The sequence below is a fragment of the Ranitomeya imitator genome, chromosome 6 (assembly GCF_032444005.1).
Source record: "Ranitomeya imitator isolate aRanImi1 chromosome 6, aRanImi1.pri, whole genome shotgun sequence".
NCBI lineage: Eukaryota > Metazoa > Chordata > Amphibia > Anura > Dendrobatidae > Ranitomeya > Ranitomeya imitator.
Genome location: NC_091287.1, coordinates 144,365,744 through 145,519,176, shown reverse-complemented (window position 1 = coordinate 145,519,176; position 1,153,433 = coordinate 144,365,744). Strand labels below are relative to the sequence as shown.

The window sequence follows — 1,153,433 nt, the reverse complement described above, 5'->3', positions numbered from 1 at the left end:
GATCACTGTTAAGTTTCAGTATCCCTTGCCATTGATTTCTGACTTGTTTGCTCGGATTAAGGGGGCTAGTTGGTTTACTAAGATTGATCTTCGTGGTGCGTATAATCTGGTGAGAATCAGGCAGGGAGATGAATGGAAAACGGCATTTAATACGCCCGAGGGTCATTTTGAGTATCTGGTGATGCCGTTCGGACTTGCCAATGCTCCATCTGTTTTTCAGTCTTTTATGCATGACATTTTCCGTGAGTATCTGGATAAATTCTTGATTGTTTACTTGGATGACATTTTGATCTTCTCAGATGATTGGGAGTCTCATGTGAAGCAAGTCAGAATGGTTTTCCAGGTACTGCGTGCTAATTCCTTGTTCGTGAAGGGATCAAAGTGTCTCTTCGGTGTGCAGAAAGTTTCATTTTTGGGGTTCATCTTTTCCCCTTCTACTATCGAGATGGATCCGGTTAAGGTTCAGGCCATCCAGGATTGGACTCAGCCGACATCTCTAAAAAGTCTGCAGAAATTCCTGGGCTTTGCTAATTTTTATCGTCGCTTCATCTGTAATTTTTCTAGCATTGCCAGACCATTGACCGATTTGACCAAGAAGGGTGCTGATTTGGTTAATTGGTCTTCTGCTGCCGTGGAAGCTTTTCAGGAGTTGAAGCGTCGTTTTTGCTGTGCCCCTGTGTTGTGTCAACCTGATGTTTCTCTTCCGTTCCAGGTCGAGGTTGATGCTTCTGAGATTGGTGCAGGGGCGGTTTTGTCACAGAGAGGTTCTGGTTGCTCAGTGTTCAAACCATGTGCTTTCTTTTCCAGGAAATTTTCTGCTGCTGAGCGTAATTATGATGTGGGCAACCGAGAGTTGCTGGCCATGAAGTGGGCATTCGAGGAGTGGCGTCATTGGCTTGAGGGTGCTAAGCATCGCGTGGTGGTATTGACTGATCATAAGAACTTGACTTATCTCGAGTCTGCCAAGCGCTTGAATCCTAGACAGGCCCGTTGGTCGTTATTTTTTGCTCGTTTTGATTTTGTGATTTCATACCTTCCGGGCTCTAAAAATGTGAAGGCGGATGCTCTGTCTAGGAGTTTTGTGCCCGACTCTCCGGGGTTATCTGAGCCGGCGAGTATCCTCAAGGAAGGAGTCATTGTGTCTGCCATCTCCCCTGATTTGCGGAGAGTGTTGCAGAAATTTCAGGCTAATAAACCTGATCGTTGTCCGGCCGAGAAACTGTTCGTCCCTGATAGGTGGACTAGTAAAGTTATCTCTGAACTTCATTGTTCGGTGCTGGCCGGTCATCCAGGAATCTTTGGTACCAGGGAGTTGGTTGCTAGATCCTTCTGGTGGCCATCTCTGTCACGGGATGTGCGTGCTTTTGTGCAGTCCTGTGGAATTTGTGCTAGGGCTAAGCCCTGCTGTTCACGTGCCAGTGGGTTGCTTTTGCCCTTGCCGGTCCCGAAGAGGCCTTGGACACATATTTCGATGGATTTCATTTCTGACCTTCCCGTTTCTCAAAAAATGTCGGTCATTTGGGTGGTCTGTGATCGCTTTTCTAAAATGGTCCATCTGGTGCCCTTGGTCAAATTGCCTTCCTCCTCTGATTTGGTGCCTTTGTTCTTCCAGCATGTGGTTCGTTTACATGGCATTCCTGAGAATATTGTTTCTGACAGAGGTTCCCAGTTTGTCTCGAGGTTCTGGCGAGCCTTTTGTGGTAGGATGGGCATTGACCTATCTTTCTCCTCGGCCTTCCATCCTCAGACTAATGGCCAGACCGAACGAACCAATCAGACCTTGGAAACATATCTGAGATGTTTTGTTTCCGCTGACCAGGATGATTGGGTGTCATTTTTGCCGTTGGCTGAGTTCGCCCTTAATAATCGGGCCAGCTCGGCTACCTTGGTCTCTCCATTTTTCTGCAATTCTGGGTTCCATCCTCGTTTCTCTTCAGGACAGGTTGAGTCTTCGGACTGTCCTGGTGTGGATTCTGTGGTGGACAGGTTGCAGCAGATCTGGACTCAGGTAGTGGACAATTTGACCTTGTCCCAGGAGAAGGCTCAGCTTTTCGCTAATCGCAGACGCCGTGTGGGACCCCGACTTCGTGTTGGGGATTTGGTTTGGTTATCTTCTCGTCATATTCCTATGAAGGTTTCCTCTCCTAAATTTAAACCTCGTTTTATTGGTCCGTATAGGATTTCTGAGATTCTCAATCCGGTGTCTTTTCGTCTGACCCTCCCAGACTCCTTTTCCATACATAATGTATTCCATAGGTCGTTGTTGAGGAGATACGTGGCACCTATGGTTCCATCTGTGGAGCCTCCTGCCCCTGTTTTGGTGGAGGGGGAATTGGAGTATATTGTGGAGAAGATTTTGGATTCTCGTGTCTCTAGACGGAAACTCCAGTATCTGGTCAAATGGAAGGGTTATGCTCAGGAAGATAATTCCTGGGTTTTTGCCTCTGATGTCCATGCCCCAGATCTTGTTCGTGCCTTTCATGTGGCTCATCCTGGTCGGCCTGGGGGTTCTGGTGAGGGTTCGGTGACCCCTCCTCAAGGGGGGGGTACTGTTGTGAATTCTGTGGCTGAGTTCACTTCTGTGGTCACAAGTGGTATTGCAGTCTCTGGGCTTCCTCCCTCAGGTGTTTTGGTGAGCTCGTTGGCTGCCTTGCTATTTAGTTCCACCTGAGTCTGTCTTCCTTGCTCCTTGTCAATGTTCCAGTGTTGGATCTGAGCTACTGCATCTTTCCTTGGGCCTGCTGCTCTGCTAGATAAGTGCTTCTAGTTTGTTTTCTGTTTTTTTCTGTCCAGCTTGCTATTGTCTTTTGCTGGAAGCTCTGAGAAGCAGAGGGGTGCACCGCCGTGCTGTTAGTTCGGCACGGTGGGTCTTTTTGCCCCTTTGCGTGGTTTTCGTTTTAGGGTTTTTTGTAGACTGCATAGTTCTCTTTGCTATCCTCGCTCTGTCTAGAATATCGGGCCTCACTTTGCTGAATCTATTTCATTCCTACGTTTGTCTTTTCATCTTGCTAACAGTCATTATATGTGGGGGGCTGCCTATTCCTTTGGGGTATTTCTCTGAGGTAAGTCAGGCTTGTATTTCTATCTTCAGGCTAGTCAGCTCCTCAGGCAGTGCCGAGTTGCATAGGTAGTTGTTAGGCGCAATCCACTGCTGCTTATAGTTGTGTGAGGATAGATTAGGTACTGCAGTCTACAGAGATTCCACGTCTCAGAGCTCGTCCTATTGTTTTTGGTTATTGCCAGATCTCTGTATGTGCGCTGATTACTGCACGCTGTGTTGCCTGATTGCCAGCCATAACACCCGTGTACCCCTGGAACCAATTTAAAATTGCCTACAGCCATGTGTTATTATTTTAGGCCTTCGATGCCTGTCTGCGGTCACTCCTTCCACTAGGCCTCCACTGACCACACCACTGCTGCCCGTGTACCCCTGGAACCAATTTAAAATTGCCTACAGCCATGTGTTATTATTTTAGGCCTTCGATGCCTGTCTGCGGTCACTCCTTCCACTAGGCCTCCACTGACCACACCACTGCTGCCCGTGTACCCCTGGAACCAATTTAAAATTGCCTACAGCCATGTGTTATTATTTTAGGCCTTCGATGCCTGTCTGCGGTCACTCCTTCCACTAGGCCTCCACTGACCACACCACTGCTGCCCGTGTTCCCCTGGAACCAATTTAAAATTGCCAACAGCCATGTGTTATTATTTTAGGCCTTCGATGCCTGTCTGCGGTCACTCCTTACAATATGCCTCCACTGACCACACCACTGCTGCCCGTGTACCCCTGGAACCAATTTAAAATTGCCTACAGCCAGCCCAATTTTTTTATTTTAGGCCTTCGATGCCTGTCTGCGGTCACTCCTTCCACTAGGCCTCCACTGACCACACCACTGCTGCCCGTGTACCCCTGGAACCAATTTAAAATTGCCTACAGCCATGTGTTATTATTTTAGGCCTTCGATGCCTGTCTGCGGTCACTCCTTCCACTAGGCCTCCACTGACCACACCACTGCTGCCCGTGTACCCCTGGAACCAATTTAAAATTGCCTACAGCCATGTGTTATTATTTTAGGCCTTCGATGCCTGTCTGCGGTCACTCCTTCCACTAGGCCTCCACTGACCACACCACTGCTGCCCGTGTACCCCTGGAACCAATTTAAAATTGCCTACAGCCATGTGTTATTATTTTAGGCCTTCGATGCCTGTCTGCGGTCACTCCTTCCACTATGCCTCCACTGACCACACCACTGCTGCCCGTGTACCCCTGGAACCAATTTAAATATGCCTACAGCCAGCCCAATTTTTTTATTTTAGGCCTTCGATGCCTGTCTGCGGTCACTCCTTCCACTAGGCCTCCACTGACCACACCACTGCTGCCCGTGTACCCCTGGAACCAATTTAAAATTGCCTACAGCCATGTGTTATTATTTTAGGCCTTCGATGCCTGTCTGCGGTCACTCCTTCCACTAGGCCTCCACTGACCACACCACTGCTGCCAGTGTTCCCCTGGAACCAATTTAAAATTGCCAACAGCAATGTGTTATTATGTTAGGGCTTCGATGCCTGTTTGCGGTCACTCCTTCCAATAGTTCTCCACTGACCAGACCAATGCTGGCCGTGTACCCCTGGAACCCAGCTGAAAGTGCATGTAGACTCCTTTTTTTCTTTGTTTTATATTTAGAAAGCCCAGATGAACTACGCTGTGCAACGGTTCAAGCTACCCAGTCGACATTTCTTTTGCGAGAAAAGCCATCCCAGCCCTCCACCGGCATGAAAAAGTCTGCATTGTCATAGCACTCAGGCAATCAAACAGTAGAAAGGTGCACCTGACAAGAGACGCATGGACCAGTAGGCATGTCCACAAAAAGTTACGTGTCCATTACGGCGCACTGGGTTAATGTGTTGGATGCATGGTCCACAGGGGACAGCCTACAAAGTCTGTCTGCAGTCCCTAATTCCAATTTTCCTCCGCTGACCACACCACTGCTGCCCGTGTACCCCTGGAACCAATTTTACAGTGTCTACAGCCTAACGTTTGTTATGTTAGGCCTACTACGCCTGTCTGCGGTCCCTCCTTCCAATACTCGTCCACTGACCACACCACTGCTGCCCGTGGACCCCTGGAACCTATTTTTAATTGCATAGAGCATCCTTTTTTTAATAGTAGGCGTACAAAGTCTGTCTGCGGTCCACTATTGAAATTGTCCTCCACTGCCCAGAGCACTGCTGCTTGTGTACCCCTGTAACTTTTTTAAGCTGCAGTGAGCCACATTTTTGGGTTAAGTCCTACTACCTGTGTCTGTCTGCGCCACTCAATTCAGCTGTGTTCCTTTGAAAAAAGCTGAGCGTCAATAGTCTTGTTTTCAGCCTCTAGGAATTTTAAAACTGCATTGGGGGTACAACTTTGGTAGGGCCTACTAACGGTGTCTGCCTCCCCAAGGTGTGCCCCCGGTTTCCTCGCCATTGCTTCGATCTTAATGCTCTCGTTTAGTAGTTGTTGGAAACTACACTGCATTAGGCCTACAAATTGGGTATGGGGTGTAGAGAGATGGTGTGTTCCACTCCAAGGTGTTCTCCAGGTTGCCTTTCCTGAGCTTCGATCTTCCGGCTCTCATTTAGTAGTTCTTGGAAACTACACTGCATTAGGCCTACACATTTGGTATGGGGTGTAGAGACGGTGTGTTCCACTCCAAGGTGTTCTCCAGGTTGCCTTTCCTGAGCTTCGATCTTCCGGCTCTCGTTTAGTAGTTGTTGGAAACTACACTGCATTAGGCCTACAAATTGGGTATGGGGTGTAGAGAGATGGTGTGTTCCACTCCAAGGTGTTCTCCAGGTTGCCTTTCCTGAGCTTCGATCTTCCGGCTCTCGTTTAGTAGTTGTTGGAAACTACACTGCATTAGGCCTACAAATTGGGTATGGGGTGTAGAGAGATGGTGTGTTCCACTCCAAGGTGTTCTCCAGGTTGCCTTTCCTGAGCTTCGATCTTCCGGCTCTCATTTAGTAGTTCTTGGAAACTACACTGCATTAGGCCTACACATTTGGTATGGGGTGTAGAGACGGTGTGTTCCACTCCAAGGTGTTCTCCAGGTTGCCTTTCCTGAGCTTCGATCTTATGGCTCTCATTTAGTAGTTCTTGGAAACTACACTGCATTAGGCCTACACATTTGGTATGGGGTGTAGAGACGGTGTGTTCCACTCCAAGGTGTTCTCCAGGTTGCCTTTCCTGAGCTTCGATCTTCCGGCTCTCGTTTAGTAGTTCTTGGAAACTACACTGCATTAGGCCTACAAATTGGGTATGGGGTGTAGAGAGATGGTGTGTTCCACTCCAAGGTGTTCTCCAGGTTGCCTTTCCTGAGCTTCGATCTTCCGGCTCTCGTTTAGTAGTTCTTGGAAACTACACTGCATTAGGCCTACAAATTGGGTATGGGGTGTAGAGAGATGGTGTGTTCCACTCCAAGGTGTTCTCCAGGTTGCCTTTCCTGAGCTTCGATCTTCCGGCTCTCGTTTAGTAGTTCTTGGAAACTACACTGCATTAGGCCTACAAATTGGGTATGGGGTGTAGAGAGATGGTGTGTTTCACTCCAAGGTGTTCCCCAGGTTTCCTCGCCAATGCTTCGATCTTCATGCTCTCGTTTAGTAGTTGTTGGAAACTACACTGCATTAGGCCTACAAATTGGGTATGGGGTGTAGAGAGATGGTGTGTTCCACTCCAAGGTGTTCTCCAGGTTGCCTTTCCTGAGCTTCGATCTTCCGGCTCTCGTTTAGTAGTTGTTGGAAACTACACTGCATTAGGCCTACAAATTGGGTATGGGGTGTAGAGAGATGGTGTGTTCCACTCCAAGGTGTTCTCCAGGTTGCCTTTCCTGAGCTTCGATCTTCCGGCTGTCATTTAGTAGTTTTTGGAAACTACACTGCATTAGGCCTACACATTTGGTATGGGGTGTAGAGACGGTGTGTTCCACTCCAAGGTGTTCTCCAGGTTGCCTTTCCTGAGCTTCGATCTTATGGCTCTCATTTAGTAGTTCTTGGAAACTACACTGCATTAGGCCTACACATTTGGTATGGGGTGTAGAGACGGTGTGTTCCACTCCAAGGTGTTCTCCAGGTTGCCTTTCCTGAGCTTCGATCTTCCGGCTCTCGTTTAGTAGTTCTTGGAAACTACACTGCATTAGGCCTACAAATTGGGTATGGGGTGTAGAGAGATGGTGTGTTCCACTCCAAGGTGTTCTCCAGGTTGCCTTTCCTGAGCTTCGATCTTCCGGCTCTCGTTTAGTAGTTCTTGGAAACTACACTGCATTAGGCCTACAAATTGGGTATGGGGTGTAGAGAGATGGTGTGTTCCACTCCAAGGTGTTCTCCAGGTTGCCTTTCCTGAGCTTCGATCTTCCGGCTCTCGTTTAGTAGTTCTTGGAAACTACACTGCATTAGGCCTACAAATTGGGTATGGGGTGTAGAGAGATGGTGTGTTTCACTCCAAGGTGTTCCCCAGGTTTCCTCGCCAATGCTTCGATCTTCATGCTCTCGTTTAGTAGTTGTTGGAAACTACACTGCATTAGGCCTACAAATTGGGTATGGGGTGTAGAGAGATGGTGTGTTCCACTCCAAGGTGTTCTCCAGGTTGCCTTTCCTGAGCTTCGATCTTCCGGCTCTCGTTTAGTAGTTGTTGGAAACTACGCTGCATTAGGCCTACAAATTGGGTATGGGGTGTAGAGAGATGGTGTGTTACACTCCAAGGTGTTCTCCAGGTTGCCTTTCCTGAACTTCTATCTTCAGGCTCTCATTAAATTGTGGTTAAACGGAACAACTGCATTTGGCGTACTAGTTGGTTTGGGGCCTACTATCGGTGTCTGCCACTCCTTGCTGTTCTCCTGGTTTCCTGTCCTGAAATTCCATTTTCAGGCTCTCGTTAAGTAGTTGTTAATGTTAGACTGCATTTGGCCTACTAGTTGGGTTGGGGCCTACTATCGGTGTCTGCCACTCCTTGCTGTTCTCCTCAACTGAACAAAGCTGGGCCGCCTGTTTACTACGGTTGCCAATTTTGAACTGCATTTCGACTACTTACTGATTTGGGCCTACTCTCTGTGTCAGCCTCTCATTCCAGTTGTCCTCCACTGCAATGCCCCCTGGTTAGTCCTGTGTTACCAATTTTGAACTGCATTTAGCCCACTTTATTCTTTGGGCCTATATCTGTGTTTCCTCCTCATCCTGCCCATTGCCCAGCCAGTGATAGATGAGTCTGCTGGTACATTGACCCATAACGCAAAATTCCCCGTGCACGCTACACAGCAAGATTGTGACCCTGCTGAAAGTCAGGTTCCTCTTCCCGCATACCATACCACCTTACACGGGGACAAAGAGGAAGGTGCAGATGAAAGTGCAGGTTCCTTCATCAGGTGGGGGGAGGAATACTAGTTGGCGACGTCACTGGCACAGGGCCTCTCATAGTACGCAAAAGTGTTGCTGCCGGTGGGAGGCGCCCCCGCCGTGCAAACACACCGCTGTACTTTGAGGGGCCCTGTGCCAGTGCCAATGCCAACGAGTGGGCCCCCCCGCTTGCTCAGGATCACAGCACTTGCAAAGTTTAAATACTTACCTCTCCCTGCTCCACTGCCGTGACGTGGTCCAGATTTACTGGGCCCACTAATTACTTGAACCAGCCCTACCCCCCACAACTTTAGCCAAATGACCCCCAATTTCAAATGCCTTCCAATTATTATAAGGTAAATTACGATTGACAAGCTTCTTTAACAAGAATGGATGTTTTTGCCATTAAAATGGGCAGTGTATGTGTTTTCCTGGCCTCCACTCACTGCCGACTATGCTCCCCCATTGACTTGCATTGGGTTTCGTGTTTCGGGCGATACCCGACTTTTCGCGATAATCGGCCGATTCCACTCGACTCGACTTCTAAGATAGTCGGGTTTCGCGAAACACGGCTCGACTCTAAAAAGGTCAAGGTCGCTCAACCCTAGTGACCAGTCTTTTTGTAATTGGGGTATAGAATGTTATGATGCAAATTATATATTACGAGATGGATTTACTCACTTAATATATCTTTGGGGGACTATATATGTAGTTTAGTTATATGATAGTAGCATATTTGTCTAATTCTGGTTTCACATTTAGTTCACCATTGTATCAAGTACTGTGTAATTGGTATATTTGGATTTGATTTATTATTATTATTGATACTCTGTTGGATGTATTTTGTACTATTCCACTTCTGTCAAATGATTACACTCTAAATTATTTATGGTATATATGATACCTCCCAACTGTCCTGAATCTGGCGGGGCAGTCCCGAATTTGACAGTCTACCCAGCGGTCACGGGTGGGACAGCAGTTTTCTCGCACTGAATCTCAGCCTCAGCCTCATTGGGCCTCATCAGGACTGCCCCACTGGATCTGGGATGGTTGGGAGGTCTGCGAGTCATCCCACCACCCGCAGAGCAGCACACCACATATATGGCTGCTCTGTGCGCACAGGACCTGTGATGAGGTCACAGGAGGGGAGGAGTCAGGGGTCACATGATCGGGCCTCCATGTATGCATGCAGGACTGCTAATTGTCATGTGCTGGATGAGGGCAAGTTTATGTGTGGGGTCAGGAGAGGTTTACAGTGTGGATGTAGCAGAGCAGAGTGTGTGTGTGTGTACGAGGTGTACTGAGTGGAGTCATGTGTGTATGGCGCGAAGCCGTGTATACAAAGTGTATAGAGCGGAGTTGTGCGTGTGTGTACGAGCAGAGTCGTGTGTACAAGATGTACGGCGCGGACGCTAGCTGTGTTGGATCAGAGCAGATATTGCTCCTCACTCCAACACTGACTGGCACAGGAGACACGGAGAGGTCTTTATCAGTGGCGTACCGGAGCTGCAGCGATGCGAGCAGTCAGCAATGCGGCGCGGCTGGATGACATCAGTCAGTGCCACGGGAGTGGAAGCTGTCGGCTGCTGCGAGGGAGAGGTGAGAGGTGTGGGTGTGTATGTGTGTGTATTGATGAAGAAGGCAATGATGGGGGTGTGAGGGCAATGACGGGGTGGGGTAACCATGTGTGGCCATTATACTGTATGCAGCATCATGTGAGGCCATTATACTGTATGGTCATCATGTGAGGTCATTATACTGTACGCAGCATCATGTGGGGCCATTATAAAGTACATAGCATGACGTGGGGCCATTATACTGTACAAAGCATCATGTGTGGCCATTGTACAGTATGGAGCATCATGTGTGGCCATTATACAGTATGGAGCACTGTGTGGCCATTATATAGTATGGAGTACTGTGGGGCCATTATACAGTCTGGAGCACTGTGTAGCCATTATACAATATGGAGCACTGTGTGGCCATATTTTCTTTTGTTTATAATTATTGTTTATGAGACAGTGTGATCAGCAGTGCTAAATGGGTGTGGTTGGAGTGTGGATATGGGTGTGACTAGTTGTGAAATGGGTGTGGTCAGAGGTGTGGCCTGAAATTTGCCTGTGCGCGTCGCAAACTTTGTCCCTTTTTCCCTTCTTCAAAAGTTGGGAGGTACAATATGTATATATGGAGTGTGTATAATATTGTCAGTCTCCTTATATTCCCCTTAGATTGTTTCTGCACTGTCACTTTAAATTTACTTGACTTGAGGATGTATCATTTCATCATGCCTTGTAGTTGCAGGCCCATTTGATAGCATGTGGCACAATGGTACATCGTGCAGCAACTCGGTGTTTGTTGCAGATAGATCATTTATACTGGAAAGGTACTGGCCAATCTTGCTCACATTTAAAATGGCGCTGCTGACGATTGAGCGCATGCCAAGTACACGCTATCAGGCAGAGCATCGCAGATGGTCTCTTCATCCCAATGCATACTGGGCTTAGATGTCACAGGGGATTTCCCCCACCCAGATGTATTTGCGGTGCGACCGGATGTGACGTATTGGCTGGAGTGTGGTGTACGACGAATGTGCCGACAAAATGATCAGCCGGCAGGAAGTCCTGTATTTAAACGGGAACAATGCACATAAAATTACAGCCCCATGAGGAAGCCCACATGAAACGTTGGGGCTGCCAGCACCTTACCCTGTGAGGAGACTAGGGGTAAGACCCTTCTTTTACAAAAGATTTAGCTGTTTCTACTACCAGTTCACTGGTGCTCTCTATTTGTGTCCTATGTGACTCAACTGACCGGTTACTAATACTGAGCCCTTTTGATTTTGATTATTTATTGTGTTGTATTGAGACTTAAACTGAACATGACACACTGTGAGAGCACCGGATGAGTAGTCATGAATAACATAAGCACTGGCACTTTTTATATAATGTAGCTATTTCCATGGGTCTCCCATACACTTTATACAGTATGTATTCTTTCTAGGGTCTTGGTGCTAGTTTCACCATTGCTCCAAACTATTCATCTTTGCTATTTTCGTTATATCTGTATCTATATACTGATGTTTGTAATTATGTACAGTACAGACCAAAGGTTTGGACACACCTTCTCATTCAAAGATTTTTCTGTATTTTCATGACTATGAAAATTGTACATTCACACTGAAGGCATCAAAACTATGAATTAACACATGTGGAATTATATACTTAACAAAAAAGTGTGAAACAACTGATAATATGTCTTATATTCTAGATTCTTCAAAGTGGCCACCTTTTGCTTTGATGACTGCTTTACACACTCTTGGCATTCTCTTGATGAGCTTCAAGAGGTAGTCACCAGAAATGGTTTTCACTTCACAGGTGTGCCCTGTCAGGTTTAATAAGTGGGATTTCTTGCCTTATAAATGGGGTTGGGACCATCAGTTGTGTTGTGCAGAAGTCTGGTGGATATACAGCTGATAGTCCTACTGAATAGACTGTTGGAATTTGTATTATGTCAAGAAAAAAAGCAGCTAAGTAAAGAAAAACGAGTGGCCATCATTACTTTAAGAAATGAAGGTCAGTCAGTCCAAAAAATTGGGAAAACTTTGAAAGTGTCCCCAATTGTAGTTGCAAAAACCATCAAGCGCTGCAAAGAAACTGGCTGACATGAGGACCGTCCCAGGAAAGGAAGACCAAGAGTCACCTCTGCTTCTGAGGATAAGTTTAACCGAGTCACCAGCCTCAGAAATCGCAGGTTAACAGCAGCTCAGATTAAAGACAAGGTCAATGCCACACAGAGTTCTAGCAGCAGACACATCTCTACAACAACTGTTAAGAGGAGACTTCGTGCAGCAGGCCTTCATGGTAAAATAGCTGCTAGGAAACCACTGCTAAGGACAGGCAACAAGCAGAAGAGACTTGTTTGGGCTAAAGAAGACAAGGAATGGACAGTAGACCAGTGGAAATCTGTGCTTTGGTCTGATGAGTCCAAATTTGAGATCTTTGGTTCCAACCACCGTGTGCGATGCAGAAAAGGTGAACGGTTGGACTCTACATGCCTGGTTCCCACCGTGAAGCATGGAGGAGGAGGTGTGATGGTGTGGGGGTGCTTTGCTGGTGACATTATTGGGGATTTATTCAAAATTGAAGGCATACTGAACCAGCATGGCTACCACAGCATCTTGCAGTGGCATGCTATTCCATCCAGTTTGCGTTTAGTTGGACCATCATTTATTTTTCAACAGGACAATGACCCCAAACACACCTCCAGGCTGTGTAAGGGCTATTTGACCAAGAAGGAGAGTGATGGTGTGCTACACCAGATGACCTGGCCTCCACAGTCATCAGACCAGACTTGAACACAATCGAGATGGTTTGGGATGAGCTGAACCACAGAGTGAAGGCAAAAGGGCCAACAGGTGCTAAGCATCTCTGGGAACCCCTTCAAGATTGTTGGAAGACCATTTACTGTGACTACCTCTTGAAGCTCATCAAGAGAATGCCAAGAGTGTGCAAAGGAGCCATCAAAGCAAAAGGTGGCTACTTTGTAGAACCTAGAATATAAGACATATTTTCAGTTGTTTCACACTTTTTTGTTAAGTATATAATTCCACATGTGTTAATTCATAATTTTGATGCCTTCAGTGTGAATGTACAATTTTCATAGTCATAAAAATACAGAAAAATCTTTAAATGAGAAGGTGTGTCCAAACTTTTGGTCTGTACTGTATTTAATAAAATGAGTTACGTTTTATATTGGACTATTTGTCTCTCTTTCCCTTTCTGTATTTCTGTAGTGACCAGTACGTTGCAGTCACCAGTACGTTATGACCAGCCCATGCTTCTGAAGGCATGCACCTGTAAATTAGTCGGGCTCTCATCACTACAGTAATGCCAAACATGCGGGCGTTAAATGTGGTTTAGACACTCTGGGACTCAATAGGGATGGGGGCATTTGGATTTGAGAGCGCATAATTTGCTGATTTTCTTTTGGAGGTTCAGGAGCCATTTCGCTTTTCCAGAGCCTTTTTACTACTAGTAACGTGAAAGCCCTCTATATTTCCGTTAACAGATGACAGATCTGAGTAAGGGCTTGCTTTTTTTTTGTGGATCGAGTTGAAGCTTTTATTGGGAACATTTTACATAATATTTATGATCACATTTATCCGGCGTTCTACGCTGAGCACTTACGTCGGGGTTTTCATCTACATTTCCGAGTGATGTGACAGATGTAACCCCCGATGGATCCATTCACTATAATGAGGCAGCAGAGTTAATCTGGACTCCGTCTGGCCTCTGTTCAGCGTTGTCCTTCTTTTCAGCCTTAAGGTATGTGCACACGTAGTTTGGAGCTCTGCGAATTTTTCCGCAGCGGATTTGAGAAATCCGCAGGTAAAAGGCACTGCGTTTTACCTGTGGATTTACAGCGGATTTCCCGCGGTTTTTATGTGGATTTTGTGCGGATTCCACCTTCGGTTTTACACCTGCGGATTCCTATTATGGAGCAGGTGTAAACCGCAGCGCACTGACATGCTGCGGAATGTAACCCGGAGCGTTTCCGCGTGTTTTTCTCCGCAGCATGGGCACTGCGAATTGCAGTTTCCATGGGTTTACATTGTACTGTAAACACATGGAAAGCTGCTGCAGACCCGCAAGTGCAGATCCGCTGCGGATCCGCAGCAAAATCTGCAACGGGTGCACATAGCCTTACTGTGATCTTTAGGATGCAGAATGAACAAATCAAAAGCAGGTGAAGAATTGGCTTTAATTATTTTTATGCTGTTCCTCATACAGTATAAGTAATTCGGTGACTTTATTTGTTGGGTCGGTGCGATTTCAGTGATACCATATATATATAGTTTTTTTTTATGTTTGGCTGCTGTTACACACTAAAAGAGCCCCTTTATTACAAAAACTAGTTTTCGCATGCCCATATTTAGAAAGCTATAATTTTTCCATATTTTAGCCCACAGATTCATATTGTTGCTTGTTTTTTGTGGGACAAGTTGATGTTTTTATTCGGGCACATAACTTTTTTTATTGCTTTCTATTCTGTTTTTTGTGAGGCAGAATAAACAAAAAACTGCAATTCAGGAATAGTTTTTTTGTTTCTTTTATGTTGTTCCAGAGGTGGTAAAATTGATAAGGCAGGTTTATTCTTCGGGTCAGTAGAATTACAGCGATACCCCATTTATATTGTTTTATTATGTTTTGGCGATTTTACGCAATAAAAACAATTTTATAGAAAGATAATTATTTTTCCATCGCTTTATTCTGAGAGCTATAACTTTTATATTTCTCTATTGAAAAAGCTGTATGGCAGCTTGTTTTTTGCACGACAAGATGATGTTTTCAGCATTACCATTTTTATTTACATTCATGTTTTTGATCGCATTTTATTGCACTTTCTGTTCAACGGTATGATGATAATGCATTGTTTTTAGCTTCGTTTTTGATTTCCATCTTTTATGGTGTTCACTAAAGGGGTTATGTACAGTAGAGCAGGTCGTTATGGACGCGGTGAAACCAAATATGTATACTTTTTTTGTTTTTTTTACATAAATAAATGTATTTATTGGAAAAATATTTGTGTTGTTTATTTGGGGATTTTTTTTAAATATTTTTATACTTTTTAATATTTTTTTTTTTACTTTTACATCAGTATGCAACAACAAACAACAACAACAAAAAATCTCCCATAAAGGTATAATACTCATGGGAATATGAAGAGATCCCATGCAAATAAAGATTAACCCCTTAATGACCGCCAATACGTCTTTTAACTGACCTGAGATATAAGAGACTAGCCTCCCCATACAGGTGACAATCCAGCAGCTGTCGGCTGTACACTATAGCTGACAACTTGCTGTATCAGCCACGATCAATGTTGGCACCGTCCATATCTTTTTAACCCCTTAGATGCTGCTGTAAATAGTGACTACATCATTATATATGGTTAACAGAGTGTGGGGGCTTCCTCTTTATCCCAATTGGTGCCCTCAGATCACGATTTTGTGGTCCTGATGTTTGTGATGGTAATTCACGACCAAATCGCGGCTTTAGAGTCTGACGGCTGTTGTAACCTGTTCAGAAGTTACCGACATTTAGGTGGTAAAAATACACATTTTCATTTCTGTCATACCACTTTGCATTAATTCCTGTAAAGCACCTGAAGGGTTAATAAACTACCTGACAGCAATTTTTGATATGTCAGGGGGTGCTGTTTTTAAAATGGTATCACGTTTGGGGGTTTCCCAATATATGAGATCCCTAAAGTCAATTCAAACATCGATAGTTCCCTAAAAAAATGAATGTTGTAAATTTCCTTGAAAAAATGAAAAATTGCTCCTACATTTTTAAAACTCCTAAAATGCTAACAAAATAAAAGAACATTTTATAAATGTACTGATGTAAAGCAGAGATGAGGGAAATGTTATTTATTCATGGTCTGCTGTGGTATGACCATCTGGATTAAAGGGATAATTATTCAAACTTTGAAAATTGCTAATTTTTTTACATTTTTCTCAAATTTTTGATATTTTTTTATAAATAAACACAAAACATATTGACCTAAATTTACCATTATCATAAAGTACAATGTGTCACGAAAAAACATTCTCAAAATCACTGGGATTTGTTGAAGCGTTGCAGAGTTATTGCCACATAAAGTGACACTGGTCTGATTTCAAAAAATTGGCTCCGTCACTAAGGGGTTAAAAAATATAGTGCGCGTTATTGGCTGGCTCGTTCTGATTGGTCAATATACTGTGAGACATTTGTTTATCAATGTCTTGGGTGTGCTGTTCACTGGTCGTGCCCTTGCGCACTGGTATATTTGGTACTTTGTATTTTGATATTTCATGCTTGTGCTATGAGAGTTTTGTCCTATGTTGGACGCATCGCTAGCGCACGCCCACAATGGGCGTGCGCTAGCGATGTGCCGTCATTGAGTGATAGACCCTGAGACGCAGGCTGCAGCGTTTCCGGGTCCGTCGCTGCTAGCGCAGATAGAGCTGGCATATGCTCTATCTGCGCTAGCGCGATGGAGAATGTCGGCACTTGCGTCAACAGCCCGTTCATGTATGTGTTGAACGGGCTGCTGTTTAACGCAATGTAAACCCGGCCTAAATAAATTATTGTTGTTCAGGTGATTCCTGTCATTATGCATATTCTTTTGCTCTCTTTGTTTCTTATACACACTTTGTATGCATAGGGTTGATCCCTGATTGATATATTTTTCTCATCTGTAGTGGCCACAAATTCCCTGTTTCACATATGGGACACCTCTAACCAACTGCTAAAATTAGAAGGTCTCGCATTGGAAGAGAGTGCATTGCTTCTACATCTATATATTAAAACATTGTACAATGTCGTACAAATAAAGCTGGCACTGGTGGTTGTGGCAGATTATCTGAAAACTACAGGCACACACGATAGCTTACAATAAGTTTGTAATAAAGGTGTTAATATTCATCTTCACAAAAAACAATGTACTTTTTGCTGGCTGCTACTACCACTAGCTAAGGGGCACTGCAGTGCGGAGTCCTAGTATACGTTAAGCAAACAGGGTAATTCAGGGTATGTGCACATGTTAAGTATTTGGTGTTGAAATTTCTTCACCATTTCTGTATCTCTTGGCAGGAAAAATGCAGCGGGAAAGACACTTTGTGTCTTTGCTGTGTTTTTAGGTGCAGAATTTTTTTCTACTCCTTAGGGTAAGTTCACACTGAGCATTTTTGCTGTGTTTTTTTTTCTGCAGCAAAACCTGATTTCTTGGCATGAAAGATGCTGCGGCAAAAAACGCATAACCGGCTCTACCCTCGCCTACAGTATTCTCACCCATCCCTTGTAGATTGTGTCCCCTCGCGGGCAGGGTCCTCTCTCCTCCTGTACCAGTCGTGACTTGTATTGTTCAAGATTATTGTACTTGTTTTTATTATGTATACCCCTCCTCACATGTAAAGCGCCATGGAATAAATGGTGCTATAATAATAATATGTGAGGGCTCATACTGTTTATAGATGACTATGTGTGGGCTCACACTGTATATATCGAGGTTATGTGGGGGTCTCATACTAAATATAGCAAAGCTATATGAGGGCTGTGTGAGGACTCATACTGTTTACAGGGGGACTGTGTGGGTGTTGATACTGTATATAGGGGCTATGTGAGGGGTCATACTGTATATGGAGGGCTATGTGACTGCTCATACTGTATATAGGGGCTATGCGAGGGCTCATAATGCATATAGGGGGCTTATGTGGGGGCTCATAATGTATATAGGGAGGCTATGTAGGGTCTCATAATGGGCAGAGCTGGGGCAGGTTGGGGCCGTGGCAACATAGCTTATCTATTCTCTGACTGGAGTAAGATTTGTGGCGAGGCGCACAGAGGCATATGCCACTTACCATACACTCCTGATTCATTTAGAATCATGCGCTTCTTAATGAATCAGATGTGTCTAACTCCTACACACCTCCTCATCAAGACTGACAAATAAATTGGGGGTCTTGATTAATCGAGGCCACAGTGTTTTAGTTTTTGTATGTATGATATGACACAAGGTTGTTTTTTTAAACTACTAACTACTTTATCAAATCTGCTGTGCTCAGTGGAAACTATTTATTGTAGTACTGAAGAGGAAACAAGTACAGGGCATCAGAGTGAGAGATGTCCCTTTTCAGTTCAAAATTGAAGTAATAAATCTGATTACTTGTTGATCAGTTGCCACCAGTCTTCTTACCAGAAATCACTAAGCTTCATTGTCCATATTGTGAAATGTGTTTGAATAGCAATCATAGTATATGACTGTCATCTGCTGTGACCGCTATTAAAACACATTGAAAAACTTTTTTATTTGGAATGAACTTACAGTATAGATACTTTTTCCCTTTTGTCTATTACAAGGGGGTGTAGATGACTCGTCCTGATATACCCCGGTACTTCTGAATGTGAAAGAGAAGTTGTTACCTTAGCATGCTCTGACACTGGCAATAAATCAACAAACTTGGATTTCTTCAATGGGTTGGTAACAAAATAATGTTTTAGCGCTGATTCCATGCAGCAAGGTTATCTTTGCAATGACAGTAAAGATACTTTCACTATTGTTCATATGAGTTACAGCACAGACACAATACTGCCTAATAAACACATTTACCACAAGGCATCCTGTTTGAGTCATAAGTCTGGCTGTTCTTAATTAATAGTGTTTTGTTAGAATGATTTTGAACTAATTAATATTTATAGTAGCTTTACCTTTTCTACGAGTGATTGTGTACTTATCTGTACAAAAGTGGGGCGGAGTACTATTAATAAATTGATGGGAATGGTAAGACATGCAAACATGGACTAAATTGTTGGTACTGTTCTGATAAAGTAAAAAAAATAATGGTCATTGAAATAACTTGAAACTGACAAAAGTAAATTTCAATTTACTAAATATCAATTAAAGAAAATCAGATATTGCTTTTTAATTAGGGCAAATTGACTGGACAAAAAGTTACCCCTGGAAAAGATTGAAAACAATTTGAGCATACAGACATGTTAAACTAAGGTGGGTTTTGTAGTTAGTAGCACAGATGTCTACCAATTTGTAATCAGCCAGTCTGCCTATTAAGAGGTTGAAAAGTAGTTACTGTTCTATTTGGCATCATGGTGTGTTTACACAATGAACATGTGTAATATGCGAAAGCGAGGTAGTCGTGGGCAAGCTTCTGCTCTCAATTGCTTTGGCATCCTACAGACAACAGTAGATACGGTACTCACGCACCACTGTCTGCGTGGCCTCTCCATGGCCTCGTTCAACTTCTTTTCAGGCCTTCGTTGACACCTCTACGCTGGGGTTATTCTCTCTCTCAGCAGACGGTATCTCTTGCTCCACTTCCATCTCTAGCTCGCTAATGTCCATAGGGCAGTCGGGAGACTCATTAGTTTTCTGCACCATTGTTGCTCGGGGCTCACAGCTTCACTTCTCACTCATCGTTTATTGAGAAGAAAATCGCGCCAGTCACTTCCTTATGATGCGCAACCTACATGCTTGGCTCCGCCTCTCTCTAGGCTGGACATCTGATACGACCACCGAGACACACTTCACTCTTGGCGGCTCTTCTTTCAGCTGTGCCCCTTCTATTGCAATCTTCCATTCAGTAGGCAGCACCTCACATTGCGTCACGCCCTCATTTGGAATGTAACTCCCATTCTGGGCTGAACTCTGGCTGTTGGGCCCATCCTTCTTCGGGCCATCATTCGTGGGGCTGAACACATTTTTGCACTTAAGGGCACCGTCAAGGCCACAATACATGGCATTAATTCTTCTCTTCACTGTTGCCTTTGCCATCTTAGAAAACATGCTTCAATCTACCATCTTGGGCTGCATGTATTCCTGCGCTCTTCCATCTGCGCCATGAGCCATATCTTCCCCGCTTTCTTTGTGTGAGACACTCGTGTCCTGCCGGCTGCACCAAATATAAGACGCCCAAGCAAGGTAGTCGTAGGCGATCTTCTGTTCCCACTCGCTTTGGCATCCTACAGACAACTCATGTCCCAGTCCTGATGTGCTGCTGTGGGTGTGGTGAATCATACTTCAGAGCACAGGCCTCTTCTGACTCCAGGAATCCCCAGGGTATCTGTGCATGGTGCAATTAAATCTAAAGACTATCAAGGCATTTTTGAGCGAAATGGGCTACCTAGTTTGAGAAAGCTTTGTCTAAAACACAGCTAAAAGTATCCAAGAATGACTAAAAGCAAAGCATTGTACTTTTCTGAAATAGCCTTCTATAAGCCCTGATCTAAATCCTATTGAACATCTGTGGAAGGATCTGAAACCAGCAATTTGAATAAGGTAATCTTCACACCTGAGACAGCAGGAGCAGCTTGCTCATGAGGAGTGGACTAAAAGGTTGCAAAAGGCTCATTGAGTATTACAGGAATCATTTGCTTGCAATGATTGCCTCAAAAGGTTGAGCAACAAAATACTAAGTTGAGGGTACCATCATTTTTGTCCAGACCAAATTCATTAGCTTTATTTTTTCTGAACCACAATTCAAAAGCAATGTCTGATTCCTATTAATTGCTATGCAGTAAATGTAAATTGAAAATGACTTTTGTCAATTTCAAGTTATTTCAGTGACCATTGCTGGTATTTCTTAATTTAACAGAATTTTAGCCAATAATTTTGGCTATATTTGTATCAAGGCTTTAAATATATGAATAAATCTGTCACGCTAATTTCTATACTATAATGCAACCTGGTTTGGATGCAACCTGAAAAAAACAAGAGTATGTGCAAATGGTTGATGTGTAGTTCTTAACCCCTTAACCCCCAGAGCTTTTTTCGTGTTTGAGTTTTCATTTTTCGCTCCCCTTCTTCCCAGAACCATACATTTTTTATTTTTCCGTCAATATGGCCATGTGAGGGCTTGATTTTTGTGGGAAGATTTGTACTTTTGAATGACACCATTGGTTTTACCATGTCGTATACTAGAAAATGGGAAAAAAATTCCAAGTGTGGTGAAATTGCAAAAAAAAGTGCAATCCCATACTTTTTTTTTGTTTGGCTTTTTTTACTAGGTTCACTAAATGCTAAAACTGACCTCCCATTATGATTCTCCAAGTCATTGCGAGTTCATAAATATATTTAGATGTAAGTGTGGCGCCCCTGAGGGCCACAGAAGTACTGCACCTCACCCAGAGGTGTGGTACTTCACTCTCTGGTAAGGCGGGGACATTACCCAGTACCCACACACTAGCATCCAAAACCAAACCTCTCCAGGCCAGAGAGGGACTAAGTAGAAGGTGTGTGTGGAGAGAGTGGCAGTTGTGAAAAGTTGTTACGGAAACAAGAAGGAGGACTTAGTCAGTTAGTGAGAGACAGATGGAGTTGGAGCTGTGGACTTGAGGAGTAAGAAGCTCATCCCAGCACTAGAGGACACAGAGAGAGAAGTTCCAGAGAGTTAGAGAGGAAGAAGGGGTCCTAGGGGTACGGGTAGTGAGGAATTCACTCGTGGGGCCCGAATTCATGCCAATTGTAGTTGGGTGGTGGGACCAGGTTGCAGAAGGGGACCAGCCCTAGACTAGTGGAGAAACTGAGGACTCAGCTAGCAAACCGGAGGCTGTGGTCATTATATGTGCCACAGCCACAATCACACACATTCGCTGAGAAGGGAGCCATATAGGATCAAGGGGACCAGGAGTACATCGCCAGACAGGATCTGAGGCTGCTGGCTTGGGACACTGTGTGTGAAGGTGCAGGGCAGGAGAGGCGGCAGCAAGCACAGTGAGACGGCCAGAGAAAGAACATAAGAAGGGGGTTCTGGTAAAGTGTACCCCAAACTACCTGAGAGCTGGCTGGACCACAGACTCGGAGGACACAACACCCGGCTGGGGACTGCATATAAGAACTGTGAGTAAAGTGTGGAAACTGCACCCTGCTGTGTTCTCTGAATTATTACTGCATCACCTGCCCTGTATCACAACATTCACCATCATTGACTTTAACACCATAATTGCCCTGGGGCCCAGCTCTACCCATGGAGAGCTGTAACTACTCTGCTGCATCACCATCAGCCCCAGTAATCCCCTTAAGCAGCGTTGGCCACTTATTGCCGAACACCATGGATGGACACCCAGGGTCACGGACCGGATCACTGCTGCCATGACAACCCCCTGAAGAACCGTCGGAACCGGCCCGAGTACCCCACGGCCCTAGCGGGCGCTCCGTAAGCACAACCGTTAACTGGTGCGCAAGTAGGTTCCCAAACTGTGGTTGACTAGTTGAATAAACTTGGCACACAGGAAATTGCATAAGTTGTATTTTAATATGACCCACGTGTTGTAGTAAAAAATTATACATACAAATGTTTTGGTAAATCAGACCTCCCTCAGTAAATTGACTGCAAATAGAAAATAGGTATGTGGTATAGACACTGTCATCCGCTATCCATGCAGGCTATTTAAAGGGACACTGTCACCTGAATTTGGAGGGAACAATCTTCAGCCATGGAGGCGGGGTTTTGGGGTTTTTGATTCACCCTTTCCTTACCCGCTGGCTGCATGCTGGCTGCAATATTGGATTGAAGTTCATTCTCTGTCCTCCGTAGTACATGCCTGCACAAGGCAATCTTGCTAAACGCTAAAATAGGGTGACAGATTCTCTTTAAAGCTTGCAAGTTACTGACATTTCCTAGGCTTATTATAAAATGCTGTCTCATTGACAGGAGCAAGTGTAGTGACCCAGTTGAGAATGTGTCCTTCCCTTTAAGTAATCCTGGATTGTGAGTAACTTCTGTACATTTCAGCTCACTCTCTAACTGCACCTTTACATTATCCCCTGCATTTGTGAGCTGTAATTCTCCATTTCTAGTCACCTCCATTTTAGATGCAATGCATTTCTCATTTGCTGTGCTCTGGCGCCATCTAATGGTGAAAGTGTACAATGACTCATGATTATTGTTTTGTAAGGTGATGTGAATTTGGTGTCCTATTGGCCAGCTCCTAGTCACATGGTCAATAGGAGGAGCTGTTTTCCAGGCAAGTCTAGAATGTTCTTTAGTCTGAGGGATGCCTTCAGGAAGAGCAGAACACACGTGGAGGCTGTTTTCACTACAGAATCTCCTGCAGGCCTAAGAGTCTGGGTTCCCTCTAAAACCTCTACAGACATCATTCTAAAGTCTCTCTGACTGGAATCACCTCAGTTTTTTACATTCACCTATAAGTGACAACATTCCAAAGTCTTTCTGACAGGATTCACCTCAGTTTTTACATTCACCTATAAGTACTTGTCCACGTGCCGTGACACACTGTGGAGTTAACCCCGAGTACAGCTCTGTAACCTCTAATTGCTGCATCTACCTCCTTCTGTAAGCTATCACTGTCCAGTGCTCTTAAAGCTCCAGACCCTAATCACATCTCAGCATCTAAGTGTGAACTGTTATTGCCGTGGACAACTCATGAGAGACTGTTCCTTATTTGTTCCAAGCTATAATTCCCGTTCCTGATGAAGTGAAAGCAACTGTTATCCCCGAGACCGGTGTGTGCCATAATTCCTTCAGCTGCGGACACCGTGTGAGGGGTGGATAGCAGGGAACGTTCGGCCTGGTCATTACACATGGCCTCCTGATATATTCATGTAGAGTATATTTTAGCCATATGCTTACTGGATGAAAGCGTATATACAAAGTATAGGAAACTGAAATTTAATTTAATTATGGAATTCAACTCATGTGTGCAGTTATTAGCCATGCATTGTATTATACAGGTTTGCCGTACACCAACTAATGATGAAAGCGTTACACTGACATCTGCTGTTCCCTGGAGAAAACTCCCTACGTTAGAAAAACATTCTTGTACCATGTTTCATGTGTATTAAACTACATCAATATCTATGAAACATAAGAACAGATTTTCTAAGAGCAGTCACACATTGCCCAATAGTACCTAACAAGGGTGAAAAGTTGTAACGCTAATACTGGCCAGTACTCTCTGCGAGACTAGCCACCAGTATTACACGTGGTACATAGAAGATGGTGGCTCTTTTGCAGATCTTGCTTCCTCCTGGATCGTTCCTGTGGCCTGTCTATCCTGCATAAGCTAAGTTCTGCTTATGTTATTTTTGTTTGCTATATTTTCTGTCCAGCTTGCTATATTGGTTTTTCTTGCTTGCTGGAAGCTCTGAGACGCAGAGGGAGCACCTCCGTACCGTTAGTCGGTACGGAGGGTCTTTTTGCCCCTCTGCGTGGTTGTTTGTAGATTTTTGTGTTGACCGCAAAGCTATCTTTCCTATCCTCGGTCTATTCAGTAAGTCGGGCCTCACTTTGCTAAATCTATTTCTTCTCTGTGTTTGTATTTCATCTTTACTCACAGTCATTATATGTGGGGGGCTGCCTTTTCCTTTGGGGAATTTCTCTGAGGCAAGGTAGGCTTATTTTTCTATCTTCAGGGCTAGTTAGTTTCTCAGGCTGTGCCGAGTTGCATAGGGAGCGTTAGGCGCAATCCACGGCTACCTCTAGTGTGGTGTGATAGGATTAGGGATTGCGGTCAGCAGAGTTTCCACGTCTCAGAGCTCGTCATATGTTTTTGGTAAATGTCAGGTCACTTTGTGTGCTCTGAACTTCAAGGTCCATTGTGGTTCTGAATTACCTGTTCATAACACTTTCTAGACTACTTAGGTCTCTTCTTCAGCCGTGGTATAATAAAGTGTCTGAAGAAACACAAATATATACACAAAAAGATCAGAGACATGACACTAGAAATGGACATTAAAAAAAACAAACAAACTGAAAATCCTTCATTAGCTTTGATAAATGGTTTCAAGGTTTTATTGTCCCAGCCCTGATGCCCTCACTGTCTCTGGAGCAGATTCCTTACATTTTATATGTAAATTGCCTAAATCCCCCTTCAAAGAGGAAGAGGACTTGAAGTCTATAGTGACTCCTGTTGGAAGTAGCGATCCTACAAGTCACTATACACTCTTTAAAGGGACTCTGTCACCTGAATTTGGCGGGACTGGTTTTGGGTCATATGGGCGGAGTTTTCGGGTGTTTGATTCACCCTTTCCTTACCCGCTGGCTGCATGCTGGCTGCAATATTGGATTGAAGTTCATTCTCTGTCCTCCATAGTACACGCCTGCGCAATGCAATCTTGCCTTGTGCAGGCGTGTACTATGGAGGACAGAGAATGAACGTCAATCCAATATTGCAGCCAGCATGCAGCCAGCGGGTAAGGAAAGGGTGAATCAAACACCCGAAAACTCCGCCCATATGACCCAAAACCAGTCCCGCCAAATTCAGGTGACAGGTTCCCTTTAACAAGCTTCACATTATGACTTAGGATAAAAGTTAAATCATAATCTCAGTTTGCAGACACAGTGTTTTGCAGTATTGCCTCTCGTCAGTGCAGATTATTAGATCTGACTTGGCTAGAGCCACTCACCTAGCCAAATTAGTTCTCATACTTTGCACTCACGAGGAGCAATACCCCAAAACACCGTGTCTGCAAATTTCCATTTTGATTTGGCTTTTATCCTACAAGACTCATTAAAGGGTTGATAGTGACTTATAGGATCGCTGCTTCCAACAGGTGACGCTATAGAGTTCAAGCCCTCTTCCTCTCTGAAGAGGCAATTTGCATATTTAATTTCCAAGAGGAGCATCGCATGGCGAACAAGTCTCCTTACATTTGCATGACTGGGCCAGTGTGTCACTCTTCACAAGGAGAAACCTTTCTGTCCTGTTTCTTAAACATAGACACCCGCAGTAGGACAAATAGGGCACACAATTAAGTACACCACTTTGGAAGAGGAACATGTGAATGCCCCATGAATCCTATAGTCCTGCTGTGAACTGTGGATCTGGTCTGAGGTCATTAGAACACATGCACAACTGTCAATTTCCAAGCAATTCGCCGACGCCACATCAGCAGTGCTAATTTTTGCAACATCACACAAAACTTTGATGCTGCAGTTCTTCTACTACTATATATACCAGTTCCTGTGTTTAACACATGCTTTACATGATATTAGGGGTTGAAGCGCTGATTTGTTCCCTAACCAGAATAGAATGATTATAAACTAAAAACATAAGCAATGGGAAATAAGTAAACTTACAGTTCAACATATACAAAGAAAGAAGAAAATGTGGCACTCACCAGCTTGTGCTGCGATAAAAAAGTCCTTTATTGCGCCATAGCGTGGACTGAGGACATCATAATAACAGCTGCAGGTACAGTGGGGCAAAAAGCATTTCAAGGTCCTGGAGTGGCCTAGCCAGTCTCCAGATCTCAACCCTATAGAAAACCTTTGGAGGGAGTTGAAAGTCCGTGTTGCCAAGCGAAAAGCCAAAAACATCACTGCTCTAGAGGAGATCTGCATGGAGGAATGGGCCAACACACCAACAGCAGTGTGTGGCAACCTTGTGAAGACTTACAGAAAACGTTTGACCTCTGTCATTGCCAACAAAGGATAAATTACAAAGTATTGAGATGAAATTTTGTTTCTGACCAAATACTTATTTTCCACCATAATATGCAAAAAAAAATGTTAAAAAAACAGACAATGTGATTTTCTGGATTTTTGTTTCTCAGTTTGTCTCCAATAGTTGAGGTCTACCTATGATGTAAATTACAGACGCCTCTCATCTTTTTAAGTGGTGGAACTCGCACTATTGCTGACTGACTAAATACTTTTTTGCCCCACTGTATATGCGAGGGTGCAAAGTGACCGAGGACGACGGCCGTTTCGTGCGGACTGCGCTTCAATGGGTCCAGGTGCGTGTATACTAAGACAAATGAGCTTGGGTGAAGAATAATCCTAGAATTCTGCCAAAAGAACAGGATTCAATTCTTTGATTCATACATATATAAATGTAAACTATTATGGCTGACGTAAGGATGAGAAAAGGTCAATGGATAAGAGTTCAAGTTGCCATTTCTCTCAGCAAGTTGTCCTATAATAGGTTTTCAAGAAAGCACCTGAAGTGTCCACCATAGGGGATTAAAAATTAAATATTTCATTCAGCGGGCGTCACAGGTAACAGTTAAAGGAATGTTGATATGTTTCAAGTGCTGGGTCTTTTTTTTAATAAAGAATTAAATAAATCGTTATTTTTTAATCACCATCCTGGATACTTTAGATGCTTTCTTGAATTTACTACTCATCCTTGGGGATGTAGCAGGAATTTCCCATTTTGGACGGGATGAGTCAGTGCACACTTTTCCATTTTTCCTATCATAGGTTTTTCCGTAGACTTTAGGCAAACCTTTTGAGTTATTTTAGCAGTTCAATGACAGATTCAACTCTGTAACATCTGTACACATGAACAGAATTAAAACTATTTGGAACCACAATGTTAACAGCCGTGTAATTCTATCATGACAGTGTAAATAGTGTTCACTTCTAAAGACCATACTACAAGTCCCATCACCAACTATGCCGACATGAGTAGTCATCGGCTAATTCTAGACAAAGGTTACATTTTATAGTATCTTTTGAGCAAACAAGCCTACCATACCAACTACTCAGTAAAATAACTTTGCCCTGTTCCCTCCTTCCAAATATTACTCTGAATCTGCACCCTACTATTCATCTGTCTCCACACCCTCCATGCACACGATAACTGCACTTGATACTTGACTCTTGCACTTAAACACACGGGCTGATGACCGGATCATGCAGCTTTATATGAACATCCCTATTTATTATAATTGCCAGACCTGAAATAACAAGCACTTTTCACCTATTGTGTCCCCCCATTTCCTTGTAGATTGTAAGCTTAAATTGCCTTAACTTGTACTGAATTTATTGTCTGTACATGTCCCAGCTTAATTGTAAAGTGCTGCGGAATATGTTGGCGCTATATAAATAAAAATTATTATTATTATATAAATAAAAATTATAATTATTATTATTATTATTATTATAATAGAGGTGACCACACTTAGAATGTTCAGGAACCAAGAATAAAGGTGATAAATTACAATGAGCCACATTAGAAGTTTTTTTTTTTAAAAAAACCCTATCTATAAGGGCTCATTCACATCTGCCGGAGGATCCATCACAGAGCCTGAAAATTTTATTTGAAGAAATTGCTATTTTCTATTGCACAATAGAATAAAATACATGACAAAACCACGACAGATACCACTTTAGACAACAGGTCTGTCATACTCCATTATTCTTCTATTCTTCATAAATTGATCCATCCTCGGCATGAGTTGTAGTAACAGAATATATCAGAATCAACTGATCTTCAGAAGAAAGGGACGCAGCCCTCCTTTAGTCCTTTGTCTCCTTCAGTGGTTTATCCCTGCATAGCGACCACCAGCTACCAGGCTGCAATTTGCAGCAGAGCCCAATTTTAATGAATGGGGCCAACTACAAAACAATTCCTTGTACAACCAGTTGGCTGATATTATCACAATGCAGTGAAATATTAAAAGCGGACACAACACTGCGCCAGAGAACAAAAAGTTCTATATCTGATAATATAGTAATTTGCCTTTATGGCATGATATAAGTAGAAACTTTTTTAAGGAATTCTTTCTACACTATCTGTCACATAAGCTTCATCGGGAGCCATTTCTAGGGGAGAATGTACATTATACATGGCTGCAAGATGTGCATATGGTAGAATTGTGGCTACATGCATGTCAATGTCTATAGCAGCAGAAAAGGCAAACACAGTTCTCAGATGATTAAGAGAAGCATAGATCACCTGAAGCAATTATCCTCCTCTACTCCTCCTTGGTCAGGCCTCATCTGGAATACTGTGACCAGTTCTGGGCGCCACATTTTAAAAAAGACATTGAAAAACTGGAGCAAGTTCAGAGAAGAGCTACAAGGAATGTGAGCGGACTGCAAACTACGTCCTACGAAAAACTGTTAAAGGATCTGGGAATGTTTGCAACAAAAAGCTAAGATGATACTTAATAGCTGTCTACAAATATCTGAAGGGATGACACAGTGTAGAGGGGTCATCCTTAAGGTACCTTCACACATAACGATATCTTTAACGATATCGTTGCTTTTTGTGACGTAGCAACGATATCGTTAAGGAAATCGTTATGTGTGGCAGCGACCAACGATCAGGCCCCTGCTGGGAGATCGTTGGTCGCTGAACAAAGTCCAGAACTTTATTTCGTCGCTGGATCTCCCGTGGACATCGCTGGATCGGCGTGTGTGACACCGATCCAGCGATGTCTTCACTGGTAACCAGGGTAAACATCGGGTTACTAAGCGCAGGGCCGCGCTTAGTAACCCGATGTTTACCCTGGTTACCAGCGTAAAAGTAAAAAAAAAAAAACAGTACATACTGACCTACCGCTGTCTGTCCTCGGCGCTGTGCTCTGCACTCCTCCTGTACTGGCTGTGAGCGTCGGTCAGCCAGAAAGCAGAGCGGTGATGTCACCGCTCTGCTTTCCGGCCGCTGTGCTCACAGTCAGTACAGGAGGAGTGCAGAGAAGCAGAGCGCCGGGGACAGACAGCGGTAGGTAAGTATGTACTGTTTGTTTTTTTTTACTTTTACTTTTAAGCGCGGCCCTGCGCTTAGTAACCCGATGTTTACCCTGGTTACCGGCATCGTTGGTCGCTGGAGAGCGGTTTGTGTGACAGCTCTCCAGCGACCAAACAGCGACGCTGCAGCGATCCGGATCGTTGTCGGTATCGCTGCAGCGTCACTTAATGTGAAGGGGCCTTTACTCTCATTTGCACAGGGAAACACGAGAAGCAATGGAATGAAACTGAAAGGGAGAAGATACAGATTAGATATTAGAAAAAACTTTTTGACAGTGAGGGTGATAAATGAGTGGAACAGGCAGCCACGAGAGGTGGTGAGTTCTCCTTCCATGGAAGTCTTCAAACAGAGGCTGGACAGACATCTCTGAGATGGTTTACTGAATCATGCATTGAGCAGGGGGTTGGACACGATGACCCTGGAGTTCCTTTCCAACTCTAACATTCTATGATTCTATGGAGCCAAAGGAGATATTATTTATACTGTGTTAAATGTAGAAAAAAGCACAAAAATTGAGCTTGGTTTGAGTTGGTATACATGCAGCACATAAATGCAGGTTCACATTGGCCATAAAACATTCAAAACCTACAAGAAACAAAATGAGCTAAAATCCTGCTGTAACTAAATAAGTAAAAAGCAAAAGTGCATTTAAATAACACAAAGTTCTTAGTAATACTGTTTTTGATCAAAAATAGCATAAAAGCCATCCCACCATTGACAAGGTGATCCTGATTGGTTTGAGTTGGTACACATGCACCACATAAACGCAGGGTTTTTCTCATTTTAATTCTTGTAGGTTTTGTGTTAAATGTAGGTAGTGTAAAACTACAGGGGATGCTCATAATTTATCACAGTGGATCACGCTATATGATGAACTTATTACAACTTCAGACATTTTGATCAACTTTTTGTGACCTTACTTTAGTCCAACGTTGTGTGATGTGAGATATTTTAAGCCACATAATAAGCCACGTCACTTTCCCCCTAATCTGAACTCCTCAGGTCTAGAAAGGTGCAAAAGTGCCTTACCATAGTTCTGGTGAAAGACATACAGTTTATGGTGCAATTTAAGATGTAATTCTGACACATTTAGCTTAAGTAATCCGTATAATAGTGTCTTCCCCTAAAGATGTCAACTTAAGACAACCTTCAATTCTTTTTCATATAAAAGCAGTTCCAGGAAGCAGCCACTGCTCAGTGTGCTGCGTGTGCCATTCTGTTACATACCCTGTACACATCCGGCTGATCAGCGGAGTGTCAGGTATCGGACCGCCACTAGTGTTCTATTGATAACAAATCATAAGGATAGGACATCAATACAAAAGTAGGGGACAACTTAGTTTTTTTAGTTTTTTTTATTTTCATTCCTTGGGCTATAATTTTACTACAACCTCAGAATTTCCTCCTAACATTACAGATATCTTTCCTAGTATTAATCATGACTAGTGTTGAGCATTCCGATACCGCAAGTATCGGGTATCGGCCGATATTTGCGGTATCGGAATTCCGATACTGAATTCCGATACTTCCCGCGTATCGGATACCGGAATCGGAAGTTCCCAGAATTCAAATTGAACGCAGCAGCCAATGAGGAATGAATGAAAGTGTGGGCACATCCTGTTTAGCATGGTGGGCATGTAAGTACTGGCAAGGCTTGGATTGGCTGCTGAAATGATGTCACTCTGCACTATAAAAAAGCGCTGCCGCCATTTTGCGCTCACTCTGCTGTGATTTCAGTTAGGGACAGGACGCTGTGTTCTAACTGAGGGCCAGTTGAGCTAGCTAATTGCTTTATTTTCCTTTCCAAAGGCTAATTTAGCAAAACGCTGTGTGTTCTTCACTGTTCACCTTGCTCTTGCCTTGCAGCGCTGTTTTAACAGCGTTCTGCAAGGTCTCTGTGTGTGTGTGTGTGCAGCTCACTCTGTAGTCTGTGTGCAGCCATATACCCGGTTGTATTCAGCTCAGGGGGGGTTCACACTGCCTCACACAGTTGTTCTTTTTTGCTCTTAGTGCAGCCTGCTGCACATTTTTTCTCAAATTTCCTATTAGTGTTTTTCCACCAGTCTCCAGCTCTATTGTGGAAAAACACTACATAGGATAACCTAGAGGGGGGTTTTTGGGCCTTGCAGCGCCGTTTACGGCTGTCTGCACGGTCTCCGTGTGAGCCCAGCTCGCCCTGTAGTCTGTGTGCAGCCATAGCCGGTTGGATTCAGCTCAGGGTTCGTTACTGGCTCATACCTTGAGAAAAATTTTCCTTTTTTTCAAATAGTGCAGCCTGTTTAAAATTTGAAAAAAAAAATTCCTATTAGTGTCTTTCCACTCGTATCCAGCTAAATAGTGGAAAAACACTATATAGGATAACCTAGAGGAGGGTTTTTTGGCCTTGCAGCGCCGTTTACGGCTGTCTGCACGGTCTCCGTGTGAGCCCAGCTCGCCCTGTAGTCTGTGTGCAGCCATAGCCGGTTGGATTCAGCTCAGGGTTCGTTACTGGCTCATACCTTGAGAAAAATTTTCCTTTTTTTCAAATAGTGCAGCCTGTTTAAAATTTGAAAAAAAAAATTCCTATTAGTGTCTTTCCACTCGTATCCAGCTAAATAGTGGAAAAACACTATATAGGATAACCTAGAGGAGGGTTTTTTGGCCTTGCAGCGCCGTTTACGGCTGTCTGCACGGTCTCCGTGTGAGCCCAGCTCGCCCTGTAGTCTGTGTGCAGCCATAGCCGGTTGGATTCAGCTCAGGGTTCGTTACTGGCTCATACCTTGAGAAAAATTTTCCTTTTTTTCAAATAGTGCAGCCTGTTTAAAATTTGAAAAAAAAAATTCCTATTAGTGTCTTTCCACTCGTATCCAGCTAAATAGTGGAAAAACACTATATAGGATAACCTAGAGGAGGGTTTTTTGGCCTTGCAGCGCCGTTTACGGCTGTCTGCACGGTCTCCGTGTGAGCCCAGCTCGCCCTGTAGTCTGTGTGCAGCCATAGCCGGTTGGATTCAGCTCAGGGTGCGTTACTGCCTCATACCTTGAAAAACAATTTCCTTTTTTTCAAATAGTGCAGCCAGTTTAAAATTTGAAAAAAAAAATTCCTATTAGTGTCTTTCCACTTGTATCCAGCTAAATAGTGGAAAAACACTATATAGGATAACCTAGAGGAGGGTTTCTTGGCCTTGCAGCGCCGTTTACGGCTGTCTGCACGGTCTCCGTGTGATTTAAACTAGCTCTGTAGCCCGATCTGCACCAAAAAAAAGGTTAAGTTCACCAAACACAACTTACACTTGTGTAGGCCACATTTGAAAAATAATAAAGTTTAGTCCACAATTTACAACATTAGTGTTTCTTACACCTGTTAGGAGGAGCATTACAGGAATAAGCACACTAAGGCCTTAGTACTTTTCTGCTTATCTTTATCTGTCAACCAAGATGAAGAGGGCAGGGAGTAAGGCACGTGGGCGTGGGCGCGGAGCAGGGAGAGGAGCAGGGAGAGGACGTGGTGATTCTGTGCCTGCTGCGGGCGCCGGTGACTCGTCGTCACTCAGTTTCAGCAGGGAACAGTCCTTCATGCGCAGCTTTGTCGGAGAGCGCCGTGCACCGCTGCTGCGTGAAGACCAAATTGAAGCCGTTGTCGGGTGGATGGCAGCTAACGCCTCGGCATCGACTTCAGTTAGTGCCACATCCTCTCAGGCACAGAGCACTGGAGAGCAGCCATCTGTCTCTTCACCACCTGCCAAATTGGCCAGGCAGTCAGAGAGCCCAGGACAGGAGCCGTCTCTACTTCTGTTCTCTGAATCTCTTGGCTTGGAAACAGGGGGCCAGCCAAGCAGCATTGGAGAAATGGAAGAAGAGGCAGTGTGCAGTGATGCCCAACACCTTTTTCTCTCTGACTCTGAAGAGGCAGGTGGGCCAGTGCCTCCGGTGACCACAGCGCAGTACGCATCTGATGATGAAACTCAGGTGCCGCTTTCTCGTGCGTACTGTGCTGCTGAGACTACCCAGGAGGAGCAGTTGGTGGCAGAGGGTAGTGGAGATGATGAGGTCCTTGACCCATCGTGGCGTGAGGAACAGGAAGGTGGTGGGAGCAGCTCAGAGGAAGAGCTTCCTCTTACGGGCCAAAGAGGGAGAGGGAGGGGGAAGACTGCGGAGCCTGTAGCCTCCACTTTGGCACCCGTTAGGAGCCTGTCTCTTTCCAAAGCCAAAAAGGGCGCTCCCAAGACTTGCAGTGCCTGGTCCTTTTTTGACACAGTTGCAGATGACATTTGTTTTGTCAAATGCAAGCTGTGTCATCATAAAGTAAAAAGAGGGAAAAATGTCAGCAACCTCAATACCACAAATATGTGGAAACATGTGCGGACCAGGCACGCGGTGGAGTTACAGAAACACACTGAAGATGTAGGCCAACCAACAGCGGCAGCTACCACCTCTTCAGCTCGTGTTGCCTCTTCCTCCAGCTCACGCACAGCTGGTTTGGCTTCCTCCCAGAGACCTTGTGTAATTCCACCCACAGCACCACCTTCCCAGTCATCCTCACACTCCCAGTCTACTCTACAGCCATCGGTAGTACAGGCATGGGAGAAAAGGCGGGCATTCTCGGCCAACCACCCCCGAGCACAGGCTCTGAATGCAGGCATTGCCAAACTGTTGTCCCTGGAAATGCTCTCGTTCAGGCTGGTGGAGACTGACAGCTTCCGTGACTTGATGGCATTGGCAGTCCCACAGTACAAGGTGCCCAGCCGCTTTTACTTCAGCAGGCAGGCTGTCCCTGCCCTGCACAGGCATGTTGAGGCAAACATAAAACATGCGCTACTGAACGCCGTCAGTAGCAAGGTCCACCTCACCACCGATGCGTGGACCAGTCAGCATGGACAGGGGCGATATGTTTCCCTCACTGCCCATTGGGTTAATGTTGTTGAGCCAGGTACAGATCGTGCGAGTGGCGCAGGACGTGTCCTGCCCACTCCAAGGATTGCAGGAATCCAGTCTGTACGCATCGACTCCTCCTCTTACACCAGTTCCTCTGATTCCTCTCTGCAGGATCCGTCACAGTCCACCTCCACATGGACCCGTGAACGTTTACCTATGACCGACATGAGCACAGCCGTGGCCAAACGTCAGCAGGCCGTCTTGAAACTAGTTTCATTGGGGCATCGAAGCCACACAGCGCAGGAGCTCTGGAATGCCATCAAGCAGGAGAGCGATGTGTGGTTACTGCCAGCGAATCTCCAGCCAGGCATGGTAGTGTGTGACAATGGCCGAAATCTGGTGGCAGCTTTGGCCCTTGGCAACCTCACTCACATCCCATGTCTGGCACATGTGCTCAATTTGGTTGTGCAGAGTTTTCTGAGGGACTATCCGGATCTTGATGCCCTGCTGCACAAGGTCCGCCTAGAGTGTGCTCACTTGCGGCGTTCCAGCTTGGCCAGATCCCGCATTGCTGCTCTGCAGCGCCGATTCCGCCTTCCGGAACACCGCATCATATGTGACCTACCTACCCGGTGGAATTCCACGTTACATATGTTGGAGCGGTTGTGTGAGCAGCAGCAAGCAGTTATGGAGTACCAGCTGCATCAGGCGCAAAGAAGTCGCAGTCAGCGCCGATCAGACTTCACAACCACAGAGTGGGCCACTATGAAGGACGTCTGCCAGGTTTTGCGTCCTTTTGATTATTCCACGCGGATGGCAAGTGCAGATGATGCACTAGTCAGCATGACTGTCCCCCTTATCTGCCTGCTTCAGCAAACTTTGCAAGGGTTAAGGGATGATGTGGTGGAAGAGGTGGAGGATGAGGAGTCACCTTTTCCATCAGCTTCTGGAGAGTCAGCGCCACGTGGTTCCTCACAAAGGGGTACGCAGGGGCCAATTTGTGAGGAGGATGAGGAGGAGTCAATGGAGGAGGAAGAGCTCCGTCCAGAGGAGGGAGCGACACAATTGTCCAGTGGTCAGTGTGTACAGCGAGGGTGGGGTGATGACGAGCGGGCAGAGATCATGTCTCAAGCAGGGGACAGCGTTTCTGGGCCGGTTGGCACTCTGCAGCACATGGTGGATTTCATGCTGCAGTGCCTGAGAAACGACCGCCGCATCGACCACATTCTCAACATGCCTGATTATTGGGTGTTCACCCTCCTCGATCCTCGCTACCGGGACAACGTCCAAAACCTCATCCCTGCGTTGACCCGGGAGCGTAAATTGCGGGAGTACCACGACACACTGGTGAATTCCATCATCTTCTCCTGTCCAACTGAGAGGAGTGCTGCTAGTGCTTTACAAAGCAGCTCAGTGCGTCGAGGCAGTGGGGGAGGCTCTGCCCAAAGAGGGAGCAGAAGCAGTGCCTCTGCCCAAGGCAAGCCCAGTATGGCACAACTCTGGCACACTTTTGTGTGCCCGCCCCAAATGTCTACACCATCACCGGCGGCTCCAGTCAGCAGGAGGCAACGGTTCCGTCAGATGGTGACAGACTACATGGCTTGCCCTCTTACTGTACTCCCAGACGGCTCTTCCCCGTTCAAGTTTTGGGTCTCTAAGCTGGATACATGGCCAGAGCTAAGCCAGTATGCATTGGAGGTGCTGGCTTGCCCTGCGGCTAGTGTCTTATCGGAACGTGTCTTTAGTGCCGCAGGTGGTGTACTAACAGACCGTCGCATGCGACTATCCTCCGATAACGTTGACCGGCTTACTTTCCTGAAAATGAACCAGGCCTGGATCTCGCAGGAATTTGCCACTCCTCTGCCTGATTAAGTAATTGGGTGTCATCCAGGTCTCCTGCTGTGTTCATCTTTCTACCACCTGAACTGCTATTCCTGGGCTCCAACACCGCCAGTTGCGGCTCAGAAGTGCAGGCTGCACAGTAAAAACATACGACCCAGTGTTATTGGGTTTCAGTAACGTCAGCTGATCCCCAGCTGTGTAGCCGGCAATGTGTCCTGCGACCGCCACGCTGGCACAACAACCTAAATGTAAGGGAACCTGTCCCCCCCCCCCCCCCGTCGTTTGTTACTGAAAGAGCCATCTTGTGCAGCAGTAATGCTGCACAAGGAAAAGGTAGCTCTTTTTTTTTAGCTCTTTGCACACGCAGAACTTAACACTTATAAAATGTGTTCACTGATACCGTTATACCGTCCCGGAGCTGGGACTTTCCTTCGTAATGTGACGCAGCACAGCCGTCATTCCTACCCCCTTGGTGCCATGCGCTGCCTCCTCAGCGTTGTTTTAAGCTGTCACGGAGCCTGCGCTGTTCTGTTATCCCTTGGGCATGCCCTATTTGCGCTGCCTGTCTTCTGACATAATTTGGTGTCAGGCTGGCTGCGCCTGTGCGGCCGCGGTGCCCGAGATCCCGCCTCGCAGTGTCTTCTGATTGAGTCACACTGCGGGCCTGGGATCCATGGGCATGCGCAGTGCATATCTTCCCCTCGGGCTCTCGCTCATTTCCCTCCGCCTTCTTTAGACTGTGCGCCGTCAGCTGATCCCTAGCATGCCACGGCCGTGACACCGCACAGTCTGAAGAAGAGGGAAGGAGGGGAGTGAGAGTCGAGGTTATGCACTGTGCATGCCCATGGTTCCAAGGCCCGCAGTGGGATTACGTTAGATGAGACTGCGAGGTGGGATCTGGAGCAGCGTGGACGCACAGGCACTGACAGCCTGACACCAAATTATGTCAGAAGACAGGCAGCGCTAATTGGGCATGGCCAAGGGCTAACAGAACAGCGCAGGCTCCGTGGCAGCTTAAAACAACGCTGAGGAGGCAGCGCACGGCATCAAGGGGATAGGAATGACAGCTGTGCTGTGTCCCATTACGAAGGAAATTCGCACCTCCGGAACGGTTTAACGGTATAAAGGGACACATTTTTAGTGTTTACTTCGGTGTTTGCAAGGAGCATAATTAAAAGAGCAACCTTTTCCTTTTGCATCCTTAGTGCTGCACAACATGGCTCTTTCAGCTACAAACGTCTTGGGGGGGGGGGTTAAAGGTTTCCTTTCAACTTGCTCCAATCAGGCTTCGGCCTACACTCTGTTCCTCTGCTCCTCCTGCTGTCCCTGGGCTCTAACACCGCCAGTTGGTGCCTGGAAGTGCTGTGTGCACAGTCAACAGTCGCTCCTCTGTTATTGGGGTTCAGTAACGTCAGCTGATCCCCAGCTGTGTGTGCGGCAATACCTCCAATCTGCTCCTCCTGCTGTCCCTGGGCTCTAACACCGCCAGTTGGTGCCTGGAAGTGCTGTGTGCACAGTCAACAGTCGCTCCTCTGTTATTGGGGTTCAGTAACGTCAGCTGATCCCCAGCTGTGTGTGCGGCAATACCTCCAATCTGCTCCTCCTGCTGTCCCTGGGCTCTAACACCGCCAGTTGGTGCCTGGAAGTGCTGTGTGCACAGTCAACAGTCGCTCCTCTGTTATTGGGGTTCAGTAACGTCAGCTGATCCCCAGCTGTGTGTGCGGCAATACCTCCAATCTGCTCCTCCTGCTGTCCCTGGGCTCTAACACCGCCAGTTGGTGCCTGGAAGTGCTGTGTGCACAGTCAACAGTCGCTCCTCTGTTATTGGGGTTCAGTAACGTCAGCTGATCCCCAGCTGTGTATCCGGCAACGTGTCATGCGACCGCCACGCTGGCACAACTAAAATGTAAGGGGACCTGTCCCCCCCCCCCCCTAGGCGTTTGTTACTGAAAGAGCCACCATGTGCAGCACTAATACTGCACAAGGGAAAGGTCGCTCTTGAAATTATGCTCCTTGCAAACGCTGAACTACACACTCATGTAATGTGTCCCCTCACACCGTCCAACCGTCCCGGAGGTGGGACTTTCCTTTGTAATGTGACACAGCACAGCCGTCATTGCTACCCCCTTGGCACCGTGCGCTGCCTCCTTAGCGTTGTTTGATTCCGTCATGGACCCTGCGCTGTTATGTTATCCCTTGGCCATGCACAGTTTGCGCTGCCCGTCCTCTGACATCATTTGTTGTCGTCCTGGCTGCGCCTGTGCGTCCACGCTGCCCGAAATCACACCTCGCAGTGTCGTCTAATGTGATCCCACAGTGGGCCTGGTATCCATGGCCATGCGCAGTGCATATACTAGCCTCTCACTCCCCTTCTTCACGCTTCTTCAGACTAGGCGGCGTCAGCTGATCCCTAATAGCATGCCACGGCCGTGACGCCGCACAGTCTGAAGAAGCAGGAAGGAGGTGAGTGAGAGGCGATGATATGCACTGCGCATGCCCATGGATCCCTGGCCCGCAGTGGGACTACATTAGATGACACTGCAAGGTTGGATCTCGGGCAGCTTGGACGCACAGGCACTGCCAGCCTGACACCTACATGATGTCAGAAGACGGGCACCGCTAACTGTGCATGGCCAAGGGATAACATTACAGTGCGGGCTCCGTGACAGAACCAAACAACGTTGAGGAGGTGGTGCCCGGCACCAAGGGGGTTGGAATGACGGCTGTGCTGTGTCACATTACAAAGGAAAGTCCCACTTCCGGGATGGTTTGACGGTGTGAGGGGACACATTATATGAGTGTGTACTTCAGCGTTTGCAAGGAGCATAATTTTCGGAGCCACCATTTTCCATGTGCAGTATTACTGCTGTACAAGATGGCTCTTTCAGCAACAAATGCCTGGGGGGGGGGGTTAAAGGTTCCCTTTCAACTTGCTCCACTGCAGGCTTCGGCCTACACTCTGCTCCTCTTTGATTCCCTGGGTTTCAACACTGTCAGTTGCCACCTGGAAGTGTTGTCTACACAGAAAAAAACACTAGGTGATGTGTCAGTGGGGTTCAGCACCGCCAGCTGTTCCCCTGCTGTGTAGTCGGCAACGTGTCCAGCACAAGCCACGCTGGCACAACAGAACAAAAGCTGCCACCAGTGCAGGCTTCGGCCTACACTCTGCTCCTCTCCTCCTCCTGCTGACCCTGGGCTCAAACACCGCTAGTTTTTGCCCGGAAGTGCTAGCTGCACAGAGAAAAACACCAGCCAATGTGTTAGTGGGGTTCAGCAACGCCAGCTGTTCCCCTGCTGTGTAGCCGGCAACGTGACCTGCAAACGCCATGCAGGCACAGGAACTGAAATTAAAAGGGAACCTGGCCCCACCCCCCCAGGTGTTTCTATGTATAACAGCCACCTAGTACAGCAGTACTGCTGCATTTGTACAAGGTGGCTGACTTTTTCTCCTTGCCCACGTGGAACTCAACACGTACAAAATGTGTCTCATTGAGACCATTCCACTGTCCCTGAGGTGTGACTTTCCTTTGTAATGATACGCAGCACCCCCCTTGGTAGCGTTTCCCGTCTTTTGTCATCATGGTTAGCTGGCTGCGCCTGTGCATCCGCCCTGCTAGAAACAACGCCCCTCGTTGTCATATTTATTTTGTCAGCGAGGGTGTGGTTTATGGGCACGAGCAGTGCATATGTTCGCCTGTCTTAACTCATCTCCTTCCGCCTTCTTCAGACTGTGCGGCCTCCTGGCCGTGGTAGGCGATAAGGGATCAGCTGAGGCCGCCCAGTCTGGAGCCGGTGTAAGGACATGTGTAAGCGGCAAACCTATTTACTGCACAAGGCCACGAATCCCAGCCACGTAGTGTGATTGTTTGAAAACACACTGTGGGTCTGGGATTCATGTCCATCGCTAACCGCAACGGCCGACATGAAATGAGGTCAGAAGACAGGAAGCGCTCACAGCGCATGGCCAAGGGATCACAATAGCGCAGACTCCTGTACAGCAAATAACAACGCTCAGGAATCTGCGCCCAGTACCTAGGTGCAAATTTTGACACCTGTGCTGCGTCTCGTTAAAAAGACAAGTCACGCCTCCACAACTGTTTGACAGTATAATGGGCTAAATAGTGTACGTGTTTTAGTCAGCGTGTGCAAGGAGCAAAACAAATAGAGCAACCTTTTACTTGTGCAGCATTAATGCTGCACAAGGTGTGGCTCTTGTACCTTGCAACACCTGAGGGGGGGGTTAAAGGTAACCTTTGAAATTGGTTCAACTAGGCTTCGGCCTACACTCTGCTCCTCTACTCCTCCTGCTGACCCTGGGCTCAAACACCGCTAGTTTTTGCCCGGAAATGCTAGCTGCACAGAGAAAAACACCAGCCAATGTGTTAGTGGGGTTCAGCACCGCCAGCTGTTCCCCTGCTGTGTAGTCGGCAACGTGTCCAGCACAAGCCACGCTGGCACAACCGACCAAAAGCTGCCACCAGTGCAGGCTTCGGCCTACACTTTGCTCCTCTCCTCCTCCTGCTGACCCTGGGCTCAAACAACGCCAGTTTCTGCCCGGACATGCTAGCTGCACAGAGAAAAACACCAGCCAATGTGTTAGTGGGGTTCAGCACCGCCTGCTGTTCCCCCGCTGTGTAGCCGGCATCGTGTCCAGCACAAGCCACGCTGGCACAACCGACCAAAAGCTGCCACCAGTGCAGGCTTCGGCCTACACTTTGCTCCTCTCCTCCTCCTGCTGACCCTGGGCTCAAACAACGCCAGTTTCTGCCCGGACATGCAATCTGCACAGAGAAAAACACCAGTCAATGTGTCAGTGGGGTTCAGCAACGCCAGCTGTTCCCCTGCTGTGTAGCTTGCAACGTGACCTGCAAACGCCACGCAGGCACATGAACTGAAATTGAAGGGAGCCTGCCCCCCACCCACAGGTGTTTCTATGTATATCAGCCACCTTGTACAGCAGTACTGCTGCATTTGTACGAGGTGGCTGACTTTTTCTCCTTGCCCACGTGGAACTCAACACGTACAAAATGTGTCTCATTAGAGACCATTACAATGTCCCTGAGGTGTGACTTTCCTTTGTAATGACACGCAGCACCACCCTTGTTAGCGCTGCCCGTCTTTTGACATCATTGGTTAGCTGGCTGCGCCTGTGCATCTCCCCTGCTCGAAACAACGGCCCTCGGTGTCTTATTTTTTTGGACAGCGAGGGTGTGATTGATGGGCATGTGCAGTGCATATGTTTGCCTGTGTTCACTCATCTCCTTCCGCCTTCTTCAGACTGGGTGTCCTCATGGCCGCGGCAGGCGATAAGGGATCAGATGAGGCCGCCCAGTCTGAAGCAGGTGTAAGGACATGTGTGAGCGGCAAACATATTTAGTGCACCAGGGCACGAATCCCAGCACCGCAGTGTGATTTTTTAAAAACACACTGTGGGTCTGGGATTCATGTCCATCGCTAACCGCAACGGCCGACATGAAATGAGGTCAGAAGACAGGAAGCGCTCACAGCGCATGGCCAAGGGATCACAATAGCGCAGACTCCTGTACAGCAAATAACAACGCTCAGGAATCTGCGCCCAGTACCTAGGTGCAAATTTTGACACCTGTGCTGCGTCTCGTTAAAAAGACAAGTCACGCCTCCACAACTGTTTGACAGTATAATGGGCTAAATAGTGTACGTGTTTTAGTCAGCGTGTGCAAGGAGCAAAACAAATAGAGCAACCTTTTACTTGTGCAGCATTAATGCTGCACAAGGTGTGGCTCTTGTACCTTGCAACACCTGAGGGGGGGGTTAAAGGTAACCTTTGAAATTGGTTCAACTAGGCTTCGGCCTACACTCTGCTCCTCTACTCCTCCTGCTGACCCTGGGCTCAAACACCGCTAGTTTTTGCCCGGAAATGCTAGCTGCACAGAGAAAAACACCAGCCAATGTGTTAGTGGGGTTCAGCACCGCCAGCTGTTCCCCTGCTGTGTAGTCGGCAACGTGTCCAGCACAAGCCACGCTGGCACAACCGACCAAAAGCTGCCACCAGTGCAGGCTTCGGCCTACACTTTGCTCCTCTCCTCCTCCTGCTGACCCTGGGCTCAAACAACGCCAGTTTCTGCCCGGACATGCTAGCTGCACAGAGAAAAACACCAGCCAATGTGTTAGTGGGGTTCAGCACCGCCTGCTGTTCCCCCGCTGTGTAGCCGGCATCGTGTCCAGCACAAGCCACGCTGGCACAACCGACCAAAAGCTGCCACCAGTGCAGGCTTCGGCCTACACTTTGCTCCTCTCCTCCTCCTGCTGACCCTGGGCTCAAACAACGCCAGTTTCTGCCCGGACATGCTAGCTGCACAGAGAAAAACACCAGCCAATGTGTTAGTGGGGTTCAGCAACGCCAGCTGTTCCCCTGCTGTGTAGCTTGCAACGTGACCTGCAAACGCCACGCAGGCACATGAACTGAAATTGAAGGGAGCCTGCCCCCCACCCACAGGTGTTTCTATGTATATCAGCCACCTTGTACAGCAGTACTGCTGCATTTGTACGAGGTGGCTGACTTTTTCTCCTTGCCCACGTGGAACTCAACACGTACAAAATGTGTCTCATTAGAGACCATTACAATGTCCCTGAGGTGTGACTTTCCTTTGTAATGACACGCAGCACCCCCATTGTTAGCGCTGCCCGTCTCCTGACATCATTGGTTGGCTGGCTGTGCCTGTGCGTCCCCCCTGCCCGACACAACGCCCCCCGTTGTCTCATATATTTTGACTGCGAGGGTGTGATTGATGGGCACGAGCAGTGCATATGTTCCCCTGTTTTCACTCCCCTCCTTCCGCCTTCTTCTGACTGTGCGGCCTCATGGCCGCGGCATGCGATAAGGGATCAGCTGAGGCCGCCCAGTCTGAAGCAGGTGTAAGGACATGTGTGAGCGGCGAACATATTTACTGCACAAGGCCACGAATCCCAGCACCGCAGTGTGACTTTAGGAAAAGCCACTGTGGGTCTGGGATTTATGGCCATCGTTAACCGCACCGGCCAACATGAAATGAGGTCATGAGACGGCCTGCACTAACAGGGTATTGCCAAGGGATAACACAAGAGCGCAGACTCCTGTACAGCAAATAACAACGCTCAGGAATCTGCGCCCAGTACCTAGGTGCAAATTTTGACACCTGTGCTGCGTCTCGTTAAAAAGACAAGTCACGCCTCCACAACTGTTTGACAGTATAATGGGCTAAATAGTGTACGTGTTTAATTCAGCGTGTGCAAGGAGCAAAATTAAATAGAGCAACCTTTGACTTGTGCATCATTAATGCTGTTCAAGGTGTGGCTCTTGTACCTTGCAACACCTGAGGGGGGGGTTAAAGGTAACCTTTGAAATTGGTTCAACTAGGCTTCGGCCTACACTCTGCTCCTCTACTCCTCCTGCTGACCCTGGGCTCAAACACCGCTAGTTTTTGCCCGGAAATGCTAGCTGCACAGAGAAAAACACCAGCCAATGTGTTAGTGGGGTTCAGCACCGCCAGCTGTTCCCCTGCTGTGTAGTCGGCAACGTGTCCAGCACAAGCCACGCTGGCACAACAGAACAAAAGCTGCCACCAGTGCAGGCTTCGGCCTACACTTTGCTCCTCTCCTCCTCCTCCTGCTGACCCTGGGCTCTAACACCGCTAGTTTTTGCCCGGACATGCAATCTGCACAGAGAAAAACACCAGTCAATGTGTCAGTGGGGTTCAGCAACGCCAGCTGTTCCCCTGCTGTGTAGCTTGCAACGTGACCTGCAAACGCCACGCAGGCACATGAACTGAAATTGAAGGGAGCCTGCCCCCCACCCCCCCAGGTGTTTCTATGTATAACAGCCACCTTGTACAGCAGTACTGCTGCATTTGTACAAGGTGGCTGACTTTTTCTCCTTGCACACGTGGAACTCAACAAGTACAAAATGTGTCTCATTACAGACCATTACAATGTCCCTGAGGTGTGACTTTCCTTTTTAATGACACGCAGCACCCCCATTGTTAGCGCTGCCCGTCTCCTGACATCATTGGTTGGCTGGCTGTGCCTGTGCGTCCCCCCTGCCCGACACAACGCCCCCCGTTGTCTCATATATTTTGACTGCGAGGGTGTGATTGATGGGCACGAGCAGTGCATATGTTCCCCTGTTTTCACTCCCCTCCTTCCGCCTTCTTCTGACTGTGCGGCCTCATGGCCGCGGCATGCGATAAGGGATCAGCTGAGGCCGCCCAGTCTGAAGCAGGTGTAAGGACATGTGTGAGCGGCGAACATATTTACTGCACAAGGCCACGAATCCCAGCACCGCAGTGTGACTTTAGGAAAAGCCACTGTGGGTCTGGGATTTATGGCCATCGTTAACCGCACCGGCCAACATGAAATGAGGTCATGAGACGGCCTGCACTAACAGGGTATTGCCAAGGGATAACACAAGAGCGCAGTTTCCTGTACTGCAAATAACAACGGTAAGGAATCTGCGCACAGCACCTAGGTGTAAATTTGTACACCTGTGCTGCGTCTCCTTAAAAAGACTAGTAGTCACGCCTCCACTACTGTTTGACAGTATAATGGGCTAAATAGTGTACGTGTTTAATTCAGCGTGTGCAAGGAGCAAAATTAAATAGAGCAACCTTTGACTTGTGCATCATTAATGCTGTTCAAGGTGTGGCTCTTGTACCTTGCAACACCTGAGGGGGGGGGTTAAAGGTAACCTTGGAAATTGGTTCAACTAGGCTTCGGCCTACACTCTGCTCCTCTACTCCTCCTGCTGACCCTGGGCTCAAACACCGCTAGTTTTTGCCCGGAAATGCTAGCTGCACAGAGAAAAACACCAGCCAATGTGTTAGTGGGGTTCAGCACCGCCAGCTGTTCCCCCGCTGTGTAGCCGGCATCGTGTCCAGCACAAGCCACGCTGGCACAACCGACCAAAAGCTGCCACCAGTGCAGGCTTCGGCCTACACTTTGCTCCTCTCCTCCTCCTCCTGCTGACCCTGGGCTCTAACACCGCTAGTTTTTGCCCGGACATGCAATCTGCACAGAGAAAAACACCAGTCAATGTGTCAGTGGGGTTCAGCAACGCCAGCTGTTCCCCTGCTGTGTAGCTTGCAACGTGACCTGCAAACGCCACGCAGGCACATGAACTGAAATTGAAGGGAGCCTGCCCCCCACCCACAGGTGTTTCTATGTATAACAGCCACCTTGTACAGCAGTACTGCTGCATTTGTACGAGGTGGCTGACTTTTTCTCCTTGCCCACGTGGAACTCAACACGTACAAAATGTGTCTCATTAGAGACCATTACAATGTCCCTGAGGTGTGACTTTCCTTTGTAATGACACGCAGCACCACCCTTGTTAGCGCTGCCCGTCTTTTGACATCATTGGTTAGCTGGCTGCGCCTGTGCATCTCCCCTGCTCGAAACAACGCCCCTCGGTGTCTTATTTTTTTGGACAGCGAGGGTGTGATTGATGGGCATGTGCAGTGCATATGTTTGCCTGTGTTCACTCATCTCCTTCCGCCTTCTTCAGACTGGGTGTCCTCATGGCCTCGGCAGGCGATAAGGGATCAGATGAGGCCGTCCAGTCTGAAGCAGGTGTAAGGACATGTGTGAGCGGCAAACATATTTACTGCACCAGGGCACGAATCCCAGCACCGCAGTGTGATTTTTTAAAAACACACTGTGGGTCTGGGATTCATGTCCATCGCTAACCGCAACGGCCAACATGAAATGAGGTCATAAGACAGGAAGCGCTCACAGCGCATGGCCAAAGGATCACAAGAGCGCAGACTCCTGTACAGCAACTAACAACGCTCAGGAAGCTGCGCCCATGCAAAAAGGTGTTTTCGACACCTGTGCTGCTTTTCTTTAAAAAGACAAGTCACGCCTCCACTACTGTTAAACAGTATAATGGGCTAAATAGTCTACGTGTTGCATTCAGCTTGTGCAAGTAGACAAATTAATAGAGCAACCTTTTACTTGTGCAGCATTAATGCTGCAGAAGGAGTGGCTCTTGTTCTTTGTAACACCTGAGGGGGGGTTAAAGGTAACCTTTGAAATTGGTTCAACTAGGCTTCGGCCTACACTCTGCTCCTCTCCTCCTCCTGCTGACCCTGGGCTCTAACAACGCTAGTTTTTGCCCGGAAATGCTAGCTGCACAGAGAAAAACACCAGCCAATGTGTTAGTGGGGTTCAGCAACGCCAGCTGTTCCCCCGCTGTGTAGCCGGCATCGTGTCCAGCACAAGCCACGCTGGCACAACCGACCAAAAGCTGCCACCAGTGCAGGCTTCGGCCTACACTTTGCTCCTCTCCTCCTCCTCCTGCTGACCCTGGGCTCAAACACCGCTAGTTTTTGCCCGGAAATGCTAGCTGCACAGAGAAAAACACCAGCCAATGTGTTAGTGGGGTTCAGCAACGCCAGCTGTTCCCCCGCTGTGTAGCCGGCATCGTGTCCAGCACAAGCCACGCTGGCACAACCGACCAAAAGCTGCCACCAGTGCAGGCTTCGGCCTACACTTTGCTCCTCTCCTCCTCCTCCTGCTGACCCTGGGCTCAAACACCGCTAGTTTTTGCCCGGAAATGCTAGCTGCACAGAGAAAAACACCAGCCAATGTGTTAGTGGGGTTCAGCACCGCCAGCTGTTCCCCTGCTGTGCAGCTTGCAACGTGACCTGCAAACGCCACGCAGGCACATGAACTGAAATTGAAGGGAGCCTGGCCCCCACCCCCAGGTGTTTCTATGTATAACAGCCACCTTGTACAGCAGTACTGCTGCATTTGTACAAGGTGGCTGATGTTTTCTCCTTGCCCACGTGGAACTCAACACGTACAAAATGTGTCTCTTTGAGACCATTCCACTGTCCCTGAGGTGTGACTTTCCTTTCTAATGATACGCAGCACCCCCCTTGGTAGCGCTTCCCGTCTTCTGACATCATTGGTTGGCTACTTGCGCCTGTTCGTCCGCCCTGCCTGAATAAAATGCTCCTCGTTGTCTTAATTATTTTGACTGCGAGGGTGTGATTGATGGGCACGAGCAGTGCATATCTTCGCCTGTCTTAACTCATCTCCTTCAGCCTTCTTCAGACTGTGCAGCCTCATGGCCGCGGCATGCAAGAAGGGATCAGCAGAGGCCGCCCAGTCTGAAGCAGGTGTAAGGACGTGTGTGAGCGGCCAAAATATTTACTGCTCAAGGCCACGAATCCCAGCACCGCAGTGTGGCTTTATGAAAAGACACTGTGGGTCTGGGATTTATGGCCATCGTTAACCGCACCGGCCAACATGAAATGATGTCATAAGATGGGCAGCGCTAACAGGGCATTGCCAAGGGATAACACAAGAGCGCAGACTCCTGTACAGCAAATAACAACGCTCAGGAAGCTGCTCCAAGCACCAAGGCGTTATTTTGGACACCTGTGCTGCGTCTCATCAAAAAACCAAGTCACGCATCCACTACAGTTTGACTGTAGAATGGGGTAAATTGTGTATGTCTTTCATTCAGCGTGTGCAAGTAGACAAATTAATAGAGCAACCTTTCACTTGTGCAGCATTAATACTGCACAAGGTGTGTCTCTTGTACTTTGTAACACCTGAGGGGGGGGTTAAAGGTTTCCTTTGAAATTGGTTCAACTAAGCTTCGGCCTACACTCTGCTCCTCTCCTCCTCCTCCTGCTTCGACACGGGCTCTAACATCGCTAGTTTTTGCCCGCAAGTGCTAGCTGCACAGAGAAAAACACACGCCATTGTGTTAGTGGGGTTCAGCAACGCCAGCTGTTCCCCCAGTGTGTAGCCGGCAAAGTGTCCTGCAAACGCAACGCAGACACAAAGCTGCCTCCAGTGCAGGCTTCGGCCTACACTCATCTCCCCCTGCTTACCCTTTGCTCCAACACCGCTAGTTGGGGCTCTAGGAAGACAATCTTTAATAGGCAAGGCAACGCATCCGGGTTCCAGCACCGCCAGCTGGTTCTCGGCAGTGTTCTTGTCACAGGTACTCCCTCGTGCCAAGCCTGGTTTCAGCACCGTCAGCTGTTTCCGGGTTGTGTCAAGCTCACTGAGACACCTATGCTTGCCTCGTCGTGGTGCGGTCGGGTTAGCCAACTCCAGGGTGCCTCCAGTTTAGGAGCTTCCTATGTGGGCTGCGTGAACTGGTAGTCAAGGCTGGTTCTGTAGTGCCAGTAGGCCCAGCTCCCCCTGTAGGACTGTTGGGGTTCGGTAACTGCGGCTGCCTCGCGGCCTAGCTGTTCTCTCCTCTCCTGTGGACCTTCGGGTCCACCACCTGGTTCCAGCACCGTCAGCTGGTTCCGGGCCGAGCCTTTGGCTTAGGTGCCTCCTCCTGGGTATCCGAGTTCCGCCAACGCCAGGCGGTCCTTGGTAGTGCTTTTAAGCGCGGGCACCTACAGCTTAGTAACCGGGTTCCAGCACCGTCAGCTGGTCCTCGGTCGTGCCATTGGCTCTTGCACACTGGGGCAACGCATCCGGGTTCCAGCACCGCCAGCTGGTTCTCGGCAGTGTTTTTGTCACAGGTACTCCCTCGTGCCAAGCCTGGTTTCAGCACCGTCAGCTGTTTCCGGGTTGTGTCAAGCTCACTGAGACACCTATGCTTGCCTCGTCGTGGTGCGGTCGGGTTAGCCAACTCCAGGGTGCCTCCAGTTTAGGAGCTTCCTATGTGGGCTGCGTGAACTGGTAGTCAAGGCTGGTTCTGTAGTGCCAGTAGGCCCAGCTCCCCCTGTAGGACTGTTGGGGTTCGGTAACTGCGGCTGCCTCGCGGCCTAGCTGTTCTCTCCTCTCCTGTGGACCTTCGGGTCCACCACCTGGTTCCAGCACCGTCAGCTGGTTCCGGGCCGAGCCTTTGGCTTAGGTGCCTCCTCCTGGGTATCCGAGTTCCGCCAACGCCAGGCGGTCCTTGGTAGTGCTTTTAAGCGCGGGCACCTACAGCTTAGTAACCGGGTTCCAGCACCGTCAGCTGGTCCTCGGTCGTGCCATTGGCTCTTGCACACTGGGGCAACGCATCCGGGTTCCAGCACCGCCAGCTGGTTCTCGGCAGTGTTCTTGTCACAGGTACTCCCTCGTGCCAAGCCTGGTTTCAGCACCGTCAGCTGTTTCCGGGTTGTGTCAACTTCACTGAGACACCTATGCTTGCCTCGTCGTGGTGCGGTCGGGTTAGCCAACTCCAGGGTGCCTCCAGTTTAGGAGCTTCCTATGTGGGCTGCGTGAACTGGTAGTCAAGGCTGGTTCTGTAGTGCCAGTAGGCCCAGCTCCCCCTGTAGGACTGTTGGGGTTCGGTAACTGCGGCTGCCTCGCGGCCTAGCTGTTCTCTCCTCTCCTGTGGACCTTCGGGTCCACCACCTGGTTCCAGCACCGTCAGCTGGTTCCGGGCCGAGCCTTTGGCTTAGGTGCCTCCTCCTGGGTATCCGAGTTCCGCCAACGCCAGGCGGTCCTTGGTAGTGCTTTTAAGCGCGGGCACCTACAGCTTAGTAACCGGGTTCCAGCACCGTCAGCTGGTCCTCGGTCGTGCCATTGGCTCTTGCACACTGGGGCAACGCATCCGGGTTCCAGCACCGCCAGCTGGTTCTCGGCAGTGTTTTTGTCACAGGTACTCCCTCGTGCCAAGCCTGGTTTCAGCACCGTCAGCTGTTTCCGGGTTGTGTCAAGCTCACTGAGACACCTATGCTTGCCTCGTCGTGGTGCGGTCGGGTTAGCCAACTCCAGGGTGCCTCCAGTTTAGGAGCTTCCTATGTGGGCTGCGTGAACTGGTAGTCAAGGCTGGTTCTGTAGTGCCAGTAGGCCCAGCTCCCCCTGTAGGACTGTTGGGGTTCGGTAACTGCGGCTGCCTCGCGGCCTAGCTGTTCTCTCCTCTCCTGTGGACCTTCGGGTCCACCACCTGGTTCCAGCACCGTCAGCTGGTTCCGGGCCGAGCCTTTGGCTTAGGTGCCTCCTCCTGGGTATCCGAGTTCCGCCAACGCCAGGCGGTCCTTGGTAGTGCTTTTAAGCGCGGGCACCTACAGCTTAGTAACCGGGTTCCAGCACCGTCAGCTGGTCCTCGGTCGTGCCATTGGCTCTTGCACACTGGGGCAACGCATCCGGGTTCCAGCACCGCCAGCTGGTTCTCGGCAGTGTTCTTGTCACAGGTACTCCCTCGTGCCAAGCCTGGTTTCAGCACCGTCAGCTGTTTCCGGGTTGTGTCAACTTCACTGAGACACCTATGCTTGCCTCGTCGTGGTGCGGTCGGGTTAGCCAACTCCAGGGTGCCTCCAGTTTAGGAGCTTCCTATGTGGGCTGCGTGAACTGGTAGTCAAGGCTGGTTCTGTAGTGCCAGTAGGCCCAGCTCCCCCTGTAGGACTGTTGGGGTTCGGTAACTGCGGCTGCCTCGCGGCCTAGCTGTTCTCTCCTCTCCTGTGGACCTTCGGGTCCACCACCTGGTTCCAGCACCGTCAGCTGGTTCCGGGCCGAGCCTTTGGCTTAGGTGCCTCCTCCTGGGTATCCGAGTTCCGCCAACGCCAGGCGGTCCTTGGTAGTGCTTTTAAGCGCGGGCACCTACAGCTTAGTAACCGGGTTCCAGCACCGTCAGCTGGTCCTCGGTCGTGCCATTGGCTCTTGCACACTGGGGCAACGCATCCGGGTTCCAGCACCGCCAGCTGGTTCTCGGCAGTGTTCTTGTCACAGGTACTCCCTCGTGCCAAGCCTGGTTTCAGCACCGTCAGCTGTTTCCGGGTTGTGTCAACTTCACTGAGACGCCTATGCTTGCCCCGTCGTGGTGCGGTCGAGTTAGCCAACTCCAGGGTGCCTCCAGTTTAGGAGCTTCCTATGTGGGCTGCGTGAACTGGTAGTCAAGGCTGGTTATGTAGTGCCAGTAGGCCCAGCTCCCCCTGTAGGACTGTTGGGGTTCGGTAACTGCGGCTGCCTCGCGGCCTAGCTGTTCTCTCCTCTCCTGTGGGCCTTCGGGTCCACCACCTGGTTCCAGCACCGTCAGCTGGTTCTCGGCAGTGTCTTTTGCTCTTGTACCTTCTGCTCCCCATCCTGGTTCCAGTACCGTCAGCTGGTTCCGGGCAGAGCCTTTGGCTTAGGTGCCTCCTTCTGGGTATCCAAGTTCCACCAACGTCAGGTGGTCCTTGGTAGTGCTTTCAGGCACGGGTACCTCCTGCTTAGTAACCGGGTTCCAGTAACGTCAGCTGGTCCTCGGTAGTTCCATTGGCTCTTGGACCTTCGGCTACCCATCCGGGTTCCAGTACCGTCAGCTGGTTCTCGGCAGTGTCTTTTGCTCTTGTACCTTCTGCTCCCCATCCTGGTTCCAGTAACGTCAGCTGGTTCCGGGCAGAGCCTTTGGCTTAGGTGCCTCCTTCTGGGTATCCGAGTTCCGTCAACGTCAGGCGGTCCTTGGTAGTGCTTTTTAGCACGGGTACCTCCTGCTTAGTAACCGGGTTCCAGTAACGTCAGCTGGTCCTCGGTAGTTCCATAGGCTCTTGAACCTTCGGGTAGCCATCCGAGTTCCAGTTCCATCAGCTGGTTCTTGGCATTTTCTCAGCCTTCTTGTACCTTCTGCTACATTTCCAAGTTGAAGACCCTAACGTCGACGACCCGGAAGACCACCACGATGACGACGACACGGAAGACCACCCCGATGACGACGACGACGACGGCGGAGATGACGACACTGGAGACGACGACCCTGGAGACGACAACATGGAAGACCGAGAAGCAGAAGAACAAGAGGCTGCAGAACAAAGAGCAGAAGAACATTAAGCATAAGACTTAATATCAGAGCAAAAGATATTATCTAAATTATATGCAGAAGAAGACTAAGCAGTGTATGGGGGTGAGTCCGTTCCTCCTCGTGGTGCCCCTGGATAAAGCCTGATGCTGCAGGCCAAACTGAACGCGGACAAATGTAACTTTTGTGACTGGCAGAACGGAAGGTGTAATCTTCAAACTTTTATAGATAACAACTACGGGAATGCCTGTCACAAATGAGAATATGATGAAGAAGTAGAATAGGAAGAATAATAACAGTGGAATAAAAAGAATATGTAGAATAAGAAGAATAATAATAGTTGAATAAAATGAATATGAAGAATGTAATAAAAAAAAAAAAATAGGTAGAAGATGAAGAAGAAGATGAATAAGGTGAAGAAGTTGATGTCAAAGATGCTGATGATGATGAAGATGAAAGTGTGGGAAAAGAAAAAAAAAAAGAAAAAAAAGAAGGGGAAGGGCGTGGAATAGTGAAACATCAATATCTGACAAAATAAAAAAAAAATTTACATAGTCAATATCTTTGTCACTCCGAACGTCTTAAAAAAAAACAAAAAACATGCTATTCTATTTGATTGGGATAAACCTCTATGACTTTAATGTCTCCGCCACCTCCCCAAATACATCCGGCATTATTCTTAGTTGTTTTCCTTCATGTAGAATGAACCTACAAGGAAAGAAAGGGTTTATTTTAATTCCGATATTTTGGTCCCATTGACTTGCATTGGGATCGGGTATCGGTATCGGCGATATCCGATATTTTTTGAATATCGGCCGATCCAAACCGATACCGATACTTTCCGATATCGGAAGGTATCGCTCAACACTAATCATGACCCATAAGATATAACACATGTTCCAGATCTTTCACATGAAAAGCTGTCAGTGTGATTCAACATAGTTATGCTTTGTTTTAAAGTAAAATGTAATTCTAAAACATTGGATCAGCTCCACATTTCTGGCTCTCTGCCCAGCTTTTCAAGGCAGAAAGGTTAATATTAGTTGGAGTATAACCACAGCTGGGGTAGACATGACTTTTGCACTACAAAATGGATAGAATAACATTTGTTAGAAATCTGAAATAAATTGCTGTTTTCTGCATTTGCTACATTTTCTTAACGCTCCATTACCTTCTTCCTAACTTTGGTGGGAGACTCATGTATGGGTCCTCTGCCATCTTTGTGATGCCCGTATGAATTTTCTTTGTTAGATCTGCTTCATATACAATAATTTTGCATTTAAATTAAAAAAGCAGTCAACTCCAAAAAACAAGTATACTGTGTATGTGGACTTCTTAGTTTGCTGGAAACTTTGAAATAATGTTTAACTGTAGTTATGGTCCTAAAAATAACATTAAAGCGGCAACAAAAATGCCTTGAGCAACAATGTGGAGCCACATACAGTCAATATCATTAAGAACTATCTTCAGAGTAAAGAAAAACAAAGAGTTCTGGAAGTGATGATATGCCCCTCACAGAGTCCAGATCTCCATATCATGTAGTCTGCATGGGAATACATGATTAGTAATTTATATAATCAAACTGCAATATTTGTATCGGTGCCTGCCCTCCCTATTTCTGTCACCCGGGGGCACCGTGCTTTCGTTGTGGGTGATGCAGGGTGACAACATTAGTCCTGGGATCTCTGGGACTTGTCAAGGCTTGGAGTTAACCTCTGTTGGTGTTAGTCTTGGAGGAGTTGCAAGCTATTTAAGCTACTTATATCCTTCTATTGACTGCCAGTTATAGCTATACTAACTTTGATGTTCTCCTGTGTATGGTTTATCCCCTGTATTTCCAGGGGGTATTCCTGATTCTGACCTCAGCTAATTTACTGAATATTCTCCTGATGATTTTTCCCCATTTGTACCTCCTGGTGCTGACCTGGCTACCTGAACATTCTTCCTTCCACCCTTCACCACCGGTCAACAGCTACTCAGAGGACCTAACCCAGAGTCCCTGTATAAAGCGAAATATCTGTACTGGGGTTAAAAGGTAAAGGCAGGACTTCCCTGTGACCTGATAGTCTGATTAGCCAGCACAAAGCCAGTCTTCTCAGAGTTGCCAGGCGACCACTAGCAATGCCCCCGTAACACCTACATCCACAGAAGATCTATGGTTAGTTCTCCAACATGTTGGAGCAATCTCCATACCAACTTCCTCTGGAAACTATGTGCAAGTGTTTCAAGAAAAATTAATGCTTTTTTGAAGGCAAATGCTGGTCACACCAAATATTGATTCAATTTAGATTTATTTTGCTCATTCACTTTGCATTTTGTTGATTGATAAAAATAATCTATTAGCATTTCTATTTTAACAGCCTTCTTACTTTACAGCACTTTTTTCACGCCAGCCTAACACTTTTGCATACGACTGTATATAAAATGATAAAATGATAGTTCTTCTTTTACAGTACTTGTAAAAATAGGTTAAACTAGGACAACCCCCTTCTTAAACTAAATGTTTAGTCCTGATAAAATAATAAAGCCTATAGTCACCTCTCGTGCTGGTGCTGTTTCCACGGTGTCAGCACTCACTCTCTCCAGGGTGGTGATGCAGTTTTGTGACACGTGATGCTGGCGTCCGATCACCTCTGGAGTCATTGTCTCCACCTTCGGACAAACTGAACATGAAGAGGAAGTCTGGGCTGCAGTTGATCCTGGACTTCCTCTTCGTGTTCAGTTTGTCCGAAGGTGGAGACAATGACCCCAGTGCTGATTGGGCACCAGGCATCACGTGTCACTTCACAGCATCACAAATCGGGACCACAGCTTGGAACGGCACCGGCATGGGAGTTGAGTATATTCTTTATTATGTTATCAGGGACAAACATTTAGTTTAAGAAGGGGTTGTCCTAGTAGTGGACAACCCCTTTAATGAGAGATTGAATTACCCTCTCCTCCTGAAACCAGCATAAGGAAGATCTCTTGTGTTAGAGAGATTGCGTATAGCTAGAAAGAGAGGAACTATCAGTTTACTAGTTGTCAGTAGAATATTTTAAGATTTTTTTTTTGCATTATAATCTTGTCATATTAAAAACACCCAAAAAATGTTTAAGATATATTTGTAGTGCATTTAATATTTGCTTAATTACTTAAAAGCAACATCTTCTTTCAAAAAACGCTGCAGGCAGATGTTCTCTTGAAGTCATTAGGGAAATATGAAATGCTTCTATGAAATGTTGCTTTTGTGCATTTTTACTATGAAAATAGGGTTTGCTAATAAATGCTGTCTAAAAAAATGTTATATTAAAATTAAATTAAAATAATATAAACTGTCTCAATTCAGTTTTGTCATTCTATCATTCTGATGAAACTTTTTCATACAGTCTTTAATAACAAACCTTATATCAAATCAAGTTCACCTTAAACCTCAAAGCGACATATTTCTAGCTATGGAATTAGTTCCATCTGCTCTACCATCATACCACAAACCTACAGTATTTCCCAGCCAGCTAGACATTGTATAGCCACATTTATAAACACTGTGGGTCGGTACATGTTAATAACACCTCTTACTTCTCTGGCAAAATAAAAGAAAAATAAATGTATGTTACAAATGAAACAAAGCTCTCACTTTGCTGGAAATCCGTGCTGCTCTATGAACATCTGTAGTGGTAAACTAGGTGCTGATTAAGCCAAGTTTCCCCCCTCTCTTATTATCTAGAGGACTAACCTTTGGCAAAACAACTCGCTATGGTCTTTCCAAAAAAAAGAAGTCCAAGCTACACACTATAAATTGAAAATAATGACAAGTTAGAACTAAGGAGGTCTGTGTCCTTTCTGGGTGGTCTACGAAAAAAGAATAAAAATTGTCTTGTTAAGACAGAATATTCTTAATATTATGTAATATACTTACATAGACAATATAACGGCTATTTCATTCACATTACCATAATGGTTTAATTTAGTCCTGTAGATAGTACGGCACATTTAACAACTTTTTTTTCTAGCAATACACTTTGCTGGCCTATTCTTAGCATTTCCCATCAACATGTGATCAGATGGAGATCGACTCTGGCAGTACAACAAAGGGTGTAGCATTTTTAAATGGGTTTTCATCCGTATAAAAAACACCTTTCAAAGCATGCTGAAAAAGTAAAAAAAAAATATGGATACTCTCAGGAGACGAGCAAATTCGTGTGAGGCAAATTGAATTTGCCTGCAATTTTACGAAGTTTTGTGATTCACTTAATGTGAATCCAACTAAATGGCAGCCAGAAATTATTTCAATGATTTGTAAAAGGCTGGGAAAAGTTTTAAAAATAAAAATTACTCAAGTCAATTCTCATATGACTTACTACCACAGTTCCCTACCCCATATTCATCGCAGCTCCATCCAACCTCTACTTTCCTTTTCTAGCACCTTCATTCTGTGATACGTAGACATTGGACAAAAGTTTATGACATAATGAAAGCAAAATGTGCATCATGATATCAAAGGCATCAGAAGCCGCAGCACAGAGTGAGAATGCAAATTGAATTTCCTGGCCAAATTTGAGCAAACTGACAAATTAGAATTTCGACACATTCGCACATCACTAATACTCACCTTAGGGATTCCCACAGCTTCTTGTCCAAAGCTGCCCATTCTCTGTGCTTCCTCTTTTGGTTGCACTGGCATTTAGCAGTGCCCCTTAATAAAGCTCAAATGTGCAGTACAGTACCAGACACAGCTGCATCTATAGATAATTATTCACATTTTGGGACTTTTTTTTACATAAATGCATGTACCATCATTGTAAATACACACCTGTACTTTGTATTTCCCCATCTCATTGTAGATTGTAAGCTCTCACGAGCAGGGTTGTCTTGTGTTGCTTTAATTATTGTATTGTTAACATTGTTACTTATGACTGTTGTGTTTGAAGCTGTTAAACTGTAAAGCGCTGCGGAATATGTTGGCGCTATATAAATAAAGATTATTATTATTATGTATTTTTAAAATGTCGACTTTTCCAGGCTGTTTACACATTCAACTTTTCAACATTAATTTTTTGAACTGGTCTGTGGTCATAAATTTGTTGAGAGGAGCTCAGAAAAAAACAGATAAGAGTTAGGAAATCTACCAATCCTGAGAACTGTCTAAATGGAGCTGTAGCGTGGCATGCACAGCTCCTCTCCATGCCATTGGGACAGCTGGAAAAAGCCAAGCATTGTTCTTTTTCCTCTTAACTTTTAACCCCATCATGACAGTGACCGTACATACATATATGGCATAAGTTGGAAATGGGTATATGGAGTGGTATAACAGGGCAGGTAATGGCAGCCCCATGCTCAGTGTCACGACGCCGCTCAGCGCCGCCGCTCCAGCCGCCCCGCCTGCCGCTCCACCCTCCGCTTGCCGACATTCTTACCATCTCCGGCGCGCTCCTCCTGCAGGCGCGCTTTCTTCCTTCTACTCCTCCTGATTCACGGCAGCTTCCTGGTGTCCGTCGGGTGCGTGTGTGCACTCCATCTCCCTCTGCGCATGCGCACTTCCTCTTTGTTATGCTGGCCCCCCGCTTCTCCTCTCTTTGATCATGGAGGACCCTGACCTGGAAGTCCTTCTGCGTCTCTTCTATTTAAGGTAACTCCTTCCTCTGCTCCATGCCTGATTGTCATTTGTCCTCATTTGACCCAGGTCCCTCAGTACCTTGCTCTGTCCTGTGCATTCGCCATACCTTGCTCTGTCCTATACATCCATCATACCCTGCCTGTGCTGTGTTTCCGCCATACACTGCCTGTCCTGTGTTTCCGCCATACCCTGCCTGTCCTGTGTTTCCACCATATCACCATATCCAGTCCGTCCTGGGCATCCGCCATATCCAGTCTGTCCTGGGCATTTGCCTTAACCTGCCTGTGTTTTCGCCATATCCAGTCTGTCCTGGGCATCCACCATATCCTGCCTATTCTTAGTCTCAGTCATTGCCAGTCTGTCCTGTGTCTCCATTATAGCCAGTTCTGCATCTTTTCCGCTCCTACTTCCTGTCCCCGAGTAGCAGCTTCTGCGGCAATAGTCTCCCTCGGGTCTGCCCCTAACACTCCGTGTATTGAGGGTGGTCCACCTGGCCAGCTCACCCTTGGGAGGTTCGTTGTCGTGGTTCTGCGGGTTCACCTTAGGAGTTCCAAAAGATTTGACAGTACAATCAAGCCATGGACTCTGCTGGTGCCCCAACTTCTACCCAAAAGGAACTACTGTTCCTCCGGGAGAACCAATCTAGGATCATGTCCTTCTTGAAACACATGGAGTCTCGTCTCTCGTCTCTGCAGGCCTCCGACCCTGGGAGTGCTCCGCAGCTGGCAGGTCTCCAACAGGAGCTTGCTCAGCAGCGTGACACTCAAGCCCACATCCTCAATTTTATGGCATCCGTGGATGAATGCCTTCGTGTTCTCCAGTCTCCTGCTCCTGTTTCCTCTCAGTCCTCAGCCCCTCACCCACTGCTTTGCCTGGCTAAACCACCTCGTTACAGTGGGGATCCTAAATTATGTAGGGGGTTTCTGAACCAGTGCCAACTCCTTTTTGAGTTGCTCCCTATGCAGTACCCTACTGACCGAGCAAAGGTGGCCTTTGTAATTTCCCACTTAAAGGGAGAGGCTTTAGCTTGTGTAAACCCTCTCTGGGAGTGAGATGACCCTCTTGTTTCTCAACTATCCATCTTTTTAGATACTTTTCGTAAAGTATTCGATGAACCGGGTTGTTTGGCCTCTACCACCAAGTCTCTTTTTAACTTTCACCAGGGTTCTCTTTCTGTGGGTCAATATGCCATTCGGATTTGCACACTTTCGTCTGAATTAGGATGGAACAATGAGACATTGGAGGGAGCCTTTTGTAGAGGTCTTTCGTCTCGAATTAAGGACGAATTAGCGGGTCAGGATACTCCGACTACCTTGGAAGATCTTATATCCCTGGCAACCCGCATAGACTTACGTTTCCAAGAGCATACACGAGAATCCGCTAGGGATTGGAGAGTTCCTCGTCTTCATTCGGTTACTCTGTGTCCTTCCCGTCCATCTCCTGAGATGACTTCTGCTGTCTCTGTCCCAGAGCCCATGCAGGTGGATCATCTCAAACCAGCGGCACAGCGCCGGAAGGAGAGACTGGCTCAAGGTCTCTGTTTCTATAGTGGCAGTGTGGCTCATCTTTTGCATTCCTGTCCTTTGAGGCAAGGAAACGCCTCAACCTAGGACAGGTAAGAGAGGTCTCCCTAGGTATCCCTGAACCCTCTCAACCCCTCACTCTTTCAGTTGTTTTGCACCTGGGTAATAAGCGTTTATCTGATTTTGCTTACATAGATTCTGGGGCGGCCGGGAATTTCATCCAACTCGAGGCAGTTAGGAGGTGGCGGATTCCGGTCAGATCCCTGGAGACTCCTCGACAGATTGCGTTGGTCGATGGTCAACCTCTGCGGGAGTCCATTACCTTGGTTACAGAAGAGTTGGAACTCCAAATTGGAATCCTGCATCGGGAGAAGATCATCTTCTAAGTGCTGCCCTCCTTGTCCCATACTATTTTGCTTGGTCTTCCTTGGTTGAGGACTTATGAGCCTTGTATTGACTGGCGGTCTGATGAAATCCTGCGCTGGGGAGTCTTCTGTCAGAGTTACTGTCTGCTTCCTGTTCAGCCAAGAAAACCGCCTCGTCCAAGTTCTGTGCCTGCTAACTTACCTTCCTCATATTTGTCTTTCTTGGATGTCTTCGACAAGAAAGAAGCAGAGATCTTGCCTCCCCATCGACCATACAACTGCCCAATCGATCTTGTACCAGGCTCCACTCCACCCCGGGGTCGTATCTATCCGTTGTCTCCAACCAAGACCCAGGCCATGACTGAATATGTACAGGAAAATTTGGCTAAAGGCTTTATTCGCAAGTTCTCCTCTCCTGCAGGTGCTGGTTTTTTCTTAGTAAAGAAGAAGGATGGATCCCTCCGTCCATGTATTGACTACCGAGTCCTCAACAATCTCACGATCAAAAACAAGTATCCTCTACCTCTTATTCCAGAGTTGTTCGATCGCCTTAGAGGAGCACGAATTTTCACGAAATGGGATCTTCGCGGAGCTTACAACCTAATCCGTATTCGTTCTGGAGATGAGTGGAAAACCGCCTTTAACACCCGAGACGGCCACTATAAGTATCTTGTAATGCCTTTCAGCCTGCGTAATGCTCCAGTGGTGTTCCAGGAGTTCGTGAATGATGTCTTCCGGGATCTACTCTACTCCTGCGTGGTGGTATATTTGGATGACATTCTTGTCTTATCTCTTCTAAGACAGAATCATCTTTATGCCAAACTCGAGAAATGTGTCTTTGAACAATCTTCATTACCGTTCCTCGGCTATGTCATCTCTGACTCAGGCTTACGGATGGATCCGGATAAAGTGTCTGCCATTCTTAACTGGCCACGTCCTCAAGGGGTAAAGGCAATTCAATGTTTTCTTGGGTTTGCAAATTACTACCGGCAGTTTATGCCACATTTCTCTACTCTGGTCTCCTCAATTTCTGCCTTGACTCGCAAAGGGTCCAATCCTCACATCTTTGGAAGCTGAAGAAGCATTTTGGTCTCTTTAACAAGCCTTTGCTTCCGCTCCTGTACTTCGTTGTCCTGAGGTCAACAAGCCTTTCATCCTTGAGGTAGATGCTTCTGCCATGGCGCTGGCACGGTACTTTCCCAGAGATCATCTTCTGGACAATTGGCTACTTGTGGTTTCTTTTCCAAAATCTTCTCCGCCTCTGAGAGAAATTACGCCATTGGCGACAAAGGACTATTAGCCATCAAGTTGGCGCTGGAGGAGTGGCGGTATCTGCTGGAGGGAGCTGTTCACCCTTTTAAGATCTATACTGACCACAAGAATCTGGAATACATCCGTTCTGCGCAAAGACTAAATCCCCGACAGGCCAGATGGTCGTTATTCTTTGCCTGCTTTGACTTTGAATTACATTTCCATCCTGGCAACAAAATCTTTAAAGTTGATGCCTTGTCCAGATGTTTTCTTGCATCCGATGTTGAAGAAGAACCTTCACATATCATGGATCCCAACAAGATCATTCTTGCAGCTCCGATCAGCATGTCTTCCTTACCTTCAGGTAAGACCTTCGTCCAGGCTAACAAGAGGTCTCAAGTTTTACGTTGGGGTCATGCCTCCAAATTAGCAGGCCATGTAGGGTACAAGAAGACACTCGCTCTCATCACACACTATTATTGGTGGCCGTCTCTCCTACAAGATATCTAAAGTTTTGTCACCTCATGTCCTTCTTGTGCAAGGAACAAGGTTCCTAGACATTTGCCCTACGGTCTCTTGCATCCACTTCCAGTTCCTTCAGCTCCCTGGCAACACATCGCCATGGATTTTATTACTGATCTTCCTCACTCTTCTGGACATTCGGTCATTTTTGTAGTCGTGGATCAATTTTCCAAGATGGCTCATTTTGTCCCTTTGCCTGGTTTACCTTCCGCTCCAGAGTTGGCAAGAATCGTCATAGCTCACATCTTCCGGATTCACGGTTTTCCTCTACACATAGTCTCTGATAGAGGAGTCCAGTTCACCTTTCGATTCTGGTGCGCTCTATGCAAGCTGATGAACGTTACTTTGGATTTCTCTACTGCTTACCATCCACAGACCAATGGACAAGCTGAGTGCAACCAAATTTTAATGACCTATCTCCATCATTTTTCCAACGGTCTTCATAATAACTGGGCTGATTTGCTTCTGTGGGCCGAGTTCACGTACAATTACCATATCAATGACTCTTCTTCCAAATCTCCCTTCTTCATCATTTATGGGCAACATCCTGGAATTCCTCTGTCGGTGCTTCCTGTCTTGGGGGTGCCAGCTGCCGATCTTCTGTCCGAGGAGTTCTCCAGGGTCTGGCAGGAGACCAAAATCGCTCTTGAACAGGCACAGGTCAGGATTCAGAGATAATGCCGATAAGAGACGCCTGGATCCTCCGTCATATCAGCCAGGTGCTAAGGTCTGGTTGTCTTCCAGGTTCATTCGTCTTAAGATTCCCTCATATAAATTGGATCCACGGTACATTGGTCTTTTTGAGGTTTTGGCTCGTATTAACAATGTTGCCTACAAATTGAAATTGCCCGCTTCACTTCACATACCCAACTCTTTTCACGTTTCCCTTCTGAAACCAGACGTTTTCAATCAGTTCCATGCTTCTCCTGCTCAAACTCCTTTGCCGATTTCTGACCCGGATATCTATTCTTGCCATGAAAGGTCTAGAAGTAAAACTCTCTTTTTCGTCGATTGGAAGGGTTTTGGTCCCGAGGAGAGGTCTTGGGAACCCCGTGAAAACATACAGGCTCCTTGTATTTTAGCCAGATTCCTTTCTGGTCTTAGAAAGAGGGGGAGTAAGGGGAGGGGTACTGTCGTGGTGCCGCTCAGTGCCACCGCTCCTGCCACCTCACCAAATAAAAAAAAGTTACGGCTCTGGGAAGAAGGTGAGCAAAAATCGAAAACGCAAAAATGAAAATTGACTGCATTATCAAGAGCTTAAAGGTAGGAATAGTGCTTAAAAAGGGCCACAGTGCGCAGTGGAATCTCACAGCCTCTCTATTTAAATACGTTTGGCTATCCAATGGTCAGATATCCAGTTATCATACAAATAGACCACAAACGTTTGTAGCAGGAAACCCCTTGGTCGAAATAGTCATAAAAAGCACAAATCTTTGTTGTGTCGTGATCATCAATAAATGAAAGCGAATCACTGGAATTAAGCAAGAAAGATATATTAAACTCAACTGAGGTTTGAAATTAGTATATTCCGAACAAAGTCTCCTTATGTGCTTGTTAAACATACACTATAACAGATGTCTAACAGTGAAATTGATCACCCATAAACTATATTCGTAGGCTATAAAGTAATCCATTCAACAGATGGCCCCTAGACTTAAATGTTAAAAAAGAATTTAGCATATTTTAGGGGAGTATTAAATTATGATTGGGAATTAAAGGGGTTTTTAACATCAGAAATTGATATCATCAGCACTTGCATCCACGTGTATGGATGGGGCTAAGGAGAAATTTCTAATAAAAAAAATATACCACATATATAAAACTAAAAATTTGCATCACCCCCACTTTTCTACCATTGTAGATTTAAAAAAAAACTATTTGGAATCACTGCATATATAAAAGCTGTGCTATTAACACATAAAATTAATTAATTAATATAGTAAACGAGATAAAGGTGAAAAAGATCTAACAGCTCAAATCGTGGAGTTTTATGCACCACATCGCTCTCAAAAATGCCACAAAAAGTCATACGTATCCCAAATTTGTATTAACAAAACCATCAGCTCACCACACAAAAAAAACTAGCCAGCACACAGCTTAATTACGGAAAATATAACAATGTTACAGTTCTTGGATTGTGGTGACGACATAAAATAAATTTTTTTTACAAACTTCTGGAAATTTAGTTTTACATACGTCAAGTATGCGATGCAGTATGATGACGTGTTGTAGCACAGCAGACCTGAGTGTGATTAACTGACAATTCTAGTAGCTCTCCTCTCATGCTCTCGAGCGTTATCTTAGCTGGTCATCAAAAATAGAGGGGTCCTCACGCCATTTTTTAAAAATTATTTAAATAAATAACTAAAAAAACAGCAGGAGGTCCCCATCCCCTCATTTTCAACAACCAGCCAAGCTAAAACAGACAGCAGGGCTAGAATTTTCAGACTGGAAAGGGGCCAAGGATATTGGCCCTCCCGAGCCTAAAAATAGCAGCCCGCAGCCGTCCCAGAAAAAGTGCATCTATTAAATCCACCAATTCTGGCACCTTGCACGGCTCTTCCCACTTGCCCTAATGTGGTGGCAAGTGGGATAATATTTGTGCCATTTATGTCATCATCATAAGACACACCCATTACTACCCCATAGTTAAATGTAATAAAACCACAGATATAGAGAAAAGTCCTTTATTTCAAATAAAAATACAGACTTCTTTATTTGAAAGACACACTCTCCACCCTCTTTTACCCTTTTACTAATGTACAATTAAAAATAATAAAAGATTATATTTCTCACCTGTCTGATAATAATCCATATATCCCACAATGTGCTCCATCCATGGGAGGCTCCGGACCCGAACCTGCAACGCCCATCGGATCAGGACCGCACTGGACCGCCCCTGGGTGAGTATAATGTAACTTATTTTTCTTATCTTTCAGGTTACATTGGGGGCTTATCTAGGGTATTTTTACAAGCTTACAGAAAAAAACTCTCATTAAAATATAACCTTTATTAGGTATATGCTAAAATATTGAAATCATGGTCCCTAATAAATCAAGTGTAAATAATGTGCATGCATGGTGAAAAAGTGGCACATAAAAGTGTGTCAGAGGGGTGCTCTAGCCCTATAGTCTTGTACTCAATGAGCACCATACCAACCATTGAAGATGGCACCATCAAAAAAATCAAGAGATGGCACCCCAGCTGTCATTAGGCTAACCTAGATAATCCATGATAAACGACAGATAAAGACCGACAAGCGCTATTATATAGAATATTTACCCTGCCTGCGGTTGGTAAGGAGTACAAGGATATAAGGCTAGAGCACCCCGCTGACACTCTGTTATGTGTCACTTTTTCACCATGCATGCACTTTTTATACACTTGATTTATCAGGGATCATGATTCCAATATTTTAGTACATACCTAATTTAAGCTTATATTTTAATAAGGTTTTTTTTCTTATTCATATTTTGGCCAACACTGATTACTGGTTGTTCACTCTGCTGGACCCACACTACAAGGAGAACTTTCTTCTCTCTTTCCTGCGGCGGAGAGGGCTACTAAAATGATGCAATACCAGAAGGCCCTAGTCGAGCAATTAGTACAAAAATTCCCATCTGACAACACTGGCAGCAGAGGTCATAATTCCTTGGACAACCAATGAATAGAGATGAGGAAGACAAATACCCGGTCCAGCAAAGGCAGGGGAAGACTATCAAAGGTCTAGGACAGTTTCATTAGACACTTCCAGAGCCCAGACCCTGATGCGCGGGGTACTCTGACAAAGAGGGAAACATTTTGGAAGATGGTGAAGGAGTACCTAGCCAACCATACCAGCATCCTCCGTAATTTGTCTGTGCCTTACAACTATTGGGTATCCAAGCTGTACAGCAGGCATGAACTGTCCCACTATGCCTTGGCGGTGCTGACCTTCCCTGCCACCGGGGGCATAATAACTGATAGGTGCATCCGCCTGTCAACTAAAAATGCTGACAGACTGTCTGTTATCAAAATGAACAAGGCCTGGATTGGCCCAGACTTCTTCACCCCATTGAATGACAGCACTGGAACTTGAAGTCAATTCTAATGTTCCACTTAGTGCAAATGCTTTACCAATCTAGGAGTCCCAATCCTTATTAATGGGAAAAAAATGTATTTTGAGGCACTCCTCTGCATGTCTTCTAGGGTGTATTGCAGGGCCTCCTTTTAATTTTTGACAGCCCTTGCATTTAGTGCATAGAGTTTATCAGTGGAGTCCTACTGTTTTTAAAATTATAAAAAAAAATATTTTGAGGCCATCCGTTATGTGTCTACCAGTGTGTATTGCAATCCCTGCTTGAAATTTTTGCTAGACCATGCACTTAGTGCATAAGCTTTACCAGTGTAAGAGTACTACTTTTTCTATAATTCTACCAAAATTTATTCTGAGGCCTTCCTCTACATGGCTTCCATGGTGTATTGCAATATCTCTCCTTCAAATTTTTGCTAGACATTGCAAAAAATTGAAGGAGAGGTTGCATTGAACCCTGGAAGCGTAGGCTTTACCAGTGTAGGAGTCCCATTTTATTTTAAATTCTACCCAAATTTATTCTGGCACCCTCCTCTATGTGTCTTACAGGGTATATTGGAGTCCCACCTACAAATTTTTGGCAGCCCTTGCACATAGCTCAAAGCCTTTATGAGCCTAGGAGTCCAACTACCTAACAATTTTCACAGAATGTGTCTGACTCCCTCCATTAAGTCTAAGACAGTGTGTATCGGAGTCCCTCTACCTTATCATTTTGGGCAGTTCTTGCATTGTCAGCATAGTCTTTAGGGGTTTCAGAGTCCCTCCTGTGAAGTGAAGTAATACTCTGACAACACTGTTCCCAACATCAACCTGGGAATTAGAGATGCATCCAGGCATCTTCTCCATGCTATTTCCATTCTTCTTGAGTGCTGTTTCCATACATGTCAGTGATATTCCTGCCTTCCCAGACCTCTTGGGACAGTCTGCCTGAAAAATGCTTTATTTTCCAATTGACTTCCATTGTACTCGCCACTCATGTTGAGCCAGTCAGAGTATCCAACTTGCTTGATTCGAGTAACAAGCACTCGAGAATTTTGGTGATTGCTTATCACTAATCTTGAGCTCTGAGTGGCGTTTTTGGATTCATGAGTTTGTCCTATTCAGACTGTGCCCATCTGATGTTGAGTAATCATTGCGGTTGTTTCTGAACTACTCTTACCGTTAAAGGGAACCTGTCAGCAGGATTGTGCACAGTAACCTACAGACACTGTCAGGTCGGCGCCATTATTATGATTAAAATGATACAATGGTGGATGAAATTTGGCTTGTGGTTGTTGTTAAATCTTTATTTTCAGTTTTTAGTTAATGATATGCTCGTGCTCTGGGGCGGCCTGTGGGGGATCTTCATGTGGTGCTCTGCTTGGAAATTCATAATGCAGACTGCTGACAGGTCACTGCTCCTTCAGTGACCTGCCCCTTAGTTTGCATAATGAATATCTGTACATACTGAAGAAAAAAAACTTCTGCATTCAGGTGCCAGCCGTGACACAAGCACTGCAGCATAATCGCATGTTTAATATCCCAATAATAAATGTAAAAGGCACAGATGTTGCAGTGTACATTCATTTATTGCAATTTTTGTGGAACCATGGGACCACTGTCCGGCGGGCTCCGAAGGTGGAATGACTGTGCGAACCCCAGACACCTGTAGTAAGACCTCTCAAGGAGGGTTGGATAGGAATGCTGGAGTGATGCAGGTGCTACCTCCAGTTACATGTGGAAGCTGACCCAATGGAGCACGTAGACTTGCTGGTATTGCAGGTAGTGAAGCACTCGGCAGATGGCATGCAGAAGAGTCAGGTAGCGGGCTGGAGAGGGAAAGAACTGGTGCAAGAAATTCAGATGATGTCCTAGGAGGTGCAAGGAGGCATGGCAGGTACACTGAAGAGATAAGCAGAAATAGTAGAAAACTGGTGGAATGCAGACACCAAGGTACAAGGAACCTGGGAGTAGCAACAGTAAGCACTTGTTGCTCAGGTACCTCCCTAAGGGCAGAGGTGCCTGAAATAATACGAGACACTCAGCCATTAGCTGAAAGCTATTTTGAAAATGGCGCTCTGTCTCTTTAAGAGACTGGGAGTGCACGCGCGTGCCCTTAGAGACATGCCCGTAGACCTGCAGGGAGTGTGCAGAGTCCAGGAAGCAGCAGCAGAGGCAGACAGCATGAGAGACGGAAGCCCCAGGAGTCTGGCATCCCCACTGGGTACCCCGCAGAAGCGGTGACCCGGAGGCCACAGGTAAGGACTGGGGAGCAGAACGGAACAGAGGCACTGCACTACCTCCTTTATGTCCCCTCTTCCTCAAGCCTGCAAAAAATCTCTCCAGTAAGAGAGGGATATTCTCTTTCGGCTCCCACAACCTCTTCTCAGGCCCAAAGCCCTTCCAATCCACCCAAAAATAATTTTTTCCCCTTACCCTTTTTGTGGCCAAAATATTTTCTACCTCAGAGATATCCTACTCATTGATGGGATCCGGAGTGGTACCCGGATCCTTAAAGAAAGAACTCAAGATTACCGGTTTGGTTTGAGAAGGGAAACATGAAAAGAATTAGGCACATGCAAAGAAGCAGGCAATTTAAATTTGTAAGAGACAGCATTCATTTGTTTTAAGACCTTGAAGAGACTGATGAAGCGAGGACCCAATTTGTAGGATGGCATCTTCAGATGGATGAGCTTGGAAGAGAGTCACACTTTGTCCCCAGGCTGAAAGGTCGAAGCATCCAGCTGTCTCTTATCGGCATGCTTCTTCATATGCTGCGACGTTCTCTCTAGGAAAGGCTTGGTGTCACTGTCACTTTAGAAAAATCCCTCATAAGGGTGTCAGCAGCTGGAACTCCCGACAACCCAGAGATAAGAAGAGGGATTCCGGGTTGCAGACCGAACACAATCTGGAAGGAAGATTTAGTAGAGGACTCACATGATTATTGTACGAGAACTCTGCCCACGGTAGTAACTTGACCCAGTCGTTATGATGCCCGTTGACGAAGTGATGCAGGAACCCAGAGATGATCTGATTGGTCCTCTCGACCTGCCCATTGGATTGAGGATGATAAGCAGAAGAAAAATCCAGCTCTACTTTCATAAGACCAAAAATCACCCTCCAAAACTTCAAAGTGAACTCAACACCCCTGTCCGAAACAATGTGGTGAGGAAACCCATGAAGGCAGAAAATATGCAGAATGAAGTAGTCGGCCAGTTCAGGAGCAGATGGAAGACCAGAGAGAGGAATGAAGTGAGCCATCTTAGAAAAGGGGTTCACCGCTACCCAGATAATGGAGCAGCCTGATGAAATGGGGAGATCCATAATGAAAAGAGATAGTTTGACGGCACCACTACTGGGTGAGACTTCAACAATCACGGTTGTTACCCTCTTTGTTAGACAGCACCTATGAACTCCGGGTGCTCATCCAGGAAAACAAGACATGGTGTATGCAGAAAAAAGAAAAATAATGTTGATAGCACTCACCGATCCTTAAAACTTCATACTTCAAATACCTAAAACATCAAATACCTAAAACATCGTGGCTAGGAGAACAGGTTAATCGGATGTTCGAGCCAGTGCTGACGACGGCCGTTTCGCACTTCACAGCGCTTCCACTGGTCAGATACCCAAGTATTTCCGGGTGGAACATGAGACAGACACCATCCTGGATGGCTCAATGATGTGCTGAGGCTCTTCCTCTGAGTCAGGAGGCAAAAATGCCCTAGAGAGTGCATTAGCCTTGACGTTCTTGCTGGCGGGGCGAAAGTGAAGAACAAAGTCGAATCCAGCAAAGAACAAGGACCACCTGGCCTGGAATGGATTCCGCCCCTGTGCAGACTGTAGATAAGCAAGGATTTCATAGTCGGTGAATATGATGACTTTGTGGACAGCTCCCTCAAGGAGATGATGCCACTCTTGCAGAGCCAAATTGATTGCCAACAATTCTCGATCCCCAATGGAATAGTTTTTTTCGGAAGCAGAAAAGACCTTCAAGAAGAAGCCACAAGAAACCATATGCTCGGAGGAAGACTTCTGAGTGAGAACTGCCCCTGCACCTGTGGAAGAAGCATCCACCTCGAGGAAGAATTGTGTATCCGTGACAAGACGATGGAGCACAGGCGCAGAAGAGAAAACTTTTTTCAGCAAAGTAAAGGCATCCACCACCTCAGGAGACCAATTCTTGAAGTTGGCACCTTTCCGAGTCAAAGCCGAGATGTGGGACAACCGAGATGAGAAGTGTGGGATGAATTGACGGTAATAATTAGCGAACCCCAAGAACCGTTCTATCGCCTTAACCCCAGTCGGGCAAGGCCATTTGAGGATAGAGGCTAATTTTGCTGGATCCATCTTCAGACCTGTGGATGAGACAATATAGCCGAGAAAGGGCAGAGAGGGTTGCTCAAAGACTCACTTCTCAAACTTGACATACAGTCTTCTCTCCCTGAGCCTCTGCAAGACCTAGCGAACATTCCTCTGGTGAGTGACCAAGACTGGGGAGTAGATCAAGAGGTCATCCAAGTAGACAACTACAAAAGCATAGAGGAGATCCCTAAAAATATCATTCATGAACTCGTGAAAGGCCGCGAGCACGTTACTGAGCTCGAAGGGCATAACCCAGTACTCATAGTGACCATTTCGAATGTTGAAGGCTGTCTTCCACTTGTCTCCCTGGCGTATGCGAATCCAGCTTGGTGAAGATCTTGCCACCTCGGAGACAGCCAAACACTTCTGAAATAAGGCAATGGGTACTTGTTTTTCACCGTGATCTGGTTTAGAACCCTGTAATCGATACAGGGCCGTAGAGATTCATCCTTCTTCTTGACAAAAAATAAACCTGCGCCCGCCGGAGAAGAAGATTTCAGAATGAATCCTCTAGCTAAATTCTCCTGAATATATTCCGACATGGCCTGGGTGTCGGCGTGGGACAGAGGATAGATTCGACACCAAGGAGGAGACATCCCTTGGAGCAGACCAATGGGACAATCATATCACCTGTGAGGAGGCAGCATCTCGGCTTCATTCTTATTGAAGACATCATAGAAAGACCAGTAGCATGGTTGTAGGCCCGGTTGAGCAGTTGGCACCACAGGGGAGCAAACCGGATGGATGGGAGCGAGACATCGGTAGAAACAAGAATTTTCCCAGCACAGGACTTCGACGGTCTTCCAGTTTAACACAGGCTCGTGTGCTCCTATCCAGGAGAAAACCTAAGAGCAAGGCATGAGACAGACCAGGCAAAACATGAAAACATATTGTCTCTGAGTGCATCAGACCTACCCGAAGTTCCACAGGCAGAGTCTGGAAACAAATGCACTCAGTCAACACTGGGTTCTGAAGGTGCTGGACAGGACTCCGGTAATGGTCCACCACAGCTTGCTGAATGAAGTTACCAGCGGACCCAGAATCCAGTTAGCCAGACTCAGAAAAACTGACAGTGTTGAAGGACAAAGACTCGGTCATTAGCAGTGAAGGAGAGGAATGATCCTCACCTAGGGAAGCCTCTCCTAATGACCCTAGGCTCTGGAGTTTCCCGGTCTCTCAGGACAAGAGCGGATCTGATGATTGGAACTGCCGCAGTAGAAACACCTCTTGTTCGACGTTGTTTAGCCAAGTTCACACTGTCAACTTGCATAGCCTCCAGAGCAGAAGCAGAATTCTGAAAAGCAACCAACCTCTGGATACTGGGAGTCGGGTAATAAGGTCTCCTCTCTCGCTTAGTCTCCCTAGAGCGCTATTCGAACCGTAGGTCAACTCGGGTCACTATGGATACCAAATCATCCAGAGATGTAGGAACGTCCTGTCCCACCAGCTCGTTCTTTATTCTACCAGACAGACCCACCCAGAAAGGCCTCGTTGTTCCATGACAACTCAGAGGAAAGGGTGCGGAACCAAACAGCATACTGAGCCAATTTGAGATCCTCCTGACGAAGACTAAGAAGGGAGGAAGCTGTCGAAATAGTACGACCAGGCTCATCAAAGGTTCTGCGGAACAGCCCAAGAAAAGACTAGTGGTCATTGACTAGATGATCCCCTCTGTCCCATAAGGGATTCAGCCAATGAAGGCTACCTTGGCCTGGTCAGATGCAATCAGATGGCTCAGGAGTTCAAAGTGCAGCATGCACTGATTAGTGACGTGCCCGGAGACCTGTGAGGCGTGCGGAGTCCAGGAAGCAGCAGCAGAGGCAGACAGTGCGGGAGATGCATTGGAAGCCCCTGGAGACCGGCGTCCCTGCCGGCTACCGCACAGAAGCGGTGACCCCGAGGCCACAGTTAAATATGGGGGAGCAGAATGGGACAGAGGCACTGCAGTATAATGGGGTCGACCTGACAGTTTAGGTTACTCTGCAGAATCTTGCTGACAGGTTCCCTTTAATGGAAGATTTGCTTGCGGGCTTTGTGCTGTGGGGTGTTACCTGAAAATGGATTGATTTTTATTGTATAGGTTTATGTCCAATCTTATCTTACATTAGTCATATTTTCTATCTAGTTTTCCATTCTGCCCTATATGTAGGGTTGTCGCGATTTATATATAATTTTATAAGTTGAAGAAAACCTCTAAAGAAATAGCTTGGCCATTGTAAAGGTAATAGGATGAACACATCCATAGCATACACTCATGGCCGAAAGTGTTGGCACCCTTGAAATTGTTCCAGAAAATGAAATACTTACACTTACACATGTTTTGCAATGTAAAATGTTTTATCTCCTTTGTGTATTTTGGAGCAACACAAAAAAAAAACAGAAACAAAGCCAAATTATACATAATTTTAAACAAAACCACAAAAATTGACCTGACAAAATGGTTGTAACCTTTCCCAAATTGTGGGTAAACAGCTTCATTCATGCATGTGATATTTGTTCTAACTTACCTGTGGCAAGTAACAATGGGTAATGTGAAAATCACACCTAAAATCAAATAAAAATGGGAGAAGTTGACCCAATCTTTGCTTTATGTGTCTGTTTGTGGCACACTAAGAATGGAGAACAGAAAAAGAAGAAAAGAACTTTTTAAGGGACTGAGAACCCAAATTGTTGAACAATATCAATAATCTCAAAGTTACAAGTACATCTCCAGAGATCTTGATGTTCATTTGTTCATGGTACACAACATATTCAAGAAGTTTACAACCTATGGCACTGTAGCTAATTTCCCTGGACATGAGCGACAGAGAAAAATTGATGAAAGGTTGCAAAACAGGATAGTCTGGATGGTGGATAAGCAACCCCAATCAAGTTTGAAAGAAATTCAAGCTGACCTGCAGGCTTATGGTGCAACAGTTTCAGTGCAAAATATCCGTCAAGATTTGAATTAAATAAAACGCTATGGCAGGAAACCCAGGAGGACCTCACTGCTAACACAGACGTAAAAAAGCTAGACTGCAGTTTGACAAAACGCACTTGGGTAAGCGAAAATCCTTCTAGGAAAGCACCTTGTTGACATATGAGACCAAGATAGAGCTTTTTGGTAAAGCACATCATTCCACTGTTTACAAAAAATGGAATGAGACGTAGAAAGAAAAGAACACAGTACCTACAGTTAAATATGGTGGAGGTTCAAAGATGTTTTCAGGTTGGTTCGCCTCTGGTACTGTGTGAACTGGCTATGTTTAGATCATGAAATTTAAAGATTACCAAAGGATTTTGGGTCACAATGTAGTGCCTAGTGTTTGAAACTTAGGTTTGATTCCTTGTCATTGCATCTTCCAGCAGAAAAATGACCCAAAACTTATTTTAAGAAGCACCCAGAAATGAATGTGAACAAAGAGCTGGAGAGTTCTGAAGTTGCCAGCAATGAGTCTGTATCTAAATCCCATTGAACACTTGTGGAGAGATCTTAAAATCACAGCTGGGAGAAGGCACTCTTCAAATATTAGAGACCTGGAGCAGTTGGTGAAAGAGAAGTGGTCCAAAATTCCAGTTTAGAATCTTTTTGATATTTATAGGAAGCGAATGATTGCAGTTATTTCTTCCAAAGGGTGTGCCACCAAACATTAAATTGAGGGTACCAACAATTTTGCTCCATCTTCACTCACAGGGGTGGTGTTAGCGCTGATTCAGTCACCACTCTGAGTATACAGTGTGGTTGTAACCGCACCCTTGATCCTGACTGAAAGCCTGCCCTAATGCAGAGCCAGTGTCAGTCAGGGCCAGGGGGGGGGGCACAGTTAAAGCCGTTGCTCTGAGTAGAGCGGTGACTGAACCAGCGAGACAGTCACCGCTGAAATGCTGCAGGGGGGAATAAAGTTAATTTTCTCCTTGCAACATCTGCCGGGTAGGTCAATATCGCTTTGAACCCATATCTATAGGTTAATAGCGTTTTTTCTGATTTTCTTTGAAGAAGAAGCCCCAACAAATGTTTTATTTTGTCCATTGTCCAAATTACCTATGTAACTATGGGTAAGTGTAATAATATACTTTTGGACTGCAGTCTTCCCTGGCTTCCAGCGTTGTTCTGTTCCTCTTCTTACCCACATGACCTGCAAACAGACTAAGAGGCAGTCACTTTCTTTGTATAAATCTTTGGAGTCTCGTTCTGAGGTTTCATGAGCTTACATTGCTGAAAGTAGCTCTGTCCAACACAATGGAAACTTTGTGAGACGGAAGAAAATAGGAGCCTTTACAAGGGATCGGAACACTCTGGAAATTATAGAAGATGGCGTTTGGTAAGTAAAGCAATAGATTTGCACACTATTATATAAGTAATTAGGACAGTTTGTGAAATAAAAATATTTTCTGGATTTTTTCTTCAAAGCATCACTCCAGCGGTTTTTTTTAATTTTACTGCAGGAGTGTGCTTTGAATCTAAGGTTCCTGCCCTTAGTCTCACACTTATCTGCTGCCGTCTTCACCTTCTTTTGCCGCCGCTCCCATCAGTCTTCAGCAGTTTGTGACCTGCTGGCTCTCTCAAGTATTTAATCTATCGAGTTGGAGGTAACTTTTCAATGTAAGTCTACGAAAACCTTGTTCTGTCTCTCATAGACTCGCTTTGAGAGCTTGTGATGTAACTTCTGATTTCCGTTCAGTCAGACGTGGCGGTCACAATATGGCACTGTGGGACCGGAGGGGCACAGAAAAAAGGTGAAGATGGCGTTGGGTGAGTATAAGACCGCGGACAGGGACCTTACATTAGAAGCACCACTCCATCGCTGAAACAAAAACACTGAAGTGGGGCTTTAAGCAAGGTGCTATGAAATAAGATTTAGATTATATTTTATATGTCAGGAAGAACCAGGTCACAGGTATGTAGAAGTATGACCTGTGTCGGACTGGGGTGACAAGGGCCCACCAATAACATTGACTTTGGGGGGGCCCACTTTTCACCTGCATGCAAATATTATACTACCTTCATTCACAAATTTACAAATCTTTATATAATAATAAACAGGGTAGAGTGGTTAATGATGAGATGCTGCTTTTTTCTGTACAGAGTGAATTATGCCAAGTACTGCCCATACAGTGGGATTGAGGGCCAAGATCTACACAGGGGCCCACCGGGGGATTCCCCTGTTACCCTGTGGGCCAGTCCGAGCCTGAGTATGACTATAGGATCAGATTAAACAAGGTTTTTCTATAGTTTTGACACATAGGCATACATAGCAGCTACAGTCCTAAAACCACAGGACATTTGTAATCAAAATACATCAACATTATAATGGCAGATCTTCAGAGTTACTTAAAACCCAACATGCTGGACTTACTTTCTCGTGGTTTTCCATCAGCCTCAGATTTTATTTTCATTGACACGTGCACCTTCATCCAGTGACAGCCTCCATGTGGCACATTTTATTTTAGCTGTACCGCAGGTTTATAAATTAAAATGTTGTTAAAAACACAGCTGGTTGAGTTGGTTCTCTAAAAAAAGGCTGTTTACATTGTGACAAAGTAAAACTATAGCATCTCCACTGCGACCTTCTGTGTGGGCCCTGTAATTCTGATATAGTGAGAGATTACATAACTGCAGCTGTACAAGACACAACAGCAGCCACGAAAAGACTAACATTTCTAAATTATTCATCAGATCTCTTCATGGTAAATGTTTCAGTAAGTCACATTCTTAGACAAAACATATTATGAGGTTCATACTGTATAAAATAGGAATTGGGGTGGAATACATTGTATTGTGTCTGAAGCTACACAGATAATGACAAGGTTATTAAGAATTAAATGTGCTGCCAAAAGTATCTGTACAAGTGTATCTCTCCTACAATTTGTTTTGTTAATTATTTTAAGGTAAGCACTTAGGATAAATTTCTAACTGCAGATTGCTATCACTAGGAGCAGCATATGGGCCTAGTAATAATAATAAAAAAAATATTATTGAGCTTAGTAAGCTCCCTCTAATAGTGGCTGCATGCATTTAGAATTGTATTATTTGATGCCTTGAGGACCAAAGATACACTTTAAAGGAGATTTATCCTTTAGTGCTGCTTTTATATGGTCCCACTGAACACATATATAGCACCTCTCAATGTACAAAGATGCACCGGATGTTATTTATATACTATAACACCCTAAATACTGCTGCTAATGGCAACTGCGTCATCCAGGTAGTAAACAGATGGAGGGAGATTACTCAAAAATCATATCAGTTCCGTGACTTGATTGCGGGATACTGATGGTTACTGCCGTATTAAAATCGTTGAGAAAAGGAGACAAGTATATTTATCACCCCATTGCCTACCCCGTAACAAGATCACAGGTTGCAAATGGTGCTAAAGTAATGATCTCGGAGATTGCCAGCTATGGTGGCCTGTTAGCTCCTGCCATAAGCAGTGTCTAAAGAGACAAGTGTTAATACAACACTGACAGGTCTAAGGCCAGATTTAGGCCAAATATTAGTGGTTCTGTTGGAGTGTCTATCTAAAGCCCTGAAAAATAGGATTTGGACAGAACCCCTGATGGGCCCATCCACTATAGTGAAGCAAACGATGTTGCTCTGTACTTTGCATGACTTCCATTTCAGCAGTGTCCGTCTTCATGAGGTTGGTACAATAGTTAAGTCAACCTCAGTTTTGTCTCAACCTCAAGAAAGTAGACATTGTTGAAACTGCTTAAAACCCTACCCAGACACTTTAGACAACACCATAACTCAGACTCTCTGTGTCTAAAAATTAGAGGTATCGACAAAGTATATGGTGGTATAAGGGGTGGCAATCTAAAACAAATCTTGGCACAATCTGAAGTTAGGTGGATTGTTGAGCTGGGCACTATGTTCCTGGTGGGACTTAACGAAAAACTTAGCTTTGTACCATTCCTATAACTCTTTGCCGTATTACAATTGTGTGTTTGTATGACACCCCAGGGTCCTGGCTGTCACAGCGGCATTATTTTCCCCACGGGGAGAGTGATGTCACGCTTGGAGGTGATGAAGGATAACTTTCACCAGGTAAATCTCACATACAACACGTTCACATTCCAGGCCAGAAGGGGGAGTTCTGAACAGAGTTTAAGGGGAGCTGCCCTTATATATTCTGGCTGGAGGGGAAGTTAGAGAACAGATGGTCCAGAGAGCCCAAGGGAGAAGAGAATGCCTGACAGCAGACTGGAACAGTCTGGGGATAGGAACGTGTTTGGAGCCATGCAGCCGGAGGTGCTGCAGCTCAAGCATTGAAAAGACTGAGAAAGATGAACAGATTGTGGAAGAGATTCCAGGGGGGAGAGAGTGCAGGAGAATAGAGCCAGTGGAACAGAGCTGAGAAGTGGCTACCTCCTTGGCTAGTGCAGATTCTGGTAGCGAGAAGACCGTGGCCGTGCTGAACTATATAGTGGCATAGCAGAAACCAACAGGACAGCTGGATTGTAGATCACCTGTCCGCATTGATACCCAGGAAACACAGTGATATTTATAGGGCCATGATAGAGACCCTGTAAAACGGCCCAGTTCACCTGTCATTACGGGTTGTGTCCTAACCTTTATGGGGGACAGAGAGGAACTGTGAGAACCTTATTTGAAGGCTTAGGCAGTAAGGAACCACATCACCACCACACTTTTAGGAAGGCTTTGATCTCCACCTGGTGAGAGGACTCTGGAGTCACCTCCAAGCCAGCCGCACCCTGCCTGTACCTGTTGTCCAGTGCCCTGGACTGCGGTTGCCTGAAGCTACAGTAAAGACATTGCAAACCTGTGTCCTCGTTCTTCATCACATCATTCGCCATCTCCACCTATACACTGGGAGCCCTGGGGACCTACTTCACCTGTGGGAAGTTATACCATCTAGCTGCCATACCATCACCCCAGAGGACCCTTTTAAGCAGTGTCGGTCCCCACTGACCGAACACCACAGGTGGCGTCACGATGAACTTTATTCATAAAACCCCTAATAGACTTTTCCTTTAATTGGGCACCCAGGGTCACGGACTGGGTCGCATCCACCATGACATCCCCTTTAAGACCGGACCTGGTACCGAGTACCCCACGGCCCTGGCAGGCGTTCCATTAGTCTATCCGTTTAATTGTTTTTTACTATTTTATTTTTCTTTCTATTAACTTACTCACATTCGTCCTGCTTTTTGATATACGTCTGGTCCTGACTATCACCAGATGGTTGGGCTCTAGTGATTAAGTTGGGGTCAAAGCTGGAACATGAAGACTTCTATGATGTTATATTTCATATATTTTGCTTACTTTATTTTGCTTATTAATCTTTATGTGTTTGGTATTGATTTATGTATGTCATCTTTGGAGTTTCTGCAACCGTGCTTGTGTGATGTGGGGGTGCCACGGTGCTAGTTGGTGCCCCTGCTCCCCCGCCTCACACATACAGAGATTTAAACTGATGTCATTCACCAGATCTTATTATTAGGGCATCTTATCATGTTGTAATTTTTTATGATTATCCATTTTGTCTGCAATATCTACCTCATTATGTATCTGGAAATGGGCATAATACATGAGATCCCCTTCTTTGCTTTACGCCTGTGCAACAGCCCAGAATGACTAGATTTGCTTACCACTGGGTTTCTACAAACTGGCAACCTGCGCCTGGGATCCCTGCATCTGTCAAAGGCCTCTTTCAACTGACGGTGAGGAGATGTGACTTCATGGAGGATTTCCTCCCGCTTGCCGGGTTAGAGTGCTGGAAACAGATGCACCTGGGACCCGGTGGCGGCGGTGTCATGCGCGACTAACTATTGGCCCAGCGGTGACTGTGACAGCAATAAAGACAGGATAAGGTCTGAGAAAGCGAGCAGTGAAATGCACGTCGGGGTCTCTGTGGCATCGTGGACAGGCATTCACATATGGGTATGTTCTGAACCTTTTACTCTGTATTTTGCACTATCAAGCACTTTACAACGTTATCAGAATAGCATTTGCTAAGTTGACGGAGATAGGTCTGCACTATTTTAGGCTCTCTGTTATGACACATTGCCTGCTACTATGTACTACCTTCCACTTTGCCACTATGTGTGTCTAACTTGAGTAAAACTCTTTTCCTCTTACTTATTATTCTATGTCAACTGTGACTATATGAGATTTTATTGATTGTGTGTAATGTTTGAACTTTTCAATTAAATTTACTATTTTACATATATCTCTGTGGTGAGTGGTGTGTGGATACTAGTTATACACTTTTTAAGTTGTTACATTTTGTCGAAATGCACTTTGGGATTCATTTCAGTGGTGAAGGTCTCTATGTATTACCGATATGCTTTTGGATATGTTTGTAGTACTGTTGAAATAGAGGTAAGACAGAGCATAGATGAATTTGTCTGCCCCATTATAATGAATGTGCTGGTAGTGGATTCCAACCAAATCTCATTTTTCAGGGATTCAGATGGAAGTCCTGATGTAGCCATTAATGTATTGTCTGAATGCAATGGCAGCCCGCCTAATAAACTGCAATACAGAAGTACTGAAGTGCACTAAACCACTTATCAAAGTATGAAATAAACTCAAGCCTCATATTGTAATTCAGTAAAAAAGTTTAAAAAAAATGGTCCGTTTAATTTGTAAAAATGTAAAGAAAATAAGCAAAAAAGCACAAAGAAATTTCAGAAAAATGTTTTGACAGAGAAAAAGGTACACATAATTAATATCGCTGAGTCCAGAATAACTCTAGTTGTAAAACTGTCATAGTGAAAAAAAGAAATTAAAAACACAAAATATGATTTAAGAAGCAATCAAAAAGTCATATGTAACAAAGTTATATATGTAATAAAAATGTTATAACTGGACACATGAACTTCCCCCACAAAAAAAAAGCAAGCTGTAACATGGCTCTGTAAGAGGAAAGATAGAAAAGTTATAGGTCTCAGAATATGGCGATGAAAAACAATGTTTTAAAAACAAAAATCATTTTTAGTGTGCAAAAATTTGCAAAATATAACAAACCTATATACTGTAAATCTGGAATTGCTGTAATTGCACTGACCCAAAGAATAAAGCTGTATTATTACTTATACCTAGTGATGAACGAATACATTCAGCACTATTCATTACTCGCACGAATAGTACAGTATTCGGGCTATTTGTTACTCGGCGAGTAATTTGATATTCGCCTCGGTATATTTGAATTACCCACCCAGCATGTTTGGCACTTTATATGCAGTCAATGAACATGCTGGGCTGAGTTGCCTATCACAGTAATGCTGGCACCATCTCTGCTGTGGCATTACTGTGACTGCCTGGCCTTACAGCATCATAGGGAATATTTAATGGCTGCTGGCGCCATCTTGCACACATTGCAGCCAGAAAAAAAGCATAGAGAGAGTGATAGGAGCATATAGGAAGAGATATTTATTCCAAGAAAGCTCTTATAAGAGCTGAAGATTGTGAAGATTACAGTGGGTATGGAATGTATTCAGACTCTTTTAAACTTTTCACTCTTTGTTTCATTGCAGCCATTTGGTAAATTCAAAAAAATCATTTTTGTTCTCATTAGTGTAAACTCTGCGCCCCATCTTGACTGAATAAAAACAGAAATGCAGAAATGTTTGCAAATTTATTAAAAAAGAAAAACTGAAATATCACATGGTCATAAGTATTCAGGCCCTTTGCTCAGACACTCATATTTAAGTCACATGCTGTCCATTTTCTTGTGATCCTCCTTGAGATGGTTCTACTCCTTCATTGGAGTCCAGCTGTGTTTAATTAAACTGAAAGGACCTGATATGGAAAGGCACACACCTGTCTATATAAGAACCTCACAGCTCACAGTGCACGTCAGTGAGAATCATGAGGTCAAAGGAACTGGCCAAGGAGCTTAGAGACAGAATTGTGGCAAGGCACAGATCTGGCCAAGATTACAAAAGAATTTCTGCAGAAAAATGGATCCAGCCGAGATCAGTTATTTAAAAATGGACTAAAAAGATACAGCATGTCTGCATAACTTTATTGCCAACAGATTGCTGCTGGGTCCGTTCTAACAGATCACTACTGGACATATGAACATACTGTAGCCTTAAGCTTGTGAATGCTTACATATGAATCTTTAGGAGAGTCTTCACTGCATTTTGTTATGCTTCTCTCACAAGGCTAAAAGGGAATGTGTCATAAGAACATTACATATTGTTTAAATCAGGTTTATGTCTTACATGTACTGTATTTATTTTTTACTTCTTGCAGTGCTTTTTATTATTATTATTATTATTATTATTATTATTATTATTATTTTTACTAGCTGAAGGGCCCAGCGTTGCCCGGGCATAGTAAATAACTGTGGTTAGTTATAACAAATCATAATGATTATATTGCACATAAAAACATTGAACATCATATATTCAAAAGAGCGAAAATGAAATTGTTGCTGTTGAACATAGCAATTCTCCCACACTGGTACATGGAACACAACCAACGTCATTTTGTTGAAGCAAAAGTTTTTTCTAACACAATATAAACCCCTTAACGACTGCGGATATGACTTTAACGGCTGCAGTTAAGAGGCCTTATTCCTCCTGCACCTAATGCTCCTTCTTTATACAGTATCTCCGCCCATCTGCACTAACAATGTGGGCCATGTGGACAGGGCTTTGCGTGTTGAGTGGGTGTGGCTATACAGAGTGGGCAGGGCTATGTGGAGTGAGCATGGTTTGATACATATTATTATTATTATTATTATTATTATACATTTTTATAGCGCCATTTATTCCATGGCGCTTTACATGTGAATATGGGGCAAATATAGACAAATACATTTTACATGAGCAAATAAGGCACACGGGTACATAAGGAGGGAGGACCCTGCCCGCGAGGGCTCACAGTCTGCAGGGGATGGGTGATGAAACACTAGGAGAGGGTAGGGCAGGTTGTGCGGTGGTTCAGTAACTTCAGGATCACTGCAGGCTGTAGGCTTGTCGGAAGAGGTGAGTCTTCAGGTTCTTTTTGAAGGTTTATATGGTAGGCGAGAGTCTGATGTGTTGAGGTAGAGAGATCCAGAGTATGGGGGAAGCACGGGAGAAGTCTTGGATGCAGTTGTGGGAAGAAGAGATGAGAGGGGAGTAGAGGAGATCTTGAGAGGATCGGAGGTTGCGTGTAGGTAGGTACCGGGAGACCATGTCACAGATGTATGGAGGAGACAGGTTGTGGATGGCTTTGTATGTCATTGTGAGGGTTTTGAACTGGAGTCTCTGGGTGATAGGAAGCCAGTGAAGGGCTTGACATAGGGGAGAGGCTGGGGAATAGCGGGGAGACAGGTAGATTAGTCGGGCAGCAGAGTGTAGGATGGATTGGAGTGGTGCCAGAGTGCTAGAGGGGAGTCCAGAGAGTAGGAGGTTGCAGTAGTCGAGGCGGGAGATGATAAGGGCATGCACTAGCGTTTTAGCGGTGTCGCGGTCAAGGAAAGCAAGGATCCGGGAAATATTTTTGAATTTGAGACGGCAGGAGGAGGCAAGGGCTTGGATATGTGGCTTGAAAGAGAGGGCAGAGTCGAGGATCACTCGAGGCACCGGGCGTGTGGGACTGGGGAAAGTGAGCAGCCATTGACATTGATGGATAGGTCTGGTGGAGGGGTAGAGTGAGATGGGGGAAAGATGATGAATTCTGTTTTGTCCATGTTCAGTTGTAATAAGCGAGCAGAAAAGAAGGCTGAAATAGCAGACAGACAGTGCGGGATTTTGGTAAGTAAGGAGGTGAGGTCAGGTCCGGATAGGTAAATCTGCGTGTCGTCAGCGTAGAGATGGTACTGCATACCGTGGGATTCTATGAGCTGTCCCAGGCTGAAAGTTATATAACATATATAACATATATTTCCCAGAGGAGAATTGCACGGCGAATAAACCTCCTTACCTTGACAAGCCAGAGCTGGTATGTCACTCTCCATAAGAAGAAACGTTGCCCCTTAGACCCCAGTCCAGAGCCTCTCACCTAGCCAAATTAGTTCTCATGCTTCGCACTGATGAGGGCCAACAACCCGAAACACCGTGTCTGAGAATTGAGATACTGATTTGGCTTTTATCCTAAGTCATATTGCACGACTCGTTAAAGGGTTTACTGTGACTTGTAGGATCACTATTTCCAACAGGTGGCGCTGTAGAGTTTAAGTCCTCTTTTTCTTTGAACAGGCAATTTGCATATTATATTTCCCAGAAGAGCATTGCACGGCGAATAAGCCTCCTTACCTTGGCAAGCCAGAGTTGGTATGTCACTCTCCATAACGAGAAAAGTTGCCCCTTAGACTACATATATAACACACACACATATACATACACTCAGCTTTATATACGTAGATTATTACATTATTCACACAGACCACTGGAGTTGTGACTCACATTTCATTGTCCTTTCAACAGAATCATTATTATCAGAGAAATTATTACAATGACAGATAACACCTCTATTCATATCTGAGAACTCAGGATCCACCATTCACAATAGGGGATTTCACAGTTGATCCTACTCCCACTCCCTTCATTCTCTAGTTAAATGCTTCCATACAAAAAATAGGGTCTGAGCCAATTTATTGCTGCCAATGCACATGTGAATTTACTTAAACATCACAAAGTTAGAGTCTAAAATTGTCCCCGTTGCCTGTGTGAAAATTACAAGATTTCTAGTTTTTATTCGTTATACAGATTGCAATATATATATATATATATATATATATATATATATATATATATATATATATATATATATATATACAGTACAGACCAAAAGTTTGTACACACCTTCTCATTTAAATATTTTTCTGTATTTTCATGACTATGAAAATTGTACATTCCCACTGAAGGCATCAAAACTATGTAATAACACATGTGAAATTAAATACTTAACAAAAAAGTGTGAAACAACTGAAATTATGTCTTATATTCTAGGTTCTTCAAAGTAGCCACCTTTTGCTTTGATGACTGTTTTGCACACTCTTGGCATTTTCTTGATGAGCTTCAAGAGGTAGTCACCGGGAATGGTTTTCACTTCACAGGTGTGCCCTGTCAGGTTTAATAAGTGGGATTTCTTGCCTTATAAATGGTGTTGGGACCATCAGTTGTGTTGTGCAGAAGTCTGGTGGATACACAGCTGATATTCCTACTGAATAGACTGTTAGAATTTGTATTATGGCAAGAAAAAAACAGCTAAGTAAAGAAAAATGAGTTGTGATCATTACTTTAAGAAATGAAGGTCAGTCAGTCCGAAAAATTTGGAAAGCTTTGAAAGTCTCCCCAAGTGCAGTGGCAAAAACCATTAAGCGCTACAAAGAAACTGGCTCACATGAGGACCGCCCCAGGAAAGGAAGACCAAGAGTCACCTCTGCTTCTGAGGATAAGTTTATCCGAGTCACCAGCCTCAGAAATCGTAGGTTAACAGCAGCTCAGATTAGAGACCAGGTCAATGCCACACAGAGTTCTAGCAGCAGACACATCTATACAACAACTGTTAAGAGGAGACTTTGTGCAGTAGGCCTTCATGGTAATATAGCTGCAAGGAATCCACTGGTAAGGACAGGCAACAAGGAGAAGAGACATGTTTGGGCTAAAGAAAACAAGGAATGGACATTAGACCAGTGGAAATCTGTGCTTTGGTCTGATGAGTCCAAATTTGAGATCTTTGGTTCCAACCACCGTGTCTTTGTGCAACGCAGAAAAGGTGAACGGATGGACTCTACATGCCTGGTTCCCACCGTGAAGCATGGAGGAGTAGATGTGATGAAGTGGGGGTGCTTTGCTGGTGACACTGTTGGGGATTTATTCAAAATTTAAGGCAACTGAACCAGCTTGGCTACCACAGCATCTTGCAGCGGCATGCTATTCCATCCGGTTTGCGTCTAGTTGAACCATCATTTATTTTTCAACAGGACAATGACCCCAAACACACCTCCAGGCTGTATAAAGGCTATTTGACCAAGAGGAAAAGTGATGGGGTGCTACGCCAGATGACCTGGCCTCCACAGTCACCAGACCTGAACCCAATCGAGATGGTTTGGGATGAGCTGGACTGCAGAGTGAAGGCAAAATGGCCAACAAGTGCTAAGCATCTCTGGGAACTCCTTCAAGATTCTTGGAAGACCATTACCAGTGACTACCTCTTGAAGCTCATCAAGAGAATGCCAAGAGTGTGTAAAGCAGTCATCAAAGCAAAAGGTGGCTACTTTGAAGAACCTAGAATATAAGACATAATTTCAGTTGCTTGACACTTAATTTGGTAACTATATAATTCCACATGTGTTAATTCATAGTTTTGATGCCTTCAGTGTGAATGTACAATTTTCATAGTCATGAAAATACAGAAAAATCTTTCAATGAGATGGTGTGTCCAACTTTTGGTCTGTACTGTGTATACTGTATATCCTCGAGTATAAGCTGAGATTTTCAGCCCATTTTTTGGGGCTGAAAGTTCCCCTCTCGGCTTATACTCGAGTCACACCCAGGGGTCAGCAGGGGAGGGGGAGCGGGGGCTGTTAATTATACTCACCTACTTCTGGCGTGGTCCCTGCAGGTCCCTGGCTCCCTGGTGCCCCAGCTTCTTCCTGTAGTGAGCGGTCACATGGTACCACTCATTACAGTAATGAATATGCAGCTCCACCTCCCATAGGCGTGGAGCCACATATTCATTACTGTAATGAGCGGTAACGGTGACTGCTCAATACAGGATGAAGCTGCGGCGTCGGGGAAGCAGGGACTGCGCCGTGCCAGGAGCAGGTGAGTATAACAGGGAGGGGAGCGCAGCACTGTGCGATATTCACCTGCTCTTCGTTCCAGGCGCCGCTCCATCTTCAGCGTCTTCAGCAGTGACGCTCAGGTCAGAGGGCGCGATGACGTGGTTAGTGCGCGCCCTCTGTCTGAACGTCAGTGCAGAAGAAGCTGAAGATGGAGAGGCACCGAAACCAAGTCAGGTGAATATTGAAAGTGTCGGGGGTCTGAACGACGGAGAGGTGAGTATGTGATTTTTTTTTTTAAATTGCAGCAACAGCAATTGGGGCAAGTGTCTATATGGAGCATCTTATGGGGCATAATCAACGTTTGTGCAGCACTATATGGCACAAATATCTTTATGGAGCATCTTATGGGGCATAATCAATGTTTGTGCAGCACTATATGGCGCAAATATCTTTATGGAGCATCTTATGGGGCATAATCAACGTTTGTGCAGCACTATATGGTGCAAATATCTTTATGGATCATCTTATGGGTCCATAATTAATGTTTGTGGAGCATTATATGGGACAATTGTGTCTCTATGGAGCATCTTATGGGGCCCATCATAAACTTTATGGAGCATCTTATGGGGCCATAATCAACATTTGTGCAGCATTATATTGGGCAAATGTGTCTATGGAGCATCTTATGGGGCCCCTATTCAAGGGAACCTGTCACCTGAATTTGGCGGGATCAGTTTTCGGTCATATGGGTGGTGTTTGATTCACCCTTTCCTTACCTGCTGGCTGCATGCTGGCCGCAATATTGGATTGAAGTTCATTCTATGTCCTCCGTAATACACGCCTGCGCAAGGCAAGATTGTGGCCAGCATGCAGCCAGCGGGTAAGGAAAGGGTGAATCAAACACCCGAAAACTCTGTCCATATGACCGAAAACCGGTCCAGCCAAATTCAGGTGACAGGTTCCCTTTAACCTTTATGCAGGATTGTATGGGGCATATTTTAATATGAAGCATCTTATGGGGCCATCATAAACTTTATGGAGCTTTATATGGGGCTCCTAATTCAATATGGATATTCAAAAACACTTAACCTAGTGATGTCTCAATTAATGTTACTTTTATTGGTATCTATTTTTAATTTTGACATTTACCGGTAGCTGCTGCATTTTCCACCCTAGGCTTATACTCGGGCCATTAAGTTTTCCCAGTTTTTTGTGGCAAAATTAGAGGGTCGGCTTATCCTCGGGTCGGCTTATGCTCGAGTATATACGGTATATATATTTAAATGCATTTAACACAAAAACCTGATTCAAACAATTGGTAATTTTTTTTATTATACATTCCCTTAAAAATGATATTATAAATTTGTGTCTACTGTTCTTTTATATCTAGGGCACACAAATGTTTGTGCCATTGGATAATAGCTGATATAAAAGAATAAATCATCAACATTTATGAACCCACCACTTATGGAGTAGCCACAAACCACCAAAGAGAGAAAGCATTTGTTTATTGAAATCAGTTTAAAATTACTATAAATGCAAAGTATCGTGGTCTAATAAGGAGGGAGATGAAAATGGAGAAACATCAATATCCAGTATCAAACATTGGAAAAGCATAATCCCATCAGAAATAAAATACAATAGTGCAAAGAGCAAGTGCCACGAGCCTATAGAGATCATATAGTACATATAATAATTATTCTCAAAAACCCATGTGTTACAGTATATGTTCCAGGAAAAGATGTGTAACATGGTCATGCCTCGGCACGCTATATGAAAATGGGTGCCCTGACTGGGTGTGTGGACTTCTCTTACTTTGGCGTTACGCCTCTGCAGACCACATGGTGCCACTGTATTCAGCTTGCCAGGATCAGTTGTTAAGGAGTTAAGTGAGATAGAAAACAGAAAAAAGTCACGGTCTTGCTGAGCGCTGCCAGTAAGGAGGAGAGTGTAGAGAGAATAGATAAAACAGGTTTTTATTTGGACAATGTGTTTCTGGGCAGATCTGGTTCCTTCATCAGGTACATAGAGGACAATCATGACGTAATGAATGGTACGGATGAATGATAGATAAATAATAATATTAAAGCAGTACATTATTGAAAGCTATATGAATTGTGCGTATAAAGATTGACATCAAAAGTTAAAAAATACAATATTGAAAAAGTAAATAATTATAGAATACGATTTATAATAATAATAATCTTTATTTTTATATAGCGCTAACATATTCCGCAGCGCTTTACAGTTTGCACACATTATCATCGCTGTCCCCGATGGGGCTCACAATCTAAATTCCCTATCAGTATGTCTTTGGAATGTGGGAGGAAACAGGAGTAACCGGGGGAAACCCACGCAAATGATTTCCATTCATGCTGCTTTACGTCATGATTGACCCCTATAAAAGGTCATGACTGACATCCTGTTCACCATGTACCCGATGAAAGAGCCAGATTGGCCCTGAAACACATCGTCCGAATAAAAATCTGTTTTAGCTACACTCTCTACATTCTCCTCCTGACTGGCAGCGCACAACAAGATCACGTTTTTTTTTCTGTTTCTATGTTTCTGATCCCCTTCAGGAAGCAGCTGAAGCCATTGGAAATTGAGCAATCATGCCCATGTTAGTGTTGTGCCTGCTGCACAACAGCTTCAGGTGAGTCTAAACACTCACCATTCCTTTATGCTAACTTGTTGTTGGTTTCGCACTAGGAGCGATATCTTTCTTTCATATCTTTCAAGGCTCTAAGTGAGGGAGAGCACAGTTCAAAAATAAACATCGTTTTATTAAAGAATAATGTAGAAGTAGCTATTTACAGCAGATAGCAGGTATGAATCTTTATAGACAAGCAACTTCCAGATGAAGTCATCACTGGGACTACATGTATATCTGAATTAGGTTCCCAGAATGAAGTCAAGACCAGGGGTGTCAAACTGCATTCCTCGAGGGCTGCAAACAGGTCATGTTTTCAGGATTTCCTTGTACTGCACAGGTGATAATTTAATCACCAACTCATTATTTGTATAGGTGATTAAATTATCACCTGTTCAGTACAAGGAAATCCTGAAAACATGACCTGTTTGCAGCCCTCAAGGAATGTAGTTTGACACCCCTGGTCAAGACCCCAAATCCTTCCTGAAGCTTTTCTGCCATTTTCGTCCCTTTGGCATACCACTGATCAATGCATCTAAGAAACTCACGACAGCTTCTTTGGTTGATAAAAAAAGTCCTCCAAGCACAAGTTGTATAAAAAATAAACAATTTTATTAGAACGCAAAATTAAAATGGAGATGTAAAGAAACCATATAGAAAAAGAAAACAAGCAAACACTTGGCAGATGGATGGGTTGTGTCCAAAGTTATGAATAAAGTACAACACCAGAGTAGACTCTAATTCATATGTAAGCAAATGCATGAGATAATAGAAAATACAATTCTAATGAATTTCAATAAGGGCAAGGTGAAAATAACTAAAGTGCAGAAAAGGACACAAATAAATTAACTGGATGGTGCTGGGGTTTGTCTCTAGTAACTCCCACAAAAAAGTTATACTAAATGTATAATTGGTAGATTAAATAATACAAAATAAGTAATTCATAGGAAAATCCAGAGACAAAAAGTACACATTGTAGCTCAAGGTCAAAGTAGATAATTATCAGTAATTCTAATCAATATCATATCAATTATACAGATAAATCCAAGCCAGGAGATATATAAATATCCAGGGTCCAGGGAATTTCAGTGCATCCCCTTGACGCGCGTTTCAATGATTTCTTACTCAGAAGGGATGCACCTGTATATCTTCATCTGCCCAGTGTTTGCTTGTTTTCATTTTCTGTATGGTTTCTTTACATCTCCATTTTAAGCTCTTTTAATTTTGTGTTCTAATAAAATTGTTTATTCTTTATACAAGTTGTGTCTGGAGGACTTTTTTTTTCTCTACATAGGCTATTCCTTGCATCATGGTCCTTTGTGCTTATTATGAAGGGAGCTAGTATGATAATCACTGGCCTGCGTCCGGCCTTACTGGGCGGGATGGAGCTGAGACTTGTATTCCTTCTGCAGTGGGCTCGGTACTCTGGGGTGATAACAGACTCTCCAGTCTTCAGAGCAGTGTATACGGAGTGTCTCCCTTCAATCTGAACCAGTTACAATTCCTCTGCTCAGTGAGTGACTGTTTTGCTACCCTATAGAATCTGGGTCATGCTGAGCTGTCAGTGTTTTGATTGACAGCTTGACTGTTCAATCTTGTGAAGGGCATGTTTAGCTGTCAGTACTTTGATCTGTCACTGGGAGGTGCTGGGCTTCCATGATTTCTGTGTTCTTGATATGACCAGCTCCTTAAGTGAGCTGTCTGCTTCTGATCCCTGCCAGATATAGTTTGTGCTTCCTGGTGAGTGTTTGCCTGACTTTTTTGTTCAGAGTTCTTATCTTCCACCATGTGTGACCATTTGAATTGTGTTCATGCTATCTCTTTGTCTTGTCCTTTTGCTTTGATCCACTATTTTCTGGTATTTGGACCCCGGACCGTGACCCAACCTATGCCTTTGTCTTTCCCCTTAGTTTTCTATGTGCTCTCTAGGTACTGACCCCGGAACGTTATGGTCATGCTCATGGTCTGTCCCTGAGTAGTGACTAGCATCACAGAACCACAATCCCATATCTGCTCTCAACGCTCATGTCCTCCATCTCTCAGACGATCTTCCATTGTGTTCTGGACATTCTTTGAACACTAATGATGCTGTTTTCTCTCCAGCTCCCAAGGGGCTAATTGCACCAACCTTATCGTCACAGCATTTTTGCTGGCATGACTCCAACCTATCCTGGGCTGGCATTTTGTTAACAAGCAATACGATTTCCCTGGCATCTTCTCCCATATTCTCTCATCACCTCCTGGTAGGTAGGCCTTTTCTTTCAACCTCACCTTCTCTCAGTGTACACCTCTCACTACAAGCTGACTGCTCTTTCCAGGGTACTCCCTTCTTGAGGTAGATCCTGTGAAGGGCTGGACAATTCTTTGTGTCCTTTTGTGTCCTCTACACTTATGATGGTAGAGTTCTTCTTTTCATGCTGCATCACCAACCACCATCTTAGATCCACTCCAGGTAGCATCTTTAAATTCATTTTCATTGCCATTTTCAATGCTTAGAGGAAACAAAAAGGATTAGGCGTAACAACTTAAGTATGACCCACTATGAAGTTTGTCGTGACGTGGCAGTGGGTTTCATACAGTTTGATCAGAATGTTGAACTAAGAACCTCATGTTAAGTTATTTATAGTTTTGCCTAGTGACATTGGATCATTGTATGATTTTTGGAGGTGCTGTCCACACTCTTTTTTTCAGCATGTAACAACTTAAATAAAATGAACAAAGTGTGTATATAAATAAAAAATTTACATAATAATAGCGTGTCGGTCCTAAAAAGGTTGAATGGCAGACCATTCGCAACGTGAGAAACCAAAGAAACCACTAGTCATGGATTAGAGAAAAATTGTAATGGGACAAGTGTAGTGAAGTAAAACACCTTTATTAAACAGTGGGTGGCAAAAAATTGGCACTCTGTCCAACAGAGTGCCCACACAGGTACAATGTTTAAATTAAAAGAGCATATTAAAAACAAGAAGTACATAGAAATAGTTAATTCAAGATAGGGGGACCATAAAGAAATTAAAATGGTAAATGGATAATTAAAGTTCATAAAAATAGTAATCCTTTTAGAATTTACCTTAAGCCATATATATACAGGTGATCGTATTGAATTTTTATGGTAACTAATTAGTGCAGCATATCAGCTCACTTTAAATACATAAAACAGTCATGGGAGGGGAATATAAACTGCACAGTGTTATTTAGGGAGAGGAAATGTGGATTACAGCAAAGGTATTACCTAATGGTAGTCTGATAGTGGTCCTCGGGGTTGTGCGCCACACTTGAACCATTGTCCCCTTACCATTTTTCTCTAATCCATGACTAGCGGTTTCTTTGGTTTCTCATGTCATGTGGCATGGGGCGGTAGCTGTGGGTGAGGTACTCATCTTCCATGCCCAGACACACTATATAAAAATGGGGATCCTAGCTGGGTGTGTAGACTTGTATTACTTTAGGTCTACACCTCTGCAGACTGCATGGTGCCGCTGTATTCAGCTAGCCAGGACGAGGTGTTAAGGAGTTAAGTAAGGTAGACCACAGCTGAAAAATAAACTTCTCTTTTAACAGAATAATAGCGTTGTAGAAACTATATACAGCAGACAGTAGGTAGGAATATTCAAGGACGTTTCTTTAGCAACACACAACATTACACACATTTCCTACATTGCTGAAATTGCTCTTCTCAATGCCTCTCTCTACTGCCCAGCCCAGCAAACTATCTTGGGAGCTTTAATCTTCCTCAACAGCATGACTAAGGTTCAGGTACCAAGAGTCATAGACTCCATTCCATTGCAATGCATCTCTGTTGGCGTGTGTGTCCCAATATGGCGACCATTTGATGTAGACACTTCGTATCTACAGCACCGTATAAATTCTCTTCCTTTTGCTTCGGATCACTATAGTTTCTCATTACCTCTCATCTCCAAAACTCCACACCATCCGTTTCGGCTTTCTGCTATAGGCCTTAGTCCATGTTCTTTCTTTCCATTCTTATCAAACCTTCTATCTGTAATCTGACCTATTACTGTGCCTGTACTCTCCTTGGAATCTTACTATCTGTTCTCAGGTCTCCCTCTTGCCACACAAACACCCATTATATGCAGATCTGCCAACCTTCAGACCTGAGGTGTGCTACAGCTGCAAGCTGGGTCCTAACTAATTAACCGCCAGGAAGTCATGTCCTATGTCCCTGTGTAACTCCCCCTTTTCTGAGCTAGTCCCAACTATTAAGTCCATCTAACCCTACTTACTACCTGTTGCTGTGCAGACTACACCTTCATCACATGACAATGCAGATTGCTAAACAGTTCATGTATACTAAATGCAGTTAATGTTCAAAACAACAAATGCATTATTTCAGCGCAGATTCTTCAAGGGGTGCACACAGCATTTCCACTTCCTTACAGATGCTAGGTAATGCCAAGAGCTTAGCTTACACTTAGTGTAAAGGGTTAGGTATGCTCTCCAGGCTGCCCCAATGCGTAGTTGCTTTCTCAAGGGGGAGGGGTGCCTTATATGTTCTCCTGCCTGGGTTTATATATAAGGGCTAAATGGTGAAACTTGAGAAGCGCATGCCTTCCATGATCTGCACAATAAATTTACTTACATAATGGCAGTCATCCCACTGGGTGCATATTGGGTGGACCATGACCCGATGACATCAATGACATGCACGTGTCTATATGAAGTAACATGGCGTTGAATCGCATGTGCACATCGGTGGCTATTTTTTAGGAGACCAAGGGTGCAACTATATGGAAAGTATTGACGGAATGGGAGATGGACGAGGAATAAGAGGGGGCAGGGTGGAGCGGATAAATGATGAGAGCCTTTACGATAAAGCAGTGTAATAACATGAAATGGGCGGGGTGGGGCAGATCAAAGAGAAAAAGGCATTAAAATGATGCAGTGTAATTACATAAAGAGGAATGTGCAATATAAAAATGTGTAAAATGCATTGCATCAAGAAGGTCAACACTGACTAGAGTTGAATAAATGTCAAGTATGAGATGTGAAGACAAGATAATGCAAACATAAACAAAGGGAAAAATTCTGAAAATGTGATAAAACAAGCTGAGTAAAATAAATAAATAATAAGAGTGAAATTACCATAATATTAACCTCTTTCTGATAATAAACGTACTATCCCATCGATGTGGGGTGGGCCCGTATGTAAATCCGTGAGGGTGGAGGGCACCACTAAATATATAACTGTTGGAGCTCACCGTGGACTTGGAAACATAGCAACTAAACCCATAGAGAAAGATCAAGTCCACACGGAAGGGAGCACCACAACCATATATAAAAAATACAAAATCTTTTATTAGTAAGCTTTCTACAAAAAAAATGCAACACACAAAAAGATACATCACACAGAAAAACGGATAAAAACATTAAAAGTGCAACAACAGCACAAATCTTGTACACAAGTCATCTAATATATAAAGCTAAATGTGTGTGTGTGTGTGTGTGTGTGTATGTGTGTGTGTGTGGCTACAGCCACAAAATTTTGCACAGTCACACGTCTGGACCCCGAGAGCGTCATAGGCTATGTTGTGAGGTGAATTTTTAACCACGCGCATTCCAATTCACCAAACAATTTTGCCCCTATCTACATAATGGGGAAAAAGTGAAAGGAAAAGTGTTGGAGGCGTCACAGCTACAGCCACAAAATTTTGCACAGTCAGACGTCTGGACCCCGAGAGCATCATAGGCTATGTTGTGAGGTGAAATTTTAACCCCGCTTATTCCAATTCACCAAACAATTTTGCCCCTATCTACGTAATAGGGAAAAAGTGAAAGGAAAAGTGTTGGAGGCAAATTGACAGCGATGGCGCCAAAGAGTATATACCGTACAGTTGCTAAGGTGGGGCCCCGACATGGGATACTCACCACACACGGAGATATGAACACACACACAAAATGTGCCACACACTACCACATGCTTGAACACATATACCACCCATAGCACACATTTCACCACACATACACCAACCTCGCCACATAAAAGTCGAAACACAAAAGTCGCCGCTCAAAACTCGCCATGCGCAAAACACGCCATGTGCAAAACTAGGCTCACGCAAAACTCGCCACACGTGCAAAACTCGCCTCATGGAAAACTCACCACATGCGGAAAAATTGCCACATGCACAAAAGTTGCAACACATGCAAAAGTTGCCTCACACAAAACTTGCACATACTCAAAATGCACCACACATAAAACTCGCCACGCGCAAAACTCGCCATGTGCAAAACTTTCTGCACACAACTTGCTACACTAACCTGTCACATGCAACTCGACACAAAAAGTTTCTACACGCATGTCGCCACACAATACTCATCTCACAAAAGTCACTACATGCATGTTGCCACATGCAACTCAACACACACAACCTGACACATGAAACTCGCCATAAAACACACACAAGTCTGGTATTATCCTTCAAAAATAAAAATCTGATTAATAAGCAGACAAACTACAAGAGCAACAACTGTACCATATAGGAAATACGGCAGCTGTCAGTCACATGACCTGTCTATTATGTGTATGTGTGAGCTAATATATACTGCCAGGGGGAGGGCTTCCTGTTGGCTGGGGATTTATCAGGCTGCCAATTTAGCTTACAAATACTGAGGTAAAAATACTGAGCAAATAACGTGTGAACGAGGTCTAATACAGGAGGAGATGACATACAGGTATATACTATATACAGGAGGAGATGACACACACTTATATACTATATACAGGGGAGATGACACACAGGTATATACTATACACAGGAGGAGATGACACATTGGTATATACTATATACAGGGGAGATGACATACAGGTACATACTATATACAGGGGAGATGACACACAGGTATATACTATATACAGGAAAGATGACACACAGGTATATACTATATACAGGGGAGATGACACAGGTATATACTATATACAGGAGGAGATGACACACAGGTATATACTATATACAGGAGCAGATGACACACAGGTATATACTATATACAGGAGGAGATGACTTACAGGTATATACTATATACAGGAGGAGATGACACACGTATAAACTATATACAGGAAGAGATGACATACAGGTATATACTATATAAAAGAGGAGATGACACATAGGTATATAGAGGAGGAGATGACATACAGCAGGTATATACTATATACAGGGGAGATGACATACAGGTATATACGATATACAGGAGATGATATACAGGTATATAATATATATAGGAGGAGATGACATACAGGTATATAGTATATACAGAAGAGATGACATACAGGTATATACTATATACAGGAGGAGATGACACATAGGTATATACAATATACAGGAGGAGATGACATACAGCAGGTATATACTATTTACAGGGGAGATGACATACAGGTATATACTATATACAGGAGATGACATACAGTTGTATACTATATATAAGGGAGATGACAAACGTATATACTGAGGGGAAAATGAGAGGTGTAAGGTGAAAATGAGGGGTGTGAGGTGAAAATGAAAAGGTGTGAGTGCAAAATGAGAGTAGTGAGGGAAAATAGTGGAGTGATCGGAAAATGACAGATGTGAGGTCGAAATGACAAGTGTTAGGGAGGAATGAGAAGAGTGAGGGGAAAATGAGAGGAGTGAGTGGGAAAATGAGAGCTGTAAGGGAGAAAATGAGAGATGTGAGGGGGAAAATGAGAGGCGTGATGGGAAAATAAGAGAAGTGAGGTGCTATAACTAACCACAGATATTTACTATGCCCAGACAATGCCGGGCTCTTCAGCTCTTCAGCTAGTATCCTAATATAATAAGTGTATTTATTTGCTCATATGGTTGTGTTGTTTTGATCTGTGAACCATGTATATATAATTAATTGTTTCTGTATACTAAGCACATTGTATATGGTTATATCACAGGCCATTATATTGTACTGTATTGTATGACCATGCTGGAGTAGTTGGGGATGTGGGTTGTCACTCTTTTCCTACATTATTATATTAGGATATGACTTGTGTACAAGATTTGTGCTGTTGTTGCACTTTTAATGTTTTCATCCGTTTTTCTGTGTGATGTATCTTTTTGTGTGTTGCATTTTTTTGTAAAAAGCTTACTTTTGTATTTTTTATATATGGTTGTGCTCCCTTCTGTGTGGACTTGATCTTTCTCTATGGGTTTGGGTGGGCCCGTATGACCACCGATGGGATAGTACATCATATGCAATCGGCCGGGTGTCAGCTGACTATCGCAGCTGACATCCAGCACTATGTGCCAGGAGCGGTCACGGACCGCCCCCGGCACATTAACCCCCGACACACTGCGATCAAACATGATCGCAGCGTTCCGGCAGTATAGGGAAGCATCGCGCAGAGAGGGGGCTCCCTGTGTCTTCCCTGAGACCCTCAGAGCAATGCGATGTGATCGCGTTGCTGCGAGGGTCTCTTACCTTCTCCCTGCAGCAGGCCCAGATCCAAAATGGCCACGGCGCTGCATCCGGGTCCTGCAGGGAGGTGGCTTCATAGCGCCTGCTCAGAGCTGATCTGACACAGTGCACAGCAAAGTGTCAAATCAGCAATCTTACACTATAACATGATGCCCCCCCGGGGCAATGTTATAGTGTAAAAAAAAATATTCACATGTGTAAAAAAAATAAAAAAACAATTCCTAAATAAAAAAAAATATATTGTTCCTATAAATACATTTCTTTATCTAAATAAAAAAAACAATAAAAGTTCACATATTTAGCATCGCCGCGTCCGAAACGACCCGACATATAAAACTGTCCCACTAGTTAACCCCTTCAGTGAACACTGTAAAATAAAAAAGAAAAAAAGAGGCAAAAAACAACGCTTTATTATCATACCGCCAAACAAAAAGTGGAATAACACGCGATCAAAAAGATGGATATAAATAACCATGGTACCACTGAAAACAACATCTTGTCCCGCAAAAAACAAGCCACAACACAGTGTCATCAAAGAAAAAATAAAAAAGTTATAGTCCTCAGAATAAAGCGATGCAAAAATAATTATTTTTTCTATAAAATACGTTTTATCGTATAAAAGCGCCAAAACATAAAAAAAAATATATAAATGAGGTATCGCTGTAATCCTACTGGCCCGAACAATAAAAATGCTTTATCCATTTTACCAAATGCGGAACGGTATAAACGCCTCCCCCAAAAGAAATTCATGAATAGCTGGTTTTTGGTCATTCTGCCTCACAAAAATTGTAATAAAAAGCGATCAAAAAATGTCATGCGCCCGAAAATGTTACCAATAAAAACGTCAACTCGTCCCACAAAAAACAAGACCTCACATGACTCTGTGGACCCAAATATGGAAAAATTATAGCAAATGTGGCAACGCAAAAAATATTTTTTGCAATAAAAAGCGTCTTTTAGTTTAGCGGCCAATCATAAAAATCCGCTAAAAAACCTGCTATAAAAGTAAATCAAGCCCCCCTTCATCACCCTCTTAGTTAGGGAAAATTTAAAAAAATTATTTATTTCCATTTTCCCATTAGGGTTAGGGTTAGGGCTAGGGTTAGGGTTAAGGTTAGGGCTAGGGTTAGGGCTAGGGTTAGGGCTAGGGATAGGGTTAGGGTTGGAGCTAGGGTTAAGACTACAGTTAGAGTTGGGGCTAAAGTTAGGGTTAGGGTTGGAGCTAAAGTTAGGGTTAGGGTTTGGATGACATTTACGGTTGGGAATAGGCTTGGGATTAGGGCTAGGGGTGTGTCAGGGTTAGGGGTGTGGTTAGGGTTACCGTTGGGATTAGGGTTAGGGGTGTGCTTGGATTAAGGCTTCAGTCATAATTGGGAGATTTCCACTGTTTAGGCACACCAGGGGCTCTCATAACGCGACATGGCATCCGATCTCAATTCCAGCCAATTCTGCATTGAAAAAGTAAAACAGTGCTCCTTCCCTTCCGAGCTCTCCCATGCGCCCAAACAGGGGTTTACCCCAACATATGGGGCATCAGCGTACTCAGGACACATTGGACAACAACTTTTTGGGTCCAATTTTGCCTGTTACCCTTGGGAAAATACAAAACTGGGGGCTAAAAAATAATTTTTGTGGAAAAAAAGATTTTTTATTTTCACGGTTCTGCTTTATAAACTGTAGTGAAACACTTGGGGGTTCAAAGTTCTTAGAACACATCCAGATAAGTTCCTTGGGGGGTCTAGTTTCCAATATGGGGTCACTTCTGGGGGTTTTCTACTGTTTAGGTACATTGGGGGCTCTGCAAACGCAATGTGACGCCTGCAGACCAATCCATCTAAGTCTGCATTCCAAATGACGCTCCTTCCCTTCCGAGCTCTGCTATGTACTCAAATAGTGGTTCCCCCCCACATATGGGGTATCAGCGTACTCCCGACAAATTGACAACAACATTTTGGGTCCAATTTCAACTGTTACCCTTGGAAAAATACAAAACTAGGGGCTAAAATATAATTTTTGTGGAAAAAAAGGATTTTTTATTTTCACGGCTCTGCGTTATAAACTGTAGTGAAACACTTGAGGGTTCAAAGTTCTCACAACACATCTAGATAAGTTCCATTGGGGGGTCTAATTTCGAATATTAGGTCAATTGTGGGGGGTTTCTACTGTTTAGGTACATTAGGGGCTCTGCAAACACAATGTGACGCCTGCAGACCAATTGTCACATCGTAAGTGGCGATAAAGGGGCAGGACGGTGTAATGGGACCCGCACCTGTCCCTACCACTATAATAGGGCCCTGGCTTTCCCTTATCTCAGGGGTGCCTATGATGGTTAGGAGACCTGAGCCGCCAGCGTATCCCTGTCTCCTGTGCAGGCCCCATCAGTGGCCTCCTTTCCCCCAAAGGAGGTGGACTACACCAGTGTAATAATACAACAAATAACAGGGTATACAGACAAGGTAACTAAAAGTCTCAAACTCACCAAATGCTCACACAACAACAGCGGGTACCCATAGAAGGGAAGAGAAGGAGAAAACTAGGAAGGAAAACAGGTTTAACATACAACCAAAACAGCAGACACCAATCTCTGTAAATAAACCTCCAACACCAACACTACACACCTTCAACCTCCAAGCCAGGCAGTATAACTGATCACTGACAATAGCTGAAGTCAGGACTGGGTCTATATAGAGGATCAGATTACAAAATCCACTTCAGATGAGAGAGACCCAGCTCTCAGCAACTCAGCATTAAGGTTAACTCCTGCACTGCTGGTACAAAGCAGCCAGGTCAGAATACAGGTAAAGAGCTTCTGTTCACTGTGTGTGAATGAGGCCCAGATCGCTGCGGTTCTCTGGAACCTCTCTGTCGCGGTAGCCCTGTGACACCAATCCATCTAAGTCTGCATTCCAAATTCCTTCCCTTCCGAGCCCTCCCATGCACCCAAACAGTTGTTCCCCCCACATATGTTGTATCAGTGTACTCATGACAAATTGGACAACAACTTTTGTGTCCAATTTCTCCTGTTACCCTCGGGAAAATACAAAACTGGGGGCTAAAAAATAATTTTTGTGGGAAAAAATTTTTGTTTTATTTTTAAGGCTCTGCATTATAAACTTCTGTGAAGCCCTTGGTGGGTCAAAGTGCTCACCACCCATCTAGATATGTTCCTTAGGGGTTCTACTTTCCAAAATGGTGTCACTTGTGGGGGGTTTCAATGTTTAGGCACATCAGTGGCTCTCCAAATGCATCATGGCGTCCCATCTCAATTCCTGTCAATTTTGCATTGAAAAGTCTAACGGCGCTCCTTCCCTTCCGAGCTCTCCCATGCGCCCAAACAGTGGTTAACCCCACATATGGGGTATCAGCGTACTCAGGACAAATTGTACAACAACTTTTGGGGTCCAATTTCTTCTCTTACCCTTGGGAAAATAAAAAATTGGGGGCAAAAAGATAATTTTTGTGAAAAAATATGATTTTTTTTTTATGGTTCTGCATTATAAACTTCTGTGAAGCACTTGGTGGGTCAAAGTGCTCACCACACCTCTTGATAAGTTCCTTAGGGGGTCTACGGTGGGTCAAAGTGCTCACCACACCTCTTGATAAGTTCCTTAGGGGGTCTACTTTCCAAAATGGTGTCACTTGTGGGGGGTTTCAATGTTTAGGCACATCAGTGGCTCTCCAAAAGCAACATAGCATCCCATCTCAATTCCTGTCAATTTTGCATTGAAAAGTCAAATGGCGCTCCTTCGCTTCCGAGCTCTGTCATGCGCCCAAACAGTGGTTTACCCCCACATATGGGGTATCGGCGTACTCAGGACAAATTGTACAACAACTTTTGGGGTACATTTTCTCCTGTTACCCTTGGTAAAATAAAACAAATTGGAGATGAAGTACATTTTTTGTGAAAAAAAGTTAAATGTTCATTTTTATTTAAACATTCCAAAAATTCCTGTGAAACACCTGAAGGGTTAATAAACTTCTTGAATATGGTTTTGAGCACCATGAGGGGTGCAGTTTTTAGAATGGTGTCACACTTGGTTATTTTCTATCATATAGACCCCTCAAAATGACTTCAAATGAGATGTGGTCCCTAAAAAAATGGTGTTGTAAAAATGAGAAATTGCTGGTCAACTTTTAACCCTTATGTATTACTAGATGGCAGCCCGATTCTAAAGAATCGGGAGTCTAGAATCCATATATACTTTATTTATTCAAATGTAAGAATAATGCAATTAATAAATAATAGTAAGAAAGAACAAAAAATGGCTGCACTTACCAGCTCTTGACAATTCTTGTTATTTAAGAAATTGCTGGGCAATAATGGACAATGTCCTTATGTGGCAAATAATAGAGCAATATACCCAATGTGGCAAAGAAGAGGTTAATAAACGGCAGTCTCTCAGTATAACAGTCAGTGAATAATAGGCAGTATATGGAGAAAACACCAAACAAAAGTTCAAAATTGGTGTGAAAATGTCACTGAACCACTTCACAACTAAATATATATAGTTTTGGTAAATGGTATTATCATTTTTTTGACGAAATTCGGCAGGAGCTTGAAGAGCAACGTCACTGGGCCCGCCTCCACGCAGTAAAAACTTGCTGTGATGTAAAAATTCAAAAATCACACCAAAATGGTGGGCGGAGTGTGTCACAGTACGGCACGTTTCTGATTGGTCGCTCGCAGCAGGCGGCAACCAATCAGACACTGGACACTGTTGACGTCACTTATCTCCGGACATTAGCTCCGGACATTAGCTCCGGACAGGAAGTTGGCACAAATTGCAGGAAGTAGTATTCTAGGCAATTATATATTAGAAGTATTTTGTGTGACATATCTCTGTGATTTAATTGCATAAAAATTCAAAGTTGGAAAATTGTGAAATTTTCAAAATTTTTGCCAAATTTCTGTTTTTTTCACAAATAAACGCAGTTAATATCAAAGAAATGTTACCACTATCATGAAGTAAAATATGTCATGAGAAAACATTGTCAGAATCACTGGGATCCGTTGAAGCGTTCCAGAGTTATAACCTCATAAAAGGACAGTGGTCAGAATTGTAAAAATTGGCCTGGTCATTAAGGTGCAAACAAACCACCATTGGGGGTAAAGTGGTTAAATATTATGAGTATAGTAGAAGTGTCAGCATAATAGTGTTGGTGAGATGAAAATGTGAGAAGAGAGAATACATAAACCATTAAATATAACATAATAAAATGAAGTTGAAGTGTAAAAACATAAAAAATATATACAATGAAATAAAAAAATAATAATAATAAATACAATAAATAGCACAAGACCATATGACATATTGACTATGGTAATACAAGCATTGTCCTCCTCCATACCTATCCCTTCCCCTATACATATGAAGGGCAACCCCCATCATCATAAGTGATCCCTACATTTAATACTATCATAATATCCATAATCAAAAAAAAATCCTGTATTGATAGAAAATGTTCGCCAATCTCAAATTCGGTACAAACATTGGCTCATTTGGATTCCTTTTCGGATTCACAAGCATTTTTCCTCAACGTTGGCTAAATTTGGGAACTATTTGGTAAATGATCGCGTTTCTACTAATGCTTTTGTTAGAACATTGGCTAGGATAGTGGTAATGTATGGTGAGCCATGGGGACATGTGTTATGAACGGAGGGGTTGGGTATAGGTCAGAGGGTCGGCAGACTATTTTTTTTTTTTTAAATTAACTAAATTAATCAAGGTGCAGAAACCATCCACTACATCCAGGCACAAGGGCTCTTTCATTGGCTGCCGAAGTCACATATCACTCTCTATATAAAAAGCAGAAATGTTGTTTTGCTGATGCCATTTAGGCAGTGTAACAGTGCAGAGAAGCTGCTCCTGCTGCAACTTGTCAGATAGTTAGATAGGCGGTTTACTGTCAGCTACTTCAGCTAGATAGGATCCTGTGTGAAATCAACCTTCCAGGATCTACTACTTTGTGATTGGCAGTCAGGAGGTCACATTTCCTAATCAAAATAGTTTGGGCTAATATTGGCATGTAGGCCCCAGGCCAAATTTCCTAATCAATATTGTTTGGGCTAATATTATTGTTCATGCACCAGACAAAATTTCCTAATCAGAATCGTTTGGGCTAATATTGGTATGGATGCACCAGGCCCCATATCCTAATCAAAATCTTTTCAGCTAATATTGTTGTGCAGGTGTAAGGGGTGGCAGAAACTGGTGTATGTCCCACCCCTTTAAATATGTCCTGGGTAATTGTATCATGTTATGCCGTTGCTGTGTATACTGTTGTGAATTCTGCTCTTGGGTTCCCTCCAGTGGCTGTAGATGGGAATGCAGTTGTCTCTGAGTCACAGTCCTGGCCGGGTGTATCTGCTAATTGCTGTTCTGACTGGGATATTTAAGTGCAGGATTCATTAGCCCTTGCCAGTTGTCAATGTTTCTTTGGAAGTATTGGATCTCTGCCTGGCCTCTCCTGCTTAACTGCCAGTTCAGCAAAGATAAGTGTCTGTTTCTTTTTCTGAAGCACATATGCTGTGTGCTTATTTTCAGTGCTGATCTTTTGTTTCTATTTGTCCAGCTTATACTGTGTCAGTTGTTTTTCTCAGTCTGGTTGGATTCTCTGGAGTTACAGATATACTCTCCACATCTTTAGTTAGGTGGTGGAGTTTTGTATTTTCTGCTGTGGATATTTTTGTAGTATTTTTATGCTGACCGCTTAGTATCCTGTCCTGTCCTTTTCTATCTAGCTAGAATTGGCCTCCTTTGCTAAGCCTGTTTTCTGCCTGCGTGTGTCTTTTCCTCTCCAACTCACAGTCATTATTTATAACCACAGAGAAAAATGGAGTTCCATACACATATATAAAAATAGTAAACTTTATTGAAAACATATGAAAAAACATACAACAATATAAATGAAGAAAGGACAGAAAACCCAGTGGGAAACAAATAAAGCCTCGGCACAAAAATATCGGTACAAAGTATGTACTGCTAAGAAATAATTATATGGCACTCAATGAGTCAATAATTATATAGTAATTATATGGCACTCAATAAGTCAGCGTTATAGATATCAAAGACATCATTGGATGCAAAACATGCATCCACAGAATGAATCAAGGTACCAATGGAAAATCACTGAGTGCTGGCATAAAAATGTGTGTTTAAAGTGACTGTCATAATGACCAACACACAAAAAAGAAACAAAGCAGTACAACTTAATCAGGAATAGTTTCCTTACCCATAGTGGAAAGACGTAAAGTGCCGAGGTCCCAGGTTAACCCCACTCTCTTACACTATGGGTAAGGAAACTATTCCTGATTAAGTTGTACTGCTTTGTTTTCATTTTTGTGTGTTGGTCATTATGACAGTCACTTTAAACACACATTTTTATGCCAGCACTCAGTGATTTTCCATTGGTACCTTGATTCATTCTGTGGATGCATGTTTTGCATCCAATGATGTCTTTGATATCTATAACGCTGACTTATTGAGTGCCATATAATTACTATATAATTATTGACTCATTGAGTGCCATATAATTATTTCTTAGCAGTACATACTTTGTACCGATATTTTTGTGCCGAGGCTTTATTTGTTTCCCACTGGGTTTTCTGTCCTTTCTTCATTTATATTGTTGTATGTTTTTTCATATGTTTTCAATAAAGTTTACTATTTTTATATATGTGTATGGAACTCCATTTTTCTCTGTGGTTATATGTATCTTGGGAGTATACACTTACTAGTCCCTTTTCTATACATGGGCATATGTATTTAAGTCATATTTGACTGTAATTGAGCATTTCATGGGACCCATGTTCTTTTCTGTGAGTTTATTTATATCACAGTCATTATTTGTGGGGGGCTGCCTATCCTTTGGGGGTCTATTCTGAGGCAAGATAGTTTTCCTATTTCCATCTTTATGGGTATTTAGTCCTCCAGCTGTGTCGAGGTGTCTTGGTTTTGTTAGGCACACCCCACGGCTACTTCTAGTTGCGGTGATAAGATTAGGGTTTGCGGTCAGTATAGTTAACACTTACTCCAGTGAAGGTTTTCATGCTGCTCCAAGGCCACTTAATCATAACAGTATACATAAGACCTTCATGCATATCTTGTTATAGGGAAAGCGTACTGCTGAGTTTAGCCACTAGATGGAGGCATTTTAGCATACCTAAATAGGATAGGACACAGTCTATTAAATAGTTAAAAATAGGAGGGGCACAGTGGATAAGGTAGGGAATACTTCCTGGTAGAGTTAGAGAGGGCCAGGGCACCCATGGAGCGTAGAAGGGTTCTATAGCCCTGGGCAACATCATGCCATGCAACGTTTAAGAAAGAGCCCAGCCATCCATAGCCACAGGCCAGGACAGCAACAGGCCAGAAAAGCAGCAAAATAGAGATACTGTGGGATACAGCAGTGTGGTGCAGAAGCTGAAGGAAAGGCCAGGAGAGTACAGGGACGCAGAAGACTCCATGATGTAGCAAGTTATTGCATGGGCTGATTCCCTCAGATCCAGGATGAAACGGCTGAGGGAGTCCACAGGCAAACAGGGATGATGCTGAGAGACCGTCTGGGATGGTCCAACCTGGGTACGTGCTGTATAGCCATGAGAGAAGCGCAAGGAAAGATGAAAATATATGTATTGTGCAACCTGTGATAAAAGCTGTGGAGTACAAGGATGTGCTGTGTAAAGAAACTAGTAAAGTCATTTATTTAAAAGTTGCAATGGACTGTGCCTCAGTTTGTGTGAAATCATCTAGAGGGAATCCCCTGCAGAAGAGAGGAGACTCTGAAGGAGTTGGACCTGGAGACACAGGTACACTTACTAATGGACACTATGTTTATGTGAGGGGAGGCCAGGGGGTGATGGAGCTAAATTTCCTAATCAAAATTGCTTCAGCTAATGTAGGGGTACAGGCAGCAGGCCACATTTCCTAATCAAAATCGTTTGGGTTAATAATGGCTATTATTGAGGTGCAGGCACCAGTCCCCATTTCCTAATCTAAATCGTTTAGCCAATATTGTTGTGCACGCACCAGGCCCTATTTCTTAAACAAAATCTTTTGGGCTAATACTGTTGTGCACACACCAGGCAAAATTTCCTAATCAAAATTGTTTAGGTTAATACTGTGTTGCAGGCATCAAGCCTCTTTCCTAATCAAAATAGTTTGCGCACACAGGAGGCAAAAGTTCCTAATCAAAATTGTTTGCGATAATATTGTTGTGCAGGCACACTATTTCATCAAATAAATATTGGTTGTTAATTGAGTTACAGGTGACTCACAAGTCAGGACCTAGGGTTGTGAAACAGCTGGTTAAAGAGGGAAAGAGTACATCCAACATGAGTGGGTAAAAGTGAGGTCATAGTGGAAGGGGCATAGGCTTGGTGTTCGACGTGTACATGGGTTAGATGGTAAGGTTTCTTATAGCTCTACTGAACAAACACTGTCTATTCCTATAGAAACACAACTGACAACATCTGTTACTGGACAGGCTACTCGACTCCATTTCTTTGGCAGTCTCTCAGCAGTACACTTTGTAGATGAGGGACAGAAAGAGAATGTGCTCCAGTGGATGGTAAGCGCTGCATCAAGTGGCCTCTCCTCCTCTTGCTCCACCTTAAAGGGAACCTGTCACCCCCCCCCCAGGCGTTTGTAACTTAAAGAGCCACCTTGTGCAGCACTAATGTTGCATTCTGACAAGGTGGCTCTTTTAGTTCTTGGTGCTGTAACTGCAGATCTAATCGATTTTGCAATTTGTCCAAAATACCTTGAAACAGTCCTGGGGCAGGTTTTTCCCCCTAATGCAGGCGCAGCACCGCCATCACTCATGCCCTCTTGGCGCCTGGCACCGCCTCCTCAGCGTTGTTTTCAACTGTTCCGGCACCTGCGCTGTTATCTTTTGCCTTGGGCATGCGCAGTTAGCGCTGCCCGTCTTCTGACATCATTTGATGTCTTGCTGACTGCGCCTGTGCGGCCGCGCTGCCCGAGATCCCGCCCCGCAGTGTGAATAAATCAGAAGATTCTGTGGGGCAGGATCTCGGGCAGCGTGGCCGCAGAGGTGTAGTCAGCAAGACATCAAATGATGTCAGAAGACAGGCAGCGCTAACTGCGCATGCCCAAGGCATAAGATAACAGTGCAGGCGCCGAGACAATTAAAACCAATGCTGAGGAGGAGGCGCCAGGCGCCAAGAGGGCATGACTGACGGAGGAGCTGCGTCTGCATTAGGGGGGAAAGACCAGCCCCCAGGACTGTTTCAAGGTATTTTGGACAAATTGCAAAATCGATTATTTCTGCAGTTACAGCACCAAGAACTAAAAGAGCCACTTTGTCAGAATGCAGCATTAGTTGTTGTGAGTTCTGTTTTTGGGCTCCCTCTGGTGGTTACTGATGGTACTGGGTGACTTGTCTTTCCTGGGTTTCTGGGTTCCACCTGTTCCATCAGCATATGGGAGTTTCCTATTTAACCTGGCTTTGCTGGCATTTCCTCGCCGGTTATCAATGTATCCAGTGTGTCTTGTTACCTCTGCTCCCTGCTCCTAGAACCTTCTGGTCAAGCTAAGTTTGGATTTTCCTGTTTTGGTGTTTTGCTTTATTTGGTTTTTAGTCCAGCCTGCAGATATGTGATTCTTGCTGCTGGTTGCTCTAGTGGGCTGAAATTGCTCCTCATGTACCATGAGTTGGCACATGAGTTCAAGTAATTTCAGGATGGTTTTTTGAAGGGTTTTTCGCTGACCGCGCAGTTCACTTTTGTATCCTCTGCTATCTAGCTTTAGCGGGCCTCATTTTGCTGAAACTGTTTTCATACTGCGTATGTGCTTTCCTCTCATTTCACCGTCATTATATGTGGGGGGCTGCTATTTCTGTGGGGGATTTCTCTGGAGGCAAGAGAGGTCTGTGTTTCTTCTAATAGGGGAAGTTAGATCTTCGGCTGGAGCGAGACGTCTAGGATCATCGTAGGCACGTTCCCCGGCTACTTTTATTTGTGTGTTAGGTTCAGGGTCGCGGTCAGCTCAGGTTCCATCGCCCTAGAGCTTGTTTGTATCTGTGCTTGTCCTTTAGTGATCCCCTGCCATTGGGATCATGACAGTACTGTCATGGCAGGGGATCACTAAAGGACAAGCACAGATACAAACAAGCTTGTCCTTTATACTGTGGGTCAATTGATGCCACTTTTCCTGTTGCCTGCCAATAAATTGGGGGAATGTTTGGACTTCAAGTTGGGTATTCTTCATGTGTGTTGCCTGCATTTGGCAAGCCTCTCAGAGCACCAGGTCTACATCTGTCACTCATCCATCTGTTACTGATCAATGTTTCAGTTAGAACTGCTGGTCCAAGCCCTGTCTCATGCATCCATGCTGTGCAATTATACTATTTGAACTCGGGGTCAATTGATGCTATTTTTCCTGGTGTCTGCCCCTAATTTGAGCTTCTCGGGAAGCTTCTTGTCCCCACAAGGTGTTTGCTATACATTTGGTTTTGCCTCCCATTGAATTCAATGGGGTCCGGGTATATTCGACCAACTGAACCGAACCTTGAAAGGTTTGCTCATCTCAATTGGTGACATTATATTAAGCGTTATGATCCAGCGACACTCACGTTGTGCAAGGATCTGTTAACTTTGCCGCCATCAATAACACTGGGAATCTTGTCTATATCCCTAATTTTAAGGGATCACAGTTATGATATGTATTGAAGTCAGTGGGAAGAGTTTATAACATGGACACATCTGATATCTCCTTGGCTGCTAAAAGATCCCAGATGTGTTCACGAGTTCGAACTTTCAAATCATGAGAATTTAGACCGATAAGATTTTGGAGCATGGACATGTGGCATAATATAGCACATGGATAGTATTGCATGAGATGTAATCATGAATTTGATAATCTTTAGTTCCATCAGATGATGAGAATGTAGTACACCTAAGAATATTCTACCATGTCAAAAAATTACTACAAGAATAACAAACTCATTTTGGACCTATTTGTGTATTTTGCCTCACAGTGGCTTTATACCAAGGGATCTGTGGAAGATGGGCAGTCAAAACATTGATAATTTTAGTACCGACCAATGTTTGGTTAGTATTTTATGGGTCCTGCCCCAATGACAGAAGTAAAAATAAAACTGATCTCAAAATTACTATTTGTTGTTTTCTTGAAATGCATCAAAAGATCATCTCTTTATGTAGCTTTCCCTCCTGTATCCATTCTTGATACAGCTAACACTGTATCCCTTGGCTTTAAATCTATTCCTAAGAACAAACAATTGTTATTCAAATCTCTCATCAGTGGAACAAACTTGTCTAGTCCTTAGGAACTGACCAACTGAGATGGCTCTAATGACTAGGTAAATTTGTGGGTGTGACAAAACATTAACTACTGGCTCCTTACGGTGTAGATAGGTTTGTATAGACCCATCCTCTTCGATACACAACTGTAGATACAGAAAATCAATACTGGCTTCGTGCCATTTGTAAGTGAACCTAAGCATGAAGGAATTATTGATAAGAATGTGCATGAATTTAATCAATTTGGTTTTAGTAGCCTGACAAATTAAATAACGAAACCAACACTGTATTAGGTCAGAGGTGTGTGTGCTTCACCCTGGAGAATCTGTCTCTTCCAGTACCAGAGAGACAGATTTGCATATGAAGGAGCATATTGCTCTCAAGGTAGATGCCATTAATTTTGGTAAGTTCATCAGTAATGTCTCTGACATAGGAGGACATCAGGTCTAACAAAAGTTTGAGATAATGGTCAATGAACTTACAGAACACTCAACCCTCCCTTGCCAGAGACATTTGGGCATTCTGGTGGATTATGGGGTCCTTATGGACTTTGGAGAGAAGATAAAATATGTGTGGGGGTGAAATATAATCAATAGGCCATCCAAAAGATGTTTTGGGATGATGCCAGACACATAGGCATTTCACACAAGTGGTTAAAATATTTTGGAAAATGTCAATGTGGGATTTGGGGGGAATATCCGATAGGTATCCCTATTCCTGAGTTGGTTTAAGGCCTCCCTTTCTTATTTGTCGATAGGCCAAATCATTTCATTTGTAGTGCTGTAAGATAATCATTAGCAATGCCCATAGGGTTTTTTTAAGGTCTTCAATTACCAATTTACTGCAAAATATCGACATGTGGACAAACAAGGAGGAAAAGTCAATAATCTTGATACAACCATTTGTAGCAACATACTACCTTCTAATTCACATGTAAAAAAAAAAGCCCACAAAAACACAATAAAAAAAAAAGGCAAGTAATCTAATTTGCATAATAGATGCAAAAATGGTGTGGAAATTCTGCAACATCAAAAATTCACCAAAAGCTCATTGTGGGAACATAGCCTTAGGATACATTACATGTAAGTATGTGTTAGGAATATGTGTCATCCATCATTATAAATATGTTTCGTATTTACTTCTGTCTTGCTCATTTCTTTTTTCCATTTCTAAAGATATATTAATTTGGTCACAAGAGCTAAACCTACACTCTAATGACTTTTCCAGGATGAAAGGATAAAATATCTCTCTTTCAACACTACAAAGAGGTAAGAATTACGTGGCAAAACAAATATTTAAATTCATGTATAAATAGTGTAAGTAGTCATATTAATGACCTGTCATTGACACTTCTTTACATTCATATTATTTTTAAGAGTTTTATTTTGTTTTTACTAAAATATAATTCCATTTATAGATGCTGTTCATAGATTAAACCAACTTAACTTAAAACATTAAACAGATAAGATAAACAAAAGTAATTAAAAGTTTTTATACAGCGTAAACAATTAAAGAAGTTTTCCAGATTTGTACTTTTTTCTCAGTGGCCAATTTTCAACATTCTAGTTTTTGAAAACTTTTAGTATGTCATTCAGACATGTCAAAAGTTTTGACTTATTGAGCTGTGGGTGTCAATCACTAAAACAAATTAGCAAAGCAGTCAGTTATGCAGTGTTCCCATCCATAACAGAACACAACTTCTTACACTTTCCACTGAGACTGTCTTTGGTATTTGAGGAGAACAGTGTTCAGCTGAGCTATTCTGCACCTATGTTTTAGGAAACCAAGGGAATCTCAGCACTATGACCCTCACTGATCAAAAGTTATGCTAAGCTAAACTTTACATTACGGACCCGATTCGTCAAAGTGTCTACGCCAGAATTTTGGAATACACTTTGGAAAGTATCAAAATGTTGGCGCAGCGTGAAGTTGTGCAAAAAACAAAATGGTGTCTTCTGGCATTTTCACACCAGCTCAGCCAAAGTCAATGGAGCAAGGGAGGAGCAGGCAAAAAAATGGAAACGCCTGCCTGAGAAATTCTTCAAAAGTGGCGGCATTCATTACACCAGTTACTCCTGTCCCTAACTGGAGTAACATTTGTGGTGATGTGTATCTTATTTCTGCATGCCCATCATTAAAAATGAAGAATGAAATGCCTGTCAATAAAATGAGTCTTTAATTTTAGTTTTTTCATTAACCCACCTGCTTGTTTTACAGAAGTTTTAAAGTAGTAACTATCCATGCTGTCCCATTGCTTAGGGCAAAGCATTTCAAACCATTCATCACCTAGTCTTGAAGCTACTGGACATAGCTGCAAGGTGTTGTATAATTGATACCTACCTACCAAACCCTGTCTTTGTATGTCTTTGAAGATTATAACCAATATCTGCATGGCACTGAGTGGGTGAGACAGGTTTTGGCTATGATTGCTGTTCTTCTCTGCCAATGAGCACTTCTCTCATGATAATATTTTTCATCACAAAGCAATTACAAATTGAACAAAAACAATTATTTTTTATAAAAATATTTTTCATGGTGCTAATCCATAAGAATGTTCTGGAGTAAAACACTTAGTTGAACAATGTTTTTTAAGCTTCCGGCGTTTTCAATCCAATTTTGGTCAGCTCTGCCAAAATGGGCACAGCAAGAAAGGAACAGAACATGGCGGCACCTGCCCTGCCAATTCATGAAAAGTTAAACCACTTTGGCAAATTTAAGCCAGAAATGTGATTCTAGTCCGAGGCTGGAGTAAGATTTCTGGTGAGGCGCACTGAGGCACATGCCACTGAGAAGATGCGCCAAATTCATTAAAGCACCAGTCTGGCACTTTATCCCTAATGTCAATTCCCTACCCTTAGTAAGATACTTTTCAAGGCACAGTCTTCTTCTTTTTCTAGTGCTGATCCCATTCTGCCATCTTGTGACTACAGTTTCTGACTGACCAGAAATCAAAGCTAATGGTCACAAGCTCTCAGTGTAAGTATATAAGAACCTGATTCTGGCTCTCATAGACTTACATTGAGAAGTGAGCTCTGGTCTGCCCAGCAAACACTTGAGAAATCAAACTAGTCACAACTAATAGAAGAAGACCGAAGAGGCGCAGAGAACAGAAGAAGATGGTGGCTGTTTACTACTATCAGCGAAAAGACATTAGTGACACCACCCCTGCAGTGAAAAAAGGCCAGAGTGGTGCTTTAATTTAAGTGCACCTCTTAATAAATTATGTGCATCCCACACCAAAACTCCCATTCAGTAAGACTGATGTGTACAATGCCAGTCTTAATTAATTGGATTCTATCTGTGCCAGGAGACCAGTTATATCACCTCTCCTGTACCTGTGTGTAAGACAACTTTCTGCAGAAGGACTCCAGTCCCTTTATTCTTTTTACAATGGAAAACAAAAGTTATTATTAAATTCAGCTTCTTTTCTCTAAAACCCAACCCTTGATTGTTTTCCATTCTAAAATAGGTAGTTTAGTGCATAAGAAACACCATCATTGTTCATTTTTTCAAGTGGAAACATTTTTCCTACGCTGTTTGTACTTAGCCTGAATAACTGTAGCGCCAGCATCCCTGTATGGGTCTTCCCCCTCCCATCCAACAGGTATGCCAACATGCTCGTCTCCATTGCTGCTCTGTTGTTCTTCCTGCTCTGGCTTGCACTGCAGCTCCCAGTTTCCTGAGCCAGTGCACACTGTGCAGGTCTTCTAGCAAAGCATTAAGGGTGTGTGCACACTCCCCGCTTCTTAAAGGGGCAGTCTGCACTCCAGAAGTATCCCTAGACTATAGCTGGGAGGCATCATGGATTTAAGGCACCCTCCCCTGTGGGGAGGTGCCTGAACAATTTTAGTTTCTAGTTTGTCTTCATACCTTCTAGTTCATTGTCAGGTTCCCAACCTGTCTGAACAAGTACCTATGATCCTGAACCCATCTTTTCTAAACCAGCCATCCTGTCTGAACCAGTACCTGTGATCCTGTATCTATCCAGTCTAAACAAGAAGTCCAGTCTTAACTAGCACCAGTGTCTTTTCTACCAGTGGTCCTGCCAAAGTCCCACTTGATACTCTGAGTCTGTATCTGCATCCGTCTCTTAGAGTCAGCTGCGGCAGTGCCGGGGACTGCCCTAGAGTGATGAATGGCACAAGCCTAACCCCACTATCAGGGCCTCTAGTTAAGAACCAGGTAGTCGCTTAGTCAAGTCCCATCAGAACAGTCCCAGCCTGTGGCACAGTAAGCCCACACCCACCAGTGTGATAGTAACCATTGCTTTGATTTTTATTTCTTTTGCAATATTTTTACTGATTTTAATGATTATAAAAAAAAATTAAAAGCAAAATCCAAGAATAAAGTCTTACAAACTCAAACTCGTCACTTTTCATAAAAAAAGGACCACTCCATAATCCCAGCAGATGTGCATTAGGACTAGAGCAGCGATAGCAGGTTGCGGGTCAGCCTACCTGCTTTGTAACACGATCCATATAATATTTTCTTACAATTTTCTAGATGTTCAAATACTTAGCCATTTGGGGTATTATAGAAAAGGATTTTTTTTATTTTTTATTTTATAAATCAATAGTACACATGAAAAAAAACTGAAACTTTGTAATATATTGTATTAGGGACATCTGCTTGTTTTTCCTCTTGAATTGATGACTCATTCTCAAAATTCTCAGTTCTGTATTCAGGGAAAATAGACTTTTCCACCAATGAGATAACAGACGGAAGATACTGAACTTGCAGCTGCTGCCTCTAGATCTTCCTCCTTCCCTCTCTATAGAATTTTAAAAGCACTAACTGACATCTCCTATCTTAGTATTGGGAAAATTTGTCTCCACTGAATTTTGTAGATTTTTACCCCTGAAATGAGAGTGAAAGATTAGTTCAGAAGGAGACCAAAGCAGATTTCTCTGATATGATATATTACAAAGTTTCTTATTTTCATGCATATTATTCAATTAAAACCATGGTTTCAATTTTATGTTTGTTACTGCCACAGAAGACAACATATAAATGAGAGCATACTATAACCAATAGCTAAAAGTGTCAAGTTAGAAAAAAAAAGTTACCTGTTAATCACTATTTTTCGATAATTCATACAAAAATACAAAATTTGAGAAAAATAAGTGTAAAAAAGCAATACTAAGTTCTTCCCAAATCCCAGCTGTGCATGTGTTGGCGTCTGCCCACGTTCTGTCATTAGACAAATCATTTGGCGCAGGTCAGCACTCCTGATAATTCACCTCATGGAGAAGTGTAACAAAAGCCTTCTCAGGATTGCTGCTCCTATGCTAACTGAATTACTTGCAGCTGGTTTAAATCAAATACTCCCCCGCTTTCCTTTTTGTCTTCCCTTTCCTGAAAGTTGGAATGCGTGTGCACTTTATAGAACGCCTTGTGTCCTTTGCTGGATTACTACCTCTATTTTACATTTGACAGGCAGATATTTTCACATGAACATTTCAGAAATTGCTGACCAGGTAGTAATTTGGCGTCTGCTATTTTATTCTTCCATTCAATGCATAGAATGTGGATTACGGGAAACGGGTGAATATATTGAGCACACCCTGACTTCCTGTCTGACCCAGTGTAATTCAAGAGTCACGATACTTCTTAAAATGTGTATGTAGATGACCAGTAATTAGTCCTTTTACACTTCATATGATTGTTTATTTATTTACTTTCAGTTTATGTTATGAAAAGAGCAAGTGCTTAGAATGAATGAGTACACCCTAACAGATTTGTCAGAAAATCTTTAGTTTCTTTTAAGTATCAACATTTTGTATGGGTTAACATACTACACATAGGTAAAGCATAGGTGAATTTGTGATTTAAGGTAATATAATATTTGCATGTAGCTGAACAATAGCCCCCACACGTTTTTGCTCCTAAGACTTTCATTTCGGTGTACTCATTTTTGCAACAGGGTCTTGAATGAATTTGTGAGTCAAATTAGTTTTTGGGTATGCAAAAAAAACAATGCTTGTTTGCAATCAATGGCCCACAATTGTGAGAACAATTTGCAATATGTTATCCCATAGAAAATTCTGAAGCAAAACTAAGATTTTTCTGACAAATCTGTTTGTGTGAACGTGATATATAAAAAAAAAAATATATATATATATATATATATATATATATATATATATAGTGGTTTGTGAAAGTATTCACCCGCTTGGCATTTGAACATGCCTACAACGTTTGTTTTTCTTTTTATTGCAAAGCAAACAAATAATATGATAAAAATAACTGAAAACTTCAGTGTACATAACTATTTACCCCGTAAAGTCAGTACTTTGTAGAGCCTCCTATTGCAGCAATTAGAGCTGCAAGACGCTTTGGATAAGGCTCTATAAACTTTCTACATCTTACCACTGGGATTTTTACCTATTCCTCAAGGCAAAACTGCTCCAGCTCCTTCAGGTTAGATGGTTTCCTCTGTTGAACAGCAATCTTCAAGTCTTACCACAGATTCTCAATTGCATTAAGGTCTGGACTTTTACTAGAAAATTCCAAAGCATTTACATGTTTCTCCTTAATCCACTCGAGTGTTGCTTCAGCAGTATGCTTTGGGTCATTGTCTTGATGGAAGGTGAACCTCTGTCCTAGTCTCAAACCACTAACGAACAGAAACAGATTTTTTTTAAGAATAGCCCTGTATTTTGCTTCAAACATCTTCTCCGGACCATTTTGCCTCTCCCTGCTGATGAAAAACATCCCCACAGCATGATGCTGCAACCACCATGTTTCACTGTGGGAACGGAGTTCTTGGGGTGATGAGCTGTTTGTTTGGTGCCAGACATAGCGTTTACATTGGAGACCAAAAAGCTACATTTTACCATCTAACCACAGCATCTTCCTCCATACATTTGGGGAGTCTCCCACATGGCTTTTGTCAAACTTAAAAGAAGCCTTACAATTTTAGCGTGTAAGTAAAGGCTTTTTTTACTCTTGCATAAAGACCACTTCTATGGAGTGTACGGCTTATTGTGGTCATATGGACAGATATCCCAGTCTCTGCTTGGAAACTTTGCTGCTCCTTCAGGGTTACTTTTGGTCTCTGTGCTGCCTCTTTTATTAACGCCCTCCTTGCTCGAGCTGAGAGTTTTGGTGGGTGGTCATCTCTTGGCAGGTTTGATATGGAACCATGTTCTATCCATTTGATGATAATGGAGTTGATCTTACTCCGGGGGCTTAATAGTGATGCAGCCTCTGTGGCCTTTCAGAAAAGGTTTGTATATACTGACAGACCATGTGACCCTTAGATTGCACACAGATGGACTTCCTTTCACTAAGGCTAGGTTCACATTTGCGGTTGAGTCCGCAGCGTATCGTCTGCAACCACAAACACATGCGAAATCGCATGCAAACGCATGATAACGCAGCGTTTTTTATTCACATCAGCTTACGCATGACGGGAAAAAACGCAAAGTTTGCATGTGTTTGCGTTTTTTAGGCACATGCGTTTGATAGGAAACATTTTTTCAAGGAAAATTTCCTTGAAACAAGCCACACCAAATTGGCGTGTCTCATGGGATTTCTGTATATGAAATCCTCAGATTTTGCTCCTGTATCCTGCGTCAAGATGGATCTTCGCATGGAGAGTTTCTATCGGAATCTGGATTTGGATTTCAACTTGCTTCTTTACTTTGCATTTGCTTGTGAGCATGAACGGAAAAGAAAAAAACAGAGAAGACGGCATCAGCGCTTTTGGCAGCACCTGATTCTTGAACTCTGACAGAGCCGTGCACCCTACCACTCCTTATTCAGTGTGCTCCGAAAAAACCCGAGAAATATTTTGAGTACACGAGGATGTCTCAAGACAGCTTCATGGAATTGCTGGTCCGTGTACAAGGAGCCATCAGCAGGCAGGACACCAAGCTCTGTAGAGCGATTCCTGCTGAGGAACCTCTGCTGGTGACACTAAGGTACGTAATATTTAAACATTAACGCCTGTCATAATTCTTATTGTTCTGCAATGCACTTAATATTTTACCTTTTTTTGCTTTGCAAAAAAACTGTCCTAAATATTATTGTTATAAAAGCCGTGTCCTTTTCTTTTCTTTCTTTCTCTGTTTTTTAAAACCCCAGTCATAAATATTATTGTTCTGAATTTTTTTTTTCTTTCTCTGTTCGGCAGATTCCTGGCTACCGGAGAGAGCCTATCATCGTTCCATTTCCAGTTCCAAATAGGAATTTCCACACTATCTGGGATTGTCGCAGACACTTGCTGGGCTTTGTGGGATGTTCTCCGTGAGGAATGTATCCCCCTACCCACCACGGAAATCTGGCAGGACAATGCCGATAAATACGGGCAAATTTGTAATTTCCCCAACTCTTTGGGAGCAGTGGATGGAAAACATATTAGAATTACCAAACCGGCTGGAACTGGATCCAAATACTTTAATTCTAAAAAATATTTTTCCATAGTGCTCATGGCAATTGCAGCTGTGGACTGCAGTTTTTTCGCAGTGGACATTGGATCATTTGGCCGAGGTAATGACTCCCAGACATTTAAAAACTCAGACATAGGCCAACGGTTGTATGGCAATCATTTCAATTTCCAGCCTCTTCCCAACACTCAAGGCCTGCCAATGCCATTTGTTGTGGTTGGGGATAAGGTCTTTCAGATGTGTGGAAATCTCCCAAAACCATACTCCAGTTGGGACTTGATACACACACAAAAGGATTTTTAATTACGGACTTACCAGGGCACGAAGAACAGTTGAGTGTGACTTTGGTATCCTTGTCTCTAATTGGCGCATTTTAGGGACAGCCATTAATCTCACAATTGAGACGGTCAATGAGGTTGTCAAGGCGTGTGTGGTTCTGCACAACTACATAATGGCAAAATAATGACCCAGTGTTGAACTTGATGAACCTGTAAGTAACCCATTGCCAGATTACCAACATCACCTTCTCAGGACAACAGTTGAAGTTGCCCAAATGAGGGATACATTTGAGTCCTACTTTGTTTCAGAGAGTGGACGTATGTCCTGGCAAGATGAAATGGTTTAGTGCTCTGGTAATGTTATGTAATGTTATGAACCTGTAATTATTAAAATGTACCTTTAATGTTTGCTGACAATAAAACATCTATAAACACCTGCTCCAAGTGCCCTCTATATTACAATATTTTTTTAAAAGTTTAATTGTCACGGGACTACCGCGACAGAGAGGTTCCAGAGAACCGCAGCGCTCTGGGCCTCGTTCACACACAGTGAACAGAAGCTCTTCACCTGTATTCTGACCTGGCTGCTTTGTGCCAGCAGTGCAGGAGTTAACCTCATTGCTGAGAGCTGGGTCTTTCTCAGCTGAAGTGGATTTCTTAATCTGATCCTCTATATAGACCCAGTCCTGACTACAGCTAGTGTCAGTGATCAGTTCTACTGCCTGGCTTGGAGGTTTATGGAGCGTAGTGTTGGTGTTGGAGGTTTATTTACAGAGATTGGTGTCTGCTGTTTTGGTTGCTTGTTAAACCTGTTTTCCGTCCTAAGTTTATTCCTTCTCTTCCCTTCTCTGTGTTCCTCTGTGGTTGTGTGAGCATTTGGTGAGTTTGAGTCTTTAAGTTACCTTGTCTGTATACCCTGTTATTTGTTGTATTATTACACTGGTGCAGTCCACCTCCTTTGGGGGAGGGGGGGCCACTGATAGGGCATGCACAGGGGACAGGGATACGCTGGCGGCTCGGGCCTCCTAACCATCATAGGTACCCCCGAGATAAGGGAAAGCCAGGGCCCCATTAAAGTGGTAGGGACAGGTGCAGTTCCCAGTACGCCGTCCTGTCCCTTTATTGCCGCTTACGGCATGACATTAATGAGGTGATCACCGGTTAACAACTACAGTTTTTATAAAATTCACTTGCTGTATCATGCAGATTACATGAGACAGGGATTGGATTATAATCAAACTGGGTTATGTAACCCATGCTTTACACTACACCTTTTCTCTCTGAGGTCAGTGCTGTGGTACGTGATGTTGGATTAGCTCCATCGTCTCCAGTCTGCATTTCTGTACTTCTATATACAGTACAGACCAAAAGTTTGGACATACCTTCTCATTTAAAGATTTTTCTGTATTTTCATGACTATGAAAATTGTACATTCACACTGAAGGCATCAAAACTATGAATTAACACATGTGGAATTATATACTTAACAAAAATGTGTGAAACAACTGAAATTATGTCTTATATTCTAGGTTCTTCAAAGTAGCCACCTTTTGCTTTGATGACTGCTTTGCACACTCTTGTCATTCTCTTGATAAGCTTCAAGAGGTAGTCACCAGGAATGGTTTTCACTTCACAGGTTTGCCCTGTCAAGTTTAATAAGTGGGATTTCTTGCCTTATAAATGGGGTTGGGACCATCAGTTGTGTTGTGCAGAAGTCTGGTGGATACACAGCTGATAGTCCTACTGAATAGACTGTTAGAATTTGTATTAAGGCAAGAAAAAAGCAGCTAAGTAAAGAAAAACGAGTGGCCATCATTACTTTAAGAAATGAAGGTCAGTCAGTCCGAAAAATTGGGAAAACTTTGAAAGTGTCCCCAAGTGCAGTGGCAAAAACCATCAAGCGCTACAAAGAAACTGGCTCACATGAGGACCGCCCCAGAAAAGGAAGACCAAGAGTCACCTCTGCTTCTGAGGATAAGATTATCCGAATCACCAGCCTCAGAAATCGCAGGTTAACTGCAGCTCAGATTAGAGACCAGGTCAATGCCACACAGCATTCTAGCAGCAGACACATCTCTACAACAACTGTTAAGAGGAGATTTTGTGCAGCAGGCCTTCATGGTAAAATAGCTGCTACGGAATCACTGCTAAGAACACGCAACAAGCAGACTTGTTTGAGCTAAAGAACACAAGGAATGGACATTAGACCAGTGGAAATCTGTGCTTTGGTCTTATGAGTCAAACTTTGAGATCTTTGGTTCCAAACACCGTGTCTTTGTGCGATGCAGAAAAGGTGAACGGATGGACTCTACATGTCTGGTTCCCACCGTGAAGCATGGAGGAGGTGTGATGGTGTGGGGGTGCTTTGCTGGTGACACTGTTGGGGATTTATTCAAAATTGAAGGCATAATGAACCAGCATGGCTACCACAGCATCTTGCAGCGGCATGCTATTCCATTCGGTTTGCGTTTAGTTGGACCATCATTTATTTTTCAACAGGACAATGACCCCAAACATGCCTCCAGGCTGTGTAAGGGCTATTTGACCAAGGAGATTGATGGGGTGCTAGGCCAGATGACCTGGCCTCCACAGTCACCAGACCTGAACCCAATCGAGATGGTTTGGGGTGAGCTGGACCGTAGAGTGAAGGCAAAAGGGCCAACAAGTGCTAAGCATCTCTGGGAACTCCTTCAAGATTGTTGGAAGACCATTCTCGGTGACTACCTATTGAAGCTCAACAAGAGAATGTCAAGAGTGTGCAAAGCAGTCATCAAAGCAAAAGGTGGCTAATTTGAAGAACCTAGAATATAAGACATATTTTCAGTTGTTTCACACTTTTTTGTTAAGTATATAATTCCACATGTGTTAATTCATAGTTTTGATGCCTTCGGTGTGAATGTACAATTTTCATAGTCATAAAAATACAGAAAAATCTTTAAATGAGAAGGTGTGTCCAAACTTTTGGTCTGTACTGTATAAATGCAGACTGAAGAGATGATGGAGCTAATCCACCTCATATCTTTACTCACCTGCCCGTGTGTCAGAACTAGTGCACTCAGGATGCAGAAAACACAGCATCCTGAGTGCACTAGTGCTGACAACTGGGCAGGTGAACATTGCGGACCCATGACCTTTCTTGCTGTATTAGTATATATTTTTTGAGGATTTTCAGTCCACTTTGTGCTTTTGCCACCTCATAGCTCAATGACAGACATAAGAAGCAAAGCTGCAGTCTAAAGCAAATAAAGAAGAGGGGCAGCAGATTGTGTGTTATGGAGCTATGAGGTGGCAAATACACAGTGTGTGTAGACGGTGACATGTGTGTTGACAGCACACGGCGTGTGTTGTCGGCAACAAAAGAGACAAAGAACAAGCAGTGATTGGGGAAAACAACACAAATGCATTTAAAAAAAATTAACTTTTATGAAAAAATGAGGGGGAAATGTTATGGACTTGGAGGGTGTGGAGCTGGAAAGATTGACTATGGGTGGACGATGAACAGGTCTCTTGGGAAGGGCTAACTAAACTTGTGGGGTCTGGGAGGTCAAGGATGGAAGTAGACACAATAGGGGTGGAAGCATAGGATGGGAGAGAAACATTGGAAGGGAGAGAAAAACTGGACAACACAGACACATTGGGAGGTGAGGGCGGAGGTAGTACGACACTTCTGGTGGCACGACTCTTTTTTGATTTCTGTCCCATCTTAGGTGGCTGCCTTCTTTTTTTATGTCTTATTGGGAGGATGGGAGCGGTGGGGTCAGCAGGGCATCCAGAATGTGGACCCAGCCTGGTGGTGGACAGCTGTGCAGGATCTGGAGGCGGCCTAGTGGTGGTGGTGGTGGTGGTGTACAGCCGTACAGGATCTGGAGGCATGGTGGTGGCAGTGGACAGCCATGCAGGAGCAGTACTCGGCAAGGTGGTGGTGGTGGAGTGGCAATCAGCAGTACCCGACATGGTGGTGGCGGTGTAGTGGTGTGCGGCAGGACTGGGCATGGTGGTGGCCAAACAGTGGTATGCAGAACTCAGTATTGAGGTTAAGTGTGTCATTTGTGGCACAGGTTTAAATACCACCTGTGGCTGCTGTAAGTACCGAGTCTTCTCTATAGCCTGAAAGTAAGCAGCAGTGCAGACCTGCATCACATTGAGCTGGAGTTCAGGCTTAAAGTGTTCCGACATGCCCCGCTCTATGCCTGGCAGAAACCTTCCTCATTATGCCTTTATCAGCACGAACACGTCTGTGCTCAGATTCATCCACAAATCGCTTAACAGTACAATGATCACACTTCAGTTTTCGGGAAATATCTAATGTTTTCACATCCCTTGACCAAGGCTTTGCACTATTTGATGCTTTTCGGCAACAGAGTGATCCTTTTTCTTTCCCATGCAATGAAGAGAAAATTGTGGCGCTGCACAGCCTGTGAATAAGATACTGGTAAAACGCAGTCACTTGTGGGTGTTTAGATTTCAGTAGCTGGAGGTGCTCGCATGAGGAAAAACAGGCATTCCAATATTTCCCATGTTACTTGAAAACTGTGGCCTGCTTAATAATGTGGAACATCATTTTTAAATAGATTTCCTTTAATTAGAATCACTTGGAAAACTAATTATCACATGTGTCTAAGATTAATTGTCACCTGTGGTATTTGGTCAGGGTGACCGACGCTGCTTTGAGGGGTCCGTGTTATGATCTGGTGGCCTTGGAGCAGCATGAGACGTACTCTGGAGAAGGTGGCAACTGTACTGACCGCAAACCCTGAACCTAGCAGCGCAACTAGAAGTAGCCGTGGGGGGTACCTAACACTCCCTAGACCCCTCAGCACAGCCTAAGATCTAACTACCCCTAAAGACAGAAACAGGAAACCTCTCTTGCCTCAGAGAAAATCCCCAAAGGATAGATAGCCCCCCACAAATATTGACTGTGAGAGGAGAGGAAAATAACATACGCAGATATGAAATCAGATTTTAGCATAGGAGGCCATACTAGCTAAAAAGAAAGAATAGAACAGAGTACTATGCGGTCAGTATAAAAACACTAGAAAATATCCACCGCAGAAAATACGGATCACCACATCTGACTAAAGACATGGGGGGTTGTTATGGACATGGTGGTTAGGAGCACCCGGAACGACCTGATGGTTAAACTCACACAGGACAAGCTCTGGGAAGTGGGAGCTCTGCTGACCGCAACCCCTAATCCTATCACAACAACTAGAAATAGCCGTGGAGCGTACCTAACACGACCTAGACGCCTCTTCACAGCCTAAGAGCTAACTAGCCCTAAAGATAGAAAATAAAGCCTACCTTGCCTCAGAGAAATTCCCCAAAGGAAAAGGCAGCCCCCCACATATGACTGTGAGTTAAGAAGAAAGTCACAAACACAGAAATTAAACAGGTTTCAGCAAAGGGAGGCCAGACTTACTAAACAGACTGAGGATAGGAAAGGTATCTTTGCGGTCAGCACAAAAAACTACAAAAGACCACGCAGAGTGTGCAAAAAGACCTCCGCACCGACTCACGGTGTGGAGGTGCCACTCTGCATCCCAGAGCTTCCAGCTAGCAAGGAAAAATCATGATAGCCAGCTGGACAAGGAAACAATGAACAAATAATTAACTAGCAGGGACTTAGCTTCTGCTGGAGTAGACAGGTCACCAGAAAGATCCAAGAGCGAACTGAACCAGTACAAGAACATTGACAGCTGGCATGGAGTAACGATCTGAGTGGAGTTAAATAGAGCAGCCAGCCAAAGAATAACATACGTCACCTGTGGAAGGAACCTCAGAAGCCGCAGCTCCACTCACAGCCACCAGAGGGAGTCCATGGACAGAACTCGCCGAAGTACCATTCATGACCACAGGAGGGAGTTCGATAACAGAATTCACAACAGTACCCCCCCCTTGAGGAGGGGTCACCGAACCCTCACCAGAGCCCCCAGGCCGATCAGGACGAGCCAAATGAAAGGCACGAACTAGATCGGCAGCATGAACATCACAGGCAAAAACCCAGGAATTATCTTCCTGACCATAACCCTTCCACTTGACCAGGTACTGGAGTTTCCGTCTCGAAATATGAGAATCCAAAATCTTCTGCACCACATACTCCAACTCCCCCTCGACCAACACCGGGGCAGGAGGATCAACGGAGGGAACCATAGGCGCCACGTATCTCCGCAATAACGACCTATGGAACACATTATGGATGGCAAAAGAAGCTGGAAGGACCAAACGAAATGACACAGGATTGAGAACTTCAGAAATCTTATACGGACCAATGAAACGAGGCTTAAACTTAGGAGAGGAAACCTTCATAGGAACATGACGAGATGACAACCAAATCAAATCCCCAACACGAAGTCGGGGACCAACACAGCGCCGGCGGTTAGCGAAACGTTGAGCCTTCTCCTGGGACAATGTCAAATTGTCCACCACATGAGTCCAAATCTGCTGCAACCTGTCCACCACCGTATCCACACCAGGACAGTCTGAAGGCTCAACCTGCCCTGAAGAGAAACGAGGATGGAAACCAGAATTACAGAAAAAAGGAAAAACCAAAGTAGCCGAGCTGGCCCGATTATTAAGGGCGAACTCAGCCAAAGGCAAGAAGGACACCCAATCATCCTGATCAGCAGAAACAAAGCATCTCAGATATATTTCCAAAGTCTGATTAGTTCGTTCGGTTTCGCCATTTGTCTGGGGATGAAAAGCCGAAGAAAAAGACAAATCAATGCCCATCTTAGCACAAAAGGACCACCAAAACCTCGAAACAAACTGGGAACCTCTGTCCGAGACGATGTTCTCTGGAATGCCATGCAAACGAACCACATGCTGGAAAAACAATGGCACCAAATCAGAGGAGGAAGGCAATTTAGACAAGGGTACCAAATGGACCATCTTAGAGAAGCGATCACAAACCACCCAAATGACCGACATCCTTTGAGAGACAGGGAGATCTGAAATAAAATCCATGGAAATATGCGTCCAGGGCCTCTTCGGGACCGGCAAGGGCAAAAGCAACCCACTGGCATGAGAACAGCAGGGCTTAGCCCGAGCACAAGTCCCACAGGACTGCACAAAAGAACGCACATCCCGTGACAAAGAAGGACACCAAAAGGATCTAGCCACCAAATCTCTGGTACCAAAGATTCCAGGATGACCCGCCAACACCGAACAATGAACCTCAGAGATAACTCTACTAGTCCATCTATCAGGGACAAACAGTTTCTCCGCTGGACAACAGTCAGGTCTATCAGCCTGAAACTTCTGCAGCACACGCCGCAAATCAGGGGAGATGGCAGACAAAATTACCCACTCTTTGAGAATACCCACCGGCTCAGGAACACCCGGAGAGTCAGGCACAAAACTCCTTGACAGGGCATCAGCCTTCACATTCTTAGAGCGCGGAAGGTACGAAACCACAAAATCAAAATGGGAGAAAAACAGCGACCATCGAGCCTGTCTAGGATTCAACCGTTTGGCAGACTCGATATAAGTCAAATTCTTGTGATCCGTCAAGACCACCACGCGATGCTTGGCTCCTTCAAGCCAATGTCGCCACTCCTCGAATGCCCACTTCATGGCCAACAACTCTCGATTGCCAACATCATAATTGCGCTCAGCAGGTGAGAATTTTCTAGAAAAGAAGGCACATGGTTTCATCACCGAGCCATCAGAACTTCTTTGCGACAAAACAGCCCCTGCTCCAATCTCAGAAGCATCAACCTCGACCTGAAACGGGAGCGAAACATCTGGCTGGCACAACACAGGGGCAGAAGAAAAAAAACGCTTCAACTCCTGAAAAGCCTCTACAGCCGCAGAAGGCCAATTGACCACATCAGCACCCTTCTTGGTCAAATCAGTCAACGGTTTAGCAACACTAGAAAAATTAGCGATGAAGCGACGGTAAAAATTAGCAAAGCCCAGGAACTTCTGCAGGCTCTTCACAGATGTCGGATGAGTCCAATCATAAATGGCCTGAACTTTAACAGGGTCCATCTCGATAGTAGAAGGGGAAAAAATGAAACCCAAAAATGAAACCTTCTGAACCCCAAAGAGACATTTCGACCCCTTCACAAACAAGGAATTCGCACGAAGGACCTGGAACACCATTCTGACCTGCTTCACATGAGACTCCCAATCATCCGAAAAGACCAAAATATCATCCAAATATACAATCATGAATCTATCCAGGTACTCTCGGAAGATGTCATGCATAAAGGACTGAAACACAGATGGAGCATTAGAAAGCCCGAATGGCATAACCAGGTACTCAAAATGGCCCTCGGGTGTATTAAATGCTGTTTTCCATTCATCGCCCTGTTTAATTCGCACAAGATTATACGCCCCACGAAGATCTATCTTGGTGAACCAACTAGCCCCCTTAATCTGAGCAAACAAATCAGACAGCAGCGGCAAAGGGTACTGAAATTTGACTGTGATCTTATTAAGAAGGCGCTAATCAATACAAGGTCTCAAAGAGCCATCCTTCTTGGCCACAAAAAAGAACCCTGCTCCCAACGGTGATGACGACGGGCGAATATGACCTTTCTCCAAGGATTCCTTTATATAACTCCACATAGCGGCGTGCTCTGGCACAGATAAATTAAACAGTCGGCCCTTAGGAAACTTACTACCAGGAATCAAATTAATAGCACAATCGCAATCCCTATGAGGAGGTAGGGCACCAGATTTGGGCTCTTCAAATACATCCCGGTAATCTGACAAAAACTCAGGGACTTCAGAAGGAGTGGAAGGGGAAATTGACAGCAATGGAACATCACCATGTACCCCCTGACAACCCCAGCCGGACACAGACATAGATTTCCAATCCAATACTGGATTATGGACCTGTAGCCATGGCAACCCCAAAACGACCACATCATGCAGATTATGCAACACCAAAAAGCGAATATCCTCCTGATGTGCAGGAGCCATGCACATGGTCAATTGAGTCCAGTACTGAGGCTTATTCTTGGCCAAAGGCGTAGCATCAATTCCTCTCAATGGAATAGGATACAGCAAGGGCTCCAAGAAAATACCACAGCGCCTGGCAAACTCGAAGTCCATCAAATTCAGGGCAGCGCCTGAATCCACAAATGCCATAACAGAATAGGACGACAAAGAGCAAATCAGAGTAATGGACAAAAGAAATTTAGACTGTACCGTACCAATGGTGGCAGACCTAGCGAACCGCTTAGTGCGCTTAGGACAATCGGAGATAGCATGAGTGGATTCACCACAGTAAAAACACAGCCCATTCCGACGTCTGTGTTCTTGCCGTTCAGCTCTGGTCAAAGTCCTATCACATTGCATAGGCTCAGGCATATGCTCAGAGAATACCGCCAAATGGTGCACAGCTTTGCGCTCACGCAAGCGCCGATCGATCTGAATGGCTAAGGACATAAACTCATTCAGACCAGCAGGCGTGGGAAATCCCACCATGACATCCTTAAGGGCTTCAGAAAGACCATTTCTGAAAATTGCCGCCAGGGCACACTCATTCCACTGAGTAAGCACAGACCACTTTCTAAACTTCTGACAGTACACCTCCGCTTCATCCTGACCCTGACACAAAGCCAGCAAGATTTTCTCTGCCTGATCCACTGAATTTGGTTCATCATAAAGCAATCCCAGCGCCAGAAAAAATGCATCTACATCACGCAGTGCAGGATCTCCTGGCGCAAGGGAAAATGCCCAGTCTTGAGGGTCACCACGCAACAAAGAAATAATGATTTTTACTTGTTGAACGGGGTCACCAGAGGAGCGGGGTTTCAAAGCTAGAAACAGTTTACAATTATTTTTTAAATTCAGGAACTTAGATCTATCTCCAGAAAACAAATCAGGAATTGGAATTCTAGGCTCTAACATCGGATTCTGAACCACAAAATCTTGAATGTTTTGTACCCTTGCAGTGAGATGATCCACACAAGAGGACAGACCTTGTATGTCCATATCTACACCTGTGTCCTGAACCACCCAGAGGTTACGGGGAAAAGAAAGACAAAAAACACTGCAGAGAAAAAAAAATGGTCTCAGAACTTCTCTTATCCCTCTATTGAGATGCATTAATACTTTGGGCCAGCTGTACTGCTATGGACCTGGTGGTTAGGAGCACCCGGAACGACCTGATGGTTAAACTCACACAGGACAAGCTCTGGGAAGTGGGAGCTCTGCTGACCGCAACCCCTAATCCTATCACACAACTGGAAATTGCCGTGGAGCGTACCTAACACGACCTAGATGCCTCTTTACAGCCTAAGAGCTAACTAGCCCTAAAGATAGAAAATAAAGCCTACCTTGCCTCAGAGAAATTCCCCAAAGGAAAAGGCAGCCCCCCACATATAATGACTGTGAGTTAAGAAGAAAGTCACAAACACAGAAATGAAACAGGTTTCAGCAAAGGGAGGCCAGACTTACTAAACAGACTGAGGATAGGAAAGGTATCTTTGCGGTCACCACAAAAAACTACAAAAGACCACGCAGAGTGTGCAAAAAGACCTCCGCACCGACTCACGGTGCGGAGGTGCCACTCTGCATCCCAGAGCTTCCAGCTAGCAAGGAAAAATCATGATAGCCAGCTGGACAAGGAAACAATGAACAAATTAACTAGCAGGGACTTAGCTTCTGCTGGAGTAGACAGGTCACCAGAAAGATCCAAGAGCGAACTGAACCAGTACAAGAACATTGACAGCTGGCATGGAGTAACGATCTGAGTGGAGTTAAATAGAGCAGCCAGCCAAAGAATAACCTACGTCACCTGTGGAAGGAACCTCAGAAGCAGCAGCTCCACTCACAGCCACCAGAGGGAGTCCATGGACAGAACTCGCCGAAGTACCATTCATGACCACAGGAGGGAGTTCGATAACAGAATTCACAACAGGGGGTATATCTGCATCTCCAGAGAAATGGCTAGGCTGCAAAAAATCCTTCACAGACCAAGCTGGACAAGACAAAAACATGAAAATGCACAGAACTATAAGGTCCACTGCAGGTGGACAGCAAAAACAAAGCCAGGACTTATCTTTGTAGAAAAACACAGCAAACTGGAGAGACCAGCAGGGAAGTGAATCCTTCAAGAACAATGGACAACTGGCACTGACTAAAGGATCCAGCAAAGCTATATACCCCAGTCAGTTTTGCAATTAGTAGATACACCTGTCCACTCCTGCAGTCCAGGCACAACTGCATTACCCTCTACAACCACCGGAGGGAGCCCAAAAGCTGAATTCACAACAGGTCCGCTGGGGTGATGTTATGGCAGCTAGATGGTACACCTTTCCACAGGTGAAGTATGTCCCCAGGGCTTCCTGGTGTGTAGATGTTGGTATGGTGAGAGGCGCAAAGAAGAACGAGGACACAATGTTGCAGTCTCTTTACCTTTACTGAAGACTTCAGCATCGACAGTCCAGGGCACCAGATCACAGGACAGGCAGAATTCGGTCAGTTTGGAGGCAAGTCCAGAGTTCCCTTGTCCAGGTGGAAATCAGTAGCCTTTCCTTGCACTGCGGTGGTGTAGTCCCTTACTGCCTATGGCTTCACATAAGGGTCTCACAGATGTGGTGTTTCGCTCTCTCTGTCCCCCATATAGGATAAGACAAAACCCGTATGACTGGTGAATTGAGCCTGTTTATAGGGTCTCTTAGAAAACCTGGCTCTGTAGGTGTCACCGTGCCTCCTGGGTGTAGGTGCGGACGGGTAACCTGCAGTTAGCTGTCCTGCCGGTCTCTGAAATAAAGCGTAGAGGTCCAATACCACTGTGACGACCAGGACCCTGGGGCGCCACACTGTCCTTCCCCCGTTAAATCCAGTACTCCCGGACTGGGAAAAGAAAAACAACAGTTGCAGGTTAGCAAAAGACATACAAATTTTTAAAATGCAATTAAAACAAGTTAATACTATATCTAAGCTTCCCTTTATGGGAGCTGAGGACTTTTGAACGTTGCATGAACTATTTACATTGTACGCGTACTTTCACGGCTAGGAAACTTTAATAAATATCTTTATTACTATTAAGTGCCACGACCCTCACGGGTATACTATCTCTTAAGTGCAAAGGCTTCATCCAACCCCCGCGGGTTATTTTATTCTCTCCATTTTATCAAAAGTGTATCAGGATATCAGCTAAACACTATTGGCTATATATATATATATATATATATATATATATATATATATATATAACACCTTTCTAACTAAATTTTAAATCTCAGCTTCCATTACTATTGACTATATTAATTCTTTAACATATTCTAGCAAAGTGCACCAATTAAACATCCCCTTTAAGGGTTCCAACAATATTCAAGTCCTTTCGTTTTAATACTGAGGTAGTGCAAATGTATGAATCACATTAATCTTCAGGTCAATCAAAACTTTTAGAACAGCAGCAACGATGCGAGGGACCCATCATTAACCCTCAACATTGGCTTGGGTGGGCTACAAGACGTGTATCCAGACCCTGAATCCTGCCGCGCCAAACGGGTTTTTCTTCAGGTCTCTGGAAAACAAAGCAGTTCGCACATCAATGTTAGAAGCAGTCTTCTAAAACTTTAAAAGCTCCTTTTTGTAAAACCAGTAGAAAGCTCCTTGAAGAAGGTACAAACTATTTACAGTGGAAAGTTTGTGAGCCATTCACTGTCCATGACTCCAGTATCTTTAATTAAGGTAACTTGTGCAAATCATAGGATCCTCTTAAAAACTGAGGACCCCTTTAAGGAATACCCTGGTCGGGATCTATGCCAAGGGGATCATGTGACCTACACCCGACACCGGGATGAAAAGGGCTGGTGCGCTCAAAATGTTAGGAAACGTGCACCCACCACAGCGCCACCTAGTGTCCAAACTGATACCACCACTATTCCTCCAGTTACAGAGCCAGCAACTCCTCAAACCAACACTATTACCACTGTGTGTATAATCACCACCACTGAGACAACTGCTGTGACAACTGCAATCGCTGACATCTGTACTCAAGCTATACAAACTTTGAGAGCAGCTAATGACTTGACCATACATGAGAGACAATCCCAAGACGTTTATTTGGAACCAGAAAAAGATCCGGATACCCACCTTCCCAGGCCAGGAAGTGTTCAATACCGACTGGTGCCTTGGAAACTGCTATAATACAATACGACAAATCTAAAAAAAATGACTGTATATAGTTTACTGTTAACTCTTTGCTGCTTAAACCCGTGCAGTATGTCCCTCCCGGAGATGAGATTCCACATCACAGCGGTGCAGGAAAGAAATATATCTTGGTACTGTGTTAGCCAGTAGATAGAAAAATATTTAGAATTGAGAGTCCTCAGTGGTTGATACCTTTTAATGGCTAACTGAAAAGATGGGAACAAATTGCAAGCTTTCGAGACTACACAGGTCTCTTCATCAGGCAAAGACTAAAACACATTCTGAAGAATCACATATTTATGCACAACATAGCATAGAAAAAAAAAAGGGGGAAAAACCATGGATAAGACAGGTGACATGAAGCAAAATTACCATGAGTGATAAACAGTTATGTCCATAAATATTGGGCCAGTTCTTAGATAAGGATTGTTTTATTGGGGTCTGGTTCTGTTGTGATGATCCCTCATAGTCTGAGGGGCAAGTTCTTTAGTTGATGTAAAAATACATAAATCCGTGCGACACATTCATTCCTGCATTGAGAGTGTCAAAGGTCGTCATCAGTTTATATTCCCAGACTCTTCTGTCTCTCTGAGATTTGAAGCTACCTTTTAACCCTAGAATGCATACCCATAGAAATCTACACATTCACGCACCTGGGGCCTTTTAGGCCTGTTTACAATTATCATGGAATAACTCAAATAAAAATACTTTTCAAAGTTTATTGCAAAGTAAGGATGCATTCCCAGTAGCGCAGGGGTCCACCAGGACGGGATTCCGTAATGGATCTGACCTCCTGGTGACCCCAGCTAAGGCTGGCGGACGCATACCTGCGGCCTCGCAGGCCTGCCAGGTTACTTGTTTTCTATTTTCTGTAAAATTACTTTAGTTAGAATTTTGAAACTCTAGGTATTCCTCAGGTATATAGTTGTTAGTAATTTCCAGTTGTTCATATATTTTTATGTTATAGGCATTTCGGTATAACAACCTTTTTTTGGGACTACCCCATATTCACACACCTGGGGCCTTTTAGGCCTGTGTGCAAATAACACGGAATAACTCAAATAAAAATACTTTTCAAAATTTATTTTACAATTGCAAGGTAAGGATGCATTCCAACTAGCGCTGGGGTCCGCCAGGAGAGGATCCGTAATGGATCTGACCTCCTGGTGACCCCAGCTAAGGCTGGCGGAATCCCGCCATTCCGGCAGCCTTAGCTGGAGTTACCAGGAGGTCAGATCCATTATGGATCCCCTTCTGGCAAATCCCAGCGCTACTGGGAACACAGCCTTAGATGTGTATATTTCAAAACATAATTATGTGCATAAAACAAGAAAAAAGTAAGTAAACGGGCACGCTACATATAGGCATTCTATATGCAATTTTGTTATTTTTTGGTTGTAGCAAACTTGGTGCAGGAATATTTATTTGTAACTTTACATATTCCCCCGACAATTCTCGCATATTATTTTTTCGGCTGAATGTTCCTTGCATACATTTTGTCCGCAAACGCTCCGATTTTCTTTCCTTCTTTACTGGACAAATATAGCAGCACTTTCTTTTTTTTTTCTCTTTGCTCTGGATGTTCCAGAAAGCGTATTCCATTGCCTCCGTAATTTGCCTTGATAAGCATATCATGCTGCTTCTCTCCATCATAGTATGAATCAAAAGTTCATAACAAAGTTCTGTCAAAAATAGACGTCTCTTGTCTTTCCTGTTGGCATGGAATTCTGGATTAGTTTGACAATAAACAATGTAGCTATTGAGGGCTGACACATCAAGGATATTGGAAAAAAGTGCAACAGGACAACGTTTAGTCTGCCTTTTGCACGAATACTCTCCAATCATTTCGTCCATCTTGTCGACACCTCCTTTTGTCTTATTATAATGCAGTATGATTTCAGGTTTTTTTTCCTGTCATTGGTGTCAATACTTCCATCATGATGCATTGTGCTCAGTAATATCACGGATTTTTCTTTCTTGGCTTTATAAGACACCATTGTTGCTTGATTGCAGAAACCGAATACACTCTTGTAGATTGTTCGCTGTGCATTGTGCTTCATGATTGGAGGAATTTCGCGGCGGTTTGGCCTCATAGTACCAACAAGTGTAAGTTGCTTTTGAAGCAAAAAGTTGGCCATTTCAAAATTGGTAAAGTAATTATCCATTGTAATATTTTTTCCTGAATTGAAAATTGGTAGAGCAAGTATTTTTAGAGTGTTTAGAGAGTTTTTAGCAAGTGTTTTAGAGTCATAAAAGTTCTTCCCCAGCAATAATACAGACAAAAAGACTGAGTATCACATGTAAACCTAGTACCTGACTATGGGGTAGTCCCCAAAAAAGGTTGTTATACCGAAATGTCTGTAACATAAAAATATATGAATAACTGGAAATTACTAACTACTATATACCTGAGGATTACCTAGATTTTCAAAATTCTAACTAAAGTACTTTTACAGAAAATAGAAAACAAGTAACCTGGCAGGCCTGCGAGGCCCCAGGTATGCATTCTAGGGTTAACACAAGTAATTTCATGTCCATAATGTTATGATTTGGGAGACAAAAATGTATTGCCACAGGTAGATCCATTCTTTTTTCTCCTATTGTGTGGCAGTGAGAATTCATTCTTGTTCTAAGCTTTTGCTCTGTCTCCCCCACATACAGACCCCCAGTTGGACATTTAGTACAAATAATTAGGTACACCACATTAGAAATGACGCAGCTGAAAGTACCTGGGATCTTGTAGTCCTCATGTGAATTGGGGATCTTGAAGGTGGCTTCAAATCTCAGAGAGACAGAAGAGTCTGGGAATATAAACTGATGACGACCTTTGACACTCTCACTGCAGGAACGAATGTGTCGCACGGATTTATGTCTCTTTACATCAACTAAGGAACTTGCCCCTCAGACTATGAGGGGTCATCACAACAGAACCAGACCCCAATAAAACAATCCTTATCTAAGAACTGGCCCAATATTTATGGACATAACTCTTTATCACTCATGGTAATACTGCTTCATGTCACCTGTCTTATCCATGTTTTTTCCCTTTTTTTTCTCTATGCTATGTTGTGCATAAATATGTGATTCTTCAGAATTTGTTTTAGTCTTTGCCTGATGAAGAGACCTGTGTAGTCTCGAAAGCTTGCAATTTGTTCCCATCTTTTCAGTTAGCCATTAAAAGGTATCAACCACTCAGGACTCTCAATTCTAAATATTTCACATCACAGTGGGTGACATAGACCTTTGTCAGCAGCCCGGATTCCTGAATGAAACCCCAACCCCTTTTAGGGTGGAAGGCCACTACTACGCCCCCTCTGGCTGGACTGTTGTCACTTCGCTGGGTGTTATGGGTCTGCGATTTGCGTTGGGCCTCACTCCCTTTATCCTCCTTCCATTTTAGTACCAGACGTCAGTCATCTTCCTCCCAGGTGAGGGCTTCAATATGGGACCCCTCTCGTTGGGCCTCCCCAGGGGACCTGATTGCTTCTGCTCTCGGATTGTTCCATTGGAAAACTACCCCCTCTTGGCTCACCTCCAGCGGTGTGCCTAAGGGTGCTGGGAGCGGGCCTGTCAGCGTCTCGTCGTCGGTGGTAATAGTCGCTGGAGCAGGGTTAGTGGCTGGGGGAGAGCGGCCGCTGGAGCGGGACCGTTCACCAGGGCAGGGTCGCTTTCAGTACCTGCGTCTGATGTGGTGCCATCGATATCGGTCCACTCCGCTGATGAGGATGCAGGAGTCAGCTGCGGCACCGACTGCGACTCCCCTAGCGCGATCTTCCTGCACAGAGCCGAATTCCATTTCTTCACTGCGGTCAGCTCTGCGTGCCGGAACTGGCGGCTCAGGTCCTCCACCTGTGGTTCCAAGAAGTCCGGATCCTCCAGCAGCTGCAGGTCTGGGTTCTTCTCTGATTGCCTGGAGTAGACCTGGATCCCGTTGTCGTCCCTCGGGTACCCACTGGTTGCCATCCCTGCTCCTGGGTCTGCGGCCACACATGCACGCTGCTCCTCCATCTCTTGGAGGCGGGGCTTCTCCTTCACCTTGTTCCCGCCATTGCAGATCAGGAGGCAGACCTCTTTGGCAGACAGGCATATCCTCGTCAAGTAGTAGCATTCGTAGAGGGGCATTCATCACTGTTCGCGCCACTTTAGTAGTCTCCTTCCATGATGGCACGCCCTTCTTCTCCGGTGCTCCCCGTGGCGCTGTAATGCAGCTGTTTTGGTGGCAATTTTGGTGGTCTTTTTCGATACAGTCTTTCAATAAATCACAGTTCAGGCACAATTCAGGCACAGTCTCTAGGTGCACATGACCCGATTCACGGGGTTTAGTAGAATCTGTTCGTGATGCCAAAGATGAGTCACCCTGTGGGCTAGGGGTACTCGGTACAGGGTCCTGAGGTTCACACGGGGATGTCACGGTGGCTGTGACCCGGTTCGTGGCCCAGGGCGCCCATGTAAAAGGGGAAAAGTCTTTAAAGGGATGGAGTTTGTGTTCGTGATGCCACCTGTGGTATTCGGTCAGGGTGACCAACGTTGCTTTGAGGGGTCCGCCGGGGTGATGTTATGGCAGCTAGATGGTATACCTTCCCTGGGTGTAGGTGCGGACTGGTAACCTGCAATTAGCTGTCCTGCCGGTCTCTGAAATAAGGCGTAGAGGTCCTTACTCCCTCGGTGTTCCGGCTACCGGGATTTTGCACCTCGGAAGGAGACAGTCTGAGCGGGGCTGGTCCCCTTCTGGTATCCTCTCCTTAGCTTCGACTCCCTTCATGCTCGCTGCAATGCAATTCTGCCTTTAATGTCTCTTTCTGGGAGCTGCAGCTCTGAGGGCAAGCACAGCTCCGTTGACCCTCAGTCCTCCTCAGACCACTGTCTGGAACTTACTAACAGAACTCCTGTCTGGAGCTCTGTCAGGAACTAACTCACTTTCCCTACAGGCTACCAGTTATATATATATGTGGGGAGTGACCTAATAAATAGGAGCAGAAGCTCCCCCTAGTGGCCAGGAGTATGAAATGTGATGCATGTTTGTGATATCTGGATGCAGTTATCCTTCCTTGCCTCCAAACGAAGCATCACTCTTCCCGAGAGGAAAGCAATACCACTGTGACGACCAGGACCCTGGAGCGCCACACACTAAGTACAGCACAAACATACCAAGATCAATAATGTGTATGAGTCGAGATTTTCAGCACATTTTTTTGTGCTGGAAATGCCCCTCTCTGCTTGTACACGGGTCATTGCCGGTGGGGGATGGGGATGGCGGAACAGAAGACATCATATTCACCCTCCTGGTGTCATCACTGCATATCAGTCCCTGCATCTTGGGCACCGTCATCTCTCTTCCTGTCTTCCTTCCTGTGCTGAGCGGTCACGTGGTACTGCTCATTAAAGTAATGAATATGCAATCGTCTCCACTCCCATAGGCATGGAGCGCATATTCATTACTTTAACCCCTTCCCGACCCATGACGCCACGTAGGCGTCATGAAAGTCGGTGCCATTCCGACCCATGACGCCTATGCGGCGTCATGGAAAGATCGCGTCCCTGCAGATCGGGTGAAAGGGTTAACTCCCATTTCACCCGATCTGCAGGGACAGGGGGAGTGGTAGTTTAGCCCAGGGGGGGTGGCTTCACCCCCTCGTGGCTACGATCGCTCTGATTGGCTGTTGAAAGTGAAACTGCCAATCAGAGCGATTTGTAATATTTCACCCATTATAACGGGTGAAATATTACAATCCAGCCATGGCCGATGCTGAAATATCATCGGCCATGGCTGGAAATACTAGTGTGCCCCCACCCCACCCCACCGATCGCCCCCCCCAGCCCTCCGATCTGGCCGGTACACTGCTCCGGCTCCCCTCCGTCCAGTGCTCCGCTCCCCCCCGTGCTCTTGTCCGCTCCCCCCGTGCTCCAATCACCCCCCCGTGCTCCAATCACCCCCCCTGCACTCCGATCCACCCCCCCGGTGCTCCGTTCCACCCCCCCGTGCTCCATTCCAGCCCCCCCGTGCTCCGTTCCACGCCCCCCGTGCTCCGTTCCACCCCTCCCGCACTCCAATTCCCCCCTCCGTGCTCCGATCCCCCCCCCCCCGTGGTCCCCCCCCCACCCCATCATACTTACCGATCCAGCCGGGGTCCCGTCCGTCTTCTCCCTGGGCGCCGCCATCTTCCAAAATGGCGGGCGCATGCGCAGTGCGCCCGCCGAATCTGCCGGCCGGCAGATTCGTTCCAAAGTGCATTTTGATCACTGAGATATAATCTATCTCAGTGATCAAAATAAAAAAAATAATAAATGACCCCCCCCCCTTTGTCACCCCCATAGGTAGGGACAATAAAAAAATAAAGAAAAATTTTTTTTTCCACTAATGTTAGAATAGGGTTAGGGTTAGGGGTAGGGTTAGGGGTAGGGCTAGGGGTAGGGTTAGGGTTAGGGGTAGGGTTAGGGCTAGGGCTATGGTTAGGGTTAGGTCTAGGGGTAGGGTTAAGGTTAGGGCTAGCGGTAGGGGTAGGTTTAGGGGTAGGGTTAGGGCTAGGGTTAGGGTTAGGGCTAGGGTTAGGGTTTCGGTATGTGCACACGTATTCTGGTCCTCTGCGGATTTTTCCGCTGCGGATTTGATAAATCCGCAGTGCTAAACCGCTGCGGATTTATGGCGGATTTACCGTGGTTTTTCTGCGCATTTCACTGCGGTTTTACAACTGCGATTTTCTATTTGAGCAGTTGTAAAACCGCTGCGGAATCCGCACAAAGAAGTGACATGCTGCGGAATGTAAACCGCTGCATTTCCGTGCAGTTTTTCCGCAGCATGGGCACAGCGATTTTTGTTTCCCGTAGGTTTACATTGAACTGTAAACTCATGGGAAACTGCTGCGGATCCGCAGCGTTTTCCGCAGCGTGTGCACATACCTTTAGAATTAGGCTATGTGCACACGGTGCGGATTTGGCTGCGGATTCGCAGCAGTGTTCCATCAGGTTTACAGTACCATGTAAACATATGGAAACCAAATCCGCTGTGCCCATGGTGCAGAAAATACCACGCGGAAACGCTGCGTTGTATTTTCCGCAGCATGTCAATTCTTTGTGCGGATTCCGCAGCGTTTTACACCTGTTCCTCAATAGGAATCCGCAGGTGAAATCCGCACAAAAAACACTGGAAATCCGCGGAAAATCCGCAGGTAAAACGCAGTGCCTTTTACCCGCCGATTTTTCTAAAATGGTGCGAAAATATCTCACACGAATCCGCAACGTGGGCACATAGCCTTAGGGTTAGGGTTGGAATTAGGGTTGTGGTTATGGTTAGGGGTGTGTTGGGGTTAGGGTTGTGGTTAGGGGTGTGTTGCGGTTAGGGTTGTGTTTAGGGTTATGGCTACAGTTGGGATTAGGGTTAGGGGTGTGTTGGGGTTAGTGTTGGAGGTAGAATTGAGGGGTTACCACTGTTTAGGCACATCAGGGGTCTCCAAACGCAACATGGCGCCACCATTGATTCCAGCCAATTTCGTATTCAAAAAGTCAAATGGTGCTCCCTCACTTCCGAGCCCCGACGTGCGCCCAAACAGTGGTTTACCCCCACATATGGGGTACCAGCATACTCAGGACAAACTGCGCAACAATTACTGGGGTCCAATTTCTCCTGTTACCCTTGTGAATCAAAAAAAATGCTTGCTAAAACATAATTTTTGAGGAAAGAAAAATGATTTTTTATTTTCACGGCTCTGCGTTGTAAACGTCTGTGAAGCACTTGGGGGTTCAAAGTGCTCACCACATATCTAGATATGTTCCTTGGGGGGTCTAATTTCTAAAATGGGGTCACTTGTGGGGGTTTCTACTGTTTAGGCACACCAGGGGCTCTGCAAACGCAACGTGACACCCGCAGACCATTCCATCAAAGTCTGCATTTCAAAAGTCACTACTTCCCTTCTGAGCCCCGACGTGTGCCCAAACAGTGGTTTACCCCCACTCATGGGGTATCAGCGTACTCAGGAGAAACTGGACAACAACTTTTGGGGTCCAATTTCTCCTGTAACCCTTGGGAAAATAAAAAATTCTGGGCTAAATAATTATTTTTGAGGAAAGAAAACGTATTTATTATTTTCACGGCTCTGCATTATAAACTTCTATGAAGCACTTGGGGGTTCAAAGTGCTCACCACACATCTAGATAAGTTCCTTTCGGGGTCTAGTTTCCAAAATGGGGTCACTTGTGGGGGGTTTCTACTGTTTAGGCACATCAGGGGCTCTGCAAACGCAACGTGACGCCCGCAGAGCATTCCATCAAAGTCTGCATTTCAAAACGTCACTACTTCAATTCCAAGCCCCGGCATGTGCCCAAACAGTAGTTTACCCCCACATATGGGGTATCACCGTACTCAGGAGAAACTGGACAACAAATATTGGGGTCAAATTTCTCCTGTTACCCTTGGGAAAATTAAAAAATTCTGGGCTAAATAATTATTTTTGAGGAAAGAAAACGTATTTATTATTTTCACGGCTCTGCATTATAAACTTCTATGAAGCGCTTGGGGGTTCAAAGTGCTCACCACACATCTAGATAAGTTCCTTTCAGGGTCTAGTTTCCAAAATGCGGTCACTTGTGGGGGGTTTCTACTGGTAAGCCACATCAGGGGCTCTGCAAACGCAACGTGACGCCCACAGAGCATTCCATCAAAGTCTGCATTTCAAAACGTCACTACTTCACTTCCGAGCCTCGGCATGTGCCCAAACAGTGGTTTACCCCCACATATGGGGTATCAGCGTACTCAGGAGAAACTGGACAACAACTTTTGGGGTCCAGTTTCTTCTGTAACCCTTGGGAAAATAAAAAATTCTTGGGCTAAATAATTATTTTTGAGGAAAGAAAACGTATTTATTATTTTCACGGCTCTGCATTATAAACTTCTATGAAGCACTTGGGGGTTCAAAGTGCTCACCACACATCTAGATAAGTTCCTTTGGGGGTCTAGTTTCCAAAATGCGGTCACTTGTGGGGGGTTTCTACTGTTAAGCCACATCAGGGGCTCTGCAAACGCAACGTGACGCCCACAGAGCATTCCATCAAAGTCTGCATTTCAAAACGTCACTACTTCACTTCCGAGCCCCGGCATGTGCCCAAACAGTGATTTACCCCCACATATGGGGTATCATCGTACTCAGGAGAAACTGGACAACAACTTTTGGGGTCAAATTTCTCCTGTTACCCTTGGGAAAATAAAAAATTGCAGGCTAAAAGATCATTTTTGAGAAAATAATTTGTTTTTTTTTTTCATGGCTCTGCGTTATAAACTTCTGTGAAGCACTTGGGGGTTCAAAGTCCTCACCACACATCTAGATTAGTTCCTTTGGGGGTCTAGTTTCCAAAATGGTGTCATTTCTGGGGGATCTCCAATGTTTAGGCACACAGGGGCTCTCCAAACGTGACATGGTGTCCGCTAATGATTGGAGCTAATTTTCCATTTAAAAAGCCAAATGGCGTGCCATCCCTTCCGAGCCCTGCCGTGCGCCCAAACAGTGGTTTACCCCCACATATTGGGTATCTGCGTACTCAGGACAAACAGGACAACAATATTTGGGGTCCAATTTCTCCTATTATCCTTGGCAAAATAGGAAATTCTAGGCTAAAAAAATCATTTTTGAGGAAAGAAAAATTATTTTTTATTTTCATGGCTCTGCGTTATAAACTTCTGTGAAGCACCTGGGGGTTTAAAGTGCTCAATATGCATCTAGATAAGTTCCTTGGGGGGTCTAGTTTCCAAAATGGGGTCACTTGTGGGGGAGCTCCAATGTTTAGGCACACAGGGGCTCTCCAAACGCGACATGGTGTCCGCTAACAATTGGAGCTAATTTTCCATTCAAAAAGTCAAATGGCGCGCCTTCCCTTCCGAGCCCTGCCGAGTGCCCAAACAGTGGTTTACCCCCACATATGAGGTATCGACGTACTCGGGAGAAATTGCCCAACAAATTTTATGATCCATTTTACCCTACTGCCCATGTGAAAATGAAAAAATTGAGGCGAAAAGAATTTTTTTGTGAAAAAAAAGTACTTTTTCATTTTTACAGATCAATTTGTGAAGCACCTGAGAGTTTAAAGTGCTCACTAGGCATCTAAATAAGTTCCTTGGGGGGTCTAGTTTCCAAAATGGGGTCACTTGTGGGGGAGCGCCAATGTTTAGGCACACAGGAGCTCTCCAAACGCGACATGGTGTCCGCTAACGATGGAAATAATTTTTCATTCAAAAAGTCAAATGGCGCTCCTTCCCTTCCGAGCCTTACCATGTGCCCAAACAGTGGTTTACCCCCACATGTGAGGTATTGGTGTACTCAGGAGAAATTGCCCAACACATTTTAGGATCCATTTTATCCTGTTGCCCATGTGAAAATGAAAAAATTGAGGCTAAAAGAATTTTTTTGTGAAAAAAAAGTACTTTTTCATTTTTACGGATTAATTTGTGAAGCACCTGGGGGTTCAAAGTGCTCACTATGCATCTAGATAAGTTCCTTGGGGCGTCTAGTTTCCAAAATGGGGTCACTTGTGGGGGAGCTCCAATTTTTAGGCACACGGGGGCTCTCCAAACGTGACATGGTGTCCGCTAAAGAGTGGAGCCAATTTTTGATTCAAAAAGTCAAATGGCGCTCCTTCCCTTCCAAGCCCTGCCGTGCGCCCAAACAGTGGTTTACCCCCACATATGAGGTATCAGCGTACTCAGGACAAATTGGACAACAACTTTCGTGGTTCAGTTTCTCCTTTTACCATTGGGAAAATAAAAAAATTGTTGCTAAAAGATAATTTTTGTGACTAAAAAGTTAAATGTTCATTTTTTCCTTCCATGTTGCTTCTGCTGCTGTGAAGCACCTGAAGGGTTAATAAACTTCTTGAATGTGGTTTTGAGTACCTTGAGGGGTGCAGTTTTTAGAATGGTGTCACTTTTGGGTATTTTCAGCCATATAGACTCCTCAAACTGACTTCAAATGTGAGGTGGTCCCTAAAAAAAATGGTTTTGTAAATTTCGTTGTAAAAATGACAAATCGCTGGTCAAATTTTAACCCTTATAACTTCCTAACAAAAAAAAATTTTGTTTCCAAAATTGTGCTGATGTAAAGTAAACATGTGGGAAATGTTATTTATTAACTATTTTGTGTCACATATCTCTCTGGTTTAACAGAATAAAAATTCAAAATGTGAAAATTGCGAAATTTTCAAAATTTTCGCCAAATTTCCGTTTTTATCACAAATAAACGCAGAATTTATTGACCTAAATTTACCACTAACATGAAGCCCAATATGTCACGAAAAAACAATCTCAGAACCGCTAGGATCCGTTGAAGCGTTCCTGAGTTATTACCTCATAAAGGGACACTGGTCAGAATTGCAAAAAACGGCAAGGTCTTTAAGGTCAAAATAGGCTGGGTCATGAAGGGGTTAATGAGCGGTATCACTGACCACTCAGCACAGGAAGGAAGACAGGAAGAGAGATGCCGGACCCCGAGATGCAGGGACTGATATGCAGCGCCAGGAGGGTGAGTAGGACTGTCCCTGTTCCACCGCCACACTGTGTCTTCCGGGTCTTCTGGCTGTGATGTTCAGGTCAGAGGGCACGATGACGGGGTTTGTGCACGCCTTCTGCCTGAACAGTCACTGCAGAGAGCCGGCGACGCTGAGGAGCTTTTATTGCAGCATCAGCAGCAGCATTATATGGGGCATATTTTTGTACGGCGCATCTTATGGGGCCATCATCAACCTTTATGGGGCATATTTTTGTATGGAGCATCTTATGCAGCCATCATTAACCTTTGTGCAGCATTATATGGGGCATATTTTTGCATGGAGCATCTTCTGGGGCCATCATTAACCTTTGTGCAGCATTAAATGGGGCATATTTTAATATGGAGCATCTTATGGGGCCATCATTAATGTTTATGCAGCATTACATGAGACATCTTATGAAGCCATCATTAACCTTTGTGCAGCATTATATGGGGCATATTTTTGTATGGAGCATCTTATGAAGCCATCATTAACCTTTGTGCAGCATTATAAGTGGCATATTTTTGCATGGAGCATCTTCTGGGGCCATCATTAACCTTTGTGCAGCATTATATGGGGCATATTTTAATATGGAGCATCTTATGGAGCCATCATTAACCTTTATGCAGCATTACATGAGACATGCATTTGTATGGAGCATCTTATGGGGCCATCATTAACCTTTGTGCAGCATTATATGGGGCATATTTTTGTATGGAGCATCTTATGAAGCCATCATTAACCTTTGTGCAGCATTATAAGTGGCATATTTTTGCATGGAGCATCTTCTGGGGCCATCATTAACCTATGTGCAGCATTATATGGGGCATATTTTTGTATGGAGCATCTTATAGGGCCATCATTAACCTTTATGCAGCATTATATGGGGCATATTATGGTATGGAGCATCTTATAGGGCCATCATTAACCTTTGTGCAGCATTATATGGGGCATATTTTTGTATGGAACATCTTATTGAGCCATCATTAACCTTTATGCAGCATTATATGGGGCATATTTTAATATGGAGCATCTTTTGGGGCTCCTGATTCAATATGAATATTCAAAAACATTTAACCTACTGATATCTCAATAAATTTTACTTTTATTGGTATCTATTTTTATTTTTGAAATTTATCAGTAGCTGCTGCATTTCCCACCCTAGGCTTATACTCGAGTCAATAAGTTTTTCCAGTTTTTTTGTGGCAAAATTAGGTGCCTCGGCTTATACTGGAGTTGGTTTATACTCAAGTATATACAGTATATATATTTTATACTATCCCTATCCTGTCCTCAGCTGATTTTTAGTATAAAATCATCTTACCTCTCCTTTAGCTTCACATCTTCACCCGATGTGTGTCACCATGAATGATTGCTTCCAACTAGGTCAATAAAAAATTGGTATTAGTGTATTAGATTGGTTTGAGAGATTTTTGATTATTGGTTAGGTGTAGAGTTTGTATAGGAAGGTTGGAAATTCTGTGTGAAGTTGTATGAATTTTATGCTCAAAAACAAAAAAGATATATGGTTAAAACTTATATAAACATTATATATACATGTTTGTATAGCAGGGGATAAGGTAAGTGAAAAGGTCTAGTCCAGAGTGATCCAGCAGAGATGATGTACAGTGTTATGCAGTTGAGATGTTGTTTGGGGCATGGCAAGCGCCTGCTTGCTACAAACATTTGGTCAAGGATATATTTTGGGTGAGTTTGGAAAACCTTATAGCTGCCAATCCACGATGTAGTCCCATGATCCCATTCGATCTGTTGCACTCCAAGTTTCATCTGTGCGGCGTCCCAACCCAAACCCTGCTTTTCTCGGCCTACATCAAGTTTATCAACCTGTTTCTTGAAATTAAACCCACTATCCTGCGCATTCAGCTAGTAACGACATCTTGGCTACAGTTTTAATGGAGATGCCTCCATTCTCTAAGAGTCATCCATCTTGGCTAAACTGAAGAAAAAGGGTCTGAATACGGTCACTGACCTCAAAGACATAAAAAAGGAGAATAAAAGCTCCTACGTGAATGGGGGCACTGAGACGACCCGTTAGCACAGCATCCAATCCTTCTCCTTCTGTGGACCTCCTAGGCCTGGGAGCTCCCTCCACATCCAGTCACAGTGCTCCACCTGTGCCACATCCAGTGGTCTGCTTGTGGGCATCTTTGCAGGTACATCGCTTCCTGCTGATGCAGTCGCCACCTTGAAAGTTTTATCTGCAAAGATAATAGCATCTTGTTTGAGAATCAGCTACTACAGATTGGATTTAAATCTGGCAAAATCTTGTTCGTATGTTCGTCTTCTATAGAAACAAGCTCTCCAGTCAGTTCCAGAAACTCACTCTACACTAGTGTGCTCTAACGAGCTAAAGGCCAGTCTGAACCTCCATTCTAAACCAGTGGATCCTTTGGTTTCCCTGGAGGCCCAGGTGCAGCAAGTGATCAATATCACTTGGAGATCCAGCGCGGCTCCACTGGTGTTCACAGTGTTGTAGAAAAGACATTAACTTTACTAAGCAGGTCAATGGAGACATAGGCATAAGTGATACTTTAATTTGGAACTTTGCACATCTAAGACTTTAAGGTAGTTTCCTACTTGAATCAAGAGTTTATGTGCCGCTTACAAAAATTGCAAAACAGAAATATAAAAATTCAAATCAGCAGCTTTTAGCTGCATGCGATTTTGATTGATGTTTATGGCTACTGTGTTGCATGCATGTACTGTATGGTTATTAGGGTTAAAACTAACTTAAGAAAGTAAGCATGTAAGAGAATTATTCAAAGTATTCCTTCTGTGTGCAAGTACAGTTTTCCAAAAAAGAAGTTGTACTAAGATCCAACTAATACTTGAAAGACTATAGTGGGATGATACCGCCATCTAGTGTTAAACATCTTTCAGGTTAGCCAAGTTTTTTTTCTTATGCTACACAGTCTGAAACATAAGAGGGGCTTTGCTATATAAAATGAGCAGGTTTCTCTGTTACATTCTCTCAGCCACATAGAATCATCATTATTTTCATCTATAATTCATCTGTCAAGTTCCCCCTGTGTGTGAGAAATGGCCAACGCTCCTTGGGGGGGCAGGAAAATCGCCAAAATGGATGGAAACAGTGCTGAAATGGAAAGTGAACATCAAGGAGAAGCCACCTGGACACATCTCTGACCCCCAGGTCGCTGCTGGGAACAATGTTGTCAGAGTCTTATGCCAATTTTACGGACTGACGATAAAACATACAAAACCGAAGATAAAACATTAGGAAACAAGTTTTAATGTATATACACTGGTACATAAGGCAAAATTAAAATAATAAAAACCACCTCCTACACCCCTTAGGATATGTTCACACGTAGTGGTTTGGAACTTTCTCATTGCTTTCCATAGTGAAAAACTATCCAGTGGTAAATGCTACTTTAACATTTTACTACCTTATCTGGCCATGTAGTGTCTGTGACATGGTCAGACACATCCTGTTTAATTTATGAAGGAGGGATTCTGAAATTCACAAAGCCAATGTGGTTGTGAAGGAAATATATAATCAAAAAGGCAGATCATAACAGCAGGATTAACCAGTATTGTAATCACAAAGTGGCTTTTAATGGAGGTAGGGGTCAATCCTGGCACCTTAGCTCCTGGATTCTGAACTTAGGGAGGGTTAGAAATAGTCTGTACTACAACCCCTGGCAAAAATTATGGAATCACCGGCCTTGGTGGATGTTCATTCAGTTGTTTAATTTTGTAGAAAAAAAGCAGATCACAGACATGGCACAAAACTAAAGTCATTTCAAATGGTAACGTTCTGGCTTTAAGTAACATTAAAAGAAATCAAGAACAAAAAATGTGGTAGTCAGTAATGGTTACTTTGTTTTACCAAGCACAGGGAAATGAGACACCTATCCATTATTAATCTAATAATATTAACAAGTTAATACACACACACATTAAGAATAAAGTATTTTATTGAAATTAATACACACATGGGGTTGTAAAATCTTTATTGTACACTTAATCCGCCTGAAGACCCTCATTCTGTAAAAGAAAAAAAAGAAAAAAGCAACAATATCCCATACCTTTCCAGCGCTCAGTCACGTCCCACGATGTAAATCCATCTGAAGGGGTTAAATATAATTTTACAACTAGAAGCCTGCTAATGCAACTGTGCTCCTGGCTGTAAAAGCTGGGGAATGAATTGAAAGCAGGGAAACATAGCATCGTAGACTCTGGATCAACATGTTAGGGCATGTTAGGTTAGGCTATGGGTTGAACTAGATGGACTTAAAGTCTTCCTTCAACCTCAATAACTATGTTACTATGTTACTTGCGGTGCTGCGCCCCCTGCTGGCATAAACTCATATGAATTCTAGCGTGAGAAAATATTCTGAAAAATTCCCACGCTAGAGTTCATATGAGTTTATGGATATGGATTTACAGCGTGGGACGTGACTGAGTGCTGGAAAGATATGGGATATTGCTGCTTTTTTCTTTTTTTTCTTTTACAGAACGAGGGTCTTCAGGTGGATTAAGTGTACAATAAAGATTTTACAACCCCTTGTGTGTATTTATTTCAATAAAATACTTTATTCTTAATGTGTGTGTCTATTATTAACCCTTTAATATTGTTGGATTAATAATGGATAGGTGTCTCATTGATACCTCTCCATTATTAACCAGGCTTAATGTCACCTTACAATAGCAAGGTGACATTAACCCTTTATTACCCCATATTCCACCACTACTCGGGAGTGGGAAGAGAGAGGCTAAGTGCCAGAATAGGCGCATCTTACAGAAGTGCATTTTCTGGGGTGGCTGGAAGCAGATGTTTTTAGCCAGGGGGGAGCCAATATCCCTGGTCCCTCTCTAAGCTATTAATATCTGCCTTCAGTCACATGCTTTCCCACACTGGCGGAGAAAATTGCACCCCGTACACTGCTCCATAAAGTTTTATGGCCCCCATAACATGCTCCATGGTATTATATGTCCCGTACACTGCTCCATTATGGTTGATGGTCCCATAAGATGCTCCATGGTATTATATGCCCCCGTACACTGCTCCATTATGGTTGATGGCCCCATAAGATGCTCCATGGTATTATATGCCCCCGTACACTGCTCCATTATGGTTGATGGCCCCATAAGATGCTCCATGGTATTATATGCCCCCGTACACTGCTCCATTATGGTTGATGGCCCCATAAGATGCTTCATAGGATTATATGCCCCGTATGCTGCTGTGATATATAAAAAAAAATACCATACTCACCTATCGTCGCTGGGCGCCGAGTGCTGGGGTGCCTGAGCAGGTGGGGACACCGGCGCGCTGTGGGGGTCAGGTGCCGGAGTCGCCGCTCGCTCAGGCCCCTGACACTTGCTATATTCACCTGGCCCTGATCCAGCGCTGCGTCCGCTCCATGTTCCGGCTCCTGTGGCTGTGACTGTTCAGTCAGAGGGCGGCACGCATTAAGCGCGTCATCGCTGCCCCTTTTGAACTGTGAACGTCACAGGCAGAGGACCCAGGAGACGGAGCCGCACGCAGCGCTGGAACGGGGGACAGGTGAATATACTTACCCTCCTGGCGCTTCCCTGCCTCTCCGGTGGAGATCGCGGTGTGCGTTCAGTGTTTACGCATACCGCGATCTCCTGGGAGCGTCACTCCGTGGGGTCCAGACTGCGCCAGCGCTTGCGCAGTCTATAAAGGCTTCGGACAGAGTGACGCTCCCAGCGTTATATTATAGATGTGTCTCACTGACATATATATATATATATATATATATATACATATACTATGTGCAGACATTTATTTGATCTATTCTATTCTATCCTGTCAGTACATCGCGCTGAATTGCCGGCTTCTCTATAGAACACTGGTGCGTATTTCTCGCAAGTCACACTGATGGTCCGTGTGTCATCCGTATTTTTCTCGCCCCCATACTTTCATTGGCGGATTTTTTGTGCAATACGCTGACAAACGCAGCATGCTGCGATTTTCTGCGCACGTAAAATACAGTTGCGAAATATACGGCTGATAGGAGCTGCCCCATAGAGAATCATTGGTCCGTGTGCAATGCATAGTTTTTGCGCCTCTCATACGTCCGTAAAACTCTCTAGTGTGACGCCGGCCTAAGAAAGATTTTTGTTTTCTGCAGCAAGGCCTTCCATTGGGACTTTTGTCTGTATAGCAATTTTTGGGATTTACATGGAAGCCTCAAAATAAGTACTCAGCAGATAGTGCAGGATAAATGTGAACTAAGACATATTCTGATTTTTGGGAGGTGGAATGAACAAATAAACAGCAGTACAAGAAAAGTTCTTATTTTTATTTTAGCACGGTTCACAGTGATGTATAAGTAATAAGGCAGCTTTCATCTTCAGGTCAGTGTGATTACAGTGATACCAGATTTATATACTTTTTTATGTTTTGTTATCACACTCTAAAAATGTCTTTTTATAAAACAATTGCTTCTTCGTCACCATATTCTGAAAGCGCTAACTTTTTAATTTTTTTTAGGGCTTATTTTTTGCAGGATGAGTTGATGAATTATTTTTGGTACCATTTTGGGATACATAGCATTTTTTCATTGCTTTTCATTCAGATTTTTCAAACACAGAATAAACAAAAATCAGCAATTCAGTTATTTTAAATTTTGCGCTGTTTTACGTGCTGCAAAAGTGATCAGACCAATTTATTCTTTGAGTCAGTGTAGCGTGCAGTGGGGGCAGTAGCTGTGGGTGCGGTACTTGTCTTTTACACCATGGCACATAAGTTGTGGTCCTGGCCGGGTGTGTGGACTTGTGCTGTGAGGTTGCTACACCCGTGGAGGCCACATGTAACTGATGTTTCTCTTTTACTAGGACCAGGTGTTGGACAGTTCAATGAGGGAGACCACTGATAAAAAATTTTACTTTTTACTGAACAAAAATTTGATAGGGAATATATGCAAGATATAGCGGCACACAGTCTTCTGAACATTTCCTTTACAACTCGATGCATTTTCCACAGTTTTCTTCCTTTGTTTCTCTATTGTTCTTTCCTATTTACTCTCTGTCCGTGGTCTGTCTATACTGTTTTTCACTACTCCACCACAAACCAGCTCTACAGTCCTGTTTAGCAAAAGTCCCTTACTTGACCCACGGTTCCGTGTCTTCTCTCCCCTTAAGAGCACTATGGTGCCAATATGTGCGGGTGCCAATTATTTTTTCTAGTGCTGACGCTCTGGAACTCCCACCCGGGACAATTTATTCATCTCACATACTGAATCCTTTCCAGGCCTGTTACCTTCAAGATTTTTAAACTCTTGGTATTTCTGCTGGGCATTATCTCCCAGGATTCGTCTCCAATCGATCTTGGTCACTTCTGCTCCTTCAAATCACCCTATCCCTTTCCTTCGGTCGCCTCTCACTTTAGAGACATCCCAGAATGTGGCACTGCTCACAAATTACCTTAGGCACTCTTTTTAAGCTCTCCAGGCTCTATCTGTCTCTCTGAAAGGAAATTGTCACTTTCCCTTTAACTCAACCACCCCCACTCTAGGCTTGTCCCAAACATTTACTCTAACTGTCCCTATCGTCAAACTACACACATTATCAGTATTACTAAGGCCGGGTTCACATTTGCGTACCGAGGCTTTGCAGAGGGCTGCGTATTTCCTCTGTTGAGCTCTGCCCACTTCTGCACTTCTTCGGTTTAGGTCCGCCTACTTCTGCATGAGTCCTGCGTACCTATCTTTAACATTATGTACGTAGGACATGCGGATGTATGCGGATGCGTCGTTTTGACGCGCCCACTGTCCGCACAAAATGCAACAAGGGGCTGGTATTCACAGGCTGGTAAGAGGCCATAGATATTGGCCCCCCAGCCTAAATATCCTGGCACTTTGCCCAGCTCTTCCCACTTGCCCTGTAGCAGTGGCAAATGGGATTCATATTTGTGGGGTTGATATCACCTTTGCATTGTCTGGTGCCATCAAGCCGCTGCCTGCACACGCTGTTATTAATGGCAACAGGCATAGGCTGATAAGAGTAGTCCCATTAGCTGATGCCAGTGACCTGAGATACACTTTTTACCTCCGATCACAGCTGTGGGCTCACATGAACTACAACTGTCTGACCAGCGGCAATGATTTTACCGCCGATCAGAAAGTGTTTGCTGCACTGTCATGCACATGACATCGCGACAAACACCCGATGTTCGGGGGGAGGGGAGGCAACCCGAACAGCAACACAGAATTCCTGGTGAAGTCCATGTTTGGTGTCCGTGCCCGATCAGTAGGTTTTCGGTATAGATGCAGAACTTTACTATTTGGGTTCACCCATCTCTAATCACTACGTATTGTGAATTGCAGATCTTCCATTTAGCCTGTGTGTTTGTGTCCCATTCTAAATTGATTTGGTTTCTTTTGGTGCTGGAGAGGTTAACAACCATTTCTATGCTGGTCATAAACTTGCAGCTCCATTTTCAGTTGCTTCTGATCTGATCATTACCTCACCCTATAAAACCTGACCAGACCTTCTCTGACTTGCTACTGGAGATTGTTGCATGCTGTTTTTTGGTGTATGTTTTCCTCATTGTACTATTCCCACTTGTTTGGTACATTCCTATCCTGCCCCACCTATCTCTTTACCTATGGTGAGTGTTTGTATGTTGGTTGCTTTTTGTTATTCCCGTTTTGTCTTTGTGTCTTGTTTACTTTATATTGATGTCATAGGCCTCATTGGTTTTGGGGAGGGGACGGATCAGGGTTTAACGAAGCATAGTAAGGTCGGAGACTTGGGCCTCTCTACCTTCAAGAATACCCCCGGGACAGGGATGGTTAGGGTCCCAGTTCCATCGGCAGTTTGAGAACCCCCTTCCTTACGAAAACCGTCACAGCTGACATTTTCACTGGCCCCACATTGTGTATCTTGGCATGGATCCCGTTGCAGTCCTTGACAAATAATTGCAGGGTCTGTTGCTTGAACTGTCAGACCTGCAATCTAGGGTCTTCTAGCAGCAGACTGTTAGTCTGGCAGGCAGGCTGAATCAAAACCTAGGTTGGCCCTTCTGCATAGGTCTTCTGGGGGACAAGATAAATTTATTGTGCTCCGTGAAGCCTGCAAGCTTTATTTCAGGCTTTGCCCTCGTTCATCTGGGAGTGAGGAGCAGTGGGTTGGGATTGTAATTTCTCTCCATAAAGGAGATCCTCAATCCTGGGCCTTTTCACTTCCATCAGACTCACTGTCTCTTTCGTCTGTTGATTGTTTTTTTTGAGGTTCTAGGCATTGTGTATGATGACCTGGACCTTGTCTCCGTTGCTGAGTCTAAGCTGCGTACAATCCAGCAAGGAGACCAGCCGGAGAGAAATTTTGCTCAGAGTTCCATAAATGGTCTACTGACACACAGTGGAACAATCTTGCTCTTAGGAGTCAGTTTTGGCAAGACTTGTCTGAAAGATTGTATGGCTCTAGCCATATGCATAGTTAGAGGCCTCAAAAATAAACCAAGGTTCTCCCTTTATGCTCTGTAGAACAGCAGTTAGGAGAAGTCTCCCCTCAGTATAAATCTCTTTCGGTTCACCGCAAAACAGGGTTGTGTTTTTTCTGTGGTCAAAAGAGGCATTTCATTGGGGTCTGTCTTTCTTTACCAAAGCACAAAAAGCCATCGGAAAGCTTCTAAACCCAGGTTGTGTGGCGGATAACAACCTGGGTGTATATATCACCGCCGTGTGTGCATCTCAGTGTTTCTTATCTGCAGGAGTGGTTATTGGTATGAAAACTGAAAAAATATTTATACTCTCAGATAGTGGGGTGGTAGCCAATATGATGGATGCTTGGTTCGCATGAGACCTTGGTCTTCCCTGTAGCACTCTGGTGAAGCCCATCCCCATATTTGCAATTGACTCTGCACCTTTCAGTCAGGGAAATTTTACGCAAGTAGTGCATAATGTGAACTTGCACATAGGGGCTCTTCATAGGGAGCTCCTTTTCTGTCATATCTTGAAAGGTCTCCCTACTCCTATTGTGTTGGGTCTTCCCTTGTTGAATAAGCATAAGCCGGTCATAGACTGCCAGGCCAAAGAGATAATTAAGTGGAGTGATTTTTTCAAAAATAATTGTCTAGGTACTATTATCTCTAGTGTCCACTAAAAACATTCCATCTTTTCTGCCTGTTTGAGGAGGTGTTCTCTGAAAAGAGGTGTCAAGAACTGCCTCCCCATCGTGTCCATGATTCTCCTGTGTACTTGCTTCTGGGTGCAAGGTTGCCAAAGAACAGTTGATACAATGTGTGTGGTCATGAGAGGCAGGCCATGAAAGACACATTAGACCCTCATCTTTGCCTGTAGCAGCAGGACTCTTCTTTGTTAAGTGTGTGGACATTCGTGAGTTAAAGCGGAGTACTATCCGTAACTAGTGTTGAGCAATACCTTCCGATATCCAGAAGTATCGGTAGCGGATTGGATCGGCCGATATCCAAAAAATATCGGATATCTCCGATACCGATACCCGATACCAATGCAAGTTAATCGGACACAAATATCGGAATGTAAATAAGCCCTTTCTGTCCTTCTACATCCTGTTCTGGAGGGGGAAGAGTGTGGGCGGTGCGTGGGCGGACACTGTGCGTGTCTGTGTGTGCGGGCGGGGTCTGTACAGGCCTTCCGGGGATCTGTACGGGCCTCTCGGGGATCCGTACGGGCCTGCCGGGAGTCTGTGTGTGCCTGCTGGGGATCTGTGCGTGCCTGCCGGGGGTCTGTGCGGCATGGTGGGGCTCTGGGCGGCGTGCGGGGGGTCTGTGCGGCGTGCCAGGGTTCTGTGCCCATGTTTTGGAGCTCTGTGCAGCGTGCCGGGGCTCTGTGCGGCATGCTGGGGCTCTGTATGGGCCTGCCGGGGCTCTGTGCGGCGTGCCGGGGCTCTGTGTGTGTGTGTGCCGGGGCTCTGTGCGGCGTGTCGGGGCTCTGTGTGGCATGCCGGGGCTCTAAGCGGGTTGCCAGGGCTCTGTGCGTGTGTGCAGGCATCGTCCGATGGGGCTACAAATCCCATCAGACGATGCATACTACAGTGACAGTGATTGACACATTAGCCAATGATGGGACAGTAGTAGTCCCATCATCAGGCTAATGTGTTGAATGAAAGAAAACAAAAACATACATACTACATACACACTACATACATACTACATGCATACTACATACAGTACATTCATACATTTCATACATACAGACATAGAGTACATTAAACATAGAGTTCATACCATTACTTGTCACTTTGTTCCCGAAGCCAGTGTCATCTGTAAAAAAATATGAAAATAACAAACAATATCCTCCCTGTCCACAGAAATCCACGAGTGTCCCACGATGATCTCCCGTGGAGAACGGCAGCATCAGCTGATGCGACCGCTCTCTAGGGGCTCTGTTGTGAATTCTGCTCTTGGGCTCCCTCCGGTGGTTATGAGTGGTAGTGCTGCTGTCTTTGGATCGCAGCATTTATCAGGTGTGTCCACTTGGACAAATTGCAATTTGGACTGGGCTATTTAGTCTCGCTTGATCCTTTAGTCAGTGCCAGTTGTCCATTGTTTTTGGAGGATTCACATCCCTGACTGGTCTCTCCTGTTTGCTGTTCTTTTCAACAAAGATAAGTTCTGGCTTTGTTTTTGCTGTCCACATGCTGTGGGCCTTATAGTTCTGTGCATTTTCATGTTTTGTCTTGTCCAGCTTTGTCTGTGTTAGGATTTTTTGCAGCCAAGCTGTATCTCTGGAGATGCAGATATACCCTCCATGTCTTTAGTCAGATGTGGAGTTTTGTATTTTCTGTGGTGGATACTTTCTAGTGTTTTAATACTGACCGCATAGTTCTCTGTCCTATTGTTTCTTTTTAGCTAGAAAGGCCTCCTTTGCTAATCCTGATTTCAGTCTGCGTATGTCATTTCCCTCTCCTCTCAGTCAATATTTGTGGGGGCTGTCTATTCTTTGGGGATTTTCTCTGAGGCAAGATAGTTTTCCCGTTTCTATCTTTAGGGGAAGTTAGTCCTTAGGCTGTGTCGAGGTGTCTAGGGAGTGTTAGGTACATCCCACGGCTACTTCTAGTTGCGGTGCTAAGTTCAGGGTCTGTGGTCAGTACAGGTACCACCTTCTCCAGAGTACGTCACATGCTGCTCCTAGGCCACCAGATCATAGCAGTACAACTGGCCAACAATGAGTTAAACGCATCTCAGAAGAAGGGAAGGAAAGTGCTGAGCCATTTTTTTTTCTGTAGTCTGTTGTGTCTTTCCTTCCCTCTTTTCCTCTGGGTGGCTCAGGAGTTAGGCGCTGGCATGGAGGTTCAGGAATTGGTTTCTCGTGTAGACCAACTTGCTGCTAGAGTACAGGGTATTTCCGATTATATCGTTCAGACTCCGGTTTTAGAGCCTAGAATTCCTACTCCTGATTTGTTTTTTGGGGACAGGTCCAAATTTTTGAGCTTTAAAAATAACTGTAAACTGTTTTTTGCTCTGAAACCCCGTTCTTCTGGTGATCCCATTCAGCAGGTTAAAATTGTTATTTCCCTGCTGCGTGGTGATCCTCAGGATTGGGCATTTTCCCTGGAATCTGGGAATCCGGCTTTGCTTAATGTAGACACCTTTTTTCAGGCGCTAGGGTTATTGTATGATGAACCTAATTCAGTGGATCATGCAGAGAAGACCTTGTTGGCCCTGTTTCAGGGTCAAGAAGCGGCAGAATCGTATTGCCAGAAATTTAGAAAATGGTCTGTATTGACAAAATGGAATGAGGATGCCTTGGCGGCAATCCGTTAAAGATGTTATGGTGGGGTTCCCCACGCCTGCTGGTCTGAGTGATTCTATGTCTCTGGCCATTCAGATTGATCGGCGCTTGCGCGAGCGCAGAGTTGTGCACACTGTGGCGTTGTCCTCCGAGCCCTGAGCCTATGCAGTGTGACAGGATTTTGTCTAGAGCTGAAAGACAAAGATTCAAGCGTCAGAATAGGTTGTGTTTTTACTGCGGCGATTCTGCTCATGTTATTTCTGATTACCCTAAGCGTACTAAGAGAATCGCTAGTTCTGTTAAGGTACCTTCACACATAACGATATTGTTAACGATATCGTTGCTATTTGTGATGTAGCAACGATATCGTTAATGAAATCGTTCTGTGTGACAGCGACCAACGATCAGGCCCCTGCTGGGAGATCGTTGGTCGCTGAATAAAGTCCAGAACTTTATTTCGTCGCTGGACTCCCTGGAGACATCGCTGGATCGGCGTGTGTGACACCGATCCAGCGATGTCTTCACTGGTAACCAGGGTAAACATCGGGTAACTAAGCGCAGGGCCGCGCTTAGTAACCCGATGTTCACCCTGGTTACCATGCTAAAAGTAAAAAAAAACAAACACTAGATACTTACCTAACGCTGTCTGTCCTCCAGCGCTGTGCTCTGCACTCCTCCTGTACTGTCTGTGAGCCGGAAAGCAGAGCTGTGACGTCACCGACATATTTGATAGGGAATATATGCAAGATATAGCGGCACACAGTCTTCTGAACATTTCCTTTACAACTCGATGCATTTTCCACAGTTTTCTTCCTTTGTTTCTCTATTGTTCTTTCCTATTTACTCTCTGTCCGTGGTCTGTCTATACTGTTTTTCACTACTCCACCACAAACCAGCTCTACAGTCCTGTTTAGCAAAAGTCCCTTACTTGACCCACGGTTCCGTGTCTTCTCTCCCCTTAAGAGCACTATGGTGCCAATATGTGCGGGTGCCAATTATTTTTTCTAGTGCTGACGCTCTGGAACTCCCACCCGGGACAATTTATTCATCTCACATACTGAATCCTTTCCAGGCCTGTTACCTTCAAGATTTTTAAACTCTTGGTATTTCTGCTGGGCATTATCTCCCAGGATTCGTCTCCAATCGATCTTGGTCACTTCTGCTCCTTCAAATCACCCTATCCCTTTCCTTCGGTCGCCTCTCACTTTAGAGACATCCCAGAATGTGGCACTGCTCACAAATTACCTTAGGCACTCTTTTTAAGCTCTCCAGGCTCTATCTGTCTCTCTGAAAGGAAATTGTCACTTTCCCTTTAACTCAACCACCCCCACTCTAGGCTTGTCCCAAACATTTACTCTAACTGTCCCTATCGTCAAACTACACACATTATCAGTATTACTAAGGCCGGGTTCACACTTGCGTACCGAGGCTTTGCAGAGGGCTGCGTATTTCCTCTGTTAAGCTCTGCCCACTTCTGCACTTCTTCGGTTTAGGTCCGCCTACTTCTGCATGAGTCCTGCGTACCTATCTTTAACATTATGTACGTAGGACATGCGGATGTATGCGGATGCGTCGTTTTGACGCGCCCACTGTCCGCACAAAATGCAACAAGGGGCTGGTATTCACAGGCTGGTAAGAGGCCATAGATATTGGCCCCCCCAGCCTAAATATCCTGGCACTTTGCCCAGCTCTTCCCACTTGCCCTGTAGCAGTGGCAAATGGGATTCATATTTGTGGGGTTGATATCACCTTTGCATTGTCTGGTGCCATCAAGCCGCTGCCTGCACACGCTGTTATTAATGGCAACAGGCATAGGCTGATAAGAGTAGTCCCATTAGCTGATGCCAGTGACCTGAGATACACTTTTTACCTCCGATCACAGCTGTGGGCTCACATGAACTACAACTGTCTGACCAGCGGCAATGATTTTACCGCCGATCAGAAAGTGTTTGCTGCACTGTCATGCACATGACATCGCGACAAACACCCGATGTTCGGGGGGAGGGGAGGCAACCCGAACAGCAACACAGAATTCCTGGTGAAGTCCATGTTCGGTGTCCGTGCCCGATCAGTAGGTTTTCGGTATAGATGCAGAACTTTACTATTTGGGTTCACCCATCTCTAATCACTACGTATTGTGAATTGCAGATCTTCCATTTAGCCTGTGTGTTTGTGTCCCATTCTAAATTGATTTGGTTTCTTTTGGTGCTGGAGAGGTTAACAACCATTTCTATGCTGGTCATAAACTTGCAGCTCCATTTTCAGTTGCTTCTGATCTGATCATTACCTCACCCTATAAAACCTGACCAGACCTTCTCTGACTTGCTACTGGAGATTGTTGCATGCTGTTTTTTGGTGTATGTTTTCCTCATTGTACTATTCCCACTTGTTTGGTACATTCCTATCCTGCCCCACCTATCTCTTTACCTATGGTGAGTGTTTGTATGTTGGTTGCTTTTTGTTATTCCCGTTTTGTCTTTGTGTCTTGTTTACTTTATATTGATGTCATAGGCCTCATTGGTTTTGGGGAGGGGACGGATCAGGGTTTAACGAAGCATAGTAAGGTCGGAGACTTGGGCCTCTCTACCTTCAAGAATACCCCCGGGACAGGGATGGTTAGGGTCCCAGTTCCATCGGCAGTTTGAGAACCCCCTTCCTTACGAAAACCGTCACAGCTGACATTTTCACTGGCCCCACATTGTGTATCTTGGCATGGATCCCGTTGCAGTCCTTGACAAATAATTGCAGGGTCTGTTGCTTGAACTGTCAGACCTGCAATCTAGGGTCTTCTAGCAGCAGACTGTTAGTCTGGCAGGCAGGCTGAATCAAAACCTAGGTTGGCCCTTCTGCATAGGTCTTCTGGGGGACAAGATAAATTTATTGTGCTCCGTGAAGCCTGCAAGCTTTATTTCAGGCTTTGCCCTCGTTCATCTGGGAGTGAGGAGCAGTGGGTTGGGATTGTAATTTCTCTCCATAAAGGAGATCCTCAATCCTGGGCCTTTTCACTTCCATCAGACTCACTGTCTCTTTCGTCTGTTGATTGTTTTTTTTGAGGTTCTAGGCATTGTGTATGATGACCTGGACCTTGTCTCCGTTGCTGAGTCTAAGCTGCGTACAATCCAGCAAGGAGACCAGCCGGAGAGAAATTTTGCTCAGAGTTCCATAAATGGTCTACTGACACACAGTGGAACAATCTTGCTCTTAGGAGTCAGTTTTGGCAAGACTTGTCTGAAAGATTGTATGGCTCTAGCCATATGCATAGTTAGAGGCCTCAAAAATAAACCAAGGTTCTCCCTTTATGCTCTGTAGAACAGCAGTTAGGAGAAGTCTCCCCTCAGTATAAATCTCTTTCGGTTCACCGCAAAACAGGGTTGTGTTTTTTCTGTGGTCAAAAGAGGCATTTCATTGGGGTCTGTCTTTCTTTACCAAAGCACAAAAAGCCATCGGAAAGCTTCTAAACCCAGGTTGTGTGGCGGATAACAACCTGGGTGTATATATCACCGCCGTGTGTGCATCTCAGTGTTTCTTATCTGCAGGAGTGGTTATTGGTATGAAAACTGAAAAAATATTTATACTCTCAGATAGTGGGGTGGTAGCCAATATGATGGATGCTTGGTTCGCATGAGACCTTGGTCTTCCCTGTAGCACTCTGGTGAAGCCCATCCCCATATTTGCAATTGACTCTGCACCTTTCAGTCAGGGAAATTTTACGCAAGTAGTGCATAATGTGAACTTGCACATAGGGGCTCTTCATAGGGAGCTCCTTTTCTGTCATATCTTGAAAGGTCTCCCTACTCCTATTGTGTTGGGTCTTCCCTTGTTGAATAAGCATAAGCCGGTCATAGACTGCCAGGCCAAAGAGATAATTAAGTGGAGTGATTTTTTCAAAAATAATTGTCTAGGTACTATTATCTCTAGTGTCCACTAAAAACATTCCATCTTTTCTGCCTGTTTGAGGAGGTGTTCTCTGAAAAGAGGTGTCAAGAACTGCCTCCCCATCGTGTCCATGATTCTCCTGTGTACTTGCTTCTGGGTGCAAGGTTGCCAAAGAACAGTTGATACAATGTGTGTGGTCATGAGAGGCAGGCCATGAAAGACACATTAGACCCTCATCTTTGCCTGTAGCAGCAGGACTCTTCTTTGTTAAGTGTGTGGACATTCGTGAGTTAAAGCGGAGTACTATCCGTAACTAGTGTTGAGCAATACCTTCCGATATCCAGAAGTATCGGTAGCGGATTGGATCGGCCGATATCCAAAAAATATCGGATATCTCCGATACCGATACCCGATACCAATGCAAGTTAATCGGACACAAATATCGGAATGTAAATAAGCCCTTTCTGTCCTTCTACATCCTGTTCTGGAGGGGGAAGAGTGTGGGCGGTGCGTGGGCGGACACTGTGCGTGTCTGTGTGTGCGGGCGGGGTCTGTACAGGCCTTCTGGGGATCTGTACGGGCCTCTCGGGGATCCGTACGGGCCTGCCGGGAGTCTGTGTGTGCCTGCTGGGGATCTGTGCGTGCCTGCCGGGGGTCTGTGCGGCATGGTGGGGCTCTGGGCGGCGTGCGGGGGGTCTGTGCGGCGTGCCAGGGTTCTGTGCCCATGTTTTGGAGCTCTGTGCAGCGTGCCGGGGCTCTGTGCGGCATGCTGGGGCTCTGTATGGGCCTGCCGGGGCTCTGTGCGGCGTGCCGGGGCTCTGTGTGTGTGTGTGCCGGGGCTCTGTGCGGCGTGTCGGGGCTCTGTGTGGCATGCCGGGGCTCTAAGCGGGTTGCCAGGGCTCTGTGCGTGTGTGCAGGCATCGTCCGATGGGGCTACAAATCCCATCAGACGATGCATACTACAGTGACAGTGATTGACACATTAGCCAATGATGGGACAGTAGTAGTCCCATCATCAGGCTAATGTGTTGAATGAAAGAAAACAAAAACATACATACTACATACACACTACATACATACTACATGCATACTACATACAGTACATTCATACATTTCATACATACAGACATAGAGTACATTAAACATAGAGTTCATACCATTACTTGTCACTTTGTTCCCGAAGCCAGTGTCATCTGTAAAAAAATATGAAAATAACAAACAATATCCTCCCTGTCCACAGAAATCCACGAGTGTCCCACGATGATCTCCCGTGGAGAACGGCAGCATCAGCTGATGCGACCGCTCTCTAGGGGCTCTGTTGTGAATTCTGCTCTTGGGCTCCCTCCGGTGGTTATGAGTGGTAGTGCTGCTGTCTTTGGATCGCAGCATTTATCAGGTGTGTCCACTTGGACAAATTGCAATTTGGACTGGGCTATTTAGTCTCGCTTGATCCTTTAGTCAGTGCCAGTTGTCCATTGTTTTTGGAGGATTCACATCCCTGACTGGTCTCTCCTGTTTGCTGTTCTTTTCAACAAAGATAAGTTCTGGCTTTGTTTTTGCTGTCCACATGCTGTGGGCCTTATAGTTCTGTGCATTTTCATGTTTTGTCTTGTCCAGCTTTGTCTGTGTTAGGATTTTTTGCAGCCAAGCTGTATCTCTGGAGATGCAGATATACCCTCCATGTCTTTAGTCAGATGTGGAGTTTTGTATTTTCTTTGGTGGATACTTTCTAGTGTTTTAATACTGACCGCATAGTTCTCTGTCCTATTGTTTCTTTTTAGCTAGAAAGGCCTCCTTTGCTAATCCTGATTTCAGTCTGCGTATGTCATTTCCCTCTCCTCTCAGTCAATATTTGTGGGGGCTGTCTATTCTTTGGGGATTTTCTCTGAGGCAAGATAGTTTTCCCGTTTCTATCTTTAGGGGAAGTTAGTCCTTAGGCTGTGTCGAGGTGTCTAGGGAGTGTTAGGTACATCCCACGGCTACTTCTAGTTGCGGTGCTAAGTTCAGGGTCTGTGGTCAGTACAGGTACCACCTTCTCCAGAGTACGTCACATGCTGCTCCTAGGCCACCAGATCATAGCAGTACAACTGGCCAACAATGAGTTAAACGCATCTCAGAAGAAGGGAAGGAAAGTGCTGAGCCATTTTTTTTTCTGTAGTCTGTTGTGTCTTTCCTTCCCTCTTTTCCTCTGGGTGGCTCAGGAGTTAGGCGCTGGCATGGAGGTTCAGGAATTGGTTTCTCGTGTAGACCAACTTGCTGCTAGAGTACAGGGTATTTCCGATTATATCGTTCAGACTCCGGTTTTAGAGCCTAGAATTCCTACTCCTGATTTGTTTTTTGGGGACAGGTCCAAATTTTTGAGCTTTAAAAATAACTGTAAACTGTTTTTTGCTCTGAAACCCCGTTCTTCTGGTGATCCCATTCAGCAGGTTAAAATTGTTATTTCCCTGCTGCGTGGTGATCCTCAGGATTGGGCATTTTCCCTGGAATCTGGGAATCCGGCTTTGCTTAATGTAGACACCTTTTTTCAGGCGCTAGGGTTATTGTATGATGAACCTAATTCAGTGGATCATGCAGAGAAGACCTTGTTGGCCCTGTTTCAGGGTCAAGAAGCGGCAGAATCGTATTGCCAGAAATTTAGAAAATGGTCTGTATTGACAAAATGGAATGAGGATGCCTTGGCGGCAATCCGTTAAAGATGTTATGGTGGGGTTCCCCACGCCTGCTGGTCTGAGTGATTCTATGTCTCTGGCCATTCAGATTGATCGGCGCTTGCGCGAGCGCAGAGTTGTGCACACTGTGGCGTTGTCCTCCGAGCCCTGAGCCTATGCAGTGTGACAGGATTTTGTCTAGAGCTGAAAGACAAAGATTCAAGCGTCAGAATAGGTTGTGTTTTTACTGCGGCGATTCTGCTCATGTTATTTCTGATTACCCTAAGCGTACTAAGAGAATCGCTAGTTCTGTTAAGGTACCTTCACACATAACGATATTGTTAACGATATCGTTGCTATTTGTGATGTAGCAACGATATCGTTAATGAAATCGTTCTGTGTGACAGCGACCAACGATCAGGCCCCTGCTGGGAGATCGTTGGTCGCTGAATAAAGTCCAGAACTTTATTTCGTCGCTGGACTCCCTGGAGACATCGCTGGATCGGCGTGTGTGACACCGATCCAGCGATGTCTTCACTGGTAACCAGGGTAAACATCGGGTAACTAAGCGCAGGGCCGCGCTTAGTAACCCGATGTTCACCCTGGTTACCATGCTAAAAGTAAAAAAAAACAAACACTAGATACTTACCTAACGCTGTCTGTCCTCCAGCGCTGTGCTCTGCACTCCTCCTGTACTGTCTGTGAGCCGGAAAGCAGAGCTGTGACGTCACCGCTCTGCTTTCCGGCTCACAGACAGTACAGGAGGAGAGCAGAGAAGCAGAGCGCAGCGCTGGAGGACAGACAGCGGTAGGTAAGTATCTAGTGTTTGTATTTTTTAACTTTTAGCATGGTATCCAGGGTAAACATCGGGTTACTAAGCGCGGCCCTGCGCTTAGTTACCCGATGTTTACCCTGGTTACCGGCATCGTTGGTCGCTGGAGAGCTGTCTGTGTGACAGCTCTCCAGCGACCAAACAGCGACGCTGCAGCGATCCGGATCGTTGTCGGTATCGCTGCAGCGTCGCTTAATGTGAAGGGGCCTTTACCATCAGTACTGTACAACCTAAATTTCTGTTATCTGTGACCTTGATCTGCTCATTATCATCATTTTCTGTCATGGCATTTGTGGATTCAGGCGCCGCTCTGAACTTAATGGACTTAGAATTTGCCAGACGTTGTGGTTTTCCCTTGCAGCCTTTGCAGAACCCTATTCCTTTAAGGGGCATTGATGCTACACCGTTGGCTAAAAATAAACCTCAGTTTTGGACACAGCTGACCATGTGCATGGCGCCAGCCCATCAGGAAGATTGTCGTTTTCTGGTGTTGCATAATTTGCATGATGCTATTGTGCTAGGTTTTCCATGGTTACAGGTACATAATCCGGTGTTAGATTGGAAATCTATGTCTAAAACAGTTGGGGTTGACTAGTTGGGGTTGTCAGGGGGTTCATGGTCACGTTCCTTTGATGTCAATTTCCTCTTCCCCCTCTTCTGAAATTCCTGAGTTTTTGTCAGATTTCCAGGATGTATTCGATGAGCCCAAATCCAGTTCCCTTCCACCGCATAGGGACTGTGATTGTGCTATTGACTTGATTCCAGGTTGTAAATTCCCTAAGGGCCGACTTTTCAATCTGTCTGTGCCAGAACATGCCGCCATGCGGAGCTATATTAAGGAGTCTTTGGAGAAAGGGCATATTCGGCCATCTTCTTCACCATTGGGAGCAGGTTTTTTTTTGTTGCCAAGAAGGATGGCTCCTTGAGACCCTGTATTGATTATCGCCTCTTGAATAAGATCACGATCAAATTTCAATATCCTTTGCCTTTGCTTACTGATTTGTTTGCTAGGATTAAGGAGGCTAGTTGGTTTATTAAGATTGACCTTCGAGGGGCATATAATCTTGTTCGTATTAAGCAGGGTGACGAATGGAAAACTGCATTTAATACGCCCGAAGGCCATTTTGAATACCTTGTGATGCAATTCGGACTCTCTAATGCCCCATCTGTTTTCAAGTCCTTCATGCATGATATCTTTCGGAGTTATCTTGATAAATTCATGATTGTATATTTGGATGATATTTTGATTTTTTCCGATGATTGGGAGTCTCATGTGAAACAGGTCAGGATGGTATTTCAGATCCTCCGTGAGAATGCTTTATTTGTGAAGGGGTCTAAGTGCCTCTTTGGAGTGCATAAGGTTTCTTTTTTGGGCTTCATTTTTTCTCCCTCATCTATAGAAATGGATCCGGTTAAGGTTCAGGCCATTCATGATTGGATTCAGCCCACATCTGTGAAGGGTCTTCAGAAATTCTTGGGCTTTGCTAATTTTTATCGTCGTTTCATTGCCAACTTCTCCAGTGTGGTTAAACCTCTGACCGATTTAACGAAGAAAGGCGCTGATGTGACGAATTGGTCCTCTGCGGCTGTTTCTGCCTTTCAGGAGCTTAAACGCCGATTTACTTCTGCCCCTGTGTTGCGTCAGCTGGATGTTTCTCTTCCATTTCAGGTTGAGGTTGACGCGTCTGAGATAGGGGCAGGGGCCGTTTTGTCTCAGAGGAATTCTGATGGTTCCTTGATGAAACCGTGTGCCTTCTTTTCTCGGAAGTTTTCGCCTGCGGAACGCAATTATGATGTCGGCAATCGGGAGTTGTTGGCTATGAAGTGGGCATTTGAGGAGTGGCGACATTGGCTTGAGGGGGCCAAGCACCGTATTGTGGTCCTGACCGATCATAAAAATCTGATTTACCTCGAGTCTGCCAAACGACTGAACCCTAGACAGGCTCGATGGTCCCTGTTTTTCTCCCGTTTTGATTTTGTGGTCTCGTATCTTCCAGGTTCTAAGAATGTTAAGGCTGATGCCCTCTCTAGGAGTTTTTGCCTGATTCTCCTGGGGTTCTTGAGCCGGTCGGCATTCTGCAGGAAGGGGTGATTCTTTCTGCCATCTCCCCTGATTTACGACGGGTTCTTCAGGAATTTCAGGCTAATAAACCTGACCGCTGTCCAGTGGGGAAACTGTTTGTTCCTGATAGATGGACTAGTAAAGTGATTTCTGAGGTTCATTGTTCTGTGTTGGCTGGCCATCCTGGGATTTTTGGTACCAGAGATTTGGTTGGTAGGTCCTTTTGGTGGCCTTCTTTGTCGCGGGATGTGCGTTCTTTTGTACAGTCCTGTGGGACTTGTGCGCGGGCCAAGCCTTGTTGTTCCTGTGCTAGTGGGTTGCTTCTGCCTTTGCCGGTCCCTGAGAGGCCTTGGACGCATATTTCTGTGGATTTTGTTTCAGATCTTCCGGTTTCCCAGAGGATGTCGGTTATCTGGGTGGTTTGTGATCGGTTTTCTAAGATGGTTCATTTGGTTGCCTAAATTGCCTTCCTCTTCTGATTTGGTTCCGTTGTTTTTTCAGCATGTGGTTCGTTTGCATGGCATTCCGGAGAATATTGTGTCTGATAGAGGTTCCCAGTTTGTTTCTAGGTCTTGGCGGGCCTTTTGTGCTAGGCTGGGCATTGATTTGTCTTTTTCTTCCGCATTTCATCCTCAGACAAATGGCCAAACCGAGCGAACTAATCAGACTTTGGAAACTTATTTGAGATGCTTTGTGTCTGCTGATCAGGAAGATTGGGTGGCTTCTTGCCATTGGCCGAGTTTGCCCTTAATAATTGGGCTAGTTCTGCTACCTTGGTTTCGCCTTTTTTTGTAATTTTGGTTTTCATCCTCGCTTTTCTTCAGGGCAGGTTGAGCCTTCTGATTGTCCTGGTGTGGATTCTGTGGTTGACAGGCTGCAGCAAATTTGGGCTCATGTGGTGGACAATTTGGTGTTGTCTCAGGAGGAGGCTCAGCGTTTTGCTAACCGTCGTCGGTGTGTTGGTTCCCGGCTTCGGGTTGGGGATTTGGTCTGGTTGTCTTCCCTGTTATGATCTGGTGGTTTAGGAACAACATGAGACAAGCTCTGAAGGAGGTGGTATCAGTACTGACCGCAGACCCTGAACCTAGCAGCGCAACTACAAATAGCAGTGGGGGGTACCTGACACTCCCTAGACCCCTAGGCACAGCCTAAGATCTAACTTCCCCTAAAGATGGAAACAGGAAACCTATCTTGCCTCTGAGAAAATCCCCAAAGGAAAGATAGCCCCCCACAAATATTGACGGTGAGAGGAGGGGAAAATAACATACGCAGAGATGAAATCAGATTTTAGCATAGGAGGCCAGTCTAGCTTGATAGAAAGGACAGGAGAGGATACTGTGCAGTCAGTATAAAAAATACAAAACAATCCACACAGAGTTTACAAAATCTCCACACCTGACTAAAGGTGTGGAGGGTAAATCTGCTTCCCAGCCAACAGAAAAAAATCCACAATGACAAGCTGGACAAAAATAGAATGCACAGAACAATAAGTTCACAACATGTGGACTGAAATGAGCAAAGCCAGAACTTATCTTAGCAGAACTGGTCAGGAAACCAGGAGAATCCAAGCAGAGAAGTGAATCCAGCCAGAAAACATTGAAAAGTGGCATAGGCTGAAGACTAGAGCCAGGTTAAATAGCAGAGCCAGGAGAGACGATTAGTGAAAGCAGCTGCTAAAGCTAAACCCAAGGAGCAGCAGTTCCACTAAAAACCACCAGAGGGAGCCCAAGGGCAGAATTCACAAAAGTGCCATTTACAACCACCGGAGGGAGCCCAAGAACGGAATTCACAACAGTACCCCCCCCCCCTTGAGGAGGGGTCACCGAACCCTCACCAGAGCCCCCAGGCCGATCAGGACGAGCCAAGTGAAAAGCACGAACCAAATCGGTAGCATGGACATCGGAGGCAACAACCCAAGAATTATCCTCCTGGCCATAACCCTTCCACTTGACAAGATACTGGAGCCTCCACCTCGAAAAACGAGAATCCAAAATCTTCTCAACCTCATATTCCAACTCTCCCTCAACCAACACCGGGGCAGGAGGGTCAACCGAGGGAACAACTGGCACCACATATCTCCGCAACAAAGATCTATGGAAAACATTATGAATGGCAAAAGAGGCTGGAAGAGCCAAACGAAAAGACACCGGATTAATAATTTCAGAAATTTTATAAGGACCAATAAACCGAGGCTTAAACTTAGGAGAAGAAACCTTCATAGGAACATGACGAGAAGACAACCAAACCAAATCCCCCACACGAAGCCGGGGACCAACACGCCGACGGCGGTTAGCAAAACATTGAGCCCTTTCCTGAGACAACGTCAAATTGTCCACCACATGAGTCCAAATCTGCTGCAGCCTGTCCCCCACAGAATCAACACCAGGACAATCAGAAGGCTCAACCTGCCCAGAAGAAAAACGAGGATGAAAACAAAAATTACAAAAGAAAGGTGAAACCAAAGTAGCCGAACTAGCCCGATTATTAAGGGCAAACTCGGCCAACGGCAAGAAAGACACCCAATCATCCTGATCAGCAGACACAAAGCATCTCAAATAGGTCTCCAAGGTATGATTAGTTCGCTCAGTTTGGCCATTAGTCTGAGGATGAAACGCCGAAGAAAAAGACAAAATCAATGCCCATCCTAGCACAAAAGGCCCGCCAAAATCTAGAGACAAACTGAGAACCTCTGTCAGACACAATATTCTCCGGAATGCCATGCAAACGAACCACATGCTGAAAAAACAATGGAACCAGATCTGAGGAGGAAGGCAACTTAGGCAAAGGTACCAAATGGACCATTTTAGAGAACCGGTCACAAACAACCCAGATAACAGACATCTTCTGGGAAACAGGAAGATCTGAAACAAAATCCATAGAAATATGCGTCCAGGGCCTCTCAGGGACCGGCAAAGGCAAAAGCAACCCACTAGCGTGGGAACAGCAAGGCTTGGCCCGGGCGCAAGTCCCACAGGACTGCACAAAAGCACGCACATCGCGAGACAAGGAAGGCCACCAAAAGGACCTAGCAACCAAATCTCTGGTACCAAAAATCCCAGGATGACCAGCCAAAACTGAACAATGAACCTCAGAAATTACCTTACTTGTCCATCTATCAGGAACAAACAGCTTCCCCACTGGACAGCGGTCAGGCCTATCAGCCTGAAATTCATGAAGCACCCAACGCAAATCAGGGGAGATAGCAGAAAGAATCACCCCCTCCTTAAGAATGCCAACCGGCTCAAGGACTCCAGGAGAATCAGGCGAAAAACTCCTAGAGAGGGCATCAGCCTTAACATTCTTAGATCCCGGAAGATACGAGACCACAAAATCAAAACGGGAGAAAAACAGGGACCATCGAGCCTGTCTAGGATTCAGCCGCTTGGCCGACTCGAGGTAAATCAGATTCTTATGATCGGTCAGGACCACAACACGGTGTTTAGCTCCCTCAAGCCAATGTCGCCACTCCTCAAACGCCCACTTCATAGCCAACAACTCCCGATTGCCGACATCATAAATGCGTTCCGCAGGCGAAAACTTTCTGGAAAAAAAAGCGCACGGTTTCATCAAAGAACCATCAGACTCCCTCTGAGACAAGACGGCCCCTGCCCCAATCTCAGAAGCGTCGACCTCAACCTGAAAAGGAAGAGAAACATCCGGTTAACGCAACACAGGGGCAGAAGTAAATCGGCGTTTAAGCTCCTGAAAGGCCTCAGCAGCCTCAGAGGACCAATTCGTCACATCAGCGCCTTTCTTCGTCAAATCAGTAAGGGGCTTAACCACACTGGAAAAGTTGGCACTGAAACGGCGATAGAAATTAGCAAAGCCCAAAAATTTTTGAAGACCCTTCACGGATGTGGGTTGGATCCAGTCATGAATAGCTTGGACCTTAACAGGATCCATTTCTATAGACGAGGGAGAAAAAACAAAACCCAAAAAAGAGACCTTCTGAACTCCGAATAGGCACTTAGACCCCTTCACAAATAAAGCATTATCACGAAGGATCTGGAACACCATCCTGACCTGCTTCACATGAGACTCCCAATCATTTGAAAAAATCAAAATAACATCCAAATATACGACCATGAATTTATCAAGATAATTGCGGAAAATATCATGCATGAAAGACTGGAACACAGATGGAGCATTAGAGAGCCCAAATGGCATCACAAGGTATTAAAAATGGCCTTCGGGCGTATTAAATGCAGTTTTCCATTCGTCACCCTGTTTAATACGAACAAGATTATATGCCCCTCGGAGGTCAATCTTAGTAAACCAACTAGCCCCCTTAATCTGAGCAAACAAATCAGTAAGCAAAGGCAAGGGGTATTGGAATTTGACCGTGATCTTATTAAGAAGACGATAATCAATACAGGGTCTCAAGGAGCCATCCTTCTTAGCAACAAAAAAGAAACCCGCTCCCAATGGTGACGAAGAGGGCCGAATATGCCCTTTCTCCAAAGATTCCTTAACATAGCTCTGCATGGCGGCATGCTCTGGCACAGACAAATTGAAAAGTCGGCCCTTAGGGAACTTACAACCAGGAATCAAGTTAATAGCACAATCACAGTCCCTATGTGGAGGAAGGGAACTGGACTTGGGCTCATCAAATACATCCTGGAAATCCAACAAAAACTCAGGGACCTCAGAAGAGGGGGAAGAGGAAATTGACATCAAAGGAACGTCACTATGTACCCCTTGACAACCCCAACTAGTCACAGACATAGTTTTCCAATCCAGCACCGGATTATGTTCCTGTAACCATGGAAATCCCAGCACAACAACATCATGCAGGTTATGCAACACCAGAAAACGGCAATCTTCCTGATGTGCAGGAGCCATGTACATGGTCATCTGCGTCCAGTACTGAGGTTTATCCTTGGCCAAGGGTGTAGCATCAATGCCCCTCAAAGGAATAGGGCTCTGCAAAGGCTGCAAGGAAAAAACACAGCGCCTGGCGAATTCTAAGTCCATTAAGTTCAGGGCAGCGCCTGAATCCACAAATGCCATGACAGAAAAGGATGACAATGAGCAAATCAGGGTCACAGATAAGAGAAATTTAGGCTGTATAGTACTAATGGTAACAGACCTAGCGACTCTCTTAGTACGCTTAGGGCAATCAGAGATAACATGAGCTGAATCACCACAGTAAAAACACAGCCTATTCTGACGTCTGAATTCCTGCCGTTCTATTCTAGTCAAAATCCTATCACATTGCATAGGTTCAGGACTATGCTCAGAGGATACTGCCATATGGTGCACAGCTTTGCGCTCGCGCAGACGCCGATCAATCTGAATGGCTAGAGACATAGATTCGTTCAAACCGGCAGGCGTAGGAAAGCCCACCATAACATCTTTAAGGGTTTCAGAAAGACCTTTTCTGAAAATAGCAGCCAGAGCCTCTTCATTCCATTTAGTGAGCACAGACCATTTTCTAAATTTCTGGCAGTATAACTCTGCCGCTTCCTGACCTTGACACAGGGCCAACAGTGTTTTCTCAGCATGCTCTACAGAGTTAGGTTCGTCATATAATAATCCGAGCGCTTGAAAAAATGCGTCTACATTCAATAATGCCGGATCCCCTGTTTCAAGAGAAAAAGCCCAGTCTTGCAGATCACCACGCAGCAAGGATATGATGATTTTCACCTGCTGAATGGGATCACCTGAAGAACGGGGTTTCAAAGCAAAAAACAATTTGCAGTTATTTTTAAAGTTCAAAAACTTGGATCTGTCCCCAAAGAACAAATCCGGAGTAGGAATTCTGGGCTCTAAAGCCGGAGTCTGGACAACATAGTCCTGGATACTCTGTACTCTTGCAGCCAGTTGATCCACACGAGAAAACAAACCCTGAGCATCCATGCCAGAGCATATATCCTGCACCACCCAGATATCAAGAGGAAAAAAGAGGCAAACCAGAGCACAGAAAAAAAAATGGTTCAGAACTTTCTTTTCCTTCTTTTGAGATACATTTAATTCATTTTTGGCCACTTGTACTGTTATGATCTGGTGGTTTAGGAACAACATGAGACAAGCTCTGAAGGAGGTGGTATCTGTACTGACCGCAGACCCTGAACCTAGCAGCGCAACTAGAAATAGCTGTGGGGGGTACCTGACACTCCCTAGACCCCTTGGCACAGCCTAAGATCTAACTTCCCCTAAAGATGGAAACAGGAAACCTATCTTGCCTCAGAGAAAATCCCCAAAGGAAAGATAGCCCCCACAAATATTGACGGTGAGAGGAGGGGAAAATAACATACGCAGAGATGAAATCAGATTTTAGCATAGGAGGCCAGTCCAGCTTGATAGATAGGACAGAAAAGGATACTGTGCGGTCAGTATAAAAACTACAAAACAATCCACACAGAGTTTACAAAATCTCCACACCTGACTAATGGTGTGGAGGGTAAATCTGCTTCCCAGAGCTTCCAGCCAACAGAAAAAAATCCACAATGACAAGCTGGACAAAAATAGAATGCACAGAACAATAAGTCCACAACATGTGGACTGAAATGAGCAAAGCCAGAACTTATCTTAGCAGAACTGGTCAGGAAACCAGGAGAATCCAAGCAGAGAAGTGAATCCAGCCAGAAAACATTGACAAGTTGCATAGGCTGAAGACTAGAGCCAGGTTAAATAGCAGAGCCAGGAGAGACGATTAGTGAAAGCAGCTGCTAAAGCTAAACCCAAGGAGCAGCAGTTCCACTAAAAACCACCAGAGGGAGCCCAAGGGCAGAATTCACAAAAGTGCCATTTACAACCACCGGAGGGAGCCCAAGAACGGAATTCACAACACTTCCCGTCATGTTCCTATGAAGGTTTCTTCCCCTAAGTTCAAGTCTCGGTTTATTGGTCCTTATAGGATTTCTGAGATTATCAATCCAGTGTCTTTTCGTTTGGCCCTTTCAGCCTCTTTTTCCATCCATAATGTTTTCCATAGATCTTTGTTGCGGAAGTATGTGGTGCCCGTTGTTCCCTCTGTTGATCCTCCGGCTCCGGTGTTGATTGATGGGGAGTTGGAGTATGTGGTTGAGAAGATTTTGGATTCTCGTTTTTCAAGGCGGAAGCTTCAGTATCTTGTCAAATGGAAGGGTTATGGCCAGGAGGATAATTCTTGGGTTGTTGCCTCCGATGTTCATGCTGACGATTTGGTTTGTGCCTTTCATTTGGCTCGCCCTGATCGGCCTGGGGGCTCTGGTGAGGGTTCGGTGACCCCTCCTTAAGGGGGGGGTACTGTTGTGAATTCTGCTCTTGGGCTCCCTCCGGTGGTTATGAGTGGTAGTGCTGCTGTCTTTGGAATGCAGCATTTATCAGGTGTGTCCACTTGGACAAATTGCAATTTGGACTGGGCTATTTAGTCTTGCTTGATCCTTTAGTCAGTGCCAGTTGTCCATTGTTTTTGGAGGATTCACATCCCTGACTGGTCTCTCCTGTTTGCTGTTCTTTTCAACAAAGATAAGTTCTGGCTTTGTTTTTGCTGTCCACATGCTGTGGGCCTTATAGTTCTGTGCATTTTCATGTTTTGTCTTGTCCAGCTTTGTATGTGTTAGGATTTTTTGCAGCCAAGCTGTATCTCTGGAGATGCAGATATACCCTCCATGTCTTTAGTCAGATGTGGAGTTTTGTATTTTCTGTGGTGGATATTTTCTAGTGTTTTAATACTGACCGCATAGTTCTCTGTCCTATTGTTTCTTTTTAGCTAGAAAGGCCTCCTTTGCTAATCCTGATTTCAGTCTGCGTATCTCATTTCCCTCTCCTCTCACAGTCAATATTTGTGGGGGGCTGTCTATCCTTTGGGGATTTTCTCTGAGGCAAGATAGTTTTCACCTTCTCCAGAGTACGTCACATGCTGCTCCTAGGCCACTAGATCATAACAGGGCTCCAGGAACACAATGACCGGAGGAAGGTATCCTTCCGCATTGTATTCCTCCGCCGCTGTAAAAAAAAATAGTCCCTAGTCTCACTTTTGGCATTGCTGTATGAGAAATTTTCCCATGCAGCAATTGCCATAAAGTGAGACTTTGTCCTAAGGTAACCTCTCAGTGATGCACTGCAGGAGCCATTGTCTCCTGCCAGTGTGTCACTGAGGGTCCTAGAGAGCGGTGAAATCACCCGATGTCACTGTTCTATAGGGGAGATCGTCGTGGGACACTCGTTATTAATTGGACTACGGCGGACAGGTAGTATACGGTTTATTATTTTATGTTTTTTGCAGGCGCTGAAGTATGGTAAGTATGGTTAAATGAAGAATATTAAAATACTTTTTTCCTAATGTGTGTGTTTTATTAACCCTTTATTACTATTGGATTAATAATGGATAGATGTCTTATTGACGCCTCTCCATTATTAACCCGGCTTAATGTCACCTTACAATAGCAAGGAGACATTAACACCTTATTATCCCATATCCCACTGCTACACGGGAGTGGGAAGAGAGGGGCTAAGTGCCGGAATTGGCGGATTGCGTCATTTCTGGGGCGGCTGCGGACTGGTATTTGTAGCCGGGGGGGCCAATATCCATGGCCCCTCTCTAGGCTATGAATATCAGCCCACAGCTGTCTGTGTAGCCTTTCTGGCTATAAAATATAGGGGGACCCCACGCCATTTTTTGGGGGGGTCCCCCTGTTTTAATAGCCAGTAAAGGCTACGCAGACAGCTGCGGGCTTTCATAGCAGGCTACAAATATTGGCCCCCGGCCGTCAGCTTTCCCCCTCTGGCGCCGAAAATTAGGCCTCTTTCACACTTGCGTCGGGCCGACGTACCGACGGATTTGTGCACGACGTGGGCAGCGGATGCAGTTTTTCAACGCATCCGCTGCCCATTCTGAAGTCCGAGGAGGAGGGGCGGAGTTTCGGCCGCGCATGCGCGGAAGAAAATGGCGGACGCGACAGACAAAAAAACCTTCACTTGAATGTTTTTTTGTGCTGACGGTCCACCAAAACACGACGGATCCGTTGCACGACGGATCCGTTGCACGATGGATGCTACGTGTGGCCATCCGTCGCGATCCGTCACTAATACAAGTCTATGGGTAAAAACGCATCCTGCGAGCACATTTGCAGGATCCGTTTTTTCCCAAAGCGACGGATTGCGACGGATTGCTAAAAACGCAAGTGTGAAAGTAGCCTTAGAAACATTGGCCTTTCTAAAATATATCCATGGATATATCTACCTATAGATATATTTATAGATAGATATATCTATAGATACATAGATGTATATACCCATATATCTGGCTGCTTTCACACAGCAGGTTTTTGTCGTCAGGCACAATCCGGCGAGTTTTGAAAAAAACGGATCCGGCGGCAAAAAACTGATCTGGCGGAAAAAAAAACGGATCAGGCGGAAAAAAAACGGATCCGGCAGAAAAAAACGGATCCGGCGGAAAAAAACAGATCAGGCGGAAAAAAACGGATCCGGCGGGAAAAACGGATCTGGCAGAATAAAACGGATCCTGCAGAAAAAACGAATCAGGCGGAAAAAACGTATATGGATAGATACATCTATGTATCTAAAGATATATCTATCTATAAATAGATATATCTATATATATTGCATAGCGATTGACCCGTACCGACGCAATTGTGAAAGAGGCCTTAATGAGCGTTGAATTTTTTTAAAAAAAGGAAAAAAATGGCGTGGGTTCCCGCGCAATTTTCTGCGCCAGAGGGGGAAAGCCGACGGCCGAGGGCCAATCTTTGTAGCCTCCTATGACTATCAGCCCGCAGCTGTCTGCGTAGCCTTTACTGGCTATTAAAACAGGGGGACCCCCCCAAAAAAATGACGTGGGATCCCCCTATATTTTATAGCCACAAAGGCTGTGCAGACAGCTGCGGGCTGATATTCATAGCCTAGAGAGGGGCCATGGATATGGCCCCCACCCCCCCCACAAATACCAGTCCGCAGCCGCCCCAGAAATGGCGCATCTGTAAGATGCGCCAATTCCAGCACTTAGCCCCTCTCTTCCCACTCCCGTGTAGCGGTGGGATATGGGGTAATAAGGGGTTAATGTCACCTTGCTATTGTAAGGTGACATTAAACCGGGTTAATAACGGAGAGGCGTCAATAAGACGCCTATCCATTATTAATCCAATAGTAAAGGGTTAATAAAACACACACATTAGGAGAAAAGTAGGAGAAAAGTATTTTAATATTCTTCATTTAACCATACTTACCATACTTCAGCGCCTGCAAAAAACGTAAAATAATAAACCGCATACTACCTGTCCACCGTAGTCCAATTAATAACAAGTGTCCCATGACGATCTCCCCTATAGAACAGTGACATCGGGTGATGTCACTGCTCTATAGGACCCTCAGTGACACACTGGCAGGAGACAATGGCTCCTGCAGTGCATCACTGAGAGGTTACCTTAGGACAAAGTCTCCCTTTATGGCAATTGCTGCGTGGGAAAATTTCTCACACAGCAATGCCAAAAGTGAGACTAGGGACTATTTTTTTTTACAGCGGCGGAGGAATACAGTGCGGAAGGATACCTTCCTCCCGTCATTGTGTTCCTGGAGCCCCTAGAGAGCGGCCGCATCAGCTGATGCTGCCGTTCTCCACGGGAGATCGTCGTAGGACACTCGTGGATTTCTGCGGACAGGGAGTACATTGGTTGTTTGTTATTTTCATATTTTTTTTACAGATGACGCTGGCTTCGGGGAACAAAGTGACTAGTGATGGTGAGTATGAACTTTATGTTTAATGTACTGTATGTCTATATGTATGTATTGTATGTAATGTATGAATGTATTGTATGCAGTATGTATGTAGTATGTATGTAGTATGTATGTTTTTTTTTTTTTTTTCTTTCAACACATTACCCGGATGATGGCACTACTACTGTCCCATCATTAGCTAATGTGTCAATCACTGTCACTGTAGTATGCATCCTCCGATGGGACTTGTAGTATCATCAGACGATGCCTGCACACACGCATAGAGTCCCGGCAGCCCGCACAGAGCCCCGGCACACTTGCACAGAGCCCCGGCACGCCGCACAGAGCCCCGGCACGCCGCACAGAGCCCCGGCACGCCGCACAGAGCCCTGGCACACACGCACAGAGCCCCGGCACACACGCACAGAGCCCCGGCACGCCGCACAGACCCCCGGCAGGCATGCACAGACCCCCCCACGGTCACGCGGACCCGCCCGCACACACACACGCAGTCTCCGCCCACGCACCACCCACACTGCATTATAGTGCATCATTGCACTATAGGAACTTCCGATTCTGGTATCCAATATCGCAAAAGTATCGGAACTCGGTATCGGAATTCTGATACAGCGAATATCGGTCGATACCCGATATTTGCAGTATCGGAATGCTCAACACTATCCGTAACCCATATCCCCTCCCACTCATACCTGATTTGTTCAATCAGATTATTGGGGCAAAATGGTTCTCCAAATTAGATCTCAGAGGAGCCTATAATCTGATTAGGATTAAGTATGGGGGTGAGTGGAAGACTGCATTAAACACCTCAGAAGGCATTATGAAAATCTTGTCATGCTTTTTGGTTTGACAAATGCTTCTGCTGTGTTCTAACATTTCGTTAATGACATCTTCTGTGAACTCGAGAGTAGAATTGAAGTAGTGTATATTGACAATATTTTGATCTATGCATATGACCTCAAGTCTCATCAGGTACATGTTGTAGCACCTGCATCTCTGCCTGCGGTCCCTCTCTCCCTGAAGAGACACCAGCGTACTCACCGCCGAGGGTCCTGTCCTGCTCCTTCAAGGTCTGCTGCTGCTCGGGGTGTGTGCACTGCTAGCAGGTCTCCAGGCACTGTGCTTAGGGCACATGCACAACCTTCCTCATTCTTAAAGGGGCCGCGTGCGCTCCTCTAAAGTGTCCCCAGCCAATAGCTGGAGGTCACTTGCTATTTAAAGCGTCTCCTCCAACATGGAGGTGCCTGTGAAATGTTGTGAGTTTGTTCCTAACACTCTTGTCAGTTGTCAGGTCCCAGTGTTTGCATTTAGTCTGCTGTACCCCCAGTGCTCACCTCAATGGCAGCCGAGCCAGCTGCACCCACCAGTGCTCACCTCAATAGCAGCCGAACCAGTTGCAACCACCAGTGCTCACCTCAACGGCAGCCGAACCAGTTGCACCCGCCAGTGCTCACCTCAATGGCAGCTAAGCCAGCTGCACCCACCAGTGTTCACTTCAACGGCAGCCGAACCAGTTGCACCCGCCAGTGCTCACTTCAAAAGCAGCCAAAACAGTTGCGCCCCCAGTGCACACCTTGATGGCAGCCAAGCTAGTTGCACCTGCCAGTGCTCACCTCAACAGCAGCTGAGCCTGCTGCACCCATCTGAGCTTGTATCTTCATCACCCTGTCCTGTCTGCACCTGCGGTTCCTGTCATCTTCTCTGCCTGTCTGCATCTGTTGGACATTTCCCCAGTCCATCCCAGCTACCCGTTCCTAGGGGCCAGCTGCCATCCACCCAAGGTCAGTCCTGGAGTAGCACCTGGACCAACTCCCTTGTCTCTTCTCGGATCTCGGTGTCGTTAGCTGCTGTGAATCCAAAGTCAGATTGGGTGAGGCTCCTAGTCACGCCCCTCCAGGTCTTCCTTTGGCTCCATCACCCAGCCCGTTACAGTTTGCACAGGCCATGGAATCCGCTGGCTCCCAGGCATCTTCCATCTCGCATCTCGGACCTATTCCAGGCGGTCTACCGCCAGAAGGATCAGCATGACAAGATTCTATCCTATCTTTCTTGTGGATTGGAAGAGGTTTGGTCCTGAGGAGAGGTCCTTAGAGCCCAGGGACAACATCCATGCCTCTCTTCTACTGCAAAGATGTCTGACGGGTTTGAAAAAGAGTGGGTGTAAGGTGAGGTACTGTGGTGCCTGCATCTCTGCCTGCAGTCCTTATCTCCTTGCAGAGACACCAGCGTACTCACCGCCGAGGATCTCATCCTGCTCCTTCAGGGTCTACTGCTGCCCAGGGTGCGTGCACTTCTAGCTGGTCTCCAGGCACTGTGCTTAGGGTACACGCACACACTTCCTCTTAAAGGGGCCACGCGTGTTCTTCTAAAGTGTCCCCAGCCAATAGCTGGAGGTTACTTACTGTTTACTCTAACATGGAGGTGCCTGTGCAATGTTGTGCGTTTGTTCCTAACACTCTTGTCAGTTCTCAGGTCCCAGTGTTTGCAATTATTCTGCTGCACCCCCCAGTGCTCACGGCAGTCATGCCAGTTGTGCCTCCAGTGCTCACCTCCAAAGCAGCTGAGCCAGCCACACTCGCCAATGCTCACCTCAACGGCAGCCGAACCAGTTGCACCCACCAGTGATCACCTCAATGGCAGCCAAACCAGATGCACCTGCCATTGCTCACCTCAGCCGAGCCACACTTCTGTACCTTCAGTAAAAATGAGTCTTTGGGGCTTCCTGGGAGGAACAATTTTATGCCCATCGGTATGGGAAGGTGTTCAGAATAATTTAAAGATAATGTGGGACAAATACAAATGTATGGCTGATAAGAAACGATTGTCAGGTCCGGATCTGGGGGATAATGATTTAGTATGGCTATCCACCAAAAATATTATACTGAAAGTTCCTTCTTGGAAATTATGGGCCTTAGACGGCGGTCACCGTAACCAACCCTGTAGCTTTTCGTCTCAAGTGTCTGCCGACTCTCAAGATCCATAATGTTTTTCACTTTTCTTCCTCCAAAAATTTGTTGCGCTGGTGGAATTGTCACCTTTACCACCAGTTATTGTTGGTTGCAATTTAGAATTTCAGGTAGCGAAAATCATTGATTCCCATATGGTTCACCGATTTGTATAGTACTTGATACATTGGAAAGGTATGGTCCGGAGGAGAGGATGTGGTTGCCGGCATCTGAGGTTAATGCCGGTAGGTTGATATGATCCTTTCATTTGGCCCATCTGGATAAATCCAGCCCTGAGGGTGCTGTGGCCCCTCAAAGAAGGGGGGTACTGTCATGAGTGTGTCAAGTCCTCCTGGGAGATCTGGGGTTAGAAGATCACTACATATTGTGAATTGCAGATGTTGCATTTAGAGTGTGTATTTGTGTCCCATATTAAATGGATTTGGTTTCCTTTGGTGCTCAAGATGTTAATGACCCTTTATATGCTGGTCAGAAACATGCAGCTCCATTTCAGCAGCTTCGGATCTGGTCATTAGCTTTCCCTATAAAACCTGGCCAGACCTTCTCTGACTTGCCAGTGAAAGCTTTGCTTCCTAGCTCATTGGAGACCCTGTGCTGAATTACAGATCGTTGTTGCTACTGGAGATTGTTTCATGCTGTTTTTGGGTGTATGCTTTCCTTTGTCCTATTCTCATTTGGTTGGTACATTCCTATCCTTCTCTATATACCTACCTTTGATGAGTGTTTGTATGTTTGTTGCTTTCTGTTATCTCTGCTGTGTCTTTATGGCTTGTTTACCTTACATTTCTGTCCCATGATTCATGGCGAGGGGTAGGGGACACATCAAGATTTAATAGGAGCATAGTAAGGTCGGACAATTGAGCCTCTCTACCTTCAAGAGGACCCCCGAGACTGGGATGGTTAGGGTCCTTACCGAAGACTGTCACAGCATGACAGGTTGCCATAATTAGGTACTTTATGACACTGTTAGGTGATATTATTCTGTCACTATGGCAAAATTATGCAGAAAAAGTCAGGTGTTAGAATTCAGTCACAGTATGATGGTGATCACTATATACCAATTCAACAATAAAATAAAAAATAACCTAGACATGTTTGGTATCTACGAACTCATGATGACCTGGAGAATCATAATGGTAGGTCAGTTTTAGCAATTGGTGAATATGGTTAAAAAAAAAAAAAAAAAAAGAACAATCGTAGAATAGCACTTTTCTGGAAATTTCACTGCACTTAAAAATGTTTTCCTGTTTTCCAGTACATTATTTGGTAAAATAAATGGTGTTGTTCAAAAGTACAACTCGTCCTACAAAGAACAAGCCCGCACATGGCCATATTGATGGAAAAATAAAAAAGTTATGGCTCTGGGAAGAAGGAGAGCAAAAAACAGAAACACAAAAGTGGACTTGACGTAAAAGGGTTAATATTTTGTTGCAAAACCTTAATAGGCAATTGCTGCAAACAAATGATTCCTTTAATACTCCATGAGATTTCTGCACCCATCCACAGGTATTATGGCCACTTCTCACGAGCAAACTGCTCCAGCTGTCTCGGGTGTGAAGGTGCTTTCTCTAGACTTCAGGTCTCAGCTCTTCCACGGAAGTTAAATAAATTTATCTGAATTAAAAGGAGTGGATCTGCAGTACCGTGATCACTATAAAATTGACGGAGCTGTACAGTTCCACTATGCAACTGTTCAAATCTGGTCACTCAACATGTTTCTGAACATCAATAGCTGTTAGCAGGATCTGAGAGACAGCTTTGCGACATATGTTCTTCTATCACTACTTTTACAATTGTTTTAATGCTAGTGTAAGGAGATGGACATATTGCATGCGTCCCCCCTTGAAGAATATGTAAATTGTTGTAATGTTAACTGTGATGTATAATGTGGATTGTGACTTGTGTTAATGATTTTGATAATGTGTGTAGTGTAGCTTGACAATATTGATAGGGAGCGTTCATGGTTGGGACTAGACCAGAGAGGGAGGGAATAGGCTAAAGGGATAGTGACAGTTTCCTGGTAGAAAAGATCTAAGGTCTAATGTGAGCACTAACGCATTGTTAAGTTTCACTAAAGTGAGTGTAGACCAGAGAAAATGGATAGTGAGATCCAGAACAGAAATTACTGAGAGACAGTATGAATTTTCGAAGACAGGTCCTTGGAAAGGATGCCAAGCAGTAAGTCCAAGAGTTTTTAAATACAAAAAAGAACAGGTGTAGACAGGACTGAGTACGTGAGACAAACAGAGGGCCCTGGGCAGGAGGTCCAGAGCATCAACATTAGAGAAGTACCGGCCATACTGGCACCATAGCTCCCCTAAGGGGAAAGGCACAGAACCGCAGGTGGAGTTGAGGACTCTTTCTAAGCAGAACTGTACTGTGGAGCCAGTTTGTGGTGAAGTAGTGCGAAATAGTGAATACGGAGGACAAGTAAGGAGAGTAAAGAGGAAGGAATTAAAACTGTGGAAAATGCTCCTAGTTGTAAAAGAAAGGTTTATTAAGATATGTGCCCGTTATCTCCGGTGTATATTCCCTACCAAGTTCTCGTTCATTAAAAAACTTTATTTTTGAATGGTGGTCTCCCTTATTGAACTGTAAAACATCTGGTCCTGGCAAACCAGCAGCATCGGTTACATGCGGCCTGCACAGGTGTAGCGCCCTCACAGCACACGTCCACACACCCAGCCACAAGTCCACATCCACCCGGTCATGTAACGTGTCGGGGTGTACAAGTGGAGTACCTCATCCGCGGCTACCGCCCCGAGCCACGTTACACTAGCTTGACATAGGCCATCATTATATAAATCTTCTTCTGAAACGTCATTTTTAGCCTTATCACTTTCAGATCTACAGTACCTAACGGAAACATAACTTTGATAGGTTCCCATTTATTTCCTCACCCTTGTCCTTGTTTGGAGTTTCTTCAGAAAAGGAAGAGGGGGGAAGAAAACCAAAAACAAAGGAAATATTGCCCAGCGTCTGGTCCTGCTGGGGCTATCGTAAGCCACGCTTCTGAATATTATTATTATGAAGACCAGCACCTCTAGTGTTCTATTTCTCAGGCTTTCTCTGACCCAAGCACTACAATATCACAGCATTATAGACCATGATTCCATAACACACGGTCTCCCATAGCCAGAGTATGATGTTACAGCCTGCATGTGGCAGACAAATCCATTCAATAGTGATATCAAACAGCACAAAAGTGCCTGTAATTAGCGCATAATCGGTAATTCAGTGATTATCCCACAGCTAACGGGCGGAGGACGCAGTAACGTGACGTATGTCTGGGTCTTCTTTTACTTTCCTTGGGTAATGCCGCACGCTTTATCAGTAAAATGGCATTTTTTTTTACGACTATTAGAAAAAAATGATTTTATTTTGATGGACCTGGATAATGCTGACATGAAAAGGTGAGAAAAACACCTAGAATTATTATTAGTATTTACACCAAAAGCCACAAAACCCATCACTGAATGCTGGCAACTAATAAATCCCAGTCAGCAGAGCTTCACCACAGCCACACTGCTCTCTCCTGCTGCGCAGCTCAACGAACTGTTCATAAACAAATCAAGAACAATAAAGTTGTTGAAAAAAAAACCTCAGCGTTCCCAACGCCAGCTCAGCGTCTGAAGACTCCTCCCAAGAAACCATAGAGACGAAGAGAAAAGCGAGAGCGCCTGTACGTCGTTCTTTCCGCATTTTTGTTTCACGTCGACGTTCCCTCTTACTATTGGCTGGTGTAGGCATGCGATCCGGTGACGTCAGTCCTATAGAAGTCGGATCTCGGGCTGTGCGACGTGTCTCACTTAGCGGCTGTCCAACGGAGAAGAGGCATCACCGGTAAGTAGCGCAGACGGCGGGTGTCCTCCTGTATGTGCATAGAGCCCTGTGTATATACTGGGCCGAGTACACTGCGTGTAGTAGATCCAGCTATAGCCCTGTGTGATGCGGAGTCTCCCCGCTGCCCCCTATATTAGTGATGTGGGGGTCTCCCCGCTGCCCCCTATATTAGCGATGCGGAGTCTCCCCGCTGCCCCCTATATTAGTGATGTGGGGGTCTCCCCGCTGCCCCCTATATTAGCGATGCGGAGTCTCCCCGCTGCCCCCTGTATTAGTGATGCAGTGTGTAGACTACAGTGATTTGTCAGGCGCTTTATGATTCCCTCCATCACCAGTGATCAGCGATGACTAATTGATGGCTGTTACTGGGCATATGTAGTATACATGGTGCCTGCGGTGGAGCTGCCTGGCTCCTATGGTGGGAGGGCCTTGAGCAGGGGCCCCTCATGCCCTTATCAGATATGTGGCCCTTCTCCCTACACAAAACATTAACCCCTTCCCGACCTTTGACGCATACGCTGCGTCATGAAAGTCGGTGCCATTCCGACCCATGACGCAGCATATGCGTCATGGAAAGATCGCGTCCCTGCAGATCGGGTGAAAGGGTTAACTCCCATTTCACCCGATCTGCAGGGACAGGGGGAGTGGTAGTTTAGCCCAGGGGGGGTGGCTTCACCCCCTCGTGGCTACGATCGCTCTGATTGGCTGTTGAAAGTGAAACTGCCAATCAGAGCGATTTGTAATATTTCACCTAAAAAAATGGTGAAATATTACAATCCAGCCATGGCCGATGCTGCAATATCATCGGCCATGGCTGGACACACTAATGTGCACCCACCCCACCCCTCCGATCGCCCCCCCAGCCCCCCGATCTGTGGTCCGCTCCCCTCGGTCCTGTGCTCCGCTCCCCCGTCCTCCTGCCCGCTCCCCCCGTGCTCCAATCACACCCCCCGTGCTCCAATCAAACCCCCCCCCCCCGCACTCCGATCCCCCCCCCCCGCACAGCGATCCCCCCCCCCGCACAGCGATTCCCCCCCCCCGCACAGCGATTTTCCCCCCCCCCGTGCTCCGATCCACCCGCCCGCACAGCGATCCCCCACTCCGTGCTCCAATCCACCCCCCCGTGTTCCGGTCCACCCACCCCCCGTGCTCCGATGCCCCCCCCCCGTGCCCTGATCTCCCCCCAAATATACCCCTTATACTTACCTGGCCTCCCGGGGACCGTCCGTCTTCTTTCCTGGGCGCCACCATCTTCCAAAATGGCGGGCGCATGTGTAGTGCGCCCGCCGAATCTGCCGGCCGGCAGATTCGTTCCAGAGTGAATTTTGATCACTGAGATAGGTTATATCTCAGTGATCAAAATAAAAAAAAAAAAAGTAAATGACCCCCCCCCCCCCCTTTGTCACCCCCATAGGTAGGGACAATAAAAAAAATATATATTTTTTTTTTTTCCCACTAAGGTTGGTGTAAGAACTAGGGTTAGGGGTAGGGTTAGGGTTTCGGTATGTGCACACGTATTCTGGTCCTCTGCGGATTTTTCCGCTGCGGATTTGATAAATCCGCAGTGCTAAACCGCTGCGGATTTATGGCGGATTTACCATGTTTTTTCTGCGCATTTCAATGCGGTTTTACAACAGCGATTTTCTATTTGAGCAGTTGTAAAACCGCTGCGGAATCCGCAGAAAGAAGTGACATGCTGCGGAATGTAAACCGCTGCGTTTCCGTGCAGTTTTTCCGCAGCATGTGTACAGCGATTTTTGTTTCCCATAGGTTTGCATTGAACTGTAAACTCATGGGAAACTGCTGCGGATCCGCAGCGTTTTCCGCAGCGTGTGCACATACCTTTAGAATTAGGCTATGTGCACACGGTGCGGATTGGCCGCTGCGAATTCGCAGCAGTGTTCCATCAGGTTTACAGTACCATGTAAACATATGGAAAGCCAAATCCGCTGTGCCCATGGTGTGGAAAATACCGCGCGGGAACGCTGCGTTGTATTTCCCGCAGCATGTCAATTCTTTGTGCGGATTCCGCAGCGTTTTACACCTGTTCCTCAATAGGAATCCGCAGGTGAAATCCGGACAAAAAACACTGGAAATCCGCGGTAAATCCGCAGGTAAAACGCAGTGCCTTTTACCCGCGGATTTTTCAAAAATGGTGCTGAAAAATCTCATACGAATCCGCAACGTTGGCACATAGCCTTAGGGCTAGGGTTGGGTTGGAATTAGGGTTGTGGTTAGGGTTAGGGGTGTGTTGGGGTTACGGGTGTGTTGGGGTTAGGGTTGTGATTAGGGTTACGGCTACAGTTGGGATAAGGGTTATGGGTGTGTTGGAGTTAGAATTGAGGGGTTTCCACTGTTTAGGCACATCAGGGGGTCTCCAAACGCAACATGGCGCCACCATTGATTCCAGCCAATCTTGTATTCAAAAAGTCAAATGGTGCTCCCTCACTTCCGAGCCCCGACGTGCACCCAAACAGTGGTTTACCCCCACATATGGGGTACCAGCATACTCAGGACAAACTGCGCAACAATTACTGGGGTCCAATTTCTCCTGTTACCCTTGTGAAAATAAAGAAATGCTTGCTAAAACATCATTTTTGAGGAAAGAAAAATGATTTTTTATTTTCACGGCTCTGCGTTGTAAACGTCTGTGAAGCACTTGGGGGTTCAAAGTGCTCACCACATATCTAGATAAGTTCCTTGGGGGGTCTAGTTTCTAAAATGGGGTCACTTGTGGGGGGTTTCTACTGTTTAGGCACACCAGGGGCTCTGCAAACGCAATGTGACGCCCGCAGACCATTCCATCAAAGTCTGCATTTCAAAAGTCACTACTTCCCTTCTGAGCCCCGCTGTGTGCCCAAACAGTGGTTTACCCCCACACATGGGGTATCAGCGTACTCAGGAGAAACTGGACAACAACTTTTGGGGTCCAATTTCTCCTGTAACCCTTGGGAAAATAAAAAATTCTGGGCTAAATAATTATTTTTGAGGAAAGAAAACGTATTTATTATTTTCACGGCTCTGCATTATAAACTTCTATGAAGCACTTGGGGGTTCAAAGTGCTCACCACACATCTAGATAAGTTCCTTTCGGGGTCTAGTTTCCAAAATGGGGTCACTTGTGGGGGGTTTCTACTGTTAAGCCACATCAGGGGCTCTGCAAACGCAACGTGACGCCCACAGAGCATTCCATCAAAGTCTGCATTTCAAAATGTCACTACTTCACTTCCGAGCCCCGGCATGTGCCCAAACAGTGGTTTACCCCCACATATGGGGTATCAGCGTACTCAGGACAAACTGGACAACAATATTTGGGGTCCAATTTCTCCTATTATCCTTGGCAAAATAGGAAATTCCAGGCTAAAAAATCATTTTTGAGGAAAGAAAAATTATTTTTTATTTTCATGGCTCTGTGTTATAAACTTCTGTGAAGCACCTGGGGGTTTAAAGTGCTCAATATGCATCTAGATAAGTTCCTTGGGGGGTCTAGTTTCCAAAATGGGGTCACTTGTGGGGGAGCTCCAATGCATAGGCACACAGGGGCTCTCCAAACGCGACATGGTGTCCGCTAACAATTGGAGCTAATTTTCCATTCAAAAAGTCAAATGGCGCGCCTTCCCTTCCGAGCCCTGCCGTGTGCCCAAACAGTGGTTTACCCCCACATATGAGGTATCGGCGTACTCGGGAGAAATTGCCCAACAAATTTTATGATCCATTTTATCCTACTGCCCATGTGAAAATGAGGCGAAAATAATTTTTTTGTGAAAAAAAAAGTACTTTTTCATTTTTACAGATCAATTTGTGAAGCACCTGAGGGTTTAAAGTGTTCACTAGGCATCTAAATAAGTTCCTTGGGGGGTCTAGTTTCCAAAATGGGGTCACTTGTGGGGGAGCGCCAATGTTTAGGCACACAGGAGCTCTCCAAACGCGACATGGTGTCCGCTAACGATGGAAATAATTTTTCATTCAAAAAGTCAAATGGCGCTCCTTCCCTTCCGAGCCTTACCATGTGCCCAAACAGTGGTTTACCCCCCCATGTGAGGTATTGTTGTACTCAGGAGAAATTGCCCAACAAATTTTAGGATCCATTTTATCCTGTTTCCCATGTGAAAATGAAAAAATTGAGGCTAAAAGAATTTTTTTGTGAAAAAAAAGTACTTTTTCATTTTTACGGATCAATTTGTGAAGCACCTGGGGGTTCAAAGTGCTCACTATGCATCTAGATAAGTTCCTTGGGGCGTCTAGTTTCCAAAATGGGGTCACTTGTGGGGGAGCTCCAATTTTTAGGCACACGGGGGCTCTCCAAACGTGACATGGTGTCCGCTAAAGAGTGGAGCCAATTTTTGATTCAAAAAGTCAAATGGCGCTCCTTCCCTTCCAAGCCCTGCCGTGCGCCCAAACAGTGGTTTACCCCCACATATGAGGTATCAGCGTACTCAGGACAAATTGCACAACAACTTTCGTGGTTCAGTTTCTCCTTTTACCATTGGGAAAATAAAAAAATTGTTGCTAAAAGATAATTTTTGTGACTAAAAAGTTAAATGTTCATTTTTTCCTTCCATGTTGCTTCTGCTGCTGTGAAGCACCTGAAGGGTTAATAAACTTCTTGAATGTGGTTTTGAGTACCTTGAGGGGTGCAGTTTTTAGAATGGTGTCACTTTTGGGTATTTTCAGCCATATAGACCCCTCAAACTGACTTCAAATGTGAGGTGGTCCCTAAAAAAAATGGTTTTGTAAATTTCGTTGTAAAAATGACAAATCGCTGGTCAACTTTTAACCCTTATAACTTCCTAACAAAAAAAAATTTTGTTTCCGAAATTGTGCTGATGTAAAGTAAACATGTGGGAAATGTTATTTATTAACTATTTTGTGTCACATATCTCTCTGGTTTAACAGAATAAAAATTCAAAATGTGAAAATTGCGAAATTTTCGCCAAATTTCCGTTTTTATCACAAACGCAGAATTTATTGACCTAAATTTACCACTAACATGAAGCCCAATATGTCACGAAAAAACAATCTCAGAACCGCTAGGATCCGTTGAAGCGTTCCTGAGTTATTACCTCATAAAGGGACACTGGTCAGAATTGCAAAAAACGGCAAGGTCTTTAAGGTCAAAATAGGCTGGGTCATGAAGGGGTTAATCACCTGCTGGAGCCCTGATCTGTCGCAAGCTTGTGTTTCCTCTGAGAATTGGGAATACATGTGTGGCCGATATTTCATTTGCTGGGACCATTGGTCATGATTCATAGAATTTCATGGTCTGTCCATCCGATGGGCGTGGGACACCTGTGTTTGGCCTTCACTGACTGTAAAGGGACACTATGTGGGATAGTTGGGTAAAGTGGCCTTGTCTCTCTGATCCAGTTGCACCCACATATTTTTTTGAGCACACCAAAGACACTCGGTTATCACACGAGCATGCTCCGATAACCACTGCCCCGAGCACGTTCGCTCATCACTAGAAATGAGTATAAGAGTTTATTTTACTCTTGCAATTAAGAAGGGATGTGCAAGTGTCCCGTAAAGGGCTTGTACTGAATTGTCATAGCTTAATCATTGCTAGGGGTCTGACCGCTGGGTCCTCAGCCATCTTGAGACCTGTGCTCAGCATAGCCCCGTCTGCATGGAGCATGTGGTGTCCTGCACTAGGCCTAGCGTGCTGTATCTAGGGCTGATACTGTCACTAATGCACTGCACATTAACCATACGTGTCTTTAGTTTCCAGGCATCATGGACCAGGTAATGCAGTTTGTCGAGCCCAGCCGCCAGTTTGTGAAGGATTCGATCAGACTGGTGAAAAGATGCACAAAGCCAGACAGAAAGGGTACGTAGTGCCTCAGGGTGCACATTGCGGCTTCATCTTTATTACCTTGCATATGCTTTACCCTTCATGATGCGCTTAATTTCACGGATAATATTTGCTGCATGTTTTGAGGCGGTAGATTGTAGCAACAGATGCGGTCATTGCCTAACAAGCATGCAATCTCTGCATGTGTTGCCGCTGTCTTCCACTGCAAAACATGCAGCCGCAGGGACTAGAAAATCTTATCCGAGCACGTTCACTCATCACTGGCGTTGATCCTAGAATTTGGAGATCCAAAGAGCTAGAAACTCAGCTTCCACCATCTGCTGTTTGCAGGTCCAGAAGTAAACTATGTTGGGACCAGCACAGCTCCGCACACTGTCGTGGTCATTCTGGGGTGCGAAGTTCAGCTCACATTGCAGTATATGAACAAGAAAACCTCCAAAGACTGAATCTGTGAAGCTAGTCTTAGGCTTGTCTCATGCGACTCTTCAGATTCTTTTAAAAAGTAAAGAAAAACAGCAAGCTTCTCTCTATATTATATTAGATTAGATTAGATGGTGGCCCGATTCTAACGCATCGGGTATTTTAGAATATGCATGTCCACGTAGTATATTGCCCAGCGACGGAGAATACAGCACAGAGCCATGTAGTATACAGACTTAAAATAAAAAATAAACCTATACTCACCCTCCGTTGAAGTACTGGCCCTGCATGCAGTGCACCCGGCAGTTTCCGGTCCCAGGGTTGGTATGGGCGCAGGACCTGTGATGACATCACGGTCACATGACCGTGACGTCATGGCAGGTCCTTGTCGCATACCATCTTTGCCACCGGTACCTGCCGCTTGCATGGACTGGTCACCGGTGCGTCGCGAGTAGCGGGAAAGGCGCCGGAATGTGAGTATATGATGATTTTTTATTTTTTTTTAATTATTTTTAACATTAGCTCTTTTTACTATTGAGGCTGCATAGGCAGCATCAATAGTAAAAAAAAAAAAAAAAAGTTGGTCATACAGGGTTAATAGCAGCGATAATGGAGTGCGTTACACTGCGGCATAACGCGGTCAATTAGCGCTGCCATTAACCCTGTAGGAGCGCTGACTGGAAGGGAGTACGGAGCGGGCACTGACTGCGGGGAGGATGGAGCGGCCATGTTGCCGCCGGACTGCGCCCATCGCTGATTGGTTGTGGCAATGGTCGTGGGCGTTTTGCCATAACCAATCAGCGACTTGGATTCCATGACAGAGAATAAATTACTTGGCACTCAAGAGATAGTCTTTGCAAGATAAGATGTGAACAATTCGTTTATTAGGTGCATCCAGTTCCACATAAATTGAACGTTTTCGGTCTAATCATAAGACCTTCATCAGAAAAGGTTATTGAGTACTGTAAGTCAGAGGGTATAGGAGATGAGCGCTGTGGGAAGCGAACTAATCGCAGGAGCAGAAGCGCTGTACCGCCGGAGAACACCGGCACCGTGCTGTAGAGGCTGCGAGACTCCCAGGGCTGGTGGATTCCATGACAGACAGAAGCCGCGACCAATGAATATCCATGACAAACGGAAGGACAGACAAAGACGGAAGTGACCCTTAGACAATTATATAGTAGACTAGATGGTGGACCGATTCTAACGCATCGGGTATTCTAGAATATGCATGTCCACGTAGTATATTGCCCAGCCACGTAGTATATTGCCCAGTCACGCATCAGCAGGCGCGTGTGTGACCAATCAGCGACATTAACGCAGGATTTAAATACCACTTCGCTGACTGGTCGCGCCCAGCCGGCACGCACGACCAACCAGTGACATTGGCGTGGGATTTAAATCCCACTTCGCTGATTGGTAGCGCCCAATCAGCGAAGCGGGATTTAAATCCCACGCCAATGTCGCTGATTGGTCGCGCATGCCTGCTGTGCGCGACCAGTCAGCGAAGTGGGATTTAAATGCCACGCCAATGTGGCTGCTCGCGACGCTCGGGTCCATGCATTGCTGTCTCGCGAGATGATGACGTAGTGGTCTCGCGAGACCGCCACGTCATCATCTCGTGAGACTGCAATGCATGGACCAGAGCGTCGCGAGCAGCGGGATATATATTATTTTATATTTTTTTTTAACATTAGATCTTTTTACTATCAAAAGTAAAAAGTTGGTCACATGGGGTTAATAGCAGCTTTAACGGAGGGCGCGGTGTAGCGCAGCCATTAACCGTGTGTGAGCGCTGACTGGAGGGGCGTATATGGAGCGGGCACTGACTGCGGGGAGGAAGGAGCAGCCATTTTTCCGCCAGACTGTGCCCGTCGCTGATTGGTCGCGGCAAAACAGCCACGACCAAATCAGCGACTTGGATTTCAATGACAGACAGAGGCTGCGACCAATGAATATCTGTGACAGAAAGACAGACAGAAAGACGGAAGTGACCCTTGGACAATTATATAGTATATTATCTAGTAGAATGGTGGTGTCTCGACAGACCAGTTTAATGTTAATGGCCATTGGACACTTTTGGTCATGTGGTCAATTAGTGTTTTGCTTTATTTTTGTTCCTATAACAAAACTAAAAACTGAAAAGTACAGATGTGAGGTCTCTATCCAAAGAAGTGAGTGTGGCACTCACTGTCCCGTTAAAAGTCCCTTTTTATTGAAGTTGCATAAAATAACAGAGGCAGGAGAGCCCTGTGTGGAGCTTGCTGGACAACAGCCGTTTCGCCCTGTATGCGCGTCTATGGATCTGAAAACTGGAAGCCTATTTTATCAATGTCAGAACAAACTGGTCCTCTCCATCAGCAGGGTGCAACTTCATTCTGTCCCAAGTAGTAGGGGAGAAGCATTCGTTGGGTTGCAGAGAGAACTTATTTGTGTTTCTTTTGTGTGTGCACCCCCATAACTACCAATTCCCTCTGGAAAGACAAATGTTACAAAACCTAATCTTTTATTTCAGAATTCCAGAAGATCGCAATGGCCACTGCTATTGGATTTGCTATTATGGGATTTATCGGCTTCTTTGTCAAGCTAATCCATATTCCTATCAACAACATCATTGTGTAAGTTTTTCTTTACGTTTTTAAATCCAGGAAATGAGTGAACGATCACACCTTATTGGACCATGCTCGTGTGCTAATAGAGTATCTTCAGCATGCTCGAATACTATTGTCGAGTTTCTTTAGCTGCTTGCCTTGTGCTGTTCGACAGCCGCAACACATAGGGATTGCCTGTTAGGCATGCCGCCACAGCAACTCGAAATTAGTATTCAAGCACGCCGAAGATACTATATTGGCACTCGAGCCTGCTCAGATAACCCCTCACCCGAGCACGCTCACTCATAACTAGAGAGCGGGCTTGATCTATTTCCCCTCTATCTGAGATGATCACACGGCATAAAGTCACTTCACAATACAATCTACTATAGACTGGAGAACGGCTGCTCCAGGGGCCGATAACATATATGTATATGTGTATCTAATATATAATTGCCTAGAATACTACTTCCTGCAATTTGTGCCAACTTCCATGGCTTTGTCCGGAGCTAATGTCCGGAGAGAAGTGACGTCAACAGTGTCCAGTGTCTGATTGGTTGCTGCCTGCTGCGAGCGACCAATCAGAAACGTGCCGTACTGTGACACACTCCGCCCGCCATTTTGGTGTGATTTTTGAATTTTTACCTCACAGCAAGTTTCTACTGCGTGGAGGCGGGCCCAGTGACGTTGCTCTTCAAGCTCCTGCCGAATTTCGTCAAAAAAATGATAATACCGTTTACCAAAACTATATATATTTAGTTGTGAAGTGGTTCAGTGACATTTTCACACCAATTTTGAACTTTTGTTTGGTGTTTTCTCCATATACTGCCTATTATTTTTGTTCTTTCTTACTATTATTTATTAATTGTATTATTCTTACATTTGAATAAAGTATATATGGATTCTAGACTCCCGATTCTTTAGAATCGGGCTGCCATCTAGTATGTATGTATGTATGTATGTATATATGTACACAAAGTTTGGACACACCTTCTCATTTAAAGATTTTTCTGTATTTTCATGACTATGAAAATTGTAAATTCACACTGAAGGCATCAAAACTATGAATTAACACATGTGGAATTACATCCTTAACAAAAAAAAAAAATTGTGCAACAACTGAAATTGTGTCTTATATTCTAGGTTCTTCAAAGTAGCCAACTTTTGCTTTGACTGTTTTGCACACTCTTGGCATTCTCTTGATGAGCTTCAAGAGGTAGTCACCGGGAATGGTTTTCACTTCAGATGTGCCCTGTCAGGTTTAATAAGTGGGACAATCCGTCGCTAATGCAAGTCAATGGGAAAATAGCGGATCCGCCCCCCAAAAAAGGCGGATCCGCTATTTGATGAAAATGGCGGTTTGAAACCGAGAACAAAAGACTGAAGTGTGAAAGAGGCCTAAGCCAGTTACTTACCCATTTACACACATTTTCCTACACATTTCCACAGCCTACAACCTGCAGTAACCACCGATTGACCAAACCGCTGCACGGCCAGCTCTACCCTCACCTACTGTATCCTCACCCATCCCTTGTAGATTGTGAGCCCTCGCGGGCAGGGTCCTCTCTCCTCCTGTACCAGTTGTGACTTGTATTGTTCAAGATTATTGTACTTGTTTTATTATGTATACCCCTCCTCGCATGTAAAGCGCCATGGAATAAATGGCGCTATAATAATAAATAATAATAATAATAATAATTTCTTGCCTTATAAATGGGGTTGGGACCATCAGTTGTGTTATGCAGAAGTCTGGTGGATACACAGCTGATAGTTCTACTGAATAGACTGTTAGCTGCTTTTTTCTTGCCATAATACAAATTCTAAGTAAAGAAAAACGAGTGGCCATCATTACTTTAACCCCTTCATGACCCAGCCTATTTTGACCTTAAAGACCTTGCCGTTTTTTGCAATTCTGACCAGTGTCCCTTTATGAGGTAATAACTCAGGAACGCTTCAACGGATCCTAGCGGTTCTGAGATTGTTTTTTTGTGACATATTGGGCTTCATGTTAGTGGTAAATTTAGGTCAATAAATTCTGCGTTTATTTGTGATAAAAACGGAAATTTGGCGAAAATTTCGCAATTTTCACATTTTGAATTTTTATTCTGTTAAACCAGAGAGATATGTGACACAAAATAGTTAATAAATAACATTTCCCACATGTTTACTTTACATCAGCACAATTTCGGAAACAAAATTTTTTTTTGTTAGGAAGTTATAAGGGTTAAAAGTTGACCAGCGATTTCTCATTTTTACAACGAAATTTACAAAACCATTTTTTTTTTTTAGGGACCACCTCACATTTGAAGTCAGTTTAAGGGGTCTATATGGCTGAAAATACCCAAAAGTGACACCATTCTAAAAACTGCACCCCTCAAGGTACTCAAAACCACATTCAAGAAGTTTATTAACCCTTCAGGTGCTTCACAGCAGCAGAAGCAACATGGAAGGAAAAAATGAACATTTAACTTTTTAGTCACAAAAATTATCTTTTAGCAACAATTTTTTTATTTTCCCAATGGTAAAAGGAGAAACTGAACCACGAAAGTTGTTGTCCAATTTGTCCTGAGTACGCGGATACCTCATGTGGGGGTAAACCACTGTTTGGGCGCAGGGCTTGGAAGGGAAGGAGCGCCATTTGACTTTTTGAATCAAAAATTGGCTCCACTCTTTAGCGGACACCATGTCACGTTTGGAGAGCCCCCGTGTGCCTAAAAATTGGAGCTCCCCCACAAGTGACCCCATTTTGGAAACTAGACGCCCCAAGGAACTTATCTAGATGCATAGTGAGCACTTTGAACCCCCAGGTGCTTCACAAATTGATCCGTAAAAATGAAAAAGTACTTTTTTTTTCACAAAAAAATTCTTTTAGCCTAAATTTTTTCATTTTCACATGGGCAACAGGATAAAATGGATCCTAAAATGTGTTGGGCAATTTCTCCTGAGTACACCAATACCTCACATGTGGGGGTAAACCACTGTTTGGGCACATGGTAAGGCTCGGAAGGGAAGGAGCGCCATTTGACTTTTTGAATGAAAAATTATTTCCATCGTTAGCGGACACCATGTCGCGTTTGGATAGCTCCTGTGTGCCTAAACATTGGCGCTCCCCCACAAGTGACCCCATTTTGGAAACAAGACCCCCCAAGGAACTTATTTAGATGCCTAGTGAGCACTTTAAACCCCCAGGTGCTTCACAGAAGTTTATAACGCAGAGCCATGAAAATAAAAAATTTTCTTTCCTCAAAAATGATTTTTTAGCCTGGAATTTCCTATTTTGCCAAGGATAATAGGAGAATTTGGACCCCAAATATTGTTGTCCAGTTTGTCCTGAGTACGTTGATACCCCATATGTGGGGGTAAACCACTGTTTGGGCGCACGGCAGGGCTCGGAAGGGATGGCACGCCATTTGGCTTTTTAAATGGAAAATTAGCTCCAATCATTAGCGGCCACCATGTCACGTTTGGAGAGCCCCTGTGTGCCTAAACATTGGAGATCCCCCAGAAATGACACCATTTTGGAAACTAGACCCCCAAAGGAACTAATCTAGATGTGTGGTGAGGACTTTGAACCCCCAAGAGCTTCACAGAAGTTTATAACGCAGAGCCATGAAAATAAAAAAAATTATTTTCTCAAAAATGATCTTTTAGCCTGCAATTTTTTATTTTCCCAAGGGTAACAGGAGAAATTTCACCCCAATATTTGTTGTCCAGTTTCTCCTGAGTACGGTGATACCCCATATGTGGGGGTAAACTACTGTTTGGGCACATGCCGGGGCTTGGAATTGAAGTAGTGACGTTTTGAAATGCAGACTTTGATGGAATGCTCTGCGGGCGTCACGTTGCGTTTGCAGAGCCCCTGGTGTGCCTAAACAGTAGAAACCCCCACAAGTGACCCCATTTTAGAAACTAGACCCCCCAAGGAACTTATCTAGATATGTGGTGAGCACTTTGAACCCCCAAGTGCTTCACAGACGTTTACAACGCAGAGCCGTGAAAATAAAAAAATCATTTTTCTTTCCTCAAAAATTGTTTTAGCAAGCATTTTTTTTAGATTCACAAGGGTAACAGGAGAAATTGGACCCCAGTAATTGTTGCGCAGTTTGTCCTGAGTATGCTGGTACCCCATATGTGGGGGTAACCCACTGTTTGGGCACACGTCAGGGCTCGGAAGTGAGGGAGCACCATTTGACTTTTTGAATACGAGATTGGCTGGAATCAATGGTGGGGCCATGTTGCGTTTGGAGACCCCTGATGTGCCTAAACAGTGGTAACCCCTCAATTCTACCTCCAACACTAACCCCAACACACCCCTAACCCTAATCCCAACTGTAGCCATAACCCTAATCACAACCCTAACCACAACCCTAATTCTAACCCTAAGGCTATGTGCCCACGTTGCGGATTCGTGTGAGATATTTCCGCACCATTTTTGAAAAATCCGCGGGTAAAAGGCACTGCGTTTTACCTGCGTATTTTCCGCGGATTTCCAGTGTTTTTTGTGCGGATTTCACCTGCGGATTCCTATTGAGGAACAGGTGTAAAACGCTGCGGAATCCGCACAAAGAATTGACATGCTGCGGAAAATATAACGCAGCTTTTCCGCGCGGTATTTTCCGCACCATGGGCACAGCGGATTTGGTTTTTCATATGTTTACATGGTACTGTAAACCTGATGGAACACTGCTGCGAATCCGCAGCGGCCAATCCGCAGCCAAATCCGCAGTGTGCACATAGCCTAATTCTAAAGGTATGTGCACACGCTGCGGAAAACGCTGCGGATCCGCAGCAGTTTCCCATGAGTTTACAGTTCAATGTAAACCTACGGGAAACAAAAATCGCTGTACACATGCTGCGGAAAAACTGCACGGAAATGCAGCGGTTTACATTCCGCAGCATGTCACTTCTTTCTGCGGATTCCGCAGCGGTTTTATAACTGCTCCAATAGAAAATCGCAGTTGTAAAACCGCAGTGAAATGCGCAGAAAAAAACGCGGTAAATCCGCAGCGGTTTAGCACTGCGGATTTATCAAATCCGCAGCGGAAAAATCCGCAGAGGACCAGAATACGTGTGCACATGCCCTAGCCCTACCCCTAGCCCTAGCCCTACCCCTACCCCTAACCCTATTCTAACATTAGTGGAAAAAAAAAAATGTCTTTATTTTTTTATTGTCCCTACCTATGGGGGTGACAAAGGGGGGGGGGGGGGGGTCATTTATTATTTTTTTTTATTTTGATCACTGAGATTATATCTCAGTGATCAAAATGCACTTTGGAACGAATCTGCCGGCCGGCAGATTCGGCGGGCGCACTGCGTATGCGCCTGCCATTTTGGAAGATGGCGGCGCCCAGTGAGAAGACGGACGGGACCCCGGCTGGATCGGTAAGTATGATGGGGGAGGGGGGGGAATCGGAGCGTGGGATGGGTGGAACGGAGCACGGGGGGCGTGGAACGGAGCACGGGGGGGGGGGGGTATGGAACGGAGCACCGGGGGGGGTGGATCGGAGTGCAGGGGGGGTGATTGGAGCACAGGGGGGTGATTGGAGCACGGGGGGAGCGGACAAGAGCACGGGGGGGAGCAGAGCACTGGACGGAGGGGAGCCGGAACAGTGTACCGGCCAGATCGGTGGGGTGGGGGCACATTAGTATTTCCAGCCATGGCCGATGATATTTCAGCATCGGCCATGGCTGGATTGTAATATTTCACCCGTTATAATAGGTGAAATATTACAAATCGCTCTGATTGGCAGTTTCACTTTCAACAGCCAATCAGAGCGATCGTAGCCACGAGGGGGTGAAGCCACCCCCCCTGGGCTAAACTACCACTCCCCCTGTCCCTGCAGATCGGGTGAAATGGGAGTTAACCCTTTCACCCGATCTGCAGGGACGCGATCTTTCCATGACGCCACATAGGCGTCATGGGTCGGATTGGCACCGACTTTCATGACGCCTACGTGGCGTCATGGGTCGGGAAGGGGTTAAGAAATGATGGTCAGTCAGTCCGAAAAATTGGGCAAACTTTGAAAGTGTCCCCAAGTGCTGTGGCAAAAACCATCAAACGCTGCAAAGAAACTGGCTCACATGAGGACTGCCCCAGGAAAGGAACACCAAGAGTCACCTCTGCTTCTGAGGATAAGTTTATCTGAGTCACCAGCCTCAGAAATCGAAGGTTAAAGGGCCACTGTCACCCCCCTCCAGCTGTTATAAAGTAAAAGAGCCACCTTGTGGAGCAGTAATGCTGCATTCTAACTAGGTGGCTCTTTTAGTTTTTTGTTCATGTATACCCAAAATAAAGCGCTTTGAAATTTATCCAAAATACCTCTCTTTGACCATGGAGGCGGGTCCTGACCCCCCTGCTTGAACCAGTACTCTGCCGTCACTCCAATCTTCAGGGGCTTTCGGCGCCGCCCCCTCCGCGCTGTTCGCTTCAAAACCTGCGCCTCCGCTGTGTACAACTGTGTGGGGCAGGCGCAGTAAGCTCTGGCCGTCTGACGTCACAGCCAGGCTTGCAGACTGCGCCTGTGCGGGCAATGCGGCCACCCACCTTGGGAATCCCAGCCCCGCAGTGTGTTATGCATTATGCACAGTGCGGGGCTAGGATTCCTGGGCATGCGCACTGTGTGTGTCAGCCTGTCACCTAGGTCCCCCGCCTTACAGCGTCTGTATATTCAGCTGATCGTGCCTCCTCCTAGCAATTCTTTCCCAGCGATTGCTAGGAGGAGGAACGATCAGCTGAATATACAGATGCTGTAAGGCGGGGGACCTAGGTGACAGGCTGACACACGCAGTGCGCATGCCCAGGAATCCTAGCCCCGCACTGTGCATAATGCATAACACACTGCGGGGCTGGGTTTCCCAAGGTGGGTGGCCGCATTGCCCGTACAGGCGCAGTCTGCAAGCCTGGCTGGGACGTCAGACGGCCAGAGCTTACTGCGCCTGCCCCACACAGTTGTACACAGCGCAGGTTTTGAAGCGAACAGCGCGGAGGGGGCGGCGCCGAAAGCCCCTGAAGATTGGAGTGACGGCAGAGTACTGGTTCAAGCAGGGGGGTCAGGAGCCGCCTCCATGGACAAAGAGAGGTATTTTGGATAAATTTCAAAGCGCTTTATTTTGGGAATACATGAACAAAAAACTAAAAGAGCCACCTTGTTAGAATGCAGCATTACTGCTGCACAAGGTGGCTCTTTTACTTTATAACGGCTGGAGGGGGTGACAGTGGCCCTTTTAACAGCAGCTCAGATTAGAGACCAGGTCAATGCCACACAGAGTTCTAGCAGCAGGCACATCTCTACAACAACTGTTAAGAGGAGACTTTGTGCAGCAGGCCTTCATGGTAAAATAGCTGCTAGGAAACCACTGCTAAGGACAGGCAACAAGCAGAAGAGACTTGTTTGGGCTAAAGAACACAAGGAATGGACATTGGACCACTGGAAATCTGTGCTTTGGTCTGAGTCCAAATTTGAGATCTTTGGTTGCAACCACCGTGTCTTTGTGCGACGAAGAAAAGGTGAACTGATAGATTCTACATGCCTGGTTCCCACTGTGAAGCATGGATGAGGTGTAATGGTGTGGGGGTGCTTTGCTGGTGACACTGTTGGGGATTTATTCAAAATTGAAGGCATACTGAACCAGCATGGCTACCACAGCATCTTGCAGCGGCATGCTATTCCATCTGGTTTGCGTTTAGTTGGACCATCATTTATTTTTCAACAGGACAATGACCCCAAACACACCTCCAGGCTGTGTAAGGGCTATTTGACCAAGAAGGAGAGTGATGGGGTGCTACACAAGGTGACCTGGCCTCCACAGTCACCAGACCTGAACCCAATCGAGATGGTTTGGGGTGAGCTGGATCGCAGAGTGAAGGCAAAAGGGCCAACAAGTGCTAAGCATCTCTGGGAACTCCTTCAAGATTGTTGGAAGACCATTCCCGGTGACTGCCACTTGAAGCTCATCAAGAGAATGCCAAGAGTGTGCAAAGCAGTTATCAAAGCAAAAGGTCGCTACTTTGAAGAACCTAGAGTATAAGACATAATTTCAGTTGTTTCACACTTTTTTGTTAAGTATATAATTCCACATGTGTTAATTCATAGTTTTTATGCCTTCAGTGTGAATTTACAATTTTCATAGTCATGAAAATATAGAAAAATCTTTAAATGAGAAGGTGTCCAAACATTTGGTCTGTACTGTGTATATGTATGTATATATGTGTATGGAAATCCCGCATCTCTGATTGGTCGAGACCTGGCGGCCTCGACCAATCAGCGACAGGCACAGCGACGATTATGTCATAATGGTTGCCATGGCGACGATGATGTCATAAAGGTTGCCTCGACCAATCAGCGACGGGCACAGTCTGCCGCGAATTCTGGAATCATCATTGTCCATATACTACGGGGACGTGCATATTCTAGAATACCCGATGCGTTAGAATCGGGCCACAATCATTTATATATATATATATATATATATATATATATATATTCAATTTTATATATATATTTTTTTTTTTTAAATAAATACATTTACCATATATATATATATATATATATATATATATATATATATATATATATATTCAATTTTATATATATATTTTTTTTTTAAATAAATACATTTACCGTATATACTAGAGTATAAGCCGACCCCCCCCCCCCCCCCCCCCCGCCTTCCCCCTTAATTTTGCAACAAAAACTGGGAAAACTTAGTGACTCGAGAGTAAGCCTAGGGTGGGAAATGCAGCAGCTACCAGTAAGTGTCAAAAGTTAAAATAGATACCAATAAAAGTTAAATTAATTGAGACATCAGTAGGTTAAGTGTTTTTGAATATCCATATTGAATCAGGAGCCCCATATAATGCTCCATACTAGGGTTGAGCGAAACGGATCGTTCGTTTTCAAAAGTCGCCGACTTTTGGCAAAGTCGGATTTCATGAAACCCAACCCCTGTGTGGGGTCGGCCATGTGGTACGTGACTTTCGCGCCAAAGTCGCGTTTCGTATGATGCGCTTGGCGCCATTTTTTCAGCCAATGAAGGAGGGGAGAGATTGATTTCGTGTTTCGGAGAATTGGGTTTCGTGTTTCGGTCGATCCCCGACTTTTCGCCATAATCGGCCGATTTCACTCGACTTTAGAGATAGTTGGGTTTCGCGAAACCTGACTCGACCCTAAAAAAGTAAAAAGTCGCTCAACCCTACTCCATACAGTTTATGATGGCTCCATAAGATGCTCCATATTAAAATATGCCCCATATAATCCTGCATAAAGGTTAATAATGACCCTATAAGATGCTCCATACAGACACTTGCCCCATACAGTGCTGCACAAGCGTTCTGGCCCCATACAGTGCTGCACAAGCGTTCTGGCCCCATACAGTGCTGCACAAGCGTTCTGGCCCCATACAGTGCTGCACAAGCGTTCTGGCCCCATACAGTGCTGCACAAGCGTTCTGGCCCCATAGATGCTCCATACAGACACTTGCCCCATTTGATGTTGCTGCAATAAAAAAAAAAATAAATTACATACTCACCTCTCCGTCGCTCAGGCCCCCGACGCTTTCAATAGTCACCTGCTCCTTGTTCCGGTGCAGCTCCATCTTCCTCACTGACGTTCAGCAGAGGGCGCGCACTAACTACATCACCGTGCCCTCTGACCTGAGCGTCACTGCATAAGACAGAGCGACGCCCGGAACAAGGAAAGGTGACTATCGCGCTGCGCTCCCCTCCCCAATGTACTTACCTGCTCCTGGCGCTGTGCAGTCCCTGCTTCCCCGACGCCGCAGCTTCATCCTGTACTGAGCGTTCACCGTTACCGCTCATTACAGTAATGAATATGCGGCTCCACCTCCCATATTCATTACTGTAACAAGCGGTACCATGTGACCGCTCACTACAGGAAGAAGCTGCCAGGGACCGCGCCAGGAGTAGGTAAGTATAACTTCACAGCCCCCGCTCCCCCTCCCCTCCCGACCCCTGCGTATGACTCTAGTATAAGCCGAGAGGGGGACTTTCAGCCAAAAAAAGTGGGCTGAAAATCTCAGCTTATACTCGAGTATATACGGTATGTAAATTTATTTAAAAAAAAAAGCAAACAAAAGTACCGATTTTGGTATAGCCGCGTCTGTAACGGCCCGCTCTATAAAACTCTTAACTAGTTAACCCCTTCAGTGAACATTGAAAAAAAGGCAAAAAAACAATGCTTTATCATACCGCCAAAAAAAGTGCAATAAAATGTGATCAAAAGACTGTTGTAAATAAAAATGATACCACTGAAAACGTCATCTTGTCCTGCAAAAAACACGCTGCCATACAGCTCCATCAGCAGAAAAATAAGTTATAGCTCTCAGAATAAAGCGATGCAAAAATTATTTTTTCTATAAAATTTTATTGTGGAAAAGCGCCAAAACCTAAAAAATATAAATGAGGTATCACTGTAATCGTACTGTCAAGAAGAATAAAGCTTGTCTTATTAATTTTACCACACGTGGAACGGTATTATTGCTGGTTTTTGTTCATTCTGTCTCAAAAATTGGAATAGAAAGCTATCAAAAAATGGCATGTGTCCGAAAATGGTACCAATAAAAAGTCAGCTTGTTCTGCAAAAAACAATCCCTCACATTACTGGCAGCCGAAATATGAAAAAATAATAATTATAGTTCTCAAAACATGTTGATGCAATAACTAGTTTTCGCAATAAAAAGCGTCTTTTAGTGTGTGACAGCAGCCAAACATAAAAACCCAATATAAATCTGGTATCGCTCTTATCGCGCCGACCCGAATAAAGTCGCCTAATCACTTATACCGCACAAGGAACGGCATAAAAATAATAAATATAACCAGTTCTTCACATGCTGTCTTTTTTTTTTTTTTTTTTCTTTTTCATTCTGTCTCCCAAAGATCGCAGTAAAGGCCCCTTCACATTAAGCGACGCTGCAGCGATACCGACAACGATCCGGATCGCTGCAGCGTCGCTGTTTGGTCGCTGGAGAGCTGTCACACAGACCGCTCTCCAGCGACAAACGATGCCGGTAACCAGGGTAAATATCGGGTAACTAAGCGCAGGGCCGCGCTTAGTAACCCGATGTTTACCCTGGATACCATGCTAAAAGTTAAAAAAAAACAAACACTAGATACTTGCCTACCGCTGTCTGTCCTCCAGCGCTGCGCTCTGCTTCTCTGCTCTCCTCCTGTACTGGCTGTGAGCCGGAAAGCAGAGCGGTGACGTCACCGCTCTGCTTTCTGGCTCACAGCCAGTACAGGAGGAGTGCAGAGCACAGCGCTGGAGGACAGACAGCGTTAGGTAAGTATCTAGTGTTTGTTTTTTTTTTTACTTTTAGCATGGTATCCAGGGTAAACATCGGGTTACTAAGCGCGGCCCTGCGCTTAGTTACCCGATGTTTACCCTGGTTACCAGTGAAGACATCGCTGGATCGGTGTCACACACGCCGATCCAGCGATGTCAGCAGGAGTCCAGCGACGAAATAAAGTTCTGGACTTTATTCAGCGTCCAACGATCTCCCAGCAGGGGCCTGATCGTTGGTCGCTGTCACACATAACGATTTCATTAACGATATCGTTGCTATGTCACAAATAGCAACGATATCGTTAACAATATCGTTGTGTGAAGGTACCTTAAGGCTCGGCGCACATTTATCCTGTGCTCTACGCTGAGCGCTTACACCAGGGTTTCTGTGTAACTGAAATACCTGATTCATACAGAATCTCTGGCGGAAGATTACCTATAATGAGGCAGATGGAGGCACTGTGGACGCCGTCTGACCTGTGATCCGGTGGTATATGTCTTTTTAGGATTGAATAAAAGTGTCGTCGGCCACAGTTTTGTGCACTTCTGAAAAGGACACCGCTGACAAGAGGCCAGACGGAGTCCAGAGTAACTCTGCTGCCTCATTTTTTTTTAATGAATGGATCCCTCAGGGGCTTCATCTGTCACATCACTGAGATTTAGATGGAAACCCCAGAGTAAGTGCTCAGCTTAGAGCGTCGGATAAATGTGATCCCTATCGTTATGTAAAATGTTCCAAATAAGTCACTAAATCCACAAAGAAAAAAGCAAGACCCCACTCAGCTCTGTCATCGGAAATATAGGGGGCTTCCATGTTACTGGTAGCACAAAGGCTCTGAAAAAGTGAAATGGCTCCTCACTCCCCAAAAGAAATTCCGCAAATTCCAAATGCCCGTCCCTTCTGAGCCCAGTGTGCCTAAACTACATTTAGCGCCCACATGTTTGGCATTTCTGTAGTGATGAGAGCCCGCCTAATTTACAGGTGCATGTCTCTGGAAGCATGAGCTGGGCATAATATTCTGGTCACTACAACAGCAGTTTGCAATATCCACTCGGCAACATACACTGCTGCTTGTTTCTGGAAAACACCCATGGAGTCAAAATCCTTATTCTGTAGATAAATTCCCAAAGGGTTAGGCTATGTGCACATGATGCAGATCTGCTTGCAGAAATTTCTGCAAATCTTGGCAGAAAAATGCAGTAGAAAATCTGCACTTTTTTTGTTGTTGCGGATTTTCATGCGGTTTTATAAGCTTTGCCCACTCTTCCTCCATCAGACATCATTACCGTTGACAATTCTGCAGCGTTTTTGGAAGCAAATCCACAAACCTTCTTACACCTGCGTTTTTGCTGCGGATTTTACTAACATGTATTCAAACTGTATATTAGTTGCAAATCATACAGCTGCGGCAATGAAAACTAAATCTCTGAGCATGCCTAAATGCTCGGAGACCACCCAAGCGTGCTCGAGAAAACCCAAGTAAGGAGTACACTTGCTCATCACTATTAGAAATCACCCCACCCCAATCTTCTCTGCATTTGATAAAATTGGATAACGCTATGATCAGAGTGTGATTTGCATAATCAACCCCATTCTCTCAGATAAGAGAATATACTGTTACCCTGGCCTTAGGCTGATTCATCAACAGTGATTTTGTGCGCCAGTCTTAATGGTGAGTAAGATGTGCCAAACCCTCTCATTTGTGTTAAGCCGTGCTATGCCACGGCCCCTCCTACGAAGTCCACACACTTCTCGAAGTTGGCATAAACTTGCAAATTTCTGCTACTTTTGGTATTTAACACAAATTATGATTAAAGCCTTTGGGATCGATGTACTAAGGGTACCGTCACACTATACCATTTCGATTGCTACGACGGTACGATTCGTGACGTTCCAGCGATATCGTTACGATATCGCTGTGTCTGACACGCAGCAGCGATCAGGGATCCTGCTGAGAATCGTACGTCGTAGCAGATCGTATGGAACTTTCTTTCATCGCTGGATCTCCCGCTGTCATCGCTAGATCGGTGTGTGTGACACCGATCTAGCGATGCGATCCAGCGATGCGTTCGCTTGTAACCAGGGTAAACATCGGGTAACTAAGCGCAGGGCCGCGCTTAGTAACCCGATGTTTACCCTGGTTACAAGCGTAAAACTAAAAAAAAAAAAAAAAAAAAAAAAACAGCACATACTTACATTCTGGTGTCCGTCAGGTCCCTTGCCGTCTGCTTCCAGCACTGTGACTGCCGGCCGTAAAGTGAAAGCAGAGCACAGCGGCTGTGCTTTCACTTTCACTTTACGGCCGGCAGTCACAGTGCGGGAAGCAGAGACTGCAAGGGACCTGACGGACACCAGAATGTAAGTATGTGCTGTTTTTTTTTTTGTTTTTTTTTTAGTTTTACGCTTGTAACCAGGGTAAACATCGGGTTACTAAGCGCGGTCCTGCGCTTAGTTACCCGATGGTTACCCAGGGACCTCGGCGTCGCTGGAGAGCTGTCTGTGTGACAGCTCCCCAGCGACCACACTACGATTTACCTACGATCACGGCCAGGTCATATCGCTGGTCGTGATCGTAGGTAAATCGTAGTGTGACGGTACCCTAAGACTGGTGCAGGAAATGAACTGAATAGCTGGAAATGTAATCTACTGGATCGCTTTTTTTTTTTTCTTTTTTTTTTTTTTTTTTTTTGGCCCTGTACATGGTTATATAAGATTTATGAAATAATTTTTCTTTCTTCATTTTTCAGTGGCAGCTAGACCTCCCCGATAGAAATGACAGCGACACGGAATTCTAAATATCGGCAAAGTGTTATTGGAGAAGTGCTTTCTTATTTTATGTATATTTTTTATTTGGCTTAGTACATGTAATTAAACACACTAAATTTTCTTTTGTGGCCTCTTTATTGTATATTTGGCTGAAATTGTTTCACTTAAAGGGACTCTGTCACCTGAATTTGGCGGGACTGGTTTTGGGTCATATGGGCGGAGTTCTCGGGTGTTTGATTCACCCTTTCCTTACCCGCTGGCTGCATGCTGGCTGCAATATTGGATTGAAGTTCATTCTCTGTCCTCCATAGTACATGCCTGCACAAGGCAAGATTGGTTTGCGCAGGCGTGTACTGCGGAGGACAGAGAATGAACTTCAATCCAATATTGCAGCCAGCATGCAGCCAGCGGGTAAGGAAAGGGTGAATCAAACACCCAAAAACTCCGCCCATATGACCCAAAACCAGTCCCGCCAAATTCAGGTGACAGGTTCCCTTTAAAAAGAAAGGTGGGGGTGCGGCTTTCAAAAGGGGTTAATTTAACCAAGCATTGTATTTATTTATTTTTTTTCTAATATCCCATGCACTTAGGGGGGACAGAATAATCATCCTTGAGTGCGCTTGATCAGATTTTGTCACTGGAGACTTTCTTGTAAGCCACACCCCGCAGAAAAAGTATTACCTGGCTTGTCCTTACCCACTTAAAACTGTTTACACATAGCAAGCCGTGTGTTTGGGGGGGGGGGGGGGGGGGCGGGTTCATTTCTGTTTTTCTTTCTCTTTGGACTTGGTGTTTTTGATCCTAATCATCCATACAAAACTACAATTGCACCATAGACTATAATGGAAAGTTGAGTGGAAGGAAAAAGTGTGGTAGAAAAAGGTGCACAAGCAACCGGGATAATCGCAGCCTTGAAAGGATTAGGAAGTGGCCATTCAAAAATTTGGGGGAGGTTCACAAGGAGCGGACTGCTGCTGGAATCATTGCTTCAGAAGCCACAAGGACATGGGCTACAAGTGTCGCATTCCTTGTGTCAAGCCACTCATGACCAATAGACAACGCCAGAAGTGTCTGAACTTGGGTCAAGGAGAAAAAGAAATGGACTGTTGCTCAGTGGTCCAAGGTGTTGTTTTCAGATGAAAGTAAATTTTGCATTTCATTTGGAAATCAAGGTCCCAGAGTCTGGAGGAAGAGCAGAGAGACCACAATCCAAGCTGCTTGAGGTCTAGTGTGGGTCAGTGATGGTTTGGGGAGCTTTGGGGATCATCTGCTGGTGTTAGGTCCACTGTGTTATCAAGTGCAGTGCAGCTGTCTACCAGACAATTTTAGAGCACTTCATGCTTCCCTCTGCCGACAAGCTTTTTGGAGTTGGAAATGTTCATTCTCCAGCAGGATATGGCACCTGTCCACACTGCCAAAAGTACCAATACCTTGTTGTTTTTAAACCGTATCACTGTGCTTGATTGGCCATCAAACTCTCCTTACCTTTACCCCATAGAGAATCTACAGGGTATTGTCAAGAGGAAGATGAGACACCAGACCCAACAATGCAGATGAGCTGAAAGCTATCAAAGCAACCTGGGCTTCCATAACACCTCAGCAGTGCCACAGGCTGATCACCTCCATGCCACGCCGCATTGATGCAGTGACTGATGCAAAAGGGCCCCGACCAAGTATTGAGTGCATTTACTGAATAAACATTTCACTAGGCCAACACTTTGGATTTTAAAATCATTTTTCAAGCTGTTATAAAGTATTCTAATTTACTGAATAATAATGGCTTTTCATTGGCCGTACGCCATAATCATTAACAGAAATAAACACTTGAAAGAGATCACTCTGTAATGATATTTTTCGGATTATAACATGCACTCCCCCCCCCCCCCCCCCCAAAAAAAAAAAAAAGCGAGGAAAATGGGTGCTTCTTATAGTCATAATGCAGGCTTACCGGCAGTGGTGTGGTGGCGGCAGAGGTGCGGGGATGATGAGCGGTATAGCACAAGAAAAAAAGACAGCATCATAAAAAATGGGATCACCACAAGTCAAATATACAACAATCTTTATTTAGACCATACCACACAATAACTATGTTAAAAGCAATTAAAAACTCCCACAAACAATGGGAGATAGGGGTCCATACAATACAAAGTATAATACTCAGACAGCATTGAAGAGTCTAAACATGAATAATGCCGGTAATGTTATACAAATAGACAATGGGAAAAATAGTAAAAAAGCCCTATGTGCATGCTGTGTCACTTGTAGGTTAACCACATAATCCCTCAAATAGGTATATAAGACACACTAACCAACCTAAAAGGCGGTGTCCCATGCAGGCTTGTGAGAGTTTGCAGAGTATCCAGAGGGACCTAGCTGAAAGCGGTTGCAAAGTAGAGACAAAGCCGCCCAGAATCCACTACCAGAAAACCCCCTTCCCACAACAAAAAGACTGGTGACCGGCTAGATGAATAACAGGACTCTAGCAATGCATGACCCACGCGTATCGACGCTGAAGGCGTCTTCCTCAAGGTCCACAGTCAATTGGTGGCGTGGATCTACTTTAAATAGTAATAATAATGAGCCATGATACATACCAGGTGGGCAGCTTGATGGCGGCAGAGGCTCAGAGAAAGTCCATCATGGTGTGCATAACTACCCAATGCGCAGGCGCTAGGGATCCCCGACGTAGTGAGCTGTGCAAGCGTCAGCCTGCACGTCAGGTTTCCAGGGCAACCCCCATACACAGATTAAACTCAAAAGCCGGTGTGTATTTCCGGCGTGGTCACAATACGATACATATGCGCAGGCGCCCGGCACAACAGTTGCAAACCCGTGCACGCGTCAGTCTGCCGCAATGGTTGCCAGGGCAACCTGTAAACACAGGGACGTACCTTGTTGCGATACAAACACCGAATGTGCGGGTACCTTATTACAGGAAAATGAGCAGCAATACCTACGCCCATCTGGCTGGTGCAGGCAGGAAGAGCAGTCCCAGATGAAATCCCTGGGAGCCATCTGTAAGGTGCACAGACACTATGTACCTCAAGTAACAGTCTGCGCAGGCGTAAACCCGCAGCTACGATAACCATGACAACCCCGATGAATGAGGGAGATCTTAAAGGCGCTCTAACAAAGCCAGGTCTCAAAAAGACACCTGACCCAGAGGGGGCAACACAGATAGCATGTAATATACAGTGCCTGCCAAGAACCGCAAATAAGCATTTTTACCTAAGGGCCAACCCCAATGACATATGCGCATGCGCAGAGGTAAGGAAAACCAAAAACGATGCCGGTGGGAGGCGACCCTACATGGTAAGGCGTCCGATACAATGCGATCAAGGACCTAATGGAACCAATGACTAAATGATGAAAGAAAAGTTCTGAAGTTTGGTTAATTTGCACTCGTTTCAATGCAGAAACGCATCCATGCAATGTGTCAAGTCCCAGGTCATGGCAAATAAGAGTTAATCCCAGATGTGAATATCTAAACCTCCCACCATATCGTCTGGCCCAGGTGACTAGGGCACACAACCTACACATGTGACTAACCAATGCGGCTACCATCCCATCACAAGGGATCCTTAGCTCCCCATACCAAAATAAGGGAGAGTGAATACAGATGTTATAAAAAAATAAAGCACATGAGGAGAGGTCTCCAAGAGGATATATTTTGAATAGACTCAGCAAGCAAATAGTGCTTAAAATTAGCATAAAGAAAAGACACATAAAGAAAAAACAAAAAAAAACACACACAGTACCCCATACACCAGCACAGAGAGCAATCCTTAAGGGGCCAGGAAGATATATATGGCCAAAGGCAGGCTACTAACAGTAAAGATACTGAATACTGTAAGCTTACCACAAGACGTGCCTAGGACCCTAACATGGATAAAAAGTGGTCCAATAAAGCAGGTGTTGTGTAGAACAGGAGGCACAGCATGCACAAAAGGGAAAAAAAATATTTACACAATACAAAAAATATATATAAAAAATATTTATAAATGTATTCCTAACAAAAATGCAAAATATCAATCAGCATATCCCAGACAATTTCATGGTTTCAGAGCCATGTCAAATCTACATCCAAGGTTGCATCCATATAAAGGTGCAACAAGTGTCTTGGTCCACTCCCCTACAGGAAGATCCTAGAATGACGCTTGATTGTTATCCATAGTCCGGAATGTCCAGTCACCTGATAGAAGGGATACTAAAAAAAAGAAAATAACCTAAATAAACAATGGGAAGAAAAAAACAAGAAAAACAACAGCTGAAAAAAAAAAAAAAAGAGAAAAGGGGGTAACCCAGGCAGTAGGGGCTAAATATAATAGAAAGTGGGGACAGACATGCCCTCCCTCCCCCTGCCATAGTGCTCAAAGCTAGAGTCTCTTATAGAAGCCCGTATATAAAAGCTCTTCATTTAGGCCATCGGGTGCCAAGCTGTTTAATTTATATATCCAGCGAGATTCTTTCCTCAGGAGCTCATCCATGATCCTCCCGCCCTTAATACTCAGGGACATTTTCTCCAACCCCATAACTCTAAGGGTTCTAGGGGTACCGTTATGCTGGTCCAAAAAATGGGCTGCCACTGAAGTAATTGGCTTACCCTTGCTCTTATCCATCCTAGCAATGCAGATGTTGGACACATGTTGCTGGATCCTACGGCGCAGCTCTTGAGTGGTTTGTCCAACGTAGACTTTATCACATCCGCAGATCAAAGCATAAATTAGATTACGAGTGCGGCAATTGAAAAACGATTTAGGGGACACCTGGAAGGATAAAGACGGTAGTGAAATACCCGGCTCTGCTAACTTACATGTGCATACGGAACATCCCCCACATGGATATGACCCAAAGGTTGGATGATTAACACGGATCTTAGTAGTAGGGTGTCTGAAATGACTGTTTGATAGACAGTCTTTGAGATTTTTCGCCCTCCTGGCCACAATTCTAGGTCTATCTGGAATCACCATTTTAAGCCTGCTGTCACTCAATAGAATCCCCCAGTTGTCCTCCATGACCTTGCGAACATCACCCCACTGGTTATTAAATTGGGTGATCAGGCTAGTTGTATACACATTAGTTCTCACCCGTGGCTTCAGGGCTTCCTCTCTTGGCTTCTGGCGGGAGTGTTCAAAGGCACCAGTGATGATCCTCCTCGGGTACCCACGTTCCCGAAATCGGTCTGTGAGCAATCTGGACTCAGCTTCAAAGTCTGTCAGCCGGCTACAATTTCTTCTTAGGCGTAAAAACTGGCCCTTCGGAATACTATCTCGCAGATGACATGGGTGGAAGCTAGAGTAGTGTAGCAGGTTGTTAGTGGCCGTGCTTTTGCGGAAAAGAGTCGTACAAATATGATTATCTTGGAGCATGATCTTCAGATCCAGGAAGTCGACAGAGCTGGTGGAGAAATGCGAAGTGAGCCGGATATTCACACAATTACTATTCAGTTCTCCCACAAAATTCTCCAAGTCCCCAGCGGAACCTGTCCATAAAACAACAATGTCGTCGATAAAACGATACCACTTCAATACATTGTTACAGAAAAGTGGGCTGTTCTTAACTTGAGTCTCCTCCCACCATCCCATGAATAGGTTCGCATATGAGGGCGCACATCTGGCCCCCATTGCGGTCCCTGACACCTGTTTGTAATATACTCTATCAAATACAAAGTAATTCCTTTCTAGGATCATCCTCAATAGATCTAAAATGAAGGAGTCATGCCCCCTTGTTTCCCGTAGAATATTTGCCTAGAAAGAAAGACACGGCCAAAATACCTAAATCATGGTTGACATTGGTGTAGAGTGCTTCTACGTCGAAAGTTGCCAGTATAGTGTTGTCCGGTACTTCCATTACGTCCAATTGCTGGATTAAAAACGATGAATCTCAAACGTAGGACTCCAAGTTGAGGACAATGGGCTGCAGGAAAAAGTCCAAGTAAATGCAGGCTTTTTCGAAAAGTCCCCCAATCCCCGAAACAATCGGTCTACCCGGGGGATTGGACAATGACTTATGCACTTTTGGGAGCATATAGAACGTTGGAATGACTGGAAATTTTACTGTTAAGTAGTCCAGTTCCTTCTGGTCTATAATCCCCCGACTGTGAGCATTCAAAAGTAATGTGTCCAAACCTGACTTGAAAACAGGCGTAGGATCAGAGGGTAAGGCAACATAGTGCTGTGCATTGCCCAATTGCCGCTTTGCCTCCAAACAATACATGTCTTTAGGCCACAGCACTATGTTGCCCCCCTTGTCCGCCTCCTTTATTTCAACGACATCATTTGTTTTTAAATTATCCAGGGCTTGTCTCTCCTCCCTAGACAAATTGTTGTAACGATGTTTATGGACCCTCAAATCCCTAATATCCTTGCTGGTTTTATCAAAAAAGATTTGAATGGCCGGGAAGAGTGAAAAGGAGGGTGTGGCCTGTGATGGTAGGCGGCCACTAAATTTCCTCCTACCTCGATAGCTCTCATTCTCATCTAGTAACTCAGTTAAGTCACGGAGAGCTTGTCTATCAAGGTCACTCAATCCATCCATTATAGAGGGATGTTGGTATAACAGTTTAAAGGTCAATTGCCTGCAAAACAAGTACAGGTCTTTAGTGGGTTCATATTTATCTAAGGTGCTCATTGGGGAGATCTTTCTGTGTTCGACAAGACGTGTGAGGATAAGTTAATGATGCTCAACTCACCGGACTCTTTTCCCAGTTGACCAAGCCGAGCTGTATCAGGGTCTATCTCCTGCGATTGTTGAGGCGGGTCACCCTCCTGAAGCTCGGTGACCATTCCTTCTGGCGCCCGTTCCTTTTCCTTGTTGTTCGGGCATTTTCTTCTCCCCCGTCGGTGCCGCTTTCGTGGTTGCTGGTATCCGTAGATAAAAAAATCGCTCGAAACAATATCTGGATTCCCTGTATTGTTGGCCGGCATAGTCTGTTGTCTCCTATAAGTCCTCCTCCTATTGCCCTGGTGCGTCCACCTAAACACCTTCCCCTCCGCATAATCCAGCTTGTCCCTCTGGAACTTGTCACGTTTACCTCTGATAACAACTTTTTCAAAACGATCTACAATCAGTTTTAGTCTCTCCTTAAAGGGGGTAATCAAATCCTTTTTATCAAAGGAATCCAGTTTCCCCTCTTTACTTCTCCTCCTTTAAGCTAGACAGTACCTGATGGTCATGATCAATGAGTAAATCAATCAGTAAGAACGAGCATTTATGCAGACCACTCTCCCATTTTGCTTTAAAGTCTGTATCTACCTCCCAAGCGGGGAATATATGTACCCGTAAACCTCTGGGTACTAGGTTCTGTTTTTTGTATTCCTACAACGTTTTGAGGTTCCACCATTTGGTTATTTTCTTTTTTTAGTATCCCTTCTATCAGGTGACTGGGCATTCCGGACTATGGATAACAATCAAGCGTCATTCTAGGATCTTCCTGTAGGTGAGTGGACCAAGACACTTGTTGCACCTTTATATGGATGTAACCCTGGATGTAGATTTGACATGGCTCTGAATGGCATGGCATTGAAGAGTCATGAAATCGTCTGGGATATGCGGATTGATATTTTGCATTTTTGTTAGGAATACATTTATATATATTTTTTATATATATTTTTTGTATTGTGTAAATATTTATTTATTTATCCCTTTTGTGCATGCTGTGCCTCCTGTTCTACACAACACCTGCTTTATTGGACCACTTTTTATCCATGTTAGGGTCCTAGGCACGTCTTGTGGTAAGCTTACAGTATTCAGTATCTTTACTGTTAGTAGCCTGCCTTTGGCCATATATATCTTCCTGGCCCCATAAGGATTGCTCTCTGTGCTGGTGTATGGGGTACTGTGTTTTTTTTTCCCTTATGTGTTTTTTCTTTATGTGTCTTTTCTTTATGCTAGTATTAAGCACTATTTGCTTGCTATGAGTCTATTCAAAATATATCCTCTTGGAGACCTCTCCTCATGTGCTTTAGTCTTTTATAACATCTGTATTCACTCTCCCTTATTTTGGTATGGGGAGCTAAGGATCCCTTGTGATGGGATGGTAGCCGCATTGGTTAGTCACATGTGTAGGTTGTGTGCCCTAGTCACCTGGGCCAGACGATATGGTGGGAGGTTTAGATATTCACGTCTGGCATTAACTCTTATTTGCCATGACCTGGGACTTGACACATTGCATGGATGCGTTTCTGCATTGAAACGAGTGCAAATTAACCAAACTTCAGAACTTTTCTTTCATCATTTAGTCATTGGTTCCATTAGGTTCTTGATCGCATTGTATCGGACGCCTTACCATGTAGGGTCGCCTCCCACCGGCATCGTTTTTGGTTTTCCTTACCTCTGCGCATGCGCATATGTCATTGGGGTTGGCCCTTAGGTAAAAATGCTTATTTGTGGTTCTTGGCAGGCACTGTATATTACATGCTATCTGTGTTGCCCCCTCTGGGTCAGGTGTCTTTTTGAGACCTGGATTTGTTAGAGCGCCTTTAAGATCTCCCTCATTCATCGGGGTTGTCATGGTTATCGTAGCTGCGGGTTTACGCCTGCGCAGACTGTTACTTGAGGTACTTAGTGTCTGTGCACCTTACAGATGGCTCCCAGGAATTTCATCTGGGACTGCTCTTTCTGCCTGCACCAGCCAGATGGGCGTAGGTATTGCTGCTCATTTTCCTGTAATAAGGTACCCGCACATTCTGTGTTTGTATCGCAACAAGGTACGTTCCTGTGTTTACAGGTTGCCCTGGCAACCATTGCGGCAGACTGACGCATGCGCGGGTTTGCAACTGTTGTGCCGGGCTCCTGCGCATATGTATCATATTGTGACGCCGCCGGAAATACACACCGGCTTTGAGTTTAATCTGTGTATGGGGGTTGCCCTGGAAACCTGACGTGCAGGCTGACGCTTGCACAGCTCACTACGCCGGGGATCCCTAGCGCCTGCGCATTGGGTAGTTATGCACACCATGATGGACTTTCTCTGAGCCCCTGCCGCCATCAAGCTGCCCACCTGGTATGTATCATGGCTCATTATTATTACTATTTAAAGTAGATCCACGCCACCAATTGACTGTGGACCTTGAGGAAGACGCCTTCAGCGTCGATACGCGTGGGTCATGCATTGCTAGAGTCCTGTTATTCATCTAGCCACCCCCGGTGGGAAGGGGGTTTTCTGGTAGTGGATTCTGGGCGGCTTTGTCTCTACTTTGCAACCGCTTTCAGCTAGGTCCCTCTGGATACTCTGCAAACTCTCACAAGCCTGCATGGGACACCGCCTTTTAGGTTGGTTAGTGTGTCTTATATACCTATTTGAGGGATTATGTGGTTAACCTACAAGTGACACAGCATGCAGATAGGGCTTTTTTATTTTTTTACTATTTTTCCCACTATTTTTCGCATTGTCTATTTGTATAACATTACCGGCATTATTCATGTTTAGACTCTTCAATGCTGTCTGAGTATTATACTTTGTATTGTATGGACCCCTATCTCCCATTGTTTGTGGGAGTTTTTAATTGTTTTTAACAATTGTTTTTATCTAAATAAAGATTGTTGTATATCTGTTTGACATTTGACTTGTGGTGATCCCATTTTTTATGATGCTGTCTTTTTTTCTTGTGCAAAGCTTGGTTACATTTACATGCATCAGGTGATCCCCTTTTAGAAATTGTGTTGGATGGTGCACGCTCAACCTTTGCTGTCTCACTGATGATGAGCGGTATGTCGTGAGCAGGGTCCCTTCCACAGGTGAGGTGACGCAGCGGCCCGGTATCCAATGTGAGCAGCAGAACCGGGATAATCACCGGTTTCTCGGTGGCGGCGGCCATCTTCCTGAGGCCGCGCGTGCGCAGATGGAGTGCTCTGCTTCCCGGGGCTTCAGGAAAATGGCCGCAGGAGGATGGAGATCGCGGCGGCCATTTTCCTGAAACCGAGTTCGCAGATTTACATCTCGGCTTCAGGAAAATCACCCGAAAAATACGGTAATTTGAGTTTCATTTTTTGTATAGTAGAGCTGAAATAAATTAACTTTTTGATGATATTCTAATTTTGTGAGAAGCACCTGTGTGTCATGGCAAAACCACATCAATTTAATATGGGATAATGGTTCCTGCTTTGAACTGGAGCAGAAATTGCTGGGGAGAGAAACATTGTACCAAGTTAAAGGGAAGGGGTTCATTGAGAGTGATGACTCTTTAACCCCTTCCTGTCACTATTCTGTCCATGTGACCCAGGCCCTAATTCCGGGTGTTAGCTGATTATCACAGCTGACATCCGGCACTATGTGCCAGAAGCGGTCACGGACCGCTCCCGGCACATTAACCCCCAAAGCATTGCAATCAAACACGATCACAGTGTTTCGGCAGCATAGGGAAGCATCGTGCAGGGAGGAGGCTCTCTGCATGCTTCCCTGAGACCCTCAGAACAACGCGATGTGATCGCGTTCATAGGGTCTCCTACCTCCTCCCTGCAAGCCCCGGATCAAAGATGGCCACGGGGCTCCTTCTGGGTCCTGCAGGGAGGTGGCTTGCTGGCGCCTGCTGAGAACAGGCATCGGCAAGCCTGCAGCACTGCCTGTCAGAACAGCGATCTGACAATATATAGTGATGTCCCACCGTGGGACTAAGTACAAATGTAAAAAAAAAATCCTCATGTGTAAAAAAATTTTTTTTTAAATCCTAAAGAAAAAAAAAAATATTGTTCCAATAAATATATTTTCTTTGAGTAAAAAAAACAAACAAAAGTGCACATTTAGTATCGCCGCGTTCGTAACGACCCGACCTATAAAACTGTCCCACTAGTTAACCCCTTCAGTGAACACCATAAAAAATAGGCAAAAAAACAATGTTTTATCATCATACCGCTGAAGAAAAAGTGGAATAACACGCAATCAAAAAGACGGATGTAAATAAACATGGTACCCCTGAAAACGTCAACTTGTCTCGCAAAATACAAGCCGCCATACAGCTTCATCAGCAAAAAAAAAGTTATAGCCCTCAGAATAAAGCGATGCAAAAACAATAATTTTTTTATATAAGAGTTTTTATTGTGTAAAAGCGCAAAACATAAAAAAAGATATAAATGAGATATCGCTGTAATCGTACTGACCCGAAGAATAATACTGCTTTATTAATTTTACAACACGTGGAACGGTATAAACGCCCCCCCCCAAAAGAAATTCATGAATTGCTAGTTTTCGTTCATTCTGCCTCCCAAAAATCTAAATAATAAACGATCAAAAAATTTCATGTGCCTGAAAATGAAACCAATAAAAAGGTCAACTTGTCCCGCAAAAAAACAAGACCTCAGATGACTCTGTGGACCAAAATATGGAAAAATTATAACACTCAAAATGTGGTCATGCAAAAACTATTTTTTGCAATAAAAAGCGTCTTTTAGCGTGTGACAGCTGCCAAACAAAAACCCTCTAAAAACTCCCACTATGAATAGTAAATCAAACCCCCTTCATCACCCCCTTAGTTAGGGAAAAATAATACAATTAAAAAAATGTGTATTTATTTATATTTTCCGGTTAGGGTTGGGGCTAGAGATGGGGTTATGGTTTGGATTATGCTAACGGTTGGGATTAGGGTTAGGGGTGTGTTGGAATTAGAGGTGTGTTGGGGTTTGTTGAATATTAATTATTATTTTAATTATTCATATTCTCAATTCTGTACTGAACACATTGCCTCTCACTGACATTACAAAAGCTATTTATGTATATATAGCTCAGAGTATAAGTTAACACCATATAGAGAGGACATGTGATCTGTAGGACACATATATAACTGAGACTCACAGAAGGGTGGGGGCTGTCACCTACTGCCTTCACCATCATTCTCCATGGATGTCAGACAAGTCACACAAGAAAGGAACAGCTGGTAACCATGATTCTACTCCATGAAAGAAAAATGATTTCTACTCCATCTCAGAAACGATGAGGAACAAGCGCTGATATTTACAAATGGACAACCTGTTCATAACTATTTTATCTATTTTTATGTTTTGCTGCAATGTGGTTTTTCTGTGGACAAATCAATAAACCACTACATTTTTTATGAAAGTATGACATTTTTTCTTTAAGAGCAACACACCTGGTGAATAGTCCTAATTAAATAAATGTTCAAAATAAGCATATTTAACAGGTTAGAGGTGTGGTTAGGTGTGTGTTCAGGTTAGGGGCGTGTTTGGGTTAGGGGTGTGGCTAGGGTTATGGTTAGGGTTGGGATTAGGATTAAGGGTGTGTTCGGGTTAGGGTTGGAGTTAGAATTGTGGGATTTCCACTGTTTAGGCACATCAGGGGCTCTCCTACCAACATGGCGTCCGATCTCAATTCTGCATTGAAAAAGTAGAACAGTGCTCTTCCGCTTCCGAGCTCTGCCGTGCGCCCAAACAGTGGTTTACCCCCACATATGGGGTATTAGCGTACTCAGGACAGATTAGACAACAATATTTGGGATCTAATTTCTCCTAGTACCCTTGGGAAAATAAAAATTTGGGGGCCAAAAAAAATTTTTTGTGAGTAAAAAGTGATTTTTTATTTTTTTTTACGGTTCTGCGCTATAAACTGTAGTGTAACACTTGGGGGTTCAAAGTTCTCACAACACATCTAGATAAGTTCCTTGGGGGGTCTAGTTTCCAATATGGGGTCACTTATGGGGGGGTTTCTACTGTTTAGATACATCAGGGGCTCTGCAAATGCAATGTGATGCCCGCAGACCATTCCATCTAAGTCTGCATTCCACATGGCGCTCCTTCCCTTCTGAGTTCTGCCATGCGCCCAAACGGTGGTTCCCCCCACATATCAGCGTACTCACGATAAATTGGACAACAACTTTTGGGGTCCAATTTCGCCTGTTACCCTTGGGAAAATACAAAACTGGAGGCTAAAAATCATTTTTGTGGGGAAAAAAAAGATTTTTTATTTTCGCGGCTCTGCGTTATAAACTGTAGTGAAACACTTGGTGGTTCAACGTTCTTATAACACATCTAGATAAGTTCCTTAGGGAGTCTCCTTTCCAAAATGGTGTCACTTGTCGGGGGTTTCCACTGTTTAGGCACATCAGGGGCTCTCCAAACGCGACATGGCGTCCTATCTCAATTCCAGCCAATTTTGCATTGAAAAGTCAAACTGCGCTCCTTCCCTTCCGAGCTCTGCCATGCTCTAAAACAGTGGTATACCCCCATATATTGGGTATCAGTGTACTCAGGACAAGTTGCACAATTACTTTTGGGGTCCAATTTCTTCTGTTACCCTTGGGAAAATAAAATATTGGGGGAAAAGATAATTTTTATGAAACAAAAAATGATTTTTTATTTTTACGGCTCTACATTATAAACTTCTGTGATGCACTTCTTTGGGTCAAAGTGCTCACCACACCTCTGGAAAAATTCCTTAGGGCTATAACTCTGACTAATATAGACTATTTGTCAACCACCTCATTAGGGTTGATAGAGTCATAGGCAGGACCTAAGTCTCTATTTTTTCACCTAATTATCTTTGTAACCTCACGTCTGGGTATTTATGAATAGTGCATTACAGCCATTCATACATGAAAATTGCAATTGCAGATGTAGTATGCAGGTAGGACTCAATTTACATTAAGGAGGGATTTCTAAGTGCTGTATATTCTCAATTTTCTTTTTGTTCCCTCTTCCCTGATTTTTCTAATCTTTCTGTAGTAACCTTAGTCTTTTAGACACAGGTCGTGAATGAAAGCATGATTTTTTTTTCCATCACTTATTCTACAAAAGCTGTAAGAAGCAAAATAAACAGCTTCCTAAAATCCCCACGTTATTTAAATGTACAATTAGCTTCACATCAGATAGCCTGAAAGTGAGCACACAAAGAAAAGAAACTCTGCATCAAACTGTGAGGCCAGCAAGAAAAGCTAATGTCTAAATACCAAACGTACAGCCCCCACACAATGGGGAAATAACACGCTGTAATATTGTACACATATCAACAAACCCTGCTGGAATAATTGCTTTGACAAATGGAGCAAAACCTCAATAAAATGCAGAAATTGTAAAGAACAGTGGTGTATCCGTCTGATTTTTCAGCTTTTGAGTGAATGAGGCCATTGTGTCCTATTTTTATTTGTGAACATTTCTTAAAGGCACTGTTACGTCTAGCAAAGCACTGCACCAAAAACTGAATATGTAAAAAATGTTCAGATGAATTGGAGTTATTCTACATAAAATATATATAGTGTATAGAATATTGTAGCATTATGTTGTTTTGGCAAAAAAATAGACCATTGTTTCTCAAAGTGTGGGGGGAAAGTTCAGAGGAGATCAAGCATCGATTAGCACTGTGGTGTGAAGCCATGGAGAGCATGGACCAAATATAGAAATGAAGCCCATCAAAGATTGATCATTGCAACTGTGCTCCCAATCGTGACATACGGCTGTGAGATGTGGACGTGGCTGCCATCAGGAATTTCAGGGCCCCATACTGGAAACATTTTTTGCCCCCCTTGAGACTCCGCTCAGGTTCCACTCCTCAAACTTTCCATGGTCCCACCGCCCACTCTTGGAAAAACCCCACTTCTGCATCACGTCCTCACCAATCACACATTAACAGTTCCCATCAAACACCATATCACATACATACAGTGGGGCAAAAAAGTATTTAGTCAGTCAGCAATAGTGCAAGTTCCACAACTTAAAAAGATGAGAGGCGTCTGTAATTTACATCATAGGTAGACCTCAACTATGGGAGACAAACTGAGAAAAAAAAAATCCAGAAAATCACATTGTCTGTTTTTTAACATTTTATTTGCATATTATGGTGGAAAATAAGTATTTGGTCAGAAACAAAATTTCATCTCAATACTTTGTAATATATCCTTTGTTGGCAATGACAGAGGTCAAACGTTTTCTGTAAGTCTTCACAAGGTTGCCACACACTGTTGTTGGTATGTTGGCCCATTCCTCCATGCAGATCTCTAGAGCAGTGATGTTTTTGGCTTTTCGCTTGGCAACACGGACTTTCAACTCCCTCCAAAGGTTTTCTATAGGGTTGAGATCTGGAGACTGGCTAGGCCACCCCAGGACCTTGAAATGCTTCTTACGAAGCCACTCCTTCGTTGCCCTGGCGGTGTGCTTTGGATCATTGTCATGTTGAAAGACCCAGCCATGTTTCATCTTCAATGCCCTTGCTGATGGAAGGAGGTTTGCACTCAAAATCTCATGATACATGGCCCCATTCATTCTTTCATGTACCCGGATCAGTCGTCCTGACCCCTTTGCAGAGAAACAGCCCCAAAGCATGATGTTTCCACCACCATGCTTTACAGTAGGTATGGTGTTTGATGGATGCAACTCAGTATTCTTTTTCCTCCAAACACGACAAGTTGTGTTTCTACCAAACAGTTCCAGTTTGGTTTCATCAGACCATAGGACATTCTCCAAAAACTCCTCTGGATCATCCAAATGCTCTCTAGCAAACTTCAGATGGGCCCGGACATATACTGGCTTAAGCAGTGGGACACGTCTGGCACTGCAGGATCTGAGTCCATGGTGGCGTAGTGTGTTACTTATGGTAGGCCTTGTTACATTGGTCCCAGCTCTCTGCAGTTCATTCACTAGGTCCTCCCGGGTGGTTCTGGGATTTTTGCTCACCGTTCTTGTGATCATTCTGACCCCACGGGGTGGGATTTTGCGTGGAGCCCCAGATCGAGGGAGATTATCAGTGGTCTTGTATGTCTTCCATTTTCTAATTATTGCTCCCACTGTTGATTTCTTCACTCCAAGCTGGTTGGCTATTGTAGATTCAGTCTTCCTAGCCTGGTGCAGGGCTACAATTTTGTTTCTGGTGTCCTTTGACAGCTCTTTGGTCTTCACCATAGTGGAGTTTGGAGTCAGACTGTTTGAGGGTGTGCACAGGTGTCTTTTTATACTGATAACAAGTTTAAACAGGTGCCATTACTACAGGTAATGAGTGGAGGAAAGAGGAGACTCTTAAAGAAGAAGTTACAGGTCTATGAGAGCCAGAAATCTTGATTGATTGTTTCTGACCAAATACTTATTTTCCACCATAATATGCAAAAAAAATGATAAAAAAACAGACAATATGATTTTCTGGATTTTTTTTTCTCAGTTTGTCTCCCATAGTTGAGGTCTACCTATGATGTAAATTACAGACGCCTCTCATCTTTTTAAGTGGTGGAACTTGCACTATTGCTGACTGACTAAATACTTTTTTGCCCCACTGTAGCCAACAGCTTTTGTTTTTAAGCCTGCTACTCTTCTGGCCAGGCCATACTCTATTAAAAATTTGTTAAAACATCCAATGCTCTTTTAAGGTATATTTTTTATTTATTTATTTTTTAACCCTTTAGTGACCGATTCCGAACATATTTGCTCAACTAATTACCACCACATAATAGTTCTCATGCAGCAAGCAATGCCATAAGTGAGGCAGCTCAGCGCTACACAGTGCAGGAGCGTAATTACACTCCTGTCTCAGTGTGATCTGGCTGGCATGGATAGCGGTCGCATCAGACAGCTATCCAAATAATCTGGATCTTCATGGGCCAGATATGGATTATCTTCACGTTGGACATGTGAGGGATATGGTTGTTTATTATTTTTCTTCTTTTACAGGGGAAATGGGCATTGGTAGATTAGATATAAAGGTGAGTATTATAGTGGTTTATTATTTCTGTATATACAGATGACATGGTCTTCAGTGGATCAGACGTAAAGGAGAGTATAACTGCTTTTTTATTTCTAATAAAGGAGTCTGTGTCATTATTTCAATTAAAAGATTTTATTCTGGCTATGCTTTTTTTCTTTACACTCTAACTATGGGACTAGCAATGGGGCATCTTATAGACGCCTCTCCATTACTAACCTCCGGTCTTGATGTCAGTGGCCATAAAACAACTGACATCAACCCCAAACCTATTACCCCACTGCACTGGAGCAAGTGGGAAGAGCGAGGCAAAGCACCAGAATTGGCTATTTTTAGGCCGGGGGGGGACAATGTCCATGGCCCCTACCAGTTTGAGAATACCAGCCTTCAGCTGTCTGCTTTGGCTTGGCTTTATTTAAATAATGGTGTGGGACTCCTCTATTCTTGATAACCAGCCATGATAAAGCTGACAGCTGAGGGCTGTTGTTTTTGCAGTAGCTGATCATTTATTTTATTTTTTTAAACTTATTTATAGTACAGGCACCGGCTGATGAATACTTCCATCAGCAGAGCCTGCTCTCGCTGTTATCAGCGACAGTAGGGATATGCTGATGAAAATAGTACTTTCAACAGCCGACACCTGTAATCGGCAGTAACCTGTTTACTGGCGGTCACAGCTACTGGCTCACGCTGTCAGCTGACAGTGTGGGAACCGTGGAGGAGCTCTGACCAGTGGTAACTACTGTATTTTTTTAATTATAAGACGCTCCGGATTATATGACGCACCCCAAATTTTGAGGAGAAAAATAGGCAAAAAATTTTCTTTTAATAAAATGGTGGTGCTTCCTATTATCCATGCGTCTTATTGCTTACTGGGGATGGTGGCTGCGGTGAAGCGGGGTCCCAGGGTCACTGCCGGAGGAGGTAGGAGTGGGGTGATGCTGCAGGCCACAGGCTGGGATGAGGGGGTGCCCAGCGCTGCGGAGGTGCCCGTCGGTGCAGCGGGGGCTCTGCCGACATTCAAAAAATGTCTGCAGACCCCCAAAGCACCGGATACCCCCGCAGCACCACTGGGCACCCTCATAGCACCGCCGGACACCCACGCAGCACGAGACACCCCCTTATCCCAGCCTGCAACCTGCAGCAACGGTACCAGTAAGGTATATTATTATTATTCATTTATATAGCGCCACTTATTCCATGGCGCTTTACATGTGAAAAAGGGCATACATAGACAAGTACAATAAATATGAGCAATACAAGGTACACACAAGTTCAAAAGGAGAGAGGTTCCTGCCCGCGAGGGCTCACAGTCTACAGGATATCCGCATTATAAGATGCACCCCCATTTTCCCCCGAAATTTTTTGGGGAAAAAATGCATCTTATAATCTGAAAAATACGGTAACTTACTGCCGATCAGAGTCGCCGGTGTTATTTATGCTGTCACACAGATGTCCTGGATGCCGATGTTCAGGGTGCTGAATCTGAACAGTAATATGGCCTTCCTGGAGAAGTCTGTGTTCAGGATCCATGTACGAACACTAGGTGTTCGCTACGGACCTCGAACTTTACTGTTCGAGTTTGCCCATCTCTACTCTCTTTTGTACAGTGTAAGTGTACAGGTAATACAGTGACTCCCCAAATATATACAGTGGGAAGAAAAGTATTTAGTGAGCCACCAATTGTGCAAGTTCTCCCACTTAAAAAGATGAGAGAGGTCTGTAATTTACATCATAGGTAGACCACAACTGTGACTGTCAAAATGAAAAAAAACATCCAGAAAATCACCTTGTCTGATTTCGCAAGATTTATTTTGCAAATTATGGTGGAAAATAAGTATTTGGTAATTAACAAAAGTTCATCTCAATATTTTGTTATATATCCTATGTTGGCAATGACAGAGGTCTAACATTTTCTGTAAGTGTTCATAAGGTTGGCACACACTATTGGTTGTATGCCGTCCCATGCAGATCTCCTCTACAGCAGTGATATTTTGGGCCTGTCACTGGGCAACACGGACTTTCAACTTCCTCCAAAGGTTTTCTATGTTAATATCCCTTAATTACCCCCTACACTTATAATGTCCCACATCCTGGCTTCTTCCTGTAATAACATCCCCCATCCTTACCCCATGTGTCTCATTCCTGGCCCCTTGTGTCTCCATCCTGTTCCCATATATTCTCCCATTCTGCCCCCATGTGTATCCTCCTGCCCTAGGTGTCTTAATCATGCTCCCATATGTCCTCCAATTCTGGCCCCATTTGTCTCCATACTGCCCCATATGTCCTCCCATCCTTGCCCCACATGTCCTCCTATCCTGCACTTATGTGTCTCATCCTGCCCCATATTTTCTCCCATCCTGCCCCAGGAGTCTTATCCTTCCCCATATGATCTCCCATCCTGCCCTCATATTACGTCTTTGAGAACAAAAAGAAAAATAGAAAAGTTTCTCTGGTCCAGCGGCATCCTCTTCCTCAGCCATTTGAGGTGCAGATGCCCTGGGGCATGGCAGTGATGTCATATATTGTCTGGTGGCTGTTAACTGTTGCCATGCAGGAATACAGTGGCTTCCAGTGCGGCAATAGATTTGAAGTAAATGTGCATCCAAGGACACACATTCAGTTACTGAACTCGCAGAATCCTGCCCCTCGGGCCCAGTGAGCAGACGCAAAAAGATAGGGGCCAGGTCCGAGTCCTCCTCCTTTCTTCTGCTCACCAGGCTCCATACATCATTAAGAGCAGTTATGCCCTGGTGGCTGCCTTGGAAATGGACACTCATGAAAGAACACAGAAGAAAACTTGATACCTTTGAACTGTGGAGCTGGAGAAGACTTCTGTCATACGTGGATTGTGGATCCACTGTGCCATGGGCAGGACTTACCATGAAGGGGCATGGCTAATTGGCTACCTGATGTTCGCTAGAGCTCCTGATGGTAGAGCTAGGCTTGTGCTGCAGGTATCTGCCAGGTAGCATTCCTGGGCAGTCCCAGAACTGCAGCAGCTGACCTCAAGAGTCAGGACACGGACCCGGAGTCACTGGCAGGACAGGATTCCGATACTGGTTCTGACAGTGTGGATTCTGGATTACAAGACAAGATGGACACTGCAGCTGGTTCAGGTACTACCAGAGCGGCTTGAGGCTCAGATACCGCCAGAGTAGCTTCAGGTTCAGACAATACAGGTGTCAGGAACAGAATTTGGTTCAGTCAACACATGTCTCAGGAACAGGATCTGGTTCAGACAACACGGATTTCAGGAACAGGTACAGATTCAGACAGCACTAGTGTTGAGCATTCCGATATCGCAAGTATCGGGTATCGGCCGATACTTGCGGTATCGGAATTCCGATACCGAGTTCCGATACTTTTGTGGTATCGGGAATCGGTATCGGATCCATAGTGATGTGTAAAATAAAGAATTAAAATAAAAAATATTGATATATTCACCTCTCCGGCGGCCCCTGGACATCACCGCGGGTAACCAGCAGGCTTCTTTGTTTAAAATGAGAGCGTTTAGGGCCTGAGAATGACGTCGCGGCTTCTGATTGGTCGCGTGCCGCTCATGTGACCGCCACGCGACCAATCACAAGCCGTGACGTCATTCTCAGGCACTAAACTCCTCATTCTAGGAATTAAGGACCTGCGAATGACGTCGCGGCTTCTTATTGGTCGCGTGGCGGTCACGAGCGGCACGCGACGAATCAGAAGCCGCGACGTCATACTAAGGTCCTAAACGCGCTCATTTTAAACAAAGAAGCCTGCCGGTTACCCGCGGTGATGTCCAGGGGCCGCCGGAGAGGTGAATATATCAATATTTTTTATTTTAATTCTTTATTTTACACATTAATATGGATCCCAGGGCCTGAAGGAGAGTTTCCTCTCCTTCAGACCCTGGGAACCATCAGGATACCTTCCGATACTTGGTGTCCCATTGACTTGTATTGGTATCATAGTAACATAGTAACATAGTAAGGCCGAAAAAAGACATTTGTCCATCCAGTTCAGCCTATATTCCATCATAATAAATCCCCAGATCTACGTCCTTCTACAGAACCTAATTGTATGATACAATATTGTTCTGCTCCAGGAAGACATCCAGGCCTCTCTTGAACCCCTCGACTGAGTTCGCCATCACCACCTCCTCAGGCAAGCAATTCCAGATTCTCACTGCCCTAACAGTAAAGAATCCTCTTCTATGTTGGTGGAAAAACCTTCTCTCCTCCAGACGCAAAGAATGCCCCCTTGTGCCCGTCACCTTCCTTGGTATAAACAGATCCTCAGCGAGATATTTGTATTGTCCCCTTATATACTTATACATGGTTATTAGATCGCCCCTCAGTCGTCTTTTTTCTAGACTAAATAATCCTAATTTCGCTAATCTATCTGGGTATTGTAGTTCTCCCATCCCCTTTATTAATTTTGTTGCCCTCCTTTGTACTCTCTCTAGTTCCATTATATCCTTCCTGAGCACCGGTGCCCAAAAGTGGACACAGTACTCCATGTGCGGTCTAACTAGGGATTTGTACAGAGGCAGTATAATGCTCTCATCATGTGTATCCAGACCTCTTTTAATGCACCCCATGATCCTGTTTGCCTTGGCAGCTGCTGCCTGGCACTGGCTGCTCCAGGTAAGTTTATCATTAACTAGGATCCCCACGTCCTTCTCCCTGTCAGATTTACCCAGTGGTTTCCCATTCAGTGTGTAATGGTGACATTGATTCCTTCTTCCCATGTGTATAACCTTACATTTATCATTGTTAAACCTCATCTGCCACCTTTCAGCCCAAGTTTCCAACTTATCCAGATCCATCTGTAGCAGAATATTATCTTCTCTTGTATTAACTGCTTTACATAGTTTTGTATCATCTGCAAATATCGATATTTTACTGTGTAAACCTTCTACCAGATCATTAATGAATATGTTGAAGAGAACAGGTCCCAATACTGACCCCTGCGGTACCCCACTGGTCACAGCGACCCAGTTAGAGACTATACCATTTATAACCACCCTCTGCTTTCTATCACTTAGCCAGTTACTAACCCATTTACACACATTTTCCCCCAGACCAAGCATTCTCATTTTGTGTACCAACCTCTTGTGCGGCACGGTATCAAACGCTTTGGAAAAATCGAGATATACCACGTCCAATGACTCACCGTGGTCCAGCCTATAGCTTACCTCTTCATAAAAACTGATTAGATTGGTTTGACAGGAGCGATTTCTCATAAACCCATGCTGATATGGAGTTAAACAGTTATTCTCATTGAGATAATCCAGAATAACATCCCTCAGAAACCCTTCAAATATTTTACCAACAATAGAGGTTAGACTTACTGGCCTATAATTTCCAGGTTCACTTTTAGGGCCCTTTTTGAATATTGGCACCACATTTGCTATGCGCCAATCCTGCGGAACAGACCCTGTCGCTATAGAGTCCCTAAAAATAAGAAATAATGGTTTATCTATTACATTACTTAGTTCTCTTAGTACTCGTGGGTGTATGCCATCCGGACCCGGAGATTTATCTATTTTAATCTTATTTAGCCGGTTTCGCACCTCTTCTTGGGTTAGATTGGTGACCCTTAATATAGGGTTTTCATTGTTTCTTGGGATTTCACCTAGCATTTCATTTTCCACCGTGAATACCGTGGAGAAGAAGGTGTTTAATATGTTAGCTTTTTCCTCGTCATCTACAACCATTCTTTCCTCACTATTTTTTATGGGGCCTACATTTTCAGTTTTTATTCTTTTACTATTGATATAGTTGAAGAACAGTTTGGGATTAGTTTTACTCTCCTTAGCAATGTGCTTCTCTGTTTCCTTTTTGGCAGCTTTAATTAGTTTTTTAGATAAAGTATTTTTCTCCCTATAGTTTTTTAGAGCTTCAATGGTGCCATCCTGCTTTAGTAGTGCAAATGCTTTCTTTTTACTGTTAATTGCCTGTCTTACTTCTTTGTTTAGCCACATTGGGTTTTTCCTATTTCTAGTCCTTTTATTCCCACAAGGTATAAACCGCTTACACTGCCTATTTAGGATGTTCTTAAACATTTCCCATTTATTATCTGTATTCTTATTTCTGAGGATATTGTCCCAGTCTACCAGATTAAGGGCATCTCTAAGCTGGTCAAACTTTGCCTTCCTAAAGTTCAGTGTTTTTGTGACTCCCTGACAAGTCCCCCTAGTGAAAGACAGGTGAAACTGTACAATATTGTGGTCGCTATTTCCTAGATGCCTAGTTTCCTCTCCTTCAGACCCTGGGAACCATCAGGATACCTTCCGATACTTGGTGTCCCATTGACTTGTATTGGTATCGGAAATCGGTATCGGCGATATCCGATACTTTTCGGGTATCGGCCGATACTATCCGATACCGATACTTTCAAGTATCGGACGGTATCGCTCAACACTAGACAGCACAGGTTTCACGAACAGGTTATGGTTCAGACAACACAGGGGACTTGGCAACTGACTAGTTGCACAACACTAACTAAATCAAGGGGAGCATGCCTTATATACTTCATGCCTCCCAGCTAATGGCTGGGGGCATATCCAAACCGGTTTGGACCCACAGAAGCGCTGGGATAGGTGCAAATGACTGTTGTCCTCCTTCACTTCTCGGCTCCCCCTGCATGTTAAAAGATTGTCCCGCCACATGGAATAAAGGACATTAAGCTTTCTTAAGAAGAAATGGTGAATGCTGTTTGTTTTTTCAATATTAAAGTTTCACATTGTTTGGCCATTACCAAATTTTTAAAATGAACATTTTCCTGAGATCTATAAACACACTTTTAACTTTACCCATTAAACTCGCAATATCTTTTTCAAACCTATCACAGCAATCTGAAATTAATTTATACGAGTGAGACAGCCAAAATGACAAACAATCAATTCTAAGTGGACACAAAGAGGATATACTGGTCTCCCATACGTTAGACCGTACCACCTTATTAAACACCTCACATGGGCTATTGACTGGTGCAGACAGAGTATGTCCTAACCTATAGAAAACAAAGCTTCTACCTAGTATCACTGCATACTTTACCATGGGTCATATCCTCTTTACCATCCAACCTTAAATCTCACAGCAGGGTGACTGAAAGTTGTTGTGAGCACAGCAGACATAAGTTTGATTACTGACACATTTGAGCTATCTTCTGGCAAACAAAGATGGAAGGGCAGCTAAACACATCTATACTAATAAAGGACTGTCAGGATTAGTAATGGGGGTGTCTAATAGACAGCTTTTCATTACTAACACCAGGGCTTGATGCCAGCCTGAATTTTTGACAAATCACAGTTGGTATTAACCCCAAGCGTAATTACCCAGATGCCAACACACCAGTGCAATTGGAAAGAGCAACGTGCCGTATCTAATATAATGTTCAAATTCTGGGGTGACTGCGGGCTGGTGTTCTTATGCTGGGAAGGGCCCAATATCCATGAACCTTCCCAGTCTTATAATATCAGCTCTCTGCTTTATTTTTGCTGGTTATAAAAAATGATGAGGCCCCCACATGTTTTTTTCATTTATTTATTTATTAGGTTAATTCATTACAGTAAGCTATACACACAAGGCACTAATTATATATTCTATTCTGGTACATGTCACACGGATGTCACATGGATGACACACACGTACACAAGTACATGTACAAGTACACGGACATACAATACTGATTTTTCCAGTACTGGTAAAATCAGGACGTGTGAAGGGGGCTAAAGAGTAACTGCAAGCGTTCTGAGACTAGATATAGACAGACAGATGAATAGGTAGTTAAAGATCAAACTGATAATCTTTGGCCATTATACTGCTTCTCTTTCTTAAGAACTTTGACAGGTACACTTGACCTTTCGTCACCTGCAGTGTTATTCTTAGCTGTGCTCCTGGTGAGAAGATCAGTACTTGTCTTCAATCATCATTTGTTGTTCTTATGCCCATGGTCCATATCAGAGGACTGTCAGTTTCCACCGTAACGATTCCTGTGCCATCATAAGTGTTTGATGTGCTGACCAAAGTTCCAAACCTCAACACTCCAGCGGCTGAAACATAAGAAAGAAATAACTTTGTAACTCTTGACTTTTCCGTACTTTCAGTAAAGAAAAAAAAAAAGTTTTTATTTTCTCTATAGAAAATGAGTAAATTATCTGTTTCTTAAGCAGCTGAGTTAAAAGAGCACTTCATATTATCAGGAATGGAGAAAATGTTCCACATGGAGCTAACTGCTCATGCTGTGTTCTTGTATGACTGCCCCTGAATGAACAGGACATTACATGCTGCTCTCAAAACTTTTACCATAATCTTTACCACAGGAGAAACCTTCACAATAATAGAGATATTATCTAGTATTGTAGCTCAGCTACAATTACTTGAATGTGGCTGAGGGTCAAAAAAATATCCCCAGACTAAAATAAAACCTAAATTTTAATAAGCAAGAGTGAAGTTAGCGATATGTAATACGAGTCTATTGTCTTGTTTAGAAATATTTTTTTTTTTCTAGATGTTCATATCTTCCAGTGACTCCCAAGTGTCTAATGAACTGTGTGATGTGTAAATGTCTCCCCCATCCTGCTTTGTAGTTACTATTAGGACTAGTGATGAGTGAGTGTACTCGTTGCTCGGGTTTTCCGAGTATTTGTTAGTGCTCGGAGATTTTGTTTTTGTCGATGCAGCTGCATGATTTATGCATGCGGGGGTTGCCTGGTTGCTAGGGAATCCCCACATGTATTCAAGCTGTCTAGCAGGCTTAAGTCATGCAGCTGCATTGACAAAAACTATATCTCCTAGCACTAACAAATACTCGGAGATCACCCAAGCATGCTCGGGAAAACCCGAGCAACGAGTATACTCGCTCATCACCAAATAGGACATGACTTCTACCTCTGACACTGTACAAACCATCTTCTCAGCTGTAATTCAGAGTGTAATCTCAGGCAACAAATGAGCTACACGTTGGGACCATGAGTGTGGCGTCCAAGTATGTGCCATTGTGAAATATGTTTTGATGGCTCCTGATATTTCCCTAACTATCAGAATGGTTTATACAAACAATGCAAATTTAATATAGTGTGTAATTAAACAATAAGAAGGTAAATGAGCAAGAACAAAAATAACAAGTAAATCATATTCAAAATATTGCATCAAAACGTTGGAACGAGGACGATGGTGCTAAACCCACAATAATAGGACAATTTATAACAATAAAAATATCTCATCTTTTTTAGTTTATATAAAAAAATTGTGGAAATAAAGCATAGGTACAGAAAAATGGCAAGATGTAGCAACAGGATAGGACTAAGACTACGTTCAGATGTTCAGTATTTGTTCAGTATTTTACATCAGTATTTGTAAGCCCAAACCAGGAGTGGAACAATCAGAGGAAAAGTATAATAGAAACACATAACCACTTCTTTATTTATCACCCAATCCTGATTTTGTTTTCCAATAATCTTTATTGGTTTTATAAATTTTATAACGGGGAAGGGTAAAAGGAAAAACCCCATATAATATGGGGAAAAGAGAAAAAAAGAAGACAGGTATACATACAGACATTCCCGTAGGTTTACACAACACAACTGTCGCTTAATATCAGCACCTGAAATAGAAACTCCAACAGTGCTCGATACAATTGCGTATGACATGAAATTAAATGTATGAGTATAAGTATGAGAACCTGTCAAGTCTGGGAGCACCTTAATGTGACCCTAAGACTGGCTGGAGGGCAATGTTTGGTTCTTTTTACTAAAATAACAAGTGGCATAAAGGTCTTTTCAAGTAGGATGTATATTTGATGTACACAGAGAAGAGGTATCGGAAGAAACAGCAGAAGATGTCAATCCTGTTCTTTTCAGAAAGTTAATTCCTTCCTCCGGAAATGAGAGTGAACAATTTTGAAGCGAATTTCACTTGTAGATTGGAAGTCTTTGTCCATTGGTAGGGTATTCCGGCGTGTAGAAGTTCCCGAGTGGTTTGAAAGAATGATTTTCGTTTTTGTAGGGTATCTTTAGACAAGTCCTTGAAAAAAGATAAGTTGCTGTACGGAGATGGAAGGTGTTTTGAGTCTCTTGTCAGTATAAGGAGATTGTTCTTTACCCCTGTAGGATAGAGGAACACAATGACGTCTCCAGTAATGTTTGTAGGGAGAGAGAGTGGCCTTTGGATTCTGAAAATCTTCTCGATCAGATTTTTTCCTTTGTTTTTGGGTAATAAGTGAGAGATCATTGAAGAAATATAATTTTTTAACTGTGAGGGCTGGACCGACTCCGGTACTCTCTTATTTTTATGTTATTTTTCCTTTTGAGGTCTTCATAATTAGCCAAGTAGTCTCTAAAGAAGATGATGTCTTTTTGGTTCCTCTCCAGAGTCCGAGAGTATGTGTGGACTATGAGCATGGATACAGGGCGAGGTCCGGTAGTTTTTGTCTAGAGAGTCTGTTATTTTTGAGTCTTGAAGAGGGGCATCAGGGGCCTTGGTAGAATTTAAGTTAGTTTTTGACTATAAAATGTAGTGTATCTTTAAATAGCTTCTTGATAAAAGATTCAGCGGCTTTTACTGTATTTGATTGTTGAAGGTCAGATATTTTAGATTCGTATCCACTTGTATTAGTACCCTTTTCCAAGATGTTTGCAGATGTTAAAAATGCTCTGCAGATATTGATCATAAAGCTCTCAGATGGGTAGTTGTCAGAAGCTGGCATGTTATCTATTAAAGAAACATTAGGGATATGGTCCTCAGGCCCTGCATCCGATTTCTCTTGACCCAAGTTAATTTTATTTGGCTGGAATAGCAATTTTCCTATGGGCTCATAAGTCTCGTATTCAGTAGAACTCTCTGAGGAGGAATGTTGGGATGAATTTTTGCCTGAATCTGTAAAATTTGTAAAGTCACTGTCCACATAGTCAGAGGTATCCGTCATTTTGGTAAATTCTTCTGAGTGGACACTTTCTAGCCCCTCTGATGAATTAGAAGAATCATCTGTATCATGGTTTACATCCAGCTGTTCCTTTTGATCTACTGTGTCGCTATTGTTTTTGTTTCCTGGTTCAATAGTAGAGGTCAAATTAGGAAGTATTTTTTGGATTATTTCTTCAAAGCTTTTAAAACAAAGAAGCATGGTTTCTTCTAGTATAGATTTTTGTTGTGACCGTATTTGTTTAAAGGGGTCACTTTCTGATGTGTCAGAGGACTGGTCACAGCCATTCCAATTTGTTGATAAAGCCCCTTTAACAGATGGGCTTCTACATAGTTGCCCCTTATTGTCAGGGTTTTCATGAGTTTCCCCTATGATTTTTGGGGTATCAAACAAAGGTTTAAGGGTGGCACCTCTCCTCAATATAGGAAGAAGTTGTGAGGCATTTTATAACTGTAGCAGTGTTCCAATTGCTATTCCACCACTTTGTAGTGGCAAGACTCCCTCCTCCCTAACTGTCGCCGCATCAGCCGCTTCACCTTCTGTAGTGTAGCTTCTGCATAATTGCCCCTTATTGTTGGGGTTATTGTCTAATTTCCCCTGTGATTTTTGGGCAATTATATGAAGGATTAGAGGTAGCACACCTCTCTGAAGCAATAAGAGGCTGAGCGGCGCTATATAGTAGTGGCGGTGTACCATTCGCCGCTTCAGCTTCACAATACAGCTGAACACCTCGCAGAGGCGGGACTTCCTCCTCCCTCACCGCTGCTGCATCAGCCACTCTGCATGCTTTGATGTCGCAAGCAGCCGGCGGAGGAATCATGAGGCCACACCGGGTCTCGCTTCCCAGCCCCCACCGGACCGAGTCGGTCCTGAAGGACTTGCCTGGTGTTAAGGTAAGGGACAAGTCCTGGGGTCCTTCCTTCCACAGCGTCGTGGCTCCCGATCTCACCACAAACTCCCTGCTCTTCCCCTCCTTTTCAGCAGGTAACGGTGCCACGGGGAATGCAAGGGTTTTTGCTGGTGGCAGCGCTGACATCATCCGGCATCTCACCTCCGCAACAGCCGACGACGATTCAGCACAGCCGTTGGTATTCATCTGTCTTGAATTCCGGTTGTCTGGGGGAACATCTGAGGTCCTCCCCAACACAGGAGCAAAAGGGACTTTTCTCACATCTTTTACTGGAAATTTCTTGGCTCCAGCTCTTTCTGTTCCATGGGTGACAGAGACCCTGAAGGACTTTCCTCTCATGTTTGCCTGTGTGGCGGCCATCTTGATTGGAGGCCTTGTTACAGGCTGAGAAGCTGTAGTGCTTGTTGTCCTTGTAATATCCGCTATATTCTTCATTTTATTTGTCGTAGATTAGGACCAAAGATTTTCCAAGCCTATAGATCTATAAGTTCTACTTTTTGGAAGCCAAAAGTAGCTCAATATAGGGGATTATTCGGGAGCTCTGTAAAAGAATGTCTGCTCTGTCCCCTGCAAACCACACCCCCCACCCAATCCAGATTTTGGCTTATAAATACTGATGTAAAATACTGACCACATACTGAACATGTGAACGTGTCCTAATAGTTATAATTGTGGTAGAAACAGAGGACAGAAAAAGTTACTGCCTACTAAACAATAGCATAATAAGCTGTAAGTAATATATACAAAGAAACCTGTCATAATAGCGAGAAAAAGAAATGTATCACATACACATAATAAATCTGTCCAATCCCAATGGAATGGTCAGCCCCGATGCGCGTTTTGGCATCAGGCATTGTCTAGCACGATGTCTCATTTCACCCCTTTTTGATGCAGACTCATAATGGGTACAACACAAACACTTCACCAGTGTTGTCTCTATTTCAGGTGTTTTAAGGGCAACATGACACCTGATCCATGGGCAGCATCTATGAGACACTGGCTGGTATGTTTGACTCTGAAGTTAGACGGTGTTTAAAAAAAAAACATACTGCAAAAGCCAGGCAGCTTAGGTATCTAAGGCTGGTTTCACATTTGATTTCACGTTTTTTTGCATGCGTTTTGACGACGCATGCGTTGTTTCTATGCTTGCGTTTTTTTGCGGAAATGCAACATGTAGTAATTTCTAGAGGCGTTTTTTTGCCGCAAAAAATCGCATGCGTTTTTTTGCGGCAAAAAAACGTAATGCTGTCTATATAAACGCATGCGTTTTTAAACACATGCGTTTGCTTGCGTTTTTAAACGCATGCGTTTTTATAGAAAAACACAAGAATACACACTGATAAGCCACCCCCTAACCCTAAAGGGATCCTAACCCTAGGGATCCTAACCCTAACCCTAGGGATCCTAACCCTAACCCTAGCTATTTCTGTTTATAGTGGGTTTTCTAGTTGATTTTGATGATTGGCAGCTGTCACACACTTCTCATCATGCGTTTCAAAAACGCAAACGCAGGAAAAAACGCATGTAAACGCGTCAAAACGCCGCGTTTTTTTACCACATGCAAAAACGCATGTGTCTAAAAAACGCAGCGTTTGCACGCGTTTACATGCGTTTTTTCACCACATGCGTTTGCATTAAAAACACTGCGTTTTTAAACGCAAATGTGAAACTAGCCTAACCGATCAACACAATATTAGGTCAGCTTCACAGTCCGTGGTTTTGAAAAATCTTTTTACTGCTTTTTTATTATTTTAATTCAGTTAAAAGCTTCTTTTGACAGTACAAGCAAAAGTTATGAGAGTTCAGAAATCTCATACCCCTGCTTGTCTTTTTTTTCTGACTGAATTTAAGAACTGCAGCATTTTTAAAATCTGCAGCATTTCAATTCTTTCACCGTTTTTGCAGCTTTTTCTTACGGATAGAAAACAATGAGAAAGTGCAAAAAATGCAATGCGTTTTTGGTGAATAAATCTAACTTTATTACACATGTACTGTATACAAAACACGTAATCCACACCCCGAAAAAACAAAAAAAGGTTACAAAACCACAGCTAAAATGTGAAAACTGGGTATTTTGAGAGCAGTGTTTTTACTACCAAGAGAGTAAGTTTTTGGCTGCAGAAAAACGCACATAATATATAAAATATCTCCTGATGAAGAAGCAAAACGTGCGATGGGGCTGCAGGGACAACGTGCAAACACTAACATCTTGTCATGTAAGTGCCATTCATTACATTCTATTTGCCTGATATGTCAGACTATTAGGAACACTTTTATCCTTTATACTTCTATTGGCATTATTTAAGTTCTAATCATATTTCACACATATACTTTTTGTATTTTCTGGCCACATGCAAAACGCTGCCCCTGCTTGGTTAGCAGCAACCTTGTTTTATATTTTTCTTTTTTGGTATCTATTTTTTCTTTGAATAATAAACCTTTTATTTGCAATTTATATTGTCTTTTCCTTATGGTGTTTATTTGCATGTGAACCTAGCCTATGAGATATGAAAATATGAAGGTATTCTTGTCACTATAACATTTTCTATGGGGTTAACAGCAATGTGCATATGAAACGAAACAACTCCCATGTGTGGATGTAGGAAGGAGAATAATTATTGTACAACTCATCCTCAATGCTGGAATGTATATAAAGTTCTCATTAGCGTGACAAAAGTTGGGGAGCTAATCCAATTGGATTGTCCCATGTCCGTCCATCAGGATCAGGACTAGGACTCGTACGTATAGGACTCACGTCACAGAGGCAGAGAGGAGTCAGTCCATGACAGGAAGTAAATAAAGTATGGAATTAATTAAATGTCCAAAGTGCATGTCAACCAATCATAGGTGCTCAAATAAAACCACGCTTAAAAGCAGTTCAAGCAGTATGACCTACAAATTCAGGAAACTAATCAGCTATTCTATTGTTTAATAGTGGAGCAATGGGACTAATCAGGATGACTAATCTTTATAGCCAACCCTGTACCTTCCACTACTTGAAAGCACTTTTAACACCAAGAATGGACCGGGACTTGGTGTTAAACATTTTCAGTATCTGCGCAAAAGGTACTTAAATCAAATACTGTACATTCCTCCTCCGTGATTTTGAAAACAGCTTTCATAAGCAAAGAGGGTACATTTATGGCGCTTCTGACTTAAGTACCTACTGGGCCATCTGATTGTGCAGGCGCTGGGCTATATGATTGTGCAGGCGCTGGGTCATCTGATTGTGCAGGCGCTGGGTCATCTGATTGTGCAGGCGCTGGGTCATCTGATTGTGCAGGTGCTGGGCCATTTGATTGTGCAGGCGCTGGGCCATCTGATTGTGCAGGCGCTGGGTCATCTGATTGTGCAGGCGCTGGGCCATCTGACTGTGCAGGCGCTGGGCCATCTGATTGTGCAGGCGCTGGGCCATCTGACTGTGCAGGCGCTGGGCCATTTGATTGTGCAGGCTCTGGGCCATCTGATTGTGCAGGCACTGGGCCATCTGATTGTGCAGGCGCTGGGCCATCTGACTGTGCAGGCGCTGGGCCATTTGATTGTGCAGGCTCTGGGCCATCTGATTGTGCAGGCGCTAAGCCATCTGATTGTGCAGGCACTGGGCCATCTGACTGTGCAGGTGCTGGGCCATCTGACTGTGCAGGCGCTGGGCCATATGATTGTGCAGGCGCTGGGTCATCTGATTGTGCAGGCGCTGAGCCATCTGATTGTGCAGGCGCTGGGCCATCTGACTGTGCAGGCGCTGGGCCATCTGATTGTGCAGGCGCTGGGCCATCTGATTGTGCAGGCGCTGGGCCTTCTGATTGTGCAGGCGCTGGATCATCTGATTGTGCAGGCGCTGGGCCATCTGATTGTGCAGGCGCTGGGCCATCTGATTGTGCAGGTGCTGGGCCATCTTGGGGAAGGTTTAACATGCAATAACTGCCCCATCTTAACTAAGGACAAATACGTGAGCAGCCTCCCGACCTTTCATGGTATCAAGCAGTGAAAGGCCATGGATTATCGACAAAGATTAGTGGTCCTGAATCGTCTGATTACTCGGTACTATGCTGTGGTCATTTAGTATTGGGTTGGTAAATTGTTCAATGGGCGGGTGTTCATTTGTGTCTATATCTTTCAGACTAAGGATTAGCTATTCTCATAGGTCGTAACTGTTGTGATTCTATGGGGGAAAGTTATAGTTAGTCAGTTTGGACATTTTCTGACCAGCCTCATTGATCTGATGAAGTCTGTGTTAGAGTGAAACATTTGGGGAGGCTAATTTTGTGCTTTTAGCTTATAGTCAATCACTATAATATAAACTATAGCAGCTATATGAGAGAACAAGTAAGCAGACTATCTATCTATAATCTGTTGCTGCAGAGATTAGGGCAGCAGTGTAGCTACTGGGGGAGCAGAGGATGTGTTTGCCTCGGGTCCCATGCTGTGAGAGGCCCACCCTGAGCTTAGCTACTTTTAACTGCATTAGTCTGCGTAGATTGCCGATACAGTTAAACTCTCCGGCAGAGCAGGGAGGCACAATCTCTTTGCACTGCCATGCGGACACTATGGGGCCTGGTTCCAGCAGTGCCCCACCCCTCCCCTGCCTGTCATCACAAGTTCAACTGTATCAGCATGCTGGAAGCCGATGCAGTTGAAAGCATGAGGGAGGGAATGTCAGCCGACGCTTCCTATCCCATCATTCTCCCTCCATGTCTGACGTCTCAGCACAGCGAGCACCATTATATCATTACATGGCACCCTCTGTGCTGAGATATGCAGGTGCCTCAAAAGAATGCTTGCTGTAGAGAACGGAGCAGCAAGTGTGTGTATTGCATTTTTTATGAGGAATGCATTATACTGTATAGAGGCCTATGGGGAGTGCATTATACTATATTGAGACCAATGGGGAGTGCATTATACTAAATTGAGGTCTATGGGTAGTGCATTATTCTATATAGAGGCCTGGTTAGTGTATTATGGAGGCCTATTATGGATGCCTATGCAGAGTGCATTATACTATAAGGAGGACTATGGAAAGTATATTGTACTATAGAGGCCTATCGGAAGCGCATTATACTATATAAAGGTCTATGGGGAGTGCACTATACTATATGGAGGCCTATAGGAAGTGCATTATACTGTATGGAGGCCTATGGTTAGTGCACTATACTATATTGAGGCCTATAGGAAGTGCATTATACCATATGGGGGCCTATGGGGAGTGCATTATAAAATACAGAAGGCTATGGGGAGTGCATTATGCTATATAGAGGCCTATTGTAGAGTGCATTATACTATAATGGAGGCCTATGGGGGATGCATTATACTATATAGGAGGTCTATGGGGAGTGCATTATACTGTATAGAGGCCTAAGGGAAGTTCATGATACTATATAGAGGCCTATGAATAGTGCATTATACTGTATAGAGGCCTATGGGAAGTGCATTACACTATATAGAGGCCAATGGGGAGTACATTATACAATATGGAGGCCTATGGCGAGTGCATTATATTGTATGTTGGCCTATGGGAAGTGCATTACACTATATAGAGGCCTATGGGGAGAACATTATACTGCATGGAAGTCTATGGGGAGTGCATTATACTGTATGTTGGCCTATGTGGAGTATATTATACTGTATGGAGGCTACTACATAGACAATCATACAGTGTGTTTATTACAGTCAGGTGACCATCATACAGTGAGGGGGCCATCATACAGTGAGGGAGATAATGTGTGGTCTTTTTACAGTGTGTTGGCCATTACAAAGTGTTGGGGCAATCAAACAGTTTGGAGGCTACTACGGGGGTCAGTATACTCTGTGGGGGGTGCTATACAATGCAGGAGTCACTATACTGTGTATAGGAGAGCATCATACTGTATAGAGGGATGCTTTATAGTGGGGAGACTCAGGATATTTTTAAATGTTAATTGGGCACTTATTGTTATAGGGGAACGCAAGTTTATTGGGACTGTCAAAGCGGCACACAGAGGGCATTATTACTTTCTAGGGGGCAATATGTGGGTTCTATTTTCTAGGCCCCTTTATCAGGGCATTAATATAGATTTGTTTTACCATCTAGAGAACATACAGTACCACACAGAAGGAGCAGAAATAGGGACACATATATACGTACACACCGCATATATCAAACCAAAACACTATTACCACCTGAAGTAACAACCTAGGCATTGTGACATTTATGATGGCCTAAGATAAAATTTACTTGAACAACAACGGGAGTGGACTAGTACAAAAGGAGGAAAATTAAGGCAGAAAAAAGGGGGGGAGTAAGTGGAAACCACTAATAAACATTGACCATATATGCATTTAATGCTTTGGTCATCTCAGGTGCAAATACATATATGTACAGTGCACTAGCTTTAGACAGGTGTGGAAAAATGCTTCATTGTAGAAATGCCTTAAAAATAGAAGTGTTAATAGTTTATTTTTATCAATAACAAAATTCAAAGTGAATAAACAAAGTAAATTTAAATCAAATCAATATCTGGTGTGCTCACACTTTGCCTCCGAAACAGTATCAGTTCTTCTATGTCCTTTTCCACAAAGTCAGGGATTTTGCAGGATTATAGTGAGAGGTACGAGTGACAAATTATATATGCCAAACAGCTGATAATGATCATCATTTTCATATGTAGGATGAAACTCAGAGGTTAACTGAAACAGAAACAGCTGTGGAGAAGACTTAAGGTACCTTCACACATAACGATATTGTTAACGATATCGTTGCTATTTGTGACATAGCAACGATATCGTTAATGAAATCGTTCTGTGTGACAGCGACCAACGATCAGGCCCCTGCTGGGAGATCGTTGGTCGCTGAGGAAAGTCCAGAACTTTATTTCGTCGCTGGACTCCCTGGAGACATCGCTGGATCGGCGTGTGTGACACCGATCCAGCGATGTCTTCACTGGTAACCAGGGTAAACATCGGGTAACTAAGCGCAGGGCCGCGCTTAGTAACCCGATGTTTACCCTGGTTACCATGCTAAAAGTAAAAAAAAACAAACACTAGATACTTACCTACCGCTGTCTGTCCTCCGGCGCTGTGCTCTGCTCTCCTCCTGTACTGTCTGTGAGCCGGAAAGCAGAGCGGTGACGTCACCGCTCTGCTTTCCGGCTCACAGACAGTACAGGAGGAGAGCAGAGAAGCAGAGCGCAGCGCTGGAGGACAGACGGCTGTAGGTAAGTATCTAGTGTTTGTTTTTTTTTACTTTTAGGATGGTAACCAGGGTAAACATCAGGTTACTAAGCGCGGCCCTGCGCTTAGTTACCCGATGTTTACCCTGGTTACCGGCATCGTTGGTCGCTGGAGAGCGGTCTGTGTGACAGCTCTCCAGCGACCAAACAGCGACGCTGCAGCGATCCGGATCGTTGTCGGTATCGCTGCAGCGTCGCTTAATGTGAAGGGGCCTTTAACACTGGGTGAGGAACAGCCAAACTCTGCTACAAATGTGAGGTTGTGGAAGACCGTTCCATGACACACGTCATACAACGCGGCGTGACGGAGAACATCAACAAAGGCAAAAGGTAATTAGTTATACTACATCAGCAAGGTCTCTCCCAGGCAAAGATTTCAAAGCAGACTGGGGTATTGTGATGTGTTTATTAAGCTCTTTTGAAGAAGAACCAAGAAAAGGGCAACGTTGAGAACCGTAGATGAAGTGGTCAACCAAGTATACTTAGTGCAGCAGACGGAAAACACATTATGCTTACTTTCCTTTGAAATCACGATGAAGCTTGGGAGCAAATAGCACAAAATAGGGTTTTACTTGTGAATATAAAGTATACCAATGCTCACCTTATATTGTTGCAATTGAAACAATTTTAAAGAGTGTACCAATCCACGGGTCACAGGCCAGAAGATGTAGTGAGGAGATGGGCAGCTTTTCCTGCTCTGCTGGTGATGTCCCATGAACAGAATCGAGAGATGACTATGAATAAAAGCGGTTTTATTTCGTGATGTAAACTCTTCACATTTCCAGGTTATCCAGACTCTTCTTCAGGACACAACCAACCACAATGAACAGGGCACAACCTGAAGAAAAGGTTGAATAATCCCGAAACGCGTAGATGTTAAACCACAACTTAAAATGCTTTTATTGAAATTCATCTCTCAATTCCATTCATGAGACATGGCCAGCAGAGCAGGAAAAGCCGCCCATCTCCTCATTACTACTTTCTTATGAAATCAGATGACCAGCAGTGCCATCAGGCAAAAAGGACTATCTTTTGTACAGAAATAAGGCATAAAAACAAAAGAACTGGTGTGCAGAAAAAAGCAACAAGTGCCCGGCAATAATTTCTTTGCTGTAACAGAAGATTGTTCGCCTGCATCCTGGAGTGCTGTTCAATAATGACTAGGATTGGTCGAATACCTTCGGATAAAAGCTTATCTGAATAGCTCCATCGGGAACCCGGATACCTGGAATGCTCCCGATAATCAGCTGTTCGGTGCCGCAGCTGCTTGTGTCGTGGCTGCGTGACAGTCACAACAAATAGGCTCTCCATAAGTATGCTGTGACTGTCAGAGCCGCGACACATGCAGCTGCAATGCCGGTCACCTGATTATCGGGAGCCTTCCAGGTATCCGGGTTCCCGAGGCAGCTATTCGGTAAGTGCTATAGCTAGTCGGATAAGGAGTTACACAAAGCTATTCCATAAACCCTAATAACAACTGTTAGCAGACAATAGTGAAGCAAGGTGGAGATTCTTTGTAAGTTTGGGCCTTCATTTCAGCACATGGCATTGGTCAGGATTAGTGGTGTCCTTAATACTGAGAAATAAAAGGTAGATATTTATCCATCATGTAATATCAAGAGCTTCATATTTTACAGTGTGTTCAGCGTGAAAAATAACAAGGGGTCTTGGAAATAATGATATTGCCCCCAGAGAGCCCTGATCTAAACATCATCTAATCTATCTGTGGTTAATTTTCCAGGATGTTTGGAATAACCTCATTAAACCGCATTGAAATACCGTCAGTGTAGTCCTTTGAAAAATGTACCATGAACGGATTCAGCATCGTGTAGGATTTTTTATATCAGCCACTAGGAGGCACTGGAAGAACGTTATTTGAGGACAGGTACAAACATAAATGCTTCATTAGACCATTTGATACTGTGCACTGAAAAGAAAAACAGACCAAGACCAAGTGTGTTCACAGCCTCTGTCTCTATACTGCATGACACCTTGCACATCTACGCACTGACCTCCATGATAGCTCAGTCTGATCCAATAGTTATAGAGGGCAATATGCTTTGATAAATTTCTGACTTATTTATGAGACTTTTCCATCCCTAAAGCATTTTTTCTGAAATTTCATATCTTGTGCAGGAAAACAGCTATCTGACACTTTGAACTGAATACTTTGTATTTCACAGCTCAAAACAGCTGCAGCCTGGAGAACTTACAAAGAAAATAGATAATAAAAAAATAGGTGTTTTTATTTTGTTCCATACACGATACACAGTTTTCCCCCGCTCCGTTGCTCACTGACTATTTATATATAGCGGTGAGCTGTGGATATGTACACATATGTGGCCACCTTATATGTCTATTCCTAGTTTCCCTTTGATATAAGGAAAGGAGTAGAAAGAAGAATAAAGGCGTGTTTTTCTACATAGGAATTTAAGTGTCCTTTTGTACATGGGGTGCATCGAAGTGATGTGATCTTGGGGCTACAGATAGAGGTTTAGGTCATAGCTTCTTGAGGTTATCCTTGCATCACTCTGTGGTCTCGGGTTCACTTATCTTTCTTACCACCGTATGGAAAAACTTTGTCTGTCTATCAGACTACCCCTCCCCCACCCTTATATGCATGTGAGGAATACGTTTATTTGGGCCTCATATCCCTATGTGGTGGTCACCTCTATCTAATAGAGCTTCTTGCTCGGGTCTCTTGTGGCCTTCATCTCTCGGGTTCATCTGCTCATATTTCGGAGCTTTATGTTATATATGAGGTGTACTGAACAAATGGTGGCTTGAAGTAACATTCATTGGCCCATGTGACAATTATTTGGGCGTATATCCACACTCCTTATTGGCTGTTTGGGTAGTTGTTTACTTTTTATACAATTATTTAAACAGACACTCTCTGTCATCAGACAGGCATGGGTAGAAATATGGCTTTTGCCCACACCGTGTGCGCAACACCCTTATGGGAGATGGGGGATGCCCATAGCTCGGCGTACTAACAAATCAGTTGTTGTATGAGTGGTGTGGATGTGGTACCAGACTGCTTGTGTATCTGACTAACACTTTATAGTCCCATTCCCTACGCCAGGGGGTTTCTCCTTGGGGTCACTGGTGCTTTTGCACGCAGGACTCACTATTGTGACAGATAAAATTATTCTCTGCCTCCACCACGCATACCTGGTCACCCCATTCATGGTAACCCGGGCGCATGTGCAGAGACCTCATTGTACGCTGAGTTGGCGTCTAACCTCATTTTATTAGTATTTATAACTCATATTCTAACACCTTGGTACTTCTCCCGGGATGACTGGTGCGCGTGCGCACCAGGCCTACGATCGTGACAGTGAAAACTATCCTTGGTCCCTACTGCACATGCCTGAGCGCCTTCCCCATGGTAACCTGTGCCTGGGCGCACAGATCTTATCAAATGCCGAATCGGCGCTCGCTTGCTGGACCTGTGCGCGTGCGCACTAGCCCTGTTATGGCCTTTTGACCAATCGGCGCAGGTCTTTGAAACTTGCTTGGCTTGTGCGCATTACGGTGGATCGGATAGGTCGGCATATTTGCGGATACTTGTGCTACCGCTGTGCGCATGTCCGGAATCTCCTCTCCAGCGCCTGGCGTCCATGGGTTATTGGGATATCGCCGGCAGCTTCACAGGTGACTTATATCTTTGTATATTAAGTTTCACATATAAAAGGCATGTCTGGGAGGTTATCCTCAATACCTTCCCCTGACGAAGACGCTCCAGCAGCGTCGATACGCGTGGGGCCTCCATCCCCCCTCCTTTTGGATCTCCCCAGTCTTGGCTCTATTTTCTGTCCACCCTGACCTCACCTAGGTGCACATACTTATGTATGTTCGCTGCTTCCATACTTTGCTCAAGGGCACACCTATCCACTGACACCAATGGGGTATTGGCCCTTGAGTGGCTGGAAATTCGGTGCTATATTTTGCTAAAGTATGATATGGGGTGTTAGTACTAGGGAAGATTGCAAGCTAGTTGCATCAGATATTTGGCTGATTTAACACCTGACTTTCTCTTAGGACAGTATGCTTATTGATCACAGGTTTTCTGTGTGACTGGGGGGGTATCCTTTGCATTTGGGATCTAACCTCGTATGACGTTTTTATGTATTAGGGTTCTTTAAGTGGGCAGTACAGAGTATTGAATAAGTATGTCGGCTACTGTATTGATCTGCCTATTTGCTTAAGTGCCCCTTGCATCACCTGTATATCTGTCGTATGGTGTTATATGGATCCCTGTTATTGTATGTGGGGGGATGTGGGTAGGTCCGTTTAGTTTTTAAATGTTTTTAAATGTTTGTTTCTCCCTTTCTGTGACTTTGTGTATGGTGAATTGTTGCAATAAAATAAAATTTATAAGGTTGATCCCACTGTGTGCATAGTCCTTTTCTCTCTTGTTTTTCCGATACTCTTTATATGCACGTGGTTGATCCCTTTAGGATATATTGTGTGCGGTGCCCGCCTATTTGAAGAGAGAAAAAAAATGCAATAGTTAATGCAAAAACAAATACCGTATAAGACGACTGTGCGTATAAGACACCCCCCCAACTTTCTTAAAAGTCGGGGGTCTTCTTATATGCCATGTGTCGTCTTATAACTAATGTGCCTTTTGGGGGGGAGTGGTCCCGATGACGAAGAGGGGGCGTCTCACATGAACGTGTGAGTGGAGTATCCCCCATTACCTCATTGTAGCTGCAGCGTGGGGTCTCTGTGCTTGGGAGCGGCGGCGGCTGCTCGGGAGACGAGATCTGAATCTGAGCATGCGCCGCCCTCAGCGGCCATTTTCCCGGAGGCCACCGCATCACAGCAATGGAGCTGCCGGTGACCTCCAGGCTTTGAGGAATTAAGAAATGCCGGAGGACCCCCGACTCTGTACGATGATATGCCGCCCCACAGCACAGAGCCCCGACCCTGCACGAAGAGGAGCCGCTGCCCCACAGCACAGCACCCACGTGGCACAAAGAGGAGCAGCCGCCGCCGCTCCCCAGCACAGAGACCCCACGTTGCAGCTACAATTAGGTAATGGGGAATACTCCACTCACACTTTCCTGTGAGACGCCCACTCTTCGTCATGGGGACCACTCCCCCCCACCATATACCGGTCGACACCCAGCGTATAAGACGACCCCCAACTTTTAAGAAGATTTTCAGGGGTTAAAAAGTCGTCTTGTATGCCGGAAAATATGGTACTTTCAGGATTTGTTCACATTGGGATTGAAGCTTCCACATGAGCCATGACCTGCTTTAAGAAAATGGATCAAAGAATATCAGATAATACAGGAGAGTAATCAGTTGCAAATGTTCTATAAATTGCTCAAATATCAATCCATTCTTAACCCCTTCACCCCTTCTTTCCCCCCCCCCCAGCCTGTTTTCACCTTCCTGAGCAAGACAATTTTTTCTGACAAGTGTCACCTTTTGTGGTAATATTCTGGAACGCTTCAACGTATCCCAGTGATTCCAAGAACGTTTTTTTGTGACATGTACTTCATATTAGCGGTCAATTTAGGTCAATATGATTTGCGTTTCATAATAAAAATATCGAAATTTTTACCAAAAATTTTGTAATTTTCCAACTTTAATTTTTTAAGCCCTTAACCCCTTTACTCCCAAGGGTGGTTTGCATGTTAATGACCAGGCCCATTTTTAGGGTATATGCACACATTGCGGATTCGTGTGGGGATTTTTCCAAGCAGAATCTGAAAAATCTGGACGTTTTACCTGCGGATTTACTGTAGATTTACCGCAGTTTTTGTGCGGTTTTCCCATGTGTTTTTACACTTGCGGATTCCAATTATGGAGCAGGTGTAAAATGCTGCAGAAGCCGGGCAAAGAATTGACATGCTGTGGAAAATAAACCGCAGCGTTTCCGCGCGGTATTTTCCACAGCATGTGCACTGCGGATTTAGTTTTACATTGCTTTACATGGTACTGTACAATGCATGGAAATCCGCTGCGGATCAGCAGCCAAATCCGCAACGTGTGCACATACCCTTACAATGCTGACCATTGTCCTTTTATGAGGTAATAACTCTGGAACCCTTCCATGGATCCCGGTGATTCTGACATTGTTTTCTCATGACATATTGTACTTCATGATAGTAGTTAAATTTCTTTGATGTGACTTGCGTTTATTTGTGAAAAAAATGGAAATTTGGCGAAAATGACGAAAATTTCGCAATTTTCCAACTTTGAATTTTCTGTCACACAAAATACTTAATAATTAACATTTCCCGCATGTCTACATTACATCAGCACCATTTTGGAACCAACATTTTTTTTTGTTAGGAAGTTATAAGGGCTAAAAGTGATTTCTCATTTTTACAACACCAATTTTTTAGGGACCACATCACATTTGAATTCACTTTGAGGGGTCTATATGATAAAAATACCCAAAAGTGACACCGTTCTAAAAACGGCACCCATCAAGGTGCTAAAAACCACATTCAAGAAGTTTATTAACCCTTCAGGTGTTTCACAGGAATTTTTGGAATGTTTAAACAAAAATTAACATTTAACTTTTTTCACCAAAAATTAACTTCAGATCCAATTTGTTTTATTTTACCAAGGGTAACAGGAGAAATTGGACCCCAAAAGTTGTTGTGCAAGTTGTTCTGAATACGCTGATATCCCAAATGTGAGGGTAAACCACTGTTTGGGCCAGGGCAGAGCTTGGAAGGGAAGGAGCGTCGTTTGACTTTTCAATGCAAAATTGGATGGAATTGAGATCGGACACAATGTCGTGTTTCGAGAGCCCCTGATGTGCCTAAACAGTGGAAACCCCCCACAAGTGACACCATTTTGGAAAGTAGACCCCCTAAGGAACTTATCTAGATGTGTGGTGAGCACTTTGAACCCCAATTGTTTCACTAAAGTTTATAATGTAGAGCAGTGAAAATAAAAAAAAAACATTTTTTCCCACAAAAATTATCTTTTAGCCCACAATTTTTTATTCGTCATGTTCCATTTGCAGAGCCACTGATGTGTCTAACCAGTGGAAACCCCCCACAAGTGATGCTATTTTGGAAATGAGACCCCCAAAGAACTTCTCTAGATGTGTTGTGAGAACTTTGAACCCCCTAGTGTTTCACTAAAGTTTATAACGCAGAGCTGTGAAAATAAAAAATGATTTTTTTCCCACAAAAATGATTTTTTTTAGACCCCAACTTTTTATTTTCACAAGGGTAAAAGGAGAAATTGGACAGCAAAAGTTGTTGTGCAATTTGTCCTGAGTATGCGGCTACCCCATATGTAGGGGTAAACCACTGTTTGGGCGCACGGCAGAGCTCAGAAGGGAAGGAGCACCGTTCGACTTTTTCCATGCAGAATTGGCTGGATTTGAGATTGGACGCCATGTCGCATTTGGAGACCCCTGATGTGCCTAAACAGTGGAAACCCCCCACTTCTAACTCCAACCCTAACCCCAACACACCCCTAACCCTAATCCCAGCACTAACCACAACCCTCACCACACCCCTAACCTGAATACACCCCTAACCCTAAACCCAACCCACCCCTAACCCCAACACACCTCTAACCCTAATCCCAACCCTAACCACACTCTTAACCATAATCCCAACCCTAACCCTAATCCCAACCATAAATGTAATCCCAACCCTAATCCAAACCCTAACCCTAACTTTAGCCCCAACTCTAACACTAAAGGGAAAATGGAAATAAATACATTTTTTATTTTATTATTTTTCCCTAACCAAGGGTGCGATAAATGGGGGTTTGATTTACTATTTATAGCGGGTTTTTATGTTTAGCAGCTGTCACACGCTAAAAGAGGCCTTTAATTACAAAAAAAGTTTTTTTATCACCACCACATTTTGAGAGCTATAATTTTTCCATATTTTGACCTACAAAGTCTGGTGAGATCTTGTTTTTGCAGGACGAGTTAACGTTTTTATTGGTACCATTTTCGGGCACATCACATTTTTTGATCGCTTTTTATTCCGATTTTTGGGAGGCAGAATGAACAAAAACCAGTAATTCATGAATTTCTTTTGGGGGGGGCGTTGATACCGTTCTGCGTGTGCTAAAATTGAAAAAAGCAGTTTTTTTCTTCGGGTTAGTATGATTACAGCGATACCTGATTTATACTGTATTTTTTCTCTTTTGGTGCTTTTATACAATAAAAACTATTTTTTATAAAAAATTATTATTTTTGCATCGCATTATTCTGAGAGCTATAACTTTTTTATTTTTTCGCTGATGACACTGTATAGTGGATTTTTCCTCTCTGAACCCTGTTCACACAGGTAATATACAGATGATCAGGTTTTTAAATACATCAGATAGGGATTGCATACATTAGTTAGGACTGCTCTGATATGGGTATACCGTGAAGATTGGTAGAGCAGCTTAGTATACATTTTTTGCAAAAAACGTATCAACCAAATACCCTGTTATTTACATCTTTTACTAGCACTTGCGGATTACTGCAAACATTTTTTCAAACTGAGTGTTTTTGGTTTTACCATTCTCTTTTGTGTCTTCAGGTTTCTTGGTGGTGTGTGAACATGTTCTTACAGACTTGTTCACTGTGCAAGTAGCCCATGTGTTCCTGTTTCCATGATTGTTCTCTTGTGTCTACAAGACTGGGGAGTTCCACCACTCCTCTTGGGCTATCTGCACAAAAGCTGTTCTGCCCTGTATGAACACATGGATTTTTCCTCTCTGAACCCTGTTCACACAGGTAATATACAGATGATCAGGTTTTTAAATACATCAGATAGGGATTGCATACATTAGTTAGGACTGCTCTGATATGGGTATACCGTGAAGATTGGTAGAGCAGCTTAGTATACATTTTTTGCAAAAAACGTATCAACCAAATACCCTGTTATTTACATCTTTTACTAGCACTTGCGGATTACTGCAAACATTTTTTCAAACTGAGTGTTTTTGGTTTTACCATTCTCTTTTGTGTCTTCAGGTTTCTTGGTGGTGTGTGAACATGTTCTTACAGACTTGTTCACTGTGCAAGTAGCCCATGTGTTCCTGTTTCCATGATTGTTCTCTTGTGTCTACAAGACTGGGGAGTTCCACCACTCCTCTTGGGCTAGCTGCACAAAAGCTGTTCTGCCCTGTATGCACACATGGATTTTTCCTCTCTGAACCCTGTTCACACAGGTAATATACAGATGATCAGGTTTTTAAATACATCAGATAGGGATTGCATACATTAGTTAGGACTGCTCTGATATGGGTATACCGTGAAGATTGGTAGAGCAGCTTAGTATACATTTTTTGCAAAAAACGTATCAACCAAATACCCTGTTATTTACATCTTTTACTAGCACTTGCGGATTACTGCAAACATTTTTTCAAACTGAGTGTTTTTGGTTTTACCATTCTCTTTTGTGTCTTCAGGTTTCTTGGTGGTGTGTGAACATGTTCTTACAGACTTGTTCACTGTGCAAGTAGCCCATGTGTTCCTGTTTCCATGATTGTTCTCTTGTGTCTACAAGACTGGGGAGTTCCACCACTCCTCTTGGGCTAGCTGCACAAAAGCTATTCTGCCCTGTATGCACACATGGATTTTTCCTCTCTGAACCCTGTTCACACAGGTAATATACAGATGATCAGGTTTTTAAATACATCAGATAGGGATTGCATACATTAGTTAGGACTGCTCTGATATGGGTATACCGTGAAGATTGGTAGAGCAGCTTAGTATACATTTTTTGCAAAAAACGTATCAACCAAATACCCTGTTATTTACATCTTTTACTAGCACTTGCGGATTACTGCAAACATTTTTTCAAACTGAGTGTTTTTGGTTTTACCATTCTCTTTTGTGTCTTCATGACACTGTATAGTGGCTCAATTTTTGCAGGACAAGATGATGTTTTCAAGGGTACCATGTTCTTTTATATCAGTCTTTTTGATCACATGTCCACTTTTTGTTCGGCGGTATGATGATAAAGCATTGTTTTTTGCCTTATTATTTTTATGGAGTTCACTAAAGGGGTTAACTAGTGGGATACTTTTATAGGTCGGGTCGTTTTAAACTTTTTTACATTGTCCCAGGATGGGACATCACTATATAAAGTCAGATCGCAGATCTGCACTGTATCAGATCAGCGATCTGACAGGCAGAGAAGAAGGCTTGCCGATGCCTGTTCTCAGCAGGCACTGAGAAGCCACCTCTCTGCAGCCATCTTGGAGCCAGGGGTCTGAAAGGAGAATCCCAGGACCATGCGATCACATCACATTTTGAGGTAAGCAGGCAGGGAGCCTCCTCCCTGCGTGATGCTTATCTATGCCTCTGCCGGCACCGGAATGCTGCGATCATGTTTGACCGCAGTGTTTCGGGGTTAAAGTGACGGGAGCGGTTTGTGACCGCTCCTGGCACTTAGTGCCGGGTGTCAGTTGTGGCAATCACCTGACACCCGGCCCCGATGGGCCGCACACCACCTGTGTGCGTGGCCGATTTTTTTACGGACCACCTTACATTTTATGTCACTTTGAGGGGCCTATATGACAGAAAATACCCAAAAGTGACACCATTACATTTTCAAAAGGGTAATAGGAGAAAATGGATGATGCAATTTGTTGTGAAATTTCTCCTGAGTACAGCAATAGCTCATACGTGGTGGAAAACTACTGTTTGGGTACATGGCAGGGTTCGGAAGGGGAGGAGCACTATTTGACTTTTGGAGTGCAAAACTGGCTGGAAAAGATAGTGGATACCATATCACATTTGTAGAGCCCCTGAGGTTCCTAAACAGTGGAAACCCCACAATTGACCTCATTTTAGAAACTACACCCCTCACGGAACTTAACTAGAGGTGCGGTGAGCACCTTGATTCCCCAGGTACTTCACATAATTTTATAACGCTGTGTCGTGAAAATGAAAAAAAACATTTTTTCCTGCAAAAATTTTACTTTAGCCCCAGATTTTTCCTTTTTACAAGGGTAACAGGTGAAAATGGACCCCAGAATATGTTGTGCAATTTCCTTTGAGTACGCAGATACTCTCTTCATGTGGTGGAAAACTTCCATTTATGCACTTTTGCAGGGCTCGGAAGGTGTGCCAATTGAATTCTGGAGTGCAAATTTGGATGGAATAGATGGCGGATGCCATATCACATTTAAAGGGCCCCTGACATACCAAAACAGCAGAAACTCCCACAAGTGACCGCATTTTGGAAGCTAAACTAAGCTAAGGAATTCATGTGGTGTAGTGGGCATTTTTAACCCTCAGGCGATTTACAGAATTGTATAACATTGTGCTGAGTCAATGGAAAATTACCATTTTTTCCACTAAAATATTGATTTAGCCCTGAGTTTTTTTATTTTCAGAAGGGATAATAGGAGAAAATGGGCCATAAAATTTGTTGCACAATTTCTATTGTGTATGAATATACCGCATACGTAGACAAAAACTATTTTAAGTCATAATGGAAAGCTCAGAAAAGAAGGAGCGCCATATTAGAGTTCAGATTTTGATAGAATGGTTTGTGTTGTGAATTCCGCTCTTGGGCTCCCTCCAGTGGTTGTAAGTGGCACTTTTGTGAGTTCTGCTCTTGGGCTCCCTCTTGTGGTTTCTAGTGGTATGGCTACTCCTTGGAGTTAGCTGTCATCAGCTGCCTCCACTTATCGTCTCTTCTGCTCTGCAATTTAGGACTGGCTCTTTCTTTAGCCAGTGCCACTTGTAAATGGTTCCTGGTTGGATTCACATCTCTTTGGAGTTCTCTGTTATCCTGACCAGTTCAGCAAAGCTAAGTTTTTGCTTGCTCTTTTCTGTCCATAGATTGTGGACTTATCCATTTTGTGCTTTCTATGTTTGTCCAGCTTATCAGTGTGAATTAATTCTGTCTTGCTGGAAGCTCTGGGAGGCAGATTTGCCCTCCACACCTTTAGTCAGGTGTGGAGATGTTTTGTAAACTCTGCGTGGATTTTTGTAGTGTTTTATACTGACCGCACAGTATTCTATCCTGTCCTATCTATTTAGCTAGACTGGCCTCCTGTGCTCATCCTGGTTTCATTCTGTGCATGTCTTTTCCCTCTCCACTCACAGTCATTATTTGTGGGGGGCTCATCTATCCTTTGGGGATTTTCTCTGAGGCAAGATAGCTTTCCTGCTTCTTTCTTTAGGGGTAGTTAGCTCTTAGGCTGTGACGAGATGCCTAGGGAGAGTTAGGAGCATTCCACGGCTACTTCTAGTGTTGTGTTGAGCTTAGGGACTGCGGTCAGTACAGTTACCACTTCCTTCAGAGCTCGTTCCATGTTGCTCCTAGACCACCGTATCATAACAGGTTTGAGGGTGACATGTCACATTGGCAGAACCACTGAGGTGCCTGAACAACAGAATCCCTTCATATTTAAGCCCGTTTTACAAACTATATCTCTCAATGAATTCATCCAGTAGTGCAGTGATCATATTAACACCACATGTGCCTCAAATAATTTTAGACTACTGAGCAGTGAGGAAAGAATAATAACATTTTCACCACTAAAATGTTGTTCTAGCCCCAAGTTTTGAATTTTTATAAGGGCTTATAGGAAAAATGGACCTCACAGTTTGTTGTGCAATTTCTCCTGAGTGCATGAATACCCTACACACCTGTAATCGGGAACTACTTTTCAGGCACAGTGGAAAGCTCACAAGGGAAGGAGCACCATATATTAGTGCAGATATGACTGTTATGGTTTGCGGGTGCCATGACCCACTGGAAAAGCCCTTGAGGTACTAGAACAGGAGATTATCTCCATAAGTGACTCCATTTTACAAACTACACCTCTCTCAATGAATTCATCTAAGGGTGAGGTAATCATATTGACACCACAGCTGTGTCCCAGAATTTTATACCATCGGGCAGTGAAGAAAACATTATTAAATTTTTACCACAAAACTTTTGTTTTAGTCCCAGATTTTACATTTTCACAAGGGGAAAGGAGTAAAATAAACACCAAAATGTGTCACACAATTTCTGCTAAACATACAGCTTATTCACACAGCGAGACTCTGGAGGGAAGGAGCACTATTTGACTCTTGGAGAAGAAATTATAGTAGAATAGTTTGCGGACTCCATATACAGAGCCCCTTAAGTACCAGAAGAGCAGAATGCTCACTCAAGTGACTCCATTTTTTTAAATTACACTCCTCTGGGAATTTATCTACAGGTGTAGTGAAGATTTTGACTCCATGGGTGTTCTCCACAAACAAGCATACATTGAGCCCAGCTAGTGCATCTAGAGATATGGACCCTGTAAACTAAGGAGGCTCTCATCACTACAGAAATGCCAAAACATGAGGACACGAAATGTAGTTAAGGCTCACTGTGGGGCTCTGAAAAGAGAAGGGCATTTGGGAGTGCGGAATTCACCGCATTTCGTTTGGGAGGCAAGGAGCCATAGCGCTTTTCCAAAGCCTTTGAGCTACTAGTAATGTGGAAGCCCCCTACATTTCCATTGACAGATGACGGACCTGTGTGGGGAGTTGCTTTTTTTGTGGATTGAGTGGAAGCATTTTTGGGAACATTTTACATAACATTTGGAATCACAATTAACCTGCGCTCTACGCTGAGCACCTACATCAAGGTTTCCATCTAAATCGCTGAATAATGAGATTCAGATGAAACCCCTGAGGAATCCATTTATTATGAGGAAGCAGAGTTAATCTGGACTCCATCTGGCCTCTGTTCAGTGGTCTCTTTTTCAGAGGTGCACAAAACTGTGATCGACCCCACTTTTATACATGCTTAAAAAGACAGACACCACCGAGTCATAGGCCAGACAAAGTCCAAAGTGTCTCCATCTGCCTCATTATAGAGAATCTTCCAGTGTAGATTTCATCTGAATCATGTATTTTAGAAATTAACATGGTAACCCCGATGTAAGCGCTCAGCGTAGAGTGCAGGATAAATGTATGATGAGCTGTACCACTATCTTTTGGGAGGCCGAATGAACAAAAAAACAGCAGGTCAAAAACTGCTTCTATTTATTTTTTAAGCTGTTCCAGTATAAGTGATTATTAGTGATTAGAAGGCTCTATTATTTGGGTCAGTGCGATTACAGCGATACCAGATTTATATAATTTTTTTGTTTGGCTGCTGTCACACACTATAAAACACTTTTTATTGTACATTGTCATATTTTTATAACTATTTTTTTTTTACTTTCTGCCGACAGAATGTGAGGGCTGTTTTTTTCGGGATGAATTAATGGGTTTTTTTTTTGTTTCAATAATTTTTATTTGAAAAATAACACAAAGTTCTCCCAACATGGGAGTACTGGATATACAGTAATTACAAAGATATTAACAGCAACTTAGTATTATATGAGGGAGTTATAGATGTTGATACATTTAAGACAAGACAATGACAAGACAGAAACGAGAGGAGTTAGGCACAAAATCATGAATAATATAAAACTGTTCCACAATTCTACAAAATTGAAAGAAAAAGAAAGAATAAACTTCTCTCATATCAACAAATATTAGTCGGACACCATCATTGGCCCTATCTAGTGCCCTGAGACCGCCATAGAGACTGAAAAGAGACAAATCGTCACGGAGAAAGGGTGAGAGCCAGCCTCACTTGATCATCCGGGTGTAATTCCAGCCATGGCGACCAAATTTGAAAAAAGGAGTTCCAGTTATCGGTCCTTGTCGCTTGAATGCACTCATAAATCATGATGGTGTTAATTTTATCTTTAACAAGAGAAATCGAGAGCAAAGGAGACTTCCACTTTGACGCAATGTGTATTTTGGTCGCCATTCCCAGCAGGACCACCAGTCTGTGTAGATTTTTGGGCAATCCCTTCGGTTTTAATCCCAGGAGGAAGGTCAATGGGCTCATTGGTATCTCTTTTCCATACATCCTATCCACCAAAAGCTTTACCTCCCCCCACAGATTGGTCACCATCGGACAGGTCCACCATATGTGACCCATATCTCCAGGTGCATCACAGCCTCTAAAGCACTTATCAGAAACCTGAGGATATATGGCATGCAGTTTCGTAGGGACCAAGTATGTTCTATGTAAGACTTTGAGGGAAGACTCAACCAGGGATACTTGGTGGGAGCCTCTCGATAAGGCATTACAACAGCTCTGCCATTCTTCCAGTGAGATGTCAAACCCCAGATCCTCCTCCCATTGTTGCATAAATCTAAGTTTCTTTTCCTCCTTTGTAATGGCGAAGGATGAGTATATGTAAGAAATGACCCCTCCATCCAGTGGGTCAGTTAAGCACTTCTGCTCGAACCCAGTGTCTCGGAAAGGCCTCCCACCCGGTGCACTCTTTCTAGCGAAATCAAAGACTTGCTTAATACGAAATGCTTCCCGAACTGGCGGTTCATATTTTTGAATAAACTCCTGTTTTGATAGGATTATGTTAAACGGGGAGCAGAGATGTTTTATAGTGGTTATTCCTCTCAGAATCCACCAGGAAAAGGGTTGGGGATCAAGACCCGGGGGAAAGACTGGGTTGCAAAATAACGAATTTAGTGGCGTATTCCTAGTCTGCAGCTCATTCTTAAACCTCTCTTTCCTCCAGAGGAGCAGTGATTGGGCCGCAAAGGGTGAGACATCAGCGACGTGTTTAGGGAGTTTAGCTTCTGTCCACAACAGGCCTGTCAGAGAATAGGGTTTCAACAAAAATGACTCCAGTTGGACCCATCTAGGTTTGTCTACGGTTGAGCATATTCTGGCTAGTTGGGCAATCTGGGCCGCTTTATAATAATTTATAAAATTAGGTAAGGAGAATCCTCCTTTTTTCGGTGAATAAACATAGTCTGTTGTTTGACTCTAGGTTTTTTCCCTAGCCATATGAATTTGGAAACCATTGTGTGTATGTCTCGTATTACTCTCGAGGGAACTGGAATGGGAAGGGAGCGGAAGAGGTATAAAAACCTAGGGAGAGAGACCATTTTTATGGCATTTATTCTGCCTAGCCATGAAAGTGTCAGCGACGACCATTTAGTCAGATCCCGTTGAAAATTTTCTATAAGGGGGGTATAGTTCCATTTATATAAAGTAGATCGGTTAGACGTAAGGTTAATCCCCAGATAAGTTAGGTAATGTTCTTTTTTTTCGAATCCAAATTGCGACACTAGGTATGCTTGATCTTTTTCAGACGTATTCAGGAAGAGGGCCTCCGATTTGTCTATATTTATTTTAAGCCATGATACTAACTCAAAGTCATGCAGTAGCGAGAATAAATTTGGAAGAGTGGTATGGGGATTAGAGAGGGTTAGGAGCAGATCATCGGCAAACAGACTAACTTTATATTGATCACCCAGATCGGGGGGCCCTAAGATGTCGGGGTTCTTCCTTATGGCTTCGGCTAGTGGTTCCATTGCCAGGGCAAACAGCGCCGGCGAAAGTGGGCATCCCTGTCTAGTTCCTCTCTTTATATTTATCGGGGTAGGTTGAAGTGATGGGAGTTTAAGGTATGCAGTTGGATTATCATATAATAGAGTTAGGCAGTTGACTAGTTTGTGGGGTAGTCCAAACAAGGATAGTACTTTGAAGAAGTATGGCCATGACACGGAGTCAAAGGCCTTCTCGATATCTAAGGCTAGGAGCATAGTAGGTCTCTGAGAATTGATTGCTGAGTGTATTATATCTAAATTGCGTCTTATATTGTCCGGTCCCTGTCTTCGCGGTATAAATCCCACCTGATCCCCATGCACTAGAGAAGGGAGCACTTTGTTGATTCTATCTGTAATAATGGATATGAATATCTTTAAGTCTACATTAAGTAGCGAGATAGGCCGGTAATTTTTAGTTAACTGGTGATCTTTTTTGGATTTGGGAATCACCGCAACGTGGGCAATATAAAATTCTGGGGGCATTTGGGTACCGTTTAAAAGTGCATTGCAGAATTTTCTAATGTGTGGCGTGAGAATTTCTCTAAATTTTTTATAATATGGCGCTGAAAGACCATCAGGCCCAAGGGCTTTATCGGTTTTCAGCTTTTGGATTATTAGCTCTACATCTTCGTTTGATATCTCAGCCTGCATTATTTGGGAAGATGATTCATTAAGTTTAGGGAGCGATATATGTTGTAGAAAGTTTTGTAGGAGATGCGAGGGAGGGGACTTGGGTGGAGAGTATAGATTTTGATAAAAGCTATGGAACTCTTTGTAAATTTCTGCAGGGTGGGCTGTGACATGGCCATTACTTTTTTTAATTGAGTGGCTAGTGTTTAATAACTCTTTTTGGCGCAATTGTCGTGCTAGTAGTTTGCTAGGTTTGTTTGCCATTCTATAAAAGGAGGCCTTTGTCCATGTTAGGGCACGTTCTGTTCTATGTGTGAGGACAGTGTTTAACTGGAGCTTGACGTCCCGTATCTGCTTGATTAGGTACCGTGAGGAAGATTGTTGGTTGGCTTGTTCTAGATTTAATAATTTGTTTTCTAGTTTGGTTTGTAGTTCCGATCTATTTTTTTTCCTGGTTGTTGCCAATTTAATGATGGTTCCTGTGATAAATTTCTTATGTGCCAGCCATATATTTCCCGGGGTTGACTCTTCACTAACATTCGTTTGAAAGTATAGTCTAAGGTCATTGTTAATAGTGTGATAGAAATATGTATATCATGTAGATCTCACTTGCATGTATACGCCTTTAAATCATATATATATATATATTCCTATAAATCACATATACTTACACAAAGCAAATATATATATCTATCTACTCAGCTACTTTATAATCAGTTGCTTAAAATGGCTGACATAAACTAATATAAGCCAGACAGACTGTTCGGTGTTTTCCACCCAAAAAGCAGAAGAACTCCAGATGTATTAAGTGCTGATGAGTTGTCTCAACTGAGTCCTGGTCAGATGCCTCAACTTTGCCCTACATACCGAGAGCTACATTTTAGTTGCATAATCAGCAATCATATGAGCATTAATCACAATATTCCATATGTATCAGATAACCAATAACTGAATTGTATGTTAATTAACTAACCGCCCAAACCACACCTTTCTATATGCTATTATAAAACCTATGTATCAGGAAATAAATCTCCAGTCTTTGATTGAATGTCAAGCTGTCATCACGTGTCAGACTCATTCATTCATTAAGGGCTCAGAAATAATAATTGGGAGCGGCCGCAGCACACACGGGTAGATTTATCCAACCCAAATTTCCATATCAAGTGGCGCCCAACGTGGGGCCAAAGGGGCCAAATGTGAAGAATTACAGGCAGCTCATGAAAGTATGTGAAATGCATAAGGGAGGCAGACTTAGAGCTGCAGAATGGCATGACGTAGAAAGGAAAATAAGGGAAGTTAGCTGATGTTACATTGCTCAATGCTGATAGTGGTATACAGTAGCAGCAGAGCTTACATTGTTTAGGTGGTACTGAAAGATATGTGAAGGAGTCAGGAAGTGATTTTTATGTGTACAAAGTAGGGAAAGGTGTTAAACCATCAGCACCTCCCCCATATGGGGATGAAAAATATTGGCTATTTCTGGGTCTGTCAATAGAGAGTTATTTAACCGCCATCTGAACAGTTTAGATGTGCTTATGTTAAACTTAAACTCTGAGAGCACCGCATCATGATCCGACCAAGAGGACGGGATATGGCGAGAGTACAAAACCCCGGGTAAGGTGTTTGCTGTTGTTATGTGTAAGTCTATCCTTGAGTAGGTTTTGTGTACAGTGGATAAAAAGGTATATCCTTTTATGGGGCCATTTGTCTCTCTCCATACATCGACTAGTCCGTAATCACTCATTAATTTAATTATCTTTCGTCTGTCCCTCTTAGATATATTTGATCTCTTTGCTGCAGTGCAGTCAAGAGCGGGGTTCAAAGTAAAATTTAAGTCTCCGCACCAAATGAAATGTTGATAGGAGAATGCCGATATCTTAGATAATATTGATTTAAATACTAGCGTCTGAGTTGCAGTGGGCATGTAACTGTTTATTATGCAGATGCTTTGTCCTTGTAGGTTACCGTGTATGATAATAAATCTGCCTTCCGGGTCCTCAATAGTGCTCTCCACCCGAAATGGTAAACTATTTTTGAATAGTATGGCTACGCCCCTAGTCTTACGTTCCCATGCCACCAGATAGAAACGGTAATAGTTGGAGTCAAAGTATTTAGGGCTAGAATTTTTAGAGAAGTGGGTTTCCTGTAAACATATGACATCTGGTTTGTGTTTGTGATAGTCTAGAAATGCCTTTTTTGAATTAATGTTTTAATTGGTACTGTTTTCAGTCACATAACATTTTTTGATCGCCTTTTATTATGATTTTTTGGAGGCAGAATGAACAAAATCCAGAAATTCAGGATTCCTTTTTTGGGGTTTTCTTATGCCATTCACTGTGTGGTAAAATTAATAAAACAACTTTATTCTTTGAGTCAGTACGATTACAGTGATACCACATTTATCTAATTTTGTTTTTTGTTTTGGGGCTTTTACACAATAAAAACTCTTTTACATAAAAGAACTGTTTTTTTCATTTCTATATTCTGAGAGCTATAACTTTGTTACTTCTCCACTTACGGATTTGTATGGTGGCTTCTTTTTTGCGGGACAAGATGGCAATTTCAGCTACACCATTTTTATTTCCATTAGACCTTTTGATCGCGTTTTATTCCACTTTTTGTTTGGCGGAATGATGAAAAAGCATAGTCTTTTGCCACACTTTTTTTTTATTTTTTTTACAGTGTTCACTAAAGGGATTAACTAGTATGACAGTTTTATAGATCGGGTCGTTCCAGACACAGGGATACTAAATATGTGTTCTTTTTTGTTTATTTTATTTTACATAAATATGTGTATTTATTGGTATAATATTTTTTCATTTTTTTGTTCTATATTTTGGAATTTAAAAAAAATATATATTTTTGGCAATTTTTTACTTACTTTTTTAATTCTGATTGCTGCTATAATGCATACAATGTACCAGCACTGCAATGCATTATACCTGTCAGAAGCTGCTTTGACAGAAGCCTCTTAGACCATGCTCTGAGCAATATCTTACAGGCTTGCCATATAGCTGGCTGACCTGGTGGTAGTCATAATTAACTTAGGTTGCTATGGCAATGATTGGGCCCTTGTGATGAAGTTGGAGGGGCGCCGATTGGAGGGGACAGGGAGCCCCCTCCGTCTCCAAAGTTTTACATTTTTAAATCGATATTAATAGCGGCATTGGGGGGATAAATAACCCGAGGAGGTACGCTCCTGGCAGTGAAAACCAGGTCTCAAATATAACCCTAAGCCTAGCTCCCAGCAGCTATCGCATGCATGATCCCCATGATGTGCCCATATGTTAAAGGTTGGAAACCCCTATCCAACCATGATGGTACATCAAAGGTCATTATGGAGTTAAAGGGCTTGTCCAACTTTGGGACATTTTTTATTTTTACATTAGTCCATGCAATTGGGGCTAAAAATCATTTTTGCCATTGGGTAACATTAATGTCTATTACTGGCTGTGGAATCAATTAATGAGGTGGGCCACATTTTCTTTAATTGTAATAGATGTGTTATGGACATTAATTTGTATACAGGCAATATTACACAGGAATGTTCTCCTGTACTTGATAGTGATGGTATTCTGACAGACTCCACAGCTATCCAATCCAAAAAATGGCTACTGGTGAAGAAGCGATGACCAGATCAGTCAATGAGCCTTGCCCAATTGACAAACATCTCACATTGGAGAGCTGCTTTTCTATTGGGAGAGTCTGATGGGGGACATGCGACCAGTCTGTCTATCAGCAGCCATTTTATGGACTTGAGAATTGTGCAGTCTGAGGAAAGCTGCGCTAAGTAGTAGGGGAAAATGATATTTTGTACCAACATAACAGTATGTTCCACAAAATCATGTCCCTAACATACTGTTAAAGAAAAGTTAAAGTAGCCAACTCCTTTAATGACTCCCTGACTTCTACACTACTTTTTAAAGGAGTTGTTCACCACTTGGACAACCCCTTTTCATTCCACATGTTTTAGATTAAATTTAGAAACCTTATACTCCCCTCCCGTACCGGTGCCTTTCCGGCAGTGTTGGCACTCACACTCCTGGGGCTCATGTGAGGTTGTTATGATATGTGAGCCCAATCAGCACGAGTCACTGTCTCCTACTTCGGACGTAGAAGTAATCAAGGGGACGTGAGTGAGCAGCAGCAGCAGCTCACACATCCCTTGATGTCTGAAGGAAGAAACAGTGACGCCAGCGCTGATTAGGCTCATGTGTCATAACAGCCTCATGTAAACCCCAGGAGAGTGAGTACCGACGCCGAAGGAATGGCCCCGACACCGGAGGGGAGTTTAATTTTTTAAAATTTTATCGGGGTCTAACATGGGAATGAAAAGGGGTTGTTCTAGTAGTGGATAACCCATTTCTAGTAGTGAACATCATCAATTTTTTCATCCCAGATATTTTTTACTACTGTCGTGTAGATGAGAGATTAAGGTCTAACATTTGGGGTAACTGTCCCTGGATAAAGTCGTAACCAGTTACGATAACATCTCTGGCCAGTCGCTAATCTTTACTGGCTAGTAACCCTTTTTTTCACCTCTGCTCCTTCAAATGTACCAAAAAAAGGTAACAGAGGCCACTATCCTCTGTTACTTAAGAGCCCATTCCTTGTCACCTACTCGAAGTGACCATTGTATTTCCGCTACCTTCCCTCCTGATCTTTTTCTTTCTCTCCAGCTGCAATCTTCTTCCCATATTTCTAAACTAAATTATATTTGCGATTAACCTTAAATTTGATTATTCTAAAGGCTGTATACCCCGTTCACAGGTAATAGTAAACCAGGGGAGGTGCATCTTGAATTTCGTTCCTTGGGTTTTTCACATCCGTATTTTGGATCCAAGTACTGTTCGTGAAAAAAAATAGGCAGAACTCAGACCAATGTTATACAGCAAGCCAATATAATAATAATAATAATAATAATAATAATCTTTATTTTTATAAATAGCCAATAGCCAATGCAGATGAGCGATTTTTATCACTGATCGAATCTGGGTGCAAAATAAAAAGCAGTAACGAAAGAAAAAAGAAATCCAGCTCACCACAGTAGCAGTCCCAGGAGGCTCGGAGCACGGAAACGCTGTGTCAAGGCGTGAGGAACCAGAAAAAGAAAAAGGAATTCCAGCTCAACGAGGCAGTGAAAAGTAAAAACTAAATACTTTATTCACTTCATGTGAGAAGCAGAGGATAAAACATCAGCACAATATAGGTAAAAAACACTATCTACGCATTTCAGGTGACGCAGCACCCTTAATCATGATTACTTTTCACTGCCTCGTTGAGCTGGAATTCCTTTTTCTTTTTCTAAAATAAAAAGCAGCATACACTAGTTTCTTCTGTAAATCGGTCGAGACACGACCATACTAGATTATAGGTGCACAAAAAAAATCAGATGCCACACCGAGGCACAATGTAGCATCTGATTTTTACAGATACATTACAATTCTGTAACATAGGAAACTAAGTAGTCTTGGAAATAATAGCTGAGGCTGTAAAAATATGGATCACATACGGACTGCACACAGAAGACAAGTGAGAAATATTTTATTCCTGTGTTTCACTGTGTGAATATATTTTTGTTATCTGTTACCTTGGCTCATACATCCTTTTTAGTAGGTTTACAGTGATATATATGTCACATCATTTATTCCAATAAGGACTTTTAAGTGGCATAATAATATTTCTATCTTTTCTGAATTATGTATTAATGTGCTGCATGGCATATGGTAATGAGGCAGAAAGTCCGGCAAGGGCTGCTTGGTAGGCCTGCTGCCTGCTGGAATTCTTGTGTGTCTGAGATCTGGTGGTGATCACACCAAACACAGATTGGATAAAATATGTCAAGTCACTACTAGGGAGGTGTGATAAAAGTGAATATGTTACCAGGCTTTTGCTATGCAATCTGAGAGCAGCATGATGTAGGGGCTGAGAGCCATGTTTCAACAATATAACACTTACTAGACTGCTTCGTGCAGTTTTGATAAAATCCCTGTTTTCTCTGCTGTAGAAGTAGCACTGTTATAAATGTTGAGCTCTGTATAACCTCACCCACAACACTGATGGGCAGCTTACTGTGTGCCCTGCACTTTGTCAGCAAACTGACAATTAGTGGTGGAAGCTGGGGTACACAGATTCGCTGGTCTGCCTGGCACACAACACTGAGTCTTGCAGTGATTCTTCTGCTGATAAAACACTAATTGTATTGAAACAATACTGAAAGGTGGCGTTACTAGTGTAAGACATGCAATGACTGACAGTCTGATCTACATGTATCACACTGGTAAAGCCACCTTTCATTTAAAATATGCTCAGGAGGCAGATTCTCAGGGAGATCTGTGTCCAGCCCATAGATCTTAACCCCTTTACCCCCAAGGGTGGTTTGCACGTTAATGACCGGGCCAATTTTTACAATTCTGACCACTGTCCCTTTATGAGGTTATAACTCTGGAACGCTTCAATGGATCCTGGTGATTCTGACATTGTTTTCTCGTGACATATTGTACTTCATGACAATGGTAAAAATTCTTTGATAGTACCTGCGTTTATTTGTGAAAAAAACGGAAATTTGGAGAAAATTATGAAAATTTCGCAATTTTCCAAATTTGAATTTTTATGCAATTAAATCACAGAGATATGTCACACAAAATACTTAATAAGTAACATTTCCCACATGTCTACTTTACATCAGCACAATTTTGGAACCAAAATTTTTTTTTGTTAGGGAGTTATAAGGGTTAAAAGTTGACCAGCAATTTCTCATTTCTACAACACCATTTTATTTTAGGGACCACATCTCATTTGAAGTCATTTTGAGGGGTCTATATGATAGAAAATACCCAAGTGTGACACCATTCTAAAAACTACACCCCTCAAGGTGCTCAAAACCATATTCAAGAAGTTTATTAACCCTTCTGGTGCTTCACAGGAATTTTTTGAATGTTTAAATAAAAATGAAAATTTAACTTTTTTTCACAAAAAATTTAATTCAGCTCCAATTTGTTTTATTTTACCAAGGGTAACAGGAGAAAATGGACCCCAAACATTGTTGTACAATTTGTCCTGAGTATGCCAATACCCCACATGTGGGGGTAAACCACTGTTTGGGCGCATGGCAGAGCTCGGAAGCGAAGGAGTGCCATTTGACTTTTCAATGCAAAATTGACTGGAATTGAGATGGGTCGCCATGTTTCGTTTGGAGAGCCCCTGATGTGGCTAAACATTGAAACCCCCCACAAGTGACACCATTTTGGAAAGTAGACCCCCTAAGGAACTTATCTAGAGGTGTGGTGAGCACTTTGACCCACCAAGTGCTTCACAGAAGTTTATAATGTAGAACCGTAAAAATAAAAAATCATATTTTTTCACAAAAATTATTTTTCGCCCCCAATTTTTTATTTTCCCAAGGGTAAGAGAAGAAATTGGACCCCAAAAGTTGTTGTACAATTTGTCCTGAGTACGGTGATAGCCCAGATGTGGGGGTAAACCACTGTTTGGGCGGATGGGAGAGCTCGGAAGGGAAGGAGCGCCGTTTGAATTTTCAATGCAAAATTGACAGGAATTGAGATGGGACGCCATGTTGCGTTTGAAGAGCCACTGATGTGCCTAAACATTGAAACCCCCCACAAGTGACACCATTTTGGAAAGTATACCCCCTAAGGAACTTATCTAGAGGTGTGGTGAGCACTTTGACCCACCAAGTGCTTCACAGAAGTTTATAATGTAGAACCGTAAAAATAAAAAATCATATTTTTTCACAAAAATTATCTTTTCGCCCCCAATTTTTTATTTTCCCAAGGGTAAGAGAAGAAATTGGTCCCCAAAAGTTGTTGTACAATTTGTCCTGAGTACGCTGATACCCCATATGTGGGGGTAAACCACTGTTTGGGCGGATGGGAGAGCTCGGAAGGGAAGGAGCACCGTTTGACTTTTCAATGCAAAATTTACAGGAATTGAGATGGGACGCCATGTTGCGTTTGAAGAGCCACTGATGTGCCTAAACATTGAAACCCCCCCACAAATGACACCATTTTGGAAAGTAGACCCCCTAAGGAACTTATCTAGAGGTGTGGTGAGCACTTTGACCCACCAAGTGCTTCACAGAAGTTTATAATGCAGAGCCGTAAAAATAAAACAAAATTTTTTTCCCACAAAAATTATTTTTTTAACCCCCAGTTTTGTATTTTCCTGAGGGTAACAGGAGAAATTGGACCCCAAAATTTGTTGCCCAATTTGTCCTGAGTGCGATGATACACCATATGTGGGGGGAACCACTGTTTGGGCACATGGGAGGGCTCAGAAGGGAAGGAGTGCCATTTGAATGCAGACTTAGATGGAATGGTCTGCAGGTGTCACATTGCATTTGCAGAGCCCCTAATGTACCTAAACAGTAGAAACCTCCCACAAGTGACACCATTTTGGAAACTAGACCCCCTAAGGAATTCATCTAGATGTGTTGTGATAGCTTTGAACCCCCAAGTGTTTCACTACAGTTTGTAACGCAGAGCCGTGAAAATTAAAAAAAAAAATCTTTCCCCCCAAAATTATTTTTTAGCCCCCAGTTTTGTATTTTCCCGAGGGTAAGAGGAGAAATTCGACCCCAAAAGTTGTTGTCCAATTTGTCCTGAGTACGCTGATACCCCGTATGTTGGGGGAAACCACCGTTTGAGTGCATGGCAGAGCTCGGAAGGGAAGAGCGCCATTTGGAATGCAGACTTAGATGGAATGGTCTGCAGACGTCACATTGCGTTTGCAGAACCCCTAATGTACCTAAACAGTAGAAACCCCCCACAAGTGACCCCATATTGGAAACTAGACCCCCCAGGGAACTAATCTAGATGTGTTGTGAGAACTTTGAACCCCCAAGTGTTTCACTACAGTTTATAACGCAGAGCCGTGAAAATAAAAAATCCTTTTTTTTCCCACAAAAAATATGTTTTAGCCCCAAGTTTTGTATTTTCCCAAGGGTAACAGGAGAAATTGGACCCCAAAAGTTGTTGTCCTATTTGTCCTGAGTACGCTGATACCCCATATGTTGGGGTAAACCCCTGTTTGGGCACACGGGAGAGCTCGGAAGGGAAGAAGCACTGTTTTACTTTTTCAACGCAGAATTGGCTGGAATTGAGATCGGACGCCATGTCGCGTTTGGAGAGCCCCTGATGTGCCTAAACAGTGGAAACCCCACAATTATAACTGAAACCCTAATCCAAACACATCCCTAACCCTAATCCCAACAGTAACCCTAACCACACCTAACCCTAATCCCAACCGTAAATGTAATCTAAACCCTAACTGTAACTTTAGCCCCAACCCAAACTGTAGCCCTAGCCCTAACCCTAGCCCTAACCCTAATCCTAACCCTAGCCCTAACCCTAGCCTTAACCCTAGCCCTAACCCTAGCCCTAACCCTAGCCCTAACCCTAACCCTAGCCCTAACCCTAGCCCTAACCCTAGCCCTAACCCTAGCCCTAACCCTAACCCTAGCCCTAACCGTAGCCCTAACCCTAGCCCTAATGGGAAAATGGAAATAAATACATTTTTTTAATTTTTCCCTAACTAAGGGGGTGATGAAGGGGGGTTTGATTTACTTTTATAGCGGGTTTTTTAGCGGATTTTTATGATTGGCAGCCATCACACACTGAAAGACGCTTTTTATTGCAAAAAATATTTTTTGCGTTACCACATTTTGAGAGCTATAATTTTTCTATATTTTGGTCCACAGAGTCATGTGAGGTCTTGTTTTTTGCGGGACGAGTTGACGTTTTTATTGGTAACATTTTCGGGCACGTGACATTTTTTGATCACTTTTTATTCCGATTTTTGCGAGGCAGAATGACCAAAAACCAGCTATTCATGAATTTCTTTTGGGGGAGGCGTTTATACCGTTCCGCGTTTGGTAAAATTGATAAAGCAGTTTTATTCTTCGGGTCAGTACGATTACAGCGACACCTCATTTATATCATTTTTTTATGTTTTGGCGCTTTTATACGATAAAAACTATTTTATAGAAAAAATAATTATTTTGGCATCGCTTTATTTTCAGGACTATAACTTTTTTATTTTTTTGCTGATGATTCTGTGTGGCGGCTCGTTTTTTGTGGGACAAGATGACGTTGTCAGCGGTACCATGGATATTTATATCTGTCTTTTTGATCGCGTGTTATTCCACTTTTTGTTCGGCGGTATGATAATAAAGCGTTGTTTTTTGCCTCGTTTTTTTTTTTTTTCTTACGGTGTTTACTGAAGGGGTTAACTAGTGGACCAGTTTTATAGGTCGGGCCGTTACGGACGCGGCGATACTAAATATGTGTACTTTTATTGTTTTGTTTTTTTTATTTAGATAAAGAAATGTATTTATGGGAATAATATTTTTTTTTTTTCATTATTTTGGAATATTTTTTTTTATTTTTTTTTTACACATTTGAAAATTTTTTTTTTTACTTTTTTACTTTGTCCCGGGGGGGACATCACAGATCAGTGATCTGACAGTTTGCACAGCACTCTGTCAGATCACTGATCTGACATGCAGCGCTGCAGCCTTCACAGTGCCTGCTCTGAGCAGGCTCTGTGAAGCCACCTCCCTCCCTGCAGGACCCGGATCCGCGGCCATCTTGGATCCGGGGCTCGAGCAGGGAAGGAGGGAGGTAAGACCCTCGCAGCAACGCGATCACATCGCGTTGCTGCGGGGGGCTCAGGGAAGCCCGCAGGGAGCCCCCTCCCTGCGCGATGCTTCCCTGCACCGCCGGCACATCGCGATCATCTTTGATCGCGGTGTGCCAGGGGTTAATGTACCGGGGGCGGTCCGTGACCGCTCCTGGCACATAGTGCCGGATGTCAGCTGCGATAGGCAGCTGACACCCGGCCGCGATCGGCGGCGCTCCCCCCGTGAGCGCCGCCGATCGCGCTGGACGTACTATCCCGTCCATGGTCATAGGGGCCCACCCCACATGGACGGGATAGTACGTCCGATGTCAGAAAGGGGTTAACAGCTCTGTGAAGGAAGTATATAAATTTAAGGTAAATCAATGTCAGTAGAACAAATGCTAAAGGCTACATCTATATATACAGTATTCTCCACACAAAGGACGCAGCATCTGGCTGCTCTTATTGTAGGAACTCAGACACAGGAGGTATTCTCCTGGGAGCACATAGAGGTGTCAGAACATGGCAACTTCAGAGGTAGCATATGGTTGTAACTAGAAGGAATATTTCGTATTGTCTGTATATAGAGAGGAAGGAAGGGGGGAAGATACAGGATATTTGAAATACTACAGCTTGGCTTATCGTCCATTAACAGAAAGCAACTTTTGAATGAGCCAATCCGGGTCATCCCGGAAATGTGATCTTATAATCAGGACTGTAAAAAGCTGCATGACACAAAGAGAAGGTGATCACATGTGAGGGCAGCCTGGAAGGCTGATGTGCTCCATTATCCACTTTTCCACCCCTCAGGACAACAGACGATAACTGCAGACGGAAACGTTTAGATAATTCTGTTATTTCTCCGTTTCTATTTTATAACTGTTTTGCATATTTGTGTGTTATTGTATTTTTGCTTTTCTATACAGTACAGACCAAACGTTTGGACACACCTTCTCATTTAAAGATTTTTCTGTATTTTAATGACTATGAAAATTGTAAATTCACACTGAAGGCATCAAAACTATGAATTAACACATGTGGAATTATATACTTAACAAAAAAGTGTGAAACAACTGAAAATATGTCTTATATTCTAGGTTTTTCAAAGTAGCCACCTTTTTGCTTTGAAGACTGCTTTGCACACTCTTGGCATTCTCTTGATGAGCTTCAAGAGGTAGTCACCAGGAATGGTCCTCCAACAATCTTGAAGGAGTTCCCAGAGATGCTTAGCACTTGTTGGCCCTTTTGCCTTCACTCTGCAGTCCAGCTCACCCCAAACCATCTCGATTGGGTTCAGGTCTGGTGACTGTGGAGGCCAGGTTATCTGGCGTAGCACCCCATCACTCTCCTCTCCTTCTTGGTCAAATAGCCCTTACACAGCCTGGGGGTGTGTTTGGGGTCATTGTTCTGTTGAAAAATAAATGATGGTCCAACTAAACGTAAACCGGATGGAATAGCATGCCGCTGCAAGATGCTGTGGTAGCCATGCTGGTTCAGGATGCCTTCAATTTTGAATAAATCCCCAACCGTGTCACCAGTAAAGCACCCCCACACCATCAAACTTCCTCCTCCGTGCTTCACGGTGGGAACCAGGCATGTAAATTCCATCCGTTCACTATTTCTGTGTCGCACAAAGACACTGGGGTTGGAACCAAAGATCTCAAATTTGGACTCATCAGACCAAAGCACAGATTTCCACTGGTCTAATGTCCATTCCTTGTGTTCTTTAGCCCAAACAAGTCTCTTCTGCTTGTTGCCTGTCCTTAGCAGTGGTTTCCTAGCAGTTATTTTGCCAAGAAGGCCTGCTGCACAAAGTCTCCTCTTAACAGTTGTTGTAGAGATGTGTCTGCTGCTAGAACTCTGTGTGGCATTGACCTGGTCTCTAATCTGAGCTGCTGTTAACCTGCGATTTCTGAGGCTGGTGACTTGGATAAACTTATCCTCAGAAGCAGAGGCGACTCTTGGTCTTCCTTGATGGTTTTTGCAACTGCACTTGGGGACACTTTCAAAGTTTTCACAATTTTTCAGACTGACTGACCTTCATTTCTTAAAGTAATGATGTCCACTCGTTTTTCTTTACTTAGCTGCTTTTTTTCTTGCCATAACACAAATTCTAACAGTCTATCCTGTAGGACTATCAGCTGTGTATCCACCAGACTTCTGCACAACACAACTGATGGTCCCAACCCCATTTATAAGGCAAGAAATCACACTTATTAAACCTGATAGGGCACACCTGTGAAGTGAAAACTATTTCCGGTGACTACCTCTTGAAGCTCATCAAGAGAATGCCACGAGTGTGCAAAGCAGTCATCAAAGCAAAAGGTGTCTACTTTGAAGAACCTAGAATGTAAGAAATATTTTCAGTTGTTTCACACTTTTTTGTTAAGTATATAATTCCACATGTGTTAATTCATAGTTTTGATGCCTTCAGTGTGAATTTACAATTTTCATAGTCATGAAAATACAGAAAAATCTTTAAATGAGAAGGTATGTCCAAACTTTTGGTCTGTACTGTATATTTATTGTAAGCACAGTATATTTTTATATTAAAGCTTAAAATCTTTAAGAAGTTTGACCTTGTATGCTCTAAAACAATCCTATATCCTTTCTAAGAGTGTGTGACCTTTTGATTGTCTAGCAGTAACTTATTTTGGGGACTCATCACCTCGTGGGTTTGATAAGTGGTGGCAGCATTAAGTAATCGGGGTGTGCTGAATGTGTCCGGGTGTGATCTATGCCCACTTTATAGCCTAAGGGTGTGTGCACACGTTGCAGATTTAGTGCGGATCCGCAGCATTTTCTTCCGTGCAGAAAAGGTGCAGTTCCGCAATGTGATTTACAGTAAAATGTAAATCAATTGGGAAAAAAAGCTGTGCTAATGGTGCGGAAAAACCCGCACTTAATCTGCTGCGGATTGAAAAGAAGTGCATGTCACTTCTTCTGGGCAGAACCGCAGTGTTTTTGGACCCTTCCATTATAGAAATCCACAGGGCAAAAACTGCATTAAATCTGCACAAAATCCACAGCAAATCTGCCATAGAAACGCATATAATCCGCATAAAATCCGCACAAAATCTGCACCTACATTTTCTGCCAGGAGATGCGGATTTGGTGCAGAAAATTCTGCACCCAAATCCACAACGTGTGCACATAGCCTAAAACAGAGGTTGAGACCAGGATTGAGTGAGAGGAGATAAATTAACTCATGTAGGCGCACTCACGTCACATACTGAGAAATGTGTACATGACAAGCTCACTTATATAGAAAGAAAAAAATGGATCTCTCTGGAACAAGACATTGGATCTCAGATATCAAGGTATTATTTTGTTTAAAAGAAACTTTTCATCATAAAAATGCAATCCAATCTGCAGGCACCGTGTTAGGCCGGGTTCACACTTGCGTTTGGCTGGTCTGTGTATGGCTGCGTACTTCCTCTATTAAGCTCCGCCTACTTCCACATGAGTCATCCTGTGTATCTATCTTTAACATTGGGTACACAGGGACATGCTTTCTATGCGGATGCGTCCGCATGCAGCGTTTTGATGTGCCTGCCAACTGCAGAGGAGCGCAACATGTTGCGTTCCCGTGCAGTTGGCGGGCAGATCAAAATGCCACATGCGGATGCATTTGCGTACAATGTATGTCACTGCGTACCCAATGTTAAAGATAGGTACGCAGGACACATGTGGAAGTAGGTGGAGCTTAAGGGAGGAAGTATGCAGCCATACACAGACCAGCCAAACGCAAGTGTGAACTTAGCCTTATAGAGCAGTAGAAGTGGAGTACACTGATATATACTTCTGTGAGAAAAGATTCTGTATAACCTGTGCTGTAACCATTTAGCCTCTGCTCTTTCTTGGATTTTAGATCCAGTGGGCGGTCCTATCAGTGACTGACAGCTTTCTTTGTATAAGAGTGCACACACAGAGACAGCTGTCAGTCACTTAGGAGGGTGGATCCTATTGACAGTTCCCTTTAATGTACTGGTCCTGTATTAAACCAGATAGTTGGGATTTGATTTCATAGTGATTTTCTGAAACCCTTATTAATAAAAATGGTAAGCTAAAAAAAAGTTGAAGTATAAGAAACTACTGAGCTCAGAATGTAATGATTTTAAAGCTCTAGCTCTGCCCACTGCTCTCAGAATAGAACAAACCAGCTTTACAGTATCCAGTAACTATAATAACCCCATTTAGCTCCCAATTAGAGGGAGACTGGAAATCCTGCTGCTTTAATATATATGATTTCAGAAAGATCTGAATGTGGAGCAGGTATTAAGCTTGCCATAGAAATTCACTAATAACTGGTACAATATGGAGTTAATAAAATATGGTGTACTTTAAATACCATGCTCTGTGCCCTTTTCTACGTCAATGACACAATCATGATAATTTACTTTTCGGGATAAGAATTATCGTAAAGTTTGAGATATCATATATGAACGGTTTAATCTCCAACTTATTACTTAATCCTCCTACAGATTACTGCAATGGATCCACGAGGAGCCGAGGAAGAAATCCTGTTTGCGAAGAAGTAATATTGATAATCCTATTTTATCATATCATCGCGTTATATGGTCATCTTAGCCTTTAGACTTTGGGATTCTCTATTGCAAGTTCCAAAATGTTTAATTGTACTGTAATTAGGAAATCCTAATTAGGAATGGTGGCAAATACCCTAAATAATACTTAACCTCTGGCGTTTTCCGACATGCACAATATGAGAAAACATATCTTTACCCTGATCCTTGGGCCTCATTAAAGCTTTGCAAAGTGGATTAATGTTTTAAATATGCGGATTCAGCAGAGACGAGTCTTTACTATTTGGATAAATCCATCCCGTGCGCTAATTTATTATCTTGAGGTCTGCACAGTCAGCAGTAGCAATCCATGAAGAGGTTTTGTCAAATAATATCCAGGTGCAAGCTGCATGCCACAAAACTGCAGGGCAAAGCTACATTAAACATTATGTTGGCTGAAAATGGTTCTACTAAGAATATACATCAGGGCGATAAACCAGGAGAGCTTGCTTCAGAAAATCAGTGCAATTCCCTGTGGCTTATTTTCCAAAAGATAAACTAAGGTTTGTTTGTTTTTCTGCTGAACTAGGCATGTATTACTTAAAGATATTTTATATGATATATTTCAAGGAAGCATTCTCATCTGCTGTTACAACCAATGCTCACCTTAGGGCATGAAGGTTCCAGCACCACCTGGGCCTGGTGAGAAAAGGCCCATAATAAGTAATTATGTAAATGCCTCATGGTAAGAATGCAGGGCTGTTCCAGTATTTGAGCCCCAAAACTTCAAGTTATGCCTATAATATAGCTATAGCTGTACACTACGTGAACAGTCTAGACATACCTTTCCGGTTTCCTTGCTTTGCTCTGATATCAGCTAATCCTTCACCAATTCTTCACAATGGTGATCACAGTTTAGGAATGTTACAAAAGTTAAAAAAAAAAAAAAATCGCCCTTACTTTTGTCTTGAACCTATCTTGCAATATGTTAGCACAAAGCAGCAAAAATTGCACAAAAATGTTCAAGTCTACGTAACATTCCTCCAGGGTAAGATGCACTGTAGTGCATTTGCAACAAAATTTGCAATAATTGGAAAAGTTACAAATGATGAATCCGGCTTAAATGTCGGGAAAAAACGAATCTCCGCACACAGTGGCCAACAAAAGACACAAACACATGTAAAATAGTCTTTAGAAAAGGCTCAAATGGAAAAACAGCTGAAAAAAACCCAAAAATTAGACACATAAGCAATATGAATCAGACCCAACATATATTGTAATGTATGGAGCCACATTGTAACCCTATTATCCATTTTCCGGAATAGTTAGCAAATCTTTACCAAAATCTCCTGAGAAGTAGTGCTCCATCAACCTTTCTCATTGCCTAGCTCCAAGTCCAAGGGCAGAATTGGAGATATTAGTAGTGTGATTAGGCAACTATAAAATCAGCTCGGTGATTCATGTGCCTATCACCCATCTACTGGTAAATGATTTTTAAAATTTGGCAAGTATGATTATAATAATCTTAACGCTATATTACTCTTAAACATCTGGCATCACCAATATGGCAGGGTTTGTAGGCTAAAACAAAAGCAACTATGCACCCTTAAAGGAATTTATGTATAGAAGATTACAGTTAAAGAGGTTGTCCAGCTCTCTACAAGATAGGCAGAAAGGAGAATTTTTATCCTCAATGGGGCACTTACATCCCTGTTGGAGTGGCAGTACGCATGCCTGACTGACTCTCCATTCATCTTTATGGGGTTCCCAAAACAAGTCAAGTGCAGCACTTGGCAGCCCCCTAGTGAATAAATGGAGCAGCATTCCAGCATTCCTGCTGCTCCATTCTAACAGGGCTAAAGGTGCCCCATTCTGCCAATAGGTGTGGCACCCAGTGGTTGAATCTTCATCAGTCAATTGGTTATCACCTATACCTATAGCTTGTTTTTCTGGGAGAAGCCCTTTAAAGTATACTCCGATGAATAACAGCTTTTCAGAAAATGTTGCCACTGAAAAACTAGGAGATGCATGAGACGGAGCAGGAGACGCACCGTGGCCATACTCGAACCGTAATTGATGTGCGAAACCAGTCTAAAGGTACCGTCACACTTAGCGACGCTGCAGCGATACCGACAACGATCCGGATCGCTGCAGCGTCGCTGTTTGGTCGCTGGAGAGCTGTCACACAGACCGCTCTCCAGCGACCAATGATGCCGGTAACCAGGGTAAACATCGGGTAACTAAGCGCAGGGCCGCGCTTAGTAACCCGATATTTACCCTGGTTACCATCCTAAAAGTAAAAACAAACAAACACTACATACTTACCTACAGCCGTCTGTCCTCCAGCGCTGTGCTCTGCACTCCTCCTGTACTGTCTGTGTGAGCACAGCGGCCGGAAAGCAGAGCGGTGACGTCACCGCTCTGCTTTCCGGCTGACCGACGCTCACAGCCAGTACAGGAGGAGTGCAGAGCACAGCGCTGGAGGACAGACGGCTGTAGGTAAGTATGTACTGTTTGTTTTTTTTTACTTTTAGGATGGTAACCAGGGTAAACATCGGGTTACTAAGCGCGGCCCTGCGCTTAGTTACCCGATGTTTACCCTGGTTACCAGTGAAGACATCGCTGAATCGGTGTCACACACGCCGATTCAGCGATGTCTACGGGGAGTCCAGCGACCAAAGAAAGGTCTGGACTTTCTTCCCCGACCAGCGACAGCACAGCAGGGGCCTGATCGCTGCTGCCTGTCACACTGGACGATATCGCTAGCGAGGACGCTGCAACGTCACGGATCGCTAGCGATATCGTCTAGTGTGACGGTACCTTAAGAAAGGTCCAAATGATCATTTGGTAAAATCACATCGGATTATGGGGCTCCGCTGTTGTCACGTAATCATGGAGTTCTGGTATGGCATCCTTTGGACAAACCTGATTTTTTTTCATCTAGCTTGCTATATGATATAAACTATCTCCTTGAGAAAGTGGTATTCTACAAGCGAAACGCATGTCGGAGTCCTGCCATCCAGCATTTCTGGCCAGCCTGAGCTTTCTCCGCCCATGGTAAGATGTGCCTCCCCCGAACCTGCATTTATGCCCACTTGGACTGATTTATACATAGATTTATGAGTTGGTGTTGTGCTGCCCTTGGCCCCAGTACAGGTCACTGGATGTGGTGTGTTTGCTCATATGCTTCAGGCTGGCTATTGTTTGTCTTTAACATACTTTTTCACGTCAGTTGTGATTTTTATGATATTTGTTTAATAAACATTTATTATTTTAACCTATACTCCTTATCTTTCTGTGTTCACATTATATAAACAAAGTGCTGGCTTCAATGATAATAATAATAATAATAAAAAACCCGGTGTTTCCCTTTAACCATAATTAAAAACAGCCCCAACATGCCCAATCTAAATCCAGACTGTAAAAGCTAAAGAACCCTTATATTAGAGAATTGAAACCTGCTATTAGCAGTGATCCTACACATGTAGGTGGTTTCCTTTTCTAAACCTCTTTGAATAATGCAATAAAATGCCACAGTAATAATACCAGCAATAGCTCTGTTCCTTAGTCACTTTCCCTCTGCTCTCTGCAGTGGAAGCAGAAAATTTGGCCGGCACCAGTTTGATAAGTGGCTGCAGCATAATCTTGAAATTAGACAGGGTAAGCTTTAATCAAACATAACTCCGTAACAAACAGCTCCATTATGTAGGTCTTAAAAGTAAAAGCCATTTTTACGGTGCCAACAGAAATATTGCGTTAAGGCGTTAAGCTGGAATAAGATAAGAAAATGCTGCAGTATTTTTCCCTATGGTCATGCAAGCCATTACAATTGGGCAAAAAAAAATGAAGCCCTTTATCAGAAGTGAGTTTGCAGGCAAGTAGTTTATTATAAGAAGCACAGCCGTACGTCTGACAGCTCTGGAGGTGAGAAATCCTTCTCTTCAGATGACAGCTGATCAAATTCGCACACAGTTTTGAACTCCTGTCAAGAATATGTATATAACATTATCGAGCTGTGGTTTCGGATCCTGACTTTATGTTTTCTCGAGATTTCACCACATTTCCCACTATTTTCAATGGTTTTTACTACAGCAGGGAATGTCAGATACATAGAACGTTCCAACTACGGCTTAAGTGATATGACAATCACAATCCATAGAGGACCAGCACTTTTTTTTTTTTAATCTAAGTGTATTAATTAGAGTCAAAGTTATCAATATCAATGCAAATATGTAAAGCTTGTTATTGATTTGTTCATTGTTTGTAACTTGACGTGATGCTTTCTCTATTGCTTCCTAAGCACAGGGTCAATGCCAGACCTAACTGGCATACATATGCTCCACTGTGGTTGGAAACATTTCTATCCATCAACATGTCTGTGGGGAAGATTTACTAAGGTGAACTGCTGGCTCAACTGTACCGGAGTCATAGAAGCCAGTGGCTTTAGCGGCGGGGTGAGTCGGTGCTGGCACCGCTAACAGCGGCACAGCGTGCAAAGATCGAGCGGCCCACTACTGGCACCGGCATTTGCCAGAAGTGCCCGATGGCCAGTCCGGCCCTGACTAACGCAAAATGTTAGGTGGCATTTGTGCCAAAAACCTGTCCTACATATCCTGCACATCAGTTATTATGGGTTTTTGAACACTTTTTCCTGACTTTCTTTACAAGCAGTAAATGGTGTGGATTCACAAAAAAGGGGACATAGCTATATGTGTGACACAGAACATCAAAATATTGGTGCAAATTTCTTATGCAAAGTGTTCTGGCATAAAATGCTTTGAAAAGTTGCAACATTTTGAGACTGTGCTAATATTTTGAAATTATTGGCATTCTCAAGCCATTTTTAACCACCTCCAACAAAGTGTGTGGAGCTGGGGTGGGACAGGGCATGATGACTGCCGCTCCTCAAATTCATAAGACTGGAGTAGGATTTGTGGTAAGGAGTGTACGCAGATGGACATATTGCCCTGTTCCCCTTGAAGACATCAATGTTATTGTTATAATGTAAAGTGTAATGTCATGCGTTATTGTGATGGAGATGTGTAATGTGAAAGATAATGGTGATGTATTGTAATGTTTTGCACTGTACTGTTAGGCAGCTGAGTCTGCCCAGCAACAGACAGTGAATAGGTTGAACTAGAGTTAAGTGTTGGGATTAGCCCAGAGAGGGAGGGGCTATGTAGCAGAACCAGAGAGGACTTCCTGGTAGTGAGCGTGAAATGTCTAGTTTACAGCTAGAGTGGATGTTTGCATGTGGTCTTGCTGAGCACTCAGACCAGTCAGTGTTCTGTGGCCTGACATAAAGGAGATTGGGACAGAGATAAGATTATCTGGAGATTCTCACTGAGACAAGGAAGGTTGTTTGTATATGTATTCAATGGCTATAAAGGAGATGAAGGTCCGATGTGTTCCTTCTCCAGACTTTCGGGAATTATATCCTTAAACAGTTCTCCTGGCAGTAATCCCCTCCCCCCATGACCTCCCTGGTTTGCCAATCCCCAACAGATTATGTTTCACCACCGGGGAGGCCCAATATAATTGGAGTGGGGAGACCGTCCAGGACATAGTAAGGAATTATTTCACAATCAACCTACCCCACCCTCAGTCTTACTTTACGTACAATGTGAGAGAAAGCTTTCTGTGCAAGTGGCCCTGAGTCAGTGACAAAGATGGATATGGGCTTAGCTAAAGCACAGCAAACCAGTCCGTGAGTTCTGGCAAACTCCGCATTAACCATGCTGTCTCCAGCTCCACTGTCAGCAAACACAGAAATCTCCATGGTTTTGCTCCCCAGCACCACCTCTGCTGGCAAGACAAACCAGGAACTGCAGGTTGATGAAAAATGTACCCCTTGCTCTTTTAACTCCAGACCACCAAGTGTCTCCCTTTGTTTAGGCATCAAAGGACAGGCCCCAATAAAATGTCCCTTTTTTCCACCAAAAAAACACCCCCCTTTTTCTCCTCCTGTGAAATATCTGATGCAGAGGCACCCCCTAACTGCATGGGATCCTCCGCCCTCCTCAGCACTGATTTACCACTAGACTGCTCCCCTCACAAAGTGGCAATACCCTGAAAAGCAAGCTGCGGAGAAGGTGGTCTTACAACAACAGACATCTGGAATCCACTGTTCCTGGTTGTATATCGTGATTTTAAATTCTGTAGATATGCAGCAGCTGTCTATCCGATAATAGGGGTTGTGTCACGCAAACCCTAAAGGTGACCACATCACCGTTATCCCTTTATCTGTTTACATGGATAAGACCCTATTGCACTTTGCACATTGTTTGCAGTCCACCATGTTTAGGACACTGACTATTACTTATGTGCACAGCAGGATTGCAATGAGAAAGCTACTGCTCTCCAAAAAGAACATTGGTGCCCGTCTGCAGTTTGCTAAAGAATAACTGCATAAGCCAAAAAGCAATTGGAACAATGCTTTGTGGATGGATAAGACCAAAATAGTTTAATAGTTGGAATTATGTTTGGAGAAAGAAAAACACTGAATTACAACATAAAACCATACCATCAGCCTCATAACATCTGAAAAACATGGTGGTCATAGTGTGATGGTTTGGGCCTGTTTTACTGCATCTGGGCCAGGACGGCTGCCATCATTGATGAAACAATGAAAGCTGAATTATACTAGCAAATTCTAATGGAAAATGTCAGGACATCTATCCATGAGCTGAATCTCAAGAGAACGTGGGATATGCAGCACATCAATGGCCCAAAGCAGACAGGTCTTGTTTTATAGGGAGCGAGTAACAATTATTTAGATATAATTATAGCTGCACAAGGTGGTCTCACTACATACTAAAAGCAAAGGATCACATACTTTTGCCATACACAGACATGTGATATCTCATCTTTTATAATGGACAGAGTCCATTATTTTTGACTCATTTGATTACTTTGGTTCACATTATATGCTTTGAAAACTTGTGTAAAAATTTGGTGTAGTTCAAACTTTTAAGCAACACTGTATAGTTAAAAGAAAAAAAAAATAGGTAGCACTCTAATGTGAAAAAGTGAAGGTTTCTTTCTATACCTATATCTGAGAAATGTTTTAGCTCTAAATACATGACTTTTTCTCGAGTAGTTTTAAAGAGACTCATGTGTTTGGATCCAAAACATTGCTCTGAGAGGGGTAAATAATAATGTTGATCAAGCAGTGAAACGCTCAAGTGCTCGGCACTCGAATCAAGCATGTCGGATGCTATGACTTTTTCAACTCGAATAGTGAGCATAATGGAAGTAAATGGCAAATTCGAGAATGTTTCTGGAGGAAGGGAAAGTTCTTTTTATTGGGGAATGCCTAATTTTTCCAATGTATTGTTAGGGGACTTTAACTTGGAGATTAGAGGCCTGCAACCAACACAGTGCTTCTTTTCGCTTGCTCTCTCTCTGTATATGATATACAGTATATATACATATATATATATATATATATACACATATATATATATATATATATATATATATATATATATATATATATATATACAGCTCTGGCAAATTAAGAGACCACTGCACAGCTTTACAAAAATCAGCTTCTCTACATGTCTGACAGCCATTCCATTGTCAGTTGAATTCCAACCAGAGTACACCTCATTCTACTTAATGTGCTTCTGATTAGGTGATCACCTAAACCAAATCTTATTTAAAGGGAACCTGTCACCCCCCAAAATCGATGGTGAGGTAAGCTCACCATCATCAGGGGCTTATCTACAGCATTCTGTAATGCTGTAGATAAATCCCTGATGTTACCTAAAAGAGGAGAAAAAGAGGTTAGATTATACTCACCCAGGAGCGGTCCCGCTGCGGTCCAGGTCCGATGGGTGTTTCAGGTCCGGTGCAGAGACTCCCATCTTCATTCCATGACATCCACTTCTGGTCTTCATGGCATACTTTGTCTGCCCTATTGTGGGCAACGTACTGCAGTGCACATGTGCCGGGCCTCTTTGACCTGTCCCGGCACCTGCGCACTGCAGTACTTTGCTCTGCCGACAACAGGGCAGACAAAGTACGCCTGCGCCGCAGCGTGAAGACCAGAGCTTACCTCACCATCGATTTTGGGGGTAACAGGTTCCCTTTAATGAAGAAAAGTATAAAAAAACACTGCTGTGGTGTTCACAATCCTTTTGCAATAGGACAAGCTGGATGGCAAAACAAGTGCTAGTAATATCCCAAATGTAATAGGAATGAACAAATAACTTTTAACCATGCCAAAGGAGTGGAAAAGAAAAGTCTTGAGTGATGAAAAGAAGGGCTCAATTATGGCTTTATTAGCAGAGGGACACAGTGAGTGTCATGTTGACTCCATCCTTAAAATTTCTAAGACGGCAGTCCATTACAACAAGGTCAAGCAGCAGACATTGGGAACAACAAAGCTACAGACTGGCAGAGGGTGAAAAGGACTCTCCGCTGACCGGAATGACAGTCATCTTATTCGAATGTCACTCAGCAACTGCAGGATGACATCTAGTGACCTACAACAAGTAATGGCAAATGGCAGCTGGGGTGAAGTGCACGGCAAGAACAGTTCGTAACAGTCTTCTAGAGGCAGGACTCATGTCAAGTAAAGCTAGAAAAAAGCCTTTCATTAATGAGAAGCAAAGGAGAGCCAGAAGTTTGCAAAAGAGTATAAGGATTGGACCATAGAAGACTGGAGTAAGGTAATCTTCTCTGATGAGTCTAAATTTAAGCTTTGCTCAACACCTGATCATCTAATGGTTAGACGAAGACCTGGAGAGGTGTACAAACCACAGTCTCTTGCACTCACTGTGAAATTTGGTGGAGGATCAGTGATGGTCTGGGGATGCTTCAGCAAGGCTGGAATTGGGCAGGTTAATCTTTGTGAAGGACGTATGAATCAAGCTGCATACAAGGTCATCCTGGAAAAACAGTTGATTCCTTCTGCTCAGGCAATGTTCCCCAACTCTAAGGACTGGCTTTTCCAGCGGACAATGCGCCATGCCACACAGCTAGGTCAATCAATGTGTGGATGAAAAACCACCACATCAAATCCCTGTCATGGCCAACCCAATCTCCAGACCTCAACCCCATTGAAAACATCTGGAATGTAATCAAGAGGAAGATGGATAGTCACAAGCCATCAAAGAGCTGCTTACATTTTTGTACCAGGAGTGGCATAAGGTCACCCAAAAGCAGTGTGAAAGACTGGTGGAAAGCATGCCAAGATGCATGAAAGCTGTGATTAAAAATCATGGTTATTCCACATGATATTGATTTTTGATCTCTTCCTGAGTTAAAACATTAGTATTGTTGATTCTAATTGATTATGAACTTGTTTTTTTGCATTATTTGAGGTCTGCAAGCAGTGCATTTTTTTGTTATTTTGACCATTTCTCATTTTCAGAAAATAAATACAAAATTTATTGCCTGGAACTTCGGAGACATGTTGTCAGTAGTTTATGGAATAAAATTTTTTTACATATTACTAAAAAAATATACCCATAAAGAGAAAAATCAGACAAACTGAAAATTTTGCAGTGGTCCCTTAGGCTATTTTCACACTTCCGTCTTCCAAATCTGCACAGAATCCATCAAGACTTTGAAATGACGGATCCTGTGCAGATTGTGGAAAACGTGTGCACTGGGCAAGTCTTTCTGATGGACTATGTGCACCTGTTGTGTATGCGTCTTTGCAGCGGTTTTCCGCTGCGAAAACGCATACACAACACAAACCAGGTTAAAAAATAAAAAAAAAAAAAATCGGTATCCTCACCTACCGGCGTTGCTGCGCAGCGATGCTTGCGGCAGCTAGCGTTCCTAGTACTACATTGTGAAATCTCGCAAGAAGTCGCACACCTCATATAGGGTTTTGATGTCATTAGACAACACCCCTCCTCATTACAGAGATACACATCACCTGATTTACTTAATTGGTAGTTGGCTCTCAAGCCTGAACAGCTTGGAGTAGGACAACATGTATAAAAAGTATCATGTTATCCAAAACACAACTTGTCTAATAATTCTGCAGGCAGTGTATGGAGAAATATACCGTATTTTTCGGACTATAAGACGCACCGGACCATGAGACGCACCCCAAATTTGGGGTGAAAATTGCAGAAAAAAAGATTTTTTATAAGATGGGGGTCCGTCTTATTGTCCGAATGCACAGCATCTTACCTGAGGGATGGTGGTGGCAGAGCAGGGTCACAGGAGCCATGGTGTTGGCAGAGGTGGGGTGATGCGGTGTGGCGTGCACCTGAGCAGGGTCCCTTCCTGCTTAGGTGGGCGATGCCACGGCCTGGTGTCCATGGGAGGGTTGCAGCAGTGATTACCGGCAGAGGTGCTGGGCTGAGGAGGTGCTGGGCTGAGGAGGTGCTGGGCTGAGGAGGTGCTGTGAGAGGGGTCCCGGGCTGAGGAGGTGCTGGGCTGAGGAGGTGCTGTGAGAGGGGTCCCGGGCTGAGGAGGTGCTGTAAGAGGGGTCCCTTTCCCCGGTGAGGTGATGCAGCAGCCCGGTAAGCAGCAGAGCCGGGTGAATCCTGTTATCGGTGGGGGCGGCCATCTTCCTGAAGCCGCGCATGCGCAGATGAAGCGCTCTGCTTCCTGGGGCTTCAGGAAAATGGCCGCGGGAGGCCGCGCGTGCGCAGATGGAGATCGCGGTGGCCATTTTCCTGAAGCCCCGGGAAGCAGAGCACTTCATCTGCGCACGCGCGGCTTCAGGAAGATGGCCGCCCCCACCGATAACAACAGGATTCACCCGGCTCTGCTGCTTACCGGGCTGCTGCATCACCTCACCGGAGAAAGGGACCCCGCTTACTGCGCCTCCTCATCCCCGCACCTCTGCCACCATGGTAAGCCTTCGTTGCGACTATTAGACGCACCCCCAATTTTCCCCCCCTTTTTTGGGGGGAAAAAGTGCATCTTGTAGTCCGAAAAATACGGTAAGTGAGAGAATTGGAATGGTGCCCCCCCCAAGTAGAATCAACCTGTCACTCAAACTGATCTCAATTACACACCACACCCTACAGTCATAGCTCTGCCACATATGGTTTGTACCAGAAGCAGAGCAATGAGTGCACAGAAGATGCCTGAGGCTATATTGCATTGATAAAACATTAGTACAGGTTGAAATCTACTTTAGGAGTCTCTATTGAGCTTTCTTCAAAGATATCATAGTGGAAATATGAAAAGTTTTGACTTATTGTAAAAGTTACAGCAACAATTTAGATTTTGTCACTGAATTTTTTTGTGAACATTTACTTTTTGCATGTAAGGCTAGGTAAAGAAGCGATGTAATCACACCTTAATACAGAACTCCAGTCCCAACTCAATACTACGTAAAAAGTTGCAGATAATAAAACTTGGCACTCAACTCTGGGGGCTCCGTTGAATGAAAATTTTAATGCAGTCACAAATCAGATACAGATGTTTCGGTCATAAATGGACCTTTATCAGTAAACTGACTGCTCAGATTCGGTATGTGGAAAAAATTATATGGATATAAGCCTGTTTCTGATAAGTCAAAGACAATATAAGTGAAATATCCGTGTATAAGAACACGGGTGTTATAGTGCAGGGAATGGCCAAAGGTATGCCAGTGAAAGAAGGGGCTGAAAATCCAGAGACAGCCGGAGTAATAACCTGTACTGTATAAAGAGGTTTATTGTAGGGTATCGGCCAAAAAGAGAGGTGATGGATAATGGCAGTATGTCCATATATGTAGAATCTTGCTATGGGGATACGTTGGTGGTGAGTGGTGGCAATTTTGCCCCTATCCAATACGGTATCCGCCGATTGTTGGACGGAGGAGGTACAAAGCATCAATTAAAATATTCAGTAAAAGGTCTTCTTTAAAGAATGGCATCAAAAAGAGTGACTGAACTCTCTCAGAATTTACATAGATAACCTGCAAAATGTTCTATGTACAGATGAAACCAAATTAGAGCTGTTTTTTGCCATGTATAACAGCAGTGCGCTTATGGGTGATGAATTGAAGCCTCTAAAGATAATTACTCCCTACATGCAGAGAAACATGGTGGAGGATCCATAATGTTGTGGGGCTGCTTTGCTGTGTTTGAATGTGTTACAGGAACAATAAAAGTCTGAAGATTATTAGAACATTTTAGAACGATATTTGCATTCATGCGGAAGTTTGATTCTAACGAAAGGGATCCAAGAAAGCATAATGATTCAAAGCACACACCCAATAGTACAAAAAATGGTTAAGAAAGAAAAATGAACTGCGACCGTTTTAAATGAGCAACAAGTCCTTGGAGAGAGTGGAAATCTGGCATTGGGAAAACAACCTGCAAACATTCAGTAGCTTGAGAAAATTGTAATAGAATAAGCTACCAGTGAAAAACTCACAGATGGCACCAATATAATCAAGGGTGACCACAACTGGGCAAGCATGACCACTGCTTTAATAGACAGTGTATTGAGCACACAGTATGGTCCCAGCAATTGGATTCCCAGAGAACATGTATTTACCACCTATTCTGTGGATAGATGATTAAGGCCGGGGTCAGACTTGCGAGTGTGATGTGAGAAACTTGCATCAATACCCGGCACTGCTGCTGGCACTCGGGAACGGAGCATGCAGCTTCATAGAAATATATGCAGCTGCACGCTCCAGTCCCAAATGCCGGCGGCAGTGCCGGGTATTGATGCGAGAGACTCACGTGAGTTTCTCGCACCACACTCGCAAGTCTGACCCCGGCCTAAGGCTGCTTTCACACATCAATTTTTTGCCATCAGGCTCAATCAGGCAAATTTTGAAAAAAATTGGATCCGGAGAATGATGCCGTCAGATCCATTTTTTTCCCATAGACTTGTATTAGCGACGGATTGCGCCGGATGGCCACATATTTCATCCGTCGTTCGCCGGATCAGAAATAAATTGTTGATCCGGTGGCATGAAAAAATGTACAAAGTTACACTTTTTTTCTCCAGCGAAAAAATGGACAGCGCCGGATCCAGCGGCATCTGGCGTTTGCTACAATGGATCCCTATGGCGCCGGATCCGTCAAATTACAGAATCCGGTGATGGATTCCGTTTTTTTTTTTTAACTGAGCATGCTCCAATATTTTTTGGATCCAATTAGCTGGATCAGCTACTCGGATCCATAGTAAAAACAGATCCGTCACATCAGTTTTTTACAATCTGCGACAAATCCGTGTTTTTTTCAACATTTGACGGATTGTGCCTGAAGGCAACAAACTGATGTGTGAAAACAGCCTAATACTGTTTATGGGATATCCCATTTAAAGTCACACTCCAGGCTTTTTTTTTTTTTTTTAATTCTTCCTCTCCCTAGTCCATTACTGTAAATACGGTATTTAAACAAAAATATTACAATATGGAGTTGTTCTTTCCTATCTGAAAATTCATTGTAAACTTCTCTTCTGTTAAACCATGTGGTCATGATATGGCTTTATATTCTCTGAAGGTGGTCACCATTACCAGAAATTTTTGTAGGATGCAATTGCATGTAATGTATCACTGACATTCTCCAGAGGTGGAAATGGAAGCTCATATAAACCATAATGATTATGACTGCAGAGATATAATGGAGGATAGCCTCCCTGACTGTATACTGAAAAGTCACAGGTCAACAAAAAAAAATTTTTTTTCTGGTGTCCAAAATATTTTAATGAATTTGGGGTATTTTTGGGGTGCTGATTCTGAATATGCTATCAGTTTTGCCAGATTGGCTCAAGTTTTTGAGATTTTTGGTATCTTATTTATAGCACTTGTTGGTAAATGCGACGCATCATCTCATTAATTTCTTTGGATTAGTACTTGAACTGAGCAGTTCTCAATATAGTTTTGTGTTAATTAGTGTTCTAAGAGTTTGTTCATAGCTTGATTTTTGCTCTAACTTTATGTTGTTGTCTGTTTTCCAGTGAAAAGCATGAACTCATCAAGAAGTTGTCTTAACGATCCAGACTCATTCTGTTACATTTGTGGTGAATACACACTGCCAAAACATACATGTCCTTCTCAAAAAATTAGCATATAGTGTTAAATTTCATTATTTACCATAATGTAATGATTACAATTAAACTTTCATATATTATAGATTCATTATCCACCAACTGAAATTTGTCAGGTCTTTTATTGTTTTAATACTGATGATTTTGGCAAACAACTCCTGATAACCCAAAAAACCTGTCTCAATAAATTAGCATATCAAGAAAAGGTTCTCTAAACGACCTATTACCCTAATCTTCTGAATCAACTAATTAACTCTAAACACATGCAAAAGATACCTGAGGCTTTTATAAACTCCCTGCCTGGTTCATTACTCAAAACCCCCATCATGGGTAAGACTAGCGACCTGACAGATGTCAAGAAGGCCATCATTGACACCCTCAAGCAAGAGGGTAAGACCCAGAAAGAAATTTCTCAACAAATAGGCTGTTCCCAGAGTGCTGTATCAAGGCACCTCAATGGTAAGTCTGTTGGAAGGAAACAATGTGGCAGAAAACGCTGTACAACGAGAAGAGGAGACCGGACCCTGAGGAAGATTGTGGAGAAGGACCGATTCCAGACCTTGGGGAACCTGAGGAAGCAGTGGACTGAGTCTGGTGTGGAAACATCCAGAGCCACCGTGCACAGGCGTGTGCAGGAAATGGGCTACAGGTGCCGCATTCCCCAGGTAAAGCCACTTTTGAGCTACAGAGAAGCAGCACTGGACTGTTGCTAAGTGGTCCCAAGTACTTTTTTCTGATGAAAGCAAATTTTGCATGTCATTCGGAAATCAAGGTGCCAGAGTCTGGAGGAAGACTGGGGAGAAGGAAATGCCAAAATGCCTGAAGTCCAGTGTCAAGTACCCACAGTCAGTGATGGTGTGGGGTGCCATGTCAGCTGCTGGTGTTGGTCCACTGTGTTTCATCAAGGGCAGGGTCAATGTAGCTAGCTATCAGGAGATTTTGGAGCACTTCATGCTTCCATCGGCTGAAATGCTTTATGGAGATGAAGATTTCATTTTTCAGCACGACCTGGCACCTGCTCACAGTGCCAAAACCACTGGTAAATGGTTTACTGACCATGGTATTACTGTGCTCAATTGGCCTGCCAACTCTCCTGACCTGAACCCCATAGAGAATCTGTGGGATATTGTGAAGAAAAAGTTGAGAGACGCAAGACCCAACACTCTGGATGAGCTTAAGGCCGCTATTGAAGCATGCTGGGCCTCCATAACATCTCAGCAGTGTCACAGGCTGATTGCCTCCATGCCACGCCGCATTGAAGCAGTCATTTCTGCCAAAGGATTCCCGACCAAGTATTGAGTGCATAACTGAACATTATTATTTGTTGGTTTTTTTGTTTGTTATTAAAAAACACTTTTATTTGATTGGATGGGTGAAATATGCTAATTTATTGAGACAGGTTTTTTGGGTTATCAGGAGTTGTATGCCAAAATCATCAGTATTAAAACAATAAAAGACCTGACAAATTTCAGTTGGTGGATAATGAATCTATAATATATGAAAGTTTAATTGTAATCATTACATTATGGTAAATAATGAAATTTAACACTATATGCTAATTTTTTGAGAAGGACCTGTAGAAGAAACATAACAGACTTCGTAAAAAAAGTGTATTTTGCCTATTTTGGGGTTATGCTTGGGGACCAAGACAAGTTTTGGGCACCACACATAGTGTGCAAAGCATGTATCGAATTATTACGAATATGGAGCAAAGGACAAAGAAAAAGCTTCAAATTTGGTGTTCCAATGGTGTGGAGAGAGCAAAAAAATCATCATGATGACTGTTATTTCTGTGCAGTGCAAGTGCAAGGATTCAATAAGCATAAGAAATGAAAATGGGAGTATCCTAACATGGAATCTGCAAGAAGGCCTGTCCCTCATTGTGAAGATGTGCCTGTACCTGTGTTTACCATGTTACCTGACCTTCCCCCACCTGATGATGATGAAATGCAGGGTATGGAGCTAAACATCAGTTCTGGAAGTGAACTAGAATATGAAGGAAGTTTCAGAACACCTACGCAATTTACCCAAGGAGAGCTCAACGATCTAATAAGAGACCTCAACCTCTCAAAAAGTGCATCCGAACTTTTAGCTTCAAGGCTAAGTGAAAAAAATTGTCTGACGCCTGGAACTAAAATTACATCTTACAGGACCAGAGAAGAAGCACTTCTTCAATTTTTCTGTGAAGATGACCTACTTGTATATTGTAAGGATATTCCTGGCCTGATGCTGCAAATGGGTTTACAAGTATATCGTCCTGAAGACTGGAGGCTTTTCATAGATAGTTCTAAAAGGAGTTTGAAATGTGTTTTGTTGAACAATGGCAATCAGTGTGCATCTCTTCCAGTAGCTCACTCAACTAAACTTACAGAACAATACAAAAATGTCAAAATGGTCTTGGAGAAACTGTGCTACCATGAACATTCGTGGCTGATATGTGTTGATTTAAAAATGGTCAACTTTTTACTTGGACAGCAAAGTGGATACACAAAGTATCCTTGCTTCATCTGCATGTGGGATAGTAGAGCAAAACATCAGCACTGGGAGAAACTGAATTGGCCTTCAAGGGACACCTTGACAGTAGGAGCATCAAACATAGTGAACGAACCTTTGGTGGACAGGGAAAAAATCATTCTACCACCACTTCACATAAAGTTAGGATTAATGAAGCAGTTCGTCAAGGCATTAGACAAAGATGGTAATTGCTTCATGTACATCTGCAGATCTTTCCCTGGTCTTAGTAGCGAAAAACTGAAGGCAGGAATCTTTGATGGTCCTCAAATTCGGAAACTCATTAAAGATTCAAATTTTCCTAAGGAAATGAATGACATTGAAGCTGCTGCATGGTGTAGTTTTGTGTTGGTAGTGAAGAACTTCTTGGGAAATCAAAAGGCAGACAATTATGAAGAACTGGTACAAAACATGCTATTGAGATTTAGAAATCTGGGTGTACACATGAGCATTAAATTGCATTATCTTCACAGTCACTTGTACAGATTTCCAGAAAACCTTGGAGATTTTAGCGAAGAACAAGGGGAGAGATTTCATCAGGATATTATGGTGATGGAGGAAAGGTACCAAGGCAGATGGGACAGACATATGATGGCTGATTACTGCTGGAATCTACAGCGTGACTGCCCGAATAGCTCACATAGAAGAAAATCATATAAAAAGCGCTTTTCCAGCGATTAAATGTCTCCTATCTTTCATGTCTTGTTCATTTTTGAAGATTACTTTCTAAAACTAGTTAAAATAAACTAAAATCAACATTTACTTTGTTAAATTTATTGTATTCATGACAATATCAATAAAGTTAATGCGCGTGTAGCAAATTACGTCTTTTTTTTTTACACATTTTACGAAAAATCTCAAAAACTTGAGCCAATCTGGCAAAACTGATGACATATTCAGAATCAGCACCCCAAAGTTACCCTAAATTCGATGAAATATCTTTGGCACCAAAAATGCTGTTGACCAGTATTCGCTGGTATATATATATATATATATTCGCTGGTATATATATTCGCTTGCTTAGGAGACTATAGTGAGATGGAGAATAACTTTAATATCCCAGCAGATTGAGACGCCACTGGCTGTGGCTGGCCAAGTGATGCCGTGATTTATAGCAGAGCCAACTGAATAAAAAAGCAGAGTGAGACCTAGGAACAAAAACGGAGGTGGAAGGGAAGAAAACAGGAGGCTGAAACACATGGAAGTGAGACCACTATACATAAAAGAGAACCAGAGTATGACAATCAGGTGGAGGGTGCATTTATAGAAGAATATTGATATGTTTTATGCATGTTGAAACATGATGTTAAACAATGTTCTTTTTTCCCACATGATTGGGAAAGTGTTAATTGAAACATAGAAAGCTTATCAACAGGTACGGTAGATTATGACATTTTCAGAGACACTTGTAGGTACTTCTTGTATCTCCATAGGATTCCACTGTGTTGCCAGATTTCGGCTTCTAACCAATGACTCAGAGGATCCCTCACAATATCGCATGTAATATAGCAGCCGGCTTTGGGTACTCCATAATGTCGATGTACTCTAGCTGCTGTATTTGAGATCATGGACAATACCTGCATCCATCTGACAAAGGAACCCACTGAATCGTTTCCTTATGTTTATAAATACTCAGTAACAATGAGTTTCTAATAGATAAAGAATAAAGCACCCATTATTGGATGGATATTATCAGAGGTTACTATGTACACCTATTTATAGTACTCAGAATAGTCATGCACCAATATTTCATTACTAATGATGTTATTTGTAAAATCGAGTGCTCCTAAATAGGTTTGGGGGCAAAATCCTGGATGTTCTTTTTAATCCATTTCAAATTAAACCTGACAATGAATGGCATTTGTCTGCTAGCCTGACACTTAAGCTTGTGGTCTTCATCTGCTACACAGCTCAGGTTATTAGTGTCAAGTCATTTCTACTCCGAAAAGTCAACAGCTGAAGGTGCATGAAGTCTAAATTACAATCATTTTGGGTCCTGGAGCTTAGATGAAAAAGAAGCTTTTACTATCAACATCTAATGTGGTTTAACCCACTCAGTCCTTCAAGGACACTGGAGTCAATGGTTCACTGTGACGCAGAACCCCTAAATATAAGCTAGTGTACAGAAACCACAATCACAGATTGTATGATATATAAAACATGCGCATGACTAGTTATTGCCATTGTGCCCATTTATTTTTATTTCAATAAACCATGTCCGTATTGTCCACAGACTGTTTTTGGTATTGCAGCATTTACTTGAAAAGGACTTGATACACCCAGAATGGTGCGGTTTTTGGTAACAAAATCAGACTTCGCATAGTCCACACAGTGCCCCAAACCCCCTCCACAGTATGGTGGTTTGTAGCCTAAAACTTAAAGGGTTATTCCCATCTCCAAGATCTTATCCCAATATGTAATAGGTGTTATAATAATATTTGCAAATATCTCCAATTAGGAAATGTCGCATAGTTCTTCTGATTCGCTATGTCGCTTATCCCATTGCGGTAGGTTAGGTGTCCATGGTTATGACCACTAACAACGGTCACTATGCGAGTGGCTGTAACCATAGATACCTAAGCTACTGCTATGCCCTGCACATGGGGTAAGTAATAAAGCAAATCAAAAGAACTATACTACATTTATAATTGGAGGTATTTGCTATTATTATTATACCTACTGAATATTGGGATAGGATCTTGGAAATGGGAATACCTCTTTAAGGACTGAAGATTGTGAAATACCATGCTGGAAAATAGCAGCAGTAATGCTAGAAAATGAGGAAAAGAGAGTTCTAGCTCCTATAATACAGGCAAAATACAAATGAAAAAGAACCTCCCATTCTCAGGATGGCAAGTTACAGGGTGGCAGAATTGGATAGTTCCTGGACATATTATACTGGTAGGCTCCCCAGAAGTTTATTTTTTTTAGGTGCCAGGGAAAATGCAGATTTTGTGTGAAAGAAAAGGTTTAATTTAGATTGTAGCAGGATTGTATCTGCTCTAGTAGGAGAGGCAAACATGATTCAATATGAAAAGACAAATCTCTGTTAAATAAAAATTACAACCAACACGCCGGGATTATATGTACTGATTTGCAATGTAAAAGGCGGCATATGTTTCTATATCAACTGTGTTCTCAAGTCAACACTCCATTTATTAACACTTCTTTCAATGCAAACTACAAGACTGCAGCATACCTAGTGTTTGACTACAGTTAACATGTAATATGCTGCCTCCCTGCCACTAGCTCAGCTTTATTTGTGGTTAAATTCGGTGTCCTGATTTGTGTCAGTACTCACCTAACAAGGTAAAGCAGTACTGAAGGAGAATATGATCATTTATATTTGCATTTAGATGGAACAATAATTTTAAATATATAGAAAGGGGTTTTTTTTTGTTTGTTTTTTTTATAATCCAGTAAAATGTATTTTTTTTTTAAACAAAGGCCATCATGTGAAAGTAGGTGGATGGAAATCAGCTATTGGTGGAGAAATAAGTAGTAAATGACAATTTCAAGAGGATAGCAGTTTACAAATAACTGTGATCGTCAGACATAGAGGGTAGTTGGCCGTGACATGGTATTATTCCATAATGGAATTTCTAGATTTCTGAAACTTAACATGGACAAAACAGAATTCATTGTCTTTCCCCCATCTCACGCGACCCCCCCCAACGAACCTATCCATTACAGTAAATGGCTGCCCACTCTCCCCAGTCCCACAAGCTCGCTGCCTCGGGGTAATCCTTGACGCTGATCTCTCCTTCAAACCACATATCCAAGCCCTTTCCACTTCCTGCCGACTTCAACTCAAAAATATTTCACGAATCCGTTCATTCCTCAACCATGAATCTGCAAAAACCCTAGTCCATGCCCTCATCATCTCTCGCCTTGACTACTGCAACCTCCTGCTCTGTGGCCTCCCCTCTAACACTCTCGCACCCCTCCAATCTATTCTAAACTCTGCTGCCCGACTAATCCACCTGTCCCCCCGCTATTCCCTGGCCTCTCCCCTCTGTCAATCCCTTCACTGGCTCCCCATTGCCCAGAGACTCCAGTACAAAACCCTAACCATGACGTGCAAAGCCATCCACAACCTGTCTCCTCCATACATGTGACCTCGTCTCCCGGTACTTACCTACACGCAACCTCCGATCCTCACAAGATCTCCTACTCTACTCCCCTCTTATCTCCTCTTCCCACAATCGCATACAAGATTTCTCTCGCGTATCACCCCTAATCTGGAACCCTCTACCACAACACATCAGACTCTCGCCTACCATCGAAACCTTCAAAAAGAACCTGAAGACCCACCTCTTCAGACAAGCCTACAACCTGCAGTAACCACCGATCGACCAAACCGCTGCATGACCATCTCTACCCTCACCTATTGTATCCTCACCCATCCCTTGTAGATTGTGAGCCTTCGCGGGCAGGGTCCTCATTCCTCCTGTACCAGTTATGACTTGTATTGTTTAAGATTATTGTACTTGTTTTTATTATGTATACTCCTCCTCACATGTAAAGCGCCAGGGAATAAATGGCGCTATAACAATAAATTATAATAATAATAATAATAATAATGGAGAAGTTGGATAGGGTTTAAGACATGTAAATCTCAGTCTCATATGCAAATGCATAGTTTAATTTCTAAGCTACAGTACCGAAAATAAAGAGGTCCCAGTGCATGGGTAAGGTGGGATGGGTGGACATTCCAGTTAGCAGGTGATTTATTCATATTTATGTGCACACTTGTTCGGATTCAAAGTAGTCCCCATAGTACAATGAATTTCATCTACTTTTCGTATCTTTCTTAATGCTGCATCTATGTAGATATATATGATCCAAAAAATACATCATCCAGTATGTAGTCATCTAGCAATATCTCAAAAGGAAAAAATGGCAATATAGCAGCAGTAGGAGAACATAAGGAGTTAATATTCCTCATGAAATTTTAATAAGTGCTATAGATTACCAAGTGATGTGCATAAAAACTACTAAAAATGGAGAAAAAGCAGTACAATAAGGCAGGCCACATTAATTGACAGACAAATTAATATAGATATATAAGGAGCCAAGTGGTCAGTACAGACAATGCTTTATCAGTTATCACATAATTCTAGTAGTGAAAATGTGCTACATACATATTATACTAATGTCAAACAGCCATCTCTCTTTAGCAGACATGTACAACCTATGTACAAGTCATCATGGCCATAATGACCGTAAGTGCTTCAGCTGGCAAGAGGAAATGATTAACATACCGTATATGTCATAATTTCATACCCATAGCAAGAGCACATGTGTGTGTCAATGTCAGGGTCCACACTAGGAGAGGTCCCCAACGCGCGTTTCGCAATGTTTAGGTATCTTGCTTCATCAGAAGATGTTCTATATATATTTATCTCACATTCTACCCTTTTTCCATTGAATATACTTGAGAATGTGGCCTACATTTTTTTGGGGGGGTTGGCTGTTGTGTTACAACCTGTGGGCAGTCAGCTGCCTATTTTTATATGCCCTTGTGGCCTCATTTTCGGTGTTCTATCCGTCTAGAAAAGTAATTAAAACAGTACAAGTCTAAATCTAGTGTGATTGATGCTTCAGACAGCAAACTGCTGGTCACAAAAAAGTGTTCAATAATATCCACTCATAACAAATATAAATATCTCAAAGGGATTGTCTCTTACTGTAAAAATGAATGAGCTCACAGTGGCATACTAAACAAAAAAAAAATTCTAATCATTTCCTCTGCTCTTGGTACTGTGTCTCCCGCCGATCTCCTGGCTTCTACATCCGGTGCTGTGAATCACGTGACAGCTGCAGCCAAACAGTACCCACTGATCGGTTACAGGCTTTACATTTCATCCGAGCATAAAATTTGTGCTGCTATGATGTTCAGGGTCGATCAGCAGCTGTTGACTGGACTCAACCGTCATATGATCATCAACATCACCCCCCGATAAACGTTGTTACCAGAAGAAAGTTGGGGGATGCAGTGCGAAGTATAGAGGATTAAAAAGTTTATATTTTATGTTCAGAATTTTATTGCTTGTTGGCATTCAGAATCCAAACAGACAGCCCTCCAGAAAATATTTCCAATATTAGCAGATTTTATTGGCCACTCCGATGTATTGGAGCCTTCTGGCTCTCCTATTTTGCTTTCAAAATATTTTATTAGGTTTTCAACTTTAGCAGGGGAGGGGAGAGATGGGGGGGAAGGAGATGAGGAGGAGGGGGGGGAGGGAAAGGGTAGGGAGAAGGGGAAAAGGAGAGGGGGAAAATCACACCCCCTAACATTAGGGGGGATAACAAAACTGTTTTCACATTTAAAGTGCATGGGATGTAATAATGCAGGAACTATGTACATTTTCAATATAATCAAAAACATATCTAAGATCAGTAATCACACTAAACGTCACGTTGTTTGACTCTTTATGAGTCGACGAAAGCACTAAAAACAGGAGTACTTTTTATGATTAGCGAATGGAGCATGAACAGGTCTGTTATTTCAAGTGATAGGTGTAGGGAATTGCTGATCCCATCTGGACCATTGTTTTGCGAATTTTGAGCACTGATTGTTTGTAATTGCGAAGTGGAACTCGTGGGATCTATGTAGGGAGATTCTTGAAATAATGTCTTTTGTTGATGGGGTTTGTTGAGTTTTCCAAAGGGAAGCAATGAAGTTTTTTACCACTAGACAGATATGTATCACCAATAGTTTCAGATTATGATCGAGCTGACCGAGTCCAAGAGACAGCAAAGCACCCTGGGGCTTCAGATCAAAGGGTACAATAGTGAGTTTGTCAATTACCTCTTTAGAAATTTTCTTCCATAGGGGGTTTACCGCTGGGCAGCTCCAAAATATATGCATAATGTCACCTCTCTGGCCACAGCCTCTCCAACATTGAGCAGAATTTATAGTATCCATGTGTGCCAATCTGCTGGCGGTGTAGTACCATCTTGAAACTACCTTGAAGTGAGTCTCTTGTAGAGACATTGAGAGGGTGGACTGGTAAGAAGTGGTGAAAGCCTCCTCCCACTCTTCAATACTGTATATGTTTTTGTGTCTTGTTCCCACTTAGACATCGGGGGACTCTTGGAAAGATTAAAATCTGAGTTGAAGTTGTTATATATAAATTTGTGGCTCCAAAATATGCAATGTCCTATGTTGCTTAGAAGTTTGATAGATGTTTCTGATAGTTTAGGTCTATTCCCCAGAAAAGATCCTATGTTCTTTTTAAGTATCAAGAACTCGAGGAAGGAAGATGAGTGAATACCATATTGACATTTCATATTTTGGAAGCTTATGAATGCCTCCCCTGTGTGTATATCCCCAATTTTCTTTATTTTTGAATCTAACCATATTTTAGGGAGGGTTTGGTCGATTATGGAATAAGCCAAGGAGATGGGGATATTTTTTAGGATAGCTGAGTGTTTTAGGCCTTTTTTTTTGGTATGATAGTTTCTTCCAGGCTGTGGCTATTGCCTGGAAGAGGGGGTGCGATACTGAGTCTGGGAAGTTGCCAAATATTGTTTTGTAGATAACCGATTTAGGGTGACGATTATTGTTTAGTGCTGTTTCCAGGTCTAACCGTACTGGCGGACTAGAGCTCTGCAGCCAATGGATACTCTGTTTTATAAGCAAGGTGTGGTAATGGGCTTTGATGTTTGGTATGTTTATCCCTCCGTTGATTTTTCTTTTGTAAAGAGTTTGGGTGGCAGATCTTGACTTTTTTGAATTCCAAATGAAGGCTTTTATCTGGGTCTGTAGGTGGGTGAAGCTAATGTCTGGAAATGGCAGGGGAACACATCTAAGGATGTAGAGGAGTTTAGGTAGAGTGAATAGTCCCATTGTCAGCACTCTACCCCACCATGACAGTGTGTTGTCTCTATGTGTTAGGATTTCTTTGTTTAGTATTTCTTTTAGTAGGTTAAAATTTGATTTTATTGTTCCCTTAATTGTTTTGTTTATTATGATGCCTAGGTATGTGAGTTCCTTTTCACACCAATTCAAGGTTGTTAGGTTCTTTATGATTTGGGTTTGGTCTTTGTTTAGACCTATTGGAAGTATATTGGACTTTGCTTCATTTATTTTAAAGTTTGAGAATGTGGAGAATCTTTCCATAGTTTGCAGCACTTCGGGAATTGAGACTTCTGGGTTGGAGAGGGATAATATGATGTCATCTGCGAAGAGTGAAATTTTGTGATGTCTAGTGGGTGTGGAAATACCTGAGATTTTATTGTTGGATCTTATTATTTCGGCTAACGGTTCAATAACTAAGTTAAATAGGATCGGAGAGAGGGGGCAACTGTTGTGGATTCTGTTTTTGGGCTCCCTCTGGTGGTTACAGATGGTACTGGGTGACTTGTTTTCTGCGGTCTCTGGTGTCCACCTGTTCTATCAGGATATGGGAGTTTCCTATTTAACCTGGCTTTCTTGTCATTTCCTCGCCGGCTATCAATGTAATCAGTGTGTCTTGTTACCTCTGCTTCCCGCTTCTGTAATCTTCAGGACAAGCTAAGTTTTTGATTTTCCTGTTCCACGTTTTGCTTAATTTTTGTCTTAGTCCAGCTTGCAGATATGTGATTCCTTTTTGCTGGTTGCTCTAGTGGGCTGATATTACTCCTCATGTTCCATGAGTTGGCACATGAGTTCAAGTAATTTCAGGATGGTTTTTTTGTAGGGTTTTTCGCTGACAGCGCAGTTCACTTTTGTATCCTCTGCTATCTAGCTTTAGCGGGCCTCATTTTGCTGAATCTGTTTTCATAACTACGTATGTGCTTTCCTCTCATTTCACCATCATTACATGTGGGGGGCTGCTATTTCTGTGGGGTGTTTCTCTGGAGGCAAGAGAGGTCTGTGTTTCTTCTAATAGGGGAAGTTAGTCCTTTGGCTGGCGCGAGACGTCTAGGAATCATCATAGGCACGTTCCCCGGCTACAGCTAGTTGTGTGTTTAGGTTCAGGATCGTGGTCAGCTCAGTTTCCATCACCCTAGAGCTTGTTTTGTTTTTTGTGCTTGTCCTTTTGTGATCCCCTGCCATTGGGATCATGACAGGCAACCTTGTCTAGTACCATTTCTTATACTGAAGGGGTCTGAAATTTGACAATTACAATAGACGCTGGCCTTAGGATCTGAGTATAAGGCCATTATATGTGATATCATGGGTTTGTCGAAACCACATTTGGCTAGGCATTCTCTCAGGAAGTCCCAGTTAACTCTGTCGAAGGCCTTTTCAGCGTCAAGCAACAGTAGTGTAATGGGAATTTTTTGTTTCCTAGCCCAGCTTGTGATATTGATGATTCTTCTGGTTGCGTCTGCTGGTTGCCTACCTCTCACAAATCCCATCTGGTCATTTGGTATCAATCTTGGAATAACCAGACCAATCCTATCTGCAAGAATTTTTGAATAGATCTTGACATCTACGTTTATTAAGGAGATGGGTCTAAAGTTCTCCATGGCCTCTGGGTCTCCTTTTGATTTAGGAATCACCGATACTGTGGCCACTAACATCTCCGCAGGGAAAGAGCCGCCGCGGAAGATATGGTTGAAAGTATCTGCCAGATGTGGAGAAAGATTATTTGAGAAAGCTTTATAGTATGCATTTGAGAATCCATCTGGGCCTGGGGATTTGTGAAGACCACACTCTTTGATGACTTTCTCTATTTCGTCAGGGGTTATAGGGGCTTTAAGGGCAGTGAGTTCTTCTGGTGTTAGTGTGGGGAGGTTTATTTGTTTTAGAAATTCTTTGATTTTGTCTATTTTATCCAAATTGTCTGTAGGGTCATTTTTTGGGGGATTTATGTTGTATAGTTTGGTGTAGAATGCTGCAAATTCGTTTGCTATCTCCTTTGGGTGAGAGATTTTGCCCATCCCATCTAGCCTATTGATTCTATTGATTCTACTGTTGATTCTATTCTTTTTTGTTTTGTTAGCCATATATTTGGTTGGTTTGTTATGGGATGTGTAAAATTTGTAGTTTGACATTTTTACAATATTGTCATATGGCGAGAATAAAGTCTCTCTGAGTTCTGTTCTTAGTTTAGAAAGTTAATTTTGGGTATTCTGGGGGGATATGATATTATTGAGTAGATTATTTTCTAATGTCCGAATTTTGTTTGATAAGTCTTGAACTTTTTTCCTAGACTCCTTTTTTTTCTTGGATGCTATTCCCATCAGCACTCCCCTGATTACCGCCTTATGGGCGCACCAGTTGATGCAGGGATTAGTTGACTCTGGTTTATTAACCTCAAAATAATTATTTATGGCATTTTGTATTATGGTTTTATTAGCTGGATTGTGTAGGATCTTGGCGCTGCATCTCCATAATCTGGCATTCAGAAGGGGGGGACCTATTATGAGTTTCCCGGAGACTGGGGCATGGTCCGAGATTGTCCTATCTCCAATTGAGATTTCTTTAACTTTTGTCAAGGAGTGTATATCTGTAACAATTAAATCTATTCTCGAAGCCGTTTGGTGAATGTCCGAGAAATGTGTGTATTCTCTAGAGTTAGCGTTTAGGCACCTGAAACAATCAAATATTTCATTTTTGTCTAACCAGATATTGAGGCAGTCAGTGGCGGGCCTATTTTTGGAAGATGAGTCCAATTTATTGTCCGGGGTGACATTGAAGTCGCCCAGCAGAAACAGATTACCTCTTCTTACCTCTTCGATTTTTTTCATGATTTTGTTTAGGAATGGGATTTGGCCTACGTTTGGAGCGTAGATGTTTGCTATTGTACACTCTTGTTCGTTAATTTTACATGTAAGTATGTGGAAGCGGCCTTTTTTGTCTTTGAGTTCCCCCAGGGTCTCAAACGGGGTTGAGCTCTCAATCATTGTTAAAACTCCTGCTCTTTTCTTTGTGTTGCATGCTTCAAATATGTGCGGGAATTTATGGTGGTTAAAGTAAGGATGGTTACCTTCCAGGAATTTGGTTTCCTGTAAGCAGATAATGTTGGCCTTGGACTCGATCAGCTCTCTCCACAGTGCGTGTCTTTTTCTTGGGTTGTTGAGCCCTCTAACATTATATGAGATCAAGTTCAGCTCCATTATGTGTTTTTACTGAGTGACTAGAAGATAAGGATGTGGGGTTGTTTAGAACCTAGGGTATTAACAGATATTAGTAACAACTACAACTTAACTTTACTAGTATACAGTTATTAGATAATAGCGTCTATTCCTGCAAGAAAGAAAAATGATTAATCCTGTTTAATAACATAAGATGGATGATCAGGTAGACCCAAAGGGATGCTACCACCTCTCGACGGGAAACTCCTGTGGAAAAAGAAACAGGGACAACATCCTAAAAGCAGAAAATTCTAATCAGCAATCCCCCATCAGTAACATTAGTGTCTTTTTCAATCTTTGGCTCTAGTGGAGGTGTCTTTGATCGAGTGAATGAAGTCCATTCCATCTCTAGGTGAGTAGATTGGAATGGTCCGCCCTCTAAAGTTCACTAGCAGCTTCAGTGGGAATCCCCATTTGTAAGGAATGTCCTTTTCCCTGAGGAATGAGGTGACATTGTTAAATTCTTTGCGGCCTTCTAATGTCTCGTTAGACAGGTCCGGAAAGACTTTCAGGTCTTTGTAGGGTTCAGGGAAGAACTTGTTCGTTCTAAGATAGTTGATGATTTTTTCTTTGGTTTGGAAAAAGTGGATCCTTAGAATGGTATCTCTTGGGACGTCCGAAGCGATTTTGGGAGGTCGAGGGAGTCTGTGGGCTCTGTCAATTATGAGATCAGAAGGAGACAGCTCCGGGATTGCTGTCTTGAAAATATCCTGGATATGCTGTGAGAGATCCTCTTGTTTGATTGATTCCGGAAGCCCTCTGATTTTTATGTTGTTTCGACGTCCCCTATCCTCGATGTCCGCCATTTTAATTTTTAATTTGTGGATCTCTGCTGAGAGGTACTCTAAGTCCACAGATGATTCTGCAGCTCCACTTTCTATTTTTTGGATTCTCCTTTCGTGGTTCTCTATTTGTTTGTTGATTTTGTCACAGAATTTATCCATCTCTTCTTTAAATTCTTGTTTATGTTTTTGGAATTCTTCTTTAAACACTGATCTGATTTCCTCAACCATACTTATCTGTGGTTTTTGGTTTTGAGGGTTTATTTCTGAATGGGCACTTGAAGGGCTCTCTCTTCTGAGTCTTTGTTTATCAGGGCTTTGGTTGGGGCTACAATCGTTGTATGATTCGTCAGAATCGCTTAGGTTTCTCAGGTTTTCGTATTTTTCGCCCGATGCACCTGGCATATTTCTTTTGGAAGAAAAAGAGGAGTCCATTTTTTCCAACTGGTGGGGATTTTCATCTGTTCTCGTCTTTCTTTTGACTATTGGTTGTTGGTTCACGTCTCTCGGAGGAGATCTGGATCTGGTTCTACGGGGACTAATGAGATTTACTTGGCCTTTGTGAGGTTTGTAACTGCTATATGTTTTGTTTTGTTTAGCAGTGTTTTGTGACTTTGGTGATTGTTGGGTCTGCGAGGACCCTTTAGCTCTGGAGAAGCTCATGATGGGTGGAGTGGCTTATCAGGTTGATACCGGGGGGACCCGGTGTGGGTGCCGCCGCTCTTGTGTATCTTTTAGCGGCAATTGCGTGGCTCAGTGGCACTTTTGCAAATGTCTGTGGAAGAGAGAGAGGAAGGCCACTCGTTAACGTTGTTCGCAGGGATGTCGTTAAGCGCCGGGGAGTTATATTGTAGCGGCCGCTACCCGTGAGACGCTGCGGCTGCTTTTCTATGGGGAGACTAATGGCCGAGTGCTGGGACCGGGAGGAGGAGGAGCTCTTACCTCCGGTACGGAATGCTCCGGTTGCGTCCGGATCTCCGGTCTGCGTCCTGGAGGCGGCCGTCTCCCTGCGAGCGCTCCGATGTCTCCTCAGCCCGCCGCCTGTAAGTAGATGGAGGAGGGGGGAGAGAGGCCGCTTTCCCGCCGCGGCTGTTATCCTTGCCATCCGGGGGCTCCGACGTCGCAGGGGGGTCCGGTAAGGCTCTCAGCTCCGGTTGGGGCTCCGGGTTTTCTCTTCGCCAAGCCTGGCTGTAGGTGGGAATGCTGGTCTCTGGTTAGGCGGCCGCTTTATTGCGCTCGGTCTCGGCGTGGGTTGTGAGGCCTCTAGTCCCCTGCACGCCGCTGCCTGATGCCTTGGAGGAGGGAGGGAGACGCTTCAGCAGCGGTTGTCTCACCCTAGAATCGGCAATCCCGGAGGCAGAGGAACCCTTCTAGGCAGTATCTCCCACGCTTCTTCTTAGTCCAGGGAGAGCCTCACTGTGTGTAGGGAGGAGTGGTAACGCTGCAGCAGGCCGGTTGTGGAAATCTAGATCCAGGCCTCAGGGTTGCACCAGCGTTGTAGGCCTCAGCTTCAAAAGTCCTCAAATTTGGAAAATGAACGTCTAGAAAGGGGCTAGACTGTGTCCTGGACCATTCCCAAGCATTTTTAGGGCTGGATGGCTTGATTAGAGTCGCTTTTTAGTTGGATTGGGATGTTTTTCCCTGGAGTGTCATGATCCCAATGGCAGGGGATCACTAAAGGACAAGCACAGATACAAACAAGCTCTAGGGCGATGGAACCTGAGCTGACCGCGACCCTGAACCTAACACACAAATAAAAGTAGCCGGGGAACGTGCCTACGATGATCCTAGACGTCTCGCTCCAGCCGAAGATCTAACTTCCCCTATTAGAAGAAACACAGACCTCTCTTGCCTCCAGAGAAATTCCCCACAGAAATAGCAGCCCCCCACATATAATGACGGTGAAATGAGAGGAAAGCACATACGCAGTATGAAAACAGTTTCAGCAAAATGAGGCCCGCTAAAGCTAGATAGCAGAGGATACAAAAGTGAACTGCGCGGTCAGCGAAAAACCCTTCAAAAAACCATCCTGAAATTACTTGAACTCATGTGCCAACTCATGGTACATGAGGAGCAATTTCGGCCCACTAGAGCAACCAGCAGCAAGAATCACATATCTGCAGGCTGGACTAAAAACCAAATTAAGCAAAACACCAAAACAGGAAAATCCAAACTTAGCTTGACCAGAAGGTTCTAGGAGCAGGGAGCAGAGGTAACAAGACACACTGGATACATTGATAACCGGCGAGGAAATGCCAGCAAAGCCAGGTTAAATAGGAAACTCCCATATGCTGATGGAACAGGTGGAACCCAGAAACCCAGGAAAGACAAGTCACCCAGTACCATCAGTAACCACCAGAGGGAGCCCAAAAACAGAACTCACAACACTGGAGCTCCTGAACCTACGTCCTCATGCTGCAGGCTCAGGCCACGCCCGGCTCTCCTATTTTGAGCCGAAACGTCTCATGGTTTGAATAAAATCCGTTTTCTCACCATCTGACCTTGGAGTGCTGTCCCCATTTTTGGCTCTATCTGCATTTAGTCAGAATAAAAAACATATGACAGTTTAGAGTAGAAAAAGAGATGTTTAGTGATATCCAGACATAAATCATATATTAATAACATGCATGCTAGTATATTTCCAAAAATAACCAATGAATCCAATATTAATTGTTCCATAGGGATCTTGTGCTCCGTATTGCATTTTTTAGCTGCTTGGCAAAAGTGGTAAGCCCCTACACACATGCATAAAAAACAGCAGCAGTGAGCCGGCAGGGCTGTCTACTATTTGCCTCTGTTATTGCTTATTATACATGTCTGCAAGCATTTGTTGCCCAATTCGCTGAACGAAAACCCCTTTAATACCCACACAACTTTTTATGTGGTTTCATCATTGCATTCCAGGAGCCATAATCCTTACTCCACACAGTTGTATTACTAATTATTTTCGGGATGAGTTGCATTTTTTGTGTTATCGTTTTGGGTACATATTACCCAATAAACAACCTTTGCCACCTCTTAATGGGAAGAAATAGAAAAATACTAATTCTGTTGTTGCCTTTGGCATTATAAATTGTACACTTTTCATTCGCTGCACAAATAAAATGTCAAACTTATATAGTTTTATTACGTTTGCACAATAAATCCTATATTTGAAACACTGATTTGTTTTTGTGCTGCATTACTTTTTGAGGCATAATTTAAATAATTTTTAACCAACTTCACTATGTGAGGGCTTACTTTTTCGAGACAAAATGTGGTTTTTGGTGGTCTGACTTTAGGGCACATTTGACTTTTTGATAATCTTTTAGTCCATTTTTTTTTTTAGACATGGAAAATCAGCACTGTGACAATGTGCTTCAAGGGGTTGTCCAGCCTTATGATATTAAGGACCTATTCCTTGTGACAGTGAAGAGATGTCTGCTGTCTTACCCCGTTTCTGACCCTGAAGACAACGATTGCGCTGTGTAAATAGTGTCATGCAGTTTTACATGTAATAGCGATGTATTATGGTAGGTCATGTAAGTCATGTAATGTTGATGTATAATGTGGTTAATGTATAGTGCAGGATAAGCATAGGATTAGCTTAGGATAGCAGAAATACAGTGTGATATATGTGGTACTCACTTGGCCGGTCGTTGAGGCATACGCTGGGACACTCAGGGTTGAAACAAAAGTCCATTTGGTTTATTAATACATAGCATAAATCTCAGGTACTTGGTAACATGCAGCACCCCGTTCACCGTCTGGCAACCGTTTGGCTCTACAGTACCCACGGTCCTCGCTTAGCCTTGGCGTGCTTAACACGGATTAGTGTTCATTAATAGTGATGAGCTAATATACTCGTTACTCGAGATTTCTCGAGCATGCTCGGGTGACCTCTGAGTATTTTTTAGTGCTCGGAGTTTTAGCGCCACAGCTGAATGATTTACATCTGTTAGCCAGCATAAGTACATGTGGGGATTCCCTAGCAAACAGGTAAGCCCCACATGTTCTTATGCTGGCTAACAGATGTAAATCATTCAGCTGCGGCGCTAAAAACTAAAACTCCGAGCACTAAAAAATACTCAGAGGACCCCCGAGCATGCTCGAGAAATCTCGAGTAACGAGTATATTCGCTCATCACTATTCGTTAACTGTCCGTGATGACTGCACAGGTTCCCAGATACCTCATCCTCAGAGGCGTCTTCTCCAGAGGTATACCACAGGCCTCCTCTCTCTGGCTCAGCCTAGCCAGAACTGCCCATGCACATGCACACAGACTCCATCTTGGGTGTTCAGCATGGGTGGACATACCACATGTGCAGCTTGTGCTGGCTGCACTGGGGCCCGGAGGTGGAGGGGGGCCCCTGCAGGATGGCTAATAATGAGGGCAATTTGACGCAAGCAGGGAGAGATTCCTGCAGCTCCGCTGCCTACAAGAGATAATAGCAGCGGAGCTGCAGAGATCTGTCCTGCTCCCTGCCCGCACTTCCTCTCACATAGACAGCAGCGCCGCTGGATGTCGTCGTCATTCTGTGGCCAGCTGTTCCAGAGAGAGGAAGGTGATGGGGATGCTGTGGCAGAGAGTGCGGAGAGGTGAGGTGCTGTATGTGTGTCTGTTTGTCTGTGTGTGTACATGTGTTGTGTGTGTGTACATGTGTTGTGTGTGTGTACATGTGTTGTGTGTGTGAGTACGTGCATGCATAGCGATGCAGGGGAATGTGCAGAGAGGTGAATGGTGCTGTGTGTGTAGGGGGAGGAGAGGGCAATGATGGGGCTGATGGGGATAAGGCAATGATGGGGTGATGGAGAGGCCAATGATGGGGATGGTGGGGGAGAAGGAAATGATGGACTCGCGAGACCGCTACGTCATCATCTCGCGACACCGTAATACACTCTTGGGACCGAAGCGTGCAAGCAGCATTGGTAAACGCTTCGCCTGGATCTGGGGGCCAACGGCAGGTGAGTATATAACTATTTTTGATTTTAATTCTTTTTTTTAAAAAGGGATATGGTGCCCACATTACTATATACTACGTGGGCTGTGCAATATACTACATGGGCTGTGCAATATACTACGTGGGCTGTGCAATATACTACGTGGGCTGTGCAATATACTACGTGGTTGTGCAATATACTACGTGGCTGTGCAATATACTACGTGGCTGTGCTATATACTATGTGGCCTGTGTTATACACTACGTGGGCTGTTATATACTACGTGGCCTATGTTATACACTACGTGGGCTGTGTTATACACTACATGGGCTGTGTTATACACTACGTGGGCTGTGTTATACACTACATCAGCTGTGTTATATGCTACGTGGGCTGTTATAAACTACGTGGCTGTGTTATATGCTATGTGGGCTGTTATACACTTCGTGGGCTGTGTTATATACTACGTGGCTGTGCTATATACTCCGTGGGCTGTGTTATATTCTACGTGGCTGTGCTATATACTCTGTGGGCTGTGCTATATACTATGTGGCTGTGCTATATACTATGTGGCTGTGCTATATACTACGTGGCCGGCCGCGAACTATCAGCAACAGGCGCAGTTCGTACCAGAATTGGCGCCGGATTTGAACCACGCTTCGCTAATTGGTCACGGCCGGCCGAACCCTGTCTATTCAATGTATTATTCTAAAATATTCATAAATAAACTACATACATATTCTAGAATACCCGATGCGTTAGAATTGGGCCACCATCTAGTATATATATATATACATACATACGTGTGTGCGTGGCTATATTATATATATTTGTATATGTGTATATATATATATATATATATATATATATATATATACAGTCATGGCCAAAAGTATTGACACCCTTGCAATTCTGTCAGATAATACTCAGTTTCTTCCTGAAAATGATTGCAAACACAAATTATTTGGTATTATTATCTTCATTTAATTTGTCTTAAATGAAAAAACACAAAAAGAATTGTCCTAAAGCCAAATTGGATATAATTCCACACCAAACATAAAAAAGGGGTGGACAAAAGTATTGGCACTGTTCAAAAAATCATGAGATGCTTCTTTAATTTGTGTAATTAACAGCACCTGTAACTTACCTGTGGCACCTAACAGGTGTTGGCAATAACTAAATCACACTTGCAGCCAGTTGACATGGATTAAAGTTGACTCAACCTCTGTCCTGAGTCCTTGTGTGTACCACATTGAGCATGGAGAAAAGAAAAAAGACCAAAGAACTGTCTGAGGACTTCAGAAACCAAATTGTGAGGAAGCATGAGCAATCTCAAGGCTACAAGTCCATCTCCAAAGACCTGAATGTTCCTGTGTCTACCGTGCGCAGTGTCATCAAGAAGTTTAAAGCCCATGGCACTGTGGCTAACTTCCCTAGATGTGGACGGGAAAGAAAAATTGACAAGAGATTTCAACGCAAGATTGTGCGGATGTTGGATAAAGAACCTCGACTAACATCCAAACAAGTTCAAGCTGCCCTGCAGTCCGAGGTTACAACAGTGTCAACCCGTACTATCCGTCGGCGTCTGAATGAAAAGGGACTGTATGGTAGGAGACCCAGGAAGACCCCCACTTCTTACCCCGAGACATAAAAAAGCCAGGCTGGATTTTACCAAAACTTACCTGAAAAAGCCTAAAACGTTTTGGAAGAATGTTCTCTGGTCAGAAGAGACAAAAGTAGAGCTTTTGGGGCAAAGGCATCAACATAGAGTTTACAGGAGAAAAAAAGAGGCATTCAAAGAAAAGAACATGGTCCCTACAGTCAAACATGGCGGAGGTTCCCTGATGTTTTGGGGTTGCTTTGCTGCCTCTGGCATTGGACTGCTTGACCGTGTGCATGGAGTTATAAAGTCTGAAGACTACCAACAAATTTTGCGCATAATATAGGGCCCAGTTTGAGAAAGCTGAGTCTCCCTCAGAGGTCATGGGTCTTCCAGCAGGACAATGACCCAAAACACACTTCAAAAAGCACTAGAAAATGGTTTGAGAGAAAGCACTGGAGACGTCTAAGGTGGCCAGCAATGAGTCCAGACCTGAATCCCATAGAACAATTGCGGAGAGATCTAAAAATGGCAGTTTGGAGAAGGCACCCTTCAAATATCAGGGACCTGGAGCAGTTTGCCAAAGAAGAATGGTCTAAAATTCCAGCAGAGCATTGTAAGAAACTCATTGATGGTTACCGGAAGCGGTTGGTTGCAGTTATTGTGGCTAAAGTTTGTGCAACCAAGTATTAGGCTGAGGGTGCCAATACTTTTGTCTGGCCCATTTTTGGAGTTTTATGTGAAATGATCAATGTTTTGCTTTTTGCTTCATTCTCTTTTGTGCTTTTTCATTTAAGACAAATTAAATGAAGATAATAATACCAAATAATTTGTGTTTGCAATCATTTTCAGGAAGAAACTGAGTATTATCTGACAGAATTGCAGGGGTGTCAATACTTTTGGCCATGACTGTATATACACAGTACAGACCAAAAGTTTGGACACATCTCATTTAAAGATTTTTCTGTATTTTCATGACTATGAATATTGTACATTCACACTGAAGGCATCAAAACTGTGAATTAACACATGTGGAATTATATACTTAACAAAAAAGTGTGAAACAACTGAAAATATATCTTATATTCTAGGTTCTTCAAAGTAGCCACCTTTTGCTTTGATGACTACTTTGCACACTCTTGGCATTCTCTTGATAAGCTTGAAGAGGTAGTCACCTGGAATGGTTTTCACTTCACAGGTGTGCCCTGTCAGGTTTAACACTAGAAGTCCCAGAGATGGGTCATTTGACATTTCTACCTTTGAAACCCAGAGAAGGGTCAAATGACCTAAAGGATTTTATCTATAGCTTATCTTATCTCTATTCACTGTCTTTTGTTCTGTAATTAAGGCCATTACTGTTGCACCACAGGAGGTTGTTTGCTGTTTTCCATCCAGTTTACCCATGTAGTTTCAAGTTTCAAGTTAGTTCTGTTCAGTTTATTGTATTTGATAATATAAAGACTATACATATTGTATTTAGTTTAGTATTATTTGTGCAAAAAGGCGCTGAAACAATGAATCATTTTTTATATATTTAAAATAGAGAATTAGAAATTTTAGAGCAAGGTACAGCTGTGAGTAATGACCAGAAGCATTTGTGTCTAAGGCTATGTGCACACTTTGCGGATTCCACTGCGGATTTTTCCGCAGCGGAATTCCAAAATCCGCAGCGAAAACCCGTTGTGGTTTTTACTGCGGATTTATCGCGTTTTTTACTGCGGTTTCTTCTGCAGATTTTTATCTGCAGTTTCCTATTGGAGCAGGTGAAAATCCGCAGAAAAGAAGTGACATGCTGCGGAATGTAATCCGCAGCATTTCCGCGCTGATTTTTCCGCAGCATGTGCACTGCATTTTTTGTTTTCCATAAGTTTAAATTGTACTGTAAACTCAGGGGAAACTGCTGCGGATCCGCAGCGGTCAAAGGTACCGTTACATGTTACGATCTCGTAGACGATATAGTTAGAAATGTCACGTGATCACATCGTTCGTGCAATCAGTTTCACATCGTCCAAGAGGCGTCACATGCAACTATCTTGTTAACAATGTAAATTTTGGCTCCGCGTTAGCCTCATTGCAAACGTTTGCAGAACGATTTTTCACAATGGCAGGAATAGGAGAATTTAGACCCAAATCGTTCATCTCAGCGTTACACTGAACGATGCTGCACATCTTCTGATACATAATTGGACGAGGATCGTCAGATTTGAGATCCTGACCTCAAATATGCGATCAGCGATCCAACGATGTGTTCGTCCGATATCTTCACGTTACATGCAACTATGTGAAAACGACATTGCATGAACGACGTGATCATGTGACGTTTTCAAACGATATCATCAACGAGATCGTAACGTGTAACTGTACCTTTAGGCCTCAATCACACTAGCGAAAAAAAATCGCAGCATGTTCATTCTTGTGCAAATTTAGCGCGAAAAAAATTTGCACAAGAGGACTGAAATTTTAGTGTGAAAAATATACAAAAGAACAACTGTTATTTGTTTTGATTAGTGTTGAGTGATACCGTCCGATATTTGAAGGTCGTCACCGCTACAACAGCCTTGCTTTCGTTCCGAAGGATGAGCGTGTAAAGGGCCTTCGATGATGTCGCGGCTTGTGAATGGTCGCTGAGCGGTCATGTGACCGCTCACGTGCGGCACCGGAAGTGAGAGGAACTGTCAGCGCTGGACTGAGGTGAATATGAAATTCTTTATTTTTAGGCTTTTCACTTTCCTCCGTGGTCCGTGCACACGGAAGTCACACGGATGACATCTGTGTGCATGGACGTTTTCAGCAAAAAGCGGTCCGTGCTTCCGCAAAACAACGGACATGTCTCTGTGTGGAGCAGACGGACACGCATGTGCTCCACACAGAGACACAGTTTGTGCGGAATGGGGCCATAGGGGAACATGTGTCCCGTATGTCCGTGCCTACGGCATGTGTCAGCACAGACCCCACATGTGCCGGTTGAAGGACTATGTCTTCTCCATCTGAGTCTGAAGGGTTTGTGTTGCTCAGAATCAGTTCCAATGCCTCTTCAATGGTGTGCCTTCTCTCCATTTTCTTTCCTGTGAACAAAATAGGTTTCTCCCCCACACTCAGGGAGAAACCAAAATAGGTTTTTCTTGTGAGCAGCCACCCCCACACTCAGGAATAGCTTGCATTGTTCTGTTTACACACTCTTATCTTAGATAATCCCCCCTGCAGATTCCTCAGGCAAGAGCACCTTTACAAATGAATGGATGCTAATTAAGGTGTCAATATGGACTGAGGGTCATTTGACCCTCCCTCAGGACTTCAGGGGGGATCTTGAAATTCCCGGGACTTCTAGTGTTAATAAGTGGGATTTCTTGCCATATAAATGGGGTTGGGAACATCAGTTGTGTTGTGCAGACGTCTGGTGGATACAGAGCTGATAGTCCTACTGAATAGACTGTTAGAATTTGTGTTATGGCAAGAAAAAAGCAGCTAAGCAAAGAAAAACGAGTGGCCATCATTACTTTAAGAAATGAAGGTCAGTCAGTCCGAAAAATTGGGAAAAGTTTGAACGTGTCCCCAAGTGCAGTGGCAAAATAATAATAATAATAATAATAATAATTTTATTTATATAGCGCCAACATATTCCGCAGCGCTTTACAAATTATAGAGGGGACTTGTACAGACAATAGACATTACAGCATAACAGAAATACAGTTCAAAACAGATACCAGGAGGAGTGAGGGCCCTGCTCGCAAGCTTACAAACTATGGGGAAAAGGGGAGACACGAGAGGTGGATGGTAACAATTGCTTTAGTTATTCGGACCAGCTATAGTGTAAGGCTCAGGTGTTCATGTAAAGCTGCATGAACCAGTTACCTGCCTAAGTATGTAGCAGTACAGACACAGAGGGCTAATACTGCATAAAGTGTATGAGAACATGATGCGAGGAACCTTTTTTTTTTTTATTATAAATAGGCCACACAGGGATCGTTAGGTTAATGCATTGAGGCGGTAGGCCAGTCTGAACAAATGAGTTTTTAGGGCACGCTTAAAACTGTGGGGATTGGGGATTAATCGTATTAACCTAGGTAGTGCATTCCAAAGAATCGGCGCAGCACGTGTAAAGTCTTGGAGACGGGAGTGGGAGGTTCTGATTATTGAGGATGCTAACCTGAGGTCATTAGCGGAGCGGAGGGCACGGGTAGGGTGGTAGACTGATACCAGGGAGGAGATGTAGGGTGGTGCTGAGCCATGGAGTGCTTTGTGGATGAGGGTAGTAGTTTTGTACTGGATTCTGGAGTGGATGGGTAGCCAGTGTAATGACTGGCACAGGGTAGAGGCATCGGTGTAACGGTTGGTGAGGAATATGATCCTGGCTGCAGCATTCAGGACAGATTGGAGCGGGGAGAGTTTTGCAAGAGGGAGACCGATTAGTAGAGAGTTACAATAGTCCAGACGAGAATGAATAAGTGAAACAGTCAGAGTTTTTGCAGAGTCGAAATTAAGAAAAGGGCGAATTCTAGAAATGTTTTTGAGATGCAGGTTTGAGATGCAGGCAAAAACCATCAAGCGCTACAAAACACTGGCTCACATGAGGACCGCCCCAGGAAAGGAAGACCAAGAGTCACTTCTGCTTCTCAGGATAAGTTTATCCGAGTCACCAACCTCAGAAATCACAGGTTAACAGCAGCTCAGATTAGAGACCAGGTCAATGCCACAGACACATCTCTACAACAACTGTTAAGAGGAGACTTTGTGCAGCAGGCCTTCATGATAGAATAGCTGCTAGGAAACCACTGCTAAGGACAGGCAACAAGCAGAAGAGACTTGTTTGGGCTAAAGAGCACAAGGAATGGACATTAGACCAGTGGAAATCTGTGCTTTGTTCTGAGTCCAAATTTGAGATCTTTGGTTCAAACCACCATGTCTTTGTGCGACGCAGAAAAAGTGAACGGATGGACTCTACATGCCTGGTTTCCACCGTGAAGCATGGAAGAGGTGTGATGGTGTGGGGGTGCTTTGCTGGTGACACTGTTGGGCATACTGAACCAGCAAGGCTACCACAGCATCTTGCAGCGGCATGCTATTCCATCCGGTTTGCGTTTAGTTGGACCATCATTTATTTTTCAACAAAACAATGACCCCAAACACACCTTTAGACTATGTAAGGGATATCTGACCAAGGAGGAGAGTGATGGGGTGCTACGCCAGATGACCTGGCCTCCACAGTCACCAGACTTGAACCCAATTGAGATGGTTTGGGGTGAGCTGGACCGCATAGTGAAGGTAAAAGGGCCAATAAGTGCTAAGCATCTCTGGGAACTCCTTCAAGATTGTTGGAAGACCATTCCAGGTGATTACCTCTTGAAGCTCATCAAGAGAATGCCAAGAGTGTGCAAAATAGTCATCAAAGCAAAAGGTGGCTACTTTGAAGAACCTAGAATATAAGACATAATTTCAGTTGTTTCACACTTTTTTGTTAAGTATATAATTCCACGTGTGTTAATTCATAGTTTTGATGCCTTCAGTGTAAACGTACAATTTTCATAGTCATGAAAATATAGAAAAATCTTTAAATGAGAAGGTGTGTCCAAACTTTTGGTCTGTACTGTACTTACTTTGTCACCATAAAAAGAGGGGTTTCCCAGACACATTTCTTGCACAGGGGCCCCAAGCTATCAGTGTCCACCCCTGTGTTCAGACACACCCCCTTGGGTGGGGTATGCAGGTGACTGGACTCACCCTTCTCTCCAAGTCACCTGGAAGCCATCCCAATGTATAGTAACCCTCAGCAGTAGATCTGCTGAGCAAAACAAGCCCAGGCTTCCATCACAGGGCCACCCACCTCTGTGATACACACCGCCCATTAACCACATGGCCACCCGCCATACCACAACGATTTATATATTAAGTGGTTTAGCAACAGTATAGGATAGGAAAATATAGGAAATAGTTAATAATAGAACTAGTCCAGTGGATGGGAACTAGTGTTAGTAAAAAAAAAAAAAGGGGGGGGGGGGAGCTTCCCGGTAGTGCAAGATTTGGGTGTGGTTAGAGAAGTGCAGTATTCAGGTGCAATGGGCTGCTAGGGGCAGCATGTGCTACATGTTCCAGGCTGTGGTAGAGCTTACTGGGATCCCGAGCAGTTGCTTCTGTCATGTCCAGAGCCCAAGATCTGGTATTGTAGCTGCTGAACACATCGTGTCCTCTGGTATACAGTGGAAGATGGACAGAGAGCTGCATAGACGGAAGGTGATGGCCAGTCCCGGGTGCACTGCTGAAGTGTACATGAAATACCCGAGGCTGACAGTCAGTGGGCTTGGGGGTAGTCCAGGATGAGTGGATGACAGGGCTGAATAGGTATTGTACTAAGGAAGGAATAAATGTGAAATGCTGTGCCCTATCCCACTTGTCATCACCTGATGAACTTTAACAGACTAGTAAATGTTTGCCTGTTGTAAAGAACTTGGTGTCCCCTGAATTGTGTGCGGTGGCTCTTAAGGTCAGAAACCTGGAGGCAGTGGAGGTCTATGGCCTAAAAGTGAGTTTGATGCACAACACACTAGGACTGAGACACTTTGTAAAGTGCCAGAGAGAACAAGACCGCAGCTCGGTTATGACTATCACTGAGCAGCACTTTACAATAGTTCATCAATATTAGATAGGAGGGGCATCCATCAACTAGCTCCCTCACTGATCAGCTACTTTTAAGCCCAGGACGGATGTAAACAGTGAACGGAGCCTGAACAACAAAGGTGCATTGACTGTGTAGTTGTCGAGGACTGCAGCTCTGCTCCTATGATCATATGCTACAACCTCAATAAATTAACGGCACTGAATACAAGATCTCCTTCTTAATTATTGGTAAGTATGCACAAGAGACCTAGTAAATCCCATGGCTGTTCAGTGTAAGAATAAAAGCTATGATAATTACATAGATTACTTGCCTTTTATTTGCACACAAGCCAACTTAATAAATTACATTGCATGCATTGCTTGTCACAATCTTCAGGACCTTGGACCCTCCCAAAGTTAAATTTCAGGGTGCGCCTATGCAGGTATCTACAGTATCTGCATGCTCCTTTAAATTAATGCTATCAAAATAAGTTCACTTAAGGTCTTCTTATCCTGATCGCGTTACATAAGGTTTGCCCTTTTTATAGGCAGCTTATCAGCTAGGAAATGTGTGCTTTAGAGCACACAGCATATATGTGAGCCTGGAAACACATTTCATAAAGCGATTTGGACATACTGACAGCTACAATTTATCAACATAAATTACTGTGCTTAGTTGAAGAGCTCTTGTCATCTGACGGTAGTGAACTTCTGAAATTGGCTACTGCCCTCTTCAGTGATTATCTGAGAGGTTTTTTTTTTTAAAGGTGGAGATGTCTGGAGATAAAAGACACCTGGAATAGACCTTAGAAGGATGTAATAACATTCTTTGGAACTGTAAAATCCGGCAAGACATTTCGCAAACGTTACATCTGTGAAGTATGTTGAATTCTATAAAATGCCCAATTCCTGGGAGATCAGAGGTGACAGAAGAGTAAAACTTTTATCAATACTAAAATCCGTAATTTGGCACTATAATCCACTGACTGACAGATAAAAACAAAAATTGAGGCTCTTTTGGTGTTGGGCCTGGTGTGATATTGATCTATTTTATGAAACGTGGTCATGCTGTACTTGAGAAAATTGTGAGTTTCAACTATAATATGTTTTACAGGATCAATATCTGGTAGTTAAAAATTGGAACATGGAATTGGAAACAAAAACAGAGAAACTTAGTTGTGAGCTTAAGTTTCCATGTGTGCAAGGAGCCTGTATGTTCCCGTGATGTGGACCAGTGTATTCTCATTGGGCTTGTGAAAGGCCAGGTTGGGTTACCATAGGTTTAAAGCATTGCTTCACAGGGGTAAATACATCTTCAATATGGCAAATAATGGAGCATGCCACAATTGTTGTTGTTTGATTCATACAAAATCTAATAAAACAACCCTTTATACGTCTCGATGAAAGTAGAGGCTTATTGAGTTACAGTGAAAGTCCACTGGACCTTTATGAGAGGTTTAGTAGTAATGTGACTATGCATGAGGTCTTCTTCACAGTGACTATGCATGAGTTCTTCTTCACAAAAAAAGTATTAGTAGATGCATTATTTTACGCTTGCCAATGAGCAAGAACTACATCTTGTCAAACAGCAGCCAACTGCAGTCCTACCCATCAGATGAACTAAAATAGCAGGCATAGATATGTTTTCTATACTGAGCTTAAGGTGCCACATCACAGAGCACAGAAGAGTGGAAGAAACTTGTAATGTAGTTTTAGATCTGAAGCTATTGTTGTTGGGACAATGTGGTTATTCCTGTTACACAGAACACTTCACTTAACACCTATAGTGTTCTTCTTGATTATTGTAGGGCATTAATGGGGCACTATTGCTGTTAAGTTAACTAGGAGGAGAGGTAAAATGGGGAAACTGAAACCATATAGAAAACTGTATTGCTGACTTATCAACACAGTCCATAGGTTTCATACTATCGCAGATGCAGAGTGATGGTAATCTCAGGACTTTTCTAATCAGCACCATTAAAAGTGACTCTCTAATATCTTTAATTTGGTGGTCCATTGACAGCCATTGTATTCTATCACTCCACTGTACAGATTTTCAACTGGATTCTGGCTGGGTCATTCCAAAACTTTGCTCTTTTTCTGAAGAAGCCATTCTTTTGTTGATTTGGAGATATTCTTGAGGTCCTTTTGTGCTGCAAGGGGAAGTCATCTAAAGCTTTGTAGCAAAGGCCTGAAGATTTTGATTAAAAATGAACTGATGTTTATAACTTGATTAAAGCTCCAGTTACAGTTTCTGAAAAATAGCCCAAAAGCATAATGCTGCCTCCTCCATTCTCAATTTTGTGTATTGTGTTCTTTTGGTGATGCACTGTGTTGGCTTTGTGCCAAATATACCAAATATGACCAAAAAGTCCAACGTTGGTCTCAATAGACCATAAAATGTTTTCCCACACACATTTGTTGGTTTTGGCAAAACAGGCCTGGGATATTTTTCTTTGTATTTAACAGCTTCCATTTTATCATCCAATCCCACAGTCTTGGCATATGAAGGTTTGTTGTCTAGTTAGTACACAACTAGTACTCGCCAAAAATTCTTGCAGCCCCTTTAATGTTGCTCTTAGAAGCCTCTCAAACCAATTTTTTTCCTTTCTTTTTTTCAGCATTTGATGGACATTCAGTTGCAGGAAGTTTCACTGTGCCAAATTAAAGCCACTTCTTGATGACTATCTTTACAATGTTCCATGGCATATCTAATGCCTTGGATTTTTTTCTGCACCCTACTCCTGACTCTAATAACTTTTAAAAATTAGATCCTTTTGCCGTGTTGTAATCTATTTTCAGATCATTGATTTTGCTGTAAAATGCAACTAAAAAAATTTCAGGAAATCATAATCACGTTAAATGATGACATCTGTATACTTACTACTATTTAACATGAATTTAAATGTGATTGGCTTATTCTGAGCCAAACCACATACCAACTTATGCAACCACATTATTTTAGTTTTGTTATTTTTATTATCCACCTCAAAAAAATTTCAGTTTATTTTTCAATGGATGCGTACAGATTATGGGTGACATTAACCCCTATCTGACCTTGGACGGGATAGTACGTCCAAGGTCAGATCCCCTGCTTTGATGCAGGGCTCCGCGGTGAGCCCGCATCAAAGCCGGGACATGTCAGCTGTTTTGAACAGCTGACATGTGCCCGTAATAGGCGCGGGCAGAATCGCGATCTGCCCGCACCTATTAACTATTTAAATGCCGCTGTCAAACGCAGACAGAGGCATTTAACTACCGCTTCCGGCCGGGCGGCCGGAAATGACGTCATCGCCGACCCCCGTCACATGATCGGGGGTCGGCGATGTGATGGGGGTCGGCGATCCGTCTCCATTGTAACCATAGAGGTCCTTGAGACCTCTATGGTAACTGATCGTCGATGGCTGTGAGCGCCACCCTGTGGTCGGCGCTCACAGCACACCTGCATTTCTGCTACATAGCAGCGATCAGCAGATCGCTGCTATGTAGCAGAGGTGATCGCGTTGTGCCTGCTTCTAGCCTCCCATGGAGGCTATTGAAGCATGGCAAAAGTAAAAAAAAAAGTTGAAAAAAATGTTAAAAAAATAAAAAAAATATAAAAGTTTAAATCACCCCCTTTTCGCCCCAATCAAAATAAATCAATAAAAAAATCAAATCTACACATATTTGGTATCGCCGCGCTCAGAATCGCCCGATCTATCAATTAAAAAAAAGCATTAACCTGATCGCTAAACAGCGTAGCGGGAAAAAAATTAGAAACACCAGAATTATGTTTTTTTGGTCGCCGCGACATTGCATTAAAATGCAATAACGGGCGATCAAAAGAACGTATCTGCACCGAAATGCTATCATTAAAAACGTCATCTCGGCACGCAAAAAATAAGCCCTCAACCTACCCCAGATCATGAAAAATGGAGATGCTACGAGTATCGGAAAATGGCGCAATTTTTTTTTTAGCAAAGTTTGGAATTTTTTTTCACCACTTAGATAAAAAATAACCTAGTCATGTTAGGTGTCTACGAACTCGTACTGACCTGGAGAATCATAATGTCAAGTCAGTTTTAGCATTTAGTGAACCTAGCAAAAAAGCCAAACAAAAAACAAGTGTGGGACTGCACTTTTTTTGCAATTTCACCGCACTTGGAATTTTTTTCCCGTTTTCTAGTACACGACATGCTAAAACCAATGATGTTGTTCAAAAAATAAACCCTCACATGGCCAAATTGACGGAAAAATAAAAATGTTATGGCTTTGGGAAGGTGGGGAGTGAAAAACGAACACGGAAAAACGAAAAATCCCATGGTCATGAAGGGGTTAAAGGTGGAAAAACTTCTAAAATTCTTCTTGGCATGCACAGCTATGTTATGTAAATGCTATTATGTTGGGAGTGTCTGTTGTCTGAGACTACTTTGTAATTGTCATAATACCCTGTGTATCAGGAGATTGAAACCCCCTCATCCTATTCCTTTCCAGGTGATCATTAACACTTTCTAGGAGCATGAACCTATGACACTTCCACTAGGGTGCGTACAAACTCCTGATCACTAAAAGGTTCATCAAATATGTAAGTCTATCTTCCCTAACCATTGATCAACCATCCCAAGATACTTTAGGAATCCACTATCTTGGTTCTGTTTGTCATGCAGCTATTTGGTGTCTATAGGATTAATCCTGGTGGCCTCCCTTTGGCTTCAGTAAGGCTTTTTATAGCCTCTCTGTGGGTCCGTGCCTTGTCGGTTATACTATTGCACTCAGCTGAGGTGGTCGACCCTGTTTTGCCTGTGCCTTGTGCCTGTGTTCTAGTGTGATTCTGACCCAGTCTGTTTTCCAGTTGTGATTCTGTCTCCTGATTTTGTACTGCATTTGCTCTCTCGGTTCTGACTCCTGCTTTTCCCCTGGTTACTCTATTTGCCTGCCCCTTTTGGTACTGCCCTTCCTGTCTGGTATTCTTGACCTCGGCGTTGTTTGACTTCCCTCTGCTCGTGCTTCCTCCCCCCGTGCGCTTACCCCTGTGGTGTCCTGGTGCCGCCTCTGCACTCTCCTGCTCGTCACTGCAGACCTGCAGGAGGCTCCGCCCCTGTCCACTCTGACCGGCGGTCACGTGCCACAGGTCCTGTTGCAGCGTTTACCCAACCGTCACGCCGCTCTGCCCGTGTGCTCTGACAGACTTCTTGCTCTTAGCTGCTCAGTCCCATTAGCTCCCTGGTGAGTCCGCTTGGCTATCCTGATACCCTCCAGCAATTGCTCTTTGCCTCTGTGCTTTGGCTACTAAATGTGTCAACTATTTGCACTTACGACTGGCTTTTCTTCCGTATTGAGAAAACTTTGCCCGCTTTGACCTTTTTGTTTGACTACAGTATTGAGTGAATTTTGCTTGCCTTGGCCCTGACTTGTATGGCTGTCCCTTATGAATTACATCTTGAATTACATTATTTGTTAACTGATGCTAAAGAAGACCAGGGAAAACTTGTGGTGAAGTCCAAATTCATATACGGGGGATTAAAGGTGAATACCAGAATTTTAGGCCTAGTGTCAGCAATTATGGTTTTTCTTTTTTTTTTTTACTATTTGAGAATTTTTGCCTACACAGAGATTACCATAGTAACACTGCTACATAAAAAAAACAAATCTGAAAAGTAATCTCAGAATGGTGTTCTTGTTTCATTAATGACAACTTTTTTCTGTTTCTTGCTACTTATGCACATTTACATTCTGGAAATTCCTTGAGTTCTTTAACTGATTAAAACAATGATCTGGTAATATGGCACCATACTAATATGCAATCTTGTTAGTGAATATTAATGCTGTTCAATAATATTTTTGTGTTCATTACACTGGATGGAAAGTTATGGCACTATTTGTTTTCTAGAATCAATCTATAAGTAAACAGTGAGGTACCTTAATGTCAAGGTATTCACTGTAATATTTCCTATAATAGCCATTTTGAAATAATTCTGCATGAGAAAAAGTCATTAAAAAAGCTGATGGAAAGGTTGAAGAGAAATTAAAGGAGAATTGATGAGGGCTTGCTGGTGATTATCTTTTCAGCTGTTAGCAACCGGCTTACGAAACACTAATTGCTAATGGGAAAGGAAAGGAAACCTGGAGTCATTATTATTAAATGGCTGAGGTGCCCAAAAAGAGAACTTTTAATTAATAACAGTAATTTGTATTTAAAGAGTAGCGTTCATTTCCAAAGATCATTTTTTGATTGCACGTAAAAATGTATGTACCCCAGGGTGGAATCCTGGCAGAACATTTTGGCAACACGCACTTACTTATCTTGTTACATATGAGTAAATAAGGAAGCAAATCAGTAACAGTAGTCAAATACAACTATACAGAAAGTTCATTGTAACCATCAGATGAGAAACCGCTCTCATCAATCTCAGAGGCTTGTCTTATTAGCCATCACAGAACAATGGCTCACTGACACAATCATATATGGCCTAGTTTTATCATTCAGAAAGATATTAACTTGCTGCTATTTTTTTAAAAGTGAAAACCAGGACTAATATGGTACAGAAAAGCAGAAAGCAGTCATAACGCAGAGTTTTTGACATTTGAGCATTCCTCAATCAATTCTAAACTGTAGACAGAAGACAAAGCTACATAAACATGGTGGAATTGTATAAATGACCATATGTCAGGAAACAGTAGACATTAGCAATACAATTTGGAAGTTGTGGAACATGCTATATTTATGCAATATTTTGTGACTTTTCTCTACTTGATACCTCTTGTCAACTTTTTGAAAGAAAAAAACAATATAGCAAATTGCATAACTATTAATTACTTTAATTTAGAAAAACGAAATAAAACAAGTACATCCTAAAAGCAACAGTGAACACCACAAACCCATAGTATATTTGACTACTTCCCTGATTAAATGATCTAGTGGCAATGTACTATGACTAAATAGCATACATACACAGGAAAGTGCAAATGTACACTGTGTGACAGTCACTGGCACAGTATGTGAAGGGAGACACTTGTCACTGCACATACTGCAGTGATATAAAACCAGAGTGTTTTTTCCTCCAGTGTGCTAAGTGCTGACAGGGTTAATAGGAACCTATGTTATGGGCTGGTTTTAGTGGACCTTCATAGAGCGGGTGGGGGAAGGCCAACGTATCTCCACATGCAAAGACCTGACAGGACCTGTGTAATGTCAAGATCATGTAACTATCACATGGTTAATACCTGGCCATGAGAGTCAGTGTGTGTTGTGTATAGGGAGGGCAGGAACTCCCACATAGCTCCTGGAGGAGCAAAGGACTGTGCTGGATAACTGCAGGTGAATTCTGCAGGGAATGGACTCATAAGGACTGTGTTTTTGTTTGTTTTACGGTTGTGCCAGCAAGGCTCTGTTTATTTTGCTGAACCCTGCCAAGGTTTATGCTATCCACAATAAACCAGCAGGTGATTCTCTACCAGAACTGTTCCTGTGTCTACCTGAGGAAGCAGCTAAGTGTGTCAACCCCTTACAGCTGCTAAAAAAAGGGAACACTAAAATACCACATCCTAGATATCACTGAATGAAATATTCCAGTTGCTAATCTTTATTCATTACATAGTGGAATGCATTCAGAACAATAAAAAAATAAAAATAATCAATGGAAATCAAAATTAATATCATACGGTGCTCTGGATCGCATTGATATCTAGGATGTGGTATTTTAGGGTTCCCTTTATTTTTTTGAGCAGTGTATAATAGTTCTTATATACAGGAGAGTGCAAATGTATATACAGTGGGGCAAAAAAGTATTTAGTCAGTCAGCAATAGTGCAAGTTCCACCACTTAAAAAGATGAGAGGCGTCTGTAATTTACATCATAGGTAGACCTCAACTATGGGAGACAAACTGAGAAAAAAAATCCAGAAAATCACATTGTCTGTTTTTTTAACATTTTATTTGCATATTATGGTGGAAAATAAGTATTTGGTCAGAAACAAACAATCAAGATTTCTGGCTCTCACAGACCTGTAACTTCTTCTTTAAGAGTCTCCTCTTTCCTCCACTCATTACCTGTAGTAATGGCACCTGTTTAAACTTGTTATCAGTATAAAAAGACACCTGTGCACACCCTCAAACAGTCTGACTCCAAACTCCACTATGGTGAAGACCAAAGAGCTGTCAAAGGACACCAGAAACAAAATTGTAGCCCTGCACCAGGCTGGGAAGACTGAATCTGCAATAGCCAACCAGGTTGGAGTGAAGAAATCAACAGTGGGAGCAATAATTAGAAAATGGAAGACATACAAGACCACTGATAATCTCCCTCGATCTGGGGCTCCACGCAAAATCCCACCCCGTGGGGTCAGAATGATCACAAGAACGGTGAGCAAAACTCCCAGAACCACGCGGGGGGACCTAGTGAATGAACTGCAGAGAGCTGGGACCAATGTAACAAGGCCTACCATAAGTAACACACTACGCCACCATGGACTCAGATCCTGCAGTGCCAGACGTGTCCTACTGCTTAAGCCAGTACATGTCCGGGCCCGTCTGAAGTATGCTAGAGAGCACTTGGATGATCCAGAGGAGTTTTGGGAGAATGTCCTATGGTCTGATGAAACCAAACTGGAACTGTTTGGTAGAAACACAACTTGTCGTGTTTGGAGGAAAAAGAATACTGAGTTGCATCCATCATACACCATACCTACTGTAAAGCATGGTGGTGGAAACATCATGCTTTGGGGCTGTTTCTCTGCAAAGGGGCCAGGATGACTGATCCGGGTACATGAAAGAATGAATGGGGCCATGTATCGTGAGATTTTGAGTGCAAACCTCCTTCCATCAGCAAGGGCATTGAAGATGAAACGTGGCTGGGTCTTTCAACATGACAATGATCCAAAGCACACCGCCAGGGCAACGAAGGAGTGGCTTCGTAAGAAGCATTTCAGGGTCCTGGAGTGGCCTAGCCAGTCTCCAGATCTCAACCCTATAGAAAACCTTTGGAGGGAGTTGAAAGTCCGTGTTGCCAAGCGAAAAGCCAAAAACATCACTGCTCTAGAGGAGATCTGCATGGAGGAATGGGCCAACATACCAACAACAGTGTGTGGCAACCTTGTGAAGACTTACAGAAAACGTTTGACTTCTGTCATTGCCAACAAAGGATATATTACAAAGTATTGAGATGAAATTTTGTTTCTGACCAAATACTTATTTTCCACCATAATATGCAAATAAAATGTTAAAAAAACAGACAATGTGATTTTCTGGATTTTTTTTTCTCAGTTTGTCTCCCATAGTTGAGGTCTACCTATGATGTAAATTACAGACGCCTCTCATCTTTTTAAGTGGTGGAACTTGCACTGTTGCTGACTGACTAAATACTTTTTTGCCCCACTGTATATGTTCAATGAAAAAAAGGTTCAACCTCATTGAACGTTACAGTTATCAGGTGTAAGAGTCAATTTAGAGCCTTCTACAAAATGAGAAAGTAACCTCTACCTCAACTACAATGTTCCTAAGTTCTTTGTATTTTAAATGCCACCCTAATAAGGGCAATACACAGAAATGTCCCTATTAGTAAGAGAACCAAGTATCTTCCGTCTACCCTTTCTGATGAGTTTTGTCTTTTTATGGAAAAGATTCATCAGGGGAGTTACTGAGGATAAATCCACAGGACCGATTGTTGGGGTCTAAAAGAGTTTGGGAAATATAATGCCAGAGTTCAGAGTGCTCAAATATCAAAGTATTAAGTGTTAAGTATATAATTTCACATGTGTTAATTCATAGTTTTGATGCCTTCAGTGTGAATGTACAATTTTCAAAGTCATGAAATTACAGAAAAATCTTTAAATGAGGTGTGTCCAAACTTTTGGACTGTAATATATATATATATATATATATATATATATATATACATACACCGTATTTTCCGCTTTGTCAGACGCACTTTATTTCCCCTAAATTTGGGGGGGAAATGGGGGTGCGTCTTACAAAGCGGATATACCGCTTACCGATACAGGCTGGGATGAGGGGGTGTCCGCCACCGCGGTTGTCCGCTGCTGCCCCGGGTGCTGCGGGGGGCTCTGGCGACATTTTGTGAAAGACCAGAGTCCCCCGGCAGTTCGTCCACGCTTTCCTGTATGACTAACTCCGGAAAAATGGCCGCCGGAATCTCGGGAGATGAGATTTCAGGGCTGAGATCTCATCTCTCGAGATCTTGGTTCCAAGATCTCCATCTGCGCATGAGCCGCCTCCCGGCGGCCATTTTCCCGAAGTCCATCACACAGGAAAGCATGGACGAACTGCCGGGGGCTCTGGCCTTTCACAAAATGTCGGCAGAGCCCCCCCGCAGCACCGGAGACAGCCCTGCAGCACCGGAGCCCCCCTCTATCACCGGAGCCCCCCTCTATCACCGGAGCCCCCTGCAGACCCCCTCATCCCAGCCTGCAGCACAGGAGCCCCCCTGCAGACCCCCTCATCACAGCCTGCAGCAATGCTCCACTCCTGCCTCCAGCAACGACCCTGGGACCCTGATCCACCGCAGCCACAACCCCTGGTAAGCAATAAAACGCATGGATTATAAGAAGCCCCCCCCCCCCAATTTATTAAAAAAAGTTTTTTCCTATTTTTCTCCTCAAAATTTGAGGTGCGTCTTATAATCCGGAGCGTCTTACAAAGCGAAAAATACGGTATATATTTATTTATTTTGTGCATTCACAGCAAGTGTTGGTTATTGCTATTTTCATTTTGGTGCTATACAATTGGGTATTATATATATATTTTAGCTATTTATTGACCTAACATACGTATTTTGGCACTTTGGCTTTTCTACTGAATATTTTTCGTCCATATGATTTTTATATTATAAATACTCATCAAATACTCATCAAACGTGCTCCACTATTTTCAACTCTCTATTAATATTTTATTATTTATTATAAATTCTAAATAAATATAATTTTAAATATATTTTAGTATTTGGTCTTTATTGCACAACATCTTTGTAGGATTTTGTTAGGGTTATCTATAGGGTATATGGTCAAAGGAGAGTATCCTCATTTCCCTTTATCCTACCTACCTTCTGTCTTATACTAAGTAGTGGAAATTAATTGTGTCTTTTGGGTCATAGACACCGTTTTGCCTGGGATATATTTGTAGTTTTAAAATACTATTAATAAAGATTATTGTTTAATTGTTTTATGCAATACACTTTAAGTGTGCGTTATGGGCATTGTGTTCATTCACTATTGGTTGATTTTAAAGCATTTTTATTTCATAAGTTTTTGTTTACTATGTGGAAGAATCGACTGACCTCTCTTGCATTATAGAAGGGTTGTTTGTTTTTGTTGGTCTTCCTTTCAACTTTTTGAAAACTAGGCAGGGCTTAACAAAAAGGGCGTAAGTTATAGTATCATTTATAGTGAAAATCTACAGCAGCCCATGGGGTATATTTAAATGTCTGGTGAACAAAAGGCTTGGCTGGTTAGATAGTGAGACCAAATGGAGCGGTAAGTCCATGGGCTGTGGTATGGTCGTAAACACAGCGGCACTGATTTTGTGTTTGTTTAATATCAATTACTTAATTTTGCAATGGGAATATTGGTTTATTCACAAAATCTCACAAGGATTACAATTCATCAGATGGGACTCATGAGTCAAATACTGTAGCTGTTTCTCTACAAAATCAAGTGATTATTTTATGAGCAATTTAAAAAATGAAATGGCCAATCGTTCAAACTGAGGTTTTTTAAGTGAATTAAAATTAATTTAGTCTCTCTCTGCAGTCATCACAACTCACCTAACTACAATCTTTAATCTCTCCCTCTCCTCAGGCATTTTTTGCCTCCTTCTTCAAACACTATCATTACTCCATTATTAAAGAAACCCGCTCTCGACCCATCCTGCACAAACAACTACAGACCAGTCTCCAGTCTCCCCTTCATGTCTAAAATCTTGGAGCCCCTGGTCTACTCTTGCCTTACCCGTTAACTCTCCACTCACTCCCTCCTAGACCCTTCAAAGTCCAGCTTCTGCCCCCTACATTTGACAGAGACTTCACTCATCAAAGTGACCAATGACCTTCTGACAGCAAAATGTAACAGAGACCACTCTCTGCTCATTCTTCTTGACCTTTCTACAGCTTTCGACACTGTTGACCACCATCTCCTACCCTCTAGGCCCCAATCACTAGGCATTAGGGACACCACTCTCTCCTTGTTCTCATCTTATCTTTCTGACCACTCATTCAGTGTTTTGTTCCCTGGCTCCACTTCATCCCCTCTTCCTCTTACTGTTCAGGTACCTCAGGGCTCATTCCTTGGCCCTAATCTCTTCTCTCGCTACATGGCCCCAATTGGACAGACCATCAGATTTGGCTTTTAGTACCATCTTTATGCTGATGACACACAACTATACATGTCATCCCCTGACCTTACCCCCACTGTATTACAGAACGCAAGTGACTGTCTGTCTGCAGTCTCCATCATCATGTCCGCTATCTGAAACTCAACCTTTCCAAAACTGAACCTCTTCTGCTCCCGCCATCTACCTCCCTAAATCTGACATTTCCCTCTCTGTGGGTGGCACCATAATTACACCCCGGCAGCAGGCACTCTCTCTGGGTGTTATGTTTGACACCAATCTCTCCTTCACCTCCCATATACAATCTTTTGCCCGCTCTTGTCGCTTACACCTAAAGAACATCTCTTGAATTCACCCTATTCTCACCATGGAGACAACAAAAACTCTCACTGTCGCCCTGATCCACTCTCGCCTGGACTATGGTAACGCTCTATTTATTGGCCCCCCACTCAACTTTCCCCTCTCCAGCCCATCCTTAATGCAGCAGCCAGGGTCGTCCATCTGGCTAATCGGTACTCGGACACATCCGCTCTTCGCCAGTCGTTACACTGGCTGCCCATTCATTATTGGATCAAATTCAAAGTACTTGTTCTCACCCACAATGCTCTCCACAGTGCTGCACCCCCTTACATGTCCTCCTTCTTTTCTGTCTATCGGCATAGCCGATCACTGCACTCTGCAAACGACTTTCGACTAACCCCTGCACTAATCCGTACCTCTCGCTCCCGACTCCAAGACTTCTCCTGTGTTGTGCCAATCCTCTGGAATGCTCTACCCCAAGAAATTAGGATCATCCACAATTTGCATAGTTTTAGGCACTCGCTCAAAACACATTTGTTCAGAGCGGCCTATCATATTCCCTAATCAAAGTCATTTAATGTGTAAGTGTGTGTAGCCCATTCACTATCTCTATCTATCCCTCACTGCTTCAAGATGGCTGGACCATCATCGTAAATACACACCTGTACTTTGTATCTCCCCCACCTCATTGTAGATTGTAAGCTCTCACGAGCAGGATAATTTTATTTTGCTTTAATTATTGTATTATTGTTAACGTTGTTACTTATGACTGTTGTGTTTGAAACTGTTAAACTGTAAAGCGCTGCGGAATATGTTGGCGCTATATAAATAAAGATTATTATTGATTAGGGTTTATTTGGGGGGTGAGACTGGGGTAACAAGGGGACCGGAAAAAAATGTGACTATTATTATGGTTCCCAAAATATAGTCAACCAGCCCTGCTTTATAATAATTAATTCTACAAGTCTCTGTTTTATTAACCAAGTTTTGTACAAGAAAAAAAAAAGAAAAAACATAAAAAGACACAAAAAGACATGCAAATGTAATCTCACATAAAGTGCCTGTTTGATTACATTTCCTTTTAGGTGACAGACTTAATAAAAAAAAAAACATTGCGATACAAAATCGTTTTCTGCTGTATTTCTTTTATTTCCTGTTTTTCAACTTAATTAAGATTTGTGAGCGTGTCTTTGAAGCCGTCAGAATGAACAGGTTTTAACCTACGCCTTATGAAGGACATAAATCCAAGTCGTTAATTGCGCTCAATGCATTTGACATATTTTTTCATACTTTTAATTGATCTACAGTTGGGTTTTGGGATATAATGCCAGTGTGAATTAGACAGTTCCCTTTCATTGTCTTACAAAATGGCTTTAATCTTAGTCAAAGGTATTCAAGCTTTCAAGACTTGTTCTCAGTACGTCAAGCTAAAAACTTGATAGCTCAATTGCTTGGAAAAACATTACTAAGAAAAAAAAAGGAACGAAAGGGATTGCATTGGATAATATAATGTAATCTGGATGTGATTCTTCAACGTTTGATCTAATATCAGATATGTATTCATCTTAGAAAAGGCAAGACGTTTTTATTGAGCAACTAGTTTTTGTGAAGGAAGGATGAATCATAACTATCCTCAGCAGAAAGTCAAATCATATGAAATGACTTTATCTGACATTGTACCTCGTCATATTATGTGCTATCGAAAAGCCAAAATACAGCAATATCACATATTTAGAAATATTCAAAAGTACGGGTATAAACACGTACTGCATGTCTGTTACATCAGACCTTGCAGGAAATATATCTGTGCCTTTGTAATATGTTGTTTATTGTGGTACTGGTGCAATGCTTAAACGGGTCTTCCCACATATGAAGAACATTCTAATCAATAGATCTAAGAAAAAAATAAGTTCCACAATTGGATGTCAAAAAAATGTTGCTGTGCTGAGATAATCTTATAAAATGTACCCTGCTGTGTACTGTGTAATGTGTAATGGCTGTGTCTGACCGTGCAAGAACGTGGTCTGATCATACCACATTTCCTGGGCAGGGGAGGAAGCCAGACAGACAGGACAGCATGGGATCACAAATGATACTTTCCTCAAGGTAAAACATTTCTCTGCCCCCTTGAAACCAAATTTTTCCATCAGCTGTGATCCCATGCTGTTTTGTCTGTATACGCTCTTTTGCTTCCTCCCCTGGCCAGTAGCTGTGGTATGATCCGACCATGTTCCTGCATGGTCAGACACAGACATTACACAGAATACAGCAGGGCACATTTATAAGATTACTTCTTTTGCTAAAAATGTTTTTTTTTTTTCAGCAAAGTAAATATGTAGTGTATGTAGAAAAAAAAAATAAAGTGTCATTAGCGCGTCAATTTGCAGAAAAAACTTTGCATGTTAAGTATGAAATACCTCCCGACAAGTGTAAAAAAATTATCTAAAAGTCATGCTGTATGTATGTATATATTTATATTCTTTTAAGCAAAGGATGCTACGTGGAACCAGTAATCCCCGAAATGAACACTGAATTAATCAAACAGTTCTATAGGTGACTAGGCTGGTTTCACATTTGTGTTTTTGTTTACAAAAAGTAAACAGATTCCCACCATGACAAAGACCAGGAGGCAAAAAACCCTGCCAAAATTGGACCCACCACCTCCACCCTCACCTACCAATGTGTCTCTGTTGTCAAATGTGTCTGTCCCTTCCAGTTTATCTATCCATTCCCATGATTCCATCCATGATCCAATCCTTCAATTTGTTGCCCCTTCCCAGTAACCCCTTCCTCATCAACTACCACTCAATCCTCACAGCGCCACACCTCCAAGGTCCACCCCATCTCACCCTCCGATAGACCCCAATCTTAAACCAAATTATTTTTTGGTTAAATAAAATATTTATTTTCTTTGCACATTACACTGGTCTACAAAAATAATATAAAAACAATTCTGGCATGGACTTTAAGAACAGTTTTAGACTAATTTGAGGGTCCTGAATTCAAATCTGATCTTATAATTTCTCTTTCACATCACGTTTCTGCGCTATAGGTATATAGCCCATTTTCATGAATTCCATGATAAATATAAGTAGTGTATGAAAAGTGCCAGTTTATACGGTTCACTAAGGTAAATTTAGTTTTCGTTTAGTCTCCTAATAAATATGAGACTATCTTTGCTTTCTTTGAACATGTATAATTCCCATTTGTTATGATAAGAAAGTAAACAAACAGTTTTCAATGTACACAACAGTCGTGTGCAGTTACTGCTTTATTTATTGAAATTTTCAATTAATTTTGATATTTATTGTTTTTATCCTGCTGTTTTTGTTTTTTGTTTGTGAATCAATACCTAAGGTTTAGGGAGGGGGCGGGGGGGTGGAGGGGGGGGGCAGAAATTCAATGAACAACTCAGGTAGCTAACAACTTTTCTCTTGTATTTCTCTGCAGGATGTTTTGCTGATCTAACAATGGCCTCTACATCTCGCAGAAGACAGTGCTCAAGTGATCCAAATATTTTTTGTTACATCTGTGGAAACTTTACTGTGAAGACTCAGAGGCGCAACATTATTGACTTTGTTAAGAGGGTGTATTTTGCGTACTTCAAAGTAACACTTGGAGACCATGACAAGCATTGGGCTCCTCACAAAGTGTGCAAAACCTGTATTGAGAGCTTAAGATCATGGTCTCAAGGAAAGAATGCTAAACTTCAGTTTGGAATTCCTATGGTTTGGCGAGAACCAAGCAATCATTTAGAAGACTGCTATTTCTGCCTTGTCGATGTAAAAGGTTTCAATAAGAAAAACAAGCAATATTTGCAATACCCGAGTATCTCTTCAGCTATTCGATCAGTTGCCCATAGTGAAGACATACCTTTTTCAAAATTTACTGCGCTTCCAAAAAACGTTGACACAGAACTCTCCTCACATTTGTTATACTGATGAAGAAGACAGTCCAGATATTTTTCAGCCATGTGATGAAGATTGTGACAAACCAATTCTGTTTACTCAGTCTGCTTTGAATGATCTGGTTAGAGATCTTTATCTACCAAGAGAGTCTGCTGAACTATTGGCTTCAAGACTACAAGAAAATCGAATGTTGAAACCCGGTACAAGTGTCTCATTTTATCATAACAGGGAATCAGAACTGCGTAAATACTTCCATTCAGATGGCCAACTTGTCTATTGTACGGATGTTGAAGGGCTACTTCTCTTTATGGGACTTCCAGCATATGATTCAAGGGATTGGAGGCTTTTTATTGATAGTTCCAAAAGAAGTTTAAAATGTGTTCTGTTACACAATGGAAATAAGTATGGCTCTGTACCAATAGGTCATTCTGTAAAACTTAAAGAAGAATATAAAAACATCAAGATTATTCTAAAGAGGGTACAATATAATGTTCATGGGTGGTTAATTTGTGTTGATTTGAAAATGGTTAACTTTCTTTTGGGTCTGCAAGGAGGGTACACAAAATACCGTTGTTTTCTGTGCTACTGGAACAGTAGAGCTGCAGCAGAGCATTGGGTGAATACTGAATGCCCTCAGCGACAGAGTTTGGTATCTGGCGATAAGAATGTCATCCATGATCCTCTAGTGGATAGGAAGGACATTGTCTTTCCTCCCTTACACATAAAACTTGGATTGATGAAGCAGTTCGTCAAAGCTCTCAATCACAGTGGAGAATGCGTTAAATATATATGTTCAACTTTTTTCTTCTTAGTGAAGAGAAGAAAAAGGCTGGAATATTTGATGGACCTCAAATAAAAACACTTATGAGAGACCCAAATTTTATCACATCAATGAATGAGACAGAAGAAAGAGCTTGGAATGCATTTTGTAATGTTGTGCAGAATTTTCTAGGGAATAAGAAAGCAGACAACTATGAAGAGATTGTGGAAGAGCTACTAATTAGTCTGCAAAATCTTGGATGTAGAATGAGTATCGAGATTCACTATTTACACAGCCATTTGGACTTTTTTCCAGAGAACCTTGGGGATGTGAGCGAGGAACAAGGGGTGCATTTTCATCAGGACGTTAAAACAATGGAAGGACGATATCAAGGCCGGTGGGACTCACATATGATGGCTGACAATTGCTGGAGCTTGATGAGAGACAACCCAGAAGCTGTACATCACAGATCAGCCAAGAAAAGAAAGTTCAAATAACTGCCATTTTGTAGTTTAATTCTCTAAGTATATTTCATTTGCTGTACATAGACTTTGTAATCTTTGTTATTCCTTGATTAAAAATATACAAAATGTAGTACCGAAAATCATGTGTTTTTATCATAAAACATTAGATAGGAGTAATTTTCATCAAAAATTGAAAATATCTCGAAATCCTGATGTGATAGCCAAAAACAGAGTTCATATTCGTAATCAGCAGCCAAAATTGACTTAAAATATGATTTAAAACCTTTTGCCAGAAAAATTGCGTTGACCAGTGTTATCTGTGTTTTCTTTGTCTCTAAGCACCGCCACCGCAAACACACACGTGCGTATTGTATTGTTGAGGGAACTTGTAACGGGTGTTTTACTATAGGTATTTTACTATTTAATTCAGCAAACATTACAGGTACATTTTAACATTATATGTACATTTTTACATTACAGGTACATACTTAACTGCTTAAACCATTCCGTCTTGCCATGCACACGTCCACTATCAGAAACAAAGTATGCAGCAAACTTATCCCTCATCTGGGCAACTTCCACTGTAGTCCTCAGAGGGTGATCTTGGTAACCATGCAATAAAACAAGTTCCTCAGGTTCTAATTGGGTCACTCTTTTGCCAGGATGTAATTGTGAACAACACACACTTTCACTACCTCATCAATTGCCTCAATTTTTAGATTTATGGCTATTCCCAAAATGCGTCATTTAGATAGCAGCAAGCCAAAGGCACACTCCACAGTTCTTCGTGCCCTTGTTAGTCGATAGTTGAAAATTCATTTGGTGTGATTCATGTCCCTACTTGAGTAAGGTTTTAGGAGGTTGGCACACATTTGAAAGGCCTCATCCCCATCCACAACAAATGGAATTGGCGGGCCTTCAGTGTTGGGAAGAGGACGTGGCTGTGGAAAATTGAAATTATTATGACCAGTAAGAAAAAGAAAACAAATACCTGCATTGTCGCCTTACGCGATCATCTATCAGCGTGTCCTATGCTGCTATGCCAGTGCCAATACCATCTACTCCACATACGGGCGCTCAGGGTGCATAACCAAAAAAGTGCATGAAATCCAGAAAAAAAGAAGGTTTGCATTCACCCAGCCCGGTAAAACAATAAAGTCTTTATTAGGACATGTGCCAAATGGACAAGGAGATCATGATGACCACAGGATGACAGCTGTTTCGCGCACAAAGCGCTTCCACAGATCCCGGGATCCTAATAAAGACTTTATTGTTTTACCGGGCTGCGTGAGTGCAAACCTTCTTTTTTTCTGGAAATTATTATGATACAAACGTTAGTCCATGTCAGAGTTTTTGAAAGTCTGAGAGTAATTTCCTCGTCCAAATGAGCCAACGCCCATGGCAACAAATCTACATTCAGCATCTGCAATCGCCATGAGATCAAAAAGTATTTTTTGTAATTAAAATACTTGGTTCCAATTCCAGCAGGTTTCATAATCCGAATGTGTTAAGGGTGGTAATCAGTTCCATGGTCCTCCTGTGTTCAGTGCATCAGAGAATATGCCAATGATATTGATGTATTCTGTGATGTACTGAATGCAGGAGGAGCATGTAATGGATCATCTCCTGCTCTCTGAAGACACTCACTACATTTCTAGATATAACTAGAGGTAACCAGTGACAGCAGGTAATGATGAAAGGGTGACCAGCCCTCACACTGTGCGCACTACGCTTACTCCTTTATAGTCAGTGTGCACCTGCAGCGCCACTATGAGGGTTCAGTAGTAGGGTAAAAATAAGGTCCGAGGAGTGCTAGGAACTACAAGACATGAGTGTATTTGATGAGTCCATCATCGAGATAGCCCCAACCTTCATGTGCTCAGGGACAGACGCAGTGTCACACAGGTTGGAGTATAATGAGGTCTCCTGCTGCATCACTCCTCCTCTAGCATGGAGCCTCTGGTCCATACAGACTGCCTGCATCATGGCATCCTCTAGGGTATCAGAGGGAGAGTATAATTCGAGAAAGTCCTGTAAACGGTCAGACAGGCCCCACGAAACAACCCCCTCAGGGCAGGGTCATTCCAAGATACTTCAGCGACCCAGCGTCTAAACTCTGAGGAGAACCATTCGGCTGCGTGCCTCCCCTGTGTCAGACTCATCACCTTATCTTCTGCCAGACGCACTCTACCAGGCTCATCATAAATGTGCCCCAGAGCCTCAAAGAACTGGTTCACAGACATAGTTCAGAAGAAGAGGGAGAGAGAAAGCCCATGCCCGTGGAGCCCCCCTTAACAAGGACATAACGATCCCCACCCTATGCCTTTCACCCTCTGCCTCCATCCAGGTGATGAGTGTGACACAGGGGAGGCACTCAGCCGAATGGGTCTGCTCAGAGTTTAGACGCTGGGCCGCTGAAGTATCCTGGAATGACCCTGCCTTGAAGGGGTTGTTCCGCGGGGCCTGTACGACCGTTTACAGGACGTTCTCGCATTACACTCTCCCCCCGATACCCTAGAGGATGCCATAATGCATTTTGTGGGTGACAGACTCGCTTTAAACTTTTCCATTATGGTGACAAAAAATAAATAATTTGTCTTCAAATTGTGTATTTAATATAAAAAGTAAGAAAATAAACTACATAATTTGCTCTCTGTATAATCAGGGTGACCCCCATAATAAAGATAAGACTGATAAAAAGCATAACATTTTAAATGTGAAAAAACAGCAAAATAGGTTCCCAGAACGAGTTAATAGAAGTTGGGTATTGGGTTGCATGTACGCCAAAATGGCAACACTAACAAAGTCATCTCAGCCTGTAAAATAAAAAAAGTCTTCATACATCAACATTGACTTAAAAAAAAATGGCTTCTGGAATGTGAAGATGAAAAAAAAAACAAAAACAAAAAAAACTAAGGCCTTATCTTTAAAGGGAACCTGTCAGCAGAATTGTGCACAGTAACCTACAGACAGTGTAAGGTCGGTGCCGTTATACTGATTAAAATGATACCTGGTGATGAAATCCATCTTATGGTTGTTGTATTATCTTTATTTTCAGTTTGGAGTTAATGACATGCTCGTGCTTCGGGGCAGCCTGTGGGGGGTCTTCATGTGGTGCTCTGCTTAGGAATTCATGTGTATGGCTTCTGACAGGTCACTGATCCCTCAGCGTCCTTCCCCCTAGTATACATAACGATTATTATATATATATTGTGGGGGAAAAAAACCCTTCTGCTGGCAATCTGATTGCATATGTACTGTGTTTACAATTAATTTCTTTGCTATTCTAATGATATTCCTAAAAAAAAAAATTGAAAATGGCGCTGACTACACATATGCAGTAGCAGCTATGATCGGATAGCTGCTACTGCGCAGGTGCCACCATCTTGCTGGAGAAAAAAAAACCTCCAAGATGGCATCGCTGGCGCCTGCACTGTAGCAGCCGTCAGCGATCGCGCATGCACTGGAGGCGCCATCTTGGAAGAAGAATTTTTTTTCTCTGGCAAGGCGGCACCGCTGGCTCCTGTGCAATAGCAGATCTCGGCGATCCCCGACAGCTGCCGCTACCGCGCATGCACTGGAGGCGCCATCTGTTTTTCTCTAGCAAAATGGCGCCGCCAGCGCCTGCGCAATAGCAGCTTATGGCGATCGCCGATAGCTGCTACTGCACAGGCACCATCTTGGAGGAGGATAATTTGTTTTGTCTAGCAAGATGGCGCCGCCGGCGCATGCGCAGTAGCAGCTATTGGATCAGCAATAGCTGCTACTGCACAGGCGCAGCTGGCACCATTTTAACACATTTTTTTTTAGGAATATCAGGATAACAGCAAAGAAATTAACTATAAACACAGAACATATGCAATCAGGCTGCAGCGAAGGTGCCACCGCCGGTGCCTGCCTGCAGAAGTGTTTGTTTCCCCAAGATATACAGTATATATAATATTCATTATGTAAACTTGGGGGCAGGTCACTGAAGGCTCCACATGAAGACCCCCCCACAGGCCGCCCTGAGCACGAACATATCATTAACTCAAAACGGAAAATAAAGATTAAACAACCACAAGACGGATTTCATCATCCCAGGTATCATTTTAATCAGTATTATTAATTATATAGCACAATTAATTCCATGGTGCTATACATTAGATGGGGTTACATCAAAATACTAATATCACTTACAGTAAACAAAACTAACAATGTCAGACTGGTACAGAGGGAAGAGGACCCTGCCCTTTTCTGCCTAGATGCTGCATGCACTGCCACTACGGCTATCATCCACACAGCACCGAGGCTCACTGACGCAATTTTGGACAGCTTATCTACTATATAATTGTATAAGGGTCACTTCCATCTGTCCTTCTGTCTGTCTTTCTGTCACGGTTATTCATTCGCTGATTGGTCTCGGCAGCTGCCTGTCATGGCTGCCGCAACCAATCAGCGACGGGCACAGTCCGGAAAAAAATGGCCGCTCCTTATTCCCCGCTGTGAGTGCCTGTCGCCCGCATACTCCCCTCCGGTCACCGCTAACACAGGGTTAATGCAGGTGGTAACGGACTGCGTTATGCCGCGGGGAACGCACTCCGTTACCGCCGCTATTAACCCTGTGTGTCCCCAACTTTTTACTATTGATGCTGCCTATGCGGCATCAATAGTAAAAAATGTAATGTTAAAAATAATTTAAAAAAAAAACCTGCTATACTCACCCTCCATTGCAGCTCGTGCCGGCTGCCATTTTCCGTTGCAGGTTCCGGTGGCAGAAGGACCTGCCATGACGTCACGGTCATGTGACCGCGACATCATCACAGGCCCTGCGCGCCTGTGCGACAAGGACCTGCCATGACGTCATGGTCATGTGACCGCGATGTCATCACAGGTCCTGCGCTCATACCAACCCTGAGACCGGAAGCTGCCATGGACTACAACGGGCCTTCGGAAAGGTGAGTATATGTTTTTTTTTATTTTTTAATCTGCGACAAACGTGGCAGGGCAATATACTACGTGGCTCTGTGCTGTATACTACGTCACTGAGCAATATACTATGTAACTGGGCAATATACTACGTGACTTGGCAATATACTACGTGACTGGGCAATATACTACGCGACTGGGCAATATACTACGTGACTGGGCAATATACTACGTGACTGGGCAATATACTACGTGACTGGGCAATATACTACGTGACTGGGCAATATACTACGTGACTGGGCAATATACTACGTGACTGGGCAATATACTACGTGGCTGGCCAATATACTACGTGACTGGGCAATATACTACGTGGCTGGGCAATATGCTCTGTGCTGTATACTACATCGCTGTGCAATATACTACGTGGCTCTGTGCTGTATACTACGTCACTGGGCAATATACTACGAGGCTGTGCAATATACTACGTCACTGTGCAATATACTACGTAACTGGACAATATACTACGTGGCTGCGCAATATACTACGTCACTGGGCAATATACTACGTGGCTGGCCAATATACTATGTGGCTGTGCTGTATACTACTTTGCTGTGCAATATACTACGTGGCTCTGTGCTGTACACTACGTCACTGGGCAATATACTATGAGGCTGCGCAATATACTATGTCACTGCGCAATATACTACGTAACTGGACAATATACTACGTGGCTGCGCAATATGCTACATCACTGGGCAATATACTACGTGGCTGGGCAATATACTACGTGTCTGGGCAATATACTACGTGGTTGGCCAATATACTACGTCACTGGGCAATATACTACGTGGCTGAACAATATACTATGTGACTGGGCAATATACTATGTGGTTGGGCAATATACCACGTGGCTGGGCAATATACTATGTGAACATGCATATTCTAGAATACCCGATGCGTTAGAATCGGGCCACCATCTAGTTTAGTATATTTGTGATTTTCGGCTTCATTGCATGTTTTTAGGCCATCACTTATATTGTATCTCCTGTCCTTTTGCGGCATTACGGACATTCCGTTTGCCCATATGCATATGCACTTTATTGCCACTTAGCATTTTACCTATGCAACTTACCTGTTTTTTACTTTGGGGTACATGCCATGACTATATTCCATCAAATATACATCTTTGAACTGACACGCATGTAATTTTATTTATCATTTTGTGCTGGTTGTTTACAATTCTTGCAGGTCACATGATCCAGTGTTATTTATCATTTACCATTTTTGCTATATTTTACCTGTCAAGTTGCTACTGCACAGAAATCATTTTTTCATACACCGTTCTTTTTATTATACTTTTTACTCTGTATCAAATTATTGTTGTCAGTTATACATGGGCTGTTCCTCTAGTCTGTTGTGCCTCACGGGCAGATTTACACTCTGTGTTGTCATTATCATGGTACCCCCTTTGCTTCCTTTTTTTGTCTTCATCAATAAACTACTTTTTTTGTACTATATACATACATTGTTATTTCTTTATACATCGGACCCCACAGTTAGGTAATTTCCTTTCTTTGTTGCAATTAGGATTATGGGGAAGAAGACAGTAGGTCGGGGGATGCAGTAGCTCCGATGGTGTTAAGGAGGCCGTGTGGTCATTACAGCTTGCAAGCTTTTTTGAAGAGGTGGGTTTTCAGGTTCCGTTTGAAGGATCCATATGTGGTGGATAACCAGACGTGTTGGGGCACATAATTCCAGATGATGGGGGATATTCGGGAGAAGTCGTGGAGGTGATTGGGTGAGGAGCGAATAAGCGTGGAGGAGAGAAGGAGGTCTTGGGAGGACCGGCGTTTACGTGAGGGAAGATATTGAGAGATTAGTTCGGAAATATATGGAGGAGAAAGGCTATGGATGGCTTTGTAGTTCAGTGTTAGTAGTTTAAACTGGATACGCTGGGAAATTGGGAGCCAGTGAAGGGATTTGCAAAGAGGGGAAGCAGGAGTATAGTGAGGAGAGAGATTAATTTATCGGGCAGCAGAGTTAAGGACGGACTGGAGGGGTGTGAGAGTGATAGAAGGTAGGCCACAAAGGACGATGTTGCAGTAGTCAAGGCAGGAGATGATTAGGGCATGTCCAAGCATTTTGGTAGAGTGAGGATTGAGGAAAGGACGGATTCAGGAAATATTTTTGAGCTGGAGGCGACAGGAGGTGGCGAGATCTTGGATGTGCAGTTTGAAGGATAGGGCAGAGTCATGGGTTACTCCAAGGCAGCGGATTACCGGGACAGGGGAAAGTGTGAATTCATTTATTGTAATAGATAAGACAAGGTAGGGAAGGTGTGCGAGATGGAGGAAAGATAATTAGTTCAGAGCAGAAGGAGGAGGATATGACTGATAGACACTCTGGGATTCAGGAGAGCAGAGAGGTGACATCTGGGCCAGAGAGGTAGATCTGAGTGTCATCAGCATATACAATGCCTTGCGAACATATTCGGCTCCCTGGAACTTTTCAACATTTTCCCACATATCAGGCTTCAAACATAAAGATACCAAATGTAAATTTTTAGTGAAGGATCAACAACAAGTGGAACACAATCGTGAAGTTGAACAAAATGTATTAGTTATTTTACATTTTTTGGGAAATTCAAAAACTGAAAAGTGGAGCGTGCAATATTATTGGGCCCTTTTACTTTCAGTGCAGCAAACTCACTCCAGAAGTTCATTGTGGATCTCTGAATGATCCAATGTTGTCCTAAATGCCTAATGATGATAAATATTATCCACCTGTGTGTAATCAAGTCTCCGTATAAATGCATCTTCTCTGTGATAGTCTCAGGGTTCGGTTTGAAGCACAGAGAGCATCATGAAGACCAAGGAACACAACAGGCAGGTCCGTGATACTGTTGTGGAGAAGTTTAAAGCCGGATTTGGATACAAAATGATTTCCAAAACTTTAAACATCCCAAGGAGCACTGTGCAAGCGATCATATTGAAATGGAAGGAGTATCACACCACTGCAAATCTACCAAGACCCGACCGTCCCTCTAAACTTTAATCTCAAACAAGGAGTAGACTGATCAGAGATGCAGCCAAGAGGCCCATGCTCACTCTGGATGAACTGCAGAGATCTACAGCTAAGGTGGGACAGTCTGTCCATAGCACAACAATCAGTCGAACACTGCACAAATCTGGCCTTTATGGAAGAATGGCAAGAAGAAAGCCATTTCTCAAAGATATCCTTAAAAAGTGTCATTTAAAGTTTGCAAAAAGCCACCTGGGAGACACACCAAACATGTGGAAGAAGGTGCTCTGGTCAGATGAAACAAAAATCGAACTTTTTGGCGACAATGCCAAACGATATGTTTGGCGTAAAGGCAACACAGCTCATCACCCTGAACACACCATCCCCACTGTCAAACATGGTGGTGGCAGCATCATGGTTTGGGCCTGCTTTTCTTCAGCAGGGACAGGGAAGATGGTTAAAATTGATGGGAAGATGGATGGAGCCAAATACAGCACCATTCTTGAATAAAACCTGTTTGAGTCTGCAAAAGACCTGAGAATGGGACGGAGATTTGTCTTCCAACAAGACAATGATCCCAAACATAAAAATCTACAATGGAATGGTTCACAAATAAACGTATCCAGGTTTTAGAATGGCCAAGTCAATGTCCAGACCTCAATCCAATCAAGAATCTGTTGAAAGAGCTGAAAACTGTTGTTGACAAATGATCTCCATCAAACCTCACTGAGCTCGAACTGTTTGCTAAGGAAGAATGGGCAACAATTTCAGTCTCTCGATGTACAAAACTAATAGAGACATATCCCAAGCGACTTGCAGCTGTAATCGCAGCAAAAGGTGGCGCAACAAAGTATTAAGTTAAAGGAGCCGAATAATATTGCACGCCTCATTTTTCAGTTTTTGAATTTCCACAAAAATTTAAAATAAACAATAAATTTTGTTCAGCTTCACAATTGTGTTCCACTTGTTGTTGACTCTTCACCAAAAATTTACATTTGGTATCTTTATGTTTGAAGCATGATATGTGGGAAATGGTGAAAAGTTCCAGGAAGCCGAATATTTTCGCAAGCCACTATAGATGGTACTGGAAGCCATAGGACTTTATGAGTTGTCCCAGGCCAAGGGTATAGATTGAGTAGAGAAGGGGTCCTAGGACAGAGCCTTGAGGAACACCAACAGAGAGGGAGGGCGAGATGAAGAGGTAGTATGAGAGTAGGAAACGCTAAATGTGCAGTTGGTAAGGTATGAGGAGATCCAGGATTAGGCAAGGAAGATAGGATCTGTAGTAGGAGGTAGTGGTCAACTGTGTCAAAGGCAGAGGACAGGTCTAGAGGGAGTCTTAGGGTGACCAGCTAGAAGCAGGCTGCCTCCATCTGAAGCGCAGATCCGGTGGCCGGAACACCGAGGGAGTAATAGACTTTACGCTTTACTTCAGAGACCGGCAGGGCAGTCAATTCCAAGTTGACTGTCCGACCTAAACACCTAAGCAGACACGGTGGCAATTGTGGAGGAGGGGCATCTCTAGGGTCCCTATAAAATAGCCTCAGGCCATCACTGTCATACGGGTTTGTCCTATCCATCTGGGGGACAGAGAGAGAGAAAGACATAACATCCACAAAAGTTGTGAGGACCTTACCGAGTTGCTCAGCAGGGGTGTACTACAATGCAAGAGCGCTAGAAGGAAGGCTACTGATTTCCACTTGGATAAGGGGACTTTGGAATTGCCATCAGACCGGCCGGACCCTGCCTACCCTGTCATCTGGCACTCTGGACTGTGGATGCTGAAGCCTTCAGTAAAGGTAAAGTGACGGCACCCATTGTGTCCTCGTTATTCGCCGCTCCTTACATCATCCACCATCATCATCATCTACACTTCTGGGAAGCCCTGAAGAAATACTTCACCTGTGGGAAGGTACACCATCTAGCTGCCATAACATCACCCCAGCGGACCCCTGAGCAGCGTCGGTCACTCTGACCAAATACCACAGGTGGCGTCACGAACACTACCATTATCTACAAACTCTGCCTTTTATTGGGCGCCCCTCATAGGGCCACAGTCCGGGTCGGGCCACCGTGACATCCTCGCTGAGGGAACTGAAGGACCCGGTACCGAGTACCCCAATTCCCTTATGTGGGGGCAATCCACTTTCAATAACCATTTTGATCAGTCTGTGAGGGAGGCTTCATTAACAGGCACATAGCATTTTACAAAGGAGGAGATTGGCACTGAATCTGTATGTACACATGTATTTCATGTGTATCCCACCTGGGAACATACTTGAAAAAGCATTGATAAATGTAAAGAAGAATGCACAAATGCACTGCAATGTGAAATCATTTTGCAGTGCACATACAGTGGGGCAAAAAAGTATTTAGTCAGTCAGCAATAGTGCAAGTTCCACCACTTAAAAAGATGAGAGGCGTCTGTAATTTACATCATAGGTAGACCTCAACTATGGGAGACAAACTGAGAAAAAAAAATCCAGAAAATCACATTGTCTGTTTTTTTCAACATTTTATTTGCATATTATGGTGGAAAATAAGTATTTGGTCAGAAACAAACAATCAAGATTTCTGGCTCTCACAGACCTGTAACTTCTTCTTTAAGAGTCTCCTCTTTCCCCCACTCATTACCTGTAGTAATGGCACCTGTTTAAACTTGTTATCAGTATAAAAAGACACCTGTGCACACCCTCAAACAGTCTGACTCCAAACTCCACTATGGTGAAGACCAAAGAGCTGTCAAAGGACACCAGAAACAAAATTGTAGCCCTGCACCAGGCTGGGAAGACTGAATCTGCAATAGCCAACCAGGTTGGAGTGAAGAAATCAACAGTGGGAGCAATAATTAGAAAATGGAAGACATACAAGACCACTGATAATCTCCCTCGATCTGGGGCTCCACGCAAAATCCCACCCCGTGGGGTCAGAATGATCACAAGAACGGTGAGCAAAAATCCCAGAACCACGCGGGGGGACCTAGTGAATGAACTGCAGAGAGCTGGGACCAATGTAACAAGGCCTACCATAAGTAACACACTACGCCACCATGGACTCAGATCCTGCAGTGCCAGACGTGTCCCACTGCTTAAGCCAGTACATGTCCGGGCCCGTCTGAAGTTTGCTAGAGAGCATTTGGATGATCCAGAGGAGTTTTGGGAGAATGTCCTATGGTCTGATGAAACCAAACTGGAACTGTTTGGTAGAAACACAACTTGTCGTGTTTGGAGGAAAAAGAATACTGAGTTGCATCCATCAAACACCATACCTACTGTAAAGCATGGTGGTGGAAACATCATGCTTTGGGGCTGTTTCTCTGCAAAGGGGCCAGGACGACTGATCCGGGTACATGAAAGAATGAATGGGGCCATGTATTGTGAGATTTTGAGTGCAAACCTCCTTCCATCAGCAAGGGCATTGAAGATGAAATGTGGCTGGGTCTTTCAACATGACAATGATCCAAAGCACACTGTCAGGGCAACGAAGGAGTGGCTTCGTAAGAAGCATTTCAAGGTCCTGGAGTGGCCTAGCCAGTCTCCAGATCTCAACCCTATAGAAAACCTTTGGAGGGAGTTGAAAGTCCGTGTTGCCAAGTGAAAAGCCAAAAACATCACTGCTCTAGAGGAGATCTGCATGGAGGAATGGGCCAACATACCAACAACAGTGTGTGGCAACCTTGTGAAGACTTACAGAAAACGTTTGACCTCTGTCATTGCCAACAAAGGATATATTACAAAGTATTGAGATGAAATTTTGTTTCTGACCAAATACTTATTTTCCACCATAATATGCAAATAAAATGTTAAAAAAAACAGACAATGTGATTTTCTGTATTTTTTTTCTCAGTTTGTCTCCCATAGTTGAGGTCTACCTATGATGTAAATTACAGACGCCTCTCATCTTTTTAAGTGGTGGAACTTGCACTATTGCTGACTGACTAAATACTTTTTTGCCCCACTGTAGTTCAACTCATTTTAGCATCTTTTAGGCTGTGTGCACACGTTACGGTTTTTACCGCGGAACCGCAGCATGTCACTTCTTTGTGCAGAATCGCAGCGATTCTGCACACATAGAAATGCATTGATCCGCTTACTTCCCGCATGGGGCTGTGCCCACCATGCGGGAAGTAAGTGGATAATGTGCGGTTGCTACCCGTGGTGGAGGAGAGGAGACTCTCCTCCAGGCCCTGGGAACCATATTTGTGGTAAAAAAAAGAATTAAAATAAAAAATAATGATATACTCACCTCCCAGCGCTGTACGCGGCCGTCCAGTCTCAGGTTGCTATGCGAGCAGGGCCTGCGGTGACGTCGCGGTCACATGACCGTGACGTCACGAAGGTCCTGCTCGCATAGCATCTTTGGAACCGGATCGCCGCGTGCAGCGCCGAGGAGATTGGGACGTGAGAGGGTGAGTATAACCATTTTTTTTTTATTTTTAACATTACTATTGATGCTGCATATGCATCATCAATAGGAAAACAAGTGCAGGAGTAAAACCCGCAGCGGAAACCGCAAGACAAACCGTGATAAATCTGCAGGGATAACCGCAGCGGTTTTGCCCTGCAGATTTATCAAATCCGCTGCGAGAGAACCCGCAGAGGACCGGCCTACGTGTGCACATAGCCTTAATCTATTCAGGTTTCCAAAGACGTGAAGCGATTAAAAGACAACAGCAGTTCCCTCTTGCTGCATTATTACACTTGGAAGACACTCACACAATATAAAAAAAAACACCGGAGTCAAAGACACCCCCAAAAATATTTGAAAAGATGGCTAAGGCAATGTCACAAGCGTTTTTGTTTTCTGCATCCAAAACATGCTTTCTTAGCTCTAAAAACACTGCATTGAGCTCTAAAACCAGCATTTTTGCAGTGTTTTTTTTAGCTGTTTTGTGTATATGTAGAGGAGCTGTGCGTGTGGCAGAAGTGTGTGTAACTGAGCTGTGTATGTATGTATAGCAGAGCTGTGTGTGTACTGTAGATGCAGCAGTGTTGTTTATGTGTTGTAGCAAAGCCAAGTAGGCTAGGGTTAAATCCTAGCTCCACAGGTTCTGAATAGATGCACCTGGCTAGCTCGGCATATAACCTGGCTCGTTGTTCACCATAGTCATTCAGCTGAGGGAAGCTGACCAGAGTGGACTGTATTGGAGCAAGAGAAAGAGACAAGCCAGAATCGCTGTCTGAGAAGAGACTGCACAGGTCTGAAAGTTTCAGTGGTTGGGCAATAGCTGTTTTGTTTGACTGAGTTGAAACTACCTCAGCCGTGTATGAGTAGCCAGGGTCTATTTTGTTTAGCTAGCACCTAAACAAGGCTAAGGCTTTTGTGTTTATGGTTTTGTTTTTAGGTGCAGTGCAATCTGTGGAACTAAACACCACATTATTTTGACACAAGAATCCAGTGTCTGTGTGAATGCTGCTGACTGCTAAGCATGAATTCTCGCAATTGGTGGAGAATATGTGCACAGTCCCAAAGAGCACAGGTGATTACAGTGTTAAGATTGAATGTGCTGGGTAAAGGCAGCTACAGAATTGCAAACAGTCTGAAAGAATGGAGGAGATTGTTAAGGCCAACGTTGTCCAAGCCAATATGCAGTTGCAGCAGCAGCTGTAGACTCAACAGGAAAGTAACAAACTCCTGATCCAGGATTTTCAACAGCAGAAGCATCAACTGCAGCAACAGTTTCAGCAGCAGTTGCAACAGCAGCAGTAGATGGATATCTTGACAGTAGCTGTCTGGGCCACAGGGACAGCACTTTCCGACAGCCAAAGTGATGGTATCCGCCCAAGAAGAACAGTACGGGAGGCCTTGTGGAAAATGACTCTGGACGATGATATTCGATGGTCTTTTGGCTGTCTTTGAAATAGTGGCAGATAGGGAGAAACAGCCCCTAGGGTAATGGGCAGAGATCTTGGCTCCATACCTTACTGGGGAACCGCAGAAAGCATACTACGACATTGCCCTGCAGGATGATAAGGAGTATGGCAAGCTGAAGGTGGAGATTATAGCCCAAATGGGCATAACCGTGGCAGTCTGGATGCACCAGGTGCACCTCTGGCATTGCCAAAAGGACAAAACTTCTTGGTCCCAGATGTTTGGCCTGTTATATCTGGTGGAAAAATGGCTGTAACCTGAAACCTGCTGAAAAGAGTGGTAGTGGACCAAATTATTCACTCACTATATAAGTCCAAGCAAATGCGAGTTGCCCAAGGAGATCACCAGAATGTAGATGACCTTGTGAGCCTCGTGAAAAGATACTTTGCTGTGGAGAACTCCGAGCAGTCAAGGGACCCTAAGGTCACCTTTTGTGTATATACAAAAGAAGGGGTCCATCTCCATTGTCTGTTAGATATAGGGGATATATCAGCTCATTATCCACTGGTATCAGAACCAATAGTCCACTTCGAGGGCTGACAATACTCTTACTTCGCCTACCCTGCCTACAGTGCTGTTTATCATCTTGGTGACGGGCCTCAGGAATGTCAAGTGACATAACCGTGTCCATGTGATGAGACTCCTGAACTCAATGAGTTTGGTTACTTTGGAAAGGACCACTCTTCCACATGTGCTAGTCCATGGGAAGAGGGTGTTGCTAAAGTATATCCATGGAGACGCCAAGAACGATCCCATGGCCCAGGTTGCCATGCATAAAGACTGCAATTCCATGTCCCTCAAGATGGGAGTAGTCAAGGACTTATTGCATGCTATTGGTATTGGTCTAGATTTTCCTTTGTTCTGGGACTTATGGGCAAAAGATGTTGTACAGAGTAGTCCGGTATGCTGCCAGTGGTTGGTTGTGGTAACAAGGTCACATGATGTAAACAGGGAATTTTCTTTTACTGTACTGGCTAACAAGGAGAATGAGGAAGCATCTCCTGAAGCCAATATCCCTGACCTGGAGGAGTCTCAGGACAATTTTGGCACTGCCCAACTCAGGGACTTGACAGTAAAAGGTACTTTGCAAAATGTAAGTGGTTTAAATGGTGTTCTCCAGGAATCGGGAGCCAATAATAGTTTTCCAAAATTGGCCAGACCAATTGATTTGTTGTGTCGTAGGACCAACGTGAAGGGACAGGTAAAACAGCACCTCCTCTAAGCCCAAGAGGAAAAATCCAGGGATATAATCAGGCTTGAGTGATACAATTTAAGCCTGGGGATAAGGTACTTGCATTAGTGCCCAGCGCACAATGACGTTCCTTATCTAGTGGCCTGGATCCTATAGGGTGGGGGAAAAAGTTGGAGAGATCAACTATAAAGTACAGTGACCTGGGAAAAGGAAGCTCTTTATGGGCCAAAAAAACCCTGGAAGGGTAGGGATCCCCTCGAAACCATCCCCTGCTTGTTGGTCCAGTCAGAAGCAAACATTGCTGGCGTCAAAGTAGCAGAAACTTTGCAGCCTTCTAAATATCAGCACAGCCATAAATCAATAAATCAATCACCCCAAAATAGGTGCAAGTTCTTGGAATTACTAGGACACCCTCATATCATGTATTAGCCTCACATTCGGGTCGATTTAAAGCCCCATAGGCTCTGTGTGTTGGCAGATGGTGCCTAGTACCTGGATTTGGGCAGAGAGGGGAATATGTAGCAAAGATGTAGCAAAGCCAAGTAGGCTAAGGTTAAATCCTAGCACTACAGGTTCTGATTAGGTGTACTTGGCTAGCTCTTCATATAACCAGGCTAAATGTTCACCTTAGTCCATTAGCTGGATGAAGCTGACCAAAGTGGATTATATTGGAGATGGAGACAAGCCACAATCTCTCTCTGAGGAAAGATTGCACAGGCCGTGTGCACCAAACCACAAGTATCAGTGGTTACTGTGGACAATAGCCATTTTTTTTTACCTTAGTGCCTTGACAAGGCAAGGGATTTTGTGTCTATGGTTTTGTTTTTCGATGTTGTACAAATAACACATTATTTTGACACAAGAATCAAGTGCCTGTGTGAACACTGAATACTGATGATCGTGAATCCCTACAGTGTGCATTGAAGAGTGCATTTAGTGTGTGTGCTGTGAAGCTACATGTGCATAATGCATATGCTGCAATTAAACACTAGCAATAGTGTAACATCCATGATAGTGCCATGGCCCGAGGAAAGCCTGGAGGGGCATGACTAGGTGAACACTTGACTCTTCGCTACAGCCCCAGATGGTGAGGTTAGACTTGGCTCAGATGGACGCCAGGTGCTACTTACAGGGAGACCTTGAACACATGGCAGCTGACCACCAAAGGGGCAGGAAGATGTAGCGGCCAAAAATGGATGAACTTGTCAAGTACAGGCAGGCACGGCAGGAATAATGGAAGACAAAACAGTTGCAGGCAGGTATGGTTGGTATACAGACTGACACGGCAGGTGCGGGCATCATAGAGACAGAATGTTTGCGCTTCGGGGCTGTCTGTGGGCAGGTCTTTCCTTGGTTTCTCTGACTTAGAGCAGGAAGATAAGACTCTGCCTACAGTTCTGCCCCCGAGCATGGGCATATCATTAGCTGAAAACTTCTAACACTGATTACACAACAACCACAAGATGGATTTCTTCACCCCAGGTATCATTTTAATCAGTTTAACAGCGGCAACCTGACAGTGTCTTTAAATTACTTAGCAAATCGTGCTGACAGGTTCACTTTAAAAATCTGTCATACTGCTGTATGATGTATAGGATGTACCTGTTAAAAAAGCAATAATACTGGCTTTACCTACTGCTTCTGTTCTGTCACTTCTAAGTCCCTGACAGTCTCAGTACTTTCTGCTCCAACAATGACATCTCTCTCAAAACAGATGTAATCACTGCCTTCATCAGCTTACTTAATAATAATCTAATGTCTATGAGGGCAGCCGCACATCTGTATTTTTTCCTTCTCAGATTACAATACTCATGATGGCTGCATCCTAATTAAATAAGTAATATTTTCCACTATATGTCCAATGCATGCTGAAAAGAATGGGTGCAACCATTTTTCTCATGCAGCACTAAAAGTGATGTAATTTACATTTATATCACTGGGTGGCGATCAAGTAGTAACAAAAGCCAATAAACTAAACCCTGGATTTGGCAAATATCTTGTAAGATAGAAGAAAACACATAATCAAAATTCATATTATGCAGTGACAATAAGACTGTAATTGTGATTATCTGATTCATAAAAGATTATCTTCTGTTATACTCGGTCTGATAAGGTCACTCGGTAAGGCATTGAAATCTTGAAATAGCCTCCGCACCTTTCTCATGCTTTTCTTGTTCTGATACTGTTAACGCCTGTCATCACTTTATCCAAACATATATGGTGTATCCACTTTACAGAATACGTTTCCTCACATATAGTAGGGCATCGATTTGTGACATCTCCATTTCTTTACCTACAAGAGAAATACTTGCACCTACATTTCTACTTTGAAACAGTATATAATGATTCCATAGGGTAATGAATCTTTTAGGGATTTATTTTTATTTTTTTGTAAAATGAACAGATATCATATTCTTCCAAGTACGCAGCTTCACGACAAAAAGATTGCCAAGATTAATGGACATCTCTTTTAAGATAAACTGAAAGATGGAGGGGAAAGTGTCTCAGTCATTACTGGAGGAGACATCTTACACAAAATAGGGAGAGATGAGAAACTTCTTTCAACACTGGTACATTAAATAATGTCTTGAAATCGAAATGTTGGACTGTGGAATAGAGATGTTAGGAGGGATTTGGGTTTTATTTGACTTGAAGACCGGCCATCTGTCATTTTGAAAAATATCAAAGGTCTTGTGGGTATTAATATTGACCAGTGATGAAAGGATGGCAGACTCCGTACAGGCGGGCCAGTCAACTGCCAACTTCAACACTGGCGTCATTTTCATTTTTCAGATATTTTATCAAAAGATTTTCAACTAACAGTCATTTCAAAAATATATAATGTATGCATATAATTCATGTTCATTTTCACATAATTAAAAAAAGCATATTTTAGAAGAGATTTGAGGGACAGGGATCGGTCCTGCTCTGGTCTCAAGGGAAAATAAAGCCAGCACAATTAAGCAGAATTTAATGGATCATCAATATTAATAATACACTGACAGTTCACAATCAGTTACGTGAAGATCATTCAGAATGGATAAGCGTTATAGCTGGTCTCTATTCTGTAATGTGAAAATAATACACAAAAACATTAAAAAAAAATCCAAACACTGCAAGTTCTGATTAAAACGATCATTTTTACAATCTCGTGAAATCAAAATAGAACTAGAATAATTACTGTATATGGGGAAAAAAATTAAAAATTCCCTCTAAGAAAAGCTTGTAGATGAATAGATCCTAAACATGGTTGGAATTGTAAGGAAATTACACTATTATATGGCAAATATACCATATAGGACAACTGACATTTCTTAAATACCTCAAGATAAAAGAAAGATGTTCTGCAATTGGTTGCTTTGTGCAATAAGAACAGATTTTCTGCCAGGCAGTTTTGATAAATGAGGACTTTGGAGTTAAAGAGGTTGTCCACTACTTGAGAACCCCTTAACAGCTGCACAGTTAATTAGAAAAAAACAAAACAAAAACAGTTTGATAGAATAATTGTTAAGGCAATACGACCCACCCTGTGTATGTATATCTAGCCTACAGTATACGACAGGAGCTTTTCCCAACATATTCTGAAAAGTCACCATAGCTGACATGAGAGTCAAAGGCGCAGGAACAAGGTACAGAAGTGCGAGACAGAGGCGTAGCAAGACAGTCCATGGTCAATGCAGGCAGTACAAAATCAGTAAATGTAGCCAAGATCAGCATTGAGAAGTCGAACAGGGCTATTAAACAAGCCAGGTCATTAACCGGATACAGATTATGGAGGAATACATAAACTGGTGCTATCAGGATAGGAACCAATGGTTGGGCAGGGAGTGGTAGGAGGAGTTGCCTAATAAAGGCCCTGCTAGCACAGGTGAGGCTGGGGAACTTAATCTCTGCAGGATACAGCAGGGTTAAATTCCTGCAGAGACTGGCCATGACCCCTAATGCCACAAGCAGATGCAGCAGTGAAGTAGACTCAGAGGAGTGGCTTGAGAGTTACTGCCGTGACATGGTGCACACTGTCTGGCGCATGCCTCTTAAATATATGCGCCTCACAATGGCCACAAGTATAGTGTGGACCTGGCCTAACTTAACCAATAATGGCAATTGGGTAGAATATGTCATTACTTGCTAATCAGTGAGGGCAATGAAAGCACTAACCCTTGTTTAGGCACTGCGTAGAGAACTGTTACTCAAGAGAAAATGGTCAAGTTAGACCACCTAGTAGGGAATAGGAGTACCAGCAGCCATAGCACTAATGCCCAGCAGGTGGCATCATATTCTTTTAATCCTCTGTCACTTAAGAGGAAAAAAAAACATTTCTACCGGTGTGTGTATGTACCTGGTTGTATTTTAGATGCTGGCATACCAACGTCTTTTATTGAAGCAGAAGACAACTCAAGAAAGTGCCGGAGATGTTTTTCCTGAAGAGTCTTTTTTTGCTTTATCTCCACATATAAGATAGTGGCAGCTTCCAAGCAGGAGACTCCTGTACAATTCTCAGATCAATTCTTTTAGACACATCAATGCTTTCAAAACCTTAAGTACGGTAGTTAAAAGAAGTGAAACATATGGAACATATACACAGCAAGTTGTTTTGGCATTGCTGTCTAATGTTCATTCCTTTTGGTGTTTTTTTTACCAACTGAAAATGACATTGCGTGCACATATCATTAGTTTCCATCAATATTGCCATTAAAGTTGTATTCAGACCAAAAAAGTTATTACCCTTCTGCTGCATAGCTGATAACTGATAGATCGGTGTAAGTCCCATTGATTGCCAAATTAGGACTGGGAACCCCCAACCCAATAGATTGCTGAACAGGGGAACTTGTCTCCTCTGGCCATAAAATACAGCTAGGAGAGGATGAATGATGCAGCAAGTCTGACATTCGACCTATAGCTCTATTCAAGTCAATAGCAGTAAAGATCCTGGAAAATAGGTAAGCACTAGTGATGAGCGAACATGGTGAGATAACTTCTTCTCCGAGCACGCTCGGGTGTTATCCGAGCATCTGGAACTGCTCGTATATTATGTTTGAGTCTCTGTGGCTGCATGATTTGCGGTTGTTAGACAGCCTCAACACATGTGGGGATCACGTAACAAACAGGGAATCCCCACGTATGTTGAGGCTGTCTAACAGCCGCAAATCATGCAGCCATAGACACTCAAACACAATATACGATATACGAGCACGCCCAGGTGCTCAGATAACACTGCACTTGGCTACTTTTATCACGGTCATGAAATTCAATGGCGTGGCTGTATGGCCTTCTCTCCTGGCCAAGGGACAATCGGACACACAAGTCCCTAATTACGGCAGTCCATAGTGGTCCCAGTAAAGAAATACAATGATCTAATATTTATTACCAATCTATTGGGAAGATAATATGTTCAGCGTGTTAAGACTAGAATATCCCTTGAACCCACACTATACCTAAAAAAAAAAAAATAGTTTGGTAGGTGCATAAAATGTGCAATCTAATTAGCTGCTTTGTTTACTGCAAATATGAAGCTATTGCAGACTGAAAAAAAAAATATTCTCAATTTATTAACAGAGTTTGCTAAATGTAAAAACTTTGTTTCCAAATCTGAGAGCAAGCAGTGGTCTAAATCAAGCCTGCTAAAGTATGATAAGCGACCTACAGACTATTAACAATAATAATTAGGAAATAACTTTTCCTAAAGCTAATTTGAGCAATATTTTTAGAAGTCTGAAAATGAAAAGTCATTTTACTTCGCACACATTCTATTTTGTTCTATTCTTTCCATGCCAGAGGGGTCTGTGTTAATTCACAAAATTAATGACATGGAAAAGCAAATCTGAGATGATTCATCACATTAATAAAAAGACACTGAAGGTAATATATCAAGCAAAAAGGCAGGTTTCCTCAAACAGTTGGGGACATTCATGAAAACTAGGGCAAAGGCAAAAAAAAATGGAGTTTCCTACAACAACCAGTCAGGTGTTTGCTTTGGTTTAGTACTCTACACCGAAAAACTGTAGGAAAATGAGTAATATTGATCTAAGAGATATTACAATACATTTTTGTTTGATTTTCAGAAGCAATCATCAAAACCCTGAAGAGTTAAAGGGGTTTCTCCACTGTTTAATAGTACATTTCTTTGTCAAAGGAACATTCGTTTGCATGAAGAAAAAATGTAAAAAATTAACAACCAAAGGGTTTTGGTCCTAAATGACCAAATATTTTTTTTTCAAGGACCAAAAATACGGACATACACACACCCATTATGTTCAATGGTGGTGCGCACGTCAGGTTTTTCCATTGGACTGTGTGAACATGCACCGAATGTGTCCAGTGATGGTGGTCACACATGCTCAGTAGAGCTTTCCTTCCAACTAGATTTTTCTGTTATTGCGCATGCCAGCCAGTAAATAACAGTGCACCAGATTAACCTACTTCTCAACAGTACTGGACACATTAGTTGGACTAGAGGACAATCAAAAGAACACCAGTCAGTGACAATTATGTATATTAGAAAATATATTATTTTGGTAATTTGTAGATTATAGCCTATGCAGAAGACTGCTTTAAAACTCATGGTAATCATAGTTGAATTACAAGTTAACACTCAATACTGCATGCCAAACTCATGAAGATGATTCATTAAGACTGACAGACATTTTGTCTATCAGTCATAGTGAAGCGGGTGCTGGAATAATATGTGCCAAATTCATTATGAGTAGTGTACCTCTTTAATGAATAGAGCACAACTTTCAACTAGCTTGCTCCACAGAAAAAACAATACACCAAGCAGAGGCTGGTGAAGATTTCTGTCTTATTTTACACCATTCTTGTGGTCTAAACTATGATGAATTTTTCAGGCGCGCTTGGCGATGCCCCATCCCGCCTGAGCACCCCTCACTTTTCAAATTGCTGGCTGAGCTAGCGGGGTCTGTCATATAAACGCCATAATTTGCTAATTAATGTTTGAGTTTTACAACATTTTAAAGGGAACCTGTCACCCCGTTTTTTCAGTAGGATAAAAATACCGTTAAATAGGGCCTGAGCTGTGCTTTACAATAGGGTATTTTTTGTCCCCTGATTCCCTACCTATGCTGCCGAAATACCTTGCATCCCGCGGCCATTTTCCTGAAGCCCCGGGAAGCAGGAGACTCCATCTGCACACGCGCGGCCTCAGGAAGATGGCCGCGCCCACCGAGAAACCGCTGAATAGCGGCGAGCGCGCTCTTTTTCTACAGCTGCGCAGTGCATTCGGCACTTGCGCATGCGAGAAGCACGCCACCAACGGGAACATAAGCAAGATGTGGGGGAGAAACAGCGCTGTGACCACGCCCATCCGACCTGACCAGCCTGATTGACAGGCGAAAAAGGCCACTTTTGTAAGGTATTTCGGCAGCATAGGTAGAGAATCAGGGGACAAAAAATACCCTATTGTAAAGCACAGCTCAGGCCCTATATAACGGTATTTTTATCTCTTACTGAAAAAACGGGGTGACAGGTTCCCTTTAAGCAGTTTCTTGACAATTCTTGCACAAACTGCTTGATGAATCAGCACCATTGGTTCAAAGTCCCATCGCTCCAGTGCAAGTCTGTGGGATGTTTGCCACTAAGACAGATGTCCTGCACTTGTCCTGGTCAAATGATGTGTCCCATTTCCATCACCTGACCGTGATGGCTTATCCCAGGCCTTAGCAGTCTGTGATTACCTTGGACCCTGGAAATTCCTGCAATTAGCTATATTAACGACAGAACACATAATATGTAGAAAATAAAAAAGGTATGATTCAGCACCAAATAATGTTAAAATTGCATTTTATTAGAGAAGCTTGCTTAAATAAAGTGAGTGAAGTAAAAAAAATAAAATATATATGAATAAGCTGTAGTCCGAAACGTGTAAGCTTCATAAGCAATATTTTCCCCTCCTTTTAACTTCACTCATTTTTTAATTAACTAAGCTTCTCTAATAAAATGGAATTTTAACCTCTTATGGTGCTGGATTACACCTTTTTATTTTCACGATCTACTACTTACTTGAGGATACCGGCCTCGAAGAATCCAAGCACCTATATATCTAATCATTTCTTTGGGGGGCAATGTTGAGCTGTTTTTTTTTTATATATATACATGGAATAAGTACACTGGCGGATGTGCCTGAGCAGCGGGCACTCCTATTTATCAGTTCTATAGCCTGGGCAGTGCTCCGTGTTCATTGCTCTAATATAGACAGTGGTGGTCTTCATAAGACAATAAAATACATTAAACATTGTGGAGGCCCCTTTAATCACTCAGACATCTTATTTTATAAGAAAAAATGGTTGATTTGAGTTTATGTTGTAACATATTTCCTGAATGTGCATTTTCTTTTTTAGCTATATTAAGAAAACTTGTTCCATGCCATAAATTGTTCAATTATGTATTTTTCGGGTAAAATATCCAATTTTATAGCTGAGTGGCAATTTATTATTCTTTTCAAAGATCTCCCAACGTCTTTTTTTTATATGCTGAGATAATAGCATGGCAAAAATGCATTTATTTACTAGTATAGCCGCTGTAAAATAAATCCATTAATTTCCAGACTGAAAAAGTTTGCAAAGCAACCAACTACATTTAACTGTATTCATAGCTAGGATAAATCAGACAGCCATCCAAACTATACAAGAAAACCTATTCTGAGAGTTTTGAAAGGCAGCAATAAGACAGATCAGATTGGATATGAATGGACTTGATAAGGACGACAGTCAGGCTTTTATATAGGAAAGAATAGCTGGGGAAACGCTAGGCAATAGACAACGCGCAACAATTAAGGATTTTATTTCTATCCTTATTTGTAAAATTCCGGTTTTGTATGAAATGGGAAACACAATATTGAAAATGTCAAAACAGATTGTTGTAAAAGATCATGAGATAGACAAAACACCGAGAAGAGATGAAACACTGATATATTGTATTCCCCTGGGCTGTGGAATCTATGCAACACATTGCTGGGCATCACAGCGAGCCGAAATATGAAATGCCAATAAGTGTCAGGAAAAATATAACTTAAAGACAAACTTTTACCTGAAATGCGCACAACGTACAACACAATGCGGAGAAAAGTGCATCAAGACATCAGACAGGCAACAACTTCCGATACCAATCACAAAATACTCTGACACTGCTGGCAAGTACTAAAACTAAATTACCAGCTAAACTTTTTTTAACTTAACTCCAATGAAAAAAAAAAAAAGAAAAATTATTTTTTTTTGCAGTTAGCTCTTTCAAATTATAGGGCAGTGTTCAGAAAGCTGTCTGCGTGGTCCTATCGTGGCAGAGCTGCTATTGGGGTCCCTTGTGATATTCAGGGTGCCCTCGGTCAATGGAGACCAACGATATATTAACCCCTTTGCAGGCTAATGTGATTTTTTTTTTTACACTGAAAAGCTTCTATTGTAAAATCTCTGACAATACGTCTTACCTCCAGGTCAAAGAAAGATACTGAGAAGGGTAAAACCTGTCGTCTGAGTTATAACCCTAAAAAGTATGGTTTGGTTCTGTGGAATACTCAGTATTCACATAGGCAGCAGAAAAAAAATTGAAGTCACAAAACACACATAAAAATGTATATGTGTTGGATTTACTGCTTTTTTATATGTGTTTTGTGACTTCTGTTTTTTTCTGCTGCCTATGAGAATACGGAGTCTATTACACCTTTTTAGGGTTAAAACTCAGATGTTTCATAAGCTACTAATTAACGGCAGATGGAACTATGTTAACATAGAAATCAGTATTTGCTTTAGTGTATACCATGATTAAGGCTTTCTGCTGAAACGCATGGGTTTATACTGCTGTGTAATTCCACTTGTGGTGTTCAGTTACCCCATTTTTTATGTGGATAATTAAAAGTTAATTTTTAATCCACTTGAAGCACTTTATTCCTTTGACACTGGAGACAACCTTTGTTGCTTACCATGTGCCACATACCTTAAAAGATCCACTCCAACTGATGCTTTTTATGGCTGACACTAAAGCTGGTGCCCTACGACTGCCACTATTTTGTGTGATTACGGTATATATTTTACATATTGAACCACATTCAGGCTCTTTCAGGACTCGGTGACTCTCTTGTCTTTGCATCTTTCTTCACAAAGTGACCAGCACCTTGGTCTATATAATGGCTGCTAGTAGAGGAGCATGTGACCAGACCTGTCCATCAGACTCCTCCAATAGTAAAGCATCTCACAGGGGAAAGCTGCTTTCCTACTGGAAGAAGCTAATGAACAGGTCTGGTCACATGCTCCTCATCAGCAGCCATTTTATAGACATAAGTTCTGGTCCCTTTAGTTAGTGCAGCTTTCCTCACAGAGAAAGTAGCCAGTCCCTTTAATGGCGCAGCTGGAAAATGAGCATATAGGAGGGAAGGATCTGCTGGTACAATATAGATTAAGATTGGTGAATAATTCTACTTCATTTATGAGCGCCCATAGAGCATATTGCTAACTTTGATTAAGGGCGATCTATAGGAGATTGACAGGATAGACCATCAATGTTTGATTGGTGGGAGCAGACCTGTACTTCGAACTTTTGCAGCTCTGGGCACTTTTTGTGCTCACTCCCTTAATGGTAAAGTAGGCTAAAGTTGTCAATCGTGTTATAGTTGCGAACAATGCAATAATAAAAAAAGTATTTAAATGGTTAAACCGCAATTATCAGAATTAAAGTGGTTAAACATCAACACCCCATTCTGCACTGTTCGACATAGTTGCCGGTTGTCTAACACCGAAGCCTGCTTTATTTATCTTGGCAGCTTTAGATAAATGGGCGATACCGTTCTATGTTTTTTCAATTTTTTGTTATAAAATTTGAAAAAAAAAGAGATTTTAATATTTAGTCTTCGCTTTTATGACCCAGGACTTATGTTTTATTTTAAAACTCGATACAAGATACGATCAAATTGATTCTATGTATTTGAGTCGAATGTTATGAAATCTGCAGTTCCTGCAAATTTGAACAATTTGGAATTCAGTTCATACAAATTGTACAAAAATGCAGGCTAACTTTTTACTCATTACAAAAGATTGCAGCAGCCATCTGTCATGACCACAGAAGAGACCATGTGGGCTTCCTCACAATTCCTTAAAGGGACTCTGTCACCTGAATTTGGCGGGACTGGTTTTGGGTCATATGGGCGGAGTTTTCGGGTGTTTGATTCACCCTTTGCTTACCCGCTGGCTGCATGCTGGCTGCAATATTGGATTGAAGTTCATTCTCTGTCCTCTGTAGTACATGCCTGCGGAAGGCAATCTTGCCTTGTGCAGGCGTGTACTATGGAGGACAGAGAATGAACTTCAATCCAATATTGCAGCCGGCATGAAGCCAGCGGGTAAGGAAAGGGTGAATCAAACACCCGAAAACTCCGCCCATATGACCCAAAACCAGTCCCGCCAAATTCAGGTGACAGGTTCCCTTTAAGTGATCACATCACATGGTATAGGGAAGGACTATCATAACCTGCATAATAGCCTAGACAGGAAATGGAGCAGTCATTTTAGAGCGCGTTTAAGATAGTGGGTACATTACAGCTCACAAATCAGCAATAGAGATAGGGAGAGAAAACCCGAAAACATTGGACAAATACTTCAGAAAGCAATATGCTGTATAACTGCAGTAGTGAAGAAGATGGGATTATCCTAGGAATAATACAGAGATACTGTTGATAGGGGAAAAGAGAGGTGACAGCAGCAGCGCCATTGTGATAGAACAGTGATATGGTCCAGCTGACATTTGTCCTGCAGCGTTTGAATTACAAATAAACACTTATTTCTTCATTCCTAGAAAGCATCAGCCAGGCAGCACAATATTTTTTTACAGAAACAAAAATGAAATCAGAATCACTCTGAGACAGTGTACATGTTTGTCACAAGGCAAATATTTTTTGTTAAGGATAATTGCTTTTTAAAATACAAATTTCCCAAAATCCAGACATTTGAGACCACATACCTCCCAAAATCTTGTGCAGCACGAGCAGCAAGTTTCTTTTGCACATTTTTTTTTTACCATTTACGTTTTACATCTATTCACATGACAAATACAGTGCATGGTTGCGGTTACCTATTTTTAGACTAGTACCATCCTAGCATTTCTTATCATTCTCATTTTTTTGTTTTGGGGAAAGGAGTTTAACTTTGTTAAAAAAAAAAAAATAGAATTTTTTTTATAAATGTAGACATTTTCTATGCTTGTCTATTTGTTTCACACCTATATGAGGAAATATAGGGGCTGTTTGTTAGGCAATCCCCACGTGTTGCGGCTGTCTAGGAACTGAGAAATATGCAGCCGCGGGGGCTCAAACATATTACTCTAGTATGCCTGAGATACTCGGATAACACCTTATCTGAACAGGTTCGCTCATCACTAATAGGGGCCAATTCATCAAGACAGAGTGCACGTTTGCGCTACGCCAGTTTTGATGGTGTACAAGAGGCATCAAATCCATTGAGAAGCACTTAATGAATTGGGTGTTTTTTCTGAGTTGTATGCTTTTCCATGTGCCTTGTCAGATATGCTACTTTAGGCCAGAGTCACACTAAAGGGAGATACGGCTGAGTCTCGCAGGTTAAAAACAAGCTCTGGCACTGGCACTCCGGAGCAGAGCGTGCGGCTCCATGTATTGCTGTGCGGCCGCACGCTCCGCTCTAGAGTGCCGATGCCAGAGCTTGGTTTTAACCTGCGAGACTCGGCCTTATCTTGCTGTGTGTGATCCCGGCCTTAGTCAAGGACTGGAGTAGCATATCTGCCATGTAAAATGACGGCAGGTTAAATAAACTGGATGGGTGGGTATGGTGAAGCCACGGCTCACCATTTCCTTTTCTCTACCCATTTTGAAGCCATTTCAATCTGACGTGAAAAAGCTGCAAACATTTTTTGCAACTCCACTACTTTTATGACACTTTACTTTGGGGATTTTTTTTTTTACAGGTGTGCCAGACGACACCAATCTATTATCTATAAACTTGACATTGAACTTGAATATCACAAGTGTTTTATAAAGATTGGAAAAACTATCTCAACCACATCAACATATGTAGAATGAATTCCTGGGTATCGGGGGACTTCAGTTTACAATATGAGATAAGGTATTGTCCTATGATAAGTAAAGAACACCACAAATGTCTGCTAAACGTAATATTCAACTCAGGCAAAAATTAAGAGACCACTCCAAAATGTTCAGTTTGTCTGATTTTTCTCTGTATAGGTAGATTTTTTAGTAAAATGTAAATTGTTCTTTTTTTCTATGACCTTCTGATAATTTGTCTCAGAATTTCCAAGCAATACATTTTGTATTTTTTTCTGAAAAGGAGAAATGGTCAAAAAAAAACAAAAAAAAACCAGCGCTTTCAGATCTCAAATGATGCAAAGAAAACAAGTTCATAATAATTTAGAACCATCAATACTAATGTTTTTAACCATGATTTTTAATCACAGCTTTCATGCGTCTTGGCATGCTTTCCACCAGTTGTTCACACTGCTTCTAGAGCAGAAATGTAAGCAGTTCTTCTTAGTTTCATGGCTTGTGACTATCCATCATCCTCTTGATTACATTCCAGGTTTTCAATGGGGTTCAGGTCTGGAGATTGGGCTACCCATGACAGGGTTTTGATGTGGTGGTCTCTTAATTTTTGCCAGAGCTGTATACAAACATAATATGAATATATATTTCTTGTAAGCCTAATGGAACAATAATTCAGTCTAATATGGCTCTGATGAAATTAGAGAGGGAACATTTGATTAAATTATTATACCAGTTATTAAAACATATGCGTCCGCGCTGGAATTGGTGTAGAATTATGCAAGTCATTACCGAGTAATTAGGTTTTTAGCAATAACTGTCTGGAAATGTTTAAACATATGATTAGTATGTAGAAAGATTCAGTTAAAGTTATTTGCATATTGAAGTAAGCAATGAATAAAATGGACAATGTGATAAAAAAATAATCACTGTACGACTGTAAGAGTCACATTCATGTTTTTAATTAAAATATTGATGTGGAAACATATATTAAGATTGCTGCAGCTTATTTGATGCATACTTGAGACAAAACAAACCACATCAATCCAACGATTAGGAGTAAGTATGGATAGCATTATGGATTTACATGTTCAATTTACAATTTTCATATTGTGATAATTAAGTCACATTTTCTGCTAAACACACAAGATGCGTCTCCTAAGAGGAGGAGTCGGGTGACCCAGGTCTTTGGATAGTGAGGATGAAGCTTTTGTGGAAGATCCAAAAACATATTATAGAATTTATTTCTACAGTTGATATGCTATAATATCCAAAGAAAAAGAGGTTTTACATAATATTTAATAAAACTAATTGGCATTGAAGGCATATCTGATTGTGCTTGATAGTAAAGAGTAAACTGCTGCATTCTCCCATACAATTGGTGAACATTTAACATGTTGGCCCATGGGTTACATATGACATATGTCAGGAAAATTCCCAGTGGAATGTAGTCTCTAGACATGTTTAAAACACACTACCACACCTTTTGTTAATGGACAACAAAAAACAGTACCATGATGTAATGCAATAATATATAATATCCGAAACGTGTATAAAACTAGTGAAGGAGCACTTTATAACCACCAGATCAGACCTGAGGTAATAGGTGGCTATTAGCAATGGGCGAGCATACTTGATCAAGCATCGGGGTGCTCAAAAGAATAGCAGGCAGTGCCGAGAAGTGAATGGTGCTCAAGTGCTCAGACCCTCATAAGTGAAGGGAGAGATGCAGAGAGACAGAGAGAGGGAGAGGGAGAAAGAGGGAGAGAGGGAGGTAGAGGGAGAGAGACAGAGGGAGAAAGATGGAGGGATTACTCTTGGGGCAATTTTGGGTCGGCCGGCCACTCCTGGGAAGGTTCTGGATAATGGCTCTCACTGTGGTTCGCCGGAGTTCCAAAGCGTTAGAAATGGCTTTATAACCTTTTCCAGGCTGAGAGATCTCAATTACTTTGTTTCTCATTTGTTCCTGAATTTTTTGGGATCGTGGTATAATGTCTAGCTTTTGAGGAGCTTTTGGTCTACCTCAATTTGACAGGCACGTCTTATTTAAGTGATTTATTATTTGAGAATAGGTTTGTCAGTAATCAGGCCTAGATGTGGCTGGGGAATGTGAACTCAGATTCCCAATGATTTCTTAAACAACAGTTATTTTATGTTTTAAGGGATGGGGGGCAATCACTTTTTCACATAGGCCCTGTAGGTTTGGATTTCCTTTTTCCTTAACCCCTTTCTGACATGGGATGTAATATCCCGTCGAGGTGGGGTGGGCCCCCATGACCACGGACGGGATAGTACGTCCAGTGCGATCGGCGGCGCTCACGGGGGGAGCACGGCCGATCGCGGCTGGGTGTCAGCTGCTTATCGCAGCTGACATCCGGCACTATGTGCCAGGAGCGGTCACGGACCGCCCCCGGCACATTAACCCCTGGCACACCGCGATCAAAGATGATCGCGATGTGCCGGCGGTATAGGGAAGCTTCCCGCAGGGAGGGGGCTCCCTGCGGGCTTCCCTAAGCCCCCCGCAGCAACGCGATGTGATCGCGTTGCTGCGAGGGTCTCACCTCCCTCCCTGCTTCCTCCAGCCCCGGATCCAAGATGGCCGCGGATCCGGGTCCTGCAGGGAGGGAGGTGGCTTCACAGAGCCTGCTTAGAGCAGGCACTGTGCAGGCTGCAGCGCTGCAAGTCAGATCAGTGATCTGACAGAGTGCTGTGCACACTGTCAGATCACTGATCTGTGATGTCCCCCCCTGGGACAATGTAAGAAAGTTAAAAAAAAATTTTCAAAATGTGTAAAAAAAAATAAAAAAAAATATTCCTAAATAATGAAAAAAAATATATATATATTATTCCCCTAAATACATTTCTTTATCTAAATAAAAAAAAACAATAAAAGTACACATATTTAGTATCGCCGCGTCTGTAACGACCCGACCTATAAAACTGGCCCACTAGTTAACCCCTTCAGTAAACACCGTAAGAAAAAAAAAAAAAAACGAGGCAAAAAACAACGCTTTATTATCATACCGCCGAACAAAAAGTGGAATAACACGTGATCAAAAAGACAGATATAAATAACCATGATACCGCTGAAAGCGTCATCTTGTCCCGCAAAAAACGAGCCGCCATACAGCATTATCAGCAAAAAAAAAAAGTTATAGTCCTGAGAATAAAGCGATGCAAAAATAACTATTTTTTCTATAAAATAGTTTTTATCGTATAAAAGCGCCAAAACATAAAAAAATTATATAAATGAGGTGTCGCTGTAATCGTACTGACCCGAAGAATAAAACTGCTTTATCAATTTTACCAAACGCGGAACGGTATAAACGCCTCCCCCAAAAGAAATTCATGAATAGCTGGTTTTTGGTCATTCTGCCTCGCAAAAATCGGAATAAAAAGCGATCAAAAAATGTAACGTGCCCGAAAATGTTACCAATAAAAACGTCAACTCATCCCGCAAAAAACAAGACCTCACATGACTCTGTGAACCAAAATATGGAAAAATTATAGCTCTCAAAATGTGGTAACGCAAAAAATATTTTTTGCAATAAAAAGCGTCTTTCAGTGTGTGACGGCTGCCAATCATAAAAATTCGCTAAAAAACCCGCTATAAAAGTAAATCAAACCCCCCTTCATCACCCCCTTAGTTAGGGAAAAATTAAAAAAATGTATTTATTTCCATTTTTCCATTAGGGTTAGGGCTAGGGCTAGGGTTAGGGCTAGGGTTAGGGTTTGGGCTAGGGCTAGGGTTAGGGCTAGGGTTAGGGCTAGGGTTAAGGTTAGGGTTAGGGCTAGGGTTAGGGTTAGGGCTAGGGTTAGGGCTAGGGTTAGGGCTAGGGTTAGGGCTAGGGCTAGGGTTAGGGCTATGGTTAGGGCTAGGGTTAAGGCTACAGTTAGGGTTGGGGCTAAAGTTAGGGTTAGGGCTATGGTTAGGGCTAGGGTTAGGGCTACAGTTTGGGTTGGGGCTAAAGTTAGGGTTGGGGCTAGGGTTAAGGCTACAGTTAGGGTTGGGGCTAAAGTTACGGTTAGGGTTTAGATTACATTTACAGTTGGGAATAGGGTTGGGATTAGGGTTAGGTGTGTGTCAGGGTTAGAGGTGTGGTTAGGGTTACTGTTGGGATTAGGGTTAGGGGTGTGTTTGGATTAGGGTTACAGTTATAATTGGGGGGTTTCCACTGTTTAGGCACATCAGGGGCTCTCCAAACGCGACATGGCGTCCGATCTCAATTCCAGCCAGTTCTGCGTTGAAAAAGTAAAACCGTGCTCCTTCCCTTCCGAGCTCTCCCGTGTGCCCAAACAGGGGTTTACCCCAACATATGGGGTATCAGCGTACTCAGGACAAATAGGACAACTTTTGGGGTCCAATTTCTCCTGTTACCCTTGGGAAAATACAAAACTGGGGGCTAAAAAATAATTTTTGTGGGAAAAAAAAGATTTTTTATTTTCACGGCTCTGCGTTATAAACTGTAGTGAAACACTTGGGGGTTCAAAGTTCTCACAACACATCTAGATAAGTTCCATGGGGGTCTAGTTTCCAATATTGGGTCACTTGTGGGGGATTTCTACTGTTTAGGTACATTAGGGGTTCTGCAAACGCAATGTGACGCCTGCAGACCATTCCATCTAAGTCTGCATTCCAAATGGCACTCCTTCCCTTCCAAGCCCTCCCATGCGCCCAAACGGTGGTTCCCCCCAACATATGGGGTATCAGCGTACTCAGGACAAATTGGACAACAACTTTTGGGGTCAAATTTCTCCTCTTACCCTCGGGAAAATACAAAACTGGGGGCTAAAAAATAATTTTGGGGGGAAAGATTTTTTTTTTCAATTTTCACGGCTCTGCGTTACAAACTGTAGTGAAACACTTGGGGGTTCAAAGCTCTCACAACACATCTAGATGAGTTCCTTAGGGGGTCTAGTTTCCAAAATGGTGTCACTTGTGGGGGGTTTCTACTGTTTCGGTACATTAGGGGCTTTGCAAATGCAATGTGACACCTGCAGACCATTCCATCTAAGCCTGCATTCCAAATGGAGCTCCTTCCCTTCCCAGCCCTCCCATGCGCCCAAACAGTGGTTACCCCCACATATGGGGTATCAGCGCACTCAGAACAAATTGGACAACAAATTTTGGGGTCCAATTTCTCCTGTTATCCTCGGGAAAATACAAAACTGGGGGCTAAAAAATAATTTTTGTGGGAAAAAATTTTTGTTTTATTTTTACGGCTCTCCATTATAAACTTCTGTGAAGCCCTTGGTGGGTCAAAGTGCTCACCACACATGTAGATAAGTTCCTTAGGGGGTCTACTTTCCAAAATGGTGTCACTTGTGGGGGGTTTCTACTGTTTAGGTACATTAGGGGCTCTGCAAACGCAATGTGACACCTGCAGACCATTCCATCTAAGTCTGCATTCAAATGGCACTCCTTCCCTTCCGAACCCTCCCATGCGCCCAAACAGTGGTTCCCCCCACATATGGTGTATCATCGCACTCAGGACAAATTGGGCCACAAATTTTGGGGTCCACTTTCTCCTGTTACCCTCGGGAAAATACAAAACTGGGGGCTAAAAAAATAATTTTTGTGGGAAAAATTTTTTGTTTTATTTTTACGGCTCTGCATTATAAACTTCTGTGAAGCACTTGGTGGGTCAAAGTGCTCACCACACATCTAGATAAGTTCCTTAGGGGGTCTACTTTCCAAAATGGTGTCACTTGTGGGGGGTTTCAATGTTTAGGCACATCAGTGGCTCTCCAAACGCAACATGGCGTCCCATCTCAATTCCTGTCAATTTTGCATTGAAAAGTCAAACGGCGCTCCTTCCCTTCCGAGCTCTCCCATCCGCCCAAACAGTGGTTTACCCCCACATATGGGGTATCAGCGTACTCAGGACAAATTGTATAACAACTTTTGGGGTCCAATTTCTTCTCTTACCCTTGGGAAAATAAAAAATTGGGGGCGGAAAGTTAATTTTTGTAAAAAAATATGATTTTTTATTTTTACGGTTCTACATTATAAACTTCTGTGAAGCACTTGGTGGGTCAAAGTGCTCACCACACATCTAGATAAGTTCCTTAAGGGGTCTACTTTCCAAAATGGTGTCACTTGTGGGGGGTTTCAATGTTTAGGCACATCAGGGGCTCTCCAAACGAAACATGGCGTCCCATCTCAATTCCAGTCAAGTTTGCATTGAAAAGTCAAATGGCGCTCCTTCGCTTCCGAGCTCTGCCATGCGCCCAAACAGTGGTTTACCCCCACATGTGGGGTATTGTCGTGCTCAGGACAAATTGTACAACGTTTGGGGTCTATTTTCTCCTGTTACCCTTGGTAAAATTAAACAAATTGGAGCTGAATTAAATTTTTTGTGAAAAAAAGTTAAATGTTCATTTTTATTTAAACATTCAAAAAATTCCTGTGAAGCACCAGAACGGTTAATAAACTTCTTGAATATGGTTTTGAGCACCTTGAGGGGTGTAGTTTTTAGAATGGTGTCACACTTGGGTATTTTCTATCATATAGACCCCTCAAAATGACTTCAAATGAGATGTGGTCCCTAAAATAAAATGGTGTTGTAGAAATGAGAAATTGCTGGTCAACTTTTAACCCTTATAACTCCCTAACAAAAAAAAATTTTGGTTCCAAAATTGTGCTGATGTAAAGTAGACATGTGGGAAATGTTACTTATTAAGTATCTTGTGTGACATCTCTGTGATTTAATTGCATAAAAATTCAAATTTGGAAAATTGCGAAATTTTCAAAATTTTCGCCATATTTCTGTTTTTTTCACAAATAAACGCAGGTAATATCAAAGAAATGTTACCATTGTCATGAAGTACAATATGTCACGAGAAAACAATGTCAGAATCACTGGGATCCGTTGAAGCGTTCCAGAGTTATAACCTCACAAAGGGACAGTGGTCAGAATTGTAAAAATTGGCCTGGTCATTAACGTGCAAACCACCCTTGGGGGTAAAGGGGTTAAAGACCTTCATTTAAAAACTTCATTTTGTGTTTACTTGTGTCATCTTTGTCTAATATTTACATTTGTTTGGTGATCTGAAACATTTAAGTATGACAAACATGCAAAAGAATAGGAAATCAGGAAGGGGCAAACAGTTTTTCACATAACTGTAGATATGTACGTACACACACATCATAATGTTTACCAGTTTTTTATTTAAGATGGCAATTCCTCATGCCTCCATCATATACATGAACAATTAGATTGTCATTTTAGTGTTTCAGAACATTAATAGAGTCAGAAGGGTTGGGGTTCACAATGAAAAACTACTTTTATCATGTCACATAGCATGTTGCATCTCCCGTTATTATTTTCTTCAACTTGGACTTTAATGGGGTCTTCTCAACTCGAACATTTATGACATGTCTATATGTAAAGAACAGGTGTCCTACAACCCACTTCTATGAGACTTACGGAAACAGACGATCAGGGGAATACAGCCACATCTGTTGACTTGTTTCCTACCCAGCTGGCAGTGCCACTATGAGTTCCAAAGTTTTGACTACCACTGATCATAAAATGATGGCATATATGCCAATGTATGATCCCTTTACAGAATGAGAATACTTATGTATTGACATATTTAGTTTTAATCACCATTATTTCCAGGGTGCTGTACATGTGCAAAGGGTTTACATTTATAATTTTCAACTATAGTAAACAGCTGATAGTAACAGTATAGTACAGAGGGTGAGAGGACCCTGTTCTCAAAGGCTTTCTCAAACAAGGCGTTACCTGCAGTGAGTTTTTTATGTTTTTAAAGAGAACTGGCCATGGGTGCGGCTACAGCCGCTGCTCTGTATTCTCAGGGCGGTGTCTGAATCGACACCGCCCCTGGGACTGAAACGAATTGCTGCCAGGGAGAATAAGTTCTTTTTCTCCCTGCAATATTCAGCTACGTGCAGGCGCCGGGCAGGTAAGTAACACTATTAAACTGCAGGTAAAGCCCATATCTGTAGGTTAACAGCAATTTTGATGGTGATGGGTTCCTTCTAATCAATTCTAACCACCAATCCCTCATCATGTACATGCACGCTAGTTAAGTCTTCATGTGTTCTGTTCTGGGAAAGGGGAGTAAGATGCTACCGGACACTTCTGTTGGGGTCTGAGGGCAGGGCAAAAAGTTTTTAAATTGAAAATGCCTGATCTTTCAATCTCTGACATTTTATGTTGGGAAGAATTAGGAGACCCCTAAATATTTTTTTTACTATATAGTGGCCTTTAGGCTCTATTTGCATCCCCATTCAGTGTGTATGTTGTGTATATTTCAGAAGACGCTTTTATAACGCCCGTGCCTGTACATTTGCGGGGTTCCTGCTCTGACACCCGTGCCCATACGTCCGTGGGGCTCCCACTCTTTGACACCCGTGCACATACCTTTGTGGGGTTCCCGTCGGGACCTCCGCTCTCACTCTGCTTCCTGCCGCTCTGCTTCTGCTCTCTCTGCTGCTTCCTGGTGCGCAGCCAGCACTTCCCCGGGTATGGTGCTGAGGGCGCGCGCTCCCGGTCTCTTAAAGAGGCAGCGCCAAATTTTTTAAATATGCTGTTAACCAATGATTTGATGGTGTGTGCTATTTCTGGCCCCTATGTCATAGAGAGAGAGCCGGAGCAACAAGTGATTCCTGTTGCTAATTTCCGGTTTAGTGTTCCATTTGCTCTGAGCTCTACTGTGCCTTGCCTGTGTCCTCCTTGCATAAGGCTAATACTGTTTGTCTCCTCAGACTACTGGTGACTCCTTACTCAGAATCTGGGATGATACCAGGTGTTCTACCAACCCGGACCCTGGCCCACGACAGTACTGCCTGAGCCAGCTCCGTCCCTTGCTTACTGGGCATTCAATTCTGACCCTGTACGAGGGGTTTTACTATGGGTGTCTGGGGTTCACATAGTTACACCCCCTGCAGTTATCTCAGTTCGTGGTCCTATGGTTCCACAAAAATTTAAATAAACGAATGTTCATTGCAACACCTTTGCTTCCGCTTCCATTCGTTACAGTTTTCTTTGAATTGATGAGTGAATAAGCCGATATAGACCTGAAAGGGGACTAAACTATTGATAGGTCAGGCAGTTAAACTAAGTGTACTTTTTTTGTTACTATATATAAAAGTATAGCCTATTACACTTTGTCATTTAACTGGTTAACACAAAATAAAAATCTATAACATAAGGGGCTATGGGTGACATAGCACTGTAAGGTATATGGGAATTTTTGTTCAATGCATAAGTCAAGAGAGGTTTCCAGTAGAATATAGCCTTTCGATGTAATGTGAACACAGCCTTACCTGTGCATCCTGGGTTACTATTCATGGAAAACACAGCACTTTCCTTTTATTAATGGATTGTGATGCAGAGTCCTGCAGCAACGGGATAATATAATAGAACACTGCTGATAAGTGTATCTAAACCAAAGGAAATGTGCAAAAAAGTAAAATAAAATAAGTCATTTCACTCTCTAGAAGTCGAGTAGAAAAATTCAGAAGTGCCTCCAGCATAATCCAGAGACGTTGCTTCTATACTAAGCCAGCTATGTTTTAATTTAACACATTTAAATGCCTGCTGTGAATGACTGTGTGAAATCATCCATCACTCTCTTGGAGAAGAAGGTACTGTCGGAAAGGTTATTTCTGAAAAAAAAAAGTTAGCTTCTGCCTTTGAAATGTAGAAGATACAAAGCCCATTAGTGTGATAGTCAATTCTCAGCACACTGGAGACCTTTCTCCCATCTAATAAACTTTGTGTTTCTGTAATCTTCACATCTCTTCTATACAAACATGGAATTCCTTACATTATAGTAATAAACAAAATTTTCCAACAGAAGGAATTTCTGTGCAATGTTTTCTTGCTGATCTCATTAAAAACACAATCAGTCCTGTCCTAAATAGCTATTCAAGTGGTAAATATATTAATAGAGCTAAAAAAAAAAGAAATAGAACGGCACAATAACAATCCATTAGTAAATTGCTTGTTTGCCAAAGTTATAAAAAATTAGAAAATATAATGATTTCAAACCATAATTGGAAAACGTATGTTGTTAGCTGGTATATTAGTATAATGTTACAGTTACAGATATCCTATGATTTAGGGCAATTTCTAGAGCAAAATATAGTAAATCTGCCAGAGTGACGGTGGCCTTGCCCTCCCAGCTAACCCCACAATATTTCATCTCTTGTGAAAAGTGGTGTGATAACTAATAAGTCACGAAAATATCTGGCACACTAAAGTTTGTAACTTTTCTACACTAGAAAACTATGAAAAATGTTTAATAAATTCTTCCAATGTTCTTTTTGTGGATCCAGCTACTAAATCACACAGCATGGTGCATCAGGTGGTGAATATTCATACCCCCTTCACTGTTTTGCAGAGATCATTTAAAAATGTAAGCATAAATTATCATTTGCATTGCACAAAGTATAACGAGACAAAATGTGCACACTCAGGTGTATGTGGTCTCGTTTAGGTAGATAAGGTAGTTAAAAATGGTAGCTAACCTCCTTCATCTATGTAAGGGGTATGATTTGTAAAATGCAATCCTACAGGATTTTACTGGGTCATTTTAACACTTATAAACAGAAAAAAGCATTAACAAAAAAAATTTAAATCAATAGCACTAGTGTCATGGGTTTAAAATGACAGAGGGGCCAGAAAACTGCAGCGTCTGATTTCACGTACTCCTGCACTGATTAAAAGCACTTCCCCTATTAGCAGTGCAGGGGTTAAACTGTCCAGCTTAAAGTCTCTGAAGCTTTCCTGCTTGTATGATCTCGGCTGCTCTGTATTGGTCACTGCCCTCTCCTATATAAACTCGTCTCTGGCAATCTGGATTGGCAGTGTTAGTCTTGTACTGCCCGGTGTGGAGTGGAGGTATCCATTGTTGGTAGAGGAGTTTGGAGTGTTGATATGAGATTGTGGTTTGGTGTTTCTGCTGTGTGCGAGTACTCATCCTCTCCTATTTGGTTTATCTCCCCTTATCTACTAGTGATCTTCTCTGCTGTCTGTGAGTGCATATTTGTATGTTTGGTATTTTCATTTATCCCTGTATGTCCTCCCTTGTTAGTCTGGTTTGTATATATATGAAGGGGGGTACAGTACCACACCCTACATATACATACATTATTACTCCCCACTTCCCTGGGTGGGGGGAGGTGGGCAGATAACAAGCTGATTCAGGAGGTCAGCAAGGTACATGACCCCCAGTGTCTTTACCATCAGAAGAATTCTGGGGAGCAGTGATATAGGCTACCCCTGGGGTTGGGAACAAGGAAAGAGCCTCTGGCCCCGGGTATCCTGACAACAGAGATGTGACAACTAGGGTGTTTGAAAAGGTCTCTATGAGCTTTGTACATGTAGACAACATAAATTATCTTCCCTCACTGTTCTTTCAATTGACTAAGTGGGCAGCAATTATTTCCCCACTCACACTCTAAACATTGGTGGCTCTGGGCTTACAGGAAATTTTACATCGGGGGTAGGGGTACCACAAGAAGTGACCTCAGTGATCCCATGCCGTTTACCTCAGCATTTAGGGCAAAGGCAAGCGATTGTCTACATTAGTTGTCCATCTCATCATGATTTAAAAATAAAGGTTTTGAAAACATGATTTTGTCTAATATATAAGTATGATGTGATATCATTTTGCACGGTCAGTGCTGCCTTCCTCACAGACTGCACAGCTCTTCTGTTTTCAAAATGGCTGCTGATGGAAGAGCATATGACCGTACCTGACCCTCAGCCTCCTCCAATAAAAAAAGTCTGCACATTGGAAAGCTATATCTCAATTGAAGGAGGTCGCCGATTGCCAGGTTTGGTCACGTGCTTCTCTATAGAATATCATTCTGAAAAGTGTAGGAAGAGTACATTGTAACACCACAAAATCTTGTACCTAACACACCTAGATAGCTACATAATTAATGTGATTGTAAAAAGACATGTCCATCATGTTAAAATCACAATGCATGATACAGTCTGCAAGAGCTAATTTTTCCTCCCTCCGATTACAACTGTAGATTTATAGGACCAAACTTTTGGAAAATAACTATAATTTATATTTTTAGCAACACACAAATAGAGAAAAGATAGATATGTGAAGCGGTAATGCACACTGAATAGCAATTAATATAGTTTATTAGGCTTTTTGCCCTATATAACAAAAAATGCATTAAAACATTTAAAAAGTGCATAGCACAAAAATACATACAAGATTTAGCAAAATACCATAAGGGTTGGGGTAAAAAATACCCCTTCACTCATCATATAAGACAGTAAATACGCTAGCAAAGAAAATACAGCCTGTGACATACTGTGTAAAGCGCCAAGCAATGGGCACAAATGTTGGTATGTTAGGCTGAGGTCACATGAGTGTATTTTCTTTTGTGCGAGAGAATCAGCACCGATTATGCAAATGACACTTGGCTCAAACTCAGAGTTTGATCCGAGTGTTATTGCAGCTTGCTCCGATTCTCTCACATGAGAGAATAGCAGTACAGGTCTAGGGAGACTGTAAAAGGAATTTCTTTGTCTCCTCCATTGCCGTTATCCGCAGTATTTATTAGTATTTATTATTTTTTCTGATAACTCTATTTCTTCGGCACGGACCTTTGGTCAATGACCATTTCATCATTAAGTATGATCTTTTGGATTTAGCAACATCAGTCATTACTGCATAGGTCTGGATTGTTTGGTTTTTTAGGGTTATATGCTACGGCCTAGAGGTATGCCCCCTGTTGGCCGAGAGGGCGCTATTGTTTAGGTGTTTTTTTGTTTTTTTTAATCCGCAGTAATCGGAATGCACTTGGACACGCACCCATAGCCTTGTATGGGTGAACACGCTCCGATTCTCAGATGCACTCACAGCATGCTGCGATTGTTCTCTCATCCCGAATCAGCCCCATAGAATAACACTGGTCAAACTGCTATGCAATAAAACATGTTATACGCTCCTGTGAGCGAGCCCATAGGGACCATCCTGTTTGGGTACACCTTGTCACAGTGGGATGGCTTTTGTGATAAGTACAATGTAAATTAACATGTACTGGTACTTTTTACTTACTGCAGGGTATTTGCTTTTGTATTGTATTTCTGTCTGTTAAATGGCCACAATGTGAATGTACACCTACACATTGAACTTATACCAATATGTGTGCCAGGGCATTTCTTAGGTTTTGCTTTAGCTTCTCATACCTTGTAAATACAGGGGCATGACTCCCCATTTTTGGCTTGTACATTCCTTCTAAATAGCTTTCCACAGGCAGATGTGAAACAGTCCGGTCTGAGTCCAGCTCTTCCCCCATTTTGAGGCCTCCTACATTTTGAGGACCATCCTGATTGGGTACACCGTGTCATTCTGAGATGACTTTTATGTACTTTTGATCCAGAGTGCTAACTAAGTACCCTATGCTATTTACATGCACTATTTATTTACTTACTACAGGATATTTGCTCAATTGTTTTCATCCTGAATTCTGTAAGGTGCCAATTACAAAGAAAATCTTTGTAATATCTGAAGGTTAAAAATGATAAAAAGTATACAAACAAATGAATATATAAATAATTATAAACATTACTAAAGTGAATATTACAAAACAACCAAAGAGTGCTTGTCATAAGAACATGGAGGAATATAGTTTTAAGGTTTATTATTATTTATTATAAAATTTGCATTGGGATTGACAAATCTTTGGAGAAAGCGTATGCATGTATTAAACGCCAAAATTGTGAATTCAATTACCATTATCTATTAACTGTCTGAACAAATCCAATAATAGGTAAATTATTACTTTTTCTGCTTATACGTAAATCTGTAAAAATCTATGACATCCTTAGAGTTTGCCTAGGATAAAGCAATTTTCCCAATGTGTAAATCACTTATTTAATTCACAAAAAGCCTAAAAGCCATTAAGCTTTACCAGAGAATCAATGGCAATAAATTAGTACCAAAGCTTGCAAATGCACAAGGAAAGAAGGAAAAGAGAAAGGTAGGCAGGCATACTGGAATTGACTCGAACATAGTCCTAATATACATATTGAAGAGTTTGCTGCCCATGCAAATGGACGATCGGCACTTTAACAGTGAAATATAGTCGCCCTGACAGAATCGGCTTTTTACAATCAGAAATGTCTTGTACACCACTATGGAATTTCTAGAGTTAAAACTGTCAAACACATAATCAAATGAAGCTTACCACTAATGCACCCTCTTTACGATTGTCGTTAAGGGGCCTATTAATCAGCACTGCATTTTTATAACCTTTCTGCATAATATCCTGTTTTCACCAAAAAACTAACGTGAACTAGAACATCAGTCAGGCCATGTTCACACTTGGTATAAACATTCCTTTATTTTCAGCTATCTTCATCAGTTCAAGCAAAGTGGATGCGATTTCATGAAAATTTATGCTTGATGTGTGTATGAAAATGCTGTTGAATTGTGTGGATTTGATGCATTTTTATCCCCTAAAAAACTTCTTAGGAAAGTCTCAAAAACAAAAGTAAAAAACGCAGCGGTGTTTATAAAATATAGAATTGCAACGTTTCTCCGCTAAAAGACTCAAAAAAAAAAAATGCTGTGTGAAATCTGCACTGCCTCTTATACAAAAAGCCATAACTTTTTTATTTTTCCGTTAATATAACCTTGTGATAGATTGTATTTGAGGGGTAAGTTGTACTTTTGAATGACACCATCAATTTTATCATATGATATAACGGAAAACGGGAAAGAAATTCCAAATGGGGCGAAATAACAAACAAAGTGCAATTCTGCTCTTGAATTGTTTTTTTTTTTTTTGGCAATTTGATTTTTCCAGGTCAGTACAATTACGGCGATACCAAGCATATGTAGTTTTTGTTTTATTCAAGTGGGGGAAAAAAAAACTGAAATTTGCAAAGGAAAAAATGGTGTTCAATGGTGTTTTGCAGTCGCGTCGCAGGTGTGCAGACGAGGGGTTAGAATGAAGCATCCCCCTGCCGGTGCGCATTAAATGCTGCTGTCACAGATTGACAGTGGCAATTAACAAGTTAACATCTGATGGCGGATCTTATCTCTGTTGTTAGGCAGATGATACCTGAAAAGTATTGCCATCATCTGCGGGGAAAGATGCAGGCCCGGGTGGCTTATGAGCCTGCATCAAAGGCAGGGAGATATCTTATGACAGACATAGTATGTCATAAGTCATTAAGGGGTTAATACAATTGAGCTGCATATGTTTTTTTAATGGCATGCTACTGCCTAAAGGTACCGTCACACTTAGCGACGCTGCAGCAATACCGACAATGATCCGGATCGCTGCAGCGTCGCTGTTTGGTCGCTGGAGAGCTGTCACACAGACCGCTCTCCAGCGACCAACGATGCCGGTAACCAGGGTAAACATCGGGTAACTAAGCGCAGGGCCGCGCTTAGTAACCCGATGTTTACCCTGGTTACCATCCTAAAAGTAAAAAAAAACAAACAGTACATACTTACCTACCGCTGTCTGTCCTCCAGCGCTGTGCTCTGCACTCCTCCTGTACTGGCTGTGAGCACAGCGGCCAGAAAGCAGAGCGGTGACGTCACCGCTCTGCTTTCCGGCTGCCCGACGCTCACAGCCAGTGCAGGAGGAGAGCAGAGCACAGCGCCGGGGACAGACAGTGGTAGGTAAGTATGTACTGTTTGTTTTTTTTTACTTTTAGGATGGTAACCAGGGTAAACATCGGGTTACTAAGCGCGGCCCTGCGCTTAGTTACCCGATGTTTACCCTAGTTACCAGTGAAGACATCGCTGAATCGGTGTCACACACGCCGATTCAGCGATGTCTGCGGGGAGTCCAGCGACCAAATAAAGTTCTGGACTTTCTTCCCCGACCAGCGACAGCACAGCAGGGGCCTGATCGCTGCTGCCTGTCACACTGGACGATATCGCTAGCCAGGACGCTGCAACGTCACGGATCGCTAGCGATATCGTCTGGTGTGACGGTACCTTAATATTCTTTTTCTCTTCTTACATACTGAAAAAAAGCCATTAAATGTCTATATCATTTTGTATGTGCAGAGACATAGTAGGAACATTTTTGCAGCCTTAAAGGGAATCTGTCAGTAGGATCAATCCTCCTAAGCCGTCTATTGAGCAAGCCATGTTGATGACCTATTTGAAAGATAGGTCACTAAATAATATAAATAATAATTTTATTTCTATACTACCAACATATTCCGCAGCATTTTACAATGAGGCGCGGACATGTACAGATAACACAGACTTTTCTGATTAACACATAGTTCAACTATTACAGGAGGAGTGGGGGTCCTGTTTGCAAGCTTACAATGTATAAGGAAATGAGGGGACACGATAGGTAAAAAGTGCATGTAATGTATGGCTCTGCCATCATTATAGCAAATCATGGTTTTCAAATAAAGTTGTATGATCCAGTCAAACCCATATGTGTCAAAGTTACCAAGTATGGCGTGTATGAAAGATGTGGAGACAGATGAATAGTAGGGATCAGGTTCTGAGGAAAATGTAGAAAGTGGCAACAGGGAAGAGTTAGGCCGGAGTCACACATGCGAGAAACACGTCCGTGTCTCGCATGTGAAAACCAAGCTCTAGTGCCGACACTTGGGAGCGGAGCGAGCAGCTCCATGTGTTGCTATGCGGCCGCACGCTCCGCTCTGGAGTGCCGGCGCCAGAGCTTGGTTTTCACATATGAGACACGGACGTGTTTCTCTCATGTGTGACTCCGGCCTTAGATGTGAGGTGATATGTCCGTCTAAAGAGGTGTGTTTTCAAAGCACACTTAAAAATGTGGGGGATAGGGATTAATCAGATTTTTCAGAGTAAACTGAGGCAGCACGAAAAATGTCTTGGACATGGAAGTGGGAAATCCGGATTATGGAAGCAGATAGTCTTGGGTGAGAGACAGATGAGGTGTATGGTAATGAGGAACTGAGGGGAGCTTTGTGGTTAAGAGAGATAACGTTAGAGACCATATTACAGACCCATATGCATAGCGCCAGGGAGATCAGTTCCCTTAAATAGTGTACATACCTGTATGGCTGAAGGGTGAAGCAATGTAAAGATGGTGATAGTCAAGAATGCTCAGTGCAGTGTCCCCTCACACTGATGCGCATTTCGCCTTCCTCCGGAGGCGCAGTCATACAAGTATATATTTAGAGGAACGGATATAACTGGCACTATGCATATGGGTCTGTAATATGTACTAGGTTCATTTCAGTATCTGATACCACAGTTGTATCTGCTAATTCTGATTTCAGTTTATTCACATCTATGTAAGAGTGTTATTACTCTGGATCTTATGCATTGAGCTGGACAAGTATAGTTAAACCTAAGGATATTACTTTTTGTTAGTCCCTACCTTGGCAGGATAGCGTTGTGTCAGTCTCCACAATGCTGGAATTCCATTCCTATAGTTATAGCCTGGATCATCGATACGTATTCAGTCTAATAGACTTCTATTTACTAGGGATATATCATTATACCTATGGCCCTTACTCTAGGCTAGTCACAGTACTGGTGTGCTCATTTTGTGTCATTTTTTGCTTTTTGTGGTACCTTATGCATTTCTCTGATGGGGGATCACATGACTATCTAAATAGAAACCCAGAGCTGAGATTATTCTACTGGTACCAGCTATATTACACATTTTTGGTCAGGAGTCAGTGGCATCCCCTGTACAAGGCACTTGGCCGTTTTAATATTTTTTCCAAAATTAAGATGTAATGATTTTATCCAATGGATATCTTCATTACTCCGGCTACTTACCTTTAGCCTGAGCATGTTTGGTGTTAACTGATGTGAAGTGCCATTAACCCGATTATGTGGACATTGCGATTAATTACGGTAATTTACTGTGCAATCATTTTTAATGCACTAAAACATTTGATAGGATCCAATATTTTATATATTTCTTCTATATATTTGGAACTTTTAATCTCTTGATAAATGCCTCTAAACACTCCAATCTGAATGTTAATTTATGGCACTTAAAGGCAATTCCTCCCTATTTAGAAATGAAATCATTGAATCTTGGATAATAAACGCGTGTCTAAGCCACAGGGGTGTTTGACAAGCAAGACAGACATTCTTCAAGTCTGAGGAGGTGAACTCCCCCATCATTTGTACAGCTCATACATTACAGAGCAATACCTGTCAAAAAGACGGCTTCTTCGCTGGGCACATCCAGCATATGATGGTGTATAATGATAAACTCGCGGAATGTGTCATCAGTTGTTCATCAGTTACAATTACAATTAGCATCCATTTATCTGATGCCAATCTGTGCTGAAGTTTTACTGCTTAAAAAACACTTAACAGCTGAGATGAGACTGCGAGAAGCATAATCAAGAGATTCAGAGAAGAAAAGTAAAATAGGAAAACATTAATATATCACAAGTTAATAAGGAATGCGAGGAAGATGTCAGTCCAAATATTAAACCTTCCTGTTACTAAGGAAGAAATGAGCCCGTTTCTGCATTATTTAAAAACAAGGCAACGGCACAGATTTCAATGTTTACCTAAGACTTATGCCATAAATACTGTCCAATTACTTAGGCTCAGCATGGATAAGGTCAATAGACATGCAACTGGGAAGGGAAATACTAGTTTTGTTTTCACGGTTATTGAAATGTAAATTTATTCTAATTTCATAAAACCAATAGGTAAAACAATGCTGTGGACACCCCGTATATTTATATGCACTTGGTGCAATGAAGAACAAGCATAGAATTACCTCTTTAAAAAAAAAAGTATATTAATTGCAAATAAAACATTTTATTTGTTTTTTTTTTTCTATTCCTTAAAGAGGTTGTCCATTACTTTATCATTGATGACCTATCCTTAGGATAGGTCATCAATGTCTGATCGGCCCAACATCCAGCACCACCGCCTATATGCTGGTCTTGGTGTTGGCGGACGCCGGCCGGAAATGCCCAATTTATGGAGCCAAGAACAGAACAGCTGAAGTCAGCTTTTTAGCTCTTTGGATGGGTTCTATTCATCTTGGCTATGTCCCTTTTGCCCATCTGTTACTATGGTTAAATCTGTGAAGAATGATGAACAATGGGCGGTTGATATCTGCAGGGCAACACATTCTGAGTCAGGAACCACCAAGGGGATAAGGGAAGTCGATTTATTCAACACAATGCATTTCAGGGATGATCCGTCACCTTCATCAGGTGCTTTAAAGAGACAGACACTGACATGACTGGTTGATAATTGCATACAGAATTTAAAACTCATGCAGAAAACTTACATGATTATAAGTCGTATATATGACCCTTCCTGGGTCAATGTTACACTAAAACTTAATTGTTAGAAAGAGAAAAAAAGGAAAAATATAATATATAAATCCAATTCAATTATTCCTAAGATTATTTCCCCCTGGGCGGCTCCACTAGATTTGGATCAAAAATTGTTTAGCAGGACTTATTTGTGTTAATAGAGAGATCCTGTATATTTAATACTATTGTTAATCAGCATCTCACCTTGCTAAGTTATCTGATGATCAATCACTGGGTATGCTCAATACTAAGGTTCAAACCCTCTGGATGCAAAGTAGCCAACTTAAAGGTGCTTCTCACAAAATTAGAATATCAAACAGTTAATTTATTTCAGTTCTTCAGTACAAAAAGTGAAACATTATATAGAGTCATTACAAACAGAGTGATCTATTTCAAGTGTTTATTTCTGTTAATGTTGATGATTATGGCTTACAACAAATGAAAACACTAAAGTCATTATCTCAGTAAATTAGAATACTTTATAACATCAGGGCAGCATGGTGGCTCAGTGGTTAGCACTGCGGCCTTGCAGCACTGGGCTCTTGGGTTCAAATCCCACCAAGGACAACATCCTTCTGCAAGGAGTTTGTATGTTCTCCCTGTGTTTGCGTAGGTTTCCTCCGGGTACTCCATTTTCCTCCCACATTCCAAAGACATACTGATAGGGAATTTAGATTGTAAGTCCAGACCTATTTCATGAGTTTTATTTTTCTTTTTAATTCTGTGGAAGTAGGTTAAAAAGCAATATCTGACTTTCATTTGTTCATTTTCATAGACCTTTTATTTATTATTACTTTTGTCAGATTCAAGTTATTTCTGTGACGATTGTGGGTTTTTCGATCATTAAACGAGGGGTACCAACAATTTTGACTATGCGTAAGTATTCAGACCCTTTGCTAAGTATTGAGTAGAAGCACCCTTTTGAGCTAGTACAGCCATGAGTCTTCTTGGAAATGATGCAACAAGTTTTTCACTCATGCATTAGGGGATCCTCTGCCATTCTTTCTTGCAGATCCTCGCCAGTTCCATCAGGTTGGATGGTGAACGTTGGTGGACAGCCATTTTCAGGTCTTTCCAGAGATGCTCAATTGGGTTTAGGGCAGGGCTCTGCCTGGGCCAGTCAAGAATGGTCACAGAGTTATTCTAAAGCCACTCCTTTGTTATTTTAGCTGTGTGCTTAGGGTCATTGTCTTGTTGGAAGGTTGACCTTTGGCCAAGTCTGAGGTTCAGAGCACTCTGGAAGAGGCTTTCATCTAGGATATCTCTGTACTTGGCTGCATTCATGTTTCCTTCAATGACAACCAGTTGTCCTGTCCCTGCAGCTGAAAAACACCCTAACAGCATGATGCTGCCACCACCATGTTTCATTGTTTGGATTGTATTGGGCAGGTGATGAGCAGTGCCTGGTTTTCTCCACACATACTGCTTAGAATTATCACCAAAAAGGTCTATCTTCAGCTCATCAAACCAGAGAATCTTATTTCTCATAGTCTGGGAGTCCTTCATGTGTTTTTTAGCAAACTCTATGCCGGCTTTCAAATGTCTTGAACTGAGTTCAGGCTTTTGTCGGGCCACTCTGCCTTAAAGGACTGACTGGTGGAGGGCTGCAGTAATAGTTGACTTTGTGGAACTTTCTCCCATTTCCCTACAGCATCTCTGGAGCTCAGCCACAGTGATCTTGGGGTTCTTTTTTACCTCTCTCACCAAGGCTCTTCTCCCACGATTGCTCAATTTGGCTGGATCGCCAGGTTTAGGAAGGCTTCTGGTGGTCCCAAACTTCTTCCACTTAAGGAAGATGGAGGCCACTGTGCTCTTAAGAACCTTCAGTACCGCATAAATTCTTTTGTAACCTTGGCCAGATGTGTACCTGCCACAATTCTGTCTCTGAGCTCCTTAGCCAGTTCCTTTGACCATGAGATATTTCAGTTTCTCCATTTTATTATTTTTGCAAAAATTACTACATTTCTGTTTTTGTCAGTCAAGACGGGGTGCAGAGTGTACATTAATGTGAAAAAAATGAACATTTTTGAATTTACCAAATGGCTGCAATGAAACAAAGAATGAAAAATTTAAAGGGGTCTGAATACTTTCCGTACCCACTGTATATCAAGTATTAGCCCTCTGTGTCTGTACTGCTACATACTTAGGCAGGTAACTGGTTCATGCAGCTTTACATGAACACCTGAGCCTTACACTATAGCTGGTCCGAATAACTAAAGCAATTGTTACCATCCACCTCTCGTGTCTCCCCTTTTCCCCATAGTTTGTAAGCTTGCGAGCAGGGCCCTCACTCCTAATGGTATCTGTTTTGAACTGTATTTCTGTTATGCTGTAATGTCTATTGTCTGTACAAGTCCCCTCTATAATTTGTAAAGCGCTGCGGAATATGTTGGCGCTATATAAATAAAATTATTATTATTATTATTATTTATATCCAGAAGGACTTTGTTATTCAGCCTCTGTATCCCGTCTGGACTGGTCATATATGATATTTGTTAAAGAATGGTCAAACGTAAATTATCAGGCCTTTTTTGGTTGATACATTAGTTAATGCGATTGACAGGCTAGGATTGGTTACCCCATTTTTGCTGTTGTGGACCTGCTGCGTTGTGCATCCCATATATTGGACACCAGATAAACAGCAAGTGAGGTACGACAGAACAAAATAAGGGATGGGGGATGGAAATAAAAATGTGCAATAAATTTACAGCTTTCTGACAACATTTAGTAGGTTTCATAGTATTGTCAAGAACTTTTTTTTAAAAGTATTGGTTTATTTTGACAAATGATCCGGTCCTGTCAGTAGATATAACCAAAAGCCCTAGTATTGTGCTCAAAATGAATAAGAGCTTGAAAAATCTTATCGCCCCGAGTAGGGTTAATGGTAGGGATTAGGGTTGAGCGACTTTTACTTTTATAGGATCGGGTCGGGTTTCACGAAACCGACTATTTCAAAAGTCGGGTCGAGTGAAATCGGCCGATCCTATAAAAAAGTCGGGGTCGGCCGAAACTCAAAACCCAATGCAGTGCATTGGGTTTCCAATGGTTCCCAGGGTCTGAAGGAGCGGAAACTCTCCTTCAGGCCCTGCGATCCATATTTAAGTATAAAATAAAGAATTAAAATAAAAAATATCGCTATACTCACCCTCGGACGCGCCCTGGTACTAACCGGGAACCTTCCTTCCTTCGAATCAGCGCTTGCAGGACCTTGCGGTGACGCCGCGGCTTGTGATTGGTCGCGCGACCGCCCATGTGACCGCTCGCGCGACCAATCACAAGCTGCGACGTCACCGCAAGGTCCTGCAAGCGCTGATTCTTAGGAAGGAAGGCTGCCGGAAAGAAGCAGGGCCCGTCCGAGGGTGAGTATATTCCTATTAGGTATATACTCACCCTCGGACGGGCCCTGCTTCTTTCCGGCAGCCTTCCTTCCTAAGAATCAGCGCTTGCAGGACCTTGCGGTGACGTCGCGGCTTGTGATTGGTCGCGCGAGCGGTCACATGGGCGGTCGCGCGACCAATCACAAGCCGCGACGTCACCGCAAGGTCCTGCAAGCGCTGATTCGAAGGAAGAAAGGCTGCTGGTTAGTACCAGGGCGCCTCAGAGGGTGAGTATAGCAATATTTTTTATTTTAATTCTTTATTTTACACTTAAATCTGAATTCCGATACTAATTCCCGATATCTTAAACATATCGAGAATCGGTATCGGAATTCCAATACCAGATTCAGAAGATCGCCGACTTCATGGCCGACCCCACACAGGGGTCGGGTCGGGTTTCATGAAACCCGACTTTGCCAAAAGTCGGCGACTTCTGAAAATGGCCGACCCGTTTCCCTCAACCCTAGTAGGGATAAACCTTCTAATAATCCCTCAATGAATGCTGAATGCAGGAGCATGTTTAGGGGTGGAAACATTAATCGTCTATGCTGCACAATGTTGAACTATGGATGTACCGACTTTCAATCAAGAGTGACTGGAGGAACTTTTAAGGTTTATCAAGAAATGACCTGTGGTACATCATTCGCTGATAAGGTTCTGATTAGTAATAGTATAAAATTTATGGGATCTGACTATTAACACAAATAATCCTGCAAAACTATTTTTGATCCAAATCTAATGAAGCCACCCAGGGGGATGGGATCTTCGGAGTAATTGAATTGGATTTACAGCATGTTCCAAATTATTATGCATATATTTTTCTCGGATTTTCCTAAATGGTCGGTGCAAATGACAGTCAGTCTAATAAAAGTCATCACCCGTTAGATTATACATCGAATTTTATTGAAGAAACCTCCCAATGATAACAGAATAATCTCCAAAATTATTAAAAACTCAAAATGCACTGTTCCAAATTATTAGGCACAGTAGAATTTCTAAACATTTGATAGGTTTTAAAGAACTGAAAATGCTCATTTGTGGAATTTGCAGCATTAGGAGGTCACATTCACTGAACAAAAAAGCTATTTAACTCCAAAACCTCCTAACAGGCCAAGTTACATGTTAACATAGGAACCCTTCTTTGATATCACCTTCACAATTCTTGCATCCATTGAACCTGTGAGTTTTTATAGAGTTTCTACTTGTATTTCTTTGCATGAAGTCAGAATAGCCTCCCAGAGCTGCTGTTTTGATGTCAACTGCGTCCCACCCTACTAGATCTTTTGCTTGATGATACTCCAAAGGTTCTCTATAGGGTTGAGGTCAGGCGAAGATGGTGGCCACACCATGAGTTTGTCTCCTTTTATGCCCATAGCAGCCAATGACTTAGAGGTATTCTTCGCAGCATGAGATGGTGCATTGTCATGCATGAAGATGATTTTGCTCCTGAAGGCATGTTTCTGCTTTTTATACCATGTGAGAAAGTTGTCAGAAACTCTATATACTTTGCAGAAGTCATTTTCACACCTTCGGGAACCTTTAAGGGCCCTACAAGCTGTTTCCCCATGATTCCGGCCCGAAGCAGGACTCCTCCACCTCCTTGCTGACGTCGCAGCTTTGTTGGGACATGGTGGCCATCCACCAACCATCCACCACTCCATCCATCTGGACCATCCAGGGTTGCTCAACACTCATCAGTAAACAAGACTGTTTGGAAATTAGTCTTCATGTATGTCTGGGCCCACTGCAACTGGTTCTGCTTGTGAACATTGTTTAGCGGTGGCCGAATAGTAGGTTTATGCACCACAGCAAGCCTTTGAAGGATCCTGCACCTTGAGGTTCGAGGGACTCCAGAGGCACCAGCAGCTTCAAATAACTGTTTGCTGCTTTGTAATGGTATTTTGGCAGCTGCTCTCTTAATCCAATGAATTTGTCTGGCCGAAACCTTCCTCATTATGCCTTTATCTGCATTAACTTTGTCTGTGCTATGTTTCAGTCACAAATCTCTTCACAGTATGATAATCACTCTTTAGTATTCGTGAAATTACTAATGTTTTCATAGGCATTGCACTATTTAACGCTTTTCAGCAGCAGAGAGATCCTTTTTATTTCCCATATTGCTTGAAACCTGTGGCTTACTTAATAATGTTGAACATCATTTTTAAGCAGTTTTCCTTTCATTCGAATCACCTGGAAAACTAATTATCACATGTGTTTAAGATTGATTTCAGTGATCCATTAAGCCCTGAGACACAATATCATCCATGAGTTTATTTGAAAAACAAACAATTAAATCTTTATGACACTTAAATCCAATTTGTATAATAATTTGGAACATGGCGTATATACAAAACAATTGTCATTTTTTCTCCTCTTTCTAACAATTATTTTTAGTGCATTATTGATTTTTATTATTGTTGTGTGATATATGACTAGTAATCATGCAAGTTTTATGTATATTCAGGAGTTTAAAACAGGTATGCAATTAATTATCAACAAATCATATCAGTGCCGATCTCTTTAAAGCACTGTACATCAGGGGTGTTAAACTGCATTCCTCGAGGGCCACAAACCATGCGTGTTTTCAAGATTTCCTTAGCTTTGCACAAGGTGCTGTAATCATTGTGTGTGTAGGTGATTAAATTATCACCTGTGCAGTACAAGGAAATCCTGAAAACATGACTTGTTTGCAGCCCTTGAGGATTGCAGTTTGACACCCCTGCTCTACATGATATACATTTTGTTATCACCTGATGAAGGGGACGGATCATCCCTGAAACGCGTTGTGTGTTGAATAAATCGGCTTCTCTTGTCTTACCTTACCTTGTTCCACCGCCCACCTTGCTTAGTTCTTCACTGTATCATGGTTAAATCTGTGCTATTTTATTTCCAAATTAGCCCACTTTCCTGGCTTGCCTATTCATTGCATATGCTTTAACCCCTTCACCCCCAGAGCTTTTTCCGCTTTTTCATTTTCGTTTTTTTGCTCCCCTCCTTCCCAGAGCCATAACTTTTTTGTTTTTCCGTCAATATGGCCATGTAAGGGCTTATTTTTTGCGGGACGAGATGTACTTTTGAACGACATCATTGATTTTACCATGCCATGTAACAGAAAATGGGAAAAAAATTCCAAGTGTGATGAAATTGCAAAAAAAGTGCAATCTCACACTTGTTTTTTGTTTGGCTTTTTTGCTAGGTTCACTAAATGCCAAAACTAACCTGCCATTATGATTCTCCAGGTCATTATGAGTTCATAGACACCAAACATGTCTAGGTTATTTTTTATCTAAGTGGTGAAAAAAAATTCCAAATTTTGCTAAAAAAAAAAAAAAAATGCGCGATTTTCCGATACCCGTAGCTTCTCCAATTTTCGTCATCTGGGGTCAGGTGAGGGCTTATTATTTGCGTGCCGAGCTGGCGTTTTTAATGATACCATTTTGGTGTAGATACGTTCTTTTGATCACCCGTTATTGCATTTTAATGCAATGTCGCGGCGACCAAAAAAACGTAATTTTGGCGTTTTGATTTTTTTTCTCGCTACGTCATTAAGCGGTCAGGTTAATCCTTTGTTTTTATTGATAGATCGGGCGATTCTGAACGCGGCGATACCAAATATGTGTATGTTTGATTTTTTTTTTAATTGTTTTATTTTGATGGGGGCGAAAGGGGGGTGATTTGAACTTTTATATATTTTTTATTTTTTTTATATTTTTAATCACTTTTTTTTTTTTAATTTTGGCATGCTTCAATAGCCTCCGTGGGAGGCTAGAAGCATGCATAACTCGATCGGCTCTGCTACATAGAGGTGAAGTACAGATCACCTCTATGTAGCAGAAATGCAGGGTTGCTTTGAACGCCGACCACAGGGTGGCGCTCAAAGCAATCGGCCATCAACAACCATGGAGGTCTCAAGGAGACCTCTGGTTGTTATGGCGATGCACTGCTGACCCCCGATCATGTGACGGGGGTCCGCAGTGCGAGCACTGCCGGCCGCGCGGCCGGGAGCGCTAGTTAAATGCTGCTGTCAGCGCTTGACGGCGGCATTTAACTAGTTAATGGGCGCGGGCGGATCGCGATTCCGCTCGCGCTCATTGCGCGCACATGTCAGCTGTACAAAACAGCTGACATGTCGCGGCTTTGAGGTGGGCTCACCGCCGGAGCCCACCTCAAAGCAGGGGATCTGCCAGCTGACGTACTATTCCGTCAGCTGGCAGAAAGGGGTTAATCCAGTCATACTTTTATACATGTTGTCTTCTTATCACCACAATATGGTATTATTCTATTTGTCCTTCAATTCTGTGCAGTTGTGGGATTTTTTTGTGTCTGCTACTCTGTTTTACAACCATGGCAAGATACAGAATTTAAGGGCTCATTCAGACTTCAGTGTTTTTCACATTTGCAAAAAAAAAAATGGTTCTGGGTCATCAGTGTTTAACCCCTTCACCCCCGGAGCTTTTTCCGCTTTTTCATTTTCGTTTTTTGCTCCCCTCCTTCCCAGAGCCATAACTTTTTTGTTTTTCCGTCAATATGGCCATGTGAGGGCTTATTTTTTGCGGGACGAGATGTACTTTTGAAAGATACCATTGATTTTACCATGCCATGTAACAGAAAACGGGAAAAAAATTCCAAGTGTGATGAAATTGCAAAAAAAGTGCAATCTCACACTTGTTTTTTGTTTGGCTTTTTTGCTAGGTTCACTAAATGCTAAAACTAACCTGCCCTTATGATTCTCCAGGTCATTATGAGTTCATAGACACCAAACATGTCTAGGTTATTATTTATCTAAGTGGTGAAAAAAAATTCCAAATTTTGCTAAAAAAAAAAAAATGCGCGATTTTCCGATACCCGTAGCGTCTCCAATTTTCGTGATCTGGGGTCATGTGAGGGCTTATTTTTTGCGTGCCAAGCTGGCGTTTTTAATGATACCATTTTGGTGTAGATACGTTCTTTTGATCGCCCGTTATTGCATTTTAATGCAATATCGCGGCGACCAAAAAAACGTAATTTTGGCGTTTTGATTTTTTTTCTCGCTACGTCATTTAGCGGTCAGGTTAATCCTTTGTTTTTATTGATAGATCGGGCGATTCTGAACGCGGCGATACCAAATATATGTATGTTTGATTTTTTTTTAATTGTTTTATTTTGATGGGGGCGAAAGGGGGGTGATTTGAACTTTTATATATTTTTTATTTTTTTTATATTTTTAATCACTTTTTTTTTTAAATTTTGGCATGCTTCAATAGCCTCCATAGGAGGCTAGAAGCATGCATAACTCGATCGGCTCTGCTACATAGAGGTGAAGTACAGATCACCTCTATGTAGCAGAAATGCAGGGTTGCTTTGAACGCCGACCACAGGGTGGCGCTCAAAGCAATCGGCCATCAACAACCATAGAGGTCTCAAGGAGACCTCTGTTTGTTATGGCGATGCACTGCTGACCCTCGATCATGTGACGGGGTCCGCAGTGTGAGCACCTCCGGCCGCGCGGCCGGGAGCGCTAGTTAAATGCCGCTGTCAGTGCTTGACGGCGGCATTTAACTAGTTAATGGGCGCGGGCGGATCGCGATTCCGCTCGCGCTCATTGCGCGCACATGTCAGCTGTACAAAACAGCTGACATGTCGCGGCTTTGAGGTGGGCTCACCGCCGGAGCCCACCTCAAAGCAGGGGATCTGCCAGCTGACGTACTATTCCGTCAGCTGGCAGAAAGGGGTTAATCACCGTGTCATCAAGGTTTTGAATCCATGTGTTGTCAGTGTTTGGTCAGTGTGACATCAGTGAGTCATTAGGGTTTGGTCAGTGTGACATCAGTGTGTCATATGTTTTTTTCATGGATAAATACCGTATATACTCGAGTATAAGCCGACCCGAGTATAAGCCAACCCCCCTAATTTTGCCACAAAAAACTGGGAAAACTTATTGACTCGAGTATAAGCCTAGGGTGGAAATGCAGCATTTACCGGTGAATTTCAAAAATAAAAATAGATCATTATTTCCCCATAGCTGTGCCATATAGTGCTCTGCACCGTTCATATTTCCCCATAGCTGTGCCCCATACAGTGCTCTGCACCATTCATTATTGTCCCATATCTGTGCCCCATACTGTGCTCTGCACCGTTCATTATTGTCCCATATCTGTGCCCCATACTGTGCTCTGCACCGTTCATTATTGTCCCATATCTGTGCCCCATATAGTGCTCGGCACCGTTCATTATTGTCCCATATCTGTGCCCCATATAGTGCTCGGCACCGTTCATTATTGCCCCATATCTGTGCCCCATATATGCTCTGCACCGTTCATTTTGTCCCATAGCTGTGCCCCATACTGTGCTCGGCACCGTTCATTATTGCCCCATATCTGTGCCCAATATACAATGCTCTACACCGTTCATACTGCCCCATAGCTGTGCCCCATACTGTGCTAGGCACCGTTCATTATTGCCCCATATCTGTGCCCCATATAGTGCTCGGCACCATTCATTATTGTCCCATATCTGTGCCCCATATAGTGCTCTGCACCGTTCATTTTCACCGTCCCATAGATGCTCCACATAAATCTGTGCCATGGCCGCTGCTGCTGCAATAAAATAAAAAAAAAAAAACACATACTCACCTTTCTTGCTTGCAGCTCCCGGCGTCCGGTCCCGGCGCCTCCATCTTCCCGGCGTCTCCGCTCTGACTGATCAGGCAGAGGGCGCCGTGCACACTATATGCGTCATCGCGCCCTCTGACCTGAACAGTCAGAGCGCAGACGCCGGGAAGATGGAGCGGCGCCGGGAAGATGGAGTGACGCCCGGCGGCTGGAACGCGGACAGGTGAATATAAAATACTTACCTAGTCCCAGCGATCCTGACGCTCACTCTGCCTGTCACAGCTGGTCTTCGGGGCCACAGCCTCTTCCTCTATCAGCGGTCACCGGCACCGCTGATTAGAGAAATGAATACGCGGCTCCACCCCTATGGGAGGTGGAGCCGCCTATTCATTTTTCTAATGAGCGGTCCCACGTGACCGCTGAAGAGGGGAAGAACTGCAGCACCGAAGACCGTGGGACGGCAGGGACAGCGCCAGGATTGCTGGGACTAGGTAAGTATGCCTCAGCACCCTCTCCCCCTCACCCTCCGACCCTGCCGCCCACCTTGACTCGAGTATAAGCCGAGAGGGGCACTTTCAGCCCAAAAATTTGGGCTGAAAATCTCGGCTTATACTCGAGTATAAACGGTAAATGAAAGTACAAAGCTTCTAATAGCCTTTGCACTATTAAGCAAAGACTGCACACAGCTGATGCATGAATGCCATCTGTGTGCTCTCAGTGTTTTTCATGGATCCCTTGACTTGCATTGGCACTTTTCATCGGTGCTGCTGTGAAAACATGAACATGAGAACAGCCCTATAGATTATAATAGGCACTAGATGTTGGCCCGATTCTAACGCATCGGGTATTCTAGAATATGCATGTCCACGTAGCATATTGCCCATTTATGTAGTATATTGCCCAGCCACGTAGTATATTGCCCAGCCACGTAGTATATTGCCCAGCCACGTAGTATATTGCCCAGCCACAAAGTATATTGCCCATCGACGTAGTATATTGCCCAGCCACGTAGTATATTGCCCAGCCACGTAGTATATTGCCCAGCCACGTAGTATATTGTCCAGCCACGTAGTATATTGCCCAGCCACGTAGTATATTGCCCAGCCACGTAGTATACAGCACAGAGCCACGTAGTATATTGCCCAGCCACGTAGTATATTGCAGAGCGAGGTAGTATATTGTTCACCCACGTAGTATATTGTCCAGCCACGTAGTATATTGCAGAGCGAGGTAGTATATTGCCCAGCCTTGTAGTATACAGCACAAAGCCACGTAGGATATTGCACAGTGACATACTATATTACCGAGCCACATATGTCACAGGTTCAAAAAATAAAAAATAAACATACTCACCTAACAATCCGAGGGCCCCTTGTAGTTGAACATACTCACCATTCTCGTCGCTGCTCCTCAGCGTCCCGTCTCTCTGCTTCCTGGGATCCAACGGCGCTGTGCAGATGAGCGCGGGGCTGCCACCATCTTGCATTCCCAGGATGCTTTGCGAAATTACCCATATGACTTAGCGGTCTCGCAAGACCGCTAGGTCTTATGGGTAATTTCGCAAAGCATCCTGGGAATGCAAGATGGAGGCGGGCGCCAGCGGACAACAGAGGGTGAGTATAGCAGTTTTTTTGTTTTTGTACTATTTTTAACATTACTTTCTTTTACTATTGATGCCGCATAGGCAGCATCAATAGTAAAAGATTGGGGACACACAGGGTTAATAGCGGCGGTAACGGAATGCGTTACCGCCGGCATTAACCCTGTGTTAGCGGTGACCGGAGGGGAGTATGGAGCATGCGGGAAGCGGAGTGCCGGGGACACAGTGCGGGGAGCGGAGCGCCGGGGACATAGTGCAGGGAGCGGAGCGCCGGGGACACAGTGCGGGAGCGGAGCGCCGGGGACACAGTGCGGGGAGCGGGTGTCGGCCACTGACTGCAGGGAGCGGAGCACCGGGGACAGTGAGTGCGGGGAGCGGGCGCCGGCCACTGACTGCGGGGAGTATGGAGTGGCCATTTTCTTCCGGACTGTGCCCGTCGCTGATTGGTCGTGGCTGTTTTGCGGCGACCAATCAGCGACTTGGATTTCCATGATAGACAGAGGCCAGGACCAATGAATATCCGTGACAGAAGGACAGACAGACAGACGGAAGTACCCCTTAGACAATTATGTATATATATATGTGTTCTAGCTGTAAAAAAAAAAAACACAGAACACGTACGTGCAGCACAGACAACTGAATGAGACCTTCGAGTCAGTTCCCTACTTGTAAAGCAATAGTTCAGGGGTATTAAAACAGTTGAACATCTGACAACAGGTGAAAGTGTAGCAGGTAAGCAGATGGCAATGCCTGAAAGTCATTTAGGAGACTTAAAATCAATATATGATATCATAAGTGATTTGTGTGGAATACAAGCATCATAAAAACAAGAATAAACACTGCATTAAAGTAAGTCTTGTTTTTGCCCATGTAGGTTGCCTTTTAGCATTGCTCATTTCTGAAAGACATCTGGTGCACACGCACACCATAAGATAGGAAGCGCTCGGTTCAGGACTAGAATTACAGTAGCTGCAGGCTTGGAGGAACCAATGACTACATTTTTAAATTGTAATGACATAAAACACAACAAAAATTCCCAATACGACAGCAACAAACTTTACATCTAGGTTACCGTTACAAAATATAAAAAATAGGATTTTTTCAATTATGACAATTTTCAATATGAAAAGATGCTCTGACAATCATACAATTCTTATAGAGAAGATCAGAGGGAAAAAGTATAATTATCTATTACATGAACAGTGAAGCCTCTAACATTGTAAATAAGTACTATAGCAAAAACATGTATGATCGCTAATACTAGTTGTGCTCAAAAGAAAGAAGTACTGTATATATATCTCATGAATGATGGCACCAAATTGTTCTGCTGTTTCAAAGCCAAATAAAAAAGAGCTGATACCTTCAGCTGCTCTTGTCTGACTCTTCGCAGCAGTGAGACCAAGACTACAGCGGAACTACTGTGCTCAGTGATTGACTTCAGCAGTTGTGTGCGCTATAGTCATGACGTCACAAGTGCAGCCTGTAAACAAAGACAAGTGGGGCAACAAAGAGGCATTACTAAAGTAGCAGAAGGTGTGAAAGAGCTCTTATTGCTTAAAGGTAGTTTGTGCCAATAGTCTGAAGAAACTTATTCCCTTTATAAGAATCAGTAAGCAATGCTTAAAAACGTTGTATCGATTGATTAGTGTAAGGCCCACCCGGAGTAACAGCTAAACTCCATTGGATCAACGTGCAAAAGGTGTCAATAATTTTAAACCCTGTGATGGAGAATGGAGCTATTGGTTCCTTGGCCTCATCATTTTGTAGATTGATGTAGGCCTACAGAATGTCAGGTGCACACAGAGGATGCCACTGTTCCCAGCAAACAATGTTATTGCATCGCTCTGCCGCGCTAGGACGCAGACTGTGCTGTTGAACGTTACTGTGTGATTACTTTCTAGGGCACACAGGCCAAAAATAAGAATGTCTTCTACATTATTTCCTATTACCATCTAGAAAGAACATAAGGGACAATATACTAGGAGAGAGGTGCAGTGCTGGGCATTAATGTGTGGCGCCCCTGGGGCCCAGTCACCACCGAGGTACTGCACCTCAATCAGAGATGTGGTATCCCACTCTCAGGTAAGGAGGGAGCACTACCCAGGACTCTAACACTCACATCCAACACACACCAGTTCAGTCGGGGCACCTGGGCGTACCCTTAGGGAGGAAGGCCTCACCTCAGGCTGGATAGGAATGGGTGGTGGGAGTGGGTGGGATAGGTAGAGTAGGGGAGGAGCTAATTAGGGGGGAAAGTTTGGCAGACAGTGAGAGGAAAGAGAGGAAGTGAGATGTGCTGAGAAGGAGCTCCCAGTCAGAGGAGGCTAGAGAGAGATTGCAGAGAAGATTCTGTGAGGAGAAGGGGAACTGCGCAGACGTGAGGGTCTGCAACTCCTGACAGTCTGAAGAGAGCATTGAGTGGGAGAGCAAGAAGGAAGCTCCCAGGAGGACAGAAGGGGTCCTAGGGGCATGGGAAGTGCAGAAGCAACCCATGGGGCCCGCATCCAGACGTGGAGGGACCAGCTCGCAGTCAGGGGAACGACCCCAACTTAGTGGAATACTAAGTTTGTGGACTGCAGAACTGTAAAAGTGGAAACTGCACCTTACTGTGTCCTTGCATTATTCCTACAACACCTGCCGGCTTCCACAGCCACCATCATCTAATCATATATTCATACAGTTGCCCTGGGGTCTAGCTCCACCTGTGGAGAGCTGCACCAACTCTGCTGCATCACCATCAGCCCAAGCGGACTCTGAAGCAGCATCGGCTAACACCTTTATTGCCGAGTATCACAGGTGGCGTCACAATCAATTACCCTATAAACTTATTTTTCCCTTTAATTACAATTTCACTTTTATTGGACGGCCAGGGCCACGGACTGGGTCACCGCTGCCATGACACATTCCCATTGCCGATCTGGTACCGAGTTCCCCACGGCCCTTGGAGCTACTCCAAATACTTCTCCAAAGCCCTCACTGGATACACTTTGGCTGCAGCCAGGAGCCAGAGATCAGAGTGCGCCAACACCCACACCGTGTGTGCTCCACAGGGTTCCCCCAATTTCAGTGACAATAGCACACGGCGCTTCCTTTGGGCAAGCGAGAACTGTCAATCAAAATCATCGAAGGTGCTTGATATGCAAATTGGAACGCGTAATGATGTAGTGAGCCCTTGGCCACAGTCATTAGAATATGAAATAAAAGTCCTGTTCTCTGCTGCCAAACTGTATACTGCTGGTATTAGTGGCTAAATTCCTTATACAAATGTTTAAATTGTTTAATCACTTCAACAACTTATCAAAAGATGCATTTTATGTATATGAAATAACCATTTAAGCCTTAAGTGCGTACTAATTCCAGAATGTGTTTCTGTAAATTTCGGAACTTAGATAGGTCATAAGTTTTTGTATCCTTGATAGTCAGTAGGTGGTGCTGTCCCCCAGCCAGTACACAACTACCAAGCTTCTTCCTACACTAATGGCTGTGTAAGTGTCCACCGCACTTAAGGAAATCCGCTCTTACATTTAAATTAGAGTTTACCCTGCAGTACTAATCTTTTAACTCCGCACCAGAGTACATTTAATTTGCTATTTAATTACTCTGTTCTCTGTATGTTGCACAAATGCTGCATATCTATTTATTGCACTCCTTTTTATGAGCTCACTGCTGGTAACTTTCAGGTGCTTAAATTTATTTGAGAATTTAACGTCGTATTAAGCAGGAGGCTCGGTGAGCTTCCCTTGTCCTTATCAAGCCTTATTAAAGCAAAGCGTAGATTGGATAGTAGTCACATACTCTTCAGTATACACTTCTTCCTATCACAGTGATTGCAGTTGTTGTCTTTGATCTACCACATGCTGACATCTCAATTACTACTGCTAAGGAATTTGACCTTTTCTGCAAATGTAGTTATTTTTAAGGTGTTTTGTCTTTTGTCACTGGTGTCTCCATGCTTACAAACATTACAGGGATATTTAATTATTATTATTATTATTATTTAATCCCTGCCCAATTCCACCTAGGACCACTCAGGGCTTCTATTTAAATAAATCTCCTACAGGGTTGTCCAGTCCAAATCAATAAATCTGTAGTCACTCTGTGTGACTGCAGATCTATGAATCCCCCAGGTCACGCATTGTGCGCTGCGGGGATTCACCAGTTTATGACCCAGGACTGGAGGGTATGCATGAGTTAGGGTAAGTTCACACAGGGCGTTTTTGCTTTTTTTCTGCAGAAAAACCTGATCTTTCTGGCAGGAAGGAAGCTGGTTTAGGTGCGCTTTTGGTACATTTTTGTTGGGTATTTGGTGCGTTTTTTTCTGCTTTGTCCATGCCAATATCCTTGAATTTTCAGCAGCAAAAACGCAGCAAATAATGATACCTGCGTTTTTGCTACGTTTTTTTTCAACACCCATTCAAGTCAACGGGTGAAAAACGCTGAAAAAACGCTGAAAGAAGTGACATGCTCTATGTCCAAAAGACACAGCAAAGCACAAAATACTGATCACGCAAAAAACCAATGTGTGTGCATGAGATTTCTGAAATCGCATAGGCTTTGCTGGTATTGTAAAAAGCAGATGAAATTTAGTATTAAAAAACGCAGCAAAAACGCCCTGTGTGAACTTACCCTTATACATACTCCCGGCCAGTGGGCGTGGCCTCGCTACAAACCCTCCAGTCAGAAACCACCGAATCCGCACAGCGCATGCACTGGGGGGATTCACAAGTCTGTAGTCACAGTGACTGCAGACTTATCGATTTTGACTAGACTAACCCCTTTAACTCTAATAAAGCCTTTTTCAGCCCAGAGTTTGCCTGGATCATATCCAAAAAATTAGGACAGTTCTAGTAAATTCTGGACTGTTGGTGGTTGTGTCTCCGGTGTCAGGCTTTCACCTGATTTTGTTGGACGCCATATTTTTGGATGGTTAATACAAGTTAGCCTTTATTTCAGACTCTAAAGTTTCATTCACAAGTCTGTGTTTAAACACATAAGTGAAACCGTGTGACCGTTTTTAGCAGTGTGTCATCCATGTGTCTGTTTTTCGCATCAGTGTGTTTTCACGGACCTATAGGCTTGAATTGGCCCTTTTCATCCAGGCTCCCGGAATAAAATGGACATGTTTATGTGTTCTGCATGGACACATGGTTCTTGAAAAACATAGACATATGAACAGCACTATAGATTATTATAATGAATACATGTGTTATCGATAAAAAAAAGGAAAAAACTCATAACATGCAACACATAGGTTTGAAAGAGACCTAATGGGAAGTCAAAATTGCTGCCAATAGTTGGCTCCCGATTGCCTGTAGCATTGACCTGACCTCCCTGCAGAAAAAGGAAGCAGAAAACATTGGAAGCAGTCAGGAGAAGCAGTACTGTCAGGTAGATGAGTTAGTCATTTTTTTTTTACTTTTAAGCACTCCATGTCCATTAAAGACGCACTCCCATAAATATTTGTATTCATTGAATGTGTGTACATGGACATTCAGTGTGGTGTGAGTGTATTAATACACTCTCCTACTATCACGTTATCCAGCACCGTTCTGCTCCTCTGCCCAGTGATGTCAGCGCGCTCCAGACTCTCTGGGTCACGTTATGCTCTATGTCACCTGTAAGTGACTTTTTCAATGTAAGTCTATGGAGCATGAGAACAAGAACCCATAGACTTACATTGTAAAAGAGACTTCCGGGTGACACAAGTGTTTAAAAGTAGAGGGCCACTCCTTTAATCACAAACCCACTGAATAATCAATATGTAAAATTCATATGTAAAACAGACCAAAATAGCACATGATGTGATTTTCCAGGCATGGAGAAAGATCAGAGAAATCCTATATAGAAAAGAAATACCAAATAATATTGAAAAATATTCAAAAAAGTAAATATTCCACACTAAGCAAATACCCAAAAGAAAATATTTACTAACCACAAATACCAAGACAATTTTTTAGAAATTCAATAAATTTTTATTATAAAACAGACATAGCACAATCAATAGCATTTTTATTAAAATATATCCATATATTTGGAATATGTATAATCTAAAATAGAAAAACATATATATGCATGTGCAATATAGATCAGCATGTGGGGGGCCAGGGCGTACAACACCTGATCGTCAGAAATAAACCAATATAAATAATATCACGGCTTAAAGAAAAAAGCAACCATTCACATTGAAATGTATAAGCACTATATATATATAATTAATATTAAATAAGTAACATTTCATGTGATGGAATAAATAAATAATGAATTAAATAATTTGTGTATGAAACAAAATTAAAAAATAAAAAATAATAAAAAATCAATAAAGATTATCCAATTATAATTATGCGCATATCCATATGTAATGAGTCTGTATCCGATGCATGATTGACGAATTGACAAAAAATATAAATATAAAAAAATAAAACAGTGATATTGTAATTAATTAACGTGATATAAAAAATATATATTACAAACTATATGAATTAAAAAATTGATGTGCAAAAAATATATATAAATAAGTGTCAAAAAATATGTGTCAACTAATTAAAGAAAAAATAATAATAAAAACGTGAAATGTGTGTATTAGTGTTTAATATCTGTATATATATTATATATTGCAGTGATAAATTTGATAAAATGAACAATATGCATATAAGCAGAATTGAAATGTGGGAAAATATATATAGATTATATCACTCATCAACCATGCATCAAACACAAAAAATGTGGCAAACGGTTTTAATTCCACTTTGACATGAGTGTCACAATGGACATGCACATAAGTATCCAAAGGGATAAGTGATGGATAATGCACAGAGAAAAAATAATAATTAAATAAATGAAAATAATACTAAACCGTGAATACCGACCAGGAGTGCGCGCCTCAGCTCCCCCACACACCACTCCAACGCACGTTTCGCAACCGCTTCGTCAGAATATACAGATATTAAACACTAATACACACATTTCACGTTTTTATTATTATTTTTTCTTTAATTAGTTGACACATATTTTTTGACACTTATTTATATATATTTTTTGCACATTAATTTTTTAATTCATATAGTTTGTAATATATATTTTTTATATCACGTTAATTAATTACAATATCACTGTTTTATTTTTTTATATTTATATTTTTTGTCAATTCGTCAATCATGCATCGGATACAGACTCATTACATATGGATATGCGCATAATTATAATTGGATAATCTTTACTGATTTTTTATTATTTTTTATTTTTTTAATTTTGTTTCATACACAAATTATTTAATTCATTATTTATTTATTCCATCACATGAAATGTTACTTATTTAATATTAATTATATATATATAGTGCTTATACATTTCAATGTGAATGGTTGCTTTTTTCTTTAAGCCGTGATATTATTTATATTGGTTTATTTCTGACGATCAGGTGTTGTACGCCCTGGCCCCCCCACATGCTGATCTATATTGCACATGCATATATATGTTTTTCTATTTTAGATTATACATATTCCAAATATATGGATATATTTTAATAAAAATGCTATTGATTGTGCTATGTCTGTTTTATAATAAAAATTTATTGAATTTCTAAAAAATTGTCTTGGTATTTGTGGTTAGTAAATATTTTTTTATGGAGAAAGATCAGGTCTGTGTGGAAAATCACAAATGGCTGATTACCGTATTTTTCGGACTATAAGATGCACTGGACCATAAGACGCATCCCAAATTTGGGGTGAACATTTTTTTTTGTAAGATGGGGGTCCGTCTTATTGTCCGAATTTACAGTATCTTACCTGAGGGCTGGCGGTGGCAGAGCAAGGTCACAGGAGGCATGGTGCCAGCAGAGGTGGGGTGATGCGGTACGGCGTGCACCTGAGCAGGGTCCCTTCCTGCTTAGGTGGGCGACGCCATGGCCTGGTGTCCATGGGGGGGTTGCAGCAGTGGTGTAGCGACGGCAGAGGTGCGGCCATTTTCCTGAAGCTGAGATCTAAATCTGCGAACTCGGCTTCAGGAAAATGGCTACCGCGATCTCCATCTGCGTAAGCACGGCCTCCCACGGCCATTTTCCTGGAGCCCCAGGAAGCAGAGCACGCCATCTGCGCAAGTGCGGCCTCAGAAAGATGGCCGCCGCCACCGATAAACCGGTAATTAACCCAGCTCTGCTGCTTACTGGGCTGCTGCATCACCTCACCTGTGCAAGGGACCCCGCTCATGCCATACCGCCTCCTCATCCCCGCACCTCTGCCGCCACCGCACCTCTGCCGCCGCCACACCACTGCCGGTAAGCCTGCATTACGACTATAAGAAGAACCCCCCATTTCCCCTCTTTTTTTGGGGGAAAAAGTGCATCTTGTAGTCAGGAAAATAAGGTAACTGTAATGGGTCAGAATTTAATGCGAGTGCTGCCTGATTAGGTCTCCCTCACTCTTCATTGGAGGTGTGATTGATTGCATAATGTCAAATTATCAAGAAACCTTAAAAAAGTCACAAATTTTATTAGATAATCTTAAAAGGAATAAATTATTACAAAGCACACAGACAACACAAATAATAAAGAAAAACACCCTAAACAATTCCTAGATGATTCTGGAATCTGGGTCTACCAGACAGCGGAGTATTTTGGTAAATTGGTGGGAGACATAGCCTAGTGCGTAACCACCTTGTTCATTTCTTGTGTCTCTAATAATGATCAATATAAATTGCAGATTAGGGCAATATAGGGGCATAAGAGACAGCCGCCGAGCAGCGGGGGCACCACTGTCATGTCACCTAGGGTGCCAACCTCCACTGTCAGGTAGACCCAGATTCCATGGTCACCTAGGGATTGTATAGGGTGATTTTCTTTATTATGTTTGTTATCTGTTTGTGTGCTGTTTGCTCCTAAGTCATGTGACAAGGCACGTTAAAGGGTCGACATTGACTGCTAGGATTGCTACTTCCAATAGGTGGCACTAGAGTTCTAGTCCTCTTCCTCTCTGAAGAGATAATTTGCATTGTGCTTTGGAGAATAAGTTATTCCTTTTAAGACCATCTAATAAAATGTGTGACTTAAGTTTTTTTTTTAATAATTTGACAGTTTTGAGGACCTTATATTTTTCTTGTTCTTTGCTATTGATTACATATTGCCCTATACTCATTAGATTATTTTTTTTACTCAAGGGTTGCGACTGGCAGCCACATCCTTGCACCCTTCGATAGACTATAGATGTGAAAGTTGGCATAAGAGACTCAATCTCATGTATAATAGATTAGAGAACCAGAGTGTATGATTACTTCAATGACGGATTTCTACAAACATCGGTGCTGGAATATTTTTTCTATTTCTTGTCATTATAATGTAGGGTTCAGGTATAATGGCATTATGCAGTACACAAGTTCATTAACTGGCCCAGAAATCTCAAATTCCTAGACCTATATGTGGTCAGTCAGGTATATTTTTATTTCCTAACTTTTATTACATATTATATTATTACCCTTTAATACATGACCAGTAATTTGCACAAATATGGCAATATGTACAGGTTGTGTGTTAGTTGCAGATTTTCCATGCAGTTTCCAGTTGCAAATCTGCAGAGTAATATAGTAACCGCAATATAGATGACATTTAAAGGGAATTTGATTGTGGATAAATGCTGCCCGATCCACGGGCAGCATGTATCAGAGGCTAATTGCATCATTTCAGCCATGTATGTTTGATTCTGGAACGCTGCAGCATTTCAGAGAAAAACATTAAACTTTAAAAGCGGTCACACACCTGTCCCAGGTCGAGGCTTTGCTTCTTTCACCCCAGTTTGATGGACTGCTGTGTTCCACGTTGGGCTATGCAGGTTGCTCAATGTGTGGAATGCCATCCCTAGACTTTCTTAAGGCCCATTAGGACACACACCTGTGTCTTCAGATTTTTGTTCAAGACCTTAGTTTGTTTTCTCAATCTATTCTGCACACACTGTGTTTTTGCTGCTATTCCTGCTGACTTTGCTGAATTCATCCGTCTTGTTGCCCTGCAGATTCCTGGGTGTGCCTAGTCCTCATTCCCCAGGGGCCATTCTGCCAGCTGCACTGATGCCCGGGGATTGTGAACCCACTCAGATCTGGGCTTACTGGGTCCACTTCACGAAGTAAGCCTAACAAAGGCCGGAGATGAAGCAGCACAAGAGACCAGTCGAAAAGGGAAATCCCCACATGGCTTGTTCCAGTCCCACTGCCCTTGACTATGCAGGATAATGACCCATTGCAGTCCACTGCTTGGCTGGCCTATAAATGCCTTAAAGATTTAAGAATAATTTCATAGCCCCCTACCTCTCCACACCTAAACCCTATAGAAAACTGGTAGGCCCTTCTTAAAAGGGAGATTTATGGTGAAGAAAAACAGTCACCTTTCTGAAGAGTGTCTGGAGGCTGTGGTCCGAAAAGTTGATGGTCAACAGATTAAGTAATTCACAGACTCCATGGATGGAAGGCTTACGACTGTTATTGAAAAGAATGGGGGCCATATCATTAATGTATTTTTGTATATTTTGAGTTGTTTGGTTATCATTCACACTTTGACAGATGAAAATAAACAATAGGTGGGAAAATGTAATTTTTTTATTTAGTGACACAATTCTGTACACCAATAGTTGTCCAGTAATTATGCAGACATAAATATTCTAAGCAAGGCAAAACCTTACTTTTCCTTTCTTAAATATTCAGGTTTATTAATCTTTTGGATTGACCAACAGCACTGTAGTTGTGTAATATACACAGTGTATACTGCATCAGCAAGATCTTTCCCGAGCAAAGATTCCAAGGCAGATTAATGTTTCAATATGTGCTGCTCAAGAGGCACCAAAAATGGGCAACTCTGAGGACCATGCCATAGATGCAGTGGTTGGCCAAGGAAAATTAGTAGACCAGATGAAATACACATCATGCTTACTTCTCTTTGAAATCAGATAATGTCCATTATTGCTATCAGTTCAGAATTGGCAACAACCAATGAAACCAAGCACTGCCCATCTATTGTTCGAAGAAGTGTGGCCAGATATGATCTTAGTAGAAATGTGGCAAAAAAGCCATAATTTCAACAAGTCTCAGTGATTCAACTATGCAAAAAAAAAAACATTGGAACTGTAGTGCAGAAAAATGGCAGGGTTCTAGACTGAGGAGTCAAAATGTGAAATATTGGCTGTAACACAAGTTTCTTCTCCGAAGGCCTGGCGAGCAGTATAATATTGAGTGTCCACAGGTAACAGGGAAGCATGGTGGAGGTTCTTTGCATTTCAAGGGTTACCACGGGGCAATAGAAAAAAAAAACATGTATACAGCAGGGAACTGCAAAATAAAACGTTAAACTACTCATTTGGAATCAAAAACGCTTTTGTTTTTTACTAGTTACTGTTGTCTAATTAGGGTTTCTCTAAATACTGTGAAATATGTCAGTAATATATCAGGCTATAATATTTCAGTTAATAATGGAACACTCCAATCCAGAGCAACAGTGAAAAATAAAACCAAACACATCTAACAAACTGGTTGAGTAGAATCTTATGTAGTGGCGGGCAGACAGTTCTGTGAAACCTAACGCATGAAGAAGATGGTCAGAAATGTATATTAGAACAAAATAATCCATTTATATACATTGTAATAACATGTTGATTGTATAATTGAATGTAAAACACTCCTCAGGTCCTTTTTCACATCCAGAAAATCAAAACAATTAGGAAAATTGGAGGAAAAATATAATTTGGATAATTCTTCTTCTAAAGGTAAACCCGATGACATTTGATGTGACAAATATGAAGGAAATAATCCAATTATTGCTTTCTGGAGTTTCCTGGACCCTAACTACTGAAGATGCTAATCAAAAGAAAATAGAACTTTGAAGTCAATTTCAGAGGATCTAAACAGAGCTCCAATGTTCTATGACCTGTCAACGTATGGCAACCTTTGTGAATTCTGTCATTACATGGTGTCTAATCTGCCTTCACCTCTGATCTGTGGTGCTGTCTGTTTTAACAACTTAATGAACACGTACCTATTACGCTGGCATTACATATGTCAATTTGCTAAAGATCTAAGCAATTAGCAATGTCATTTTTTCACAAAGCAAAGCAGAAATTTACAAAATATCATTAAAACAAATGTCAATATAACTTTTTTGCATTAATTAGTTGTAGGTGTGGGAAAAATTTTGTAATATACAATATTTAATTATGGAAATAATCATTTGCTCCGAGCTGCGTGCACTTCCCTACACCTGCCTGTGGCTTCTCACTTTTTCTACCTGGGAGCCAACTAAAGAACTGAAGACAAGAGGAATGTGAGTGGGGAGAAATTAAAGGCAACCAGTCAAATCCCCTGTGCCCCCAGAACCACCAGTAGTTGTGTCTGCATACTGTATACATATTCCCTTCCTAATAGTCCCTGTATTACATTACAGAAACAGATCTTTAGAAAAAGTATTTCTAAAGTCTATTTAGGATATGTAAATGAGGACTTTAACGAGTTAAAGAGACATTATTGTCTCCAGCCTAGTCGGCCCATTTAGCATGTGATAACATAGCTTACAAGAACCGATGTCATCGCTAGCGCTATGCATATGTGGCGCCCCAGGGCCCTGGTCATCACAGTAGCATTGCTTTCCTCACGGGGAGAGTGATGTTACGTTTGGAAGCGACGAAGGATACCTTTTATCACCATACACACAACATGTTCACACTCCAGGCCACAAGGGGGAGCTTTTGATCCTATTCCTAGGTGACTCCCCTACATATGCATATAAATTGTGGTTTGGAGGGAAAGTTAATCAGATAGTGCCAGGAAGCAGACTGGAGCAGTCTGAGCCAGGAAGGGGGGCCGTGCAGCCACGAGAAAGTGCTGCAGCTCTTGGATAGAGATACAGAAGAAAATTACATCGTTCAGTGAGAGTGAAGGAGAGCAAAACACAGGTGAGTGACACCAGAAGGAGGACAGCAGCGAACAGACTGTCTCCCTGGCAAAGCGCAGATAACCGGTAGCCGGACCACCGACGTTGTAAGGGACTCTAAGACTTACATCAGAAACCGGCAGGACAGCTGAACTGCAAGTTACCTGTCCACCACACACACCACAAACACAGTAACACATAGAGGCCGGGGTGAGCTAGAGTCCCAGTAAAAAGGCTCGAGTTACCTGTCATGCAGGTATTGTCCTATCCTATATGGGGGACAAAGAGAAGAACTTTGAGGACCTTATCTGAAGCCATAGGCAGTAAGGGACAACACCACCACCACGCTAGAAGACTTTTAACTCCACCTGGTAAAGGAGACTCTGGATTTAGCTGGCCAGACCCTGCCTGTCCTGTGATCTGGTACCCTGGTCTGTAGCTGCCTGAAGTCTTCAGAAAACCAGGTAAAGAGACTGCAAACCTGTGTCCTCCTTCTTCACTGCGCCATTCACCATCTTCCATCTACACACCGGGAGCCCTGAGGATACACTTCACCTGTGGGAAGTGGTACCATCTAGCTGCCATAACATCACCCCATAGGACCCCTTAAAGCAGCGTCGGTCCCCACTGACCGAATACCACAGGTGGCGTCACAAACATAAACTTTATTCAATTTCCCCTTTTACATGGGGCCCAGGGCCACGGACCCAGTCGTCACCGTGACATCCCCCTGTGAACAACGGACCCGGTACCGGGTACCCCACGGCCCTAGCAGGCAACTCACATACCTTGCGCATACAAGCAGTTTCATTTCCTCACTGCACTGATCCTCTGAAGCAAGATGTATGCATGCCGGCTTCAGAGAGGAGCACTGAACATGATCGGAAGCGCAGAAGACTTCCACTCATACTCAGTGCATCTCTCTGAAGCGTTATAACATCTAAGTGGGAGGTCAGAAGTTTTTTTTGTTTTTTAATAGGCACGCTTTTAAAAAGGCCATATTCTGCAAAAGATCTGCAAAGATCATCATACATTTTCGCAATAAAATAAATGCCAGGATAATATTGTTTAAAATGGTTACCTTATCACAACCTTTAAAATATGGAATAAGACAGTACTGGGAAAGCTGATTTTACAAGGGAAGGTCAGCTGGCATTATTATATGAAGCTTAAGTCTATGACATCCATAAATGCTGACAGTATATAGACAGTGTTTGTGCTGAAGCGAAAACCCTATTATTAAGCTATAGCAAATTTATAAGTAAATTTTAAAAGAAAGAAAGTGTGAACATGCACATATGGAAATTGTAGAGCAGATCTACTTGAAACCTTCCTTATTAAGCCAGACTACAGAGCTGCTCTGCAAAAAACTCTTCTATAGTGATTGACTCGAGCCACCATTGTAACACAAAGATGACAATGCAGAGTAAATACCTTGGTATGGCTACTACAGGGGAAATGCCAGACTAGCTGTGACTTTTCCCAGCAAAATTTGCTGTTTTCCAGCAATGACAGGAGAAACTTGAGTGAAATTTAGAAATTCATTGCCACTAATACTACACATTTTAAACTGTTGCTTCTAATAGATAATACAGTTATATGAAAAAGTTTGGGCACCCCTATTAATCTTAAGCTTAATGTTTTAGAAAAATTGTTTTTTTTGCAACAGCTATTTCCGTTTCATATATCTAATAACTGTTGGACACAGTAATGTTTCTGCCTTGAAATGAGGTTTATTGCACTAACAGAAAATGTGCAATCTGCATTCAAACAAAATTTGACAGGTGCATAAGTATGGGCACCGCACCAGAAAAGTGACAATATTATTTAGTAGATCCTCCTTTTGCAAAAATAACAGCCTCTAGTCGCTTCCTGTAGCTTTTAATGAGTTCCTGGATCCTGGATGAAGGTATTTTTGACCATTCCTCTTTACAAAACAATTCCAGTTCAGTTAAGTTTGATGGTCGCCGAGCATGGACAGCCCTCTTCAAACGATCCCACAGATGTTCAATGATATTCAGGTCTGGGGACTGGGATGGCCATTCCAGAACAGTGTAATTGTTCCTCTGCATGAATGGCTGAGTAGATTTCGAGCGGTGTTTTGGATCATTGTCTTGCTGAAAGATCCATCCCCTGCATAACTTCAAGTTTGTCACTGATTCATGAACATTATTGTCAAGAATCTGCTGATACTGAGAGGAATCCATGCGTCCCTCAACTTTAACAAGATTCCCGGTTCCGGCATTGACCACACAGCCCCAAAGCATGATGGAACCTCCACCAAATTTTACTGTGGGTAACAAGTGTTTTTCTTGGAATGCTGTGTTTTTTGGCCGCCATGCATAACGCCTTTTTGTATGACCAAACAACTCAATCTTGGTTTTATCAGTCCACAGGACCTTCTTCCAAAAAGAAATTGGCTTCTCCAAATGTGCTTTTGCATACTTCAGCAGACTCTGTTTGTGGCGTGCTTGCAGAAATGGCTTCTTTCACATCACTCTCCCATACAGCTTCTCCTTGTGCAAAGTGCATTGTATAGTTGACCGATGCACAGTGACACCATCTGCAGCAAGTTGATGCTGCAGCTCTCTGGAGGTGGTCTGAGGATTGTCCTTGACTGATCTCGCCATTCTTCTTCTCTGCCTTTCTGATGTTTTTCTTGGCCTGCCACTTCTGGCCTTAACAAGAACTGTACCTATGTTCTTCCATTTCCTTACTATGTTCCTCACAGTGGAAATTGACAGGTTAAATGTGGAATAATCTTTGTTTTCAGATCATTAGACAGTTGTTTTGAGGAGCCCATGATGCCACTCTTCAGAGGAGATTCAAACAGGAGAACAACTTGCAAGTGGGGCAAAAAAGGGGAGAAGCCAGCGCAGCCTAAGGTTAAGACGCAATACATAAAGTGCAAATGCACATATTAATTTCTAACTGTATTATAAAAATGAGACATTTAGCAAACAATTGATCAATTCTTTGAGCCACCCCGCCTCTTCACGGCAATCTCATATTGGGGCAGTCCTACACTACGTTTTTTATATTCGCTGTGCCATAAAGGCCTCCTAAATGAACTAAAAGCAAGACCACATTAAAAGCATGCTGTACCTGGAGCATTACTGAGTCACCCCCATGGCGCCAGAGTAGGCAAGCGAGGATAAAGGTTGACCAGGTCCAGACAGACATTTCGGATCCAACCTCCACACTGCCCATCCAGAGCCACAGATGAAGAGTGAAACAGGCTGAGGAAAAGGTGCATAATGTAACAAAGCCTGAGGCAGGGCAGGGCTGCTATGTGTGTGTACAGCAGCCTATCAATCACTGACACACAGAAAGAATGGCGCACATAACCAGGCGCTGCCCTGCCTCAGGCTTTGTTTAATTATGCACCTGTTCCTCAGCCTGTTTCACTCTTCATCTGTGGCTCTGGATGGGAAGTGTGGAGGTTGCATCCGAAATGTCTGTCTGGACCTGGTCAACCTTTATCCTCGCTTGCCTACTCTGGCGCCATGGGGGTGACTCAGTATATGCTCCAGGTACAGCATGTTTTTAATGTGGTCTTGCATTTAGTTCATTTAGGAGGCCTTTATGGCACAGCGAATATAAAAAACGTAGTGTAGGACTGCCCCAATATGAGATTGCCGTGAAGAGGCGGGGTGGCTCAAAGAATTGATCAATTGTTTGCTAAATGTCTCATTTTGATAATACAGTTAGAAATTAATATGTGCATTTGCACTTTATGTATTGCGTCTTAACCTTAGGCTGTGCTGGCTTCTCCCCTTTTTTTGCTCAACAACTTGCAAGTGGCCACTTTAAGTAGCTTTTCTCATGATTGCATACACCTGGCTATGAAGTTCAAAGCTCAATGAGGTTAGAAAACCAAAAAAAGTGCTTTAGTAAGTCAGTAAAAAGTAGGTAGGAGTATTTAAAACAAATGATAAGGGTGCCCATACTTATGCACCAGTCAAATTTTGTTTGAATGCAGATTGCACATTTTCTGTTAGTACAATAAACCTCATTTCAAGGCAGAAACATTACTGTGTCCAACAGTTATTAGATGTATGAAACTGAAATAGCTGTTGCAAAAAAAACAATTTTTATGAAACTTTAAGCTTAAGATTAATAGGGGTGCCCAAACTTTTTCATATAACTGTATACGCTTCAACATTCAAATTACAGCACCAAGAAGGAAAAGTTGTGGAACTATGAAAATGACAGGATCAATATGTTAATGATATGCAAATTATGAAAAGTGGAAACAAAATTTACAAAACATTTCGATTTATTCCGTTTTGAGTATGAGCTCCATGCGTAGAAATACAGGCACTTGCACGCATTGCCATGTTATCAGTGATGTTGAGAATGGTAGTCTGAGAAAAGCTCTTCCACACTGAATGCTCTTGGACATGCAAATCATCTCAATCCACAGATGACAGCTCACTTTGCAATTGAAGACCAATAAAGCCATATATTCTCAATGAAAGAAAAATCAACAGACGCAGCAGGCCATGGTAACACATTCAGGCCATGGTAGCACATTTAGGCCACACTGGCAACATGTAACATGAGGCCTGGAACTGTCAATTTGAAAAATGGCTCCTGGGTCCCTTTGGTTATACTAATGGTTACACGACTAAATCAATGCAAAGCTGAGATGTTGGTACACTTGTAATGATGACTAGTGAGGCATGGCAACTGTGAATTATGCCACCCCTCACCATATTCCTGGAAGTAGGACTGACGTGATGTTTCCTTGCAAATGCCTTTACATGGCAGTGTCCACATGGTCTTCAGAGTAAACTCTGAATATCACTGCATCCAAGACAAAAGTGAGATTAATCACTGAAGACAGTCCTTTACTCTAGCCTCCACTGCTGCCTCTTGCCCTGTACCATGATAGCTTTTAAGAGAAGTGGCGTGAGGTCAATGAAACTCATAGAATTTGAAATCTAGCTTCTAGCCCAATTTTGCACAAATGCTTCTGATGACTTGGGCAGACACTGTTTGACATCTTAGGCTTTGCATATGATATCCATATTCACTTGCAGTACAGAATCAATCAATTGTGGACCTTCGCTATGGTCATCAACAAAGTGCTTCAAAAGCCATTTTTAAGCATGTTGCTCATGCTATTGTGAGCTGCCTGCATGATCGAAACATGCTACCATGGCCTGCAGGGTCTCTAGACTTGTCTCCCATCTAACACATTTGGGACACCATTGGTCAGCAACGGCAAATAGAGCTACCAGCAGCGGATTCTAACGATTTGCATGCCCAACTGAAGTTAGTGTGGCAAAACATTCCTCAGACAATCATTAATAACCTCAATGCTAGCAGCCAAAGCATGTAAATGGTTTTGTAAAATATGTATTATGCAAAAAAATTATGTTTCCAAAATTGCCCTGATGTAAAGTTGACACGTGGGAAATGTTATTTATTAACTATTTTGTGTGACACAACTCTGATTTAAAGGTCACAAAAATTAAAAAAAAGTTTGAAAATTGCCAAATTTTTGCAAAATTTTCATTTTTTTCATAAACAAACACAAGTCATATCAAAGCAATTTTACCACTAACATGAAGTACAAAATGTCACGAATAAAATCTCTTAATTAGTGGAATCCACTGAAGTGTTCCAGAGCTATAACCTCATAAAGTGACAGTGGTCAGAATTGTAAAAATTGGCTCGGTCACTAAGGGGTTAACATGCTGATCGATCCTGTGATTTCCATAATTTCACAACTTTCCGCCCTTGGCGTTGCAATTGCCTTGTTGAAGAGCATATGTGCAACATTCAAGTGCTTTTGTTTCTAATGAACATAAAACTGTAATGTATATTTATTTTGGACATACTGACTTCATGACCCAGCCTATTTTGACCTTAATGACCTGGCTTTTTTTTGCAATTCTGAGCAGTGTCCCTTTATGAGGTAATAACTCAGGAACGCTTCAACGGATCCTAGCGGTTCTGAGAATGTTTTTTCGTGACATATTGGGCTTCATGTTAGTGGTAAACTTAGGTCAATAATTTTTGCGTTTATTTGTGAATAAAATGGAAATTTGGCGAAAATTTAGAAAATTTCGCTACTTTCAAATTTTGAAATTTTATTCTGTTAAACCAGAGAGTTATGTGACACAAAATAGTTAATAAATAACATTATCCACATGTCTACTTTACATCAGCACAATTTTGGAAACAACATTTTTTTTGCTAGGAAGTTATAAGGGTTAAAATTTGACCAGCGATTTCTCATTTTTACAACGAAATTTACAAAACCATTTTTTTAGGCACCACCTCACATTTGAAGTCAGTTTGAGGGGTCTATATGGCTGAAAATACCCCAAAGTGACACCATTCTAAAAACTGCACCCCTCAAGGTACTCAAAACCACATTCAAGAAGTTTATTAACCTTTCAGGTGCTTCACAGCAGCAGAAGCAACATGGAAGGAAAAAATGAACATTTAACTTTTTAGTCACAAAAATGATCTTTTAGCAACAATTTTTTTTATTTTCCCAAGGGTAAAAACAGAAACTGGACACCAAAAGTTATTGTACAATTTGTTCTGAGTATGCCAATACCCCATATGTGGAGGGGAACCACTGTTAGGGCGCACGACAGGGCTCAGAAGGAGCGCCATTTGAATTTTTCAATGAAAAATTGGCTCCAATCTTTAGCGGACACCATGTCGCATTTGGAGAGCCCCTGTGTGCCTAATCATTGGAGATCCCCCACAAGTGACCCCATTTTGGAAACTAGACCCCCAATGAGCTTATCTAGATGCATAGTGAGCACTTTGAACCCCCAGGTGCTTAACAAATTGATCCGTAAAAATGAAAAAGTACTTTTTTCACAAAAAATTTCTTTTAGCCTCAATTTTTTCATTTTCACATGGGCAACAGAATAAAATGGATCTTGAAATGTGTTGGGCAATTTCTCCTGAGTACACCGATACCTCATAGGTGGTCACAAACCACTGTTTGTGCACACGGCAAAACTCGGAAGGGAAGGAGCGCCATTTGACTTTTGAATGAAAAATTAGCTCCAATCATTAGCGGACACCATGTCGCATTTGGAGAGCCCCTGTGTACCTAAAGATTGGAGCTCCCCCACAAGTAACCCCATTTTAGAAACTAGACCCCCCAAGGAACTAATCTAGATGTATAGTGAGCACTTTGAACCCCCAGATGCTTCACAAATTGATCCTTAAAAATGAAAAAGTACTTTTTTTTCACAAACAATTTCTTTTAGCCACAATATGTTCATTTCCACATGGCCAGCAGGATAAAATGGATCCTAAAATTTATTGGGCAATTTCTCCTGAGTATGCTGATACCTCACATGTGGGGGTAAACCACTGTTTGGGCACACAGCAGGGTTCGGAAGGGAAGGAGCGCCATTTGACTTTTTGAATGAAAAATTAGCTCCAATCGTTAGCGGACACCATGTCGCGTTTGGAGAGCCCCTGTGTGCCTAAACATTGGAGCTTCCCCACATGTTACCCCATTTTGGAAACTAGATCTCCCATGGAACTAATCTAGATGTGCGGTGACCAGTTTAAATCCCCGAGTGCTTCACAGAAGTTTATAACGCAGAGCCAGGAAAATAAAAAATCATTTTTGTTTCCTCAAAAATTATTATTTAGCCTGCAATTTTTTATTTTCACAAGAGTAACAGGACAAATTGGACCCCAAAAGTTGTTGTCCAGTTTGTCCTGAGTACACTGATACCCCATATGTGGGGGTAAACCACTGATTGGACACACGTCGGGGCTTGGAAGGGAAGTAGTGACGTTTTGAAATGCAGACTTTGATGGAATGGTCTGCGGGCGTCACGTTGCATTTGCAGAGCCCCTGATGTGCCTAAACAGTAGAAACCCCCCACAAGCAACCCAATTTTGGAAACTAGACCGCCAAAGGAACTTATCTAGATGTGTGGTGAGCACTTTCAACCCCAAAGTGCTTCACAGAAGTTTACAACGCAGAGCCGTGAAAATAAAAAATCATTTTTCTTTCCTCAAAAATTATGTTTTAGTAAGCAATTTTTTTTTCACAAGGGTAATATGAGAAATTGGACCCCAATATTTGTTGCCCAGTTTGTCCTGAGTACGCTAATATCCCATATGTGGGAATAAACCACTGTTTGGGTACACGTCGGGGCTCGGAAGGGAAGTAGTGATGTTTTAAAATGCAGACTTTGATGGAATGGTCTGCGGGCGTCACGTTGCATTTGCAGAGCCCCTGATGTGCCTAAACAGTAGAAACCCCCCACAAGCAACCCAATTTTGGAAACTAGACCGCCAAAGGAACTTATCTAGATGTGTGGTGAGCACTTTCAACCCCAAAGTGCTTCACAGAAGTTTACAACGCAGAGCCGTGAAAATAAAAAATCATTTTTCTTTCCTCAAAAATTATGTTTTAGTAAGCAATTTTTTTTTCACAAGGGTAATATGAGAAATTGGACCCCAATATTTGTTGCCCAGTTTGTCCTGAGTACGCTGATATCCCATATGTGGGGGTAAACCACTGTTTGGGTACACGTCGGGGCTCGGAAGGGAAGTAGTGATGTTTTAAAATGCAGACTTTGATGGAATGGTCTGCGGGCGTCACGTTGCATTTGCAGAGCCCCTGATGTGCCTAAACAGTAGAAACCCCCCACAAGCTACCCAATTTTGGAAACTAGACCCCCCCAAGGAACTTATCTAGATGTGTGGTGAGCACTTTCAACCCCCAAGTGCTTCACAGAAGTTTATAACTCAGAGCCGTGAAAATAAAAAATCATTTTTCTTTCCTCCAAAAATTATGTTTCAGCAAGCAATTTTTTATTTTCGCAAGGGTAACAGGAGAAACTGGACCCCAATAGTTGTTGCCCAGTTTGTTCTGAGCACGCTGGTACACAATATGTGGGGGTAAACCACTGTTTGGGTGCACGTCAGGGCTCAGAAGGGAGGGAGCACCATTTGACTTTTTGAACGCAAGATTGGCTGGAATCAATAGTGGCGCCATGTTGCGTTTGGAGACCCCTGATGTGCCTAAACAGTGGAAACCCCCCACAAGCGACCCAATTTTGGAAACTAGACCCCCCCAAGGAACTTTTCTAGATGTGTGGTGAGCACTTTCAACCCCCAAGTGCTTCACAGAAGTTTATAACCCAGAGCCGTGAAAATAAAAAATCATTTTTCTTTCCTCCAAAAATTATGTTTCAGCAAGCAATTTTTTATTTTCGCACGGGGAACAGGAGAAACTGGACCCCAATAGTTGTTGCCCAGTTTGTTCTGAGCACGCTGGTACCCCATATGTGGGGGTAAACCACTGTTTGGGTGCACGTCAGGGCTCAGAAGGGAGGGAGCACCATTTGACTTTTTGAACGCAAGATTGGCTGGAATCAATAGTGGCGCCATGTTGCGTTTGGAGACCCCTGATGTGCCTAATCAGTGGAAACCCCTCAATTCTAACTTCAACACTAACCCCAACACACCCCTAACCCTAATCCCAACTGTAGCCATAACCCTAATCACAACCCTAACCCCAACACACCCCTAACCACAACCCTAACCCCAACACACCCCTAACCCTAACCATAACCCTAACCACAGCATAATTTTAACCCTGTTTCCATCCCTAGCCCTAATCCCAACCCTAACTCTAATTCCAACCCTAAGTCTATGTGCCCACATTGCGGATTTGTGTGAGATTTTTCCGCACGATTTTTGAAAAATCCGCAGGTAAAAGGCACTGCGTTTTACCTGGGGATTTACAGCGGATTTCCAGTGTTTTTTGTGCAGATTTCACCTGCGGATTCCTATTGAGGAACAGGTGTAAAACACTGCGGAATCCGCACAAAGAATTGACATGCTGTGGAAAATACAATGCAGTGTTTCCGCGCATGGGCACAGTGGATTTGGTTTTCCATAGGTTTACATGGTACTGTAAACCTGATGGAAAACTGCTACGGATCTGCAGCAGCCAATCCGCTGCGGATCCGCGGCCAATCTGCTGTGGATCCGCACCGTGTGCACATAGCCTAATTCTAACCCTAACCCTAGTTCTAACCCTAGCCCTAACCCTATAACCCTAGCCCTACCCTAGTTCTAACCCTACCGCTAGTGGAAATTTTTTTTTCTTTATTTTATTATTGTCCCTACCTGTGGGGGTCTTAATGGGGGGGTCATTTACTATTTTTTTTTATTTTGATCACTGTGATAGGTTTTATCACAGTGATCAAAATATACCTGGAACGAATCTGCCAGACGGCATTTTGGAAGATGGCGGCGTCCATGGAGAAGACGGACATCGGGAGGCTCGGCAAGTATGAGGGGGGAGATCGGAGCGAGGGGGGGAGATCGGAGCATGGGGGGGATCGGAGCATGGGCGGGATCGGAGCATTGGGGGGATCGGAGCACGGGGGGTGGTATCGGAGCACAAGGGGAGCGGACAGGAGGACGGAGGAGCAGACAGGACAACCGAGGGGAGCGGAGCACAGGACGGAGGACTGGGGAAGAGATCGGTGGCGGTGGGGCGGGGCAGATCAGGGTTTCCAGCCATAGCCGATGATATTGCAGCATCGGCCATAACTAGATTGTAATATTTCACCAGTTTTCATAGGTGAAATATTACAAATCGCTCTGATTGGCAGTTTCACTTTCAACAGCCAATCAGAGCTATTGAAGCCACGGGGTGGTGAAGCCACCCCCCCCCCTGGGCTGAAGTACCACTCCCCCTGTCCCTGCAGATCAGGTGAAATTGGAGTTAACCCTTTCACCTGATCTGCAGGGACGCGATCCCTCCATGACGCCACATAGGCATCATAGGTCGGATTGGCACCGACTTTCATGACGCCTACGTGGCGTCACAGGTCGGGAAGGGGTTAACATTATTTCCATGCACACTAATACCTTTTGCAAACTTAAAGAGCAATTTTCATTTCATAAATCAATACATGTGAAAATAAGAAACTTTGTAATACATAATATCTGAGAAGTCCGCTTATTTCCCCTCCTTGAACAAATATTAATTCTCAAAATTCTCAGTTCATGGGTATAATCTGTATTCATTGAAGACCGATTTTTACACTAGTGAGAAGAGTTTATGTAATTGGGAGGAGCTCTCACTTTCCTCTACATAGAATCTCATCCCTAGCAACTGTCATCTCCTATCTCAGCAATGTAACAATCTATCTTCACTGAATACAGTTTTTACCCATAAACTGAGAATTTTGGAAATAAATGATCAGTCCTGGCAGAGAAAGAAGCAGATTTCTTTGATTAGATTTACTGTATTGTTTGGACTATAAAACGCAATTTTTTCCTCCAAAATTTTGGAGGAAAGTGGTTGGTGAGTCTGATAGTCCGGTTGTACCTTATAGTGTGGCTGTGGATGGGGAGGGGAAGAGCAGCAGGTTACAGGAGGCTGGAGCCAGCTGCTGCAGCTAACACATCTGTCTGCTGTTAAAGAACATGAATATTCACTGCTCCCTAAGCCCATAGTCCTTCCCAACTCTATGCACGGACACTGGTGTCGAGAGGTGAGAGGGACTTTGGGAGTGGAGAGCAGTGAATATTCATGTATACCTGGTTGGGGGCCATATCAACCTGAGTGGGGACATATATACTAGGATGGGGATTATATATACCAGGATGGGGACTTATATGGAGGATATTAATACAGAATTGGGGGACACTATCCCTATAACAGTGTCAGCAGCAAACCTCACCCCCCTCATAAGAGTGCGGCATGACTAGATTCTTTTGCTTCATTTTTTTCCCTCCTCCAAAACCTAGGTGCGTCTTATGGTCCGATGCGTCTTATAGTCCAAAAAATGCAGTTTTACAAATATTGTTATTTTCTTGTGTACTATTGATTAATTAAATAAAAATTAAAATGATGGTAAAAGATATGTTATAATACTCTATACAAATAGTAGCAGTGGATATTTTTGCTTAAAGTAAAGCCAAACTGTTCAGCTTACAAAATAAAATATTGCTTCCAATCATCAGCACTAAGTGAGACTGACATTTACAGTGCAGTGCCCAGCAGAGAGCTTCTAGCTGGCACAAAATTCTCTTTATTGACATGGAAATCAGGGTATTTAAATGAAATGCAGCCAAAATACTCTTTTTGGCAGGAGGAGACACAGGATGCCCAGATAATTACCTGTCACACATATTTTTCAATTATCATCGATTTTTAATCTTTTTTAAGCCAAGAAAATTATACCAGTTAAGAGAGATAACGTGCTGGATATCCAGTGGAGTAAAGCACAAGGTTGGTGGGTAATGATGATTACAATGAAAAGCAAAGGGGAGGTGTGTAATAAGACCTGGAAATCGTAACATTTTTAATTGTAATGCCACATAGGATATATAACAGACAGTGGATATGGCCGTTGGAGAGGAAATTCCTCATAACAGATTGCTGAATCTAGGCAGAGCATTTTTATACGACTCACCCAGGATAAAAAGGAACAACAGCTATAGAACATATTTTTAGTGGACCTGTCAGGTGTCCGGTGTAGTAGTCTACCTAAGGAAAGCAAAGCATAAAGGGGCAATATATAGTTTTATAGTATTTGCAGCTTTTATAAGGATCATAAAGTCATATGTCTGTAAGCTCTGCTTTCACTGCTCATAGGAGAAAATAGTCAGCGTTTCCAGTATGAATATCCATACAGGGAGAGCTCTAAATTAAATAATTCAAACTATAAGCTATATCAATATATATTGCGGTACACAAAAGCACACACCTCGTCCTTTGCCATCCTTAATTAGGTCAACTTGGGATACCTGACTCCTTAAAGGGGTTTTCCTCACAATAGTAAGTGATGGCATGTGACTAGGAATGAGTTAAGTGAAGGTTTAATTTTTTTCCTCAACAGCCATTCTTCCGGTCACTGACTTTTCAGGGAACTGTAGGACAGACTCAGATAATCATATAAAGCCACATTTCTGTTTCCTACAAAACATTTTGTTGGGAGCCCTGCTACATATACTTTTTTCTAGCAGGTTCAAAAAGCCAGGCTCATTAATTAGAATGTCATGTCATTTTCTAACCCCAATTTATTCAAGGATCAGCAACACTGCAGTCAAGGTTTCCTACTCTGTAGAAAAGGATAGTTGCCCTAGCATATCGCAATAGATAACCTCAGCACTGAAGAAGACGGAGACTATGATGCTTCCTTAAAAGGTGAATAGATTTACTGTATTAGGATACGTCATAGGTGAAATGGATTTTTTCCGATGTTTCGATCTAACAGAAGGTCTTTTTCGTGGATAGTTAAAAGCAGTAAGTGGCTGGTGTAGGAAGGTGTGGAGCATTAAGGCAACTGTGAGTAACTGCCAAATAGGTGAAAACATTGGACCAGATCTGTTTTACTATGCCAGGTCCTAATAAATATATTCACCTTTTGAGCAAGCATCATAGTCTTCATCTCCTCTTGTGCTGAGGTTATTCATTGTAACATTCCAATGGAACACCATAACATTATACTACAGGATATATCTAATGTAATGGCTGTGCACCTTTTTCTAACACACCTTTTCCTTCCACTCAACTTTCATGCTTTCATGCTTGGATACAGCACTCTGTGAACAGCCAGCTTCTTTAGCAATGATCTTTTGTGGCTTACCCTCCTTGTGGAGTGTGTCAATGACTGCCTTCTGGATATCTGTCAAGTCAGCAGTCTCCATGATTGTAGAACCTACTAAAATAGAGTTAGGGACCTTTTTAAACGCTTAAAATGCCTTTGCAGGTGTTTTTTGTTAATTATTCTAATTTACTGAGATAATGACTTTTGGGTTTTTATTGGCTGTAAGCCATAATCATCAACATTAAGAGAAATAATTATAGATTTCTCTGTTTGTAATGACTTTATATAATAAACGAGTTTCACTTTTTGTATTGAAAAACTGAAATAAATTAACTTTTTGATGATATTCTAATTTTGCGAGAACCACCTGTATATTCAAGGTGTGTTAAGCAACCCAAAACTAATGGTAATAAATAATGTATTAAAGGGAATCTGTCATCACATTTGACCTATCTGAACTATTAATATGGGAATACATTTTATAGAATGCTAAAAACAGTCCTACCTGTATGTATCATCAGATGCCTTGTTGCTCATCTTAATCATCTTTTATCACTTAAAATAAATAATCTCTTCCAGTCTCTGGGGCAGGGGTGGATTAAGGGTAGCCAGGGCCCCGGGCTGTTCAGACACTGTGGGCCCCCCCCCCGGTCATGTGACGGGGGTCATGTGATGGGGGTCATGTGACGGGGGTCATGATATACCCAAACCAGATTATTCCAGAAAAATGGCCGGGCCCTACTCTACTGTAACCTATTAAATATTTGTTAAAATCAGCAATACAATTTAGGTATATTTTGACCAATAATATCACATACAAGGAACAAATACCACCGCACCATGACCAGACTACAAATTACAACCACAGTGATCAAATAATATCACATACAAGGAACAAATACCACCGCACCATGTCAAGACCACATATTACCACCACTTGGTGACCAAATAGCACATACAAGGGACAAATACCACAACACCATTTCCAGACCACATATTACCACCACATAGTGACTGAATACTACAATACCGATCAGTGATAAAAAAAAACAAAAACACAATACTATCACCATAAGTGCCAGTATTCACAGGAGATCTGTACTTAGTATGCAGTGTCTGTGTAGAGGTAATACAGAGATCACTGGTGGTATTATACACAGGAGCTCTGTATATAATGTATAGGTAATACAGTGATCACTGGTGACATTGTACACAGGACCTGTATATATAGTATACAGTGTATAGTGTCAGTGTATTGGTAACACTGACTCACCAGTGACGTCTCTAGTTGAAGTCCTTCATCTTTCATCCAGCACAGACCGCCATCATTTATTCTAGCCAGGACTCGTTTCTGCAGGAAATAACACAGTTATCTCAAGCTCCGCTTACAGAACACATTACTTAATTTTTCACAACTTCTACATTACACCACATGAAGAAAAAAAGGCGATATAGTGTCACTCTGCACAGTAACAGGACCGCCCCCCATTTAAAACAGTATATTACAAAAAATAAAATAAATACATCACTGCAGTAATAATATCCCTTAATTAGCCCCTATGGTAATAATATTCCCCATCCTGGCCCCGTGTGTCTCATTCCTGGCTCCTGCAATATGATCTCGCATCCTGCCCTCAGTCATGAGTATCCATTCTTTCTACCCCATATGATTTCCCCATCCTGCCCCATGATCCAATCCTGCCCCATGTCTTTCATTCTGCCCCGTGTCTCCAATCATGCCCCGTATCTACATTCTGCCCATGCCTCCAGTCCCGCCCCCAGTGTGTCCAGCATTGCCCCCAGACATTGTGTCCAGCAATCTGCCCCAGTGTGTCAAGCATATTACCCCCAGACCCCAGTGTGTCCAGCATGTTACCACCAGTGTGTTCATCAATCTGCCCCAGTGTCTCCAGCATTTCCCCAGTGTCTCCAGCATTGCCCCCAGTAGCTCCAGCATTGCCCGTGTCTCCAGCATTGCCCCAGCCCCAGTAGCTCCAGCATTGCCCCCCAGTGTCTCCAGGATTGCCCCCAGTGTGTCCAGCATTGCCCCCAGTGTGTCCAGCATTGCCCCCAGTGTGTCCAGCATTGCCCCCAGTGTGTCCAGCATTGCCCCCAGTGTGTCCAGCATTGCCCCCAGTGTCTCCAGCATTGCCCCAGCCCCAGTGTCTCCAGCATTGCCCCAGCCCCAGTGTCTCCAGCATTGCCCCAGTAGCTCCAGCATTGTCCCCAGTAGCTTTAGCATTGCCCCCAGTAGCTACAGCATTGCCCCAGTGTCTCCAGCATTGCCCCAGCCCCAGTGTCTCCAGCATTGCCCCCAGTGTGTCCAGCATTGTCCCCAGTGTGTCCAGCATTGCCCCCAGTGTGTCCAGCATTGCCCCAGCCCCAGTGTCTCCAGCATTGCCCCCAGTGACTCCAGCTTTGCCCCCAGTGTTTCCAGCATTGCCCCCAGTGTCTCCAGCATTGCCCCTAGTGTGTCCAGGCCCAGCATTGCCCCCTGTGTGTCCAGCATTGCCCCAGCCCCAGTAGCTCCAGCATTGCCCCCCCCAGTGTGTCCAGCATTGCCCCCCAGTGTCTCCAGCATTGCCCCCAGTGTGTCCAGCATTGCCCCAGCCCCAGTAGCTCCAGCATTTGCCCCCATTGTGTCCAGCATTGCCCCCAGTGTGTCCAGCATTGCCCCAGCCACAGTAGCTCCAGCATTTGCCCCTAGTGTGTCCAGCATTGCCCCCAGTGTGTCCAGCATTGCCCCCAGTGTGTCCAGCATTGCCCCAGCCCCAGTAGCTCCAGCATTTGCCCCGTGTGTCCAGCATTTGCCCCCAGTGTCTCAAGCATTGCCCCCAGTGTGTCCAGCATTTGCCCCCAGTGTGTCCAGCATTTGCCCCCCAGTGTCTCACTCTCCAGTCTCCCAGCAAATAGCAATCATCTGCCGACTGCCCCAGTGTCCCAGACCCAGTGTGTCACTGACTGACTGTCCAGCTCCAGCATTATTGCCAGCCCGTAATGCCGTTACTTAGGTTAGCAAAACAAAAACCAAAAAAGAAAAAAAAAAACGAGTTTTCCTCACCTGACCAGGCGCCGGCGAGCTCCCTTCAGCAGCGTACACTCGCCGGTGTCTGACAGACGCCGGCGACGTGTGCACTGCGCCTGCGGCCGACTTCAGCTGCCAGCCTCCAATTGGCTGGCGGCTGTTGTTGTTGTTGTTAACTATTGACGTGCGGGCCCGCGCCCGCACGTCAATAGGAAACTGCCGCAGCGCCGGCTGGTAGGGGCCCGGTGAGCAGATGAGACGGGGCCCGAACGGGCCCCCTCTCTCTGCCCACCGGCCGGGTCTGGGGACTGGGGCCTGGGCAGTGGGGCACAAAATGATATCACATACGCGGCCAGTACACAGTCAGGGGGCATGGCCGCATGAATGATTCTGAATGATGGCGGCGGCCGGTGGGCAATCTGTGCGGTAGTAGCCCAGGGCCCCCCCACACCACTGGGCCCTGGGCTACCATCCAGATTGACCCTCTGATAATCCGCCCCTGCTCTGGGGAGGTTGGTACTTGGAAGAGGACTCTTCCTCCAGAGGTTATTATACATCAAGGAGGAGTTACCAGTGTAACTGCTCTCCTTATTTCACTGCAGAGCTGAGTGTAATTATTCCTGACACATCTGCAGGTTCCTCTCATCTTCATCTTCCAGCTCACAGGCAGCCAGGGCTGCAATATTGTTGCAATACAGCAGAGCTTAGAGAGAAGCAAAAATGTGTTTGCATTAAGATAAATTTTATTTCTCCTGCTTTGTGTTAGTTACATGTCTCACAGTGGTAACTCCTCCATGTAAAACAGCTCTGGAGGCAGAGTTATGCTCCATGCACCATCCTCCCCATAGCCTGGAAGAGGTCATTTATATAAAGTGAAAAAAGATTATATCTCAGCAACAAGGCATCTGATATGAGATACACAGGTAGGAGTTTTTTCAGCATTCTGTAGCTTTTATGCCAATATTAGTAGTTTAGATAGATCAAATGTGGTGACAGATTCCCTTTAAATTAACTTCAGCCAACTTGTTATTCTGACAATGGACACCTCAGACTGAATGTTTTACCAAGGAACTAGTAGTATCATGTTAAAACACAGAGAAATGCAGTGTAAAACTAATTCTTGCACTTTTTCTTATCGGTGCATCACAGATTAGTAATATCTGTAAATAGTTACAGTACAGAAAACTTGTTATCTAAATGCTCACTAGAGTGCTATCATAAATCGAGTAATTATCTAATAGTTAACAGTTTCACTTAAGGGAGAGGAAGAGATTTCCCTAGGCTGTATTGGAGACAAACCATGTGTACATCACAGTCCGGTAATGCTCACTCGTTCAGATTTAGAGAAACCGTCACTCCTCGGAATGTGTTCTAACCTAATGTTCCTCATGGGCTTTCAACCACCATTCCTGTTATTTGTAATGCAATAAATTGTCCTTCCCTACAGAGTCATTTCAAATAAACCAAGGCACAAAGGGTAACTAAATTCACAGAAGAGTTTGTGTCCAGCTGTAGATTCTAGGACACAAGACTCAAAACTACAACTCAAGACAAAGTTTCTTGTTCAGAAAAATAAAATTGTACTGAACTCAAAAGTACAAATTGTTTCTATGCCAAATTATGTTTTGAAATAATAATCTGGGTAAATAGTATACCTTGGGGGAACTTTAGAAACATTTGTTTAATTAACATCATCTTTTGGTTGGCTTACTTCTAGACCAATTTTTTGCACCAATATTTTGGTTCACATTTGGAACTTACCTTGTCTGACAAAGCCACAACCTTTTAAGATAGCCATCTTCTCTTTTTCAGTAAGCCATAAACTATATTTTAATATACGACACGGTGGGCATTATGGAAACCTTGCTGGACGAAAGCCATGACTGGGTGACAAGTAGAAGGTTACACTACATTCAGAAAGGACGGGAAAGACAAAAAAGGTGGAGGGCTGTGTGCTCAAAGATGATATTGGGGGGAGCTGTGACAATTCAGCGCTAGTATGGGTAAATGTACATGGGGATAGCATTAAGGGAATGCTGCTAATTGGAGTTTGCTACAAGCCTCCTAATATAGCTGAACAGCTAGAGGATGAAATGTTGCAACAAACTAAAAAGGTAGCATACAATAATAGGGTCTATATTATGGGGGATTTTAACTATCCATACATTCAATGGGACATAGAATCTTCTAGTCATAAGTTGCAAGTTGTTATCCTCAATTCAAGATAATTACCTCTCTCAGCTGGTAAATGAACCAACCAGAAAAGGTAATCTGCTGGATCTAGTTCTGTCAAATAGACCACATACAATTTCAGATCTACAGGTCAGGGAGCATATAGGATGCAGTCACTGTAATATGATAATTTTCAATGTAATTTTCAATTAAATATTCCAAAAGGAAAATGCAAAAACCTGGAACTTTAGGAAAGCTGATTTCAACATATTAAGGGAAGAGCTTAATCGTGTAAACTGGGAATATGTCAAGGCAACTGTGTATACTGAACATAGAGGCATTTTTAAGAAAATACTACTAGAATCCTGTAGAAAACTTATACTCTCTGGTAATAAAACGTCCAGGAATAAAAAGAAACCATTATGCATAAATAAGAAAGTACAAAATATAAGAAGACAACAACATAAAACATTCAAAATCTTGAATGCTGAGAATACAGAAATAGGATTTCAGGTATAAACATCTAAATAAAAAATGTTAAAAAGAAATCAAGAGAGCAAAGATATCTACAAACAAACAAATCACCAGGAACATTAAAAAAAAAAAATCTAAAAATTGTTACAGATACATCAATGCCAAAAAGATAAAAACATGATATCGGCCCCTTAAAAAACAATAATAACAATATAATTATAGAGGACAAAGAAAAGGCTGAGATATTAAACAGGCACATTTCATCCGTGACTGTTCCAGGGATCTTTCAACAAGGCATAAATCAAAGCCCACCACCTGATATAACTAGTTTAACACAAAAAGAAGTACACCTGTGTCTAAGCAAATTAAGAATTGACCAGTCCCCGGGCACAGAGGAATACTGAGGGGATTGAGCTCAGTAAATGACATACCGATGTATCTCATATTGTGGGACTCTCTTGTGACAGGGGTGGTGCCACAGGATTAGAGGATGGCTGATGTGGTACTGATATTTAAGAATGGTAAGAAGGTGGATCCAGGTAACTACCGTCAGGGTAAAACTGACATCTGTAGTGTGCAAAGTTTTTGAGGGCATTATAAGAGATGACTTGCAAAGATATATTGCAGAGAATAATATAAGAAATGACAACCAGCTTGGATTCATGAAAGATAAGTAGTGCCTGACCAACATGTTGGTTTTCTATGAGGAGGTAAGTGCAAATCTGGATGTTGGTAATGCAGATGATATGATTTATCTGGACTTTGCAACAGCATTTGATACTGTACCACATAACAGCCTTAGACTGAAGCTACTGAAGCAAGGACTGGAGGAAATAATATACAGATCGGTAAGGAAGTGGCTAAATGACAGGAAGCAAAGTAGTCATAAATGGCAAGTTCTCTAAATGGGCTACAGTCGGCAGTGGGGTACCGCAGGGATCTGTGCTAGGACCAATTCTTTTTACCCTCTTTACTAATGACCTAGGGGTTGAGATTAAGAGTAAAGTGTTTCTGCTAATGACACCAAACTATGAAGGATACTAAAATCTGCAAACAAGATTCTAGTGTGTACAAAAAGAGAAATAAAATCCTGCCATCCCAAAATATTGTTACCCCTTTAGACATCACTTGCGAGGCCACATCTAGAATATGGGATCCAGTTTTGGGCTTCATATTTTAAAAAAAGGACATTCAAAAGTTAGAGCCAGTTCAAAGGTGGGCAACTAAGTTATCACAAGGGATGGAAGGTCTCTCATATGATGAGAGGTTAGAAAACTTGGGCTTCTATTGCTTAGAAAAAATATGCCTCAGAGGAGATCTCATTTATTATGTGTGGTCAATACAAAGTACTGGCACATGACTTTTCCTTCCAAAGACCATATTAAGGACCAGGGGGCACTCATTACAGATGGAAGAAAGGCGATTCTGTCAGCTAAATAGGAAAATGTTCTTCTTAGAGCAGCGAGACTGTGAGATTATCTTCCAGTCTTCTAGTCTGTGAGATTGCTGTCAGTATGTTTAAATCAGACATTGGTTACTGAGTGCTCTTACTCCAATATTTTTTTTCAATATTGCCTTTGTTTCACCAGTCAGTTTAAACTTACCTTTCACCCTCTCAGTTTTACGACTACTAGACCTGAGAACTGAGGCTCTGAGCTGGCATCATCAGGAAAAACCACTACATAGATATAGACTCCTATTATATTGCTCCATACCAGGTATCCAGAACCTGTTGCTCAGAAACTACAAGAGATGTATTGCTCACGGCTGTCTCCCAGCTTGATGCAGTAGCACCAAGTCTAGTAATCAGCTATGAACAGAATGTCTTCAGATGGTGACTTTTACTAGTAGCTTCGCACAGAAGAACAGATCTGGATGTCCATATCCTAGCAGGTGGGGCAGGTGAAAGAATGGAATAAATATTGGAAGCTCGAGATAGGATGATATTGTTAGTAAGAGGGGTACTTGAAGCTGGATGCAATAGTGTGGTGAGAGTGCCTGATTCTGGGATACCGAATAAAGAAAGTGGGAATCCTTGGTTATAGGCATACGGCCTAAAAGGGGAGTGGGTAGAAGGTCTCAGTGTGCCTTCTGTGTAGAAGCTTTGGCTATTATCACACCGGTAATGGTGGATTCTGAGTGTCACTAGTGTGCTGGATGAGAGGAGGGCACTGAATGTGGCTCTCAAAATAAGAAACGTCAGAAAACGCTGCTTTATACTGTAGTGAAGGCTATAATGTATAGTTATTATTAAAAACTTTATTTTGCACACTAATGCTCATGCCCTAAAAGTTTTTTTTTAAGTAACCAATAGAGGTTTGCTTTGAATATTGGTATGCCATCAAGCCATTCTGCCCTCACGAAGGTATTAACATTTAAAGCAAAGGATAGGAAAATGAAACTTTACTGAAACTTAAGCATATATTATTATTATTATTTATTTATATAGCACCATTAATTCCATGGTGCTGTACATGAGAAGGGGTTACATAAAAAAAAAATATCACTTACAGTAAGCAAAACTAACAATGACAGACTGGTACAGAGGGAAGAGGACCCTGCCCTTGTGGGCTTACATTCTACAGGATTATGGGGAAGGAGACAGGAGGTAGAGGGTTGCACTAGCTCCAATGGTGTTGAGGTGGCCGTGTGGTCTTTACAGGCTGTAAGCTTCCTTGAAGAGGTGGGTTTTCGGGTTTCTTTTGAAGGATCCAAAAGTAGTGGATAACCGGATGTGTTGGGGCACTGAATTCCAGAGGATGGGTGATATTCGGGAGAAGTCTTGGAGGCGATTGAGTGAGGAGCGAATAAGCGTGGAGGAAAGGAGAAGGTCTTTGGAGGACCGGAGATTACGTGAGGGAAGATATTGAGAGATTAGTGTGGAAATATACGGAGGAGAAAGGTTATGGATGGCTTTGTAGGTCAGTGTTAGTAGTTTAAACTAGATACGCTGGGAAATTGGGAGCCAGTGAAGGAATTTGCAAAGAGGTGAAGCAGGAGTGCAGCGAGAAGAGAGACTAGTTGGGCAGCAGAGTTAAGGATGGACTGGAGGGGTGCGAGAGAGTTAGAAGGTAGGCAACAGAGGAGTATGTTGCAGTAGTCGAGGCGGGAGATGACTAGGGCATGCACAAGCATTTTGGTAGAGTGTGGGTTGAGGAAAGGACGGATTCTGGAAATATTTTTGAGCTGGAGGCGACAGAAGGTGGCGAGAGCTTGGATGTGCGGTTTGAAGGACAGGGCAGAGTCAAGGGTTACTCCGAGGCAGCGGATTTTGGGGACAGAGGAAAGTGTGATTTCATTTATTTTGATAGATAGATCAGGTAGGGAAGATATGCGTGATGGAGGAAAGATAATGAGTTCAGATTTGTCCACATTGAGCTTGAGGAAGTGAGAGAAGAAGGAGGATATGGCCGATAGACACTCTGGGATTCTGGAGAGCAGAGAGGTGACATCTGGGCCAGAGAGGTAGATCTGAGTGTCATCGGCATACAGATGGTACTGGAAGCCATAGGACCTTATGAGTTGTCCCAGGCCGAGTTTATAGATTGAGAAGAGTAAGGGTCCTAGGACAGAGCCTTGGGGGACTCAAACAGAGAGGGGGCGAGATGAAGAGGTAGTATGGGAGTAGGAAACGCTAAATGTGCGGTTGGCAAGGTATGAGGAGATCCAAGATAGGGCAACGTCTTTGACACCAAAAGAAGAGAGGATCTGTTGTAGGAGGCAGTGGTCAACTGTGTCGAAGGCAGAGGACAGGTCTAGGAGGAGGAGTATAGAGAATTGTCTGTTAGCTTTGGCTGTAAGTAAGTCGTTAGTAATTTTGGTCAGGGCAGTCTCAGTGGAATGGTGGGGACGGAAACCAGATTGTAGGTTGTCGAAGAGAGAGTTAGATGCAAAGTGAGAGGAAAGTTCAGCATGGACATGCTGTTCAAGGAGTTTGGAAGCAAATGGGAGCAAAGATATGGGGCGACAACTGGACATAGCGCTTGGGTCAAGGGATGGCTTTTTGAGGATAGGTGAGATTGTGGCATGTTTGAAGGCAGAAGGGAAGGTACCAGAAGTTAGTGAAAGGTTGAAGGGATGTGATTAGTGTGGTGGTGAGGTTGGGGAGGAGGTGCGATGGGATGGGGTCAAGTGCACAAGTGGTGAGGTGTGATTTGGAGAGAAGATGAGCAAGCTCCCCTTCAGAGATTTTGGAGAGTGAAGTTATGGGGTTTGGGCATTGGTCTGGCATACAAAGGGGTTGAGGTGGTTGGACAACAAAGACTTGCCTTGTTTGGTCTATCTTATTTTTGAAGTGCGTGGCAACGTCCTCGGCAACGATTAGGGAACTCGGAGGGGGCAGTGGTGGGCGGAGGAGGGAGTTGAAAGTGTTGAACAACTGTTTGGGGTTGTGGGATAAGGAAGATACGAGGGTTGTGAAGTAGGTCTGTTTAGCAGAGGTGAGAGCTGATTTGAATGCCAGTGTTGCTTGTTTGCGTGCAGTGAAATCATCTTGTGAATGCGTTTTCTTCCAAGTTCTGCAATTCTGGATACTTGCCAAAGCTTATTAGTGATATTATTGTGCCAGGGTTGTCTATTGGTTCGTCGGACTCTGCTATGCATGATAGGGGCGACCGTGTCAATAGCTGATGCAAGAGTGGCATTGTAGAAAGCAGTGGCAGTGTCTGTGTCGTGGAGTGAGGATATAGAGGACAGTGGTAGGATAGTCAGAGAGTGTATTGGTGTCTAGGTGTGCGAGGTTCCTGCGTGGGTGCGCATGGTGCTGGACATGGGTGACAGGTGAGGAGGACAGTGATGAGAAAGTGAGTAGATGGTGGTCAGATAGAGGGAGAGGGGAGGTTGTGAAGTTAGATAAGGAGCATAAACGGGTGAACACCAGGTCTAATGTGTGTCCGTCTGTGTGGGTGGCTGAGGAGGACCAATGAGTAAGACCAAAGGATGAAGTAAGGGACAGGAGTATGGAGGCTGCTGACTGGTGGGTGTCAATGGGGATGTTGAATTCACCCATGATGATGGTGCGAATGTCAGCAGAGAGAAAGTGTAGGAGCCAGGTGGAGAATTGGTCAATAAAGGCAGTGGTCGGGCCCAGAGGTCGATATATGATGGCAATTTGGAGGTTGTAGGGGGAGTAGATGCGGACAGAGTGGACTTCAAAAGAGGGGAGGATAAGGGATGGTAGAGGTGGGATTGGGTTAAAGGTACAGTTGGAAGAAAGGAGAAGGCCCACTCCTCCACCATGTTTGTTGCCAGGACGAGGAGTGTGGGTGAAGTGGAGGCCTCCGTAACATAGTGCAGCAGGGGAGGCTGTGTCAGAGGGTGTCAGCCATGTTTCGGTGATGCCCAGAAAGAAAAGATTATGAGAGGTAAAGAGGTTGTGAATCACATGGAGTTTATTGCAGATGGAGCGGGCATTCCATAGTGATTCAGAGAGAGGGTGCAGGGGGGTCGGCGTCATGGGCACGGATTTGAGGTGGGCAAGATTTTGGGTGTTTATATTGGGTTGGGAGTGATAGGAGGGGGTAGTAGTAGGAGGTATGAGCTGTGGGGGACCAGGATTGGGAGATATGTCTCCAGCAGTGAGGAGAAGCAGAGAGAGACAGAGCAGGTGGGAGAAGGAGAGTGGGCGGCTTGTTTTGTGTTTTATTAGGAGAGATCTGAGGTTAATGAGCAGGTCAGCAGAGGAGGTCAGGTGGGGAGGCAGGAGGGAAGGAGAGATTATTACTTGGTTAGGGGGTGCTGGGGTTTGAGGATAGCGAAGGAGAGTGAGGAGTAAGGGAGGCAAAACTGTTAGAGCGTATGTCAGCATGATAAGAATAGGTGTGGCGGAGAGGGAAAGAAATTTAGTACATTTATTTATAGCGGTTAGTCTTACCTTCTGTTCACTTCTGGCTCATTTCTGGCATATTTCTGCTGTAATATTTTCAGTTATCCTTTTAGAGACATCCTTCTAGAGACAGACCAATGTCCAGACAGACCTATGTCTCTGAATTTATAACAGGTAAGTGCTCAGGAAATAGGCCAGGTGTGATCAGGAGGGAGGGGCAGCAGGAAGACTGGTCACAGACACAGGAGGGGATTAATTAGAAGTCAGAAGAGAAAATGCAAGGGGACATAGATCCAAATGGAAAGGTAAAGCCAGCTGTGTATTGGCATCAGGAATATTTGGGTGAGGAAGATCAGGATAGTTGGGAGATGGTGATGGGATTTGGGGTGCAGCCAGCAGACATACCAGGAATATTTGTGATTCTTAAATCTAACTTGTCAGCAAGATTTTGTTAAGTAAACTACAGGCATTGCCATGTTGGCATTATTATACTGATTAATATGACACCTGGGGTAAAGAAATCTGTCCTATGGTTCTTGTTGCAGTAGGCTAGAGAAATTAAGAAAAAACCTGCCACAGGCCCGCCCCAAAGCAGATATTCTGCCTCCCACTATGATGAGGAACATACATCATAAAAAAGGGGGAAAGAGAAACTATATGCCATAAAAAATCAGAAGTTTATTAGTATGCATTAAAATAACAATATAGTAAAATGTAAAATCAATAGGGACAACAAATGCAAAAAAGACAGCCACAAATAAGGAAACAGTGCCAGTGTAAAGTGCTGATTGCATAATAAATCACAATCCCATAACATTGCCCCAGACCCAAAATCATGTGCAGTACAAAAAACAAGCAGGTATATATGTTCTCAGAAGTATGGAGCAAAAGGATTTTGCTTCCAGGTAGGGATGAATATCATCTTGAATAAAATAAAACAATACACTGAGGTTTGACAATGTCCAAAAAAGGTACTGGTAGCTGCAATACGTGTTGAAAGACCAAAGGGAAGGGATAGGTGTAGGATGTATGTAAGGCACTTTACCTTAAAGCGGCCGTTGCACCCCAATTCACGTTTCACGTGTAGCTTTGTCCAGGGGAAGCGTGTGTATAAGCACCATCTTGCTGTGCTTATATATGACTAGAGGGGGCCCGATTCTAACGTATCGGGTATTCTAGAATATGTAGGTAGTATACAGCACAGGCTACGTACTATATTGCATAGTGACATAGTATATAACACAACCGATGTAGTATATAACATAGCTACGTAGCATATAGCAGAGCTGCGTAGTATATAACACAGCCACGTAGTATATAACATAGCCACATAGTGTATTGCACAGGTATGTAGTATATAGCAGAGCCACATAGTATATAACATAGCCACGTAGTATATTGTAGAGCCACGTAGTATATTGCACAGCCACGTAGTATATAACACAGTCATGTAGTGTATTGCACAGCATAACAGAGCCCACGCAGTATGTAACACAGCCCACGTAGTATATAGCAATGTGGGAACTATAGGCATGGTTAAAAAAGACTTAAAATAAAAGATACACATATACTCACCTTCCAAAGGACCCTTGAAGTCTTGGCGCCTGTGTGCGCTGCAGGCGGTAGCTTCCGGTCCCAGGGTTGGCATGAGCGCAGGGCCTGTGATGATGTTGCGGTCACATGACCGTGACGTCATGGCAGGTCCTTCTCGCATGGCATCCTTAGCACCGGAACCTGCTGCTTGCACTGCCGATGACAGCGCGCCACGTCGGAGGGTGAGAATAACCTTTTTTTTATTATTATTATTTGTCACATTAGATCTTTTTACTATTGATGCCGCATACGCAGCATCAAAAGTAAAAAGTTGGTCACACAGGGTTAATAGCTGTGTAATGGAGTGCGTTACACCGCGGTCCATTAACACTGGCATTAACCCTGTGTGAGCGCTCAGCGCTGACTGCAGGGCAGTAAAGCAGTGGTCATTTCACTGCCAGACTATGGCTGTCGCTGACTGGTCATGGCAATGGTCGTGGGCGTTTTGCCACGACCAATTAGCGACTTGGATTTCCATGTCAGACAGAGGCCGCGACCAAATGAATATCCGTGACAGACAGACATACAGACGGAAGTGACCCATAGACAATTATATAGTAGATTTATATAGCTTATCTTTCCCCCTTTTTTATGATGTACATATTATGGAAGTGCCAATGATTTAGGCAGTAATTAGTGATGAGCGAGTGTACTTGTTACTTGAGATTCCCTGAGCATGCTCGGGTGTCCTCTGAGTATTTATGACTGTTTGGAGATTGTTTTCATCGCAGCAGCTGAATGATTTACAGCTACTAGCTAGCTTGATCACATGTGGGGATTCCCTAGCAACCAGGCAACCCCCACATGTACTTATGCTGGCTAATAGCTGTAAATCATTCAGCTGAGGCAATGAAAACTAAATTTCCGAACACTAACAAATACTCGGAGACCACCCGAGCGTGCTCGGGAAAACCCAAGCAACGAGTATACTCGCTCATCACTAGCAGTAATACAGTTATATGAAAAAGTTTGGGCACCCCTATTAATCTTAAGCTTAATGTTTTAGAAAAATTGTTTTTTTTGCAACAGCTATTTCAGTTTCATATATCTAATAACTGTTGGGCACAGTAATGTTTCTGCCTTGAAATGAGGTTTATTGTACTAACAGAAAATGTGCAATCTGCGTTCAAACAAAATTTGGCAGGTGCATAATTTTGGGCACCCCACCAGAAAAGTGACAATAATATTTAGTAGATCCTCCTTTTGCAAAAAATAACAGCCTCTAGTCGCTTCCTGTAGTTTTTAATGAGTTCCTGGATCCTGGATGAAGGTATTTTTGACCATTCCTCTTTACAAAACAATTCCAGTTCAGTTAAGTTTGATGATCGCCGAGCATGGACAGCCCTCTTCAAATGATCCCACAGATGTTCAATGATATTCAGGTCTGGGGACTGGGATGGCCATTCCAGAACAGTGTAATTGCTCCTCTGCATGAATGCCTGAGTAGATTTGGAGCAGTGTTTTGGATCATTGTCTTGCTGAAAGATCCATCCCCTGCGTAACTTCAACTTTGTCACTGATTCATGAACATTATTGTCAATAATCTGCTGATACTGAGAGGAATCCATGCGTCCCTCAACTTTAACAAGATTCCCAGTGCCGGCATTGGCCACACAGCCCCAAAGCATGATGGAACCTCCACCAAATTTTACTGTGGGTAACAAGTGTTTTTCTTGGAATGCTGTGTTTTTTGGCCGCCATGCATAATGCCTTTTTGTATGACCAAACAACTCAATCTTGGTTTCATCAGTCCACAGGACCTTCTTCCAAAAAGAAATTGGCTTCTCCAAATGTGCTTTTGCATACCTCAGGCGACTGTGGCATGCTTGCAGAAGCGGCTTCTTTCACATCACTCTTCCATACAGCTTCTCCTTGTGCAAAGTGCGTTGTATAGTTGACCGATGCACAGTGACACCATCTGCAGCAAGTTGATGCTGCAGCTCTCTGGAGGTGGACAGAGGATTGTCCTTGACTGATCTTACCATTCTTCTCTGCCTTTCTGATGTTTTTCTTGGCCTGCCACTTCTGGCCTTAACAAGAACTGTACCTGTGTTCTTCCATTTCCTTACTATGTTCCTCACAGTGGAAATTGACAAGTTAAATCTTTGAGACAGCTTTTTGTATCCTTCCCCTGAACAACTATGTTGAATAATCTTTGTTTTCAGATCATTAGACAGTTGTTTTGAGGAGCCCATGATGCCACTCTTCAGAGGAGATTCAAACAGGAGAACAACTTGCAAGTGGCCACTTTAAGTAGCTTTTCTCATGATTGCATACACCTGGCTATGAAGTTCAAAGCTCAATGAGGTTAGAAAAAAAAGTGCTTTAGTAAGTCAGTAAAAATTAGGTAGGAGTATTTAAAACAAGAAAATGATAAGGGTGCCCATACTTATGCACCTGTCAAATTTTGTTTGAATGCAGATTGCACATTTTCTGTTAGTACAATAAACCTCATTTCAAGGCAGAAACATTTCTGTGTCCAACAGTTATTAGATATATGAAACTGAAATAGCTTTTGTAAAAAAACAATTTTTATAAAACATTAAGCTTAAGATTAATAGGGGTGCCCAAACTTTTTCATATAACTGTACATTTGGATGTAGGATAAGGAACATGTTTGTGTTCGGGGCAGGTCTTTTTAAGTTTCTATGGTCTAGACCATCAAGAGGCGATCTAATACCCATGTATAAGTATATAAGGGGACAATACAAAAATCTCTCCGAGAATCTGATTATACCAAGGAAGGTGACGGTCACAAGGGAACACTCTCTGCATCTGGACTCGAGAGAAGGTTTTTCCACCAACATAGAAGAGAATTCTTTACTGTTAGGGCAGTAAGAATCTGGAATTCCTTGCCTGAGAAGGTGGTGATGGCGAACTCCGTCGGGGGGGTTCAAGAGAGGCCTGGATGTCTTCCTGGAGCGTAACAATATGGCTTCTTACAGTTATTAGGTTCTTTAGAAGGACGTAGATCTGTGGATTTATTCTGACAGAATATAGGCTGAAATGGATGGACAAATGTCTTTTTTCGGCCTTGCTAACTATGTTACTATATTAAGATAAGACCTGCCTACAGTCCCGCCCTGAAGCATGAGCATCTCATTAACAGAAAACTTCTAATACTGATAACACAAGAACCATAAGACTCCATGATACCCCATGTATAATTTGAATCAGTGTAACAACACCAACATGACAATGCCTGTAGCTTGCTTAGCAAAATTCTTCTGACAGTTTCGCTTTAATTATTTATAGTCCATTAGATGTGCTTCAAAGGCGACTATCTCATGTATGCATTAATACATGATATCTACAAGTTGTATTTACATTTAAAAAAAATGTAAGTTCCTTAACTTTTCATTCCCTGAGTGCTCTAAACATTTCTAGTGTAATGACTCGTAGAATGGTCACCACAGGTAGAGCGGTCACGGAGAAATTGCTTTTGATTAGTGCATTCCTATGAACTTTTACTAGTATTGTGAGTTTCAGTGATTCTCTCTGAAATTCCTTTATTATAGTAAAAGCTCATTTATGTAAACATAACTGCATTGAAGTAGGCGGCAAGCCACAACTTAAATGGCCACAATTGCTTTTTGAAGCTTTTCCCCCATGATTTATTGATGTGACCTATAAAGAAACTCATTGATATGAAAAAATAATTTAGAGCCCTCTCATCCTTTCTGAGAGTGGATGTCTTACAAACAGCATAAATTGTCCATTTGAAGAATCAGAATTTTTTCCTTAAAAAAATGTTCTTTCAGGTAAGAATGTTAGCATTTACTGCTCTTTCGGCAATTTCTGCACAACACTTTTCATGTACAGATATCATGTACTGTATACCCTTTACTATTAATATTCTTCAGTGTGTATGTTCATAAAAAGTAAGTACAGGAGGCCAGGCAGTTAAATACCACATATGGAGGCCAAAAACAATATGGATATTAGAACTATGTGAGAACATTTAAAAAATAATAGGGAAGTTTAGCAAAATTAAAGCACCACAAGAAAATTTTTTTTTTAATTTCAGTACACAACTGGTACCATCTATGTAAGTTCCCCGACTTCAGTAACATAATTACCAGCCGCTGACTTCAGCTTGTTCAAAGCGCCACTCCAGTCCAAATTCCCCATCTTGTGATCACAAGTTCTGAGAAGTCAGAGAAAATTTTCACAAACACTCAGTGTAAGCCCATGAGAGTCTCGTTCTGGCTCTCATTGATTTTCATTGAAAAGTGACCTTTGGCTTAGTCAGCAAACACTGGAAAGATCCAGCATATCACACCCTGCAGAAGACGACTGGAGCAGCGCAGATAGCAAGTAAAGATGGCGGCTGATGAGTACAGTACTAGGGGGAGGAAACTTAGATTAAGGATATCATTCCAGCTCTGAAATATAACACTGTAGTAGTGCTTTATAAGGGTTGTCCACTAGTCGTACAACCCCTTCTTGATCTGAATGTTAGCTCTGGTGAAAATAGAAAACCTTTTATTCACCTCCCGTGCCGACACCATTCCAGCTACGTCAGTACTCACCTTCTCGGGATTCATGTGTGACTGTTATATCAAATGAGCCATTTGCCCCATCAGCACTGGTGTCACTATCCCTGCCTTTCGAAGTAAAGTATTGTTTCTCACAAAATAAGAATATCAAAAAAGTTCATTTATTTCAGTTCTTCAACACAAAAAGTGAAATTCATATTATATAAAGTCATTACAAACAGAGTGATCTCTTTCAAGTGTTTATTTCTGTTAATGTTGATGATTATGGCTTACAGCCAATGAAAACCCAAAAGTCATTATCTCAGTAAATTAGACTACTTTATAACAACTGCTTGAAAAAAATCATTTTAAAATCCAAAATGTTGGCCTATTGAAATGTATGTTCAGTAAATGCACTCGATAATTGATGCAAAATGAGCCCTGACAAAGTATTGCATCAATGCAGTGTGGCATGGGAGACGATCAGCCTGTGGCACTGCTGAGGAGTTATGGAAGTCCAGGTTGATTTCATAGTAGCCTTCAGCTCGTCTGCATTGTTAGGTCTGGTGTCTCAGCTTCCTCTTGATAAGACCCCATAGATTCTCTATGGGGTTAAGGTCAGGCCAGTTTGCTGGCAAGTCAAGCACAGTGATACTTGTCGGCAGAGGGAAGCATGAAGTGCTCTAATATTTCCAGGTAGATGGCTGCAATGACTTTGGTCTTGACAAAACACAGTGGACCTACAGCAGAAGATGACATGGCTCCCCAAACCATCACTGATTGTGGAAACTTCACACTAGACCTCAAGTAGCTAGGGTTGTGTGCCTCTCCACTCTTCTTCCAGACTCTGGGACCTTGATTTCAAAATGAAATGCAAAATGTACTTTCATATGAAAATAACACATTGGACCACTGAGCAACAGTCCAGTTATTTTTCTTCTTGGCACAGGTCAGACCCTTCTGGCATTGTCTATTGGTCATGAGTGGCTTGATGCAAGGAATGCAACACTTGTAGCCCATATCCTGGATCCATCTGTGAATGGTGGCTCTTGAAACAATGACTCCAGCAGCAGTCCATGCCTTGTGAATCTCCCCAAAATATTTGAATAGCCTTCTCTTAACAATCCTTTTAAGGCTGCAGTTATCCTGTTTGCTTGTGCACCTTTTTCTACCACACTTTTTCTTTCCACTCAACTTTCCATTAATATGCTTGGATGCAGAACTCCATTAACAGCAAGCTTCGTTAGCAATGACCTTTTGTGGCTTATTATCCTTGTGGAGTGTGTCAATGACTGTTATGATCTGGTGGCCTAGGAGCAGCATGAGACGGACTCTGGAGAAGGTGGTCCCTGTACTGACCGCAAACCCTGAACCTAGCAGCACAACTAGAAGTAGCCGTGAGGGGTACCTAACACTCCCTAGACCCCTCGGCACAGCCTAAGATCTAACTACCCCTAAAGACAGAAACAGGAAACCTATCTTGCCTCAGAAAAAATCCCCAAAGGATAGATAGCCCCCCACAAATATTGACTGTGAGAGGAGAGGGAAATAACATACGCAGATATGAAATCAGATTTTAGCATAGGAGGCCATACTAGCTAAAAAGAAAGAAAAGAACAGAGTACTATGCGGTCAGTATAAAACACTAGAAAATATCCACCGCAGAAAATACGGATCACCACATCTGACTAAAGACATGGGGGGTATATCTGCATCTCCAGAGAAATAGCTAGGCTGCAAGAAATCCTTCACAGACTAAGCTGGACAAGACAAAAACATGAAAATGCACAGAACTATAAGGTCCACAGCAGGCGGACAGCAAAAACAAAGCCAGGACTTATCTTTGTAGAAAAGCACAGCAAGCTGGAGAGACCAGCAGGGAAGTGAATCCTTCAAGAACAATGAACAACTGGCACTGACTAAAGGATCCTGCAAAGCTATATACCCCAGTCAGTTTTGCAATTAGTAGATACACCTGTCCACTCCTGCAGTCCAGGCACAACTGCATTACCCTCTGCAACCACCGGAGGGAGCCCAAAAGCTGAATTCACAACAAATGACTGCCTTCTGGACATTTGTCAAGTCAGCAGTCTTCCCCATGATTGTGGAGCCGACTGAAAAAGACCTTTTTAAAGGGACCTTTTAAATGCTTAGGAAGCCTTTGCAGGTGTTTTTTGTTAATTATTTTAATTTATTGAGATAATGACTTTTGAAATAATGACATCAACATTAACAGAAATAAATCACTCTGCTTGGGTTCAGGTCTGGTGACTGTGAAGGCCAGGTCACCTGGCGTAGCACCTCATCACTCTCCTTCTTGGTAAAATAGCCCTTACACAGCCTGGAGGTGTGTTTGGGGTCATTGTCCTGTTGAAAAATAAATGATGGTCCAGCTAAACGCAAACCGGATGGAATAGCATGCCACTTCAATATGCTGTGGTAGCCATGCTGGTTCAGTATGCCTTCAATTTTGAATAAATCCCCAACAGTTTCACCAGCAAAGCACCCCCACACCATCACACCTCCTCCTCCATGTTTCACGGTGGGAACCAGGCATGTAGAGTCTATCCGTTCACCTTTTTTTCGTCGCACAAAGACACGGTGGTTGGAACCAAAGATCTCAAATTTAGATTTATCAGACCAAAGCACAGATTTCCACTGGTCTTATGTCCATTCCTTGTGTTCGTTAGACCAAACAAGTCTCTTCTGCTTGCTGCCTTTCCTTAGCAGTGGTTTCCTAGCAGCTATGTTACCATGAAGGCCTGCTGCACAAAGTCTCCTCTTAACAGTTGTTGTAGAGATGTGTCTGCTGCTAGAACTCTGTGTGGCATTGACCTGGTCTCTAATCTGAGCTGCTGTTAACCTGCAATTTCTGAGGCTAGTGACTCGGATAAACTTATCCTCAGAAGCAGAGGTGACTCTTGGTCTTCCTTTCCTGGGGCGGTCCTCATGTGAACCAGTTTCTTTGTAGCGCTTGATGGTTTTTGCCACTGCACTTGGGGACACTTTCAAAGTTTTCCCAATTTTTCGGACTGACTGACCTTCATTTCTTAAAGTAATGATGGCCAATCGTTTTTTTTCAATTAGCTGCTTTTTTCTTGCCATAATACACATTCTAACAGTCTATTCAGAAGGACTATCAGCTGTGTATCCACCAGACTTCTGCACAACACAACTGATGGTCCCAACCCCATTCATAAGGCAAGAAATCCCACTTATTAAACCTGATAGGGAACACCTGTGAAGTGAAAACCATTCCCGGTGACTACCTCTTGAAACTCATCAAGAGAATGCCAAGAGTGTGCAAAGCAGTCATCAAAGCAAAAGGTGGCTACTTTGAAGAACCTAGAATATAAGACATAATTTTCATAGTCATGAAAATATAGAAAAATCTTTAACCCCTTCCCGACCCATGACGCCTATGTGGCGTCATGAAAAGATCGCGTCCCTGCAGATCGGGTGAAAGGGTTAACTCCCATTTCACCCGATCTGCAGGGACAGGGGGAGTGGTAGTTTAGCCCGGGGCGGGGGTGTGGCTTCACCCCCCTGTGGCTATGATCGCTCTGATCAGAGCGATTTGTAATATTTCACCTATTATAACTGGTGAAATATTACAATCCAGCCATGGCCGATGCTGCAATATCATCGGTCATGGCTGGAAACACTGATGTGCCCCCACCCCACCCATCACCCCCCCAGCCCTCCGATTTGTCCGGTACACTGCTCCGGCTCCCTTCCGTCCTGTGCTCCGCTCCCCCTGTGCTCCAATCACCCCCCCCCCCGTGCTCCAATCACATCCCCTGCACTCCGATACACCCCCGTGCTCCGTTCAACCCCCCGTGCTCCGTTCCACCCCCCGTGCTCCGTTCCACCCCCCCGCGCTCCGATCCACCCCCCCATGCTCCGATCCCCCCCCGTGCTGACCCCCACCCCATCATACTTACCGATCATGCCGGGGTCCGTTGGTCTTCTCCCTGGGCGCCGCCATCTTCCAAAATGGCGGGCGCATGCGCAGTGCGCCCGCCGAATCTGCCGGCCGGCAGATTCGTTCCAAAGTGCATTTTGATCACTGAGATATAATCTATCACAGTGATCAAAAAAAAAAAAAAATGACCCCCCCCCCTTTGTCACCCCCATAGGTAGGGACAATAAAAAAATAAAGAATTTTTTTTTCCACTAATGTTAGAATAGGGTTAGGGTTAGGGCTACGGTTAGGGGTAGGGTTAGGGGTAGGGTTAGGGTTAGGGGTAGGGTTAGGGTAGGGTTAGGGCTAGGGTCAGGGCTAGGGTTAGGGCTAGGGTTTCGGTATGTGCACACGTATTCTGGTCCTCTGCGGATTTTTCCGCTGCGGATTTGATAAATCCGCAGTGCTAAACCGCTGCGGATTTACCGCGTTTTTTCTGCGCATTTCACTGCGGTTTTACAACTGCGATTTTCTATTGGAGCAGTTGTAAAACCGCTGCGGAATCCGCAGAAAGAAGTGACATGCTGCGGAATGTAAACCGCTGCGTTTCCGTGCAGTTTTTCTGCAGCATGTGTACAGCGATTTTTGTTTCCCATAGGTTTACATTGAACTGTAAAGTAAACTCATGGGAAACTGCTGCGGATCCGCAGTGTGTGCACATACCTTTAGAATTAGGCTATGTGCACACGGTGCGGATTTGGCTGCGGATCCGCAGCGGATTGGCCGCTGCGGATTCGCAGCAGTGTTCCATCAGGTTTACAGTTCCATGTAAACCTATGGAAAACCAAATCCGCTGTGCCCATGGTGCGGAAAATACCGCGCGGAAACGCTGCGTTGTATTTTCCACAGCATGTCAATTCTTTGTGCGGATTCCGCAGCGTTTTACACCTGTTCCTCAATAGGAATCCGCAGGTGAAATCCGCACAAAAAACACTGGAAATCCGCAAAAATCCGCAGGTAAAACGCAGTGCCTTTTACCGCGGATTTTTCAAAAAATGATGCTGAAAAATCTCACACGAATCCGCAACGTGGGCACATAGCCTTAGGGTTAGGGTTGGAATTAGGGTTGTGGTTAGGGTTAGGGGTGTGTTGGGGTTAGGGTTGTGATTAGGGTTATGGCTACAGTTGGGATTAGGGTTAGGGGTGTGGGGGGGGTTAGTGTTGGAGGTAGAATTGAGGGGTTTCCACTGTTTAGGCACATCAGGGGTCTCCAAACGCAACATGGCGCCACCATTGATTCCAGCCAATCTTGTATTCAAAAAGTCAAATGGTGCTCCCTCATTTCCGAACCCCGACGTGCGCCCAAACAGTGGTTTACCCCCACATATGGGGTACCAGCATACTCAGGATAAACTGCGCAACAATTACTGGGGTCCAAATTCTCCTGTTACCCTTATAAAAATAAAAAAATGCTTGCTAAAACATCATTTTTGAGGAAAGAAAATGATTTTTTATTTTCATGGCTCTGCGTTGTAAACGTCTGTGAAGCACTTGGGGGCTCAAAGTGCTCACCACATATCTAGATAAGTTCCTTGGGGGGTCTAGTTTCTAAAATGGGGTCACTTGTGGGGTTTTTTTACTGTTTAGGCACACCAGGGGCTCTGCAAACGCAACGTGACGCCCGCAGACCATTCCATCAAAGTCTGCATTTCAAAACGTCACTACTTCAATTCCGAGCCCTGGCATGTGCCCAAACAGTAGTTTACCCCCACATATGGGGTATCACCGTACTCAGGAGAAACTGGACAACAAATATTGGGGTCAAATTTCTCCTGTTACCCTTGGGAAAATTAAAAAATTCTGGGCTAAATAATTATTTTTGAGGAAAGAAAACGTATTTATTATTTTCACGGCTCTGCATTATAAACTTCTGTGAAGCACTTGGGGGTTCAAAGTGCTCACCACACATCTAGATAAGTTCCTATCAGGGTCTAGTTTCCAAAATGGGGTCACTTGTGGGGGGTTTCTACTGTTTAGCCACATCAGGGGCTCTGCAAACGCAACGTGACGCCCACAGAGCATTCCATCAAAGTCTGCATTTCAAAACGTCACTACTTCAATTCCGAGCCCCGACATGTGCCCAAACAGTGGTTTACCCCCACATATGGGGTATCAGCGTACTCAGGAGAAACTGGACAACAACTTTTGGGGTCAAATTTCTCCTGTTACCCTTGGGAAAATAAAAAATTGCAGGCTAAAAATCATTTTTGAGAAAATATTTTTTTTTTTTAATTTTCATGGCTCTGCGTTATAAACTTCTGTGAAGCACTTGGGGGTTCAAAGTCCTCACCACACATCTAGATTAGTTCCTTTGGGGGTCTAGTTTCCAAAATGGGGTCACTTGTGGGGGATCTCCAATGTTTAGGCACACAGGGGCTCTCCAAACGTGACATGGTGTCAGCTAATGATTGGAGCTAATTTTCCATTTAAAAAGCCAAATGGCGTGCCTTCCCTTCCGAGCCCTGCCGTGCGCCCAAACAGTGGTTTACCCCCACATATGGGGTATCAGCGTACTCAGGACAAACTGGACAACAACATTTGGGGTCCAATTTTTCCTATTACCCTTGGCAAAATAGGAAATTCCAGGCTAAAAAATCATTTTTGAGGAAAGAAAAATTATTTTTTATTTTCATGGCTCTGCATTATAAACTTCTGTGAAGCACCTAGGGGTTTAAGTGCTCAATATGCATCTAGATAAGTTCCTTGGGGGGTCTAGTTTCCAAAATGGGGTCACTTGTGGGGGAGCTCCAATGTTTAGGCACACAGGGGCTCTCCAAACGCGACATGGTGTCCGCTAACAATTGGAGCTAATTTTCCATTCAAAAAGTCAAATGGCGCGCCTTCCCTTCCGAGCCCTGCCGTGTGCCCAAACAGTGGTTTACCCCCACATATGAGGTATCGGCGTACTCGGGAGAAATTGCCCAACACATTTTAGGATCTATTTAATCCTATTGCCCATGTGAAAATGAAAAAATTGAGGCGAAAAGAATTTTTTTGTGAAAAAAAGTACTTTTTCATTTTTACGGATCAATTTGTGAAGCACCTGAGGGTTTAAAGTGCTCACTAGGCATCTAGATAAGTTCCTTGGGGGGTCTAGTTTCCAAAATGGGGTCACTTGTGGGGGAGCGCCAAAGTTTAGGCACACAGGGGCTCTCCAAACGCGACATGGTGTCCGCTAACGATGGAGATAATTTTTCATTCAAAAAGTCAAATGGCGCTCCTTCCCTTCCGAGCTTTACCATGTGCCCAAACAGTGGTTTACCCCCACATGTGAGGTATTGGTGTACTCAGGAGAAATTGCCCAACAAATTTTAGGATCCATTTTATCCTTTTGCCCATGTGAAAATGAAAAAATTGAGGCTAAGAGAATTTTTTTGTGAAAAAAAAGTACTTTTTCATTTTTACGGATCAATTTGTGAAGCACCTGGGGGTTCAAAGTGCTCACTATGCATCTAGATAAGTTCCTTGAGGCGTCTAGTTTCCAAAATGGGGTCACTTGTGGGGGAGCTCCAAATTTTAGGCACGCGGGGGCTCTCCAAACGTGACATGGTGTCCGCTAAAGAGTGGAGCCAATTTTTCATTCAAAAAGTCAAATGGCGCTCCTTCCCTTCCAAGCCCTGCCGTGCGCCCAAACAGTGGTTTACCCCCACATATGAGGTATCTCCGTACTCAGGACAAATTGGACAACAACTTTCGTGGTTCAGTTTCTCCTTTTACCATTGGGAAAATAAAAGAATTGTTGCTAAAAGATAATTTTTGTGACTAAAAAGTTAAATGTTCATTTTTTCCTTCCATGTTGCTTCTGCTGCTGTGAAGTACCTGAAGGGTTAATAAACTTCTTGAATGTGGTTTTGAGTACCTTGAGGGGTGCATTTTTTAGAATGGTGTCACTTTTGGTTATTTTCAGCCATATAGACCCCCTCAAACTGACTTCAAATGTGAGGTGGTCCCTAAAAAAAATGGTTTTGTAAATTTCGCTGTAAAAATGAGAAATCGCTGGTCAAATTTTAACCCTTATAACTTCCTAGCAAAAAAAAAATTTTGTTTCCAAAATTGTGCTGATGTAAAGTATACATGTTGGAAATGTTATTTATTAACTATTTTGTGTCACATAACTCTCTGGTTTAACAGAATAAAAATTCAAAATGTGAAAATTGCAAAATTTTCGCCAAATTTCCGTTTTTATCACAAATAAACGCAGAATTTATTGAACTAAATTTACCACTAACATGAAGCCCAATATGTTACGAAAAAACAATCTTAGAACCGCTAGGATACGTTGAAGCGTTCCTGAGTTATTACCTCATAAAGGGACACTGGTCAGAATTGCAAAAAACGGCAAGGTCTTTAAGGTCAAAATAGGCTGGGTGATGGAGGGGTTAAATGAGGTGTGTCCAAACTTTTGGTCTGTACTGTATATATATATATATATATATATATATATATATATATATATATATATTCATACACACACACACGAGAATAGTACAAATATAAACTGAACAGAATTATTTTCCAATTGCAAATGTATTGTTTGAAATATGTAAATATAAGTCCTCCCATGATCTTCCGTACTCATAAATTTGGTGTAGACTTAAAGAATTATTCACTTGACACCAACAAGATCTCCCCTCTTAGGGCTCTAGAACTATTTTGGAATTCTGACATATCACATTTATTTTGGCTGTTTCTGGGCAATGAAAAAGGAAAACAATTAAAAGTATATTTACAGGTTAAATGACAAATGAGTACATACAGGGAGATCAATTATTCATTTGCTTCAGCTATGTCAGACTCCTTTCTATATTTTCTGCCTGTCACCTTGCTTGTCAAACTGAGCCAATTTACCACTTTTCGTTCTGTGAGGATGAATGATGCGAAATAATTATGCTTATAAAATGAAGAGTACATACCGACTGATGCGGAGTTTAGATTGTACAGATCAATTTGTTCTTTACAGAATTTTCCAGACTTCTTTGATGTTCCATCACAAAGTCTACATCCTGACGAGTGCTCTATGCAGCCAGATGGAAGCCATTGTGTTAAATTTAAATAAAGATTTATAATTTTAGTATTTTATTTAGTTTTAACATATATAGATCTGAAGTTTTTGGTATATGAGATTCTGGAAACTCCTAAACTCCTTTATGTTACTATTTTTGTGAAAAGTTTCAGCTCTTAAAGATTTACAGCTTGCCCTCTTGGACCATTGAGAGCCAGTCATTTTTCAAATAAGTCATGACAGTGTAAAAAATGTACCAGTTTGTAAAAAACTCAAACACTCCACAGACCATGTCACTGTTTATATACATAAATCTTCCTGCCATGAACAAAGTTGAAATAGGCTTCATAAACACCTCATCTACTACCTTGTTAACCCTGGAGGGTTCATACCCCACAGCTTTCGTTATCCTGCATTTTTCCAGTTATCAGACAAGGCCACATGTAGACCTTGATGCTGCCAAATGGTGAAAGAATAATCACACCATATATATATTGAATAATCACACCATACACTGAATTAATTTGACCACTATACAGAAACTAAAGTATATCCTTATATAAAACTGAACAGTAACTGAATAATACTGCTTAGAGACACAGTACATTATATTGTGGAAGACAGCAATAACTTAAAAGGAACCTGTCAGTAAGATCAACACCCCAAACTGCATAGATGGGCATGCAGGTCTTTGAAAAGTAAATTCATTGACATGTTTATGTTGCCTATCTGTTGCTGCATTACAAAGAGATTATCATTTTAATTTAAATGAAAATTAAGCTTTACGTGCTTTAATCATAGCAGAGCACATTAGGATTCTTTGCCTCCTGAGGTTGTTTCCCTGCCAAATACCAGCACCTTTAGCTTGATTGATAGTTCACTGTCCATGTATTGTCAGGCAGCAGGCAAGGAATTCAGGCAGTGAGCCATCAATCAAGCTAAAGGGGCAGGTACTTGTAGAGGCAAGGTGTCATGATCCAGTTCTGAGATTATGTTCAGCTCTCCTGTCTCTGGACTGGTCATGTGGGAGTTAATCCATTCTGCCTTGCTCCGAAGCTGGCTGAGCTATTTAAGTCCTCTGCAGCCTGTGGGCCAGTGTGAGCGATAGTTCATGCTGCACTGTTTGAGCTCCTGACCTGATCCCTGTAATAGTGTACCTGTTTGCCTCTGACTGCCTGCACCCGTTTATGACTTGTTCTGACCTCTGGGCTGTACCCCGACTCCGTCTCACGTCTCACGTTTTGGTTACCACGTTCCCGGTAGGTTCTGACGTCTTGCTTGTCCCCGATTATTCTCTGCTCGTCCCTTCTGTACCGCGCTGCTATCTCTGTGCATGACCTTGGCTTGTCTCACGGCTCTTTCATTACCTGTGACACCTGTGTTGTTGTGTTGTTCAGTGTTGCTGCGCTGTGTGTACAACCTCTTTCTCTTAACCAGCACCCCCTGGTGGAGGCTGCTCTATACTGCACTACAGCAGCACATTACACAAGGCTCTTTAAGTGCTCTGTCACACCAAGAGCACTTAACACTAGTTATGAGCAAGTATACTCGCTACTCGAGATTTCCCGAGCATGCTCAGGTGATCGAGTATTTGGATGTGCTAAATTTAGTTTCTGTCTCCATGGCTGCATGATTTGCAGCTGCTAGACAGCTTGAATACATGTGGGGATTTCTAAACAAACAGGCAACCCCCACATGTACTCAAGCTGGCTAGCAGCCGCAAATCATGCAGCTACGGGGACTGAAACTAGATCTCCTAGCACATCCAAATACTCGGAGATCACCCAAACATGCTCGGGAAATCTCGAGTAATGAGTATACTCACCCATCACTACTAAAAACCTAATTTGCAAGTGTATTAAAATGCTGATTTCTTATAAATGCAGTGTCAGGGATCCCGGGTGTAACTACTGTCTGGAGACTGTTGTGAATTCTGTGGCAGAGCTCCCTCCTGTGGTCACAAGTGGTACTTCGGCTGGTTCTCTCTGTGAGCTTCCGTTGGTGGAGGAAAGTGGTACTGCGGCTTCTGAGTTTCCTTCCTCAGGTGATGTGGTGAAGTCGTTAGGTGCTGCTCTATTTAACTCCACCTAGTGCTTTGATCCTGGCCTCCAGTCAATGTCTAATATTGGACCTGTTTCCTCCTGGATCGTTCCTGTGGCCTGCTGCTCTGCATAGCTAAGTTCCTCTTTGCTATTTTGTTGCTGTTTTTTTCTGTCCAGCTTGTCAATTTGTTTTTTACTGCTTGCTGGAAGCTCTGGGACGCAGAGGGTGTACCTCCTTGCCGTTAGTTCGGTACGGAGGGTCTTTTTGCCCCCTTTGCGTGGTTTTTGTAGGGTTTTGTGTTGACCGCAAAGTTACCTTTCCTATCCTCGCTCTGTTCAGAAAGTTGGGCCTCACTTTGCTAAATCTATTTCATCTCTACGTTTGTCTTTTCATCTTAACTCACAGTCATTATATGTGGGGGCTGCCTTTTCCTTTGGGGTATTTCTCTGAGGCAAGGTAGGCTTATTTTCTATCTTCAGGCTAGCTAGTTTCTCAGGCCGTGCCGAGTTGCATAGGGAGCGTTAGGCGCAATCCACGGCTGCCTTTAGTGTGGTTTGGAGAGGATTAGGGATTGCGGTCAACAGAGTTCCCACGTCTCAGAGCTCGTTCTTGTTTTTTGGGTTATTGCCAGGTCACTGTATGTGCGCTGACCTCTATGTTCATTGTGGTACTGAATTACCTTTCATAACAGTACTGGAGGCCAAAAGTACTAATGATTCTCAATAGAGGGAAAAAAGAAGTTCTGAGACCTTTTTTTTTCTTTGCACTGTGTTTTGCCTTTTTTTTCCCCTAGACATTTGGGTGGTTCAGGACACAGGTGTAGCAATGGACATTAAAGGTCTGTCTTCATGTGTGGATCAGCTCACGGCAAGAGTACAAAGTATTCAAGACTTTGTGGTTCAGAATTCTATGTTAGAACCGAGAATCCCTATTCCTGATTTGTTTTTTGGAGATAGAACTAAATTTCTGAGTTTCAAAAATAATTGTAAACTATTTCTGGCTTTGAAACCTCGCTCCTCTGGTGACCCAGTTCAACAAGTTAGGATCGTTATTTCTTTTTTGCGTGGCGATCCTCAGGACTGGGCATTTTCCCTTGCGCCAGGGAATCCTGCATTAAGTAATATCGATGCATTTTTCCTGGCGCTCGGATTGCTGTACGATCAGCATAATTCTGTGGATCAGGCAGAGAAGAATTTGCTGGCTCTGTGTCAGGGTCAGGATGAAATAGAGGTATATTGTCAGAAATTTAGAAAGTGGTCCGTACTCACTCAGTGGAATGAAGGTGCGCTCGCAGCTATTTTCAGAAAAGGTCTCTCTGAAGCCCTTAAGGATGTCATGGTGGGATTTCCTATGCCTGCTGGTCTGAATGAGTCTATGTCTTTGGCCATTCAGATCGGTCGACGCTTGCGCGAGCGTAAATCTGTGCACCATTTGGCGGTATTACCTGAGCTTAAACCTGAGCCTATGCAGTGCGATAGGACTCTGACCAGAGTTGAACGGCAAGAACACAGACGTCTGAATGGGCTGTGTTTCTACTGTGGTGATTCCACTCATGTTATCTCTGATTGTCCTAAGCGCACTAAGCGGTTCGCTAGGTCTGCCACCATTGGTATGGTACAGTCAAAATTTCTTCTGTCTATTACCTTGATCTGCTCTTTGTCATCATATTCTGTCATGGCGTTTGTGGACTCAGGCGCTGCTCTGAATTTGATGGACTTGGAGTATGCTAGGCGTTGTGGGTTTTTCTTGGAGCCCTTGCAGTGTCCTATTCCATTGAGAGGAATTGATGCTACGCCTTTGGCCAAGAATAAGCCTCAGTACTGGACCCAGCTGACCATGTGCATGGCTCCTGCACATCAGGAGGTTATTCGCTTTCTGGTGTTGCATAATCTGCATGATGTGGTCGTGTTGGGGTTGCCATGGCTACAAGTCCATAATCCAGTTTTAGATTGGAAATCCATGTCTGTGTCCAGCTGGGGTTGTCAGGGGGTACATGGTGATGTCCCATTTCTGACTATTTCGTCATCCACCCCTTCTGAGGTTCCTGAGTTCTTGTCTGATAACCGGGATGTATTTGATGAGCCCAAGTCCGATGCCCTACCTCTGCATAGGGATTGTGATTGTGCTATCGATTTGATTCCTGATAGTAAATTCCCAAAAGGTCGACTGTTTAATTTATCTGTGCCTGAGCAAGCCGCTATGCGGAGTTATGTGAAGGAGTCTTTGGAGAAGGGGCATATTCGCCCGTCATCGTCGCCATTAGGAGCAGGGTTCTTTTTTGTAGTCAAGAAGGATGGTTCACTGAGACCTTGTATAGATTACCGCCTTCTAAATAAGATCACGGTTAAATTTCAGTACCCCTTGCCATTGTTATCTGATTTGTTTGCTCGGATTAAGGGGGCTAGTTGGTTCACCAAGATAGATCTTCGTGGTGCGTATAATCTTGTGCGTATTAAGCGAGGCGATGAATGGAAAACTGCATTTAATATGCCCGAGGGCCATTTTGAGTATCTAGTAATGCCATTCGGACTTGCCAATGCTCCATCAGTGTTTCAGTCCTTTATGCATGACATCTTCCGAGAGTACTTGGATAAATTCCTGATTGTGTACTTAGATGACATTTTGAACCTCTCGGATGATTGGGAGTCTCATGTGAAGCAGGTCAGAACGGTGTTTCAGGTCCTGCGTGCTAATTCTTTGTTTGTGAAGGGATCAAAGTGTCTCTTTGGTGTTCAGAAGGTTTCATTTTTGGGGTTCATCTTTTCCCCTTCTACTATCGAGATGGATCCTGTTAAGGTCCAAGCCATCCATAATTGGACTCAGCCGACATCTCTGAAAAGTCTGCAAAAGTTCCTGGGCTTTGCTAATTTTTATCGTCGCTTCATCTGCAATTTTTCTAGTATTGCTAAACCATTGACCGATTTGACCAAGAAAGGTGCTGATTTGGTCAATTGGTCTTCTGCTGCGGTGGAAGCTTTTCAAGAGTTGAAGCGTCGTTTTTCCTCTGCCCCTGTGTTGTGTCAACCAGATGTTTCGCTTCCGTTCCAGGTCGAGGTTGATGCTTCTGAGATTGGAGCAGGGGCTGTTTTGTCGCAGAGAAGTTCTGATTGCTCGGTGATGAAACCATGCGCCTTCTTTTCCAGGAAGTTTTCGCCTGCTGAGCGAAATTATGATGTGGGCAATCGAGAGTTGCTGGCCATGAAGTGGGCATTCGAGGAGTGGTGTCATTGGCTTGAAGGAGCTAAGCACCGCGTGGTGGTCTTAACTGATCATAAGAACTTGACTTATCTCAAGTCCGCCAAGCGGTTGAATCCTAGACAAGCTCGTTGGTCATTGTTTTTTGCCCGTTTTGACTTTGTGATTTCATACCTTCCGGGCTCTAAAAATGTGAAGGCGGATGCTCTGTCTAGGAGTTTTGTGCCCGACTCTCCGGGTGCATCTGAGCCGGCGGGTATCCTCAAAGAGGGAGTAATTGTGCCTGCCATCTCCCCTGATTTGCGGCGGGTGCTGCAAAAATTTCAGGCTAATAAACCTGATTGTTGCCCAGCAGAGAAACTGTTTGTCCCTGATAGGTGGACGAATAAAGTTATCTCTGAGGTTCATTGTTCGGTGTTGGCTGGTCATCCTGGAATCTTTGGTACCAGAGAGTTAGTGGCTAGATCCTTTTGGTGGCCATCTCTGTCGCGGGATGTGCGTACTTTTGTGCAGTCCTGTGGGATTTGTGCTCGGGCCAAGCCCTGCTGTTCTCGTGCCAGTGGGTTGCTTTTGCCCTTGCCGGTCCCGAAGAGGCCTTGGACACATATCTCTATGGATTTTATTTCAGATCTTCCCGTCTCTCAAAAGATGTCAGTCATTTGGGTGGTCTGTGATCGCTTCTCTAAGATGGTCCATTTGGTACCCTTGTCTAAATTGCCTTCCTCCTCTGATTTGGTGCCATTGTTTTTCCAGCATGTGGTTCGTTTACATGGCATTCCAGAGAATATCGTTTCAGACAGAGGTTCCCAGTTTGTTTCGAGGTTTTGGCGAGCCTTTTGTGGTAGGATGGGCATTGACTTGTCTTTTTCCTTGGCTTTCCATCCTCAGACTAATGGCCAGACCGAACGAACCAATCAGACCTTGGAAACATATCTGAGATGCTTTGTTTCTGCTGATCAGGATGACTGGGTGTCCTTTTTGCCTTTGGCTGAGTTCGCCCTTAATAATCGGGCCAGCTCGGCTACCTTGGTTTCACCGTTTTTCTGGAACTCTGGGTTCCATCCTCGTTTCTCTTCAGGGCAGGTTGAGTCTTCGGACTGTCCTGGTGTGGATACTGTGGTGGACAGGTTGCAGCAGATTTGGACTCATGTAGTGGACAATTTGACTTTGTCCCAGGAGAAGGCTCAACGTTTCGCTAATCGCAGACGCTGTGTGGGTCCCCGACTTCGGGTTGGGGACTTGGTTTGGTTATCTTCTTGTCATATTCCTATGAAGGTTTCCTCTCCTAAGTTTAAACCTCGTTTTATTGGTCCGTATAGGATTTCTGAGGTTCTTAATCCTGTGTCTTTTCGTCTGACCCTTCCAGATTCTTTTTCCATACATAACGTATTCCATAGGTCATTGTTGCGGAGATACGTGGCACCTATGGTTCCATCTGTTGATCCTCCTGCCCCGGTTTTGGTGGAGGGGGAGTTGGAGTATATTGTGGAGAAGATTTTGGATTCTCGTGTTTCAAGGCGGAAACTCCAGTATCTGGTTAAGTGGAAGGGTTATGCTCAGGAAGATAATTCCTGGGTCTTTGCCTCTGATGTCCATGCTCCCAATCTTGTTCGTGCCTTTCATATGGCTCATCCTGGTCATCCTGGGAGCTCTGGTGAGGGTTTGGTGACCCCTCCTCAAGGGGGGGGTACTGTTGTGAATTCTGTGGCAGAGCTCCCTCCTGTGGTCACAAGTGGTACTTCGGCTGGTTCTCTCTGTGGGCTTCCGTTGGTGGAGGAAAGTGGTACTGCGGCTTCTGAGTTTCCTTCCTCAGGTGATGTGGTGAAGTCGTTAGGTGCTGCTCTATTTAACTCCACCTAGTGCTTTGATCCTGGCCTCCAGTCAATATTCTAGTATTGGACCTGTTTCCTCCTGGATCGTTCCTGTGGCCTGCTGCTCTGCATAGCTAAGTTCCTCTTTGCTATTTTGTTGCTGTTTTTTTCTGTCCAGCTTGTCAATTTGTTTTTTACTGCTTGCTGGAAGCTCTGGGACGCAGAGGGTGTACCTCCGTGCCGTTAGTTCGGTACGGAGGGTCTTTTTGCCCCCTTTGCGTGGTTTTTGTAGGGTTTTGTGTTGACCGCAAAGTTACCTTTCCTATCCTCGCTCTGTTCAGAAAGTCGGGCCTCACTTTGCTAAATCTATTTCATCTCTACGTTTGTCTTTTCATCTTAACTCACAGTCATTATATGTGGGGGCTGCCTTTTCCTTTGGGGTATCTCTCTGAGGCAAGGTAGGCTTATTTTCTATCTTTAGGCTAGCTAGTTTCTCAGGCCGTGCCGAGTTGCATAGGGAGCGTTAGGCGCAATCCACGGCTGCCTTTAGTGTGGTTTGGAGAGGATTAGGGATTGCGGTCAACAGAGTTCCCACGTCTCAGAGCTCGTTCTTGTTTTTTGGGTTATTGCCAGGTCACTGTATGTGCGCTGACCTCTATGTTCATTGTGGTACTGAATTACCTTTCATAACAGGAGACTACTCACAGCAGTAAGGGAGCCCAGAGCAGAACAGAGGCGAACTCTCCGGGTAGCAAGCAGGACCTGAACCATGTGACAGAGGGGGAGTGGCCAGGGGCTCAGCTAAGCGCCGGGGTGCAAAGGAGGCGAACGGTGTCGGAGAGTAATCAAACAAGCCGAGGTCAATAACCGGGAGATAATTGAGGTACTGGAGGGTGAGACAGAAGGACAGTCGAGTGGAAGCCAGAGGTCAGAAAGCCGAGGGAATCAAACAGACCAGATAAAGCACGGAGAGCAAACAAATAACACAGTATGCATACGCACACCAGAGGGTCAGGCACACATACAGAACAAAAGTATAACGGACAGAGAATTCTAGTACAGTGTGGGTATAAATATTCCTCCCAGATCCAAAAGGAGGCCACAACAATTAAACCTGAAAGGGCAGGGCATTACCTTGTCCAAACCATGACAGTACCCCCCCTCTTAACTGGAGGCCACTAGACCCCCAGTCTTCCCTGGATATCTAGCATGGAAGGCACAAACAAGACAATCGGTGTGCACCGATCTGGCCGGGATCCATGACTGATCCTCAAGAGAATACCATTTCCAATATATCAGATACTGGAGCTTCAGGCGCACCCACCGAGTCAATGATGTGCCCCACCATGTACTCCAGCTGTCCCTCTACCAATACTGGTGCAGTATCGGGCGAGGAATGTTCCCTAACGATCCCCATTGGCTTTAACAGGGACCTGTGGAAGACGTCAGATATTTTGAAGGAGGTGGGCAGCAGTAGTCTGTAGGCCATCGGATTGACTATCTCCACAATTTTGTATGGACCAATAAAATTGGGGTCCAGCTTCATAAAGGGTATCTTAATTGATATTACAGGTGGATAACCAGACCTTCTTCCCTACTACAAACGCTGAACCTGGCCCCCTCCTCCTGTCTGCATATCGCTTGTACCTTTTCTGGGAATTTAGAGATGTTCGTCTGAACCTCCCTCCAAAGAGTTCTCAAACATTGTACCATATATTCAGCTCCAGGACAACCTGAATCCATGTGGGAAAATTTCCCAAAATGTGGGTCAAACCCATAGTTGATCTGAAAAGGAGACTTTCCAGTGGACTGACACCACATTCAAAGGCACTCCATGCAACCGAACAACATGCTGTATAAATAAGAGGCCCAAGGTTTCAGCAGATGGGAATGTGGGCAGAGGTACAAGGTGGGCTTGTTTGGAGAACCTATCCACCACCACCCATACCACTGAGTTGCCCTTGGGAGGAGGGAGATTTGTGATAAAGAACATGGACAAACCTGTCCATGGCCTATCCGGAATTAGCAAAGGCACCAATTCCCCGGCCAGCCGGGTATGAGAACTCTTGGAATGGGCATACAACCCACAAGCAGTAACAAACTTTTTAATATCTGATACCATAAAGGGCCACCAGAAACCCCTAGCAACTGCCCCCCTTATAGCTGCATTCCCAGGATGGGCACTTAACACAGAATCATGAAACCCCTGCAGGAGTCTTAGACAGGCCCGTTCTGGTACAAACAATTTACCTTGAGGTTTACAACCAGGAGCCCAGGTTTGGGCCTCCAGAATCTCTATCTGCAAATCGGATTAGATTTCAGTCACCACTACTCCTGGCTGAAGAATGGAGGAGAGGTTCTGGAGGGGACACAGAATCAAATCTTCGGGATAAAACATCAGCCTTAATATTTTTAGATACTGGGCAGAATGTGATGATAAATTGAATTCGAGAAAAAAAAGTGCCCACCGAGCCTGTCTGGGGGTCAATCTCTTTGCAGACTCGATATAGGCCAAATTTTTATGATCAGTGATAACTGTAATGGGGTGGACGGCCCCCTCCAGGAAATGCCTCCATTCTTCAAAAGGCAACTGTCAACAATTTCCTATTGCCGACATCATAATTTCTCAAGGCCGGAGAGAATTTTTTAGAAAAGAAGGCTTCAGCTTCAGATTAGTGAGTGTGGAAGGACCCTGAGATAAATCTGCCCCCACCCCCACATCAGAAGCGTCAACTCCACAATAAAGGGTTTTGCCGGATCAGGTTGCACCAACACAGGTGATGAAGTAAAACATTTTTTCAGTGTCAGGAAATAATTTTTTGCAGCCACAGACCAATTTTTCACATCAGCCACCATGAGGATGAGGTCCGTCAAAGGCTTTACCACCTGTGAAAAACCCTCAATGAACTTCCTATAGAAGTTAGCAAAGCCCAAAAATCGCTGCAACCCCTTCAAGTCATAAGGCTGAACCCAATCCGTAATGGCCTGGAACTTTTTAGGATCCATGCGGAATCCCTCCCCTGACACAATTAAACCCAGAAAAGACAGTTCTTGCACAAAAAATGAACATTTTTCTAGTTTAGCACATACTGTTAGGTCCATATATATTTGGACAGAGACAACATTTTTCTAATTTTGGTTATAGACATTACCACAATGAATTTTAAACAAAACAATTCCAATGCAGTTGAAGTTCAGACTTTCAGCTTTCATTTGAGGGTATCCACATTAAAATTGGATGAAGGGTTTAGGAGTTTCAGCTCCTTAGCATGTGCCACCCTGTTTTTAAAAGGACCAAAAGTAATTGGACAGATTCAATAATTTTTAAATAAAATGTTCATTTTTAGTACTTGGTTGAAAACCCTTTGTTGGCAATGACTGCCTGAAGTCTTGAACTCATGGACATCACCAGACGCTGTGTTTCCTCCTTTTTGATGCTCTGCCAGGCCTACACTACAGTGGTTTTCAGCTGCTGTTTGTTTGTGGGACTTCCTGTCTGAAGTTTAGTCTTTAACAAGTGAAATGCATGCTCAATTGGGTTGAGATCAGATGACTGACTTGGCCATTCAAAAATATTCCACTTCTTTGCTTTGATAAACTCCTGGGTTGCTTTGGCTTTATGTTTTGGTTCATTGTCCATCTGTAGTATGAAACGACGACCAATCAGTTTTGCTGCATTTGGCTGGATCTGAGCACACAGTATGTCTCTGAATACCTCAGAATTAATTTGGCTGCTTGTGTCCTGTGTCACATCATAAATAAACACTAGTGACCCAGTGGCACTGGCAGCCATGCATGCCCAAGCCATCACACTGCCTCTGCTGTGTTTTACAGATGATGTTGTATGCTCTGGATGATGAGCTGTACCACGCCTTCTCCATACTTTTCTCTTTCCATCTTTCTGGTAGAAGTTGATCTTGGTTTCATCTGTCCAAAGAATGTTCTTCCAGAACGGTGCTAGCTTTTTTAGATTTTTTTTTAGCAGAGTCCAGTCTAGCCTTTTTATTCTTGATGCTTATGAGTGGCTTGCACCGTGCAGTGAACCCTTTGTATTTACTTTCATGCAGTCTTCTCTTTATGGTAGATTTGGATATTGATACGCCTACCTCCTGGAGAGTGTTGTTCACTTGGTTGGCTGTTGTGAAGGGGTTTCTTTTCACCATGGAGATAATTCTGCGATCATCCACCACTGTTGTCTTCCGTGGGCTCCCAGGTCTTTTTGCATTGATGAGTTCACCAGTGCTTTCTTTCTTTCTCGGGATGTACCAAACTGTAGATTTTGCCACTCATAATATTGTAGCAATTTCTCGGAAGGGTTTTTTCTGTTTTCACAGCGTAAGGATGGCTTGTTTCACCTGCATGGAGAGCTCCTTTGACCACATGTTTACTTCACAGCAAAACCTTCCAAATGCAAGCACCACACCTCAAATCATCTCCAGGCCTTTTATCTGCTTAATTGAGAATGACATAGCGAAGGGATTGCCTACACCTGTCCATGAAATAGCCTTGGAGTCAATTGTCTAATTACTTTTGGTCCCTTTAAAAACAGGGTGGCACATGTTAAGGAGCTGAAATTCCTAAACCCTTCATCCAATTTTAATGTGGATACCCTCAAATGAAAGCTGAAAGTCTGATCTTCAACTGCATCTGAATTGTTTTGTTTAAAATTCATTGTGCTAATGTCTAAAACCAAAATTTGAAAAATGTTGTCTCTGTCCAAATATATATGGATTTAACTGTAAATGATTCTCCCTGAGTTTCCTAAGAACCATGCACAGATGGTGCAAGTGGGTATGACTGTCTGCTGAGTACACTAAAATGTCATCCAGGTAGATGACCACATAAATCCCAATTAAGTCAGAGAAAATAACATTAATGAAATTTTGAAAAACTGCAGGAGCATTAGTGAGACCAAAGGGCATAACTAAGTTTACATACAGCCCCTCAGTCATCAGGAATGCTATTTTCTATTCATCCCCTTACTGGACCCTTATAATGTTATAAGCCCCTCATAAATCGAGCTTAGAGAACCATTTGGCCTCCGTGAGTTGGTTACATAAATAGGGGATGAGAGAAAGAGGGTACGTGTTTTTTACCGTAATTTTGTTCAGTTCACGAAAGTCGAGGCATCACGAAACTCGAGGCACGGACGCAAACCACCATCTTTCTTTTTTACGAAAAAGAACCCAGCTGCCATGGGTGAAACAGAAGGCCGAATATGTCCCTTGTGGAGACTCACTGCTATGTACTCCTTCATGGCTTGATGCTCAGGCCCAGACAAATTAAACAGGCGAGCCTTGGGTAACTTGGCTCCCAGGACTAAATCAATGGCACAATTGAAAGGCCTGTGTGGTGGAAGCGACTCAGCCTCGCTTTCGGAAAACACGTCTTCAAACTCCCTCAGGTATTCCGGAATACCCTCCAGACTGACAGACACAGATACAGATTTTACAGGGGTGACAAGAGGTACCAGGTTACAACATATACCATTCTCCTTACATCCCCACTGAGTGATCTCCTCCATCACCCTATCAATGACAGGATTATGACATTGAAGCCAAAGTATCCCTAGTACCAGTCCAGCAGGCCAACTATCTAGAACAAAACAACTTAATTTTTCCACATGAGTAGAACCCACTTTCAGAGAAAAAACTTCAGACATGAAACAAATTCCATCCCAGGTGAGGAGAGAAGAGTCAATAGTCACTATTTTAACAGGATCCTTAAGCCTGACTGTCCCTATCTTATTAAGGCTATGTGAACACGTTGCGGATTAGCCTTAGGAATTTCTGGTGCAGATTCTGCCTCTCCTGGCAGAAAACGCACCTGCGGATTTGTCGCATTTTTTGTGTGGTTCCGCAGTGTTTTTTGTGCATTTTTTCTGCCTTTTTTGCGGATTTGCTGCATTTTTTACCCCTGCGATTTTCAATAATGGAATGGGTACAAAAACGCTGCATTTTTGCAAAAAATAAGTGACATGACACTTCTTTTAAACCACAGCACTTCCGCAGCAGATATTCCGCAAAGTGTGCACAGCATTTTTTTTCTCATTGATTTACATTGTACTGTAAATCATTTGCGGACCTGCAGCGTTTCTGCACCGCAAAAAACGCTGCAGATCTGCAGAGAAACCGCAACGTGTGCACATAGCCTAAGAGTCACCACCCGGGCATCGATCAGGTTAATGATAGAATCGCAGTCAAGCAAAGGCGGTGGTCATGACAGGACCACCAGCAAGTTCCAATTCCACCTGGAGCAAAATTTTAGCAAGTGAGGAAAAATGTACTTGGTAGTCTGGGTATCCTCCTTGATCATTACCCAGACTTAGGTGCTTCCCAACGGCTTAGCACAAGAGGGACAAGAGGGGCAGTCTCTTTTCCAATGTCCAGAGGCTCCACAGTAAAAGAATAGTTGGTTGTCTCCGCGATGTCTTCTCTCTCTTTCCATCATTGAGATAGCCCCAACCTCCATGGGCAGAGGGACCGACGCAGTGTCACACAGGTTGGAGTATAATGAGGTCTCCTGCTGCATCACTCCTCTAGCATGAAGCTTTTGGTCCATACAGACCGCCTGCGTCATGGCATCCTCCAGGGTATCGGGGGGAGAGTGTAATGCCAGCATCCTGTAAACGGTCGGACAGGCCCCTGCGGAACAACCCCCTCAGGATACTTCAGCGGTCAAAGTGTCTAAACTCTGAGCAGAACCATTCAGCTGAGTGCCTCCCCTGTGTCACACTCATCACCTTATCCTCTGCCAGACGCACGCTATCAGGCTCGTCATAAATGTGCCCCAAAGCCTTAAAGAACAGGTTTACAGACATACGTTCAGAAGAAGAGGGAGAGAGAGAAAGCCCATGCCTGTGGAGACCCCCTTAACAAGGATATTACGATCCCGACCCTCTGCCTTTCATTACCAGAAGCTCAAGGACGTAACTCAAAAAAACAACTTGCATCCCTCTTTAAAAACCCTATACAATTTTTTATCCCTGGAAAAATCGACAGATAACTTTACCGAAGGTTCGGGGTCCACTAGGGACACATCAGTGGGGCCCCCATCCCATGTCCCCAACAGAACAAGACCCTGTAGAGCACCCGGCACATCTCTCTGCCCCTGTTGGTGCGAGTGAACCAGGGCTTGCTGCTCCATGGACAGCTTCTGCATAAATTGGGAGAGCTCATTAACCTGCTCTATGAGAGCCCATACTGGATCCATAATAAACTTGTACCTCACCACCAGGAAGAGACTGTATGGTCAGTTATAATGTCAGGATCCCAGGTGTAACTGCTGCCGAGAGGCTACTCGCCACTGTAAGGGAGCCCAGAGCAGAACGGCGGAGAACTCACCGGGTAGCAAGTAGGACCGTAACCATGTGACAGAGGGGGAGTGGCCAGGGGCAGAGCCAGGCGCCGGGGCGCAAAGGAGGAGAACGGAGCCAGAGAGTAGTCAAACAAGCCGAGGTCAATAACCGGAAGATAAGCAAGGTACTGGAGGGTGAAACAGAAGGACAGTCGGGTGGAAGCCGAAGGTCAGAAAGCTGAGTGAATCAAACAGACCAGATAGAGCATGAAGAGCAAACAAACAACACAGTATGCACAAGCACACCAGGGGGTCAGGCACACCGACAGAACGAAATTATAACTGACATTGAATCCTAGTCCAGCGTGGGTATAAATAACCCTCCCAGATCCAAAAGGAGGCCACAACAATTAACCCCGAGAGGGCAGGGCATTAACCCTGTCCAAACCATGACATGCAACAACAGATAGAAGATTTAAAGGTGTCCATGGATTTACATTTTAAAGACCTGTATGTCTATATGTGCGGTTTATTGGTAGATTTGCGTTAATCTTTCCGTTTTTAAGGGTTTCTACGCATAGATAAATGGTTTACACAATAAACTGTGTGTAGTTCCATGAATTACTTATATTAGGGTGCATATCATAGATCATAATGTAAAATGGTATGATACACTACTTAAAAATACAAGAAACCACAGTAAGTTAAATATCAAATGACTGCACCATGCAGCCGAATGCGTGGCATGATGGGAAATCTCATAATAAAGTTAAACCATGATGTGCCCAAAGAGGTTTTCACTGATATATTTCTGGATTACAATGATAATCTTTTTCTGTTGCATACAATTTTGTATATAAATTTAATCACTTCGCTTCCCGTACTAGATGGTATAGACATATTTTATTTTGAGTAACCCATTAACAATATGCCAGGCCAGCGGCTAGAGAGTTTATAAAATTCATAGTTAAATCTGTCACAATGAGAACTTCTAAATAGTCTGTCTGAATGATCAATCACTGGAAATGTTAGACTTTTGCCAGAAGAATAAAGAAAAGAGGTCATGATCATAACCATATCTGTATTGAAAATACACTATAACTAGATTTTATACAATGTAATATGAAGCCCTCACATAAGGAGCTTCGAATAAATTTTGATTACATAGCATTACCTTGCACGGCTCATACAGGAGCTTATGAATGTGTTAGTCAAGAGAACAAGGGACAAACCGAATTCACTGAAATATTGAGAAAATACAAAAGAGGTCCACTATCTCTCTGTAACATTCTATAAGACGTATTGTGGCTTATCCAAAAGATATGCTTAGCAACTAAATCAAATGAAAATCATTATGATATTCCCTATAAGCAGAAAGCTGCTAGAAAAGGGTCAAATCAATTGACAAAACTTATTTTGAAGCCTAACCATACAGTTGTGGCCAAAAGTATTGACACCCCTGCAATTCTGTCAGATAATACTCAGTTTCTTCCTGAAAATGATTGCAATCACAAATTCTTTGGTATTGTTATCTTCATTTAATTTGTCTTAAATGAAAAAAACACAAAAGAGAATGAAGCAAAAAGCAAAACATTGATCATTTCATACAGAACTCCAAAAATGGGGGAGACAAAAGTATTGGCACCCTCAGTCTAATACTTGGTTGCACAACCTTTAGCCAAAATAACTGCAACCAACGGCTTCCGGTAACCATCAATGAGTTTCTTACAATGCTCTGCTGGAATTTTAGACCATTCTTGTTTGGCAAACTGCTCTGTTATGACCTGGTGGTTAGGAGCACTCGGAATGACCTGATAGTTAAAACTCATACAGGACAAGCTCTGGGATGTGGGAGCTCTGCTGACCGCAATCCCTAATCCTATCACACACACTAGAAATAGCCGTGGAGCGCTCCTGACTCTACCTAGGCGCCTCGTCACAGCTTAAGAGCTAGCTAGCCCTAGAGATAGAAAATAAAGCCTACCTTGCCTCAGAGAAATTCTCCAAAGGAAAGGCAGCCCCCCACATGTATTGACTGTGAGTAAAGATGAAAGTCACAAACGCAGAAATGAAACAGGTTTCAGCAAAGGGAGGCCAGACTTACTAAATAGACAGAGGATAGGAAAGGTATCTTTGCGATCAGCACAAAAAACTACAAAAGACCACGCAGAGTGTGCAAAAAGACCTCCGCACCTGACTAACGGTGCGGAGATGCCACTCTGCATCCCAGAGCTTCCAGCTAGCAAGACAAAATCATGATATCCAGCTGGACAAGAAAACAATGAACGAATTAGATACTATCAGGAACTTAGCTTCTGCTGGAGTAGACAGGTCACCAGAAAGATCCAAGAGCGAACTGAACCAATGCAGAAACATTGACAGCTGGCATGGAGTAACGATCTAAGTGGAGTTAAATAGAGCAGCCAGCCAAAAGATAAACCACGTCACCTGTGTAAGGAACCTCAGAAGCAGCAGCTCCACTCACAGCCACCAGAGGGAGTCCATGGACAGAACTCACCAAAGTACCATTCATGACCACAGGAGGGAGTTCGACAACAGAATTCACAACACTGCTCCAGGTCCCTGATATTTGAAGGGTGCCTTCTCCAAACTGCCATTTTTAGATCTCTCCACAGGTGTCTATGGGATTCAGGTCTGGACTCATTGCTGGCCACCTTAGAAGTCTCTAGTGCTTTCTCTCAAACCATTTTCTAGTGCTTTTTGAAGTGTGCTTTGGGTCATTGTCCTGCTGGAAGACCCATGACCTCTGAGGGAGACCCAACTTTCTCACACTGGGCCCTACATTATGCTGCAAAATTTGTTGGTAGTCTTCAAACTTCATAATGCCATGCACACGGTCAAGCAGACCAGTGCCAGAGGCAGCAAAGCAACCCCAAAACATCAGGGAACCTCCGCCATGTTTAACTGTAGGGACCGTGTTCTTTTCTTTGAATGTCTCTTTTTTTCTCCTGTAAACTCCATGTCGATGCCTTTGCCCAAAAAGCTCTACTTTTGTCTCATCTAACCAGAGAATATTCTTCCAAAACGTTTTAAGGTTTTTCAGGTAAGTTTTGGCAAACTCCAGCCTGGCTTTTTTATGTGTCGGGGTAAGAAGTGGGGTCTTCCTGGGTCTCCTACCATACAGTCCCTTTTCATTCAGATGCAGACGGATAGTATGGGTTGACACTGTTGTACCCTCGGACTGCAGGGCAGCTTGAACTTGTTTGGATGTTAGTCGTGGTTTTTATCCAACATTAGCACAATCTTGCGTTGAAATCTCTTGTCAATTTTTCTTTTCCGTTCACATCTAGGGAGGTTAGCCACAGTGTCATGGGCTTTAAACTTCTTGATGACACTGCGCACGGTAGACACAGGAACATTCAGGTCTTTGGAGATGGACTTGTAGCCTTGAGATTGCTCATGCTTCCTCACAATTTGGTTTCTCAATTCCTCAGACAGTTCTTTAGTCTTCTTTCTTTTCTCCATGCTCAATGTGGTACAAACAAGGACACAGGTTGAGTCAACTTTAATCCATGTCAACTGGCTGCATGTGTGATTTAGTTATTGCCAACACCTGTTAGGTGCCACAGGTAAGTTACAAGTGCTGTTAATTACACAAATTAGAGAAGCATCACATGATTTTTCGAACAGTGCCAATACTTTTGTCCACCCCCTTTTTTATGTTTGGTGCGGAATTATATCCAATTTGGCTTTAGGGCAATTTTTTTTGTGTTTTTTCATTTAAGACAAATTAAATGAAGATAATAACAAAGAATTTTTGTTTGCAACCATTTTCAGGAAGAAACTGAGTATTATCTGACAGAATTGCAGGGGTGTCAATACTTTTGGCCACAACTGTATATCCTATGTGTCCATTTTGCTACACTTTGTAGTGATTACATAGGGATAGTTCCCAGAAAGTATACAAATATATAGAATATTTTGTTCTCAGTTTACTTTGCAATTTACGGTAGAGGGTATAACTAAATCCAATTTCAGGATATCCTTCAGAGGGTATCTGTTTCATGCAGCTAGCAAAAGAAAAAAAAAGGAATGGAAGGAGTTGCTTCAATTTTTGGGATTAAAGGGGTGTTCTCACGTTTAAAACTTATCCCCTTTTCCCAGGATAGAGGATAACTTTCTGATTGTGGCCACCACCGATCTCGAAAGTGAAATGGAGTGGGTGTCAATCATGTGGACTTCCAATCTAGGGAGTACCACAGATTGCAAAGCTCAGTTGATCGGCACCCCTATTAGAATTAGTGAAGTTGTAGTGGCATGATCGACCTCCGCTCCATTCAGCTGGAGCTCTTCAGAGCCCTATTTCTTGGGATAGGAGGGAGCCATATCAGTCGAACCCCCAGTGAATAGGAATGAACTTTCAAACTTGAGAACGCCCCTTTAAGTCTTTCACGTTACGAAAAAAGTGGATTAGGAACACAAAATTGAGTAATGCCACTTCTGCCATCCTCATTCCAGTTCTGTTTTATATTTGTCTCATCAAGTTGTCAGAATGCCAATCTCATCCATGTGACCGCTGGATTCATTTACTGTAGGTACAAAATATTCAGATTGCAGACTTGAAGTGATGAATAAATGATAGGATAACTGCCTGACCAAATGAAAACAGTTACAGCATAAAAAGGTCATAGAAAATAAAGCTTTTCCAGAAACATTTCTTCAGCCATAGAGAAATGTTACAGGGGCAAATAACCTACCAATAATATCAGTGTTTTTAACCCCTTCAAGACCTATAACAGATCTATAAAATATATCAACAAAAATTCCTCCATAAAAATAGACATTTAAAAAAACATATTTGGTATCGCCACATCTGTAAAAATCCTATTAAAACATAAGATTAATCAACCCATGCAGTAAAAAAAATGATTTTTTTTTTCAGGCACCACTTTTTCCTAACAAAAATGCAACAAGACGTAATTTTGTTCTTAAAGGGGCTATTCAAAATATTTTTTTTTGTGATGAGACTAAAGACTTAGTGGCAGGAAGTTACTAAATGCATGCCTGTTCTTCCTGATGACTAGATGTTCACTGACCACTCATGCCAGTGATTCTTCAGGTTCTGATGACATTGTATTGACAGAGCAGTGTCTTCTCTACCTTTTTACTCTTTTGAAGATACCTCATCCCCAATGTTATGCTGATTGACAGCCGGCTCCCCACTGAACTAACTGCAGGGAGCCAGCTTTCAATCAGCATGAAGTCAGCAGTGATGCCCCATCAACACGGCAGACAGAAAGAGGAAGAGCTGCTCTGTTGACGTGAGGTTAAATAAAGTCAGAAAATCACCAGCTGAGATGGGAGAGATGTGCAGAACAAAACAGGCAGGTAACTAGCAACTACGCACCGGTAAGTTCATAGCCCCATTGCAAAAAACACAAAACAAAAATCCCAGATAACCCATTTGAAGGGAACCTGCCAGTAGATTCATGTGGCCAAAAACCTTGAGCAGCATGAATCAGAGATTGTCTGTTACTGCAGACATGTATATTTTACTATAGAAATCTGTGACATTTCAGAGAAAACATTTTAACATTGTGGCTGGGGACGAGGTGACTAGGGTGACTAGTCAAAGAGGTATGGCTTCTCTAGATGAAACAGACTTACCAGTCTCTCTCTACATAGGGAGTGACCTGTCAGTTGAGGAAAGTGGGGTGAGGACATTCCTATGTGAACAAGTCATCTTAGTCATCAGCCACGTTTTTAAAGTAAGCGTGCATGGCCCCATCCTTATCCTGGTATGATTGGCCCTGTCACAAACACATTAAAATAAATGCAGTGTATGACAGTGCAACAGCTGCCGGAATACTCACTGCTTTCCATGCCAGTATTATGTGCGTGGAGGGCAGTGAATATTCATTCAGATGCCGGCTTCCTGCAGCTGCCGAGCTTTCACGTGTCCCCGCTGTTATAAGGAATGAATATTCACTGCATTCCATTCCCACAGGCGTGTACAACAGTGTACATTAATTTGTCATTAGCAGCGGGCTCGGAAGTTAGCTGCAGTAGCCGGCTCCTGCCTCTTGTGACCTGCTGCTTCACCGCTGTGGCTTCCTCACCTCAGCCACAGCAGGTCCATCCGGACTCTAAGACGCACCCCCAATCTTTCTCTACATCTTTGAAGGAAAAAAGTGTGTCTTATAATCTGAAAAATATGATAGTTTTTTATAAGTTTTTGAAAGTTTTTGAGGCTGCATATTCTCGCTCTGTCAAAAACACATCGTGTTACAGTTCCAGCAGTGTGGATGGGATTTATAGAAATCTCATAACCTCTGTGCTTTTTTATACTGCTTAAACTGACCTGCAGTGCGTGTTTAAAATCTGCAACATGTCAATTTCTCTTGCTAGTGCACAGATTTTTCCCACAGACTTGCACTGACGCAGAAAATCCGCAGGTAAAAAATGCACGTGTGTTTCCGTAGCAAGGTTTTTTCTGCCATTTCACAGCACCAGGATATTTTTTATGTTTCCCAGTACATGGTATGGTAAAATGAATGATATCATTCAAAACTTCAACTCGTCCAGCAAAAAAAACCCGAGACTTTATAGGATTATGAAAAAATAAAGTTACATCTACATATTGCAAACTAATTAGCATCAAATCTGATAATATATTGTTTAATTGATGATAAGGTAAAGATGTATATTAATGCAAAAATATGTATAAATTGGGGACATATTTTCATAAATTATTCACAATTTTAAAATGCAAGAGGCTTCGACTATTCAGAGGTTCGATTTTTCCACATACGAAAAAAACTGAATGATTTTTTGCATCAGACTTTGATCAGAGTGCTGTCAGTGAGTCATCAGTTTCTCTCATACATGGAGAAAAAAAGTTTCTCTACCTTCTCCTTTCGAACATCAAAATCGATTTTTCAATGAACTAATGGACTTGCATCATCAAGCCAGTTATTTTGGCTAAAGGTTGTGCAACCAAGTATTAGGCTGAGGGTGCCAATACTTTTGTCCGGCCCATTTTTGGAGTTTTGTGTGAAATGATCAATGTTTTGCTTTTTGCTTCATTCTCTTTTGTGTATTTTCATTTAAGACAAATTAAATGAAGATAATACCAAAGAATTTGTGATTGCAATCATTTTCAGGAAGAAACTGAGTATTATCTGACAGAATTGCAGGGGTGTCAATACTTTTGACCATGACAGTGTATATATATATATATATATATATATATACACATATACATATATATATATGTATATGTATGTATATATATATATATAATACACACTCAGCATGTATATGAATACACACAATTGAATAATACTCCTGATGGAAATGCTTTGACTTTGCATACGGAACATTCCCTACCTTACTAGATATTGTAACATAGAAGTTCAATGAAATAGGAAGACAAGTTATTATGGGATGGGGGCTATGTCCTCGGTTTAATATCCAGGATGTGATATCTAATCGATTTCTAGGGGACCCCTAGCTTACAGATATCAAAGTGTAATAGTAAATACCCAGTAGACGTAAATATATATATAACTAATATAATAAAATAATAAAAAAGAATGGCAAAGCTCTTGATCAATAGGTTAACAGGTTAAATGTCAGCTGAATAAGTTCTAAGCAGAAAAAAATATGTCTTTTGTAGGAAGTGTAGTTTATAGACCCCAGTGCCCTCATAACATGCTGCTCTTCATGCCTGTTTGAAATGACACTAAATAATATATGAGTTTCACTTTTTGTATTTAAAAACTGAAATAAATTAACGTTTTAATGATATTGTAATTCAGTGAGAAGCATTAGTATGTCCATTATAAAGGGGTCCACTTCTGTAGCCTTTACAGCCATGTATTGTGGCTTTTGTTTTGATGGCCATGGTTTATTCATTTATTCCATGGGCAGCTACAGTATGTGAATTTCAGTTATTTAAATAATTGCCCAATACCACACACAACATCTTTATTTCTGGTGGCAGAGCTGCTGAGTTTTTCTATACTATAGTATAGAAAAATAATATAGTAGCGAGCGGCTGCTGCTAGGTATAACCCTCTTAATCCTGTAGTGGTAAAAGAAGTATCAGTAGACTGAATATGTGCAGAACAAGGTTGTGCTTACTTCACTGAGGACTATGTTCATTTTTGGTGACAGCTGTGCACTGCTTTTTCAAGTGGAGGTTGTGTCCTCATACCCTACCAGGGTTTTCAGAAACTAGACCTATCTCATTCAGATGCTTGACATCTGTAACAAACCATGGAATAATATTAAAAGTGGATTATACATATGAGGATTAGGAAACAGATTATGAAATATTGGCTATGCACAGGTAATAGTAGGAGAGATTTAAATCTAAATTAAAAGGGCACAGTCAGGGCTGTCAAGGTGTTTGACCAACAGTTTTACTGAACTGGGGTGGAAATAACGGTCATCTTACACATTAATCACAGTCGGCTGAACCCATCAATATCGATGGGATCATCCCACAGCCTAATGTATATTGGGGCCTCCAAACTTTTTTGGTGTTCTGCCTCACACAACCCTATAAGGTGAGCGGATCTACTTATCTATTATCACCCTATTGACTGGATCGGACCCCATCGCACCTCTTTTTAGTATATGAATGAATTGTTATTTTTATATAAATCAGCTTTTTTTTTTACTGTTGAGCTGTAGAGTAGATCTAAAAGAACGCATTGATGCACTGAGAAATGATGATTATAGTTTACCACTGTTCTTGTAAAAGAACAAAGCAGTCAGTATAAAAACATATATTTATAGTAATGTAATAATCTGTATGCTGCTCACAAAGCTTAAGGAAATAAATTGACTCCCAGTTCACGTATCCAGTAATCATTCGTTTTGGATCGGATCCAGAATAATTTCCAAATTGGGGAGAACCCCAAATAAACCCTCACTAGACGACCATAAAATGTAACTTTTATTTCTATTATAATAAAATATACACAAAGAGTATAAAATGTTTTGTCCCTGTTCTGTCTCAGAAGTCTGCAGTTATTTATATATACAGTATATACCGTATATATCATTCCATTGTTTTTGTTATATAGATCGGATACAAAAAAAAACAAAAAGAAAAATGAATCATTTGAAAAACTGATGAACTTTAATACAGACCTGTTCACATTGCTGCAGGATCTGTTTGTTAAATTGATGAGATTAATCAATTTTTTTGGAGGATGGTAAGTATAATCCAGCAAAAAACTGTGACCTTGTAGTAAAATATAGCTTTTAACATAAGAACATCATCAGTAGTGCTCCACCGAATATAATATTAGTACATACCAGAACAGTGCACACAATGCAGTGTTAGGGTCAACACGTTTCGACTTGTGTCTTAATCATGGTCGCATTTTTTTCAGCTGTACAAAAATTTACGCAGACAATTTTTTTTACCCGGTTAAAAATCTGATTGCAACTGGATCGGTAAGTTGAAACACTGAAGTCAATGTGAACTGATCCATTTAAAGGGAACCTGTCAGATCCCGCATGTCCGCAGAACCACAAGCAGTTTGTGTCTGCATATATATATTCCCTGCCTAACAGTCCCTGCATTACATTATACACATAAACAGATCTTTAGAAAAGTATTTCTACAGTCCGCTCACGATATGTAAATGAGGCCTTTGACTAGTCGATGGGGCGTTCGTGTCCCCAGACTAGTCGGCCCAGTTAGCATTTTTTTTTTTTTTTTTTTTAAATTCGTTTATTAATTTCAGAATAGACAAACATTGCACATATTACATTTATCATTATTAAACATACCATCAGATACAAATGATTACAAACATCATCGCATCCAAAGTTCAGAGGCAATAGACTGTGCATGTTGAATCACTAGTACCTACAAAATACCTACTATACAACTTAAACAACTTTAACCTTTAGTAATAAGTCGCCAAAAGAAAACAGATTCAAGTTTGCTCTGCAACGATGTCCCCAAACCCCATGCCCTCCTCCCCGTGCATATATCTAATCCACGCAGACTACAGAGTATGATGAGATGAGTTCCATCTACCCCAAATTTTTTCGAATTTACCTGGGCATCCTCTATTATGGTACAGTGTTCTTTCATATGGGATAACCGAGTTCACCAGGTCAATCCAAGCTCTGAGAGACGGGGAGGAGCTACCCATCCACCTTAATGCCAGTACCTTTCGTGCTAAGAAGAGCGTTTCTCGAAGGAAGATCCCAGTATGGTGATCCCAGGTCTCTGTATCCCACACCCCAAATAGGCAAGTCAATGGTTCAAGTGGGACAGGGATTAACAATAAAGACGTTAACAATGTCGTGACTTCTTTCCAATAATGAAGGATTACCGGGCACCGCCATATCATGTGGGTAAAATCCGCATCATGTGCGTGACACCGTAAGCAGTCTGACGTCTGAAGGCGGCCCATTTTAAAAAGTCGTGTCGGAGTCAGATAAGTCTGATATGTAATATATAGCTGGGTCATCCTATTGTTAACTGAGGGAGAAACTTTAGTTGGAGATTCCAAAATATCTTCCCACTCCTCTCCCAGTGTACCGGGAAGGAGTCCCTCCCATTTCTTTTTTAAGGTGTTAATAGTGAGCCCATCTCCCACGGATAATAGGTATGTGTATAAAGAGGAAATGAGTCCCTGAGGACCCTGTGATTTGAGAATGCCTATAAGGGGTAAAGATGAAATTGCTCGACCTGCACCTGCATTTCGCATATGTGACTGGAAAGCTGACCTCAGCTGTAAATAACGGAAGAATTGAGATCTTGGGATATTGCAGGTATCCCGCAATTGTTCAAAGGACACAAAAACATCCTGGTTATATAAATTACCTACCGAGAGAACACCACATGAGATCCAGAACTCAGTAGACGGGTGATTTAGTAATTCTGGAAAATAACTATTATACCACAGTGGCATTTCGGCTATTATATCTGTATATTTAATAACTTTTTTAATTTGTCTCCATATTAATCTCGCTTGTCGAAGCAATGGCAGCAAACGGGGAGCACTGACTTTCTCCATTTCCAAAAAACCCAGTGGACAGTCAATACGGGCAGAATGGATTATATGGCTTTCTGAATTAGGTAGGGAGTTGCTAGGCATCCATTTGCTTATCGCCCTAGCCTGCCCAGCAAGATAATATAGATAAAAGTCTGGTAAGGCTGCCCCTCCCCCCCTTGTCGGTCTCTGTAGAGTAGATAGCTTGAGTTTGGGTCTAGTCTTCCCCCATATAAAGGACGTGGTCAGGGAGTTTAAGTTTGCAAAGAAAGATTTGGGTATTGGCACAGCACTATGTTGGAGACAATAATTAAATTTGGGGAGCAATATCATCTTAACTAAATTAATGCGACCTGCAACGGAGAGAGGGAGTTTGCTCCAAGCTATGAATTTAGATTTGGCCAGGTCCAATAGTGGATAAATATTAAGTCGTAGGTCCAGCTGACTATATTGAGACATATGTATTCCTAGATATTTGAAATTGGAGACTACAGGTAGTGACGAGAGATTTTCGAGACGGGGCATCGGCGCATGAGACAGAGGCATCAGAGCAGACTTATCCCAATTGATATAGAGACCAGAGAATTTGCTAAAATTATCTATAGTCGTTATTACTCGCGGTAGTGTTTCTTCTGTTTTACCCATAAATATGATCATATCATCAGCATATAGACCGATGGTATCTACACGATCCGCAATACTTATTCCCTTGATATCCGTGGAAGACCTTATGCGTATTGCCAATGCTTCTATCGCGAGGGCAAAGAGGGCCGGGGACAGAGGACATCCCTGACGGGTTCCCCTATGTAAAGTAAAGGAATCAGAGATAGAATTATTCACAATTACCCGTGCCCTAGGATTCCTATATAGTGTATCTATCCCTCTAATAAATTTATCTCCAAAACCGTATTTCTGCAGACATGCAGAAAGAAAAGGCCATTCAAGGGAGTCAAACGCTTTAGCTGTGTCTAGGGATGCCAGAGCCCAGTTATTATCCAATTCTAGGGAGCTATATTGAATCACTGATTGGACCCGCCGAATATTAATAGAGGTACTTTTCCCAGGCATAAAGCCTGTTTGATCTGGGTGTATAAGATCTAATATGATTGTATTTAGTCTAGTGGCCAATATTTTAGTGAAGATTTTATAATCTACGTTCACCAATGATATGGGGCGATATGATCCACATTCCAAGGGGTCCTTTCCCTCCTTCTTAAGTACAATGATATTTGCATCATAAAATGTTTCAGGCATAATTTCTCCCTCCCATATATTCTGAAGCACCTTCAATAAGAGTGGTGCCAGGTGGTCCCGATATTTTTTATAGAACTCAACGGGAAACCCGTCAGGTCCAGGGGCCTTCCCGGTGGCCATATCCATTATAGCCTGTTCCACCTCCTCCAGAGTAAACTCGGCTTCCATAAAAGCTTGCTGGGTTGGGCTCAGTAAGGGGAATGCCATGTCTGATAGATAGTCTATACATTCAGGGACCCCAAGACCACTACCCGATTTGTACAGTGACTTATAGTAATTACAAAAACTTTGAAGAATTTCCTCGGTGGAGGATACCAACGAACCATCGAGTGTCCGAATCTGTAGTACCGTGTTGGAGGTGTTATGCTGACGTACCAAAAAAGCTAGGAGTTTACTGGCCTGATTCCCCATTTCAAAATAAGACTGACGGGTAAAAAATAATTTACGTTTTGATTTAGTGTCTATATTTTGGGTGTATAATCTTTGGGAAGTGAGCCACTCCACCCTGTTGCCGTTAGTTTGATTGGCCACATAGGCGGCTTCCGAGTCCTTCAGCCGTCGCTCAATCTCGTCATCCTCCCCCGCCGTCACCCTCTTTATATAGGAGATTGTAGAGGACAGACATCCCCTCAAATATGCCTTTAGAGTGTCCCAGAACAGATTGAGATTCGAGGGGTCTGGGTGAGTAGAGACAAAGCAGTTTAACTGATCAACCGTTCTATCACTAGCATCTATTAGTTTCAGCCAGAAGGGATTCAATTTCCAAGGTATATTATTATTTGACTGACCGTATTTAAGTTTGAGAACAATTGGGCTGTGATCTGATATCCCCCTGTTACCATGTTCGACACTATTCACCCACAGCGCTAGGTCGCTAGATCCAAATATGTAATCTATACGGGATAGAGACTGTCTAGTTGAAGAATGACAAGTATATTCCTTTATCTCAGGGTGACGTGTTCTCCATAGGTCTAACCATCCGCTACCGTTCATAAATGATGCCAATTGAGAGGGAGATTGAGAAAGGGGCCCCCTTGACATCTCGCCGTCTAGTCTCAGTCTGTCTTTAAGATTATCCATGACTAAATTAAAGTCTCCCATACAGATAACACTAGCATTAGGATAATTTAGGGAGAAACCCAGTGCCATGCGGAGAACCGATATGCCGGCCGGGGGTGGGTTATAAACACATAATATCACATATTCCTTCATATTAATAAAGGCATGAACAAAAACAAAGCGACCTTCGGGATCGCGTCGTGACTCTCTAGCCTCCCACCTGACATTCCTATGTACCAACAGGGAGACCCCTCTGGAGTAACTGGTGTGAAATGCGTGAAGGGACCACTGCACCCACGGCTTTTGCGTACACTTAGCTGTGTCTCTGGTCAAATGCGTCTCCACAAGTGCTACAATATGTGGATGATACCTTTTAATTTGTGAAAATACCCTAATTTTCTTTCGAGGAGTCTTAATACCCCGTATGTTCCACGTCATACATACAATCTCAGATCCCATATCTACGTTCGGGAAAAGGCATAACATACACCACAGCCTGGGCGGGAATCAGGAACATCATACAGAGCATAAGGTTATCACTGGCGACTAATAAACATAACAAACAATTGAAACTGGTGTAAAATACCAAACCAAACAACATTTGAACAGTGGAGGAGTGTAATCCTACACTCCTATAGTTGAGTAGAATAGGGGATACCCTCACTGGAATCAGCGTCCGGTATAGTTGACAAACTCAGCACCCACATAGAGAGCTCTAGATTGTGTTGCCATCAGATAGAAAGAGCTACTCAAGAGTCCGGGGTACTAGGCCCCTTGTATGACCGTAACCATTCGACCGCCTCCGCCGGGTCAGTAAAGAACAGGGAGGAGCCTTCATGAACAATACGGAGTCGAGCTGGATAAAGCATGGAGTAAATGATGTTTTTATCCCTGAGCTGCTTTTTGACTTCCATAAATCGAACTCGCTGCTTTTGAAGTTCCATAGAGAAGTCCGGGAAGATTGATATAGTGGCGTTATTGAATTTAATAGGGGCCTTCTGCCTTGCCAAGCGAAGAATTGCATCCCTGTCTCTGCAGTTAAGGAGACGTGCCAGAAAGGGTCGGGGCGGAGTTCCAGGAGGAAGAGGTCTCGTTGGGACCCTATGGGCCCTTTCCACAGAAAATGTTGAGGAGAATCCGTCTCCCAGGGAGGTTTTAAGCCAGTCCTCTAGAAATTGCTCAGGTTGCTGACCCTCCGAGCGTTCTGGTAGGCCAATAATTCGGATATTATTACGGCGCAGCCTGTTTTCCAGGTCATCTGCCTTTTGCTTCCAGGCATTCACAGAGCCAGTGGCCTTTGATAACTTAGCCTCCATTGGGGCAATGGTGTCCTCTATCTGAGACACCCTTGTTTCAACCTCTGAAATACGCCCTCTCATAGTTTGTATATCTTGTCGCAGACGGCCCACTTCAGTATGCACGTCTTCTATTTTCTCAGTGAGAGAGGACCTGGTGAGAGATATAGCCTGCATCAACTGCTCAGATGCTTGTTTAAGAGTCAGTTCGTCTTGTTCTCCCTCCTCATTGCTGTCAGAAAGACGATTTTTGCGTTGACTCTGCGTGGGATTATTTCTGAGAGAGCGTGTATTATCTGGGGCATCTTCTCTGGCATATTTCCTCAACTTGTCAGCAGCCCCCGCTCCTTTAGGATGATGCATGGTGATTGGCAGAAGATCCCCACCAAATGACCAAATTTATTATTATGGCAGTCTATTCTCCACTAGCAGACCGGACAGGGCCAAACACCGGGATGCACCCCCGAGAGGCAGCGAGCCAGGCAAAGAATCTCAGATATCTGCAAATGTATCAACTTAGGAGTTTGCCCAGGCACCGTGTCCCAGAGCAGCCACAGTTCCCCAGGAAGAACAGCAGGGAGGGGGGAACGATCCCTCCAAAGTAATGGTGCAAGCAGGGGTTTTGATAAGGGGAGTGCAGGGCCCAATTTTCCAGGGCGCACACCGCTCTGCCCCTTTTAGTGTTTCAGGCCGGTAGCTCACCTCCTGAATGCACCGCAGTCTTGCTATATAGCGCCTCTCTCCTTGCTGCTGGAGAGTGCGCTGTGGTAATGGCCGCCGTCTCCCAGGGCCCGCCCGCCGCTCCAGACCCGGCACCTGTCTCCTGCTCCTCGATGTTCCACAGCGTCCCCGCTGTATGTAAGTGCCTGCCGTGCCCCCCGGGGGATCCACCCGGCTTCAGCCGCCGCCGGCACTGCGTCCCGCCCGTCGGAGCCGCGCTCAAAGATGGCCGCCGCAGCCCAGGGACCTCGCCGCTCCTCCAGGCCGCCACAGATATCGGCTCTCCAGCGTTCCACCGCCGCCACCCGGGGGGGTCGCCGGTCTCCCGAGCTTTCAGAGCACCGCCTCAGCCGGTGCAGCTGCAGTTCAGGGGGATAAATGGCCGGATTCAGATCAGGATAATGGGAGCCTCCAAAAGGTGCGTCTTCTCTCTTGGCTTACATAGCCACGCCCCCGGCCCAGTTAGCATTTGACCAAGCACTTGTGGGCTTGCCAGCACTATAGATACCGCGCGCATGTGTGCAGCTTCTTTCCCTCGCTGCATTGATCCTCTGAAGCCAGGTGTATGCATGCCAACTTCAGAGAAGCGCGCTGATCATGATCGGAAGTCTTCTGCACTTCTGAGCATGTGCAGTAAGCTGAGCATGATCGGAAGTCTTCTGCACTTCTGAGCATGTGCAGTAAGCTGAGCATGATCGGAAGTCTTCTGCACTTCTGAGCATGTGCAGTAAGCTGAGCATGATCGGAAGTCTTCTGCACTTCTGAGCATGTGCAGTGCGCCTCTTTGGAACCGGAATGCATACACATGGATTCAGAGGATCAATGCACTAGGTTTGAATAATGCTGGGGATGACGTTGGCGCTTGTAAGTCACGTTATCATGCCCACTGGAGCGGTACAGAAGTATCACAGAATGATAACCCTTATTATGACAATGATGATGATGAGGAGGATATTCAGCTTATCACTACAACAAAATGTTTGGGCTAGTGTAGATTTAGTGAAGGCATATAGTACCTCACCCAATCATGAAGTCCTGCATGCTATATATTTCACATTTCTGAACAAAGCCACTGCAAGAAGACCCTACAGGCATTGAATAAGCAATTGCAATGTTTTTGGGTGGAGAAATCGGTGGGTGGTGAATAAAGTAGTTTATTTAAGGTAAAAGTTTAATTTCATTAATGAATCCATATAAAACCAAATACAAAACTTTATTGGCCTAAAGTTTTTTTTAAGTAAGGACTAAAAAAATCCAATCATTATAGCAATGTTGGTTTTTAATAATAGATTAAGCTTCAGGTTAAGTATATTATTTTCAGCAAGTGTTCTAATAAAAATTGACATGTTTTATAGCACTGCAGTTGTTTTGATGGGAAGGTAACCTATACACCCGGTATGATGAACTCCACTCCATGGGAGGCACACTGAACTTATTTTAAACATAGCATACCAGATTTAAAAAAGCGCTGCGGGTGGCATAAAAGAAAAAGTGATGAAAAACGAAAGAAAGACATAACAAATTGAATCTAACTGTGCCTATGATCTGCTGTACTTTTCATGCATGGTAAATATCAATTATCAACAACAAGCCAAATGTAGACATTTAAGGTCTTATAAAATAGAAATACAATATTTTCACTAAAATCTTGGAAAACCCATTAAGAATCATATCAGAGCTCAGGCTTTAAATTATTTAATTCCCTTTAAAATTTTGTTTAGATTATTTCCATTGTAGATGATAATTAAAGGTCTTGTCCACTACAACCCCTTATTGTTAGCCTCAGGATGCTGCAGAAATAAAATTGAAATCTATACTTTTCTCCCAGACCAGCGGGGCCCGTCCAGTCTCTGCAGTGAATCAGTGGCCACTGATCAGCTGCATTCTTCACAAATCTGTCCAAGTGAAAGAAGAAATGTTTCATGTACTTAAAGAAAAATGTGAAGACTGGTGGGAGAAGTTGCATGAATTTCCTGAACTTCCAGTTCCGTGGCATGGCGTTTGTTACCGGTCTGGTTTGACATCTTGCCAGTCCGGCTAAACATCATGTTCCAAATTATTGTGCAAATTACCGTATTTTTCGGACTATAAGACGCACCGGACCATAAGACGCACCCCAAATTGAATGGGGTGAAAATTGCAGAAAAAAAGATTTTTTATAACATGGGGGTCCGTCTTATTGTCCGAATTTACAGTATCTTATGGCGGTGGCAGAGCAGGGTCACAGGAGGCAAGGTGGGGTGATGCTGGGATGAGGAGGTGCTGGGATGAGAAGGTGCTGGGATGAGAAGGTGCTGGGATGAGAAGGTGCTGGGATCAGGAGGTGCTGGGATCAGGAGGTGCTGGGATCAGGAGGTGCTGGGATCAGGAGGTGCTGGGATCAGGAGGTGCTGGGATGAGAAGGTGCTGGGATCAGGAGGTGCTGGGATCAGGAGGTGCTGGGATCAGGAGGTGCAGTGAGAGGTATGGCGTGAGAGGGGTCCCTGGCGTACCATGCAGGCTTACCTAGGTGGCAGAGGTGCGGTGGCAGAGGTGCGGTGGCGGGGGTGTGGCAGCAGAGGAGGCGCAGGAAACGGGGTCCCTTTCCCCGGTATGGTGATGCAGCAGGCCCGGTATGCAGCAGAGCCGGGTGAATCCTCTTGTTATCGGTGGGCACGGCCATCTTCCTGAGGCCGCGCGTGTGCAGATGAAGCGCTCTGCTCCCGGGGCTTCAGGAAAATGGCCGCGGGAGGCCGCGCGTGCGCAGATGGAGATCGCGGCGGCCATTTTCCTGAAGCCCCGGGAAGCAGAGCGCTCCATCTGCGCACGCGCGGCCTCCGGAAAATGGCCGCCACCACCGATAACAAGAGGATTCACCCGGCTCTGCTGCATACCAGGCCTGCTGCATCACCATACTGGGGAAAGGGACCCCGCTTACTGCGCCTCCTCTGCCGCCACACCCCCGCAACCGCACCTCTGCCACCGGACCTCTGCCACCGCACCTCTGCCACCTAGGTAAGCCTGCATTGCGACTATTAGACGCACCCCCCATTTTCCCCCCTTTTTTGGGGGGGAAAAAGTGCGTCTTGTAGTCCGAAAAATACGGTAAATGTTTCTTGGATTTTCCTAAATGGTCGGTGCAAATGACAGTCAGTCTAATAAAAGTCATCACTCAGAGTATACATCGGATTTTATTGAAGGAACCTCCCAATGATAGCAGTATAATCTCAAAAATGAATAAAAACCCAAAATGCACTGTTCCAAATTATTAGGCACAGTAGAATTTCTAAACATTTGATATGCTTTAAAGAACTGAAAATGCTCATAAGAGGAATTTGCAGCACTAGGAGGTCACATTCACTGAACAAAAAAGCTATTTAACTCCAAAACATCCCAACAGGCCAAGTTACATGTTAACATAGGAACCCTTCTTTGATATCACCTTCACAATTCTTGCATCCATTGAACTTGTGAGTTTTTGGAGAGTTTCTGCTTGTATTTCTTTGCATGAAGTCAAAATAGCCTCCCAGAGCTGCTGTTTTGATGTGAACTGCCTCCCACCCTCATAAATCTTTTGCTTGATGATACTCCAAAGGTTCTCTATGGGTTTGAAGTCAAGGGAGGATGGTGGCCACACCATGAGTTTATCTCCTTTTATGCCCAAAGCAGCCAATGACTCAGAGGTATTCTTTGCAGCATGAGATGGTGCATTGTCATGCATGAAGATGATTTTGCTCCTGAAGGCACGTTTCTGCTTTTTAGACCATGGAAGAAAGTTGTCAGTTAGAAACTCTGTATACTTTGCAAAGGTCATTTTCATACCTTCAGGAACCTTAAAAGGCCCTACCAGCTGTTTCTCCATGATTCCGGCCCAAAACATGACGACTCCACCTCCTTGCTGCTGTCACAGCCTTGTTGGGACATGGTGGCCATCCACTAACCATCCACTAATCCATCTATCTGGACCATCCAGGGTTGCTCGACACTCATCAGTAAACAATACTGTTTGAAAATTAGTCTTCATGTATGTCTGTGCCGATTCTGCTTGTGAACACTGCTTAGGGGTGGCCGAATAGTAGGTTTATGCACCACAGCAAGCCTTTGAAGGATCCTACACCTTGAGGTTCGAGGGACTCCAGAGGCACCAGCAGCTTCAAATAACTGTTTGCTGCTTTGTAATGGTATTATGGCAGCTGCTCTCTTAATCCAATGAATCGGTCTGGCAGAAACCTTCCTCATTAAGCCTTTATCTGCCATGAACTTTGTCTGTGCTCCGTTTCAGTCACAAATCTCTTCACAGTATGATGATCACTCTTAAGTTTTTGTGAAATATCTAATGTTTTCATACCTTGTCCAAGGCACTGCACTATTTAACGCTTTCAGCAGCAGAGAGATGCTTTTTATTTCCCATATTGCTTGAAACCTGTGGCCTGCTTAATAATGTTGAACATCATTTTTAAGTAGTTTTCCTTTTTATTAGAATTACCTGGAAAACTAATTATCACATGTGTTTAAGATTGATTTCAGTGATCCATTGAGCCCTGAGACACAATACCATCCACGAGTTATTTGAAAAACAAAACAATTAAATCTTTATGACACTTAAATCCAATTTGCATAATAATTTGGAACATGGTGTACATGAGCCAATGATGGTATAGGAATTACCTCAGCTCTTGTCGGTCACCAGAGAGCACTGACCTAGGTCATGGACTGGAGTTGGTCAAAGCGATCCACTCATCTCTAGTGAAGACCATAGTTTATCAGCAACCAGTACAAGTATGATATGTTAGAACTCAGAATAGTGGCCATGTTTTTGCACAGGGTTGCCAATTTGGGGAAATGCTTTTTCATTCTCATTAAAAAATAACAATATTATATTAAAAAATTAAATAAAAAAACGAAAAGAAGATCCCAGTTTACTCACAGAGATTCCATTTCAGGCCAGTTGTAGTTACACAGTTGCAAGGTGACCCCACTGGTATAAGGCCGCACCATTTCCCTTCTTCTCCAGTTGCCACATGTAACTTATGTTTACCCTGTGGAAGAAACACCAACAAAATGATGACATAAAATTATGAAGTAGTAATACATATCACAGAATGTAACTGTTCCAACGTCATAGTTTTGCTTCTGCTGAGTTCAATCATCAGAATTTCAACTCCAACTGAAACTGTTGCTTTTTTTATAGCCTGAACCCAAAATGAACATAAATCAGCTATGATCTAAGAAAGTCATGCACTGCTGAAAACTCATTCCGTATCCCTAAAATACAAAGAGCTACACGTACTATCCTGACATACACCTGTTTCAGTACGAGGGACTTTTTTGGTCACCATGTCAGTTTGGCTCAATTGTAATTTTATTGCAGACAACGAGGAAACTTTAGCAGCTTCAAAAAGCTCATGTCCTTAAAATATACAGTGATTATCCAGCTTTTACCAGCTATTTTTGGCATTTTCTAGTTATAATCTACTAATTTATTGTGTAACCTTGTTTTTGGGTTGATATTTTAGGTACCAATTTCCCCTACAGTTATTAGCCTAAACACAACAAAACTCATAATGCATTTGGCACATCTTACTCTTCATAAAGACCCATATGGCAAATATTGATTAATAAGGGTGTTCTGTGGTAAGAGCCTCCAAATTGATTAAGAGTCATTTGTTCTTTGATGAATTTGGAGCATCTTTTAGCTGCCATGTGCCAAAACTCAAGGACTGGAGTACATTTCATTAGAAACTTACGCCACGATTTTGGAAAATATTATGTAATTTGTCGACCGTGCTTGGCTACAGCACTACAGCTAAACTCCACCCATATCGCCAAAAAGGTGGCAATGATGGATGAGACTACTACAAGATGAATAAAACTTTACAAGCAGTTTTTCAACAAAATTCAGCCAAAAATCATAAGGGCCATTGCCTTAACTTACAAATTTTTCAAGTTACAATTTTCGACAACAAACATAATTAATAAAGGAATAATTGTAGTTTAGGGAAGAAAATTAACCCTCTGCGTGCAAACTGCTAAAACGGTGACCTTTTTAAGTAAAATACACCCTAAAGTTGCATGTCAAGTCCCTTTAAATGTCTGATATTTTTGGATGTGTTCTATCCATTTTTTTTTATTTTGGACAGATATAAATCAGCACATATATGAGTACGTGCTCTAACACAATCTCACCCATTAAAGTGAATGCATCCACCAAAGAGTCCCATAGCAAACAAATGCAATCAGTGCTGCATTCTAGTGCTGTCCATGTTCATTGATTTTGTAAACCTTAATCATTTATTTTTTAATTATTATTTATTAATACGAGAAAAACAGATGCTACAATAAGGGTAAAAATGGACATGTGGAAGAAAAGTTGATACAAAAAATACCTTAAACAAAAATCGACCAATTTTTTTTTTTTTGTATGCCAAAAAACTGGCGTGAATGAGGATCCTGATGAAAATCCTATAACGTGGGGAGAGTTGCCTTTTGTTTTACAACATTTCTCTATCACAGCCTTGGCATTTACAAACTTGTCATGCAGACGTTTGTAGGGGATGCGATCCCTTTGAATATGAAGCTTTACATTTGTCATCTAGAAATAAATTGATTCTTATTTCCAGACTAACCTGTTGAGCCACAATCTTTCCAAGAGCATTAGTCTCAGATGTGGAATCAAACAGTCACATTTAAAATCTGCGTTGGCTTTAGCCCAGGGAAACTGCTGTTTGAATAGGCAATTTCCGACATGCTTTTGCTTTTAAATTCAACTTGTACAAACCAGTGTGATAGAACTGATTCCAGAGTACAAAAGGTATTATTTATAAAAGTCATGGTGCTGTATAACTGGGGCGAATCTAAATTTGATTGATGAAAAGAATTCCCACTACTGTTTTCCAAGTAACTCGAGTTTCTCACTAATAATAATTTAAAGCCCCCCATTCTCTTGCAAATTGCTGATCTCTTCTGATTTTTTTCTCTTTTCTATACAGGAGAAACTTAGAATTGGTTTCTTTCATGGTGGTATAAATATACAGTTGGAAAAACAGCAAACTTACTTGTAATATTCTAAGTTTAGAAAATATTGTCCAGGAGCAAACAACATACAAACAAATGACAGAAAACGGCTTAAAGGGGCTGTCTGGGCATATGATATTGATGGCCTTTTCTTAGAACTCTGCTAGATAGATGCTTATATCTCTCCTGGATACCTCTCCTCATCAATATCAGATCAGTAGGTTTCCGACTCCCAAGACCCCCGCCGATTAGCTGTTGGCAACTTTGGCGGCAGCCAAATATAAACATTGAATGGATCAGCACAATATAATACTCAGAACCTTTTAAATATATCAAAATATAAGATGCTCAAAGAATCACTAATTTTCATGGAGTGCATGATTTCTTTATTTTGTACTCAAAGCACTAATAGTTTTTTTTAACACATTCAAGGTAATCAGTGAGGTGAAAAATGTAGTCCAATGTGCAGGGACTATGTTACTTTTGTAGGAAAAAATTCATTGTAAATTATAATTTAATTAATTTCTATGCTTTTTCTGACTTTAAAGGGTCCAGTGGGCGATTTGTGCTACCAGTAACGTGGAAACCCCATATATTTACGTTATCAGATAACTAACCTGAGTGGGAACTTGCTTTTTTGTGGACTAAGTTGAATCTTTTTCGGGTAAATTTTGCATAATATTTTGGATCATATTTATTCTGCGCTCTTTGCCAAGCACTTACATTGGGGGACACGCCTATCGGGTCCAGCAGATGACATGGCTCCAAAAACCATCACTGATTGTGGAAACTTCACACTAGACCTCAAGTAGCTTGGTTTGTGGCCTCTTCACTCTTCCTCCAGACTCTGGGACCTTGATTTCCAAATGAAATGCAAAATTTACTTTCATCTGAAAACAACACCTTGGACCACTGAGCAACAGTCCTGTTCTTTTTCTCCTTGCCCAGGTAAGTCACTTATGGCGTTGTCTATTAGTCAGGAGTGGCTTGACACAAGGAATGCGACACTGGTAGCCCATATCTTGGATACGTCTGTGTGTGGTAGCTTTTGAAGTAATGACTCCAGCAGCAGTCCACTCCTTGTGAATCTCATCCAAAATTTTTAATGGCCTTTTTTATAACAATCCTTTCAAGGCTGTGCTTATTCCGGCTTTCTCTACCATATTTTTTCCTTCAACTCAACTTTCCATTAATATGCTTGGATACAGCACTCTGTGAACAGCCAGCTTCTTTTGTGGCTTACCCTCCTTGTGGAGTGTGTCAATGACTGCCTTCTGGACATCTATCAAGTCAGCAGTCTTCCCCATAATTGTGGAGCCTACTGAAACAGACTAAGGGACCTTCTTAAATGCTTAGGAAGCCTTTTGCAGGTATTTTTTTTTGTTAATGATTCTAGTTTACTGAGATAATGACTTTTAGGTTTTCATTGGCTGTAAGCCATAATCATCAACATTAACAGAAATAAACATTTGAAATAGAATACTCTGTTTGTATTGACTTTTTGTATTGAAGAACTGACATAAAATAACTTTTTGATGATATTCTAATTTAGTGAGAAGCACTTTTAGATATGTCATCAATGGCAAAGTACTTCCCAAGCATGACATATATATAGTGCAAATGTCGGGAAGGGGTTAAATTTCACCACTCGTTTCCATCAGTGTCTCGCAATGGCTTCCTTTGCTCTCCTCACCGGTAAGTATATACACAGTTTTCCAAGTTGATTGTGTTGAATATGGGAAAACATTATGACTATAAGTGATACATATCTACAGCCCATAATTTTTATATGTAGACATTCGCTTCTTTCACTATAAGCTGTAACATGATGTTAATTACAATCAAAATCATTTGTATAATTTTCTCCAGCTTGAAAACCATCACAGACACCTTCATTTTTTTTACGGACAGGACAAAAAAGTGCCCTATTTTTACAGACAGTCCTGGAGTTTCTGGAGGGCTGGCAACCCTATAGTTAAGAAAAAGCTGTTGGCTGAACCCCATGAAATATGGATACCTTAAATGGGGTCCTCCAGTACCATGACATTGATCACCTATTCTTTGAATAGGTCAGTTAGATCGAAGGGAGTCTGAGAACCCCCCAATTAGCTGTTAGCAGGTTCTGCAGCTGAAATAATTACAGAGTAGGTAGAGTGAACACCATAACCCCATACACTCTGTAATTCAGAGCACGTGGCGCCAAAGCAATAATATACTGGGTAAAACAGTAAAGTAAAGTTATCCTTTATCAATAGTGTAGGGTATAACTTTAAGATTGCTTGTGTCCACAAGCTGGGGCCTTGATGGGTCTATGGCAGGGGTGCACAACATGTTTTGGACCAAGGGCCAACATCATCATACTGAACCAATCCAAAGTTCCGCAAAAAAAATGTTAAAGAAACTTGTAAATAACTTATGAAAGAATAAAGTTATGTTAAAACCAAGCACACCATTGTTTTTCTTGTGAAATTCTCAATGTTTGGTGGGTCACATGACCCTCTTCCCATTGGAAAAAATAAAGTTGGATCCAAAATGGCCGACTTCAAAATGGCCACCATGGTCACCACCCATCTTGAAAAGTTTTTCCCCTCCCATATACTAATGTGCCACAAACAGAACATTAATATCACCAACCATTCCCATTTTATTTAGGTGTATGCATATATATGGCCCACCCTGTACATTTACATCATGTAAACCTGCAACTCCCAGTAAGTCCTTAACAATGCTAAGGAGGTAGTGGGAGTTCTTGTTACAAGCCATCATCAGACCATACAGGAACCATAAGTAAACATTTACATCCAGGAACCTTATAGGTGACATCTTCTCTGATCATTCCCATCCATTTTGTCTTCACATAGTACAGATGCCATGAGATTTCATTCCAGAGTTCCTTTCTACAGACTTCCTACGTCTCAGTCTTCAGCAGCACTTCCCAACATGGTGCCCTTAAAAATAAACATAAAATTAACCTGCCCCATAAGTATAAATATCTCCCATGCTATGAACGTGAACAAATAATTGCCCCTCAGTGTGCTTCCTGCACAAAATATCCCTCCCATTATGACTTGCTCCATAATGTCCCTCCCATACTGCTCCTCTACATAATATTCCCCACACACAGCTTCTCTCTGTAATTCTCCTCCCCAACGCTTCTCTAAGTCTTATTCCCACCATGCTGTTCCTCTCCAGTATATCCCCCCTTACACAGCTCCCCTTCATCATATTTCCCCCACACAGCTCCTTTCTGTCATATTCCCCCTCACACAGTTCCACTCTGTAATATTCCCCCCAACACAGCTCCTATAATATTCCTCCTACACAGCTCCTCTCTGCAATATTGTCCACCACTCAGCTCATTCTAACATTGCCCCAAATAGCTCCTCTCTAATATTTTTCCCCACACTGTTTCTCTCTGTAATATTTCCCCCACACAACTCCTTTCCACAATATTGCCCCCCCACAGCTCGTCTGGTCATACTTCCCTCACACAACTCCTCACAGTCATATTTCCCCCACACAGCTCCTGTCTGTAATATTCCCACCTCAGAGCCCCTCTCCGTCATATTCCCGAAACACAGCTCAACTTTGTCGTATTACCCCTCAAACAGCATCCCCATAATATACCCCACAACATCACTCCTCTCAGTCATATTCACTCCTGCACAGCTCCTCTACATGTCCTTGCTTTTTCTGCGGCACTAGCGACAGCAGCAATGTGATGAGGTCAGTGCATGGTGTGATAAACTCATCACTCTGCGGCATGTCGGGGCTGGGGCTAATGAGTGCTGCTGTGATCTGCACCTGTCCCAGAACTGAAGTATTTAACTCTATTCACATCTGAAAGATACAAATACAGTTGAACATAGAAATTTGAGAACCATAGTCTCCCAGTTCTCTGCTGAATTAAAAAAAGAGGGCAGCACTTCATTTTCTTAGTGAAAAACGTGCAGGATTCAACCCACCCAGGGAACTAGTCTGATTGCTGTATGTAGAGTCGGGAAGGAATGTTTTTCCCCAATGTGGAGCTTACGTTTTGCCACGTGGGTTTTTTTTGCCTTCCTCTGGATCAACATGTTAGGGCATGTTAGGTTAGGCAATGGGTTGAACTAGATGGACTTAAAGTCTTCCTTCAACCTTAATAACTATGTTACTATGTTACATGTCTGGGCAAAGTTTCGGCTTTTAATGAGCCTTTATGAAGCTTGAGATAGGCTCATTCAGAGCCGAAACGTCGCCCAGACATGTGGGTTGATTAAATCCTGCACGTTTTTGAATTCATGTGACGTCTGGACAATCTTTGGACAGATTGCCTGGGGGTCTTGCACCCAAAGATGAGTAGAACGGTTGTGCTGTTCCTGTTTTTTATTACCAGTTCTCTGCTGGCCGCACAACAATCTCCAGTGGGCAGAATGTGACCTGCGGGCCATATGTTATGCAGTCTTGGTCTATGGTATTGTTGGAGAAAGTAGAGGTAAGCACGTCTTTATCCAGCAGACAATGAATGGATAGGGCATAACTTCTAATACTGGGAACAAGTCTTCAACCATCAGCTAAGCTTGGTGGCGGAGCAGTGCAAGTTTGGATACAGTATGTATAAATTTTGATCTGGTGTTTTCATGTTTCATTTTTTACAGCATCATAAATGCTAATAAATGAACACATTTGTATAGTATAGAATAACCCCTGGAAAAGTGTTATTATGAGTTTAAAATAAATCTACAATACAGCAATAACTCCAAGAACACTACTGTGAAGATCAAGACGAAGCAACCACTCAAAGAAGCTGGTCAAAAAGGACCAGAAATTGCATAAATGAATCTCTAAGACAACCAGTAATAATGGAAATGGATACAAAATATATTAGTTCTCTTCATTTATTCAGCTTGCTTAGTAATATTCTGATAAATAATATCTTTCCAGCTAATGAAGAATAGATGACCTGTACTTGGCCGGTGGTCACACTGGAATAGTAGTTAGCTTCCAATCATTTAACCTCTAATGGTAATTCAGTTTGCAGTCCCCTCTGTTTTATTATAGAGGTGTATTACTTTGCACATTTTAAATTAATCAGCCACAAGGAAACTTAAAAGATTTAGAAATTCTGTTTTGCATCATTTTCTACATTATAAACTGTTCCAATGTATCATTAAGATTGAGGCCACTTTGTTGGCAGAACGAGGGGGTGGAAGTAGTGGCAGGGATTTTGCTTGTCCCCCTATAGATCAATAAGACAAAGTACAGAATTGTACAAAACTGAACTCTGCTCACACCTAATAAATTAACCAACAGAGTTCAAGTTAATCTGGCTGTGCTGCATTACTTCATCTTCTTTAAATACGCAGCTCAGAATGAAAGAAACTACATTAAGAAACGTAATACCCAAATTTGTTATTATAAAAGTTTTTAATTAGATAACCAGAATACATAAATTTCTTTATTTAGGGAAGGATGAAAACAAAGATTTCAAATTGGTACAAGCGGTAATAAAAATGCACGAACCCATCAAGTATGGATATGCAATCTAGCATATTATTTTTATCACTGATGTACTTTGGTCTATGTGTCCCAAGACTCCAAGATAAAAAAAATCAATACATTTTAATAGCAGAGAAAAATTGAAACAAAAATAGCTAATAGTATTAAATAAAGCACTTGCAAAGAATTATGCAACTTCAGAATGTCATAACTGATGAGAGAACGTGCTCCCAACTGCTAGATGATTGAGCATCGAAGTGCTCGGGTACTCTGTTTGCTCGATCGTGGATCGCGGATCTTCAAGTGCAATGCTCAAGACCGCACCTTGTTAGACAGCCAATGAACAGGCAGGGATTTCCACCATATACGATACCATAGCCATGTTGGATACTGGCATTACGGTGAGTGGTTGGCTGTATGGCATCATGGGGTCTTATACAAGACCCAGCGACACGATGCTCTGCACACTCTGTTCAAGATCAATTCAGAGAGAGTTATTATAGGTGGGAGAGCATAGTTTAGAACAGGGATATAGTCAGGGTTTAATAAGATTGTACATACCGTATTTGTATACTGCTCCTGCAGCATGAAAACAACAATAGTTTTCATTGCTAAATATTTAACTTTCTGTAGTAACACCGCTGTTACCTGGATTCAGTGAAGGAAACGTTTAGGATTAGAGGCATCTAGGTAGGGTTTAATAATGCTATTGCAGTACTTGTATACCACTGCTGCGCTATTTTCTTTTCCCTATTCATGCCAAAATGTTTGCAGTCACATATACCTAACTTAGTGTAAGGGATTGGGAAGTGGACATGCTGCTTATGGTGCACGCAGAGGCTGAAGCCGTGGGCTGGTGAAACCACACTGGCTTCCACATGGTCCAGTCTCACAACCCAAGTGTCTGGACCACAAATTTCTCACCCAGATTCTCCTTCCTCGCACCAAGGCGAGTCCAAGGAGACAAGTGATCCCTTACTCGGTCACTCTGAGGAGCTCTTTACCTTTATATTTATTGATTCTGGCCTCTTGCCCTGCATGTTTCAAGAGGTACAAGAGGAGCTCATGTGTAGTGATGCCCAAATATTTGAGCAGCCATGGTAAGAAGAAGATGACGATTGTGGGGAAAAGCAATTAGTGTCTTAAGAGGTACACAGTTGCCAACAAATGATGCTGTTCAGTCAACAAGTCAGGAGGACCAGAGTGTGGAAGTGGAAGACTGGGTGGTGGACGATTAAGTCACTGAACCAACCTGGGAAGGTGCTATGCAGAGTGGGGACAGGCAGGAAGAAACAGTGGGGTGGGCCAAAGGGAAAAGGTGGGTAATTGTTCTCCATAGCTCCCACACGCGTCAAGTTACAAGGCCAATGGTTAGAGGTGCTTCCCAGTCTGGTGCTTTTATAAAGAAATTACAGACAATAAAAGAATGGTCATTTGCAACTTGTGCTGTACCAAGATCAGCAAGGGCCTGACCACTACCAGACTGACCACCACCAGCATACTCAGGCACAGGTCATCAAAGTACCAGACTAGGTGGGCTGAAAGGCTAAATGCCTGGGTCCACAATCAGAGGCAGCTGCTGCTGACACAACTGCCTCTTCCCTGTGCTTCATGCTTGCCAATTCCATCCATAAAACAGGCGCGGATGCCTCCCACCCTGCACCTGTCATTGCACATTCGTAAGCACCATCAGCAACCACGTCCAATTCATTGTCCCAGCACAGCCTTCAGCCGTCCCTACCTAAGCCATTGCAACACAAAAGAAAATAACCAGCCACTCACCAGCCCAAATATTAAATGGGCACATTTCCAAAGACATACTGATAGGGAATTTAGATTGTGAGCCCCATCGGGGACAGGGATGATAATGTCTGCAAAACTGTAAAGCGCTGCGGAATATGTTAGCGCTATATAAAAAAAAAGATTATTATTATTATTATTTCCAGACTGCTTGGAAATGTTGCAGTTTAGGCTTGTGGACACTAAGGCTTTCCACAACCTCATGGCGGTGGCCGCCCCTTGGTACTCAGTCTCCAGCTGCCACTATTTGTCCTAGTGTGCCGTCCTTGCCTTACACCAGAAATTGTTACATAACATCACCCATGCCCTGACCAACACAGTTACTGGGAAGGTCTATTCAACAACTGACACAAGGACATGTGCTTGTAGTCAGGGATGCTTTGCTTCCCTGATCACACACTGGGTGTACCTAGTGGAGGCTGGGACTGAGTGGCAGTCTGGCACGGCACACCTGCTACACATGACAAGAATTGTGAGCGTCAGGATTTCCTCCACCTCCTACACCAGTTACTGTACCCACTCCTCCTCCATCTTCGAATTGTCATCCATATCAGTCGCAAGCTGGAAGCACTGCAGCAATGCCTTGGTGAAGTGACAACAACCTCTGTTGAAACTAATTTGTTTAGGTGACAATCAGCACACTGACGCACAGTTGTTGAAAAGTATAACTGATCAGACAGATCTGTGGCTGTGGCCACTGAACTTACAACCGGACATGGTCATGCGTGATAACGTACGTAACCTATAGGAGGCTCTGAAGCTTGGCAAACTTGCACACATACATGCCTGTACTTTGTGGATCAGCAGAGGCTGAAAACCTACCCAGATGTGCCTAAGTGGCTTGTGAAGGTATTCCCCATGTGTGTCCATTTACACAAGCCGGCTACTGCTGCTGGTGATCTAACACAGCTGCAACAGCGCTTGCAAGTGCAAACTCATTGATTGGTGTGCGACGTGACCACACACTAGAGCTCCACATTACATATGATGGCAAGGGTTTGTGAGCAGCAGAGGGTAGTGATTGAACACCAGCTACAACATGCCTCCGTACTTAACAACCGACGAGTGGGCATGAATGTCTGACCATGTGAGGTTCTCCAAAACAATGCAGAATCAAACAAAATTGGGGAGCGGTGAAGATACCATAATAAGCATAACCATCCTGTTTCTGTGTCCACTCAAACGCTCGCTGCTTATAATTAAAGAGGAAGCTTTGCATGTGGACCAGGCGAAGGTGCAGGAAGAAAGTACACAAGGTGATACTACCCAGCTCAGTCTCGTCTCTTCTTCTCAGCCCGTATTGGGTGATATTGAGGAGGCTTAGGAGGAACAGGAGATGATTGCATGCACTACAGAGGGTTCTACACACACCAACTTCATCTCGTCTGTTCAGCATGGATGGGTTAAGAAGAGGAGGAGGAGAGGATGAAACTGTGGAGTAGGAGAGAGGGGGAGGAGGAGGAGATGGAGAGTAATCCTGGTGGGGACAGGGAAGTCTTGTCTGTTGGGAGTATGGCACAAACAGCTGATTTTATGTCCCACTGCCTTTTTTGTGACTCTCTCATTATATGCATTTTGGCGAACACTGATTACTGGTTGTTCACCCTTCTTGGCCCACACTGCATGAATTATTTTCCATCTTTCATTCCAGTGATGGAGAGGGCTAGTAAAATGGTGCAATACCAGAAGGCCATAGTCGAACAATAAGTAAAAAAAATTCCCATCTGACAATGCTGGCGAATAAGGTCATAGATCCTTACACAACCAAGAAGGAGAGACGGGGGAGACACACACTAGTTTCAACCGAGGCAGGGGAACACAATCAAAGGTCTGGGACAGTTTTATTATACCCTCCCAGTGCCCCAGCCATGATGTACGGGAAAGTCTGACAAGGAGGGAAACGTTTTCAAAGATGGTGAAGGAGTATCTAGTCGACTGTAACAGCATACTCTGTGATTTATCTGTGCCGTTCAACTACTGGGTATCAAACCTTGACATGTGAAATGAACTGTCGCTCTATGCCTTAGAGGCCAGCCCAGTAGCTAGCATTTTGATAGAGCAGGTTTTTAGCGCTGTCGTGGGCATAATAACTAATAGGCACATCCGCCTGTCAACTAAAAATGCTGACAGGCTGACTCTTATCAAAATGAACAAGGCCTGGATTGGCTCAGATTTCTCAACTCCACTGGATGACAGCAGCAGAACAGAAAGCCAATACAATGTTCCTTTTTTTTTGTGTATTCCCATACACCCCTTTCCACCCCCAAAAAAGCATACGGTTCATGGTTTATTCTTTTTCTTTTCTTTCTTCTCCTCCACCATAACAACAGAGGCATCAGGCGACCCTTACTCAAAATCTTTACAGGGACATCAGGTGGCCCTCACTCAAAATGAAAAAGGCCTAGATTCTCTCAAACTTCTCAACCCCACTGGATGACAGTAGTGGAACATAAAAGCAATTCAAAAGTAGGATTATCAGGTGGCCCTCATTCAAAATCTTCATAGTGTCATTGTCACCTACACGATCCCTCAACCTAGGGAGTGCCCTAGTCTATCCCTGTCCCCTGGGTTACCCCGCAAGGAGGAGACATCGGGGTTAAGTACCATGCTAGTATATCTTAAACCTTATCTGTTTCTTCCCCCACCCAGGGAATCTATTATGTTTTCCTTTAAAATTATAAATGAACTTTATATCTCGCCTGATAAATTGCTAAAAGAGAGAAATGAATCTGACGAGCAGGGGTCTCCACGCTATATTGTGCCCATGCTGGAGCAATGTACACTGCTCAAAAAAAGGGAACACTAAAATCCCACATCCTAGATATCACTGAATGAAATAATCCAGTTGTAAATCTTTATTCATTACAAAGTGGAATGTGTTGAGAACAATAAAACCTAAAAAGTATCAACGTAAACCACAACTAATATCCCACGGAGGTCTGGAGTTTGAATGATGCTCAAAATCAAAATGGAAAATGAAGTTACAGGCTGATCCAACTTCAGTGACAATGCCTCAAGACAAGGAAATGATGCTCAGTAGCCTCCACGTGCCTGTATAACCTTCCTTCAATGCCTGGGAATGCTCCTGATGAGGTGGCGGATGTTCTCCTCCCAGACCTTGACTAAAGCATCCGCCAACTCCTGGACAGTCTGTGGTGCAACGTGATGTTGGTGGATGGTGCGAGACATGATGTCCCAGATGTGTTCAATCAGATTCAGGTCTGGGGAATGGGCGGGCCAGTCCATAGCTTCAATGCCTTCATCTTGCAGCAACTGCTGACACACTTTAGCCACATGAGGTCTGGCATTGTCGTACATTAGGAGGAACCCAGGGCCAACCACACCAGCATATGGTCTCACAAGGGGTCTGAGGATCTCATCTTGGTACCTAATGGCAGTCAGGCTACCTTTGGGGAGCACATGGAGGGCTCTGCGGCCCTCCAAAGAAATGCCACCCCACACCATTACTGACCCACTGCCAAACCCGTCTCCAGACTCTGTCACATGTGCTCAGTGTGAACCTGCTTTCATCTGTGAAGAGCACAGGGCGCCACTGGTGAATTTGCCAATCCTGGTGTTCTGTAGCAAATGCAAAGCATCCTGCACGGTGTTGGGCTGTGAGCACAACCCCCATCTGTGGACGTCGGGCATTCAGACCATCCTCAAGGAGTCGGTTTCTAACCATTTGTGCAGACACATGCACATTTGTGGCCTGCTGGAGGTCATTTTGCAGGGCTCTGGCAGTGCTCCTCTTTCTCCTTGCACAAAGGCTGAGGTAGCAGTCCTACTGCTGGGTTGTTGCCCTCCTACGACCCCCTCCACGTCTCCTGGTGTACTGACCTGTCTCCTGGTAGTGCCTCCAGCATCTGGACACTACACTGACAGACACAGCAAACCTTCATGCCACAGCTCGCATTCATGTGCCATCCTGGATGAGCTGCACTTCCTTAGCCACTTGTGTGGGTTGTAGTGTCCATCTCATGCTACCACTAGAGTTGAGCGACCTTGACCTTTTTAGAGTCGAGCCGGGTTTCGCGAAACCCGACTACCTCAAAAGTCGGGTCGAGTGAAATCGGCCGATTATGACGTAAAGTCGGGATCGACCGAAACACGAAACCCAATGCAAGTCAATGGGGCAGCATAGTCGGCAGTGAGTGGGGGCCAGGAAAACACCTAGAGTGCCCATTTTAATGTCAAAACCATCCATTCTTCTTAATGAAGCTTGTCAAGCGTAATTTACCTTATAATAATTGGAAGGCATTTGAAATTGGGGGTCATTTGGCTAAAGTTGTGGTGGGTAGGGCTGGTTCAAGTAATTAGTGGGCCCAGGAAATCTGGACCACGTCACGGCAGTGGAGCAGGGAGAGTTAAGTATTTCAACTTTGCAAGTGCTGTGAACCTGAGCAAGCAGGGGGGGCCCACTCGTTGGCATTGGCACTGGCACTGGCACAGGGCCCCTCAAAGTACAGTGGTGTGTTTGCACGGCGGGGGCGCCTCCCACCGGCAGCAACACTTTTGCGTACTATGAGAGGCCCTGTGCCAGTGACGTTGCCAACTAGTATTCCTCCCCCCACCTGATGAAGGAACCTGCACTTTCATCTGCACCTTCCTCTTTGTCCCCGTGTAAGGTGGTATGGTATGCGGGAAGAGCAACCTGACTTTCAGCAGGGTCACAATGTTGTTGTGTAGCGTGCATGGGGAATGTTGCGTTATGGGTCAATGTACCAGCAGACTCATCTATCACTGGCTGGGCAATGGGCAGGATGAGGAGTAAACACAGATATAGGCCCAAAGAATAAAGTTGGCTAAATGCAGTTCAAAATTGGTAACACAGGAATAACCAGGGGGCACAGCAGTGGAGGACAACTGGAATGAGAGGCTGACACAGAGAGTAGGCCCAAATCAGTAAGTAATCGAAATGCAGTTCAAAATTGGCAACCGTAGTAAACAGGCGGTACAGCTTTGTTCAGTGGAGGAGAACAGCAAGGAGTGGCAGACACCGATAGTAGGCCCCAACCCAACTAGTAGGCCAAATGCAGTCTAACATTAACAACTACTTAACGAGCGCCTGAAAACGGAATTTCAGGACAGGAAACCAGGAGAACAGCAAGGAGTGGCAGACACCGATAGTAGGCCCCAAACCAACTAGTACGCCAAAAGCAGTTGTTCCGTTTAACCACAATTTAATGAGAGCCTGAAGATAGAAGTTCAGGAAAGGCAACCTGGAGAACACCTTGGAGTGGAACACACCATCTCTCTACACCCCATACCCAATTTGTAGGCCTAATGCAGCGTAGTTTCCAACAACTACTAAACGAGAGCCGGAAGATCGAAGCTCAGGAAAGGCAACCTGGAGAACACCTTGGAGTGGAACACACCATCTCTCTACACCCCATACCCAATTTGTAGGCCTAATGCAGCGTAGTTTCCAACAACTACTAAACGAGAGCATGAAGATCGAAGCATTGGCGAGGAAACCTGGGGAACACCTTGGAGTGGAACACACCATCTCTCTACACCCCATACCCAATTTGTAGGCCTAATGCAGCGTAGTTTCCAAGAACTACTAAACGAGAGCCGGAAGATCGAAGCTCAGGAAAGGCAACCTGGAGAACACCTTGGAGTGGAACACACCATCTCTCTACACCCCATACCCAATTTGTAGGCCTAATGCAGTGTAGTTTCCAAGAACTACTAAACGAGAGCCGGAAGATCGAAGCTCAGGAAAGGCAACCTGGAGAACACCTTGGAGTGGAACACACCATCTCTCTACACCCCATACCCAATTTGTAGGCCTAATGCAGTGTAGTTTCCAACAACTACTAAACGGGAGCAGGAAGATCGAAGCTCAGGAAAGGCAACCTGGGGAACACCTTGGAGTGTAACACACCATCTCTCTCCACCCGATACCCATTTTTTAGGCCTAATGCAGTGTAGTTTTCTACAACTACTAAACGAGAGTCAGAAGACCGAAGCAATGGCAAGGAAACCTGGGGAACACCTTGGAGTGTAACACACCATCTCTCTACACCCCATACCCAATTTGTAGGCCTAATGCAGCGTAGTTTCCAAGAACTACTAAACGAGAGCCGGAAGATCGAAGCTCAGGAAAGGCAACCTGGAGAACACCTTGGAGTGGAACACACCATCTCTCTACACCCCATACCCAATTTGTAGGCCTAATGCAGTGTAGTTTCCAAGAACTAGTAAACGAGAGCCGGAAGATCGAAGCTCAGGAAAGGCAACCTGGAGAACACCTTGGAGTGGAACACACCATCTCTCTACACCCCATACCCAATTTGTAGGCCTAATGCAGTGTAGTTTCCAAGAACTACTAAACGAGAGCCGGAAGATCGAAGCTCAGGAAAGGCAACCTGGAGAACACCTTGGAGTGGAACACACCATCTCTCTACACCCCATACCCAATTTGTAGGCCTAATGCAGTGTAGTTTCCAACAACTACTAAACGAGAGCCGGAAGATCGAAGCTCAGGAAAGGAAACCTGGGGAACACCTTGGAGTGTAACACACCATCTCTCTCCACCCCATACCCAATTTGTAGGCCTAATGCAGCCTACTTTCCGACAACTACTAAACGAGAGCATGAAGATTGAAGCTCAGGAAAGGCAACCTGGGGAACACCTTGGAGTGTAACAAACCCTCTCTCTACACCACGGAAGGGCTGATTCTTAGGAAGGAAGGCTGTCGGAAAGAAGCAGGGCGCGTCCGAGGGTGATTATATTCTTATTAGGTATATACTCACCCTCGGACGCGCCCTGCTTCTTTATTTGTAATGAATGTTTATTTGCAATGTGGTTTTGACTTACTCAATTTTTTTGGTAAATAATGATTTTATTATTTTCATTGTTTTGCATCTTCTTGGCAATAATATAAAGAAGACGCGACAGGACAACACTCGGTGGATGCCATATCTGTGTTTTAAATTGAAAAAAACTTTCAGTTAACTACTTGCAGGAGAAAGTTATTGTAGCTGGTGGCCATTTTTAGTACTGTACCAGATTTTTGTTGTATGTGTTTGTTTTTAATGTTAAAATGTCTGCATTTGATATCTCTCCAGTATTTTCTTTTTTATAAGCAAAATACTTATTTTTATATTTTCTGATGTTGGTTCCAGGGGTACACGGGCAGCAGTGGTGTGGTCAGTGGAGGCCTAGTGGAAGGAGTGACCGCAGACAGGCATCGAAGGCCTAAAATAATAACACATGGCTGTAGGCAATTTTAAATTAGTTCCAGGGGTACACGGGCAGCAGTGGTGTGGTCAGTGGAGGCATATTGTAAGGAGTGACCGCAGACAGGCATCGAAGGCCTAAAATAATAACACATGGCTGTAGGCAATTTTAAATTGGTTCCAGGGGTACACGGGCAGCAGTGGCCTGGTCAGTGTAGTAGTAGTAGAAAGAATGGACTGCAGACAGGCATCGAAGGCCTAAAGTAAAAAAATTGGGCTGGCTGTAGGCAATTTTAAATTGGCTCCAGGGGTACACGGGCAGCAGTGGTGTGGTCAGTGGAGGCATATTGTAAGGAGTGACCGCAGACAGGCATCGAAGGCCTAAAATAATAACACATGGCTGTAGGCAATTTTAAATTGGTTCCAGGGGTACACGGGCAGCAGTGGCCTGGTCAGTGTAGTAGTAGTAGAAAGAATGGACCGCAGACAGGCATCGAAGGCCTAAAATAAAAAAATTGGGCTGGCTGTAGGCAATTTTAAATTGGTTCCAGGGGTACACGGGCAGCAGTGGTGTGGTCAGTGGAGGCGTAGTGGAAGGAGTGACCGCAGACAGGCATCGAAGGCCTAAAGTAAAAAAATTGGGCTGGCTGTAGGCAATTTTAAATTGGTTCCAGGGGTACACGGGCAGCAGTGGTGTGGTCAGTGGAGGCGTAGTGGAAAGAATGGACCGCAGACAGGCATCGAAGGCCTAAAATAATAACACATGGCTGTAGGCAATTTTAAATTGGTTCCAGGGGTACACGGGCAGCAGTGGTGTGGTCAGTGGAGGCGTAGTGGAAGGAGTGACCGCAGACAGGCATCGAAGGCCTAAAATAATAACACATGGCTGTAGGCAATTTTAAATTGGTTCCAGGGGTACACGGGCAGCAGTGGTGTGGTCAGTGGAGGCCTAGTGGAAGGAGTGACCGCAGACAGGCATCTAAGGCCTAAAGTAAAAAAATTGGGCTGGCTGTAGGCAATTTTAAATTGGTTCCAGGGGTACACGGGCAGCAGTGGTGTGGTCAGTGGAGGCCTAGTGGAAGGAGTGACCGCAGACAGGCATCGAAGGCCTAAAATAATAACACATGGCTGTAGGCAATTTTAAATTGGTTCCAGGGGTACACGGGCAGCAGTGGTGTGGTCAGTGGAGGCCTAGTGGAAGGAGTGACCGCAGACAGGCATCGAAGGCCTAAAGTAAAAAAATTGGGCTGGCTGTAGGCAATTTTAAATTGGTTCCAGGGGTACACGGGCAGCAGTGGTGTGGTCAGTGGAGGCATATTGTAAGGAGTGACCGCAGACAGGCATCGAAGGCCTAAAATAATAACACATGGCTGTAGGCAATTTTAAATTGGTTCCAGGGGTACACGGGCAGCAGTGGCCTGGTCAGTGTAGTAGTAGTAGAAAGAATGGACCGCAGACAGGCATCGAAGGCCTAAAATAAAAAAATTGGGCTGGCTGTAGGCAATTTTAATTTGGTTCCAGGGGTACACGGGCAGCAGTGGTGTGGTCAGTGGAGGCCTAGTGGAAGGAGTGACCGCAGACAGGCATCGAAGGCCTAAAGTAAAAAAATTGGGCTGGCTGTAGGCAATTTTAAATTGGTTCCAGGGGTACACGGGCAGCAGTGGTGTGGTCAGTGGAGGCGTAGTGGAAAGAATGGACCGCAGACAGGCATCGAAGGCCTAAAATAATAACACATGGCTGTAGGCAATTTTAAATTGGTTCCAGGGGTACACGGGCAGCAGTGGTGTGGTCAGTGGAGGCGTAGTGGAAGGAGTGACCGCAGACAGGCATCGAAGGCCTAAAATAATAACACATGGCTGTAGGCAATTTTAAATTGGTTCCAGGGGTACACGGGCAGCAGTGGTGTGGTCAGTGGAGGCCTAGTGGAAGGAGTGACCGCAGACAGGCATCTAAGGCCTAAAGTAAAAAAATTGGGCTGGCTGTAGGCAATTTTAAATTGGTTCCAGGGGTACACGGGCAGCAGTGGTGTGGTCAGTGGAGGCCTAGTGGAAGGAGTGACCGCAGACAGGCATCGAAGGCCTAAAATAATAACACATGGCTGTAGGCAATTTTAAATTGGTTCCAGGGGTACACGGGCAGCAGTGGTGTGGTCAGTGGAGGCCTAGTGGAAGGAGTGACCGCAGACAGGCATCGAAGGCCTAAAGTAAAAAAATTGGGCTGGCTGTAGGCAATTTTAAATTGGTTCCAGGGGTACACGGGCAGCAGTGGTGTGGTCAGTGGAGGCATATTGTAAGGAGTGACCGCAGACAGGCATCGAAGGCCTAAAATAATAACACATGGCTGTAGGCAATTTTAAATTGGTTCCAGGGGTACACGGGCAGCAGTGGCCTGGTCAGTGTAGTAGTAGTGGAAAGAACGGACCGCAGACAGGCATCGAAGGCCTAAAATAAAAAAATTGGGCTGGCTGTAGGCAATTTTAAATTGGTTCCAGGGGTACACGGGCAGCAGTGGTGTGGTCAGTGGAGGCATAGTGGAAGGAGTGACCGCAGACAGGCTTCGAAGGCCTAACATAACAAAAATGTCAATACAATGGTATTGTCAGTGGCAGGCATTGAAGGATGTCAGCGCATAGACTAAACATTGGTGGAGCTGTGAGATAATTTTGCAAGTGGTAGAGCACTGTTTGAGCTGGGGGGGGAACTGTCTTGTGGCCGGCGGTACAGGCCCAGGGCCCCTCATATTACAACGGTGTGTCTGACGTTGGGTGCGCACCACCACCGCCAGAGACACTTTATTGTACTAGGAGGGACCCAGTGGCACTGCCGTCGACCAAAAGCGGGCACACCCACCTCTTCAGACAAACAGCACTCTCACGGGTGCTGTCGCCAAGTGTCGATACCACGGCCCCGTGTGGGGAGTTTGGCCATTTAGTGAGGTGTAAACATGTCGTATGCTGGACAATCAGGTGCAGAAAATTACGAGATTGGAAAAGGCATTCAGAATAGTCCACAGGCAAGACCTTTTCATAGGAAAGCTAGGTGTCGGCCGGGCAAGGTGGGGCAAAAGATTTCGAAATCCAGTTGTGGTTCATTTTAATGAAGGTTAGATCATCTACATTTTGGGTAGCCAGACGAGTCCTTTTTTCTGTTAGTATTGAACCTGCAGCACTGAATACTCTTTCTGATAGGACACTAGCTGCTGGGCAAGCAAGCTCCTGCAATGCATATTCTGCCAATTCTGGCCAGGTGTCTAATTTTGATGCCCAGTAATCAAATGGGAATGACGGTTGAGGGAGAACATCGATAAGGGATGAAAAATAGTTTGTAACCATACTGGACAAATGTTGTCTCCTGTCACTTCGAATTGATGCTGCAGTACCTGTCCTGTCTGCGGTCATAGCAAAATCACTCCAAAACCTGGTCAGAAAACCCCTCTGGCCAACGCCACTTCTTATTTCTGCCCCTCTAACTCCTCTGGTCTGATGGCCCCTGCAGCTCGTGTGAGAACGATCACGGGCGCTGTGTGCAGGGAATGCCAGGAGCAAACGGTCAACAAGAGTTGATTGTTTGGTTGCTAATATTAGTTCCAAGTTCTCATGTGGCATTATATTTTGCAATTTGCCTTTATAGCGAGGATCAAGGAGGCAGGCCAACCAGTAATCGTCATCGTTCATCATTTTAGTTATGCGTGTGTCCCTTTTGAGGATACGTAAGGCATAATCCGCCATGTGGGCCAAAGTTCCAGTTCTCAAATCTGCGGTTGTGCTTGGTTGAGGGGCAGTTTCAGGCAAATCCACGTCACTTGTGTCCCTCCAAAAACCAGAACCCGGCCTTGCCGCGCCACCAATTTCCAGTGGCCCCGGAAAAGCTTCCTCATTAAAAATATAATCATCCCCATCATCCTCCTCGTCCTCCTCCTCCTCTTCGCCCGCTAACTCGTCCTGTACACTGCCCTGGCCAGACAATGGCTGACTGTCATCAAGGCTTTCCTCTTCCTCAGCTGCAGACGCCTGATCCTTTATGTGCGTCAAACTTTGCATCAGCAGACGCATTAGGGGGATGCTCATGCTTATTATGGCGTTGTCTGCACTAACCAGCCGTGTGCATTCCTCAAAACACTGAAGGACTTGACACATGTCTTGAATCTTCGACCACTGCACACCTGACAACTCCATGTCTGCCATCCTACTGCCTGCCCGTGTATGTGTATCCTCCCACAAAAACATAACAGCCCGCCCCTGTTCGCACAGTCTCTGAAGCATGTGCAGTGTTGAGTTCCACCTTGTTGCAACGTCTATGATTAGGCGATGCTGGGGAAGGTTCAAAGAACGCTGATAGGTCTGCATACGGGTGGAGTGTACGGGCGAACGGCGGATATGTGAGAAAAGTCCACGCACTTTGAGGAGCAGGTCGGATAACCCCAGATAACTTTTCAGGAAGCACTGCACCACCAGGTTTAAGGTGTGAGCCAGGCAAGGAATGTGTTTCAGTTGGGAAAGGGAGATGGCAGCCATGAAATTCCTTCCGTTATCACTCACTACCTTGCCTGCCTCAAGATCTACAGTGCCCAGCCACGACTGCGTTTCTTTCTGCAAGAACTCGGACAGAACTTCCGCGGTGTGTCTGTTGTCGCCCAAACACTTCATAGCCAATACAGCCTGCTGACGTTTGCCAGTAGCTGCCCCATAATGGGAGACCTGGTGTGCAACAGTGGCAGCTGCGGATGGAGTGGTTGTGCGACTGCGGTCTGTGGACGAGCTCTCGCTTCTGCAGGAGGACGAAGAGGAGGAGGAGGGGGTGCGAACGGCTACAGCCAACTGTTTCCTAGACCGTGGGCTAGGCAGAACTGTCCCAAACTTGCTGTCCCGTGGACCCTGCATCCACCATATTTACCCAGTGTGCCGTGATGGACACGTAACGTCCCTGGCCATGCCTACTGGTCCATGCATCTGTTGTCAGGTGCACCTTTGTGCTCACAGATTGCCTGAGTGCATGGACGATGCGCTCTTTAACATGCTGGTGGAGGGCTGGGATGGCTTTTCTGGAAAAAAAGTGTCGACTGGGTAGCTCGTAGCGTGGTACAGCGTAGTCCATCAGGGCTTTGAAAGCTTCGCTTTCAACTAACCGGTAGGGCATCATCTCTAACGAGATTAGTCTAGCTATGTGGGCGTTCAAACCCTGTGTACGCGGATGCGAGGCTAAGTACTTCCTTTTTCTAACCATAGTCTCATGTAGGGTGAGCTGGACTGGAGAGCTGGAGATCGTGGAACTAGCGGGGGTGCCGGTGGACATGGCAGACTGAGAGACGGTGGGAGATGGTATTGTTGCCGCCGGTGCCCTAGATGCAGTGTTTCCTACTACAAAACTGGTGATTCCCTGACCCTGACTGCTTTGGCCTGGCAAAGAAACCTGCACAGATACTGCAGGTGGTGCGGAAAATGGTGGCTCTACACTGCCGGAAGGGATGTTGCGTTGCTGACTAGCTTCATTGGCCGAGGGTGCTACAACCTTAAGGGACGTTTGGTAGTTAGTCCAGGCTTGCAAATGCATGGTGGTTAAATGTCTATGCATGCAACTTGTATTGAGACTTTTCAGATTCTGTCCTCTGCTTAAGGTAGTTGAACATTTTTGACAGATGACTTTGCGCTGATCAATTGGATGTTGTTTAAAAAAATGCCAGACTGCACTCTTTCTAGCATCGGATACCTTTTCAGGCATTGCAGACTGAGCTTTAACCGGATGGCCACGCTGTCCTCCAACAGGTTTTGGCTTTGCCATGCGTTTTGGGCAAGATACGGGCCCGGCAGATGGAACCTGTTGCGATGTTGATGCCTGCTGCGGCCCCTCCTCCTCCGCTTCAGAACTGCTGCCGCCTGCACCCTGTTCCCCCAATGGCTGCCAATCAGGGTCAAGAACTGGGTCATCTATTACCTCTTCTTGTAGCTCGTGTGCAACTTCGTCTGTGTCACCGTGTCGGTCGGTGGTATAGCGTTCGTGATGGGGCAACATAGTCTCATCAGGGTCTGATTCTTGATCATTACCCTGCGAGGGCAATGTTGTGGTCTGAGTCAAAGGACCAGCATAGTAGTCTGGCTGTGGCTGTGCATCAGTGCACTCCATGTCAGATTCAACTTGTAATGGGCATGGACTGTTAACTGCTTCACTTTCTAAGCCAGGGACGGTATGTGTAAAGAGCTCCATGGAGTAACCCGTTGTGTCGCCTGCTGCATTCTTCTCTGTTGTTGTTTTTGCTGAAGAGGACAAGGAAGCGACTTGTCCCTGACCGTGAACATCCACTAACGACGCGCTGCTTTGACATTTACCAGTTTCACGAGAGGAGGCAAAAGAGCTAGAGGCTGAGTCAGCAAGATAAGCCAAAACTTGCTCTTGCTGCTCCGGCTTTAAAAGCGGTTTTCCTACTCCCAGAAAAGGGAGCATTCGAGGCCTTGTGTAGCCAGACGACGAACCTGGCTCCACAGCTCCAGACTTAGGTGCAATATTTTTTTTCCCACGACCAGCTGATGCTCCACCACTACCACTACCCTCATTACCAGCTGACAATGAACGCCCCCGGCCACGACCTCTTCCACCAGACTTCCTCATTGTTTTAAAAACGTAAACAAACTAACGGTATTTGTTGCTGTCACACAAATTACACGGTGAGCTATAACTTCAGTATGAATTAGCTACCCCTTTACAGGTGAGTGAGACCACAACGAAAATCAGGCACAATGTTACACACTCTGTTGTTGGTGGCAACAAATGAGAGAGATGCCACACACGCAGGACTGTCACTGAAGCACAAATGTAAATATTAATCTCCCACTGATTTGATTTTTTTTTTTTTTTCAGGGAGACTTTAGGAAAAAAAAATAATAGAATAAAATGATTTTTTCAGGAAGAATTTAGAAACCAAATAAAATAAAATGCTTTTTTCAGGGAGAATTTAGAAAACAAATAAAACAAAAAAAGGCTTTCTATGGCCCACTGAGTGAGAGATGACGCACACAGGAGTCAGGAGTGGCACACAAGCCCAGAGGCCAATATTTATCTCCCACTGATTGATGTAGTGATTTTTTCAGGTAGATTTTGGAACCCAAATCAAGCTAAAAAAATAATAGGCTTTCTATGGCCCACAATTGGAGAGAGAGAGAGAGAGAGATGGCACACCCAGGAGTCAAGACTGGCACACAAGCAGAAAGGGCAATATTAATCTCCCACTGATTGATTTATTGATTTTTTCAGGTAGATTTTAGAACCCAAATAAAGCAAAAAAAAAAAAAAAGGTCTTTCTATGGCCCACTGAGTGAGTGATGATGCACACAGGAGTCAGGAGTGGCACACAAGCCCTGAGGCCAATATTTTTCTCCCACTGATTGATGTAGTGATTTTTTCAGGTAGATTTTAGAACCCAAATCAAGCAAAAAAATAAATAGGCTTTCTATGGCCCACTATTTGTGAGAGAGATGGCGCGCTCAGGACTGGCACACAAGCCCAGAGGCCAATATTAATCTCCCACTTTTTTTTTTTGTTTCAGGGAAAATTTATAAACCCAATAAAAAAAATAATAAATAGGCTTTCTATGGCCCACTATCTGAGAGAGAGAGATGGCACGCTTAGGACTGGCACACAAGCCCAAAGGCCAATATTAATCTCCCACTGATTGATTTATTGATTTTTTCAGGTAGAATTTAGAACCCAAATAAAGCAAAAAAAAAAGGGCTTTCTATGGCCCACTGAGTGAGTGATGATGCACACAGGAGTCAGGAGTGGCACACAAGCCCTGAGGCCAATATTTTTCTCCCACTGATTGATGTAGTGATTTTTTCAGGTAGATTTTAGAACCAAAATCAAGCAAAAAAATTAATAGGCTTTCTATGGCCCACTGACTGAGAGATGGCACACACAGGAGTCAAGAGTGGCACACAAGCCCTGAGGCCAATATTTTTCTCCCACTGATTGATGTAGTGATTTTTTCAGGTAGATTTTAGAACCCAAATCAAGCAAAAAAATAAATAGGCTTTCTATGGCCCACTATTTGTGAGAGAGATGGCACGCTCAGGACTGGCACACAAGCCCAGAGGCCAATATTAACCCCTTTACCCCCAAGGGTGGTTTGCACGTCAATGACCAGGCCAATTTTTACAATTCTGACCACTGTCCCTTTATGAGGTTATAACTCCGAAACGCTTCAACGGATCCTGGTGATTCTGACATTGTTTTCTCGTGACATATTGTACTTCATGATAGTGGTAAAATTTCTTTGATAGTACCTGCGTTTATTTGTGAAAAAAACGGAAATTTGGCGAAAATTTTGAAAATTTCGCAATTTTCAAACTTTGAATTTTTATGCAATTAAATCACAGAGATATGTCACACAAAATACTTAATAAGTAACATTTCCCACATGTCTCCTTTACATCAGCATAATTTTGGAACCAATTTTTTTTTTGTTAGGGAGTTATAAGGGTTAAAAGTTGACCAGCAATTTCTCATTTTTACACCATTTTTTTTTTAGGGACCACGTCTCATTTGAAGTCATTTTGAGGGGTCTATATGATAGAAAATGCCCAAGTGTGACACCATTCTAAAAACTGCACCCCTCAAGGTGCTCAAAACCACATTCAAGAAGTTTATTAACCCTTCAGGTGTTTAATAGGAATTTTTGGAATGTTTAAATAAAAATGAACATTTAACTTTTTTACACAAAAAATTTACTTCAGCTCCAATTTGTTTTATTTTACCAAGGGTAACAGGAGAAATTGGACCCAAAAAGTTGTTGTCCAATTTGTCCTGAGTACGCTGATACCCCATATGTGGCAGTAAACCACTGTTTGGGCGCATGGGAGAGCTCGGAAGGGAAAGAGCGCTATTTGACTTTTCAATGCAAAATTGACAGGAATTGAGATGGGACGCCATGTTGCGTTTGGAGAGCCACTGATGTGCCTAAACATTGAAACCCCCCACAAGTGACACCATTTTGGAAAGTAGACCCCCTAAGGAACTTATCTGGATGTGTGGTGAGCACTTTGACCCACCAAGTGCTTCACAGAAGTTTATAATGCAGAACCGTTAAAATAAAAAATCATATTTTTTCACAAAAATTATATTTTTGCCCCCAATTTTTTATTTTTCCAAGGGTAAGAGAAGAAATTGGACCTCAAAAGTTGTTGTCCAATTTGTCCTGAGTACGCTGATACCCCATATGTGGCAGTAAACCACTGTTTGGGCGCATGGGAGAGCTCGGAAGGGAAGGAGCGCAGTTTGACTTTTCAATGCAAAATTGACAGAAATTGAGATGGGACGCCATGTTGCGTTTGGAGAGCCACTGATGTGCCTAAACATTGAAACCCCCCACAAGTGACACCATTTTGGAAAGTAGACCCCCTAAGGAACTTATCTGGATGTGTGGTGAGCACTTTGACCCACCAAGGGCTTCACAGAAGTTTATAATGCAGAGCCATAAAAATAAAACAAAATTTTTTTCCCACAAAAATTATTTTTTAGCCCCCAGTTTTGTATTTTCCCTAGGGTAACAGGAGAAATTGGACCCCAAAAGTTGTTGTCCAATTTGTCCTGAGTACGCTGATACCCCATATGTGGGGGGGAACCACCGTTTGGGCGCATGGGAGGGCTCGGAAGGGAAGGAGCGCCATTTGGAATGCAGACTTAGATGGAATGGTCTGCAGGCGTCACATTGCGTTTGCAGAGCCCCTAATGTACCTAAACAGTAGAAACCCCCCACAAATGACACCATTTTGGAAAGTAGACCCCCTAAGGAACTCATCTTGATGTGTTGTGAGAGCTTTGAACCCCCAAGTATTTCACTACAGTTTATAACGCAGAGCCATGCAAATAAAAAATATTTTTTTTTCCACAAAAATTATATTTTAGCCCCCAGTTTTGTATTTTTCCAAGGTTAGCAGGAGAAATTGGACCCTAAATGTTGTTGTCCAATTTGTCCTGAGTACGCTGATACCCGATATGTGGGGGGGAACCACCGTTTGGGCGCATGGGAGGGCTCGGAAGGGAAGGAGCATCATTTGGAATGCAGACTTAGATGGATTGGTCTGCAGGCGTCACATTGCGTTTGCAGAGCCCCTAATGTACCTAAACAGTAGAAACCCCCCACAAGTGACCCCATATTGGAAACTAGACCCCTCAATGAACTTATCTAGATGTGTTGTGAGAACTTTGAACCCCCAAGTGTTTCACTACAGTTTATAACGCAGAGCCGTGAAAATAAAAAATCTTTTTGTTTTCCCACAAAAATATTTTTTTAGCCCCCAGTTTTGTATTTTCCCAAGGGTAACAGGAGAAATTGGTCCACAAAAGTTGTTGTCCAATTTGTCCTGAGTACGCTGATACCCCATATGTTGGGGTAAACCCCTGTTTGGGCACACAGGAGAGCTCGGAAGGGAAGGAGCACTGTTTTACTTTTTCAACGCAGAATTGGCTGGAATTGAGATCGGACGCCATGTCGTGTTTGGAGAGCCCCTGATGTGCCGAAACAGTGGAAACCCCCCAATTATAACTGAAACCCTAATCTAAACACACCCCTAACCCTAATTCCAACGGTAACCCTAACCACACCTCTAACCCTGACACACCCCTAACCCTAATCCCAACCCTATTCCCAACTGTAAATGTAATCTAAACCTTAACCCTAACTTTAGCCCCAACCCTAACTGTAGCCCCAACCCTAACCCTAGCCCTAACCCTAGCCCTAACCCTAGCCCTAACCCTAACCCTAGCCCTAACCCTAGCCCTAACCCTAACCCTAGCCCTAACCCTAGCCCTAACCCTAGCCCTAACCCTAGCCCTAACCCTAGCCCTAACCCTAGCCCTAACCCTAATGGGAAAATGGAAATAAATACATTTTTTTTTATTTATCCCTAACTAAGGGGGTGATGAAGGGGGGTTTGATTTACTTTTATAGCGAGTTTTTTAGCGGATTTTTATGATTGGCAGCCGTCACACACTGAAAGACCCTTTTTATTGCAAAAAATATTTTTTGCAATACCACATTTTGAGAGCTATAATTTTTCCATATTTTGGTCCACAGAGTCAGTGAGGTCTTGTTTTTTGCGGGACGAGTTGACGTTTTTATTGAAAACATTTTTTGGCATGTGACATTTTTTGATCGCTTTTTATTCCGATTTTTGTGAGGAAGAATGACCAAAAGCCAGCTATTCATGAATTTCTATTGGGGGAGGCGTTTATACCGTTCCGCGTTTGGTTAAATTGATAAATCAGTTTTATTCTTCGGGTCAGTACGATTACAGCGATACCTCATTTATATCATTTTTTTATGGTTTGGCGCTTTTATACGATAAAAACTATTTTACAGAAAAAATAATTATTTTTGCATCGCTTTATTCTCAGGACTATAACTTTTTTATTTTTTTGCTGATGATGCTGTATGGCGGCTCTTTTTTTGCGGGACAATATGACGCTTTCAGCGGTACCATGGTTATTTATATCTGTCCTTTTGATCGCGTGTTATTCCACTTTTTGTTCGGCGGTATGATAATAAAGCGTTGTTTTTTGCCTCGTTTTTTTTTTTTTTCTTACGGTGTTTACTGAAGGGGTTAACTAGTGGGACAGTTTTATAGGTCGGGTCGTTACGGACGCGGTGATACTAAATATGTGTACTTTTATTGTTTTTTTTTTTTATTTAGATGAAGAAATGTATTTATGGGAATAATATTTTTTTTTTTTTCATTATTTTGGAATATTTTTTTTTTATTTTTTTTACACATTTGGAAAATTTTTTTTTTACTTTTTTACTTTGTCCCAGGGGGGGACATCACAGATCAGTGATCTGACAGTTTGCACAGCACTCTGTCAGATCACTGATCTGACATGCAGCGCTGCAGGCTTCACAGTGCCTGCTCTGAGCAGGCTCTGTGAAGCCACCTCCCTCCCTGCAGGACCCGGATCCGCGGCCATCTTGGATCCGGGGCTGGAGGGAGCAGGGAGGGAGGTGAGACCCTCGCAGCAACGCGATCACATCGCGTTGCTCCGGGGGTCTCAGGGAAGCCCGCAGGGAGCCCCCTCCCTGCGCGGTGCTTCCCTGCACCGCCGGCACATCGCGATCATCTTTGATCGCGGTGTGCCAGGGGTTAATGTGCCGGGGGCGGTCCGTGACCGCTCCTGGCACATAGTGCCGGATGTCAGCTGCGATAAGCAGCTGACACCCGGCCGCGATTGGCCGCGCTCCCCCCGTGAGCGCGGCCGATCGGCTATGACGTACTATCCCGTCCAGGGTCAGATAAGCCCAGGGCACCTCGACGGGATAGTACGTCTAAGGTCACAGAGGGGTTAATCTCCCACTTTTTTTTTTTTGTTCCAGCGAAAATTTATAAACCCAATAAAAAAAATAATAAATAGGCTTTCTATGGCCCACTATCTGAGAGAGAGAGATGGCACGCTTAGGACTGGCACACAAGCCCAAAGGCCAATATTAATCTCCCACTGATTGATTTATTGATTTTTTCAGGTAGAATTTAGAACCCAAATAAAGCAAAAAAAAAAAAATAGGCTTTCTATGGCCCACTGAGTGAGTGATGATGCACACAGGAGTCAGGAGTGGCACACAAGCCCTGAGGCCAATATTTTTCTCCCACTGGTTGATGTAGTGATTTTTTCAGGTAGATTTTAGAACCCAAATCAAGCAAAAAAAAAAATAGGCTTTCTATGGCCCACTGACTGAGAGATGGCACACACAGGAGTCAAGAGTGGCACACAAGCCCTGAGGCCAATATTTTTCTCCCACTGATTGATGTAGTGATTTTTTCAGGTAGATTTTATAACCCAAATCAAGCAAAAAAATAAATAGGCTTTCTATGGCCCACTGAGTGAGAGATGGCACACACAGGGATGGCACTCTAGCAGAAATGCCAATCTTAATCTCCCACAAAAAAAAAAAAAAAAAAAAGGAACTGTCCTTCAATTACTATCTCCCTGCAGTAATCTCAGCCAGGTATGGCAGGCAGCAATAAGGAGTGGACTGATGCACAAATTAAATAAAAAGTGTGGACAAACAAACAAGATAGCTGTGCAGAAAGGAAGGAACAAGAGGATTTGTGCTTTGAAAAAAGCAGTTGGTTTGCACAGCGGCGTACACACAGCAATGCAGCTATCAGGGAGCCTTCTAGGGCAGCCCAATGAGCTACAGCGCTGAGGGAAAAAAAAAAAAAATGTAGCTTCCACTGTCCCTGCACACCGAAGGTGGTGTTGGGCAGTGGAAATCGCTACAGCACAAGCGGTTTGGTGGTTAATGGACCCTGCCTAACGCTATCCCTGCTTCTGACGAAGCGGCAGCAACCTCTCCCTAAGCTCAGATCAGCAGCAGTAAGATGGCGGTCGGCAGGAACTCCCCTTTATAGCCCCTGTGACGCCGCAGACAGCAAGCCAATCACTGCAATGCCCTTCTCTAAGATGGTGGGGACCAGGACCTATGTCATCACGCTGCCCACACTCTGCGTTTACCTTCATTGGCTGAGAAATGGCGCTTTTCGCGTCATTGAAACGCGACTTTGGCGCGAAAGTCGCGTACCGCATGGCCGACCCCGCACAGGGATCGGATCGGGTTTCATGAAACCCGACTTTGCCAAAAGTCGGCGACTTTTGAAAATGAACGACCCGTTTCGCTCAACCCTAGCTACCACGAGTGTGAAAGCACAACCAACATTCAAAAGTGACCAAAACATCAGCCAGAAAGCATTGGTACTGAGATGTGGTCTGTGGTGTCCACCTGCAGAACCACTCCTTTATTGAGTGCATCTTGATAATTGCCAATAATTTCCATCTGTTGTCTATTCCATTTGCACAACAGCATGTGAAATTGATTGTCAAACAGTGTTGCGTCCTAAGTGGACAGTTTGATTTCACTAAAGTTTGATTTACTTGAAGTTATATTATGTTGTTTAAGTGTTCCCTTTATTTTTTTGAGCAGTGTATTTTTAAAACACTACATGTGACAAAGACACATTATACACTATTACACTACTATGTCATCCATTCTACAGATTTGCATTTCTAAAAAAAAGAAAATTACAGTTGGAAATGTAGATGAAAATACAGCTAAATAACTTCAACTTTGGATTTAGAAAAAAAAGAAAATGACAATGAAAAAAATTGGGTTGTCTCTCATCATGGCAGCTATAGTCCACATGACCTTTAACGCCTTCCCAATGCGGCCAATGTGACAGCTTATATTTTTTTCTGGGTGATATGATGTTTTTATTGTAAACTGAAGATGTGACCTCTGCAGTTGTACACTCACGCTGGCTGGTTTATTTAGTAAACTAGATGGAGGCCCGATGCTATTGCATCGGGAGGGTGGAGACACCCTATTCCTCCATACCCCTGTACTGCCATAAGCACTGGAGAAGGTGAAGCAGTGCAGGTGGGTTGCACAGTGCCAGTTGGTTGGGAAGCAGAAGCTGTGGCCCCAGTCTATGTCTAATATACAGTACTTTGTGGGGGCTGTTAGTTTACAATTCTAGTCCTGCAGCCTAAGTGCAACCAGCTGTTGTGTAATGGGGGCTTCCCCTGTGAGAGCTGTGCTCTGCCCTGTGCTGACCCCTCTCCTGCCATCATGTGTCCCCATTCTGCCCTGTCCTGCACCCAAATGCTCAGTCCTGCCACCCCACTCCCCCATCCCCAGCACCCCCATCCTCCCCGGCTATTCCTAGGATAGTCATCTCCCATGCAGATTAATGGGATTACTGCTGCCACTTGGGCTGATGCCCCATAGAAAAGGTTGTAGTTATTCATGGACATTACCGTACCCCTCACATATGTGTGTGCAAACAATCCAGGAGAGTGGGACACTGAGGGGAACTAATACTGATGATGTGTGCGCAGACTTCTGCTATAATCAATGTGCAGACATATTGGGTCCATGTGTGTGCAAACAATCCAGGGGAGGGGGACACTGAGGGGAATTAATACTGATGATGTGTGCGCAGACTTCTGCTATAATCAATGTGTAGACATATTGTGTCCATGCTTGTGCATCTATTGCTGGTAAATCAGTGCTGCCCTGTCAGTGCAGTGTGCCCCATGTTATCGGTGACAGAAGTCGTGACGTCGCCACTTGTGCTTTGTGCTCAGTGAAACTTTCCCCGCTCCTGTGCTCGGATCTGCCCCAGAGAGGAGCCCACCGTCATCACAACGAAGCCCCGGCCACGCCTCTGTCCCTGAGCCTCACACAACGAACATGCAGCGGCAGCCTTCTTGCGGCAGGGGAGTCCCGCTGGTGGTACTGTGCAAGGCCTGGTACCACCAGCGGGTGCCATATTGGAATACCCATCACTTGGGTATTCCAATATGGCGGTTGGCGTACTTCCAGTGCGGTGGATTGTGGGATTCGTGGACGTCAAGACGGCATTGGATGACAGACAATTTAAGGTAATTACATAAATAGATGAGAAGTTGTTTCTTGACAAAAAATAAGTTATGTGCAAGGTGCTTAAAAATGTTGTGACAATTCTATTACATAGAACCAAAATCTATAATTACTGATAAATGGAATTTCTCTTACGCCCACTTCACGTCAGCTTAAAAAATGTACATGAGATGACCCGTTTTTACTATCCATGCTGTTTTCTGTCAGCCATGTTGCACCTGTGCACCATCCTTGTGCACTTTTTTTTTGTTTTAATAAAGTGATGAACGAGTTCAAGCGTCTGTGGAATTTTTTTTTTTTTTTTTTTAGTAAAGTGGTTAAAAAGTGTTAAAGTGACCATTACTAGCAGCAGGATTGATTCCAACTGTGTTTTGGACACTTCAGAACTGACATCAACCCCAAGACCCATTATCCCAATTGACAACGCATTAAGGCATCAGGAAGAGCAAAGACTAAGTGTCAGAGAATTGAAGAATTTCATGTGATGCTCCACTTCTGGGTGGATAAAGGCTGGTATTTATAGGCTGGTATTTATATTCTGGGAAGATCACAATAACCATGGTCCCTCCTAGTCTGATAATATCAGCTGTCTGTTTTACCTTTTACTGGTCACAAAACATATGGGGGAACCGACACATTTTTTTCAATTATTTACTAATTAGGTCAATACAGATACAATAGATTAGACATGCAAGGCAGGAACAAATTATATATCTGATGGATATCTATTATCTTGGCAAATCTATAAAACACATAAAAACAGGAATCTCTTGAAGGCATTTTATTCCGGTACGTGTCACACGGATATCAGTAGTGTGCTGTATGTGTTTATACAGACTCTTAGACTGGGTTCACACTGCGTTGTGTGAACCCGTTTAACGGACTACGTTACACCGCGGCATAACGCGGTGTAAAGTAGTCCGTTAACGCCGCCATTACTTTCAATGGCGGATGCATCGCTAGCGCACACCCACAATGGGCATGCGCTAGCGATGTGCCATCATTGAGTGACGGACCCGAGACGCGGGCTGCAACGTTTCCGGGTCCGTCACTGCTAGCGCACTGCTAACGCAGATGGAGCTAGCAGATGCTCCATCTGCGCTAGAGCAGTGCCAAAGTCAGCACTTGCGTTAGTGTAGTCCGTTTAACGGATTTGTTGAACGGACTGCACAATGCAGTGTGAACCTAGCTTTAGACTTTTATTGGCCCTTGTCATCTGTGTTGCTGGTAAAAAATGGATATGTCTACAAGAGGGTGACATGGACAGATGGTCCGCATGAAAACATGGACAAGTGAGTAGCCCCATAGGTCATAATGGGTATGTGTGAATAGATGTCTCCGGTTCCCGTGAAAATGGATGCCACACGTACCGGAAACACGCACATGTGAAGGAGGCCTTATGTGGGTTATCCCTTCTGGTATATTTATGTACAACTCATCAATTTCTATTGGAAGGGGGTTCAAAAATTCCTGAATGAGCAACAGGACTTGCATCTATTGTACATTTATAGCATATTTTATTGATCTGTCACAAATGTCCCAGATTATAGTATGACTGTAAAATTACAGATCTTACACTTAATTCTAAATCACCTTATTAGCAAGAAAATAAACTGCATCGTATAAGACCGGTGTGTTATGACGTTCTCATTATAAACATAACCGCTCTACTCTCTACACAACTCTGCGGTCACAGTTTTGGTTTCCGGGACAGGCTTTTGTGTCCTTTTCCAAAATTAATTCTGTATTATGCACTGACATATAATGTCACTGGACAGGAGGTGAGAGAAAATGCATTTACCGCTGTACAAAGTTGCCTTAGGTTCTCATTGTCACCTACTTGGGTCTGTGCCAAGTGTTTTAGAATCTATGGCGCCGATTGTTATACCAGCCTTTGGGGGTACTAACAGCTGTAAATAAAATAGGCGGATGGTCCTAGCCGAGTATTTACAAAGTGACAGGTGGAGTCACAGATCACAGCACAACAAATCTTCCGCAGTCATTCAACAATTTCATCTCCACTGGATGTTGGAATAATTCAGACTACCTAGACTTCAGGTTTAACAATATAAACATTTGCAAACATATCACAGGGTCAAAGTCGCTCTGCGGTGCGAATAAAAAGAAAAGATCCGAAGGAGAGAAATGGCAAAGCAGGTTACCAATTAAACGCTCGCTTTCTATTTTCTGCAAGATCTTTATGTTGGAGATAAAATAGAAAAAAACTACAATGGTGACACTCACACTGGCACAGTATGGGCTGGGCTACTTCATCTCTGCAGGCAAGCTTTTGACTTTCACCAGTAAAAGCATCCCAGTGAATAAATCTGAAAATAAATAGCACATAATCCTTTTTTTTTATTATTTTATTAAAGTTTTTTTTTTATTAGCTTCCTTCCTTTTTGATGCATATTAATATATTTATAGGTAGAAAGTTATTTTATAAAAAGTAATATGATACAGAAAAGCATAAAAGAGCTGCAATTAATCAGAGTTTATTGATAAGAGTTCCGCTAATGGTGGTCTGTCTCCATAAGGATGTCTCTAAAAGGAAAAAAACCCTGCTATAGATGCTCCATTATTATTATTACTATGCTTCACTATTACTATTAATCTCACAATTCATCTGCTTCATCCTCAGGTATGTCCACTGGCTGCAATACCATCACCCATCTTTTTTGACTCCACTCACCCTGTATCTGTCTGCTATTACTGTTTTTTTTTTTTTCCCCTGCATGTTTTCTCACCTTAATTCCTTGATGCCACCACACAGTTGGCTTTATCTGTCCAAATGGATTTGGCTATTTTCTGTTTGCAATTTTGCTTATAACTTCTAATTAATCCCCTCTGGTGTCTGTGATCAGTCTCCCTGCTGACCCTCCCTCCTTATCACACCTGGCCTGTTTCATGTGCACTTAGGCTACTTTCACACTAACGTCGGTACGGGGCCGTCGCCATGCGTCGGCCCGACGTACCGACACAAACTGCGAAAATAATGAACAACGGGGCAGCGGATGCAGTTTTACAACACATCCGCCGCCCCAGTGTAAGGTCCGGGGAGGAGGGGGCGGAGTTCTGGCCGCGCATGTGCAGTCAGAAATGGCGGATTCGACGCACAAAAAAAGTTACATGTAACATTTTTTTGTGCAGACGGTGCACCGAAACACGACGCATCCGTCGTACGACGAATGCGTCGCTAATGCAAGTCTATGGAGAAAAAACGCATCCTGCAAGCACATTTGCAGGATGCGTTTTTTCTCCAAAATGACGCATTGCGACGTTCAGCAAACAACGCTAGTGTGAAAGTAGCCTTAACTGGCTATAAATGCGGAGTCACAGGTCTGTCTTGACTGTGGTCTGTCTTCATAAGGTTGACTCTAAAATAATGTTCCCCAACTCCGGTCCTCAAGAGCCACCAACAAGGCATGTCTTCAAGATTTCCTTAGTACTGCAGAGGTGATAATTGTATCACCTTCACAGGCAATAATTCCATCAACTGTGAAATACTAAGGTAATCCTGAAAACATGACTTGGTGGTTCTTGAGGACTGGAGTTGGGGAACACTGCTTTAAAAGAATAAAGCTGAAATATGAGTGAAGTGAACAGAAGGTACGACTAACCACTGTTAATAAATGTACTAAACTTCTTTCTTTTTCCTCCACACTTACTCCTCATGCTGACATATGCTCTAACAGTTTTGGCTTCATTACTCCTCACTCTCCTTCACTATCCCCAAACCCCAGCATCCCCTAACCAAGTAATAATCTCTCCTTCCCTCTTGACCCCCACCTGACCTCCTCCGCTGACCTGCTCCTCAACCTCAGATCTCTCCTAATAAAACACACATCAAGCCACCTACTCTCCTTCTCCCACCTGCTCTGTCTCTATCTGCTTCTCCTCACTACTGGTGACATATCTCCCAATCCTGAACCCCAACAGCTCATACCTCTCATTAACCTATCCTATCACTCCCAACACAATATAAACACCCAAAATCTTGTCCACCTCAAATCTGTACCCTTGATGCCCACCACCCTGCTCCCTCTCTCTGGAATGCCCGCTCCATCTGCAATAAACTCCACAACCTTTTTACATCTCGTAATCTTTCCTTTCTGGGCATCACGGAAACATGACTGACACCCTCTGACACAGCCTCCCCTGATGCACTATATTACGGTGGCCTCCACTTCACCCACACTCCTCACCCTGGCAACAGACATAATGGAGGAGTGGGCCTTCTCCTTTTTCCCAACTGTACCTTTTAACCCAATCCCACCTCTACCCTGAATTATCCTCCCCTCTTTTGAAGTCCACTCTGTCCGCATGTACAGTGCCTTGCACCCTGGAACTTTTCAACCTTTTCCCACATATCATGCTTCAAAAATATCGATACCAAATGTTAATTTTTGGTTAAGAATCAAAAACAAGTGGAACACAATTGTGGAGTTGAACCAAATTTATTGGTTATTTTAAATTTTTGTGGAAAATCAAAAACTGAAAAGTGGGGCGTGCAATATTATTCAGCCCCTTTAACTTAAAAATTTGTTGCACCGCCTTTTGCTGTGATAACAGCTGCAAGTCTCTTGGGGTATGTCTCTATCAGTTTTCTACATCGAGAGACTGAAATTCTTGCCCTATCTTCCTTGACAAACAGCTCGAGCTCAGTGAGGTTTGATGGAGATTGTTTGTGGACAGCAGTTTTCAGCTCTTTCCACAGATTCTCGATTGAATTGAGGTCTGCACTTTGACTTGGCCATTCTAACACCTGGATACATTTATTTGTGAACCATTCCATTGTAGACTTTGCTTTATGTTTGGGATCATTGTCTTGTTGGAAAACAAATCTCTGTCTCAGTCGCAGGTCTTTTGCAGACTCCAACAGGAGTCATTGCGCAGGCACTGCAGCATGTATTAACTTATGTGCGCCAGGCTGCCCTCTGTGAGAGGTGTATCGTATGGGTTCTCTGCATTGTCTGTATCCCCCCCAGCCATGCTGTAGTGATGCCGTGAGCTGCTTTGAGTGCCACCATGTGACCACAGTTGTTACTAATCCTCCTCCAAAACCGACCCTTGGCAGGACATTTGTGTATATGGCCACTGTTGATACAGAAACCCATCCTCCAAGACGTGTGGATGCCTAGCCGAATAATGGTGTGAGTTGGTCCCTGCTCCTCCTCCTCATCCGTTATTGTGTGAAGTTTTATTTTTCTAGGAGGAAAGAAGTTGGAAAATAACGTTGATGATGGCTTCATCAGCATTGCCCATGTTCGTGGAGTGATAGAAGCAGAGCAGCACAGAACAGACCTTCCGCATGGAGGCAGACTTGTTGGTCATGAAGTCGTGTTGTTACGCAGAGTGATTCACCCCTTCTTGCTGCAGCTGAAACTCCATTATCAGCTACTGCTTGCACAGTCTTTCCAGCATGTGCAATGTGAAGTTCCACCTTGTGGGTACGTTGCATATCAGTCAGTGAGCGAAATGGCAGAAGTGACGCTGCAGCTTTCAGTGTGTGAAAGCTAAAAGCACGCAGAGATGCTGTCACTTTCAGCAGCAGCTCTGACATTTCTGTGTAATTTTTAAGGAAGCTCTGAACCACCAAATTCAACACATGCACCAGGCAAGGAATGCACATCAAATCAGGAAGACCCAGAGCTGCTATGAGATTTTGCCTGCTATTACACCACCAGGCCAGGCTTAGGCTTAGTGGCACCAACGATACATCTGTCTACTCTTTCATCCCCATCGACAGTTACTGCACATTGTGGGATTTTTCCAACATCCAGCAATCCTCTGTGGTGGTAGGACTTGCACCAAAACATTTTCTGCCTCAGGCCCAGCTGCCACAACATTTGCTCTGTGGGCAGTTAGAGAAATATTAAGTCCATGCCCGTGCCTATCGGTCCATGTATAGGCAGTTATGTGGACCTTTACACTGATGGTGTTGAGCAGTGCACAACTGATTTTGCCCCCAACATGTTCAAGCAGGGCAGGGATTACCTGCCTGGAAAAGTAGTGGCGGCTGGGAACCACTGACCGTGGTTGCCAAAATCTCAATGCATTGTTAGTCCTTTAGAAATCAATTGTGAGGCCACATGTAGAATATAGGATCTAGTATTTGGGGGATGTACAGCTGAATGTTTTAATAAGATGGAGAGAAGATGCTTGGCGACACTGCTGTTGATGCTGTTACATCATCCTTTTGCGGGGAACCAGGTAGCTCTGTTGCTTGGGAGGAAGAAGAGGCAGGAACTGCAGCAGAAGAGGGAGCAGGATGACGCTCAGATCCTTCCTTGTTTTTCAGGTGTGTACTCCACTGCAGCTTGTGCTTTGCATTCAGATGCCTTGTCAAGCAGATGGTGGTCAGATTAAGAACATGTATGTCTTGTTACAGTCTCTGATGGCACAGCATGCAAACCACCCATGTATTTTCAGGGAGCTGCTTTGAGCTGGAATTGATGTGCTCAGTTTGTTGGCACGGTGGCCAGTAGCAGAGAAGAAGCTGGCTAGGGGCCTCCCCTGGTGCTTTCGCACCCTGCTACCACTTTTGCAGCTGGTGCTGCATAACCAACACCTCTTCCTCCGAACTGCCCACATCACTCGGATGGCCTTGACTCCATGTGTGGACCTCATCATCCCCTATCGCTTCAACGCACCTCTTCAGTCTGTCCTCAACCCTGCAGCCCTACTAATCCACTCCTGCCCTCACAACTCTGCTTTTCACCTCTGCAAACCCCTTCATTATCTCCCAATTCCACAACACATTCACTTAAAGCTACTAACACTGACCTACAAAGCCGTCCATAAGCTGTCTCCCCCTTATATCTCTGAACTAATGTCCCACCACGAAATCTCAGGTCCTCCCAAGACCTTCTTCTCTCCTCCACAATCGTACTTTCCTCATCCAATTGCCTGCAACACTTCTCCCGAGGATAATGCTAATAAGTTTTCGGAGGGCAACACACAATAAATATGGGGATACACCTGTTATCAGTACAAACACATCTTATATACCACAAAGAAAAAAGCTACAGACCATAACAGGGATCACCACCAAATACAAATAATTTTTATTGAGTACAAAACAGACCAATACCATAAAAACATTAAAAAGTCATACACATGACATATAGAAAACCCTAATGGCTCATAATGAAGCCATAAGCTCCCCCTCAAACAAAATACATAAATACAAGTGGCTATAGATTAAATACAGATGTATTAGACCATAAATCAATCCAAGTCATGTATGTTATATTGTCAATGAATGGATTATTTTACCATAATGAAAAATACATATATGGATAAAAGGCACAAATATAACAATAACTAGGACAAATGGTAAATAAATCACATAGGAGTAAAGAGACATAGATAATGCCACAAAACCGCAAAAAAAATTCCGTTCTACTGTAGACCTATTAACAATAGGAACTCATTGTATAAAGGAATCCATACTCACAATAGGGTGGATCAGCAAATAAATCCATAACCCAAAGGAGGTAAATAGGTAAAATGCCCTGGTATTGCAAAATTCAGTATTGCATATGGACCCAGCAAAACACTACTAGTACGGCCATAGAGTGTGCGAGCCTGTGGAGATGCCAGATGCGTCTCGCCACCGCAAGGTGGCTTCATCAGGAGCTGAAGGTTAAGTCTGCAAAGTATCCCTTAAATATATGCTACAATCTAAATAATAAAAAGCAGCTGCGGCGATTACCTTTTATTCCAAATATGCTTGAAGGTGGGAATACAGGCTTCTGGAGCGCTATGAGGTAGATTGTGTATGGTTCACCCATGATGGATGCATTTCCGGGGAACACGGAGCAACTGCACATAGTCACTGTAGGTGTTTAAAATGCCCTTGTGCAGTGAAAACTCCTTTCACTATAGTAACGTCAACAGCTTGCACAGATACAGGAAGCGGTCATATGCAAAACAGAGGGTTCCTTAGTAACAGGCTGCAGGATTACAATGCTCCAAATGGCCAGAGGTCCGCCCAATACCGCGCTACTATAACAGACATAATATTGCCATCACAAAAGTGCTGAGAAATAGCACACACAGTTCACCAATAATGCAAGCATACTCCATGACAAGACGCAAGCGCAAAAACAACAACACATGATCTTAATACATGTTTACAGTATGCTTGCGCAGTGAGAAAAGACTCATTATAGTAACATTGGACGCTTCAACACTTATAAGAGTCAGGAATACACAAGTCAGAGGGTTCATTGGCAGCGGATTAGACACAAATGAAAAAAATAGTAAGTGACCCCCACAAAATCTAGAAAATGCTGAGCCATCACACTACCTGGTAAGTGAAAGCGTATATTTCTCAAGAAGGTGCATTTAACCAAACTAATACCAAAGTAAAAAAAGCTGGTGTAATGCCGCTTAAAAAAGAAATACATATCAGAATCATCTTATACAAACTGTCACTAGATAAACATTGTTGATATATGGCCAAATACACAATCTCGCACATATCAAAGATACAATACCGATTTGATGTGTATACACAAATGTAAATAGTCTGTCGGAGATACTGTACCCAGACCCGTCCTAGACATTGTCTAGCGGACTTCGAAAAATGTGTAAAACAAGTATGGTGTCACAGTTACTCTAGCCACGGCTCGTTTTTTCTTTGAGACATTCTCCTCCTTACAGTCACAGCATACCACCATTTACACCTGAACATAGATGTCAGCCCACAAGGAAATTAGGTCCGGGCACATGTATTTAGATAGTGTCACAATTCTATAATTCAATCCCAAAGATGAAAGTGAGGGACATAAGTCATAGATGTTATATTAAAGCCCTTTTCAAATCATATCCGGTGAGATTGGGGAGGTAAATACAGTAGCTAAACAATCACTGTTGCTATAGCCACAACCTCTTCAAACCAAAAAGATGCACCCCTTTACAATCTCATCAGGAGAAGTATAGGGCGTCTATATGGTTCTAAAATTTATATGAAAAAATACTTCTCCTGAGTATCCCACACCCTGTGGAATTCTGTAACCCAACACATCCAATTATCCCCTACATTCAGAACTTTCAAATGAAATTTGAAAACCCATGTGTTCAGAACACCTTACATCCTGCAATGACCCGCTGCTACCTCACCAACAACATAGCTGCTGCAACCATTTAAACTACCCCTTCTCCTTCCCCATTATCCTGTAGAATTTAAGGCTGAAGGGTAGGGTCATTATTAGTTTGTTCACTGTAGTTTCTATTTGTGTCCAAAAGAAAAAAAAAAACATAAAAATATATTTATTAAATTCTCAGTAAAAATTAGTTTATTATAAAATACCAAATAGTACCAATTACCAACACCAAAAATACGGGCTAGGTGATAGGGCTAACAGGTAGAATCCAAAAATGCCAAGAAACTCTAAAAGAGGTACCGTACACCTAGCAAAACCCTAATAGGTTCCTAGAGACAACTGAAGCTACCTGGCAGTGGAGGTTGGCACCCTAGAATCGATATGGCGCCACCACTCCGCGTCGGCTGTCCCTCCTGACTCTGTATTGCCCTATAATCTACCCAAGCCCAAAACCCAACACCATACACACAAACAAACTTGATCTATCTAAATGGTCTATCTCAAAAAAAGCAATAATAAAATATCAAGCTGATAGGTACAAAATATTTCTAGCTCTGTCTTTAGTTTAGAGCATTAGCCCAAATGACCATCAGGAAATAGCAACAGCGAGATAGTGCCTACCAAAATACCAAAACATGAACTAAAAATGTTTTATTAAATATTGTTCCAATTGGCTCAGGTAATAGCTCACACAAATCAAGTTGCATATGACTGGCATGCCAAAAATTTATGATATTAACTGCACCTCACATAGCAATCCAGTGCCCTAGTGTGAGTGACAATAATTCATATTACTATAGGCAAGGCTAACTAAACCACAATGAGGCACTTTAAAGGATAACATACAATCAAGTGTCCTCACCACATACAGTCCTTGGGACATAATAATAATACATTTTTAGTTCATGCTTTGGTATTCTCTCGCCCTGCAGCAACTACATCACCACCACCAGCAACAGGTTCACACCTCCTATTTGATGCACTCCTCAATGTTTTCTCCCAAAAAAGTGCTGAGTATTATAAGGCCTGTATAAAGAGAGAGAGACCAGCAGATAATTGCACTTCCTGTTTTCAAAGTCCTCCCCAAAAAATCAATAAAAAAACCCCAAAACACACAAACAGTGTTGGCTACCTGCTCCGCCTCTTCCACCTACACCAACACTTCCACCTCAACCTCCACCTTCTGGTTCAAGATTATATGTTTTTATTCTTTTTTTTCTATGTTATTTTAAGTCATTTCCCTATTCACATTTGTCCTGCTCTTACAGTTAGGTCCATATATATTTGGACAGAGACAACATTTTTCTAATTTTGGTTAGAGACATTACCACAATGAATTTTAAACAAAACAATTCTGATGCAGTTGAAGTTCAGACTTTCAGCTTTCATTTGAGGGTATCCACATTAAAATTGGATGAAGGGTTTAGGAGTTTCAGCTCCTTAACTTGTGCCACCCTGTTTTTAAAGGGACCAAAAGTAATTGGACAATTGACTCCAAGGCTATTTCATGGACAGGTGTGGGCAATCCCTCTGTTATGTCATTCTCAATTAAGCAGATAAAAGGCCTGGAGCTGATTTGAGGTGTGGTGCTTGCATTTGGAAGGTTTTGCTGTGAAATAAACATGTGGACAAAGGTGCTCTCCATGCAGATGAAACAAGGCATCCTTAAGCTGTGAAAACAGAATAAACCCATCCAAGAAATTGCTACAATATTCGGAGTGGCAAAATCTACAGTTTGGTACATCCTGAGAAAGAAAGAAAGCACTGGTGAACTCATCAATGCAAAAAGACCTGGGCGCCCACGTAAGACAACAGTGGTGGATGATCGCAGAATAATCTCTATGGTGAAGAGAAACCCTTTCACAACAGCCAAAAAAGTGAACAACACTCTCCAGGAGGTCGGCGTATCAATATCCAAATCTACCATAAAGAGAAGACTGCATGAAAGTAAATACAGAGGGTTCACTGCACGGTGCATGCCACTCATAAGCATCAAGAATAAAAAGGCTAGACTGGACTTTGCTAAAAAACATCTAAAAAGGCCAACACAGTTCTGGAAGAACATTTTTTGGACAGATGAAACCAAGATCAACCTCCACCAGAATGATGGAAAGAGAAAAGTATGGCGAAGGCGTGGTACGGCTCATGATCCAAAGCATACCACATCATCTGTAAAACATGGTGGAGGCAGTGTGATGGCTTGGGCATGCATGGCTGCCAGTGGCACTGGGTCACTAGTGTTTATTGATGATGGGACACAGGACAGAAGCAGCCGAATTAATTCTGAGGTATTCAGAGCCATACTGTGTGTTCAGATCCAGCCAAATACAGCCAAACTGATTGGTTGTCGTTTCATACTACAGATGGACAATGACCCAAAACATAAAGCCAAAGCAACCCAGGAGCTTATTAAAGCAAAGAAGTGGAATATTCTTGAATGGTGAAGTCAGCACCTGATCTCAACCCAACTGAGCATGCATTTGACTTATTAAGGATTAAACTTCAGACAGAAAGGCCCAAAAACAAACAGCAACTGAAAACCACCGCAGTGAAGGCCTGGCAGAGCATCAAAAAGGAGGAAACACAGCGTCTGGTGATGTCCATGAGTTCAAGAATTCAGGCAGTCATTGCCAACAAAGGGTTTTCAACCAAGTACTAGAAATGAACATTTTATTTACAATTATTTAATCTGTCCAATTACTTTTGGTCCCTTTAAAAACAGGGTGGCACATGTTAAGGAGCTGAAACTCCTAAACCCTTCATCCAATTTTAATGTGGATACCCTCAAATGAAAGCTGAAAGTCTGAACTTCAACTGCATCTGAATTGTTTTGTTTAAAATTCATTGTGGTAATGTCTATAACCAAAATTAGAAAAATGTTGTCTCTGTCCAAATATATATGGACCTAACTGTACATCCATTTAGCTTCTTTTTGCAGCCTTCTAGCTCTTAATATAACCATTTTACAGATATTTTAAAGCACTGAAGTTTGAGTCACCATTGTCTTCTATTGGGTTCGGGATCATGTCCAAATACCGAACAGAACTTTGAACTACAGTTCAGATGAACCCAGACATCCACAAGTCCGCTCATCCCTATTCTTGGGCCTCACACCTTGCACATAGGGATGTCGATCACATTTCTCTACTGTGTCCATCATGTCATAAAGAAATCTGGATATACTGTTATCTATTTTTGATCATCCTTCGGAGTTTCAAGTACGGTACTTATATATATATATGTACACTGTAGGCACTGTATATATATATATATATACAGTGGGGCAAAAAAGTATTTAGTCAGCCAGCAATAGTGCAAGTTCCACCACTTAAAAAGATGAGAGGCGTCTGTAATTTACATCATAGGTAGACCTCAACTATGGGAGACAAACTGAGAAAAAAAAATCCAGAAAATCACAGTGTCTGTATTTTTATCATTTTTTTTGCATATTATGGTGGAAAATAAGTATTTGGTCAGAAACAAATAATCAAGATTTCTGGCTCTCACAGACCTGTAACTTCTTCTTTAAGAGTCTCCTCTTTCCTCCACTCATTACCTGTAGTAATGGCACCTGTTTAAACTTGTTATCAGTATAAAAAGACACCTGTGCACACCCTCAAACAGTCTGACTCCAAACTCCACTATGGTGAAGACCAAAGAGCTGTCAAAGGACACCAGAAACAAAATTGTAGCCCTGCACCAGGCTGGGAAGACTGAATCTGCAATAGCCAACCAGCTTGGAGTGAAGAAATCAACAATGGGAGCAATAATTAGAAAATGGAAGACATACAAGACCACTGATAATCTCCCTCGATCTGGGGCTCCACGCAAAATCCCACCCCGTGGGGTCAGAATGATCACAAGAACGGTGAGCAAAAATCCCAGAACCACGCGGGGGGACCTAGTGAATGAACTGCAGAGAGCTGGGACCAATGTAACAAGGCCTACCATAAGTAACACACTACGCCACCATGGACTCAGATCCTGCAGTGCCAGACGTGTCCCACTGCTTAAGCCAGTACATGTCCGGGCCCGTCTGAAGTTTACTAGAGAGCATTTGGATGATCCAGAGGAGTTTTGGGAGAATGTCCTATGGTCTGATGAAACCAAACTGGAACTGTTTTGTAGAAACACAACTTGTCGTGTTTGGAGGAAAAAGAATACTGAGTTGCATCCATCAAACACCATACCTACTGTAAAGCATGGTGGTGGAAACATCATGCTTTGGGGGTGTTTCTCTGCAAAGGGGCCAGGACGACTGATCCGGGTACATGAAAGAATGAATGGGGCCATGTATCGTGAGATTTTGAGTGCAAACCTCCTTCCATCAGCAAGGGCATTGAAGATGAAACGTGGCTGGGTCTTTCAACATGACAATGATCCAAAGCACACCGCCAGGGCAACGAAGGAGTGGCTTCGTAAGAAGCATTTCAAGATCCTGGAGTGGCCTAGCCAGTCTCCAAATCTCAACCCTATAGAAAACCTTTGGAGGGAGTTGAAAGTCCGTGTTGCCAAGCGAAAAGCCAAAAACATCACTGCTCTAGAGGAGATCTGCATGGAGGAATGGGCCAACATACCAACAACAGTGTGTGGCAACCTTGTGAAGACTTACAGAAAACGTTTGACCTCTGTCATTGCCAACAAAGGATATATTACAAAGTATTGAGATGAAATTTTGTTTCTGACCAAATACTTATTTTCCACCATAATATGCAAATAAAATGTTAAAAAAACAGACAATGTGATTTTCTGGATTTTTTTTTCTCAGTTTGTCTCCCATAGTTGAGGTCTACCTATGATGTAAATTACAGACGCCTCTCATCTTTTTAAGTGGTGGAACTTGCACTATTGCTGACTGACTAAATACTTTTTTGCCCCACTGTATATTTTATACGAAGGAGTGCAACCATACTTGAGCACCACCTTTATGCAAAAGTGCCGGATATCCATAACACATATTTCTCAGGTTAAAAAGCAAAAAAAAATGAAGTAAAAATGTGAGTAAAACAACCTTGCTTTCCAATTCATAAAAGTGTCACAAAATAGTTTATACTGGTTGTCACTTTTTTGACTATATCTTTGATCTAACAACATCTACTTGAAATACTGGTTATGAAGCATAGAGAAACTATTCAGTGTGGAATTGCTCCAATAAGACCGTGTCTTTCAGAATAAATTAACTTACCCTTCAGGTAATAGGTTTGATTTGGTAATAAGGCAATGTTTCTTGTCTGTTACACCACATGCTTTAAGATTATTGGGGACAATTCTTACTTCATCACAGAAGACTCTTATAAGTCAGATGTTTCTTTACATTATTTCCTCAAGGGAAATATAGCATAGCTTTTGTGTCTTTCATACAAGATTGTGTGTCCTCTGCTGTCAAGATTAGACCATGATTGGTTAGATGTCAGAAATGATAACAGTTAAGAAGGTTCCAGTCCCTAGAGATAAGCATCTGTTAGTAGTGTGACGGAAGTGGCTCCAGAAACCGATAGGCAATTTCTGAGAAAGACATTTCACAAAAAAATCCCTTGCTATACAAGTTTAGAGCAATTATGTAACGCATATAATGGTTGAATATACGGTAAATGCAGTAAGATCAGATGTGGAAAATCTGAGATTATAAATTTAGCAGAGCTTAAATCTGTATGTCACATTTGTGGCTTTTTTAATTGAATTCTAGGTAAAGCTACTGTCATCTAGGCCCAATAAGTTATGACCGTGCACAAAAGTAAAAAAAAAAAAAATCAAATCTACTGCTGCTTTGCAGTAGACCTAGACTCAAGCCGAAAAGGGAGCATATTGGAAAACAACATAACATTTAAGTCAATATGATACATGATTGTTCTCTCCATATAAATGTGAATATCTAGATAATTCTGAATGCAGGAGCCAATCTCTGATCGCCTGTTGATAGGCCAGCATGAATTAGCTGACAGTTTCAGGTTAGTTCCCTGAAAATGAAGTTTTGCATTAGAAACACGTTTTCTAACAATTTTTAGTGCTTGTATTTATTTACTTATTGTTTTTACTATTACACATCTGCCAACTCTCCCATTTTTTGGGTAACCGTCATACAAAATTGACAAAAAAATAAAAAGGCTAATGAAATATTCTAAGATGGTTCATGGACAGTCTGGAAAAATCAGGGTGAGGGCTTAAAATGTCTCATAAATGGGGATTCAAATTTTGAGCAAGTTAACTATTGTTGGATTGCTACTTACATACCTTCCCCTATGCCAAAAGCCATGGGGCTTGGCACCTTCCACAACTAGACATGGGATTCTTGAGTGGGCATCAGCTTTACTATGTGGCTTCGTGGCTCTGTGTTCCACATGAAAGCTAAAATCATGACCCTAGCATTTTCCCCCTTTTTCTCCATTATCCACCTGTGTGGTACATAGCCTGATACTAATTAAAATTTTTGCCGTAAAATATAGTGTCCAGCCAAGCATTCTTTTTCTACAATTAAATAATTCTTTGCACATGCAGATAGCTTCCAACTAAGGCAGAGAACGGGGTACTCCTCCCCGCTTATCTCCTGAGAAAGGATTGCTTCTTAACTGACATCTGAGGCATCTGTCTGGAGTACAAATTCTCTCCATAAGTTGAGGGCAACGAGTAACGGTTGCTTACAAAGAGCCACTTTCAGGTCTTGAAAGGCTGTCTCTGCCATCATCAGGTGCTGCACTCTGCATAGGGAACATCTGAAATTAAAAAAGTCTCAGTATAATGAAATGAGTTTGTTTTCTCGATTGTGGTCTATGCAGAATGCAGAAGTCTATGATGAACCAATTTCAACTGCTGTTCTCTGGAAAATCAGTAATCAAGATGACAGAAGATGAGCAGCAAAGGCTGCGTTAAAATCCGCAGCATTTAATCCGCAACCTCAAACGCACGAAAAACCGCATGCAAACACGTACAAACGCTGCTTTTTTTAGACGCATAAGGTAACGCATGCTGTTAAAAAACGCAGCGTTTTCACGCTTTTTTATGCGTTTTGCATGTGTTTGCGTTTTCTGTGCGCATGGTGGAAAATGTAACAGGAGAAAAATCTAGATAAACAGACACCGCCAATGGGACTACAGTGGGCGTTTATTATGGGATATCTATATGTAGACCCTTGGACTGCTGAAATCTTAACAGTTTTCTACTGTATCCTGTGTCATGATAGATCTTCGCATGGAGAGCTTTTATTTCAACCTGGATTTAAGTATCAAGCTGTTTCTTGCCTGTGCGTTTGTTTGGGAGCAACAAAGAAATAGAGAATGACAGAGGAGGACACGGCGTAGGCATTTTTGGAGACACCCCATTATTGAACTCCGGGAGAGCCATGGAGCCTATCACATGCTATATGGTGAACTTAATGCCAACCCTGACAAATTTGCGGAATATACCAGGATGTCTCAAGACTCTTTTCGGAATTTGCTTGGTCGTGTCCAAGGAGCCATCCGGAGACAGGACACCAAGCTCCGTAAAGCGATTCCTGCAGAGGAACGTCTCCTGGTTACATTAAGGCATGTAATAATTCTAAACAAATGCCAGTCATAATTATTGTTGGTCTGCCATGTATTATTTGTATTTTCCTTTATGTAGCAGAACACCACCATAAATGGAATTGATTGTAATTTTTTTATTTTTTTTATTTCAGATTTCTGACAACCGGAGAGAGCATATCATTGCTCCACTTTCAGTACCGGCTTGGAATATGATATGGGCCAACGTGTGTATGGCAAAAATTTAAATTTTCCCCTGCCACTACCTTTCTTTAATACTCAAGGCCCACCGATGCCATTTGTTTTGGTTGGGGATGAGGCCTTTCAGATGTGTGAAAACCTACTGAGGCCATATTCCAGTCGGGACTTGAAGCACACTAAAACTATTTATAACTACAGACTGACCAGGGCCCGAAGAATAGTAGAGTGTACCTTTGGGATTCTAGTTTCAAAATGGCACATTCTTGGGACAGCCATTAATCTACAAATGGAGACAGTCGATGAGGTGGTCAAAGCGTGTGTGGTTCTCCACAATTACATAATGGCCAAGGAGTGACCCAACATTGAACTGGATGAACCAGTTGCAAACCCATTGCCAGATTACCAGCATCACCCGCTGTGGTCAACTGTTGAAGTTGGCCACATGCGGGACCAATTTGCTGACTTTTTTTATTCTGATATTGGACGTGTGGCATGTCAAGACAATATTGTGTAAAATGTCCTGTTGGGTTTGGGTCTATACCAGTTATGTTTTAAATGTTACTAATATTTTTTGCTAATAAACTACGTGTTTTGATATCTTGACCGAGTCTCCTATGTGTAAACCACTTAGGTTGCTAGTGATAAGGTAGTTGACGTCATTACATTCTGATTCTGTTCTGCAGTATCTATTAGACGCAGACTGAAGAGACGATGGAGGTTTAATACAAAGCAGATCTATACTCATCAAGTCAGGAGTCAGAAATAATGAATTCATGATGCACAAATAACAGCCTCATGAATTTACTATTTCTGACACCAGTCCAGGTGAGTATAGATAAGCCTTGTATGACCTCCATCGTCTCTTCAGTTTGTGTGAAATAGATTATGTACACTGAAGAAAAAATGGAGGTTATACAAGGCAGTTCTCAATTCACCAGGTCAGGTGTCATTAGTATTTGAAACATGACCTGTTGAGTATAGTTCTGCTTTGCATTACCGCCATTTTCTCTTCAGTCTGCGACACAGATTAATCAGCCTGAAGAGATTATGGAGAAAATACAAGTATTTTTTTTTGCCAGCTCATAGCTCTATATCAAACACACAAAGGTGCAGTGTTCTACTTAATAACTACTGGAGCTATGAGTTGGCAAAAAAATTAACTGTGTGGTGCAGTGTTTTATTCGGCGCACAGTGTGTGTTGCCGGCAGCGAAATACACAATTAACCAAACATTATTGGGGCAAAAAAACTATTACTATTTATTTTTTAACAAAAAAAAAATTAACTGTGCCTGCTTGGGGTAGAGTGACGGAACTGGGGTGTGTGTAGCTGTTAGGCCTGGCTAAGTGTGGATGACGCAGGGGTGGCAGGAGAATGGGCAATTAAAGTAGTGGGGTCTGGGATTTCGGGTATGGGGCTTGACACATGAGAGGCCGGAGACACACTGGAAGGGTGAGACAAACCTGACATTACAGACACATTGGGAGGTGAGGGGGAGGAATACAGATAGTACGCTGTTTTTTATGTTTTTCCCATTTTGGGATCTACGTGGTCTGGGGAGCCTTGGTGGGCTAATTTGTTTCGGCCTGGTCATGGTGAGCGACCTGTCAGGGTCTGGCTGCTGCATTGTGCTCATAGAGTGGGCAGCCATGCCAAAGTCCATTGTGCTTGTAGAGCAGAAGGCCATGCCAGAGTCCATTGTACTCGTAGAGCGGAAGACCATGCCAGGGTACATTGTGCTTGAAGAGCGGGCAGCCATGCCAGAGTCCATTGTGCTCGTAGAGTGGGCAGCCATGCCAGAGTCAATTGTGCTCGTAGAGCGGAAAACCATGCCAGGGTCCATTGTGCTCATAGAGAGGGCAGCCATGCCAGAGTCCATTGTGCTCGTAGAGTGGGCAGCCATGCCAGAGTCAATTGTGCTCGTAGAGCGGAAGACCATGCCAGGGTCCATTGTGCTCGTAGAGCGGGTAGCCATGCCAGAGTCCATTGTGCTCATAGAGCGGAATGCCATGCCAGGGTCCTGCTGCATCATGGTGGTGGTGGAGCGGAAGGCCATGCCAGGGTCCTGCTGCTGCATGGTGGTGGGGAATGCCATGCCAGGGTCCTGCTGCTGCATGGTGGCAGCAGTGGAGGAGGTCCAAGCAGGAGCAGCAGTAGTCATGGTGGTGGCGGTGGGCTGTCCAACAGCACTCGGCATAGGGGTGGTGCTATAGTGGTATCCGGCAGTGCTTGGAATGGAGGTGGCCGTGCAGTGGTATGCAGCAGAGCTCGGCATTGAGGTCAAGCGTGACAGTGATGGCACAGGTGGATATGCCACCACTGTCTGCTGAAAATACCAACTCTCCTGCATAGCCTGCACGTAAGCAGCATTGCAGGCCTGCATGACACTAAGCTGCAGATCAGGAGTAAGGTGTTCCGACATGCCCTTCTTTATTTGATTGAAAAAATGATGTGCTGGCCTCTGGAGGTCGGTTTTCACTTGGTCAAGGCTTTTGGTTACCTCCTGGATAAGTGTACTCATATGGTTTATGGCACTATCCTGTCGGTCACCCATCGCCTTGAGTCCATCATGAAAGACCGAGCTCAGTGCAAAAACTCGGGCTTGAGTGACCTGTCCGAGACCCTCTGCCGCTGCCGGGAAGAGCCCCCCCAAAAAGAGGCAGAGGACTGGGACAAAGGAACACCTGATGGACCAGCTTCCTGGTCTAAAGTCTGTGTCGCAGGCCCTCTTGTTGCAGCGCTGCTGGATGGCTGGGACAGGTCTGTGGCTGTTTGATGAAGGACCACTCCAGAACAAGGGTCAAGAGTGCTGCTCCATGTGCTGCGAAAAAAGAAGAAACAAAATGAACACCAAACATTTACAAAAGTAAAGCGCCAACTCCTGTGGAATAGAAAAATACAGAATAGGCAATACAACACAACCCAATACACCACAAAAAATACTTATGTTCTCTGGGCAAAGACCGGTCTCAGAAATGCAAGGATGCTGTGATATTTGTATTTGCAGATCCTTGCTCCAGAACCACTAGGAACCCGGCTCTCTTGACGAAGGTCCTTGTTGAAGTGATCCTTCATCGAACGCCAACGTGTTTTGACTTTGAGCACTGTTGAAAAACAAAAAAGAATGGTTAGACAATGGACTTTTGGTGGGGATCACACAACTGTGTGTGATGAGGGAAACTCCTGAGAGTTTCTCTCATCACACACAGTTGTGTGATCCCGGCCAAGGTCACTGCTGCAGCACACTGCATTGCAATACTTACAGAATGCATTTCGGACCCAAGTCAGGGCATTGTCCCAGCCATCCCACATTGCTTTGGCCAACTCATTCCATAGCCGCTGGATCGTCACATTGTCCGAGTGCTGCGGAAACCGGGTGTCCCACAACAGGACTCGCTCATGGACAAGGGAGATTAGAAGGTCATTTTCAATGAGGTCCTCATCCCGTTCTGGAACCTAAAAAATAAATAAATACATTAATGTTGGAGACATTAACATAAGGAAAAGAAAGAAAACAAGAGACAGAAAACTGGCATGAATATTGAAAGTCAAGAAAAAAATGGAGTCAAGAAGAAAAAGGTAAAGAAAGAGGAAAGTAAAGAAATGATCACTCAAGAATAGTAAAATGAGGCTACAATAAACAGTCAGCCACATATACGTACACGCTGCTCCTGCTTAGCCTCTGCCGCAGTGGAAGAAGTAATCTAAAAAAAAGAAAAAAAAAGTCACGTGTAGCTGTGACAGTGAATACTTACCAATCTGAAGAGCTGAGTACTGAGTACTGACATTTTCCCCTTGTGCAGGCCCAAGCCGTTGCTCCTCCTCAGAAGAAGATGGCATTCTGATGCACGCAGAAAGAAAAACATGGCAGAAATTAGGACATATAGAGACAGAAAATTGAAAATAAAGACATTGGCTTTGATATACTCACACTGTTCAGAGTCTTGATTCCTCCAAGGTGCTTTCCTGCGTCTGGTCTGCTTCTCAGTCTGCTGTGTAGTGACCTGCCAATGTTCACTCCCTCAATTTATCAGTTTTTTATGTGGGCTATTCAGTGTCTAGACATGTTTTCCTGTGGTGCAACACATGCGTTCACAAACGCAAGCAAACACTTGTGCTTGCGAACGCATGCGTTCACATAGACCGTAATGCGTTTTTTTGCCGCTTTTTACGTTTCAAGGTGGCAAATTGATGCCTCCAAAATTACTACATGTAGCGTTTATGGCGCCAAGCCACAGACGATGAAATGATGCATGCGTCATCAAACGAGGCAAACGCAACCAATCGCAGACACCAGCGTCCCTAATGTTAAAGCTAGGAATACACGATGCATGCTGAAAATTGAGGCACAAACGCTGAGGACACAACCGCAAATGTGAAACCAGCCTAATGAATACAGAAAGCATGCAGTGCACATGATTCAATATCGTTATCATTCATTACTAAAAGCTGCTTTTTTCTGGTAAGGTCTAGGCATTGGTTTACTGTTAGGCTTATGGCTAGGGCTGGGGATAGGGTAATTAAAATTGCTACATAAAAATGTATTTAGAATTAAAAGCAAAAAAAATTACAACATAAATCAAGGTGCTCAAAGAGCAAACTATAATTACATCAGTGTTTTCCTCAAATTACAATACATGTGCTTGGGGCATAAGGGGTTGAATAATGGATTGGTGAAAAGGACTTGATTTTTCAGACGTGCGCAAAATACTTATCAGTTTGCGGTCAACCCACACTACAGCACTGCTATTCATTGTAAGGCACTATTAATGGTAAGGTACCAGCAAGAAAAGTAATAGAGGGTATGCGTAGCTTAGCCAGATTTCTAAAACAAATGGAATTTCCTAGCTTGCTGCGACTTTCGCTATCTTTTTTTCTGCATCTCAATTTTTGTCAATATTGGGGTCTGCAAATTCCCTCTCTGTCCTTTAATCAGTGTTCCTTAGACAGCTCTGTCCTCAGTATGACCTCATTACTTTGGCATAAATGGTCTCAATGCAGACTGGGCCAAGAGCCCAGGAAGATACATCAACTCCCAGACTGAAGACTGAGACAAGAAACACCACATTTTTGATGAGTTTTACATAGATGAGAAAAACTTGTTATATTTGTGATTAGAACCAATATGAAAGTGCATATTGTTCCAGGATATATATGAATGAGTGAAATATTGGATTCCATGTATTTATATATGTTTCAGTAGGGTTATTAGTTTACTCTGTTTATATAGCTCACATGATCCCCTTTATTCCATTTGATTGGTTGAGGCTATGTATAAAATACACTTCACTTCCACTTCCTCTTCACTCCTTGAAAAAGCCACTTAGGCGAAACGTACCTTGGAGTCGGAGTCCTTGAGGGTCACAGATCATCATCACACTGGCACTAGTATTTTTCCAGAGATTTATGCACTTTTTTGTCTAGGTTAGACTATTAATCATTGATGCATATGCACTTTATTGAGATGGATGGCTTATGATTAACGCCATCTATTGGGTCTTTTTTGCACTTTGGAGGGTCATATATATTTTTCTAGTATTTTTTTTAGTATCTTTTGTATTATATGGATCTGGTCTCCTCATTGAATATACATTTTGTAACATGGTGTAGTATTATTAGTTGTCTTTTCCTTTTTTGTATATTTTATTCTTATTTTCAATAAAATTATTTTTTATACTTTTTCTTCTTTGTGATTATCGTTTTATGTTCACTTTGATATTGGTTCTATGGTTATTGGTGGACATCAATTCACTAGGGTGAATTTTGTTGTGTATTTGATATTTGTGATTAGTTAGAGCCTAGACAGAGTTTATTTTGTGTATGGGACTGAACGAACCAGCACATCGCTGCTCATGCTACTATTACTTTATAAATAAAGCTGCTGCTGTCACTGCTCTAAATGGAGCCACGTTTGTGAAATGTCAGTGCCAATGCTCCTCCGATGCAAATTTTGGCACCATGTAGAAAGTTTATCTTAAAACATTATTTATTTTAAACAAGCCACAAGAGAAGTCATAGGCCATGTTCACACTATGCGGTTTTTACTGCGGAACCGCGGCGATTTTGCCGCTGCGTGTCCGCAGCTGTTTTCCATGCAGGGTACAGTACAATGTTACCCTATGGAAAACAAAAACCGCAGTGCACATGATGTGGAAAAACCCGAAAAAAAACGCGCTGAATTGCTGCGGAAAAAAAGAAGGACCATGTCACTTCTTTGTGCAGAATCGCAGCGATTCTGCACCCATAGAAATGCATTGATCCGCTTACTTCCCGCATGGGGCTGTGCCCACCATGCGGGAAGTAATGCGGATAATGTGCGGGTTATACCCGGGGTGGATGAGAGGAGAGTCTCCTCCAGGCCCCGGAACCATATTTGTGTTAAAAAAAAAGAATTAAATTAAAAAATCATGTTATACTCACCTCTGAAGTCTCAGCGCTGCACACGGCCGTCCGGTCTCAGGTTTGCTATACGACCAGGACCTTCGGTGACGTCGCGGTCACATGACCGTGACGTCACCGAAGAAGGTCCTGGTCGCACAGCATCTTTGGAACCGGACCGCCGACTGCAGCGCCGAGGAGATCGGGACGTCAGAGGGTGAGTATATCATGATTTTATTATTTTTAACACTACTATTGATGCTGCATATTGCTGCATATGCAGCATCAATAGTAGGGGTAAATCCCGCAGCGGAACCCGCAGCAGAACCCGCAGGACAAACCGCGATAAATCTGCAGGGATAACTGCAGCGGGTTTGCCCTGCAGATTTATCAAATCCGCTGCGGGAGAACCCGCAGGACAAAACGCATAGTGTGAACATGGCCTTAATAGGCAACTACTTCCTGTTTACTGTAGCTCATGTGCCAGCTTTATCATAGAGACTGGGGAAGATTCGAAGCAGAGTCATGTCATTTTGATCAGAAATTGACAGCCCTATCGAATTGCTAAAGGTCTAAATATTGCCAGATAATTACACTATACACTATATACATAAATATGGCTAAATAGTGTTTAACCAGCCTGCAATTCCTTGTTCTCTGAAGGAAAGGCTGTGCTCCATCACTTCTTGGAAACTTTGAGAGCCTGAACCAGTTCTATGTTTCAGCTGCCATACAACAAGCAGAAAATATATGAAGGAACTTCCCAGTAGTGGGACCTCCACCAATCTAACAATTATCCTTTATCAAGTGGATAGTTGTATAATTCTGAAGTGTCCATTTAAATTAATCTCCTAAAGTAATGATTGTAACTAGGGTCAGACAGAGACAGAAAAGGGCCATCAGTATTGAACAGTGGGTACTTTATAGTCCATTAGTTACTCTTGTGGAGGTGGGAGTGGCCCTCTTACTTTTTAGACTCCAGTGCGGCTGCACAGGTTGCTTACATTTTCGCCCCAGTACGTAACTATATCACCTGCTATACTAGTCAACATAAAGAAGTAATATATAAGCAAAAAGAAGCTTATATAGTAGAATCCCATTGCTACTCATCACTCACATACAAGTGAGTTAAATTCTATAATGAAAGGAGTAGGTTATAGGAGACCACTAAAGGCAGACTAAATTTATAGCCGTGGGTGTCCCCAAGAAATCACTCAGTCAACCTTCTATTCACCTGATGAATACAGCATAAATTATGAGAGTAAGTTTTGTAGATTTTTAAAAATATCTTACTAATTCAGAGGTGTAATATTTTTTCCTTTGCTTTTAAATAAGTTACCGATTTGCGACTGTTCAGTGAACACATGTTGCAATGACATTTTATGCCAGGCATCATTAATACCACTTAGAACAACTGTCAACCTAGGTGGTAAAAGTGTCCGTCTTCATGAAATCCCTTGAAGTGCTGTTTTTGACCTCTGAAAATACGCCATTCATTATCTAGTATATTACTTCTAAGGATACTTTACCACCTCAACCTGTCATGTCAAATTACATCATGGGAATGATATTTCGAAAAGAGAGCTATTTGTTTCCCTAAAGAAAGTGTGGCATCCAGCTCCACAGGTATCTTTTATTTCTAAAGGATCGTCAGCTTTATTGACAAGAAAGTCCTTGTAGAATCCTTTCCTCAGAATTTAACTCGAAAGGATAAGTCTGCAGTAAGAAGCGTAGAATGTAAAAATTTAACATCAGGTAAGATTGTAAGGCCAAAACGAGTTTCTACAAATACGCTATAAATATCACTGTTTTGCCTTTCATCAAAATACAAAGCTATAAAGCAATAGAAAAACATATGATGTAAACTCACCATCCGGATAGGATTGCATTTTAACTGGGTCATTTGCAGCGTTTGGAAATTGATCCCAATGTTTGTCAATTCTGAATCCCACTTCTGAAAAAGGGTAGTGCGACTTCCATTCTACTGTTTTTAGATATACACCTATGTGTGTGCATGTATTTAGTATATACACGCATGCACACACCTGGCTACAAGCCTGTAAATTTAAAATGCAGTAAGGCTATGTGCACACATTGCGGATTTGTGTGAGGATTTTTCCGCACTGTTTTTGCAAAATCCGCAGGTAAAACGCTCTGCGGAAATCCTGTGGTTTTTGTGTGGATTCCACCTGCGGTTTTACACCTGCGGATTCCTATTGAGGAGGTGGTGTAAACCGCTGCGGAATCTGCACAAAGAATTAACATGCTGCGGAAAATACAACGCAGCGCTTCCGCGCGGTATTTTCCGCAGCATGTGCACTGCGGATTTGGTTTTCCATAGGTTTACATGGTACTGAACAACGCATGGAAAATAGCTGTGAATCCGCAGTGGCCAATCCGCAACATGTGCACATACCCTTAGGATCCAGCACACACTCGTCCAATTTATACTGGGGTGTCTGCAAGCCCTGAGGCTGCTTTTAATTAGGGTCATTGCTGATGTATGATTTTTTTCACTGACAGAATCTGTCTGAAAAAATCAAATTGAGGTATGATTCAAATTCACTCCAAAATCGGATAAAAAAAAAAAAAATAAATCAGATGCCACAATATGACATCTGAGATTTTTAAGAATACATTACAATTCTTTAGTACAGGGAACTGTAAATGGTCCTGTAAATGATTAATAGCTGCTGAGTAAAAAACAAACAAAAAACAGACAGCACACGGAAGACAAGTGAAAAACACAAAAAACCCTCACCCTTCTGGACCAATTTTTTATATGCTTCTGTGATTATAGCCTTAGGCTGATCTAGGAAGAGTGCTTAGTCAAAAAACTAGGCGGTCAAAGCCTCCAATAGTATACTACAAAGCCGAAAACTCTGACTAGCACCTCCAAACTGAATAAAGCAAGTGTGAACAGGTAAATGCTGCTATGAATGTACAGGTGCTTCCCACAAAATTAGAGTATCATCAAAAAGTTAATTTATTTCAGTTCTTCAATCCAAAATATGAAACTCATATATTATACTAGATGGTGGCCCGATTCTAACGCATTGGGTATTCTAGAATATGCATCTCCACATAGTATATAGCACAGTCACATAGAATATTGCCCAGCCACATAGTATATTACCCAGCCACATAGTATATTGCCCAGCCACGTAGTGTATTGCCCAGCCACGTAGTATATTGCCCAGCCACGTAGTATATTGCCCAGCCACGTAGTATATTGCCCAGCCACGTAGTATATTGCCCAGCCACATAGTATATTGCCCAGCCACGTAGTATATTGCCCAGCCACGTAGTATATTGCCCAGCCACGTAGTATATTGCCCAGCCACATAGTATATTGCCCAGTCACATAGTATATTGCCCAGCCATGTAGTATATTGCCCAGCCACGTAGTATATTGCCCAGTCACATAGTATATTGCCCAGTCACATAGTATATTGCTCAGCGAAGGAGTATACAGCACAGAGCCATGTAGTATACAGACTTAAAATAAAAAATAAACATATACTCACCCTCCGTTGAAGTCCTGGCCCTGTGTGCGGTGCACGCGGCAGCTTCCGGTCCCAGGGTTGGTATGGGTGCAGGACCTGTAATGACGTCGCGGTCACATGACCATGACGTCATGGCAGGTCTTTCTCGCAGGACCTGTGATGACGTCGCAGTCACATGACCGTGACTTCATGGCAGGTCCTTGTCACATACCATCCTTGCCACCGGAACCTGCCGCTTGCATGGAGCAGTTACCGGAGCGTCGCGAGGAGCGGGAAAGGCACCAGAATGTGAGTATATGATGATTTTTTATTTTTTAAATTATTTTTAGCATTAGATCTTTTTACTATTGAGGCTGCATAGGCAGCATCAATAGTATAAAAGTTGGTCACACAGGGTTAATAGCAGTATTAATGGAGTGTGTTAAACTGCGGCATAACGCGGTCCATTAGAGCTGCCATTAACCCTCTGTGAGCGTTAACTGGAGGGGCGTATGGTGCGGGCACTGACTGCGGGGAGGAAGGAGTGGTCATGTTGCCGCCGGTCTGTGACCATCGCTGATTGGTCGTGGCAATGGTCGTGGGCGTTTTGCCTCGACCAAACAGTGACTTGGATTCCATGACAGACAGAGGCCGCGACCAATGAATACCTGTGACAGAAGGACAGACAGACAGAAAGACGGAAGTGACCCTTAGACAATTATATAGTAGATAGAGTCATTACAAACAGAGTGATCTATTTCAGGTGTTTATTTCTGTTAATATTGATGATTATGACTTACAGCCAATGAAAACCCAAAAGTCATTTTCTCAGTAAATTAGAATACTTTATAACACCAGCTTGAAAAATCATTTTATTAAAATCCAAAATGTTGGCATATGGAAATTTATGTTCAGTAAATGCACTCAATACTTGATCGGGGCTTCTGTTTCATCAATTACTGCATCAATGCGGTGTGGCATGGTGGCGATCAGCCTGTGACAACTGCTGAGATGTTCTGAAAGCCCAGGTTGCATTGATAGCAGCCTTCAGCTCACCTACATTGTTGGTTCTGGTGTCTCATCTTCCTCTTGACAACAGCCCATAGATTCTCTATGGGGTTAAGGTCAGGCAAGTTTGATGGCAACTCAAGCACAGTGATACTGTTGTTTTTAAACCAGGTATTGGTACTTTTGACAGTGTGGACAGGTGCCAAGTCCTGCTGCAGAATAAAATTTCCATCTCAAAAACCTTGCTGACAGAAGGAAGCATGAAGTGCTCTAAAATTTCCTGGTAGATGGCTGCGCTGACTTTGGTCTTGATAAAACACAGTGGACCTACACCAGCAGATGACATGGCTCCCCAAACTATCATTGATTGTGGAAACTTCACACTAGACCTCAAGCAGCTTGGATTGTGTGCTGCTCCACTCGTCCTCCAGACTCTGGGACCTTGATTTCCAAATGAAATGCAAAATTTACTTTCATCTGAAAACAACACCTTGGACCACTGAGCAACAGTCCAGTTCTTTTTCTCCCTGGCCCAGGTAAGATGCTTCTGGCGTTGTCTATTGGTCAGGAGTGGCTTGACACAAGGAATGTGACACCTTTAGCCCATGTCCTGGACACGTCTGTGTGTGTTGGCTCTTGAAGCAATGACTCCTGCAGCAGTTCATTCCTTGTGAATCTCCCCCAAATTTTTGAATGGCATTTACTTGACAATCCTATCAAGGCTGCGTTTATCCCGGTTGCTTATGCATCTTTTTCTACCACACTTTTTCCTTCCACTCACCTTTCCATTAATATGCTTGGATACAGCACTCTGTGAACAGCCAGCTTCTTTAGCAATGACCTTTTGTGGCTTACCCTCCTTGTGGAGTGTGTCAATGATTGCCTTCTGGATATCTGTCAAGTCAGCAGTCTTCCCCATGATTATGGAAACTACTGAAACAGACTGACCTTTGTCGGTGTTTTTTGTTAATTATTCTAATTTATTGAGATAATGACTTTTGTGTTTTCATTGTCAGTAGCCATAACCATCAACATTAACAGAAATAAACACTTGAAATAGATCACTCTGTTTATAATGACTTTATATAATATATGAGTTTCACTTTTTGTATTGAAGAACTGAAATAATTTACCTTTTTGGTAATATTCTAATTTTGTGAGAAGCACTTGCATAATATACATAAAAGAGAATATAGAATCACACTATTTATACATGCATTGAATACATAATTTTTTAATTGCATTACTACTATATAGCGTACACTTGAACATATTTACATATACACGCACACATATATAATACGCATATGTATATTTTAGTGGTTAAAAAAATTGAGAACTTGGTAAAAAAATGTTTGTGTTGCATTGTGCGTAACTCATAACTTTTTAATTTTTCCTTTGCTAGAGATATGTGACGGCTTGTAACATGTGCACATATACAGTATATAACTAGATATGAATGTGCGGGGGCTTCGGGCTGTCACAAAATGTTGGCAACACACCGCCAATCACCCCTTTCTACCAGCCTAGGACTTGCTGCGCCGCACCTCCAAACACCCCCTCTTCCCAGCCCAGGACCAGCCGCATCGCCCCACTCCTGACGCCACCGCCATTCCCACGGTAAGCAACTTTCATACTATAAGACACACTCCCATTTTCCCCAAAAAAATATTGGGAAAAAAAATATATGGTATTTTGCCAGGGCCATCCAAAAATATATCTGATCTTGCATAAAACAAACCCTCATATAACTATGTTGATGGAAAAATTTAAAAAATAATGTGGCTTTTGAAAGAGAAAAAATAAAAAATTGCTATGTCATGTATGAGTTAAATTAATAATTTACTAGGAATGAAAGCCTGCTGACATTATTGTGAATTTTGTACACTCAGTATCATTTATGGCATGTACATATGCAGAGAGAATAGTGATTTGGGCAGAGAACTCTGCTCCCAGCCTTAATCAGTGAGCCATACTGATTCCTGGTCGACCAGTATGTACATAGTCACATAACTGTTAATAATTGTGCTATAAGAAAATGATTAACCCTTTTGTTACAATGTACATAGACAGGTGGTTAGTGTGATTTTCCCTCATCATCAGCAATGCATTTTAAGTATGATGCAAGGAAGTACAATTCCCAAAAAGCCAGGTTCTCACCAGCATATTGTATGGGATCAGTCCAGAACTCATGTATTAAATAAAACAATATTCCACCCTTGCACACAATAGTCCCCATGTGCAGTCACAATACTGTTGCCCTCTGTTCTGCAGCCACTGATTCTCTTTGTCTGTTTGGCAGCCGTTTCTCTTCTTCACAAAAATACCTGACAGGTATTGGGAAAGCTGTAGAAAGTCTGATCCAAGCCTCCTCTGCCTGTTCTCTGCCATGGGATGCACAAAGCACCACCATCATCAGAACTGGTCAACACCACACCACTGAAAAGGTGGGAGAAGCATGGTTTCTACAACACCCCTTATGCCTCTCCAGCAGCCATTTTGGAGGAGGGAACAGGCCACCAAACTTAGAAAAGTAAGCAATGGCTTCAGAAATTAAAATAAATATTAAATAACAATCGGTATGATCACTTCATTAGAATAGAATGTGTGTGATAAATCACATTAAGTCTATTAAATGATAATTATATCTGGACAACAAATTCTCTGACAAAGGGGTATAGCAGCTGAAACCGCTCATGGGCAAGGGCAACCTGCGGGGGACTGAACACAGTGACCGCTGAATGAGTAATGCGGTATTACAGGGTGCCCAGTCCAATGGATAGGCAACTGTGTGATTCATGGGTACAATCAATTTTACAAAATGGAAGCAGCTGTTTACAGTGGATGTCCAAATTGATGACATTAGATTATGGCAACAGAAGGAACATCCAACTAAAGATTTTACTTGCTGTAAGTATGTAAGGAAGTGGAGGTGCTGCCCAGCACCCACCTTGAAGATATGACCTTGTTGTAAAATGCATTGCACTCTTTAAGTGTGATTTTAGCTGTTTGACAATTTGCATGCACCCAGTTGGGGAATAGAGTTAATAGTTGGGACTAGCCCAGAATCGAAGGAGCTATGTGGGAAGACAGAAGATGAATTCCTGATAGTAGGTTGGATAGACCCCAGGGTTCTTTGACATTTGGCAGACTGATCTGTTACAGTGTGTTGTTTGCGAAGAGGGGGGCCACTACACATCAGAAAATATGTCCTAAGGCCTAAGGAAATGTGTAGAGGCATTTCAAAGATTGAAACCCAAGTCATTCATAAGGTACAGAACTTTGTCCAGGGGAAAGGAGAAGGCCACTTAAAGGGTTTTGAACAAGAAAGAATTGTATCAGCAGGACTCTAGCGAACAGTTGTCTATAGTGAAAGGAAGCTCAATTGTCTGTATTGAAAGAAAGCCATGGTTGCCATATTGGCACCTTAATTCTAATACTGAGAGCAGTGGATTTTAAGGGTTCTAGTGAGGAGTTGTACCAACCTACCTGAAACAGTGGGGTCCTCATTAGTCAGTTGGGAACTGGAAGTAGCTATGAGTGCCTGAAGCATTACACCTCAACTCATACAGCCTTCATAGAAAGATGAATTCTCCCATAATCGTGTGCAGGATTGTCATGAGATTCAAAAGTATGAAGTGCATAGACAATGAAGCGTCAGTAAATGTAGCCAAGAATTATCCATGTCTGCTTAATACAACAAGAGAAACATTTTTGAAGAATTGTGACTATTATCTGATGTACATAGTTCTTATCAAGTTCATGTTCAGTAAAAAAAAAAAAAAGTTTTGTTAGATTTAGGTCTCCCTCACTGCTTTTTGTAACATTTGGTCCTGGCCTGCCCGGCACAACAGCAGAATGCGGTCTGTAGAGGAGTATCGCCCAGCTAACACAAGCATACACACACAAGGAACCCCATTTTCATGTCGCGTGCTGGGGCGTAGAAGAATAATATCTCGCCCATGGCTACTACTCCATGCCACGTTACAAGTAAAAGAGATATACAAGATATGACAATTAAAGCTTATATGTAAAATAACTCTGCCAAACTTTGATATGGATATATCCCTAGGACAGGTCATCAGTATCATATCAGTAGTCTTCAGTTTGAGCTGAGTTAAGCTGCAATGTTCAAGGTTAATACAAAAAATATAGAGCTTTGGTATTTGGGTTCTGTACACTGTTTAATTCCGGCTAGTACAGGACCAGCTTACAGTGGTTTGAGGTTGAGGCGGGTGTTGGACATCCACTAATGTGATATTGATGATCTACCTTAAAAACAGGTCATCAATATCATGGCCCAGGACATCCCTAATAATGAATGCTGAAAAACAGAGATATTAATTTGTTATGCATCTAAAAATATACATCTACTTATTTAAAAAGGGGTATTTATATGAGATTTTTTTACATGAAAAAAAAGGCAGCGGTATTTTCCAACACAGGTCACAAAAACGGATGCACTTACAGAAAGCAAAGAAACCTCTCTTGATAAAGTTGGAGACAATACTGGGGCAAAATAATGATGAAACAACCACTCACACACCTACCAACTTATCGTTTAGGTGGTCGTTTAGCATAAAAATAGCACTGACATCACTAATAGGCTGAACGCCAAACACTGTGCACTACATCTGTGTGACCAGTAACCTATACAAGCCTTATACGTATGTAATTCCAAAACTAGGCAATCACCCCTCCATGAATTGGTGTGGTTGTTTCGTCAGTATTTTGCACCTGTGTTGCGTCAATCTTCAACCTGTAAGTGCATTTGTTTTGTGACATGAGATGGTAAATACAGATGCCTTTTTCTACTGTTTTTTTAATTTTTTGTGTTTTTTTGCTAAGTATTTTTTTACCAGCAGCAATGGCTTTCGGGTTAAATTTATGGCAGTTATTTATGCCTATATATGTTAAAATAGAAAAAAAAGACTTGTGATAATAGCATTTCCCATTCAAAATCCCAAAAATTGTAATTATTAATATTCTTTCCTATGTATTTGGCTGCAGTATAGCTATTGCTTGAGTACAAGTACAGTGTCAGGTTTTCACATTGTGATTTATTACTTGCAGCTAGTGGCACAATAGCATTGTCTTATAGACTGTTTACTTCTATTAGCTCAAATCAATATTTGGTTCACGAAGCAATGTATTTGTGTATTTGTTTCTCCCTCTTTTTAATATGTACTGATCTTTTGTCCTATTAAAAAAACACTGCTCAGTACAAGGTTTCAATCACTCTCAAACTGGCTACATTTATCTTCATGACAAATATTTATTTCCTTTTATGTAGCGCCAACATATTCCACTGCACAGTAAGGAGAATGCATGCACACAAATCAAAAACTACAGGGTGATTCACTCGCTAATTTACCTGGAAAAATTGCTCTAACTTCTAAAATAGATGATCCATCGTACTGAAATTTGGACTGTACATTCTTTGGTTCATGAGAAACTGAGGTTTTAAAGCGGGAGTTGAAAATATCCACCATTCGCATCCAAGAATACCTGCACGCGCCGTTCTAACTGGTTGAATGTAATCTGCAGAACGTCTGTGGTCATAGCCTGAATTTCTCGCTGTATGTTCTTTTGGAGTGCCTGCAATGTTTGTGGCTTGTTACTGTATATCCAACCATTCAAATAGCCTCAAAAGAAAAAATCCAACAATAATATTCTTTTATCTTGATTGAGCCCTTTCGATTCCTGAACAACAGTAACTCTATACAGGTGAACACAACCTTTCTTGGCCGCTTGTTGACGTGTGAAATACGACATGCCTGTGTCCTGGGAAAAAGCCTGTGCAACAATTTAAGTGGACATGCCAAAAGTCGCTATTTCACATCTTAAATTATTTACTCAGATAGTTTTTGACGTCCTCCATCATGCCTATCCATTAATGTTCCTGCAGGTTCCAGCTTATTCGCCAATGACAGAATATACTTTTTGGATGGCAAATTTCAACCTCCAAATCTACTTAGAAGCTCACTTTGTCACCTTTTACAGGATTTTTCCAATAAGTTTTCACAATAAAAATACGCTCCTCCAAACTGTATCTGTATATTGTTAACCAACTAATAAGTAATTCAGTAGGAGTCAAATGCAAGCACCACACAAACTACCAATGTGCAGAAAGGCGTGCAGCAAGCATATCTCTAAGTAAGTGGAGATGACCAGATGGGGCGGCAAGTTGGGGAGATCACTTGGCACTATTATGTTTCACATCACTGCCCCTGAGGTTCATTGCAGTGTCACGTCTCATGAACAAAAGTATGTACAGTTCAAATTCCAGTATGGTCGAATGTCTCATTTCGATGTTACAGTTATTTTTTAAGGTTAAACTACCAAGTGAATTACCCTGTATTTTTCCCATTTCGAGCAAAGACCAACGTTCATAAGCTGGCTCATAATCTTGCCATACACACTGTACCAGAGAAAGATATTTCCTGGCTCACAAATCTTGCCATATTCTCCTTTATGTTACAACAGATCCAGCACATTAAATGTTTTTGGGCTCACCCTTCTTTACTTTAATTTGAATGATTAACTTTAGGTTATGAGTATTTAGCAAAATTTGATCTCTAAATCTTATAGAAGAGCAGATCTTTTGAAATTCAAATTTACCTACTTTGCCAAATTTCCCCCATAAATTGATTTGTGGAGAATACATTTGTGAAAATTTCAATACAGGAAAGCTTGTAATGGCTCAAAAAATATACTTGGGGGAGGGAGACAGAAAGAGAAAGAAAGAGAACGATGCTGACCATAAGAGATTACAACCTCAGAGAAAGAGGTGTGTGAGAACCCCACTGACCATTAGAGCTTACACACTACAGTGGAGAAAGTGAGTAGGGCAAATCCGAACTGTAAAGTTTGGGACCGTACCAAACACATAGTGTTCTGCCATACGGTCCCGAACACGGGTTTCCATGGGAAACCCGTGTTACAGTTCGGGCTGTGAAAAAAAAGCAGAAAATTAATAATAAACATTAATAATTATAATTACCTGTCCAGCAACGCGTTCTCCTGTCCCGCTGTCTCCCGGCCGCATCTGCTTCCGAGGCCGCTCATTAACTTCCGCCAGAATTTACTGCACACGGCAGTCTTTGGCTTTTTCCAGCAGTGTTCGTGGGGTGACATCACTGCACGAACACTGCCACAAAAAGCCGAAGACTGCCGAGTGCAGTGAATACTGGCGGAAGGTAATGAGCGGCCACGGAAGCAGATGCAGCCAGGAGACAGCGGGACAGGAGGACGCATCGTTGGAGAGGTAAGTATAATTATAATGTATATTATTGATTTTCTGCTTTTTTTTTTTTTATGGCTCCCCCTCCCCATCCCATATATGTAAGTCCGAGTTTGGGGTTCGGACGCAAGTTCGCGTCATCTCCGGCCCCGAACTTTACAAAAAAACTTGGGTAAACCCGCTGGTCCCGAACATCGGGGGGGGGGGGGTTCACCCATCACCAAAAGTGAGAGAACTCCACTGACCATAAGAGCTTATACGCTACAGAAGAGAGTGAGAGGATCTTGCTGACCCTAAAAGCTTACACTCTACAGGAGAGAGAGTGAGAGAACTCCACTGACCATAAGAGCTTACACTCTACAGTAGAGGGCAAGAGGACCTTGCTGATCCTAAGAGCCTACATAAGAGCTTACACTTTACAGAAGTGAGAGAGGACCCTGCTGACCATAAGAGTTTACATTCTATAGTAGTGAGTGAGAGAGGACCCTGCTGACCATAAGAGTTTACATTCTATAGTAGTGAGTGAGAGAGAGAGGACCCTGCTGACCATAAGAGTTTACATTCTATAGTAGTGAGTGAGAGAGAGAGGACCCTGCTGACCATAAGAGTTTACACTCTACAGGAGGGAGAGAGGACCCTGCTAACCATTTACTGCTGTTTCTCACTTTTTCTTATTCGGTTGGGAAGGGGACAATATCCATAGAACTTCCCAGCCTATTAATATCAGACGCAGGTGTCTGCTTAACCTTTCCTGGTTATTAAAACATAGGGTGATCTCACTTCTTTTTTTGGTTCGCCCATTTTTAATAACCAGTAAAGGCTAATCAGACAGCTGTGAGCTGATATTAGTAGGTTAGGAAGCTCCATATTTATTAGCTCCTTCCCAAACTAATAGGACCAGCTCACGTGTTTGCTTTACCTTAGCTGGTTATTAAAAATAAGGGGGATCCCATGTTATTTTTTTTCTTTTATTAGCTAAAAACAAGCATAGAAAACCACACACACAAAGTAATGATTAAATGTGTCACTGACATCTATCTATCTATCTCTGTAGATTGCTTTATTAGTTTGTAAACTAGCTTTATTTGACAGAGAATTACACATTGTAAAAACTTAAGTAAAAAACGCACTGCATACCGATTGCATATGCATGTCATATGGATGCTACTTGAGAAAAATAACCATACGCCCCCGGAAGAAGAATTCATTGAAACGCATGCAGGCGTTATGCAGGTCTCGGTCCCACAGAGGTTAATATGATCAGATAAACTATACCATAGTGAGTATAAGAACCCGCAATTAATGTAGGCACTGAAGCACCTTAGTTTGGTTTTTCTATTTAGGTTATTTAACCGGGATATTAATTGTTAATGTTATAGTAATATCACCTGAATCACCATCCTAGGGCTACTTAACACATGCCATATAGGTTAAATTGGGTAGCTTTTTATATTCATGCACTTAAGCACTCTTATACGGGGTCCTTTTTTTAGGTTGCATATCAGACATATCATCTATGAATTTTTATGACAGTGTCTATGGGAAAAGTCACCTGTGGCTTGTTTAACATTTACTGTATAGGTGTTATTATATGGGCATCCGTGTAGGTACACGGAATCTGTTTTAGATTGGAGGTATTTCTACATTTCTTTGATTGTGTATTTATATTGAGGGTTTATTCATCTGATATAAATAAAATTATACGTTTTTGAACTAAAACATTCTGTGGCCTGTCTAATAATTTGGGAGGCCTTTTATGTGTTTATCATTGTTGAATGTGTTCTTTTAAGAAAAATCACATTGCATGACACTTATCCTACTTTTCTGGAACAACACTGGAGCAATTTATCTCTGTATGCAGATGAGAGTGAGCCCGTTCAGTTTTTTTCACGTTTTTTTCGCGATAAAAACGCTATAAAAACGCATTAAAATGCAGACATATGCATCCTATCATTTAGAATGCATTCTGCAATTTTTGTGCACATGATGCGTTTTTTTCCACGTTTTTTGCATTTTTCCCGCTATTCTATGCATTGGGAAAAAAAACGCAAAGAAAAAAAAAAACCTGCACAAAAACACGCAAAAAACGCATAAAAAACACAAAAAAACCCATGAAAGAAATGTCCAGTTTTTGTCAGGAAATTTCTGCAAGAAATCCTGACGTAACCTGAACGTGTGCACATATTCATGTTTGAATTTGTGTCAAACTACGAATTTTAGGAAATTCTACTCAGACTCGAACCTTTGGGGATAAATCCATTCATCTCTACATAATACATAAAAGTTGTTACTGAAAACCAGTTTTACTCATGAAGTCGCTTGTACAGCGTGTGCATGAATTTCTGCAAACCTCATTCAGATTTCAGCAAAAAATAGCTGCTTGTAAATACACCCTTTTAGATCTTTAAATCTGCAACATCAATAAAGGTCAATTAAAGATGCAGATGAACTCAAGTAAAATGAGGTTATATATTTATTGTCAAAAAGTAGAATCCAGGTATGTGGGTTTAAATTGCAGATGGGATTCCAAGGGACCCCGATACTTTAGTCCCATGTAGTGTATTCAGTAACACAAGGAATAATTTAACAAGTGCTAACTAAATATATTGTGAAAAGGAATCTGTTAACAAGTTTTGACATGTGATCCAAGAGCAGCATGATGTAGGGGGAAATACCCCGATTCTAGCAATGTGTCACTTATTAGGCTGTACTTTCTTGTTTCAGTACAGTGTTTTTTCAGCAAGAGATTATCAGGACCACTGGCCTCGTGCCTCCTTGTCTTACCACGCCCACACCACTGACTAGCAGCTTTCGGTCATTATACAATGTACGCAAAAACCTACTAATCAGTGGTGCTAGGCGGAGCTCAACATTGTGACCTCTGCTAGATCCGCAAGAGAAAAAACTGTGATTCTATTATAACTGCACTCACTAAACTAAATGATACATCGCTGGAATAAGGGTCTCTGTCCCTACATCATGCTGCTGCTAGATTGCATAAGAAAAACCTGCTTATAGATTTTGTATAATTACATCAATTTTAAAAACGGATTTCTCGCAGTGTAAATAATAAATGGCAATAAACTACAATAAACTATTACTACAACTGTAGTTTTTCCATTGTGTGACCCTTAATAAACCTGTTTATTACTCTTACGTAATCTAATTGAGTCTTTGGAGAGAAAAAAAAAGTCAAAGAAAAAGACATTTGCACGATATACACCTACACATCACTCATACAAAACTCTCTTTTTCAGAACTCTACAAAGTTTGCCTTTGAGTTCTATTTACTGATTTCTGCTACTTACAATGGGCAGCGTTATTGGTAATGTGCGTTCACTTCAATGAATAGTTTTTGCCTACAGTGCAGACTATGTGTTGATGACATTACAAAAAAACGGTTTTTATCACACATGAACAAGAAAAAAGGTCATTGTTCACATAATTTTTATAGTCTTTAAAATTGAATTTGATATTTCACATGTCTATGAGCAGGAATCGCTCAGAAAACACCTTAGGCTCTTATCTCGCCTCCCCATTTCCAACTCACATCAGCAAGGTTTTATGAAGGTCAAGAGCAATGAGTGTCGATGTACCTATTCCACTAACAGCTCCACTGAGAGCTTTTTCTCTAAATGAATGCGACGTCACCTCCACTAAATGTCTGTTTTCTTCAACCAAATGATATTCTTATACCTATTAGACTGCAGTTCTAAGATATCCGCTGCGAAATATTGATTAAAATTACAGATTGAACTATGCAGAAAGACACCTGTACCATTACTGTGGAAAGGCAATGCAACGGAAACTTGATGCACCCCAAAAAGAGGACCTGTCAGGAGACAATCAAGCTAATTTATTTCATTGACCACTGGAAGCTGGAAAAATTAATTTTTCTTACAGAATTAAAACATCTTAACTACTAAAATGGCGCTATTAATTTCCACAGCAATTTACAGACATTATCATCACTGTCCCCAAAGGGGATCACAATCTAAAATCCCAATGATTATGTCTTTGGTGTGACAGAGGAAACGGGAGAACCCGGCAGAAACCTGCGAAAACATGGGGAGAACATACAAACTCTTTGGAGATGTTGTCCTGGGTGGCATTTGAACCCAGGACCCCAGCGGTGAAAGTGCTAACTACTGAGCAACCCACTGAGTGCTGGATCGTTAAAAAATTAATTTTAATTCTGCTTCCTCACCGAGCGGCAGCATAGTTTCATTATAGTATCATTGATGGACACAGCACTGTAAGAGGAAGATTAGAGCTGCAAAGGGCTGGAATTGGGCAGAAGGAGCTCAAACCTGAGTGGGCGCTGTGTTGAGAAAGCAGCGAGAAGCTGTTTGCTCCCCGTGAAGCCCAGAGAGTGGAGGTGTGCATGAGATGTGGCATGCTGCTATAGCTTTTTTGTTCTTTCTCCGCTGATAAAGCTCTGTGGTGGCCTGTTTTTTGTCTGTCAAGATCACAATTACAGTGATACTATTTTATTTTTTTACATTCGTTTCTTTTTATTGACTTTTATTCCACTTTTTTTGCCATGTATGAGGAAAAACCATAGTTTTTTGCCAAGCTTATTTTGTTTTACAGTGTTCACTTGAAGGGGTTAACTAATGACAGTTTCTTAGATCAAGTCGTTTTGATTTTTTGTTATTATTTTGTGATTTTCTTTATTATTATTATTATTTTTTTTTTTACTTAGTCTGGCTATAGGACTTTAACTTTTGTTATTCCGATCCCTAGTATAATGCATTGCAATGCACATGTACTATACCTTTCAGTGCTACACTGAGAGAACGCCTTTTAGACCATGCTGCTGGCAGACCTGGATGTCGTCATTTGACCTAGGGTTGCCATGACAACAATCATCAGGCCCTGATGATATTGACTGGGGGGGGGGCAATTACGAGAGAGAGAACGCCCACTCCTTCTCCTAGCCTTCTAAATGCTGCAACTATTATTGATCACTGCATTTATTAAACAGTTGGGGGCTGAAGGCTTTTACAGCTGGAGTTAGCTATCACTTAAGCCAAGCTCCGGCGGCAATCGTGTGGGTACAGCTCATGTGTGTCAAAGGTAGTGAAGGGGTTAAAGAGAACCTATCACCATGATTTAGCATGTTAAAAATAAAAGGCATGGCCATAATGGCGCTGTTTTATAGATGCAATAGATACCTTTAGTGAAGAAATCTGCATGGTGGTGGTTCTATTATCAGAATTTGAAGTTTGCCCAGCCTCTTTGCCTGCTTCTGGGGTCTCAACTGCCTCCTTTTTAAAGTTTGTGCCTGCAACATCTTTTCTGGAACTTGCACAGATTTATCTCCCAGCGATCGTCACTACAATGGCGTCGGTGGTCGCGCATGCGCAGAATTCGATCTCGGCTCAATTCTCATCTTTTTTAATTTATAGGTGATACGCATACACTCACAGTAGAACTGTGTTTACACAATGTACATCCAAAAACCACAACATTTCCCATAAAACTCATGTTATTGTCACAATAAAATATATCATTAAAACATCTTAGAAAGTACAACCAAGGTATTAATACATTAGTCTCACAGCAACTGATAATCTACTGGTGTCCCTCTGTGTTTTGTCCTGGGAACCCCTACTCGTATCCATCTATACATTTGGCCTAGAATAGCTCATAGAATGCCATAGTGTTCAGTACCGTGCTTATGCTGGTGACACTCAAATTTATATCTCTGGTCCAGGTAATGCCTCTCTGCTATCTAGGATCCATTACTGGCTAAGTCCTCCACAGGCTTTCTAAAACTCATTAACCTACAGTTACTCCACCATTAAAGAACTCAAAATCCATATCTTCAGGAAAGCCCACAATCTGCAAAAATCCAGCTGCAACTACATTTCCTTATCGGTAGCTTCTGCCATCACCTACTGTCTGCATCCCTCTTCCCTTAGATTTTAAGTTATGTTTATTGTACTCAGGCTATATAATTATGTATCGTAAACTGTACCTCTGTCAAATGCACAGCTTCCTGAATAAAAGGGCACTTTAAAGTACAGACCCAATATTAAAAAATTACTCCCAGAGTTTTTATCCTCTTAACGTCTTAAGGACAGAGCAATTTTGTACGTTAATGACCTAAGCCTCATTTTCTAAATTTGACCAATGTCAATTTATGTGGTAGTAACTGTGGAATGATTCAGCGGATCTCAGAGATTGAATTTGACCAATGTCAATTTATGTGGTAGTAACTGTGGAATGATTCAGCGGATCTCAGAGATTGTTTTCTCATGATAAATTGTACTTCATGACAGTGGCAAAACTTGTTCGACATATTTGCGTTTGTGAAAATATCAGAATTTTGGCAAAAATTTGGAAAATTTCTCAATTTTCAGACTTTTAATTCATATGCCCTTAAACCAAAGAGTCATGTCACCAAGATAGTTAATAAACAACATTTCCCACATGTGCACTTTACATTAGCAAAATTAAAAAAAAAATGTTTTAAAGGAGTTAGAAGGGTTAAAAGATGATCAGCAAATTCTAATTTTTCCAACAAAATTTACAAAACATTTTTTTTAGGAATCGCATCAAATTTGAAGTGACTTTAGGGGTCCTATGTAACAGAAAATACCTAAGAGTGATACCAATCTAAAAACTGGACCCCTAAATGTACCCAAAAATCACATTTAAAGGGAACCTGTCACCCCCAAAATCGCGGGTGAGGTAAGCCCACCGGCATCAGGGGCTTATCTACAGGATTCTGGAATGCTGTAGATAAGCCCCCGATGTATCCTAAAAGATGAGAGAAAGAGGTTAGATAATACTCACCCAGAGGCGTTGCCGCTGTTGGTCCGGGTCCTCCCATCTTCATCAGATGACGTCCTCTTCTGGTCTTCACGCTGCGGCTCCAGCGCAGACGTACTTTGTATGCCCTGTTGAGGGCAGAGCAAAGTACTGCAGTGCACAGGCGCTAGGCCTCTCTGACCTTTCCCGGCGCCTGCGCACTGCAGTACTTTGCTCTGCCCTCAACAGAGCAGACAAAGTATGCCTGCACTGGAGCCGCAGCGCGAAGACCAGAAGAGGACGTCATCTGATGAAGATGGGAGGCGCCGGACCCGGACCAGCAGCGGGAACGTCCCTGGGTGAGTATAATCTAACGTCTTTTTCTCATCTTTTAGGATACATCGGGAGCTTATCTACAGCATTCCAGAATGCTGTAGATAAGCCCCTGATGCCGGTAGGCTTACCTCACCCTCGATTTTGGGGGTGACAGGTTCCCTTTAAGAAGTTAAATAACCCATCAGGTACTTCACAGGAATTAATGCAATGTGGAAGGGGAAAAAATGAACATTTTCCTTTTTTTCCACAAAAAACTTAATTTAGCCTCAAATTTGTTATTTTTACAAGTGTAGCAGGAGAAAATGAACAACAATATTTGTTGTTCAATTTCTCCTGAGTATGCTGCTACCTATATGTGGGGCAAAACCACTCTTTGGGTGCATGGCAGAGCTCCAGAGGGAAGGAGTGCCATTTGACTTTTGGAGAACAAAATTGGCTGGTAGCATTAGAGGATGCAATGTCGCATTTGAAGATCCCCTGATGTGCCTAAACAGTGGAAATCTTCAACAAGTGACCCCATTTTGGAAACATGACATTTAAGGAATGTATCTAAATGTGTGGGGAGTACCTTGAACCCCTAAGTGCTTCGCAGAAGTTTATAACATAGAGCCATGAAAATAAGAAAAAAAAAACAATTTTTACACAAAAATGTTCTGTAGCCCCAAATATTTTATTTTCACAAGTGTAGCAGGAGAAAAGGCACAGTACAATTTTTTGTGCAATTTCTTCTGAGTCCGCAATACCCATTATGTAGTCAAAAACTACTTTTGAGGCACAGTGCAACGTTCAGAAGGGAAGAAGCACCATTTTGGAGTTCAGGTTTTGCTGGAATGGTTTGAGGGTGCCATGCCACATTGACAGAGCCCCTGAGGTGCCAAAACAGCAGACATCCCCCCATAAGTGACATCATTTTACAAACCACCTATCAAACAAATCATCTAGGGGTGCAGTGAGCATGTTGACTCCAGAGGTAACTCACATAAATGTATATCATTGGGCGGTGAAGAAAGAATAATTACATTTTTACCACTAAAATGTTGTTTTAGCCCCCATTTTGTTTACATTTTGTAAACTATTCTTGACAACACTTTTATGCACGCTTAAAAAGATGGGACACCCTCGGATCATAGGCCAGATGGCTTCCACAGTTCCTTTTTCTGCCTCATTATAGGGAATCTTCCATTGGGGAATCAGTCTGAATCACATATTTTAGAGATTTACACCGAAACGCCGTTGCGGGAGTTTAGTGTAGAGTGCAAGTTAAATGTTCTAAAATGTCTAAAATGTTTTTTTTTAGTCTGCAGTGTGATTCCTATAAGTGTGTCCTAGAAGTGTAAAGATGAATGTAGAATTAAAACCAGAAATATGTATACAGACTGTGCCCTGCTATCTTCCACCATCGCACTCTAAACAGCATGTCTATTCTTCCTACAGGTATGTTCATGCACCCAGCTCTCCAGCCTGCTCTCCTGCCTTGTGTGTCTATGGAGTGCATATAGGATATCATCCATCTTTCCACACAGACTTACCCCTACTCATAGCTTCCACTTGGTATGTTCATGCACCCAGCTCTCCAGCCTGCTCTCCTGCCTTGACTGTCTATGAAGTGCATATAATATATCATCCATCTTTCCACACAGACTTACCTCTACCCCTAGCTTCCACTCGGTATGTATTTCAACTAACCCCATCTTTACCCGTGTTATTTATTACCTTGTTTACTCTGGCTTGATTATATGCATCTGGTCCACTCTTAATTCTCTGACCAAGATGACCAGAGACCACTTCTCTCTGCTTCACACCTGAATGCACTTAGTTGTACATATATTGCATAGCACAATTCTACAATGACTTTAGTCTCCAGTGTGATTCCTATAAGTGTATCCTAGAAGTGTGAAGATTAATGTAGAATTAAAACCAGAATTGGTACTGAAGGTAACTGGCCAGTCACTGTAAACAATGTTTCTGTTTGTTTTCACTTTCACCCCTATAATCCTTCACTTTCTGCTAACTCCTCTAATCCCTACACCTAGTAAGGAACTGTTCATCTCTTCTTCAATTCTCCCCATCCATCTCACCTCCTCCTCAGAACTGTTCCTCAACATACAATCCTGTCTCCAAACACAGCCACCTCATGCACTCTCCTACTCCCACCTGCTAACACTTTCTCTGCTCCTTCTCACTGCTGGTGATATCTCTCCAAATCCTGGTCCTCCTCACCACATCCCCACAGTCAGTTCTTCCTCCCATCCACGCTCTATCACAAATTTCCGTAACCTCTCTAACCTTATACCCATTTGCCTGGCCCCCACTTCCCCAGTCCCACTACCAGGAGCTCTATGGAAAGCTCGTTGTGTCTGCAACAAACTTTCCTACATCCATGATCTTTTTATTACTAACAAATTTTCCTTCCTCGCCATCACCGAAACCTGGCTGACCCCTTCTGACACAACCTCTCCTGCTGCACTTTCGTGTGGTAGCTTCCACCTTTCTCACACACCCCGCCCCAGCAGCAAGCATGGTAGAGGAGTTGGTTTTCTCCTGTCAGATAACTGCTCCTTCACCCCAATCCCACTTTCACCCTCTGTTACCCTCCCTTCTTTTGAGGTGCACTCTGTGCGCATCTACTCCTCCTCCAACCGGCTTTGATTTACTGCCCCCAGGGCCAGTCACCACCTTCTTTGACCACTTCACCACCTGTCTACTTCATTTCTTTTCTGTGGACATCCCCACTATCATCATGGGCGACTTCAACATCCCCATTGACACTTCCCTCTCAGCTGCCACTAAACTTCTATCTCTCACTTCCTCATTCAGCCTCACTCAATGGTCTTCTGCAGCCACTCACAAAGATGGTCACACACTGGACCTCATCTTCACCCGCCTCTGCTCCCTATCTAACCTCTCTACCTCACCTCTCCCTCTTTCTGACCACAATCTACTCACATTCTTTTCCATCTCCACTCCTTGTCTACAATCCCCATCCCACAAACTTGCACACCCTCCCAGAAATATAAAACACCTTGATCTACACTCACTCTCTGAATCCCTCCTCCCTCTCACAGATATAAGTTCCCTACACAATGCGGATGATGCTGCCGCTCTATATAACACCACAATAGCTGAAGCTTTGGAATCTCTTGCCCCTCTTACACATAACAAAGCTCGTAAAATCAACAGACAGCCCTGGCACACCAGCCTGACCAAAGAACTGAGGCGAGCTTCCAGGACTGCTGAGCGCAGATGGAAAAGATCCCACTCCAAAGAGCACTTAATTGCATTCAAACAGTCCCTCACTACTTTCAAGACCACACTCACCACAGCAAAACAAACCTACTTTGCATCTCTCATATCCTCCCTGTCTCACAACTCTAAACAGTTATTCAACACTTTCAATTCTCCCCTCTGTCCCCCAGCACCTCCTTCCTCCCCACTCATCTCAGCTGAAGACTTTGCCACATTTTTCAAGCAGAAGATTGAGAACATCAGAGACAGTTTTAGTGAACAGTTTTTGTAGGACAAGTTGTTGTACTTATTGGTACCATTTTCGGGCACATGACATTTTGATCGCTTTCTATTCTGATTTTTGGGAGGCAGAATGAACAAAAAAAGCAATTAATTTTTGGGGAGGGTTTATTTTATGTTTCACTTTTTGTAAAATTGATAAGGAATCTTTATTCTTCGGACCAGTATGATTATAGCAATACCTCAAGTATGTATTTTTTTTCATGGTTTAGCGTCTTTACACAGTATAAACTTTTATATAAAAATAAATATTTTAGAATCGCTATATTCTGAAAGCTATACCTTTTTAACTTTTGCGCTGATTGAAATGTTTTGCAAAAAACAAGCCACCATACAAGATAACATTTTCAGCTATACAATTTTTATCTACATTCATCTTTTTGATGGCGTTTTATTCCGCTCTTTTTTAGTGTTCACTGAAGGTGTTAACTAGTATGAGCTTTATAGATTGAGACATTCCAGAACCGGCAATACCAAATGTGTGCTCTTTTTGTTTGCTTGCTTTTATTTATTTTTTTTTACATAAAAATATACATTTATTGGTGTTATATTTTTTTATTTTTTACATTATTTTTACTTAGTCCCTCTATGGGACTTTCACTTTTTTCACTTTGATAACAGGTATAGTGCATTGCAATGTATTATACCTGTACAGCTTCTTAGACCATGCTCTGAGCATGATCTAAACAGCTTTCCGTAGTTTGGTGACCAGGGGTCTTTATGGTAAACGATCGGGGCCCTGTGATAACATAGCTGTGGTGCCGATCTGAAGGCAGAGTGAGCTCCCTTCCTGCCTCCTAAATGTTGCTATCTTTTTTGATAGCAGCATTTAGGGGGTTGAAAAGCCAGAGGTGGTGCTGGAACCGTGAATGGCTGTTCGTCCAGGAGCTCGATACTGCTAATGGCCGTGCTCCTGCTCCTGCACGAATAGCCATGCTCCTGCACGAATAGCCATTCAAGGTGTCAGCACTGACCCTGCTGTAATCGGGCAGGAGGTGCTGACACAGTGCGAGATTTCCACTTTTAAGGCACATCAGGAGCTCTTGATACGAGACACCAGCAGACCATTCAAACACGTCAATCCAAAACGTCAATCTTCCTTTTTCTGAGCCCTGCTGTGAGCCCAAACAGTAGTTTACCCACACATATGGGGTACCTGCGTACTCAGTAGAAATCACACAATATATTTTGGAGTCTATTTTCTCTGGATATCCTTGTGAAAATTAAAAAAATGGGGCTAAACTAACATTTTTGTGTGAAAGCACTTGTGAAGCACCTGAGGGTTGAAGGTGCTCCTCACACATTAGTTAAGTTCCCTGAGGGGTCTAGTTTTCAAAAGAGTGTCACTTGTGGGGGGTTCCACTGTTTAGGCACATCAGGGGCTCTTCTATCGAAATATGGCATTTGCTAATTATTTCAGCAAATTTTGCATTCAAAAAGTCAAATAGCGCTCCTTCCCTTCCGAGCCCTGTTGTGTTCCCAAATAGTAGTTTTTCCTGTTACCCTTGCCAAAGGAAATTTTTGTGACCAAAAGTTAAATGTTCATTTTTTCCTTCCACATTCCAAAATTTCCTGTACCTTGAGGGGTGCAGTTTTCAGAATGGTGTCACTTTCGGGCATTTTCTGTCATATAGGCCCCTCGAAGTCACTTTAAATGTGATGTGGTCACGAAAAAAAAAAGGTTTTGCACATTTTGTTGAAACAATGAGAATTTGCTTGTCAACTTTTAACCCTTCAAACTTCCTAACAAAAATAAATTATGTTTCAAAATTGTGCCTATGTAAGCTTGACATGTGGGAAATGTTATTTATTAACTATTTTGTGGTATATAATTCTCTGATTTAAGGGCATAAAAATTAAAAGTTAGTTTTTTTTCACAAATAAACTCAAGTTATATTGAAGGCTCTTTACCACTATCATAAAGTACAATATGTCATGAAAAAAAAACAATCTCAGAATCAGTGGGATACATTGAAGCGTTCCTGAGTTATTACCTCATAAGCTGAAAGTGCACAAAATTGTAAAATTGTGCCTGGTCTTGAAGGTGTAAACTGACTTGGGGTGGTAAAGGGGCTCGTTTGCATTTGCAGTATTTAAATTGAAATTGAGGCAAAACAACTTTTTGTTGAAAATTCATCCAATTAGAATTGTAAAAGATACACTCATCTCTAGAATAAAATATGGATAGGAGAGATTTCCAAATCATTGCGGTTTTGATTTTTATACATTTTACACAGCATCTAAACTTTGGGAGAATTGGGGTTTCACGTTGGCAGCATAGAAGCAGTGAACACTTGAGAACCAACAAAAAGATTTTAAAACTTTTGCGAATATTGCAATAGAGTAGGGCAATGGTATAACATTATGAAGTTGCTGCTGTAATGTGGAGAATTTAGCAGCCACGTGAATGCTAGGTGGGATGTCACCACTGCCGGATCAGCTGGATCCACCAGAATGGTTGGGATTCAAGCCGTGAGTAACGGCTAAAGAAAACAAGGCATTACATGATCAGTGACACCTACAGAGTTTCATAAAATTCCATGCATTTTTGCATTTTGAATAATTTATGAAAAACACAAAAAACAAAACAGAATTGGATGAATTACGTCTGAACTACCGTAAGTGCATCTACTGTAGTTATGACACACAGAACAATGTGATTGCTATAGCAAAATGCCTTTTCATGAACACAAGACTTTGAAACAAAATATTTCATACATACTGCAGCTTTGGTCCCAGAGAGCCTAGTTGTACCTTTCTTTATTACGGCATTTTACAAATTCTCACTCATGGGCTAATGTGTCGGTAGAAAATGGAGAGGTTCTTATTAAAATGGCACCCACCATAACATTCTGTAATGAATGTAACTACTGAACAGTGGGGGATTATACATGAAGCTACATTAGCTGTGTCTGCCTTTGCTGCGTGCCATAGAATATGACAGAATAGAAGGAGAGATCCTGTCAGTGAAGAGCTAAAGCTTTCCCAAAGTCCATCAGACGTCTGCATCTTCATGCAAATTTCCATCAGCTTACACAAAGTAATTTAAAGCTTTGCTGAACAATTGTCTATAAAATACGCAAGAAGGAGCATTACTTTCTAAATGTGTTGATGCCAAATTCTGGTATGTTCTTTTCAAGATTAAGCTACATTCATATCATTCGTTTCATCTTTCAATTGTTTGTCTATGTGCTGTAATAAAAGCCTCATCTTGAAAAACAACATTATACAATATACCAAGAAAGGGTTAAAAACACCTTCTGTGGTGTTAAGCTTGCATTACAGTATGCGATTTTTGTGTGAGCCTACACCTTGCAATTTTTTTTCATTTACATAGTACTTAGTAAAGTCATGTTATGTGTAAATGCTAATCTACCTTTATATTTTCTATTTCTTGCTGCATACTGTTTCATATGCAAATGAGAAGTGCTTTGGGCGTGACCAAGCACTTCCTGACCACTTATCTTCTGAGGTGGTTTCCCACCTGGTACCAGCGTCATTAACTAATTGATAGCTCACTGTCTGATTTCCTTACCTAGTGGCTAATGTCAAATAGTGAGCAGAGATGAGGGAACCCAAACTGTACAGTTCGGGGTTCATAGCGGACACCTAGTGTCTGGTGCAGAATTCCAAACACGGACTTCTCCTGGAAGTCCGTTTTACAGTTTGGGGAGGAGGGGAAGTGGGAGAAGGGGTGAGTGAGAGGAAGAAGGATAGTGGAAGAGAGAGAGGAACAGAGAGGGAGAGAGAGAGAAAGATTTTTCAGCTCCAAAGTTGAGGTCCCTATGGATTTCAGTTTTTGGTACACTTCTGGTACCGGAACCAAACTTTGGAATAAAGTTTGTTCAAACCTAACTAATGGGTCTGCTCATCCTCAATAGTGATCTATCAATCAAATTAAATATGCTGGTGCTGGGTGTGGAAACTACATGTGGAGGAAGTGGCTTGGGAGCTGATATTTTATCATGAGAGCACTTAACATCTCATTTGCAAATGAATCAAAATAAAAATTGCCTGAAAATAGAAGATATAAAGATGTCCATGAATTTACACTGTGTGCAGAATTATTAGGCAAGTTGTATTTTGATCACATGATACTTTTTATACATGTTGTCCTGCTCCAAGCTGTTCAGGCTTGAGAGCCAACTACCAATTAAGTAAATCAGGTGATGTACATCTCTGTAATGAGGAGAGGTGTTGTCTAATGACATCAAAACCCTATATAAGGTGTGCTTAATTATTAGGCAACTTCCTTTCCTTTGGCAAAATGGGTCAGAAGAGAGTTTTGACGGGCTCTGAAAAGTCCAAAATTGTGAGATGTCTTGCAGAGGGATGCAGCAGTCTTGAAATTGCCAAACTTTTGAAGCGTGATCACCGAGCAATCAAGCGTTTCACGGCAAATAGCCAACAGGGTTGCATGAAGTGTGTTGGGCAAAAAAGGCACAAAATAACTGCCCATGAATTGAGGAAAATTAAGCGTGAAGCTGCTATGATGCCATTTGCCACCAGTTTTTCCACATTTCAGAGCTGCAACGTTACTGGAGTAACAAAAAGCACAAGGTGTGCGATACTCAGGAACATGGCCAAGGTAAGGAAGGCTGAAAAACGACGACCTTTGAACAAAAAACATAAAGTAAAACGTCAAGACTGGGCCAAGAAATATCTTAAGACTGACTTTTCAAAGGTTTTATGGACTGATGAAATAAGAGTGACTCTTGATGGGACAGATGGATGGGCCAGAGGCTGGATCAGTAAAGGGCAGAGAGCTCCACTCCGACTCAGACACCAGCAAGGTGGAGGTGGGGTACTGGTATCATCAAAGATGAACTTGTGGAACCTTTTCAGGTAGAGGATGGAGTGAAGCTCAACTCCCAGACCTACGGCCAGTTTCTGGAAGACAACTTCTTCAAGCAGTGGTACAGGAAGAAGTCGGTATCATTCAAGAAAAACATGATTTTCATGCAGGACAATGCTCCATCACATGCCTCCAACTACTCCACAGCGTGGCTAGCCAGTAAAGGTCTCAAAGAAGAAAAAATAATGACATGGCCCCATTGTTCACCTGATCCGAACCCCATAGAGAACCTGTAGTCCCTCATAAAATGTGAGATCTACAGGGAGTGAAAACAGTACACCTCTCGGAACAGTGTCTGGGAGGCTGTGGTGGCTGCTGCACGCAATGTTGATCGTAAACAGATCAAGCAACTGACAGAATCTATGGATGGAGGCTGCCGAGTGTCATCATAAAGAAAGGGGGCTATATTGGTCACTAATTTTGGGGGGTTTTGTTTTTGCATGTCAGACATGTTTATTTCTAAATTTTGTGCAGTTATATTGGTTTACCTGGTGAAAATAAACAAGTGAGATGGGAATATATTTGTTTTTTATTAGGTTGCATAATAAGTCTGTGCAGTAATAGTTACCTTCATAAACTTATATTTTCCTACGATCGTCAAATCTAAAAAAAAAACACTCCAAATTCCAACAATATTAAGCTTTGAAATGTATAAGTCTTTTGGGCTGATTGAGAACATAGTTGTTGATCAATAATAAAAATAATCCTCTAAAATACAACTTGCTTAATAATTCTGCACACATTGTATATATCAAAGACCTGCATACCCATGCATACTATCTGAGTGGATTGATCTTAATGACAGTGAAGTTCACTGTGAAGCTCAAGTCTAGAGGAATATGTGCAAACTTTGTTAATGGGCTGTCCAAGGTTAGAGAACCATAACTTCTTTGTTCCAAAAATCCAACTCCAACTCGAGCTCACGTTTGTGTGTGGTATTGCATCTTAGCGCCATTGAAGTGAAAGGGAATGAGCTGCAATACATTGCACAACCAGCAGACAAACAACAGCGAGGTTTGAAGAAGCGACATAACTAAAGTTTCAAAGCTTCTGGCCACTAGTTTTCACACTATTATGTAGTTTGTAAGGAGTGGACCAAGAAACAGAGATAATAAGCAGCAGTCTAGGGCAATGTTAATGGATTTACGTTTGTGAACATTAAGAGTTTGCCTTTAAAAGAACTCTCACTGAATATCATAAGTCATACAAGTATGATTGTTGAGGGTCAGACGACTCCATTCACTGTCCAACAGTCAATGATGAAGAGATCATGATTGCACACTATTGCTCTATTCACACTGGGAAATCGAGGACTCCTGTCCTCTTGATCTTTGGCTGTCACTGCAGTTTCACTCCCATCAATTATACATTTTTCGCTAAAGGTCCATTTACACTGCAATATTATTGTAAATAAGCATTTTAGGATAATCTTGCAGTCTAAAGGTACTGTCACACTGAACGATATCGCTAGCGATCCGTGACATTGCAGCGTCCTGGCTAGCGATATCGTTCAGTTTGACACGCAGCAGCGATCAGGATCCTGCTGTGCCATCGTTGGTCGGCGCAGAAAGTCCAGCACTTTATTTCGTCGCTGGACTCCCTGCAGACATCGCTGAATCGGCGTGTGTGACGCCGATCCAGCGATGTCTTCACTGGTAGCCAGGGTAAACATCGGGTAGTAACCCGATGTTTACCCTGGTTACCAGCGTAAAAGTTAAAAAAACAAACACTACATACTTACCTTCCGCTGTCTGTCCCCGGCGCTGTGCTTTCCTGCACTGGCTGTGAGCGCCGGCCAGCCGGAAAGCACAGCGGTGACGTCATTTACACAGCGTAGAGAAGCAGAACGCCGGGGGACAGACAGTGGAATGTAAGTATGTAGTGTTTGTTTTTTTTTAACTTTTACGCTGGTAACCAGGGTAAACATTGGGTTACTAAGCGCGGCCCTGCGCTTAGTAACCCAATGTTTACCCTGGTTACCGGCATCGTTGGTCGCTGGAGAGCTGTCTGTGTGACAGCTCTCCAGCGACCAAACAGCGATGCTGCAGCGATCGACATCGTTGTCGGTATCGCTGTAGGATCGCTTAGTGTGAAGGTACCATAAGAAGGCTGCCTATCACCTAGAGAATGAGCAAAATGCTATTATGTGCTGCACAAAAGAAGATTGTTCTCAGCAGTGCATTGTTCTATGTAAACAGGACTTGCACTGCTGAGAACAATGGCAAACTATGAACAATCCATTACAGAACTTTCAGTGCATCTGCAGAGATCTTCATGTGAAAACAGGCTAATAAATAATCCCAAATCAGAAAACAAGAAGTTGATCATCAGTCATTAATTGTCACTGATAACTTTGTGTAAATGGATCCTTATCTTGTGGGTAGTTGACAAATGTATTTACATGAAAACATCTTTAAGTTTCTTTGTACAACTTAAAATAGGTTTTGGATCTGATAGTTTATAGATTCAGAGGTCTTAAAGTTATTTCCATATTTAGAAGGTATCAACTATACATAAGATAGGTGATAACTTACTGATCGGTGGAGGTCTGACCTCTGGAACTCACATCCAGAGAAAGGGCATCAGAATTGCTTTGCTTGAGTATCATGGTGGCCAGACAAGTGTACCATTGCTCTTTTCATTCTCTATAGGACTGCCAGAAAAAGCACTCAGTTGTACTCGGCAGTCCCACTGAGAATGCATGGAGTGGTGGTTTCAGAGCTTCATTCTCGGAATGAGTGGGGTGGTAGATAGGTGATAACTTCTAAATAACAAACCATTAGAATGACATGTTAGACACGCAGGACCACATTTTGAAATCCATGACAATGCATCATAAGAGTTTGTCCTGCCACTGCCACATTTCATATAGATAGCTTTGATGGATGAGATACATGAAATGCATAGAGATCTAGGAGGTTATTCAGTGGAGAAGTAGTCAGAATTATAATTTTAGCTTAGCTTTTACATATCATTAATACACGAACATGAGGTGATAATCTGTCTTATACATCATTTAAAAGAAAAAAAATCATGGGCTAAAACTCTGCCACATTGTACGCAATATCTTAAATTGACATCTGCCTTAAAATATGCATTAAAAGGACAATTGTCATCAGACTTGTGGCTTCAAGCAGTGTCAGCTCTTACATGACTCCTTTCTAACAAAAACGATAAAAATTGGGGTTCGGAAAGTTAATAATGTTCCACACCACATTACTTTCATTTTAATACAGTTCAGATCTACTTTATAACTCATAATTTCTCTAATAACACCCCAGGCTTTTAAAGAAAATGAAGTTCCTGTCATTGCTATGCCAAAATTTATAAAAGCTGATAGTTTAAGTACAACTGTAGTAAAGTCAACTCCTACATCTCTGTATTAGAACCTGACGTGGGGAGAGCTAAATTCAGTTCAGTATAATGTAAAAGACAAGCCTCATTACCTCCTGGACATCTTCTCATTTCTTGGTCATAAATCCTATTACCGTGTATTACAAACTGCCATAAAAATCAGAGATAAAATATAATTTATGCTCAGTGTACAGAAGCTAATGTTTTCCCACTCCTGAGAAGCAGGGTACCAGAAAATGAGAAAGTAGGTATGCAAACCCAAAGCTATTTATATTGATAGAGTATAAAGTACATGATAAACAGAGGAGCGAGAGCCGAGTCCTTATAAGATGGTATCAGGCTTCAATTTGGAACAGGAATTACGTGTCTGATCCCCTCAGAGATAACATAGATGTCCAATGCACAGGTTTCACTACTACTAAGATGAACGTATCTCAGGAGTACCATTGAAATACTAAACAAATACCAAGTTCAAGGACTTATTTTTAAAAATAATTTCTTAAAGGAAGCCGTTTGCAAATTTTCTCTGGGTACCACAGTGGTATTGCCTTCCTCTCCAGGAGGGTGATACCATGCCTGGAAACGAGGAGGATCCCTTTAACAGATAACCTTTACATTACACAATTTCTGACTCGAGGCCAGAAGGGGGAGCTCTAGACCCGGTTTCAGGGGAACTTCCTTATATATGTTCTGGCTTGGGAGAGGAGTGAGATTAGTCTGTAGCAGACAGTGAAGGAGGAAGGAGCAGAGGAGAAGTGAGGAGCTGGAGGGGAGCTGCAACTGGGCTCCCTCCACGCTGGAGTGCAGGAGCCGAACATCAGGACTCCGAGGCTGAGTGGGACTGTGTGCCCCACAGCAGAACTGAAGGGCAGGAGATTGAAAGTTACTTGCCCACAACTACACCCGAAGGCACAGCAGCATACAGAGCCCGGAGTCACAGTAAATAGACACCTGTAAAAAGGCTCGCGCTGCCTGCCATGCGGGTACTGTCCTAGGACACAGAGAAAGAGGACTTTGTAAGAAGCCAGAGGCAGCAGGGGACGCAACTTACAGCGCAGCAAGGAAGGCTCGTTATCCCACCTGGCTAAGGGGATCCCTAATCATTTCCAGGCTGCCTGGACCTCACCATCCCCTGTTACCAGTACCCTGGACTGTGGCTTTCCACCACCAGTAAAATGTAAAGAGACTGCAACCTTGTGTCCTCTGATTATTTCTGGAACCGTAATATTGACTATCTTTGCCTGCTACACCGGGAACCCTGGGATCTGGCTTCTCCTGTGGGAAGCCATACCACCCCTGCTGCAGTATCATCATTCCCTGTAGACCCCTTTAAGCAGCATCGGTCATCCCTGACCGAATACCACAGGTGGCGTCACAAACACTCTTTATTCAAATAACCCCTTTAAAGACCTTCCCTTTTACTTGAACGCTCTGGGCCATGGACCGGGTCACTGCCGCTGTGACCACCCCTTTAACGACCACCGGACCTGGCCCGAGTACCCCAGGGTCCTAGCAGGCGTTCCACTAGTATGGCTGTGTAGATGTTTGTTGTCCACTAAGAAAAAAGATGTTTTTAAAGTGATCTAATATGACAATCATGAGAATTGTAGTATAGAAACTATGTACAAATCAGTCTGGAAATGGACTAGGCATGTTGATGCACTTGAAGTGTTTTTTTTTCCCTTTAAGTGCAAAGATGTGCATATTGTTTTCATAATACTGTGTTTGTGGGTCTTTGGGGCCATTAGTCTGTGTCTGGTGGTCTTTGGGGGCCATCATCCTATTTGCGGGAGGCTTTAGGTGCCATCATACTACATGTGGGTGGGGTTTAGGGGGCCATCATAGTGAATGGCGGTAGCGACCTCATACTGTGTGTGGGACAACTGTGGAGGCAATTATACATTGTATGGAAGGCTGTGGGGGGATGGCTGTATCTGATACTGTGTGAGGGAAATGCAATGGTGGGACAGGGAGCTGTCATCTGAGATCAGTTACAATGACGGCACTTGAGCATGCCTGCTGTATATACCGCAACACAATGGAAGACCATAGAAGAAATCCAAGACAGGAATAATAATAGTAGAAAATATCTTTATTTAATAGACGTGATATTTATACATAATTTTAAAATGTTGTGCACACACTGGACAATAATATATTATGCCTGACTAAAAAAGGAATTAAATAAAAATATAAAGAAAAATATATAAAAAGACATATATCCAATATTATCTATATTTCAGACCACATATGGTTAATCAGACCCAGACAAAATATATTATATATGGTATATTGACTTCCTCAAAATTCCAATGGGTGAAATAAAAACAAGCAACTAAAGTAAAAAAAGGGTTGTGCAAATATGCAAATATATCTCAAAGCGATGTGCAAAAATTACTCAATTGCAACCATAAAAAATATAAAAAGTGCAGTGTGCTACATAGCCAGAACTCACAAATGCCCAGGAGGGCAAAATGGACAAAGTGAACAAAGAGGGGCCTTATATAGCCATGTATCAGAGAGGTGAGTAAACTAATAATAGTACTGGGGTAAATCAAAAGGGTGATCCAAAAAAGAGAGGGATATACCTTTAAGTCCGTCCGGTCATCAAAAGTGTGCGCACCCCATTAGTCTGTGTCTGGTGGTCTTTGGGGGCCATCATCCTATTTGCGGGAGGCTTTAGCTGCCATCATACTACATGTGGGTGGGGTTTAGGGGGCCATCATAGTGAGTGGCGGTAGGACACCTGTGGAGTCAATTATACATTGTATGGAAGGCTGTGGGGGGATGGCTGTATCTGATACTGTGTGAGGGAAATGCAATGGTGGAACAGGGAGCTGTCATCTGAGATCAGTTACAATGACGGCACTTGAGCGTGCCTGCTGTATATAGCCTGAGTATGACAGAGCAAACAATTTGGAAAGGGGAGTATGCTTCCTGTCTAAAAGCTGGTGAAGCCGTCATACTGTGTGGCGTGCTGTTGGAGACATGATACTGTAGACAGCACCATATTAGAACTAAAAGATAGCATATTAAAGTGCCAAGATGTCTACTGTAAAAATAACTGGTTCAGTACAGGTCAGCTATATCAAATAGAAAGAATTATACACCAGAATCATGTATACTGAAAATAAAACAACTTTTATTAACTACAGAATTATACAAAATACGATGTTAAACAGATAAAAAGTGGGAAACCACAGAATGGAACCACAATCCCACATATAGTATGTACAAGGAGGCAGGTCAAAGTGACAAGTGATAAAGATCAATAACAATTGTGTTGCAGAGGGCCGATGCGCATTTCGGCGTATTGTCTTCTTCCTCAGAAATGTGCATTGGGGATCGGCAACACAATCCCACTGGAGTCATTTGGTTTACCCTATACATATCCCTGTTGTTTTGTTGCACTTTTATATCGTTATATCTTTATTGATCTTTATCACTTGCTCACATGGTTTGTGTTTGATGCGATTTGAAAGATTTGACCGTTTACATCAGGAAATACTGAATAGTCATGTGAGGTTTGTTATTTCTTCATCTTGTGCTATTCCCAGTAGATTAAAATACTTGTTCACATGGTATGTCACTGACTCTACATAATGAATGTGACTGTTCATTTACCATCAGGGATTAATATTTACACTTTGTGTACAATATAGACATTTATACACTTTGACCTGCCTCCTAGTACATACTATATGTAAGATTATGGTGCCATTCTGTTGTTTCCCAGTTTTTAACATTTAGTATTTAGTTCTGTAATTAATAAAATCTGTTGTATTTTTTAATAGGCATGGTGTACAATTCTTTCTATTTGAGTTTCATACTGTTCAAAGGTGGCAAGCTGTGGAAGTAGCATACTGTGTGTAAGGGGAGCTGTGGGGTATGGTACTGTGTGTGGGGGGTAAGATACTTTGTGGGGAAAGTTGTGGGGATGACTTCACACTGTGTGTGGGAGCTGCTGGGAGCACCAACAGTCCCATCACCATAATATGGGTGAGGGGACTGTTGGTACATCTACATTTATTACATATGCATGAAGCTGAGTAATATTAAAATGATTTACAGCTTTTTAAAAAATAAAAAACAATAAAAAATATGGTTTTGATTAGCCGGTTCAGGCCTCCATAACAGTCACGGTGTTTCATGAGGCCTATTGGTACACTTAATTGCTTATAGTTGGGCGGTCTATGCCTTGAGACCCTCTTTGATCGCGCAAAGGAGCAAAGATGCTCATTTTATCTTAAAGTGCATGCAGACCCATACACATTCTACTGAACCCATACACCATTCTGAGAAGTGGAGTACTTCTGCCCCTTGGTTTGTGTGATTAATATAAGACTAAAAACCGGCAACCCCACTGATGAACAGTAATAAAAAGTGGTTATAATCCCTCAGCACTTATTAAAAATTTTGCTAGCTTTAAAAAAAAGTCAGTTGTCAGACAATTTATCTCTAAGTCAGAAACTTGGGACATTCATGGACAGCTTAAAGAGCATCTGAGAGCTTGCTGCACAGGGACATTCCCCAAGGGATCAGACTACAGCGGGAGGGAATTGAGGAGAGAGTTGAAGGGACAACTCACGGAAATGGACTGAAAAGAAATGGTGGCTTTGAATGGAGGGGCTTAAAAGTTGGGCAACATGGCAGATGTATGTTCCCAGCTGCCGCTCAAGCGGACTGGCGCTGCCCATTACTTGGCAGAAGGGCATGAGGGCAATAGCACAGTTGTCTAAAGTAGACACACACTTTTTTTTGAAAGACGGGTAACTCTGTAAATAAAAGTCTAGGCAAATTATAATTCTTTGAGATCTACCCAGTCACGAATTTACACTTACCTTCCCTACCAGAGTTATTTCCTTCACAACTTTATGAACAGCAGCTATTTGGTAAGACGTCTAAGGAGAAGCATCTCAATAATGGCAGTAAGCAAATAAGTGAAACTAGGTTGTGGTATAACATTAAATATGATTTTACAGCTTTTTTTTTTACGGATTTACACTTTGAAAAAGGTTTTCACCCAAGTTACTTTCAGCCACTAAAATGTTTCTTCAGCCATTAGTAAACATCTGTTTCTCTCGCTGTTTTTGGATTATAAATCACAGGGAAAGAGCAACAGCACGGTTTTAATAGGGGTTGTTACCAAGATTTTAGAAACTGAATAGAAAATCTGCATTTTCCTGCAGTGATACATGATAGACCCAATGTTAGCACCATAGCAATCATTATATTTGACTAATGGGTGTCATACAAGGAGTAAAGTTTATAGGCATATCGGTTTTCATGTTAGCCAATGTGATCTAACATTTATATCAATCATTTATTAAACTTAATGATGTTCTGAAAATATTATGCTGCTTTTTGAATAAGTAATGCCATTAAATTTCTTGGTCGTGCCTGCTATCATCGATCACGGAGAGTACGTGTGAACTGCTGCATGTTGGTGCCATCGTACCCGCCTTAGGTATCTATGGCTCATTAGTCCCTCAGCTGAATATACAAGGTTAACTTTTAAAGAAATAGTTTTCAGCACAAGCGATTTATTAAGCTGGGACATCGTGTTACTTGTACCAGTTACATTGTCATCTGACTGGTAAATGAGAGTCCGGGACATGACATTCAAGGTGACATGTTTTCTGAAATTTCCAATATAATAAAAAAGAATGAGAACATTATGAAAGCTTCATTGTTTATTACCCTCACTGAAGTATGAAAAAAAAAATCAATAGAGTTTCAGCAGACTCATATTTATAGATGCATTTTGGTCAGTCTTAACCATAACTATTCTGAATTTTTGCAGATGATGAAAATAGCCTTACGTCAGTAGTTTTCATTGCTTCATCTTGGGTGGTGGATTGTGAACATGATTTACGATACCAATACACTTGGGAAAATAAGTATTTGATACACTGATAATTTTGTAAGTTTTCCCAGCTACAAAGAATGGAGAAGTCTGTAAATTTTATAATATGGGCACTTCAACTGTGAGAGACAGAATCTAACAATAAAAACCAGACAATCACATTGTATGATTTTTAAGTAATGAAATTGCATTATATTACATGTTGTACAATAACAAAATTATATTCAGGTACCGTGATAGCCAGAAAAATCGATGTGAATACTTTTCTGCTCAATGATGACAAAAGTATTCTCGGAGTGATACCTTTATTGGCTAACCAGGAAATAAAATGTTAGCAAGCTTCCAGAGCACAGTGGCTCCTTCTTCAGGCAAGAATGCAAATAGATTAAAGGGAACCTGTCACCCCGAAAATCACGGGTGAGGTAATCCCACCGGCATCAGGGGCTTATCTGCAGCATTCTGTAATGCTGTAGATAAGCCCCCGATGTTACCTGAAAAAGGAGAAAAAGACGTTAGATTATACTCACCCCGGGGCGGTCCCGCTGCTGGTCAGGTCGGATGGGCGTCTCCGGTCCGCTCCGGCGCCTCCTATCTTCTTTCCATGACGTCCTCTTCTGATCTTCAGCCACGGCTCCGGCGCAGGCGTACTTTGCTCTGCCCTCTTGAGGGCAGAGGATAGTACTGCATTGCACAGGCGCCGGAAAGGTCAGAGGCCCGGCGCCTGCGCACTGTAGGACTTTGTCTGCCCTCAACAGGGCAGAGCAAAGTACGCCTGCGCCGGAGCTGTGGCTGAAGATCAGAAGAGGACGTCATGGAAAGAAGATAGGAGGTGCCGGAGCGGACCGGAGACGCCCATCCGACCTGACCAGCAGCGGGACCGCCCCGGGGTGAGTATAACCTAACGTCTTTTTCTCCTTTTTCAGGTAACATCGGGGGCTTATCTACAGCATTACAGAATGCTGCAGATAAGCCCCTGATGCCGGTGGGATTACCTCACCCGCGATTTTCGGGGTGACAGGTTCCCTTTAATAAGAAAAAAGCACAACATTTAAGGGATACTACAGTAGGACATTTGTTCAGGGGATGGGAGGGTGATGCCTCCTAGAGATAAGCCAAGGACATCAAATTAGGCATTTTCTTACAATTGGAGAGGTAGTGGGAAAGATGTTTTTAGTTATCTGGAGTCCATCTGGTAGAGGTGTGAATTGTATTCTTGTTGTGAGTCATAAATCCAGGTGTTAAATTGAGTCCTAGTGTCAAAGAATTGAACATCTTCATTAGTTTGAATTCTCAAATTTTTCATTCTCGGTCATCCTTAAAATGATCTTTTAGTATTAAGACTTTTAAATCTGTCATACTGTGTCCAGGTCCAGAGAAATGTTTTCTTACAGGTGTGGCTGGGATCTTGGCTGGGTCTTCCAGCATTATAACGACCCAAAACACACAGCCAGGGCAACTGAGGAGTGGATCCATAAGAAGCATTTCAATGTTCTTGAGTGGCCTAGCCAGTCTCCAGACCTGAACCCAAAAGAAAATCTTTGGACAGAGCTGAAAATCAATGTTGTCCAGCACTGCTCCAAAATCTGAAAGGAGTGAGCCAAAATCCCCGCTGCAGCGTGTGCAAACTCAAGAAGTACAGAAAACGTTTGACCTCTGTAATTGGAAACAATGGTCTCGCTACAAAATATTAAGATCTGTTTTTCCATTGTATCAAATACTTAAATCATGCAATAAAATGCAAACTAATTATGTAAAATCATACAATGTGATTTTCTGTGATTTTTTTTAGATTCTGTTTTGCACAATTGAGGTGTACCTACTTTAAAAATTACAGATCTCAAATCTTTGTAGGTGGGAATTTTTTTTTTTTTTAAATCGCCACTATATCAAATACCATATTTTTCAGACTAAAAGATGCACTTTTTTCCTCGAAAAATGTGGAGGAAAATGGGGGGGTGTATTTTATAGTCTGGGTATACTGACTCTGGCTGTTGTTAGAAAGTGGGCAGCAGCAGCGAAGCAGCGGGTCACAGAGGCAGGAGCCGGCTGCTGCGGCAAACTCTTTTGCCCGCTGCTAATAAGAAATGAATATTCACTGCCTTTCATACCTACTGGCATGGAGTGCAATGAGTATTCATTTCTTTTTAATAGAATCCTGGTATTATTGGCCCCCATCTCCATCCTGGTATGCATGGCCCCATCCTTATCCTGGTATGATTGTCCCCCACCCCCATCCTGTTATGCATGTCCCAATCTGAAAACATAAAAAAAAAACAGACACTTACCTTCCCGACACTCCCTTGCAGCATCTTGTTCCAATGCCAGCAGCTGCTTTATGCTTGTAAGTTAGTATTCATTGCTCTTTAATAGCGAGCACAGTGATAGCCGGATCCTTTCTGCAGCTGCCAGTAGACATGTGAGCCACTACTTAAGAGAAATTAATATTCACCGCATTCCAAGCCCATGGGAGTGGAATGTGGTGAATATTCATTTCTCTTAAGTAGCAGCATACGTGACTGCCGACATCTGCAGGAAGGCTCTGGCTAACACTGTGTTTGCTATTAAAAAACAATGAATACTCACTGCTCTTCATGCACATAATCCCAGCGTGCAGAGCAGTGAGTATTCCAGTAGATGCCCTTTGGCTTACACGCAGCGCATGACGTCACTGCGATGCGCTGCTTACAAGCATAAAGCAGCTGCTGGCATCGGAACAAAATGCTGCGAAGGAGAGCCGGGAAGGCAAGTGTAATGACATGGTTTTTTTTCGTGTTTTCTGATGGGGCCATGCATACCAGTATGAGTTGTGGGTGCCAATCATACCAGCATAAGGATGGGGCCATGCATAGCAGGATAGGGATTGGGTCATGTATACTAGGAAAAGATGTGGGCGCTTCATACCTGGATAGGGATGAGGGCGACCATTCCTGCCAGAATAGGGATGATGGGGCACATTCCTACCAAGATAGAGATAAGGGGAACATGCACACCAGCCTAGGGATGAGGGAGCCATGCATACCAGAATAAGGATGAGGGAGCCATGCATACCAGGATAGGGATAAGGGGGCCATGTGGATCAGGATGGGGATTAGGGGACCCTATATACCAGGATGGGGATGAGGGGATCATATATACCATGATAGGAGATATTTAGTAAAGAAACTACCACATTTTTTGCTTCAATTTTTTTTCCTAATTACCCCCTCTAAAGCCTAGGTGCATCTTATGATCTGGTGCATCTTACAGTCCAAAAAATATGGTACTTATTTTCCCTACTGTAAATAAATATTCCATGATGACACAATTTCATTTGCATCGGTTGTAGGTGTAAGAGAGTCAGCACCAATCCATACTTAAGAAATTGTAAGGTTTCCAACACTTGTATGGGATAGCCTGATATTCCTGTGTGTGACAATGATAATGACTGCAGAGAATACCCTCTGTGATAGAGCACTTGAAGCTCAACAGTACTATACATTAATAAAAAACTGGGCTAGTTCTTACCACATATCCAACCTCCTCTAGTTAATGAGATTGAGGCTCAGGGTATCAGGCAGAGAAAAAACACAGCCTAAGGGTACCGTCACACTATACGATTTACCAACGATCACGACCAGCGATACGACCTGGCCATGATCGTTGGTAAGTCGTTGTGTGGTCGCTGGAGAGCTGTCACACAGACAGGTCTCCAGCGACCAACGATGCCGGTAACCAGGGTAAACATCGGGTTACTAAGCGCAGGGCCGCGCTTAGTAACCCGATGTTTACCCTGGTTACCATCCTAAAAGTAAAAAAACCAAACGCTTCATACTTACCTTCGGCTGTCTGTCCCTCGGCGCTCTGCTTCTCTGCTCTGGCTGTGAGCACAGCGGCCGGAAAGCAGAGCGGTGACGTCACCGCTCTGCTTTCCGGCCGCTGTGCTCACAGTGAGTGCAGGAAAGCACAGCGCCGGAGGACAGACAGCGGAAGGTAAGTATGAAGCGTTTGTTTTTTTTTACTTTTAGGATGGTAACCAGGGTAAACATCGGGTTACTAAGCGCGGCCCTGCGCTTAGTAACCCGATGTTTACCCTGGATACAAGCGAACGCATCGCTGGATCGGTGTCACACACACCGATCCAGCGATGACAGCGGGAGATCCAGCGACGAAAGAAAGTTCCAAACGATCTGCTACGACATACGATTCTCAGCAGGGTCCCTGATCGCTGCTGCGTGTCAGACACAGCGATATCGTATGGATATCGCTGGAACGTCACGGATCGTACCGTCGTAGCGACAAAAGTGGAACTGTGTAACAGTACCCTAAGTATGACTTTGTTTGCTGAATTGCATCTCTTTTTAAACAGTGGAGCATCCCTGTTTGCTGAAAGGTGTCAGATTATTTCACCAGCAGATAAAACATCCTGGCGATCATGTCAAATATACAGAACATGTTGCTGCTGCTAGCTCAGCTATTTGTTGTACAACTGGCACATGTGGGGGGAACATTGGCTATGTGGTGAGAGCAGATAAGTCTCCATGTTTACCATGCAGTTGGCAAGCACCCAGTTGCCAAAATCTTTGTTAAGCAGGAAACACATCTTGTCCTGGTGGTATGCCTATTTGGACTCCCTTTTGGATGCAAGAAAAATGCATGTCATCCCACAAGCATTTCAACATGCAAATTGCCTTGTTTGCTAGCATTACAAAAGTCATTGTTGGTTAATTTTCTACACCCAGCTGAGACGGCTGGTCAGTGTAATACATTCTAAATGGATTGTTGGCCTTAATTCCTACCTGTGCCAAATCAATATTGCCCATCATGTCCACTTACTGCTGCTCCTCAATTTCTTTAAATCCTGCTCAACGTAACATTATCCTTGAGAGTACCCAAAAGCCACAGGGCAGCAATGAAAATGTACAAGTGGTAAGTCTTCATCCAATCCGTGCTGACTTCTGGTTATTCTTTTTTCCAAGATAAATCTGAGGAAATGACATTGTTAATGTTCCATTTGTCCCTACAGACAAGTTTTGTAGCCTCTTTGAAAAGCTTCAGAGTGTGACTTGTCCTTCAAGATCTGCCAATGATGGATCTCAAAGTAACCTGTAGTCAATTTTGGCTTCTGCATCATATAGTCCATAGCTACTTTACACTGATTCTATAGAAGCTGCAATTTATTAAGTGCAAAAATGCAAATCAGGTGGCGCTCTGTCAGATCATTCTGTTTTTGCAAAGCCAATAGTGCATGTTTGGCCACGTAGGAACACTTGAGATTAACAGACAATTTCATGGCTGTAGTAAACACCTTACTCAAGGGGGTATGTTTATTAACCCCTTCATGACCCAGCCTATTTTGACCTTAATGACCTGGCCATTTTTTGCAATACTGACCAGTGTCCCTTTATGAGGTAATAACTCAGGAACGCTTCAACCGATCCTAGCGATTCTGAGATAGTTTTTTCGTGACATATTGGGTTTCATGTTAGTGGCAAATTTAGGTCAATATTTTTTGCGTTTATTTGGGAAAAAAAATGGAAATTTGGGAAAAATTTTGAACATTTAGCAATTTTCAAATTTTGAGTTTTTATTTTAAACCAGAGAGTTATGTGACACAAAATAGTTAATAAATACATTTTCCGCACCATGGGCACAGCGGATTTACAGTGTTTTTGGTGCGGATTTCACCTGCGGAATCCACACAAAGAATTGACATACTGTGGAAAATACCGAGCGGTATTTTCTGCACCATGGGCACAGAGGATTTGGTTTTCTATAGGTTTACATGGTACTGTAAATGTGATGGAAAACTGCTACGAATCCGCAGCGGCCAATCCGTTGCAGATCCGCAGCCAAATCCGCATCGTGTGCACATAGCTTAATTCCAACCCTAGCCCTAATTCTAACGCTAACCCTAATTCTAACCCTAATTCCAACCCCAACCCCAATTCTAACCCTAATTCTAACCCTAACCCTAATTCTAACCCTAACCACAATTCTAACCCTAACCACAATTCTAACCCTAACTCTTAATTTCTAACCCTAGTGGAAAGATAAAAATAAATATATTTTCTTTATTTTATTATGTTCCCTACCTATAGTGGTGATAAAGTGGGGGTATTTACTATTTTTTTATTTCGATCACTGTGATAGGTTCTATCACAGTGATCTGTATCTGCACAGGAGAAGACGGAGGGACACCGGGAGAGAAACCGGGACTCAGTAAGTATGGGGGGGGGGGGTGGGATCGGACAGCGGGGGGCATACATATCTTTAAAATGGTGTAAGCATGGACATACATTCGCATGCGGATGCGTATGCATGTGTCGTTTCACGGTGTGCGACGGTGTCCAGTAAATGCAGCATGTTGCATTTTTTGAGGCATCAAATATTGCGCAATCATCCGCATGCGGTTGAGTGCATAGAAACGCACTACTGTTTATGGGAATGCACTGGTACACAAGAACATGTGTACGCATGCATTCAATACGCATGTGTACTTCACACTAATCATGCAAAAGAAATGATGTCACCACCCACAAAATCACTGATGTATAAAAGGGGTTCTGGAGACAGGTAGTCCATTACTCTCAAGACTCTGGATGGAAGCACAAGACTCTGGACAAGACTCTGGATGTAAGTGTAAGTATAGAAGATTTGAAAATGTCTGTTTGTCTTTGCAGTTTGTACTCTACTAATTTTTTTTGCTCCTTGTAGACTGTTTGCTGCTGCATTTCTGTTGTCGCTGTCCTGGTGCTGCCACCATCTTTCTGGTGCTGCCATCTTCCTGGTGCTGCTGGATGTAAGTATAGAAGCTTTGAAAATGTCTGTCTTTGCAGTCTATACTCTGTACTATTTTTTTTCTCTGTTCTTTGTAGACTGTTTGCTGCTCTGGTCCTGTTGCTGCCGTCATGCTGTTGCTGCTGCCTTCCTGGTGAAGCTGCCGTCTTCCTGGTGCTGCTGTCTTCCTGGTGTTTCTGCCATCTTCCTGGTGTTGCTACCATCCTGGTGCTGCTGCCCTTTTCCTGGTGTTGCTGGATGTAAGTATAGAAGTTTTGAAAATGTCTGCTTGTCTTTGCAGTCTGTACTATGTACTAATTATTTTCTGTTCCTTGTAGACTGTTTGCTGCTCCGGTCCTGTTTCCGCCGTCTTGGTGCTGCCGCCTTCCTGGTGTTTCTGCCATCTTCCTGGTGTTGCTGCCATCCAGGTGCTGCTGCCTTCTTTCTGGTGTTGCTGGATGTAAGTATAGAAGCTTTGAAAATGTCTGCTTGTCTGCAGTCTGTACTCTGTACTATTTTTTTCTGTTCCTTGTAGACTGTTTGTTGTTACGGTCCTGGTGCTGCCATCCTGGTGCTGCCGCCGTCCTTGTGCTGCTGCAGTCTTCCTGGTGCTGCCGCCATCTTTCTGGTGTTGCCGCCGTCCTGGTGCTGCTGCTGTCTTCCTGGTGCTGCTGCCTTTGCCATCCAAGTGCTGCAGCCATCCTGGTGTTGCTGCCATCTTGCTGTTGCTGCAGTCTTCCTAGTGCTGCCGTCCTGGTGTTGCTGGATGTAAGTATAGAAGCTTTGAAAATGTCTGCTTGTCTTTGCAGTCTGTACTCTGTACTAATTTTTTTCTGTTCCTTGTAGACTGTTTGTTGCACTGGTCCTGTTGCTGCTGTCCTGTTGGACTACTGCCTGTAATGTAAGTATTGGTGTCCATTGTTCTTTTTTGTGCTACATTGTGTTTGGCTCTTAACAAGTAAAAATTTTCTTATCTGTTCTTTTCTCTAGTGTTTCACTTTACTGCTGCCTGCTCTTCCAAAATGTCCTCCACTGAAGCTTCCGAAAGTGGACATGACACAGATTATGTAATCACATCTGATTTACTGATTGGTATGTATTGACTGGCAATACTATACATGTATTAAATCGTGTATTTTCATTACAGGTGCCTGACAGTGCAGAAGAGCAGGAGCAGTCTAGTGGAAATGATTCTTCCCAGGGTCATTGGCCTCAAGTTGCTGAGGAGGAAAATGAATTTGTTTTCAGTTTTGCTTACAATTTTTGGGGGTATTTCATCTATAGGTTCCACAACATAAGGAAGGACAACCGGACATCGATAATGATGTCCTTATTCAAGCCGTGCAAGAGTGAGCAGCATTGTTGGACCCCCGTGATCAGAATAATTCCGACTCAGCCTTGATCTGACGACTCTGGGAAGACGTGGCCAGATCGCTATTGGATGATTGGGACCATGCAAGGCCACAAGTCTAAAAAGGATTTTCTTAAGCATTGCAATGTGGTCTTAGGCTGGTTTCACATTTGCGTTTAAAAACGCAGCGTTTTAAACGCAAACGCATTTGGTGAAAAAACGCGTTTAAACGCTGCATTTTTTAGGCGCATGCGTTTTAACACAAACACGACGTTTTGACGCGTTTACATGCGTTTTTTCCTGCCTTTGCGTTTTTGAAACGCATGATGAGAAGTGTGTGACAGCTGCCAATCATCAAAATCAACTAGAAAACCCACTATAAACAGAAATACCTAGGGTTAGGATCCCTAGTAACCCTAGGGATCCTAACCCTAACCCAAACTCTAACCCTAACCCTAACACAAACTCTAACACAAACTCTAACCCTAACACAAACTCTTACTCGAACCCTAACCCTAAAACACAAACTCTAACCCTAACCCAAACTCTAACCCTAACCCAAACCCTAACCCAAACTCTAACACAAACTCTAACCCTAACACAAACTCTTACTCGAACCCTAACCCTAAAACACAAACTCTAACCCTAACCAAAACTCTAACCCTAACACACAAACTCTAACCCTAACCCAAACCCTAACCCAAACTCTAACACAAACTCTAACACAAACTCTAACACAAACTCTAACCCTAACCCTAACACAAACTCTAACCCTAACCCTAAAACACAAACTCTAACCCTAACCCAAACTCTAACCCTAACACAAACTCTAACCCTAACCCTAACCCTAAAACACAAACTCTAACCCTAACCCAAACTCTAACCCTAACCCTAACACAAACTCTAACACAAACTCTAACCCTAACCCTAACACAAACTCTAACCCTAACACAAACTCTAACCCTAACCCCAACCCTAGCCCTAACCCTAGGGATCCTACCCTAACCCTAGTGACCCTAACCCTAACCCTAGGGACCCTAACCCTAGGGACCCTAAATGTTATGATCAGGTGACCTTGGAGCAGCATGAAAACTTACACTGGAGTAGGTGGTAACTATACTGACCACAAACCCTGATCTTATCACCGCAACTAGAAGTAGCCGTGGGGTGTGCCTAACAAAACCTAGACACCTCGACACAGCCGGAGAACTAAATATCCCTAAAGATGGAAATAGGAATACTATCTTGCCTCAGAGCAGAACCCCAAGAGTTTAGGCAGCCCCCCCCCACAAATAATGACTGTGAGTAGTAGAGGAAAAGACAAACTCAGGCAGAAAACAGGATTTAGCAAAAGAGGCCACTTCTAGCTAAATAGGAAAGGATAGGACAGGACACTAAGCGGTCAGCAATAAAATACTTCCAAAATATCCACAGCAGAAAATACAAAAATTAACTCCACCACCTAACTAAAGGTGTAGAGCGTATATCTGCAACTCCAGAGAATCCAACCAGACTGAGAAAACACTGACACAGTCTAAGCTGGACAATAGAAAAACAAATGAACAGCACTGAAAATAAGCACACTGCATGTGTGCCACAGGAAAAGAAACATACACTTATCTTTGCTGAATTAGCAGCTAAGCAGGAGAGACCAGGAGAGATCCAACACTTCCCAAGAAACATTGACAACTGGCCAGGAGTAATGGGTCCAGCAAACCTAAATACCCCAGTCAGAATTGTAATCAGTAGATACACCTGTGCAAGACTGCAGCCCAGGGACAACTGCATTACCATTTACAACCACCGGAGGGAGCCCAAAAGCAGAATTCACAACACCTAACCCTAACTCTAGGGACCCTAACCGTAACCTTTAGGGTTAGGGTTAGGATCCCTTAGGGTTAGGGTTGGGGGGGTGGCTTTTCAGTGTGTATTCTTGTGTTTTTCTACAAAAATGCATGCGTTTAAAAACGCATGCAAACGCATGTGCTTAAAAACGCATGCGTTTACATAGACATCAATACGTTTTTTTTGCCGCAAAAAATTTCATGGAATTTGTCCGGGTTGGCAATAAGCTCACCATATAGCATGTGATAGACTCCACGGCTCTCCCGGAGTTCAATAATGGGGTGTCTCCAAAAACGCCGATGCCTTGTCCTTCTCTGTCTTTCTCGATTTCTTTGTTGCTCCCAAGCAAACGCACAGGCAAGAAACAGCTTGATACTTAAATCCAGGTTAAAATTAAAGCTCTCCATGTGAAGATCCATCATGACACGTGATACAGTAGCAAAATCTGAAGATTTCAGTAGTCCAAGGGTCAATATAAAGATATCCCATAATACACGTCCACTGTAGTCCCATTGGTGGTGTCTGTTTATCAAGATTTTTCTGTTAAATTTTCCACCATGCTCAAAGAAAATGCAAACGCATGAAAAAGCGTGTAAACGTTGCGTTTTTTTTAAAGCATGTGTTACATTATGCATCTAAAAAACGCTGCATTTGCATGCGGTTTACTGTGCGTTTCAGGTTGCGGCATAAACGCTGCGGATTGTACCGCAAATGTGAAACTAGCCTTACAGCTTAAACCATTTCATCTTGCCATAACACACGTCCAATATCAGGGACAAAGTAAGCAGCCAATTTATCCTTCATTTGGACAACTTCCACTGTAGGATGAGCATGATAATCAGGTTCCTCAAGTTCAAAGTGGGGTTGCTCTTTTGCCAGGATATAATTACGCAGAACAACACATGTTTTCATAACCTCATCAATTGTCTCTATTTTAAGATTGATTGGTGTTCCCAAAATGCGCCATTTAGCTGCCAGTAAACCAAAGGCACACGCCACAGTTCTTCGTGCCCATGTCAGTCTGTAGTTGAAAATCCTTGTGATTCAAGTCCCGACTCAAGTATACTTTTATGCGTTTGGTACACATTTGAAACGCCTCATCCCCAACAACAAGGATATCAGAATAGGGATGAGGGAACAATGCATACCCGACTTATACTCGAATCAATAGGTTTTCCCAGTTTTTCGTGGCAAATTTATGTACAGTAGATTACGGTAGATTACTTTATTCTTCGAGTCAGTGCGATTACAGCGATACAAGATTTCTATCATGTTTTTAGGTTTGGCTGCTGTCACACACTAAAAGACGCTTTTTATTACAAAAACTAGTTTTTCCATCACAATATTTAGACAGTTATAATTTTTCCATATTTTGACCAACAGAGTCATGTGATGGCTTGATTTTTGTGGGACAAGTTGACATGTTTATTGGTACCATTTTGAGCACATGACATTTTTTGATCGCTTACTATTCTGATTTTTGGGAGACAGAGTTAATAAAAACCAGCAAATCAGTAATTGCTTCTTGATTTTTCTTTTTTTATACCGTTTCGCTGGTGCTGAAATTGGTAAGGCAGCTTCACTCTTTGGTTCAGTACGATCACAGTGATACCACATTTATATTATTTTTTTTTTTATGCTTTAGCACTTTTACACAATAAAAACTAAAAACTATTTCATAGAAAAAATAATTATTTTTGTGTCGCTTAATTCTGAGAGCTATAACTTTTTTATTTTTCTGCTGAGTGAGCTGTATGTTGGCTTGTTTCTTGCGGGACAAGAGGACGTTGTCAGAGTTACTAGTTTTATTTACATTCATTTTTTGAATCTTTAATGCACTTTTTGTTCAGAGGTATGATGATAAAGCATTGCTTTTTGCCTTTTTTTCTTACAGTGTTCACTGAAGGTGTTAATTAGCGGGAAAGTTTTATACAGTGGGTCATTATGTACGAGGCAATACCAAATATGTGTAGTTTTACTGTTTTGTTTTTTTTTTTACATAAAATAAATGTATTTATTGGAAAAATATTTGTTTTTTTATCTTTATTTGGGAATTTAAAAAAAAAATACTTTTATTTATTTTTTTACATTGTCCCAGGACGGGACATCACTGTACAGTATCAGATCGGTGATCTGACAGTCTGCAATGCTTCTGCACTGCAGGGCATCAAACCGACATCTGACAGGCAGGAAGGAGGCTGCTCTGAGCAGGCACTGACACGCCACCTTCCCTGAAGGACCCCATAGCCATCTTGCGGCCGGGGATCTCCATGGAGACCATCAGGACAGCGTGATCTCATCGTGTTGTCTTGGTGGAAGCATGCAAGGAACCCATTCCCTGTGCGATGCGCTTCGATGTCATGGTCATCACTGACAGCGGCATCAGAGGTTAAATGCCCGCAATCAGTGCTAGCACCAATTGTGGGCATTGCTGTGTGGTGTCAGGTCTCACATAGAGGGCTATCCCCACACTGTTTTGGTCCCGGGACTATTTTCCCCTCTATCTCTTGACGACTGACGCCATGTACTGGACCGCCTGACATGGTGATCTCTTTTCTACATACAGCCTCTCGGCTTAACCCTTTGGCATAGGTTTTTCTTTTCCCCTATTCCTTCATTTGATGGCATGTGAACCCTAAGCGTCTCCATACTATTTATTGAACTGGTATTTATATTATATCTGTAGCCATGTTTCCTCACACATAGGAGTCGCTTCTTAGATGGTTTATGCTTATTTTCTGCTGTTAAATTTTTTTGGGCTTATTGGGTCCCTATAGCTAGCATGTGCTCTCTTACCTATACAGGGGTACCCCATCACTATATGGTTTTCTGGGGATGCCCAGACTATACCTATTGCCTTATTGTGTATATTCATATAAGAACAAGCCATTTTTTGTGCATATACATGGTTATCATTTATATATTATTGTGCCTTAAGGTCATCTTTATATGCTGATTTACTATGGGACCAGCAGTGTTGTTTGTGATTTAACATGTTTTTATTGTGTTCACTGTCTTTTTCAATAAATTTTGCATTTTTGTAATTCGATTATATTTTGGGAGTTCACTCTATATGCATGGTTCTTTCTCTTGCTCTCCTAGGTCTCACATAGAGCTGACACTCGCACCCGATTGCTGCGGCGATCAGCGTAAGGCAGCACAATCGTGCCGCTGTACATATACTGCTGAAGGGGTTAAAGGGTCGATATTGACTTGTAGGATTGCTACTTCCAATAGGTGTCACTAGAGTTTAAGCGCTCTTCCTCTCTGAAGAGACAATTTGCATATCTTTTCCAGCGGAAATTCTTTCTATGGTAAGAAGAAACAAATTATGATGTTGATTGATATTTGATTCTTGTGGAAGAGACTATTATGAAGCTCCATGCTTCAATATGCCTCCAGCAGTTTAATCCCCATTCTAAGACTTCTAGTTGAGCGCCCATAAAAGCCATATTTGCATTATGTATATTATGTCCACAAAGTTTAGTTACAAAACTAAGCTTCCTTGAAATAAATTAAGTACCTCAATAGGATCTGTTCTGCATTATTTATTATTTGAAACTGTGAAGCTAGGGACCGTACTTTCCATTTCGAGATATATTTCATGGATGAAAGCTGAGTAATAGCAGACACTATTTGATGCAAGCTTTGCATGTTTTGGCATTGCTGCAATTAACAAATACAATTCAAATGATCTTATTCAGCAATACAGATACAAACCTAATTAGAAAAATGCATAATGCTTAATTTTTCTTTATGAATCCAGCCTACTTTAAAGGGCAATTTTATCACAAATTCAGAATTTATGGCTAGATAGCTAAAATGGCGCAGTGCCAGCAACAAATGCAATGCACCATTTAGAGTTCAAAGCATTAATTTTCTGTCCTAATGGTAAGTATGCCTTATTTTGGGATCAATACTGACTTGTATATACTGTAATTTATATTGATTTTTTAAAAGGTGTATCCGAACTCCAGCTCAAATTATCCATAACTTAATTAATGTGCAATGAGGTGGCTATGGTGCACCCTTGGGCATGGCCAAAAGCTTGGTGCACCGTTACACTTCCTCACTTGCATATTGGGGACCTTCTCCTGCTTTTGATTGACAGTGCACACTTCCTACAGCAAGCACTGCTTTAATGCTAATGGGGTAGGTGTGAGCATGTGTACAGACATTGTCTCCAGCAGCATGTGCACAGTGAACAGACACATTTCCCTCTCCATTTTGTTTTGGCTGATGCCGCTCACTTCACTAATACACCCGGAAATATAATAAGTGGCTTCAACAGAAAGAAGACAGGGAGAAAAATGTGATCGGGCACACGCTGGCAGCAGTCAGCCATTGCCTGCTCTGGGAAGTGAGTATGGTCAATCAGAAGGTTCCCAATATGCAAATGAGGCATAACGGTACACCAAACTTTAGGCCATTTCTAAGGTTCATGAAAACCCTCTCATTTGCATATTAATTAAAAGTTTTTACTGTACCAGTCACAGGCAAAGTGATCATATGGTTTTTAAAGGTGCTAAGTCACCTATAACACTGTATGGCCCATTTAAAATGCATTCTGGGGATGATGCACTCCCTTCACGTATTTTGTTATCTAGATCTATTGACTTCCATCCTTTACTGAGCAAGTCTTCAGCGCATGTTCAGTGAAGGTCAGAAGTTAGTAGTGCACACTGATAGCGCTTAGTATGATGGTTGAAAGGGGCATGGGTGGAAAGGATCATGCACCACTCTGCTTTTCTGATTCATATCTTTTGCTCTGCCACTGTAAGGGGAGAGTCAGACAGCCGTACAGCTAAGACGAGGATCGCAATGCAATGCTTGGACTGGCTGGTGGCTCTCCTGACAGGAACGTGACAGCATGCATATCTAAGCAGCTGTAAAGCTCAGGATGGGAGAACCAATGGTCAGTCCGAGCAATGAGTTGTGATACTCATCCAAGCTATATATTTGATTGACACTCCCCTAACAGAAACATAAAGGAGTCCCCAAACTGAAGTCTGTGATAATTATCTCTCAGTCATGCACTAAATAAGACATGATGGTTAATTTAAAAAATCTTCAGAAGTTGAAAATGAGAAAGTAGACTGACAGATTTCTGGTTTCTTTAAAGTCTCAATGACAGCACATCCAATAATTATCATTTTCCTGATATGAAGAAGGCAGAGGCTGAAAGACCAGACCTACAACCACACCATAACCAATAATTTTAATGAAACAGCAAACACAGCAAGTAGGCCTACAATTTCTCAGGCCATATTAGAAAATGTAACAAAATGTAAATGTAACAAAATGTTCCTGTGCTTTCATGGAGACTTCCAATAAATTGTAAATTCCATATTTAGCAGTTGACTCCAAGACCTGAGTGCTACTAAAAACATAATTAGTGAAGTGCAATGGCACTGACTTTTGTGACAAAAATAATATCTTCAGAAGTCAAAGCATCTGATTTTCAATATTTTGTAAAAAAGATGAACTCTCTTCCCTATTGCAGCTTTACAAATTTGTTTAAAAGAAGGAGAGGTATTTCACCCCACCAACGCGAGTGACTGCATCTGGATCAAGTTCTGCAACTTGATCCTGGAACCAAGGAACCCCACTTCAGGTTTCGAGTGGAGAGCCACTATTTCTACGACACTAACTTTCTGAGAAAGGAAAATCCTATTTTTTCCAAAAAATCTCTCATTATCCCATGAAAACAGAAGCAGCCTCTATTGAAGTGAAAAAGTGCAAATTCTAATAAACAACATGTAACATGTCCCATAATGAAAATGGTGGCTCCTACTGAGGAGGATTGTGTACTCAGACACAAGTCTGACTTGTCACAATTTAGAATACGGACTAGGAATGGAAGCAGTTGAATTAGTATCTTTATGTCTATTTACATTTGAGCTCTACAGATGACTACAATCAATATATTATACAGATAAGGAATAACCTTGATAGGTTCGTGTTTCAATGTTACTGCCATTTTTCTGCCATAACCTTCATAATCCTGAAGTAGAGGCACACAAGTATTGTGAAAAATCCCGTTTCTTGTCTTCAAAGCAAACAATAAATTGTTGGGGTGACCTGATGGATTAGAAAATGATCTACTGTTGTCACTTTGTTACACCCGGTCTGTTTCCTGTACCTCCAATGGGTCTCCGTTGGGACTGTCGCTCTGTGTCGGCTTCACGCTGTCTGAATGCAGCCTCTGCCCCTCCTTCCTCTCCTGCTTTCTGGTGTGCAGCCAGCAGGTTCATAGGCAGGGTTCTTAGGTTGCACGCGTGCTCGCTCCCGGTCTCTTAAAGAGACATTGTGCATTTCCCAAAAGTTGCCTAAACCAATAGCGTGTGGCTTGTTACTATTTCTAGCTCCTCCACCATAGGGAGGGCGCCGGAGCAACAAGTATCCACTATTGCTAACTTCTGGTTCCTGTTAACATGCGTTTCTGTTTCTGAAGTATCTGCCAAATACTCCGCTTACACTGTCTGTCTCCACAGAGCCTCTGCAACCTGTTACCTGGTTACTCTGGACTGCATCCACACTCTCTAAGCTGGACCCGTTTGGTCTCGCCAGTCTGCCAGCCACTCTTCCGGACTTCGCCAGTACTCCCGATACAAGCTTCTACTCAAGCACCCGATATCTTCCGGTCAGCTCTTTAGCATCCGCTAACCCTGCTGGTCCATCTGTTCCGCTGGGACAGCTGCCACGTATACGGAGTCTAACAGAAGGCAGCACTCATGTTCTCCAGACATTTCACTGTGTCCTTTTTCAAGGGGACTTACTATGGGTGTTTGGGGCTCACGCAGTAACGCCCCCTCCGGAGTCCCCCGGACCGCGGTCGAGTGGTTCCACATCTAACCTCAATAAATATGAATGTGAACTTCTACATCTGTGCTTCCATTTCCATTTGTTACACACTTCCACATCCTTCCCTATTAATATTGTGACTTGATAGTTTCCATCTTAATTTTCCTGTAAACTACATACATGGTGAAAGGTTTCACATTATTATAATAAGTTTGCCATTGAACTTTTCACTGAGGAAAGACTGGAATACTGACCCTTTCCCTGTTATTCCTGGCATATTGGACAAATGGATACTGACTCCAACAAATCCTGAATTTTCTCCTCTAAAAGAAGATAATTTGTTTAAAATGAGTCTATAATAGCAAGTCTTTGAGGCAGAAAGTCAAGCAGATGTAAACAATAACCTTTTTAATAAGATTGTTAATTGAAAAATTTTGTGAAATTGATTCCCAAATGTCACCAACATTTTTAAATCTTGCTGGTGCTATTGCTAAGAGCAGGGGTACACTGAATTTTTTTGTCCAAAGTTTTAACATAGTCATGAAGCACGTTATGGATTGCTAAGAGTACAAGATCAGAACCACTGTCAGCACATGAGTGCGGCACCAAAACCAACAGTATTGTGAATGCAGCTCCAAGATGATAATCAGAACATGAATGCAGCACCAGAACCACCGTCAGTACATGAATGCAGTACCAGAACCACCGTCAATACATGAATGCAGTGTCAGAACCACTGTCGGTACAAGAATGCAGGACATGAACCACCTTTAGTACATGCAGACAGCACCAAGCTTAGTACAGTGGTAATTGCAATGTAAGCTAAGACTCATATACAATTATATTGCATGATCCTACAGATACCAGTATGTCCTTAACAATGGTAAGGAGATGCTGGAAGTTGCTGTTACCAGTCATCATCAGACTGCGAACCATACAGAAACCATAGTACCGATGAGACAAAGAAGTATCCAGGTACTTTGTAGGTGACGTCTTCTCTGATTAAAGTCGTTCTCCTTTTGTCTCCATTTTGTCCAGACGCCATGATAAGATTTCATGATCAATGCTTGTCTCTGTAGATTTAGCTCTTTTCAGTCTTTAGTAGCATTTCCTGACATGGTGCCCTTAAAAGTAAAAGTATCATTATACTGCCCCATGAATAAAAATATTTCCCCAAACTGTCTTTCTCTCTCTAATATTCCCTCCCACACTCCCCCTCTCCCTAACATCCCCATCACTGACCCTCTACATAACATTCCACTTCCCCCCACTGCCCCTCTACAAAATATCCTGTCTCCACGCTGCCCTTCTACAATTTATAACCTCAAAATTCCCCTTTCCATATCTTCCCCACACCGACTCTCTGTATAATATCCTCACTGCCCCTGGCTATACTATGACCCCTTTCACAACCCATCAATTGCCCCATAATGCACCCCATTGCATCACAATGCATCCTATTGCCCCATTATGTGTCCTCGCAGTAAATCCGATCCTTCCTTCCCCCTCACTTCCTCATCTAAAATGAAAGCACATATCACCCTCAGCTCCTCCATGAAGCGCTTACCAGGGCCTGACATTTCCATTGCTAGTGCAGGCTTGGCATTGGCAGCAGTCTATTGCATGTTAGAGCGAGGGCTGGCGGGTGCTCTTCTGCGCCAGTGTTGAAATGTATTCATATCTCAAAGACACAAATACATTTAAAGTGGGCAAAGGTCGGGCGGGAGAGAGGCAGCTTTAACCATGCCACAAATCTTACTCTGGTAAGTCCCATTCCCTAATGATGCCATATCTGCGGTGAAACATGTTGTGGGGACAAGTGCTTCATTAAAAACTATCCTATCTGCCTTTTAGTGCTGATACCCCAGGGGGGTCACTAAATGACAGTTTTGCAATCGCCTTTACAGTATATTAGAATCCTTTAGGCACTATAGGGACAGAATGTTTCATGTTCTGCATTATTCCACTATTTTAATTAATAATAAAAGCTAAGTTTTAGGACTTGTTAGTGAAGGTTCTTGTTAGGTTATCCCAAATTGTAAATAACTTTGATATGGTTTAGCAATCCCCCAAATCTTCACAACAAAAGGGTAAGATCTTTTTTTAACTTCTGGGAAAAATATCCTTTTTTAGGTTTATTCAATTCTGCTTTGATTAATTTATGAATGTTATCATGGTCAGGAAAAAGTGTGTTTCTGGTATTCGCCAAGTTCCCCCAAAATTTGTTGTCGAACAGATCTAGTTTTGGGGGGGTTTATATATACTGAGAGCTGGTGGCTTTAATAAGTTCATTAATATCATCAAGATTAAAGAAAATGTTTCATATACGTTATCATTAGCATCATAACAATTAACTACTTTTTCACCCTGTTCAGGTTCTGAAAATAGAACATCTATATCACATTCCAAAACCAGAATGGACTACTTTTTTGTTTTTAAGAATAAACTTGAGAAGTATTAGGTAGAGGGGAAGTGTTGTGAATTCTGTGGCTGAATTCACTCCTGTGGTCACAAGTGGTACTGCAGCTTCTGAGCTTCCTCCCTCAGGTGTTCTGGTGAGCTCGTTAACTGCTTCATTACTTAACTCCGCCTGATGCTGCTATCCTTGCTCCTTGTCAATGTTTCAGTGTTGGATCTGAGCTTCTCCTGATTGTTCCTGTGACCTGCTGCTCTGTATAGCTAAGTGCTTTTTGCTTTTTTGTTGCTTTTTTTCTGTCCAGCTTGTCTTTTGTTTTGCTGGAAGCTCTGAGACGCAAAGGGTGTACCGCCGTGCCGTTAGTTCGGCACGGTGGGTTTTTTTTTGCCCCCTTTGCGTGGTTTTGCTTTAGGGTTTTTTGTAGACTGCAAAGTTCACTTTACTGTCCTCGCTCTGTCCTAGAATATCGGGCCCCACTTTGCTGAATCTATTTCATCCCTACGTTTTGTCTTTTCATCTTACTCACAGTCATTATACAGTGGGGCAAAAAAGTATTTAGTCAGTCAGCAATAGTGCAAGTTCCACCACTTAAAAAGATGAGAGGCGTCTGTAATTTACATCATAGGTAGACCTCAACTATGGGAGACAAACTGAGAAAAAAAAATCCAGAAAATCACATTGTCTGTTTTTTTAACATTTTATTTGCATATTATGGTGGAAAATAAGTATTTGGTCAGAAACAAAATTTCATCTCAATACTTTGTAATATATCCTTTGTTGGCAATGACAGAGGTCAAACGTTTTCTGTAAGTCTTCACAAGGTTGCCACACACTGTTGTTGGTATGTTGGCCCATTCCTCCATGCAGATCTCCTCTAGAGCAGTGATGTTTTTGGCTTTTCGCTTGGCAACATGGACTTTCAACTCCCTCCAAAGGTTTTCTATAGGGTTGAGATCTGGAGACTGGCTAGGCCACTCCAGGACCTTGAAATGCTTCTTACGAAGCCACTCCTTCGTTGCCCTGGCGGTGTGCTTTGGATCATTGTCATGTTGAAAGACCCAGCCACGTTTAATCTTCAATGCCCTTGCTGATGGAAGGAGGTTTGCACTCAAAATCTCACGATACATGGCCCCATTCATTCTTTCATGTACCCGGATTAGTCGTCCTGGCCCCTTTGCAGAGAAACAGCCCCAAAGCATGATGTTTCCACCACCATGCTTTACAGTAGGTATGGTGTTTGATGGATGCAACTCAGTATTCTTTTTCCTCCAAACACGACAAGTTGTGTTTCTACCAAACAGTTCCAGTTTGGTTTCATCAGACCATAGGACATTCTCCCAAAACTCCTCTGGATCATCCAAATGCTCCCTAGCAAACTTCAGACGGGCCCGGATATGTACTGGCTTAAGCAGTGGGACACGTTTGGCACTGCAGGATCTGAGTCCATGGGTGGCGTAGTGTGTTACTTATGGTAGGCCTTGTTACATTGGTCCCAGCTCTCTGCAGTTCATTCACTAGGTCCCCCCACGTGGTTCTGGGATTTTTGCTCACCGTTCTTGTGATCATTCTGACCCCACGGGGTGGGATTTTGCGTGGAGCCCCAGATCGAGGGAGATTATCAGTGGTCTTGTATGTCTTCCATTTTCTAATTATTGCTCCCACTGTTGATTTCTTCACTCCAAGCTGGTTGGCTATTGCAGATTCAGTCTTCCCAGCCTGGTGCAGGGCTACAATTTTGTTTCTGGTGTCCTTTGACAGCTCTTTGGTCTTCACCATAGTGGAGTTTGGAGTCAGACTGTTTGAGGGTGTGCACAGGTGTCTTTTTATACTGATAACAAGTTTAAACAGGTGCCATTACTACAGGTAATGAGTGGAGAAAAGAGGAGACTCTTAAAGAAGAAGTTACAGGTCTGTGAGAGCCAGAAATCTTGATTGTTTGTTTCTGACCAAATACTTATTTTCCACCATAATATGCAAATAAAATGTTAAAAAAACAGACAATGTGATTTTCTGGATTTTTTTTTCTCAGTTTGTCTCCCATAGTTGAGGTCTACCTATGATGTAAATTACAGACGCCTCTCATCTTTTTAAGTGGTGGAACTTGCACTATTGCTGACTGACTAAATACTTTTTTGCCCCACTGTATGTGGGGGGCTGCCTTTTCCTTTGGGGAATTTCTCTGGGGCAAGTCAGGCCTATTTTTCTATCTTCAGGCTAGCTAGTTTCTTAGGCTGTGCCGAGTTGCCTAGGTAGTTGTTAGGCGCAATCCACAGCCGCTTTTAGTTGTGTTTAGGATAGGATCAGGTGTGCAGTCTACAGAGTTTCCACGTCTCAGAGCTCGTTCTTGTATTTTTGGGTATTTGTCAGATCACTGTGTGCGCTCTGATCGCTAAGCACACTGTGTTTCTGGATTGCCTTCATAACACCTGTCATTAGCAAACATAACAGTACAAGGAGCCTAACTAATGATTCTCAATAGAGGGAAAGAAAAAGTTCTGACATCATTTTTTTTTTTCTGCTCTGTGTTCACTTTTTTTTTTCCCCTAGACATTTGGGTATTCTGGACACAGGTGTGGACATGGATATTCTGGGTCTGTGCTCTTCAATGGATAATCTCGTTATAAATGTACAAAAAATTCAAGATACTATTGATCAGAAATCTATGTTAGAACCAAGAATTCCTATTCCTGATTTGTTTTTTGGAGATAGAACTAAGTTTCTAAGTTTCAAAAATAATTGTAAGCTATTTATGGCCTTGAAACCTCATTCTTCTGGTAATCCTATTCAACAGGTTTTGATTATTATTTCTTTTTTGCGCGGCGACCCTCAAGACTGGGCATTTTCTCTTGCGCCAGGAGACCCTGCATTGAGTAGTGTCGATGCGTTTTTCCTGGCGCTCGGATTGCTGTACGATGAGCCTAATTCAGTGAATCAGGCTGAGAAAAATTTGCTGGCTTTGTGCCAGGGTCAGGATGATATAGAAGTATATTGTCAGAAATTTAGGAAATGGTCAGTACTCACTCAGTGGAATGAATCTGCGCTGGCAGCTTTGTTCAGAAAGGGTCTCTCTGAGGCTCTTAAGGATGTCATGATGGGATTTCCTATGCCTGCTGGTTTGAATGAGTCTTTGTCTTTGGCCATTCAGATCGGTCGACGCTTGCGCGAGCGTAAATCTGTGCACCATTTGGCGGTACTGCCTGAGGTTAAACCTGAGCCTATGCAGTGCGATAGGACTATGACTAGAGTTGAACGGCAGGAATACAGACGTCTGAATGGTCTGTGTTTCTACTGTGGTGATTCCACTCATGCTATTTCTGATTGTCCTAAGCGCACTAAGCGGTCCGCTAGGTCTGCCGTCATTGGTACTGTACAGTCCAAATTCCTTCTGTCCATTACCTTGATATGCTCTTTGTCGTCGTTTTCTGTCATGGCGTTTGTGGATTCGGGCGCTGCCCTGAATCTGATGGATTTGGATTATGCTAAACGTTGTGGGTTTTTCTTGGAGCCTTTGCGGTGTCCTATTCCATTGAGAGGAATTGATGCTACACCTTTGGCCAAGAATAAACCTCAATACTGGGCCCAGCTGACCATGTGCATGGCTCCTGCACATCAGGAAGTTATTCGCTTTCTGGTGTTGCATATTCTGCATGATGTGGTCGTGTTGGGGTTGCCATGGCTACAAACCCATAATCCAGTATTGGATTGGAATTCCATGTCGGTATCCAGCTGGGGTTGTCAGGGGGTACATGGTGATGTTCCATTTTTGTCGATTTCGTCATCCACCCCTTCTGAGGTCCCAGAGTTCTTGTCTGATTATCAGGATGTATTTGAAGAGCCCAAGTCCGATGCTCTACCTCCGCATAGGGATTGTGATTGTGCTATCAATTTGGTTCCTGGTAGTAAATTCCCTAAAGGTCGATTATTTAATTTATCCGTGCCCGAACACGCCGCTATGCGCAGTTATGTGAAGGAATCCCTGGAGAAGGGACATATTCGCCCATCGTCATCACCACTGGGAGCAGGGTTCTTCTTTGTAGCCAAGAAGGATGGTTCGCTGAGACCGTGTATTGATTACCGCCTTCTTAATAAGATCACTGTTAAATTTCAGTATCCCTTGCCATTGTTATCTGACTTGTTTGCTCGGATTAAGGGGGCTAGTTGGTTCACTAAGATAGATCTTCGTGGTGCGTATAATCTGGTGAGAATCAGGCAAGGAGATGAATGGAAAACTGCATTCAATACGCCCGAGGGTCATTTTGAGTATCTAGTGATGCCGTTCGGACTTGCCAATGCTCCATCTGTGTTTCAGTCTTTTATGCATGACATCTTCCGTGAGTATCTGGATAAATTCCTGATTGTTTACTTGGATGACATTTTGATCTTCTCAGATGATTGGGAGTCTCATGTGAAGCAGGTCAGAATGGTTTTTCAGGTCCTGCGTGCTAACTCTTTGTTTGTGAAGGGATCAAAGTGTCTCTTCGGTGTGCAGAAAGTTTCATTTTTGGGGTTCATCTTTACCCCTTCTACTATCGAGATGGATCCAGTTAAGGTCCAAGCCATCCAGGATTGGATTCAGCCGACATCTCTGAAAAGTCTGCAAAAGTTCCTGGGCTTTGCTAATTTTTATCGTCGCTTCATCTGTAATTTTTCTAGCATTGCCAAACCATTGACCGATTTGACCAAGAAGGGTGCTGATTTGGTTAATTGGTCTTCTGCTGCTGTGGAAGCTTTTCAGGAGTTGAAGCGTCGTTTTTGTTCTGCCCCTGTGTTGTGTCAGCCAGAAGTTTCTCTTCCGTTCCAGGTCGAGGTTGATGCTTCTGAGATTGGAGCAGGGGCGGTTTTGTCACAGAGAGGTTCTGATTGCTCAGTGATGAAACCATGTGCTTTCTTTTCCAGGAAGTTTTCGCCCGCTGAGCGTAATTATGATGTGGGCAATCGAGAGTTGCTGGCCATGAAGTGGGCATTCGAGGAGTGGCGTCATTGGCTTGAAGGAGCTAAGCATCGCGTGGTGGTATTGACTGATCATAAGAACTTGACTTATCTCGAGTCTGCCAAGCGCTTGAATCCTAGACAGGCCCGTTGGTCGTTATTTTTTGCCCGCTTCGACTTTGTGATTTCGTACCTTCCGGGCTCTAAAAATGTGAAGGCGGATGCTCTGTCTAGGAGTTTTGTGCCCGACTCTCCGGGTTTATCTGAGCCAGCGGGTATCCTCAAGGAAGGAGTCATTGTGTCTGCCATCTCCCCTGATTTGCGGCGGGTGCTGCAAAAATTTCAGGCGAATAAACCTGATCGTTGTCCAGCAGAGAAACTGTTCGTCCCTGATAGGTGGACTAATAAACTTATCTCTGAACTTCATTGTTCGGTGTTGGCTGGTCATCCTGGATTCTTTGGTACCAGAGAGTTAGTGGCTAGATCCTTCTGGTGGCCATCTCTGTCACGGGATGTACGTACTTTTGTGCAGTCCTGTGGGATTTGTGCTAGGGCTAAGCCCTGCTGTTCTCGTGCCAGTGGGTTGCTTTTGCCCTTGCCGGTCCCAAAGAGGCCTTGGACACATATTTCGATGGATTTCATTTCTGACCTTCCCGTTTCTCAAAAGATGTCAGTCATTTGGGTGGTCTGTGATCGCTTTTCTAAAATGGTCCATCTGGTGCCCTTGGCTAAATTGCCTTCCTCCTCTGATTTGGTACCTTTGTTCTTTCAGCATGTGGTTCGGTTGCATGGCATTCCTGAGAATATTGTTTCTGACAGAGGTTCCCAGTTTGTTTCAAGGTTTTGGCGAGCCTTTTGTGGTAGGATGGGCATTGACCTATCCTTTTCCTCGGCTTTCCATCCTCAGACTAATGGCCAGACCGAACGAACCAATCAGACCTTGGAAACATATCTGAGATGTTTTGTTTCTGCAGACCAGGATGATTGGGTGTCCTTTTTGCCGTTGGCTGAGTTCGCCCTTAATAATCGGGCCAGCTCGGCTACCTTGGTTTCTCCATTTTTTTGCAATTCTGGGTTCCATCCTCGTTTCTCTTCAGGACAGGTTGAGTCTTCGGACTGTCCTGGTGTGGATTCTGTGGTGGATAGGTTGCAGCAGATCTGGACTCAGGTAGTGGACAATTTGATCTTGTCCCAGGAGAAAGCTCAACTTTTCGCTAATCGCAGACGCCGTGTGGGTCCCCGACTTCGTGTTGGGGATCTGGTTTGGTTATCTTCTCGTCATATTCCTATGAAGGTTTCCTCTCCTAAATTTAAACCTCGTTTTATTGGTCCGTATAGGATTTCTGAGGTTCTCAATCCTGTGTCTTTTCGTTTGACCCCCCCAGACTCCTTTTCCATACATAATGTATTCCATAGGTCGTTGTTGCGGAGATACGTGGCACCTATGGTTCCATCTGTTGAGCCTCCTGCCCCGGTTTTGGTGGAGGGGGAATTGGAGTATATTGTGGAGAAGATTTTGGATTCTCGTGTTTCTAGACGGAAACTCCAGTATCTGGTTAAATGGAAGGGTTATGCTCAGGAAGATAATTCCTGGGTTTTTGCCTCTGATGTTCATGCTTCCGATCTTGTTCGTGCCTTTCATGCGGCTCATCCTGGTCGGCCTGGAGGCTCTGGTGAGGGTTCGGTGACCCCTCCTCAAGGGGGGGGTACTGTTGTGAATTCTGTGGCTGAATTCACTCCTGTGGTCACAAGTGGTACTGCAGCTTCTGAGCTTCCTCCCTCAGGTGTTCTGGTGAGCTCGTTAACTGCTTCATTACTTAACTCCGCCTGATGCTGCTATCCTTGCTCCTTGTCAATGTTTCAGTGTTGGATCTGAGCTTCTCCTGATTGTTCCTGTGACCTGCTGCTCTGTATAGCTAAGTGCTTTTTGCTTTTTTGTTGCTTTTTTTCTGTCCAGCTTGTCTTTTGTTTTGCTGGAAGCTCTGAGACGCAAAGGGTGTACCGCCGTGCCGTTAGTTCGGCACGGTGGGTTTTTTTTTGCCCCCTTTGCGTGGTTTTGCTTTAGGGTTTTTTGTAGACTGCAAAGTTCGCTTTACTGTCCTCGCTCTGTCCTAGAATATCGGGCCCCACTTTGCTGAATCTATTTCATCCCTACGTTTTGTCTTTTCATCTTACTCACAGTCATTATATGTGGGGGGCTGCCTTTTCCTTTGGGGAATTTCTCTGGGGCAAGTCAGGCCTATTTTTCTATCTTCAGGCTAGCTAGTCTCTTAGGCTGTGCCGAGTTGCCTAGGTAGTTGTTAGGCGCAATCCACAGCCGCTTTTAGTTGTGTTTAGGATAGGATCAGGTGTGCAGTCTACAGAGTTTCCACGTCTCAGAGCTCGTTCTTGTATTTTTGGGTATTTGTCAGATCACTGTGTGCGCTCTGATCGCTAAGCACACTGTGTTTCTGGATTGCCTTCATAACACCTGTCATTAGCAAACATAACAGGGAAGACAAGGTAGATAAGGCAGGATGCATTTGTTCTCTAATAAGACATATAACATCGGTAAAAGAAGAAGCTTTGTCCTTAATCGTAAAAGCAGTGGAATATTTGCATAAATGTTTACATGCCAAGATGCTAATGCTAAAACGATGGGAAAGTTTCACAGCATGTTCCACGTTTTATGTATTTTGGTTTGAAAAAATAGATGCATCCTTGTCTCTCTAAAATATTAGGTAAAGGGGGAGCATTCACAAAACAAAAGTAGCAGAAACCTGGCAGGGCGTTATATGGGATGGGTGGAGGTGCTTTCCTATGTTATTATCTGTCCTATCAAGAGAAGGGAGTCCTAGGTGTGATGAAGAAGACTGAGGAAAAAACCTTCATACCTTACAGTATGGATGATTTGGGCCACAGTTTTGTTATTGGATAACTGACAAAATGAATTTATACATATAATCAAATTAATTAGAGAAAGACAGTTAAAGGGCAGGTGCAGGTGACTGTATTGAAATCCGACAAAACATCGGATTGCACCTAAATCAAGCTTAGCCGTGTACATGACTGATTGTTTCCAAGGAGAAAATAAGTCAGATGAAAAAAATTGCTGCATGTGTGCGTGGATATCATCAGACTGCACTTGGATAATATTTGAAGGTCATGAACTGAGAGAATGGAGAAGATGGAGATTATTTTTCTCCATCTTCTCCTCATCCAAGAGAACCTGATCATTCTATGCTGACACTCTGATCAGCATGTGATTTGCATAGTCAGTTAGGAGAATTTGTGGCCTTCTGCACGAGTTCTAAAAATGAAAAAAAAAAATATTGTTCTGTCATAGACTTCAGTCATTGATTCATAAGCAAAATATTACAATGTCTAAATGTTTTAGGATATTTCTGCCCCTGCCAGCCCTGGGGCCTTGGTCAATCAGATTGCATAAGAAGTAAATGAGTGATAAGTAATAACTTTAAATTAGGGGAATAACCTGGAGTGATATTCGAAGCAGATTGAGATAGGGTCAAATTCACACTTACATCCACAGCATGCATTGACATGGTTTGGCTCTCAAACCTGCAGCTCTTCGAGTACAACTGCGGATTTTTTGCAGCACATGCATGAAATCTATGCAATATGCTGCCACTATAAAACGCAGCACAAACAAATACACAGCGGAAAGTCTTCTGTTTGTCCACTGAGTGGGAGCATACCTTATGGTGGATGGAGATTTTCCTTATTTTTGTATAAAAATCTGAATCAGTATATAATAAAATGGTGTGCAGCTTTCTACATCTATGTTGGGGCTTTCCACATGTCTGTTCCATGTTTTAGGAACAGGCAAATGGAGTTAAAGGGGTTTTCCACAATCAAGAAAGTGGACTCTAAATGCTCAATTTGTTATTCCACAAGTAATAAATAGAGCAGGTTCTCAACCTTCCAGGGCCCAGCGCTGGTTTCTTACTGATACTCAAGTCTCAATGCCTTGGTTGCAGCGGCGATATCAACTACCATTGCAACATTATGTATTTAATGTTAATCAGACATCGGACAATCATTATTTTCAGATTATTAAGACTTTGTCCACTTCTTGATGTCATTTTACAAATTTCCAGCTGCACTTTACAATTGGCCCTCTGCATTGACCTGAATCAGCGGCCGAGGGGGCTGCTCAGTGTCATTGGTAGGCACTTTAAATTCTGGGACAGAGACCAAAATAATAAGTACATCACCACAAATCTTACAAATGCCACTATTTTAAATAAAGTTTATTATTAGGGATGAGCGAATTGCTTGGATAACTCCTTACTCGGCAAGCTATTGCGCTTACCGAATAGCTGCATCGGGAATCCGGATACCTGGAGCGCTCCTGCTGATGGTGTCCGGCGCCGCAGCTGCATGTGTCGCTGCTGTTTGACAGTCACAACACACAGGCCCTCCATGCATATGTTGTGACTATCACACAGCCACAACCCATGTAGCTGCGGTGCCGAACAGCTGATTATCGGTAGCGTTCCAGGTATCCGGGTTCCCGATGTGGCTAATTTGGTAAGCGCTATAGCTATTTGGATAAGGAGTTATCCAAAGCTATTCGCATATCTTTATTTATCATATTAAAAGTTATGCCACTCGTGCATTTTGTGTAGACCGCACATGCTGCTTTACTTACAGAGCAAAGCCTGGCATGTGCACTGTGTAGTTCCTCTTATTAGTAATCCTCTCAGTTCATTGGCTCCAAATAAATCTCGCCAGCAGGAATCAGAAGAACCTAAGGGACCTCCTTGAGAGCAGTGAGTGGAGACATGGAACAGACAACTGATTGATCCCATCTATCAGTCCATGCACAGGGGATAAGAAACAAAGAAGGAACATTGACAGGGCAATAAAGATGATGTGGAGAATGAAGAACAGAGAGAAGAAAAACTGAAAATGAATGAAAGAAGAAAGCAAAGGGAAAGTAAGCTGAAAGAGGCAGTAGTCAGTAGAGAAGTGCAATAGTCTTTAAGCTACCTTTAGGTTGGCAGTACAAAAGAAACCAAAAGCCACGCTTTCAGGTGGGCCGCAAACAGACCGCATCACCCCCCATACTAGTAAACTCACTCCTTGGCTGCCTTAGCCACACTCCACACTAAGTATTGAACTGGCTTACTAGAGGATCCTTCTCTTGGCTAGTCTGTGTTGTAAGGTAAAGGGGAGAACTATTTTGTTGCCAAGGGGCCCTATCCCTGAAGAGTCCCTTTGTGAGACCATACACAGTGTCAGGTATGCTGTGATGGTTCATGGCTGGTCAGCATGCCTTAAAAAAAAAAACATTGACGAGGGGCAGTACATTGCACTGACGAGGGGCAGTACACAGTGTCTGCAAATTGAGATTTTGGTTTTGGCTTTTATCCTAAGTCATGTGACAAGGCTTGTTAGAGAGTCGATAGTGACTTTTAGGAAAGCTACTTACAATAGGTGTCACTAGAGTTCTAGTCCTCTTCCTCTCTGAAGAGACAATTTGCATTATAAAAATTGCACTGATAATACCACTTCTGCATAATCAGTGCAGTTTCCAAGAGAAGAAGGACAATGGTGACATCATGGTCACATAACCTAAGGTCCTTGTGTGGCCAAAGACAACTCTTCTTTTACCAAAGTGACCGAAGAGTGAAAAACCCCTTTAATGGGGATCCAATTAATTTTTTGGGGGTCAGTTTGGTTTCAGTTATGTGACTATTTTTTGAATTAAATAAAAAGAGCTTAGCTTCATTCATTCAAACGCTGAACACTCACCCGACAAGCTGTTACAACAGTTACAACATATTACTGTATTTAGGAGCTATCAGACCCCAGGACAGGCGATGGATTTGTCTGCCACTATGTTCATTTCAAAGATATCGACTGAATTATAATAATCTTGCACTGAGAAATAAGTTTGTGTGAGTTTTTAAACAATGTGCATGTTTCTACTCAATGTCAGCATTGAAAATCATAAAACATTGTGATACAAAGTATGTTAAAAAATACATAACTTTGTACAATGAGTAAGTTCATAGCTGAACAATCTATTCAAGTACCATATTTATTTGATATATTAATATAAACTTACTACACAATAAACATTAAGAAGGGATTTTAGCCAAATATGTCAACCTGTTAATGATATAACTACTTTAGATTATTTTTCCCACAGTATTTTCAGCTCCTGCTTTGTTTATATAACCATTGAAAAAGTGAATTGCACTTTATGGACCTATAAACACAAATGTCAAATAAAAATCATTAAAATCCTATAATATGACAAAAACGCCAGTGTGGTACTTACAGGCTGCAGAAGATAGATAAGAGATGATTCTTGAATTACTATTACTGGGATGGAGGAGATTTTGACAGCATGATAGAGTGTCTCCACTGAAGCCATAATCTGGTCAAAACGTCCCCCAAGTCCACCTAATGCCACGATGACATCGACCTAAAAAAGCAAAGAAGAAATAATTGAAGAAAATAATATTAACACTAAACATAGCAAATGGAAACATATACAGGAGGAACCAGCGATATTAAAACCTACGAAAATGAATGACAGTAATGGACCCAGGGCCAGATAATGATTGGAGCTACAGGAGGGCTGGATCCAGTACCCTGCTATTTTCTACCCCGGGTGTCTAAATAACACTTTTACAAAATGTACTGTTTACATTGTTTGGCCTTCTCCATGTTGCAATCGGTCATCTGATGATGGAGGACGGTGTGGAGATTTATATGCCTTTGGCTCAGCAGAGTCCCAGTGCCATCTTTGACAATATATATTTATACTGTAGGCACACATCCCCGTAGGCTTTATAAAAAACCTCACAGGGGGGGAAATAGGTTTTCCTTTTGACACCTATGACTCAGCGGAGTCACAGTCCCTTCCGAAATTTGGTAAGTGCCACCTGTCAAGTCAGAATGGAAGGATCGTTCTTCTCGAGAATACCAGATGGGCTTCTGACAGTGGACTTCTTGGGTCAACATTACTTCTAAAGATGTTAACGTCCTCAAGAAGCAGACACTGATAAAAAATGTGGCAGTCCCAGTCCAGTCCTGGCTACATATATAAACTTGAAGAGCAAATGCAGGTTTGGATCAAGCCTAGTCTTAGGCAGGTAAAATAGGCTGTCTGTCAGTGTATGACTTACAGAAGTATTGCAGTGTATGATAGAAGAGATCAAATTGTCACAAGGTTGATGATGTTGTCCGGTCTAAAGTTACAAGTGAATCCTCACATCACAAGCAACGGGATGGATTCTCCAGTGCCGAAGCCTTGAACGAGAGCCATGTGACCACAAGTATCTGATATGCATACTCGCGGTCAAATTCGAGGCAGCGCCTATCTATTTGGTATGTGGTAGGGAGTATGTAAATAGCACCAGCACTGGAGAATCCTCACAGCTTACAGTGCGTGCAATCTGAGGATTCACAAGTCTGCAGTCACTATTTTAGCTTCAGGCAGGACAATCCTTTTAACTCTCACAGGTGATTTATAGAATAAAAATGTTAAAAAGAATCCCTTAAGGCTGTGTGCACACTTTGTGGATTTTTCACATTTTTTCCCTATAAAAATGCATAAAAAACGCATACATGTGCATCCCATCATTTAGAATGCATTCCGCAATTTTTTTGCATATGGTGCGTTTTCTTTTGCGAAAAAAAAACCAGCAGAATGTTCATTAATTTTGTAGATTTTTTTGCGGATTTACCACTATATTATTGCATCCCAGAACATCTGGAAAAAAACGCAAAAAAAAAATCTGCATGCGGATTTCTTGCAGAATATGTCCGGTTTTGCTCAGGAAATTTCTGCAGGAAATCCTAACGTGTGCACATAGCCTTACAGTACAAAATACATTGTCATAAATTGTCATTTCATACTGATGACCATTGTTAGTTGACTGTATAAAATAGTACAATCTTTATTGAGAAATATTTGAAAACAATTTGGTGACTTTGAAAAAGCAGAGCGTGAGAGTATTAAAACACTTGGAAATGTGAACTACAAGGACTATATAAGATTGAAATTGACCTTTTACCTTGCATGTAAAAGAGAAAAGTAAAGAGAAAGAGAGACAGGCATTTATGCTATATAATAGTGCTTACAAAGGCAAGTATTGGCAAAGGCTCCCAAACTACCATAATTACCGAGGTTACCCACTTTCATGGTAAGTGCAATCACAGAAGGTCATACTTCCCAACCTTTTAAAGTACCGTAAGCAAAAAGGTACAATGGCTTGTAAAAGTATTCACTCCCTTGGCATTTTGGGGGTTTTACAACCTCACAACCTGGAATTTAACTGTTTTTTTTACAGTTTGCATCAGTTAATGTAAAGAAAATGACTACAACTGTGAAAATGTGTTTCATTTTATTGTGAAACAAACAATGAATAGAATAAAATAACTAAAAACTTCAGTGTGTGTAACTATTCACCCCCCTAAAGTGTACTTTGTACAGCCTCCTTCTGCAGCAATTACCACTGCATGTCACTATGCATAAGCCTCTATAAGCTTTCCACATCTTGACACTGCCATTTTTGCCCATTCCTCAAGGCAAAATTCCTTCCTTCATCTCCGGTGAACAGCAATCTTCAAGTCTGACCACAGATTCTCAATTAGGTTAGGGTCTGCGATTTGACTAGGCCACTCCAAAACATTTACACGTTTCCCCTTAAAGGAAACCTGTCATACCCCCCCCCCCCCCCCCCCCATGGCGTTTTTAACTAAAAGAGCCACCTTGTGCAACACTAATGCTGCATTCTGTCAAGGTGGCTCTTTTATTTGGGGTCCCCTCCAACGCTAAAATATATGTTTTTATAATTTGCCATATTTGTAGTCATGTCTTTTCCCCCTGGACACAAACGTCTCCCAGCCATTGCTATTTCCTCCGGGCGCCACCTCCTCTTCATTCGTTTAAGTCCTCGTTGCCTGATCTGTAAGGTTATTTTCTGGCATGAACAGTTTGTGCTGCCCTTTGACTCCCATCACATGATGGGAACTTACAGTGCAGGCGCCGTGGATGTTAATGAAGGCACAGGAGGCGGCGCCCGGCGCAAATGAGTGATGGCTGGGAGGCGTTTGTGTCCCCTTTAAACCACTCAAGTGTTGCTTTCATAGTATGCAAATTAACTCTTCTGAGAAAAAGAGGACTTAAACTCTATAGCGCCACCTATTGGAAGTAGCGATCCTACAAGTCACAATCAACTCTTTAACGAGTCGTGCAATATGACTAAGGCTGGGGTCACATTGCATTTTGGTCAGAGCGCTAACGGACAGCGTTGCACGGCGAAATTAACGCCATGCAACGCGTCCGTTAGCGCTCCCATTGCCCGCAATGTACCAGTGCATTGCTAGCGCGTGTCATTTTCGGCACGCGCTAGCGACGCGCCGGTCTTTTGTAGCGCGCCTCGGACGCTGCTTGCAGCGTCCGCGGCACGCCCGAGGTCCGTTCCCCGCTCTCGCAGATCTGAGATCTGCGAGAGCGGGGACTTTAACGCGACCCGGAAACGCGGCCCTTTAAAAACATTGCGCTAGCGCTAAACGGATTGCACTAACGCAATGTGACCCTAGCCTTAGGATTAAAGCCAAATCCGTATCTCAATTCGCAGACTCGGTGTTTCGGGCTGTTGGCCCTCGTCAGTGCGAAGCATGAGAACTGATTTGGCTAGGTGAGAGGCTCTGGACTGGGGTCTAAGGGGTATCGTTTCTCTTTGTGGAGAGTGACATACCATCTCTGGCTTGTCAAGGTAAGGAGGCTTATTCGCCATGCAACGCTCCTCTGGGAAATTAAATATGCAAATTGCCTCTTCTGAGAAAAAGAGGACTTAAACTCTGGCTTTCATAGTATGCTTTGGTTCCGTTCTTGATGGAAGGTGAACCTCCGTCACAGTCTCAAATCACTGACAGACTGAAACAGGTTTTACTCAGGAATATTCCTGTATTTCACACCATCAATCTTCCCCTCCACTCAAACAGTTCACCCATCCCTGCTGCTGAAAAACAACACCGCAAAATGATACTACCACCATCAAGTTTCATTGTGGGGATTGTATTCTTGGGGTGATGAGCTGTATTGGTCTGGCGACAGACACAGCATTTACCTTGGTGGCCAAAAAGCTCAATTTTGGTCTCGTCTGACCACAGCACCTTCCTCCATACATTTGGGGAGTCTTCCATAAGTCTTTTGGCAAACTCAAAACAAGCCTTACTTTTTTTTCTGTAAGAAAAGCTTTTGTCTGCCCAGGCTTTCATAAAGGCCACTTCTATATACTCCAGTCTCTGCTTGGGAACACTGCTGTTTCTTCAGGGTTACCTTTGGTCTCTATGTTGCCACTCTGATTAAGGACCTCCTCTCCCAGGCTGAGAGTTTTGGTAGGCAGATCTCTCTTGGCAGGTTTGTTGTGGTACCATGTTCTTTTCATTTGATAAAAATAGATTTGATGGTGATGTGGGGATCTGTGACAAAACACTCTGGGATCGCCTTTGCTGGGGTCAAAGGACACGTGGTTTGTGCATTGAATCTGAGGCTTACAGCAGGTTTCTGAGCAGGCTGACCTCAGGTCAGATTTATTAACGTGAAAGCAACACAAAAAACAAAACATAAAAATAAATCCTAGCCTGTCCGGCACTAACTAAACAAATACGTTGCTATCTCAACAACTGGGGGGGCTTCTCCCACCCAGCTAACATCACACAATTTCTTGAGCAGAGCTCTTCACTCACGTTTGTCCCACACAGGCAGGCAATCTGTGTGCCCCAGGCAGACACTGGAAACACCCAGCTGGTCATCTTTTATTCCTGCAATCATTAACCCATTAGCACCCTGAAGATACTGAGTGGCCTAATTCACATAGGACAAACACCTGGGCGAGATATACCTGCCTCCAACTACCACACCAGCATGAGTCTTACAGGATCATAGATTGGGAATTTTTATTTATTTATTTTTTTTTTTTTTTGTAATCCAACCTTGACTTTTACCTTTCAACAACTTTGTCCCTGACTTGTCTAAAGATCTCCTTGGTCTTCATGGTGTAGTTTGATTAGTGGTGCCTCTTGCTTAATGGTGTTGCAGCCTCTGTGGACTTTCAGAAAAGGTGTGTATATGTACTGACAGACCAGGTGACACTTAGATTGCACACAGGTCGACTTCCTTTCACTAAGCATGCAACATATGAAGGTAATTGCTTGCAAAATTTCCATTGGCTTAATAACAAAAGGGGTGAATACAAACTCACATGCAAATTTTTGGTTACCGTATATACTCGAGTATAAGCCGAGATTTTCAGCCCATTTCTTTAGGCTGAAATTGCCCCTCTCGACTTATACTCGATTCATTGTCCCTGGGGGGAGTAGTGGCTGTCACATACTCACCTGCTCCTGGCGCGGTGCCTGCATCTCCGATGGTCTCCGGGCGCAGCAGCTCTTCCAGCTTTGAGCGGTCACATGGTACCGCTCATTACAGTAATGAATATGGATGCGACTCCACTCCCATAGGGGTGGAGCTGCATATTCATTACTGTAATGAGTGGTACCAGTGACCGCTCAAAGCTGGATGAGCTGCCGCGCCTGGAGGAGACCATCAGGGAAGCTGCCAGGGACCGTGCCGGGAGCAGGTGAGTATAGTGGGGAGGGGGAGCATGGAGATATTCACCTCTCCTCGTTCCACCGCCAGGCGCAGTTATCTGCCTGTGACGCTCAGGTCAGAGGGCGCGATGATGTCGTTAGTGCGCACCCTCTGCCTGAGCGTTAGTGCGAAGGACGGGGAAGACACAGCGGTGCCTGGGGGTGGAATGGGAAAAGGAGACTATAGCAAGTGCCCAGGGCCTGAGCGACAAGAGGAGAATATGTCATTTTTTTTTTATTGCAGCAACAGCATATGGGGCATAATAGTCTATGGAGCATCTTATGGGCCATAATCAACATTTGTGCAGCATTATATGGGGCAAATGTCTGTATGGAGCATCTTATGGGGCCATAATCAACATTTGTGCAGCATTGTATGGGGCAAATGTCTCTATGGAGTATCTTATGGGCCATAATCAGCATTTGTGCAGCATTATATGGGGCAAATATCTCTATGGAGCATCTTATGGGGCCATAATCTGCATTTGTGCATCTTTATATGGGTCAAATGTGTCTGTGGCCATAATCAGCATTTGTGCAGCATTATATGGGGCATATTTTAATATAGAGCATCTTATGGGGCCCATCATAAACTTTATGGAGCATTATATGGGGTGTATTTTGTATGCAGCATCTTATGGGGCGCATCATGAACTGTATGGAGCATTATATGGGGCTCCTGATTCAATATGGATATTCAAAAACACAACCTACTGATGTCTCAATTAATTTTACTTTTATTGGTTTCCATTTTTATTTTTTTACATTTACCGGTAGCTGCTGTATTTTCCACCCTATGCCTATACTCGAGTCATTGAGTTTTCCCAGTTTTTTGTGGCAAAATTAGGGGTCTCGGCTTATACTCGAGTATATACGGTATTTGATCCCATAACTTTGACTATTTAGTACTGATGTATCACACAGAAACCGGATTACAAAAATATTTAAACATAGGTTGTAAATATAACAAAATAGGAAAAAGACAAAGGGGTGAATACTTGTGAAAGCCACTGAACATGTATTGCGGTACATACAAAGAAATAGTGCCCCTACTGTAGCCTCTTAAGGTACCGTCACACTTAGCGACGCTGCAGCGATACCGACAACGATCCGGATCGCTGCAGCGTCGCTGTTTGGTCGCTGGAGAGCTGTCACACAGACCGCTCTCCAGCGACCAACGATCCCGAGGTCCCCGGTAACCAGGGTAAACATCGGGTAACTAAGCGCAGGGCCGCGCTTAGTAACCCGATGTTTACCCTGGTTACCATCGTAAAAAAACAAACAGTACATACTTACATTCAGCTGTCTGTCCCTTGCCGTCTGTTTGCTGCACTGACTGCTGGCCGCAAAGTGAAAGCAGAGCACAGCCACAGCGGTGAGTCACCGCTGTGTGACTCACCGCTGTGCTGTGCTTTCACTTTCACTTTGCGGCCAGCAGTCAGTGCAGGAAATAGACGGCAAGGGACAGACAGCTGAATGTAAGTATGTACTGTTTGTTTTTTTACAATGGTAACCAGGGTAAACATCGGGTTACTAAGCGCGGCCCTGCGCTTAGTTACCCGATGTTTACCCTGGTTACCAGTGAAGACATCGCTGAATCGGTGTCACACACACCGATTCAGCGATGTCTGCGGGGAGTCCAGCGACGAAATAAAGTTCTGGACTTTCTTCCCCGACCAGCGACAGCACAGCAGGGGCCTGATCGCTGCTGCCTGTCACACTGGACGATATCGCTAGCGAGGACGCTGCAACGTCACGGATCGCTAGCGATATCGTCTAGTGTGACGGTACCTTTACTGTTCTCACTCACTGCAAAATCCCTTTCACATTTTATGAGGTCTCAGAGAACTACTGACTGTCAAATGAAAAAACTGCTTTAGTAGCCCTGCTCCTAAATGCACTGTCATGTGTGGACTGATGCTCTGCACAGCAGGCACAATCTTGTTATGTCATCACACCTGCTGAGACTCAGATGATGTAATGATGTATTCAACTGTATATGGAGCCTTGCGATGTAGATAACATTCAAATTCAGATGCTGGGCATGAAGTTGTGAAGTTCTTCCTCTACTCCTCAATTCACAAGTTCCATAGTGACTGCATACTGTAGTTTGCTGCGATTAACCGTAAGTTATTGGTTGTTGCATTAATACATAGTGCTAGTATATTGTCTGGGTGTTGCTTTTGGATACCCAGTAAGTTAAGTGTGGCTTTCTTCAGAAATTCTTAAGCCTCACGCACACGTCAGTGATGTTTCTCATACACCAAAAATGGTCTGCTTTTCATCATTGTTTGGTAAGTGTTTAGTGCTTTTCTCCATTGTTTTGAGTCTGATGTTCATCAGTGTTTGGTTAGTGTTTCATTTTTTACCATCAAAAAAATATTGCAAAGCTTTTCCCACCCATTGCAATGTTAAAAAGAGAATCTCATTGGCGATTTTGATCCATGACTCCAACTAAAACTTGATAGGTCTCTACAATTTTTTTGATATTTTAATGATAAACTTACCTGGAGCAGCCAGTGCCAGGCAGCAGCTGCCAAGGCAAACAGGATCATGGGGTGCATTAAAAGAGGTCTGGATACACATGATGAGAGCATTATACTGCCTCTGTACAAATCCCTAGTTAGACCGCACATGGAGTACTGTGTCCAGTTTTGGGCACCGGTGCTCAGGAAGGATATAATGGAACTAGAGAGAGTACAAAGGAGGGCAACAAAATTAATAAAGGGGATGGGAGAACTACAATACCCAGATAGATTAGCGAAATTAGGATTATTTAGTCTAGAAAAAAGACGACTGAGAGGCGATCTAATAACCATGTATAAGTATATAAGGGGACAATACAAATATCTCGCTGAGGATCTGTTTATACCAAGGAAGGTGACGGGCACAAGGGGGCATTCTTTGCGTCTGGAGGAGAGAAGGTTTTTCCACCAACATAGAAGAGGATTCTTTACTGTTAGGGCAGTGAGAATCTGGAATTGCTTGCCTGAGGAGGTGGTGATGGCGAACTCAGTCGAGGGGTTCAAGAGAGGCCTGGATGTCTTCCTGGAGCAGAACAATATTGTATCATACAATTAGGTTCTGTAGAAGGACGTAGATCTGGGGATTTATTATGATGGAATATAGGCTGAACTGGATGGACAAATGTCTTTTTTCGGCCTTACTATGTTACTATGTTACTATTCATGAAAAAACACAAATATATGAACAGCTACACAGGAGCATGTTCTATCCATGAAGTATATGAACAGAACAAGTAAAAGTAGGTCTGAATTAGGCTTTAATCTGAACTTCATCTGTTTCATGTATCGGTCCACAGCTGCGCGCTGCTCTTTCTTCCATCCTCTGCACTTACTGTTCAAGTCAGAGGGTGCGATGACGCAATTAGTGTGCGCGCCGCCCTCTGCCTGAACAGTTAATGCAGAGAATGGAAGACAGAGCGGCACATGGAACGAGGAAGGTGACTATCGCAAGTGCCGGGGCCTGAGCGAAGAGAGGCGAGTATGTGATTTTTTTTTATTTTAATCGCAGCAACAGCATATGGGGCAAATGTGTGGAGCATCTTATAGGGTCACAATGTATGGAGCATCGTATGGGGCCACAATGTATGGATCATCGTATGGGGCCACAATGTATGGAGCATCTTATGGGGCCACAATGTATGGAGCATCGTATGGGGCCACAATGTATGGAGCATCGTATGGGGCCATAACGTATGGAGCATCTTATGGGGAATAATGTATGGAGCATCTTATGGGGAATAATGTGTGGAGCATCTTATGGGGAATAATGTGTGGAGCTCTTATGGGGCATAATGTATGGAGTATCTTATGGGGCATAATGTATGGAGCATCTTAAGGGGAATAATGTATGGAGCATCTTATGGGGCATAATATGTGGAGCATCTTATGGGGAATAATGTATGGAGCATCTTATGGGGCATAATGTATGGAACATCTTATGGGGAATAATGTATGGAGCATCTTATAGGGCATAATGTGTGGATCATCTTATGGGGCATAATGTGTGGAGTATCTCATGGGACATAATGTGTAGAGCATCTTATTGGGCAATAATGTATGGAGCATCTTATGGGGTTATCAACCTTTATGCAGCATTGTATGGGGCAAATATTTCTATGGAGCACTTATGAGGTCATTATTAACCTTTGTGCAGCATAATATGGGGCATATTTTAAGATGGAGCATTATATGGGGCATATTTTGTATGGAGCATCTTATGGGGCCCATCATGAACTGTATGGAGCATTATATGGGGCTCCTGATTCAAAATGGATATTCAAAAACACAACCTACTTTTATTGGCATCTATTTTTATTTTTGACATTTACCGGTAGCTGCTGCATTTTCTACCCTGGGCTTATACTCGAGTGAATAAGTTTTCCCAGTTTTTTTATGGCAAAATTAGGGGGGGTCGGCTTATACTCGGGTTGGCTTATACTAGAGTATATATGGTATATATTCACCGTCCGTCGGCCCCTCGGATCCAAAACAGGCCTTTCCCGCTCTTCGTGACGCTCCGGTGACTGCTCCATGCATTGCGATCTCGCGAGATGATGACGTAGCGGTCTTGTGAGACTGCTACGTCATCATCTCGCGAGACCGCAATGCATTCTTGGGACCGGAGTGCGCGTGGAACATCAGTAAACGCATCGCCTGGATCTGGGGGCGAACGGAAGGTGAGTATATAACTATTTTTTATTTTAATTATTTTTAACAGGGATATGACGCACATTGCTATATACTACGTTGGCTGTGCAATATACTACGTGGGCTGTGTAATATACTACATGGCTGTGCTATATACTACGTGAGCTGTACAATATACTATGTGGTTGTGCTATATACTACATGGCTGTGTTATATACTACATGGGCTGTGCAATATACTATGTGGGCTGTGCAATATACTGCGTGGGCTGTGCAATATACTACGTGACTGTGCAATATACTAAGTGGCTGTGCCATATACTATGTGGCTGTGCCATATACTATGTGGCTGTGCCATATACTATGTGGGCTGTGCCATATACTATGTGGGCTGTGCCATATACTATGTGGGCTGTGCCATATACTATGTGGGCTGTGCCATATACTACGTGGGCTGTGCAATATACTATGTGGCTGTGCAATACACTACGTGGGCTGTGCTATATACTACGTGGCTGTGTTATACACTATATGGGCTATTATATACTACGTGGGCTGTGCTATATACTATGTGAGCTGTGTTATACACTACGTGGGCTGTTATATACTACGTGGGCTGTGTTATACACTACATGGACTGTGTTATACACTACGTGGACTGTTATATACTGCGTGTGTGGGCTGTTATATACTACATAAGCTGTGTTATATGCTACGTGGGCTGTTATAAACTACGTGGGTGTGCTATATGCTATGTGGGCTGTTATACACTCCGTGGGCTGTGCTATATACTCCATGGGCTGTGTTATATACTACGTGGCTGTGCTATATACTCTGTGGGCTGTGGTATATACTCCGTGGGCTGTGGTATATACTACGTGGCTGTGCTATTAACTATGTGGATGTGCTATGTACTACGTGGGCTGTTATATACTACGTGGCTGTGCTATATACTACGTGGCCGGCCGCAAACAATCAGCGACAGGCACAGTCTGGCGGTGAATTGGCGCAGGATTTGAACCACGCTTCGCTAATTGGTCGCAGTTGGCTGAATCCTGTGTATTCAATGTATTATTCTAAAATTTTCATAAATAAACTACATACATATTCTAGAATACCCGATGCGTTAGAATTGGGCTACCATCTACTCACTAATAATTGACAGTCATCTTGTGTTTCTTCCATTTTCTAATAATTGTGCCAACAGCTGTTGCCTTGTCACCAAGCTGCGTTCTTATTGTCCTATCCCCCTTCTCAGCCTTATGCAGGTCTATAATTTTGTCCATGGTGTCCTTAGACAGCTCTTTGGTCTTGACCATGGCTGAAAGATTTGAGTGTGATTGATTCAGTGTGTGAACAGGTATCTTTTATACACGTAACAAGTTCAAACAGGTGCAATTCATAAAGGTAATGAGTGCAGGATAGGAGAGCTTCTTAAAGAAAAACTAACAAGTCTGTGAGAGACAAAAATCTTGCTGGTAGGTAGGTGATCAGATACTTATTTCACGCAATAAAATGCAATTTAACTACCGTATATACTCGAGTATAAGCCGACCCGAGTATAAGCCAACCCCCCTAATTTTGCCACAAAAAAATGGGTAAACTTAATGACTCGAGTATAAGCCTAGGGCGGAAAATGCAGCAGCTACCGGTAAATTTCAAAAGGAAAAATAGATACCAATAAAAGTAAAATTAATTGAGACATCAGGAGGTTAAGTGTTTTTGAATATCCATATTGAATCAGGAGCCCCATATAATGCTCCATAAAGTTCATTATGGCCCCCATAAGATGCTCCATATTAAAATATGCCCCATATAATCCTGCATAAAGGGTAATCAGGGCCCCATAAGATGCTCCATAGAGATATTTGCCCTATATAGTGCTGCACAAACGTTATGGCGAAACAGCTGCAGCTAGAAGTACCAAGCTGTTGCACAACTCTTTGGGTGGATAATAGAAAAGCAGCTAGAAGAGCATAACCCAATAAAATAAAACGTAACTTTTACTGATAATATTAAAAAGTGGACAAAACAATACAACATATTATTACACTTATTATATCATCTGCCTGGGGGAAGTGGCCCCCTGCTTATTAGTGGGGAGCGGGCGTCACACAGAGCTGACTCACTTCTTGTGGCAGCCACAGCCACTGCATATAGCTCCGGCCTATGGACTGTTAACTTTACTTATGGACTTGTAAGCTACATTTGGGCCTGTTGGCCACTGAAACTCCCCTGATGAATCTCCGAGATTGGAGAAGAAACGCATAGGGAGGCGTTATACTACATCTTACACGGTGGAGGGGTGTCCATAGTGAGGCTGATTTGGGCCTGTCCTTGTGAGGACAGGAGTCATTGCTGGGGCACGACAGGGGATATAGGACATAGGTCCCCCGTTCCTTCATTTTATATCCCACAACTACTGGATCCTCCCTGGGACCCTTTTTCATTGGTTTGGGTACCCTTCGTCCATAATTGGTGAGATCAAACCAGTTTTTTATTAGAGCATGGTTTTCGGCGTGAGCACTTTGTTTATATGTTGTATTGTTTTGTCCACTTTATAATATTATCAGTAAAAGTTACGTTTTATTTTATTGGGTTATGCTCTTCTAGCTGCTTTTCTACAAACGTTATGGCCCCATAAGATGCTCCATACAGACACTTGCCCCATATAATGCTGCACAAACGTTATGGCCCCATAAGATCATCCATACAGTCACTTGCCCCATATAATGCTGCACAAGCGTTATGGCCCCATAAGATGCTCCGTACAGTCACTTGCCCCATATAATGCTGCACAAGCGTTATGGCCCCATAAGATGCTCCATACAGTTACTTGCCCCATTATTGTGCTGCACAAGCGTTATGGCCCCATAAGATGCTCCGTACAGTCACTTGCCCCATTATTGTGCTGCACAAGCGTTATGGCCCCATAAGATGCTCCATACAGTTACTTGCCCCATTATTGTGCTGCACAAGCGTTATGGCCCCATAAGATGCTCCGTACAGTCACTTGCCCCATATGCTTTTGCTGCGATAAAAAAAAAAAAAAAATCACATACTCATCTCTCTTCGCTCCGGCACTTTCAATATTTACCTGCTCCTTGTGTGGCTCCGTCTTCAGCACTGACGCTCAGCAGAGGGCACGCACTGACCACGTCACCGCGCCCTCTGACCTGAGCGTCACAGCCAGAGGACGCTGAAGATGGAGCCGCACCAGAACGAGGAGCGGTAAATATCGCGCAGCGCTGCGCTCCCCTCCCCATATACTCACCTACTGCTGGCGCTGTGCAGTCCCTGTTTCTTCCAGCGCTGCATCTTCTTCCTGTATTGAGCAGTCACAGTTACCGCTCATTACAGTAATGAATATGCGGCTTCAACTCTATGGGACCATGTGACCGCTCAGTACAGGAAGAATCTGCAGCGCTGGAAGAAGCAGGGACGTGTAGGGACCGCACCAGCAGTAGGTATTATTAGACAGCCCCCGCCCCCTCTCACCTGCCGACCCCGGTTATGACTCGAGTATAAGCCGAGAGGGGGGACTTTCAGCCCAAAAAAATGGGCTGAAAATCTTGGCTTTTACTCGAGTATATACAATATTTAAAAATCATACAATTTGATTTTCTGGTTCTAATTTTTAGATTCTGTCTCTCAGAGTTGTAGTGTACCTTTGATATAAATTACAGACCTATCCATTCTTTGTAGGTAGGAAAACTTGCAAAATCGGCAGTGTTTCAAATACTTATTTTCCCCACTGTAGATTTGGTACAAAAAACGGCTAAGGCTGGCGTCACACACAACGCATAAAAAACGGTCTGTTATACACGGATGAGAATCACAGAAATGTTCCCAGTACAGTGATCGGTATGTCATCCGTGTACAGTGTGAGTATGCGATTTCCTCGCATGTAAGCAACCGTGTGACATCAGTGTGATATCCGTATGGCATCTGTATGGCGATTGTCTATATATATATATATATATATATATATATATATATATATATATATATATATATATATATATATATATATACACATACATATATACATACATCTTTATATTTCATACAGAGCTAGATAGCAGAATTGCCGATAATTCAATTGTCGGGTTCTGTAAAATCATTATCGAACCAGACAGGATATGAGGCATTGGTTACATACGGTAAGCCATTGCATATCCATTATATTTTTATATGTCCCTCACTAATAATGTTAGCAGTGACTGAGTAACATTTTTGAGCTGTAGGTGTTAAAATAAAGGATTAATTCATGGAAAAAAAATGTCCTGGGCTCCCACGCAATTTTCTCCACCAGAGAGGGAAAGCCAGTGACTGAGGGCAGATATTAATAGCCTAGAGAGGGACCATGGTTATTGGCCCCCGGGCTAAAAAAAAACCTGCCCCCAGCCACCCCAGAGAAGGCGTATCTGTAACATGCACCTATTCCAGCACTTAGCCTCTATCTTCCCACTGCCCAGTAGCGGTGGAAGAAATGGAAGGACATACAGACCTCCATATGCTCGCCAGAGTTAGCCTGATTGCTATTAGTTACCGAGATGCGATCCTCAGACCCCTTGTGAGACATCAGTGTGAGCTGTGGCAAGAAGGTTTGCTGTGTTTGTCAGCATAGTGTCCAGAGGCAGGAGGCGCTACGAGACCGGCCAGTACACCAGGAGACATGGAGGGGGCCGTAGGAGGGCAACAACTCAGCAGCAGGACCACTACCTCTGCTTTTGTGCAAGGAGGAACAGGGGGAGCACTGTCAGTGACCTGTAAAATGACCTCCAGCAGGCCGCAGATGTGCATGATTCTGCACAAATGGTTAGAAACCGACTCCATGAGGATGATCTGAGTGCCCAACGTCCACAGATGGGGGTTGTGCTCACAGCCCAACATTGTGCAGGACGCTTGGCATTTGCCACAAAACACCAGGATTGACAAATTCGCCACAGGCACCCTGTGCTCTTCACAGATGAAAGCAAGTTCACACTGAGCACATGTGACAGACGTGACAGAGTCTGGAGACGCCGTGGAGAGCGATCTGCTGCCTGCAACATCCTTCAGCATGACCGGTTTGTCAGTGGGTCAGTAATAGTGTGGGGTGACATTTCTTTGGAGGGCCACACAGCCCTCTATGTGCTCGCCAGAGGTAGCCTGACTGCCATTAGGTACCAAGATGAGATCCTCAGACCCCTTGTGAGACCATGTGCTGGTGCGGTTGGCACAGAGTTTCTTCCTAATGCAGGACAATGCCAGCCCTCTTGTGGCAGCAGTGTGTCAGCAGTTCCTGCAAGATGAAGGCATTGAAGCTATGGACTGGCCTGCCCGTTCCCCAGACCAGATTTCGATTGAACACATCTGGGATAACATGTCTCGCACCATCCACCAACATCACTTTGCACCACAGACTGTCCAGGACTTGGCGGATGCTTTAGTCCAGGTCTGGGAGATCCCTCAAGAGACCATCTGCCACCTCATCAGGAGCACACCCAGGGGTTGAAGGGAGGTCAACAGGCACGTGGAGACCACACACACTAGTGAGCATCATTTCCTTGTCAAAAAGATCAAAACACCAGAATTACGTGTTTTTGGTCACTGCAGCAATGCATTAAAATGCAATAACAGGTGATCAAAAGATCATATACACACCAAAATGGTATCAATAAAAATGACAGATCGACACACAAAAAATAAGCCCTCCCAGGCCCCGGATCCTGAAAAATGGAGGGGCTACGGGTCTCGGAAAATGGGAACTTTTTTTTTTTTTTTACTTTGGAATTTTTTTTCACCACTTAGATAAAAAACAACCTAGATATGTTTGGTGTATATGAACTCGTAATGACCTAATGGCAGGTCAGTTTTAGCTTTTAGTGAACCTAGTAAAAAAGCCAAACAAAAAACAATTGTGTGATTGCAATTTTTTTGCCTCAACCAATCAGCGACGGGCACAGCGACGATGATGTCATAAAGGACGTAGACATCCCGCATCTGATTGGTCGAGGCCGCCAGCGACGGGCACAGCGACGATGATGTCATAAAGGACGTAGAAATCCCACGTTTCTGATTCAGCGACAGGCACAGTATCGACGTAGATGTCATAATGGTTGCCATGGCGACGATGATGTCATAAAGGTTGCCTGGCGGCCTCGACCAATCAGAGACGCAAGATTTCCAGGACAGACAGACAGACAGAAAGACAGACAGACCGACGGAAAAACCCTTAGGCAATTATATATATATAGACTAGATTGTGGCCCGATTCTAACGCATCGGGTATTCTAGAATATGCATGTCCCCGTAGTATATGGACAATGATGATTCCAGAATTCGCGGCAGACTGTGCTCGTCGCTGATTGGTCGAGGCAACCATTATGACATTTACGTCGATACTGTGCCTGTCACTGAATCAGAAACGTGGGATTTCTACGTCCTTTATTACATCATCGTCGCTGTGCCCATCGCTGGCGGCCTCGACCAATCAGACGTGGGCTGTCTACGTCCTTTATGACATGATCGTCGCTGTGCCCGTCGCTGATTGGTCGAGGCATGGCGGCCTCGACCAATCAGACTCGCGGGATTTCCAGGACAGACAGACAGACAGAAAGACAGACAGAGACAGACAGACGGAAAAACCCTTAGGCAATTATATATATAGATATTGTGGTGCAGTGACCAGTGTTACAGCCAGGGGGCGCTTTGTGTGTGCTTCAAGATGCGCTTGGAGGCATAAATGTGATGAAACGGTGACTGGCAGAATTGTAGATGGCCGGTATGTGTGTCGCAGAGGAGGACACTCTGCGCTGTCAATCTAAAGTTATGTTGTGGTCTGGGACCTGTAGTCCCACATGTAAATGTGTAAGTTCTAATGGGAGATTGGCAGGGCTAGTTGTGTGAGATGGGCGGGACAAACTAGCCACATACACCCACACTCCCACCCAAGGGAGTGGTTATAGGTATGTAATGTGACCAGGGTGTGGGTCACATGTCCCTGTGGTGTTCCTGTGTTTGGATCTGTATGGTCCAAGTGCAAGGCCCTGGAAGCCTGTGTTGGAAATCCTGGGAATTCCTGAATAGCACATGGTTGGGCTTTGGAACTGAGTAGCCTGTGTGCTGTAGGTCCTGCACGGTCAGTGTTGGAGGCTCCTGGGAGTGGAGTCGTCCTGGAAGCACTGTGAGACCGTCGACCTGGATGGTCAGGGTTAGAGGCTCCTGGGAGTGGAGTCGTCCTGGAAGCACTGTGAGACCGCCGACCTGGACGGTCAGTGTTGGAGGCTCCTGGGAGTGGAGTTGTCCTGGAAGCACTGTGAGACCATTGACCTGGACGGTCCTGTTGTGGACCTTTGACTGACATGGAGTCAACCTGTGGAGCAGGAGCTCCTAAGAGGTAACCCCTGGTATGGGGAAAAGAACTGTGTGCGCTAACATAGGACAGTTGCTAAACTGTGCAGTCACCCGGTGACTGGAGAGATACCAGTGTGATCACTGAAGGCAATGTAAAACCGTATGTGATATGCTGATATGGTGGTATAATGAACTGTTTGAGATACGGTTTATGACGTTTAATAAACCGGAATAGACTGATTTGTGGAAAAAACGTGCCTGTCTATGATTATTCTGCTGCCAAGCGAGTGTCCCCCAAGACACGTAGTGGGTGAAACGCTACAATATATATAAATACAGTTAGGTCCATATATATTTGGACAGAGACAACATTTTTCTAATTTTGGTTATAGACATTACCACTATAAATTTTAAACAAAACAATTCAGATGCAGTTGAAGTTCAGACTTTCAGCTTTCATTTGAGGGTATCCACATTAAAATTGGATGAAGGGTTTAGGAGTTTCAGCTCCTTAACATGTGCCACCCTGTTTTTAAAGGGACCAAAAGTAATTGGACAGATTAAATAATTTTAAATAAAATGTTCATTTCAAGTACTTGTTTGAAAACCTTTTGCTGGCAATGACTGCCTGGAGTCTTGAACTCATGGACATCACCAGACCCTGTGTTTCCTCCTTTTTGATGCTCGGCCAGGCCTTCACTGCGGTGGTTTTCACTTGCTGTTTGTTTGTGGGCCTTTCTGTCTGAAGTTTAGTCTTTAACAAGTGAAATGCATGCTCAATTGGGTTGAGATCAGGTGACTGACTTGGCCATTCAAGTATATTCCACTTCTTTGCTTTAATAGACTCCTGGCTTGCTTTGGCTTTATGTTTTGGGTCATTGTCCATCTGTAGTATGAAACGACGACCAATCAGTTGGGCTGCATTTGGCTGGTGCTGAGCACACAGTATGGCTCTGAATACCTCAGAATTCATTCGGCTGCTTCTGTCCTGTGTCACATCATCAATAAACACTAGTGACCCAGTGCCACTGGCAGCCATGCATGCCCAAGCCATCACACTGCCTCCGCTGTGTTTTACAGATGATGTGGTATGCTTTGGATCATGAGCTGTACCACACCTTCGCCATACTTTTCTCTTTCCATCATTCTGGTAGAGGTTGATCTTGGTTTCATCTGTCCAAAAAAATGTTCTTCCAGAACTGTGCTGGCTTTTTTAGATGTTTTTTAGCGAAGTCCAGTCTAGCTTTTTTATTCTTGATGCTTATGAGTGGCTTGCACCCAGGGCCGGCGTCAGCACCCGGCGCACCTGGGCAAATGCCGGGGCCCTGGGGAGAGAGGGGTGCCCACTCACTGTCATAGATACAAATGGGAGAGCAGAGCAGGAGATAACATGCTCTCTCCGCCCACAAAGTCACTGCTGGCTGCGTTCTCTTAACCCCTATGTGCCAGCTCTGACACAAGCATCTTCTCACTCAGTCAGTGCAGCCAGGCAGGCACACATAGGGGTTAAGAGAAGGCAGCCAGTGTGACATTGTTTGTGGGCGGAGAGAGCACGTTCTCTGCTCTGATCTCCGCCCCTGGCTGGCTGCCGTGCTGCTGAAGTTATGAGGCAGATTCAGGAGGAGCTCCTAGTCCTACCAGTGCCTGAGTGAGTGGCGCTGCTATATACTACGTGGGCTGCGCTGCTATATACTACGTGGGCTGCGCTGCTATATACGTGGGCTGCGCTGCTATATACTACGTGGGCTGCGCTGCTATATACTATGTGGGCTGCGCTGCTATATACTACATGGGCTGCGCTGCTATATACTACGTGGGCTGCGCTGCTATATACTACGTGGGCTGCGCTGCTATATACTACATGGGCTGCTATATACTACGTGGGCTGTGCTATATACTACATGGGCTGCTATATGCTGCGTGGGCTGCTATATACTACATGGGCTGCTATATACTACGTGGGCAGCGTTATATACTACATGGCTGTGTTTATATACGATCATGAATCAGGGTATGTGTTAAAGGGGGGGCCCACTGAGACTCTTTTGCCCGGGGCCCTCAAAAACCTGGAGCCGGCCCTGCTTGCACCGTACAGTGAACCCTCTGTATTTACATTCATGCAGTCTTCTCTTTATGGTAGATTTGGATATTGATACGCCTACCTCCTGGAGAGTGTTGTTCACTTGGTTGGCTGTTGTGAAGGTGTTTTCTCTTCACCATGGAGATTATTCTGCGATCATCCATCACTGTTGTCTTCCGTGGGCGCCCAGGTCTTTTTGCATTGAGGAGTTCACCAGTGCTTTCTTTCTTTCTCAGGATGTACCAAACTGTAGATTTTGCCACTCCTAATATTGTAGCAATTTCTTGGATGGGTTTTTTCTGTTTTCGCAGCTTAAGGATGGCTTGATTCACCTGCATGGAGAGCTCCTTTGACCGCATGTTTACTTCACAGCAAAACCTTCCAAATGCAAGCACCACACCTCAAATCAACTCCAGGCCTTTTATCTGCTTAATTGAGAATGACATGATGAAGGGATTGCCCACACCTGTCCATGAAATAGCCTTGGAGTCAATTGTCCAATTACTTTTGGTCCCTTTAAAAACAGGGTGGCACATGTTAAGGAGCTGAAATTCCTAAACCTTTCATCCAATTTTAATGTGGATACCCTCAAATGAAAGCTGAAAGTCTGAACTTCAACTGCATCTGAATTGTTTTGTTTACAATTCATTGTGGTAATGTCTACAACCAAAATTAGGAAAATGTTGTCTCTGTCCAAATATTTATGGACCTAACTGTATATATATATATGTATATATATATATATATATATATATATATATATATATATATATATATATATACATACACACATACAGTACAGACCAAAAGTTTGGACAAAATGTTGCATCTGTCCAAATATATATGGACCTAACTGTGTATATATATATATATATATATATATATATATATATATACACACATACAGTACAGACCAAAAGTTTGGACACATCTTCTCATTTAAACATTTTTCTGTATTTTCATGACTATGAAAATTGTACGTTCACACTGAAGGCATCAAAACTATGGATTAACACATGTGGAATTATATGCTTAACAAAAAAGTTTGAAACAACTGAAATTATGTATTATATTCAAGGTTCTTCAAAGTAGCCACCCTTTGCTTTGATGACTGCTTTGCACACTCTTGGCATTCTCTTGATGAGTTTCAAGAGGTAATCCCCAGGAATGGTTTTCACTTCACAGGTGTGCCATGTCAGGTTTAATAAATGAGATTTCTTGCCTTATAAATGGTGTTGGGACCATCAGTTGTGTTGTGCAAAAGTCTGGTGGATACATGGCTGATATTCCTACTAAATAGACTGTTAGAATTTGTATTATGGCAAGAAAAAAGCAGTTAAGTAAAGAAAAATGAGTAGCCATCATTACTTTAAGAAATCAAGGTCAGTTAGTTCAAAAAATTGGGAAAACTTTGAAAGTGTCCCCAAGTGCAGTGGCAAAAACCATCAAGCGCTACAAAGAAACTGGCTCACATGAGGACGGCCCCAGGAAAGGAAGACCAAGAGTCACCTCTGCTTCTGAGGATAAGTTTATCTGAGTCACCAGCCTCAGAAATCACAGGTTAACAGCAGCTCAGATTAGAGACAAGGTCAATGCCACACAGAGTTCTAGCAGCAGACACATCTCTACAACAACTGTTAAGAGGAGACTTTGTGCAGCAGGCCTTCATGGTAAAATAGCTGCTAGGAAATCACTGCTAAGGACAGGCAACAAGCGGAAGAGACTTGTTTGGGCTAAAGAACACAAGGGATGGACATTAGACCAGTGGAAATCTGTGCTTTGGTCTGACGGGTCCAAATTTGAGATATTTGGTTCCAACCGTGTCTTTGTGCGATGCAGAAAAGGTGAACGGATGGACTCTACATGCCTGGTTCCCACTGTGAAGCATGGAGGAGGAGGTGTGATGGTATGGGGGTGCTTTGCTGGTGACACTGTTGGGGATTTATTCAAAATTGAAGGCATACTGATCCAGCATGACTACCACAGCATCTTGCAGCGGCATGCTATTCCATCCAGTTTGCGTTTAGTTGGACCCTCATTTATTTTTCAACAGGACAATGACCCCAAACACACCTCCAGGCTGTGTAAGGGCTTTTTGACCAAGAAGGAGAGTGATGGGGTGCTACGCCAGATGACCTGGCCTCCACAGTCACCAGTCCTGAACCCAATCAAGATGGCATGGGGTGAGCTGGACCGCAGAGTGAAGGCAAAAGGGCCAACAAGTGCTCAAAAAAATAAAGGTAATACTAAAATCCCACATCCTAGATATCACTTAATGAAATATTTCAGTTGCAAATCTTTATTCATTACAAAGTGTAATGTGTTGAGAACAATAAAACATCAAAATGATCAATGTACATCAAGTTGAATATCCCATGGAGGTCTGGATTTGGAATGATATTCAAAATCAAACTGGAAAATTAAATTACAGGCTGTTCCAAATGCCTCAAGACTAGGAAATGATGTTCAGTTGTGTGTGTGTTGCCTTCATGTGCCTGTATGACCTCCCTACAACGCCTGGGCATGCCCCTGATGAGGCGGCAGATGGTCTCCTGAGGGATCTCCTTCCAGACCTGGACTAAAACATCCGCCAACTACTGGACAGTCTGTGGTGCAACGTGACGGATGGATGGTGTGAGACATGATATCTCAGATGTGTTCAATTGGATTCAGGATTGGGAAATGGGCGGGCCAGTCCATAGCTTCAATGCCTTCATCTTGCAGTAACTGCTGCCACACTCTAGCCACATGAGGTCTGGCATTGTCTGCATTAGGAGGAACCGAGGGCCAACCGCACCAGAATATGGTCTCACAAGGGGTCTGAGGATCTCATCTCGGTACCTAATGGCAGTCAGGCTACCTCTGGCGAGCACATGGAAGGTGGTGCGGCCCTCCAAAGAAATGCCACCGCTCACCAATACTGGCCTACTGCAAATTTGGTCATGCTGAAGGAAGTTGCAGGCAGCAGATCACTCTCCATGGCCTCTCCAGACTCTGTTACATCTGTCACATGTGCTCAGTGTGAAGCTGCTTTCATCTGTGAAGAGCACAGGGCGACATTGGCGAATTTGCCAATCCTGGTGTTCTGTGGCAAATACCAAGCATCCAGCATGGTGTTGGGCTGTGAGCACAACCCCCATCTGTGGATGTTGGGCACTCAGACCATCCTCATGGAGTCGGTTTCTAACCATTTGTGCAGACACATGCACATTTGTGGCCTGCTGGAGGTCATTTTGCAGGGCTCTGGCAGTGCTCCTCCTGTCCCTCCTTGGACAAAGGCTGAGGTAGCGGTCCTGCTGCTGGGTTGTTGCCCTCCTACGGCCCCTCCAGGTCTCTTGGTATACTGACATGTCTCCTGGTAGCACCTCTAGCCTCTGAACACTGCGCTGACAGACACAGCAAACCTTCTTGCCACAGCTCGCATTGATGTGCCATCCTGGATGAGCCGCACTACCTGAGTCCCTTGTGTGGGTTGTAAAGTCTGTCCATGCTACCATGAGTGTGAAAGCACTACCAACATTCAAAAGTGACCAAAACATCAGCCAGAAAGCATTGGTACCAAGATGTGGTCTGTGGTCCCCACCAGCAGAACCACTCCTTAATTGAGCGTGTTTTGATAATTCACAATAATTTCCATATGTTGTCTATTCCATTTGCACAACAGCATGTGAAATTGATTGTCAAACAGTGTTGCTTCCTAACTGGACAGTTTGATTTCACAGACGTTTGATTTACTTGGGAGTTATATTCTGTTGTTTAAGTGTTCCCTCAATTTTTTTTTAACCATGTATATACACACAGTGTAAGTGTGGCCTTTTATTGGAGAGGTAAATCCATGCTGAGTGTGCTGACAGCTCACAAGCAAAGAAACGTAGATGACTTCAAAATGTGATTAAAATATTTCATGGCCAGGGTAGAACAATTATTTTCTGTGGTCTACCAGTTTGGTGCTTCTAAAGCAAAGAAAAGAGGCCGTTTCCAGGGTGGAAGAGGAGAACAGAAAGTTAATCTGATCTAACTAAAAACAAAAGATCTGACAAACGCAATAATAGCAAAGTACATTTTAATAAGCCAGTAAAACATAACCCCAGCAAATACAGAAAAGTACAACGAGCGTTTGGAGAATAGGACTGTGAAGTTTTATATCATTTCCTTGCAATAACAGCACAGAGGGGAGAAAAAAAAAAACAAAGAATATGCCGGCTACCTGACAGCCAGTGTAAAATATCCTGTTGGGATCCCCAGTGCCAAGTCATTTTAAATTTTAATACATTACTAATAAATTGTAACCAAAAGAAAGTCTGCATTCCGGAGAAGAAATAATGGTTGTGTTTCTCGATGGGAGAAAGAGAAAAGACAGCTTGTCATGCAAAGTTTAAACTGAAAGGAACACTGCACACATCCTGAGTAGAAGTTTCTAATCATTTTCAGATCATTGATACAAAAATGCTGTACAACTCTGTGTAGGGAGTTAATTATTTTTTACGCATAATGGAACTGAATAACCAAGAACATTGTATACAGAAACTGGTACTGAAAAACTCCACTGAGAGGATTAAAATAATGGTGAGGTCAACTAAGACTGGAAAAACTCAAGTTGGTCATACACATTAGATGGCTGCCAGCCGACAGACATCCAAGCCGACTTTTCCATACACAGGAGTGCTGAGCGCTTTTCTGTGCTAAAACCTCTGGGTGATAAATTGGTTTGCTGCCTAACTAGTGGAGAACAATGTACTTGGCAGTCCGAAATCGGACATGCATGCTTGACATCTCTCCCAAAAGTGATGAGCAAACGTGCTCGGATAGGGTCTAACCAAGTATCTTCGGCGTCCCCGAAAAATATGTCTAACAGCCGCAAGAGATGTAGCTGCAGGGACTCAAACATATTATTTGATCATGCCAAAGATACTCTGTTAGCACCCAAGCATGTTCGCTCGTCATCACTACTCCACAACAATCAGTCAGCCAGAGCGCCATAAACATTTGATCAAATGCTGAACACGTGAATATCAGCGAATTTGGCAGAAATTAGTCAAATATGTATTGGGGCCTTTAGATTAGGCCTTGTCTGTGCCAACATAGCGATAGCAATGTCAATATATGGCAAAGATCTTGCTTTCACATGCTCACATAGGATGTAATGTCTTGGTCTGAGTCTTCATTGAGTAGGCAATGTTAATATTTGAGACAATTCACCTAAAGCCATTGATTTTGCATTGAGATGTCAAGAGACACCCTTGAATGACCTGATTGGAGCCTTAATTAATATGACATGGCAAAAGTCATATCAACATTATGAAGCACATACTGTTTATCTCCACAAGGAAACAGTGCTCCAGAGACATGCCTATGGAAGGCATGTCATGTATAGATATTGGTGATTTCTAATGTATTTGAGCATTTACTTGGGACCCTAATATGCAGTGTTAGTATTTCAATCCAGTTAAACTGTGCTGCAATATAAAGTTAATAAGTATTCTCAAAATAAAAAAAGGTGCCAGAGAGGGGTTAAAGGGAACCTGTCAACAGTTTTGGCGAATATAAGATACGGCCACTGTCTTTCAGGGCTTATATACAGCAATCTACAATGCTGTAGATAAGCCCCCGATCCGACCTGAAAGATAAGAAAAATAAGTTTTATTATACTCACCTGGGGGGGGGGGGGCAGTCTGGTTCGATGGGTGTCGCAGGTCCGGGTCAGTACTTTGCTCTGGGCAGGTAAGTACACCTGCGCAGGAACGCGATGCCAGGGAGCGATGAAGCAACAGGAGGGCGGCACCTTCTTGCAACAGGAGGGCGGCATCGCAAGAAGATGGGAGGCGCCGAACCCGGACCTGTGGCACCCATCGACCGGACCACACATGACCGCCCCCCCCGGGTGAGTATAAGAAGTTATTTTTTTCTTTTCTTTCAGGTCGGACTGGGGGCTCATCTACAGCATTATACAGGGTGGGCCATGTATATGGATTCACCTGGGTGGGCCTTTTATAAAGTTGGATCCAAATTGGCCAACTACAAAATGGCTGCCATGGTCACCACCCATCTTGAAAAGTTTTCCCCCCTCCCATATACTAACGTGCCACAAACAGCAAGTTGATATCACCAACCATTCCCATTTTATTTAGGTGTATCCATATACATGGCCCACCCAGGTGTATCCATATACATGGCCCACCCTGTAGAATGCTGTATATTAGCCCCAAAAACTGCTGACAGGTTCCCTTTAAAATGATTACATACATACCACTACTCAACTAACACTGAAGATTACATTTATGAGGTCTATCACAAGGAGATATATTTTAATTTCATAATTGAATAGGGAATCGGTCATAGGATAAGAGCAGAAGAAGTCATCTGATTAAATGGTGCACACAGCTTTTGATCTCCAAAAAATACCAATTAATTAAAAGCATCTGTATCATTAGCATCCTTACAGTGGAGGTGATAATGTAAAGAATGGTCATTTATCATGCAGCGACTTTCTCATTATGCCTAAGTGATAATTAAGTGGTGGCAGTATAGGTCAACATAAGCAAATGGTATGTTCTATGCATGTGGGTACAAGGGCACAATATTGTGCAGGAGACTAGATTCAGCAATGTATTGAAGCAAATGTAAAAATCCTCCCCTTACCTATGGGTGGCATTCTGATGACATGCAGGCTTCAGTCAATGTTTATTACGGTCTTTTCTGTGTAACAATGAAAAAATTACATGGACTGATCTTATTTATTTTCCTTTTACTTGCTCATAAAACACCATTAATTCCACAATGCTTTACAGACAGCATTTATGTCCCCATTGGATTATGGGAGGAAACCAGAGAACCAAGAGGAAACCCACACAAACACGGGGAGAACATGTAAACTCCTTGCAGATGTTGTCCTTGGTGGGTTTTGAACCCACCTGGGACTATGTTAATGTGAATGGGATATAGATGGTCACAAATATCTTGTAGAGAAAGTATGATCATTTCTGCACCTAGGGAAAACAAACCCAATGTTAACATTACATCACTCAAAGGGTTGTCCCATTGTGAAAACCCCTATCCACACGAAGTACTGGTGTTAGGAGGGGGAAGCAAACTAAGGAAATTACATGTTCACAGAGCACATGCATGCAGAGGCAACTATCTGTGTGCATCTGTGCTGTCCATGTGTGTTTCTGCATGCATGTGCTCCGTCCATGCGTGTCTCTCCATGTATGAGCTCAGTGCGTGCATGACTTGGCATGTATGAGCTCCGTCCATGCGTGTCTCTCCATGTATGTGCTCAGTGCATGCATGTCTCTGCATATACTGTATGTGCTCCATGTATACAAATCTCTATTTATGTGCTTTGTATGTGCATGTATTTGTATGTAAGTGCTCCTTGTATGCATGTATCTGTATTTATGTGCTCTGTGTACACATATAAGTGTCTGTGTGTGCATGTGTGCTGTGTATATACATGTGTGTGCGCAATGTATACATCTGTGTAACATACAATGCTTCTGTCACATACTGTGTGTTTGCGTGTAGCATCCACATTTATAAATACAAGGCACAGCAGATGAAAGCTCATAGGTGTCAACATCAGCAATTGCCCAATGAATGTACAAAAGGCTACTAATTCATCGAGTGATTGGATTGTATAAGGCTTAACAAAAATAATTGTGTTTCAGCAGCACACCGCCTCATATAAACTGCAGATGTGCTGCTGCTAACATGACACTGTATGGAGACAGATTAAGTGATGGTTCTGTGCCCATCATTCTTCATCAGCAAATGTAAAAAGGCCAAGTAACAAGCAGCAAACAACTTCAATGGTGTTGATCCCGTTCGTTTAATGGCCAGAACTCAGCACATAAAAATGCAACCGAAATGTTTCCATGTGATGGTGCAACATGTTAGCCCCACTTTTAAACTTTTTTCCAGGGCCACAATTTGTCTAAAACAGATCCTGTCGACACATCCTATTTAGGGTACATTATTCTGAGGTGAGGAAAGGGATCTATTATTCAATCTGTGGCCTTCTCTAATAGCCAGTGCACAAAGTTGCTGCAAACAGAGGAAATCCTATGAGTCAATATAGACACTTAAAAGAGCCTTGACACATGAGATATATACAGCCAAAACAGAATCTCCATTTGAATTGGAGATTCTGGGTTTCTGCCCTTCATCAGTGCAGGTAGGAAATGCCTTTATCCAACCAACCTCATACTATTCACTGATGAGGAGCAAGAGTCCATCTAAGGCCGGGGTCACACTTGCGAGTGTGATGCGAGAAACTCACGCGAGTCTCTCGCATAAATACCCGGCAGTGCCGCCGGCACTCGGACCAGAGTGTGCAGCTGCATGTTTTTCTATGCAACTGCTCGCTCTGGTCTGAGTGCCGGAGGCAGTGCCAGATATTGATGCTTGAGTTTCTCGCATCACACTCGCAAGTGTGACCCCGGCATAACAACAATATACAAATGAATATTCTGGTCAATAGACTAGGCTCTGATGGGTATAAAAGGGACCTAAAAAAGTACAGGCTTGACAATAGCACCGTATAGGGTAACTAGTACAAGGTGCAAATCTAGGGCAGGGTATGCACAAAAGATGTGTGCACGTACACAGGACGGTACTACCAGGCGTCAGGGAAACTGCAAACTTGTAACCCTATAATAGGGAAATAACGTATATAAACCGGCATCCGCCTCCTAGTGCAAAGCAGTATATATATGCATGTGCTGGATAAGGATACCGAAAAACAGGGTAAACACCAAATAAATCCCTATAGTGGGAGTAGAACCCTAATCTAAACGGTAACCCACCATATTGCAATCCGCCCAGATGAAGTAACACAATAGGATAAACCTCTAAACCATGTCTAATGCTTATCCATAGGTGCAAAGTCTCAGTGTGAGATGTCCTACCGATAGCCCCGACGTGCGTTTCGCGTATTTGGTGCTTCCTCGGGGGGCTGTGAGGTTACTGTGAAATGCCCGGTTTTTATAGTGTTCATACAGCTGGAGCCGATGAGCCGCAGCGATGTGCGGCGCATGCAGCAGCCAGCGCTACGCCACTTCCGGCCTTCCCAGCGGTGCCCAGAGGGGAGGGTAATCCCTCGTGACGTCAGCATGTCTAAGCATCGCTGTACGGAAGCCTTCAGAGGCGCAGCACGGCTGGGAATCCACGGCGCATGCGCACCACTGCGGCGGCCATTTTGGAAATGGGCAAAACCTTACTGGCACCGCAATATTACAGGTACTGAACAAAGATACACAAATAACAGTTAACGTCCATCATGGCAATAAGCCCAGGCGGGGTACGGGCACTACTGGCACCAATAACCGATCAGTAAGGGCTTGATAGAGATTTCAAAGTCCTGTATCTTCAACGTCCATATCTCCTCATGTAGGGAAATGTCATATAAGTGCAGTACGCTCAGTGTCATCCAGATGTTTATGCTCCGCAAATACATGCATCGGACAGCCGCCACTTGTTCCAGACTCACATGAATATAAATAACGACGCTATAAACTAAAACAAACTAAGAAAAACAAGAGAAAAGAACAAAACAATTAAAAACACAATCGCAATAAAATAAAAGATATGAGAACAGAGGAGAAAGCCCCTGCGCCTATAGAAAGGGGACAAAGGACAATTGCTCATTCAGCCCATTTGGGACCATAGTGTCTAATGCAACGATCCAACGGCACTCCATTTGTGCCAGGATTCGCTTCAGGTCACCTCCTCTACTACCAGCGTGTACCCTATCAATATCGTGTACCTTGAAAGATGCCGGATTACAGGCATGGTGTAACCTGAAATCTCTCGGAATGGTGTTCAGTTCCGAAACATCAGGTACCTCCTTCGCCGCTATAATACCCCTGACGTGTTCACGGACCCTGACACGGAGTTCACGTGACGTAAGACCAACATAAATTAAATTGCACGCACAAGTAGCATAATACACCACAAAAGTGGTGCTACAAGATATGTAGCTTGTGATGCGATAGTCCCTACCTCCCCCTGCCGCCGAAAAATTCGTAGCCCTAATGATATTGCTACAGGCCTTACAGGAACCACAAGGGTAGCACCCCCATCTCTGAGGTCCTGATCCAAAAATACCAGAAGGGGCAGGGGCATAGTGACTCCTCACTAACTGATCTTTTAGGCTTTTTCCCCTTCTCGCAGTGAGGAGGGGGCGATCGGGTAAGATCTTATTTAAAGTTGGTTCTGTTTTTAAAACTGACCAGTGCCTCTGTAAGATCTCCCGAATATCCTCCCACATTAAAACTCCACATTTATTTGTGTGTCAAATAGTTTACGGCAACCTCATATCCTGCGTCCTGAGGGAAGGAGTGCTATCCCCCATCCACTAAGGGTATTAAGCCTACATGTCCACCAGCAAGACGCAGATGCGCTGCTGTTACCCCTCTACAAGGCTTTATCCAGAACTGGCAAATCCATTAAACCACATACAACTTACCAGCAATTTAAGGCTGGTACGCTGGCACCTGCAAAAAAGGTGGTCTCCAGTGACATACCAACTCTCTATATAAATCGCATATGCAAACAGCAGCAAGACGCTGATGCACCACTGTTATTCCTCAACAAGGTCACACTAAGAGAAAAATCAACTATTAGGCCATACTTGGTATCAAAGGGACTGTACCTGGCAAATCACTATTACTTTTGGACGTATGTTGGGCCTCTATGTAACTGCCTATCCATCACAGGCTGCTAACGTCACTATCATTCTCCCCAGCCCCCTGACACTACAGGGACAACATCCTCTTTACCATAAGAGCCACTCATAAATCCTGGATTAAGTGCGACTTTAGAGTAAGACCCGGGAGGGTCGAAACGTCACATCAGATTGAGTCGCTTGTACCTACTATTTGATCTGTCACATTTGATTGATTTCTGTTTTTCACTTGAATAAATTAGCAAGTTTCAAAAAATCCTTTTGTTTCTAAGATATTCCACACAGGGAGTGTGGTGGATTTCAATAATACTGATACTAGACCTACGGTCTGTCTCACCAGCACCCCGATCTAAATTTAGAGTGAAGGCCAAATTATATATATTTATACAAGAGTATATACGGTAGATGGAAACCACAAAGTGTTAAGTGTAGAGCGCTGGATAACTGTCATCCCAAAGGTTATGTAAAATGTTCCAAATAAAAGCTTCAACTCAATCCACAAAAAAAGCAAGCCCTCACTCAGTTCTGTCATCTGCTAATGGGAAAATAGGGGGCTTACACTTACAGGCTGCACAAGAGCTCTGGAAAAGCGAAATGGCTCCTTGCTCCCCAAATGAAGTTCGGCACATTCTCCACATCCAAATCCAAATGCCCCCTCTCTTTTGAGCCCAGTGTGCCCAAACCACATCTAGCACCCACATGTTTGGCACTTCTGTAGTGATGAGAGCCCATCTAATTTACAGGTGCAGGTCTCCAGAAGCAAGAGCTGGCCATGATGTACTGGTGACTGCAACGTCCTATTCACTACAATGGCAGTTTGCAATTTCACTCAGCAACATCCACTACTGCTTGTTTCAGGAAAACACCCATGGAGTCAAAATCTTCACTACATCTGTAGATAAATTCCCAAAGGGTTATATCTGCGCTCCAGGAGGCAAATAGCTCTCTGTCCCTCCCGAGTCTCTGCACATGGCTAACTGTACTGTACATCCACATATGGGGTATTTCTACATTCAGCAGAAATTGTGGGACAAATTTTGTTGCCATTTTTACCCATTTCCCAGTATGAAAATGTAAAACTTGGGGCTAACACAATCTTGATGGAAAAAAATGTAAAAATGTTTTTTGTTCACTTCCCAATGGTATAAAAGTCTGTGACACCAGTGGTGTCAATATAATCACTGCACCCCTAGATGTATTCATTGGGAGGTTTAGTTTGTAAAATGGGGTCACTTATGGGGGGTTCTGCTGTTCTGGCCCCTCAGTGGCTCTGCCAATGTAACATGGCACTCTCAAACAAGTGCAGCAAAATCTGCACTGTAATATGGTGCTACTTCCCTTCTGAGCTTTGCACTGTGCCTCAAAAGTAGTTTTCAACCACATATGGGGTATCAGTGAACTCAGGAAAAATTGCACAACAAATTGTAGGGAGCAATTTCTCCTGTTACCCTTATGGAAATGCAAAATTTGGAGCTAAAAAGGGTTTTTGTGGGAAAAATGTGATTTTTTTAAAATTTTCACAGCTTAACGTTATAAACTTCTGAAAGCACCTGGAGGTTCAAGGTACTCAATGCACATCAAGATAAGTCCCCTAAGGGGTGTAGTTCCAAAATCATGTCACTTGTGAGGGGTTTCCACTGTTTAGGCACATCAAGGGCACTCCAAACATGACATGGCTTTGCATTCAAATAGGCAAATGGCGCTATTTTCCTTCCAAGCCCTGCCGTGTGCCCAAACAGTTGTTTTCCTCCACATATTGGGCATCGGCGTACTCGGGAGAATTTGCACAACAAATTGCATGGTGCAATATATCCTGTTACCCTTGTGAAAATGCAAAATTTGGAGCCAAAATAGATTTATCTGTGAAAAATGTGATTTTTTTTAAATTTGCACAGCTTAACGTTATAAACTTCTGTGAAGCACCTTGGGGTGTAAGGTGCTCAATACACATCTAGATAAGGTCCCTATGGGGTGTAGTTTCCAAAATGGGGTAACTTTTGGGGGGTTCTACTGTTTAGTCACATCAGGGGCTCTCCAAACATGACATGGCTTCTGCTAATTATGCTAGCAAATTTTAGAGTGAAATGGCGCTCCTTACCTTTTAAGTGCTCAAACAGTAGTTTTCTCCCACATGTGGGGTATCGGCATGATCGTGAGAAATTGCACAACAAATTGTAAGGTCTATTTTCTCCTGTTACCCTTGAAAATTTAAAAAAAATAGGCCTAAAGGAAAATTTTTGTGAATAAGTTAAAGGGAACCTGTCACCCCCAAGGGCGTTTTTAACTAAAAGAGCCACCTTCTGCAGCACTAATGCTGCATTCTGTGAAGGTGGCTCTTTTTTGGGGGGGTCCCTTCCAACTCTGCAATATCACTTTTTATAATTTGCCCGCCATAACTTTAGTCTGTCCGGGGGGCACGTCTTTTCCCCCCAGACACAAACGCCTCCCAGCCATCACTCAGCCCCTCCGTGCGCCGCCCCCTCTGCTTTCATGAATGTCCCCGGCGCCCATTATGAGAATGCCTTGACTTGGCGGGGTGGCTCAAAGAATTGATCAATTGTTTGCTAAATGACTCATTTTGATATACAGTTAGGAATTAATATGTACATGTGCACTTTTGTATTGCGTTCTGACCACAAGCAGTGCTGGCTTCTCCCCTTTTATTTTAATAAAAATTAAAAGTTTGAAAATTGCAAAATTTTCAAAATTTTCGCCAAATTTCTGATTTTTTCACAAATAAACGCAAAGTCATATCAAATAAATTTTACCACTATCATGAAGTACAATATCTCATGAAAAAAACAATAAAACAATCTCAGGATCAGTTGGATCTATTGAAGCGTTCCAGAGTTGTCTCATAAAGTGACAGTAGTCAATTGTAAAAATTGGCCTAGTCAGAAAGGTGAAAACAGCCTTTGGGTTGAAAGGGTTAAAGGACAGTATGTATGATCAACTTCTGCTCTATTTTTCTTCATAGCCTTTGTGATGAATTGGGGCCAAGGTGACCGGACTTCCAGTGATTGGAAAGTTCTGAATAGAGACAATGTCTAGCCTTGAGAACACACCTTTAGTGATCATGCTATACAGGTACTTCTCAAAAAATTAGCATATAGTGTTAAATTTCATTATTTACCATAATGTAATGATTACAATTAAACTTTCATATATTATAGATTCATTATCCACCAACTGAAATTTGTCAGGTCTTTTATTGTTTTAATACTGATGATTTTGGCATACAACTCCTGATAACCCAAAAAACCTGTCTCAATAAATTAGCATATCAAGAAAAGGTTCTCTAAACGACCTATTACCCTAATCTTCTGAATCAACTAATTAACTCTAAACACATGCAAAAGATACCTGAGGCTTTTATAAACTCCCTGCCTGGTTCATTACTCAAAACCCCCATCATGGGTAAGACTAGCGACCTGACAGATGTCAAGAAGGCCATCATTGACACCCTCAAGCAAGAGGGTAAGACCCAGAAAGAAATTTCTCAACAAATAGGCTGTTCCCAGAGTGCTGTATCAAGGCACCTCAATGGTAAGTCTGTTGAAAGGAAACAATGAGGCAGAAAACGCTGTACAACGAGAAGAGGAGACCGGACCCTGAGGAAGATTGTGGAGAAGGACCGATTCCAGACCTTGGGGAACCTGAGGAAGCAGTGGACTGAGTCTGGTGTGGAAACATCCAGAGCCACCGTGCACAGGCGTGTGCAGGAAATGGGCTACAGGTGCCGCATTCCCCAGGTAAAGCCACTTTTGAACCATAAACAGCGGCAGAGGCGCCTGACCTGGGCTACAGAGAAGCAGCACTGGACTGTTGCTAAGTGGTCCCAAGTACTTTTTTCTGATGAAAGCAAATTTTGCATGTCATTCGGAAATCAAGGTGCCAGAGTCTGGAGGAAGACTGGGGAGAAGGAAATGCCAAAATGCCTGAAGTCCAGTGTCAAGTACCCACAGTCAGTGATGGTGTGGGATGCCATGTCAGCTGCTGGTGTTGGTCCACTGTGTTTCATCAAGGACAGGGTCAATGCTTTATGGAGATGAAGATTTCATTTTTCAGGACGACCTGGCACCTGCTCACAGTGCCAAAACCACTGGTAAATGGTTTACTGACCATGGTATTACTGTGCTCAATTGGCCTGCCAACTCTCCTGACCTGAACCCCATAGAGAATCTGTGGGATATTGTGAAGAGAAAGTTGAGAGACGCAAGACCCAACACTCTGGATGAGCTTAAGGCCGCTATTGAAGCATCCTGGGCCTCCATAACATCTCAGCAGTGTCACAGGCTGATTGCCTCCATGCCACGCCGCATTGAAGCAGTCATTTCTGCCAAAGGATTCCCGACCAAGTATTGAGCGCATAACTGAACATTATTATTTGTTGGTTTTTTTGTTTGTTATTAAAAAACACTTTTATTTGATTGGATGGGTGAAATATGCTAATTTATTGAGACAGGTTTTTTGGGTTATCAGGAGTTGTATGCCAAAATCATCAGTATTAAAACAATAAAAGACCTGACAAATTTCAGTTGGTGGATAATGAATCTATAATATATGAAAGTTTAATTGTAATCATTACATTATGGTAAATAATGAAATTTAACACTATATGCTAATTTTTTGAGAAGGACCTGTATAATATAACAGTCAGTACAACATTATATTATATACTCTACAGTCAATACAGAATTTTAAGAACATTTTTTTTTTACTTTCCCTTTTGCTTTTTACCATAAAGTCATTTGTGCCTTACACTGATAAAAACGCCGTTCGCCTATACTGTTGTGTGTTGGTATGATTGGTTGATGGCACAGAAATGTAGATTACGCATGAAGACAATTGGTAAAAAACACAATGTTACTTCATTTGCTTTGTAAATGCTTTGCTTTATAACTCCAGGCAGAAATAGTTATCCTTGATTTCTTCTTGTACACAAATAAGCAATAAAGAACATATCAGGTACAAACAAGTCACAAAGCAGCTAATGAGGAAGAACAAATGCAAGAAACAAAGGGCTGCAATATCTTTATTAATCATAGCAAAAAGCTTCCAGAATTGTTTCTGGCTTTGATTTATGTATCATGTAGAACAAAAAGGAATGGTGTACCTTGATTTATACAGATCACAGAACATGTTGGGAAATAAAGAATACATTGAAGTTCTAAATCACGTAGTGTAATGCCATTCACTGGCTTTTACATTTAAATATTGCTTAAAGAAGTGACCACGGGAAATACAATGAGCTAATTAAATAAATATATGCACCACGGCGCAAATAAAGTTTGAGGAGAGCATTAGAATATAAATGACAATAATGATGAGAAAATACAAGGGCCTGGGCGAAAATATAAATGCAGAGCAAAGAACATTTTCCTCCAAGGGATACTATAGAAATACAGATAGGCTGCAGACTCATTAAAGGGTCTCCATAACCCCCCACTTGAAAGGCACATGTCAACTATATAAAACCTGCAGTCATGGTGTGGACTTAATAAGCTTGTAAACACAAACACAGCCCCATAGAAAACTGAATGGGAACTACACAACTCACAAAGACTGAAGGATTTTATATTAGTTATCAGTATTTTCAGGTTTCTCTAGGCAGCAGACATGAAAAGACCAAGGTGCTCAAACACTGAATGAGGGCATTCAATGCGCTATCTTCGCCTGGCAAGAACACTTTCAAGTGCTGCTTAAAGAAGTTATTAAAAAGGAACAGTTGAAAATGTTATAAAGTAACTATATTAACAGCATCACCTGCTCTTCCCTCAGGTAATCCAACATTGACACTCCGGCAATTCATCCAGCATTTGTTTACAAGCAGTCAGTATGTGACCGCTGCAGACAAACAGTGGCCACAGCTCTCATGTGCTGTGCTAATGCCTTCATGGCTCCTATCTGTGGCATAGTACATATCCCAGAGGGCATTGATTGGCTGCAGCGGTGATATGCTGACTGCCTGTAAACAAACTGTAGCCATAGCAATCACATGCCTTACTACTTACATCATTGCTCAATGATAAGTTACTACATGATGCCAGCAGTATGGCACCGAAAAAAAGGATGCTCCTAAAACAGACATGCCAGGAACTATGAAAAGGTCCTTTTTAATCATCTGAAATTCAAGGGAAGAGAAAGCGGTCACTAGGGAGCGCTGTGAGGGTCACAGTTACAATTGAAAGCAAAAGGTCCACCGCAGCTCCAGCCGTTAACCTTCTAGGAGGATACAAAATGCAGTAAATAGTAATAACGGTCCTAGGAGAGCTGGGAATGAGACCAAAACAAGGATTTTAGTGTTGAACCACAACGCGTTTCAACGGTTAAACCGTCTTCATCAGGTTGAAACGCGTTGTGTTTCAACACTAAAATCCTTGTTTTGGTCTCATTCCCAGCGCTCCTAGGACCGTGTGTACTGAGTGAAGGATACCATATATATGGATATATTTTTAATTTATTTTCATGAAAATTTATTTTTTTACCTCCACCACTCGCTGGACACACAAGCTTTTCTGTTGGATTCATTGTGGCTACTTCACCCTGGTCAGTGCGAGGTGTTCACACAGGAGGTCAAGATAAAAGATGTGGTGAGTAGGGTTGAGCGAAACGGGTCGAACATTTTCAAAAGTCGCCGACTTTTGACAAAGTCGGGTTTCATGAAACCCGATCCGACCCCTGTGCGGGGTCGGCCATGCGGTACGCGACTTTCGCGCCAAAGTCGCGTTTCAATGACGCGAAAAGCGCCATTTCTCAGCCAATGAAGGTAAACGCAGAGTGTGGGCAGCGTGATGACATAGGTCCTGGTCCCCACCATCTTAGAGAAGGGCATTGCAGTAATTGGCTTGCTGTCCGCGGCGTCACAGGGGCTATAAAGGGGTGTTCCCGCCGACCGCCATGTTACTGCTGCTGATCTGAGCCTAGGGAGAGGTTGCTGCCGCTTCGTCAGAAGCAGGGATAGCGTTAGGCAGGGTCCATTAACCACCAAACCGCTTGTGCTGTAGCGATTTCCACTGCCCAACACCACCTTCGGTGTGCAGGGACAGTGGAAGCTACATTTTTTTTTTTTCCCTCAGCGCTGTAGCTCATTGGGCTGCCCTAGAAGGCTCCCTGATAGCTGCATTGCTGTGTGTACGCCGCTGTGCAAACCAACTGCTTTTTTCAAAGCATAAATCCTCTTGTTCCTTCCTTTCTGCACAGCTATCTTTTTTGTTTGTCCACACTTTTTATTTAATTTGTGCATCAGTCCACTCCTTATTGCTGCCTGCCATACCTGGCTGAGATTACTGCAGGGAGATAGTAATTGAAGGACAGTTCCTTTTTTTTTTTTTTTTTTGTGGGAGATTAAGATTGACATTTCTGCTAGAGTGCCATCCCTGTCTGTGTCATCTCTCACTCAGTGGGCCATAGAAAGCCTATTTATTTTTTTGCTTGATTTGGGTTCTAAAATCTACCTGAAAAAATCACTACATCAATCAGTGGGAGAAAAATATTGGCCTCAGGGCTTGTGTGCCACTCCTTACTCCTGTGTGTGCCATCTCTCAGTGGGCCATAGAAAGCCTATTTATTTTTTTGCTTGATTTGGGTTCCAAAATCTACCTGAAAAAATCAATAAATCAATCAGTGGGAGATTAATATTGGCCTTTGGGCTTGTGTGCCAGTCCTAAGCGTGTCATCTCTCTCTCTCAAATAGTGGGCCATAGAAAGCCTATTTATTATTTTTTTTATTGGGTTTATAAATTTTCCCTGGAAAAAAAAAAAAAAAAGTGGGAGATTAATATTGGCCTCTGGGCTTGTGTGCCAGTCCTGAGCGTGCCATCTCTCTCACAAATAGTGGGCCATAGAAAGCCTATTTATTTTTTTGGTTGATTTGGGTTCTAAATTCTACCTGAAAAAATCAATAAATCAATCAGTGGGAGATAAATATTGGCCTCTGGGCTTGTGTGCCACTCCTGACTCCTGTGTGCGTCCTCTCTCACTCAGTGGGCCCTAGAAAGTCTATTTTTTGTTTTATTTGTTTTCTAAATTCTCCCTGAAAAAATCATTTTATTTTATTTGGTTTCTAAATTATTCCTGAAAAAAATCATTTTTTTTGTATTTTTTTTTTCTAAAGTCTCCCTGAAAAAAAAAAAAAAATCAAATCAGTGGGAGATTAATATTGCCCTTTCTGCTTGTGTGCCAGTCTTGACTCCTGGGTGTGCCATCTCTCTCTCTCCAATTGTGGGCCATAGAAAGCCTATTAATTTTTTTGCTTGATTTGGGTTCCAAAATCTACCTGAAAAAATCACTTAATCAATCAGTGGGAGCTAAATATTGGCCTCTGGGCTTGTGTGCCACTCCTGACTCCTGTGTGCGTCCTCTCTCACTCACTGGGCCCTAGAAAGGCTATTTTATGTTTTATTTGTTTTCGAAATTCTCCCTGAAAAAATCATTTCATTTTATTTGGTTTATAAATTCTTCCTTAAAAAATCATTTTTTTTTTTTTTTCTAAAGTCTCCTTTTTAAAAAAAAAAAAAAAAAAAATCAGTGGGAGATTAATATTTACATTTGCGCTTCAGTGACAGTCCTGCATGTGTGGCATCTCTCTCATTTGTTGCCACCAACAACAGAGTGTGTAACATTGTGCCTGATTTTCGTTGTGGTCTCACCCACCTGTAAAGGGGTAGCTAAATCATACTGAAGTTATAGCTCACCGTGTAAGTTGTGTGACTGCAACAAATACCGTTAGTTTGGTAACGTTTTTAAAATAATGAGGAAGTCTGGTGGAAGAGGTCGTGGCCGGGGGCGTTCATTGTCAGCTGGTCATGAGGGTAGTGGTAGTGGTGGAGCATCAGGTGGTCGTGGGAAAAAAAAATATTGCACCTAAGTCTGGAGCTGTGGAGCCAGGTTCGTCGTCTGGCTACACAAGGCCTCAAACGCTCCCTTTTCTGGGAGTAGGAAAACCGCTTTTAAAGCCGGAGCAGCAAGAGCAAGTTTTGGCTTATCTTGCTGACTCAGCCTCTAGCTCTTTTGCCTCCTCTCGTGAAACTGGTAAAAGTAAAAGCAGCGCGTCGTTAGTGCATGTTCACGGTCAGGGACAAGTCGCTTCCTTGTCCTCTTCAGCAAAAACAACAACAGAGAAGAATGCAGCAGGCGACACAAGGGGTTACTCCATGGAGCTCTTTACACATACCGTCCCTGGCTTAGAAAGTGAAGCAGTTAACAGTCCATGCCCATTACAAGTTGAATCTGACATGGAGTGCACTGATGCACAGCCACAGCCAGACTACTATGCTGGTCCTTTGACTCAGACCACAACATTGCCCTCGCAGGGTGCTGATCAAGAATCAGACCCTGATGAGACTATGTTGCCCCATCACGAACGCTATACCACCGACCGACAAGGTGACACAGACGAAGTTGCACACGAGCTACAAGAAGAGGTAATAGATGACCCAGTTCTTGACCCCGATTGGCAGCCATTGGGGGAACAGGGTGCAGGCGGCAGCAGTTCTGAAGCGGAGGAGGAGGGGCCGCAGCAGGCATCAACATCGCAACAGGTTCCATCTGCCGGGCCCGTATCTTGCCCAAAACGCGTGGCAAAGTCAAAACCTGTTGGAGGACAGCGTGGCCATCCGGTTAAAGCTCAGTCTGCAATGCCTGAAAAGGTATCCGATGCTAGAAAGAGTGCAGTCTGGCATTTTTTTAAACAACATCCAATTGATCAGCACAAAGTCATCTGTCAAAAATGTTCAACTACCTTAAGCAGAGGGCAAAATCTGAAAAGTCTCAATACAAGTTGCATGCATAGACATTTAACCACCATGCATTTGCAAGCTTGGACTAACTACCAAACGTCCCTTAAGGTTGTAGCACCCTCGGCCAATGAAGCTAGTCATCAACGCAACATCCCTTCCGGCAGTGTAGGGCCACCATTTTCTGCACCACCTGCAGTATCTGTGCAGGTTTCTTTGCCAGGCCAAAGAAGTCAAGGTCAGGGAATCACCAGTTTCGTAGTAGGAAACACTGCATCTAGGGCACCGGCGGCAACAATACCATCTCCCACCGTCTCTCAGTCTGCCATGTCCACCGGCACCCCCGCTAGTTCCACGATCTCCAGCTCTCCAGTCCAGCTCACCCTACATGAGACTATGGTTAGAAAAAGGAAGTACTTAGCCTCGCATCCGCGTACACAGGGTTTGAACGCCCACATAGCTAGACTAATCTCGTTAGAGATGATGCCCTACCGGTTAGTTGAAAGCGAAGCTTTCAAAGCCCTGATGGACTACGCTGTACCACGCTACGAGCTACCCAGTCGACACTTTTTTTCCAGAAAAGCCATCCCAGCCCTCCACCAGCAAGTTAAAGAGCGCATCGTCCATGCACTCAGACAATCTGTGAGCACAAAGGTGCACCTGACAACAGATGCATGGACCAGTAGGCATGGCCAGGGACGTTACGTGTCCATCACGGCACACTGGGTAAATGTGGTGGATGCAGGGTCCACAGGGGACAGCAAGTTTGGGACAGTTCTGCCTAGCCCACGGTCTAGGAAACAGTTGGCTGTAGCCATTCGCACCCCCTCCTCCTCCTCTTCGTCCTCCTGCAGAAGCGAGACCTCGTCCACAGACCGCAGTCGCACAACCACTCCATCTGCAGCTGCCACTGTTGCACACCAGGTCTCCCATTATGGGGCAGCTACTGGCAAACGTCAGCAGGCTGTATTGGCTATGAAGTGTTTGGGCGACAACAGACACACCGCTGAAGTTCTGTCCGAGTTCTTGCAGAAAGAAACGCAGTCGTGGCTGGGCACTGTAGATCTTGAGGCAGGCAAGGTAGTGAGTGATAACGGAAGGAATTTCATGGCTGCCATCTCCATTTCCCAACTGAAACACATTCTTTGCCTGGCTCACACCTTAAACCTGGTGGTGCAGTGCTTCCTGAAAAGTTATCTGGGGTTATCCGACCTGCTCCTCAAAGTGCGTGTACTTTGCTCACATATCCGCCGTTCGCCCGTACACTCCAGCCGTATGCAGACCTATCAGCGTTCTTTGAACCTTCCCCAGCATCGCCTAATCATAGACGTTGCAACAAGGTGGAACTCAACACTGCACATGCTTCAGAGACTGTGTGAACAGAGGCGGGCTGTTATGTTTTTGTGGGAGGATACACATACAGGGGCAGGCAGTAGGATGGCAGACATGGAGTTGTCAGGTGTGCAGTGGTCGAAGATTCAAGACATGTGTCAAGTCCTTCAGTGTTTTGAGGAATGCACACGGCTGGTTAGTGCAGACAACGCCATAATAAGCATGAGCATCCCCCTAATGCGTCTGCTGATGCAAAGTTTGACGCACATAAAGGATCAGGCGTCTGCAGCTGAGGAAGAGGAAAGCCTTGATGACAGTCAGCCATTGTCTGGCCAGGGCAGTGTACAGGACGAGGTAGCGGGCGAAGAGGAGGAGGAGGACGAGGAGGATGATGGGGATGATTATATTTTTAATGAGGAAGCTTTTCCGGGGCCAGTGGAAATTGTTGGCGCGGCAAGGCCGGGTTCTGGTTTTTGGAGGGACACAAGTGACGTGGATTTGCCTGAAACTGCCCCTCAACCAAGCATAACCACAGATTTGAGAACTGGAACTTTGGCCCACATGGCGGATTATGCCTTACGTATCCTCAAAAGGGACACACGCATAACAAAAATGATGAACGATGACGATTACTGGTTGGCCTGCCTCCTTGATCCTCGCTATAAAGGCAAATTGCAAAATATAATGCCACATGAGAACTTGGAACTAATATTAGCAACCAAACAATCAACTCTTGTTGACCGTTTGCTTCTGGCATTCCCTGCACACAGCGCCCGTGATCGTTCTAACACGAGCTGCAGGGGCCAGCAGACGAGAGGTGTTAGAGGGGCAGAAATCAGAAGTGTCGTTGGCCAGAGGGGTTTTCTGACCAGGTTGTGGAGTGATTTTGCTATGACCGCAGACAGGACAGGTACTGCAGCATCAATTCAAAGTGACAGGAGACAACATTTGTCCAGTATGGTTACTAACTATTTTTCATCCCTTATCGACGTTCTCCCTCAACCGTCATTCCCATTTGATTACTGGGCATCAAAATTAGACACCTGGCCAGAATTGGCAGAATATGCATTGCAGGAGCTTGCTTGCCCGGCAGCTAGTGTCCTATCAGAAAGAGTATTCAGTGCTGCAGGTTCAATACTAACAGAAAAAAGGACTCGTCTGGCTACCCAAAATGTAGATGATCTAACCTTCATTAAAATGAACCACAACTGGATTTCGAAATCTTTTGCCCCACCTTGCCCGGCTGACACCTAGCTTTCCTATGTAAAGGTCTTGCCTGTGGACTATTCTGAACGACTTTTCCAATCTCGTAATTTGCAGCACCTGATTGTCCAGCATCCGACATGTTAACACCTCCCTAAATGGCCAAAGTCCCCACACGGGGCCGTGGTATCGCCACTTGGCGCCAGCACCCGTGAGAGTACTGTTTGTCTGAAGAGGTGGGTGTGCCCGCTTTTGGTCGACGGCACTGCCACTAGGTCCCTCATAGTACAATAAAGTGTCTGGCGGTGGTGGTGCGCACCCAACGTCAGACACACTGTTGTAATATGAGGGGCCCTGGGCCTGTACCGCCGGCCACAAGACAGTCCCCCCCAGGTCAAACAGTGCTCTACCACTTGCAAAATTTTCTCTCACAGCTCCACCAATGTTTAGTCTATGCGCTGACATCCTTCAATGCCTGGCACTGTCAATACCATTGTATTGACATTTTTCTTATGTTAGGCCTTCGAAGCCTGTCTGCGGTTACTCCTTCCACTAGGCCTCCACTGACCTGTCTACTGCTGCCCGGGTTCCCCTGGAACCAATTTTAAATTGCCTACAGCCAGCCCAATTTATTATGTTAGGGCTTCGAAGCCTGTCTGCGGTCCCTCCTTCCACTAGGCCTCCACTGACCTGTCTACTGCTGCCCGGGTTCCCCTGGAACCAATTTTAAATTGCCTACAGCCAGCCCAATTTATTATGTTAGGGCTTCGAAGCCTGTCTGCGGTCCCTCCTTCCACTAGGCCTCCACTGACCTGTCTACTGCTGCCCGGGTTCCCCTGGAACCAATTTTAAATTGCCTACAGCCAGCCCAATTTATTATGTTAGGGCTTCGAAGCCTGTCTGCGGTCCCTCCTTCCACTAGGCCTCCACTGACCTGTCTACTGCTGCCCGGGTTCCCCTGGAACCAATTTTAAATTGCCTACAGCCCGCCCAATTTATTATGTTAGGGCTTCGAAGCCTGTCTGCGGTCCCTCCTTCCACTAGGCCTCCACTGACCTGTCTACTGCCGCCCGTGTTCCCCTGGAACCAATTGTAAATTGCCTACAGCCAGGCCAATTTATTATGTTAGGGCTTCGAAGCCTGTCTGCGGTCCCTCCTTCCACTAGGCCTCCACTGACCTGTCTACTACTGCCCGTGTTCCCCTGGAACCAATTGTAAATTGCCTACATCCCAATTTTTGTTATGTTAGGCCTTCGAAGCCTGTCTGCGGCCCGTTTTTCCACTACTACTACACTGACCAAGCCACTGCTGCCCGTGTTCCCCTGGAACCAATTTTAAATTGCCTACAGCCAGCCCAATTTATTATGTTAGGGCTTCGAAGCCTGTCTGCGGTCCCTCCTTCCACTAGGCCTCCACTGACCTGTCTACTGCTGCCCGGGTTCCCCTGGAACCAATTTTAAATTGCCTACAGCCAGCCCAATTTATTATGTTAGGGCTTCGAAGCCTGTCTGCGGTCCCTCCTTCCACTAGGCCTCCACTGACCTGTCTACTGCTGCCCGGGTTCCCCTGGAACCAATTTTAAATTGCCTACAGCCCGCCCAATTTATTATGTTAGGGCTTCGAAGCCTGTCTGCGGTCCCTCCTTCCACTAGGCCTCCACTGACCTGTCTACTGCCGCCAGTGTTCCCCTGGAACCAATTGTAAATTGCCTACAGCCAGGCCAATTTATTATGTTAGGGCTTCGAAGCCTGTCTGCGGTCCCTCCTTCCACTAGGCCTCCACTGACCTGTGTACTGCTGCCCGGGTTCCCCTGGAACCAATTTTAAATTGCCTACAGCCAGCCCAATTTATTATGTTAGGGCTTCGAAGCCTGTCTGCGGTCCCTCCTTCCACTAGGCCTCCACTGACCTGTCTACTGCTGCCCGGGTTCCCCTGGAACCAATTTTAAATTGCCTACAGCCAGCCCAATTTATTATGTTAGGGCTTCGAAGCCTGTCTGCAGTCCCTCCTTCCACTAGGCCTCCACTGACCTGTCTACTGCTGCCCGTGTTCCCCTGGAACCAATTTTAAATTGCCTACAGCCAGCCCAATTTATTATGTTAGGGCTTCGAAGCCTGTCTGCGGTGCCTCCTTCCACTAGGCCTCCACTGACCTGTCTACTGCCGCCCGTGTGCACCTGGAACCAATTTTAAATTGCCTACAGCCAGCCCAATTTATTATGTTAGGGCTTCGAAGCCTGTCTGCGGTCCCTCCTTCCACTAGGCCTCCACTGACCTGTCTACTGCTGCCCGTGTACCCCTTGAACCAACATCAGAAAATATAAAAATAAGTATTTTGCTTATAAAAAAGAAAATACTGGAGAGATATCAAATGCAGACATTTTAACATTAAAAACAAACACATACAACAAAAATCTGGTACAGTACTAAAAATGGCCACCAGCTACAATAACTTTCTCCTGCAAGTAGTTAACTGAAAGTTTTTTTCAATTTAAAACACAGATATGGCATCCACCGAGTGTTGTCCTGTCGCGTCTTCTTTATATTATTGCCAAGAAAATGCAAAACAATGAAAATAATAAAATCATTATTTACCAAAAAAATAGAGTAAGTCAAAACAACATTGCAAATAAACATTCATTACAAATAAAGAAGCAGGGCGCGTCCGAGGGTGAGTATATACCTAATAAGAATATAATCACCCTCGGACGCGCCCTGCTTCTTTCCGACAGCCTTCCTTCCTAAGAATCAGCCCTTCCGTGGTGTAGAGAGAGGGCTTGTTACACTCCAAGGTGTTCCCCAGGTTGCCTTTCCTGAGCTTCGATCTTCATGCTCTCGTTTAGTAGTTGTTGGAAACTACACTGCATTAGGCCTACAAATTGGGTATGGGGTGTAGAGAGATGGTGTGTTCAACTCCAAGGTGTTCTCCAGGTTGCCTTTCCTGAGCTTCGATCTTCCGGCTCTCGTTTAGTAGTTCTTGGAAACTACACTGCATTAGGCCTACAAATTGGGTATGGGGTGTAGAGAGATGGTGTGTTCCACTCCAAGGTGTTCCCCAGGTTTCCTCGCCAATGCTTTGATCTTCATGCTCTCGTTTAGTAGTTGTTGGAAACTACGCTGCATTAGACCTACAAATTGGGTATGGGGTGTAGAGAGATGGTGTGTTCCACTCCAAGGTGTTCTCCAGGTTGCCTTTCCTGAGCTTCGATCTTCCGGCTCTCGTTTAGTAGTTGTTGGAAACTACACTGCATTAGGCCTACAAATTGGGTATGAGGTGTAGAGAGATGGTGTGTTCCACTCCAAGGTGTTCTCCAGGTTGCCTTTCCTGAGCTTCGATCTTCCGGCTCTCGTTTAGTAGTTCTTGGAAACTACACTGCATTAGGCCTACAAATTGGGTATGGGGTGTAGAGAGATGGTGTGTTCCACTCCAAGGTGTTCTCCAGGTTGCCTTTCCTGAACTTCTATCTTCAGGCTCTCATTAAATTGTGGTTAAACGGAACAACTGCATTTGGCGTACTAGTTGGTTTGGGGCCTACTATCGGTGTCTGCCACTCCTTGCTGTTCTCCTGGTTTCCTGTCCTGAAATTCCGTTTTCAGGCGCTCGTTAAGTAGTTGTTAATGTTAGACTGCATTTGGCCTACTAGTTGGGTTGGGGCCTACTATCGGTGTCTGCCACTCCTTGCTGTTCTCCTCCACTGAACAAAGCTGTGCCGCCTGTTTACTACGGTTGCCAATTTTGAACTGCATTTCGACTACTTACTGATTTGGGCCTACTCTCTGTGTCAGCCTCTCATTCCAGTTGTCCTCCACTGCAATGCCCCCTGGTTATTCCTGTGTTACCAATTTTGAACTGCATTTAGCCAACTTTATTCTTTGGGCCTATATCTGTGTTTCCTCCTCATCCTGCCCATTGCCCAGCCAGTGATAGATGAGTCTGCTGGTACATTGACCCATAACGCAACATTCCCCGTGCACGCTACACAACAACATTGTGACCCTGCTGAAAGTCAGGTTGCTCTTCCCGCATACCATACCACCTTACACGGGGACAAAGAGGAAGGTGCAGATGAAAGTGCAGGTTCCTTCATCAGGTGGGGGGAGGAATACTAGTTGGCGACGTCACTGGCACAGGGCCTCTCATGGTACGCAAAAGTGTTGCTGCCGGTGGGAGGCGCCCCCGCCGTGCAAACACACCGCTGTACTTTGAGGGGCCCTGTGCCAGTGCCAATGCCAACGAGTGGGCCCCCCCTGCTTGCTCAGGTTCACAGCACTTGCAAAGTTGAAATACTTACCTCTCCCTGCTCCACTGCCGTGACGTGGTCCAGATTTCCTGGGCCCACTAATTACTTGAACCAGCCCTACCCACCACAACTTTAGCCAAATGACCCCCAATTTCAAATGCCTTCCAATTATTATAAGGTAAATTACGCTTGACAAGCTTCATTAAGAAGAATGGATGGTTTTGACATTAAAATGGGCACTCTAGGTGTTTTCCTGGCCCCCACTCACTGCCGACTATGCTGCCCCATTGACTTGCATTGGGTTTCGTGTTTCGGTCGATCCCGACTTTACGTCATAATCGGCCGATTTCACTCGACCCGACTTTTGAGATAGTCGGGTTTCGCGAAACCCGGCTCGACTCTAAAAAGGTCAAGGTCGCTCAACTCTAGTGGTGAGCAGATTTTTTTTTCCTCTAAAAGTCAATGATTAACTCGATCAGTTTTCTAGCAGACCCTCCGAGGAGGTGTGGGGGTGCATTAAAATCACTGAAATGGATGGAAAAAGTGCTGAAACCGAAAGGGAAAAGCATGGGGAAGATGTCTGGATGCATCACTGGACTCACAGTTTGCTGCTAGGAACAATGATGTCAGAGTACTACGCCACTTTTATGACAACATAACAAACCAAAGATAAAATGTATTTTAAAGGAAAAAAGTTAAGAAACATTTCCAATATAATGTCTTATATATAAGGCAAATAAAAAGTGAAATAAAACACTTCCACTGCTTAGGCTATGTTGACACAGCGTTTCTGCACTTTCTCATTGCTTTCACCAGTGACAAAATGTTGCAAAAACACAAATAATTGACATGCTCCTTTTTTCACAAATGCAGCAGTTATCCATTTCAGTAAGGAAAAAAAAGGAATAAAGAATCGTGTGCATGAGATTTCTGACATTTTTTCACATTTGTAAGGAGTGGAACTCCTAGGCTGGTGAAGCCCACAGTGGTAAAGCGTAGGCACTTTGTGCAAGGGATTCCAAAATTTAGAAGGACGCAATCCAGTACATCTTGGAATACATGAAGTATAGGGCCTCAGAGAACATTTGCATCTAGAAGGAGAGGGACTTCTATGGCAAACAAAAAGGAGTCCTGGATTCAAGGCGATTACTCAGGGTACAGTTGGAACAACAAGGACCTTCAGGCATCCAACTCCGATTTTGCACCAGCTAAATTAGGCAGCAGTTCCTCCTGAGCAGGCTCAGGGCATTAGGCAGCCCTGAGGCTTCAAATAGAGTAAAGCAGGGGTTTCAAAAAATTAGTTTTCATCTCCATGGAGACCTTTGCCAATGAAAAAGCATGAACAACGTGGGGCAAACTTCTACAACCCATTCTGGGGAAAGACCACCACAAATCCTTTGTCCATTTATTCATACAAGAGGTGAATTTGGGCCTTTTATTGCATAAATCACATACCATAGAAGAGAAGTGGGACAAAGGCACAGCTGTAAAACCTCGGGTTGATGAAGCTGCACACACACCAGGGATTACAGGTGCCACGTCCAAAGAAAAAGAATCTGTATGTCAGAAAGAGGATTGGCACATACTGTCCCGTGCAACAAAATCCTTTATTGTGCATCATCATACCAACAGCAGGCAGATAAAACAGTGGCGCAAATACAGACGACGATCGTATCACGCTTCCATTGCGATTCAACAGGTCATATGTAGGACAAAGCTCACAGAATATTCATCAGCAGCCATTGCCCTTGTCCCACCCACCATCAGGTGAAAGCATATCATTAATTGTGAACAAGTGGAACAAGTGAAAACCAGATACATACAGTACAAAATAATTAAAAACAGATCAATAAAAACCAATCACAAAAACACAGCCATGTCGAGTTTGTCATTAAAGCCTAATGGACCTTGAGCACGAGTCCGAATAATCCATCTAGCCTCCTTTCTTAATAATAATTTATTGAGGTCACGTACTTGCATAGGCATTTTAACTGTTTCAATCCCTGCAAACCGCAAGGCTTCAGGATTGCCTGCATGTTTTTTCCTTATATGTTCAATTAGTCTGGGGACCCCTTTACCTGAGGTGATGGAATTAAAGTGCTCACGGAAACGTACGAAAAAAGGGACGAATAGTCTTTCCAATATAATGAAAAACGCATGGGCAAAAAACAACGTACACAACGTAATTTGTGCGGCATGTTATAAAATCTTGGACCTTATGTGAAATACCTCCCATCTTTAAATAGTTGGTGGTAAGATGGAAGGAACAGAAAGAACAATTTCCGGATTTATGATTGCCTACAGGCATATTTTTTTTGCAGCCAATTATTGGATTCTATTTTTTACATGATTCTGAACTAGAATTTCTTTTATATTTTTTGCCCCCCGGTATGTAACCAGCGGACCCCTGGACACTATATCCGCAATTTTTTTTTCTCCCTCTAGTAAATGCCAGTTCCTGTTGATCGCAGATCTAATCTGAATGTCCATGGGACCAAATCTAAAATTAAAAATGAATCTTTTTTCTTTTTTATTCTGTTGTACCCAGCATTTCTTTTCATATGAAACAGGAGGACTTTCCTCAACCCCTTTTAACGCTTTGTCAAGAACAGACTTGGGGGAACCCCTATAGGAAAAACATTTATAAAGGTCCACAGACTGTTCTTTAAACCTAATGGGATCGTTATTAATCCTTTTTTTTATTTACATGGAGTTGAGGCCAATCTGAAGATCTCAGGCCTCAGTCACTGGTCCCTCCCTAATTAAGTTGATTTCATGGGTTTTTAGTGCTGCCAGAAGCACAATACTAATAGGTGCATCCGTCTGTCCACTAAAAAAGGTTGACAGGATGACTGTTCTCAAAATGAACAAGGCACGGATTGGCCAATACTTCTCAACCCCACCGTATGACAGCAGGGGAACATAAAGACAATTCAAATGTTTTTTGTTATTCCTGGTGTATTCCCATGCACCCTTTCCCACCCCAAAAAGGGTATACAGTTTATGGTTTATCATTTTTTCTTCTTTTTTTTTTTAAGGGCCATCAGGTGACTCTCAGTCATATTTTGGAGGGCCATCTGGCAGACTTTACTCAAATTTTGGAGGGTCATCAAGTGACCCTCACACAAAAATTTGGAAGGCAAGCAGGCAGCCCACAAGCTAAATTCATTTCCAAACTACTTGCCCTAGAAATGTGCTCAGGCTTGTGAACACTGAGTCTTTCCGCAACCTCATGGTGGTGTTATCAAGCAAGATGGTGAGTGGAGCTGACACCATAATCAGCGTAACCATCCCACTTCTGCACCGAAGTGTGCTTTAGGTTGCTCCTGGGGACAGAGACTTTGTGGTCATTTTCCAGGGCATCCAACAGGGCTTGTGTGAATGGGCACTGCCAGAAGAGATGCAAGGGTGTTTCCTCAGCAAAAGCGGATCTAGGGCAGTACCTAGTGTTACATAATCTAAGGGCATGCATGAAAGATCTCAGGCCAGGTCTTTATGCCCGTTGGTTTAAATGCTGGAAGCCACATTTTTCAACACAGTCTTGACTGTGGCATTGGGGAGTCTTGGAATAGACTCCCTTGAGTCCTTGGTTCGGATACGTTTGTGGATGGTCTTTGGCTTCTTTCCACAAGTCGAACTTGAGTCCCTCCAGTTGGTGTTTCCTGACAAACTTGAGCATCACCTGATAGTATCAGTGGATGTCTCAGTTGGTTAGCATGGATGGGCTGAAGAGGAGAAGGAGAGTTGTCGTGCTGATGGGGACAGTGAAGACTTGCCTGTTCGGAGTATGGCACACATGGCTGACTTTCTGCCCCGCTGACTTTCCTGTGATCCTCGCATTATACACATTTTGGCAAACAATGATTACTGGTTGTTCATCATTCTAGACCCATGCTACAAGGAGAACTTTACATCTTTCCTTCCTACAGTGGAAAGGGCTAGTAAAATGGTGCAATACCAGAAGGTCCTAGTTGAACAATTAATACAAAAAATCTGACAATGCTGTTAGCAAAAGTAATAGCACCTTGGGCAATCAAGGGGGAGAGATGAGGGAAACACACACCAGGTCCAACAGAGGCAGAGGAACACTATCAAAGGTTTAGGACACTTTCACTAAACCCTCGCAGTGTCCAGGAACAGTTAGTCTGACAAGGAGGGAAACATTTTTGAACCTAGCAGCCATACCAGCATCCTTCAGGTTTCCTCTGTGCCGTAGAAGTATTGGGTATCCAAGCTGGACATGTGGCACGAACTGTCCCTCTATGCCTTGGAGATGCTGGCCTACCCTATAGATAGCGTTTTGACAGAGTGGGTTTTTAGTGCCACCACGGGCATAATATCTGATACGAGCATCCGCCTGTCAACTGAAAATGTTGACAGGCTGACTTATCAAAATGAACAAGGCCTCGATTGGCCCAGACTTCTCAATCCCACCGGATGACAGCAGCGGAACAAAAAGCCACTTCAAATGTTACTACTGGAAAAAAATCAATCCTGCCTAAATGTATCTAATATGCTATCCTTACTCCGCCAGTTAAGCCAACATGTATTGCAGATAAGCGTATTATTAGAGAACACAATCTACTTAAATTGTCCCTGAAAGGCCTTTGGCTTGGACGTAGCAGCACCAAGGACTGTATTGCAATCAACCCTGCTCTAAGTGCTTCTAAAACAGAATTCCTACTCCAGCAGCTAATCCTACCCTAACTGCAGTTAAAAGCAGTATTATACAATATAATCTACTTGAATTAGCCGTGAAAAGGGCTGTTTGCATCAGCAGGTACTGGAATGCTATATAACCCACTGTCCCTTCGGCAGCGGCGACTATCCCTACACTATTTCTGGGTACAATGCACCCAAGATGGCATCAACAGGTCTTATATAGACTGGTAGACAAAGCAATAGAAACATTGAAGAGGCTACAGCACTTTCATAAGTTATACAAACAGATTATGTGCGAGGTAGCCAAAAGTCAACCCCCATTGATCCAATCTTGCTGACATATTCTAAGGGTAGACTAACAATATTGTCAAGTAATCTTGCACTGATAACTTTAATTACCTGGAGTTTCTTTTGCTGGACTTTGTCTTGTAGAATTGAAAGGCACTTTGTAAAATCGGTGAAGTCTTGGTCAGGTGTGTCCAGGAATTCACATCCCTATAAACATACAAAAATATAACAGAAAATAAGAAAAAATGAAACAAATAGCATTAGCCAAGCCTCAACAGACTAGCAGAATACAAAACCAAATCTTAGCACAGGAAAATAAGAATTGTACTGCAGCAATGCATTACAGTTCCCTATGAAATTCAGGGAGTGTTGGTTATAGATATCAAAGCATTGCAATAAAAATAATTCCTTTTCTTTAGTAAATGACAATATCTGATCTGTATCGTTATAACGGCAGCACTTAAGGAAATTATTTAATCAGAATATTAATTGGATTCAGCAAGGAATAGCTTCTCTTTTAATTATCTTTTTAAACAATACATTTTGCAGGATTTTTTTTAGGAATACAATTTTAACTTTTGACATACAGCATGTCCAACTTATAAAGTACCATAGTTTTAATTTTCACATGTGTGATGGAATATAATAAAAAAGGCTATGAAAACCTTTGTAATGATATTTTTTATTGTTCTTTTTCTTTTTAAAAAATACATACATACGTAGTCCTCCATACAGTATGATGGCCCCACAGTCCTCAAAACAGTATAATTGCCCTCACATATCCTTCCATACAGTATAATGGGCCACTCAGACTTCTATACAGTATAAAGGCCCTAGATAGTCCTGCATACTGAATAAGGGCTCCACATAGTCCTCCATACAGAATAATGGGCCCCACATAGTCCCCCATATAGAATAATGGGCTCCACATACATAGTCCTCTATACAGTATAATGAGCCCCACACAGTCATCCATACAGCATAATGGCCCCACATAGTAATCCATACACAATAATGGCCCCAACATACATAGTCCTCCATACAGTATAATGGCCCAACAGAGTCTTCCATACAGAATAAAGGGTCCCACATAGTTCTCCATACAGTATAATGTCCCGATATAGTGCTCCATACAGTATAATGGCCCCACAGTCATCCATACACAATAATGGCCCCCACATACATAGTCCTCCATACAGTATAATGGCCAAACAAAGTCCTCCATACAGAATAATGGGTCCCACATGGTCACCTAAACAGAATAATGGGCCCCACATAGTTTTCAAGATAGTATAATGGCCCCATATAGTCTTCTATAAAGTATAATGGCCCCGCATAATTCTCTCTACAGAAGAATACATAGTCCTCTAACCAGTATAGTGGGCACCACAGTCATCCATATAGTATAATGGCCACATATAGTGCTCTATATAGTATAGTGGCACTACATAGTGCTCCATACAGTATAATGGGCCACACATAGTCCTCCACACAGCATAACGTGCCTCACATTACAAAATTAAAAAAATCCTCACCTCTCCTCGTTCCCCACTGCTCCAGTCTCCTCAGCATGTTTTTTTGAAGCTCTGCACTACTCCGCAAAGGGAGAGCAAAATAGTGACATCATTGTGCTTGCTGCGCTAAGGCATCAGAGGTAGAATGATGGTGGAGAGAGCACCAGCTGATGCCCATATGGTGTCAATAAAATCATCAGATCAGTCTACAAAAAATAAGCTCTCAACCAGCCCCAGATCACAAAAAAATGGACACACTATGGGTCTCGGAAAACGAACTTTTTTTGACAAACTTTGGATTTTTTTTTCACCACTTAAATAAAAAACAGCCTATACATGTTTGGTATCTACAAACTCCTAATGTCCTAGAGAATCATAATGGCAGGTCAGGTTTAGCATTTAGCAAACATGGTAAATTTTTTAAAAATTGTAGAATTGCACTTTTTTTTGTAATTTCACCGCACATTGAATTTTTCCCCGTTTTCCAGTACACTGCTTGGTAAAACCTATTGTATCGTTAAGAAGTGCAACTTGTCCTGCAAAAAAAGCACTCACATGGCCATATTGACAGAAAAATAAAAAAGTTACAACTCTGTGAATAAGGGGAGTAAATAATGGAGACACAAAATAGGAAACACCCCTGGTCCTTAGGGGGTTACCATAATTATGGTTTCAATAGTTATGTTTATGGTAAGTTTGTGCAAGTTCACGTTACTGATATCTTGCTGTTACTGATATTACTTGAGCGCTTTATACCTTACAATGGTTCTTTACATGGTGTTTCACTTGCAGTACTATTTGCTACTCTATTCCCAATTGAGGTTGTTTTACATATATCTTTTTGCCCTTTTCCCCAAATCACATAGCCTTTCCTTTCCCATTGTCTTGGTAATTCTAGTTTTACTGCAGTATTCCGTGTTTTCCAATGAATTACATAACAATAAAAATCTGTATTTTATTTTTCTGTTCGTCTTGGTTTGCTTTTCATTGGAGAATTAGCAAACATAGGAGATTGCCATAATCAATTGAGAGGTCTAAATAGGTGTTCATCGTATTACTTTCTAGAAAGACTGTGATGCAGACAGTCCTCTAAACGCAAAGCACTTTTTAATATTTAATTAGGGAGCCTTTCCAATGAGAAGTCACAGTGATCGAGAACTGTGCATATAAAAAAAAGAATGTCCGGACCATACTGTAGATCTTTGACTATAGTATTCCGCTGCTGCCAAAAATTTTGAAGAATGATATTATACATCAGACTTTGGAATGGTTTTACTGTTCACCTCCTGCAATAGACTGCAACCCTACACAAATCACTGTCCACCATTATTGGAAAATATCTTATGCATGCCTTCACCTTGGTGGAAATGAACAATCAATTAACTACCTTTGTGTGCAATGAGGTCTGTGAATATAAAACAATGTTATCGGCATCTAATACATAATCATTATCAGAGGTGAGCAAATTTATTCAAAGGAAAATGAATTCTCGAACTTCACAAAAATTTGTCTTGAACATAATTTGAATTTTTTGCCATTTTCTCCACGTGAATTCAGCAAAATGGTGGCAGTTGCGGTTGCCATTCTGTAAAACCATAAACAGCCATGTACTCAGATAAAAAAATAAATAAAATGAAATCAAAGAATACTCACCTCACCACTCACCTTGTCCTCTTCTTTTCCCCTTCCTTTGTTGCATGCATCCTCTTCAGCAGTTTTAACTCCACGCCATGGTATCAATCGCTCACTAGGCCTCTGGTGTAACTGTACACTGTGCCGTTGTGGTTCACATCTTGAGATCAGATATTATGATGTGTGTTGCCCAAGGCACAGTCAACACAAAGATGTCAGAGGCCTAGTCTGCAATTCAAGACAAGGAATGAAGCGGCCAAAATGATGTGCACGATAAGGCAATGGAGAAATGAAGAGGAGTGGACATCCAATAGTGGGCTGGGAGACATGTGAGCATTATTTTTTTTATTTAATTTTATTATTATTTTTATTTTTTTGTTTGCATCCTAAACTCTGGGGTTACTTAAGAGTGTAATAAGGAATATTTAACAAAAAGAGAACAGTTGACCGCACCACCAAAGTCTGTGTTAGAAAGTCAGACATGCCAACCTCTAGCTGATGCTCGCCACTCGATCACGGGTGCTTAGCCGAAAAAACATGAAGATGCAATCCACAAATCGAAGAGAAAAGTAGGCAGCACTCACCGATCTTCTAAAACAGGTAAACTTTATTCAATCATGATAAAATCTTCACGGCTCGGGGGTGTGTAAAGAACAGAGTGTCTGGACGATGGCCGTTTTGCGCTGATCTGGCGCTTCTACGTAGAAGCTCCAGATCGGCGCGAAACGGCCGTCGTCCGGATCTGCACACTCTGTTCTTTGCACACCCCCGAGCCGTGAAAATTTTATCATGATTGAATAAAAGTTTACCTGTTTCAGAAGATTGGTGAGTGCTGCCTACTTTTCTCTTTGATTTAAGGAATATTTAATACCCATGAAAAACCTTTGTTTTCCATCAAATTTACCTGTAAAATCTGCATCATTTGCTAAATCTTATCTTGGAAAAAAACAATAAACATACCTTCTTTGTGTAGAAATCCTTCACCAATGACTGTATGGAATCAAAGTCTCCACTTATGAAATCTGGTAGGTATCTAAACAGGAAACAAAAACATTGTGCGTGAATCCATATTTAGTTATTGTCATAATTCGAGTACATACTGGACAAAGCAGATAATATATGTTAACTAAAAAGTAAAATGCTATATATAGATAATCATACAGATAGTTATATTGCCATATATCTGCTAGCGGATATATGGTTGACCATTCAGAAGGAAACATGAATGCCCAAGGAAGAAAAACCGAACATGAGGACATAGAAGAAAACAACCCATAAACTAAAAAAACACCTTTACTGACAAGCACTAGATAAATGGTGGCACTGTAGAAGACGGGTGCTCACACGAGAACATAATTATTACTGTACATGTATAAATACAAGGATACATAAAAAAACAAAAAATATAAAACAGATCACACAGGGAACAAGGTAAGCCAAAAGAGCGCAATAGAGTAAATGCAGGGCGCAATAGGAGACTTTAGGATAGTCTCTCTCAGACCGCCAGGTTATTCACCATTCACAGTGCTGTGGCTCAGAGCCATGAACTACCAATGTCTCTGTGGGACCGGTGTCGGGGTCCTGCAAATGTTTTTGCTACTCTCCACTGTGTGGATAACAATCTACTGTACTATGTAAGTGGTGTGTGTGGTAGAAGAGATCCTAGGAGGCACTGAATGCCTGGTGGATGGACCATTCTGACTTTTGAAGATTCAAAAAGAGTAAATCTGGACATGGAGCAATTTTTTTGGCGATTCACATTTGTCTCATGTATGGAGAGCTTAAGACAATTTTGAACAAAAATCTTATTTTGTTATCGTTATGATAAAAAAAATCTTTGATAGAAATATTTAATTTTAGGATTTCATTACAGTAATTTGTGATCACGTTTTCACAATTTCTATTTCAGTGATCTATTTTTTTTTTATACCGACATTGATAAACATTTTAGGTGATAACATGGCTGTCATCTCTAATAAGTACATTTTTAACCCCTTTCTGACCTCGGACGGGATAGTACGTCCGAGGTCAGAAGCCCCGCTTTGATGCGGGCTCCGGCGGTGAGTCCGCACCAAAGCCGGGACATGTCAGCTGTTTTGAACAGCTGACATGTGCCCGTAATAGGCGCGAGCAGAATCGCGATCTGCCCGCGCCTATTAACTAGTTAAATGCCGCTGTCAAACGCAGACAGTGGCATTTAACTACCGCATCCGGAGGGGTGGCCGGAAATGACATCATCGCCGACCCCCGTCACATGATCGGAGGTCGGCGATGCTTCTCCATTGTAACCATAGAGGTCCTTGAGACCTCTATGGTTACTGATCGCCGGTAGCTGTGAGCGCCACCCTGTGGTCGGCGCTCACAGCACACCTGCAATTCTGCTACATAGCAGCGAACAGCAGATCACTGCTATGTAGCAGAGCCGATCGTGCTGTGCCTACTTCTAGCCTCCCATGGAGGCTATTGAAGCATGGCAAAAGTAAAAAAAAATGTGAAAAAATAAAAAAAATATATAAAAGTTTAAATCACCCCCCTTTCGCCCCAATCAAAATAAAGCAATAAAAAAAAAAATCTAATCTACACATATTTGGTATCGCCGCGCTCAGAATCGCCCGATCTATCAATTAAAAAAAGCATTAACCTGATCGCTAAACAGCGTAGCGAGAAAAAAATTTGAAACGCCAGAATTACGTTTTTTTGGTCGCCGTGACATTGCATTAAAATGCAATAACGGGCGATCAAAAGAACGTATCTGCACCAAAATGCTAGCATTAAAAACGTCATCTCGGCACGCAAAAAATAAGCCCTCAACCGACCCCAGATCATGAAAAATGGAGATGCTACGAGTATTGGAAAATGGCACAATTTTTTTTTTTTTTTTTTTTAGCAAAGTTTGGAATTTTTTTTCATCACTTAGGTAAAAAATAACCTAGTCATGTTAGGTGTCTATGAACTCGTAATGACCTGGAGAATCACAATGGGAGGTCAGTTTTAGCATTGAGTGAACCTAGCAAAAAAGCCAAACAAAAAACAAGTGTGAGATTGCACTTTTTTTGCAATTTCACTGCACTTGGAATTTTTTTCCCATTTTCTAGTACACGACATGCTAAAACCAATGATGTCGTTCAAAAGTACAACTCATCCCGCAAAAAATAAGCCCTCACATGGCCAAATTGACGGAAAAATAAAAAAGTTATGGTTCTGGGAAGGAGGGGAGTGAAAAACGAACACGGAAAAACGAAAAATCCCAAGGTCATGAAGGGGTTAATTCTAGCTACTGCAATAGAAAATGATGTGCATCTGAAGGTAAACCTGTCAGCTTGAAAACAGAACAATTATTAGATTCCGTATAAGTTGTACTTTACTCAGTCAAATGTCTGCTTATTGTAAACAGCAGTCAGGTGGGAGGTCCTAATCCGTGATCTATTACCTTTCCTGCATAGAGATAGCTGTCAATCATTGATTAGGTCCACCTATTTGACTTTTGAGCTCAGGATGAGCAGAGATTTCAATGAATAAAATACACATAATATGGAAACTTTTCCCATAAAGCTATATATCAATCTGTTCAGCTTCTCCTGTTTTATACTAGTACTAGCTGAAGAGCCCGGCGTTGCCTGGGCATAGTAAATATCTGTGGTTAGTTATAGCACGTCACTTCTCTTATTTTCCCATCCCGCCTCTCATTTTCCCAATCACATCTCTCATTTTCTCCCTCACATCTCTCATTTTCTCCCTCACTCCTCTCATTCCCCCCTAACACTTGTCATTTCAACCTCACATCTGTCATTTTCTGATCACTCCATTATTTTTCCTCACTCCTCTCATTTTGCACTCACACCTTTTCATTTTCACCTCACACCTCTCATTTTCACCTCATCACCTCAGTATATACATGTTTGTCATCTCCCTTATATATAGTATACATCTGTATGTCATCTCCTGTATATAGTATATACCTGTATATCATCTCCCCTGTACATATTATATACCTGCTGTGTGTCATCTCCCCTATATATAGTATATACCTGAATGTCATCTCCTCCTGTATATAGTATATACCTGTGTGTCATCTCCCCTGTATATAGTATATATCTGTGTGTCATCTCCTCCTGTATATAGTATATACCTGCATATCATCTTCTATATATAGCATATACCTGTATGTCATCTCCTCCTGTATATAGTATATACCTGTAGGTCATCTGCTCCTGTATATAGTATATACCTGTGTGTCATCTCCTCCTGTATATAGTATATACCTGTATGTCATCTCCTCCTGTATATATATGTACCTGTATGTCATCTCCTCCTCTATATAGTATATACCTGTGTGTCATCTCTCCTGTGTATAGTATATACCTGTGTGTCATCTCCTCCTGAATTAGACCTCGTTCACACGTGATTTGCTCAGTATTTTTACCTCAGTATTTGTAAGCTAAATTGGCAGCCTGATAAATCCCCAGCCAGCAGGAAGCCCTCCCCCTGGCAATATATATTAGCTCACACATACACATAATAGACAGGTCATGTGACTGACAGCTGCCGTATTTCCTTTATGGTACATTTGTTGTAGTTTGTCTGCTTATTAATCAGATTTTTATTTTTGAAGGATAAGACCAGACTTGTGTGTGTTTTAGGGCGAGTTTCGTTTGTCAAATTGTGTGTGTTGAGTTGCGTGTGGCGACATGTATGTAGCGACTTTTGTGAGATGAGTTGTGTGTGGCAACATGCGTGTAGCAACTTTTTGTGTGTCGAGTTGCATGTGACAGGTTAGTGTAGCAACTTGTGTGCAGCAAGTTTTGCGCATGGCGAGTTTTGCACGTGGCGAGTTTTGTGTGGTACCTTTTGAGTATGTGCAAGTTTTGTGTGAAGAAATTTTGCATGTGTTGCAACTTTTGTGCATGTGGCAATTTTTCGGCATGTGCAAGTTTTGCGTGTGGCGAGTTTTCCATGAGGTGAGTTTTGCAAGAGCCTAGTTTTTGCATGTGGCGAGTTCTGCGCGTGGCGAGTTTTGAGCGGCGACTTTTGTGTTTCGACTTTTATGTGGCGAGGTTGGAGAATGTGTGGTGAAATGTGTGCTGAGGGTGATATGTGTTCAAGCACGTGGAAGTGTGTGGCGCATTTTGTGTGTGTGTTCATATCCCCGTGTGTGGTGAGTATCCCATGTCGGGGCCCCACCTTAGCAACTGTACGGTATATACTCTTTGGCGCCATCGCTCTCACTCTTTACGTCCCCCTTGTTCACATCTGGCAGCTGTCAATTTGCCTCCAACACTTTTCCTTTCATTTTTTCCCATTATGTAGATAGGGGCAAAATTGTTTGGTGAATTGGAATGCGCGGGGTTAAAATTTCACCTCACAACATAGCCTATGACGCTCTCGGGGTCCAGACGTGTGACTGTGCAAAATTTTGTGGCTGTAGCTGCAACGGTGCAGATGCCAATCCCGGACATACATACACACATACACACATACACACATTCAGCTTTATATAGTAGACTAGCTGAAGAGCCCGGCGTTGCCTGCGCATAGTAAATATCTGTGGTTAGTTATAGCACGTCACTTCTCTTATTTTCCCATCCCGCCTCTCATTTTCCCAATCACATCTCTCATTTTCTCCCTCACATCTCTCATTCCCCCCTAACACTTGTCATTTCAACCTCACATCTGTCATTTTCTGATCACTCCATTATTTTTCCTCACTCCTCTCATTTTGCACTCACACCTTTTCATTTTCACCTCACACCTCTCATTTTCACCTCATCACCTCAGTATATACATGTTTGTCATCTCCCTTATATATAGTATACATCTGTATGTCATCTCCTGTATATAGTATATACCTGTATGTCATCTCCCCTGTATATATTATATACCTGCTGTGTGTCATCTCCCCTATATATAGTATATACCTGTATGTCATCTCCTCCTGTATATAGTATATACCTGTGTGTCATCTCCCCTGTATATAGTATATATCTGTGTGTCATCTCCTCCTGTATATAGTATATACCTGCATGTCATCTTCTATATATAGCATATACCTGTATGTCATCTCCTCCTGTATATAGTATATACCTGTAGGTCATCTGCTCCTGTATATAGTATATACCTGTGTGTCATCTCCTCCTGTATATAGTATATACCTGTATGTCATCTCCTCCTGTGTATATATGTACCTGTATGTCATCTCCTCCTGTATATAGTATATACCTGTGTGTCATCTCCTCCTCTATATAGTATATACCTGTGTGCCATCTCTCCTGTATATAGTATATACCTGTGTGTCATCTCCTCCTGTATTAGACCTCGTTCACACGTTATTTGCTCAGTATTTTTACCTCAGTATTTGTAAGCTAAATTGGCAGCCTGATAAATCCCCAGCCAGCAGGAAGCCCTCCCCCTGGCAGTATATATTAGCTCACACATACACATAATAGACAGGTCATGTGACTGACAGCTGCCGTATTTCCTTTATGGTACATTTGTTGTAGTTTGTCTGCTTATTAATCAGATTTTTATTTTTGAAGGATAAGACCAGACTTGTGTGTGTTTTAGGGCGAGTTTCGTTTGTAAAGTTGTGTGTGTTGAGTTGCGTGTGGCGACATGTATGTAGCGACTTTTGTGAGATGAGTTGTGTGTGGCAACATGCGTGTAGCAACTTTTTGTGTGTCGAGTTGCATGTGATAGGTTAGTGTAGCAACTTGTGTGCAGCAAGTTTTGCGCATGGCGAGTTTTGCACGTGGCGAGTTTTGTGTGGTGCCTTTTGAGTATGTGCAAGTTTTGTGTGAAGAAATTTTGCATGTGTTGCAACTTTTGTGCATGTGGCAATTTTTCCGCATGTGCAAGTTTTGCGTGTGGCGAGTTTTCCATGAGGTGAGTTTTGCACTTGTGGCGAGTTTTGCAAGAGCCTAGTTTTTGCATGTGGCGAGTTCTGCGCGTGGCGAGTTTTGAGCGGCGACTTTTGTGTTTCGACTTTTATGTGGCGAGGTTGGAGAATGTGTGGTGAAATGTGTGCTGAGGGTGATATGTGTTCAAGCACATGGAAGTGTGTGGCGCATTTTGTGTGTGTGTTCATATCCCCGTGTGTGGTGAGTATCCCATGTCGGGGCCCCACCTTAGCAACTGTACGGTATATACTCTTTGGCGCCATCGCTCTCACTCTTTACGTAGCCCTTGTTCACATCTGGCAGCTGTCAATTTGCCTCCAACACTTTTCCTTTCATTTTTTCCCATTATGTAGATAGGGGCAAAATTGTTTGGTGAATTGGAATGCGCGGGCTTAAAATTTCACCTCACAACATAGCCTATGACGCTCTCGGGGTCCAGACGTGTGACTGTGCAAAATTTTGTGGCTGTAGCTTCAACGCCTCCAACACTTTTCCTTTCACTTTTTTCCCCATTATGTAGATAGGGGCAAAATTGTTTGGTGAATTGGAACGCGCGGGGTTAAAATTTCACCTCACAATATAGCCTATGACGCTCTCGGGGTCCAGACGTGTGACTGTGCAAAATTTTGTGGCTGTAGCTTCAACGCCTCCAACACTTTTCCTTTCACTTTTTTCCCCATTATGTAGATAGGGGCAACATTGTTTGGTGAATTGGAACGCGCGGGGTTAAAATTTCACCTCACAATATAGCCTATGACGCTCTCGGGGTCCAGACGTGTGACTGTGCAAAATTTTGTGGCTGTAGCTGCGACGGTGCAGATGCCAATCCCGGACATACATACACACATACCCACATTCAGCTTTATATAGTAGATTTTGGCAGAACAGACACCATGTTCATTTAGACAGGAACCCTTTAATCCATTTCTGTGCTCATACTATTCAGGAATCTTACGCAGTCCCGAACAACTACATTTACCAAGTAATTTTATATTCAGTAAATACTGTAGAAAGATGTACAGCATAGACTTTATGTACATTATGTGCAATCCTGCTTTTCATTTAGCTCATCAACCTAGCAAAAAAAAGGAAACACGGGAGGCAGCCAAAATATCAGCTACTTAACATCACTAACGCCACTTATGTCCTATCACTTTGTGCTTCAAGGATGGCAGAAGTGTATGACGTGCTGCATTATACGCACCAAGTAAAAGACCCGGTTCCAATTTACAGCAGACTATACCAGCGAGCTTTCTTGATTTTCATGACGGAAAATTACAGGTTATGCATCTTTCAATTACAGAGAATTGTCAGATGAGCCACATATTCTGATTACTGAATCCATTGACAACAGCCTCATTTCATGTTATTGTTGTATACACGTAAAAGATAAGAACTACAGCAATTACTGGATGCAAACGAACGCGGGCTGCAGAGAGCACACTCTTCTCTGCCGGTCCGGAGAAGAAGTCATTACACAGCTGATTACAATCGATCCCATGTAGCACACAATTTAGATCATGGATTTGTTTTTCTTGGTTTATTTGCAATTGTTTTCACATATTGTTTTCATATTCAAAAAGATTATTGAGAAAAGAACAGTTAACAGCCAAATAGAGACACCAGTATATAGTGTGTTTGTCCAGCCTTAGAGTGACTGCAGACTTGTGAATCCTTGCATCGCGCTCACTGTGTGCTGTGAGCATTCCATGGTTTCGGCATCAGGAGTGGAACGTCTTGCGATATGTGTAGCCACATTACGACTAGACTGTGTCCAGTCTCACTCAATACATTTGAACAAGACTGCGCCCATTTAGTTTGGCACATGACCACATGTATGCAAATCACATTCTCGCCGCCACTAAAGTATCCTTCACAACGCTCAGTGCGTGCGATGTGAGGATTCACAAGTCTGCAGCTGTGATTACAGACTTATAGTCTAAAGTCAAATAATATTTTCAAAGGTCTATAGTTAGCCTTCTAATAGACCTCTAACAATCCACAATGGTTATTGAGCATATTCTCCTTTAGAAGGAATCCTATACCCAGAACCCAATGGAACATGCTACAATTTTCCTGTTGGGTTCCTTTACAAACCTTTATATGTTTCCATAAACACGGCATGTGTGCACACAACATCTTTTTCAGATGGATTCCACCTGGGTCATGCTTTAAAAAGTGATCAACAAACATTAAAAGGAACCTGTCTCAGAAAAAAAAGGTTATTAACCAGGATAATAGTGTTATTATGCTGCCTGACGATTGCACGTAGCCTAAAGTTGCACGGACAAAATTAACTTTATTCTCCCCAGCAGCTGGTTCAGTCACCACTCTGAGTATACAGAGAAGCAGCTGTGAACTTGCTCCTGATGCTGACAGCCAACCCTAATACCAGCCTGGCGGTTACAACTACCGCTCAATATTCTCAGAGTGGTGAGTGAATTAGTGCCGCCACCGCCTTTGTGACTGAAACCACACCTCCGGCCCTGACTGAAACTGGCTCTGTATTGGGGCCTGCTGACAGTCAGGGCTGGGGGTGCAGCGTCAATCACTAAGGTGCCAACGGCACGAGTTCAGTGATGGGGCGGAGCCGGGGGTGTGGTCACATTGAGAGCCAGTGTCAGTCAGAGTCCGGGGCGTACTCAGAACGGTGACTGAACCAGCGCCGCCTCCATGAAAGATACGGGAATGCTTTTTGGGAGAATAAAGTTCATTTTCCCTCCGCAGCGTTAGGCAGCATAATAGCGCTATTAAACTGCAGATCAACCTCATATCTGCAGGTTAATAACATTTTTTCTGGTGACAGTTCCCTTTAAAAGACAATGAACATATGCACAGCTATGTCAAAACGACTTGCTGTACATGCTGTACAGTCTTTTTAAGCTTCTTTTAATTGCTTTGGGGTTCTAAGGGTGACTAAAAGAAGAGACCAGCCCATATTTCTTGCAGCTTCCGCTCACTACTTTAGCTATAGTAAGTAAAATAAAGATGCCGGCGGCAAACCTGCTGAAAGAAATGAGAAAAAGAATGCCAAGGAAGAAGTTCCAGGAAAAACACCCATAGAAAAAATTCAGCAAACACACTGGCTTCTACAAGAGGCTGTGTGCATATACCTTATACCAGAAGTATATGAAACCATATAAAGCGGCCACCCAGGGGCGGACATATCGCAGCTGAATCTGCATTTGGGCTCAGAGGTTGAGCAGGCCCACCAACATCAGCAATTATTTCAGCTGGATGTGTACCTGATGATGCACATTCAGCTAAAAGGTATTGCTATGCAGGGGACATGCCGTCTCCCTGCACTGCAAAAGAACCCGGTGCCCAATCATAGGTTGGCAGCTAACATGCGTGCCATGTGCCCCCAGTCATGGGCACATCGATGAAAAAAAAAAAAAAGAGAATAACGAGCGGCATAGTTTTTTTTTTTACGTATTGGATAACAGAACAGGGCACATTACCCAAAGAACAGGAACAGTATGGGGCACATTATTCCTGGAAATGGACCAGGATGGGGCACATTATACCACGAGATGGACCAGGATGGGCCACATTATTAAAGGAAAGGGATCAGGAAAGGAAGGGTACCAGAATTGGAAATATGCCAGGATGGTGGATTTTATACTAGGAAGGTAACCAGAATGAGGCTCATTAAATGAGGAAAAAGACATTATACCTTAGTGCATAAGTTGGCCAATTCATGTGTGCCCATCAAATACGGCAAGGTGATCTCCCTCTGATGGGTCCTACTACTTGGGCTGAAAGGTGGCAGATGAGGTTTAACAATGATAAATGTAAGGTTATACACATGGGAAGAAGGAATCAATATCACCATTACACACTGAATGGGAAACCACTGGGTAAATCTGACAGGGAGAAGGACTTGGGGATCCTAGTTAATGATAAACTTACCTGGAGCAGCCAGTGCCAGGCAGCAGCTGCCAAGGCAAACAGGATCATGGGGTGCATTAAAAGAGGTCTGGATACACATGATGAGAGCATTATACTGCCTCTGTACAAATCCCTAGTTAGACCGCACATGGAGTACTGTGTCCAGTTTTGGGCACCGGTGCTCAGGAAGGATATAATGGAACTAGAGAGAGTACAAAGGAGGGCAACAAAATTTATAAAGGGGATGGGAGAACTACAATACCCAGATAGATTAGCGAAATTAGGATTATTTAGTCTAGAAAAAAGACGACTAAGGGGCGATCTAATAACTATGTATAAGTATATAAGGGGACAATACAAATATCTCGCTGAGGATCTGTTTATACCAAGGAAGGTGACGGGCACAAGGGGGCATTCTTTGCGTCTGGAGGAGAGAAGGTTTTTCCACCAACATAGAAGAGGATTTTTTACTGTTAGGGTAGTGAGAATCTGGAATTGCTTGCCTGAGGAGGTGGTGATGGCGAACTCAGTCGAGGGGTTCAAAAGAGGCCTGGATGTCTTCCTGGAGCAGAACAATATTGTATCATACAATTATTAGGCTCTGTAGAAGGACGTAGATCAGGGGATTCATTATGATGGAATATAGGCTGAACTGGATGGACAAATGTCTTTTTTTGGCCTTACTATGTTACTATGTTACTCCACCATACATGCCACTCTTGGGCCACCAGCCTACAACTCTGGACAAACATGTCACTCTGGGCTAAACCTACAATTTATGGGCAGGTAGAGTTGATTACCGCCACCTGGAAGGTCAATGGGAGGAGTGCAAGATCAGTCTGGATGCAGCCACATCCATACACTAAACAGAGAAAAAAAAACAACCAGCACTCCCAATGTGAACACATGCAAGCTGCAAGCTGTATCATTTGGATATAAAAGAAAACAGCAGCACATGTATATGAATCTAGGCCATGTGAAAACACAGACAAACGTCTTTTTTATGAAAAAATATTTTTGAGAAGTATGATTCATATTGAACGTTTGTCTGTGTTGTCTAGATTTTTTGAATATTTTATACCTACGGTAATTTATATTAGGCCATTTAAAAATTATGCTAAAAAATAACTGCATTAAAAGTAAGGTGATCTACATTTTATAGACCTAAATTAATAAATGACTTTTCACATTTTATTACCAGCTTTGCTAACTTACATGAAAACATAAAGAACATTAGTCAGCCCGTTTATGAATTACATAGCTACTTTATACTCAATACAGCATTACAGTAAATGTGATCAATGTATTAAAAATTATAGAAACCTTTTCTGGACAGATTTATTACGTTAAACACTACTATATTTTGAATTTGGATCAAATACATATCCATAAATATGAAAAATCAATACAAAAAATTCCAGTGGAGTTTAATATTAAAAAAGAGAAGGTGTCAGGAGTAAGGAGAAATGGGTAATTGCGAATGGAAAAAACACTATCAGGGGAGTTTCCATTAAAAGACAACAAGCCATACGTTTAATTAGAACGAGGAAGCATTTCCAAGCCTACAGTTTTTTACATAAATAAGATGTAATCCTTATTAACCTGGAGAGCATAATGGGCAATCCACCAATGTCCTGCAGAATACTAATGCATTTATTTTCGCTCTACACATTCCATCTGGGAACTATTAACAGTAATGTTCACACTCCTCCATCACTAAAGAAATAATGTTTGTTTTTTTAGATTAACCATTTACATGCTTTCTTAAAACGAACATGTAAACTTACAAATGTTACAAAAGGCAGATACTAAAGCAATTCATATATTCTATGATAAATTAGTAATGTGAATATACTACAGTCAATATCTAAAGCAAAGGAGTATACTAATGCAAGAGTGATGAAACCAATGGAAATTACATGTAATTACTTGTAATCAGTCTTTAATCAATAAAAATCTAGGACAACAATATCTAGTAAACGCAGTTCAGGTGTACTATTCCTTGACTGAACTAAACAAGGAGTATAATACTATTACTAGTATTTAAAAGTATGATTGTACTATCAATCACCCAGAAAGCTAAATGTTCAAACTACAGTCATCAATTTGAAAAGTAGTACGAGTAGAGTATCTATGAAATCAAATGGAGTACACTAATGCTACTGTATGAAATGTTGAAGTGAAATATACTGTAGTAAAATGGTAACATCAGGCATTTCATCACCATTAAGATACAATAATTGAGCTATTTGCTCTTCACTCCAGCAGTTCTGAGATGAGTGAACGGCTACAGGCATTCCTCCCCAATGTTTTTTCCTCTGATCAAAAGAGGAGGAGTTTCACTACTGAGCATGTAATAAAGTGCAGCACAGATTCATCTACACAGCACTGATCACTACTGAGCATGTAATAAAGTGCAGCACAGATTCATCTCAACTGAAAGTCTAAACCCTTATTTCAGGAACAGAACAAACATTTATAGAACATTTTCATAACTTTCCGAAATTATTAAAACATTTACATCACATATGACATTGCACTACTGTACCCAATTTATTACATATTTTAGGAGTTGGTCCATTATATACTCACTCCACCAAAATTGGCATTGACTCAGACTCCTCAGCACTGATGAAAGCTACACGTATGTACTGCCACGCAAGCAACATGAGTGAGCATACTTCTGACATTGATATGGCGGAAATGTGTTTATCTTTGGCACTTATTAAAAACACTAGATGGTGGCCCGATTCTAACGCAGCGGGTATTCTAGAATATGTATGTAGTTTACAGCCACGTAGTATATAGCACAGCCACATAGTATATAGCACAGCCACGTAGTATATAGCACAGCCACATAGTATATAGCATAGAAACGTAGTAAATAGCATAGAGATGTAGTATATGACACTGCCCAATGCAGTATATAACACAGCCCATGCAGTATATAACACAGGCCACGAAGTATAGAGCACAGCAATGTAGTATATTGGCCAGCCACGTAACATACCACAGCAATGTAGTATATAGTGCAGCCATGTAGTATATAGCATAGAGATGTAGTATATAACACTGCCCATGCGGTATATAACACAGGCCACGTAGTATAGAGCACAGCGATGTAGTATATTGGCCAGCCACGTAACATATACCAGAACAACGTAGTATATAGCGCAGCCCATATAGTATATAGCACAGAGATGTAGTATATAGCACAGCCTACACAGTATCTAACACAGCCCACATAGTATATAGCAATGTGGGCACCATATCCCTGTTAAAAAAAGAATTAAAATAAAAAATTGTGATATACTCACCCTCAGTCGGACCCCCGGATCCAGCCGAGGCGTTTACTGATGCTCCACGTGGCAAGTGGTAAAAGCCGGGCAAAGGCATCTAATAGATACATCTTTTTCTGGGTAGCTGCAGGCTGCTGATTTTAGGATGGGGGGCAATATCAATGGCCCCTTACCAGCCCCCAGTTGTCTTCTTTGGCTTGGCTGGTTTCAAAACTGGGAGGAACTCCAAGCCATTTTTCTAAATTATTAATTTAAATAATTTTAAAAAATGATAATCAACCTTGCTAAAGCTGGCAGTTGAGGGTTTCAGCCCGCAGCTGTCAGTTTTGCACGGCTGGTTATCAAAAATACAGGGGAAATCACGCCGGGGATTTTTTTTTTTTTTTTTAACTATTTTAGAGTGCAGGTGCCAGATGATGAATACTCCCATCAGATGCCACCTGCTCTCACTGTTATTAGCGGCAGCTGGCGTAGACTGCTGGGATCTTTAGTCCTATCAGCTGATGCCAGTGACTAGAGGTAAACTTTTTACTACCGATCACAGCTGCATGCTCCTGCTGTCATTTGACAGCGTGGGACCGTCGGCTGTCTGACCGGCGATAATTATTTTACTGCCGATCAGAGGCAGTGTTTGCCATGCAGTCATGCACATGTCAGCGTGGCAAACACTGGATGTTCGGGCCCCGCATTCAAGTGAATGAGGTCCGGGTTCAGATACTGGTCTTGTATCCGAACCCCAACTTTTTTTTTTTAACTGTTTGGCCGAACCTGAATATTCCGTGGTCCATCACTACTATGTGGTGCATTATACTATATGGAAGACTAATGGGTACATTATGCTATATGGAGGGCTATGGGATGCATTAAAATATAATGAGGACTATGGGAAGTGTATTATACTATATGGAGTTCTATGGGGAGTATGTTATACAATATGTGATATAATGTGGAGGACTATGGGGAGTGCATTATACTAAATGGAGGACTATAGGGAGTGCATTATACTAAATGGAAGTCTTTGGTGAGTGCATTATAATACTGTATATGGAGGACCACTGGGCACATTATATTTAGTGGAGGACTACGGTGTGTGCATTATACTTAATGAACAAAATGCTGCCCATTCACCGAGTGATTGGATTGTTTATGCCAGAACAGAAATCATTGTTTTCAGCAGCAGATCGCCTGGTGAAAACTGCCAACATGCTGCTGTTAACATTGCACTGTGTAGGGACAGATTGGTCTACCAGTGATCACTCTGTTCCCATTATTCTTCCTCAGCTGGTGTAAAGAGGACCAAGAAACAAGCATCAACCGACTTAAATATTAAAAAATAAAGGAAACACTTAAACAACAGAATATAACTCCATGTAAATCACTGTCCACTTGTGAAGCAACACTGTTTGACAATCAATTTCACATGCTGTTATGCAAATGGAATAGACAACAGATGAAAATTATTGGCAATTATCAAGAAACACTCAATAACGGAGTGGTTCTGCAGGTAGGGACCACAGACTACATTCCAGTACCGATGCTTTCTGGCTGATGTTTTGGTCAATTTTGAATGTTGGTTGTGCTTTCACACTTGTGGTAGCATGAGACGGACTCTACAACTCACACAAGTGGCTCAGGTAGTGCAGCTAATCCAGGATGTCACATCAATGCGAGCTGTGGCAAGGAGATTTGCTGTGTTTGTCAGCGTAGTGTCCAGAGGCAGGAGGCACTACGAGGAGACCGGTCAGTACACGAGATGTGGAGGGGGGCGTAGGAGGGCAACAACCCAGCAGCAGGACCGCTACCTCTGCTTTTGTGCAAGGAGGAACAGGGGGAGCACTGCCATTGCCCTGTAAAATGACCTCCAGCAGGCCACAAATGTGCATGTGTCTGCACAAATAGTTAGAAACCGACTCCATGAGGATGATCTGAGTGTCCAATGTCCACAGATGAGGGTTGTGCTCACAGCCCAACACTGTGCAGGACGCTTGTAATTTGCCACAAACACCAGGATTGGCAAATTTGCCACTGGCACCCTGTGCTCTTCACAGATGAAAGCAAGTTCACACTGAGCATATGTGTTATGACCTGGTGGTCAGGACAATAATGGACCTGGTGGTTAAGAGCACACGGAATGACCTGATAGTTACTGATAATAAGGACGAGCTCTGGGACGTGGGAACTCTGCTGACCGCAATCCCTAAACCTATCAAACACACTAGAAATAGCCGTGGATTGCGCCTAACGCTCCCTATGCAACTCGGCACAGCCTAAGAAACTAGCTAGCACTGAAGATAGAAAAACAAAGCCTACCTTGCCTCAGAGAAATTCCCCAAAGGAAAAGGCAGCCCCCACATATAATGCCTGTGAGTAAAGATGAAAATACAAACACAGAAATAAAATAGATTTAGCAAAGTGAGGCCCGACTTACTGAACAGACCGAGGATAGGAAAGGTTACTTTGCAGTCAGCACAAAAACCTACAAAAAGACCACGCAGAGGGTGCAAAAAGACCCTCCGCACCGACTCACGGTGCGGAGGCGCTCCCTCTGCGTCCCAGAGCTTCCAGCAAGCAAGACAACAAATTGAATAGCAAGCTGGACAGAAAAATAGCAAACCAAAGAAATACAAGCTGGAACTTAGCTTCTGATGGGAAGACAGGTCACAAGAACGATCCAGGAGTGAACAGACCAATACTGGAACATTGACAGGTGGCATGGAGCAAAGATCTAAGTGGAGTTAAATAGAGCAGCAGCTAACAATTAGCCTCGTCACCTGTGAAACTCAGAAACACCCACCAGAGGAAGTCCATGGACAGAACCAGCCGAAGTACCATTCATGACCACAGGAGGGAGCCCGACAACAGAATTCACAATACACATGTGACAGATGTGACAGAGTCCATGTGCTCGCCAGAGGTAGCCTGACTGCCATTAGGTGCCAAGATGAGATCCTCAGACCCCTTGTGAGACCATATGCTGGTGCCGTTGGCACCGGTGTTCCTCCTAATACAGGACAATGCCAGCCCTCTTGTGGCTGGAGTGTGTCAGCAGTTCCTGCAAGATGAAGGCATTGAAGCTATGGACTGGCCCGCCCATTCCCCAGACCTGAATCCGATTGAACACATCTGGGACATCATGCCTCGCACCATCCACCGTCACGTTGCACCACAGACTGTCCAGGAGTTGGCAGATGCTTTAGTCCAGGTCTGGGAGGAGATCCCTCAGGAGACCATCATCTGGAGCATGCCCTGACGTTGTAGGGAGATGATACTGGCACAAGTAGGCAACACACACAACAGAACATAATTTCCTTGTCTTGAGGCATTTCCACTGAAGTTGAACAAGCCTGTAATTTGATTTTCCACTTTAATTTTGAGTATCATTCCAAATCCAGACCTCCATGGGATATTAATTTTGATTTACATTGATCATTTTTATGTTTTATTGTTCTCATCTCAACACATTCCACTATGTAATTAATAAAGATTTGCAACTGAAATATTTCATTCAGTGATATCTAGGGTGTGGTATTTTACTGTTCCCTTTATTTTTTGGAGCAGTGTATATATATACAGTATATATACACTCGGGTATATACATTTGTAAAAAGTAACACCTATAAAGTAAAATGAAAGGTACAGTAAAATATTGTCTGAAAGCAGATCAATCATTAATCCTAGGGCTGTAGCACATAAGGTCACATGCAGGGATGGTACAGGCATGTGCATAATATCAGTCTGTTCCTCAGAGCTTCACTGCTGGAGCAGATGAAATAGCTCAACAAGATGAAGTGCCGTGTTTACAAGCCTTTATGAAGCTTGGATTTACTGTGCACTTCAGTCAATAGAAGACTGAGTGCTGACTGATACTTTGCTTACCTAGCAGCCAGAGAAAGGTTTTAACTCAAATTAAATGCAATATTTTTCCAAGATGCATGCTGTGATGTTAAGTCTAATAGAATACTTCTATATTTGCACTCATCAGGAATCAAATTAAAAGATTCTGCAAGTTTATAAAATTGACATATTCATTTCAATGGTGAAACTACTTGACTTTAATAGCAGTTACAAAGCAACAAGACAAAAAAACTAGGAGAACTATATCAAAGTACATTGCTAAGACACAAGACACATATCACAGGTAATGGATGACACAGAAAAAAAACTAATGATAATGTTTAGGGCATGCTGACATTTTCTTTTGCAGTGTTGCAGAATATTCACTAACATTATTACTAAGCTTTGCTTATACATTATGTTTCACAGCATTTTACACACATTATCAGCACTGTCCCCATTGGGACTCAGAGTCTAAATTCTGTATCAGTATGCCTTTGGTGTGTGGGAGGAAACAGAAGTACCAGGAGGAAACCCACACAAACACGGGGAGAACATACAAAGGCCTGGCAGATGTTGTCCTTGGCGGGAGTTGAACCCAGGACCGCAGTGCTGCAATCAACAGTGCTAACCACAAAGCCACCATTTCTGTGCAGCAACTGTAGGAGTACAGTGACCCCTGTTCATGAATTTGATGGTAGTGGATCGTAGTCTCCAGTCCAAAAATGATATCCTAAAGTACCGTATATGTCACAGAGTTCCGCTCCTCTTTCTGCATACGAGCGGTTGTTCTTACCCCACTGAGTTAAAAATACAAATTCATAAAATCCTGTCCTGGTCTATAGATAGGAAGATTCCAGGTAAGAGAGCGTAGTAAAAATACAAATTAATTAATAACCGTAGATTCCACAATGCTATCTACAATATGAGTGAAAACTCCAAAACTCGTAACGCCAGAATTAATTAGCATGCCGGTCGATCAGGCTGATCCAGGCTTCCCATAAAGGAAACACCACCCTTTTCTGTAGTGACATCACCAGCTGAATACGTTAAAAAAAATAAAACATTAGGTGTTGTAATGTCCACACGGTGTAAGGAATTTAAGAGAGAGTAAGCTTTAACTGTATTTTATTCTTCTCTTTTCCTCCAGCACAACATCATAACAGCAGCATAAGATTTCCTCCTCAGTCCAGAACTGAAACTGAAACTACTCTCAACTCCCGCCCTCGCTTTCTTAAAGAGACAGATCTAATTCTTATACATTAAATCATCCCCCCTTTTTTTTAATATATATATATATATATACATATATATATATATGTATATATATATATATATATATATATATATATATATATATATATATATATATTAACAACCTAAAACAAATATTGACAATGTAACAACACGAAAATGTCCAAGAAAAACCATATGTCTGTATTGTCTTATTCCCCTTTTTTTTAAACTATATCTCTTCAATAAGTCTCGATGGAGCCCTTCTTTCCCGTGTAGGGTAATGTCTGGGTTCATTGGGGGTGTCCAGTGCTGACGGATCAGTCACCTCTTGTTGGTCCTCTCCACCATCGGGTATCAAATCTTCCACTGGTGGGAGTTCACTACCATTGTTCTGCGGTATGATTTTAAAATGTGAGGAATTTCGAGTGATGGAGTGTCCGTCTCGCTCAGCCGTGACCATACTGCCTTTTCTCTCAGTAACATTATATTTTGCAGGACTATATACAGCTGAGGTTTTGTTGGTTGATTTTTGACGCACAACAACCATATCACCTCTTTTGATGGCACATGGCTGTGCCCGTCGCCTTCTGTCTGCATAATGTTTCATGGCTTGCTTGTTAAAGAAATCCGTTGATCGCACTGAAGAGTCATTTGGTAAGGGATGACTGGTCACATCAGGGATCCGTGTACAAAGAGTTCTGCTGAACATTAGATGAGATGGCGCAGCATTAGTGGTGGAATGTGGCGTGTTGCGGTAATTGCGCAGGAATTTGTATAGTGACTGTTTCAGTGGGGTGTGCTCCAGGCTAGCTGCCTTGATTCGTTTCCCCATGGTGCGCATGAAACGTTCTACGATTCCATTAGCTTGCGGCCAGCAAGGTGTGATTTTTCTGTGGCTGAACCCCAAGTATTCAGAAAACTGTGCAAACACATGTCCATTGAATGGAGGTCCATTATCTGTTTTGACCACTCTTGGAATGCCATATGCAGAGAATATGTCGTCCAGTTCTGGTATGACACTATTAGCAGACGTTGAAGAGATGAAGGAAATGACAGGGTATCTAGAATATTCATCAATTGTTACTAGAATGTATTGGCCATTTGGTAATGGTCCATATATGTCGACTGCCACTTCCTCCCATACAGCAGTGGGTAACAGACATTTGTAATGGCTCTAGAGTTGATGATGGAGTAATTAATTGACAAGTGGAGCAATGTCCAATTTTCTCTTCCACCAATTTATCCATATTTGGGAACCACACTTTTTCTCTGAGTAACTTTTTTGTGCCAACAATTCCTAGATGACCTTCGTGTGCTATCTGTATGACTAGGTTGCGCAAGGCCTTAGGTACAACCAGTTTGGTACCACGAAGGATGAGTTGATCTTCAGTGACTGATAATTCCTCACGTACATTTGAAAATAGTTTTAACTCTTTCAGATCAATCCCATCTTCAGGAAATTTTTTCTTTTGAATTTCATGCCACCTTCTATTTTGGATAATTTGTATTAAGGCACAGAGTGTCTTGTCACTTGTTGTCGTATTCACAAACTGATCAACAGAAAGTGCTTTTGGCACGGCGTGAGCTGCAACAAAGTGGATGTATTCTTCAATGGAGGAATGCACAGGTAAATCATCATTCGTGGGATGTCTTGAGAGATAATCAGCCGGATTGCTGTATTTTCCAGGTTTGTGAACAATTTTGTAATTATAGTACTGTAGACGTAGACCCCATCGTTCAATCCGTGCCGGCATTTCAGCTCGGGGATTTCCAAAAATTGTAAGGAGAGCTTGATGATCTGTGACAACAGTGAAGGGAGCACCATAGAGAAATAAGTGAAAGTGTTCACATCCCCAGATGACTGCCAAGCTTTCTTTTTCAGGTTGTGAATACTTTCTTTCAGTGCTTGTTAAGCTTTTACTTGCATAAGAAATGATGTGGGGACTTTGATTGTCATCCTTGTATTGTGCTAAAATTGCACCCAGTCCCACGGGAATAGCATACACAATCAGTTCGGTTCGAAGAGCTGGATCAAAATAGGCCACGGTGGTTGTTGAGCAGAGTTCCTTTTTGATTGTTTCAAAAGAGGCCTGACAGTCTTGGGACCATTGAAAAATGCAATTTTGTTTTGTAAGTTCCCTTAATGGAGTGCTGATTGTTGAAAAATTTGGAATATATCTAGCACAGTAACTTGCCATTCCAAGAAAAGAGCGCACTTCACAGGCATCCTTTGGAATTGAAGCTGCTCTGATGGATTCCACTTTCTTGGGATCAGGTCGTACTCCTTCCGCCGAGAAAATGTGACCATAGAACTCCAATGAATTTTTATCAAATTCGCATTTTTCTTTGTTTAAAGTGAGTCCAGCACAGAGTGTCTTGTCACTTGTTGTCGTATTCACAAACTGATCAACAGAAAGTGCTTTTGGCACGGCGTGAGCTGCAACAAAGTGGATGTATTCTTCAATGGAGGAATGCACAGGTAAATCATCATTCGTGGGATGTCTTGAGAGATAATCAGCCGGATTGCTGTATTTTCCAGGTTTGTGAACAATTTTGTAATTATAGTACTGTAGACGTAGACCCCATCGTTCAATCCGTGCCGGCATTTTAGCTCGGGGATTTCCAAAAATTGTAAGGAGAGCTTGATGATCTGTGACAACAGTGAAGGGAGCACCATAGAGAAATAAGTGAAAGTGTTCACATCCCCAGATGACTGCCAAGCTTTCTTTTTCAGGTTGTGAATACTTTCTTTCAGTGCTTGTTAAGCTTTTACTTGCATAAGAAATGATGTGGGGACTTTGATTGTCATCCTTGTATTGTGCTAAAATTGCACCCAGTCCCACGGGAATAGCATACACAATCAGTTCGGTTCGAAGAGCTGGATCAAAATAGGCCACGGTGGTTGTTGAGCAGAGTTCCTTTTTGATTGTTTCAAAAGAGGCCTGACAGTCTTGGGACCATTGAAAAACGCAATTTTGTTTTGTAAGTTCCCTTAATGGAGTGCTGATTGTTGAAAAATTTGGAATATATCTAGCACAGTAACTTGCCATTCCAAGAAAAGAGCGCACTTCACAGGCATCCTTTGGAATTGAAGCTGCTCTGATGGATTCCACTTTCTTGGGATCAGGTCGTACTCCTTCCGCCGAGAAAATGTGACCATAGAACTCCAATGAATTTTTATCAAATTCGCATTTTTCTTTGTTTAAAGTGAGTCCAGCAGAGAGCAGACATTCAAAGATAGCATATAGAGCACGATTATGTTCAGCTTGAGTTTTCCCAAAAACCAGTATGTCATCACTGTAATTAAAGGCATTTGGAATATGTTGAATGACGCTCCTTATCGTATCTTGAAAAATTTCTGCTGCTGAGCAGACCCCAAACGTCAATCTTTTGTATCTTCTGAGACCCACATGGGTGGAAAATGTTGTTAAGTATCTGGATTCTGGACTCAATTCTAATTGATGATAGCCCTTATTGAGGTCGAGCTTTGAAAAAACAGTTGCTCCATTTAATAAATGAATAATGTCATCAATTGTGGGTGAGATGTGTCTCTCCCTTTGAATAGCATTGTTGGGCAGGCGCATGTCAACACACAGTCTTACCTGCTCTGGAGTCTTTGGTTTTGGAACTACCACAAGTGGAGAAACCCACGGAGTGGGACCAGAAACTGTTTCAATGACATCATCATCCATGAGTAATTGGAGTTCCTTTTCTACCTTCTTTCTCAGGTGAAATGGAATACGCCTGTGAGCCTGGGCTACTGGACGGACACTGTCTTCCACATGAAGATGCACTTGAGAGTCCTTTAATTTACCCAATCCACTAAATAGGGCGGGAAAACTGTCCACCATGGATTGTACATCCAGGTCCGCAGGGTCGGTTATGGTATGAACAATCTGGATGAGTCCAAGCTTCAAGGCAGTGTGATAGCTGAGAAGACAGCCTCCTGATCCTTGTAATGTGTGAAAAGTGGTTTTCTGCCTATTTTCTTTATAGCTAAGTTCAGCATCAAATTGTCCCATTGTAACTAGAGGTGTTTTAGATCCATATGGAAAGATTTTAGTATGCACTTGCTGTAAGACTGGCTTTGTTTTCAGCTGTTCATAAGTATTGCTGTCTATGATATCCACCGAAGCTCCTGTATCTATTGTAAAGGTGATATCCGTGTTGCAGATGGTGAGTGTAATACATGGAGATTGCACTGAGCCAGTGACAGAAGTTGTGAACACATAGTTCTCAGCCACAGACATTTCTTCTATATCCTGATTTACCATTTTTATATTTGCAGGCTTTGTCATTGGCAGAGGAGACTTGCTGGGCGCTGATTTGCAGACAACTGCAAAATGGTTCCCTTTTCCACATTTACTGCAAGTTTGTCCTATAGCTGGACATTTGTTCATGTGGTGAGGGAAATCTTGTCCACATCTATAACATTTCTTCTGTTGCGGGGCCTGCTTGCCTTGTGCACTGTTATGTTTGAGATTATGCACATGTACATTATCCCCACTCTCCATTGCAGTTGCCTGATGATCTGCTATCTCTATAGCACGGGCCATCTTGAGTAAATCATGCAGAGAGAGATCCTGCTGCAGAGCTTTACGCCTTATGGTACTAGACGAGCAGGTGACAATTACTTGAGTTAGGATTTCATCATCTACGTCAGTAAATGCACACCCATGTGCTAGTTCTTTTAGCCGGGTGACATAGGTGTCTATGGATTCTTCTGGAAGCTGCTTAGCAATCCTGAACTTGTATCTTTCATATCTGATGTTTTGTTTAGGGTTGAAGTAGTCAGTGAGAGCTTTGGAGCATTTGCTGTACGTGTCTGTCTCCGCTGCTGGTAATGTGCTATATATGTCATAGACTCCTGTGCCCGCACAATGCAGGAACACGGCTCTTTTTCTGTTCTCCTCTTTTATATCTATTGCTTCCAGGAAATTCTCAAATCGATTTAACCATTTTCTCCAGTTATGAGAGAGATTAGTGACATCACTCATATCAAACTGTGGGAACATGTGCAAGTATTCAGCCATGTTGGAGTCTCTCAGTGGCGCTGGCGTGTGAAGCAGTAAAGCAGGGGTCAGTACTCACAGTAGCAGGTGATTCAATCCCATCCTCGTCGCCAGTTGTAATGTCCACACGGTGTAAGGAATTTAAGAGAGAGTAAGCTTTAACTGTATTTTATTCTTCTCTTTTCCTCCAGCACACAACATACTGCAGCATAAGATTTCCTCCTCAGGCCAGAACTGAAACTGAAACTACTCTCAACTTCCGCCCTCGCTTTCTTAAAGAGACAGATCTAATTCTTATACATTACAGGTGTTTGCAATTCTACTCATTACAGAGGATGATGTCCTCCTTCCTGAGGAGGAAGGACGTCATCCTCTGGAACGCGCATGATTGCAGACACCTAATGGTTTATTTTTTTTCAAGTATGCAGCTGGTGATGTCACTACAGCACAGGGCGGTGTATGCTTTGTGGTAAGCCTGCATCACATTACCGGCCGACACGCTGATCGAATTCAAGAATGTTTCTGCACATAGAAACACTATCTTCAGAGTTGAGAAGAACCGGTCAGCTACATGTCTTCAGGTCAGTCTTGATATGCACTAGTTAACACCAAGTTCAATATCGATACCTTAGTGCAATTTACAAGATTGTCCTACTGAAATGTCTGTGAATCACCTCAATAAACTGCAGGCATGTAGACTGAAGAACATGCCCTGATTTGTTATCTTGTAGAGTTTCTCTCTGCAGTGCGACATAGTGCTACAGTTAAGTCCAAAAATATTTGGACAGCGACACATGTTTTGGCATTTTAACCGTTTACCAAAACATTCAAGATACAGTTCTATAATCATTATGGGCAAAAAGTGCAGACTCTCAGTTTTACTTTGAAAGTATCCACATCCTTATTTGAGTAAGAGATTAGAAATTTCAACTCTTTAACCCCTTCATGACCCAGCATATTTTGACCTTAAAGACCTTGCCGTTTTTTGCAATTCTGACCAGTGTCCCTTTATGAGGTAATAACTCAGGAACGCTTCAATGAATCCTAGCGGTTCTGAGATTATTTTTTCGTGACATATTGGGCTTCATGTTAGTGGTAAATTTAGGTCAATAAATTCTGTGTTTATTTGTGATAAAAATGGAAATTTGGCGAAAATTTAGAAAATTTCGCAATTTTCACATTTTGAATTTTTATTCTGTTAAACCAGAGAGGTATGTGACACAAAATAGTTAATAAATAACATTTCCCACACGTCTACTTTACATCAGCACAATTTTGGAAACAAAATTTTTTTTTGCTAGGAAGTTATTAGGGTTAAAATTTGACCAGCGATTTCTCATTTTTACAACGAAATTTACAAAACCATTTTTTTTAGGGACCACCTCACATTTGAAGTCAGTTTGAGGGGTCTATATGGCTGAAAATACCCAAAAGTGACACCATTCTAAAAACTGCACTCCTCAAGGTGCACAAAACCACATTCCAGAAGTTCATTAACCCTTCAGGTGCTTCACAGCAGCAGAAGCAACATGGAAGGAAAAAATGAACATTTAACTTTTTAGTCACAAAAATGATTTTTCAGCAACAATTTTTGTATTTTCCCAATGGTAAAAGGACAAACTGAACCATGAAAGTTGTTGTCCAATTTGTCCTGAGTACGCTGATACCTCATATGTGGGGGTAAACCACTGTTTGGGCGCACGGCAGGGCTTGGAAGGGAAGGAGCGCCATTTGACTTTTTGAATGAAAAATTGGCTGCACTCTGTAGCGGACACCATGTCAAGTTTGGAGAGCCCCCGTGTGCCTAAAAATTGGAGCTCCCCCACAAGTGACCCCATTTTGGAAACTAGACGCCCCAAAGAACTTATCTAGATGCATAGTGAGCCCTTTAAACCCCCAGCTGCTTCACAAATTGATCCGTAAAAATGAAAAAGTACTATTTTTTCACAAAAAAAATTCTTTTAGCCTCAATTTTTTCATTTTCACATGGACAACAGGATAAAATGGATCCTAAAATTTGTTTGGCAATTTCTCCTGAGCACACCGATACCTCACATGTGGGGGTAAACCACTGTTTGGGCACATGGTAAGGCTCGGAAGGGAAGGAGCACCATTTGACTTTTTGAATGAAAAATTATCTCTATCGTTAGCGGACACCATGTCGCGTTTGGAGAGACCCTGTGTGCTTAAACATTGGAGCTCCCCCACAAGTGACCCCATTATGGAAACTGGACCCCCCAAGGAACTTATCTAGATGCCTAGTGAGCACTTTAAACCCTCAGGTGCTTCACAAATTGATCCGTAAAAATGAAAAAGTACTTTTTTTTCACAAAAAATTTCTTTTCGCCTCAATTTTTTCATTTTCACATGGGCAATAGGATAAAATGGATCCTAAAATTTGTTGAGCAATTTCTCCCGAGTACGCCGATACCTCATATGTGGGGGTAAACCACTGTTTGGGCACACGGCAGGGCTCGGAAGGGAAGGTGCGCCTTTTGACTTTTTGAATGGAAAATTAGCTCCATTTGTTAGCGGACACCATGTCGCATTTGGAGAGCCCCTGTGTGCCTATGCAATGGAGCTCCCCCACAAGTGACCCCATTTTGGAAACTAGACCCCCCAAGGAACTTATCTAGATGCATACTGAGCACTTTAAACCCCCAGGTGCTTCACAGAAGTTTATAATGCAGGGCCATGAAAATAAAAAATAATTTTTCTTTTCTCAAAAATGATTTTTTAGCCTGGAATTTCCTATTTTGCCAATGGTAATAGGAGAAATTGGACCACAAATGTTGTTGTCCAGTTTGTCCTGAGTACGCAGATACCCCATATGTGGGGGTAAACCACTGTTTGGGCGCACGGCAGGGCCCAGAAGGGAAGGCACGCCATTTGGCTTTTTAAATGGAAAATTAGCTCCAATCATTAGCGGACACCATGTCGCGTTTGGAGAGCCCCTGTGTGCCTAAACATTAGAGATCCCCCACAAATGACCCCATTTTGGAAACTAGACCCCCAAAGGAACTAATCTAGATGTGTGGTGAGCACTTTGAACCCTCAAGTGCTTCACAGAAGTTTATAATGCAGAGCCATGAAAATAAAAAATAAAAATTCTTTTCTCAAAAATGATTTTTTAGCCCGCAATTTTTTATTTTCCCAAGGGTAACAGGAGAAATTTGACCCCAAAAGTTGTTGTCCAGTTTCTCCTGAGTACGCTGATACCCAATATGTGGTGGTAAACCACTGTTTGGGCACACGTCGGGGCTCAGAAGGGAAGTAGTGACTTTTGAAATGCAGACTTTGATGGAATGGTCTGCGGACGTCATGTTGCGTTTGCAGTGCCCCTGGTGTGCCTAAACAGTAGAAACCCCCCACAAGTGACCCCATTTTGGAAACTAGACCCCCCAAGGAACTTATCTAGATATGTGGTGAGCACTTTGAACCACCAAGTGCTTCACAGACGTTTACAACGCAGAGCCGTGAAAATAAAAAATCATTTTTCTTTCCTCAAAAATGATGTTTTAGCAAGCAATTTTTTATTTTTTCAAGGGTAACAGGAGAAATTGGACCCAAGTAATTGTTGCGCAGTTTGTCCTGAGTATGCTGGTACCCCATATGTGGGGGTAAACCACTGTTTGGGCACACGTCGGGGCTCGGAAGTGAGGGAGCACCATTTGACTTTTTGAATACAAGATTGGCTGGAATCAATGGTGGCGCCATGTTGCGTTTGGAGACCCCCTGATGTGCCTAAACAGTGGAAACCCCTCAATTCTAACTCCAACACACCCCTAAACCTTATCCCAACTGTAGCCGTAACCCTAATCACAACCCTAACCCCAACACACCCGTAACCCCAACCACAACCCTAATTCCAACCCAACCCTAGCCCTAAGGCTATGTGCCAACGTTGCGGATTCGTATGAGATTTTTCAGCACCATTTTTGAAAAATCCGCGGGTAAAAGGCACTGCGTTTTACCTGCAGATTTACCGCGGATTTCCAGTGTTTTTTGTCCGGATTTCACCTGCGGATTCCTATTGAGGAACAGGTGTAAAACGCTGCGGAATCCGCACAAAGAATTGACATGCTGCGGAAAATACAACGCAGCGTTCCCGCGCGGTATTTTCCGCACCATGGGCACAGCGGATTTGGCTTTCCATATGTTTACATGGTACTGTAAACCTGATGGAACTCTGCTGCGGATCCGCAGCGGCCAATCCGCACCGTGTGCACATAGCCTAATTCTAAAGGTATGTGCACACGCTGCGGAAAACGCTGCGGATCCGCAGCAGTTTCCCATGAGTTTACAGTTCAATGCAAACCTATGGGAAACAAAAATCGCTGTACACATGCTGCAGAAAAACTGCACGGAAACGCAGCGGTTTACATTCCGCAGCATGTCACTTCTTTCTGCGGATTCCGCAGCGGTTTTACAACTGCTCAAATAGAAAATCGCTGTTGTAAAACCGCATTGAAATGCGCAGAAAAAACATGGTAAATCCGCCATAAATCCGCAGCGGTTTAGCACTGCGGATTTATCAAATCCGCAGCGGAAAAATCCGCAGAGGACCAGAATACGTGTGCACATACCGAAACCCTAACCCTACCCCTAACCCTAACCCTACCCCTTACCCCAACCTTAGTGGAAAAAAAAAAATATTTTTTTTATTGTCCCTACCTATGGGGGTGACAAAGGGGGGGGGGGGGTCATTTACTTTTTTTTTTATTTTGATCACTGAGATAGGTTATATCTCAGTGATCAAAATTCACTCTGGAACGAATCTGCCGGCTGGCAGATTCGGCGGGCGCACTGCACATGCGCCCGCCATTTTGGAAGATGGCGGCGCCCAGGAAAGAAGACGGACGGTCCCCGGGAGGCCAGGTAAGTATAAGGGGGGGAGATCAGGGCACCGGGGGGGGCGTCGGAGCACGGGGGGGTGGATCGGAACACGGGGGGGTGGATTGGAGCACGGAGTGGGGGATCGCTGTGCGGGCGGGTGGATCGGAGCACGGGGGGGGATTGCTGTGCGGGGGGTGGATCGCTGTGTGGGGGGGGATCGGAGTGCGGGGGGGTTTGATTGGAGCACGGGGGGTGTGATTGGAGCATGGGGGGAGCGGGCAGGAGGACGGGGGAGCGGAGCACAGGACCGAGGGGAGCGGACCACAGATCGGAGGGCTGGGGGGGCGATCGGAGGGGTGGGGTGGGTGCACATTAGTGTGTCCAGCCATGGCCGATGATATTGCAGCATCGGCCATGGCTGGATTGTAATATTTCACCATTTTTTTAGGTGAAATATTACAAATCGCTCTGATTGGCAGTTTCACTTTCAACAGCCAATCAGAGCGATCGTAGCCACGAGGGGGTGAAGCCACCCCCCCCTGGGCTAAACTACCACTCCCCCTGTCCCTGCAGATCGGGTGAAATGGGAGTTAACCCTTTCACCCGATCTGCAGGGACGCGATCTTTCCATGACGCATATGCTGCGTCATGGGTCGGAATGGCACCGACTTTCATGATGCAGCGAATGCGTCAAAGGTCGGGAAGGGGTTAATATGTAGCTGCCTTTTTAAAGGGAACAAAAGGAACTGGACAATTATCTGAAAAACTCTATTTATTTAACCCTAAATCCCAACACAACCCTAATCCCAACCCTAACTATAATCCTAATCACATCCCTAACCCAACACATCAATAACCCTAATCCCAACCCTAACCATAGCCCTAATCAAAACCCTAACCCCAACACACCCCTAACCCCAACCCTAACTATAACCCTAATCCCGACCCTAATCCCAATATACCCCTAACTCCAACCATAGACCCTAATCCCAAACCTAACCCTAATCCAAACCCCAACTCTAACCCTAATTTTAGCCCTCTCCCTAACTTTAGCCCCAACTCTAACCCTAACTTTAGCCTAACTCATTTAGCCCAACTCTAACCCTAATTGAAAAATGGAAATAAATATATTTATTTTATTATTTTTTCCTAACTAAGAGGGTGATAAGGGGGGTTTATTTTCATTTTTTTTTTTATTTTGATCACTGTGATAGGGTCTATCACAGTGACCAAAATGAACCAATAGGAAAAGCCGGATTACTTACCGGTAATGCTCTTTTAATGAGTCCACGACAGCACCCACATGAGAGTGGGGATCCACCCATAGGAACAGGAAACCTACAGAATAAAAGGAGGCGGTCCCCCTCTCCTCCTCAGTTTAGTTTTCAGAGTACAAGAGGGACTGCAAGGCTTTAGTTCAATTCATATCCGCAAATATAAATGTTTTAAAACACTCTATACAGCCATTATATTGTGAGCTTAAAAGGAAGAAACTGTGTATGATTAGGGAGGGTAGTGAATGGGTGCTGTCGTGGACTCATTAAAAGAGCATTACCGGTAAGTAATCTGGCTTTTTACCCTTCACCACAACAGTACCCACGAGACATTTTCAGAGAACCATCATCTGGGTGGGATTACTGTGCAAAGGACAGCTCTACCAAAAGCCAAGTCAGAAGATGTAGATAGATCGAGTCTACAATGGTTGCAAAAGGTGGAAGGTGTTGACCAAGTTGTGGCTTTAAATGTTAAATCAATTGGCACTTCTGCTTTCCCACCCAGGAGGATGCCATGGCTCACGCAGTATGCGCTTTTACGCCCTCCGGAGGATTTTGACGAATAAGCCAAGCAGATAGCCTCTCTGCTCCACCGGGATAAGGTAGCTTTTGTGACTCCACGTCCCTTCCTGTGGCCCTAAAAGGACACAAACAGAGCCCTACTCTGCCTGCAGGCCTAAGATCTTTTTATATAGGTCAAGATGGCTCTTTTAACATCTTAGGTATGGAACTTTTGTTACTCTGGAGTTATTGGAGTATCAAAGAAGGAAGGAAGAAATATTTATTGTGACCTATGATAGCTAGATGCCACTTTAGGAAGGTATGAGGGGTCTGGTTTAATGATTACCTGATCTTGGAATACGAACAAGAAGGGTAGGTCTATGGACAGAGCCTGGATGTCACTGACCCTTCTGGCTGATGTTAAAGATATCAATAGAGCTACCTTATATGTCAAGATATTTAAGGGAATAGAATTTAGCGGTTCAAATGGAGAATTAGTTAAGGCATCGAGGACTAGGTTTAAATCCCAAGGTGGTAAATGTGGAATGTGGACCGGATTACTTCGCTCACATGCCCTGATGAATCTTGCGACCCATCTGTCTCCTGCTATATTGCACCCATACAGGGACCCAAGGCTGAAACCTGTACTTTTAAGGTGTTTACTGATAACCCCCAGTTTTCGACCTTTCTGTAAAAATTCTAGGATGGCCAAGATCGGAGCTTGTCAAGTGAAAGGTTTCGTATGAAAATTTAAGAATTTTTTCCACACTCTGCTGTATATTACCGTAGTAGATTTTTTTCTACTTAATAGTAGAGTGTTAATTAACAAGGTTGTCAGAGAAGCCCCTTTAAGTCAATAGCTGCCTCTCAAATTCCATGCTGTCAAGTGTAGCCCTTTCACTTGAGGGTGGAAGAATGGCCCCGGAGATAGCAGCTTCAGATGTGACAGTAGAATCCAAGGGTCTCAAAGCGACATGTCTCAGAGACAAGAGAACCACAGTCTCTTTGGTCAGAAGGGTGCGATAAGGATCACTCTTGCTTTTTCCCTCCTGATCTTCCTGAGCACTAGCGGAATTAGAGTCATCGGAGGAAAAGCATACGCTAAATCGAACTTCCAGGAATACTGGAGTGAGTCCAACATGTCTGGATGGTCTATTCTGTTCAGGGAGGCGAACATCTGAACTTGTCTGTTCTCTCTCGTGGCGAACAAGTCTATTTGTGGAGTACCCCATAATTTTACTATTATTTTGAATATATGATTGTTGAGAGTCCACTCTCCCTGGCGTAGCATGTTTCAACTGAGAAAGTCTGCCTTTGTGTTTTCTATTCCTTTGATATGAAGGGCTGTTAGGGATTAAAGATGGGCTTCTGCTAATTGAAAAATATCTGTTGCTACTGACATTCGATCTTCCGAACGTGTACCCCCTTGACGGTTCATGTATGCCACTGTGGTGGAATTGTCCAACAAGATTCTTACATGTGTTCCCCGAATCCTTGGAAGAAAACGATTTAAAGCATGATCAACCGCTTTTAACTTTCTAATTGGAAGAACAAAGTGACTCTGCAGGATTCCAGAGATCTTGCGATAAATAATCCCCCATATGGGCACCTCATCTCCAGGGACTAGCGTCAGTGGTGATTGGTCTGGAAGGCTGTATTATCCTAGGTACTCCTCTGGACAGGTGGTCTATTATCTAACCACCAGGCTAGGGATTTTATTACATTTTGGGAAAGAGTTAATTTTCTTTCTAGATGACCCCCCGAGATCTCTTGGACATATAAGATTTTATGTTGTAGGGGTCTAATATGAAACTGGGCCCATGGAACTGCTGGAATACACGAACGAGGTTAGGGATCCAAGTAAAGACATAGCCTCCCCTAGTGACATCTTAGGATTTTTCCTTGCTAGTGTCACCTTCGATAATATAGTCAATTTTTTTGACTCTGGAAGGAAACACCTCTGACATACGGAGTCCAGATACAGTCCTCGGAAGTATTGGAAGGTTTCTGGAACCAATCTGGATTTTGTGAAAATGGCGATCCATCCTAACTCCTGCAGGGATGAAATTGTATTAGATAGACTGTTTTCACACAGTGACAGATCTTCCTACTATTAAAAAATCGTATAGGTAAGGTATAATTAGAGTATTGCGGTAAGTCATCACCTCTAGCATTACTTTTGTGAATACACGAGGAGCCATCGAAAGACCAAAGGGCATTACTGCATATTGGAAGTGACAAATCTGTCCTTCCAGGTTGACTGCCACTCTCAGGTATCGTTGATGCTTGGTGTGAATGGGGAGATGGTAATAGGCATCTTTTATGTCTATTCCCGCCATCACACTTCTAGGAAATAAAAGTTTGATAGTAGAACCAGTGGCTTCCACTTTAAAGGGACTGTTATATAAAAACATTTAAATTTTTTTAGATTAATAATGGTTTGGAATGAACCATCAGGTTTGGTGATCAGAAATAAAGGGGGGAAAAAACATTCCTTCCTGATCCCTGCAAACCTCTATTAGAATTTTTTTAGATAGTAAGGACAGGATTTCTAATTCAAGAGCCTTTTGTTGTTCCGGCCTCCTAAGAGATGTTACCATAAATGAATCTGGGGGAATTCGTTCAAATTCTAATTTTAATCCGGATTCAATGATGTCAAGAATCCACTGGCTTGATGTTATAAGTTTCCATGCTTGGAAATTTTTTTTTAGCCTACCACTAACTTGAGGACTAGCAGTACTTGTTACGCCTTGCCCCAAAGGATCCACTAAACAATGCACCTTTTTGTTTTGTGTCCTTTGACTCCCAACGATCTCTTTGGGTTTCGAATGTTTTATTACTGAAGAAGGGCCGTCTTCTAAAGGCTCTTCTGTAGGAAGGAAGAGATTGATTAGGGAATCAATTCTTTCTTTCCTCCACTTTGGTTAGAAGGTCATCCAACGTCTTCCCAAATAGGAACTCACCCTGGCAAGGGATTGCACAAAGTTTTGCTTTTGCCTGTGCGTCCCCCTTCCAGCTTTTTAACCATAGTGCTCGTTGGGCTGTGTTCACCAAACCGGCTGATCTGGCAACTAAACATAGGGAGTCCACTAGAAATGCAACAGCTTCCTTAATTAGAGAGATTGCAGGCAGAATTTTTTCTCTGGGGATTTTACCTTTAATTTGCTCCTCCAACTGATCCACCCAAACTAGTAATGATCTGGCGGTACATGTCCTAAAAATGGCGGGTTTGAATGCCCCCGTGTGGGCCTCCCATGATCTTTTTAACATGCTCTCTGCCTTACGATCTAGAGGGTCCGGTAAAACCCCTGAATCTTCCACTGGCAGTACAGACTGTTTTGATGTAGATGCTACTGCGGCATCCACTTTTGGGATTTTAGACCATGAATTTAGTTTGTCATCACTAAAAGGATAGCGTCTCTTAGAGGATGATGGTAAAAAGCCTCGTAGGTTCTGCTTATCCCATTCCTTTTTAATCAACTCTTTAATAGTTGGGATTATCGGAAAGGTTCTACATTTTTTCTGGGCCAACCCGGTAAACATTATGTTTTGTGCAGACTTAGATCCTTTTGTATCAGGGCATCCCATCGTCTTCCTGACAGATTTTATTAAATTATCTATGCTACCATCAGGGAGGCAAAGATAAGCCTCATTTTCAGATGAACTTGATTGGGATCCTGGAGTGTCAGAGGATTTTTCCTGCGCATCATCGGAATCTGAGCTGGCCACTGGTGAAAGGGATCTATTCGGAATGCATGTACTTGAACCACTGGGTCTGCCCCAAGGCCTGCATTTCTTCCCAAATTATGGCTATTACGTCCATAGGTGTCATCACTTTTTCTTCCCGTAAGGTTAGACTAATGCAGTCAGGGCATAATCTCTTAGTAAATGAATACGGGAGGAGCTGAGTGTATAGGGCACATTATATATGTTTGGACTTGTGTGTGTTTCTTAGTCTAAAAGAATAGGGGAACATAGGAGGAATAGATCAGCATATAGGAAGAGGATTTTTTCTCTCACCCAGTGAAGCTCAAAGGTACTTGTTCTGGAGGTGGAGACACCCGGGTCTTAGGTAGTTCATCCTTTTTTACCCTGCTGCCTGCTTGAGGATCGCTGATTTTTAGGGCGACCTCTGCTCTTTGTGCTGCCGCTTCTAGTGCTTCCCTCCTTACTGGGAGGACGCTGTGCTGCCGCTTGTAGGTGCACTTCATCAGCTGGTGAAGCCATGATATACACACCGGCATTGTTGGGCGCTGCCATTTTTACATTTGGCAACGCGTCTCCTGCCTCCCCGGACCCACCCGGAAGTACTCCCGCTACTTCTGGGTCAGACGTGCTGCTCTTCTTACTGCGTGGTGGCCGCTGCAAGATTTGAAAGGCCGGGCCGTCGCAGAAGCATGCGCGCGAACTCTTGGAACCGGGCGGCCCACCCCAGACCAGGACCATGGACTGACCGACAGAAGAGGGGGGCTGCAAGCAGGGGCTCCCCCATCGCTGTATCTGGCGCCGTAGCCCCTGCTGTTCCCCCAGAGACCACACAGGCGGATGCTTTTGGCCCAGAAATCCTCTTCTTACTGCAGGTATTGTGGGATTCCTATAGGAACAGGAAATCTAAACTGAGGAGGAGAGGGGGACCGCATCCTTTTATTCTGTAGGTTTCCTGTTCCTATGGGTGGATCCCATGGGTGCTGTCGTGGCGAAGGGTAAAAAATCTTCCTAATGTTGCTGGGTGCCGGCTGGCAGATCTCGGTGGTCGCACTGTGCATGCTTGCCCTCATTTTTTTCCTGGAAAAAGATGGCGGCGACCATGTGGGAAAGCAGGAGGGCCGAAGAGCATCGGGAGACAATGGAAAGTATCTGGGGGCGATCGGGGAACCTATTTCCCTATCCCCTGATGTGCGATCACATCGGAGGACAGAGAAATTAAATGGCACATCGGACTTTTTTTGCGGTTGCCGGTTACAGTTAATACCGGCGATCGCAACCAGGGGGTCGGTAAAAACTGACCCGAATCATGTTCTCTGGGGTCTTGGCTACCCCAGGCAGTCGAGACCCCAGAGAAAATTCGACTCTGGGGGGCGCTATACACTTTTTCCACAGCACCGTTAATTAACAGCGCTGTGGTTTAAGTACCCTTAACTACCGCCGTTAAAAGGTGTATCGGCGGTCGTTAAAGGGTTAATTTAAAATACTAACACATACAAGCTGGTTTATCTTATTCATTGTCATCTGTGCTGCATTTATTTTAGGAGGTTTCATTGTGATATTGTACCCCAAACATTACATTTGTGTTGCGTACCGCTGCATTGATTCAGCTGGTCAATCTTGGTTTTTAAATATTTTTGATATCTAATACATTTTTGTATTTTAGCCTTACTTATGGTCTTGTCTGCACAACTTTTTTGCATATTATCCATGTTTGTATATTTGTGCTTGACCCTTTGTCTTTTACTGTACCTTTGGGTACACCTTAGGTTGCCTTTGGTGTCCAATCTAGGCTTAATTTAATTTAGGATCTTGTGGAGTCCAACTGCAAGGCCCGGCTGTATCAATGTGCTGTTATTGCGCCGGCATAAGCACAGGATGCCAGAGTGCCGCAACGACCTTACCACAGCAGTGCATGCATTGGCGCCTCAATAGTTCTGTAGACCACAGGCTTAAAACCTGGAAGGTGTATTGTTGGAAGGTGAACCTCCATCCCAGTCTCAAATCACTGACATACTGAAACAGGTTTTGCTCAAGAAAATCCCTGTATTTTGCACCATTCATCTTCCCCTCGGCTCGGACCATTTTCCCAATCCCACAACATGATGTTTCCACCATCATGTTTCACTGTGGGGATGGTGTTCTTGGGGTGATGAGCTGTGTTGGTTTTGGTGCCAGAAATTGAATTTACCTTTGTAGTCAAAAAAATAAATTTTGGTCTCATCTGACCACAATACCTTCCTACATACATTTGGGGAGTCTCTCACATGTTTTTTTTTTTGGCAAAGTGAAAATAAGCCTTACAATTTGTGTAAATATAGGCTTTTTACTGCTCACTTTTCCATAAAGGCCACCTCTATGGAATGGCTTATTGTGGTCGTATGAACAGATACTCCAGTCACTGCTTGGGAACTCTGCAGCTCCTTCACAGTTACCTGTGATATAGTAACTGTGTTGTCAAGGTAAGGAGGCTTATTTGCCGTGCAATGCTCCTCTGGGAAATATAATATTAAGCCTCCTTACCTTGACAAGCCAGAGATGGTATCTCACTTTCTATAAGGAGAAACGATACCCCTTAGACCCCAGTCCAGAGCCTCTCACCTAGCCAAATCAGTTCTCATGCTTCGCACTGACGAGGGCCAACAGCCCGAAACACTGTGTCTGCGAATTGAGATACTGATTTAGCTTTTATCCTAAGTCATATTGCACAACTCGTTAAAGGGTTGATTGTGACTTGTAGGATCGCTACTTCCAACAGGTGGCGCTATAAAGTTTAAGTCCTCTTTTTCTCAGAAGAGGCAATTTGCATATTATATTTTTCAGAGGAGCATTGCACTGCAAATAAGCCTCCTTACCTTGACAAGCCAGAGATGGTATGTCACTCTCCATAAGGAGAAACGATACCCCTTAGACCCCAATTTTTTTTAAACATTCCAAAAATTCCTGTGAAGGACCTGAAGGTTTAATAAATGTTTTGAATGTGGTTTTGAGTACCTTGAGGGGTGCAGTTTTTAGAATGGTGTCACTTTTGGGCATTTTCTGTCATATAGACCCCTCAAAGCGACTTCAAATGTGAGTTGGTCCCTAAAAAAAATGGTTTTGCAAATTTTGTTTTAAAAATGAGAAATCCCTGGTCAACTTTTAACCCTTGTAACAAAAAACTAAATGTTTCCAAAATTGTGCAAATTTAAAACAGACATGTGGGTAATGTTATTTATTAACTATGTTGTATGATATGACTCTCTAATTTAAGGGCATAAAAACTAAGATTTTAAAAATTGCAAAACTTTTCAACATTTTCGCCAAATTTACGTTTTTTTTCACAAATAAATGCAAGTCAAATCGACGAAATTTTACCACTATCATAAAGTACAATATGTCACGAGAAAACAAACTCAAAATCACCAGGATCCGTTGAAGCGTTTCAGAGTTATGACCTCATAAAGTGACAGTGGTCAGAATTGAAAAAAATGGCCTGGTCAGGAAGTTGAAAACAGGCTTCGGGGTGAAGGGGTTAATGCCCTCCTTGCCTGCGCTGAGAGTTTTGGTGGGCAGCCCTCTATTGGCAGGTTTTTGTTACCATGTTCTTTTGGAGATGGTCTTCATGATGTAGTTTGGTTAGTAGTGCTTCTTGCTTAATGGTGTTGCAGCCTCTGCGGTAATTCAGAAAAGGTGTGTATATATTGACAGATCATGTGACACAGATTGCATGCAGGTGGACTTCCTTTCACTAAGCATGTGACTTATGAAGGTAATTGTTTGCACCAAAAAATTTTTAGGGGCTTCATTGCAAAATGGGTGAATACATATGCACATGTCAATTTTTAGTTGAATCCATACATTTAATTTATACCTACGGTATATTTTTCTCACTTCACCAACTCAGACTTTTTAGTGCTGATTAGTGTTGAGCGATACCGTCCGATACTTGAAAGTATCGGTATCGGATAGTATCGGCCGATACCCGAAAAATATCGGATATCGCCGATACCGATATCCGATACCAATACAAGTCAATGGGACATCAAGTATCGGAAGGTATTCTCATGGTTCCCAGGGTCTGAAGGAGTGGAAACTCTCCTTCAGGCCCTGGGATCCATAGGGATGTGTAAAATAAAGAATTAAAATAAAAAATATTGATATACTCACCTCTCCGGCGGCCCCTGGACATCACGCTGCTAACCGGGAGGCTTCTTTGTTTAAAATGCGCGCCTTTAGGACCTGCGAATGACGTCCCGGCTTCTGATTGATCGCGTGCCGCCCATGTGACCGGCACGCGACCAATCAGAAGCCGCGACGTCATTCGCAGGTCCTTAATTCCTAGAATTAGGAGTTTTTGTGAATGAGAATGACGTCACGGCTTCTGATTGGTCGCGTGCCGGTCACATGGGCGGCACGCGACCAATCAGAAGCCGGGACGTCATTCGCAGGTCCTAAAGGCGCGCATTTTAAACAAAGAAGCCTCCCGGTTAGCAGCGTGATGTCCAGGGTCCGCCGGAGAGGTGAGCATATCAATATTTTTTATTTTAATTCTTTATTTTACACATCCCTATTGATCCGATACCGATACCCGATATCACAAAAGTATCGGATCTCGGTATCGGAATTCCGATACCGCAAGTATCGGCCGATACTTGCGGTATCGGAATGCTCAACACTAGTGCTGATACATCACACACAGATTGGATTACAAAATATTTATCCCAAGCCACATTTAAAGGCTCGTTAGGGGGTCATTTGTGACTTGAAGGATCGCTGCTTCCAACAGGAGGCACTATAGAGTTCAAGTCCTCTTCCTCTCTGAAAAGGCAATTTGCATATATAGCACAGGTTGTAACGTAGCAAAATAGGTAAAAAGTCAAGGGTGATGAATACTTTTGAATGCTACTGTATGTATGAGGAAGTTGGTGGAGATAGCTGGCAGATGAAGCAAAAGTTTGGTCTTTTAGTGATTTTGGAGATGCTAAACAGTGACAATCACCAAATTATCTATCTATAGGGAAAATCAGGTGTCTGAAACTTGGAGAAAGGAATTACTAGTTCATAGGATAAATAACTTAGTTCATTATCTCTGCACATAATAGGTTGGTAGACTTCACGGAATAAGAAAGGGAAAAGGAAGAATTGGTGTAATAAGAGAGGACTGTTGTAAGGGAGCAAGCAGAGGCTGTACGATATGGTGATGGCCCCTGTGCAGGCCACCTAATTCTGTGAAATAGATTTTTATATTTTGTTCATAATATTTTAAGATTTTCTATATAACTTAAAAGAATGTTTTGTATGTGATCAACTATACCAACTGAAGTTAGAATTACAGCTCACCATGGCAAAACTTAAAAATGCGCCTTCTCAAATCTGAATATTATTTATTGATTGACCCTTCTTTACTACTTTGTGGAAAAAGCTTGGAAGACCTTTGGCACTGGAGATAATACGAAAGATCACTGCATAACATTTTAATAACACATTCTCCTCTGCAGTATAGTATTGGACATAATATAGCAGCGGCACATTGCACTGATGTTCCACATATGCTGGTCATTATCTTGATGTATAAGAAATATAATTTAATACGTGTCCCTAGAGAGGGTTATGATGGTATATATGCTGATCAGTTCTTGTCACTTCATCTCGCTTCCCAGGAGGTATACACTAAAACAAAATTACAGTGAAATATCGTAAAATTTATAGCATCTGATTAAATAAAATGTTACATTTCCAGATTTTCTCATGATCAGAAGAGCAGTGCATCATGTGCCATATACTTCACATCTTCTCCTTCATTACTATTTAATTACATCATAATACTTCTCCTTTGGTTTTAATTAACCTTTCCAAGAGAAGTGACCTTGGGCACTGATATACATTTCAAATTATATTAGGCTGACAGGAAGTATTTTATCTAATATGGGTGTATAATGAATACAAAGGTAATTCAGAGTGCTGAGCTGGGTGGTGCGAGACCATTTGGAGTTCTAACAAGATACATAAAAAGACAGCATTTTCAATGTAATCCAGGAGTCTGAAAACAAGACCTTTTCTTTGTTCATTATTGGATTCTGTCGGAACAGGGGCAAACATACAGTAAAAATAAGAATAATCTTTATATAGCGCCAACATATTCCGCAGCGCTTTACAGTTTAACAGTTTCAACACAACAGTCATAAGTAACAACACTAAGGCTGTGGTCACACTAGTAGTATTTGGTCAGTATTTTACTTCAGAATTTGTAAGCCAAAACCAGGAGTGGAACAATCAGAGGAAAAGTATAATAGAAACACGTCACCACTTCTGTATTTATCACCCACTCCTGGTTTTGGCTTACAAATACTGAGGTAAAATACTGACCAAATACTGCTAGTGTGACCGAAGCTTAACAATACAATAATTAAAGCAAAATAAGGCAACCCTGCTCGTGAGAGCCTACAATCTACAATGAGGTGGGGGAGATACAAAGTACAGGTGTGTATTTACAATGATGTATTTACAATGATGGTCCAGCCATCTTCAGCGGGTGGGGGATAGATGGAGATAGTGAATGGGCTACACACACTTACAAATAAAATGACTTTGATTAGGGAACGTGATAGGCTGCTCTGAACAAATGTGTTTTGACAGAGCACCTAAAACTATGCAAATTGTGGATGGTCCTAATATCTTAGGGTAGAGCATTCCAGAGGATTGGCGCAGCGCAGGAGAAGTCTTGGAGTCAGGAGTGGGAGGTACGGATTAGTGAAGGTTAGTTGAAAGTTGTTTGCAGAGCGCAGCGGTCGGTTAGGCCGATAGACAGAGGGTGGAGATGTAAGCGGTTGCCGCACTGTGGAGAGCTTTGTGGGTGAGAACAAGTACTTTGAAAAATAAGTATGGGGCTCCTTATTCTGGGATAGGTTACACTTCCATGCATACCATTGAATTCCTGAATGTGGATCCTTTAACCCCTTAATCCCATAGGACGTCACGACCGCTCCTGGCACATTAACCTACAAAACACTGCGATCAAACATGATCCCAGCGTTCCTGGGGCACAGGGAAGCATCATGCAGGGAGGGGGCTCCCTGCATGCTTCCCTGAGACCCTCTGTACAAGGCGTCTCCTCCCTACAGGCCCCGGATCCAAAATGGCTGCGGGGCTACTTCTGGGTCCTGCAGGGAGGTGGCTTGCAGCCCTGCTTGTCAGATTGCTGATCTGACACAGTGCTGTGCAAAGTATCAGATCAGCGATCTGACCCTACAGTGTGATGTCCCCCCTGGGACAACGTTATAAAGTAAAAAAATATATATATATTTAGATGTGTAAAAAAATAAACAAAAAATTTAAAAAAAACTAAATAAAAAAATATATATATTGTTCCCAAAAATACATTTCTTTATCTAAATAATAAAAAATAACATAAAAGTACACATATTTAGTATTGCCGTGTCCGTAATAACCCCACCTATAAAACTGTCCCACTAGTTAACCCATTCAGTGAACACCATAAAAAAAAGGCAAAAAACAATGCTTTATTATCATACCGCCGAACAAAAAGTGGAATAACACTCGATCAAAAAGACGGATATAAATAACCATGGTACCGCTGAAAATGTCATCTTGTCCCACAAAGAACGAGCCACGATACAGCATCATCAGCAAAAAAATAAAAAAGTTAGAGTCCTCAGAATAAAGTGATGCAAAAATAATTATTTTTTCTATAAAATAGTTTTTATTGTATAAAAGCGCAAAAACATAAAAAAAAAGATATAAATGAGGTATCGCTGTAATCGCTCTGACACGAAGAATAAAACTGCTTTATCAATTTTACCAAACGTGGAGCGGTATAAACGCCCCCCCAAAAGAAATTCATGAATAGCTGGTTTTTGGTCATTCTGCCTCACAAAAACCGGAACAAAAAGCGATCAAAAAATGTCACGTGCCTAAAAATTATAACAAAAAAAAGTCAACTCGTCCTGCAAAAAACAAGACCTCACATGACTCTGTGGACCAAAATATGGAAAAAATTATAGCTCTCAAAATGTTGAGACCCAAAAACTATTTTTTGCAATAAACAGCGTCTTTTAGTGTGTGACAGCTGCCAATCATAAAAATCCGCTAAAATATCAGCTATAAATAGTAAATCAAATCCCCCTTCATCACCCCCTTAGTTAGGGAAAAATAGTAAAATAAAAAAAATGTATTTATTTCCATTTTCCCAGCAGGGTTAGGGCTAGGGATAGGGTTGGGACTAGGGTTAGGGCTACAGTTAGGGTTGGGGCTAAAGTTAGGGTTAGGATTGGGGCTACAGTTAGGATTGGGACTAAAGTTAGGGTTGGGGCTAAAGTTGGGGCTAAAGTTAGGGTTTGTATTACATTGACAGTTGGGATTAGAGTTAGGGGTGTGGTTAGGGTTATTGTTGGGATTAGGGTTAGGGGTGTGTTGGAGTTAGGGGTGTGGTTACGGTTTGGATTAGGGTTAGGGGTGTGTTGGGGTTAGGGGTGTGGCTGGGATTAGGGGTGTGTTTGGGTTAGGGTTTCAGTTAGAATTGGGGGTTTCCACTGTCTAGGCACATCAAGGCTCTCCAAACGCGACATGGCGTCTGATCTCAATTTCAGCCAAATTCTGCGTTGAAAAAGTAAAACAGTGCTTCTTCCCTTCCGAGCTCTCCCGTGTGCCCAAACAGGGGTTTATCCCAACATATGGGGTATCAGCATACTCAGGACAAATTGGACAACAACTTTAGGGGTCCAATTCTCCTGATACCCTTGGGAAAATAAAAATTGGGGGGGCTAAAAAACATTTTTGTGGGAAAAAATGATTTTTTTATTTTCATGGCTCTGCGTTACAAACTGTAGTGAAACACTTGGGAGTTCAAAGTTCTCACAACACATCTAGATGAGTTCCTTGGGGGGTCTAGTTTCCAATATGGGGTCACTTGTGGGGGGGTTTATACTGTTTAGGTACATTAGGGGCTCTGCAAACCCAATGTGACACCTGCAGACCATTCCATCTAAGCCTGCATTCCAAATGGCGCTCCTTCCTTTCCGAGCTCTGCCATGTGCCCAAACGGTGGTTCCCCCCCACATATGGGGTATCAGCGTACTCAGGACAAATTGGACAACTTTTGGGGTCCAATTTCTCCTGTTACCCTTGGGAAAATACAAAACTGGGGGCTAAAAATATTTTTTGTGGAAAAAAAAAATAATTTTTATTTTCACGGCTCTACGTTATAAACTGTAGTGAAACGCTTGGGGGTTCAAAGCTCTCACAGCACATCTAGATAAGTTCCTTAGGGGGTCTCCTTTCCAAAATGGTGTAAATTGTGGGGGTTTTAATGTTTAGGCACATCAGGGGCTCTCCAAACTCAACACGGCGTCCCATCTCAATTCCTGTCAATTTTGCATTGAAAAGCCAAACAGCGCCCCTTCCCTTTCGAGCTCTGCCATGTACCCAAACAGTGGTTTACCCCCACATATGGGGTATCAGCGTACTCAGGACCAATTGTACAACAACTTTTGGGGTCCATTTTCTCCTGTTCCCCTTGGTAAAATAAAACAAATTGGAGCTGAATTAATTTTTTTGTAAAAAAAAGTTAAATGTTCATTTTTTTTAAACATTCCAAAAATTCCTGTGAAACACCTGAAGGGTTAATAAACTTCTTGAATGTGGTTTTGAGCACCTTGAGGGGTGCAGTTTTTAGAATGTTGTCACACTTGGTAATTTTCTATCATATGGACCCCTCAAAATGACTTCAAATATGATGCGGTCCCTAAAAAAAATGGTTTTGTAAAAATGAGAAATTGCTGGTCAACTTTTAACCCTTATAACTCTTTAACAAAAAAAATCTTGGTCCAAAATTGTGCTGATGTAAAGTAGATATGTAGGAAATATTACTTATTAAGTATTTTGTGCGACATATCTCTGTGATTTAAGGGCATAAAAATTCAAAGTTGGAAAATTGCAAAATTTTCAAAATTTTCGCCAAATTTATGTTTTTTTTCACAAATAAACGCAGGTAATATTAAATAAATTTTACCACTATCATGAAGTACAATATGTCACGAGAAAACATTTTCAGAATCATCAGGATCTGTTGAAGCGTTCCAGAGTTATAACCTCACAAAGGGACAGTGGTCAGAATTGTAAAAATTGGCCAGGTCATTAAAGTGCAAACCACCCTTGGGGCTTAAGGGGTTAAAGTACTGTCTGATATGTGATGGCTAGATTACAGTGCAAATTCTATGGGACAGTAAGGTCCTCAACACTTTGATACCACATAAAAATGTGGACTTTCCAACAGATAATTCACAGGTCATGGTCCACAAAATAAAGGTTGATTAGTGGTAGAAGCATAGCAGAAGCAAACATATGGTTTGGAGCATGCAAAATTTATTAGCATATGGGGGTCTGTAATGTCCACACGGTGTAAGGAATTTAAGAGAGAGTAAGCTTTAACTGTAGTTTATACTTCTCATTTCCTCCAGCACACAGCATAACATTTCCTCCTCAGGTCAGAACTGAACTTGAAACTCCTCTCAACTCCCGCCCTCGCTTTCTTAAAGAGACAGATCTAATTCTTATACATTACATCATCCCCTTTTTTTTTTTTTTTATATACATATATTAACAACCTAAAACAAATATTGACAATGTAACAACACGAAAATGTTCAAGAAAAACCATATGTCTGTATTGTCTTATTCCCCTTTTTTTTAAAACTATATCTCTTCAATAAGTCTCGATGGAGCCCTTCTTTCCCATGTAGGGTAATGTCTGCGTTCATTGGGGGTGTCCAGTGCTGACGGATCAGTCACCTCTTGTTGGTCCTCTCCACCGTCGGGTATCAAATCTTCCACTGGTGGGAGTTCATTACCATTGTTCTGCGGTATGATTTTAAAATGTGAGGAATTTCGAGTGATGGCGTGTCCGTCTCGCTCAGCCGTGACCATACTGCCTTTTCTCTCAGTAACATTATATTTTGCAGGACTATATACAGCTGAGGTTTTGTTGGTTGATTTTTGACGCACAACAACCATATCACCTCTTTTGATGGCACATGGCTGTGCCCGTCGCCTTCTGTCTGCATAATGTTTCATGGCTTGCTTGTTAAAGAAATCCGTTGATCGCACTGAAGAGTCATTTGGTAAGGGATAACTGGTCACATCAGGGATCCGTGTACGAAGAGTTCTGCTGAACATTAGATGAGATGGCGCAGCATTAGTGGTGGAATGTGGCGTGTTGCGGTAATTGCGCAGGAATTTGTATAGTGACTGTTTCAGTGGGGTGTGCTCCAGGCTAGCTGCCTTGATTCGTTTCCCCATGGTGCGCATGAAACGTTCTACGATTCCATTAGCTTGCGGCCAGCAAGGTGTGATTTTTCTGTGGCTGAACCCCAAGTATTCAGAAAACTGTGCAAACACATGTCCATTGAATGGAGGTCCATTATCTGTTTTGACCACTCTTGGAATGCCATATGCAGAGAATATGTCGTCCAGTTCTGGTATGACACTATTAGCAGACGTTGAAGAGATGAATGAAATGACAGGGTATCTAGAATATTCATCAATTGTTACTAGAATGTATTGGCCATTTGGTAATGGTCCATATATGTCGACTGCCACTTCCTCCCATACAGCAGTGGGTAACGGAGACATTTGTAATGGCTCTAGAGTTGATGATGGAGTAATTAATTGACAAGTGGAGCAATGTCCAATCTTCTCTTCCACCAATTTATCCATATTTGGGAACCACACTTTTTTTCTGAGTAACTTTTTTGTGCCAACAATTCCTAGATGACCTTCTTGTGCTATCTGTATGACTAGGTTTCGCAAGGCCTTAGGTACAACCAGTTTGGTACCACGAAGGATGAGTTGATCTTCAGTGACTGATAATTCCTCATGTACATTTGAAAATAGTTTTAACTCTTTCAGATCAATCCCATCTTCAGGAAATTTTTTCTTTTGAATTTCATGCCACCTTCTATTTTGAATAATTTGTATTAAGGCACAGAGTGTCTTGTCACTTGTTGTCGTATTCACAAACTGATCAACAGAAAGTGCTTTTGGCACGGCGTGAGCTGCAACAAAGTGGATGTATTCTTCAATGGAGGAATGCACAGGTAAATCATCATTCGTGGGATGTCTTGAGAGATAATCAGCCGGATTGCTGTATTTTCCAGGTTTGTGAACAATTTTGTAATTATAGTCCTGTAGACGTAGACCCCATCGTTCAATCCGTGCTGGCATTTTAGCTCGGGGATTTCCAAAAATTGTAAGGAGAGCTTGATGATCTGTGACAATGGTGAAGGGAGCGCCATAGAGAAATAAGTGAAAGTGTTCACATCCCCAGACGACTGCCAAGCTTTCTTTTTCAGGTTGTGAATACTTTCTTTCAGTGCTTGTTAAGCTTTTACTTGCATAAGAAATGATGTGGGGACTTTGATTGTCATCCTTGTATTGTGCTAAAATTGCACCCAGTCCCACGGGACTAGCATACACAATCAGTTCGGTTTGAAGAGCTGGATCAAAATAGGCCATGGTGGTTGTTGAGCAGAGTTCCTTTTTGATTGTTTCAAAAGAGGCCTGACAGTCTTGGGACCATTGAAAAACGCAATTTTGTTTCGTATGTTCCCTTAATGGAGTGCTGATTGTCGAAAAATTTGGAATATATCTAGCACAGTAACTTGCCATTCCAAGAAAAGAGCGCACTTCACTGGCATCCTGTGGAATTGAAGCTGCTCTGATGGATTCCACTTTCTTGGGATCAGGTCGTACTCCTTCCGCCGAGAAAATGTGGCCATAGAACTCCAATGAATTTTTATCAAATTCGCATTTTTCTTTGTTTAAAGTGAGTCCAGCAGAGAGCAGACATTCAAAGATAGCATATAGAGCACGATTATGTTCAGCTTGAGTTTTCCCAAAAACCAGTATGTCATCACTGTAATTAAAGGCATTTGGAATATGTTGAATGACGCTCCTTATCGTATCTTGAAAAATTTCTGCTGCTGAGCAGACCCCAAACGTCAATCTTTTGTATCTTCTGAGACCCACATGGGTGGAAAATGTTGTTAAGTATCTGGATTCTGGACTCAATTCTAATTGATGATAGCCCTTATTGAGGTCGAGCTTTGAAAAAACAGTTGCTCCATTTAATAAATTAATAATGTCATCAATTGTGGGTGAGATGTGTCTTTCCCTTTGAATAGCAGTGTTGGGCAGGCGCATGTCAACACACAGTCTTACCTGCTCTGGAGTCTTTGGTTTTGGAACTACCACAAGTGGAGAGACCCACGGAGTGGGACCAGAAACAGTTTCAATGACATCATCATCCATGAGTAATTGGAGTTCCTTTTCTACCTTCTTTCTCAGGTGAAATGGAATACGCCTGTGAGCCTGGGCTACTGGACGGACACTGTCATCCACATGAAGATGCACTTGAGAGTCCTTTAATTTTCCTAATCCACTAAATAGGGCGGGAAAACTGTCCACCATGGCTTGTACATCCAGGTCCGCAGGGTCGGTTATGGTATGAACAATCTGGATGAGTCCTAGCTTCAAGGCAGTGTGATAGCTGAGAAGACAGCCTCCTGATCCTTGTAATGTGTGAAAAGTGGTTTTCTGCCTATTTTCTTTATAGCTAAGTTCAACATCAAATTGTCCCATTGTAACTAGAGGTGTTTTAGATCCATATGGGAAGATTTTAGTATGCACTTGCTGTAGGACTGGCTTTGTTTTCAACTGTTCATAAGTATTGCTGTCTATGATATCCACCGAAGCTCCTGTATCTATTGTAAAGGTGATATCCGTGTTGCAGATGGTGAGTGTAATACATGGAGATTGCACTGAGCCAGTGACAGAAGTTGTGAACACACAGTTCTCAGCCACAGACATTTCTTCTATATCCTGATTTACCATTTTTATATTTGCAGGCTTTGTCATTGGCAGAGGAGACTTGTTGGGCGCTGATTTGCAGACAACTGCAAAATGGTTCCCTTTTCCACATTTACTGCAAGTTTGTCCTATAGCTGGACATTTGTTCATGTGGTGAGGGAAATCTTGTCCACATCTATAACATTTCTTCTGTTGCGGGGCCTGCTTGCCTTGTGCACTGTTATGTTTGAGATTATGCACATGTACATTATCCCCACTCTCCATTGCAGTTGCCTGATGATCTGCTATCTCTATAGCACGGGCCATCTTGAGTAAATCATGCAGAGAGAGATCCTGCTGCAGAGCTTTACGCCTTATGGTAGTAGACGAGCAGGTGACAATTACTTGAGTTAGGATTTCATCATCTACGTCAGTAAATGCACACCCATGTGCTAGTTCTTTTAGCCGGGTGACATAGGTGTCTATGGATTCTTCTGGAAGCTGCTTAGCAATCCTGAACTTGTATCTTTCATATCTGATGTTTTGTTTAGGGTTGAAGTAGTCAGTGAGAGCTTTGGAGCATTTGCTGTACGTGTCTGTCTCCGCTGCTGGTAATGTGCTATATATGTCATAGACTCCTGTGCCCGCACAATGCAGGAACACGGCTCTTTTTCTGTTCTCCTCTTTTATATCTATTGCTTCCAGGAAATTCTCAAATCGATTTAACCATTTTCTCCAGTTATGAGAGAGATTAGTGACATCAGTCATATCAAACTGGGGGAACATGTGCAAGTATTCAGCCATGTTGGAGTCTCTCAGTGGCGCTGGCGTGTGAAGCAGTAAAGCAGTGGTCAGTACTCACAGTAGCAGGTGATTCTATCCCATCCTTCGTCGCCAGTTGTAATGTCCACACGGTGTAAGGAATTTAAGAGAGAGTAAGCTTTAACTGTATTTTATTCTCCTCTTCTTCCTCCAGCACACAGCATAACAGCAGCATAACATTTCCTCCTCAGGTCAGAACTGAACTTGAAACTCCTCCCAACTCCCGACCTCGCTTTCTTAAAGAGACAGATCTAATTCTTATACATTACAGGGGGCCAGGATGGACACATATGGGGGGCCAGGATGGACACATATGGGGGGCCAGGATGGACACATAAGGGGGGCAGGACAAAGGACCAGGATGCCTATTTATGGGGGATCCGGGATGGATACTTATGGGGGCCGGGATGCATACATATGAGGGGCTAGGATGGACACTTATGGGGGCCGGGATGCATACATATGAGGGGCCAGGATGGATTTATGGGGTCCAAGCTGGATATATGGTGGAACCAAGATGGATATATGGGGGAGCCAGGATGGATTTATGGGGGGGGGGTAAGATAGATTTATGAGAGGTCAGGATGGATATATGGAGGGGACAGGATGCATATATATGTGGGGCCAAGATAGATATATGGAAGACCAGCAAAGATATATATCGGGGGGGACAGGACAAGGGACTAGGATGCATATATATGAGGGGCAGGACAAGGGACCAGGTGGATATATGGGGGGCCAGGATGGATATATGGAGTGACCAGGATGCGTAAATATGGGGGAAGCCAGGATGCATACATACGTGGGGCCAAAATGGATCTAAGGTGGAGCCAGGATGAATGTATCGGGGGGGGGGGGGCATCACAAGCGACCAGGATGCATATATATGGGGGCCAGGATGCATATATATGGGGGTCCTGGATGGATATATGGAGGAGCCAGGATGGATTTATGGGGGTCAGGACAAGGGACCAAAATGAGTATATGGGGGTCCATGAGAAATATATATGGGGGAGAGGACAACGAACATATGGTGGCCAGTTTAGATAGATGTGGAGGGGAGGATGGATATCTGGGGGCCAGGCTGGACAAAAGACAAAGGGGGACATGCTGGGGCATGTAATAAAATAAAGAGGACAAGACTGGACAAGATTATTAAATAAAGGGGGCCAGGATGAGGGACTTAACGTTTGGGGACTGTTATGATCTGGTGGCCTAGGAGCAGCATGAGACGTACTCTGGAGAAGGTGGTACCTTTACTGACCGCAAACCCTGAACTAGCAGCGCAACTAGAAGTAGCCGTGGGGGGTACCTAACACTCCCTAGACCCCTCGACACAGCCTAAGAACTAACTACCCCTAAAGACAGAAACGGGAAAACTATCTTGCCTCAGAGAAAATCCCAAAAGGATAGACAGCTGCCCACAAATATTGACTGTGAAAGGAGAGGGAAATAACATACGCAGACATGAAATCAGGATTTAGCATAGGAGGACATACTAGCTAAAAAGGAAGAATAGGACAGAGTACTATGCGGTCAGTATTAAAACACTAGAAAATATCCACCACAGAAAATACAAAACACCACATCTGACTAAAGACATGGAGGGTATATCTGCATCTCCAGAGACACAGCTAGGCTGCAAAAAATCCTTCACAGACAAAGCTGGACGAAACAAAACAAGAAAATGCACAGACTATAAGGTCCACAGCATTTGGACAGCAAAAACAAGGCCAGAACTTATCTTTGAAGAAATGAACAGCAGACCAGGAGAAACCAAGTATGGGTGTGAATCCTCCAAAAACAATGGACAACTGGCACTGACTAAAGGATAAAGCAAGACTAAATAGCCCAGCCCAAATTGCAAAAAATGGATACACCTGATAAATGCTGTGATCCAACTACCGCAGCACTACCACTCATAACCACCGGAGGGAGCCCAAGAGCAGAATTCACAACAGGGGACAGAATGAGGAGCATGCTGTATTAGTTTATGGGGACAAATGGGGAACATAATTTCTTTAAGATCCAATTAGGGATATTATTACTACTGCAACATACCGTAATTTACCTTTTAGGAAACTTTCCCATGGAGGGAACAAAAGGGAGGTTCTGCTACTGTACAGGGCGGCACTACGTTGCTTTTTTTCTTCATGTGACGTAGTGTATAAGTTTGGAAAAAAGACAAGTCCTGGCTGGAAGAAGTTTTGGCGGTCTGGGTTGGATGAAGATAAAGGAATTCAACTACAGACGTCACTGGTGAGTCAGTGTATTACATGTACATGCACACTATACTCTATATACTGTTTATAGAGTTCCTGTATATGTCACTGGTGATCGCTGTATTACCTGTACAAAAATAGTAATTATGGCATTCCTGTGGATGGTGCTCAAGTAGGATTCTAGCAGATTATTTTATTTTGTGCAGGCAATCCAAAAATAAAGAAACGTTTCGGTCCCACAATGACCTTAGTCAGTCAGACAGATTGCAGTGTGCACATGGTGACATGCATAAACGAATGCTCAGGATATGCAGCACATGCTGCAGCAGTGTGTGGCGTTCCATACAATGCTGCAGAATGTCCTGCATATCCTGAGCATTTGATTCTGCCTGTAACCCTGTGCACACTGCAATCTGTCTAACTGATGAAGGTCATTGTAGGATCGAAATACGTACGCTACTCACCTGGTAGCAGTGTTTTTTCAGGAGCCATGACAGCACAACGAGAGAGGGGATCCGCCCTTCAGGGACAGGAAACCTCAGACATAAAAAGGGCGGCGCCTCACTCCCCCGCCAGTTGGTTTACAGAGTATGAAAGGACCTTCTAGGTTAGTAGCACATAGACAATATTAATATATGGTACAATTCACCCAGTGAATAAACTTAGAAATTTTCTAAAGGAAGTGTTGAACCCATAAACAAAGAGGGTAGGGAATATAAGGGTGCTGTCATGGCTCCTGAAAAAACACTGCTACCAGGTGAGTAGCGTACGTATTTATTCAGTCGCCATGACAGCACAACGAGAGACTTTCAGAGAAGTGAAAAGTGACTAGGGAGGGATAATAGCCTCCAGCACCCTTCTCCCAAACGTGAGGTCGGAGGAGCCACCTAGATCTAACCTATAGTGTCTAAGAAAGGTGGATGGAGAAGACCATGTGGCCGCCTTACAGATGTCTTCAATCGACACTTCTGCCCTCTCAGCCCAAGATGTGGCTACTGCACGAGTGGAGTGTGCCTTTATGCCTTCTGGAATTTCCACGCCACCTGCGGTATAAGCAAGAAATATGGCCTCCCTAATCCATCTGGCTAGCGTATTCTTTGATACCCTAAGCCCCTTCCTAACTCCCTGGTAGGATAAAAATAAGGAATGATCTTTTTTCCAGGCGTCTGTTACTGCAATATATCTGAGAAGGCATCTACGCACGTCCAAACAATGAAATCTCTGTTCTTTATTGTTAGAGGGATTAGGACAAAATGAAGGCAAGATTACCTCCTGGGACCTATGAAATTTTGACGCGACCTTTGGAAGATAAAGAGGGTCAGGCCTCATCACCACTCTATCTTCCGTAATTTGCATATACGGACGCTGCCTGGACAATGCTTGCAGATCACTAACTCTTCTTGCCGATGTGAGGGCAACTAAGAGGGCTGTTTTGACAGACAGGATCTTGATCGGGACAGAGTCAATGGGCTCGAACGGAGCTTGTGTTAGAGCCGAGAGCACAAGATTTAGGTCCCATGGAACTATTCTCTGTTTAATAACCGGCCTGGATCTGGTGACCGCTTTGAAAAACCTTGTTATCCAGTGATTACTAGCTATGTTGGAATTATATAGTGCCCCTAGAGCCGAAACCTGAACTCTAAGGGTGCTGGTGGCTAAGCCTAAATCTAGGCCCTTCTGTAGAAATTCTAGGATCTGAGCAATATCAGGTTTCTGATCGATCTGTGCTCCTGAGCTTGATAGGAACTTCCTCCATATCCTAACATAAATGCTAGTCGTGGAGGCTTTCCTACTTTTAAGCAGCGTATTTACAAGGTTCTGAGAGAATCCCTTCTTTTTCAGAAGTGACCTCTCAAGTTCCACGCTGTCAGATGTAAGTTGGCTACTCGTGGATGCAAAACTGGACCCTGGGAGAGGAGGTCTGGAATTTCTGGGAGAATCCATGGTTGGGAAATGGACATGCTTCTTAACCATGGGAACCAAGACCTTCTGGGCCAGAATGGAGCTATTAATATAACTCGGGCTTTGTCTTCCCGAATCTTCCTCAGAACTAAAGGAATTAGATTCAGAGGGGGAAACGCATAGGCGAGACTGAAGTTCCAGGAGATCAGAAGAGCGTCGATTGCGTACGGGTTGTCTCTTGGGTCTAGGGAACAGAATTGATGGAGCTTCTTGTTTCCTCGACTGGCAAACAGATCTATTTCTGGACATCCCCACAACCGTACGATCTGATTGAAGACAGCCGGTTTTAGAGACCAATCCCCTTGTTTGAGCTCGTTGCGGCTTAAGTAATCGGCCATGGTATTTAGTTTCCCCTTTATATGAAGGGCCGTAAGGGAGAGTAGGTGATTTTCGGCCATCTGAAAAATACGATTTGTAACGTTCATTAATGACGTAGACCGTGTGCCTCCTTGGCGGTTCACATAAGCAACTGTCACCTGGTTGTCAGAGAGTATTCTAACATGTCTACCCTGTAGAGGTACAAGAAACCTATCCAAGGCGCGTTCCACCGCCATCAATTCTTTCAGATTGGAAGACGAGTCCTGCTCAGATCGGGACCATAGACCCTGAACGTAATTATTTTCCCAATGTGCTCCCCACCCCGTGGGACTAGCATCAGTTGTTATTACTCGTGATATATGATATGTCCAAGGTACCCCTTTACGCAGATTAGGGATGTGCGTCCACCACCTTAGTGAAACCGTGGCCTCTACGGATAGAGTAAATTTCTTATCTAGGTTGGCGCCTAGTGGCCGAAAATTACGTAGAACATCCCACTGAAGAGACCTAGAGTGAAACTGTGCCCACATCACCGCCGGAAAACAAGAAGTAAGTGACCCCAAAAGAGACATAGCACTTCTTAAGGAGACTACGGGATTTTTAATTGCTCTAGAGGCCAGCCGGTGGATAGCATCGACTTTTGAGTCTGGCAGGCGACATTCCTGCTGAGCTGAATCTACAATAAGACCCAAAAACTGCTGTGATGTGGAGGGTTGAAGACGCGATTTTTTAAGATTGACAATCCAACCTAAGTTACGAAGTGCTACCATCACTTTCTCTAACTGCTCTTTACAGTGTAACTTTGAATGCCCCACGATCAGTAAGTCATCCAAGTAAGGAATTATCAGTATGTTTTGCTCATGAAGGTGTGCCATAACCTCTACCATAACCTTAGTAAAGACCCGGGGTGCGACTGCAACACCAAAGGGGAGTGCCTGATATTGGAAGTGCTCCACTGTGCCGGCAAGAGAAATCGCCACCCTGAGAAAACGCTGGTGATCTGCATGTATCGGAACATGGTAATAGGCGTCTTTTAGATCTAAGACCACCATGAAGCACTCGTGAAAAAGAAGCTTTATTGCCGTTTTCACAGATTCCATTTTGAAGGATGGGATTAGCAAGAATTCATTCAGGCCTCTCAGATTAATAATGGTACGGTATGACCCATCTGGCTTCTTTACCAAGAATAACGGGGAATAGAACCCCCTACCTCGCTCTTCCGTGGGTACCCGAATAAGAACCCCCTTTTGTCTGAGATCCTGAACTTCTGACTCCAACGCCAACTGTTCTGCAGGAGAAGAACGGATAGGAGTTAGTTTAAATTTGTCCTGAGGGATCTGATGAAACTGGAACTTTAATCCCTCTTTAATGATACTGAGTATCCATGGACTGTTGGTGATCCTCAACCAGGCTGGGTAGAAAGCTAAAAGCCTACCGCCCACCTGGACCGCTAGTCATTGAGTTTTCTTCGAGTCCCGAGGGGTGTTAAACATATACCCCCTACCTCTTCTTCTGCTGCTGCCGTAATATCTGGATGAATCTCTATTTGGTTCTCTATCAGATCTGCGGCGATAAGACCATCCCCTGCTGTAGTCACGCCTATAAAAAGGTTTTCTTAATAGAGGGAACCGCTTCTTAGAGTCGCCCGCCTTCTCAAGCAGCTCATCAAGTACCGGACCGAACAGATGAACTCCTTCACAGGGGATGCCGCATAGCCTTGACCTAGCTTGTAAATCACCTGGCCAACATTTAATCCAAAGTGCTCTGCGGGCTGCGTTGGATAAGGCTGAGGATCTTGCGGCCAGCCTGACCGAATCCGCTGATGCATCCGAAAGGAAGGCTGCAGCATCTTGGATCATGGGCATAGATGATAGGATTTCACTTCTAGGAACTTTATCCTTAAGTTGATCTTCCAGGTGGCCTAGCCACACCATCAAGGACCGAGCTGTGCAAGTAGCCGCCACTGCCGGTCTCAGGGATCCCGCAGAAGTCTCCCAAGCTCCTTTAAGGAACACATCAGCCTTTCTATCGAGCGGGTCCTTTAAGTTACCTAAATCTTCAAATGGAAGAGAAGAGTTTTTGCATGCTTTGGCCACTGCTGCGTCTAACTTCGGGACTTTGTCCCAAGAAGCTGAAGCTTCTTCCTCGAACGGGTATCTTCTCTTAAATGCTGGCGGAAGTGACCCCTTTCTTTCGGGCTTCTTCCACTCCTTCATAATCAGAGACTTGATTTTCTCCACCACAGGAAAAACCCTTCGGGATTTACGGTCTATGCCCCTGAACATAATGTCCTGAATGGAGCATTCTGGCTGAGTCTCTTCAATCCCCATGGTGTTGTTGACAGCTTTCACCAGATGATTAATCCTATCTAATGATAGACATGTTCGGCTAGACTCTACGTCCTCTGATGATGAAGATGATGGATGAGAATCCGAGCTCACACTATCGGAATCCATCTCTGATACAGGGGATGAACCTAGTATTCTCTTCTTAGATTGTTTCTTATGAGAACTGGATTTTAAGGAGTCCCTGATCTCCTGTCTGACCATGTCCCTAAGGGTAGACGTCAGGTCAGGGGCCTCCTCTTCGATTAAGTGCTGTATGCAGGATCTGCACAGCTTCTTTTTATGCCCATCTGGGAGAGGCTCTGTACAAACGGCACACTCCCTATGTTTAGCTTTGGAAGCACATTTTTTCCCCTAAATAAGGAGAGAGGGAATACAAGGAGGGACACCAATCAGAAAGCGTACTTTCACGTAGCTCACTTACCCATCCTTGAAGTAAACGGTACCGTGATCGGGGGGTCCTCTTTGGCCGGAGAATTCCTACGGCCCGAGGATTTGGTGGACCTCTGAGCAGCTTTAGCTCCACCAGCACGACTACTGCCACTGGAACGCCGCTGGGAGCTTCTCTGAGACTTTCCTGTTTGTGGCTGCTCCAAAGGCTGCTGCTGTTCACCGCACAGCTGCGGAGTTCCCTCCGGTGACTCCATTAGGAAATGGACAGGAACCAGGATGGGCATCTGTGCGGCTCTTAAATACATCCCCCTGGGTACCACCCCCGGATGGGGGTCAGCAGGGCTTCCTCCAGGTGTCAACGATCGGTATTAACTACCGATAGGCTCTGGCCACTGCACGCCGTGCCCCACGCTGAGCGCCGAACTCCCTGCGGCCAGTATCCTCCCCCTGCTCCTGGGCGCCGCCATTAGCCGGCGAAAGAACGCTACCGCGCGTGCGCGGCCGCGCCACCGCCCGGCGCCGCTCGCTGCGTCATCCGGACACGCCCCTTCCGGTCACAGCTGCGGCGCCGAGGGCAGACGCGCCGAACAGAGGACGGCAGCGTCCTCCGGCCAAGACGGACCACCAAGGCAGGAGTGGACAGACCCCAGAGGCCACGTAGACACGGCGGCGTATACTCACAAGGTAATGTGACACCTAGAAGCTAACCCCTTGGGGTTGCTTCCTCCTGCTCTCACCGACACTAACAGTCCCCCTGCCGTGTGGTGCTACCGGCCTCCTGACTAGGCCGAGGCAGGGGACCCCCGCTACCTGATCCGGCCTGTCAGGAGTGGGAAGGCTTCTTTCTTCAACCTTCTTCAAAAAAGGTCTGCCTGAAGAGGTTCCACTGTCAGGGACAGGAAACCAACTGGCGGGGGAGTGAGACGCCGCCCTTTTTATGTCTGAGGTTTCCTGTCCCTGAAGGGCGGATCCCCTCTCTCGTTGTGCTGTCATGGCGACTGAATAAACGTTTCTTTATTTTTGGATTGCCTGCACAAAATAAAGTTATCTGCTTACAACATTTATCTGAGTACCAAGTTTTCTACAAAATGCATTACCTGTACACTGACAAGCTGCTGTGTATAATGTCTCTAGTGATCCCTGTATTACCTGTGCACTGACACTATATACTGTACATAGCTCCTGTGTTAAATGTCACTGGTGATCACTATATTACATATACACTGACACTATTTACACAGAGATGCTGTGCATAATGTCACTGGTGATCATTGTATTACATGTACACTAACACTATATAGAGAACTCTTGTGTATAATGTCACTGGTGGTAATAGCAGTGTTGTTAGTATTGTGGTTTGTATTCATGATCAGTATTGTAGTATTTGGTCACTATGAGGTGGTAATCTGTGGTCTGGCCAAGGTGTTTCGGTATTTATCCCTTGTATTGGTATTATTCGGTCACTATGTGGTGGAATATGTTGTCTACAGTAGTTATGGTGTGCTGGTATTTCACCTTGTATGTGGTATTATTTTATCCCTATATGCTGGTAATATGTCGTATTATTTGGTCACTGTGTGGTCTGTTCATGGTGTGGCGTCTTTGTTCCTTGTGTGTGGTATTATTTGATGACTATGTGGTGGTAATATATGGTCTGGTCATGGTGTGGCTGTATTTGTCCCTTGTATGTGTTATTATTCGGAAACTATGTGGTCTGGTCATGGTGTGGTGGTATTTCTTTCCTGTATGTGGTATTATTGGTCTTGCTCTAGTGCAGTGTGTTGTGTATGGCAGTCATTTGTTCTCTCTGATATTAATTAGGGGAACATTCTTTATTTCCATTAAAGATTAAATACTTGGAACAAGATGCACTTACAGGGATTCTCCTGTGATAAAAAATGAATCACCTCTCCATAGGATTAGTGATAACATACTGATTGGTGGGGGTCTAGCTACTTGGACCCAGAATGTGGAACGGCATGTCCGACTTGGCCACTGATCCATTCATTCCCACAGTGGCTGCACTTTTTTTCAGGAAGCCTCAAAGAGAATGAATGGAACTGCGGTTAGACATCCCACCTGTCACTATTTTAAAATGGAGATAATTGTCCTGTCAGGTATAAAACTTCCCCATTCTTCTAATCGATGCAGATTCTAATGATCAGACCTAAACAACCACCTATCCTGTGGAGCCCATGCATCGGTGATAACTTGTTTTAACCAAAGATCCCCTTTAATGTAAAGTACAGCAATTGTACATCCCAGTTATGGGGGTGCACAGTAGATGTGCAGGAGCTGCCTGTGTTTTACAGTCAATGCTCCACTATAGTGGGGATAACGGCCTACACAGGCTTGGACTGGCCCACAGGAGAATCCTCCGGTGGGCCCCTGTGCAAGAGTGGCCACCGCCCTCTTATATGAGCAGTGCTTGGCACTATATACTTGAATCACTATGTACAGACAAAGGCAGCATCTTATTCATGTAACAATACCAATTTCATTGTTAAATAGGTGACTGAGGCTAAGGATAATGTCACAATTGCATGTGGCTGAAAGTGGGGCCCTGGAATTGGTTACTGGTGGGCCCTGAGCACCCCAGTCCGACACTTGCCGCCTACAGATATTTGCATATAGCTGTAGGGCGGGCTCCTAGAGTCCATTCCCCCTGTGAGCCCCAGCCACCCCAGTCCAACCCAGGGTGTATCTAATCAAGACCTGCAGTGCTAGGAATTGACCCAGTCTTTCCAGGTTTTGCTACATATTCCCCAAATATCTGCCAACATATAGAGCCTACAGGAATTAAACTGAACAGAGCAGGAGGCTCATGCCAGGAGAATTGCGAAAAATGATCATTGGTTCCCAGGAAACACTTTTTTCACATAGGATTCTGCAACCTACAGATTATATGCCATGTTCTGCTACCTGTGCATTCCGCACACAGGTTTTGCTGTCCGCATATCATGCACACAGGGTCTGCTGCCTTTACATCATGCACACGAGCTCTGCTTCCTGTACATCATGCAAGCAGGATCTGCTTCCTGTACATCATGCAAGCAGGCTCTGCTGCCTGCACATCCCTCTTTCTAGTCAGTACAGCAAAAGGAAATTTACCATTTATATCATGTGACCTTGCTATCATTGCAGAACCCTGGAAGTATACTGAACTACTGGGTGCTACAGCTTTAGCCGTTAAGTTCCAGAATAAAGGAAAATCTCAACCAATAACAAAAGCATACAAGTCCTTGACCACTCCCACTTGGTGAGACATCGAACCACAGTCTTTGCATATGTCGACCTGGGCCATTGAATAGTTTTTGGCATCACTATGGATACATCCTACTTTCACCACCTTCCGAGAGACTATGACATATGGAAGTGTGGCCCTTACCAGGGTCACCAAACCCTCTGAGTCCTTAAGTCCCATCACTTGGACACGGTTCACAGTCACTTGGCACTCCTGAGGACTTTCATCAGGATGAGGAATAGTACTCCAGGCAGGGTAGGCAAAGTAGGAGTTATGCTGGAATATGCTGAAGTCCATTGGCTCTTGGACTTGGTCAGTTATTGCATCTCTCCGCACTGAGGTGCTATTTAAACCTTGCTCCCGGCATTGCAAAACCGGGTTTCCTCCAGACAACTTCACTTAAAGAGACGGCTCCCAGCTCTCCCAAGCCACACTAACAATGCACTGACACTGCAGCAATGTCATAGTCCGACAGCACATCTCTTCCATGCTTTCAGACTGTCTACAAGGCTGTAGTTGCATTTACTCAGGATATTCAATCTTTGCACTTCAATCACCTGTGCTCTTTGGGACTTCTGCCCCCATTCTCCACCAATTGTAGGGATTCACTTTCTCAGGTAGGCATCAGGTATCCTTCACATACGTAATGGGGTTTGGTCCAAACAAGTGCAGTTTTATTGCGCTCATAAAGTGATATTGAAAAACAAAAGAATAACAGCAAATAAACAGGTCATTTAGCAGGAGACCTATATGTCAGTGTAGGCTCACCTGAACCGATAACACTTCTTACACCTGATTCAAATGTTATACACAGAATAGGAACAGTCCTACCAATCTCGGTATCACCTTCAGCTAGAGCTGTAGCAGCGTCCTCTAAAGATCCAACACACAGGCAGTTTGGCTTTCCTAGCTGACCCATGCAGTCTTCATTCAGAGAGAGACCTTGGCACGTCTCTCTCCCACCTATAGCTCCTATAGTTCTATTTTTGGCTGATCACTCACCAGCAGCACACTTGACTCTGCTCGACATCCAGCAAACTGACACACCTAATGAACACAGGCCCCAGCTCTTAGTCAAACTAGTAAGGTGTATCTAATAAAGACCTGCAGTGCTATGATTTAACCTAGTAATACCTGGCTTTGCTACAATGGATTTCAGCCAAATGAAGCTTCAGCCATATGTTTGCCCAACAGCCATCTTGGCTGTCTCTCCCATACACAGGAGTACTCGTTTGGCCAGGTGTTTCTGTGTTCTCTATGAGAGAGCTGCCAACAGACATGTTTGCAGACAGCTTATCTCAGTGAAAACAAAGCTAGTGGCAGTTCCCCGACAAACAATTGGTCAGCACTCCCATACACATTACAGTGCCAGCCAAACCCGATATCGGTGGTTGTGGCTGAAATTAGTATAATGTGCATGGAGAATCATAATAATAATACACTCACAAGAGATAAGACAAGAGCAAATTCAGAAACAAGGCTAAGGACAGAAACCAGAAAAGTACAAGTAAAATACATAGTATTTAAAAAGTTCAACAAGGGAGTGGTCAGAAACAAAGTTTAGGTCATGAGCAGAAATAGGAACCAAAGCAGTAGCGATATCACATACCAGGAAAAGGTCAGAACGACTGTAATCATCAGCAGATGTCTAATGGGACGCCTAGTTTCTTGATGTCAACATGATGACAGAAGCTACAAGTGGGAGAAGACAAGACAGAAGTATCTAGCTGACAGGGAACAAAATATGTCAATCAACTAGAATAGTGTCCAAATACCAAGACACAGAGCTGTAATGGCACAAAGATGGCTGCCTTTTTCCTGCTATTCCAGATTTTAATATTTAGGCCGGAGTCACTCTACCGGATGATACGGCCGAAATGCTATGCGAGAAAACAATGCATTTCACTCGGCCCAGTGTTACTCTATCACTTCTGCGATTATTTCCCCATATCGATTCGGCATGCGAGAACATTTGCAGCATCCTGCAATTTGCAGTGAGACTCCGCTCACTCGCACCCATATAAGTCTATGGGTGCGAGTGACAGCGCACATCACTCGAATATCACCCAAGTGCAGTGCAATATATGCCAATACCGGCAGCAAAGGAGATGGAGACATTAATTTATCTGCCTCCTCCGCGAGAAAGGATCAGAGTACATTAACATGACACTTGGCTCCTGCTCGCACTAGAGCAGGAGCCGAGGGTCATTAGCATATCGCATCGGATACGATATGTTGGTGTGACTCCAGCCTTAAGGTACCTTCACACATGATTTCGTTAACGATATCGTTGCTTTTTGTGACGTAGCAACGATATCGTTAACGAAATCGTTATGCGTGACAGCGACCAACGATCAGGCCCCTGCTGGGAGATCGTTGGTCGCTGGGAATGATCAGGACCTTTTTTTGGTCGCTGATCACCCCGCTGTCATCGCTGGATCGGCGTGTGTGACGCCGATCCAGCAATGTGTTCACTGGTAACCAGGGTAAATATCGGGTTACTGAGCGCAGGGCCGCGCTTGGTAACCCCATATTTACCCTGGTTACCATTGTAAAAGTAAAAAAAAAAAAAAACAGTACATACTCACATTCCTGTCACGTCCCCTGGCGTCAGCTTCACGCACTGACTGTGTCAGCGCCGGCCGGCCGTAAAGCAGAGCACAGCGGTGACGTCACCGCTCTGCTTTACGGCCGGCGCTTACACAGTGCAGGGAAGCTGACGCCGGGGGATGTGACAGACATCGGAATGTAAGTATGTAGTGTTTTTTTTTTATCTTTTACAATGGTAACCAGGGTAAATATTGGGTTACTAAGCGCGGCCCTGCACTTAGTAACCCGATGTTTACCCTGGTTACCCGGGGACTTCGGCATCGCTGACGACAGTTTCAACGATGCCGAAGTATTTCCCCGGATCGTTCGTCGCTGTAGAGAGCTGTCTGTGTGACAGCTCCCCAGCAACCACACAACGACTTACCAATGATCACGGCCAGGTCGTATCGCTGGTTGTGATCGTTGGTAAATCGTTTAGTGTAACGGTACCTTAAGGCTGCATGTTTTAAGTTACTATTCTGTAACCCATGTCCACAGCACATAGGTAAGATTCATCTACTTTTCTTCCACTTTATTCAATGTATATTTTGCATGTGAAAATAACTAAAAATTCACAGGCATGTGATCATACTTGTTATCAGATGTGTCATATGGTCCTAAAAATATTCAAAACTGTATCTGCTTTCAAGTGGGTCATTCACTGAGTTTCCTGACTTACCAAATCATTGTACAAATACACCGCTATTTCCAAAGAAAATGATTAATATTTTGCCACGCTACTACCCAGTGGAATGGTTTGAACACTAATAATATTTAACCTGACCCAGAATTATTAATATAAAGCAGATTTCTTCTGAATAATTATCATTACAGAATAAAGTGTCATATTAATGTTGTCACTATTTGGAAATGTCACCTCACCATTTAACCTTAGTTCTTTTTTCAAATTTGATTAATGATGAAAAACAAGATAAAGTATTTACTGAAAGGAACATTATCTAACTAATGGGGGGTGAAAGATGAATGGAAATGAAGGGATATTAAATGTATAGTTATGCAAATTGAATTTTGTTAACAACATTAACAAGGGCCTACCCTATATAATTTTGTGCAGATTAGAAATACATGTATTATATGTACTGCTATTTTTAGAAAAGTCTTTTTTAAATTTTAAGGCATAAAAAATTGTGTTAGTCAGCAAAAATATAATCCGTTTCACAATGATTGTAAACCCCCTCTCCCCCCCCCCCCCAAACTCTAAGTATGGTTTAAAGACCTGAACTGCCCATATCCCACATATTTTACTTACTCATGAGGATATCAAAATGGCCTCTTGGTCTGCTTTTATCGATGCATTACACATGAACCCCTTCATGACGTTGCAATTTTTCATTTTAAGCTTTCCTTTTTTTCCTCCCCTTCTTCCAGAGCCATAACATTTTTATTTTTCCATCACTATGGCCATATGTGAGCTTGTTTTTTTGTGGGACGAGTTGTACATTTGAATGACATACTTGATTTTACCATATAGTGTACTGGAAAATGGGAAAATCAATTCTGTGCTGTGAAATTGCAAAACAATTGCAATTACACAAAGTTTTTTTTTTAATTTACCATGATCACTATATGGTGAAACAGACATGGCAATAGGAACCCCTAGGGAAGTATGAGCATGCAGATACAAAACATATTTTTTTTATTTAAGTAGTGAAAAAAATTCCGCTTATGTTGCCATTTTCCAAGACCCATAGCATTTTCATTTTTTGGGATTCGGGGCTTGGTGATGGCTTATTTTTTGTGCCCTGAGTTGAGGTTTTTATTGATACCATTTTTGTGGTAGATAAGATTGTTTGAATTGACCTTTTTTTTCATATTTTTTAAAACCTTTTCTTTCACACTTTTTACAGATCGTAATTTTTACAGATCGTAATTTTAAGTCTCCTAAGGGTACTATTGAAGTACCCTTAGGAGACTTAAAATTACGATTGTCTTCTGACCTGTACTATACATAGCAGTGAATCAGCTCTGCTATGTAAAGCAAAAATCTCGATAAGCGCACCGATGGGCAAGATTTGTGATGTGGTTCCAGCTGACGCTTGTTAAATCGTGCTGTCAGTGATTGACAGTTGGATTTAACAGGTTAAGGCTACTTTCACACTAGCATCGGTACGGGGCCGTCGCCATTTGTTGGCCCAACGTACCGACGCAAACTGCGAAAAAAAAAACAACGTGGGCAGCGGATGCAGTTTTGCAACGCATCCGCTGCCCCATTGTAAGGCCCAGGGAAGAGGGGGCGGAGTTGCGGCCGCGCATGCGCAGTCGGAAATGGCGGACTCGACGCACCAAAAAACGTTACATGGAACTTTTTTTGTGCCGACGGTCCGCCAAAACACGAAGCATCTGTCACACGACGGATGCGACATGTGGCGATACGTCGCAATGCATCGCTAATGAAAGACTATGGAGAAATAAAGCATCCTGCGGGCAACTTTGCAGGATGCGTTTTTACTCCAAAATGACGCATTGCGACGTACGTCAAAAAACACTAGTGTGAAAGTAGCCTAACATCTGTGGCTGTTAAATGCACTTGATGGCTGATTAACCCCTTCCTGACATGCCCCTTACAAATACGTAGTACATGCATATTACATGTATAGTACAGTATATGTACAGCGCCGCAATTGTTTTGGCTAATGCTGAGCGACACTGCTATCAGGTGCAGGTGTCCACTTCTATGTGAGAGTGGACACCCTACAGCAATGCAAACACTGCATGCTAGAACCAATTGCAGACGTTTAACCCTCTCTTATGTCGCTGTTAATAGTGACAGCGACATCAAGGAGAATCACAAAGGGAGGCAGCTCCCTGCCTGCTCCCATCAGCACAACGTGATGCGATTGCATTGTTCTGATGGTCTCCATGGTGACCCCCTGCTGCATGATTTAGTGAAGATGGCTTGTGAGAGCCTGCTAAGAGCAGAAGCTGACAAGCCTCCTCCCCTGCCTGTCAGACGCTGCACAGATGCCCTGCAGTGCAGAAGCATTACAGAGTATCAGATAGTTGATCTGTCAGTATAAAGATGATGTCCCAATAGTGGACAATGTAAAAAAAAAATAAATTAAAAAGTGTAAAAATAATTAATCAAATCCCCAAATATAAAACAAAAAAAATAAAAAAGGTACAAACATTTGGTATTGTCGCGTCTGGAAAGACCCAATGTAAAACTGTTCCACTAGTGAATCTCTTCAGTGAACAATGTAGAAAGAAAAAAAAAAATGAGGCAAAAATACTATGCTTTATCATCATACCGCCGAACAAAAAGTGCAATAAAACGCGATTAAAAAGACAAATGCAAATAAAAATGGTACCACTAAAAATGTCATCTTGTCCCACAAGAACAAGCTGCTACATAGCTCCGTCAGCAGAAAATAAAGTTATAACTAGTGTTGAGCATTCCGATACTGCAAATATCGGGTATCGGCCGATATTCGCTGTATCGGAATTCCAATACAGAGTTCCGATACTTTTGCGATATCAGAAACCGGAATCGGAAGTTCCTATAGTGCAATGATGCACTATAATGGAGTGTGGGCAGTGCGTGGGTGGAGACTGCGTGTGTGTGTGGGGGGGAGGGGTCTGTGTGTGACCGTGGGGAGGTCTGTGCATGCCTGCCAAGGGTCTGTGCGGCGTGCCGGGGCTCTGTGCGTGTGTGCCAGGGCTGTGTGCGGGATGTTGTGAATTCTGCTTGTGGGCTCCCTCCGGTGGTTGTAGGTGGTAATGCAGTTGTCCCTGGCTTGCAGTCCTGGACAGGTGTATCTGCTGATTGCAACTCTGACTGGGGTATTTAGGTTCGCAGGACTCATTAGTCCTTGCCAGTTGTCAATGTTTCTTGGGAAGTGTTGGATCTATTTCTGACTTCTCCTGCTTAGCTGACAATTCAGCAAAGATAAGTGTCTGTTTCTTTTTCTATGGCACACAAGCTGTGTGCTTGTTTTTGATTGTATTCCTGCTCTGAGTGTAGGAGTCTCTGGAGTTGCAGATATACGTTCCACGTCTTTAGTTAGATGGAGGAATTTTTTGTATAATATGCTGTGGATATTTTTGGAAGGGTTTTAATACTGACTGCACAGAACTCTGTCCTATCCTTTCCTATTTTAGCTAGAGCGGCCTCTTGTGCTAAATCCTGTTTTCTGCCTGTGTTTGTCTTTCCTCTCCTACTCCCAGCCAATATTTGTGGGGGGCTGCCTATCCTTTGGGGTTCTGCTCTGAGGCAAGGTAGTATTCCTATTTCCATCTATAGGGGTATCTAGTCCTCCGGCTGTGACGAGGTGTCTAGGGTTTGTTAGGTACACCCCACGGCTACTTCTAGTTGCGGTGTTAAGATAAGGATTTGTGGTCAGTATAGTTACCACCTACTCCAGTGAAAGTTTTCATGCTGCTCCAAGGTCACCGGATCATAACAGCGGGCCTGCCGGGGCTCTGTGCGTGTGTGCCGGGGCTCTGTGTGGCATGTTGGGGCTCTGTGCGGCATACAGGGCTCTGTGCATGTGTGCCGGGGCTCTGTGCGGGCCTGCCGGGGCTCTGTTCGGTGTGTCGGGGCTCTGTGCAGCGTGCGGGGCTCTGTGCGTGTGTGACGGGGCTCTGTGCGGCGTTCCGGGGCTCTGTGCGGCGTTCCAGGGCTCTGTGCGGCATGCGGGGCTCTGTGTGGGATGTCAGGGCTCTGTGTCTGTGTGCAGGCATCGTCCGATTGCACTACAAGTCCCATCGGACGATGCCTACTACAGTGAAAGTGATTGACACTAGAGTTGAGCGACTTTTACTTTTTTCGGATTGAGTCGGGTTTCGCGAAGCCCGACTCTGTCAAAAGTCGGGTCGGGTGAAATCGGCCGATTATTGCGAAAAGTCGGGGGTTGACAAACACGAAACCCAATGCAAGTCAATGGGGAATAAAAGTGGGCAGAGATTGGAGGACAGGAAAACACCTACAGTGCCCATTTTAATGCCAAAAACATCAATTCTTATTGCTTAAGCTTGTCAATCTTAATTTACTTTATAATAATAGTTAGGCATTGAAAACTGAGGGTCATTTGGCTAAAGTTGTGGGGGGTAGGGCTGGCTCAAGATTTTCGTGGGCCCAGGAAACGCGGAAGACGTCACGGCGGTGGAGCAGAAAGAGGTAAGTATTTCAGCTTTGCAAGTGCTGTGATCCTGAGCAAGCAGGGGGGCCCACTCGTTGGCACTGGCACAGGGCCCCTCATAGTATGGCGGTGTGTTTGACGGCAGGTGGCGCCTCCCACTGGCAGAGACACTTTTGCGTACTATGAGGGGCGGTGTGCCAGTGGCGTCGCCAATGAGTATGCCCCCCACCTCATGAAGGAACCTGCACTTTCATCTGCACCTTCCTCTTTGTCCCCGTGTAAGGTGGTATAGTATGCGGGAAGGGGAACCTGACTTTCAGCAGGGTCAGATTCTGGCTGTGTAGAGAGCAAGGGGAATGTAGTGGTCTGGGTCAATGTACCAGCAGACTCATCTAGCAGTGGCTGGGCAATGGGCAGGATGAGGAGGAAACACAGATATAGGCCCAAATAATAAAGCAGGCTAATAAAACCAGGGATTCAAGCTTCAGGAGGCTAATTTGCATATTCCAGGTGCCTTCTGGGAGAAGCGAAGTCTCCCTAAGCTAGAAGATCGTTGGGTACAGCCGGGACCAGCTGCTTCGAAAGCATCACCAAACCGCGCGCCTTACGGTAGGACATTATTGCAAGAGAGCTTGGCTGAGTAGATTACACAAGAAGGAAAACACACAGCAAGTCAGCAGGATCTAGGAGCAACATGGCAGATGTGACAACCTACATGGTGAGCTGCAGCATGTGCTACATGTTCACAGATCGACCAGAAGAAGAATCCAATTTCACCTGTCAGAAGTGTAGACTAGTGGCCCTTTTAGAAGAAAAGGTGCGGGGTCTGGAAGAAAGAATAGCAACTTTGAAACTCATCAAAGAGAATGAAGACTTTCTAGACAGAACAGAAGCATCTCTACTGGTCACAGAAGGTGCAAAAAGTGTCAGAGAACCTCCAAAAGCAGATGAGTGGAAGCATGTGACCAAAAGAAGCAAGAAGACCATGGAGAAATCACCAACCACACAACTGAAGAACCGATATCAAATCTTTGTAGAGGATGAAGATGGCACACCTAAGAATGAAGCAATACCAGCAAGCAAAAAAGAAAAGGGCACACAGCAACAAGTGACAGCAAAAAGTACAGCCAAGAAGCAACGAAGAGTGGTCGTGGTGGGAGACTCACTACTGAGAGGCACCGAAGCAGCCATCTGCAGACCGGACATAACTGCAAGAGAAGTATGCTGCCTTCCAGGTGCGATGATCAAGGATGTGACCGATAGGATACCAAAGCTCTTCAGCTCCAAGGACGTTCACCCATTTCTTCTGATACATGTTGGCACCAATGACACGGCAAGGAAGGACCTACCGACAATCTGCAAGGACTTTGAAGAGTTGGGGAAGAAAGTAAAGGAACTGGATGCACAGGTAGTTTTTTCTTCTATCCTTCCAGTAGACGGGCATGGCACCAGGAGATGGAACAGGATCCTTGATGCAAACAACTGGCTAAGACGATGGTGCAGACAACAAGGATTTGGATTCCTGGACCACGGTGTGAATTACTGGTATGATGGACTCCTCGCCAGAGACGGACTACACCTCAACAAACCTGGGAAACACACATTCGCCAGAAGACTCGCTACACTCATCAGGAGGGCGTTAAACTAGAAGAAGAGGGGACGGGAAGAAAAACATTAGACTCGAACAAAGACGACCCAGGAAAACATACTCAGAAGGGAGGTAAGAACATTTCTAAAACAATCCACAGTGAGGAGATTGGAACAAAACAAAATCCTCTAAACTGCATGCTCGCAAACGCCAGAAGCCTGACAAACAAGATGGAAGAACTAGAAGCAGAAATATCTACAGGTAACTTTGACATAGTGGGAATAACCGAGACATGGTTAGATGAAAGCTATGACTGGGCAGTTAACTTACAGGGTTACAGTCTGTTTAGAAAGGATCGTAAAAATCGGAGAGGAGGAGGGGTTTGTCTCTATGTAAAGTCTTGTCTAAAGTCCACTTTAAGGGAGGATATTAGCGAAGGGAATGAGGATGTCGAGTCCATATGGGTTGAAATTCATGGAGGGAAAAATGGTAACAAAATTCTCATTGGGGTCTGTTACAAACCCCCAAATATAACAGAAAGCATGGAAAGTCTACTTCTAAAGCAGATAGATGAAGCTGCAACCCATAATGAGGTCCTGGTTATGGGGGACTTTAACTACCCGGATATTAACTGGGAAACAGAAACCTGTGAAACCCATAAAGGCAACAGGTTTCTGCTAATAACCAAGAAAAATTATCTTTCACAATTGGTGCAGAATCCAACCAGAGGAGCAGCACTTTTAGACCTAATACTATCTAATAGACCTGACAGAATAACAAATCTGCAGGTGGTTGGGCATTTAGGAAATAGCGACCACAATATTGTGCAGTTTCACCTGTCTTTCACTAGGGGGACTTGTCAGGGAGTCACAAAAACATTGAACTTTAGGAAGGCAAAGTTTGAACAGCTTAGAGATGCCCTTAATCTGGTAGACTGGGACAATATCCTCAGAAATGAGAATACAGATAATAAATGGGAAATGTTTAAGAACATCCTAAATAGGCAGTGTAAGCGGTTTATACCTTGTGGGAATAAAAGGACTAGAAATAGGAAAAACCCAATGTGGCTAAACAAAGAAGTAAGACAGGCAATTAACAGTAAAAAGAAAGCATTTGCACTACTAAAGCAGGATGGCACCATTGAAGCTCTAAAAAACTATAGGGAGAAAAATACTTTATCTAAAAAACTAATTAAAGCTGCCAAAAAGGAAACAGAGAAGCACATTGCTAAGGAGAGTAAAACTAATCCCAAACTGTTCTTCAACTATATCAATAGTAAAAGAATAAAAACTGAAAATGTAGGCCCCTTAAAAAATAGTGAGGAAAGAATGGTTGTAGATGACGAGGAAAAAGCTAACATATTAAACACCTTCTTCTCCACGGTATTCACGGTGGAAAATGAAATGCTAGGTGAAATCCCAAGAAACAATGAAAACCCTATATTAAGGGTCACCAATCTAACCCAAGAAGAGGTGCGAAACCGGCTAAATAAGATTAAAATAGATAAATCTCCGGGTCCGGATGGCATACACCCACGAGTACTAAGAGAACTAAGTAATGTAATAGATAAACCATTATTTCTTATTTTTAGTGACTCTATAGCGACAGGGTCTGTTCCGCAGGACTGGCGCATAGCAAATGTGGTGCCAATATTCAAAAAGGGCTCTAAAAGTGAACCTGGAAATTATAGGCCAGTAAGTCTAACCTCTATTGTTGGTAAAATATTTGAAGGGTTTCTGAGGGATGTTATTCTGGATTATCTCAATGAGAATAACTGTTTAACTCCATATCAGCATGGGTTTATGAGAAATCGCTCCTGTCAAACCAATCTAATCAGTTTTTATGAAGAGGTAAGCTATAGACTGGACCACGGTGAGTCATTGGACGTGGTATATCTCGATTTTTCCAAAGCGTTTGATACCGTGCCGCACAAGAGGTTGGTACACAAAATGAGAATGCTTGGTCTGGGGGAAAATGTGTGTAAATGGGTTAGTAACTGGCTTAGTGATAGAAAGCAGAGGGTGGTTATAAATGGTATAGTCTCTAACTGGGTCGCTGTGACCAGTGGGGTACCGCAGGGGTCAGTATTGGGACCTGTTCTCTTCAACATATTCATTAATGATCTGGTAGAAGGTTTACACAGTAAAATATCGATATTTGCAGATGATACAAAACTATGTAAAGCAGTTAATACAAGAGAAGATAGTATTCTGCTACAGATGGATCTGGATAAGTTGGAAACTTGGGCTGAAAGGTGGCAGATGAGGTTTAACAATGATAAATGTAAGGTTATACACATGGGAAGAGGGAATCAATATCACCATTACACACTGAACGGGAAACCACTGGGTAAATCTGACAGGGAGAAGGACTTGGGGATCCTAGTTAATGATAAACTTACCTGGAGCAGCCAGTGCCAGGCAGCAGCTGCCAAGGCAAACAGGATCATGGGGTGCATTAAAAGAGGTCTGGATACACATGATGAGAGCATTATACTGCCTCTGTACAAATCCCTAGTTAGACCGCACATGGAGTACTGTGTCCAGTTTTGGGCACCGGTGCTCAGGAAGGATATAATGGAACTAGAGAGAGTACAAAGGAGGGCAACAAAATTAATAAAGGGGATGGGAGAACTACATTACCCAGATAGATTAGCGAAATTAGGATTATTTAGTCTAGAAAAAAGACGACTGAGGGGCGATCTAATAACCATGTATAAGTATATAAGGGGACAATACAAATATCTCGCTGAGGATCTGTTTATACCAAGGAAGGTGACGGGCACAAGGGGGCATTCTTTGCGTCTGGAGGAGAGAAGGTTTTTCCACCAACATAGAAGAGGATTCTTTACTGTTAGGGCAGTGAGAATCTGGAATTGCTTGCCTGAGGAGGTGGTGATGGCGAACTCAGTCGAGGGGTTCAAGAGAGGCCTGGATGTCTTCCTGGAGCAGAACAATATTGTATCATACAATTATTAGGTTCTGTAGAAGGACGTAGATCTGGGGATTTATTATGATGGAATATAGGCTGAACTGGATGGACAAATGTCTTTTTTCGGCCTTACTAACTATGTTACTATGTTACTATGTTACTAAATGCAGTTCAAAATTGGTTACAGGACTAACCAGGCGGCATTGCTTTGTTCATTGGAGTAAAACTGTAATGAGTGGCAGACACAGTTAGTAGGCCCAAATAATAAAGTAGGCTAAATGCAGTTCAAAATTGGTAACAGGACTAAACAGGCGGCATTGCTTTGTTCAGTGGAGGAAAACTGTAATGAGTGGCAGGCACAGTTAGGAGGCACAAATAATAAAGTAGGCTAAATGCAGTTCAAAATTGGTAACAGGACTAAACAGGCGGCATTGCTTTGTTCAGTGGAGGAAAACTGTAATGAGTGGCAGACACAGTTAGTAGGCCCAAATAATAAAGTAGGCTAAATGCAGTTCAAAATTGGTAACAGGACTAAACAGGTGGCATTGCTTTGTTCAAAGGAGGAAAACTGTAATGAGTGGCAGACACAGTTAGTAGGCCCAAATAATAAAGTGGGTTAAATGTGTGCCAAGAAATTGTTCATAAACAGGTGGCATAGCTAGGAACAGGGGTGGGCTCCTCTGCTGAGTAGCAGACAGTGGTAGTAGGCGCAAAGTATTAACTGGTCTAAACGGAGGCCAGGGCCCCTGTATATTTTAACTACCATCTATCATTTCAACAAATTTGTATTGGCAGTGCCATTGAAGGATTTAACAGCACAGACTACACAGTGGTGGAGCAGGGAGAGATAAGTATTGCAAGTGGTAGAGCACTGTTCGAGCTGGTGGGAACACTCTCTCGTGGGTGTCGGTACTGGCACAGGGCCCCTCATATTACGACGATGTGTCTGACGTTGGTTGTGCACCATCACCGTCAGAGACACTTCATTGTACTATGAGGGACCCTGTGCCAGTGCCATCGCCCAAGAGTGGGCCCACCCACCTGTCCAGGCAAACGGCACTCGCACGGGTGCTTGCGCCAGGTGGTGACCACGGCCCACGGGCTCTTCCACAATACTTCCTCATTTTTTGGAAAATCTAACCAAAATAACAAACGTTATATGGTACTGTAAAACAAGGTAGAAGGTGTATAAATCTCCCTTTTTTTGGGGGGGGAGACTGAACCAAAACTCAGGCCCAGTGTACATAACAATGCAATCTAAGTGGCAGAAAGTGGCTGGCTGATATATGACAAACTAACAGGACTGAAGTATATCCACTTTGTGAAAATTTGAATCTCACTTTTTTGGGGGGGAAAACTGAACAAAAACTCAGGCCCAGTGTATCAAACAACACAATGTAAGTGGCAGAAAGTGACTGGAAGATATATGAAAAAATACAAGGACTGTAGTACAATTTTAATCTCCCTACAATGATCTCAGGAAAAGTATGGCAGCAATAAAAAGGACTGCTGCACACAAAAGTGTGGACAAATAAACAAGATAACTGTGCAGAAAGGAGCAACAGGATTTTTGCTTTTAAAAAAGCAGTTTGTTTGCACAGCAGCATGCAAACAGAAATGCAGCTATCAGGGAGCCTTATAAGGCAGCCTAATAAGCTACAGAGCTGATGCACAAAAATATAGCCTCCACTGTCCCTGCAAAAAAAATGGTGGTGTTGGATAGTGGAAATTGCTACAGCACAAGCAGTTTAGGGGTTAATCTTCCCTCCCTAACTATATCCCTTCTTCTGCTGAAGCTGCAGCAACTTCTCCCTATGCTAAGATCGGCAGAAGTAAGATGGCGGCCGGCGTGCACGCCCCTTTATAACCCCTGTGACGCCGCAGAAAGCAAGCCAATCACTGTCATGCCCTTCTCTAAGATGGTGGGGACCGAGACCTATGTCATCACGCTGCCCAGATTCTGCGTCCTCCTTCATTGGCTGAAAAATGGCGCTGAAAGCGTCATATGAAACGTGACTTTTGCGCGCAGATTGGCAACCTCATGGCTGATCCCACACTAGGATCGGGTCAGGTTTCATGAAACCCGACTTTGCCGAAAGTCGGCGATTTTTGAATTATTTCGATCCGTTTCGCTCAACCCTACTTGACACATTAGCCAATGATGGGACAGTAGTAGTCCCATCATCGGCTAATGTGTTGAATGAAAAAAACAAACAAAAAACATACATACTACATACATGCTACATACTACATACATGCTACATACATGATACATACTACATACAGTACAGACCAAAAGTTTGGACACACCTTCTCATTTAACCCCTTCCCGACCTTTGACGCATACGCTGCGTCATGAAAGTCGGTGCCATTCCGACCCATGACGCAGCATATGCGTCATGGAAAGATCGCGTCCCTGCAGGCCGGGTGAAAGGGTTAACTCCCATTTCACCCGATCTGCAGGGACAGGGGGAGTGGTAGTTTAGCCCAGGGGGGGTGGCTTCACCCCCTCATGGCTACGATCGCTCTGATTGGCTGTTGAAAGTGAAACTGCCAATCAGAGCGATTTGTAATATTTCACCTAAAAAACTGGTGAAATATTACAATCCAGCCATGGCCGATGATCGGCCATGGCTGGAAACACTTATGTGCACCCACCCCACTCCTCCGATCGCCCCCCCAGCCCCCCGATCTGTGGTCCGCTCCCCTCCGTCCTGTGCTCCGCTCCCCCGTCCTCCTGTCCGCTTCCCCGTGCACCAATCACACCCCCCGCGCTCCAATCAAACCCCCCCGCACTCCGATCCCCCCCCGCACACAGCGACCCCCCCGTGCTCCGATCCACCCCCCCGCACAGCGATCCCTCACCCCGTGCTCCAATCCTTCCCCGTGCTCCAATCCTCCCTCCCGTGTTCCGATCCACCCCCCCCCATGATCCGATCCACCCCCCCGTGCTCCAACGCCCCCCCCGTGCCCTGATCTCCCCCCCCCCTTATACTTACCTGGCCGCCCGAGGTCCGTCCGTCTTCTTTCCTGGGCGCCGCCATCTTCCAAAATGGCGGGCGCATGTGCAGTGCGCCCGCCGAATCTGCCGGCCGGCAGATTCGTTCCAGAGTGAATTTTGATCACTGAGATATAACCTATCTCAGTGATCAAAATAAAAAAAATAGTAAATGACCCCCCCCCTTTGTCACCCCCATAGATAGGGACAATAAAAAAAATAAAGGATTTTTTTTTTTTCACTAAGGTTGGGGTAAGAACTAGGGTTAGGGTTAGGGGTAGGGTTAGGGGTAGGGTTAGGGTTAGGGCTAGGGTTAGGGTTAGGGGTAGGGCTAGGGTTAGGGTTAGGGTTAGGGGTAGGGTTAGGGTTAGGGGTAGGGTTAGGGCTAGGGTTAGGGTTTCGGTATGTGCACACGTATTCTGGTCCTATGCGGATTTTTCCGCAGCGGATTTGAAAAATCCACAGTGCTAAACCGCTGCCGATTTATCGTGGATTTACCGCGGTTTTTCTGCGCATTTCACTGCGGTTTTACAACTGCGATTTTCTATTTGAGCAGTTGTAAAACCGCTGTGGAATCCGCAGAAAGAAGTGACATGCTGCGGAATGTAAACCGCTGCGTTTCCGTGCAGTTTTTCCGCAGCATGTGTACAGCGATTTTTGGTTCCCATAGGTTCACATTGAACTGTAAACTCATGAGAAACTGCTGCGGATCCGCAGCGTTTTCCGCAGCGTGTGCACATACCTTTAGAATTAGGCTATGTGCACACGGTGCGGATTGGCCGCTGCGGATCCGCAGCAGTGTTCCATCAGGTTTACAGTACCATGTAAACATATGGAAAACCAAATCCGCTGTGCCCATGGTGCAGAAAATACCGCGCGGGAATGCTGCGTTGTATTTTCCGCAGCATGCCAATTCTTTGTGCGGATTCCGCAGCGTTTTACACCTGTTCCTCAATAGGAATCCACAGGTGAAATCCGCACAAAAAACACTAGAAATCCACGGTAAATCCACAGGTAAAACGCAGTGACTTTTACCCGCGGATTTTTCAAAAATGATGCTGAAAAATCTCATACGAATCCGCAACGTTGGCACATAGCCTTAGAGTTGGGTTGGAATTAGGGTTGTGGTTAGGGTTAGGGGTGTGTTGGGGTTAGGGTTGTGGTTAGGGGTGTGTTGGGGTTAGGGTTGTGATTAGGGTTACGGCTACAGTTGGGATAAGGGTTAGGGGTGTGTTGGAGGTAGAATTGAGGGGTTTCCACTGTTTAGGCACTTCAGGGGGTCTCCAAACGCAACATGGCGCCACCATTGATTCCAGCCAATCTTGTATTCAAAAATTCAAATGGTGCTCCCTCACTTCCGAACCCCGACGTGTGCCCAAACAGTGGTTTACCCCCACATATGGGGTACCAGCATACTCAGGACAAACTGCGCAACAATTACTGGGGTCCAATTTCTCCTGTTACCCTTGAGAAAATAAAAAATTGCTTGCTAAAACATCATTTTTGAGGAAAGAAAAATGATTTTTTATTTTCACGGCTCTGCGTTGTAAACGTCTGTGAAGCACTTGGGGGTTCAAAGTGCTCACCACATATCTAGATAAGTTCCTTGGGGGGTCTAGTTTCCAAAATGGGGTCACTTGTGGGGGGTTTCTACTGTTTAGGCACACCAGGGGCTCTGCAAACGCAACGTGACGCCCGCAGACCATTCCATCAAAGTCTGCATTTCAAAAGTCACTACTTCCCTTCTGAGCCCCCACGTGTGCCCAAACAGTGGTTTACCCCCACACATGGGGCATCAGCGTACTCAGGAGAAACTGGACAACAACTTTTGTGGTCCAATTTCTCCTGTAACCCTTGGGAAAATAAAAAATTTGGGGCTAAAAAATTATTTTTGAGGAAAGAAAACGTATTTATTATTTTCACGGCTCTGCGTTATAAACTTCTGTAAAGCACTTGGGGGTTGAAAGTGCTCACCACACATCTAGATAAGTTCCTTTGGGGGTCTAGTTTCCAAAATGGGGTCACTTGTGGGGGGTTTCTACTGTTTAGGCACACCAGGGGCTCTGCAAACGCAATGTGACGCCCGCAGACCATTCCATCAAAGTCTGCATTTCAAAAGTCACTACTTCCCTTCTGAGCCCCCACGTGTGCCCAAACAGTGGTTTACCCCCACACATGGGGTATCAGCGTACTCAGGAGAAACTGGACAACAACTTTTGTGGTCCAATTTCTCCTGTAACCCTTGGGAAAATAAAAAATTCTGGGCTAAAAAATTATTTTTGAGGAAAGAAAACGTATTTATTATTTTCACTGCTCTGTGTTATGAACTTCTGTGAAGCACTTGGGGGTTCAAAGTGCTCACCTCACATCTAGATAAGTTCCTTTCGGGGTCTAGTTTCCAAAATGGGGTCACTTGTGGGGGGTTTCTACTGTTTAGCCACATCAGGGGCTCTGCAAACGCAACGTGACGCCCACAGAGCATTCCATCAAAGTCTGCATTTCAAAACGTCACTACTTCACTTCCGAGCCCCAGCATGTGCCTAAACAGTGGTTTACCCCCACATATGGGGTATCAGCGTACTCAGGAGAAACTGGACAACAACTTTTGGGGTCAAATTTCTCCTGTTACCCTTGGGAAAATAAAAAATTGCGGGCTAAAATTCATTTTTGAGAAAATAATTTTTTTTTTTTATTTTCATGGCTCTGCGTTATAAACTTCTGTGAAGCACTTGAGGGTTCAAAGTGCTCACTACACATCTAGATTAGTTCCTTTGGGGGTCTAGTTTCCAAAATGGGGTAATTTGTGGGGGATCTCCAATGTTTAGGCACACAGGGGCTCTCCAAACGCGACATGGTGTCCGCTAATGATTGGAGATAATTTTCCATTTAAAAAGCCAAATGGCGTGCCTTCCCTTCTGAGCCCTGCCGTGCGCCCAAACAGTGGTTTACCCCCACATATGGGGTATCTGCATACTCAGGACAAACTGGACAACAACATTTGTGGTCCAATTTCTCCTATTACCATTGGCAAAATAGGAAATTCCAGGCTAAAAAATCATTTTTGAGAAAAGAAAAATTATTTTTTATTTTCATGGCTCTGCATTATAAACTTCTGTGAAGCACCTGGGGGTTTAAAGTGCTCAGTATGCATCTAGATAAGTTCCTTGGGGGGTCTAGTTTCCAAAATGGGGTCACTTGTGGGGGAGCTCCATTGCATAGGCACACAGGGTCTCTCCAAACGCGACATGGTGTCCGCTAACGATGGAGATAATTTTTCATTCAAAAAGTCAAATGGCGCTCCTTCCCTTCCGAGCCTTACCATGTGCCCAAACAGTGGTTTACCCCCACATGTGAAGTATCGGTGTACTCAGGAGAAATTGCCAAACAAATTTTAGGATCCATTTTATCCTGTTGTCCATGTGAAAATGAAAAAATTGAGGCTAAAAGAATTTTTTTGTGAAAAAAAAGTACTTTTTCATTTTTACGGATCAATTTGTGAAGCACCTGGGGGTTTAAAGGGCTCACTATGCATCTAGATAAGTTCCTTGGGGCGTCTAGTTTCCAAAATGGGGTCACTTGTGGGGGAGCTCCAATTTTTAGGCACATGGGGGCTCTCCAAATGTGACATGGTGTCCGCTAAAGAGTGCAGCCAGTTTTTCATTCAAAAAGTCAAATGGCGCTCCTTCCCTTCCAAGCCCTGCCGTGCGCCCAAACAGTGGTTTACCCCCACATATGAGGTATCAGCGTACTCAGGACAAATTGGACAACAACGTACGTGGTTCAGTTTCTCCTTTTACCATTGGGAAAATAAAAAAATTGTTGCTGAAAAATCATTTTTGTGACTAAAAAGTTAAATGTTCATTTTTTCCTTCCATGTTGCTTCTGCTGCTGTGAAGCACCTGAAGGGTTAATAAACTTCTTGAATGTGGTTTTGTGCACCTTGAGGGGTGCAGTTTTTAGAATGGTGTCACTTTTGGGTATTTTCAGCCATATAGACCCCTCAAACTGACTTCAAATGTGAGGTGGTCCCTAAAAAAAATGGTTTTGTAAATTTCGTTGTAAAAATGAGAAATCGCTGGTCAAATTTTAACCCTTATAACTTCCTAGCAAAAAAAAATTTTGTTTCCAAAATTGTGCTGATGTAAAGTAGACGTGTGGGAAATGTTATTTATTAACTATTTTGTGTCACATAACTCTCTGGTTTAACAGAATAAAAATTCAAAATGTGAAAATTGCTAAATTTTCAAAATTTTCGCCAAATTTCCGTTTTTATCACAAATAAACACAGAATTTATTGACCTAAATTTACCACTAACATGAAGCCCAATATGTCACGAAAAAACAATCTCAGAACCGCTAGGATCCATTGAAGCGTTCCTGAGTTATTACCTCATGAAGGGACACTGGTCAGAATTGCAAAAAACGGCAAGGTCTTTAAGGTCAAAATAGGCTGGGTCATGAAGGGGTTAAAGATTTTTCTGTGTTTTCATTACTATGAAAATTGTAAATTCACACTGAAGGCATCAAAACTATGAATTAACACATGTGGAATTATATACTTAACAAAAAAGGGTGAAAAAACTGAAAATATGTCTTATTCTAGGTTCTTCAAAGTAGCCACCTTTTGCTTTGATGACTGCTTTGCACACTCTTTGCACTACAGATGCGGCCTTTCTGGGGCAGCTGCGGACTAGTATTTGCAGCCAAGAGGGGGGGGGGGGATTGGGGCCCATCTCTAGGCTGTGAATATCAGCACGCAGCTGTCTGCGTAGCCTTTCTCGCTATAAAATATAGGAGGACCCCACGTCATTTTTTTGGGGGGTCCCCCTATTTTAATAGCCAGTAAAGGCTACGCAGACAGCTGCGGGTTGATATTCATAGCAGGCTACAAATATTGGCTCACGGCCGTCGGCTCTCCTCCTCTGGCGCAGAAAATTGCACGGGAGCCCATGCTGTTTTTTTTTTCCATTTTTTTTTAATTCAACTCTCTTTAAGGCCTCTTTCACACTTGCGTCGGTAAGGGTCCGTCGCTATGTGTCGGGCCAACATACCGATGCACGTTGAGAAATTTGTGCACGACGTGGGCAGCGGATGCAGTTTTTCAACGCATCCGCTGCCCATTCTGAAGTCTGGGGAGGAGTGGGCGGAGTTTCGGCCACGCATGTGCGGTAGAAAATGGCGGACGCGACGGACAAAGAAACCTTTACTTGAATGTTTTTTCGTGCCGACGGTTTGCCTAAACACGACGGATCTGTTGCACGACAGATGCGACGTGTGACTATCCATCGTGATCCGTCACTAATACCGTGTTTCCCCGAAAGTAAGACAGTGTCATACATTCTTTTTACCCCCAAAAGTCCCACTATGTCTTACTTTCGGGGTATGTCTTATATTGGGAAAAAAATGTCGATTTTTGTTTTAACCATAAAATTAACATTTATTAACAACCTGAACAGTATGGTATTCACCACAAAACAGTTTTATAAAAGCAAATGCCAAGAATGTCTTGTTACAACCGTATCATGACGGTATTTCCATGTATAACATGTAAAACAATGAAAAACGGTAAGAACGAACAGTCTGAATATGTTATACTGGAAGATAAAACAGATTTATTCCATGACAACCATGTCATCATCTTCAGGAACATCATCATAAACATCCACACTCTGAGGTTCCTGTGGATTTTCTTGGAACTCTCGGGACTCCATTTCCTGCTGAATCATTGGCCCATATCTCTCATGGGTAGCAACGGCACTGTCCTGAAATGAGCAGGTCTTGTCCAGGTAGCCAGCTCGCAGTGCATTTGCAACGCAGGTGTCAGTGATCTTATCCCATGAATTCTTAACCCAGTTCACAATCTCTGGCAGTCTGGGCTTCACAAAGTTCCCACGTACATTTCTCTCCATTCGGTTTTCAATGTAGTCATTGATTTCCACACGCAGATAGTCCTTGAACGGCTTGTTAATGGCGATAGCCAGAGTCTGGAGATAAGCCGTCATCCCTGCAGGAATCATGATTTGGTTGATTCTCCGCTCATGAAGGAAGTTTTTCATGTTTTTGGCACGGTGTGTGCTGGCTGCATGCCAGATCAGCATCCCTCTTTTGTTCCCTCGCATAACAAGCGGCAGCATTAAAGCAAGCCACTTCCTTATAACAGCTTGTGTGGCCCAGGCTTTTTCAGTTTCCAGCACATAAATGCCAGAAACCCGCTCAATCTTGTCCTTCTTGCCCTTTGCAATGAGTAGCGGTGTTACTTTAGTGCCATCCAGACGAATCGCCAAAATGCAGGTGACACATGCACTTTCATCATCGGTGGAGGGAACGTACACTGAGGAGGCACCTCGTTGATCAATGGTGGTTTGAGCTGCTTGGCCCATGAACACGGCAGTTTCATCCATGGCGATCATGTTGCAAAGTCTATATTTAGAGAAGTCAATGTCATCCACAAACTTCTTGTAGGCAAATGCACGTTTAACAATCTCAGCATCTTCCAGCCTAAAGAGGGTTGTGGATCTTCTCAAAGACAGGTCATTGCGTTCAAGAAAGCTATCCACCCAATGCTGTGATGCCTTGAATTGTTCAGGGGAAATGTCAAACTGTGGTGCTACTGCAAGGGCATACTCCTGAATCTGAGCCCTGGTCACCACCAATGTCTTTGCTGTCCTGTCTGCAACCCACTCAGAGACCAGGCTTTCCAGCTCTGTATACATTGGTGGCCGACCACATCCAATCTTGCGCTTTTTAGCCATTCCGCTCCCCACTTTTTCACTCAGGTTAGTGTATTCTGCACGCCATTTTTGGACCAGTCGGTGATCCAACATTTTCTCCTTGCAGAACTCCACTACATTTTTGCCCCAAGATTCTTCAACAATCGCTTTTTTATACTCCACGGTGTAGCTCTCCCTTTTACCACTGGAACCGGAAGCGCTCATGTCTAGGGGCAAAAATATAGCGTACGGTATAAGCACTGCTTATGGTTCCATATCACAGTCTCCCATATGGTTTACAGCCCCATACAGTATCCCACACAGCCTTCCATAGGGTTGCAGCCCCATACAGTATCCCACACAGCCTTCCATAGGGTTGCAGCCCCATACAGTATCCCACACAGTCTCCCATAGGGTTACAGCCCCATACAGTATCCCACACAGCCTGCCATAGGGTTACAGCCCCATACAGTATCCCACAGCAATCACAGCCTCCATGCAATTTACCGTATGGGGACTTGCCGCGATTTCGCCGTAAGTGTACTGCAAGTTAAGAAAACTTTACATGGTGCATTTTGTGAATTGCTTACTTGGTACCGTAATGGCGATCAATTCCTCTGCGGTGCTGGGTAGAGGTGTGGCTTCTTCTTCCTCATGCAGGAGCCGCTGGCCCAATCAGAGGGGCCACCAGCGGCTGCACATGAGGGCACTGAGGCTGCGTGTTGTTGCATGTTGCTGGACAACATTACTGCTGCTCCCGCGGCCTCCACATCCCTCCGCTCATTCCGCTCCAGATCCGTCCGCATCCCGCTCTAAGGGCTTGTTTCCACTTGCGAGATATACGTCCGAGTCTCGCATGTGGAAACGAAGCTCTGTTGCCGGCACTCCAGAGCGGAGCGTGCGGCCGCATAAGAACACATGGAGCCGCACGCTCCGCTCTGGAGTGCCGGCACCAGAGCTAACCGTCCACATCCCGCAGTTAATGCAGCAAAAGGTACCGGTACTACCGTATGGCTTATATTTTTCCAACGTAAAGTCCCACTATGTCTTACTTTCGGGGTACGTCTTACATTATCTGACCCCCCTAAAACCCTCCACTACGTCTTACTATCGGGGGTGTCTTACTATCGGGGAAACACGGTACAAGTCTATGGGTAAAAAACACATCCTGCGAGCACATTTTCAGGATCCGTTTTTTTCCCAAAACGACGGATTGTGACGAATTGCTAAAAACGCAAGTGTGAAAGTAGCCTTAGAAACATCGGCCTTTCTATTATATATGTCAAGATAAGGAGGCCTATTCGCCGAGCATTGCACAGTGAATAAGCCTCCTTATCTTGACCAGCCAGAGCTGGTATGTCATTCTCCACAAGAAGAAACATTACTCCTTAGACCTCAGTGCAGAGCCTCTCACCTAGCCAAATCAGTTCTCATGCTTTGCACTGACGAGGGCCAACAGCCCGAAACACCGTGTCTGCAAATTGAGATACTGATTTGGCTTTTATCCCAAGTCATATTACAAGGCTCGTTAAAAGGTTGATTGTGACTTGTAGGATCACTACTTCCTTCAGGTGGCGCTATAGAGTTCAAGTCCTTTTTTCTCAGAAGAGGCAATTTGCTGTATAAATCTCTGAAATACATGATTCAGATTGAACCTTCGGCGGAAGATTCCCTATAAAATAAGGGAGATGGAGGCACTGTGGATGCCAAAGGACCTGTAATCCGGTGGTGTCTGTCTTTTTAGGTGAGCATAAAAGAGCAATCAACCACAGTTTTGTACACTTCTGGAAAGAAGAACAACTCTGAACAAAGATCAGATGGAGTCCAGAATAACACTGCTTCCTCATTATAGTGAATAACAATCAAAATAGGAGAGAGGTGGGGTGCTCCTGGTGTGATACCCGGTGGTCAAGTGGAGGAGGTTAAGAACAAAGTACACTAACCTGCCGTGGTTATGCTGCTGGCATAACCACGTTTGCAGAGCCTGCTGTGCTTATCGTGCACAATTAGCCACCCTCATTTCCGAGTTCGGAGGTTAGCCGGTCACGTGGAACATCACGTGATGCTGATGTTACCGCAGGTCCTCCGTCTTTCAGGTCCTGCAGGATGTTTGATAGTCTGCTGGGTCCATGCTGCACAAAGCCACTTACCCAGGAGGGTGTAAATTGCAAGGAAGGAAAAGTACGGCTGATTAGGGTGCTCAGACCAAGACAGACACTTGTTTTAGATAGAAAAGAAACTTCTTTACTTGGTTATTATCTCCTCACGTTCATTATAGTGAATGGATCCCTCAGGAGTTTCATCTGTCAAGTCACTCGGAGATTTAGATGGAAACCCCAAAGTAAGTGCTCAACGTAGAGAGCTGGATAAATGTGATCCTAACTCTTATGTGAAATGTTACAAATAAAAGTTTCAACTCAATCCACAAAAAAAGCAAGTCCCCACACAGGTCCGCCATCTGCTAACAGTAATATAGGGGGCTTCCACGTTACGAGTAACACAAAGGGCCTTATTCCTATATGGTGGCGAGAATGAAGTAAATAGTGCACCCCAGTGGGCAAATAAAATCTCGTGGGAGAAAGCTATTTATGACAGCTGACAACCTGTGGTGGAATTAGCCCAGATTTTGGAACAAAACAGGGCTGATTAACCTTTTATATGTCGCTGTCGATCACGACAGCATCATCTAAGTCACACATGTCAAACTCTGGCCCCGCGAGCCAAATCTGCCCAGCAGCTTAAGTACACTTCTCAAAAAAAAAAAAAGGAACACAAACAGAATATAACTCCAAGTAAATCAAACTTCTGTGAAATCAAACTGTCCACTTAGGAAGCAACGCTGTTTGACAAGCAATTTCACATGCAAATGGAATAGACAACGGATGTTGGCAATTATCAAGACTCACTCAATAAAGGAGTGGTTCTGCAGGTGGTGACCACAGACTACATCTTAGTACCAATGCTTTCTGGCTGATGTTTTGGTCATTGTTGAATGTTGGTTGTGATTTCACACTCGCGATAGCATGAGACGGACTCGACAATCCACACTAGTGGCTCAGGTAGTGCAGCTCACCAGGATGGCACATCAATGCGAGCTGTGGCAAGGTGGTTTGCTGTGTCTGTCAGCGTAGTGTCCAGAGGCTGGAGACGCTACCAGGAGACAGGCCAGTGCACCAGGAGACGTGAACAGGGCCGTAGGAGGGCAACAACCCAGCAGCAAGACCGCTACCTCAGCCTTTGTGCAAGAAGGAACAGAAGGAGCACTGCCAGAGCCCTTCAAAATGACCTCCAGCAGGCCACAAATGTGCATGTCTGCACAAACTCTTAGAAACAGACTCCATGAGGATGGTCTGAGTGTCCGAAGTCGATCGATAGGGGTTGTGCTCACAGCCCAACACCGTGCAGGACGTTTGGCATTCGCCACAGAACACTAGGATTGGCAAATTTGCCACTGGCGCCCTGTGCTCTTTACAGATGAAAGCAGGTTCACACTGAGCACATGTGACAGAGTCTTTAGACGCCATGAAGAGCGATGTGCTGCCTGCAACATCCTTCAACATGACCGGTTTGGCAGTGGGTCAGTAATGGTGTGGGGTGGCATTTCTTTGGAGGGCCGCACAGCCCTCCAAGTGCTCTCCAGAGGTAGCCTGACTGCCATTAGGTACAGAGACGAGATCATATGCTGGTGCAGTAGGCCCTGGGTTCCTCCTAATGCAGGACAATGCCATACCTCATGTGGCTCGAGTGTGTCAGCAGTTCCTGCAAGATGAAAGCATTAGAGCTATGGACTGGCCCACATGTTCCCTAGACCTGAATCCAATTGAACACATCTGGGGCGTCATGTCTCGCACCATCCATCAATGTCATGTTGCACCACAGACTGTCCAGGAGTTGGCAGATGCTTTAGTCCAGGTCTGGGAGGAGATCCCTCAGGAGACCATCCGCCACCTCATCAGGAGTGTATATGTGTATAGCTTTTTCACCACAAAAGGATGGGGGCCCAGACATTTCTTGCACAGGGGCCCCAAGCGGTCAGTGTCTACCCCTGCTAAGTGCAGTGTATATTTAATCTGTGATGCCAGGTGGGTCCCCTAACTATACTTGGCCCGGCATCACACTTTCAGCTATATCGGCATCCTAGATGCTGTTACGATTGAAAGAAATAATGGAAGAGTGAGTGTCAGCTGATGATGACTCTTCTATCATTCCCCCTCTACATTGGACATCTTAGCACAGTAAGAGCAATGACGTCATTACATAGCCCACTGTACCGAGACGTGCAGAAGATCTGAAAACACTATGAAAAGACTAGAGCAGTGGTAGAATCTGCAGAGGTGAGTATTTTTTTCTTTAATTGGGAGTCTATTATATTGTATGGAGCACTATGTGGGGCCATTATACTATATGGAGCACTATGTGGGGCCATTATAGTGTATGGAGCACTATGTGGGGCCCATAGTACTATATGGAGTACTATGTGGGGCGATTATACTGTATGGAGCACTACGTTTGGCCATTATACTGTGTGAAGCGATACATGGGGTCATTATACTATATGGAGCTCTATTTGAGGCCATTATATTGTATACAACACATTTTATGGCCATTATATTATATGGAGCACTATGTGGGACCCATTATACTGTGTGGAACACTTTTAGTGTCATTATACTGTATGGAGGGCTGTTCGAGTATTACAGTTGAAGAATCGCACTGTGATGGGGTCACCATTCTTTGCAGGGGGGATTGATGAAGGAAGGTAAAGTAGGGTCATACTGTGTGTGTAAGGGGTATTGTGGAGAATTGCACTGTGGGGGTATCATACTGTGTTTGTGGGCACTTTTGTTGGCATCATACTTCATTATCTTAAGGGTTTTTTATCCTGGCATTAAATATCTAAATTAGGCCATTGGGCCATATGCTTTTTACTGCATATTATAGCACTGAAATAACATTTTATATTAATTCAATATTTTATTCTAAGATCTTTTAATTTAAATATACTTTATTTATGGGAAAACCCCTTTAAGTTTGTTTTCATATGAAAAAGTTAATTGTTATATTTTGTGATAAGGAAAACTTCAATTGTAGACACTTTTTTAATTGAAATCAAGGTTGGCCGGCGACTTAGTCCAAGCTTTTAATTTTGTCCCTCTGCGTATTTACATGTGCTTCTAGCAAAATTAGAATATCATCAAAAAGTTAATTTATTTCAGTTCTTCAATTCAAAACTCAGATTTTCTATAGACTCATTACAAAAAGAGTGATCTATTTCAAATCTTTAATTCTGTTAATGTTGATGACTATGACTTACAGCCAATGAAAACCAAAAAGTCATTATCTCAGTAAATTAGAATAATTAATAAGAAAAACACCTGCAAAGGTTTCCTAAGCATTTAAAAAGGTCCCTTAGTCTGTTTCGGTAGGTTCCACAATCATGGGGAAGACTGCTGAATTGATAGATGTCCAGAAAGCATTCATTGACACACTCCACAAGGAGGGTAAACCACAAAAGGACTTCTCCGCTAGATTTCTAAAACTTAACATGGACAAAACAGAATTCATTGTCTTTCCCCATCTCACGTGACCCCCCCAACAAACCTATCCATTACAGTAAATGGCTGCCCACTCTCCCCAGTGCCACAAGCTCGCTGCCTCGGGGTAATCCTTGACACTGATCTCTCCTTCAAACTGCATATCCAAGCCCTTTCCATTTCCTGCCGCCTTCAACTCAAAAATATTTCACGGATCCGAACATTCCTAAACCAAGAATCTGCAAAAACCCTAGTCCATGCCCTCATCATCTCCCGCCTCGACTACTGTAACCTCCTGCTCTGTGGCCTCCCCTCTAAAACTCTCGCACCCCTCCAATATGTTCTAAACTCAGCTGCCCGACTAATCCACCTGTCCCCCCGCTATTCCCCAGCATGTCCCCTCTGTCAATCCCTTCACTGGCTCCCCATTTACCCAGAGACTCCAGTACAAAAGCCTAACCATGACATACAAGGCCATCCACAACCTGTCTTCTCCATACATCTGTGACCTCGTCTCCTGGTACTTTCCTGCACGCAACCTCCGATCCTCACAAAATCTCCTTCTCTACTCCCCTCTTATCTCCTCTTCCCAAAATTGCATACAAGATTTCTCTCGCGCATCACCCCTACTCTGGAACCCTCTACCACAACATATCAGACTTTCACCTACCATCGAAACTTTCAAAAAGAACCTGAAGACCTACCTCTTCCGGCAAGCCTACAACCTGCAGTAACCACCGATCTAACAAACCTGTGCACGATCAGCTTTATCCTCACCTACTGTATCCTCACCCATCCCTTGAAGATTGTGAGCCCTCACGGGCAGGGTCCACTCTTTTCCTGTACCAGCTGTGACTTGTAATTTTCAAGATTATTGTACTTGTTTTTATTATGCATACCCCTCCTCACATGTAAAACACAATGGAATAAATGGCGCTATAATAAATAATAATAATTGCTAAAGAAGCTGGCTGTTCACAAAGTGCTGTATCTAAGCATATTAATGGAAAGTTGAGTAGAAAACTGTCGTAGAAAAAGATGGACAAACAACTGGGATAACCGCAGCCTTGAAAGATTTGTTAAGAAAAGGCCATTCAAAAATTTGGGGGAGACTCACAAGGAGTGAACTGCTGCTGGAGTCATTGCTTCAAGAGCCACAACACACAGACGCATCCAGGACATGGGCTACAAGTGTCACATTCCTTGTGTCAAGCCACTCATGACCAATAGACAAAGCAAGAAGCATCTTACCTGGGCCAATGAGAAAAAGAACTGGACGGTTGCTCAGTGGTCCAATGCGTTGTTTTCAGATGAAAGTAAATTTTGCATTTCATTTGGAAATCAAGGTCCCAGAGTCTGGAGTAAGAGGCACACAATCCAAGCTGATTGAGGTCATATGTGAAGTTTCCACAATCAGTGATGGTTTGGGGAGTCATGTCGTCTGCTGGTGTTGGTCCATCATGTTTCATCAATACCAAGGTCAGCGCAGCCATCTACCAGGAAATTTTAGAGAACTTCATGATTCCCTCTACCGACTAGCTTTTTAGAGAATGAAATTTCATTCTCCAGCAGGACCTGGCACCTGTCCACACTGCCAAAAGTACCAATACCTGGTTTAAAAACAACAGAATGGCTGTGCTTGATTGGCCAGAAAACTAGCCTGACCTTAATCCCATAGAGAATCTATGGGGTATTGTCAAGAGGAAGATGAGAGATACCAGACCCAACAATGCAGACGAGCTGAAGGTTGCTATCAAAGCAACCTGGGCTTCCATAACACCTCAGCAGTGATACAGGCTGATTGCTTCCATCATTCAAAAAATTACCACACACTCAAGACTGGTAAGATGCAAAAGGTGTATGCCAATTTTAATTGATTGCTTCCATGACATGCCACATTGGTGTAGTAATTGACCCAAAAGGAACCCTGACCAAGTATTGAGTGCATTTACTGAACATTCATTTCAGTAGGCCAACATTTCGGATTTTAAAATATTTCAAGCTGGTGTTATAAAGTATTCTAATTTACTGAGATAATGACTTTTGGGTTTTCATTGACTGTAAGCCATAAGAATCAACATTAACAGAAATAAACAGTTGAAATAGATCACTCTGTAATGACTATATACAAGTTTCACTTTTTGTATTGAAAATCTGAAATAAAATAACTGTTTGATGATATTCTAATTTTGGAGAAGCTCCTGTAAGTTTGGCATCACTGATGTACATGTGCTTCTCACAAAAATAAATAAACACTTGAAATAAATTACTCTGTTTGGAATGACTCTATATGAGTTTCACTTTTTGTATTGGAGAACTGAAATAAATCCACTTTTTGATGATATTCTAATTTTGTGAGAAGCACCCTTAAGTGCCATAAAGAGACTTAAAACATCCCTTTTAACACAATTGTCCCCGTGATAGAAATGACGGGAGCCGATATTTGCCATGGTACTCTGAGGTCATCTGATGAATAAAGTCATCTTATCACGATTTTCAACTGCTGTTTATTTCATTATTCTACCATTCAAAAATCAGAAAAAGGCTTGGTTCACTTTTGTTCTGTGCTCTCCGCTCAGTCCTTATATTTCCGTTTCTGTATAAAAAAACAAAACAGTGATTCAGACAAAACTCCTGATGGAACCGCTCTCTCAATTGGGACAGATGGGTTCAAAATGCTCAACACACTCTTCGGTTAATTTCTTATATAATTTTTTTAATAATAATAATTTTTATTTATATAGCGCCAACATATTCCGCAGCGCTTGATGAGTCTAGGTTCCAAAATGGGGTCACTGCTGTTTTGGTATCTCAGGGGCTTTGCAAAGGAGACATGCTGTTGCTTTTTACCTTCCAAGCTCTTCCGTGTGTCCAAAGAGAACTTTGTGACTAAATGTGGAGTATTAGTGTGATCAGAAATAAGTGGGTAACAATCTTGTGGGGCACACTTTTTCATGTTACCTCTAGCAAAAAAAAATTGGGGGCTAAAGCAATATATTTGCGAAAAAAATATATATTTTTTTTTTAATAGGAAAACCTAATGTTATCAAATTCTGTGTAGATTCTGTTTATTCAAAATTCTCATTATACCCCCTGAGGGATGTAGTTTCCAAAATGGTGTCAGTTGTCTGGTGTTTATGCTGTTGAGGCACCTCAGAAGCTCTGCAAATGCGACCTGGTGCCCGCAAACTATTTCAGCCAAATTAGTATTCCAAAGTTCAAATAGTGCTCCTTCCATGCCATTTGTCCAAATAAAGTTTTCTGACCACATGTGGGCTCTCAATGTGCTCAAAATTAACTGGGTAATAACTTGTTGGGTCATTTTTCTTGTGCAATCTCTTGTAAAAATGAAAAACGTTGGAGCTAAATCAACATTTTAGATGAAACCTTGACATTTTTATTTTTTTTTTTTTTTCATTCCGTTTTGCAGTAATTCCTGTGTGGCACTTGAAGGGTTAACACATTTCTTGACAGCAGTTTTTAAAGTGTTTGAGGGGTTCGGTTTTTAAAATAGTATCACTTTTTATGAAGTTTGCGATACATAGACCTCTCAATGTCCATTAGAATCTGAATACGTCCCTAAAGCAATAGGTTTTGTAAATTTCTTGAAAAAATTAAAAAATGCGTCTAAACCGTACACTGGGTCTTCTCCGTGTCCGATTTCCCAGTCCCTCCGCCTGCCTCCGGTCTTTGAATGACAGGTTACTTCTGAGATTTCAAGCAGAGGTTGCAGATCATTCAGAGACCGGAAGCAGGCAAATTATGTTATGAATGATTAAAGCAAACAACAGAGCAACTTATCCATAGTGTTTGCCAGCTGCTAGATACAGGTCCTTCTCAAAAAATTAGCATATAGTGTTAAATTTCATTATTTACCATAATGTAATGATTACAATTAAACTTTCATATATTATAGATTCATTATCCACCAACTGAAATTTGTCAGGTCTTTTATTGTTTTAATACTGATGATTTTGGCATACAACTCCTGATAACCCAAAAAACCTGTCTCAATAAATTAGCATATTTCACCCATCCAATCAAATAAAAGTGTTTTTTAATAACAAACAAAAAAACCATCAAATAATAATGTTCAGTTATGCACTCAATACTTGGTCGGGAATCCTTTGGCAGAAATGACTGCTTCAATGCGGCGTGGCATGGAGGCAATCAGCCTGTGACACTGCTGAGATGTTATGGAGGCCCAGGATGCTTCAATAGCGGCCTTAAGCTCATCCAGAGTGTTGGGTCTTGCGTCTCTCAACTTTCTCTTCACAATATCCCACAGATTCTCTATGGGGTTCAGGTCAGGAGAGTTGGCAGGCCAATTGAGCACAGTAATACCATGGTCAGTAAACCATTTACCAGTGGTTTTGGCACTGTGAGCAGGTGCCAGGTCGTGCTGAAAAATGAAATCTTCATCTCCATAAAGCATTTCAGCCGATGGAAGCATGAAGTGCTCCAAAATCTCCTGATAGCTAGCTGCATTGACCCTGCCCTTGATGAAACACAGTGGACCAACACCAGCAGCTGACATGGCACCCCACACCATCACTGACTGTGGGTACTTGACACTGGACTTCAGGCATTTTAGCATTTCTTTCTCCCCAGTCTTCCTCCAGACTCTGGCACCTTGATTTCCGAATGACATGCAAAATTTGCTTTCATCAGAAAAAAGTACTTGGGACCACTTAGCAACAGTCCAGTGCTGCTTCTCTGTAGCCCAGGTCAGGCGCCTCTGCCGCTGTTTATGGTTCAAAAGTGGCTTTACCTGGGGAATGCGGCACCTGTAGCCCATTTCCTGCACACGCCTGTGCACGGTGGCTCTGGATGTTTCCACTTCTCCACAATCTTCCTCAGGGTCCGGTCTCCTCTTCTCGTTGTACAGCGTTTTCTGCCACATTGTTTCCTTCCAACAGACTTACCATTGAGGTGCCTTGATACAGCACTCTGGGAACAGCCTATTTGTTGAGAAATTTCTTTCTGGGTCTTACCCTCTTGCTTGAGGGTGTCAATGATGGCCTTCTTGACATCTGTCAGGTCGCTAGTCTTACCCATGATGGGGGTTTTGAGAAATGAACCAGGCAGGGAGTTTATAAAAGCCTCAGGTATCTTTTGCATGTGTTTAGAGTTAATTAGTTGATTCAGAAGATTAGGGTAATAGGTCGTTTAGAGAACCTTTTCTTGATATGCTAATTTATTGAGACAGGTTTTTTGGGTTATCAGGAGTTGTATGCCAAAATCATCAGTATTAAAACAATAAAAGACCTGACAAATTTCAGTTGGTGGATAATGAATCTATAATATATGAAAGTTTAATTGTAATCATTACATTATGGTAAATAATGAAATTTAACACTATATGCTAATTTTTTGAGAAGGACCTGTATATGAGAGGTTGGGGTTTATTGTAGGTGGTGTATTGTGGTCAGACTGTTAGTATGGGGCTCCTGCACCAATCAATTCACTAAAATCAATAGATAGATGGAAAGTATGGTGAAGCTGAAAATCTGTCACAAGAAATATAGTGTAGATGAAGTTGTGGCCTACTCTTCTCAAAGTGGTGGTCTTATGTAGAGGTTTCACAGCACAAGTAAATACACATGAATTTACTATGTACTGTAATTTACATATTTTTATGGTTAATAGCATGATCTTATCAATAATGCTAAACATGAGAAATATCAGAAAAGGAAAAATCAAACTTAAAGGGAAGGTGCCATCAAAAAAAAATTTTTTTCAGAAATTGTAAAAATGTAAAGAATTAATGATTACATTTTCTTAAAAAATATTATCATTTGTTTATAATTTAGTAAAATATGAAAAATAATTTGAAAAGTTTTGGAATTTCCACTTTTCAACACTAGGGGGAGCAGCTGCTGAAATTTCAGAAAAACCTAGTGTACAAATAGCTCACATTACTGCACTGCAGTAATTATGGGCGGAGTCTGCTGACGTGTGTGATGTCTCCTCTCCTCCCCTTCTGGGTGTTTGCTAAGGGATTAGAGAGGATGATATTCAGGAACCCAGTGAGCAGCCATTTTGTTGGTGACTGCAGAGTATGGCTGCCGTCACACTATCAGTATTTGGTCAGTATTTTACCTCCGTATTTGTAAGCCAAAACCAGGAGTGGAAGAATTAGAGGAAAAGTATAATAGAAACATATGCACCACTTCTGCATTTATCACCCACTCCTGGTTTTGGCTTACAAATACTGAGGTAAAATACTGACCAAATACTGAACGTGGACGGCAGCCTTAGGCTACTTTCACACTAGCGTTGTTGGCTGTACGGTGCAATGCGTCATTCAGGAGAAAAAACACATCCTGCAAAGTTGTCTGCAGGATGCGTTTTTTCCCCATAGACTAACATTACCGACGCATTGCGACGTATTGCCACACGTCACAACTGTCGTGCGACGGTTGTGTCATGTTTTGGTGGACCGCCGCCACAAAAAAAGTTACATGTAACGTTTGTGCATCGAATCCACCATTTTCGACCGCGTATGCACGGCCGAAACTCCGCCCCCTCATGCCCAGACCTAACAATGGGGCAGCGGAAGCATTGTAAGACTGCTTCTGCTGCCCACATCGGACATTTCTTTCACAGCATACGTCGGTACGACGCACTGCGAAAGGCTCATACCGACGCTAGTGTGAAAGCAGCCTTATACTGACAAGTAGACAGTCACCGAGGATGGCAGGCAGCAAGGATTCTGGGAGATATGTGGTGGAGGGAGCAGGGTGAAAGCAGCACAGAGTATTTCAGGAGAGCAGTGTGCTGGTCTATGGGGGCCCCCTGTTTGGTGTGCGGAGCAGCCAGGGATTGTACATAGAGCGCTGTCTTTTATACACATGGATGGGCCTTCTGCTTGTTTGCTCCACAGAAATCCAGGAAACATTTCTGCGGATTGATGGCCTGGTCTGATCCAGACTTTGCATGCAGACCCCATTCCCCTCCTCAGATCCTGTCTTCTCCATCCTGTCCTGGCAATATGTGAAAGCGAGGCGACAGGCGCAGTCCGGGGTGACGCTGGGAAGGAAATGTAGCCATATAGTAACAATAAAAATGAGACCCCTTTCTTCAGCTGCCTCACCAGCCTTCCCCTGACTACACCTAACTGGAGGTCATGCTGCCCCCTCTATTACCCCAGACCCGCATGCAGGTGCTCAGCCAGAACCACCATAGAATGGGTCCGCTTTCTGAAGATAATACTGCCATAGTGTTCTCGCATAATACCGCCATATAGATCACACACAATACTATCAAATAGATCACACAATACTGTCATACAGTTCTCACATAATACCACCATATAGATCACACATAATACCGCCAGTGTTCTCACATACCGCCATATAGATCACACATAATACCGCCAGTGTTCTCACATACCGCCATATAGATCACACATAATACTGCCAGTGTTCTCACATAATACCGCCATATAGATCACACACAATACTATCAAATAGATCACACAATACTGTCATACAGTTCTCACATAATACCACCATATAGATCACACATAATACCGCCAGTGTTCTCACATACCGCCATATAGATCACACATAATACCGCCAGTGTTCTCACATACCGCCATATAGATCACACATAATACCGCCAGTGTTCTCACATACCGCCATATAGATCACACATAATACCGCCAGTGTTCTCACATACCACCATATAGATCACACATAATACTGCCAGTGTTCTCACATACCGCCATATAGATCACACATAATACTGCCATAGTGTTCTCACATAATACCGCCATATAGATCACACATAATGCTGCCAGTGGTCTCACATAATACCGCCATATAGATCACACACAATACCACCATATAATTCTCACAATACTGATCAAGCATAATACCACCATACAGATCACATAATACCGTCATATAGATCTCACATAATGCCATAATACAGCATGACGCTCGCACCTCCTGTTATCGTACACATTGAGTTGCGTGTGCAATGGGGAAAGATATGCAGGGGGAGAGGAGTGCATAGAAGTGGATTAGATGCACGGTTCACCAGACAGTATAACACAGGAGAGGATTAGATACACGGCTCAGCAGTCAGTATTTCACAGGATTAGGCTATGTGCACACGTCAGGATTTTTTCCTGACATAATCCTGAGAATTCTGCCAGAAATCCGCGTGCTTTTTTTGCGCGGATTTCTTGCGGAATTTGCGCGTTTTTTGCGCGGATTTTTTGCGGTTTTTTTGCTTTTTTTTTTTATTTTCCGGAATGTCCTTTTTGATAGGAAATCCGCAAAAATATAGAGCATGTCCGGATTTTTTGCGGTATGCGTTTTTTTTGCGGAAAAAAACGCTAACATCTGCACAAAAAATGCGGAATGCATTCTAAATGATAGGATGCATAATGTTAGCGTTTTTTTAGTGGATTTATAGCGTTTTTATGGCGAAATTCCGCAAAAAAAAAAAAACGCTAAAAATCCGGACGTGTGCACATAGCCTTAGATACACAGGTCAGCACAGGATAGGATTAGATACACGGTTCACCAGACAGTATCACACAGGAGAGGATTAGATACACGGCTCAGCAGACAGTATCACACAGGAGAGGATTAGATACATGGCTCACCAGACAGTATCACACTGGAGAGGATTAGATACACGGCTCAGCAGTCAGTATTCCACAGGAGAGGATTAGATACACGGCTCAGCAGTCAGTATTCCACAGGAGGATTAGATACACGGCTCAGCAGACAGTATCACACAGGAGAGGATTAGATACACGGCTCAGCAGTCAGTATTCCACAGGAGGATTAGATACACGGCTCAGCACAGGATAGGATTAGATACACGGCTCAGCAGACAGTATTACACAGGAGAGGATTAGATACACGGCTCAGCAGACAGTATCACACAGGAGGATTAGATACACAGGTCAGCACAGGATAGGATTAGATACATGGCTCACCAGACAGTATCACACAGGAGAGGATTAGATACACGGCTCAGCAGTCAGTATTCCACAGGAGGATTAGATACACAGGTCAGCACAGGATAGGATTAGATACACGGCTCAGCAGACAGTATTACACAGGAGAGGATTAGATACACGGCTCAGCAGACAGTATCACACAGGAGGATTAGATACACAGGTCAGCACAGGATAGGATTAGATACATGGCTCACCAGACAGTATCACACAGGAGAGGATTAGATACACGGCTCAGCAGTCAGTATTCCACAGGAGGATTAGATACAGAGGTCAGCACAGGATAGGATTAGATACACGGCTCAGCAGTCAGTATTCCACAGGAGGATTAGATACACAGGTCAGCACAGGATAGGATTAGATACACGGCTCAGCAGACAGTATTACACAGGAGAGGATTAGATACACGGCTCAGCAGACAGTATCACACAGGAGGATTAGATACACAGGTCAGCACAGGATAGGATTAGATACATGGCTCACCAGACAGTATCACACAGGAGAGGATTAGATACACGGCTCAACAGTCAGTATTCCACAGGATTAGATACACAGGTCAGCACAGGATAGGATTAGATACACGGTTCACCAGACAGTATCACACAGGAGAGGATTAGATACACGGTTCACCAGATAGTATCACACAGGAGAGGATTAGATACACGGCTCAGCAGACACTATCACACAGGAGAGGATTAGATACACGGCTCAGCAGACAGTATCACACAGGAGAGGATTAGATACATGGCTCACCAGACAGTATCACACTGGAGAGGATTAGATACACGGCTCAGCAGTCAGTATTCCACAGGAGAGGATTAGATACACGGCTCAGCAGTCAGTATTCCACAGGAGGATTAGATACACGGCTCAGCAGACAGTATCACACAGGAGAGGATTAGATACACGGCTCAGCAGTCAGTATTCCACAGGAGGATTAGATACACGGCTCAGCACAGGATAGGATTAGATACACGGCTCAGCAGACAGTATTACACAGGAGAGGATTAGATACACGGCTCAGCAGACAGTATCACACAGGAGGATTAGATACACAGGTCAGCACAGAATAGGATTAGATACATGGCTCACCAGACAGTATCACACAGGAGAGGATTAGATACACGGCTCAGCAGTCAGTATTCCACAGGAGGATTAGATACACAGGTCAGCACAGGATAGGATTAGATACACGGCTCAGCAGACAGTATTACACAGGAGATGATTAGATACACGGCTCAGCAGACAGTATCACACAGGATAGGATTAGATACACGGCTCAGCAGACAGTATCACACAGGAGAGGATTAGATACACGGCTCAACAGTCAGTATTCCACAGGATTAGATACACAGGTCAGCACAGGATAGGATTAGATACACGGTTCACCAGATAGTATCACACAGGAGAGGATTAGATACACGGTTCACCAGATAGTATCACACAGGAGAGGATTAGATACACGGCTCAGCAGACACTATCACACAGGAGAGGATTAGATACACGGCTCAGCACACAGTATAGGATTAGATACACGGCTCAGCAGACCGTATCACACAGGAGAGGATTAGATACACGGCTCAGCAGACAGTATAGGATTAGATACACGGCTCAGGAGACAGTATCACACAGGAGAGGATTAGATACACGGCTCAGCAGACAGTATAGGATTAGATACACGGCTCAGCAGACAGTATCACACAGGAGAGGATTAGATACACGGCTCAGCAGACAGTATAGGATTAGATACACGGCTCAGCAGACAGTATCACACAGGAGAGGATTAGATACATGGCTCACCAGGGAGTATCACACTGGAGAGGATTAGATACACGGCTCAGCAGTCAGTATTCCACAGGAGAGGATTAGATACACGGCTCAGCAGTCAGTATTCCACAGGAGGATTAGATACACGGCTCAGCAGTCAGTATTCCACAGGAGGATTAGATACACGGCTCAGCACAGGATAGGATTAGATACACGGCTCAGCAGACAGTATTACACAGGAGAGGATAAGATACACGGCTCAGCAGTCAGTATTCCACAGGAGGATTAGATACACGGCTCAGCACAGGATAGGATTAGATACACGGCTCAGCAGACAGTATTACACAGGAGAGGATAAGATACACGGCTCAGCAGACAGTATCACACAGGAGGATTAGATACACAGGTCAGCACAGGATAGGATTAGATACATGGCTCACCAGACAGTATCACACAGGAGAGGATTAGATACACGGCTCAGCAGTCAGTATTCCACAGGAGGATTAGATACACAGGTCAGCACAGGATAGGATTAGATACACGGCTCAGCAGACAGTATTACACAGGAGATGATTAGATACACGGCTCAGCAGACAGTATAGGATTAGATACACGGCTCAGGAGACAGTATCACACAGGAGAGGATTAGATACACGGCTCAGCAGACAGTATAGGATTAGATACACGGCTCAGCAGACAGTATCACACAGGAGAGGATTAGATACACGGCTCAGCAGACAGTATAGGATTAGATACACGGCTCAGCAGACAGTATCACACAGGAGAGGATTAGATACATGGCTCACCAGGGAGTATCACACTGGAGAGGATTAGATACACGGCTCAGCAGTCAGTATTCCACAGGAGAGGATTAGATACACGGCTCAGCAGTCAGTATTCCACAGGAGGATTAGATACACAGGTCAGCACAGGATAGGATTAGATACATGGCTCACCTGACAGTATCACACAGGAGAGGATTAGATACACGGCTCAGCAGTCAGTATTCCACAGGAGGATTAGATACACAGGTCAGCACAGGATAGGATTAGATACACGGCTCAGCAGACAGTATTACACAGGAGAGGATTAGATACACGGCTCAGCAGACAGTATCACACAGGAGGATTAGATACACAGGTCAGCACAGGATAGGATTAGATACATGGCTCACCAGACAGTATCACACAGGAGAGGATTAGATACACGGCTCAGCAGTCAGTATTCCACAGGAGGATTAGATACACAGGTCAGCACAGGATAGGATTAGATACACGGCTCAGCAGACAGTATTACACAGGAGATGATTAGATACACGGCTCAGCAGACAGTATCACACAGGATAGGATTAGATACACGGCTCAGCAGACAGTATCACACAGGAGAGGATTAGATACACGGCTCAACAGTCAGTATTCCACAGGATTAGATACACAGGTCAACACAGGATAGGATTAGATACACGGTTCACCAGACAGTATCACACAGGAGAGGATTAGATACACGGTTCACCAGATAGTATCACACAGGAGAGGATTAGATACACGGCTCAGCAGACACTATCACACAGGAGAGGATTAGATACACGGCTCAGCACACAGTATAGGATTAGATACACGGCTCAGCAGACCGTATCACACAGGAGAGGATTAGATACACGGCTCAGCAGACAGTATAGGATTAGATACACGGCTCAGGAGACAGTATCACACAGGAGAGGATTAGATACACGGCTCAGCAGACAGTATAGGATTAGATACACGGCTCAGCAGACAGTATCACACAGGAGAGGATTAGATACACGGCTCAGCAGACAGTTTAGGATTAGATACACGGCTCAGCAGACGGTATCACACAGGAGAGGATTAGATACATGGCTCACCAGAGAGTATCACACTGGAGAGGATTAGATACACGGCTCAGCAGTCAGTATTCCACAGGAGAGGATTAGATACACGGCTCAGCAGTCAGTATTCCACAGGAGGATTAGATACACGGCTCAGCACAGGATAGGATTAGATACACGGCTCAGCAGACAGTATTACACAGGAGAGGATTAGATACACGGCTCAGCAGACAGTATCACACAGGAGGATTAGATACACAGGTCAGCACAGGACAGGATTAGATACATGGCTCACCAGACAGTATCACACAGGAGAGGATTAGATACACGGCTCAGCAGTCAGTATTCCACAGGAGGATTAGATACACAGGTCAGCACAGGATAGGATTAGATACACGGCTCAGCAGACAGTATTACACAGGAGAGGATTAGATACACGGCTCAGCAGACAGTATCACACAGGAGAGGATTAGATACACGGCTCAACAGTCAGTATTCCACAGGATTAGATACACAGGTCAGCACAGGATAGGATTAGATACACGGTTCACCAGACAGTATCACACAGGAGAGGATTAGATACACGGTTCACCAGATAGTATCACACAGGAGAGGATTAGATACACGGCTCAGCAGACACTATCACACAGGAGAGGATTAGATACACGGCTCAGCACACAGTATAGGATTAGATACACGGCTCAGCAGACCGTATCACACAGGAGAGGATTAGATACACGGCTCGGCAGACAGTATAGGATTAGATACACGGCTCAGCAGACAGTATCACACAGGAGAGGATTAGATACACGGCTCAGCAGACAGTATTACACAGGAGATGATTAGATACACGGCTCAGCAGACAGTATCACACAGGATAGGATTAGATACACGGCTCAGCAGACAGTATCACACAGGAGAGGATTAGATACACGGCTCAACAGTCAGTATTCCACAGGATTAGATACACAGGTCAACACAGGATAGGATTAGATACACGGTTCACCAGACAGTATCACACAGGAGAGGATTAGATACACGGTTCACCAGATAGTATCACACAGGAGAGGATTAGATACACGGCTCAGCAGACACTATCACACAGGAGAGGATTAGATACACGGCTCAGCACACAGTATAGGATTAGATACACGGCTCAGCAGACCGTATCACACAGGAGAGGATTAGATACACGGCTCAGCAGACAGTAAAGGATTAGATACACGGCTCAGGAGACAGTATCACACAGGAGAGGATTAGATACACGGCTCAGCAGACAGTATAGGATTAGATACACGGCTCAGCAGACAGTATCACACAGGAGAGGATTAGATACACGGCTCAGCAGACAGTATAGGATTAGATACACGGCTCAGCAGACAGTATCACACAGGAGAGGATTAGATACATGGCTCACCAGAGAGTATCACACTGGAGAGGATTAGATACACGGCTCAGCAGTCAGTATTCCACAGGAGAGGATTAGATACACGGCTCAGCAGTCAGTATTCCACAGGAGGATTAGATACACGGCTCAGCAGACAGTATCACACAGGAGAGGATTAGATACACGGCTCAGCAGTCAGTATTCCACAGGAGGATTAGATACACGGCTCAGCACAGGATAGGATTAGATACACGGCTCAGCAGACAGTATTACACAGGAGAGGATTAGATACACGGCTCAGCAGACAGTATCACACAGGAGGATTAGATACACAGGTCAGCACAGGATAGGATTAGATACATGGCTCACCAGATAGTATCACACAGGAGAGGATTAGATACACGGCTCAGCAGTCAGTATTCCACAGGAGGATTAGATACACAGGTCAGCACAGGATAGGATTAGATACACGGCTCAGCAGACAGTATTACACAGGATAGGATTAGATACACGGCTCAGCAGACAGTATCACACAGGAGAGGATTAGATACACGGCTCAACAGTGAGTATTCCACAGGATTAGATACACAGGTCAGCACAGGATAGGATTAGATACACGGTTCACCAGACAGTATCACACAGGAGAGGATTAGATACACGGTTCACCAGATAGTATCACACAGGAGAGGATTAGATACACGGCTCAGCAGACATTATCACACAGGAGAGGATTAGATACACGGCTCAGCACACAGTATAGGATTAGATACACGGCTCAGCAGACCGTATCACACAGGAGAGGATTAGATACACGGCTCAGCAGACAGTATAGGATTAGATACACGGCTCAGCAGACAGTATCACACAGGAGAGGATTAGATACACGGCTCAGCAGACAGTATAGGATTAGATACACGGCTCAGCAGTCACTATCACACAGGAGAGGATTAGATACACGGCTCAGCACACAGTATAGGATTAGATACACGGCTCAGCAGACACTATCACACAGGAGAGGATTAGATACACGGCTCAGCAGACACTATCACACAGGAGAGGATTAGATACACAGCTCAGCAGACAGTATAGGATTAGATACACGGCTCAGCAGTCACTATCACACAGGAGAGGATTAGATACACGGCTCAGCACACAGTATAGGATTAGATACACGGCTCAGCAGACAGTATCACACAGGAGAGGATTAGATACACGGCTCAGCACACAGTATAGGATTAGATACACGGCTCAGCAGTCACTATCACACAGGAGAGGATTAGATACACGGCTCAGCAGACAGTATCACACAGGAGAGGATTAGATACACGGCTCAGCACACAGTATTACACAGGAGAGGATTAGATACACGGATCAGCAGACAGTATCACACAGGAGAGGATTAGATACACGGCTCAGCACACAGTATAGGATTAGATACACGGCTCAGCAGTCACTATCACACAGGAGAGGATTAGATACACGGCTCAGCACACAGTATAGGATTAGATACACGGCTCAGCAGACAGTATCACACAGGAGAGGATTAGATACACGGCTCAGCACACAGTATAGGATTAGATACACGGCTCAGCAGTCACTATCACACAGGAGAGGATTAGATACACGGCTCAGCAGACAGTATCACACAGGAGAGGATTAGATACACGGCTCAGCACACAGTATTACACAGGAGAGGATTAGATACACGGCTCAGCAGACAGTATCACACAGGAGAGGATTAGATACACGGCTCAGCACACAGTATAGGATTAGATACACGGCTCAGCAGTCACTATCACACAGGAGAGGATTAGATACACGGCTCAGCAGACAGTATAGGATTAGATACACGGCTCAGCAGTCACTATCACACAGGAGAGGATTAGATACACGGCTCAGCAGACAGTATCACACAGGAGAGGATTAGATACACGGCTCAGCACACAGTATAGGATTAGATACACGGCTCAGCAGTCACTATCACAGGAGAGGATTAGATACACGGCTCAGCAGACAGTATAGGATTAGATACACGGCTCAGCAGTCACTATCACACAGGAGAGGATTAGATACACGGCTCAGCAGACAGTATCACACTGGAGAGGATTAGATACACGGCTCAGCAGACAGTATCACACAGGAGAGGATTAGATACACAGGTCAGCACAGGAGAGGATTAGATACATGGCTCAGCACAGTATAGTGATAGATGCAGGGTGTGATGTCCTGTGAGGAGCTACAGTGAGGTCCGAGCAGCACAGAGATTCTCCCCATCCCCCTCTGTTACCTCTCTGCAGCTCCTGATAAGAGGACATCAGACCACAGCACTTCACCCTCTCTAGCGATTCTAGAGATTACAGGCAGCAGAGGACAGGGAATGGCCGCTGAGTGTGAGGGGAGACAGATGTAGCTGCCCCTCCAACAGCACGACTCTACAGTGGAGCTCACAGTCAGGTACACTCCACTGTAGGCTGAAGCAAGATGGCGCCGATCTCCTGCCTCTGCTGTGATGTGGAGACCGCCCAGGGGGCGTGGCCACATCAGAGCAGAGAAGCTTATAATGGGAGCTATGGGGTCGGACGCCGACTGCTGAGTCCTATGTCCAGGGCAGCCGTATGTGAAGACTGTAAGTGTCGTGCAGCTACACTTACAGTCCTGCAAATGAAAATGGCGGCGCCCAGTGGCAGAAAAAAAAATGAATAAAAAAAAAACAATAAATACTATGCACTTGAAAATAACTTATGAAAATAAGGAATTAAAGAGTTTTTTTTTTTTTACAATATTAAAACGCGGCACCTTCCCTTTAATTTAACAAATTATTAACAGAAAAAGCAAAAAACTTTGCCTACGTTTATATGTTCTTTATTTGAAACACGTAGGCAAAAATGCTCACATAATATGTTCTATTTTAATATATAGTGTATTATCAATTTTGGCTTTATATTTCCTGCTTTTCTGTGCGCATAATAAAAATCATGTCGTTCACACTGTGATAAGCCGATAGGAGAACTTATACATTTTTATATTTATGTAATAAACGTGTACCATTAGCAATAAACCTGCATACTAAGAACACCAAAGAGAAACAACAGATTATCTGTACAGATTATCGCTTCTGGGACAAAGACCTCAAAGTGAGTTGAGCTAGCAACCATGTAATCAATCCTCCTCCCAGCAATATTAACATTTTATACAATAGAATGGAAAGGTGAAAAAAAAAGCATTATTAAACTCCTAGGTCTGCATTGAAAAGTATTTCAATGCTCTGATAACAATGTCTGTTTTTTAAACATAAAGTGGGTACAGAAAGTATTCAGACCCCTTTAAAGGGACTCTGTCACCCCCTCCAGCAATTATAAACTAAAAGAGCCACCTTGTGCAGTTTCATAATTTCGCCAAAATACCTGTCTTTAGACAGGGAGGCAGGTCTTAACCCCCTTGCTGGAAACGCCACACTTCAGTCACTCAAATCTTCTTTGGTGCCGGGCGCCGCCCCCTCCACTCTGTTTTCCAATGTAATCCGGCACCTGCGCTGTTTAGTACTGGCTGGTGCAGGCGCAGTGAGCTCTGGCCGCCTGACCTCACATGCAGTCTTGCAGACTGCGCCTGCCCCAGCCAGTACTAAACAGAGCAGGCGCCGGATTTCATTGAAAAATAGCGCGGAGGGGGCGGCGCCCGACGCCGAAGAAGATTTGAGTGACTGAAGTGTGGCGTTTCCAGCAGGGGGGTGAGGACCCGCCTCCCTGTCTAAAGACAGGTATTTTGGTGAAATTATAAAACGCTTAATTTTGGCAATAACTGCACCAAAAACTAAAAGAGCCCCCTTGTTAGAATGCAGCATTACTGCAGCACAAGGTGGCTCTTTTAGTTTATAACATCTAGATAAGCTCCTTGGGGGGTCCAGTTTCCAAAATGGGGTCATTTGTGGGGGTTTCTACTGTTTAGGCACATCAAGAGCTCTGCAAATGCAACATGACGCCCGCAGACCATTCAAAGTCTGCATTCTAAAACAGCGCTGCTTCCCTTCTGAACTCTGCCATGCGCCCAAACAGCGTCCCCCCCACATATGGGGTATCAGAGTACGTAGGAGAAATTGCACAACAACTTTTATGGTCCAATTTATCCCGTTACCCTTGTGAAAGTAAAAATTTGGGGGTGAAAAAAAAAATGATTTTTGTGGAAAAAATAAGATTTTTTATTTTTACGGCTCTACGTTATAAACTTCTGTGAGGCACTTAGGGGTTCATAGTGCTCACCACTAGTTTCCAAAAAGGGGTTTCTACTGTGTAGGTACATCAGGGGCTCTGCAAAGGCAACATGATGCCCGCAGACCATTCCATCAAAGTCTGCATTTTAAAACGTCACTACTTACCTTCCGAGCCCCGATGTGTGCCCAAACAGTGGTCCACCCCCTCATATGGGGAATCGACGTACTCAGGACAAACTGGACAACAATTTTTGGAGTCAAATTTCTCCTGTTACCCTTGTGAAAATAAAAAATTGAGTGCTAAAAAAAATCATTTTTGAGGAAAAAAAAGATTTTTTTTATTTTCACGGCTCTGGGTTATAAACTTCTGTGAAGCACTTGGGGGTTTAAAGTGCTCACCACACATCTAGATAAGTTCCTTAAGGGGTCTAGTTTCCAAAATGGTGTCACTTGTGGGAGGTTTCCGCTGTTTAGGCACACCAGGGGCTCTGCAAACGTGACATGGCGTCCGATCTCAATTCCAGCCAAATCTGCATTGAAAAGTCAAACGGCGCTCCTTCACTTCTGAGCTCTGCCTTGTGCCCAAACAGTGGTTTTCCCACACATGTGGGGTATCGGCGTACTCAGGACAAATTGCACAACAACTTTGGTTGCCTAAATTCTCCTGTTACCCTTGTGAAAATAAACATTTTGGGGAGAAAATATATTTTTTTGGAAAAAATATTTTATTTTTGTTTTTATGGCTCTATGTTGCAATCTTCTGTGAAGCTCTTGGGGGTTCAAAGTGCTCAACACACATCTAGATAAGTTCCTTAAGGGGTCTAGTTTCCAAAATGGGGTCACTTCTGGGGGGTTTTCACTGTTTAGGCACATCAGAGGCTCTCCAAACGCGACATGGCAACCGCTCTCAATTCCAGTCAATTCTGCATTAAAAAAGTCTACCGAAACTCCTGTTCCAAGCTCTGCTATGCGCACAAAACAGTGGTTTACCCCACATATGGGGTATCGATGTATTCAGGAGAAATTCCACCACAAATTCTGTGGTTCATTTCCTCTTTTTACTCTTGTGAAAATAAAAAAAAATTGGTTCTGAAGTAAAATGTGTGTAAAAAAAAGTTAAATGTTAATTTTATCCTTCCACATTGCTTCAGTTCCTGTGAAGCATGTAAAGGGTTAATGAACTCCTTGAATGTCGTTTTCAGCACCTTGAGGGGTGCAGTTTTTAGAATGGTTTCACTTTGGGGTATTTTCTGTCATGTACACCCCTCAAAGTGACTTTAAATGTGAGATGGTCCTTAAAAAAATGGTTACATTTTAATTTAAATTATAAGCAGAGAGTTTCAGCAAGTGGACAAGATAAAATCTGCTGGCATAATTTCTTGCTTTAACACATAAGGGCTTGTAAAAGAAAAAAAAGCAGTTATTCTTCCAAGAAAATGAAAATTAGTATGTAGAAAAATCACGTATCCAAGTCACTCCTGGCACTTTCCTCCATGCACAACAACATGACAGCCCCGTCGAGTGTACCCCCGTGCAGGGGATAATTTAAAGGGGCTCCTGTCATTTTTCCTTATTTTTTATTTCATTGCCGGATACATTTGTTCTTCCTGGAGATATGACATCATCAGCGATGTCCAATAGCGGCTTAATCCTCTCTACATGCATAGAACATGTGCGACCAAGTGCGAAGGAACTCTAACCACAATGCATGGAAGCTTCAGATCTCTGGATCAGACATTTGTTTCATCCCGCTCTCCTTCCTTCTTTTACATTGCAGCTTGGTGTGCTCTAATTGGCTGAAGTATATATGTCTAAACCTAGGAAAACACTAGATATGAAATGCAGGACATCCATCCATCCTCATAGTAACAGTGGAATAATTCTAATCTACACAAGCTAACCCACCCCTACAAACATTGAGCCTCTGTAAGGTAAGGAATAGGTTTGGGGTTCCACCAAAAGATGACTATCTTAGAAAGAATGGAGTAGAACTTAGCATAGTTATAGAAACCTACAGAGTCTAAGAGTGAAGAAAATGCACATTTGTACATACAGTACATACATGTATAGTTAATTTTCATTTTGCGTAGTAATACTACATAGTTAAAACTTACTCATCTTCTTGCCCAGCGGTGATGCTGTGTAGATGATTTGCTCCTCCATCGGCACAGGCTTTAATAGCAGCTACAACAAAACAGTATAATACAAATCATTGAGATTGCGAGACAAAAAGCACAGAAATTACTTCCGCAAGTGCAAACCAAGTGGATGAATCAAGCACAGATTATCAGCTATCCAGCAACATTAACATTTTTTGCAATTTAACCTATGCATATTTATGTGCACAATCTCTTTGTATCTGATAGAAAAATATTTAGAATGGAGAGTCCTCAGTGGTTGATACCTTTTAATGACTAACTGAAAAGATGGTAACAAATTGAAAGGTCTCTTCATTTCTAGATTATATTCTTTCCTTTTAATCCCTATTCAGTCATTTCAAAATGATTTATGACAAGGCATTTTTTCCTGAATGGGATTGTTCCCTTAAGTTTCTACCCATGCTGCAGCTTAGAGGCAATGCCCCCTTAACCCTTTCAAGACATATGATGTACATTTACGTCATATGTTGTGTCCCTGACTTTGAGGCAGAGTCCCTAATAAATGATGTCTGATTTACAAACATGCTCCTCATCCTAGAGACAGTCTGTGCTTCGGGGTGGCCTGCAGGCAGGTCTTTTCCAGTCCCGCACTGTAGCATGGGCATCTCATTAACTGAAAACTTTTAACTCTGATTACACAAGAACCCCGATGTATTTCTTCACCTCAGGTGTAATTTTTCATCAGCATAACTGTGGCAACATGACAATGTCTGTAGTTTACTTAGCAAAATCCTGCTGACAGGTTCGCTTTAATTGAAAAAAAAAAATCTTCCAAAAGTTGTTAGAACCACTTCAGGAAATACTTCAGTAAGGCTAGGGTCACACTGCGTTGTGTGAACCCGTTTAACGGACTACGTTACACCGCGGCATTGCTTGTAATGGCGAACGCATCGCTAGCACACGCCCACATTGGGCGTGCTCTAGCGATGTGCTGTCATTTGAGTGACGGACCTCGAACGCTGCTTGCAGCGTTCGCGGTCCGTTCCTCGCTAGCGCAGATTGGGCATCTGCGCTAGCGGGATCGGCAAACGCGATCCCTTTTGGGACATTGCGTTAGCGCAGTCCGTTAGCGTATGCGCTAAACGGACTGCCCTAACGCAATGTGAACCTAGCCTAAAAGTAAAAACTCCTCTTAGTAACTCGCCAAAAGAGGTAAGTTTCCTGAAATGGTTTCTGCTTGATTTTTTTTTAACTCTGCAAAAAAAAACGTGTGACCATAATCTTAGTTTGCAGAAGCAGCAATGCACAACATACATATTAAGTCCATTAATAAACTTCTTACAAAAAAGGAACAAATAAAAACATTTTAAGCTGTTAAAAAAAACTACATCAGAATAGCAGAACATCAACTGAGAGTATAAGGGACTCAAGAATTTCCTGATTGCATGCAGTAGACGTGGAATGATAAAGTTTTATTCATCTGTCTGACTACACTTCTGCCTTATATCTTCAATTTGTTTGTAGCACACTGTGATTTATAAATTAAACTGGAAGTGAAGGGACATTGATACCACTGCCAGAAGTTCACTGCATTTGATTTTGCACTTAAATCTCAAATGTTTCCACATCCAAGCTGCTCTGAAATGCAACTTTAATAAATCTGTCAAAATAAACATAACCTGTCGTGGATGGGGTTGTATCGCTTTCTTTTTCCTTCATTTTCTCTGAAGTGAATTGTAGAGAGTAATCAATTGGTCCCTGACAGAATGAAACCAAGCAGACAAATGCATACAGCAAAGTTTTTAGCTACCTGATGAAAATTCTGTTTACAGTACAATTCTCTGGTCAAAGCTATATCACTCGCTGAGCAAACTCGATAAACCGTAGAAGAAGAAAAAAAGACTAACTGAAAGTGGAAAGGTTTGTACAAATCAGTATGTGGAAGAAAGGAATACTAGATTTCAATATTAAGCAGAATTTTACATCTATAGTAACTAATAAGAAGTAATTTTTCATTGACAAAAGAAATGTACAGATTAGTGATTGGAAAGTAAATTGATCTTGAATTTCACGAAAATCTTCATTAGCCAAAATGTGGATTTTTTTGCTTTTTCCATTTACACGCATCAACCAAACTGGCCACTACACTCCATTTTTTTGAACAATAAAGGGCCACCAAAAGGTTAAAAAGAATCCTTATATTCGCCTTACCCGGGCCCCTCCGCTCTTCGCCAATAGCTATCTGGTCTTTACTGCATCCTCGGCTCCCCCACTGCACGCATCCAGCCCCATCATGTGTGAAACAGTCCGCTGGGCCACATATCCAGCCCCTTCATGTGTGACATAGTCCGCTGGGCCATGCGTCCAGCCCCATCATGTCTGACAAGGTCCACTGGGTCGGGCCACACATCCTGCCCCATCATGTGTGACACAGTCCGCTGGGTCACACATCCAGCCCCTTCATGTGTGGCACAGTCCGCTGGGCCACGCATCCAGCCATATCATGTGTGCCACGGTCCGCTGGGCCACACATCCAGCCCCTTCATTTGTGGCACGGTCCGCTGGGCCACGCATCCAGCCCCAACATGTGTGCCACGGTCCACTGGGCCACACATCCAGCCCTATCATGTGTGACACGGCTTACTGGGCCATGCATCTAGCCCTATCATGTTTGACACGGTCCGCTGAGCCATGCATCCAGCCAAATCATGTGACACACGGTCTGCTGGGCCATACAACCTATCCCATTATGTGTGATACACTACGCTGAGCACTCTAACCCCATTCTGTGTGACACACTCCATGTATACCATCCAATTTGATACACTCTGTGTATTTATTCCACTCCTGTATGATATATACCATATATCTAATCCCATCCTTGGTGAGACACTCCGCTGGGCCCTGTATGTAATCTCATCATGTGACACAATCTCATGAGGCCTAAAATTAATCCATTCCTGGTTGATACAGGTCGCATGTCTAATGCTATCATGTGAGATACAGTCCACGTATCTAATTTTAGTGTAGGATACAGTCTGCGTATCTAATCCCAGAGCGAGACCCAGTCTGCATAGCTAATCTAGTTGGTTTCTCACTTCTTGGACCATCACCTATCAGAGATTAAGTAGTCCTGAAGAGCAAACCATGTATGTACTTACACAATTTCTTTAAATGCCACAAAATTAAAAAGGTAATTTTACTCCGTCCGAGTACATTAAACAAAGCGCCTTGTAAGATTAGTAACATACAGGTGTTGATATAAAACTAAACCAAATGTTTCACGTTGTAAATGAAAAAAAAAAGGATTTTGCTGAATAAAAATTAGCCTTAAACATTTTAAGATGAGCCAATGTCACACAGCTAGATTTTCAGAACCTATTTTGTATAAAGCCATTTTTATATCACATTTTGGGCAGCAGTGTTAAGGGGAAATAAATGAGATAAAAGAACCTGTGGGAAATAGAGATAATACCACAATTGATTTTGGCTTTATAAATGGAAAACCAAGACATTACAATCTTAATTCAGACAGATGGCTTTTATTATTATATGTGTGGGCTGGGATAACTTGTACAAACAGAACAGTGCAGGAAATTATTTTAGACATCCTGTCTTCACTTGTAGCAGCTCTGAAATATTGCTGTATACTTATTAGGTAAGAATGCAGTTAATTAAAAATAGACATAATTTACACTGCTTAACCCTTTCCTGCCTTCCACCATTCTTGCACAGCACGTGTCATGTTCAGGCTCAGGATCAGAGTCCGCACCATACTAGGTAGACGATTGCTGTTTTACATGGCCGGCATCTGACTGTAACAACAAACCAAGCAAGTTCCGATGGTTATCTCCTTAAATGTTTTTAAATGAATGTAAGGTGTATGGTCCCTAGGGAGCGCTATACCACGTACACTTTGTCCAGCTTTCAGTTTATGTGATTGCCCAGGTCTCTCTTGTGAGTACTCCTGTGAGATCCAGAGAAAGGTTAGGCTTCAAAGGAGATTGCCATTTTAGTTATGTACTGCAATGTAGTCCCCAAAGGTAAACCGCCCACAACCACTACCCCATATGATTGGTACTGTGGCGTACCTACAAAATTGGCCAATAAAAATATAAAATTATTTAACTTGTATGATACATGCCGTAAGGTAAAAAAGAAAAATGAAACACAAGACTTGCCGTTGTCCGATTGTCACACCTTCATAAAAAATGCAATGAAAATTAATCAAAACATTGCATGTACCCAAAATGGTATCAACAAAAACACCAGCTGGCAACATTAACCCTGCTGTTTTGTTTGCATTTACTATACACTTGTAGTGTTCTGGGTCACTATGACCCGGCTTATTAAACCTTGATTTTAGACACTCTAACTCCATTTTTTATACTTTTTGCTTACTAGACTGTTTGTGAACATGTTTGGTAGTAAAAAAAAAAAAGAAAAATGAACTAGAAATTTTTTTTTTGTTTTTATTCTGAAAAAACAGATCCATCGAATGAGCAAAACGAAAATAGAAAACTACACATATTTTGTAAAAAAACAAAACAAAGCAATCAAATCAAACATTTTGTGATAAAAAATTAAAGATAATAAACATTACAATGTGAATATATTTACATGATCATATAAATTTACGGATTCTTGCATGAAAAACAATACACATGATTTTTGCATAGAAATGTTTTACAGCCAGAACATGTTATACTTATCTTGTTGTCACAAGTAGAAGGGCAATAGCTGCATCTTTTTCTTTTGATCCCGGAAGAGGCCATGGGGGTAGAAGCACACAGCTGCTCTCCAAATAAACTGAAAGGTAACATGTCTGGGCTAGCATATGTGTACTGATAAGAGCAGAGAAGATAAGAACCCTTCTGAAAACAAGCAGATAAGCCAGGAAGACAGACTTACTTAGCAAAAAAAATTATTTGCAAGACTTTACAGCTCAGCTTTACAAAAAAAAACCGTGTTAGACAGCGCATTCTGAGCAGTCCGTTCTGCGCATAATATACATGTGTAGTGCACACCTAGTGATCTCTCCGGATGCACTCTACATTTTAGAATAGACTGCGCACCAAAAATAATCAATATAAAGCCATTTTTATGGTGCGCAGATCTCAATGCATACCCCCGGTAGAGCGCGTGTACGACCCCATTGAAATAATTTAGGAAATAAATCAATTGATATACAATAGTAGATGCAATAAATAGACCCAACTGAGGTTATAACTCCTTTATTTCACTGAAAATATGGCCTCACAGCTGGAAAAAATGATGTCGGGTCACTATGACCCGAACACAACAAGTGTAACTTTTTGCGTGTAGCAAAAAGTAAAGGAAAAAAAAAATACTCATAGGTAGGTCCCCCCAAATGAGGAAAAGTCAAGGAGTCTCAAGTTTTATAGACTTACAGAAAAAAATCTACAGGGCCGCAAAAAGTCTGTTCGGGTCACTATGACTCGAACACAACAGAAGGGTTAAAAAACCCTCACAGAGCTGTATTTGACTGGATTATTACTAAAATAAAATAAAAACCTATACAAATTTGGTAGTCCTCTCAATGACGGCCTTATTTGCTTTGTCCTTGCTAATCAATTGTTGTGGCTAGACCAACCATTGACTGACCAAGCATTCAGCATGAACAGACCATAAACATGGTGATCGATGAAGGTATGAATATTGTACAGTATTATTTTATCTATTGGTAACGCAAATGTGGCTGTTTTTGTTACAGATTTTAGTGATTTTTATTCATTTTGAAAATGTAAAGTTTGAACTGTTTCTGTACACTTTACTGCTTCCATACTATTGAGCAGAGACTGCATACATTCAATATGAAAACTAACTTTGCACTATAATAATAATTTTATGCCTATAGTGCCAACATATTCCACAGCCCTTTGCAATTCAGAGGGGACTGGTACAGACAATAAAGACATTACAAAGAAATACATAGTTCAACAGTTACAGAAGAAGTGGGGTCCCTACTCACAAGCTTACAATCTATGAGGAAATAGGGGAGACACAAAAGTTGAATGGTAAAAAGTTCTTGTACTATATGGACCAGCCATCAGTATAATAAATAGGGTGTTGCTCACATAATGCTGCATGAGCCGGTATATGTACAGCTACGTTCCCACGATCAGGAATGAGCAGCCCTTTGGACGCAGCATATTTTCGCTGAGTCCAAAATGATGTCCTCTATTGAACGCAGGTAAATGCACATGTGTTCACTGAATCATGTGGATTTACCGTATTCAATACATTCTATTGATTACATTTCTGTTGCGGAGATTCGCGTCACTGCAAGACAAATTGATATGCTGCAGTCCTGAAAGAAGCACCACATGTCAGTATCTGCGAGTTGTCCACAGGTGCACATAGTCACATGGTGGACATTGGATTTCTAGAAATCCCATCCACTATGTTGTAACATCCTGACCGCTATGGTTTTAATGCTGCATAAATACGCAATGTCAAACCCGCAGCAATTCCTAATCGTGGACACGTACCCTACAAGGACAGACACAGAGAGCTATTAAGTGCATGGAGGAGGTCTAAGCAGATGATACAAGGAACCAGATTTGTAGGAAAATGTTGAAAAGGCAAACCTGGAATAGTGAAGTCAATTGATAGTCCAGTCTAAAGAAATGCGTTTTTAGGTCACGGTTATTGTTATTATTCAGAATTATTTTTTTTTGTCCTGGGTGGTGCATTCCAAATAATTCCAGCAACATGCATGAACTATTAGAGACAGGAGTGGGAGGTACAGATTATTGAGGATGTCAGTTTTGGTCATTAGCGGAAAGGAGGGCACGGGTAGGGAAGCAGACAGAGAAGAGGGAAGAGATGTAGGGTGGTGCTGAACTGTGGAGAGCTTTGTAGGTGAGAGTGAAAAGTTTATATTATTATTAGTAATTTATATAGCACCATTAATTCCATGGTGCTGTACATGAGAAAGGGGTACGTACAGAGTTATAGATATCATTTACAGTAAACAAATTTACAATGACAGACTGGTACAGAGGGGCGAGGACCCTGTCCTTGCAGACTTACATTCTATAAGATAATGGGATTTGGGAGTTCGTGGGATTCACTCCAGATCATGGGTAAGCCTCTTTGACTATCTCACTGCGTTTTGAGACATGCGGTACCCTCATGTATGCAATTGTGCAATAGATTTCTGATGGGCTGTCTCTCGATTATTTTGTGCAGCGGTATACAATTTAGGTTATTACCATGTGGAATTTTACCTTTTTTCCCCACTTTCTCCCCGATACACTACTAGTTTGTTCCTTGGACTTTTTCCTGTACTTTTTGTATTTTGTTATTTGATATACTTATTTGTAATATTTATTTAATAAATGAAATATTTTAGAATGATTTGTGAGATTTTGTGCTTACTCCACGTGTTTGTATGTGATTTATCTGGGCATACTCTCACTCTCAAGGTATGTATATTGTTGGTTTATTATTTTTTATTTGTTACAGAGCGAGGGTCTTCAGCGAGTGGATTGAGCGTACAATAAAATAAAATAATAATAATAATAATACAATACAAAAATAAATAATACAATAAAATATTAAAACAACCTGTGTCTTTATTTCATTAAAATACTTTTTAATATTGTGTGTGTTTTTTTTAACAGTTTAATGCAAATGGATTAATAATGGATAGGTGTCAGAATTGACGCCTCTCCATTATTAATCTGGCTTAATGTCACATTACAATAGCAAGGTGACATTAACCTTTCATTACCCCATATCCCACCGCTACACGGGAATGGGAAGAGAGTGGCCAAGCGCCAGAATAGGCGCATCTTACAGATGTGCCTTTTCTGGGGTGGTTGGGGGCAGATGTTTTTAGCTAGGGGGGGCCAAAAACCGTGGACCCTCTCTAGGCTATTAATATCTGTCCTCAGTCACTGGCTTTACTACTCTGGCGGAGAAAATTGCGCGGGAGCCCACACCATTTTTTTCCGTGATTTAACCCTTAAATTTAAGAGCTAGAGCGCCGAAATTTTGCATATACACACTACTAACAGTAGTGTGGAATATGCAAAAAAAAGGGGGATATGACATGGTTTACTGTATGTAAACCAGGTCTCATATCATGTCGGGTTTTGGCAGGAGAAATGAAAAGCCGGTAATCGAATTACCGGCTTTTCTGCTATATCGCCCTGAAAGAAATATAAAAAAAAACAAAAACCCCCATAGACTTACATTGGGTTTCGAGTTTCGGCCGATCCCCAACCCCGACTTTTCAATAGGATCGGCCGATTTCACTCGACCCGACTTTTGAGAAAGTCGGGTTTCGTGAAACCCGACTCGACCCTGAAAAACTAAAAGTCGCACAACCCTAGCAACCATTTGTGCTGAACACTATCAAATTGTCATTTTTTTACTTTTGAAAAAAAACAATTCTAACTCCAACCCTAACATCAACCCTAACTGCAAAGAATGGAAAAAATAATGTTTTTATTTTAGAATTTTTATCTAACTAAGGGGGTGACAAAGAGGGATTTGATTATTTTTTTAAAATTTTTATTCCCTATTGTTGCTGAGTACCGGATGGAAGATCTCAGCGGGCACACTGCGCATGCGCCCGTCATTTTTCTCAGGTAGAAGACGCGGAGGGCCGAGGGACGGAGCAGGAGGGACTGGAGATGATTGAGGAATTGGGGGCTTTGGGGGACCCCATTTCTCTCTTTTCTGATATGTTAGATCATATCAGAGGAGAGACAAATTAATTTTAAATCAGACTTTTTTTGCGATTGCAGTTATTCAGCGAATAACGGCGATCACGTGACAGGGGACCGTAAAGATATGGCAATGATCAGGTTCTCCAGGGTTTTACATACCCCCAAGATTTTCCAAAGCTGGGGGTGCTATAACCTTATTTTTCAGCGCCACTAAAAAGCAGTGCTGAGGAATAAGTACCCATAACTGCCACCATTAAAAGGCACATTGGCGGTCGTTAAGGGGTTAAATCTAATTTGAAAGCTTGAACTCAATTTACACATATAAAATGGTCTTTAAGATGAAGTATGGACAAGAAAACAGCAAATTAATGTTGATAAAAAAAAAGTAAAATGACCCCCGTGGCCATCAAAGGTGAGTATAAGTAGTTGTACAAAAAATATTTAAACCTACCGTACATATTTATATAAATGGAGGCACTGTGGACAATTTTACATCTCCAGCGGACCAAAAACTGCAATTAAGATGTCTTTTGAAAAGCTCATAAGCCAAGCAAATGCAGCACTGATAAATTAGTTCCTGAATGACACTAAATGAAGAAGAAAGTTATTTTTGCTTGTGGTCTCTAATTTGCTTTACATTAATTCAGTTTTATCTGTTTGGGCTCTAATAATTCTGCTTTCTCTTGCAGAAAATTTGTCTTCAGTTTTTACAAGCACTTTCATTTTAAGTGTGCGGTTTAATAAAAGGCTATTTTTCCAAGATGTCTCAGTCACTCCACAAATATAAATCAATCTTGTACTTGAAAAATATAAAGTACATAGTTCCTTGCTTTTGGAAACATATTTTGTTTGTTGAACAATTGCTCCAGAGAATAGCAGATATGGATGGCAATCTTACCTAAATGTGCAATACTGGATCTCTCGGATTCATTTCTACTCTATTCCTGTAAGGGATTCATAAATGAGCAAAATATAGACATAAAATATGGCATCATTACTCTTGGTAATTAGACAATTTCTAATCATTACCTTGATTTGCCAGCATAAAATATGCACATAAAACAAGAAGCAGAGTAATATTTCAAAGCAAGAATTAGAAGTCAGCGTGAAACGTTGTCTATTGATATGAAAGCTCAACTAAACGTTTACCGTATTTTCCAGCGTATAAGACGACTTTTTAACCCCTGAAAATCGTCCCAAAAGTCGGGGGTTTCTTATACACCGGGTACAGGTGCAGGAAGCGATCCTTGATGGTTACCAGGGTCTGAAGGAGAGGAGACTCTCCTTCAGGCCCTGGGATCCAAATTCATGTAAAAAATAAAGAATAAAAATAAAAAATATGGATATACTCACCCCTCCGACGGACCCTGGCTCCCAGCGGTGCAAGCGTCTGCCTCCGATCCTAAGAATGCAGTGAGTGAAGGACCTTCGATGACGTCGCGGTCAGGTGAACGGAGGCAGACGCTTGCACCGCTGAGAGCCAGGGTTAATTCTGACATTGTTTATTGTGAATTGCTTTTACGTTGTAAATTTTGTGGTAAAAATTACCATGCATATGATTCTCCTCATCAGTACAATTATGGAATATGTCCGTGAAAAGAATAGCAGCATGCTGTGATTTCACTCTGAAATTGGATGCCTCTCACCTATTCAAGTCTATGGAAAACATCGGACTGCACTTGGTGAAAATTTTTAAAACATGTTGGTTTATTCAGTATTTAGTATAACAGCAGAAATACATACCGTGGCATGCCATCAATTAGGCTATTAGTGGTTGTCTGAGGATTGCTGATCCTCACTAAATGTACTTGGGCAAAAAATCATCAAGATACCGAACTGGTAGCTACTTTTTGCAATTAGCAACCAATGATGTAACTAGATGTGCTGAATAGGCAAACAAACAACTAACAGTTCATGTTATGGCAGCAAGTTTAGACTATGCAGGCTGTTCACATGAGTACAAACAACATGCAGTTTGGTGTTGTCATATTGAAATACTGATCTTGATACACTTTGGCTTTCTGACTCTGACCTTTCCCAGTGCCAGAGCACAGCAGTTCTTTACTCTGCCATCAACAGGGCAGATATGTACGCCTGCACAAGAGCGCGATGCCGGGCAGCGAAGAAGCAACAGGAGGGCGGCATTGCAAGAAGATGTGAGGCGCCGGACCCGGACCTGTGACACCCATCGGACAGGGCCGCCCTGCAGGTGAGTATAACAGGGCTCATCTAGAATGCTGTAGACAAGCCCTGAAAGGCAGTGGCCGTATCTTATATTGGTCAAAACTGCTGACAGGTTCGCTTTAAGTTCTCTTGATGAGCTTTTGGTGAATTTACAATTGGAGCAAAGTAAATGGGATTTATAGACATCTCATGCCCCTTGAGCTGCCCCTTCAAACCTGGAACATGTCAATTTCTACCTGCGATTACCCTACGTTTTGTGTGCAGATATTCCCAAATGAATTGTATTAGAAGCCGATAATCTGCAGGTTAGCATCTCACATGTTTCCACTGTAGAAAAGCATTAAAAACCACATGTAATCCACATAAAAGTTTTGACAAAGCCAAATACCAGGAAGTATGAACAACGCAGCTTTAGTTAAACGTGACATAAAAAAAGACAAAGCAATAAAAACACGATAAAGATGCACATTAAAAAAAAAACTGAACACAAAAATTTAATTAAAAAACCTAAGTAAACTTATTTGTCTAAAAGGAGCATAACTGCTGGAGATAATGTACTATGTGGAGACCAGACTGAACCAAAGAATCCATCTTGTCTTCCTCCTGAGAAATCTGCTTCTAAACAGCAAACTTGACATTTCCTTTTATGGAAGTAATCACGCGCGCATTCCTTCTTGTTATCATAGTCCTTCACCCACATACCAGATATTGTAACATTTCACTAGAATAGACTTGTTTTGTAAGAGATTGTGAAATATGTGCGCATGTCTGTAAATGCCTAAACTTTTTACTATATAAAGAAGGGACAGCACCCAGTGAGGCAGGCGTGCTCCGGGGCTACTCCTGTTTATGACCACACAACCTTTGTGCTGCGTGTCATTTACTTGGATCCCTACATCCAGGAAGCCAGGGACGGAAAAGGACTCAACATTTCTTGGCGCCCGAAACAGGGACCCGAGGCGAGAGTATCTGCTCGAGATTCACCTGCGGATACGGACAACGGAGATCTGGGATAATGGACGGCAAATGAACTGAAAAACCTGGCCAGGTAAGAGACATTATTAGTTCTCTTTTATCTGCCCTGTATTATCCGAAAGATCTCTACGAGCCGTGTCACGCTGGGTTAGTCTAGTAGTGAGTAGATACCTATAAAACTCGGGTTACCATATTGTATAGATTTATGAGTCCTGTCCCTGGCAGTGTGTGAACAGTGTGAAGGTTGTGGCATGTTATGAAAGAAGGATAAAAGTACGTAAAACAATAAGCCGAAATTGTTAGGACAAGTCTTATTAGTGAAGTCAGCCTAACTGGGTCATGTGGTTGCGTCCTTTCGGGGAGACCTCCGCCCATGCTTGACTCTCTTTAAGAACTTGTTTCTTCATTTCTGGATAAGAGTTTGATAGAATGAGCCCAGGACACGGGTCCATGAGCCTGGGACAAGTATGATAACAGAGACGGAAAGTTTGGTGATCTGTTTGGTGTTGCTGATCCTGTTTGCGTGCATTGTAGGAATCAAGTTTATTCTGCACATTAGAAAGAACGGAGCAGATCAGCCCTTCAATATTTTAGCTCCCTAGGAAGAAGGCAACGAGACATCACTCCAGAGAGGTGGTTGTCCAAACGTCACCTAGGATAAGTGTAGCTATTATTGAAAAGAAAAATGGGAAATAAACAGACAAAAACCGTCTTAGGACAAGTAGAAGCAAAAGATATCATACAGGAAAGATGTGGAAAGACAGTCAGAAGGCAGATCAGAAGGGTAAGAAAAAAAATTGGGAATTTCAGAAGCACTTATGTTTAGCACTGAATGGGAAAGACTGAGTAAAGAACGAGGTGGAATTATCAGGGATAATGGGTGGGAAGAAATCATACACTGTATGATAAAGGTCTCAAAAACAGCTAAAGAGGAGAATTGGAAGTATGATCCAGACACTTCCAAATGGAGTATGGGTACGAGAAAATGTTGTGCTACGACTCATTCAGTTCCTCCTCCTTATCTAGATCCGAATGTTCAACCATTTGTACCTTCAGGAGGTACAGAGGAAGGGAAACCCATACCAAATTTATATCCTGGGTTAAGCGGGGTGGAAGGATGGGTATTCCAAAATTGTGGCCAGCAGAATCCGGATTGGAGAACTGAGTGTTCCGCCTGTGGGGCCCCTAAAGGCCATCAGTTATTAGCACCTGTTAGGATAATAACAAAGGGAGTGAGATAAGCTGATCCCGAGAATCCTAATCAAAGAATTACTAGGCAAATTGAAACACAGCAGTATTTTCCATGGACACCAGCTGAGGGTATGTCTCTTCTTATGAATGCACCAGATCCAACTCGATACCCAAATAGATTTGCTAGTTATATAGAGCAAATAATTCGCACACATAATGGTTCATGGATGGATGGAATGGAATTATGTAGGCTAAAAATGCCATCGGGAATGTTTCAGGAGCTGATTGTAGCAACATAGGCTCAAAGACCAGGAGAAAATGTAAGAGCACCTTTTGTGATAGAGTCAGGAAACCGGTTTGTAGAGGCTCTAAATCAGTTCATGCAAGGAAAACAGAGGGAGAGAGGATCCACAGGCATAGTTATGCAGAAAGCAGGTCAATCCATAGATGAGTATTCCCGGGAGCTGGAAGATAGCTTTAGGGATGAGGGATTAAATATTGCTGATCCAGGAGTCCTCCGGCTCTATACTAAACAATTGATTGAGGGACTTGAACCAGGCATTAAGGAAAGATTCAAGTCAGCTACGCCAGATTGGAGAACTCTAGAACAACCACAGATAGTGAAACAAAGATGTATGGGCATTGCTATGGATTTAAGAGAAAAGAAAAAACCTGTCAGAATAGCGCAAGCAAACACAACAGGTGGAAGGGCAAGACATAATTTTCCCTGTCATTACTGCAAGAAACCAGGACATTTCCAGAGAGAATGTAGAAAGAAGCAGGCAGACATAAAATCAGGAAAATTTGTACCAAAGAATAAGCCCTCAGACACCCAACAGACATCCATAGTGGATGGTCCCATACCAGACTCAGATTGACTCAATGTGTTACAAACTTCCCTACCAGCTAGAAGACCTATAATACAGGTGAATGTGGGGGGAAGAGAGATTCCATTTTTGATAGATACAGGTGCAACTTCCTCAATTTTGAATCAAGATTTTCTTCCGAACCCAGAAGATGTTTCACAGCAAACAACTTTGGCTGAGGGTTATGATGGGGTAATTCGAACACTGCCATATACTGTGCCCCTAGAGGTCTCATTAGGACCTAAATGTTTTGCATCCAGATTTTTGTATGCCAGAGGTGCCCCGACATGTTTGTTGGGAACTGATGTCCTAAAGAAATTAGAAGCTAACATCAATTTTAGGGAAGATGGCACAGTTATGCTGACTATCCCTGATGATGCAGAAATATTAGAACAATATGTCAGAATTCAGGCTTTTGAGGATCATACTGAAGAAAAAGAGTACACCACAGATCTAGACCTCTCAACGGTCCCAGAAACACTGTGGGCACAGGGTGACACTGATGTGGGATTATTGCATATCTCTCCTGTAAAACTATCTGTGCAACCAGGAACTGTTCTCCCACAGCTCAGACAATACCCTGTGAGTGCCCAGCAGGAACTAGCGATTACACAACAGATAGAGGGATATAGAGAGAAAGGAGTTTTGGTAGAGATACAATCACCTGCTAACACTCCTCTGTATCCAGTCAAGAAGAGAACTCTTGATAAGGGTTCTATGCCCAAATATCGTATGGTACATGATCTAAGAGAAATAAACAAAGTTCTAGATCCAATCACCCCAGTTGTACCCAATCCTCATACGTTACTATCACAGATACCAGCCAGTTCTCAAGTGTTTACTGTAATAGATCTTTCAAATGCATTTTTCTCGGTTCCTTTACACCAAGACAGTTGGCATTTGTTTGCATTTACATTTAAGGGCAAACAGTTGGCGTGGACACGCCTTCCACAGGGAATGATACACTCCCCTACTCTTTATTCAAATGCCCTACAAACAGTCCTCCAGAGGTTTGAACCCGAACCACAGGTAGTAATTTTGCAGTATGTGGATGACCTACTACTTTGCTGCCCAGATCTAGAAACTGCAGAAAGGTCCACTGTGAGTTTACTATGTTTTCTAGAAAAAGAAGGGTGTAAAGTGAATAGACAAAAGCTACAAGTTTGTCAGACCAAAGTGGTCTTTTTAGGTCATTGCATTTCTCAAGGTAAAAAGCATCTTACACCTCAAAGAACTGAAGCAATAAGACAGATGAATGAGCCTAGAAATCATAAACAGCTACGAGCATTTTTAGGAATAGTGTCTCATTGTAGACAATGGATTATACATGCCAGTCAACTAATGCAACCACTGTATGACTGTGTAAAAAATGAACCTTACATGTTGACAAAAGAAGGTCAGATTTCGTTCCAACAATTAAAAGATGCCCTTGTTTCAGCTCCAGCGTTAGGGCTACCAGACTACACCAAACCATTTCAGCTTATGGCTGCAGAAGTTGATTCCCATGCTACAGGAGTTCTTACCCAGAAGCATGCAGGGAAACAAAGACCAATTGCATATCTTTCAGCAAGGTTAGATCCCGTAGCTAGAGCAGCGCCAACCTGTGTACGTGTAGTTGTTGCTGTCTCACTATTGTTGGACAAAGCATCAGAAATTGTCCTAGAGCATCCACTCACAGTTCAAACTACACATGATGTTTATGGGATATTAAACCAGGTCCAACCAAAACACATTTCCATGGCCAGACATTTGCGGCTGCAGTGTTCTTTGCTGCTCCCCTCTACTATCACATTTGCTAGGCTTCAGACTCTCAATTTAGCTACACTGCTACCTCTCGAGTCTGAAGGGGGGAATAAGGACACTGATCCATACGCAAATTTTTTCCCTACAGACACACATGATTGTACAGAGCTCATTTTACAAGAAACGGTAGGCTTACCCAATGTATCCGAAACACCACTTCAAAATCCAGATTTAGAGCCGTTTATAGATGGTAGTAGGTTTGCAGATGACACAGGTAACTTCCATACAGGGTATGCAGTTGTGTCAGAATCTGAAACTCTCAAAGCAGAACCGCTTCCACCGAAACAATCTGCACAAGAAGCAGAACTAACAGCATTGATTGAAGCTCTAAAAATAGCTGAGAATCAGACAGCTAATATATACACTGATTCTAGGTATGCACATGGTATTGTGTTTGATTTTGGAGTAATCTGGAGAGCTAGAGGTTACATGACAGCGTCAGGACAACCTGTAAAACATGCTTCTCTGATCAAACAGATCTTAGAGGCTGCACAAGAAACAAAAGAAGTAGCAGTAATCAAGGTAGCTGCACATGTGAGACTCGACACTAGGGAATCTAGGGGAAATGATAGGGCTGATAAAGCAGCCAAAGCAGCAGCAGTCAAACCCTTACAACAGGTCCATACTGTAAATCCCACGGAAAATACTGAAGATAGACTGAGACAAGCACAGGAAGATGCAGGAGAAGAGGAGAGGGACAGGTGGAAAAAGGAAGGGGCAGAAGAACAAGCGGGAATTTGGAAGAAAGATGGACTAATATGTCTACCTAGAGCCTGGTACCCGATTGTAGTTGGTGGATTGCACCACCCTACGCATGTGTCTGCAAATGCAATGACACTACTGGCAAAGCAAGTCTGGTTGGCTCCAGGTTTTGGCAACTACGCAAGAGACTATTGTGCTGCATGCGCTATATGCCTGACACATAATCCCGGACAGACAGCAAAGACCCCTATGAAGCACCATGTCCGACCTCTCTACCCGTTTCAACGGTTGCAGATAGACTTTATCCAGCTGCCAAAGAGTAATGGGTATGAGTATGTGTTGGTGTGTGTGGACATGTTCTCGGGGTGGCCAGAGGCCTATCCAGTTCGGAAGGCTTCAGCTAAAAACACTGCTGTAAAGCTAGTTGCCGAACTGGTGCCCCGTTATGGTCTCCCTGAAGTGATCGAGTCAGATAGGGGTACTCATTTCACTGGAGAAATATTTCAAAATGTACTGAAAATGTTGGGTGTTGAAAGTCAGCTACACACTCCGTATCATCCTCAAAGTTCTGGTAAGGTGGAACGCATGAATGGAACTTTAAAATTAAAAATACAGAAAGCCATGGCTGAAACAGGAAAGCCTTGGACAGAATGCCTTCCACTGGCCCTTTACTCAATACGCAATACCCCAAGGGGTAAGACTAAACTGTCTCCATATGAAATTTTGTTTGGCAGGACTGCCAATTTAGGATGTTATTTTCCACAGCAACTTGTGTTAAATATTGAGTCATTGACTTCTTATGTGCAAAATCTTCAGAAACAATTAACTAAGGTGCATGCACAAGTTTTTGCTTCCCTTCCAGATCCTGACAACACTGAAGGAAGTCACAAGTTGGAACCAGGTGATCAAGTCTATGTAAAAAGACACACCAGAAAGGCTCTTGAACCAAGATTTGACGGACCCTTCCAAGTCCTATTGACAACACCTACATCAGTCAAGCTTGAAGGAAAGGCATCATGGATACATGCAAGTCATTGCAAAAAGGCAGTATAAGACTCATGATATTGATGTTAATAATGTTAACACAAATGTGGGATAAATTAGTTAGAGCCACGGATTATCTAGATGATCAGATTTGGGACATATTGGACATATTAAATACCAGTATAGCTGTACAGAATCAGCTTATAATAGTCACTAACCAACATACCCTGGTATTGGATTACCTAACTGCCTCACAAGGGGGTATGTGTCAAATCATCGGACCCACCTGCTGTCATTATATAGACCCTAATAGTACTATGAGTATGAGATTTAAATTAAAAGACGTACAACGACTCAGGGATCAGTATGACAAAGACAATGACCAAAATAAGGATAGCTGGTGGTCAGATACCTTTTCTTTTCTTAACCCGGCCAATTGGTTCAGAGGGATCGGTGGGTGGGTTACCGGAATTATGCAAAGCCTAATACATATAGTTATTGTTATTGTAATTATATATGTATTGTTCAAGGTTGTACTCAAGGGTATCTCGGTATGCACAAATAAATTTTGTGTAATTGATACGAGAATATAAAGTTTTTATATGTTATCCGATCGTCATATTAATCCTTGTCATTTTTTATGCTTGAATTTGTAATGTTTTAGTATACTGCCGTATAAAGAAGAGAATGCACAGACTTCATGCAAGAATTTATGATAGATTATAAAAGAATATGTCAAAGGGGGGAATTGTGGAGACCAGACTGAACCAAAGAATCCATCTTGTCTTCCTCCTGAGAAATCTGCTTCTAAACAGCAAACTTGACATTTCCTTTTATGGAAGTAATCACGCGCGCATTCCTTCTTGTTATCATAGTCCTTCACCCACATACCAGATATTGTAACATTTCACTAGAATAGACTTGTTTTGTAAGAGATTGTGAAATATGTGCGCATGTCTGTAAATGCCTAAACTTTTTACTATATAAAGAAGGGACAGCACCCAGTGAGGCAGGCGTGCTCCGGGGCTACTCCTGTTTATGACCACACAACCTTTGTGCTGCGTGTCATTTACTTGGATCCCTACATCCAGGAAGCCAGGGACGGAAAAGGACTCAACAACTACATCAAAAAATATAACACCAAAAAATAATAATAAAGCCACAAAGTAAAATAAATGCTTCATTTTATTAAAAACGTGTAAATAAAAAAAAAACAGTGAGCACCACAAACAAACAACAATAGGTGGGACACCTGGACTGAGCAAAAAAAAACAAACAGTGTGTGTATATGACTCAAAGCAGTAACAAGAGTGATAACAAACACTCGATATATGAGAGTATGAGCAGGGGCAAAACATGCCTAATACAGATAAACTGAGCAAAAGTAATCCCAAAAGGGATATATACCATATGTGCAACATATAATTATGACCCAAATGTTCAACAATAGTGATTGGCATAAACCTCATACTTAAAGTCACATACCTTACCTATTTGGCAATAGCAGTAGAGGCATCCACCACATCTGATGCACGTTTCGCATGAAATGCTTCGTCCAGGGCTGGATGAGCGGAGTATTTAATGCGGAATATTTAATATTATTAAAATAAAGCATTTATTTTACTTTGTGGCTTTATTCTTATTTTTTGGTGTTATATATATATATTGGATTCTTAACATTATAGGTATACCTACATCAAAAAAATAACTAATCCTCATTTTGGAACATAGCCTACATGAACTGCCAAATCACATACAGGTTGCACACAACTGACATTAAAGCCTATGGACCAATGTTGAGGGCCAACATATGATTAGACAGTGGCATGTTTGGAGGCTTACTCTGGACAAGTACAATGAAGACTATTCTGGAAAAAAAAGTATATAAAAAGGAATAGTTTTGCATATTGAAAACTATAAAACAATGGAAAATGCTGTTCAAACATGGACTTTCTCTTTTAAGAAAGATCACTTACTACATGAGGAGTACATATTTAGAATGCAATTCCAGTAACATGGTCAAATGGGTGCATTGCAATGAGAAGGTGCATTTTAAACAAATACCTGAAATGTTAAACCAAATAAACATAATTAAAAAGTAGCTGCTTTCAAACATTGCTTTAGTGCTTCAATAGAAACTTGTCTAGAAAGTTAATAGTTTGTTGCTTTTGCAATGCAAAATGGCCATTTTCATTCCAGTTAATTAAGTGAAATTAATTTGTTATTCCTTGCAGTACTTATAGAATGGTTTTCTTAAGACACATTTTTATTTCTCTTGGGATAAGTTTTAAAGATATCTGGAATGGAGACAAAATAATCCCAGTTCTAATTTAGCTACTTAAATAGATGCAAATTAGCCTAGCACCTGAAACATTACATTATTTCGAAGTTCTGATGAATATGTGGCCATAGAGAAAAAGGATTACTGAGTAGAGTTTGAAGACAGATAAAAAAAAAGTGCTCTACATAAATGACCAAGTACAATTCTGAAAATTATCATTAGCTTCCTGATGGACTGCTTCAGAATCCAATAGGGAAAGGAAATGTGTTTCTTTGTGTACAAAAAAAGACTTATTCACTTTAAGCATTCTGCTTTGAAAAGTTTCTATTCAACAACTATAAGCAACAATCTTCTATGGCTTTGTACATCTCTGTTCCCCTCCAATTTCACTATCTGCTCTGCACAGTCATTTACTTTTTGATGGGAAAATAGAATTTTGTAGATTGTGTTATGAAACCAATGATGCATAGCTTTATTAAAGCACATAGCTTTCAGTTGTGTACAATAAACACTTTTTATCACTCTTACAAAATGGGTCAAGATTAGTGTTGAGCGATACCTTCCGATATTTGAAAGTCTCGGTATCGGATTGTATCGACCGATATCCGAAAAATATCAGATATCGCCGATACCGATACCCGATACCAATACAAGTCAATGGGACACAAATATCGGAATGTATCCTGGAATGGTTCCCAGGGTCTGAAGGACAGGAAACTCTCCTTCAGGCCCTGGGATCCATATTCATGTAAAAAATAAAGAATAAAAATAAAAAATATGGATATACTCACCCCTCCGGTGGACCCTGGACCTTAGCGGTGTAACCGGCAGCCTCCGTTCCTAAGAATGAGCGGATGAAGGACCTTCGATGACGTCGCGGCTTGTGATTGCTCACGTGACCAATCACAAGCCGCGACGTCATCACAGGTCCTTCACTCGCTCATTCTTAGGAACGGAGACTGCCGGTTGCATGGATTACAACCAGGGCGCGTCCGAGGGTGAGTATATTCATATTTTTTATTTTTATTCTTTATTTTACACATAAATATTCATCCCGATCCCAATTCCCGATATCGCAAAAATATTGGAACTCGGGATCGGAATTCCGATACCGCAAATATCGGCAGATACCCGATACTTGCGGTATTGGAATGCTCAACACTAGTCAAGATATAGGGTAACACTGTGAGCCAAACTAGTAAATGTTCACAGGGGGTTTATTTTTTTAGTTTTAAATTAGCCCAAAGCAAGTAATATTATCATTACTTACCCTCCAGAGCAGTGTTCCCCAACTCCAGTCCTCAAGAGACACCAACAGGTCATGTTTTCAGTATTTCCTTAGTATTGCCCAGGTGATGGAATTGTTGCCTGTCTAGATGATGGTATTCTCACCTGGGCAATACTAAGGAAATCCTGAAAACATGACCTGTTTGTTGCTCTTGAGGACCGAACTTGGGGAACACTGCTCTAGAGCTTCTGCCACTTCAGTGCCACCTCTATGCTGCGCCTTGGCATTCATTAATGACAAAGCTGCAGAAGTGATGTCCAGTCAATCACAGCCAAGCATTGGCCTCAGCAGTCTTGTGCCATTTTTCTTGGAAGTCACTAACACAGACCTGTCGACAAAGAACTCTGTCCAGCAAAAGAGTGGTGGATCTTGGGTAGCAAGTGTACCAGTGGGTAAGTAATCCTAATTTTTTTTCATTACCCACTCATCATAGCCAATGTATCTCCTTATACAGTACATAGAACAGTAAACATTGCCATTGAAGACAAAAAGATCAGTTAACTGCAATTTTCTTAGAGAGCACTTCCATCACAGAACTGGCAATGCCCCAATGGACAGTGCTACTTTCCATTAAGACTTGAATAACCATCTTCCAGATCTTTCTCCAACAGTGTTTCAGGGTTTCCCACTCTCACAGTTTTCCTGTTGTCATCAGGTACTTTGGTACTTGCTCAGCAATAATGTAAAGTGGCTTTGAGGGGCATATATGTCAGTAAACTTCCCAAAGTGATAGAACCTGCACCCTTTTAAGTACTTAAATCCACATTCAGAAAGTGTGTTAACCCTTCAGGTGATTCACAGAAAAGAATGCAAAATGGAATGAAAAAAATTACACTTTCAACTAACACGTTGCGTTAATCTCAAATTTTTGATTTGAAGTAATAAAAACTGTACCACAAAATTACTCCCAAACACAGAGGAACATCTATGTGGTCAGAACCTACTGTTTGGGTACATGGTACAGCATGGAAGAGTAGGTGCACAATTTGGAATAGATGTATGCCAGGTTGCATTGTTGAGACCAAGAGGTGTCAAAACCGCAGAAAACACCACCAGTGTATTAGACACTACACTCTTCAAGGAAGTCAATTAAAGGTCTTCTAGTGACTATTTTAGAACCACGGGTGCCTCACAAAAGCTTATACCACCGAGATGAAAAAAATGAAAAATTACATTTTATCCACTAAAATGTTGCTATAGTCCCAAATTTTTTTTTTTCCCAAGGGGTAATGGGAGAAAATAAAACTCATGATTTGTAAAGCAATATTTAAAAAAATGACAATTCGATATACAAGGTAGAAAACTACTGTTTGAACCCAAGGCGCACCTCTGAAGGAAAGAAACATTATTTGACTTCTGGAGCACAAATTTGCCTGCAAATAGTGTCAAAGCAGCAAAACGGACCACAAAGTGACCCTATTTCATAAACTATACTTCTCAGGGAATACATATAGTAGTGTAATGAGAATTTTCACCTAACACACGTTTTACCAATTTCTTTACCAATGGGCTGTGTGAAATAAAAATTTACATTGTTTGCAAAAAGCAGATTTAGTGCACAATTGTTTAATTTTACTACGGCTAATTATAAAAAAAAGTACTCTGTAAATTATTACGCACTGCAATAGGTTATATATGGTCATACACTAGTGTTTGGACACACGGCAAGGCTCAAAAGAGAAGGAGCACTACTTGGGGGTCACAAATTTTTATGGAGAAGTTTCTGGGTGCAATTTTCAGAGCCCCTGAAGCGACAAAACATCAGACATCCCAAGAAAGTGACCCCATCTTGTAAATTACTCTCTAGGAATTCATCTATGGGGTATATTGTCTATTTTGACCACACGGAGTGCAGAATGAAAACTGCAAATTAGCCAATTAAATGCCAAATACTTAGTGCCTACCTTATGCTTCTGGAGGCTCACATCCCATAAATTGTAAACAGGTTGTGCAGAATTTAACAATTACTTTTCTGAATATGAGATCAGTGGGGGTCTGACATCCTCACCGATCAGTTGAAAACTTCTAAGGCAGCCGCCAGAACTACAGAAGTTGCATGCATTGCTTAGGGGCTGCTGACGAATGCTGCAGTACATTCATGACAATGGAAGGTAAAGCGCAGTTTTCAGCAGCAGCCAATAAGTAATGTATGGAACTACATTATCCTTCCCCCCCATACATCACTTCTGGCTGCTGTTGAAGAAGTTTTCAGATGATCATTATGTGCTCCAGGTGTCGAACACCCTCCGATTTCATATTAAATACCTATCCAACAGAGAGGTCAATCACTCTTTAAAGAAAAGTCAGCAGTCACTTTGCAATTACAAAGAGTGACTGCGGATGTCTGAATCAGGATAGTGCAATTAACTCATTGCCATAATTCCCCTGTATTTCCCATGCAAGAGGGAGGTCACATGCAGATTAGTTCCATCCAGCTTCTCTAAATTCAATTCCAGTGAGAGAAACTGGATGAGCCTAGTTGGCACAAGTATGCAAATAACATTCATGCATTCAGGTGACCACCATCTAGCTTGAGAAATATAAAAGGAATGACAACGTACAGAGTGAACCCGCATGATTTGGAGGTCACACACATTTGGTAGTAACAGAGAGACGGATAGCTTTACTGCTAAGGCTACTTTCACACATCAGGTTTTTTTAATTCCGGCTGTTTACGGCTGTTTAGAGAAAAACCGGAACCGGTTAAAAAACAAAAAACGGAACCGATTTTTCTCCATTGACTTGTATTAGCGCCGCATTGCGCCGGATGGCCCTACATTTCTTCCTAATTTTTCTGGATCTGGCTAAAATTCTGGTTCCGGCTTCTGGAAAAAACGTCTAAAGTAACATTTTTTGTCTGCGGTGATAAAGCTGGAAGGACCGGATCCGGCTCTTCTGGCTTTTCGCTACAATGCATGTCTACAGACGCCGGATTGCGCCGGATCCGGAAAAAGGCGGATCCGGCGGCCTGATCTGGCTTTTTAAACTGAGCATGCTCAGAACCTATTTGCCTGCCCCCAGGACACATATATAAACCAATGGTATTGAGGCCCCCACTCATTTCCAGCCATACTGCCAGCCACAGAGCCCACACCCTGCCAAGAATCTTCCAGACCCTGCCAAAAGAGCCAGCCAGAGAGCGGAGTCAAACCTGCAAGAGAGTGGAGCCAATCCTGCCAGAGAGCGGAGCCAAGCCTGCCAGAGCAGAGCCAAATCGGCTAGAGAGCAGAGCCAAGCCTGCCAGAGAGCGGAGCCAAGCCTGCCAGAGAGCGGAGCCAAGCCTGCTAGAGAGCGGAGCCAAACCTGCCAGAGAGCGGAGCCAAACCTGCCAGAGAGCGGAGCCAAACCTGCCAGAGCGAAACCAAGCCATGTCTTCTTCTGGGAGCCCTCCCTCCCGTTGGCAGCGCACTGAGGTAAATATATATGCTTTTAATTTTGCTCTCGCTCTCTCTCCCTCTCTCTTTGTATGTATGTATGTATGTGTGTGTATTTGTGTATGTGTGTGTGTGTATGTGTGTGTGTGTATGTGTGTGTGTGTATGTGTGTGTTTGTGTGTGTGTATGTATGTGTGTGTATGTGTGTGTGTGTGTGTGTGTCTGTATGTGTGTGTTTATATATTAATTTATTTCACCATCTTTCTTTTTTGTAGGAAGCTGCTGCCGCAGCACAAGAGGTGCTCCCGAAAGAAGAGCGAAGGGGTGGAGAAATACCTGGAGCGGGATCACAATTGGTATGTTTCTTTCATTTATCGCAGTACCACAACCTCACACTACACCCAACACATAACAACACAAGATACTTACAGAAAGATCACAGCACACTACACATTCAAGCTGACCATTTCAGACATCACACAACACATACAAAATGATCATTATAGATATCATACGGCACACAACACATAAAAAGGCTACATACAAGCGCATAATTTTTATGTTATTTTTCTTCTAGAGATCGGATTCTGGTGCTCAATCCAGAGCTCCTCCCAGTGGCTCCCAGGGTCGTCGGCGTCAGAGTCAGGGCAGCCGTCATCGTGTAAGCATCTTTTTTTTGTTTGTTTGTTTTTTGGTATTTTGTTTTGAATCTAATTTTATTTTTTTTGCCTTTTTTTATAACAGGCTTTACAGCGTGCTCCTGATTCAGACGGTGAGGAGGTCGGCCTCAATATTGACCTCTCCGAGACAGGGAGCCGCTGTGGAACATGGCCGCCGCCATGCTGATATCATCGTGACCCATTGATTCTGGGAGAAAGTCTGCCAACAGCTTATAGAGAAGTGGGAGAACCTCGATGTTCGGGCCCAGAATCAAGAACGTAAGTATACTCAGTTCAGTTTTCTTGATGCATTCTATGTATTGTTTAATAACAATTTGTGTTTCTCCTTTTTTTAAAAGGTGAGAGGATTGTGAAACAGTGGCGGTCGATCAGGGATTGCTTTAAGAAGGAGTTCAACAAAGAGATGCGGGCCCCAAGTCGTTCTGGAGGATGCAGGAGCAGATACAAGTATGCCGAAGCCCTGTCGTTCCTCAGGACAACGATCGTGACTCTAAGGAAAATATTACCCACCATATGTAATAACCAATGTTTAACATGTGTAAATCCCTTTTGCTCTTTCAGCCAGGGCCATGCAATATCAGTATATTGTTTGTTTTTCTCTTTTGTTCCACAGCACCGTCGGGAGAACTCGAGAGCCTGCAGCAGAGTTGAACCCTCCTGGGGCGATCCCTCAGGAGGCCGCCACCGAGGGACAGTTCGACAGTCCCGGCCCCTCTGCACCTTCCCACTCTGTGCCTTCCCAGCCTTCCCACACATTGGATCCCTCTGTCCCATCCGTGAGCGCTGGAGCATCCTGGCCAGTTCCATTGCATGTATCAGCTGGTGAGGATATAGCGTTTTCTGTACCGCACCCCTCTACTGCTGCCACCTCTAGTACACCTGTAGCTTCAGGGTGACAGCGGCAGAGGGGTCAGGTACAGAGCTATGCGCCCGAGTCCTTACACCTGAACGCATCCTTTCAGAACTGTCTCAAAGTTTTGTCCAAGCAAATGGCTGCAGGTTTCAATGTAATAAATAAAAGTATACTCGAGTTGCATACACAACAGTCACCGAACAACACTTTTTTCCAGTCGGTACTCGAGCAAATGGAGACGCTATCTGCTTCTCAGCAGATGCAAGTAATGGAATCCTGCCAATCTACTCTAGTGCTCATTGCCTCAAAAGCAGAGACTCCTGCCACCCATCCTGCACCTGCCGCCCCTTCCTCCACTGTCCATCACTACAGCCACTACCATCCTCCTGACCCGTACCATCCCTGCCCGTGCCCCATCCCACCAACCTCACCATCACCCACATCATGCCCGTGCCCCGTCCCACCAGCCACAACACTACCAGCGTTCCCGTGCCCCATCCCACCAGCCAGACTAGCAGCGTACCGCCCAGTCCCACCAGCCAGACTACCAGCATCCTGCCTGTGCCCCTTCCCACCATTCTGACCAATATGATGATCCTGAACCATACCACTTCCCATCTACTTCATCCGCGTCTCCTCTCCCTGCCCGCTACCAACAGCCTCTTTCACCTACTTCCCAACCCTCTTCTCCACCCATCATTGCTTCTGCCTCCCAAAACATCACCTACACCCTTCCATCCTACCAAATTCCTAACCCCAATCCCACTTTCCTATCCAACCACTCAATTGCCTTCTCCACCCCTTCACCACTACCTATTGATCCTTCCCCAAAACCAACACATTCCTCTCTCCACACTCCCACTGTCGAAGTGTCCCTATCTGACAGCCCCTCCAGCACTATCTCCACCCCAACTTATTCCAACCTTTAGTTTTTTTTGGTGTTTTGGTTGTGTTAAAAAAATGTTTAATAAAATTGTGTTGTTTACAGTCAATTTGTATTTTCTTTATAAGGTATAGATAAGACTTGGGTACAACAAGGTTTATTGGTTTTGAGATAAAATAATTTGGGTACAACCCAAACAGGTACACAACTTGGGTAAAGGTAATATCAAACTTGGGTAAAAGGTAAAACAGGTACACAACTTGGGTAAAAGGTTAAGTACGTTGGGTACAACCCAAACAGGTACACAACTTGGGTAAAGGTAATATCAAACTTGGGTAAAAGGGAAAATCAAACAGGTACACAACTTGGCTAAAAGGTTAAAAACTTGTTACTAGGTTCAAGACAAATTGTTCAAACTCTCTCATCCTGCCAGTCTATTCTTCCTTCGGGTGAAATAAAATATTCTGCAAAATGATCACGAATTTGGGAAACAGTTGCAGAACTTCTATACGTTATGTTGTCAGCCAAGGTGGTTCCTTCTGAGTGGTCCACAATGGAAACCTGTTCCTTGGATATCACATAATTGTGCAGGGTAACACACGCTTTCACTACCTCATCCAAAGTGTCTGTCTTCATGTTAATAGATGTCAGTGGAACTCTCCATTTGGCAGTTAAGATCCCAAAGGCACACTCCACCATTCTCCGTGCACGTGTGAGTCGGTAGTTAAAAATTCTTTTAGTTTGGGTTAATCCACGACTGGAGTAGGGTTTCAAAAGATGCTCTGAAAGCTGGAAGGCTTCATCCCCAACACAAGCAAAAGGCATTGGTGGCTCAGGGGTTTGAGGCAATGGTCTTGGAGGGGGGAATTGAAAAGTTTTTCCATACAAATGCCGCCCCATTGCAGGCAGTTTGAAAACGTGTGAATCATTTGAGCGGCCATACGCCCCAATATCCACCACTAGAAATTTGTAATCTGCATCGGCGATGGCCATCAGCACGATGGAAAAGTACTTTTTATAGTTAAAATATTTGGATCCTGAACCAGCCAAGTTCCACGATATGGATATGTTTCCCATCCATGGTGCCCAAGCAATTAGGAAACTGACACACTTCATGGAATTTGTTTGCTACTTCCAACCAAGTCTGCATTGTGGGCTGTGGAATAAACCCATCGTGCAAAGAGTCCCACAGTGCATGGCAAGTGTGCTTAACAATTCCAGAGATGGATGAAATTCCCAGTCTGAACTGTTAATGTAGTGAGGAAAGGAATTCTCCAGTAGCAAGGAATCTGTGATCCAAAGGAAAGCAGAAATTACTACAAATTTAAAATATCAATCAATGAAAGTGCGCTACAAGAGTCCATAAAAAAAGAATGCTTACCAAAGAGTGACCATCAGACGCTCAGCCCGTGTAATAGAGAATCTGCAATATGTATCACTCCTTCTTATTAGATGTTCTATTCGATCCACCAATACATCAAAGTTCTCCGCCTTCATCCGCACATAGCTGAAAAACTTCTTTGGCTCTCCTCGTAGCTCTATGTAGACTTCCTGCGTCATTCTCTGTGCCGCTTAGGGGTGGATCCACAAACGTCGTCGGCACAGACGCATGATGCGCTGTCTCTCTCGCTCCTTCTCAAGAACAATAGCTTTCAATCTATTCGCCTCCACAATAAAATCCACGTTGTTCTGCAGAATCTTCGCAATAACGACATCCATCTTCTCTCCAAACACTTGATTGCTCCTCTCCAACCTGTCACTGATGGGTTGTAGGAAGACTATATATATAGTTTTGAGGGGGCCAATCACATTTTGGAGCCTCCCAGGGGCGTTCTTAAAAACCGGATCTGTCAAAAACCGGATGAAAACCCGGATGAAACGGATGCCAACCGGATGGAACGGATCCGGTTTCTCTCCCCATCTGGACATCCGATCCTGCTGAAAACCAGATCCGTCCCATCCAGTTTTCACAAAATAAGCCGGATCCGGCATAGCGGAGCGACGCCGGAATCGGCATGCGGCGAAAAACCTGATGTGTGAACGTAGCCTTAGCCAAAGAACCTCTGAGTCTTGTAGTGTCCCTTTAATTGGTTTTCCCCTTCTGCAGCACTGACAATACAGATCAACATTAATTGTGGTTGTATGGCTTTGGAAGTAAGGATTTTACTGGTTTAGTTTTTGGGAGCCATGTAATTTTCCCAGTCTATTTAATTTACTAGATAAAGCCGTGTGCACTACTACTAGTGGTGCCCAGGTAGGTTCCCACACCATGTGATACTAAAAGAAAGAACCTGGCACTCAACTTAATGCTCGTGAGATTTTAAGTCTGTGTGCCTAAACCTATCTGCGCAAATACCAGACGCAGACCATGCTGTGCCTTATATGACACTACAGTCATTCACTTTTTCATCATAGTACGTAACTGATGAAGATCCAGATATAGGACCGAAACGTTTTTTGGCTACTACCATTAAAATCTCACGAGCATTAAGTTGAGTGCCAGGTTCTTTCTTTAATTTACTAGTGACATGGAAAAGCTTTATTTTTCCACAAACATATGAGAAATCTAAGTGAAGTTGGAGTTTTCATTGGTTCCATTAAAGGGTGCATAAACAGCAACTCAAGAGTTCTTTGGCCTTTTTTATACACTATTTTACAGTGTTCATCGCTTGGTAAAAGCGAAAAGACAAATATATTCTTCTTGGCAGTATTATTTCAGCAACACCAGGGTTAAATACTTTGTTTTTTATATTTTGTTATTTTTGCCCACATTTTTTTTTACAAAAATGTATTTGTTTGTGCATTACGATATTCTAAAAGCTATAACTTTTTATTATCTTTCCATTAAAAGTGCTGTGAGACCTTTTTGGGGGGGATGAGTTGAAGATTTTATTTGTACCATTTTGGTGGACATAACTTTTTTTGTATTACTTTATCTTCCAATTTTGGATGGCTAAGAAAATAAAAACTAGCAATTGATTAATTGTGTTATGTTATTTTATAATGCCATTCTCCTTGCGGTAAAAATGATATAATAGCTTCATTCTTTAGCTCAGTACGATTACAGTGATACCAAATTAATAAATGTTTTTTTCTATGCTTTGATATCTTTGCATGCAAAAAGTAATTTGTTTTTGCCTTGCCTTATTCTGATAACTATGATGCCTATACTTTATTGTTGCAGGACAAAATCACATTTTCAGATGCACCATTTTTCTTTCCATAATACTTTGAGTGCATTTTATTACTTTTTTGTGTGGTGGTATGATAAAAAGCAACATTTTTTTCAAGTGACAAATTTATAGCTTGGTTTGTTTGGTCTAAAGGCTTGACCAACAGACAACCACTCTTTAGCTAGCAGCAAAAAATAACCTCGTCCTCCAAGCCTGGTGGAAAATGCGGATTGCCCAAAATAGGGTACATTGAGGAGAATTGAGGTAAGTTTTGAGAGCATACAGTGGGGTGAGCGCAGCAGGCAAGGGTATCCCCAATTGTAGGATGTGTTTTAAGCTCCTTAACCGTACCCAGGTCCATCCAGGGGGTAGGAAATAGATGGATATTTGTAAAGCCTTTCTCGATCTTGACCCAAACTTTTCTAGCACCGTTCCTGCACCATCCCAGAATACTACAGAGGTGGGATGCAATGTAATAAGACCTGAAATCAGGAAAGGCAAAAAACCCAAAGGACTTAAAATGGTACAATATAGATCTACAGATGCAGGGATGTTTGCCAGACCATATAAACTTGGTTTGGACAGAAGCAAGACTTTTAAAAGATAAGGAAACCCCAATTGGAAGGGCTTGAATAACTGTCACGCATATGGATCATGGACTCACTGCACCTCAGTTTGGAATTACCCTTGGAGGGTAAGCTGAGCGGCCACCTGGTTTTGCTAAAGCTTCTGAAGGTGGAGTTAGGCTTGAGCTGCAGGTGGCCACCAGGTGCCACTCCAAGGGCAGTTCCCACTACTGTGGCAGCTGACTGCAAGGGTCAGGATCACAGACACAGACTCTGAGACTAAGGCAGGAGGGGATACAGATGCAGGTTCAGTGCGGAACTTGGGACACTTGACAGAATGGGCAATGGTGCTTGCTCCACCGGAGGGGCTGCTGGCTCACATACCGCTAGAGCGGTTTCAGGCTCAGGTATTGCCGGTGAGGCTTCAGGTTCAGGTACTGCTGGAGCGGCTTCAGGTTCAGGTAACATGGAAAATAGGAACAGGTTCTGGGTTAGACAACACAGGTCACAGGCACAGGTTCAGGCTAAGTGGGTTCTACAACAGGGTCAGGAACTAACAGAATAGATTCAGGGAATAATTCAGGGACCTGATAACTAACTTGTAGGGACAAACTCGAACACCAAGGAGGGCATTGTACAGGCACATCACTACTGGGGAGTGTGCCTTAAATACTAAATCAGCAAAAATAGTAAAGAAGAAAAGGAAAAACAGCACCGCTGTGATGCACTTACCCCTCGTGTGTGGAAATAATCCAAATAGCTGAGACTCCGTCATCTCTTAAAGTCGGCTCTTTGAGGGTGCTGCGTCCAAAGATTAGAACTGTTGCAAATCACGGAAGAAGAAAAGTAGCGCACTCCTTGTCCTTGTTTAGGACCTGTAGAAGCGCCTCTAGCGCGAAACAGCTGTAGTCCTTCACCTCCCAACACGTTTTCTCCCGCCCGCTTTTCTTCGTAAGATGTTCCAATAAAGTTTATAATCTATGTCTGGACCGAGGAGTGCGCTACTTTTCTTCTTCCGTGATCTTAAATACTAAATGCCTCACAGCTATTGACTGGAGGCATTTTCAAAGTATTCATGCTGCTCATTTAAAAATCAGAGGGGAGCACCACTATGAGACGTGTAGGCCCAGGAAGCCATGTAGGGAACAGAGTCACCAACAAGCAGCTTGGGCATTAGCATTGCAACATATAAAATCTGAGGGAGGGTGTTCATTTTAAAGATTGTGCTTCAAACCACATAAAGGTATTCCTCGACCATCCTGAAAAACCCCCGTGTACCAATCTGAGAATTTTAGATAAATTGAGAAACAGCTTATGTCCCTCAGTAATAATATACCTAAGTATTTTATAGCTGAATTAGCCCATTTGAAATTAAAGGCTGTTTTCATGGGTGGTAAAATGGAAGGAGATGTATTGATATTTTGGATTGATTTGGAAAGATTAATTTTAAAGTTTGATTGGCCATTGCATGTACTGAAATCTGCCATCAAATTTGGAAGATAAGTAGTCAGGATGTTAATGAAAAACAATAGATCATCTGTGTGGAGACACAGCATTGTATCTTAATTTTACCAGATGACTATTTTAGCAAACCAAGAAAAATAGACTATTATCTGTATGTTGACTTTTGAATTTGTATGTTGGTCAAGAAAACAGACTTTTGCTTGTGTAAGTCTGTAATATTGACATTTCATATAACATATTGTGCTCTTATCCTTGATGACTAGTGACGTTTACTGATATGCTAATTATGCATTGTGTAGGCCAGATTGTTTGGTGACTTTGAAAACAGAGGAGGAAAAACTATGCAAATAGATTTAATTATCAAGTAATGCTAGTTGATCTCATCTCCCTTCTTACATTTTGTCAATACTGAACGAATTACACTTGTTAAATATAAAAATAAGTTACAAGCCTCTATAGAGAGAGACAGAGAGACTGAGAGACAGCCACAGATTCAGCTAAGACATCCAAAGGACCAGAGACAGCACAGCAGCCAAGACATCATGGCTCCATCACGAGGGACATAGATTCATTATTCTACAGGATGCAGGCTTAGGCTGCCGTCACACTTGCAGTATTTGGTCAGTATTTTACATCAGTATTTGTAAGCCAAAACCAGGAGTGGAACAATCAGAGGAAAAGGATAATAGAAACATATGCACCACTTCTGCATTTATCACCCACTCCTGGTTTTGGCTTACAAATGAAATGAAATGCTAGGTGAAATCCCAAGAAACAATGAAAACCCTATATTAAGGGTCACCAATCTAACCCAAGAAGAGGTGCGAAACCGGCTAAATAAGATTAAAATAGATAAATCTCCGGGTCCGGATGGCATACACCCACGAGTACTAAGAGAACTAAGTAATGTAATAGATAAACCATTATTTCTTATTTTTAGGGACTCTATAGCGACAAGGTCTGTTCCGCAGGACTGGCGCATAGCAAATGTGGTGCCAATATTCAAAAAGGGCTCTAAAAGTGAACCTGGAAATTATAGGCCAGTAAGTCTAACTTCTATTGTTGGTAAAATATTTGAAGGGTTTCTGAGGGATGTTATTCTGGATTATCTCAATGAGAATAACTGTTTAACTCCATATCAGCATGGGTTTATGAGAAATCGCTCCTGTCAAACCAATCTAATCAGTTTTTATGAAGAGGTAAGCTATAGGCTGGACCACGGTGAGTCATTGGACGTGGTATATCTCGATTTTTCCAAAGCGTTTGATACCGTGCCACACAAGAGGTTGGTACACAAAATGAGAATGCTTGGTCTGGGGGAAAATGTGTGTAAATGGGTTAGTAACTGGCTTAGTGATAGAAAGCAGAGGGTGGTTATAAATGGTATAGTCTCTAACTGGGTTGCTGTGACCAGTGGGGTACCGCAGGGGTCAGTATTGGGACCTGTTCTCTTCAACATATTCATTAATGATCTGGTAGAAGGTTTACACAGTAAAATATCGATATTTGCAGATGATACAAAACTATGTAAAGCAGTTAATACAAGAGAAGATAGTATTCTGCTACAGATGGATCTGGATAAGTTGGAAACTTGGGCTGAAAGGTGGCAGATGAGGTTTAACAATGATAAATGTAAGGTTATACACATGGGAAGAAGGAATCAATATCACCATTACACACTGAATGGGAAACCACTGGGTAAATCTGACAGGGAGAAGGACTTGGGGATCCTAGTTAAGGAAAAACTTACCTGGAGCAGCCAGTGCCAGGCAGCAGCTGCCAAGGCAAACAGGATCATGGGGTGCATTAAAAGAGGTCTGGATACACATGATGAGAGCATTATACTGCCTCTGTACAAATCCCTAGTTAGACCGCACATGGAGTACTGTGTCCAGTTTTGGGCACCGGTGCTCAGGAAGGATATAATGGAACTAGAGAGTACAAAGGAGGGCAACAAAATTAATAAAGGGGATGGGAGAACTACAATACCCAGATAGATTAGCGAAATTAGGATTATTTAGTCTAGAAAAAAGACGACTGAGGGGCGATCTAATAACCATGTATAAGTATATAAAGGGAAAATACAAATATCTCGTTGAGGATCTGTTTATACCAAGGAAGGAGACGGGCACAAGGGGGCATTCTTTGCGTCTGGAGGAGAGAAGGTTTTTCCACCAACATAGAAGAGGATTCTTTACTGTTAGGGCAGTGAGAATCTGGAATTGCTTGCCTGAGGAGGTGGTGATGGCGAACTCAGTCGAGGGGTTCAAGAGAGGCCTGGATGTCTTCCTGGAGCAGAACAATATTGTATCATACAATTATTAGGTTCTGTAGAAGGACGTAGATCTGGGGATTTATTATGATGGAATATAGGCTGAACTGGATGGACAAATGTCTTTTTTCGGCCTTACTATGTTACTATGTTACTAAATACTGATGTAAAATACTGAGCAAATACTGCTAGTGTGACGGCAGCCTTAGGGTGTGCATTTCCTTTAGTGGTTTTCTTGCTCCTTTTGTGGCTTAGGGGACTTCGTCCCCAGCTGGAGTACAGACCTACTCCACTGACTATCACAAATAAATGGATACGTTTGGAAAAAGCCAGGATTGGAACCCTCCAGTCGCCTGGCTCCATGGAGATGTTTGGAGAAGCCAGATTGTGACCCTCGCGTCAACTGGCCTTGTACCTCAATGGACTGTCATCTTCCTAAGCTTGTCATTACCTCCTCTCTATGTGTGTGCCACAGGTGGGGTAGTCAACTCTGGGAGCTCTGAAGTAAAAGCTGCCATTATCCCGGTGAGTCAGCGCGAGGGTGAGACTCAAATGTGCACCATCTTTGGATATTTTGCTGGGACTGTACTACATGTTATCTGCCTGTTTTATGGTTCAATAAAGCACTGCCACACTGTTTTACCCTCACCCTGCATTGTCTGAGTAGCGTTATGCCCCATGTTAAAGGGAGAGTGGACGTGTGGTGGGACGATCCCTGGTCCATGTGATTTTGGCTAGTGAACCTGGGCTCGTGCTGACTCCCCATGTCTCCACAATCTGCATAAGCCACAACCTTATAGTGCAATCCACGAATTAATGCAAAGTCCCATAATATTTCTGTTGGATTGTACATTTCCAAGGAAGGGTTTCAGGGGGAGTATAAAAATCAGAGGGGAAAGTGGCCAACCTTGATGCATGCCATTCCGCATAGCAAACTCCTGTGACAGGAACCCATTTACCTTTACATTATCAGTTGGTTTTGTGCTTAAAGATGATATTCACCTTAACATATTAGATTTAAAAGCAAGTTATGTAGTGTCTTGTTCATGAATGTTCAATTTATCCCATCAAAGGCCTTTTCAACATCTCTAGACAAAAGCATTAAGGGTCTGAAGATTTAATCCTGGCTCTGTGAATGAGCTTCAATGCCTGAGTTGTATTGTCCGTAATGGGTTGTAATGTCCCTGCCCGCCATGAAACCCGCCTGGTCTGGGTGGATAATCTTCATTAAAAGTAGAGATAACCTGGATGCAAGCATTCTCGCAAACAGCTTAATGTTCACAATGAGGAGTGAGATCGGTCTGTAGCTCACACATTGGGATGCATCCTTCCTCTTCTTGTGGATAACTGATATATGGGCATGTCGGAAGTCTCCTGGAAAGAAGAAGCCCCTAGATATTGCATTGAAACTTGAGATTAGATATGGGGAAAAATATTCCAAAAACAGTTTGTAATATGGTCGTGTGAATCCATCTGGGCCAGGGGCCTTCCCTGATATAGACTCTTTTATAGCTATTGTTAATTCACCTTCGACGAAGGGCAATTCGAGAGAATCTGTGTCTGCTCTGGATGGAGCTGGCAAAACTGAGTCTTCTATATACATTTGGAAGCAAGTCTGCATTGTGTGTGTGTCGAGGTTAGCTGAATTCACAGAATACAGGGAAGAGTAGAAATTTTTAAACGCATCAACAATGTCAGGTTGGAGGTGCAGACTTTGTTGCGGTTGGTCCATAATTAAAAGGGCATAAGTAATAGCTCTCAGTATTCTTAGGGCTCTAGCCAAAGATTTACCACTTCTATTGCCATATTCATAATAATGGCCAAGGCACTTAGAGAGATGCGCATTCGTTTTATGTAAGAGTAAGGAATGTAGTGACTCACGTTTGACTATCAGGGATTTCCTTATGATGTCGTCGTGCTTTTTCTAAGTCACCAATTTCCCCAAGCAGACAAGCAACTTCCTGAGCAAATTTAAGTTTTATTCGGGCTCCAAGCTGAATAAACTCCCCCCCCCCCTGATAATGCATTTATGTGCCTCTCACGCAATACAAGAGTCCGTTTCATGGAGTCATTGAGAAGGAACAAGTTCAAGCACCAATGACATGGTTTGATTCTACAGAAAGGTAAAGCAATGGAGACACTAATAAGCGAATGATCAGAAAAAAATGTTGCCAATATTGGCCTTTTTGAGCAGAGTGGCATCCTGATGTTTTAGTAAAAAACAATCAATTCTAGTATATAAACATCATGAGAGTTAGAATATTAGAAACTCCTGTCTGCCAGGTGAAGTAGGCACAATATATCACTCAGCTGGTGGTCCTGCAAATCTCTCATTCCTCATGTGCAGGAATTGCAGTAGTTTAGGTATCCATTATTATTTATTATGCTTTTCTTATATAGTGCTATCATATTCTGCTATCATATTCTGCAGCGTTTTACATACATTATCATTGCTGTTCTCAATGGGGCAAACAATCTAAATTCCCTATCAGTAAGTCTTTAGAATGTGGAAGGAAACCAGAGTAATCTAGTAGCAAGGCCAAAAAGAGGACTAAAAATCCTCCAAAAATTCAAAAATACAGCTGAAAAAGGGGCAGCACCGTTTACCTGTTCAGGTCCGTGAACAAATGTATTAGAGGATGCAGCCAGCCCATGTAGCAAAGATGTTGGCAGCACAGGTGCAAAATACTAAATAGAAAGCCACTCACATCCTACCAATTCATGGATGGAGTGACTGCTTAGTATATGTTTACACAATAAAGGCCTGTATAGGGCACTGTTCACATGTAGGTAATACAAAGTGTTTGGTTCACAGCCTACTAGTCACACCCATGCTATTCGATTAGGCGGACTAGCCAGCACTCTCTCAATGCATCCCATGTGAACACCACTGTATAAAAGACCCTGTATACAGGGGTGTTCACATGGGATGCATTGAGAGAGTGCTGGCCAGCCTGCCTAATCGAATAGCATGGGTGTGACTAATAGGCTGTGAACCAGACACTTTGCATTACCTACATGTGAACAGCGCCCTATACAAGCTTTATTGTGCAATCATATACTAAGCAGTCACTCCCTCCATGAATTGGTAGGCTGTGAGAGGCTATCTATTTAGTATTTAGTATTTTGCACCTGCATTGCCAACATATTTGCTACATGGGCTGGCTGCATCCTGTAGTGCATTTGTTCAGAGATCTGGGCAGGTAAGCAGGAAAACAGAGTACCCAGAGGAAGCCCACACAAACACGGGGAGAACATACAAACACCTAGCAGATTTTGTCCTTGGTGGAATTTGAACCCAGGACCCCAAGGCTGCAGTTTTAACCACTGGGCCACTGTACTGCCCTAGGTTAACTAAATGCTAAAACTGACCTGCCATTATGATTCTCCAGGTCATTACGAGTTCATAGACACCAAACATGTCTAGGTTCTCTTTTATCTAAGTGGTGAAAAAAATACCAAACTTTGATAAAAAAAATTGCACCATTTTCCGATACCCGTAGCGTCTCCATTTTTCATGATCTGGGGTTGGTTGAGGGCCTATTTTTTGCGTGCCGAGCTGGAATTTTTAATGATACCATTTTGGTGCAGATACGTTCTTTTGATCGCCCGTTATTGCATTTTAATGCAATGTTGCGGCGACCAAAAAAACGTAATTCTGGCGTTTCTAATTTTTTTCTCGCTATGCCGTTTAGTGATCAGGTTAATCCTTTTTTTTTATTGATAGATCGGGCGATTCTGAATGCGGCGATACCAAATATGTGTAGGTTTGATTTTTCTTTTTTATTGATTTATTTTGAATGGGGCGAAAGGGGGGTGATTTAAACTTTTTTTTTTCTTTTTTTTCATTTTTTTTAACTTTCTTTTTAACTTTTTCCATGCTTCAATAGCCTCCATGGGAGGCTAGAAGCTGGCATAGCCTGATCAGCTCTGCTACATAGCAGCGAACATCAGATCGCTGCTATGTAGCTTAATAACAGGCTTGCTATAAGCGCCGACCACAGGGTGGCCCTCACAGCTAGCCAGGATCAGTAACCATAGAGGTCTCAAGGACCTCTATGGTTACCATTCTGATGCATCGCTGACCCCCGATCATCCGACGGGGGTCAGCGATGCGCTCATTTCCAGCCGGATGCGCCAGTTAAATGCCGCTGTCAGCGTTTGACAGCGGTATTTTACTAGTTAATAGCGGCGGGTGAATTGCGATTTCACCCGCCGCTATTGCGGGCACATGTCAGCTGTACAAAACAGCTGACATGTCCTGGATTTGATGCGTGCTCACCGCCGGAGCCCTGCATCAAAGTGGGGGATCTGACCTCGGACGTACTTTCCCATCCGAGGTCAGAAAGGGGTTAAGTGACCAATTCACATTTGAAGTGACTTGGAGGGGGCTTAACATAAAAAACCCAAACGTGACAAGATTCTACAAAGTGCAATTTCTCCAAAGTATGCAGATATACCATATGTGGGGGAAAACTACTGTTTGGGCACACCGGCTGACTCTGAATGTTAGAAGCGTCCTTTGACTCTTTGAATGCAAAATTGTCTGGAATCAGGAGCAGAAGCCATTTTATGTTTGGAGAGCCCCTGATGTGCCTGAACAATGAGAACACCATTTTGGAAACTAGATCCCACAAGGAATGTATATAGATGTGTGGTGAACACCTAGAACTCCCTGATGCTTCACAGAAGTTTATAATGTAGAACTGTCAAAATAAAGAGTCACATTTTTCTCACAAAAATGTTTTCATTTAGCCCCAAATCTTGCATTTTCACAAGGGTAACAGGAGAAAATGCACCATACAATTTGTTGTGCAATTTCTCCTGAGTATGGCCTATACAAAATTTTTGGAGGAAAACTACTGTTTGGGTACACGGCCTGGCTGGGAATTGAAGGAGTGTCATTTGACTTTTTGAAAGCAAAATTGGCTGAAATTGATGGCGGACGGAATGTTGGGATAGAGAGACCCTGATGTGCTTAAACACTGGAAACCCCCCACAAGTAACACCATTTGGAAACTAGACCTCATAAGTAATGTATCTAGATAAGTGGTGAGTAGTGGTGAGTAGTGATGAGTAGTGGTGAGTAGTGGTGAGTAGTGGTGAGTAGTGATGAGATTTCCAGAGTACACACGGGTGTCCTCCGAGTATTTGTAAGTGCTTGGAGATTTAGTTTTCCTTGCAGCAGCTGAATGATTTACAGCTATTAGCCAGGCTGAGTACATGTGGGGGTTGCCTGGTTGCTAGGGAATTCCCACATGTAATCAAGCTGGCTAACAGATGTAAATCATTCAGCTGCGGTGAGGAAAACTAAATCTTCGAGCACTTACAAATACTCGGAGGACACCCGAGCATGCTCGAGAAATCTCGAGTAACGAGTATATTTGCTCATCACTAGTGGTGAGCACCAGAGTTGAGCACCTTTAATCGGGTCCGGGTATATTCAGCAAGCTATAGTGCTTACCAAATAAGCTGCAGAGGGAACCCGGCTTCCTGGATCTATTCAGCTGATCAGCTGTTCGGCTTCGCAACTGCATGTGTCGTGGCTGTGCGACAGTCACGACACATGCATGGAGAGTTTGTTTGTTGGGATCTACATGCATGTTGGGATCTATCATGACGGTCACACAGCCGTGACACATGCAGCTGAGGAGCCAAACAGCTGATCAGTCGGAGCGATCCAGGAAGCCGGGTTCCCTCTGCAGCTTATTCAGTAAGAGCTATAGTTTGCCAAGTAAGCCCTGACACGATCAAATTCGGTCATCTCTAGTGAGCACCTTAAACACTCAGTTGTTTCACAGAAGTTTATAATGTTGTACTGTGGAAATGAAAAAATTCATTTTTACAGCAAAAATGTTTTTTCACCCAAATTTTTAATTTTCACAAGAGTAAAAGGAGCAAAATGGACAACACGATTTGTTGTCCAAGTTTTCTTGATTACACAGATACCTAATATGTGGTCAGAAACTGATTTGAGGCACAGAGCAAAGCTTAGAATGGAAGAAACGCTATAATGAGTTCAAATTTTATTGAAATGGTTTGTGAGTGCCATGACCGATTGGGAGAGCCCTACAGGTGCCAGAAGAGTAAAGACCCTCCATAAGTGGCATCATTTTACAAACTAACCCTCTTAATGAATTCGATTTACAAAACTATTTTTTTATGGACCACATCACATGTGAAGTAACTTTCAGGGGTCTATATGACAGAAAATACCCCAAAGTGATACCAATCTAAAAACTGCACTTCTCAAACTCCCCAAAACTAGATTCAAGTGGTTTATTACCTCTTCAGGTTCTTCACAGGAATTAATGAAATGTGGAAAGAAAAAAATAATAATTTAGCCTCAATCTTGTTATTTTAAAAAGGGTAACAGGAAAAAATGAATGTAAAATTTGTTGTGCAATTTCGCCTGAGTATGCCGATACCTCATATGTGGGGGAAAACTACTGTTTGGATGATGCCATGTCTCGTTTGGAAAACCACTGACGTGCCTAAAGAGTGGAAGCCTTAGCCTTACTGCAAACTTTGAGAAGCAGAATGAACAAATCAAAAGCGGCTCAAGAATTTCTTTCAATTATTTTTTACACAGTCCCTCATGCAGTATAAGTGATTAGACAACTTTATTCAACTGGTCGTTTAGATTACAGTGATACTAGATTTATATATTTCTTATGTTTGTCAGCTATCATACAATTAAAGATTCTTTTTTTTTTTCAAAAACTATTTTTTGTTTCACTATATTCTGAGAGCTATAATTTTTCCACACTTCTGCCGACAGTCATGTTAGGGCTTAATTTTTGCAGGACAAGTTGACGTTTTCATTGGTACCATTTTTGGGCACATAACATTTTTTGATTGCGATTAAGATTTTTGCGACAAAGAATGAACAAAAACCAGCAATTCAGAAATTCTGCATGTGGTCAAACTGATAAGGCAGTTTTATACTTCGGGTCATTGAAGATAAGTAAAGATAAACATGCAGAACACAAGGCACAAAAAACAAACCACACAGTAGCTGAATGCGTGAAGTAAGGTAGCACCTCCAAATTTTTATCCGAAAACACATCTCAGTAGTCCTTCAGGTGCCCCGGCAAACACTTCAAAGTAACGGATCATATTTCTACAAGTTTTAGACATTTCTTGCAACAATTCGGGCACTATTTAACAATTTCCTTCTGACACCAATCAATAACAGGATTGTGAATCTGCAACCATGGAAGTCCCAGTACCAACCCAGCAAGTAAATTAACCAACACAAAAGATGAATTCAGAGTGGAGTGCTCCCACTTGGATAGTGAAATCCACCATGGCCCTTTTGACAAGTTCCGGGCTAATGGCGTCTTGTCAAGGGCAAAGATTTGAATGGGTCTTACTAAACTAACTGTCCCTAACCCTAACTTCAGAACCAGTCCCGAATCAATGAAGTTAGCAGCAGACTCACAGTCAATGAACCCCAATGTTGATAACACCTGGTTCTCGAAGGATAACACCGTATTTATCAGTACTTTATCATAGAACGAAAAAGGTCCCTGGGAGTCTGGGTGACCCCCTCGGCCAACACCCAGACTCAGACATTCTCCTAGATGAAGAAAAAAGCGAGTGTTGCCCTGCACAGTAACAGGACCCCCATATATTCTCCCATCCTGACCCATATGTTCTCCCATCCTGGCCCCATGTGTTTTCCTCCTGCCCCCATATGATTTTCCATCCTGGCTCTATATGCTCTTCCATCCTGCCCCCATATGTTTGCCCATCTTGGCCCCAGGTGTCCCCATTCTGTCCCCATATGTTCTCCCATCAAGGACCCATATGTATCCATTCTGTCCCCCATATGTCCTCCCATCCTGGCCCCATTTATCCTCCCACCCTGATCCCATGTCTCCACCCTACCCCAAGACCCCATATGTCCTCCCATCCTGCCACCAGGCCCCATTTGATCTCTCATCGTGGCTCCATACAAAAAATTAAAAAGTTTACCCTTTCTGTTCCAGTGACTTAGTCTTCCTCATCCATAGGCATCGATGTCAGCTGCCAGACTCGGATTGGCTGGCAGCTGTTAACTATTGCCGTATAGGAAGCCAGTAACTTATTGCACTTCAATAGATTTTAAACAATCTTTTGCAGACCTATAATGTAATGAGATGAGATCTAGAAGAGCCAACTACTCACAGAATCTGCAGCTATTCTTTTAATTATCCAGCCTAGAGCAATGTCACATGTGCATCTCGCGGCAAGCTAATCAAAAGAAGAGACGAGGATGCTGGGAGGAAGGAGGTGGTTCTCAAGGCTGGTGGCTGGACTGAGTACCGCAAATCGATTCACACCAACTCTAATGTCTAACAAATGGATATGAGAAGATTTGAGAAGATCACTTTCTGATGACACATTCACTTTGTAATTTGCAGGAAGTGTAGGAAAAATTACTGTTGTGGAAAGCTTCAGATCCGAGCAACTAACAAGTCGAGACATGCTTTATTAACAATTGTTCTGTTGACAAAGTTTGTCTTTAACAAAATTGTTGATGTCTTTGTACGGGCTATTTATAATGATATGAAGACTACAGTTTGAACTTTATATTTAAATTACTTGAATCAGTAAGCTCACTTCATTAAACAGAATAAAAAATGCCTCATACACCCATTAATATGATAAATTGTTAGTTGCAGCATGTTTTAAATTCAGTGCGTTCTGCCGCATAATGAATTACAAGAACAAACCTGCAGTGACATACTTTAAGTATTCAATTATTAATAAATAAAAAGAAATATGACACAGTCGGGCCCAAATCCAACATAAAAGTAAGATAATTTAGGTTGCTTGTAGGAAAGTATAAATCAAACTCTGCAATTCACAAAATGGAATCTTATTTTTTTGTTTTACATGTGAAATGTTATTTGCCATTTACAAGTATAGATATAAATATAGTTATAGCTTCAGGGATGTGCCAGAAGTCTGAGCAGCTATTAACCTATAAACAGTGAAGAATAGGCTTATTGTAATATCATACTACTAACTAACTTGGTTTAGTTGCAACTAATGCGACACATGAGTCTACATAGGAGCTGTGAACACAAAACAGTAGAATAGATTTGGCTTTAAATATTACATAATTAGAGAGTGTATCACCAAAAATGACCTACTAGTTAAGTCAGTTATGATATATACATATATTTTGAATTATATAGATACTAGAAATAGGCCCGATGCTATCGCATCGGGAGTGTGGTGAAATTAACATCTGTGTATACATAGACATCACCGCTATTACTCACACAGGGGCAGTAACAGCCACGTCGTTACCGCACATGCGCAGGTAGAGTGCGAAGTTATAGCTGTTACTGCGCATGTGCGGGAACAGCGGAGACGTGTATGTCACTTGCACAGTATTTCACAAACTGCGCCTGCACAAGTGATCCTGCAGCAGTGCCTTATGGGATTCGCGGCCAACACAATGTTCTCTTCAATGGTCACAGATCTGATATTGATGACCTATCTTGAGAATATGTCATCAATATCATAAGCCCCAAAAAGTCATTTATGGGCCATTAGGACCAGAAAAGTTGAACTTCATGGACCTAGGTCTTTCTTCAACTTATCTAACAATGGGAGCGATGTGACATAGCTTACGGTATATACTCGAGTATAAGCCGAGATTTTCAGCCCATTTTTTTGGGCTGAAAGTCCCCCTCTCGGCTTATACTCGATTCATACCCGGGGGTCGGCATATTCATATCCATAGAGGTGGAGCCGCATATTTATTACTGTAATGCGCGGTAACTGTGACCGCTCAATACAGGAAGAAGATGCAGCGCTGGAAGAAGCAGGGACTGCACAGCGCCAGCAGTAGGTGAGTATACAAGGAGGGGAGCGCTGTGCTGCACGATATTTACCACTCCTCGTTCCGGTGAGGCTCCGTCTTCAACGTCCTCTGGCTGTGACGCTCAGGTCAGAGGGCACGGTGACGTAGTGCGCTCCCTCTGCTGAACGTCAGTGTTGAAGACGGAGCCGCATGAGGAGCAGGTAAATATTGAAAGTGCCGGGGGTCCTGGGGGAAGAGAGGTGAGTATGTGATTTTTTTTTTATCGCAGCAAAAGCATATGGGGCAAGTGACTGTATGGAGCATCTTATGGGCCATAAAGCTTGTGCAGCATTATATGGGGCAAGTGACTGTACGAAGCAAGTTATGGGGCCATAACGCTTGTGCAGCACTATATGGGGCAAGTGACTGAATGGAGCATCTTATGGGGCCATAACGCTTGTGCAGCATTATATGGGGCAAGTGACTGTACGGAGCATCTTATGGGGCCATAACGCTTGTGCAGCACTATATGGGGCAAGTGACTGTATGGAGCATCTTATGGGGCAATAACGCTTGTGCAGCATTATATGGGGCAAGTGACTGTATGGAGCATCTTATGGGGTCATAACGCTTGTGCAGCATTATATGGGGCAAGTGACTGTATGGAACATCTTATGAGGCCATAACGCTTGTGCAGCACTATATGGAGCAAGTGACTGTATAGATGATCTTATGGGGCCATAACGTTTGTGCAGCACTATATAGGGCAAATATCTCTATGGAGCATCTTATGGGGCCCTTATTACCCTTTATGCAGGATAATATGGGCATATTTTAATATGGAGCATCTAATGGGGCCCATCAAACTTTATGGAGCATTATATGGGGCTCCTGATTCAATATGGATATTCAAAAACACAACCTACTGATGTCTCAATTAATTTTACTTTTATTGGTATCTATTTTTACTTTTGAAATTTACCGGTAGCTGCTGCATTTTCCACCCTAGGCTTATACTCAAGTCATTAAGTTTTCCCAGTTTTTTGTGGCAAAATTAGGGGTCTCGGCTAATACTCGGGTCGGCTTATACTCAAGTATATACTGTAATAAGCGGGCTCTTAATGGTTAATTCCTCATTCTTAGTCCATATTATTGGTCTAAAAGAAGTTACCGTATATACTCAAGTATAAGCCGAGATTTTCAGCCCAAATTATTGGGCTGAAAGTGCCCCTCTCAGCTTATACTCGAGTCACGGTCGGCGGCAGGGTCGGCGGGTGAGGGGGAGAGGGTGCTGAGGCATACTCACCTAGTCCCGGCGCTCCTGGCGCTGTCCCTGCAGTCCCACGGTCTCCGGGTGCCGCAGCTCTTCCCCTGTTCAGCGGTCACGTGGGACCGCTCATTAGAGAAATGAATATGGACTCCACTCCCATAGGGGTGGAGCTGCATATTCATTTCTCTAATGAGTGGTGCCGGTGACCGCTGATAAAGGAAGAGGCTGCGGCACCGAAGACCAGCTGTCCGGGGGAAGGAGCGGGACGCCGGGAGCAGCTAAGTATTAGATATTCACCTGTCCACGTTCCACACGCCGGGCGTCGCTCCATCTTCCCGGCGTCTCTCCACACTGACTGTGCAGGTCAGAGGGCGCGATGACGCATATAGTGTGCGCGCCGCCCTCTGCCTGAACAGTCAGTGCAGAGAGCCGCCTGGATGAAACGCTGAGGAGCTGCAAGCAAGAGAGGTGAGTATGGCATTTTTTTTTTATTATTGCAGCAGCAGCACCAATGGCACAGCTTTATAAGGAGCATCTATGGGGCAATAATGAACGGTGCAGAGCACTATTTGACACAGCTATGGGGCAATAATGAACGGTGCAGAGCACTATATGGCACAGCTATGGGGCAATAATGAACCGTGCAGAGCACTATATGGCACAGCTATGGGGCAATAATGAATGGTGCAGAGCACTAAATGGCACAGCTATGGGGCAATAATGAACCGTGCAGAGCACTATATGGCACAGCTATGGGGCAATAATGAACCGTGCAGAGCACTATATGGCACAGCTATGGGGCAATAATGAACTGTGCAGAGCACTATATGGCTCAGCTTTCTATGGTACATCTATGGGGCAATAATGAACGGTGCAGAGCACTATATGGCACAGCTATGGGGCCATAATGAACGGTATGGAGCATCTATTTTTATTTTTGAAACTCACCGGTAGCTGCTGCATTTTCCACCCTAGGCTTATACTCGAGTCAATAAGTTTTCCCAGTTTTTTGTGGCAAAATTAAGGGGGTCGGCTTATACTCGGGTCGGCTTATACTCGAGTATATACGGTATCGGTTTTGTCATTACTGATTGGTAGTAGCATTTGGTGTTATGGAGCCATATCCTATCCCATTTTTAGCATCAGAAAGAATATTGCCTCTTACAAAATAGTAGTTTGTTGGCATATTGTTGTGAATTCTGTGGCTGAATTCACTCCTGTGGTCACAAGTGGTACTGCAGCTTCTGAGCTTCCTCCCTCAGGTGTTCTGGTGAGCTCGTTAACTGCTTCATTACTTAACTCCGCCTGATGCTGCTATCCTTGCTCCTTGTCAATGTTTCAGTGTTGGATCTGAGCTTCTCCTGATTGTTCCTGTGACCTGCTGCTCTGTATAGCTAAGTGCTTTTTGCTTTTTTGTTGCTTTTTTCTGTCCAGCTTGTCTTTTGTTTTGCTGGAAGCTCTGAGACGCAAAGGGTGTACCGCCGTGCCGTTAGTTCGGCACGGTGGGTTTTTTTTGCCCCCTTTGCGTGGTTTTGCTTTAGGGTTTTTTGTAGACTGCAAAGTTCGCTTTACTGTCCTCGCTCTGTCCTAGAATATCGGGCCCCACTTTGCTGAATCTATTTCATCCCTACGTTTTGTCTTTTCATCTTACTCACAGTCATTATATGTGGGGGGCTGCCTTTTCCTTTGGGGAATTTCTCTGGGGCAAGTCAGGCCTATTTTTCTATCTTCAGGCTAGCTAGTTTCTTAGGCTGTGCCGAGTTGCCTAGGTAGTTGTTAGGCGCAATCCACAGCCGCTTTTAGTTGTGTTTAGGATAGGATCAGGTGTGCAGTCTACAGAGTTTCCACGTCTCAGAGCTCGTTCTTGTATTTTTGGGTATTTGTCAGATCACTGTGTGCGCTCTGATCGCTAAGCACACTGTGTTTCTGGATTGCCTTCATAACACCTGTCATTAGCAAACATAACAGCATATACAGTTGAAACCAGAAGTTTGCATACACTATAAAAAAGACACATATACATGTTGTTCTCAATATCTGACATGAAATCAGAATAAACCTTTCCCGTATTAGGTCAATTAGGATTACCATAATTATTAATATTAGCCAAATGACAGAATAATGAGAGAGAGAGAATGTTTTAAAGCATTTTTTATTACTTACTGCAAAGTCAAATGTTTTCACATACAATAAGATTACTATGCCGTTAAACAATTCTGGACTGCCCATATGATGATGTCATGTGTTTGGAAGCTCCTGATAGAATTTTTGGCAACATTAGAGTTAATTAGAGACACACCCTGTGGATGTATTTTAATGCGCACCTGAAACACACTGATTCTTTGTGTAGCATCACAGGAAAGTCTCAAGAAATCAGCCAAGATATCAAGAAGAGAATTGTGTACTTGCATAAGTCTGGTTCATCCTTGGGTACAATTTCAGGATACCTGAAGGTGTCAATCATCTGTACAAACAATTACTGTATATGCAAGTACAAACATGATAGGGATGTCCAGCCATCATACCACTCAGGAAAGAGACAGGATCTGTGTCCCAGAAATGAACGTGCTTTGGTCCGACATGTGCATATTAACTCAAGGACAAAAGCAAAAGACCTTGCGAAGAAGACGGTGGAAGCTGTTAAGATTGTGCCATTATCCACAGTGAAACGAGTACTGTACCAACATGGGCTGAAAGGCCACTCTTCCATTAAGAAACCATTACTCCAAAAGAAACATAATAAAGCCAGATTAATGTTTGAAAATGCACACAGGAACAAATACCTTCATTATTTGAAGACATGTTCTGTGGTCTGACTAAACTAAAATTTAACTTATTGGGCATAATGATCATCGCTACGTTTGGAGGAAAAAGGGAGAAGCTTGGAAGCCTAAGAACACCATCCCAACTATGAAACATAGGGGTGTCAGCATCATATTGTGGGGTTGTTTTGCTGTAGGAGGGACTGGTGCACTTCACAAAGTAGATGACATCATAAGAAGATTATGTGGCAATACTGAAGCAACATCTCAAGACATCAGCCAGGACGTTAAAGCTTGGGCGAAAAAGGGTCTTCCAAATGGACAATGACCCGAAGCATACTGTCAAAATGGTAACAACATGGCTTAAGTATAACAAAGTCAATGTCTTGGAGTGGCCATCACAAAGCCCTGATCTCAAACCTATTGAATATTTATGGGCAAAGCTGAAAAGGCAAGTGCGAGCAAGGCAACATAGAAACCTGGATCAGTTACACCAGTTTTGTCAGGAGGAATAGGCCCACATTCCGACCAACTATTGGGAAAAGCTTGTAGAAGGATATCCCAAACATTTGACCCAAGTCATTCAGTTTAAGAGCAGAGGTACCAAATACTAATGAAATGTATGTAAACTTTTGATTTTGCAGTAAGTAATAAAATGCCTTAAAACATTCTCTCTCTCTCTCATTACTCTGGCATTCGTAAAATATTACTAATTATGGTAGTCCTAATTTACCTAAAACGGGAAAGGTTTATTCTGATTTCATGTCTGCTATTGAGAAAAACATGCATATGTCTCTTTTTATATAGAGTATGTAAACTTTTGGTTTCAACTGTATATAATTTAAAAATATGTACTAGAGATGTTTGAATCAAAAATTCATCAATGGAGAAAAAATGTGATCTGATGAGATGGCTCAGTGTCACTGGTATCTACAGCTGGATTAAGGAAACTAGTATTGTGTTGTAGAGAATAATTTCACTTTCCACCAATGGTTGTGTTGATATTTGCCGGAAACTTATCAATGTAAAAACACCGTTTTTCAAAAATTGTATATATTCGTAACTAGGGTTGAGCGAAACGGGTCGAACATTTTCAAAAGTCGCCGACTTTTGGCGAAGTCGAGTTTCATGAAACCCGATCCGACCCCTGTGCGTGGTCGGCCATGCGGTACGCGACTTTCGCGCCAAAGTCGCGTTTCAATGACGCGAAAAGCGCCATTTCTCAGCCAATGAAGGTAAACGCAGAGTGTGGGCAGCGTGATGACATAGGTCCTGGTCCCCACCATCTTAGAGAAGGGCATTGCAGTGATTGGCTTGCTGTCTGCGGCGTCACAGGGGCTATAAAGGGGAGTTCCCGCCGACCGCCATGTTACTGCTGCTGATCTGAGCTTAGGGAGAGGTTGCTGCCGCTTCGTCAGAAGCAGGGATAGCGTTAGGCAGGGTCCATTAACCACAAAACCGCTTGTGCTGTAGCGATTTCCACTGCCCAACACCACCTTCGGTGTGCAGGGACAGTGGAAGCTCCTTTTTTTTTTTTTTTTCCTCAGCGCTGTAGCTCATTGGGCTGCCCTAGAAGGCTCCCTGATAGCTGCATTGCTGTGTGTACGCCGCTGTGCAAACCAACTGCTTTTTTCAAAGCACAAATCCTCTTGTTCCTTCCTTTCTGCACAGCTATCTTGTTTGTTTGTCCACACTTTTTATTTAATTTGTGCATCAGTCCACTCCTTATTGCTGCCTGCCATACCTGGCTGAGATTACTGCAGGGAGATAGTAGTTGAAGGACAGTTCCTTTTTTTTTTTTTTTTTTTTGGTGGGAGATTAAGATTGACATTTCTGCTAGAGTGCCATCTCTGTCTGTGTCATCTCTCACTCAGTGGGCCATAGAAAGCCTATTTATTTTTTTGCTTGATTTGGGTTCCAAAATCTACCAGAAAAAATCACAACATCAATCAGTGGGAGAAAAATATTGGCCTCAGGGCTTGTGTGCCACTCCTTACTCCTGTGTGTGCCATTTCTCACTCAGTGGGCCATAGAAAGCCTATTAATTTTTTTGCTTGATTTGGGTTCTAAATTCTACCTGAAAAAATCAATAAATCAATCAGTGGGAGATTAATATTGGCCTTTGGGCTTGTGTGCCAGTCCTAAGCGTGCCATCTCTCTCTCTCTCTCAGATAGTGGGCCATAGAAAGCCTATTTTTTTATTATTTTATTGGGTTTATAAATTTTCCCTGGAAAAAAAAAAAAAGTGGGAGATTAATATTGGCCTCTGGGCTTGTGTGCCAGTCCTGAGCGTGCCATCTCTCTCACAAATAGTGGGCCATAGAAAGCCTATTTATTTTTTTGGTTGATTTGGGTTCATAATTCTACCTTAAAAATCAATCAATCAATCAGTGGGAGATTAGTATTGGCCTTTGGGCTTGTGTGCCAGTCCTAAGCGTGCTATCTCTCTCTCTCAGATAGTGGGCCATAGAAAGCCTATTTATTATTATTTTTTTTATTGGGTTTATAAATTTTCCCTGGAAAAAAAAAAAAAGTGGGAGATTAATATTGGCCTCTGGGCTTGTGTGCCAGTCCTGAGCGTGCCATCTCTCTCACAAATAGTGGGCCATAGAAAGCCTATTTATTTTTTGGGTTGATTTGGGTTCATAATTCTACCTGAAAAAATCAATCAATCAGTGGGAGAAAAATATTGGCCTCAGGGCTTGTGTGCCACTCCTTACTCCTGTGTGTGCCATCTCTCACTCAGTGGGCCATAGAAAGCCTATTAATTTTTTTGCTTGATTTGGGTTCTAAATTCTACCTGAAAAAATCATTAAATCAATCAGTGGGAGATTAATATTGGGCTTTGGGCTTGTGTGCCAGTCCTAAGCGTGCCATCTCTCTCTCTCAGATAGTGGGCCATAGAAAGCCTATTTATTATTATTTTTTTTATTGGGTTTATAAATTTTCCCTGGAAAAAAAAAATGGGAGATTCATATTGCCCCTTCTGCTTGTGTGCCAGTTTTGACTCCTGGGTGTGCCATCTCTCTCTCTCTCCCCAATTGTGGGCCATAGAAAGCCTATTAATTTTTTTGCTTGATTTGGGTTCCAAAATCTACCAAAAAAAATAACTAAATCAATCGGTGGGAGATTAATATTGGCCTCTGGGCTTGTGTGCCACTCCTGACTCCTGTGTGCGTCCTCTCTCACTCAGTGGGCCCTACAAAGCCTATTTTTTTTTTATTTGTTTTCTAAATTCTCCTTGAAACAATCATTTCATTTTATTTGTTTTATAAATTCTTCTGTAAAAAATAATTTTTTTTTAATTTTTTTTTTTTCTGAAGTCTCCCTTTTAAAAAAAACAAACACAAATCAGTGGGAGATAAATATTTACATTTGCGCTTCAGTGACAGTCCTGCGTGTGTGCCATCTCATTTGTTGCCAACAACAACAGAGTGTGTAACATTGTGGCTGATTTTCGTTGTGGTCTCACCCACCTGTAAAGGGGTAGCTAAATCATACTGAAGTTATAGCTCACCGTGTAAGTTGTGTGACAGCAACAAATACCGTTCGTTTGTTAACGTTTTTAAAACAATGAGGAAGTCTGGTGGAAGAGGTCGTGGCCGGGGGCGTTCATTGTCAGCTGGTAATGAGGGTAGTGGTAGTGGTGGAGCATCAGCTGGTCGTGGGAAAAAAAATATTGCACCTAAGTCTGGAGCTGTGGAGCCAGGTTCGTCGTCTGGCTACACAAGGCCTCGAACGCTCCCTTTTCTGGGAGTAGGAAAACCGCTTTTAAAGCCGGAGCAGCAAGAGCAAGTTTTGGCTTATCTTGCTGACTCAGCCTCTAGCTCTTTTGCCTCCTCTCGTGAAACTGGTAAATGTCAAAGCAGCGCGTCGTTAGTGGATGTTCACGGTCAGGGACAAGTCGCTTCCTTGTCCTCTTCAGCAAAAACAACAACAGAGAAGAATGCAGCAGGCGACACAACGGGTTACTCCATGGAGCTCTTTACACATACCGTCCCTGGCTTAGAAAGTGAAGCAGTTAACAGTCCATGCCCATTACAAGTTGAATCTGACATGGAGTGCACTGATGCACAGCCACAGCGAGACTACTATCCTGGTCCTTTGACTCAGACCACAACATTGCCATCGCAGGGTGCTGATCAAGAATCAGACCCTGATGAGACTATGTTGCCCCATCACGAACGCTATACCACCGACCGCCACGGTGACACAGACGAAGTTGCACACGAGCTACAAGAAGAGGTAATAGATGACCCAGTTCTTGACCCCGATTGGCAGCCATTGGGGGAACAGGGTGCAGGCGGCAGCAGTTCTGAAGCGGAGGAGGAGGGGCCGCAGCAGGCATCAACATCGCAACAGGTTCCATCTGCCGGGCCCGTATCTTGCCCAAAACGCGTGGCAAAGCTAAAACCTGTTGGAGGACAGCGTGGCCATCCGGTTAAAGCTCAGTCTGCAATGCCTGAAAAGGTATCCGATGCTAGAAAGAGTGCAGTCTGGCATTTTTTTAAACAACATCCAATTGATCAGCGCAAAGTCATCTGTCAAAAATGTTCAACTACCTTAAGCAGAGGACAGAATCTGAAAAGTCTCAATACAAGTTGCATGCATAGACATTTAACCACCATGCATTTGCAAGCCTGGACTAACTACCAAACGTCCCTTAAGGTTGTAGCACCCTCGGCCAATGAAGCTAGTCAGCAACGCAACATCCCTTCCGGCAGTGTAGGGCCACCATTTTCCGCACCACCTGCAGTATCTGTGCAGGTTTCTTTGCCAGGCCAAAGCCTTCAGGGTCAGGGAATCACCAGTTTCGTAGTAGGAAACACTGCATCTAGGGCACCGGTGGCAACAATACCATCTCCCACCGTCTCTCAGTCTGCCATGTCCACCGGCACCCCCGCTAGTTCCACGATCTGCAGCTCTCCAGTCCAGCTCACCCTACATGAGACTATGGTTAGAAAAAGGAAGTACTTAGCCTCGCATCCGCGTACACAGGGTTTGAATGCACACATAGCTAGACTAATCTCGTTAGAGATGATGCCCTACCGGTTAGTTGAAAGCGAAGCTTTCAAAGCCCTGATGGACTACGCTGTACCACGCTACGAGCTACCCAGTCGACACTTTTTTTCCAGAAAAGCCATCCCAGCCCTCCACCAGCATGTTAAAGAGCGCATCGTCCATGCACTCAGGCAATCTGTGAGCACAAAGGTGCACCTGACAACAGATGCATGGACCAGTAGGCATGGCCAGGGACGTTACGTGTCCATCACGGCACACTGGTTAAATGTGGTGGATGCAGGGTCCACAGGGGACAGCAAGTTTGGGACAGTTCTGCCTAGCCCACGGTCTAGGAAACAATTGGCTGTAGCCGTTCGCACCCCCTCCTCCTCCTCTTCGTCCTCCTGCAGAAGCGAGAGCTCGTCCACAGACCGCAGTCGCACAACCACTCCATCCGCAGCTGCCACTGTTGCACACCAGGTCTCCCATTATGGGGCAGCTACTGGCAAACGTCAGCAGGCTGTATTGGCTATGAAGTGTTTGGGCGACAACAGACACACCGCGGAAGTTCTGTCCGAGTTCTTGCAGAAAGAAACGCAGTCGTGGCTGGGCACTGTAGATCTTGAGGCAGGCAAGGTAGTGAGTGATAACGGAAGGAATTTCATGGCTGCCATCTCCCTTTCCCAACTGAAACACATTCCTTGCCTGGCTCACACCTTAAACCTGGTGGTGCAGTGCTTCCTGAAAAGTTATCCGGGGTTATCCGACCTGCTCCTCAAAGTGCGTGGACTTTGCTCACATATCCGCCGTTCGCCCGTACACTCCAGCCGTATGCAGACCTATCAGCGTTCTTTGAACCTTCCCCAGCATCGCCTAATCATAGACGTTGCAACAAGGTGGAACTCAACACTGCACATGCTTCAGAGACTGTGTGAACAGAGGCGGGCTGTTATGTTTTTGTGGGAGGATACACATACACGGGCAGGCAGTAGGATGGCAGACATGGAGTTGTCAGGTGTGCAGTGGTCGAAGATTCAAGACATGTGTCAAGTCCTTCAGTGTTTTGAGGAATGCACACGGCTGGTTAGTACAGACAACGCCATAATAAGCATGAGCATCCCCCTAATGCGTCTGCTGATGCAAAGTTTGACGCACATAAAGGATCAGGCGTCTGCAGCTGAGGAAGAGGAAAGCCTTGATGACATTCAGCCATTGTCTGGCCAGGGCAGTGTACAGGACGAGGTAGCGGGCGAAGAGGAGGACGAGGAGGATGATGGGGATGATTATATTTTTAATGAGGAAGCTTTTCCAGGGCCACTGGAAATTGGTGGCGCGGCAAGGCCGGGTTCTGGTTTTTTGAGGGACACAAGTGACGTGGATTTGCCTGAAACTGCCCCTCAACCAAGCACAACCGCAGATTTGAGAACTGGAACTTTGGCCCACATGGCGGATTATGCCTTACGTATCCTCAAAAGGGACACACGCATAACTAAAATGATGAATGATGACGATTACTGGTTGGCCTGCCTCCTTGATCCTCGCTATAAAGGCAAATTGCAAAATATAATGCCACATGAGAACTTGGAACTAATATTAGCAACCAAACAATCAACTCTTGTTGACCGTTTGCTTCTGGCATTCCCTGCACACAGCGCCCGTGATCGTTCTCACACGAGCTGCAGGGGCCAGCAGACCAGAGGAGTTAGAGGGGCAGAAATCAGAAGTGGCGTTGGCCAGAGGGGTTTTCTGACCAGGTTGTGGAGTGATTTTGCTATGACCGCAGACAGGACAGGTACTGCAGCATCAATTCAAAGTGACAGGAGACAACATTTGTCCAGTATGGTTACAAACTATTTTTCATCCCTTATCGATGTTCTCCCTCAACCGTCATTCCCATTTGATTACTGGGCATCAAAATTAGACACCTGGCCAGAATTGGCAGAATATGCATTGCAGGAGCTTGCTTGCCCGGCAGCTAGTGTCCTATCAGAAAGAGTATTCAGTGCTGCAGGTTCAATACTAACAGAAAAAAGGACTCGTCTGGCTACCCAAAATGTAGATGATCTAATCTTCATTAAAATGAACCACAACTGGATTTCGAAATCTTTTGCCCCACCTTGCCCGGCTGACACCTAGCTTTCCTATGAAAAGGTCTTGCCTGTGGACTATTCTGAATGCCTTTTCCAATCTCGTAATTTTCAGCACCTGATTGTCCAGCATACGACATGTTTACACCTCACTAAATGGCCAAACTCCCCACACGGGGCCGTGGTATCGACACTTGGCGACAGCACCCGTGAGAGTGCAGTTTGTCTGAAGAGGTTGGTGAGCCCGCTTTTGGTCGACGGCACTGCCACTGGGTCCCTCCTAGTACAATAAAGTGTCTCTGGCGGTGGTGGTGCGCACCCAACGTCAGACACACCGTTGTAATATGAGGGGCCCTGGGCCTGTACCGCCGGCCACAAGACAGTTTCCCCCCACCCCAGCTCAAACAGTGCTCTACCACTTGCAAAATTATCTCACAGCTCCACCAATGTTTAGTCTATGCGCTGACATCCTTCAATGCCTGCCACTGACAATACCATTGTATTGACATTTTTGTTATGTTAGGCCTTCGATGCCTGTCTGTGGTCACTCCTTCCACTAGGCCTCCACTGACCACACCACTGCTGCCTGTGTACCCCTGGAACCAATTTAAAATTGCCTACAGCCATGTGTTATTATTTTAGGCCTTCGATGCCTGTCTGCGGTCACTCCTTCCACTAGGCCTCCACTGACCACACCACTGCTGCCCGTGTACCCCTGTAACCAATTTAAAATTGCCTACAGCCATGTGTTATTATTTTAGGCCTTCGATGCCTGTCTGCGGTGACTCCTTCCACTAGGCCTCCACTGACCACACCACTGCTGCCCGTGTACCCCTGTAACCAATTTAAAATTGCCTACAGCCATGTGTTATTATTTTAGGCCTTCGATGCCTGTCTGCGGTGACTCCTTCCACTAGGCCTCCACTGACCACACCACTGCTGCCCGTGTACCCCTGGAACCAATTTAAAATTGCCTACAGCCATGTGTTATTATTTTAGGCCTTCGATGCCTGTCTGCGGTCACTCCTTCCACTAGGCCTCCACTGACCACACCACTGCTGCCCGTGTACCCCTGTAACCAATTTAAAATTGCCTACAGCCAGCCCAATTTTTTTATTTTAGGCCTTCGATGCCTGTCTGCGGTCCATTCTTTCAACTACTACTACACTGACCAGGGCACTGCTGCCCGTGTACCCCTGGAACCAACATCAGAAAATATAAAAATAAGTATTTTGCTTACAAAAAAGAAAATACTGGAGAGATATCAAATGCAGACATTTTAACATTAAAAACAAACACACAACTGTCTGGTACAGTACTAAAAATGGCCACCAGCTACAATTACTTTCTCCTGCAAGTAGTTAACTGAAAGGTTTTTTCAATTGAAAACACACATATGGCATCCACCGAGTGTTGTCCTGTCGCGTCTTCTTTATATTATTGCCGAGAAGATGCAAAACAATGAAAATAAAAAAATCATTAATTACCAAAATAATAGAGAAAGTCAACACCACATTGCAAATAAACATTCATTCCAAATAAAGAAGCAGGGAGCGTCCGAGGGTGAGTATATACCTAATAAGAATATAATCACCCTCGGACGCGCAATGCTTATTTCCAACAGCCTTCCTTCCTAAGAATCAGCCCTTCCGTGGTGTAGAGAGACGTTGTGTTACACTCCAAGGTGTTCCCCAGGTTGCCTTTCCTGAGCTTCGATCTTCCGGCTCTCGTTTAGTAGTTGTTGGAAACTACGCTGCATTAGGCCTTCAAATTGGGTATGGGGTGTAGAGAGATGGTGTGTTCCACTCCAAGGTGTTCCCCAGGTTGCCTTTCCTGAGCTTCGATCTTCCGGCTCCCGTTTAGTAGTTGTTGGAAACTACGCTGCATTAGGCCTTCAAATTGGGTATGGGGTGTAGAGAGATGGTGTGTTCCACTCCAAGGTGTTCCCCAGGTTGCCTTTCCTGAGCTTCGATCTTCCGGCTCTCGTTTAGTAGTTCTTGGAAACTACACTGCATTAGGCCTTCAAATTGGGTATGGGGTGTAGAGAGAGGGTGTGTTACACTCCAAGGTGTTCCCCAGGTTGCCTTTCCTGAGCTTCGATCTTCCGGCTCTCGTTTAGTAGTTGTTGGAAACTACGCTGCATTAGGCCTTCAAATTGGGTATGGGGTGTAGAGAGATGGTGTGTTCCACTCCAAGGTGTTCCCCAGGTTGCCTTTCCTGAGCTTCGATCTTCCGGCTCTCGTTTAGTAGTTGTTGGAAACTACGCTGCATTAGGCCTTCAAATTGGGTATGGGGTGTAGAGAGAGGGTGTGTTACACTCCAAGGTGTTCCCCAGGTTGCCTTTCCTGAGCTTCGATCTTCCGGCTCTCGTTTAGTAGTTCTTGGAAACTACACTGCATTAGGCCTACAAATTGGGTATGGGGTGGAGAGAGATGGTGTGTTACACTCCAAGGTGTTCCCCAGGTTTCCTTGCCATTGCTTCGGTCTTCCGACTCTCGTTTAGTAGTTGTAGAAAAGTACACTGCATTAGGCCTACAAAATGGGTATGGGGTGGAGAGAGATGGAGTGTTACACTCCAAGGTGTTCCCCAGGTTGCCTTTCCTGAGCTTCTATCTTCAGGCTCTCATTAAATTGTGGTTAAATGGAACAACTGCATTTGGCGTACTAGTTGGTTTGGGGCCTACTATCGGTGTCTGCCACTCCTTGCTGTTCTCCTGGTTTCCTGTCCTGAAATTCCATTTTCAGGCTCTCGTTAAGTAGTTGTTAATGTTAGACTGCATTTGGCCTACTAGTTGGGTTGGGGCCTACTATCGGTGTCTGCCACTCCTTGCTGTTCTCCTCCACTGAACAAAGCTGTGCCGCCTGTTTACTACGGTTGCCAATTTTGAACTGCATTTCGACTACTTACTGATTTGGCCCTACTCTCTGTGTCAGCCTCTCATTCCAGTTGTCCTCCACTGCAATGCCCCCTGGTTATTCCTGTGTTACCAATTTTGAACTGCATTTAGCCCACTTTATTCTTTGGGCCTATATCTGTGTTTCCACTTCATCGTGCCCATTGCCCAGCCAGTGATAGATGAGTCTGCTGGTACATTGACCCATAACGCAACATTCCCCGTGCATGCTACACAACAACATTGTGACCCTGCTGAAAGTCAGGTTGCTCATCCCGCAAACCATACCACCTTACACGGGGACAAAGAGGAAGGTGCAGATGAAAGTGCAGGTTCCTTCATCAGGTGGGGGGAGGAATACTAGTTGGCGACGTCACTGGCACAGGGCCTCTCATAGTACGCAAAAGTGTTGCTGCCGGTGGGAGGCGCCCCCGCCGTGCAAACACACCGCTGTACTTTGAGGGGCCCTGTGCCAGTGCCAATGCCAACAAGTGGGCCCCCCCTGCTTGCTCAGGATCACAGCACTTGCAAAGTTGAAATACTTACCTCTCCCTGCTCCACTGCCGTGACGTGGTCCAGATTTCCTGGGCCCACTAATTACTTGAACCAGCCCTACCCCACACAACTTTAGCCAAATGACCCCCAATTTCAAATGCCTTCCAATTATTATAAGGTAAATTACGCTTGACAAGCTTCATTAAGAAGAATGGATGGTTTTTACATTAAAATGGGCACTCTAGGTGTTTTCCTGGCCCCCACTCACTGCCGACTATGCTGCCCCATTGACTTGCATTGGGTTTCGTGTTTCGGTCGATCCCGACTTTACGTCATAATCGGCCGATTTCACTCGACCCGACTTTTGAGATAGTCGGGTTTCGCGAAACCCGGCTCGACTCTAAAAAGGTCAAGGTCGCTCAACTCTATTAGTAACCATCTGTAGCGAGAGGCATCATTGCCTACAACTTGTTAGCACAATCCAGAGTACTGGTTTGCATAATCCAGCAGTGGATACCAGTAAGAATGAGGAATAGCACCATCTCAGCAGATTATGTTTCTCTCCTTTGATGTACTCTACCGCGCTATGTAGGATCTGCCAGTAGCACTTAGCTCTGTTAAATATAAATTACACACAGAACTTAAAGAAGCTCTCACAAAAAAGTTTTTATCCTCTTCATATATTACAATCATCATATCATACAGCACTGTGTGCCTACAACTGCTCATTTTGCCTTTCTACCCAATAAAGTCTTTTTTCTCAGCATTGAGTAGAAACAGGAAGTCTCCTGTCCTTGTATTTATAATTGTCCTCTTCAGCTGCTGACACAGCTGCTCCCCCTGTCAGGAACATTTTCAATGATGACTTATGCAGGGCAGAGAAATGTTATGTTTCTACAGAAAGCTTAGAAGGATTCAGCTACTCAGATATTAATCAGTAGATGCCGTAGACCTGATAGAAAAGAGAAGAATTAACTGGGCAGAAAAGCAAAATGAATAATTGTAAGTACACAGTGCTAAATAATATGATGAATAAAATATGTTAAGAGGAAAAATCTTTCAAGGGAGGGATTCTTTAACCCCCTTAAGCCCCAAGGGTGGTTTGCATGTTAATGACCAGGCCAATTTTTACAATTCTGACCACTGTCCCTTTATGAGGTTATAACTCTGGAACGCTTTAACGGATCCTGATGATTCTGACATTGTTTTCTCAGGACATATTGTACTTCATGATAGTGGTCAAATTTCTTCGATAAGATTTGCTTTACATTATGGAAAAAATGGAAATTTGGCAAAAATTTTATAAATTTCGGAATTTTCCAACTTTGAATTTTTATGCCCTTAAATCACAGAGATATGTCACACAAAATACTTAATAAGTAAAATGTCCCACATGTCTACTTTACATCAGCACAATTTTGAAACCAACATTTTTTTTTTAGCGAGTTATAAGGGTTAAAAGTTGACCAGCAATTTCTCATTTTTACAACACCATTTTTTTTTAAGGACCACATCTCATTTGTAGTCATTTTGAGGGGTCTATATGATAGAAAATAACAAAGTGTGACACCATTCTAAAAACTGCACCCCTCAAGGTGCTCAAAACCACATTCAAGAAGTTTATTAACCCTTAGGTGTTTCACAGGAATTTTTGGAATGTTTAAATAAAAATGAACATTTAACTTTTTTTCACACAAAATTTTCTTCAGCTACAATTTGTTTTATTTTACCAAGGGTAACAGGAGAAAATGGACCCCAAAAGTTGTTGTACAATTTGTCCTGAGTACACCGATACCCCATATGTGGGGGTAAACCACTGTTTGGGCACATGGGAGAGCTCGGAAGGGAAGGAGCGATATTTGACTTTTCAATGCAAAATTGACAGGAATTGAGATAGGACGCCATGTTGCGTTTGGAGAGCCCGTGATGTGCCTAAACATTGAAATCCCCCACAAGTTACACCATTTTGGAAAGTAGACCCCCTAAGGAACTTATCCAGATATGTTGTGAGAGCTTTGAACCCCCAAGTATTTCACTAAAGTTTATAACGCAGAGCCGTGAAAATAAAAATGATTATTTTCCCACACATTATTTTTTAGCCCCCAGGTGTGTATTTTTCCAATGGTAATAGGAGAAATTTACCCCAAATATTGTTGTCCAATTTGTCCTGAGTACGCTGATACCCCATATGTAGGGAGGGGGGGAACTACCGTTTGGGCGCATGGCAGAGCTTGGAAGGGAAGGAGCGCCATTTGGAATGCAGACTTAGATGGATTGGTCTGCAGGCGTCACTTGCATTTGCAGAGCCCCTGATGTAACTAAACAGTAGAAACCCCCACAAGTGACCCCATATTGGAAACTAGACCCCCCAAGGAACACATCTAGATGTGTTGTGAGAACTTTGAACCCCCAAGTGTTTCACTACAGTTTATAATGCAGAGCCGTGAAAATAAAAAATTATTTTTTTCCCACAAAAATGTTTTTTTAGCCCCCCAAATTTTTATTTTCTCAAGGGTAACAAGAGAAATTCTTACCCTAGCCCTAACCTTAATGGAAAAATGGAAATAAATACATTTTTTAAATTTTATTATTTTTCCCCTAACAAAGGGGGTGATGAAGGGGGTTTGATTTACTATTTATAGCGGTTTTTTTAGTGGATTTTTATGATTGCCAGCCGTCACAGACTAAAAGACGTTTTTTATTGCAAAAAATAGTTTTTGCGTCTCCACATTTTGAGAGCTTTTCCATATTTTGGTCCACAGAGTCATGTGAGGTCTTGTTTTTTGCAGGACGAGTTGTCGTTTTTATTGGTAACATTTTCGGGCATGTGACATTTTTTGATCGCTTTTTATTCCGATTTTTGTGAGGCTAAATGACCAAAAACCAGCTATTCATGAATTTCTTTTGGGGGAAGGGGGGGGGGGGGGCGTTTATACCGTTCCATGTTTGGTAAAATGGATAAAGCAGTTTTATTCTTCGGGTCAGTACGATTACAGCTACACCTCATTTATATAATTTTTTTTATGTTTTGGCGCTTTTATACGATAAAAACTATTTTATAAAAAAAACTAGATGGTGGCCCGATTCTAACGCATCGGGTATTCTAGAATATGCATGTCCACGTAGAAAATTGCACAGCCCACGTAGTATATTGCCCAGTCACATAGTATATTGCCCAGCCACGTAGTATATTGCGCAGCCACATAGTATATTGCCCAGCCATGTAGTATATTGCCCAGTCACGTAGTATATTGTCCAGCCACGTAGTATATTGCCCAGCCTCGTAGTATATTGCCCAGTCACGTAGTATATTGTCCAGCCACGTAGTATATTGCCCAGACACGTAGTATATTGCCCAGTGACATAGTATATTGCCCAGACACATATTATATTGCCCAACCACGTAGTATATTGCCCAGTGACGTGGTATATTGCCCAGCCATGTAGTATATTGCCCAGCCATGTAGTATATTGCCCAGTTACGTAGTATATTGCCTAGTGACGTAGTATATTGCCCAGTGACGTAGTATATTGCCTAGTGACGTAGTATACAGCACAGAGCCACGTAGTATATTGCCCAGTTATGTAGTATATTGCCCAGTGACATAGTATACAGCACAGAGCCACGTAGTATATTGGCCAGTGACGTAGTATATTGCCCAGTGACATAGTACACAGCACAGAGCCACGTAGTATATTGGGCAGTGATGTAGTATATTGCCCAGTGACTTCGTATACAGCACAGAGCCACGTAGTATATTGCACAGCGAAGTAGTATACAGCACAGAGCCATGTAGCATATTGGCCAGTCACGTAGTATATTGCCCAGCTACGTAGTATATTGCCCAGCCAGGTTTGTCACAGGTTAAAAAATAAAAAATAAACATATACTCACCTTTCCTAGGGCCCCTTGTAGTCCACAGCAGCTTCCGGTCCCAGGGTTGGTATGAGCGCAGGACCTGTGATGACGTCGCGGTCACATCACCGTGACGTCATGGCAGGTCTTTCTAGCGAAGGCGCGCAGGGCCTGTGATGACGTCGTGGTCACATGACCGAGACGTCATGGCAGGTCCTTCTGCCATACTATCTTTGCCACCGAAACCTGCAACGGAAGATGGCGGCCGGCGCGAGCGACTAAGGAAGGTGAGTATAGCAGTTTTTTTTTTTATTATTATTTTTAACATTACATTTATTACTATTGATGCCGCATAGGCAGCGTCAATAGTAAAAAGTTGGGGACACACATGGTTTAATAGCGGCGGTAACGGAGTGCGTTACCCGCGGCATAACACAGTCCGTTACCGCCGGCATTAACCCTGTGTTAGCGGTGACCGGAGGGGAGTATGCGGGCGACAGGCACTGACTGCGGGGAGTAAGGAGCGGCCATTTTCTTCCGGACTGTGCCCGTCGCTGATTGGTCGCAGCAGCCATTACAGGCAGCTGGCGAGACCAATCAGAGAATGAATAACCGTGACATTAGGACAGACAGACGGAAGTGACCCTTAGACAATTATATATAAGACTAGATAGTGGCCCGATTCTAACGCATCAGGTATTCTAAAACAGGGGTCCCCAACTCCAGTCCTCAAGGCCCACCAACAGGTCATGTTTTCAGGATTTCCTTTGCATTGCACAGGTGATGCAATTATTACCTGGGCAAGACTAAGGAAATCCTGAAAACATGACATGTTGGTGGGCCTTGAGGACTGGAGTTGGGGACCCCTGTTCTAAAATATGCATGTCCACGTAGTATATTGCACAGCCCACATAGTATATTGCCCAGCCACGCAGTATATTGCCCAGCCACGTAGTATATTGCCCAACCACATAGTATATTGCCCAGCCACGTAGTACATTGCCCAGCCACGTAGTATATTGCCCAGCCACGTAGTATATTGCCCAGTCACGTAGTATATTGCCCAGTCACGTAGTATATTGCCCAGCCACATAGTATATTGCCCAGTGACGTAGAATATTGCCCAGTGACGTAGAATATTGCCCAGCCACGTAGTATATTGCCCAATTACGTGGTATATTGCCTAGTGACGTAGTATATTGTGCAGCCATGTAGTATATTTCCCAGTTACATATTATATTGCCTAGTGACGTAGTATATTGCGCAGCCACGTAGTATATTGCCCAGTGACGTAGTATACAGCACAGAGCCACGTAGTATATTGCACAGCGCCACGTAGTATATTGGCCAGTCACGTAGTATATTGCCCAGTGATGTAGTATATTGCCCAGTGACGTAGTATACAGCACAGAGCCACGTAGTATATTGCACAGCGAAGTAGTATACAGCACAGAGCCATGTAGCATATTGGCCAGTCACGTAGTATATTGCCCAGCCAGGTTTGTCACTGTTTATTAAACCTGACAGGGCACACCTGTGAAGTGAAAACCATTTACGGCAGGGGTGTCAAACTGCATTCCTCGAGGGCCTCAAACCATGCGTGTTTTCAAGATTTCCTTAGCATTGCACAAGGTGCTGGAATCATTCTCTGCAGGTGATTAAATTATCACCTGTGCAATGCAAGGAAATCCTGAAAACATGACCTGTTTGCAGTCCTCGAGGAATGCAGTTTGACACCCCTGATTTACGGTGAATACCTCTTGAAGCTCATTAAGAGAATGCCAAGAGTGTGCAAAGCAGTCATCAAAGCAAAAAGTGGCAACTTTGAAGAACCTAGAATATAAGACATATTTTCAGTTGTTTCACACTTTTTTGTTAAGTATATAATTCCACATGTGTTAATTCATAGTTTTGATGCCTTCAGTGTGAATTTACAATTTCCATAGTCATGAAAATACAGGAAAATCTTTAAATGAGAAGGTGTGTCCAAACTTTTGGTCTGTACTGTTCGTCCTTCTAATCAACCTAATAACTGTAAGGTACAATACTGTTACGCTGCAGGAAGACATCCAGGCCTCTCGACTGAGTTCGCCATCACACCTCCTCAGGCAAGTAATTCCAGATTCTCACTGACCTAACAGTAAAGAATCCTCTTCTATGTTGGTGGAAAAACCTTCTCTTCTCCAGACGCATAGAATGCCCCCATGTGACCGTCACCTTCCTTGGTATAAACAGATCCTAGGAGAGAGGTTTGTATGGTCCCCTTATATACTTATACATGGTTATTAGGTCGCCCCTCAGTCATCTTTTTTCTAGACTAAATAATCCATATTTTGCTAACCTCTCTGGGTATTGAAGTTCCCCCTTCCAATTAATTAATTGTGTTGCCCTCCTTTGTACTCGCTTTAGTTCCATTATATCTTTTCTGAGCACTGGTGCCCAAAACTGTACAAAGTACTCCATGTGCGGTCTAACCAGAGATATGTACAGAGGCAGTATAATGCTCTCATCATGCCCCATCTCACGCTATCCCCCCAACAAACCTATCCATTACAGTAAACGGCTGCCCACTCTCCCCAGTCCCACAAGCTCGCTGCCTCGGGGTAATCCTTGACACTGATCTCTCCTTCAAACCGCATATCCAAGCCCTTTCCATTTCCTGCCGCCTTCAACTCAAAAATATTTCATGGATCCGTACATTCCTAAACCAAGAATCTGCAAAAACCCTTGTCCATGCCCTCATCATCTCCCGCCTCGACTACTGTAACCTCCTGCTCTGTGGCCTCCCCTCTAACACTCTCGCACCCCTCCAATCTATTTTAAACTCAGCTGCCCTACTAATCCACCTGTCCCCTTGCTATTCCCCAGCCTCTCCCCTCTGTCAATCCATTCACTGGCTCCCCATTACCCAGAGACTCCAGTACAAAAGCCTAACCATGACATACAAGGCCATCCACAACCTGTCTCCTCCATACATCTGTGACCTCGTCTCCCGATACTTTCTTGCACGCAACCTCCGATCCTCACAAGATCTCCTTCTCTACTCCCCTCTTATCTCCTCTTCCCACAATCACATACAAGATTTCTCTTGCGCATCACCCCTAATCTGGAACTCTCTACCACAACATATCAGACTTTCACCTACCATTGAAACCTTCAAAAAGAGCCTGAAGACCTACCTCTTCCGGCAAGCCTACAACCTGCAGTAACCACCGATCGACCAAACCACTGCACGTTCAGCTCTATCCTCATCTACTGTATCCGCACCCATTCCTTGTAGATTGTGAGCCCACGCGGGCAAGGTCATCTCTCCTCCTGTACCATTTGTGACTTGTTTTAGCTAAAATAATAAATAATAATAATAATCATGTGTATCCAGGCCTCTTTTAAAACATTGGCTGCTCCAGGTAAGTTTAACATTAACTAGGATCCCCAAGTCCTTCTCCTTATCAGATTTACCCAGTGGTTCCCCGTTCAGTGTGTAATGGTGATATTGTTTCCTTCTTCCCATGTGTATAACCTTACATTTATCATTGTTAAACCGCATCTGCCACCTTTTGGCCCAAGTTTCCAACTTGACCAGATCCATCTGTAGCAGAATACTATCTTCTCTTGTATTGACTGCTTTACATAGTTTTGCATCATCTGCAAATATCAATATTTTACTGTGTAAACCCTTCTACCAGATCGTTAATAAATATGTTGAAGAGAATAGGTCCCAACACCGACCCCTGCGGTACCCCACTCGTCACAGCGACCCAGTTAGAGAATATACAATTTATAACCACCCTCTGCTTTCTATCACTAAGTCGGTTACTTACCCATTTACACACATTTTCCCCCAGACCCAGCATTCACATTTTGTGTACCAGCCACTTGTGTGGTACGGTATCAAATGCTTTGGAAAAATCAAGATATACCATGTCCAAAGACTCACCTTGGTCCAGTCTATAGCTTACCACTTCATGAAAACTTATTACATTAGTTTAACAGGAGTGATTCCTCATAAACCCATGCTGATATGGAGTTAATCAGTTATTCTGATTGAGATAATCCAGAATAACATCCCTCAGAAACCCTTCAAATATTTTACCAACAATAGAGGTTAGACTTACTGGCCTATAATTTCCAGGTTCACTTTTAGAGCCCTTTTTGAATATTGGTACCACATTTGCTATGCGCCAGTCCTGTGGAACAGACCCCGTCTCTATAGAGTCCCTGAATATAAGAAATAATGGTTTGTCTACTACATTACTTAGTTCTCATGGGTATATACCATCCGGACCCTGAGATTTATCTATTTTAATCTTATTTAGCTGGTTTCCCACCTCTTCTTAAGGTACCTTCACACATAACGATTTTGTTAACGATATCGTTGCAACGTTACGCTTTTTGTGACGTAGCAACGATCCCGCTAACGATCTCGTTATGTGTGACAACGACCAACGATCAGGCCCCTGCTGGGAGATCGTTGGTCGTTGGGGAATGATCAGGACCTTTTTTTGGTCGCTGATCACCCGCTGTCATCGCTGGATCGGCGTGTGTGACGCCGATCCAGCGATGTGTTCACTTGTAACCAGGGTAAATATCGGGTTACTAAGCGCAGGGCAGCCCTTAGTAACCCGATATTTACCCTGGTTACCATTGTAAAAGTTAAAAAAACAAAACATAAAAAAAACAGTACACACTCACATTCCGATGTCTGTCACGTCCCCCACCGTCAGATTCCCTGCACTGACTGTCAGCGCCGGCCGTAAAGCAGAGCACAGCGGTGACGTCACCGCTGTGCTCTGCTTTACGGCCGGCGCTGATACAGTCAGTGCGGGAAGCTGACGGCGGGGGGACGTGACAGACATCGGAATGTGAGTATGCACTGTTTTTTTTTTTTTTTTTTTTTTTTTTACCTTTGCAATGGTAACCAGGGTAAATATCGGGTTACTAAGCACGGCCCTGCACTTAGTAACCCGATGTTTACCCTGGTTACCCGGGGACTTCGGCATTGTTGAAGACAGTTTCAACGATGCCGAAGGCGTTCCCCTGATCGTTGGTCGCTGGAGAGAGCTCCCCAGCGACCACACAACGACTTACCAATGATCACGGCCAGGTCGTATCGCTGGTCGTGATCGTTGGTAAGTCGTTTAGTGTAGCGGTACCTTTAGGTTAGATTGGTGACCCTTAATATAGGGGGGTTTTTTGTCTCTCGGCATTCCATCTAGCATTTCATTTTCCATCGTGAATATATTAGCTTTTTCTTCATCATCTACAACCATTCTTTCCTCACAATTTCTTAAGGGGCCTACACTTTCATTTTTGATTCTTTTACTATTGATATAGTTGAAGAACAGTATTACTCTCAAAGTGCAAAGTGCTTCTCTGTTTCCTTTTTGGCAGCTTTAATTAGTTTTTTAGATAAATTATTTTTCTCCCTACAGTTTTTTAGAGCTTCAACAGTGCCATCCTGCTTTAGTAGTTTAAATGCTTTCTTTTTCTTTTTTACTGGTAATTGCCCCTCTTATTTCTTTGTTTAGCCACATTGGGTTTTTCCTATTTCTTGTTCTTTTATTCCCACAAGGTATAAACCGCTTACACTGCCTATTTAGGATGTTCTTGAACATTTCCCATTTATTATCTGCATTCTTATTTCAGAGGACATTGTCCTGTCCCAGTCAACCATATTAAGGGTATCTCTAAGCTGGTCAAACTTGGCCTTCCTAAAGTTCAGTGTTTTTGTGACTCACTGACAAGTCCTCTTAGCAAAAGAAAAGTGAAACTGTACAATATTGTGGTCGCTATTTTCTAGATGCCTGTTGACCTGCAGATTTGTTATTCTGTCAGGTCTATTAGGCTACTTTCACACTTCCGTTTTCTTTAATCCGTCACAATGCGTCGGCGCGACCTATCGACGGATGCATCAAAAATAGTGAAAAACTGATGCAACGCACGTTTTCCCGACTCAGACAAAAACGTTACATTGAACGTTTTTTCCAGACGACGGTCCGCCAAAACATGACGGATCCGACGCACGACGGATGTGACATGTGGCCATCAGTCGCGATCCGTCGCCTATACAAGTCTATGGGGAAAAAAACGGATCCTGTGGGCACATTTGCAGGATCCGTTTTTTTCCCAAAACTACGCATTGCAACGGATCTGAAAAGACGGAAGTGTGAAAGAGGCCTTAGACAGTATTAGGTCTAAAAGTGCTGCTCCTCTGGTTGGGTTCTGCACCAATTGTGAAAGATATTTTTACTCGGTTATTAGCAGAAACCTGTTGCCTTTATGGGTTTCACAGGTCTCTGTTTCCCAGTTAATATCTGGGTAGTTCAAGTCCCCCATAACAAGGACTTCATTATGGGTTGCAGCTTCATCTATGTGCCTCAGTAGTAGACTTTCCATTGAGGGCTTATCTGGTTAAGGAACTCTACATCTGACTGCCTGCAACATTTCTTAGGGAAATGCTGGCTAGCTGAGCTGCATGGTCATAAATGCTGGAAAAAAAAAAGACGTTTAAATTTGAGGACATTTTTGATAACCGCCAAAAAACGCTACTGTTGCTTCCTCTTCTAGAGGAGATGGTACATAGCCACTGCAGCCAATTAGTAGCCAAGGCGCTGACACGTTAGTCACTGCTGGTGAAGGTATCGAGAAGACTTTTAGGGGACCTAGGCAGCGGTATGTAGGAGCTGTTGAGGATCAGCAAGTGATTATTTTTATTTTATTTTCAGATAATGCAGAGCCAGGAATAAAAACTGCAAAAGGTCAGACAACCACTTAAATTTATTTTTAAGTGAAGGGGGAAGAGATTATTTCTAATTGTGCTGGGAATATTTTTGAGAGATGTAATTTAAATAATACAGAAAGGCTATTTGTGATCCTGCTTGTTTTATCTTGAGAGGAAGTCATCTGAATATAACTAACAGGTACGATTTTAGCAATTTCTAAGGGAAGATTTTTTTTTAATCAAAACTATGAGTAAAGTTAATTGACTAATATTTTAGATGCACTGAAAAAATAGAAAATGGTTGCAAATTTCATTAAGGAGTTAAACACATTTTATGCATTTGCAACATATTACTAAACTGTCTGGTGACAGTATAAAACATTTAGTGCTTAATAATCTAGGCTGAGCGCTCTTTCTTACAGTTAATGAATAATAGGTTTTCTCAGAGGCTTGTGGACAGTGACAAATTTAGTGGTTAGCAATGCCCTTCTGGAAAAGATGCACAGCTTAAAATATGAAACACAAGATGATTTATTTTTCTTTGTATGATAAATAATTATTTATAAACTTTTGGGACAACGGAAAAACTTGCGCAATGTAACCTTCACACTTGACTTCTCCACTAGGTCTAAACACTTACACCCATCATCCTATGGTGGGAACGGTATGTCTTCTGTTTAGCACAAATCAAGATCACGAAGATCGGTATGGACAGAGTCAAAACAATCTCAACAGTGGCCTACATGTAACGCAGCTTCAATTCACCACTTGGTTATCACTTTAAAGCGGAAATACTTTTAAGTAAATGCAAAACATATGTGCACCAACCAGAACCACTTTGCTATAAATAACAGTTAGACAGGGTCACTTTTAGGCCGGCGTCACACTTGGCGTAAGACAATACGGTCCGTATATTATGGCCGCAATACGCTGAAAAGTCCCCAAAAAAGTGGTCCGTAGCTCCTCCGTAGGCAGGGTGTGTCAGCATATTTTGCGCATGGCATCATCCGTATGTAATCCGTATGGCATCCGTACTGCGTGTTTTTCTCGCAGGCTTGCAAAACCAACACATGGCTATACAAGGGATCCATGTGTTAAAATTTTTTTTTTTATATATATATATATATATATATATATATACATATATATATATATATATATATATATATATATGTGTATATATATATATATATATATGTCAATTACCGGCTTTTGCTATTTCCTTCCTAAACCCGACATGATTTGTGACATGGTTTACATACAGTAAACCATGTCATATCACCTTTTTTTTGCATATTCCACACTACTAATGTTAGTAGTGTGTATATGCAAAATTTGGCCGTTCTATCTACTAAATTAAATGGTTAAATGGCGGAAAAAATTGGCGTGGGCTCCCGCGCAATTTTCTCCGCCAGAGTAGTAAAGCCAGTGACTGAGGGCAGATATTAATAGCCTGGAGAGGGTCCATGGTTATTGCCCCCCCCCCCCGGCTAAAAACATCTGCCCCCAGCCACCCCAGAAAAGGCACATCTGGAAGATGCGCCTATTCTGGCACTTGGCCACTCTCTTCCCATTCCCGTGTAGCGGTGGGATATGGGGTAATGAAGGGTTAATGCCACCTTGCTATTGTAAGGTGACATTAAGCCAAATTAATAATGGAGAGGCGTCAATTATGACGCCTATCTATTATTAATCCAATAGTAGTAAAGGGTTAAAAAAAAAAACACACATTATTAAAAATTATTTTAATGAAAAAATCACAAAGGTTGTTGTAATAATTTATTCTACGCTCAATCCACTCACTGAAGACCCTTGGTCTGTAACAAAGTCAAAATAATAAACCGACAATATCCTTACCTTTCGAAGATCTGTAATGTCCAACGATGTAAATCCATCTGAAGGGGTTAAAATATTTTGCAACCACGAGCTTTGCTAATGCAACGTTGTTCGTGGCTGCAAAACCCCGGGGAATGAAGGTAAAGTAGGTCAATTACCTATATTTACCTGCATTTGCGGTGAGGAGCCCTCTGCTGGTTGTCCCTAGATCGTGGGAACTTTCCTAGAAAGCTCCCAGGCTCCAGTTCATATGAGGACAACCAGCAGAGAGCGCCTCTTATGAACTCGAGCCTGGGAGCTTTCTAGGAAAGTTCCCATGATCTAGGGACAACCAGCAGAGGGCGCCTCACCGCAAATGCAGGTAAATATAGGTCATTGACCTACTTTACCTTCATTCCCCGGGGTTTTGCAGCCACGAACAACGTTGCATTAGCAAAGCTCGTGGCTGCAAAATATTTTAACCCCTTCAGATGGATTTACATCGTTGGACATTACAGATCTTCGGAAGGTAAGGATATTGTTGGTTTATTATTTTGACTTTGTTACAGATCGAGGGTCTTCAGTGAGTGGATTGAGCGTAGAATAAATTATTACAACAACCTTTGTGATTTTTTCATTAAAATAATTTTTAATAATGTGTGTGTGGTTTTTTTTAACCCTTTACTACAATTGGATTAATAATGGATAGGTGTCATAATTGACGCCTCTCCATTATTAATTTGGCTTAATGTCACCTTACAATAGCAAGGTGGCATTAACCCTTCATTACCCCATATCCCACCGCTACACGGGAATGGGAAGAGAGTGGCCAAGTGCCAGAATAGGCGCATCTTCCAGATGTGCCTTTTCTGGGGTGGCTGGGGGCAGATGTTTTTAGCCAGGGGGGGCCAATAACCGTGGACCCTCTCCAGGCTATTAATATCTGCCCTCAGTCACTGGCTTTACTACTCTGGCGGAGAAAATTGCGCGGGAGCCCTCGCCAATTTTTTCCGCCATTTAACCCTTTAATTTAATAGCTAGAACGGCCAAATTTTGCATATACACACTACTAACATTAGTAGTGTGGAATATGCAAAAAAAAAGGTGATATGAGATGGTTTACTGTAAGTAAACCATGTCTCATATCATGTCGGGTTTAGGAAGGAGATAGCAAAAGACGGTAATTGAATTACCGGCTTTAAAGCTATCTATCGCTGTATGAAGTAATAATATATATACATACAGTGGGGCAAAAAAGTATTTAGTCAGTCAGCAATGGTGCAAGTTCCACCACTTAAAAAGATGAGAGGCGTCTGTAATTTACATCATAGGTAGACCTCAACTATGGGAGACAAACTGAGAAAAAAAAATACAGAAAATCACATTGTCTATTTTTTTAACATTTTATTTGCATATTATGGTGGAAAATAAGTATTTGGTCAGAAACAAAATTTCATCTCAATACTTTGTAATATATCCTTTGTTGGCAATGACAGAGGTCAAACGTTTTCTGTAAGTCTTCACAAGGTAGCCACACACTGTTGTTGGTATGTTGGCCCATTCCTCCATGCAGACCTCCTCTAGAGCAGTGATGTTTTTGGCTTTTCGCTTGGCAACACGGACTTTCAACTCCCTCCAAAGGTTTTCTATAGGGTTGAGATCTGGAGACTGGCTAGGCCACTCCAGGACCTTGAAATGCTTCTTACGAAGCCACTCCTTCGTTGCCCTGGCGGTGTGCTTTGCATCATTGTCATGTTGAAAGACCCAGCCACGTTTCATCTTCAATGCCCTTGCTGATGGAAGGAGGTTTGCACTCAAAATCTCACGATACATGGCCCCATTCATTCTTTCATGTACCCGGATCAGTCGTCCTGGCCCCTTTGCAGAGAAACAGCCCCAAAGCATGATGTTTCCACCACCATGCTTTACAGTAGGTATGGTGTTTGATGGATGCAACTCAGTATTCTTTTTCCTCCAAACACGACAAGTTGTGTTTCTACCAAACAGTTCCAGTTTGGTTTCATCAGACCATAGGACATTCTCCCAAAACTCCTCTGGATCATCCAAATGCTCTCTAGCAAATTTCAGACGGGCCCGGACATGTACTGGCTTAAGCAGTGGGACACGTCTGGCACTGCATGATCTGAGTCCATGGTGGCATAGTGTGTTACTTATGGTAGGCCTTGTTACATTGGTCCCAGCTCTCTGCAGTTCATTCACTAGGTCCCCCTGCGTGGTTCTGGGATTTTTGCTCACCGTTCTTGTGATCATTCTGACCCCACAGGGTGGGATTTTGCGTGGAGCCCCAGATCGAGGGAGATTATCAGTGGTCTTGTATGTCTTCCATTTTCTAATTATTGCTCCCACTGTTGATTTCTTCACTCCAAGCTGGTTGGCTATTGCAGATTCAGTCTTCCCAGCCTGGTGCAGGGCTACAATTTTGTTTCTGGTGTCCTTTGACAGCTCTTTGGTCTTCACCATAGTGGAGTTTGGAGTCAGACTGTTTGAGGGTGTGCACAGGTGTCTTTTTATACTGATAAGTTTAAACAGGTGCCATTACTACAGGTAATGAGTGGAGGAAAGAGGAGACTCTTAAAGAAGAAGTTACAGGTCTGTGAGAGCCAGAAATCTTGATTGTTTGTTTCTGACCAAATACTTATTTTCCACCATAATATGCAAATAAAATGTTAAAAAAACAGACAATGTGATTTTCTGGATTTTTTTTTCTCAGTTTGTCTCCCATAGTTGAGGTCTACCTATGATGTAAATTACAGACGCCTCTCATCTTTTTAAGTAGTGGAACTTGCACTATTGCTGACTGACTAAATACTTTTTTGCCCCACTGTATATGTGTCTCACTGACATATATATATATATATATATATATATATATATATATACCTATTCTATGTGTACACATTTATTCTACCTATTCTACTGTAAGCTGTCAGTGTGATTTTACTGTACACCGCACTGAATTGCCGGCTTTTCTCGCTAACACCGCTGCGTATTTCTCGCAAGTCACACTGCTGGTCCGTGTGTAATCCGTATTTTTGGGGCTTCCATAGACTTTCATTGGCGTTTTTTTTGCGCAATACGGTGACAAACGCAGCACGCTGCGATTTTCTACGGCCGTAGAAAGCTGTATAATACTGATCAGTAAAGCACGGCAGATAGGAGCAGGGGCATAGAGAATAATTGTGCCGTTTGTTTTGCAAGTTTTACAAACGTATTTTCTGCGCTCTTACGTCCGTAAAACTCGCAAGTGTGACGGCGGCCTTAGTCATACTTAAGTAACAAAACTTCTTAACCCCTTTCTGACCTCGGACGGGATAGTATGTTCGAGGTCAGATCCCCTGCTTTGATGTGGGCTGGGACATGTCAGCTGTTTTGTACAGCTGACATGTGCCCGCAATAGCAGCGGGTGGAATCGCGATCCACCCGCCGCTATTTACTAGTTAAATGCCCCTGTCAAACGCTAACAGCGGCATTGAACTAGCGCTTCCAGACATTGGGCTGGAAATGAGCACATCGCTGACCCCCGTCACGTGATCGGGGGTCAGCGATGCATTGGCATGACAACCAGAAGTCCATTGAAGTCCTCTATGGTTGTTGATGCTGGACTGCTGTGAGCGTCACTCTGTGATCAGTGCTCATAGAAATGTAGTAAATCTACTACATAGGAGCGATCTGAGCATAGCTGCTATGTAGCAGAGCCGATCAGGCTATGCCAGTTTCTAGTCTCCCATGGAGGCTATTGAGGCATGGCAAAAGTGAAAAAAAATGTTTTAAAAAATATGAAAAAAATAAAAAAAAATATAAAAGTTTAAACCACCCCCTTTTGCCCCATTCAAAATAAAACAATAAAAAAAAATAAAACCTACACATATTTGGTGTCGCCAGGTTCAGATTTGCCCGATCTATCAACAAAAAAAAAAAAAATTAACCTGATTGCTAAATGGCGTAGCGAGAAAAAAATTAAAAACGCCAGAATTACTTTTTTTGGTTGCCTCGACATTGCATTAAAATGCAGTAACAGGCAATCAAAAGATCGTATCTGCACCAAAATGGTATCAATAAAAACGTCAGCTTGGCAAGCAAACAATAAACCTTCACCCAACCCCAGATCACGAAAAATGGAGACGCTACGGGTATCGGAAAATTGCACAATTTTTTTTTCTTTTTTAGCACAGTTTGGAATTTTTTTTACCACTTAGGTAAAAAATAACCTAGACATGTTGGGTGTCTATGAACTTGTGATGATCTGTAGAATCAAAATGGCAGGTCAGTTTTAGCATTTAGTGAACCTAGCAAAAAAGCCAAACACTATTTTGCAATTTCACCGCACTTGGAGTTTGTGTCCCGGTTTCTAGTACACGACATGCTAAGACCAATGATGTCGTTCAAAAGTACAACTTGTCCCACAAAAAATAAGCCCTTGCATGGCCATATTGACATAAAAATAAAAAAAGTTATGGCTCGGGGAAGGAAGGGAGTGAAAAACGTAAATGCAAAACCGAAAAAAGCTCGCAATACCGCTGAGTCATCTGGGTAATTTCACAATGCATCCTGGGAACGGAAGATGGCGGCAGCCGCATGCGTATCACCGGAGCTTCAGTGGGTAAGTATATACCGTAACTATTTTTTTATTTTAATTATTTTTTAACAGAGATATGGTGCCCACACTGCTGTATACTACGTGGGCTGTGTTAGATACCGCGTGGCTGCTATATACTACATAGGCAGTGCTATATACTCTGTGGGCTGTGCTATATATTACGTGGCCACTGTTATATACTGCGTGGGCAGTGTTATATACTATGTGGCTGCTATATACTGCGTGGGCAGTTATATACTACGTGACTGCTATATATTTCGTGGGCTGTGCTATATATTACGTGGCCAGTGTTCTATATTGCGTTGCCTGTATTATATACTATGTCGCCTGTGTTATATACTGCGTGGCTGTGTTATATACTGCGTGGCCACTGTTATATATTTCATGGCCTGTATTAACGCATCGGGTATTCAAATAATAATCTTTATTTTTATATAGCGCTAACATATTCCGCAGCGCTTTACAGTTTTGCACACATTATGATCACTGTCCCCGATGGGGCTCACAATCTAAATTCCCTATCAGTATGTCTTTGGAATGTGGGAGGAAACCGGAGTACCCGGAGGAAACCTACGCAAACACGGAGAGAACATACAAACTCTTTGCAGATGTTGTCCTGAGTGGGATTAGAACCCAGGACTCCAGCGCTGCAAGGCTAGAGTGCTAACCACTGCGCCACCGTGCTGCCCTGTACAATATGTATGTGTATAGAAGCCACATAGTATATAGCACAGGCCACGTAGTATTTGTCTGCTATATACTACATGGCTCCTATATACTACATGGCCTGTGATATATACTATGTGGCTGCTATATTCTAGAATACCCGATGCGTTAGAATCGGGCCACCATCTAACATAGTAACATAGTAACATAGTTAGTAAGGCCGAAAAAAGACATTTGTCCATCCAGTTCAGCCTATATTCCATCATAATAAATCCCCAGATCTGCGTCCTTCTACAGAACCTAATAATTGTATGATACAATATTGTTCTGCTCCAGGAAGACATCCAGGCCTCTCTTGAACCCCTCGGCTGAGTTCGCCATCACCACCTCCTCAGGCAAGAAATTCCAGATTCTCACTGCCCTAACAGTAAAGAATCCTCTTCTATGTTGGTGGAAAAACCTTCTCTCCTCCAGACGCAAAGAATGCCCCCTTGTGCCCGTCACCTTCCTTGGTATAAACAGATCCTCAGCGAGATATTTATATTGTCCCCTTATATACTTATACATGGTTATTAGATCGCCCCTCAGTTGTCTTTTTTCTAGACTAAATAATCCTAATTTCGCTAATCTATCTGGGTATTGTAGTTCTCCCATCCCCTTTATTAATTTTGTTGCCCTCCTTTGTACTCTCTCTAGTTCCATTATATCCTTCCTGAGCACCGGTGCCCAAAACTGGACACAGTACTCCATGTGCGGTCTAACTAGGGATCTGTACAGAGGCAGTATAATGCTCTCATCATGTGTATCCAGACCTCTTTTAATGCACCCCATGATCCTGTTTGCCTTGGCAGCTGCTGCCTGGCACTGGCTGCTCCAGGTAAGTTTATCATTAACTAGGATCCCATAGTCCTTCTCCCTGTCAGATTTACCCAGTATATATATAATTGTCTAAGGATCACTTCCGTCTGTTTGTCTGTCGCGGAAATCCCGCGTTGTTGATTGGTTGCGGCCGGTTGGCCAAATCAGTGACAGGCACAGTCCGGCCGCGAATTGGCCCCCCATTCTCCCCTCCAGTCAGTGCCCCCTCCATACTCCCCTCCAGTCAGTGCCCACATAGGGTTTTATCAGTCAGTTAGACTGCGTTACACCGCGGAATAAAGCGGTGTAAAGCAGTCCGTTAACACTGCTATTAACCCTATAAGCGTGAACAACTTTTTACTATTGATGCTGCCTATGCAGCATCAATAGTAAAAATATATACTGTTAAAAATAATAATAAAATAAAAAAATCATTATATTCTCACCTTCCGCGCCAGCCTTTCCCGCTCCTCGCGACGCTCCGGTTCCAAGAATGCATTGCGGCAATGACCGGAGATGACGTAGCGGTCTTGCGAGACCGCTACATGATCACGGGTTATTGCCGCAAGGCATTACTGGGAACGGAGCATGGTGAGGAGCATCGCTAAAGGCATGGGCTGGATCCAGGGGCCGCCGGAAGGTGAGTATATAACTTTTTTTATTTTAATTCTTTTTTAAGAGGGATATATACTACGTGGGCTGTGTTATAAACTACGTCACTGTGCTGTACACTACCGGGGCTGTGCTATATACTACGAAGGCTGTGCTATGTACTACGTGGCTGTGCAATATACTACGTGGCTGTGCTATATACTATGTCACTGTGCTGTACACTACGGGGGCTGTGCTATATACTACGTGGGCTGTGCTATATACTACGTGGGCTGTGATATTTACTACATGGGCTGTGTTATATACTGCGTGGGCTGTGTTATATACTGCGTGGGCTGTGCTATATACTGTGTGGGCTATGCTATATACTACATGGCTGTGCTATATACTACATGCCTGTGCTATATACTACATGGCTGTGTTATATACTACGTAGCTGTGCTATATACTACGTGCCTGGGCTACATACTACGTGGCTGTGTTATATACTACGTGGCTGTGCTATATACTACATAGCTGCTATATACATGGCTGCTATATACTACGTGGCTGCTATATACTACATGGGCTGTGTTATATACTGTGTGGGGTGTGCCATATACTGTGTGGCTTATGCTATATACTACATAGCTGTGCTATATACTACGTGCCTGTGCTATATACTACATGGCTGTGCTATATACTACGTGGCTGTGTTATATACTACGTGGGCTGCGTTATATGCTATGTGGGCTGTGACACTCTTTCGCCCAGGGCCCGCAAAAACCTGCAGCTGGCCCTGGCTTCAGTGATTGGTCGCGGCCGGCCGCGAACAATCAGCAACAGTCCGGCCGCGAATTGACACGGGATTTGAACCACGCTTCACTAATTGGTTGCGCCCCGCCGGCTCAATCCTGTGTATTCATTGCATTATTCTGAAATCTTCTTAAATAAACTACATACATATTCTAGAATACCTGATGCGTTAGAATCGGGCCACCATCAATTACTTTTGATCCCTTTAAAAACAGGGTGGCCCATGTTAAGGAGCTGAAACTCCTAAACCCTTCATTCAATTTTGATGTGGATACCCTCAAATGAAAGCTGAAAGTCTGAACTTCAACTGCATCTGAATTGTTTTGTTTAAAATTCATTGTTGTAATGTCTATAAAATTATAAAAATGTTGTCTCTGTCCAAATATATATGGACTTAACTGTGTATATGTATATATATATACTAGATCGTGGCCCGATTCTAATGCATCGGGTATTCTAGAATATGCATGTCCCCGTAGTATATGGACAATGATGATTCCAGAATTCGCGGCAGACTGTGCCCGTCGCTGATTGGTCGAGGCAACCTTTATGACATCATCGTCGCCATGGCAACCATTATGACATCTACGTCGATACTGTGCCCGTCGCTGAATCAGAAACGTGAGATGTCTACGTCTTTTATGACATCATCGTCGCTGTGCCCGTTGCTGATTGGTCGAGGCCTGGCGGCCTCGACCAATCAGTGACGCGGGATTTCTACGTCGATGCTGTGCCGGTCTCTGATTGGTCGAGGCCTGGCGGCCTCGACCAATCAGAGACGCGGGATTTCCAGGACAGACAGACAGACAGAAACACAGACAGACAAACAGACAGACAGAAAGACAGACAGATGGAAAAACCCTTAGACAATTATATATATAGATATACCGTATATACACACATATATGTTTTACTTATTTTTTTGCTTGTGTTGGCGTGTTAGCAAAATGTACCTGGTATATATTGATCTTTGTCTATGCAACAGGCGGTTCATTTAATTTTTTGTTAAATTGCAGCTGCAATCATTTTAATTACCGTATATACTCGAGTATAAGCCGAGATTATCAGCCCATTTTTTTGGGCTGAAAGTCCCCCTCTCGGCTTATACTCGAGTCATATACCCGGGTGTCAGCAGGGGAGGGAGAGCGGGGGCTGTGTAATCATACTTACCTGCTCCCAGCGCGGTCCCTGCAGTCCCTGGCTTCTCCGGCGCTGCAGATTCTTCCTGCACTGAGCGGTCACATGGCACCGCTCATTACAGAAATGAATAGGCAGCTCCACCCCCATAGGGGAGGAGCCGCATATTCATTGCTGTAAATGATCGGTGCCATGTGACCGCTCAATTACAGGAAGAAGCTGCAGCGCCGGAGAAGCCAGGGACTGCAGGGACCGCGCCGCAGCAGGTAAGGGGAGCGCAGCGCTATAATTACCTGCTCCTCGCTCCGGCTCCGTCTGCAACGTCCTCTAGCAGTGACGCTCAGGTTAGAGGGCGCTGTGACGTAGTCAGTGCGCGCCCTCTGCTGAGCGTCAGTGCTGGAGACGGAGCCGCAGAGGAACAGGTAATTATTGAAAGCGCCGGCGTCCTGAGAAGAGAGGTGAGTATATGATTTTTTTTTTTTTTTTATGGCAGCACCAGCAGCATTATAAGGAGCACCTATGGGGCCATAAAGGTGCAGAGCATATATGTGGCACAGCATTATAAGGAGCACCTATGGGGCCATAAAGGTGCAGAGCATATAAGGGGCACAGCATTATAAGGAGCACCTATGGGGCCATAAAGGTGCAGAGCATATATGGGGCACAGCATTATAAGGAGCACCTATGGGGCCATAAAGGTGCAGAGCATATATGGGGCACAGCATTATAAGGAGCACCTATGGGGCCATAAAGGTGCAGAGCATATATGGGGCACAGCATTGCAGAGCATATATGGGGCACAGCATTATAAGGAGCACCTATGAGGCCATAAAGGTGCAGAGCATATATGGGGCACAGCATTATAAGGAGCACCTATGGGGCCATAAAGGTGCAGAGCATATAAGGGGCACAGCATTATAAGGAGCACCTATGGGGCCATAAAGGTGCAGAGCATATATGGCACAGCATTATAAGGAGCATCTATGGGGCCATAAAGGTGCAGAGCATATATGGGGCACAGCATTATAAGGAGCACCTATGGGGCCATAAAGGTGCAGAGCATAAATGGGGCACAGCATTATAAGGAGCACCTATGGGGCCATAAAGGTGCAGAGCATATATGGGGCACAGCATTATAAGGAGCACCTATGGGGCCATAATCAAAGGTGCAGAGCATATATGGCACAGCATTATAAGGAGCATCTATGGAGCCATAATCAACGGTGCAGAGCATTCTATATAGCACAGTTGTATATGGAGCATCTATGGGGTAATAATGAACGGTATGGAGCATCTATTTTTATTTTTGAAATTCACAGGTAAATGCTGCATTTTCTACCCTAGGCTTATACTCGAGTCAATAAGTTTTCCCAGTTTTTTGTGGCAAAGTTAGGGGGGTCGGCTTATACTTGAGTATATACGGTACATTAAAAGTTATATTTTACCCTCACGACTTACAAATTCGGTGTTTACATGTAATGATCAGGCATTACTCCCAATTCTGTTAATATAGGAAACAGAATTACGGTAAGTCTAGAGTGCCCATCACAGGTAACCGGACAAAAATGCTGAACAAAACATAGAACCAGTTCCAAAAGTCATTTTCTTTTTTGCCCCCTTTGTGTACTGCTAAGTAGAAAATACATCATACACTGCACATTAAGATGCAGGTATTGAAGTTGTCTCAAATCTTGGAGCAATCACTAGCTAATATCAATTGAAGTTTGACTGTCATGGCATAATAACATCCAAGTAGATGCTCAGTGAATGACAGTAACCATGAAATCTTATGGCACTTTTCAAGCACAAAGACAGTAGGGTTCATAGAAATTGAATCTCTGCCAGTAGGAAATGGTGTACCCTAGCAATATGACGCTAGTTGATCACTAAATAACTCCTTTAAAGGGAACCTGTAACCCCGTTTTTTCAGATTGAGATAAAAATACTGTTAAATAGGGCCTGCGCTGTGCGTTACAATAGTGTATGTAGTGTACCCTGATTCCCCACCTATGCTGCGAAATACATTACCAAAGTTGCCGTTTTCGCCTGTCAATCAGGCTGGTCAGGTCAGGTGGGCGTGGTGACATCGCTGTTTCTTCCCCAGCTTTCCGTTGGTGGCGTAGTGGTGTGCGCATGTCCAAGTGCCGAATCCACTGCGCGCACGTGAAGAAAAAGTGCGCGATCTGCGCTATTACCCTTGTCATCGGTGGGGGCGGCCATCTTCCTGAGGCCGCGCGTGCGCAGATGGAGTGCTCTGCTGCACGGGGCTTCAAGAAAATGGCCACGGGATGCCGCACGTGCGCAGATGGAGATCGCGGCGGCCATTTTCCCAAAGCCGAGTTTGCATCTCGGCTTCAGGAAAATGGCCGCCGCGATCTCCATCTGCGCACGCGCGGCATCCCGCGGCCATTTTCCTGAAGCCCTGTGCAGCAAAGCAATCCATCTGCGCACGCGCGGCCTCAGGAAGGCTGGCAATAGAAATACATCTAATTGAAAGTAGGCTCCTTCCCTGCAAACTATACCTCGCCTGCTAGCCTTTAGAAACTAGGTTTCACAAAGTCCACACCTTTCCTTCTGCAGGCACAAGTGTTGGCAGGAAGCTACTGCAGGCAACAGTTACCCAGCTGGCAGCTGGAGCAGGAATGGAAAACTTCTATGATGACAGTATAATATTTTGTTTTTCATTCCCACCCCGGGAACAGCTTTGGGATGCCCCATGGTTTGCGTGTCCCTCAATGAGAAAAGTAGATTTTTAATACTCAATGTAAATAAAATCTGTTTCCTGTAGTCTTCATTGGGGGACACAGCAGGAAGGGAAGAACTTTGCTCAGGTGAGGGTGTGACAATGCCTCTGGTCTGAACGGTCAGTATTTCAGCAGTGCACCGGTCTGTGACACAATGGAGAGGTGCATTCTTGAAAATCAATCATGATAACAACCATTAAAAGGGAAACTGTCACCTGAATTTGGCGGGTCCGGTTTTCGGTCATAGGAGCGGGGTTTTCGGATGTTTGATTCACCCTTTCTTTACCCGCTGGCTGCATGCTGGCCGCAATATTGGATTGAAGTTCATTCTCGGTCCTCCGTAGTACACGCCTGCGCAAGGCAATCTTGCCTTGCGCAGGCGTGTACTACGGAGGACCGAGAATGAACTTCAATCCAATATTGCGGCCAGCATGCAGCCAGCGGGTAAGGAAAGGGTGAATCAAACTCCTGAAAATTCAGCCCATATGACCTAAAACCGGTTCCGCCAAATTCAAGTGACAGGTTCCCTTTAAAAACAGGATTCAGCTTGAAATTATTTTGATCCTAATTGCAATGAACAAAAAAAAAATTAAATTTTTGTGTCAATATTTCAAGAGTGTTTTATGGTGCAATGCCAAATATACCACAACGTCTGCTTAGGAAGCAGTATTTGACGCATTGACTATATTTGTACAAAATCAATTAACAGAGTACTTCTTGTTTAGCCTAATTTGTTTTCTGCTAGGTCTCATTAAAGAATATTAATCACGTTCTGTTGTACTATGCTCAGCAGCTGCGAGTTCACAGGTAGGGGCACATGTAACTAAATACTGCGCACACTGGAGTCACATTTTTAAGTAAATGATCTATATGAACAGTAAATGAAGTACCTTTGCTCCACAGTTGGTCTAAGAGATGTTTGTCCAGTGGTTGATTGAGAATAATAAGTCCACATTTCAAGTGTTCTGAAAGAAATTACACAGGGTGGCTGAAGTACAAATAGCATATTAAATGTGATTGCATAGAAGAACACACAGATCTACAACATCTATGGAAACATTTCTTGTAAAGCATCATATTATAGTTCGCAATTACAGTAAAGCAAATCCTAATTAGAGTAGCATTTTCCATTTTCAGATTCAGCTAAGAATATAGAATTTGGTGCATCGTAAATAATAAAAGGGAACTTGTCTTGTTAAAAAAATACCTGCAGATATGGGGTAAATCTGCAAGTTAATAGCATTCTAAAGCTGTATTGGACGATCGACTGCCGAGATGAAATGAAGTTTATTCCTCCCTGCAGCCTCAGGCTTTCAGTCATAGAGGGCAGCTTCAATTGCTGCTCAGTATACAGTGAGCAGCTGCTGTGACCACACACCGGCCTTGACTGACAGCACTGATATACTGAAGAGATGGCTAGCAGTCAGTGTCAGGGCATGGCTTGAGCTGCTGCTCACTGTATACTGAGCGGTGAATGAAGCAGTACCAATCTCTACGACTGAAAGCTGGAGGCAGCCAGGAGAAATAAAGTTCATTTTCGCTCTACAGCAGGGCTTGCAGTGCAGCAGCCGCATGGCTTTAGAATGATGTTTACCTGCAGATGAGCCCCATATCTTCAGGTCAATAGTGTTTTTTGACATGACAGGTTCCCTTTAAATCAGATGCTTATTATGGTATTGGTACTGATGTTAAATGAAAGTAACAGTTTTTAGTCCCCTCCTTCTTACAGGATCAAAAGTCTGAAGAAAGCACTGCATTATTTTGCACTACCAAATAGGAAAAAAGGGGTTTGTGTTCAACCTGAGAAAACCCAACTTTCCTCTCGAATTCTTCATCAGTAAGTACTTTGAGAACAAAGCTATGCAGAAGAGTAGAGATTCCAGAAGGACTTAATGGAGGAGACAACCCAGTTGATGGGGCACTCTGGTGATTTTTTTTTTTAATTTCTCCAGTCAGTAACAAAGCAGGCACGTAGGTGTGTAATGAGTGGAGTAATAAACTCACTGACTACCATATTCTGCTGTCTTCAGCAGCGTTCCAGTATCATGTGCCCGCATTGGTAAACTGGCAGATCTCATTGTGCCCGTTCTGTGGAGAGGCGGTTACTTGCTCAATACCAGTCTATGAGAATCGGAAATCACCTATTCAGCTTAATGAGTGCAGGAATGGCGAAAAAAATCTCCATCATCAAAAACTAAAACATCAAAAGCCCATTGTGGGAACGTAGCCTTAGGGTCCTTTCACATTGCATTCTTTCCCACAGGGCCATTGACTATACTGGTGCAGACAGAGTTACAGTGTGCTCTTTCATGCATCATTTTTGGCCATATATGCCTATTAGAGGCGAACAGCAAGACAGTCTACTGTCCACCTCAACGAGATGTATATGGCAAAAAATAATGCACAACAGGGCACACTGTAAATCCATCTGCACCATCATAGTCAATTCCCAATGGAGCATATGCCCAAAACCCATTTTAAAGGGGGGGGTCTAGATATAAGTCCCGACAGGGCCACCAAACATGGGAAAGAATGTAGTGAGAAAGGGCTCTTAGTGACTTGATGATTTTTCATTTTTTTACACTTCCACTATTCCATCACCTTGCTCATAGAGCTAATTCTTACTTTTCCGCCAATATGGTGTATGAAGGCTTGTTTTTTGTGAGACAAGTTGTAGTTTTAATTTATACCAGAAATTCTACTATGTAAATGTGGCACCCCTAGGGGTATTTGCCACAAAAACAGTTACTGACACTAAATACAAATACTAAAATAGCAAGACTGCACTACCACCTCCGGCCAGAAGGGGGAGCTCCAGAGACTCCCCTTTATCCATTCTGGTCTGAGAAAAGAACTGGCAGCTGAAAGTGAGAGGTCATACAGCTGAATTTCTAACAGCCCTATGACGGTTTCCAGGCCCAAATCACCGGCCTGAGGATAAAAGGGACAGAGAAAAAGGACATTGTGAGAACCGGGTAGCAATAATCATTACCCAGAACAGGCGCAAAGACGGATACCGGATCCGTGGCTGTATTCATTATATATAATACAGCAACCGGAAAAACGTGAGGTGATATCAGCTTCACTAGGGCCGGACGCAGCAACAGACACAGAGTTCAGCGGTACTCCTGGAGGGGGTAAGCCGATAAAAGGACTCGGGTTGCCCGTCGAACCAGGACCCGGAGGGGACAGATTGGGTCGGCAGCCAGTTCACATACAGCAGCAGGGCCACACAGAAACTGCGTACAATAAGAGGCGAAGACCCCGGCAGGGTCAAAGTAACTCAGAGTTCCCATACAGACTCCGGTGACAGGACTGGTTGTAAATCCCTTTATGTTGAAGTAAACTGGTTAAACGTTTCAGTGCCTCAGACTTTCATTTGGACAATAGCCATCTATCCAGGATCGGGATCGTCACCGCTGGGAGAACCTGCTGCTGATCAAGTAAGTGCCTGTCCCCTCATGATACCCCTTACACTGTGCATTGCCTGAGGCCACAGCACCGGGTCAAGCCACCCGTGACATCTCCCTCAAGAGACAGACCCCATTGGTCCGGTGCTGGGTACCCCGGTCTCCTGGACGTCACATAAGGCAGGGAAACACAGGAAATTAACATTTCAAGTGCAAGAGGTTGGAAAAAAAATGCAATTCCAATGCTGTTCTGGGTTTTGTTTTAACAGGATTCACTGTATGGTAAAAAATGACTTGGGAAAATAATTCTCAGTGTGATTACTGTGATACAAAGCAGATACATTTCTTTAATATTTTTTATGGTTAACCCCTTTACCCCCTCCCAAGGTGGTTTGCATGTTAATGACGGGCCAATTTTTACAATTCCGACAAGTGTCACTTTATGAGGTAATAAGTTTGGAAAGCTTCAACGGATCCCATTGATTCTGAGACTATTTTTTCGTGACATATTGTACCTCATGAAAATGGTAATTTTTTTTGCTATAACTAGCATTTATTTGTTAAAAAATGGAAATTTGGACAAAATTTTAAAAATTATGCAATTTTCAAGCTTTTAATTTTTATGCTCTTAAATCAGAGAGCTGTGTCACACAAAATAGTTAATAAATAACACTTCCCACATGTCTACTTTATATCAGTAGAATTTAAAAAAAAAAAAATTTTGTTAGGATGCGCTATATGGGTTAAAACTTGACCAACACAATTTACAAAATCATTTTTTTTAGGGACCACGTTACATTTGAAGTGACTGAGGGGTCTATATGATAAAAAAAATTCCCAAAAGTGACACCATTCTAAAAACTGCACCCCTCAAGGTAAAATTTACTTTAGACCCAATTTTTTTTATTTTCACAAGAGTAACAGGAAAAAATGGACCCCAAAAATTGTTGCGCAATTTCTCCTGAGCATGCTGATACTTCAAATGTGAGGGAAAACCACTGTTTGGGCGCATGGCAGAGCTAGGGAGAGGAGGGCCTTTTAACTTTTTGAATGTAAAATTTGCTGGAACAAATGGCAGACGCCATGTCGCGTTTGGAGTACCCTTGATGTGCCTAAACAGTGAAAATCCCCCCCAAGTGACACCATTTTGGAAACTAGACACCTCAGGGAACTGATATAAATGTGTGTTGAACACATTGAACCCTCAAATGTTTCACAGAAGTTTATAACATTGAGCAGAGAAAATAAATTTCACCCATTTGTTGTGCAATTTCTCCTGAGTGCGCCGATACTCCATATGAGGGAAAATACTACTGTTTGGGTGCACGCAGGGCTTGGAAATGAAGGAGCATTATTTGACTTTTTGAATGTAAAATTTCCTGGAATCATTAGCAAATGCAATGTCCCTTTTGGAGAACCCCTGATGTGCCTAAACAGTGAAATCCCCCATAAGTGACCCCAATTTGGAAACTAGACCCCTCAAGGAATGTATTTAGATGTGTGGTGAGCACCTTAAACCCCAGGTGCTTCACAGGAGTTTATAACGTTGAGACGTGAAAATAAAAAAAATCAAATTTTCCCCATAAAAATGTTATTTTAGCCCCAAATTTTGCATTTTCATAAGGGTAACAGGAGAAATTGCACCATACAGTTTGTGGTGCAATTTATCATGAGTACGCCAATAACCAATATGTGGGGGAGTACTACTTTTGAGGCACAGTGCAAAGCTCAGAAGTGAAGTGGCGTCACATTGGAGGGTAGATTTTGATGAAATGCCATGTCACATTTGCAAAGCCCCGACCCCTGAAGTGCCAAAACAGAAACCCCATGTAAAGACACAGCATCATATCTTAATTAACCAGATGACTTTTATTTCAGTAGGCCCAGGGACATGAGCTACAGTTCATGTGAGAATGACTGTTGACCCCAATTGTCATTGATTTAATGGCTGCCAGTTGTTGACTGGCTGCTGATTAACTATTGTATATGTCCTTTTATTGCAATCCTAGTATTGTTCTACTTTTTTTGGGAAACAAAGGCAAATGTTTGAATGTTTGTTAATATGTTGATGACCCATTCGTGCTCTGCAATATGAAGGACAAACTATGCATGTTGTCTGAACACTCCAGCAGTGAGGGATGTCTTCCTACAAGCTTCCCCCAAGCTTGTGGTGGAATGCCTAAATGAAAAGTTGTGACCTATAAAAAGGAGGATCTGCCTGTGTTCAGAGAGAGAGACAGCCAGAGTTTCTGCCAAGACAAACAAGGGTCCCTACAGGACTGCTGCCAATACATCATGGTTCCATCACGAGGAACATGGATCTATCATTCTACAGGAAACAACCTAGGGGACCTTAGCTCCAATTGGAAGAATACAGATCTGCTCCACTGACCATCTCAGAACCATAGATACGTTTAGAGAAAGCCAGGATTTTGACCCGCTGGTGCCTGGCTCCATGGAGATCTTTAGAAACATCACATCACAGGAGTCATGGAGCATATACATCACAAGAGCTTCTGTGGTCCTCTTCTGTGGGAAGGGAGCTCATCGTGCGCCAACTCAATCTACAGTACATCCTGATGCTGGCACTAGGCAGCGATTCAACAATCTTTCATTGCATGTGCCACAGCATTCAGCAGTGAACAATGGGTATGCGTGCTCACAGGGTAAAAAAAAATTAAAGGGCCGGCAGTCGTTAAAACGCAGCTGCCAGCTTGAGCACTGGGGTCCCGGGGAATCTGTCCAAGGGCTTGAGAATAATTAATAAACTGCCCAAGGGCCTGAGGTTCACAACTCCTGTATTAAAGGCATGTTTTGAGCATTTAGTAGAAAAACAGAGCTCTGTTAAATAGTTGCTAAAGTGTTGTCCTCAATCACAGTAAAATAATTTACCCAACTCCTCTTCACTATGGGTTGTCAAGAAGTAAACCATGCATTGCTCAAAAAGTCACAAATGGTTCTCTACATCTTTATAAGACTTGAGTCCTGCCTCTAGAAACCTGCTATGAACTTGCTGTGCACTTCACCCCAGCTGCCATTTGCCATTCCTTTGGTAGGTCACTTGATGTCATCCTGCAGTGGCTGAGTGACATTCGTATAAGATGACAGTCATTTCGGTCAGTGGAGAGTCATTTTGCCCTCTGCTGGTCTGTAGCTTTGTTGTTCTGCTGCTTGACCTTGTTGTAATGGAGTCCCATCTTACAAATTTTAAGGATGGAGGCAATATGACGCTCACTGTGTCCCTCTGCTAGTAAAGCCAGAATTAAGCCCTTCTTTTCCTCACTCAAGACTTTTCTTTTCATCTCCTTTGGCATGGTTAAAAGTTATTTTTTCATTCCTATTTCTTTTAGATGAATATTACTAGCACTTGTTTTGCCATCCAGCTTGTCCTATTGCAAGAGAATTGTGAACACTACAGCAGTGTTTTTTTTATACTTTTCTTCATTAAATAAGATTTGGTTCAGGTGATTACCTAATCAGAAGCACATTAGGTAGAATGAGGTATACGCTGGTTGGAATTCAACTGACATTGGAATGGAATGGCTGTCAGACATGTAAAGAAGCTTATTTTTTATAAAACTGTGCAGTAGTCTCTTAATTTTTGCCAGAGCTGTATATTAACCCCTCTGTGACCTTAGACGTACTATCCCGTCGAGGTGCCCTGGGCTTATCTGACCCTGGACAGGATAGTACGTCATAGCCGATCGGCCGCGCTCACGGGGGGAGCGCGGCCGATCGCGGCCGGGTGTCAGCTGCTTATCGCAGCTGACATCCGGCACTATGTGCCAGGAGCGGTCACGGACCGCCCCCGGCACATTAACCCCTTTCTGCCATTAGACGTACTATTGCGTCCATGTGGGGTGGGCTTTACTTCCCAAGGACGCAATAGTACGTCATATGCGATCGGCAGCGCTCACGGGGGGAGCGCCGCCGATCGCGGCCGGGTGTCAGCTGTTTATCGCAGCTGACATCCGGCACTATGTGCCAGGAGCGGTCACGGACCGCCCCCGGCACATTAACCCCCGGCACACCGCGATCAAAGATGATCGCGATGTGCCGGCGGTACAGGGAAGCACCGCGCAGGGAGGGGGCTCCCTGCGGGCTTCCCTGAGCCCCCCGCAGCAACGCGATGTGATCGCGTTGCTGCGAGGGTCTCACCTCCCTCCCTGCTTGCTCCAGGCCCGGATCCAAGATGGCCGCGGATCCGGGTCCTGCAGGGAGGGAGGTGGCTTCACAGAGCCTGCTCAGAGCAGGCACTGTGAAGCAGCCTGCACTCCTATCAGATCAGTGATCTGACAGAGTGCTGTGCAAACTGTCAGATCACTGATCTGTGATGTCCCCCCCTGGGACAAAGTAAAAAAAAAAAATTTCAAATGTGTAAAAAAAATAAAAAAAAATATTCCAAAATAATGAAAAAAAAAAAAATATATTATTCCCATAAATACATTTCTTTATCTAAATAAAAAAAAAAAACAATAAAAGTACACATATTTAGTATCGCCGCGTCCGTAACGGCCCGACCTATAAAACTGGCCCACTAGTTAACCCCTTCAGTAAACACCGTAAGGAAAAAAAAAAAAAAACGAGGCAAAAAACAACGCTTTATTATCATACCGCCGAACAAAAAGTGGAATAACACGCGATCAAAAAGACAGATATAACTAACCATGGTACCGCTGAAAGCGTCATCTTGTCCCGCAAAAAACGAGCCGCCATACAGCATCATCAGCAAAAAAATAAAAAAGTTATAGTCCTGAGAATAAAGTGATGCAATAATAATTATTTTTTCTATAAAATAGTTTTTATCGTATAAAAGCGCCAAAACATAAAAAAATGATATAAATGAGGTATCGCTGTAATCGTACTGACCCGAAGAATAAAACTGCTTCATCAATTTTACCAAACGCGGAACGGTATAAACGCCTCCCCCAAAAGAAATTCATGAATAGCTGGTTTTTGGTCATTCTGCCTCACAAAAATCGGAATAAAAAGCGATCAAAAAATGTCACGTGCCCGAAAATGTTACCAATAAAAACATCAACTCGTCCCGCAAAAAACAAGACCTCACATGACTCTGTGGACCAAAATATAGAAAAATTATAGCTCTCAAAATGTGGTAACGCAAAAAATATTTTTTGCAATAAAAAGCGTCTTTCAGTGTGTGACGGCTGCCAATCATAAAAATCCGCTAAAAAACCCGCTATAAAAGTAAATCAAACCCCCCTTCATCACCCCCTTAGTTAGGGAAAAATTTAAAAAATGTATTTATTTCCATTTTCCCATTAGGGCTAGGGTTAGAGTTAGGGCTAGGGTTAGGGCTAGGGCTAGGGTTAGGGCTAGGGTTAGGGTTAGGTTTAGGGCTAGGGTTAGGGTTAGGGCTAGGGTTAGGGCTAGGGTTAGGGTTAGGGCTAGGGTTAGGGCTAGGGTTAGGGTTAGGGCTAGGGTTAGGGCTAGGGTTAGGGTTAGGGCTAGGGCTAGGGTTAGGGCTAGGGCTAGGGCTAGGGCTACAGTTTGGGTTGGGGCTAAAGTTACAGTTAGGGTTTAGATTACATTTACGGTTGGGAATAGGGTTGGGATTAGGGTTAGGGGTGTGTCAGGGTTAGAGGTGTGGTTAGGGTTACTGTTGGGATTAGGGTTAGGGATGTGTTTGGATTAGGGTTTCAGTTATAATTGGGGGGTTTCCACTGTTTAGGCACATCAGGGGCTCTCCAAACGCGACATGGCGTCCGATCTCAATTCCAGCCAATTCTGCGTTGAAAAAGTAAAACAGTGCTTCTTCCCTTCCGAGCTCTCCTGTGTGCCCAAACATGGGTTTACCCCAACATATGGGGTATCAGCGTACTCAGGACAAATAGGACAACAACTTTTGGGGTCCAATTTCTCCTGTTACCCTTGGGAAAATACAAAACTCGGGGCTAAAACATATTTTTTGTGGGAAAAAAAAAGATTTTTTATTTTCACGGCTCTGCGTTATAAACTGTAGTGAAACACTTGGGGGTTCAAAGTTCTCACAACACATCTAGATTAGTTCCCTGGGGGGTCTAGTTTCCAATATGGGGTCACTTGTGGGGGGTTTCTACTGTTTAGGTACATTAGGGGTTCTGCAAACGCAATGTGACGTCTGCAGACCATTCCATCTAAGTCTGCATTCCAAATGGCGCTCCTTCCCTTCCGAGCTCTGCCATGCGCTCAAACGGTGGTTTCCCCCAACATACGGGGTATCAGCGTACTCAGGACAAATTGGACAACAACTTTTGGGGTCGAATTTCTCCTCTTACCCTCGGGAAAATACAAAACTGGGGGCTAAAAAATAATTTTGGGGGGAAAGATTTTTTTTTTAAATTTTCACGGCTCTGCGTTACAAACTGTAGTGAAACACTTGGGGGTTCAAAGCTATCACAACACATCTAGATGAGTTCCTTAGGGGGTCTAGTTTCCAAAATGGTGTCACTTGTGGGAGGTTTCTACTGTTTAGGTACATTAGGGGCTCTGCAAATGCAATGCGACACCTGCAGACCATTCCATCTAAGTCCTCATTCCAAATGGAGCTCCTTCCCTTCCGAGCCCTCCCATGCGCCCAAACAGTGGTTCCACCCCACATATGGGGTATCAGCGCACTCAGGACAAATTGGACAACAAATTGTGGGGTCGAATTTCTCCTGTTACCCTCGGGAAAATACAAAACTGGGGGCTAAAAAATAATTTTTGTGGGAAAAAATTTTTGTTTTATTTTTACGGCTCTCCATTATAAACTTCTGTGAAGCCCTTGGTGGGTCAAAGCGCTCAGCACACATCTAGATAAGTTCCTAAGGGGGTCTACTTTCCAAAATGGTGTCACTTGTGGGGGGTTTCTACTGTTTAGGTACATTAGGGGCTCTGCAAACGCAATGTGACACCTGCAGACCATTCCATCTAAGTCTGCATTCAAATGGCACTCCTTCCCTTCTGAGCCCTCCCATGTGCCCAAACAGTGGTTCCCCCCACATATGGTGTATCATCGCACTCAGGACAAATTGGGCAACAAATTTTGGGGTCCAATTTCTCCTGTTACCCTCAGGAAAATACAAAACTGGGGGCTAAAAAAATAATTTTTGTGGGAAAAAAATTTTGTTTTATTTTTACGGCTCTGCATTATAAACTTCTGTGAAGCACTTGGTGGGTCAAAGTGCTCAGCACACCTCTAGATAAGTTCCTTAGGGGGTCTACTTTCCAAAATGGTGTCACTTGTGGGGGTTTCAATGTTTAGGCACATCAGTGGCTCTTCAAACGCAACATGAGGTCCCATCTCAATTCCTGTCAATTTTGCATTGAAAAGTCAAACGGCGCTCCTTCCCTTCCGAGCTCTCCCATCCGCCCAAACAGTGGTTTACCCCCACATATGGGCTATCAGCGTACTCAGGACAAATTGTACAACAACTTTTGGGGTCCAATTTCTTCTCTTACCCTTGGGAAAATAAAAAATTGGGGGCGAAAAGATAATTTTTGTGAAAAAATATGATTTTTTATTTTTACGGTTCTACATTATAAACTTCTGTGAAGAACTTGTTGGGTCAAAGTGCTCACCACACCTCTAGATAAGTTCCTTAGGGGGTCTACTTTCCAAAATGGTGTCACTTGTGGGGGGTTTCAATGTTTAGCCACATCAGGGGCTCTCCAAACGAAACATGGCGTCCCATCTCAATTCCAGTCAATTTTGCATTGAAAGTCAAATGGCACTCCTTCGCTTCCGAGCTCTGCCATGCGCCCAAACAGTGGTTTACCCCCACATGTGGGGTATTGGCATACTCAGGACAAATTGTACAACAATGTTTGGGGTCCATTTTCTCCTGTTACCCTTGGTAAAATAAAACAAATTGGAGCTGAATTAAATTTTTTGTGAAAAAAAGTTAAATGTTCATTTTTATTTAAACATTCAAAAAATTCCTCTGAAGCACCAGAAGGGTTAATAAACTTCTTGAATATGGTTTTGAGCACCTTGAGGGGTGTAGTTTTTAGAATGGTGTCACACTTGGGCATTTTCTATCATATAGACCCCTCAAAATGACTTCAAATGAGATGTGGTCCCTAAAATAAAATGGTGTTGTAGAAATGAGAAATTGCTGGTCAACTTTTAACCCTTATAACTCCCTAACAAAAAAAAAATTGGTTCCAAAATTATGCTGATGTAAAGGAGACATGTGGGAAATGTTACTTATTAAGTATTTTGTGTGACATATCTCTGTGATTTAATTGCATAAAAATTCAAAGTTTGAAAATTGCGAAATTTTCAAAATTTTCGCCAAATTTCCGTTTTTTTCACAAATAAACGCAGGTACTATCAAAGAAATTTTACCACTATCATGAAGTACAATATGTCACGAGAAAACAATGTCAGAATCACCAGGATCCGTTGAAGCGTTTCGGAGTTATAACCTCATAAAGGGACAGTGGTCAGAATTGTAAAAATTGGCCTGGTCATTAACGTGCAAACCACCCTTGGGGGTAAAGGGGTTAAGCACTAGTGATGAGCAAATGTGCTTGAATATGGCACTATCCGAGCATGCTTGTGTACTAACCGAGTGTCTTCGGAGTGCTCGAAAAACATGTTCCGAGTCCCCGCGGCAGCCTGTCTCGTGGATGTTAGACAGCCAAAACACATGCATGGTTTACCTAACAGGCAATTCATCCATGTGTTGCGGCTGTCGAACAGTCACGAAACATGCAGCAGCGGGGATTCAAACCCATTTTTCGAGTATGCCGAAGACACTCTTTTAGCACACGAGCATGACGCCTTATCGTAGCGCGTTCTCTCATCACTATTTGGGCCAATCCCAACAATATTGGTGGCTCAGACTAGTGTGTATGGAATCTCCCCAGATACAGTAGATGGTGTCATGGGAGCTAAGGCGTGGGCAGTCAGAATTTGGCTGTACCAAACATTCATGTCTTAAGGAGCCAGGAGCAGTGGTTTAAGAGACAATAAGCACTTGACAGTCAGCTACCAGATGTATATGGCCAGATTAATATGTTGAACCATAGCAGAAGGCTATCCAACAAGATGGTATGCCATTCTTTTTCATCTATAACATCCATATATACTCTGAACAGATAGGGTTACTTTTATGTGACAACCTCTGTAAGGTTCTCTATAGGATATTACTGTAGTTAATAAGAGGTTTATTTTGTGCTTCATGAATTTCTATTCCATTACCTGGAATTTAATTGGTTTTACATTGTTTTCAAATGCAGAAAAAATGACACACTTTTCTTTATTATAGATTACTTTAGAACATTTTGTATAAGAGATTTACAAGATAATTTATCAAAGAAAAAAGTACGTTCAAAGTAATCACTCATTCAGATATGCAAAACATATAAACATACTTATCTGCTGTGTTAATGTAATTTTTGATAATGAATCCACATTCAACTATTTGTTTTCAGTTTTCACCATTTCATCATGAACATAATACGAACAAACTAGAAGCCCTTGTACATAGTAATTAGGAGCAGGAGTAAAAAAAAGAAAAGTGTAAAAATATATCAATTATACAGAGCTTTAAATACAGCATACAGATGAATAACTGTTTCAGTGCCGCCTACCTGTTTACGTCATCGGCAGACATACTGACCCTCACCTCTATCAATATGTCAGCCAAAAAAAGTGTCAATGTGTAATTCGGGGATAATCAAAACACGATCAGAGCTGCTGCTTTTCAATCTGCCTTCTGAATAGCACTTTATGGTAAGCGGAATGTGCAATGTTCGTAAACCCATACATCCCATATCCATCTACTATTGATTAATATCTACTGTACCTAAAATAGTCCAAAAAGTTAAAGAAAATTATGTATCCAAGCAAATAAATTAAATAATAAAGCATATTTATTATTTACATGAGGCATAATGTACTAGTCTGCTCTTATCCCCCTCTCTTTTCCTAAAACCATAGACAGTCGTGAACATAAATTACTATAAGCAATCACATATCCAGCAGACAGTCAATGTATAGCATAAAGGCTCAGACTGCCCTTATGGTTGGAGCGACAACTCACCATTGATTTTACCTAATCCTTTGATGAACTTTCATTTAGCAGAACCTAAAATGCTGTTCAGTGAAGGACATGCTTAAGGGACATACTGGCTGATAATTCTTCAGATTTTACAATTAAAGGGAACCTGTCACCAGATAAACGTTCTTAACCTGAAGATATTGGGTAATCTGCATGTTAATAGTGTTATTAACCTGCCTGGCACCAGCATTTAGCCGAATGCTGCCTGGAGAAAATTAACTTTATTCCTCCCAACAGCATTCGGGGTCCAATGTTCAAATGAAAGAATTTGCCTTATACTTTACACTGTATAGTATATTAATGATGAACACAATCCGTGATCCGTGTCCCCAATATACATTACTAACACATTTTTTTAATTTAAAAACTGTGCTATAATAATGTCCAAAAAGCACTTTATTTACCGTAGTTAGATCGTACCTGCTCATTTAGACATGGGGTGTGCTTCATTTTCTGTTCAGTCACAATCGTTGCAGTCCACTCAATTTCAGCGATTTCTCTGGTTGTGCCGACGTCACTGGAATCCTGCGCATGGGCAGTGTGGCGCATGGAGCCACGGTCGAGCAGGCAGTCACATTTGCAGAGTCTGCAGCGTGGAGCCGTATTAGTGCAGTGTCGAGCAGGGAGCCGCGCTTGCACAGTGTCAAGTGCCACACAAGTGCAAGTGTGGGAATCCAGTGATGTCGGTGCAATTAGGAAGATCAAGCTAAGTCGGCGGCGACTCCCATAACTAAACAGAAAATGAAGCACGCCCCTATGACAACATGAGCAGGTATGATATAACTATAATTTTTGGACATTACAATGCCATTTTTAATTTAAAAAAAAAAGTGTTAGTGATACACATTGCATCACTAACAACGCACTGGGGACAGTTTAGATCAGTGGTCCCCAAGTCCGGTCCTCAAGAGCCACCAACAGGTCATGGTTTCACGATTACCTTAGTATTGCACAGGTGATAGTTGCATCACCTGCACAGGCAAGCATTCAATAACCTGTGCAATACTAAGGAAATCCTCAAAACATGACCTGTTGGTGGCTCTTGAGGACCGGAGTTGGGGAACACTGGTTTAGATGCTTGAAATAACGTGATAGGTTTCATTTAAAGAAAAAGGTGCGCTGATGCAAGAAATGTCAAATAAAATGAACCCTTAACCCCTTTCTGACACCTGACGTACTATCCCGTCGAGGTGGGGTGGGCCCGTATGCCCACCGATGGGATAGTACGTCATACGCGATCGGCCGCGCTTGCAGGGGGAGCGCGGCCGATCGCGGCCGGGTGTCAGCTGCCTATCACAGCTGACATCCGGCACTATGTGCCAGGAGCGGTCATGGACCGCTCCCGGCACATTAACCCCCGACACACCATGATCAAACATGATCGCGGTGTGCCGGCGGTACAGGGAAGCATCGCGCAGGGAGGGGGCTCCCTGCGGGCTTCCCTGAGACCCCCACAGCAACGCGATGTGATTGCGTTGCTGCGAGGGTCTCCTTACCTCCCTCCCTGCAGCAGGCCCGGATCCAAAATGGAAACGGCATTCGGGTCCTGCAGGGAGGGAGGTGGCTTACCAAGTGCCTGCTCAGAGCAGGCGCTTGGTAAGCCTGCAGTGCTGTAAGTCAGATTGCTGATCTGACAGAGTGCTGTGCAATCTGTCAGATCAACGATCTGTGATGTCCCCCCTTGGGACAAAGTAAAAAAGTTAAAAAAAAAATTTCCAAATGTGTAAGAAAAAAAAAAAAAATTATTCGCATAAATACATTTCTTTATCTAAATAAAAAATAAATAAATAAAAGAACACATATTTAATATCGCCGCATCCGTAACGACCTGACCTATAAAACTGGCCCACTAGTTAACCCCTTCAGTAAACACCGTAAGAAAAAAAAAAACGAGGCAAAAAACAACGCTTTATTATCATACCGCCGAACAAAAAGTGGAATAACACACGATCAAAAAGATAGAATAACCATGGTACCGCTGAAAACGTCATCTTGTCCCACAAAAAACGAGCCACCATACAGCATCATCAGCGAAAAAATAAAAAAGTTATAGTCCTGAGAATAAAGCGATGAAAAAATAATTATTTTTTCTATAAAATAGTTTTTATCGTATAAAAGCGCCAAAACATAAAAAATGATATAAATGAGGTATCGCTGTAATCATACTGACCTGAAGAATAAAACTGCTTTATAAATTTTACCAAACACGGAACGGTATAAACGCCTCCCCCAAAAGAAATTCATCAATAGCTGGTTTTTGGTCATCCTGCCTCACAAAAATCGGAATAAAAAGTGATCAGAAAATGTCACGTGCCCGAAAATATTACCAATAAAAACGTCAACTCGTCCCGCAAAAAACAAGACCTCACATGACTCTGTGGACCAAAATATGGAAAAATTATAGCTCTCAAAATGTGGTACCGCAAAAAATATTTTTTGCAATAAAAAGTGTCTTTCAGTGTGTCACGGCTGCCAATCATAAAAATCCGCTAAAAAACCCGCTATAAAAGTAAATCAAACCCCCCTTCATCACCCCCTTACTCAGGGAAAAATTAAAAAAATGTATTTATTTCCATTTTCCAATTAGGGCTAGGGTTAGGGCTAGGGTTAGGGTTAGGGCTAGGGTTAGGGTTAGGGCTAGGGTTAGGGCTAGGGTTAGGGTTGGGGCTAAAGTTAGGGTTAGGGTTGGGGCTAAAGTTAGGGTTAGGGTTGGGGCTAAAGTTATGGTTAAGGTTTAGATTACATTTACAGTTGGGAATAGGGTTGGGATTAGGGTTAGGGGTGTGTCAGGGTTAGAGGTGTGGTTAGGGTTACTGTTGGGATTAGGGTTAGGGGTGTGTTTGGATTAGGGTTTCAGTTATAATTGGGGGTTTCCACTGTTTAGGCACATTAGGGGCTCTCCAACCACGACATGGCATCCGATCTCAACTTTTGGGGTCCAATTTCTTCTCTTACCCTTGGGAAAATAAAAAATTGGGGGTGAAAAGATAATTTTTGTGAAAAAATATGATTTTTTATTTTTACGGTTCTGCATTATAAAACTTCTGTGAAGCACTTGGTGGTTCAAAGTGCTCACCACACCTCTAGATAAGTTCCTTAGGGGGTCTACTTTCCAAAATGGTGTCACATGTGGGGGGTTTCAATGTTTAGGCACATCAGTGGCTCTCCAAACGCAACATGGCGTCCCATCTCAATTCCTGTCAATTTTGCATTGAAAAGTCAAACGGCGCTCCTTCCCTTCCGAGCTCTATCATATAGACCCCTCAAAATGACTTCAAATGAGATGTGGTCCCCAAAAAAAATCGTGTTGTAAAAATGAGAAATTGCTGGTCAACTTTTAACCCTTATAACTCCCTAACAAAAAAAATTTTGGTTCCAAAATTGTGCTGATGTAAAGTAGACATGTGGGAAGTGTTACTTATTAAGTATTTTGTGTGACATATTTCTGTGAATTAATTGCATAAAAATTCAAAGTTGGAAAATTGCGAAATTTTCGCCAAATTTCCATTTTTTTCACAAATAAACGCAGGTAATATCAAAGAAATTTTACCACTATCATGAAGTACAATATGTCACGAGAAAACATTGTCAGAATCACTGGGATCCGTTGAAGCGTTCCAGAGTTATAACCTCATAAAGGGACAGTGGTCAGAATTGTAAAAATTGGCCCGGTCATTAACGTGCAAACCACCCTTGGGGGTAAAGGAATTAAAGATTTTAGTGCATCTCTCAACTGCTGTGCACTGGTGTAAGAAATATACTCAAATCAAAAACTTTATCGCACTTTGGTGGCTAAAATTATGAACTTGTTAGGAACATTCTCTAACGGAGGACCTCTGTCCACATTTCAAAAAGAAAAACTTTTGAAAGTTGCAAAAATGTTTAATATATCAACTAAATGATGAATTTGGGCCAAAACATGTACAAGACTAAACTATACACCAACACAATTTTCCTGATTTCCATGCTGGTCGAGGTTATTTAAAAATTATACATATGCAGAATATAAATAAACTAGATTGTGGCCTGATTCTAACGCATCAGGTATTCTAGAATATGCATGCCCCGTAGTATATGGACAATGATGATTCCAGAATTCGCGGCAGACTGTGCCCGTCGTTGATTGGTCGAGACAACCTTTATGACATCATCGTCGCCATGGCAACCATTATGACATCTACGTCGATACTGTGCCCGTCGCTGATTGGTCGAGGCGAATTCGCGGCAGACTGTGCCTGTCGCTGATTGGTCGAGGCAACCTTTATGACATCATCGTCGCCATGCTGTGCCCGTCGCTGATTGGTCGAGGCCTGGCGGCCTCGACCAGAGACGCGGGATTTCCAGGACAGACAGACAGAAAAACCCTTAGACAATTATATATATATAGAAGATAGGATCCGTTGACGACAAAGCCACTTCAGCACAAAATACCCCCAACATGCCTGATAAATATTTAGTGTTTCTTGGAGTGGGAGATAAATGTGCTTTTAATTGAATTAATGTTCTCGTATTTCAAATGATTAGCAGCTGATTAGCCATTTTCACCAGCAGGAAAATGAAACATCCGATTTGAAAGCGTTTACTGAAGCTCAAAATGCAGATCGATCAAACAATTATACTATTTTTTTCCAACACTGTTCAAAATTATTTTCAAATGATAAACAAATGTGCCTCTAGTTAGTTAGAAAACTATTTTTATAAAAATACTCTGCAACTACAATTTCATTTATAAATCATCATGTGAAAACAAACCTCACGTTTGCATTGTGCTTATTTAAAAATCCCATAATTCAAAAGAATAATATTGGCTGATCTAAATTTTAAACATTTAGCTAAAAATATGGTATAGTAATAATAGAACTGGTTAAATGGGTTATCCAGGCTTAAGAAAAAAGTCGGCAGTCACTTTACCCTACTTGACTGCTGACAACCGAATCGTGACAGCTTGTAGTGTGCACGCTTTCCCAGTTCTCCAGTATTCCTAGTGTGAGTGGGTGGTCACGCGACAAGTTTAGGCATATTAGTAGTTTACCAAAAAATATTCAAGATACAATATGGGCTTAAAGTAGACTCTCTGCTTTAATTTGGGGTATTCACATCCTAACTGTAGTAAGTGTTTAGGAATTACAGGTCTTTAATATGGAACTGCATCTTTTTAAATGGACCAAAAGTAATTGGAAAAGTATCTCAAAAGCTCTTTAATTGACTGCATGGGCTATACCCTCAACAATTAAGCAGGTAAAAGTTCTGGAGCTGATTGCTGGTGTTGCATTTGCATTTGGAAGCTTTTGCTGTGAACTTGCATGGAGTAAAAGGAGCTCTCAATGGAAAAGAAACACACCATCATTAGGTTGGGAAAAAAAGAAATCCATCACAGAGAGAGCAGAAATGTTTGGAGTGGCCAAATCAGTTTGGTAAAATTTGGCACACTTGTCTCCAGGCAATGATATGGTGCTGTTACATTACTTGAACGGTGCAGCATACCCGTGGCAGCTGATGGGCTGCTGCAGTCACATGACTGCCGGTAAACACAGTGCGGATATCACTGGAATGGGACAGCTTTGATTGGAATGCTGCAGCTCATCAGTAACCAACGAATAGCTGCAGTGCTTTCATGGCATTACTATTTCACACAGGAAACACAGCACCAACATTGTTGAAATGTTAACATCCTTAGGAGTAAGTATGTGTATATTTTTTTATCTGTGACACTATAGCATTTTAGAAAGCCTTGTCCAGTAGTGGACCGTAATTATGGGGGGGTGTCACGAGCCAGGCTTTTCCTGGAGGGGCGTGACTAAGAGACTATCTAGTTTTTACTAAAGCCTCTGGTGGTGAAGATAAGTTTGGCCGCAGGAAGTCGTCAGGTACCACTCCAGGCCAGTCCCCGGGACTGCAGCAGCTGATTGGAGGATCAGAGGCCTGGGAACACGGTACAGGAAGGCAAAAACAAAAACTTGCTCAGATGATCTGAGGTTGTGGTAGGCAGCACAGGTTCAGGATAAGTAGCAGAGGTCAGGAGGGGTGAGGTCAGTCAGGACAGGTTGACGAGCCAGGTCAGTAACGGAAAAAAACAAATAGACAATGCATAAACAGGACTGTAGCTGAAGAAATAGGCTAGAAACAAACATTCGGGCAAAGAGTGGTGGCTGGACCTGCCAGATATAGAGCTTGCTGACACGGTGTTGGCAAATCTCTGCAGGACACAGCAGGTATATATTCCTGCAGAGTCAAGCCAACCTCAATAAGACAAAATGGAAACCATCCCTAAGTTGCAGCAGTGCTGCAAGAGTCAAAACTGAGAGAGTCACATTATGACCACAGTGAGTAGAGCGGCACTGTGGAGTCATACAGGTTACCGCCGTGACATGGACAACCGCTTTTAATGCATTTCTTTCAGCATAGAAATGTTTATAACCAACTTTAATAGATTTTTGTAAAGAGTTTTATTTCCAAGAATTAGCAAAATTCTCTTTAATAGTTAGTCATTAGTTTTCGTACTTTTCAACAAAGCTTAAATGATGGCACATATAAAGGCATTTCACTTAACAACTTCTTCACAAATGTGCAAATGAAGTATAATTGAGGCTGAATGCAGGAGAATAGAAGCATTGTGTTTGGCTTTTCACAATGTAGACATAATTAAGATAACAGGACAGGTAGAGGAGCGAACAGACGCAGTATCTTTATTTATTAGTTTTGAACAGCCACAGTGCACACCAAGTATAATTAAAACTACTACGGCTTCTCTATCCCCAAGAAATACAGCAAAACCTGTAAATAAAGACTAGCTATGGGACTACAAGGAATTGGTCTTGTTTTCAGCCTGTCTTCTCAGCCATTTCTTTTAGTCTCAACACTAAAGCTGTCAGACTTAATTAAGAATTATTGAGAATAAGCATTTCAGTCCTATAAATCTACATTTGGCCAAAGTAACTTGGGCGTCTTTGCGAACATTTCTTTTTAAAGCAGCAATATCTCTTAGCGAAGCCTAATTTAGGATCTTGTTATAAAACTTTATGCTATAAGTGGCTTTATAACTTTTCACACAAAACACGTCTTGTCAGGAAATAATTCTGATTATATTTCTGGTTTATTACTGCACTTAAGGTTGACTTTGGTGCATTTATGCTTCAGACATTATCGGGCTCTGATCACTCTATCAACCTCATTTAGTGTCTTTATGCAGACTTGGTCTGAGATGTTCATTTAGAATACACAGTTTCCATTTTATGCTAAGAAAAGAAGAGCTGATAAATAGAAATGCAGGTAAGGAAAAAGAAAACAATTTTATACTTTGCATGGATTTTAACTACAGCTAATTTGTAACCACTACATGTATAAAACTGACACTGTACCGCTAAAGTAACTGCACATTGCTTAAATGAAATCTATAGAAATAATAAAACTCATTTAGATATTAATCAAAGAAAGCATTCTATGTGATATATAGCCTTGTATAATTTAAAGTAGGCTAGCAATGTTAGGCTGAGTTCACACAAGCATATGCAAAATCATCAGCTTTATATACAAAAAAACAAACAGATTTTTTTGAATCAGTATGCCATCCATTTGTCCATTTTTTTCATCCGTATGCAATTCATGTGTCCATTTTGCACATACAGATGGCATCAGTTTTTTATATGAACAATTTAATAGGCAAAATTCAGTATCCAATTTTTACAATTGTATGGCACCCATGGAAAGAGCATGACATATGTATGCAACTCTTAATCGATCCTTTTTTTCCTTTTAACACACCCATTGACATATTATGGGCAAGACTGATCCGGAATACGTACCATGTAGAGCATGCTGTGATTTTTTTTTCTTTTTAACACACAAACTACCTGTGTAAAACGTTCAGTGAACTACCACATTAACATGCATTGGTCAGTGTGCCATCAGTTTTGCAGCATGGACAGCACAAGAACATATATTCGTCTGAATGAGTCCTTAGGCCAGGCGCACACACGAGGGCATGCAAAACTGTCTGGTTTACGTCCAGAGAAATCTGACAAATTTTCATCTCTATTGTTATCTGTATACAATTCGAACGTCCAGTTTGAACATCTGGAGAACGTCTGTTTCTTAAGTGAACAATTTATTAAACACCAATGATCAAATACAGGTTATTATCTTTGTAATTGTAATGTACGGTATTTGTGAAAAACTCATGTCATATGGATGGTAACCTGATTGTGCCCATTAACTTATAATAGGCGACTGATCCAGAATACAGATCAAAGCAATGCGCAAAACAATTTTTACAGGCAGACAATGGATCCATGTGTAAAAACATTTGTGAGCTACCACATTGACTTGCATTAGTCAATGTGCTGTCCACAAGGGTTCGTTCAGGTCAATACAAAATACGTCTGTATTGTCATTTGTATGTAATTAGTGCATCCGTTTTTTAAATCTGTATGTCATCTGCTTTATAAGTGAACAAGTTAGGAACATGTGACTAACCCCTGATCAGGCTGTATGCACATGTAATCTAAAAATACATGGTAGAAAACATAACGCATATCAGGAAAATATGTTAGGAGGTTTCTACTACATAAAATTAAAGCAACGATGATTCAAACATACAGAACCCACGGAAAAGTAAAGAAGACAGGTCATCGGCTGCAATAAGGCAATATCCCGATTCTTAAATTTCTTAGAAACCTTATGTAGTCCCAGGTACCAAAGCATGACTGCAAATTGGGACTGTCTCAAGTGTGCATTATGGTTAGCAAATAGTGATGAGCGAGTATGCTCGTTACTCAAGTTTCTCCGATCATGCTCAAGTGTTTGTGTTGATGCAGCTGCATGATTTGTGGCTGCTAGACAGACTGAATACATGTGGGGATTGCCTGTTTGTTAGACAACCCGAGCATGCTTGGAGAAACTCGAGTAATGAGCACACTCGCTCATCACTCTTAGAAAACCAATATCATCAGAACTACACAACGTATAGAAAAAAAAAAACAGAAGATGTATCATATGTTGGTAATATGTGCTGCTAAAAATGAAGGATTGATGGGATCATGTGAACAATCTAGAGCAACAGACTTCAACAGTAGATATAAAATAAAAATTTACTAGGCTTTTTAGGTCTTCGATCTTAATACTTAATACCTTTCATAAAAGCACCCAAAGCACAAAAGTTGCAAATGTTTATTTTCGTAACTAGAAGCTGTGCAAAATTTTTGCAACATTTCAAACACGATCCTGGCGCAGTTTCACGAATCTGCAATTAACTTTTTTGATTCTGGAAAAGTGGATATGCTGCATGGCTAGAATCTCAACTAGATATCCAGAAGGTAGAACAGGTAATATGGTTTTTATTCTCCATGCAACTTACTTCATCATCAGGAGAACCACAAATACAGCAAATGAAAAATATTAGTCTAAAATGGCAAAAAAATATTAATTTTGAAATATGTTGAGAATAAAGCCGCATTACCCCTATACTTTCCGGATATCTGTATATATTGAGGTGCCTGCAGCGCAGCATATCCACCTTTCCATATTACTTCATTGGATTTGCCAATCTGAGCATCTGTACCCCTTATTTCTGAGCACATCTAAGTGCTGTGCTTTCTCACAACATGACCAAGTGAGTGGTTTCGTCATCTATAAACACCTGTTGTCTAGATAATGCCCCATTTTGCTCTTTTTTTCTTTCAGTTTTTATTTTATGCCAAAATCTGCATAAAAAAATTCCACAAACCATCGCTCAAAATTTTCAAAGAGAAATCTGCAAATTTTTCCACTGTGGGCTTAAAAAAAAAATCACATCAATAAGTTATCATAGTAGAATGAAGTCACACATGGATTAGCCCATTTAAATGGGCATCCGGCAGTTCAGAGAACACAACCATGACAGAAATTTGTGTCTTGGGTTTCTGTTCCAAATACATCATAGTTTTCAAACACAAGAAACCTCCATTGGTATTTGTAAAAAGAAAAAAAATAGACTGAATAAGATTTGATTACAACTTTTCCCAGTTACTTGCAAAGAAATGTTTGCTGGTCTTAAAGGCAAATGTTTGGTATTTACTTTCTTTACTAAAGTGGCTTAGAGAATTTTTATTCTTTTAGATCCTTAAAAGCCAACCTTCCATTAGCAATATATTTGCAGACCGGAGTCTTTAATTCATAACCAATACTAATTAGGGCTCATGCACAAAACTGTATTTTCGGTTCAAGTGTGTGCACAGAAAACATACTCAGACCAATGATATTCTATGGGGCAGTGCAGATGCCCGATTTTTTTTTTGAGTCGGACAGTGAGAAAAAAAATTTACAGCACCCCAGAATTTGATCCAATCTTCGGATTGCACTCGGCCATGCAAGTCAATGACTCAGTGGAAAACATTGGACTGCAATGGGATGACATCATGGGATGACATCACAGCATGAAAAATAGAGAAGATTGAGACATTTTTTGTTCCATCTTCTCTTCATCCAAGAAAACTGAATCACATTCTGATAAAACTCTTGATAAGCGTGTGACTTGCATAATCAACCCCAAATATTGTAATGGTTGATTCGCTACTGAAATTCAAGAAAGGACTATGGTTTTTTAACCCCTTCATCACCAGAGGTATTTTCGGTTTTGTGTTTTCTTTTTTTGCTCCCCTTCTTCCCAGAGACATATTTTTTATTTTTCCATCAATATGGCCATGTGAGGGCTTGTTTTTTGTGGAACGAGTTGTACTTTTGAACGACATCATTGGTTTTAACATATCATGTACTGGAAAAAGGGATAAAAATTCCAAGTGCGATGAAACTGCAAAAAAAGTGCAATCCCACAGTCTTTTTTGTTTTGCTTTTTTAATAGGCTCACTACATGCTAAAACTGACCTACCGTTATCATTCTCCAGGTCATTACGAGTTCATATTTTTTTACATAGACACCAAAGAAGTCTAGGCTCTTTTTTTATCTAATATACTGTATTTTTCGGACTATAAGATGCACCCAGGTTTTAGAGGTGGAAAATAGGGAAAAAAATATTTGAAGCAAAAAAGGTGGTAAAATATTTAATAACATAAACATACTATTATATGTGTTGTTATTATATATAATAGTATGTTATTATGTTGGAAGCTGCGAGTAGAAGATGGCGCTGCGGGACCAGTGTGGTGTCTGTAAAGTACTGTATGAAGACGCTGGAGGGTGAGTATAAGAATGGGGGCACAGGGCTTATATTTAAAGCACCACTCCAGCACTGAAAAATAACACTGGAGTGCTGCTTTGAGATCCCATTGGGAGAACTATAACTCCCAGCATGTCCTGCAGAACCTATAGCATACTGGGAGTTATAGTTCACCACAGAAATGGCAGAGTGCTTTATTGTGTGTTGTAGTGACTAACCTTTTAATTGTGGCAGCCAGCCACACTGGTGAGGTAAAATGCTGGAGCATCCCATCCCATGACACAACAGAGTGCTCCCTCTTGTTGCCCCTCCACAGCCCAGGAGGAAGCTTGCAGATTATAGTGTGGTGTCTGCAGGACCTGTGATGACATCAGAAGAGGGAGGGCTCTGTGCTGCCATGTGATGCTCCAGCCTGCCCTCTTCATGACATCACACAGGTCCTTGTGCTGGAGCACTCAGCATCCAGCACAGCCCGGGCAGGCAGGTATGCAGCGATCTTGTCTCCTCTGGCCCCTGCTGCTGCCTCCTCCACCAGACACACAGATCTCCCCACCTGCTGCAGGAATCCAGCGCTGGCGAAACCATGTGTGTCCCTGTGAAGGAGTATTCATTTGCTGCTCCAGGACTCACTGCTCAGCTGACAGGTGGGTGGGGAGGCAGCTAATGAATATTCACTGCACTTTAATGATCGGGACCATGTGGTTTCCCCAGTGCTGATTCTTGAAGTTGGGCAGGGACATTTTTCTTCCTCCCAATGCAATCCCACTCGCTGCTGCCCCTCCCCACATTACATCCTTACCATAAGACGCACCCACACTTTCCTCTCAAATTTGGAGGGAAAAAGTGCGTCTTATTGTCAGAAAAATACGGTAGTCCTACAAAAGAAATGGAGTAATGCACTCTAAGCAGTACATTGAGAAAGATAAATACAAACAATGCTGTAGAAAAAATTAATATTTATTAAATAGCTCACTTACATACAATTAAAGGGTGCATAGTTTTAGGCATTTTAAGTGCCGCTGATAGTGCATTTAGGTATCAGTGCTTACCCATATGGGAGAGACCTAGATGGCCGGCTGTGTTGACCGTAGCCACGATGTGCATTTCGCTTGGTAGACTTCCTTGGGGGGCTGTGTGGACTACCACACATGCTGCCATATATATAAGGGCCAGCTCCAGGTGTCTCTGATTAGCGCCGCACTCACATGGGCACATGCGGGGTGGGTCAGCGGCCATGTGTGCACCACATCAGGCTATCTAGGATGCAGAGCGGGACAAGGAAAAACTTTCTGTGATGTCAATGACCTGCACCGAGCTGGAAGGATGCTTTCTGAGATGCAAGCAGACCGGGGATCCACAGCACACATACGTGGTGCGGCAGCCATCATAAGTGTGGGAGAAGATAAGGGCATATGCGGCATGTATGATATAATGAGGAATACAGGTATGAAGTAATACAGGTGAAAATAAAAATGTGAAAAGGACTCATCGACAGCAAATATGAGATGATATATGGTGGGACATAAATAATTTCATGAGATAGTAGGATCCAGTCATCTCCAGAGAATGTCAGATATATGTATGTCCTTAACAGTACTCAAGATTCACCTCCAATAACCAAGTCCCATGAGTTTTTTTCAGCTCATATAGCAGGGGCATGAATAAAAAATAAATGAAAATGAAAGAGCAAATGAAAAGTGGGAAGAAGGAAAGAATGAAAGGAAGAAAGAAGGAAGGAAAGGGGGGGAAGGGGCACAACAACATGAAAAGGGGAAAGAGTTGATGGAAAAGGAGGGAGAGGGAAAAGGAGAAAATAGCAGAAAAAAAAGAAAGAAAACAAAAGAGGAAGTAGCAATTATGAGCAAAAATGCCAAACTTTGTTAAAAAAAAGTAGCGTTTCCTTTTGCTGTGATCTCGGGTTGGGTGAGGGCATATTTTTTGCGTGCCGACCTGACGTTTTCAATTATACCATATTGGTGCAGATACGATCTTTTGATCACCCGTTATTGCATTTTAATGCAATGTTGTGGCAACCAAAAAAGCGTAATTCTGTAGTTTTGACTTTTTTCTCACTACGCCGTTTAGCAATCAGGTTAATCCTTTTTTATTGATGGATTGGGACATTCTGAATGCTGCAATATCAAATATGTGTATGTTTGATTTTTTTATTGTTTTATTTTGTATGGGGCGAAAGGGGGTGATATGATGTATACTGTATATATATATATATATATATATATATATATATATAAATATATATATATATATAAATATATATATATATTTATATATATATACACACGCACACATATATATACACACATACAGTACAGACCAAAAGTTTGGACACCCCTCATTTAAATATTTTTCTGTATTTTCATGACTATAAGAATTGTACATTCACACTGAAAGCATCAAAACTTTGAATTAACGCATGTGGAATTATATACTTAACAAAAAAGTGTGAAACAACTGAAAATATGTCTTATATTGTAGGTTCTTCAAAGTAGCCATCTTTTGCTTTGATGACTGCTTTGCACACTCTTGGCATTCTCTTGATGAGCTTCAAGAGGTAGTCACCTGGAATGGTCTTCCAACAATCTTGAAGGAGTTCCCAAAGATGCTTAGCACTTGTTGGCCCTTTTGCCTTCACTCTGCGGTCCAGCTCACCCCAAACCATCTCGATTGGGTTCAGGTCTGGTGACTGTGGAGGCGAGGTCATCTGGCGTAGCACCCCATCACTCTCCTTCTTGGTCAAATAGCCCTTACACAGCCTGAAGGTGTGTTTGGGGTCATCGTCCTGTTGAAAAATAAATGATGGACCAACTAAACGCAAACCGGATGGAATAGCATGCCTCTGCAAGATGCTGTGGTAGCCATGCTAGTTCAGTATGCCTTCAATTTTGAATAAATCCCCAACAGTGTCACCAGCAAAGTACCCCCCACACCATCACACCTCCTCCATGCTTCACGGTGGGAACTAGGCATGTAGAGTCCATCCGGTCACCTTTTCTGCGTCGCACAAAGACACGGTGGTTGTAACCAAAGACCTCAAATTTGAACTCATCAGGCCAAAGCACAGATTTCTACTGGTCTAATGTCCATTCCTTGTGTTTTTTTTTTTAGCCCAAACAAGTCTTTTTTGCTTGTTGCCTGTCCTTAGCAGTGGTTTCCTAGCAGCTATATTACCATGAAGGCCTGCTGCACAAAGTCTCCTCTTAACAGTTGTTGTAGAGATGTGTCTGCTGCTAGAACTCTGTGTGGCATTGACCTGGTCTCTAATCTGACCTGCTGTTAAGCTGCGATTTCTGAGGCTGGTGACTCAGATAAACTTATCCTCAGAAGCAGAGGTGACTCTTGGTCTTTCTTTCCTGGGGCAGTCCTCATGTGAGCCAGTTTCTTTGTAGCGCTTGATGGTTTCTGCCACTGCACTTGGGGACACTTTTAAAGTTTCCCCAATTTTTCGGACTGACTGACCTTCATTTCTTAAAGTAATGATGGCCACTTGTTTTTCTTTACTTAGCTGCTTTTTTCTTGCCATAATAAAAATTTTAACAGTCTATTCAGTAGGACTATCAGCTGTGTATCCATCAGACTTGTGCACAACACAACTGATGGTCCCAACCCCATTTATAAGGCAAGAAATCTCACTTATTAAACCTGACAGGGCACACCTGTGAAGTGAAAGCCATTCCCGGTGACTACCTCTTGAAGCTCATCAAGAGAATGCCAAGAGTGTGCAAAGCAGTCATCAAAGCAAAAGGTGGCTACCGTGAAGAACCTAGAATATAAAACATAATTTCAGTTGTTTCACACTTTTTTGTTAAGTATATAATTCTACATGTGTTAATTCATAGTTTTGATGCCTTCAGTGTGAATGTACAATTTTCATAGTCATGAAAATACAGAAAAATCTTTAAATGAGAAGGTGTGTCCAAACTTTTGGTCTTCACTCCAGGAGACCTCTAGTTGTCATGCCAACCCATGGTGACCTGCGATCTTGTGACGGGTGTCACCGATGGGCGGATTTCCGGTGTGCTTGCCGCAAGTGCATGTTAAATGCTGTTGTCAGCATTTGACAGCTGCAATTAACGGGATAATAGCAGCAGGTGGATCGCGATTCCACCAGCGGCTGTTCCGGGCACATGTCAGCTGTTCAAAACAGCGGACAATTGCTGGGAATTATGTGGGCTCACTGCCGCAGCCCACATGAAAGGGAGGGTGTCCGACTACGGTGTACTATTATGCCCGGTGTTGGAAAGGGGTTAAAAACATATTTTATAGGCACTGGATTATGTGATGGGGAGTTGATCCAGAAAACTAGTCCTATTACGGCACGTAGAGTTGAATCTTCCCGTAATATGGAGCTGTTAATGACTCATGGGTAGTTTGCCTTCCTCTGGACCAGCATGTTTGGCTATAGGTTTAACTTCATAGACTCAAGTCTACCTTCAACCTTAAAAACTATGAAGCTATGAAACAAAACTTGTAACTTAAAACTTAGAAATCCTTTTGGAACTCAACATAACAGGGAAATATGATTTGCTACTGTTCATAAAGTTTATCTTTGCAGTTCTTTTGCTTTATTATTTGAAGAATTTTTGAACAGTTTTTGCTGTAATACAAGCTCTATACAAATCTTACTGTATTTGCAATATTTTTGTACTTTGGGTGCACATAAAATATTTGTAATGTTTGGTATTTCATCATTTATTTTTGAAGGTGCAACTAATCTGGTATGGTAACTGACAGCTATCTAATGTTCACGGCCAAGTTAGTGCACAGTGACTAGGCATATTGTACAATGTTACCATAGACTGTACAATTATCCTTCGTGGATAACAGCGTGAATGTGAATGCCACATACTGAATATATGACAGTAGAAAGTCTGCTAAAGATATGCAAGATGTATTCTTAATCAAAAGTTGTTATTTGAATTTATGAAATTTTCTTTTAAACATTGTGTGGTCAATATCTGGAATGGTAAGTCTTGAGCGGTATTGATATTGACTTGCTCACTAACACATTTTGATGAGAGCTGCTGAGATAATCAATTGTACGGTTTGATTCAATTAACTAGCGTCCCATCACTTCAGCAGATGGCTCAAACCATTTGACTTTTATGAGGTGCCTTCTACGGGGCATAAAAGTAATTGAAAGAACTTACTAGTATGCACTTGATGTATTCAAACATAAATGAGAGATAATCTGAAGATGCCTGATAAATATGGAGATAAATGCAGGCAGCTGTTTTGCAGCATGCATTTTTTTGGCTTTTGGCTTGTGCTTTCGGAAATGAAAAAAAAAAATCAATATACTTTTATAATGAAAGTGAGATAAATACCATAATGTAATTTTAGTTTAGTTACTTTTATAAACTATTCACGAGTGTGAATGTTCATACAGTTTATTACCAAAATTTAGTGCGATTAATAACGAGTACAAACTTTGGTTTTCAGGATGCAATCTATATGAAGATGTAAAAATAATATAATCTCTTTTCTATCCAGATTACTGGATCTGTAAATGAAACACTAGACTGTCCCTGGCTAACCTCAGTTATTCCCAATTTCTACATGGAATATTTAGCAATACAACTTGTCATACTGGACAGTTTGCTGACTTAGTGTAGTACCGTCATCCTCCCACAAAGCGCTGCCTGAACACTTTATTGGTAGGCCATACATGATTTTTGGAAAAGTGTGCAGAACTCCATCTCCTGTCACAAAAAAATTAAGTTCTAATCTCATTGTCCGAATTACAACAGTTCATCATCAGCTTCATGAAATGGGTTTCCATGAATGAGAAACCATACGCAAGCTTTAGATTTTGTATGCATTGCCAGGTGCTGGCTCTTCTAACCTCTTGGCGACATATGACATACTGGGTATGTCATATTCTGGCTGTCCCTGACTTTGATACAAGCTGAACATGCATATCTGCGAAAGATGATGGCTGTGATAACTAGCCATCATCTACCTCTAACAGTCGCGCGTGGTGTGGCATTCCACCCACAGCTGTTAAACTGTTAAATGCAATTACAGCACGCCCGCAGTGGGACACGTCATTTTATGCGTCCATTGGAAACGTCCCAGCAAGCAGTAATTGCTGATTGCTTCTTGTGTGCAGCACTGACATGCTTTTTTTCAGATTAAGTGCTGCTGTCCAGACACTAAATTACGGAGCAGGAAAACAGGTTGTGTAAAAGGCATTAACCCGTTAAAAGGGGACATTGTTAATTAAAGTACAAATGTTTCAGTTGCACGTTCATGTGTCAAGAGGTTTGTCAAAAAGTAGGTGCTAACATTTCTTAAACTGTTTAAAGAAAGCTTTGGAAGACATTGAAACAATAAATAAGTTGAGATAAACATCAATATCGAAACTTTGTTCTAAATTACATGAATATCTACAGCAATGTTACAAAAACGTCTAGAACAACTTTCAATATATTACTGTCCACAAGTTTTGGATTAAATAGAAACAATTATAACAAACTTTGCATAAATCAGTAGTACACACAAATTTTGAAAAAAGAACAACTCAAATACATCCTATCAGAAAAATCTGCTAACTTCTCCACTGATGAGGAGTGAAGAATAGAGTGAGTAAACAGGCAAAGGAGAGAAAAAAAAGGTGAAAATGCAGAATACAAGCTACATAATGGTAATAAATGGCGTTATTCCTTAAGTACACATGCATGATAACTTATAATGAATAGTTACTTGAAAGTATAGTAGCTATTTAAAGCTTATATAATGCACTGCTAGCAGTAAACTACACAGAGGGGATAAGAATAGTCTTAAATTTAATATTGATGTATCCAAATGAATTCCCTGTTAATCAAGAAAAAAATGAGTTTATGTCAATATTGGTGACAATGAATTAAGCTACTTACTGGTAGCGGCATTTTTCGGAGGCCCATGACAGCACTACGAGAGAGGGGATCCGCCCTTAAGGAACAGAAAACCTACAGATACAAAAAGGGTGGCACCTCTCCCATGCATCAGTTGTATTTCAGAGCCTGAGAGGACTACCACGGTTAGTGGTACACAAATATACATTATATACATTTTGAAAACAAAAATAACCTATTATATTGTAACTAGACACCACACGTGAGATCTACATATCACACTATATACATATCAGGAAGTGCAATCCCTACGTGAATAGGGAGGGAACTAATGGTGCTTTCATGGGCTTCCGAAAAATGCCGCTACCAGTAAGTAGCTTAATGCTTTATTCGGACTCCCATGACAGCACTACGAGAGATTCACAGAGATGTAAGCTACCTTAGGGAGGGACTATGGTTTGTAGCACCCTTAATCCGAAGGAGAGATCAGAGGAGGACCCCAAATCCAACCGATAGTGCTTAAAGAATGTGGAAGGGGATGACCATGTGGCCGCCTTACATATTTGTTCCACTGATATTCCAGATCTTTCTGCCCAGGATGACGCCATGGCCCGGGTGGAATGTGCCTTTAGATTCTGCGGAGCTGGCCCCCCGCCTGCTGTATAAGCTAGAGAGATAGTTTCCCTAATCCATTTAGCCAGTGAATATTTTGATACTCTACACCCTTTTCTTGGACCTTGGAAGGAAAGAAGCAGTGCTCCATATTTCTTCCAATTATCAGTGGCTGAAATATACTGAAGAAGAGATCTCCTAACGTCTAACGTATGAAGCTCCTGCTCTTTAGGATTAGAGGGATTAGGAATAAAAGATGGTAAAACTATCTCCTGTGATCTATGGAAACGTGTCGCAACCTTAGGTAGATATGCTGGGTCTGGTCTGAGGACTACTCTGTTCGACAAGATTTCTGTGTATGGAGGAAGTCTGGAAAGCGCCTGGATATCCCCTATCCTGCGAGCTGAGGTTATGGCAATCAAGACGGCTGTCTTAAGTGTCAACATTTTGATCAAGGCCTCTTGTAGAGGTTCAAAGGGGGGTTTTGTTAGAGAGGACAGAACTAAATTTAGATCCCACGGAACTGTTCTGTCTTTATACACTGGTCTAGTTCTACTAACTGACTTCATAAATCTCGCTATCCAATAGTTGTTAGCTATATTACAGGAAAACAGGGCACCCAGGGCTGAGACCTGTACTCTAAGGGTACTAGTAGAGAGTTTTAACTCGAACCCCTTCTGCGGAAACTCTAAAATTTGTTGTATCGGCACCCCATCTTGGATATCAAATTTTGAAAAGGTCAAGAACTTCCTCCAAGTCCTAGAGTAGATTTTCATAGTTATTTGCTTTCTACTCTTTAGGAGCATCTCTACTAAGTTTGGAGAGAAGCCTTTTCCTACTAATAGTGACCGTTCAAACTCCACGCCGTTAAATGGAGCGCTGCCACTTGTGGATGGGATATTGGTCCCTGAGAAAGCAAGTTCGGGATCTCTGGCAGTACCCAGGGAACCGATACGGACATTGTCTTGAGCCAGGCAAACCAGGTTCTTCTGGGCCAAAAGGGGGCGATAAGGATGACTTTTGCTCGATCCTCCCTGATTTTCCTCACCACTAGAGGTATCAGGTTCAGCGGTGGGAAGGCATAAGCCAGTGGAAAATCCCATTTTATTAGAACAGATCCACCACTGGCTGACCCCATCTGTGGACAATAAGATTGAAAATGTCCTCGTTGAGAGACCACTCTCCTTGCTTTAACACATTTCGGCTGAGGAAATCTGCTGTCACATTCTCTTTTCCTTTGATGTGGAGAGCTGTCAAAGATTGAAAATTGAGCTCTGCCACCTGGAACAAGCCGATCCGTGATCTGCATTAATGTCTCGGAACGTGTTCCCCCTTGCCGGTTTATATAAGCGACTGCAACTCTGTTGTCCGACAGAATTCTGACGTGCTGGCCCTGCAGATATATGAGGAATTTTTTAACAGCCAATTCAACTGCCAACAACTCCCTTTGGTTGGATGAATGTTGCGAAGGGTTCCCATTGCCCCTGGACCACCATGTCCCCCATATAGGCTCCCCACCCCGAAGAGCAGGCATCACCTGGGTGACATCTACTATCCAGGGAACCCCTGCTGATAAATTCTGTTTATCTAACCACCACCTAAGGGAATCCAATGTTATTGGCCCCAACGTTAATTTCCCATTTAACGCTCCTCCTAAGGCTCTGTCATGGAACAAGACTTCTTTTTGTAGGGATCTGGTGTGGAACTGAGCCCACTTAACTGCTGGAATGCAAGATGTGAGTGACCCAAGTAGGGACATTGCTTGCCTAAGTGTCATGGAGGGTGTATTAATTGCTTTTAATACATAATTCTGAATTAGATCTATCTTTTCTATAGGGAGAAGACACTGTTGTGTTACTGAATTCAACATTAATCCAAGGAATTTTTGAATATTTAGGGGCTGTAACTTAGATTTTACAAAGTTTATGATCCAACCCAGGTGTTCTAGTTTAGCTTTAGTAATCTCCCATTGTGACAGACAGTGATCTACCGAGTTCCCTACAATGAGGAAATCATCTAAGTAGGGGATTATAAGGACATTTGATTCTCTTAAATGTGCCATGACTTCAGCGATTATTTTAGTGAACACTCTAGGAGCAGAAGTTATCCCGAAGGGGAGTGCTCTGAACTGAAAATGTTGAATCCTTCACACCATTAGCACTGCTACCCTCAGGTATCGTTGGAAATCAGCATGAATGGGTACATGATAGTAGGCATCTTTCAAATCCACTACCATAAAACAATTGTTGAAAAGAATTTTTATTGTCAAACTGATGGACTCCATTTTGAAAGTATGTTTTACCAAAAACTTATTGAGACCCTTAAGATTTATAATGGTTCTATAAGTCTTATCTGGTTTTTGGATTAGGAATAGGGGAGAGTAAAACCCTTTCCCTGCCTGAGAATACGGCACTTCTACCAGAACATTTTTAGAGCAAAGAGTCCTCGCTTCCTCTTCTAAGGCAAATTGTTCAGTGGGAGATGAGCGCCAGGGTGTTAACTTGAATTTGTCCCGTGGAGTATGAACAAATTCAAGTTTAAGACCATGGGAAACAGTGTCTTTTATCCAAACGCTGTTTGTGATTCTCGACCATTCTGCCGAGAAATGCAACAGTCTCCCTCCCACCGGGATTGCCAGTCATTGATCCTGTTTTTTGTTTTCTGTCGGGTTTCGGCGAAACATGAGACCTGTACCTCGTTTTCGCTTATCATCCCATCTGGATCGATCTCTACCCGGTGAGAAGGCGCGCTTCCCTCCCCGATTGAACCTTCTCTTGTTGAAGGGACGATGATATGCATTGAATAAATTGGGAAACTTTTTCTTATCTCCTGCTTTCTCCAGGAGTTCATCCAGGGTAGGCCCAAATAAATACTCGCCTTTACAAGGGATAGCGCAGAGCTTTGCTTTCGCCTGCATATCCCCTGGCCAGCATTTCAACCACAGGGCTCTCCTTGCAGCATTAGAAAGTTCTGCCGCTCTAGCTGCCAACTTAACGGAGTCAATTGAAGCGTCCGATAAAAAAGCCGCCCCCTCCTGGATTACTGGTAACGCTGTGAGTATGGAGTCTCTAGAGGCCCCCTGTCTTAATCGGGTCTCTAACTGGTCCAGCCAAACCATCATTGACCTTGCCGTGCAGGTTGACGCCACCGAAGGTCTTAAGGAGCCGGCTGCCATTTCCCAGGTCCCCTTTAGGAAGATATCCACTTTCCTATCCAGGGGGTCTTTAAGCGTTCCCATATCTTCAAACGGGAGAGAGGATCGCTTCGCTACCTTGGCAATTGCCGCATCCAGTTTTGGGGCCTTTTCCCAGTTACCTACTGCTGGGTCATCAAAAGGATACCTACGCTTCTGTGCAGGTGGTAAGGAGCCTTTCCTCTCCGGTTTTCTCCACTCCCTGTTGATAAGTTCCTGTATCTTTTCATTCAGAGGGAAAACTCTGCGCTTCCTTTGTTCTAACCCACTGAACATCATTTGTTCTTTAGATAGTTGAGGCTTGGGTTCTGTTATACCCATTGTGCCTCTGACTGCCATTATTAATTTGTCTATACTCTCTAAGGGTAAGCAAAAATGAGCAGCGTCTTCTTCCGAGGAGGAGGATGATGCTGCTGCTGAATCGTCCGATTCTTCGCTCTTGTCCTTATCCACAGACGAATCAGACGTCCACTGAGTTCTCTGCTTAGAGCCTCCTGTTTGTGAAAGGTTCTTAATTGACTGCTTAACTTCCATCCTAACCATTTCCTTCAGACTGGCCGCAATAGAAGAGGATTCTTCCGCTACCTGAGGGGGCAAGTAAGGCAAACTAGTCTATAGATCTAATGCCAAACCCCCTCCCCCTCTCCCAGACCTCACCGTCTGCTGGATACAGGGGTCTCATAGCTTTTTTGGGTATGAGTCAGACAAGGGAACCCCGCAGATGGCACATTCCTTATGCTTTGTCTTACTGGTGTTTTTCTTCCCCTGTGAAAACATATACGAGGGGAGACTAATCACTGAGTGAACATTCTTGAAGATCACTTACCAGTGGATGTCCATACCTAGAAAGCTACCGAAGTACGAGGGGGATTTTTTCTGGGTGATGCTCCAGACCCCTGTCTGGAGGAGCTTCTGCGGCCAGATCCATCGCTCCTTTTCTCATGTTCCTTCTCCATAGGCTTCTGGGGTGCTTCGTCCAGCAGCAGAGACTGCTGATCCTGATCGGACTCCATCCTTAGAAGTTTGGAGATCAGAAGCAAGGAACGTGCACCTGGAGCCCGATATATAGCCCCTCCATTGGTCAGCGTAATTGCGCCGCGCCCTCCGGTTATTCTCCCCCCCCACCCCGCAGCTGCAGGGGATCAGCCGACACCTGAGGGTGATCGGCGCATTTTCCGGTGGGTGCCGCCATCTTGGAGCCCCTGCGCATGCGCAGAAGCGCCATGACCCGGAAGTCACCGCCGGCTCTGCCTTCCGACGTCACCCCTAGTCCACAGTGCTTCCTGTCAGCGCTGTGAACAGCGTGGGACGCCGAGACCTTGCCAGGAGACTCCGAGTGGCGCCACCATGATGCCGCCGTCCCCACAGAGCCCCCACAGCACTCGAGGGAGGGGAACCATCATACTCACCACGCGCCGGCTCCGGAGACAGGACACCCCCTGGCGACCGCTCCTCGCTGAATAGCCACCGCCGTGTAGCCCTGCCAGGGCCACCGTGACTACCCCAGGTACCCCGCACCGGCCGAGGTAGGAGACCCCCTCGCTACCTAAATCGGTCCGGCTGGCCTGGAACTCCTGTAGAAATCTTCTGTAGGATCCAGTCCCTTCAGGAACAGGAAACCAACTGATGCATGGGAGAGGTGCCGCCCTTTTTGTATCTGTAGGTTTCCTGTTCCTTAAGGGCAGATCCTCTCTCTCGTAGTGCTGTCATGGGAGTCCGAATAAATGCCCAGCAAATGTCTCTGCATTCAGACACATTAGATGAGCTTTTCTGAAACTTCTAATAGCTGGTCTACATATCATATTTGGAAGTTACAGTGAGGAAAAAAAAGTATTTAGCCAGCCACTAAGTTCTCCCACTTAAAGATGAGAGAGGCCTGTAATTGACATCATAGGTAGACCACAACTATGAGAGTCAAAATGAGAAAACAAATCCAGAAAATCACCATGTCTGATTTGGCAAGATTTATTTAGCAAATAGTGGTGGAAAATAAGTATTTGGTCATTAACAAAAGTTCATCTCAATATTTTGTTAATATCCTTTGTTGGCAATGGCAGTATTAGGGCTGGCGGAACGCTCCAGATAATATTAAGGACAATATAAGGTGCGTTCGCAGCCCAAGGTCCACCGAGCAGAGATGACACTTGCTGCTCGGTAATGGCAGACAGTATATGGCGGTATCATGTGAACACACACGGGATAACTTCACCCGGTATGTAAGGAGGTGAACCCTGTTGCATCAAAGGGCCGCAATACCGCAGAGTGAATGCTAATGTTAGGTCACAGGACTCTGCCCCAAGGACACAGGGTTAGCGTCCCTCTAGACACACTAGTGCTCGGAGCCGCAACTACGGTTCCAAGAATAAGCTAATGATTTAACGCACTGGGTGCACGCAGCAACGCTCTGGCTGACGCCACCAAGCACCCCAACTAGGGCCTGGAAAGCACACTAATTGCGCACTGCGCTGCACTGGCGGACGCTGCTTATTTTGACGTTGTATGCTGGTGTCTTGTGCTGGATGGCACAATCTGGCGCTAGTCAGCTCAAACACCCAACCACATGTAACAACGCTAGGGAGGGGGATAATTAGGAGCTTTCACTAGATATCAAACACACATACACACACACAAGAATTCGGTTTATACTAGCACATGGCCGAGCGGCCATGTGAACCTTTTATAGCTGCGTCCTTCCGGGACCTTCCCAATGGTCTAATCAGGACAGCTTCAGGACCTGAGCATGTGACCCCCAACCTCCAATGAGAGGTCGTCCCACGGGCATGCTCAGTTGACAAAAAGCAGGACTTCGTTCCTGAAGCGTCTGCTCGCCGCTGATTAATTCTGGTTACCATAGCTGAATGTGGGATGGCAGCAGTAACCAGACGCTCAGCATCAGCAAGACACTGGTACTGACGTCTCTGCTGAGCAGGCTCCTCTGCAGCATGGTTCAAGATTCCCCCTGTGCAGTGGTGGGAACTCGACACCTAACAGACAGAGGACAAATGTTTTCTGTAAGTCTTCACAAGGTTGGCACACCTGGTTGGTGGTATGTTAGCCCATTCCTCCATGCAGATCTCCTCTAGAGCAGTGATGTTTGGGTTTGTCACTGGGCAACATGGACTTTCAACTCCCTCCAAAGGTTTTCTATGGGGTTGAGATCTGGAGACTGGCTAGGCCACCAATCCACGTTTCATCTTCAATGCCCTTGTTGATGAAAGGTTTGCACTCAAAATCTCACGATACATGGCCTCATTCATTCTTTCATGCACACTGATCAGTAGTCCTGGTTCCTTTACAGAGAAACAGCCATAAAGCATGACGTTGCCACCCCCATGCTTCACAGTAGGTATGGTGTTCTTTGGATGCAACTCAGCATTTTGTCTCCTCCAAACACGACAAGTTTTGTTTTTACCAAACATTTTTACTTTGGCTTCATCAGACCATATGGCATTCTTCCAAACTCATCTGGATAATCCAAATGCTCTCTAGAAAACTTCAGACGGGCCCAGACATGTACTGGCTTAAGTAGGGGGATACGTCTGGCACTGCAGGATCTGAGTCCCTGGTGGCATAGTGTGTTACTGATGATAGCCTTTGTTATGGTGGTCCCAGCTGCAGGTCATTCACTAGGTCCTCCCGTGTGGATCTGGGATTTTTGCTCACCATTCTTGTGATCATTTTGACCCCTCGGGGTGAGATCTTGAGTGGAGCCCCAGATCAAAAGAGATTTTCAGTGGTCTTGCATATCTTCCATTTTCTTATTATTGCTCCCACAGTTCATTCCATCACACCAAGCTGCTTGCCTATTGCACATTCAGTCTTCCCAGCCTGGTGCAAGGCTACAATTTTGTTTCTGGTGTCCTTCAACAGCTCTTTGGTCTTCACCATAGTGGAGTTTGGAGTGTGACTGTTTGAGATTGTGGACAGGTGTCTCTTATACTGATAAGTTAAACCAGGTGCCATTAGTACAGGTAATGAGTGGAGGACAGAGGAGCCTCTTAAAGAAGAAGTTACAGATCTGTGAGACCCAGAAATCCCCCATGTTTTTAGGTGACCAAATACTAATTTCCCACCATAATTTGCTAAATAAATCTTGCCAAATCAGAAAAGGTGATTTTCTGGATTTGTTTTCTCATTTTGACTCTCATAGTTGTCATCTACCTATGATGTCAATTACAGGCCTCTCTCATCTTTTTAAGTGGGAGAACTTGCACAATTGGTGGCTGACTAAATTCTTTTTTTCCCCACTGTAAATTGTTAATCCCAACTAAAATAAAAGGATATATGTTGGTCCATTCAAAACAAAAACAAGTTTATATGATTTAGAACTGCTCCAAATCAGTACACTACAAAAAAAGGTATAGGAAATATATACTTGTAACACAATGTCAATGGCCTACTGAACCCAAGCTGAATTGATACAATTTGCTATGATAAATATGACACGATTTTGCTTTATGCTGTATGAAACTGATATGGAATAATATATTACTTATTTTGTACAACACTGAACTGAGCCAAGAGTTGAAAATATTGTTTTTATGCAAAGAATAAAACTCAGCACGTGATGGAGCTGTAAAAGAAAGGATTATACAATCTTGAGATAAGCAAAACAACATTTGAAAATTAATAGCTTGGAGACTGCAGTAAAACAGGAAGATCTTGACATTTTCTCATTTATCGAAAAATCTCTTAAGTATGAGCAGAACTATTTTTAATTAAACGGATAGTACTTAAGGCTAATCCTCTACTGGATACCAGTTGTGCAAATAGAAAAGGCAAATGCCTGCATCGGAAAACAAAATAAGACAATAAAAACCAACGAAGGAAAGAGAAGCTGAAGCTCTTATTATCTGCTGGTTGCTTTACGCTTCACTAGAAAAGTTTCAATTGTCAAAATGTGTACTGGGATAATGAAAGCATTGCTATATGCTGAAATGTCATGTCTGCTTCAAATATAAGAAAAGCAAGAGCAGAAAAAAAATATTTATCAGGGTGAGTTATAAGTCTTAAAATGCCAAACTGTTAGAAATGCCAGTCTAGTACTGCCTATTTATATACGCTAAAAGATAGATTAGTAACCTACCCATCCCAAACTAACATAAATCAAGAGAGTTTTCTAGCTATAGCATTACACTAGATCATAAGTGGTTTCGAGTATGGCAGCTCGGCTTCATTGGATTTTATAAAATTTACCAGCAAAATCTCACACAATTGATATGACCAATCATTCCAGCATTGTTGTAATCAAAGAAAAAAAACAAAAATTGAGCTTGGGTTAAATTGGTTTACATGCAGCACATAAACTCATGTTCATATTGGCCATAAAACATACAAAACCTACAAGAAACAAAATGAGCAAAAACCCTGCTGTAACTAAAGAATAAAAAGCAAAAGTGCATTTAAATAACTCAGGGTTCTTAGTAATACAGTTTTTGATCAAAATTAGCATAAAAGCCATCCCACCGTCGACAAGGTGCCTCTGATCAGGACGGAACTAATTAGACAGCATAGCTTCCGTCCCGATCAGGGGCACCTTGTCGACGGTGGGATGGCTTTTATGGTATTTTTGATCAAAAACAGTATTACTAAGAACCCTGAGTTATTTAAATGCACGTTTGCTTTTTACTCATTTAGTTACAGCAGGGTTTTTGCTCATTTTGCTTCTTGCAGGTATTTGTATTGTTGTAATCAAAGATGGTGGGACAATCATTTCTTCAGCTGAGGCAAAAGATCAAGTTTTCACTCTAAATAGAAGTAGGAATACCCTATCCAAGGTAGTGGAGACTAAATTCACACAAAAGCTAATTTGGGATGTGACTGTGTGTGTAGTTCTGTGCTCTTCCTAAGGGATTACATGTTACACACTTGATTATTTTCCCTGGTTCTACAATATATGTTTTTTGTTAGTTCTGTGCTCTTGTCTGAATGAATTGTGAATGGCACTATGTGATATATGATGCTTTCATTTTCTCATCCACAAAACAACCAAACGACTGCATATTGCTATTTATTATCACATTGAGCCGAGGTTCTAAAATTGCTCATGTTAATTGGCTTATTGAATTACATTAGTCTGCGTGCTTTTACAGTGGACATGCAAATTGTCTCTTCAGAGAGGAAGAGGACTTGAACTCTAGTGCCACCTATTGGAAGTAGCAATCCTACAAGTCATTATTGACCCTTTAACGAGCCTTGAAATATGACTTAGGATAAAAGTCAAATCAGAATCTCAAAATGTAGACACGGTGTTTTGGGGTATTGCCCCTAGTCAGTACTAAGTATGAGATCTGATTTGGCTGGATGAGAGGCTTATACTGGGATCGAAGGGCTATAGTTTCATGGAGAGTGTTATGCCAGGTCTGGCACGCCAGTATGAGGAGACTTAAATGCCTTGCATGCTCCTCTGGGAAATTAAATATGCAATTGTCTCTTCAGAGAGGAAGAAGACAGCACAAACTAAAATATTGATGGAAGATGAGCAGAATAATATGTGAAGGATTGAGTTTGATTCGAAATTTGCAGATTTAAACAAGATTGAACATTTTGAGATTCGATTTGTAGTTCGCCAAAAAAAAAAAATTGTCCTAGCACCAAATCCCACACAGTAGAAGCAACAGACAGTTGCCTAATGTCTTTTTCCTTATATTGTACCTCCCTCAGCTATGACATCTTAGGTTACGTTCACATTTGCGTTGTGCGGTGCTGCGTCGGCGACGCAACTCACAACACAAACAAGAACGCAAGCAAAACGCATTGTTTTGTGACGCATGCGTCTTTTTTTGGCATGATTTTGGACGAAAAAAAAATGCAACTTGCTGCATCCTCTGCGCCCTGACGCTTGCGCCAAAAATGGCGCATGCGTCACAAAACGAAATACAACGCATGTCCATGCGCCCCCATGTTAAATATAGGGGCGCATGACGCATGCGTCGCTATGCGTTGCCGAACCTGCGCCCGACGCAACGCAAATGTGAACGTAGCCTTAAAGGAGTATCATAACTTTTACTGTGGTGGTACCTACAGTAAGCCATGGGAGATCAGCAGTTCCAGGAGGAAAATTGTTAGACAGAGTCGTTTTCCATCTCCATGATCACGGGGTAAGTCTCTCCTGAAGTGCATAATCTTTTATGATCAGCAGGGTCCTTTCTCTCCATCTCGCTCTCCTTCAGCATGTAATCTTATGATCAAAGTGGTCCTCTCTCTTGTTCTGTCTCTTGTAGAATGTAAGCTGTTCTAATCAGGAAAATCATGTGTCTCTCCTCAAGGGAGTAAGCTCTTATGGTAAATGGGGTTCTCTATTTTCCATGTGTACTTTTCAAGCAATAACAAGCTTTCAAGTATTGAGACTTTGGGTAATTTATGAGTCACAAATCGAATTTTGGGGGAAAATTTCAGTGTATTAAAACTTCAAAAGATTTGCTTATCTTCAATTTTGACAATAAACTTGATAGCACATATTGTTCACTAGTTCCATAAGCAATCACTTATCTTATTTTTCAAGTATTTTATCTTAAAGTTTTATCTCTATTTGTAACACTATGCATTTATTGGACAACAAAGCTCAGTAGATATCAACTTATTTTACCTTTTTGCCTCAGCACAAATATGTTTAGGAAAACGATGTCAAAATAGTAAAATAGGTTCTCTCTATACTTTGTGTCTTTAGAGGTATCACTAAACCCTGGTGAAAATTTGTTGCAAGAAGTCACACTATCCATTAAGCACAAAAGTCATCGTCAAGCAGTTTTTGCCAATTTTCTGGTATAAAACTGCTTGCAATGTGCAAAAACCACATAACTATTGGCGTTTTTACAACAGTCCCAGTTAGTTAGGCAACCTTATGAAAAGTGGGCGAGGCTTATCTAGAAACGGGATCGGCAGAGGATGGCCATCAAGTTTATCATAAATTACAATGGAGCAAATTACTACCATACTGACTGGAGTACATTTTTTTCAGGGCAAAATGACAGCTGAAAGATGAACCAAATTAAGAGGTGTATGGCTTTTAATGAATTTGGTGCATTTTTATCCAGTGCACTCATTACCAAGACAGATTGATTGATAAATCTAGAACCATAGTATATATTAACGAGCCTTATAAAATCCAGTAACTACTATTTAATTTAGCACAACAATAATTTGTGTTTTATCTGACATATGGTATGTTATTAAACAGTACCTGTCAGCTCCAAAAATGCTATTAACCTGCAGACATAGTGGTAATCTATAGGTAAATAGCATTTTAAACATGTTTTGCTGGCTTTCTGGTAGAAACGGTCCCCTGACTAGAATCGAGAGACTGTTTGGAGAATATAACTTTATTTTCTCCCTATAACAAGCCAAATATGTTTAATTTGCAGTTTAACTGCAGATTATCACTATATTTGAAGGTAATTAGTGTTTGGAGCTGAAACCAAGCCAAAATGTGAAGGCTAATACTGAAGCAATTATATATGAAGTTGTTAAAAATATATAAAGGGTAAAGTTTCTCATTACAGACATAACCAAGCTGACACACATAGGTAGACTTACAGGCCATATGCTTCCTGAAAAAATAAATATGTAATACCTTCTTCACAAAAGAAGAGAATATGGACCACAGTGCAATCAATAGTAAGCAGCAATCCTAAAAATCATTATTGGCGCTTTAAAGTGCCTTGCCACTTTACTTAGGAAAACAAACCAAACCAGAAGCTTTATTTGCAGACTTGTGGTTTTTGACCCTCATCAGTGCAGAGCAAGAGAACTGGAAGGTAGGAAACTTACTCTGTTTTGCACTGGTGAGGGGTCCAAAATCCTTTGGATTTGACTTTCTATCCTCCTTCAAGCGGCAAGGCTTTTAAGGGTTGATTAGAGATGGACGGACACCTGGATGTTCGAGTCCGGCTAAACAGTTACAAAAAGTTTGGGTACCAGAACAGTACCTGGACCCCATTCACCTGAATGGGGGACCCGAACTCCAGTGTTTGCCATGCTGTCATGTGCATGACAGCATGGCAAGCACCATTTCTAATTAGTGGTGAAATTATCATTATTACTAAAACGTCACTAGAGACAATGTGTATAGTAGCCTAGAGAACAACACCCTCATATAATATACTCAACAAAGCCCATAATGGTGTAATAGCCATAGGACAAAAAAGTGTAAAGGCAAAAAATGAAGTTTAAAAGATAACATCTTTATTATACAATTTAAAATAAAATGAAAAAGGGGGACCAAAACAATAAACAGGGCTGAAAAAAACCTCCGTGGGGAAGGACCAACTGTATAGTGGACGCACCCAATACACTGTAACGTATCTGGCAGTAAATACCAAAATGTAAATATGTAAATGCCACAATAAATATAAATATATAACTGCAAGTGATACAAAAACAAATGTATGGGACAGCGAACACTGAATCTCCACAGCCTATAGCCGGTATAAAGATATGAAACTGCCTGTCTATCTATGTACTTATTAGCCAAAAGATATAATACTGATAAGTCACATCGGATTGATGCAAAAAAAAAAAAAAAATATATAAATATACAAACAAAAAACTGCTGTATAAGTAAAGGAAAATATACTGACTACAGTGAGTCGAATGGACATAAAACAAACCAGTATAATGTAGGCTGATAAGTATAGTGCAAAAAAACTGTATAGCAAGTGGCCAGGTAAAAGTGCTGATGCTGCAGTGAAAAGATGTCAATATAACAGCATGGCAAGATGCAACAGTGAAGACAGATATCATAGACCAAGCGGTAAACATAACCGGAATACCGGCGATAAGGCAAAGGTAACGGAGTGCTCACCGCAAAATGCGTGGCGTCCAAGAGTCCTTCCCGCCTGCCCGACGGGCGCCGTTTCGCTGCTCGCTTCTTCCGGGGGCATGTACGGAGAGGGGTGCCGACGCTGTATTTACGTGCAGAGAGAGGATGTGATAGGCTGTTCCACCCTGTTTATTGTTTTGGTCCCCCTTTTTCATTTTATTTTAAATTGTATAATAAAGATGTTATCTTTTAAACTTCATTTTTTGCCTTTACACTTTTTTGTCCTATGGCTATTACACCATTATGGGCTTTGTTGAGTATGTGAAATTATCATTGCCAGTCGGAGAGTCACAGTTCCCACAGCTGTGACCGGAGGTATAAAGTTTACCTCCGATCACTGGTGTCAGCTGATGGGACTATTGTTCCCATCAGCCTATGGCTGCTGCCGCTAATAACAGTGAGAGCAGGAGCGGCTGAAGGGAGTATTCATCAGCTGGTGCATGCACTACAAATAATTAAAAAATAAAACGATGTGGGTTCCCCAGTATTTTTGATAACCAGCCAGGCAAAACTTAAAGAAGGGGGGCTGCAACCCTCAGCTGTCAGCTTCAGCAAGGCTGGTCATCAATAATAGAGGGAGTCCCCACTCGTATATTTTAAATTATTTAAATAGATCATTTAAAAAAAACGGCGTGGGGTCCCCCCCATTTTTGACAACAAGCCAAGCTCCAGCAGACAGCTGGGGTCTGACATTCTCAGGCTGGTAAGGGGCCCCCCCAGCCTGAAAATAGCAGCCCGCAGCTGCCCAGAGAAGGGGCATCTATTAGATGCACCAAGTCTGGCACTTTACCAGGCTCTTACCAATTGCCCTGTAGCGGTGGCAAATGGGGTTCATGATTGTGGGTTGATGTCACCTTTATAAAACACCTACCATTACTAATCCTATAGTTATATTGTAAATAAACACACAGCCAGAATAAAGTCTTATTTGAAATAAAATAAAACACACTTTTCCATTTATATTTAAAAATAACAGTTATACTCATCTAACACCCATTCCATTGAATCCCTCGTCTCTTGTGATAAAACAAAAATTAAAAAAAACAACAATATCCCTCACCTGCCCATTGTTCTGTCCCACGCCGTAATCCATGTCCATGACAGCTGAGGGTTACAGCCCCTAGCTGTGAATTTCACTTGGCTGTATATCAAAAATATAGGTGAACCTAATCATTTTTTAAAAATATATATTTATTTACAGCGCAGGCTGATCGATACTCCCATCAGCTGCTCCTGCTCTCACTGGAGCAGTAGTCCCATTAGCTGACACTAATGACCGGAAGTAAACTCTATATTTCCGATCATAGCTGCAGGCTGACGCTGTCATTTGACAGCGTGTTAACAGCGGCTCTCTGACCAGCGGTGATGATTTTATCGCCATTCAGAAGCGGTGTTTGCCATGCTGTCATGCACATGACAGCACAACAAACACCCGGTGTTAAGGGGGATGATGAAGTCCGCGTTCGGTGTCCATGCTCGAACAGTAGGTGTTCTAAATGGATGAGGAACTTTACTGTTCATTTTCGACCATCTCTAGGGTTGTTTTTAACTTACAGGATTGCTACTTAGAATAGATAGCACTAAAGTCCCTGTTCTCTTCCTCTGTAAAATATACTGCTCAAAACAATAAAGGGAACACTAAAATACCACACCTTAGATATCACTGAATGAAATATTCCAGTTGTAAATCGTTATTCATTACATAGTGGAATGTGTTGAGAACAATAAAACCTAAAAATTATCAACGTAAATCACAACTAATATCTCATGGAGGTCTGGAGTTGGAATGATGCTCAAAATCAAAGTGGAAAATGAAGTTACAGGCTGATCCAACTTCAGTGGAAATACCTCAAGACAAGGAAATGATGCTCAGTAGCGTGTGTGGCCTCTACGTGCCTGTATGACCTCCATACAATGCTTGGGCATGCTCCTAATGAGGTGGTGGATGGTCTCCTGAGGGATCTCCTCCCAGACCTGGACTAAAGCATCCGCCAACTCCTGAACAGTCTGTGGTGCAACGTGACATTGGTGGATGATGCGAGACATGATGTCCCAGATGTCTTCAATCGGATTCAGGTCTGGGGAACAGGTGGGCCAGTATATAGCTTCAATGCCTTCATCTTTCAGGAACTGCTGACACACTCCAGCCACATGAGGTCTGGCATTGTCCTCCATTAGGAGGAACCCAGGGCCAACCGACCAGCATATGGTCTCACAAGGGGTATGAGGATCTCATCCGTGTACCTAATGGCAGTCAGGCTACCTCTGGTGAGTAAATGGAGGGGTGTGCAGCCCTCCAAAGAAATGCCACCCCACACCATTACCGACCCACTGCCAAACCGGCCATGCTGAAGGATGTTGCAGGCAGCAGATTGCTGTCCATGGTGTCTCCAGACTGTCACATGTGCTCATTGTGAACCTGATTTCATCTGTGAAGAGCACAGGGCACCAGTGGCAAATTTGACAATCCTGGTGTTCTGTGGCAAATGCCAAGCGTCCTGTACGGTACTGGGCTGTGAGCACAACCCCATCTGTGGACGTCAGGCACTCAGACCATCCACATGGAGTCCGTTTCTAACTATTTGTGCAGACACATGCACATTTGTGGCCTGCTGGAGGTAATTTTGCAGGGCTCTGGCAGTGCTCGCCCTGTTCCTCCTTGCACAAAGGCTGAGATAGCGATCCTGCTGCTGGGTTGTTGCCCTCCTACGGCCCCCTCCACGTCTCCTGGTGTACTGGCCTGTCTCCTGGTAGCGCCTCCAGCCTCTGGACTCTATGCTGACAGACACCGCAAACCTTCTTGCCACAGCTCACATTGATGTACCATCCTGGATGAGCTGCACTACCTGAGCCACTTGTGTGGGTTGTAGAGTCCGTTTCATGCTACCACGAGTGTAAAAGCACAACCAACATTCAAAAGTGACCAAAACATCAGCAAAATGCATTGGTACTGAGATGTGTTCTGTGGTCCCCACCTGCAGAACCACTCCTTTATTGAGTGAGTCTTGATAATTGCCAATAATTTCCATCTGTTTTCTATTCCATTTGCCCAACAGCATGTGAAATTGATTGTCAGTGTTGCTCCCTAAGTGGACAGTTTGATTTCACAGAAGTTTGATTTACTTGGAGTTATATTCTGTTTTTTAAGTGTTCCCTTTATTTTTTTGAGCACTGTATATAATTCACGTCAGAAAATATAAATGCATGCAGATGTATTCAGGAAAAATATACAGGCATTAGAAGGTTATCTTAAAGTTAAAAATTTAAGTTTTCCACAAGAATGAGAGTTCATAAGACACAAACTTTGAAATGTGGGCTCAAATTTAAATGAGATATTTAAAATCTATGGAACAATAATATTTAATATATGCTACTTTATCGTTCAGTCAGAGACTTGTCATTTAGAAACATAGTTTCTACAAATTAAGTAGGATATGTTTCTACAAGGTCACAATTTTTGCAGTTTAAAACTATAATAGTTTTAGTGGACACATCAGGTATTCAGTAATCTGCAGTATACCATATAAATACAATGTAATTAATCTGTTCAGGCTCTGAAAATCACATACTCATAAGTACAGTGAAAAACTGCAAATAATAATTACGGAGCTGAATCCACTTTGACAGCATATATTATGGTGAAAGTATTCTTGTTACCCTTATATAGAACTACATCACATTCCAATGTCAATGAAGTGTTATTATGCTTTAGCTTTGTATGACATTCAATATAATTTACTTCTGAATGCTTAAGATTCAAGAAAAGAGACTGTATTCACTTTTTTTTAACCCTCAGTGTATGCCCTGAACATATGGCTCCAACATATGCAACTATGGTATGGAGTTGTATATAGCGGCTTGCAAAAGTATTCATACCTGTGGCATTTTTCGTGTTTTGCTACCTCACAACCTGGATTTTTTTGAGGGTTTGCATCAGTTAGTTTGGTTTAAATTTTTATTGTGAAGCAAACAACAGGACAAAATAACTGAACAATTCAGTGTGCGTAACTATTCACCACCGTAACGTCAGAAGTTTCTAGAGCCTCCTTTTGCAACAATTACAACAACAAGTCACTTTGGATAAGTCTCTATGAGCTTTCCACACCTTGCCACTGGGATTTCTGCTTATTCCTCAAGGCAAAACTGCTCCAGCTCCATCAAGTTAGATGGCTTCCACTGGTTAACAGCAATATCCAAGTCTGACCACAGATTCTCTATTAGATTAAAGTCTGGCCTTTGACTACGGCACATGTTTCCCCTTAACGACCGCCTATACGCCTTTTAACGGCGGTAGTTAAAGGTACTTAAACCACAGTGCCGTTAATTAACGGTGCTGTGGAAAAAGTGAATAGCGCCCCCCAGAATCGGATTTTCTCTGGGATCTTGGTTGCTGAGGGTAGCCGAGACCCCAGAGAACATGATTCGGGGGGATTTTCTCACCCCCTGGGTTGCGATCACAGGTAATTAACCTTTTACCGGCGGTCGCAAAAAAACCCCAACAAAAATGCGAATTGCCATTTAATTTCTGTCTTCCGATGTGATCGCACATCAGAGGACAGAGAAATGGGGTACCCGATCTTCCCCCGATACTCACTGTCTCCTCCAATGCTTGCCATGGCTCCCGATGGGCCCCGCCATCTTGTTCCGGCAAAAAAATGGCAGGCGCATGCGCAGTGTGCCCGCCGGCTGGCACCTGGAAGATCTTTGGGGTCTTGGCTGCCGGGGGCTGCCGAGACCAAAAAGAACATGATAGGGGTCGGTTTTCGGGGCCCTGTTTTCCGATCGCCGGTAATTAACAGTATACCGGCGGCCGCAAAAAAAAACCCAATGTCATTCTCTGTCCTCTGATGTGGACATCAGATGTGCACATAGGAGAACAGAGAAATGGGGGGGATCGGTGGCCCTGTTATACTTACCGGTGTCCCTGGGTCCTCCGGTGTCCCCTCCTGGCCGCCGGCTTCTTCCTTCGGTAAGAAAATGGCGGGCGCATGTGCAGTGCGCTCGCCATGATCTGCCGGCCGGCAACTAGAGGACTTAGGCTAAAGTTAGGGCTAGGGCTAAAGTTAGAGATAGAGTTAGGGCTAGGGTTGGGGCTAAAGTTAGGGTTGAGGCTAAAGTTAGGGTTAGGGTTGGGGCTAAAGTTAGGGTTAGAGCTAGGGTTGGGGTTAAAATTAGGGTTAGGGCTAGGGCTAGGGTTGGGGCTAAAGTTAGGGCTAGGGTTGAGGCTAAAGTTAGGGTTAGGGTATGTGCACACGATGCAGATTTAGTGCAGATTTGCAGTGTTTTTTTCTGCTGCAGAAACGCTGCAGATCTGCACTGTGATTTACAGTACAATGTAAACCAATGTGGAAAAAAAAAAGCTGTGCACATGTTGCAGAAAAATCCACGCAGAAACGCAGATTTCAAAGAAGTGCATGTTACTTCTTTTGTGCAGTTCTGCAGCGTTTCTGCACCCCTCCATTAATAGAAATCCTTAGTGGTAAAATTTGCACAAAAACTGCACAAAATCCGCATCAATTCAGCACTAAAAATGCATAAAAATGCGTAAAAACGCCTAACAAATGCAGCTGCGGATTCTGCCTGGAGATGCAGATTTTGTGCAGAAAATTCTGCACCTCTTTTCTTACGTGTGCACATAGCCTTATTAGAGTTGGGATTAGGGTTAGGGTTGGGATTAGGGTTACGTTTGGGATTAGGTTTAAGGTTCGGGTTGGGATTAGGGTTAGGGGTGTATTGGGATTAGGGAAAGGTTTGAGGTTAGCGTTGAGATTAGGATTAGGGGTGTGTTGGGTTTAGGGTTTTGATTAGGGTTATGGTTAGGGTTGGAAATACGGTTAGGGGTGTTTTGGGGTTAGGGTTGTGATTAGGATTATGGATCGGGTTGGGATTAGGGTTAGGGCTTTCCATTGTTTAGGTACATCAGGGGGTCTCCAAACGTGACAGCAAATTTGCGCTCAAAAAGTCAAATGGTGCTCCCTCCCATCTGTGCTCTGCCGTGTGCCCAAACAATGGTTTACTTCCACATATGGGGCATCAGCGTACGCAGGACAAATTGGACAACTTTTGGGGTCCAATTTCTCCTGTTACCCTTGTGAAAATAAAAACTTGGGGGCTAAAAATCTTTTTTGTGGAAACATTTTTTTTTCATTTTCACAACTATATTATAAACTTCTGTGAAGCACTTGGGCATTCAAAGTTCTCACCACACATCTAGATAAGTTCCTTGGGGGGTCTAGTTTCCAAAATGTGGTCACTTGTGGGGGGTTTCTACTGTTTAGGCACATCAGGGGCTCTGCAAACGCAACATAACTCCCTCAGACCATTGTTATGTAGGCAATCCAGTGACACAGTGTGCCAGCAATCAGAGCACATACAGTGATCTGACAATAACCCAAAAACAATAGAACGAGCTCTGAGACGTGGAATCTCTGTAGACCGCAATACCTGAACCTATCCTAAACACAACTAAAGGCAGCTGTGGATTGCGCCTGACACTACCTATGCAACTCGGCACAGCCTGAGGAGCTGACTAGCCTGAAGATAGAAAAACAAGCCTGACTTGCCTCAGAGAAATACCCCAAAGGAAAAGGCAGCCCCCCACATATAATGACTGTTAGCAAGATGAAAAGACAAACATCGGGATGAAATAGATTCAGCAAAGTGAGGCCCGATATTCTAGATAGAGCGAGGATAGCAAAGAGAACTTTGCAGTCTACAAAAAACCCTAAAGCAAAAAACCACGCAAAGGGGGCAAAAAGACCCACTGTGCCGAACTAACGGCACGGCGGTACACCCTTTGCGTCTCAGAGCTTCCAGCAAAACGAAAAGACGAGCTGGACAGAAAAAGTAGCAACAAAAGCAAAGAAGCACTTATCTAAGCAGAGCAGCAGGCCACAGGAAAGATCCAGAAGCTCAGATCCAACACTGGAACATTGACAAGGAGCAAGGAAGACAGAATCAGGTGGAGTTAAATAACAAAGCAGCCAACGAGCTCACCAGAACACCTGAGGGAGGAAGCTCAGAAGCTGCAGTACCACTTGTGACCACAGGAGTGAATTCAGCCACAGAATTCACAACAGACCATTCCATCAAAGTCTGCATTCCAAAATGACGCTCCTTCCCTTCCGAGCTCTGCAATGCGCCCAGTGGTCTACCCCCATATATGGGGTATCAGCGTACTCAGGATAAATTGCACAATAAATTTTGGGGTCCAATTTCTTCTGTTACCCTTGTGAAAGTAAAAATTTGGGGGTGAAAAGATTTTTGTGGAAAATATATTTTTTTTATTTTCATGGCTCTACACTATAAACTTCTGTGAAGTAGTTGGGGGTTCATAGTGCTCACCACACATCTAGATAAGCTCTTTGGGGGGTCTAGCTTCCAAAATGGGGTCACTTGTGGGGGGTTTCTACTGCTTAGGTACATCAGGAGCTCTGCAAATGCAACATGATACCAGCAGACCATCCCATCAAAGTCTGCATTCCAAACGGTGCTTCTTTCCTTCCAAGCCCCGATGTGTGCCCAAACAGTGGTATCAGCATACTCAGGACAAACTTGTCAACAAATTTTGGGGTCCAATTTCTCCTGTTACCCTTGAGAAAATAAAATAAAAACTGCAGGCTAAAAAATCATTTTTGAGGAAAAAAAGGATTTTTTATTTTCACGGCTCTACTTTAAAATTTCTGTGAAGCACTTGGAAGTTTAAAGTGCTCACCACACATCTAGATAAGTTCCTTAAAGGGTCTAGTTTCCAAAATGGTGTCACTTGTGGGGGTTTCTACTATTAAGGCACATCAGGGGCTTTCCAAACGCGACATGGCGTCCGATCTCAATTCCAGCCAATTCTGCACTGAAAAAGTAAAATGGAACTCCTTCTCTTCCAAGCTCTGCTGTGCGCCCAAACAGTGGTTTACCCCACATATGGGGTATTTACGTACTCAGGAGAAATTGCACAACAACTTTCATGGTCTAATAAGAATTTGTGGGCGAAAAGATTTTTTATTTTTACGGCTCTATGTTATAAACTTCTGTGAAGCACTTGGGGGTTCAAAGTGCTCACCACATATCCAGATAAGTTCCTTAAGGGGTCTTGTTTCCAAAATGGTGTCACTTTTGGGGGGTTTCCACTGTTTAGGCACATCAGGGGCTCTCCAAAAGCAACATGGCATCTGGTCTCAATTCTAGCCAATTCTGCATTGAAAAAGTAAAACGGCGCTCCTTCTCTTCCAAGCCCTGCCGTGCGCCCAAACAGTGGTTTACTCCCACATATGGGGTATCATATAGTCAAGAGAAATTTCTCAACAAAATTTGTGGTTTATTTTCTCTTTTTACACTTGTGAAAATTTAAAAAAATGGTTCTGAAATAAAATGTTAGAAAAAAAAAGTTAAATGTTCATTTTTTCCTTCCACATTGTTTCAGTTCCTGTGAAGCACGTAAAGGGTTAATATACTCCTTGAATGTGGTTTTGAGCACCTTGAGAGGTGTAGTTTTTAGAATGGTGTCACGTTTGGGTATTTTCTGTCATGTACACCCCTCAAAGTGACTTTAAATGTGAGATGGTCACTATAAAAAATGGTTTTGTAAATTGTGTTGGAAAAATGAGAAATCACTGGTCAACTTTTAACCCTTTTAACTTCCTAACAAAAAAAAATTTGGTTCCAAAACTGTGCTGATGTAAAGTAGACATGTGGGAAATGCTATTTATTATATATTTTGTGTGACATATATCTTGCAAAATTTTAAAATTTTTCACCATATTTCCATTTTTTTCATAAATAGTCGCAAGTAATATCGAAGAAATGTTACCACTAACAAAGTACAGTATGTCACAAAAAAAATCTCAGATTCAGCGGGATCCGTTAAAGCATTCCAGAGTTATAACCTCATAAAGTGACAGTGGTCAGAATTGTAAAAATTGGCTCGGTCATTAAGTACCAAATTGGCTCTGTCACTAAGGGGTTAAACCACTCAAGTGTTGCTTTAGAAGTATGCCTTGGGTCATAGTTTTGTTAGAAGGTGAACCTCCGTCCCAGGCTAAAATCACTGACAAACAGGTTTTGCTCAAGAATATCCCTCTATTTCACAACATCAAACTTCCAATCGACTCAAACCATTTTTTTCTGTCCCTGAAGCAGAAAAACATCCCCCCAACAACATGTTTCATTGTAGGGATGGTGTTCTTGGAGTGATGAGATGTGTTGGTTTGATGTCAGACATAGCATTTATCTTCGTGGTCATAAAGTTTAACTTTGGTCTCATCTGACCACAGAGCCTTTCCTCTATCTATACAGTTGGGGGGCCTTATACATGTCTTTTGGCAAACTTAAAAGGAGCCTTCCAATTTTTGTGCATAAGTAAAGTTTTTTTCTGCCAACTCTTACATAAAGGTCACCTCTATGGAGTGTAAGGCTTATTGTAGTCATATGGATAGATACTCCAGTCTCTACTTAGGATCTCTGCAGCTTTCAGGATTACCTTTAGTCTCTGTGCTGCCTCTCTGATTAATGACCTCCTTGCCTTGGCTGAGAGTTTAGGTGGGTGGACCACTTTCAGCAGGTTTGTTGTGGCACCATGTTCTTTCCATTTGACGATAATGGATTTGATGGTATTCCGGGGAATCATCAGAGATTAGGATTTTTTTTACTGTTATTATTATTTTTTTTTTTTTTTATAACCCAACCATGACTCCGTACTTCTCTATATCTTTTTCCCTGACTTGTTTGGAGACCTCCTTGGCCTTCATGGTGTTGTTTGGTTAGTAGTGCATCATGCTTAACCTCTTTCTGACCTCGGACGGGATAGTACGTCTGAGGTCAGAAACTGCGCTTTGATGCAGGGCTCCGGCGGTGAGCCCGCATCAAAGCCGGGACATGTCAACTGTTTTGAACAGCTGACATGTGCCCTCAATAGTGGTGGGTGAAATCGCGATTCACCTGCCGCTATTAACTAGTTAAATGCCGCTGTCAAACGCTGACAGCAGCACTTAGCCGGCGCTTCCGGCCGGGCGGCCGGAAATGAGCGCATCGCTGACCTCTATGGTTACTGATGCCGGGCTGCTGTGAGCGCCACCCTGTGGTCGGCGCTCATAGCACACCTGCATTTCTGCTGCATAGCAGCGATCTGATGATCGCTGCTATGTAGCAGAGCCAATCACGTTGTGCCAGCTTCTAGCCTCCTATGGAGGCTATTGAAGCATGGCAAAAGTAAAAAAAAAAGTTACAAAAAGTGAAAAAAATATAAAAAATATAAAAGTTTAACTCACCCCTCTTTCGCCCCCTTCAAAATAAATCAATAAAAAAAAAATCAAACCTACACATATTTGGTATCGCCGCGTTCAGAATCGCCTGATCTATCAATAAAAGAAAAGGATTAACCTGATCGCGAAGCAGCGTAGCGAGAAAAAAAATTTGAAACACCAGAGTTACGTTTTTTTGGTCGCCGCGACATTGCATTAAAATGCAATAATGGGCGATCAAAAGAACGTATCTGCACCAAAATGCTATCATTAAAAACACCAGCTCAGCACGCAAAAAAAAAATAGCCCTCACCCGACCCCAGATCATGAAAAATGGAGACACTACGGGTATCGGAAAATGGCACAATTTTTTTTTATTTTTTTAGCAAAGTTTGGAATTTTTTTTCATCACTTAGATAAAAGAGAACCTAGCCATATTTGGTGTCTATGAACTCGTAATGACCTGTAGAATCATAATGGCAGGTCAGTTTTAGCGTTTACTGAACCCAGTAAAAAAGCCAATCAAAAAACAAGTGTGGGATTGCACTTTTTCTTGCTATTTTACTGTATTTGTAATTTTTTCCCCATTTACTAGTACAGAACATGCTAAAATCAATTATGTCGTTCAAAATTACAACATGTTTCACAAAAAATAAGCCCTCACATGGCCATATTGACGGAAAAATAAAAAAGTTATGGCTCTGGGAAGAAGGGGAGCAAAAAACGAACACGGAAAAACGGAAAATCCCAAGGTCATGAAGGGGTTAATGGTGTTGCAGTCTCTGTGACCTTTCAGAAAAAGTGTGTATATACTGACAGACATGTGACATTTAGATTGCGTAGAAGTGGATGTCCTTTCACTAACCACTAGAGATGGGCGAAACCTAACAGTAAAGATCAGCGTCTGTACCGAACACCTCCTGTTCGGGCACTGACACAGAACACGGACTTCACCAGGATGTCTGTGTTAGGCCGGCATCACACTAGGCGTAAGTAAATACGGTCCGTTTTTTACGGCCGTAATATGCAGTAATTGTCCCAAAACACTGTTGCATATTCAATGCGAAGATGCGATTTTTACGCACAAATTTATCCGTGTGTCATCCGTATGGCTTCCGTACGGCGTTTTTTTCTCGCAGGCTTGCAAAATGGACATATCATGGATCCATCGACACAAATATTCTTAAAAACATATATACAGTCTATATATATATAAATATACATATATACATATATATATGTCAGTGAGACACATATATATTTATATATAGTTCAGCCCTATCTACTTCACAAACCCGACAGGATATGAGACATGGTTTACATACAGTAAACCATCTCATATCCCTTCTTTTATTACATATTCCTCTTTAGTAATGTAAGAAGTGTCTTTGTGTCAAATTTGGTGTTTCTAGCTATTAAATTAAAGAGTTAAATCCCGGAAAAAATTGGCGTGGGCTCCCGCCCAATTTTCTCAGAGTGGGAAAGCCTGTGACTTAGGGCAGATATTCATAGCCTAGAGAGGTACCATGGGTATTGCCCCCCCCCCCCCTGGCTAAAAACAGCTGCCCCCAGCCACCCCAGAAAAGGCACATCTGTAAGATGCGCCTATTCTGGCACTTAGCATCTCTCTTCCCACTCCCCTGTAGCAGTGGGATGTGGGGTAATGAAGGGTTAATGTCAACTTGCTATTGTAAGGTGACATTAAGCCAGGTTAATAATGGAGAGGTGTCAATTATGGCACCTATCCATTATTAATCCAATAGTACGAAAGGGTTAATAAAACACACACACATTATTAAAAAGTACACATGGTGTTTTAATATTTTATTACACTCTTAATCCACCTGAAGACCCTTGTCACCTGAAACAAAGTTAAAAAAAACAAACAACAATATTCCATACCTTCCATCGTTCAGTCTTGTCCCACGCTGTAAATCCATCTGAAGGGGTTAAATCATTTTATACCCAGGAGCGCTGCTAATTCAGCTGTGCTCCTAGCTGTAAAACTTGGTGAATGAATGGAATGCAGGGGAATGTACTGTAGTTACCGACGAGTCGCGGTAAGGCGACCTCTGCTGGATGAACTCATATGAACTCGAGCCTGGAACTTTTCAGAATATTTTCCCACGCTCGAAGTATTTCGCTGTGTTCCGGGACACAGTGCGCCGGCGCATGCGCACTAATGCTTTTCGGCTTTGCCTGCAGTTGGGCAAAGCATACTGTGCGTGCGCACGCGTGAACTACAGAGGAAAGACTCATATTCAAGATATTGCGGCCAGCGGGAAAGGGAGGGGTGCATGAAAGGAGAGAAAACACCGCCCATCGGACCGGACAGAGAGCCCGCCAAATTCAGGTGACAGAGTCCCTTTAAATCACACACATGTCACACAAAAGACTTAATAAATAACATTTCCCACATGTCTATTTTACATCAGCACAATTGTGGAACTACATTTTTTTGTTAGGGAGTTAGAAGTATTAAAAGTTGACCAGCGATTTCTAATTTTTACAACACCATTTTTTTTTAGGGACCACATCACATTTGAAGTCACCTTGAGGGGTTATATATGATAGGAAATACCCAAAAGAGACACCATCTTAAAAACTGCACCCCTCAAGGTGCGTAAAACTACATTGAAAAAGTTTATTAACCCTTCAGGTGCTTCTCAGGAATTTTTGGAATGTTTAAAAAAAAAATGAACATTCAACTTTTTTTCACCCAAAAAATTACTTCAGATTCAATTTTTTTTTTTATTTTCTCAAGGGTAACAGGAAAAATTAGACCGCAAAAGTTGTTGTCCAATTTGTCCTGAGTGCGCTGATACCCCATACATATATGGGGGGTAAACCATTGTTTCAATGCATGGCAGAGCTCGGAAGGGTAGGAGCGCAGTTTGATTTTTCAATGCAAAATTGGTTGGTATTGAGATCGGACGCCATGTCGTGTTTGAAGAGCCCCTGATGTGCCTAAACAGTGGAAACCTGCCACAAATGACACCATTTTGGAAACTAGACCCCCCCAATGAACTTATCTAGATGTGTGGTGAGAAGTTTGAATCCCCAGGTGTTTCACTAAAATTTATAATGCCCGGGTGTGAAAATTAAAAAAAATCATTTTTTCCACAAACATGATCTTTCATTCCCCAATTTTTGATTTTATGTTTGACTTTTCAATGTAAAATTGGCTGGAATTGAGATGAGACGCCATGTCACGTTTGGTGAGCCACTGATGTGCCTAAACAGTGGAAACCCCCCAATTCAAACTCCAACCCTAACCTCAACACACCCCTAGCCCTAATCTCAACCCTAACTACAAACCTAGCCCTTACACACCCTAAACACTAATCCCAACCATAGCCCTAATCCCAATTGTAACCCTAACTTTAGCCCCAACCGTAACTTTAGCCCCAACCCTAACTTTAGCCCCAACCCTAACGGGAAATGGAAATAAATACATTTTTTTATTTTATTATTTTTCCCTAACTAAGGGGGTGATAAAGGGGGTTTGATTTACTATTTACAACGGGTTTTCATAGCGGCTTTTTATGTTTGGCAGCTGTCACACACTAAAAGACGCTTTTTATTGCAAAAAAAATAGTTTTTGCATCACCACATTTTGAGAGCTATAATTTTTCCATATTCTTGCCCACAGTCATGTGAGGTCTTGTTTTTTGCGGGACGAGTTGACGTTTTTATTGGTACCATTTTCGGGCACATGATATTTTTTGATCGCTCTTATTCAGATTTTTGGTAGGCAGAATGAATAAAAAACAGCAATTCATGAATTTCTTTTGGGGGTGCGTTTACACCGTTCCAAGTGTGGTAAAATTGATAAAGCAGTTTTATTATTCGAGTCAGTACGATGACAGTGATGCCTCATATATATTTTTTTATGTATTGAAGCTTTTATACCATAAAAACTATTTTATATAAAAATAATTGTTTTTGCATCCCTTTATTCTAAGAGCTACAACTTTTTTAATTTTTCCAGTGATGGAGCTATATGGTGGCTTCTTTTTTGCAGGACAAGATGACATTTTCACCGGCACCAAGTTTATTTATACCCTTCTTTTTGATCGCATGCTATTCCATTTTTTATTCGGCGGTATGATGATAAAACATTGTTTTTAGCTTGTTTGTTTTTTTTATGTTTTTTTAATTCAAATATGTATTTATTGATTGAATAAATATTGATTTTATTTTTTAAAATATTTTTACAATTATGTAAAAACAAATTTATTTCATTCTAAATTTTACACTTTGTCCCACTATGGGACACTCATTTTGTGTGGGCTGATCGCTTGTATAGCATGCGGATCTGCATGCAATAGAAGCTGTCAGCGCTGCACATTTTGCACACTGACCTTAGAGACTTCCTGGCATGCACTGCACATGACAGGAAGTCTCTCGGCTCTGGAGAATCGTATGTCGTCATGCTGACATCGGGTCTCTATGGCAGCGATATGGCACTTAGTGCTGGGTGTCAGCTGTGACAATCAGCTGACACCCGGCCCCGATTGGCCGCACAACACCCGTGTGTGCGGCCGATTGGCTATAACGTATTATCCCATCCGTTGTCAGATGGGCCCAGCCCACATGGACGCGATAGTACGTCGGATGTCAGAAAGGGGTTAAGGAGGTGGGTAAGCATGCATGCATTGCGTCCAAAGTGCTGCCAATTCCTGATTGTGTGCACATACCTGAGAGTCTGAATGAGTGCAAGATTAATAATGATATATATTTATAAATGTACTAAAATCGAGTAATAAGATTCAAAGGTCTAGTGGCCATGCTGGTGGTCCATGCTAACTGAACTTAAGTACTGCGAAACAACTTCTACCTGCTGGAAACCCTGGCATCATACTTTGATAATAAAGTTGTACAGGGTCTGCTAATCCTAAGATATTCTAGGAATTCCAGTAGGTCAATAGCTCAGGATCAGAAATGACAATCACCAAATATTGTGTACATCATCCTTATCAAAGCAGCTCTGATTCATGGTGGCAACAACTCCACAAGACCACCAAAGAATCATTCTCCCAGAGATGCTCGATTGGATTGTGTTTTGGTGACTTTTTTTTAGGCCAAGCAATACATTGAATACTTTGTCACGATGGTTGTGTGTGGGTGTGATTCAGGATTTCTAGGTGAATGTACAGGTTGCAAAGTTCTGGCCAAATACGTAAGGGGCTTTTGTTATAGAAGTCTACAATTTTCATTACATATAAAAATGCCGATGGTCTGCTGATGGATTTGGAGAATGCCTTCTCTTCGTTTTTAACTATTTGTTAATTATTGACTTCTGCAGTTATCATCAGGAGCAATTTCATAAATATTATGGAATTGCCATTGATGTACTTACTTTCATGTTGTACATAAAGCATTTAAAAATTTTAAAGTACACTTTCAATATGTATTAACTTTTCCAACCAAATCAACGAAAAGAATGTACTTAAAAAATATGTTCTGGAACCGCAGTAGCTGCAAACAATAAAATGTGACAACATTTCATAAAAGATGAAGTAGAGGTGATGATGTTAATTACACATATTTCTAAGTAGCTCTAGGATTAGCGGTGGATAGAAAACCAATGTGTGAAAGAAGCATGAAATGTAATCCATAGCAGCTGTCTAATTTAGCAGCAAAGGGGGAAAAAAAAAATATTCATTTTTCACAGACACAAAATTACTCCTTGTGATATGAACTGACCTAGAACCTGCCATCTGAAGTGTGTCAAAAGAATAAATCCTCTTATTTTTACCATTTTCCACATTTATCTGCTTTGAAGAACAATTCTTTTCCGGGGTGTTATATATAGGCACAACAGTGCTAAATGGCTAGCCAGTTTTGAATTAAATGAAATCTCTGATGAGTATAGGCATTTCTTTTTTTATCGGTTGAGGATAGTTATCTAGCTTTGGACAGAAAAATTTAGACATGAATGAGTAGTTCATCACCTCTCGAAGCCTGTAATTGGTCATTATGTTTCCTACATGGTGCTACATAAAGTAAGAGCTTGACAAGGCAGCAGAGAGCAAAGTCTCGTTGTATTAGAAAACCTGTCAGAGACCAAGCATTGCAAAACGCAATATACTATTATCGTTATTTATAAAGTGCCAATACCGGTATGTTCAGATGAGAAGAAAGTGCGTGGAAAAGGAATACAACATAATTACTGTATACTTGAAAAACTGTAAAAGAGGACAAAGGTTTGGCACAGTATTTGTTCCTCCGAAAAAATCAACTACAATTTTGCATCCCTATTTAACCCTTTCCTACTTTGCAATATAAATGTGCAGTACGTATAGCTTAACTGTCAGAGAAGTATGCCTATGGGCTGTTTAGCCTGGATCCTTGAAGCCTACTTGTTTTAGTGGACTGCTCAGAATAACCGGTTGTATGTGTCTATGAGAAAAACACCATTTATGGCCATTACAGTTGTGGTAGAGTGCCTAACTCGGCTGGACACAGAGATATATCTGGAACACTGTCTCTTTAAGAAATGCTAGGTTTACTGTAGCAGCATAAACCAAGCTCTGAAAGTAAACACAGCCCTCTGGACAAAACAGCAAAACAAAAAAAAAAGAATCACAGTCTATTTCCTAGCAGGATCAGCCCGCTAAGGCTGGATTCACTCTTGCGCTTGGCTGGTCTGTGTATGGCTGTGTTCATCCTCCGTTAAGCTCTTCCTACTTCCGCATGTGTTGTTCTGCGTACTTATCTTTAATATTGTGTATGCAGGAACATGATTTGTATGCGGATGCGTCCGCATGCGGCATTTGACGAGTCCGCCGACCGCACGGGATCGCAACTTTATAGGTGGAGCGTAGGCGGAGCTTAAGGGAGGATGTATGCAGCCATACGCAGACAAGGCAAATGCAAGTGTGAAACCAGCCTAACAGACTGCAATTGTGCACGGTTCAGAAAGAGAACACAGTTTCCTGGCGTCCTCTCTCTCCAGGAACCATTCAATACTGGAAGCTCTGCCAGTGAGCCATTTAAAGGGAATCTGTCACCCAAAAATGGAAGTTGAGCTAAGCCCACCGGCATCAGGGGTTTAGCTACAGCATTCTGTAATGCTGTAGATAAGCCCCCGATGTATCCTGAAAGATGAGAAAGAGGTTAGATTATACTCACATTGGGGCGAGACCGCTGCGGTCCGGTTCGATGGGTGTCGCGGTCCTGTCCGGGGGCCTCCCATCTTCATAGGATGACATCCTCTTTGTCTTCACGCTGCGGCTCCGGCGTACTTTGTCTGCCCTGTTGACGGCAGAGCAAAGTACTGCAGTGTGCAGGTGCTAGGCCTCTCTGACCTTTCCCGGCGCATGTACACTGCAGTACATGCTCTGCCCTCAACAGGAGGTGGAGCGTGAAGACAAGAAGAGGAAGTCATCATAAGGAGATGGGAGGCCCCGGACTGGACCGCGGCGCCCATCGAATCGGACCGCCCGCCCAGATGAGTATAATCTAACCTCTTTTTCTCATCTTTCAGGATACATCGGGGGCTTATCTACAGCATTCCAGAATGCTGTAGATAAGCCCATGATGCCGGTTGGCTTAGCTCAACTTCAATTTTGGGGGTGACAGTTTCCCTTTAAGCCCTGACCTTGTGATTTCTCCATCATGTGACTGATCACATAATTCTGACATCACACAGGTCCTGGAACCTCTGCAGATGGAGTTACGTGGACATTCTCCCTCCTGCTCTATGAACGTCCACTAAAACCAGCCCATTATATAATTTTATATAAACCGTTCTAACACGCCATATGCTGGAAGAAACTATTCTGGTTTTACATCACTGACGCGATCAAGTGCAGTGACACGTATCTCCCCCTCCATCACTTCACCAGTGACTGTCACACAGTATATCACTTGTATAAACATGCAGCTTTACCCTGTAGCAGAGAAAGCGTCTAGCAAGCTGAAATAAAATCTGTCCAAGGTTAATTTACATCTCCTTAAAAGATCTAGTACACATGGACTCTTCAAATGGTATAAGTTGCATGGTGCTGGTCAGATATGGCCTAGGTCAGATGTGACATCATTTGAAGTGACATCTTTTAAGTGTCATCAGAAATATAGCAGAAAGATAACCCATGGTATATTCTTCTTCACGCTGTCATGCCCTAATCCATCTCCTTTCATTCACAGGTATGTGCGAACTGTCTCCTAATCTGAACTAGCCACTGCACCCCCTGAATCCCAAGTACTTCTATCCCTCTTCTAACTGCTGGTATGTTGCTGCTTTTTCCCTGACTTTAATTCCATGTATCATACTTCAAGCTTGCTGAATGCATATTGATATACACATGTTCCTCACACCTAGCTCTATCCTCCCATCTTATCCTATCCTTCACCAACCTCGATGCTAATCAAATGTACTATTTAAGGTACCGTTACACTAAACGACTTACCAACCGACCTGGCCGTGATCGTTGGTAAGTCGTTGTGTGGTCGCTGGGGAGCTGTCACACAGACAGCTCTCTCCAGCAACCAACGATCCGGGGAAAGACTTCGGCATCGTTGAAACTGTCTTCAACGATGCCGAAGTCCCCGGGTAACCATGGTAAACATCGGGTTACTAAGTGCAGGGCCATGCTTACTAACCCGATATTTACCCTGGTTACCATTGTAAAAGTTAAAAAAAAAAAACAGTACATACTTATATTCCGATGTCTGTCACGTCCCCCGCCATCAGCTTCCTGCACTGACTGTGTCAGCGGTGCCGGACGTAAAACAGAGCACAGCGGTGACGTCACCGCTGTGCTCTGCTTTACGGCCGGCGCTCACAGTCAGTGCATGGAAGCTGACGCCGGGGGACGTGACAGACATCGGAATGTAAGTATGTACTTTTTTTTTTTTTTTTTTTACACTTACAATGGTAACCAGGGTAAATATCGGGTTACTAAGCGCGGCCCTGCGCTTAGTAACCCGATGTTTACCCTGGTTACAAGTGAACACATCGCTGGATCGGCGTCACACACGCCGATCCAGCGATGACAGCGGGTGATCAGCGACCAAAAAAAGGTCCTGATCATTCCCCACGACCAATGATCTCCCAGCAGGAGCCTAATTGTTGGTCGCCGTCACACAAAGGAGATCATTAGCGAGCTCGTTGCTACGTCACAAAAAGCGTGACGTGTTAACGATATCGTTATGTGTGAAGGTAGCTTAACTGCAATGTGTGAATTGCTCCCTGCTGTGAACTGTCCCCCATCTCCTTCCTCCTCCCTCTTCCCCTCTCACCTGGCTTCATTTCATGGACTCTTCAAATGGTATAAGTTGCATGGTGCTGGTCAGATATGGCCTCGGTCAGATGTGACATCATTTGAAGCGACATCGTTTAAGTGTCATCAGAAATATAGCAGAAATGAGGGGGCGTGGCCAGCAGCTGAGGGAGCAGGACGTGTCTCCTCTGAGCTCCTCTGCTGGCTGAAACAATCTTACTTAATCTACAGCTTTACTCATCCATCCACTAAGCTAGAGGACGTTTTTTATCTCCCTGCAGACCCAAAGGTCTTTTCTCATCGTTTCTGAACTTTAAACAGTCGTCTACTTAAGCTTCCTCCACTGAGGCCTACAAGCGAATCTGAGGCCTGCTGGGGGACCTGGCCCCTCCCGCCGGTTATGAGCTGAGCCCGGTGGAAAGGTTACATTGGGCTGCCCTGCGGTGGGAACCCCTCACCACCAACAGCCATATCAAGGGACGGATCGCCCGTCAGGAGCGTCCTGTGAAGTTTGGAGGAGGTAGGAAGACCCAAAGGGGGTGCGCATCCTGCGGCTCTGTCGGAGGCACCTGCCGCCAATCCCCCCGACCTCCGAACCCGCTGCGACCTGGCTGCATACATCACCGGGCTAGAAGCTCACCTGCTCAGGGAGTGATTTGGAGCTGCCGCGCTTTGTCCCCGGCCGGAGCCCGGCTGTCCGTCTGGGCCGCCGCTGCGGGCCTCGTGGAGAGATCATCGCAGGACGCCGCCATCTTGGGCGGTTCGCGGCCCTGAAGCGCGCCGCACCTAGGCGGCTTCAGAGAAGAGCGGGCCACCTGCTTCCAGGACGCGCTCCCCGCCCCGGCTCGTCACCCCTCCAGACTACCGTTCCTCAGCTTGGAGCCCTCCGCGGTCTGGTGATAGCTGCGTGGTGCGACGCTGCCGCGCCCCGACCGCGGCGCCCTTTCAGAGTACCTGCGGGACGGAACCTGCACATCTGCCGGCTCTTGTGCTGGGTGCGCTCATCGTCCACGGTGGCGCTCTGAGTCCCCCTTCGACCCAGCGGCTGTCTTGTGCGGGAAGGCGAGTCCGGAGAGTGGTGAGTCAGACCGGGGGATCTCCCCCTGCGCCATCTTAGATTCTTCATTGAGCACGGGGAGAGACCCCTATCAGCCAAGCAGGGTCCGCTCAAGCTCTGGACTAGTTTTTTGGCCCCTCTCTCCTGCTGCTGCCTGGGGGTGCGGGGTTGTGGTCGCTGTTATACACTCTATATAAAGATCACCTACAAGTGAAGGTTTAGCACTGCTTCCCCCCCCCCTCCACATTTCTGTGATCAGTGGGGCTCAGGACGTCCACACAGCAACCAAGAGCAAATCCACAGCTGGAGGTCCTGTGATATACAGTCCCTTGTCTGAGACCCCTACACTCAGATTATCTCTGAACATATTATTATTTTATTTTATTTAGTTTTTTCTTTTTATTTTTCCCTTTTATTCATTTTTTGCTAAAAGCTGAGAGCGACACCTAGTGTTCATTCTGTTACACTTCACCTTGCACATCTATAGTGAGGAAGGCCTCCTTTGGGAGGGGAGCCTTTGATAACCTGCAATAACATAGAGATTCTGTGGTACTGCTACGCCACCTGCTGGTGACATAAAAATCTCCAATATATCTCTCTTCTTAATTGAACATCATAGACAGTTTGGCGACAACCTTTTTCTTTATTAAACCTATGACAATGTTCATCTTGCTTCAACCACACTCACAAATATGCTGATTTAAAAGTAATTCTGGCGCACAGGTGGTGATTTCCCAAGCAAGCGCTATATTCAGCTATAATGGTTAAAAATCATAAAGAGCGCTGCAAATCTTCTCTACCTGTTACAAAACAAGACAAGCAAAGTGACATGGAGAAATTCCTAAAACACAAGCCCTCGCTGGCCCGGTCTGCTCATAAGTCCTCTCGCTCCAACACCAAATCAGATGACCCTGTCGACGATCTAGATTCTAGTGATAAAGCTTCAGGCAGTGACACCACCCAGATAGATTCTGGAGGAATTTCAAAATCTTTCCTCAAAAAGGCATTAATTCAAGCAATGAAACCACTAATCGCAGAGGTCTCTGGCCTAAGAGAGGATATACAACAAATCGGTAATAGGGTTGAATCCCTAGAAACCACCCAATCTTCTATTATAAGTCATTCTAACAAAATAAAAGACCACCTGGACTTTCACAAATCCCAATTAAACATGGCTTCTGTAGCTATAGAGGATCAGGAAAACAGGAGTCGCCGTAAAAACATTAGAATTAAAGGGATTCCCGAAAGCGTCTCCAACGAAATACTTGAAAAATCAACCAGAGAAATATTTGCCTCCCTACTGCCTCAGGAACGATGTGACCAAATGGTCATTGAGAGGATCCATCGCTCGCTCATACCCAAACCTAAACCAACGGATCCCCCAAGGGATGTGATATGTGGTCTTCTAAATTATTTGGATACCGCTGCAATTTTAAATGCTTCTAGAGATAACAAAAACTTATCCTACGAAGGTTCATCAATCCAGCTATACCAAGACCTAGCACCGTCTACTCTCGCCAAACGTAGGGTCTTGAAACCTCTCCTTGACACACTACGAGCAAACAAGATACTTTATAAATGGCTATTTCCCTTCGGCCTTGCTGCACATGGTGGAGGAAAGCAAGTCATAATCCGTCATCCAGATGATCTCGCCAAAGTTTGGTCCACATTTGACATTGACATAGTAGATGTCCCTTCTTGGCTGCCTTTGGACATGACACTTAATGTCCCCTCCAGTCTTCACCCTTTGCCGGATCATGGCGAATGGTCCCCAGCCAAGAGGTCTGCATCTCCGAGACACAACAAGTCTGGAACTAAAAAGAAACCACCTCCTTGAGTCACTTATGTGACGCTACTTCTTCTTGTTTTTTGATGGTCAGATAAACCTGAGCCCTCCATTGAGTTGGGTTCGGGTATTGCTTAAAACTTGTAAGGCCAACGGAACTATTTCCTTAACAATGCTTTTATTACAGATTTCATTGGTAGTAAATGTTCATACCTTGCTTACCACTTGTGCGCCTACAGTGGACTGTCCTGTCTGTTTGGGAGGATGTTTGTGGCCCCAGCCTCTGCCACAAATGGGATTTTTCTTTGTTTTATGTTACATTTTTCTCTCAAAAATGTTCTTATTGCGTTTATAGTTATTATGTTTGTTCAGTACATGTACACAGATGTTACTCTACTTTCTTTTGGAACCCATGACTGGTAGCGTCTCAGAATCAGCCACTGTGATTGTGGCTTCTTATAACGTGAAGGGCATGCGCTCACCAAGGAGGGCAATTGATGAGATTCTTGAAATCCAAAAATTCTAGTGTCGCTTTTTTCCAGGAAACCCACTTCAAAAAAGATAGGACCCCTGACATGTCAAGGACACAATTCCCTACCTGGTACCATAGTACTGGCACCACAGCTTCGAGAGGGGTCAGTATAGCTTTCAAAAGAAACATCCCTTTTACCTTGAAAGATACCCTATCAGATGCCGATGGGAGATACATAATGATAGAGGGACTTTTAGCCAACACGAAGGTTACCTTTTGCAACATTTATTCCCCAAACCAAAACCAAATTGGCTGGCTATGCCAGGTATTAAATACCCTTAGACTATTTAAAGAAGGAATTTTAATATTAGGAGGGGATTTCAATGTCACTTTTAACCCAGCAATAGACTCTTCTTTAGGGAAATCTTCTATACCACAAAAAGCACTAAGAAAATTACATATCAATTTACAATCTTTAAATTTAATTGACCCATGGAGAACACTATACCCAACAACTAAAGACTTTACTTTTTTCTCCTCACCTCATAATAACTATCACAGACTAGACTACCTTTTAACCCAATCTTGTCATCTTCAGCTAGTGAAATCCGCAAAAATAGACGTTATATCCCTTTCAGACCATGCCCCGATTTTTCTGGAAATGAACATTAAATCACTCCCCCCTACTTCCTTTACCTGGACACTAAATGAGACCCTTCTTGGTACCAGCTCCTATGTAGCTAGGTTTTCTACTTCCATCAACCTCTTCTTTAAGGAGAATTATCTTCCGGGCTCTCCCATGCCTCTGGTTTGGGAGACACACAAAGCGGTCATATCCCTGGGTTCATATCTGAAAAAAGAACGGTTCAAAGAGGTAGGGGCTATCCTGCACCAGATCAATTCTGTGGAAAAGATGCACAAACGCTCTCAGACAAATAAAGCTCAAAATGATCTCATCTCACTCAGAAGATCCTTAAAAGATCTTTTGAACATACACTCCGCTAAGATATACATGAGAAGCCAACAGAAGTTTTATCTTCATGGAAATAGAGGGAGCAAACTCATGACTTCTCTTCTGAGAAAACGCAGTGGACGTACTTTTATCACACAGTTGAGGGGTGCGGATGGCCTTACTATTTCTGAGACCAAAGACATTGCCAATGAATTTAAGCAATTTTACGAGAACCTTTACAACCTACAACCTGGAGGTTCCAGAGGACATGGGTGAGCCCGGGGCAGCCTTAGATAAAATAGATACATTCCTCTCCTCTTTGAGACTTCCCTCATTATCTTTAGATGACATTTCTTGCTTAACAGCCCCAATTACCCCGGAAGAGGTATTAGAGACCCTATCCAGTATTCCCAATGGAAAGGCTCCGGGTCCTGATGGCCTCCCCATCATCTACTATAAGAAATTAGTGAAACCCCTGCTACCCCATATAGTTACATTATTTAATTCTTTTTTGACGGGACAATCCCCCCCAAAACAAGCTCTAGAAGCTTACATCACAGTTTTACCAAAAGAAGGTAAGGATCCCAACCTGTGCTCTAGCTATAGGCCTATTTCTCTTCTCAATACCGATATGAAACTATGGGCTAAACTTTTGGCGACTAGACTAGGTAATATACTTCCCAGAATAATTCACTCGGACCAGGCGGGTTTTGTGCGTGGGAGGGCAGGGACAATTCGGCCAAGACTCTTCAATCCATAATGTACGCTAGACGGCGAAATTTGCCACTTACTCTCTTGTCTACCGACGCCGAGAAGGCATTTGATAGGGTAAGCTGGAGATATATGGAGAGGGTATTACACAGGTTTGGTTTTCCACCCCAGTTTATTACAGCGGTCTTCTCCTTGTACTCCCTTCCCACTGCCAGAGTCCGGGTGAATGGTGTTTTATCCAACGGGCTTAATATTAACAATGGTACCAGGCAGGGATGCCCCCTATCCCCTTCCTTGTTCGTATTGGTCATCGAAACTCTCATACAGAGAATTAGACAGGAGGCTCAGATCCAGGGATTACGGATAGGTAAAATAGAGATAAAAACACTGGCATTTGCGGATGATCTGCTCTTCCTGGTCTCTAATCCTCTCAATGCATTCCCAATTATCCTCAATATACTCAACCATTTTGGCAAACTCTCAAATTTCAAAATTAACAATACAAAATCGGAAGCACTTAATATAACTCTATCAGCCACTCAACTTTCTACTCTACGAAAACTAGCCCCCTTCTCCTGGTCCACATCCTCTATAAAGTATTTGGGTATCTGGATCACTAGGGACCCCACAGACCTATTCACATCTAATTTCTCCCCCCTAATAAAAAAACTGGAAACATTGATGAAATCATACAATCTTCCCACTTTATCTTGGATAGGACGTATTAACGTGTTTAAAGCTTACATTATTGCCTATCCTATTGTATTCCATGAGTATGGTACCTATTCGTTTTCCATCACATTCTTTAAAAACATAAGGTCCTCAATAATTAAATTTGTATGGAAAAATAAGCCATCTAGGCTACCTTTCAAATTGTTAACATGTCCCGCTTCTTGTGGAGGTCTGGGACTACCAGACCTCTATATATTTTACAAAGCTATACACCTTAGTAGATGGCTGAGAATAGTAATTGGCCTGGAGAGGGGCACGTCGCACATGCTTGACGCGGCCTTGCTGGACAATGGGGGGATACCACTTTTGTGGTCGCACTCGAAACCAACGACTTCAATGGGTTTGGATGACATAACTTTAGCTACCCTCCACGTTAGACAAACAGTTTTGACAGAACTTCCATCAGACTCATTCCCTTCATCCTTAACACCCATCGCAGTTATTCCCTATTTGGTTAATCCTGATTTTAAGGATTCATACAATTTATGGTCAAAGCTCCCTACGGATTCCCTCACTAGCCTCTATGAAGGTAGAATTCTTAACAACATCTGGCCTAGCAATGCCACAAAGTCTCCAAAAAATTTTCTGCAGGAACTCCACACTAAACGTATTCTTACAGAATTTAGAGAAAGGTTCCCTCAAAAGTCGAATTGGTCGTGGCTGGACCTCATGCTCAAAACGGGCTCAGCTAGATATAAAATTATATCTCACTCGTATTACCAACTTGTTGCCCCCTCTCAACCCTTTAAACCATCTTTTATTTATTCCTGGGAATCTGAACTTAATTTCAGCTTCTCAGAGGACCAGATCTCCAAAATGTTGAAGTCTGCCAGGGGGTTCTCTCGATGCATCTTGTTGCAGGAAAGTGCATATAAGATACTAACCAGATGGCATTTGACACCGGTCAAACTCCAACACTTAGGTTTAGCGGATTCTGACTTGTGCTGGCGATGCCGGGCTGCCCAGGGAAACCATACACATATATTTTGGGAATGCGTGGGGATTAGGGACTTCTGGGAGGAAGTAAATCTAACGCTTAAGAAGCTAAAGCTAATTAAAACTGACCTACTGGCGGTTGAAGCAGTCCTCTCGTGCCCCACAAATAATTTTAAACCCAATAGGCACGGCCTTTTACCCTTGATGCTCAGTGCTGCAAAACATTTAATAACCATCCTCTGGAAAAGTGCATCCCCACCAACACAAAGTGAGTGGTTCAACAAAATTGACCACATTTATAGAATGGAGGAACTATCGAGCTGGGAGACGCATGCCCATGATCGTTTTGTTATGAACTGGCTTCCATGGAGAACATTTCGTTCAGTCGCTCCTTAATATTGCTATGTATGCTATCTTAATACCGAGAATTTACCGTTTATTGTTCCCCCCGTGTCCCCCTTTTTCCTACTGGTACTCCTTAAGCCCCTTCCCCCCCCTCCCTTCTCCTAACCCCTCCTCCTTTCCCCCCCTTCTTTTCCCTTCCCTCTATTTCCAATCCCCAAAGTTGGTAGGCTGGATTCGCTTGCTGCTATTGTTATGATTTATTCGTTTATCTTAACCTTACATGCATGTAACGTTTCCGACCTTTATTCTAAATAATTTACAAAAAAAAAAAAAGAAATATAGCAGAAATAGTCCAGAAATCGGCCAGACGGTAAGACTAATCACTATCTTCTAGATTTACTTGCCTTTCTTTTCCTCCCTTGCTCTTTAACCATGCTCACATTTTCCCCACCGTTTTTGCTCCACTAATCATCACTTTCCTTCACACACCTGCTTCCCTTTCTCTGCTTATTCTCACTGCTGGCGACACATCCCCCAATCCTGCCCCCCCTTCCTCAAACATTACTAACCCTCACCCTATCCTTCTCACACTATGAGAAACTTTCGCAACCCCTCACACTTAAAACCTGTGCCACTGACCCCCACCACCCTGCTTCCCCCCCTCTGGGGCACTTTGGAATGCCCGCTCTGTCTGCAACAAGCTCCACATGGTATATCCTACAACGAAAAGGAGTAAATACAACCCATCTCCATATATGGTATATAAAGTAACAAATTTTATTATGAATATATAGCACAACATATATACAAACACAATAAAGACAAGGTACACGCAGAGCCAATGTACAATGGACCAAGGACACTGAAAAGTAACACCATGAGTAGATAGACCTATAGGGGGCCAGACACCTCTCAATAGGAACCCTAAGGTAACTGATGTGTCATAGAAAGTGCTTAGTGCTAAGTTAAATACTCCTCTTAATTACGTGATGCCATACAGCTCGCCCAAATGGGCACACAGGATTCCAAAACCCCCCACCCTATCTTACCCATTAATAGGTGCCAGTGTCCGTCCAGGTAGCCCCAATCTGGCGACACATCCCCCAATCCTGCCCCCCCTTCCTCAAACATTACTAACCCTCACCCTATCCTTCTCACACTATGAGAAACTTTCGCAACCCCTCACACTTAAAACCTGTGCCACTGACCCCCACCACCCTGCTTCCCCCCCTCTGGGGCACTTTGGAATGCCCGCTCTGTCTGCAACAAGCTCCACATGGTCCATGATCTCTTCACTTCCTGCAACCTTTCTTTCCTGGCCCTCACTGAGACCTGGTTGACGCCTGCAGCACTGAGTTACGGTGGCCTCCAATTTACCCACACTCCTCGCTCTGGCAACAGACATGGTGGAGCAGTGGGTATCCTTCTTTCTAAAAACTGCTCCTTCAACCCTATCCAACCCCCACCCTCCCTTATCCTCCCTTCTTTCGAGGTTCACTCTGTCCGTATTTACGCTCCCTCCAATCTCCAAATGGCTGTCATATACCGACCACCTGGCTCAGCCACTGCCTTCATCGACCAATTCTCCATCTGGCTCCTTCACTTTCTCTCTGCCGACATCCCCACCATCATCATGGGCGACTTTAATATCCCTACTGACACCCACCAGCCTCCAAACTACTGGCCCTTACTTCATCCTATAGATTCACCCAGTGGTCATCCACAGCTACCCACACAGATGGACATACAGTAGACCTCATATTCACCCGCCTCTGTTCCTTATTTAAGCTCACAACCTCTCCCTTCCCTCTATCTGACCACCATCTACTTACCTTCTCATCTTTGTCCTCCTCACCTGCCCCCCAGGTCCAGCCTTTACCACATCCTCGCAGAATCCTCGCAAACCTAGACATTCACAGACTCTCAGACTCTCTCCTACCCATGTCTTCCATATCTTCACTCCACGACACGGACAGCGCCACCGCTTATTGACGAATAAGCCAAGCAGATAGCTTCTCTGATCCACCGGGATAAGGTAGCTTTTGTGACCCCACATCCTTTCCTGTGGCCCTGAAAGGTCACAGAGCCCTACTCTGTCTTAAGGCCTGAAATCTTTCTATATAGGTTAAGATGGCTCTTTTAATATCTAAGGTATGAAACTTTTGTTCTTCTGGAGTTACTGGAGTATCAAAGAAGGAAGGAAGAAATATTTCTTGTGACCTATGATAGCTAGATGCCACTTTAGGAAGGTATGAGGGGTCTGGTTTAAGGATTATCTGGTCTTGGAATACTAACAGGAAGGGTGGGTCTATGGAGAGGGCCTGGATGTCACTGACCCTTCTGGCTGATGTTAAAGCTACCAATAGAGCTACCTTATATGTCAAGATATTTAAGGGAATAGAATCTAGCAGCTCAAATGGGGAACTAGTTAAGGAATCAAGGACTAGGTTCAAATCCCATGGTGATAGACGTGGAATGTGGACCGGGTTACTTCGCTCACAAACCCTAATGAATCTTGCGACCCATCTGTCTCCTGCAATATTGCACCCATACAGGGCCCCTAAGGCTGAAACCTGGACTTTTAAGGTGCTTACTGATAACCCCAGTTCTCAACCTTTCTGTAAAAATTCTAGGATGGCCAAGATTGGAGTCAGTCTAGTGAAAGGTTCTGTATGAAAGTTTAGAAATTTTTTCCACACCCTGCTATATATTAATGCAGTAGATTTTTTTTTTCTACTTAATAACAGAGTGTTTACAAGGTCATCAGAGAAGCCTGTTGAACTTAATAGCTGCCTCTCAAATTCCACGCCGTCAAGTGTAGTCCCTTCACCTGCGGGTGGAAGAATGGCCCTTGAGATAGCAGCTTTGGGTCTGATTGGAAAATCCAAGGGTCGCATAGTGACATGGCTCGGAGACAAGAGAACCACGGTCTCTTCGGTCAAAAGAGTGCGATAAGAATTGCCCTTGCTTTTTCTCTCCTGATCTTCCTGAGCACCAGCAGAATTAACGTCATCGGAGGAAAGGCATACGCTAGATGGAACTTCCAGGGATACTGAAGTGACTCCAACATGTTTTTTGTTTTTTTTTATTATTTTTAACATGACATATTTTTACTATTGACGCTGCATAGGCAGCATCAATAGTAAATAGTCGGGGACACACAGGGTTAATAGCAGCGGTAACGGAGTGCGTTACACCGCGGGCCGTTACCGCTGCCATTAACCCTTTGTGAGCGGTGAGTGGAGGGGATTACGGAGCGGGCGCCGGGCAGCCAGTGCAGGGGAGTAGGGGAGGGACTAATCGGACTGTGGCCGTCGCTGGTTGGTCGCGGCAGCCATGACAGGCAGCTGCTGAGACCAATCAGCGAATGAATAACCGTGACAGAAGGACAGACAGACGGAAGTACCCCTTAGACAATTATGTATGTGTGTGTATATATATATATATATATATATATATATATATATATATATACCAGCTATTGAACCCGTTCTATGCCCGGGTGGCGAGAATTTATATTGGTATATGGTCTCCATCCTGGTATGTGCTGCTTCCATCCTGTGCCCTAATCTTGTCATGTGCTGCTCTCATCCTGTGCCCCCTTCCTGTCATATGCACCTTCATCTTGTTATGTGCTACTCTCATCCTGTGCCCTCATCCTGTCATGTGCTACCATTCTGCACCACAATCCTGTCATGTGGTGCTCCCATCCTGCACCCACATGCTGTCATGTGGTGCTCCCATCCTGCGCCCCCATTCTGGTACGTGCTGCCCTCATCCTTCGCCCCCATTCTGTCATGTGCTGCTCCCATCATGAGCCCCCAACTGTCATGTGGTGCTCCCATCCTGCACCCCCATCCTGTCATGTGGTGCTCCCATCCTGCACCCCCATCCTGTCATGTGGTGCTCCCATCCTGCGCCCCCATTCTGTCATGTGCTGCTCCCATCCTGCGCCCCCATTCTGTCACCAATATAAAGAGTAAATCAATACAATATATCAAGAAAAATTGGAGTACAGATATTATCAAAAGAAATCAAAGGTAACTCAAGTATTCACAGAATATACTCCTATCTGAAGGAGGGGACCAGTGACAATGCAGAACACTGCAGGATTGTGCCGCTGACAGTGGCACAGCATGTGACAAGCGCCCTATGCACACCTCCTCCTAGTGCAGTTACTAGGCAGCCCCCCACCATGGTAGTTACTCTCACCAGTTCATTGCCCCTTTTATTGTGGCAGCTGCTGCAGTGCATTAGTATTGTGACCTGGTGATGGTACAGCTGCCCTTTTTCTGCTGTGTTTTTCTCACGCCCCTGTCCCAGACACCTCTACACTGCTTTGAACGCAGAGGCTCCCTCCCTGGTACCTGTAGTTCACCATCACCACAGCTCCTCGCATTACGCGCTTGATGCCGGCTCCTATTGGGGTCTTGCAGTCACTATTGAGGCACTTCACACACCTGTCTGGCGCTGCAGGGGTTAATGAGCGCTTCTACCCCCATCTTGGTATAATTGAGTGATTTTTCGACCTATCCCAGGTCTTATTCAATACGTCGTCAATGTTGTCTTGGTGGTGGATCTACACTGTATAGGGAAGCCTCTCTGGTTGTGGTGATGTGTACAATGGGCTGTATAGTACTCAGAGAGAAAACGTTATTCTTTAAGGTTGTGGTGGCAGCGCTCCTGCACCTTGCCTCGTGCCAGCAGCACATCACCACAACCAGAGAGGCTTCCGTATACAGTGTACATCCACCACCAAGACAATATTGACGATGTATTGAATAAGACCTGGGATAGGTCGAAACGTCAGTCAATTATATAGTCGCTTGGAATTTTTTCTGCATTCAGACACTTTCTAATGTTTTTTGTTCTCACCAATAAACTTTTTTCTTGCCTCACTTGAAAATCCTCAGAGTGTGCGGTGAATTTCTACTTTATGGACTCAGGGTCATCCGGCCCATTACACCAGCACCTCGAATTAGGACAGAGTGCAGGCCATTATCTTTCTTTTTTTGATATCTACGGCAACATAATCATTAAAAAAAAACAGCATTTATTGTGAAGAAGAAAGAAAAATTAACTTTTGATGACATTTTATAAGTATTATTTCTTTAGCTCACATATATTACAATACAATGCGATCTGCTTGATGTCATTCAAAATCAATCCTAACATCTTGACTTCTTGTCAGCTCAGTTTCTAGCCTTCAATTCTACTGACAGACACAGCCCACACGTTTTTATTTCCCCTTCCAACCGAAGGTAGCAGGGGATGCCACCCCTCCCAGTACCTTCCTAACTTCAGGTGTTGCTTGAAAACAACCCCACTCAGTTTTACCACTGTCCTTGCAGAGAGCAAGTGTGACCTCCATGGCTTCTGAAGATTTTCACTTTTGAAGGTTCGTACTTTCTGGGGTTTTTCCAATTACAATTGTTTATTTTATCAGTTTTATGACTGAATAATGCAACATTTGTTGTATTTTGTAGGGTTTCCTTAGAAATAAGAGGGTTTTTTTTAGAATTGGCCTCTGAGGAACATTGACCCCGAGCAAGTAATAATCTCTAGGATATGTGACATAATATGATCTGCCAACCTTTTTATTTTCTCTGCCAATGTGTTTGTTCTGCTGATCTTTTAACATCTGAATCTGAGAGAACCTGACTCCAGTAGCATCCAAGTGCCTAGGAATTAAGTTGCTTACCTAATTTTAATGTTTAGTAATAGTTATTTCCTGAAAACTAGAAACTATTTGGTGGTGGTTGCGAAATTTGGGTACATTTTTTTACTTTTATAGTTATTCATTTCTTTGCATCTGATTATGTATGCTCTCTTTTAATACATCCCCATTAAGGTCACTACTTACTTTTAGAGCCCTGAAATTGAGATAACTAGATATCATAGGCGATTTTCTAACCTGGTCTCAGAGATTCATCTGACTTAGGGTTAATATGAACAAGATTAAGTGCTGCACTTAAAGAACATAGAAAAGAGCATGGCTAAGACTTACAGGTGCTTCTCACAAAATGAAAATATCAAACAGTTAATTTATGGCTGGGATTTGGTGACTTACTATGTTATGAGTAACACCAAGAATTGGTGTAGGAAAGAGGGGTTTGGGTTCCTGCAGAACTGGGCCGACTTCTCAGTTGGCTACAGGCTCTACGCTAGGGACGGGCTGCACCTCAATGGGGAGGGTGCAGCTGTGCTGGGGGAGAAAATGGCTAGAAGGTTGGAGGAGTGTTTAAACTAGGAATTGGGGGGGAGGGTATTCATTTTATAGGAGGGGAAGATAGTGCAGATAGAGACCTGGGCACAAATAAGGAAGTTGGGGGTGGCGGTGGCATGGGGGGTGGGGTCAGAACAGTTAACAATTTAAGAAATAGAAGTACAGAGAGGAACATAAAGTGCATGTATACTAATGTCAGAAGCCTCGCCAACAAAATGGACGAATTAGAACTAATGTTGTTGGAGCATAATTATGACATGGTGGGGATATCTGAAACGTGGCTGGATGAGAGCCATGACTGGGCTGTTAACTTGCAGGGCTATAGGCTGTTCAGAAATGACCGTACAGATAAGCGAGAGGGAGGGGTGTGTCTATATGTAAAATCGTCCTTAAAACCCATCCTGCGCGATAATATAGGTGAATTTAATGAAAATGTAGAATCCCTGTGGGTGGAGATAAGGGGAGGGGGAAAAAATAATAAATTACTGATAGGGGTTTGTTATAAATCTCCAAAAATAATGGAAGCAATGGAGAATATCCTCGTAAAGCAAATAGATGAAGCTGCGACTCAAGGAGAAGTCATTATTATGGGGGACTTCAACTACCCTGAAATAGATTGGGGAACAGAAACCTGCAGTTCCAGCAAAGGTAATCGGTTTTTGACAACTATGAGAGACAATTACCTTTCACAACTGGTTCAGGACCCAACAAGAAAGGGGGCACTGCTAGACCTAATATTAACCAACAGGCCAGACCGCATATCAAATATAAGGGTTGGGGGTCACTTGGGAAATAGCGATCACAAAATAATAAGTTTTCATGTATCCTTTAAAAAGATGTGTAGTAGAGGGGTTACAAGGACAATAAACTTCAGGAGGGCAAATTTCCAACGGATGAGAGAGGATCTTGGTGCAATTAACTGGGACGATATCCTGAGACACAAAAATACACAAAGAAAATGGGAGACGTTTATTAGCATCCTGGATAGGACCTGTGCACAGTATATACCGTATGGTAATAAACATACTAGAAAAAGGAGGAAACCAATATGGCTAAATAGAGCTGTAAGGGGCGCAATAAGTGACAAAAAGAAAGCATTTAGAGAATTAAAGGAAGTAGGTAGTGAGGAGGCATTAAATAAATATAGAAAATTAAATAAATTCTGTAAAAAGCAAATCAAGGCAGCAAAGATTGAGACAGAGAGACTCATTGCCAGAGAGAGTAAAAATAATCCTAAAATATTCTTTAACTACATAAATAGTAAGAAACTAAAAAATGATAGTGTTGGCCCCCTTAAAAATAGTCCGGGTGAGATGGTGGATGAGGATGAGGAAAAAGCCAATATGCTAAATGACTTTTTTTCATCAGTATTTACACAAGAAAATCCCATGGCAGACAAAATGTCTAGTGATAAAAATTCCCAATTAAATGTCACCTTCTTAACCCAGGAGGAAGTGCGGCGGCGTCTAAAAATCACTAAAATTGACAAATCTCCGGGCCCGGATGGGATACACCCTCGAGTACTGCAGGAATTAAGTACAGTCATTGATAGACCATTATTTTTAATCTTTAAAGACTCCATAACAACAGGGTCTGTGCCACAGGACTGGCGTATAGCAAATGTGGTGCCAATATTCAAAAAGGGAACAAAAACTGAACTCGGAGATTATAGGCCAGTAAGCTTAACCTCTACTGTGGGTAAAATCCTGGAGGGCATTCTAAGGGACGCTATACTGGAGTATCTGAAGAGGAATAACCTCATGACCCAGTATCAGCACGGGTTTACTAGGGACCGTTCATGTCAGACTAATTTGATCAGTTTCTATGAAGAGGTAAGTTCCGGATTGGACCAAGGGAACCCAGTGGATGTAGTGTATATGGACTTTTCAAAAGCTTTTGATACGGTGCCACGCAAAAGGTTGATACATAAAATGAGAATAATGGGGATAGGGGAAAATATGTGCAAGTGGGTTGAGAGCTGGCTCAGGGATAGGAAACAAAGGGTGGTTATTACTGGAGCACACTCTGACTGGGTAGCGGTTAGCAGTGGGGTAGCACAGGGGTCAGTATTGGGCCCTCTTCTTTTTAACATATTTATTAATGACCTTGTAGGGGGCATTCAGAGCAGAATTTCAATATTTGCAGATGACACTAAACTCTGCAGGGTAATCAATACAGAGGAGGACAATTTTATATTACAGGATGATTTATGTAAACTAGAAGCTTGGGCTGATAAATGGCAAATGAGCTTTAATAGGGATAAATGTAAGGTCATGCACTTGGGTAGAAGTAATAAGATGTATAATTATGTGCTTAACCCTGCTGTTCTGTTCGGTCTGGGGAGACCTATTTTGAACTTTGGTATTTTTTGGGGTGTTCAAGATGCGGTTCTGAAACTTGTGGTTGATTGACTTAAATGAGGATGGGTCGGTCGGCCACGGGTTTCAGAGCCGCATCTTGAATATTTTAAAGAATATTGAAGTTCAAGGTCGGTCATTTTTGACCAACAGAACAGCAGGGTTAATTCTAAAACTCTGGGCAAAACCGTCAATGAAAAAGACCTGGGTGTATGGGTGGATGACAAACTCCTATTCAGGGGCCAGTGTCAGGCAGCTGCTACAAAGGCAAATAAAATAATGGGATGCATTAAAAGAGGCATAGATGCTCATGAGGAGAATATAATTTTACCTCTATACAAGTCACTAGTTCGACCACACTTAGAATACTGTGCACAGTTCTGGTCTCCGGTGTTTAAGAAAGACATAGCTGAACTGGAGCGGGTGCAGAGAAGAGCGACCAAGGTTATTAGAGGACTGGGGGGTCTGCAATACCAAGATAGGTTATTACACTTGGGGCTATTTAGTTTGGAAAAACGAAGACTAAGGGGTGATCTTATTTTAATGTATAAATATATGAGGGGACAGTACAAAGACCTTTCTGATGATCTTTTTAATCATAGACCTGAAACAGGGACAAGGGGGCATCCTCTGCGTTTGGAGGAAAAAAGGTTTAAGCATAATAACAGACGCGGATTCTTTACTGTAAGAGCAGTGAGACTATGGAACTCTCTGCCGTATGATGTTGTAATGAGTGATTCATTACTTAAATTTAAGAGGGGACTGGATACCTTTCTGGAAAAGTATAATGTTACAGGATATATACACTAGATTCCTTGATAGGGCGTTGATCCAGGGAACTAGTCTGATTGCCGTATGTGGAGTCGGGAAGGAATTTTTTTCCCCAATGTGGAGCTTACTCTTTGCCACATGGGTTTTTTTTGCCTTCCTCTGGATCAACATGTTAGGGCATGTTAGGTTAGGCTATGGGTTGAACTAGATGGACATATAGTCTTCCTTCAACCTTAATAACTATGTAACTATGTAACATAGACATGTCGGCCAGGAGCTGCACCGGCAGAGGGCAGGGCTATGTGCTGGTGACCGGACGCATTCTAGCCGCTGGACCTGCCTCACTATGCTGAGCTACAGATGTTGTACACAGTCCTATGTGAAGTGTATGCACCCCATAGCGGTCCGGAGACTGGGCAGTGGAGCTTGTAATGTGTCACGTATATTAGTCGAGCGCACACATAAGAGGACGGTATTTTCAGCCGAGGGAAAGAGACTCTACTTTGACACTCATGCAGATGTTCAAATCCTGGAGGCCCGAGGGTTAACAACTCAACAAGTCCAGGATGATTGTGTTAGCTTTGCTTAAAATCATAAATACCAATATGGACCTCATATCAGGATATGATATCCAAAGTACAGCAGATTATCAGTTTTCAGCAGGTCATGTTACACTTAGCCTCTGCAAAAAAGGACATGATCATCTTGGAGAAAAGTAAATTTACAGCTCTTAGAACAGAAAACGAGAGACTAAAGAGTGAGCTAGAGAAACCGAAGAAGTCAATTGATGAAATTACCAAAGTTTGCGCAAATAAACTACGGTAGTTTTTAATTTGGAGAAAAACATAGTAAAAGAAATGTATGCCGACAATGAACGGAAACTTGTGGAACATCGTACAGAAATAGTATAAATGCATTCCCAACAAGATAGAGCGATGACTCAAACCAAAAGGAAGATTGCCACAGAAGTAGAAGGACGAAAGGCAATGTTAGAATCCAATAAACTTGATACCATCAAATATCTTGCAGAGTCCGTGTTTACATGCCTAGTAATAGTCCTGGGCTTTTATTGTTTGTGGATGCGACATTATTTCCCTGCACTGATCAGAATATAGCACAGCCTTTTTCTCTGATGTGATGAGAAGTATACTTTATGCTATATATGACGATTTGGTGGCATTCATTCATATATTTATCTTGACAATTGTGACTGGGAACTCGCATGAACCACACAACATGGAGTGAATGTTAATGTTCTGTCCACTCAATAAAGAGGTGCTATATATTCTTTAAAAAAAAATAATTTATTTCAGTTCTTCAATACAAAAAGTGAAATATTATATAGAGTCATTACAAACAGAGTGATCTATTTCAAGTGTTTATTTCTATTTCTGTTGATTATGGCTTACAGCCAATGAACACCCAAAAGACATTATCTCTGTAAATTAGAATACTTTTTAACATCAGCTTCAAAAATTATTTTAACCCCTTCATGACCCAGCCTATTTTGACCTTAATGACCTGGCCATTTTTTGCAATTCTGACCACTGTCCCTTCATAAGGTAATAACTCAGGAATGCTTCAACGGATCCTAGCGGTTCTGAGACTGTTTTTTCGTGACATATTTTAGGGGGGTTACAAGGACAATAAACTTCAGGAGGGCAAATTTCCAACGGATGAGAGATGATCTTAGTGCAATTAACTGGGACGATATCCTGAGACATAAAAATACACTAAGAAAATGGGAGACATTTATTAGCATCCTGGATAGGACCTGTGCACAGTATATACCGTATGGGAATAAACATACTAGAAATAGGAGGAAACCAATATGGCTAAATAGAGTTGTAGGGGGCACAAAAAGTGACAAAAAGAAAGCATTTAGAGAATTAAAGGAAGTAGGTAGTGATGAGGCATTAAATAAATACAAACAATTAAATAAATTCTGTAAAAAGCAAATCAAGGCAGCAAAGATTGAGACATAGAGACTAATTGCCAGAGAGAGTAAAAATAATCCCAAAATATTCTTTAACTACGTAAATAGTAAGAAACTAAAAAATGATAGTGTTGGCCCCCTTAAAAATAGTCTGGGTGAAATGGTGGATGAGGATGAGGAAAAAGCTAATATGCTAAATGACTTTTTTTCATCAGTATTTACACAAGAAAATCCCATGGCAGACAAATTGACTAGTGATAAAAATTCCCCATTAAATGTAACCTGCTTAACCCAGCAGGAAGTGCGGCGGCGTCTAAAAATCACTAAAATTGACAAATCTCCGGGCCTGGATGGGATACACCCCCGAGAACTGCCGGAACTAAGTACAGTCATTGATAGACTATTATTTTTAATCTTTAAAGACTCCATAATGACAGGGTCTGTGCCACAACACTGGCGTATAGCAAATGTGGTGCCAATATTCAAAAAGGAGACAAAATCTGAACTTGGTAATTATAGAGGCCAGTAAGCTTAACCTCTACTGTGGGTAAAATCCTGGAGGGCATTTTAAAGGATGCTATACTGGAGTATCTGAAGAGGGATAACCTCATGACCCAGTATCAGCACGGGTTTACTAGGGACCGTTCATGTCAGACTAATCTGATCAGCTTCTATGAAGAGGTAAGTTCCGGACTGGACCAAGGAAACCCAGTGGACAGATTGTATATGGACTTTTCAAAAGCCTTTGATACGGTGCCACACAAAAGGTTAATACATAAAATAAGAATAATGGGGATAGGGGAAAATATGTGTAAGTGGGTTAAGAGCTGGCTCAGGGATAGGAAACAAAGGGTGGTTATTAATGGAGCACACTCGGACTGGGTCGCGGTTAGCAGTGGAATACCACAGGGGTCAGTATTGGGCCCTCTTCTTTTTAACATTTATTAATGACCTTGTAGGGGGCATTCAGAGCAGAATTTCAATATTTGCAGATGACACTAAACTCTGCAGGGTAATCAATACAGAGGAGGACAATTTTATATTACAGGATGATTTATGTAAACTAGAAGCTTGGGCTGATAAATGGCAAATGAGCTTTAATGGGGATAAATGTAAGGTCATGCACTTGGGTAGAAGTAATAAGATGAATAACTATGTGCTTAATTCTAAAACTCTGGGCAAAACAGTCAATGAAAAAGACCTGGATGTATGGGTAGATGACAAACTCATATTCAGTGGCCAGTGTCAGGCAGCTGCTACAAAGGCAAATAAAATAATGGGATGCATTAAAAGTGGCATAGATGCTCATGAGGAGAACATAATTTTACCTCTATACAAGTCACTAGTTCGACCACATTTAGAATACTGTGTACAGTTCTGGTCTCCAGTGTATAAGAAAGACATAGCTGAACTGGAGCATGTGCAAAGAAGAGCGATCAAGGTTATTAGAGAACTGGGGGGTCTGCAATACCAAGATAGGTCATTACACTTGGGGCTATTTAGTTTGTAAAAACGAAGACTAAGGGGTGATCTTATTTTAATGTATAAATATATGAGGGAACAGTACAAAGACCTTTCTGATGATCTTTTTAATCATAGACCTGAGACAGGGACAAGTGGGCATCCTCTACGTCTGGAGGAAAGAAGGTTTAAGCATAATAACAGACGCGGGTTCATTACTGTAAGACACAAAAGAGAATAGTAAAACCAAAAACACTCAGTTTGAAAAAATGTTGCAGTAATCCGCAAGTGCTAGTAAAAGATGTAAAAAACAGGGTATTTGGTTGATACGTTTTTTGCAAAAAATGTATACTAAGCTGCTCTACCAATCTTCACGGTATACCCTTATCAGAGCAGTCCTAACTAATTTATGCAATCCCTATCTGATGTATTTAAAAACCTGATCATCTGTATATAACCTGTGTGAACAGGGTTCAGAGAGGAAAAATCCATGTGTGCATACAGGGTAGAACAGCTTTTGTGCAGATAGCCCAAGAGGAGTGGTGGAACTCCCCAGTCTTGTTGTCGTTTGCAAAAAACGTATCAACCAAATACCCTGTTTTTTACATCTTTTACTAGCACTTGCGGATTACTGCAACATTTTTTCAAACTGAGTGTTTTTGGTTTTACTATTCTCTTTTGTGTCTTCAGGTTTCTTGGTGGTGTGTGAACATGATCATACAGACTTGTTCACTGTGCAAGTAGCCCATGTGTTCCTGTCTCATTACTGTAAGAGCAGCGAGGCTATGGAACTCTCTGCCGTATGATGTTGTAATGAGTGATTCATTACTTAAATTTAAGAGGGGACTGGATGCCTTTCTGGAAAAGTTTAATGTTACAGGGTATATATACTAGATTCCTTGATAGGGCGTTGATCGAGGGAACTAGTCTGATTGCCGTATGTGGAGTCGGGAAGGAATTTTTTTCCCCAATGTGGAGCTTACTTTTTGCCACATGGGTTTTTTTTTGCCTTCCTCTGGATCAACATGTTAGGGCATGTTAGATTACGCTATGGGGTAAACTAGATGGACTTATAGTCTTCCTTCAACCTTAATAACTATGTTTAAACTATGTTTAAATTGGGTTTCATGTTAGTGGTTAAATTTAGGTCGATAATGTTTGCATTTGTGAAAAAAATGGAAATTTGGCTAAAATTTGGAAAATTTTTCTTCTGTTAAAACAGAGAGTTATGTGACACAAAATAGTTAATAAATAATATTTCCCACATGTCTACTTTACATTAACACAATTTTGGAAACACATTTTTTTTTTTGCTAGGAAGTTATAAGGGTTAAGATTTGACCAGCGATTTCGCATTTTTACAACAAAATTTACAAAACCATTTTTTTTAGGGACCACCTCACATTTGAAGTCAGTTTGAGGGGTCTATATGGCTGAAAATACCCAAAAGTGACACCATTCTAAAAACAGCACCCCTCAAGGTGCTCAAAACCACATTCCAGAAGTTTATTAACCCTTCAGGTGCTTCACAGCAGCAGAAGCAACATGGAGGGAAAAAATGAACATTTAACTTTTTTAGTCACAAAAATTATCTTTTAGCAACAATTTTTTATTTTCCCAAGGGTAAAAGGAGAAACTGGACCCCAAAAGTTATTGTACAATTTGTCCTGAGTACGCCGATACCCCATATGTGGGGGGTGAACCACTGTTTGGGCCCACAACAGGGCTCGGAAGGGAAGAAGCGCCATTTGACTTTTTCAATGAAAAATTGGTTCCAATCTTTAGCGGTCACCATGTCGCGTTTGGAAAGCCCCTGTGTACCTAAAGATTGGAGTTCCCCCACAAGTGACCCTATTTTGGAAACTAGACCCCTCAAGGAGCTTATCTAGATGCATAGTGAGCACTTTGAACCCCCAGGTGCTTAACAAATTGATCCGTAAAAATGAAAAAGTAATTTTTTTTTCCACAGAAAAATTCTTTTAGTCTCGATTTTTTCATCTTATGGGCAACAGGATAAAATGGATCCTCAAATGTGTTGGGCAATTTCCCCTGAGTACACCGATACCTGACATGTGGGGGAAAACCACTGTTTGGGGGCTCGGAAGGGAAGGAGCGCCATTTGACTTTTTGAATGAAAAATTAGCTCCACTCTTTAGCGGACACCATGTCGCGTTTGCAGAGGCCCTGATGTGCCTAAACAGTAGAAACCCCCCCACAAGTTACCCCATTTTGGAAACTAGACCCCCCCAAGAAACTTATCTAGATGTGTGGTGAGCACTTTGACCTCCCATGTGCTTCACAGAAGATTATAACGCAGAGCCGTGAAAATAAAAAATAATTTTTCTTTCCTCAAAAATTATTTTTTAGCAAGCAATTTTTTATTTTCACAAGGGTAACATGAGAAATTGGACCACAAAAGTTGTTGTCCAGTTTGTCCTGAATACGCTGGTACCTCACATGTGGGGGTAAACCACTATTTGGGCACAAGTCGGGGCTCGGAAGGGAAGTAGTGACGTTTTGAAATGCAGACTTTGATGGAATGGTCTGCGGGCGTCACGTTGCGCTTGCAGAGCCCCTGATGTTCCTAAACAGTAGAAACCCCCCACAATTGACCCCATTTTGGAAACTAGACCCCCAAAGAACTTATCTAGATGTGCGGTGAGAACTTTGAATGCCCAAGTGCTTCACAGAAGTTTATAATATAGTCGTGAAAATGAAAAAAAAATTCCACAAAAAAGATTTTTAGCCCCCAATTTTTTATTTTCCCAAGGGTAACAGGAGAAATTAGACCCCCAAAGTTGTTGTGCAATTTTTCCTGAGTACACTTATGCCCCATATGTTTGGGTAAACCACTGTTTGGGCACACGTCGGGGCTCGGAAGGGAGGGTGCACCATTTGACTTTTTGAACGCAAGATTGGCTGGAATCAATGGTGGCGCCATGTCACGTTTGGGACTCCCTGATGAGCCTAAACAGTGGAAATCCCTCAATTCTAACTCCAACCCTAACCCCAACACACCCCTAACCCTAATCCCAATTCTAAGCATAGCCCTAACCACAACCATAACCCCAACACACCCCTAACCCTAATCCCAACCCTAACCCTAACCCTAACCACAAGACTAACCCTAACCCCAACACACCCCTAACCCTAATTTTAACCCTAATTCCAACCCCAACTCTAACTCTAATTCCGGCCCTAACCCTAAGGCTATGCTATGTGCCCATTTTGTGGATTTGTGTGCAGATTTTTCTGCACCGTTTTTAAAAAAATCCGCAGGTAAAACACACTGCATTTTACCTGCAAATTTCCTGCGGTTTTACACCTGTGGAGTCCTATTGAGGAGCAGGTGTAAAACGCTGCGGAATCCGCAAAAGAATTGACATGCTGCGGAAAATACAACTCAGCGTTTCCGCGTAGTATTTTCTGCACCATGGGCACAGCGGATTTGGTTTTCCATATGTTTACATGGTACTGTACAATGCATGGAAAACTGCTGCGAATCCGCAGTGGCCAATCCGCTGTGGATCCGCTGCCAAATCCGCACCATGTGCACATACCCTAATTCCAACCCTTACCCTAATTCTAACCCTAACTGCAACGTTAGTTTTAACCCTAACCCTAACCCTAGTTCTAACCCTAAACCTAGTGGAAAAATAAAAATAAATATAATTTTCTTTATTTTATTATTTTCCCTACCTGTGGGGGTGATAAAGGGGGGTATTTACTATTTTTTTTTATTTTGATCACTGATAGGTTGTATCACAGTGATCAAAATGTACCGGCGGTGAATGAATGAATGAATCTGCCGACCGGCAGATTCAGTGGGCGCACTGCGCATGCGCCCACCATTTTGGAAGATGGCGGCGCCCATCGCTGAAGACCGCCGGCACTGGGAGGGACGCCAGGACTCGGGAGGCACAGAAGGATTTAGATCGGACAGCGGGGAGGACGGAGGACATGACTGTGGGGCAGAGGACAGGATGGAGGGGAGAGGAAGGCTAACGGCAGTGGCAGATCACTGCTGGCAGTGGGTGGTGGGGGTGGATCTTGCAGCATCGGCCATGGCTGGATTGTAATATTTCAGCAGTTTGACTGGTGAAATATTACAAATTGCTCTGATTGGCTGTTTCAGTTTCAACAGCCAATCAGAGCGATCGCAGCCACGTGGGGGAAAAACCACCCCCTCCCCCCCGGGCTGAAGTACCACTCCCCCTTTCCCTGCAGGTGGGTGAAATTGGAGTTAACTCTTTCACCCAGCCTGCAGGAACGCGATCATTCTGTGGCACAGCAAATGCGTCACAGGTCGAATTGGCACCGACTTTCATGACGCATACGCTGTGTCACAGGTCAGGAAGGGGTTAAAATCCGAAATGTTGACCTACTGAAATGTAGGTTCACTAAATGCACTCAATACTTGGTCGGGGCTAATTTTGCATCAATTACTGCATCAATGCGTTGTGGCATGGAGACGATCAGCCTGTGGCACTGCTGAAGTGTTATGGAGGCCCAGGTTGCTTTGATAGCAGCCTTCAACTCGCCTGCATTGTTGGCTCTGGTGTCTCATCTTCCTCTTGACAATACGCCATAGATTCTCTATGGGATTAACGTTAGGCAAGTTTGCTGTTCAATAAAGCACAGTGATACTGTTGTTTGTAAACCAGGTATTGGTACTTTTGGTAGTGTGGACAGGTGCCAGGTCCTGCTGGAGAATGAAATTTCCATCTCCAAAAAGCTTGTCGGCAGAGGGAAGCATGAAGTGCTCTAACATTTCCTGGTAGGCGACTGCGCTGCCTTTGGTCTTGATAAAACAATGTGGACCTACACCAGCAGATGACAAGGCTCCCTAAACAATCACTGATTGTGGAAACTTCACACTGGACCTCAAGCAGATTGGATGGTGTGCTTCTCCACTCTTCCTCCAAATTCTGAAACCTTGATTTCCAAATGAAATGCAAAATTTACTTTCATCTGAAAACAACACCTTGGACCACTGAGCAACAGTCCAGGTCTTTTTCTCCTTGGCACAGGTAAGATGCTTCTGGGTTGTCTATTGATCATGAGTGGCTTGACACAATGAATGCAACACATGTAGCCCATGTTCTAGCCATGTAGCCCGTCTGTATGTGGTGGCTCTTGAAGCCATGATTCCAGCAGCAGTCCACTCCTTGTAAATCTCTCCAAAATTTTTGAATGGTCTTTTCTTAATCTTTATACGGCTGCGATTATCCCAGTTGCTTGTGCACCTTTTTCTGCCACACTTTTTCCTTCCACTCAACTTTCCATTAACCCCTTTCTGACATCTGACGCAATATTCCGTCTATGTGACCTAGGCCTATGTGACCAGGTACGGAATATTATGTCATCGTGATGGGCCATACATACGAAGGGTGCGCGGGGAATCGCCACCGGGTGTCAGCTGATTCTGACAGCTGACATCGGGCACTAGGTGCCAGGAGAGGTCACAGACCGCTCCCTGCACTTTAACCCCCAAAATGCTGTGATCGAACACAATCACATCATTCCAAAAGCCGGCATAGCCACTTTGCCTTTGGATCGGAGACCCTGTGGCATAATGCGGGGTTCCGATCGTTGCCATGATTACATCCAGATCACCAGAGCAAGGAATCTTGCTGATCATGCGCAGTGCATGATCAGCAAATCTCTCTCACAGTGCAGTGCTGACAGCTTCTATGGCATGCAGATGCTGGTTCGTGCATGTCCCATAGTGAGACAAAGTAAAAAACTTAAATAATTGTAAGAATATTTAAAAAATAAAAATTCTAAAAAAATAAATAAATATTCAAATGAAAAAAAATCTAAACAATGAAAGTACACATATTTGGTATTGCCGCATCCGCAATGACCCGACCTATAAAACTGTCCCACTAGTTAACCCCTTTAGTGAACACGATAAAAAATAAAAATAAAAAAACAAGGCAAAAAGCAATGCTTTATCATCATACCACCGAACAAAAAGTACCACGAACATGAAGTACAATATGTCATGAAAAAACACCGGGTCCATTGAAGCATTCCAAAGTTATTACCTCATAAACGGATAGTGGTCAGAATTGTAAAATCGGCTTGGTCATTAACATGCAAACCACCCTTGGAGGTTAAGAGGTTAATATGCTTGGATACAGCTCTTTCTGAACAGCCAGTTTCTTTAGCAATGACCTTTTGTGGCTTAACCTCATTGTGGAGTGTATCAATGACTGCCTTCTGGACATCTGTCAAGTCAGCAGTCTTCCCATGATTGTGTAGCCTAAGGCTATGTGCACACGTTCAGGAATTCATGCAGAAAATTCCTGACAATTCCGGACATTTTCTGCATGAAATCCGCAAGAAAACCGCGTGCGTTTTTGCCGCAATTTTGCCGCGGTTTTGACGCGTTTTTGCCGCGGTTTTTTCCGGACACTTCCCAATGCATTTTGGAGTGGGAAATCCGCAAAAAAACCGCAAAAAGATAGAGCATGTCCGGATTTTGTGCCTGATGCGTTTTTTTTGCGGAAAAAAACGCATCATGTGCACAAAACATGCGAAATTCATTCTAAATGATGGGATGCTTATTGTATGCGGTTTTTTTTTGCGGTTTTATAGCGTTTTTATCGGGAAAAACCGCGAAAAAAACGCGAAAAAACCGGAACGTGTGAACACAGCCTTAAGGTACCTTCACACATAACGATTTCGTTAACGATATCGTTGCAACGTTATGCTTTCTGTGACGTAGCAACGATCCCGCTAACGATCTCGTTATGTGTGACAGCGACCAATGATCAGGCCTCTGCTGGGAGATCGTTGGTCGTTGGGGAATGATCAGGACCTTTTTTTGGTCGCTGATCACCCGCTGTCATCGCTGGATCAGCGTGTGTGATGCCGATCCAGCGATGTGTTCACTTGTAACCAGGGTAAATATCGGGTTACTAAGTGCAGGGCCGCGCTTAGTAACCCGATATTTACCCTGGTTACCATTGTAAAAGTTAAAAAAAAAAAACAGTACATACTCACATTCCGATGTTTGTCACCTCCCCCGCCATCAGCTTCCCTGCACTGACTGTCACCGCTGTGCTCTGCTTTACGGCCGGCGCCACTGACACAGTCAGTGCGGGAAGCTGACGGCGGGGGACGTGACAGACATCGGAATGTGAGTATGTAGTGTTTTTTTCTTTTTTACTTTTACAATGGTAACCAGGAAAAATACCGGGTTACTAAGCGCGGCCCTGCACTTAGTAACCCGATGTTTACCCTGGTTACCCGGGGACTTCGGCATCGTTGAAGACAGTTTCAACGATGCCGAAGTCGTTCCCCTGATCATTGGTCGCTGCAGAGAGCTGTCTGTGTGACAGCTCCCCAGCGACCACACAACGACTTACCAACGATCACGGCCAGGTCGTATCGCTGGTCGTGATCGTTGGTAAGTCGTTTAGTGTAACGGTACCTTTATGAAGCAGACTAAGGAACATTTTTAAACACTTATAAAGCCTTTGAAGGTGTTCTTTGTTAATTGTTCTAATTTACTGAGATATTGAGTTTTGAGTTTTCATTGGTTAATGATTTCATAATCATCATCAACAGAAATAAACCCTTGAAATAGATCACTCTCTTTGCAGCGCACTCTATATATGAGTTTCAGTTTTTTGTATTGAAGAACTAAAATAAATTAACTTTTTGATGATATTCTAATTTTGTGAGAAGCACCTGTATGTTGTAAAAAAGCCAGGCTGTAAGAATCCGGGCCGGACTGGTCCTGGGAAAATCTGGCAAATGCTGTCAATTAGGACACAGTTAACATTATTGGCATCCTCAAGACACTGGTACTGTGAATAGCCGGTGCTCCGTCACTAACTCCAGCATGTCGCAGGTCACTTCCTGCCTGCAGAGTGGTAGAGGCCAGTGCCATGCAGCGGATGTTGTTCACTTCAAGACAAGATACAAGAGGAGATGGAGGCTGCAGTTATTAGAGAGGCTAGGTGAATATAAGTTTTTCATGGTGTGGTAGTAACTTCAGTCTGTGTGGGTGGGAGTCTGGGGAGACTAACATGTTGTGAGGGGACCATCATATTGTGCGGTTGGCTCTGGTGACCATCATACAGTATGGGGCTGTGGAGACCAAGATCCTGTGGGGATGGAAGCGGTGAGCATTATACCATGTGTGAGGCTGTCAAGACCATCATGCTATTAGGGGCCCATCATACTGTGTGGTGGCTGTGGAGACCCATCATACTGTGGGTGAGGGGGATTAGTGGACATCAACCACTGTGGGGGTGTTGGTGATCATCATACTTTGTGGAGGGCTAGGGTGACCATCATTTTGTGTGGGTGGGGCTGATATGACCATCATAATGTGTGGTGTCATCATGTTGTGTAGGTAAAGGAATAAGGGAACATCATTCTGTGCGGGGGCATTTTTGAGGTAATCATTCATACTCGTTGGAGGCCATGAAAATGGTATTATAGAGGGTAAAAGGGAACAGTGTGTAGTGACTCGCCGGCACCTACACAGAAGATCGATGAAGACTCTGCCCATAGAAGGGTGGATAAGTTTCACATACCCGTGAAACTTGACTGCAAAACAGCCACTACCAATCAGCGATGGGCACAGTCCGGAAGAAAATGGCAGCTCCTTCCTCCCCGCAGTCACTGCCCGGCGCCCGCTCCATACTCCCCTCCTGTCACCGCTCACATAGGGTTAATGCCGGCGTTATCGGACCGCGTTATGCCGCGGGTAACTCACTGCGTTACCGCCGCTATTAACCCTGTGTGACCAAGTTTTTACCATTGATGCTGCCTATGCAGCGTCAATAGTAAAAACATCTAATGTTAAAAATAATAATAAAAATAAAAATCATTATATACTCACCTTCCGCTGCCTTTCCCGCTCATCACGACGCTCCGGTGACCGCTCCATGCAACCGGCAGGTTCCGGTGGCAATGATGGTATGCAACAAGGACCTGCCATGACGTCACGGTCATGTGACCGCGACGCCATCACACCCTGGGACCGGAAGCTGCCGCGCGGTGACAGAACTACAAGGGGCCCTCGGATCGGAAGGTAATGTTTATTTTTTATTTTTTAACCTGTGACATACATGGCTGGGCAATTTACTACGTAGCTGGGCAATATACTACATGGTTCTGTGCTGTATACGACGTCGCTGTGCAATATACTATGTGGCTCTGTGCTGTATACTACGTCACTCGGCAATATACTACGTGGTTCTGTGCTGTATACTAACCTGTGACATACATGGCTGGGCAATTTACTACGTAGCTGGGCAATATACTACATGGTTATGTGCTGTATACTACGTCATAGTGCAATATACTACGTGGCTCTGTGCTGCATACTACGTCACTGGGCAATATACGTGGCTCTGTGCTGTATACTACGTAACTGGGCAATATACTACGTGCCTCTGTGCTGTATACTACGTCGCTGTGCAATATACTACGTGGCTCTGTGCTGTATACTATGTCACTGGACAATATACTACGTAACTGGGCAATATACTACGTAACTGGGCAATATACTACGTGGCTGGGCAATATACTACGTGGCTGGGCAAAATACTAAGTGGCTAGGCAATATACTACGTCACTGGGCTATATACTAAGTGGCTGGGCAATATACTACGTGGGCTGTGCAATATACTACGTGGACATGCATATTCTAGATTACCCAATGCATTAGAATCGGGCCACCATCTAGTTTATTGATAATGTAACTGAAAATTACAGCTCTCAGGTCTTCTACTTTACAGACAATTAAAATTTCCTGAATGGTCTATTTATACTGAAAGATTGTGAATGAATGTTTCTAGGTATGCTCTTTTCACAATGATATTGGAAGTCTAAACAGGCTGCTGTTCACTTAATGAAAGACCAAAATGGTCCTCTGTTGGGTGAAATGATCTTTAGTGATGCAAACAAGATCATCATTCTTGGCAGTGCATTGTCCTGTGTAAATAGAACTCTCCCTACTGAGAACAATAACAGACTATGTGCACTGAATGATCTATTACACAATCTTGTGTGCATACAAAATTGCAGTCTACCTGTGTAAACAGGCAATTAAACAACTGCTGACAAGCAAAGAAGTTGGTGATCCTCAATCATTTAAGGTACCGTCACACATAACGATATCGTTAACGATATCGTTGCTTTTTGTGACGTAGCAACAATATCGTTAACAAAATCGTTATGCGTGACAGCGACCAACGATCAGGCCCCTGCTGGGAGATCGTTGGTCGCTGGGGAAAGTCCAGGACTTTATTTTGTCGCTGGATCACCCGCTGACATCGCTGAATTGGCGTGTGTGACGCCGATTCAGCGATGTCTTCACTTGTAACCAGGGTAAACATCGGGTTACTAAGCACGGCCCTGCGCTTAGTAACCCGATGTTTACCCTGGTTACCATTGTAAAAGTAAAAAAAAAAAACACTACACACTTACATCCCTGTCACGTTCCTCAGCGTCAGCTTCCCTGCGTCCCCCAGTGTCAGCGCCGGCCGGCCGTAAAGCAGAGCACAGCGGTGACGTCACCGCTCTGCTTTCCGGCCAGCGCACTTACACAGTGCAGGGAAGCTGACGCTGGGGGACGTGACAGGAATGTAAGTATGTAGTGTTTTTTTTTTACTTTTACAATGGTAACCAGGGTAAACATCAGGTTACTAAGCGCGGCCCTGCGCTTAGTAACCCGATGTTTACCCTGGTTACCCGGGGACTTCGGCATCGTTGGTCGCTGGAGAGCTGTCTTTGTGACAGCTCTCCAGTGACCAAACAGCGACGCTGCAGCGATCCGGATCGTTGTCTATATCGCTGCAGCGTCACTTAATGTGACGGTACCTTAACACTGAGGTGCCAGCTCACTTCATGTAGTGAATGGAGCTGTCAATTTGCATCAGATCGATAATGATTAACATATTACTCACGAGCACCAGCGTTACTCGCCGAGTAACGAGTATCGCAAATACCGTACTATTCTTGCAAATAGTAATGATTACACTCGCTCATCACTACTATAGACCTATTGGAAAACATGGGATTTATGGTTAAATGTCTCTAGGCTGTTTTGCTTCCTCTCAATTTCATTTTCTACAGAAATTACTTTAGTTACCTTTTTGCAACCAGTTTCTTATATCCATTAAGGCAGCCTCGATGTCTTCTAAATGTAAATAAGAAGGTAAACTAAAATTATATCTGGAATAAATTTAGCACTGCGTAAATGCAGTTAAACGTAGCTCCGTAATGCATCCCAGCAAAATCAATGGCTTTTGCTGAAATGCGTTCACATAGTCCATCTTTTTGTAGATGTGCTTTGCACTGCAATATGCGTCCGCAAAAAGAATGACCATGTCAATTCTTTTTGCACTTTCTTTCTGTGCTTTTTACTCACCTCGCCGGGTTCCCATGGTGAACGCTCCTCATCCCGACACCGTAGGACCTGGCACATGACCTTAAACAGCACCATGTGACCGGACGACGTCATCGGTCACCAGTCACATGGCGCTTCTGGGTCCTAGAGGTCACGCTCACTGCGGCACGGAGGGGGATCAGAAGACACCGGTGGTCACTGGGGGAGCACAGCGAGGTAAGCATAAAGCGCAGAAAGAATAATTTTTTTTTTTGCTTATAGGCAGGGGTGAACCTAGCCACAATTCTGCCTGAGGCGAACTTCAAAAGGGTGCCCCCCTGAAAACACATATACAGCCCCCGCATAGGGCTTTTATCTCATATACAGCTCCCTCAATGCCTCATAGGGCTCCCATATCATATACAGCCCCCCATAGGGCTACCATACAATTTACAGCCCCCATAGGACTCCTAAATGATATACTTCCCCTACATAGGGCTCCCATATCATATACAGCCCCTGCATAGGGCTCCCGTATCATATACAGCCCCCATAGGGCTCCCATCTCATATACAGCCCCCTATAGAGCTCCCAGTCCCACATAATATACAACAGCTTCCATTATCTCTCATCAGGTCACTGTCTGATTTAACAAGTATTTAATTTTTTTTTTACTTCGTCTTCTCTCTTCCTAGCAGCTCCAGTAGTCTCCCCAGCTAGTGTGCTGACGCTGCACTGCAGGACTCGGGGCACTCATTGATGATGTCATCACTGACTCCAGTTCCCGCCATGCTGATCTGCAGTGCAGAGCGGCCAGGAGACACTGAGGCCAGGGTTAAAGCTCCTACTAGTGGCTGCGGGTGCCCTCCACTCCGCCGATTCATCACGCCGCCCTGCCCTCTGCTTACCGCTGACGCTGTCTAAGGTAACTGCTACCGTTACCTACTCAGACAGGTGGCGGTCGGTGGCCTCATCATGATAGGTGTGCGCCCCTGCTTCTAGGGGGGTGCAGCTGCCCCCCCCCCCCACTCCTCGGTGGGTACGCCCAAGGAGGGTGACCAATGAGTAGAACAGGCTGCAATGAGAGGTGGTTAGTTATCCTTCAATGGAGGTTTTCAAACAAAGGAGGACAGATGTCTGTCTGAGATGGTTTAGTGAACCCTACATTGAGCAGAATTGGGTCAAAACCTTGCTTGCTTACTGCTATGTTTTGAATTTTTGTTTCATTACTAGTGTTGTAACTAATGAAACAAAACTTTTCACTTTTTGCATTCACTTTTGAGTGTGGCTGTTATTCTTACTGACTGGACAGCAATGTTACCCAGAGCTCCAGGCCCAAGGGAACAAAATAGACGCTTCCCTGCTACAATCTACCCATCATAAGAGCCTTTGATCTAGAGAAATACACCAAAATTACAAAAGAAGCCACCAAACTAGACCCCAACATAGGGAAGATCCCACCTAACTTTAGGCCCATTGGCCCATCTAATACTCTGCATACAGACACACTTTTATTCCCCAAATTTGGGGGAAAAATGGGGGGGTGTCTTATAATTCGAGTATACCTTACCGGCCATGGTGGAGCAGGGTCCCATGGTCGCTACTGGAGAAGGCAAGAGTGGCGCGTTGCTGCAGGCTGGGATGAGGAGCTGTTTGGAGGTGCGATACTGCGGGTTTTTGGTGGTATGGGGGCCTCGTCGACATTTTATGAAAGCCCAAGAACCCCGCACTTCCATGGTTTACATTGCGATGGATTCTGGGAAAATGGCTGCCGGGGGCAGCACATGCACAGATGGAGATCTCAGCACCAAGATCTCAGGAGATGAGATCTCAGTGCCAAGATCTCCCTCTGCACATGCATCACCCCTAACAGCCATTTTCCCAGAGTCTACCGGAAAGTAAACCATAGAAGTACGGGGGCTCCAGGCTTTCACAAAATGTCGGCGGAGCTCCAGTACCATCGAACACCAGCAGCATCTCACATCCGAACACCCATTTCTTCCAGTCTGGTTCCGCAGCATCGCCCCACTCCTGCCTCTGCCAACAGCGACCCTGTGACCTAGCTTCACTGCAGACACCACTCCTGGTAAGTAATAATACGCATGGATTGTCTGCCAGCACAGGGGGGCATATAGTGACCCAGGGTTACTGCTGGAGAATTAAATTTCCATCTCTTAAAAACTTGTTGGCAGAGGGAAGCATAAAGTGCTCTAAAATTTCCTGGTAGATGGCTGCGCTGACTTTGGTCTTGATAAAACACAGTGGACCTACACCAGCAGATGACATGGATCCCCAAACCATCACTGATCGTGGAAACTTCACACTAGACCTCAAGCAGCTTGGATTGTGTGCTGCTCCACTCTTCCTCCAGACTCTAGGACCTTGATTTCCAAATGAAATGCAAAATTAACTTTCATCTGAAAACACCTTGGACCACTTAACAGTCCAGTTTTTTTCTCCTTGACCCAGTTAAGACGCTTCTGGCATTGTCTGTTGGTCATGAGTGGCTTGACACAAGGAATGCCACACTTGTAGCCCATGTCCAATTTTTGAATGGCCTTTTCTTAACAATCCTTTCTAGGTTGTGTGGTTATCCCACTTGTTTGTGCACCTTTTTCTACAACACTTTTTCCTTCCACTCAATTTTCCATTAATATGATTGGATACAGCACTCTGAACAGCCAGGTTCTTTAGCAATTACCTTTAGTGGCTTACCTTCTTTGTGTAGTGTGTCAATGACTGCCTTCTGGACATCTGTCAAGTCAGCAGTCTTCCCCATGAATGCAGAGCCTACTGAAACAGACTAAGGGACCTTTTTAGATGCTTAGGAAGCCTTTACAGGGTTTTTTTTTGTTAATTATTCTAATTCACTGAGATAATGACTTTTGGGTTCTCACTGGCTGTAAGCCAAAATCATCAACATTAATAAACACGTAAAATAGATCACTCCGTTTGTATTGACTCTGTATAATACATGAGATTCACTTTTAGTATTGAAGAACTGAAATAAATTAACTTTTTGATGATATTATAATTTTGTGAGAAGCACCTAAGTCCAGTATCTGATAAGCTGATCATATGCTGTGTATATTTTAAAAATACGGATTCAGAATTAAGATGTTTAAAATAAAAATACTGACCTTCACAAAAAACATGTTACCTACATTTCAGTTATGCAGTATCCAGCCTCTCTAGACCCTTGCAATTATGCCCAATTCCTGTGAAACCAACAGTGTTGGGATAATGTTCAGTAGGCAGCCACCAGAAGGGTGCCATTTATGGATGTAAAAAATACTAGGCACACAATCCAAATGTTTGACACTAGTGTTGAGCATTCCGATACCGCAAGTATCGGGTATCGGCCGATACTTGCGGTATCGGAATTCCGATACCGAGATCCGATATTTTTGTGGTATCGGGTATCGGTATCGGAGGTGTAAAATAAAGAATTAAAATAAAAAATATTGTTATATTCACCTCTCCGGCGGCCCCTGGAACATCACCGCGAGTCACCGGCGTCCGGCAGGCTTCTTTGTTTAAAATGAGCGCCTTTAGGACCTGCGGAATGACGTCGCGGCTTCTGATTGGTCGCGTGCCGCCCATGTGACCGCCACGCGACCAATCAGAAGCCGAAACGTCATTCCTCAGATAAATTCCTAGAATGAGCGCCTTTAGGACCTGAGGAATGACGTCGCGGCTTCTGATTGGTCGCGTGGCGGTCACATGGGCGGCACGCGACCAATCAGAAGCCGCGACGTCATTCCGCAGGTCCTAAAGGCGCTCATTTTGAACAAAGAAGCCTGCCGGACGCCGGTTCCTCGCGGTGATGTTCCAGGGGCCGCCGGAGAGGTGAATATAACAATATTTTTTATTTTAATTCTTTATTTTACACATTAATATGGATCCCAGGGCCTGAAGGAGAGTTTCCTCTCCTTCAGACCCTGGGATCCATCAGGACACCTTCCGATACTTGATGTCCCATTGACTTGTATTGGTATCGGATATCGGTATCGGCGATATCCGATACTTTTCGGGTATCGGCCGATACTATCCGATACCGATACTTTCAAGTATCGGACGGTATCGCTCAACACTATTTGACACACAAGTCCAAGCTTCTGATAAAGTTGTATAGATTTGTCCTTTACCTACTCCCTTTGCTCTACATATCTCAAAGTGTGGTGTGATGCAAGATTACTAGCTTTAAAAAAAACAAAACTTGATTTTGTGACACTCACGATTAGGGTTGAGCGACTTTTACTTTTTTAGGGTCGAGTCAGGTTTTGCGAAACCCGACTATCTCAAAAGTCGAGTTGAGTGAAATCAGTAGATTATTGTGAAAAGTCGGGGATCGACCGAAACAAGAAACCCAATGCACGTCAATGGGGAAGCATAGTCGTCAGTGGGTGGAGGCCAGGAAAACACCTACAGTGCACATTTTAATGGCAAAAACATCCATTCTTGGTACTGAAGCTTGTCAATCTTAATTTACCTTATAATAATAGTTAGGCATTGGACATTGGGGGTCATTTGGCTAAAGTTGTGGGGGGTATGGCTGGGTCAAGTATTTAGTGGGCCCAGGAAACGTCGACCACGTCACAGCAGTGGAGCAGGGAGAGGTAAGTATTTCAACTTTGCAAGTGCTGTGATCCTGAGCAAGCAGGGGGGGGCCCACTCATTCGCATTGGCACTGGCACAGGGCCCCTCAAAGTACGGCGGTGTGTTTCCACAGTGGGTGCGCCTCCCACCGGCAGCGACACTTTTGCGTACTATGAGGGGCCCTGTGCCAGTGACGTCGCCAACGAGTATCCCCCCCCCACCTGATGAAGGAACCTGCACTTTCATCTGCACCTTCCTCTTTGTCCCCGTGCTATTAGGTGGTTTAGTATGCGGGAAGGGGAACCTCACTTTCAGCAGGGTCAGAATCTGGCTGTGTAGCGTGCAAGGGGAATGTAGCGGTCTGGGTCAATGTACCAGCAGAGTCATCTAGCACTGGCTGGGCAATGGGCAGGATGAGGAGGAAACTGTTATGACCTGGTGGTTAGGAGCACCCAGAATGACCTGATAATTAAACCTCATACAGGACGAGCTCTGGGATGTGGGAGCTCTGCTGACCGCAAGCCCTAATCCTATCGCACACACTAGAAATAGCCGTGGAGCGCTCCTGACCAGACCTAGGCGCCTCGTCACAGCCTAAGAACTATCTAGCCCTAGAGATATAAAATAAAGCCTACCTTGCCTCAGAGAAATTCCCCAAAGGTAAAGGAAGCCCCCCACATATATTGACTGTGAGTAAAGATGAAAGTCACAAACGCAGAAATGAAACAGGTTTCAGCAAAGGGAGGCCAGACTTACTAAATAGACAGAGGATAGGAAAGGAAACTTTGCGATCAGCACAAAAACCTATAAAAGATCACGCAGAGTGTGCAAAAAAGACCTCCGCACCGACTCACGGTGTGGAGGGGCCACTCTGCATCCCAGAGCTTCCAGCTAGCAAGACAAAATCATGAAAACCAGCTGGACAAGAAAACAGAGAACAAAATAAGACTATAAGGAACTTAGCTTCTGCAGGAGAAGGCAGGTCACCAGAGAGGTCCAGGAGCGAACTGAACGAATGCAAAAACATTGACAGCTGGCATGGAGTAACGATCTGAGGGGAGTTAAATAGAACAGCCAACCAAAGGATAAACCACGTCACCTGTGTAAGGAACCTCAGAAGCAGCAGCTTCACTCATAGCCACCAGAGGGAGCACATAGACAGAACTCGCCAAAGTACCATTCACGACCACAGGAGGGAGTTCGACAACAGAATTCACAACAGGAAACACAGATATAGTCCCAAATACAAAAGTAGGCTAAAAGCAGTTCATACTTGGTAACGGGACTAAACAGGCGGCATTGCTTTGTACAGTGGAGGACAACTGTAATGAGAGGCAGACACAGTGAGTAGGCCCAAATCAGTAAGTAGTCTAAATGCAGTTCAAAATTGGTAACAGTAGTACACAGGCGGCACTGCTTTGTTCAGTGGAGAACAGCAAGGATCGGCAGACACCGTTAGTAGGCCCCAACCCAACTAGTAGGCCAAATGCAGTGTAATATTAACAAGTACTTAACTAGAGCCTGAAGATCGAAGTTCAGGACAGGAAACCAGGAGAACAGCAAGGAGCGGCAGACACTGTTAGTAGGCCCCAACCAAAGTAGTAGCCCCCCTGCAGTTGTTCCATTTAACAACTATTTAACAAGAGCCTGAAGATAGAAGCTCAGGAAAGGTAACCAGGAGAACACCTTGGAGCAGCAGACACTGTTAGTAGGCCCCAACCAAACTAGTAGCCCCACTGCAGTTTTAAAATTCCGATAGGCTGAAAACCTGATAATTGCAGGTCATTTTTTTTAAGAGGACAGCTGTATTGACTGGCGCAGCCAGACACTGCTAGTAGGCCTTACACCACAAAGTTGGCTCGATGCTGGTTTAAAAAAAGTTACATGGGTACACGGTCAGCATTGGTGTGGTCAGCGTAGGACTATTGGAAGGAGGGACCGCAGACAGACTTAGTAGGCCTAAAATAAAAAAAAGGAGGCTCAATGCAGTTTCAATTATCTTGCAGGGGTACACAGGCAGCATTGGCGTGGTCAGCGGAGGACTATTGGAAGGAGGGACCGCAGAAAGACTTAGTAGGCCTAAAATAACAAAAGGAGGCTCAATGCAGTTTCAATTATTTTGCAATGGTACACAGGCAGCATTGGTGTGGTCAGCGGAGAACAACTGGAAGGAGTGTCTGACACAGTACTCCAAAATAATACATAGATGTTAATGTCTTGCAAAAAAACAAAACAAACAAAAAAAGGGTGGCATACTTAGGTACAGGGGTGGGCTCCTCTGATGACTTTCAGACATTGTTATTTGGCACAAAGTATTTACTGGTGTAAATGTAGGACAGGGCCACTGAATATTTTAAGTAGCATCATACATGTCAACAAATTTGAAGGATTTCACTGCATAGACTAAACAGCGGTGGAGCAGTGACAGATAATTTTGCAAGTGGTAGAGCACAGTTTGAGCTGGGGGGTGGGGGGCACTCTCTCGTGCCCGGCGGTACTGGCCCAAGGCCCCTCATGTTACAACGGTGTATCTGACGTTAGGTGCGCGCCACCACCGCCAGAGACACTTCATTGTACTATGAGGAACCCGGTGCCACTGCCGTCGACCAAAAGTGGGCACACGCACCTCTTCAGACAAACGGCACTCTCACGGGTGCTTCCGCCAAGTGGCGAGACCACGGCCACGTGGGGGGAGTCAGCCCATTTAGGGAGGTGTAAACATGTCGTATGCTGGACATACAGCAGCTGCAAATGGAGAAATTGGAACACTCAGTAAGACCAGTCCAAAAGCAAGACCTTTTTTAAAGGAAAGCTAGGTGTCAGCCGGGAAAGGTGGGGCAAATTAATTAGAAATCCATGAGTGGTTAATTTTAATGAAGGTTAGATCATCAACATTTTGGGTAGCCAGACGAGTCCTTTTTTCGGTCAGTATTGAACCAGCAGCTCTGAATACTCTTTCTGATAGCACACTAGCTGCTGGGCAAACGAGCTCCTGCAATGCATATTCGGACAATTCAGGCCAGGTGTATTTTTGGATGCCCAGTAATCAAATGGGAATGACGGGTGAGGGAAAACATTGATAGTGAAGGAAAAATAGTTAGTAACCATACTGGACAAATGTTGTCACCTGTCACTTTGAATTGATGCTGCAGTACCTGTCCTGTCTGCGGTCATTGCGAAATCACTCCACAACCTGGTCAGAAAACCCCTCTGTCCAACGCCACTTCTGATTTGTGCACCTCTAACACCTCTGCCCTGTTGCCCCCTGCAGCTTGTGTGAGAACCATCACCGGCGCTGTGTGCTGGGAATGCCTGAATCAAACGGTCAACAAGAGTTGCTTGTTTGGTTGCCATTATTTGTTCAAGGTTCTCATGTGGCATGATGTTTTGCAGTTTCCCCCTATAGTGTGGCTCCAGGAGGCAGGCCAACCAGTAATTGTCATCGGTCATCATTTTTATAATGCGGGGGTCCCTTTTTAGGATACGCAAGGCATAATCCGCCATGTGGGCCAATATTCCAGTTGTCAATTCACTACTTGTGCTGGGTTGAGGAGCACTTTCAGGCAAATCAACGTCACTTGCCTCCCTCAAAAACCCTGTACCTGGCCTTGCAACGCCACCAGTTTCTATTGCCCCCTAAGAAGATTCCTCATCCAAAAAATACTCTTCCCCATCATCCTCCTCGTCCTCCTCCTCTTCGCCCGCCACCTCGTCCAGTAGACTTCCCTGACAAGACAATGGCTGACTGTCATCATGGCTTCCCTCGTCCTCGGCTGTAGACGCCTGCTCCTTTATGTGCGTCAAACTTTGCATCAGCAGACGCATTAGGGGGATGCTCATGCTTATTATGGCGTTCTCTGCACTAACCAGCCGTGTGTATTTCTCAAAACACTGAAGGACTTGACAGAGGTCTTGTAGCTTCGACCACTGCACACCTGACAACTCCATGTCTGCCATCCTACTGCCTTCCCGTGTATGTGTATCCTCCCACAAATACATAACAGCACGCCTCTGTTCGCACAGTCTCTGAAGCATGTGCAGTGTGGAGTTCCACCTTGTTGCAACGTCGATGATTAGGCGATGCTGGGGAAGGTTCAAAGATTGCTGATGGTTCTGCATACGGCTGGAGTGTACGGGCGAACGGCTGAGCACCTTCAGGAGCAGGTCGGTTAACCCCGGATAACTTTTCAGGAAGCACTGCACCACCAGATTTAAGGTGTGAGCCAGACAAGGAATGTGTTTCAGTTGTGAAAGGGCTATGGCAGCCATAAAATTCCTTCCGTTATCACTCACTACCTTGCCTGCCTCAAGATGTACACTGCCCAGCCATGACTGAGTTTCTTGCTGCAAGAACTCGGACAGAACTTCCGCGGTGTCTGTTGTCGCCCAAACACTTCATTGCCAATACAGCCTGCTGAGGCTTGCCACTAGCTGTTCCATAATGGGACACCTCGTGTGCAACAGTGGCAGCTGCGGATGGAGTGGTCGTGCGACTTCGGTCTGTGGATGAGCTCTCGCTTCTGCTGGAGGACGACGAGGAGGAGGAGGGGTGGCAAACGCCTACAGCCAACTGTTTCCTAGACCGTGGGCTAGGCAGAACTGTCCCAATATTGCTGTCCCCTGTGGACCCTGCATTCTTGCTGTTGGCCTACATACAGTGTTTCCTACCGAGAACTTGGTGATTTCCTGACTGCTTTGGCCTTGCAACGAAACCTCCACATTTGCTGCAGGTGGTGTGGTAATCGGTGGGCTTACAGTGAGGGAAGGGATGTAGCGTTGCTGACTAGCTTCATTGTGAGAGGGTGCAACAACGTTAAGGGACGTTTGGTAGTTAGTCCAGGTTTGCAAGTGCATGGTGTTTAAATGTCTACGCATGCAACTTGTATTTAGATTTTTAACATTCTGACCTCTGCTGAAGGTCCTTGAGCATTTCTTACAGATGAGTTTGCACTGATCATTTGGATGTTGTTAAAAAAATGCCAGACTGCACTCTTCCTACTATCGGATACCTTTTCAGGCATTGCACACTGAGCTACTTTAACCGGATGGCCACACTGTCCTACAACTGGTTTTGGTTTTGCCACACGTTTTTGGCCAGGTAAGGATGGAACCTGCCAGATGGAACCTGTTGCGATGTTGATGCCTGCTGCTGCGGCTCCTCCTCCTCCGCTTCAGAGCTACTGCCGCCTGCACCCTGTTCCCCCAATGGCTGCCAATCGGGGTCAACAACTGGGTCATCTATCACCTCCTCTTCTATGTCCTGTGCACCCTCCTCTGTGTCCCCGTGTAAGCCGGTGCTAGAGCGTTCGTGACGGGGCTCCATAGTCTCATCTGGGTCAGATTCTGGATCAGTACACTGCGAGGGCAATGTTGTGATCTGAGTCAAAGGAACATCATAATAATCTGGCTGTGGCTGTGCATCTGTGCACTCCAAGTCCGATTCATCTTGTAATGGGCATGGCTTGTTAACAATTTCCCTTTCTAACCCAGGAACGGTATGTGTAAAGAGCTCCATGGAGTAACCCGTTGTGTCACCTGACGCATCCTTCTCTGTTGTTCTGGGTGAAGAACGCAAGGAAGCGACTAGTCTCTGACCGGGAACATCCACTGACTACATGCTGCTTTTACATTTTGCACTTTCCGAAGAGGAGGCAAAGGAGCTAGAGGCAATGTCAGCAAGGAAAGCCAAAACTTGTTCCTGCTGCTCCGGCTTTAAAAGCGGTTTTCCTACTCCCAGAAAAGGGAGCATTCGAGGCCTTGTGTAGCCAGACGATGACGGTGGCTGAACAACTCGAGACTTAGGTGCTATATTGCTTTTCCCACGACCACCTGATGCTCCACCACCACTACCATCATTACCAGCTGGCAATGACCACCCACGGCCACGACCTCTTCCACCAGACTTCCTCATTCTTGGAAATATTTAACCAAACTAACAAACGGTATTTGGTACTGTAAAACCAGTTACAAAGTGGACGCAAAATTGTTGTGAATTTAAATCTCCCTTTATAGGTGTGTGAGACTGCAGGGAAAATCAGGCCCACTGTACTACAGTACACAGTTTCAGTGGCAGACAGTGGCTGACAGATATGCCAATAACAGGACTGATGCAGATGCACACACTGGAAATAAAAATCTCCCCTTTTTATTTTGATGGGAGACTAGTGAATAAATTTGGCCCACTGTTTTACAGTATTGTTTCAGTGGCACAAAATGACAGACCGATACCACAGACTGGACTGGCACAGATGCACAGATTTGCCAATATTAATCTCCCCTTTTTTTTTTGATGGGAGACTAGTGAATAAATCTGGCCCACTGTTTTACAGTATTGTTTCAGTGGCACAAAATGACAGACTGATACCACAGACTGGACTGGCACAGATGCACAGATTTGCCAATATTAATCTCCCCTTTTTTTTTGATGGGAGACTAGTAAATAAATCTGGCCCCTTGTTTTACAGTATTGTTTCAGTGGCACAAAATGACAGACCGATACCACAGACTGGACTGGCACAGATGCACAGATTTGCCAATATTAATCTCCCTTTTTAGGTGTGGGACAGTGCAGAAAAATACAGGCCCACTGTTTCACACTAAACAGTTTCAGGGGCAGAAAGTGGCTTGAAGATATATATATATATATATAGGGACTGTACTACAATTACTATCTCCCTACAGTAATCTCAGAAAAGTATGGCAGGCAGCAATAAAAGAGGACTGCTGCACACAAAAGTGTGGACAAACAAACGAGATAGCTGTGCAGAAAGGAAGGAACAACAGGATTTGTGCTTTGAAAAAAGCAGTTGGTTTGCACAGCGGCATACAAACAGCAATGCAGCTACCAGGGAGCCTTATTAGCTACAGAGCTGATGTACAGAAATCTAGCCTCCACTGTCCCTGCAAGGAAAAGGTGGTGTTGGACAGTGGAAATCGCTACAGCACAAGCGGTTTGGGGGTTTATATTCCCTGCCTAACGCTATCCCTGCTTCTGACGAAGCGGCAGCAACCTCTCCCTATGCTCAGATCAGCAGCAGTAAGATGGTGGTCGGCGTGCACGCCCCTTTATAGCCCCTGTGACGCCGCAGAAAGCAAGCCAATCACTCTAATGCCCTTCTCTAAGATGTTTGGGACCGAGAATTATGTCATCACGCTGCCCACACTCTGCGTCCTCCTTCATTGACTGAGAAATGGCGCTGAACGCGTCATATGAAACGCGACTTTGGCGCGAAGGTCGCGTACCGCGTGGCCGACCCCACACAGGGATTGGGTCAGGTTTCATGAAACCCGACTTTGCCAAAAGTCGTCGACTTATGAAAATGACCAATCCGTTTCGCTCAACCCTACTTCATGATATGTCTATACTATATCATATCCTTAAAGGATGCCACAATAGTGTGTTAAATAATTTTTGTGAAATACTGGTGTTCTAAACCAACTTTAAGAAAAAGTGCTGAGGCACATTGCCCACAATTAAAGCCTGTGATTTTAATTTTTCTGTAATAACGTAGAGCGAGCATTTTAATAATGTTCAAAATATAACTTATAAAGGAAACATGAAAAAAACTTTCATAAAAAGCTTCTAGAACAGTGTTTCTCAACTCCAGACCTCAAGACCCACCAACAGGTCATGCATTGATGATTTCCTTAGTATTGCATAGGTGATGGATTTAATCCTTGAGCAAGTGATAAAATTATGACCTGTGCAATACTAAGGATATCCTGAAAACTTGATCTGTTGGGGGTCTTGAGGGCTGGAGTTGAGAAACACTGTTTTAGAAGATGTCACACTATGATGTTTCTGCAGCTTGTCTTTATTCAGTTCCACAGACACTGAATGAGTCTTTCTAATGGTGGGGATGGAGCCTACATAGCGTGCTCGCTCCTGGCTGAATCCCATGCAGTGTATGGGATGCCAGACTAGGGTAGCACAAGTCAAATTGTCCTTCTCTATGTATTAGCCTGAGATACTTCGAATCTTATCAGTAACAACTGCAATCTCATCTCAGTAACGCAAAAAGCTGTCTTCATTGAATACAGATTTTAACTGTGAATCTTAAAAAAAGAAATATCAGTGGCCGGAGGAAAAAGCAGATAAGATATATCACAATGTTTATTATTTTCATATGTACCATTGGTTTATGAAATAGAAATTAAAACAACATTTACGCTTTCAGTAGAGTCATTCATTTTTATGACCCAGGAGAATCCAATTTCCATACTGTTGCCCTGCAAGCTTGTGCCAAAGAGACGCAATAAAAGGGGTTGTACAGTCATCGGAGAAAAGTCTGCAGATACTCTATGAGCCAACGATCATGTGACTGCATGTATGCGATTATTTGTTACTTGTGGTCACAGTCTGACTAGACCTGTTTGGTTTGAAGTAAATCGAGAGAAGCTGAATACGTGTAGTCAGCAAATGACTGCATGCATGCAAACTGCACGAATATGGATATGTGACTGTCTGCTCCAACCAGGAATACCGCAGAATGGCGACATGTGCCCTAAACAGAGGGACTGCAGACTTATGTCCCAAGCCTGCACAACCCCCTTATGCCCCTCAATTTGTGTTCCCAAATACCCTGATTGCATTAATTAAAAACATAATATATTTTATAATGCTTGCTTATATAGAGCCAACATATTCTGCAGTATATTGCAGGCATTGAGATCACTCAATGCCCTGATCAGGCTCCACAATTGAAAAATTAAGGTAACCGTCACACTCGGGTCAGGAGGTGCTTTGCTATCTGACATTGGATCAATTATCACAGACATCTGAAACAGCCCTAACAACAATCTTGTCTACACAATTTATCTATAGAATTTATCTATACGCCACATTCGCTTTTTTTTTTTCTTTTTTTTTTCTTTTTACACGTAATGAAGGATGTCTTTTTGTCTTCTACTGTCTCATTAATTGCTTAATATACAATTTTACTTCCAGGGAGTAAGAGTAGGGTTATTATTAAAAAATGAAAAAAGTTGGGTGGTGTGAAAGTGTAGGCAACCTTTTTTAGAATGACTCGAAGAATGCATGCTATAAAATATGCAAATTGCCTCTTCTAAGAAAAAGAGGACTTATCCCCTTTACCCCCAAGGGTGGTTTGCACGTTATGGACCGGGCCAATTTTTACAATTCTGACCACTGTCCATTTATGAGGTTATAACTCTGGAACGCTTCAACGGATCCCAGTGAATCTGACATTGTTTTCTCGTGACATATTGTACTTCATGATAGTGGTAAAATTTCTTTGATGTTACCTGCGTTTATTTGTGAAAAAAACGGAAATTTGGCGAAAATTTTGAAAATTTCGCAATTTTCCAAATTTGAATTTTTATGCAATTAAATCACAGAGATATGTCACACAAAATACTTAATAAGTAACATTTCCAACATGTCTACATCAGCACAATTTTGGAACCAAAATTTTTTTTGTTAGGGAGTTATAAGGGTTAAAAGTTGACCATCAATTTCTCATTTTTACGACACCATTTTTTTTTAGGGACCACATCTCATTTGAAGTCATTTTGAAGGGTCTATATGATAGAAAATAACCAAGTTTGACACCATTCTAAAAACTGCACCCCTCAAGGCGCTCAAAACCACATTCAAGAAGTTTATTAACCCTTCAGGTGTTTCACAGGAATTTTTGGAATGTTAAAATAAAAATGAACATTTACCTTTTTTTTCACAAAAAATTTACTTCAGCTCCAATTTGTTTTATTTTACCAAGGGTAACAGGAGAAAATGGACCGCAAATCTTGTTGTACAATTTGTCCTGAGTACGCCGATACCCCATATGTGGGGGTAAACCACTGTTTGGGCGCATGACAGAGCTCGGAAGCGAAGGAGTGCCATTTGACTTTTCAATGCAAAATTGACAGGAATTGAGATGGGACGCCATGTTGCGTTTGGAGAGCCACTGACGTGCCTAAACATTGAAACCCCCCACAAGTGACACCATCTTGGAAAGTTAACCCCCTACGGAACTTATCTAGAGGTGTGGTGAGCACTTTGACCCACCAAGTGCTTCACAGAAGTTTATAATGCAGAACCGTAACAATAAAAAATCATTTTTTTTCACAAAAAATATCTTTTCGCTCTTAATTTTTTATTTTCCCAAGGGTAACAGGAGAAATTGGACCCCAAAAGGTGTTGTCCTATTTGTCCTGAGTACGCTGATACCCCATATGTTGGGGTAAACCCCTGTTTGGGCACACGGGAGCGCTTGGAAGGGAAGGAGCACTGTTTTACTTTTTCAACGCAGAATTGGCTGGAATTGAGATCGGACGCCATGTCGCGTTTGGAGAGCCCCTGATGTGCCTAAACAGTGGAAATTATAACTGAAACTCTAATCCAAACACACCCCTAACCCTAATCCCAACGGTAACCCTAACCACACCTCTAACCCAGACACACCCCTAACCCTAATCCCAACCCTATTCCAAACCGTAAATGTAATCCAAACCCTAACCCTAACTTTAGCCCCAACCCTAACCCTAACTTTAGCCCCAACCCTAATTGTAGCCTTAACCCTAGCCCCAACCCTAACCCTAGCCATAACCCTAGTCCTAACCCTAGCCCCAACCCTAGCACCAACCCTAACCCCAACCCTAATGGGAAAATGGAAATACATTTTTGTAATTTTTTAATTTTTCCCTAACTTAGGGGGTGATGAAGGGGGGTTTGATTTACTTTTATAGCGGGTTTTTTAGCGGATTTTTATGATTGGCTGCCGTCACACACTAAAAGACGCTTTTTATTGCAAAAAATATTTTTTGCGTTACCACATTTTGAGAGCTATAATTTTTCCATATTTTGGTCCACAGAGTCATGTGAGGTCTTGTTTTTTGCGGGACGAGTTGACGTTTTTATTGGTAACATTTTCGGGCACGTGACATTTTTGATCGCTTTTTATTCCGATTTTTGCGAGGCAGAATGACCAAAAACCAGCTATTCATGAATTTCTTTTTGGGGAGGCGTTTATACCGTTCTGCGTTTGGTAAAATTGATAAAGCAGTTTTATTCTTAAGGTCAGTACGATTACAGCGATACCTCATTTATATCATTTTTTTATATTTTGGCGCTTTTATACGATAAAAGCTATTTTATAGAAAAAATAATTATTTTTGCATCGCTTTATTCTGAGGACTATAACTTTTTTATTTTTTTGCTGATGATGCTGTATGGCGGCTCATTTTTTGCAGAACAAGATGACTCTTTCAGCAGTACCATTGTTATTTATATCTGTCTTTTTGATTGCGTGTTATTCCACTTTTTGTTCGGCGGTATGATAATAAAGCGTTGTTTTTTGCCTCTTTTTTTTCTTACGGTCTTTACTGAAGGGGTTAACTAGTGGGACAGTTTTATAGGTTGGGTCGTTACGGACGCGGCGATACTAAATATGTGTACTTTTATTGTTTTTTGTTTTTTTTTTATTTAGCTAAAGAAATGTATTTATGGGAATAATATTTTTTTTTGTTCATTATTTAGGAATTTTTATTATTATTTTTTTTTTTTTTAAACGTGTGGAAAAAATTTTTTTTACTTTTTTACTTTGTCCCGGGGGGGACATCACAGGTCGTTGATCTGACAGTTTGCACAGCACTCTGTCAGATCACCGATCTGACTTACAGCGCTGCAGGCTTACCAAGCGCCTGCTCTGAGCAGGCACTTGGTAAGCCACCTCCCTCCCTGCAGGACCCGGATGCCGTGGCCATCTTGGATTCGGGCCTGGAGCAGGGAGGGAGGTAAGGAGACCCTCGCAGCAACGCGATCACATCGCGAGGCTGCGGGGGTATCAGGGAAGCCCGCATGGAGCCCCCTTCTTGTGCGATGCTTCCCTGCACCGCCGGCACACCGCGATCATGTTTGATCGTGGTGTGCCGGGGGTTAATGTGCCGGGGGCGGTCCGTGACCACTCCTGGCACATAGTGCCGGATGTCAGCTGCGATAGGCAGCTGACACCCGTCCGCGATCGGCCGCGCTCCCCCCGTAAGCGTGGCTGGTCACGCTGGATGTACTATTCCGTCCTTGGGAAGTAGGGCCCACCCCACATGTACGGAATAGTACATCCAATGGCAGAAAGGGGTTAAACTCTATAGCACCACCTGTTAGAAGTAGCGATCTTACAAGTCACAATCAACCCTTTAACGAGTCGTGCAATATGACTTAGGATAAAAGCCAAATCAGTTTCTCAATTCGCAGACACGGTGTTTCGGGCTGTTGGCCCTCGTCAGTGCGAAGCATGAGAACTGATTTGGCTAGGCGAAAGGCTCTGGACTGGGGTCTATGGGGTAACGTTTCTCCTTATGGAGAGTGACATACCAGCTGGCTTGTCAAGGTAAGGAGGCTTATACGCCATGCAATGCTCCTCTGGGAAATTAAATATGCAATATAAAATATTCATGGTGACTTTTGAAGGGAGGAAATTGCAAGGTGTAAAGACTTCATGAAGAAAAGAATTTTGGCAGCTTGACGGAAGACTTTGGGGAACTTTGGTCAAATATGGTTAAATCAATGATGGTGGTAATTTGGGGACTTTTAGGTAGAATGCCACGTAAAAACAAATATTTTAAGATCTACGGAATATAGTGCTACGGGTCATTAATGCTGCACTTAAACCAGGTTTCTAGCAACTGTTCAATACTTACACGGGGATAGGGTTGTGATGTACAGTAGATGTTACACAGCGGCTATGGTGGATGTGTAACAGTGGTATCCATTAACCATAGACCAATATTGAGTCCACATCACTCAACTGAAACTGCCCTAACTAAAGTGACCAATGACCTACTAACCGCCAAGAGCAAGCGACACTACTCTGTCCTCCTCCTCCTGGACCTGTCTTCTGCCTTCTAAACTGTGGACCACTCCCTCCTGTTACAGATTCTCTCATCTCTTGGAATCACAGACTTGGCCCTATCCTGGATCTCATCATATCTAACAGACCGGACATTCAGTGTCTCCCTCTCCCACACCATCTCGCCCCCTTTCTGTCGGTGTTCCCCAAGGCTCAGTTCTAGGATCCCTACTCTTATCCATCTACACCTTCGGCCTGAGACAGCTCATAGAATCCCACGGTTTACAATATCATCTCTACGCTGATGACACGCAAATCTACCTATCTGGACCCGACCTCACTTCCTTACTGACCAAAATCCCACAATGTCTGTCTGCTGTTTCATCCTTCTTTTCTGCTCATTTTCTAAAACTGAACATGGACAAAACAGAATTCATCATCTTTCCCCCACCTCACTCAACCCCTCCACCTGACCTATCCATCAATGTCAATGGCTGCTCACTTTCCCCGGTCCCGCACGCTCGGTGCCTCGGGGTGATCCTGGACTCTACCCTCTCTTTAAAGCCACATATCCAAGCCCTTGCCTCCTCTTGCCAATTCCAACTCAAAAACATTTCCCGGATCCGTGCATTCCTTGACCATGAAACCACAAAAACACTAGTACATGCCCTTATCTCCCGCCTCGACTACTGCAACCTCCTACTCTCTGGCCTCCCCTCTAGCACTCTGGCACCACTCCAATCCATCCTAAACTCTGCTGCCCGACTAATCCACCTGTCTCCCCATTACTCCCCAGCCTCTCCTCTCTGCCAGGCCCTTCACTGGCTTCCTATTGCCCAGAGGCTACAGTTCAAAACACTAACAATGACATACAAAGCCATTCACAATCTGACTCCTCCATACATCTGTGACATGGTCTCCCGTTACCTACCTACATGCAACCTTCGATCATCTCATGATTAGTTTTGAGCATTCCGATACTGCAAGTATCGGGTATCGGCCGATATTTGCTGTATCGGAATTCCGATACCGAGTTCCGATATTTTTGTGATATCGGAAATCGGAATCAGAAGTTCCTATAAGTTACCAGTCATCTTCGGCGTGTGCGGTGCGTATGGTTCCCAGGGTCTGGAGGAGAGGAAACTCTCCTTCAGGCCCTGGGATCCATATTAATGTAAAAAATAAAGAATAAAAATAAAAAATATGGATATACTCACCCCTCCGACGAACTCTGGCTGTCACCGCTGCAAGCAACCGCCTCCGTTCCTGAGAATGCAGAGTGAAGGACCTTCGATGATGTCGCGGTCACGTGAGCGGTCTGACCGCTCACGTGACCGCGACATCATCGAAGGTCCTTCACTCTCTGCATTCTCAGGAACGGAGGCAGACGCTTGCAGCGGTGACAGCCAGGGTTCGTCAGAGGGGTGAGTATATCCATATTTTTTATTTGTATTCTTTATTTTTTACATGAATATGGATCCCAGGGCCAGAAGGAGAGTTTCCTCTCCTTCAGACCCTGGGAACCATCCAGGATACATTCCGATATTTGTGTCCCATTGACTTGCATTGGTATTGGGTATCGGTATCGGTGACATCGATATTTTTTGGATATCGGCCAATACCATCCGATACCGATACTTTCAAATATCGGAAGGTATCGCTCAACACTACTCATGATCTCCTACTCTACTCCTCTCTCATCTCTTCCTCCCACAACTGCATCCAAGACTCCTCCCGTGCTTCCCCTATACTCTGGAACTCCCTACTACAACACATCAGGCTCTCACCTACCACGGAAACCTTCAAAAGGAACCTGAAGACCCACCTCTTCCGACAAGTCTACAACCTGCAGTGATCCCCAGTATACTGAACCGCCTCATGACCAGCTCTACCCTCATCTAGTGTATCCTCACCCATCCCCTGTAGACTGAGTTCTCGCTGGCAGGGTCCTCTCTCCTCCTGTATTTGTGTGTGCCTTGTTTTACTCATGTTTATTGTACTTGTCTATATTTGCCCCGTTCACATGTAAAGCGCCATGGAATAAATGGCGCTATAAAAATGAATAATAATAAAATTCGGCCCCCCAAATGCCAGGTGTTTGTTGCGCTGTCATGTGCATGACACCATGGCAAACACAGCTTCTGATTGGCAGTAAAATCAGCACTGCCGGTCAGGCAGCTGCAGTTCCCATGCTCAAGGCTAGAGTTAGGGGCAGGAAAACCAGGCTGCTGCCTTGGGCCCCTGCTCCTCCAGGGGCCCACGGACAGTGGTGTGCCACAAATAGCGGCACACCAAGCGGCCACTATGGGGCTCGGCGCCGCCCCCATCGCTCATTCAACTTAGCATCATAGACACTGATACAGTTGAAAGCATTGCCATCACTGCCCCTCTGCTTGTGACTCAGCGGGCACGCGATTATGTCACTTCATCACACACCACGCTGTGCCAGCAGTGGAGTTGAGCTGATGAGACCGGAGAAAAGCCTGGAGCAGCACAGAGAACAAGGAGGAGGGGTGAGTATGATTGTGTGAGTGGAGAGTGTGTGTACGCATTATTGTGTGTGATTTTAGGTGTGTTTGTTTTTGTGTGTGTGTAGGCTGAGTGCGGGGGCTAAATCATACAGTGTGTGTGCGTGTGTCTGCACTATACTGTGTGTTGGGGAGCCGCACTGTACTGTGTGTTGGGGGAACTGCACTATACTGTGTGCTGGGGGCAGCTGCACTATAATGTGTTGGTGGGGAGCTGCACTATGCTGTGTGTGGGGGGAGCTGCACTGTACTGTGTGTTGGGGAAGCTGCACTATACTGTGTGTCGGGGGAGCAGCACTATACTGTGTGTTGGGGGAGCAGCACTATACTGTGTGTTGGGGAGCTGCACTGTACTGTTTTGGGGGAGCTGCACTGTACTTTGTGTTGGGGAGCTGCACTGTACTGTGTTGGGGGAGCTGCACTGTACTGTGTGTTGGGGGAGCTGCATTCTACTGTGTGTGGGGGGAGCTGCACTGTACTGTGTGTTGGGGAGCTGCACTGTACTGTGTGTTGGGGAGCTGCACTATAGTGTGTGGAGGAGCTGCATTATACTGTGAGTAGGGGCTGCATTATATTGTGTGTTGGGGGATCTGCACTAAACTGTGTGTTGGGGAGCTGCACTATACTGTATATGGGGGAGCTGCACTATACTGTGCGTGGGGCGAGCTGCACTATACTGTGTGTGGGGGGAGCTGCACTGTACTGTGTATTGGGGAGCTGCACTGTACTGTGTGTTGGGGAAGCTGCACTATACTGTGTGTCGTGGAGCAGCAATATACTGTGTGTTGGGGGAGCTGCACTGTACTGTGTTGGGGGAGCTGCACTGTACTGTGTGTTGGGGAAGCTTCACTATACTGTGTGTCGTGGAGCAGCACTATACTGTGTGTTGGGGGAGCTGCACTGTACTGTGTTGGGGAGCTGCACTGTACTGTGTGTTGGGGGAGCTGCACTGTACTGTGTGTTGGGGGAGCTGCACTATACTGTGTTGGGAGAGCTGCACTATACTGTGTGTTGGGGGAGCTGCACTATACTGTGTGTTGGGGGAGCTGCACTATACTGTGTGTTGGGGAGCTGCATTGTACTGTGTGTTGGGGAGCTGCACTGTACTGTGTGTTGGGGAGCTGCACTGTACTGTGTGTTGGGGGAGCTGCACTATACTGTGTCTTGGGTGAGTTGCACTATAGTGTGTGGAGGAGCTGCATTATACTGTGTGTGTGGGGGCTGCATTATACTGTGTGTGGGGGGGTTGCATTATACTGCGTGTGTGGGGGTACATTATACTGCTTGTGTGTGGCTGCAGTTTTCTCTATGGGGGGTTGCTGAACACTCTATGAAGGGGGATGCATTATACTATATCAAGGATCATGGGGAGTGCATTAAACTGTATTGAGGACTATCTGTGCCCATCATTTACCTCAGTGTAAAGAAACTCAGGAACAACCGTCGAATGACTTCATTATTGTCAATCACGCTCGTTTAACAGTCTGAACTCTGCAAGTGTAAATACAACCAAAATGTTTTTATGATGTGGAATATGTGAGCATTTGGGGCCCCACTTTCTCTAAAATCGGTCCTGCTCATGCTGTCAAATGACAGCATGAGCCCGCAGGTATGATTGGAAGAATAAAGTTTACCTCAGGTCATTGGTGTCGGCTGATGGGACTACAGTTCTCATCAGCCGACACCTGCTGCCGCTAATAACAATGAGAGCAGGAGCAGCTTAGTACCGGAGAGGTGCCTTTAAGACACCTACGCATTACTAAGTTGATGTTAGTATTTGGTGAAAATGGTAAAAAACACAATTGTGGAATTGTACTTTTTTTTGCAATTTCACCGAACTTGGATTATTTTGTTCCCAATTCCAGTACACTATATGGTAAAATCAATGGTGCTGTTCAAATCTACAACTCGTCCCACAATAAACAAGCTCTCATCTACATACATAATTGTTTAAGGGGTACTTCCGTCTGTCTGTCCTTCTGTCATTGATATTCATTGGTCCTGGCCTCTGTCTATCAAGGGAATCCAAGTCGCTGATTGGTCGCAGCAAAACAGCCACGACCAATCAGCAACGGGCACAGTCCGGAAGAAAATGGCAGCTCCATACTCCCCGCAGTCAGTGGCCGGCGCCCGCTCCCCGCAGTCACTGTCCCCGGCGCCCGATCCCCGCAGTCACTGTCCCCGGCGCTCCGCTCCCCGTAGTCTGTGTCCCCGCCACTCCGCTCCCTGCACTGTGTCCCCGGCGCTCCGCTCCCGGCACTGTGTCTCCGGCGCTCCGCTCCAGGCACTGTGTCCCCAGCCCTCTGCTTCCCGCACGCTCCATACTCCCCTCCGGTCACCGCTAACACAGGGTTAATGCCGGCGGTAACACATTCCGTTACCGCCACTACTAACCCTGTGTCCCCAACCTTTTACTATTGATGCTGCCTATGCGGCATCAATAATAAAAATATGTCATGTTAAAAATAATAATAATAAAAAAAACCTGCTATACTCACCCTCCGCCACCTTTCTCGCTCCTCTCCAGGCTCCCAGCACCGCTGCATTGCAAGCGGCAGGTTCCGCTCCCGTCCCCTAGGGCTGGTGTGGGACAAGGACCTGCCATGACGTTACGGTCGGTCATGTGACCGTGACGTCATCATAGGTCCTGCTCACACCAGCCCTGGGACGGGACCACAAGCTGCTGCTTGCAATGGAGCGATCACGGGAGCGTGGAGAGGAGCGAGAAAGGCAACGGAGGGTAAGTATAGCAGGACTTCAACGGACTATAGGTGAGTATATGTTTTTTGTTTTTTTTCAGTCTCTATACTACGTGCCTCTGTGCTGGGCAATATACTACATGACTGGGCAATATACTACATGGCTCTGCTATATACTATGTGGCTGGGCAATACGTGGCTGGGCAATATACTACGATGCTGGGCAATATACTATGTGGCTGGGCAATATACTACGTCGCTGGGCAATATACTACGTGGCTGGGCAATATACTACGTGGCTCTGTGCTGGGCAATATACTATGTGGCTGGGCAATATACTACGTGGCTGGGCAATATACTACGTGGCTGGGCAATATACTACGTGACTGGGCAATATACTACGTGGCTCTGTGCTGGGCAATATACTACTTGGCTCTACTATATACTATGTTGCTGGGCAATACGTGGCTGGGCAATATACTACGACGCTGGGCAATATACTACGTGGCTGGGCAATATACAGGTCCTTCTCAAAAAATTAGCATATAGTGTTAAATTTCATTATTTACCATAATGTAATGATTACAATTAAACTTTCATATATTATAGATTCATTATCCACCAACTGAAATTTGTCAGGTCTTTTATTGTTTTAATACTGATGATTTTGGCATACAACTCCTGATAACCCAAAAAACCTGTCTCAATAAATTAGCATATTTCACCCATCCAATCAAATAAAAGTGTTTTTTAATAACAAACAAAAAAACCATCAAATAATAATGTTCAGTTATGCACTCAATACTTGGTCGGGAATCCTTTGGCAGAAATGACTGCTTCAATGCGGCGTGGCATGGAGGCAATCAGCCTGTGACACTGCTGAGATGTTATGGAGGCCCAGGATGCTTCAATAGCGGCCTTAAGCTCATCCAGAGTGTTGGGTCTTGCGTCTCTCAACTTTCTCTTCACAATATCCCACAGATTCTCTATGGGGTTCAGGTCAGGAGAGTTGGCAGGCCAATTGAGCACAGTAATACCATGGTCAGTAAACCATTTACCAGTGGTTTTGGCACTGTGAGCAGGTGCCAGGTCGTGCTGAAAAATGAAATCTTCATCTCCATAAAGCATTTCAGCCGATGGAAGCATGAAGTGCTCCAAAATCTCCTGATAGCTAGCTGCATTGACCCTGCCCTTGATGAAACACAGTGGACCAACACCATCACTGACTGTGGGTACTTGACACTGGACTTCAGGCATTTTGGCATTTCCTTCTCCCCAGTCTTCCTCCAGACTCTGGCACCTTGATTTCCGAATGACATGCAAAATTTGCTTTCATCAGAAAAAAGTACTTGGGACCACTTAGCAACAGTCCAGTGCTGCTTCTCTGTAGCCCAGGTCAGGCGCCTCTGCCGCTGTTTATGGTTCAAAAGTGGCTTTACCTGGGGAATGCGGCACCTGTAGCCCATTTCCTGCACACGCCTGTGCACGGTGGCTCTGGATGTTTCCACACCAGACTCAGTCCACTGCTTCCTCAGGTTCCCCAAGGTCTGGAATCGGTCCTTCTCCACAATCTTCCTCAGGGTCCGGTCTCCTCTTCTCGTTGTACAGCGTTTTCTGCCACATTGTTTCCTTCCAACAGACTTACCATTGAGGTGCCTTGATACAGCACTCTGGGAACAGCCTATTTGTTGAGAAATTTCTTTCTGGGTCTTACCCTCTTGCTTGAGGGTGTCAATGATGGCCTTCTTGACATCTGTCAGGTCGCTAGTCTTACCCATGATGGGGGTTTTGAGTAATGAACCAGGCAGGGAGTTTATAAAAGCCTCAGGTATCTTTTGCATGTGTTTAGAGTTAATTAGTTGATTCAGAAGATTAGGGTAATAGGTCGTTTAGAGAACCTTTTCTTGATATGCTAATTTATTGAGACAGGTTTTTTGGGTTATCAGGAGTTGTATGCCAAAATCATCAGTATTAAAACAATAAAAGACCTGACAAATTTCAGTTGGTGGATAATGAATCTATAATATATGAAAGTTTAATTGTAATCATTACATTATGGTAAATAATGAAATTTAACACTATATGCTAATTTTTTTAGAAGGACCTGTACTATGTGGCTGGGCAATATACTACGTGGCTCTGTGCTGGGCAATATACTATGTGGCTGGGCAATATACTACGTGGCTGGGCAATATACTACATGGCTGGGTAATATACTACGTGGCTGGGCAATATACTACGTGGACATGCATATTCTAGAATACCCGATGCGTTAGAATCGGGCCACCATCTAGTACATCCATATTGACGGAAAAATAAAAAAGTCAAGGCTCTGGGAAGAAGGGGAGGGAAAAACAAACGCAAAAACAAAAATGGGCTGCAGCGTGAAGGGGGTAAAATATTGTTTTATCTTGTCATGTCTATGCAGTACAGACAGAACGACTTACAAGATGAAAGCATTAATCCCCCTGCATGTACCACCTATGTGGCAGTGAAGGCATACAAAGTTACAAATCTGACAGTGACTCAATGCTCTCAAACTTGGATCTGTAATAACTCATAACCCGATTAATAATCGGGGCCTTTACATTTTCAAGAAAAAGTGCAGAATCTCACCTGCACTCTGCCATTGCTCTTAGAGACATCCTCATGCCACTTATTTAATATGCTCATTTACAACCATAAAAAGCTGATCAGAATCAAATTACGGTATGTTACAACTCTTAAGATTCACAGATGTTGATGCTGCTATGGTTTATGGTTATTTTCAGCTGCATTCCTTTGTTCTATACATTTTAAACTTTTTTTGTAAAATTGTATGCTTCAATATTTTGCATGGCCTATAAAGATTTTTCTTAAAAAAAAAAAAAAAAAACGAACAGTAAAAGCAATAAAATTGTAATCTAAAACTTTGGGGGTTACAATAAAGAAGTAACATCAGTGCAACAGCAGGAAATTACTTCTGTAGATGGCCTGGAAAAAAAGGCTTATAAAGTTAACGAGATATTACTTAAGGCAAGAGAGATACAATTAGACTACTCATCAGAGAAGATAAACCAAACATTTTGCCTAGGAAAAATAATGAAGCTAATTAAAATGAAATGAAAACCAAGCTAAATGAAACTATGGCAGAGGTTACATACTCCAAGACCTAATGCAATTGCAGCTCTGACTAGAACGTGGAAACAAATATAATCTGTAGGAGTTACTAAAATGGATAAATTAAAAGCAGAGTGTGCAGAGGGTCGGAATATGCCATCACATTATAGCTAAGTGAGTGGAGTGGGGAAAAATGAGAAAAAGTAATTATTCAGCCACGGAAATCAAAATTTTTACAGTGTAAGCTACCAATCAGTTAAAAAAAAAAAAATCACATATTTTGCTAATGGCTACTAGTTTTCCTCTTCCAGTTCATGGATCCATGTTATGATAGATCACCAATCATATAATCTTAGTGAAAAACTAATTTATCTATTCCTTGTAGCTAAAATGAGGCATTTGAACAAAACACTGGTTGCTGATTTTTGTTTTCCTCTCTAAACATTTTAGGTATGTGCACAACATTTTTTTCTTGGTTGGCACACTCTGTATCCAATATGAAAAAGCCTTAAAATAAAATGTATGCATGTTTATGTAAAAACAACTTACCGTATATACTCGAGTATAAGCCGAGATTTTCAGCCTATTTTTTTGGGCTGAAAGTCCCCCTCTCGGCTTATACTCGAGTCATACCCGGTGGTCGGCAGGGGAGGGGGAGCGGGGGCTGTCTAATTATACTGACCTGCTCCCGGCGTGGTCCCTGCTTCTTCCAGCGCTGCAGATTCTTCCTGTACTGAGCGGTCACATGGCACCGCTCATTACAGCAATGAATATGCGGCTCCACCTCCCATAGGGGTGGAGCCGCATATTCATTTCTGTAATGATCGGTAACTGTGACCGCTCAGTACAGGAAGAAGATGCAGTGCCGGGAGAAGCAGGGACCGCGCCGGGAGCAGGTAAGTATATGGGGAGGGGAGCGCTGCGCGATATTTACCTGCTCCTCGTTCTGGTGCGGCTCCGTCTCCAGCGTCCTCTGGCTGTGACGCTCAGGTTAGAGGGCGCGGTGACGTAGTCAGTGCGCGCCCTCTGCTGAGCGTCAGTGCTAGAGACGGAGCCGCATGAGGAGCAGGTAAATATTGAAAGCGCCGGCGTCCTGAGCGAAGAGAGGTGAGTATGTGATTTTTTTTTATTGCAGCAGCAGCATTATATATGGCACAGCTTTATATGGAGCATCTATGGGGCCATAATGAACGGTGCAGAGCATTATATGTGGCACAGATTTCTATGGAGCATCTATGGGGCCATAATGAACGGTGCAGAGCATTCTATATGGCACAGCTTTATATGGAGCATCTATGGGGCCATAATGAACGGTGCAGAGCATTATATATGGCACAGCTTTCTATGGAGCATCTATGGGGCCATAATGAACGGTGCAGAGCATTATATATGGCACAGCTTTATATGGAGCATAAATGGGGCCATAATGAAAGGTGCAGAGCATTCCATATGGCACAGCTTTCTATGGAGCATCTATGGGGCTATAATGAACGGTGCAGAGCATTCTATATGGCACAGCTGTCTATGGAGCATCTATGGGGCCATAATGAATGGTGCAGAGCATTCTATATGGCACAGCTTTCAATGGAGCATCTATGGGGCCATAATGAATGGTGCAGAGCATTATATATGGCACAGCTTTATATGGAGCATCTATGGGGCAATAATGAAAGGAGCAGAGCATTATATATGGCACAGCTTTATATGGAGCATCTATGGGGCAATAATGAACGGTGCAGAGAATTATATGTGGCACAGATTTCTATGGAGCATCTATGGGGCCATAATGAATGGTGCAGAGCATTCTATATGGCACAGCTTTCTATGGAGCATCTATGGGGCCATAATGAAAGGAGCAGAGCATTATATATGGCACAGCTTTATATGGAGCATCTATGGGGCAATAATGAAAGGAGCAGAGCATTATATATGGCACAGCTTTATATGGAGCATCTATGGGGCAATAATGAACGGTGCAGAGCATTATATGTGGCACAGATTTCTATGGAGCATCTATGGGGCCATAATGAATGGTGCAGAGCATTCTATATGGCACGGCTTTCTATGGAGCATCTATGGGGCCATAATGAAAGGAGCAGAGCATTATATATGGCACAGCTTTTTATGGAGCATCTATGGGGCAATAATGAACGGTGCAGAGCATTATATGTGGCACAGCTTTCTATGGAGCATCTATGGGGCCCTAATGAATGGTGCAGAGCATGATATGTGGCACAGCTTTATGTGGAGCATCTATGGGGCCATAATGAACGGTGCAGAGCATTATATATGGGGCACAGCTTTATAAGCAGCATCTATGGGGCCATAATGAATGGTACAGAGCATTCTATATGGCACAGCTTTCTATGGAGCATCTATGGGGCCATAATGAACGGTGCAGAGCATTCTATATGGCACAGCTTTCAATGGAACATCTATGGGGCCATAATGAATGGTGCAGAGCATTATATATGGCACAGCTTTATATGGAGCATCTATTGGGCTATAATGAATGGTGCAGAGCATTATATATGGCACAGCTTTATATGGAGCATCTTATGGGGCAATAATGAACAGTATGCAGCATTATATGTGGCACAGCTTTATATGGAGCATCTTATGGGGCAATAATGAACGGTATGGAGCATATATTTTTAATTTTGAAATTCACCCGTAGCTGCTGCATTTCCTACCCTAGGCTTATACTCGAGTCAATAAGTTTTCCCAGTTTTTTGTGGCAAAATTAGGGGGGGTCGGCTTATACTCGGGTCGGCTTATACTCGAGTATATATGGTATTGTGCTTATTTTCAGTATTTGAGCTTACTTTAACAGATTCACATTTGTAAAGTCGCAAAGCAGTTTAAAGGGAATCTGTCAGCAGGATTGTGCACAGTAAGCTACAGACAGTGTCAGGTTGGCGTCGTTATACTGATTAAAATGATATCTGGGGTGATGAAATCCATCTTGTGGTTGTTGTTGAATCTTTATATGTAGTTTTCAGCTAATAAGGTTCTCATGCTCCGGGACGGCCTGTGGGGGTCTTCATCTGGTGCTCGGCTTACATATGCATCTGTATGGCTTATGACTGGTCATTCATCCCTCAGTGACCTGCCACCTATTTTACATACTGAATATATGCTTTGGGAAAAAAAATCACATTAGGCAGGCAGGCGGCGATGCCTGCGCTGTAGAATGACTGCATCTATGATGTCCATTTAAGTATTTTATTTGGTGATATAAATTTATTCAGAAAAAAATGCTCTGTCAAAATGGTGCCGCCAGCGCCATTTTGCTAGAGAAAAAAAAAAAAGATTTGTCTTTATCAAGATGGCGCCAGCAGCGCCTGTGCAGTAGCATCTATCGGATCTCCAATAGATGCTACTGTGACGGCGTGGCCACCACCATTTTGAGAGAGAATTTTATTTTCTGAATAAATTTATATCACCAAATAAAATACTGAAATGGACATTACAGAAGCAATCATGCTACAGCACAGGAGCCGATGCCGCCTGTTGAATGTGATTTTGCTTTTTCAAAAGATAATATATTCAGTATGTAAAATAGGGGGCAGGTCATTGAGGGATCAGTGACCTGTCAGCAGACTGCATTACAAATAGCTAATCAGAGCACCACATGAAGACCCCACAGGCCGCCCCGAAGCAAGAGAATGCCATTAACTGAAAATAAAGATTAGACAACAACCACAAGACAGATTTCATCAACCATGATATCATTGTAATCAGTATAACTGCGCCAACCTGACAGTGTCTGTAGGTTACTGAGCACAATCCTGCTAACAGGTTCCATTTAAAGATGTGACCTGGCCATCATTCCGGTAGCTTCAACTCAATATTTTAAACATACAAGTCGAAAAATTCAATTGGCTAACTCAACTCAGAAAATTACTGCAAAGACTCAGAAAAAGATGCTTCATAAAAATCCGCCAACGCTTTCTGCTTGATTAACCTTGAGAACATGCATGATTCTTTTAAGGAGTTCAAAACCAGGACATGTTACTCCTTTGCAGGTACAATACAAATTCAACCTTCTGCTTCAAAGAGTTCCTTTCACCAGTTTAGCATATTAAACTGGTCACATCATGGAATAAATAGTGACTTCAGAACTGAATATAACAGAGTTTTTATGATTTTATTTCTCATTTCCGTTGCTGAGATATTAACTTGCAAAGTTATATTCAAATTTTCTATTCAAAAAAAGGGTGTTACCATCAGATTCATCCATGGAGGCATGAACTTTTTCCCCCAACATGACATTGACCAATCATACACAGGAGGCATCGTGCAAAAAAAAAGCATACTCTTATAAAAGCGTAGAGAAGGCTTTCTCCAGTGAAACATTTAAAGACACATAGTCCGGCTCCCCGCTGTGATATGACTGCCGGCAGCCACCTTGTAGACTAGAGCAAAACTGTCATTTCAAACATCTCTTGCATCTATCATCCCACAGTAGACGTGTGGCAGAGTGAGGTACAGCAGACTGACAATGTTCTGAGAAGAAGGCTGCAGGAGGTGTTTGCAATGACAGATAACTGCTGCACTCTACAGAGCAGGTTCAGAGATCACAGAGGACAGCAGGGCTGTGGTGTCATTAAATGTCTCACAGGACAAAGTCTGTTCTAAGCTTCTCAAGGGACTGACAGTCTGCTTATGATTGGACAACCTCATATAAAAGGCAAAAGTACACCCCCAAGAAAGGATTCAATTATACTCCCTTGGCTGAAATGGAAAATAGAATATAGTGATAAGCGAATATACTCGTTACTCGAGATTTCTCGAGCATGCTCGGGGGTCCTCTGAGTATTTTTTAGTACTCTGAGTTTTAGTGTTTAGCGCCTCAGCTGAATGATTTACATCTGTTAGCCAGCATAAGTACATGTGGGGGTTGCCTGGTTGCTAGGGAATCCCCACAAGTACTTATGCTGGCTAACAGATGTAAATCATGTAGCTGCAGTGCTAAAAACTAAAACTTCGAGCACTAAAAAATACTCGGAGGTCACCGGAGCATGCTTGGGAAATCTTGAGTAACGAGTATATTCGCTCATCACTAATTATAAACCTTGTTAGCCAATATCTCAGAAATGGAGATGAGAAATTAAAAATAAATGCGTATTTGCTATCCCATGATGTAACCTAGGATAAAAACAAAATAAGCAAATACCCTGTAGTAAGTAATTCAATAGTAAGAGTACACGCAAATAACACAAGGTATGTAGTAAACACTATTTTGATTAACAAAGTGTAAAAGCCATTCCACTGCGACAAGGTGTACCCAATCAGGGCGGTACCTAACTTTTGTAATTCACTTATGTGTCAGCAGACATACAAATATATAAGTGCAGAGGAGGATTGGGTACACCTTGTTGCTGTGGGATGGCTTTTACCCTTTTTTTTAAAGAAAATAGTGCTAACTTAGCACCCTACTTTATTTACATGTACTATTACTATTCACTAACTTTTGATTGGGTATTTGCGCATTTTGTTTTTATCTTAGGTTCTATCTGTAAAATGGGCAGAGTTTGAATGACCACCTTTACACTGGACTTATACCAACATGTGCTCTGGCCTATTTTGGGAGTTTTGTTTCAGTTTTTCTGTACTTACTGTAAACAGGGGTTTGGCTTCCTCTTATTGGGCTGTTAATTTTGTTTATATAGCTTCACATGGACGGGAATTGGGACATGATCTTACTCCGCTCTTTTCTATTTGGATGTCTGCTGACACATAGTAAGGTGAACTACAAGAATGACCATATTTTTTGGACTACAAGACGCACTTTTTACCTCCAAAATGTGGAGAAAAAATAGGGGTGCATCTTATAGTCCGGATATACCTGCTCTGGCTGTGTTGTGTAGATGGGGGAATGGCAGAGCAGCAGGTCACAGGAGTCTGGCGCTAGCGGCTGCGGCTAACTCCTACTCCTGTGCTTGCTGCTAAAGAGAAATAAATTTTTGACAATAATACACACTTTTTTCCTCCAAAAATGTGGAGAAAAATGGAGCATGCGTCTTATAGTCCAGATGTTTCCACTCTAGCTGTGGATGGGGATGTGGGGGAGCGGCAGCGGCGGAGCAGCAGGTAACAGGAGGCATGAGCAGGCTGCTGCGGCTAACTCCTGTGCCTGCTACTAAAGAGAAATGAATATTCACTGCACTCGACACACATGGGAGTGGAAAGCAGTGAATATTCATTGCTCTTTAGGATACACTGCTAGCCACAGCTGCCGACCTTTCACATGTGCCAGCTACTTAAGGGAATGAATATTCACTACTCTCCACTCCCAGAGGTGTGGAGAGAAGTGAATATTCATTGATCTTTAATAGCGGGCACAGGAGCAGCAGCCGCTGGCTCCTGCAGCTGTTGGGCGATTACGCGTGCCTGCTATTAAAGAGAGTGAATATTCGCTCCTGTCAGTGAATACTCATTCCCTTTAGTAGTGGGCACACATGAGAGGTGTGGGGGCAGTGAGCATTCTGGCAGCTGTCCTCTGCTTGTAGGCAGCGCATGACATCAGTGCCATGCACTGCTTACAAGCATAAATAATCAATCATAAAAAATAAATAGAAATGGATGGCACTAGAGCGACAAAATGTAATCAGGACTTAGAACGGAATCCCAAGTTGCCAGGTGTCACGCATGCTGGGGGTAGTGGTGCTCTGCACGATAATAAAGCATGAAGAGTTCATATGAGCGGTAAAGAAAAAATCTGCGGCACTCACCCCAATGTAGCAGTGAAGACGTGAAACTTTAATGGAGAAAATAAATCAATATTACATCCATCAGGACATAAGGTAAGCAGGAGGGTGCGGTAATGGAGCTTGGACGACGGCCGTTTCGCACGTAATGTTTCACGTCTTCACTGCTACATTGGGGTGAGTGCCGCAGATTTTTTCTTTACCGCTCATACAAGCATAAATAAGCTGATGGCATCAGAACAAGAAGCTGCAAGGTACCACAGGAAGTAGAATGATTTTTTTTACATTTCTCTGATGGGGTCTATGCAAACTAGGATAGGGATTATGGGGTCATGCATACTAGGATAGGGATGAGAGGGCCCCCCTTGCCTGGATAAAGATGAGGGGGCCCTGCATGCCAGGCTAGGGATGAGGTGGCCCTGCATGCCAGGCTAGGTATGAGGGGGCCCTGCATGTCAGGATAGGGATAAGGGGCCATGCATGCCAGGATAGGGATGAAGAGGTCCTGCATGCCAGGATAGGGATGAGGCCCTGCATGCCAAAATAGGGATTAGGAGGCCCTGCATATCAGGATAGGGATGACGAGGCCCAGCATACCAGGATGGTGATGGAACCATGCATACCAGGATAGGAATGAGGAGGCTATTCATACAAGGGTAGGGATGAGGGGGCCAATGCTTACCAGGATAGGGATGATGGGGCCATGCATACTAGGATACGATGAGAGGGCTATGTATACCATGATAGGGATGAGGGGGCCATGCATACCAGGATAGGGATGAGGGGGCCATGCATACTGAATGAAGGGATCATGTATACCTGGATGTGGGAGATATATATACCAGGATAGGGGATATTATACAGAATTGACCACATTTTGCTTCAATTTTTTTTTCTAATTTCCTCCTCTAAAACCTAAGTGCTTCTTATGGTCCGACGCATCTTAAAGTACGAATATTACGGTAATTAAGTACCCCATTTTATTTACATGTACGATTACTATTCACTTACAGTATTTATTACAGGGTATTTGTCTGCTGACACACATTGAGGTTAATTACAAGAGTTAGGTACTGTCCCGATTGGATACACCATATTAGCTGTGGGAAGGCTTTTACTCTTTTTTTTTTTTTTTTTAATCAAATAGTGTTAAAGGGAATCTGTCACCACAAAATTCGTATATAAGCTAAGGCCACCGGCATCAGGGGCTTATCTACAGCATCCTGTAATGCTGTAGATAAGCCCCCGATGTAACCTGAAAGGTAAGAAAAACAGGTTATATTATACTCACCCAGGGGTTGTACCGGTCCAGTTCGGGTCCGATGGGTGTCGCGGTCCAGCGCCTCCCATCTTCATGCGATGATGTCCTCTTCTTATCTTCCTGACGTGGCTCCTGCGCAGCCATACTTTGTCTGCCCTGTTGAGGGCAGAGCAAAGTACTGCAGTGCGCAGGGAAAGGTCAGAGAGGCTTGTGCCTGCGCACTGCAGTACTTTGCTCTGTATGAGTCGCAGCTGCTAGATGGTGAGACATTTAAAACATTTGAAACACTCAGGAAAGAGTTCCCTTTGGAGCATACTATGTTTTACCGGTATCTACAGTAGGGACACGCATTCTCTAGACAGTGGAGAACGTCACCGATAGTGATAAAGAGTGACAGTATGCTGAATATACTTGGTCCACAGAGGGGTACTAGGGGTCTTATATCACTAATTTACAGGGGATTGCTGGATACGTTTTTGGATAGACACCCATTGATGGTTAGATCCAAATGGACAAGGGATTTGGGAGACATATCGGATGATCAGTGGGAGTTGATTTTAAAATATATCCCTAGAATATCTATAAGTGAATTTGGGAGGGTGTTGCAGTTATTCACTATACATACGGTATACAGGACACCTGTGTGGATGAAAAAGGCTGGACTAAGGGCGGACTCTGGATGTCCGAGATGTACGATGGATGAAGCGGATATTCTTCATATGCTATGGTCTTGTTCAAGATTACAGGCATTTTGGATTGTGGCCCTAAATTTAGTGGCAAGAGTGACGGAAGCAACTATTACTCGAGATCCATTGACCTGTATTTTAGGACATGCAGAGGAGGTGGTGTCGGATGAATGAGGTAGGCTAGCAATAGCCAGACTGCTTTATGTTGCAAGGAAGACTATCACATTGCACTTGTTAGATGATAATCCTCCTACTAGGAAGGAATTTGTAAATAGAATTAATTTTGTAATCCTTATGGAGCGAAGCGTATACACGAAAAGAGGCAAGATGAACCACTACAAGAATATCTGGGGGGGCTGGTTGGACTTTCCCGGATTGGCTTCCACAGAACTCGACAAAAATAGGATATTAGGGTTATAAAAGAGTGTATAACATTGTAATACATGGATAAGGATTGTAGAAGCGTGACGGGGGGGAGGTTGGGGAAGGTTTTCTTGTCATTGGAGGGGGAAGGGATGTGTTTGGTGTATTTACATTTATTAAAAATGGGGAAAGTATTATCATTTGTACTCTAATGCATTAATGCATGCTTATGTATGTAGTGTTATCCTTTCTGCTTTCTTCAATAAAAAGTATTTGATTTAAAAAAAAAAAACCTTTATGGAGCAGCATATAAGGCATAATATGCTATGGAGACTCTTATGGGGCCATCAACCTTTGTGCAGCATTATATGGGGCATAATATTGTATGGAGCATCTTACGGGGCCATCAATCTTTGTACAGCATTATATGGGGCCTAATATTCTATGGAGCATCTTATGGGGCCATCATTAACCTTTTATGCAGCACTATATGGGGCATATTTTAATATGGAGCATCTTATGGGGCCCATCATGAACTGTATGGAGCATTATATGGGGCTCCTGATTCAATATGGATATTCAAAAACACTTAACCTACCAATGCCTAAATTAATTTTACTTTTATTGGTATCTATTTTTATTTTTGAAATTTACCAGTAGCTGCTGCATTCCCACCTTAGGCTTATACTCGAGTCAATAAGTTTTCCCAGTTTTTTGTAGCAAAATTAGGGGTCTCGGCTTATACTCGAGAATATATGGTATTTATTTAGTAGAGTCATGCTTGGGGAATTGAACTTGCTCACTGCTGACCTGTAGGTTTGTGTCATTGAGATGCTATTAACAATACCTACAATGTGTGTTCCCCACAGCCTTAATTGTGTTAATCAAAAAACTGGAATATAATTTATTATGCTTGTTTACTTCGAGCCGACATAATCTCCAGTGCTTTATAGACATTATCACTCACTGTCCCAACTGGACTTCACAAGCTAAGGCATTATTTTAGATACAATTAGGGTGTTTATTTGAATACAATTCCCACATACAATCTAACAAATTGTCTCCAAACTTAAGTTTCAAATTATTGGATTTATCTATTGACTCCCTTTTTTTTTATTTTTATGCTTCATACCTAATGAATCTTGCATTCAATTACATTTCGTTCATGCATCTTTATTTTCAGCAGGTAAAATGGGTTCTGTTTTTATTAGGGGAGTTTTTCCTGACTTGTAATTGAGTTTATCAAGTTCTTCAAACAAGCTACAATTAGAAGCCAAAGCACAAATTTTTCAGCTAAGATATAATTACCGCAGTAAAGGAGCTGAATAAGATTAATAAGGGTCTGCTTCTTTGATATACTCCATTCTTGTACATAGGCCACGTCTTGTATTGACGCATGCCCCACTTCAACTGAGGTTTTTTGATACAAGCTAATTTTTAGAAAAGAATAACTACTAGGAGCTTTTGAGCCTTTTGCTTCACCAAATATTGTTTAGCACTATATAATACAATTCTTAACATTCAAGGAAGAAAAAAATTTGCTTTGCTCAGTATAAAAAGCAGATGGGGAGAGGAGAAGGAAGGAGTGGAGATATCCTTTGAATTGCAGAGAATACGCACTGTAAAATATTCATGACAACTTGGGTATAAGGGGGAGGAAATAAAGAAATGTGATCAGAGGGATATTTATTCAATTTCACTATAAAGAACATTCTTCCAGCTTGAACTGAAATTTTGGGATGACTGACCAATGTAATGGCCAATGTTGTCAAATCAATTTTGACATTTTTATTCTATAAGAAATTATTTCAGCTACGAAGCATTAAATATTTTGTAGAAGTTTAGTAACCTAAAAAGCAAAAATGCAAATGAACACAGAGTGTCGACAAACTAGTGAATTTATTTTCAAACATTTGCCAGTGTTAGATAGAACCAATGATCTCCTGTGGAGTTGTGCTACAGTGTAAACAGAAATAAAGAATGTGCTCAATTTGCGCTGCTAATGAAAAGGAAATGCAGGCTTTTTTTTTTTGGTAGAGATGAAAACAAATGGGTTCTTTATAAAGATATTTTCTGCATAATCAGTTCAAAGCTAGTCCACAATCAAACTATATAAACAACATGTATTAGTGGAGATATATGAATACCACTACAATACACTAACAGTAAAGGGTAAGTTCACACAGGACTTTTTTGCTGCGTATTTTTGCTGTGTATTTTTGCTGCATTTTTTTTTTGCTAATTTAGGTGCGTTTTTGGTGCGTTTTTTTTCTCTTTTTCCAGTCTGTCCTTGGATTTTCAGCAGCAAAAACGCAGCAAATAATGATACCTGCGTTTTTGCTGTGTTTTTTTTCAACACCCATTGAAGTCAGTGAGTGAAAAAACGCAGCAAAAATGCTGAAAGAAGTGACATGCTCTATGTCAAAAAAACGCAGCAAAGCACAAAATACTGATCAAACAAAAAAGCAATGTGTGTGCATGAGATTTCTGAAATCTCATAGGCTTTGCTGGTACTGTAAAAAGCAGCTGAAAATTAGCATAAAAAAGCAGCAAAAATACGCAGCAAATAAGTCCTGTGTGAACTTACCCTAAGCTAGTCTTTACACCAGTGCCGCATGCTACATAATAGTCAACAGGACATAGGCTCAAACAATTAAAGGTTGTCAGTCTCCGCCAAAAAGCGTTTTAAATCGCTATACAGTGTTATAGAAGACTTAGCCTCTGTAATATCCATACTGGTTACACTGGTACAGTGCCCGCGAAAACAACTTTAAATTCATGTGCAAATGAGGAGTCTTCAGTGCACGGTTAAGTCTTCTTATTTGCATATTGTGGCTCTAAAGGTACCGTTACACTAAGCGACGCTGCAGCGATACCGACAACGATCCGGATCGCTGCAGCGTCGCTGTTTGGTCGCTGGAGAGCTGTCACACAGACCGCTCTCCAGCGACCAACGATCCCGAGGTCCCCGGTAACCAGGGTAAACATCGGGTTACTAAGCGCAGGGCCGCGCTTAGTAACCCGATGTTTACCCTGGTTACCATCGTTAAAGTAAAAAAAACAACCGCTACATACTTACCTACCGCTGTCTGTCCTCGGCGCTCTGCTTCTCTGGTCTGGCTGTGAGCGCCAGGCAGCCGGAAAGCAGAGCGGTGACGTCACCGCTCTGCTTTCCGGCCGCTGTGCTCACAGCCAGAGCAGAGAAGCAGAGCGCCGAGGACAGACAGCGGTAAGTAAGTATGTAGCGGTTGTTTTTTTTACTTTAACGATGGTAACCAGGGTAAACATCGGGTTACTAAGCGCGGCCCTGCGCTTAGTAACCCGATGTTTACCCTGGTTACCAGCGAAGACATCGCTGAATCGGTGTCACACACGCCGATTCAGCGATGTCTGCGGGGAGTCCAGCGACGAAACAAAGTTCTGGACTTTCTTCCCCGACAAGCGACAGCACAGCAGGGGCCTGATCGCTGCTGCCTGTCACACTGGACGATATCGCTAGCCAGGACCCTGCAACGTCACGGATCGCTAGCGATATCGTCTAGTGTGACGGTACCTTAACTCTGCTTCTGATTGGGAAGTGAGCACTGTCACGGTCAGAGTGAGTACGGTCTGAATGATGCTGGTGTGTGCAGCCCCACGTACACGCAGTGGCCGCACAAATTCTCCTCCTAGTTTTTTTTTTTTTTTAGACGCCATTCGGTACACTAATACACCCAGAATTACAGTGAACGGTGTCTGAAAATTATTAATAATAATATGAATGCCCTTAATTGTCATAGTGATGACTGAAACGTACACAATAAGCACTTTGTTTTTAACTTTTGTTTCCCCCCCTATTTTCCTCATAGATTGTAAACTTGCGAGAAAGTCCAACACATATCAAGAGGAGTGAGGACGTATGTGTTACTCTGTAAGGGCGTAACTTGTTTGTACAACTACCCTCTGAATTGTCAAGTGCTGCGAAATATGCTGGGGCTATAGAAATAAAAAAAACTATTACTACAAGAAGTAATTACTGATGATATTAATTTGGTTGTATTTATATTCCAGAGAATGCTTACATCCCAATTTTCGACTAGTCTTAACAGGCCACCAAACAAAATGCTGGTTCGTCTAGTGAAATAACTATTAAACTTGCTTAAGAAATCATTGTTACCAGCTGCACATCGTCCTTTAAAAACTGGACATTTGCTGTCGAGAAAAATTATATTCTAAGCGCACGAAACTATTATATTAAGGCCATGTTCACACCATCCTTTTTTTAATGCGGAATCGCCGCGATTTTCCCGCTGCGGGTCCGCAGCTGTTTTCCATGCAGGGTACATTACAATGTACCCTATGGAAAACAGGAACTGCTGTGCTCACATTGCGGAAAATCGCGAAAAAGCCGCGCTGAATAGCCGCGGTAAAAAAGAAGTACCATGTCACTTCTTTTTGCGGAACTGCAGCGGTTCTGCACCCATAGACCTCCATTGTGAGGTCAAACCCGCAGTAAAACCCGCAGATGAAAAAAATATCTGCGGGTTTTCTGCGGTTTGTGGTGCAGAACCGCTGCAGTGTGGCTGCCCCCCCGTGCCCCAATCCCACCCCCCATGCTCCGATGCCACCCCCCCGTGCTCCGACGCCCCCCCGTGCCCTCATCTCCCCCCCTTATACTTACCCGGCCTCCCGGTGTCCGCCCGGCCGTCTTCTCCCTGGGCGCCGCCATCTTGCAAAATGGCGGGCGCATGCTTAGTGCGCCCGCCGAATCTGCCGGCCGGCAGATTCGTTCCAAAGTGCATTTTGATCACTGAGATATAACCTATCTCAGTGATCAAAATAAAAAAAAATAGTAAATGACCCCCCCCCACACCTTTGTCACCCCCATAGGTAGGGACAATGAAAAAATTAAGAATTTTTTTTTTTTCCACTAAGGTTGGAATAGGGTTAGGGTTAGGGGTAGGGTTAGGAGTAGGGTTAGGGGTAGGGTTAGGGGTAGGGTTAGGGTTAGGGTTAGGGGTAGGGTTACGGTATTTTCAGCCATTTTAACCCTAAAAAACTTCCTAGAAAACACACAGACTCTGCATAGAAAACTGCATAAAAAAACGCATCAAAAAACGCACCAAAAAAGCACCAAAAAAAGGACCTGCGTTTTCTGCCAAGAGCTGCGGTTTTTAGTCCTGAAAAAAAAGGAGGGAAATCAGAAACGTGTGAACATAGCCTAAACGGGTTGTCCGGTCTGGAATGAAAAGTCTGCAGTCATTCTGTGGGACTGCAGACTTGTGAGTCCTCCCACTACATGTACATACTTCTGGCAAGAACCCATCTAGCGGGCCGGGCCTTGCTCAATACACTTATACTGAGCGAGGCAGGGCCAGTCTTCTGGGCTGGGCCAGGAACTGCACATCTGCCCTTGTTCAAATTAATTGTAATAAACATTACACAGTTTATTTTTATTGCCCTTCCTGTGACATTTAATTTGAGAGGAGTCTCAAACAGGATGTCACAGTAGGCTGGGGCTGCACTCACTTCCCTACAACATCTACCGCCCCCTCCTGTGTTATGATCAGGTGACCTTGGAGCAGCATGAAAACTTTCACTGGAGTAGGTGGTAACTATACTGACCGCAAACCCTGATCTTAACACCGCAACTAGAAGTAGCCATGGGGTGTGCATAACAAACCCTAGACACCTCGACACAGCCGGAGGACTAAATACCCCTATAGATGGAAATAGGAATTCTATCTTGCCTCAGAGCAGAACCCCATAGGATAGGCAGCCCACCACAAATATTGACTGTGAGTAGTAGAGGAAAAGACACATGCAGGCAGGAAACAGGATTTAGCAAATGAGGCCACACTAGCTAAATAGGAAAGGATAGGACAGGATACTAAGCGGTCAGTATTAAAAATCCTTCCAAAAATATCCACAGCAGAAAATACAAAAACTCCACCATCTAACTAAAGATGTGGAGCGTATATCTGCAACTCCAGAGAATCCAACAAGACTGAGAAAACACTGACACAGTCTAAGCTGGACAAGAGAAAAACAAATGAATAGCACAGAATATAAGCACACTGCATGTGTGCCACAGAAAAAGAAACAGACACTTATCTTTGCTGAATTGGCAGCTAAGCAGGAGAAGCCAGAAAGTGATCCAACACTTCACAAGAAACATTGACAACTGGCAAGGACTAATGAATCCTGCACACCTAAATATCCCAGTCAGAACTGCAATCAGCAGATACACCTGGCCAGGACTGCGACTCAGAGACAACTGCATTCCCACCTACAACCACTGGAGGGAACCCAAAAGCAGAATTCACAACACTCCTGGAACAAGACATCATCACGGGGCAGCGCTGCAGTTACATACTACAGTTTCTTGCATTGCTGACCTCTGAAGATGTCCAGGATCCATGGTGATAAAAGAGGCAGGAAAGGTGTTTTCATCTCTGCCACCGCTACTTCTAACTGCAAAAGAAGATGTCAGGGGGCTGAAATAGAAGCAGTGACAAATAGTCATCAGGGAACATCACTGGTGTCACGCACTGCTTCTATGACCACCCCCTGAGGATTTGTTTGAGGATGGTGTAGAAGATGTGGTGTGGCCCTGGTGTTACTCACTGCTTATATCACTGCCTCGTTCAAAGAAGCAGCGAGGAAGATAGAAGCAGAGTGTGGGTGTCGCACTCACATCTCCCACCACCATGAATCCTGGGTATCTTCAGAGTTCAAAGCAAAAAACTGTAGTGATTAACTGCAGCACTGTTCCCTGATGATTTCCTGTTCCAGGAGAAGTGACAGATGTTGCAAGTAAAGGCCCCTTCACATTTAGCGACGCTGCAGCGATACCGACAACGATCCGGATCGCTGCAGCGTCGCTGTTTGGTCGCTGGAGAGCTGTCACACAGACCGCTCTCCAGCTACCAACGATGCCGGTAACCAGGGTAAACATCGGGTAACTAAGCGCAGGGCCGCGCTTAGTAACCCGATGTTTACCCTGGTTACCATGCTAAAAGTAAAAAAAAAACAAACACTACATACTTACCTACAGCCGTCTGTCCTCCAGCGCTGCGCTCTGCTTCTCTGCACTCCTCCTGTACTGGCTGTGAGCCGGAAAGCAGAGCGGTGACGTCACCGCTCTGCTTTCCGGCTCCCAGACAGTACAAGAGGAGAGCAGAGAAGCAGAGCGCAGCGCTGGAGGACAGACGGCTGTAGGTAAGTATGTAGTGTTTGTTTTTTTTTTACTTTTAGCATGGTAACCAGGGTAAACATCGGGTTACTAAGCGCGGCCCTGCGCTTAGTTACCCGATGTTTACCCTGGTTACCAGTGAAGACATCGCTGGATCGGTGTCACACACGCCGATCCAGCGATGTCTCCAGGGAGTCCAGCGACGAAATAAAGTTCTGGACTTTCCTCAGCGACCAACGATCTCCCAGCAGGGGCCTGATCGTTGGTCGCTGTCACACATAACGATTTCATTAACGATATCGTTGCTACGTCACAAATAGCAACGATATCGTTAACAATATCGTTATGTGTGAAGGTACCTTAAGTGAGTTCAGCCGCAGCCTCCTGTGATGTCCTGTGGGATACTCCTCTCAAACAAAAAGTCACAGAAAGTACAGTAAAAGAACACGTTTATAGATTAGCAGGGTAGTGAGAAATGTAGGGTATTGTGTAATAAAGCCAACTACAAAAGTGGCTGGGTTGTAAAGATAGATACCGTATTTTGGATTTTAGGTATGGGACCAATTATCAAATTACAAATACTTCACATTTCTTTTCAGAGTCTTCCCAATATACCAAAATACCTGAAGTTATAAAAATGGCAAAAATTGCAAAGCTACGTTGAAAATAAATTTTGTAGCTACAACATACCGTAAGTGTCACCTAAATGAAAAATATGACTGCTCAGAAAAATACGTGTACATCGAATCGTATTATTTAAAAATGCCCTAGCTAAAGGGCACACAATCACTCATAAAATTATGGTTTACAATTTCCATGTATTACGCATGTGAAATGTAATTAGAAATACGTACAGAGGATAATGACTTTTCTTGTGCAGTGATGCCAGAAAGACTGGTATGTGACTGCTACGGCCACTGCACTAATCGGTTGTACAGGTCATAACCGGCAACTTATACTCAAAGGCTGTCAGGGGTTTCCAGAAAATCGGCGCTGGATTGGTGGAGGATTGAAAAGATACTGGTAGGTTTTGTTTACTTATAACATCTGCAACCCCCCCCCATACTCTTAAGTGCTGGAAAATTCCCTCGATGTTGTGCTGTGCTCCAAGAACCTTGAAGGGCCTTAACTATGAAAATGCATTTCGCACATATTCACAGTCACAAGCTGACAGTGGATCTTCGGAGACCAGAGTACATAACAACAAATAAGGGAATCATTAAATATATTAGCATACTCATGAATATTTTCATATTTTATGCATGCCGATGTATAATTTTTTTTTTTTTTTTTTAACTGGGCACCCTAATTATTGACAGTTCTCTCCAGGAAAAAATGTCAACCAAGTCGATCAGGGCCAAGAGGGAAGAAAGCATAATTATAATGACAGATTTTCATAAAGGCTAATGAACATCTCCAAAATGGAAATAATTTTTTTCAGTAGTTAGTTTAGTAGCTGTCTTAAAGAGGTGGTCCACTACAATCTTTATTGTGCACATTGATTTAAACCACTGAAATAAGTATTTTTTCAAATAATTTTTTCATATTTGCCTGTGAGAGGCGCCATCTCTGCTAGCTCAGCGCAGATCATGTGACCCCCGATGCCTCCTGTGCTGATATCAATAAGGCCTTGTCAACTTACGTACTCTGAAAATTGAAGTTGCAGCACCGGAAGTTGACGTGAAATCACCAGATATCAGCAATGGCAATAGCATTGAGCGAGCGGAGATATCACTGCTCACCGTCAAATATGAAAAAAGTATGTATTGGAAAAAATACTTATTTCAGAGGTTTAAATCCATGTGCACAATACAGATTGTAGTAGACCACCTCTTTAAGTTAAAAAAAAAAGTTGCACTAACATTCAGACTGTAAATTGTATTATTTTATTTTCAACCCAACTCCCAATCCATAGGCAGTTTGCGGCCTGCTTCTAGTTTCTGATTATCTTACGTGGGTGTGTCAATCTCAGTAATGCATGCTGGATGTGAGGTCTGTGTATCCCAGGTGCTGCCACCTTTGCTACCTCATATGTATAATCACACACGAAGAGTGCAATCACTGGAGAAGGACATCACGGTCTGAATAATAGAAGGAACAAGGCGGAGAGGAAGATCAGCAACTCGATGGCTTGATACTGTCAAGATAATGGGAGAGGAGACCCTTGAGCAAAAAAAATTAGGCTTGCATAAGATCGATCTTCCAACATATCGTATATCTATCAAGTCGTCATGGCTCAAGATCGAACCGAATGCCACTAAAAAAAGAAAAAAAAAAAACACATTTATCACAGCTTTATTTCTAGACTCCCTACAGCTTGTTGGAGCTATTTTCTCCCTCATGTTGACAAATTCTGAAGAATCGTGTGACTTTCTATATACTCTGCACAGTCTACTGTGGGTTCAGCCTTCTCACTATATATAGTCTATGTGACCTACCCCCTCCCCAATTTAATACAGTACAGCCTGTGTGAATTGTCCTTTTTATAGACATGGATGTTTATGTTTTTCTCCCGCTCAACGCTGCTCGTATATTTAACACTGCTTTTGTATCTTTGGCAGAAAGAGGAGGACAGTCGACTGTGAAGGAGTTACACAGAAACTACAGCAGCAAAATGGTTGGAAATATTTAATGAAGACTAAATTTGGCACTTAGAAAAAAAATGAAAAATAGAAAGAAATAGGTGCTTGAGTCCATAGTCACTAAAATATATGTAAAGTTTCTCTTCTTGGTCATGCAAATTGCCTCTTCAGAGAAAAAGAGGACTTGAACTCTAAAGCGCCACCTGTTGGAAGTAGCGATCTTACAAGTCACAATCGACCTTTTAACGAGTCGTGCAATATGACTTAGGATAAAAGCCAAAGCAGTACCTCAATTCGCAGACACCGTGTTCTGGGCTGTTGTCCCTCGTCAGTGCGAAGCATGAGAACGGATTTGGCTAGGTGACAGGCTCTGGACTGGGGTCTATGGGGTAACGTTGCTCCTTATGGAGAGTGGCATACCAGCTCTGGCTTGTCAGGTAAGGAGGCTTATTCGTCATGCAATGCTCCTCTGGGAAATGTAACATGCAAATTGCATCTTCAGAGAAAAACAAAACTTTGTAATTGCAGACTTCAATTGCAGAAACATTGTCTCACATATATTTCACAAAAGTATGTTAAATGTCAAATATGTAAAAGCTAAATCCATTTCTTTTTTATAGGAGACTTTTCGTTTCCTTACCCTAAAAGTACTTTGGTAGGGAAAATTCTCAAAACAACAAACATTTATAAGACAGCAAGTTTCTTTCTCAAGTGCTTTAACAAAAGGATAATAAACCTGTAATCCTGTTGTAATTTCATACATATTATATCTATTAGTGCCTGGAAAAATACCCAATTGTTATTTCAAAACATAAAATAAGTTGCAATAAAAACTTAACATTATTATTGTACATCATGATTTTTTTTCCTGTTAGAAGTAGTTTCTTTTCCAACATAGGAAAATAATGAGTATACTTCAGGAGGATTAAGTTTTATTTGTTAAATGAAAGCAATTAACATTTTTATGTTTCTAAAGGTATATTGGCCTAACAGGAAAGAAGGTTTTCAAGAACATCTTTTCATTTCATTTGTTTCATGGGAATGGCCTATTATTCATAGCAGATTAAAAAAAAACAAAGGGCTCTTGTGCATGAATTAAGACAGACGATTTTCTGAAAAGTCATGTATTTGATTGCCAGCCTTGGTAGGCATGACAACTTCCCAAAGGCAAAAAGCTTCTAGAAGAATAAATCATGCAACGTACCACCTGGGAAATCAATTTTAAATGCGTGTGCTTCTACAAGAAAGAGGACTTTCACACATAAACAGCTATCTCTTCATGTCCAGCTAGGCAAATTCTGCACTTTTTGTTATGAATATAAAATTACTTTGACCTGCCTTTAAGAGTAAGCAGAGGAAACTTATGTAGCAGTGGATTGGGGAAATCAAATTTCATCTCAGAGGAAACTGATGACTTTGATGTAAATAGACTAAGGGTCAAGTTAGCTCCCTTGATGCAGATTACAAAAAAGAGAACTGTTCCCAAATCCAAACAATATGTTAAGAATATGCGGCAAAAATCTAAATGGTCATACATGGAATGCTTTATACCAAGGAGAGAAGAGAACTTTTTTACCCCTTCATGACCCACCCTATTTTGACCTTAAAGACCTTGCCGTTTTTTGCAATTCTGACCAGTGTCCCTTTATGAGGTAATAACTCAGGAACGCTTCAACGGATCCTAGCGGTTCTGAGATTGTTTTTTCGTGACATATTGGGCTTCATGTTAGTGGTAAATTTAGGTCAATAAATTCTGCATTTATTTGTGATAAAAACGGAAATTTGGCGAAAAGTTTGAAAATTTTGCAATTTTCACATTTTGAATTTTTATTCTGTTAAACCAGAGAGTTATGTGACACAAAATAGTTAATAAATAACATTTCCCTCATGTCTACTTTACATCAGCACAATTTTGGAAACAAAATTTTTTTTTGCTAGGAAGTTATAAGTGTTAAAATTTGACCAGCGATTTCTCATTTTTACAACAAAATTTACAAAACCATTTTTTTAGGGACCACCTCACATTTGAAGTCAGTAAAAGTGACACCATTCTAAAAACTGCACCCCTCAAGGTACTCAAAACCACATTCAAGAAGTTTATTAACCCTTCAGGTGCTTCACAGCAGCAGAAGCAACATGGAAGGAAAAAATGAACATTTAACTTTTTAGTCACAAAAATTATCTTTTAGCAACAATTTTTTTATTTTCCCAATGGTAAAAGGAGAAACTGAACCACGAAAGTTGTTGTGCAATTTGTCCTGAGTACGCTGATACCTCATATGTGGGGGTAAACCACTGTTTGGGCGCACGGCAGGGCTTGGAAGGGAAGGAGCGCCATTTGACTTTTTGAATGAAAAATTGGCTCCACTCTTTAGCGGACACCATGTTGCTTTTGGAGAGCCCCTGTGTGCCTAAACATTGGAGCTCCCCCACAAGTGACCCCATTTTGGAAACTAGACCCCCCCAAGGAACTTATCTAGATGCATATTGAGCACTTTAAACCCCCAGGTGCTTCACAGAAGTTTATAACGCAGAGCCATGAAAATAAAAAATAATTTTTTTTTCCTCAAAAATGATTTTTTAGCCTGGAATTTCCTATTTTGCCAAGGGTAATAGGAGAAATTGGACCCCAAATGTTGTTGTCCAGTTTGTCCTGAGTACGCTGATACCCCATATGTGGGGGTAAACCACTGTTTGGGCGCACGGCAGGGCTCGGAAGGGAAGGCACGCCATTTGGCTTTTTAAATGGAAAATTAGCTCCAATCATTAGCGGACTCCATGTCACATTTGGAGAGCCCCTGTGTGCCTAAATATTGGAGATCCCCCAGAAATGATCCCATTTTGGAAACTAGACCCCCAAAGGAACTAATCTAGATGTGTGGTGAGGACTTTGAACCCTCAAATGCTTCACAGAAGTTTATAACGCAGAGCCATGGAAATAAAAAAAAAATTATTTTCTCAAAAATGATCTTTTAGCCTGCAATTTTTTATTTTCCCAAGGGTAACAGGATAAATTTGACCCCAAAAGTTGTTGTCCAGTTTCTCCTGAGTACGCTGATACCCCATATGTGGGAGTAAACCACTGTTTGGGCACATGCTGGGGCTCGGAAGTGAAGTAGTGACGTTTTGAAATGCAGACTTTGATGGAATGCTCTGTGGGCGTCACGTTGCGTTTGCAGAGCCCCTGATGTGGCTAAACAGTAGAAACCCCCCATAAGTGACCCCATTTTGGAAACTAGACCCCGAAAGGAACTTATCTAGATGTGTGGTGAGCACTTTGAACCCCCCAAGTGCTTCACAGAAGTTTATAATGCAGAGCCGTGAAAATAATAAATACGTTTTCTTTCCTCCAAAATAATTATTTAGCCCAGAATTTTTTAATTTTCCCAAGGGTAACAGGAGAAATTTGACCCCAATATTTGTTGTCCAGTTTCTCCTGAGTACGGTGATACCCCATATGTGGGGGTAAACTACTGTTTGGGCACATGCCGGGGCTCGGAATTGAAGTAGTGACGTTTTGAAATGCAGACTTTGATGGAATGCTCTGCGGGCATCACGTTGCGTTTGCAGAGCCCCTGATGTGGCTAAACAGTAGAAACCCCCCACAAGTGACCCCATTTTGGAAACTAGACCCAGAAAGGAACTTATCTAGATGTGTGGTGAGCACTTTGAACCCCAAAGTGCTTCATAGAAGTTTATAATGCAGAGCCGTGAAAATAATAAATACGTTTTCTTTCCTCAAAAATAATTATTTAGCCCAGAATTTTTTATTTTCCCAAGGGTTACAGGAGAAATTGGACCCCAAAAGTTGTTGTCCAGTTTCTTCTGAGTACGCTGATACTCCATGTGTGGAGGTAAACCACTGTTTGGGCACACGTCGGGGCTCAGAAGGGAAGTAGTGACTTTTGAAATGCAGACTTTGATGGAATGGTCTGCGGGCGTCACGTTGCGTTTACAGAGCCCCTGGTGTGCCTAAACAGTAGAAACCCCCCACACGTGACCCCATTTTAGAAACTAGACCCCCCAAGGAACTTATCTAGATATGTTGTGAGCACTTTGAACCCCCAAGTGCTTCACAGACATTTACAACGCAGAGCCGTGAAAATAAAAAATCATTTTTCTTTCCTCAAAAATGATGTTTTAGCAAGCATTTTTTTATTTTCACAAGGGTAACAGGAGAAATTGGACCCCAGTAATTGTTGCGCAGTTTATCCTGAGTATGCTGGTACCCCATATGTGGGGGTAAACCACTGTTTGGGCGCACGTCGGGGCTCGGAAGTGAGGGAGCACCATTTGACTTTTTGAATACGAGATTGGCTGGAATCAATGGTGGCGCCATGTTGCGTTTGGAGACCCCTGATGTGCCTAAACAGTGGTAACCCCTCAATTCTACCTCCAACACTAACCCCCCCACACCCCTGCAGAAAAACTGCACGGAAACGTAGCGGTTTACATTCCGCAGAATGTCACTTCTTTGTGCGGATTCCGCAGCGGTTTTACAACTGCTCAAATAGAAAATCGCAGTTGTAAAACCGCAGTGAAATGCGCAGAAAAAACGCGGTAAATCCGCCATAAATCCGCAGCGGTTTAGCACTGCGGATTTATCAAATCCGCAGCGGAAATATCCGCAGAGGACCAGAATACGTGTGCACATATCGAAACCCTAACCCTAACCCGAGCCCTAACCTTAACCCTAGACCTAACCCTAACCTTATTCTAACATTAGTGGGAAAAAAAATTCTTTATTTTTTTATTGTCCCTACCTATGGGGGTGACAAAGGGGGGGGTCATTTATTATTTTTTTTATTTTGATCACTGTGATAGATTATATCTCAGTGATCAAAATGCACTTTGGAACGAATCTGCCGGCCGGCAGATTCGGCGGGCGCACTGCGCATGCGCCCGCCATTTTGGAAGATGGCGGCGCCCAGGGAGAAGACGGACCCCGGCAGGATCGGTAAGTATGATGGGGTGGGGGGGAGCACGGGGGGGGGGATCGGAGCATGGGGGGGTGGAACGGAGTGCGGGAGGGGTGGAACGGAGCACGGGGGGTGGAACGGAGCACGGGGGGTGGAACGGAGCACGGGGGGGTGGATCGGAGTGCAGGGGGGGTGATTGGAGCACGGGGGGGGGTGATTGGAGCACAGGGGGAGCGGACAAGAGCACGGGGGGAGCAGAGCACAGGACGGAGGGGAGCCGGAGCAGTGTACCGGACAGATCGGAGGGCTGGGGGGGCGATCGGTGGGGTGGGGGCACATTAGTGTTTCCAGCCATGGCCGATGATATTGCAGCATCGGCCATGGCTGGATTGTAATATTTCACCAGTTATAATAGGTGAAATATTACAAATCGCTCTGATTGGCTGTTGAAAGTGAAGCTGCCAATCAGAGCGATCATAGCCACGGGGGGGGTGAAGCCCCCCCCCCCCTGGGCTAAACTACCACTCCCCCTGTCCCTGCAGATCGGGTGAAATGGGAGTTAACCCTTTCACCCGATCTGCAGGGACGCGATCTTTCCATGACGCCACATAGGCGTCATGGGTCGGATTGGCGCCGACTTTCATGACGCCTACGTGGCGTCATGGGTCGGGAAGGGGTTAAAACACAGTATTAAAAATTTCGAGTGGCGTTTCATTTCATGTTTGCTGTATTTATTAAGTGGATGACAAAAAGTTATTTACAGGTGAAAAAAATAAAAAAAATAATTTGGTTATTATAGTCCCAGATTACTACTTGCAATTGCTACTTTATGACAAAGCGCTGATCTATTTGTTTGAACAATTTCTAATCAACTAAAATAAAATTGTTTTTAATATAATCCTCTTAATATAGACACCTTGATGAGCAAGATCACATAATGCAGTCTAAAAGATGTGGAAACCATGCAGATACATACCAGGAGTTGTAGTTTTGCTATTGTTTGAAAGCATAGTCTGTGGCAAAATTGTAAAAAAAATGATGGTGCACAAGAAGAATTTAAAAGGGAATCAGAGGGTTGTCCTAATTCCCCTAAACCATGTAACTTGTAACAGGTTAGTTGGCTTCGTGATTGCTGAATTACTACAAAATAAACTTTGAAACTGCAACTGCGCTTTACTAATCAGTGGTTGAATAGTCGGGGGGGGGGGGGGGGACTTACTACTCTGGACTAATCATACCTGTAATCATTTAAGCACGCACCTGAGGGTGCAAGTGATATCATAATGCAAGAGAGACGTCATCACTACCTCTTCGCAAATATCTTGCATGCACGTGATGTCCACCATCGCAGAGTAATTTAGTCAGGTGTACGTCCCCAGGTCATCAGTGAACTGCTCATGCTCAGGTAGAGATGTAGATCTCAACCAGCCATGAGATTTGAAAGGAGTCAGGGGTGATATAGCTCTTGCAAATCATGTATTTTAATTCCACAGGGGTGTGCTTACACAATTAAAGGGAGATTATACAAGGGTAAACACCACCCCTAACCTCACCCCCAGTAAGTAAACCACAAATTTTCATAGCATGAGCGCAGTTTCAAAAAAGGGCTTGTGAGAATGCATGGAAAAATTGCCACACATACATAGTGGCAGTTTTGGGGGGGGATGGCTGTTAGGTTCCTGTTAAGAAGTTCAAGTAATAATCACTGTCCTTATATCATGTTAGGGCACATAAACAAGTTGACCCCCTTTTCTGAGCCAGAGTAGATTAGCACTAACGGGGAGTTGATGCCTCTCTGTTAAACTTGACACAATCATATGTCACAGCTGCCAAGAAACAGAACATTTACCTGTGCAAGGGCTTCCCTTAGAGCATACTACTGTATAGCATGTGCCTTGTGTCTCATGGTAGTTTATTTAAATAGTTTACTTTTTGTTATTTTTGTAGTTTATTCTATTCTATTTTGGAGCTTTCAAATAAACTGGAAGTTTTGCATGGAATTTAATTCACCTCTTCAGAATATTTTGGTTCTGGAACAAGTACCGTAATTACTTCAAGTAGAGAATCACAGGATGTGAATTTAAAGGAGTAATGACTGATTGCAGTTCTTATGACTGGGACCTGAATGCTTTGGATCTACTGGCAACCTTAATCAGGATTTGTCATTTATGAAAGAAATCACTTCCTTTAACTGCCATTCATTTACAAACTTTATGTTTGTGCTGTTATTTGCAATGAAAAAATAAATATAAAGTCAGTTATGAATATATATATTTTTTTTATATCTTACTAGTGGCCTCTACTGAAAAATACTGAACATCACGAGGGAAAGTGCATGCATAGTGACGTGCTCAGTAGTGATGAGCGAATGTGCTCTGATAACGTGGTATCTCAGGTGTGCTCGGGTTTTATCCAAGGTGTGCTCGAATAATACGCCCAAGTACCTGTGGCTGCATGCAAACTTGAAAAAAATAAAGAAAGGCAGCACTCACTGTTTCCTGTAGTAAAAAGAAGTCCTTTACTTCAATTCATACAGATGAAGCGGCATAGCAGCGTGTGAGGGGAGATATGCAGGGAGATGGAAGGACGATGGCCATTTTGCGCACAGGTGGCGCTTCTACGGCTGCATGTTTTGAGGCTGTAAGACAGCTGCAATACATGCGGGGATTGCCTAACAAACAGGCATTCCTCTCTGTTTAAACAGCCGTGAATCATGCAGCCTCGGGGACTTGAACATATTATTCGAGTACGTTCAAGATACACGTTATCCGAGCACATGTGCTCATCACTAGTGCTCAGTTTCATTCAATGGAGGCTGCTGACAAATGGGTCTGATCACGTGGCCTTCCATCAGCGGCTATGTTGGGACAAGACCTTTGTACAGAGAGGAAGCCTGAATAAAACAAAGGGGTGGCACTATGCAAATGAGGACAACATTCCATAACTTGTAATACTAAATATTAGTAAGTGCTTTTCTCCAGCACATTGTGGAAAATAAAGTAGATAGCCTCTGCTATTGTATTTTTTCTTTTAATCAACAAGATAAAAAAAAATACAGTCTAAGGGTACCGTCACACACTGCCATTTCGATCGCTACGACGGTATGATTCGTGACGTTCCAGCGATATCGTTACGATATCGCTGTGTCTGACACGCAGCAGCGATCAGGGATCCTGCTGAGAATCATACGTCGTAGCAGATCGTTTAGAACTTTCTTTCGTCGCTGGATCTCCCGCTGTCATCGCTAGATCGGTGTGTGTGACACCGATCTAGCGATGCGATCTAGCGATGCGTTCGCTTGTAACCAGGGTAAACATCGGGTAACTAAGCGCAGGGCCGCGCTTAGTAACCCGATGTTTACCCTGGTTACAAGCGTAAAACTAAAAAAAAACAAACAGCACATCCTTACATTCTGGTGTCCGTCAGGTCCCTTGCCGTCTGCTTCCCGCACTGTGACTGCCGGCCGTAAAGTGAAAGCAGAGCACAGCGGTGACGTGTGCTTTCACTTTCACTTTACGGCCGGCAGTCACTGAGTGCGGGAAGCAGAGACAGCAAGGGACCTGACGGACACCAGAATGTAAGTATGTGCTGTTTGGTTTTTTTTACGCTGGTAACCAGGGTAAACATCGGGTCACTAAGCGCGGTCCTGCGCTTAGTAACCCGATGTTTACCCTGGTTACCCGGGGACCTCGGCATCGTTGGTCGCTGGAGAGCTGTCTGTGTGACAGCTCCCGAGCGACCACACTACGATTTACCTACGATCACGGCCAGGTCATATCGCTGGTCGTGATCGTAGGTAAATCGTATAGTGTGACGGTACCCTAAAGCCCACTACACAGATTGGATGGCTGTCAATAGAACAAGTGTTTGGCTGGCAGTCATCTAACATGGCTCTCCCATTCACAAGAGCGCTCATTTGGCTGAGCCCTCCTGTGTTCGCTTTATAAGAGAGCCCCACTAGACATGGTTGACAATGGCTTATCTCTGGGAGAACAAAAGAATTGGCAGTCTGAAATTGTACATGCTGGGTCCTTAACTCCCCGACCATTAATTGGCCAAGGCCCTCATACACATAACACTGCCAGGATCACCCGTGAATATAAGAGGGTTCGTCTCACATTACTCTAATACAAGTCACCTGTGATATTCAGGCAACACTTAACATAAACCGCAGCAGAAAAAAAAAATCTAGAACTCTCAAGAGAATTTATGTTTTATACAGTTAAATAACTATTTTTACCCAAGAATTTACAATTCCTTACCTGATGACTGCAGACAAGCCAGCGGGGTAAACTCTTTCTCCATTCCCAGCGTTATCTTTCACCTAGGAATAATATTAGAAGTTTATTTAGAAGTTAAGAATTTGGTGAAATCTAATTGCTTTCCTTTTTTTTTATGTCAGTTGCTGTGCATGATGGGGGAATAAAGTTTAGTGCTTTGGAATAACAAATGCAAGCTTATGAATTGCAGACCGTCACTTGGCAATGACTTTGTGCCATTTGTGACTTTCAGGTTGCAGATATTCACTTTGCTATTTTTCACACACTCGATGCTCTGAAAATGGAATCTGAAGCTACATATCTGCTCTATCTAAAGTTGTAAATGAACTCTCACCACCGAATGAATGTCCAACAGAGAACTGACAACACCTTTGAAAAAACACATCCTAACTAAATATACAGTGATAACAATGCTATGTTAAAGTGATCTAAATAAACAATGTGATTTTTCTATGAGTTGTTTTTTCAATTAAATATGCAAAGTTTTTTTCCTATGATTACAATGGAGGTTGTCAATCAACGACAGTAGTTTGTCTTCTGATTTAGGCAAAGTTTTACTGAGAAATCAAGCAAAGACTAATACACAAAAGCCACTGCACGGGGCACGACGGGATATTAGTAATGTTGCCATTAACCATTGCATGACATGTTTTCACCGCAGCACCTGGGCGACATTGAACCATTTTATACTGGTAATATTAGTCTGATATTTCTAGAGAGATCTGTCATCAGTACTATTGGTAGGTGTCTTAGCTTGCTTGGTCTAAGAAATCACATGGTCCAAAAGTACGGACGGCGATACGCCACCTGGCAGCAGGTCTCCTTACTATAACTGGACTTCTGAAGCTGTTGAGTCTGAATCCGAATACCTACGGTCAATCTTTATATGTAACTTTGCTGTGGCAAAATGTAACCCATAAATGAATAACCAAGGTTTATGAACTACCAATCAGTTAGCAACTACAAGGTCAGCAGCTTACAGAGTACTTTTAAAATATAACTTTTAATCATGGAGAATAAAAACCTTAAAGCTTGTGACAAAAAAAAAAACAGAAATTAATTTCTTAAAAACATGACCATCATTTGTATGGGTATGGTTACAATAGCATGTACTCACAAATGATGTGATACCGATCTTAGTGATGTGTAACAATCAGTACATTGAAATAAGTAGTAACAATTTCACCATTTAACAAGGTGGTGTCCTAATATGATAAATCCAGGTCAGATCCCTTCTACCAGATGAACTAAATGATAGATGCTTGTGTGGGAACGGTTACCAAAAAGCCATACAATTCCCCACAATTGCTGTCCCAGGGATCACTAAACAAAATGCCCCATGGTACTCCCAAAGCGTTTCATCTCTGACTCAGCAGAGGAGACAGGGACCAAAAGGGGTACAGTGAGGGAAATAAGTATTTGATACACTGCCAATTTTGCAAGTTCTCCCACTTACAAAGAATGAAGAGATCTGTAATTTTTATTTTAGTTACAGTTCAACTTTCAGACAAGGAATATTAAAAAAAATCCAGAAAATTACATTGCAAGATTTTTATATAATTAAATTGTATTTTATTGCATGAAATAAGTATTTGATCACCTACCAACCAGGAAGAATTCTGGCTTTCACGGACCTGTTAGTTTTTCTTCAAGAAGCCCTCCTACTCTACACTCATTACCTGTATGAATTGCATCTGTTTGAACTTGTTATCTGTACAAAAGACACCTGTTCACACACTCAATCACACTCCAACCTCTACACCATGGCCAAGACCAAAAAGCTGTCTAAGGACACTGGGGACTAAATTGTAGACCTGCACAAGGCTGGGATGGACTACAGGACAATAGGCAAGCAGCTTGGTGAGAAGAAACTAAATGTTGGCACAATTATTAGAAAATGGAAGAAACACAAGATGACGACCAATCTTCCTCGGTCTGGGGCTCCATGCAAGATATCGCCTCGTTGGGTAAGGATAATTCTGAAAAAGGTCAGGAATTAGTTGAGAACTACACGGGAAGCCCTGGCCAATGTCCTGAAGAGAGCTGGGACCACAATTTTAAACATCACCATTAGTAACACTACACCATCATAGAATAAAACCCTGCATGGCACACAAGGTCCCCCTACTCACGCTGGCACATGCCCAGGCCTGTTTGAAGCTTGTCATTGACCATCTGGATGTTCCAGAGGAGGCATGGGAGAAGGCCATGTGGTCAGATGACACCAAAATAGAACGTTTTGGTGTCAACTCCACTCCTGCATTCAAGAAGAAGGCCGAGTACAACCCCAAGAACACCATCCCAACGGTGAAGTATGGGGGGGAAACATATTTTGGGGGTGCTTTTCTGCAAAGGGGACAGGATGACTGCACCATATTGAACAGAGGATGGATGGGATCATGTATTGCAAGATTTTAGCCAAAAATCTCCTTCCCGCAGTAAGAGGATTTAAGATGGGTTATGGCTGGTTCTTCCAGCATGACAATGACCCGAAACACTGGAAGGGCCACTAAGGAGTGGCTATGTAAGAAGCATTTCAAAGTCCTAGAGTGGTCTAGAGAGTCTCCAGACTTGATCTCCAATACAAAATCTTTGGAGGAAACCTGAAAGATCTGGAGATCTGTATTGGCCAAAATCCCTACTGCAGCGTGTGCAAGCTTGGTCAAGAATTACAGGAAACATCTGACCTCTGGGCAGCACAGTGACTTAGTGGTTAGCACTGCAGCCTTGCAGCGCTGGGGTCCTGTGTTCAAATCCCACCAAGGACAACATCTACAAGGAGTTTGTATGTTCTCCCTGTGTTTCCGTGGGTTTCCACTGGGTACTCTAGTTTCCTCCCACACTCCAAAGACATACTGACAGGGAATTTAAATTGGGAGCCCCAATGGGAACAGTGATGACAATGTATGTAAAACACTGCGGAATATATTGTAGACCTGAACAAGTCTGGGATGGACTACAGGACAATAGGCATGCAGCTTGGTGAGAAGGCAACAATTGTTGATACAATTATTAGAAAATGGAAGAAACACAAAATGACTTTCAATTTTCCTCGGTCTGGGGCTACATGTAAGATCTAGCCTTGTGAGGAAAGGATGATTCTGAAAAAGGTCAGCCTGGTCAATGTCCTGACGAGATCTGGAACCACAATTTCAAACATTACCATTAGTAACACTACACCGTCATGGAATAAAACCCTATATAAGAAAAGCATAATAAATGTCCGTAATTGCAAACAAAGGTTTCTGTACTAAATATCAAGTTCTGCTTTTCTTTAATATGAAATACTTATTTCATGCAATAAAATGAAAATGAATTATGTAAAAAAATCATACAATGTTGTAACGGGGTCTACCAAGCTGGGGTACCTCTTTCAGTACCACCCTGTGTTTCAGGAGGTCCACTCTGCTTTGGCTGGAGTCTGAATGAAGGACGCTGGCTGGAATTGCTTGGTTACATGGGCGCATATAAAAGATCACTGCTTCTCCACGTATTTCCAGTCTGACAACACTTTACTCACAGGACACAGAATATATCACACAGATACAGAGGGCAGGCCAATAGAAAAGCGGCAGGCCAGACATACATTACAATAGCCGCAGGTGGCCGGAGCCTGCCGATATTTACTGTGGGAATTACAAAGGTGGGGGGCGGACAAAAGGGGAATATCGTGTCCCCTCTGCCCAGGGGCGCAGCCTGTGGGCTGATGCATTAGGGACATGCATCTCACATGAAACCTATTATACATACATATAACTGCACAACATATTCTGGGTGCTGAGTGGTTCCGTAACATGTAACAAATGTGATTTTCTGGATTTTTTTGTTTTTAAGATTGTGTCACAGTTGACGTGTACAACATTTTAGATCTCTCCATTCTTTGTAGGTGGGAAAACTTGCAAAATCAGTAGTGCATCAATACACTACTAAAAAAATAAGTAACAGACCTATTGGCTGAAACAATTCCCTCACAAATACGTGGTAGTGATTGAGGCTCTGAAGTCTATTAAACAGAATTGCGTTGAAGCCGGGAGCGTCACTTCTGATACCTCTAGAGATGTAATTTTCGGTATACCTTCTATTGGAACACATGATTGCACCGCACACATTACTTCCCATACGCCGTCCACCAGAACGCATTGTTGAGATACATAGGTCACCAGAAAGCACGGATAATAATGGAAATTAGTGTGATGGGCCTGTGTATAACCAAAACACAAACTCACAATGAGAAACTATCATCTATAAATACACCAGTTTCCATTTGCACAAACATGGGAAGAGGGTGTTGTGTGTTTATTAAAAACATCAGAACAACTCCAAACTTCCATACAAATTAACAAACTGTGAGGGAGGGAGAGGGAACAAAGTCAGATTCTCCAACTTTCCCAGAATATTGGAAATAATTTTTCCTACAACTTCAATAGTTATTTAGAGGGAGGAACAAGGATGTGGTATAAGGGACTAAAAAAAACAAACAATAAAATAGATTTGTATCGATGGACACAGTCATGAAAGGGTACAATGGGAAGATGGTCGGGGGAGGAGAGGAAATTTGATGGATGCAAACACTAATTTTCTCTTTATTGGCACTAACGCTGAAAACCTACTTAACCGCTTATGTTGACACCTTAAAAATTATGAACTAATGCCCCCATTTGACAGCGTCTGTCCCTACATATCCCTATTCTACAAGATATAGCTTAAGGTGAGGGTTTCATTGAGACGTAAAAGGAGCTTGTGTCCCAAGATGGTAAATCCACTTCATTCCCATTGTAGCACATGTCCCAATTTCCTCCTCTCCCAGGGATGCTTACTTTATCAATTCCCATAAAGTTCAAAAGGGAAACCACCATTATAGGTGACAAATGCCTTGCCAAAGGAGTATCTTTTTTGTTAGCGATGTCCCAAAGCTGTTCTCCAATTCTCCTTAATTTGCCACTTCTCTTCCCTATCTATTCTAGGCTACACTGACATGTGGCTTTATATATTACACCTTTTGTGCAACAGTTGATGTAGGAGCGAATTTCAAATTCTTTGCATGTCACAGTGCTAGTAAAGGTATTCTTTGATGCAATAACTGGACGTGTAATGCATCCACTGCATTTGAAGCAACCCTTGATGGAAGAGGACAGCCATGTTTGTTTAGGGGGAACAAGTGGCTATGGACTAACGTGTCACCTATAGATTTCCCCTTTGAAAGCAATAAGGGGATGAAGACTGACTATCTTCCCAATGTCACCATCCATTTGTACGATCGGCCAATGTTTCTGCAGAATTGAGGGGACCTGTTGTGAGCCACTATCAAAGCTGGTGATATAGCAAAGAGAGGCCTGACCAGCTTCTGGGAGGGTTGGAATCATAAGTGGAGCTATATTCCTTTCCTTTATCTCAAAGTTCTCTGCCAAATTCCATCAGGGTGACCTATCATGGAAGCGTTTGGGGAGATCTCTTGCTTGATTTTCAAAATCTGTATCAGAAGAGAAGTTTTTCCTCCTGAATTGTATCTCCAGCTCCTGCCCAGGAGAGTGTGGAGTCAGCAGTCAGTGCGGCAGTTGATCGGGGAAGCCATCCGTCAGACACCTTCTATAAAAGTGTGCATATTCAGTATAGCAATATGGTTTCCATTTGGTGAGGTTGAGCAGTTAACAGTCAAAGTGGCGGCTGATCAGAAGAATTCTCCATTCTGTACCCTATAGCGGTGTTGTGCCTGTCCAGCACAAGTGAAAGTAAGCAATACTTATAGTTGGACTTTGTCTTATGAGGTTGCCAAGTCACATAGGGAGCACTTTTTTCTCTTTTTCTTCCAAATGCTTCAGATAGATCCAGGTGAATCAGCAAGGTGTAGTAGCCATTAGATTGTGCTGTTAGTCGGTCGTTAAAGACTTAAGGGAGGGCAGTTTCACAAAAGGGAAAAGAGTGGAACCAGAATGTAAAGGGTCTGCAAGGGATCTGAGAGGTAAGCTGATTAGCCAAGAGTGGACAGAGTTCCAGGAGTTTAAAAATTAACAAAAGATTAGAGACTAGTCTGTAGCTGGCAGTGCAGTTCTGGCTGAGGGATGATTTTTTTTATTTTTATTTTATTTTTTTACACAAAGGGGTTATGACAGCATGTTTGAATGAAGACGGAAAGTTAACAGGAGAAAGAGAGGGTAAATATTTTAATTAAGTGAGTGGTGACAGATGCTAATAGAGACTGGAGGTGGTGTGTGGGAATAATGTAACTGGTGCAGGTTGTACTGTGTGAAGAATCAAGGAGCCTTATAACTTCTTCTGTGACAGGCTCAGAGATAGAAAGTGAGCTTGAGGTGCGTGAGGGAAGGAAATCCAGGCTTTGTGAGGATTGGAGTTAATACAAATGTCGACTAATCTACACCATATGACACCCTCAGGGGAAACAGATACTATCAGCTATGGAGAGTTACCATTATTAAAACTTAACCTTTAATGAGGATAGCCTAAAATATAAGAACCCAACGAACAAACACATTATATATATACAGTTAGGGCCAAAAATATTTGGACAGTGACACAATTTTCGCGAGTTGGGCTCTGCATGCCACCACATTGGATTTGAAATGAAACCTCTACAACAGAATTCAAGTGCAGATTGTAACGTTTAATTTGAAGGGTTGAACAAAAATATCTGATAGAAAATGTAGGAATTGTACACATTTCTTTACAAACACTCCACATTTTAGGAGGTCAAAAGTAATTGGACAAATAAACATAACCCAAACAAAATATTTTTATTTTCAATATTTTGTTGCAAATCCTTTGGAGGCAATCACTGCCTTAAGTCTGGAACCCATGGACATCACCAAACGCTGGGTTTCCTCCTTCTTAATGCTTTGCCAGGCCTTTACAGCCGCAGCCTTCAGGTCTTGCTTGTTTGTGGGTCTTTCCGTCTTAAGTCTGGATTTGAGCAAGTGAAATGCATGCTCAATTGGGTTTAGATCTGGAGATTGACTTGGCCATTGCAGAATGTTCCACTTTTTGGCACTCATGAACTCCTGGGTAGCTTTGGCTGTATGCTTGGGGTCATTGTCCATCTGTACTATGAAGCGCCGTCCAATCAACTTTGCAGCATTTGGCTGAATCTGGGCTGAAAGTATATCCCGGTACACTTCAGAATTCATCCGGCTACTCTTGTCTGCTCTTATGTCATCAATAAACACAAGTGACCCAGTTCCATTGAAAGCCATGCATGCCCATGCCATCACGTTGCCTCCACCATGTTTTACAGAGGATGTGGTGTGCCTTGGATCATGTGCCGTTCCCTTTCTTCTCCAAACTTTTTTCTTCCCATCATTCTGGTACAGGTTGATCTTTGTCTCATCTGTCCATAGAATACTTTTCCAGAACTGAGCTGGCTTCTTGAGGTGTTTTTCTGCAAATTTAACTCTGGCCTGTCTATTTTTGGTATTGATGAATGGTTTGCATCTAGATGTGAACCCTTTGTATTTACTGTCATGGAGTCTTCTCTTTACTGTTGACTTAGAGACAGATACACCTACTTCACTGAGAGTGTTCTGGACTTCAGTTGATGTTGTGAACGGGTTCTTCTTCACCAAATTAAGTATGCGGCGATCATCCACCACTGTTGTCATCCGTAGACGCCCAGGCCTTTTTGAGTTCCCAAGCTCACAAGTCAATTCCTTTTTTCTCAGAATGTACCCAACTGTTGATTTTGCTACTCCAAGCATGTCTGCTATCTCTCTGATGGATTTTTGCTTTTTTTTCAGCCTCAGGATGTTCTGCTTCACCTCAATTGAGAGTTCCTTTGACCGCATGTTGTCTGCTCACAGCAACAGCTTCCAAATGCAAAACCACACACCTGGAATCCACCCCTGACCTTTTAACTACTTCATTGATTACAGGTTAACGAGGGAGACGCCTTCAGAGTTAATTGCAGCCCTTAGAGTCCATTGTCCAATTACTTTTGGTCCCTTGAAAAAGAGGACGCTATGCATTACAGAGCTATGATTCCTAAACCCTTTCTCCGATTTGGATGTGGAAACTATCATATTGCAGCTGGGAGTGTGCACTTTCAGCCCATATTACATATATAATTGTATTTCTGAACATGTTTTTGTAAACAGCTAAAATAACAAAACTTGTGTCACTGTCCAAATATTTCTGGCCCTAACTGTATATATATAAAAAATGGTGTTCTTGTGGGGGTTAGAGTGAGGACACATTTTGACTGCAAACACAGACAGCCATACCTTGCTGATGGGTACCCAGCCACTGCGGGACCCACATTGAAATACGGACTCTCTCTTTTTTTGTCTTTTGCTTGGACTCTTGTGCCTTGTAGCACACATATTTGTTCAAACTCCCCTGATGAGTCTCCTACATTGGTGATGAAACGCGTAGGGAGAAGAGGAAATCCATTTACCTACACCCATTCATCTGGTGGTTGTCCATAGCAGGGTCCACTTGGGGCCTGTCCTTGTAAGGACAGGAGCTACACAGGGTTTACAGGGTAGACAGGACTTATGCCCTAGCCCGTTGCTTTTCTCCCCTGGACTGCTACTCATCACAGCCCCATTGGCTGAGAAAGATCCAAGTGTCCGTTCTGAATGGTGAGACCGTTCCATTCTTTTATATTTTGAGCACTGGTTATTTTGGGCACTTTTGTGTATATATATATATATATATATATATATATATATATATATATATATACATATATACATATATATGTGTGTGTTTGTTCGTTGGGTTCTTATATTTTAGGCTATCCTCATTAAAGGTTAAGTTTTAATAATGGTAACTCTCCATAGCTGATAGTATTAATATCCCATAAAAAATACAGGGGATGGACAGAAGATAATCAGCTAGCAACAACAAGAAATGGGGTACTAAACCACCACAGAGTATAATCCTTAATATAAATTTTATTTAGAAATATTAAAACAATGCAGACAATACAGAACATATACAAAGCTGCTGAGCATTGATGCTGGGACGCAAGCGCAAGCTGATTAGATAACATGCATAGTGCACAACAATGAAAAACCTCACAGTACATGTAAGGTGACCAGGGTGGCGCAGGGCCGCGCTTAGTAACCGGATGTTTACCCTGGTTAACATTGTAAATGTAAAAAAAAAACCACATACTTACATTCCGGTGCCTGTCACGTCCCCGGCATCCGCTTCCCCGCACTCCTCCTGCATCCTGTGTAAGCGCCGGTCGTAAAGCAGAGCGGTGACGTCACCGCTGTGCTCTGCTTTACGGCCGGCCGGCGCTTCTCGCATCTCGGCTTTAGGAAAATGGCCGCCGCGATCTCCATCTGCGCACGCGCGGCATCCCGCAGCCATTTTCCTGAAGCCCCGGGAAGCCGAGAAGTACCATCTGCGCATGCCCACCAATAAACCGTGGAATAGCGCAGATCGCGCTCTTTTCCTTCACCTGCGCACTGGATTCGCCTGTTGGGCATGCGCACACCACTACGCCACCAACGGAGATCTGGGGGAGAAACAGCGCTGTCACCACGCCCATATGACCAGACCAGCGTGAGTGACAGCCCAAAACGGCAATTTTACAAAGGTATTTCGGCAGCATAGGTGGGGAATAAAAGCTCCAAAAATACACTAATTTAAAGCACAGCTCTGCCCCTATTTAGCGCTATTTTTATATCATCTTGAAAAAACGGGGTGACAGGTTCCCTTTAATAGAGGACTGGGGGGTCTGCAATACCAAGATCGGTTATTACACTTGGGGCTATTTAGTTTGGAAAAACGAAGGCTATGGGGTGATCTTATTTTAATGTATAAGTATATGAGGGGACAGTACAAAGACCTTTCTGATGATCTTTTTAATCATAGACCTGAGACAGGGACAATGGGGCATCCTCTACGTCTGGAGGAAAAAAGGTTTAAGCATAATAACAGACGCGGATTCTTTACTGTAAGAGCAGTGAGACTATGGAACTCTCTGCCGTATGATGTTGTAATGAGTGATTCATTACTTAAATTTAAGAGGGGACTGGATGCCTTTCTTGAAAAGTATAATGTTACAGGTTATATACATTACATTCCTTGATAGGGCGCTGATCCAGGGAACTAGTCTGATTGCCGTATGTGGAGTCAAGAAGGAATTTTTTTCCCCAATGTGGAGCTTACTTTTTGCCACATGGTTTTTTTTTTGCCTTCCTCTGGATCAACATGTTAGGGCATGTTAGGTTAGGCTATGGGTTGAACTAGATGGACTTATAGTCTTCCTTCAACCTTAATAACTATGTTATTTCTTGATTGTAGATGAAAGAAATTGATACCGTGCTTCAGGATAGGCTACCAACCAACAAATGTGATGGTGGAATGCAGAAAAATAGTCTCCCAGTGAAATAACTACCAAAAGCAAATGACCTGCTTAAAGATGACCCCCCAATAAACAGATGAAATAGTAACATAGTAACATAGTAACATAGTTAGTAAGGCCGAAAAAAGACATTTGTCCATCCAGTTCAGCCTATATTCCATCATAATAAATCCCCAGATCTACGTCCTTCTACAGAACCTAAATAGTAACATAGTTAGTAAATGAAATAGTGCAAGGAAACTCCCTGCTGACACGAATAGATATGCCCAATGGAAATGCAGCCTGATCAATGTGGCATAGCGAGCAATGTAAATATGCAAAGCAGATCAGCACGGCACTGTATGATGTACTGTGCCCGTAGTTCAGATCGAACTTACCCGGGTCCCGAGATGTGGAGGATGCACAGGGCTCGAGGTATAAGGACCACCGTCAGGGTGCCTAGTGGGGCTCCTGCCAGGCGGGAAATGGGTGATGGAGTAGGGCTGTCCGCGGCCGCAGCAGAACGGCGTGGAGGTGGTCGGCGTAGAGAAAGGGAGCGCCCCGGCCAGCAGAGTCCCTGGTTACAAGCTGGAAAAAAATGGCCTGATGAAGGACTGGGTTCCTTCGAAACACGTCAGAATCTTTTTGCCCCAGCATCCCTCCTTAGTTCACGTGACGTCACGCTTTGAGCGCTTTTGTCAGCCATTTTTTTCCAGCTTGTAATCAGGGACGCCCCCGGCTGGGGCGCTCCCTGGCTCTACGCCGACCACCACCACGCCGTTCTGCTGCAGCCACGGGCAGCCCTACTCCATCACCCATTTCCCGCCTGGCAGGAGCCCCACTAGGCAATCTGACAGTGGTCCTTATACCTCGAGCTCTGTGCATCCTCCACATCTCGGGACCCGGGTGAGTTCGATCTGAACTACGGGCACAGTACATCATACATTGCCGTGCTGATCTGCTTTGTATGTTTACATTGCTCGCTATGACACATTGATCTGGCTGCATTCCCATTGGGCATATCTATTAGTGTCGGCAGGGAGTTTCCTTGCATTATTTCATTTCATCTGTTTATTGGGGGGTCATCTTTAAGCAGGTCATTTGCTTTTTGTAGTTATTTCACTGGGAGACTATTTTTCTGCATTCCACCATCACATTTGTTGGTTGGTAGCCTATCCTGAAGCGCAGTATCAATTTATTTCATCATTGCTTATTTATATGTAAGGGAGTGCCAGTGTATTTTCCTTTAAAAAACTTCTTGATTGTCGTTTTCTCTCCTCTCCTTTGTTATATCCCTGAAGAGGAAGATAGGACAAGCTCCATAGACTGTCCTTTAGAACATCAGGGAAGGCCAATAGCAAAAGGTTTTGATATCATTTATATTATACACATTTATTAACTACCATATTTTTACCAGTCCTACAGTCATGGCCAAAAGTATTGACACCCCTGCATTTCTGTCAGATAATACTCAGTTTCTCCCTGAAAATGATTGCAATCACAAATTCTTTGGTATTATTATCTTCATTTAATTTGCCTTAAATGAAAAAACACAAAAAGAATTTTAAGTCCTAAAGCCAAATTGGATATAATTCCACACCAAACATAAAAAAGGGGGTGGACAAAAGTATTGCCACTGTTCGAAAAATCATGTGATGCTTCCCTAATTTGTGTAATTAACAGCACCTGTAACTTACCTGTGGCACCTAACAGTTGTTGGCAATAACTAAATCACACTTGCAGCCAGTTGACATGGATTAAAGTTGACTCAACCTCTGTCCTGTGTCCTTGTGTGTACCACATTGAGCATGGAGAAAAGAAATAAGACCAAAGAACTGTCTGAGGACTTGAGAAACCAAATTGTGAGGAAGCATGAGCAATCTCAAGGCTACAAGTCCATCTCCAAAGACCTGAATGTTCCTGTGTCTACCGTGCTGTTGTGAATTCTGTGGCTGAATTCACTCCTGTGGTCACAAGTGGTACTGCAGCTTCTGGGCTTCCTCCCTCAGGTGTTCTGGTGAGCTCGTTGGCTGCCTTGTTATTTAACTCCACCTGATTCTGTCTTCCTTGCTCCTTGTCAATGTTCCAGTGTTGGATCTGAGCTTCTGGATCTTTCCTGTGGCCTGCTGCTCTGCTTAGATAAGCGCTTCTTTGCTTTTGTTGCTGTTTTTTCTGTCCAGCTTGTCTATTCGTTTTTGCTGGAAGCTCTGAGACGCAAAGGGTGTACCTCCGTGCCGTTAGTTCGGCACGGTGGGTCTTTTTGCCCCCTTTGCGTGGTTTTTTGCTTTAGGGTTTTTTGTAGACTGCAAAGTTCTCTTTGCTATCCTCGCTCTATCTAGAATATCGGGCCTCACTTTGCTGAATCTATTTCATCCCTACGTTTTGTCTTTTCATCTTGCTAACAGTCATTATATGTGGGGGGCTGCCTTTTCCTTTGGGGTATTTCTCTGAGGCAAGTCAGGCTTGTATTTCTATCTTCAGGCTAGTCAGTTCCTCAGGCTGTGCCGAGTTGCATAGGTAGTGTCAGGCGCAATCCACAGCTGCCTTTAGTTGTGTTTAGGATAGGTTCAGGTATTGCGGTCTACAGAGATTCCACGTCTCAGAGCTCGTTCTATTGTTTTTGGGTTATTGTCAGATCACTGTATGTGCTCTGATTACTGCACACTGTGTTACTGGATTGCCTACATAACACCGTGCGCAGTGTCATCAAGAAATTTAAGGCCCATGGCACTGTGGCAAACCTCCCTAGATGTGGACGGAAAAGAAAAATTGACAAGAGATTTCAATGCAAGATTGTGCGGATGTTGGATAAAGAACCTCGACTAACATCCAAACAAGTTCAAGCTGCCCTGCAGTCCGAGGGTACAACAGTGTCAACCCGTACTATCCGTTGGCGTCTGAATGAAAAGGGACTGTATGGTAGGAGACCCAGGAAGACCCCACTTCTTACCCCGAGACATAAAAAAGCCAGGCTGGAGTTTGCCAAAACTTACCTGAAAAAGCCTAAAACATTTTGGAAGAATGTTCTCTGGTCAGATGAGACAAAACTAGAGCTTTTTGAGCAAAGGCATCAACATAGAGTTTACAGGAAAAAAAAAAGAGGCATTCAAAGAAAAGAACATGGTCCCTACAGTCAAACATGGCGGATGTTCCCTGATGTTTTGGGGTTGCTTTGCTGCCTCTAGCACTGGACTGCTTGACCGTGTGCATGGCATTATGAAGTCTGAAGACTACCAACACATTTTTCAGTATAATGTAGGGCCCAGTGTGAGAAAGCTGGGTCTCCCTCAGAGGTCATGGGTCTTCCAGCAGGACAATGACCCAAAACACACTTCAAAAAGCACTAGAAAATGGTTTGAGAGAAAGCACTGGAGACTTCTAAGGTGGCCAGCAATGAGTCCAGACCTGAATCCCATAGAACACCTGTGGAGAGATCTAAAAATGGCAGTTTGGAGAAGGCACCCTTCAAATATCAGGGACCTGGAGCAGTTTGCCAAAGAAGAATGGTCTAAAATTCCAGCAGAGCATTGTAAGAAACTCATTGATGGTTACCGGAAGCGGTTGGTTGCAGTTATTTTGGCTAAAGGTTGTGCAACCAAGTATTAGGCGGAGGGTGCCAATACTTTTGTCTGGCCCATTTTTGGAGTTTTGTGTGAAATGATCAATGTTTTGCTTTTTGCTTCTTTCTCTTTTGTGTTTTTTCATTTAAGACAAATTAAATGAAGATAATACCAAAGAATTTGTGATTGCAATCATTTTCAGGAAGAAACTGAGTATTATATGACAGAATTGCAGGGGTGTCAATACTTTTGGCCATGACTGTATATGTGTGTATTCATAAAATACTGAATAGCTAACTTATTCATTTCGGAGGAATAATCAACTATTTTATAAGTAAACCCTAAACAGTTAGAAATTATAAAAACACCTTTAAAATGCTCATATAGATTGATAGATGTAGATCAGGATACCTTGATGTACTAGATTAATGAAAGGAACTACGGTAGGTATTTTCTGTGAACAGCAGCAAACAATTCATGGAAACTACCTAAAGAGCTCATGGAAAATTTGGCCAAATGTGAATACTAAACCAATTGAAGAGATTGCATACATATTATCTACACATGAAAGTAGAAATTTCAAGACTGGCATGTTCATGGCAACTTGTTAATAAAAATATTCTTATTACAATTTGGGGGTGGGGGAGGCAAAAGATGGTCTTCATGACATTTCAATAAACACTTTAAAACACAAATAAAGAGAGTAGGGTACAGTGTCTACACCATGTACTCCATAGTATCCAAACTAAGGTCCTACAAACTTCCACAGCTTGATCTTGAAAGCTGGCATCCTGGGGCCCTTCTGGTCTGAACAAAGCTCTAGCAACAAAGTGTCACATGAAGAGTAGTGAATAGGCCTCAAGCAACATACCAGCATCATGAGGGTTTAGTAGATGCCAGAGGCACCCAGGATATTTGCATTGGATTGGCGGTTGAAGAAGTTTGCAGAAACATGGCCTGGCTGCCACAGTTACTTAATCAACCTAATGATCCAGCAATAATATGTGCTGCCAACAATATGTCATTCCGTCTGTGTCACCATAAGCTCCCAAAGGAAGTGAACAGAAAAAGCACAATATTCATCATTATCTATAAAATCATTTTTTAATTAAATAATTTAATTTTTAAGATGTAAACTAAACTACAATAATAATTTTTATTTTTTATATATATAAATAACAGTAAACCAAATACCTCAGATGTGAGCTACTGATCTCTTTTAACAATGCGCGTAAACAGTTAATCCAAAATTAGCAGCACATTTGCTTAATGGTACCAAGCACCAATGGCTGCCACAGTATCGACCAGGGTCCTACACATCTTTTTGCTCATCTCTCTTATGAATTAAACATCCTGTAATGTTAGAAATGTATAAGCACATCTTGCTAAGGCTAAGTTTCAATTATGAGTTTTTGGTGAGGCTTAGACACTGCGTATATTTGCTGCACAAAAACGCAGCGTCTTACAGTTCCAGCAAAGTGGTTGAAATTTATAGAAGTCTCATGCTCACTGTACTTTTTAATGTTACGTAAAATGACCTGCAGCAAAAAAGGCATATGAGTGTAATCCGCACATAACTAAATCAGTAAAGTTGTCAAAATCAAATACTTTAAGTAATAAAAGCAAAGCAACTTTATTTAAAATATAAAAACCTACACAGAAAAGTTGAACTGCTGAGCCAAAGTAAAATTTATAATGTTTATTGGTAATAAATTAAAAAAAAAAAAAAAAAAAAAAAAAAAAAAAATCAAGAAAATATCTTAAAAATGCACAAAAAATAATGATAGCAATGAAAAACAGGAGAAACTGCCAGTGTGTGACCAGATGAAAAAAAATGAATAAAAAAATACAAAATACGTGCTAAGTCCAAACAATTGAATAAATAATATTAAGTGAAGAGCATTATTGAATGAACATATACACAATTGGTGACTAAACTGGCGTGCAGAAAAATCTAAACAAAAATTTTCTCATCATACTAAAAAAAATAATATTCACATATGCCAAAAAATGAAAACGTTGTGCATTAATTTGCAAAATTACAAAGAAAGGTTTATGCTAAACTGTCCTGTTATTAAATCCTAAATGTTCAGGGCAGACCTAGAAACAGTAAGGCTGTGTGCCCACGTTGCGTTTTTTTATGCGTTTCTGCCGTGTTTTTTGCCACAGAAGAAATGCTTAAAAACGCATTCCCATGCAATCCTATGAGATTCCGCAGTTGCTGTGCCCATCCTGTGGATTTTCCAGCTGCGGAATCGAGTAAAATCCGCAGCATGTTCATTATTTCTGCGGAATTGCCGCGATTCCGCAGCCTTAGGATTGCATTGAAACGCTCACTTTGCGCATGTGGCTATGCCCACCATGCTTAAAGTGAGCGCTTCATGTGAGGATGGTACCCAAGTCTGGAGGAGAGGAGACTCTCCTTCAGGCCCTGGGATCCATATTCATGTACAAAAAAAAGAATTAATATAAAAAATAGGGATATACCTACCTTCTGACGGCCCCCGGAGTCTTCCCGACTCTCAGCGGTCCACGTGGCGGCTTCCGTTCCCAGGGATGCATTGCGCAAATCACCTGAGATGACATCGCGGTCACGCGACCATGATGTCACAAAGGCTCTTGGCGAAAAGCATCCCTGGGATCTTTTACTATTGATGCTGCATAGGCCGCATCAATAATAAATAGTTGGTCACACTTGTCAAGCACTATGCTTGACAAGTGTGACCAACATGTCAATCACTTTTCCAAATCGCTTGGAAAACGCAAGCATTCTGCAAGCTAAAAACACTTGCTAAACGCTTGTTTTGCGGGAAAACTCATGCTAATTCCGCATGCGCTTTACCCGCGGCAGGGAGTTGCGGAAATGCTGCGGACATTTCCACAGCATTTCTACAACGTGGGCACATAGCCTAAGTGCATGTTCTGGGATAAATACCCATCAGATCCAGGATAGGTAGGTAAACAGATAATCTAAAGTGTAAATGCTGTGAAAGTACTTTGAAGCCATTAAATATCGTGCAAAAGAATAGGCATGGTAGAGGTGTAAAGTGTGCAAGTGCACACGAACCTGAATAGATGGTCACAGTGCATGCCTCAAATGCAATAACGGGCGATCAAAAGAACGTATCTGCACCAAAATTGTATTACTAACCCATTAGTGACAGAGCCAATTTGGTACTTAATGACCGGGCCAATTTTTACAATTCTGACCACTGTCACTTTATGAGGTTATAACTCTGGAACGCTTTAACGGATCCCGCTATTTCTGAGACTGTTTTTTCATGACATATTGTACTTCATGCTAGTGGTAACATTTCTTCGATATTACTTGTGATTATTTATAAAAAAAATGGAAATATGGCGAAAATTTTTAAAATTTTGCAATTTTCAAACTTTGTATTTTTATACCCTTAAATCAGAGAGATATGTCACAAAAAATAGTTAATAAATAACATTTCCCACATGTCTACTTTACATCAGCACAATTTTGGAAACAAAATTTTTTTTTTGTTAGGGAGTTATAAGGGTTAAAAGTTGACCAGCAATTTCTCATTTTTACAACACCATTTTTTTTTTAGGGATCACATCACATTTGAAGTAATTTTGAGGGGTCTATATGATAGAAAATAACCAAGTGTGACACCATTCTAAAAACTGCACCCCTCAAGGTGCTCAAAACCCACAGTCAAGAAGTTTATTAACCCTTTACGTGCTTCACAGGAACTGAAACAGTGTGGAAGAAAACAAATGAACATTTAACTTTTTTTTGCAAACATTTTACTTCAGAACCATTTTTTTTATTTTCACAAGTGTAAAAACAGAAATTTAACCACAAATTTTGTTGTGCAATTTCTCCTGAATACGCCGATACCCCGTATGTGGGGCTAAACCACTGTTTGGGCGCACCGCAGAGCTTGGAAGAGAAGGAGCGCCGTTTGACTTTTTCAATGCAGAATTGGCTGGAATTGAGATCGAATGCAATGTCACGTTTGGAGAGCCTCTGATGTGCCTAAACAGTGGAAACGCTCAAGTGACAACATTTTGGAAACTAGACCCCTTAAGGAACTTATCTAGATGTGTGGTGAGCACTTTGAATCCCCAAGTGCTTCACAGAAGTTTATAACGTAGAGCCGTTAAAATAAAAAATTGCATTTGTTTACACAAAAATTATCTTTCGCCCACAAATTCTTATTTTCACAAGTGTAACAGGAGAAATTAGACCACAAAAGTTGTTGTGAAATTTCTCCTGAGTACGTCGATACTCCATATGTGGGGGTAAACCACTGTTTGGGCGCACCACAGAGCTTGGAAGAGAAGGAGTGCAGTTTTACTTTTTCAATGCAGAATTGGCTGGAATTGAGATAGGACGCCATGTCACATTTGGAGAGCCCCTGATGTGCCTAAACAGTAGAACCCCCCCACAAGTGACCCCATTTTGGAAACTAGACCCCTTAAGGAACTTATCTAGATGTGTGTTGAGCACTTTAAACCCCCAAGTGCTTCACAGAAATTTATTAAGTAGAGACGTGAAAATAAAAAATCCTTTTTTTTCCCTCAAAAATGATATTTTAGCCTGCAATTTTTTATTTTCTCAAGGGTAACAGGAGACATTGGACCCCAAGATCTGTTGACCAGTTTGTCCTGAGTATGATGATACCCCATATGTGTGCACTGTTTGGGCACCCATCGGGGCTCGGAAGGGAAGGAGCGCTGCTTGGAATGTAGACTTTGTTGGGATGGTCTGCGGTCGTCATGTTGCATTTGCAGAGCTCCTGATGTACCTAAACAGTAGAAACCCCACACACGTGACCCCAATTTGGAAACTAGACCCCCCAAAGAGCTTATATAGATGTGTGGTGAGCACTATAAACCCCCAACTGCTTCACAGAAGTTTATAATGTAAAGCCAATGAAAATTAAAAAAACAACATAATTTTTCCACAAAAATGATCTTTCCCCCAAAAAATTTTTACTTTCACAAGGGTAACAGGAGAAATTGGACCCCAAAATTTATTGTGCAATTTATGCTGAGTAGGCTGATACCCCATATGTGGGGGGACCACTGTTTGGGCGCATGGCAGAGCTCGGAAGGGAAGGAGCTCCGTTTTGGAATGCAGACTTTGATAGAATCGTCTGCGGGCTTTATGTTGTGTTTGCAGAGCCCCTGATGCACCTAAACAGTAGAAACCCCCCACAAGTGACCCCATTTTGGAAACTAGACCCCCAAGGAACTTATCTAGATGTGTGGTGAGAACTTTGAATGCCCAAGTGCTTCACAGAAGTTTATAATGCAGAGTCGTGAAAATAAAAAATATATTTTTTTCCACAAAAAAGATTTTTTAGCCCCAAAGATTTTATTTTCACAAGGGTAACAGGAGAAATTGGACGCCAAAAGTTGTTGTACAAATTATGCCGAGTACGCTGATGCCCCATATGTGGGGGTAAACCACTGTTTGGGCACACGGCAGAGCTCAGAAGAGAGGGAGCACCATTTGACTTTTTGAGCGCAAAATTGGCTGTCATATTTGGAGACCCCCTGATGTAACTAAACAGTGGAAACCCCCCAATTCTAGCTCCAACCCTAACCCCAACACACCCCTAACCCTAATCCCAAACAGATCCATAATCCTAATCACAACCCAAACGATAATCACAACCCTAACCCCAAAACAACCCTAATCTCAACCCTAACCATAACCCTAATCAAAACCCTAAATCCAACACACTCCTATTCCTAATCTCAACCCTAACATCAAACCTAACCCTAATCCCAATACACCCCTAACCCTAATCCCAACCCTAACCCCAAATGTAACCCTAATGCCAACACTAACCCTAATCCAAACCCTAACCCTAATCCCAACTCTAACCCTAACTTTAGCTGCAACCCTAGCCCTAAATTTAGCGCCAACCCTAGCCCTAACTTTAGCCCCAACCCAAACCCTAGCCCTAAATTTAGCCCCAACTCTAACCATAGCCCTAACTTTAGCCGCAATCCTAACCCTAGCAGAACCCTAAGGCTACTTTCACACTTGCGTCGTGAGGCAACCGTCGCAATCCGTCGTTTTGAACAAAAAACGGATCCTGCAAATGTGCCCGCAGAATGCGTTTTTTGCCCATAGACTTGCATTGCCGACGGATCGCGATGGATGGCCACACGTCGCATCCGTCGTGCACTGCATCCGTTGTGTTTTGATGGACCGTCATCACAAAAAAATCATTCAATGTAACTTTTTTTGTATGTCGCGTCCGCCACTTCCAACCGCGCATGCGTGGCCGTTACTCCGCCCCCTACTCCCCAGGACATAGACTGGGCAGTGGATGCGTTGAAAAACTGCATCCGCTGCCCACATTGTGCACAATTTACACAACGTGCGTCGGGCTGACGCATTGCGACAGCCCCGTACCGACACAAGTGTGAAAGAAGCCTAACTATAGCCCTAACCCTAAATTTAGCCCCAACCCTAATCCTAAATTTAGCCCCAGGGACACCGGTAAGTATAACAGGGTCCCCGAATCCCCCTATTTCTCTGTCCTCTGATGTGCGATCACATCAGAGGACAGAGAATGACACATTGCTTTTTTTTGCGGCCGCCGGTAAACAGTTAATTACCGGCGATCGCAAAACAGGGGTCGGTAAAAACCGACGCCGATCATGTTCTTTAGGGTCTCGGCTACTCCCGGCAGCTGAGACCCCAAAGATCTCCTGGGTGCCGGCCGGCGGGCACACTGCGCCCGCCATTTTTTGGCCAGAACAAGATGGCGGTGCCCATCGGGAACCACGAGTAGCACCGGGGAGACAGGTGAGAATCGAGGGGCGATCAGGGACCCCATTTCTCTGTCCTCTGATGTGCGATCACATCGAAGGACAGAGAAATTAAATGGGAAATCGCATTTTGTTTTTTGCGACCGCCGGTAAACGGTTAATTACAAAAAAAGGCCCTAGACATGTTTGGTGTCTATGAACTTGTAATAACCTGGAGAATAATGATGGCAGGTCAGTTTTATCATTTAGTGAAACTAGCAAAAAAGTCAAACAAAAAACAAGTGCGAGATTGCACTTTTTTGTTGCAATTTCACCACACTTTGAATATTCTTTCCCGTTTTCTAGTACCCGACATGGTAAAACCAATGATGTCGTTCCAAAGAACAACTCATCCTGCAAAAACTAAGCCCTCACATGGCCATATTGACGGAAAAAAACAAAAACAAAAAAAGTTACTGCTCTGGGAAAAAGGGTAGCGAAATACGAACACGCAAAAAAAAGAAAAAAAGCTCTGGGGGGTTAAGGGGGTCAATCTTTATTTTCAGTTTTGAGTTAATGATGTGCTCGTGCTCTGGGGCGGCCTGTGCTTCATGTGGTGCTCTGCTTAGTTATTAAGTCCGTGACCTGCTCTAGTTTACATAAGGAATATTATATATACGTATTGAAAAAAAAGAAAAAAAAAAAAAGAAAATCCCATTCTACAGGGCAGAAGCCAGCCATGGCACCTGCGCTACAGCAAAATCGTAAATGTACTGTGTATATAATTAATATGTTTGAGGTTGCCCAGATATTCCAAAAGGATTTTTTATTTAATTTGAAAATGGCACCATCCAATAACTGCTACTGCACAGGCGTCCCTCTTGATGGTGAAAGCAAAAATAAAAATTTCCTCCTCCAAGATGACGCCCCACTTGTGCAGTAGCAGCTTTCGCTGATAGCTGCTACTGCGCCGTCATCTTTGAGGAAATTTTTTTTTCTTCTCTAGCAAGATGATGCTGCCGGCACATGAGCAGTGGCAGCTATTAGATATCGCCGATAGCTGCTACTGCGCAGGCGCCGCCATCTTGGAGGAAAGTTTCTTTCCTTCTCTAGCAAGATGGCGCAGCCGGCGCATGTGCAGTAGCAGCTATCGGAACACTGATAGCTGCTATTGCACAGGCGACATTTTCAAATTGTTTTTTTTTTTTTTTAATATCAGGATTGTGGCAGTTACAATCAGGGATTAGAGAGCGAGTTCCGTGAAACTCAGAGAGTGTCCTATTCTGACCTAATTTATGGATCAAACGTGGCAACTGAAGCCTTTGCGGACTGCAGTTCAACACATCTGCACCTCAAGGATCTGATGCTTACACCTATCTGTCAAAAAATGAAGAAAATATATTGAAATCAACTAGAGTGACAGCAAGAAAAAATAAAATAAGAAGTCTATTTGTTTCAGGTAGTAACGGGCAGGATTTGTGAATCTATCCTTACAAAGACTTCCTCTTGGGTTTTAAGAGGTTAAAATGTAAAAACAAAAAGGGATTTGAAACTTAGGTATGCCATTTTCGATCTTCAATTCATTGCAGTTGCCATCTACTTTTTTGCTGGATTACCAGCTGAAGTACTCCAAGTCATTGGGGAGCAAAACTTGGCTCTGTTATCTCATGGATATCAGGGGAAATCATTGATCTCAGTCATCCTGTTAGAATATTGTTCTGCCTTATTCAGCAATGCCATTCTGACTGACATTTCAATTACTAACTATTTTGCAAAGAATGCCCGGCCATGTTATATGTCCATCAGTCTAATAAAGTCTACAACTGTTGTAGACAAGGTGGCGATATATGCTAGGGGCAATTAGAAGGCATTTCCTATACTTGTCTTTAGACAAGGTTTTTCAATGTGTCTTTTATTCACCTGGGAGTCCAACTATTATTACTTTAGTGAAGAAACCAAAGAATCCAAAGTGTTATAAAGAACAGACAGCCAATAACAGGCTCACAGCATATTATTATTATATGTTTATTACCACGACAGTGATGTATTTCTGTGCAAATCAACACACGAGTCAAAAGAACTGTCTGGTTAAGAGAAAGGGGGTTTTCCAAATTTAACTTTCTTGCAGTTAACAACTAACCAAACTGATTACAGAAATGTATGCAGAATGTGTAATCTTTAATCCACCATGGTCGGCAGTCTATGGCACTCGTGAAGATTTCAATCATTGCATGAATAATCAAATCACATGAATGAGGATTGTGCTAATTTGGCAAGTAATTGTGGGCATGCTTACATAACATGTTAATAGCCTTGAATAAGTGTTCTAACAAACGCTTGTTTTCGATTATGGACTACCGTATATACTCGAGTATAAGCCGACCCGAGTATAAGCCGACCCCCCTAATTTTGCCACAAAAAACTGGGAAAACTTATTGACTCGAGTATAAGCCTAGGGTGGAAATGTAGCATTTACCGGTGAATTTCAAAAATAAAAATAGATCATTATTTCCCCATAGCTGTGCCTTATAGTGCTCTGCACCGTTCATATTGCCCCATAGATGCTGCACAGATGCCCCATATAGTGCTGTGTGCCGTTCATACTGCCCCATAGATGCTGCACAGATGCCCCATATAGTGCTGTGTGCCGTTCATACTGCCCCCATATAGTGCTGTGTGCCGTTCATACTGCCCCCATAGATGCTGCACAGATGCCTCATATAGTGCTGTGTGCCGTTCATAATGCCCCCATATAGTGCTGTGTGCCGTTCATACTGCCCCCATATAGTGCTGTGTGCCGTTCATACTGCCCCCATATAGTGTTGTGTGCCGTTCATACTGCCCCCATATAGTGCTGTGTGCCGTTCATACTGCCCCCATATAGTGCTGTGTGCCGTTCATACTGCCCCCATATAGTGCGGTGTGCCGTTCATACTGCCCCCATGTAGTGCTGTGTGCCGTTCATACTGCCCCCATGTAGTGCTGTGTGCCGTTCATACTGCCCCCATATAGTGCTGTGTGCCGTTCATACTGCCCCCATATAGTGCTGTGTGCCGTTCATACTGCCCCCATATACAATGCTCTGCGCCGTTCATACTGCCCCCATAGATGCTGCACATAAATCTGTGCTGCCGCTGCTGCTGCTGCAATAAAAAAAAAAAAACACATACTCACCTCCCTTGATTGCAGCTCCCAGCGTCCGGTCCCGGCGCCTCCATCTTCCCGGTGTCTCTGCTCTGACTGATCAGGCAGAGGGCGCCGCGCACACTATATGCGTCATCGCGCCCTCTGCCTGAACAGTCAGAGCGCAGACGCCGGGAAGATGGAGGCGCCGGCCGGGAAGATGGAGCGACGCCCGGCGGCTGGAACGCGGACAGGTGAATATAACATACTTACCTAGTCCCAGCGATCCTCGCGCTGTCCCTGCCTTCCTCCCCGTCTTCTGTGCTGCAGCATCTTCCTGTCAGCGGTCACCGGCACCGCTGATTAGAGAAATGAATAGGCGGCTCCGCCCCTATGGGAGGTGGAGCCGCTTATTCATATCTCTAATGAGCGGTCCCACGTGACCGCTGAAGAGGGGAAGACGCTGCAGCACAGAAGACGGGGAGGAAGGCAGGGACAGCGCGAGGATCGCTGGGACTAGGTAAGTATACCTCAGCGCCCTCACCCCCTCACCTGCCGACCCCACCGCTACCGTGACTCGAGTATAAGCCGAGGGGGGCACTTTCAGCCCAAAAATTTGGGCTGAAAATCTCGGCTTATACTCGAGTATATACGGTAGTTTAAATGGGCATTTACGCAGGATACATGTGTCTCTCAACACCCTATGTAGCTACTCTGACACCACATTTTGGAGGATGGCTGCTTTCCGCAGCCTGAATGCCTTTTGCAGACTATAATACGCACTTTTCCCCCAAAAAAATATTTGGAGGAAAGTGGGAGGTGCGGCTTATAGTCCGGATGTGGCTGTATCGGTGGAGGGGGGTCAGGTTGGCGTCGTTATAATAAATAAAATGATACCTTGGTTGATGAAGTCTGTTTTGTGGTTGTTGTTTCTTAATCTTTATTTTCAGTTTTATGTTAATGAGATTCTCGCGCCCTAAGGCGGAGTTGGTGTATGTGGTGCTTTGATTAGATACACTGCTCAAAAAGATAAAGGGAACACAAACAACAGATTATAACTCCAAGTAAATCAAATTTCTGTGAAATCAAACTGTCCACTTAGGAAGCAACACTGTTTGACAATCAATTTCACATGCTGTTGTGCATATAGAATAGACAACAGGTGGAAATTATTGGCAATCAAGACACACTCAAAGGAGTGGTCCTGCAGGTGGGGACCACAGATTACATCTCAGTCCCAATGCTTTCTGGCTGATGTTTTGGTCACTTTTGAATGTTGGTTGTGCTTTCACACTCGTGTTAGCAGTAGACGAACTCTACAATCCAAACAAGTGGCTCAGGTAGTGCAACTCATCCAGGATGACACATCAATGCGAGCTTTGGCAAAAAAGTTTGCTGTGTCTGTTAGCGTAGTGTCCTAAGGAGCCGGCGGCAGCGCTTGCTTTTGATTAAGTTACATGCTTTTTTCAAACACACACATTAGTATATTCATTATGCATACTAGGGGGCAAGTCACTGAGGGATCAGTGACCTGTCAGCAGTCTGCATTATAAATATCTAATCAGAGAACCACATACATGAACCCCGCCTTAGAGGACGAGAATCTCGTTAACACAAAACTGAAAATAAAGATTAAGAAAAACAAGACGGATTTTATCAACCACGGAATCATTTCATTCAGTACCCATACTCACCCATAGTCCTTACCACCTTTATGCACTGAAGCTGGTGGCGGGAGGTGGGCGGGACTATGGAAGTGGAGAGCAGTGATTATTCATTTTCCATAATAGCGGACACAAGTGCAGCCACATCTGCTGGCTTCCTGCAGCAGTTGTCCGCTATTAAAGGGAACCTGTCACCCCAAAATTCGAGAATGAGCTGTGGCCACCGGCATCAGGGGCTTATCTACAGCATTCTGTAACCTGAAACGTAAGAATAACGAGTTAGAGGCGCCGGGCCTCTCTGACCTTTCCCGTACGCCACAGGCCGCCCTGGAGCATGAGAGAATCATTAACTGAAAACTACGGAAAAAAAAAAGATTAAAGGGAACCTGTCACCCCCTCAGGCGTTTGTAACTAAAAGAGCCACCCTTGTGCAGCATTAATGCTGCATTCTGACAAAGTGGCTCTTTTAGTTATGCTCCCTGCATACGCTGAAATAAACGCTTATAAAATGTGCCCCCTGATACCGTGAAATCGTCCCAGGACAGTCTTTCCCCCCCCCTAATCAGACGCAGCACAGCTGTCACTCCGGGCGCCGCCTCCTCTTCCTTCATTATCGAGGGGGGTGACAGGTTCCCTTTAAAACAACTAACACAAGACAGACTTCATCAACCAAGGTATCATTTTAATCAGTATAATGGCGCCGACCTGACACTGTCTGCAGGTTACGGTGCACAATCCTGCTGACAGGTTCACTTTAAAGACACTGCTGGATGGGTTTGGGGCTTTATAGGCATCTATTGTGAGCTGCACTATAAAGGCATCAAATGAAGGGGAAAACACATAAAACCACAGCAAGCACTGAATAATCAGGTAAGATTAATATTGCATATTTGTGATATCTACGTTTTTCTTTTTTAATAAATTTGCAAAAATTAATACATTTCTGGGGGGGGTTCGTCAAGATGGGGTGCAGTGTATACATGAGAAAAAAAATGAACTTTTATGAAAATGGCTGCAATGAAACAAAGAGTGAATAAATTATAGGGGTCTGAATACTTTCCATACTGACCGAAGAGCTCAGCCAGGGGCAGAATTTTTAATTGAGCTGGTACATCTGTCAGCAGACAACTCATGATCTGCATGTGGAGTGTGGATCTGTTTCTAGAAGAAAGCAGAAATTATTTTCTAATCCTGCTCAACCCTCTTATTAATACATTGATATGAGTACATTTATTTTTAGAACACTGTCACATATTTGAAAAAACATTCCTGCAAAAAAAAACCTTTAAACACTGTAAGGTTATGTGCACACGCTGCGGAATGGTGTGCGGATTTTTCCACAATTTTTGTTTAAAAAAATTAAAAAAACAAAACAAATCACAATATTCTTACCTTCCACCGTCCCGCGCAGCGTAACTGATGCTCCCAGCAGCTAGCGTTCCCAGTAATGCATTGCAAAATGACCCGATGACGTCATCAGAGGTCATTGTAACGCAAGGCATTACTGGGAGTTTTTTATTATTTTTAACCTGGGTTGTGTTGTGTATGCGTTTTTGCAGCGGAAAACCGCTGCGAAGACGCATACACAACAGGTGTACAAAGCCTCGACGGGTCCGTCAGAAAAACGGGCCCAGTGCACCCGTTTTTTTACAATCTGCACAGGATCCGTCATTTCAACATTTTGACAGATCCTGTGCAGATTGTAAAAACAGATCTGTGAAAGAAGCCTAAGAAGCTGCTTAAAAAAGCAGGTTTTGCTGTGTTTTTATTGTCGCGTTTATGTTGTCTCTTGTGCATGTTGATAAAGTTTAGTGGCCAAAAAAACACATGCTTTAACTTCCTTAAAGGGGTTCTCCACTACTAGGACAATCCCTTCTCAAACTACATATTTGGCCCTGATAAAATAATAAGGCCCTTGCTCACCCAGTGACTGATGTGGTGTTGGGGCACCGGAGTCACATGTCATATTTGTGCTGGCGACTGTCTCTGCCTTCGGACAAACTGAACATGGTGAGATGCCGCCCCTGGCTTCCTCTTCCCGAACTTCCTCTTCATGTTTAGTTTGTCTGAAGGCGGAGACAGTGACCCCAGCAGATTTGGCGCCGTGCATCACACGTCATTCCACATCACAGCCTGGGACTGCGACTGCCAACACCATTGGAACCTGAGGAGAGTATAGGCTTTATTATTGTATCGGGGCTGAACATTTAATTTAACCCCTCAAGGACCAGGGGTATTTCTGTTTTTGCATTTACATTTTTTGCTCCCCTTCTTCCCACGGCCATAACTTTTTTACTTTTCAGTCAATATGGCCATGTGAGGGCTTGTTGATTGCAGGACGAGAAAAAGAAAATCCAAATGCGGTGAAATTGCAAAAAAAAAAAAAAAGTGGGATTTTTTATTTTTTTTACCATGTTCACTAAATGCTAAAACTGACCTACCATTATGATTCTCCAGGTCATTACAATTTCACAGACACCAAACATGTCTAGGTTCTTTTTTAACCCCTTACTGACATCGGACATATTAGTACGCCAATATCAGTATCCCCCATCTTGCCGGGGACATGTCAGATATTTTGAACAGTTGACTGTGCCCGCAATAGCCGCAGGTGGAATCGCGATCCACCCGTGGCTATTATCTAGTTGAATGCCACTGTCAAACGGATGATGGAGAATAAAAAGCTTAAAGCTTGTGGCAAACAAAAAACATAGGCATACAAATTGCATATAGCATTCAAGTAATAAAAAGGAAATTGTACTCACCAAGTACTGCAAACAAGTATTCTTTAATCCATTAGGAATGCAATCTGACAGCGGAATTTAAATGGCTCTTCTGGCAATCGTGCCAGAAATGCACGCTCCGATGACCCCCGTCACATGATCGAGGCTCATCAGTTCGTCGGCATTACAACCAGAGGTCTCCGTGAGACCCAGTGGTCGGCGCTCATAGCAGTTCAGCTACATAGAGGCGATATAAGCCGATCAAGTTGTACCAGCTTCTAGTCTCCCATGGAGAGTATTGAAGCATGGCAAAAGTAAAACAAAATGTTTTTAAAAATATAAAAAAAGTTTAAATCACCCCCCTTTTTCCCCATTCAAAATAAAATTAAAAATAATAATAATTCAAACCTACACATATATGGTATCACTGTGTTCAGAATCACCTGATCTATCAAAAAAAAAAGTCAAAAAGCCACAATTAGGCTTTTTTGGTCGCCGCGACATTGCATTAAAATGCATTAATGGTCTTTCAAAAGAACGTATCTGCACCAATATGGCATCATTAAAAACATCAGCTCGGCACGCAAAAAATAATCCCTCACCCACCCCGAGATCACGAAAATTGGAGACGCTATGGGTATCGGAAAATTGCGCACTATTTTTTTTTTTGCAAAGTTTGGAATTTTTTTTTCACCACTTAGATAAAAAAGAACCTAGACATGTTTGGTGTCTATGAACTCGTAATGACCTGGAGAATCATATTGGCAGGTCAGTTTTAGAACTTCGTGAACCTAGCAAAAAAGCCAAACAAAAAACAAGTGTGGGATTTTTTTTCCCATCTTCTAGTACAAGGCATGGTAATACCAATGATGTCGTTCAAAACTACAACTCTTCTCGCTAAAAATAAGCCCTAACATGGCCATTGACGGAAAAATAAAAAAGTTATGGCTCTGGGAAGGAGGGGATCGAAGACGCAAAACCGAAAAAAGCTCTGGTCATGAAGGGGTTAAGAAGTGAAAATGAAAAATCCAAAGTTTGAAAAAATAAATAAATAAATAGCCATTTTCCAAGACCCATGGCATGTCCATTTTTGGGATCTGGGGACAGGTAATGGCTTATTTTTTGTGCGCTGATTTGACGTTTTTATTGATATCATTTTGGTGTATATACAATCTTTTGATCGCCCATTATTGCAATGTTACAACTCCAGTATAAAAAATAACAATTTTCTCGATACGTTTTTTATAGATTGCATTAATTCCTTTTATATATTTACAGATCGGGTGATTCTGAATGCAGCAGTACAAATATGTGTATATTTCATTTTTTTTAATGGGGGTAATTTGAACTTTTATATTTTTTAAAACCTTTTTTTTGTTTACTTACATGGCAGACTAGAAGCTTTTACCATCTGATCGCTTGCTGCAGCCCTGCTCTATGTAGCAGAAATGTTCACTTGCTATGAGCAACGACCATTGGGCGTGAATGTGGAAAAGCTGCGGGCTCATCGCTGGGGCCCGCCCCAATGTTGGATATATCAGTCATTGGACGTTAAGGGGTTAAGAAGGAGTTGTCTTAGTAGTAGATAACCGCGTTAAGATTTTGGCACCAAAAACTGAATCCTTGCATTTACCCACTGTTTCCTATGGATGAAAAACCATCTGGAATCTCAGGGGAATCGGCAGGTCTCTCCCATGTGTGTGCACCAGAAGAGGCCGCTCAGCCATGGGGACCACCTCAGACCAGTCAAGTCTCTCCCTACAGGTGGGGACCACCTCGGACCAGTCAAGTCTCTCCCTACAGTCGGGGACCACCTCGGACCAGTCAGGTCTCTCCCTACAGGCGGGGACCACCTCGGACCAGTCAGGTCTCTCCCTACAGGCGGGGACCACCTCGGACCAGTCAGGTCTCTCCCTACAGGCGGGGACCACCTCGGACCAGTCAGGTCTCTCCCTACAGGCGGGGACCACCTCGGACCAGTCAGGTCTCTCCCTACAGGCGGGGACCACCTCGGACCAGTCAGGTCTCTCCCTACAGGCGGGGACCACCTCGGACCAGTCAGGTCTCTCCCTACAGGCGGGGACCACCTCGGACCAGTCAGGTCTCTCCCTACAGGCGGGGACCACCTCGGACCAGTCTGGTCTCTCCCTACAGGCGGGGACCACCTCGGACCAGTCTGGTCTCTCCCTACAGGCGGGGACCACCTCGGACCAGTCTGGTCTCTCCCTACAGGCGGGGACCACCTCGGACCAGTCTGGTCTCTCCCTACAGGCGGGGACCACCTCGGACCAGTCTGGTCTCTCCCTACAGGCGGGGACCACCTCGGACCAGTCTGGTCTCTCCCTACAGGCGGGGACCACCTCGGACCAGTCAGGTCTCTCCCTACAGGCGGGGACCACCTCGGACCAGTCAGGTCTCTCCCTACAGGCGGGGACCACCTCGGACCAGTCAGGTCTCTCCCTACAGGCGGGGACCACCTCGGACCAGTCAGGTCTCTCCCTACAGGCGGGGACCACCTCGGACCAGTCTGGTCTCTCCCTACAGGCGGGGACCACCTCGGACCAGTCTGGTCTCTCCCTACAGGCGGGGACCACCTCGGACCAGTCAGGTCTCTCCCTACAGGCGGGGACCACCTCGGACCAGTCAGGTCTCTCCCTACAGGCGGGGACCACCTCGGACCAGTCTGGTCTCTCCCTACAGGCGGGGACCACCTCGGACCAGTCAGGTCTCTCCCTACAGGCGGGGACCACCTCGGACCAGTCAGGTCTCTCCCTACAGGCGGGGACCACCTCGGACCAGTCAGGTCTCTCCCTACAGTCCGACGTTTCAGAATAAGGCTATGTGCACACGTTGCGGATTAGCCTTAGGAATTTTTGGTGCGGATTCTGCCTCTCCTGGCAGAAAACAGACCTGCAGATTTGTCGCTTTTTTTGTGCGGATCCGCAGCGTTTTTTGTGCGTTTTTCTGCAGTTTTTACCCCTGCGGTTTTCTATAAAGGAACGGGTACAAAAACGCTGCAGATTCACAAAAAAGAATTGACATGCTACTTCTTTTAAACCACAGCGTTTCCGCAGCGGATTTTCCGCAAAGTGTGCACAGCATTTTTTTTTTTCTCATTGATTTACATTGTACTGTAAATTAATTGCGGATCTGCAGCGTTTCTGCACCTCAAAAACTGCTGCGGAGCCGCAGAGAATCCGCAACGTGTGCACATAGCCTAAACATCAGGCTCTGAGTCATGCGGTCAGTAGTCGGGCAGCATGCAGCTGGTGACAGGATCCCTTTAAGGGTATGTTCACACGTTCAGGATTTCCATCCTTTTTTTTTCCTGACTGTTTTTTAAAAAACTGCAGCTCTTGGCAGAAAACGCAGGTCCTTTTTTTGGTCCTTTTTTGGTCCGTTTTTGATGCGTTTTTTGATGCGTTTTTTGATGCGTTTTTTTGATGCAGTTTTCTAGCCAGAGTCTGTGTGTTTTCTAGGAATTTTTTTAGGGTTAAAATGGCTGAAAATAACCTAACCCTACCCCTACCCCTAACCCTAACCCTACCCCTAACCCTACCCCTAACCCTAACCCTACCCCTAACCCTACCCCTAACCCTAACCCTACCCCTAACCCTACCCCTAACCCTAACCCTAACCCTACCCCTAACCCTACCCCTACCCCTATTCTAACCTTAGTGAAAAAAAAAAAAAAAATTCTTTATTTTTTTTATTGTCCCTACCTATGGGGGTGACAAAGGGGGGGGGTGTCATTTACTATTTTTTTATTTTGATCACTGAGATAGGTTATATCTCAGTGATCAAAATGCACTTTGGAACTAATCTGCCGGCCGGCAGATTCGGCGGGCGCACTGCGCATGCGCCCGCCATTTTGCAAGATGGCGGCGCCCAGGGAGAAGACGGCCGGACGGACACCGGGACGCCGGGTGAGTATAAGGGGGGGAGATTAGGGCACGGGGGGGGCATCAGAGCACTGGGGGGGGGCATCGGAGCACTGGGGGGGGGCATCGGAGCACGGGGGGGCGGGATCGGAACACGGGGGGGGCAGCCACACTCCGCCCACGCACTTCCGCCCGCTCCCCGCACTTCCTGCTGCAGCGGTTCTGCACATGAAATCGCAGTAAAACCCGCAGATATATTTTTGATCTGCGGGTTTTACTGCGGTTTGGACCTCACAATGGAGGTCTATGGGTGCAGAACCGCTGCGGCTCCGGAAAAAGAATTGACATGCTCCTTCTTTTTTCCGGGAGCTATTCAGCGCGTCTTTTTTTTAACAATTTCCGGACCATGTGCACAGTGTGTCCTGTTTTCCATAGGGTACAGTGTACTGTACCCTGCATGGAAAACAGCTGCGGAACCGCAGCGGCAAAACCGCCGCGGTTCCGCGGTAAAAAACGCACTGTGTGAACATGGCCTTACACTGGAGTTCCTGTGTGGAGTTCCCAGCGTATATTCGTTAATAAGCTCCATATCTATCAATAGGTTACATTTCTGCCTGCATTCAGATCAATGTGTGAACCTAGCCGATACATTGTACAATCCAGGCTGCAGACAATGTAGCGGAGTGCTGGCCGACATCCTGTACACTGCACACAGCCCTGCATTCACCATCCGGGTCACAACAGAACCTGCCACATCCAGAGAGCCTGTACCTGCAGCCGGCATAACATGTGCAGCTCCGCTACTCGCTCCTCTGTCACACTGCACTCACTTCCTGGTACCGTATTACAGCTACATTCTCTGTGTGACCGTATAACTAGTAATACAAGCGCATTCTGGAAGCTGCCCTTTGTAGCTCGGCAGCACTGGACCGTAGATCATATTATTATCTTTAGTATTAGGTTTGTTTTTACAATACTTTGTGCTTATACAAATAGAAACTATGGGGGTTTTCTGATCCACTGTAGTAAATTATGTATTTGTATGCATCATAAATGTATTTTTTCAAATTAATCTCAGTATATTATAGCTTCAATAACAGTAGTGTTTCACTTAGGCTACGTTCACATTTGCGGTGCGTCGGGCGCAACCGCGGCGACGCATGCACCATGCGCCCCTATATTTAACATGGGGGGCGCATGGACATGCGTTTTGTTGCGTTTTGGGACGCATGCGTTTTTTGGGCGCAAGCGTCAGGGCGCAGAGGACGCTGCTTGTTGCATTTTTTTTGCGCTATAAAAATGAACGCATGCGTCACAAAACGCAGCGTTTTGCTGCATTTTGCATGCGTTGTGCGTTGCGTCGCCGACGCAGCACACAACAACGCAAATGTGAACGTAGCCTTACAAACACTGAGGTAAAATACTGACCAAATACTGAACGTGTGAACAGGGCCTTAATGTTTGATCAGATGAAAGTATTAGGCCAAGTTCGCACATTCTGTATTTGGTCAGTAATTTACCTCAGTATTTGGACGGATTTCATCACCCAAGGTATTATATTGTAATTAGTGATGAGCGAATATACTCGTTACTAGAGATTTCTCGAGCACGCTCGGGGGTCCTCCGAGTATTTTTAGTGCTCGGAGATTTAGTTTTTCTTGCCGCAGCTGAATGATTTACATCTATTAGCCAGCATAAGTACATGTGGGGGTTGCCTGGATGCTAGGGAATCCCCACATGTACTTATGCTGGCTAACAGATGAGAAATCTCGAGTAACGAGTATATTCGCTCATCACTAAGTGTAATCAGTATAACGGTGCCGACCTGACACTGTCTGTAGGTTACTCATCACAATCCTGCTGACAGGTTCCCTTTTATATTATGGATAGGAAAAGTCATCACTTGCACATCAGTGGGGGGCCAACACCCCCAACTAATCAGCCATTATTCCCTTCCCTATAACCCATTTCAAAATACCCAACAGTGGTCAAAACACATTTAATGGAAATACACGTCACGGCTCCGTTCACGATGCTTAGAGCAAATAACAGCTGACTGGTGTGGGTCCTGGGTGTTGCACCACACTGATCTGATTGTGATGACCCATCAACAAGTTGCAACTCCTTTAAAGGGAATCTGTCAGCAGTGCTTTGCTGTTGATTCGGAGAGCAGAATAATATATGATAAGAGATCTGGATTCCAGTGATGTGTCAATTACTAGGCTGCGAGTTGTAGTTTCAATGCAATCAGTGTTTTATCATAAGGACATTATCACTGCCTAACTAGATCTTAATCCTCTCACACATCCTGATATTCCCGATACTGGAAAAACCAGTACCAGTGCTATCCATGTCCGTGTGTTACATATGTGTGGCATCCGTTTGCCATGTACCATCGCCTGGGAAAAGCTGTGCAGCTTGCGCTGTCCCCAGGCGCCTGTTGCTGAAGGCAGCTCTCATCATTGTTGCCTGGCCTCCCTGACATCAGTGTGACCAGCCGACAATGATGGGTGTGGTGTTCAGCACCCACTGTGAACATCATGTACAGTATAAAATAAATAATTTAAAAAATGGCATGGGTTGATGTTAATCTGGGAAATGGGCCAATATCCCAAAAGGTTCCCAGGCTGTTAATAACAGCTCACAGCTGTTTGCTTAACCTTTACTGATTAGTTTACGGGGGACCCTACAAAATTAATCTTGTAGGGTCCCCTTATAATTTCTAATCAACAGAGGCTAAACAGACAATGGTGGGCCAATATTCGTGGCTTGGGAAGGGGCCAGGGATATTGGCTCACCTCCCAGGCTAAGAATATCAACACTCAACTGCCCCAGAAATGGTACATCCATAAGATGTGCAAAATCTGGCTCAGCCTCTCTTCCCACTTGTCCTGGTGCATTGACAAGTGAGGTAATGGGGTTGATGTCAGCTGTTTTAAGGCCACAGACATCAAGCCCAGTGGTTAGTAGTGGAGATTCATCTATAAGACACCCCCATTACTAACCCCATAGTCAAATGTAAAAAAGACAGAAAAGTCTTAGTTACTTACCGGTAACAAGATTTTTCAGAGCCCATGACAGCACCACGACAGAGGGTGATCTGCCCTTCAAGAACAGGAAACCTACAGACATACAACGGCGGCACCTCTCCCACGCATCAGTTGGATCACGAGGTAAGAGAGGACCTTCCATGGTAAATAGCTGAAAAATATACAATAATCCGAAAACCAAAATGCATAAAAGCGGAAGAAGTGCTCACCCACACGTGAAGGGAGGGAATATAAGGGTGCTGTCATGGGCTCACAAAATCCTGTTACCTTACATATCTGTTCGATCGAGACCTCCAAGTTTTCCGCCCAGGAGGCTGCCATTGCCAGTGTGCAATAAGCCCCCAGACCTTTTGGCACTGACTTGCCAGTTGACATATAAGCTAATGAATTGGCCTCCCTGATCCATCTAGCTAACATGCTTCTTGAAGCTCTAAGACCCTTTCTAGCCCCCTGGAAGGACACAAATAAGGAATTATTCTTTTTCCCAAGGATTAGTGACAAATATGTACTCTAACAGGCACCTCCTGACAAGTTTATGGAGCTTCATTTCATTCTGGTTCTTAGGATTGGGAAGGAAGGGAGAACTATTTCATGCAACCTATGGAATTTAGATGCCAACTTTGGTAAGATGGATCTGGCTTCAAGATAACTCGATCCTCCAAAAACTGGGTGTATGGTGGAAGCCTAGAAAGTGCCTGAATATCACTAACCCTTCGGGTGCATATTAATGCTACGAGGAGGGCTATTTTAAAGTAAAGCACCTTTATTGGGGCTGACTCAATGGGTTCAAACGGAGATCCTATCGTAGCTGTTAGGACTAGGTTCAAGTCCCACAGCATTATTCTTTCTTTCTTTAAAGATTGTCTAGACCTAGTCGATGCCTTAATAAATCTAGTTATCCAGTAATTTCATGCGAAGATCACAGCTAAACAGGGCCCCAAGACCTGATACCTGGACTTTGAGAGTGCTAGTGGATAGACTCCTCTCTAGACCTTTTTGTAGAAACTCCGGAACTCGACCGATTGAGACCTTCCCCCGATCTTAGAATTTGAGGTGGACAAAAACCTCCAAATTTTGGCATAAAATTTGATCATGACCACTTTCCTACTCTTTAGAAAAGTGGCTATCAAATTATGAGAAGAACTCTTTTCCCCTCAACAATGACCTTTCAAATTCCACGCCGTCAGGTGGAGGCTGGGCACTCGTGGATGGCAGACTGGCCCCTGGGAGAGGAAATCCGGGAGCTACGGTAACACCCAAGGCTTGGTGACGAACTTGGTCCTTAGCCACGAAAATCATGCCCTTCTGGGCCAAAAGGGGAAAACTACAATTATCCTTGCCTTGTCTTCTCTGACCTTCTTTACTACCAGTGGCAACAGACCTAATGGAGTGAAGGCATAAGCTAGTTTGAAGTTCCACCAGACCAGGAAGACATCCACCGCCAATGGCTTTTCCTTGGGGTTGAGAGAACAGAACTACTCCACCTTTCTGTTTCCTCTGATGGCGACGAGGTCTATGTCCGGACGACCCCACATCTGCACAATCTGCTCGAAGATGGAACTATTTAGTACCCATTCTCCCTGCCTGAGTTGGTTGCGGTTTAGAAAGTTTGCTCTGATGTTCTCTTTTCCCCATTACGTGAAGAGCAGTTAATTGTAGGAAATGGATTTCCACTACTTGAAATATTCGATCTGCCACTTCCACTAATGGTCTGGACCAGGTTCCCCCTTGGAGGTTGAGGTAGGCCACCATCACCTGATTGTCGGAGAGGATCCTGACATGATGACCCTGTAGGGATATAAGGAGCCTTCTTGTAGCCAGCTCCACTGCCATCAGTTCTCTCAGGTTAGACAAGCTACCTTACTCCATTCCCATCCAAATTCCCAGGACCATGATCTCACCAAGATGAGCTCCCAAACTGTAGGGCTAGCGTCTGTAGTGACTATCCGAGATATACAGTATGATTCACCCAGGTAACCCCCCTGGATAGATTAGACAAGTCCAACCACCATGCCAGAGCTTGCCAAGAAGATGGGGATAAAGTCATTACCCTATCTAGGTAGCCCCTAAGAGATCTGTCATTAAGCAGGAATCCCATTGTAAGGCTCTCATATGAAATTGAACCTACCGGACTGCTGGGACGCAGGAGGTTAGTAACCCTAAAAGGGACATTGCCTTTCTAATGGGCATAGAGGGACTGTTTAGCGCTCTCATCACCTGATGCTGGATGTTTTCTAAATTTACAAGCTGGTAGTCGACACTCCTGAATGTCAGAGTCTAGAATTAGCCCTAGGAACTCCTGCACCTTTATGGGCTCCAGACGTGACTTTTTAACATTCAATAGCCACCCCAATTGTTCCAAGGTGGCCAATATCTCTTGTGTTGAACAATGATCAGCCGACTTGCCCACAATAGGAAATTCAGCCAGATAAGGGATAATCAAGATGTTAGTTTCACATAGATGTGCCATTACCTCTGCGACCTTTGTAAAGACCCTAGGGGCAATAGTGAGACCAAAAGGGAGAGGTTTAAACTGAAAGTGTCTAATTGCGCCCTCTATGGCCACCACAACCCTGAGGGACAGTTGATGTTTCGCATGTATAGGCACATGGTAATACGCAACTTTAAGATCCAACACTGCTATGAAACAGTTTTCAAAGATTAGCTTTATTACTGACCTTACCGATTCCATTTTAAAAGGGCGCACTTTCAAGAACTTGTTCATAGCTTTTAAATTTATAATAGTTCTAAAGGAACAGTCTGTCTTCCAAATCAGAAAAAGGGGGGGAAATAAAAACCCCTATCCCTCTCTAACAAGGGAACATCCACCAGGACAACATTATGCACCAGCTCCAGGACTTCTGCTTGCAAGGCTTGTTGTTCTGCAGAGGAAGATCCTGTAGGAGTTATCATAAACCTGTCCCGTGGGATTGAAAGAAACTCCAACCTTAGCCCTGATTTTATCAGGCTTCAGACCCAGTCACTATTGGATATTTCACTCCAGTCAGGGTAGAAGGCTGGCTTTCATTGAGGCGGTTTCTTTTGTTCATGAGAAGAGCTTCTAAACAAACCCCCTACCTTTTATCCTTCTATCATAGCACTTGACCCAGTCCTTGGAAGGCTTTCCATGGTTAAATCTCCTACTGAAGGGGTGCCTGTAGGAGGAAACCGACAGACTAGGAAACTAGTCCCCTGCTTTCTCCAGAAGCTTATCCACGACTGCCCAAACAGGTACTCCCCCTCTCATGGAATAGCACAAAGTTTAGATCTGGCCTGTATTTCAGCCACAATGCTCTCTGGGCTGCATTTGAGAGGGCTGCAGCCTTTGTGACCAACCTGACAGAGTCCACTGAGGCATCTGACAAGAACGCTGCAGCACCCTGTATCATTGGTAATGACTAGTGATCGGCAAGCACTAAAATGCTCGGGTGCTTGTTGCTCGGGTCAAGCAAATTGGAATACTCGGGTATTCGACCAGAGGAACAAGCCCTATGTAAGTCTATTGGAAACATGAGTATTTTTACCGCAATCCCCTGGGGGTCCTTTTAAGGTGTACAAATGTCTGAAAATGATGGAAACATTGCTCAAATGACACAGGAAAATCATGGGATCACCCCTGGAAACATTTCTGACTCCTAAGTCACAGCTGTAAGCAATGTTTTCAGAGTTTCACATCATTTTTACAGGTGCACAAAAAAACATACAGAAACTAAACCAAAATGGATTTTGCTGGGAAATATGTTAAGGTACATCCTTTCCGGGGTAATGACTTGTATACAAGGCAAAATAATTAACCCCAGACCAAAATGTTCCTCCAGCACTTGGGCAATGTTCACATGCAGCGTTTTTGATGCGTTTTTCAACTTTAACATTGCTTTCAACCAATACAAATGCATTCACTGGGCAATGTCATTGTAACATTTAACAAGCTGGCCATGTGGTGGGTGACACATAAGGAGACACATCTTGTTTCATTTCTGAAAGAGTGACTCAAAGTCTCAAAGCCTATTTTTTAGAGGGGCATCAGGAGGCATTAATATTCTTAAAGGGCCATTATTAAACAGTGGGTCTCCTATGCCCTTATTGCCGGGCAGGGCAGGCCAGGCCAAGACCTCCAAGGCATAGAGAGCCAGTTTACGCCACGTGTCCAGCTTGTATAACCAATAATTAAAAGGCACAGAGGAATCACGGAGGACGTTTGTACGATCTGCAAGGTACTCCCTCGGCATCTTCCCAAACATTGCACTTCTTGTAATAGCACCCCTTGCTTCTGTGCCGGCACGATGGGAGGGTCTGAGAAAACTGTCCCAGTACTTTGCCATTGTTCCCCTGCCTGAGCTGGATTGTAATTCTGTCTCTCTCGCTTGGACTCCTTGGTTATACAACAAACTCTGACGTCTGCTGCCAGCATTCTAATATGGGAATTGTTTTTAGTAATTCCGCTACAAGGGCCCTCTGGTACTGCAACATTTTAATACACCTGACTGCTTCTGGAAGAAGAGATTGAATGTTCTTCTTGTCGCGTGGATCTAGAAGTGTTACCAACCAGTAATGAGTGTCACCAAAAATTTTCAGAATGCGAGGGTCACGGCAACGTAAAGTCAGCCATGCGTGCCAGACTGTTAACAGGCAAGACTTCCGTGTCCTCACCAACAGGACGACTGACTAAGGAGGATAAGAACAAACAGACCAAATCCTGAAGCGCATACCCATGTGTGGTTGTGAAGAGGTGCATGAGAATACACCTACCCAAAACAGAGAATGTATTTGAGGTTTTGTTTCGCTGTTTTCACTTGGTGGTGTACAGAAGTCTGTCCCAATCCAGCCCTTGTTAATTTTTATAAGAGAGTCAGCCTGTCAGCATTTTCAGTTGACAGGCAGATGTGCTTATCTGTTGTAATTCCACCAGTGGCACTAAAAACCAGCTCGTACAGAACGCTAGCAGCAGGGCAGACCAGGACCCCCAAGGCATACAGAGCCAGTTCATGACACGTGTCCAGCTTGGATACCCAATAATTAAAAGGCACAGAGGAATCACGGAGGACATTTGTACGATCTGCAAGGTACTTCCTCAGCATCTTCCCAAACATTGCACTTCTTGTGACAGCACCCCTTGCCACTGTGCCGTCACGATGGGATGGTGTGAGAAAACTTTCCCAGAACTTTGCCGTTGTTCCCCACCTGATCTGGATTGTACTTCTATCTCTCTCGCTTGGATTCCTTGGTTGTACAACAAACTGACGTCTGCCGCCAGCATTCTCACATGGGAATTTCTAAGTAATTCCGCTACAAGGGCCCTCTGGTACTGCAACATTTTAGTACACATGACTGCCTCTGGCAGAAGAGATTGAAAGTTCTCCTTGTAGCGTGGGTCTAGAAGTGTCACCAACCAGTAATGAGTGTCACCCAAAGTTTTTATAATGCGAGGGTCACGTGAAATGCAGCGCAACATAAAGTCAGCCATGCGTGCCAGACTGCTAACAGACAAGACTTCCGTGTCCTCACCAACAGGACGGCTGACAATGCTGTCCTCGTCCTCCTCATCCTCCTCCCTGTCCTCAGGCCATCCACACTGAAAGACGGTATGACAGCTGTGCTTGTAGTACCGTCTATAGTGCATGAAAGTAGCTCCTGTTCTTCCTCCTCCTCATTGCCTACCACTCCATGTTGAGAAGACATGAGGCTGGGCTGAGTGTAATCCCCCTGTATGGTACCTTGCTCCATGTCCTCGTGCTCTGACTGCAATGCATCCTCTTTAATTGTGAGCAGAGAGGTTTTCAAAATGCTGAGAAGTGGGATGGTGACCCTAATTATGGTGTCATCGCCGCTCACCATCTTGGTGCAGTCCTCAAAGTTTTGGAGGATGGTACATACGTATGTCTGACATCCATGTCCACTCCTGAGGTCTTATGTGTGGAGTCTGAACTGAATATCGATGGCCTTGTTGATGTTGGTAGTCAATAACTGCCCTCTTCTGCTCACAAATCCTTTCCAACATATGCAGCGTAGCGTTCAATGCGTGGGAACATCACACACCAGTCGGTGAGCCGGAAGCTGCAAACGCTGCTGAAGCATGGCAAGGGCAGCTGAAGCTGACTTTCTAAAATGGGCAGAAAGGCAGTGTACTTTAAGTAGCAGATCCGACAGCTCCGGGTAGCCTTTGAGAAAATTTTGAACGACGAGGTTAAGCACATGGGTCAGGCAAGGTACATGTGTGAGCTCACCTTGCCTCAGAGCCGCCACCAGGTTCCGGCCATTGTCACACATGACCATGCCTGGCTGTAGATTCAGCAGTGTCATCCAAAAATCTGCCTGCTCTTTCAGTGCTGCCCACAACTCTACAGCATTGTGAGGTTTGTCACCTAAGCAGTGTTACGCCGCTATCTCATACTTACCTGTCCGGCCGGCGCGCTCCCGATGCTCTTCCCTGCTCTCCGTCTTCCAGCTTCTCCGGCGCTCGTCCATTCTGCGGTCTGCGCATGTTCAGACGCGCTCCTCTCGTCGCTGGGCTTCTGGCGGCGCCCGTCTGGTACTTTTTCCCAGCGCCTGCACTGCTCAGACGTCTTTGCATCTATTGCGTTTGCTGGTTTTTCGCCAGCATCTCTGTAGCTTCTTTAGCTCCGGGCCCTGCATCCTTTGCTGTGACTCTTACTAATCTCAGTCCTGCCATTCCTGCTGTGTCTTCCAGTCCTGCCATTCCTGCCATGTCTTCCAGTCCAGTGTTCCTGCCATTCCTGTCAGTCCTGCCGTTCCTGCCATGTCTTCCAGTCCTGCCGTTCCTACCGTGTCTTCCAGTCCAGTGTTCTTGCCATTCCTGTCAGTCCTGCCGTGTCTTCCAGTCCTGCCTTTCCTGCCATGTCTTCCAGTCCAGTGTTCCTGCCTTTCCTGTCAGTCCTGCCATTCCTGCTGTGCCTACCAGTCCTGTGTTCCTGCCGTTCCTGCCGTGCCTTCCAGTCCTGTGTTCCAGCCAGTCCTGTGTTTTCTGCCGTGCCCACCAGTCCTGTGTTTCCGCCGTATCTACCAGTCCTGAGTTCCTGCCGTGTTCCGTCAAACCTGTGTTTTCATCTTACCGGTCAGTACTTTGTCTTTGCTGCCGCCGTCCGTCTTGTGACTCCGCCTTATTGGTCTCTCTCAGTAGCTCAGACCTTCCCCCATCTTCTGTTCTCTCTCAGTCCTATCCTCAGTCATCCCTTTGGCTCCGGCAGTGGCGGCTTCACCCTCCTTGGGCCTGTCCCTAACGCTACCTGTACTGGGGGTGGCTCCAACTGGTCCGCTAGCCCTCGGGGGCTCTGAAGCCGTGACCCAGAGGGTCCACTTCTCTAGTCCTCATAAGCAGATTAGCTTCAGCACAGCCTGTTGCCGCTTGGCTGAGAAAGTGGTGCAGTGCTTCCAGCTTCTGACTGATGTGTTGATTTCTGGATGAAGAGGAGGAGGGGTGGTGCAGGAATTGTAGACTGTGGGGGCAACCCTGATTGACGTAGGTCCCGTAATCCTCGGCATCGGGAGGAGTTGTTCCACCCCAAGGTCCGACTAGGTCCTGGCTTCCACTATGATAACCCAGTGTGCCATCAGTGAGATGTACCATCGCTGCCCACAAACATTTGTCCACATGTCCGTGGTTAGGTGGATGTTTCCAGTAACAGCATTGTTGAGGGCACGGGTAATGTTGTAAGACACGTGCTGGTGTAATGCCGGTACGGCACATCGGGAGAAATAGTGGTGACCGGGGACCGAGTACCTTGGGATGGCTACGGCCATCAGGTTGTGGAAAGCTTCCATCTCAATGAGCCTAAATAGTAACATTTCAAGCGCAAGCAGACGAGAAATGTTAGAATTTAGTACTGTGGCCTGTGGGGCGTTGGCTGCGTATTTTCGCTTGCGTTCCAATGACTGGGGTATAGACAACTGAAGGCTGCGCTGGGACAAGGACATGGATGGGCTTGATGATGGTGCTGGTTGACTGTGGGCAACAGGTGCAGGGCACGAGGCATCTTCACATGCACGGTGGACTGGGGATTGGCTTCTATGCAAAACAGTGGAAGAAGCAGTGGTGTCACCTGCAGACAGTGTTCATGGAGCCTGGGGTTCAGCCCACAAAGTCGGGTGCTTTGCTGCCATGTGCCTGATCATGCTGGTGGTGATCAGGCTGGAAGTTTTGCTACCCCTGCTGATGCAGGCATGGCAGGTGCTGCAAATGGCCTGTTTGGGGTTATTGGCAGAGCCTTTAAAAATTAACCAGACTCCTGAAGATCTAACAGTTGGAATGGCAACTTCCCTCATGTTGGTGTTACTGGGAACGGATGCACACCTTCTGTCTGCGGCCACCACACTGCTTCCTGCCTGTTGGGGTGCTATGCCTCCTTCCCCATGTGTGCTGCTGTCCTCCTGCCAGGTTAGGTCAGTTACTATGTCATCCACCACCTTATCTTCCACATCCACACACTGCTCCTCCTCTTGAGTTTCTGGCAATTGTGTCTCATCATCGTCCACACCTCTTGTTACACTTTCCCACCATCGCCTTCGGGTGACCGTGGCTGCTCAAATCTTTGGGCAATGCTACATGCGATTTCATCTTGCCGAACTTCAAGTTGACCGGCCGAGAGTCCAGAATCTTTAAAGAGAAAAGTGATCAGCTCTTCAGAGTGTCCAAGTGTGGGATCAGTTGTCTCAGGGCACTTGGCATGGTGGGAGGAAGGAGGATCAGGGTGAGTAATATGCGGTCCACACTCAGGGCTACTCAGACTTCATCGTGTGGAAGATGGTGGTGACCAGGTGACTGGAAGCATTATCCGCTATCCAACCAAGAACCTTTTCACACTGCCCTGGCTCCAATAGTGCTGTGCTGTGGTCCCCTAGAAACTGGGACAAGAAGGTCAAGCGAGAAGATGTGGGCCTTTGTTGTGCCCACTTTCAGCTTGGCCATGGCCTCGTCCTCTGCATGCACCATCAGCATCACATCCACTTCCACGTCCCTTGCCCATTTTAAATGGACTACTGAAATATTTTAAAAGTTCAATACAAATTGATTAATTTTGAGAAAACTTATTTGTGATCAGTAAGCCTGAAAAGCAAGGATTTGGAGACCACAGATACTCCAGGTGTCTGATGGAGATAACAAACTAATAAAAATATGTCCTTGATTTTTTTTGGCCCACCACAATTGTGTCAATAATTGGGGTATGACACTAAAAAATAAAATTAGAACACTATAATTGTATAATATTTTGCACAATGATAGGCAATGCGTGTGGCGTACAAATCACAGTGATAAATATAAGAACTGTGGCCAAATATTTTTGGGCCAGCTACAGATTTTTTGATCAGCAAAATGGTGTCCAAAAATAAAAAAAAAATTCTGCGCACTCACATCTGATGCCTGGGACAATTTTTTTTTTTAAATTGTTAGATTTTCACGCTCTTGTATTGAATTGACCTGGCTGTAGTCTGCAGTGTGACAAAGCAAATAAATGTAGAAACAAAGGGGGCTATGGATTGTTTTGTAATAAAATTAGCAGGTATAAAGTGCAAAAAAAATAAAAAAATACTAGCCACGGATAACAGGAGCTAGGTATATATAAAATACGCAGCAGCAGACATTAATGAAGCCTTTTGATGTATGCAGTGAGATCTATATACTCAAATACAGTGCCTGCATGCCTTGCACTGATGTGGATATGTGCACATAGACTCCTCTGCCTACCTAGCGATATGTACACCCAAACTAGCCCTAAAAAGGACTGTTGGTTTATCAGGATTTGTGGATTGAACACTAGTAGACCCACACCAACTAATAAAAGTAAGAATCTGACCCTATCTCAGCAGCAGCTCTCCCTAAACTAGCAGAGTCCGGAGCAGAATGCAGCGAGCAGGGCGGCGCCAGGTCTCTTATAGACCTGATGACACTGTGCGGCCAGCCAATCACTGTAATACTACAACAAAGATTAGAAACAAAGCAGAGTCTATACACTGACTACAGGTCACATAGACGATACCACTATAAATAATATATATAACAAAGCATAAGTGGAAAAAATTAAAACGTAACTTTTATTAGAACTAAAGCCACACAAAAAAACAAAACCAAACACCCAAGTGGATAAAAAAACTGGGGTGTAGTCCCCAACAAATGGTATGGTGACCACGGAGACTAGTTATCCCCAGATAGGACAAAATGATATTCTCCGCAACAAATTGGAGACATCATAGTAAACTAGATTCTGACATATGAAGCTGGAGTAGAATAACCTCCACAGCACTCAGCGTCAAACTAGATACACGAACAAACAATTAAAAAACCATCAATAGTTGCAGGTAGGCAGTGCCACTGATGGCTATATAAATAATGCAAAAAGGAACAATCTCACCAGTTCCAAGATGAGGGCCCAGGAGCGCCGGATAGTTTCTGGTCAGAAGATGATCCGGAAAAAATGGCGGAGACGACAATCCCTATGTCAATCCCTATGGGGCTATCGATAGACTATCCCCAAAGCTCCTGCCCTTACAAGGGCAGTCCACAGCTACCCCTGTACAAACATGCCCTGCACTCTCCCTATATAATCCGTCCCGACGCGTTTCATCCAAGTCAAATCTTCAGGGGACTTGCTTGTGGATGGAGCTGGAGTGCCTATATGCTAAAAAGGAGGGACACAAAGTCCTGCCACCCTCAATGCTGTCTTGCTGCAAGACAGCATTGAGGGTGGCAGGACTTTGTGTCCCTCCTTTTTAGCATCAAAGACAGCATTGAGGGTGGCAGGACTTTGTGTCCCTCCTTTTTAGCATATAGGCACTCCAGCTCCATGCACAAGCAAGTCCCCTGAAGATTTGACTTGGATGAAACACGTCGGGACGGATTATATAGGGAGAGTGCAGGGCATGTTTGTACAGGGGTAGCTGTGGACTGCCCTTGTAAGGGCAGGAGCTTTGGGGATAGTCTATCGATAGCCCCATAGGGATTGACATAGGGATTGTCGTCTCCGCCATTTTTTCCGGATCATCTTCTGACCAGAAACTATCCGGCGCTCCTGGGCCCTCATCTTGGAACTGGTGAGATTGTTCCTTTTTGCATTATTTATATAGCCATCAGTGGCACTGCCTACCTGCAACTATTGATGGTTTTTTAATTGTTTGTTCGTGTATCTAGTTTGACGCTGAGTGCTGTGGAGGTTATTCTACTCCAGCTTCATATGTCAGAATCTAGTTTACTATGATGTCTCCAATTTGTTGCGGAGGATATCATTTTGTCCTATCTGGGGATAACTAGTCTCCGTGGTCACCATACCATTTGTTGGGGACTACACCCCAGTTTTTTTATCCACTTGGGTGTTTGGTTTTGTTTTGTTTTTTTTGTGTGGCTTTAGTTCTAATAAAAGTTACGTTTTAATTTTTTCCACTTATGCTTTGTTATAAATACTACAACAAAGATAGCAGACAATCCCTGTATGTTGATTAGCGCTCTAAAAAGCGTCAAAATTAAAAGGAGGAGACACGAGCTCCCGCCGAATAATCCCAGAAATGCTCGGTGCATAGTGATACTCGGGCGAGTACCAAGTAGGGGCGAGCACATTCACTCATCACTAGTAATGACGCTTGAATAGATACTCTAGCAGATTTCTCCTTCAGCTGAGTCTCTAGTTGGTCTAACCAGACCATCATAGACCTGGCATACACGTAACTGCTACCACTTGTCTTTGAGCTCCTGCTGACATCACCCAGGTGCCCTTAAGAAAGGACCCTTGTAACCTTCTTATCCAGTGGGTCCTTTAATGCTCTTATGTCTTCAAAGGGCAAAGAGGATTTTTTTGAAGCTTTGGCCACTGCCGCATCAAGTTTCAGGGTCTTATCTCAGGAACCGAAACACCGGATCATAAAAAGGAGATCTCCTTTTAAAAGTTAGGGGAGGGAACCTTTCCTCTCTCTGGTCTTTTCCACTCCTGATGTATGAGACAGTGGATCCTGTCAATCAAAAGGAAGGATCTGCGTCTTCTCTGGTCCAGACCCCCGAACATGACTTCCTGAACTGATATCTCAGGTTTTGGCTCCACTATCAACATAGTACTCATGACCGCTTTCACCAGTTTATCCACCCTGTCTATGCAGAAGCAGAAGGGTCCAGAGTTATCCTCCAAAGAGGAAGACGCTGAAGTAGATGACCTGGAAGAATCCTCGCCCCGAATAAAGTCACTAAAATGTTGGATTCCTGGGACCTAGTTTTCCCTCATTTTTTCCTTCCCTTTATGGGCCTCTCCTTGGGACAGAGACCTCATGGAATCCTTTACTTCAGTCCTAATAATGTCTGTAAGACTCGTAGCTAAATTAGATGTCTCGTCTGCTACTGGATACATGACTGGCATAGTCTCTTTAGACAAGAGTCCCGGAAGTGGGACCTGCAAAGTGCACACTTCTTATATGCCTTGATTTTGCTGAACACTTCTTCCCCTGGCAGGAATCAGATGAAAATAAGGGGAAGTCTACATCACCGAATGAGCTTTCATAAAGATCACTTACCAATGTGAATCAATGAAAAGGTACCGGATTACGAGAGGGACGCATCTCAGCCGGAGATACTTCCCTAGAGGCTGCTGAATCTTCCACTCTGCTGGAGCTCCTCTGACTGGACCTCCCTGCAGAATCCAGACTCTCACTGACACGGCTAATTCCTGCACTACCATGGGGTCATCGCCACGATGCTCGAAGCTTCTCTCCAAGCTGCTGCTGCTGCTGCTGCTCACACGACTCCTCCTTTAGAAAAGGATCATGGGCCAGAAGCAAAGAGATCTCTACAGGTGACCTTTTAAACCACTGGATGCACCCTCATCCAGCACCCCCGGATATCCGGGACAGCAGGTATCTCCTGGTCTTCATCATTTTCCTGAAGATCTTCCCCCCAGAGCTTGCCAGCCGTGTCCCACCAACACAACGCGATCCCCAGGTGCCGTGCATGTACAGTACACATGACCAGGCCAGACTGACACTAGGCTCTCCAGTCAGGCACTTCGCTCCCGCAAGATGTGATACCCAATGCCACCATCCTGGTGTCCTGGGTCGCGTCACTGGGGTGCCCCCCTATGTTTCATCAGGGCCCACCCTGGATGCGTCACATGGCAGTCCCCGCCCCAGACGCGTCACTTGGCAGTCCCCACCCCAGACGCGTCATCCATCAGGGCCCACCCCAGACGCATCACTCGGCAGTCCCCGCCCCAGATGCGTCATCCATCAGGGCCCACCCCAGACACATCATCCATTAGGGCCCACCCCAGATGCATCATCCATCTGGGCCCACCCCAGACGCGTCACACGGCAATGCCCGGCCCAGACGCATAATCAGGGCCTAGCCCCGGATGCATCATCAGGGCCTAGCCCCAGTCGCATCACTCGGCAGTCCACGGACATGTCACTCGGCAGTCCACTGACGCGTCACTCGGCAATCCACAGACGCGTCACCCGAAGTCCACGGACGTGTCACCCGGCAGTCCATGGACGCGTCACCCAGGCCCGCCCGAACATGTCACAGGGGCCCACCGTATGCCCTTAAAGTCCACCACGCTCAAGACACCACTGGGCAGTTCCAGAGCCATACTTACCAGTCTTCAGCGCTGACCAAACACAAGCTGGTACTCTTACCTGGATACAGCTCCAACTGCTCCGCTCACCATCGTGCAGTCCCCCTGGACTCTGCAACGGCCAAGGCAGGGGATCCCACTGCCTGAACAGACCGGCCAGACCCGGGAATGAGATGAATCTTCTACCTTCTACATGTACAGTACAGACCAAAAGTTTGGACACACCTCATTTAAAGATTTTTCTGTATTTTCATGACTATGAAAATTGTACATTCACACTGAAGGCATCAAAACTATGAATTAACACACGTGGAATTATATACTTAACATATGTCTTATATTCTAAGTTCTTCAAAGTAGCCACCATTTGCTTTGATGACTACTTTGCACACTCTTGGCATTCTCTTGATGAGCTTCAAGAGGTAGTCACCAGGAATGGTTTTCACTTCACAGGTGTGCCCTGTCAGGTTTAATAAGTGGGATTTCTTGCCTTATAAATGGTGTTGGGACCATCAGTTGTGTTGTTCAGAAGTCTGGTGGATACACAGCTGATAGTCCTACTGAATAGACTGTTAGAATTTGTATTATGGCAAGAAAAAAGCAGCTAAGTAAAGAAAAATGAGTGGCCATAATTACATTAAGAAATGAAGGTCAGTCAGTTCAAAAAATTTGAAAGTGTCTCCAAGTGCAGTGGCAAAAAACATCAAGCGCTACAAAGAAACTGGCTCACATGAGGACCGCCCCAGGAAAGGAAGACCAAGAGTCATCTCTGCTTCTGAGGATAAGTTTATCCGAGTCACCAGCCTCAGAAATCGCCGGTTAACAGCAGCTCAGATTAGAGACCAGGTCAATGCTACACAGAGTTCTAGCAGCAGACACATCTCTACAACAACTGTTAAGAGGAGATTTTGTGCAGCAGGCCTTCATGGTAAAATAGCTGCTGGGAAACCACTGCTAAGGACAGGCAACAAGCAGAAGAGAAAAAGAAAAACGGCTAACAGAAGCCGCAGCCAGCTCACCAACCAGACCATCAGGTGTGGAGCACGAGAGTTAGTCCTGACCCGGGACTCCAAGCAGCAGCAGATCCAACCATGTACATACTCCAGCTCCAGATAAATGGTAAAAACTTCTTCTTTATTAGTCCAACGTAATAAAAACAGGATAATCCTTACAGATGGCAGACAGAATAAGTGATTGCACAGATTACGGCAATGCATTTCGACCACTACGGATCTTACTCATGCCTAAGTAATCTCAGAAATGGTAGCTATATATATAGCACCCAAAGACCTATCACAAGCGCTTCATCCGTCAAATGACTAAATACACAGGTCCTGAAAGTGCATCAATGACAATATACAAATAGTACACATAAAAATAAAATAACGCATACATAATATAAATGCAACATATAAAATTGTCAAACCTACCTATTGCCCTAATTAGCAATAATGGTAAAGTATTTCGTTTCTTTTGTTCATACCCGCGGGGAAGCGAGTATTCAGACTGTACATCCAAAACGCCTCCCTAGTAAGTAGGCGTCTTTTTATATCACCCCCGCGGCTTTGAGGAAAAACTTTCTCAATGCCATGTACTCATAGAGCTGCGGTGTCTCCATTATGTGTCATACCAAAGTGTTTGGATACCATTGAAATGTTCCTATTAGTTATGTTGTAATTCTTTGCGTCCCTAAGATGTTCCGAGACGCGTGTTTTTAACTTTCTTGTTGTGCACTCTATGTATGAGATTTGGCAAATTAAACAGTCTATTTTGTAGATCACATTTTTATTGTGACAATTTATAAAACTATTAATTTTGTAACTTTTAGTTTTTTTCAGTATTTTGAAAGGTGTTGCCTACACATGAATGTGCACAGGTACTGCAAGCTGCAGTGCCGCATCTAAAGAAACCCTTGCACTCAAGCCAGGTTTTAGATCTTGGTTTGGTCAGAAATGAGTTCGGAGCTACTAAGTCCCCGATAGTTCGAGCCCTTCTCGCCACCACATTAACCCCATCTTTCAGAATATTCATAAGTGTATGGTCTTCATATAAAATAGGTAATCTGTTATTAATAATTCTTTTAATATGGTTAAACTGAGAACTAAACTGTAAACATACATGAGGTTTATCACTTAGTCTTTTTTTATTAGATCCACTCATAGCGCTATTTCCCAAAAGATCTTCTCTGCATTTTTTGTCCACTATATTTTTAGCCCTATTAATCGACCAATTGGGGTATTTACGGGCTTTTGGTTTTTTATTGAGTTCACTGAATTCTTTTAGTTTGTCCTCATCCCTACTGCAATTTCGTTTTAACCTAGTGAACTCCCCCACAGGTATGGATTTTATTGTGTGGGCTGGGTGGCTACTGGTCGCATGGAGAATAGTATTTCCACTAATGGGCTGTACATAGGTCTTGCTGGCTATAGGTTCATCAACTATACCGTATAGATTTAAATCAAGAAAGGAAATATTACTTTGATCAAAAACATAAGTAAACCTTATACCAAAATCATTTGTATTAATATAGTCAACAAATCCCGGTATGGCAGACACATCGCCCCCCCCAAATAATGAGCGTATCATCGATGTATCTGCCATACCAGGAGATGTGATCAATAAAAGGATTGTCTGGAGAATACACATACTGCTGTTCCCAATGGGCCATGGTCAGATTGGCTAAAGATGGTGAGTATTTGGCCCCCATAGGAACTCCTGACTTTTGAACAAACCAAGATCTAAAACCTGGCTTGAGTGCAAGGGTTTCTTTATATGCGGCACTGTGGCTTGCAGTACCTGTGCACATTCATGTGTAGGCAACACCTTTCAAAATACTGAAAAAACTAAAAGTTACAAATTTAATAGTTTTATAAATTGTCACAATAAAAATGTGATCTACAAAATAGACTGTTTAATTTGCCAAATCTCATACATAGGGTGCACATCAAGAAAGTTAAAAACAAGCGTCTCGGAACATCTTAGGGACGCAAAGAATTACAACATAACTAATAGGAACATCTCAATGGTATCCAAACACTTTGGTATGACACATAATAGAGACACCGCAGCTCTAAGAGTACATGGCATTGAGAAAGTTTTTCCTCAAAGCCGCAGGGGTGATATAAAAAGACGCCTACTTACTAGGGAGGCGTTTTGGATGTACAGTCTGAATACTTGCTTTCCCGCGGGTATGAACAAAAGAAACGAAATACTTTACCATTATTGCTAATTAGGGCAATAGGTAGGTTTGACAATTTTATATGTTGCATTTATATTATGTATGCGTTATTTTATTTTTATGTGTACTATTTGTATATTGTCATTGATGCACTTTCAGGACCTGTGTATTTAGTCATGTGACGGATGAAGCGCTTGTGATAGGTCTTTGGGTGCTATATATATAGCTACCATTTCTGAGATTACTTAGGCATGAGTAAGATCCGTAGTGGTCGAAACGCGTTGCCGTAATCTGTGCAATCACTTATTCTGTCTGCCATCTGTAAGGATTATCCTGTTTTTATTACGTTGGACTAATAAAGAAGAAGTTTTTACCATTTATCTGGAGCTGGAGTATGTACATGGTTGGATCTGCTGCAACAAGCAGAAGAGACTTGTTTGGGCTAAAGAACAAAAGGAATGGACATTAGACCAGTGGAAATCTGTGCTTTGGTCTGATGAGTCCAAATTTGAAATCTTTGGTTCCAACCACCGTGTCTTTGTGCGACGTAGAAAAGGTGAACGGATGGACTCTACATCCGTGGTTCCCACTGTGAAGCATGGAGGAGGAGGTGTGATGGTGTGGGGGTGCTTTGCTGGTGACACTGTTGGGGATTCATTCAAATTTGAAGGCATACTGGACCAGCAGAACTGCGCAAACTGTACCGCTTTTTCCCAGGTGCCTGTACGCGTATGCTCGGAGATTTAGTTTTCATCGCCGCAGCTGAATGATTTACATCTGTTAGCTAGGCTAAGTACATGTGGGGGTTGCCTGGTTGCTAGGGAATCCCCACATGTACTTAGCCTGGCTAATAGCTGTAAATCATGCAGCTGCGGTGATGAAATCTAAATCTCTGAGCACTTAAAAATTACTTGGAGCGTGCTCGGGAAAACTGGAGTACCCGAAGGGAACCCACGCAAACACAGGGAGAACATACAAACTCCTTGCGAATGTTGTCCTTGGTGGGATTTGAACCCAGGACTCTAGCTGCAGTGCTAACCACTGAGCCACCGTGCTATTATCTTGCCCTATGCTATGCTGCTCATAGATTGCATAGTGAAAACGCACAGACAGATTTCCTGTAGTGTTCGCTCACACTCTTGTATAAATCATACGAGTGCATGAAGAAAAAAAAATCTGAATGCACTCGGGCTTATGTTTTTCAATGAGGTAGTGCAGATCTGCAAATTTTATTTTTAAAGGAAACACATAACCCAAGCCCATTTTCCTATACTGAGGATGGGCACCACTTCACTAGATATATGAACATACTGATCAAAAATTGGTTATTAAACAATATTGAATCAAGAAGTGTTTCTCTCTTTTTTTGAAGAAAAATTACACCTTTATTAAACATATTAAAATCAACACAACAATTAAAAAAGTGCCTCTTTACCAAGAACAATTGTGTATATGAGGTCAGCTGAAGCACATACATTCTAAAAAAAACGTGTTTTGTATATAGGCCAAAGTGCCTTGTGCCACATCACAATGAATCGATTACATAATAGGATTAAAATAAAGTGCAGAGTGCCATAAAAACAGAGGGAGTGTAAGCAAGAAAATATACGCTGAGTATTACCTTCCAGGGTCGCCACGTCCTATACAACGCACCCCGATGCGCGTTTCGGACTTTTGTCCTTCGTCAGGGGGACTAAGGACGAAGGACAAAGGTCTGAAACGTGCATCGGGGTGCGTTGTATAGGACGTATATACACTCCCTCTGTTTTGATGGCACTCTGCACTTTATTTTAATCCTATTATATGATTGATTCATTGTGATGTGGCACAAGGCACTTTGGCCTATATACAAAACACATTTTTTGTGTATATGGATTCTCTATATTATTTTTTTGCACAGTTGCACATTTTCTTACCTGCACTTCTGAGGTATTTATCATATGTAAACAGGGTTGCCATTACGTTGTATATCAGAGCATATATATAAAATGGCTTCTAGTCCTATTATGCACACGAATGTTTGATTAATGTTGTTGCCATTTTTATATAATAAAGGCATTTCATAATTTATCCCCTATATGGTGTTTCTCTGAGGATCTATTGTCTGGTTGTTTGGGCTGTTCTCTTTGTTTGGGTAGTATTCACCCATTTTTCACTGATCACTGGTACCACGTTTTATGGTTTTATATTTATACATACACACATATATGTGTGTGTATGTATATATATATATACAGTATATATATATATACATTTTATTGGTTTATAATTTTAGGGCAATTTGCAGTGTATCTGTGATTTTAATAAGTCAACACTGAGTATGCATGTAAGGAAACTTGCTGTGTCAAAAGGTTTGGCACATGACCGTGGAATATTTGACTCAGCCCCTCTCCTTTCAACCTACATCTTACGTACTCTTACACTACAATGACTACAGACGCATAGCTTTTTGGATAAAATAGGCCACAGCAGCCTTGTTTATTAACATATTTACATTACAAAAAATTGAACATATTACAAATAAGGAACGGGGTCTGTGGAAGACATGCATCAATTTTTATTGCGCAATCAGCCGCACCTTAGGCCCTCAACCGCACCACACCAGTTCGAGGACCCTCATGCTTATGCCCTTTACCATATCACACCGGATCGAGGACACTACTGAATAGCTCCACCAATTAAATTACCCCACTGAGACCTCAGCCCAGTAGGGACCCCTTGCAAAAGAGGGGAGGGATAGGAAACTGCCCCACCACAATGGGCCCCCACTCCACCCCTCTTCTACCATCACCTGGCTCTTCCCAGACCCCCCAACTGCCATGACATTCACTCAACAGAACAACCTTCCCTCCAGACCTCATTCATCACCCTAAATAAACCATATCCACCACCTACTGGCTTAGTAAGGTGGGTGGGTGGGACTTCGATGCACTATCATACTGTCCCTGCACCCCAATACCCACCTTTTATACCGGATCCCCTTAACCAATCCAATGACCCTGTTCATGCCCCCTTCTACTAATACTCTACCACAATTTGATCCGAAACCCCTCCTATCCACCATTTTAAATAACCCCCCTCCTAAAGCTCCATTTTAGTTTATCCTTACTTTTCTTCACCCCTATTAGGGCCTGGCATACATCATGGTCAGGAGGCCCTCTCCTCTATAGCCTATGGCTTACAGTATGGGCCCACTTGACTTTAGAATGTTTGATTCAGCCCCTCTCCTTTCAACCTACATCTTACATAACCCTTACACTACAAACAAGGAACGGGGTCTGTAGAAGTCATGCACCAATTTTTATTGTGCCATCAGCCACACCTTAGGCCCTCAACCGCCCCACATCAGTTTGAGGACCCTCATGCTGATGCCCTTAACCGCACCACACCAGTTCGAGGACCCTACTGAATGGCACCGCCAATTAAATTGTCCCGCTGTGACATGAGCCCAATAGGGGCTCCTTGCAAAAGAGGAGTGATAGGTAACTGCCCCACCACAATGGGCCCCATTCCCCCCTCTGCTACCATCACCTGGCTCTTCACGGACCCGTTCCCGCCACGACAGACATGCATGACACTTTATGCATGAATGTCCCTCCGCACCTTAACAGCCTTCTCTAAACTCTCCCTCAAACCCAAGACCAAGATATTTATACCGATAGGTGTTAAATGCACCAAATCTTGGCGTAAATGCTTCCTGGACGGCACTTCCAGATCACCATGCCGCACCACCACCGCCCCATTCTTAGCCAAAAACTGCTACACCTCCCGATTCATCTTAATCCGGGCATTGTTTATACGTTCCACTGAGCGATCATATTTCCATGCCAAACGAGCCACAATATTGGACCAAATAATGATCATCCCTGGATGAGCAGCCATGAGCCGCAAGCAGTCAGCCTTAATGTCACCAACCAAATCCCTAGAAGTGCGGACCCCCAAATCATTACCCCCTGCATGAATCAATAAAACATCTGGGAAACTATCCAATCCTCATGAAAATAAAATTCTGGAACCTACCTGGACCAGAGCATTCCACTAACCCCAATCTACCTTACTGTCGCCTCATCCTGTCTTAACCAAAGCTGCCGGACGGTCTGATATCTGAAGGACTTTTAGGACGTGTTCTCCGAAAGTCAGGCCGAGGGGTTACCACTGCACTGCTCTTTTGATTGTGCCATTGACCTGATTTCTAGGGCTAACTTTCCAAAAGCCCGATTGTTTAACCTTTCTTGTACTGAGTGGGTCGCCATGAAGGAGTACATATCAGAGAGCCTCCGCAAGGGGCATATTCGCCCTTCCATGTCTCCTGTTGCTGCAGAGTTTTTTTTGTAAAAAAATAGACTGTGGTCTCCGCCCATGCCTTGACTTTCGGGAACTGAATAAGATTAGTGTAAGAAACACATATCCCCTCCCACTCATTCCTGATTTGTGTAACCAATTGTCCAGGGCCAAATGGTTTTCAAAACTTGACTTGCGGGGGGCATATAACCTCATCCAGATACTGGAGGGGGGATAAGTGGAAGTCTGCGTTTCTCACCTCAGGGGGCTGTTTGAAAATTTTGTTATGCAAGTCTGACCAATGCCCCTGCAGTTTCCCAGAACTTCATCAATTATGTATTCTCTGATTTTATTGGGCAGTTTGTGGTGATATATAGTTGGATGACATTCTAGTTTATTCACCCTGACAGTCACATATTGGTCACCTTCGGGCGGTTCTTCAGAGACTCAGGGAGAACCAACTTTTCGCTAAGCTAGAGAAATGCTCATTTTTTGCCCAGGAACTGCCTATTTTGGGGTTCATTATATCTAGTGAGGGGTTTCATATGGATCCAAAAAAGCACAGGCCATTGTAGATTGGGTTCAACCCTGGGACTTGAAGGGCCTTCAGCAGTTCTTGGGATTCGCCAATTACTACCGGAGGTTTATTAACCCTACTGTATTGTTCGGGTCAATATGACCCGAAATGATTTTTGAGACCCTGTAGATTTTTTTATATGAGGATTTGAAACTAGTGGTATCTTGACTTCTCCTCATTTGTGGAACTCTAAATTTTTTTTTGTTTTTGGTTTTTTTTTTTGTTTACTTTTTGCTACACGCTGATTGTTTCACTTGTACTGTTCGGGTCAATATGACCCGATAGCATTTTATACTGTTCTACAGGTCTCTGATTATTTCTGACTGCACAAATTATGTTATGTGTACTTCATCTAAAAATGGTGGTGGTTTCACTGTTCTTATCAGTAAACAAGTAATTATCTAGTATTATCCATTTGCTGTTTGTGAGAGAGGAGACTGGTTGTCTATCATTCAAAGGCTGGGGGTTTCACTGTCATCAGTAATCAAGTATTTATTTAGTCAAATGCATTTTCAGTTTGTGAGAGAAGGCACTGTTGTCTTATAAATTGGACACCAGTCATTTGACTTACACCCTCAAGCTAAAGGTACCGTCACACTAAGCGACGCTGCAGCGATACCGACAACGACCCGGATCGCTGCAGCGTCGCTGTTTGGTCGCTGGAGAGCTGTCACACAGACAGCTCTCCAGCGACCAACGATCCCGAGGTCCCCGGTAACCAGGGTAAACATCGGGTTACTAAGCGCAGGGCCGCGCTTAGTAACCCGATGTTTACCCTGGTTACCATCCTAAAAGTAAAAAAACAAACGCTACATACTTACCTACCGCTGTCTGTCCTCGGCGCTCTGCTTCTCTGGTCTGGCTGTGAGCGCCGGGCAGCCGGATAGCAGAGCGGTGACGTCACCGCTCTGTTTTCCGGCCGCTGTGCTCACAGCCAGACCAGAGAAGCAGAGCGCCGAGGACAGACAGCGGTAGGTAAGTATGTAGCGGTTGTTTTTTTTACTTTAACGATGGTAACCAGGGTAAACATCGGGTTACTAAGCGCGGCCCTGCGCTTAGTTACCCGATGTTTACCCTGGTTACCAGCGAAGACATCGCTGAATCGGTGTCACACACGCCGATTCAGCGATGTCTACGGGGAGTCCAGCGACCAAATAAAGTTCTGGACTTTCTTCCCCGACCAGCGACAGCACAGCAGGGGCCTGATCGCTGCTGCCTGTCACACTGGACGATATCGCTAGCGAGGACGCTGCAACGTCACGGATCGCTAGCGATATCGTCTAGTGTGACGGTACCTTAAGTCCTGTGAAAGAGACACTGGAATCTGTGAGAGAGAGAGCACTGAGCTGTGAATACACATCTTTACAGGTATTCTTTTTTTTCAAAACTTGGATAAAAATGTTTCTAAAATGTCTATTAACTGACGCTGTGAATACATATCTTTACAACTATTCTTTTCTTTTCCAAACTTAGGTAATTCTAATGAGCACAATGCACCATGACAATGCTGTAAGTGATAGAGAAGACAGAAAACCTGACATTATTTTGGATTATAATGCCACAAAGGGAGCAGTTGATACTTTAGACCAAGCAATATAAACATATACATGCAAACGCAAACCAATCGGTGGCCAATGATTATATTTTATAACATACTGGACGTTTCTGCACACAATGCATTTGTCTTATGGAGATAAATTGACCCCGATTGGAACCGGAATAAGCTGCATAACAGAAGATTATTTCTTGAGGAATTGGGCAAATCCCTGGTTAGGCCATATATTTGCAGCGCCCCAGAGACCTGGTCGTTGCAGTATGGCACTCTGCCGCTAAGGATAGTGGCGGTACGTCTGATGGCACTAAGGAGTTCTCCTGACCAGGTATCACCAGAACACATTACACTTCACACTCCGGCCACTAGGGGGAGAAAAAGGCTTTATTTATTGGGCCCCTCCTCACATTGGTAAAACTAGGGGCTGGGGAGGAAGTTAGTTAGAAGCTGACAGGGTTGGACTCAGGCAACATCCCGTGGCAGGGGGTGTTGCAGGGAGAAGGCACAGGGGGGTCCCTGTCAGGCGTGGGAACCTGGCAGGTGCCTAGCGAACAGAACGTAACGGAACCGCGCCTGCACACCCTGCGGCGGTATCCAGGAGAGAGACACGAAGGGAAGGATATTGTGGAACAGTGTAAACGAGATCAAGCACAAAGGAGAGCCAGTAAGAGTCGTGCTGAGAGAGAGAGGCAACATCTTACTGAGGCGCGTAGTCGGTGGCCGAAACACCGCAGGAGTAACTGACTTCAGGCCTTACTTCAAATTCCGCCGGACAGTTAATTATAGGTTGGCTGTCTACCTTACTACACCTACGAAGACATAGGGGGCAACGCGTGGAGAGGGGCATCTCTAGGGTCCCGGAAGAGCTCCGAGCCTTCCCGTCATACGGGTGGCGTCCTAGCCATAACATACCTAGGGGACGTTAGAAACTAGTAACATCTGGAACCAAAGAACGAGAGAGAGCTGTAGAGAATGAACGAACGAGAACAGCAGTTGTGAGGACTATTCCGAATGTTCAGCAGGGTAGGACTACAACACACAGGCGCTAGTGGTAGGCAACGATTTCCATCTGCGAAGGAAACTCTGGATGTGCCCATCGGACCGGCCGGTCTCTGATAGCCCTGCTAAACTTGCTCTGGATTGAGGATCCTGAAGTCTTCAGTAAAAAGGTAAAGAGACTGCAACCCTGTGTCCTCGTTATTGCCTGCATCTCACACCATCACCATCCACCTTACTGGGAAGCCCTGGGGACATACTTCACCTGTGGGAAGTTATACCATCCAGCTGCCATTCCATCACCCCAGCGGACCCCACAGCAGCGTCGGTCACCCTGACCGAATACCACAGGTGGCGTCACGAACCCCTGACAGACTTTACCACTACCTTCATTGGACGCCTCTTAGCAGGGTCGCGGACCGGGTCTAGCCACCGTCACAGCCTCAGAACCGAACCAGAGAGGCCCGGTACCGAGAACTCGTGGCCCTGTGTCTGAGGGGGATCCATATTGAGAGCAGAAAAGTGCCATTGTAAAAAGTGTCCAGCATGCTCAAGAATGAGGCTCCACATCCACGGCCTCCACCAGCACAGCTACCAGCAGCACAGCTACCAGCAAAAAGAGGAAGAGATGTAGCTTCTGTCCATCTTCCTGTGACAATCAGACTTATCTGACATGAGCTGGATGTTCAAAATATCTGTATAAAGGACGTGTCTTATTATTGTATTCAGTGTAAAAACGCATGAACATGTTCAGTTTTTCTTTTTTCTTTCTAAAAAGGTTGAAGTATTTATGATTTTTCATTTGTTGATTTATAAATATTGTTTTCAAAAAGTTAAATTTCATGTTTTAGTAATAGTAATGTAAATCTTCTATGTTATTTGTGTGCAGAATGCCAACAATCAAAGATAATTGTTAAAAGCCTGTGTAACCTTTTTATGGAAAAAAAAAATTATTAAGTTTAAATTTAAATTTTTCAGTTGTTTATGATCAACCATGTTCACATCTATAATATAACGCTGGGAGCGTCACTCTGACCGAAGCCTTTATAGACTGCGCAAGCGCAAGCGCCGGCGCAGTCTGGACCCCACAGAGTGATGCTCCCAGGAGATCGCGGTATGCGTAAACACTGAACGCAAACCGCAATCTCCAACGGATAGCATAGCAGGGACGCGCCAGGAGGGTGAGTATGCTATATTCACCTGTCCCCCGTTCCAGCGTTGCGTGCGGCTCCATCTCCCAGGTCCTCTGCCTGTAACGTTCACAGTTCAGAGGGTGCGATGACACGCTTAAAGCGCTGGATCAGGGCCAGGTGAATATAGCAAGTGTCGGGGGCCTGAGCTAGTGGCGACTCCAGCACCTGACCCCCACAGCGCGCCGGTGTCCCCACCTGCTCAGGCCCCCCAGCACTCGGCGCCCAGTGACGATAGGTGAGTATGGTATTTTTTTTTTTATATATCGCAGCAGCATACGGGGCATATACTATGGAGCATCTTATGGGGCCATCAACCATAATGGAGCAGTGTATGGGGCATATAGTATGGAGCATCTTATGGGGGCCATAAACCTTTATGGAGCAGCATACGGGGGCATATACTATGGAGCATCTTATGGGGGCCATCAACCATAATGGAGCAGTCTACGAGGGCATATTCTATGGAGCATCTTATGGGGTCCAGCAACCATAATGGAGCAGTGTACGGGGGCATATAGTATGGAGCATCTTATGGGGGCCATAAACCTTTATGGAGCAGCGTATGAGGCATATAATATGGAGCATCTTATGGGGGCCATAAACATTTATGGAGCAGTGTACGGCGGCATATACTATGGAGCATCTTATAGGGGCCATAAACCTTTATGGAGCTGTGTACGGGGCACATAATATGGAGCATCTTATGGGGGGCCATAAACCTTTATGGAGCAGCATATGGGGCATATGGATGGGAGCAGCAAATTACAGAACGGTGGCGCAGGATGGGAGCAGCACATGACAGAACGGGGGCGCAGGATGGGAGCAGAACATGACAGAATAGGGCAGCACATGACAGAACGGGGGCGCAGGATGGGAGCAGCACATGACAGAATAGGGCAGCACATGACAGAACAGGGGTACAGGATGGCAGCAGCACATGACAGAACAGGGGTGCAGGATGGGAGCAGCACATGACAGAACGGGGGCGCAGGATGGCAGCAGCACATGACAGAATGGGGGTGCAGAATGGAAGCAGCACATGACAGAACGGGGGCGCAGGATGGGAGCAGCACATGACAGAACGGGGGTGCAGGATGGAAGCAGCACATGACAGAATGGGGGCGCAGGATGGGAGCAGCACATGACAGGATGGGGGCGCAGGATGGGGGCAGCAAATGACAGAATGGAGGCGCAGGATGGGTGCAGCACATGTCAGAATGGAGGCGCAGGATGGGTGCAGCACATGTCAGAATGGGGGCGCAGGATGGGAGCAGCAAATGATAGAACGGGGGTGCAGGATGGAAGCAGCACATGACAGAACGGGGGTGCAAGATGGAAGCAGCACATGACAGAATGGGGACGCAGGATGGGAGCAGCACATGACAGGATGGGGGCGCAGGATGGGAGCAGCAAATGACAGAATGGAGGCGCAGGATGGGTGCAGCACATGTCAGAATGGAAGCGCAGGATGGGTACAGCACATGTCAGAATGGGGGCGCAGGATGGGAGCAGCAAATGACAGAATGGAGGCGCAGGATGGGAGCAGCACATGTCAGAATGGGGGTGCAGGATGGGAGCAGCACATGACAGACTGGGGGTGCAGGATGGGTGCAGCATATGACAGGATGGGGACGCAGGATGGGTGCAGCACATGACAGGATGGGGACGCAGGATGGAGCAGCACATGACAGGATGGGGGCGCAGGATGGAGCAGCTCATGACAGGATGGGGACGCAGGATGGGTGCAGCACATGACAGGATGGGGACGCAGGATGGAGCAGCACATGACAGGATGGGGACGCAGGATGGGTGCAGCACATGACAGGATGGGGACGCAGTATGGAGCAGCACATGACAGGATGGGGACACAGGATGGAGCAGCTCATGACAGGATGGGGACGCAGGATGGAGCAGCACATGACAGGATGGGAACGCAGGATGGAGCAGCACATGACAGGATGGGAATGCAGGATGGAGCAGCACATGACAGGATGGGGACGCAGGATGGAGCAGCACATACCAGGATGGAGACCATATACCAATATAAATGCTCGCCACCCGGGCGTAGAACGGGTTCAATAGCTAGTACAGTATAATAATGAAAAAAGTATTCAAATAAAACACTTAGAGTAGCTAAAAATCAAGAATTAATAGGTCGGGTCATATTGACTCGGGAACAGTACAAGTGTATAGCAAATGCGAACAGAACAGCAGGGTTAAAGGATTCTCTCAGGTGGTCAAGCCCCTCACTGACTTGACACAGAAGGGGGCTGACGTTAAGAACTGATCTGCCTCATAGGTAGCGGCGTTTCTCATTCTCAAAAAATGTTTTATGACTGCCGTGGTTCTTATGCAGCCTGATCCATCTGAACCTTTTGTGGTGGAGGTTGACACCTCAGAGATTGGGGTAGGGGCGGTGTTGTCCCAGGGGCCCACCACTTTGACTAATTTGAGACCATGCGCCTTCTTTTCCAGGATGTTCTCCCCGGCAGAGAGAAATGACGTGGGTAATTGGGAACTTCTTGCGATTAAGTTGGCCTTTGATAAATGGAGGCATTTTTTGGAGGGGGCGGTTCATCCTATTACTGAAATTATGGACCACAAGAACCAGGCATATATTGAGTCTCCTAAGAAGTTGACCCCCAGGCAAGCCAGATGGTCACTTTTTCTTTCCCGGTTCCAGTTCTCGATCACGTTTCGTCCGGGATCCAAAAAGGTGAAGGCTAATGCCTTGTCTAGTAGTCTGGACCCAATATCTCCCCCTGAACCTCCATCTTCCATTCTTCAACCTGGGTGGTGGCTGATGTGTATGCAGGTTTGGAATGGGAGATTCGGGAAGCCCAGTCTCAGGCTCCTCCATCCAAGCTGGTTGGAAAATTGTTTGTTCCGGTTCAACTTTGTCTGAAGTCCTCCAGGAGTTCCATCATTTGGCCCTGAGTGGACTTCCAGTGATTTCTGTCACTCGTGGGGCCATCGTGAGGGGTTTTTGGTGGGACTCACTTGCATCTGATGTGAGGAAGTTTGTGTCAGCCTGTGAAGTGTGTGCCCGCAATAAGAGCTCTCATAACCGGCCGGCCAGGGATTTGGTGCTTTGCCAGTTCCTGATAGACCATAGATACAGTTGTCCATGGACTTTATCACCAATCTTCCTCCCTCCAATGGTTATACTGTCATCTGGGTGGTGGTAGTGGAGCGCCCCCATGGCCTAGGGGATTACTCGGTACCGGGCCCTTCGGTTCTCGTCAGGGATGTCACAATGGCTGACCGGGTCCGTGGCCCTAGGGGAACGTCCATTGATAAGATGGGGAAAGGTCTTTAAAGGAATACTGTTCGTGACGCCACTTGTGGTATTTGGTCAGGGTGACCGACGCTGCTTAGGGGTCCGCTGGGGTGATGTTTTGGCAGCCAGATGGTATACCTTCCCACAGGTGAAGTATGTCCCCAGGGCTTCCCAGAGTGTAGATGGTGGATGGTGGATGATGTAAGGTGCAGTGAATAATGAGGAAACAAGGTTGCAGTCTCTTTACCTTTACTGAAGGCTTCAGCATCCACAGTCCAGGGTAGGGACCAAGGGGTAGGCAGAGTCCGGCCGGTCTGAAGGCAAATCCAGAGTCCCCTTATCCAGGTGGAATTCAATAGCCTTCCTCTAGCACCTGAGTGTTGTAGTACCTCCCTGCTGAGCTTCTCGGTGAGGTCCTCACAACTATTGTAGAAGTTAAGTCTCTTCCTCTGTGTTCCCCTGACGGATGATACAAACCCGTATGACTGGTGGCCTGAGGCTTTTTATAGGGACCCTAGAGACGCCCCAGCCCCCACAAGTTGCCACCGTGCCTCCTGGGTATATGGTCGGGCAGCCAACGTGGAATCAACTGTCCTGCCAGTCTCTGAAGTAAAGCATAGAGTTCCTTACTCCCTCGGTGTTCTGCCTACCGGTACTGCGCTTCAGAAGGAGGCAGCCTGCTTCTAGCTGGTCTCCCACTGATGTTCCTCTCCTTTTGCTATGACTTCGTTTCTCACTCAATGGAACACAATTCCTTTCAATGTCTCTTTCTTTGGATGCTGCCGCTCGTGGGGCCGGCGCAGCTCCGTGAACCCTCATTCTCCCACAGACCTTCCATCTGCTCTCCTCTCCTCCTTCTAATGTTCTGCCCAGACTACCAGTTTTACCTAATTGTGAGGAGTGCCCTAATAGATAGAAGCATGGCTTCCCCTGGCAGCCTGGAGTGTGAAGTGTGTTTTGTGGTTGTGATACCTGGACAGAAGATCTCCTTCCTTGCCTTCAGACGTAACATCACTCCCCCTGGTGGAAGAACAACATTACTGCAATGACCAGGACTCTGGGGCGCTGCAGTAGACAGGTTTATGAAACAAGCACACTTTATTTTCTTAGTGGCTCTACCTTCTGCTGAGACCTTGTCTAGGTTGTTTGTTCAACATGTGGTTAGTTTGCATGTTGTGCCCTTGAATTTGGTGTCTGACAGTGGGGTGCAGTTTGTGTCCAAGTTCTGGAGGGCGCTTTGTAGAAGGTTGGGTATTGAGTTGTCTTTTTCTTCTGCTTACCATCCGGAGACCAATGGTCAGACCGAACGGACCAATCAATCGATAGAACAAATTTTGCATTGCCTTGCCACTTCCAGTCAAGAGGACTCATCCGACGCCTTGCCTTTAGCAGAATTCGCATTTAATAACTATGTTAACAACTCTACAGGTAACTCCCCTTTCTTCTGTTATTATGGGTTTAATCCACACTTTGGGGAGTTTTCTTGCCTAGATTCCAGTTGCCCAGGGGCTGATATTGCTGTACAGCAGATGGGGAATTTATGGCAGGAGGTCCAAAAGAATATTGGGGAGGCTCAGAGGAAGTTTAAGCTTTTTGCTGACAGGAAATAGACTGTTGGTCTCACCCTTTGGGTTGGGGATAAAGTGTGGCTGTCTACCAAGAAAGTTAAACTTAAGGTTCCTTCGGCAAAACTGGGACCTAAGTTTATTAACCTGTATGAAATCACGGAGGTGGTCAACCCAGTGGCATTTCGTTTGCGTCTTCCAGCGTCTTTTAAGATCCCCAATGTCTTCCATAAGGCCCTGCTGAGACCATTGGGGGTTGTGGAAGAAGCATCATTGCGTCCCTCTCCACCTGTGTTGGTGGATAGCCAGGAGTTTGAGGTGCAGTGCATCATGGATTCCCAATTTGTCCGCCGTTCCCTCCAGTATCTTTTGCACTGGAAGGGGTATGGTCCTGAGGACCGATCCTGGGTTCCTGCCCGATAGGTTCATGCCGATCGTCTGGTGCACTCCTTTCATGCCTGGTGGCCCCCCGTTGAAAGGGGGGTACTGTGCCGCCTCCATCCTAGTCAGGTCAGGACTCAATTTTGTTCTCTGACTTCCATCTTTGCATTCTGCTTTGTTCTGCTCTGTCTCTCCTGGTTATCAGACCCCTTGGCTTGTCCCTGTTTACTCTCTGCCTTATCCCTAAGGCACTTCACTCCTTCCTGGCTTTGACCCTTGGCTCTATTTTACTACATTTTCTGTCTGTGCCCTGCACACTGTGTGTTCAGTGTCTTTCCCTACATTCACGTGCCGTGGCTCCACAACCTGGTCAGGTAACTGCTCTGTGCCAGGTCTTGTGCTCACTGCATTAGAGCAAGGTCCTTGAGTTCAGCGTGACTTGTTTCTGCACTCACTACATTTTTTCGTGCCCCTCTGATAGTGCCCCCTAGGCAGCGCCAGTGACACCTTAAGTGTTACGACACCAGGTGTGTTCTGAAACACTGCGGCATTTAAAAGAAAAATACATGTAAAAGCCAGCCGAGGACTATGGAGCTTGGGTGACTAGTAGAGATAAGTGAACCTGTACTTAAAAGTTCAGGGTTCGTACTGGACAGTTATTGTCCTGTGTTAAACTCCGAACACGGACTTCTCCTGGACATCCGTGTTAATGTTCAACGTTCCGGAGGAAGTCCAGGGACGAGAGAGATTTTTTATTTTCCAGATCCAAAGTTCAAGGCTTCATTGTTTTCAATGTGGTTCTGGTTCAATTTAGGACTAAAGTTTGGGTTGGGTGCTAGAAGTCGAATATCCATGGGTCCGCTCATCCCTACTGAATTCTCCAAGTTCCTTGAGATTTCTCACTGCCCCCTTTTGTGGAGTTATAGATCTCTCTCAGTACATACATGTTTGGAGAAACCTGTCACTCAATGGGAGTGTAAGGGAAAAAGCTGCCAGGGACCATCCTCTTGGAATAGTCACCCATGGTTCCTGGCCAACTTTTTTTTTTTTCAAAACTCTGCATTGTTTCAGAGTATAACATAAGCATTAATCAACTGTGAGGTTCACTTTAATCTTTCATTTATATATTTTTTTTGTTGCTGCAGTCTACTGGGAAAGCCATTGTCGGTAAGGAGCAGATAAAACCTCTATAGATCTAAAATCATAAAAACATCAGGGGATGAATATAAAAGAATTTCATTTAGACTTACCATGAAGCACTCTACAGAACAATTATTCGGACAGATTAAAACAATATTCACCTGCTGATGCCCCCTATGGTTTCATTATTCAAACACATCTGCTCACCTTGATACTATCTGAAATGCCCAAAGTGCTCCCTATCTCCTGCTTGATGTGCTGCTCACTGAAGTGTATGACCAGCAATAGAACACTTCTGTAACATTTGTTAGTTTAACCAGTCCTTCTGCCTTTTTCACTTCTTGTAGACTACAAACTTTCAAGGCTATCGGAACTACAGTTCATTCCTGAGCAGAAAAGGCTTCATATTCGATAGACGTAGATATACAATATACTGAACTGTATGTGGCACAGCATGCCGAGGTAGTATAACACAGACTGATGGCAGAAGAGATACTTTAGAAGAATTATTAGAGAACATTTGTTCTTCGGCTATTTAATGGAGCTGATTTAGCACAATTTATGAGCAGATGATACAGAGAAGTTCTGTAATACAGCCTTATAAATATTTTAAATTTACCTGAGAAAAAAATATGAGGGGATTTTATGAACATATTATAAAATAGGTTTTATGCCATTTCATTACATTGACTGAAATCTAGTTATAATCCAATATTAAAGAAGCAATATTCAAAGTTCAGTAAGTCCTTCCTGCTTTTGCATTACTTCATTTGTTTTTTGGGGAGGAACCAAAGCTTCGAACTGACATCTTTTTTTTTAATGGATAACTTCTATATACTTTGTATAAATTGTACCACTTACCCTGCGAAAAAAAAGAATACTACTGTATGTCAATTACATTAGCACTCCAAATACACCCAGACTCATAGTAGAACAGTGGCCAGAGACAATGTCTCGGCTCACTTTACATACTACTCCCCATAGAACAATGTACATATAGGAGGACAACGGGAGTTTCTAGAAAAGGTATAAATTTATTAGGAAAATAGTTAAAAAACCTAACACACAATAAAAAAATGTCAATTACATTCTTGTTTTACAAATTTATATAAAAAAAAAGTGTACTTTGCATTTGGGGAAAGTTACTACTCTTTTATGATTACTAGAGATAAAGGAATTGTCATTTTTGTAGTCCTGCACCCCTTGGAAAGCAAAAAGAGTAACCTTTTGTTGTGGTTTATTGCTAATGTTTGGGTGCTGTTAATTCCAAAGCCCCTGAAGTAGACATTCTGGTGCTGAAATGAGAAAGGAAGCCATACTGTAGTGAATGGCCCCTATGGGTATATATCCTCATGGTGACTGGGAGTAAGGCAAGAGGAGATGCACAGGAAGGCTGAGGTGGGCTCAGTCAATAGAAGAGCTGCAGATCGTGGAAAATGGCACTGGGGCTGCAATGTCAATGATTATTTGGACTGCATTGAAATGCGCGGACTCAAGTTCTTTGAGCCACAATATTCAGGAAACTGGGAGGTACATCTAAATATGGTCAAGCATTTTTGGGTCAGTCTAGTGAAGTGTGTGGATCCACTCCATTGCTGCTGTCTAGTAAGTCGGGGAAATCTGTGAACTTGCCAAAGTCTACTCCACCAGGCGTCCCAGTCAGTCCTGTTTGAAAAAAAAATTGTTGACTTAAAAATAAATGTAAAATAATATTTATAAATTTCAATCAATTATGAACTTGAATATTTGCCACTCCTTATACATGCTATAAATGCACAAACATATTGACAGAGGGATTTCAATTACTCTGCCTACAATGCTTTTGTCCACATAATACATCCTGGGATGTACAGCATTCTGCAAAACATTTAAAGGGAACCTGTCACCCCCAAAATCGAAGATGAGCTAAGCCCACCAGCATCAGGGGCTTATCTACAGCATTCTGTAATGCTGTAGATAAGCCCCCGATGTATCCTGAAAGATAAGAAAAGATGTTAGATTATACTCACCTGAGAGGGCGGTCCGGTCCAATGGGTGTCGCGGTCCGGGTCCGGGCCTCCTATCTTCATAGGATGACGTCCTCTTCTTGTCTTTAGGCTGCAGCTCCGGCCCAGGTGTACTTTGTCTGCCCTGTTGAGGGCAGAGCAAAGTACTACAGTGCGCAGGTGCCGGGCCTCTCTGAGTTACAGCATGAAGACAAGAAGAGGACATCATCGTAAGAAGATGGGAGGTCCCAGACCAGACCGCGACACCCATCGGACCGGGACCGCCCCTGGGTGAGTATAATCTAACCTCTTTTTCTCATCTTTCAGGATACATCGGGGGCTTATCTACAGCATTCTAGAATGCTGTAGATAAGCCCTTGATGCTGGTGGGCTTAGCTCATCTTAGATTTTGGGGTTGACAGGTTCCTTTTAAGCAGCCATGGTAGAAATGCTGCAAAGTAAAAATGTTTTTAAAAAAAGAAGTGTTAACCCCTTTCCGACATGTGCAGTACATGTACTGCTCTGCAGGAGCGGGTGCTGGTTACAGCTCTATGTTGGAGCTGCCACCCACAGCAATGCCTAATTTGTGCTTGCCTTCCTTCAGGGAAGGAGGCTTTGCAGCACCTGAGGAGAGCAGGACCTGAGAAGCCTCGTTCCCTGCCTGTCAGTCGCTGCTCCGATGTTCTGCAGTGCAGATGCATTGCAGAACATCAGATCAACTATCTGGTATCATACAGCGATGTCCCATCCTGGGACTATTTAAAAAAGTAGCAAAAAAAATTAGAAAGTGTAAAAATATTTTTTTAAAATCCCCAAATAAAGACAAAAAAAAAGAAACAAATATTTTTCCAGTAAATACATTTATTTATGTTTAAAAAAAATATAAACAAAAGTACACATATTCGGTATCGTTGCGTCCGTAATGACCTGCTCTATAAAGGTATGTACACAAGTTGCGGATTCTCTGCGGATCCGCAGTGTTTTTTGCAGTGCAGAAACGCTGCAGATCTACAATTGATTTACAATGTAACTCAATGAGAAAAAAAAAAATGCTGTGCACACCTTGCGGAAAATCCGCTGCGGAAACACTGTGGTTTAAAAGAAATAGCATGTCAATTCTTTTTTGTGAATCTGCAGCTTTTTTGTACCCATTCCATTATAGAAAACCACAGGGGTAAAAAACGCAGCAAATCCGCAAGAAAACCGCAGCAAAAAATGCACAAAAAACGCTGCGGAACCGCACAAAAAAGGCGACAAATCTGCAGATGCATTTTCTGCCAGGAGAGACAGAATCCGCACCAGAAATTCCTAAGCTTAATCCGCAACGTGTGCACATAGCCGAAAACTCTTACTAGTTAACCCCTTCGGTTAACACCGTAAAAAATAAATAAAAAACAAGGCAAAAAACAATGCTTTATCATCATACCGCCAAACAAAAAGTGCAATAAAACGTGACAAAAAAAGTAAATAAAAATGGTGCCACTGAAAATGTCATCTTGTCCCGCAAAAACAAGCCGTCATACAGCTCCATCAGCAGAAAATAAAAAATGTTATAGCTCTCAGACACAGTTGGGCCCATTCTGTCTTGTAAACTGTGGTGTCTGTTCACATGGGATGCATCTTAATAGCGCTGGGCAGCCCACCTGAGCTAATAGAAGGGCGTCACTACTAGGCTGTTAACCTGGATTCTGTGCTTTCCCATTGTGTGAACAGCGCCACATACAAGTCTCTTAGGCTACTTTCACACACATCTGTCAGTACGGGGCCGTCGCAAACCGTCGGCCCGACGTACCGACGGACGTTGTGCTAATTAGCACAACGTGGGCAACGGATGCAGTTTTACAACGCATCCGCTGCCCATTATGAGTTGCGGGGAGGAGGGGGCGGAGGTTCGGCCGCGCATGCGCCGTCGAAAATGGCGGACTCGACGCACAAAAAAAGTTACATGCAACATTTTTTTGTGCCGACGGTCCGCAAAAACACGACGCATCCATTGCACGACGGATGCGACGTGTGGCCATACGTCGCAATGCGTTGGCTAATGCAAGTCTATGGAGAAAAAATGCATCCTGCGGGCAAATTAGCAGGATGCGTTTTTTCTCCAAGATGACGCACTGCGATGCACGGCCAACGACGCTAGTGTGAAAGTAGCCTAATGTGCAGTCATATGCCAAGCAGCCACCCCCTCTATTAATTTGGTAGGTTGTGAGTGGTTGCCTCATCGCTATTTCTGCACCTGTGTTGCCGCCATCTTAACCACATGGGTCCACTGCATCCTGATAGCGCATTTGTTTGGAGGCCTAGATAGTTAAGCATCTCTGCCTTTTTTGCTATTTTTCTGAATTTTTGAAGGATATCTGAATCCTCTTTTTGTGCTGGTATTGGTTATAGCTCTCAGACTAAGGCGATGCAAAAATAATAATTTTTTCTATTAAATAGTTTTTATTGTGTAAAAGTGCCAAAACCTAAAAAACTACATGAATTGGATATCTCTGTAATCGTACTGACCCAAAGAATAAAGCTGCCTTACCAATTTTACTACACACGGAACGGTATAAAAAAAATCCCCAAAATGCAACTTCTGAATTGTTGTTTTTTGTTCATTCTGCCTCTCAAAAATCGGAATAAAAAGCAATCAAAAATGTCATGTGCCCGTACATGGAACCAATAAAAAAGTCAGCTTATCCCGCAAAAAACAGTCATGTTATGGCTTGTCAGCTGAAATGTGGAAAAATTATAGCTCTCAAGATATGGTGATGCAAAAACTAGTTTTTTCCAATAAAAAGTGTATTTTCGTGTATGACAGCAGCCAAACATAAAAACCCGATGTAAATATTGTATCTCTGTAATCGCACCGACTCGAAGAATAAAGTCGCCTAATTACTTATACCGCACGAGGAATGGCCTACAAAATTAATACAATCAATTCGTCACATTCTGTTGATTTTTTTTTTTTCATTATGGCTCTCAATGATTACAGTAAGGCTCGGCACACATTTATCCTGCGCTCTACGCTGAGCGCTTACACAGGGGTTTCCGTGTAAATCTCTGAAATACATGATTCAGATGGAACCCCTGGTGGAAGATGGAGGCACTGTGGATGCCGTCTGACCTGTGATCTGGTGGTATTCGTCTTTTTAGAATTGCATAAAAGTGCTGTCGGCCACAGTTTTCTGCACTTCTGAAAAGAAGTACCAAACAGAATCCAGATTAACTCTGCTGCCTCATTATAGTGAATGGATCCATCGGTGGTTTCATCCGTCACATCACTCGGAGATTTAGATGGAAACACTGAGGGAAGTGATCAGTGTAGTATAAATGTGATCATAAATGTTACGTAAAATGTTCCCAATAAAAGCTTCAACTAAATACACAAAAAAGCAAGCCCCCACTCAGGTCTGTCATCTGTTAATGGAAATATAGGGAGCTTCCACGTTACTGGTAGCTCAAAGGCTCTGGAAAAGCTAAATGGCTCCTCACCCCCCCCCACCCCCCCCTTAGGCCTCTTTCAGACGTCCAGATAATTCCGGTACCGGAGAAATCGGTACCAGAATTATCCGTGTCCGTGTGCTCACGTAGCACATCAGTGTGGCACACGTGCGGCATCCGTGTGCCGCCCATGTGCCACCTGAGGACCACACGGACCGTGCAGGAGAGACAGCGCTACACTAAGCGCTGTCCCCCCTGTGTGGTGCTGAAGCCGCATTCATCTCTTCTCCCCCGCAGGAGAGAAGAGATGAAAGATCAAGTTTTTTTTTTTTTTGTTAAAAATAAAGTGCTGGTGAGCTCCCACCTCCCATCCCCCGTGCGCCGCCCGGCCCCTTGCATAGAAAGGCCGGCTTCACACTCAGCGTATGAAAATACGGTCCGTATATTACGGCCGTAATACGCTGAAATGTCCCGAAAATAGTGGTCCGTAGCTCCTCCGTAGGCAGGGTGTGTCAGCGTTTTTTGCGCATGGCATCCTCCGTATGTAATCCGTATGGCATCCGTACTGCGTGGTTTTCTCGCAGGCTTGCAAAACCAACATACCGCTATAGAAATGATCCATGTGTCCCAAAAAGAAAAAAAAATATATATATACTGTCTATATATATATATATGTATATATATATATGTCATTAGACACATATATGTATATATATTAATATTTATTCCAGCGCTATACAGCTTGAAAGCCGGTAATTCAATTACCGGCTTTTTCTTTCTCCTTCTTAAAACCCGACATGATTTGAGACATGGTTTACATACAGTAAACCATGTCTTCTCTCCATTTTTTTTGCAGATTCCACACTACTAATGTCAGTAGTGTGTATCTGCAAAATTTGGCCGTTCTAGCTCTTAAAATAAAGGGTTAAATGGCGGAAAAAATTGGCGTGGGCTCCCGCGCAATTTTCTCCGCCAGAGTAGTAAAGCCAGTGACTGAGGGCAGATATTAATAGCCTGGAGAGGGTCCATGGTTATTGGCCCCCCCCTGGCTAAAAATATCTGCCCCCAGCCACCCCAGAAAAGGCACATCTGGAAGATGCGCCTATTCTGGCACTTGGCCACTCTCTTCCCATTCCCGTGTAGCGGTGGGATATGGGGTAATGAAGGGTTAATGCCACCTTGCTATTGTAAGGTGACATTAAGCCTAATTAATAATGGAGAGGCGTCAATTATGACACCTATCCATTATTAATCCAATTGAATGAAAGGGTTAAATAAAACACAAACACATTATTTAAAATTATTTTAATGAAATAAAAACAATGGTTGTTGGAGTATTTTATTCTACGCCCAATCCAATCACTGAAGACCCTCGTTCTGTGAAAGAAAAAACATAATAAACCAACAATATACTTACCCTCCGCAGATCTGTAACGTCCAACGATGTAAATCCTTCTGAAGGGGTTAAAACATTTTGCAGCAAGGAGCTTTGCTAATGCAATGCTACTCCTCGCTGCAAAACCCCGGAGAATGAGTCTAAATATAGATCAATGAGCTATATTTAGCTTCATTTGCGGTGAGGCGCCCTCTGCTGGATGTTCATAGATCGTGGGAAATTTCCTATTTTGGTTTTCTATTTTTCCAAGGGTAACAGGAGAAATTGGACCCTAAATGTTGTTGTCCAGTTTGTCCTGAGTACGCTGGTACCCGTATGTGGGGGGAACCACCGTTTGAGCGCATGGCAGAGCTCGGAATAGAAGGAGCATCATTTGGAATGCAGACTTAGATGGATTGGTCTGCAGGCATCACATTGCGTTTGCAGAGCCCCTAATGTACCTAAACAGTAGAAACCCCCCACAAGTGACCCCATATTGGAAACTAGACCTCTCAAGGAACTTATCTAGATGTGTTGTGAGAACTTTGAACCCCCAAGTGTTTCACTACAGTTTATAACTCTGAGCTGTGAAAATAAAAATAAAAATTTTTCCCCCCAAAATTATTTTTTAGCCCGCAATTTTGTATTTTTCCAAGGGTAACAGGAGAAATTGGACCCTAAATGTTGTTGTCCAATTTGTCCTGAGTACGCTGATACCCGATATGTGGGGAGGAACCACCGTTTGAGCGCATAGCAAAGCTCGGAAGAGAAGGAGCATAATTTGGAATGCAGACTTAGATGGATTGGTCTGCAGGCGTCACATTGCGTTTGCAGAGCCCCTAATGTACCTAAACAGTAGAAACCCCCCACAAGTGACCCCATATTGGAAACTAGACCCCTCAAGGAACTTATCTAGATGTGTTGTGAGAACTTGAACCCCCAAGTGTTTCACTACGCAGAGCCGTGAAAATAAAAAATCTTTTTTTTTCCCACGAAAATTATTTTTTAGCCCCCAGTTTTGTATTTTCCCAAGGGTATGTTAGGTCTCGAGTTCCCGCTTCTGCACAGGGGGAATCTCGAGCCATCTCCGCTGCGGTCTCCCATTCTTATCCAGCCGCAGTGGAGTCTGCTCAGCAGGGACGTCGGTCTCAGCGTCTTGCTCAGTCTCACTCTGTACAGAGAGTTACTGCTGCTTCTTCAGCTTCTGCCATTAAAGCCAGTGCTGGTCAGCAGCGAGCGGACTTCTCTGGGACTAAGTCCTTGTCTGCACACACTGAGCATGCCCAGGGCAAGATCTCCCGTTGGAGATCGAGGGTCATGTGCTCAGGCTCTGCAGCACATTCCATTGGTCCTCTTGGCAGGTCTTGGAAGGGCAAAGTTTCTGTGGCCACTTCCTGTGCTGCAACTATATAAACTGCGCATGACCGCACGGCCATGCGCTAGTGTACATTTGCATACTTGTGTTTGTTGTGAGTGCAAGTCGTCCTTGGATACCCCTACCCTATCGAATGTCTGTTCGCGGAAGGTGTATGTTTGCTATCTAGCGCCCAACTTATTCTACAGCACGAATCACACATTACAGCGTCCAGTTGCTGTGACCGCCAGTACGGCGCCATGCACTTCCTCTGTGCTTTCCTTACCCAAGCCTGGGTGGTTAGTGGCGTTCGTCAGTGCGGTACCGCATGCACTCTTGTGCCTTAATATTGTTATTTGGTTTCCTTACACACCCAGTTGCGGTGTTGTGCCAGCAAGGGTCTAATCGGACTTCAATCCTAGTTGGGGTTGAGTTCGCTGACTACTTGCTCGCGCTCTATGTGCGGTACCGCGGTCCTGTGACGCAACAGGATCGCTTCCTTCATGCTAGGTGAAGTTTAACCCACGTGTGTATACTTATGAGTACCGCCATATAGTCCATCATTACTTGGCAGCAGGTTCCATCTCTGCACAGTGGACCCCGGGCTGCGAACGCACCATACTCTATCTGTCTTAATATTTGGTGCGTTCCGCTAGCCCTAACATTACACTAGCGCCAGGGTCTGGCTAGTAATGACGGACAAACAGCAATCCTTGCGGTATATCCAGCAGCTGGAGGGTAGGTTGGCGGCTCTTGAGAGCGCAACCTCAGCTGTGGATGTTACCGCAGTTGCTGTACAGGCTGCTAGCGTGGCTGCAGCAACCCTGTCCATTGCCACCCCTGCTCCGACATTTTCTCGCCTCCCGCTGCCAGAAAAATTTTCTGGTGATAGCAAATTTTGTAGGGGATTTGTGAGTCAGTGCTCTATTCACCTCGAGCTCCTGGCTGCACGTTTTCCCACAGAGCGGGCTAAGGTGGGATTTATAGTGTCTCTCTTGTCGGACAGGGCGTTGGAATGGGCTACGCCGCTGTGGGAGCGTGGCGATCATGTGGTGCAGAGTGCTCCGCTGTTTCTGAGCACTCTGAAACAGGTCTTTTTAGGACCTCAAGTCACCCATGATACTGCGCTCCAACTGCTGGCATTAACTCAGGGTGAGTCCTTGGTCAGTCATTTTGCCGTCCAATTCCGCACTTTAGCTTCTGAGCTGGATTGGTCGGATAAAGCTCTTATCCCCATATTTTGGAGGGGCCTGGCTGACCACGTTAAGGACGCTCTGGCCACTAGGGAGATTCCTGCCACACTGGAGGAGTTAATAACTGTCTCCACTCGAATTGACCTCCGTTTTAACGAGCGGAGGTTAGAGCGAGCCCAGTGTAGGCAGAGGTTTCGGCTGGCTCCTACCTTCGCCAAACCTCTGGAATCTCCGGTCCTGGTTCCTGAGTCACATGAGGCCAGGGAAGTGTCACAAGCGGGATCTAAGTCCCGGACCGCTTGTGCACTCAAGGTCTGTCATGTTTGCCAGCAGTCAGGACATCTAGCCACCAGATGTTCTCAGCGGTCGAGGAAACGTCAGTGTCTAGTGGTAGTAGGTGGAGGTACACTAGACACGGCGACGTTTGCCTCTAAATTGTCCTTTAAGGGGACAATTACTATAGGCTCATTCTCCCACTCGGTAGAGCTCTGCGTGGATTCTGGGGCGGAGGGCAATTTTATGTCTTCTGCCTTCGCCCAACGTCACGCAATACCCCTGGTTATGCTAGCTCAACCAGTAACGGTATGAGTGGTGAATGGGTCGACTGTTGTGAATTCTGTGGCTGAGTTCACTTCTGTGGTCACAAGTGGTATTGCAGTCTCTGGGCTTCCTCCCTCAGGTGTTTTGGTGAGCTCGTTGGCTGCCTTGCTATTTAGCTCCACCTGAGTCTGTCTTCCTTGCTCCTTGTCAATGTTCCAGTGTTGGATCTGAGCTACTGCATCTTTCCTTGGGCCTGCTGCTCTGCTAGATAAGTGCTTCTAGTTTGTTTTCTGTTTTTTTCTGTCCAGCTTGCTATTGTCTTTTGCTGGAAGCTCTGAGAAGCAGAGGGGTGCACCGCCGTGCTGTTAGTTCGGCACGGTGGGTCTTTTTGCCCCTTTGCGTGGTTTTCGTTTTAGGGTTTTTTTAGACTGCATAGTTCTCTTTGCTATCCTCGCTCTGTCTAGAATATCGGGCCTCACTTTGCTGAATCTATTTCATTCCTACGTTTGTCTTTTCATCTTGCTAACAGTCATTATATGTGGGGGGCTGCCTATTCCTTTGGGGTTTTTCTCTGAGGTAAGTCAGGCTTGTATTTCTATCTTCAGGCTAGTCAGCTCCTCAGGCAGTGCCGAGTTGCATAGGTAGTTGTTAGGCGCAATCCACTGCTGCTTATAGTTGTGTGAGGATAGATCAGGTACTGCAGTCTACAGAGATTCCACGTCTCAGAGCTCGTCCTATTGTTTTTGGTTATTGCCAGATCTCTGTATGTGCGCTGATTACTGCACGCTGTGTTGCCTGATTGCCAGCCATAACAGTCGACACTGCCCTCACAGATAACACACCAGACCATCCCTTTTACTCTGTCCATGTCGACATCTCATCAGGAGATTATATCTCTGCTCGTCATTCCTGAGGGAATTGATGAGGTCCTGTTGGGAATACCTTGGCTACGGTATCACTCTCCTCATATCGAGTGGTCCTCTGGCAGAATCCTGGGATGGGGTGAATCTTGTGGGGGTAGGTGTCAGAGGGAGTGCGTTCAGGTTGCTACTACAGAGGTACCCGCAGATCTTTCCTCTCTCCCCAAGCAGTATTGGTCTTATGCAGACGTGTTCTCCAAAAAGGCGGCGGAGATCCTTCCGCCCCATCGCCCCTATGACTGTCCTATTGATCTCTTGCCTGGTGCTGAGCCTCCCCGGTGTCGAGTCTATCCGCTATCTCTCCCGGAGACGGAGGCAATGTCACAGTACATCCAGGAAAATCTGCAAGAGGATTCATTAGGAAGTCAGTGTCACCTGCTGGGGCAGGGTTCTTCTTCGTGCAGAAGAAGAATGGGGAATTGCATCCATGCATAGACTACAGGGGTCTTAATGCCATCACCGTCAAGAATAAGTATCCTTTGCCCTTGATATCTGAGCTCTTCGATAGGCTTCGGGGAGCAAGGGTATTTACTAAACTAGATCTGCGGGGTGCTTACAACCTGATTCGCATCCGTGAGGGGGACGAATGGAAGACGGCTTTTAACACCAGGGATGGGCACTATGAATATCTGGTGATGCCCTTCGGGCTCTGTAATGCCCCAGCCGTTTTCCAAGACTTTGTGAACGATATCTTCCGGGATATGCTTTCCACCTCGGTCGTAGTCTATCTGGATGATATTCTCATCTACTCTCCAGATATTGACTCCCACCGGAGAGATGTTTGCAAAGTCTTCGACCTCCTACGGGCAAACTCCCTCTATGCCAAGTTGGAGAAGTGTATGTTTGAGCAGGAGTCCTTACCTTTCCTAGGCTACATCATCTCTGCCCAGGGATTGGCTATGGATCCTGCCAAACTACAGGCTGTGATGGACTGGCAGGAACCCCATTCTCTTAAAGCGGTGCAGCGCTTTATGGGGTTCATTAATTATTATCGCCAGTTCATTCCGCACTTCTCAACTTTGGTAGCTCCCTTGGTTGCCCTCACCAAGAAGGGGGCGAATCCCAAATTGTGGTCTGAGGAGGTCTCCAAGGCCTTTAACTCTATAAAGTCACACTTCGCTAGCACTCCCATCCTACATCGCCCCGATGTTGATAAGCCATTTATCATGGAGGTGGATGCCTCTTCTGTTGGTGCTGGCGCAGTCCTCTTCCAAAAGGATGCTCAAGGTCGGAAGCATCCTTGCTTCTTTTTCTCCAAGACCTTCTCACCAGCAGAGAGGAATTATTCCATTGGGGACAGGGAGTTGCTAGCCATGAAGTTGGCTTTCTCGGAGTGGAGACATCTCTTGGAGGGAGCACGTTTTCCCTTCCAAGTCTTCACAGACCATAAAAATTTGGTGTACCTGCAGACAGCCCAGCGGTTGAATTCTCGCCAGGCCAGATGGTCCTTATTCTTCTCCCGGTTTCATTTCACCCTCCATTTTCTTTCTGGGGAGAAGAACATTTGGGCCGACGCTCTCTCTCGCTCCGTTGTGTCATCTGCGGAGGAGGAGGAGGAGCCTCGGCTTATTGTCCCCACCGAGAGCTTGAGAACTGTGGCCCCGGTTTCGCTAGAGTCTGTGCCCCCGGGCAAGACTTTTGTTCCATCCAGTTTGTGACCGGAGGTTCTCTCTTGGGCACACTCGTCCAGGGTGGGTGGACATTTTGGTACCAAAAGGACATCTGAGTTACTGGCGAGGACATACTGGTGGCCGCATATGGCTCGTGATGTCGCAGAGTATGTTCGGGCGTGTGTCTCTTGCGCCAAGAACAAGACTCCTCGGCAACGGCCAGCTGGTTTGCTTTATCCTCTGCCGGTGGCGGACAGGCCCTGGGAGATGGTCGGGATGGACTTTGTGGTGGGCTTACCCAAGTCTCGTAACTGCACCATTATCTGGGTGATCACCGACCATTTTTCCAAAATGGTGCACTTGGTGCCTCTTCCACGGCTACCTTCTGCACGGGCGTTGGCTGTCTTGTTCGTCAAGCATATCTTTCGCCTACACGGTATGCCAGACAAAATTGTTAGTGACCGGGGTCCCCAGTTTGCGTCTCGATTCTGGAGAGAGCTTTGTCGTCTACTCAGTATTGAGTTGAATCTCTCTTCGGCATATCATCCCGAGACGAATGGGTTGGTAGAGAGGGCCAACCAGACCTTGGTCACATATTTACGACATTTTGTTTCTGCCAGGCAGGATGACTGGGCATCCTTGCTACCGTGGACAGAGTTTGCACTTAACAATGCCGTAGCCGACTCCACCGGTCAGACTCCATTCCTCCTAAATTACGGCCAGCATCCGCGTGTTCCTGTGCCCATGCCTGTGTCTTCTGCCGACTCCAGGGTGGCAGACTGGGCTGTGGAGGCACGGGACATTTGGGACCGCACGCAGGATGCCATTCGGGCCTCCAAGGAGAGAATGAGGTCCTCCGCCAATGTTCATCGGCGCCCCGCTCCGACCTTTGCTCCTGGCGACTTCGTGTGGCTCTCCGCCCGTAACATCAGGCTGCGAGTTGAGTCCACTAAGTTTGCTCCTCGCTACTTGGGTCCCTTCAAGGTTCTCGAACAGGTTAATCCTGTAGTCTACCGTCTGGCTCTTCCTCCACGCTTGGGTATCACCGACACCTTTCATGTGTCCCTCTTGAAACCCGTATACATGTCCCGGTTTTCCGAGTCATCTGCCGGGACATCGGGTTCGTCTACGGACGATTACGAGGTGAACGCTATTTTGGGGTGCAAGGTGGTACGCGGCAAAAAGTTCTATCTGGTGGATTGGAAGGGTTATGGCCCAGAGGACAGGTCATGGGAGCCTGCTGAAAACATTCGGGCTCCACAGCTCATTGCTGCCTTCGAGCGTAGCGAGGCCCAAGGAGGGGGGGCCCTAGGAGGGGGGGTAATGTTAGGTCTCGGGTTCCCGCTTCTGCACAGGGGGAATCTCGAGCCATCTCCGCTGCGGTCTCCCATTCTTATCCAGCCGCAGTGGAGTCTGCTCAGCAGGGACGTCGGTCCCAGCGTCTTGCTCAGTCTCACTCTGTACAGAGAGTTACTGCTGCTTCTTCAGCTTCTGCCATTAAAGCCAGTGCTGGTCAGCAGCGAGCGGACTTCTCTGGGACTAAGTCCTTGTCTGCACACACTGAGCATGCCCAGGGCAAGATCTCCCGTTGGAGATCGAGGGTCATGTGCTCAGGCTCTGCAGCACATTCCATTGGTCCTCTTGGCAGGTCTTGGAAGGGCAAAGTTTCTGTGGCCACTTCCTGTGCTGCAACTATATAAACTGCGCATGACCGCACGGCCATGCGCTAGTGTACATTTGCATACGTGTGTTTGTTGTGAGTGCAAGTCGTCCTTGGATACCCCTACCCTATCGAATGTCTGTTCGCGGAAGGTGTATGTTTGCTAGCTAGCGCCCGACTTATCCTACAGCACGAATCACACATTACAGCGTCCAGTTGCTGTGACCGCCAGTACGGCGCCGTGCACTTCCTCTGTGTTTTCCTTACCCAAGCCTGGGTGGTTAGTGGCGTTCGTCAGTGCGGCACCGCATGCACTCTTGTGCCTTAATATTGTTATTTGGTTTCCTTACACACCCAGTTGCGGTGTTGTGCCAGCAAGGGTCTAATCAGACTTCAATCCTAGTTGGGGTTGAGTTCGCTGACTACTTGCTCGCGCTCTATGTGCGCTACCGCGGTCCTGTGACGCAACAGGATCGCTTCCTTCATGCTGGGTGAAGTTTAACCCACGTGTGTATACTTATGAGTACCGCCATATAGTCCGTCATTACTTGGCAGCAGGTTCCATCTCTGCACGGTGGACCCCGGGCTGCGAACGCACCATACTCTATCTGTCGTAATATTTGGTGCGTTCCGCTAGTCCTAACAGGGTAACAGGAGAAATTGGACCCCAAAAGTTGTTGTCCTATTTGTCCTGAGTACGCTGATACCCCATATGTTGGGGTAAACCCCTGTTTGGGCACACGGTAGAGCTCGGAAGGGAAGGAGCACTGTTTTACATTATCAACGCAGAATTGGCTGGAATTGAGATCGGATGTCATGTCGCGTTTGGAGAGACCCTGATGTGCCTAAACAGTGGAACCCCCCCAATTATAACTGAAACCCTAATGCAAACACACCCCTAACCCTAATCCCAACGGTAACCCTAACCACACCTCTAACCCAGACACACCCCTAACCGTAATCCCAACCCTATTCCCAACCATAAATGCAATCCAAACCCTAACCCTAACTTTAGCCCCAACCCTAACCCTAACCCTAGCCCTAACCCTAGCCCTAACCCTAACCCTAACCCTAGCCCTAAACCTAGCCCTAACCCTAACCCTAGCCCTAACCCTAACCCTAGCCCTAACCCTAGCCCTAACCCTAATGGGAAAATGGAAATAAATACATTTTTTTATTTTTTTTATTTTTCCCTAACTAAGGGGGTGATGAAGGGGGGTTTGATTTACTTTTATAGCGAGTTATTTAGCAGATTTTTATGATTGGCAGCCGTCACACACTGAAAGACACTTTTTATTGCAAAAAATATTTTTTGCGTTACCACATTTTGAGAGCTATAATTTTTCCATATTTGAGTCCACAGGTCTTGTTTTTTGCGGGACGAGTTAACGTTTTTATTTGTAACATTTTCGGGCACGTGACATTTTTTGATCGTTTTTTATTCCGATTTTTGTGAGGCAGAATGACCGAAAACCAGCTATTCATGAACTTTTGGGAGAGGCGTTTATACCATTCTGCATTTGGTAAGATTGATAAAGCAGTTTTATTCTTCGGGTCAGTACGATTACAGCGATACCTCATTTATATTTTTTTTATGTTTTGGCGCTTTTATACGATAAAAACTATTTAATAGAAAAAATAATTATTTTTGCATCGCTTTATTCTGAGGACTATAACTTTTTTATTTTTTCGCTGATGATGCTGTTTGGTGGCTCGATTTTTGCGGGACAAGATGACGTTTTCAGCGGTACCATGGTTATTGATATCTGTCTTTTTGATCGCGTGTTATTCCACTTTTTGTTCGGCTGTATGATAATAAAGTGTTGTTTTTTTGCCTCGTTTTTTTTTTTTTCTTACGGTGTTTACTGAAGGGGTTAACTAGTGGGACAGTTTTATAGGTTAGGTCGTTATGGATGCGGCGATACTAAATATGTGTACTTTTATTGTTTGTTTGTTTTTTATTTAGATAAAGAAATGTATTTATGGGAATAATATACATATTTTTTTTCTTTATGTGGAAATTTTTTTTTTTTACTTTGTCCCGGGGGGGGGGACATCACAGATCACTGATCTGACAGTCTGCACAGCACTCTGTCAGATCAGTGATCTGACTTAGAGCACTACAGGCTTACCAAGCACAGGCTTACCTTCCTGCAGGACCCGAATGCCGCGGCCATCTTGGATCCGGGCCTGCTACAGGGAGGGAGGTAAGGAGACCCTCGCAGCAACGTGATCACATCGCCTTGCTCCGGGTGTCTCAGGGAAGCTCGCAGGGAGCCCCCTCCCTGCGCGACGCTTCCCTATACTGCCGGCACACCGCGATCATGTTTGATCGTGGTGTGCCGGGGGTTAATGTGCCGGGGGCGGTCCGTGACCGCTCCTGGCACATAGCGCCGGATGTCAGCTGCGATAGGCAGCTGACACCCGGCCACGATCCCCCCATGAGCGCGGCCGATCGCTATGACGTACTATCCCGTCGAGGGTCAGATAGGCCCAGGGCACCTCGATGGGATAGTACGTCTAAGGTCAGAGAGGGGTTAATGGTATAAATGTCTGTGACACACCTGTGGTGTCAATATAATCACTGCAACCATTCATTGAGAGGTTTAGTTTGTAAAATGGGGTCACTTATGGGGGAACTCTGCTGTGTTGGCTCTTCAGGGGCTCTGCCAATGTAACATGGCACCCTCAAACAACTGCAGCAAAATCTGCACTGTAATATGGTGTTTCTTCCATTTTTACCTTTTGCATTGTGTCTCAAAAGTAGTTTTCAACAACATATTGGCTATCGGTGAATGCAGGAGAAATTGCACAACAAATTTTTGGGTCCATTTCTCCTGTTGCACTTGTGAAAATACAAAACTTGGAGCCAAATAGATTTTTTGGGAAAAATTATGATTTTTTTTTTACATATTATTATAAACCTGTGTAACAACTGGGGGTTCAAGATGTTCAATACACATTTAGATAAGTTTCCTAAGGTGGCTAATTTCCAAAATGGTGTTACTTGTGGATGGTTTCCACTTTTTAGGCTCCTTCCCTTCCAAGCCCTGTCGGGCGCCCAAACAGTGGTTTTCCCCCACATGTTGTGTATCTGCACACTCAGGAGAAATTGCACAACAAATTTTATGGAGTAATTTATCTTGTTACCCTTATGAAACTGCAAAATTTGGAGATAAAAAAAGATTTATCTGGGAAAAATGTGATTTTTTTTTTTTAACATTTTCATTGGTTAACGTTATAAACTTCTGTGACACACTGTTAGGACTGGCAGAACGCACCAAGTTAAAGATGGAATAGTATTAGGTGCGTTCGCATTCCGAGGTCCACCATGCAGGTGAAAACCTGCTGCTAGTAACGACGGATGATATGGCGGTACAATGTGAATACACACACGGGTTATCTTCACCCTGTGTGAAGGAAGCGAACCCTGTTGCGTCACAGGGCCGTGGTACCACACTAAGAGCGCAAGCAAGAAGTCTCAGAACTCAATCCCAAGACACAGGATTTGAGTTCATAAAGACCTCATGCGCTCGACACCGCTACTGGGGTGTCAGAGTGACAGAAATAATTGTGCACAAGAGTGCGTGCGGTGCCGCACTGGCGGACGCCACTAACCACCCTGGCTTGGGTAAGGAAAGCGCTGAGAAAGCGCACAGCGCCGCACTGGCGGTCACAGCAATCAGACGCTGTAATGTGTGCTACATGCTGATGGCTTGGACGGGCGCTAGATAGCTTCCATCATTCGCGAACAGTCATCAACACTAGGAATGGGAATGATTTAGGAGTTTTCATCCATCGACATACATCCATCTACACACACACATTATCAAGTCAATACTAGCGCATGGCCGTGCGGCCATGCGAGCCTTAAATAGTTGCAGCACGTTTAGGACCTTCAAAGGAGGACCAATGGAGTTGCTGCAGTACCTGCGCATGTGACCCCAGATCTCCACTGAGAGATCTTGCCCTGGGCATGCTCAGAGTGCAAAGCAGGATTTAGTCCTAGTACCTACAAGGACCTTCCAAGAAGGACCAATGACCTTAGCTGCAGTATCTGATCATGTGACCCTCGATCTCCACTGAGAGATCTTATTCCGGGCATGCTCAGAACGTGTAAAGCAGGACTTAGTCCCAGAAGCGTCTGCTCGCCGCTGCCCAGCACTGACTTCAATGGCAGAAGCAGGAAATGTAGCAGTAACTCTTAGCACAGAGTCAGACTGAGAGAGACACTGGGATTGATGTCTCTGCTAAGCAGGCTCCACTGCGGCAGGAGATAAATGGGAGACCACAGCGGAGATGGCCCGAGATTCCCCCTGTGCAGAGGCAGGAACTCGACCCCTAACACACACCTGTGGGTTCAAGGTGCCCAAAACACATCTACATAAGTTCCCTAATGGGTCTAGTTTCCAAAATGTTGTCACTTGTGGGGGGTTTCTACTGTTTAAGTACAACAGGGGCTCTCCAAACGCGACATGGCAATCACTAATTATTACAGCAAATTTTACATTCAAAAAGTCAAATAGAGCTCCTTCCCTTCCAAGCCCTGCCGTACGCCCAAACAGTAGATTTCCCCCACATATGGGGTATCTGCATGCTAAGGAGAAATTGCATAACACATTTTATCGTCCATTTTCTTCTATTACCCTTGTGAATGTAAAAAAAATAAGTCTAAAAGAAAATGTTTGTGAAAGAAAAGTAAATGCTTACTTTTTCCTTCCACATTCCTGTGACGCACCTAAAGGTTTAATAAACTTCTTGAATTTGGTTTTGAGTACCTTGAGGGGTGCAGTTTTTAGAACGGTGTATTTTTGGGTACTTTCTGTCATATAGGCCCCTCAAAGTCACTTCAAATGTGAGGTGGTCCCTAAAAAAAATGTTTTTTGCAAATTTTGTTGTAAAAATGAGAAATCACTGGTCAAATTTTAACAGTTATAGCTTCCTAACAAAAAAATTATGTTTTAAAAATTGTGCTAATGTAAAGTAGACATGTGGGAAATGTTATTTATTAAGTATTTTGTATGATATGACTCTGATTTAACGGGATAAAAATTTAAAAGTTTGACATTTTCTAAATTTTCACCACATTTCCGTCGCAAGTTATGTTAAAGAAATTTGACCACTATTATGAAGTACAATATATCATGAAAAAACAATCTCAGAATCACCGGGATCCATTGAAGCGTTCCAGAATTATGACCTCATAAAGTGACCAGAATTGTAAAAATTGGCATGGTCAGGAAGGTGAAAACAGGCTTTTGGGCGAAGGGGTTAATAGTTTATTCCTATCAATTAACAAAAACCTGATAGGTTCCCCATGCCCTCCAACACACATCATTTTTATATTTGCTGTTAGATGCCCTGCCTAATCAGCCCCAAATGGTGTTTAATAGGGTTGAGCGAAACGGGTCGTTCATTTTCAAAAGTCGCCGACTTTTGGCAAAGTCGGGTTTCATGAAACCCGATCCGACCCCTGTGCGGGGTCGGCCATGCGGTACGCGACTTTCGCGCCAAAGTCGCGTTTCAATGACGCGAAAAGCGCCATTTCTCAGCCAATGAAGGTAAACGCAGAGTGTGGGCAGCGTGATGACATAGGTCCTGGTCCCCACCATCTTAGAGAAGGGCATTGCAGTGATTGGCTTGCTGTCTGCGGCGTCACAGGGGCTATAAAGGGGCGTTCCCGCCGACCGCCATGTTACTGCTGCTGATCTGAGCTTAGGGAGAGGTTGCTGCCGCTTCGTCAGAAGCAGGGATAGCGTTAGGCAGGGTCCATTAACCACCAAACCGCTTGTGCTGTAGCGATTTCCACTGCCCAACACCACCTTCGGTGTGCAGGGACAGTGGAAGCTACATTTTTTTTTTTTCCCCCTCAGCGCTGTAGCTCATTGGGCTGCCCTAGAAGGCTCCCTGATAGCTGCATTGCTGTGTGTACGCCGCTGTGCAAACCAACTGCTTTTTTCAAAGCACAAATTCCTCTTGTTCCTTCCTTTCTGCACAGCTATCTTTTTGGTTTGTACACACTTTTTATTTAATTTGTGCATCAGTCCACTCCTTATTGCTGCCTGCCATACCTGGCTGAGATTACTGCAGGGAGATAGTAATTGAAGGACACTCCCTGTTTTTTTTTTTTTTTTGTGGGAGATTAAGATTGACATTTCTGCTAGAGTGCCATCCCTGTCTGTGTCATCTCTCACTCAGTGGGCCATAGAAAGCCTATTTATTTTTTTGCTTGATTTGGGTTATAAAATCTACCTGAAAAAATCACTACATCAATCAGTGGGAGAAAAATATTGGCCTCAGGGCTTGTGTGCCACTCTTGACTCCTGTGTGCATCATCACTCACTCAGTGGGCCATAGAAAGCCTATTTATTTTTTTGCTTGATTTTGGTTCTAAAATCTACCTGAAAAAATCACTACATCAATCAGTGGGAGAAAAATATTGGCCTCAGGGCTTGTGTGCCACTCCTGACTCCTGTGTGCATCATCACTCACTCAGTGGGCCATAGAAAGCCCATTTTTTTTTTTTTTTGCTTTATTTGGGTTCTAAATTCTACCTGAAAAAATCAATAAATCAATCAGTGGGAGATTAATATTGGCCTTTGGGCTTGTGTGCCAGTCCTAAGCGTGCCATCTCTCTCTCTCAGATAGTGGGCCATAGAAAGCGTATTTATTTATTTATTTTTTTTATTGGGTTTATAAATTTTCCCTGGGAAAAAAAAAAAAAAGTGGGAGATTAATATTGGCCTCTGGGCTTGTGTGCCAGTCCTGAGCGTGCCATCTCTCTCACAAATAGTGGGCCATAGAAAGCCTATTTATTTATTTTTTTTTGGTTTTATAAATTCTCCCTTAAAAAAAAAAGGGAGATTAATATTGGCCTTTGGGCTTGTGTGCCAGTCCTAAGCGTGCCATCTCTCTCTGTCTCTCAGATAGTGGGCCATAGAAAGCCTATTTATTATTTTTTTTATTGGGTTTATAAATTTTCCCTGGAACAAAAAAAAAAAAGTGGGAGATAAATATTGGCCTCTGGGCTTGTGTGCCACTCCTGACTCCTGTGTGCGTCATCTCTCACTCAGTGGGCCATAGAAAGCCTTTTTTTGTTTTATTTGTTTTCTAAATTCTCCCTGAAAAAATCATTTTATTTTCTTTGGTTTCTAAATTCTTCCTGAAAAAATCATTTTATTCTATTTTTTTTTTCCTAAAGTCTCCCTGAAAAAAACAAAAAAAAACCAAATCAGTGGGAGATTAATATTGCCCTTTCTGCTTGTGTGCCAGTCTTGACTCCTGGGTGTGCCATCTCTCTCTCTCTCTCTCCAATTGTGGGCCATAGAAAGCCTATTATTTTTTTTAGCTTGATTTGGGTTCCAAAATCTACCTGAAAAAATCACTACATCAATCAGTGGGAGATATATATTGGCCTCTGGGCTTGTGTGCCACTCCTGACTCCTGTGTGCGTCATCTCTCACTCAGTGGGCCATAGAAAGCCTTTTTTTGTTTTATTTGTTTTCTAAATTCTCCCTGAAAAAATCATTTTATTTTATTTGGTTTCTAAATTCTTCCTGAAAAAATCATTTTATTCTATTATTTTTTTTTCCTAAAGTCTCCCTTAAAAAAAAAAAAAAATCAAATCAGTGGGAGATTAATATTTACATTTGTGCTTCAGTGACAGTCCTGCGTGTGTGGCATCTCTCTCATTTGTTGCCACCAACAACAGAGTGTGTAACATTGTGCCTGATTTTCGTTGTGGTCTCACTCACCTTTAAAGGGGTAGCTAAATCATACTGAAGTTATAGCTCACCGTGTAATTTGTGTGACAGCAACAAATACCGTTAGTTTGTTTACGTTTTTAAAACAATGAGGAAGTATGGTGGAAGAGGTCGTGGCCGGGGGCGTTCATTGTCAGCTGGTAATGAGGGTAGTGGTAGTGGTGGAGCATCAGCTGGTCGTGGGAAAAAAAATATTGCACCTAAGTCTGGAGCTGTGGAGCCAGGTTCGTCGTCTGGCTACACAAGGCCTCGAACGCTCCCTTTTCTGGGAGTAGGAAAACCGCTTTTAAAGCCGGAGCAGCAAGAGCAAGTTTTGGCTTATCTTGCTGACTCAGCCTCTAGTTCTTTTGCCTCCTCTCGTGAAACTGGTAAATGTCAAAGCAGCGCGTCGTTAGTGGATGTTCACGGTCAGGGACAAGTCGCTTCCTTGTCCTCTTCAGCAAAAACAACAACAGAGAAGAATGCAGCAGGCGACACAACGGGTTACTCCATGGAGCTCTTTACACATACCGTCCCTGGCTTAGAAAGTGAAGCAGTTAACAGTCCATGCCCATTACAAGTTGAATCTGACATGGAGTGCACTGATGCACAGCCACAGCCAGACTACTATGCTGGTCCTTTGACTCAGACCACAACATTGCCCTCGCAGGGTGCTGATCAAGAATCAGACCCTGATGAGACTATGTTGCCCCATCACGAACGCTATACCACCGACCGACACGGTGACACAGACGAAGTTGCACACGAGCTACAAGAAGAGGTAATAGATGACCCAGTTCTTGACCCCGATTGGCAGCCATTGGGGGAACAGGGTGCAGGCGGCAGCAGTTCTGAAGCGGAGGAGGAGGGGCCGCAGCAGGCATCAACATCGCAACAGGTTCCATCTGCCGGGCCCGTATCTTGCCCAAAACGCGTGGCAAAGACAAAACCTGTTGGAGGACAGCGTGGCCATCCGGTTAAAGCTCAGTCTGCAATGCCTGAAAAGGTATCCGATGCTAGAAAGAGTGCAGTCTGGCATTTTTTTAAACAACATCCAATTGATCAGCGCAAAGTCATCTGTCAAAAATGTTCAACTACCTTAAGCAGAGGACAGAACCTGAAAAGTCTCAATACAAGTTGCATGCATAGACATTTAACCACCATGCATTTGCAAGCCTGGACTAACTACCAAACGTCCCTTAAGGTTGTAGCACCCTCGGCCAATGAAGCTAGTCAGCAATGCAACATCCCTTCCGGCAGTGTAGGGCCACCATTTTCCGCACCACCTGCAGTATCTGTGCAGGTTTCTTTGCCAGGCCAAAGCAGTCAGGGTCAGGGAATCACCAGTTTCGTAGTAGGAAACACTGCATCTAGGGCACCGGTGGCAACAATACCATCTCCCACCGTCTCTCAGTCTGCCATGTCCACCGGCACCCCCGCTAGTTCCACGATCTCCAGCTCTCCAGTCCAGCTCACCCTACATGAGACTATGGTTAGAAAAAGGAAGTACTTAGCCTTGCATCCGCGTACACAGGGTTTGAACGCACACATAGCTAGACTAATCTCGTTAGAGATGATGCCCTACCGGTTAGTTGAAAGCAAGGCTTTCAAAGCCCTGATGGACTACGCTGTGCCACGCTACGAGCTACCCAGTCGACACTTTTTTTCCAGAAAAGCCATCCCAGCCCTCCACCAGCATGTTAAAGAGCGCATCGTCCATGCACTCAGGCAATCTGTGAGCACAAAGGTGCATCTGACCAGTAGGCATGGCCAGGGACGTTACGTGTCCATCACAGCACACTGGGTAAATGTGGTGGATGCAGGGTCCACAGGGGACAGCAAGTTTGGGACAGTTCTGCCTAGCCCACGGTCTAGGAAACAATTGGCTGTAGCCGTTCGCACCCCCTCCTCCTCCTCTTCGTCCTCCTGCAGAAGTGAGAGCTCGTCCACAGACCGCAGTCGCACAACCACTCCATCCGCAGCTGCCACTGTTGCACACCAGGTCTCCCATTATGGGGCAGCTACTGGCAAACGTCAGCAGGCTGTATTGGCTATGAAGTGTTTGGGCGACAACAGACACACCGCGGAAGTTCTGTCCGAGTTCTTGCAGAAAGAAACGCAGTCGTGGCTGGGCACTGTAGATCCTGAGGCAGGCAAGGTAGTGAGTGATAACGGAAGGAATTTCATGGCTGCCATCTCCCTTTCCCAACTGAAACACATTCCTTGCCTGGCTCACACCTTAAACCTGGTGGTGCAGTGCTTCCTGAAAAGTTATCCGGGGTTATCCGACCTGCTCCTCAAAGTGCGTGGACTTTGCTCACATATCCGCCGTTCGCCCGTACACTCCAGCCGTATGCAGACCTATCAGCGTTCTTTGAACCTTCCCCAGCATCGCCTAATCATAGACATTGCAACAAGGTGGAACTCAACACTGCACATGCTTCAGAGACTGTGTGAACAGAGGCGGGCTGTTATGTTTTTGTGGGAGGATACACATACACGGGCAGGCAGTAGGATGGCAGACATGGAGTTGTCAGGTGTGCAGTGGTCGAAGATTCAAGACATGTGTCAAGTCCTTCAGTGTTTTGAGGAATGCACACGGCTGGTTAGTGCAGACAACGCCATAATAAGCATGAGCATCCCCCTAATGCGTCTGCTGATGCAAAGTTTGACGCACATAAAGGATCAGGCGTCTGCAGCTGAGGAAGAGGAAAGCCTTGATGACAGTCAGCCATTGTCTGGCCAGGGCATTGTACAGGACGAGGTAGCGGGCGAAGAGGAGGAGGAGGATGAGGAGGATGATGGGGATGATAATATTTTTAATGAGGAAGCTTTTCCGGGGCCACTGGAAATTGGTGGCGCGGCAAGGCCGGGTTCTGGTTTTTTGAGGGACACAAGTGACGTGGATTTGCCTGAAACTGCCCCTCAACCAAGCACAACCGCAGATTTGAGAACTGGAACTTTGGCCCACATGGCGGATTATGCCTTACGTATCCTCAAAAGGGACACACGCATAACTAAAATGATGAATGATGACGATTACTGGTTGGCCTGCCTCCTTGATCCTCGCTATAAAGGCAAATTGCAAAATATAATGCCACATGAGAACTTGGAACTAATATTAGCAACCAAACAATCAACTCTTGTTGACCGTTTGCTTCTGGCATTCCCTGCACACAGCGCCCGTGATCGTTCTCACACGAGCTGCAGGGGCCAGCAGACCAGAGGATTTAGAGGGGCAGAAATCAGAAGTGGCGTTGGCAAGAGGGGTTTTCTGACCAGGTTGTGGAGTAATTTTGCTATGACCGCAGACAGGACAGGTACTGCAGCATCAATTCAAAGTGACAGGAGACAACATTTGTCCAGTATGGTTACAAACTATTTTTCATCCCTTATCGATGTTCTCCCTCAACCGTCATTCCCATTTGATTACTGGGCATCAAAATTAGACACCTGGCCAGAATTGGCAGAATATGCATTGCAGGAGCTTGCTTGCCCGGCAGCTAGTGTCCTATCAGAAAGAGTATTCAGTGCTGCAGGTTCAATACTAACAGAAAAAAGGACTCGTCTGGCTACCCAAAATGTAGATGATCTAACCTTCATTAAAATGAACCACAACTGGATTTCGAAATCTTTTGCCCCACCTTGCCCGGCTGACACCTAGCTTTCCTATGAAAAGGTCTTGCCTGTGGACTATTCTGAATGCCTTTTCCAATCTCGTAATTTTCTGCACCTGATTGTCCAGCATACGACATGTTTACACCTCACTAAATGGCCAAACTCCCCACACGGGGCCGTGGTATCGACACTTGGCGACAGCACCCGTGAGAGTGCAGTTTGTCTGAAGAGGTGGGTGAGCCCGCTTTTGGTCGACGGCACTGCCACTGGGTCCCTCCTAGTACAATAAAGTGTCTCTGGCGGTGGTGGTGCGCACCCAACGTCAGACACACCGTTGTAATATGAGGGGCCCTGGGCCTGTACCGCCGGCCACAAGACAGTTTCCCCCCACCCCAGCTCAAACAGTGCTCTACCACTTGCAAAATTATCTCACAGCTCCACCAATGTTTAGTCTATGCGCTGACATCCTTCAATGCCTGCCACTGACAATACCATTGTATTGACATTTTTGTTATGTTAGGCCTTCGATGCCTGTCTGCGGTGACTCCTTCCACTAGGCCTCCACTGACCACACCACTGCTGCCCGTGTACCCCTGGAACCAATTTAAAATTGCCTACAGCCATGTGTTATTATTTTAGGCCTTCGATGCCTGTCTGCGGTCACTCCTTCCACTAGGCCTCCACACCACTGCTGCCCGTGTACCCCTGGAACCAATTTAAAATTGCCTACAGCCATGTGTTATTATTTTAGGCCTTTGATGCCTGTCTGCGGTCACTCCTTCCACTAGGCCTCCACTGACCACACCACTGCTGCCCGTGTACCCCTGGAACCAATTTAAAATTGCCTACAGCCATGTGTTATTATTTTAGGCCTTCGATGCCTGTCTGCGGTGACTCCTTCCACTAGGCCTCCACTGACCACACCACTGCTGCCCGTGTACCATTGGAACCAATTCAAAATTGCCTACAGCCATGTGTTATTATTTTAGGCCTTCGATGCCTGTCTGCGGTCACTCCTTCCACTAGGCCTCCACTGACCACACCACTGCTGCCCGTGTACCCCTGGAACCAATTTAAAATTGCCTACAGCCATGTGTTATTATTTTAGGCCTTCGATGCCTGTCTGCGGTCACTCCTTCCACTAGGCCTCCACTGACCACACCACTGCTGCCCGTGTACCCCTGGAACCAATTTAAAATTGCCTACAGCCATGTGTTATTATTTTAGGCCTTCGATGCCTGTCTGCGGTCACTCCTTCCACTAGGCCTCCACTGACCACACCACTGCTGCCCGTGTACCCCTGGAACCAATTTAAAATTGCCTACAGCCATGTGTTATTATTTTAGGCCTTCGATGCCTGTCTGCGGTCACTCCTTCCACTAGGCCTCCACTGACCACACCACTGCTGCCCGTGTACCCCTGGAACCAACATCAGAAAATATAAAAATAAGTATTTTGCTTATAAAAAAGAAAATACTGGAGAGATATCAAATGCAGACATTTTAACATTAAAAACAAACACATACAACAAAAATCTGGTACAGTACTAAAAATGGCCACCAGCTACAATAACTTTCTCCTGCAAGTAGTTAACTGAAAGGTTTTTTCAATTTTAAACACAGATATGGCATCCACCGAGTGTTGTCCTGTCGCGTCTTCTTTATATTATTGCCAAGAAGATGCAAAACAATGAAAATAATAAAATCATTATTTACCAAAAAAATAGAGTAAGTCAAAACCACATTGCAAATAAACATTCATTACAAATAAAGAAGCAGGGCGCGTCCGAGGGTGAGTATATACCTAATAAGAATATAATCACCCTCGGACGCGCCCTGCTTCTTTCCGACAGCCTTCCTTCCTAAGAATCAGCCCTTCCGTGGTGTAGAGAGAGGGTTTGTTACACTCCAAGGTGTTCCCCAGGTTGCCTTTCCTGAGCTTCGATCTTCCGGCTCTCGTTTAGTAGTTGTTGGAAACTACGCTGCATTGGGCCTACAAATTGGGTATGGGGTGTAGAGAGATGGTGTGTTCCACTCCAAGGTGTTCCCCAGGTTGCCTTTCCTGAGCTTCGATCTTCCGGCTCTCGTTTAGTAGTTGTTGGAAACTACGCTGCATTAGGCCTACAAATTGGGTATGGGGTGTAGAGAGATGGTGTGTTCCACTGTAGAGAGATGGTGTGTTCCACTCCAAGGTGTTCCCCAGGTTTCCTTGCCAATGCTTCGATCATCATGCTCTCGTTTAGTAGTTGTTGGAAACTACGCTGCATTAGGCCTACAAATTGGGTATGGGGTGTAGAGAGATGGTGTGTTCCACTCCAAGGTGTTCCCCAGGTTTCCTCTCCATTGCTTCGATCTTCATGCTCTCGTTTAGTAGTTGTTGGAAACTACGCTGCATTAGGCCTACAAATTGGGTATGGGGTGTAGAGAGATGGTGTGTTACACTCCAAGGTGTACCCCAGGTTTCCTCTCCATTGCTTTGATATTCCGGCTCTCGTTTAGTAGTTGTTGGAAACTACGCTGCATTAGGCCTACAAATTGGGTATGGGGTGTAGAGAGATGGTGTGTTACACTCCAAGGTGTTCCCCAGGTTTCCTCTCCATTGCTTCGATCTTCCGGCTCTCGTTTAGTAGTTGTTGGAAACTACGCTGCATTAGGCCTACAAATTGGGTATGGGGTGTAGAGAGATGGTGTGTTACACTCCAAGGTGTTCCCCAGGTTTCCTCTCCATTGCTTCGATCTTCCGGCTCTCGTTTAGTAGTTGTTGGAAACTACGCTGCATTAGGCCTACAAATTGGGTATGGGGTGTAGAGAGATGGTGTGTTACACTCCAAGGTGTTCCCCAGGTTTCTTCTCCATTGCTTCGATCTTCCGGCTCTCGTTTAGTAGTTGTTGGAAACTACGCTGCATTAGGCCTACAAATTGGGTATGGGGTGTAGAGAGATGGTGTGTTACACTCCAAGGTGTTCCCCAGGTTTCCTCTCCATTGCTTCGATCTTCCGGCTCTCGTTTAGTAGTTGTTGGAAACTACGCTGCATTGGGCCTACAAATTGGGTATGGGGTGTAGAGAGATGGTGTGTTCCACTCCAAGGTGTTCTCCAGGTTGCCTTTCCTGAGCTTCGATCTTCCGGCTCTCGTTTAGTAGTTGTTGGAAACTACGCTGCATTAGGCCTACAAATTGGGTATGGGGTGTAGAGAGATGGTGTGTTCCACTGTAGAGAGATGGTGTGTTCCACTCCAAGGTGTTCCCCAGGTTGCCTTTCCTGAGCTTCGATCTTCCGGCTCTCGTTTAGTAGTTGTTGGAAACTACGCTGCATTAGGCCTACAAATTGGGTATGGGGTGTAGAGAGATGGTGTGTTCCACTGTAGAGAGATGGTGTGTTCCACTCCAAGGTGTTCTCCAGGTTGCCTTTCCTGAGCTTCGATCTTCCGGCTCTCGTTTAGTAGTTGTTGGAAACTACGCTGCATTAGGCCTACAAATTGGGTATGGGGTGTAGAGAGATGGTGTGTTCCACTGTAGAGAGATGGTGTGTTCCACTCCAAGGTGTTCCCCAGGTTTCCTCGCCAATGCTTCGATCATCATGCTCTCGTTTAGTAGTTGTTGGAAACTACGCTGCATTAGGCCTACAAATTGGGTATGGGGTGTAGAGAGATGGTGTGTTCCACTCCAAGGTGTTCCCCAGGTTTCCTCGCCAATGCTTCGATCATCATGCTCTCGTTTGGTAGTTGTTGGAAACTACGCTGCATTAGACCTACAAATTGGGTATGGGGTGTAGAGAGATGGTGTGTTCCACTCCAAGGTGTTCTCCAGGTTGCCTTTCCTGAACTTCTATCTTCAGGCTCTCATTAAATTGTGGTTAAATGGAACAACTGCATTTGGCGTACTAGTTGGTTTGGGGCCTACTATCGGTGTCTGCCGCTCCTTGCTGTTCTCCTGGTTTCCTGTCCTGAAATTCCGTTTTCAGGCGCTCGTTAAGTAGTTGTTAATGTTAGACTGCATTTGGCCTACTAGTTGGGTTGGGGCCTACTATCGGTGTCTGCCACTCCTTGCTGTTCTCCTCCACTGAACAAAGCTGTGCCGCCTGTTTACTACTGTTGCCAATTTTGAACTGCATTTCGACTACTTACTGATTTGGGCCTACTCTCTGTGTCAGCCTCTCATTCCAGTTGTCCTCCACTGCAATGCCCCCTGATTAGTCCTGTGTTACCAATTTTGAACTGCATTTAGCCCACTTTATTCTTTGGGCCTATATCTGTGTTTCCTCCTCATCCTGCCCATTGCCCAGCCAGTGATAGATGAGTCTGCTGGTACATTGACCCATAACGCAACATTTCCCGTGCACGCTACACTGCAAGATTGTGACCCTGCTGAAAGTCAGGTCCCCCTTCCCGCATACCATACCACCTTACACGGGGACAAACAGGAAGGTGCAGATGAAAGTGCAGGTTCTTTCATCAGGTGGGGGGAGGAATACTAGTTGGCGACGTCACTGGCACAGGGCCTCTCATGGTACGCAAAAGTGTTGCTGCCGGTGGGAGGCGCCCCCGCCGTGCAAACACACCGCTGTACTTTGAGGGGCCCTGTGCCAGTGCCAATGCCAACGAGTGGGCCCCACCTGCTTGCTCAGGTTCACAGCACTTGCAAAGTTGAAATACTTACCTCTCCCTGCTCCACTGCCGTGACGTGGTCCAGATTTCCTGGGCCCACTAATTACTTGAACCAGCCCTACCCACCACAACTTTAGCCAAATGACCCCCAATTTCAAATGCCTTCCAATTATTATAAGGTAAATTACGCTTGACAAGCTTCATTAAGAAGAATGGATGGTTTTGACATTAAAATGGGCACTCTAGGTGTTTTCCTGGCCCCCACTCACTGCCGACTATGCTGCCCCATTGACTTGCATTGGGTTTCGTGTTTCGGTCGATCCCGACTTTACGTCATAATCGGCCGATTTCACTCGACCCGACTTTTGAGATAGTCGGGTTTCGCGAAACCCGGCTCGACTCTAAAAAGGTCAAGGTCGCTCAACTCTAGTGTTTAACACTTAAAAATATGTATAAAAAAAATCTTTATAAACTTTGCTTTTCATATGTTAATTAGGCCTTTGACTAGTCAATGAGGCTTTGTTTTCCCCAGGCTAGTAGTCCCCCACAACATGTTATAACTGCCTTGTGGGTGTAATAACATTATTTACAAGAGCTGGCATCATGGACAATTCTCTGCAAATCTCTCGCATGTGCACGGCTTATATCGCCCACATCATTGCGCCTCTGAATATGGGTATATGCTTCCCAGCTTTAGAGGTGCGCTGCGCACATCCAGAAGTGAAGACACCTTCCTCACATCTGGACATGTGCAGTGTGCCTCTGAAGGTGAGAAGCGTATATCCATATTCAGAGGTGCAATGATGTGATGAGCCGTGCGCATACGCGGGATTTGCAGAGATAACATGCGGTGAATACATTCTGTGAGAACCCTTCTGTTTCTTCATGTAATCTCACACAAACTCGATGAAGAGATCAGGTCTCTGTGGAGGTACAATAATTTCGAGTTGCACAAAGAAACGCAAAGGGAATCTGTCAGCAGATTTTTGCTACTTCATCTGAGAGTAGCAAGATGTAGGCAAAAAGAAGCTGAATCCAATGATGTATCAGATTACTGGGTTCAGCCATTCTCACACAATCGAGGTATGTTTCCATGGTCAATAAACGCTGCGGGTTTGAAGCTGTGTACAGTGTCAAACCCGCAGTGTCCATATGCTACAGCATAGTGGAAGGGATTTCAAGAAATCCCATCTCCACTATGCATTAAAAGACGCCGGCGGTTCCCTGCGTAAATGGACACGCGGCGCGTCTTTCCAGACCGCAGTATGTCTTTATATGTTGCGGAGACGCTCAACATAAATTTCCCATAGACTATCTTTAGATGCGGTAAAACTGCATCATCTTTACAGTCACATGTGTAGTAAGTGTGGAAACGCAGCTTAGCCTACTTTCACGCTAGCGTTTTTTTGAATACATCGCAATGCGTCGTTTAGGGGACGTGCGACGGTTGCGCCGTGTTGTTGCGGACCGCCAGGAGCAAAAAACGTTACATGTAACGTTTTTTGCTGCTGACGGACCGCTTTTTCCGACTGTGCATGCGCGGCCGGAACTACGCCCCCGCCTCCCCGCACCTCACAATGGGTCAGTGGATGCGCCAGAAAAATGCATCCGCTGCCTCCGTTGTGTGGCGCATTCACCGCTAGCGTCAGAATCTCGGCCTGACGCAATACGATGGGCCAAATCCGACGCTAGTGTGAAAGTAGCCTTACTATGCATGTGAACTAATTTAAATAATGTCTTACCTTGTTTCAGCCGGAAGTTCGCGTACACTGCAGCTCTCGCAATGAGATCAGCTGATAATGAGAACTCCAAGTTATCTCCGGTGGTCATCTACAAGCTCTACTGTGTCTGGATGTCAGGCTGGATGGTGGCATATTGCAATAATGGGGGGTCTCCAAAAACACTGACGCCGTGTTCTCCGTCTTTCTCTGTTGCTCACAAGCAAACACAAAGGCAAGAAACAGCTTTATATCCAAATCCAGGTTGAAATAAAAGCTCTCCATGCGAAGATACATTGTGACGCAGGATACAGGGGCAAAATCTGAAGATTTCAGCTGTACAAAGGGTCTATATAAAGAAACTAGATGGTGGCCCGATTCTAACGCATTGGGTATTCTAGAATATGCATGTCCACGTAGTATATTGCACAGCCCACGTAGTATATTGTACAGCCCGCGTAGTATATTGCACAGCCCGCGTAGTATATTGCCCATCCATGTAGTATATTGCACAGCCCACGTAGTATATTGCCCAGTCAAGTAGTATATTGCCCAGTCAAGTAGTATATTGCCCAGCCACGTAGTATATTGCCCAGTCAAGTAGTATATTGCCCAGTCAAGTAGTATATTGCCCAGCCACGTAGTATATTGTCCAGTCACGTAGTATATTGCCCAGTCACGTAGTATATTGCACAGTCACGTAGTATATTGCCCAGCCACGTAGTATATTGCCCAACCACGTAGTGTATTGCCCAGCCACGTAGTATATTGTACAGCCATGTAGTATACAGCACAGAGCCACGCGGTATCTGACACAGCCCATGTAGTATACAGCAGTGTGGGCACCATATCCCTGTTAAAAAAAATATTTAAAATAAAAAATAGTTATATACTCACCCCTGGGATCCAGCAGAGCTCCGGCGATACGCGCGCGGCGGCCGCCATCTTCCATTCCCAGGATGCATTGCGAAATTACCCAGATGACTTAGAGGTCTCGCGAGACCGCTAAGTCTTCTGGGTAATTTTGCAATGCATCGCCGGGAACGGGAGATAGCGGCAGGCGTGACAACGGAGGGTGAGAATAGCAGATTTTTTGTTTTTTTATTATTTTAACATTACATTTTTTTTACTATTGATGCCGCATATGCAGCATCAATAGTAAAAAGTTGGGGACACACAAAGTTAATAGCGGCGGTTACGGAATGCGTTACCGCCGGCATTAACCCTGTGTGAGCAGTGACCGGAGGGGAGTATGGAGCGGGCGCCGGGCACTGACTGCGGGGAGAAAGGAGCGGCCAATTTCTTCCGGACTGTGCCCGTCGCTGATTGGTCGTGGCTGTTTTGCCGCGACCAATCAGCGACTTGGATTTCCATGACAGAAAGAGGCCGCGACCAATGAATATCCGTGACAGACAGACAAAAAGACAGACAGACGGAAGTGACCCTTAGACAATTATATAGTAGATCCCATGAGACATGCCCATTGGTGTTCCATTGGTGGTGTCAGTTTATCTAGATTTTTTTCTCCTGGTACATTTTTCACCTTTACAACTCATGCGCATAAAAAGCGCAAACGCATGCATGCAAAATGCATGCAGACATTGCATTTTTTTGACCGCGTGTATAAGCTGATGTGGATAAAAACACTGCATTTGCATGCAGTTTTTCGTGCATTTGTGGTTGCGGCCGAAAAGCTGCCGACACAACCGCAAATGTGAAACCAGCCTTATCGGCACGTAACTGCATGTGTGCAAATCACATGCTTGAGGTGCAGTGTGCTTTCTGTGAGGATTCACAAGTCTGCAGTCACACAGAATGACTGCAGCCTTAAATCTCAAGTTGGAACAACCCCTTTAACCATTTCTTTCACTTTTTTTAGTGGCAATCCCCACTGTACTTACTGATCATTATACAAGATATTTAGTATGTCAACAGTAATGACATTAATATACGTCTTCTTAGTTCTCATTTTTGTACATGAGTTACACTTTCTAGTAGAACTATAAGTTTTCAACATTTTCCAACCCTTTGGGAATAGAAGTCTTAGTCTATGTTCCATCTCTATAAGCATTTATACACTTGTTGCAAAGCTGTAAGAAATGAAATCTTCCACTAAAGGTTATATCAAATCCTCCTGGTATATTAAAACAAACTTAGAAGACCTTTCTTCATCAAGCTTTACTTTGCTAAAGCAGACCATATGGTTGCAAAATCTACAGCCAAGAATACAATAACTTCCAGAGTTTAAAAGACTTTCCTAACATTTTTTAAATTCCTAATTTAACAGTTCTTTCCATCCCACTCGCATTTGATAGCCTTTATTGTTGCTTTACTAAATCATTTAATGCTTTGACCCTGTTGATCTATAATTTTTTTTAACTGTTTCAAAATGTGGCATTTCTTAAAAGTGTCTCCGATGCATAAACAGATCTTAATTTAAAATCCGAAGAAAAAAACCCACCAAAAAACAAATGTCCATGGCAGCAGTCTAGCAGTTGTGGCCAAATATGTGTGCAGAGCCCCAGAGTCCTGGTCGCTGCAGTAATGTTGTTCTTCCACCAGGGGGAATGATATTACGTCTGATGGCACTAAAGGAGTTCACCTTGCTAGGTATCACAAACCATACACTACACTTCACACTCCAGTACACCAGGGGGAGCCTTGCTCCTATCTACTAGGGCACTCCTCACATTAGGGTAAAACTGGTGGGTTGGATAGAAAGTTAGTCAGTCGCTGCATGGGCTTCACCCAGTCAGCTCCTGTCAGGCAGACAGTGGGAAAGGAGGAACACCACAAAGCTGCAGACAGAGGGCCCCAGACAGGGGTGGGATCCTGTGAGAGGCCTAGACAGAAAGATACGGAGCTTTGCCTGCCCCACGTGCGGCAGCATCCTAAGAAAGGATACGAAGAGAATTGTATTGTAGAGAGTGAGAAATGAAGTCATAGCATATGGAGAAGAAAACCAGAAGGATTTCTCCCTGAGAGAGGCTGCCTCCTTCTGAGGTGTGTAGCCAGTGGCCGGAACACTGAGGGAGTAATAGACTCTACGCTTTACTTCAGAGACCGGCAGGACAGTCAATTCCAAGTTGGCTGCCCTACCTTAATACCTAAGAAGACACGGTGGCAAATTGTGGGGTCGGGGCATCTCTAGGGTCCCTATAAACAAGCCTCAAGCCATCAGTCATACGGGTTGTCCTATCCACACCATCTGGGGGACAGAGAGGAAGAACTAACATCTAGAACATCTACAACAGTTGTGAGGACCTTACCGAGTTGCTCAGCAGGGAGGTACTACAACACCCAGGCGCTAGTAGGAAGGCTACTGAATTCCACCTGGATAAGGGGACTCTGAATGTGCCTTCAGACCGGTCGGACTCTGCCTACCCTGTGGTCTGGTGCCCTGGACTGTGGATGTTGAAGCCTTCAGTAAAGGTAAAGAGACTGCAACCTTGTGTCCTTGTTATTCCCTGCGCCTTACATCATCCACCATCTACTACCTACACTCTGGGAAGCCCTGGGGACACACTTCACCTGTGGGAAGATATACCATCTAGCTGCCATAACATCACCCCAGCGGACCTCTAAGCAGCGTCGGTCACCCTGACCGAATACTACAGGTGGCATCACGAACATTATCCCTTTAAAGACCTTTCCCACACACATTTTCAACGGACGTCCCCTAGGGCCACGGACCGGGTCAGCCGCCGAGACATCCCCCCTGAGAACCGAAGGACCTGGTGCCGACTACCCATAGCCCTACCACGGGGGCGCTCCATGTGCAGTGCTTGTGGAGCGCCCCCAGACACAGGGCCATGAGTTCTTGGTAACGGGCCTCTCTGGTTCGGTTCTGAGACTGTCATGGTGGCTAGACCCGGTCCGCGACCCTGCTACGGGGCATCCAATAAAGGTGGTACAGGCTGTCAGGGATTCGTGACGCCACCTGTGGTGTTAGGTCAGAGTGACCGAAGCTGCTGTGGGGTCCGCTGGGGTGATGGAGTGGCAGCTAGATGGTATACCTTCCCACAGGTGAAGTATGTCCCCAGGACTTCCCAGTGAGGTGGATGGCGATGGTATGAGGTGCAGTCAATAACAAGGACACAAGGTTGCAGTCTCTTTACCTCTTTACTGAAGAATTCAGGATCCTCAATCCAGATTACGCTTAACAGGGCTATCTGAGACCGGCCGGTCCGATGGCACATCCAGAGTTCCCTTTGCAGGTGGAAATCAGTGCCTACCACTAGCGCCTGTGTGTTGTAGTGCTACCCTGCTGAGCATTCGGAATAGTCCTCACAACTTCTGTTCTCGTTCGTTCGTTCTTTCTAATTCGTTACAGATCTTTCTAGTTCAACGTCCCCCAGGTATGTTATGGCTAGGACGCACCCGTATGACGGGAAGGCCTGGAGTTCTTCCGGGACCCTAGAGACGCCCCTCTCCCACAGTTGCCCCCTATGTCTTCGTAGGTGTTTAGGTGAGACAGCCAACATATAATTAACTGTCCTGCGGAGTTTGAAGTAAAGCGTAGAGTCAGTTACTCCCTCGGTGTTCTGGCAACCAGCTACGCGCCTCAGTAGGATGTTGCCTCGGTCTCACGGCACGACTCCTACTGGTTCTCCTTTGTGCTTAATCTCGTTTCTCACTGTTCCACAATATCCTTCGCTTCGTGTCTCTTTCTTAGGATACCGCTGCAGGGTGTGCAGGCGCGGTTCCGTAACGTTCTATTCTGGTCGCTAGGTGCCTGCCAGGTTCCCACGCCTGACAGGGACCCCCCTGTGTCTTCTCCCTGCAACACCCCCTGCCACGGGATGTAGCCTGAATCCAACCCAGTCAGCTTCTGACTAACTTCCTATCCAACCCCTAGTTTTACCAGTGTGAGGAGTGGCCCAATAAATAAAGCCTTTTGCTCCCCCTAGTGGCCGGAGTGGGAAGTGTAATGTGTGCTGGTGATACCTGGTCAGTAGAATTCCTTCAGTGCCATCAGACGTACCATTACTCCCCTTAGTGGCGGAGTGTCATACTGCAACGACCAGATCTCTGGGGCGCTGCACTTGCAAGCTCTTTTCTATAAAATTTGTAAGTGCTGCTATTTAGCTGATCGGATAGCTCGAGTGCATTGTTTCCTCTCAATCCGGCCAGCTGTAGTGCAACTGCACTCCTCCGATGTCGTAAAGGCAAGCATGCTGCTGATTGCAGCTCAGGAAAGCTCACAGTTTGTGTCAGCTGTGCAACCACGCCATTAGTCCGACCTGAAAATCAAGCAGGAGGTTGCATTCCTCCCTAATCAGCAAGAGTGGTGCACTCTAGCAGAACATAAGAACCCTTCAGTATAGTCCTATGCATAAGGTCCTAAAAGAGTTATCCAGCCAGAAAACAAAAAAATAAGGTAATAGCATCAAACATTCCAAAATAACAAAAGAATCCATACTTGCCTTTCTCCTAGTTCTCTAATATTTGTCATTGTTAATAAAAGTACTTATCCGCATCACCCTTCCTCCCAGAGCTGGTTGGCTGGTTTGTCTGCGGGCAGGTATACACAACAGTCTGCAATTACCAGCTCGAGGGGTTTGGAGACATGATGGGCACTCTCTTAAAGGGAATCTGTGGCCAGGATTTTGCTACCTTATCTGAGATGAGGTTAGCATAAGAACAGAGACCCTGTTTCCAGCAATATGTCACTTACTTTTCTGGGTACAGCAGTTGTCAGAATTTTCTCTTCTGTAAACGTAGAATAGCTCAGAAAGCTAACCGAACCCACACCACTGGTTGGCAGCTTTTCATCTACATTGCTTATTGACAGTAAGCTGCTAATCGGTGCTGGGAGTGGGATTGGACCAGGAGGCACGAGGCAGCTAATCCAACAGTGATAATATCTTGCTGAAAAAACACTGATAGTTTAGATATTACAGCACACAGTCCAGCAAGTAACACATCGCTGAAATCAGTGTATCAGCCCCTACCTCATGGTGTTCTCAAATTACTTACCACTAATCGATTATAAAAAGCACTTCAAAAACGTGTAACATTATTTCCCCTTAAAAGACTATCTTTATTAAATATGTTAAAAAATACCCAAACTCACCCAAATAATGAGTCATATAATCTAGAATGGAAATCCTAATCAGAGGATTCAAAGTGATGGTATAGTTAACTCTGTTAGGTCTACAGGTAGGATCTCACCCTAGTATTCATCCCTACATAGGCCGTGGAGGTTGGCACACACCCTAGAGCCACGACAGTGGCGCCCCCACTCAACGTCTGCTTACCTTAGTAACCCCTTCTTGTTCATTATAAGGGAACCCAGTTATCTCGATATAATATTAGAAAACCAACAATAAACTACCATATAATGTACCATATAATGTCAGCAATACCTCCTGATGACCATGAAAGCGTAACAGGGGAAAGGCGTAGCGTTGTAGCATGTATACAGATTAGTAGATACTTAATACATGCTATTTAAATTTAGGATTGCTTATTTAAGCTTGTTCAAGTGTCTTTTGGAGATTTTTAGGAGACGTGTTTAGTATTTTGTTGCAATGTCTTTACTGCCATGATGCAGAGATTTAGATAAGCTCTTGATATCATATAATTATTTAATATTTTTATATTTTTGAATGGTCACTTTAGCAGTATCCCGATAAATGTATTAAATCCCTTTTTATTATTTAACTGTACAGGTAAGGGATTTTCAGGGAGAACCGACAAGCGGGAGCGCCACTGTCAATAACCCTAGGGTGCCAACCTCTCCAGGAAGGTAGGGGTCAGCAGCAGGGTAAGACCCCACCTCCATCATTGGTATAGTGACCATTTGATATGTTGAGCACAGTCCGGTGACAAACAATATCAGCAATGACGAATGATTGTGTGTTGGAGGAACAGAATTGATATTTGAGATTGTGCTGATATTTTATTGTAGCTTATTGTTGGTTCAGAGAGATGGTTTTCTAATATTAACCCCCTAAACTGGTTAGCTATTATTTTTAATCTGTGATTTACGTGTCCATGACCAGTTGAGATATATACCAGCTGGTTTGATAGATTGGAGTTAGTAGACCTGGTTTTGGAGTCTATACTGTTTGATTGTTATATCCCTTTATATCGAGATAACTGGGCTCACTTGGAATTACTAGGGTAAGGCTTCTTTCACACTAGCGTCGGAATCTCCCCGTCGCAATGCGTCGGGGAGAGATTCCGACGCTAGCGTTTGCTGCATTGCACAATGGGTGCAGCGGATGCATTTTTCAGGCGCATCCACTGCCCCATTGTAAGGTGCGGGGAGGTGGGGGCGGAGTTCCGGCCACGCATGCGCGGTCGGAAAAAGCGGTCCGTCGGGAGAAAAAAACTTTACATGTAGGGTTTTTTTCTCCCGACGGTCCGCCAAAGCACGACGCATCCGTCGCAAGACGGATGAAAAGTGTGCCAATCCGTCGCAAATGCGTCGTCAATAGAAGTCTATGGGGAAAAACGCATCCTGCAAGCACTTTTGCAGGATGCGTTTTTTCTGCAAAAGGATGCATTGTGACGGATTTAAAAAAACGCTAGTGTGAAAGTACCCTAAGCCAACGTTGAGTGGGGGCGCCAATGTCGTGTTCCTAGGGTGCCAACCTCCGCGACCTATGTATGGATGAGACCCTACCTGTCGATCCAATAGAGTTAACTATGCTATCACTCTGAATCCTCTGAATAGGATTTTCCTTGTGTATTTTACAACTCACTATTTCAAATTGGGGTGAATCTGGTTATTTTTTAACATCTTCAAGAAAGAAATTCCCCTTAACCCCTTAAGCCCCGAGGGTGGTTTGCACGTTAATGACCGGGCCAATTTTTACAATTCTGACCACTGTCCCTTTATGAGGTTATAACTCTGGAACGCTTCAACGGATCTTGGCGATTCTGACATTGTTTTCTCGTGACATATTGTACTTCATTTTAGTAGTAACATTTATTCGATATAACTTGCGTTTATTTGTGAAAAAAACGGAAATTTGGCGAAAATTTAGAAAGTTTCGCAATTTTCCAACTTTAAATTTTTATGCCCTTAAATCACAGAGATATCTCACGCAAAATACTTAATAAGTAACATTTCCCACATGTCTACTTTACATCAGCACAATTTTGGAACCAAAATTTTTTTTTGTTAGGGAGTTATAAGGGTTAAAAGTTGACCAGCAATTTCTCATTTTTACAACACCATTTTTTTTTAGGGACCACATCTCATTTGATGTCATTTTGAGGGGTCTATATGATAGAAAATACCCAAGTGTGAGACCATTCTAAAAACTGCACCCCTCAAGGTGCTCAAAACCACATTCAAGAAGTTTATTAACCCTTCAGGGGTTTCACAGGAATTTTTGGAATGTTTAAATAAGAATGAATATTTAACTTTTTTTCACACAAAATTTATTTCAGCTCCAATTTGTTTTATTTTACCAAGGGTAACAGGATAAAATGGATGCCAAACATTGTTGTACAATCTGTACTGAGTACGCTGATAGCCCATATGTGGGAGTAAACCACTGTTTGGGCGCATGGCAGAGCTCGGAAGGGAAGGAGCGCCATTTGACTTTTAAATGCAAAATTGACAGGAATTGAGATGGGACGCCATGTTGCGTTTGGAGAGCCACTGATGTGCCTAAACATTGAAACCCCCCCACAAGTGACACCATTTTGGAAAGTAGACACCCTAAGGAACTTATCTAGATGTGTGGTGACCACTTTGACCCACCAATTGCTTCACAGAAGTTTATAATGCAGAGCCGTAAAAATAAAAAATCATATTTTTTCACAAAAATGATCTTTTCGCCCCCAATTTTTTATTTTCCCAAGAGTAAGAGAAGAAATTGGACCTCAAAAATTGTTGGCCAATTTGTCCTGAGTACGCTGATACCCCATATATGGGTGTAAACCATTGTTTGGGCGTATGGCAGAGCTCGGAAGGGAAGGAGCGCCATTTGACTTTTCAATGCAAAATTGACTGGAATTGAGATGGGACGCCATGTTGCGTTTGGAGAGCCCCTGATGTGCCTAAACATTGGAACCCCTCACAAGTGACACCATTTTGAAAAGTAGACCCCTTAAGGAACTTATCTAGATGTGTGGTGAGCACTTTGACCCAACAAGTGCTTCACAGAAGTTTATAATGCAGAGCCGTAAAAATAAAAAATCTTATTTTTTCACAAAAATGATCTTTTCGCCCCCAATTTTTTATTTTCCCAAGGGTAAGAGAAGAAATTAGACCACAAAAGTTGTTGTGCAATTTGTCCTGAGTGCGACGATACCCCATATGTGGGGGTAAACCACTTTTTGGGTGCATAGCAGAGCTCGGAAGGGAAGGAGCGCCATTTGACTTTTCAATGCAAAATTGACTGGAATTAAGTTGGGACGCCATGTTGGTTTGGAGAGCCCCTGATGTGCCTAAACATTAAAACCCCCACAAGTGACACCATTTTGGAAACTAGACCCCATAAGGAACTTATCTAGATGTGTTTTGAGAGCTTTGAACCCCCAAATGTTTCACTACAGTTTATAACGCAGAGCCGTTAAAATAATTTTTTTTTTTTTTTCGCAAAAATTATTTTTTAGCCCCCAGTTTTGTATTTTCACAAGGGTAACATAATAAATTGGACCCCAAAAGTTGTTGTCCAATTTGTCCTGAGTACGCTGATACCCCATATGTGGGGGGGAACCACTGTTTGGGCGCATGGCAGAGCTCGGAAGGGAAGGAGCGCCATTTGGAATGCAGACTTAGATGGATTGGTCTGCAGGAGTCACGTTGCATTTGCAGAGCCCCTGATGTACCCAAACAGTACAAACCCCCCACAAGTGACCCCATATTAGAAACTAGACCTCCCAAGGAACTTATCTAGATGTGTTGTGAGAACTTTGAACCCCTAAGTGTTTCACTACAGTTTATAACGCAGAGCCGTGAAAATAAAAATTCTTTTTTTTTTTCACAAAAATGATTTTTTAGCCCCCAGCTTTGTATTTTTACAAGGGTAACAGAATAAATTGGACCCCAAAAGTTGTTGTTCAATTTGTCCTGAGTACGCTGATACCCCGTATGTGGGGGGGAACCACTGTTTGGGCGCATGGCAGAGCTCGGAAGGGAAGGAGCGCCATTTGGAATGAAGACTTAGATGGATTGGTCTGCAGGCGTCACGTTGCATTTGCAGAGCCCCTGATGTACCCAAACAGTAGAAACCACCCACAAGTGACCCCATATTGAAACTAGACCTCCCATGGAACTTATCTAGATGTGTTGTGAAAACTTTGAACCCCCAAGTGTTTCACTACAGTTTACAACGCAGAGCCGTGAAAATAAAAAATCCTTTTTTTTCCCACAAAAATGATTTTTAGCCCCCCAAATTTTTATTTTCCCAAGGATAACAAGAGAACTTGGACCCAAAAAGTTGTTGTCCAATTTGTCTCGAGTACGATGATACCCCATATGTTGGGGTAAACCCCTGTTTGGGCGCACGGGAGAGCTCGGAAGTGAAGGAGCACTGTTTTACTTTTTCAATGCAGAATTGGCTGGAATTGAGATCGGACGCCATGTCGCGTTTGGAGAGCCCCTGATGTGTCTAAACAGTGGAAACCCCCAATTATAACTGAAACCCTAATCCAAACGCACCCCTAACCCTAATCCCAACTGTAACCCTAACCACACACCTAACCCTGACACACCCCTAATTCTAATCCCAACCCTAATCCCAACCGTAAATGTAATCCAAACCCTAGCCCTAACCCTAACGGGAAAATGGAAATAAATACATTTTTTTTAATTTTATTATTTTTCCCTAAGGCTAGGTTCACATTGCATTAGGGAAATCCGTTTAGCACTAGCGGATTGCGCTAACGCAATGTCTTTTTAGGTGTCGTGTTTAGTGGTCGCGTTAACGTCCCCGCTCTGGAAGATCGGGGATCGGACCTCGGGCGCGCCGCGGACGCTGCAAGCAGCGTCTGAGGCGCGCCACAAAAGAACGGCACCTTGCTAGCGCGAGCCGAAAATGGCACGCTCTAGCGATGCGCTACACCCGAAAATCACATTGCTGTCAATGGTTGTGCTAACGGACCCGTTGCACGGCGTTAATTGTGACATTTTCGCCGTGCAACGCTGTCCGTTAGCGTTAACCCATTAACGCAATGTGAACCTAGCCTAACTAAGGGGGTGATGAAGGGGGGTTTGATTTACTTTTATAGCGAGTTTTTTATATCGGATTTTTATGATTGGCAGCCGTCACACACTAAAAGACGCTTTTTATAGCAAAAAAGTTTTTGCGTCTCCACATTTTGAGACCTATAATTTTTCCATATTTTGGTCCACAGAGTCATGTGAGGTCTTGTTTTTTGCGGGACGAGTTGACGTTTTTATCGGTTACATTTTCGGACATGTGACAGTTTTTGATCGCTTTTTATTCCGATTTTTTGTGAGGCAGAATGACCAAAAACCAGCTATTCATGAATTTCTTTTGGGGGAGGCGTTTATACCGTTCCGCGTTTGGTAAAATTGATGAAGCAGTTTTATTCTTCGGGTCAGTACGATTACAGCGATACCTCATTTATATCATTTTTTTTATGTTTTGGCGCTTTTATACGATAAAAGCTATTTTATAGAAAAAATAATTATTTTGGCATCGCTTTATTCTCAGGACTATAACTTTTTTATTTTTTTGGTTATGATGCTATATGGCGGCTCATTTTTTGCGGGACAAGATGACGTTTTCAGAGGTACCATGGTTATTTATATCCGTCTTTTTGATCGCGTGTTATTCCACTTTTTGTTCAGCGTTATGATAATAAAGCGTTGTTTTTTGGCTCGTTTTTTTTTTTTTTTTCTTACGGTGTTCACTGAAGGGGTTAACTAGTGGGCCAGTTTTATAGGTCGGGTCGTTACGGACGCGGCGATACTAAATATGTGTACTTTTATTGTTTTTTTTGTTTTTTTTTTATGTAAAGAAATGTATTTATGGGAATAATATTTTTTTTTTTCTGCTTTATTTAGGAATTTTTTTTTTATTTTTTTTTACAAGTGTGGAAATTTTTTTTTTTACTTTTTCACTTTGTCCCAGGGGGGGACATCACAGATCACCGATCTGACAGTGTGCACAGCACTCTGTTAGATCGGTGATCTGACATACAGCCGGGCAGGATTAGAGCTGCAGCTGCAGCCTGATCCTGACCCGGAAGTGCTCCCTGCAGGACCCGGATGCAGCCCGGCGGCCATTTTGGATCCGGGGACTGCAGGGAGAAGACGCTCGGTACACGGTGAGCACATCACCGTGTACCGATTGTCTCAGGGAAGCCCGCAGGGAGCCCCCTCCCTGCGCGATGCTTCCCTGCACCGCCGGCACACCGCGATCATCTTTGATCGCGGTGTGCCGGGGGTTAATGTGCCGGGAGCGGTCCGTGACCGCTCCTGGCACATAGTGCCGGATGTCAGCTGCGATAGGCAGCTGACACCCGGCCGCGATCGGCCGCGCTCCCCCCGTGAGCGCGGCCGATCGCATATGACGTACTATCCCGTCCATGGGAATTAAGTCCCAGGTCACCTGGACGGGATAGTACGTCATATGGGATTAAGGGGTTAAAAGACTATATGTCACATAGCAAAAACCTGCTGACAGATTCCCTTTAACACTAGGACTACTGGTATAGTCATTTTGACAACTTGCACTTCAGTAGTTCTGTTCGGGGTCACGAGTCCAGTAGTCCTAGTGTTAATACACTCATAGTTACAAGTCCTCTGTTTTCCTATAATACACCTATTAGTCATTTTAATATTTGGCCATGAGGAGTCCAGGCTTGGAAGTCTAATGAGCTGCCCTTACATAAACTGCTTTGTATAGACTATGGTGATTTATTGTAACACATATGCATTGTATTGGAAGATGCAGGACTGGAGACCTTTACATTTTTTCACACAATAATTGAGGTAAATGTTTTGTATTTTTTTCATATTATTTATTTGAAACGAAACAGTTTGTTGAACTTTGCCAACAATCACACAGTCTACAGCATGAGCCAGTACAAGCAAGGGGACTCGGTCAGTGTGTGGCGACACCGTGTGGCTGGTATCCGAACTACAACAAAAGACAAGATGCCAATGTTACATGCTTCTATGCTTGCTGTTTACATATTCGTAGAAGCTCAACATGTAAAAAGTACAGAACCATTTTACTGAAATAATTGACTTTCTTACTGTATATTATAGAAGTCCATCATGGGACAAGAGATTTCCTTATAATTCTCTGGCATCTGTACAATGACCATAATTAATATGATGAGAGCCACTTTGCCGCCAGCTGAATGGTTTTCCATAAGGTGATGAGGACATTGCAGATTAAACACTTTCTTTACCTAAAATGTATTTATACATATTAACTCTCAACAACTCAAACATGCTGCATGGTGTACACTGTGTACTTGTGGGTGGGAAGAGCTGAGATACAACAGGTAGCTGCAGAAGTGTCCAGCACAGGAGGGGGTAGAATACATCAATGTGGCCTCCAACCTAGTTCAGAAATGTTTACAAATCATGAGGGGAGCAGTTCAGGGCATAACAATGCTGTTAGTACAGAAAAAAGCACTATATAAGTCCAAGGTCACACGTTCAGTATTTGGTCAGTATTTTATATCAGTTTTTGTAAGCGAAAACCAGGAGAGGAACAATCTGAGGAAAAGTATAATAGAAACACATCACCACTTCTGTATTTATCACCCACTCCTGGATTTGGTTTGCAAATAGTACTGACTGAGCGAACCCAAACGGTAAAGTTAGGGATTTGTACCGAACAACTATTGTCCGGTACCGAACCCCGAACATAGACTTCCAAACGAAAGTCCATGTTACTGTTTGGATTTTCCAGCCTGAATAATGCTTGTGGAAAAGCTGCTGCACAGCCTATTATCAAGCCCTAAGGTTGTGGGTGCTTCCAGTATACAGTCCCATAGTGGTGTACAGTCCCATAATTGTCTGGTACAGTGCACCCTCACAACCTTGCGTAGAGTGCCATAATAGCCTGGTGTAGTGTGCCTGTAATACAGGGTGGAGTAGCGTGCCCATAATAGTCTGGTGTAGCATGCCTGTAATATAGCCTGGTGCACCGTGTCTGTAATATAGCCAGGTGTAGCGTGCCCATATTGCAGGCTGGTATAGCATGCCAGTAATACAGCCTGGTGAAGTGTGTCTATAAAGCCAGTCTCACACGTCCAGATAATTCCGGTACAGGAAAAATCGGTACCGGAATTATCCGTGTCCGTGTGTCTGTGTGCTTACCGTGAACATCAGTGTGGCACACATGCGGCAGCCGTGTGCCGCCCGTGTGCCAACTGGGTACCACACGGACCGTGCAGGAGACAGCGCTACAAGTAAGCGCTGTCCCCTGCATCTGGTGCTGAAGCCGCCATTCATATCTTCTCTCCAGCAGCGTTCGCTAGAGAGAAGATATGAAAAATCCTTTTTTTATAAATTTTTCGTGTTTAAAATAAAGATCCCTGTCCCCATTACAGTCATGAATATGCGGCCCCACCCCTATGGGAGGTGGAGCCGCATATTCATGACTGTAATAGGCGACACCACATGACCGCTCATACAGGAGGAGCTGGCGCTGAGAGGACGCTGCGAGGGAGCCGGGTGAGTATTTTATTAACAGCGGGCGGGCGCACAGGGGGTGGGAGCGGGGAGGGGACAGGGGTCTTTATTTTAAACACGAAAAATAAAAAAAACGCTGCTGGAAAGAAGATATGAATGGCGGCTTCAGCACCACGCTGTGGGGACAGCGCTTACTGTAGCGCTGTCTCCTGCACGGCACACGGACTGCACACGGAGAGCGTCCATGTGCGGTACGTGTTTTACACGGACCCATTGACTTTAAAGGGTTCGTGTAATCCGTGCGCTCCCACGAACACTGACATGTCTCCGTGTTTTGCACATGGACACACGGTCCATGAAAACACGCTGACATGTGCAGAGACACATTGATTTCAATGTGTCTACGTGAGTCAGTGTCTCCGGTACGTGAGGAAACTGTCACCTCACGTACCGGAGCCACTGACGTGTGAAACCGGCCTAATACAGACTGGTGCAACGTGTTCATAAACAGCCTGTCCTAGAGTGCCCATAATAAATGCTTGTGCAGCATGTCCTTAATACACCCTGGTGCAGTGTGCCTATAATACAGGCTTGTGCAGTATGTTCGTAATACAGCCTGGTGTAGCTTGCCCATAATACTGTATGGTATAGCGTGCCATAATACAGGCTGGTGTAGCATGCCCGTAATACAGCCTGGTGTAGTGTGTCTGTAATACAGCCTGGTGTAGTGTGTCTGTAATACAGCCTGGTGTAGAGTGACTCTAATACAAACTGTTGTAGCATGACCGTAATACAGCCTGATGCAGCATGCCAATAGTACAGCCTGGTGTAGCATTGTCATGCTGGGTGAAGGAGAAGCAAGATGCACAACAACACAACAACGGGGAGAGGAAGGGGAAGCCAAACGCTAGGGAAAAGGGAAGTGGAGACCTTAGGCAGAACTAACAACACCCTGTCTGCCCTAAATGTTCCTAAATAGGTTCCACACCTATCGCCAAGCAGGAACCTAATCCCTGCCCGACCTAGCGAGAGGCCCTGGATAGGGAGGGGATGGGGTGTCGCTAGTCAGCCCCCACTACAACTAAAGACAGAGAGGGTGGACAAATGAGGGTATACACTTAGCTTGAGAGTATCACCTAGATATCATGCCAGCAATCCTCCAAGAGTACTCCAAGAAGACATTAGCCAACTGCTAGTACTTCCAACCAGACAGAGGGAAATTGAGCTAACACCAGCACGTGGCTTAAGAGACTGAAGATAATTAATACACCCTTGCTGAAGGTTTAAATAACTGCAGAAGGTGGTGGTAACTGTTTGGTCCTAAAGGGAGAAGGATATAACTCCATAACAGAAATGCAAAAATCGAGAAGGTACTTGTAGCGCTAATAACAATGACCTTCTATAGCCAGGTTGAGGATGAATATCTGTGACACTTGACACTCCCATGACAAGCGTGCCTGTAATACAGCCTGGTGCAGCGTGTCTATTATACAGGCTGGTATAGAGTGTCTGTAATACAGGCTGGTGTATCGTTTCCATAATACAGCTTGGTGTAGCGTTACCGTAATACATCTCTTCCACAGTCCACAACATGATAGCTTCTTCCCATGCATTCATTGACAGATTTGGTCTGTTTATTGTCATCCATAGACATAAATTCCAAAAAAAAGGCTAAATTAACTGATTTAATGACCATTCGCAGTTTCACTGTACCGTCCGTGTGTACGCGGTAGTCATGGTAGAGAGCCTCATCTTCCAAACTTTTTCAAATCCAATCCACTTCATGATCTTTTTAAATTTGTCCCAAAATTCTTTCAGAGGCCAAGTCAATTTTTTGCTTTTTGCCAACTTGTTCTGTTTCTTGGTGTCTCATATGAGTATCATCTGCTGGAAATGAGTGTTTCTTCTGGCAATGTATATCTGGTCCACAATCGAGAACCTGATAGCTTTTTTCCACGCATTCATTGTCAGATTCAGGTTTTTTTGGTTATCTGTAGCCAGAAATTCACAAAAGGTACTGATTTGATAACTATTCGCGGTTTCACTGAACCATCCATGTGTACAGGGTAGTCATGAAAGACTTTAATATACTCTAGTGGCCTCAAGAGGACACTACGACCACCCTGCCTTGTCATCCTCTGCACCCAAGGCGATGCAAAGGATTGTTCAGAAGAGGGGCTGGGGCCTATGCGGCACGTTGTCAGGCTTATACCTGGCTCTGCCGTGGAGAGTCCTTGACTCACCAGCAGACATGCGCATGGATTAGAAAAGAAGGGCTGGCCATCAGGGTCCTCCATGCCTCTGACACATACAGGGTAAATATAGTGGTGGCTGGGCCTGAGGCAGGAAGCGTTTTGGTGCTCGTCTTACCACCACCGATGTGTGTGCCGTGTTGTGTGTGTCCTTTTTTGGTGTTTTTCATAGAGAGCCTCATCTTCCAAACTTTTTCAAATCCAATCCACTTCATGATCTTTTTAAATTTGTCCCAAAATTCTTTCAGAGGCCAAGTCAATTTTTTGCTTTTTGCCAACTTGTTCTGTTTCTTGGTGTCTCATATGAGTATTGTGAAGAGCAGAACAAAAATGATTACCTCAATGAACAAAAATAAAAAAAAAGAATTTGTGATAAATATTGACCTGTCCATTCAAGGACATTTTAGCTATAGTATGAAATCCTGTTTTTCTTGTCTGTGGAATTGCCTTTGTACTGTTTGTTGTGAAACTGCCGCCCACGAAACTGTTTTCTTTTCTTTTCTTTCTTTCCTGTTTTGTCTCTTTGTTTAAACATGCAAAACTTGTATAACCACTAAACCTACTGAAACAACTATATAAAGAAGGGATAGCACTTTGAAGGCAGGCGTGCTTCAGAGACTTCCCAGTGATACACTATGCAAGACGTGTCTTGTGTATTATTTCTGGTGATTCCCCACTTCCAAAGGCTGCTCCGACTGAGTGTGATCCCGACATTTCCTGGCGCCTGAACAGGGACCCGAGGTCTGTGTATTCCTTCAAGAACACCGGCAGAATACGAACGAAAAGAGAATCTGGGATAATGGACGGCAGATGAACAAAAACCTGGCCAGGTAAGAGACACTGTTAGATCTCTTATATCTGCCCTGCACTGTCCGTAAGATTTTCTGTGTCGTGTTCTTTAGCGGGTAGTTCTAGTAGAGGAGGATACCTATAGCTCGGGTTCTTGAACTATTTAGGAATTGATCACCTCACGGAGTACGGCATTGAATGAGAGTGAATGTGAATAGAAGGTGTGTGGAAGTTGGGAATAGCCCTATAAGCCGCCCAGGGGGTTGAAACAGAAGAAGTGACTGTCCCACTGGGCAACGTGGTTGCGTCCTTTCGGGGAGACCTCCGCGCCTATGTTCAATCTCTGATCCTGTCTTTGACAAAAACCTGGTGACGGATAAGTGTATGATAGTATGAGCCCAGGACAGATAAATTAGCCTGGGACAAGAATACGTTGTATGTGATAGTATAAGCCCAGGACAGATAAATTAGCCTGGGACAAGATACGTTGTATGTTCTTTTTCTTTTTCTGTCTGGTTGCATTTGTGTTGTTTGCTATAGGTGTAGGAATCAGGATTTTCTTACATCAACACAGTTTAAACATCCTAGCTCCTTAGGAAGAAGGTAACGAGGTATTCTCATACCCAAACGCCACCTAGGGCAAGAAAAATACATCCTAGCTCCTTAGGAAGAAGGTAACGAGGTATTCTCATACCCAAACGCCACCTAGGGCAAGAAAGCTCAGGATAAGAAAATGGAGAATAAGCAAACAAAGTCGGAACCAGAAGAATTAGATATCTATACTATCATAAAGGAGAGAAGTGGTGAAGATGCCACTAAGGGGCTGAAAAAGATTTTTAGTAAGTTTGGAGTTACTAGGGCAGAAGCTTTTAGTAGAAAACTATGGGAAGGAATTCAGGAAAGGAAAAAAGGCATAATCAGAGACAAGAAATGGATAGATCAGATCCAAGCATTGATTGATGTCTCTAGGGTAGCAGAAAATGAGGGATGGACATATAATCAACAGAGTAAAAAGTGGTGTATTAGACCCACAGGCTGTGGAGAAAAACAAAATGTGGAATCTAAAAATACCCCACCCCCATACCTTAACCCACATGCCCCATCTTTTCTCCAAACACCACCTCAAAGTTTAGCCGGACCAGGAGGATGGGTATGTCCGCACTGTGGACAACAAAATCCAGACTGGAGAAATGATTGCCTAGCCTGTGGTACACCTAGACATGGCGCTGTACTTGCCCCTGTTAGGGTAGTACCAAGACCCTTTAGGGAACCTGGTGCTGACGGAGTAATGGGAACTAGATATCACCAAACTCGACAATATTTCCCTTGGTCCCCCGCTGAAGGCATGTCTCTCTTGCATAACGCACCAGATCCCACCCAGTGTCCAGTTAGATTTGCACAATATATACAGCAAATTATGCAGACTCACGCTGGAGTTTGGGCAGATGGAGAAGAATTACCGTATATACTCGAGTATAAGCCGACCCGAGTATAAGCCGACCCCCCTAATTTTGCCACAAAAAACTGGGAAAACTTATTGACTCGAGTATAAGCCTAGGGTGGAAATGCAGCATTTACCGGTGAATTTCAAAAATAAAAATAGATCATTATTTCCCCATAGCTGTGCCATATAGTGCTCTACACCATTCATATTTCCCCATAGCTGTGCCCCATATAGTGCTCTGCACCGTTCACTGTGCCCCCTAGCTGTGCCATATACAGTGCTCTGCACCGTTCACTGTGCCCCATAGCTGTGCCATATACGGTGCTCTGCACCGTTCATTGTGCCCCCTAGCTGTGCCATATACGGTGCTCTGCACCGTTCACTGTGCCCCCTAGCTGTGCCTTATACGGTGCTCTGCACCGTTCACTGTGCCCCCTAGCTCTGCCTTATACGGTGCTCTGCACCGTTCATTGTGCCCCCTAGCTGTGCCTTATACGGTGCTCTGCACCGTTCATTGTGCCCCCTAGCTGTGCCTTATACGGTGCTCTGCACCGTTCATTGTGCCCCCTAGCTGTGCCTTATACGGTGCTCTGCACCGTTCATTGTGCCCCCTAGCTGTGCCTTATACGGTGCTCTGCACCGTTCACTGTGCCCCATAGATGCTCCACATTAATCTGTGCTGCCGCTGCTACTGCTGCAATAAAAAAAAAAAAACACATACTCACCTCCCTTGATTGCAGCTCCCAGCGTCTCGTTCCGGCGCCTCCATCTTCCCGGCGTCTCTGCTCTGACTGATCAGGCAGAGGGCGCCGCGCACACTGTATGCATCATCGCGCCCTCTGCCTGATCAGTCAGAGAGCGCAGACGCCGGGAAGATGGAGGCGCCGGCCGGGAAGATGGATCGGCGCCCGGCGGCTGGAACGAGGACAGGTGAATATAACATACTCACCTAGTCCTGGTGATCCTCGCGCTGTCCCCTCCTGTCTTCGGCGCTGCAGCTTCTTTCTCTATCAGCGGTCACCGGCACCGCTGATTAGAGAAATGAATAAGCGGCTCCGCCCCTATGGGAGGTGGAGCCGCTTATTCATTTCTGTAATGAGCGGTCCCACGTGACCGCTGAAGAGAGGAAGAAGCTGCAGCGCCGAAGCCCGTGGGACGGCAGGGACAGCACGAGGATCGCTGGGACTAGGTAAGTATACCCCAGCGCCCTCAGCCCCTCACCTGCCGACCCCACCGCTACCGTGACTCGAGTATAAGCCGAGGGGGGCACTTTCAGCCCTAAAATTTGGGCTGAAAATCTCGGCTTATACTCGAGTATATACGGTATGTAGAATGAAAATGACTCCTGGACTCTTCCAGGAGCTATTAGCAAATCTACAGGTACATAGGCCCCAAGCAGGAGATGGTGCCTTACAAACGATAGAATCAGGTACACAATTTGTAGATCACTTAATGGTTTTCATGAGGGAGAGACAGAGGCAGAGAGGAACAACGGGAGTGGTGGCTCAGAAATCTGGACAATCAGTAGACGAATATTATCTAAGTGTAGAAAATAATTTCAGAGATGAAGGCATGGATCTAACCGCTCCAGGAATGATGAGGTTAGTTACAAAAACCTTTATAGATGGATTGTCTCCAAAAGTGAAGGAAAAGCTTAAGGCCGCAACCCCTGATTGGAGAACCTTGGAAGACCCACACCTGGCTAGACAGAAAGCTGTAGGGATAGAAATGGACTTAAGAGAAAATTCTAAGCCAGTAAGAATTGCACAGGCTAATACTGGCTCTGCTAATCAAAAGTTTACTTGTCATTACTGTAAGAAGCCAGGACATTTCCAAAGGGAATGTAGGAAGGGAAAAGCAGATATAGATTCAGGAACCTTTGTACCCAAAAATAGGATAAATAACCCAGTGCCTGATCAAACAGACAGCTCAGAATGACTGAAAGTTATGCAGGTCTCTCTTCCTTCTAGAAGACCAATAATACAAGTTGAAGTTGAGGGTAAAAATGTACCTTTTCTGATAGATACGGGAGCAACAGCCTCCATTTTAAATCAGGACTTTTTACCATATCCTGACAATATATCCTCAAAGGTTACATATGCAGAAGGGTATGATGGTAAAATTCAGGCGTTGCCCTTTACAAAACCTTTAAATGTGAGCTTTGGCCCTAAAACTTTTGTATCCAAATTTTTATTTGCTAAAGGTGCACCTACCTGCTTGTTGGGTACTGATGTCTTAAGTAAAATGCATGCAAACATCCATTTTAGAGAAGATGGCACAGTTATGCTGACCATCCCTGAAGATGCAGAAACTCTGGAACCATATGTTAGAATACAGGCAATGGAGGATTTTCCCGAAATTTACACTCAACAAGCAAAAATTGACTTGTCTCGGGTTCCTGACAGCCTATGGGCAAAAGGAGACACTGATGTAGGATTTTTATCAGTAGCTCCTATACTGTTAGAAACTGCCCCGGGAACCATATTACCTCAGCTTAGGCAATACCCCATCAGCGCCCAGCAAGAACAGGCGATTTCTCAACAAATTCAGGATTATGTGTTACAAGGTGTTTTGGTAGAAATCAGGTCACCCGCCAATACACCCTTATATCCTGTTAAAAAGAAAGTGTCCTCCAAAGAAACTATGGTGAAATATCGCATGGTGCACGACTTACGGGAAATCAATAAGGTTTTGGCACCGGTCACCCCTGTGGTACCGAATCCTCATACCTTACTGTCTCAAATTCCCAGCACTGCTGCATATTTTACGGTAATTGACTTATCAAACGCATTTTTTTCTGTGCCACTACATAAGAACTGTTGGCATTTGTTTGCCTTTACATTCAAGGGTAAACAATTAGCATGGACAAGATTGCCACAAGGTATGGTACACTCACCAACTTTGTACTCTGAAGCAATGCAGACCGTGCTAAAAAATTTCATCCCAGAACCAGGAGTAGTCATTCTACAGTATGTAGATGACTTACTTATTTGTTGCCCTGATGAACAGACGGCAGTTACCTCAACTGTTAATTTCTTAATTTTCCTAGCGCAAGAAGGCTGTAAAGTAAATAGACAGAAACTCCAGGCTTGTCAACAAACAGTCGTGTTTTTAGGTCACTGCATATCACAGGGCATCAGACACCTCACACCTCAACGTACGGAAGCCATACGTAACATGCTTGAACCCAGGAATCACAAACAGCTGCGTGCTTTCCTAGGTATTGTTTCACACTGTAGACAGTGGATCATACATGCAAGTCAACTCATGCAGCCTTTATATGACTGTATTGCCAACACACCATATTCACTCAGTGAAGAGGCTAAACAGTCATTTTCCTCTTTGAAAACAGCACTGGTATCAGCTCCGGCTTTGGGACTCCCAGACTACACTAAACCTTTTCAATTGATGGCAGCTGAGATATCCTCACATGCTACAGGGGTGCTCACACAAAAACATGGAAACAAACAGAGACCTGTGGCATACATATCAGCTCATCTGGACCCTGTAGCTAGAGCCGCACCTTCTTGTGTAAGAGTAGTAGCCGCAATTTCACTGTTATTAGATAAAGCTTCTGAGATTGTTCTTGATCACCCACTTCTAGTTCAGACCACTCATGATGTACATGGCATTCTTAACCAGGTCCAACCTAAACATATTTCAATGGCCAGACACCTCCGTCTCCAATGTTCCCTACTACTGCCGCCCAACATTTCCTTTGCCAGGAAAATTCCAGGATTCAGACTCTTAATCTCGCGTCTTTGCTCCCTTTAGAGTCTGAGGGGGGTACCATACCTGAGGAAACTGCACTCTCCAACTCCTTTGAAACTGCACTCTCCAACTCCTTTGACCCATCAAAGTCAATGCATGATTGTGTACAATTAATGGAACAAGAGACTCAGGGCTTATGTAATGTACGTGACAAGCCACTCTGTAATGCTACATTTGAACTTTTCATAGATGGCAGTAGATATGCAGATATGAATGGACAATTTCATACAGGTTATGCGGTAGTAACTCAGCATGAAGTGCTGAAAGCAGAACCTCTCCCTGCTAATCAGTCTGCACAAGAAGCAGAACTTACGGCATTAGTTGAAGCTCTAAAAATAGCCAAAGATCAGACAGCAAACATATACACTGATTCTAGATATGCACATGGCATTATTTTCGATTTTGGCGTAATATGGAGAGCCAGAGGTTATATGACTGCTTCAGGCCAACCTGTTAAACATGCCTCCCTCATTAGACAGATTCTGGAGGCAGCACAAGAAACTAAAGAAATAGCGGTGATAAAGGTAGCTGCACATGTGAGACTCGACACTGAGGAAGCCAGGGGTAACGATAAAGCCGATAAGGCAGCAAAACAGGCAGCACGTAAACCCTTACATCATGCCCACACACTAGATAGCTCTGAAGATGATGAGGAAAGATTGAAGGAAGCTCAGAAACAGGTAGACGACGAAGAACGAGGGCAGTGGCAGAAAAAAGGGGCAGAAGATCAGCAAGGATTATGGAAAAAAGGAACTTTGTTGTGTTTACCCAGAGCCTGGTACCCCGCAGTGGCAAGTGACCTCCACCTACCCACGCATGTGTCGGCAAATGGTATGACGCTCAAGGTAAAAGAAAGGTGGTTGGCTCCAGGTTTTGGTAATTTTGCTCGGAACATGTGTGCTGCATGCGCTATATGCCTGGCACACAATCCAGGTCAGGCCATTAAAACCCCAACCAAGCATCATGTAAGACCACTGTATCCCTTTCAAAGACTCCAGATCGACTACATCCAACTTCCTAGGTACAATGGATACGAATATGTGCTTGTGTGTGTGGACATGTTCTCAGGGTGGCCAGAGGCTTATCCAGTTCGTAAAGCCTCAGCAAAAACTACTTCCATTAAAATAGCACATGAACTGATACCCCGTTACGGCATGCCTGAGGTGATCGAGTCAGATAGGGGTACCCATTTTACTGGGGAAATATTCCAGAATGTTATGAAAATGTTGGGAGTAGAAAACCAGTTTCACACTCCATATCATCCACAGAGTTCAGGTAAAGTGGAAAGATTAAATGGGACAATAAAATTAAAAATCCAGAAGGCCATGGCAGAAACAGGAAAGCCTTGGACCGAGTGTCTACCACTTGCCCTGTATTCCATCCGAAACACCCCAAGGGGGAAGGCTAAGCTGTCACCACATGAGATTCTTTTTGGTAGAGCAGCAAATTTGGGTTATTATTTTCCACAACAACTGATGTTGAATACTGAGACTTTAACTGCTTATGTACAAGAATTACAAAAACGTTTAACTAAAGTGCATTCGCAAGTTTTTGCTTCCCTTCCAGATCCAGAAAATCTGGAAGGAGGCCACAAGTTGGAACCTGGTGATCAAGTCTACGTGAAAAGACACACCAGAAAGACTCTGGAACCGAGATTTGACGGACCTTTCCAAGTCCTGTTAACAACTCCAACAGCAGTCAAGCTTGAAGGAAAGGCATCATGGATACATGCAAGCCATTGCAAAAAAGCAGTATATGACTCATGATATTGATAATGTTAACCTCAACGGAGGCATGGGAAAGACTGAATTCTCTAGCCCCTTTGAACAATAGATTCGTACAACATCATAGAAAATTAGTGCATGACTTGTTAAATAATACGCAACCCCTGGCAGATTGTTGGATCTGTACCCATTCACCAGTATCAGCCACAAGTATACCTTTTCTAGCAGTTCCCGTGTCAGCTGAAGAAATATTCGCTTGGCCTAATTGTTCAGACAACCTGGCCAACAACCAACCTGGCAATACTAGACTATGGAATACTACAATCGCCATACCAATTGTGGGATGGGTAGAATTTCCTTGGTGGCAGGGCAATCTTACAGGAAAAATAGACAACTTACAATATTTAGCATTCAAGGGAGGAAAATGGGTACCTAGGAATAAGACTGGATTAACTGATTTAGGACAGGTCCCCACTGAAAATCTACAGCTCAGTTTCAGTACAACCACCCCTTCCTCTGATGCTTTCAAACCTACAGTATTGGAAAGATACATACATAATAGAAAATGGGAACATTCTGAGTTGTTCCCCCAAGGTGATGCAAACAGTTGTACAAGTAAGCCGGGGAACCTGGTTTGTAATGAATCCAATGAATATGAGATTTAAATTAAAAGACGTACAACGACTCAGGGATCAGTATGACAAAGACAATGACCAAAATAAGGATAGCTGGTGGTCAGATACCTTTTCTTTTCTTAACCCGGCCAATTGGTTCAGAGGGATCGGTGGGTGGGTTACCGGGATTATGCAAAGCCTAATACATACAGTTATGGTTATTGTAATTATATATGTATTATTCAAGGTTGTACTCAAGGGTATCTCGGTATGCACAAATAAATTTTGTGTAATGGATGCGAGAATATAAAGTTTTTTTTTGTAATATCACAAAAAGAATGACTAAAATGATCGACAAGGTTTTGAATGGAATATGTCAAAGGGGGGATTGTGAAGAGCAGAACAAAAATGATTACCTCAATGAACAAAAATAAAAAAAAAGAATTTGTGATAAATATTGACCTGTCCATTCAAGGACATTTTAGCTATAGTATGAAATCCTGTTTTTCTTGTCTGTGGAATTGCCTTTGTACTGTTTGTTGTGAAACTGCCGCCCACGAAACTGTTTTCTTTTCTTTTCTTTCTTTCCTGTTTTGTCTCTTTGTTTAAACATGCAAAACTTGTATAACCACTAAACCTACTGAAACAACTATATAAAGAAGGGATAGCACTTTGAAGGCAGGCGTGCTTCAGAGACTTCCCAGTGATACACTATACAAGACGTGTCTTGTGTATTATTTCTGGTGATTCCCCACTTCCAAAGGCTGCTCCGACTGAGTGTGATCCCGACAGTATCATCTGCTGGAAATGAGTGTTTCTTCTGGCAATGTATATCTGGTCCACAGTCGAGAACCTGATAGCTTTTTTCCACGCATTCATTGTCAGATTCAGGTTTTTTTGGTTATCTGTTGCCAGAAATTCACAAAAGGTACTGATTTGATAACTATTCGCGGTTTCACTGAACCATCCATGTGTACAGGGTAGTCATGAAAGACTTTAATATACTCTAGTGGCCTCAAGAGGACACTACGACCACCCTGCCTTGTCATCCTCTGCACCCAAGGCGATGCAAAGGATTGTTCAGAAGAGGGGCTGGGGCCTATGCGGCACGTTGTCAGGCTTAGACCTGGCTCTGCCGTGGAGAGTCCTTGACTCACCAGCAGACATGCGCATGGATTAGAAAAGAAGGGCTGGCCATCAGGGTCCTCCATGCCTCTGACACATACAGGGTAAATATAGTGGTGGCTGGGCCTGAGGCAGGAAGCGTTTTCGTGCTCGTCTTACCACCACCGATGTGTGTGCCGTGTTGTGTGAGGTTCTCACTTTTGAACTGAAACAACGCCAAGATGGGCCATTAAACAGATGGTTTTTTTCACTCTGAATGGTGTGCTGCCTCCAATCTCTTGAAGTATATGGAAGGTTTGGTGGATACCTGGGAAGCTTGGCACCCAAACTGCATTTTCTAGTGCTGCTCTTGATTTTCTCTATCTATCTATCTATCTATCTATAATTCGTGTATATACAAAACACAGATATAAATTACAAATAACTAACAGTGATATACTGGAACAAAGGGGAGAGAACCCTTATAGGCTTACAGTCTGCAGGGTAATAGGGAAGAAGACATTGGGTTGAGGTCGCTCCAGCAGCTCCAGTGGTGGTGAGGTGACAGCGGGGTCATTGCAGACTGCAAGCTTTCTTGAAAAGATGGGTTTTCAATTTCAGTCTGAATGTTCTGAATGTGGTGGATAATCGAATGTGCCGGTTCACAAAATTCCAGAAGACGGGGCATATTTGGGAGAGGTCTTAGAGGTGATTGGGTGAGGAACGTACTAGTATAGAAGAGGAAAGGAGGTCTTGAGAGAAGAGTACGTGTTGGGAAGATATATGGAGGGGACAGATTGTGAATAACCTTTTCTTGGTATAAACTCTTTAAATTTAACCTGTACAGAAAATGGTAATAACGGGTGTGACAAGTTGCAAAACATTGTATTTGCTGTAACTATGTACAGTATCCTGTATATGATGTCTGTCACAAATTATCCCCTTTATTTAATTATTTAGAGATATTTTATTTCATTTTCAGTAAATGTCAAAATGGCTATGAGAATAAAAGAACCTCTTTACGGTTTCTGTTTTATGAGATAATATTTTACACAATGATATTTTAACTTTGGGCGAACTGTTATAGATTTTATAGGATTGTGCATTGTTTTCACACTCTGACAAAGCAATGATATAATACCTGCATGAGGCTGTTTTCCCAAGTCATTAACCCCTTCCCGACCTTTGACGCCACGTAGGCGTCATGAAAGTCGGTGCCAATCCGACCCATGACGCCTATGCGGCGTCATGGAAAGATCGCGTCCCTGCAGATCGGGTGAAAGGGTTAACTCCCATTTCACCCGATCTGCAGGGACAGGGGGAGTGGTAGTTTAGCCCAGGGGGGGTGGCTTCACCCCCTCGTGGCTACGATCGCTCTGATTGGCTGTTGAAAGTGAAACTGCCAATCAGAGCGATTTGTAATATTTCACCCATTATAACGGGTGAAATATTACAATCCAGCCATGGCCGATGCTGAAATATCATCGGCCATGGCTGGAAATACTAGTGTGCCCCCACCCCACCCCTCCGATCGCCCCCCCCACCCCCCCGATCTGGCCGGTACACTGCTCCGGCTCCCCTCCGTCCAGTGCTCCGCTCCCCCCCCGTGCTCGTGTCCGCTCCCCCCGTGCTCCAATCACCCCCCCGTGCTCCAATCACCCCCCCTGCACTCCGATCCACCCCCCCCGTGCTCCGTTCCACCCCCCCGTGCTCCATTCCAGCCCCCCGTGCTCCGTTCCACGCCCCCGCGCTCCGTTCCACCCCTCCCGCGCTCCGATTCCCCCCCCCCGTGCTCCGATCCCCCCCCCCGTGGTCCCCCCCCACCCTATCATACTTACCGATCCAGCCGTGGTCCCGTCCGTCTTCTCCCGGGCGCTGCCATCTTCCAAAATGGCGGGCGCATGTGCAGTGCGCCCGCCGAATCTGCCGGCCGGCAGATTCGTTCCAAAGTGCATTTTGATCACTGAGATATAATCTATCTCAGTGATCAAAATAAAAAAAATAATAAATGACCCCCCCCCTTTGTCACCCCCATAGGTAGGGACAATAAAAAAATAAAGAAATTTTTTTTTTTCCACTAATGTTAGAATAGGGTTAGGGTTAGGGGTAGGGGTAGGGTTAGGGGTAGGGTTAGGGGTAGGGTTAGGGTTAGGGGTAGGGTTAGGGGTAGGGTTAGGGTTAGGGGTAGGGTTAGGGGTAGGGTTAGGGTTAGGGCTAGGGTTAGGGTTAGGAATGTGCACACGTATTCTGGTCCTCTGCGGATTTTTCCGCTGCGGATTTGATAAATCCGCAGTGCTAAACCGCTGCGGATTTATGGCGGATTTACCGCGTTTTTTTCTGCGCATTTCACTGCGGTTTTACAATTGCGATTTTCTATTGGAGCAGTTGTAAAACCGCTGCGGAATCCGCACAAAGAAGTGACATGCTGCGGAATGTAAACCGCTGCGTTTCCGTGCAGTTTTTCCGCAGCATGTGTACAGCGATTTTTGTTTCCCATAGGTTTACATTGAACTGTACACTCATGGGAAACTGCTGCGGATCCGCAGCGTTTTCCGCAGCGTGTGCACATACCTTTAGAATTAGGCTATGTGCACACGGTGCGGATTTGGCTGCGGATTCGCAGCAGTGTTCCATCAGGTTTACAGTACCATGTAAACATATGAAAAACCAAATCCGCTGTGCCCGTGATGCGAAAAATACCGCGCGGGAACGCTGCGTTGTATTTTCCGCAGCATGTGAATTCTTTGTGCGGATTCCGCAGCGTTTTACACCTGTTCCTCAATAGGAATCCGCAGGTGAAATCCGCACAAAAAACACTGGAAATCCGCGGAAAATCCGCAGGTAAAACACAGTGCCTTTTACCCGCAGATTTTTCAAAAATGGTGCGGAAATATCTCACACGAATCCGCAACGTGGGCACATAGCCTTAGGGTTAGGGTTGGAATTAGGGTTGTGGTTAGGGGTGTGTTGGGGTTAGGGTTGTGATTAGGATTATGGCTACAGTTGGGATTAGGGTTAGGGGTGTGTTGGGGTTAGTGTTGGAGTTAGAATTGAGGGGTTACCACTGTTTAGGCACATCAGGGGTCTCCAAACGCAACATGGCGCCACCATTGATTCCAGCCAATCTCGTATTCAAAAAGTCAAATGGTGCTCCCTCACTTCCGAGCCCTGACGTGTGCCCAAACAGTGGTTTACCCCCACATATGGGGTACCAGCATACTCAGGACAAACTGCGCAACAATTACTGGGGTCCAATTTCTCCTGTTACCCTTGTGAATCTAAAAAAATGCTTGCTAAAACATAATTTTTGAGGAAAGAAAAATGATTTTTTATTTTCACGGCTCTGTGTTGTAAACGTCTGTGAAGCACTTGGGGGTTCAAAGTGCTCACCACATATCTAGATAAGTTCCTTGGGGGGTCTAGTTTCTAAAATGGGGTCACTTGTGGGGGGTTTCTACTGTTTAGGCACACCAGGGGCTCTGCAAACGCAACGTGACACCCGCAGACCATTCCATCAAAGTCTGCATTTCAAAAGTCACTACTTCCCTTCTGAGCCCCGACGTGTGCCCAAACAGTGGTTTACCCCCACATATGGGGTATCAGCGTACTCAGGAGAAACTGGACAACAACTTTTGGGGTCCAATTTCTCCTGTAACCCTTGGGAAAATAAAAAATTCTGGGCTAAATAATTATTTTTGAGGAAAGAAAACGTATTTATTATTTTCACGGCTCTGCATTATAAACTTCTATGAAGCACTTGGGGGTTCAAAGTGCTCACCACACATCTAGATAAGTTCCTTTCAGGGTCTAGTTTCCAAAATGGGGTCACTTGTGGGGGGTTTCTACTGTTTAGGCACATCAGGGGCTCTGCAAACGCAACGTGACGCCCGCAGAGCATTCCATCAAAGTCTGCATTTCAAAACGTCACTACTTCAATTCCAAGCCCCGGCATGTGCCCAAACAGTAGTTTACCCCCACATATGGGGTATCACCGTACTCAGGAGAAACTGGACAACAAATATTGGGGTCAAATTTCTCCTGTTACCCTTGGGAAAATTAAAAAACTCTGGGCTAAATAATTATTTTTGAGGAAAGAAAACGTATTTATTATTTTCACGGCTCTGCATTATAAACTTCTATGAAGCACTTGGGGGTTCAAAGTGCTCACCACACATCTAGATAAGTTCCTTTGGGGGTCTAGTTTCCAAAATGGGGTCACTTGTGGGGGGTTTCTACTGTTAAGCCACATCAGGGGCTCTGCAAACGCAACGTGACGCCCACAGAGCATTCCATCAAAGTCTGCATTTCAAAACGTCACTACTTCACTTCCGAGCCCCGGCATGTGCCCAAACAGTGATTTACCCCCACATATGGGGTATCAGCGTACTCAGGAGAAACTGGACAACAACTTTTGGGGTCAAATTTCTCCTGTTACCCTTGGGAAAATAAAAAATTGCAGGCTAAAAGATCATTTTTGAGAAAATAATTTTTTTTTTTATTTTCATGGCTCTGCGTTATAAACTTCTGTGAAGCACTTGGGGGTTCAAAGTCCTCACCACACATCTAGATTAGTTCCTTTGGGGGTCTAGTTTCTAAAATGGTGTCATTTCTGGGGGATCTCCAATGTTTAGGCACACAGGGGCTCTCCAAACGTGACATGGTGTCCGCTAATGATTGGAGCTAATTTTCCATTTAAAAAGCCAAATGGCGTGCCATCCCTTCCGAGCCCTGCCGTGCGCCCAAACAGTGGTTTACCCCCACATATGGGGTATCAGCGTACTCAGGACAAACTGGACAACAATATTTGGGGTCCAATTTCTCCTATTATCCTTGGCAAAATAGGAAATTCCAGGCTAAAAAATCATTTTTGAGGAAAGAAAAATTATTTTTTATTTTCATGGCTCTGCGTTATAAACTTCTGTGAAGCACCTGGGGGTTTAAAGTGCTCAATATGCATCTAGATAAGTTCCTTGGGGGGTCTAGTTTCCAAAATGGGGTCACTTGTGCGGGAGCTCCAATGTTTAGGCACACAGGGGCTCTCCAAACGCGACATGGTGTCCGCTAACAATTGGAGCTAATTTTCCATTCAAAAAGTCAAATGGCGCGCCTTCTCTTCCGAGCCCTGCCGAGTGCCCAAACAGTGGTTTACCCCCACATATGAGGTATCGGCGTACTCGGGAGAAATTGCCCAACAAATTTTATGATCCATTTTATCCTACTGCCCATGTGAAAATGAAAAAATTGAGGCGAAAAGAATTTTTTTGTGAAAAAAAAGTACTTTTTCATTTTTACGGATCAATTTGTGAAGCACCTGGGGGTTCAAAGTGCTCACTATGCATCTAGATAAGTTCCTTGGGGCGTCTAGTTTCCAAAATGGGGTCACTTGTGGGGGAGCTCCAATTTTTAGGCACACGGGGGCTCTCCAAACGTGACATGGTGTCCGCTAAAGAGTGGAGCCAATTTTTGATTCAAAAAGTCAAATGGCGCTCCTTCCCTTCCAAGCCCTGCCGTGCGCCAAAACAGTGGTTTACCCCCACATATGAGGTATCAGCGTACTCAGGACAAATTGGACAACAACTTTCGTGGTTCAGTTTCTCCTTTTACCATTGGGAAAATAAAAAAATTGTTGCTAAAAGATAATTTTTGTGACTAAAAAGTTAAATGTTCATTTTTTCCTTCCATGTTGCTTCTGCTGCTGTGAAGCACCTGAAGGGTTAATAAACTTCTTGAATGTGGTTTTGAGTACCTTGAGGGGTGCAGTTTTTAGAATGGTGTCACTTTTGGGTATTTTCAGCCATATAGACCCCTCAAACTGACTTCAAATGTGAGGTGGTCCCTAAAAAAAATGGTTTTGTAAATTTCGTTGTAAAAATGACAAATCGCTGGTCGAATTTTAACCCTTATAACTTCCTAACAAAAAAAAATTTTGTTTCCAAAATTGTGCTGATGTAAAGTAAACATGTGGGAAATGTTATTTATTAACTATTTTGTGTCACATATCTCTCTGGTTTAACAGAATAAAAATTCAAAATGTGAAAATTGCGAAATTTTCAAAATTTTCGCCAAATTTCCGTGTTTATCACAAATAAATGCAGAATTTATTGACCTAAATTTACCACTAACATGAAGCCCAATATGTCACGAAAAAACAATCTCAGAACCGCTAGGATCCGTTGAAGCGTTCCTGAGTTATTACCTCATAAAGGGACACTGGTCAGAATTGCAAAAAACGGCAAGGTCTTTAAGGTCAAAATAGGCTGGGTCTTGAAGTGGTTAATAAATGCATGTCTACTGAATATAAACAAATTGATTGTTTTCTTATAAGAACTTTATCTAACGATATTATTGCAAGGACTTGAAAAATGTACCTAAGGTTATCCATGCTGTACAGGTTCTCAGAAACAGTTGCACTTGATTATTTCAGTCGTGTTTATAGCAGGAGCTTTAAAAGGTTTGGAAACTTTCTGATGAAATCTCTAAAATGTTATAGACTGGCATGTAGAACTGCAACCCCCCTCTTTTCTTATTGAACCCCCTCTGAGCTAGACCCCCTGCTGCCCATGGATCTGATGTGTGAAGAGTAGAAGCTCGTGTATTTATAGTACTCAATATGCTGAGTTTGTTGGTAGCCATAGGATTTAGAATCTGATCTCTTTTATGTGTCCTTTCCAGCAGCAGCAATTAATTGCTCAGCGCATCAATGCAGTCAGATTCATTGGCAGCAGGGGGCATAGAACTGGGATGGTGTGGTTAAAAAAAGAGGGTGTTTGGGTTTTTTTGCATTCTAGTACATGTTTATGTACTGTGGTGTGAAAAAGCGTTTGCCTGCTTCCTGCTTTCCTATTCTTTTGCATGTTTGTCACACTTAAATGTTTCAGATCATCAGACAAATTTAAATATTAGACAAAGATAACAAACGCGAAGACAATATGCAGTTTTTAAATGAAGGTCTTTATTATTAAGGGGAAAAGAAATCCAAATCTACAGGGACCTCTGTGAAAAAGTGATTGCCTCCTAAACCTAATAACTAATTGGGCCAGCAATAACTGCAATCATGCGTTTGCGATAACTGGCAATGAGTCTTTTAAAATGCTCTTGAGGATTTTTGTTTCACTCATCTTTGCAGAATTATAATTCAGTTACATTGGAGGGTTTCTGAGCATGAACAGCCTTTTTAAGGTCCCATCACAGCATTTCAATCGGATTAAGGTCAGGACTATGACTAGGCCACTCTAAAGTCTTAATTTTGTTTTTCTTAAGCCATTCAGAGGTGGACTTGCTGGTGTGTTTTGGATAACTGTCCTGCTGCATGACCCAAGTGTGCTTCAGCTTGAGGTCACGAACAGATGGCCGGACATTCTCTTTCAGGATTTTGTTATAGACAGCAGAATTCAAGGTTCCATATACCACCCACAGTAAGTCTTCCAGGTCCTGAAGCAGCAAAACAGCCCCAGACCATCACACTATCACCACCATATTTGACTGTTGGTATGATGTTCCTTTTCTGAAATGCTGGGTTAATTCTATGCCAGATGTAATGGGACTTACACCTTCTCAACTTTTGTCTTGTCAGTCCACAGAGTATTCTCTCAAAAGTCTTTGGGATCATCAAGATGTTTTCTGGAAAAACTGAAAAGTGTCTTATGTTCTCATTTCTCAGTAGTTATTTTCATCTTGGAACTCTGCCATGCATGTCATTTTGGCCCAGTCTCTTTCTTTGGTGGAGCCACGAACACTTACCTTAAAAGAGGCAAGTAAGGCTTGCAGTTCTTTAAATGTTGTTGTGGGATCTTTTGTGACCTCTTGGAGGAGTCATCGCTGCGCTCTTGGGGTCATTTTTGCTGGTCAGCCCCTCCTGGGAAGGTTCACCACTGTTTTATACTTTCGTCTTTTGTGGATAATGGCTCTCACTGTGGTTCGCTTGAGTGCCAAAGCTTTAGAAATGGCTTCATAGCCTTTTACACACTGACAGATCTCAATTACTTTGTTTTTCATTAGTTCCAGAATTTCGATTTGGATTGCGGCATTATGTATAGCTTTTGAGGAACTTTTGATCTACTTCACTTTGTCAGGCAGATCCTAGTTAAGTGATTTCTTAATTGAGAACAGGTGTGGCAGTAATAAGGCCTGCTTGTGGCTAGAGAATTTTAACTCAGCTTCCAAAAGATGTGATAAAGCACATTATATATATTTATATTTTAATGGGAAAGGTAGAGGGAAATCACTTTTTCACACAGGGCCCTACAGGTTTGTTTTTTTCCTTTAGTAATAAAGACCTTCATTTAAAAAAAAACTGCATTAAGTGTTACAAACATGCAAAAGAATAGGAAATCGGGAAGGGGTCAAACACTTTTTCACACAACTGTATACGTATATTCCCTATATTTTTTTTTATAAAAGTGACAATGCCATTGAGTGTTTACGTGTCATATGTGATGGGTTTACCAATAAATACGGTCCCCTAAACACAGTGGGCACATGCTGAGGTGTGGGTATTTCTCCTAAAATGGTTGTTAAAACTGTCACGATTCCATTCTTGAATGTTTGGGATGCTGTTGGCTCAGCTGTCCAATCTGGTACATGGGTGTGCTGAAGCTGTCAGTACTGTGATAGTTCAGTGTCTAATCTGGTGCAGGGGCATGCTGAGCTGTAAGTGTTTTGATTGGCAGCAACACTAGTCAATCTGAGACTGGGATGTGCTGGCTATCTCCAGGTGTTCATTGTCCCAGGTAATTGCCTTGCTACTTAAATGGTCTGTTAGTCCCAGACCTCTGCCAGACATAGCTTTATCTATGTGTAGTTGGTATGCTCTGTGCCCTGTGTTTTGCTTAATGATCTTTCATTTCTGACTCTGGATCTCATTTTGATCATCCATTGTTTAACCCCTTTGTTCTGATCCACTATCTTCCTTGTATTTTGACCTTGGGCGGTTACCAGACTACGCTTTTGTCTCTTCCCTCTGTTTATGCTGTACCCTCCTGGCTTTTGACCTCAGACTTCTTGACCATCCCGACTCACGGCATCACAGTATGGAGCCTGTTCACATGCATAGTGACCAGGTGGTGAATTTGACGCAGACGAATCAGGATCTGGCTAAGGAATGCCAAAGTCTGGGGTCATCACAATATCAGTTGCAGGGTCAGATAGTTAATATACAAAAAGTAGACTTTCCAGCTTCTTCCAAAACTAAAACATAGCAGACAACATAATCCTCATAACATGTGGATGTGCACACCAGGCACTGGCAGCCGAGCGACCCGTTTCGATCCTAGTATGGATCTTTGTCACAGCTGACCTGCACTTCACAGCATTAACATTTTATATGTTAAACAGACCAATCATGTGAGTATCCCACATCATGTGATATAACTTGGAAAGGTCCTGGCAGACTAAAATGTTCGTTTTTTGTTATTTTATAATAATATGCTGTGCATATAACATTTTTCAACATTTTAAAATGAACACATAATTAATTAAAATAACATCATCAGTAATGAAGTCTTCAATAATGGAACATAATCTTGTTTATTTTGTTGAGACCTGCTGGATGTCTTGCCTCTAAATTATAAATCCAGTACGCCACCCGTGTCAGTAGGTGTCTTTTCATATCTCCACCTCGCTTGCAGTTTTTTAGAAGTTCTATTCCCGATACAATTAGAGATGAAATATTCCCATTATGATGGGAAATGAAATGTTTGGAGGCCATGGAGATATTAAGAACAGAACCATTGTTTTTATTTGTCTCTCAAGTGTTCTCCTATGCACGTTTTAAGTTTTCTAGTAGTACAGCCTATATAAATTAAATGACACATTGTACATTCTATTTTATATGCTACATTAGTTGAATTACAGTTAATAAATTGGTTAATATTATGCGTATGTGTCTCATAAGAGTTTTTAAATGTTTTAATAACTTGAGCATGTCTACACATTTTGAGCTGGCTAGGGTGTTCAGCCCAAAATTTCTTTTGAGACAGTTAATACTTCTTATAGCCCTCCACTGCTGGCAGTGGTAATGAGGTCAGCTAATTCTGAGGTACAGTCAGTCTGTTCCGAACCGGTAATAGCCCTTCTTGATACATTTTTCAAGACAGAAAGACCAGTTTAGGGTGTTCAGAGAGAGCTGTAGTTTTTTTTTACTCTGCATCGTCAGGCGATGAGTTGCAGAGGGTACAAATAATCGTGTCCTTACAGCGAGGGGGTCCGCAGACCTGGGTATTTTCTTTGTCCCCACAAGCCTCAAAATGATCTTCTGTTGACTCCTTTTTTTATAGTTTAGGTCTGATCTATGATGAACTGACATGATTCAGGTCTCTGAGACTAAGATAATGAACCTGGCACAGGGGGGTTGCACAGCTGAGGACTACTACACCGAGTACCGACAGTAGTCCACTGAAGTTCTGTGGAACAATGCAGCTCTCAAGTGCTGTTTAAAAAAAAAAACACACTAGTCCTTCCTGATGCCCCTTGTTCTTTGGCGAGGCAATGAATCAAGCCATATGAATGGACTGCAGAATCTGTGAGAGAAAACAAATATTGGACACAACAGTAGATAGAAACACAGAATTATTTGGCTGGTTATATATTGTCTTATAACATGGGTGGTATACATCTGCTGGGTGGATGAATGGTAGACCATTCGGGAATCATGTGAAAAGGCCAAGAAGAAGGAAACCGTACATGTGATCCAAGATAATATGGGACAAGAATATATAGAGTTAAAATACCTTTATTAACATAAGTGGTAAAAAGTAGCAGCACATACAAGAGGTGCCCACACCGAAAAAAAACCCAACGATATTATATACAATAGAATTCAGTTAAAACGAGTCAGCTTCCCAGGTGACATTACCTATAGGCTACTCCATTTGGAATATAGCAAAATGCAAATATATAAATCTCAATATACACATATATGCATATATACAGCATATATATATTTATACGGTATATATATATGTGTGTACAGACCAAAAGTTTGGACACACCATCTCATTTAAAGATTTCTCTATTTTCATGACTATGAAAATTGTAAATTCACACTGAATGCATCAAAACTATGAATTAACACATGTGGAATTATATACTTAACAAAAAAGTGTGAAACAACTGAAAATATGTCTTATATTCTAGGTTCTTCAAAGGAGCCACCTTTTGCTTTGATGACTGCTTTGCACACTCTTGGCATTCTCTTGATGAGTTTCAAAAGGTAGTCACCGGGAATGGTTTTCACTTCACAGATGTGCCCTGTCAGGTTTAATAAGTGGGATTTCTTGCCTTATAAAATGTCAAGAAATATCTAAAATGTCTGCAAATATGCTCTGCTAGTATGAAGAGCCTGCTGGTTGAGCCTGAAGGACTTCAGAGATGTGTTCTCGGAAAAAGAAGTGGTGCCGGCGATACTACCACCCTATCATATTTATGATTGCACTATTAATCTTGTCCCTAATGCCAAATTATCTAAAGCTTGCCTTTACAAATTGTTTGGCCCTGATCAGCTCACCATGAAATAGTATGTTAATGAAAGTTTACGGAAGGCTCATATCCTTCCTCCTACACTGTAGCTGCCAGCTTTTTCTATGTAATGAAGAAAGATGGGGTCTCCATCCTTGCCTCAATTTCCGAGAACTAAACATAATCAAGGCTAAAAATACTTACCCACTTCCACTCATCCCCAACCTATGTAATTAACTTCTGGGGGCCAGTTTGTTTTCTAAGCTTCATCTTAGAGGGGCTTACAATATGGTTTTCATCCAGAAGGGTGATGAATGGAAAATGGTGTTCTTAACATCTGAGAATCTATTTGAAAAAGTTGTCATGCCAATTGGGTTATCTAATGCACTTGTTGTTTTTCAAAATTTTATGAATATTTTTTCTAATTCCATTGGAACATACAGTGGGGCAAAAAAGTATTTAGTCAGTCAGCAATAGTGCAAGTTCCACCACTTAAAAAGATGAGAGGCGTCTGTAATTTACATCATAGGTAGACCTCAACTATGGGAGACAAACTGAGAAAAAAAAATCCAGAAAATCACATTGTCTGTTTTTTTAACATTTTATTTGCATATTATGGTGGAAAATAAGTATTTGGTCAGAAACAAACAATCAAGATTTCTGGCTCTCACAGACCTGTAACTTCTTCTTTAAGAGTCTCCTCTTTCCTCCACTCATTACCTGTAGTAATGGCACCTGTTTAAACTTGTTATCAGTATAAAAAGACACCTGTGCACACCCTCAAACAGTCTGACTCCAAACTCCACTATGGTGAAGACCAAAGAGCTGTCAAAGGACACCAGAAACAAAATTGTAGCCCTGCACCAGGCTGGGAAGACTGAATCTGCAATAGCCAACCAGCTTGGAGTGAAGAAATCAACAGTGGGAGCAATAATTAGAAAATGGAAGACATACAAGACCATTGATAATCTCCCTCGATCTGGGGCTCCACGCAAAATCCCACCCCGTGGGGTCAGAATGATCACAAGAACGGTGAGCAAAAATCCCAGAACCACGCGGGGGGACCTAGTGAATGAACTGCAGAGAGCTGGGACCAATGTAACAAGGCCTACCATAAGTAACACACTACGCCACCATGGACTCAGATCCTGCAGTGCCAGACGTGTCCCACTGCTTAAGCCAGTACATGTCCGGGCCCGTCTGAAGTTTGCTAGAGAGCATTTGGATGATCCAGAGGAGTTTTGGGAGAATGTCCTATGGTCTGATGAAACCAAACTGGAACTGTTTGGTAGAAACACAACTTGTCATGTTTGGAGGAAAAAGAATACTGAGTTGCATCCATCAAACACCATACCTACTGTAAAGCATGGTGGTGGAAACATCATGCTTTGGGGCTTTTTCTCTGCAAAGGGGCCAGGACGACTGATCCAGGTACATGAAAGAATGAATGGGGCCATATATCGTGAGATTTTGAGTGCAAACCTCCTTCCATCAGCAAGGGCATTGAAGATGAAACGTGGCTGGGTCTTTCAACATGACAATGATCCAAAGCACACCGCTAGGGTAACGAAGGAGTGGCTTCGTAAGAAGCATTTCAAGGTCCTGGAGTGGCCTAGCCAGTCTCCAGATCTCAACCCTATAGAAAACCTTTGGAGGGAGTTGAAAGTCCGTGTTGCCAAGCGAAAAGCCCAAAAACATCACTGCTCTAGAGGAGATCTGCATGGAGGAATGGGCCAACATACCAACAACAGTGTGTGGCAACCTTGTGAAGACTTACAGAAAACGTTTGACCTCTGTCATTGCCAACAAAGGATATATTACAAAGTATTGAGATGAAATTTTGTTTCTGACCAAATACTTATTTTCCACCATAATATGCAAATAAAATGTTAAAAAAACAGACAATGTGATTTTCTGGATTTTTTTTTTCTCAGTTTGTCTCCCATAGTTGAGGTCTACCTATGATGTAAATTACAGACGCCTCTCATCTTTTTAAGTGGTGGAACTTGCACTATTGCTGACTGACTAAATACTTTTTTGCCCCACTGTATGTTGTGATTTACCTGGATGATATTCTGATTTTCTAACCCAATTTGAACTTTCACCAGGAATATGTTTGTGTGATATTACAAAGGTTAAGGGAGAACTCCCTGTTTGCTAATTTAGAGAAATGTGTGTTTTCTGTTCACAAAATTTCATTGTTTGGGTTTCATGTCAGCAGAAGTGTTTAAGATTAACTTTGGGAAGGCAGGTGGATGCCATAATTGATTGGGTTCAACCTCATGTTAGGGCTAGCGGAACGCACCAAATAATAAGAAAGATAGAATAAGGTGCGTTCGCAGCCCGGGGTCCACCGTGCAGAGATGGAACCTGCTGCCAAGTAATGACGGACTATATGGCGGTACAATGTGAATACACACACGGGTTAACTTCACCCTGTGTGAAGGAAGCGAACCCTGTTAAGTCACAGGACTGCTGTACCGCACACAAGAGCGCAAGCAAGGAGTCACCGAGCTCAGTCCCAAGACTTGGGATCCGAGTCCGTCTAGATTACTTGCGTTAGAGACACTGCTAATGGGGTGTCAGCATAACCAAAATAATAATTAACGATGCACGAGAGTGCATGCGGTGCCGCACTGGCGGACGCCACTAACCACCCAGGCTTGGGTCAGGAAAGCGCTGTGAAAGCGCACGGCGCCGCACTGGTGGTCACAGCAATTAGACGCTGTATGGTGTGCTAAGTGCTGATGGCTAAGTCGGGCGCTAGATAGCAATCATCCACCTTCCGCGAGCAGTCATCAAATAGGGAGGGGATTTTAAAGAACGACTTTCACTCACAACACACACACGTTTACAAATGTACACTAGCGCATGGCCGTGCAGTCATGCGAACCTTATGTAGCTGCAGCATGTACATGACCTTCCCAGAAGGAGGCTGCCACAGAAGTTGAGCACCTTCAGGACCTTCCTGGAGGACCAACGGCATCTGCTGCAGTATCTGAGCATGTGACCCTCGATCTCCAACGGGAGATCTTGCCCTGGGCATGCTCAGAAGGGGAAAAGCAGGACTTAGTCCCAAAAGCGTCTGCTCGCCGCTGTCCAGCACTGGCAGAAGCTGGAAAAGCAGCAGTAACCCTATGCACAGAGTGAGACTGAGCAACACGCTGGGACCGACGTCTCCGCTGAGTAGACTCCACTGCGGCTGGAGAAGAATGGGAGACCACAGTAGAGATGGTTCGAGATTCCCCCTGTGCAGAGGCGGGAACTCGACACCTAATATTACCCCCCTCCTAGGGCCTCCCTCCTTGGACCTCGCTACACTCGAAGGCAGCAATGAGCTGTGGAGCTCGAATGTGTTCAACAGTCTCCCAGGACCTGTCCTCTGGGCCATAACCCTTCCAATCCACCAAATAGAATTTTTTGCCACGTACCACCTTGCACCCCAAAATAGCGTTCACCTCGTAATCGTCCATAGACGATACCGATGTCCCGGCAGATGACTCAGAAAACCTGGACATGTATACGGGTTTCAAGAGGGACACATGAAAGGTGTCGGTGATACCCAAGCGTGGAGGAAGGGCCAGACGGTAGACCACAGGGTTAACCTGTTTGAGGACCTTGAAGGGACCCAAGTAGCGAGGTGCAAACTTAGTGGACTCAACATGCAGCCTGATGTTACGGGCAGAGAGCCACACTAAGTCGCCAGGAGCAAAGGTCGGAGCGGGGCGCCGATTAGCATCGGCGGAGGACCTCATTCTCTCCTTGGAGGCCCGAATGGCATCCTGAGTGCGGTCCCAAATGTCCCGTGCCTCCACAGCCCAGTCTGCTACCCTGGAGTCGGCGGAAGACACAGGCATGGGCACAGGGACACGCGGATGCTGGCCGTAATTTAGGAGGAATGGAGTCTGACCGGTGGAGTCGGCTACAGCGTTGTTAAGTGCAAACTCTGCCCATGGTAGCAAGGATGCCCAGTCATCCTGCCTGGCAGAAACAAAATGTCGTAAATATGTGACCAGGGTCTGGTTGGCCCTCTCTACCAACCCATTCGTCTCGGGATGATATGCCGAAGAGAGATTCAACTCAATACTGAGTAGACGACAAAGCTCTCTCCAGAATCGAGACGCAAACTGGGGACCCCGGTCACTAACAATTTTGTCTGGCATACTATGTAGGCGAAAGATATGTTTGATGAACAACACAGCCAGAGCCCGTGCAGAAGGTAGCTATGGAAGAGGCACCAAGTGCACCATTTTGGAAAAATGGTCAGTGATCACCCAGATAATGGTGCAGTTACGAGACTTGGGTAAGCCCACCACAAAATCCATCTCGACCATCTTCCAGGGCCTGTCCGTCACCGGCATGGGGTAAAGCAACCCAGCTGGCCTTTGCCGAGGAGACTTGTTCTTGGCACAAGAGACACATGCCAGAACATAGTCTGCGATGTCACGAGCCATATGCGGCCACCAGTACGTCCTCGCCAGGAGCTCAGATGTCCTCTTGCTCCCAAAGTGTCTACCCACCATGGACGAGTGAGCCCAAGAGAGAACCTCCGGTCGCAAATTAGATGGAACAAAAGTCTTGCCTGGGGGCACAGACTCTAGCGAAACCGGAGCCACCGTTCTCAGGCTCTCTGAAGGGACAATAAGCCGAGGCTCCTCCTCCTCTGATGATACTACAGAGCAAGAGAGAGCGTCGGCACGAACGTTCTTCTCCCCGGAAAGAAAATGGAGGGTGAAATGGAACCGGGAGAAGAACAGGGACCATCTAGCCTGCCGAGAATTTAGCCGCTGGGCTGTCTGTAAATACACCAAGTTCTTGTGAACACCTGGAAGGGAAAGCGAGCTCCCTCCAGAAGATGTCTCCACTCTGAGAAAGCCAACTTCATAGCTAGCAACTACCTGTCCCCGATGGAATAATTCCTCTCCGCTGGTGAAAAGGTCTTAGAGAAGAAGAAGCAAGGATGCCTCCGACCTTGAGAATCCTTTTGGAAGAGGACGGCTCCAGCACCAACGGATGAGGCATCCACCTCCATAATAAATGGCCTATCTACATCGGGGCGATGCAGGATGGGAGCGCTAGCAAAGTGTGACTTAATCAAGAGAAAGGCCTCGGAGACCTCCTCTGACCACAACTTGGGGTTTGCCCCCTTCTTGGTGAGGGCAACCAAGGGAGCTACCAAAGTTGAGAAGTGGGGAATGAACTGGCAATAGTAATTAATGAACCCTAGCGCTGCACCGCTTTGAGAGAATGAGTTTCCTGCCAGTCCATCACAGCCTGTAGCTTGGCAGGATCCATAGCCAATCCCTGGGCAGAGATGATATAGCCAAGGAAAGGCAAGGACTCCTGCTCAAACACACACTTCTCCAACTTGGCATAGAGGGAGTTAACCCGTAGGAGATCGAAGACCTTGCAAACATCTCTCCGGTGGGAGTCTATATCTGGAGAGTAGATGAGAATATCATCCAGATAAACTATGACCGAGGTGGAAAGCATATCCCGGAAGATGTCGTTTACAAAGTCTTGGAAAACGGCTGGGGCATTACAGAGCCCGAAGGGCATCACCAGATATTCATAGTGCCCATCCCTGGTGTTAAAAGCCGTCTTCCATTCGTCCCCCTCACGGATGCGAATCAGGTTGTAAGCACCCCGCAGATCTAATTTAGTAAATACTATTGCTCCCCGTAGCCTATCAAAAAGCTCAGCTATCAGGGGCAAAGGATACTTATTCTTAACGGTGATGGTGTTAAGACCCCTATAATCTATGCATGGACGTAGTTCCCCATTCTTCTTCTGCACGAAAAAGAACCCTGCCCCAGCAGGTGACACTGACTTCCTGATGAACCCCCTTGCCAGATTCTCTTGAATGTACTGAGACATTGCCTCCATCTCCAGGAGAGATAACGGATAGACTCGACCCCGGGGAGGCTCAGCACCAGGCAACAGATCAATAGGACAGTCATAGGGGCGATGGGGCGGAAGGGTCTCCGCTGCCTTTTTGGAGAACACGTCCGCATAGGACCAATATTGCTTGGGGAGAGAGGATAGATCTGCGGGTACCTCTGTAGTAGCAACCTGAACGCACTCCCTCTGACACCTACCCCCACAAGATTCTCCCCATCCCAGAATTCTGCCTGAGAACCACTCGATATGAGGAGAGTGGTACCGTAGCCAAGGTATCCCCTACAGGACCTCATCAATTCCCTCAGGAATGACGAGCAGAGATATAATCTCCTGATGGGATGGCGACATGGACAGAGTAAAAGGGATGGTCTGGTGTGTTATCTGTGAGGGCAGTGTCAACCCATTTACCACTCGGACCGTTACTGGTTGAGCTAGCATAACCAGGGGTATTGCGTGACGTTGGGTGAAGGCAGAAGACATAAAATTGCCCTCCGCCCCAGAATTCACGCAGAGCTTTACCGAGTTAGTGAATGAGCCTATTGTTATTGTCCCCTTAAAGGACAATTTGGAGGCAAACGTCGCCGTGTCTAGTGTACCTCCACCTACTACCACTAGACGCTGACATTTCCTCGACCGCTGTGGACATCTGGTGGCAAGATGTCCTGACTGCTGGCAAACATGACAAACCTGGAGTGCACGAGCGGTCTGGGACTTAGATCCCGCTCGTGACACTTCCATGGCCTCATGTGACTCAGGTCAAACATTTCAAAAGACTGACCGTCACATCCAAACATAGACTAAGTGTGAACAGGTGCTGAACCTAGAGTCGCCAACTCATATATAGTCAAGTAAATAGGTTAGCACACTGCAGCGCTAAAACATGCAAACATGAAACACGAAAATTGAACTGCATTACTGCACTAGAAATATGAAAAATGAGAGCGTTTAGCGCATAAAAATGGCCAATTTTATGTGTACCTGGTAGCCACTTTACGGCATCTCTCTTATACCAGGTCCTAAACTTGCCTTTCCTCACTGAGAATAAACGTCTCCATCTGAATGGGTACCTGTGAAACCTCTTCTTAGACTAAAATTCTCTCTCTCTATGGAGGGGTAATGGACCTGCTGTAATTAAAACACCTGTGACTAGGAGGCGGAGTGCTCAGTCAGAAGGCTAAAGAATACATATCAAAAAACTGACCGTCACATCCAAACATAGACTAAGTGTGAACAGGTGCTGAACCTAGAGTCGCCAACTCATATATAGTCAAGTTTCACAGGTACCCATTCAGATGGAGACGTTTATTCTCAGCGAGGAAAGGCAAGTTTAGGACCTGGAATAAGAGAGATGCCGTAAAGTGGCTACCAGGTACACATAAAATTGGCCATTTTTATACACTAAACGCTCTCATTTTTCATATTTCTAGTGCAGTAATGCAGTTCAATTTTCGTGTTTCATGTTTGCATGTTTTAGCGCTGCAGTGTGCTGCCTTATTTACTTTTCATGTGACTCAGGGGCTTGCACAGGAGATTCCAAAGGTTTGGCGAAGGTGGGAGCCAGCCGAAACCTCTGCCTACACTGGGCTCGCTCTAACCTCCGCTCGTGAAAACGGAGGTCAATACGAGTGGACACTGCTATTAACTCCTCCAGTGTGGCGGGAATCTCCCTAGTGGCCAGGGCGTCCTTCACGTGGTCAGCCAGCCCCCTCAAAAATATCAGAATTAGGGCTTTATCCGACCACTCCAGCTCAGATGCTAGGGTGCGGAAGTGGACGGCAAAATGGCTGACCAAGGACGAGCCCTGAGTCAATGCCAACAATTGGAGCGCCATATCATGGGTGACACGAGGTCCTAAAAAGACCTGTTTCAGAGTGCTCAGGAACAACGAAGCACTCTGCACCACATGATCGCCACGCTCCCACAGCGGCATAGCCCACTCTAACGCCCTGTCCGACAGGAGAGACACAATAAACCCCACCTTGGCCCGCTCTGTAGGGAAACAAGAGGCCAGAAGCTCGAGATGAATAGAGCACTGACTCACGAAACCCCTACAAGACTTACTATTACCAGAAAATTTTTCTGGCAGCGGGAGGCGAGATAGAGTCGGTACAGGGCTGGCAGTGGACAAGATGGCTGCAGCCATGCTAGCAGCCTGAACAGCAACTGCGGTTACATCCACAGCTGAGGTTGTGCGCTCGAGAGCCAGCAACCTACCCTCCAGCTGCTGGATGTACCGCAAGGATTGCTGTTTGTCCGTCATTACTAGCCAGACCCTGGCGCTAGTGTAATGTTAGGGCTAGCGGAACGCACCAAATAATAAGAAAGATAGAATAAGGTGCGTTCGCAGCCCGGGGTCCACCGTGCAGAGATGGAACCTGCTGCCAAGTAATGACGGACTATATGGCGGTACAATGTGAATACACACATGGGTTAACTTCACCCTGTGTGAAGGAAGCGAACCCTGTTAAGGGTACCGTCACACAGTGGCATTTTGATCGCTACGACGGCACGATTCGTGACGTTCCAGTGATATTGTTATGATCTCGCTGTGTCTGACACGCTACTGCGATCAGGGACCCCGCTGAGAATCGTACGTCGTAGCAGATCGTTTGAAACTTTCTTTCGTCGCTGGATCTCCCACTGATATCGCTGAATCTGCGTGTGTGACGCCGATTCAGTGATGTCTTCACTGGTAACCAGGGTAAACATCGGGTTACTAAGCGTAAACGTAAAAAAAACAAACATTACATACTTACATTCTGTGTCTGTCCTCCGGCGCTGTGCTTCTCTGCACTGGCTGTGAGCGCCGGCCAGCCGTAAAGCACAGCGGTGACGTCACCTGTTGTGAATTCTGTGGCAGAGCTCCCTCCTGTGGTCACAAGTGGTACTTCGGCTGATTCTCTCTGTGAGCTTCCGTTGGTGGAGGAAAGTGGTACTGCGGCTTCTGAGTTTCCTTCCTCAGGTGATGTGGTGAAGTCGTTAGGTGCTGCTCTATTTAACTCCACCTTGTGCTTTGATCCTGGCCTCCAGTCAATGTTCTAGTATTGGACCTGTTTCCTCCTGGATCGTTCCTGTGGCCTGCTGCTCTGCATAGCTAAGTTCCGCTTTGCTATTTTGTTTGCTGTTTTTTTCTGTCCAGCTTGTCTATTTGTTTTTTCCTGCTTGCTGGGAGCTCTGGGAGGCAGAGGGTGTACCTCCGTGCCGTTAGTTCGGTACGGAGGGTCTTTTTGCCCCCTTTGCGTGGTTTTTGTAGGGTTTTGTGTTGACCGCAAAGTTACCTTTCCTATCCTCGCTCTGTTCAGAAAGTCGGGCCTCACTTTGCTAAATCTATTTCATCTCTACGTTTGTCTTTTCATCTTTACTCACAGTCATTATATGTGGGGGCTGCCTTTTCCTTTGGGGTATTTCTCTGAGGCAAGGTAGGCTTATTTTCTATCTTCAGGCTAGCTAGTTTCTCAGGCTGTCTCGAGTTGCATAGGGAGCGTTAGGCGCAATCCACGGCTGCCTTTAGTGTGTTGGTGAGGATTAGGGATTGCGGTCAGCAGAGTTTCCACGTCTCAGAGTTCGTTCTATGTTTTTGGGTTATTGTCAGGTCACTGTATGTGCTCTGACCTCAATGTCCATTGTGGTACTGAATTACCTTATCATGACAGTACTGGAGGCCAAAAGTACTAATTATTCTCAATAGAGGGAAAAAAGAAGTTCTGAGACCATTTTTTTTTCTCTGCACTGTGTTTTGCCTTTTTTTTCCCCTAGACATTTGGGTGTTTCAGGACACAGGTGTAGCGATGGACATTAAGGGTCTGTCTTCATGTGTGGATCAGCTCACGGCAAGAGTACAAAATATTCAAGACTTTGTGGTTCAGAATTCTATGTTAGAACCGAGAATTCCTATTCCTGATTTGTTTTTTGGAGATAGAACTAAATTTCTGAGTTTCAAAAATAATTGTAAACTATTTCTGGCTTTGAAACCTCGCTCCTCTGGTGACCCAGTTCAACAAGGTAGGATCATTATTTCTTTTTTACGTGGCGACCCTCAGGACTGGGCATTTTCTCTTGCGTCAGGAGATCCTGCATTAAGTAATATCGATGCGTTTTTCCTGGCGCTCGGATTGCTGTACGATGAACCTAATTCAGTGGATCAGGCAGAGAAAAATTTGCTGGCTCTGTGTCAGGGTCAGGATGAGATAGAGGTATATTGTCAGAAATTTAGAAAGTGGTCCGTACTCACTCAATGGAATGAAGGTGCGCTCGCAGCTATTTTCAGAAAAGGTCTCTCTGAAGCCCTTAAGGATGTCATGGTGGGATTTCCTATGCCTGCTGGTCTGAATGAGTCTATGTCTTTGGCCATTCAGATCGGTCGACGCTTGCGTGAGCGTAAATCTGTGCACCATTTGGCGGTATTACCTGAGCTTAAATCTGAGCCTATGCAGTGCGATAGGACTTTGACCAGAGTTGAACGGCAAGAACACAGACATCTGAATGGGCTGTGTTTCTACTGTGGTGATTCCACTCATGCTATCTCTGATTGTCCTAAGCGCACTAAGCAGTTCGCTAGGTCTGCCACCATTGGTACGGTACAGTCAAAATTTCTTCTGTCCGTTACCTTGATCTGCTCTTTGTCATCGTATTCTGTCATGGCATTTGTGGATTCAGGCGCTGCCCTGAATTTGATGGACTTGGAGTATGCTAGGCGTTGTGGGTTTTTCTTGGAGCCCTTGCAGTGTCCTATTCCATTGAGAGGAATTGATGCTACGCCTTTGGCCAAGAATAAGCCTCAGTACTGGACCCAGCTGACCATGTGCATGGCTCCTGCACATCAGGAGGTTATTCGCTTTCTGGTGTTGCATAATCTGCATGATGTGGTCGTGTTGGGGTTGCCATGGCTACAAGTCCATAATCCAGTATTAGATTGGAAATCCATGTCTGTGTCCAGCTGGGGTTGTCAGGGGTTACATGGTGATGTCCCATTTCTGACTATTTCGTCATCCACCCCTTCTGAGGTTCCAGAGTTCTTGTCTGATTACCGGGATGTATTTGATGAGTCCAAGTCCGATACCCTACCTCCGCATAGGGATTGTGATTGTGCTATCGATTTGATTCCTGGTAGTAAATTCCCAAAAGGTCAACTGTTTAATTTATCTGTGCCTGAGCACGCCGCTATGCGGAGTTATGTGAAGGAGTCCTTGGAGAAAGGGCATATTCGCCCGTCATCGTCGCCATTAGGAGCAGGGTTCTTTTTTGTGGCCAAGAAGGATGGTTCACTGAGACCTTGTATAGATTACCGCCTTCTAAATAAGATCACGGTTAAATTTCAGTACCCTTTGCCGTTGTTATCTGATTTGTTTGCTCGGATTAAGGGGGCTAGTTGGTTCACCAAGATAGATCTTCGTGGTGCGTATAATCTTGTGCGTATTAAGCGAGGCAATGAATGGAAAACTGCATTTAATACGCCCGAGGGCCATTTTGAGTATCTAGTAATGCCATTTGGACTTGCCAATGCTCCATCAGTGTTTCAGTCCTTTATGCATGACATCTTCCGAGAGTACCTGGATAAATTCCTGATTGTGTACTTGGATGACATTTTGATCTTCTCGGATGATTGGGAGTCTCATGTGAAGCGGGTCAGAACGGTGTTTCAGGTCCTGCGTGCTAATTCTTTGTTTGTGAAGGGATCAAAGTGTCTCTTTGGTGTTCAGAAGGTTTCATTTTTGGGGTTCATCTTTTCCCCTTCTACTATCGAGATGGACCCTGTTAAGGTCCAAGCCATCCATGATTGGACTCAGCCGACATCTCTGAAAAGTCTGCAAAAGTTCCTGGGCTTTGCTAATTTTTATCGTCGCTTCATCTACAATTTTTCTAATATTGCTAAACCATTGACCGATTTGACCAAGAAGGGTGCTGATGTGGTCAATTGGTCTTCTGCTGCTGTGGAAGCTTTTCAAGAGTTGAAGCGTCGTTTTTCTTCTGCCCCTGTGTTGTGTCAACCAGATGTTTCACTTCCGTTCCAGGTCGAGGTTGATGCTTCTGAGATTGGAGCAGGGGCTGTTTTGTCGCAGAGAAGTTCTGATTGCTCGGTGATGAAACCATGCGCCTTCTTTTCCAGGAAGTTTTCGCCTGCTGAGCGAAATTATGATGTGGGCAATCGAGAGTTGCTGGCCATGAAGTGGGCATTCGAGGAGTGGCGTCATTGGCTTGAAGGAGCTAAGCATCGCGTGGTGGTCTTGACTGATCATAAGAACTTGACTTATCTCGAGTCTGCCAAGCGGTTGAATCCTAGACAGGCTCGTTGGTCGCTGTTTTTTGCCCGTTTTGACTTTGTGATTTCATACCTTCCGGGCTCTAAAAATGTGAAGGCGGATGCTCTGTCTAGGAGTTTTGTGCCCGCCTCTCCGGGTTTATCTGAGCCGGCGGGTATCCTCAAAGAGGGAGTAATTGTGTCTGTATCTCCCCTGATTTGCGGCGGGTGCTGCAAAAATTTCAGGCTAATAAACCTGATCGTTGCCCAGCGGAGAAACTGTTTGTCCCTGATAGGAGGACGAATAAAGTTATCTCTGAGGTTCATTGTTCGGTGTTGGCTGGTCATCCTGGAATCTTTAGTACCAGAGATTTGGTGGCTAGATCCTTTTGGTGGCCATCTCTGTCGCGGGATGTGCGTACTTTTGTGCAGTCCTGTGGGATTTGTGCTCGGGCTAAGCCCTGCTGTTCTCGTGCCAGTGGGTTGCTTTTGCCCTTGCCGATCCCGAAGAGGCCTTGGACACATATCTCTATGGATTTTATTTCAGATCTTCCCGTCTCTCAAAAGATGTCAGTCATTTGGGTGGTCTGTGATCGCTTCTCTAAGATGGTCCATTTGGTACCCTTGTCTAAATTACCTTCCTCCTCTGATTTGGTGCCATTGTTCTTCCAGCATGTGGTTCGTTTACATGGCATTCCAGAGAATATCGTTTTTGACAGAGGTTCCCAGTTTGTTTCGAGGTTTTGGCGAGCCTTTTGTGGTAGGATGGGCATTGACTTGTCTTTTTCCTCGGCTTTCCATCCTCAGACTAATGGCCAGACCGAATGAACCAATCAGACCTTGGAAACATATCTGAGATGCTTTGTTTCTGCTGATCAGGATGACTGGGTGTTCTTTTTGCCTTTGGCTGAGTTCGCCCTTAATAATCAGGCAGCTCGGCTACCTTGGTTTCGCCTTTTTTCTGCAACTATGGGTTCCATCCTCGTTTCTCTTCAGGGCAGGTTGAGTCTTCGGACTGTCCTGGTGTGGCTACTGTGGTGGACAGGTTGCAGCAGATTTGGACTCATGTAGTGGACAATTTGACCTTGTCCCAGGAGAAGACTCAACGTTTCGCTAATCGCAGACGCTGTGTGGGTCCCCGACTTCGTGTTGGGGATTTGGTTTGGTTATCTTCTCGTCATATTCCTATGAAGGTTTCCTCTCCTAAGTTTAAACCTCGTTTCATTGGTCCGTATAGGATTTCTGAGGTTCTTAATCCTGTGTCTTTTCGTCTGACCCTTCCAGATTCTTTTTCCATACATAACGTATTCCATAGGTCATTGTTGCGGAGATACGTGGCACCTATGGTTCCATCTGTTGATCCTCCTGCCCCGGTTTTGGTGGAGGGGGAGTTGGAGTATATTGTGGAGAAGATTTTGGACTCTCGTGTTTCAAGACGGAAACTCCAGTATCTGGTTAAGTGGAAGGGTTATGCTCAGGAAGATAATTCCTGGGTCTTTGCCTCTGATGTCCATGCTCCCGATCTTGTTCGTGCCTTTCATATGGCTCATCCTGGTCGTCCTGGGGGCTCTGGTGAGGGTTCGGTGACCCCTCCTCAAGGGGGGGGGTACTGTTGTGAATTCTGTGGCAGAGCTCCCTCCTGTGGTCACAAGTGGTACTTTGGCTGATTCTCTCTGTGAGCCTCCGTTGGTGGAGGAAAGTGGTACTGCGGCTTCTGAGTTTCCTTCCTCAGGTGATGTGGTGAAGTCGTTAGGTGCTGCTCTATTTAACTCCACCTTGTGCTTTGATCCTGGCCTCCAGTCAATGTTCTAGTATTGGACCTGTTTCCTCCTGGATCGTTCCTGTGGCCTGCTGCTCTGCATAGCTAAGTTCCGCTTTGCTATTTTGTTTGCTGTTTTTTTCTGTCCAGCTTGTCTATTTGTTTTTTCCTGCTTGCTGGGAGCTCTGGGACGCAGAGGATGTACCTCCGTGCCGTTAGTTCGGTACGGAGGGTCTTTTTGCCCCCTTTGCGTGGTTTTTGTAGGGTTTTGTGTTGACCGCAAAGTTACCTTTCCTATCCTCGCTCTGTTCAGAAAGTCGGGCCTCACTTTGCTAAATCTATTTCATCTCTACGTTTGTCTTTTCATCTTTACTCACAGTCATTATATGTGGGGGCTGCCTTTTCCTTTGGGGTATTTCTCTGAGGCAAGGTAGGCTTATTTTCTATCTTCAGGCTAGCTAGTTTCTCAGGCTGTGTCGAGTTGCATAGGGAGCGTTAGGCGCAATCCACGGCTGCCTTTAGTGTGTTGGTGAGGATTAGGGATTGCGGTCAGCAGAGTTTCCACGTCTCAGAGTTCGTTCTATGTTTTTGGGTTATTGTCAGGTCACTGTATGTGCTCTGACCTCAATGTCCATTGTGGTACTGAATTACCTTATCATGACAGTCACCGCTTTGCTTTACGGCTGACCGGCGCTGACAGTGCAGAGGAAAGCACAGCGCTGGAGGACAGACACGGAATGTAAGTATGTAGTGTTTGTTTTTTTTTACGTTTACGCTGTAACCAGGGTAAACATCGGGTTACTAAGCGCGGCCCTGCGCTTAGTAACCCGATGTTTGCCCTGGTTACCCGGGGACTTCGGGATCGTTGGTAGCTGGAGAGCTGTCTGTGTGACAGCTCTCCAGCGACCACACAGTGACTCTGCAGCGATCGACATCGTTGTCGTATCGCTGCAGCGTCGTTTCAGTGTGACGGTACCCTAAGTCACAGGACTGCTGTACCGCACACAAGAGCGCAAGTAAGGAGTCACCGAGCTCAGTCCCAAGACTTGGGATCCGAGTCCATCTAGACTACTTGCGCTAGAGACGCCGCTATTGGGGTGTCAGCATAACCAAAATAATAATTAACGATGCATGAGAGTGCATGCGGTGCCGCACTGGTGGACGCCACTAACCACCCAGGCTTGGGTCAGAAAAGCGCTGTGAAAGCACACGGCGCCGCACTGGCGGTCACAGCAATTAGACGCTGTATGGTGTGCTAAGTGCTGATGGCTAAGTCGGGCGCTAGATAGCAATCATCCACCTTCCGCGAGCAGTCATCCAATAGGGAGGGGATTTTAAAGAACGACTTTCACTCACAACACACACACGTTTACAAATGTACACTAGCGCATGGCCGTGCAGTCATGCGAACCTTATGTAGCTGCAGCATGTACATGACCTTCCCAGAAGGACCAATGGGAGGCTGCCACAGAAGTTGAGCACCTTCAGGACCTTCCTGGAGGACCAATGGGATCTGCTATATTATCTGAGCATGTGACCCTCGATCTCCAACGGGAGATCTTGCCCTGGGCATGCTCAGAAGGGGAAAAGCAGGACTTAGTCCCAAAAGCGTCTGCTCGCCGCTGCCCAGCACTGGCTTCAATTGCAGAAGCTGGAAAAGCAGCAGTAACCCTATGCACAGAGTGAGACTGAGCAAGACACTGGGACTGATGTCTCCGCTGAGCAGACCCCACTGCGGCTGGAGAAGAATGGGAGACCGCAGTAGAGATGGTTTGAGATTCCCCCTGTGCAGAGGTGGGAACTCGACACCTAACACCTCATGACCTTAAAAGTTTTCTGTGATTCATCAACTATTATAGTAAATTTATGAATGGATTTTCTCAAATTGCTAAAGTTCTTAATAACCTTACACGTTAGGAGGCAAATCTCAAGGTTTGGTCCCCGTGTGCTACTAGGGCTTTCAAAAAATGATTGTAGGCATAAATTAAATTCATGGGGTCAAATAAAAATTGTTCTGATCCACTATCTTCCTGGTATTTTGACCTTGGACCATTACCCGACTACGACTTTGTCTCTTCCCTCTGTTTGACGTACTCTCCTGGCTTTTGTCCTCATGCTCCTCGACTATCCTGACTCTCAGCTTGTCCATGAGAAGTGAATCAGCATCACAAGAACCTTGGAAAAGCACAATACTGACTAAGCCTCTTCTTCCCTAAAGAGTAAATAAACATTTACACATTGCTTCTCCTCCTCCTTATCCTTCTTCTCCTCCTTCTCATTCTCCTTCTTCTCCTCATTCTCCTTATTCTCCTCCTCCTTCTCCTCCTCATCCTTCTCCTCCTCCTCCTCTCTCTCCTCCTTTTCCTCCTTCCCCTTCTCCTCCTCCTTCCTCTTCTTGTGGGGGTTGGCCCTTTCCTACTGATAGGTGCATATCTGTCCTGGCTGAGTGCCAGTGGTAGTGGACCCCTTACCACTTTGACCCCTGTGCAGCTGCTCAGGTTGTACAAATGGTATGTCTGCTCGTGATCCTCTGTGATGTATCTATGACTTGACAATCTAACATAAACCTATACACTTCTAGAGTAGCATTAGTTGATATTTGTTCTTAATGGGAATATTTTTTTGCTACCTCATGTAGAGCAGCATAATGTAGGAAGAGATCCTAATTCCAGCAATGTATATGTTTTTAGATGTAGCATGTAGCAGAGCTCAGAAAGCTGACCCATGCCACAACAGGCTCTCTATGTACATTGTCTATTGATAGTGACCAGCTTATCACAGAAGTGGAGGAGCTGGTCTAGCAGTCACGTGAGAACTAGTCCAGGCAGTTATAATATCCTGGTGATAAAGCCTTCATTGTAAGTAAAAAAAACTGTATAGCCTGATAAGTGCCACATCGATGAATTCAGGGTTCTAATCCTACTGTAATGCAACTGCGGAGCAGTTGCGCTCAGTCACCACCAGGGGGCGCTGTTACGGGAAAAAAGGGTTGCACTTAGTGTGTAGCACTTTGGTGCAGAAGTGCAGGGAGCCACCAGGAGAAGGCAGAGTACTCAGACAGGCTGAAGTCAGCACCAAACAGGGAGATGAAGTACCAGAGGTCACAGCAAGCATGAGGTCAAAGACAAACCAAAAGTCAAAGCCAGAGGAGAGCGCGGTATTTAAAAGTTGAGACAGAAGAGGAGTCAGCGTACAAGTCAGAGGGTCAGAAGCCGGTCAGGGAACACAGTACCAGAGACAGAAAAACCAGAGGCGGACATCAGAGTTTAAGCCGAGTCATACACTGTAGGGAAATCATCAAACATACACAGAGTCAGAGATAGGGAACAGGTCAGACACACACGGGAAGTCAGAGGCAGAAGGATCACTATTGTATACAGATCAGCTGCTCCAGCCAAGGACCAGAACTATCACTTATGCTTATTTGCATAGACCAATATAGCATGGAAATATACAACCTCTATTGGCTTATTATTGGCTTTTTAATTCATTATAGGCATCAGGAACAGACACAGACAGGAGAGGCCCATGTGCAAGAACAATATATGGGCACTTTGCAGTCCAATAGCTCATCATAATTAGAGATGAGTGACAACAAACAGGCACTCCATGCATGTGTTGTGTCAGTGAAACAGCCATGACACATGCCGCTGCGGAGGCGAACAGCTGACCAGCCGGGTTCCCTCTGCAGCTTATTCGGTAAGCACTATAGCTTGACAAAGAAGCAGGGACCCGATCAAATTCGATCATCTTTAGTCATAATGTACAATTCCACCTGATTTGGAAGTGGAAGTGGCTCCTTTACCTCTTGGGCCCCAGGGCAACTATAATGCAGGTGTCTGGATGCAATGCACAGAGGTACAAGGCACAATTAGTGTTATTAACTAGGCAGATCAACATTCAAACAAAGATAACGATACATTTGGAAAAACAAATTTAACGTTAATGTTCTTTTCACAATGATGGAATGCCCAGTTGTGGGAGCCACCATGTGAGTTCTCTCTGTGCAATTTGACCCTAGCGGAGGTCTCTGGGTTTATCCGCTAGGCTGAGGCATTTGTTCATCATTTGGACCCCCGATAAGATCGCTTTTTGCTTTAGTGTCTCTGTATTTTTGGGTTTTGTGCAATAAGGGAGAGCTGCAATATCGAAATGTTTGCTGTTGATGGAGAATACTTCCTGTTTTGGCTCCCAGTCATGTGTTAGCCGGTTAAGTGCACGATTTAAGGAGCAGACTCTTGTTATTTGGGATTAGTATGACACCGTACCAGTAACAGTAAACAATCCAGTGACTGGAACTAATGTCTGCTACAAGTGTGTATTGTGTTGTGCACCTATTTTTACTCCGGTTCTAGGCTGAACCTCCCACTGTTACCCTTGAGCGCACTAATTTATAGTGTGGAATCTGGGCTTATTCACTGTCCTGTGCACCCCGCACACGTGGTTCCCTCACTCTCTCCTGGCTGGTTATCTTCATCTTGAGAGTTGAGAGGGTAAGTGTGTAGGGTAACTGAGGGTGAGCCGACGAGAGCTGGGGCACCATTTGCGTTGGGTTCTAGGGTGCTAACCTCTGCAGCAAGGCAGGGATGGTGTTAATAGGGTGAATATTAGGCCAGGTAGCACAGGCCTTTCATCCTTTCACCCCTGCCCATTGAAATATTTCATTTATGTCTGAGATTCCACTTTGTTTTCTAGTCAGTTGTTATATTCGTATTTGTATGTGTTTGTATTTGGCTCCTTTAACAAGAAGGACGAATAGTGTCTGATATTTATTGGCAAGACATCACCTTCTTTACTTGATTACTCTCTACCCTCCTCCTTCTTTTGGTATTGTATATCTGTACGGCACCATTTTTCTGTTGATTGGTTGATATGTTGTGGACTGGTTGGTTGCATCCAGGGAGAGCCACGGGTGAGCGGGGACGCCACGTTGCGTACAAGCTAGGGTGCCAATCTCCGCTGTTAGGAAAGGTGCATCAGGGAGGGGCAGGGTTTATTAGGAGCAAATGTACAAGTAATTTGTTTTCCAGGCTGCAGGTTTGTGGCAATTTGGCTTTAACCCCTTAAGCCCCAAGGGTGATTTGCACGTTAATGACCGGGACAATTTTTACAATTCTGACCACTGTCCCTTTATGAGGTTATAACTCTGGAACGCTTCAACGGATCCTGATGATTCTGACATTGTTTTCTCGTGACATATTGTATTTCAGGATAGTGGTAAAATGTCTTCGATAAGACTTGCGTTTATTTGTGAAAAAAAATGGAAATTTGGCGAAAATTTCTAAAATTTCACAATTTTCAAACTTTGAATTTTTATGCCCTTAAATCACAGAGATGTCACACAAAATCCTTAATAAGTAACATTTCCCACATGTCTAATTTACATCAGCACAATTTTGGAACCAAACTTTTTTTTTTGTTAGGGAGTTATAAGGGTTAAAAGTTGACCAGCAATTTCTCATTTTTACAACACCATTTTTTTTTTAGGGACAGCATCTCATTTGAAGTCATTTTGAGGGGTCTGTATGATAGAAAATAACCAAGTGTGACACCATTCTAAAAACTGCACCCCTCAAGGTGCTCAAAACCACATTCAAGAAGTTTATTAACCCTTCAGGTGTTTCACAGGAATTTTTGGAATGTCTAAATAAAAATGAAAATGTATCTTTTTTTCACACAAAATTTACTTTAGCTTCAATTTGTTTTATTTCACCAAGGGTAACAGGAGAAATTGGACACCAAAAGTTGTTGTACAGTTTGTTCTGAGTATGCCAATACCCCATATGTGGGGGTAAACCACTGTTTGGGCGCATGGCAGAGCTCGGAAGAAAAGGAGCGATATTTGACTTTTCAATGCAAAATTGACTGGAATTGAGATAGGACGCCATGTTGCGTTTGGAGAGCCCCTGATGTGCCTAAACATTGAAACCTCCCACAAGTGACACCATTTTGGAAAGTAGACCCCCTAAGGAACATATCTAGATGTGTGGTGAGCACTTTGACCCACCAAGAGCTTCACAGAAGTTTATAATGCAAAGCCGTAAAAATAAAAAATCATATTTTTTCACAAAAATGATATTTTCACCCCCAATTTTTTATTGTCCCAAGGGTAAGAGAAGAAATTGGAAACCAAAAGTTGTTGTACAATTTGTCTTGAGTACGCTGATACCCCATATGTGGGGGTAAACCACTGTTTGGGGGGCATGGCAGAGCTCGGAAGGGAAGGAGCGCCATTTCACTTTTCAATGCAAAATTGACTGGAATTGAGATAGGACGCCATGTTGCGTTTGGAGAGCCCGTGATGTGCCTAATCATTGAATCCCCCCACAAGTGACACCATTTTGGAAAGTAGACCCCATAACGAACTTATCTAGATGTGTTGTGAGAGCTTTGAACCCCCAAGTGTTTCACTACAGTTTATAACATAGAGCCGTGAAAATAAAAAATCATTTTTTCCCACTAAAATTATTTTTTAGCCCCCAGTTTTGTATTTTCCCAAGGTTAACAAGAGAAATTGGACACCAAAAGTTATTGTCCAATTTGTCCTGAGTACGCTGATACCCCATATGTGGGGGGGAACCACCGTTTGGGTGCATGGCAGAGCTCATAAGGGAAGGAGCGCCATTTGGAATGCAGGCTTAGATGGATTGGTCTGCAGGCGTCACGTTGCATTTGCAGAGCCCCTGATGTAACTAAACAGTAAAACAGCAAAAAACAAACGAAAGTGACCCCATATTGGAAACTAGACCCCCCAAGGAATTTATCTAGATGTGTTGTGGGAGCTTTTAACCCCCAAGTGTTCCACTACAGTTTATAACGCAGAGCCGTGAAAATAAAACATTTTTTTCCTCAAAAATGTTTTTTTAGCCCCTCAAATTTTTATTTTCCCAAGGGTAACAAAAGAAATTAGACCCCAAAGGTTGTTGTCCAATTTGTCCTGAATATGCTGATACCCCATATGTTGGGGTAGACCCCTGTTTGAGAGCACGGGAGAGCTCGGAAGGGAAGGAGCACTGTTTTACTTTTTCAACGCAGAACTGGCTGGAATTGAGATCGGACGCCATGTTGCGTTTGGAGAACCCCCAATTCTAACTGAAACCCTAACCCTAGCCCCAACCCTAACCCTAACCCTAGCCCTAGCCTTAACCCTAGCCCTAACCTTAGCCCTAACCCTAATGGGAAAATGGAAATAAATACATTTTTTTAATCTAATTATTTTTCCCTAACTAAGGGGGTGATGGAGGGGGGTTTGATTTACTATTTATAGCGGTTTATTAGCGGATTTTTATGATTGATAGCCGTCATACACTAAAAGACGCTTTTTATTGCAAAAAATAATTTTTGCGTCTCCACATTTTGAGAGCTATAATTTTTCCATATTTTGGTCCACAGAGTCATGTGAGGTCTTGTTTTTTGCGGAACGATTTGACGTTTTTATTGGTAACCTTTTCGGGCATGTGACTTTTTTGATCGCTTTTTATTCCGATTTTTGTGAGGCAGAATGACGAAAAACCAGCTATTCATGAATTTCTTTTTGTGGGGGTGTTTATACCACATTTGGTAAAATTGATAAAGCAGCTTTATTGTTTGGGTCAGTACAATTACAGCGATACCTCATTTATATCATTTTTTATGTTTTGGCACAGCGTCGGACTGGAGCACCTTTGGCCCACCAGAGAAAATCATTCTTGGGGCCCACTATGTAGCTACATAGAAGTATATACAAGACCACCAATTGTGCGATAAAACACGCTAATATCAGGGTATAATATAAGGTAGTACACGTCTTAATTATGTAGCAGGGGTTGGGGTAGCCCCCTCAAACAAAGTAAAGTAGCCCCCTCATAGGGTACAATGTATCCCCCTCACAGAATATAATGCAGCCCCCTATAGAATATAATATAGCCCCCCATAGAATATAATGCAACCAGCCTCAGAGTATAATGCAGCCCCCACAGGGTATAATGTAGCCCCCTTAGAGTATAGTGCAACCCCCTCATAAGGTATAATGCAGCCCCTTCATGGAATATAATGTAGCCCCCTCATAGGGTATCACGCTGCCCCCTCTCATAGGGTATCATTCAGCTCACCCTCATAGGGCATCATACAGCTCCCCCCATAGGGCATCATGCAGCTCACTCCCCCCATAGGGTATCATGCAGCTCACATTCTCCATAGGGTATCATGCAGCTCACCCTCCCCATAGGGTATCAGGAAGCTCACCCCCCCATCGGGCATCATGCAGCTCACTCCCCCCATAGGGCATCATGCAGCTCACTCCCCCATAAGGCATCATGCAGCTCATTCCCCCATAGAGCATCATGCAGCTCACTCCCCCCCATAGGGCATCATGCAGCTCACCCTCCCCATAGGGTATCAGGTAGCTCACTCCCCCCATAGGGTATCATGCAGCTCACTCCCCCCATAGGGCATCATGCAGCTCACTCCCCCCATAAGGTATCATGCAGCTCACTCCCCCAAAGGGCATCATGCAGCTCACTCCACCCACAGGGCATCATGCCTCTCATTCCCCCCATAGGGAATCATGCAGCTCACTCCTGCGATAGGGCATCATGCAGCTCACTCCCCTATAGGGCATCATGCAGCTCACTCCCCCCATAGGGCATCATGCAGCTCAATCCCCGCATGGGGTATCAGGCAGCTCACCCTCCCCATAGGGCATCATGCAGCTCACCCCCCCTTGCCCCATAGGGCATCATGCAGCTCACCCCCCCTTGCCCCATAGGGCATCATGCAGCTCACTCCCCCAATAGGGCATCATGCAGCTCACTCCCCCCCATAGGGCATCATTCAGCTCACAACCCCCATAGGGCATCATGCAGCTCACTCCCCCCCATAGTGCATCATGCAGCTCACCCTCCCCATAGGGTATCAGGTAGCTCACTCCCCCCCATAGGGTATCATGCAGCTCACTCCCCCCATAGGGCATCATGCAGCTCACTCCCCCCATAGGGTATCATGCAGCTCACGCCCCCCATAGGGCATCATGCAACTCACTCCACCCATAGGGCATCATGCATCTCACTCCACCCATAGGGAATCATGCAGCTCACTCCCCCCATAGGGCATCATGCAGTTCACTCCCCCATAGGGCATCATGCAGCTCATTCCCCCATAGGGCATCATGCAGCTCAATCCCCCCATTGGGTATCAGGCAGCTCACCCTCCCCATAGGGCATCATGCAGCTCACCCCCCTTGCCCCATAGGGCATCATGCAGCTCACCACCCCTTGCCCCATAGGGCATCATGCAGCTCACCCCCTTGCCCCATAGGGCATCATGCAGCTCACTCCCCCAATAGGGCATCATTCAGCTCACTCCCCAATGGGGTATCAGGCAGCTCACCCCCTCTTGCCCCATAGGGCATCATGCAGCTCACCCCCCTTGCCCCATAGGGCATCATGCAGCTCACCTCCCCTTGCCCCATAGGGCATCATGCACCTCACCCCCCCTTTCCCCATAGGGCATCATGCAGCTCACCCCCCTTGCCCCACAGGGCATCATGCAGCTCACACCCCCTCCTTGCCCCATAGGGCATCATGCAGCTCACCCCCCTTGCCCCATAGGGTATCATGCAGCTCTCCACCCCCCTTGCCCCATAGGGCATCATGCAGCTCACACCCCCCATACAACCAGCCAGGACTCAATAATAAAAAAAACAAAAAAAAGCACAATACTCACCTCTGCTCCTCGCTCCCACGCTGACTCCAGCAGCGGCTCTGCTCCGATGTCAGGAGCTGCGCTGCTGTCG

At 43.5% G+C, this 1,153,433-nt stretch overlaps 2 protein-coding genes and 1 pseudogene across 5 annotated transcripts; 2 read left to right on the top strand and 1 right to left on the bottom strand.

The window, feature by feature from the left end:
* Positions 1–181,263: 181,263 nt before the first annotated feature.
* On the top strand, positions 181,264–204,409 carry SEC61G (SEC61 translocon subunit gamma). The gene is made up of 4 exons (XM_069730172.1): positions 181,264–181,398; positions 187,120–187,225; positions 190,146–190,248; positions 204,270–204,409. The coding sequence occupies exons 2-4, from the start codon at positions 187,132–187,134 to the stop codon at positions 204,277–204,279; spliced, it is 207 nt and encodes a 68-aa protein (XP_069586273.1). The 5' UTR covers positions 181,264–181,398; positions 187,120–187,131; the 3' UTR covers positions 204,280–204,409.
* A 24,023-nt stretch (positions 204,410–228,432) lies between these two features.
* Positions 228,433–1,026,368, bottom strand: TPK1 (thiamin pyrophosphokinase 1). Of its 4 annotated transcripts, none has more exons than XM_069730167.1 (9): positions 1,026,296–1,026,368; positions 993,506–993,567; positions 845,051–845,125; positions 761,802–761,871; positions 655,384–655,456; positions 651,389–651,484; positions 599,709–599,855; positions 477,728–477,839; positions 228,433–228,959 (listed from the first exon to the last, which is right to left on the bottom strand). In XM_069730167.1, exons 2-9 carry the CDS (start codon positions 993,546–993,548, stop codon positions 228,829–228,831), a joined length of 747 nt encoding a protein of 248 aa, XP_069586268.1. In that variant the 5' UTR covers positions 993,549–993,567; positions 1,026,296–1,026,368; the 3' UTR covers positions 228,433–228,828. The 4 variants fall into 4 exon arrangements, with proteins under 4 accessions (XP_069586268.1, XP_069586269.1, XP_069586270.1 ...); XM_069730168.1 differs by lacking the exon at positions 1,026,296–1,026,368 and adding an exon at positions 1,019,990–1,020,081; XM_069730169.1 differs by lacking the exon at positions 1,026,296–1,026,368 and adding an exon at positions 994,351–994,372.
* Positions 925,408–926,176, top strand: LOC138642256 (mitochondrial calcium uniporter regulator 1 pseudogene; annotated as a pseudogene).
* Positions 1,026,369–1,153,433: the final 127,065 nt, after the last annotated feature.

Bases quoted from the DNA above. Each gene is read 5' to 3' on its own strand.
- SEC61G (XM_069730172.1), top strand. From the start codon at position 187,132: ATGGACCAGGTAATGCAGTTTGTCGAGCCCAGCCGCCAGTTTGTGAAG. The intron at 187,226-190,145 runs GTACGTAGTGCC...CTTTTATTTCAG, and splicing joins CACAAAGCCAGACAGAAAGG to AATTCCAGAAGATCGCAATG.
- TPK1 (XM_069730167.1), bottom strand. From the start codon at position 993,548: ATGGAGAAAGAGTTTACCCCGCTGGCTTGTCTGCAGTCATCAG. The intron at 761,872-845,050 runs GTACTTCATTTA...GTTTTGTTGTAG, and splicing joins AGACCAACTGTGGAGCAAAG to CTGCTATTAAAGCCTGTGCC. The intron at 651,485-655,383 runs GTATGTTTATTG...GTATGTTTATAG, and splicing joins AGGATTTCTACACAAAGAAG to GGATGTGAATTCCTGGACAC.